The sequence below is a fragment of the Capra hircus genome, chromosome 1, assembly GCF_001704415.2.
Source record: "Capra hircus breed San Clemente chromosome 1, ASM170441v1, whole genome shotgun sequence".
Classification (NCBI taxonomy): Eukaryota; Metazoa; Chordata; class Mammalia; order Artiodactyla; family Bovidae; genus Capra; species Capra hircus.
The window spans coordinates 60,024,852-61,178,284 of NC_030808.1; the positions used below are offsets into that span (position 1 = coordinate 60,024,852).

Consider the following 1,153,433-nt stretch of genomic DNA (forward strand, 5'->3'; position numbering starts at 1 on the left):
AGAAATCTGACAAGAAGAAAGATGGCATTAGAGATGGAGAAGGGGAACTAGGCAAGTGAACTGTCACTGAACAAAGATGCAAAGAAATTAAAGAAAAAACAAAACAGAGTGGTTAGTCTTGAAGCTGCAGAGAAGCCTTATAAGGTAAGAAATAAAATGGTGTGTGTGTGTGTGTGTGGTGTGTGTGTGTGTGTGTGTGTGTGTGTATGTGTAAGAGAAAGAGAGAGAGAACTGGTGACCTAATTAAAAGCAATGGCTTGGTGAACACAAAAGGCAAACTGCCAAGAAGTGAGAATTAAATAGGAGGTGAAGAAGTGAAGATGGTAGGCAGAGACACAGTGAGATGCAGAGCTGGGGTTAAGGAGAGTGTTTATTAAGAGGTGGAAGAAGCTAGAGTATTTTAAAAGATGAAGCTGAAGATTCAGTTGAGAGGATGGCAATAATGATACAGAAGGAACAGGGGGACTAACTTCTCTGAGGAATTATGAGAAGATCTTTCAAATATGCAAGGGAAACCTTCATCTCCACTTTGCCAGGTTTGGGTGCATGTAAGTCTGAGGGTGGCAAAACAACAGATGAGTGGAATCCCTGCCTGAACGCCTCTACTTTCTAAGTGAAAGCAAAGGTATGGTACTGGTCATGCTGAGAATAAAGGGGAGAAAAGAAATAATAAAAATGAAAAAAATATGAAATATGCAGTTTTCCAAATGGGCAAAGAACAGCGTGAAGAAAGAGTCTCCAGCACTGCCTATATGCTATGTTGATATGCTAGTGGGATGGAGGAAGAAGAGGGATATTGAAAAGACAAAAGAGAGGAAGCAGAATTGAAGAATCCTGGAGAAAGTGATCAGTTTTGCATAGGGAAAGTGTAATCTTTCTCTCTGACATGAGAATAAGGAAGATAAGGGTTTCTGGACGTTAGTCTTGTGCCTCAGAAATAGTATCTTGAGAGTCTTATAGACATGGTGGAGAAATTTGGACTGGATACAAAGGCAATTCAGTAAACAAATACCTTGTTGAATCAATGCTGATGAATGGTTTAGTGCTTGTGTGGAGAAAGCTTTGTATTTGCATGCCCAAGGATTTTGTCCTTGGCCCTGTCCTGTCAGGCTTTTTTTTTTTTTTTTTTTAATTCAATGCCCCAGCTAGAGATATATAAGGCTTGCTCATCAAATGTGTAGATGACACGAAGCCAGAAGGGATAAAGATGACAGAAATGTGGGATGACAGAATTAGGATCTAAAGAATTATTGACAGGGTGAGATGATGGGCCAACTCTAACAAGAAAAAGTAAACAAGAATATATACAATGTTTTACTCAGAGGAAAAAGCAAGGTAACAGCAGAACAAGACAACCTCAGGAAGGTGTGAAGGGTGTTCGGTTTCGCAAGGCCACACATAGACAAAGATTTCAAGATTTTAATTGGAATAAATAAGTAGTGTGCTAGATGTGGCTGGATAAGCTTTTGCAAGCTGTTATATTTTCAGGAATTGTGCAACCCAGTAGTTAAACATAGCATTATTAAAAAGCCAACTATTTATAAACTGTAAGATTAAATAACTTATATTAAAAGCAAATAATAAAGGCTCAAAGCATATCATTTCCTAATTTAAATGTTTTTAACTGTTATCTATGCTCTTGAGATTATTTACGTCTATTGTATCTATCTGGTGAAAATTCTATAGCATGTTGCTTTGTTGTGCATCCCTCCCCAGCTTTGCATTCAGTGATGTCGCATTTGCAGCTTGAAAAAGGCCATGGTGGGAATATTTACACCAAAGAAATTGGCAAATAGTACAAATCATGTCTCTCCCACTCCAGCCTCTGGAGAGCCAGTCGTTAAACATATACCAGCACACCACTGAATAAGGTCACAATTCATTAATATTGTAGCGGGGCACACATATATGCACACACGCATGAACACACACATAGAGCTCTTATAGTTCCATGATATATTAATTGATACTTAACATCTAAAATTATGGAAGGGATTTATTCTTTTCTCATGAAAGCATATTTATTAGCTAGGATGCTACATTTTAAGGAATAAAAATCATTTGTAGTGTGTTAAGGTAGGAATGTTACCAGAATGAAAGGCCTCAAAATCTTATTAAGAAGAGCTCTAGAGGTGTTTAGTGTGCACAAGACTCAAGGAAGATGGATGAATTGTATTTAAACACTTGCTGAAATAATATGTGAAAGAGATATTATTTGTGGTGGCCCCAGGGAATGCAAACAGGATTACCAGGGGATGTTTGCTGCTGCTGCTGCAGCTAAGTTGCTTCAGTTGTGTCCAATTCTGTGCGACCCCACCAGGCTCCTCTGTCCCTGGGATTCTCCAGGCAAGAACACTGGAGTGGGTTGCCATTTCCTTCTCCAATGCATGAAAGTGAAAAGTGAAAGGGGATGCTTCAGTTCAGTTCAGTTCATTTCAGTTCAGTCGCTCAGTCATGTCTGACTCTTTGCGACCCCCATGAATTGCAGCACGCCAGGCCTCCCTGTCCATCACCATCTCCCGGAGTTCACTCAGACTCACATCCATCGAGTCCGTGATGCCATCCAGCCATCTCATCCTCTGTCATCCCCTTTTCCTCCTGCCCCCAATCCCTACCAGCATCAGAGTCTTTTCCAATGAATCAACTCTTCGTATGAGGTGGCCAAAGTACTGGAGTTTCAGCTTTAGCATTATTCCTTCCAAAGAAATCCCAGGGCTGATCTCCTTCAAAATGGACTGGTTGGATCTCCTTGCAGTCCAAGGGACTCTCAAGAGTCTTCTCCAACACCACAGTTCAAAAGCATCAATTCTTCAGTGCTCAGCCTTCTTCACAGTCCAACTCTCACATCCATACATGACCACGGGAAAAACCATAGCCTTGACTAGACGGACCTTAGTCAGCAAAGTAATGTCTCTGCTTTTGAATATACTATCTAGTCATAGATAGTATCTGGTCATAACTTTTCTTCCAAGGAGTAAGTGTCTTTTAAATTCATGGCTGCAGTCACCATCTGCAGTGATTTCGGAGACAAAAAAAAAAAAGTCTGACACTGTTTCTACTGTTTCCCCATCTGTTTCCCATGAAGTGATGGGACCAGATGCCATGATCTTCGTTTTCTGAATGTTGAGCTTTAAGGTAACTTTTTCACTCTCCTCTTTCACTTTCATCAAGAGGCTCTTTAGTTCTTTGCCTTATGCCATAAGGGTGGTGTCATCTGCATATCTGAGGTTTTTGATATTTCTCCCGGCAATCTTGATTCCAGCTTGTGCTTCTTCCAGCTCAGCATTTCTCATGATGTACTCTGCATGTAAGTTAAGTAAGCAGGGTGACAGTATACAGCCTTGACATACTCCTTTTCCTATTTGGAACCAGTCTGTTGTTCCATGTCCAGTTCTAACTGTTGCTTCCTGACCTGCATACAGATCTCTCAAGAGGCAGGTTAGGTGGTCTGGTAGTCCAATCAGAATTTTCCAGAGTTTATTGTGATCCACACAGCCAAAGGCTTTGGCATAGTCAATCAAGCAGAAATAGATGTTTTTCTGGAACTCTCTTGCTTTTTCATGATCCAGCGGATGTTGGCAATTTGATCTCTGGTTCCTCTGCTTTTTCTAAAACCAGCTTGAACATCAGGAAGTTCATGGTTCACATATTGTTGAAGCCTTGCTTGGAGAATTTTGAGCATTACTTTACTAGCATGTGAGATGAGTGCAATTGTGCGGTAGTTTGAGCATTCTTTGGCATTGCCTTTCATTTGGATTGGAATGAAAACTGACCTTTTTCAGTCCTGTGGTAGAGGAAGACAAATATCAGTTTCTACAGGAGAGACTATCCCAACACTTGTCAAAAGTTAAAAATGAAAAGCTTTGGAAGTAACATGGTTTTCTTCAAGCACAGGTCAAATGGAGAGTTTGGGCCAGATGACATTATAGGTGTTATTCAACCTCATGGGATCTTTGAAGCTCAGGGACAGGCAATACAAATGACTGAAGACATGCAGGGCTCAACTTCTGTGAAGCTGATTATTTGAAGACTTACTAAGAGGGAGCACATATCCTCCTTGTCCATCAGACCATTAAACACATCTACTCTGATGGAGGCCCAGAAGATGACAATCTGCTAATGTGAAGGAAAGAGACTCCTAATATTAAGAGACTCCTTAAATCTCCTTAAGAGTCTCCTTAAAGAGACTCCTTAATATCAAATATTAAGAATGAGGATGACACCACCTTAATGAGAGATTTCCTGAATTTAAAAAAAGGAAACTAAACTTTGGAGTCATTAGTTAGTGTCAGGAAGACAGACAAGATAACATTTTTGAGCTCCATTTTCTATAATTGTAATCTCTTAATGCTGTATAATCTAAAGACTGGATTAAAAAACATAAATATAGTATCACCTTCTAGTCTTCAACATTTATATGTGGATTAGAGAGGCCACGGTGTGGTCTATAGTATAGTGCACTTGCAGATAACCTGGGAGAATTATTACATGCTAATTTTGCCTGGGAAATTCAGTGAAGTGAAGTGAAGTGAAGTCACTCAGTTGTGTCCAACTCTTTGCAACCCCATAGACTGTAGCCTACTAGGCTCCTCTGTCCATGGGATTTTCCAGGCAATAGTACTGGAGTGGATTGCCATTTCCTTCTCCAGGGGATCTTCCCAACCCAGGGCTCGAACCCGGGTCTCCCGCATTGTAGACAGACGCTTTACTGTCTGAGCCACCAGGGGGTATTTCAATCAACAAAGAATCTTGAGAAGCCTAAATGATGAAATTTTTTGTTGAATTTTAGAAACATTTGCGATTTTAAAATGAAGGAAGAAATAAAGAACCTAGAAGTAGAAAATTAAATTATCAGCCAAGGAATTGGGGAGACTCTTACAGGTACTAGGATGGATTTAAAAGAAGATCAGATGAGGATTATTGGGAATGTATACATTCCAGAACCTTAAGGACAGAGAATGTTCAAGAAAATTCCATGGACAGAATACATTAGACTCACAGGTGTGTTTTGATGGCTTCACTGTGAATAAGTTCAGTGTAAACAAGAGTAGACTTGAATTTCAGACAAGAAAGGATCAAGTGTGTGAAACAAAGAAACTCAGTTCTAGTTTTGATAAAATCATGGTGGAGTGAAGAAAGGGAAAGAGGGGGGACCCACAGTTTTGGATTATAGGATGGGCCACCCTCTTTGCATGAGAGTTGAAATCAATAATGTTTAAGTAAAACCTATAAATGTTTCAAGCCAAGATGAGTACATTAAGTAATATGAAGCTATATATCCAAAATTTCTTTTACTATCCAACTAAAAATTGTATAGACACTCAGAGGGCTCAGACAAACCTTGTGCACACCAGGACCCAGGGACCCCTCAGAGACTGAGACAGCACTGTGTTTGAGCATCTCCTCTGGAGGTACGGGTCAGCAGGGAACTGCCACAGGGACAGGGGCTCTGGGTGCAGCAGACTTGGGTATGACATAAGCCCTCTTGGAGAAGTCGCCTTTAACCCCACCACAGAGCTGCCAGAACTTACACAGGACTGGGAAATAGACTCTTGGAGGGCACAAACAGAACCTTGTGCACCTGGACCCAGGAGAAAGGAGCAGCGACCTCACAAGAGACTGACCCAGACTTGCCCGGGAGTGTCCAGGAGTCTCCAGCGGAGGCGTGGGTCAGTGGCAGCCTGCTGCAGGGTTGGGGGCATTGACTGTAGCAGTACTGCATGGAATCTTTTGAAGGAGGTCACCATTGTCTCCATTACCTCCACCATAGTTTGGCCCCTGGTAAATAAAAGGGAGGGAACACAGCTTCACCCATCAACAGAAAATTGGATTAAAGATTTGCTGAGCATGGCCCCACCCATCAGAAGAAGACCCAGTTTCTCCCTCAGTCAGTCTCTCCCATGAGGAAGCTTCCATAAGCCTCTTATCCTGCATCAGAGGGAAGACAGACTGAAAACCACAATCACAGAAAATGACCAATCTGATCACATGGACCATAGCCTTGTCTAACTCAATGAAACTAAGAGCCATGCCTTGTAGGGCCACCCAAGATAGATGGATCATGGTGGAGGGTTCTGACAAAATGTGGTCCACTGGAGAAGGGAATGGCAAACCACTTCAGTATTCTTGCCTTGAGAACCCCATGAACAATATGAAAAGGCAATAAGAGAGGACACTGGAAGATGAACTCCCCAGGTCGGTAGGTGCCCAATATGCTGCTGGAGATCAGTGGAGAAATAACTCCAGAAAAAATAAAGAGACAAAGCCAAAGCAAAAGCAGCACCCCATTGTGGATGTGACTGGTGATGGAAGTAAAGTCCGATGCTATGAAGAGCAATATTGCATAGGAACCTGAATGTTAGGTCCATGAATCAAGGAAAATTGGAAGGGGTCAAACAGGAAATGGCAAGAGTGAACATCAACATTTTAGGAATCAGTGAACTAAAATGGACTGGAATGAGTGAATTTAACTCAGATGACCATTATATCTACCACTGTGGGCAGGATTCCCTTAGAAGAAATGGAGTAGACATCATAGTCAACAAAAGATTTAAAAATGCAGTCCTTGGATGCAGTCTCAAAGACAACAGAATGATCTCTGTTCCTTTTCAAGGTAAGCCATTCAATATCACAGTAATCCAAGCCTATGCCCCGACCAGTAATGCTGAAGAAGCTGAACTTGAATGGCTCTATGAAGACCTACAAGACCTTCTGGAACTAACACCCCCAAAAGATGTCCTTTTCCTTATAGGGGACTGGAATGGAAAAATATGAAGTCAAGGAACACCTGGAGTAACAGGCAAATTTGGCCTTCGACTACAGAATGAAGCAGGGCAAAGGCTAATAGAGTTTTGTGAAGAGAACACCCTGGTCATAGGAAACACCTTCTTCCAACAACACAAGAGAAGACTCTACACAAAGCCATCACCAGATGGGGTCAATACTGAAATCAGGTTGATTATATTCTTTGCAGCCAAAGATGGAGAAGCTCTATACAATCAGCAAAAACAAGACCAGAAGCTGACTGTGGCTCAGATCATGAACTCTTTATTGCCAAATTCAGGCTTAAATTGAAGAAAGTAGGGAAAACCACTTGACCATTCAGGTAAGACCTAAATCAAATCCCTTATGATTCTACAGTGGAAGTGAGAAATAGATTTAAGGGCCTAGATCTGATAGACAGAGTGCCTGAGGAACTATGGACGGAGGTTCGTGACATTGTACAGGAGACAGGGATCAAGACCATCCCCATGGAAAAGAAATGCAAAGAAGCAAAATGGCTGTCTGGGGAGGCCTTACAAATAGCTGTGAAAAGAAGAGAAGCAAAAAGCAAAGGAGAAAAGGAAAGATATAAGCATCTGAATGCAGAGTTCCAAAGAATAGTAAGGAGAGATAAGAAAGCCTTCCACAGGGGTCAATGGAAAGAAATAGAGGAAACCATAGAATGGGAAAGACTAGAGATCTCTTCAAGAAAATTAGAGATACCAAGGAAACATTTCATGCAAAGATGGGCTCAATAAAGGACAGGAATGGCAGGGACCCAACAGAAGCAGAAGATATTAAGAAGAGGTGGCAAGAATACACAGAAGAACTGTACAGATCTTCACGACCAAGATAACCACGATGGTGTGATCACTCACCTAGAGCCAGACATCCTGGAATGTGAAGTCAAGTGGGCCTTAGGAAGCATCACTATGAACAAAGCTAGTGGAGGTGATGGAATTCCAGTTGAGCTATTTCCAATCCTAAAAGATGATGCTGTGAAAGTGCTACACTCAATTTGCCAGCAAATTTGGAAAACTCAGCAGTGGCCATAGGACTGGAAAAGGTCAGTTTTCATTCCAATCCCAAAGAAAGGCAATGCCAAAGAATGTTCAGACTACCACACAATTGCATTCATCTCACACGCTAGTAAAGTAATGCTCAAAATTATCCTAGCCAGATTCCAGCAATATGTGAACTGTGAACTTCCAGATGTTAAAGCTGGTTTTAGAAAAGGCAGAGGAACTAGAGATCAAATTGCCAACATCTGCTGGATCATCGAAAAAGCAAGAAAGTTTTAGAAAAATATCTATTTCTGCATGATTGACTATGCCAAGGCCTTTGACTGTGTGGATTACCACAAACTGTGGAAAATTCTGAAAGAGATGGGAATACCAGACCGCCTGACCTACCTCTTGAGAAATCTGTATGCAGGTCAGGAAGCAACAGTTAGAACTGGACATGGAATAAGAGACTGGTTCCGAATAAGGAAAGAAATATGTCAAGGCTGTATATTGTCACCCTGCTTATTTATCTTATATGCAGAGTACATCATGAGAAATGCTGGGATGGATGAAGCACAAGGTGGAATCAAGACTGCCAGGAGAAATATTAATAACCTCAGGTATGCAGATGACACTACCCTTATGGCAGGAAGCGAAGAACGAAATAGCCTCTTGATGAAGATGAAAGAGGAGACTGAAAAAGTTGGCTTAAAACTCAACATTCATAAAATGAAGATTATGGCATCTGGTCCCATCACTTCATGGCAAATAGATGGGGAAACAATGGAAACAGTGACAGACTTTATTTTTGGGGGGCTCCAAAATCACTGCAGATGGTGACTGCAGCCGTGAAATTAAAAGACGCTTACTCCTTGAAAGAAAAGTTATGACCAACCTAGACAGCATATTAAAAAGCAGAGTCATTCCTTTGTCAACCATGGTCCATCTAGTCAAGGCTATGGTTTTTCCAGTAGTCATATATGGATGTGAGAGTTGGACCATAAGGAATGCTATGTGCCGAAGAATTGATGCTTTTGATCCATGGTGTTGGAGAAGACTCTTGAAAGTCCCTTGGACTGCAAGGAGATCAAAGCAGTCAATCCTAAAGGAAATCAGTCCTGAATATTCATTGGAAGGACTGATGTTGAAACTGAAACTCCAATACTTTGGCCACCTGATGAGAAGAACTGACTCATTTGAAAGACCTTGATGCTGGAAAAGATTGAAAGTGGGAGAAGAGGAAGACAGAGGATGAGATGGTTGGAAGGCATCACCGACTCAATGGACATAGTTTGAGTAAGCTCCAGGAGTTGGTGATGGACAGGGAAGCCTGGTGTGCTGCAGCTCATGGAGTCTCAAAGAGTTGGACACGAATGAGCTACTGAACTAAACTGATGGTACATCCCAATTTTTGAAATATGTAACTTGTGATTTCTTATTCCAAATAAATATTCACTTTCAATTTTAACTTGTATTCATCCTCTTAAATAAGGATTCCCCCAAATCATATAAGGTTTAAATCTTAAAATCTACCTATGCCCCTGCAGGAAATACCAGAATGCATTTTTTTAAAAATTAGGAAATGGCATTTGCAATGCAGAAATGTGCACTCCAGTTAGGAGGTAAGCTGGTAAGTGAACTGCTACAATACTTGAATGGGATTGAAGAGAGATGTGTGTAAAGTTCTGTGATTCCTTCAATGATCAGTTTCATCAGTTAGACAAAATGCTCTAATTTCCGACTCTTATGATGCTTTGGTAGCAGAAGTTTGTGTAAGCTGATGGAATTTTTCACATCAGCTTATTAAAACACTCAGTAAGCCAATGATTTCAATTTGCCCATGCAGACAATCTCGAACTTCCCTGGTCACTATGCAGCTACTGAGTCCTAACTTACAGGCTACAAGCTTTTCGTCTTCTCTTCCTCTGCTGTCAGCACATGGTTCCCTCCCTGAGATACCCTTGTTCTGGGATATTGGCTACTCAGATTCTCAGATGGCCTCCAGAGCATGCTGGAAGGAGACAGTCTGAAAGGATTGGTGACAAGTCTGGAAAGATGGACGAAGATTGAGAGGGTCCTAAAAATGATCCAGGTCTTGGCTTCAAACTCTCATCTGCCTGCGGAAAGCAGGATGAATTCTGGCGATGAGGCTATACGGAAATGCTCTCAGCTTAATTAATATGATGACATTACATCACAGAGGCTTGCTTGCCTTTCCTTGGAACCAGATGGAGCATGTCTGCCTGGAAGACTTTGGCAGGCTCAGACAACTTCTGAGTCTTTCTTTTACAATCTGGTCTTGTGTTGCACTTGAACTTTTTTATTTATTTATTTTTGTACTTGGACTTTGCAGTGCTTCCATAAAATGAGAACTTTCAGAACTGACTCATCACTTCCCCTTTCAATACCACATCTTGTTCTGGACCTCCACACATCCGAGCTTTGTATTCTCATTCTCCAGGCTGCCCAGGTTCAATCTCCAAGCCACTTGTGATTCTTCTATTTTTCTCTTCCCTCTTGATATACTTCTGTGAGGTAAATGAGACAGAATATGTAAAGCATAAAACATGTGATATCTGAAACATACTAGGCACTCAACAAGTGACCGTTCGCTTTCTTTTCCACCTCCCCTTCCTGGTCTAGGCATTAGAATGCCCCTCTCACTGAGCCCCACTGTATCTGTCTCTTCATCCATACTAGACAACATCACTACAGAAATTCTCTACAGTGTTCCTTCTCACAAGCCTTATGTCTAATCCCCTCCAGTGGGTTGACATCCTCAGAAAGCTGTATCCAAGTCCCAGTCCCCAGTACCTATGAATGTGACCTTTCTTGGAAAAAGGGTCTTTGCATATGTGATTAGGTGATTGAAGATGAAATCCTCCTGGATTTAGAGTGGATCGTGGAGTCAATGACAGATGTTCTTATAAGAGGAAAGGAAGACCATGTGAAGATGGAGGCAGAGACTGGATTCATGCACCTTCAAACCAAGGAATAGCAAGGGCTGCCCACAGCCCCCAGAAACTAGAATAAAGGTATGAAATGGATTCTCCCTCAGAGCCTGCAGGAGGAACTATTGCAACTAATACTTCAAATTCAGAGTTTTAAAATGTGAGAGAATAAATATGCTATGGAAGCCCTAGGATGGCAATACACTCCTCTTGCCTGGCCCTCGGGTCCTTCTTGTTCTCAGTGTAGCCAGCTCTTCCAAGGTTTTCTCTCATTGCTCTCCTTTCTAGCTCCCTCTCTTCTGCATATTGGCAGTCCTGACAGTCCTGTGATCATGTGGTGGATATTTATGAATTTTGCCTTTTCTGACATAGTCCTTCTACCTTCTCTGAAACTGTCTTCTCTACTTGTTAACTCCTAATCATGAAATAAAAGACGTACCCTAGTCCACAGTGATTTCCGTCCTATTCTGAATTCTTATAGCACATATTTGACATTGAATGTTGTTTGGTTCAAACAGCACATTTTTTTTTCATTTCACATATGTATACCCTTAAGGGCAGGATGTTTTTGCAACATAGAAAATGTTAGATAAGTGAATGAAGTCAGAAAGTGCTGGTAGAGAATGCCCCTGTTACTGGCTTGTCTTCTCAAAAGCCACACATGGAAGCCCTATACCTCAGTCCCTCAAAATGTGACTGTGTTTGGAATCAGGGCTATTAAAGAGGAAAGTAAGGTTCAGTTCAGTTCAGTTCAGTCACTCAGTTGTGACCGACTCTTTGCAATACCAAGAACTGCAGCACACCAGGCCTCCCTGTCAATCACCAACACCCAGAGTTTACCCAAACTCATGTCCATTGAGTTGGTGATGCCATCCAACCATCTCACCCTCTGTTGTTCCCTTCTCCTCCTGCCCTCAATCTTTCCCAACATCAGGGTCTTTTCAAATGAATCAGCTCTTCGCATTAGGTGGCCAGAGTATTGGAGTTTCAGCTTCAACATCAGTCCTTCCAACGAATATTCAGGACTGATCTTCTTTAGGATGGACTGGTTGGATCTCTTGGCTGTCCAAGGGACTCTCAAGAGTCTTCTCCAACATCACAGTTCAAAAGCATCAATTCTTCGGCAGTCAGCTTTCCTTATAGTCCAACTCTCACATCCATACATGACTACTGGGAAAATCATAGCCTTGGCTAGACGGACCTTTGTTGGCAAAGTAATGTCTCTGCTTTTTAATATGCTGTCTAGGTTGGTCGTAACTTTCCTTCCAAGAAATATAAGCTGCAGTCACTATCTGCAGTGATTTTGGAGCCCCCAAAAATAAAGTCTGACACTGTTTCCACTGTTATCCCATCTATTTGCCATGAAGAGATGGGACTGGATGCCATGATCTTCCTTTTCTGAATGTTGAGCTTTAAGCCAACTTTTTCACTCTCCTCTTTCACTTTTATCAGGAGGCTCTTCCATTCCTCTTCACTTTCTGCCATAAGGGTGGTGTCATCTGCATATCTGAGGTTATTGATATTTATCCTGGCAATCTTGATTCTAGCTTGTGCTTCTTCCAGCTCAGCGTTTCTCATGATGTACTCTGCATATAAGTCAAATAAGCAAGGTTACAGTATATAGCCTTGACATACTCCTTTTCCTATTTGGAACCAGTCTGTTGTTCCATGTCCAGTTCTAACTGTTGCTTCCTGACCTGCATACAGATTTCTCAAGAGGCAGGTCAGGTGGTCTGGTATTCCCATCTCTTTCAGAATTTTCCACAGTATATTGTGATCCACACAGTCAAAGGCTTTGGCATAGTCAATAAAGCAGAAATAGATGTTTTTCTGGAACTATCTTGCTTTTTGATGATCCAGCAGATGTTGGCAATTTGATATCTGGTTCCTCTGCCTTTCTAAAACCAGCTTGAACATCAGGAAGTTCACGGTTCACGTATTGCTGTAGCCTGGCTTGGAGAATTTTGAGCATTACTTTACTAGCCTGTGAGATGAGTGCAATTGTGCAGTAGTTTGAGCATTCTTTAGCATTGCCTTTCTTTGGGATTGGAATGAAAACTGACCTTTTCCAGTCCTGTGGCCACTGCTGAGTTTTCCAAATTTACTGGCATATTGGGTGCAGCACCTTCACAACATCATCTTTTAGGATTGGAACTAGCTCAACTGGAATTCCATCACCTCCACTAGCTTTGTTCATAGTGATGTTTCCTAAGGCCCACTTGACTTCACATTCCAGGATGTCTGCCTCTAGGTGAGTGATCACACCATCGTAATTAACTGGGTCATGAAGATCTTTTTTGTATAGTTCTTCTGTGTATTCTTGCCACCTCTTCTTGTATCTTCTACTTCTGTTGGGTCCCTACCATTTCTGTCCTTTATTGAGCCCGTCTTTGCGTGAAATATTTCCTTGGCATCTCTAATTTTCTTGAAGAGATCTCTAGTCTTTCGCATTCTATTGTTTTCCTCTATTTCTTTGCACTGATTCCTGAGGAAGACTTTCTTTTCTCTTTTTGCTATTCTTTGGAACTCTGCATTCAAATGGGTATATCTTTCATTTTCTCCTTTGCTTTTCACTTCTCTTCTTTTCACAGCTATTTGTAAGCCCTCCTCAGACAGCCATTTTGCTTTTCTGCATTTCTTTTTCTTGAGGATGGTCTTGATCCCTTTCTCCTGTACAATGTCACAAACTTCTGTCCATAGTTCCTCAGGCACTCTGTCTATCAGATCTAGGCCCTTAAATCTATTTCTCACTTCCACTGTAGAATCATAAGGGATTTGATTTAGGTCTTACCTGAGTGGTCAAGTGGTTTTCCCTACTTTCTTCAATTTAAGCCTGAATTTGGCAATAAAGAGTTCATGATCTGAGCCACAGTCAGCTTCTGGTCTTGTTTTTGCTGATTGTATAGAGCTTCTCCATCTTTGGCTGCAAAGAATATAATCAACCTGATCTCAGTATTGACCCCATGTGGTGATGTTCACGTGTAGAGTCTTCTCTTATGTTGTTGGAAGAGACTGTTTCCTATTACCAGTGCATTCTCTTGACAAAACTCTATCAGCCTTTGCTCTGCTTCATTCTGTAGTCCAAGGCCTTAATTTTATTTATTTTTTTATTTTTTAAATTTTAAAATCGTTAATTCTTACATGCGTTCCCAAACATGAACCCCCCTCCCACCTCCCTCCCCATAACATCTCTCTGGGTCATCCCCATGCACCAGCTTTGCCTGTTACTCCAGGTGTTCCTTGACTTCATATTTTTCCATTCCAGTCCCCTATAAGGAAAAGGACATCTTTTGGGGGTGTTAGTTCCAGAAGGTCTTGTAAGTCTTCATAGAGCTGTTCAACTTCAGCTTCTTCAGCATCACTGGTCAAGGCATAGACTTGGATTACCATAATATGGAATGGTTTGCCCTGGAAACGAACAGAGATCATTCTGTCATTTTTGAGATTGCATCTAAGTACTGCATTTCAGACTCTTTTGTTGACTATGATGGCTACTCCATTTCTTCTAAGGGATTCTTGCCCACAGCACTAGATATAATGGTCATCTGAGTTAAATTCACCCATTCCAGTCCATTTTAGTTTGCTGAGTCCTAGAATGTCGATGTTCACTCTTGTCATCTCCTGTTTGACCACTTCCAAATTGCCTTGATTCATAGACCTGGCATTCCAGGTTCCCATGCAATATTGCTCTTTATAGCATCGGACCTTGCTTCTATCACCAGTCCCATCCACAAATGGGTATTGTTTTTGCTTTGGCTCCATCCCTTCATTCTTTCTGGAGTTATTTCTCCACTGATCTCCAGCAGCATATTGGGCACCTCCCGACCTGTGGAGTTCATCTTTCAGCATCCTCTCTTATTGCCTTTTCATACTGTTCATGGGGTTCTCAAGGCAAGAATACTGAAGTGGTGTGCCATTCCCTTCTCCAGTGGACCACATTTTGTCAGACCTCTCCACCATGACCCGTCTGTCTTGGGTGGCCCCACACAGCATGGGTTAGTTTCATTGAGTTAGACAAGGCTGTGATCCATGTGGTCAGAATGGCTAGCTGTCTGTGATTGTGGTTTCAGTCTGTCTGCCCTGTGATGCACTCTCTCAGCGCCTACCATCTTACTTGGGTTTCTCTTACCTTGTATGTGGGCTATCTCTTCACAGCTGCTCCAGCAAAGTGCAGCTGCTACTCCCTACCTAGGACGTGGGGTATCTCCTCACGGCCACTGCTCCTGACCTTGGACAGGAAAATAAGGTTAAACAAGTTTATATGAGTCAGCTCTAATCCAGTTGACTGATGTCCTTTAATAAGGGGAAATTTGGATACAGGGCGACACCAAGGGTGCAAGTATACAGGGGGACCTCTTCATGAAGCGGCAGTCAAAGGGCAGCCATCTGCAAGTCCAGGAGAGAGACCTGGAATAGACCCTTCTCTCCTGGCCCTCAGGAGGAAGCAACCCTGCAAGCACCTTGGTCTTCTAGCCTCCAGAAATGTGAGCAAATAAAATTCTGTTGTTTAAGCCACCTAGTTTGTGGTATTTTGTTATAGTAATCATAGCACACTACTACAACAGGTAAAAGGCTGACTAAAAGTTGAAAATAAAAATCCTGCAAAGGGGAGAGAAAAGATGAAGATATTCTCTACCTGATTGGACAATGTTCTTTTCTCAAGTAGCAATCATAAAATGGTAAGCTATCTGACAGAGCCATTAGTAAAGCCTAGCAACAGCTGGGTTTGTTATGAAAAGCAACATCAGTTTAGTATGAAATTCAAAGAGCTCTGAGAAAGGAACTGGGACCTGGCCTTCACCACTCTTCACCTTCTTCTAGAATGATGGTATTGCCTAACCTATAGTCAGGAAGTTACCTGATAGTCTCGTGAATTAATCCCTAGTCTTAGATTATTTTAAGAGTTTACATTTAAGGGCTTTCTGGGATTATCTATAAATGTATACAGATTAGTGGATCCACTGTAGAGTTGGCTGGTGGGGATCAGGACAATAATAGTTATTTAACTTGTTTTTATATATACTTTTTTTTTTCTTTTGCCAAGATCCTATCTGTGTGTGCTTTATTCCTTCCTCATCCTTCTGCCACCTCCATTCAGCTTTCCTAGTGGCTCAGATGGTAAGGAGTCCTCCTGCAATTCAGGAGACCCGAGTTCAATCCCTGGGTCATGAAGATCCCCTAGAGAAGGGAATGGCAACTCACTCCAGTATTCTTGCCTGGAGGATTCTATGGACAGAGGAGCCTGATGGGCTAGAGTCCACGGGGTTGCCAAGAGTCAGACATGACTGAGTGACTAACATTTGAACCTCCCTTGCTTAAAGGAAAAGTGATGCATTAGAATTTATTCCATATTATTCAAATTAAATTTAGAATCTTGATCTCCCTTCTGGGATGTAATTTTTAGAAGCTCATTGACAGAATGTACTATGTCCAGAGGGAGGCATCCAAAATTGTGAGGACTCTAAATGCTGAAGCACCTGAGGATGGTTGAACATATACTGAGGATATATACACACACGCACTGGGTGGATATATACCGAGGACTTGCTATTGGATGCAGGGATCAATGTGTTCTTCATGGCTCTTGAGGGTAAGAGCTGGGCTAAGAAGTGGACCTTTCAGGATGCTGATTTCATTTCAACACAAAAGCTTCCACTATGTGGTCTAAACTCCTAAGGATCAGAAGTCGTGAGCTGTAGAAGCCCACTGAGTGTTGCTGTATTTTAGTGGTTGACGGGGTCTGGAGTTGTGGCTTTGCCTCTTGTTACCTGTGTGTCCTCGTCTGGGTACTTAATTTATTAGTTTAAATAGTCCCATCAAAATGAAATGAATGATTGTATCTATCTCATTTTGAATATTAGGTGAAATAATGTATGTAAACTGCTGAGAAAACTGGGGGTAACAAAGGCGGTTTAACATACTAAGTCACATAGTTCATCCAGGCCTGTGCTTGATTTTGAACTCTAGACTCTGATTTAATCATGCCATGTTGTTTCCAAGTTTCCTCCGCACAAATAAAAGGGTAAAGAAGATATAAATGGGAGAGCTGAGGAGTCTATTGAAAGGGAAAGCAGTTGGCCCTTTTCCATAGCCAACTATGGTCCTTGTTAGGCCACAGTGTTGATGCAATGATCTTATCTATGAATCTGTTTAAATACCCAATTACGCTTTATTTTCTCTCTCTCTCTCTCTTGCTCTCAGTTCTCATCCCTCTGCTTCCTCCTTTATCACCCTCCAGCCCTCAGCGGGCCAAGCAGGCAGACACTAATTCCAACAGGAATGACTCTGACGAAGCTGTTTCTTATCCATTGTTTACCTCTTCTGTCACTTAAATGTATAGATGGTTGTTTTTGAAAACTTGGCTTTGACTGGTCTCATTACAACATTAAAAAAAAAAATACTAAATGCAGAACTGAATTCTTTTTTATCATTAAATAAGAAAACTAAGAAGCAAACTGAGAGGAGTAAAAGAATAGGTAAGGCTGGATCTGAAGCAGGTCATACTCAAGAAGTCCTCTGGGAATAATTTATAACCACTACCCCACTGGGAGTCTCTCTGAGATAGTCCATTCTAAGGTGAGTGTACCTTGAATTTTGTCAAAATGTACTGATCACCTATTAAGCCTAGTGATCTTGATAATAAGTATGATAATAAGTTGTCTGGTTGATGGACTCATGTCTGGGATGGACTAGAAAGAATATGAACTATTTAATTGGGTTTCCCTGGTAGCTCAGATGGTAAAGAACCTGCCTACAGTACAGGAGACCTGGGTTGGATCCCTGGGTTGGAAAGATCCCGTGGAGAAGGGAGTGGCAACCCATCCAATATTCTTGACTCAAAAATTCCACGGACAGAGAAGCCTGGCAGGCTACACTCAATGGGATGGCAGAGCTGCACACGACTGAGCGACTAATACTTTAGTTACTTTAATTGGGAATGTTTATCATCACTAATGAACAACAAGAAAGAGTCCGAAAAGTTCTTCAAGATATTTACTTGAAAACATCACCAAAATTTCAGAAAAGTACAGTGTTTGAGGTAAAGCTACTATGTACTGAGAATGACTTTATTGTGCTTTGCATGAATTATATTATTTGGTCCTCACAACATGTTGACAAGTTTGACATTATTATCCCCATTTTACTGATTGGAAAACTGGGTGCAGGGACTTCCCTAGTGGCCCAATGGCTAAGACTCTGAGCTCCCAATGCAAGAGGCCAGGGTTCAATCCCTGGTCAGGGAACTAGATCCCCCAAGCTGCAGCTAAAGATCCCACATGCCACAAGGAAGAGTGAAGATTCCATGTGCTCAACTCTGACCTGGCACAGCCAAACACACACACACACACACACACACACACACACATATATAAAGAAAACTAGCCACGGAGAGATTCAGTAACATTTCCAAGATCACACAGCACTATATATATCTAAAATCTATGTCATGTATACTTTCTTTAAAGTCACATTTTCCTCCACCCAAATTATGAAAAACCATAAATGAAATTGAAGAAATAGCCTTCATAATATATTTTCTGTTCTCATGACAGATGAATTTACTTTTATTCTTCTTGTCCAAACTGTAAACTATCATTCTGGGCTTGCCAAACAAAGAATGTCACTAACTAACTCTGTAAGGGTTACATCATTAGCCCTGCTGTCACTGACCTTTAACATACCCTGAAAGTTCAGGGTGGAGATCAGGAATGAAGCACTCTGTGCTCTGAGAAAACTGGCAGAATCAGCCTTCTGATGGATATGTTTAGGAAAAATTTTTAAAGAACATGGATTTTTGTACCTTTCCCTTCTTAGAAAAGCTCTAAAACCATTAACCAAGATAAAAGCACTAAAACCATTAATCAAGATATCTTTTCCTTGTGTCTAGCAGTAATCTTATACCAAGATGGACCAAGCATATGTCACCAAGATCTCCTGTGTGCCGACCTTCCCACTTACCTCAGCAGCTCCTCAGAACTCTCTGAGAGCCTGTCTCCCAGGCTATAGTCCTTAACAAATTCCCAGTTTTGTAAAACGGAAAAAGTAAAATGGAAACTCAGAGCTCTCACATTGTGTTTTTACTTCAGTCAATAGACACTATTCATATTACACAGATAGCTCAGTTTTTTCAGTAAAATTAGAAGAAACTCTAATTTTCAAACAGGTGTATGTGCATTAAGAAAAAAAACCACCATGTGATTTTTATATATGAATGCTAAACCCTAAACATTAGTTATTACTTCTAAACTTGAGTGCTTAGAATGTTTAAAATGCAGTACATTCATGTGGGTTTTTCAAGGCTTTTGGAGCATGTATGAGATATGTTTGTGCGTGTCTAAATTTATGTAGAACATAAATTTAAAAACACATGTATTTAAGTTATATGAGTACTGAGCACAGTTTCTACAGGGTAGGATATTCACATGTTTTGTTTTTGGGGGAGAACTTAACCCTCACAATGATTAACTGTGCATAAAATCTAAATAGCATATATAACGTATTGTATAGGTCTGACTACTCTTTCAGAACAGCAGTTCTTTGCTTTTACAGTATTGGGAAGAGAAAAGAATTAGTAAAGAAATATTAGCATTCCTCAAGCTCCTCTTCTCTAAAATATATTCCATAAAATCTCTTGAACAGGCTGGAATACCCTTCTATGCCCCCACCGCACCATCCTCTCAATGCAGTGGGAAAGTCGGTGGGTAATTGGGTCCAGATTGGAGACGTTTAAATATTCATGAGGCTGGCAGGGGACTGGGAGGGGGGTGACTGTCTAGAATGGGGGTGGGGGCTGGGGAAAATGATTAGTCATTAAAAGCTAGTGAACAATTCTGAGAAAGAGATCCAGAGACAGGGAAGAAAAAGAGAGATAGGCAGAGGGTGGGTGGGGAGATGAGAAAAGAGGAAGAGAGGCAAGAGGAGAGTGAGAGCCAGAGGGGGAGAGCGAGCATGTGCGGTGAGCAATAGCTGTGGACCTTACAGTTGCTGCTAACTGCCCTGGTGTGTGTGAGGGAGAGAGAGAGGGAGGGAGGGAGAGAGCGCGCGCTAGCGCGAGAGAGAGAGCGAGTGAGCAAGCGAGCAGAAAAGAGGTGGAGAGGGGGGGAGTAAGAAAGAGAGAGGAGGAAAGGAGAGAAGGCAGGAAGAAGGCAAGGGACGATACAACCATGCTGTGCTGTATGCGAAGAACCAAACAGGTAGACCTAAAGATTTTTACTTCTTCTTGTTGTGAAATTACCAGTGTGCAATATTTCCCTGTGAAGGTAGAAAAAATATTTTAACCGCTTCTGCTCTGGCCATGGTGCTCCCGTTTCCTTAGCATATGGCAACTGATGCTTGCATCCCAGCTTTTATTCTGTTCTTTCATAGTCTGGTTTTGGAATGCTGCTACTAATTAGGAGGAGGTTAGAAAAAAAAAAATACGCCTGTTTGGCTAGAAAAAAGATTTTTTTTTAGGTGTCTGGTTTTGCCGGTGTGGATATGAAGAGAGGTGTGGGGGAGAAAATGTGGGCTCTACCTACAAGATGGGGAGGCAATCCTTTATATTATTCGCAAAAAAAACCGGGAGGTTGAAAGAATCATATTCAGTAATGAGTACTGCTTATTCTATAGTACAATTTTCTCACATGTGCTGCGGAAGAAGCCCTATTTCCCACATGCATGAGCTGCACATTGGCGCAGGTATTAATGGGAAAACATGTGAAGGTTGAATTAATTTATTTTTCAATGAATGAATGAAACTGTAATATGGGAGATTTTTAAAAGAGAATCTAGAGACTGCCGGGGCTGGGAAAGAAATTGGCCATATAGAAGGGGGAAAATTCAGTCGATTGTGCACCAGCTGGTCCGAGGAGAGGGTGGACCACGCCCCTAGGAGCTTTGAGCACCGACGGGATGGGAAAGACGAGCGGAGAATTACCTGTTGGAAACCAGGTCTCTTCTCCCCTTCCTTTGCATCTTTCCTGGAATTGTAGTGACCAAAGACGGGCTAACATTCCGGATTATAATAAGCATGGTGACTCATTTTCATCAGGAAAAGGGACACATAGAAGATTAGCAAGAAGCAGAGTCCCCTCCCTCTCTCCCACACTGCTCCCGCTGCTCAGGTTTTCCTTCCATTTTCAAATTGCTCACTTGTTTCGTGAAAGACATTTTAGAAACTTGATTGGGGTAAGGGTGGGGAGGAATGACTAGGACGGTATTCCGCAGCAACCGATAGTGCCGCGGCATCCGCCAAAAGACGCTTTCCAACATTGATGGGAACACCTCTGAGGGATTTTGGCGAAGGTTAAGGAGGAAAATGGATGTGGGATTTGGGTGAGTGTGTGCTTGTACGTGTGTGTGCGTCTTCCTGGGAGGGGAGGATGTCTTGGGCAAAAAAGCCCTTTGCACATTGACTGCCTTGTGGGTGGGGTGCAAGATACAGGATTTGGGCATTATTTCTGTGCAGGTATTGGATGGGGGGGCAATTTGTAATATACCTGGCGAATCCGAAGAGAGTGGAGGGGTGGGGAAGAACCTGGCTGCCAGCTTTGCACTTTTAGCCAGCGCCCTGGAAGAGGGGCGCGGGGGGGGGGGGGGGGGTGGGGAGGGGCGAGGTAGTGAGGGTGAAGGAGAAGGAAGAGGAAGGGGGAGACTGAAGCAGAATCTCAGAGCAGTGGGTGGAGAGGGTGGGGAGACCGGGGACAAAACTAAATAAATAACTAGCTAGGTAGATAGATATTAATAGATAGATGATAAAGTAGCAGGCACCTGTGGTTTTGCATGTGGTTTGTGTAAGGATGTTTGGGGAAGGCGAAGAGTCTTACATGTGGCACTTCGCTAAACTGCTCTAGGATTCCAGAGACTGATGCTTCCGTTCGCTCATTTTTCAAACCTGCACGTTTCCTCTCCTTATCTTCCTTCATTCTAATACATAAATGCAGTAGATACAGGTGGCTGGGCTAAGCACACTGTCAAGAAAATGTTCTGAAGTTGCCTTCCTGATGAGCTGCAGAAATAAAATTTAGGAAGGCAGAGCCTTAAGGAAACCAATGCTAGTCATTAAAAAAAAAAGCTTTAATTTGGGGAAAGAAAAAATATGCTGGTTTACAACTTTATGTCACCTTATGTATACACATACATGTGTATATACACATGCCCCCTCTGACAAAGGAAACCAAGCATGATATTTTAAAAGGGAATTGAGGCTAAAGAAATTCCCTTCCCCAAAGGGGACAGCTGCCTTCACCTGGGTTCTCTCACTGACAGCTCCAAGCATTCACTAGGATGTGTGCAAAGTGATGAAGCTGAAGTAGTGTGTTTCGGGAGTTGTAGAAATTCATATGTGAATGTGTACAGTATCTGCATACTTCACGTAGGACAGTCATGCATGTACCCTGTATGGTTTCCATATGCCGGCATGTGTTTTAGCATAATTCATATTCAAGAGAGAAAATGGAAAGGTATAGACATAGTCCTCTTTTGCCCATACGTTTTATACATGTGTACTTCTGTGTGAAATGGTCCTGGCCCCTACTGACCATTGCTATGTATCATTCACGTAAGTCAGTATTTAGGATGCCATTAAACCAGATGGAAGGAAATGGTGTATTCAGGGTGTGGGCTCACACTGCACTGACTGGCATTTCTATAGCTTGAGTACTTAGTCTCACACAGGTTTTGTGCTTGAGGGTGAAATGATCCTGTATCATTTATGACAGACTCCGGTTGTGTTTATCTTTCTTCTGCCATTTATTTACCATCCTAGTGCTTAACAGGGAATAAAACAAGGGCAAAATCCTGCAAAGGTCTAAACTCTGCCACACCCATGAAATCCAGCAGAAACATGGGAGGGGGCCGGGGGCTGCACTTCCTTCCTCTTCCACTTGAGCTGCATAAAGAAGCAGTCCTGGTTTTCCGAGTTGTAATACATTGCCTATGGCTGCGAAGAAAGCATAAATGATCTTTATTAGCCGCTAATTACCACTATAGATTATTATAGCAGGAAGAAGAGAATGAGAGTGGGGTGGAGAGAAGTAGAGGATAAAGGAGTGGTTAAAAGAGAAATAAAATAGAAGGATCCCTGAGATTTTATTGGCTTATGATTTTCAAATGTCTTGGGGCTAACTTTAAATAGCTTAATTACCATGCGTTCTGCAGATGATGAAAAACTTGCAAGATGTGACCTGTGTCCACAAAGCAATAGAACTACGAGGTGTTTCTTTTGTTGGAAAATAAAGACTTTAATTTGTAACTGAAGTATAAAGAACACCAATGCAAGCAAGAAGCTCTCTAGCCCCCACCCCTCAACACCACCAACATCTGCATTTTTCTGCATATGACAGATAATTCTTAGTGTGATCTGCGGTTCAGAATTCCAACCTGGCTGTGTCTTTCCCTTGCAATGCTGGAAAGGTGTGGAAGGATGCTGCCTGGCTGCTTGGTGCAGACGATTCCTTCCAGTGATAAATTGAATTCCTCCTGAATTTCACCGAGCCACACCCAGTGTCACCAGGGACTAAGAGGATTAATTAAATGGAGGCATTCTACGTAATATAGTTGAAACTGTTCAGTTTTTTATTTTAAATGGTGATTTCTACCACACGTTTCCAAATTTAAACAGAAGAAGAAATCATTTAAAGGGCATTTTTTTCTACCAAATTGTCTAGACTTGCAGAGAATCTTAGAGAATTCATGGTGAATCTAGAAATGCATTAATATCTGGTGAATCTATAATTCCTTCTAGCCCACGCCAGGGTGCAGATACAATGATCCCTGCTCTCTCATGCTGACAGTCTATAACCCTGGTACCCTCTTTCTCCACCCATGGTGAGGCAATTGGGTTAAGAAAATGTAGGGTTAATTTTCTCTCTTGCTGAGCTGGCATAACTACAGAAACCTTTCATGTTTTATGCTAAAGGGGAGCACTCCTGTTCACTGAGAAGGAGAGTGGCTCCAGGTCTCCTTTTCCTCCGTCACAGTGAAATTGTCAGTGTTAAGCCTGGGGCTGATTAACCTACATATGTCGGTTCTACCTGGCACCAGAAGGAAAAGGGCGGGGGTGTCCTTGCATTAGTGGTAGGCAGATATATTAACCAAATGTTCTCCTTGTTTATACTGATAAAGTAAGAAAAGTCTAGAACTTCCTCTAATATTAAAGGGACGTTTCAAAGGGTGCACATACTTAGGTCATCTCAAGAGAAGATACAATATTTAAATAATTACTTCCCTATCAGCTGTCATAGGCAACTCACTCCAGTGTTCTTGCCTGGAGAATCCCAGGGACGGAGGAGCCTGGTGGGCTGCCGTCTATGGGGTCGCACAGAGTCGGACGTGACTGAAGCAGCAGCATTAGCTGTCATAGAGGCATTCAGGCAACCAAGTGTGTCTGTTGTCAAAGAAGTGATTGTGGGCAGGAATTCTCCATCTGAATTTCTGAAGTATGGTCTGGTTGCCCCTGTACCACTGTACTGATTTTCAGAACATTCTCTTTAGTGTTGGGAAGAGCACTGTGCTGAGAGTCCCCAGTTTATACAACTTACTGATTCTGTGGTCTTGAATGAATCATGTAATCTTTGGCTTCAATTTCCTCCTGTAGGATGGAGACTAAAAACCAAAAAATGAAAACAAACAAACCAAAAGTCCTTCCATGCTTACTTGGAAAGTTTCTGTGAGGATCAAGAAAAATTGATATGAAAACAAAGATTGATACAAATAAAAGAAACTTCTCTCTGAGGTTTGCAACATGAGGCTTGGCTTAGAAACTGCCCACCTTTCAGGACTGTCAAGCGCCTGGTACACTTCCGTTTCCTGTTGGAAAAGTCGATCCTTCTGTTCATCCTTGATTCCTCCTCTTCATCACTCCCCATTCACTATCCCATCTTTAAATAGAGGGCTTCTGTTCCTGTAATTCCACTAAAACGTGTTCTGAAAGAGATATCCTATCCAGTGACTGTCTTTTAGTTTGCATCTCATTTGCTGTCTCTTTGGTATTTTATATTGTTGTCCATCCCTCTCCCTGAAACTATCTCCTCATTTGGCCCTATCATATCTTTCCTCTTTCTCCTCCCTCTCAGATAGGTTCTTTTCTGTTCTTTGCTGGCTTTGTTCATTCTCTCCCTCCCCAAATATCAGTTATATGCTAATTATTTATCTTGATCTACACACTAAATTCTACACACCCTTATTCTACGCACTAAATTCTAGGTGGTCTCACTCACCTCCAGAGTTGAAAATACCTGTGTGATTTCCAAATCTGTAAACTAGATCTCTCCCTTGAGCTCTGATCTATAGACATCTCTGTTGATATTTCAGAGATGCCCATGCTGATGATGAATAAAGCCAAACTCAGTGTCTCCCATTTTGTACCACTTAGTCTTCCTCCAAATTCCCACCCTTCTTGCAGTAACACCATCTATCCAGCTTCCAAACTCTAGAAAAATGGTATTGATTCTAAAACTATTCTTTCCTTTCAGCCCCCAAATCTAGTTATGAAATTCTTAGATCCTCATTAAAAAGATTTTGAATTCATCCTCTGCTTTTCCACCTGCACCACAAATAACCTAGTTCTGACTTTCATTACCTCCTATCTGGACAAAGACAATAACTTCTTATCTGGACTCCCTCCATCCTCCATCTTGCTCTCCTTCCATTCTTGCAAATAACACTGCTCTTATCTTTATCTAACACAAACCTGATCAGATTATTTCCTTCCTGACAATCTTCTAATGGTTCTGTATTAATGGTAAGCTAAATACAAACTCTTGAGCGCTGATGGAATGATCTAGTCTTGACTATCTTTCCAGTAGTGTCTTCAAATACCTTTTCCCTCAACTGATGATGCTACATCAATATTTCAGGCCTTGGTGTCTTTGCTCTATGCCTAGAAAATTTCCATTCCCTCTGCAAAAGTTAGCTTTTTTAAGCCATTCTTGACCTCCCTTGAATTGTTTTCTTCTACCTTCTTTGTGACCATGCTATAGTCTGTATAATCACCATTATACCCTTTGTTACACTATATAGCATTGGTTTTTCCCACATACTGGTGTCCATACTGTGAGCTGCTAAAGGGAAACGGTGAAACCTTAATCATTTGTCTATCTCCAGTGCCTACCACAGTGCTTGGCACATAATGTAATGGATTTTAACTGTGGATAATCTGTTTGTTAAATGAATACAGAACTAGTTTTACAGTCTTTCCATGAGTTGTGGTGTATATAAAGGATGGAACCTCTACTAGATTTTTTAAAGATCTATTGGCACCAAATTTTGAAGTGGAACTAAACATTATCGATTCTTGTTAATAATCAACAGACATGAAAACCGTTGCATTTTAATGAAAGCAGATACAGAACGCAAAATGAGCCCATGTAGACTATGTTTCTCCCAACCATCATAACTGGTACCATCAGCAAACTTCACTTTGATGTCTCCTCCCCACCACTCAGCACACTAGCTGTGGTTAGCAGAGTCCTAGGTTATGCACACACTTATCATTATCTTGGATCTTCTCGGGCCCTTCCTTTTGGGCCCCAGTTGCTTACACATGTTGATTTGCTCCACAACTATTCCACATAGACCGTGACTCAATCCCTCACTACCCTTCGTTATTTCATTGATCGCACAAACTTAAAAAAAAAAAGGTGTGTACTTTGGCCTGTGCTCAGAGGCCCACATCCAAGAATTAATTTTAGTTTCATTTGGGTTTGTTTTCTTCCCACTGAACTAGGCACAAAATAATATTCCACAAAGAGAAATCTTGCATGAAGTTAAAGGGAGATTGAATGGTAAGTAGTCCCTCAAATGTCTGTTGAATGAATGAGAATCAGATAAAGTTTATCTTTCTTAGCTTGGGGTAAAGGAATTTGGATTCTGAGGCAGGCCTATGGTGGCCAGAATGAGGCACATTGTGAATACAGCTTTACCTGAAAATACTCTTTGCCAGACCCTCAGTAGTGGATTTTTTCTGACTTAATTAGCATGGCCTTGAGAACAGTAAGACCAGATGATCTATCAGTGAAGTTGAATAGTGTTTCCCAGTCTCCACACCCTCTTGCTCATGGCTCTTGATGTTTTTCTTTCAGCTTTCCTTTTTTTCTCTCCTCCCCTCATGTTCAAGCAGAGTTTTTCTAATTAAGTAATGCCAGCTCACATTTAGTGGACAAGGCCAAAATATGAGAGTTTTAAGAAAAAGTATGTCCCTTCCAACTTTTCAAATAGGTGTTTTAGACAACACAGGTACATTAAGCTATATCTGGTACATAGTAGCTTATTAATTAAAAAAATATTTATTGAGGGAATAAAAGTAGGGAGGGAGAGATCTTCATGATGGGCCATGAGGGGATATGTTAAGGTACAGAAGACCATAGCCTATGTACCTACTGAGAACTGGCTATGTGTATATGCACACTCAGTTCTACTGATCCTCCTCTAAAGGTGTATATGTGTGTGTGCTTAGTCACCAAGTCATCTGATTCTTTGCAACCCTTTGGATGGTAGCCCATCAGGTTACTCTGTCCATGGGATTTTTCAGGCAAGAATCCTGGAGTGGGTTGCCATTTTCCTCCTCCAGGGAGCTTCCTGATCCAGGGGTTGAACCTGCGTTTCCTGTGTCTCCTGCATTGGTAGGCAGATTCTTTATCAGCTGAGCCATCAGGGAAGCCCTGCCCTCAAGGTGGTGGTGGTCAAAGTTACAATTCTGTTTCCATCCTGCTCAGAATAGAGTGACACCCTTGCAATGAGTTTAGATTGTACAATGGGAGCATGACCCTCTAGATTCCCTATCCTTAGTTATTCACAGATCTTATTTTCTTAGATGTTGTGTGTTTAATGTCCTGTTTCATGTCTTTGTAGTGGAATAAACCCCACCCTGGGTTCTAGACCCGGCTCTGCCAATTGCTTGTCCTGTGATCTTGGGTAAGTAACAGCATCTTTCTGAGCCTCAGTTTATCCATCTATATAAGTGGGCACATAAAAAGAATACTCCAAATCCAGACCTGCCTTTTCTACTAAGTTGGTGTGAGGCTCAAATAAAGTCATAAAAATAAAACTGTTTTTGTAAACTATGTGTTTTTCAAGTGCAAAGTATTATTAATTGAGGAATTCCACATATTGAAACCTAAAGTACTCATGGTTCTATGTAAAGGAGTACTCTTGCTCTCTATAGAATATACATACATTTTCAGTTTTCACTCCTCCTCTCCTGTTCTCTAAAGAGTAAGCATATCATGCTAATGGGTGGGAGCATGTGCTTGCATGCTAAGTCACATCGGTTGTGTCCTACTCTTTGGGACCCTATGGACTGTAGCCCACCAGGCTCCTCTGTCCATGGGATTCTGCAGGCAAAAATACTGGAGTGGGTTACCATGGTCTTTTCCAGGGGAATCTTCCCAACCCAGGGATCGAACCCACGTGTCTATGTCTCCTGCATTGGAAGGTCGATTCTTTACCACTGGCGCCACCTGGAAAGCCCTTGGGTGCATGGGAACATAGCATATTTCTATCATTTCCTTTGAAAACTTCAGTGAGAGAAGTTAAATAAGCAGATGTTCAAATTGTCATGTAACACCAAGGATCGGTTCAAAGACATTTTTCTTTTTATCCTCTATTTTTCTTTTTATCTTTTTCTGATTTAGCCTGTTCTTCACATTTAGATTTCTCATCTCCATTTGCTAAACTGGCTGCTTCTCCCCATCCTCGTCCCCACCCCCACATCACTTCCAAACTGTGTTCTCAGCACTAAGATTACCAGGCATGCTGTGCTCACATCAATCACTGGAGGGCCCAGTCAGGCAGAAGAGTGGGGAAGAAATGTGGGGCTGATTGGGAGACTAAAAATGAGGATGGAGCCTGGTTGGGGACAGCACTGTGGAAAGGTGATCACTTAAGCACAGTCTTCATAAAATCTCAGGGTGCCTCAGCATCAGGAATTAACCTCGATCAGAAGTGATGCACAGTCCTTGAACCTTTGCCAACTCATCTCTAACACCATAAATAATCCAAACTCTCAGGACCTCTACAAAGAATCTTTCACTTCTCCTGTGTCCCCTGGTTAATTGGGATAAGTTACCTATTTAATAATACAAAACTTATCCAATTCTGATACAAGCAATAAACTTTTACAACCCAAAGGATCTGATTTCTTAATGTATGGCTAATATTTAAAAAATATTTTTAACAACTGGATCAAGTTTGTCCAAGAGATTTGTTTATCCTACAAGCCAAAAGTTTAAGCCAAAAGTTTAGAGAAATTAATATGGATATTGTGAAAAATATTTTCATAAAGGGAGCTTATTTAGAGTTTAGAAAGATACATTAATTAGAAATTTTGGGAAAAGCAGGGCTTCCCTTGTGGATCAGACAGTAAAGAATCGGCCTGCAATGCGGGAGACCTGGGTTTGATCCATGGGTCGGGAAGATTCCCTGGAGAAGGAAATGACAACCCACTCCAGTAATCTTGCTGGGAGAATCCCCATGGACAAAGAAGCCTGGCAAGCTACGGTACATGGAGTTGCAAAGAGCTGGACATGACTGAGTGGCTAAGCACAGAGGGAAGCAATTTTTTTTTTTTAATTTGGAGTATATTTATAGCTGATTAATGATCACCTTTAATCTTTCACTCTACCTTCCTTTCTCTGTCCTCTCTATGTCTCTGTGTGTATGTGTCAGAGTGTGTATGCGTTTTTCTTTCTCTCCCTCCCTGTCTCTATCCACACACTCACACTTATGTACTTGTATTATTTATATGTCCTTTGATTGGGTATAAGTAACAGACCCCACCTTTAGTGGTCTAGAAAAGGAATCTATTGAAAGGAAACTAGATATTACAATGAAGAAAGTTGAAAAGCCAAGCTTATGGGAACCAAAGTAGATCTGGAAACCTCAATGTAAGGAATTCATAGACTTTCTTTCTGGAGCCCTGCATTTAAAAGAATCGGTTACTAATAACCCCAGCTTCTCTGCCTTTCAATTAAAAGTTTTAGCTGAGAGATAGAAATATATCTCTGTACATACACATATACAAAGAGCAATAAAAAGGAGATAGAGAATATGAGAGAAAGAATGAGACTGAATAAACCTGATGGGTCCTTCTCAGCTCAGCTAGTTATCAGTAGACCAAACTTTCATGCATTGGAGAAGGAAATGGCAACCCACTCCAGCGTTCTTGCCTGGAGAATCCCAGGGACGGTGGAGCCTGGTGGGCTGCCATCTATGCGGTTGCACAGAGTTGGACACGACTGAAGCGACTTAGCAGCAGCAGCAGCAGCCTTCATCTCTGACTGGAGGAAGAGCTACATCATGTGGTTTAGACAATTTCTGGAAACTCATACCTGTAGATCTAGGGAGAGACTAAATTCATTGAGAAAGAGTCTCCTGTAAATGTACCTGTATGTCCATAATAGGAAAGCTCAGCCAATTAGGAGTGATTTACCTCAAAAGTGGTAGATCACTATTTTTCCTTTGGCTGTTTTAATTTTGCCTATATTATATTCTTATTATTGATAGGGTTGTCATCACTGATGACTCTGAAAGGAAGCAGTAACCACACAAATAACAGATCTCAAGATCTCTCATACCTAACAGAGGAAGGTTAGGGCACATCTCCATACCTAGATTTGACAAGCACTAGGCCTTCACTCTTTTCCAGGAGTTAAACTCTGGCAGGTACCCCCTGACTAAAAGGAATATCAGCTACCATATATTCTTGCTAATTTGGCGTGGTGGAACTTTGATCTGTGTTTTCCATTGGATTTATGGGATTCATTTCTGTGAAAGGATTGGGCAATGAGGAGTATAAAACATCTCCCTTGAATTTATATCAAAGAAATGCTACTCCTTGATATTAGTCACTTCATTTTGAATGTCCTTGAATTAATTCCAGCTGTAATCATCATATTTATCTATTTTTAGCAAATTGACACTTTCTAAAATATTGAGCTGTTGTCTCCATATGCACCAGTTTGCTCTAAATAGAGAATTTTGGTAATTAGCTTTCATCTATTTGTAATCTCAGTTCCAATAACTATTCAGAATGTTATTTTTAAATGAAAACTTGAAAGACCCTAATGTCTTCCCATTAATGACCATATGTAAGAGCTAGATGAGGCATAGCAAAAATAAACGAAATGATCTCCAAAGGTTAAGCAAACTCACGAATTGGCTGCTTTTCTAAATGGCTTCAGAACCTCTTAGTCAGCACAACCAGCCTAGGAACTAGCTTAAACTAGGAGCTATTAACATGCAAATCCTCTTCCCTCTCCTACTCTGCTTTTTGTTCAGAAACCAGTTTACCAGTTTGGAGTATAAACTGAAAAGTAAAAGTTCTTCTTAATCACCAAACTAGATCCTCAATGGCTATTCCAAGAGAGGCATTCCACAATTCTACTCAAACTTCAGTACAGAGGATCGTCTCTGATATGTACCTGCCCTCCCCTCCAAAAAAATTAAGGCAGGATCTCTTTAAAGAGAAATTATTAGTTTCTAACTAATTAACTTGCAATTAGATTTCTCGATACATATTGTACTGATGGCAACCCACTTTGGCCATCCAGACTCTTCAGAGTTCTAATGGGGGATGGGAAATAAGTATTGAGTATTTTTACCAGGGGCTTCCCTGGTAGCTCAGTGGTATAGAATCTGCTTGCAATACAGATCTGAGTTCAATCCCTGGGTCGGGTAGATCCCCAGGAGGAGGAAATGGCAATCCACTCCAGTATTCTTGCCTGGGAAATCCCATGGACAGAGGACCCTGGCCGTCTATGTTCTGTGGTGTCGCAAAAGAGTGAGACAAGACATAGCGACGAAACAACAACAATGTTTAGGCTGAACATTGCATTTCAAAGCTGTTTTTCTTGATATCTTTATTTGTGAGATGTAAAGGAATAGTGAGACTTTATAACTGATCTGTTGTAAACATCCTGCATTTCAGCTTCAGGTAGGCATTTGGGTAATTTATCTTCCACAGCTTTATTGGATTAATATTTCTAAAAACTTCTAAGATTTTCAAAAGGAAGGAGAGGATATTATCTCATTTAAAAAATACTGGCTATTTCTTTAGACAAATCCAATTGAGCGGGGGTGGGTTGAGTTATTCAAATGTTTTTTCCTTAAGAGTAAGCACCATTTGCAATCTTCCCTTAATGATTGCATCTCAAGGACTTATTTACCTCAATGAAAGAGAAAGTGATTCTGTGTTCTCTATCATCCTGGAAAGCTACTCTGGAGAAATCAGGTTGGTATTTAGGATTCATTTGAATAAATCATTCTTGCTAATTTAAAACCTGTGCTCCTCATGACTTTGATTGCCTTTGACTGAGAACACAGAGTGATACCTTTTGATCACTCAGTCAGATTTGTGCTTCGTACTGATGGACAGCTAATTGGAGAGCTGTACAGAAAACAGCAACAAGTTTGTCACGTAGTTTCTTCCACCTTGAACTTCATACCTTACCCCTTTGGAGCAAAACCAGAATAGAAGAGGAAATGAAGAGGACTCTTCTTGAAAAGGGAAGAGGAGTTACAAAATAGGATTACTGTTTGGAATTGGGCCATTGCCCTCTAGTGAAAACTGTCAAGGGAACATTAAAGGCCACAGATGGCTCAGACTTCACTTCTGGACATCCTCTGGAAGATACAGGGAATCCAAGAATAAGAGTGTTTAGGAAAGAATCCAAGAAGTTTGGACACTAGTATGCTAAGTATATTTGAGCAACAAATTCAGTTTTTATCCTCACTTAAGTGAAAAGAAACTTAATTCTTAGCTTAAGAAAAAAGACTATATCTTTCCTGTAGGCTTTATAGTTCTTCTATGTTCTCATTGTAGTGACACTAGAAACTGATTGGATCATATATATATAAACTGAAGTTTATTTTTACCATACTTGGGTATATTGTAAAAATCCACTCATAAAGGACCAAAATTATGAGAAACACAGGAAAGTCAATAGAAAAATTAAATTTCCCATAATCTAAGATTTCCAGATACTAAAAACATTATTATTTTTCTTTATCTTTTTGTTATTACCTCAGAAAGTGTCTTGTTAAGCTAATTATCTTTTCCCTAGACTAGACCCCTGACTCCTCTATTCTTGCAATGTCTTTTTGGAGAGACATCAGACATATGAGTCAGTTATCAAACTCATAATATGGAAGTAACTGATTACTCTTCCTTCCCTCATAAAAGCCACACTATCAGTTACCAAATTCTTTTTGCAATGTTTTATACATCTGTTTTTTCCTTCTTCTGCCAGCCTTTCTCAACCAGCTTTCTAGAATAGAGCCAAGCCTTAACACCCCTTAATACCCTACAGTCCCTAATTGTACATAATGAATTAATCTCCTTCCGATACATCTAGATCCATATTAGTTACACACCATCCTTGGCAGAGTGCAGAAAACACGCAAATCATTTTTTTATGTGTCTGTGGTTCAGATGAGAAACCCCAGGTAAGAAAAGCTGGATAATCACCAAAATTTCTTGCCGTTTTGGCATCACCTTTGCATACCCTCTGATGGTTAATCTTACTTTTTACTCCCCTTTTTCTCAAAATTTCAATGGTTGTTCTTTGTTTAGAGCATTCATTCTAATATATTTATTTATGATTGTTTTTCATGGCTTCTCAGAATCTGGTACCAATCTTCTCATCTTGCCTTACCTCCTATTGGCTCTGCCATGGACTTGGATTGGGAATTTAAACAAATTTAATGTCTCTGGGCTATCATTTTTCTCTACATAAAATAAGAATACTGAACAAAATTGTCTCTAAGGCTTTCCAACTCATGAAATAACAAGTTCTGTAGCAAAGCTCCTCCTCCGCTTTGGCACTTTGTCTCAGCTGGCCAGACTGAGTATGAATGTAAATATTCATGTCCCTATACTTTTGTTCATTATAATTTCCTCAACTTGAAATATGCCCTTTGTGCCTAGGTCAGTTTCACCCACACTTTGAGGCCTAAGTAAAGAGTTATCTCATTTGTGACGCCTTCTTTGATGGTCAGTGACTTCTTCCCCTCCTAGATCTTCAGTAGCATATACTATCTATCCTGTTTTTTCAGCATTCATTAAACAAAATCCTACTAGATTATCCATTAGTATGTACCTGATCTTCCCACACTTGTCTGCAAACTCTTTGAAAATAAGGTATGGAGTTCAGAACCTGGCTCAAGATACACATTTGAGTGTTTCTGGGGGAGTGTACAAGACAAAGTGATGGATCTGTAAGCTTTCAGAAAGATAAGTAGAGCTTTCTTGTATGACCTCTCTGGGACATTTAAAACCAGGAAACATACCTTCTTATTTATTTTCTTGGCTTCCATACTACTTATTTCTGCTGTGTTTTTTCTTTTCCTTAGTTTCACATTCTTTTGTTTTCTCCTTGGCTCCTCCTTCTCTATCAACCCTTGAAATGTTGTTGTTATGTAGGTTTTGTCCTTCTTGGGCTTCCCTGGTGGCTCAGCAGTAAAGACTCTGCCTGCAATGCAGGGAACCTGGGTTCGATCCCTGGGTCAGAAAGATCCCCTGGAGGAGGGCATGGAAGCCCACTCTAGTACACTAGCCAAGAGAATCCCATGGACAGAGGAGCCTGGCGGGCTGCAGTCCATAGAGTCGCACAGAATTGTACATGACTCAGGTGACTAAGCAGCGGCAGTGCAGTCCTTCTTGCATGTTCTCATTTGACAGAAGCTCCAAGAATAATCCATGCCTACAACTCCTACATGACCCAGTTCAGTTCAGTTCAGTCGTGCAGTCATGTCCAACTCTTTCAGTTCAGTTCAGTTCAGTTCAGTCATTCAGTCATGTCCAACTCTTTGTGGCCCCGTGAATCGCAGCACGCCAGGCCTCCCTGTCCATCACCAACTCCTGGAGTTCACTCAGACTCATGTCCATCGATTCAGTGATGCCATCCAGCCATCTCATCCTCTGTCGTCCCCTTCTTCTCCTGCCCCCAATCCCTCCCAGCATCAGAGTCTTTTCCAATGAGTCAACTCTTTGCGACCCCATCAACTGCAGCACGCCAGGCCTCCCTGTCCATCACCAACACCTGGAGTTCATTCAGACTCACATCCATTGAGTCAGTGATGTCATCCAGCCATCTCATCCTCTGTCATCCCCTTCTCCTCCTGTCCCCAATCCATCCCAGCATCAGAGTATTTTCCAATGAGTCAACCCTTCGCATGAGGTGTCCAAAGTACTGGAGTTTCAGCTTCAGCATCAGTCCTTCCAATGAACACCCAGGACTGATCTCCTTTAGAATGGACTGGTTGGATCTCCTTGCAGTCCAAGGGACTCTCGGGAGTCTTCTCCAACACCACAGTTCAAAAGCATCAATTCTTTGGCGCTCAGCCTTCTTCACAGTCCAACTCTCACATCCATACATGACCACAGGAAAAACCATAGCCTTGACTAGACGGGCCTTTGTTGGCAAAGTAATGTTTCTGCTTTTCAATATGCTATCTATGTTGGTCATAACTTTCCTTCCAAGGAGTAAGCATCTTGTAAGTTCATGGCTACAGTCACCATCTGCAGTGATTTTGGAGCCCAGAAAAATAAAGTCTGACATTGTTTCCACTGTTTCCCCATCTATTTCCCATGAAGTGATGGGACCAGATGCCATGATCTTAGTTTTCTGAATGTTGAGCTTTAAGCCAACTTTTTCACTCTCCTCTTCCACTTTCATCAAGAGTCTTTTTAGTTTCTCTTCACTTTCTGCCATAAGGGTGGTGTCATCTGCATATCTGAGGCTATTGATATCTCTCCGGGCAATCTTGATTCCAGCTTTGCTCCTCCAGCCCAGTGTTTCTCATGATATACTCTACATATAAGTTAAATAAGCAGGGTGACAATATACAGCCTTGATGTACTCCTTTTCCTATTTGGAACCAGTCTGTTGTTCCATGTCCCCTTCTAACTGTTGCTTCCTGACCTGCATATAGGTTTCTCAAGAGGCAGGTCAGGTGGTCTGGTATTCCCATCTCTTTCAGAATTTTCCACAGTTTATTGTGATCCACCAAGTCAAAGGCTTTGGCATAGTCAATCAAGCAGAAATAGATATTTTTCTGGAGCTCTCTTCCTTTTTCCATGACTGCTGCTGCTGCTAAGTCGCTTCAGTCATGTCTGACTCTATGTGACCCCATAGACAGCAGCCCACCAGGCTCTGCTATCCCTGGGATTCTCCAGGCAAGAACACTGGAGTGGGTTGCCATTTCCTTCTCCAATGCATGAAAGTGAAAAGTGAAAGTGAAGTCACTCACTTCATGAAAGTGAAAAGTGAAAGTGAAGTCACTCAGTTGTGTCCAACTCTTAGCTAATGGGGCTCAGATTCTCCAGGGTCCCTAGCCACATCTATTTCCTGGGCTTTAGAGCTTTGTATCTAACTGTCCACTAGAAATCTTATTCTGATGACCATCAGGAGCCCAGTCTCCACATGTCCTAAAAATAAGTCTTCATTTTTTGGTCCCAAATCTCTTCCCCATTCTCATTCAGTCATCAAAATGGAAATGAAATCCTGACTCATTCCCCAAATCTCCCTTTTATGGTTAGATGCTACTACTTTTTCTAGTTTTCATAGGTGAAAAACAAACACAATAGCTGTTCATTCTTCCTTTGCCATTGCCCTCTACCTCAAAACATCTTATCTCTGACCCCTTTTTTTCATTTCTACTATCATCTCTAACCCAGTTGTCACTCATGAAAACTAACACAAAGGCCTCCCCTTCTAATCTGCTATCTTTCATCCTCAACCCCTTACAATCATTCTCTCCTCAGTACAAACAGTGGTATTTTAAACAGTGTTTGTCAGATTATGTGTTTCCATGATTTAAAAATCTTTAATGCTTCCTATTCCACATAGAACCCAAACCAAACTCATTACCAAGGCCTATGAAAGTCTACATGATACAGAACCTCCTCCCCTTAATTCTTCTTATCAACATACCCTTCTTGCTTACCAAGTCTACTGGCCTCCTTTTAGTCTTTAAAATCCACCAAGCATGTTCCCCCTTCAAAGCCTTTGCATGTATCACTCTCTCTACCCAGAAAGCTCTTTCTCTGACTCTTGAGAGACCTTTTGTGACAAATCCATCTGAATGGTGTCCAGGTCACTTTCTAATCCATTGCCCCACTTCTATTTTCTTTAAGGATTGTGCGCAACCTGTTTTTTTAAAAATGTACTGGCTAATTTTCTGGTCCCTGTCTATCTCTTCAAACTTCAAAATCTACTGCTCTTCATATCCCACTCCAGGTCTTCCCTGGGGGCCCAGTCAGTAGAGTCTGCCTGCAATGCTGGAGACCCAGGTTCAATCCCTGGGTCAGGAAAATTCCCTGGAGAAGGAAATAGCAACACACTCCAGTATTCTTCCCTGGAAAATCCCATGGACAGAGGAGCCTGGTGGGCTACAGTCCATGGGGTCACAGAGATACAGACACGACTGAGTGACTAACACTCATGTTCCACACTCCATGGCAATTGTTCAGTTTCATGGAACAACCCATGTTACTTCATTCTTTTTTTTTTAATTTTTATTTTTACTTTATTTTACTTTACAATACTGTAGTGGTTTTTGCCATACATTGACATGAATCCACCACGGGTGTACATGCGTTCCCAAACATGAACCCCTCTCCCACCTCCCTCCCCATAACATCTCTCTGGGTCATCCCCGTGCACCAGCCCCAAGCATGCTGTATCCTGCATCGGACATAGACTGGCGATTCGTTTCTTACATGATAGTATACGTGTTTCAATGACATTCTCCCAAATCATCCCACCCTCTCCCTCTCCCTCAGAGTCCAAAAGTCCACTCTACACATCCATGTCTCTTTATTCCTCTCTAAACACTATTCTTTCTTGCTAGAATGTCTTGCTTTCATTTTTTTCTACATGCCATATTTCTCATGTATTTCCACAATGTGGCTAGAGTCATTACCTTCTTTGTGGAGACTCCTTGATCCTCCAGGTAGATATGTGTTTGCCATTGTTGTATCTAGTACCTGCCTATACCACACCATTCCACAGACTTTTATAAATATTCACTTACGTGTCTGTCTCTTTTGCTATACTAGAAGCTCCACATTATAGGCTCCCATTAAATAGAAGTTGAGTCAATGAAGCCCACGCAAAGGACCAAATATCAGTGTCTAATGAGTCAAAATTTGGTTAGTTTAAGGCAAACATTGCCCACTTCTCACCAATTAATCATGGAACGTGCCCACTCTGGCACACTTTATAATTAGGCACCTGATAGAGATCTCACACAGAGCTAAGATCGCACAGAGTTGGATTTCACCCAAGTGGTGCCAGCTGGTTGCTTCAGCAAGTAACAGTCCTCATGTTGTGGAGAGATACTTCAACATGGAAAGATAGCCATGCTATCTTGATTCGAGCTAAGGATGAGTAGCTGTTTAAAATGATATAGTTTTTTAACCCATTAATATGCCTTCTTCCAAGCTTGGCCTTAAATATTCAACCTTTTCATAATATCTAAAACTGGAGACCTCTGAAACCCCTCCCAGAGAAATCCTGGTGAAATTTCACATCTTTCCTCTTTGTTAATGTATGACTCATAGTCTGCTTGCATTTACTCTTTTTCCTTTTACTCTCTTTAATTCCAAATTGGAAAAAAAATGTGCACTGTGATGTTTAATTGTTGTTTTGTCTGGTGCCTGTCTATGTGCTATGGAAGCATCCATCTGTCCGATGTTGTATCTATCTACAAACTGATAAACAAAAGGAAAGATTTTCCTACAGGGGAATGAAACAAATGGCCAGGTAATCACTGAGTTAGCAGCACCTAACATATGTGTCTTACACACAAAATTTATGATTCTGACTGGGGAATGGAGCTTAGGAAGAATGGGAATAATCTCCAATGTACTCTGTTTCCTTTTTAAGAAAATAGATGATAATCAAGAAAGGAGAAGAATGATTCATGGTCATTAGGCAGCTAGGTCCCTTTGAACTAAATCTATATAACATGGAGATTAAAAATACTTTTTTTTGTCTGGCTGGAAACTTAAAAGCTCTTTTAAATTTCTTTCTTCAGGAAATGATATTCTAAGTTTCAAGCTGCTAACTTGCAAAACAAACTTTAGAAACACATCTCATTTATAGGTTGGGGTAATGCTTATTCCAAAATCAAATTTGAGGAGGACCAAAAGAATATAATTTTCCTGTTTAGGGAACGGATGAGCATAAGGAAGGCAAGCTGAAGCAGACTTCAGCTGAAAAAAAAATGAGTCACTTTTCTCAGTTGTACATTTTTTATTTCGGTAATTATGTGGGAGGTGAAGAAGATACATGAGTAGTTTGGGTTGCTGAGAAAGTAGATGGGAGAAGCAAGTATTCAACGTTGGAGAAGGTGGATTGGTGAGATATGATAGAACTCTGAAAGATGTACCTTACATGGATGGAACCCCTGGAGCCACTTCTAGAAGAAAATTCATTTTACATCCCGCTAATCTAGCCAAACTTTCTTTTGTTACCACTTTCCAGACTTTTGGACTTCCTTGTGGCTCAGCTGGTAAAGGATCTGCCTGCAATGTGGGAGACCTGGGTTCAATCCCTGGGTTGGAAAGATCCCCTGGAGAAGGGAAAGGCTACCCACTCCAGTATTCTGCCCTGGAGAATTCCATGGACTGTATATATAGCCCATGGAGTCACAAAGAGTTGGACACAACTGAGAGACTTTCACTTCACTTCACTTCCAGGCTTTTCCATAGGCTGTTTTCTCAGTAGGCCTTTTAAAGAGTGGAAAACTTTCACAGGAAGGTTCTACCTTTTCAATTGTTACATACCCAGAGACGCTACAGTGTCAGGCCAATGTAAATTTTAAGTTGCCAATAACCCTATCATTCTCCAGGAATAGTCAACAAATCTGGGTTGTTTTGATTAAACAAAATTTCAGCCAAATTCTCTGAAACTGAGAAGAAAATTTTCCTTGGATTTCAGTAGAGGTTCAACGGGTCAGGCCTAAATTGGTTCAAAAAATTAGAGAATAGGCTGATTAACCTAGGGGATAACAAGATCTAGGAGGCATTATACATATAAGCTACGTGCTGTACTCAGTAGTTCAGTCGTGTCTGACTCTGCAACCCCATGGATTGCAGCCCACCAGGCTCTTCTGTCCATGGGATTCTCCAGGCAAGAATACTAGAGTGGGTAGCCTTTCCCTTCTCCAGGGGATCTTCCCAACCCAGGGATTGAACCCAGGTCTCCTGCATTGCAGGTAGATTCTTTACTGACTGAAACACCTGGGAAACCCAAGAATACTGAAGTGGGTAGCCTATCCCTTCTCCAGGGGATCTTCCTGACCCAGGAATCAAACTGGCACCTCCTGATTCTTTACCACCTGAGCTACCAGGGAAGCCCCATACACATAAGCTTTTATTACCTCCTAACATTAAGCGGTGCTATCTTTTCTATCCGAAATGCATTCTTTCCTCCATCTGCCAAACTATATTCTGAATCCAAAAATTCTGTTGAAAAATCACCTTTTTTATAAAATCATGCCAGACCTTTCCTCATCCTCCATCTGAATCCATGCTGTAATCACTGTAGTAACCTCCCTAGTAACTCTTCCTTCCCTGTATTGTCTACATGTATGTGTATATGTTGCCCATATATATACATATGTATACGCACACACACACCAGACACCCACACACAGAGAAAGAGAAAGAGAGAAAGCATTTATATGTTCTGTACTTGCTGTCCTTTCCTATTTCCCTGGACACTGCTTAAGTTTCGTTCCTGGGTTCACCACTATTTTAGATTTAACAAAGCACTCTACACTGCTTGCTACTAACTACCCTTTTATTTACTCTCCCAAGGAAACGTTGTCATCCTCTCACTGTATGCCTGCTGGTAATAAATATCACTGATTAGTAGGGTTAAGGGATCTTCGTTCATGTTTAGTTGTTTAGTCATGTCTAACCTCTTCTGCGACTCCATGAACTATAGCCTGCCTTGCTCCTCTGTCCTTAGGATTCTCCAGACAAGAATAATGGAGTGGGTTGCCATTTCCTTCTCCAGGGGATCTTCCCAACCCAGGGATCGAACCCAAGTCTCCTGCTTTGGCAGGTGGATTCTTTACCACTGACCCAGGGAAGCCCTGAAGAGATCTTACAGATTATCTAGTTTGTTTTTTAAATTTCTTTAGAGCCGCAGAACTTTTTGTTCCAGATATTTCTCAGAAACCAATACGTAAAATAGATAAAAGGTGCTATTCGGCTAGAGAAGAGTTTGGCGGCCCAGACTTCTGTGTTGTCAGACCCTCCTGTCTGCCCTGATCCCCTCTGAGGAAGCCTGGGGAGCAGTTTGGGAAACACTGATCTACATCCAATCCTCATAGTGCAGATGCTGGGAAATTAAGGTCATTGAGCTCAGAAAAGGCTGAGATGGAGTTTCTTCCTGTGTCAGTACCATTTCTTTCAGAGGGCTAACGGAAGATCGTCCTTCAATTTCTGGATGTATGAGTCCCTAAACACTCTAAATTTGTGCAATCAGCATTTATGTTGTTTGTAACGTATAGGATTCTTTAACAAATGAAGACTAAAAGTTTTTCTTTTTATAACTTTTGATTAATTTATCTTATTTTTCAATTAGTATTTTTCATCAGTGTTCATTTTAGGAGACAATATTTTCCTCAAATGTTATGGTGGTGGTGGTGGAGGTAGTCGCTAAGTTGTGTCCAACTCTTGTGACCCCATGAACTGCAGCCCGTCAAGCTTATCTGTCCAAGGGATTTCCCAGGCAAGAATACTGGAGTAGGTTGCCATTTCCTTCTCCAGGGGATCTTCCCAACCCAGGAATCGAACCCATGTCTACTGCATTACAGTCAGGTTCTTTACTGCTGGACCACAGGAAAGCCCTTCAAATGTCATATGGAAGACATATATTTATTCAAGAAACATTTTTTTAGCCATCTACTGAGTCAGAAATGGAGTAGGCATCATGGTCAACAAAAGAGTCCAAAATGCAGTACTTGGATGCAATTTCAAAAACGACAGAATGATCTCTGTTCGTCTCCAATGCAGACCATTCAATATCACAGTTATCCAAGTCTATGCCCCAACCAGCAATGCTGAAGAAGCTGAAGTTGAATGCTTTTATGAAGACCTACAAGACCTTTTAGAACTAACACCCAAAAAAGATATCATTTTCATTATAGGGGACTGGAATCCAAAAGTAGGAAGTCAAGAAACACCTGGAGTAACAGGCAAATTTGGCCCTGGAATGCGGAGTGAAGCAGGGCAAAGACTAATACAGTTTTGCAAAGAAAATGCACTGGTCATAGCAAACACCCTCTTCCAACAACACAAGAGAAGACTCTACACATGGACATCACCAGATGGTCAACACCGAAATCAGATTGATTATATTCTTTGCAGCCAAAGATGGAGAAGCTCTATACAGTCAACAAAAACAAGACCAGGGACTAATTGTGGCTCAGATCATGAACTCCTTATTACCAAATTCAGACTCAAATTGAAGAAAGTAGGGAAAACCACTAGACCGTTCAGATATGACCTAAATCAAATCCCTTATGATTATACAGTGGAAGTGAGAAATAGATTTAAGGGCCTAGATCTGATAGATAGAGTGCCTGATGAACTATGGAATGAGGTTTGTGACATTGTACAGGAGACAGGGATGAAGACCATCCCCATGGAAAAGAAATGCAAAGAAGCAAAATGGCTGTCTGGGGAGGCCTTACAAATAGCTGTGAAAAGAAGAGAGGCGAAAAGCAAAGGAGAAAAGGAAAGATATAAGCATCTGAATGCAGAGTTCCAAAGAATAGCAAGAAGAGATAAGAAAGCCTTCTTCAGTGATCAATGCAAAGAAATAGAGGAAAACAACAGAATGGGAAAGACTAGAGATCTCTTCAAGAAAATTAGAGATACCAAGGGAACATTTCATGCAAAGATGGGCTCGATGAAGGACAGAAATGGTCTGGACCTAACAGAAGCAGAAGATATTAAGAAGAGGTGGCAAGAATACACGGAAGAACTGTACAAAAAAGATCTTCACGACCCAGATAATCATGATGATGTGATCACTAATCTAGAGCCAGACATGTTGGAAAGTGAAGTCAGGTGGGCCTTAGAAAGCATCACTATGAACAAAGCTAGTGGAGGTGATGGAATTCCAGTGGAGCTGTTTCAAATCCTGAAAGATGATGCTGTGAAAGTGCTGCACTCAATATGCCAATAAATTTGAAAAAGTCAGCAGTGGCCACAGGACTGGAAAAGGTCAGTTTCTTTCCAATCCCAAAGAATGCTCAAACTACCACACAATTGCACTCATCTCACATGCTAGTAAAGTAATGTTCAAAATTCTCCAAGCCAGGCTTCAGCAATACATGAACCATGAACTCCCTGATGTTCAAGCTGGTTTTAGAAAAGGCAGAGGAACCAGAGATCAAATTGCCAACATCCTCTGGATCATGGAAAAAGCAAGAGAGTTCCAGAAAAACATCTATTTCTGCTTGATTGACTATGCCAAATCCTTTGACTTGGTGGATCACAATAAACTGTGGAAAATTGTGAAAGAGATGAAAATACCAGACCACCTGACCTGCCTCTTGAGAAATCTGTATGCAGGTCAGGAAGTAACAGTTAGAACTGGACATGGAACAACAGACTAGTTCCAAATAGGAAAAGGAGTGTGTCAAGGCTGTATATTGTCACCCTGCTTATTTAATTTATATGCAGAGTACATCATGAAAAACGCTTGCCTGGAAGAAACACAAGCTGGAATCAGGATTGCCGGGAGAAATATCAATAACCTCAGATCTGCAGATGACACCACCCTTATGGCAGAAAGTGAAGAGGAGCTAAAAAGCCTCTTGATGAAAGTGAAAGAGGAGAGTGAAAAAGTTGGCTTAAAGCTCACCATTCAGAAAGCGAAGACCATGGCATCCGGTCCCATCCCTTCATGGGAAATAGATGGGGAAACAGTGGAAACAGTGTCAGACTTTATTTTTGGGGGGCTCCAAAATCACTGCAGATGGTGATTGCAGCCATGAAATTAAAAGACGCTTACTCCTTGAAAGAAAAGTTATGACCAACCTAGATAGCATATTCAAAAGCAGAGACATTACTTTGCCGACTAAGGTCCGTCTAGTCAAGGCTATGGTTTTTCCATTGGTCATGTATGGATATGAGAATTGGACTGTGAAGAAGGCTGAGCGCCAAAGAATTGATGCTTTTGAACTGTAGTGTTGGAGAAGACGCTTGAGAGTCCCTTGGACTGCAAGGAGATCCAACCAGTCCATTCTGAAGGAGATCAGCCCTGGGATTGATGCTAAAGCTGAAACTCCAGTACTTTGGCCACCTCATGCGAAGAGTTGACTCATTGGAAAAGACTCTGATTCTGGGAGGGATTGGGGGCAGGAGGAGAAGGGGATGACCGAAGATGAGATGGCTGGATGGCCTCACTGACTCGATGGACACGAGTCTGAGTGAACTCCGGGAGATTGTGATGAACAGGGAGGCCTGGCGTGCTGCGATTCATGGGGTCGCAAAGAGTCGGACATGACTGAGCGACTGAACTGAACTGTACTGAGTCAGGAATTATGCAGAGTACTGAAAAATGCAGAAATAACTTCCTTATAAAAAGCACACACTCTCTACCCTTAAGCATGTCACGGTATAATGTGGTAGACTTATTTCAAAGTATGTATTCTAGACCCTGCTCTAGATAACTTTATTAATCTTAGACATATTTTCCTAATTGTTCAGAGCTGTTTTCCACTATAAGAACACACCAGTGTTTCTTCTCATGTAGATATGACTGTCTACATGTCAGTCTTGGAGGCCTGAAGAGTGAGTTTTGTGAATAAGAGAACATTCATAGGTATTAATTTTAAATAGCACAATGCCAAAGGCTTTTAAGGATGAAATGTGCTAATATACGTAAAATACTTAGAACTATACCTGGCATATAGTGAGCATTTAATGTTAGCTGTTGCTTGTTATTGTTGATATTGCTGATAATGGTGTGGGGTCTGTGTTTAATAAATCATATGTCTAAGTATCTTTTGGTAGGAATTCTTCAAGGACTAGTTTCTGAATTTTGGGTAGTGTGCATGTGTGTACATGTGTACAAACATATCTGAGGTTTATTGAAAATACAATTGGTTAATTGGGAAATGAGATAATGATGTCACTGGCTTAAATTTTGCATACCTTGTGCTCTCAGTGGTTGTGTGTATATATATATATAGTATGGGCTTCCCTGGTGGCTCAGACAGTAAAGGATCTGCCTGCAATGCAGGAGACCCAGGTTAGGTTCTTGGGTTAGGAAGATCCCATGGAAAAGGGAATGGCTACTCACTCGAGTTTTCTTGCCTGGATAATTCCACAGACAGAAGAGCCTGGAGTCCATGGGGTTGTAAGTCAGACACGATTGAGCAACTAACACACACACACACACACACACACACACACACACATATATATATATATATATATATATATATATATGTATTGGTTTGGAGTCTAGAACTCGGAATTATTATTATCTTACCTTACAGATGTGGCCAATAAAATAAGGATAGAAATTTTAGCCGGCTTCACACTTAGAAGGAGGAGAGGCTTATCACTTCCAGGCAACTGGAATGTGAGCATCTCAAGACCTAGACTCAGCCACTCTGAATCTTGAAGGAATGATACAAAGATGCAAAGGCAATGATAAATTATCCTCAGTGATAGTGGTATCTGGGGTCTGGTATCTATGGTGCCTGCAATCTGATGTCCTAACCAGTCAGCTGTTTTGCCTTGAGTGTGTTTCCTGGGTCCAGCTTGCTTTCCTTAGTTCCTGCCTATTTTTTGAGCCTTGTTCTCTGGCCTTCCCATCAATAATGTAGGCTTTGATATTATCTAAATCCAGTCTAACATGCAAGAATCTGACTGGCACAATTCTACTCTCAAGAAATCAGACCAAAGATACTAATATTTTTCCTCATATTATGGCAGCAGTCTCAGGGCGTTTGCACTCCTCCTTCCTTCGGCCTGAAATGCTTTGTTCATGCCTATTCTTGTGACTTGCTCCCTTACTTCCTCAGGACTCTGTTCATATCTCACCTGTGTAAATCTCAAGGAGGCTTTCTCACATCATCCTGTATAAAGAAGAACCCACCCAACACTCTCTCTCCCATTTTATTTTCTTTCATTTTTCTCTTTAACCCTTGCATCCACCCAAGATATTTATTCTGTATTATTTTCTGACACCATAGCATGTAAACTTCATGAGGGCTCCCTAACTCTTTTAGTAACTGATATATCCTGGCACCTAGCTCATTGAGATGATCAACAAGCATTTCTTGAATAAATAAATGAATTTAAACTCTGCTCAAATGTAATAATAACAATAAGCTAAAAATGTGCTATGGGTTTTTCAGACGGCACTAGTGGTAAAGAACTTGCTTGTCAAAGAAGGAGACATAAGAGACTCAGGTTCAATCCCTGGGCAGGAAGATCCCCTGGAGGAGGGCATGGCAACCCATTCCAGTACTCTTGCCTGGAGAATCCCATGGACAGAGGAGCCTGGTGGGCTACGGTTTATAGGGCTGCAAACAGTCAGACACGACTGAAGCTACTTAGCACGCACACACACAGATGTGCTATAGCTAATACATTCACTCCACCTTCTGCCATGTTCTTCTTGATTTCTGCCCCTTAATCCTGACCTTCAATAGCCCATATATTTCCATCTATCTGAGATAGATATATCACAATATATGTGATAGAGTGGATTTCCTGAGAGCAATGAAAGCAGAATTTGGTCCTGTCTACCACTACAAAATGCTTATTTATCTCTCCTTTTACATTTTAATTGTTTAAATATTTGGGGAGGATTTTCCTGCTGTGGTAAATTTATACTCATTAAATTGTCAAACATGATGGTATTATTTATTTATTTGTTGCAGGCTCTGTAGGGGGAAATGCTTGCTGTTACCACTGGCACCATCTGGCTTTGACTGATTATTGTATTTCACCTGATAGTCTTTGGACAGGACTATCAGGGTGATGGATGGATGAGAGTGGGAGGAGTTCAAACACTGGTTGAGAAAGGATAACAAACCTGTAGCAATAAGTCAGACACCAGGAGGCATTCTAAACACTGAATAAGATAGAACATCCATCGCATGTCCTATTTGCATTTCAGGTTAGTCTTCAGTCAACATGGCAAAAACACTCCAAGATAAAGATTCTAGAAAAGATTTAAGTTGCTAGGCAAAAAGAAAAATCCTTTATGGTGGTTACTGAGTTTACCATGATTCCACATGGTTGTGACTGCAGCTAGAATTCTTCATACATCTTTTCTCAGCATCAGTAACTTATACTTTTACAGAGATTTAAATAAAATTAAACCTTTTCAAGACATTCCAACATTCTAAAAGATAATTTTATTTGTGGGAATTAAAGAATAGAATGGGTTTCCCCAGTGGCTCAGATGGTAAAGAATCTGCTTGCAATGAGGGAGACCTGGGTTCGATCCCTGGATTGGGAAGATCCCCTAGAAGAGGAATGGAATGTACAATATTGAATGGTGGTATAATGGCCAGGCACTGGGTTCTGGGATGATAACTTGATCTTGGACCAAAACCCAACCTGCCTGGCATTCTCAAAGCCTGATTGTCATCAGAAGTTTTATTCCAGACAGAAATGAAGTGATAGCTTTGCCAATGCGGGGCATCCTCAGCATGCCTGGATCCATCTGACTGTCTTGTTGAGGCAGGGGGCCTAAAAAAGCTATTATTCAATCATTCATCTTTCCCTGGCGAGAGACATCTTTAAGGTACATGGATTATTTTGGTTTATCACTAGATCACCTATCACTTTCATAGTATCTTCCAGTTAGAAGTAATTTTAGAAGTCATCTTGTCTGTGAAATCATTCATGTATTAATCTTTGCTATCGTCTAGTTGTGTCATGTCTGACTCTTTGCAACCCCATGAACTGCAGCACCCCAGGCTTCTCTGTCCTTCACTAACTCCCTGAGTTTGTTCAAGTTCATGTCTATTGAGTTGGTGATGTCATCCAACCATCTCATCTTCTGTCTTCCCCTTCTCCTCCTGCCTTAAATCTTTCCCAGCATCAAGGTCTTTTCCAATAAGTCAGTACTTTGCATCAGGTGGCCAAAGTATTGGAGTTTCAGCTTCAGCATCAGTCCTTCCAGTGAATTTCCTTTGTGGATTGACTGATGGGATCTCCTTGTTGTCCAAGGCACTCTCAAGAGTCCAGCACCACAATTCAAAAGTATCAATTCTTTGATGCTCAGCTTTCTTTATGGTCCAGCTCTCACATCTGTACATGACTACTGGCAAAATCATAGTTTTGACTATATGGACCTTTGTCAGCAAAATGATGTCTCTGCTTTTTAACATGCTGTCTAGGTTTGTCATAGCTTTACTTCCAAGGAGTAAGCATCTTTTAATTTCATGGCTACAGAAACACTGTCTGCAGTGATTTTGGAGCCCAAGAAAATAAAATCAGGCACTGTTTCCATTTTTCCCCCTTCTATTCACCATGAAGTGATGGGACCGGATGCCATGATCTTAGTTTTTTGAATGTTGAGTTTTAAACAAAATTTTTCAGTCCTCTTTTACTCTCATCAAGAGGCTCTTTAGTCCTTTTCTGTTTCTGCCATTAGAGTGGTATCATCTGCATATCTGAGGTTGCTGATATTTCTCCCAGCAATCTTGATTCCAACTTGCAATTTATCATTTATTCATTAGGAAATATTTATTAAGTGTCTACTATAAATTAAAGGATGCTGTTTGAAAAAATGAATCACATATGGTTGCCCCCTCTATAGGATACATGAATTTCTCTTCATGACATCATTATCAGCTTGGAGTTTAGCCTTCGCTGGAGTATCTCCGACAAGTTGGGTTATGGTATTATTCATTTATAGCACTCCTCAAATGAGAGAAAGCAGGTTAACCTCACTTAAAAGGGTAGAAGGGCCCAACCAAAACTTTGCTTACCCTCATCATTCAAAAAGTCAGATGCAGAATCTTTGAAGTCAAAGTTACATACTTGAATCTCTGAACAGTTAATTTAGTGAACTGTTTCCCCCGTGTCTTCTTATCTTGACCTCTGTCAAACTTCACTATGCCTGGCCATTTTTCATGCTCACCCAGAGGTGGGAGCTAAATAGCAAATTTGGATATTTGTAACCAATGAGTTTTAGACTCTTGTTGCCAGAAAAAGAATCCCCAAACCTTTTAATGTATTTCAGAACATTCTCTCTTCTTAATAAATGAAATTTCATCAGCTCAGTTTAGTTTTGTTTGCACAGAAAAATCAAGCTTTGGAATAAGTCTAGGGTGTTAAAATTCCTACAGTAGTCCAAAGCTTTGAAATATCTCAACAAAAAACACTTATTGAGATATTTTAGAATTTGGCCTTGGCAAGAATTTCAGTGTTAAGAGTTCCCCACAAAATGAAAAATAAAATGACATGCAAATATATACATACATACACAAAACCCAAACTGTGGATTGGGGTTTTAGAGATTTCTGAGATTTGTAGTTTGGGTCTAATGTAATGGTCAATTGTAATTTGTCATAACTTTGGTTTAATAGTAATTTTAAGAAATTTAACAGTGGACTTGTGCAGTTGCTAAGTCATGTCCAGCTCTTTGCACTCCGATGTCCTCCACTATCTCCCTGAGTTTGCTCAAATTCGTGTCCGCTGAGTCAGTGATGCGATCTAACCATCTCATCCTCTGCTACCCCCTTCTCCTTTTGGACTAACTTTAAAAAAATTTTAATGTGCTACTGAAACTAAACATATTAGATTATGCCTCGTGATAACATTTTTCTTAAACCATGATTTCAGATTCTCCTAATATTCCCTCACTGTCAGGGTCCAGAAACTCAGGGCCAAGGGTAAGTCAGCCTTAGATAAACAGATTGTCTGGCCTAGGCCACCAATCTGTCCAGCATTTGTGACCTACAAAGATTTTTCCTGCAAGCATCTTTGCTTATGCCAACTGTTTATATGCACAGTGGAAACTTCCAAAGCTGTCACTCCCAGGTTAGCTTTGCTTACACAACTAACTGATACTGTGCTGGGGCATTCTTTTTTCTTGCTTCTTTTTTCTCTTTCTTTCAAAGCCAAGAAAGGCTCAATTAACTGATGAGTTTGGTCAAGAAAAGAAGCTGAAGGACAAGACCTGAAAATCACAGCATTTAAACTTTGCACAGTGTCTTGATGATGGAGCAGGGGCTAAGAGGTGGCTACTATAGGTGGAGATACAGAAAGAGTCTAGCGAAAGAGCACAGTGGAGATTACACATACGCTTTAAATCATTCTGAAGAAATTGAAGAAACCAGAAATAAGCTAAAGACAGAGGAGGCGAAGCTCCTCAGCTATTCTGAATTAAGCACAAACCCTCAGAAATAATTGCAGTGCCCTAATGAGTAGATTACTATTTCTTATGAAGAAGATATAATCAGAAGAGATCTCAACCATTGAGAATTACTTGCAATTTGGTGCTATATTGTATGTCAAAAACCCTTTTTCTCATCCTCTTTTATATGTTATGTATCTCTTTCCAGGAAATTAAACAACCATCTCATATTTCCTGAACTCTGACTGTGGACCTAACTCTGTTACTAATAATGTACTATAGGATGCATTATAATGGGCAGGGCAATATAAACCCCACCATTAAGAAGGGGAAAGAAGGCTGATGTCTAAGAAATATGTACAAACTAAATAACACTCATGAAAATAACAAAACAAGGTAGTCTGTAATTAAGGATATGGGTGCTGTAAGAGATCAGTGAAGTGTCACTGGATGAGGCCGAGGGACAGGAAGCTTTAAGGATGGGAAAAGTAGGAGAGTGTTTAAGATGAGAGAGAAGAGACAGTATTCCAGCTAAGTGGGATGACATAGTGCCTTGTGAAACCTTGAGGAGACCATTCTGAAGAACATGAAGAGTGTCTGATGGTAAGAGTTAGGAGGTGAAATATGAGTGTAGATTGTCTTAGCCACACACACACACACACACACACACACACACACACACACACACACTAAAAAAAAAAAACAAAAAACCCTGCTATGGTAAGAAATTGTGACATGATCATCTTTTGACTAAGGGAGTGACATGATGAAAGAGGTATTTATGGTACCTAGGTATGCAAGATTGCATGGGGAGACTGGAGACAGGAAAGCAAGTTACAAGATTATTTTTAAAAAAATATGAATAAGCAGATAAAGCCTTGAACTAAGGTGTTCATAACTGGAATTGAAATGTGAAACTAATTGCAGACCTTTTGAGAAAAAGGGCCAATTTTAGATCCTGTGGGACATGAAGAAGTGTCTCTATCAATACATGTGGTCTGTGACCGTTCTAACTTTTTCAGACCAAGTCACATGTCGTACAGGAAGTATCACAAAGCCAGGAGTAGAAGCCTTCTTTGATTTATACAATTACTATGGACTCTTCTGTAGATTTATCTGTGCTTCATTTTCACTTCCCTAGTTCTTGGATTGCTAGCTCTGTATATCACTTTATTTTCTGCTTCTGATCCCTTCAGGTAGACCCTATCAAATATTCTTACTTGGCCTCTGGGATTGGGGATCCCCTGCGCACTATACTCTCAGTCCTGCTCTCTTCTTTAGACTTGGACAACTTGTAAATGCAGATATTACCCAGAACAAGGTCTTAGTCTTTCTCATCTTTTATCTCTAATTTTCATTAGAAATCTTGTCCACCTTTATAGCTCCAAGTATCACCTCTCCATAAATATATCTCTCAGGTTTATATTTCCCCTCCTAAAATGCTTCTTATATCTCCAGTTGGATTCCACCTTCAAATTGTCTGAAGCTGAGTCCATTGCCTGTCTCCAAAATCCATCTTAAACTTTGAAATCTCCATTTTCTGTTAATTCTTCCAGTCTCAGTGATGATTTTTCTCTTCTTAATTTCTAAAGCACATATTAGCTGTACCAGTCATTTAATTTTGGATTTATGCTATTTTATTTATGTAATTATTTAATTTTATTTCTTGTTACCATACATAATTATATATATTTGATGGCAAGAACTGCATTTTTTACATCTCTGTATTTTTGATTCCTATCTCAGTTCAGTTCAGTCGCTCAGTGGTGGACTCTTTGTGACCCCATGAATCACAGCACGCCAGGCCTTCCTGTCCATCACAGTCTCCCGGAGTTCACTCAGACTCTCGTCCATTGAGTCAGTGATGCCATCCAGCCATCTCATCCTCTGTCGTCCCCTTTACCTCCTGTCCCCAATCCCTCCCAGCATCAGAGTCTTTTCCAAGGAGTCAACTCTTCGCATGAGGTGGCCAAAGTACTGGAGTTTCAGCTTTAGCATCATTCCTTCCAAAGAAATCCCAGGGCTGATCTCCTTCAGAATGGACTGATTGGATCTTCTTTCAGTCCAAGGGACTCTCAAGAGTCTTCTCCAACACCACAGTTCAAAAGCATCAATTCTTTGGTGCTCAGCTTTCTTCACAGTCCAACTCTCACATCCATACATGACTACTGGAAAAACCAGAGCCTTGACTAGACTGACCTTAGTCGGCAAAGTAATGTCTCTGCTTTTGAATATACTATCTAGGTTGGTCATCACTTTTCTTCCAAGGAGTAAGCGTCTTTTAATTTCATGGCTGCAGTCACCATCTGCAGTGATTTTGGAGCCCCCCAAAAATAAAGTCTGACACTGTTTCTACTGTTTCCCCATCTATTTCCCATGAAGTGATGGGACCAGATGCCATGATCTTCGTTTTCTGAATGGTGAGATTTAAGCCAACTTTTTCACTCTCCACTTTCACTTTCATCAAGAGGCTTTTTAGCTCCTCTTCACTTTCTGCCATAAGGGTGGTATCATCTGCATATCTGAGGTTATTGATATTTCTCCTGGCAATCTTAATTCCAGCTTCTGTTTCTTCCAGTCCAGCGTTTCTCATGATGTACTCTGAATAGAAGCTAAAGAAGCAGGGTGACAAGATACAGCCTTGACGTACTCCTTTTCCTATTTGGAACCACTCTGTTGTTCCATGTCCAGTTCTAACTGTTGCTTCCTGACCTGCATACAGGTTTCTTAAGAGGCAGGTCAGGAGGTCTGGTATTCCCATCTCTTTCAGAATTTTCCACAGTTTATTGTGATCTACACAGTCAAAGGCTTTGGCATAGTCAATAAAGCAGAAATAGATGTTTTTCTAAAACTCCCTTGCTTTTTCCATGATCCAGCGGATGTTGGCAATTTGATCTCTGATTCCTCTGCCTTTTCTAAAACTAGCTTGAACATCAGGGAGTTCACGGTTCACATATTGCTGAAGACTGGCTTGGAGAATTTTGAGCATTACTTTACTAGCATGTGAGATGAGTGCAATTGTGCGGTAGTTTGAGCATTCTTTGGCATTGCCTTTCTTTGGAATTGGAATGAAAACTGACCTTTTCCAGTCCTATGGCCACTGCTGAGTTTTCCCAATTTGCTGGCATACTGAGTGCAGCACTTTCACAGCATCATCTTTCAAGACTGGAAATAGCTCCACTGGAATTCCATCACCTCCACTAGCTTTGTTCATAGTGATGCTTTCTAAGGCCCACTTGACTTCACATTCCAGGATGTCTGGCTCTAGGTGAGTGGTAACACCATCGTGATTATCTTGGTTGTGAAGATCTTTTTTGTACAGTTCTTCTGTGTATTCTTGCTACCTCTTCTTAATATCTTCTGCTTCTGTTAGGTCCAGACCATTTCTGTCCTTTATCAAGCCCATCTTTGCATGAAATGTTCCCTTGGTATCTCTAATTTTCCTGAAGAGATCCCTAGTCTTTCCCATTCTGTTGTTTTCCTCTATTTCTTTGCACTGATCGCTGAGGAAGGCTTTCTTATCTCTTCTTGCTATTCTTTGGAACTCTGCATTCAGATGCTTTTATCTTTCCTTTCCTCCTTTGCTTTTCGCTTCTCTTCTTTTCACAGCTATTTTTAAGGCCTCCCCAGACAGCCATTTTCCTTTTTTGCATTTCTTTTCCATGGGGATGGTCTTGATCCCTGTCTTCTGTACAATGTCGCGAACTTCATTCCATAGTTCATCAGGCACTCTATCTATCAGATCTAGGCCCTTAAATCTATTTCTCACTTCCACTGTACAATCATAAGGGATTTGATTTAGGTCATACCTGAATGGTCTAGTGGTTTTCCCTACTTTGTTCAATTTGAGTCTGAATTTGGCAATAAGGAGTTCATGATCTGTGAGAGTTGGACTGTGAAGAAAGCTAAGCGCCAAAGAATTGATGCTTTTGAACTGTAGTGTTGGAGAAGACTCTTGAGAGTCCCTTGGACTCCAAGAAGATCCAACCAGTCCATTCTAAAGGAGATCAGCCCTGGGATTTCTTTGGAAGAAATGATGCTAAAGCTGAAACTCCAGTACTTTGGCCACCTCATGTGAAGAGTTGATTTATTGGAAAAGACTCTGATTCTGGGAGGGATTGGGGGCAGGAGGAGAAGGGGACGACAGAGGATGAGATGGCTGGATGGCATCACTGACTCGATGGATGTGAGTCTGAGTGAACTCTGGGAGTTGGTGATGGACAGGGAGGCCTGGCATGCTGCGATTCATGGGGTCGCAAAGAGTCAGACACAACTGAGCGACTGAACTGACCTGAACTGAACTGATCTGAGCCAGAGTCACCTCCCAGTCTTGTTTTTGCTGACTGTATAGAGCTTCTCCATCTTTGGCTGCAAAGAATATGATCAATCTGTGTTGACCATCTAGTGATGTCCATGTAGAGTCTTCTCTTGTGTTGTTGGAAGATGGTGTTTGCTATGACCAGTGCATTCTCTTGGCAAAATTCTATTAGCCTTTGCCCTGCTTCATTCCATATTCCAAGATCAAATTTGCCTGTTACTCCAGGTTTTTCTTGACTTCCTACCTAGTATTGATTCCTACCTAATATTCTGTAAATGATTTTTTATTCTTAAGGTATTTCAACTAAGTTGCTAATATGTTGCATATTGCTTTCTCATTTTGTCCATTTTTTAAAGCGTTCAGAGATTTTGATGAAATTAGTAGATATGAAGACTTAACTGTGGTTCAGACTAGCATTTTGAGACAAAATGGCAGCTAATAAATTTACTGATAAGAGATTTTTCTCTAACAGTGGGTTCTGTACAGTTTTATAAATGTTTGCACTGAATAAGTCCTGCTATTCAGAACCTCTAATAGAGTGAGCTATCAGTCAAAACTTTTTGAGTTGAAGTATCTAGAGTTAGGTTAGGTTAGGCAGATACCCTAATGAGAGGTAACGCTGAGCTAAATATCAAAAACTGGATTCCTACACCTTATTTGAGAAAATACTGACAGCAAGGACTACTCATTTCTCAATTTTTATTGACCAAATCACAAGACAGTTTTTTCCAGCATCAAAAGAGGTTAGAAAAAGATTTAAGAAATAGTTTCTGCTCTCACTTTGTGTTTTAAGCCATTAGTTTACCTAGGGTAACCTCTGCTTTTCAAACTTTTGTGTCTCCCAGAACTGGGTTTTCAGATGCCTAGAATGAATGAGCTAGAAAGAACTTGACTATCTAGTTTATCTCTTGTTTAGAGATATGCTACTTGCCTCCTCTATGCCTTGTCCCTGAAGCCCCGATTTTGTACTGATCCCAGAGTTTGGGTGATGGTAGTGGTGGTGGTTTAGTCGCTAAGTCGTATCCAACTCCTGTGACCCCATGGACTGTAGCTCGCTAGACTCCTCTGTCCATGGGATTTTCCAGGCAAGAATACTGGAGTGGATTGCCATTTCCTTCTCCAGGGGATCTTCCTGACTCAGGAATCGAACCTGAGTCTCCCGCATTGCAGGCAGATTCTTTACTGACTGAGCTATGAGGGAAGCCCACAGAGTTTGGGTAATTCCATCCAAATGGAAATGTTGCTATTATAAAATACTATTTTTGCCTAGTTCATATTTAATAATTTTTTCCATCAAAAACTAGATTGACTTTTCACTTTTAGACACTTTCCCATGAAAAAATAGACTGATCTCTCACTTTTTAGGTACTAAATATTTGAAATTTAAAAATTGGTCCTAAAGAAGAGTTTTCAAAATATGTAAACCACTAGTAGGAAGGAAACATCACTTTCCGTCTCTCTCGTGCCCATTCTTCCCTCTACCACAAATCCACTGTATATAAGATTTATGCATTGCTTCCACAATAAATCCACCATTCTTAAGTCTGGAAAATCAGTTCAGTTGACTCTCATTAGCTTGAAGTTATTTGTTCTGGTGTAAAATAGTCTGTATTTCATGTATTCAGTTTTAATTTATCAATTGGCCACTATGTGTACAAACAGAGTTAGTGCTCACAGCAAAATATTGTACAGAGTCTCTTGAACTTTGACTATTATACCCATTTTTGGTACGACCCTAAGCAAGATCCCTTGTCTGTGTGCTCAGTCACTTAGTCATGTCTGACTCTGTGCAACACCATGGATTGTAGCCCATGAGGCTCCTCTGTCCATGGGATTTTCCAGGCAAGAATACTAGAGTAGGTTGCCATTTCCTCCTCCAGGGGATCTTACTGACCTAGGGATCGAACCCACATCTCCTGCACTGGCGGGCAGATTCTTGTCCACTTATTCCCCTACTGTGGATGAAACAGCAAATTAAAAGAGTTTATCTGAAAAGTTCTTCTCTGGAGAAAGAGACTTAGGAAATACAAACTCTCCTTACTGAAGAGCCCAGCAACTCTTCCCAGGATGATCTGAGAAAAAGACAGGCAAATCCAATTGTACTTCAGCACACCTCTCCCACAGCCTTTTAAAAAAATCCCTATTTTATTTGAACACTAAGTTCCTGAGCCAAAAGAATGCTTCAGCCAAATCTTCCTTCCTGGGGGCAAAAGCAATCTCACAGTGTTATACTCTCAGAAAGGCAGATACTGTGGAATGTTAACTGGACAAAAGATGGCTTTCTTTTTCCTCCAGCAAAAATTGCTCCAATTACTTGAGAAAGAGACACAATGTGATGTTTATTCCTGTTTACAGATGTTTAACCAGTGCCCCTTCAGAGGGTCATGTGTCTACAAACAGCATCATGGTAATTATATCCATTGCTGTAAAGAACAGATGTGGAAATTGGTGGTTTCTTGGGGGAAATAATGCCAAGTCCACTTTCTAGAAACGTATCCAGTGCAACACAGCTGTAACATTCTGTGTGGTGGTCTCTTTAGTGTCTGTAACTGCGTGTGTTTACATTCAAAGAATATGGGAGTTCAGCAGGGCACCCAGCAGAAAAGCCCAGGGGCACCTCAAAAAAAGATGCAGATCTTTTGACATACTTGAAAATTCCTAGTGATACTGGATACATCTCCATAGACAAAGAAGGTAAATCTTTAATTCTAAAGTTTTCCAATCAGGAAATGTGTACTGAAAAGAGAGTAGAATGAAGAACTCTGCTGCTCCACACATCTCTGAGGTCTATGCATCCTAGCTGTAGCAAGACTTTTGTGAGGCTAGAATGCCTCAAAGTGATCATACTTTGACCTGTGAATACCACAGTATCCTTAAACTCATCACTGCAGGTTCATCACTGCAGGTTCTGGCAGGGATCAGGGGTCTCTGGTTGTCTCCTGAAAACTAGAATTCAATGGTTCCTTATTTTAAATGCCTATGTTACCTTAGACATAACAAGAAGAATCTATGTCATATATTGTGTGCAGAATGTTATACAGAGATCCAGTGTGTGCCTAAAGGATGAGATTTCTCCTGATTCAAGGCTATCCGTGCCTTCACACATACGAAAGAGATGTGCAGAAAATATGTATCCTATAAATTAGTAATCATGATGAAACATTGGAAGTTAATTTGCATTTACATTGCATACAATGATATGCAATGACATTATGCCTAATTTAGGAATTTTGCTGCTGGGGCAAAAAAGTGTAATCTTCTTCTTCCAGGCTATGCTTTTCTGCTTTTCATGATTCCACATAAACTACCCAACAGCACCAAACCAGGTCTTTATGATTGAAATGTAACAGAGGAGCCATCTAGTCTGCTAATCTGGATCTTTCAGGCCCAGAATGCAAGGATAATAAAGAGACCTGCCAATTGCCTTAGGCCAAAGCATGCCTTTTGACACTAGTGATCCGATTCAGCTATCTGCTTTGTCCCAGTTTCAGCCTTCTCATTCTCTGTGGCTCTAGGGACTCAAAGGGAAACGTAAGAGGTGAGGAGGCCTAGCCTCATCTCTCTCATTGGTTGCCTCACTCTCTCTCTAGGCCTAGGCCTATGGAAGGACATGGTTTAATGATCTCTCCTAGGTCTCGTGTTGGGTTGAGTATACCTACACGTTAGAATTTAAGACAGGAATTCTTGATCCTAAGTATGGCGTGCTTGTTTGCTAAGTCACTTCCATAGCATCCAACTCTTTGTGACCCTGTGGATTGTAGCCCACCAAGCTCCTCTGTCCATGGGATTCTCCAGGCAAGAATACTGGAGTGGGTTGCTGTGCCCTCCTCCAGGGGATCTTCCTGACCCAGGGATTGAACCTGCATCTCCTGCAACTTCTATATTGCAGGAGGATTCTTTATCACTGAGCCACCCAGCAAGCCCTCATACGTGTGGGATAGCCCCTAATTGTCCCTAAAATCTGGAGGCAATATGGTAGGAGTAGAAAATTCTGACTGTTGCTTAATATAAGCATTTTCAGTAAAATCAAAGAAGCTATTTCCAAACGGAAATGTGGCTTCAGTTTATCATCCTCATTGTGATCTAAGCTCACTGGGATAGGGGTCCCCAGTCCCTGGGCCCAGAACCTGTACCGGTCCACAGGGAGTTAGGAACCCGGGCCTCATAGCAGGAAGTAAGTGGTGGCAAGCGAGGAAGCTTCATCTGCTGCTCACCATTGCTCCTCGTGGCTCATATGACCGCCTAAACCACCCCCCAACACTGCTGCCCGCCATCTGTGAAAAAATTTGTCTTCCATGAAACTGGCCCTTGGTGTGAAAAAGGTTGGGGACCCCTGCCCCAGGGTACTTATTAAAATGCATTTCAGGCCTTCTGCAGAGCTACTCAGTCAGCCCCGGGGGAATCTGCTTTATGGTAGCACGCTAGTGGTAAGATACGTACCCTAAGATTGGGAACCCTCCATCTGGGTGAATGAGCACTTTTTTTGCTCATCTGTAAGCTGGCTGAAAGAAAATCATTAGTCTACTCTAAACTTCAGTTTTGCAGTAATGAAAACCATATCTATCTTTCCCATTTCCCAGAAAATGTTAATATCTTAGTAGGACAGGCTCTTAGGAAACAGCTTCTTAGAAGAGCAAGCAATTTTTAGTTACAAATGGCTTGTTTTTCAAAAATAAACTTGATAAAAATGCTTTTGCTACAGAAATAGGTTTCAATGGTGTTAATGTTTCTGGGCCTGGCTATAAAACTCAGGCTGATCCAAAATGTAGCTGGACTGCTATACATTTGCAATGAAAACACAGGAGAAAACAATAATGCTACTGGGTTTGGGAAAGTAATAGAACCAGTTCTGCGTATCTAATTCCACACACTGACCCCTAAAACTTCCTTTTTCTGATCTAGAGGTATTATACTAGCCCCATTCAACAGTAGCCAGAATGGAAATTATAGTAAAACTCTTGTTTACTAGGTAACTTTGAATCATGATGGGATTCTAAAGAGGAATAATAAGAGGGGTGAATAAAAAGGAAATTTCTCATGTTGACTGAGCAACAGAAGAAATATTGCAGGGAGGTGAACTCAGGGTGGTGGGTAAACAGAGAAAAGGACATTAAAGAGGAAATGAGTGGTTTGGTGAAGACCTGATTGGAAGTGTAGAAGAGGTTATTTGCTTAGGTCTAAGGAGAACTTGTAGGATGAATGGCTGTTCCCCAACTCCCCGGCCCCGCCTATCAGTCTACACAGAAGAAAGGAATAGTGGGTAAGAGATTTTGTCAATTACCAATAGTTACCACCAGATGGCGAAATTGATCCCAGGCCTCTTGCTACTGGTCAGTTTATTGGAAAAAAAGGGAGAAGAATCTGCGTATTGCTTGGGAATTCGTTCATTTATTCTACAAATATTTAATAAGTGTCCACTATGTCTGATGAACTATGCCAGGAACTGACTGATAGTGAAACAGGAGGGAAGGGAGCAGGGCACAACCTTTAAAAGAGTGACATACCATCAGCAGACGAATGGATAAGAAAGCTGTGGTACATATACACAATGGAGTATTACTCAGCCATTAAAAAGAATACATTTGAATCAGTTCTAATGAGGTGGATGAAACTGGAGCCAATTATACAGAGTGAAGTAAGCCAGAAAGAAAAACACCAGTACAGTATACTAACACATATATATGGAATTTAGAAAGATGGTAATGATAACCCTGTATGCGAGACAGCAAAAGAGACACAGATGTATAGAACAGACTTTTGGACTCTGTGGGAGAGGGAGAGGGTGGGATGATTTGGGAGAATGGCATTGAAACATGTATACTATCATGTAAGAAATGAATCGCCAGTCTAGGTTTGATACAGGATACAGGATGCTTGGGACTGGTGCACTGGGATGACCCAGAGAGATGATATGGGGAGGGAGGTGGAAGGGGGGTTCAGGATTGGGAACTCATGTACACCTGTGGTGGATTCATGTCAATGTATGGCAAAACCAACACAGTATTGTAAAGTAAAATAAAAAAAATTTTAAAAGAGAGAGAAAAAAACATAAAGGAGTGACATAGCCCAAGGACACAACATATCAGAACCAAATAGGTCCAAGATGGCAGACAAGTAGACTTCCACTAGACCTTGAGCTCCAGTATACACTCACTGTAACACATCAGCAAAATGACACACCCACAGGCACCTTGAAAGTTCCCAGGCTGACCATCAAAGACCAAAAAGGAGGCAGTGGCCCAATTCCTGGAAATCTCCACCCTTTCCCCAAAATAGTTAGAATAATCTTCCCACTCATTATCCTCTGAAATTACCCAGCCCATAGAAGCTAACCACACCACATTTTCTCTCTGCACTTGCCCCTATGATAGCCTACACACTTGTCTATGGAGTGAGTTTCCCTTTAAATAAATCCACTTATAATCTATCACTTTTTGAATTCTTTCTGTGATGAGACATCAAACCTCAACTTCATTAGGTCCTAAAACCAGGTGTGTGATCTCAGTTGAAAGACCGTGGGTTTTGGCCAAGTTCGAGTCCAAGCACATGGATTCAAATCCCACTCTGAGGTGCACAGCTTCAATATGTCCAACCTAACAAAGTCCCTGCCCTCAATGAACTTACAGTTGGGTGGTGAGCTAAACTGGCACAAGAATTTTGTTGTTGTTCAGTCACTCAGTCGTGTCCAGCTCTTTGAGACCTGTTGGACTGCAGCACGCCAGACTTCCCTGTCCTTCACCATCTCCCGAAGCTTGCTCAAATTCATGTCCACTGAGTCAGTGATGCCATCCAACCATCTTGTCCTCTGCTGTTCCCTTTTCCTCCTGCCTTCAACCTTTCCCAGCATTAGGGTCTTTTCCAATGAGTCAGCTCTTTGCATCAGGTGGCCAAAGTATTGGAGTTTTGACCAGCATCAGTTCTTCCAATGAATATTCAGGATTGATTTCCTTTAGGATTAACTGGTTTAATGTCCTTGCAGTCCAAGGGACTCTCAAGAGTCTTCTCCAACACCACAGTTCAAAAGCATCAATTCTTTGGTGCTCAGCATTCTTTATGGTCCAACTCTCACATCCATACATAACTACTGGAAAAATCATAACTTTGACTGTATGGACCTTTGTTGGCAAAGTAACATCTCTGTTCTTTAATACGCTATCTAGGTTTGTCATAGCTTTTCTTCCAAAGAGCAAGCATCTTTTAGTTTCATGGCACAAGAATGGCCCTAGAATATTAGTTAATATTCTTCTTGGGTAGTGAAATACAGGCTTTCTCCTCTGGTGATTTGCCCCAATGTCAGCTCAGACAAAACCAAAGATAGACAAAGCTAGTACTTCTTTTCCTCCAGGAAGCTACCCATACCTGGAAGACTGCCCCCTAGTTTCTCCTCCACCGCACCCATTGGTCTTCTATGAGCCAACCTTCAGTTTTCCCTCAAATAAAAATGTGCTAGCCTTTGGTCTCTTGCTTTCAAAATACAGGTCATTGTACAGTTCACTAAGTGAACTGTATTAATCCGATTAACCTAGAGAGGTGTTACAGAATTCCTCACCTTTGATATTATTTGCATTTTAGGTAAACTTACTGAGTTTTCAGTGTTTATTTGTTTGCTTGTTTTGCTTCTTTTCCACGGTGCTTCCAAAGCCTAGTAACATTTAACCTTTTGGGGATATTGGATACCTCTGACATTTTTATAAAAGCTATAGGGAACCAACTGCAAAATAATCATATGAACAAAGTACAAGCCATGTTATTCACAATCAGGGACATCCTGAAGCCCATTCTTAGACCAAAAAAAAAAAAATCATCTATCATCTCATTCAAAGAACTGACACAAACCATGGCAGCGTGTGGCACAACACTCTGAAAAGCAGAGGAAGGGGTTTAAGCAAACTTTCTTATTTTCCCTAAGCAGAGGAGCAGGGCCTGATTTGTGTCTCTCCCCGGTTTCTGTCCAGCACACACAGCTGACAGCTAGGTCTCTCTTCTACGAACCACTCAGCCTTTGTCTCCCAGCCCCTCCTCCCACCCCACCACGCCCGCTCCACTCTTCCCTTCTCATTTTTTCCTCCCTTAGGCGTTTCCTCCGGCCTCTCTTTAGGGTGACCTCATCCCTTTGTTTCTCTTCATCAGCCCCTCCCGACATCCTCGTCCTTGGCTGCGGGCGTGGCCGGGCCGATGGTACCCTGGGGACCTCAGGGCGTGGCTCGGACCCCCTCCTCCGATACCCCAAACCTCGGGAGAGAATTCCAGCGCCCCCGGAAGACTGGGGAGTTTTGTTTTATCTTAACGAGCATTCACAAACTCTCCTGGGGAAATAATTGCTTCTTTCAGCTGCTGGGACGACAAAAGCATCAGCCGGCGCCCCAGGCCGCTCGGTGGCTGGGCAGCGCGAGAGGCGGTGCGTGAGGCGCGAGGCGCCGGCTCCTCCTCGTCAGTCCGCCGGCAGCAGCACAGCCGCCCAGCTTACCAGGGACCAAGGCCCCAGTCACGTCTAGGTTACACAGCAGGTGAGGAAGGCAGAAGAGAGAAAGCTGGGTCAATTGCAAGTCTCACTCCTGTCCCTCGCAGTTTTCCCTTGTTTGGGGGCTGCAAGGAGCACGTTAGCACGGCTCTGGCTGTTGGCACCTGTTTCTTTAGAGGGCTGGGAGCAGCAGACAGGGAGGTTTCTATGTATCAGCAGGAAAAGACCTTTGGAAACTGAACAGGAATACCTTGTCCTTAGGTTACAACATAGGCTAGAAAATCAACCAAGGTCAGGGCCAGAAACAATGAGCCTTCATTATTGAAAGAAAAAGTTAACCACATTTTCTCGCTTGAGCTTTCCATTTCCCAGGATGAAACACAAGCTCCACAGACAACTGCAAATGAGTTACTTTCGGGTGGGGGTGGGGGTGGGGGTGGGGTGGGGGTGGGGGAAGGATGGTCAGTGGAGCAGGTGGGAGGAACTGAGACACTTTCTCTAGATGTGGCCAAATTTATACTGTGAGATTTTCTCTTAGCCTAGAATCATGGCACCAGCATGCATGTTTCATTCATTAAATAACTTTAAAAAATGACTTAAAAAATTAAGGTGATATAAACAGACTGGGAAATAGATGGGGAAACAGTGGAAACAGTATCAGACTTTATTTTGAGGGGCTCCAAAATCACTGCAGATGGTGACTGCAGCCATGAAATTAAGATACTTACTCCTTGGAAGAAAAGTTATGACCAACCTAGATAGCATATTCAAAAGCAGAGACATTACTTTGCCGACTAAGGTCTGTCTAGTCAAGGCTATGGTTTTTCCAGTAGTCATGTATGGATGTGAGAGTTGGACTGTGAAGAAGGCTGCGTGCCGAAGAATTGATGCTTTTGAACTGTGGTGTTGGAGAAGACTCTTGCGAGTCCCTTGGACTGCAAGGAGATCCAACCAGTCCATTCTGAAGGAGATCAGCCCTGGGATTTCTTTGGAAGGAATGATGCTAAAGCTGAAACTTTGCTAAATGATGCTAAAGCCAGTACTTTGGCAACGTCATGCGAAGAGTTGACTCATTGGAAGACTCTGATCCTGGGAGGGATTGGGGGCAGGAGGAGAAGGGGACGACAGAGGATGAGATGGCTGGATGGCATCACTGACTCAATGGACATGAGTCTGAGTGAACTCCGGGAGATGGTGATGGGCAGGGAGGCCTGGCGTGCTGCGATTCATGGGGTCGCAAAGAGTCGGACACGACTGAGCTACTGAACTGAACTGAACTGAACCAGACTTTATTCACTTCATGAGGCCAGTAGTCTCTGGTCTCAAGGGTCTGGGCACCTGCAAAATAGGGCAGAAATCAGGATGCTTTTATATGATAAAAAATAAGAAAGAAACAAGTATAGAGCCCATAGCTGACTCAGCATTTGGGTACTGGCTGACTGGTTACACTGTGTTTCTGGTCACATGGGTCATTTACAGGCACACAAAAATTAACTTAAATTTCAGTTTGCTGACCTAGCACCCTGGGCAAGAGTGGCTTCATCTTGACCGGGGAGGATGGATGAGCTGCAGAGGAAGGAAAATCAACTTCATTTGCAAGTGATGAGGGTCTGAAGCTGAGGGGAGTTAGAGCTTTCTCTCCCTGTGTTCTGACCTCTTTTTCATGTTTAAATAGGTTGAAGCCAACTGCGGCACTGGATGAGTATTTTGCATATCTTGTTTATTTATTTTTAGCAGTCTCAGATTTCTTTTCCCCCAACTAGGACAGTAGATTTCATTCAGATTTTCCATACATCTTTTGGCTTTAAAAATTGTCAAGTAAGGCGTTCCTATAGAAGGCTTTGCTTTCACACAAAGACCTTTGGGGAAAGTGCAGCTTTTTCAGTATAATCGCTCACTCTTATCTGACTCTGCTACCTCATGGACTGCAGCAAGCCAGGCCTCCCTGTCTATCACCGACTCCTGGAGTTCACTCAAACTCATGTCCATTGAGTCGGTGATGCCATCCAACCACCTCTTCCTCAGTTATCCCCTTCTCCTCCTGCCTTCAATCTTTCCCAGCATCAGAGTCTTTTCCAATGAGTCAGTTCTTCGCATCAGGTGGCCAAAGTATTGGAGTTTCAGTTTCAATATCAGTCCTTCCAGTGAGTATTCAGGACTGATTTCCTTTAGGATGGACTGGTTGGATCTCCTTGCACTCTGAGGGACTCTCAAGAGTCTTCTCCAACACCACAGTTCAAAAGCATCAATTCTTCAGTGCTCAAGCTTTTTGCTGACTGATAAAAGATGTGTTCTTGCATTCTGAGAGAGTTTGAATTAGGTGCTGAAAGGAAGATGTATCTGTTTTCCAAATGAGGAAGGTCATTTGCTGGTTCACAGAGCATGCAAGTAAAGGCATCTTGAAATGTGTTAGAATCAAGAGTCTTGGCACATGGGATCCTGGCCAGTGGACAAATTCTGTGCTCACTTACTTTGGTGATTCTCTCTGGGGACTGGTACTTTTCAGAAATATCTTAGTCTCATGATATGTTCAATGTATTACATAACTCATTTTAAAAGTTAAGTAACAGTTGATGTTAACGTGTATGGGGGAGACCTTGTCCATTTCAGAGTAAGATTAGATCACAGGAAACTTCTCTGAGGCTTTCCTTCTTAGGAGAATAGAAAAATGGAACACATATACATTTGCACACAGTTGATGCTGAAAGTTCACTTCTCTATACACTGGTGCCAATCAAATCTTGGAGACAGACAGAAAGATTGTGGGTAAGGTAGGAAACAATAGCTTTATCGCTTTGCCAGGCAAAGGGGGACACAGCAGGCCCATGCCCTCAAAACCATGTGTCCCCACTTGGGGAAGATAGTGACAACTTTTATGGTGATGGTTCAAAGATGGCTTTGTCAGCTTGTGGACTTTCTTCTGTTGGGTTGGTGATGAGGCAAGTAGAAGTCAATATCATCAGCCTTCAGGTCCAGCTGGTTTGGGGTCTACATGCTAGTGGGCAACATATTATCTTTAATCATTAACTTCTTCCACCTGAAGGGGGCTTCAATGTCTGCAAAATAGCTCAAAGGTCCTGTTGTGTTTATCCCTTGATTAGGGCTTCTCAGGTGGGTCAGTGGTAAAGAATCCCCCTGTCAAGCAGGAGACCTAGGTTCTATCCCTGGGTTAGGAAGATCCCCTGGAGAAGGAAATGGCAACCCACTCCAGTATTCTTGCCTGGAAAATCCCATGGACAGAGGAGCCTGGTGGGCTACAGTCCATGGGGTTTCAAAGAATTGGACATGACTTAGCAACTGAACAACAATAATCCTCTGATGGGGCAACAGGACCTTGCCACAAGGCTGCACTTGACTGTTTTCTCCTTGATCTTGCATCCCCTCCCTTCCCCAATTAACAACTACTTGAATCTGCCCAGTGGAACTCAGGGAAGATCATGGAAGCTGAAGGAAGGCTGTTTGCTATAATCTAAGAAATGGGGAACACAGAAAGGCCCTGTGCCCAGGTGCTCCACAAGGCCCTGAGTGGTATCACAGTTAGGACTTTGATACTTTGACTGTTTGAGTCTTGACTCTCTTAGTCAACCCCCTCAGTGTACAGATACAGAAACTGAGGCCCAGAGAAACAGAAACTTCTGTGGGGTTACAGTGGAATGGGACACATCAGATTTACAATCTACTGGTCTCCTGATTGCCAGGAGCTCATGGCTTTAGCTAATTTATCTGCTGCTGCTTATTTCTCTGAATTCCATAATAGAGACATCTCTGAAATTGTACTTTTCGTTTGAAGAAATATTCAAAAGGAACTGTGGATCTTCCAGGACAAGTGTGTTTAGTTTGAGCACCATAGGCCAGGACATTTCACACAGTGATGTGCAAAAGATTCGTGGGAATGCAGATCCTGATGAATAGATGTGGGGGGCGGGGATGGCGGGAGGGGGGACCCAGCTCTTGGAAGCGTGGACGCGGTCACTCCATGTACTGAGCGGCAGAACAGCAGCCAGCATCTTTCCTCCTTGCCTTTTCTTTCTCAGTGGCAGAACAGCCCTGGGGGTTTCAGGAGCCCTTGTTTTTCCTGTTACCAGGTCGCTATGCTCCCTCAGCTGATCAGGATGCCTTTCGCTGCTCTGTCCTCACCCAGACCTGAGACTGTTGGAGAGAGTCCCTAGAGACAGGGACTTGAGCTAGAGGGTGTGATCTTTTGTCTAGTGACTTAGCACCATTTAAGTTGCTTCCACAAAACCTCTTACACATAAGCAACGGGCTCAATTCTGATGGTTAAAAAAAGTCTTTTTTCTCTCGCACAAGTGGCCTCCCAGCTGCAGCTCATTTCTCTCCTTCTGGGAGTGCAGCTGGTGTGCTGCAAGCTCACAGGCCTGACCCTAACCCTGGGGCTCAGCAGGTCTCTTTGTGCATTTCCCCAGGGATCGCTTCTACCTTGCATTTCTCTAGCTGTCTACCCACATTCAGGTCTGAGTGCACCCTCTCAGCTGAGCAAACAGTTGAGCAATGACAGGGCAGGACTCTTCGCAGGTAGGAAAGCTTAGGACTTCCCTAGCGGTCCAGTGGTTAAGACCTCGTGCTTCCAATGCAAGCAGTACTGGGTTTGATCCCTGGTAGGGGGATTAAGATCCCACATGCCTTGCAGTGCAGCAAAAAAACATAATAAAACAGTCCAGCTTCAGTGGCACCCACATCTCATGTCTCCCTTCTAGAAGCTTACCTGCCTCTGACGTCTTCTGCTGTGGCTCTATGAGCTGCGCTGTCAGTTTTTTCAATCTTCCTTATTATCAACTATTCTCAGGAAAGAAACAATTTAATCCAAACTATAACACACCTTCACCAGACTTTTATTAAGGCCTTACTATGTGAAACAGGGGTAGAGTGGTAGAGAGGGTGAGCTCTGGAGACTAACTGCCTAAATAATCAAATCAGAGCACTACGCTTATTAAATATGGAACCTCCCCAAGTATAGTTTTGTCATCTGTAAAAAATAATGTCACTTATCTCATACATTATAATTAGCATAATACCTACCTCATGCATTTGTTACGAGATTTTCCATGCAAAACCTTTAGCTCAGTGCCTTAGCAAAGTGATCAATAAATATCAGCCTCTAGAATTAGGGTCCTGAACCCAATTCCAATGTGGCAGTGGAGGGGCTGTCCCACACCAACAGCCATTCCCCAGATGCCAGCTATGTATCCTACAATCAATTCAATTCCACCACCATCTACCCAGAGACAGCAGATTCCACTGGTAAATGCTCAGTCCTGGAAGACACCCTCCACTTCAGATACCAGTCTCAAGCCCTGGCTGTTCCCTGTGCTTCTGATTGACTGGCTACTTAACCAGAGGTTCCAACAACCCCCAGGATCCAATTGCAAGTCCATGTTATTACCTGTACCTCTTACAGACTGGCTATAAATCGAGGTTCCCATGATCCCCTCCTTGGATTTGATTAATTTGCTAGAGCAGCTTCCCAGGTGGGTGCTCTGCTCTGCTTAGTCGTTCAGTCATGTCCGCCTTTTTGCAACCCCATGGGCTGTAGCCCACTAGGCTCCTATGTCCGTGGGAATTCTCCAGGCAAGAATACTGGAGTGGATTGCCATGCCCTCTGCCAGGGGATCTTCCCAACCCAGGGATCAAACCCAGGTCTCCCGCATTATGGGCAGATTCTTTACCACCTGAGCCACCAGGAAAGCCCAAGGATACTGGAGTGGGTAGCCTATGCCTTCTCCAGGGGAATTTCCCTGTTCTAGGAGTGCAGCTGGCGTGCTGCGAGCTCACAGGCCTGCCCTGCCTGGGTTGATTCTGACCCAGGAATTGAACCCAAGTGTCCTGCATTGCAGGCAGATTCTTTACCAGCTGAGCTACCAGGGAAGCCCACGTGGGTGCAGTGGTAAAGAATCCTAGTCCACTGCCAATGCAGGAGACAGAGGAGACCCAGGTTCCATCCCTGAGTCAGGAAGAACCCCTAGAGAAGGGAAAGGCAACCCACTTCAGTATTCTTGCCTGGGAAATCCCATGGATAGAGGAGCCTTGTGGGCTACAGTCCATGGGGTTGCAACAAGTCAGACATAGCTGAGCACACACGCACACACATAGCTTCCAGGACTGAGGAAGCTCCTTTACTCACTATTTCACCAGTTTATTAAAATAGATTATATAACTCAAGAACAGTCAGATGGAAGAGGGGCCTAAGGCAAGGTGTGGGAAAGGACACTGAGTACACCATTCTCCTTAAATCTCCACAGGTTTGTGGTGAACCAAACCCTGTTTTGCGTTTTTTATGGAAGCTTCATGACACAGACATAATTGATGAAACCACCGGCCACTGATGACTGATTCAACCTCCAGACCTTCTAGCCTTTCAGCTGGTCAGAGGGTGGGACGAAAGCCCCAACCCTCTAACCATGTGGCTGGTTTTGCTGGCAACCAGTCTCCCCCAGACCCTCAAGAAGTCACTTCATTAATATAACAAAAAACACCTTTATTCCTCTCATCACAGGAAATTCCAAAGGTTTTCGGAGCTCTGTGTCCAAAGTGGGAATGAAGATCAATATTTTTTTTTTACCATAAATCACAATATCTATTGAGTAGCCTCAATGAAGTAGCCTCTATCATTAAGAGAATATTTCTGTCCTCAGAGAGTTTACATAGTAATGGAGAGTTTGAAGAATATGTACATCGATTACTACAATGAAAAAATGATAGATGCATGGATATGCAGAGGCAGATATTGGTGAGGGCCAAATTGTGAGTGAAGTCACAGACCTCAGGGAGTGAGGAGCGATTTTCAGTGGGAAGCCTGTGGAGTTTAACCTAAAGGTAAATCCTGCCCCAGAGATTAGCAAAGAAACCTTCAAGCTAAGAATGATTTCCACCTTTTTAAACGGTTGACAGAAAATCAAGAAGAACGATATTTCACCTGCATGGTAAGTCGCTTTGATCTGTGCAACCCTTTGCAGATTGTAGGCCGATCTTCCTTCCCAACTCACGGATTGAACCCGGGTCTCCTGTGTTTCCTGCATTGGCAGGTGGGTTCTTTACCACTAGCACCACCTGGGAAGGGATATTTCATGATCCCTTAAAATAATGTAAAGTCCAAATTTCAATGTTCATAAATAAAGTTTTACTGGAACACAGTCATGCTCATTAATTTAGATAGCAGCTATAGCTTATTGGATGCTATAAGACAGAATTGTGACAAAATTGAGTGATTGTGACAAAAACCTGATGTCCCAGAGCGCCAAAAATATTTACTTCCTGGCCCTTTGCAGAAAAATTTTGCTGGCCTCTGAACTGCCTTTCTAGGAGGGTGCAAGAAAACTCTCCAGTCAATGTGAGGATTGGACTGAATCTTGACAGGTGTTTGGAGTTTCAAAAGACACGCAAGATAGATATCTGTGGAAAGCCACATTGTTAGTACGCTCATAGTATGGGGGTGAGGAGCATGTTCAGTGAGCCGCATGTGGACCTACTTAGCTACTGCAAAGGGTGTGCTTGTGAGAGAAGCAGGTAAGGCAGACTGGATCCATTCCATGAATTTCTCAAATGCTAAACCAATACATATCTTCTTGGCTTGCTAAGTTATGGGACTATTTAAAGAATTGTGTGTGGAGGGCATGTAATGATAAAACCATAACTCTATTTTAGCTTAATCTCTTAAAATATGTAGCACAGTGTGGAAAACAGACCAATTAAGAGAGCTTCTACAGTGTTCGATTTTAGTGTCTGTTGTAAACCTTAAAATAAGGGAATAATGCTCAAAGGTGAAATTTCAGACACTGATAAAAAGAGAATTTTTGTCTAGGTCTTTCCTAGACCCACTCTGCTACTGCCACCAACTATGCCATTATTACCTCAGTTCTCCACAGTAATTTAAACTTTCTGTTGTGTATTTCTGGGGTGCAGAGCCAGAATGATTTGCACTCATTTACTAGAGGCTATGGAGGTACCAGGTGAGTACCAGGGTTTGTTTTTACTGTGCTTTTGGCTTTTGGAGAAACTAGGGGATTATTCTAACCTAGAGCCACTGAGTTGCCCCAACCATGTAGGGAGATAGCTAATGAATTGCCCTGGGAATCTTTTATTCGTAGTCTTGGGTCCAGTCCTGAGCTGACATGGAGTATCATTGATTTCTGGAGAGTAAATCAGAATTGTGGGAAGAGTGGTTGCATCATCCTACCTTCCTGGAACTCTGGAGTTCAGGACAGTCTCCAAGGCTTCCCCACGTTAGGACATGTCTGTAAAACTCCCCATTTTTTAGAGTTTCACAGTGCTGGACATGAACCTGGGGTTGTGTGTGACACTTTGGCTTGCAACGCAAGGTTATGGAACATCTCATAGTTGTCTGTGCATCAAGAAGGGAAAGTACTTTTCATTACTTCAAGACCTCAGAATCAGACTTAATACCTCCTTAGTAGTAATAGAAGTGTTAGTCGTTATGTTGTGTACGACTCTTTGTGAGTTCATGGGCTGCATGCAGCCCACCGGGTTCCTCTGTCTATGGAATTTTCCAGGCAAGAATACTGGAGTGGGTTGCCATTCCTTTCTCCAGAGGATCTTCCTGACCCAGGGATCGAACCCTGGTCTCCTGCATTGCAGGCATTCTTTGCCCTCTGAGCCACCAGGAAAGCCCCTAACACTTGCTTAATTGTTATGGCTCAAAGATCAGGTTATCATACATCTTTCGAAGGTAGGTTCATCTAGTTTAATCCAGAAGTTGGAGAATTTGCTTACCTAGTTTCAAAAACAAATGAGGGAATTTTCTCTTTGATGGCTTCAAAGGGTGCAGTGTTTTCTTCTTGTAGAACCACAAAGCTCATTCTTTGTGCCATGATGAGCATTGTCACTAAACTCATCTCCCAAGAAGTTGTGTGGGATAAATAGTATGATTTTTTTTTTTTGAGAATCTAATCAGAGCAAGTGTGACGTCCATGGAATAGTTCTAGATACATTTCTCTATCTGCCTCAGTACAATTGTGAGTCAAGTAACAGGAATAGTCGGTTCAAGAAAAAGTCAATGTTTAATTCAGGAACTCTTGATTTAAATCCTCAGACTTTTGAATAAATCTTTCCCACCTGCTCAGCCCATTTCCTCTGATAAGTATAAGAGTGACTCCAGTTTATTCATCTGCTTTTCTCATGTAATTAAATAGACCTGATTCCTGACCTGAGGCCCTCCCCTCACACTTCCCCCAAGATTGCTTCCTCTGTTCCGGTGTTTTCTTTCTCTTGCTTTCAGAATTAATAGGAAACCTGGTCTCTGAGCTGTTCTCAGCATCGCAAGTGTGAACCTTCCCTGTCAAAATCTTCACAAGGAAAATGAGTCACAGCATCACCAGGGTGATGAGTTCACGATACCATAGCCCCTGCTTTAAAAATGTATTTGTACTTTTCTGTTGTAAATCGATTTTACGAGAGCTATGAAATTGGGGGTGACAGCTCTGAAGCCTGTTCTTTTCGACACTGGTAACTGGCTCAGCCTTGGCAGGCACTGTCCATGACCGAGTCATGCTCTGGGTTCTCCCACCATCCACTCTGCCTTTCACCTTGCCTGGGAGGCTGGAGACAGCACGTGCCGTGAGTGCACCAGCCCTGTTTTCCTGGGGTCATTTTACCTCCCATACAACTGTGCAAAGTTTTGAGTTCAAACTCTGTTACTGAGTAGCTGTGTGATTCCTAGCAAGTTATTTAATGTCCCTGGGCCTAAGCCCCTTCACCTATAAAATAAAATTAAATTTAATAAATCTATTTTTATAACACATAATAAAGTACCTAGAAGAGTAGTTGGCACATGGTACTATATAATTCTTCAATTTATTATTAGAATAAAGTACCCTCAGAGGGTATTTTATAGTACCTTTAAAGAGGCTTTTTGAGAGAAGCATTTGTTATTTTTATGAAATATGCATAGCCCTAAAAAATTCCTCCATAATCTATCAGAGACAGAAAACTATAAAATATTTATCCAACAATGCATCTAATCCTTAGTCTCTAGAAAGTAGCAACTTTCACTTCACTTGTATTGTCTTCTTCCAGGCAATTATTTATTGAGTTTTTAAAAGCAGACATTTTACAAACACTGTTTTCTTTCATCCTCAAGAAAGTCTGCACAGTAAATGTTAGTATCTATACGGTGGATGTAGAAGCTAAATTCTGAAGAAATTAAGTCATTTATTGCAGGTCATATATTTAAACCATGGCTGAACCAGGATTTGAACATGAATTGTTTGACCCAAAAACCATGCCAGGGAATATGACCTAAAGAGAATTTGATGCTAAAAACAGAGGGAGGGGCAAGAGAAGAAGAGTGACAAGAATAACAACATTAGCAAATTTAGATTCAGTTATGATTTATCGATTTTTCTACAGTCTTGTATGTTTGCCCTTATACTATCCAAAAGCTTGGGGACAGAATTTCAGTTAAGATGGAAATAAGTCTATTTGTCTTGAAACTGTATGCCATTGAACTGACATCCCCACCCCCCTCACCAAAAATATTCATTTGTTTTTTCCACACATGAAAGAATACAACATATCTTCTAGAATCAGAAAGAAAGCATGTTGTTCTTTTTTGTTTTTCTTGATTTCTCACGTGCTGTTCTAAATGGGCAATCACATACCTGGTGATTGATATAGACCATTAAGGCACGTGCAAATTACTGTTGACAGATAGCAATGTGCCTGCAAAATCATCCCACTAGTCACCTCATAGAAATAAGCGTACTATACAAAGCAGTATGCTTGCTGTGCAAGTGCAGTTTCAAGAAAAATCACCCACTTCCCCCTTTCAAACATGTTCCTGCTCCTAATCCCTCCTATACAGAGATTCTGAAGCCATCTGTTATAAGACCTGGAATGTAGACCAATTCTGTTCATTACAAAGTACTTCAAGTAGTCTTAGTGCTGATATTAGCATTGCTACTATTCAGTGACTCTTCTTTTTTGGAGTGTTTTGTACTGAATTCTTAGACTGAATTCTGTTAGGTTCCTTAAAATTCAAGGAGATTGAAAACCTAGGCTTAAGATCTGTTCTACTATTTGTTGGCCTTTCCACCAATCTGTGTTTCAGTTGCTTCGGTTTATGAAGGGGAAAGCATACTTGCTCAGCCTACTTCATTGTAATTCCTCAAGGAACAGTTTTATGAGGTGGAAAGTACTTCATAACCTGAAATATGTAAATTCAATTTACTGTCATTTTTTTTAAAGCAAATAGCATCTCAGGTTCGTTTCCATCTTTTGCCAGCTATGTTTCATAACGCCATGCACCCTAATGACATGTTAGGTGTGTGCTAGGTACAATAATATTTGGAGGAGCTTTGCTAACATCCAACAGGCACGCACTGGGTAGAGTTGGAAGCCCCACATCTTGATCTCCCTCTCCTTGGGACCACATGCTCCTAAGCTAACCTCCCACAAAGTTTTCTGGCAGCTGCATTCACAGCTTTCACCAAGGATGAGTAGACAGAGGAGCTCTCAGAACCTACAGGGCAATTGTTTTCCTGATATGGAAGACCTATAGACAGATAGTGAGACAGAGATGTGAAATAGTAGCTATATCAGATTTTTTCTGTTGTTGTTGGATGGGGGTAGGGGTGTCAAGTAAAAGGTACATTTTGAGAATGAACACACTTCTTGTTAAAGTGAATTTCCATCACAAAGATGCTGGATCGTGTGGTAGTTTAGACACAGGTAAAGTTAAAGAGGATTGGTGTGTGTTAGGAGAGAGGGATTGTGATTTACCCTTGACAGTATAAACAGATCTGCCCCCTTCCCAAGGACAGGAAAGAACTAGATTGAGTTTTATGGCAGACTTTAGATGATTTTTGTTTCTCTTTCCGAGTATAGATAGTACTATGGAGATAAGGATCTGGACTCTCTCCTCCCTGGGTTGGGGATACCAGCTGTCATGGACTCAGTCTAATGGGAATGTAGACATTACATTGAGATGAGAGTGATGGTGACAGTGACTATGATGTTAAAATTAGCTGTCCCTTTTTGAGAATGTACAATATAACAGGGACTGTGCCACGCACTTTATATATATTAACTCATATAATGCTCACGGCAACCCAGTGAGATAACCCTGTTATTCCTCCATCTTACCTGGTGGCTCAGCTGGTAAACAATCCACCTGCAATGCGAGACACCTGGGTTTGATCCCTGGGTTGGGAAGAACCCCTAGAGAAAGGAACAGCTCCCCACTCCAGTATTCTGGCCTGGAGAATTTCATGGACTGTACAGTCCATGAGGTCGCAAAGAGTCGGACTATGACTGAGTGACTTTCACTTTCACAGATAAGGAAACTGAGGTTAACTTGCCCTAGATGAGGAGCTGGTAATTAAGTGTCAGAGACAAGATTTGAACCTATGTATATCTAACTGTAGAGCCTATGCTCTTACCACCAGGGAATATTGGCTTCCTACAGTCTATTTTAAAAAGCCTTAAGTAGGGCTTCCTTGGCAGCTCAGTGGTAAAGCATCCACCTGCCAATGCAGAAGACACAGATTTGATTCCTGGTCTGGGAAGATCCCACGTGTCATGGAGCAGCTAAGCCCGTGCACCGTAACTATTGAGCCTGGAGCAGGCGCTCCACAACCGGAGAAGCCACTGCAATGAGAAGCCCGTTCACCAAAGCTAGAGAGCAGTCCCTGCTGTCTGCAACTAGAGGAGAGCCCGTGCAGCAGCAAAGACCCAGCACAGCCAAAAATGAATAAATAAAATAATTTAAAAGACAGTTTTTTTTTTTTTTTCATTACAGCACTGAACAAAGACAGGAATTGAGGGGAAGCCCAGTCTTTAGACACTGGATAACAGGTTTCTGTTTCCCAGTTTACCTTGGTTATAAAGCAGACACAGTGATGTATTGCTCACAGGATTTTGATGAGAACTGAATTTAAATACTAACTATATATGTGGTATGCTCACTATAAATTAAGAGGAGAGAGAGCTATGGCTGCTGGGGAGTAGTTCGACAAAACCCCAAGCATTAGTTTTCCAGAGAGAAGCAATGACGCCCAGGCAGTTATCTGGATGCTGCCCATTTACATGCTCGCTGATCACTAACATAGCACAGCATGGAGTCACTTAACAACAACCACAAATAAATATTTTGGGGGCATCAACCATGTGCCAGCCCTGTTTTACCCACCAAGGCTTTGAGGATTATATGAAACTGACAAAGCCCTGCTTCCAGAGGCCGTATAGTCCAGGGGACAATTTGGCTAATAATGAGATAAAAATGTATGTCAGGTTCATAATAAGCACAAAGAAGGAAAAACCAGGGCCGTAGACCAACAGTGGCACTATTTGGGGAAGGACATACAGCAGAGTGAATGAAGAGTGTCTCTCTCACTCATCTGTTCACTGAAAAAAATTTATACAGTACTACTGACTTAGAGGAGAAGGCAATGGCAGCCCACTCCAGTACTCTCGCCTGGAAAATCCCATGGACAGAGGAGCCTGGTAGGCTGCAGTCCATGGGGTCGCGAAGAGTCGGACACGACTGAGCAACTTCCCTTTCATTTTTCACTCTCATGCACTGGAGAAGGAAATGGCAGCCCACTCCAGTGTTCTTGCCTGGAGAATCCCATGAACAGGGGAGCCTGGTGGGCTGCTGTCTATGGGGTCACACACAGTCGGACACAACTGAAGTGACTTAGCAGAGAGCAGAGACTGACTTAGAATGTAGTAAATTACATTTCATAATGAAAGAAGTTTAATTAAGAAAAGAATAAACCAGTCATCGATAGTCAGTATAGTAGGAAGAATATGGCGATTTAATTAAATATTTATCACATTGTGTTTTAATTTCCTGAACCAGAGACATTTTGCAGAGTCTTACCTGATAGGAAAGCAGAGCTTTTGGTCAGGTTCACTGGGTTCTGGGGCTTCTCTTTGTCCTGGTTGGCTCTGGGAACCTTCTCCAGCAGCTTGGGGTGTGGTTTGCTCTCGGGAATGCTCAACTGGATGGAATTCAGTGGCGATGGTGATACCAGGGACTTTCTGCCAGTCAGGCATGTCTGTCTTTTCCCAGATGTATTGGCTGCCTTCTGCTCTCCTCTTTCTTCACTTGTTGGCAGAGGAAGCCTCACAGTCCCACTCATCATCTGGTGTGTGAGTTCAGCTGCTCCAGCAGCCTGATAAGGAGTCCCTCGGTTGTGTTCCCATCTCAGTGGCCATTGTAGGCATAGAGACTTCTAGCACAGGCTTTGGTATCTCCTCAACTTGTCCATCTCTCCTTCCTTCCAACGTGCCACTTAAGAGGTAGTGATCACTTGTTGAGGTTGTTGTTGTTTAGTCGCTAAGTCATGTTTGACTCTTTTGTGACCCCATGAACTTTAATCTGCCAAGCTCCTTCTGTCCATGTGATTTCCCAGGAAAGAATACTGGAGTGCGTTGCTGTTGCCATTTCCTTCTCCAGGGGATTTTTCTGATCCACGGATTGAACCTAAGTTTCTTGCATTGGCAGGCAAATTCTTTACCACTGAGCCACCTAGGAAGCCAAGGTCGAGAACTGCAATCAGCAGCTCTCATCAGAGTCTGCTTCTGCTGCTCAAGCGTGGAGCCCCTTCCTTTCAGAGTTGACTCTCAGCTGGCATTTGCTTGAGAATCACTGACTTTGACCCTTGATTCAGTTAGCTCACTTATACCTCTTTCACCATACCCAAAGAGTACTCTTTTTCTGGAAGAGTTTAGTCAAATTATTCTGTCTAGCATGGGCCCTTAGAGATTTGTTATTCTGTTGCTAAGTCATGTCCAACTCTTTGCAACCCCATGGACTGTAGCACACCAGGCTTCCCTGTCCTTCACTATCTCCTGGAGTTTGCTCAGACTCAAGTCCATTGAATTGGAGATGCCTTCCAACTATCTCATTCTCTGTTGTCCACTTCTCCTCCTGCCCTGAATCTTTCTCAGCATCAAGGTCTTTTCCAATGAGTTGGCTCTTCACATCAGGTGGCCGAAGTATTGGAGCTTCAGCATCAGTCCTTCCAATGAGTATTCAGAGTTGATTTCCTTTAGGACTGACAGGTTTGATCTCTTTGCTGTCCAAGGGACTTTCAAGAGTCTCCTCTAGGACTATAATTCAAAAACATTAATTTTATAGACCAGCAGAAGTATATACCTCTTCTTAACCCTGGCCTCTTCCCAGTGCCCATTTGAAGAAAGGGGCTTCCCTCCTTGAATATCTAAGGGACCAGTCATCTCTAGCCTACAACCTTAGGCCATGGGGCTCATTTTACAGATTAAGTCTGAACAAGAAAGGGAGAGTCTCCAACAACTTTCCCTGAATATTTTTACCTGTTTAACTTATAAAGAGGTGAGATATATATTTGAAAAATAATTTGATTAATATGATTCCAGATAACCCATGGGTAAGATGAATATGTTGGTTGTTTTCTTTTTTTTTTCCTAGATTTGTTTCCCTTTCTAAATGCTTTTTTAATTATTATCAATGTCATTTCTATAGTTTTGTGACTTGCCTGATTCCTGCTCTTTCATTCCTATAATTGGATTCTCTGTTCAACTCACCCAAGAAGTCAGTTATTCAGTTAGGTGTTGGGCAAACTTATACTTGTCTTAGCCAGATGCTCTTGAAGTCCATCACTGGGAAATGAAGCATTTTAAAAGTTGACCAAAAAATTAATCCCAGATTAATTTGCTTATCACAGTCTTTCTGAAATGGCAGTAATTGAGTTTTAAATTTTAAATTCATCCAACAAATATTAATTGAGCATCTACTATATGCTAGACACCATTCTAGAAACTGGAGATTTAGCTGTGAACAAAAAAAGCCTTTTGTATGCTGACTTTCGTCTGTTAGAAGGTGCCAATTATAGTATGCTCTTTGCTTCATCTCCATCTGTCTTTGTGGGACAAATAGAGTTATACATACACAAAATAAAAGATAACTCTTTTGAGTGGAAACTGAGTTCTTCAGCAGCAGTGCTTTATACTGTGTTGAATGTGCCACTTCATATTCTTTAGGAAGTTGCTGGGCGGCACATGTTAAATAAATAATATAAGAAAGTGAGTGAAGACCCATATCTTCATCACTATCCATTATTTGAAAGGTTCACATCATTATTCCAGTTTCCTTTGTGGGATTATTGGATTTTTTACACAGTCAGTCAATCAGTGGGCATTTCTTGCCCACTTATCACGACTCTGGAACTGCAGTGCTATGCCGCATGCTGCACCTGAAGAGGAAAAGAGAATCCCCTCACTACCACTGTGCCAGGATTTGCAAAGTAGCTCTTTTTTTTTTTTAAGGGAGCAGATATACTCTTAGTGTATTTCTCTCTCTCTTTTATAAAATAATTTTATTCTGTTCATTTTTTAATTGTTTAATGTGCTGGGACTTCATTACTGCTCTGGCTTTTCTCTAGTTATGGAAATGGAGGCTACTCTCTAGTTGCAGTGCACAAACTTCTCACTGCAGCAGCTTCTCTTATTTCCTAGCACAGGCTTTAGGCTATGCAGTCGTCATGGCATGTGGGCTCAGGATTTGCACCGCCTGGATTCTAGAGCTCAGGCTCAGTAGTTGTGGTGCACAGGCTTAACTGATCTATGGCATGTGGCATCTTCCCAAATCAAACCCTCATCTCCTGCACTGCTAGGCAGATTCTTCACCACTGAGCCACCAGGGAAGCCTGCAAAGTCAATCTTGATGTCTCACGTTCCCCCAGAGAATTGCCCAGTTGTCATATGTCTGGGCCCCCAACTGTCTAGGAACTAAGAGAATTCCTCATTGCACTGAAGATCAGAGTTCAAAAAAATTGATGGTCATTGTTGGCTGGAGCACAACAGTTTCATTGCATCTATTTACATCCTGTTCCCCATCCCCTCACACCCTTAGTAAGACTCTCAAACCAGATTGAGTGTTAAGAGACCCCCATATCCGAGCTATGCCTATTCATCTTTTAAATGACACCTTCTTTCCTAGAACTGCCTGAAAACCTGAGGAATTTCCTCTGCAAAACTGAACAAGGTTGGACCATCCTCCTTTCACTCCTCCATAAGGGGTGTTTCTCTGGATTTCTGATCTTGACTAGATTCAGTGCAAGTACAGAAACTCCACTGAGGGTTTCTTTAAAACTTGGACATGTCTCCTAAAGTATATGCTATCAGCTATGCTCAAAGCCAACTAAGTAGAAAAACAGAGTGAAACTTTCTTATGCGAATTTCCCCTCAAACATTATTAACAAAAATAGTGAGCCATAAGTAGATATTTATTAGATTTGTACAGATCCATCCATACTTGACTCTGGTTCTGATCTCTCTGGCCCTTCAATCTAGCTTCTTGGAAATATATTTTGCTCAATCAAATTGAAAATATTTTGGTTTACTAAAGATATTCTTAGAAATAACTGATGCACATCAATGACTTTTTAAAAGTATTTAAAATTCAATCCTGTTTCAGAGAAAATGTAAAGTATTATCATTGTAGTATTAAGAGCTAGCAGAAGTAGATACAGGGCCACATTTTTCTGTATTTGGAAGGCTGAAGTATTCCTGTGATAACTGCAAAAAGCTAAATGAATTGAAGTGTCCCAGTTGAATGGCTGATGTTATATTAGTTCTGAAAATTAGGCGTTTATAGATTTTTTGCCTAAAGCTCTTTTGTAACATAATAAATGCAAATGTTTGGCCATCTTAGACTGAATCCTAATTTGTCCATTCCTCTTCCCCCAGAGAAAAAGGAAATTATTAACCAGAGCTTAATATTGAGTATGAGATAGCTGTTTCTTTTATCTGGCTTTCTTATCTGTGATTCTTAAATGGTGATGAAAAGTATTGCCTTTTCACCAAATGGACCTTAAAATTTGACTAGATCCCAGAAAGTTAGTAGGCTTCCCTAGTGGCTCAGTGGTAAAGAATCCACGGGGTTTGATCCCTGGGTCAAGAAGATTCCCTGGAGAAGGAAATGGCGACCCTCTCCAGGTAAGAGCCTGGGAAACCCCTGGACAGAGGAGCCTGACAAGCTATAGTCCATGGGGTTGCAAAAGAGTCAGACACGACTTAGCAACTAAACCAACAATAACAAAAACAGCAAGTTAGTGAAACGGTTCCCTTCATCTCCTTCAAACCAATATTCATCCAAGATTTTAGCCTTAGTTGAGAAGTAAACATTTTCCATACGTTGGTGTCCTTTAAGATCTCACAAATTACAGTGCTCCCAAAGAATTTTCAGTAAAAATTCTCAGCTATAACAATGAAGATTTCTGAAAAAATTATGGTGACTCATCATGACCCTCTTCCTGCATGTAAGGAACTGCATTGGTAGGTCCCCATTCATTAATTCATGGATAGCAACATCTCCATGTAAAAATGAGAGGATTTCATCAGAGCTCAGCACAAAGCTTATTTGTGGCCAAGCTGAGTTTAAGAAATAAATATTTTAATGAAGCTATAAACTGACTTTTTTAAGCCATTAAATACAAGGCTCTCCTTTTTTCTGGACCTCCTCTATCTGTGACTGACATATTTAGACTATTGGCCTTACTATATGGGCTTCCCAGTGGTGGTGCTAGTGGTAAAGAACCCTCCTGCCAATGCAGGAGAGGCAAGAGACATTTGATCCCTGGGTTGGGAAGATCCCCTGGAGGAGGGCATGGCAACTTGCTCCAGTATTCTTGCATGGAAAATTCAATGGACAGAGGAGCCTAGCGGGCTACAGTCCATGGAGCTGCAAAGAGTTGGACATGACTGAGCACATACCCTACCATCCTTACTTTATAGATGGGTGAAAGTTCAGATGTCTCCTTGAATTCTTGGGAAATTGCTGATTGCTAAATACTATAAGGTTATTTTTTTAAAGTGTATTTACAAAAGAGTCCTGTGTGGATAGACACAGCTTCTGTCTGCTCACTAGTATGTCTGTGGTGCACAGCATAGGCACTCAGTGTTGTTAAATGAATAGATGAACCAGGATGTTGACATGACACTTTACGGATGGTCTGCTACGAGAAAGACTTAAGTTATTTGAGGTCACTGATGCAATAAAATTGGACTTGGAGTTGGGTAGGAGGGGAGAGGACCTGAGTTCAAATACAAACAAGACCACTGACTGATTTACTCATGCTATCAACTGAAGAATATTTTCAGGGCACAGCTTTCCCTATCAGAAGCTGAAAGGGTTGTGCTAAATGTACTGAGTGATCTCTGGTTTCCTAGGCTCACATGTTCCTTGTTTGGGGCAAGCTCTTCTATTTCCAGCTGGGCAAAGTTCTATGTGGTCTGATGCTCTGTGGCTTCCCTCACAGCCAGTCTTGGGAAACCTTTTCTCCTTGTCTCCTCTCTCAGCAAAATACACTACCAATGCTATTACCTCTAGGACTGTGAAAGGAAATTTACCAGAAAATAACCTGGAGTTTGTCATATTTATGGAATTAATTACAAGCACCAAAAAATTATGTACACTTCGGCATTTTTTGGCTGAAGACCCAGTTTGTACTTAAAATATTTTTATTTCTGGATGCCTCTGTACAGTCACTTAAGCTGACCTCATCTTAGTCTGGTTCTCCTTCCCCTCCTTCCTCCCCACTCCCCTCCTCTTCTTCCTTCCCCTGTCTTTCCTTTCCCTTTCGATTCCCTCATTGTCTCTATCTCTTTCCTTCTATCTGTACAATTTGTATTAGTTGTCTCAGTTCAGTTCAGTTCAGTCGCTCAGTCATGTTCGACTCTTTGTGACCCCATGAATTGCAGCACGCCAGGCCTCCCTGTCCATCACCAACTCCCGGAGGTCACTCAGACTCATGTCCATTGAGTCAGTGATGCCATCCAGCCATCTCATCCTCTGTCATCCCCTTCTCCTCCTGCCCCCAATCCCTCCCAGCATCAGAGTCTTTTCCAATGAGTCAATTCTTCGCATGAGGTGGCCAAAGTACTGGAGTTTCAGCTTTAGCATCATTTCTTCCAAAGAAATCCCAGGGCTGATCTTCAGAATGGATTGGTTGGATCTCCTTGCAGTCCAAGGGACTCTCAAGAGTCTTCTCCAACACCACAGTTCAAAAGCATCAACAGTCCAACTCTCACATCCGTACATGACCACAGGAAAAACCATAGCCTTGACTAGATGGACCTTTGTTGGCAAAGTAATGTCTCTGCTTTTGAATATGCTATCTAGGTTGGTCATCACTTTTCTTCCAAGGAGTAAGCATCTTTTAATTTCATGGCTGCAGTCACCATCTGCAGTGATTTCTATTCCCACTTAATTCCTAAAATCCAATTCCCCTAAATCTCTAATGATATTTGGGGGCCCAGCAGTTCCTCCTGGAGAAGCTGCATGTCTGTGGGGGTAATTTGGGTACTTCTTTGGGTGTATTTACCTCCTGGGTTCCCAGCTCTTGTAGGGTTGTCTCACTTCTCTGCTAACCATGGTTTTTTTTTTTTTTTTTTTTTTGCATTCTCTCCTTTCCTGTCCACCCCTTCCTGTCTTGTGCCCCTTCCACTCCTGGATTGTTCAGGTGAGCCTGATCCCACAGTCTTCGCACCCACATCTAGTCTGAAACTTTCTAAATAGTCATTTCAACACAGAGGCTGTGCACAGAATCTTAAGTCCTCATCATTTGGAAAGTTAAAGTGACAGATGATTTGATAAATTGAGACAGAGGGAGAAAAACAGATTGGGGATCAAGGTGAAAAGAACTTAGAGGGGCTCTTCCTCCATCCTTATAAAGTAACTTTCTTTATATCATTCAGACACTCAGCTTCCTTGAAAAGTATCTTCTTTTTATCATTCAGACTTAACTTCCTTCTTTTTATATTTTCCGAAGTTTTAAGAGTTTATCCCTTGTCTTTTGTGTTCTTAAAGAGTAAAGGGTGATGCAGTTTTCTTGAGTCACCAGAGGGTCTTTTATGCACTTGCCTACTCAAAATATTTGGCTTGGTTACTTTCACAAGTACCAGTACTCGTATTAAAGAACCATTTGGCATCAAGGCCCAAGTGCAGATGTCCTATCACATAAGATGGTGCCTCATTCAGAAAATTCAAGATAGAGGAAAGTAAATGAACAACATCTTGGCTGCATGCTTCATTCACAACTGTTAATTTAACAGGGTTATGCTTCCATCTCTGAGCAGAGGGCTCCTGGCAGGGACAGCTGCTCCCGAGCCCCAGATTGTGCTGCGTGTGTCCCAGTAGGAGTCCTCAAGAGCAGCAGGAGAGCAGGAAGGGGGCAGTGCGTCAGAGCACCAAGCAGTGTGGCAGCATGGCACTGGGAGGAAGAAGCAGGGGGGGCCCCTCCACAGAGTTGTCGTGCACTCCTGCATTCTCTGTGTGAATACACGTGCAGTTAATTGAAGAAAAAGGAACACTTGCCTTGAGTTTTACTGGAAATTTATCCATCCTGCTTTTACTCTCAGAGGCAGTTTATTTTCAAAACTACTTTTGTATCCCCATGAGCATGTTGATGGACCTAAGCAATACAGGCCCATATGCTTGTCTGAAGAATGTCAGGTCTACATCTTGATGAACAGGATCTGGGTCACTGGGACAGAGCTGGTATGACAGGTGGAAACCATGCCTTATGTTGGCCTGCTGTGATTTGCATCCTAAACTGGAGCAAAGGCCAAGGTCAGGCCAAGGTCGAGACTGGGGCCAAGCAGAGGACTGGCTACATGACAAGCATTCTCTAACTAATGGTCTTTCGCTGCGTTGTTCACTGCTGTATTTCCCCACTGCCTAAGAGAGTGTTCACAAAAGTTAACTAAACTTATTGTGGTGATTATTTTGCAATATATACAAATATTAAATCATTATGTTGTACCCCTGAAACTAATATAATGGTTATGTGGGAACTATAACTAACCACATGGTAGGCAATGACACTATAGTGAATTCTGAGTGCTCACTTGCCTAGGCGTTTCTTTTCACAACTAAACCTTTCATTCCTCTCCTCTGATTCAATTTCCATGTGGAAAAAAGTTATTTGCAGCCTATGTTATGCTGTAACCTGATCAAGTGGTAAAAAGTTCACATTCTAAACTCTCGCCTTCAGTACTAGGATGGCTCTATTGATGATAATATAAAACTAACGTTAAGCTTAAACTGCTTTGAGAATAAGAAATTGTGATGTAGTGAATATATGCCACTGTTTCAAAAGTGGGAGCTGTGTTTTCTACTCTTTCTGTTTAAAAAGAACTCAAGATTAATGACCATTTTCTGAATTCAAACCTTGAAGGCCTGGTATGTTCATTACTGATGCTAGACCACACACAGAGGGAAGTGGATGTTATTTTGTGACTAGCATTTTGAATTCTCAAATCCTGGACAAACCTCACAGAGCGCTGGAACTCATCTGCATTTTGCACAAGTCCTCATGGAATTTCCTGTTTAAACCCTTTGCCCCAAACTTACTGGTTTCCTGACCAAGCTTGAAATCTTGAGGAAACAAATAAACTTCCACAATACTTTTTTAAATCATAAAGTTTTTCACAGAGTCTCTCACAAAAACCTGAAAAACCAACATCTTTCAGAGCTCTCTGATGAAAACCTAGGGTGGGTGTGACTTGAATTTCCAAGGTACATCTACAAAAAGGCTGATGTAAGTTTGGCCAAGGAGAGACACTGAGTTGGGAAAAGAACAACAGACAAAATAATGCCAGTGATTCTGGAAGGCCAAAAAGACATTAATTTTTCTGTAAAATAATGTGTTCTCTCCTAAGTTCTTTGACCAGGGAAAGAAACGAGGCTTGGTTTGAATTTTCAGAGTACTGCTCTTTGCTTGACTCCAAGCACGGTGCCTAGCACAAAATAAGTCATTCAATAAATATGTGTTGAATGCTGTGATTTGAAGGAAAAGAACATTGCTCCATCTCTCCTTTTTTTCCCCCTTTTTCTCTGTAAAGGTTGAAAAAAATGATGAGGACCAAAAGATTGAACAAGATGGCATCAAACCAGAAGATAAAGCTCATAAGGCCGCGACCAAAATTCAGGCTAGCTTCCGTGGACACATAACGAGGAAAAAGCTCAAAGGAGAGAAGAAGGGTGATGCCCCAGCCGCCGAGGCGGAGGCAAATGAGAAGGATGAAGCTGCCGTCGCCGAAGGCACGGAGAAGAAGGAGGGAGAAGGCTCCACTCCCGCGGAAGCCGGCCCCAAGCCCGAGGAGAAGACCGGCAAAGCCGGCGAAACTCCTTCCGAGGAGAAGAAGGGGGAGGGCGCCCCCGATGCTGCCACAGAGCAGGCAGCCCCCCAGGCTCCTGCCCCCTCAGAGGAGAAGGCCGGCTCTGCTGAGACAGAAAGTGCCACTAAAGCTTCCACTGACAACTCGCCGTCCTCCAAGGCCGAAGATGCGCCGGCCAAGGAGGAGCCTAAACAAGCCGACGTGCCTGCTGCTGTCACTGCTGCTGCCGCCACCACCCCTGCTGCAGAGGATGCTGCTGCCATGGCAACAGCCCAGCCTCCAACGGAGACTGCGGAGAGCAGCCAAGCCGAGGAGAAGATAGGTGAGCGACCTGCAGGGTCCGACGCCAAGAAGGGGGGCGGGGCGGGGGGGGGTAGGACCGGGGGGTGGGGGGGAGAGGGCAGGCGGCCTATCCGGAAAGCTAGGCCACCTGTGCCATCAAGAGAGAGGGGAAAATTCTAGAAGGTGTTTTCAGGAAATCAAGGGAAGTTGCGCTGAATTCCCCAAAGTGACAGGAGCTAACTCTGCCCACTTACATTCCCAAGTATTTCCAAGTCTGAGCGAGAACTCAGGCAGGTCTGTGTAGCAGCCGGTACTAGACAGTTTGGCAATTGCCTTGTTAATTGAATTGGCATTAAAAGTAAAGCTAAGTAATCCTGGTTGGGAGGGGGGAAAAACATTCTGTGTATAGGATAGACTTCATTTAATAAGTTATTACTGAGACTACACATATTTTATGGATGGGAATTAGCTAATGTGATTATCTGGCTCTAGGAAGTGCCTGGTATAAATACAACCAACTCCCTGTTGATTCAGATGGTGTATTGCCAGCAGCAAAAACATAATCTCAGACCACCTTTCCTTGTCCCACAATATGTTTCTGGGCATTCTCCCCACCATCAGTTGGTGAATAGTGTACATATGTGTATGTACGCTCAGAGAATCTTAATGGTAACATTAATTGGGGTCAAAATAATTAGGAAAATAAGTCTGTTGATCTTGCCAAAAACAAAAGAAAACTCCCAAATATAGAACATGTTGTGAAGTCAAACAGAAATTATCATTTTATTATTGAAGATATTACCTTCTACCATATGCATACATGGTTGAGGGTTGACTCTGCTTATTAAAAGGTACTAGGTTCTCTTTGGTTTGGAGCGCTAACTTGGAGTTTTTTTTCACTATAATTGCCCAAAGAGCCTGTGAAGTATTGGAATAGGGCTTTCCCAGTGCAAGATAAATTTAAGGGAACTTCACCCCTCAACATGACCTGGCCCTCACCCCAGCACATCCACAGCGGTGAAGGAGGTCAACAGTTTCCAAAGTCTTTCTCTGGCCTGGTATGACACATAAATATCTTTCAGCCCCATATCTTAAAGATAAACTTCTGTGCCTGTTGAAAAAGTTGGGTTTACTCTTTTAAGATTTAGTGATTTAATGCATGTTGTGTCTAAGAACCCAGATTTGGATTGGACCACACTGTATCCTTGGGAAAGGACCTAGTCCCCGAGGATGCTCTGGGAAATGTCTTGCCATCTGACCATTAGATTGAGAAAGTAATTACTGGACATTTGCCATGAAATCCACTTCTCCACATTAGATACTACAGGATGGTGCAAGATTATTCTAGATATTTTCAGGTCTATGTCTTTCATCTTACTCCCTAAATTCTGTAAGAAGCCAGAGTGTATTAACCATTATTGTTATTAGCATTCTCTAACTTCAGATAAAGTGCACATCTCTTTCTACCAGTGACTCATTTTTAATCTTTATTCTAACTACATACCTGCCCCAGGGGCCACACCTTGAGGTCAAGAAGATGGGAATATTTCCCTGGAAAAGGTAAGGCATGTGATAGTGATGGTTTTGGTTTTAATTTACTCAGCAAGACAAACCTTGTTAACTATTCCTCTTGAGGTGTAAGTTCTAGCCTTAGGCATGATGGCTGGAAGTCACATTGCTTATGATAGACTATCTATTAGGTAATTTTCGTACATCTTAGAAATTGATGATTTAAATATAGAAAATATTTGACACTGCTCAGATCATATTTTTAAACTGGGTTTTCTGAAGTTGTAAGTAAAGACAGAAGCATATAATGTGATGAGGTAAATGCTCATGATCTGGATTAATAGAAAGAATTGCTTGAATCAATGAAAAGTCTAAAAATAATATATTTTAAAGGAAGTTCAGTTTAATTATTTTTCAAGTTAGAATAATTCCAATAAATTAATAAAATATTTTAAGTAGTTACATGGTCAGTACATGTCACGTGATAAATGAAAACTGGACAGCATCAATTCATAACTGGACAATTCAATCCTTAATCCTTTGGTTACACATTCATATAGTCTTCCTATAGCCTTTCTTATGCCAGTCACTTATTTTGTTAAAAATGTATCTGGTCAGTGAAAGCAAGTAGAGATCATGCACTGTCTTAAATTTTACAATTTCTGCCTGAAATATGTCTCAGTCTGAGTTTCGTATGAACACTGAAAGGTAATTGATAAGTATAGGTGAAGTTCAATTTGAAGCTAGTCACAAACGGCACTTTAGTTTACATTGTTTCTGAGCTTAGGTAGGTATTGTCATCTTGGTTATATCTTCAAATGCTGCCCGTGGTTTCTTCCTGGACTGATGTATCTATTAGCCTTGCCTGCTATAGGTGACAAGCACAGATTACCCTGATATTGCAAGTCTCATGGAGTTGTAGAAACTAGAAGTGACAAGGAGATCCATCACAGCACATCAAGCCCAGATTCCCATGGGCCCTGCACCTCATTCTCCTCTGAATCTTATTGGATTTTATTCTAATCCAGGATAAAAGAACAATATTCCTAATTGATCTCTACTGTCTGGGAATAGGTGGCTACCCTGGGGTGCTTTAGGATTCTGTGACTGCCTGAAGGGGTGGAGAGAGCTATCTGAGAAGGTTGAGTGGGGTTGGGGGCAGAACAAGCCACAAGAGAGAGTCAAGATAAAAATTGCTGTCAGTGAAAGGGTCAAAATTTTGGATCAGTTTGATCACTGCTGCTGCAGCTGCTGCTAAGTCGCTTCAGTCGTGTCAGACTCCGTGCGACCCCAAAGACAGCAGCCCACCAGGCTCCCCCGTGGCATTCTCCAGGCAAGAACTCTGAAGTGGGTTGCCATTTCCTTCTCCAATGCAGGAAAGTGAAAAGTGAAAGTGAAGTCACTCAGTCGTTTCCGACTCTTAGCGACCCCAAGGACTGCAGCCTACCAGGCTCCTCTGTCCGTGGGATTTTCCAGGCAAGAGTACTGGAGTGGGGTGCCATTGCCTTCTCCGAGTTTGATCACTACTTTAATACAAATGGAAATTCTTTCTAAATGATAAATGTTTGGTTTATTTTACTACCTGTATATTAGTGAGTTTATAACAGATGGATCTCAATTGCAGTAGGACTTTTGGAATTTTTTTAATCCTCCAACCATATCTTCCTATCTCTGCTTTGCCACTCTGCCTGCACATCCTCTGTGTATCTAAGGCAAAAAATTTTCTGTGCATTTCTGATGATGGTTCCTTTATAGCAGGAGGAGTGTTTATGTAATCTTTATGGCACTGTCCCCCTTCAAGCATAAGGAGAAAACCTTCAAGCCTCCTTTAATGATAGTGTCTCTGGTGTTTCTTCGCTGGATAGAATCACTGTGCTCAGTGATTCTCAGGGAAAGAATTGTCTGCTGTGTCTCGTCTTCTCCGTGATAACCTGCTGACTTTCCCTGACAAAAGACGCCAACATTTCTTCTCTGACTATTCTAAGTGATGTCATACTACTAAGGGAACACACCCAGGAAGCTAGAAATTGAGATGTTGACTGAGTAACCTCCACAGGGTACTTGACTGTGGGAAGTAGGATGTATTACTCTAGGTTAGGCTACATTTTCTGTATGTTGAATTTGGCTGCATTTTATTGTCATGGTCTCTTTACCTTTCTAATTGAGGTCATCAATAATGATCTAGGAAAGAGAGGAGTTCTATTTATCATCCCTCTGAATAGAAATTCAGTGTCTTCCTACCTCTCTTCTTCCTTTTTTCTGCCTCCTTCTTCCTTCCTTCCCTCCCTCTTTTCCTCTTTTTGTTCTTTCCTTTTTGCCTTTCGTTTATATTAACTGTCTACCATGCCAAGCATTAGGGTCACAAAGATGAATTAGCTATGGTTGCTGATCTTAAGGAGTTCTCATTCAGTAATAGAATGGGATGAAATTCAAGCAGTAATGTTGAAAACAATCACAGTAATAATCTCAACTCATCTGAACTCTACAAAAATATGTGGAGTACCTTTATATGCCAGTGCACTGTGGGACAAAATATGGAGGAGATAGCACTTCATGCAGCTGGGCTACATGCTAAAAAAGTTTTTAGTAATATGTGTCTCTATAACCAAATTATTAGAAAAAGAACAGCTATGAATTTTATAGTTTCTGAAATGATAATTACGTGTAAAAAAAAATGAAATACCCAACCTGTTTCTAGAATTGGAGAAATTTTTTACATTCCCCAGAACTAAATGTTCTAAGGCCCAAGGTATCCATCCATAATAGTCTTAGCTCCCCAAAGGATAGACTCACTTCCACAGCACTGTGTTACATGTGAGATTTCCCAAGGATATTACACTTACTTGGCAGGGTGCCTCAGAAGCAGTTTTGATTTGATACGTGGTTTCAACCACTTCCTAAATTTACACACAACTCATAAAGAGTCAAAATTTGGGTTGTGAAAGTCCATAAATGCTGTCTATAAAACATGGACACCCTGTCAGCTACTCAGTGACACGCTGCTTAAATACTGTTGATTATTAAGCTTTCATGGCACACTTTTATGTTGCTAGAGTAATCATTTTTATTGGCTTTTCTTGACAACAATCCAGTGGTATTTGATAATGTTTTTCTTTCTGCTTTTACATTCTGAAAATAGGAGCAAAGTAAATGGATATATTGCCCACAGACACAGTGACAAAATAAGGGTCAAATTGATAGACCTCTAATTCTAGCCTTAGCCTTGCAGTTCTTTACCTCTCTTTTATGTATTATCTCAATTCCTGCATTTTCTATCTTAGCAGCTGTGACAATTTCTGATTATCATCAAGAAGTCCCAACCAGGTCCTAGGACATTTCTGTGTCCTGCGCTCCCAGTAAGGTAATGCTGAGGAGAGAATGTTGTATTCAAATAAGAAGACCAGGGCTCTAGCCTCAATATCTTTACTAATCAGACGTGGGATACTAAGCAAGTCATTGCTTCTCGCTGGGCTTCAGTTGTTTCATCTTTTAGAGAAGGGGCTAGGAGAGTTAGTTTCTTAAGGTTTTTTCAAGGTTTAAACAATTAAGTGTCAGACCCTGTGCTATGTGGGGATTATTTAATCATTTAATCATCAGAACCATTCTGTAGTATAAGTGTTGTCATTTCCCATTCCCCTTCTGCAGTTGTGAAAACTGAAGTTTAGACATACTGAGGCACCTAATCATCATCAACAGATTGCAAGGAGCTAAACCAAGAGCTGAACTCTGAAAGCCTGATTGCAGAGGTTATTTATTGAATCCTGACACCCAGGGAGAAGTGAAGATGAGAACAATGTCTAAGAGCCTTAGCTCCGTGTCCTAATCTAAGACCACCCCATCATTTGTATAATTGGATGCTCAGACCTCTTGTCTGAGAATCATTACTGGTCATATTTATAGATGGGTACCCAATAACTAACCACACTCCTTGGTCACAACTTCCTCACTGCTCCATCACCCCAGAGTTGTTAGGAATATTACACTGGTTTCGAATTGTGAGTTCTTAGTTTAAAAATTCCTCAAGTACTGTTTGATTAGGCCTCAGAGAGCTTTAAGATCAGTTAAAAATGGACTGTTCTTAACAGGAATACTGCTTACTCCGTTAAATATACCAGGAGAGCTGAAATTTAGAAATTGAAGTTTTTGGAACTCAATCAGATTGAAAGTAGTTTCATCTATTCTGGACAATTCCTGCCCTGAATTTAGCTTATCAAAATTAATATCTTTTAAAATTCTTGTTTATATCTTGTTCCTCCCTTTTGGCAAGTGCATTTCCAAAGGACCCTGATACTTTATAACCAAAAAAGTGTAAAGAACTTAATAATTAGGACTGATTAGAGAACAATCACTATATCTTCAAACAAAGATTTAAGGTAAAAGATAAGAAGATATATAGTTTAGCATCAAGAAAATCATATTGTGATATTTTTTATTTATTGCCCATTCTTTCATAGTTCATATTTAATAACTTCTATCACCTTGTAAAAGAAGCCAATAAACAGAAAAGCATGTATGTAACTCATCCCAATCTTAAATTGGTGAAAACTATATTTGGAACTGAAAATCAAATATTTCTTAAAATGTAGACTATTTTTCAAATACTAATACATATTCATCAAATATTTTTTTCTCTACATACGCACATGCACACACACATATAAACTCAATTCCAAAGGAATTACAAGGAAAAGGAGGAAGAACCAAGAACAAGAAGAGTTACCTAGTCAGTTCATTTGGCTAAACACAGAGAAAGAATAGAGTATCCATTTTAATGGACTAGGAAGCATTGAGTGGATCATTACTCTCATTTTATTCTCACAATCATAGCTTCATTAAATGAAGAATGAAAAGCTTTCTATAATCAGACATAAAAGCAAGGGAAGAAGGAAACTGACAATGCATCTTGAAGCTACAAGACTGGAGCCCTTGAAGGTCTCCCAAGACATATGGTTTACAGCATGCACAAAGAAGGAAAGGTTTGAAAGGATGTGGAAATGTTGCCAACCCTTACTTGTGTTTGAATCTTGTACCATAAGAAAATAACTTAATCAGGTGCTGAATTTCAGACCGATTCATATCATCAAGAACATTTGAATTATTGCCTTCTTCAAAAACATCTCCAGCCAGTTATTAATCTCATAGCAATAAAGCTTGGCTTTTTAAGTAACTAATTTATTTTGAGGCTTGTTTAAAAGAATTGCCCATAAATTTTTTTCACAAGGATGATGAATAGCATCAGGTTTTTAATAGATCCAGTATCTTGTAGGAAGTATATAGTATTTTTTTTTTTTGCGAGGATGATGAATAGCATCAGGTTTTTAATAGATCCAGTATCTTGTAGGAAGTATATAGTACAAGTGCTCTGTATTTTTAGCACAAGAGACTAAACACAATCTAAAATTAAGAGAACTGGATTCTTGTTCAGATCCTATTGATTTCAGGCAGGTTGTCTGCCCTCTGAGCCTAGGTCTAACACCTGCAAAGTAAATGCTTTCAGCTAGGTCTTCTCCGCCTTCTAACTTCAAAAAGCAAGTGTGCAGTGGTAGACTAAAGAGGCATCTGGAAGAGCAGCAAGTGGTTTCTAACTCAACCATTCTCACTTCCCTGTAGGGCCTTGTTTTCTAAACTATTAGATAGTGAGTTTGGGGGGGCAGGGCAGTTAATAGAGAAGTCTTGATAGATGCGCAAAGATTTCAAGAAGAGATAGCAGTAAGAAAATTTATGGTTACCCTGGAGGCCCAGGAGACTGCAAGGAAATCTCAATGGAGTTTTCTAACCCACCTTACACTTAAGGTCGAAAATGAAGTTGGAGTTGACGGTGATGTTTTCAGATATGGCTAGACTCTTGCTTTTAACCTCCCTGAGTTGGAAAACTACAGCTCAAGTGGCTCTAATTTATTTTCAATAGTTTCACTTTCATCTGAGATTTAATTTATTATTAATATTTTAATACCCATCTTATTTCATTAAAGTAATTAAAACAGCTTCAAGAGTGTAGAAAGCTTTGTATTCTTATGGAGAACAATGGATACATTTGACAGACAATTGTGGTTGTTAAGCTTTTTAAAGATTTTTGTCAGTAGACTGTCATTAAAACTTGAGAATGATATGAATAAGGCTAATAAACTTTCCTCCAATCCTTCTATTCACACTTCAGTCACAATAATTGGATCTTTGACCATCAGTGAAATTGGCTAACAGGCCCAAGTGTTTGGAATTAGGCTATTGTTCATCCCAAGAAAAGATAGTGTAGATGATACACAGTTAGATATGGTTACTCAGCAGTTCTCATGTGTGTTTTCAATTTTTGAATCACAAATTACAAGATTGTGGAAGATAAAATACTTTGGTTCAGTCATCTCACACCATTCTACTTGGAATGGAAAATGCAATATCTTCAGGGATAAAGGAAGTAACCTAGGAGGGCTACATATCTTTCCTTATGAATCAGGTTCAATGTTCTTTTCTGTAGGCATATATGTAGTCAAGTAAGTCCTGAGGCTAGTTCTTGGTTTTTATTTTTTCTAGTATAAGTTGGTAGAATCTTTTGGATTTCAGAATAGAAACCAGAAACCATTAACCTAAATGATCCATTCTGTGTGTGTCTTGTAGAGTGAAGATGAGCATTTTTATAGCCCTGCTAGAATATTCTCTTTGGGGTATGAAAAAGTGAACAATATGATTTAGATATACTTTAGCACTGTCTCCATGCCTGTAGCATATTCTTCTGCCGACTCATAAGCACATACGTACACATACAAAGATACACACACACATACACATAGATTCAGTATGCAGGAAAGGTCTCCCAAGAGTTCCGGCCATTGGAGAAAATCTAGAAGAACAATGAACTACATATTTTTTCACTCTTCAAGCCAGCGAGAAGTGGGGAATGACTCCAGGCACACCTCTCTATCTCTAGGAAGGGGTGTGTACAGAGTAAAGTTATTTTCTATGCTGGTTATGTTATTGAGATGTGTTTGTAAGTCTATAATGAGATGGGGAGAGTTAGGCATTAGTACTAAGGCTCTCTATGATGAAATTATTGTGGGTGAAAGTTAAAGTCCTGCTTAAGCTCATTAGGCTTCCCTGGTGGCTCAGATGGTAAAGTGTCTGCCTACAATGTGGAAGACCCGGGTTTGATCCCTGGGTCAGGAAGATCCCCTGGAGAAGGAAATGGCAACCTGCTCCAGTACTCTTGCCTGGAAAATTCCATGGATGGAGGAGCCTGGTAGGCTACAGTCCATGGGGTTGCAAAGAGTTGGACACGACTGAGCGACTTCACTTTCTTTAAGCTGATTAGGGAGAGGTAGTTCCAGAAGACTTCTTGGTGTAGAGTTTCCACTGCTGGATCTTAAAGGACAAGATGTATCTAATAAAAAGGGATACTTTTATTTTAAAAAACTTGAGAAACCACCTTTCATTCAAATTAACACAAAAATATAAATAATTGTGTTTAAGTCATAATTTAGCAGTCGCTTTTGAAGATTAACCCTCAATGGAAAAAGTAGCTCCATCATATGTATTGATTATTGTTGAATCTCTTGCACTTATGGAAAGTGTCAGTTGCTCATTCATGCCCGACTCTTTGCGACCACATGGACTGTAGCCCACCAGGCTCCTCTGTCTTTGGAGTTCTCCAGGCAAGAATACTGGAGTGGGTTGCCATTTCCTTCTCCAGGGGATCTTCCCTACCCAGGGATCAAACTCAGGTCTCTTGCATTGCAGACATATTCTTTACCATCTGAGCTACCAGGGAAGCCCATCTTGCACCTATAGCAATGGGAAATAGAAGGTAACCGATAAGTATTTGATGAATGAGTTAAGAATGAATGAACAGTGTTATCACAGTAAAAGTCCTAAACTGACCTAAAAGACTGGTTTCTAACCTCAACCCAATTATAACTTTAAGCACATGTATAAATTGCCTAAAACTGTTGGACAGAGTGCTTCCACATCATTACCATTTCTAAAATAGCTCGACCGTGCCTGTTACAATACATCACAACTTATTTGCAGATTCTAAGTGACAGAGGGAGGCAGACACTTGCTCAAACAGAAAGCTGTGATGCTGTCCACCTGTCTTTTATTTTGCAAGCTGAATACACAGGCTCCCTGGAAAGTTTTGTCGTTATTCAGGGGCATACGTCATCCTCAAGGTAGCCAGAATTCATACCACTTAGGCCTTTAGAAACCAATGTGAGCATTTTGCATTATGTTCAGGAACATATTGAAAACTAGAGGAGACCAAAGCTGCTCCCTCCTGAAAGCAGTTGATTAATTTCATTCCAGCCCCATGAGTGACCTGTGTGTGACTCTTGCCAGTATGTGACAGGTACACCCAGGGAAGGAATGATTTGCCAGGTCCCTTGGCTTCTTTTCCTCATCTGACATGTTTAAGTCATCTTTGCAAGGTGTTAAGAGTCTACGAACCTGCTGTGCCCCAGCTATAGGCTGAATTGTTAATATGTTCCCAAACCAACAGTGTTGGGACAGAGACCAGAAAATCGGCTTTCCCATTCCTGTTACTGATTCTCCTTTTCCAGAGGAGTGTAAACATAATTTGCCTACAGCTCATGAGCCGTTCAGATTGCATACCACAGGGAGGTTGGACTGGGAGGCAGAATAGTTTTGCCCCTGCATGTAACTTGCAGCAACTCTTGTGTAATTGATAAAAAGACAGGAATGGCTTGTCTTTGTGAAACTGTCTCTTATTCATTTTAAAGGGCTAAGAAAGACTAGGGTTTAGCAGTGTGGTTGCAGTATTCTCAGATCCTTTGAGAAAGAAAAGCAGGTGGATTCTTTACCACTGAGCCACCTGGAAAGCCCTGGAACAATATCAGTTCCCCAAAAAATGTATTGATATAGAAGCACATAAATATCAAGTAATAACTCTCACATACTTGTATACATATGTAAGTAAGGCCTTGAGAACTAAATTTAACATGCGCAGTGATTTCTGTTGTGGACTGCCCACTTATTATAAAGGTTAAGAAAAATGATAAAGTTTAGAATTATAATAATAACTGCTGAAGAGCTGGATGGATATATTGTCCTCAAAGTGTGATATGAATTGAAAGACCTTTTATCTTTTTAGAGATGAGTTCAGCATTTGGATTGAATTTTGACCTTGGTTAACTTTTCTAACTTCTAATGTAGAGGAATGGTTGCCCCTTTCCTTTCCTCAAATTTTTAGTACAAATGATACTTTTAATTCTAGGCAGAGCATTGTGAAACAATTAATTCATAGACAGTAGGAGCAGAATAAGGAGTCATTTTTGAAGAGTGAAGCTTTCAAAATTTCTTAGCTGGGTATCATTTCTTCAGATATGTTTCATATATATATACATACATATATATGTATCAGTTCAGTTCAATTCAGTCACTCAGTCATGTTCGACTCTTTGCAACCCCATGAACCGCAGCACACCAGGCCTCCCTGTCCATCACCAACTCCTGGAGTCTACCCAAACCCATGTCCATCGAGTCAGTGATGCCATCCGACCATCTCATCCTCTGTTGTCCCCTTCTCCTCCTGTCCTAAATCTTTCCCAGCATCAGAGTCTTTTCAAATGAGTCAGCTCTTCACATCAGGTGGCCAAAGTATTGGAGTTTCAGCTTCAAAATCAGTTCTTCCAATGAACACCCAGGACTGATCTCCTTTAGGATGGACTGGTTGGATCTCCTTGCAGTCCAAGGGATTCTCAAGAGTCTTCTCCAACATCACAGTTCAAAAGCATCAGTTCTTTGGCACTCAGCTTTCTTTAGAGTCCAACTCTCACATCCATACATGACCACTGGAAAAACCAGAGCCTTGACTAGACAGACTTTGGTGGCAAAGTAATGTCTCTGCTTTTTAATGCTGTCTAGGTTGGGCATACCTTTCCTTCCAAGGAGTAAGCATCTTTTAATTTCATGGCTGCAGTCACCATCTGCAGTGATTTTGGAGCCCAGAAAAATAAAGTCTGACACTGTTTCCACTGTTCCCCCATCCATTTCCCATGAAGCGATGGGACCAGATGCCATGATCTTAGTTTCTGAATGTTGAGCTTTAAGCCAACTTTTTCACTTTCTCTTTTACTTTCATCAACAGGCTCTTAGGTTCTTCTTCACTTTCTGCTGTAAGGGTGGTGTCATCTGCATATCTGAGGTTATTAATATCTCTCCTGGCAATCTTGATTCCAGCCTGTGCTTCCTCCAGCCCAGCGTTTCTCATGATGTACTTTGCATATAAGTTAAATGAGCAGGGTGATAATATATAGCCTTGACGTACTCCTTTTCCTATTTGGAACCAGTCTGTTGTTCCATGTTCATTTCTAACTGCTGCACATGGTTCCTGACCTGCATACAGGTTTCTCAAGAGGCAGGTCAGGTGGTCTGGTATTCCCATCTCTTTCAAAAATTTCCACAATTTATTGTGATCCACACAGTCAAAGGATTTGGCATAGTCAATAAAGCAGAAATAGATGTTTTTATCTGGAACTCTCTTGCTTTTTTGATGATCCAGCGGATGTTGGCAATTTGATTTCTGGTTCCTCTGCCTTTTCTAAAACCAGGTTGAACATCTAGAAGTATACTAACCACCACACCCCCCACCCCATTAGGGCTAATCTGGTTGAGGATGGTAGGGGGAAACGGTGATGGCAGGAGAGATCCAGAGCCCCTCTTCTGCTTCTGTTCCTTCCCCCTAAATGGACCTTCTCTGGCCTCTGAAGTATAGTTTGAAAAATACAAATTTAAGGAATTGCTCTGGTATTAACTTTCTACACATGGACAGCAAAATGGTCAAGTGAGATCTGAACCTGTCAGTCTCACTGTCGTGGTGTTTGCAATGAGTATGAATAACTGCAGCTACACTAATTAGGTAGTAGATTATGTGTGTTATTTAGAAGATGAACAGGAACTCCCCCCAGTATTATAGTCCAGTTGTTTAGTCATAGATAGGATTGGTCTGTGTAACCTCCAGGCAGGATGTTAGGTACATTAAACTACATTCTATTTTGGTTCCAAATTTGTTTTAAAAATAAGAAACCCAAGTTTTATTTTCTAGAGCCTTGTTTTAAAACCATAAACCCGTGAATTTTGAATTGTCTGCCTTGGAGCCCTGAAATTCCAGGGAGTAGGACCTCAGAGTGGTATCTGGGAATTAGGTTGTTTTGCAGTGGCCAGGTTGGTGGCCACTGGGTCCTCCACCTTCCCACAATTCTCTATTCTTCCCTTAGTTCTGGATATTAGTAAAACTTCAGCATTTTAGTTAGTAATAACTGAAAATTACTGTAGTAAACTTAAGGCTAATTTCAAAAGTCCTCGAGTTTTGGCATGATTAAAAATCAACTACACATAATTCAGAACTCATTTTTCATTCAGGCATCCACCCTATACTCAGCTTCAATTGTTTGTTTTATAAACAGATGATCTTCCCAGATATAGGACTTGTTCAAATTCTAACTGTTTGCATTCAAATAGGAATTGTTCAAATTCTATAAAAATTTGTTTCTTATGCAAATTGTTAAAAAATGGAAGTTGGATGACTCACCCAAGGTTACTAACCAAGACTAAATAAAATTTCTACATCTGTAGCTTCTGAGTCTTTAACAAAAAGCAACACACTAATAATGCAAGAATATTTTTTAGTTCTACTCCAATTTGCAACGTAATTGTATAAACAAAGCATTTTCTCTGATGAGATACCACTTAAGGAATTCTATCCATGTAATTTTGAAATATGCACAAAAATAAGATTACTAGAAAGGCAAAGCCCAAAATCTGTCTCAAGAATTCTAAAAAACCTGTTACCTTTCTTTCTTCCATTGCTCAGTCCCAGTGAATAATAGCTGTCTGTGACCTCTGTCTAAAAAGATGCCAAAAAGGAAGCACCCGTGTGCAACAGGGTCACTTCTTCTTTAACTCCAGAGATGAGCATCCTGAATGTCATTTGAATGCTTAAAGTCATGTAGTGAAATAGCCCAGCTGGCTAAAGAGGAATAGATCCAATAATGGCAAGATAGGCTTAGGGTTGAATGTGCTTTGACTTCTTATAATTTCTACCAGATGACTTGAAGATCACTCGTATACAACTACAAACTTATATCTGTCCAAACAAATACCTTGCCTTATACCTTCCAGTGCTTACCTCTGAAATGGAATCTAAATTATAACCATGACCTACAAGGCCCCATATGATCTGACTTCTGCATCTGCCTCTGATCACATGTCCTAGTCTGCCCTTCTTCACTCTTCTCCAGCCATTCCACATTCCCTGGGGTCTCTTGAACACACTCAGTTTGTTCCCATCTTAGGGCCACTGCATTTGCTTTCACCCTCAATCTTCCCATCGCTTCCTCTTCACCTTGAAGTCTCCATTTGGATATCACTTGATCAAAGAAGACTTTCCTGACCATTTGACCAGAATAGCACCTCCTCTGCCAGCCCCATCAGTTCTACCCAATTTGTGTTCTTCTATCACTCTTGGTGCCTAGAATGAATGATTTGTCTAGCTCTCACTACACTTTCCATTCCCTGAAGGCAGGGATGTGGCATTCTTCAGCAAAGCATCCCCAGCGCTCAGAATGGACCCCTGCATGTAGAGAGCCCTCGATGGATGTCATTGATCAACTATTTTTAAAATATTTATTGTTTATTTACTTGGCTGTGTCAAGTCAGTTGCAGCATTATGCATGTGAACTCTTGCACTGTTCACACTTCTCTTTACTTGTGGCACCTGGGGTCGGTTGCCCTGCATCATGTGGGACCTGAATTCCCCGACAAGGAATCAAACCCATGTCCCCCACCTTGGAAGACAGATTCTTAACCACTGGAACACTAGGGAAATCTCTTGGTTGATTATTCATAGGAATTTTACCTATGGAAAGATTTATCCTTGTAAGCAGCTTTAGAGAGGGAAAAGCATCATTTTATTTTTCAAATTCGAAGACCCACCATAAACTAAGAATTTTTTAGACAAGGGTCCAACTTTCTTGCTTACGGAGAAACTCTCATAGACTTTCTAAATCAGCATCCTCTATTCCATGACCTGTCATCCAGGCACCAGCCAGTCTGCATCTGGAGGAGAGTGTTTAGCTCAGAAGAGAAATTGGTCTGAAGGTAAAAGGGAGTCGAGACCCCTAGGAAGAGAACCAGGTGAAGTGTGGTGGGGACTGCACATTTGAAGAGAGCAAGGAGGAAGTAGCAGGGAGGATGAATGAGGCAGACAATGGGAGAGGAAAAAAGGAGAAGAAAACTACTGATAGAGGAGTCCCAGAAGTGGAAATATCAGAGGATTCAGGAAGAGTTAGAAAGGAAGTAGAGGAAGAAGATAAGGTAGAGATGAAAAAAAGAAAGCAGGAGGCATGGGAGAAGCAGGACAGGAGGGGCAGTGATGGGCCAGCAGAGGAGAGATATGAGAGCTGTGGATGCCCTCCAGCCTTGCTGCCAGCACACCCTCTGCAGTGGATGGTCCCGTTTACCTTACTCTCTGGTAAAAAAATATGGTTTTGAAGGTGCCTTCCCTCTCTAGCACTCTCTCTTCTCCACTTCACAAATCAGTCTGTTCATTTGCTCAGTCATGTCTGACTTTTTGAGACCCCATGAATCGAAGCACGCCAGCCCTCCTTGTCTATCACCAACTCCTGGAGTTTACTCAAACTCATGTCCATTGAGTCAGTGATGCCATCCAACCATCTCATCCTTTGTCATCCCCATCTCCTCCTGCCTTCAATCTTTCCCAGCATCAGGGTCTTTTCCAATGAGTTGGTTTCGCATCAGGTGTTTCGCATTGGAGTTTCAGCTTCAGCATCAGTCCTTCCAATGAATATTCAGGACTGATTTCCTTTAGGATTGACAGGCCCTAAAGGCCTGCTGCACAAATAGCAGGCCCTAAAAGGACCCCCTGGCAAATGGATTTTCTGTCTCCAAGCAGATCTAAGTGGCAGATGGGGCCCAGCTCCCCAAGGAGAGAGCCCTTCCCCTCCCCACCCCCAAGGCTCACTATTGTTCAGTCCTTCAACACAGTCAGTCCCCAGCCAGCAGAGCCTCAGCAAAGGGAGAGGGGCTGCCCCAGCCTGCTTCTAGGCAGGAAAAGGAAAGGGGAGGGAGGTGAGCTTTACTACCCCCACGAGTTTAAATGGAGATCTTTCATCCTAAGACATTTTGGATTCTAAGCATTTTTTCAAAAACAGTTTTTACTTAGAATGCCTCATACGGAAACAATTTTGGAATTGTATCACCCCGGGTTCTCACTCTATGGCTTTCATAATGTGTTTATGAAACATGTCCAGTTTCCTTATGTCCAGTTTATGTCCAGTCTTTTTATTTATAAGATGGAGATAACAACTCCACCCTCAAACAGAGGATGTGAGGATTTAAAAATATAACCGTGTTAAAGAATCTGTTACAGAGTAAGTTTTCAAAGAACATTATTTTGCTTCATCTTTTTTTCTGATAATCTGAAATAAGTAGTTCTCATACTCCCCTCTCCTCATATGGAAATTCTCTGGGCAGATCTTCAACTTGGAGATGGCAAAAACAAGGATCTTCTATCATCTTTTCATTCATAAAATTGTTAGTAGAAGAGATTCTTTCATCAAGTAAATAAAGAACCACCACATTTTTTCTTTTATTTTGGTGACCCAAAGTAAAATATTTCAAGGAGTATCAGTTCAGTCGCTCAGTTGTGTCCGACTCTTTGCAACCCCATGAATCGCAGCACGCCAGGCCTCCCTATCCATCACCAGCTCCCGGAGTTCACTCAGACTCACGTCCATCGAGTCAATGATGCCATCCAGCCATCTCATCCTCTGTTGTCCCCTTCTCCTCCTGCTCCCAATCCCTCCCAGCATCAGTCTTTTCCAATGAGTCAACTCTTCGCATGAGGTGGCCAAAGTACTGGAGTTTCAGCTTTAGCATCAATCCCAGGGCTGATCTCCTTCAGAATGGACTGGCTGGATCTCCTTGCAGTCCAAGGGACTCTCAAGAGTCTTCTCCAACACCACAGTTCAAAAGCATCAATTCTTCGGTGCTCAGCCTTCTTCACAGTCCAACTGTCACATCCATACATGACCACAGGAAAAACCATAGCCTTGACTATAAAATACTACAAAATAAAAATGCGTTACCTGATGGATACTGTAACAGTAGACAGAATCGCAACAGCAATGGATGTAGCCACCTCTCTTCCTTAGAGGATTACCGTACAAGGGAAGGATCACAGGTGTTGGAATTGGACCTACTTACATTTGAATGAAGAAGTTTCCCTGGTGGGTAGTAAAGAATCTGCCTGCGATGCAGAAGACCCGAGTTTAATCCCTAGGTCAGGAAGATCTCCTTGAGAAGGGAATGGCTACCCACTCCAATATTCTTGCTTGGAGAATCCCATGGACAGAGGAGCCTGACAGGTTACATACAGTCCATGGAGTCACAATGAGTGGAACACCACTGAGTGACTGACACTTTCACTTTTCAAATGTTTGAATTAAAGGCCTGATCTCTAACCAGCTTTATGTCACCAACTCAACATCAGTTTTGGTATGTATAAGACAATGCAATATCTTCATTGCTGAACTTGGTAGTTGCTAGTACTAAATCAATCACATGTAAGGACCTACTGTGGTGTTTTATTGAACACATAGTGACTAATAGAAAGTCATCATTGCTTCTGGCTAAGGGCCTACTATGGTATTTTACTGAACACATGGGCATGCTAAGTTGCTTCAATCATGTCTGACTCTGTGTGACCCTTCAGTAGTGTCAGTCCCCAGCCAGCACAGCCTCAGCAAAGGGAGAGGGGCTGCCCCAGCCTGTCCTCTGTCCATGGGATTCTCCAGGCAAGAATACTGGAGTGGGTTCCCATGCCTTCCCAACCCAGGGCTTGAACCCACCACTCTTACATCTCCTGTGTTTGCAGGTAGGTTCTATACAACTAGTGCCACCTGAGACGCTTTGGTGTCTATGAAATAATATAATATCTTGGTTGCTGGGCTTGGTAGTTGCTAGTACTACATAGATCACATGTAAAGGGCCTACTATGGTGTTTTACTGAATGCATAGTAAGTGTCTAATAGAAAGTCATCATTGTTTATGGTTCTTTTCAAGTGAAGCTATTGAGAAACTTTATTTTTTTCCTTGGCTCTACTACTGACTTTATAAAGGAAATTAATGAGCAAATAGGATGTGTATTATGGCCAACAAGAGAGACACATAATGATTTGCAGTCTCTTCTGGGAGTCAGAGACTATTTCTATTTGGCCTACCTTGTAGCTCAGCAAGATTACCAAGTCCTTACATTATCAGTAATGATGGAGTTTCCACCAGGTAGTGATGTCAGGATTAATTTAGGCTCCATATAATTGGTCCCTGGGAAACTGCAATCTAGGGATTCAATAGAAGATGGTGGGGCCCCTTAAGGGAAATAATTAATACACTCTTTCTAGGTAGATACCAACTATAAACTGTCACATCTTGGATTTCAGTCTTACAAACTTAGACCTAAAGGGTAACTTAAAAATCTAGATATGGGAACTGGGTGAACTTCAGCAGGTTCCTTCAGTCCCCTGAAATTATCTGCAATGTATTATACTGGATGTGAATATGCATGATATTCTGGTATCCTCCTCTTTCATCAGATATTCAGCTGGGACTATGACACAAAAAGATTAAGATCCACCATACTCGGGCACTGTCCAGGAGATGTTACATTGTTGTGTGTTTTAATGAAAGCTGAAACATGCTCCAGAATCCAGCTTGCATAGTCTGTCCATGGTCTCACATTAAGTTCAAATTAGAATAGAGGGGATAAACCCAGAAGTCCCAAAGACTTTATTTATTTATTAATATGCATAATTTCAACACCACACAAGGCACTATGTGATGCATAATTTCAACACCGACACAAGGCACTATGTGATGCATAAAAGTGAATATCTGTTATCATGGAAGTTATAATCTGTCTGAGAAAGAAAAGTGATCTTAAAAGGGTAAAAATTCAGGGCCAGTCAAGAACATTGTAAGTGTGTGCCAGCTTGCAGGCTGCAGTCTGTAATTGCAAAGAAAGGAATTCCAAGGTTGGGATGATGGATAGTGTCCAAAGGAAAGAAATAAACATCACTATGGCGTATCAGTGAAGATGCTGGCCCAACACCTCCTGTCAGTGTGCAGAAGGTAGGGTGTGCTGAACCTGCTTATTATTAGAAGCCTGAAAGTGGTTAGAGGATTTCACTGATAATATCACTGTTAATGGAAGGTGAATAGAGGGTGGTTGAAGTTTTTACTTTATTATATTATTTTTGCTCCAAGAATGACTCTGATGTTTCTATAAGGTTTACACGCAAATACAGTCTATACTTACTAATAATTTTAGCTTATTTGTAAAAGTAGCTTCAATGAACAGTCTTGAGACTGAGCTTTTAATCATTTTAGAAGGACTGAATAATAAAAAGTAATTTCAGGACAACTTAAAAATAGAGCCCAGTCACAATAGGCTGTTCCAACCATGAGGCATCGCTTTTTCACTTGCGTGCAGCCCTTTCTTCCTGGAGAGCGATTCCAGACTGACTTTCACCCAGGCTCCCAGGCTGGGAACGGAATTACGCTGGTGCCCTCTGCTGGGGTGAGATGGGAAGTTCAGCAGGAAACAATGGCGCCCTGGTCTTTGCACAGTAGGGCCTGAGTGGGTGATTCAGAGCCCACAGCAGCCTCTAGGCTGGATTCGTTCAGTCCTGTTTACATGCCTCCCAGTCAGGTATGCTCTGGCATCATGCCCAAATTCATTTACAAGGATTAATTAGATTTTTATTGTAAGGAGATTGTCAGCTAATTAAAAAAAAAGTCCAAGGAAACTGTCCCCCTTTACCCTGACAATTTGAGAACTGGAGCCTCCTTTCACTGAACACAGTACCCTGACTTATGGTGGGAGGTGGCCATCTTGCTACTCAACACTACCTCTTGAGAGGCCAGTGAGAGACTCTAAGGCCATTTTTTAATCGTGTTCAATTATTGTTTTCTTTTAGAGGCAGGGAAAGCACATTGATATTCATCGCTGATTTCTTGGCTCAGATCATCAGAATTAATGCCATGGTGTTAAATTAGATTTAGAGTGTCTACTCTGGTGTTCCTTTGGTACACTGCTCAGCTGATTTTTGGCTAGAGGTGAAAAATACATTCACTTGCAATTAGGAACTGGATAGGGGAGTGCTGAGAAGGAACCCAAAAGTGAGAAGAGTTTTGAATTCTCCTGTGTGCAAATTGGAGGTGAACTTCTAAAATAAACTGATGGGTGTGAGGGAGGAGAGGATGGTTTGAAATGATTGTTTCCAACATTCCACTTTTATTTTTTTTTAGGATCAATAGCACGGACATGGAGGTCTGCCTGTGGTTTCCATAACAACATGGCTTATTGAAAGACGGCAGGCTCCACAAATCCCCAATTATCAGCCTTGCAGGGCTTATTAATGGAGCTGAGGATCCCAGTGAGGCAGGCAGCTCATTGCTGGCACGTGCCTGGTGGGCTGGCAGGAGGGTGGAGGAGATGGGAAAGGGAGGTGCCTGGTGAGACAGCAGCCGTTTGTCCCCCTGTCACTTCGGGGGCTGCGGCCATACAGGAGGCTGTGGGAGCGTCCCTTGAAGCCTTGAGCAGTGGTGGCTGCTGTTGCAGAAATCAAAGTGGAGATTGTTCTTTCCAGTCCCGCCCCAAAAGCCATCCGTCTGGAATAAATCCATATGAATATATCACACGCCCCGTATGTTTATTGAGCTCCTATAATTAATTGAGGCTTCCTCACAAAGACAGTGGTGACTCTATATTACTAATATTAACTCAAGCCTTAATTAACATGTGAAGCCAACCTAATGCATATTAGATAGCTTTGAATTATTCAGGCTTTGGTCTGGTGTTCGCTTATTAAGTCCTCACCATAGAGTAACTGCAATAGCAATAGTAATACTGATGATGATAACAATATAAATAACACTTACGTGTCAGGCTCTCTACTGAATGCTCTATGTGGAGTTTCTTGTTTAAGCCTCATAAGAACTCTACAATGAGCAGTATCATTGTCCCTTTTACGGAAGTCAGAGAACTTACAAGACATCTTAGGTCACATGGTTAGTGAGTGTGAATACATCAGGCTCTCATTTCTGTGGCACATAATTATTTTCACTCTCCCCTTTTATTTAACTTGGGTGTCCTCAAGAGAAAAAGGGAACAGCACGTTTGTAGTAAGTTCTGTGTTCTCTAGTGTGATCGGGGAATGGAACATTCTGGCTAATCAAATATTTTGATTAATAATTGCCATCATGTCATTATTGGATTTTCAATTGGAAAAGGTTTGGGATATAATAAAACATGTACAACATTAAAAGTATAATAATCATAGTCATAAAACACTTCAGGACCACTATTGCAAATGTCAATTTTCACTGCGATGCAGAAGTGTTAGCCGATAAAGATGTCTGTTTGACAGCATGCCAGATGAACTGCTTTTGTGACATGGAGATATCAATGTGTTAACACTGAATTTTATATATTTCAAGATACTTTATGTGAACTACCACTCAAGTTCTATGTGATCAGAAAAAAAATATTTTGGAGTCTTTCAGAATTAAAGAATATTAGTGTTTGGAATGGAGAAGGCAATGGCACCCCACTCCAGGACTCTTGCCTGGAAAATCCCATGGATGGAGGGGCCTGGTGGGCTGCAGCCCATGGGGTCACTAAGAGTCGGACATGACTGAGCGACTTCACTTTCAATTTTCACTTTCATGCATTGGAGAAGGAAATGGCAACCCACTCCAGTGTTCTTGCCTGGAGAATCCCAGGGACGGGGGAGCCTAGTGGGCTGCTGTCTATGGGGTCGCACAGAGTCGGACATGACTGAAGCGGCTTAGCAGCAGCAGCAGCAGCGCTTGGAAAACCTCAAACTCATCAAGTACTCTGGATCCCTAGACTGTTTTATTAAAGCATAATCTTACACTGTGTGGAAAATGAACTATGACACTCCCTTGAGGTGGTTCGATCCAAATCTGCCATAGAGCACCATGAGAATAGATCAAGGTTGGCAGAGTTTTCATTATATTTGCTCAAACAATTTTGTTTGCTTTTAGTCTCCAGAACCAGTAATAGAACTTGCTCACAAAGACCATGTCTTATGAGGGATTAAAAGAAGAAATGATAAGAACTGTTCATGTTAATAACTTACTGAGCACATCAACTAAGCATTTCATATGTCTCACACTTTAAAACAACCCTGTGGGGTAGGTACTACCCCCCATTCTGTAGAAGAAGAAATCAAGGTACAGAGAGGTTATATAATCTGTTCAAAACATCACATTTGGGAAGTGGTGGATTCTCAGTTCAAACTCAGACCGTCTAGCTCCTGAGTCTGTGTTCATCATCACACCTACCCTCCCACCCTTCACTGAAACAACTTTTGCCCAAGCTGCAAATGACTTCCTCATTGCTAAAATCCGGTGGTCACTTCCATGGCTCATAGTCTTTGACTTACCGATAGGATTTCATAGTTGATCACTTTCTACTCTTTGAAATACTATACTTCCTATTCTAGCACGTTCCCTATTCCTGATTTTTTTTCTCCTAACATATTGGCTCTTCCTTTTCAGTTCACTTTGTCCTTGTTTCTTCATATTGTTTCCAATCATTGGAACCTCTCACAGCTCAGTCTTGAACCTCCTTTTCTCTCATTACATTTACTTCTTTGGTGATCTCTCCCAGGTCATAGCTTCAAATATCACAAACATACAGCCTGACAAATCCCAATTGTCCATCTGTAGCCCAAACCTTTCTCCCCACTCTGGACAACCAGTCACTCAACTGATGTATATAAGAGATACCTTAAACCAAACATTTTGGAAAAAAAAACAATACTCCTGTCTTCTCTCCCAGAACCTGCTACTTCTCAAGTTTCCCCATCTCCAGAAATACCAAGCCCATCTTTTCCTGAGGCTCAGGCCACATATCTTGGAACTACTCCTGACTCTTTTGTCTTTTCCTGTATTAAATCTATCAGCAGATCTTGTCGGCTCCACTTTCAAAATATATTTAGGATCTGAGCACAATTTTATTTTCTCTTCCTTCCATCTCATTTCAACAAAAGCCAGGGTCTTAAAATGGTCTTGAAGCCCTGCATGATTCACATCCTGCAAAGGTCACCACTTGGAGTTGGTCTTCTCTCTTCTCTCTCTCCTACTCCCTTCTAGCAACTCTAATATCTGTGCTAAAACCCTACTGACCACATGTTCTCACAACCACGGCATTGCACTACTGATCTCTCTGCCTCGAAACCTCTCCTCTTTAGATGCTCGTTGAGTTACTCTCTATCTTCTTCAGCTTCTGTCCACATGTCACCTTCTCAAAGAGACTTTCTGTCTGATATTGTCATGCCACCTTCATCTCTATTCTCCTTCCCAACATTATGTTTTTCATAGCTTTTACCACCACTTGACGTGCTATAGATTTCACCTGCTTATATATAGAATAATAGAAGCTCCACAAATGGTGTTTTTTGTTTTTATTAACATTTTATACACTGCTGTATCCCCAGCAGCTAGAACAGGTACAGAATGTTCAATAGATGTGTGAGAAGGTAGGTACCTATTTAGTCAAACAGAGCAGTTGAATCAGTCCTGATGGTCAATGCATAGGAGGCAAAACTGACCCAAGGTCACTGTCACGTTCAGTCGGTTTACTCCTCATCACCACTGAAGGAACTTCTCCTCTGCCATCTGGACAGACATTCCCCCGTCTTCTTGTGCCCTTTCAAGTTCCTTGGAGACTCCTCTAATTCCTACAGGTAATAACATCCCTCCTAGTGATTGAAAGATGTTGGCAGTGACTCTGGTTGGGATGTCAGTGGCACCGGAAGGGCAGAGCTGTGTCCTAGTCTCTCTGCGTTATAGTCACTCTCTACATGGAACGCAATCATAGAGAAGAGAGTGCTTTCATCTCCCCATGCAAGGATACATCTGTGAAAGAGAGCTATTTTATTAATAGCAATTCCAAACCGCTAGGAATTCTGCTCTGACCAAAAATAAATGACACAGACACATTTTTGCTTAGGGGAGATCTGCCTTTCTCTGAGGTTAAGTCATCGGATCAAAGTCATGAAAGCTTTAAAGTCTAATGAAGAGTCTCTGGTGGATTAAAATATTCTACTTATCACAAACGATAGTTATAGCTAACTCAGTATTTACCTGTTAGTAGCCCTTTTTTTTTGTGGAGAAGGCAATGGCACCCCACTCCAGTACTCTTGCCTGGAAAATCCCATGGACGGAGGAGCCTGGTGGGCTTCAGTCCATGGGGTAGCTAATAGTCAGACACGACTGAGCGACTTCACTTTCACTTTTCACTTTCATGCATTGGAGAAGGAAATGGCAACTCACTCCAGTGCTCTTGCCTGGAGAATCCCAGGGATGGCGGAGCCTGGTGGGCTGCCATCTATGGGGTCTCACAGAGTCAGACATGACTGAAGTGACTTAGCAGCAGCAGCAGCCCTTTTTGAGTGTGTTGAATTTGCCTCCATGTTGATTATAGGTCAAGATGACTGGAACATATTTTCATACAGGAATATTTCTTCAGAGGAACCACTGCATAAAAATTTACAGATTCTCTCTCTCTTTCCCTCATCAGAGTCCAAGTGCTAATTCTCATATCTTCTATTAGGTTGCACAATTAGAAAACAGTTTTGTGAGCCAGATAACACCAATAAAATCAGAGGTCTTGTTAGACTCCAACGGTGATAGATAAGATTGCCCAAGTGAGGGCAAGACACTGCGAGACAGACAATAAAGGTAGGCTGTGTCAGCTCAGTTGTCGCTCATTCGTGTCCGACTTTTTGCAACCCTATGAACCACAGCACGCCAGGCCTCCCTGTCCATCACGAACTCCCGGAGTTTACCCAAACTCACATCCATTGTGTGGATGATGCCATCTAACTATCCTCTCATCCCCTTCTGCTCCCGCCCTCAATCTTTCCCAGCATCAGGGTCTTTTCCAGTGAGTCAGCTCTTTGCATCAGGTGGCCAAAATATTGGAGTTTCAGCTTCAACATCAGTCCTTCCAATGAACACCAGGACTGATCATCTTTAGGATGGACTGGTTGGAACTTCTTGTAGTCCAGGGGACTCTCAGGAGTCTTCTCCAACACCGCAGTTCAAAAGCATCAATTCTTCTGTGCTCAGCTTTCTTTATAGTCCAACTCTCACATCCATACATGACCACTGGAAAAGCCATAGCCTTGAGTGGATGGACCTTTGTTGACAAAGTAATGTCTCTGCTTTTTAATATGCTGTCTAGGTTGGTCATAACTTTCCTTCCAAGGAGTAAGTGTCTTTTAATTTCATGGCTGCAGTCACCATCTGCAGTGATTTTGGAGTCCAAAAAAATAAAGTCAGCCACTGTTTACACTGTTTCCCATCTATATGTCATGAAGTGATGAGACCAGATGCCATGATCTTAGTTTTCTGAATGTTGAGCTTTACGCCAACTTTTCCACTCTCCTCTTTCACTTTCATCACAAGACTCTTTAGTTCTTCTTCACTTTCTGCCGTAAGGGTGGTGTCATCTGCATATCTGAGGTTATTGATATTTCTCCCGACAATCTTGATTCCAGCTTGTGCTTCTTCCAGTCCAGCGTTTCTCATGATGTTCTCTGCATATAAGTTAAATAAGCAGGGTGACAATATACAGCCTTGACGTACTCCTTTTCCTATTTGGAACCAGTCTGTTGTTCCATGTCCAGTTCTAACTGTTGCTTCCTGACCTGCATACAGGTTTCTCAAGAGGGAGGTCAGGTGGCCTGGTATTCCCATCTCTTTCAGAATTTTCCAGAGTTTATTGTGATCCACACAGTCAAAGGCTTTGGCATAGTCTGTGCAGCTGTAGACAAACTCTAGTGAGAAAGGGATCATCTGCATCACCAAAGGGCCTGGAGGTCCCAGCGAGGGGAGTGGGGATGGGGACATGTTTGTATGTGGTGGTAGCTGGTGAAGGAAGTGGAATGCAGAGATGGGGTAGGGAGTGGGAATGGGCACAAAATTAGGTGATGAGAAGGGTGGGGGTGAGGGGTGCCAGTGTAACCTAAAAATCCCCATCCAACAGGGATGTGTGGTATAAAGGGACCAGGGTTATAGAAAGCAACTGGAAAACTCAAAAATCTGTGGATTGGAAACCTCTGATGGTAGGCATCTCTCTATGAAGAAGAGAGCAAAGTATGTTTGTATGATGGACAATTTGACCCTAAACTGGCATCTCCATTTCTTACGCATTCCCTCAACAATCCCACCACCAACCTCCTTTATGTAACAGTAGCCCAGCCCTTTCCTAGGACAAAGGATAATGAGTGCAGCAGGAAGGGTGGACACTTCAGGTAGGAGCAGCGAGTAGCCTTCATCTCTGAGAGCTTGTGAAAGTGGCAGCCACTCTTGAGGACCAGAACTTCCCACGCCCAGTGCTTCTCAGGGAATTGTTGATCACATCTGTTTACTGTGGGAAGCCTTGGTTTGCTGAGGCAGTACTTTGGCACTGGCAGGAGGTTGATGGGAATATAATCATTCCAGCTCAGCTCTTCATCTTTAGCAACCTGTGTCCTGACACCAGCCGGTGTTGCAGATTTGTACCTTGTCACTGCACGTAGAGTGTGCCTGAGAAAGATGGGAACAAGGTCAATGTCCCCGTTTCACAGAGAGCTGTTTCCTCTTGTTCTCCCCCCGTTACTCTTAACACGCTCCGTGCCATTACTACCAACCTTCCTCTCTCCCCACCACCAAGCTCCCAACAAAATCTCCTGAGAGTCGTTACTCAGCCCATCAGCCAAAGTTGTGGGTTTCCATGGTAACCAGGCAGCTGGTGTCTAGACACTCTGAGAGATGCCTTGCAATTGAGCTGTGGATCCAGCTTCTATCCCACAACCCCCTCCCCTCCCACCTCCTCTTTCCTCCCATTTCCTCTTATTTACAGCAGGCACTAATGCCAACACAGGATGGAATTTCCTTTTGACAGGCCATTAAAGGAAGGAGGGGAAGAGAGAGAGGAAGAAAAACCCAAACTTGTCTCATCATATCAGTGAAGTGAGAAAACAACCGAAGTGACAGACGCAATGTGGTTCACTCTTTCTTCCTCAGGAAGGATTTTATTTAATTAAAATATGTTAAATTAGGAAGACGTGCCACTAGTCCATTGGGAGCCATCAGCATCTTTAAGAGCCAGTAAAAGCCTTTCAGGATAGAGTTTCAGCTGATGACACAGCACTGAGGTAGAACCTTTTCACTGTTTCTTAACAATCAATGCAGTTTCTTTCTGTGCTCAAGGAACTCACACATCCATAAGGATTCCGAGCAGGAGAACTCTGGAGCGGGATACAGGCAGTTCCAAGGGAGGACCTTAACAGAGACACCTCAGATCTAGAAAAGTCAAGTTTAGCCTTGCCCCTATTTCTTCCAAGAAAGAGAAAAGCAGCACCTGACAGCCAGGAGCTGGCCTGGCTGCCACAGAAGAGCCCTAGTCTTCTGCTATTAACATACACAGTTTCATAGAACACGATGTCGGAGGACTTGTGTGATGGTCCCAGACAAAGCAAGACCCCGTGATCATGTCTGCACACAGACTAAGTATGGACGGTGTCTAAAGCATACAATGGCCAAATCTTTCCCTAGCCTGCTGTATGGATGATGATACTTACCTCATTCTTCCTTCTAGGTATGTATGGGGAGGCCCAACCATCAAATGACACTTGTGATAGCATCCAATAAAGAGCAAAGCTCTGCTTCCTTGAATCCATCTCCAAATCCCTTCCCACAAGCTCAGATCAGTCCTTCCTAACCCCTTCTACTGCCATGCTTCCTGATTACCCTGCTATATATTCTCCCTAGCTGTGCTGTGTCAATAGGCCAAGTTTTGTTCAACTGTGGGTGTGTTCCTGGTAATCTTTTGGTACACTTTACCACAGAAAATCTCTTTCTGCATAAATGTGGTGGTTACCTGATTATGGGGTCAGGATTGAAGTTGTTAGAATGTGTTGTTTGTTGCAGAGCTGGTGAAGAGAATGTAGAATTGAATCTTGGATTGTGTCTTGCTGCTGCTGCTGCTGCTGCTAAGTCACTTCAGTCGTGTCCGACTCTGTGCGACCCCATAGACGGCAGCCCACCAGGCTCCCCCGTCCCTGGGATTCTCCAGGCAAGAACACGGAGTGGGGTGCCATTACCTTCTCCATGTATCTTGTTAGGGGATAGGAAATAGCAAACGTAAATCGAGAATTTTGTCTTCAGTGAAGTTAAGAAAAAGGGGATATTTAAGAAGATGCCTGAAACAAAAATACAATGAAGGAGCTAGTTTTGTTCAGTTTTGTCCCTATTTGTTACAATAGGGACCCTCAACTCCCAACACAGTGTCTTGGTAAGATGGCTTTCCCTTAGCTTTTGTAGGAGGAGTAGGTAAGTTCTAGGTAGGTGACTTATAACTGGATTTATTTTGTAATCAGGGGAAGTCTAGCCAGTTAGCAGAACAAGATTTATTTATTTCTATGTCTACCTTGTGTCAGAGGGACAAACAATTCTGATCTAAGCTAGTCATTCATGAAACAAAGAAAGGTCAGGAGTCTGGCTTTGTCAGTAGGTTCAGGCAAAGGAAGAATGACCTGTCTTTGGCTTTGTAATGGGTAAACAAGGGAATCACCCATGAGTCTTCTGGAATCACGAGAGAGAGAGTAGACAGCAAATCACTTGGGGAAGAAGATTTTATAGTGAGCCATTTTCTAGAGTGTAAAACAGTGAGGAGACTTCAGGAAAAAAAATTATGAGAATTTCTTAGCTTCCACTATTTTCTAGAACATAGAGCTCAAGTAAAGATCAACACTTTCAAAAGGAATTGTCAGAAGAAGATCAAAAGTAGTAGTAAATGAGAAAAGTCCTTCTGCATTGGATATAATTGGAGGGGGTGAATTTGAGGAGAGCGTTGTTTGAAAAATTATAAAGTCAGCTCCAAAAGAACTAAGAGGTGAGACAAAGAAAAGGTGGCATAATTAAAATATATATTTTTTAATGAACTTTGTTGATTGAAGAGGGAAAAAACAGGTAGGTAAAATTCTTGAAGAAAGAGGCTGTTTTCATTTTTGGACCTTCTTCTACAAAAGAAAGCATATTGAGGATATATTTTGTTTGGTGTTATTGTAGAGGAAAGAACCGCATGAAAACTTAGGGGAAGCAGATGTTAGCTGATTCTCGGGAATAATGCACAGTTAGAGCTGGAGTGGTCTGTTGAGGAGGAGGCTGTCCATCCGCTAGGAGAGTTCTTCTATTAGGTGAGTTGTTGGTGGCGGGTCTCCAGCGAGCCTTTCTATTCTAAGGTTTCTGTGTGTTGCTTTCAAATAAATGGGATTGTGAAGAAGGAAAGAGAGTAGGAGGTAGATTCTGGATATAAGGTGTGTCTTAGAAAATAGTTTTATTAGAATAAAAGCTCTGAGTGGGGAAAGGAGAGAAAGCCTTCCTAGGATGACCTTCCCCAGAGCAGTGCTGCGTGATGAGCAGGACGGGTATAAGTCCATGGTTCCATCTCACATAAGCTACAGACTGACCATGAGTCTCATTCTTTAAGAGATTTTTGTCCCAATGTCTCCAAATAGCCAGGCATATTACTTTCTTTGCCACTAAATAGAAGAGCTTTGAGATCTTTACAGAAAAGAGAGAAATCAGCACAAATATGAATATCACTCTTTTAATACGGTTCTGGTTATGTTTCAGTGAGTGCTATTGATTCTTAAAGCAATTTTTCATTCAAACGCAATGCTATAATTTGACAGGCCCCAGGAAACCAGAACACAATGAATGCAGAATGAGTTGTCCCGGTGAGAGGTGAGGATTGCATCTATTTACCCACATGCAAGCACACAATACAAACACCTTTTATAGGGCTTTCTTGTTACAATCATCTTTTTAAAAACTAATTTCAAAATTGAGTTAACTTTCTCAGTCAGCTTTTGAACAATCTGCTTTCATTGGGAAGCAGGGGGAGTGACAGATGGAGGAAGGATATGCACTTTTAAGTCTTCTCCGGATCTAGTACTGATCTTGTACAGATTCCTGTATCTGTAGTAATTTCAGCTACTTCTGGACTTTCATTACCCAGTAACTCTTCAATCACTTTCACTGTCCAGTAACTCTTCAATCATTTCCCTGGTGGCTCAGAATCTGCCTGCAATTTGGAAGCCCGGGGTTCAATCCCTGGGTCGGGAAGATCCCCTAGAAGGGAATGGCAGCTTATTCCAGTATTCTTGCCTGGAGAATCCCATTGACAGGGGAGCCTAGTGGGCCACAGTCCATGGGGTCACAAAGAGTCGGACATGACTGAGCAACTAAAACTTTCTTTTCTTCAATCACTGAGTTTATGAAGCCTGCCATAATCAATGATATCTATTTAGCTTGAGCCACTAATTGCAGAGGTCCCCATTTTTGTCCCCTCTCTATTTAGAATATTCACGTCACCTCTCACCATCTGTGCATAATGTTTTGAAGTTTGATAAAAGAGTAGTCCTTAGCCCTGGTTGGGCAAGCCTCCAGAGTATCTAATATTATTTCTGGTAGCTTTTAAAGTAAAATTATATTGAGTTTACCCTTTATTTCATAAAGGAGAGAAGGAATGGAGGGAGGGAGGAAGAGTGAGAGGGAAGGGAAAGGGAGGGTGGGGAGGGAAGGAGCAGGGAGGAACAGACTTACACAGTGCATTTAGGCCTAATAAGGAGAGATTCAAGTTAAAATCAAACAGTAGAATACATCATCCCCAAAGAGACATTATGGTATTACAAGAGAACTGCTGAATTTTAATTAGCTGTGAGACTGGGCAAGTCACAGAAACACTTTACCTTCAGTTTTTCTGGGAGTGAGGGGCTGAGATCGGATAATCTCTAAGATCTTCAGCTTTCATTATTCTGTAATTTTACAATTTCACAATTAAGAGCTCCCTCCACGACAACATATACAGATTTTGCATTTTTGTCCTGAATTATGTGGTTTATCCACTTGCAGTGATAAAATTAGCGAGACAACTGCCAAGTCTTTAGTTTTCTTTGTGCTGTGTAGATACAGCCATAAGGGAAAATTAAACAACACAGATAAATAACTGTCTAGCTAATTTCAGTCACTACCCAAACACATCATGGTGAGACATAGCAAAGCATGAGCTGAATGACTCATAAATATAGTGCTTCTATTATAAAATTTAAATGTTATCCAAGCAATAGATATTTATATGTAGGAAAAAAATTTTAGACAGCTGTAGTCACTATTGGAGTGACCCTTATAGAATGAGAATCATTTCTAGTTGGGGTTTATGCATTTTAGCTGTGGAGTCAGATAATCAAATCATGTAGTCAAATATCAGATCATGAGGTCTGGCGGATCTAGATCTGCTTTTGCTTTTAAAGACAGATGTTGAAAATATTTGTAATTTTTTAATAAATCATATGAACTCAAATATGTTAAAACATTACAAATCATTGGTTGAGTTTTTAAAATAAAACCAGTATAATCTAGAAAATAGTTTACTAACTTTCTCTAGGTCTGACAGACACAAATTGCTACACTTCTGATCACAAGATAAGACTTAAGATAACTCAATGTTGAAAGCAATGAGTATAATGGAAATACCTAAGGAAATACAGTAATTTGAAATAGCTGGTACAATACCTAAGCAGCCTGATTCAATCAATGGAAAAAACTTCAAGAAAGAATAGCTAAGAGTAAAGTCAACGAAAAATGAGCAACAGACACAATTAACCTGTTTGACATTTCTTTATCTCCTAAGTATGGACCTAAATAATTAACATCAACTACATGAGGTTTGATTTTTTAGAAAGTTATTAACTTTCTATGAAATGCAGGAAGAGGAAGTATAGATAATCTTTTGGTGAGGAGGGGGATTGCTAACTTCAATCATGTTTGATCAAGAGTCCTAAAGAAGTACGGCATTTCTTTGCCTGGAATTCTTTGAAGAAAGTGGCCACTTTTCCATCTTCAATCTCTTTATTCTTCGCAATATGCTGGGATTCCCTGCTTGAGAAATCCAAGAACTGAGAGAGCATGGGCACAGGCAGAAGGAATAACCCTATCAGAACAGTCTTCCACGAGGCCCCAGGGATTTCTCCCCAAACATGCCTTGTCCACAGATGACTGAAAGCCTTCTGGGAAATGAAAAGTTATTTCTTATAATAAAGCTGAAAAATCTCAGTTTGATCATTTTCCTTGAGACTAAGAGACAAGATGTCCTGGGTTTATTTTTCAAGTCTTGGATTCAATAATTATTATTGAATCAGGGAATTTTTCTTAAAATTGGATGTACTATATAAGCCTGGAGAATTGCCATCCCGTCTGTAACTTGCCTACTGGACACAAGGTTTACTGTATATCTGAGGGCAGAAGGTTCCCTGGTTCTTGCTCATCCAATATAGTAAATGTATTTTTGCTACAACCTGGAGGGAAACAAATGGAGCTAAGGGCAGGGATAAGGTGGTTACCTACAGACTGCCATGTAGGTGTGAAATAGAGGAGATTGTCCTCTTCTTAAGTAAAAACAATCTCAGAGAAGTTCCTGCCTTTTGAGACGTTACTATTTAGCATCTTGGTTCTTGCATTATAGAATCATGCCTCTCAAGTTTGGCCAGCAGTCAGCTTTGCCCTGGTGATTAATCTTGGACTTTAGACCTTGACTTCAAAGCTGTTTTTTCAAAGAATTATTATTATTTTTACTGTACAAGCAAAAGCTTTATAAGGCACAGACTTCTCTCTCCCTTTCTTGGGATACTTGAAGAAAGCTTATCTTTGGCTGTGGGCTAAGAATAGATGAAAGTGGAAGTGAAAGTCTCAGTCATGTCCAGCTCTTTGTGACCCAATGGACTATATAGTCCATGGAATTTTCCAGGCCAGAATACTGGAGTGGTAGCCTCTCCCTTCTCCAGAGGATCTTCCAAACCCAGGGATCCTGGGTCCCCCACATTGCAGGTGGATTGCAGGAGACCTGGGTTTGATTCCTGGGTTGGGAAGATCCCCTGGAGAAGGGAAAGGCTACCTACTCCAGTATTCCAGCCTGGAGAATTCCATGGACTGTAAGGTCCTTGGGGTTGTAAAGACTGTGATACAATTCACCTGTCCTATGCAGATTTCCTGTTTGGACTTCCCTGATAGCTCAGTTGGTAAGGGTAGATAAGAATGAATTAGTGGCGAGAGAGAGAGAGAACTCTTATGTATAAAGCACTTAGGTGACCAAGGAAATGGCACCATATTAGGGTTTTTTTTTCCTCTCATTTAATGCTCATCACAAATCTATGGGATAGATACTATTATTTCTACTTTACTGACAAAGGAATAGCAAAGCAAGGGAAATATATCAATATATTGAATACCAGTATGTGAAAGTACTTAGCACCTGACTTGGCACATAGTAAACATTAAACCAGTATTAGTTCCCTTCCAATTACTTAATAATAATATTTACTGAGCAGTTTACTGAAACATGCCATTTGTTATTAAGTACTTCAAATAATTAACACATTTGAGTGTTTTAATAACCCCATGAAGTGGGTACCAATATTAACACCAGCTATAGATAAGGAGAGGGAGACAATAGAGGTTGAGTAAATTACTCCAAGTCATAGTAAGTATCAGAGATGAAATTTTAAAGGAACTTAAAATGTAAATATAGTAAAAATAAAAAGCAAAAACAAGAGCCAAACATGATCACCCAAAGTCATGATCCCCCAGGCTCCAGGCTGACAGCTGGTACCCAGCTCAAGAGGAAGACCATGTAAGTAACAAAGGGACACATGTGAGTTTGCTACTGAAATTTTTTATTACTTGCCTTTGAGGAGATGATATTTAATATTCAAGAAAAGTGAAAATCAGAAGGAAAGGAAGCACATGCCCCAGCCCAGTGGTGATTGGTAGAGTAATTGTGGGCATGGCCCCAGGATGATAGCAGCTTCTATTTAATAAATGTTGACAAGGCTGGGGAGAGCTGGGCAGGTCCCAAGAGATAATGTTTTACTGGGAAATCCACTCAACCTAATTTCAGTAATGTAGGGCTGTGGAGGGGCCTGGACCAGTGCCAGTAAACAGGGCCATTAGAGTGCAGTGTAGGCGCTGGCAGCTGGGAGCACCGCCATCCCTCCTCAGCCCTGCAGCCGGTGCCTGGCTGAGCACACAAGCAGCCGCTGCTGCATATGCTCCCGGTATTTGCTCACCAACAGAACTTGCAAGCGTGCTATTCTCACCCTTTCCAGGAAATGAATGGAATGCACAAAGGCAAAAGCTGCTTCCGGAAACTATTTTCAGCAAGAATCAGAGAGCCGTTAGACATACCTATTTCAAGGACCACTGTGAAAACATCCACGTGGATCCCCTTACTCGTTTAAGGCAACCACCACCATCCAGTTCCAGATGGATGTAGAAATGACTTTGATTTCTTTGCTGTCTTAATGAGGTCTTGATCTTTCTTAGGACTGGTAGTTGTGGGTCAAGAATATGAAAACTACTAGAGTTTAATGTATTTCAAAATTTATGATGTTAGAGATTTAGAGATATTCAACTTTGCAAGTCCAGGAGAAGTGGCCTTGGAGAAAACATGTCTTTTTAGGCTGCTCTTGTCTTGTCTAGATATTACTTTTTCCTTTACCAGCCCTTCTCCCACAAACAAAGCACATGACAATAATTACTAGCATATGAATTCCAAGAAGGCAGAGTTTTGCTTGGTATTTTAGTTGCTGTATCTCCACTGCAATGCATTGCATTTGAAATGCATGGCACAGTGTGTGGTGTGTAATAAAGGCCCAGGACCTTTTACTGAATAAATAAATGAATGAATGAACACATTTCTCTCTTCCCTTTTGAAGCACCTTTCAACTCTAGAACATGAAGAATACATGGCTTTACTGTCTATAATGTTAACTTTCTCTTTTTAAGGTAACACAGAAATTATAAAATTCATGAGATTGCTAGTGAACAGGGTGATTTCTGAGAGGTTCAGCGCTGGACATGGGACATTCACAGTTGACCGGAAGATACTGTCGTTACCCTTGAAGATCTTAAAGGTCCCTCTCGCTGCCAGCATCCTATAAATATGAATTTCATTGCCTATTAATGGTATTAATACTAAAGTCTTAAACAAGAGCAAGGATGTTTTATGGTTTTCTCACTTTTCTTCTCGATACTAGGAGGGATGTCTAGCACATTGCAAGTGTTCAAAACCAGTTTATTGGACGACCAAATGAATAATTATATTTCAAATACTTTGAAGCATTTAAGAGAAAATGATATGTAGATATTGAGGCTCTTTTAATAGAGAACAGACAACAGTGACTTCCTGTCACAACAAACAGATGCATGTCCAGCTTAACTTTTTCTCCTGGACCCAAGCAAAGGATAACAAGAGAGAGTGAGGGAATTTGGAAAGATTTAACCTGATTTTACCTCCAAAAGTGGATTGAAAGTTTGGCTGCTTCTCAGAATTACCTGGATCTTTGTTCCTTTGATTTCCCCTTTTGAATTGTGTTCTCTTATTCCACAAATATACCTCTGTTCTCACCTATCCTGCTTACTTTCTCATCTTTTGCGTTTCTTAACCTCCTTCAAATCATATATAATAGCTCCCAAGTTTTTGAGTAAGAGAGGTTTGAAGTCTTCTCTTGCTCCTGCAGTCAATCTTTCATGTTCTTCTAGACAGTTCAAATCAATATTCTCTTTCTTTGCAGTTTGGAGACGGCATTAAATATGTTGTTTCTTGGAACTGGTAAGGATGGTAAAGCACTGTAGGCATATCTTTAGTCTCCAAAGGTTTGGGCAGGGCTAGGGAACTAAATAAATCATCTGAAAGACTTCCAAATTGCTATAAAAAGATCTAACAAATGAATCTGGAAGCTTTCTTCTGGTAGAAAATTAAGTGATCCATTATAGCATTGAATTCTGTGGTCCATGAGGCACACTGCTGGTACATAGAGTATTATGAAGATCAGAATTGAGTTAGTTTTCATCCAAAACTTTTGGTTGGAAAATGTGATCAGTGTGCTGGTTCTTCAAGAGTTAATAATGGTCACCTTGGAGGGATATAGCCTTTAAAAATCTTTATGAGTAGTTGCAGATAGTCTTACTAGCATAACTACATTTTAACTTACAGTCAGTTGCAAATCCCACAAATTAGATCAGACTTTAAAACTTTGATCAAAAACAAGTCATAAGATAAAATGACCTATCATAGTTGCTGTTTACCAGACCTGGAATGTATTTATTCTTAAAACACACACACACACAATTTATTTTCTTTTTTTTTCACAATTTATTTTCAAAAAGATAAGCATTTTCTCCTACTGAAGAGGTGTAAAAGAATATTATTAAATAGGTGTTCTAAAGAAGAAATCCCAAAAACTATATTTAGCAGCAATGGTTTTGTTTGGATATAAATGTTTGGCTTTATCAGAATATAAATATGTAGCTGACTGATTTCAAAGAAACGTTTTATGAGCTCTTCTAATAGTCTCCTAAAAGTTTCCCATTTCTCTAGTCTCAGCATCTCTCAATTCTTAGCAATATTTGTTTGAAAAATTGACTCCTTGGCTGGTATCTGGGAACTTGAATTTTGAGAGGGTTCTCACCACTTCCTAGCTAAGAGTGTTCACCATGCCTAAACTCTTTGTGCCAACAATATGGTTTATGCTGGACATCTGTTTTCCTGTAGGAGTCTGGATTTGGTATATGCTAGGTAGATGACATGACTAGCCTTCGATAAAAACCATGGGCTTGTAAGCTTAGAGAGCTTCCCTAGGCTGTGACATTTCACGTGAGTCATATTTCATTGCTGATGAGGAATTAAGCACATATTGCATGGCTCCATGGGGAAAGGGCTCATGGAAGCTTGTGCCTGGGTTCCTCCAAACTTTGCCCCATACTTTTCCCTTTGCTTTTTAAAAAAAGTTTATTGGGATATAGTTGCTTTACAGTGTTTTAGTTTATGCTTATGTATACATATATTCCCTCTCTCTTGACTCTCCCCTACCTTCTAGGTCACCACGGAACACCGAGCTGAGCTCTCTGTGGTATACAACAGGTTCCCCCTAGCTATTTATTTTACACATGGTAATGTTATATGTCCATACAATCTCCCAACTCATCCCACCCCCTTAACCCACCTTGCAGCATCCACATGTACATTTTCTTCGTCTGAGTGTCTACTCTTGCCCTGCAAATAGGCTCACCTGTACCATTTTTCTGGCAATTTTGTTCCTTTTTTGGCTGAGTAATATTCTATTGTTTATATGTACCACTTCTTTATCTATTCATTTTCCAGAGGATATTTAGGTTGTTTCCATGACCTGGCTATTGTAAATAGTGCTGCAATGAATACTGCGGTACATGTGCTGCTTTTTTTCCTCTTCATATCCTTTCATTTAGTAAACAGTAGCCATGAGTAAAACTATATGCTGAATCTGGTGAGTCCTTTAGCAAATTTCTGAGCCTGAGGGGAGTCGTGGGGATCCCAACACGTGGAGTTTAGTTTAATGACAGATGTGACGTCAGGGTGAATGGATTCTCTTTCCATTAGGTGGCATATTAGTAAGCTGTCTATAATACGAAATCTGTGAGTTCTGTCAGAAAACCACGCAGACAAGTTATTAGAAAATCAACTCTTCCCTACGGAAAAAAATGATCCTTTATAAAAACACCAAGTATTTCTTATTTAGCAAAACACTTGCCTTATGGATAAATGTAGTCAAATGGAATGTTTTTGATTGCAAAAAACTAAAAACTACTACAGTGGCTTAAAGAGGTTAGTTACTTGTCTCACATTAATAAGAAAAAGTCTAAGGAAAAGTGTCCCAGAAGTACTATGGTCGATCACAAGTAGGTTTTTTCCTGCTTTTCTGCTTCATCGTCGTTATGTGCAGAGTGTTTCCCAGGTGGTGCAGTGGTAAAGAATCCCCGCTGATTCAGGATATAGGGGCTCCATCCCTGAGTCAGGAAGATCCCCAGGAGAAGGAAATGGAAACCCACTCCAGTGTTCTTGCCTAGAAAACCCCATGGGCAGAGGAGTCTGGCAGGCTAGAGTCCACAGGGTCACAAAGAGTCAGACACGACTCAGCACACATACCCTTAGTGTGTAGTTTTTGTCTTCATGGTTGCAGGCTGACTGCTACACTACCAGGTATTGTTTGATGTCACAGTCATCAGGAATAGGAGAAAACAAAGGGAAAACACCTCTTCTAGAGTCCTCGTGGGGAAACCTGTCTCTAAGTGACCATCACTGTGTGACATGAACATCCCTACCTCCAAGGGGATTGTACAAAGACAAGTATTGTACTTTCCAACCTTTATAATCTTAGAAATAAGGAGTGAGAAATTTGAAATGGATGTTGAATGATCCAAATGGTATCTGATAAGTCTGACACTGATGCAAAAAAATACAAGATCAAGGACTGCTCTGGTAGTCCAGTGGTTGAAACTCCATGCTTTCAATGCAGGAAGCACAGGTTCGATCCCTGACTGGGGAACTGAGATATCCCACATGCCATGCGGCAAAAAGAAAAACAGAAATATGAGATTGTTGTGGACCCTCTCTGTGTGGACACCTTGTTTGTATAGCTGAGAGATTACAGACCACGGTAATTTCTGTTTAGTGGACTCCTTGCCTACGGTATCATGGTTTGATTCCTGAGCTGTTTCCTATGCATCACTGAGCAACTTCTTGGGGGGTGACCTCTTCTGAACCTGGAAATTACATTACTGAGACAGCAATAGTCTCTTGATGTCTGAAATCTTTTATGAAGCAGTAGGAAAAGAAGAAATCCATCACACTGTCATCTAGGCATATGAGACAAAATACTAACACTCCTCCTCTCGCCCTCCACCCCTCTGTTTTCTTCCTCAGAAGCTGTAGATGAAACCAAACCTAAGGAAAGTGCCCGGCAGGATGAGGGTAAAGGAGAAGAACGTGAGGCGGACCAAGAACATGCCTGAACTCTAAGAAATGGCTTTCCACGTCCCCACTCTCCCCTCTCCTGAACCCTGTCTCTCCTCACCCTCTTCTTAACTCCACTCTGAAGTTTCCCTTCCTGTCCTGCTCACGTCCGTGAGTCTGTCCTCTCCCACCCACTGGCCCTCTTTCTCTCTGTGTGGCAAACATTTAAAAAAAAAAAAAAAAAGCGGGAACGATCCCAAGTCAAACAGTGTGGCTTAAACATTTTTGTTTCTTGGTGTTGTTATGGCAAGTTTTTGGTAATGATGATCCAGTCATTTGGGAAATTCTTGCACTGTATCCAAGTTTTTGATCTGGTGCGTGTGGCCCTGTGGGAGTCCACTTTCCTCTCTATTTCTCTCCGTTCCAAGTGTGTGTGCAATGTTCCGTTCATCTGAGGAGTCCAAAATATCGAGTGAATTCAAGACCACTTTTCTTTTCCTCCTTTTCAATGTGATGGAATGAACAAAAAGGAAAAAAAAAAATTCAAAAAACCCAGTTTGTTTTGAAAATAAATAAATAAAGCAGATGTGCCAATTAGCGTTAACTTGCGGCTCTACGGCTCCTTTTTCAATCTGAATATTAATAAACCATGAGAGTAATCAAACTCCAATGGCTCTGCGTTTCTGTACCGCCTTCTTGTGAGTTGGGTTGACACACTGAGGTTCTTACATTTTATCTTTTTTTTCTGACCTCCCAGTCTGATACCAACAACCCTGACAAACAAAAGATGGGTGAAGCCATAAGGCTTCAGTCAGAACAAATGGCGTAGGTCCTTAATGGGCCTCTTGGGCACCATATTATTTTGGTAGGACTGCTGTAACAAAGTACCACAGACTGGGTGGCTTAAACAAGGACCGACATTTATTTTCTAACAGTTCTGGAAGCTTGAAGTCCAAAATCAAGGTGTTGTTGGCACGAGTGAGTCCTTCTCAGGGCTGTGAGGGAAGAATCTGTCCCAGGTCTCTCTCCTCATTTTATAAATGACGGTCTCCTTCCTGCATAACTCTTAGAAACCCCCAGGCTTTTGCTTAGATAATTTATTTTTGATCCACGTATTGACCTGTCTATTTGATTATTTTTTCAGTTTATTAACTTCTGTTAGATTCATCCCTACACAATGCAACTGACAGACTCCTGATTAGTCGTAATCATTGTTCCTGCCGGTGGTGATAGTACAAAAAGGAGGTACATTTAGCACATCCACCTCTTTTCCAATATCCTTCCAGGTTCCGTTTTTTAATATCCTCTACTAGGAAGTTAACAGTTCCCTTCAGAAACAAAGCAATGTCCCTAAATCTTGAAGCATCTGATGCTGTTCTTTTTCCCTCTAAACTCCCTAAGTCAATTCTGGTACGAGTTCTTAACATGTCGTACTTTGCCCTGACCCTGATTCTTATAGACAAACAACACCAATGGACTCCCTTCAGCTTCCTACATTCATCTGCACATAGAATTTCCCAGAAAGGAAGAGAAAATTGTGTTAAAGCCTTAAAATTAATGAAGATCGTGAAAAGAAGTGATCTTAGGAGATAGAACCTACAGCTTGGTAGTTCTCAGCTTTGTGTGGAGCTAGTGCCCAGTTAATGCTCTGAAGAAAGCTGATGTCATGTGAAGGATGAGTCCTTACTAGATCAAGGGGTCTTTCCTCATCACTGACAGTAAGTGGAAGAAGCACAAGGAAAAAGGTCTATAAGAAAAAGCACAGCGACTTCCCTGGTGGTCCAGGGGTTCAGCTCTGAACTTCCACTGCAGGGACATGGGTTCAGTCCTCAGCTGGGGAGCTAAGATCTCAGATGCCAAGAGATTAAAAAAAAAAAAAAGCATAAAAAGATCAAAAGGGAAGCATCAATAACATATTATAATAATTTAAGAGTTTTTAATTTATTCTGAGTTTGATTTCTACAGAGGACTTTGCAAGTATCTGGAATTAAATTGTGATCTGATTATGGTCTCATCAGATGTGAGAAAAGATTTTAAAAAAGGTCTTCTGTGGGTTGGAGCCATAGTGGCAAGATATTACTTTAGGAATTCTTTTACCCCAAAGTTTTTTTGATAGGGTAAATGTTTTAATTTCTTTCCCAAACCTATTCTTCAGAGCATCATTCCTCTGACCTCACACAATCCACCTTCTTCAAAGTATAATTCTAAACTTCATCCACCGAATCTATAGTTATACTGAAAACAATAGCATATGACCTTTTAAGTCTCTATTAACATTCACTGTTCAGTGGCATTACTAGTTGTGTCAGAGTTGGAATTTTGTTTTTACTGATTTTTATATGGCTTTTAAAGTCTTGTCCCCTTAATAGAAATTTTAGAATAGGGGAAGACACAGCAGAGAGGCTTGTAATGATCCTGAAAGACATGCCAAGGATAACTGAAGCTGTAACACTGGTACACAACAATGTGACTCAAATATATACACAACACACACAAAATCAGGTGATACTGTTCAACACGCAAAGACAAATAGATTCTAAATTCTGTTCAGAATTTGATGGTCCTAAAACATCTACATCTGGATTACTGCTTAAAAAATAAAAGCTAGGTTGAGGACAAGTTAAAAAGGCCTCAGCACTGACAAGTGAATCTTTCAGGTGGTAATAAGATCATATTCTGGGCACCAGGCCAGATTGATAGCAAAACCATGGCCATGTCTGCATGAAATAAATTCTTTTGACAGAGCTTCATTATTTAAGTCTAAAATGTTCCAGCATGACGTAATACATCTGATCTCTTTGAAGATGAAAAGGTTTCTAAAATAGACCCTTTTATTCCCCTCACCCAGCTCACACTTTGTTCATCTTTCAGTCTTTCCCACCATCATCCACCCAGTGGTTTAGTTCAAAAATCTAAAAAGCAGCCTGATTCCTCTTTTTCTCACATAACATTTAATTCATGAACAAGCCTTCTGATGTGGATTCCAGAAGAGACTGAGGATAAAACTTGCACCTGCAGTTCTGACCAAACCTACACATTTCATAGTTACCTTGAGGTGATCTAAGGGCTTTTTTGGTTTGTTTTGGTCCGGGGGAGGGGTGGGCAGGAGGGGAGGTTGTTTTGTTTTCTTTTAATAGTAGTCTCTTCCCATATTCAGCTCATAAGAGAGATCAGGGGAGGATTACCAAACTATCTCAACTCCCTAGGGAAAGGCATGCTGGAGCTCTCAAAAATACATTATTTCCAACATGAGCCAGCTCCAGGAACACTGGTTCTGAATTTGGCATGGAATCCTGAGCAACAGGAAAATCAGATTAATGAATGATTTCCATAGAGCATTGTTAAGATCACCACAAATTCCATTAACATTTTTTTTTGACCTTCCATACGTTGTCTGTTGTCATGGAAACACAGCTTCTGCTAAGCTGCCTATAAAAATAATTTAATGATAGGTGACCCTTCTAGCTAAATGCTAGCTAATGAACATTAAAAATGTGGGCTTTTTTTATTTTAAAAATAATTTACTTTTTTCCCCTAGGGGATTAAATCTCATCCTGCCTATCATGCAGGAAAAGCCTGCATCCACACTGACCACATTTTTCAGTCACATATTGACTTGTATATAATTGCACTTTTGTCCTTTCTTCCTAGAAAGAAATTCCCTGGCATAGGGAAAGAGGGCAAGATTATAGCTATGAGAATGATGAGTCATTAAGAGTTCTTGGGGAATTTGATTAAATTGGCAAGGACATTTTGAATGTATATTTTCTAGCAGATTGGTTACATGATTTTTTTTTTTAAACAGGTATGCACCCTTGTTGGTAATTATAGCATATTTAGTGTCACAGACAGTATCTTACTAAATATATTTTTGATGAAGTGAGATGCCTCCATACAAAGAAAATTATTGCCAGCTAACATGGCAATGAAAGCACATGGGATTGTCATAAGAACCTTAAAATAATTTTATTGCTTAATTTCTCAAATAATATGCTTTCAATGTAGAAAAGTAAAAATACAAATAAAAAAGGAGGCAAAAATAATCTACAGTTTACCACCCAGAATTGAGCATGTTAACATTTAGAGATATAGCTTCCATAGCCTCTCTGCCTTCTTATCTGCCTTCCTCCCTTCCCACACATTCTTCACTTACCTATTAACCTATGTTCATATGTGTGCATAGACATATATTTAAGGCTAAAATAGGCTCATGCTGTACATATTATTTTGTAAACTGTTTTCCACACCACAGATGCTTTCGTTCAGACTGCTAAATGAGAGAGGACCTTAAAATCCACAGTTCCCATTGCTGTTTTCCTATGCGTTGGTGAAGCCTTAGCTAAAAACGTGCATTTCTGTATACGCTCATTAAAATATCAGTCTGTATTCTGTAGTTTGAACCAAATGGGAACGTTAATAAAAGCTCTATAATTAAACACAAAACTATACATATATATTATAGAAAGTTCCACTTTGCCCGAACAGTTGACACACAATCAGCCCTCAAACCCACCTGCTAGTGGACAAGGGGCACAATGCCAGGCCAGGGAGCTGAGGGCTGATGAGGAAGGGCTGGCCCCGGGGTGCAGTAACGCAGGGTCATAAAACACACAAGCAACAAAAGCAAACAGAACTTTTTATTGAAATTTTAATATCTGTTTATCATAGACAGTTTAACATGAATTTTGATTTTTAAAATATTGCATTAAATGCATATATATGCTCAGTTGTGTCCAACTCTTTGCAACCCTGTGGACTGTATGCAGCCTACCAGGCTCCTCTGTCCATGGGATTCTTCACACAAGAATACTGGAGTGGGTTGCCATTTCTTCCTCCAGGGGATCTTCCCAACCCAGGGATCAAAAATGTGATTCCTGTGTCTCCTGCATTGCAGGAGGATTCTTTACCACTGAGCCACTGAGGAAGCCCTTGCATTAAGTATTATTTATCTTTTTCACTGATTTTTGGATGTACCTCACTCTATCCCTGTCCCTGCTTCTCCCAAAGGGAATGATAGAATTGTGTTTTCTAGATGAACACTTTCTAATGACAGTTGGGCAGCTGTGATTATGTGAGGTCTCGATGATACCCAGGGACTGTAAGGCTTGAGAGTGGGATGGCCCCTGAGGACCTGAGAATTAAATGTCTAATATTCCCAGAAGTTTCCTTGAGAGATATAGACACGATGGAATGGTTCCAAGCTGATCAGGGCTGGGATGAACTAAAGAATTCATAACCTACCTAAACATTCTGAAAATAAATCAAAAAGTAAACAAGAGTAACTCTGGGCTGCCAAACCAAACCACCAATATGTGATGCCTGTTGGGCTTTCACCGCTCTTTCCAGCTGTATCTATCCCCATGCCAGGGAGAGCATGATTCTAAAACAAGACTCAGTCACTTCAAAACTCATGTTCATGAAGGGTTCACTGATTGTACACAATGGGTACAAATTTATTTTTAAACTATAGATAAGAAGATGATAGATATTTCATTTCATGCATTGGAGTAAAAACAATGTTATGTCTCTCAGAATTTTTATTTTAAAGCCTGGAGGGAAGAATTATGCTTTTTAAAATTTCCTCTTCCCATTATATTAGGGAAAGAAAGATGCAGAGTAGAAATAAAAGCAAGAGTTTCATGCCTTTTTCTGTTTTTCTACCTTCGTGGCCTTTCCTCCTCTTCCTTTATGTCAACTACAACTGGCACGTGCCAAGAGCATTTGCCAGCTTTTTAAAATTTCCTCTTCCCATTATATTAGGGAAAGAAAGATGCAGAGTAGAAATAAAAGGAAGAGTTTTGTGCCTTTTTCTGTTTTTCTACCTTCGTGGCCTTTCCTCCTCTTCCTTTATGTCAACTACAATTGGCACATGCCAAGAGCATTTGCCAGCAACTGAACACCACCACCAAGGGCCTTGGCCATCTGCCTGTGCTGGTGCAGCTGCTGACCTTCGACACTCCCTGAAGGGAATTCAGTGGAGGGTGAAGCACTCTGTTCTCCCGGGATACTGGTGGAACAGGTCTTTAGATAGCTAGACATTTTCAAGAATTGATTTCATGATCCCAATCCTTGCATCTCCTCATATCTAGAAAAGCACTGAATCCCTTCATGGTGACATCCATTCCTCATGCCTAGCAGAAAACCTTTTGTAAAATAAGTGCTTGATTGCACTGAACTCCCCCTTCATCGAAGTCTTATATACTGACCTTCCCCCACTGCCGCTTTGGAACCATTCCTCAGAGCTATCTTGAGAAAGTGTCTCCCAGACTGCAGTCCTCATTTTGCCCCAAATAAAACTGAATTTCACAACTGTCACATTGTGCATCTCTTTAGCTAATGTTTATTAAGTAGAGTGAGGACAAAGCCTGGAAACCCAGAAGTGTTCATTAAGCAAGGAGGGGCTGAGGAGCAGCAGGTCAGGAAAGCAGCCCATGGGTCCCAGTTTTTATAGCACCAAGAGTCGGGAAGCCTCCCAGCATCACTCCACCCGAGAAGGAAGGCAACCTCGCCTCTGGACTGGGGTCACCAGGCCTGATGGTGACTCTTCAGTGCTGCCCTTGCACACCTAGACCCAGGCATCCTGCCTTCCCCTCCCTGACACAGCCCAGCCTGTCTACATAAACAACTTCTGCCGGACTGCACACTGCTCAGTGATGGGATTTTTGTCCAGCTTAGTCCTGTCTTCTAGTTACACAAGTATCCGAAACTAGCAGGCAGATACTGCAAGCCATGCTTCAAGAATGCAAGAATGGATGAATGGATGAATGAATAAATGAATGAAAGGGCTTTGATTCTCACCTGTCACTCTCTACCTCCTTTCCCTTTCCTTCAGTCTTGGAAGCTTCTCATGGGAGCTCCAAGTTGCAACTCAGGCCCCTTGTCCAAGAAGGGGAGGAGTATTTCCCTGATAGCCTAGCACTCTCACATACCAGATCCATTGATGAACTTGGGGTAGCTGCGGCCGCATAACTCTGAGAAGTCTTGATTCAGGTACTCAGTGGTGGCCGAGAAACTCCAGCCACAGGGACCTCCTCATTGTCCGAGCTTACTCCATTCCTGACGTTGCCACTTCTGCCCTCTCTGTTCCCTCTGCTTGAAATGCTCTTCCTGAGATACTCACATGGCTCTTTCAAGTCTTCCCTGAAATATTACCTTCTCATCAGAGCCTCCCATGAGCAGCTTGCTCAATGTTTTCTATCACTCTTTCTTGCGAAAACATTTTAAGCAGAGGTAAGTCTTACCTCTGTTAAAATGCTATATCCTTTACTCAGTTGCTTTATTTACCTAGTTTCAATCACTAGACTATAAGCTTCCCAAAGTTAAGAACTTACTCTGTTTGGTTTCTGTCTCTAGCTCTCAAGACACTGCTGGTTGTTTAATAGAATCTCAGTAAATGGAAATGAATGCACTTCTCTCAAAACTGTAATCCAGAGTAGCACTGACATCTACACTCTGCCATGTGTAAAATACTAGTGCCAGGCTGCTGCGTAGCCAGGGAGCTAGCGTGGTGCTCTGTGGTGACCTAGAAGAGTGGGATGGAAGGGAGGGAGGATCAAGAGAGAGGGAGTATGTATACATGTAGCTGATTCACCCGTCGTCCAAGGCAAGGAGCAGCGGCTGTGCTTCGCTGGAGCAGCCGTGAAGAGATACCCCACGCCAAGGTAAGAGAAACCCAAGAAAGATGGTAAGTGTTGCAAGAGGGCATCAGAGGGCAGACACAATGAAACCATAATCACAGAAAACTAGTCAATCTTATCACACTAGGACCATAGCCTTGTCTAACTCAATGAAACCAAGCCATGCCTACAGGGCAACCCAAGATGGACAGGTCATGGTGGAGAGGCCTGACAGAATGTGGTCCACTGGAGAAGGGAATGGCAAACCACTTCAGTATTCTTGCCTTGAGAACCCCATGAACAGTATGAAAAGGCAAAATGATAGGATACCAAAACAGGAACTCCCCAGGTCATTAGGTGCCCAATATGCTACTGGAGATCATTGGAGAAATAACTCAGGAAAGAATGAAGGGATGGAGCCAAAGCAAAAACAATACCCAGTTGTGGATGTGACTGGTGATAGAAGCAAGGTCCGATGCTGTAAAGAGCAATATTGCATAGGAACCTGGAATGTCAGGTCCATGAATCAAGGCAAATAGGAAGTGGTCAAACAACAGATGGCAAGGGTGAACATCGACATTCTAGGAATCAGTGAACTAAAATGGACTGGAATGGGTGAATTTAACTCAGATGACCATTATATCCACTACTGTGGGCAGGAATCCCTCAGAAGAAATGGAGTAGCCATCATAGTCAACAAAAGAGTCCGAAAAGCAGTACTTGGATGCAATCTCAAAAATGACAGAATGATCTCTGTTCGTTTCCAAGGCAAACCATTCAATATCACAGTTATCCAAGTCTATACCGCAACCAGTAACACTGAAAAAACTGAAGTTGAACGGTTCTATGAAGACCTACAAGATCTTTTAGAACTAACACCCAAAAAAGATGTTCTTTTCATTATAGGGGACTGGAATGCAAGTAGAAAGTCAAGAAATACCTGGAGTAACAGGCAAATTTGGCCTTGGAATATGGAATGAAGCAGGACAAATACTAATAGAGTTTTGCCAAGAAAATGCACTGGTTATAGCAAACACCCTCTTCCAACAACACAAGAGAAGACTCTACACATGGACATCACCAGATGGTCAACACCGAAATCAGATTGATTATATTTTTGCAGCCAGAGATGGAGAAGCTCTATACAGTCAACCAAAACAAGACCAGGAGCTGACTGTGGCTCAGATCATGAACTCCTTATTGCCAAATTTAGACTTAAATTGAAGTAAGTAGGGAAAACCGCTAGACCATTCAGGTATGACCTCAATCAAATCCCTTATGATTATACAGTGGAAGTGAGATAGATTTAAGGGTCTAGATCTGACAGATAGAGTGCCTGATGAACTATGGAATGAGGTTCGTGACATTGTACAGGAGACAGGGATCAAGACCTTCCCCATGGAAAAGAAATGCAAAAAAGCAAAATGGCTGTCTGGGGAGGCCTTACAAATAGCTGTGAAAAGAAGAGAGGCGAAAAGTAAAGGAGAAAAGGAAAGATATAAGCATCTGAATGCAGAGTTCCAAAGAATAGCAAGAAGAGATAAGAAAGCCTTCCTCAGCGATCAATGCAAAGAAATGGAGGAAAACAACAGAATGGGAAAGACTAGAGATCTCTTCAAGAAAATTAGAGATACCAAGGGAACATTTCATGCAAAGATGGGCTCGATAAAGGACAGAAATGGGATGGACCTAACAGAAGCAGAAAATATTAAGAAGAGGTGGCAAGAATACACAGAAGAACTGTACAAAAAAGATCTTCACGACCCAGATAATCACGATGATGTGATCACTCACCTAGAGCCAGACATCCTGGAATGTGAAGTCAAGTGGGCCTTAGAAAGCATCACTATGAACAAAGCTAGTGGAGGTGATGGAATTCCAGTTGAGCTGTTTCAAATCCTGAAAGATGATGCTGTGAAAGTGCTGCACTCAATATGCCAGCAAATGTGGAAAACTCAGCAGTGGCCACAGGACTGGAAAAGGTCAGTTTTCATTCCAATCTCAAAGAAAGGCAATGCGAAAGAATGCTCAGACTACCACACAATTGCACTCATCTCACACGCTAGTAAAGTAATGCTCAAAATTCTCCAAGCCAGACTTCAGCAATACGTGAACCATGAACTCCTTGATGTTCAAGCTGGTTTTAGAAAAGTCAGAGGAACCAGAGATCAAATAGTCAACATCCGCTGGATGATGGAAAAAGCAAGAGAGTTCCAGAAAAACATCTATTTCTGCTTGATTGACTATGCCAAAGCCTTTGACTGTGTGGATCACAATCAACTGTGGAAAATTCTGAAAGAGATGGAAATACCAGACCACCTGACCTGCCTCTTGAGAAATCTGTATGCAGGCCAGGAAGCAACAGTTAGAACTGGACATGGAACAACAGACTGGTTCCAAATAGGAAAAGGAGTAGGTCAAGGCTATATATTGTCACCCTGCTTATTTAACTTATATGCAGAGTACATCATGAGAAACGCTGGACTGGAAGAAACACAAGCTGGAATCAAGATTGCCGAGAGAAATATCAATAACCTCAGATCTGCAGATGACACCACCCTTATGGCAGAAAGTGAAGAGGAACTCAAAAGCCTCTTGATGAAAGTGAAAGAGGAGAGTGAAAAAGTTGGCTTAAAGCTCACCATTCAGAAAACGAAGATCATGGCATCTGGTCCCATCACTTCATGGGAAATAGATGGGGAAACAGTGGAAACAGTGTCAGACTTTATTTTTTTGGGCTCCAAAATCACTGCAGATGGTGACTGCAGCCATGAATTTAAAAGACGCTTACTCCTTGGAAGAAAAGTGATGACCAACCTAGATAGTATATTCAAAAGCAGAGACATTACTTTGCCAACAAAGGTCCGTCTAGTCAAGGCTATGGTTTTTCCAGTGGTCATGTATGGATGTGAGAGTTGGACTATGAAGAAGGCTTGAGCACCAAAGAATTGATGCTTTTGAACTGTGGTGTTGGAGAAGACTCTTGAGAGTCCCTTGGACTGCAAGGAGATTTAACCAGTCCGTTCTGAAGGAGATCAACCCTGGGATTTCTTTGGAAGGAATGATGCTAAAGCTGAAGCTCCAGTACTTTGGATACCTCATGAGAAGGGTTGACTCATTGGAAAAGACTCTGATTCTGGGAGGGATTGGGGGCAGGAGGAGAAGGGGACGACCCAGAATGAGATGGCTGGATGGCATCACGGACTCGATGGACGTGACTCTGAGTGAGCTCCGGGAGATGGTGATAGACAGGGAGGCCTGGCGTGCTGCGTTTTCATGGGTTCGCAAAGAGTGGGACACTACTGAGCGACTGAACTGAACTAATTCACGTTTTATGGGTAAACTAACACAATATTGTAAAGCAATTATATTCCAATTTTTAAAAGCATTTTAATTAGAAAAATGTACTTTAAGTGTTTTACCTAAATTTGACACATACTTTTTCACCTTCTCACTTATAAAACAATAGAGTTATCCATGGACCACTGTCTTATAACTTTACTTAGCAGAGGACCTCTTTTGTTCTTGCTCACCAGCACCCTTTCCAGTCTCTGTCAGTAGACTGCCTCTTTCTTCTGTTGAATCTATGCTGTTTAGTTTTAATGGAGCTGACTCTGAACCTTGTCATTTCTTCCTCAAAATATAATAGATATAAGAACCAGGCCTGGCCAATCAGATCATACATCTCCTGGACACAGTGATTGGTTTAATCATAGGTATGTGACTTAAGCCAGTTCTCCCATGGAATTTCCTGCCAAAAACTCTTTTTCTAGGATTTCTAGACAAGTGAATGCATTTCACAAATGATGACTGTTTTCTCACCACTTGGAAAGAGCCTGCCCCCCAAAAGGAAAGAGACAGAGTCCTGGTAACATTGTTTGGTTGCTAGTTCTAACAATGCCTGAAGCAAGTACTATTCTTGGACTTTTCAGTTATATGTGTTAATACCTTTTTTTTTTTTTTTTTTGGTTAAGCTAGTTTGAATGGTACTTCTGCCATCTACAATTTAAAAGCTTCCTGATATATCAGTCTCTCCATACTTGCCCGAGCCCCAGTAACTTCCCACCAGGTGTTCATGGTTTCTTGATCCCTGGACATTTTCACACTATCTGTGGCATAAGCATGGTGATTTGCTGTCCAGGGTATATAGTGCATCTTCATTCTTCCTCCCAATGTGTTCATTTGATGTTTTCAAGATTTAATGCATGTGTGCATGCTCAATCATGTCTAAATTTTTGCAACTCTATGGACTATAGCCCACCAGGCTCATCTGTCCATGGGATTTTCCTTGCATTGAAGGTGGATTATTTACCACTAATCCATGGGGAAAAGCCCCTGAAAATGCTAAGAGATGAGGTCATTGTGTCTACTGAGGAAGAAAGCATTATAATATATAGCTAAAGTTGAAAGTGAGTTTTAGGGATGCCAAGGACACTTTCCCCATCCCTAAGCTCTGAGCAAAAGACATAAAGTATATTGTGTGTTTAGAAGAATGGAATATTAGATGTGATCTAATTTTTAAACGGTAGAGGTATCACCTTCAAAAATCGAACCTTATTTTGCATCAGAAGAGCATATGGTATGAAAGTAATTATACATCTTAAAGAACACAAATCCTTTCCTGTTAGCAAACTATGTTGAACAAATATTTTTAAATATTTACTCTGGGTATGTTACTGTTATGCTACAATGAGTGGGTGTTTAATGATATAAAAATTAGTATAACATTTTTTGCCTAGAGTAGCAAATACTGTGTATACACACACACACACACACACACACACACACATATATATATATATACTATATATATGGGCTTCCCTGGTGACCGAGTGGTAAAGAATCTGCCTGCAATGCAGGAGACCTGAGTTTGAGCCCTGGGTCAGGAAGATCCCCTGGAAAAAGGAATGACAACCCACTCCAGTATTCTTGCCTGGAGAATTCCATGTACAGAGGAGCCTGATGGGTTCCAGTCCATGGGGCCACAAAGAGTCAGACATGACTTAGATACTAAACAGCAATAGCACACAGTATATATACACATACCGTATATAGACACATAATACATCACATATATGTATATATGAGTATATATGCATGTCTATATGTATATATACATGTTTAATATGAGTATGGTATGTGTGTGTATATATATATATATATATATATTTGTTGTTATTGTTCAGTGGCTAATTTGTGTCCAACTCTTTGTGACCCCATGGGCTGTAGCACACCAAGTTCCTCTGTCATCCACTCTCTCCTGGAGTTTGCTCAAATTCATATCATATATATATGTACATATATATACATATATATATAATTTTAAAAGGTATAGAAAGTGAGATAAGAAATTTTTTAAATTGTAAATAAAAACACTGGAGCCTCACCTTAACAGCTGTAACAAAATCAATTGTCACTAGTAAACTATCTTGGATTTTTTTCCCAAAGGAATTAAGATGTAGTAAGAACTCATTTAACTGAGATATTACTTAAAATAGGGATGATTAGCCAGCCTGCCAGGCCTACTCTGGAAAGGGGCTTGTATTCTTGAACAGGCAAAGTCATGTTGTTTTTTTCTCTCCTGGTTGCTAGCCTTTTCTTCTACATCATGCTGTGTATTATTAAGTTCAAATCCTCATCTGCTACTTTAAAACCATTATCAGGACCACTTCTCCTGTTTATACATACTCAATCTCTGTTTTCTGACCACTCCACTGGAGCCTAGAAGCTACTACAGTTTCAGGACATCAAATGATTCTACAGAAATTTATCAAGCCCTTGCACTTCCCTGACCACGGGAAATAGCACGAGAATAAGACACAGTCCGCACAGTTAAATGACAGTGGCATGAACCAAGGGAGGGGAGGGGTGGTGAAGGCTGCTAGAGGAGTAAACAGTTTTGTGAAAACCAGGTAGAGGCATACCTAAGCCATGCAGAGAATAATAAGGGCTCCCTGGAGGAGAAGACAGAGTCAGAAATACTTAATCTTAAGTGATAAAGAAGCCTGTTGGGTGAAGTAGAAGAAAGATACTTCAGTCAGAGAGACCAACCTTAGACTTAAAGACACAAAACCATTTGATAGAATTGGACATGGCATGAGGTCTGTACGTCTGGAGATTAGATTACAAGAGGATATGTGGTTTTGTGGATAGAAAAGGCTGGAAAAAAGTTCTGGAGATATTTGTAAATCACTTTAAAAGTGAGCTAAGGAGTTTTGACTTTATTGCAAATACAATTGGTATATAGGGACTCAACTACTAGAATCCATCTGGAATAGAATTCAAGGGGTTTGTGAACTTAGATGGGAAATAAAATACATCTTTATTTTTACTGACTGTTATGTGAAATATAGTGTTTCCTTCTGTCTTTTTCTCCTTGGGCTGCTAAAACAAAATACATAGACTGAATGGCTTAAAATCTCACAGATTTGGAGACTGGGTAGTCCAAGATCAAAATGACAGCAGATTTGATTCTTTTTTCATCCAGGGAAAAAGATATTTTATTGAGAATTAGGAAGGAAGAAACATTAAAGAGCTTGGACTACTTTTCAAAATTAACTTATTTTAAAAAGTTTTAATGGAGGATAATTGCTTTACAATGATGTGTTGGTTTCTGCTGTACAACAGTGTGAATCAGCCATAAATATACATGTATTTTCCCCCTCTTGAGCCTCTCTCTCACACTCATCTCTCAGATTTGACTCTTGATGAACACCCTCTTCCTGGCTTACAGATTGCCACTTTCTTGCTTTATTCACACACAGCAGAGAAAGAACTCTAGAGTCTTTCTCATCTCATACTGGCACTAATTCCATCATGGGAGCTCCACCTCATCACCTTCAGAGAATCAATTCCTAGGCAGGTTGATAAGAAGTCCGGGGTCCCGAGGAGGAGAAAGGATTTAGGGCTTTCAAAGTGGAGATAGGGATCTCTAATTCTCAAGGAGGAGGAAAGGACAAACATCTTTTTTTCCTCTACATTCCTTAGTCTTAGTCACAGAAAACGTTTTTTTCTTTAAGGCCAGAACTGATGATTACATGACAAATAACTGTTTAAACTCTGTACTAAGGATTATACAACAACAATGTATCCTGGTTAAGGACAGTTTCTCTTTCCTGAAAACCTTCTGACTAATCTTGTTATTGTAAAAATGTAAATTGTGGCAGTGAGTCTTGTAAAATTTTCACAAACTTGAAACATTCTTTTGATTTATTGTAAAACTGATTTTAAAAAGTATATACTCCCTTGCTAACACTAGTGAGGGGAGCCCTCTCTGCCCCACTTCTGATGTCTATGTCAGAAGTTTTCTCTGTCCCTTTTCTTACTTTAATAAAACTCTGCTACACAAAAGCTCTTGAGTGATCAAGCCTGGTTCCTGGTCCCGAAGCTAAATCAGAGATCACGAATCCGACGTTGTTCACGGTAAGCTATCAACCTCATCCAAATCCATCTGTCTCCTAAAGGCCTCACACTTGGATATCAAAATGTTGAGAGTCAGGGCTCCAGTCCATGCATTTTGTGGGGAAGAGAAACATTGAGTCATAAAAATTTCAATTATGAATGTAGCTAACAAAATACAGTGGAACTAGCAATACTGTTCATGCGGTTCTCAAGGCAAGAATACTGAAGTGGTTTGTCATTCCCTTCTCCAGTGGACCGCAATCTGTCAGACCTCTCCAGCATGACCCACCCATCTTGGGTTGCCCTGTGGGCATGACTTAGTTTCAGGGAATGGCAAACCACTTTAGTATTCTTGCCTTGGGAACCCCATGAACAGTATGAAAAGGCAAAATGATAGGATACTGAAAGAGGTACTCCCCAGGTCAGTAGGTGCCCAATATGCTACTGGTGATCAGTGGAGAAATAACTCAGGAAAGAATGAAGGGTTGGAGCCAAAGCAAAAACAATACCCAGTAGTGGATGGGACTGCATAGGACCTGGAACGTCAGGTCCATGAATCAAGGCAAATTGGAAGCGGTCAAACAGGAGATGGCAAGAGTGAACGTCAACATTCTAGGAATCAGCAAACTAAAATGGACTGGAATGGGTGAATTTAACTCAGATGACAATTATATCTACTACTGCGGGCAGGAATCCCTCAGAAGAAATGGAGTAGCCATCATGGTCAACAGAAGAGTCCGAAATGCAGTACTTGGATGCAATCTCAAAAACGACAGAATGATCTCTGTTCGTCTCCAAGGCAAACCATTCAATGTCACAGTAATCCAAGTCTATGCCCCAAGCAGTATCGCTGATGAAGCTGAAGTTGAACGGTTCTATGAAGACCTACAAGACCTTTTAGAACTCACACCCAAAAAAGATGTCCTTTTCATTATAGGGGACTGGAATCCAAAAGTAGGAGGTTAAGAAATACCTGGAGTAACAGGCAAATTTGGCCTTGGAATACGGAATGAAGCAGGGCAAAGACTAATAGAGTTCTGCAAAGAAAATGCACTGATCATAGCAAACACCTTCTTCCAACAACACAAGAGAAGACTCTACACATGGACATCACCAGATGGTCAACACTGAAATCAGATTGATTATATTCTCTGTAGCAAAAGATGGAGAAGCTCTATACAGTCAACCAAAACAAGACCAGGAGCTGACTGTGGCTCAGATTATGAACTTCTTATTGCCATATTCAGACTTAAATTGAAGTAAGTAGGGAAAACCGCTAGACCATTCAGGTATGACCTCAATCAAATCCCTTATGATTATACAGTAGAAGTGAGAAACAGATTTCAGGGCCTAGATCTGATAGATAGAGTGCCTGATGAACTATGGAATGAGGTTCGTGACATTGTACAGGAGACAGGGATCAAGACCATCCCCATGGAAAAGAAATGCAAAAAAGCAAAATGGCTGTCTGGGGAGGCCTTACAAATAGCTGTGAAAAGAAGAGAGGCGAAAAGCAAAGGAGAAAAGGAAAGATATAAGCATCTGAATGCAGAGTTCCAAAGAATAGCAAGAAGAGATAAGAAAGCCTTCCTCAGCGATCAATGCAAAGAAATGGAGGAAAACAACAGAATGGGAAAGACTAGAGATCTCTTCAAGAAAATTAGAGATACCAAGGGAACATTTCATGCAAAGATGGGCTCGATAAAGGACAGAAATGGGATGGACCTAACAGAAGCAGAAGATATTAAGAAGAGATGGCAAGAATACACAGAAGAATTGTACAAAAAGGATCTTCACGACCCAGATAATCATGATGGTGTGATCACTCATCTAGAGCCAGACATCCTGGAATGTGAAGTCAAGTGGGCCTTAGAAAGCATCACTATGAACAAAGCTAGTGGAGGTGATGGAATTCCAGTTGAGCTGTTTCAAATCCTGAAAGATGATGCTGTGAAAGTGCTGCACTCAGTATGCCAGCAAATTGGGAAAACTCAGCAGTGGCCACAGGACTGGAAATGATCAGTTTTCATTCCAATCTCAAAGAAAGGCACTGCCAAAGAATGGTCAAACTGCCGCACAATTGCACTCATCTCACAGGCTAGTAAAATAATGCTCAAAATTCTCCAAGCCAGGCTTCAGCAATACATGAACTGTGAACTTCCAGATGCTCAAGCTGGTTTTAGAAAAGGCAGAGGAACCAGAGATCAAATTGCCAACATCTGCTGGATCATGGAAAAAGCAAGAGAGTTCCAGAAAAACATCTATTTCTGCTTGATTGACTATGCCAAAGCCTTTGACTGTGTGGATCACAATCAACTGTGGAAAATTCTGAAAGAGATGGAAATACCAGACCACCTGACCTGCTTCTTGAGAAATCTGTATGCAGGCCAGGAAGCAACAGTTAGAACTGGACATGGAACAACAGACTGGTTCCAAATAGAAAAAGGAGTACGTCAAGGCTGTATATTGTCACCCTGCTTATTTAACTTATATGCAGAGTATATCATGAGAAACGCTGGACTGGAAGAAACACAAGCTGGAATCAAGATTGCCGGGAGAAATATCAATAACCTCAGATCTGCAGATGACACCACCCTTATGGCAGAAAGTGAAGAGGAACTCAAAAGCCTCTTGATGAAAGTGAAAGAGGAGAGTGAAAAAGTTGGCTTAAAGCTCACCATTCAGAAAACGAAGATCATGGCATCTGGTCCCATCACTTCATGGGAAATAGATGGGGAAACAGTGGAAACAGTGTCAGACTTTATTTTTCTGGGCTCCAAAATCACTGCAGATGGTGACTGCAGCCATGAAATTAAAAGACGCTTACTCCTTGGAAGAAAAGTTGTGAGCAACCTAGATAGTATATTCAAAAGCAGAGACATTACTTTGCCAACAAAGGTCCGTCTAGTCAAGGCTATGGTTTTTCCTGTGGTCATGTATGGATGTGAGAGTTGGTCTGTGAAGAAGGCTGAGAGCCGAAGAATTGATATTTTTGAACTGTGGTGTTGGAGAAGACTCTTGAGAGTCCCTTGGACTGCAAGGAGATCCAACCAGTCCATTCTGAAGGAGATCAGCCCTGGGATTTCTTTGGAAGGAATGATGTTAAAGCTAAAACTCCAGTACTTTGGCCACCTCATGCAAAGAGTTGACTCATTGGAAAAGACTCTGATACTGGGAGGCATTGTGGGCAGGAGGAGAAGGGGATGACTGAGGATGAGATGGCTGGATGGCATCACTGACTTCATGGACGCGACTCTGAGTGAGCTCCGGGAGTTGGTGATGGACAGGGAGGCCTGGCGTGCTGTGATTCATGGGGTCACAAAGAGTCAGACATGACTGAGCAACTGAACTGAACTGAACTGAGCAATACTAGTCACCCTATTCTCAAAAGAAATTGCGTATTTTTATTTCATATTTCAGTTGTTACAGACACCTTAAAATGTTTATGCTAATCACATCTTCAAAATTTTGGTAATGTTACCCACAGTTACATCTTGTTATTAACAAAGAAGCACCTTGATAACGATCACAAATTTCTGAAAAAAATCAGTAACATATTTCAAAATAATTTGTGCTATAATTGTATGCATGTTGTTTGATTATTTTCAGACAACATTCCGGAAAGAGAATAAGTGCTGATATTTGGTCAGCTGCCAAATGTTCTATAGAACAAAGAAGGTTAATAACTTTGTATTAGAGATATTTTAGAGCCTTGATTTGTGGTTTTTAAAACTGCTAATACTGCAGAGTACAAAAACAGTGTGAAAATGAAGGCTCTCATGAGGAGGCTAAAGTTATTGTTTAGGTGAGAGAGACATGATGAGGTATGAACAGAAACACTGGCAATAAAGAGTGAGAAGAAGGAAGCTGTGGGAAGAAATGAGGAGGAGACGATGGGGCAGTGGAAACAGCACACGCAAAGCCCTACAGTGGGCAAGAGCTGGCTGTGTTCTAGGAGACAATAGCAGAGCAATCTGGCTAGAAGTGAAGATTAGAGAGGAGTGTGGGATGGTGTGAGACTGCCAGGGTAGAAGGGCCGGGTCATAAGATCATGGTGGCCTTGATAAGGAGATTGCACCTCACCCTAAGTAGAACAGGAAGCTGCTTAGGAGGTCAGAGAAGTCAAAGTGATTTTTATTTACCTTATAAAAAGTAAACTCTAACTGCTGTGATAAGTGAGGATTGCAGACAAAATTAAATGGAAGTGGGACACTAAGAGATGATGATGGCTGGGACAGGGCAAAATGGTGGCAGAGAAGAAGGGGAAAGAGTAAATATGGTGTGATGGTTAATTTTATGTGTCAACTTGACTGCACTATGGTGCCCAGCTAATTGATCAAACATCATCTTAAGTTTTGCATGAGGGTGTTTTAGGAGGTGATTCAGTTCAGTTCAGTTCAGTTCCTCAGTCGTGTCAGACTGTTTGCAACCCCATGAACTGCAGCACACCAGGCCTCCCTGTACGTCACCGACTCCCGGAGTTTTCTCAATTCATGTCCATTGAGTCAGTGATGCTATTCAACTATCTCATCCTCTGTCGTCCCCTTCTCCTCCTGCCTTCAATCTTTCCCAACATCAGGGTCTTTTCAAATAAGTCAGCTCTTCGCATCAGGTGGCCAGAGTATTGGAGTTTCAGCTTCAACATCAGTCCTTCCAATGAATATTAGTATAAGATTAGTACTTATTTATTTATTTATTTTCACACAATGGAATGTGGAATATAACTCAACCATTAAAAGGAACAGAATTGGTTCATTTGTTGAGATGTGAATGGACCTACAGAGTGTTATACAGAAAGAGAAAAAGCAAATATTGTATGTTAACTCATATATGTAGACTCTAAAATAATGGTATAGATGATCTTAGTGGCAAAGCAGAAATAGAAACACAGGCATAGAGAACAGGTATACGAATACCAAGCAGGAAGTGGGGGTGGGGGTGGGAGGATTTGGGAGATTGGGATTGACATATATATACTATTGATACTATGTATAAAATAGGTAACAATTGAGAACATACTGTCTAGCACGGGAACTGTACTAATGCACTGTGATGACCTGAATGGGAAGGAAGTTCAAAAGGGAGTGGATATATGTAAATAGGTGGCTGATTCATTTTGTTGTAGTGCTGAAAGTAACACATTATAAAGCAACTGTACTCCAATAAAAATTAATTTTAAAAAAGAGATTAAAATTTAAATTGCAGGACTTTGAGTAAAGCAGATCACCTTTAAGTATGTGGTTGGACCTCACCCAATCAGTTGAAGACCTGAATAAAATAAGATAGACCCTTCCCCAAGTAAGACAGCATTCTCCAGTAGATAGACTGAACTCAAACTGGAACATTAGCCCTCTGGTTCTCCAGTCTGCCAACCCATTCTGTAGATTTTGGACCTGTTAGCCTCCATAATTACGTGAGCCAATCCTTATAAAAAAATCTCTTTTTTCCTCTGTGTACATATACTATTGGTAGAACACTAATACATATGGTATGGTTAATAAATGTATAAAGGAACATCATCACATTAGGTATATACATTTCTTAAAGAGATATCTCATTTTAGAAATATTAACTAACATATGAAAAATCCACATGTTAGGAATCAGGAAAGTATGTCCACACTCAACTTCAAATTGTCTACCTTCCAGGTTGTGACTATCCTAGCACTCCGGGACTGCCTGCCTCTCAGTTCAGAGCCATCTTCCAGGTTTACTGCAACTACTTTATATTCAGTTTAAAACGAAGTTGCTTAGAAAATTTGAGTAAATATAACGCCACCTGAAAATGGTATCTCTCTTCACAGCTTTGGCATCCTGTTAGCTAAACCTTCCTTACCATGGATAAGCCCTTACCTGAGAGCAATCTCAAGTCATATAAAGTGATAGCAAACTGAATCATGCATCACTGACAAAATTTCCAGATCATTGCTAATGGCTTGGTCTTTGTATTATAATTCATCCCAAGTCAAAGAAAGAGTAGCTGGATTTTCTGCGGAGGGCAAAATTTATAATGCCAATGACTAGAAAAAAGAAAAGAATGTGTCCTGATTGGTATGACCAGTTGAACAGGTAAGAGAGGGAGAAGAACATAAATCCAGAGTCCTCAAAATCTGTGTGAATAGTCTACGCTTATTCTTTTTTCATCTCTCTCATATTAAGTTGGCTCATTTAGCAAATGAAAATGGAACTTTTTTAAAAGACAGAAATCCTCCCTTATCTTTCTGTAAGGAGCTGAAAGAGGGAAAGATCTGCAAGGTGGTGCTGAGTCACCGCTATTATAAGCAGGGTCCCCTTCACCATTGTTCCAGCTTCAGCTTATGCCTTCAGAAACAAGCATTTCTCCCTGCACCAAATAGAGTTAAACTGGCAGTTGCTGAATTTGGGGGAGAAAAGTCGCTTTGCCCTACTCTTGCGATATTGACTACAGCTCGGCTGACAGTGGGGAGACAGGTCTATTTCAGTGACTCGAGCAGATTGGAAGTCCATGATGACACCAGGCAACATTCCGCTCCTCCAGGAAACCCTCCTCCTTGGGATTTGGTCAGGTAGTGGACTCCTGAGAAATAACACAGGGAAGAATTTATCTCAAGTTGGGATGTAAAGGGTGAAAAAGAGAGATAAATTGAAGATGGCTGTTTGGTTGTGAATCTGAGAATTTAGAAGGATGTTGGCGGCAAGGAAGACAGATGGAATTGTGTGATCTCAGGGACATCTGACATTAGATAAACAACTTGGCTGTTTGCCTCTTTAAGCCCCATTTATTACTACTTAGACTGAATTGATTTTTGCATGGCAAATATTGACTCATCTTTCAAAAGTCCCAGCTAAAATGTCACCTCTGTAGAAAAGCCTTTCAGCAGTCCCTAGGCATTTAGTTGCCTCTCCAGAGCCCACAGAGTGCACAGCGTATCCACTGTTCATGCTGCTATATTTCCCATGCTGTAAATTGCTTCTCACACATTTTGTCTCTGTGACCAATGAGTCAGCATGAAACGGTGAAAAGAGCACTGCTTTGGTATAGACAGACTGGGTTCCAGTCACAGCTCTGGCACCACAGCACAGAGAACTCAAAGGTGATTTGTTACATGTAACATGGGGACACTAGCAATTCTGTGGGACTGTGGTAAAGATCAAACTAGAAACATACCCCAGAGCTTGGCACAAAAGTGGCACTCAATTCATGCTCTTCCTCCCTCTTTATCTTGTTACATCATGTGCCACAGTTAAGTGCAAGACTGATGGATCACCCAACATCAAAACCCAGAATGACCATGACAAGTGATTAGCATGAGTTGCACTCAAGATCTGGAGAAGGACATGGCAGCCCACTCCAGTGTTCTTGCCTGGAGAATCCCAGGGATGGCAGAGCCTGGAGGGCTGCTCTCTATGGGGTCGCAGAGTCGGACACGACTGAAGAGACTTAGCAGCGACAGCAGCAGCATTCCAGATCACCATACATGCATAAAAGCAGTTAGGATATCTCCACAGAGTACATGTTGTGTCATCTGTCTTCATTTTATAACAGTCGCACTTGCCATTCCAGAATTATGAGACTGTCCTACAGAAAGGTGGAGTGGTACATGACCCTGGGGTAACAACACAATGCACTTCCAGATCCTAGTGCTCAATGCACTTCCAGATCCTAGTGTTCAATGCACGTCCAGATCCTAGTGTTTAATGCACTTCCAGATCCTAGTGTTCAATGCACATCCAGATCCTAGTGCTCCATGCACTTCCAGATCCTAGTGCTCCATGCACTTCCAGATCCTAGTGCTCCATGCACTTCCAGATACTAGTGCTCAATGCACTTCCAGACCCTAGTGTTCAATGCACTTCCAGATCCTAGTGCTCAATGCACTTCCAGATCCTAGTGCTCCATGCACTTCCAGATACTAGTGCTCCATGCACTTCCAGATCCTAGTGTCCCATGTCCTTTGAAGTAACTGCCCTTTGAACCATGCACAGTCACCAGACAGGGACTGTGAACACCTGATTCTCAACATGTAGGATGGGAGTCTTGTTTAATTTTTACGTGACTTAATTGCCAAGTGTCTAAAGCTTAATGAGCTGTGCTATATAAACATTTTGTAGATTTAACACTGGTTAGCTGTCATTTTGATGCCAGCAAAGTTTTAGGGGATAAAATGGTACCTGACCAACATCAAATGACTTTTTGACTGCAAGAAATTCGGCACGTGGAAAAGTTCTGTATGTGAGGATGAAAAAGGAAAATAAAAGTGGATTTGAAAGATTTAAAACAAGGAAGGAAGTGGGTTCTTGAGATCCCTGGTTCCTAGCACAGTATAGATCCCCAATAAATGTTTTTTGAAAGAGTAAATTGGTCCACTGTGTCCCTACGCTCTATGAAGTCACCTTTTCTTATAGTCACTGTGCAGGTCTTTATCTGTGCATCTTTTTCACACCAAAATACTCAAAAACAGTAGACAATTAATACTTGGACCAACAGAATCTCCCTGCTACTCAGCAACCCTTCATGGCTCTCTGCCTTCCGGCCACTTGCTGGGATGGGCTTCTTGCTCTCCTTGTGGCTGTTTCTGAGTCATGTGACTAGTTCCAGTCACAGAGTTATAAGTAGTAGTAGTTTCGTAATATAAGCAAATACGCACCCATGTGAGACCTCAAATTTTTTCTTTCATCGTTGCAATTGGTAATACTCAACATGGTCAATGGCTTGTGTCCTTGAGAGAATACAGAGCAGAGCTCCCATCTCCCAGCTACAATCTAGGAGGGACAAGTTAAGTAGTTAAGAATATACGTTAGCTGATTTAAGCCACTAAGATATGGTGGATGTTCATTATTGTAGCCTAATCTCACCTGTTCTGACGGATAGAGGCAGCAATGAATAGAAATGTCTAGCACTATATTCAATAAAAGGCAATTATCAGAAGGCATGTTAAATAAATCAAATTTACAGTATTTTGCTATTTAGGAAGAGTTACATAAGTATTCTGTCATTAGCATTTCATAATCCCATGACATGGCCAAGAGAGGGATATGATTGCTGTCTTATAGATGGGGCAACTAAAACTGGCAGTTGATGTCCCTGAGAAATTTAGCAAGTCATACAAAATTTTTCAGAGTAAGGAGACGAATCCATGGGTTTTGCCTTTCAGATAGTTGACCTTTGACAAAAGCACACAGGAAATAGTAGGAATATATAATTCACATTGATAAAACTCCTACTCTTGAGAAGCTTACAATTTCACAGGGAGCAAAACAAATTGAAATAGCTGTAAAGCAGCATTGAAAGCTTTGGCTTTGTTTAAGTTCTAAATTATAGGTATAAGGGAGTAAACTATAGAAGATCAATTTGAAACTAAAGAAGATTAATTTGAAATATGAGTCAGGCAGAATTCTGCATAAAAAGATGAGATTTGAGATCAGATATATAGCATTTAATCTGAGAGAATTTGCTCTAATGAAACTACAAATTATATATTGTATTAGACAATTCGTTAATTCTTACTCATATTTCAAGACGCAGCTCAGATGGCAGTACTGGCTGAGAGATCTCTCCTGACTGTCCCCATCTGCTTAGCGACTCCTCTTGCCATGGCACTTAACTTCTGCTAGCACTCCATTGCGTTGTTGTTGCTCTTCAGTTGCTCAGTTGTGTCCCACTCTTTGAGACGCCATGGACTGCAGCACGCCAGGCTCCTCTGTCCTTCACCATCTCCCAGAGTTTGCTCAAAGTCACATTCATTGAGTCGGTGACGCCATCCAAACATCTCATCCTCTATGGTCCCCTTCTCCTCCTGCCTTCAATCTTTTCCAACATCAGGATCTTTTCTGATGAGCCAGCTCTTCTCATCAGGTGGCCAAAGTATTGGAGCTTCAGTTTCAGCATCGGTCCTTCCACTGCAATAAAATTACCCATTTAATTGTCTACCAGTGAGTTGCTGATTAGATCCTAAATTCAGCAATCTATTAGACCCTAGGATAGTAAGGGCAGGGACAAAGTGTTTGTTGCACACCCAGCATCTAATGCTGAGGTTGACAGTTCAGTTGTTACTTAGTTGCTAAGTACACCAAGCTCCTCTGTCCATAGGATTTCCCAGGCAGGAATATTAGAGTGGGTTGCCATTTCCTTCTCCAGCGGATCTTCCTGACCCAGGGATCAAACCAATGTCTCCTGCATTGGCAGACAGATTCTTTACCACTGAGCCACCAGATTTGGTAGTCACACAATAATATTTGCAAAATGGACTGATTGTGTCTCCCCAAAGGTTTTGTGTTGAAGCCTAATCCCCGATGTGATGGTATTAGGAGGTGGGAACTTTGAATGGTGCTTAGATCATGAGGGCGGAGCCCTCGTGAATGGGATTCGTGTCTTTATGAAAAAGGGCCCCACAGAGTTCCCTCAGTCTTTGCGCAAAAGAAGGAGAAGTCAGCAGTCTGCCATCCAGATGAGGGTCTTCCCCAGAACCGAACCAAGCTGGCTTCTTGATCTTAAACTTTTAGCCTCCAGAACTGTGAGAGAGAAATTCCCACTGTTTATAAGAAGTTTATGATGTCCTCTTACAGCAGCCTAAACTGACTAGGACAGTTTGTGAGTAGAAATTGCAGTATTTTTCAATGGCCCAGAGACAATTCTGTTAACATTGAGAATACTTTGCAGATTAACTAATCCCAAAACATCGTGGTCATTGCTTATACCACCTCTGCCCTTGAGGAATTTACACAGAGCTTGTCAGTGGGAGAACAGAAGTACTCCAGTACTGCTAGAGTTCGAAAGAGACACCCATTTGGGCTCTGAGTTGATAATGACACACACATATGGTCTGACAACTCAGAAGTGATTTTTATATTGGGTGGAAGTGGCTAAAGAGAGACAAGGGAAAGAGGCATATTTTCCCACCAGACCAGAAAGCAGAAGGGATCCCCTGTTATACACCTACTGACTAAACTGGTCCTGACAGTGCAGGGGCCATTAATAAAGGTTTTCTAGCCTGTCATATGCTTGTGTGGGCTTAAAAGCCCTGTTCCCCTAGGGCCGTTAGAAAAAGGGCTGGATCTGCTACAACATATGCATCTGTCAGGCAGACGTTGGCTGCTTGCCACTGGAAATGCCAGGCCTGGCTGCTGACTTGACCGATGGGGCAGAAGCTGTGCACAACTGTGGTTTGGAAAGAAGTTGGGAGAGGAAGATAGTTCCTACGAGCAAAGGGAAAAGTGTGGAACAGGACAACTTGATAATGATTTTTTTTTAAAGACATTTAACAAGTGATTCATCTGTGCTCTGAGAGGCATGTGTTTGGCCATGCATAATGCTCATCACTTTATTTTAAAGTGAGTGCTGTATCTCTCTCCCTGATCCTCAATTTCTTCATCTTGATAAGGAATAAAATGCCTTTTGAGGTAATGCCATTCAATGTGAGAACTCAGGATTCTTGGATGAGAAAGGCTAATCTTTAACCACTTGCTCTTTGGCCTCCTGTGCCTTTTTGTGGTGAGGGCACAAATCTGAAAGAACTGGCTAAGAGAAGCAAGAAGGAAGAAGGCTAGAGAGGGAGAGGAGATTTTATTGTTGTGAGAAGCATTTTATTTCATCTCTGCCTGTTTTGCTCTGAAATCGTCTTAGTACCTCCTAACATTTCATTATTCAGCTCTTTCTGCATTTACAGAAGAGTATACAAGGGTTAATGGAGTCCCCTGACTTTTCCCTTTGAAATATTTATGGGTCTTTAGCAGCTTCTTTCATGCTCACCTTCTCCTCCATCAGGGAAGAGACCTTGGAGGAGACAGCTGAGAGGAAGCAGTGCAGGAGATGTGTGTGTGTGACGGGGGCTTTCTCCCAGCGCCAGGAGCAGAAAGAAAGTCCTCACCCCACAAGGAGCTTGCCTGCCTCCACCAGATCTGAAAGAAAGGCAGTGAGGAACGGCACATTCTGGGAAGTGGATTTTGACTCTACCTATGTCTGCCCCTCTCGCCCACCCCTCCACTAGACATGAGTCAACAGGGATCAAATAATGAGAAGCTGCCTCCATGAAAGCGCTTAGTGAAGAGTCAGCAAACACGATAAAACAGGAATGGGCCTCATACTTCTCAAAATGGCATCTTTGCATCACCACCTTGGGGCCCCTGCTCCACCCTCAGACCCTCTCACCCAGGTCCACTTTCTACTTGCATCCATCTATTGCCTCTCAGTCACAGGAGTAACATAGCATCACATAGTGACACAGCAGGGACCCTTGATGGTTTTAACCTTGGTTTACTCAAGTGAAAACAAACAAACAAAAATATGTATATATTTATCGTTGTTCAATCGGTAAATCCTGTCCAACCCTTTGCCATCCCATGGACTGCAATATGCCAGGCTTCCCTGCCCTTCAGTATCTCCCAGAGTTTGCTCAAATTCATGCCCATTGAATCAGTGATGTTATTTAACCATCTTATCCTCTGTGGCCCTCTTTTCCCTTTGCCTTCAGTCTTTCCCAGCATAAGGGTCTTTTCCAATGAATCAGCTCTTCTTTCACATCAGGTGGTCAAAATGTGTGTGCTTCAGCTTCAGCATCAGTCCATACAGTGAATACTCAGGGTTAATTTCCTTTAGAAATGACTGGTTTCTTTGCAGCCCAAAGGACTCTCAACAGTCTTCTCCAACACCACAGTTCAAAAGCATCAATCCTTTCTCTGGCGCTCAACATTTTTTATAGTTCAGCTCTCACATCTGTACATGACTGCTAGAAAAACCATAGCTTTAACTGTATGGACCTTTGTCAGTAAAGTGATATCTTTACTTTTTAATACAGTGTCTCGGCTTGTCATGGCTTTCCTTCCAAAGAGCAAGTATCTTTTGATTGCATGGTTACAGTCACCATCCGCGTGATTTTGGAGCCCAGGAAAATAAAATCTGCCTCTGTTTCCACTTTTTCCTCTTCTATTTGCCATGAAGTGATGGGACTGGATGCTATGGTCTTCATTTTTTGAATGTTGAATTTTAAGCCAGCTTTTATACTCTCCTCTTTCACCCTTATCAAGAGGCTCTTCAGTTCCCCTTTATGCCATTAGAGTGGTATCATCTGCATATCTGAAGTTGCTGATGTTTCTCCCAGCAATCTTGATTTCATCTTGTGATTCATCTAGCCCAGCATTTCGCATGACATACTTTGCATATAAGTTAAATAAACAGGGTGACAGTATACAGTCCTGTCGTACTCCTTTTCCAATTTTAAAACAGTCAGTTGTTCCATGTAAGGTTCTAAGTGTTGCTTCTAGACCCATACACAAGTTTCTCAGGAGACAAGTAAGGTGGTCAGGTATTACCATCTCTTTAAGAATTTTCTACAGTTTGTTGTGATCCACACAGTCAAAGGTTTTAGCATAGTCAATGAAGCAGAAGCAGCTGTTTTTCTGGAATTCCTTTGCTTTCTCTATGATCCAACGAATTTGACAATTTGATTTGTAGTTCCTCTGCCTTTTCTGGCTTGTACCATCTGGAGGTTCTCAGCTCATGTACTTCTGAAGCCTAGCTTGAAGGATTTTGAGCATAACCTTACTAGCATGTGAAATGTAATACTACTGCCTGCCTGTCAGACATGAATCCTTTTCTAGAGCAAAGTCTCCCTCTTTTAATAGCTGTCCTTTTCAGAGTACTTATTATGTTTTAGGTACCATAACTATCTTCTCAAACAAATCCTCTTTGAGAGAGAAGGAATCTGAGGATGAGCGAAATCAAGTAACTTCAATCTTCTTTTGGATGAGCCAAGATTTGAAACTCACTCTAATTCCAAGGAGCAGTGGCTGCGCAGGCGCAGGAGGGCCTAGAGGAGCTATTCCACATTCAAGGTCAGGAGGGGCAGCAGTGAGGAGATATCCCTCGTCCAACGTAAGAAGCAGTGGTTGCGCTTGGCTGGAATGGCTGCTAAGAGATAACCCATGTCCAAGGTAGGAGAAACCCAAGTAAGATGGTAGAGGGCATCAGAGGGCATCAGAGGGCAGACACACTGAAACCATAATCACAGAAAACTAGTCAATTTAATCACATTAGGACCATAGCCTTGTCTAACTCAATGATACTAAGCCATGCCTACGGGGCAACCCAAGATGGACAGGTCATGGTCGAGAGGTCTGACAGAATGTGGTCCACTGGAGAAGGGAATGGCAAACCACTTCAGTATTCTTGCCTTGAGAACCCCATGAACAGTATGAAAAGGCAAAATGATAGGATACTGAAAGAGGTACTCCCCAGGTCAGCAGGTGCCCAACACGCTACTGGAGATCATTGGAGAAATAACTCCAGAAAGAATGAAGGGATGGAGCCAAAGCGAAAACAATACCCAGTTGTGGATGTGACTGCATAGGACCTGTAATGTCAGGTCCATGAATCAAGGCAAATTGTAAGTGGTCAAACAGGAGATGGCAAGAGTTAACGTCGACATTCTAGGAATCAGCAAACTAAAATGGACTGGAATGGGTGAATTTAACTCAGATGACCATTATATCTACTACTACGGGCAGGAATCCCTCAGAAGAAATGGAGTAGCCATCATGATCAACAGAAGAGTCCGAAATGCAGTACTTGGATGCAATCTCAAAAACGACAGAATAATCTCTGTTCATTTCCAAGGCAAACCATTCAATATCACACACAGTAATCCAAGTCTATGCCCCAAGCAGTAATGATGAAGAAGCTGAAGTTGAATGGTTCTATGAGGACCTACAAGACCTTTTAGAATTAACACCCCCAAAAGATGTCCTTTTCATTATAGGGGAATGGAATGCAAAAGTAGGAAGTCAAGAAACACCTGGAGTAACAGGCAAATTGGGCCTTGGAATGTGGAATGAAGCAGGGCAAAGACTAATAGAAGAAAAGAAAATGCACTGGTCACAGCAAACACCCTCTTCCAACAACAGAAGAGAAGACGCTACACATGGACATCACCAGATGGCCAACACCAAAATCAGATTGATTATATTCTTTGCAGCCACACAATGGAGAAGCTCTATACAGTCAGCGAAAACAAGACCAGGAGCTGACTGTGGCTCAGATCATGAACTCCTTATTGCTAAATTCAGACTCAAATTGAAGAGAGTAGGGAAAACCACTAGACCATTCAGGTATGACCTCAATCAAGTCCCTTATGATTATACAGTGGAAGTGAGAAATAGATTTCAGGGACTAGATCTGATAGATAGAGTGCCTGATGAACTATGGACTGAGGTTCGCGACATTGTACAGGAGACAGGGATCAAGACCATCCCTGTGGAAAAGAAATGTAAAAAAGCAAAATGACTATCTGGGGAGGCCTTACAAATAGAAGTGAAAAGAAGACAAGTGAAAAGCAAAGGAGAAAAGGAAAGATATAAGCATCTGAATACAGAGTTCCAAAGAATAGCAAGGAGAGATAAGAAAGCCTTCCTCAGCGATCAATGCAAAGAAATAGAGGAAAACAACAGTACGGTAAAGACTAGAGATCTCTTCAATAAATTAGAGATACCAAAGGAATATTTCACGCAAAGATGGGCTCAATAAAGAACATAAATGGTATGGACCTGACAGAAGCAGAAGATATTAAGAAGAGGTGGCAAAATACACAGAAGAACTGCACAAAAAAGATCTTCATGACCCAGATAATCACGATGGTGTGATCACTCACCTAGAACCAGACATCCTGGAATGTGAAGTCAAGTGGGCCTTAGAAAGCATCACTATGAACAAAGCGAGTGGAGGTGATAGAATTCCAGTTGAGCTATTTCAAATCATGAAAGATGATGCTGTGAAAGTGCTGCACTCAATATACCAGCAAATTTGGAAAACTCAGCAGTGACCACAGGACTGGAAAAGGTCAGTTTTCATTCTGATCCCAAAGAAAGGCAATGCCAAAGAGTGCTCAGACTACCACACAATTGCACTCATCTCACAGGCTAGTAAAATAATGCTCAAAATTCTCCAAGCCGGGCTTCAGCAATATGTGAACCATGAACTTCCAGATGTTCAAGCTGGTTTTAGAAAAGTCAGAGGAACCAGAGATCAAATTGCCAACATCTGCTGGATCATGGAAAAAGCCAGAGAGTTCCAGAAAAACATCTATTTCTGCTTGATTGACTATGCCAAAGACTTTGACTGTGTGGATCACAATATACTGTGGAAAATTCTGAAAGAGATGGAAATACCAGACCACCTGACCTGCCTCTTGAGAAACCTATAGGCAGGTCAGGAAGCAACAGTTAGAACTGGACATGGAACAACACACTGGTTCCAAATAGGAAAAGGAATGTGTGTCAAGGCGGTATACTGTCACCCTGCTTATTGAACTTATATGCAGAGTACATCATGAGAAACGCTGGGCTGGAAGAAGCACAAGCTGGAATCAAGATTGCTGGGAGAAATATCAATGACCTCAGATATGCAGATGACACCACCCTTATGGCAGAAAGTGAAGAGGAACTAAAAAGCCTCTTGATGAAAGTGAAAGAAGAGAGTGAAAAAGTTGGCTTAAAACTCAACATTCAGAAAACGAGTTCATGGCATCTGGTCCCATCACTTCATGGCAAATAGATGGGGAAACAGTGGAAACAATGTCAGACTTTATTTCTCTGGGCTCCAAAATCACTGCTAATGGTGACTGCAGCCATGAAATTAAAAGATGCTTACTCCTTGGAAGAAAAGTTATGACCAACCTAGACAACATATTCAAAAGCAGAGACCTTACTTTGCCGACTAAGGTCCGTCTAATCAAGGCTATGGCTTTTCCTGTGGTCATGTATGGATGTGAGAGTTGCACTGTGAAGAAAGCTGAGTGCCGAAGAATTGATATTTTTGAACTGTGGTGTTGGAGAAGACTCTTGAGAGTCCCTTGGACTGCAAGAAGATTCAACCAGTCCATTCTGAAGGAGATCAGCCCTGGGATTTCTTTGGAGGGAATGATGCTGAAGCTGAAACTCCAGTACTTTGGCCACCTCATGCGAAGAGTTGACTCATTGGAAAAGACTCTGATGCTGGGAAGGATTGGGGGCAGGAGGAGAAGGGGACGACCGAGGATGAGATGGCTGGATGGCATCACTGACTCGATGGACGTGAGTCTGAGTGAACTCCGGGAGTTGGTGATGGACAGGGAGGCCTGGCGTGCTGTGATTCATGGGGTCCCAAAGGGTCGGACACGACTGAGTGACTGAACTGAACTGAACTAATTCCAAAACCCAAGCCTTCTTCATTTTTCTCCCTTTTTTGCTAAAAGTGAGCTCAAACCCTTAGTGTTATATAAAACAAACAAATGTTTTTCAAGCAGAATATAGATACCCTAATTTTAAGCTTGGAGGATTCATTAATAACTCCAATTAAATAGGTTAAAAATAAAGATTATAAATTAAATAAAAACCATAATAATTGTTCATTGTAAGCTTATATAAATATCATATAATCATATATAAATGGAAAAATCCCTATGGGAAGGAATTATTAAACTGTATTTATATGGGTAAAGGAAAAGCTTCATAAGACTTAGAGATGAAATAATATATATGCAAGATAAGAAAACAGTGTCTAGAAAAAATAAATAATTTTTATACTGTTTTTTATACCCTAAAATTGTCCTCCCTTTTCCTAGGAATTCTCTACTTAGCATAATCTATAATCAGATTACATGATATTAATATAACATCTCTGTGTATTCACTGAATATGCATTTATTGAGCAGTGATAACTAATATTTATTAAGTACTTATTATGGTTTCAGCACTGTTCTAAGTATTTTATATTTATTGCCTCATTTAATCCTCACATTGATATGAAGTCCACATTATTTTATTCCCATATACAGAAAAGCACAGAAAGGCACAGAGGTTATGAAACCTGCCCAAGGCCACTCAGCACATGGCAGAAACAAATCAAACACAGAAAGTCTGTTTCCATACTACAAAAGACACATCTCCTAACATTTCCCCACACATTCACAGATGTATCTTTTTGTAGGAAATGTATTTCTAGATCTCAACCTCTAATCCAGTATCCTTCACTGATTCTCAAGTGTCAGGCACTGAACTAGGCCATTAGATGACAGTGGTATGCACAACTCTCTCTTAAGGACCTCATAGTCTCAAAGGAAATAAAAACCTGGGATCAGACTTCTCACCCCCGACCTCTGACCCAAGCCCCCCAAATATCCTGCATTCTGTTGAGATTTCAGTGAAGGCAGGTCCCAGAAACCCAGAAAAATATGTATCTACTCCCTAAAAAGAAGCTAATGTTGAACCGCTACAGAATTGTGTAAGACATGCAAAATCAGTATAAAAGAGCATTAGAGTATTTTACACTATTCCCCTATAACACACCTCCTGAGGTAGAAAAGTAAAAATTGACATGAAGTCTAAAACTGAGCTCTGATTTTATCTGAGAAACCATTTGGCTTGCTTGTCCCAATATGCTGAAAAGGCAGTTCTGCCTGGCCATGTAAAAATAAAGCTTTCCCCCAACTCAGTTCTGTAGGGAGCAGGTAGGACTCCTGCCTTAACTACAGATATAAGAGAAGCAGAAATGAGAAATGAAACAGCAGGTTAGATGAAATTGATGCAGGGCCAGAGGCAAAGTCCCTGTCCCTCATTGCTATGGATTTTTTTCACCTTTAAAAAAGTTAACGTTCTTTGCAGGGGCTTTAAAACATAAAATGATATTGCATAATCATCCCAGCTGGGATAGAGGTTTGATAGTCTTCCTTGCCGCCTCAATTAAGTAGATCATCTGGCAATTTCTCTGCAAAGGTCAAATGAGTAGAACCCTCCAGTTTCCCCATCTCTAAGGCCTCAGATGGAGCTGAACATAAGCATCAGGCATCGTCTGCATATGCCCCACTGTGTCAGAATCTGATAAAATACAACAGGATTAGGGTCCAAAAGAGGGACATGAGAGTGAAACAAAGCTAAATGCAGAATGCCAGCCTCTTCCATAAAATATCTCCATCTCACAAAATCAGCACACTTATGCTTCAATACCGTCTCACTGACAAACTGGTGATGACCTCATTTTCTGCTCTCATTTAAGTTAAAATATTCATTGGCAAATTGTACCTGTAGCCTGTCCCTACATATCATTAGTAACCATTTTATATCCTCTGGATCTCTCTGGTCCTTTGTTTTCAGTGAAATATATCTAATACTACATACTTCCTTAGATTACTGTGACAATAACATGAAATAGTATATGTAAAAATGTTAACAACATAGTTGTCTGGATGTGGTTGGTCTATTGCAAAAATGGTTGCAGTTTTTGAGCCCCTTATGTGCCTGTGTCCTTTGTAATATGACTTTGGAGCTTCTTCCCTTAAGAGGTGGAGGCTATTTCCCAATCTGGGCATCTAGACTGGCCATGTACTTACTTTGGCTAATAGAATGTAACAGAAGAGATGGTGCATCTTACAGGCTTTTGTTCTCTTTATTGTCTCCTGGCTTTTGTGGTAAATAAGCCTGGGTGACCCTGTTGGAGGGATGTCACAGAAACATGAAGAACCAAAGCTGTCTTAAACCACACAAGAGAGAGCCTACAGCCAGTCCCCAACCTTGAGGGAATCCATCCAACTTCAGCAGAGCCTTTACCCAGATTACTGGAGTTGCGTGACTGAAGCCAACTGAGAGCAGAGGAAGCACCCATAGGCTCCAGAGCAATAGTAAATGCTTGCTGGACTTCCCTGATGGTCTAGTGGTTATTTCTTGCTTCCAGTGCAGGAGGCTCAGGTTCAATTCTTGGTTGTAGAACTAAGATCCTGGATGCTGCTCAGCACAGCCAAAATAAATAAATTTTAAAAAATGGTTGCTGTTTTAAGCCATTAGGTTTGGGGATGATTTATTATGAAGCAGGAGCTTAGCAATATCCTAAGCCTTAACTTGATCCTCAGGGTCTGAAGACATAGGAGTAAAGCCCAGGCTTATGCAATTTCATAATATCCCAGCTTCACACCTGGGATGTTAGTTTAAAAAATGTACTTTTCTAGGACCTATCTCAGTTTAAATAAGAAATTAGAAGTAAAGGGACATTAGATTTGCATGTTTAATAAGCTCCTCAGATGATTCTTAATCACCAATAAGAACAAATGCTCTAAGACAGCCCTTTTCCCTCTTGAAAGTACATGCCACACTTTGAATAAACTTTTCTCTGTCTGTCTGGAGTCATAGAACTATAACTTCAAATTTAACATCTCTTTCAACTGAGTTATGGAGTAAAACCTTTAAAATTATGTAATAGTTTACAAACATACACCTTTACACACAAAATTTCATGAACCAGAGTTTGGCAAGAGTGAGTGGCAAGGTTCAAAGGCCCTGTTGTAAAGCTTGGCTGCATATTGGAATCACCCCAGGGAGCCTTAAAAACTGAGCTGAGTCTCAGCCCCAGAAATTCTAATTTCACTGGTATATGGTATGGACTGGTTACTGGAATTTTTTAAACATCATCAGATAACTCCAATATGTAGCCAAGTTTGAGAACCACAACTCTCAATTCTACCACGCAGCACCATTTCCAGGTAATAAGAAAAAAATTTTAATAAATCAAACAAAACAGGTGTGTGTCTCATGGCCATTAAGATTCCCTGTGATGGTCCAAATTACCTACTCTTCAGGAAGCCTTGTAGCTCAGCTGACATCATTTATCAGCAACCTGGAAGGAATGGTGGGACATGGTAATCTGGCCAGATACTTCTTAAATTGCTAGTACATTAAATTCTCCCATGAGATTGGATGATTTGGCCATTGATATTCTACACATTTTTTTTTTTTACAAATATGCACTTATTCTAGGAGTATTTTTCCCAGTACATTAAGTGTGTTGTCAATTACTGTGACTGGAGCACATATTTGGTGAGGAATCTTAGTTTGAACAAAGAGCAATCCTTCCATAGCCTTGGATGGTTTTGATGTTGGTTGACAATGGCCAACTCTACAAATATCATTATGAGTAGATGCCTTGTTTAATTAAAGTGTCAATACTATCATTAATGTAGGATGCTAATGTGATATGCAGACTCATACCACCCCCTTCCCTTATTACTTGAAATCCAGATTAATATAATTTCTTAAAATAAGCAAGGATGGGAGGAAAAAAACATGGCACATGTGTTGATGCTTAACATTTTTGTTGATTTGTTGTCTGGTAACTAAGCATTTTTAAAGCTATGATTTTAATTACTCAGTCAAGCACAGCCTGAAACAGCTCTTCTTCTAGTGGACTGGTTCTTTCCTGCTGAGTCTTGATTGTGAAATAGGAATTTAAAGAAATCAATGCTCATAATTGCCTTACCTGTGATGATTATGTCAATATAACCACCAACAAATATAAGTATTGAACACTTACTATATTCTAGACATTGTACTAAGGTCTTTATAAGCATTGGCTTTTTAATTTAATTCTTAAAGTTGCCTTGTAAGGTAGAGCTATTATTGTTATCGTTACCTGAGTTAAGGGAACTTTATGGAGATTATTTAACTTTTTTGTTCTTTAGCTTCTTTGCATTTTATATAAGAAGAAGCTAAAGAATAAAAAAAGCTAAATAATCTCTACAAAGTTCCCTCAATGAGTAAGTAAATAAATGCAGTGAAGTCAGGACGATCTTTGGCTGACAGACTCAACCACTAGACTACATTGTTACATGTGGCATGCAATACACTGTGGCATGCAATGTATTGTAACGACACTTACCAGAATCAGTATGTGCAGAGTGGGGTGTAAACTTAGAGAAATTGCCAAATCCTGTTTTGTTTCATGGTTGAAAAAATAAAATCTCAGAAAGATAAAGTGATTTGTTCCAGGTCATGGCATAAGTTTCTGGCAGCAATAAAATTAGAATCCATGATTCCTCAGAAAATGTTCTTATACCTCTACATTTAAAAAAATCTTAAAATTTGAATTATTATCCATAAAACACAGGTTCCAGGAATGTTTTCATATTCTACATATATGTGAAATGATTAGCTCAGTTCCTAGTACACAGTTGGTACTCAAAAATATTAATACTTCCTTTGGCATTTTCACTAAGATGCTTTCTCTCTTTATTAATTAGTCAGAAGAATTTAAACAATACACTTGACCTATATGCTACACACTCTGTTAAAATTCACTCTTCTTATCTTCTCCTGATTACTCGCCACCTCTGAAAAGATCACTTTCAGTCTTCTTTTCCTTCACCTGATCCTTAATGAAAATGTTTTCAGGTTTTGTCTCCATTCTCATCTCTTCCCTGGCTATTTGTCCTCCCTTTCCCAGGCTATACATCCTCCCTGGCAATTTGTTCCTTGCCTATTGCTTCATCTACTTCCTGTGTGCCAATGATATTTTTAAAAATGTACCTTAAGGTAAGACATCTCTCCTGAGCTACAGTCCTACAGTTTAAACTGCCTACTGTATACCTAGATGTCATCCTCTCTGAGGTTTAGGGATACATGATTCAATGTAAAACATTTGAAGGGATGGTGGTGATTGCAGACACTGAAGTTCCACCCTAGTTGTCTGAAATGGATCACAGCCCTCCCTGCATTTAACAGCAAAGCAGACTTATTCAAGACTTCAGAGACTCCCAGTGGCTTAGCCTGCCCCTCTTACAGGTAGAATCCAGAACTTAACACTTCAAAGGTTTATTTTAGAACCTCTATTTTAGGATATGAGAGTCTTTTCTTTGTTCATTTCTTCCCTAGGCAAACTATGTATCTATCTGGATGCAGAAGTGTGTATTTATACATACAGATATACATACATATACATTTATATGCATAATAAACATTCAGATACACATACATATAGATAAATAAACATTATCCCCTTCTCATAGCATGGTTGAAAAGTAGTTGGGTGGAGTGGGAGTAGAGGCCACAACATCAACATATTTATTCATAGCATGAAAATATTCATCCAACCGCCTACGCACTTTCCAAGAATGAAATGTTTATCAAAATGTTCACAGAGTGTGCCATGCTGCTATGAAATCATCCTATCGTGCCCAGAATCATTGCAATTACCAGGTATTCATATACCTCCCACAGATCTTTCTATAGGAGTATGGCATTGAGTGAGGAGTCTCTGTCTGCCTGCCTTCCTAGACGCAGAGCCATCCGGAAGCCGCCTGTTTGGAGCAGCTGTCTAGAGATGGTGGAGAGCAGGCAGAAGGCTGTACTTTCCTGGTGGAGATCAGAGTAAACAGCCACTGCTGCCACAGTGCTTTAGTCCACGGGGATGGAAATGTTCACTTCCAGGTGGAGTTTAGCACATAGATTTACTTTTATATTTCATGAGGGTATTAATTCTGAGTCAGACTTTCATTTTTACTCTGTGAAGGTGCATATTCCTAAATTCAATTTCCTATAAGTATAAAATATATTAACTTGATTTTACTCTGAATATGGAAAAACATATAAAGGAGAGAGACAATTTTCACTTCTACTTCCCATCTCAATTTATCAAGCCAACCTTCCCACCCTAAAATAGGATTGTCTTAATATTAGTATTATTTCAAATTCCCCTTGAACATGGATCGTTGCCTATACAACTGAGGGCTTAATTAGTGCTATTATTTTATAAAATTCAGAAACATGCATGTATAAATTCTATAATTAAAGATCTCCATGAATTTGCATTTGTTATAAGTATATAATTAAAACTTATCTCTTCACCAGGTTTTCAATTTCTACATATAAAATTTTACATTAATTTTAAAAGCTTGAAATCAGTGTAGCATAGTACAAAGAGTAAGAGGCACACAATGCTTGGAATTTTACATTTCTTTTGCATTTAGTTACTGTGTGACCTTGGTCAAGTTACTTACCATCTTTTTTAGCTTTTGATTTCATATCTGTACACTGGGAATAACAACGCCTGTCTCAGGATTAAACACCTTCTAGAGGTTAGTTCTGAAACTCCAATACTTTGGCCACCTCATGTGAAGAGTTGACTCATCGGAAAAGACCCTGATGTTCGGAGGGATTGGGGGCAAGAGGAGAAGGGGATGACAGAGGGTGAGATGGCTGGATGGCATCACCGACATGAGTTTGCGTGAACTCCGGGAGTTGGTGATGGACAGGGAGGCCTGGCATGCTGTGACTCGTGGGGTCCCAAGGAGTCAGACATGACTGAGCAACTGAACTGAATTGAACTGAGAGGTTAGTTCTGAGTCCCTTACCTCCTCTAGGACATGGGAGGGAGGGTGACATGAATTTTCATCTTTTTGGTGTAGCTAGACAATGAGGGAAAGAGATGGCTTTCATGCAGATGAAGCAGAAACTCTGTAAGAGTAATAGTCATTGGATTCAGCCTGGGTTCTTCAGGTCCTGGGCTTCCCCAGTAGCTCAGAGGTAAAGAATCTGCCTGCAATATAGGAGATACAGAAGACTCAGATTCAATCCCTGAGTCAGGAAGATTCCCCTGGAGGAGGAAACCCACTCCACTATTCTTGCCTGGAAAATCCCATGGACAGAGGAGACTGGCAGGCTATAGTCCATGGGGTCACAAATAGTTGGACACAACTGAGCATGTACACATACATACATATTTCAGGCCCTGGCAGTGCTCAGAATCTCTCCTCTGCCAGTCTCTAAAGCTCTCTCATGCACTGACCCCTCTAGCACTGCAGCTGGACCCTCCTCTCTGATCCCAGTAGACTACTCATTTTCAAGCATGATTTTGGATGAAGGTGAAGTGGCAGCTTTTTACTTTTTCCAGGTAACCCCCACAGCAGGAGACAAAGATGACGCAGATAAAACGAATTTGTAAGAAACTCACCAAAATAATGGGGTTGTTTTGTTGCAAAGGGGTGTTGTTAATGTGGACACATTGAAAGCAAACCCTCTCTAGACTGTAGCCAGAAGAGAGGAAGAGCAGGCTCGTCCTCAGCTATTAATTTAGCTGTGAATTAATAATTGAAAAGCTGTCCTACAGAGAAGGAGACATCCAATCCCAGCTTTGGGAGTCAACCTCTCTCAGGTTTTGTCCCTCTTAGACAGGGCTGGAGGATGATTTTCATGGTAGCAAGACTAAAGAAGTATAAGTATATGGCTATGACCTAGCTAACCTTCCTCCTTGACCACAGGGCACAAAAATGACCAATTCTTCAATGATTTAGAAGGCCCAGAAAAGGAAAAATCTGCAAGGGAAATTCTTCTGAAATAATGTAAAAAGAAATATGTCTCTATGTACAAAACTGATTAACTGTGATTTAAAATGTCTCTGTAGCACAAGGCTTTTGTTTTGGATGAAGTGGGCTATAGAGGAGGTGACAGATGACTCACACACGTTGACAAACTGAGCTGATGACTCACTATCCTGAAGCAAACCAGAAAAGATCAAAAGATGAGGAAGGTAAAGCCACATTACTACACTGCAGGATGGAGGGGGCCAAGATCTCAGAGGATTCTTTTTCTCACGGTTGCCACTTGTATCCTCCCTGAGCCCCAAGACCAAGGAGCAGGCAGATTAGAAAAGCGCTTTCTCATCCCACTCTATACAGCATTAATGGCATAAAATCCCATTAGTGCACTCTAGGGGTTCATTTCAAAACAGACAATGGCCTCTGAATCAGTCTGCCATGCATAATCATTTGGCAATAGGGAAATTACACAATCAAAAATTTAGAGAAGCTCCATGAAAGGCAGCTATATGAGGTCATACCTATTCCTCCTTTTGTGCGGATGAGAGGAATCACTTTAAGGCCAGCCAAATAGTATTTACTTCCTAGCTGAATTTTATGATCAAGTCTGGAAAGAGATTCTATATTCCTTTAGAAGAGAAAGTAAGAGGAAGTAGTTTGACAATTATTTTACAAGCAGATAAAAATAATTCTACCTCCCACCACCTTAGATGCTCCTGTGACCAGCCCTTTTAAAGGCAACCCTCCCACACTCCCTTCTGTTACACTCAAGTACAGAAGAATCGTCTTTTGTCCCTGTCTTCCCTCTGCATTTGCTCCTCAGATGGCTAACCCTGCTTTTCCAGTAGTTGGTCAGACTTTATTGCACAAATTTCCTTCAAATGCATGTCTGATAGTAAAATATCATCATCGTGTATCTCACCCTTTATTTTCAGATACATTTACTGTTCCATTTATACAGTTCCTTTCTGTTCTTAATGTGAATTCGTATAGTAGATTATCTCAATTCCTATAACTGGGCTGTGACAAATTCTATCAGGGTTCTCTCAAATCCTTCTTTCTCTTTCTATTCCCACTGCCATCACCCAGCTTAAAAATCTTATTATGCCCAGTGAAGGTTATTGCCATCTTTATTCTGGGTTTTGTATCTTCAGTTATTTTTTCCTTCAATTTCCCCTGCTGCTAGAGTAATCTTATAATAACAATTTCTGGTTTAACTCTCTTTTGCTTAAATAGCTTAAATGATTGGCTTAAATAAAAGAATTAAATTATTTGTCATATAAAAAAGCCCTTCAGCCTAGCATTTATAGCCCTCCATGTAAAAGGCCCAAATTACCTTTTCTTAAAAAAAAAAAAAAATCTTTCTTTTATCCATCTTTTCCCACCTGCCTCTGGAAAATTCCTTCTGGAAAAGTTCTTTGAAGAGTTCGCTAAGCCAGATTTTCCTGGGTAGCCATGTGGACCCACCCATCTGGCTACATATGATTGGACAAGTTGTAGACAACTTGGCACAACTGGACCAATCAGATTCTCTCTTCAAGGAATTTGGATTTAGGATGCAACAGCTCAGTGGGTTATGCAATATTACTGGGTTTAGATGGAAACGTGGATGCGGGAGTGCATGGCTGTCATTTTGCCACAGCTATTTGGAGCCTATGGAATGCTAAGAACTGTATGAGAGCACTCTGCAGAAAGAAGCATGTAAATGGAGCCAAAACCCAGAAAACATCAAAATTAAGAGGCCCAGAGTTATTAAAAAGTAGATGCCTCAGTTCTTGAAGCTGTATCTGCTTTTAGTTCTACACAAATATGAGGTTTGGCTGGTCTTCCTGCCCTTGGGTTCCATGAAGTACTCTACTACTTAGAATAGAGCCTCATTAATTTAAGTTTGTTTGAGTGAATTTCTACTTCTTGTAACTAAACAGCCCCTGACTAATAAATATTCCCCAGGGACAATCAGATTAGCCTTCCTGCCAGGCCTGAAATACATCTTGCCATTTCTCACACCATCTGTCAGAAAGGCCCCCAATTTTCATTTTCTCACATTCTTTATCATTTATTTCAATGCCATTTCTTTTACCTTTCATGATGACCTTCGTCTCAAAGATAGAATAACTTGCAGCAGTTCTGCAATCTCAAAGTGTCAAGAGAATTTCAGGAAATGACTTGTGATCTATTGGATCTTTGGGCAAATAGTTCAAGAGAGAGAAAAAGTAGGACAGTCCTTTGTTTTGTTTCAGAAGGAAAAAATCTATGTCTCACTTCTACTTAGGGACAAACCAGTTCAGCGAATTAAAAGACGTCTGAGGCACTGAGTTAAATCTTCCATCTTTAGTGCCCATTTGGCCAGTGCCTTGACCTTACCTCCTGCCTCTCTGCCAAGAAACAATTTTTGGTCCTGACTTTGCCCTGACAACTTTGCAGTTAAAATGTGCACCAGTTTTGAAGAAGGTTGTTGTGATAATTTCTCCTTCATCAGAGGTCTCCATTGATGAAGTCTCATTTGACAGCAAGTATTATTTGAATTCCAAGAGTCACTATATTTGGAACTTACTTTAAAAAAATCACTCATAAATTTGTTAATTCAAGTTTTAATTTTCTCAGTCTCTTCAAGGCAAGTCTTTAATTCCGTGGAAATCATATTAAAGATTTCTGATATGATTCCACCGCTTGTTCCATTGGGGCACTCTTCCCAGCACTCATAGACCCTGACACTTGCCAGTCAGCTGACACGTCATCCCTAAACACTTCTCCTTGACTTCCTGGACTTGGGAACCTGCCTTTCTAGTCACGCCTGCTAGTCTCTGTTCTTTATCAGAGCTCCCTTTTATGCTTCCTTCTAATCATCCTGTCCTTGAAATTTCCTATGCTCTGTTATAATCAAATTTTTTTCTTAAAAATAATTGTGTAATGCATACATTACTCACACCTAAGCAGACCTTTCTTCTGTAGTATTCTGGTAGCCAGATTTCTATGACATGGCCTTGCTCCCTTCACTGTAGCTGGACATTCAATCCAAGCTCAACCATTCATGCTTTTTTCTTTTGGAGGCTTGAACAGAAGTAGAAGCATCATGTTTCAATGCCTACAGGAACAATTTAGTGGAGAGCAAACATTTGATAAATTAGTACAGAGAAAAGGGCACTGGTTGGATCAATGTCTTTGAGTAGACAACAATCAATGGAATCTAGTCCACAAATGGAGAAATTAGTTTTGGAAAAGAGTACAGGAATCATCTATCATAACAGACGGGAAGAGATATACATAGTTACAGACGCTGTTAGATGACAGAGTAGTTGGCCATTTTCTACTGACTGTTTCAGCTTCAAGGAAAGTGGAGAATAAGTCATGACGTGAGGCAAGGAGATGTTGGAGGTTAGAAAAGAAAAAAAAATCTGAATAGTTGTGAATAGTTGTAGAGGAGGTTGGGAGAGGGAAGTGAATCACACAGATTGATTGCTTACTAGCGATGAGAGCCCACTTGGGAGTCAAGATCGTAAATTTGAAGTTAGTGTTGTTGTGTATTTTTCTGCAATTATGTTCAATGGCACAGGTGAAGTTTGAAGCAAAAACAGATTCCAGCATGAAATTTAACTAAGCATGTACAAGAAAGCAAAAAAAGAAAGAAAGAAAGAGTTAAGAAAGTGATTTCAATGACTGAAGAACTTAGATGGGTAAAGAAAAGAGCGCAGGTACCAAGGGGGTAGGAAAAAATAACACAACAGTAGGATCCAAAATTTGGAGATTCACCTAGAGTCAAAGTATTGTACAGATTGGGATACTAGAGGGAATTGAGCTAGAAATTGAGAAAATGATGGGCTGAGAATGGGAGGCAAGAAGATAAGATTCTAGAGGATCTGCAGCTACTGGGGATGAAAAAATAATGTGAGAGTAAGTTGCTGAGGTTGGGAAAGAACAAGATACCCGCAGAGAAAGAACAAGATACCCGCAAAGAGTTTTAAAAAACTGAGAGGTGAGGGTACTGGAAGGATCATCTCAGTGCACATAAAAATCATGAAGAATAAAGGTAATCATTTTATTAGATGAGGCAAAAGTGCAAAGCCAAGAAAGGAGAGGAGGGCGATTTCCCTAGTTAAGAGTTCCAGTTAAGAATTCACCTTTCAATGCAGGGAACAAAGGTTCAGTCCCTGGTCAGGTAATTAAGACTCCACATGCCGTGGGGCAAATAAAGCCACACACTGCAACAGACATTCTGCGTACCCAAACTAAGGCCGGATGCAGCCAAATAAATAAATAAATATTTTTAAAAAGAAAGAAAGGAGGGAGGGAAATTGCTTAGGTCTTGGTAGATGTAAAGGGTCATAAAGGCTATAACCTAATGTCATGGGGTTCAAAGTTGAGGGAGTTTTAGGGAGAAGGAACAGAGAATGGTCTAAAAGTGGTGATGAGGAACAGCAGCTCAAAATGATTGGACAACCAGAGCTTACTGTGCTCATTAGTTGCTGGAATATCTGCTCAGTTGCTCAGTTGTGTCCGACTCTCTGTGACTCTCTGGACTGTTAGCCCCTCATGCTCTTCAGTCTGTGGGAGTTTCCAGGCAAGAATACTGAAGTGGGTTGCCTTTACTCCTGAAGGGGATCTTCCTGGCCCAGAGATCAAATGTCCATCTCTGGCATCTCCTGCACTGACAGGCAGATTCTTCACCACTGAGTCACCTGGGAAGCCATGCAGTAATTGCTGGGCTCAGTATTAAGACATGAATATGTTTTAACTCATTTAATCCTTAACTATTCAGTGAAGTAAGTACTATTATTACCCTTGTTTTAAAGAACCTGATGCTGGGAAAGACTGAAGGCAAAAGGAGGAGAACGGGGCAACAGAAGATGAGATCGTTGGGTGGCATCACTGACTCAATGGACATGAGTCTGAACAAACTCCAGGAGATGGTGAAGGGCAGGGAAGCCTGGTGTGCTGCAGTCCCTGGGGTTCCAAAGAATCAGACACGACTTTGCAACTGAGCAACAACAATAAGGATGAGAAAATCAAGACCTAGAACTGTAACTTGCCCAAGGTTACACAGGTAGACTGGCTCCAGGGGATGTGCTCTTTTTTCTGAAAATTTTTTCTAAAACCTTTTAATTTATAAATAATTTTAGAATTACAGAGAGGAGGCAGAAATAGTACAGTGAGTTTCCATAGTCCCTTAACTCAGCTTACTCTAATGTTAACATCTTGCATAACCAGAACGCTCAAGAACTAGGACATGAACGTCGATACAAAACTATTCACTAAACTACAGACTTTATTAGAATTTAAGCAATGTTTATGCCAATGTCCTCCTTATGGTCCAGGATGAATCCAGGATCACGTTATTGCCTTTAGTTTTGGTGTTTTTTAGTTTCCTCTAATCTGTGACAGATCCTCATTATTCCCTTTTCTTTCATAAACTTGATGCTTTTGAAGAGTCCTGGTCACTCATTTCATAGAAAGTCTCTTAATTTTTTCTGTCTAGTGTTTTCTCACAGTTAAATTCATGTTGTGGCTTTAGGCATGGATATCACAGAAGTGATGGTGTGTCCTTCTCAGTACATCATTTCAGGGGATACAAAGGTATGCCTGTGATATGTTATGCTTGGTGATGTTACTCTTGAGCACTTGGCTAAAGTGGTGCTTGTTAGACTTCTCTACCATAAAACTGTTGCTTTCTGACCTTCATACAGATTTCTCAAGAGGCAGGTCAGGTGGTCTGGTATCCCCATTTCTTTCAGAATTTTCCACAGTTTATTGTGATCCACACAGTCAAAGGCTTTCGCATAGTCAATCAAGCAGAAATAGATGTTTTTCTGGAACTCTCTTGCTTTTTCCATGATCCAGCAGATGTTGGCAATTTGATCTCTGGTTCCTCTGATTTTTCTAAAACCAGCTTCAACACCTGGAAGCTCACAGTTCATGTACTGTTGAAGCCTGACTTGGAGAATTTTGAGCATTACTTTACTAGCGTGTGAGATGAGTGCAATTGTGCGGTAGTTTGAACATTTTTTGGCATTGCCTTTCTTTGGGATTGGAAAGAAAACTGACTTTTTCCAGTCCTGTGGCCACTGCTGAGTTTTCCAAATTTACTGGCATATTGTGTGCAGCACTTTCACAGCATCATCTTTCAGGATTTGAACTAGCTCAACTGGAATTCCATCAATTCCACTAGCTTTATTCACTGTGATGCTTCCTAAGGCCCACTTGACTTCTCAGTCCAGGATGTCTGGCTCTAGGTGAGTGATCACGCCATCATGATTATCTGGGTCATGAAAATCTTTTTTGTACAGTTCCTCTGTGTATTCTTGCCACCTCTTCTTAATATCTTCTGCTTCTGTTAGGTCCATCCCATTTCTGTCCTTTATTGAGCCCATCTTTGCATGAAATATTCCCTTGGTATCTCTAATTTTCTTGAAGAGATCTCTAGTCTTTCCCATTCTGTTGTTTTCCTCTATTTCTTTGCACTGATCGCTGAAGAAGGCTTTCTTATCTCTTCTTGCTATTCTTTGGAACTCTGCATTCAGATGCTTATATCTTTCCTTTTCTCCTTTGCTTTTCGCTTCTCTTCTTTCACAGCTATTTGTAAGGCTTCCTCTGACAGTCATTTTGCTTTTTTGCATTTCTTTTTCTTGGAGCTGGTCTTGATCCCTATCTCCTGTACAACGTCACAAACCTCCATCCATGGTTCATCAGGCACTCTATAAGATCTAGTACCTTAAATCTATTTCTCACTTTCACTGTATAATCATTAGGGATTTGATTTAGGTCATGCTTGAATGGTCTAGTGATTTTCCCTACTTTCTTCAGTTTAAGTCTGAATTTGGCAATAAGAAGTTCATGACCTACCTCTTGAGAAATCTGTATGCAGGTCAGGAAGCAGCAGTTATAACTGGACATAGAACAACAGACTGGTTCCAAATAGGAAAAGGAGTGCGTCAAGGCTGTACATTGTCACCCTGCTTATTTAACTTATATGCAGAGTACATCATGAGAAACGCTGGACTGGAGGAAGCACAAGCTGGAATCAAGATTGCCGGGAGAAATATCAATAACCTCAGATATGCAGATGACACCACCTTTATGGCAGAAAGAGAAGAACTAAAGAGCCTCTTGATGAAAGTGCAAGAAAAGAGTGGAAATGTTGGCTTAAAGCTTAACATTCAGAAAACTAAGATCATGGCATCTGGTCCCATCACTTCATGGCAAATACATGGGAAAACAGTGGAAACAGTGGCTGACTTTATTTTTTGGGGCCTCCAAAATCACTGCAGATGGTGATTGCAGCCATGAAATTAAAAGGCACTTACTACTCCTTGGAAGAAAAGCTATGATCAACCTAGACAGCATATTAAAAAGCAGATACATTACTTTGTCAACAAAGGTCCATCTAGTCAAGGCTATGGGTTTTTCAGTAGTCATGTATGGATGTGAGAGTTGAACTATAAAGAAAGCTGAGCACCAAAGAATTGATGCTTTTGAACTGTGGTGTTGGAGAAGACTCTTGAGAGTCCCTCAGAGTGCAAGGAGATCCAACCAGTGCATCCTAAAGAAAATCAGTCCCGAATATTCATTGGAAGGACTGATGATTAAGCTGAAACTCCAATATTTTGGGCACCTGATGCAAAGAGCTGACTCATTTGAAAAGACCCTGATGCTGGGAAAGATCGAAAGCAGGAGGAGAAGGGGATGACAGAGGATGAGATGGTTGGATGGCATCACCAACTTAATGGACATGAGTCTGGGTGAACTCCAGGAGTTGGTGATGGACAGGGAGGCCTGGTGTGCTGCAGTGCATGGTGTCAGAAAGAGTCAGACATGACTGAGCAACTGAACTGAACTGAAGCATTAAACTACTGTGTTTTTATTTCTTTTGTAATTGATAGATACCTTGGGAAATATACTTCAAGGCTATGTAAATATGTTTTTTCCTCTCAACAAACAGTCTGCCCATAACTACCATCCTATATTTCCCCTAATCAAAGTAATTTTATTGGGGAATTATGAATGCATTAATAGAAAAGAGGGCATTTGATTTTAATCAGAAGCTAGATTTTCATAGCAGAAATAAGAGGGAAGAGTGTTCCCGGCTGAAGGGGTAGAATCAGCAAATGTCTCAGAAGTCTGAACATGCATGTTGCAGTCAGTGAGACTAGTGTGTAGGCTGTATGTGGTAAAGCTAGAAATGAGACTTATAAGATACCAGAGCACAGAACATCCATGCCTTGAATTCTCTGCTAAAGAATTTGGACCATTTTCCCAGTACTTCGTCTTCTTCAGTTTCCAACAAACTGCAATTTTGGTGTTTAGGAGGGTGAGGGGGAGAAGCCCTACTTTTTGGAGTCTGTATCTTTGTCTATAAAAGGACCTCAGACAATCTCTAAGGCATCTCTCACTCATGAAGTTTTATGATTCCATGAATTGGTACCATGTTGATTCTTTCCATAGGCTTCCCTGGTGGCTCAGCCGTAAAGAATCCACCTGCAGTGTGAGAGACCTGGGTTTGATCCCTGGGTTGGGAAGATTCCCTGGAGGAGGACATGGCAACCCACTCCAGTCTTCTGGCCTGGAGAATCCCATGGCCAGAGGAGCCTGGCAGCTACAGTCCATGGGGTCGCAAAGAGTCAGACACTATTGAGTGACTTTCACTTTCACTTTCTGATTCTTCCCATGCCATTGTATACATAGCTTAGTGGCTTTCAAAAAAAAAATCTATGCCATGAGGCCACTTTCTCTTTTCCTCTCATGAAATCTTACTCATAATCTGAGTTGTTTCAGTTGAAGAGGATGCAAGAACTTATTAGCCAGACTCTCCCTCCCTACCCCCCACCATTGCCTCCAATCAAAAAAAGGAAAAGAAAGGTAAGGGTTTATCAGGGAAAATGATGGATTCAAGTTTGGACATAGTTATATTGATGAGATAATAGGATTTTTAAAAATCAAATAGAAAATATAGGGGTAGCTGTGAGGATCCCCTTGCCTTCCTGTACAGTCTTCCATGGGTCGGTGGCAATACAACTAGAGACCAGGAACTGTTTCTTCTCCTGGAATCATGAATTTAAAAACTTCTGAGATGGCAGTGGAGGCTTCCCTGGTGACTCAGAGGGAAAAGAGTCTGCCTACAATACAGGAGACTGGGTTCGATTTCTGGGTCAGGAAGATTCCCTGGAGAAAGGAATGGCTTATCCCCTCCAGTACTCTTGCCTGGAGAATTCCATCAGGCTATAGTCCATGGGGTCACAAAGAGTCGGGTATGACTGCACACACACACACACACACACACACATGATAGTGGTAGACGGAAAAGAGGAGAAAAACAACAAAGGATAATTGAAAAAGCAGGGCAGGATGTCAATAAATTGGTAAGAAATGTAAAAAGCACTGGTTCTGCCGTGAATTTAGAGACCCACCAGAAAGACCACCTTGATTCTTCCCTTAGGCATTGGGAAAGAAAAAGAAAGGGGTACTCAGATCAGCAGTTAATATGGTTTCCTAAATCCACTCAATTCTATTAGCAAATGTGGCTTTGTAGCCAGGCTATATTGATAAAAATAATTTTACACTGCCTCCTTTTTATTACTGAATGCTGCTATGCTTTATAAGAGAGCCCCAGACTGATCTTAAAATTCCAGATCAATGAGAGACAAACTGTGGTGGATTGTCACTAGGTTCTTGATGTTCTCTGTGAGCTTTTTCTGTAATGAGTCTCTGTGTACTGGGTGGTGCCCTTGATGGCTCCCTGGTGTAGACATATACAGCAATTTTGAAACCTTGCCAATTTGCTGGACTTGTTACTTTAAATCACTTGTCTTTTTTAAAAACTAGCTAATAGTCTGTGTGAGTATAACCATTCTAATTTGTTCAAGTATATTATCACAAATGGCATCACAGTTTTTGCTTTCTGGGTTATCAGTATCAGGGATATTTTGTTTTACATCTGCATTACTCCAGGAAAGATTTAAGATGGCTTCAAGGGTATATACCATATATCAAGATAACGTAAATTAGAAACAAATGAGAAAGAGAAAAGTTAAACATTAGGTCAGGACATAAATTAGAATCAGAAATGAAACTAATGCAAAACCAGATTTCCATTCTAAGTTTTCTAGCATCCATTTATATAAATTCTAAGATGATAACGGCTTAGGAAACAAGCTTCTTTCAGTGAAGGATAGACTTGTTTCTTAGACTCTAAAACCACTTCTCTTGAGGATTTTTATGAAAACATGCCACATTATCAGGAACAAATTCTTTAACAACATTCCTATGTTTGAGGCAATGCATATTGTAGGGCTGTTTCTTAAAAAAAATCCCTCATAAAAGAAAATGTTCCTGGTATCACACTGGATACATTTTGAAAAAGCTATTCTAGAAGTCTTGGAAAGGGGTTGGTAATACAAAATCCATTAAGTAAGCAGTTCTGCTGGCTTAATTTAATCCAGAGGCAGAGTTTTACAATATCTGGAGAAATGGATGTACTGTAAACCATCAGGCTTTACCTGTTCTCTCAGCTAAGCTCATGAGGGCTATTGGGAAGCTATCAAGCTATCATGTCAGGGACACGGTTAGTTTTAGGGACCAGAGACCCACATCATTAGCACAAGAAAAGGATATAGGGATACAGAGAGGGCTCCCACAATTTAAAAATGAGAAGTAAAGGTCAGCTGGGTTTTATGGGAAATGTATCCAGAAACTGCAAAGAAACAAAGGCTGATTGACCTGTTTCTTTCTCTGAGCTTACCCTGTCATCTCAACCATGTTGTATCCACTGTTTTTTTCTCACTAGAGAGGCTTTGCCACCATAGCCCAAAGCAGCTTCTCTGGCCCTCAGAATTAATAATTCAGCATCCACGAATGATAAATATTGTTCACTTGAATTGCCCAAACCCAAATTCCCGGGAAAGGAACCTGACTCAGCTCTCGTTTTTGACCACCATAGGCAGCTGTCAAGTGTTAGAGAAATGACCTTTGATCAAGGGTTTCTTGGTCCAAAAAGTGTGTGTAGAGGTGTGGGACATTTGGTACAGATCTTAGGTGTGACACTTCCAGGATAAGAGTTGTGAGTGAGGACAGGACCATCACTCAATGTGGCATGCCACCTGGCTAGCCACATTTCTTAAGAAAACAGCCTATTGCATGGTCGTGCAGGATGGGATATTTTCTAGACAAGGCAAGCTGGTCCAAATCAATTCAGAGAAATCTGCTGTGGGGAGGAAGATGGAATCATCTGCTGGATCCTTTCTGTATTGCTTCTCCTTAATCAAAATTGGCCCCATAAAGCAGTATCTACCGCACACTTTGATTATGTCACTCAGGTGCTCCCATGCTCTGCAGCTTCATTTCAGTCCAAAAGCAGTGGGAGGAACCACAGTCCTAACTGACACACGTTTTTATCATAAGTCCATCCTTAGCCATTTATCCAAACTAGATGCCCTATTCATTGTCTAGTTATGTAAAGAGAAAGTGCCTAATAACCAAAGGGAATCTGTGTACTGTCTTCACACATCTTACCCTTTTTGCTCTCCTTTCCCTCTGTATTACCTGGGTTCGATCCCCGGGTTGGGAAGATCCCCTGGAGAAGGGACAGGCTACCAATCCAGTATTCTGGCCTGCAGAATTCCATGGACTCTGTAGTCCATGGGGCGACGAAAAGTCAGACACGACTGAGCAACTTTCCCTTTCCCTTTCCCTCTGTATGAATTGGGTGTGCAAAACAGAGGTAGGGAGGGGACAAAGGGCACAGATCGCTGCTCCTTTCTCATCCCTCTTCCTTGATCAAACTCAAATCCAAGACAAGTTACTTGTTTAACTGCACATTTTCTAGCATTTAGGATTAACCTTTCTATCTATTAAAATATTTTAAGACAGATAGGTCTATTCAGATAATCAGTGACCTCTGAAGAGTATATGTACAAGATGATTCAACAGAATGCAAAAAGAAAATATTAGATTTTCTATTTATTTTTATTTCAACATTTATAAAGATTTATTATTTCTGTATGTTTTAAATCACATACAAAACATTAGTATAGAAACGCAGCTACATACTTTATTTAAAAAATACATATTTGAGGGTATATGCTCAAAATTATTTTTTCTGGATTGAGTACATGAACTAAAATTTGGAGCCCACTGGCGTCAAATTCTCACTGAATGGAGATTACAGTATGGTTTTTATATCTAGATAAAGATGAATAGTTCCTATTTTGGGGCCTGTGGCCAAATCTGACTTTACCGTCCTCACAAGGACTTGGACTCATAGCACATTACATTATTCAGCGCATTAGGCTTTCAAACAGCTCACCATTTATTTAAATGTTTACTTGGTATGAAACACCATTTATTTTGCATGAAACACAGATTGGGTTATGGTCATTTATTTATGTGTTTAATTTTGAATTAAAAACTTTGAAACAACTAGTCCATGATTAACACAGAGAGAGGACCAGCCTCTGAGTATCAGCTTTCCTCAATTTACAGGGTTCCTTGGGATCCTTGTTAGAACAGTGAAGTTTTGAACAGGGAACCAGAAAGTTAGGCATCTGTTTTTGTGTGAGTGTGTGTGTGTGACCACTCCGTTAGCTAATATGTGCCTTATGTCCTACAATCAAACATATAGTCCCTCCACATGTATTACAATTCTTAATATATGTAGCTAGTCAATGATTTTTTAACCAGGTGGGGCTGAGATCAGAGGACTCAAGAATCACTATTTCAGCGGTCAACAAGGGAACAAAGACAGAAGGCTATGGATGTGGAAGAGTGGACGGGCCCTAATGCTTAGGTGAGCACTTTCCATTCTATTCTCACAAAAATCCTGTAAAATCGGTGTCATTGTCATTATCAAGTTGCTCCTTTCCTAAGAGCCTCAAGTTTCTCACTGAGATAATGTTACCTTGCAAGTAAGTGGTAGTGTTGGGATTTGAACCCCTGACTCTCTGCTGTGGCATCTTTCCACTCAGTAATTCAGATCTGCTTCAGAAACCTCACGCTGACACCCAGAATCATACTAATAAATAGAGACATTACAAACTTAATACTTAGGAGACGTTTGGAAGCGGCACAGACTGTGAAGGATTAGAGCGAAGGACGGAATTAAAAAGACAACTTTTAACATACTAAATATCACCCAGCATCACTGTTTGTGGCTGGCCTTTTCTGAATTTGCTACTTGTGCCAGGTAGGTGAGAACAGGCAATTTTTCTTCATATCTTTTTTTTTTTTTTTTTTTGTAATTCTTGCTATCCTGTTTATCTTGTCAGGCCGTAGTGAATCCTCCTTGTCTTCATTTCTGTTGAAAGGTCTGGGCTGTGTAATTCTATCTGAATTGATGTGTCTTCTCCTCTGGAGTTCATACTCTAAAATCACCTACAGCACTTTCCTCTTTGCTGATCTTTCTCCCACTGAATCTCTACAACCGCCAAATCGGTGGTGCTAGTGGTAAAGAATCCAACTGCCAATGCAGGAGATATAAGAGACACGAGTTTGATCCCTGGGTTGGGAAGATCCCCTGGAGAAGGAAATGGCAATCTACTTCAGTATTCTTGCCTGGAAAATCCCATGGACAAAGGAGCCTAGTGGGCTATAGTCCATGAGGTCACTAAGAGTGGGAGACGGAGGAGTGACTAGGCACACACACCCACACACACGTTAGGAAAGTAGTCTGATGAGTACCCAGAAAGAATATTGCTGGGCCCATAAATCTGCGGTTTACTTTTGAATATTCAAAATACATTGCTTTCTCCCAAGTAGTAAATACAGTGACCTTTATGCTACAATCTTATAGATGTCTACATATATCTGGTGGCTTTGTGCTATGTCTGTGTGGCTAAGATGGAACCGTACCGCCAAGAATTCTTTGTTTCCAGGTTAGGGTCGGCCACAAGAGACTCTGTATGAGATCTAGAAGGCAGGAGAAGCACAGCCAACCTTCTTCCTTGAAGGCAGGCGCAGGTCAGGTGTGGTCACAGCTCATGCAGGTTGCTGCTCATTCACTGGCTCATGAATGTGGCTCTCATGCCTGCACAGCAGAGACCGTATGCCTTGCATGAACGATTTCTTAGTCCTTGATAAATAATAGAGGCCACCTTTACAGTAGTCTAGGGCTTTAAATAGTGTCCTATTGCCCATTTCAGTCAATAATTTTCCATTCAACAGCAACCACTGAATACTTACAATGCTTCCAGATTATGAATTTGTATGAGGGATTCAAAAGAAAAATAAGAAATATAGTCTCAAGAAATTTATAATCTAATAGTTTTCTTTTTATGCTTAATATTAATTTTTTATTTTTCATCAATTGTAAGTTTCTAGAAAACTTGAGTTTAGTACAAAGCTATTTTTTTTCTTCTGAGCCAACAGAAAATATTAGCAATATAATGCTTCGTAATCCTTGAGTCCTTTATTGTGTGCATATATATATATATGTCTTCTATGTAACTTCACTATAATCAAATCAAAAATTAACATTGATACTTTGCTCCTGTCCTATCTTCAGATCCCATTCAAGTTTCACCAACTATCCTAACAATGGTTTTTATAACAAAAAGAGGACATGAGTTGCATTTAGTGGTTATGTCTCTTCAAGTTTTCCTCAATCTGGAATAGTTCCTCAGTTTTTCCTGATTCATAATCTTGATAATTTTGAAGACTGCAGGCCAATTATTTTGTAGATCATCCCTCAGTATGAGCTTGTCTACATTTCCTCATGATTATGCTCATCGCAGAAGTGATGCTCCTTCACTGCATCCTAGCAGGAGCCCATGATTACTGACGATGCCCTCATTAGATTTTCAACTTATGCATTAATTTATTTATGTCAGTGTGATTCACCTATTTTATTCAATGATTTGTAATCTGTTGCTCTCGTACTTGAATGTTCAAATTATCCCAGATTATTCCAGTGACAGTTCATTCAAGCTTCTATTCTTTTCCTATGCTTCTCTTACTCTCAGAGCTTTTTTTTTTTTTGTCTGTGCTAGATCTTGGTGGCTGCATGGGCTCTTCTCTAGTTGTAGAGATCAGGGGTCACTGGTGATGGGCTGCTCGTTGCAGTGGCTTCACGTGTTGCGGACCCTGGGCACTAGGGTCTGCAGGCTTCTGTAAGTTGCAGCTCCTGGGTTCTAGAGCATGGCTCAATAGTTGTGGCACTTAGGCTTAATTGCTCCAAGGCATGTGGGAGCTTCCTGGATTGGAGATGGAACCCATGTCTCTTGCACTGGAAGACAGGTTCTTGAACACTGAGTCACCAGAAAAGCCCTTGCGTAGCATTTAAAAAAACAAAACTTTTTGACACAGTATAATGCTCCAGGTTTATTTTATACTTTCTCTGCTCTGACCCAGGATTCAGCCAAGAGCCTTGGTTCCTTTTATTGAAGATAGGTATTTAGAAAGCAGGTTCCAAGAACTGAGCTCATTACTTTGGGGTGTGACTGCTTTTATGGGATAGTGCTAGGATTATGTCCGTGTGCACACAGGTACATGGTATACATTTAAATCTACGGTTATCTGCTCTCACCTATCTGGTATCATCTATCATCTCTATTTATATCTGCCTCTATAAAAAAAAATAAGTTCACACCAGTACCTCTGACTCCATCCTATCATGATAGAGTTCATTCTATTTTCAGTACCACCCCCCCCCCCCAACTTTCTTCTATGACAATGAGAAACATAGCTTCCATCATCCTCAATAACTTTATTTTTTTGGTCCATTTCCCTCAGTGTTACTACTTTCCCACAGCCAAGGCCACACCATGACACTAAGCTTCAGGGCCTCTCACACCCATGCCAGGACACCTATGAAAGCTGGGGTTTTAGCACCTTCCTGATGGGAAGGGAAAGTCAGGTCATAATCAGCACAATTTTGCATGTAAGCATTTTTGGTAAATTGCTTGAAAATATCTCAGAAGAAAACAACCTGATGGTGGACTGCCTCTATTATTTGTTGGGATTTCCTTCTCATTCTGAGTAAACATTTACTTTTAGTAGCTAGTTTTTTAAGCAATATTTTTTTGTCCTGAGATAGGGTCCTCTAAATTGAATACTACTGGCCACCTCAAATTCTAAATATTTACTTTCAGCAGCTTCTTTGGTAAAAATTTATTATTCTTTTTCTTAGCTAGCTTCTCTAAACTGAATGAAGTTTAGGCACCCCAAATTCTGGACTTGCCTGTCAATACTATGTATTTCTGGTGCATTTTCTTATTTAGAGCCGGGCTCATAGTTAACCTTTGAGGGAAATATTGGGACTGTCAAATAAAAACACTGAACCTCTGCCAACTTAGGTCATTTGCTCAAAATCACATAGCTTGGAATTTGAAGCCAGCTTTCTGACGTCAAGCTCACTGCTCTTTCTAATATATCATACTCCCTCATGGATTACAGCCTTGATGTAATGATGGCTTGGGGTTGAAGAGCTAGTCCTTCAGGGAGCACAGAGTTTTTCTCGCTTGTTGAAATGTGAGTAGGGAAAATGTCTTTGCTTTTTCTCCACGAGACAGGAAGTGTCTGCAAAGTGTACAGATTAGTATAGACCCTAGGGAGGACTTGACAGACTATAGCCCATAAGCCAAATCCAGACTGCTAACTGCTTTTCTTCCCCTGCCTGTTTGTATACAGCCTGAGAGGTCAGCTAAGAATGGGTTTTACATCTTTTAGTTGTTGAAGAAACTTTAAGAATAATATTTTATGGCAAGCAGAAATTCACATTCCAGTGCTAATAAATAAAGTTTTATTAGGACACAGATATGCTCATTCATTTATATATTATTTCATGCAATAGAGTAGTTGCACCAGAGACTGTATGGCCACAAAGTCTATAAGATATCTGCTATCTGACCCACGCTGGGAAAATTTGCTGACTCCTGGACTAGAGTCACACATTCGTCTGCATTTAAGACTTGGTGCCACCTTTTACTAGTTGTATGACTGTGCTCATTTTATCTAAGTTCCCATGTCTTATTTTCCTCAGACAGAAAGTGGGAATAACAATGTCCACTTCGAAGGGTTATTATAAGAATCAAATGCAGCATAAGAAGCCCTCTGTAAATGTTTTCTGTTGTTTGGTCCCTCAGCTGTGCCCAACTCTTTTGGGACCCTATGGACTATAGCCCACAAGGCTCCTCTGTCCATGGGGATTCTCCAGGCAAGAATACTGGCGTGGGTCGCTGTTTCCAGGGGATCTTCCCAACCCAGGGATCAAACCCACATCTCCTGCAATGAGATTCTTTACCACTGAGCCCCTGGGGAAGAGGCCTGCGTTAGTGTTACAGATATATGCAGAGATGAAAAAAAAATACATCTCTTTATTTGTCTAAGATAGATTAAATGATGGCCCAGCTCTCACAGATCAAGATTGACAGGTAAACTTACCTCTGTCATTTTTCAGAGGGGATCCTTTCCACCTCCATTGGGATCATACAAGAATCCCAGGGGCTCAAGAGTATCCCTAAAGAGGTCACTTGTATGTAATCCCTGTTGTTTCTTTGATCCAGCCCACCTGGCCTGGCCCCAGGCAGGGAGCTCTGGTGGTGAATCCTCATCTATCACTAGTACAAGAGACCATGGAACCTTCCCCACAGCTTCCATACCTAGGGCCCCAGGAATGACAACACTCTTCCCTCCCAAGCTTTGGCCACCTCTGGGTGCTGTGCGGAAGCAGAGTTCTGATGCATTGTGACACCCTTTATGGGGCCATTTTTGCCAGGCTCCTGAATCCAACTCTGTCCTCAGATCACACATTCCCTTCTCTTTGTGGAGAAAGGAGCCTCTGCATGGAGCCTCCTTCTTGATAGCTCGGTTTTCCACTGCTGTAAGCCCCGAGTATACCAGGAATCTCCCGTTCAGATGCTTCACAAGGCCATGCAGGTGAAAAAGCTGAGTGGAAGACAATAGGGGGAGGTAAATACTGTGGCAAACTTGCCTCTGCTCCTCGGTTCCCACCCATTATCACCACTTAGGGCCAGCATCTCCAGATGTTCTGTTTGTTCAAGGGAAGCTGTGAATCTGGGTAGTTACGTGAAAATTCCCAAAAACTCTCTGCAGGCTGAATCTTGCCTAAAGTTAACCAGATAACCCTAGCTTCTCTAAAAGTAAATAAATATAAGGCTGCTAACTCCTCTGGAAGTGGAAAGACCCCAGACCTAGCTGCCTTCTTGGCAAGGAAAAATACCTCTCCTGCTCTCAACCTGAAACCATGGAAATATTGATAAGCTAGAATTAAATTCTCAATTAATGTTATTTTGGCATATTGCTATTAGTTATTATTTTACTACCGTTTATGTAAAAACAGTTCATGCCTGGCACTTTTAGCTCTCAATAAATGTTTATTATTACTATTTTATTAATGGTATTACTCCCATTTTAGAATATTTTAGGAGTGGAATGCCAGTGGGGCACCAGGAATGTGTGTGTGTGTGTGTGTGTGTGTGTGTGTGTCTGGGGGCTGACCTATGAAAAACACATCCACAGAGCTCCAATTCCAGCCGGAGGAGCCAGCAGGTTGACAGGTGCCGTTACCGCCACCTGCCGTCCAGTTCGCAGAACTATCACGGTTCACAGCCGCGCCCGCAGGGCTGGGATGCTCGCTGGGCTGGCCCTTTGAGGCTGCCAATCCATCTTCCCCTGCAACACATACACACACACACATACTGTAGGTTTCTCCGTCTCTGCCTGGCACACACGCACACACACACACACCACACACACTCTGTAGGTTGTCTCCATCTCCGCCTGGCCCCCAGATGGCCAAACACAACGCCGGCTTTTCGATTTCTCCTGATACACACAGACACACAGACACACACACACAGACACACAGACACACACACACAGACACACACACACACAGACACACACACACACACACACACACAGACACACACACACACACACACACGGCAGGCAGGCTCCGTCCCTGCCTGGCTCCAATGTGGCCAAACATAGAACTCCTCTTTTTGGATTTCTCCTGACCTGGCGACACGGGTGACCGGTCCAGCTATCAGGAGAGGGGGAGTAGGAGAAGCGCCTGTGGGCGCCGGGACCCCAGGGACCCAGACTGAGAGGAGCGAACAGGAACGCCGGGGAGACGCATGGCTGCGGTGGGACCCAGCGGACTCGCCCAGCTCTGCCTCTTTTCCTTCCCTTATCAGAGGCAGGATGACTCACTCTTTTGTTTCTGGAAAAGAGGTATCTGTACTGGCCCGAGGCGGAATTCACCCCGCCCGCACTCATTAGGAATCGCTTGCTTATTCGCTGGGCCCAGCCTGCTCGCCCGAGACGCGGGCAGAATTCTTACGCGGGCTGACAGCCGCAGTGATGGGTGACACCGAACCAGAGACCCTCCGAGCCCGCCTCCCAGGCAATCCCGGGCGTGCCTGGCGGTGGAATTCGCCGGTCGGCGCTCACCTCTGCCCCCTGGTGGCTGGTCTGAGCATCGCAGCAGGGCCCAGCCCACAACCCACCTGCAGCCCCCGGCAGCGTCACCTCTGGGTGTTTTTCAAAGAGAGCATTTCTACAGTTCTATTCAGCTGCTGGGGATAGGAGATGTGGTTCTCAGATTAATTACTAATGAATGAGAAGGTTGTGTGTGTGTGTGTGTGTGTGTGTGTGTGTGTGTGCAGGAGAGAAACTCTAAGAGCGTGTTTGTGACGGAATAATGGAGAGGAAAGAGAGGAGTAGGAAAAAGGAAGAAAATTAAGAAGCAAGAGAGGCAAAGTGACAGTGATGAGAGAATAGAATGACATCAGAGGATGCGTCAAGAATGTAGGGAGCAACAGTTTGATGGGAAATGGGAGGGGACTTACGCACGAAAAAGGGGGGAGGGTTTGACATCTGCGAGAGGGAAAGTTTCATTTCGGTGAAGTGAACCTTGTGAACATTTCAATATACCTCTCTCCTATTTCACATTCCATTTTGTTTGGCAGCTGCTAGAAATGAGTTTCCATTTTTCGGTCTTGTTTTAATATTCTTATGTCTCCCACATCGCTAGATCATTAGATGCAGAAACAATTATGCCGTATATTCCTGTCTGACGGAACCCGGGGTGCACGCAGGCTTATTAACGCCTGGCCTTGCCCAGCCGCTACCAGCCACATCTGCTTTTGTTGTCTGATCCAGATTTCATGCTCACTCTCTCTCCACTGACCTCTATGTGCTAGCTTGTCCTTTGGGAAATAGACCAGTAGCTGCTCAGAATCCAAATGTACATGACAATCAGGCTCACAAAGGCTTCTGCCACCTAGTCTTCCACCAACAAACCAAGCAAAGCCCACCAGCAACACAGAGCTTCAAAAATGAGTTCCTTTGAATCACATCTGTAGCTTCTGACCTAATCCTTTTTATCTTCTCTTAGAAGTACAACAGAAGGAGAGAGGTTTTGCAAGGTCCCTTCTAGCTACAGCTCATACAAGCTGTGAGAAGGTTGAAAGGGATTTTCCCTATCCCAGTCTCTGTTACTATTTTGTCAACATTACCCAGTCTGGTTCCAGATTTGAGGGAGGGGGGTCACATTTAGAAAGCCTGGATAGGATGATAAAAACTGTTTTGGCAGGAGATAAATCAATGCATATGGGCGTGGGCAGTGATGCCCAAACTCATTCACCACAACAAATGGTCTCATGAAAATGTTTTGGTCAATGCAGCTAATTTTGCTATATGAGGAGCAGTTGCCTATCTGCATGAGTGAATGGGGGTGGGATGGGCATCTCATGGTCACTTGGAGGGGGCTCTCAGCAGAGTGGTCATCTTGGTGTTTGACCCTTATTCTGGAACATTCTGGAGATATTCTAAGAAAGCAGTTTGGAGATAAAATATTTCTCATTGAGGTGAATGGATTGTGATACAGATAAGGAATAGGAAGAGAAAAACGTGTTGGGCCTTCAAAATGCAAAGGCTTTTTATAATATGGTTTCTATTATCAAGTGGGGAGACACATTATTCTTGTCAGTGTGTGAGAGTCAAAAGATGTTCCCCAGGCCCAGGGCAAGACAACACGGTGGAGGAGAAGCATAGGTTTTTGCCAAAGGCTTTTCAGAAGCATTCAACAATCTAAAGTCCCATTGTTGAATAATTCTTTAATTATCTTCCTAATGTTTGAACATTTACATTTCACTTCCTCTTTTTTTGACAGCTCTTTCTGCTTGAATCTGCTTAGTGCATTTTTTTTATTTTTTAAATTAAAAAATAAATTGATTTATTTTTTAATTTAAAAAATAAGGCTAATTACTTTATAATATTGTGGTGGTTTTTGCCATACATTGATGTGAATCAGCCACAGGTATACATGTGTCCCCCACCCCAAAACCCCTTCCCACCTTATACCAGCTTTGAGTGCCCTGTTTCATGCATTGAACTTGGACTGGTCATCTATTTCACATATGGTAATATACATGTTTCAGTGCTATTCTCTCAAATCATCTCACCTTCGCCTTCTCCCAGAGTCCAAAAGTCTGTTCTTTACATCTGTGTGTCTTTTGCTGGCTCACATATAGGATCATCGTTACCAGCTTTCTAAATTCCATATATATGCATTAGTATACTGTATTGGTGTTTTTCTTTCTCACTTACTTCACTCTGTATAATATGCTCCAGTTTCATCCACTTCATTAGAACTGATTCAAATGCATTCTTTTTAATAGCTGAGAAATATTCCATTGTGTATATGTACCACAATTTTCTTATCCATTTGTCTGCCAATTGACATCTAGGTTGCTTCCATGTCCTGGCTATTATAAACAGTGCTGTGATGAACATTAGGGTACACGTGTCTCTTTCAAGTCTCATTTCCCCAGTGTGTAAGCCCAGCAGTGGGATTGCTGGGTCGTATGGCAGTTCTATTTCCAGTTTTTAAAAGAATCTCTGCACTGTTCTCCATAGTGGCTCCATTAGTTTGCATTCCCACCAATAGCGTAAGAGAGTTCCCTTTTCTCCACACCCTCTCCAGCATTTATTGTTTGTAGACTTTTTGATAGCAGCCATTCTGACCAGCTTGAGATGGTACCTCATTGTGATTTTGATTTGCATTTCTCTGATAATGAGTGATGTTGAGCATCTTTTCATGTGTTTGCTAGCCATCTGTATGTCTTCTTTGGAGAAATGCATGTTTAGTTCTTTGGCCCATTTTTTTTATTGGGCATTTATTTTTCTGGTATTGAGCTGCATGAGCTGCTTATATATTTTTGAGATTAATTCTTTGTCAGTTGCTTTGTTTGCTATTATTTTCTCCCATTCTGAAGGATATCTTTTTACCTTGCTTATAGTTTCCTTCATTGTGCAAAAGCTTTTAAGTTTAATTAGGTCCCATTTGTTTATTTTTGCTTTTATTTCCATTACTCTGGGAGGTGGGTCATAGAGGATCTTGCTGTGATTTATGTCAGAGAGTATTTTGCCTATGTTTTCCTCTAGGAGTTTTATAGTTTCTGGTCTTACATTTAGATCTTTAATTCATTTTGAGTTTATTTTTGTGTATGGTGTTAGAAAGTGTTCTAGTTTCATTCTTTTACAGGTAATTGACCAATTTCCCCAGCACCACTTGTTAAAGAGATCATTTTTTCTCCACTGTATATTTTTGCCTCCTTTGACAAAGATAAGGTGTCCGTAGGTACATGGATTTATCTCTGGGCTTTCTGTTTTGTTCCATTGATTTATATTTCTATCTTTGTGCCAAACTGTCTTGATGACTGTAGCTTTGTAGTATAGTCTCAAGTCAGGCAGGTTGATTCCTCCAGTTCCATTCTTCTTTCTCAAGATTGCTTTGGCTATTTGAGGTTTTTTGTGTTTCCATACAACTTGTGAAATTATTTGTTCTAGCTCTGTGAAAAACACCATTGGTAGCTTGATAGGGATTGCATTGAATCTATAGATTGCTTTGGCTAGTATACTCATTTTCACTATATTGATTCTTCCAATCCATGAACATGGTATATTTCTCCATCTATTTGTGTCATCTTTGGTTTCTTTCATCATTGTTTTATAGTTTTCTATATATAGGTCTTTTGTTTCTTTAGGTAGATTTATTTCTAAGTATTTTATTCTTTTCATTGCAATGTTGAATGGGATTGTTTCCTTAATTTCTCTGTTTCTTCATTGTTACTGTATAGGAATGCAAGGCATTTCTCTGAATTAATTTTATATCCTGAAACTTTACTATATTCATTGACTAACTCTCGTAATTTTCTGGTGGTATCCTTAGGGTTTTCTGTGTAGAGGATCATGTCATCTGCAAACAGTGAGAGTTTTACTTCTTTTCCAATCTGGATTCCTTTTATTTCTTTTTCTTCTCTGATTGCTATGCCTAAAACTTCTAAAACCATGTTGAATAGTAGTGGTGAGAGTGGGCACCACTGTATTGTTTCTGAGTTTAGGGGAAGTACATTTTCTTACCATCTTCCGTCAGAGGTTCAGCCATGGAAGCCATAATTTAACTGGGTTTCATTGACGCTGTGACAGGCTGAATCTATTGACAATTTACTGAGTGGTTCATGAGTGCTTCTCAGCTCTATGCTCAGTGCTGGGCCATGATGAGAGCTCTTCTCACAGAATTCAGATGAATCTGTGGATCTATGCTGTGGAGCTGGGGTGAGACACTCTCTTAACTATATTCTATTGAGAGTGGGAAATGTGGTGTGTGTGTGTGTGTGTGTGTGTGTGTGTGTAGTTTCACAATATGTTCATTAATCACCCTTCCCCAGTGGCTCAGACAGTAAAGAATCTGCCTGCAATATGGGAGACCTGGGTTCGATCCCTGGGTTGGGAAGATCCTCTGGAGGAGGGCATGGCAACCCAGTGCAGTATTCTTGCCTGGAGAATCCCCATGGACAGAGCAGCCTGGCAGGCTACAGTCCATGGCATTGCAAAGAGTCATGATAGCGATGGAGCACACAGCAGCTTACACACACATGCATACTAATGTTTCTTGTTTTCTTAAAATTTTTATTGGAGTATAGTTGCTTTACAATATTCTATTAGTTTGTGCTCTACAGAAAAATGAATCTTTTGTACTTATACATATATCTTCTCTTTTTTGGATTTCCTTCCTATTTTGGTCACCACAGAGCACTGAGTAGCATTCTCTGTGCTACACAGTATGTTCTCAGTTATCTGTTTTATAAACAGTATCAGTAGTATATATATGTCAATCCCAATCTCCTGATTCATCCTACCTCCCCATTCTCCCCTTGGTGTCCATACGTTTGTTCTCTACATCTGTGTCTCTGTTTCTTCTTTGCAAATAGGTTCATTTGTACAAATTTTCTAGATTTTACATATATGGATACTCCTGCCAGTGCAGGAGACATAAGAGATGTGCATTCCATCCCTGGAAGATCCCCTGGAGGAGGGCATGGCAACCCACTACAGTATTCTTGCCTGGAGAATCTCATGGACAGAGAAGCTTGTCAGGCTACAGTTCATTGGGCTACAAAGAGTTGGACAGGATTAAAGTGACTTAGCACATACAGCAATTGTCACCCTAGAGTTGAAACATAAAAAACATTTAGCAAAAAATCTCACATGGACCAATAAGCCTGCTTTATGTACTAGATTGCTGAGACTGCTGAAACAAAATACCACAGACTGGGTGACTTAATCAACAGAAATTAATTTTCTTATAGTTCTGGAGGCTGGAAGTCCAAGATCAAAGTGCCAGCTGGGTTGGTTTCTCCTAAGGTCTTTCCTTGGCTCTCAAGTGGGCACATATTTGCTCTGTCCTCATATGGTCTTTTTCCTGTGTGTTTGCATCCCTGCTGTCTCTTGTTTTTATAAGGAAACCATTCATATTGGATTCAGGCCCCACACTTATGACCCCAGCTAAATTTGATTGCCTCTTTAAAGGCCCTATCGCCAAACACAGTCATATTCCAAGGTCCTGGGGAGGGCGTAATATTTAGAGCTTCAGCTATGAATTTTGAGGGGACACTATTCAGCCCATAACTCCCTCCAAGCAGATTCCCATGGGCTAGTAAAGTGGGCCATTAAGCCTTCTCTTCCAGGTTGCACAGGGTGTTCAGTTTTGTTCGGTCACTCAGTTGTGTCCGACTCTTTGCGACCCCATGAACCGCAGCACGCCAGGCCTCCCTGTCCATCACCAACTCCCGGAGTTCACCCAAACCCACGCCCATTAAGTCGGTGATGCCATTCAACCATCTTATCCTCTGTCGTCCCCTTCTCCTCATGCCTTCAACCTTTCCCAGCATGAGGGCCTTTTCCAGTGAGTCAGTTCTTCACATCAGGTGGCCAAAGTATTGGAGTTTCAGCTTCAACATCAGTCCTTCCAATGAACACCCAAGACTGATTTGCTTTAGGATGGACTGGTTGGATCTCCTTGCAGTCAAGCGACTCTCAAGAGTCTCCTCCAACACCACAGTTCAAAAGCATCAATTCTTCAATGCTCAGCTTTCTTTACAAGGAGAGAGGTCTAATATTAGACCAAAAGGCATAGAGATCTGGACGTAGGGTACCACTATTCTGCCAGCTCTGTGATGTTGGCCAGGCAGTTAATTTTCTGAGGCTTGGTTTCCTTATATATGAAGTATGTACTAACTTTTATTATCACACCTTTAATTATTTTGCATTATTACTATTTGATGCCCTGAGATAATTATGTAAAGAAGTTCTGTGAAATGGTATGCGCTGCTTCAATATATGGTATTTTATAGTGAATCTTCCAAATGGTAACTTTCCCTTGTGCTCGGAGATAATATTGTGGTTAAAGAGCAGTGCCTGTGGAGGTATACAATCTGAGTCTGGACTCCAGTCTATTCACTGCCTTTGGGCTATCATTTAGCTATGAAATATTCAGTTTCTTTCTATATACCATGGAAGGAATAATGTAAATAGTCATATAGAATTCATATGACGATTCAAGAAAAAAATGTGTATAAAATGTGTGGGCTTGAAAATGGTTTATCACCAGTGTCAACAATGTATTTCCTTAAAATCTTTCCCTTTTCCACACTATGTTCCCCTCCAAATGGAATTCAGTCCTACTCTTGATTTGGGATTCCTGAATAATCTTTATGACACCCTTCTGTGCCAATGATAGCAATTTATTTTTCAGTAAGGTCTTTTTCCTTTTCCTCCTTTTCCCTAACCAGCTTTCAGTGGGATGAAGCTCTGTGCTTTTGTGAAGATGGAAAAAAAAGGCACTCATGAAATTTCCTTTCAGACACATCATCTCCAGTTCCTTAAAGCAATCCCATGTCACATCCCACATGAGCATCGTAAGCAGTTCTTCCGCTATGCAGTGCTGATTTACAGACACAATGGCATCTCACTTAACATCTTTCAAAACATCTCTCTCAACCTGAAGCTTGAGGAAGCAGCTGGAGTTGAGGATAAAAAAGCAAAACAAAACACAGTATTCCTCTTCACTCACAAGGTCCTCCCGGCACCTAGCAGAGCACCCAGCAAGTAGTGAGAGCCAACAAATACTTGGGTAATGAATGATTACACAACTGGTATGTTGACAAGAGAGTAGCCAAAACGCTAAACCTGTTTTTTCAGTGGCAGATAATAAGTGGGGAAAATTCCAGAGGGGATAATGTTGGAGGACAGCATGAAACTTAAAGTTAAGGAAACATTGTGTGTGTGTATGAAAGAGAGAATGGGGCAGGAAGTATAGTTCAGAATCAAATAGTTTTTTTTTTAATTGAATGAAAGATGTTTTTAAATTTACAGTGCTTTACAATGTTTCACACACATGGTTTCATATAATCCTGTAATAACCCATTTCTTCTCCTACCCTTCCCTTCATCGCCTCTCCCCTTCCCTCTCCCTAAAAATCAAATAGTTTAAAAAGAAAAGGAGGAATCAGGACACAGCACATGAAAAAGAGTTCTGAAGAGCTGTGTTTTCTCTTCATAAACCATGTTCACAGTCCCATCTCTTAGGGACCCCAGTTTAACTTGAACCCAGCTCTAGGCATTCATAGTCTGGCCAGACAGCAGGACTCTGAAAGGGTCATTAAAATGGCATATCTGCATCATGAAAGAATTGACTTATAAACCATTGTCAAATATCTGTCTTTCCAGCCAGATTTGAACTCCAGTGAATCCAAGCATGCCTTCAGGGGACAAGTGAATGACTGAGCATGGTGCCCGGTCCACTGCAGCCTCTTCATGAAGAATGAACACCACAGTGGTTGGTATCTTCCCATTTCTCCAAAGTGGTATTCATATTTCTCCAGAGTGTTTTTCCACCACTCTTACTGAACCACTTGTTAATTACTAAGCAGTAACTTTGCATCTGTAGCTGCCACATTCTTCTGCACGCACCTCCCTTTCCAGGTTGAATTTTGCATCATGTCAACAAACGGTGGTTTTCTCTCTCCATCTCGACTGGCCATGGATGTCTTCATTAGCTTTCCTTCCTTCTCACCACTACATCACACGTGTTGATCTCCAGTTAGTTCTTTTGTTATTTATGTGATGATATTTTAGGGTGTATTCATTTCAAAATGGATAATGTACTTAGCAAATGTTATATATGCAGGAGGTTTTAAGTGGGACTAAATGCAGCAATTAATGCTAATGAGTCTGCTGTTAGCATGTAATATTCTTGGTTTTATAATCATGCATTACCGGATGTGGAGCCTCAGTTTGTTTAACAGATGCTGATCTTAATGGCTACATTCTCTTCCCATGGATAAGTTAGCTTTAGTTAAATGTACCATTAAAAATAACCATTTAAAATGCTAATGAAAACAGAGACTGTATCTATCAGGAATTTTGTTTTAACCTCTGGTTTTACTACTTCTTGTTTTCAAAAGGACTTTGGGAAGAGGAAGAGCTTTTTATCTACTTAAGGTGCTTTAAACAGAAAAAGAAAAGTTCAGTTCATTGCAGTTCACATGTAGTATCTGTAGGCAAAGTCAAGAAAAAGGGATTCACAGTGAAGGTCAATGTCTCTACAGCCTGGGGACTGCAGGCCTACCTTGTTAATGCTGACTGTACTTGGAAACTGACTCTCCTGTGGTTGGCATCTCTTGTTTCTTTTCAGTGTTCATTTCAGATGTGAGTCAGAATTGAGCAGTTCAAGTTAATGGTAATTCAACTGGTTAATATCCAAATACGGTCTTTGTGAAAGCACCATTATTCTATCACAGATTAGAATCAAAGAGGGAAAAATACCAGGATGTTGCTACTTAGGAATGAATACCTGATCCTTCCTGGACATCAAGAGGCCTAGTTTGGGCTTTCTCATGGGGAAATGGAGTTTGTCTAATGAAGGATTAATAGATGCCCAGGGAGAGCTCCGTACCTTTCTTTATTGCATCTCTCAGTTCAGTTCAGTCGCTCAGTCGTGTCCGACTCTTTGCGACCCCATGAATTGCAGCACACCAGGCCTGTCTATCACCAACTCCCGGAGTTCACTCAAACTCAAGTCCATCGAGTTGGTGAAGCCATCCAGCCATCTCATCCTCGGTCGTCCCTTTTTCCTCCTGCCTCCAACCCCTCCCAGCATCAGTCTTTTCTAATGAGTCAGCTCTTCACATGAGGTGGCCAAAGTACTGGAGTTTCAGCTTTAGCATCATTCCTTCCAAAGAACACCCAGGAGTGATCTCTTTTAGAATGGACTGGTTGGATCTCCTTGCAGTCCAAGGGACTCTCAAGCGTCTTCTCCAACACCACAGTTCAAAAGCATCAATTCTTCAGCACTCAGCTTTCTTCATAGTCCAACTGTCACATCCATACGTGCCTACTGGAAAAACCACAGCCTTGACTAGACAAACCTTAGTTGGCAAAGTAATGTCTCTGCTTTTCAATATGGTATGGAGGTTGGTCATAACTTTCCTTCCAAGGAGTAGCGTCTTTTAATTTCATGGCTGCAATCACCATCTGCAGTGATTTTGGAGCCCCCAAAAATAAAGTCTGCCACTGTTTCCACTGTTTCCCCATCTATTTCCCATGAAGTGATGGGACTGGATGTCATGATCTTTGTTTTCTAAATGTTGAGCTTTAAGCCAACTTTTTCACTCTCCTCTTTCTCTAGTGATGCCCTAAAACAGATTCTCCAGGTCTCTGAATATGGCTGCATGGTGACCAGGATAGGGTCAAGGGATGTCTATGTGTTGGGAGAGCCCATGTGTATTTAATGGTTATGACTCAGGCCTCCTAGACTTTCTAGTTTCTTGGCTGAGCTATATACCTCTCCAGGCTAAATCAGTTCAGAGCAGGGTAGCTTGTACATACTGGGAAAGGCTATGTGGGGAGGGATTAGCCAGATGCAGTAAGCATGTTTATAAGGAGCTTTTTCAAGTGTGAAATCTAACTCTCTTGTTTGTAGGAAGTGACTCCATCCAGTAGGAATTCTCATTCCTTCCCATGGTGAGTCCTCTTGGTTCTGGGAGCTTTTGTTTTCTCTTTTTCTTTCAGAATTTTCTCAAATAATAATGTATCTGGGGGAGAACTGATGCTACTTGGAGGCAATGTAATCTCAGGATTGTTGGTTCAGAGCTTGGAAGCTTATATATTAAGGTAAAAACTCAGTAGAGCAAGTTAGGCTAATTATCCGGTAGCCAGAAAATAATGAAAGGACAGAAAAGCATCCTCATAGTCTGAGGATCTGGAGTCAAAGTGTTTACAGAATAGAGGTCTATGGATGGAGCCTGTGCTTGCTGCCACATTTTTTTCATTGACAGTTGCCCAGGAGCTTTTGAAGGCTTTTAAGATGGAGCTGCTTGGAGCTAAAACTGCACCATTTCTCTTAACCAGACCAGCATTCTTTCTGATTTTGAGGTTTTTGATCATGTCCACCTCTGGATTTGCTCACATTAGTAGGAACATCTTCTCCAGGCATGCAGAACCTGAGATACAGGTTCTTTGGGAAATAAGAATCTTTGCTACCTGATCACTGGATGTCTAGTCTGATCTGGGAGATTCAATAGGGCAGGGTGAGCAGATAGAATGATACAAAGTAAAGATAACATGGCCAGTGAAAATTTCACACTATCTTATGGAGAGAAAACTTAATGTCTTGTTTTAAAATGCATGCCAAATCAGCTAGCGGAGATTGTTCAGCTAGATGGTGTATTGTTTCCATGCATGTTCTCACACGCAGCTCCCCGGGTTCTCTATACATCCTCAGTAGTTTGAGATTCTTTGGTCAGGAAATAGCTTTGACTGATGGACATCTACCCTAACTGTTCAGTTGCCAGTCTAGGGAGTAGAAGAGAACAACTTAGGTAGAAAGTGGAAAGAGGACCTTTTCCTCTTCACAACAAAGACCATTTCAACTTCAGTCTTGGGACTCTAGGCAGCCAAGTTACCATATTTGTGTAACAATTTTTGTGTATGTGTAAGGGAGGGATTTGGAAGGAATGATGCTAAAGCTGAAACTCCAGTATTTTGGCCACCTCATGAGAAGAGTTGACTCATTGGAAAAGACTCTGATGCTGGGAGGGATTGGGGGCAGGAGGAGAAGGGGACGACAGAGGATGAAATGGCTGGATGGCATCACTGACTAGATGGACATGAGTCTGAGTGAACTCTGGGAGTTGGTGATGGACAGGGAGGCCTGGGGTGCTGTGATTCATGGAGTTGCAAAGAGTCGGACATGACTGAGCGACTGAACTGAACTGAACTGAAGGGAGGGATCTGCCTTTTGTTTCAGTTTTAAATTCAGGCATCTTCCGTAGCTGTGGTGAAGTTATAGTGATTGGTAAAAAAGAATTCCATATGGACTAAATTTGTTTGTTGCATTGAACATGCTTCAGTTCTATTTTGACAAATGTTTGCTAACACTGGGGCCTTTTACCATGCCAGGTCTGAAAGAATCACAAGAGTGGAAAAGACATGGTCCTTTCCTTAAGAGATCACAGACTCACCTTTTTCCCAATCTCACCTACTGCTTTGAATGTATTTTTAAATAGATGGGTATAAAGAGGGTAGAAAATGGGAGTGTATAAGAAGGAATTTCTTCTGGGTTACTAAGAAACTTCTGATTTGATAGCAAAGCCTACAGCTGGTGTTAACTTTTTAACATGAAGCTTCTGTGACTTAAAGGAAATAGAATCTCAGATCAGCTGGGGGACAATGCTCATTGAGACACAAGTGGTTTTCCACAAGATCAGTAAAGGGAGGTGTATAATAAAGACTTTAGCTAACCTTTGTCCCTAGTTCCTGGGAGGTAACCTCTAAATCCTTGGAATTTTTCTAAGTCATTCGTGTTTCTTTGTCATTTCCTGTTGGGCTCTCTTGGACCACACTTGATAGTTTTTGTTGATGAGAGGATTCATGGTGGGACCCTAGATGGTTTATGCTAACAAGATGACTCAAGGTGGGGTTGGCTGTGCCAGAAAGACTCACCCACTACGTGATTAGAGCACTGGGGCCGGAGAGGGGACCTGGAACACTGAGGTCAACTGTGTAGCCAGTGAATCAATCAATCATGCCTAAAAGCAATGAAAGTCCAGTAAAAACTCTGGGCATCTCAGCTTGGGAGCTTCAGCTGGCAACACTGTACATTGTCACCCATCAACGTGCTGGGACAATGGACTCATGCTTGGGGCTCTCTCAGACTTCTCCCTACACATCTCTCCCTTTGGCTGATTCTTTTCTTTTTGTAAACATTTTCACTGTGACAAATGTTCAGACAATATATTCCTGCTGCTGCTGCTGCTGTTAAGTCGCTTCAGTCGTGTCCGACTCTGTGAGACCCCAGAGATGGCAGCCCACCAGGCTCCTCCGTCCCTGGGATTCTCCAGGCAAGAACACTAGAGTGGGTTGCCATTTCCTTCTCCAATGCATGAAAGTAAAGAGTGAAAGTGAAGTCGCTCTGTTATGCCCGACTCTTTGCGATGCCATGGACTGCAGCCTACCAGGCTCCTCCGTCCATGGGATTCTTCAGGCAAGAGTACTGGAGTGGGGTGCCATTTCCATATATTCCTAGTAGTCATCAAATACTTTCTGTTGGCCACATAGCATTTAGGATCTTCATTTCCCATCAGGGATTGAACCATACACCCTGCACTGGGAGCTCAGGGTCTTAATCGCTGGACTGGCAGGGAAGCGGCTGACTCTGATTTGTATCCTTCTGTATAATAAAACTGTGATCACAAGTATAACATTTTCCTGAGTTCTGTGTTATTCTAGAAATCATTAAGCCTGAGAGGCTAATGAGAACCCCTGAAATTGTAGTCAGCTGATCAGTCATCCTGGCCTGAGGATGCTGAATTTGTCTCTGACACTTGATGTAAGAGCGATCTTTCTTGAGAATTGTGTCTTAAGCTTGAGTTTGCTAAACTCATCAAAGAAGGGCATTATCAGGAGTTTTACATAAAATTCAGATTGAGGCGATGGACCCATAAACTGTCTCTTTGAACTGGAGGGGAACAGAGGTTTTGCTTCTGTGTGAGACCCTCTGCTGGTTGTTGAAAGCAATCGTTAGTGCTCAACTCCTTCATCCCAGCCACCCACTCCAATTTGGGATTAGTTCTTTTTTTATTTTTTTAACCGAATTTGGCAGCTCAGGGTCAAACCTCAGATCCTCCAGATCACTTCTGATGCACAATTAATCAGCCTCATCTGTTTGGATTGCTCATTTCTCATTTTCTGCTGCTATCTCCTGTCCGTCCTGTCCAATGCTGCTGGGGTTCTATGGAGATTCTGAAGACATTTTGTGAAGGTAATAATAGCTCTCACCAAGAACAGAGAACAGCTTATTTCACAAGTTAAAAAAAAAAAAAAGTGACTTTAGAACATTTCCTCCTACTGCTATCGGGTTGGATCTTATTAAAACTAAACCTTAAAGGATGACCTTTATTATGGAGATTTTAAAGGAGTATACCCCCTAATGATTTTTGGTATCATATCCGAAGGTCTCACTCAAGTCTAAAACTCACAGAGTCTTAATGCTTTATCTGTAGCTTCCCAGTGGCAATTTCTGCTTATTTCTTATTATCCCTTTAAGGGAGGAAAAGAAAAACTTTCAGAAACTCTCTTTGCTGAGATGAAGACAAGTATTGTAAATACTACATTCACTTCTGTGACAGAAAAGACACAGATAGAGGGCCTTCAAGTGATTCTTCAGTGTCTGGTCTATCCCCTTCTTTACATGTTTTTCATTATCATTGCCTTCATTTCCTATCTTATTCATGAAGAACTTCCAAGAAGCAGTGCAGTCAACCACAGGATCACTGATTCAGGTCAATGAAGACACATCTCCTTTTCACGTTTATTTCATTTTGTTTTAAGATCACAGAAGAGCAGAGCATTCATACGTGTAAAGTAACAGAAGAGAGAAACTGAATTCAAATACATTTAAAAAGAAAAGGAAAAAAGCTTTTTTAATTTTAATTTTTTTAAAACACACACTTGCGCTTTTTATTTTCCTTCACAGAGCTAGTATCCAGGGAAAAAAAATCCCCCCAATAAACAAATATTAAAAAAAAAAACCTTGAACAACAAAAAACCCAAACAAAAAATGGCCATGAGTTTTTGTCATCAAGGAAAGTTTTGCTTATGTCTACAGGGATGAAAAAAGGAATATATTCATATATATATATTTATATGTATATAACACTGTTAATAAGGAGAATTCTAACCAAGAGCAGAATTTATACACCCTTCAGTAGAGCAGTGAGGAGGAAGGGGTGAACCAGTGCTGGGGAAGGAAGTTGGAGGTTTTCTCCCATGCTTCTCTCCTGTAATTTTCACTTCACCCTTCTCCCACTCCCAATAAATACTTAGGGAGCAGAACGTGGTCGTAATTCACCAGGATGAACCTTTAATATTCTCTAGTGAAGAACAAAGACTAAGTAAGGGAGTTTTTGTTTTTTGTAAAGGCTCCAAATAGCTTAGAATTACTGCCGTGTGCCAGAAAGCCAGTGGTCCCAACGGTTTTCTTCGTTTGCAAGAAACAGATTTTCACTCTGTGCCTGGCTTTACATAGAGAGGGCTTATGCAGAGAAGAACATAGCTGTAAGAGTTGGTCCAGGAGGATCACTCAATGATGCCTCTGAAATCACCCAAAGTGGGGAGTTGTCCATGGGCAGGTCACTTTCTCACTTAAATAGAGTGTCAGACCTACTCTAAGCACATTGCAAATTGTCATCTATATAAAGTGATACTAATGCTGGGAAGTTATGAATAATACTTGCTTTTCAGTGCACAGGAGACTCATATTATTTCTGTCCTCTTAAGCAATGCATGAAAAGCTACCATAGGACAGATGCTAAATTGAGCATCCAGGATAGTATGGGGCTATACTTTGATGGGTCAAGACAAGCACACCTGTGCTCAGGCCATCCAGAACAAGGTGCATGATGGTAATTCCTCATTAACTGCCTGAGAAACCATCCTGTTCACCCTCTGCTTGGAGTATTTAACTTTCACATTTGATTTTGACCTTCACAACTGTTATCACATTCAGCTCTGTAACCTGCTAAAATGTGTTTATTTTTGTCTTGTTTTCAACTTGTTTCTTTAAAATCGTGTTGACTTGTATTTTGTGAAAATGAGGCTTGTTTTCTCTCCATCCATTTACTTGACTACATAGCCTATAAGTCAAATTTAGAGAAACTTATGCCATGAGATGTTTCTTCCAAAACAAAATATATTATCTTGCTCATTTCTCCTAGAACAGACTTTTGAACCTACCTGGGATCACTTGCTTATGGCCACCTGCACAAGCAAAGAGTTTTCAAGGACAACCATTTACTATCACGAGGCACTTGGCCCAGGAGGAGAAGACTGATGTTTCCCTTCCCTTCACATGAACAACTTCCTTACTAGTTATGTGACCAATACCTAGTCTGGCTATTTTCTCCCTATGAAAGATTATTAGAATATAGTCCAACAGTTAGATTTTATAACATTTCAATTAAAGAAACAACTCCAGCTCTCTCAACACCATCAGTATAATTTGAATGTGTCCTTTCTCTATGTTACTAAGAAATTTTGATTAGGAGAGAATTATAAACCCAGTCCAGGGACCCTGTATTCTAGAAAGTTTTGGCTTTTGACATGGAGATGATGGAAGGATGGTTCCAAGAAGTGAAGATCAAACTAGACCAAAGAGATCAAACCAGAAATGACAAATAGCTGCTTAGAATGGCAAGCTGGGCACAGCACTACATGAAGATTCAATTCTTATTCAGAATCAGAGAGTTTGGAGATGGCAGAGGTTTTAGAGAAATCATTTGAATTTCTCACTTTCAGGATGAGAAAACCAAAACTCAGAAAGTTTAACTAATTTGCCTAAGGTCATATGACTTGCTTATAGGCCAGACCTGGGGCTAGAACTCATTTCTCCTGATTCCCAATCCACTTTTCACCTACTTCGCTTTATAAAGTTGTTGTTTGTCTTGGGTAGAGGAGTATACTTTAAGCATAATATTAATTTGACCCAAATTTCTTTCGATAACAGTCTTTGCAAAAAATTCATGTGGTCCCTGAAGAGATCTCTTTGATGACTCCTTATGTACCAGCTGTGCTGATCACAGAAGACATATATATGTCATTCTGTTAAACACATCAGACACTTCAAAAAGACTTCACGAGAACATGCTGAGAGAGATACTCCCAATGAAAATGATTCTGTCCTCATTTGCAATAGTCAGTATAGAAATATAGGTAATAGATCCACCAGATTAAGCAAGAGTAATTCTTTCCTAGAGTGATTTAGCAAGATATTTCTTAAGGACATAACATTTTTCAATATCCCTTAATTTCTTAGGATTGAGATGACAAAGAAACTATCCCAATGTTTCTGTTGAATGGAAAATAAAGACTGAGTAATACTGTGCTCATCAAGATATAGCTGACTTACTTTCCTTGGAGCTATTGAAATGAGACTTTAGGTTGTAAGTAAGAAGTAACAGCAACAACAAAAACACTTGACAGTTGATGTAACAGACACATGAGCCCTTCAAACTCTGTCCTCCCTGTCTCTTCATTTCCCTTGCTCTGGGGTCCAGGTGGGACAGCTGTGGTAAGTGTTGGATGGAAGTCCTGACATCCTAAGTCCTAAGTCAGCACTTGGGTCCTGAGGAACAAAGAGGTAAAGAGGTGACCTCTTGCGAACAGAGCAGGATGCGTGCCTATAACAGTTCTGTGGGTCTGCTTCCTTTTGCTGAGACAACCTTATGTTTGGGCCATTAGTCATCTTTCACCCCATTCTGACTTGTGACAGGCTTTGGTTTTTATTTATTTATTTTTTCCTTTCAGATTCATATGTTTAGCTGAACTTGGGCATTGCATGAAAAATGAAGTTTACATAGTTTATATTATGTACATAAACTACCGATTTACATTGATTTACACATGATTGGTGCCTAATTTATTAATCAGCACACAGAATGTAAATGCGCTGAAAGGAAATCAAGGTTTTAAAATAAGTTTTCCATAATATCCATAAACATTTACGCTGGAGTAAGTGTTAAACCAACACCTAACGTTAACACCAGCTTGCTTGTCAACGGGTTAGTTATGCACTGGTTTCTGGGTGAAGATAAATTCTTTCTTGCATTATCACTTGGCCACATTTAACAACATAGCTGCAAACGAGAACAGTTTACTTCTCTTCCACTGTATACACATAAATGTAAACTTCATTTTGCATTTAGTGAGACATTTACAGATATTATGCCAATTGCTATAGAAAATTTACTCAACTAGAGCAAATGCACTAGAGAAGAAATATTTTAAACATTTAAGAAAGAAGGAGACTTCCTAAATTGGATTTACATTTCTTAACTCAGGGTCTTCGCTGTTTCTGTGGTATATTTAATATTTGTCTTCAAAATATTGTTTTGTAGGTTGGATATAGCATTGCACTTATATATCTATAAAATGATACTTATTAGAAATCAAGGCTAAATACAGGTTGAAAGGTTATGAAGTCGAAGAGCTAAAATAAGGTCATGGTTATTTCCATGGAACAAGATCCATAAGCAAATTCCTTTCAAACAAATCATTTCAGTGTGGAAAAATGGGGCTCCACGTCTTTCTAAATGAAGTATAGCTCTTTTTTAAAACCAAATTCAATACTTTTCTTCCTTTTAAGTTTAAATCATTATTCTAGATTTGCTTTATAATACATACAATATTGCAAATATAGCATCTGTAAAGATAAGGTTTAAAAAAAATACATACACATATATATATATTTCCACAAATAATTTAAGACCTTCAAAAAACAAAATGGGAAATTCTGGGATGCAAGCCAATAGACACATTCAAACCACAACCAACCTGGGGATGGAACCTATGATTCTGGAACAGTTAAGAGCTAATAACTCAGTAGGTAATAACTGAGAAACATTTTCATGCTGAGGAGTTTAGTTTCTGTGCGCAAAGGAGGTAAGTCCATTTTTGGAGGAGAAACAGATTTTTGTTTCTGTCCTCCAATAACATGAAAATCACGAGTACTTTTACAAGGTCTCTCTGAATAGCCCAGATTGTCTGAAGATGTAGTAAAAAAAAAAAAAAAAAATGCCCAGGGCAAAGATGATGTCTGACTTGGAAGAGAAGGCAAAGGTCAGTGGGACAATTCTTCCCAACAGAAAAAGCAAGGACCTATCCCTAAGCGTTAGTTCTTTCAGGGAAGAGGGATGTTTTATGTTCAAACTAGTAAGACTGTTCCTTCAATAAGGCAAAACCTTCTGATGAACAACTGCACAGAGGAAAGAATTTTGCAGTTGTAAAACCTAAGATAGTTTTCATTCTTCAGGAAGGACCCTTCATCAAGGTCATTTCTGCTTTGGTTAACTGTAAGTCAGGTTTAAGGATTTTATTTTATGAAGAGTGGAGTTTCAGTTTGCATACAAAGGACATTGAATGTGTTAGCCATTCAGATTAATTGATGTATTTCACTCCTCTCAGTATATTGTTTCCAGCCAGTTGATTCTTTTCAATGCAAGGTTTCATGCTTTGATTACCAATGGACAAAAGTCTTGAAGAGAGTTATCGCGTTGTGATGAACTAAATTCCAAGAAGTCCCATGTTTAAACTTGTTATCTCGATGTCAGTGATCTGGCTTCTACCTTTTACCTGACCCTTTTCCAAACTAGGTTCTCTTCCATTTTTCACATTGCTCAAAAACATCCTCAAACCTATGAAATTTCTGGGGTCAATGATTGCTCTGAAACGGGAGACAGGACAAAATTCCCAGATCCTACCAGAGATATATGCAAACACCACAATATTCAATACATGTTTAATTACGTTTAATATATGGACCATTTTTAATAAAACTCAGGGAACAAATGGTGCTGACAAGGCAAAGACATTCCTTTCAATGAGAATCTCCTTCTATAAAGCCAAGACCTTGTCCTTAGGATAGGGTAGAGGGAATAAGAAATCTAGGTGTGTGATGAAAAATCTGTGACATGCCATGAGGATCTGTTCCTGAAATTGATACTAAACTGAATTAACTCCTGTTACTTTTCTTTTCTTATGTACCTTTAAATTAGCATGCACTCCACTAAAGCTTCCACTTAAGGATGTGGTTGACTCTTCAATATATGGGAAATATTGATCATCAAGGATGATAAGCTTTTATTCCTGTACTAAGAAGACTAAATTGTTAGAGAAATCCCTGATTGTCAATAAATTGATGCTGCCTAGGAATAAGGCTCACTTTCTCTATGTTTAAGTAGCTACCATCTTGGATAAGAATTTTGGTCCTATGCCAGGATCTGCCACAAATAATTTTACCCACTCCCAAGTTCAATTTGTCCTTCTGTTTCATGTCTAAACTGCAAAATCATAAAAGAAGTCTGGTGATAGGCTTTTAAAACAATAGAATCCCCTAGAAGAGATTAAAAGTACCACTTATCAGGAGATCATTACCTTTAAAGACGAGACTCATTGCAAAGAGCCTTCAATTAATAAAGTCTATCAAGATAAATTTCAGATTTATTATTTTCCTTCCTTCCTCCTCACTCTCCCCCTATATGCCTTCCCTTTCTTCCTTTTTCTCTTCCTCACTCCCTTTCTTTCTAATTCTTCCTCCCTTCCTTCTTTCTTCCCTTTCTTCCTTCCTTTTCTGATATGCAGTCATGAAGCTTCCTGTTTTACATCAGATAACAGCCATTTTCCAGGTTCTAAGACTTGGTGAGGTACCGTATTTGGCTCTGCTGCAATACATTCCATTAAGACCTCAATATCAATCTTATGTCTTCTCACTAATGAGCCATTTCCAATGCCTAGTAGTCTAAGTAAAAGCAACGGTTGGTTTCCTGACAAGATATCTACACACGGGGAGCTCTGCAAGGCTTTTCCTAAGAAAATCCTTCTGGTGTGGTGGTGATGTCGTTTTGTGGTATGTATATAGCTTTTGCCTAAATGATTACAAGTTTCTCAGCTCTTCTGGTTGAGAACTAGCTCATATAACCCTCTTGTATATGTAAACTTAAACATCGTATCTCCCACTGTATCTTTTTCAGGAGATGAGAAGCCAAGGGTAAGTAGGAAAGATGGAATACAGTGCTGCCCCTAGTGGCCTGGTGCAGGATAAGGATGGCGTGCTGTCAACAGCAGTGCGGCGAGCACCATCCATGGGTGAGAAGGGAGATGACGCGGGAATCAAATCAAGCGTTAGCCTAGGACTCCAGGACAGAGCTGCAGAGGGGCGCCAGGAGCAGACTTCCCCTTGGTTGTGGCCAATGCTTTGTATTGGGGCTGTCACAGTATTTCTACCACATGAGTAGGGACCTGGGTATCTGTACGTCTCTTGCCTTGCTCACGGCTCACTGTATTTTATCTGAAATATGGAAAAATCTCTGCTCAGGGAAATCCATGGGAGCAAATGCAGTGTTAACTGAAGATTGGAGAGGGGGCGAAACAGGGCTGCTAAGGATCTCCGCGTGGCTCAGCATCCTTTCACTAGGACTTAATCCTTGGAGACCTTCCCACTTCTGGGGATTTGCTCCATACCTGTTACTCCTGCGGCAGAGCAGGACCAAGTCTGCAAAAAAGCTGGGAAGCACGTGAATCCTTCAGACTCACTCGTGAAACAAGAGTGAAATCAGAAACTTCTGTCCTAGGTCACCTCATCCGCATCACTGATTCTTTCTACTGTTTGCTCACCCCATCAATAGTAGGCACTTTCATTGACAGTGATAATCTGAGTGACTCTGGACTGGGTTCTGATGACTGGACTGGGAGGAAGATGAGGATCTGCCCGTAGGTGGGGCACAGCTTGGTCTGAAATACACACTGAGGTCCAGGGACAGCCATGGATGGGGGAGCGGCTCTGCTCCTTGCCTCCTTCCCCTCCCACGGCCCCCAGCACCTCGTCACAGCCGCATCTCAAGATTACAATGAGGGACAGTATCTACAGCACAATGAGTCTATGTACACGTGGACCATTCCCTCGGCATGCTTTAGAGAGAGGCGCACACGCCCACACACGTACACCCACGTTGAGAGAGAGAGAGAGAGAGAGACAGCACGCGCGCACAGTGGAGAGAATTAAAATGGCACTTTCTAGCGTCTGCGGCATGACGAGTGCTGGGAGGTGCGGGTTAGGGGCTGGGAGTGAAGGGAAGCGGCCGGGGTGAGGATAAAGAGCAGATATCCCGCACGGATGCGGGGGAGATCGAACACCGAGATGGTCTTAAAAGTTGGAGGGAGGGGGGAGACAGGAAAACCAGATAAAGGGTCAGGGTAGGACTCCAGCATGGATTCCATCGATAGTCTGAATGGCTATGCATCAGCTCAAATTAAAAACAGAATAAAATGATGTTGGAAGTATAAACACCAAGGCAAGACTGTATTTTTTTCTTTCCCCGCAGATGAAAAAGGATGAAGGAAAGATAAAGTGTGTGTGTGTATGTGTGTGTGCGTGTGTGTGTATATGTGTGTGGGCGTGTGGTGGGGGGTTAATACCCATCTGGTACTTCTTCACTTGTCATTTTTTATAACATCAAATCTCCTTAATTGATGGAGTCTTTACACAGTCTACATTTGCTTAGATATACACATTTCTTGGTAGAACTCTTCCCACCTGGAATTATACTTCAATTTTTATTGATGGACTTTCAAATTGTTTTAAATGTTGTATTTTCTTCTTCACTTTCTTATTTCCCCCTTCATTTATAAACACACAAAGTTGTGAAAGAAACATTCTCCCCCCATTTCACTCTCTCTCGCTCTGTATCCTGTGTGACGCATTTTTGTGTGTTTTTTTTTTAATTATTTTTAAACTTTTATTCTATTAACATTTGCTGAGAAGGCAGAGCAGAGATGCTGCCAGCAGCCACAGTGGTACGGCCAGACTGATGGATCCATTTATTCCTCTCACCGACCCAGGTCCTGCAGTGCAAAAGAGAGAAAAGAAAGTAATTATTAATACATCCAGCCCATTCTATGTCACAACTGACAGCTCCTAATTTCAAAGGTAACACTGGGCAGTGTACCAGCATCTCAAAGTCTGGGCACTTATATACAGACTAAGAAGGACTCACCATCTTTTCTAAATCCTTCTAGTTGAGCTATAAGTATCTTAGGGGTATCTTGTGTGATGCTGGATCAGTCTCCTTGCCTCCCAAATTCATCCTGCACAGCAGTGGGATGTCAGCGCTCACTAAGATTCCAAGCATTGCTGAGGGTCCTTCAGCAGCCAGACACGGGCTCCTCCAGCAGATTCACCACAGTATCTCCATTAATAAAACGTGGAACCAGCCTGTGATGCGCTCTTCTCAAGGGGGCGGGGGTGGGGTGGTGGTGGTGGTAGTAGCTATTTCTTTGTTAGTGGGGAGAGGAATTGTCTTAAAGTAATGTTTTTGGCTGGGTGGCACCTTAGCTGCAAGGCAGAGAATAAGTCAACTCATGGTGGGATTTTAAGCAGCAGCAGGGGGTCACCTGGTCCAAACCCTTCATTTGACACTTTAAAAACTAATGATGATGACAACAAAAACAAACAAACCTAGCCAGGCAGGTCCAAACTGGAGCAGAGCTGAGGCTTGCACTTGCCCAGAATTCATCCTGGAGGCGTTATCTGTGGGTTTCCCACGGCCGACCTGAGTTTTCCCAATGTAGAAGAGTTTGGGGGATGTGGGTGTGCAGTTGGAGAAGAGAGTGGGTGAGGGATTTGTGTATTTACACAGAAAGAATCGAGGCAGTGAGTGAAGGTTTAGAGCTTGCCTCCTCTGCTTTGCCTGTTGCATTTCCTCCTTTTGTATTGTTCTGTTCAATTAGATCCATTACAAGAGGAAAGCAGTTTTTCACAACAGAGACTTTTGGATTTAAGACTGTAAGCTTAGACATGACATTCAAAAGGAAAAAATGGTGTCATTGTAACTATGGGTCAGTTGAAAGTTTTGAGGGCACTGAGTTGGTGATGGACAGGGAGGCCTGGCGTGCTGCGATTCATGGGGTCGCAGAGTCGGACGCGACTGAGCGACTGAACTGAACTAAACTGAAGGAGATCAGTATGTGTAAATGAGTGTGTATGTGGGTGTGGGTGTTTGTACTTGTGCAAGTGCAATGGAAGCATCCTCTGGCATGTGAACATTTCCAAAATTGTCTACAAATATACCAGGTCAGATATAAAATAACTGGGAAAATGTTGAATATAAGAATATTCTCCCATCTATGTTTCACATATCAATAAAAATAATATTATAGGAACAACAGCAACCAAAGACAACCAAGAAACAACTACATAGCACTTACTACAAGTCCTGTTAAAAATGCTTCACAAATATAAGCACACAGCCATGTTACAAGGCAGGCCCTCCAGCGAACCCTGCTTTCCAGTGAGATAAGGGAGCCACAGAGAGGTTAAGTTCACCACATGAGTTCACACAGTAAGCAGAGAGCTGGGCTTTCCCCCAGCGACTGACTCTGGAGTCTGTGCCTGTCACTGCTGCACAGGGAGGTTATGTGGTGAAGGGGTGCCCCGAGTCTCCTGTAAAACATTCAGCAAATGAAATCTGGGCTTGTTTAAAACAGTAGCCCAGAACCAACAAAGCAACAGGAAGGTATCCATTATCTTTGAAAAAAATGATTTTCAATAGATCTTTTGTTTTTAAACTGAAATGTCTTATTGAGAATATTAAAAATGCTTCCCTGGTGGCTCAGACGGTAAAGCGTCCATCTATAACGTGGGAGACCCAGGTTCAATCTCTGGGTTGGGAAGATCCCCTGGAGAAGGAAATGGCAATCCACTCCCGTACTATTGCCTGGAAAATCCCATGGACAGAGGAGCCTGGTAGGGTACAGCCCACGGGGTCGCAAAGAGTCGGACACGACTGAGCGACTTTACCTTTACCTATTTAATATATAATATATATAAAAATAAATAAAGTTTGAATAGCACAGTTACAGTATGAAATGAGTGTTTGAGTGTTATTATGTGTTGAGCTATGGAAACACAGAATAAACGATTTAAATATCCAGTCAATTCTTTAAGTTTTCTGAATGACTGAAGGATTATATTAATAAGACACTTTAGCTTACCTTCAGGTTCATGCCTTACATGAGGAATTAAGGATCAAAAAGATTATGCATTCTGCATAAAGCGCCTGATAGTAATGGTGACCAGGCACTAGAATCTAGATGTTAAGTCAATGTTTTTCCTAATTCACACCGCCCCCCCCCCCCCATCATTCTTTTTGGCCTTTGGGGACCTTTAAGCTCCCTTTAACGGCCCCTCCCCAGGGCCTCCAGCCTGATGGCAGTGCAATCCCCTATCATTTTCATTTCTCTAGGCTTTAGATGTCATGAGTTCTGTGGCACATTTGTTTGGATTAGTGTGTTAGTGATGCTTCTCAAACAGAGAAAGACTACACACAAATTGAGGCCAGACAGGGTTAAGCGAGGATGATTTTTGTTTTGCCCCAGGGATCCTTTGAAAACAGGTTTTCAGACTCAATTCTGCCTATTTCCTTAAACTCATTTTTAGTGCTGAGACAGGCTGGATTATCTTTCAGACATCTTAGAGTTGAGTGGTACCTGGGGGAACCTAAAAAATCTAGACTTAAACCATTTTACTTGAAGGATAGTAAATATTTGAAAAAACAAATATGCCATCACTGAAAAATATGATATATGCATATATGAACCTAGATACACATGTTCACATATAACATTCTTGCTAATGTACGTACACATATATATGCAGATACCAAGAGAAGTATATTTGTTCTATGCATACTCATATACACATATGATATAAATATGTTAAAGTTATTTTACCACACAAAGTTGACAATTAGCTATTACTCTTACGTACTATTCTATGCTATACATAGGGAATCTTAGTATGACTGTTAATAATCTTTCATTTTCATCTCTGATAGAATTGTTACTACATATTTGAAATATATTTTGTGGCTCTCTGAAAGATATTTTCATCTCTATCAATTATTATTTATTAAGTGCATTAAGTGCTCTCATATAGCTATTTGATGTGCTTATATGACTTGATCTTTCCATAATTGGTTTTGAGAGTAAATAAATAGGCTTGAAAAAATACAAGGGTAAACGGGCGATAGTTGGGGAATCAACACAAGTGTGTATACAATTACAGATGCATGTATATATCACTGCATAGGAGACTACTTCAGTTAATGGCTATTTCAGGGAAGAATCATCAGCAAAATCATTAATTATGTTTTAGCTCATAGTTATGAAATTTCTGCTTATTTGTGGAAATGCAAATGATAAATCTTATTTCCCACACCAGATGGCCACACTCAGCAAGTGCTTTTATACATTGACAGATATAATGAAAGCAAGAGTCTACAAACATAAATTAGCCTTAAGAATAGATGGGCAAATAGAACCACAATTCAAAAATTGCTACATGTTTTTCACATAACAGAAAAAAATCATATTTTGGTATTTAGCCACATCCTATGTATATATGTATATATGTGTACGTGTGTTTATCTAGTAAACATTTAATAAGAGGTAGCAACAGAGGATTAGACGGTTGTATGGCATCACCAACTCAATGGACATGAGCTTGAGCAAAGTTTGGGAGACAGCGAAGGACAGGAAAGCCTGGCTTGCTGCTGTCCAAAGAGTCAGACATGACTTAGCAACTGAACAACAATAACAACAAGAGTGTCATTATTGTTATTAACTCTGGAAGTCTATGTTACAGGATGGCATGAAATACCTCTGGATCAAAGACACTGGTTTGTGAACTGGTTCAAGGGTTTTAATGTTTGACATGAAAAGTGCAAAATTTAGCTGCAGCGGGAGTGGGAATCTTGAGTCAACACACCAGGTCAAGGTTTTCAACTCCAAAGATAGTTGAGACTCTGTATCAAGGTGAAGGCCGGACGGCGCTTTGCCAGGACAATGCTTATCCAAGGGAATTGGTGATTAAGGGCAAGATTGATAGAACATAGTTCAGGCATACAAGAAAAGAAGGGCCAGGTGAATTTAAGCTCAAACTCTTAGAATTATTAAGGATTGACAAAATGACTAAAATAAAAACATAATATGCAAAACAATTGTTAAACAGAGGAGAAAATAATCTACTAAATGTCTCTTAGATATTATCTAGATGCCCAGGCTGAGGTCCCCTCAGTGACCTGGAGCCACATTTAAAAGGGAAAAAGACTGACTTTGGTGCCACCTGCTGATCATTTTCTGCCAGTACAGCTTCCTCTGCGTGAAGGAATCCACTGGGGAGGAGAGCCTGTAATTTCCAGGCTGGAGCAAATTGCAAGAGGGGGTATACTGATGTTTTCTTTGAGCAGTGTGTCTTGGAAATAAATTTGGGTTCCATCTCTATAATGGTTTATACATTATCTCCCTTTTCTATAAAGATGGTCTTGGGTAAGTCTGAAGTATTCTCACAATGAAGTTGGAATTATCACACTTTTTCCATCAAAACAACATTAAATATTTTGACTTGCAAAATCTTGAAACTTTAGGTCACTACTTTCCTTTGAGTGACACTAGGAATTCTTCTCGTTGATCTTTGAAATTTAAAAAAGAAAATCACATGCTCTATTTTCCCCTCCACTCCAAAGCTCTGTGGTATCATTGTGTTCTAACAACACCAGTTACTTAAGATTCAAATGTAATGGACAGTCGTGGCATGCAGAGAGAAGAAGCTATGAAGAGGACAGCAGTTTATACTTCTTGTCCCACATAATCTTGATGCTATATACATATTGCTAGTCACGTCTTCCCTGCTGCATTCTGTGAGGGCTTGCTAGCACTAGTCATAAATTAGGTGCTGGCCCTTTCCAGGGTGTAACCAACAGAGCTGGTCCACAGTCTCTGAGGCTCACTGCCTGGTTGGGTCTAAGGACCATAACAATAGGTTTTCACTCTTGACAGTGATCTTGATAGCCTCAGCCCCTTTGACACTCAGACAAGAAGATGTCTTCACAGGAGACACTTATCAATCCAAGTGGGTGGCCATGAAAATTTATGCAGGGTGGTGCCTGCCACACAGATTTTTCTATGACTCTGGTATGGGAACAGACACTGTTAGGGATTTCTGTTGGTCTGGTAAAGATAACACATCAGAATTGGTAATTGTTTGACTCTTAGGGTTCATGTCATGAAGTGCTGACCTGACTATACTGTCTTTGCAGGGGAAAGTGTGTGAATCACGTGCCACGTGGCTGACAGAGCTACATGGGGCAGTTTGACGGCACAAAAGGGCAGTTGCCAGATGTCCCTGCAGCCTGGGTATAGGCTAGCAGGGCGAGGGTATGGGAGAAGGTTCTGGCAGGAGGGAATAGGGAATGCTCAAGTGCTTCACTTTTGGAGGCCCTACTCTATCTCCTTGAGCAATATATCTGCTTCAACAGTCAACGAGGGGTGATGAAGTGGACTCTGAGAGCCCTGTCACTGGGAAGTGGACATTTCCAAAAGTGCAGCTCCGCAGCAATTAACCAAGGGAACTTAAGGACAATGGGAGAGGGAATAACTTGCTCAGTTCCAGAGATTCAAAAATGAAAACCTCAAAAGCAATAGAGGGGTCATTGTTGGATCAGAGGCTTTTTTTAAATGAGAAAGTTCACAGTTTGGGAAAAATAGTGGCAAATGTGTTACGGAAATTATTATCACAAATTATCAACAGGGAATAATTGCGTGTAGAAGGCTCCAATGTATTGCTGTGGACTCTTAATTTTAACATACAGAAGGGAATCAGAAATAAGAACCATACCTTTTTGCTTGAAGTGCACGGTGGTGCCAATTTCTAAAAAGGAAACATTTAGCAAAACAAAAACAGGTAAAAAATTCTGAATCAATTGCGAGTAAGCACAAAGGTAGTCTGGTAGTCTCCACTGAAAGGAGATTGAGAGGAAAGGTGAAAAGAACACACTCTTAGGAACATATACTGGTAGAGGCTGAAAGAAAGGTACGTGGAAAGAGACTGCTTTGTTGGAACAAATGTGCAGTTGGAGGTGGCAGCTTTGGATACTTGATGTAACATGTGATGAGTGCAGACAAGTAGGAGATCTCTGAGTATGGCAGATGAAAGACTCTTGACTGCAATGTAGCCAATAAGAGGTTGTGTCTGCCTCCCCACCCCCATTCTACCATCTTGCATCTGCTTTGCTCTACTCACACCCATTACCTTTCTTCCTTTTCCTTTCTGCCTTTTTTCCTAATACATTAAATCCCTTCCAACATTACAACCTTTGCCTTCGCACCTGCTTGGAATGTCCCTCCCCAGACCTCTGCCTGGCCAGCTCAGTCACTTCATTCAGATTTCTGCTGAAGTGTCAGGAAGGATTTCCCCCATCATCTTCTCAAAAAACGGTATCCTCTGTGACTTCCTGTTATTTTACCCTGGTTTGCTAATATTAATAATCCTGATCCCTACTTTTCACCATGTTTCACATTTACTTACTTGCTTGTTCAGTTTCTCTCCTCCATGAAGCCAGCTACAGTGCATATGTTGTCAACCATTGTACCCTGGTGCCTAGGTCAGAGCCCAGCATGTAGCAGGTATACAATAAATACTTGTTGAATGTATTAATAACTCTCAGTGTTGGGAGAGCTTCTATAGGTAAAATGCTTGGATTCCCTTTTAAGTATCTTGATCAATTAAAGCACAGCATGCCTCGATATTTAGAAGTAAATATGGAAAATTTCCATAGGATACTTTGAATCTCAGGACCAACTGGATGACTGGTCAGATATAGGAGTCCAAACCATGGGAGCTGGACATAGGTTTTCTTCTCTGTGAGGATCAGGACGCAGCCCTGCATTCCTGAGTGGCATGTTTTCACTAAGGGCATAAAGTGACCTGAACTCTGAAGACAAAAAGAAGCTTCAGATTTGGAACCCAGTCACCTCACCATCCTGCTTGAAACTGGCTTACGCTTTCTCATGACTTCCAGAATAAAGACCAAAATACTTAGCATGCCATCCATGGCTCTGCCCTTTCACCTTTCCAGCCTCATCTCATGCGGAGATGTTTATTATCTCTGCATCCCAGCCCACAAGCCTTCCTGATGCTCCATGGTACTCCGTTTTCTTTGTCGTGGGGTCTATGGCCTGATGATATCTCTACTGGGAATCCCACTCACCTGTCAAAATTTAGTTACAAATTCCACAGAGAAGTCTTCCTTAGTCTCCTTGGTAAAATGAAGTCCCTCTTTTATAAGCTCTGTTCCCCTTCACAACACTCATCTCAGTTTTAATTTCAAATGTATTTGTCTGGTGTTTCGATGAATGCTTATTTCACTAGTGGGCTATGAGTTCCATGGAAGCAGGAACTGTGTTTGTTACCGTTCCCTTGTTGGCACAGCAAATGAATGACGGCACTCCGAGTACACAACGGACCAAAACAGAACGGGCCAAATCACTGAAATATGAGAAAAATGAAGACATGCCAGGCATCCTTCTAACAGAGGAGCTGAGATTCTGTTAAAACAACAGAGAATCTGAGTAGCTAAAATCATTATCCTCTGATTTAGCACAAAGGGGTCTGAGCTTCAGAATCAGGTCTGCAAAATTTTGGAGGTTCAGTGCAATCTATGAATCCTCTCCCTTGCAGATTTTCCTTTTGCCTTTATGATTCAAGGAGATCACAAGGAGAAGTCTCAAACAGCCTGATGTTTTCTAGTATACTCATGATGGCTATAAGCAGGGCACCATTGTCCTAGCATCCAAAGTCTTAAAAATGTTTAGCTACTATTCAGCATTTGCTGGGCTGTTCATAGAGCAAACTGTGTCCACAAGTGAGGACAGATGTGGGGTGGGGCAGGTGGGGGTGTGTGAATGGTCTTTTATACCATGATTGCTGGTGCTCTTCTGAAGACACTCAAAGCCATCAGCATCTGCCCTTCTGTCCTTGAAGAGCAAGTCAATTATTTGCAGAAGGATGGAGGTTCATTCAGAAGACTGGAGCATGATTTCTGCTCCTCTTCTAGCAGAAGCCAGTTACTGAGGTCACTGTCACCTTAGAAGTGAAGTCAGATTCTGTTAAGACTTAAAATGCTGGTGTCCACCTGTTGACCACAAATCACCTGACCGGCAGTGTTTCATTTGTGTATTAGACATGCTGGCACCTGTTTTCTTTCATAATACCTGTTCTCACAACTTTTCTTTAAAATCAGCATATTACTTTCAAATATTGCAAAGTCTCTGTAGAGAACTGCTCATCAAAATATGAGGAAGCTGAGGCCCAGACAGGTTAATCAGTTCCCCAAGGTCACACAGACAGCAAGAGGCAGAGCTGGGACTGAAATTCAGGGCTCCCACTTCTCCAGGCAGAACTCTGTCCATTATTCACACATCCCTCTGGAATTTTTATGATAGCAGGGCTGAGTAAGTGTAGCCTACATAACTCTAGGGTTATCACTGAGACATTTATATGATTCAGTATTGACTGGGGAAACTTTGGCTCTGTTCCTGTGCAAAGTACAACTTCTCCTCTTTGTTTGCTCAAATTCTTTGGTTTCTCATTCTTTAGAATTTATAAGGACCTCTCAAGGTTCCAGGTGGTGCAGTGGTAAAGAATCCACCTGCCAATGCAGGAGACGCAAGAGATGTAAGTTTGATCTCTTCTCCCCTGGAGAAGGAAATGACAACCCACTCCAGTACTCTTGGCTGGGAAATCGCATGGACAGAGGAGCCTGGTGGGTTATAGCCCATGGGGTTGCAAGAGTCAGACATGACTGAGCACAGCAGCAGCTGTAGGTCAGGGTCACAGAGTGATGCTCTTCACCCTAAGGGGTTTAGATTTCCTGATGGGATCATCTTCATGTAGAAAACCCCTGAGATTCCCCACGGTCCATCCCAGGTCTCATAGAATAATTCCAAGCAGTTGTTTAAGAACCTGGGCATGCAGGGACACCAACAGTTCTGCTTTACTAGAAATTATCACTTCATTTCTTTTTGCCTCAGTTTCATCAACTGTAAAGTAAGTTTAATGAAATCTTCCTGTAAGTTTGTTCTGGGGCTTCCCTGGTGGCTCAATGATGAAGAATCTGCCTGTCAATGCAGGAGACCCAGGTTCAGTCCCTGGGTTGGCAAGATCCCCTGGAGAAGACAATGGCAACTCAATCCAGTATTCCTGCCTGGGAAATCCCACGGACAGAGAAGCCTGTCAGGCTACAGTCCATGGGGTCGAAAATGAGACCAACAAGACTTAGTGACTAAACAACAACAGTTTTGTTCGACCACTTAGATAATTATCATCCTCTGCTTGGAATGCTGCCAGACACATGCTAATTGCCCTAAATAAGAGTTGTTGTTGTCAGATTTATGGTAAAAATCACTGATAGAGGAGACTGCCAGGAAAAGTTTTGTGGAAAAAGGGGAAAAACAGATCTTCAAAGTCAGCCACGGCAGTACTGTTTCAAAAAAAAAATTTTTTTTTCTTTTTTAATCTATAGCACTACGGATGAACAAAACAAGATTCTAGCACACTGAAGGGCTAATGAAGCAGACTGATTAGGGAGCATTTTGGTCAGGAGAAAACTAGCAATAGGTTAACCAGTAAAGGGGACAGACTTGAGCAAGCGTCTGAATGTCCAAAATGGGAACAGACATTGCCTTACTAGTTGATTAAAAATATTTTAACAAAAGAATTTAAAAACATTGCTCAAACTTTACACTCTATGAAGAAAATATTTTTAAAAATCAGATAAAAGATATATTCTTGTTTAAGTTATCTTTAAAAAGCAAACTGCCAGTTAAAAGTCTAGGAAGTCTTCCCTATGGCAATGAATGACATAGTTTGTGAAATACTAACGATCTTAAGACTTGGAATCCCATTTGTATTTAGAAAAAACAGAATGTAATTTTTATTTTGTATTATTATTCATTCCAATAGACCTTTCTGTTTTGAGGAGCAAAATTCTATTCAGAATTTTGAGGAGGGCTCTTTGAAAAGTTGGTTGTATGCTGCCATCTCGTGGTAATACTAAATATGTTCCTTTGCGCCGTCTAAAGTAATTACCTTTGTCCACCAGGTGGCAGTAGTGAAAAAAATTATCTTTCTTATTTTCAAAAGGAGTCTTTCCTATTACAGAGCAAAAAAACCCCAAAAAACAAAAAGTCTTGGTCCTTAACAACTGACAATAATTCTTTCTTTTCCAACATGAAGGCGCTCTCAAGTTCTTGAGTAAAATTTCCTTGCCAGGGACACCAATTCTGTAGGGATTCCTGGATATACTCATTTGAATATACCTGACTCCTACCATTTTTATGCCTGTCTCGAAGATTTCTCTCCACACGCCAATTTTGCTTCAGCAAATAGACTTAACAAGTAAGCATGGCAGTGTCAGTCTAAACAATGAAATGAAAGGATAAATCTACAGCAGCAGTACAGTGGACAAAACTTTGGGGGGTTCAAGTACAAAGAAAGTTCTAAAATTCTGTGAATGCATTATTATCATATGCTTAGATCTCAGCTCCTGATGAGGGTGTAGGAGGCAGCAATGGGGAAAAGGATTTAATACTAGAAAAGGCAGTGAAGTGAAGTGAAGTCGCTCTGTCGTGTCCGACTCTTTGCGACCCCATGGACTGTAGCCTACCAGGATCCTCAGTCCATGGAATTTTCCAGGCAAGAGTACTGGAGAGGGTTGCCATTTCCTTCTCCAGGGGATCTTCCCAACCCAGGGATCAAACCCGAGTCTCCCACATTGCAGGTAGACGCTTTACTGTCTGAGCCTGTCCCGAGTGGTACTAGTCATAAAGAACTTGCATACCAATTCAGGAGACAAGAGAGACACAGGTTCAGTTCCTGGGTGGGGAAGATCCCCTGGGGGAGGGCGTGGCAACCCATTCCAGTACTCTTGCCTGGAGAATCTCATGGACAGAGGATCCCGGCGGGCGACGGTCCATAGGGTCACACAGAGTCGGACACGACTGAAGCGACTTAGCACAGAGCACACACAGCATCAAAGAGAGCTGAGTGGGCCTTGCTCATTGGCAGGACGTCTTCCTTGCTCACTGCTGTAGCCTCTGCCTCACTATTTCTTCAGCACAGAGTCTGTATTCAATAGATTGGGTGAATACGTGTCTGAGTACATAAATGAATAACGAATGAGTAACTGAGTGAATTAATCCAGCAATACCTTAAGAGCTGCCCTCTCAAATTCTAGGTAGGTGGAAATATTATTCCATGAAACTACCATGCCTTAGCACAAAGGCAAAATGACTGTTGGGAATTCATAGTCATTTAAAGAATAATAAGGGGCTAGGAGGTTCTTCGGAGAAGGCAATGGCACCCCACTCCAGTACAGCCTGGATAATCACATGGGCGGCAGAGCCTGGTGGGCTGCAGTCCATGGGGTCGCTAAGAGTCGGACAGGCTGAGCGACTTCACTTTCACTTTTCACTTTCATACATTGGAGAAGGAAATGGCAACCCACTCCAATACTCTTGCCTGGAGAATCCCAGGGACGGGGGAGCCTGGTGGGCTTCCCTCTATGGGATCGCACAGAGTCGGACATGACTGAAGTGACTTAGCAGCAGCAGCAGGAGGTTCTTTCACTAGTCTCCAAATCCCTGGCCGGTAGAAAATTTTCTGGAGGACCGAAAATTATTTATTTATGAATATCCTCATGAAATTTAAACCTTAGAAAACAAAAACCCAAGCTTCTTTTTTTTTTTTTTTTTTTGGTTTGTTTCAAAGTCCAGAAGAATTCTTCTTACCTTTCATCTGTCACTATGTGGTATGACTAGGTCTCTTGCCATTAAAGTGAGTGTTGTGAAGGCAAGAGATGCTTCATTGGAAGCTCTAGAGTTTACAGTTTGGAGGGATTGGGGGCAGGAGGAAAGGGGATGACAGAGGATGAGATGGCTGGATGGCATCACTGACTCGATGGACATGAGTCTGAGTGAACTCCAGGAGTTGGTGATGGACAGGGAGGCCTGGTGGGCTGCCGTCTCTGGGGTCGCACAGAGTCAGACACGACTGAGCGACTGAACTGAACTCCCTCACTGCTGCTGCTGCTGAGTCGCTTCAGTCGTGTCCGACTCTGTGCGACCCCAGAGACGGCAGCCCACCAGGCTCCCCCGTCCCTGGGACTCTCCAGGCAAGAACACTGGAGTGGGTTGCCGTTTCCTTCTCCAATGCATGGAAGTGAAAGTGAAGTCTCTCAGTCGTGTCTGACTGCCTCACTACCTAGGAAATTTCTGTATCTATATTTATGAACAGCTACCGCATTTTGCCTTCTTTGAATTCTATCTGGGAGAGGAGGTCAGGGTACGACAAACCCATGAGGAGAAGAATTGATTTTTAGTACTCTGACAACTCACCTCGAATCCTCTGCTCATGAGCGTTCATTCCAGTTCGTGGGTAGGATATATAGAGTTTGAGGGTTTATATTGTTTGCACAGTTGTTCTAATTCCAGGGTATTTACTTGAACATAAACAGCTCACTTTTCAACCTGCCACAGTCATTGGAACAAGGAAACGTTCTCTGTCGCATGTGGCACAACTCTTTTTAAGCTTTCTGATGAGCCCTGGGTTTTGAAAATAACGTAGTAGCAGACTTAACTAACTGGGCTTTTTTTTTTGTTTCTTGTATCTGAATGAATAAGAATGTATGTTCAGCAGAAAGGGAAGGTCTGAATTCAACAGGGGTTCTATCCTCCAATTGTCTGGGAAAAGTGAGAGAGGGATGGAGTTAAAATCATTAAGAAGTTTAATAAAATAAACATTTAAGAATATCCCCTGTGCCACTTCCTCCTTCGCTGTTGCTGAGGATCTGAAGCATAACATTTGTTTAAGTGTCCTCCATGGGAATTTATGTGTTTTTGTGCTTTTTTTTTTTTAACCAATATTTTAAAATATAAAACCTTTCCTATTATATTGGCTTAAAAAGGGGACATTTTTATTAATTCAATTTTCAAAGCCACACTCTGAAAGTTGTTAATTTCTTTCTCAACGATTTCTCCGCTGTATTTGGAGGCTTTAGGGATTAGCAGCTTCTACTTACAAGAATTATTATTATTTTTCCTTTTGACATAGGAAAAAAAAATGCCTGCGATTTCTATTTGGATTGTTAGAGTTTTAATTTTCTCTCTTGTACTATATCCATGTTGTATGAACTCTAATGCCTAATATTTATAGAGTAATGGTCTCTGAGAATCTCCATGATTATTCTGGGTCTGGTTCTAGAGGAAAAGCCAACATAGAGAAATAGGTCTAATCCTCAACCTTGAGGCTATAGCTGTTTTCTTACCTAGTTCATAGGCCAGTCGCCATCCTGACTACTAGGGAAATATGCCAAACTGGCTGGGGAAACTAAAAAGTCTTAGCTCAGCATGTCATCAATATTCGAGAAGGCAAGTTGGCCTCCCCCTTAGCTAGATTTGGGTCAGAAAGGACTCTGCACTTTACTTTCAAATACTCCTAGGGGCTTCTGATCATTGACCATGACCAGGAATGGACTTCAGATAGTTTGATGCTGTTTCAAAGTAAGTCAGAGACATGAATGATATATCAAGCTTTTTGCCACCCTGGATAGTCTGGTGATAATTCAGTGTTGAATGAATGAGTATATGCAAATCAAAATGAATGTTTATATAATGTCTCATTATGTAATAGAAGAATTGAGAAAAATGAATGTTGATGTAATGTCTCATTATATAACAAAATAATTGAGAATCATTCCTTATTCTCATCAATTAGTGGACCAACCCTCCACTATGTTCTATTTGAAAGAGAACTGGAGAAAATGTTTTTAAAATAAAATTTTCATCTCATTAAAAAGAAGACAACTTTGTCTTATACCCCAATTTAGAGAGAGAGAGTAGGAAGTTCAGTAAGGGGGACTCTTACTGGAAACCCTGGAGGTGACTCAATGGAAATGTCTTGTAGGGTGAGTCAGGTTTGACTCAGGACCTGGAAGACCGGAGGGTGTGCTGTTCCCTGTAAGGTGGGCAGGGGCCTGGGGGCACAGACTCCTGAACCTGACTGTTCTGTGACCTTGAGCAAGACAGGGCTAGGCCAGCCTCAGAGGGGCAGAATGCAGAGAACAGGTCAGGTGTTTTCACTCGAGTAAGTTATAATACACCGACAGCTCAAAGATTCAGACAAAACATTTGTTTCTATCATATTAATGGTGTTATCTCTGAGGAGAGAGATTATATATAATCTTTATTTTCTTCTTTATAGTTTCATATATTTTCAAATTCTTCCATAATGAAAGTACATAACATTTATTATCAGAATGGAAAGCTATTTATAAAAACAAATCTGGGGTAAAGAAAATAATCCCCTAAATCTGGGGAAGAGAAAATAATAATTTTCTGATTCTTTAGCTTTGAGTTGACATCATTACAAAGAGACTGAATTTTCCCCCCCACTTTTTAGTTGGCTGGTATTATGCAGTGAAACTAAAGAGAAGCTAAGATAGGTGAGGTCTAATTTCTATAAGGAACATTGTCTTTACAGCATAAAATGACAATGCAATAAAATATGTATTATATGGGTTTATGAGGTCCTTCTGACTGCACGCTTGAAGTAATTGCCTTGTGGAGTAAGTACAGGTACATGAATTGACTTTAACTGTTATAGGCTCTGCTCGATGGTGATACAGACTGTTCCAGAAAGTATAGGCTCACTAAGCACTCCCAGCATAAAGGGAGGGTTTCATTAAGTCTCTTACAGCAAGTCAGCCTGCTCAAACCCTTCAGGTTTCTTATTTAGCCTGAGAGGTTTAATTTTTAATAATCAGTGAATTAAAATGTTAGAGAATGCCCAATGGGGTAAGTTTAATAAAGGAATTTCCCTGGGCCACTCCACCTAAAAAAACATATAAGACAGAAAAACTCCAGAAGTAAATTTTTTTGAATCAGTAAGTTATTAGGGCCAGACACGAACTCTTTGCCTTAAAGGAGAAACAAATGCTTATTCCCCTATGCCTATAACACAGCCATTGCACCTGTGGGTAAAATCCTGGCCTTTGGCCCTCACTGGAATGAAAGAACAGTCATCCAGTTTCATAAACAGCTACTTCCTAGCTCCGAATCTACTTATTGTTGGGGCAAAGTAGATTACAGTTGAAAAGATATAATTTTATGTACATTTGGAAGCCTTCTGCGCCTTCATGTATTTGACTTGCTAAAAATGGATTTAAAAAGTACAGGTTTGTGTAGGTCTCTAGAGATTTGCCTCCTGTCTGGTTTTCTCCCTCTGTTTCCATGCTCTAAATTGTGAATTGCAGATCCGTTTCAGAATACATTTTAGATTTAAATTCTAAGGGATTCAAGACTGGCCTTAATCCGTGTAATATGTGTTTTCATTTCATATGTTCTGAAACCAAAAACATTCAAATATCACAAAACAAGGTAACTCGCTGTGGAATTTGAATGCAGAGATAAGTGAATTTGTGAGATTTCCTGGGATTTTAAGGCTCTCACAAATAAGAAGATAAGGGATTAAAAAATAGTGGTACGCTCAGAGTTACCCCAGAGCCTGCGTCTATAGCACTGACCGCCGCAGGGCAGAGAACTTGGTGAAGGCGGTTCTGCTTTGGAACCTTGGCAGCGACTGTACCACTGGGAGCGCCAGGACCCCTCACGGATTTATCTGTAATTCCTGCTGTGTCACTGACTTGAAACATAATATACCTCCAGGTTCTAGAGCAAGAAGCTCCTGGAAAACAGATGGCTCCAACTGACCTGACCATCCCTACAACTAACTTAAAAGCCTACTGTCAAACCTCCTTGTTGAGAGGCTGAAAGCTTTCTCTAGATGCTCTGATAGAGAATGGCTCTCAGCATCCTCCAGAAAACTCACCTCTGTAAAACCACCTACCACATAGTATACACTATCCACACGTCTGTAGTCAAGTTGACAGCTGCTCTTTCTTATCTCAAATGTGTAACAGGTAGTAATGCCCATCTCTTCTAACTCCACTAGTTTATCACATTTCTTTTGTTTTTAAACAGGCTACATGCAAATGAGGAAAAGTAATAAACTATTAGGAAAAAATGTGGGTTTTTTCCCCCATATTTTAAAAATTATTTAGACACTATTGTTGAACTGTCTCTGGATTCTAATCCTCTGCAATCCTGGGATGTTCTGCTCCTTTCTCCCTTCTCTTCTTTCTGCCTTAATTTTAAACTTCACTTTCACTGGTCAGAGAACTGACCGGTCCAGGTTAGCTAAGATGCCCCTGTGCTGAGTTCTCCATAGACCACACAGGTCTCCTCAACTTAGCAAAGTTTCTCATAACTGCTCATCAACAACTACTGCCCTGGAAGGTCTGTAAGGGCTATTATTGTGGAGGTCATGTCTGGCTTCTTTTCACAGCCCTTCCCAAGAACCTAGCTCAGAGCTAGAGCTTGACACAGAAAGTACTAGGATGGTACTTTTTTTATTTTTTGAAGGAATGAATAGTGTAACCAAAGTACTGTGTATTGTCGAATAAACTTTGTCTGGGCCAGGAACTAGTTTTCACTGCCCATCAAAAATGAAGTTTCTTTCTGGTGTTCCTAATGGTTGAAAATCAAATGAAAAGAAAACATGAACAGAAAAAAAAGGAACTTTACAGAGCGAAGGCAAGTGGAGAGTACATTTAAACGCAGAATAGAAAGTGACGCATTCATTTAATGACAGATGGGAAGGCTGATCCTTAAAGACCAACCTCCAGTGGGTGAGAGCATGCCATCTATTTCAGCACTGTGACATGAAGTAAGCAACCTTCCACAATGAACTTACCTGTGTTCAGGAACTCCAGGGACGAGAACACATCTCCCAAGTTACTCTCTAAGTTGTGATTCAACAAAGAGAAACGAAAGCTACTGCTTTTCTTGCTTCCCTTTTTTCCCTTAGTCATTTCTGCCCTCCAAACATTCACATGTACAATTGAGAAAGCACTTCAGAATGGCCAAGCAATTTTCCAACAAAGCACATGGATGGGGATGCTCAGTGTCCTGCGGGCTAAAGAGGATGGGATGGTGCACGGGATGGGTACTCAGTCAAGGCACAGTTATCTGTTTATTTTATTTTAAACCACAGGATGCTACTGTTGCCCCAAGCAAGATTCTCTTAAGTAGTTAGAAAAGTCATACTGGAACTACCAGGTTTGGAAGGTAAGTGGTTAAAACAGAATCTCCGTTGTGAGTGTGGGGCAGATAAAGTAGAGTGGACTGATAGCTGTGATTTATAGCAAAGATACTCTGTTAGTGGTAATGTCCAGGTATTAAAACGTACATATGTGTTACAGAAATGTGGGAAGCGTTTTCTTTTACAACCAGCATTGTGATGAGTAAAATAGTGCAATAAACTATGGCAGTGCTCAGGTCCCCAGGGTCCAATTAGGAAGCATGATAAATGACTTGTAAGGTCTCTCCTCCTACTGATTTGCAGTGGATATAAGCTGACGATTCTCGGTGGAGTTCTAGTGAGTGGTCTGCCTACTCCCATCATATATCTGGGTACAAATGAACACCTTAAATTGGAATTCCAAACTCATTATGCCATGCTGTGTCCTGACTTGGCAGGTGTGTTTCTTCACAGCAGTGTACAAGGGGAGATGTAAGGTGGGACCTCTTAAGCTGGGGGATTTTTCCCCTATGGCAGTGCTTGTTTAATTTAATGCCTACAAATGACTTGTGATGATTAAAGACCATTGTGGGGACAGAGTGACTGTAAAAGGGAGGTTGTTGTGAAGGTTCCATTTGTATCTAGCCTCTCCAGATAGATGGGATAATGGCTTTGTGGTGCTTCCCTGGGTGATATCCAGTGTTTAGAATTGAATGCTAACACCATCAAAACCTTTTCTTTGGTTTTGTTTGAAGGATGTCAAAGAGAGAGTGTATACAAAATGCAAGGTGAGCATGGTAGAAAATGTAGAGAAAAAGAAGATCAAGAAATACAGATAACAAAAATAAGAATTTCAGGTGAAAAAGAAAGAGAGGGAGCCAAGGGGCAGACTAAAATGAAAGATTATAGTTTTGCGGGGCTATACTATGAAATTTGTCAGGAGCCAAGACTTTACTGATGATTGAATTCTTGGAAGAATATGTGTTCTTTCTTGACTTTTTTTTTTTCCCTTTGAAACTTTCTACTTTTTTTTTTTTTTCATTTTTATTGTAGCATAGTTGCTTTGCAATATTGTGTTAGTTTATATTGTACAAGGGAATCAATTATATATACATACATCTTTTTGAATCTTAAATAGTGCCACTTCCTTTAAGGACTCTTGATCTTTTTTCTGAACCTAGAGCAAAACTTCCAAAGAAAGGACCATCTTCTTGGCTACACTCAGCAACTCTCCTCAGAGTACATGGCCACTTAACATTCAGCTGAGGGATTGAACCCAGGTCTCCTACATTGCAGGCAAATTCTTTACTGTCTTTGGTACCTTTTGGTACCTTTTGTTAGTGATGTACTGGAAGTTCCCAGTACATTGCTACCCACTTGCTAAATGTCACACTTGATGCAAACACCAGGGTGAGCTCCCCTGGGGGTGCTCTCCAAAGACCAAAGGGACCTGTATAAGCATTTTCTGTCCATTCAAGATCCTGGTCTTGTCACCCTTTGGGGCAGCAAGCCAGTATTTTCTGCTGCAAATCTCTTTGAGCTCTTCTTAGGCAGCTTTATTCCTTTTAATTAAAAAGACAAGACTGTCAATTACTTAAACTTAATCCCCACATGTAATTGTTACTTTGAAAGATATTTTTTCTCATAAAGCTCATAGAAGAGAAATATTTCCATCAAATTAAAATTTAGTGGGAGCTTGCATTTTCAAAAATTATATATATTCATCTTTAAGTCCCTGCTGGCTATAGAAATCTAAATAGCACAGCAAAGTTTAAGTACGAGGATAACCATGAAAGGCTGCCTGATGCAGGCAGATCCAGACTGGGAAAACAGGAAAAGGCATTAGGAAAGAGTCCCAGGACTAAAAATTCTCCTACCTTTAAATTGATGCTATAGGATTTATAGCCATTTCACTTGAAGCTAAATGTAAATTCTAAGAGAGGTTAAGATTTCCAAGTTTCTTTTGAACACTTAAATAAGAGCATGAATAAATTTCAGAATTACTCTGGCTAGAAAACTTTAAGGAGGGGAGAATAAGAACTGCTTAGGAAACAGGGCAAAAGGAAGAATGAAATGGCAGAAGAGCAAAACAAGAAGTGGATTCAACAGAGAGAAGCGCATGTTACAATGGGTCCAAATCGGTGGTGTGGCCCACCTGTTACAGTTGAGTCTAAGTCACTGAATTGGTGGGTGAAGTATTGATTCTAGGTGAAGTATTGGCCCAACTATCCCCCTTGAGATAAACCAGGAGGAAGTTAGACTTTTGTTCCCATTAAAGGAGTCAGGGGATGGTTGTCAGATATTCATGTCAACCCTCAGTTATCTTCATGTGAATTAATCAGGGCTCGTGATTCTACTGTAAATTCGTGTTGACCTGGCTACCTAAGTTCTGTCAATAAAATGGGAGCAATGCACTTAAACACTGAAGCCTTTCCTAGGACATGCTTTACACCTTTGACAAGAAAAAAAGGGCAGGTTTTTTAGATTGATCATTATGGACTAGTTTGACAGGTGCTGATGCCCAATTGGGCACCCACCACAAGTGTGTGCCTCACAGTAGAGAACTGTGTAACTGCAGCTCCTCTGAAGTGGAGCATTATGACAGTGTTGAAAAATAATGAAAAGTATACTTTGTTTGGCCTTAGGATACTTCTGTAAATTGTTAACAGCGTGGGTGTTTCAGACACCCCTAGAATCCAAAATACAGCCATCTATAGGGGTTTCCCTGGTGGCTCAGATGGTAAAGAATCCACCTGCAATGAAGTAGACCTGGGGTCAATCCCTGAGTCAGGAAGACCCCCTGGAGAAGAGAATGGCTGCCCACTCCAGTATTCTTGCCTGGAGTGTCCCATGAACAGAGGAGCCTGGAGGGCTACAGTCCATGGAATCGCAAAGAGTTGGACACAATTGAGAGACTATGCACAAGCACATAATGGAGCCAAACCAAATTTTTATCAAATTAATATCTAGGCAATGTAATACTCGATACAAGCGCATCTTTAAAAATTATAAGATAAATGTGTATCTGAATAGGATGATTTTGAATTCAATAAGCATTCTTTTGAGGAACTTGAAGCTCTCTTTTACATATTATTTAAAACACCACTTTGAGTTTGTAGGCATGAAAAACATAATTTCTTTCCCATTTCACAGTTGGAAAAACTGAATTAAAAAGAACAATGCTAGTAATTATCCATGATTAATAGAGGTGTGTATGTAAATCAGCCTGAATAAGTGTGTGAAATTAGATGTCCTGATGCCAGATAGCTCTGCTCATGTTTTTTAAAGACTAAGCTTTCAAATCTCTGTGTGTTGAGTGGGTCTGGAATGAACTTTGTAAAGGTGTATGGATATTAAGGCAACTGTATTGTTTATTATAAGCATTATAGTACATAAAATAAATTAGTTGAGTGTTTAAAATTCATTAGACAGATATATCTAATACATATCTAATGAACATGAATGCATACATGATGTCTATTTACAATGTGCTAGAGTTTATATATGTGCCTGGGTGCAACAAGGAGTAGATTAAAATTTGGGTGGAATTTGATGGTTAAAAGTATGGGAGAAGGTGCATATTAGTTTCTTAGGGGTGTGGGGATTAATTGGATTAGTACATGCAAAAGCTCTTAGAATTCTATTGTTACATGAGACATCCACTATCTATGTTAATGATTATTACTATTATTACTGTTATTACTAGACAAGGTGACACTGCTGTTATAATAAGGAGCTGAAAAGAAGCATTCTTTCTTCAATACCTGGGAAAATATCCTACAGAAAATAAATGAAGCTGTAGGGGTGGTCCAGGCACCCTCATAGCCTGGGATCTTTGGAGGATTTTCCCCCAGTTTTCCTTCCATGCCAGTGGTCTGACTTGAGAACCCATTCCTGGGAGTGCCAGATGAGGGTAGGCCCGTCTCTTCCTCTTTCTGGAAATAGAATCTGGCTGTTCTGATGCCAGGCCTGCCCTTCGCCAACAAGGGCAGGAAGGAAGCCAGCCAGGCGGACTGCAGATTTCTATAAGCCTGGTTTGTTTGTGGGCTGGATTTTAATTTTTTTAAACTTTAATTTGGGAGGGGGGGTTGTTTTGTTTTCAGAGTGAGCTTTAGACAGCTGTATTAATCATGCAAACCCAGCCATGTGCAATGTGTTTTATCAATGGAAAAACAGGAACGGAATGGCAAGCAGCTGTGAACAAACCCAATGCAGTGCCTGAACTTGGAAGATAATCTCAACATTTCCCAAACCCACTCGCCACATGGGGTTAGTGAATGGAAAGGCTGTTCACTTGGGATAAATAATCAGATGGGAGGCAAACAGAGGAGACAGATTCTAGGGTTATTAATTTTTTTTTTTTAAGTGGCAGCGATTACGACCAGAGAGCCTTGAGCTCACGGGAATTCTTAACTTGAGGGTGATAAACACAACAATGGCGGTTTGTCCTTGGCCTTTTCTCTTCTTTCCCTTTATTTTTAACTTACTGAGGCTGGTTTCCTCATCTCACTTTGCACCTGTGGTCCTTCTAAATGTGAGAGCCTGTCTGATGCATGTCCGTCATAAGGGGCTGTGCACAAGCGAGTTGATGGGGAGGAGATGGGAGCCCAGTTACCACGTCTCAGTGTTCAGAGCCCTCAGGAAATGATTTGAGACTAACAAAGTGAGAAAAGATATTTAGAGTTGGCTCTTTCCTCATTTTACAATTCAGTGGATTTTCTGCAGTGATATAGTCAAGGATAGTTATGCAAATATATGCAATTCAGGACTCATTTCAGAATAAATAAACCTAAATTAAAATTAATGGGAAAAACACCTATCAGAAACAGATAAAAAATGGAACACTATTTGTTTTATTTATTTATATGTGTCCCTTAAATTAAGGAGCAGGGAAGCACCCTGATTTTGGGGTTTTTCTGTTGTTTGTTTCTGGAATAAGAGGAAAGGAAATTTGAAAGTTTCTGATTGGCTGCAGACAATACAAATTATTCTTTGGTGTAATTCCAGTATTATTATTATCACTGCAGAAAGTCAAGTAATATGATGAAGGGAACCCAAGGGAAATACATTTGATTTATTGAGCCTTGTTTTTGTTTAATCACAGCTTGAAGGGGTTTAGGACTGCGTTCCTGCTGTGACTCTCCTGTTTATCCCCAGTCAGCCTGATGAGCCATGTAGAGTGGGGGTAAGGAGGGGAGACCCTCCAATGAGAGATATTAATAATGAAACAACTGAAATTAAACATATGTTTCTGTTACTGGAAAGTAGGAAGGAAAGTTCTCTTTTTGTATGATGGGAGGACAGAAAGAAGCTTTGGGACTGTCCCCTCTTTCAAAACACCTTAAGGAAATTAATTGGCTCAAAATCCTTCAAGCCTTTTGCATCAACCATCTGCGTCAAGACATCTTCACACTTTAGGGTGGGAAGGTAGGATTCCACATAGATGATGACAACAGAGGATATTTAATGAAATGAAGGTGTCTTGTCGTAGAGATATGACCACAGTGAAGCAGTCATCTTTTCTTAGAGACTTCAGTACTCAAGGGGCACTATAAAAAAGATTAAGGATCCTGTGTGTTAGTATTTTTTTCCATAGGAAACTGCATTTCACACGGGCTGCCATCTTGATTGAAAAGAGGAGGGGGAAACAGATTTGATTCTAAAAAGTAAAAGTCCTTGTAAGAAATAGGAAACTTGAGAGGGTACTTTGTATAAGCACCTCTCACACCAGCTACCCCAAGTCTCCATGAACAGCTTTTCAATTTCTACCAGCAGAAGCCCTAAGTATTAGTAGTAAGAAAAACTATATTCTCTAAAACTATTGGATCTAAAGAAGCTATATCTACGCTCTATCTACAACATAAAATCAAACTAGGGTCATTCTCCAATCAGCAATTCCATTTGTGGGAATATATCAAGTTCAACAGAATCCCACAAGCTCTATCCTGGTCCAGACTGGTTTTCAATATCAAACACGGTTCCTGTGTGAACAGTGTCTGGCTTCATTTTGTTCAATGTTGTATGTATCATAAAGAGTAATCAGATAAAATATTTGGCTTTGGGGCTGCAGAACTGCTCTCATAAAGGATACCTTGAGTCCTAGTGACACTGTACAGGCTCGTCTCGGATGGAGCATGACCTTTCTGAGAATGTTATCCATTGGGACAAACGTGGATGTGGATGTTTGCCACATCAAGATACTGGCAAGATGGCAACATGATAAAGTGGTGTCAATCTCTGCAGCAACAGTAGAAGATAAATGCCTTAAAATAATTGTGGCATGTCAGGAATTCAAAATGGGATACTTCCCATGAACACTAAGCCTCATGTCATGTCTAAAAAAACAGACACATTTTAACAGTCTTATTTTTAGTGGCTGGGGAAGAAAACGGATTTCATCAATGTTTTAGGGAAGAATCTTATTCAACAGCATTCTTCTAAAAATATTTTTGACCTTACTTGAAAGTTAAGAATAATTCTTTTATTAAGTTGTCTAGTTGATCCCTGAAACCTTGTGATTCTCATTTCTAATATAATTAAAATAAGTTTGTCTATATGTGAATATATGCATATGCAACACATTGCATTATTGACACTCTGCATATCTACTCTCATTTCTGGCCTAATTTTTAGTTTAGACAAGTGTTAATGAAACATGATCCATCTTCAAACTTAGAAAACAGCAGCTTCCAACCTTTAATTCTGAGCACATTTCCTTTAGAGTGTATACGATAATCTTGTTTAATTGGATTTATTTTCTCCACACGAGGCCCCGCATGGCCTACTTTCCATTTTTTTTCCTCAGGTCTTTGAGTGTTATTTGCAAATCACTTTTCTGGAATTTAATTTCAATGGTAGGTTGGTTTCATTTCAGATTTTTGTATTGTTTTAATTTTATTTGCCAATTTGCCTTTAAATAGCCTTAAGCTAGAAGGTTGGGGCTATAACTTGCATCTAAATGCGATGTAGGAAGCAAAATTTAATTTGAGTGCGTAGAAAGTTCTGTGAAAAAGAATACCAAACGACTACCTTGTTTTCTCATTTGTGTTTTCTAAAATAGTTGTGTTTAAAAGGAAAAGTCCCCAAATTAGCCACAATTTTAAGAAAAAGAAATGTCCTCATAATATGGTTGAGTTCAACCTTTGGTGGTAGATAAATTCATTTTTACAAGTGATACAAATGATTTCAGATTTGGATTATATAACGTGGTCAGTTAGAAGATTCATATATTTATGAGCTACAGTATTTAACTAGCTGTGTTCCAAATATGTAACTTCATAGTTACCTGTAAAATGTATTAACTGAACAAAAAATCACTTTCTTAGCTTAGTACTCTCTCCCCAGTTACTGACCAACTTGAAGTATAGACCAGTTTTCTGCCTTACAATTCACGTGAGGACAATTGACTGACTTTTCTTTGAAGGTTTAAATTAAAAAAAAAAAAAGGTTCCTATTTGTATGTGTGTGTGGATTTTGTGAATGTATTTATCCCTTTTTGTGTTTTGAACACTACAGATGATGGAGAATGACCCAGCAATAGAGCTATGATGATAAAAACAATACTGACCTTGAAGGGGGTGGGGGATTGTGGGTGAAACACGCTCTAAAGGGGAAAAAATAGTAAGCATCATGGAGAATTTATATGGATAGATAAATAGATATAGATATATCTTACTCATGTTTAGCTACTTGGACAATTATAAAACAGAAGAGTTTTCATACCCAGGGGATCATGTCTCCTATAGAGCATTTGTCTGTCCTTCCTGCCAGTGCTAAATGATCAGAGAGCTGTTAGTAAAATTTTAAATCCAAAGCCTTTAAAAAAATTAGCTAGAGTAGAGGATAACACCCTATTGTAGTAATCTTACAAACAGAATCCTACCCTCCTCTGGAGAACCCACCAAGATCACAGACTTTTTGGAGTGTTTAAATTAGTAGTGATCAGATTCAGAACATGTGTCTTGGTCCTGGTGCTGGGCTCTTTAACTTCTGATGCATGAACCTGTGGTAACTAAGGGCTTCTTTCCTCCCTCTAAGCTCTCCTGTTCATATCAGCTTTAGCCAAGCATCTGGAAAATTTATTTTGGTAAACACTAATTCAGATTTTCCTTCAAATTTTCCCTTCCACATTACTGATACCAGGACAAGAGTTATGCCAGGATATAAGCTTCTTGCCATGATACAATTTGATTTTTAGTCTTTTCCTTAATCCCACCCACTTATGATAACACAATCTCATCTGAAGTTTGAAGTCAAATGTGCTTGATGACACCTACTGGTGAGTAGTAAGACATGCTTTTCTTTTAAACACAAGGGTCTCAGCTTTCGAGTTTCTGAGTTCCATCCCAAAGCTACTAACCATAAACTGAACATGCTGAAAGAGCTCAGGCTTTAAGGTATCCTCTATCTGACTCATTAAAACCCAGGTTTAATAAAACTCTTCTCTGAGGCTCTTTCAGAGAGAGAGAATGTTGCATTAAGGATAAGATGCTTTACTTGGTATCCCCAAACACTATAATGTAAGTATAATCATAACGCTTTTCTACATTCCTCCTAGCAGCTTGGTTAGATAAAGACCAGGGATAAATGAAAATTAACAACAGTCTAAACCATAAACAGGAAAGCATATTTACATATTCACATCTGATCTGCTTGCCATCATATATCAGAAATTCTGACTAGATTTTTGGTTGAAATTTGGGCACTCGGTACATATGGACATTAAGAAAAACAAGTCTCCTTGCAGAGTGAGCTTTCCTCTAACTTGGATGAAAGTTGTGGTTTAATGCCAAAGTTCTGTAAGTGCATTAAGATGGAACAGGTCAATAACAGCACAGTGAACAATTGTGTCTTAGTTCCACAAGTATGGAGGAGAAAAATGCTTTAAACCTCCACCAGTTACTTGGTATCAAAGTTTCCAGCTTTGAAAATAAATAGCTAAACTGCTTTCAGCATTTATAGAGCAGTTGGAGACTACTGTTCCATATTATATTCTATACATCCTATCTTATTTTTATTATTACAATTACTATTCAGCCTGTTTAAATGATTCAGCTTAATATTTTCTCATCACACTGTTCACAGCTGGATAAATGCACTCTGCTCTCATTTCAACAAGACCATTTATATTGCTAAACCATTTCATCCACCCTTCTCTTCACCTCTTCAAGTTTCCCAGCTTGTCATTATCGTCTTAGCTCCACCCTGTTATCATCATCTTAGCCCCATCATGGCCCATTAGTTATTCTCATTCTCTTAATTCCCTACTGACTTATCTTTCCTTAGATCCTTCCCCATCCCAGCTTTTTAAGCCTTATTCTTGCAACATCATTTCACTTTCATTTCATCCAAGAGTAGCTGGTTGAGAGGCTTTGCCAAGTCTTAACTAGCATCATCAAGTGGTGTATACTTAAACACTGGGCCCCAGAGATAGTAAAATGGCTTCGAAAGAAGCAGGGAGGCTCTCATTTAAAGCGTTCCCTCCAGGGCTGGGTTGCTTAGGTGGTACTTGATATTTCATCAAGCATAGGTTAATGATTTTTTTAATTAAAAAGAGAATTGTAAAACTTCCATACATTGATGTGGTACTGCCTCAGTGTAGATGTCTTTGTATTTTTATTCTTTTATATTCAGTCATCTCAAAATATCTTACTAATCCATGTATTTCTCTAAAATAGAAGGTAACTGATCAGTAGAATTGTCTTTCTTTAATCTGTTGAATACTCCCTTCCTAAGGGTCAAAAGCTGAGGCTGGACTCTCTGCTCAAAATCTCAAGGTACCAAAGACAAGCCAACAGTCTCACTACTGTAGCAAATCCAGGCTGGTGAGAGTTAATGGAAATAGGAGTGGGAGGTGTTGGAAGCATTGCCCTTGGGTAAGAAGGAAAAAAAAACAAACCAGTGTCTAGTCAGTGAAAAGACATCATTAGTGAAAAAAGGGAGGAAGAAGTTAGATGCCATTTTACGTCTGAACTACAAAAGATACATCTCCTCATACTTTCCCTACATCAGTTCAGTTCAGTTCAGTTCAGTCCCTCAGTCTTGTCTGACTCTTTGCGACCCCATGGACTGCAGCACGCTAGGCTTCTGTGTCCATTACCAGCTCCTGGAGCTTGCTCAAACTCCTGTCCATCGAGTCAGTGATGCCATCCAACCATCTCATCCTCTGTCGTCCCCTTCTCCTCCTGCCTTCACTCTTGCGCAGCATCAAGGTCTTTTCTAATGAGTCAGTTCTTCGCATCAGGTGGCCAAAGTATTGGAGTTTCAGCTTCAGCATCAGTCCTTCCAATGAATATACAGGACTGCTTTCCTTTAGGATGGACTGGTTTGATTTCCTTGCAGTCCAAAGGACTCTCAAGAGTCTTCTCCAACACCGCAGTTCAAAAGCATCAATTCTTCAGCACTCAGGTTTCTTTACAGTCTAACTCTCACATCCATACATGACTACTGGAAAAAACCATAGCTTTGACTAGACAGACCTTTGTTGGCAAACTAATGTCTCTTCTTTTTAATATGCTGTCTAGGTCGGTCACAGCTTTTCTTCCAAGGAGCAAGCATCTTTTAATTTCATGGCCACAGTCACCATCTGCAGTGATTTTGGAGCCCCAAAACATAAAGTCTGCCACTGTTTCCATTGTTTCTCCATCTATTTGCCATGAAGTGATGGTACCAGATGCCATGATCTTAGTTTTCTGAATGCTGAATTTTAAGCCAACTTTCAGCAAGAGGGTCTTCAGTCCCTCTTTGCTTTCTGCCATTAGGGTGGTGTAATCTGTGTATCTGAGGTTATTGATATTTCTCCCAGCAATCTTGATTCCAGCTTGTGCTTCATCCAGCCCGGCATTTTGCATGATGTGCTCTGCATATAAATTAAATAAACAAGGTGACAATATACAGCCTTGACATACTCCTTTTCCTATTTGGAAGCAGTCTGTTGTTCCATGTCCAGTTCTAACTGTTTCTTCTTGACCTGGATACAGATTTCTCAGGAGGCAGGTCAGGTGGTCTGGTATTACTATCTCTTTCAGAATTTTCCATAGTTTGTTGTGATCCACACAGACAAAGGCTTTGGCATAGTCAATAAAGCAGAAGTAAATGCTTTTCTGGAATTCTCTTCTTTTCTAGATGATCCAATGGATGTTGGCAATTTGATCTCTGGTAACTGCCTGTTCTAAATCCATCTTGAACATCTGAAAGTTCTTGGTTCATGTACTGTTGAAGCCTGGCTTGGAGAATTTTGAGCATTACTTTGCTAGTGTGTTAGATGAGTGCAATTGTGTGGTAGTTGGAACATTCTTTGGCATGGCCTTTCTTTGGGATTGGAATGAAAACTGACCTTTTCCAGTCTTGTTTGGGAAACTGCTGAGTTTTCCAAATTTGCTGGCATATTGAGTGCAGCACTTTTACAACATCATCTTTTACGATTTAAAAGAGCTCAACTAGAATTCTATCACCTCCACTAGCTTTGTTCATAGTGATGCTTCCTAAGGCTTACTTGACTTTGCATTCCAGGATGCCTGGTGAGTGATTCTAGGTGAGTGATACACACCATCGTGGTTATCTGGATCATGAAGATCTTTTTTGTTTAGTTCTGTGTATTCTTGCCACCTCTTCTTCATATCTTTTGCTTCTGTTAGGTCCCTACCATTCTGTCCTTTATTGTGCCCATCTTTGCATGAAATATTTCCTTAGTATCTCTAATATTCTTAAAGAGATCTTGAGTCTTTCCCATTCTATTGTTTTTCTCTATTTCTTTGCATTGATAACTGAGGAAGGCTTTCTTATCTCTCTGTGCTCTTCTTTGGAACTCTGCATTCAGATGCTTTTATCTTTCCTTTTCTGTTTTGCCTTTAGCTTCTATTCTTTTCTCAGCTATTTGTAAGGCCTCCTCAAATAACCATTTTGTCTTTCTTTTTCTTGGAAATGATCTCAATCACTGTACAATGTCACAAACTTCTATCCATAGTTCTTCAGGCACTCTATCAGATTTAATGCCTTGAGTCTATTTCTCACTTACATTGTATAATCGTGAGGGATTCGATTTAGGTCATACCTGAATGGTCTAGAGGTGTTCCCTATTTTCTTCAATTTCAGTCTGAATTGGCAATAAGGAGTTCATGATCTGAGCCACAGTCAGCTCCTGTACTTGTTTTTGCTGACTGTATAGAACTTCTCCATCTTTGGGTGCAAAGAATATAATCAGTCTGATTTTGGTGTTGACCATCTGGTGATGTCCATGTGGAGTCATCTCTTGTGTTATTGGAAGACATTGTTTGCTATGACCAGTGCATTCTCTTCACAAAACTCTTTTAGCCTTTGCCCTGCTTCATTTTGTACTCCAAGGCCAAATTTGCCTGATACTCCAGGTACCTCTTGACTTCCTACTTTTGCATTCCAGTCCCATATAATGAAAAGGACATCTTTTTTTGTGTTAGTTCTAGAAGGCCTTGTAGGTTTTCATAGAACTGTTCAACTTCAGCTTCTTCAGCTTTACTGGTTGGGGCATAGATTTGGATTACTTTGATACTGAATGGTTTGCCTTGAAAATGAACAGAGATCATTCTTTTATTTTTGAGATTGCACCCAAGTACTGCATTTCAGACGCTTTTGTTGACTATGAGGACTACTCCATTTTTTCTAAAGGATTCATGCCCACTGTAATAGATATAATGGTCATCTGAGTTAAATTCGCCCATTCCAGTCTATTTTAGTTCACTGACTCTTGTTATCTTCTGTTTGACCGCTTCCAATTTACCTTGATTCATGGACCTAACATTCCAGGTTCCTGTGCAATATTGTTCTTTACAGCATTGGACTTTACTTCCATCACCAGTCACATCCCCAACTGGGCATTGTTTTCACTTTGGCTTTGTCTCTTCATTTTTTCTGTAGTTGTTTCTCCACTCTTCTCCAGTAGCATATTGGGCACCCACTGATCTGGGGAGTTCATCTGTCAGTGTCCTATCTTTTTGCCTTTTCATTCTGTTCATGGGGTTTCAAGGCAAGAATACTGAAATGGTTTGCCGTTCTCATCCCCAGTGGACCATATTTTGTCAGAGCTCTCCGCCATGACCTGTCCGTCTTGGGTGGCCCTACACAGCATGGCTCATAGTTTCATTGAGTCAGACAAGGCTGTGGTCCATGTGATCAGCTTGATTAGTTTTCTGTGGTTGTGGTTTTCATTCTGTCTGCCTTCTGTGGGATAAGGATAAGAGGCTTATGGTAGCTTCCTGATGGGAGAGACTGACTGTGGGGGAAACTGGGTCTTGTTGTGATGTGTAGATTTACTCAGTAAATCTTTAATTCAATTTCCTGTTGATGAGCAGGGCTGTGTTCCCTCCCTGTTGTTGACCTGAGACCAAACTATGGTGGAGGTAATGAAGATAATGGAGACCTCCTTCAAAAGGTCCCATGTGTGCACTGCCCCACTCAGTGCCCGCGACCCTGCAGCAGGCCATCACTGACCCACGCCTCCACCGGAGACCCCTGGACACTCCCGGGCAAGTCTGGGTCAGTCTCTTGTGGGGTCACTGCTCCTTTCTCCTGGGTCCTGGAGTGCACAGGTTTTGTGTGCCCTCCAAGAGTCTGTCTCCCCATTCCTGTGCAAATTCTGGTGGCTCTATGGTGGGGTTAATGGCAATCTCCTCCAAGAGGGCTTATGCCATGCCCAGGTCTGCTGCACCCAGAGCCCCTGCCCCTGTGGCAGGCCACTGCTGACCTGTACCTCCTCAGGAGACATTCAAACACTCAAAGGCAGGTCTGGTTCAGTCTCTGCGAGGTCTCCTGGTATGCACAAGGTTTTGTTTGAGCCCTCTGAGCATCTACGTATACACATCTAGATAATGCGTTAGTCTGGAGCCTGGACTCTGGAAGGAGGTTCAGTTTCAGTTCGGCTCAGTTGCTCAGTCGTGTCCAACTCTTTGTGATCCCATGAATTGGAACATGCCAGGCCTCCCTGTCCATCACCAACTCCTGGAGTTCACTCAAACTCATGTCTATCGAGTCAGTGATGTTATCCAGCCATCTCATCCTCTGTCGTCCCCTTCTCCTCCTGCCCCCAATCCCTCCCAGCATCAGGGTCTTTTCTAATGAATCAACTCTTCGCATGAGGTGGCCAAAGTATTGGAGTTTCAGCTTCAGCATCAGTCCTTCCAATGAACACCCAGGACTGAGCTCCTTTAGGATGGACTGGTTGGATCTCCTTGCGTCCAAGGTACTCTCAAGAGTCTTTTCCAACACCACAGTTCAAAAGTAAGGAGGTTACCTGAGTTTAAATCCCATAAGTCTTATTTAGTTGCACTAATTATTTGACCTCTTTGTAGAATGGAAGAATGTGAGCTCCTGGTAAAGTAAATCATCTTTCCTGATGATTAAGCAAGATCACACGGGTTAGGTGTTTGGCACATGCACAGTATGTCCTATGTACTCACTTGATAAAAAGTCATTATATTATGGATAGAATCACCTTATTCTTCCTCCCTATTTATTTCTTTAAAAATAACTCCACGTAAGCACTGAAATAAGATAGTTTCCCTTTGTGGGTATCTTGCAGTCACAAGTTTGGATACATGGGATCTGTTATTTTGCATATGCTGACAATAGAATATCTCTTGGCACCACCAGACCCAGTCTTCACCCATATGATGTATATTCCTACATCTGACAAAAGCTAAGGAGATGAATCCTTGTCCATCCATGTTGTACTGCTGGATTAATGTGTTCAGAAAAGTGATACAATGTAACACTTTGCCCAGGATGAAGACAAAGCTATCAAAGGCATTACTTGGCTAAATAGACTAAGGTATTATGGATCCTTAGCGACCCCATAGACTGCAGCCTACCAGGCTCCCCCATCCATGGGATTTTCCAGGCAAGAGTACTGGCGTGGGGTGCCATTGTCTTCTCCAAATAAACAAGAAGACTAGAGTGAATGGAGGACAAGACAAATGAGAAAGGAATGATTCCATTGGCTTAGAAAAAATTACTATGAATACAATGTATTCTTGCCCTCTGGTTCAATTATTTTGACCCTTTTGGAGGTCAGTATTTGAATAGAGTGTGAAGAAGTGTATGTCTGTGTGTGGTGGACATATCAGTGACCGCAACCTGACACTGTACACAGTCAGCACACGTCACTGTGGTAGACATGGAAAATACGTTGATGCCCCTGTGAAGGTGGATAACTGTGAACTCTTCAGGGGTTCTGGCTCGAGATTTACCTGCCTCTGCCCCTGGCTGGCCGCAGCTCACCAGCTGCCTCGAATGCTCTGGACTGGCTGGGTCAGCAGAGCACCCTGCTGTCCACATAATGCTGTCTGTCACATGGGGCTGGCTGCGGCCACTCTCCCAAGCATCTCTCTCCTCCTGACCTTGTTCTCTGGGAAAGCACTGCTACCAGCAGCGCCTTCCTTCTTCCCAATAAACCTGTCTACTTTGAATGTAATAGGCAATATGTTCACACACGTACTTTCTTTTTTCCTTGTCTTCTTTTTCTTGTGTGCTCTCTTGCTCCACCCCCACCTTTCTTTTGCCTGTGCAGAACTGGCTACAATAGAGTCATGTTCCTAAAATATCCAGCTATGAAGGCTTTAACAACGTATCTCCCAAACCCAAACCGGGGTGGCAGGGTGGGCATGGTGGACTTGCTATTCCTCCTACAAGAAGCAGAGCTTTCCCCTTAAAATAGTCACGCTTGGGCCTTGGGTCAAAAAGACAGGACTGTAAATTCACTAATGTTTGGCAATTTTAATAGCTTCTTTTCACCTCAAAGCTCAGTGACCTTTTGCATCTGTTCTTCCGTGAGGATTATACCTCCTAACCTTCCCACCAAGTGGGAAATCAATTCCAGGCCGAATGCTGAGACAGGTGCTTGTGTGCAGAGCAGGTGCCTGTGTGGGCGGCCCTGCAGAGGGTCCCCCGGAAGTGGCACATTAATCACAGCCCTGTGCACTTCTCAGATGTATAATGAGGGTGACTTCTGCAAAACCATCAAGGACAATGTGACCATGACCTTGCCCAATTTCTTGATTCTTAGTTAACAAGCAGAAATTCTGTAAGATTCTTGATATTTCTTTATCTTACTGAGCCCTTTACGTGGACTTTTGTGAACAGAACCACAGTATTTTAGAGCTTGAGATGACCTTTCATTACCACCAGCGGTATCTCTATTATCTTTGACCTAGCCTATGCTCTTTTTCTCCTCTTCAAATGATTCTTTTCCCCTTCTTCCTCTTTTTCTCTTTCATCCCTGTGTAAAATAGGCTACCATGGAGCCTACACCATCTTTCTATCCTTCTTGCCCTTCCTCTTTCTCAGTCTATAGGTATCATTGTATTTATTATTTGAAGTATGTCATTAGCACAGTGCTTCTGAGTGGGAAAAGAAGATACTTTTATGCCAATTTATAGTTGCTCACTTTCTCTAACTAATCCAATTATACCATTTTCTTTTTTCCAATCCCCCTAAAAACCTCTTGTTAACTGCATGTTGTTCTACTTAATCAGCTCCCCTTAGATTTGTCAGAATCTCAAGTTTCAGAGTTGAGGCTGCTTTCCCCTCTATTTATGGAATCCCTAATGTCAGGAATGAAACAGGTAAGTACATTTCTAAATAAATGTCTTCTCAATTGTTTTGAGATAGCAGTGTCTCCAGCTTAAGTCAAAAACACTGATGTTTGGTCTTTGGAGACAAATAGACAGGGATATGAATTTTAAACTTCAGATTGACAGAACATTCGTAGCACAGCTGTATCCCATCAAACATACAGACTGAAGTCAGTGGGAGTTATGGATAAGAAAATGAAGGTCAAATTCAGAAGAGTTTGTGGTGGTGTTTTGCTTGTTTGTTTTTTAGTAAGCGGAGTTGGATCTTGAGCAGTGTTAAAATGACTTTAATACTATGTTTCAAGAGAACTCTTAAATTGCTTCTTCTCTTAAAAATCTTTTCCTTGAAGGCTTATCTAAACTGAATAAAGCAACATGAAGACATTTCTCCTGGCCCTAGTGTTTCTAAATTTTCTAATTTAGCCCATGAAGGAAACAATAACAACAACAAAGCTTCTAGTAGCTTGTTATTTCATAATAATAATAATAATAATAATAATAATAAATTTGTTGGACTTTCTCTGGCCAAATGAACTCTCTGGTCCAGCATGTGCTAACTCTTTGGTTTCTTTTACTTAATCTGATAAACATTTTCCTATCCTAATTGTCCTCATTTTCACTGATCTCATGGATCATAGTTCGGTTTTTCAGGAGGCATCTGATTCTATGCTCACAGCTGCCAGGCCAACAAGTCAGGGGGCAGGTATCTAACTATAACATGCTCTTCAAGGGAAAGGCTAGAAGGTGGGCTTTCCTATGAAATTACTGTTTCCAGTAACTTAAAACAACTTGTCCTTCCTTAGTTTGCCTTGAGGATCTTCTTTGGTCTTCAGAAGAAACTTTGCTTCTCTCTCTTATCATCCTATTTTTCTTCCAAAAAATCTATCAGACAAATAATGTTTCTTGCTGCTACACTGAAACCTTTCTGCAACCATTTCTCCTCCTTTAGATTTTATATTATGTTTTAATCATTCATTCCACTCTACCTCTTGTGTTGTTAAAAATACACTTTCTTTTTCCAGCCTCTCCCTTCTCCCAGCACCTTATCCATCCTCCCTGAATACTGCTTCTTTAATCACTCCCATGCCTGCCATTTTTAAAGAACCATCCACTTTCCAGGATCTTACATCATCTAGGCTCCTTAAAGAGACCATCATCAGAGAGATTTTTGTTCAATGAATATTCTTACAGTTTAACCAATCAGGAAAGAAAAACTAAAAAAATCAGACAAAGAAACAAGGCAGTTATCACAAGTGAACAGGGACTAGGGAGGGCAGGTATTCCATTTGTAAATTTTGTCTTATGATAGGGATTGAGAACTTGTGGTTTTGTTTCAGAGATGATACTCTGATTTTTGCATATGTTTATATTTAATAGTAAGGGAATGATTTTCAAATTTTCCGCGGGAGAAACTTTGACTTGGTTCTCCTAAGTGGGCTCCCTCTTCGGCATACTTACTGAAAAGGACGAGGCTGGCGTTGGTCATCCCCAGATTGTTGGCAGCCACGCATGTATAGTTGCCATAGTGCTCCTCAGTGACATTGGTCACTGTCAGGGAAGACTGGCCCTCCGTGCTCTTAATCTCAAGGCCATTGGCACTATTTATCCTAAGGGTTCAAAGACAGAAGAGTAAAGAGAAACAACTATGAAGATCTGGTGCAGTCATTTATTTTTCATCTTTTAAACTGAAGAAAAGGGAGCGAAAGGAAGTAGTTAGAGCCTGTTGCTCCTGCTCAATTCCTCATTTTAATGGCACAGTCCCAAAGTATCAGAATCAAAGTCTACCAATGGAGACAGCTCGGGAACGGATGAGTTTCACTGGGCTTTGGTTTCTGTTCCAGGCAAGAAAGACATGCAGGTGGAAACTGCCCACTCTGTGCATGTAAACTGCATGCTTTGGGGCTGGAGTCTAAGAGCTACAGTCCCAAAGCACCAGGTAAAAAGCCTTGGAAAAGGAATAGTCTAATTGGAAAGGCCTAGTAATTACGGCTAGGGTGGGTGTTTCATCAAGGCTTCTGGTTTCCCTTGCTGAGCAGGTGAGACCCAGGGGGGCACAGCAGATTGGGAACAAACCTGGTGTCATCTCGGTACCACTCAAAGTCAGGCGCAGGCACTGCCGAGGCTTCGCATTTGAGGGAAGCTTTTCGGCCGGTGGTGGCTTCGTTGCTCTTGGATTCCGTGATAGTGGGAGGATCTATAGGAAGGACAGACAGACAGTTTAGTTTACATGAGCTTTGGATGGCGCACTAGAATTTCCACACCAGGAGGAATTAGAAAGAATAGTGTGACTGCAGAGGAGCAGGACCAAAACCGCCTTAAAGCTCCATTTATGTGAATGATGTGATCGGCTGAATGGGACTGATCACTAGAAAACTAAATGAAAATAAGAGATCAGTGAAACTGTAGACTTGGTTTATTTAAATGTGACACTGAAAAGGGTTTTATGGAAATGAAGTCTAGGATTTCTTTTTCTCTTCCAATAGATCATCCGTTATTCCAATCACAGGTTATCATATTTACATAGTTTTTTCTTTTCTTTTTGTACATTAAGTGGTTGATACTAAAGGACCTGGGATTTGAAATGTGTAATCTGAGCTTTTTTCTTTTTCACCTTCATCAGCATCATCATTATTATTGTTACCTTCAGAGATGGTAGTAAGAAATCTGACAAAAATCATAGAGCACTAAAGTCCTTTTAGCTCAGGCTTAGCCTGATACCATTGCAAGAATTCAGGAAAACAAACTGATGTTAAATAATTGCTATGCTGTTTTCCCTCCTCTGTGTTTCGTTATTTCCATTCTCCAGGTCAGCTTTGCTTTCATGAGTGAGAGTGCAGTTTGAAGTCTATCATGGCACATGAGTATCTTCCTGGGGTTCCATCTTCTTCTCTCTTTGGTTATTGTGCCCTTGATTTTTTCTGCTTAGTACTGGGCCCACAAAACTGTGACAGCCTTGAAATGAGCTCAGAAATACATTCTAATTTTCCATGATTCTCTCAAGCAATCCCATGGAAAGTGGAACAAGGGTTTACAGGATCACAGGACTCAGCCACAAGGGTAAACTTAAGCTCTAGGCTTGAGGATGCTGTGTTTGTGCAATTTATGGACTTTTCAAGGAGAAAAAGACTTCTGTCCAAAGGTCATTTGCCAGAAAATGGCAACTTGGCTGTGTGTACATGGATAAAATAGACCCAAACCACCTGTTTATATTTTACAGATGAAAAACCTTATTTGGGTAAATTAGTGAAGTGAACTTTAGTATTAAAAAATCATTGAATTCACCTCTGCTCTTTAGCACCTGGTTCAGCTCACTTTTTTTCAGGGTTTTATCTTCATAATCAAAAACTATTTTCCAAGTTTTCTGCCTCTAGAAGATCTGGATTCTTTTAGTTTAAAAAGATGAACAAAAGCATCAGGTTTGTCTGCAATTTTCTCCCCCATTTCATTTCACATGAGCTTGGGCGTCTTTAAATTACTGTCAGAGAGAGGAGGCGTTAGAGTACACCTGGAGAGCATGGCCAGCCCATGTGTAAACACATGCCAGAGAGGGAGGGGTTGCTGTTCTGTTTTAGATTGATCTCCTCATTCCTGTAGAGACACAGAAAGGCAACATGGAGAGTGGAAAGAACCCTGGACTAGAACCTAGGCTTGCTGGAATTTAGTCTCTGTTTGGTTGTGTGGACTTCCCATCACACACTATCTTTCTGAGCCTTGGTTTTATTATTTATAAAATGAAGGAACAACACATTAGAGATCTATAGAGTATTTCTTCAACTTGGAAAAAAAAAAGGCCAATTTTAACCCAAACAGCCTATTCATCACAAATGGGTAGTATGAGGACCCAAGTGTATTTTCATACCTTTAATCCTTAAATTGCTAATTTCAAAATTGTAACTCATTTATCTAATATATGGGTTGGGGGCTCAGGATTAGCAACCAGAAACAGAAACTGGATGTCTAATTTTGACTCTTAACCAGAGCTGTGGCCTGGTCAAATGTCTGTACCCCTTCGAGCATTTTCTTTCTCATATTTTCAAGTAAGAAATTAGTTTAAAATGATCACCAAGTTTCCTTTTAAAATTCTTTCATTCTGTAATTGGTTATGTCAATTGTTAGAGCACATGAGTTCAGAGGTTAATGTAATGATTAGAGGTAGTGGTATGAGGGAGGTATTTGTACAGAGACGGGGCATTGAGTAAAAACTAAGAGCTTGGAATTAAAGTTTGACAGACCTGAGCTCAAATTTATTCTCTGTCCTTTAGCATTAAGAGAGCTCATTACTTTGTCTAGAGTCCCACTGTTGCAATATCATCATCTAAACATGTTGGAACCAAGCGCAGGGGGGATCATTTGGAGATTGCTGAAGGAACCCAGAGATAGCCTGCACTAGGTTTGTGATAAAGGGGATGGAAAGGAATGAACAGGACAGATTTGAGACGGAAAATATGGGCTGCAGAACGGACAAGATTAGATGTGAACGGTGAGGGAGGAGTATCAAAGATAACACCCAAGTTTCCAACCTGAGTATCCACGTGATGCCATCCACTGAATAATGTCAGTTCCCCATCTTCACCACTTTGCTGTATTAGGTTAGGCTCTTACATTGCTAATAACCCTACAATCTGTAGAATGTTGAGCAGAGGGCTGATCTTGTTTGTGAGTCTATGGGTTTCTTTAACTTCTCAATTTGTAAAATGAGTTTTCACCAGTGTTTATGAGTTTCTGGAGCTACATGGTTAACAGTGTGATGACCAGCCCCAACCTGGGCCAGACTCCATGTTTTCCATCGCCTCCACCCTGGAGCTCATAGTTGGAGCACCTCAACATATTAATAGTCCGTGGCGGAGGTCTTCCAGCCCTCATACAAGTCATACAAGTCCGTGCTGCACAGTTTTACGGAAACGTTCTTCCTCACCCTGGATGTTTCCTTCCGTGTGGTGGGTGGGAGCTTACTTAGTAAACCTCCTTGCTCTGGAACCCAGGGGGTGATTTTTCTACCAGAAAAATTAGGGAAGAACAAACTCGGTCTGTTTGCTTCATCTCTCTTCTTTCTTTCTTCTGGGACCAGACTTCTGGTGGGGATCAGAGGTCCTCTGCTTCTCCAGACTGATGTCTTACATAGGCGCTCTCCTTCCTGCTCTCATGTGGGCAGGCCTGTCCTGGTCCAGGGCTGCCATATCTGGGAAGGTAGATGGGGCACGCCAAGTTATTACCTCTAACCACGTTGATTTCTCACAATAGGGGCAATTGGGCCTCCTGTATGTCTCTTTTACTAATTTCTCAGAACCTGAATAGCTAAGTAGTAAGCTATTTATTGGGTTTCCCAGGTGGGCTAGTGGTAAAGAACCTGCTTGCCAATGCTGGAGACATGAGACACAGGTTCAATCCCTGGGTCGGGAAAGTCCCCTGAAGAAGGGAATGACAACCCACTCCAGTATTCTCGCCTGGAGAATCCCAGGGACAGAGGACCCTGCCAAGCTACAGTCCATAGGATCACATAGAATCAGACACAACTGCAGTGACTTAGCACACATACACACACACACACACACACAAGCTATGTATTAGCTCCTTAGAGATGCCAGCATGGTGAGGGTGGTGTTGAACTAGGGTTGAATACTTTTAAATGCATTGATCTTGGGACAGGATTAACTGGTCAGTTATAAAGGCCAAAAACTTGTTCTTCTCCTTGAACGTCTAGGAAGTTTCTCATACCAAGGTGTAGTCACAGAGAATGATAAATGTATGAATAGTTCATTACTTCTAGTATTTCTCAAATGACACAATGGTCTGTTCCATTCCATAGCTTATTGGAATGAACATTTCAAAATTCATTTGTAATGAACTTTGTATAGGTGAGGCTAAGAAAGTTATTACAAATCATATCGTGGCATGTCTAGTATGGTTAAAATAATAGATGTCCTTGCTCAAAATACAGTTATAATTAAAATGTGGCTTAATAAAAATGCTGCACAGAGGCCCATTGTTATTCTTTACATGACTTTGCAATAGCTTACAATTGTCAGAGGACTCTTCTGGTTATTACTTTAAAATTTTGGGTTCTGAAAATATTAATAAGGGCTTTCTTCTCATATCACCATCAACAAGACTCTTTCAACTAGAATGAACATGATAACAATGATAGTGGCCTAGCAAACAGAATATCACTCATTTAATCTTCCCAGTGTTTGGAATAATAGTATAAAGGAGCAAAATTCTTAAGAAAAGATTCAATTTATAGACATTTACCATGTGTCAGCACTCCCCTAGGCTTTATTTATTCTTTTCATCTAAATAGTAGCCCTAGAAGTAAGGATTATTAACCCTATATTATGAATGAGAAGGCAGGTCTGCAGAAGGTTAGTTAATTGTGCAAATTCACACAACCAGCATTTGATAGAGTATATATTTGAACTCATGTTCTGAAGCCCATGCTCTGAACTTCTCTGTATTTCCATTTGAATGAGTTCCTCTGGAGAGAAATTAGCTCCTAATATGCAAGGACACCATTTCGGAGAGCATGCTGGTAGCTTAAAAGGTAGATGTTACATATTTCAGCTATCATAAGGCACCCAAAACGGCACAACATGCACTGGGACAGTGGGTATAAACCCACATTAGAAATCAGGATTTGTGGGCTCAATTGCTGCTTCTGCACTTAGGTTGTTGCCTCTTGAGGGTGACACGTTAACTTCTTAGAGTCTCTCACCTTTGAATGGAGATAATAAGACCTTCCTACCTGTCTCACAGGTTTGATGAAAAACCAAATGAAGTCTCATATATCAGAGCATATTTATCACCTGAAGAGATTACATTTATTATTATTATTTTTACTATTTCTCACATGATATCTTGGAAGGAAAGAGGGCTTTGGAGTTAGACCTGGGCAGAGTCCTGTCTCTACCACTCACAGGCTATTTGGTCTTATGGCAGACAATGCTGACATTTTCTGAGCTCTGTTTTTGTCCTCTGCATGGGATGATTTGATTATCCCCCTGGGTTAATGTGTGATGGTGGGCCAACTGGGTGGGGAGCAGAGAACATCAGCAATAAGAGCGTCATTGTTTTCAGAGAATTTAAAAATAATAAAATTAAAAGTTGTCTTTTTTTTTTTTTTTAAAGATCACCATGTACCAGCAATACTAAACCAAATATACCAAAAACTGTCAGTGATAAAGTAGGTCATTACTCCTTTTGTGGAGCAGGCCAGGTCCCATACACTCTTCCTTGGTTGGCCACTGTTGGTGAGGTGATTACAGTGAATCATACAAAATCTCCAATAGAGTCTTGGTACTCTGGAGGTTTGTAGGAAATGATGGTTATTGCTCACATGGCAAAGTTACAGTAGAAAATTGCAGTACTCTCGATTCTTACTGAATAGTTCATCTGACAATCCCATAATAGATTCATGGACATTAGGATGTGTCTTCCCTGGTGGCTCAGATGGTAAAGCATCTGCCTACGATGCGGGAGACACGGGTTCGATCCCTGGGTTGGGAAGATCCCCTGGAGAAGGAAATGGCAACCCACTCCAGTATTCTTGCCTGGAGAATCCCATGGACTGAGGATCCTGGTAGGCTACAGGCCATGGGGTTGCAAAGAGTCAGACACGACTGAGCGACTTCACTTTCACTTTCACTTTACTGACACCATCCCCAACACAGAGTAAACTGCAGGTTGTCATGGAGAATAGAGAGGTGTAGCCATGAAGTTTTAGAGAAGGTAGCCAGTCTCGTTCCATATTGAGCAGTTATTTTCCTCAACTTTTATCATTAGATGATGAATCAAAGTATTGAAGAGTTCAGTTAAAATACAGATACATTATCTGGAGACAAAGGATGTGCCCGGTCACAGTTGTGGAAAGTACTGTAGGTAACCTCGCTTCCTTTCATACACGGCTACTGAATGTAAGGGTGAGCTTTAGAAACGCCAAGGTCCCGTGTCCCACAGCACCTGGTTGGGTTGGTTAGCTCTGGACACCAGAGTGCAGGTAGAGCTGAGTTCAAAGGGAGAAAAGAAGAAAATAAAAGTAACAGAGGGACAGTGTGATCAGCCGTGGAAAAGCTGCAGGCAGGAATATGAGCTGCTCGATGGGTTCCACGGCAGCAGGCCTGACAGCTGGGGGCAGATCTTGAGAAAAAGTTCTCCTGGAATAGGTAAACCATCCAGTATAAGAAGACTCCAAATAAAATTCAGCCTTCTGGCAGCCCACTCCATTGTTCTTGCCTGGAGAATCCCAGGGACAGGGGAGCCTGGTGGGCTGCAGTCTATGGGGTCACACAAAGTCAGACAAACTGAAGCGACTTAGCAGCAGCAGCAGCACTTGCTGAACACTTACTATGCACTAGACATTATCCTTGGGATACTGGGTACTAGGATAAGACAAACCCATGAGTAGCTACTTTTAACTCTCCGTGAGAACTGAAATTGAGGAATTACATCTAGAACTGGTAAATGGAGGACAGTTGTCCCTAGGGTTGGTATCTGGATGAAATTGGTAGCTAAATTCTAAGATATGAGAAAATAGAAGTCGTGCCTACTGAATGAAATTCTACTAAGTTTATTTAGTTGAAGAGATTTCAGGTCAATAATTTAGCTTCTGTAAATTCTGGGACCTCCTACCACTTAGAAAATAGATTTTGCATGTCTAATGCAAATGGCTGTGCACAGTGCTGTAGATCAGCTGTGGAGAAGGATTATCCAGTGAAGTCGCTCAGTTGTGTCCGACTCTGTGCGACCCTGTGGACTGTAGCCTACCAGGCTTCTCTGTCCACGGGATCTCCAGGCAAGGACACTGGAGTGGGTTACCATTTCCTTCTCCAGGGGATCTTCCCGACCCAGGGACTGAACCTGGGTCTCCCGCATTGGAGGCAGATGCTTTAACCTCTGAGCTAGCAGGGAAGCCCTGGATTATCCAAGAGGAATAAAAAGGAGAGACTGTAAGATCCAGCTTGTGAACTAAACAGAGGAACTGTTTTGTCTCTCTTGTTTACTGCTCTAGCTTTCAGTGCCCTGCAACAAATATCTGTTGGCAACTGAGTAAATGAATCAATGAGATGCAAGTAAGAAAAAATTACCAGCACTGGGATTTTTTTTTTTTTAAGTGGTACTCTGAACCAGTTTCATTATGATGATCTATTCAGCCATTAATTCTCTTAGTCATTCTGCTCCCCTGACCTAATTGCAAACCTTGTGCCTTGAAACAGAAGCAGAATCAGCTTAAAGAAAAGGCCATCTTCACAGTACAACAACCACTCGTGCTCAGCTGTGGCCAGCTCTTTGCGACCCCATGGACTGTGCCCACCAGGCTTCTCTGTCCTTGGGATTCTCTAGGCAAGAATGCTGAAGTAGGTTGCCATTTCCTCCTCCAGGAGATCTTCCTGACCCAAGGATCGAACCTGCATCTCCTGCATTGGTAGGCAGATTCTTTTACCACCTAGCCACCTGGGTAGGCAGGCTTATATGAGGTGATGAAGGTGATGCTGGAAATTTGTCAGTTTCGATGAATTTTGCTAACCAGGCCTCAAACTGTAATTTCATCTTGGACACTTCATCTTTTTAATACAAATGCATTTAAGTAGGGTGAATTGTTTGAACAGGACGACAGGTGCAGTGCCTAGTTGTTTTAGTATAATATAAACACAGCTTAATGAAGTGCTGGTAATAAGGTGTTTCCAAAGGACACTGACTTAGAATATGCTTCTTGATTTGTGACCAATAGCAATGTTCAAAGTCTGGAGAAATGTTAAGAGAGAGCAGAATTTACCTGTGAGCGTGTGGGTCACCTATTCATTCAGTAAACATTTACTGAGCAATTTTTATAAAGCATGTGTTAGGTGCTGCTGTTTAGGACAGACTGGCTGACTAAGCTCATTTTAGTTTTCTGTGTAATTTCTTATGACATGTCTTTTTAGCATCTTGAGGCTCTGTACATATTCTTCTGCGGTTCATTCATCACTTGGAAAAGCTCACATTTTTATAAAAGGCTTTTCTTGAAAATTATCAGTATTTTCTTCTGTTCTAAGTTACACTTCAGGGACAGTCAAGAAGGAGCAGTGTCAGACTAATTGCACTAATAATAATAGGACCCAGGCGGCTGGCTTTGATCTAGGGAACCATCTGCAATGCCGACCGCTTTGATGTTTCACACAATGGAAGCATAAATATTTTCAATGTACTCCATGATTGGACTTTCAGAAATCTAATTAAGATGAAGGTCAATTAAGAGAAAATAAAATCTTAACTCCGAAAGTCAGAGAAGAGGTGGAAGAGGACGGCATGGCTGTATGTACATAAAAGAAGCTGGCTAACCTAATTATAAACTTATATCAACACCAGAGAAATTGCCTTTCATGTGAAAAAAAGGTCCTAAAGCATTTTATAACATTGAGATCATTAATGTGTCTTTGAAACACACCCAGGACTGGAAAAGAATAGTAATACTGGCATTTCAAATCTCTATTACTTAAAAAATAATCACAGACAGTGACAGGATAAAAACACTTCAGACCTTATCAAATGTAGCCCCTTGGCTTCTTGGAAATGAGTGCCATAGATGATACAGCGGAGTTGTATCTGTAGATCCATCGAAGTCTGGTGTGAAGGGGATTTCGCTTTCTGTTTCAGAAGGCTGCCAGGCTGGAGCAAGGCCGTGGGAAAGAGCGCAGCCCAGAATAGACCAGGTCACCTAAGGCAAGTTTCCTTGGTTCTCTATGCCTCTGTTTCCAAATTTTAAAAATCAGACTAAGGATGATTATCCTATAAGTTTGCTGTGAGGATTAAAGCTCAAATATAAATCCCTTAGTACATACTAAGAGTTGAAAACACCTGTTCCTCTTTCTCCTAAGGAAAGGCATGGGCTTTAGAATCACAGACTGGAGTCTGAATCCCTTTTCTCACCCTTGCTTTCTGTGTCACTTTGGAAAGGCAATTATACCTCCTTGGGCTTTAGTGTTTCAAACCCTGAAACAGAGTCATTGGTATCTACCTGGCTAGGCACTTCATACAGAACCAGCAACACCTAGGTCAATTGCATGGAAGGCTTAAGATGGTGCAAAGTACCTTATCACCGTCCAAAGCATATTTTCAAATATGGGTTAAGATGTCTATGCATGTGTGACTGTGTGCTTTTGGGCATGTGTGTATATATGTCATATGTGCATCTGTGTCTGTGTGGAGTATGTACTTGTGTGTGTGTGTGTTAAACACACAGGAGAGAAGAACTGACAGGACACACTTTTGTCCCTGTCACTAGCCACAATTATGTGATGTGGAACTTGAATGACATGGAAAGTCACTCCTTGCTGAACAGGGTAAACGAATTCTCTTTATTCCTTTGCTGGGTGACACACATCATGTGGATCTGCCCCTGCCTCCCCCTCTTCTCTTTTGAACTACATCTAAGGATCCTTTCATCTGAGAAGTTCAAAGTATGCCCACTTACCTATGCATCTTACTGAAATCCTCCTTTCTAATCTGCCCATACTTGGGGACAAATATATAACCAATATTAACCTATCAGGTATCCCCTGTCTCCATCAGGGACACATGGTATCTGACCACGGTGGCTGAAGTTTGTTTCCAAGGCCAATTAGCTCAATGGCCAAGGATAAAATATGATCTTGAATTATTCTCTTCTGACAAACAATCCATTAAGATGGAAATTCCAGCTAAAGCAGATACGAATTGTTGTTTTTGCCAAAGTGGTGTGACCTTGGTCTTCACAAAGACCAGAAGAGTGATTGCCTGAACTGCTAGTGCTGCCTGATCATGTTTTCTTAATTCTATAGTCCGAGTAAAAGACAGAGTGTATTGTTAAATGCATTATGGGTTATATTTAGAATTGGTACAGTTGATTTATCAAATTCAAAGGCCAAGTCCTGCCCTTGGATATGTCCAATGTACAAATGTGCATCCCTGACCAGAGGAGCATCTGCTTGGAATGCAATGTTCTCTTGCTAACAGGATCTGTAGAACTCGTGGGAGGTGGAGGCGGGCCCTGGGCACATGGCCTCTGCCGGCTCCTGCCATACTCACAGTTCACAGTGACCTTGACTTGTTTGACATCCGCCGAGGAGACCTCATTGGCAGCTTTGCACTCGTATTTGCCTGACTGCTCCCTGGTGATGCCAAGGATCTCCAGATATTCTTCTTCTCCTTCAAATTCTCTTCCTGAAAAACAGAGGTTTGCATGATTTTTTTAAGTTTAAAATATGCAGCAGATCACTTTTTTTTTCCTTTTTAGAAGCAATAAATCCACATGGCTTTTCAATAATTTGATAGTGTTCTTTGGCTCTGTGGATGCAGACCCCAAGACACAAAGTCATGTGAAAATGATCAAAGAGGCAGTGTTCTCAGGAAAAACTGGTAGGGGAGTGGGGAAATGGGATCTGGGAGAGAAAGGAGCCAAGCCAGGGAGCAATGCCAATGCCAAGTCTTGTTTCATAGCAGGCAACCTGGCTCAGTCCCCCAGGGAGCTCTGGGCACAGCATGGAGCCCAGTCCCAAGCTGTCCCCATCAAGAGTCAAGAAACTGGAATGTTTCTACATCACACCCATCAGTCACTAGTTAAAGGCTTAGAGCAAAGTGGGAATTGTGGGGAGGGGCATGCCAGTTGTAAAGGGCTCAGAGGGGCAGCCCCGAAGGGCTGAATCATCCATTAGACCACATTGCAAATCACACTTTCCACTAAAGTTGTTATTAGGACAAGCTGCTTCCTTTTGAGAAGCTGTCAGTCTTCTCTCCCAGCTTACGTGGAATTCTGTTCACAAAGGTCATGTCCGAAACCCTGTGTTGTAGTTATGGCTTCCTTCTTCAGTACCAAACCACATCATCCATGAAACTTTCAGGGCATGGACCAGATCCATGAGAATGTGCTGCTGACGGCTCATTTTGTCACATGGTGGGGTGGGGTTGGCTAGGGAGCTATATATCACTGGCCTAATTCATTGGAAGCAGGGGTCTGGAGGCCCATTTTGGAAAGCTGCACAAAGCTGGATGTGTCCATTTTTATAAAGAAATCTCAAGATAGTCAGGTTTGTTAATTAAATTACTTTCTGCAGGTGCAGGGGTGAGACATAGAGGGGGAGGAAGAGAAAAAGGCGAGAGAGAAGGTGAAGAGGAATGGGGATTGAGTAGGGAAGAGTTTGGCCAGAAAGTCCTACAGACTGCAGCCAAATTCAACTTCCGTCCCCCTCAAGTTACCAACGCCACTGCTGTTGCATTAGAACAGAGTAGTTGGGAGGGTCCTAGAGGACACAGTCCTGCCATTGTGAAGAGAACCTGCTCCTGGTCCTTCTACACTAAACGGTACCGAATAATAGCTCTGTTCAGATACTACAGGCTGCTTTCCTTTTCTGGAAATTCTCTGAAGGCCAAATCAACATAACAGCCAGCCAGCAGAGAGACAAATTCACTGTCTAAATATGTCAGCTAACTCTGTTAACTAGGTTCCAAATAGAAGCTAGTGCCTCTTTGATAACATCCTTTAACACAGCTGTCAGCTCTTAGGTTTCACGTCTTCTGTTAATTGTCACTATCACTAGTTTTGAGGAAACTTTGCAAACCCAGGAACAAAAAGGCAATAGTTATAATAATTTGGTTTGGAGTCCTGCACATTATCAAGCACATGCTTCTACTGAGAATTTTATAGAATTAGTCTGTAAGTGCCTTGCTGTACGTGGGCTTTCCTGGTGGCTCAGTGGCAAAGTATCTGCCTGCCAATTCAGGAGACATGAGTTCCATCCTTGGGTGGGAAGATCCCCTGGAGAAGGATATGGCAATCCACGCCAATATTCTTGCCTGAGAAATCCCATGGACAGGGGAGCTTGGTGGGCTACAGTCCATGGGGTCAAAAAGAGTCATACACAACTTGGTAGCTAAACGACAACATGTAGCTGCATATTACAGTATGCATAGGAACAAGTTCCATTCCAAGAGCACGTTCCTAAGGCCAATTTGTCCATAAGTTCAACAAAGTTAGCCTAGGTACCCAACTAACATAATCAGCTATATAGTAACGTAATGTAATGTGTTTATAATACTTTTCACACAAATAATACACAAAAACAGAAATACAGAAAACATTTTTAATCTTATAGTACAGTATCTTGAAAAGTACAGTACTATAGGACAACAGCTGGCATACATCTGTGTACAGGCAAGAAGAGTTACTGACTGGAGGAGGAAGAGAAGATGGGAGATAGGAGTTGATGAGTCATCAGCAATAGGAGATGAAGGGCAAGCTGCAATCACTCATGCCTTATGTGACTAGACATGCAAGGGCACATTCGCATCTTTGAAAGTTTGCAACTTGAAGGTTTGTATATAGGAGACTTACTGCATTTATAAAATGCTGTTTTTTTTCTTCCTTTTGTTTTCACCTTTTTTCTTCTCCACACTCATGCAAGTAGTCAGATCTGACTTCTCATGCCACAGAAGTTGAATGTGGTAAAGAAAGAAAACAGAAATCTTGGAAAGGGTAACAATCTACTTTACTGGATTAGCTGGGAAGAATTTGGGCTTGGAGGAGACAAAAAGATCTTTCCAGCATCCTTGCAACCATGAACTTAGAGTGATGCCAACTAAGTGATGCTAAGAATCTTCAAGCTAAATATAAATACTCTGAAGACAAATGGCAACACTGACAACTGCAGACTGAAATAGGACAAAGCTCATTAAAAATCTGGAGTGCAAAAGTGGGATTTACAGTAAAGACAGCATTATTGATTTTGAGAATAATGGTGGATTATAATGAAAAAAGAATTAAAGATGAGTTCAGAATAGTTTGGGATTTTTGCCCTGCTCTGCTTCCACATCCATCAACTTCATTCCCAGGTACAGAGTTGTTAGTAGAAGAAAGAGAAAAGGACTATAGTTTTCTTATAAATGGCCAACAATACTGAATTCTTTTCCCATCCCATAAAATAACTAGAAATGCTGGGCAATGAATCCCTATCTTGCATTTTCTTTCAAGTAGTCATGTATGGATGTGGGATTTGGACTATAAAGAAAGCTGAGTACCGAAGATTTGATGCTTTTGAACTGTGGTGTTGGAGAAGACTCTTGAGAGTCCCCTGGATTGCAAGGAGATTGAACTAGTCCATTCTAAAGGAGATCAGTTCTGAATGTTCATTGGAAGGACTGATGCTGAAGCTGAAACTCTAACACTTTGGCCACCTGATGCAAAGAACTGACTCATGTGAAAAGACCCTGATGCTAAGAAAGATTGAAGGTGGGAGGAGAAGGGGATGACAGAGGATGAGATGGTTGGATGGCATCACCAACTCAATGGACATGAGTTTGAGTAAACTCCGGGAGTTGGTGATCGACAGGGCGGCCTGGTGTGCTGCAGTCCATGGGGTCACAAAGAGTTGGACATGACTGAGCAACTGAACTGATCTTGCATTTTGAGTTTCTGAAAGGTATAAACCAGTTCCAGGCATCAGAAAGATGATTTTTAGCAAGAACCAAAGCCCTGTCCATTTGGGAAGATGGCACCTGTGAGAGTAAACACTGCAATGAATTAGGAAAAAATAAAGTAACATTTATTGGGTTTGGCATCTGGGATTCTCACATGAATACCAATGTAGGTATTCATCATCTCATTTTTTCCTGATAGTGTGTTAGTCACTGAGTTGTGTCTGACTCTTTGCAACTCCATGGACTGTAGCCTGCCAAGTTCCTCTGTCCATAGAATTCTCCAGGCAAGAATACTGGAGTGGGTTGCCATTTCCTTCTCCAGGGGATCTTCCAGACTCAGGGACTGAACCTATGTCTCCCGCATTGCAGACAGATTCTTTACCATTTGAGCTACCTGAGAAGCCATGAAAAGCAGATAATAAATCAAATCTTCATGGGATGAATTTTCAATCTGATGTGTTTAGGAAGAATTCACCCAATACTACCTCAGGATAAAGGGGGAGTTTTCCTTTAAACGTCCTACCCATAAGGCAGAAGGGTCATTTTGTTTCTCCCATGCTAGCTCTCCTACGCTCTGAAGGCCGCCTGTCTCTCTGGCACACACTGTGCACAGCTGGTCCATCAGAGCAGGGGATTCTCAAGATGCTAACCAAATATAGTTAAGAGAAACTAGATGGTCTTCCCTCATTCAACAATCTTGACAAAAATTTAAAATATCAAACAATATCTCTGGGCCCTTCTTGTCATTCTTCCTTTATCTCTTGGATCCTTCAGTGGGACCTCTTATCCTGCCACTTTTTGCTAGTGTATTTCTCTTGTACCCACAGGACACTATGCCTACAACACACAACCTCTCACTTGATCATTTCTCATTAATCCACTGTGATTTGAGAGGAAATGGGCTTTTTTTTCAGTTGCTAGAAAGTAAAAAAACCAGACTATAAATTCCTTGGAGACTGTGTCTTGCAATATCCCCATGCACAGCATGGAGTCTAACACAGACTGCTGCTGCTGCTGCTAAGTCGCTTCAGTCATGTCCGACTCTGGGTGACCCCATAGAAGGCAGCTCACCAGGCTCCGCCGTCCCTGGGATTCTCCAGGCAAGAACAATGGAGTAGGTTGCCATTTCCTTCTCCGATGCATGAAAGTGAAAAGTGAAAGTGAAGTTGCTCAGTTGTGTCCGACTCTTAGCGACCCCATGGACTGCAGCCTACCAGGCTCCTCTGTCCATGGGATTTACCAGGCAAGGGTACTGGAGTGGGGTGCAGTTGCCATCTCCGTAACACAGACTAGTTACTCAATAAACATTCATTGAGTTAGCTTAGCTGAAAGAGGAAACAACAGCAGAAACTAGGGTCAGATTCAACACATCATCTCGCTTATGGGAACCAACTATTGGGAGGTAATTTCCATACCTTCTGTTCTTTCTGTGACAGAAGCTGATGTGTGCATTCATCCCCTTTTAACGATGCTAACAAAGAATAATTTCACTGGGGAAGGGTGGGTGTGCTGAGTATCGTGCTGTTGAAACCCTGGATGGGGCATCTCTGGCAGTGTCCTGAGGATGTATCTGCTGTGGGTATTTATTATTTCAGGAGAAAGTGCAAGGCCCCAGGTAGAAATGGGCACAATGCCATTTTTTGTTTTTCATCTGACCAACTGCAGTTTCTTGTTTCAAGGCATGGACTACAACACATTTATGTTAAGTCGCAGAATTTTAAAATGCACTCAGATCTTGTTCCCCTCCCTTGGCCCTCATGTGTCTGTACCCTTCAGGGCACCTAGTTTCCCATTCTTTCAGTTTCGGCAGACTAGCCGCTCTCAACCCAGGGGTACTGTCACCATCTCCCTCTACTCTCTCAAAAGAAGACTCTTAGACCAGAGTCTGCCACTCCACCTGTTGGTAAATTCTCTGATGGAATATGGGCCCTTCTCATATTAGCCATCATGTGGCTAATATGGGCCCTTCTCATTCCTATCATTTCAGCCCTGGTATAAATGTTTACTTGAAATGCAAATTTCAGTATTTTGGTATTTTAAACATCTCAACCTATTTCCACAAGCTTGCTCACGTCGCCGAGTGTTCTATTTATTCTGGGATCTGGCGTTTAGTTTAAATCTCCCTTTGCTTGCGTGCTTTTGTGTCTCCTGGCAATATTCAGCTACCAGGCTAAATAACTTCTCGTCCTCCTCAGTGAATGTACCTTTCAAACTCGTCACATAATTAGCATATTGCCCCTTAGCCACTGTTTACTCAAGTTGTACATATTAGTTCTTTTAATATTTCTTCTTAAGTCAGAGAGAAGGGCCTCGAGCTAATGGCAGGAGGAAAATGTTCCCTTCTGTGTTCCCTGATGTACAGGCAAATCAGTCAGGAATAATGCCAATTAAAGTATACCAGGTGCTACCTTCTGAGTACAGTACCTTCAGAGGATCGTGCTTTGGTGAAATCTGTAGAGTTCACATCCAAGATGTTGATTTATTTAGATTTCCAAGGTCAACCAGGCGTTTGGAAGCAAGCAGCCATTTGAAATTAAACACAAAGCCTTGGTGTTTCTCTCTCTCCCCTTCTTTCCTTCTTCTCCTCTCTCCTCTACCCCCTTCCCCTTTAATATGCATACATACAAAGGGCTATGCATTTACATATAACCATTTAACTTTTAGGAAATAGCATGCAAATTCACTAACACCCAAATATCTGCTCACTAAACACAGCAAGCCTATTGAAAATTCTCCATGGTATGACATCCAATACCCTATTTAAAAAAAAAGATTGCTACCTCAATAATCATTATATCTGTCTTTCTTTTACTTTATTTGAGATACAGGAAACAAAATTTAGAAAGCTTGTTAAATTTGAGTGTTTTATGACTTTAAAGTAAAATTCCAAGGATTCTCACATGTTAGGAAATGGATGAAGCATTTTCCCCACTATTCTGAGTTATATGTCTCACATCTCTGTAGATCATTCTTTTACAGAAGGGAAGATGGGTTTTAAATAATGGTTTAATTTAATGGGTCCCATTATTAACCTAAATTGGAATATTTTCCAAGCGACTGTAAACACATTGGCTGTAAATACAAACACATATACATAGATTAATGAAAGGCAAAGAAGTGGCATTTGTCTTTCAGGTATATATGTATGTATGTATTTATGTATGTGGGTGTTTGTGTGTCTGTGGTCAGAAAGGGGGGCAGTGAAGAGGGTGAGCAAAACCCAGCTATGAACTTCTACCTCTAAAAAGAAAAGAAAAAAAGGATCACGAATCAATGATGCCATTTGAAGTTTCCTGTGGCAACTTCAGATGCTGTAACAAGTTTCTGTTCTTACAGTACATTTCATGTTTTCATTTTTTTTTTAATCTTAAGGACACACCTGTTCCTGTTTTTGCTTCTTCCTTTTTTTATGCACATTACTTTCTGTACAGACATGCTTAAAAAAAGAAAAGAAAAGAAGAGAGAAACACAAGAAATCTAGAAAAAAAAATGCTTGTGATGGGGTTCTGTTTATATTTCCAGCCATGTCTCTAGATCCTTTGAAGTTTTTGTTTCTCTGCTTCACATTCTACCTGAGAGACATTCAGTATTTGACAACAGTTCTGTCCAAAGGTGGAAACAGCTTCTCATTCCCACTTCTCATCACCCATCAAGGGAGGGGTGAAGAGTGGTAACCGATCCATGATTGAATGAAGGCAGGGTAGGTGGCAGACACAGCTGCCAGAGCAGCAATCTTAAGAGAATAAGGAGACACAGGGAAGAACAATGTATTGAAGGGAATGGGGGTGGGGGGGGCAGTGGATGGAGAGAACTGATACAATGAGGATGATTATAAGGAATAGTTAGAAGAATAGAAATGAAAGAATAGAGAATTCTCCAGAGACAGAGGCATCTATTAAGATATTTGCACCTACATGGAAGGGAAGGGGTTGGTTACTCTGCTATAGAAATGCTCCCTCTTTGAATAGTAAGACACAACAGGGTGTGGATTATGCAAACTGGCCCCATGCCTTCTGTGGCCCCAAAGGGTGTAGTTAGTACCCAGAAATCAGAGGCAAGCACAATGCCTGGAAAGATTCACAACCGGCTTTGACTCTATGAATGAGCATAGGGCAAATGAAGAAGTACACCCTGGCGTTATATTTCCCGACATCCAGAGAGATCCAATTCATTACGGTTTGGGTTTTTGCTTTCATATACAAAAAATCAGCTAGCTGACATAGTTTGAGCTCAGCATCCAACCAGAAGCACATCTTTTCAGGGCTATGTCGTTTTGTTATTGTGCTCATACTTAACCATTACCTCCTACTTGGTGTCAGTTTACAGAAACCATTCAGCCCTTCTAAATGCTAGGCTTGGAATCAAGATCCGCCATGTTTAGTCCTCTGGTGGGGAATTGTATTGGTGACAGCTAATCTTCCATTGTAGGGACCATGTCTGGCTTTGCTCATCATTGTCCCCCTAATGAACAGCACAATGCTGAATGCTGGAGCGCTCAAGAAATATTGCAGGGGGACTGTGGAAGGAGCTTCCACTTAATAAACACACGTTAGATACTTTGCTAAGTGACTCAGACCCTGCTGCTACTGCTGCTGCTAAGTTGCTTCAGTCGTGTCCGACTCTGTGCGACCCCATAGACAGCAGCCCACCAGGGTCCCCCGTCCCTGGGATTCTCCAGGCAAGAACACTGGAGTGGGTTGCCATGTCCTTCTCCAATGCATGAAAGTGAAGAGAAAGTGAATTCGCTCAGTTGTGTCCGACTCTTCGGGACCCCATGGACTGCAGCCTACCAGGCTCCTCCATCCATGGGATTTTCCAGGCAAGAGTACTGGAGTGGGTTGCTGTTGCCTTCTCCGGACTCATACATTATCCTATTTAATTCATAGTGGTGGCTCAGAGGATAAAGAAGCTGCCTGCAATGCAAGAAACCTAGGTTCCATCCCTGGGTTGGGAAGATACCCTGGAGAAGAGGATGGCAACACACTCCAGTATTGTTGTCTGGAGAATTTCATGGACAGAGGAGCCTGGTGGGGTACAGTCCATGGGGTTGCAAAGAGTCAGACAGGATTGAGCTACTTTCATACTCACACCATTAAGATGAGGAATCCAGGTTTAGAGTGTACCTTTAAGGAAATTTCCAGAGTTTGTAGTGATATTAAGGAAGAACGCAGGTTTGAACCAGGTCTGTGGACATTTGGAGACTATTTTCCCATCTAGGCATGACTATTTTTATCAGTAGAGATTCTCGTTAGCTGAATTCTTAGCTCTGGGAATCTGCTCTAGTTCTGTCTTCTGAATATAAATATGAGGCTAAGAATGGGACACTTGGGGAATTTCCAAAACAGTGGAGCTCAGTTATAGGTAAAGAAAATAAAAAGACAGTCTTCAGTTTTTTCAAAGTTCCTCTACTTACCTTACTCATCAAGAGAATCAAATAAAGCAATCAATGAGAAAAAAGCTGGTATTTAAAAGTTTATACGTACTCATTTACAGAGGTCCTTCCAAAAGCAATATGAAGCCATTGTTGTACACAAATGCCAATAGACAGCAAAGGAGCTGCAGGAACAGTGTGAAAGCGCAAGTGAAGTCGCTCAGTCATGTCCGACTCTTTGTGACCCCATAGACTGTAGCCTACCAGGCTCCTCCATCCATGGGGTTTTCCAGGCAAGAATACTGGAGTGGGTTGCCATTGCCTTCTGCAGAATGCACTTATATTAGGAAAGACTTACTGGGAGAAGTGAGTTTTCAGGAAGTTGAAAAACACAAGTGGAGAGAATCAGAGCCAGCGAATTGTAAAAGGGTGTGGCAATCTGGTTATCCTGCCTGAAATAGAGTTCTCCACACAGGAGAAATGAGCAGCGTGATATGACAGCAATACATAGGCTGGGGTGTGAAGGGGGGTGTGAAGACTCTGGACTTGCCATGTTCAGTATCTCTGCATCTCAATGAAGGCACAGTGGAGCCTTCTCGCTCCCATAAGGCATTGAGTAAAATGGCATTTAAAAAAATGATTTATTTTAAGCTTTCTTTTTTCCGTTTTTCCTTCCTTTCTTTCTTGAGAAAACAGGGTATGTAAGTGGGGAACGTCATGGAAATTTTACTTGTCTGAAATCCTTTGTATAACAACACTGCTTACTCTCAGTGCCAATTTCTTGGTGTACTGAGTACCAAAATGTACAGTGATAAGCTGCCCTGTGAACTGCTGTGAAAGTGGAGATGTTTCTTCAAGGTTGTCAAATAGCCATCATCAACCCTGACAAACTGACAGTGGTTCAATACTGCGGAGGATGCTGAGGCAGAGTCTAGACTCCGTGGGAAAGAGTGGAGATGTCTGAGAGGGCAGGAGAAGGGAATGCATCACCCACCCTTGGAGCCTCACCTGCCCTGGGGTCTCCTGTGGTCCACTTGAGTTTTCTACGGTGTGAAGAAATATATTCTAAATACAGCATGTTTTCATAGATTGAAAGCTAGTGACTTCTTGGATTTGAAGGCAGTTGGTACCATTCAGGAAAGTAGGAAAGAGCGCATATTTGGGGATGAAAATAATGAGCTCCATTCTTGACAAGGTAGGTATCAGGTTGGACTATCCTGGGGATTGCATTTCACAGGCATTCAGAAATATATAGAACTGCTCAGAAACTAGGGCTAAGTGTGATTAAGCATGTAATGTATATACTGGTAGTAATTCAAGCCTTGGTAGTAGGGACTATAGTACATTTGTATGATGTAGCATTATGTCATAAAGCAAGGAATCACTGTCTTACTTCTTTTTTATTATTCTAGGATGAGGGGAAGAAGAGGTAAAGAGGTAAAACTGGAAAAAAAAAACCACTTAGAAGACTCCTTTGGAATAAAATAGACATAAAACTTTCTGCAGGTGTTGATTGCTTTCTAGACTATTTCCTAAGAAGGGGGCGAGGCAGAGATTAGAGCTACTGGTCAGAGGCAGCAACAACCAAGATCCTCCCACCATTGTCATCAGAACTGTAGGGGTCTTCCATGACCTGTCATTAGTGACTCTGCCAAGGCTGAGGATTAAATATCAAGAGAGACGAGAGCAGTGGCTGCTGCTTTTAAGAGTCACATAAATCAACTGGCATTTTGTAAGTGAATGTGTTAAACTCAGCAGGCCAATTGCACTGTGGAAGGACTACTGGGCATAATTTTGTGGCTGCCGAGAAGTCTTTGAAAGGTAATTAAAACAAAGGAGGCCTTGTCCTCATCTGGTCCATGATCCTGTCATCCCAGGCCCTGATGTTGCTGTGACATTACTGGGGCTCAACCCCAAAACCTCAGTCTCCCTTCTTAATCTAGCCTCATTGCTAAATGAGCCCTTCTCACCAATATAGGAAAGTATTCTTGCTTAGAGTCAATAAGCAAGTAATGAAGAGGAAAGTGGGGAGTAGGGATGGGAGGAGGCCAGAAAAGAAAATGGTTTAATAGATTAACAAACAATAGAGAACAGATTTGTGGTTGCCAAGGGGGAGGGCAAGTAGGGGGAGGATAGACTGTTTGGAGTAAGCAGATATACACTATTATATATGGAATGGATAAACAACAAGGTCCTACTGTATAGCACAGGGAACTATATCCAATATCCTGTGCTAAATCACAGTGGAAAAGAACGTAAAAAAGGATGGATGTCTGTATAACTTAATCACTTGGCTGAACAGAAGAAATTAACACAACATGGTAAATCAAGCATATCAATTTAAAAAATAAATAATTGAAAACCCAGTGAATAAGAAGAAAGTTTAAAAAAACATAAAAGAAAGAAAATAGTTTAAGCAGGTAAGAAGTCTGGCAATTTGCTTCTTGCCTTTAGACCAAAGTGAATGAATGAGGAATGACCCCATCAACATTCAGTTTGTGTTGCCGCCCTCTGTGGACCAATACCCCTCAGTCTTGGGGTTTTTCAGCCTCTGTGAGGCAGAGGGATTGTAGCGGAAGTGAGGGTCTTGGCTGCAGAGTTGGGGCTACACTGGAGAGGTGGAGCGGGAGAGACAAGGAGACAGCTGTACTCTGGACAGCAGTCGCCCTCCCAGGGTGGGCCCAGGCGAGGCTATGAGGCCAGTGGGCCAGCGCTTAATAAGAAAACAGCAGCGATTTGTCTGCACTGCTATTTATGTTTCAAGTGCATGACAGGCTGTCGGTGCAAGTGAGGGTCGCTAAATTTACTGCCTTTCAGATTACTGCCACAGTCTCTGACTTGACAAGTCACTTCGTTTAAAAAGCACTGTGTGAGGATGTTTCCTCCACTTCTTTTTAAATGAAAACAAAGGGAGAGGAGAAGGCCACCACAGAGGTTTAAATGATTGAAATGAACAAGTCCCCAAGACTGCCTTCGCCTGATGGGAGGGCGCTGCTTTCATACACTCTACTCTAATTAAAGTGGCAAGTGAGGGAAAGGGGTGGCCCCGAAGTTCTTGGTTTGACTGATTTGTGGACTGGATGATATTTTTATGCAGCTGGGGTGTGTGTGTGTATATGTGTGTATTATAAAATGAATTTTCATACCTTAAACATTCAAGTGGAGACTCCTTTTAAACAGCTGGATATTGTTGTTTAAACAGCTGTTGTTGTTTAGTCGCCAAGTTGTGTCTGACTCTTGTGATCCCATGGACTATTAGCCTACCAGGCTCCTCTGTCCACAGTATTCTTCTCCAGGCAAGAATACCGGAGTGGGTTGCCATACCCTTCTCCACGGGATCTTCCCAACCCAGGGATTAAACCTGCGTCTCATGCTTTGGCAGGCAGATTCTCTACCACTGAGCCACCAGGGAAGTCCAAATAATCGGATATAGGTGAAGAATAAAACTACTTATTTTTTAATACTTCACTTTTATATCTGTTCATTTATTTTCTGAGCTCTTTATAAACAGAAGAAGATAACTACAGCCAAAAAAAAAAAAAAAAAGGAATTAATCATCAGTGGGGTAAAGAGGATAGAGTTAGGGTGACTCCCAATGCTGAATAAGAGTAACAATTCAAAATATAAAGTTTTGGTGTAATAAGACCTAAATACTTAAAAATACATATGCTAGTGGATTTTGATCTGAACAGTAGAGCATGGTTTCTGAGGACAAGTACAAACAGTCGTTTGCCAAATATCTATTGCTACCATGTGAGGCCAATATTTAAACCAGAATTACAAGAATTAGAGGAAGTAGAAGAAATATATTATTCCTAACTCTATGGAACTCACACACTTATCAAGGATAGCTACAATTAGATACCCCCGGAAGGTCCTGATTTTATTTCATATGAGTGGTGGTGGTTTAGTCACTAAGTCCTGTCCTACTCTTGAGACCACATGGACCCCTGCCAGGCTCCTCTGTCCATGGGATTCTCCAGGTAAGACTACTGGAGTGGGTTGCCATTTCTTTCTCCAGGGGATCTTCTTGACGCAGGAATTGAACCTTCATCAACAAAGTTAATACATAAATATTAAGACTAAAAATGTATTTAAAATACATATGACATAAAAGGGGCTTCCCCTGTAGCTCAGTTGGTAAAGAATCTGCCTGCAATGCAGGAGACCTGGGTTTGATTCCTGGGTCGGGAAGATCCCCTAGAGAAGGAAACGGCAACCCACTCCAGTATTCTTGCCTGGTGTAACCCCACGGACAGAGGAGCCTGGCAGGTTACGGTCCATGGGGTTGCAAGAGTCAGACATGACTGAGGGACTAGGCACACGTGACATAAAATAGTGGCTTCCAGTTGGCACTAGTGGTAAAGAATCTGCTTACCAATGCAGGAGACACCAGAGACGAGGATTCAATCCCTGAGTTGGGAAGATCCCCTGGAGGAGGGCATGGCAGCCCACTCCAGTATACTTGCCTGAAAAACCCCATGGACTGGGGAGTCTGGCTAGTTATAGTCCCTGGGGATGCCAAGAGTCAGACATGGCTGAGCAACCAAGCACATGTGGACACACATGACATAAAAGGGCCAAACTCCTTAAAAAGTTGAATTTTCAAAGTCAGCAGGCTAGACTGACTATTTGAGAGACAGTCTGACAATACCTACTAAAGCTGAGGACATGAAGGGATCCAACAATTCCACTACTATGTCCAGAGATGTTCACAGCAGCATTGGAAGCACCCACATTGTGAAGAGATTAAATAGATTGTGGCATATTCATATAACAGAATCCTAGACAGCAAAGAAATTGAAAAGATGACAGCTCTATATAGCATGTGGGCAATCTCCCAAACAATATTGTGTGAAATAAATAAAACAATCAATATAGTATAAATGCCCGCTTATGAAAATTACAGATAAGCAAAACCTATTCTTTTCATGAATGCTGTACAGTTGTAAAATTACAAAGCAAACCAATGAAAAGTTCATCACAAAGTATTTTTCACTGTTTTGTGTGTGTGTGTGTGTGTGTGTGTGTGTGTGCGCTTAGTCATTTAGTCATGTCCATCTCTTTGTGACCCCATGAACTGTAGCTCACCAGCACCTCTGTCCATGAAATTCTCCAGGCAAGAATACTGGAGTGGGTAGTCATTCCCTTCTCCAGGGGATCTTCCCAACCTAGGGATCAAATCCAAGTCTCCGCATTGCAGATTTATTCTTTAATGTCTGAGCCACCAGAAAGCCTGCACTGTTATATCTAGTAGCTATTATGTGTTTTTCATATAAATGTATTCACTTAAGAAAGTTTCATTCACATGCTATAACTCTATCTAGTCATAAAAAGATTGTTGGTTATAAAATACTATGTATATCTGTTTTGTATTCATATATATACATAAATGCATATATTCATATGTATACTTTTAAACACATTTGCTTGTATGTACATAATATCTACACAATATTACTTGCAGTCTGATTTACGGATTATGGAATCAGGAGAGGCAGAAGCATGTGGTCAGGAAATTTCTCTTCATTTTATGCTCCCTCTACCACTTGAATTTTTGACATAGATCATATATTACTTCTATACTAAAAGTTTCTTAAAAATGGAATTGGATTTAGTAATTTCAGTCTGGGGGAAAGACTTACCCACCCTTGTGGCTGTTATCCTCAGGGCAGGTTTTTCATAATGAAAAAGAAAATCTCTGAGATTTTTCTATTTCTGGCATAAGGAAAGAAGAATTAATGGGAAAATAAGATGCCATTATCAAATGACAGGAGGAATGGTAGCAAGGAAGTTGATACCACATAAAAGCAGAGCAGTTCTCTAATTAGCATGCATTAAGGAATTTTAATACTACGTGGGCATTGTCTGCTTCAGTCTACCTCCTATACTGTGGCTATTAAAAACTTGTGACCTGCAGGCCCACTCTGCCCTGAATCAGTGAGACTCAACCATGGCCAATTGTTAGAAGCTCTTCACCCACTACTGAGACGGGTCTGGACTTCCGTGCTTGCCCTGAATGTGGCAGGTACCTGCACGCACAGTCGGACACTTTTTCTCTTCCTGTTCTCCACCCTCCTGACTAGTTTGCTTGGTTGTTCTTTGGTCCAGGCTGCTGGCACTCATATCTCACTCCAGTGCCCAACTGGGGCTAAACTATGAACTTGACCCATCATCCAGTTGTCAATAACTCCACTCTTCTGAGGCTGGAGGCTTGTTAGTCCTCTCTTTCTATCACTGGTTAATAGCCTACTAGCCTTGGTGCAGCAGCGCTACACAGGAATCTCTGTACCCTATTATCATCATAGCCACAGGACCTGCATATTCTGAGAACAATCTCAACTTGATTTTCTGTAATGATATGAACCAAGAGCCTTTCAGAAAAGGGGAGGAGGTCTGAGGTGTAGGTAGAAAGAATCCATCCTTTCTTTCTAGTGTTTTTCTTCTTTTATATTCCTTCAGCCCAAGCAAAACTCAACTTATCTTCCCCCTGCCCCCATCCTGGGGGACTTCTAAATTCACTAGTGGCTTAGGCCCCCTAGGGCCTAACAAGCAAGAATCATGAAATTACTTCCTTAAAAGTATACAATTTATAGGATCTATATAGAGACCTTTTATGGATGGAGAGAGCAGGTACTAAATAATACCTGTCATACAAAAATATTAGGCTCAGTTTTTTTTTTCCCACAGTATATAGCACAAAACTTTGTATCTCAACCAAGCACATAAATGTACTCGATCATTTGTTTATATCAGACAACTTCCCAGGTCGGTGTTGAAGCCATTTTGTCTTACTCTAGGAAGCTGAACAATCTCCTTAGAAAGTTTTCCTTCTCATTCTTACCTTACTTCTCATTCTTACATTATAAGGATCTCCCTGCAACCATAAAAATGACTGTATATATAGAGATTCAGTTGCTAATAGATTTCAATCTGTGCTGTGTGCTGTGCTTAGTCGCTCAGTCATGTCCGACTCTTTGTAACTCCATGGACTGCAGCCTGCCAGATGCCTCTGTCCATAGGGATTCTCCAGGCAGCAATACTAGAGTGGGTTGCCATGCCCCGCTTAGGGGATCTTCCTAACCCAGGAATTAAACCTAGGTCTCCCACATTGCAGGCAGATTCTTTACCGTCTGAGCCACCGGGAAAGATTTCAGTCTGGGACTTGTCAAATGCTTGTTGAAGACACTTGAGAATTGCAAAGTGTATTGTTATAGATTGAATATTTGTGTTCTCCCAAAGTTCATATGTTGAAATTCATCACCTTCAGCGTGATGGTACTAGGATGTAGGGCCTTTTGGAACTCCCTGAGGGTGGAGTTCTCATGAATGGGAGTAGTGTCCTTATAAAAGAGGCCCCAAAGAGCTCTTCAGTCATGTGAGGACACAGGAAGGAGACTGCTGTAATATGAACCAAGAAGTGAGTTCTCACTGGATACTGAATCTGCTGGCACCTTGATCTTGGATGTCTTAGCCTCCAAAACCGTGTGATGTAAGTATCTGTTGTTTAAACCATCCAATCTATGATGCTTTGGTATAGCAATCTGAACTGACTAAGATAACCTCTCTACTGAGTACGCTGTGTGTATGTGTGTTACTTGCTCAGTTGTGTCCAACTCTTTGCAAAGCCATGGACTACAGCTCAAAAGTTCCTCTGTTCATGAGGATTCTCCAGGCAAGAATACTGGAGAGGGTTGCCACGCCCTCTTCCAGGGAATCTTCCCAACCCAGGGATCGAACCCAGGTCTCGCGCATTGCAGATGGGTTCTTTACCATCTGAGCCACCAGGGAAGCCCATTATCCACTTATTTAAGAGTCTCTGAAGTATATCAGAGGACTGCATATTTAGAAAGCAGGCAACTTGGACTGTAATTATTTATGCATGTCCTAGAAATGGCTTCACTGAAGTGAGACCATGGACTTTTCTGTAAGGACTATTAAAAATTACCATTTTGAGTACATTTTCTGTGCATTTGATAAACTTCAGTCAAATATGCTGTCGAATACATTGCTCTATAACCTTTACAAATGGCCTCCATGCATCAGATATTTGAGGATCACGTCACCTCAAATGAATTTTAAAACTTGCTGCTGTTTTTGAAATAAAAGGTAGCTGCATGAATCACTGTTTCTTCCCTTTTGTTTTCACTTTAGAAAATTATGCAAATATTGTGCCTAGGCATAGTGATCAGCTTATCTCAGGTTCCTGCCAGCATCTATTCCAGTGCCTCTGAAACTGTGATCCATAGATGAGGTGTGTAAGAACCACACTGGGAGCTTATACAAGCAGATCACTGGGCTCTTCGACAGACTTATTAATCAGAACTGCCTGAGGTGAGACCCAGGCATCCGTATGTTTATACAGCTCACTACTACTTGGGCATACCTACATTTGGTACTCATGCAGCTGACCTCAGTAGACTGAGATTCAGAGGCATATCCCCTTTCTTCTCTCTAATGGCAGTTGGCAGGTTTAACTTTCACCTGGGATTGGGGATCAATCCAATTTTTAGGTTGGGGGAGATTGAAGGAGAAAAGTTAAATTATCAAGAGAAGAATCAATGTTCTGCATTGAACTTGACACTCAAGCCCCATCACTGAGCTAACAATTCTTCTGTTTGTTAGCACCACTTTGTAACATGCAGGCTTCTTACATGTAGTAGTTCATCTACCTGCACAGGCTTATTCTTTTCTCTTTATTTAAAAATGAAGCTACTTGAGTTTAGTAAAGTTAAGAAACTTGCCCAACATCACGCAGAAAATAAATAGCAGAGCCAAGATGTCTGTGTGGCCCTTTTCCTGGGACTAATCTCCATCTTGCCTACCAGCACTAGATACCACAGCAGCCAATGCTGACTACCTGCTGGCCTGCCTGGAACGCTAAACAAAGCCTGGGTCTCAGTTCCTAATTGTTTGCTGTCCTTTCCTTTCCTTTCTCTCTCTTGCTCCTGTAGTTCAGTGTGTTTTGCCTGACATGATCACTAGATTTTTATACTGTAAAAATCACCAAGAACAACTCATTTACATGCAAAGTTGGATAAGAAAACACAAACTGCCTTTCCTACCTCCATTATGCATGAACTGTGTGACAAATGCACCTTTGATCAGTGGATAAGCTACCTGTGAACTTGAAGAATGACAGATGGATGGCTGCTGACCTTCTCAAGAATTAGCAGATTTTCTAAGAGTAAATTACTTTGTAGACAGATAGATTTAATTTCCTCGGATCATGTGACATAGGATTCTGAGCTATCCTAACCTCATACTCTTGCAGTGTGGCTGTAGAGTTTGCATGGAAATTACATGTGGCCAACATGAGGTGTAAGTAGATACACCGATACAAAGCAGAGGCTGCCTGTGTGGTGAGATTTGACAGGTTGCCAGACAGGATGAGGGTGGTGGGTTTGGTTGCTAAGTCATGTCCTACTCTTGTGACCCCATGGACTGTAGGCCCCGAGGCTCCTCTGTCCTCTTGTGGGATTTCCCACAAGAATACCGGAGTGGGTTGCCATTTCCTTCACCAGGAGATCTTCCCAATCCAGGGATCAAACCCGAGTCTCCTGCATTGCAGGCAGTCTCCTGCACTGTAGGTGGATTCTTTATCACTGATCCACATAAATTGCCTCAAAGATATCAAACTTCAAAGCTTAATTATTTTCCCATTAAAACTCCTTTAACAATGCAAATATTAATGCATGTGGTTACACCTTTTATCAGCTAATGTCTTAATTCTCAATGAATACCTAAGGGACTTGTCAGCCTGCAGGGAATCAGAACAGGGAGCTGTGGGAAGAGGTTCTGAGGAACGCAAGCACTGGACTGCAAGAAGAAGACACTGTTGGAAAAGAGTGGTCGCAGCTCAGTACCACACTGAACACACATCTAAATGTGGAGCTAACAGTGAAACAGGAAATAATTCTCACTAATATCTAAGTTGTAGTGTGAAATTAATTATAGATAGGGATGAAAAGGTCATAGCTTATGGTATTTATAAATACATAAGTCTTGGAATAGGTATAAAACACACTAAAAATCTTTGGGTTCATTTGAGGTTATGGTAGGGGTCTTTTAAACTTGTTGATCCATGTCTTGATAAGAGCAATAATGTCCAGGTTTTCAGAAGATAATTGGGTAAACTCTGAGCAGGATGTCTTGGAATGTATTTAAAAAATCAATGGACTCTGAAATATCTTCAGCCTCCTCTTCTTTATATACTATTCTAAAATACTGCTGGTTTCCAGAATATGAAAGTTGATTACATCAATATCTCACCATAACATGTACTGATGACCTTTTAGATTCCTGGTCTAACAAACCTTGCTTGTGAAGAAAGTTAAGCACCTCAAATCACTACCTTTGGGAAGATGGCTTCACCTGAAGGCAAACTTAGCAGTGCCTCTTGGACAACAGCACTGCCTGACCTGCTGTGTTCAGGGGTGGAGGAGATCACAGGGAAGATGTGAAAGCAGGAAAGCACGGGGAGCGGACCATGCAGAAACCAAGAAGGCAGTGGAGTGGGGCACATGGAGATCATAGGAAGAAACCTAGCAAATCAGATTGCGGGGAAGAAAAAGAGCCTAGAGTAGATTCAGAGATACCTGCAAAATCAGCCTGTTGGCAGTCAGGGCAGCCAGCTTCATTTTGGTTGGTTGAAGCTAAGCCTAGTCACAAAAATAGTTCCTTTGTATGACGTATAATCACCATGCTAAGAAGCGGCTATCTGTCCTACAATCTGAAAGTAAATGAATAGACGAGCATATGACAGCAAAAGAGGCTAGGTACAGAAAAGCTTAAGGGCCACCAAAGTTTGGAGTGGTCATCCCTGTCAACATAGCGATAACCTTTAGGCTTCTTTAAAAGGCTGGAGGCTCAAACAATTTTTTTTTTTTTTTTTAACCAACGTCCCTGGTTTTGATATAGTTCCAGGTGATCTAAGGACAGGTCATCAAAGTACTCTCTGCACATCAGGGATAAGGATAAAGTTTTATCCTTATGTTCAACACTTATTTAATGAAATCTACCTAAAGATCTATTGAGTGCTGTCATGCATGAGAGCTATCAGCCACTGGCACAAGAAATAGGGGTGCTGTAAATTTTCCAAATTATAATCCAGGACATAGGTTCTCAAAATTTTTCGGGTAGCCAAGCACTGGATAATCATGGTGAGAGGGTAACAAGCAGGAAGGCCAGGGGTCTCCAAGCAGGAAATAGGATGTAACTGTCAGATAATTTTTATCTCTCCCTTAAGTGGCAGGAAGACTCAAACTCCAAGTATCAGATTTTTTTCCTTTTCTATACAAAATTAAAAGGTTTCTCTTAAAATTCTGTGTTGCCATGATGACACCTAGTTCCATCTGAACTTAACTTTTCTCAAACCATGAGCTAACCAATGCATTTTTCCTATGGAAATGTTTTTCGTAAGCTATGTTAGTGAAACTATGCATTTGCTTTGGAATTTGACTTTCTTCAAAATGGTTCCACCTAAGACTAATTTTTTCTTTTCTCAAACCTTGGGCTGATAATAGCTCAATAAACCAGTATTCGTATCAACTGTTTTATGGCCGGGGGATGACACACCGCATGCCATCCTGTCTCAAAAACGCATATTGTGGGAGACGGGCCTGGTGAAACTCCCTCAGCTTTGAGGTGTCACTCTTATCTGATTAATAGCTTTCTAACAGACATAAAATAGCTTGCTAAAACTAACAGGTGAGGGGGGCACTCTTTCTGCCCTCTTCTGATGTCTAGGTCAGAAGCTTTGTCTATCTCTTTTACACCTTAATAAAACTTTATTACACAAACTCTCTGAGTGATCAAGCCTTGCCACTGGCCCAGGATCGAATTCCTCTTTTCCAGAGGCCAGGAATCCTGGTGTCGTTCACAGCTCAGCAATAACCTTTCAATAGTACTGTTTGTCTAACAATATACTCAAATACAAGAAGCTAAATATTTGACTATGTGATTTTGTTCATCCTATACCTGCATTGGATTGTTTGATTTTAATTCAGAAAAAAAATGGTGTAGACATTAAAAATTTTGAGAATGTTTTATGGGACAACCTTCAATCAATAAACTTGTATTTTGTTCAGTAATGTTTTCCTTCTATGAATCAGTAAAAAAATGCCAATACTCGATTTTAGCAGCAGAACCCTAAGTTCAGTTTCTGGAATGCCAGGGTTCCTTAGCATGTAGTTTGAAAGCCATTGAAGAGTTTTTAAAGAACAAATCAGTGCAATCAAACTCAAGAGATAAACTAAAATCAAGGGATATAAAGGGATGGTAGATCAACTGCCAAGCTCAAACTTTGATAGACATAAGTGGAAAGGAAAATGAAATCAGGTGATTGACATCCTTGGGTTCCTCACAGAGCTGAACTCTCTATCTCATGCTACTGAGAGAGACAGAGAGAGTCCACAAGCATAGGAAGGGTGGCTCTCTTTTGTAATGAGTACCAGCTCCTCAGAATAAAAAGTATAGTCGAGAATTTAATCTGACAACTATTATGCTGTAAGATAAAGCATAAGAAGACAATACTAAAATGTAAAAGAATATGCTACTACTTAGGAAATCATTATATTAATAACAACTAATTAATAATAAAATTGCTTTAACTGTCTATATTCATTACTTTTGAATATTCTGCATACATGCTAAGTTGCTAAAGTTGTGTCTGACTCTCGAGGCTCCTCTGTCCATGGGATACTCTAGGCAAGAGTATTGGAGTGGGATTGCCTTACCCTCCTCCAGGGGATCTTCCTGACCCAGGGATTGAACCTGCCTCTCTTATATATCTCTTGCACTGGTAGGCGGGTTCTTTACCACTAGCACCACCTGAGAAGCCCTTTGAATATTCTAGTTTCTTTCTTTTGAATCTAATGAACAGTGCATAAATTGCCTGATAACTGATGAACCACTTTTAAAATGTAAGATTAGAGATTTAACACAGATGTCTTTCCTGATTGAAAATCTTTCACTGACGGCATATATCTAGAAATCTATATCTATCCTATTATTTTATTGATAGTCAAAAATGTTCTTGAAAGAAATATTTCCTGAGATTGAGCTTTATTGTTTTTCCCCAAGTTTGTCTTAAGTTGGAACCAATACTGGTACAGAGACGGAATTAGCAAGCTATAACCCATGGGCCAATTGTGACCTCTACATATTTTTTGTATAGCCCATAACTAGGAGTGGTTTTGCACTTTAGAGCAATTTTAAACTATTAAAACAAGAAAAATATCTTGTGGCACAAGAATCTGTATTTTAACACTATGGGGATGATCCAGGGGTACACCCTCACTGCAAAAGCTTCGCAAAATCCCCTCGGTTCACAGGTCCCCTTTGCCCTGGACTCAACAAACTGGCCATGATATGAAAAAAACATTCAAAACTCTGGCTGCAGGTCTGAACTGTAATATTTTAGCTTTCATCCTGAGACTTTCTACAGAAGAGAGTTCTGCACTGGCCACGGCGTTGCTCCCAGGTGAAATATAGTAAAAGTTAGATGAACAGCCTTACACTTGTTTCTTTCCAAAAAAGCCAAAAAGGCCCCAGGCATTGCTTTTGCCTGCTGGAGAGACAGTGATCACAAACCCACAAGGTGCACAGCATTTGGGTTCTCACAGCAGAGAAAAGCCATTATATGAAATCACACACAAACGCCCAACAAAAAGATGGGAGAGAAACGCTCAAGAATCGGTCATGGAGCTTTCAAATTATGAAACGAGAAATTATATTTCCAAGAGTTGAAAAGTTTTCCCCACTGAGAATTGTGTTATCCCAAATTCACAATAAACTTCTTTCTCATTTTATGCTGCCTGGGAGTTCTTAAAATTGATGGACCATAGAAGGAATGGCATGACATTCTCATAAGGACTGGCAGCGCGGAATGGCTAAATGGTTTAGACCCTGAAATGTAGAAATATTCATTCCCCCTCCCCCTTTTAAATTGTCCTCTTTGTTCTGAGTCAGGGCTCAAGACTAAGTCTATACAGCACAGACAGAGAAAGAATGGCCACAGGAAATCAGAAGACAATCGGCCTTAGAAAAGTGCAGCCCTGGGAAATCAACCTTACCATAGAAGATTCCAAAGTCCCTAGAAGATCTCAGAAAAGGCAGTGAGTTAAAAGGAACAATGTTAGTAGTGCAGTGCTGAAATAAAGTATAAAGAAAGGACAACCCTGTTAAAATTATTCCAATCTACAAACAGCAACTGAAATTGCTTTGCACATTATTTTAATGTACAAGGAAAACCAATCTGAAAGTAATATATGTGTGTGCATGTATGAGACAAAGAGATAAAAAGAGAAAGTGTCTCCAATTTCCTACTCGTTTACATTTTTCCCTCTTTGTCCCGTCTGAAGGTGCCCTGATTTTCTTGGGATACTATTGATGCTTTGTAAGATTCTAGGAAGAAATAAACATTTAAGTGAATAAGCAAAGCAGGAAACAGCATCTGCTCTATACAGCTGGAAAAAGTATGATGTACGCTGTCAATCCTTTTGCTTCAAGACATAAAGCAGTCACCAGCTGGACTCAGAAACGTAGCAGAGGGCCTTGCGAGAAAGAAGAATTACAAGCCGCTCAGAATAAGTGTGCAGCTTAGCTGATACAGTTAAGAGGATGCTAGTTCTCAAAGTATTAAAATGTTCATGTCTAGTTGTTTATATCTCAGCATCTCCTTTTTTATGTCCTTTTTAATTTCCTCTCAGATTTCTATTGGTTTACATACTTTATTTCTGAAGTCATGAAAACAAGAGAAGAAAAACTATAAATGCAAAGATAAAAGGACTTACAAGAATGAGTAAGGAAGTGATCATGTGCATACTTCTTGAGTAGACTCGTGTGTGTGTGTGTGTGTGTGTGTGTGTGTACTTGCAAATATGGAAGGAGATGAATTGATGATCCTCATTGTTCAATAAATTTTGTTGTCTTCATTTTCCCAAATCAAAGGCATCTAAATCATTCATTCTTCAGTGCTTAGAACAGCTTGAAAAGTCCTCCGGGCAGGTGGGATTTCTCCCTCAGCCATCTTTAGACATCACCTGGTCTCTACTTCAGCTCTTGAAGAGTTGGCAAAGGTGAGCGGAAAGGCATCAGGGATTAAGACAAGGGGATAACAGAAGAGTGTGAGATAGAAAATAGGAAGTAGAAATCTGAAAAGGAGAGAGTCAACAGTGCCAGGAGAAGGACTACAATAGAAGGTAAAAAAGTAAACAGAATTGAGATCCTTGAGAATTGATAAATGAAGAGTTTAAATGGTGTGCAGAATGAAAATACTAAAAGGAAGAGGAAAAATCACAAGTATTTACTGAGTAAAAACTATGTGCTAAGGACATGAATTTTATTACTCAACCTTCTTGAAAACTTTAATACAAGTACTATTATCTCTATAGATGAGGAAACTGAAGCTCTGAGTTATTAAGTATCTGGCCTAAAATCATACAGATAGCGAGGAAGGAGAAGAGAGCTAATATTAGTGCTCTAAACAAATATGTATTGAGAGCTTACTGTGACCCAGGCATGTACTAAGTAATTCCACTCATACTAACTTATTAATCAGGAAGTATAACATCCATAGACAACATATATAGTATATATATATAACTTATACATATTATATATAACATATATAAATATAAAATATATAACATATGCATATATTTAGAGATGTGGTAAGACACAGAGAGACATCAGAATTAGTTTTTCAAGATTATAAAAATAAGTGACAGAATCAGGATTTGAATTCAACTCTATCTAGCTCTGAAGTGCATGCTTTTTAAATAAAAAAAAATTATTGGAGTATAGTTGCTTTATAATGCTGTCTTAGTTTCTGCCATACAGCAGCGTGAATCAGCCACATGTATATGTATATTCCCCTCTCCCTTGGACTTCCTTCCCATTTAGGTCACCACAGAGCACAGAGTTTCATGTGCTATGCAGTAGGTTCTCATTAGTTATCTATTTTATACCTAATAGTGTATATATGTCAATACCAGTCTCCCAAGCCATCCCATTCCTCCTTCTGCCCTTAATATTCATACATTTGTTCTCTATGTCTGAGTCTCTATTTTTATTAGGCAAGTAAGTTCATCTATACCACTTCTCCAGATTCCACATATATGCATTAATAGATGATATTTGTTTTTCTCTTTCTGGCTTACTTCATGCTGTATGGCAGTCTCTATGTCCATCCACATGTCTGCAAATGGCACAGTTCCATTCTTTTTTATGGCTAAGCAATGTTCCATTGTCTATGTGTACCACGTCATCTCTATCCTTTCTTCTGCTAATGGACATTTAGGCTGCTTCCATGTCTCGGCTAGTGTAGACAGTGCTGCAGTGGACACTGGTTGCATGTATCTTTTTGAATTACGGCTTTCTCAGGGTATATGTCCAGCAGTGGGATTTGAAGCCTGTGTTTTTAACTATGTCTAGAAATTCTATTTTGGAAATTGGAAAAAGGAACTAGACTGAAAAAAAGATCTATAGCTTGAGAGAGAAGAAATTCAGAAATACAGAAAAAAGAGAGACATGTATTCTAAGATAGGAGATATTTGGTGAATAGATCAAGTATAGTTAGATCAGATTTGAAAACTTTCTGTTATAGCAAGAGAGTCAGAAAATTTACTTTAACATTTGCATTGGATTTTTCTGGTCATTCTACCTTATTTTACTTTCTTTGTTTCCTTTTGTTTTATAAAATAAGTAAGCCTGTGTAGTATAACCGAATCTTGGAACTGAATTTAAGGATCCTGAGTTTATAGTTTTGCCATTAACTTTGAGCAAGTCATTGACAGTCTCCAAAGTTCACTTTCCTCATCTGTAATATAGAGGTTATAATACCTTTCTTGATGACCTTATAAGATGGCTATGAAGTTCAAAAAAGGTAATACATGCAAATTACCAAGTGCTATACATTTATAAGTAAATGCACACAGTTAAATTTCATAGCATTCCTGTCCTAGGCTATTGGAGAATCTCTAGCTTGCTCTTCCTTTGTTCCCTGTGTGGATTATCCCAGGATTCGACCTGCCATGCAGAAATCAGTCCATAAAACTGCATGCCCAAAGGAGCTGGCCACTACTCATTTGCATGGGTCAGAGTCTGCGTGTTCTTAGAAATACTTTACACTCTTAGCTCTGCCATCTTATAGGTTTATTCTTCCCTCTTGGAGCTATTCCAGAAATTTTATTGTATATTTAAATCTAATTAAGCCTTGACTATTGCCTTTGACTATTGCAAAACATCCGTTTGTTTTGTTTGGCATAATGGAACTTTAGATTTCAGCGTACAGGTTAATGCAAACAAAACATGCCATCCCTCTTCCTCCAGAAAGACATTCCTCTCCTCTCTCTCTGGGCTTTTTCTAAGTCAGCCTTCAATAATCAGTCCACATGACAGCTCCCTTATGAAGCCTTTCTCAGCATCTCCCTTCTGTCTCCTCCTCCTACTCAAAATTACCCCTATTCTCAGCCTAAACTCTTTTTGGTCTGCCTATAATTGCCAGTAATTTTGTTCATGCAATCATGGCGGCCTTGATCAGGTTGTTCTGATATTGTTTGTATATATTTCTGTCTCCCTGAATAGATGATGAAATTCCTAAGGTGAGATCTCCTGCTCTATTTATCTTTATATCCCTGTCACCCCATTTGTTTATTGACTTATCCATTTATTTATATCATCAACTAAATATGTTATTGAGTGCCTGTTACATGTCAGACCCTGTGTTAGGTATTAAAGACAGGAAGGGGAATAAAACCAACCCATTTTCATGTTCATGAAGCTTGCCTTTCAAATGTGTGTGTGTGTATATGCGTGTGATTATTTGATTAAGTCTAAGTTACAACCCTGTTCAGTGCTAAGAAGGCAATATCACCTAAGAAAAAGTCACTTAAATTGTTATCTCAAGAATAAGTGCTTTATTAAAAAGTAAGGTGTTCACAGAACATAGCAGATAATTAAACAAACAAACAAATGGGGGACTCCTCAAAGAAACATACATTAATGGAAATAATTTTGTTATTTTTAAGTCTTTCTACATATATCTATATTATCTCAGGTAACTCTTGTAACAATCATATCAGAGAATATTATTGCTTTTCTTTCTTTCTATAACAACCTCATAATGGATAGATTAGAAGTAACAGTGAAACAAATTTAACACAGACTGTCTACTTTTAGTCCAAATCAAAAATTATTCTGGAGATTCTCTCCCAAATATTTTTCTCAGAAGAGATATTATCCTGTTCCTTTCTATCAGAGAAAACCAGCCAAGTAATCTTAATCTATCATTTGAATTTATTTTTCCAATTGTATTTTTTATCTTCACTTCCCAAATAAGATGACTTCATACCCTCACTAAACTGTACTGAAATATTTAATTGAGTGAGAGATGAAAGTAGGGGCTTTAGAAGTGGCTGCAGTATTCCATTTTAACAAATTCGATAAGCTGTAGCCATATCTCTATAAATAGACATGTATTACCAGAGGGTCCAGAATAATTTAATATTATCCCAAATATCACTATGTCACTTAGTAGATACTCAATAAATGATGACTTTCTGATGATGAATCAGATGATTTGTCTTTGACAAGCCATTGTGGTTATGACTGAATATTTATTTGAGAGTTCATTGCCAGGGTTAAAGACTGTAGTCAGAGGACAAAGTAAAGCTTGCTAGGTTATGGAAACTGGGCTTGTTGTTCTGACCTCATCAGCATCAGTCCCAGGGGTCTTGGACCTAATACTAAAAATGAGTCTTATGACTGCATTAAGGAAAATCATAGTTCTTCTCTATAGGATCACAACCAAGGCAAAGTGAAAATATGCATATATTTTGAAGTAACCTTACAAAATGTGACCCTGGCTGAGCTCTAGACAACAATGTTGTTCTGAAGTTTAGGGACACTACTGCTACTGCTGATGGTATATTTCTATAAAGGTAAAATCCTTCCCCTAACTTCCACACACAGGTGGATTGATTTTTTCTTTTCCGTCTTTCATTAGAAAGAGTACTGAGGAATTCCTTTCTGTCCCAAACTATAATGAGGACTGTGTTTGGGAGATTTGTCTCTGTAGCTAATCTTTTATGCTAATCAGTCCTATGGTTATCTCCACCTTCACACCCCTACTGTTTCAGATCTTTTGCATGAACTATGTCTTAGCCTTGTAGAGGATTTTAAACTTAGTAACGTCTTGAGCTCCTTATTCACTTCTGCTCAAAGAAATAGTTCTGATAAAGAAAGCTAATTGTTTTTTGAAGCAACAAATGATATTCAGCGTTTCACAGCACTCATTCAGTTTACCTTGAGGAGAGTTTAATTTCCATCAGTTTAATTTCCGTACTGACCAGTATAATGTATTCAGACTCATGCTGCTAAGAAATGAGCATGTGTTGGCAGTGTGTTACTACAAGGAGGTCCAAGTAGAAAATGCTTTCTGCCACAGAGTATGAAGCTGCTATTGATTTCTCCCTTATTCCTTTGCTCCACTGATCTGATCTCAGTTGCAATCCTGCCATAAGTCTATTGTCTGGACCAAGACCCCTTCATCACAGCCCTGTGCAATGACTTTGCCTGTGTTCCTGTCATCATGATCTCACTCTCAGGGTCTCACCCAGGACTTCCCCGTTATCCTGTGCTGCTTATTTCAACCACCCTCGGAAGCTTTACTTATCCTTCTTCCATTCTCTTTTTCTCTTCCTTTATGCTTTTTTCCTCTGTTGCGGTCATAAACATGTGAGGAACAACAGGCTGGGATTTCATAAAATCCCTGAGTTATGAACTGAGAAGACATGGATGGTTCCCCATTATCAGGAGAGCAGTTTTAATTAGCTATTTCTTAGAGTTCTTCCTCATTTGGTCCACCCTCTCTCCCCTCCCTAACTCACCCCTTCCTTTCTGGAAGCTTTCCAGCAATAAAGCAGAAGGAGGCAGTCTGAGAAAGGTTAGGCAAACACAACAATATTACTGGAATAAGTAACATATTGCTCATTAAACATTTAAAATCAACAGTTGCTCGCTCGATCTGCCAATATTTTGAGAAATGCCAGTTTTACTGCTAGGTGCCACTTGGCTTGAGCTGCTTAATTCATGATTTGTGAACTGACATCCAGGATAACAAAACCATATTCCAGTTAGGATTTTTTTGCCATCAAGAGGAAAGCTGAAATATCACAACACAAAGCTCCCTGACTGTTCCGCCTCTCCTTCCTGCCTCCCTCCTTCCCTCCCTCCCTCCCACCCTCCTGCCTCTGCCTTCATTCCAGAAACAAATGGATGTGTTAAAACAGTGAAATGTGTTTGTGGAAGATAAATAGTTTATCTTAAATATACTGTTGTAGTGTCAAACCGAGTCTCAAATACATGTACATATTTTATTCACAGACATAACATTTCAAAATAAGTAGCGTTTTTTTTTTTTTCTTTTTCAAACATTTATACACGAGTGGGAGGCCTACAAAAAATAAGAAAGGAACGCCCGTGTACCTCAGATCCTATCAGTATTATGAGCCGATCTCATCAAGAACATGAGCCCAGAGTGCAGTATTTTGTTCCATAAAAGGCGTCCCTTCCCGAGTGGCAGCAGAGAGAAGTCCCTAGATTTTTAACACATTTCTTGTCTTCCATCCACTGTGAAGTTTTGCTGTGAGTGTGTCATTTCGTGACTAAGCCTTTCAATCCTATGGTCACACTCTAAGTATACTTCAGCAAGGAAATCCTTCAGTCAGTTGGATCATTAGTAACTACGGCCCAGACATTGTACTCTCCCAGGGAGAGGAATTGCAGCAATAAATAGAATATGTGCTCTCCTACCCTTAGGCGGACCATATGTTACTGGAGAGAGAGCTAAGCAAATGGATGATGTTGACATGCTTTATACATGCTTGAACTGAGGTGTTTTGATCTTTTAGTACAACTCAGGCTTTGTGCCATCAGGCCAAAGAGCTCCACCTCCCTGAACCATGCCCACAGGTGCCATTTTCCATCACAAGTATGAAGTGTGTGGCTGCCCTGGCTGAAATGTATTAACCGTACTAAAATGCAATTCTCCATATCACCACATTCTCCATATGTCCACAATGTCATGGGCTTCCCTGGTGGCTCAGTGGTAAAGAACCTGCCTGCCAATTCAAGAGACAAGGGTTCGATCCTTGAGTTAGGAAGATCCCCTGCAGAAGGAAATGGCAACCCACTCCAGCATTGTTGTCTGTGAAATCCCACAGGCAGAGGAATCTAGTGGGCCAGTCCATGGTGTTGTAAAAGAGTCAGATGTGACTTAGCAAATGAACTACTACAACAGAGCCAGTGGGGGTGGGCATGAGTAGGAGAGAGAATGTCACAGGGACATGGGACCCTTCATGAATGTCCTCTCAGAACACTGGTGTGTCTCAGCTTGAGATAATCTAAAATGAATGGGGAGCAAGGAAAAGATGATGGAGGGCACTCTGCACAAGCCTGATGCAATAGGCCATGGGGCACAACTGTGCTGCTTAAAAAAGTGGGGGAGGGGGCTTCTCTGTTGGCTCAGATGGTAATGAATTTGCCTGCAATGCAGGAGACCTGGGTTCAATTCCTTAGTTGGGAAGATTCCCCTGGAGAAAAGAATGGCTACCCACCCCAATATTCTTGCTTGGAGAATTCATCAATTTTGGTTAACAAGAGAGAAGCAAAAGAATGCATTCTCCTCATTCATTCAGTTTAGTTCAGTTCAGTCGCTCAGTCGTGTCCGACTCTTTGCGACCGCATGAACTGCAGCACGCCAGGCCTCCCTGTCCATCACCAACTCCTGGAGTTTCCAAACTCATGTCCATTGAGTCGGTGATGCCATCCAACCATCTCATCCTCTGTCGTCCCTTCTCCTCCCGCCTTCAATCTTTGCCAGCAAGAGGGCCTTTTCAAATGAGTCAGCTCTTCAATCAGGTGGCCAAAGTATTGGAGTTTCAGTTTCAACATCAGTCCTTCCAATGAACACCCAGGACTGATCTCCATTATGATGGACTGGTTGGATCTCCTTGCAGTCCAAGGGACTCTCAAGAGTCTTCTCCAACACCACAGTTATTAATAACTGATAAAAAATTCACTCTATACTTTGAGAACATGTTTTTCTATAGTAGAATTGTAATAATAATAATGATGGTGGGACAGGTCACCAGGTCCAGAAGTAAGAGAGAATTACTTGGGAGTAAATCTACAAGTATGGCAGCTAAAAAGGATTTGGGGACTCCAAAGAGTTTTGGTGAATTACAGGGTCAAATTGAGTAGTAGAGACTGATGTTCTGTATTTGCACTATCCACAGGATGAATATATTATTCCAAAACTGTAGTTCCCATATCTCAAAATTTTGATGAAAGTTACATGACAGTGTATTTATGACAGGCCTTAAATAACCACTCTCATGCATTTGGGACTGCAAGTTCAGTCAAGTTCACATCATTATTACCATTCCTTGGGTTTACAGAGGGCAAATTTTATGATCCAAGAAGTACAGTCCAGCCAAGCAGGTAAGTGGGTTCAGATTTATTGTGAAGATGCACTATTCTACCCTTTTCTGTAGCCTATGATACAAGTCCAGAAGGGTGTGCATTTAATAAAATTAATGGAAATTGTCAATTTCAAATTACCCAAGCCATTGGATGCTCAGAGTATCATAAATGAGTAAATGAAACCCAAAGATAAAAGTCAAACTTTATACTGCTAAAAAATGTCAACTTCTATCTCCATCACTGAAGCATTTATTAGTTACTACCAGGTGGAAAATCTGACCAATATGGGTTTTATATGCCTCTTTAGAACTTGTACACACTAGTTTATATTGTTAATAATAAATAAAAGCTGATGTTATAAAGTAAGAAGAGGAGTTGTAGTCACTCATTCACTGACTCATTCAACAAACACATCATTAGTGTTTAGCCCATTAAACATAGGACTATACAGATGGAGGGCAGGGTTCCTCTCCTGCCAGGGCTCACATTTGAGTGACAGTTTTAAGGCTAGACAGGAAGCCCTGAGCAACTGAGAACTGGCTGATTGGCTAAGCTAACATGTAGATGTGAAATAATATCATCTTATTGAGAAAGAGGTCAACTTTTCAAAAAGGAAGCCCTGATAAAACTAACAGCCATTGTTCTGAGCACTAGGATACCCCAAATACAGTCTTTCTTTTCTGATCCTTCATTAAAGAAGTCTTATGGCAACCCCTATATCACAGATCAAAGGCTTAATTTGACTTTAAGATATGAGTATTAAACATAATCTTGGTAACTATGAATTTAAATTTATTTAATTTTACATTTTTTGAAACATCCTAACTAGGTATAAACATTTAGGCCCATTAAAGAAACACATAAATAAAAATAAATTTAAAAGCTTTTACAGATCTGAACACACTGATGACCACAGATAGCAAGAGACAAACTCTATTGCTTAAGCCAACATAGACTGGATGGCTGCCTGAATATCAGTGACTTTTCTGATGACCATTTCTGTGTCACCAGCCTTTGGACAGGCTGACTGATCACAGAGGGAGAAATGACTTAGGCTAGACTAATAAACTCTTCTAGAAATGCAAAACTTGTGCGGAGAGTCTTAGAATGAGAAGTTTCATTGATGGCATCATGCTACAGAGAAAGTCCCCAAATGTCTTCTGCTTTAGGGTCATCTTATTTTTGCCATATCAAGGATATATTTTCATCCTTTCCTTCAAGTCTAGATTGGCTCCTGAAAATTCCTAATAAATTCTGTTTTGCCCTGTCAGGTCAGTTAGTTTCTGTTGCTGATCACTGAAGAACAGTAACAGAGATAAATACTCAAAAACCAACTTTTTCTCTTGAGATACTCAGAGTCTCTGCAAAATACAGGGCCAAACTTAAAATTCTGTTTACTTACCAAACCTCAGTAGGATAATCTAAGCTCAGAATTATGAGTAAAATGTATGTTATCATCTAGCAGCAAACACAGAATTTTTTTTTATGTTAGAAAATTACATTAAAAGATTATGGTCAGACTGAAGCCTAAACATTTGATATCTGCTGTGTTATAATACGGAGAAGGCGATGGCACCCCACTCCAGTACTCTTGCCTGGAAAATCCCATGGACAGAGGAGCCTGGGAGGCTGCAGTCCATGGGGTCGCTAAGAGTCGGACATGACTGAGCAACTTCACTTTCACTTTTTTTCACTTTCCTGCGCTGGAGAAGGAAATGGCAACCCACTCCAGTGTTCTTTCCTGGAGAATCCCAGGGACGAGGGAGCCTGGTGGGCTGCCATCTCTGGTGTCGCCTAGAGTCGGACACGACTGAAGCGACTTAGCAGCAGCAGCAGCAGTGTTAAAATAATGTACATGGTGCTTAATGTGCCATTGCCAGTGAGACTGTATCACCCTTACACCCAAAGTTATTAAGGCCATACTTGAACCTGTAAGCTTTTAATAACAGTCTTACCCTTTTCACTCATGTATCCCCAGGTGGCTCTAGTGGTAAAGAACCCACCTGCCAATGCAGGAGACATAAGAGACACAAGTTTGATCCCTGGGTCAGGAAGATTCCCTGGAGAAGGAAATGGCAACATACTACAGTATTCTTACCTGGAGAAGCCATGGACAGAGCAGCCTGGTGGACTACAGTCCATAGCATTGCAAAGAGTCAGACACGACTGAAGCAACTTAGCACCCATTTTCATTCACAGATGTTGTTGCTAAAGGTGGCTGTACACCTGTGTTCAGATAAAGACTTAACACATAACCCTCGTCTTGGTCTCTGTCAGTTTCTGCATCCTTGAACACTTCCCTGGGGGTCAATAAGTTGTCACCCTGTGCTTTCTACCATTTGAGGCCCGGCACTGGGTATGCTTTAAAAGAGCAATCCATGCACCCAAGTGATTTGGGTGTCACTTGCATATCCTGCATTTCCAAGTGTTCTTTTTGCCCGGAATTATAGAGCCTTTCTGCATGGTTTAGGACCTTGCTTTACTGTGCTCTGCTAGGATGCCTTCCACTCACCTTCATGATCTCACCTATCCAGCTGCTTATTAGTCTTGTTCTCTTTACCTTGCCAACGAGAACTGTCTTAAGAGCAAGCATTCTTCTCTTGCTGCTTCTTGACTTGTTGTGTTCTCATGTACATTCACTTGCTACTTAAATATGGGTTCTACAATGCCACTGATTAAGCCAGGTGGGATGTGTGTAATAGGATGAATGAGATTAATGGCCATAAAATATTAAATTCCCATAAAATGTGAAGTCAGAGTCAGATTGGGCCATGCTCATCTCTTCACTCACCTAATAAATATTTATTGATTATTGCAGTCTGTGCTTTGAGGAGCTAGTCCGGATTCCCTTTGCTAAGGGCGTTCCTGTTTTCTAGCTGCTGTGAGGACTATGGTCAGCAGCTTATAGCTGTGGCCTTCTCTGAAGAATTTTTGGTGGATGGCAACGGATATGTCCAGAAATGCTGGGGTTGCAACTTACCTGCTCCCAAGTGAATACCGACATACTGGTTCAGGATTAAGCCTAGCCCTTCTGTCTCAAGGTGGGACAACACTGCAGTACTATTTACAATCCAGAGCCTCGCCATGGTCTGGGATAAGGTAAGAACTTCCTTGAAGCGCTATTCTTTCTGGATATTTCACCTTCTGCACCCCATTTCTCTTTTGCTTACAGGTGTTTTTCTGAGGAATACTCCTCAGTAAATCACACAACCCTAAACCCCTGTCGCAGTCTCTATGCCTAAGGAATCTGACCTAGGGCAATCACCTACTTTGTGCTAGGTACTAGGGCTAAATATTTGAATAAGACATCGTCCCTTACCCCTAAGTGCTAAGGTTATTTCTATTCTGGATTCCTCTAGACACATTTTCTTCCAATAGTTGCTGATCCAATAAATGATTTTCTTGATTATAATTTTCTGTTTTTTGGAACCCATAGCCTCTTGACGTACTTCCTGGTGGCTCAGACGGTAAAGCGTCTGTCTACAATGCGGGAGATCTAGGTTTGATCCCTGGGTTGGAAGATCCCCTGGAGAAGGAAATGGCAATCCACTCCAGGACTATTGCCTGGAAAATCCCATGGACAGAGGAACCTGGTAGGCTACAGCCCATGGGGTCGCAAAGAGTTGGACATGACTGAGTGACTTCACTTAGCCTCTTGATACATTTTAGCTTAATCAAGACCCATGTTCCTAGAACATCAGGTAATAGACTTTCTGTAAATAGAGTCATATTTGAAGTGGCATGAGGAGTATCCAAAGTGTTACTGTCAATCCCTTTAGAAATTGAATAATCATGAAATTATTCTACTTTGAAATTTCCTTACAGCACATTAATATAAAGAATGTACTGATTTCCTGGGTAATGTATTAATGCCAGAGGAATTCACTACTGGCTTCTCCTCTTCCACCCCTTCCCCACTCCCCATTCTTACATTTGGACTCCCATTCTTGCCTTAATGGCTTTGATGTTTTGGCCCCAGTCCTTCCTTCCTGCTAAGTTTACCTTATGCTGATCAAACCCAGTTATTTTCCCATATTTCTTTATGCTCGGCATGTGGGTGGAACGGCTATAAGCAAGAATTCGTCATGGTATAGGGAGAATAAAGCAGAGAGACTGAAGGAGGAGTAGAACCGAAGTCAACGCCTATTCCAATAAATTCCTAAGGATTATTCACATTTTTTCAGTTTTTGAAACCCTCTTTCATCAATTGCTACTGGAAACAAGAAGACCACTGGCTAGGGCTTGGGAATACCTTGATTAAACATAAGATTTTGTTACACTGCAGTCTATTAGAACAAATCTGGATAAAAGAATGGAAAAGTGACCCGAAAGGATGAGAAGTAAGAAGGTCAGGAGGCAAGAGGATAAGCAGAAAGATAAAGGAAAGAAAAAGTGCTGGGGAGAAGAGAGTCATGGTATGACTGTGTATTGATGGAAGCAGAGCTGGGAAATACTCATTACAAGATTACGTGGGTACTCCATGTGGAGCTGATAGGCATATGACTGGACCTATGGTGTAGAAGGCATAGGCAGTGCCTGTGGATAGCATATGCAGAGAACTCAGGTCCTCAGCATAGCTGATAGGATCTCCAAGCAAGCACTGAGTCCATCTTTTGGGATTTGTAGAAATTTTGGATCTGAATCAAATATGGGGCGGTAATCTTGGCTATTCTCTATTTATTTACTATTAAAGCCACTGTTTACATAAAGAAATGCTAGGGTATTGTAAATTAGAAGAGAAAAAAAAGAACACCAGAAAAGGGGAATGAGTCAGGGTTGGCACAAATGGTTAAAGCTAAAATGAAGTATTTTTAAAACACCATACAACAATGGAGAAAGTAACAGTGAATGAAATCAAATAAAAATGAGAGACATGACATTTATGATAAGTCCAAATAGCTAAGACTCAATTAATTTCTTAAATATTGTTTTAATAAGAAAACAATTACTGTGTATGATTAGGACATAATTAAGTTTCTGCAAAAACAGGTCCTAAGAGCAGAGAATGGAGTAATTGGAAAATCCGGACCTTAACAAATCAGTGACACTAGGCATACGATACCTACAATTGACTTGATAGTTGTGTGTCACAGTGATTGAATTGGATTTTGCAAAGTTATGAAAAAAAGAGAGAGCTCTATGTATGTCCAAAAGATGTGGTAATAATGGATGAATGCAAATAATTTTCATAATGGGTAAAGAGAATGATTTTGGAAGCTGACTTCAGCAGCTTTTAAAAGGAACAGATGTTCATAGAGAACAATCTTAAACATCAAGATGACAGGTAAGCAATATTATCTTGAGAAGAATAAATGGTGGACGTCATTTCTGATAGCTTTATGGTGGATGGAATCATAAGCAAGTTTAAAAAAGTCAACACTGGACAACTCATATAGTTGAAATTCAATAAATGTGAAATAGAGAGTAAGATTTTAATTCAGCTAAAATTCAATTCTAATTTAATGCTATTAATTTGTCAACTAGAGATTCCAAGGGAACATTTCATGCAAAGATGGCCACAATAAAGGACAGAAACTGTATGGACCTAACAGAAGAAGAAGCTATTAAGAAAAGGTGGCAAGAATACACAGAACTATACAGAATAGGTCTTAATGATCCAGATAATCATGGTGGTGTGATCACTCACCTAGAGCCAGACATCTTGGAGTGTGAAGTCAAGTGGGCCTTCGGAAGAATCACTATGAACAAAACTAGTGGAGGTGATGGAACTCCAGCTGAGTGATCTCAAACCCTAAAAGATGATGCTGTTAAAATGTCGCACTCAATATGCCAGCAAATATGGAAAACTCAGCAGTGATCACAAGACTAGAAAAGGTTTTCACTCCAATCCCAAAGAAGAGAAATGTCAAAGAATGTTCAGACTATTGCACAATTGCACTCATTGCACATGCTAGCAAAGTAATGCTCAAAATTATCCAAGCTAGGCTTCAACAGTACATGAACCAAGAACTTCCAGATGTTCAAGCTGGATTTAGAAAAGGCAGAGGAACCAGAGATCAAATTTCCAACATCTATTGGATCATAGAAATAGCAAGAGAATTCCAGAAAAACATCTACTTCTGCTTCATTGACTATACTAAAACCTTTGACTGTGTGGATCACAACAAACTCTGGAAAATTTTTAAAGAGATAGGAGTACCAGACCACCTCACTTGCCTCCTGAGAAATCTGTGTGCAGATCAAGAAGCAACAGTTAGAACCAGACATGGAACAACAGACTGGTTCTAAATTGGGAAAAGAGTATGTCAAGGCTGTATATTGTCACCCTGTTTATTTAACTTATATGCAGAATGTGAATGTACATAATGTGAAACGCTGAGCTGGATGAAGCACAAGCTGGAATCAAGATTGCCAGAAGAGATAAATATTGATAACTTCAGATAGGCAGATGATACCACCGTTATGGCAGAAAGTGAAGAGGAACTAAAAAGCCTCTTGATGAAAGTGAAAGTGGAGAGTGAAAAAGTTGGCTTAAAGTTCAACATTCAGAAAACGAAGATCATGGCATCCAGTCCCATCACTTCATGGGAAATAGATGGGGAAACAGTGGAAACAGTGGCAGAGTTTATTTGGGGGGGCTCCAAAAGCACTGCAGATGGTGACTGCAGCCATGAAATTAAAAGGCTCTTACTCCTTGGAAGAAAAGTTATGATCAACCTACATAGCATATTCAAATGCAGAGACATTACTTTGCCAACTAAGGTCCGTCTAGTCAAGGCTATGGTTTTTCCAGTGGTCATGTACGAATGTGAGATGTGGACTGTGAAGAAAGCTGAGTGCCAAAGAATTGATGCTTTTGAACTGTGGTGTTGGAGAAGACTCTTGAGAGTCCCTTGGACTGCAAGGAGATCCAACCAGTCCATTCTGAAGGAGATCAGCCCTGGGATTTCTTTGCAAGGAGTGATGCTAAAGCTGAAACTCCAGTACTTTGGCCACCTCATGCGAAGAGTTGACTCATTGGAAAATACTTTGATGCTGGGAGGGATTGGGGGCAGGAGGAGAAGGGGACGACAGAGGATGAAATGGCTGGATGGCATCACTGACTCGATGGACGTGAGTCTGAGTGAACTCCGGGAGTTGGTGATGGACAGGGAGGCCTGGAGTGCTGTGATTCATGGGGTCACAAAGAGCTGGACACGACTGAGCGACTGAACTGAACTGAACTGAAAGGTCAAAGAGAAGAGTGTAAAGCAGGCTTAAAACTCAACATTCAAAAACCTAAAATAATGGCAACCAGTCCCATCACTTCACGGCAAACAGATGGGGAAACAATGGAAGCAGTCAGAGACTTTATTTTGGGGGGCTCCAAAATCACTGCAGATGGTGACTGCAGCCATGAAATTAAAATACATTTGCTCCTTGGGAGAAAAGCTATGATCAGTCTAGATGGCATATTAAAAAGCAGAGACATTACTTTGCCCACAAAGGTCTGTCTACTCAAGGCTATGATTTTTCCAGTAGTCAGGTATGGATGTGAGAGTTGGGCCATAATGAAGGCTGAACACCACAGAACTGATGCTTTTAAACTGTGGTGTTGGAGAAGACTCTTGAGAGTGCCTTGGACTGCAAGGAGATCCAATCAGTAAATCCTAAAGGAATATATCCTGAATATTCATTAGAAGGACTGATGCTGAAACTGAGCTGCAATACTTTTGTCATGTGATGGGAAGAACTGACTCATTAGAAAAGATGCTGATCCTGGAAAATATTGAAGGCAGGAGGAGAAGGGGATGACAGAGGATGCGATGGTTGGATGGCATCACTGATTCAAAGGACATGAGTTTGAGCAACCTCAGGGAGATGGTGAAGGACAGAGAAGCCTGGCATGCTGCAGTCCATGGGGTTACAAAGAGTTGGACATGACTGAGTGACTGGACCACAATAAGTTTGTCAATTAGTAAAGATTTATCATGAATGACCAGAGATCTAGTTCTGATGACCTCTTTAGAGGAGTATTATATGGTTCCTTTGGGCTTCCCTGGTGATTCAGATGGTAAAGAATCTGCTTGCAATGCAGGAGACCCAGGTTCAATCCCTGGGTCAGGGAAGATCCCCTGGAGAAGGGAATGACTACTCACTCCAATATTCTTGCCTGGAGAATTCCATGGACAGAGGAGCCTGGCGGGCTACAGTCCATGGTGTTGCAAAGAGTCAGACACGACCAAAAGACTACAGTTGTTGTTGTTTATAAGGTTAATCATTGTATAGAAGCATTACTATGGAGACATTACAGATGACATAGATTTAAAGATATTGCAAATGGCAGAGAACATAAAATAATGCAAGGAATGCCAACTGACAAATATAAACAGAAAGCATCTAAAAGAAGATTGAGTTTGGAAAAAATAAATGTTCTAGCAGAGGGAAGAAACAATCTAACAGACACATATATTCATTTAGAAAATAAACCTGGAAACAGCAACACTGAACAAAGAACAAGTATGAATGAGTATAAGAAACACAAGTATATTCTGAGTACAGCAAATATAAACAAAGAGTTGTTCTTTTAGATGCTCAGCATAAGGAAGCACTCTTCAAAGGTCAGAGAGGTGCTTGTAGATACAACACAGGGAAATTGAATTTAAAAAATGTTATTTAACACTTAGGATGTGCAAAATACTAAGTAAGGTTCAAATTAATGTATATGAAACATGCAAAATAGAATTGGATATGTTTATGACACAAATATTTAAAAAATGAGAATATTTACAGAAGAAAAGAGCAAAACCTGAGATGGAGATGCTGAAGAATGCTGCAAGCTTCACTTGAACAAGAACACAAGTTTAACACCTGGAATGTGCAGTGCAATGTGCTTGGTGTTCTGAAACAAACAAATACAGCAGAATTTGTATTCATCTGTTCATGTTCTCCAGTCTTTTAATTTTCTTTGGGAAAGAGATTTATATATAACATAACTTGCCATATTCAAGAACTTTAAGAGCTGTTAATAGGGAATAATGGAAAGGACAGTAGAGTGAGCAGAGACCCAAGATCCATTATGATTATGAGATTAAGTGGTTGGATGAGATAATCTCAAATCCCTTTATTTTACAATTCCATGGTTTTCAGTTCTAAAGAAAAGATTAGAAGACAAGAGGGGGAGTGAAGCTATATCAACCAAGGAAATAAAAAGAGTGAATTGAGGAAGATAGGTTTAATATCAGCTATAGGCATGAGCAGCTGGTCAAAAGCAAGGCTGTATTCATAAAGGATTTATGCTCTAACTAGCATAGGCCAAGTTTGAAAGGTAAAACCACAGTTGTGGGGAGGGTACTGTTTGCCATATAATGCAAGATACTTCCTTATCTCAAAGGATATTGGAAGGATATTCCAAAGGACACACCAAACTGGATATTGGAAGCAATTCAGAAAAGCAAAGTCGAAGTTAGAACCAAGAATCATGCAGGTTGATGCTGCCAGGATCTGAAGCAGTACCATGGAGAGCTCCCACTAAGCCTGAAGGTCTGAAGACAAGGTTGCTCTGTCATTCCATTAAAATTCCCATCCACAAAGGGAGTGCTTGAGCTCATAAATTACCCAATGTAGAGTAACTTTGGAGTTTTCATCTATAACAGGGCTTTGTCTGCCCAAATATGGCTTCCAAAGGAATACTGGTTTCTCTAAGTTTTTGGCAGAGATTTATTCTTTATATCTTTTAGTCTCTAATAGAAAATTGCTTTTTTTTTTTTTTACAAGCACAGATCCTAAGTCTTCTCCTTTGATTCACTCTCTCTTGGTAAAGGAATTATTTAAAAGAGCACAAAGGAATTACTGGTGAACATGAACATCAGGGTGAATACGCACTATCTCTCCATTCCTTCCTTCCTTATTTTTATTGGATATTTTATAATATTACTATGTCCATATATTAAAATATTATTAAAATGAAAACTATAGGATAGCCTATTAATTTCTACCTTATAACACAAAATAAATGGTAAGGGAGAATCTTATTTTAACAAACATCAGGCAAAATATACATAATTCAGATATGTACTATTTATGATATATTTTGTGATGTCTTACAGGCATCATTTTAAAAGATTAGTATGGATAAATGAATGAAGAAAAGTTAAGGTGAAATATTACAAAAACATATTCAAAAGTTAAAAGCATATTCAATAGAATCATAGAATGTTAATTATAGAAAGGACTTTGGGGATTTAAGTCCTTATTATACATTTGAGATAAATGAGACCAGAAAGATGAAGTTAGTAGTTGACAGTAGCTCCAATTAAAATTTAAATCTTCAGATATCTATTGCTTTGCAGTCTTTTTCTTAAACTACATGCTAATCATAACTATTATTCAAAATATAATTTATTAATTTCTTTTACTGGTTTACCAGGTAAGTATACTTATTCAAACATTTGCTCTCAATTTCTATATTTATCTCATAAATATATACATTTTTATATGTGTATAATGCATATTCATAGGCAGTTAACATTTTACCAGCTGGCACTGGCTGGTGGATCATACGTTGAGCAGAAGTGATGTAATGACAACACGCACCCATTTGAAATTAGAACAGCCAAGATGACTACAGAGTGGAAAGATGCTATGTCCAAGTGAATGAAGGTCCAAAATTCAACCCTAAATTGTCCTTTTCTCCCCTCTCACGTGAAACACTAGTGGACTTGTGTTCCTGTATTTCCTCCAAACAAACTGTTAGCGCTGCTTTTAGTTTTGACTTTCTGCGTGCCCAGTTAATCTATTCCTGGTTGTCGGAACCAAAGTGGGCAAGTGGCATTGGCTGAACGGGCGAAAACTTCAACTCCACAAACACGCTTCATTTATGACCCAGGATGAAATGGAGCAGTTGTCTCAAAGGGTGGGGCACAGGTTAACAATGTGTTATCCTTTTGTATGTACTTTGGAAATTGGAAATCACCTTTAAATAGGAAGTTAACTTTTTTTTGCTCGAATTGCTGAATGTTCCATTGCTGCCTATGTAAGCAGAGTTCAGCAATAATGTTCCCTTGGATAAATATGCTCAACTTTAATCATTTTTAAAAAACCATTCTTCCGTGTCAGAGGCCTAATACATATGCCAAAAAAGCATCACCAATAATTAACATACAAGGAATTTTATATGTTCTTGCTATTAGAACAATAGGTTTTCTTTGAACCATTTTGACCTTAAAACATGGGGCAAAGTAATAGTCTATGCAGACAGGAATGGCCTTCATAAGAACCCAAATCATTTTTTTATCAAATTTTTTATCAGCAAATTCAATTAGTTTTTGAAGTAGCTGTTAATACTTTCTAACACTGAATACATACTCTACGGTAGAACTGACTAGGGTTTAGTGTGGTGACTCTATGCAGCTGCCTTTCTCCTTTTCATTACATATATTATCAGTACAGTTTTATTATGTCTATACATGTATGCAAGTATCAGAAAGTCTAAGAACAGCGTATTGACTTTTATCTTAGAGCATAAATCAAAGATAAGTTTTATTTTAATACATAGCATAAAGCAAGGTTCTGCATATATTAAGACCACTTCACTGCTCTTGATAAAATGAATGAGATGCTTTAATAAATATCAGCCATCTAATAATTTCATTTGGGGCTTCACTGGTGGTGGCTCAGTGGTAAAGAACCCACTTGCCAATGCAGGAGATGCAGGAGACGTCTGTTTGATTCCTGGACTGGGAAGATCCGTTGGAGGAGGAAATGGCAATCCACTCCAGTATTCTTGCCTGGAGAATCATAGGGGGTCACAAAGAGTTGGACATGACTGAGTGACTGAGCCTGCATGCACACAATAATTTTATTTAACTCAGATTTTGCTCTTCTGGTTTTTCATTAGGTAGAAAATTATATTAAATAAATTCATGTAGGAAGATAAATATTTCAAATATTTTTATCCCATGTCTCCAAACCACAGGCAATTTTGAGGGGTAGGGATAGGATATATTGTATTTCAAAGCCAGGGATAAAAGCTGAGGCCATTGTCATTTAATGAATCATCAATTCAGTAAGTGTTTGGTATATATATACAAACACAGTATTTTAAAGGATGAAAGAGACAATGGCTAGAAATATGTAGTAACTTAGAGTAGGTGACCTCAGAAAGATTGGTGGATTATGTATTCTGCTTTGTGAATTGCGTGTGAACTAAGAACTGTTTCATCTGGCTACAGTTAGCTTAATCGTGCTAAAAATAAAAACAGAAACAAAAACACAGAGTGAAGTACTGACTGATATTTATCAGGTAGTAAGCACCATAAACCCCATGGGCAGAGGAGCCTGGTACGCTGCAGTCCATGGGGTCGCTAAGAGTCAGACACAACTGAGCGACTTCACTTTCACTTTTCACTTTCATGCATTGGAGAAGGAAATGGCAACCCACTCCAGTGTTTTTGCCTGGAGAATCCCAGGGACGGGGGACCCTGGTGGGCTACCGTCTATGAGGTCGCATAGAGTTGGACATGACTAAAGTGACTTAGCAGCAGCAGCAGCAGCAGCAGCAGCAAGCATCATAAGATACTCTTTTTCCACTGAATCTAAAATCTTGACCTAATTAATGGTCAGTAAGAGAAGCCACATCTCCCACATCTAAAGGGTCTTCACTCTAGATGGAAGAGATAGATACCTGAAGCCTTAAGGTCTCACAGGTCAGAATTTATCTGGCATCCTTTTCACTAGCAGCTGCAGCCATTTGATGCTGAGGGGGACTATGGTGAGGTGAAAGATGCTGACTGTTCTTCATTGTCACATATTTTACCTGAGGCAAAGGGCCATGAATCCTCATGATCTATAAGGTGACTGCACCAAACCCAGAGAAAATCATGAAAGCAGGTTGGAAATTAGAATGTGACCGTTAGGTAGTTCACTGAATCAAAAAAATTCTATACTATATTTAGGTTAAAATGTTGCAATATGAAGAACATACAGCCAATCTTATTAAGAATTTAATGGTAAGTACCAAATGTTTATTACTCATAAAGAGTACACAGGTGTACTTCAGAGATATTGTGGGTTCAGTTCTACACCACTGCAGTAAAGAAAATTAAATACAGTTACATGATTTTTTTGTGCATATGAAGTTACTTAAGTGCATATAAAAGTTTTTTTTACAATATACCATAGTCTGTTAAGTGTGCAATAGCATTATGTAAAAAAGCAATGGACATACTTTAATTTAAAAAAATACTTTATTGCTAAAATTTGCTAACCATCCTCTGAGGCTTCAGTGAGTTGTAATCTTTTGGAAATAGTAGCATCAAAGATCACTGATGACAGATTACCATAACAAATATAATAAAAATGAAAATGTTTTAAATATGGTGGGAATTACCAAAATGTGACACAGAGACACGAAGTAATAAGAAAATGTTGTTGGAACCATGGGGCTGATAGACTTGCTCAAAGCAGGGTTGCCGCAAACTTTCAGTTTGTAAAAAATGCAATAAAGCAAAGCGCAATAAACCAGGTATGCCTGTCTTTATGCTTGTGAAGAGTCCTCTCAGCACCATTCTTCATGCAGTCTTCACATATTTCAGCTCAGTCACCTGGGATTCTCCCACTTACCCTGAGACTATGTCTTGTTCTTAAAGCCTGAGTTCCAGCAAGAACATATATAAAGTTGAAGTTGCATCACTCAGTTATGTCGACTCTTTGCAACCCCATGGACTGTAGCCCACCAGGCTCCTCTGTCCATGGGATTCTCTAGGCAAGAATACTGGAGTGGATTGCCATTTCCTTCTCCAGGGGATCTTCCCGACCCAGGAATCAAACCCAGGTCTCCCGCATTGCGGGCAGATGCTTTAACCTCTGAGCCACCAGGGAAGCGCCTGAACCCAAACTGCAGCAGGAAGCCAAGCCCATCTGACTTGCAGCCTGATGCATATTCATATAGCTAAGCTTCATCTAGATCAATTGTGTGTGCGTGTGTTGGTCGCCTAGCTGTCTGACTCTTTGTGATCCCATGAACTGTAGCTGGCCAGGCTCCTCTGTCCATGAAATTCTCCAGGCAAGAATACTGGAATGAGTTGCCATTTCTTTGTCCAGAGGAAATCAGTTGAAACATAGACCAGTTGAGACATGGTTAACTTGAAAACCTATGAATAGAAGTGTGTGCGCTTAGTCACTCAGTCATGTCCAATTCTTTGCAGTCCCATGGACTGTAGCCTGCCAGGCTCCTCTGCCCATGGGGATTCTCCAGGCAAGAATACTGGAGTGGGTTGCCATTTCCTCCTTCAGGGGATCTTCCCAAATCAGGGATCAAACCCAGGTCTTCCATAATGCAGGGGGATCGTTTACCATCTGAGCCACCAGGGAAGCATGAATAGGTGAGTGAAGGCCTATTTTTGAAAATTCAGAGTTTGAAGACTGTTTGTTACACAACATTATTGTGCCAAGAACTAACTGACATAAGTATCAAGCCTGAATTAAGGGAAGCGATCACTGGCTAAATGGTAGACACTGTCTTAGGAAGGTACAGTGACATTCATCTTATCATTTGATTGAATTTAGATCAGGCACAGATGAATAAGAGAGAGAAAAAAAATCTATCCTTTCATGTGTGCATGCTAAGTTGCTTCAGTCATGTTCGACTCTGTGTGATCCTATAGCCTGCCAGGTTCCTCTGTCCATGGGATTCTCCAGACAAGAATACTGGAGTGAGATGTCATGCTCTCTTCGAAGGGATCTTCCCCACCCAGGGATGGAAACTGCATCGCTCGTGTCTCCTGCGCTGGCAGGCAGGTTCTTTACCACTAGTGCCACCTCAAAATGCATGTATGTGTGGGGGTGTGTATATAGCTCTTTATATAAGCAATCCTGTTGCTTTAGAAAGCAGCAGCATAAGAATCCTTATTCCATTTTTTGTTCTCATACACCATGAAATACCACAGCAAGACTTAAAAGAAATAAAAGCTCTTAAGTGCCAATTAATTACCTTCTTATTGACTTAGCTGTGCTAAGAGCTACTTCTCTTAGTACATTTGTGTTTGTTTTCCTATTACCACCCCAGGCCTTTTCTGAAGCTTCTAGTCCCATCTGTTCTAAAACCTAGCTGTTATTTAGACTATAGCTGTTAATTAACATCTTTCTGCTACCTCACACAACATCTGACCCTATGCCAGTATCTCAGTGTCTTTTGGTATAAATCCCTTTTGTCGTTCAGAGTTCCACATTTCCCCATTTTCTCTCTAAAATCAATACTCCCTAATACCTTTAAAGAGAAGTGGGTAATATACTCAAATTGGTCTTCATGCACTCTTCAATCCCTGGTCCACTGTTTCACTGAAACCTTGCTCTCCTTGACCACCAGACTTCCATGCTTGCTGCCTGGTCTCTTGAAGCTCACCATCTTTCTTTTTGATGTTTTAAAAAGTTCAAGCAAAAAATGCACAGGTTAAACAGATTTCTATTTTCTTCACAGTCCCTTCTTTACCACCCTTATCTCAGACTGTTGGGAAGGATGATATGTTTAGAAAAGAGGAGAGTCAACTCTGTGGCACAATGGGATTGTTGAGGTTATTTGGAATGGAAGCCTTGTCTGTCCTCTTTGGCTGGAAGGAGTGAATGTGGAAAAACAAGAGACAGCCACTCCATACTAGTCTTCTAAGCACTACAGATGTCAGATCATCATAGGGCTAGGCTCTGTCTTTCAGAACATAGAGCAGATAAACAGGTCCCCCTCTCCACTCTGCCTCCAGTAAGCGGAATTAAAAGCTTCTTCCTGAGGATGGGCAACATTCTCTGTGTTGAAAACTGGAACGCAGTTAGCTGTTATTCTACTTAGTGGAAATCATGCTTTTTTGAAATTAAATGTAAAATATGGGGTTGAATAGCTGTAAAATCTAAATATCCTTAATGTTGTATTAGAGAATTTTCATACCTCTATGCACTGCTAGGCATGTGTGTGTGTGTGTGTGTGTGTGTGTGTGTGTGTGTGTGTGTGTGTGTGGTGGTGGTGGTGGTGGTGGTGGTGGTGGTGGTGGTTTGTAAGGAATAAAACTTGGATTCTGGTGCTCACACTGGGGTTATATTTGGATGAAGTCTAGGAACTTCAGAAGGAGTCCAACTATGAAGTCTGGGTATAGATCCAAGTGCTGGAAAAACTGAGATTTCTTATATGGACATCATTGAATTAAGTCTCAGAAAGCCTGATTTTCAGCTCTGGTTTGACCCCCTATCAGGTGTAACTCACAAGTGGATAAGATGGCCTTCAAGTATCAACAAAATAATCCTGGAGAGCAAAATGAGAATGAAAACTGGCAATGGGCTTATAGATGAATATTCTATAACTCTACATGATAATCCTATAAGAATAATTTATTATATTTGAACTCTCTATCAATGATATAATACCAGCAATTCTGTTTAGGCATCTCTACCAGGCTATTGCCTAAGATACAGTCTTAAAAAATGAACAGCATGAGAGAATCCCTGTCCATGTCTCCAATACTACTAAAAGAATGTGAAAGACGTATAAATCATATTAAGAGCATCTTATATTGCATTTAAAATATAGTTACAGTGGAAAAGATAATTCTAGGCACACCTTCAGAGCTGGCAAGAAGTTCCTCTTTCACATCTCTCTCATTTGTTATTGTTTGCAGACATAGTATGTACCTAACACTTGCTTTATGTAAACAAATGAAAAAACTCAATAAACAGTATATCCCTTCATACTTTGTGACAGTAAACTTCTATTTTAATGAGATTTGGATTCAATAAAATGATTCCGATTTCTCTTCGAGTTGGTTAAGATAAGATTCTATCTGAATTCCTAAATCTTAAAGGCATCCATAGTCCTCAGGCAGGCCCAGTGCAGAACACGTTAATGCACTCTCTTTCTGGGTCATTCTGCAAATAATCCCCTGAACTTGTAGACAGGATATGGAGTATCAACCCATAATGCTCCATAATTATTAATGACTTTACAGATTAATAGTCAGATAACTCTACTTGATAATCCAACAAGAATAATTTTCTTTCCTACTATATCTAAACTCTGTGAAACAGTATGGCATGAGTGGTTCAGGTTAGACCTCTCTTCTAGGGTACGCTAGTAGTTCGGCATGGGCATACTCTTCACTTTTCCAGTAAAGGTTAAGATGTCCCAGGTAGAGGCAGTTGAATCCAAATTATGATGGCATTTGCTTTTTAAGTCCTCTCTCTTCTTCTTTACTGTTTCTTTTTTTTTTTTTTTTAATTTCTTTTTTTATGTTTTGGCCACATCACATGGTTTGTGGCACCTAAATTCTCCAATCAGGGATTGAACCCAGAGCCTCGTCAGTAAAAGCATGGAGTCGTAACTATTGGATTGCCAGGGTTTCCCTCTGTTGTTTCTTTTCTGTATTTCCAGAGCAAATCTTCTGTTCTGGCCTGTGTAAAGCCTTTTGTAAGTTTATCTTTTGTTTTACCCACGCAACAAAATGAACGAAAGTGAAATTTCAGTAAAAGAGAGTGACTGAGCCTTTACATATTCATGCGTAAATGACTGATAAGCCTTATAGTATTACATCCCCCCTGCAGAGATACTTCCATATGGAGAGTTTCACACACCACAGGGATAAGTATGTGGTGGGGAAAGCCTGAACAGTCTTAGTCTTCTCATTAAGTCCTTCTCAAAAGTGTGCTGGATCATACAAATGTGACAGGAACTGGCTTCAGGTATGCAGAGATATTGTTCTCCTTAGTCCTTGGAGGACTCACCCAATTCCCCCCTCATCATAAGAAGCCCGGTTTAGTAGGTGGAAAGATGTCATCATTTTCCATTCACTTCTTGATGTGAAGTGTTTGTGGGAAGCTTGGTTAGGACAAAGGTAGACATTTTGGATGGGGAAGGGGTATTTTCATTGTGATACAAATTATACCACAGTGTGCCCTTTGTATACGTTTCTCACCCTACCCTAGTTAAGTCGCTCAGTCGTGTCTGACTCTGTGACTTCATGGACTGTAGCCCACCAGGCTCCTCCGTCCATGGGATTCTCCAGGCAAGAATACTGGAGCGGGTTGCTATTTCCTTCTCCAGGGGATCTTCCCGACCCAGGGATCGAACCCAGGTCTCCCGTATTAGAGGCAGACGCTTTAACCTCTGAACCACCAGGGAAGCCCCACCCTATGCTAACTTACTCCTAAAGACACTCCCAGTTGTATGCAGAGTGAAGGCCAGGGACCAGAGGTGGATTTACTAGCTACCTATTTGTCATGGAATGACGATGGCAGGAATACGCCCAATAGTCCCCCTTTTATTTATCCACACTTACTGCCATGTTGCTATGAAGTTTTGTAGGCCCCTTCTATTTCTAACTGTGGGCTCAGCCAGATGACTTGCTTTGACCACTGAAATTTAGCAAACATGATGCATACTGAGGTCTGTTCTGCTCATACCTTTTGCTACTGCCATGAGAAGAAACAAGCTTAGCTGACCTGATGAAATTTGAAGGGCATGGGAAGAGCTGAGTGATCCCAAGTGATGCCAGTCAAAGCTTTCTTAGAGCAGTTGATACCCTCGACATACAAGTAATCTCAGCCACGATGAGCAGAGCCACTTTGCCAGTTACCCCACACACGTGAGCAAAATATGCTTATTGTTGAATGTCACTGAGTTGTAGCTGTTTGTTGTATGGCAGTACTCAACAGATAATGGATAGGCTCGTGAAGCTTAACCTTCAGGGTCTCTTACTTGTCAAGGTCTCTTTTGAAGCCCATGGGAGAGGCCTTGGCCATTTGTTCAATTTGGCCAGATATTTTGTAAAATTTGCCAAAATATGATATTCTAAGCACAGCAGGTTACAACTGTTGCTTCCTTTCACTCCTCATCAAGACAGTATGGTACTGGCACAAAAACAGAAATATAAGACCAATGGAACAACATAGAAAGCTCAGAGATAAACCTATGTATCTATGGGCAACTTATCTATGACAAAGGAGGCAAGAACATACAATGGAGAAAAGACAGCCTCTTCAATAAGTAGTGCTGGGAAAACTGGACAGCTACATGCAAAAGGATGAAGCCATGATATTTCTGATTAAAGCTAAATAAGGACAAAAATCCCTCCTCCCTTTGGGAAGGTGGGAGCTGAAATGAGAATCAGGAAATACAACCCCCAACTCCTCCCTCTTTAACGAATATTCCACCCATTCATTTTCACACTGCATATGATCAACTTGTCAAAGAAACTCAGGGCAGCTACACAACTGAATCTGGCTCCTCTCCCCCTGAGAGTGTACTATTGCTTAATAAATCCTTGATTTGCTCTCTTGACCTCTATGCTTTATTTTTTTATGTAAAGTGAAGCCAATTATTAGCAATCTTCTTTTTAGGAACGTAGTCTTTCACAGTACGAGAAATACTGGGTGTGTTGGCATGGGAAGTTGTAAAATCCCACTGTATCACTGAACCAAGCAATATTTAAATTTCTTGTCAATTTTACATAAAACATTAAAACCAACAAAGATAACATAAAATCTTTAGTTTGCCACCAGAATGAAAACATTGGTCAATAGAGTCAACTCAAAGAATATTTGAATAGTTACTGTATGTACTCTGCATATAAGTTAAATAAGCAGGGTGACAATATACAGCCTTGACGTACTCCATTCCTATTTGGAACCAGTCTGTTGTTCCATGTCCAGTTCTTGCTGGGCTCTAAAATCACTGCAGATGGGAACTGCAGCCATGACATTAAAAGATACTTGCTCCTTGAAAGGAAAGCTATAACGAACCTAGTGAAAGTGAAAGGTGATCAGTTGTGTCCAACTCTTTGTGACCCCATGGACTATACAGTCCACGGAATTCTCCAGGCCAGAACACTGGAGTGGGTATCCTTTCCCTTCTCCAGGAGATATTCCCAACCCCTGGGATTGAACCTAGGCCTCCCACATTGCAGGCAAATTCTTTACCAGCTGAGCCACAGTGGAAGCCCCATGATAAAGCTCGACAGCATATTCAAAAGCAGATATACCACATTGCTGACAAAGGTCCATATAGTCAAAGGTTTTTCCAGTAGTCACGTATGGATGTTAGAGTTGGACCAAAGAAGGCTGAGATCCAGAGAATCGATGCTTTTGAATTGTGATGCTGGAAAAGACTCTTGAGAGTCCCTTGGACCACAAGGAGATCAAACCAATCATCCTAAAGGTAATCAACCTTGAATACTCTTTGGAAGGACTGATGCTGAAGCTCCTATATTTTGGTCACCTGATGCAAAGAGCTGACTCACTGGAAAAGAGCTGACTCATTTCCCTGATGCTGGGGAAGATGGAGGACAGGAGGAGACGAGGGCAACAGAGGATGAGATGGTTGGATGGTATCCCTGACTCAACAGACATGAATCTGAGCAAACTCCAGGAGACAGTGAAGGACAGAGGAGCCTGGCGTTCTGCAGTCCCTGGGGTCACAAAGAGTTGGACACAACTTAGCAGATGAACAACAACCTCTAGTGTAATCAGAGAAAGGTCTGTGGTGCACCTGCTTGATGTAGGGCAATCATATCCGGATATCTGATTCATCTGGCTGAGCCCTAACATTTTCCTCAGCACCTACGATTCCTTGCTTCTGGCCACTGTCTATACCCTAATATTCCCTTCTGTATTTCCACTTTGTCCCTATTTACATGCTGCACCTAAAAATAAAAGGTGAGAAGCTGGGAAATAAAGTATGTGTTAACCGTACATGAGTTTATCCAAGACCCTTTGGATGAAAGAATATCCTCACACTGAAATGCTATATGATATAAAGTGGGGAGAATAAGCTCATTCTGAGCTTTCTATGTTTAGGCTATAATTTGGGGAGACAGAGAACACAATGCAGGAAAATGTGAGGGCTTCGTGGCAGACCATCTTATTTAAAATACCATCTTCTGAGTTAGGATCAGTAACTCAGCTGCTGCTGCTAAGTCGCTTCAGTCGTGTCCGACTCTTGTGACCCCATAGATGGCAGCCCACCAGGCTCCCCCATCCCTGGGATTCTCTAGGCAAGAACGCTGGAGTGGGTTGCTATTTCCTTCTCCAATGCATGAACGTGAAAAGTCAAAGTGAAGTCGCTCAGTCATGTCCGACTCTTCGCGACCCCATGGACTGCAGCCCACCAGGCTCCTCCGCCCATGGGATTTTTCAGGCAAGAGTACTGGAGTGGGGTGCCATTGCCTAGATTTAATTCACTGTTCCTGAAAAATGAAAACCATTGATACATATTTTTTTCCCACAGGGAGTTCAGAAAAAAGTCTCAAGTCACTGAAAGAAGGATTAATTTGCCTGTAATGAAACTGACACGCAGGAAAAATTTAAAATCAATCTCGTGCTTAAAAGTAGAACAACACTGATAGTACCTCCATATTTTCTCCCTCTTCCTACTGCTAGCTTGTTACCAGTGAACACATATTATGCATATTACCCACCAATCTTTCCTCTATTTAAATTAAAAAAAGAAACACCATGTTTTTAATCTATCTATTTGCACTTGGCTGTCAAAACTCACAAAAGCACTCTGATTTCCCTTCATTATTCTCAAGAGAACCAAATGCAGATGAATAAAAAAGAATGAAAGGAGGGGAAATCAAGGGTTAATACATCTTCCTAAATGCAGGAAAATGTAAAAAAAAGAAAAAAGGAGAACTGAGTTTATTCATGGCCTTTAAAAATCTATGTTAGGCTTTTTCCAATGACAATTACCAGAATCATCAGGTATAAATACAGGCTTTGATTCTTTAACTATCAGATTGTTGTTCTATGGTCCTTTTTTCTATTTCACAAGCAATGGCTCTTGACATCAAAGCAGTCCGATCTCTTGATTGGACTTACAGGGTCTTAGAGGCCAGGAAGGACCATCCCTAAGAACTCTGGGGATGTATCATTTTGATGTTGTTGGTCAAAGATCTTGGACAGCCGAGAGACCAACTACTCATCAAAGGATCAGAGAGATGAAGTTGGATGACTCCTAGTAAGTTCTGGGTCCTGGGGGCAAGATGTCTCTACAGGAACAGGACAATCTCCACTAGTTACACATATCAACTGATCATTAGAACTTCATGAATGCAGTTTATAGACTTAGCAAATAAAAATAAAGGATGCCCAGCTAAATCTCAATTTCAGATTAATAACACATCAACTTTTTTTAATGGCAGTATTTCTTTATTTTTTGTCTTTTTTTTCTTGCAAGATATTTACTTTACAATATTGTGCTGGTTTCTGCCATACATCAACATGAATCTCATCAATTTTTAATATAAAACCCTGGATCTTCCCTGGTGGTCCAGTGGTTGAGAATCCACCTGCCAATAGAGGGGAGACTAGTTCGATCCCTGCTCTGGGAAAATCCCACATGCCGCAGAGCAACTAAACCCAGGGGCCACACAACTACTGAAGCCTGCGTGCTCTTGAGCCCGTGCTCCACAACAAGAGAAGGCACCGCAGCTTGAGAGTAGCCCTCACTCTCTGCAACTAGAGAAAGCCTGGGTACAGCAATGACGACCCGGCACAGCCAAAAATAAATAAATACACAAATCCTTAAAAAAAAAAAAACCTTTTCTAGGAGTGGATCAAAGGGCTATATATGTTAATTAGTATGGATCTATGGACTGTGGGAGGAGCAGGTAGGCAGAAGTAGCATGAGAAGGGATGTGTGTGTTTAATACATAATAAGGACATATGACAAACTTGTAATTCCCTTTCAGTATATTTATTCCTGGCAGAATAAAATCTATCTGTAAGACCATATTTATCTAAGACTCTTTGGAAATGATTCTTTCTGGAGAGCCAAGTTTTTTGTTTGTTTGTTTCTTAATAGCTGGGGAGTTCCATCTTTAGGCAGTAAGACATTTTACATTTTAGCTTCTTCGGTTGGAAATCTTCCTTAAATGTGTCACACATATATGCCTGCCATTTTAAACAGAAAACACTGCTATTAAGTAAATTTCTGGGAGTTTTCTGGCAGTCCAGTGGTTGAGACTCCATCCTTCAATACAGGGGGTGTGGGTTCAATCTCCGGTCAGGGAGCCAAGATCCCACATGCCTTGTGGCCAAGAAATAGATACAGAAAACAGAAGCAATATTATAAAAAATTCAATAAAGACTTTAAAAGAATGGTCCACATCAGAAAAATCTTCAAAAAATTCATCTTCTTTCCTTGAAGAGTCAGGGTTATAATCATGAGCATCTATTACTACAATAGATTTTGATATCTTTAGAATTCATTGAAGGATCTGTTGGACTACGGGCTCTTTCACTCAATATCATCTCTATTCTGCTCTGGGTTTTAAATATTCATATCTGCTTTTGTGTTTCCTGTCTTCTCCTGGTCAGGCTATTAACTGTTATTCTTCCTCTTTTCTAATTTTTCAAAATTCTTTCTCCCTTCAATTTGTTTCTCCTTATCTCCTAGGGTTTAAAAATAAGACAGCAAGGCACTAAATTTTGCCCTTAAAATTGTATGAAATTTAAAAGACCCCATACTGCTGCTGCTGCTGCTAAGTCGCTTCAGTTGTGTCTGACTCTGTGCAACCCCATAGATGGCAGCCCACCAGGCTCCTCTGTCCCTGGGATTCTCCAGGCAAGAACACTGGATTGGGTTGCCATAAAGGATCCCATATTAAGATGGAGTCTCCTATGAAGAAAGCGCATTAACAGGTAAAAAGTGACCATAAGCTGTCTAAATAGCTGCTACATAGATATTCTACTCAAATTGATTGCTAGCTAACACCAGGTAGGTATTGTTATAAAGTGGGCACTCTCTATCCCAGGTAGAAATGTAAGATGTAATGTGCTGCCTCTGGATATATACAGAGTGGTACCTGAGGTAAAAATACTCATGGAGAAAAGAGGGTAGAAAAAGATGAGACCAGTAGCCTAGAGGGTTGGTGATTTTTGGTCCAAGAGACAGTAGACACCAGGGCCATCAGAAACAAGAGAGACCATCTGGTCTGCCTTGCCCTAGCTTATGTGAAACTTTTGCATTCATTTAATCACCTGTACCGTGGTTTTCTCATTTGTAAAATGATGTTGATAGTTAATACCACTCTTGGGAAGTAAGGAATATTTCCTGCTGTTGTCATTTTTCTAAACTGCTCCTAAGGGATACAGTGTCTACTATTTTTCCATGTGATTAGCAAGGACTTTCTAATGGAACAGAACCCCAGTCTTTATGGTCATGATTTACAAGTGCAGAGTTTCTGTGTCTTGAAGGTGGCACTTCTGTGCTTATGCATAGGCTGATCTCTTCTATTCCTTGGAAAACAAACCTTGAGAAAGGCCTGCCATTTGGTTTTGGAACTCCACAGCTGCTTCTATTCCCACTCTTTGCCTCTGACACAGATGGGGTTAATGAAGACCTAGACTTTTAGATGTGTGTGGCACGGAGAGGGTAGGGTGGGAAGTGAATAAGAGGCCTTACTTATGCCTCCAAGTTTAAGTTTCCTATTGGTGCCTCTTCCCTGACAAATCTTAGGGTTGGGCTATGGTGTTTGTGGGCAGAAGAGGGGGTGGTGGAGGGGCATTCCTTAGGTGTTTGTCCAGCTATTTATAAAGCCAATAATTTATTCCCTTATTTGGTTGGTGTCATTGTTGCATACAATTTTCTCTGTAGCAGACTTGGAGGGAAGAGGGCAGAGCAGCATGAATCTAACTCAGCCCCATCCAGAAATCTTGTCGCTCCTAGAGCTTATGGTGACTACATGATATGAAAGCTTGACACACAGTAGGCCCTGTGTAAGAGGGAGGAGAACAGAGTAGAGGAAAATAAAATGGAAAAGTGGTAAATCACTACCTGTTAGGTAATGTTCTACCTAACACGGAGGCTGTGAGGAATAACTGATGAATGATTGCAAAGCTTTTTGGAAAGATAAAAGCTATAGAAATGCAAAATAATAATATCAAGGAAGTAGAGATGTCAGTTGAATATAAAAGAGACAGCTTTTATTCCCATACAAATATCTTGGTCACTATCAGCAGCAGTGAAGAAGAAAACAGAAGAGTATCTGACAGTTTAATAGCATTTTGTTAAAAATAGAACATGTTTTAAGAGTGTCTGGACTTTCTATAAAATGGAAAGATGAGACCTGACTCACTGCCTGATGGAATAGATTCAGAAGTGCCTCAGGCAAAAATCACTGGCTTTCCCACCTCTGATTTCTTACATTAATTAAATTGGAAGGGCAAATTTGGTTTATGAGACGAACGACGCCAGGAAGCCACACTGGTAGGCAAAGTATCACTTCACACGGGGGCAGTTTGTGAGTGCCCAACTCTGAACAGCTCAGTCTTCCACCCTAGATTTAAATCTCACTTGAGCTTCAAATCTCTGGCCCATCATATTCCTCCTGAGGATGTCCTAGGGATTTGAATAAATTGAAAAAACCCCCACCAGCTTAAGGATTTACATTAAGGAACCTGGGGTGAGGGGGAGCTCTTAGCTCTTTCTATGAGTGTTCTGAGACTGCACTGCTATGCAAAGAATAGTTCATCTGGCAGAATGAATTTGGGAAACACTGGATTAAAAAATACCAGCTTATTTTTAAATGTAAAAGTCCCTATAACATTTAAAATGTTATACGTATTGTGAATTTCCAAAAGATAAAGGCAGTGTATTCCTCAAATTTATCTGACCATGAAACTGCTTTCTAGAGTGTTTAATAGAATAAGGCATAAGGCACACTTCGGGGAATACTGTTCTGGGGCCACCTACAGATTTTTCTTTTCGGCTTAGGCTTCCTAAGTATTTTCTAGAGAGAGCTGGATTTTCAGAAGAGCCAAGGAAATGGAGTTGAGGATTCCATTTCAGTCTGAACAAACTATTTCGGTTGCATCTCAGACCATTTTAGTAGCAATAGATGATTCTCTAAATTTGTTCTAGAGCCTGAAGTTTGCTGCATACATTCAGGTACCCAAAAGAGAGTTCTTGGAGCTTAACAAGATATAATTAGATGGAGATCGATTTGGTGATCAGCCAGCGGCCCATCCTCCCTCAATGTGCCTGAATCAGGTAGACCTCATGTAGAAGAAAGCTCGAGATTTGGGCAGCACGAGGCTTTTTTATCTGAAGATTGTGAGAAATCTTCAGTTATGACCGCTTCACTGAATAGCCATAAAGGGAGCTCAAACAAGGCAAGGGATGAACTAGTGTATGTAAAGTTCTCTTTGGTCACTCTGAGAGCACTTTGAGTGTGGGTTACAGAGGCCAATGAGCTATCATTTGAAGCCATACATCAACATGTAGACAGCCATGGGCATCTCAGCTGGCACCATGGTATAAATGTAGACAAATTAGTTCAGTGTCTGGAACCCAAAGGATACAATTGTGCTGATGTCATGGAAAAGGATAAAAGAAGCCTCATTTTAACGTTAAACACGCACACATGTAACTAAGGCGGCCAATCTGAAGCCAAAGCAGATGAGTTCAGGGTACAAAGAATAACATTTTTAGCTAGCTCGGCTTCCTTTCAAACAGTCTTTCTCAACAGTGAAAGCTTTCTGAGAAATGCATTTATATAGGTACAAAGCATGTGTCTCCGTGACAGCAGGAGTCTTTATTTGCATCAGATTTACTTTAACACCTGTTTATTTCAGAGGGCAGAGCCTTCCTAGGAAATCCTCCAGAAATGGGATTACATAACGGAAGGATGCCTCACTTTGGAAAGAAGAGATGGAGCAGAGCGTTCACAGTTACTATAAGTCATTGGGCCTAATTTCCCTGGTGAATAACAGAAAGGTACTTTAAAAAAATTAATATTAGGAGAGCTGTGATTACCCTTGTGTGCATAACTGCCTGATGCCTAATTTTAAATCACATCCTAGGAACACATAAGTATTCATCAGAAGGTGGAGAGTGAATTATCTCAATAACTCAATCCTACACATCCACTAAATCTTATTTGTCAAATTGCCATGAAATCTAAATGTGATGCTGTTTTATACTGTTGATTAGAATGATCTGGTATCTGTCTCTATACATAGTCCAAACATCAACTTTGCACAGTCAGCAACACACTAGATTCTTAAACATCCCGAGAAGGGGACATGGCATCTGGCTCCGCTTTAAATTGTGCTTACTATTGACAACAAAATTCTCTAGAAATGGCACTGGAGTCTATATTTATTCACATCTAATTTATTGCAGAGGGACAGACCTAGTTTCCAAACTGAAATATGGTCTTCTGATGACCATTAGGAATGTCCTGCTTTCTTAAAATGTGAATGGCAGAAAGACAATGAAGGATCACCATAGAGTATAATCCTTTACTTCCTCACAGTGGTTCTCTAAGTATGATAAAGAATTTGATGTGGAATTACGCTTAACTAGCTACCCTTGGGATGTCTGTTTCATGAAAAGCCTTCCCTAAGCTTGACAGACTAGAGAATTTCAGCGTGGATTGTGATCTTGCAGATGCTACTTTCTAAAAAAGTTGAAGTAGGACAAGAATAAGAGCTTCATCTTAACTCAAATTGCTTTTGAATACCAGAGCCAGCATTTCCTACAAACTTTGACCCTAAGTCTCAAAGACAGGCATTTGAGGATCATCTACATTTACCAGTTTTCTGCACAGTGATAAGTTGGAAGGTGAGTTGGAAGGTAAAAGAGCAGATGCGTAACCAAAGGGAGAGAAGTTGGCTGTCTCATTGATTTGACTCCTGGTTTCTTTTTTGTTTTTGTTTTTTGTCTTCAGTATCAAGGGGAAAACTTAAAATAAAAATGGCAAACTAGAAAAAAAATCATATTCTCTTGTTAGGTGCTTCATGGGCCCATGGCCCTAATACAGTGGATTCTGCATCAGATGAAAACAATTGCTGTTGGCTTATGGCTATAGATCCTGCAGTCAAAAATGTCTAATGTAGTATAAACTATTTTCCTATTTATTTGTTAAAATTCTTCTTTACTGAAATTTTTACCTTTTTCTCTCAAGATTTTGACAAGGTCAAAAAAATTTCCATATCTCCAACCCACACATATTTTCCTTATCCCTCTGTGTTCAGCTTTGCTCTGGTCGTGAGTAGCAGGCTCCTCTTTAAAGCTCAGTGAGAAAACTAAAGCAGCAAGAGCACATTTATGGACTGCCGTCAGTTTCTCTGAACAAACCTTTGGAGTCTCTGCTACACGAAACATTCTGGGTCTGAGAGTCTGGATTTAAACTGTCAGTGATGGCAACTAAGAGCAACTTACATAATCACTGCCTTTTGCCAATTTAGCAGCAAAATACTAGCTGGAAGGCATATGAAGAAGGCATATGTATAATAATACATTTTTATAGGTTTCAAAGTGTGTCCTTGGCTGCCTTCTCTTCTCGTTCTACTTACTTAACTTAGGCTGCAATTACCCCCTTGATGTGGATACCTCCCAAAATAGTGTTTTAAGGCCACATCTCTCTGCTGAGCTACAGATACGTTATTTTCAACTATTTTCTACATATATTAACCAGCATTTCAAAAGTAACATGTCAAAAGTCAATTTTCCATCCTATCATCACAAACCAGCTTATCCCTTGTATTTCCTCTCTCAATGTGCTCAGTTGCTCAGTTGTGCCTGACTCTCTGCAGCCCCATGGAGCGTAGCCCACCAGGTTCCTCTGTCCATGGGATTCTCAAGGCAAGAATACTGGAGTGGATTGCCGTGTCCTCCTCCAGGGGATCTTCTTGGCTTAGGGATGGAACCTGTATCTCTTGCATCAGCAGGGGAGTTCTTTACCACTAGCGCCACCTGGGCAGGCCAATATATGACATCTAAAGGAAAGGAAAGTGAAGTCGCTCAGTCGTGTCTGACTCTTTGCGACCCCGTGGACTGTAGCCCACCAGGCTCCTCCGTCCATGGGATTCTCCAGGCAAGAATACTGGACTGGGTTGCCATTTCCTTCTCAAGGGGATCTTCCCGACCCAGGGATCGGACCCAGGTCTCCTGCATTGCAGGCAGACGCTTTAACCTCTGAGCCACCAGGGAAGCAAAATCCCCTCAGTAACCTAAGTCAGAGTACTGTAAATCATCTTAAAATTTCAACTTCCATAATATCAACATCCAATTAATGAAGTTAGCTCTGATACATCTTCTTTTCTCCATCACCATGGCCTTAGTTGGACACATTATCTTAACTCGTTAAGACAACTAATTTCTAGGCATATTCAGAGTATCATATCTAACAAGTAGAGAATACAAATTCTCCTAAATACATATGGATCGTTTACATTAACTAGTCACATTCAGGAATAAAAAAGCAAGTCTCAATAAACAGGACTGGTATTTACAGATCACAATCTCTGGCCAAAATGCAATTAAAATTACAAGCTTGTGACAAAATTTAACTAGAAAACAAAATCCTGTCCATTTAGAAATTATAGATACCTCAGGAGCAATGGTATAAATCTTAATAGAATAAGAATGAACAATAAAAGAAATACTGCAAATCAGCTCCTCTGGGTTTCAGTTCTCAGAGGGTGACCTATGACATTAAGCGTTTACATTATGAAGAAAAAGATGTTGAAGATTAATGAGCTAGGCATATACTTTTAGAAGTTACTATATGCAGAGTACATCATGAGAAAGGCTGGGCTGGAGGAAGCACAAGCTGGAATCAAGGTTGCCAGGAGAAATATCAATAACCTCAGATATGCAGATGACACCACCCTTATGGCAGAAAGTGAAGAGGAACTAAAAAGCCTCTTGATGAAAGTGAAAGAGGAGAGTGAAAAAGTTGGCTTAAAGCTCAACATTCAGAAAACAAAGATCATGGCATCTCTTCATGGGAAATAGATGGGGAAACAGTGGAAACAGTGTCAGACTTTATTTTTCTGGGCTCCAAAATCACTGCAGATGGTGACTGCAGCCATGAAATTAAAAGATGCTTACTCCTTGGAAGGAAAGTTATGATCAACCTAAACAGCATATTAAAAAGCAGAGACATTACTTTGCCAACAAAGGTCCATCTAGTCAAGGCTATGGTTTTTCCAGTGGTCATGTATGGATGTGAGAGTTGGACTGTGAAGAAAGCTGAGCACTGAAGAATTGATGCTTTTGACCTGTGGTCTTGGAGAAGACTCTTGAGAGTCCCTTGGACTGCAAGGAGATCCAACCAGTCCTTTCTAAAGGAGATCAGTCCTGGGTGTTCATTGGAAGGACTGATGCTAAAGCTGAAACTCCAGTACTTTGGCCACCTGATGTGAAGAGTTGACTCATTGGAAAAGACTCTGATGCTGGGAGGGATTGGGGGCAAGAGGAGAAGAGGATGACAGAGGATGAGATGGCTGGATGGCATTACCAACTCGATGGACAAGAGTTTGAGTGAGCTCCAGGAGTTGGTGATGGACAGGGAGGCCTGGTGTGCTGCAATTCATGGGGTGGCAATGTTGGATATAACTGAGCGACTGAACTGAACTGAGCTGAACTGAAAACAACAACATAATAAACTCATAGAAACTGGAAGAAAATGACAACATAGATAAAACCCTAAATTATTGTAAAATGGAACAATATGGCAAAAACATGGAAGAAAATGAACAAAATTATGTTTGTCCTATAAAAAATTAAAAATTATCAAGCCTCTGCCAAGAGTAGTCAAAAAAAAAAAGGGAGAAAAGATACAAGTAAATATTAGGAGTAAAAAAATTATCTGGAAGTATAGATGTTAGTCAAAAATTGAATATCACTATAGCTGAAAAAGACAAGAAACTATCACACATATTTTCAGAATTATTATTGTGAAATTAAAAATATTATGTCAAATGTTTTAAAAATATTGATGAAACAATTATATATCCAAACAATATAACTTATCAAAACTGATTCAAGAAGAAATCTTAAAAGCTTACAGTTTTATACTCGTTTTAGTTTATCTTACAGATTCAAATTCGCCTGTTCCTCAAACACACAAAAAACAGGCTCAGATAAAACTGTAGGAAACAAATCAGAAAAAAAATTCAAATTTACCTTATCACTCCTGCATTTATAAACATAGGAAAATGTTATTCCATTTTATTAGGCTAGCAAAACTGAAATTATTTCTAAATCTGTGTCCTAGTCTCCTCTCTCACTTCTCCCAGATCTACCTTTCATTCTCAGCGCGATTTTCCTAAAATGCAGATCTGATCATGCAAATCTTTTGGGGATACTCTTTTAATCGTTTCTCATTACTACCAGGATAAACCATCAAAGTTCCTTCCTCTGGTACCCTGTCTCCTCATTCATCTCCTCTCTTGCCTGTCTTTCCAACTTCATCATTCTTCATTCCCCCATGCATCTCTATTGCACTTTCCCAAAGATACTGTGCTTTTGCACTTCTCTGCTTCTTTACTCACCCTCTGACTTTACATTATTTTCTTTAAAAACTAGATTTAGTTGTTCCCGCCTTTGCAGTGCGGGAGACCCGGGTTCGATCCTTGCGTTGGGAAGATCCCCTGGAGCAGGAAATGGCAACCCACTGCGGTACTCTTGCCTGGAAAATCCCATGGATGAAGAAGCCTGTAGGCTACAGTCTATGGTAGGCTACAGTCTACGGGGTCACAAAGAGTCGGACACGACTAAGCAACTTCATTTTCTTTGGACTCCAGGGCATTTTTGCATGTCTTCCTCCTAGCACCTATCTCACCATATTGAACCCTGCTTTCAAAAACAGTTTGTCTCTTTCACAATAATGTAAATTTCTCAAGGGAATTTGTTTGTGGGTCTTCATGGCTCAGCACATGACTGGCACTTGGCGGTTATATAGTATATTTCAGTGTATCATGGATGAAATGATTTTCTGTATGCTTGTCTTGCAATTTAATCAAGTAGAATCTTATTTCTGTGGGAAATAAGTACAAAGCGTACAGAGAACAACCAAAAATGCAGTTTTGAAATACACTCCATTTGTAGGTTGGGATTGTCTCTATTAGTTATGAAAAGTTTCTCAAAAGTTTGGAATATGGGGAGACAATAAGAGCATCACCTTTCTCTCCTAAGTACTTCAAAGGGCAGGAAGCTCACAGGTGCTCTAATAGGAGACACTGATGAGATTGGGAAGCATTCTTTAGTGCACAGACACACGGCATCCTGAAAAAAAATCAATGTTTTACCTTCCTCCCTGCTGGGTTTCATTTCACAATACAGAGCTATCATTACAAGCTTCCAAAATATACCTGTTCAGTTTTTCATCTGTGAACAACATTGCACTGATTTCAATTAAATTTCAAAATAGGTACTCTAGAGTCCTGTCTAGAATTTTTAATATTTGGCCTTTAATATAAATTGATCCTTTTCGAGTGAGTCAGCAACACAAAACCAGGAAAAGGCTTTGAGAGTTATTAAAGTCACAGGCTGTGCAGCTGTATGGGGCTTACTTGGGAACATGTACTATAGAAAATTCAGCTCTGCATAGAGAAGTCACATGTTTACAATACATCAAAGATCTGGCATAAGAACCCAGCAGGAGACACCAAGATGCTCATTTCCCTTAGCTGCACTGGCCCTTGCAGTTCTCGGCAAAAGAGGAGGCTTCACGTTGATTGCCCCTCATGAGCATCTCTCATCCTAGAGTGTCAGCAAGTCAAGAGCCTATAGAATATTTGTGAGGGGATTCTGGGAGTGAGAAAATACTGGGCATTCCTGTTTTGCAAAATGGTGGGGAGGTGAGATAAGGTCAGCCAGAATTCCCAGGTCATGGGGCTCTGGCAGAACTGGAAATAGCAAAAATGACTTTTGGCATTCTGTCTGTTCATCTGACCACTGGCCCATGGAAACAGGTGCTGAAACCTTATGGAGAGTAATTAGAGCTCCCATCCAGACTATAGGCTTTTGCCAATGTCAAAAGAAAAAAGAGCTGATGAGGTTACCAGCCCAGGGAATTTCACTCTGTGGCTCTCGCCTTCAGTATTTTGCCAGAAAAGGATTCAGTGATGGAGTTCTGCCATTTGTAACATGTGTCCCTTCCTCTTTGAGAGATCAGAGGTAACTAACGAAGTTACTTTTATTCACTCCATTTCCTCTATCTGAGATCAGTATTTATTAGGCATGGTACTGAGACTACACTTGATTTCCCTGAGTTGTTTTTCATATAAGTGTTGAGGGAAATAATACTGCTCTGGAGAGCAAATGACTTAGATGAATCAGATGTTGTCTGGGGGAAGGTACTGCCATGAGATCAACTTCGTTATCATACTTATTGCAACACGTAGCTATCTGCAGAGTAAACTTCAAAGAGCAAGCAGTTCACAGCTCTGTAATCCAAAGAGGGAGACAGTATGGAAGAGCAAAAAGATCTTTAACTTGGGAATCCCATTTCTCTCTCCTCCTAGCTGCATATCCAGGAGCAAGTCACTTCAACCATCAAAGGCTTAATTTATTCATCTGTAAAGTAAAGCTAATAGCTTTGTTTGCTGAAGGCTTTAAATAAATTACTATGTATAAAGAGTTTGGCACAGTTTTTGGCACACAGCAGGTGCTCCTTGCATGTTAAGTCCTGTTCCTTATTTTAGACAGGCTTTTCCAAGAGAGCTCAGAGATGAGATGTGGTCCAATAATCAGGTATTACATGTTAAACTGAATTAGAGTTGGCTAATTATATCTTTGCTATTTGAGCAAAGAATGAGCAAAATAACTTTTGAGGAACTGATCTGAATTCTTAGTCGGGTCTACATAGAGAAATCCAAGTAAAGAGGTAAACAGTAACCCTAATAATTTGATGTTATCACCAAGTCAGAATAATTGGGATATGGAAAACAAACTCCCTTTCCTTCAACAACTGCACAAGTAGGTTGGTTTCCCATCTCAGTCCTGAGCTGTCAAACAGCCAACACACCCAATGGAACTAGCTACAGTTGCCTTCAAGTCTTGTTTCCTGCTTCCAGCTTGCTCCCACTTGGGTCAATTTTCTGCTCAGCTTATGACCTTAGTTCCAACTCCCATTCCTGTTTCTCTAGCTTATGCATCTTCTGAGTTTCTGCTCTCCTTCAAGCTCATTGTAGGCTCTGTCCCTAGTCAGATTTGCCTGACTCCCCATGAAAGAAAATTCACAGGGAAGAGTAAGATAACAAAAGGCAGTTCCCAAATAATTGGGTACTTGCTTGTGAGCATAATATAAACTTAACAGTAAAAAGAAAAAATGTTTTCAATGAAATGGTGTAGCTTGTAATCAAAGCAAAATTACAGATTTGTATGTCAAACATTGTGCAGAAGCAAAGGAAAGGCTCCTGCTATTGGATAGGATGCCCAACTGCTGTTGGATAAGACGGGAAACCTCGGGAGATAGTCAAAGTCTTCTTATCCTGAAGATCACCACGACACTTGCTGAGCAGTTCCCACTCAGACAACATAGTTTGTCTCATGTCACTGCTGACTTCAACAGTCTGCCGATGGATCTTTCACGTTAAAAGAGTGCTAGTGACCTATGCTTAACTCATGGAGAGATTTGAAGCCAGTCGGTGAAGTCCTGCTGCTTAACCAAAAGGGGACAATAAGGAAACTTTCCCTATATTTTCTTAAGAAAAAGAACCAACACTGGAAACCTCTCTCTCAATGTCTCATCTAATGATTTTAGGTCACTCCACACCTTAGAAAATTGCTGTACCAAACTTAATCAGTTACAGACTTATCCCTTATCTTATTGCTAACATGGATTCTCTAGTATAATCTGTCCATCTGTAAGGATCAGAAGAGAACATTGCTGATGGGCAGATTTGCAGATCTCAAACATGGGAACTGATCTTGGTATTTAACTAAGTGAAGGATAAAGATGAACTCCTATTTAAATCTTTCACAAGTCCAACTTTGACACTCATAGCTTGACCTTTTCTCATATATTCTTCATATATTTAGTCTGTGATATTTATATAGAACTCATTTCTGCTATGACCAGAACACAAAAGAGAAATAGGAAAATAAAAGGATGAGACAGCATTACTATGTGATTGCTGTTAATATATCTCTTTTAGTGCAAAAAAATAATTATTTTTGAGTCCTTAATCTACATCAGAGACTTCACAGTTTCCTTCCTGAAGTCCTCTCCACTTACAGCTTGCCTGTCTTCACCACCAACCTACCTAGAAGATCGGTCTGGCCCCAGGCACTGAATCCCTCCGGCCTTCAGTCAAGAGGGACATAAGGTGCTCTAATTCACTTCTAGAGTTCCAAACCAGATCATCCGAGGTGTTTGTTTTGTCTCCCATGACCTTATACTTGAATTTAAATAGCATAACTTTTATCTATTTCTGGAAGTCTCACTTTAGATGCTAATTCTGGTAAAACCTGGATTCCTGTGTTGTTTGATATATTAATATATACACTTTCCTGATCTTAACGGCTGTGTAGATTCAGTGTCTATCTAGGACTGGGGAGTGACCTGATTTTAGACAGTTTTGTTGCCTCATCCCTCTTAGCCTTGATTTCCCTTTTGCTATCCCAATAACAACAGGTTTCTGATGCCAACTGCATTCTGGAATTTCAAGAGTGTGGGGTCTAGATTTCTGACTCTCTGCTCACTTGCCAGATCTCATATTTCTGCTAGTTCCCCAGTTTGGCTTCTCTGAGTCTGCATAATCATGAAAATGGTCCTTTTGGCTTGTTTTTTGCACTCTTTTTTTACACTCATGACATATGAGTATAAAACCAGTTGAAAGATCTCCAAATGAATGATTTAAGTGTCAAATTCCCAGGTGTTTATTTCTGTTCTCTTGGTATAGTCATTCACTTAGCTTACAATAGTACTTGTTTTTATTTCAAGAGCAATATAAGATTTCCGCTACCCTCATTGCCTACAAATACACTTTGATTTGGAAACTCCTATTTCTAGGTGTTGACTCAATCTGTATGTTTATATTTCCTAACTTTTTCTTTAAAATTAAGAAATATATCACTTCTTAGGATGAGCAGTATCTGTTTGATAGGTTGAAGGCCTCTCTCTGTTTGATTTTGGGGCAAAGGTACCCAAGGATACAGCTTGAAATGTTCTAAACAGCCACAGAGATATCATCTGTACTCCATCAATTGTGGGTCAAAAGTAGTAAGAGACTAGTCAAGATAAATAGACTTTCACGAGAAATTTGTTATATTAGATAGGAGTTAATTTTGCATTCATTTAGCTCATTCTATATAAAATTTCTATTCTATAAAAAATTCCATATAAATTTACCCTTCTAAAAAGCCAACATGAATATATTTATCCTCCTCTTTACACTACTATGTTTAGCTTAGTTATTTTTGCTTGTAAAGACACATCTAAATTCTTGATTCTGTGTGCTCATATTAGTGTTTGTCTTAATAACAATACTTTTCACATTATATACATGTTCTCTCATTTGATCTTATTATAACCCTGGGAAGAAAGTAAGGAAACATTTTTAGTATACTTAGTTTACAGATGTTCAGAGAAATTAGGTAAAATATTCAAGGCCCTAGGGCTAGTAAAAAGTAAAATCCAGGCATTTCTCTAAATCCTCCTTCTTTCCATCCAGCAGTTCTCAAGACTTTTCACTTAAGAAAACTGGGAAACACAGTCAAGCAGATTCTTGTTTCTAGAGATCTACAATATAGTTTCAAAAGTCTATTGCAAATGTAAGATGTCTTTGATATTTCATGTTTTATAAAAATTCAGGTAAAATTTGCATTTTCTCTGTATTATATCAGTGTGTACTTCATGTAAGCAATGCCTACTCTAGTTTTTCCACCCCTCTTTTGATTTTTTTTGATGCATCTTTTTTATTTTGTCTCACTATTACCTAAATTAAAATTAATATTAAGCAAAACTATATTTCATTGTCCTTAATTCCATGTATGCAGAACTTAAAAATAGAAACTTTTTAAACATCATTTTTGAAAGAAATTCTGAATGTAGGTTTAAGATATTTACCTTAAGCTGTTTTGATTTTTTTTTTTTTTTTTTTAACTGGAGTATAATTGATTTACAATGTTGTGTTAGTTTCTGCTGTACAACAGCATGAATCAGCTACACACGAATCCGCTCCCTCTTGAACCTCCCTTTCATCCCTCTAGGTCATCACAGAGTATGGGCTGAGCTCCCCGTGCTATACAGCAGCTTCCCAGTGATTTTTTAAACTTTAAAATTTTGAGTTAAAAAAAAATAATAAAATAAAATAAAATTTTGAGTTAACTGTAAATTCACATGTAGTTGTAAAAAATAATGCAGAAATCACTGTGAACTCCCTGCCTAGTTTCCCCATGGTAAAAATATGGCACAATACCACAATCAGGATGTTGGCATTGATTCGTTAAAGATGCTAATATCCCATCAACACAAGGATCCCTCACATTCCTCTTTTATAGCCACAATACTGTCTACCTGTCCCTATCTCTTCCTTAGCCCGAAAACACTAGTATGTTCTTCATTTCTATAATTTTTTTCCTTTTCAGTGTTATATAAATGAAGTTGTAGAGTACATAACTTCTGGTGTTGGCTTTTTTCAGTCAGTGTAATTCACTGAAGAATCATATGGGTTTCTGGGAATATCCATAGTTTATTCCTTTTTATAGCTGACTTGTGGCCCATGGAATTGATATACCACAGTTTAACTTTCACTGGACATTTGGGTTGTTTCTCCTTTGGGGGTATTATAAGTAAAGTTGCTATAAACTTTTGTGTACAGGCTTTTGTGTGAACATAACTTTTCATTTCTCTAGGATATATGCCTAGGAGTATGGTCACTGGAGCATATGATAGTTGTATGTTTAATTTTTAAAGAAAATGCCAAACTTTTTCCAGAGTGGCTGTACCATTTTACATTCCCAATAGCAATATATGAGTAATTCAGTTTCTCTACATCCACACCATCATTTGGTGTTGCAATTTTTTTTTTTGTAATTTTAGTCATTTTGAGATATATGTAGTGGTACCTCATTGTGGCTTTAATTTGCACTTGGGAGGCCTGGCGTGCTGCAATTCATGGGGTTGCAAAGAGTCGGACATGACTGAGCGACTGAACTGAACTGAATAGTTAATGATGTTGAAAATCTTTTTATCCTTGTTTGCCATCTATATATCCTCTTCAGTAAAATGTGTGTTCATTTGTTTTGTTCATTTTCTGAGTTGTTTTTGTTTGTTTTCTACTACTGAGTGTTGAGAGTCTCATATATTCTAGATATCAGTCCTTTGTCAAATAAGTAGTTTCCTCCACTTTTCAATTTATTTCACTTTTTTCAGAGGTTTTTTCAGGGTATAAGTTTTTAATTTTGATGAAGTCAAATATCATTTTTTTCTTTTTATGGATTATGTATTTGGTGTCAAGTGTAAGAAAACTCTAGCACCTAGGTTGATTTTTCCCCTAAAATTTTATAGTTTTATATGTTATACTCAAGCCCCTTTGTTGGTCCTTTGGTTAGAGAGAGCAAGCTTTTGTTGAGGATTTTTGGTCTACATTCATTGGCATTTCCAGGTTGTCAGTTTCTACAACTCTAAGTCTGGGGTTTATAAACAAAACAAAACCATAGGGAAGTTACAGCCATGTTGTTCCTTGCATCCCAAGGACCTGACCTAGTTTATCTATTCTCTCCAACTTTTAGACTCATCTATGTTTGATTCCAGTGGTCATGTATGGATGTGAGAGTTGGACTGTGAAGAAGGCTGAGCACTGAAGAATTGATGCTTTTGAACTGTCGTCTTGGAGAAGACTCTTGACAGTCCCTTGGACTGCAAGGAGATCCAACCAGTCCATTCTAAAGGAGATCAGTCCTGGGTGTTCATTGGAAGGACTGATGCTGAAGCTGAAACTCCAATACTTTGGCCACCTCGTGCGAAGAGTTGACTCATTGGAAAAAACCCTGATGCTGGGAGGGATTGGGGGCAGGAGGAGAAGGGGACGACAGAGGATGAGATGGCTGGATGACATCACTGACTTGATGGACATGAGTCTGAGTGAACTCCAGGAGTTGGTGATGGACAGGGAGGCCTGGCGTGCTGCGATTCACGGGGTCACAAAGAGTCAGACACGACTGAGTGACTGAACTGAACTGAACTGAACTGTTGTTTGTTTTAAATGAATCATGTAGGCTTTTGTAATTTTATTTTTCTGGAGAAACAAGGATAAATAAGTTTACTCTGTCTTTCCATAAGTGGATGTTCCCCAATTTAACTTTTAAGTAGAACCTGATGGTTTAGAAAATATATCATGTTTATTCTGGCAGGTGAACTATATGATTTTAATAAGTCCAAAGATCTCCTGGAGAAGGAAATGGCAACCCACTCCAGTTTCCTTGCCTGGAAAATCCCATGGACGGAGGAACCTGGTTAGACTACAGTCCATGGGGTCGCAAATAGTCGGACACGACTGAGCGACTTCGCTCACTCACTCAAAGTCCATAGCACAAGACTATGGCCTGGGGGAGGGGGTGTGTGTGTGCAGATACTTCAATAAGTTGCAGGATTTTCGTGTTGATTTAAAAATGAGAGAGAAAAACTGATCTTCATCAGTTAATCACCTCTAGGGGAGAGCATATAATTGATACTATTTCTTTCTCTCTGACTTTACTTTCCTCTAGACTTACAGCAACTCATTTTCCAGTGTTTTTACTCCATCCCACTCAACTGGTTGTATTGACATCTCCAGCTCACGGGCTGCATGGCAAATCTACATCCTTACTGACCTACAGGCTTCTGTCAGTCCCCAAATGTTTATTGAATGCCCCCTGGGGCAGAGACCTGTGCTGGGTGCTCAGCAAGCTAGCAGCAGCCAGTGTCCTTTGGCCTCCAGCCTCCCCAGAGCAAGGACTGTCAGACAGCTGAAGGGTGCACAGGTGTTTTAGGTTAAAAAAAAACTGCCCTAGATATGCCTTTCTTCAACAAAGCTCTTTTGAAGCTGTCTGAGTATTATCTTCAAAAAAAAGGGGGGGGATATGTAAACTTCCACTGATGAGGGATCTCTCTTTGACATGGAAATTGAGGAGAAAAGTGAGTAATATATCATTAATATGGGGCTCTTCCATGAAACATTAGTTTTTCCGTAAGGACAGTGTCTTCTTCATGCATGTCTCCTAGCATGGTCCCTGGCACAAAGCAAAGGCTAAAATCCATCACATGTAGATTTTATGTGTAAAGCTATGTAAAGCCACCTTGAGAAGGTAACGTCCAGGGGAACTAAACTGCATAAATCACTACGGCAATTTTGCCAGAATCCGTCTACCATGATCACCCTCAATATCTGATTAAATTCCTTATCCCCCACTATGCCACCCTTGATATCTGATCATGCTGGCCTGCCTTTAGCAAGAATCCAGCTAGGTCAACTGCAAGGTTAAGAAATTCCTCTTAAATTTGGATATCTCTTCCTATAGTAATTTTGATCGGCTAGCCTCCACCCTCCCAACCCCAACCCCCTGCCCTAACTTAGTCCTTGGCAATAAATTCCTACCTGTTCTTGCTGTATTGGGAGTTAAGCTTGATCCCTGGGCCCTACTGGAGTAGTCTTCATATTTTTCATAAGTCCTGAACAATGCCTTTCTTACCATTTTGACCATGTCAGAATAAGTTTTGCTTTAACAATCTCTAAACCTAGGGGAGAACTTGAGAGGTAGCTTCTTTTCTCTTCCTTTCTCTTATCATATTTCTTTCTATTATCCCTAAGAGTTAGATAAACTGAAGAGATAAGCATCTCTCTTAAGCTATCCCTAGATCTATGCTTTTTAGCCGCATACCATATAAAATCTGACCTAGTGTCAGGAAGAATGGGGCCTTAAGTGCTCTAAGGCACAGAGACACAAAACTTATCCATTCTTCCTAACCTCTCAGGATTTTTCTGCATTGATGGCAAATTGGAACTAGGAAGTTTATTTCTATCCTTGAAAGGGCTGTATCCTGAGTTTGACGCGAAAGGGGGTGAGACAACAATCACCTTGAAAGGGGCAAGGGTGGGGAGAAGTGCAGAAGGTAGGGACTGTTTATTTCTTTTATTTACTGGGAAGCCAGAAAGCAGTGAGAGGTTGATGTCTTGCTGTGATACAGAGACTGTCTGAAAAGGGTTTTCCTCTCACCCTTTTCCTGCTCTTAAGTAAGTGAAGCTGGAATTGGGACACCCAGGATTTGCTGCATCTTTCTACTCTCTAGTTCTTTTCAACTGTGACCAAGCACCCGAGTGAAAGTCTGACATTGCTAACATGGCTGAGACAACTCCCACGCTATTAAATATGGCCAAATCAGCTCCCTTCTATTGGGCAAAGTTTCATGACAACTCAAGTGATAAATTTAGAAGTGGAGAAATGAGATGGGGTTTTCTCAAGTGTCTGCTTGCCTACTTCTAAGTGGTTTGGCTGACTACAGAATTTTGCTGCTGGAAAAGACCTTTGCGATCAACTAGGTCAACTTCTCCCTCATTTTATGCATGAGGACATGAAGTTTAGAAAGGTGAAACAACATGACTTAGATCCTGCAGCTAATTAACGGCAGGGGTGGATCTTGAATCTAAGTTTTCTCACTCCCAGCTTTTTCTTCTCCATCACTGAATGAAAAACTTCTGAGGTCACCTTGCTGCAGCCTTTAAACATTAGTCTCAGGAAGTGATCTGGTCATGGGATGACCTGGTGCTAGATACAATCCCTAGAATATTATGCGAACTCTGGCCCAGAAGGAAGGGTAATTAACATAAAGTCATCAGAAGTACCTTGGGAAGACAGCTGTGTTTCCAGTCATTCTCATTTGACAGAGAAAGAATGAGATATGGGTTTGAGGCCTCGTTTTTACTTTACAGATGAATGAAGCACATCCTAAATGTAGAATATTAAAGCTTAAGGTCCGCACCAATCATCCAAAGTGAAGTAGATGCAAGAAAATGCAAGAGCCGTAGATGATGCCTGACCCTGCTTATAGTTATGCCCCCCACCTGTTTTTTCTCTTCAAAACATACTGCTCAGTCAACTGGGGCCTGAACTGTAAGGGATTCAGAATAGAGCTCTGATATGGGGAGCTCCAAGGGGCTCAACAGCCATGAGACAAAGTAAACAGATGTTTTCAATATGGAAGCCAAAACATCTTAAATACACAATAAGCACTATTAACTTTATATAACATGTTTGGCAAATATCACCACTTCCTCTCAAGTATAAATTCCTATCATCTAACAGAACTTAATTGTTCAGATCAAGAGCATAAAGGCCATTCAATCATTCATAACATTGATGTATGAGATGTATCAAGCTAGTATGTATCTCTATAGTGTTTAGTGGTAGTCTTTTTGACCTTCTCTTACAATAATTTCATGTTTAACAGTTTTTTGCCCAGCTTTACTGAGATATAATTTACATACAATATTTTGTAATACATTGTGATAGTTTGATGCATACATATATTGTGAAAAAGACAAAATAATCTTGGTTTGTTTCCAAGGCAAACCATTCAACATCACAGTCATCTAAGTCTATGCCCCAATGCTGAAGAAACTGAAGTTGAACAGTTCTATGAAGACCTATAAGATCTTCTAACATCAAAAAAAGATGTCCTTTTCATCATAGGGGATTGCAATGCAAAAGTAGGAGGTCAAGAGATACCTGGAATAACAAACAAGTTTGGTCGAGTACAAAATGAAGCAGAGCAAATGTGAACAAGTTTTGCCAAGAGAACACACTATTCATAGCAAACACCCTCTTCTAACAACACAAGAGACAACTCTACACATGGACATCACCAGATGGTCAATACTGAAATCAGATTGATTATATTCTTTGCAGCCAAAGATGGACAGCTCTATACAGTCAGCAAAAACAAAACCTGGAGCTGACTATGGCTCAGATAATCAACTCCTTATTGTAAAATTCAGGCTTAAATTGAAGAAAGTAGGGAAAACCACTAGGCCATTCACGTATGACCTAAATCAAATCCCTTAGGATTGTATAGTGGAGGTGATCAATAGATTCACTAGAGTGCCTGAAGAACTATGGACAGAGGTTCATAATATTGTACAGGAGGTGGTGACCAAAGCCATTCCAAAGAAAAAGAAATGCAAGAAGGCAAAGTGATTGTCTGAGGAGGGCTTACGAATAGCTGAGAAAAGAAGAGAAGTGAAAGGGAAAGGAGATTGAGAAAGATAGAGCTAACTGAATGCAGAGTTCCAGAGAATAGCAAGGAGAGATAAGAAAGCCTTCTTAAGGGAACAATGCAAAGAAATAGAGGAAAACAATAGAATGGGTTAGACTAGAGATCTCTTCAAGAAAATTAGAGATACCAAGGGGACATTTCATGCAAAGATGGGCTTGATAAAGGACAGAAATGGTCTGGACCTAACAGAAGCAGAAGATATGAAGAAGAGGTGGCAAGAATACACAGAAGAACTGTACAAAAAAGATCTTAATAACCTGGATAACCACGATGATGTGGTCACTCACCTAAAGCCAGACATCCTGGAGTGTGAGGTCAAGTGGGCCTTAGGAAGTGTTATTATGAACAAAGCCAGTGAAGATGATGGAATTCCAGCTGAGCTATTTCAAATCCTAAGAGATGATGCTATTAAAGTGCTGTGCTCAATATGTCAGCAAATATAGAAAACTCAGCAGTGGCCACAGGACTGGAAAAGTCAGTTTTCATTCCAGTCCCAAAGAAAGGCAATGCCAAAGAATGTTCAAACTACCGCACAATTGCACTCATTTCACATGCTAGCAAGGTAATGCTCAAAGATTCTTCAAGCTGGGCTTCAACAGTACATAACCGAGAACTTCTAGGTGTACAAGTAAGTTTAAAAAATGCAGAGGAAACTGAGATCAAATTGGAGAAGACTCTTGAGAGTCCTTTGAACAAGCTCAAACCAGTCAATCCTAAAGGAAATCAACCCTGAATATTCATTGGAAGGACTGATGCAGAAGTTCCACTATTTGGTCACTTGATCCTAAGAGTTGACTCATTGGAAAAGACCCTGATGCTGGGAAAGATGGAGAGCAGGAGGAGAAAGGGATGACAGAGGATGAATGAGATGGTTGGATAATATCACCAACTCAATGGACATGAGTTTGAACAAACTCTGGGAGATAGTAAAGGACAGAGAAGCCTGGTGTGCTGCAGCCCATGGGGTTGCAAAGAGGCAGACATGACTTAGCGACTGAACAACAATATATTGTGAAATGATTGCCACAATAACGTTAGGTAACACATCATTCACCTCACTACTTACCAGTTTGTTGTTGCTATGGAGAAAACATTTAAGATTTATACTTTCAGTGATTTTCATTCTTTTACATTGATTTCATTCATTCATTCCTTTAAAATCCAATTTTCCAGGTATTTTAAGTAATTTAAAAATGCTTCTAGGATGAGGTAATGATTGAATATAATTTCATTTATTTCTCATGACAATAATCGGATGAAATAGCTACTATTCTCATACTATAGGTGGGAAAATGAGAGCTCTGAGATTGTAATTTACTTGTCCAAGGACAGAAGCTACATGCAGGTCTGTCTGTCATAAAAGAATTATATACCTTGCATATTTACCTTTATATTTCTAGAGACCTGAAGAGGATAAGTTTAGAAAGTAGAGAGATAGGAAAAATAGTGGTAATATTAGCCTTATAAATGGTAGCTTTACTTTGCTATGAATGAGATCCCCAATGTGTATATTATTAAAAACTCTAAGTAAGAGACTCATAGTTCTGCAAAATATAGAATAGAGGAACAAGGGGCTTTGTTAATGATTTCCTGAAACTTGCCTCGGGCTTGCAGCTGGGAATAAGGAAATGATTGCATCCCAAGGCACACAGTAACTTACTGTGGATGGTTTCAAATATTTCTCAGGTTGGGAAACATAAGGGAAAAATAAAATATTAAGGTAAGGGTTGAACTAGGACATTAAAAAATGGTCAGTAGCTGCGGGCAATCCCTGGATACTTGCTTCCATATTTCTAACTTGCAACCAAACCTTTGGTTCCACCTCTTTAGCTGATTGTTTATTACTTGCCTTTGCTCATATATTGTTGCTCCCTCTTGAAATAAAACACTTCAATCCAGGGATCACAGCAACAGGACAAGTCTCTCAGTGATTTCTTCTTCATCACTTTTCTGGAGGTAGCTCCCATGTTGTGTTATCACCAACCCCTGTTCCTTCCTGATACGTCTAAAACATATTTCCAGTTTATTTTTTCCATCTTCAGAAACTACATAACCCAGGTTTCTTTGTTGGGCACTATTAATAAAGGTCACTATATATTTTTCATATTCTCTTATCACTTTTTTCTCATCTTCCTCATTCTACTAAACACTGTTAAAAACACATTTTTCAAGTTCATCATAACTACTAAATACCTGAAAGCTTGCTTTGTTTAAGAATAGTATCCCCAGTAGGAAGAAGGGTTAATTTGGTATTTATTGGATATTCAAAATGGAATGAAATTTTCTTCACTTTTCCCATTTTTACAATTTGCCTGAACATTTATAAAACTATTTATTTTATTAGGTACAGTACATTAACCTTACAAACATGCTAATGACTGAAAATCTGCTGCCTCGGCAACTTCTCTGAATAGAAAAATTATTTCTCTTTATCAGAGAGATTTTAATTATATATTATTATTTCCTAAGAGCACCTCCTGTTCCAAACTGATGCAGTCTTCAAAATGCAAGGACTATTCAGTGAAAAATAAGAAACAAAGTAGAACCTGTAGCTAACACCGTGGCTGTAGACAGAGGTTATTTTCAACTGCACATTTCTATCTGCTGACCTCTCCAGCTCTCTGATCGTACAGGTCAGTGGTCATTGACTGTTAGCAGAGGACAAAGAAGCAGTTTTATTCTTTGAGTGCCATTAAGACCCCAGGTCTGTTGGTGGATTCTTCTGTAGGGATATTACCAGCACAGATCTAGGATAAGATCACGCTATTCCAAGCAATGCAAAGGTTAGGATTATTCTTCCTTGCCATGGCAAAAAAAAAAAAAAAAAAAAAACCTAGTGAAATCAAATGCTCAAAGCTTTCTCTCGAAGCTGAGAAATGAATGATGTTATTAGGTATGACATTATCTGTTCCTTCAGTAAAACAAATCCCAATTCAGTCATGCAAGGGACACTTTCTGAGATCATGATAACCTCTTAGGATAGCCTGCTTAAATTTGAGGTGTGGGGGAGGGCTTTTTATCTTGTGTCTGGCCAAGACTTTCACCTACATTAGTCTCCTACCGGCATAGCTGTGATGAAGGGCATAGGAATAGCCCACAGTTGGAGCAATTATTCTGGCCCTGACTATGGCTTTGGCAGGGTGATGATGAACTGCCACTCTCAGTGGCTGCTTTGCTCAGAATAAATCCCCAGATGGCTTTATTTTTAGATTTGGGATGAGATTCCAAAAGATAGCATTTTGTCCCTATTTCCATGGTGCTTATGGCTCAAAGAGATGGGAGGGGGGTATTCTTAACTGCCTCAAAATTTGTTTTGAATGAGTTAAATTTGACCAGATTAGATAAGAGCTACCAATCATTTTAGTGCTTTCTACATGTCAATCATTGTGTTAAACTCTTTACATGTATTATCTAATTTAGTCTCACAAACTTCACACAATCTACAGTGTCTCCCAAGCTAGGTGAAAAGAGGTGAATTATCTGCCCCAGAAGAGTTGATGTTTCCTTATTTCCTGTAGGACAGGCCACACAGTACTTAAAAATTTCTGCTATTTTTTTCCCAACTGTTCTGTTCGATGCTGGGCTGTCAATAGGACATTCTATATTTAGTTTTCGGAATCTACAAATTAAATGCCAACACAATCCATTCAGAGTCGTGTTTCTATACACCTGGGTTTATTTAGCCTTGAGGGAAAAAGTTGCAGGTGACCTTTCTTTATTGTGCTTACCAGACTCAAAATATATATAGTTAAAGTAGCTTGACCAGATCAGCTCAGAAAGACAGATATAACTGCCTCATAACAGGCCAGAGTTATGTTGGCCAACACTTTGCTTTCCACTACAATTCTGGAGGGCCGTTTTGGGTTAAGTATGCACAACACAAACTGGAATCAAGATTGCCGGGAGAAATATCAATAACCTCAGATATGCAGATGACACCACCCTTATGGCAGAAAGTGAAGAGGAACTAAACAGTCTCTTGATGAAAGTGAAAGTGGAGAGTGAAAAAGTTGACTTAAAGCTCAGCATTCAGAAAATGAAGATCATGGCATCCGGTCCCATCACTTCATGGGAAATAGATGGGGAAACAGTGGAAACAGTGTCAGACTTTATTTGGGGGGGCTCTAAAATCACTGTAGATGGTGACTACAGCCATGAAATTAAAAGACGCTTACTCCTTAGAAGAAAAGTTATGACCAACCTAGATAGCATATTCATAAGCAGAGACATTACTTTGCCAACTAAGGTCGGTCTAGTCAAGGCTATGGTTTTTCCAGTAGTCATGTATGGATGTGAGAGTTGGACTATGAAGAAGGCTGAGTGCCGAAGAATTGATGCTTTTGAACTGTGGTGTTGGAGAAGACTCTTGTGAGTCCCTTGGAGTGCAAGGAGATGCAACCAGTCCATTCTGAAGGAGATCAGCCCTGGGATTTCTTTGGAATGAATGATGCTAAAGCTGAAACTCCAGTACTTTGGCCACCTCATGCGAAGAGTTGACTCATTGGAAAAGACTCTGATGCTGGGAGGGATTGGGGGCAGGAGGAGAAGGGGACGACCGAGGATGAGATGGCTGGATGGCATCACTGACTCGATGGACGTGAGTCTGAGTGAACTCTGGGAGTTCGTGATGAACAGGGAGGCCTGGCGTGCTGCGATTCATGGGGTCGCGAAGAGTCGGACATGACTGAGCGACTGAGCTGAACTGAACTGATGCACATGAGAGGTGTGTGTGTGTGTGTGTGCACGTGTGTGTACCTATTGATGTATGTGAAGTATGTCTGTGAATGAGTGTGAATGGCGGGTCTGGTATTGTTAACATCTCCTTTGTTGACTTCTTTCTTTTCTGCATCTGAAAATGCTACAAAACATGTTTTATTATTTCTTCCATTCATTCACTTTCCACAGAAATCTCAGTTTGCAAGAGGTAGGTTCTGATATAGATTGAAGTTGGTGAATTCTCTGTAGTGGTCAAATATGAGATGAAAAAGTTGAATGTACTATAATAATTTATCTCTGAAAAATAAAAATGTCTCTTTCATATATCTATTATGCATAATGTTCTCTCTCTGAATACACATGCATATATACGTACACATATTACATATATATCAGTTAAGTTTGCTTCAACATGAAGAGTCAATAATTTTGGAAAAATGCAAATTCCTTAGTGAGGTATAGGAAAGGATTTATAATATAGGTTTTAAAAATCACTTAAAGGAAAGAGAAAAGAATAGCATGGCGGTCTAAAGCATCCTGGAGACTTAACTGGCTTTAGATCCCAACTTCATCACTTGCTAGCTATGAGACTCTGGAAAAATTTTGCCTAAGCCTCAGAATTCTCATCTGCAATAGCAGAGACAGTAACAGTTGTTTATAGGGTCATTGTAAGTCTTTTTGGAGTAGTTTTAACTATCAGTAAAGGATCTGCCTGCAGTGCAGGAAACCCGAGTTCAAACCCTGGGTTGGGAAGATCCCCTGGAAAAGGAAATGGCAACCCACTCCAGTATCCTTGCCTGGAAAATCTCATGGACAGTGGAGCCTGGTGGGCTGCAGTCCATGGGGTTGCAAAGAGTCGGGCATGACTGAGCGACTAATACTTAATACTTAACTATAAGCACACTTTTGTACAGCAGCTCTCTAGAACATTTTCATCTTGCACAACTGAAACTACATTCATTGAATACTAACACTCTCGTTCCTCCTTCCCCCAACCATTGGCAAGCACTGTTCTACAGCTGACCCTAGAACAACATGGGTTTGAATAGCGTGGGTCTACATATATAGGAACTTTCTTCAATAGTAAATACTACAGTATTACTTGGGCTTTCCCTGTGGTGCAGTGGTAAAGAATCTGCTTGCCAATACAGCAGATGCAGGAGACATCTGGGTTCAATCTCTGGGTCTGGAAGACCCCCTGGAGGAGGAAATGGCAACCCACTCCAGTATTCTCCCCTGTGGAACTCTATGGACAGAAGAGTCTGGTGGGCTACAGTCCATAGGGTCACAAAGAGGCAGACATGACTGAGCATGCACACACAGTAGTACTACATGATCCATATTTGGTTGAATCTGTGGCTGCAGAACTGTGGACACATTAGAACCACAGATAGAGAGAGCTGACTCTAAGTTATAAGTAAGTAAGTAAGTGAAGTTGCTCAGTCGTGTCCGACTCTTTGCGACCCCGTGGACTGTGGTCTACCAGGCTTCTCCGTCCATGGGATTCTCCAGGCAAGGATACTGGAGTGGGTTACCATTTCCTTCTCCAGGGGATCTTCCTGACCCAGGGATCGAACCCGGGTCTCCCGCATTGGAGGCAGACGCTTTAAACTCTGAGCCACCAGGGAAGTTATAAGTAGGTTTTTTTTTTTTTTTACTATATACATGGTCACTGTGCCTAATCCTTGCATTGGTCAGGGGTCAACCGGATATTCTGTTTCTATGGATCTAACTACTTCAGAAATGTAAGTGAAGCAATGCAGTACTCCTCCTTCTGTGACTGGTTTATTTCATGCTTCAAAATGACCTCAAGGCTCACCTATGTTGCAGCATATGACAAGATTTCCTTCTTTCTCATGGCTGAATGATGTCCCATTATATATATGTCACATTTTCTTTATACATTCAACTATTGCTGAACATTAGATTGTTCCCATCTCTTGTCTACTAAGAATATTACTGCAATGAACATAGGAATGCAAATATCTCTTAGAGGTCTTGATTGCAATTCTTTTGGATGCATATCCAGAAATGAGATTACTGGGTCATATGGTAGTCCTAGTTTTAATTTTCTGAGGAACTGCCACACTGCTTTATCATATTAGCTAAACCAATTACATTTCCACCAGCAGTGCACAGGTTCCAATTTCTCCTCATCCACTCCAACACTTATTTTTCTAGTTTTATTTTGTTTCTAGTTGCCAGCCTAATAAGCATCAGGTTATATTTCATCGTGATTTTGATAATAATGTTGATCATTTCATATACATGTTGGCCATTTGTGTGTCTTTTTTGGAGACATGCCCATTTTTAATTGTTTGGTGTGTATGTGTGTGTGTGTGTGTGTGTGTTTTCCCTTGTGCTATTTAGCGAGAAGAGCATGCTGTTTCCCACCTCCATCAGCCCCACCCCCACAACCTGGGGAGTTTATAATCTCTTCCTCCCCCTGGCGTCTTTCTGTGGCAATGCAAATTACCTTGTTTTATAGCACCTAATGTACTATTCTGGAGAAGGCAATGGCAACACACTCCAGTACTCTTACCTGGAAAATCCCATGGACGGAGGAGCCTGGTAGGCTGCAGTCCATGAGGTCGCTACAAGTCGGACACGACTGAGTGACTTCACTTTCACTTTCATGCATTGCAGAAGGAAATGGCAACCCACTCCAGTGTTCTTGCCTGGAGAATCCCAGGGATGGGGGAGCCTGGTGGGGTGCCGTCTATGGGGTCACATAGAGTTGGACACGACTGAAGCGACTTAGCAGCAGCAGCAGCAATGTACTATTCTTGTTGTCAGCATTCACAAAGCATCCAAATTCAGCTGGTTCCCATCAAGGCCCAGTGTCAAGAGAACAGATGTCAGTCACTCCCAAAAGCCAGAATGACGGATACATGCTCCACTCCTCCGCTTCCCTCCCAAAGAAGAAGTCCTGAGTTGCTGCCTTTTCCCAATCATGATGAACTGTGCCAGCCACGGCAAGTCACCCCACCTCTTTGTTCTCAGTGTCCTTCCAGCATCCAAACCATGTCTGTTCTGCGGGCACTTTAGGTGGACCGAAACAGAAACTAGTCCCTCAGGCAGCCTTCTAACAAGGTGGAGCATTGGATTGCTACTCTTTTCATTCTGCTGAGGAAGACGTTCCAAGGTGGTACATTCTTTCCCTGTGCAGAGCTGGATCAGCTTGGGAGAAGGGGTGATGCAGATAAAATGGCTTTTCTTATCTGTTTCAATGCCACTGTTCTTGGCTTTATATTCACCTGGGGTCCTGAAATTTCTTACTTGGATTCTAGAATTCTCAGAAACAGATTTTGGTTCCTATATCATTGTTAAATCAGTATTTCTCTGGGGCAACAAGGACTGGGACTTCTTGTTCTGTGATCTTGCCGATATCCCTTCTCTCTCTTATTGAGATAATCTATGTGAAGTGCTACGCGTAATTCTTATATGTAGTAAATGTCCAATATGTTTACCTGGCTATTACTATTATCAGAATCATCTTTTACTTTACTGAACATTTGAACCATTTACTGAACATTTATACTATTTACTGAACACATCATGCTTTTGTGTGGTATATCTTCTGCCTGGAATGGCTTTTCCTTCCCTTTCCACCCAGTGAACTTCTACTTAGCTTTCGAGAAGAAGTCTTAATGTCATTACTGTAAATAACACACACACACACAAAACCTTCTAAACTATTCATAGCACTTTTTTCATTTTTACTTTAAAATCCATACCACATAGTATCATAATAGATTTAGATTTCAGCATTACCTGTTTTAGAACTTCTTCAGGAGAAGGGCACAACCTAAACTGATCTGTGTTTCTATTCCTGACACTTATCCTTTTTGTTTTCTGTCCATATCCAGCAAGGTGAGTGGCATGAGGTGCTTGTTAAATGTCTACCAAATGAATTGTATAGGGTAGACATGCTGCTTTCCTGGAATTTCCATGAAACTTGATTTCAATTTTATGTTAGCAAGAGATCATAAAGTTTTATTCTTTCTTAATTTGAATTTTTTGATCTTGACTAAAATTCTCAGCCAGAATGAAATGTCAGTGGATTTGTTCTGGATGGCCCTAAAACAGTGAATGTATAAGCATGGCAAAGACAATGATGAAATTGAGAGGAAACTTACTGATTGCCCAGGGGCTTCACCGATGACTCAGCAGGTAAAGAATCAACCTGCAATGCAGGAGATGCAGGTTTGATCCTTGGGACAGGAAAATCCCTTGGAGGAGGAAATGACAACTCACGCCAGTATTCTTGCCTGAAAAATCCCAAGGACAGAGGAGCCTGGCAGTCTATAGTCCAAAGTGTCACAAAGAATCAGACACAACTGAGCAACTGAGTACACATTACAGATTGCCCAAGCATTGTTGTTTCTCATTTACTAGAGGAATAAACTGACTTCTCCAAAGTCACTTAGCATTTTAGAAAGAGTGAAGATATTGCCTCATTTTGGTTCAGGTGGAAGGCAATCTTGAAAGATTATTTCATTAAATATTACCTATGCTGATGAAGCAGGACGCATTTTCTCTTGTTATTTTTTTTCTAAAATTCATCATTGAATGTCTTAAGAAGGTATAATAGGAAGTCTCTTAGGAAGGTATAGTACCTTTTAAAGAACATTAGAAATTATCCATGAATAAATGTTGGCTCAAATTGATGTTAACTAGAAACCCATTTTAATTTGTTCCTTGCAACTAAAATCCTTCTAAAACATAAAGTCCTACTCCTTCTCTGTTAGTTCTGTCCTGCACTTAGACTCAGGCTAGGGAATCCTCTGATGTGGGTCTTACACCTCAGCAGGCCCTGTTCTGGCCCTTCTCCTTCTCATGAGACAAAGAATCCATGAGACTAATGGGGCATGTTTTCCCACAGCCAGTATCTACTCCACAACATTCTAGACCATGTTCTAGGTATATGGGACTCCCAAATCCCCTGCCACATAGCTCCTGATCTGCTCCCTGGCTGTGCCTGGGCTTCCTCCCAGTTCATTCTTTGGAGGGTGTGCCATGTCTCAGGTTTGTGTATTTGTAAATTCAGGTGGTAGACAAGAGACGACTGTTTATGGGGAGTACCTATGGATCTTGGACACAAGGGCCAGGGTATCTGCACATGTGTTCAGAAGGCTGCCTGTGCTATTAGACAAAGCCAAACGTGGAAAGAAGAGAGGAATGGGCTCTGAGCCAGGATCCAGGATTCAGCTCTTAACACCACCATATTCTGGCACAGAATTCTGAGGTATTCAAGAACTTTAATTCAGACTTGGCTTCATTGCCTTTAAAAGTAATTTTATAAGTTAGAGGATAGGCTTTTTTTTTTTAAAGGAAGCTTGATTTGTAGCTTTATATATATATTATGTTATGGGCATTTTCAATTTTGCCCCAGGACCCAGCATAAGGGGAGGGCTTGCCTTCCTTAGTAAGTATCAATTGTCATGGAAAAAACTAGATTTGTTTTGATAATTGCAACCTGTACAATATAGGCTAGAGACATTGCCAACATTATATAATGTAGCTAATGTGAACTGACCCTGAAACATACCCTGAAAGTTCTTCTTAATTAAACTTTCAGTTATTTGCTCATTTATTTTAAATTTTGCTTTTTAATCTAAAAGTGGAGTGCTGCTGATTGAGTGTTCCAGTTAATTGGGTCAATCAACATTTTTCTGAATAATATTATTTATGAATTGATAGAAGATGTTGTGGGCATAGTGCAGAAAAACAGGAAGAGATGCTGAATCGATGAGAGGGTCTTCATAAGGCAAACCAGATGCATTTAATCAGGCTTTGGGGACAATGGTAGATCCGAAGGCCAAAATCATGAAAGAGAACTGGGCAACACACATTATAAATGCATAAGATACAAAGAAAATCACAGAGAGGTATCACAGTACATCCTAGAATTCGTTAAAAAGAGAAACTTGTGAGGGAATGTGCTGAACACTGTGTGAGATGTATGAAGAAATGAGGAAAACAGGTGCCTGGAGATGAGCGGGGCTGCCTCCACGGCCATGGGCAATGCTGTGCTAATTCTGGGCACTGCACTTAAGAAGCAACATGAGCACTTGGAACATGTCTAAATGACAGTGACTGGGATGATAATGACTTCGTCTTTTATACAGAGGGCTCAAGAAAAAGTGCTGTCTTCTAATACCTGGAGGACTGCCACATTCAAGTGCTATTGAACTTCTTCATAGTCCCAGAGGACATAAGGGCAAAGGACAGGAAGTCACTGGGAAATGGGTTTTGAACAAGCATATACATATATATATAAGCAAATACCTAGCACTGGAAGTTCACCTAACATAGTTCTGTCAGGACAGAGAAAATGTGTGTTGTGTTTACAGCTGGATCACTAAGTAATGGTTCTTCAATATGGTTGAACATCTGGTGGAGCCTTTTGAAAAAACAGGCATATTTTAACTCCCATCACTAGAGATTTTGATTTAGGTTTTGCAGGGGTATGCTCCTCTGAAGTCCTGAATTGTTCCATAGGGGTGTGGATGTGCATTACAAACCAAGAGCCACTGCCCTGCTATGAAATACAAGCCCTGGTACGTGCTAAAACTTAATTTATTGACTCCGGGCCTTTGCACTTACTGTTCTCTCTGCCCAGAACATTATTCTCTAGACTTCTGAAAGTTTGGCTGCCTCACTTCACTCAGATCTAAGACAGGCCCATCTCCCATTCTCCCATCACTGTTTTTTTTTTTTTTTTTTTTTTCCTTTTTTGTATTGCTCTTTAGGAAATTCTATTTGTATATCTCTCTATGGGTCACTTTGCCACTAGAATATAGATTCCATGAGAACTGTGACTTTGTCTTATTCTCTGTTGTCTGGTCATGGCTTAGAATAAAGCCTGCTGCTGCTGCTAAGTCACTTCAGTCGTTTCCGACTCTGTGTGACCCCACAGACGGCAGCTCACCAGGCTCCCCCATCTCTGGGATTCTCCAGGCAAGAACACTGGAGTGGGTTGCCATTTCCTTCTCCAATGCATGAAAGTGAAAAGTGAAAGTGAAGTCACTCAGTCGTGTCCAACTCTTAGCGACCCCATGGACTGCAGCCTACCAGGCTCCTCCCATGGGATTTTCCAGGCAAGAGTACTGGAGTGGGTTGCCATTAAAGCCTAGGGAATCATAAACGTTGAACAAATACATGTTAAATTAATGAGGAGAAACTTCATGAATGAGGGCTTGTTGATGATTGATGGTTTGATTGACAGATTGAATGACAACCCACCCTCCTCCCCACTGGAGAAGTTATTAAAGCAGATGCTAGACCACGTTTTTTGAGGATGCTTTGGGGTCAGTCACGTATCACATGTAAGGCTGATCTCAAAAGTTTCTTTCCAGCCACGAAGATGACATAGGGGATGGCAAAGATGAAGAGGAGAGAACAGGCATAAAAGATAGCAGAATTAAGGAGGAACTAGAGAGCACTGGAGTGAAACAGCTTGCTGAGAAGCTGGCAATGGCAGCTGACTTGTTGAAATATTCACCACACTCTGAAATAACAGATGTTATTTGAAGGATCTGTATGAGCATTTGTAAACTGCTGCTCTCTATGCCTTTCTCCTTCTCCCTGCATCCCACACACAGCAGCTTGCTGCCTGTCCATCCATTCCCAGAAGGTACTTTTTCTTCTTTCACAAAAAGAGAACTAGTGCCCCTCTACTTAACCATGGTCATATACTATCACATTCTTGAAGAGAAGCATCTGCATGCCTCCTGCCCTTAATTCTTTGTCTTCACCTAGTTCCTCTCCTGCTGCTCACCCTTGCTCACTCTTCTTGGGCCGCACTGACCTTCCTGCTCTTCCTTAAACACACCAGGCATGTCCTGACTTCAGGGCTTTGAACTGGTTGCACTCTTTGCCTAGAAGGTCTTCCTCCAGAGGCCACATGACCCCTTCCCTCCCCTATTTCAAGTCCCTACTCAAATCTCACCTTCTCAGTGAGTCTGATTTGGCAACCCTGTTTAAAACAGCAATCTCACCCTCTCCACATATTTCTGAAACCATTATCCTGCTCCATATTTTTCACTCTTTCAGGTACTCTTTGCCTGAAAATATGTTTTTAAATTTTATTTATTGTATCTAATTAACTATCTGTCTTCCCACAACAGCTCCTCCTATTAGAACACTTATGAGGAGAGCAAAGCATCTTTGTTTTGTTTGAAGATGTATTGCTCATGAGCAGAGGAGTGTCTAGCATATAGTATACAAAACAATACATAATAAACATGTGTTGCATGGCAAAATGAATGAAGGATGTGTTAAATAAAATCCAGGAAAGAGTTCACTTAGCAATTCTCATCCAATGAAGCAACTTGGGAATCCCTGATCCTTTGGACTTCATAGCTTGTGTTCACATTTGTTTTCCTTCTTCCATGATTAATTTACTCAAAAAGCACTTACCACTGTGTATAGAAGGCCTCAATGGGTTCTTGAAGGAGGCAAAATGAAGAGAAGATAGTCCTAACTAGCTCGCAGTGCAGCTATGAAAAGTCAGTGATAAGAATGTGTGCACGCTTGTGTGCTCAACTGTGTCCGACTCTGCGACCCCACAGACTGTAGCCCGCCAGGCTCCTCTGTCTATGGGATTCTCCAGGCAAGAAGGCTGGAGTGGGTTTCCATGCCCTCCTCCAGGGGATCTTCCTGACCCAGAGGTCAAACCCACATCTCCTGTGTCTCCTGCATTGGCAGGCAGATTCTATACCACTGCACCACCTGGGAAGCCCCTTAGGATAAGAATCCTGTGAATAAAGACTGTGGGTGATCAAAAAGGCTTGTACCAGATTTCCTTTGCTAATATGTAAATGTGAGACATAAAATAAGTTTATTACATTATTATATTTGTTTAATGGAAATCAGAGATTTGGGGGAAGATGGGAGCTTTTTGCACAATGTTTAGTGCATATTGTGAATCTCTGGATTTGTTTTACAGGATTTCTTAAATCCTGTAAAGTGATAAGTCATAGGACCTTTGGGAAAAACAGACATGTGGCAACAGAGGGATTGCGGGAGGTGGGGGTGGGAGGGTGAGGAGAGGTATAAAGGGGCTGCTGGGGAGAGGCGGTGTACAGGAGAAGGGTGAGAGAAAGAGGCAGAATGAGTCCAGAATATTCATAAACTTGATCCCAGGATGTATCAGTTATACTCTGTAACCATGGATCTCAGTTCACAGGCCAGTGAAAGGAAATGGAGAGAAAATGAGGATCCTGAGCAAATGTTAATGTATTTTCATCTGAGGTGTTAAGGGCAGAGAGAAGAATTCAAAGGCAAGGATTTGCAGTGTGAGAAGACTATTGTCATGAAGGTTGGGATGTTAATGTGCCTCTGTGCCCTATTTCACTTAGGATTTATTGGGCAGATTTTTGAGATTCTGCTTGTATATAACAGGAGGTTGAACATGGCCTCCTTTTACCTGTAATAATATTCTACAAATATCTTGCCTGATTAATGTGGACTATGAATATAACCAGATGAAGGGGTGTCCCTAAGCCCCACCAGGAAACCCTCTTAGTAATCTAGTGCCCCTACTGGAGAGTAAAGGTAATTAACTAACTAAGGAAAGCATGGCAGAATAGTAAAACAAAACATAACCCTGATGTCTGGAGGAGAACCATAGAACCTTCAAGAGAAAGGAAGGAGAGTCTATAAGCATTGGTGAGGGCTATAAACATGGACAAATTAATGAGGCTACATGGGACTGTACTTGTGACATTATCACAGACCTCAGGCCTCAATTCTCAAATAGGTGGTATTTCAACTAACGATATTCTGCACAGAAGAAGAATGAGTGAAAATGCAAAGAAATCCTCTTCCTTAGTTTCACGGTGGTGGCTCTGAGGAGGAAACATCTAGATATACTGAGAAGGTAGGTGAAAATACACACATGGTATTTGTTATTGTTCAGTCGCTCAGTCATGCCCGACTCTGTGACCCCATGGACTGCAGCATGCCAAGCTTCCCTGTCCTTCACCAACTACTGGCACTTGCTCAAACACATGTCTTTTGAGCCAGTGATGTCTTTTGAGCCAGTGATGCCATCTGACCATCTCATCCTCTGTCATCCCCTTCTCCTACCTTCAATCTTTCCCAGCATCATGGTATTTTCCTAAGAAGTTGGCTCTTTGCACCAAGTGGCCAAAGTATTGGAACCTCAGTTTTAGCATCAGTTCTTCCAATGAATATTCATGGTTGATTTCTTTTAGGATTGACTGGTTTGATTTCCATGCAGTCCAAGGGACTCTCAAGAGTCTTCTCCAACCTTGGTTGAGAGTTAAAGAATTTGGTGTTCTGCAGAAGCTCAGCCATTGACTAGTTATGTAATCATAGATAAGTAAGTTTTACCTTTGAAATAGGTAGGTTATAGATTCCTTTCCTACTAAAATGCTACGAGATTCTGACTTTGTTACATAAAGAAAAATAATATCATAAAAGCAGAAAAGAGCTCATTCCGAGATACACAGGGCTAGGTCTATGACTCAGCAGTAAGCACACTAAACTTTAAGAGAAATTAAAAGGACTAAGCGGTCGTCCTACCCCATCCCTACACCCCCTAGTTTCTCGAAATTCTACCCTTGGTGTTAGTCTTTTGTGATTAAGTATAATTTTACTCCTTGGTGGCCCAATTGGTAAAGAAACAACCTGCAATGTAGGAGACCTGGGTTCAGTCCTGGGTTGGGAAGATCCCTTGGAGAAGGGAGTGGATAATATGTGATTAATTTGCTACCAGAGCAAGGAGAGACTTTCTTAGTTAGGACAGTCTCCTGGTCAGTAGATTCCTAGGGAGATCAGATGGGGAAACCCAGTCTACAAGAAGTAAAAGGAGAAATATATGAAAGAAGAAAACCTACTCCAATTAAATGGATTAGCATTTATAATCTCTATTTCTTAACTTTCTGACACTGAGCAGCACATAGACCAATAAAATGTCATGAATCTTTTGGTTTGAAGGGCTTTAAATACATCAAAATATTTCACTGGTGGCTTAAATCTCAACTTTTGCATTTTCCTCTATGAGAGATGAGAGGGGATCAACAGTTACCTCTGTCTTTGGAATTTTCTCCGCCTAATCACCATGATACCATGGGGCTTTTCCTCGCTTGTTTTTCAGGAGGTCAACTGGTGCTCTAGGCCTAGATACATAGGTTGAGAATGTAAGCCTGAAAATCTTAAGTGCATATTTTGAATTATTTGCCTTATATTTTATAAAGACAAGAAGACAAAAAACGTACATCTTAAATTGAAGTGAGCCCCAGGTTCTTTAATGAACACTTCTTGCAGAACGTGCGATAAGGTCAACATTGACCGCAGATGATGACAGACCCAGTTGGGTGTTATTCTAAATATATCACTGCCAGTATCACCCTGGGCAGCACCCCACTTCCTCCTTCCACTCCATTTTTCCCATCAGATGTGGAGAGAGCTCATTACTAACCAGGATGGGAGAACTGATGCTAACACCCACTGCAGCAGTTCAGTCAACCCCTTCATTACTCTTCCTTCTGGCCAAACTCCCAGCAGCCTCTGGTGAAAACCTTGGCCATGGCACACTGCAAATCCCAGGGCTCCTCACTAACACTTCACTTTTCATGGAGGTCATGACTAAGCCAAGCAAGTCTTTCTTTGCCTGCCCCCAGCTGAGTGACCTGCTTTCACAGCAGCACGATTTCTCTAATGAGATTGTTTCACAAAGAGAAGAATGAAATCAAGTGTCAGGGGCTTGAATCAAAGTGATTCTTATGCTCTGAGGCACAGGGTCAGACTGCAGGTAGGAATGAGCTCTTGGACTAGACAGGATCCTGTTGAGAGCACCTCCCCACCACCCTCATGTCTCTCCTTTCTCCTTGTCATGACTGACCTTTAAAATTTTAGAAAGGATCTCCCATGCAAATACTTGAATTGGTTTCAAGAACAATTCCTAGAATATCTAACATACAGCTATTCTTCTGAGTATGTAGCTCAACTGACACAAATTCCCATGCTGATTGCCATGAGGTAGGAAATACTATTACTTCAAGTTTATTAAAGGAGGAACTGAGGCTCAGAAATTTGAGTCACTTGCCACCAAACCAAGTGCTAGTAAGTAGGAGAGTGGAGATTTTAACCGATTTTCATTTATCTCCAAAGTTTATGAGCTCAAACCCTAAGACACAGCAAGTAATAAAAACCTAGCACTGAGGGGGGATATGTGGGGGATGTTGAGATGAAATAGATTAGGTGTGGCTTTGAACACCTATATACAATGCATAGTTGAGACTATATACAATGCATAGTATATAGAAATATACAATGTATAGTTGAGACAGACATGAGTTTAAATTATAGAAAGACAATATAAGGAAGAATGTGAAAATTGTGGGCCTGAGTCTTCTGACCACAGTGCCATATCTCAACTTCTATGTGATTCTAATTGATGGACAGGGAAAAACTTTATAGGGTAATTATAATTTTAGCTGGGCCTGAACTGGTACTATTTTTAAATGTAGATGTCTTTTTATTTTTACTTCTTTTGGCCATGCTGCAACATGCAGGATCTTAGTTCCTCAACAAGGGATCAAACTCATGACCCCTGCAGTGGAAAGGAGGAGTCTTAACCAGTGGACCACCAGGGAGGTCCCAAATTGATTTTTTGAATATGCTTGCAATGCAGGAGACCCAGGTTCGATCCCTGGGTTGGGAAGATCCCCTGGAAGAGAAAATGGCAACTCACTCCAGTATTCTTGCCTGAAAAATTCTACGGACAGAGGAGCCTGGTGGGCTACAGTCCATGGCATCACAAAGAGTTGGACACGACTGAGTGACTAATACATTCAAAGAGTGTGTAGGTCATTCTAGGCAGTGAGAAAAATATGTAAAAAATCTCAGATGTGGGATAAGATTGCAGAATGAATTTCAAAATCACTGAATAGCCAATTTTGGATAGAAAGGAGAGATGGCTCATTGCTAAAGCTAAAGCCTCAGGAAGCATCTCCCAGATTCTGTTTTGTACAAACGGTACAATTTATATGTTATGAAGATCATAGGACAGTCAATTTGGAGGAAAAATCAAAACGTGTAACAGCTCTGTAGATAATCTCTAGATATTCTATGTTTATTAATTCTTAGTCTTTTCTAACATGGAAGTTACTCAAAAATTGTACCTATTTCATGACTTCCTTGACTAGAGGAATATTCATCTAATTAAAAATGTTTTCTGATTACTAACAATGTGCAAGTCACTAAACAAGAGAGCAGTGGCCAAGAAACACATATTAAATTGAAGAAAGAGAAGAGATAAATGAAGAGATAAAGAGAAAAATAAAGAGATAGATTTATCTCAGATGAAGAGAAAAAGCACTGGACAATAAGTCTCCATGCTGAAAAGTGGGCACACAGTGGAGACAGAAGGTAATATCGTTGTTAAAGAAAGGAGGAGAAACTGAATTAGTCCTTGAGCAGTCCTTCAACAGATAATGATTTAGAGGAAGAAGGAGAAAATCAAGCAGGAGAATCAGGGTGAGTGAAGTGAGAATCAAGGTGAGTAGCCAAGGAGGGCTAGAGCACAGAAGGGCATGATCTAAGTCGAGACAAGAATGGGGAAACTCATGGCTATGCATGGCAAGCTGAGCTTGGACTCTACTAAGACAGCAGTGGGAAACCACTGAAGGTTGAACGTCATGTAGTGACAGTAGCAGAGCATTAGAAACTCTGATTCTGTGGTGGCAATCTTGAGCGGTTTGGAGTCGGAGAGACTGAAAGTGGGAAAGACCAGGTGGAATTCTATAGCTCCGGCTCAAGTAAGTGGTCACAATGGTGACAATGGAAATGACGGGATGGGTTGAAAGTTGATACAGAGAAAAGATCAATAGGATTTGTGGGTGACTAAATTTATGGAACAAAGGAGAAAGAAGAATCAAGGTAGTATCAATACTAAATGAATAGATGTAGAATTATTAATATTAAGAGAGAATCCAGTTGTCATAAAAAAAGATCTATTGACCATGTTGAAATTGAAGTATCCATTAGACATCCAGATAAAATGATTAGTAGGCAGGGAATTCATGTCTAGAGTTCGGAACAGCCTATTTTTAAGCTCTGGACTATATAGGCTTAAAAGCAGCCCTGGAAGAAAGAGAAAACAGTAGCAGAAAATCTGCTGAGATTTTCTTAGCAGTTTTCTTATTATAGAGATAAGAAATATCTCTATATTCAGGTGACAAGGAGATGAACAGCTATCTAAGGAGTTGGTAGAACTTTCTTTGGCAAAGTGCTACAGGACAAGAAGAGGAGTATCAACAAAGTCATAAATTGCAGGGTCATTAATGAGGATGTGCCACTGGGGGCTGGTAACTTTCTGGGTAGGAAATAGAGAGTTTGGGACAGAAGTCAGCAAGTAGAATGAATATGGGCCAAGGAAGCAGGGACAATAAACAATCCATTCTTTTCACAATGTGGGCACTGAGAGGAAAAAGGAAAGATGGAGCAGTAGGTTGAGTAACCAGCAGTATGCTCGTGGGAAGTTTTTACAATGGAAAGCATAATTCTTCCATATCTTTTAGATACGGCCTTGGAACTTAGAAGCTTAAATTTATGCCCCCAAATGGTTTCCTTAAATGTGTAGTTTACACCATGTTTTAAAAGTATTGTTATTGAACTTAATGAATGCCCTATAGAAGACACAAGTATACTACATTTTATTTGAACCTTTAGGCCATGAGAAATTTAGACAGTGTAGTAAGTAAACAGCAGGATTTAATGAACTAATAGTTTGAGAAGATAGAGTGTGTGTTCTGACATTAAGTCAAATAACTTCTTATATTTTCTGCACAGATTACTTAAGTCTGGCTCTGCTCCCATGTGTATAGGAACAATATAGGTAATGGTCCTGGATGTGTCAGTGACCAGCTGTGCAGCCTGGGACAAATTAATTGGCTTATATGGGCCTCTGCATCACTTTCTAAAAATAATGATTTTAGATACAACCTCTTAAAAAATTCCGGCTAGGAAATGTTACGCTTTCCCTGTCTTGTTACATGGAAGGGAGGGTATATTTTGGGGAGGGTATTGAAAACATTGTGTATATGTGATAGATTGGATTAGAAAATTGGTCAGGCTTTAAGAGAAAAAGTTTCAAAAACTGAGCACCTAATGATTTATTTGGAAATAAGGGCAAGGCATGGATTGAGACCAAATACATAAATTTCACCAACTGGGGGTGGAGGGAGCATGGGGAGAGAATGACAGTTCCTGGAATGTTAAATATAATTTTGAAAAAGAAAACAGAAAGGTAATTCAATAAATAAAATATGGAAGCAAATTCTTTATGTCGTCAAACTATACTTCCAGACAAATGTTTTCTTTTGGCTTAATGAATAAGAATCCTTGAAGTTGTCTTCCAACCCATAATAATGTGGCCAGACTCTTTGGATATATCCTATTTGGGTGGTGGGAAAAAACAGAATAGGAATGAGGGAGGAAAGAAACAGAGAAAGTAAAGTTCATTTAATACAGGCAATTTTGTCACCTTGCTCAGTTTCCGATGGAAGAAAGTCTTGATTCTGAGGATGATGAATGAACTGGAGGCATGAGAGGGCCCGAGAGATGATTTCTCTGCTTTCTGAGAAAGGGATGTGGGATAAAGAGCCTCTTGAGAGAGTCAAGTGGAAAGAACCACAGACAATGGCAAATTGCAATCTTACCTTCATGGTTTTCGAGAGGCAGTGGACGGAGCACGTGTCCTGTACTTCATATACTGTTGGTTCCCGCAGAATGGAAGTCTATTAGCCATAGGTGGCATTACGGTCTGAATGTTGTGCCCTGCCCCCATTTGGATGCTGAAATGCTAACTGACAAGTGATGGAATTTGGAGTTGGGGCCTCTGGGAGGTGATTAGGTGATGAATCAGCCTTCCTTAATATAATTAGTGCCCTTATAAAAGTGGTCCTAGAGAACTCCATCATCTTTTCTGCCATAGGAGGCTGCAATAAAAAGATAGCTATCTAGGAAACAGGTTCTCATCAGACACCAAATCTTCCAGAACCTTGATTTTTGTACTTCTCAGCCTCCAGGACTGTGATAAATAAGTTTCTGCTGTTTATAAGCCACTCAGATTATGGCATTTTGCTAGAGTGGCCCAAATGGACTCCGACAGGTGGCTCTGGTATTTTCTACCAAGTTCTCTCTTCATCTCTTTCTCCACTGCCTTGGGATGGGATGTCAAAAGGCCTCTCTCACAGGGAGTGGGTTGGATAGTTCCCACTTCATTCCTTTCTTATCCTGAGACATACCTCTGCACCTGCTGTATTCTATATGAGAAAAGACTACCATCTCAGAATGCCGGGATGGAGGATGTCTTTGGGGTAGTAGGAAAGGAGGATTTTTCACACTGTGATGATTTCAAGAAACAGCAAAAATGTTTTAGTATCTGTAAAAGCTAGCAAGGTGTCATGACACTTCTTGGCTGTAAATAGCACTCTTTCAGGACCCAAAACATAATTCGAGGTGTCCTGCCAGTCTCCTCTCTATTCTTCTCGCCACACATGCTATAATGCCTGTCCCAGGCAATTCCATCAGTTGTGACTTTGTGATCTGACCAAACCTTCACTATTTTGGTATTAAATTGGATTTGAACTTGGGTCTCAATTCAATTCAGTTCAATTAACATTTATTGAACACCCACCAGGCAAGGTCTTCAACCTTCTCTGTAAGTCACATCCAAACTCTCTAAACAAGCAAATTGAACTGGAAGTCAGTAAGAACCACACTTTTCTAAAACACTTCCAGTATCTTTAAGTATTTTGTTTCTTAAAATATATCAGGTTTGTTTTAGAGAGCAGTATTACTTGGTAACTGAGAAGGCTAAAAGATTAATTTTATGTGAATCTTCACCTGCATCAGGAGAGTGGGTTCTGCCAAAGATTCTGTAGGTCATATTTAAATGGTAAGTCAAGAATAACAAAGCCACAGACTTGAATTTCTGACACTGGCATTTCAGAAATCAAATTTGAGTGTTTCAGGACTCTGTTAATTGGGTGCTTTTTTATTCACTATTTATTAAACCATTTTGAAAATAGTCAGGCGTCATGGAAAAAGAATCCTGGATTGGGCATATATTGCTTGTGGGACTCTGGAAAAACTACTCGATCCTCCCTGGGTTTACTTATTTCAGTAATATCTATTATCTGTCACACCATATCTAGCACATTAGATGAATAATCCTTCCTCTTATACACTGGTCATTAAATGATGTCCTTTATATATGGAAAGAGGAAATCATTAAATGCAACAACTGGTTTTGTTCTGTTCAACTGTGCTTTAAACGTTTAGTTTGGTTGAGATAATGATAACATTTTTATTGTAGCAATATTATTGCTAAAATAATATCTTCTTGCTTGACGTTAGTCATCAGAAAAACAACAGCTGATGTGTTAGACAGATTCCTTTTGATCTTGGTATGGACAAACAATTGGCGTGATGATAGAAGGCCATTTTTGTTTTGATTTTTCAGGGAGTTGACGAAGACCTATTACTAGTCTCCAGGGTAAAAGCGGATAGGTGAGACCCCTAGGTGATAATGGAAAGCAGCAAGAGGGAGATGGGGTGAGGGGGAGATTCCTGAGCTACAGTAAAAGTCTTGCTCAAAATTAATGTATTCAACTCATTTAAAATTATATTTCTGGGCACAGTTCTAGGTTCAGGTAATACACAGAGAGTTGCTACATTAAAATTAGCTACTATAGGGAAATTCTGATCACAGGAAGAAAATTTGAGGAAATATGCAAACTGGATCTGAGTAACTCCAGTATTTGACAAAACTGTAATTAATAGGTGTTGTCATTAGTTCAGTACATAAACTATAATCAGAAATTTTAGTTAAAGCTTCTCATGTTATATCTCTTTCAGATATTCATGTATTATCCTAAGGATGCCACTAAAATAATATTCATCAAGCTGTTTTAGATCACAGTTCAGTTCAGTTCAGTCACTCAGTCATGTCCGACTCTTTGCGACCCCATGAATCACAGCACGCCAGGCCTCCCTGTCCATCACCAACTCCCGGAGTTCACCCAAACTCATGTTCATCAAGCTGGTGATGCCATCCAGCCATCTCATCCTCTGTCATCCCCTTCTCCTCCTGCCCCCAATCCCTCCCAGCATCAGAGTCTTTTCCAATGAGTCAACTCTTCGCATGAGGTGGCCAAAGTACTGGAGTTTCAGCTTTAGCATCATTCCTTCCAAAGAAATCCCAGGGCTGATCTCCTTCAGAATGGATTGGTTGGATCCCTTTGTACAAGCATAATGTAAACTGAAAATGTGTGTCTTATCTATTTACTGACTTTTTATCTTTTTTGTACAAAATGTTTCTTTGAGGAGAACCTACCACTTTTTCTACCAGACTATTAACAGCAGCTGGATCATCAAAAAAGCAAGAGAGTTCCAGAAAAACATCTATTTCTGCTTTACTGACTATGCCAAAGCCTTTGACTGTGTAGATCACAATAAGCTGTGGAAAATTCTGAAAGAGATGGGAATACCAGACCACCTGACCTGCCTCTTGAGAAACCAGTATGCAGGTCAGGAAGCAACAGCTATAACTGGACATGGAACAACAGACTGGTTCCAAATAGGAAAAGGAGTACATCAAGGCTATATATTGTCACCCTGCTTATTTAACTTATATGCAGAGTACATCATGAGAAAAGCTGGGCTGGAGGAAACACAAGCTGGAATCAAGACTGCCGAGAGAAATACTAATAACCTCAGATATGCAGGTGACACCACCTTTATGGCAGAAAGTGAAGAAGAACTAAACAGCCTCTTGATGAAAGTGAATGAGGAGAGTGAAAAAGTTGGCTTAAAGCTCAACATTCAGAAAATGAAGATCATGGCATCCGGTCCCATCACTTCATGGCAAATAGATGGGGAAACAGTAGAAACAGTGTCAGACTTTATTTTTTTGGGCTCCAAAATCACTGCAGATGGTGACTGCAGCCATGAAATTAAAAGACGCTTACTCCTTGGCAGGAAAGTTATGACCAACCTAGACAGCATATTAAAAAGCAGAGACATTATTTTGTTAACAAAGGTCCGTCTGGTCAAGGCTATGGTTTTTCCAGTAGTCATGTATGGATGAGAAATTTGGACTATAAAGAAAGCTGAGCACTGAAGAATTGATGCTTTTGGACTGTGGTATTGGAGAAGACTCTTGAGAGTCCCTTGGACTGCAAGGAAATCCAACCAGTCCATACTAAAGGAGATCAGTCCTGAGTGTTCATTGGAAGGACTGAAGTTCAAGCTGAAACGTCAATACTTTGGTCACCTGATGTGAAGAGCTGACTCATTTGAAAAGACCCTGATGCTGGGAAAGATTGAGGGCAGGAGGAGGAGGGGACGACAGAGGATGAGATGAGGCTGGACGGCATCACTGACTCGATGGACATGAGTTTGAGTAAACTCTGGGAGTTGGTGATGGACAGGGAGGCCTGGCATGGTGTAGTCCATGGGGTTGCAAAGAGTCGGATATGACTGAGCAACTGAACTGAAATGATTAACAGCAGCACCTGGGATTGATTTCTGGAATTTTAGGAACAGTGAATAAAGAATATAGTTTGGTGCAATATAATTTTATGTGCTAGGACCACAGCCTTGTCTAACTCAATGAAACTAAGCCATGCCAGCGAGGCAACCCAAGACGGGCGGGTCATGGTGGAGAGGTCTGACAGAATGTGGTCCACTGGAGAAGGGAATGGCAAACCACTTCAGTATTCTTGCCTTGAGAACCCCATGAACAGTATGAAAAGACAAAATGATAGGCTACTGAAAGAGGAACTCCGCAGGTCAGTAGGTGCCCAACTAGTGATGGACAGGGAGGACTGGCGTGCTGCGATTCATGGGGTCGCAAAGAGTCAGACACGACTGAGTGACTGAACTGAACTGAACTGAATTTTATGTGAATTGCAATTTTAAAAGAAAATATGGTAGCATAAAAATATAATGTTTTACATTACATACAAATTTTAAAATGCGGTGGCTGACCTCTTAATCAGATTCCACTTACCACCTTCATCTTACTTAATGCTCTGTTCATCCGTTGAAAGGGATGACCACTGCATGCTGAATGGTATTGGCTAGTACTGTATGGCTACCTATTTCTTCCACAGTTAAGTCGTATGCTTATAATGACCTGGTTGTGTGTATTATCAAACCTATTTCTCACAGTTGTATTAGTAACTATAATTAAGTAATTTAACTTAATATTGTATAGACCACTAAAATACATATGTGAAAGATATGCAAAAGAAAGAAGCCAGTCTGAAAAGGCTACATGCTGTCCATGAGTGATATGATACCAACTCTATGACATTCTGGAAAATGGCAAAACCATGGAGATGAAAGAGCATCAGTGATTGCCTGAGGGGTTGGGGGAAGGATGGTAAGGTGGAGCACAGAGGATTTTCCAGATAGTAAAACAATTATGCTGTAATGATATAAAGGTGACACTTTGTGTTTGTCAGATCTATAAAATATGGAATACGAAGAGCAAACTCTAATGTAAACTAAAAGGAATTTATTTTAAAACAGAGAGAGAGATTGGAAACATTCACTAAAGGAAAGGTGCTTAAAAAGTATTGTTAAGTTGGATGTGGGCAAGACAACTGTAAAAGAAGGAAAGCAACTGTAAACATACTGCATTCAGGTTATTTTACAAAGGTCTCCAGGTTTTCACTGCACATAATATAAAACTGGAAACTGAGGAGGATCTATTATGGATGTGGTTTATGAGAGAAAAATGACACTGAACTCTAATCAGCAGACCAACACTCACAAAATACTATGATACCAAATCAAGAGATAAGTGGATACATTTATTTGTATACATTGAAAGACTGAAATGTCTACGGGATGTATATTTTTATGATTTTCATGTTTGAACTAACTTGTCTAATGACTAAACATTTAGATTTCCTATTGTATCAGATTCCTTCAATAATGAGTATCTCCCAAAATATTTTACAAAAAGCCAAGAACTATTATATCAGATGACATGTTGAATAAGCTATACATAGTATTTATGCTCTTAAATCATGAATGTACCACTTTAGCTAAGCAAAATGTCAATATATGCCATATTTGGTAAAATTAGTCCTGAATAATATGAGTTATCAACTTATAAAAGGATTTCAAAAACAAAAAATGCAGTTCGAAGAAAGATGAATAATAAAAATTTAATTGTCTACATATATCTTATTAAAAGTAGACACATAAATAGAGAAAGATTAATAGTGATTTTCAGGATGTGAACAACTGCAGTTACATACGGCTACCAAAACAAACATCTGAAAAAACATCCATTCAGACCGAAATGCATTTTCTTGTTTCTGTAAATGTATCATGTCTGAGATATTAAATCCATTCACTTCAGTACCATGACTTTTAAAAAAATTTCTAGCACAAGGACAGCAGGCACTGAACAAATATTAATTTATTATAAGAACATGTAAACTTGGTAGTTTTCATTCTGTTTCATTGATTTTCCAATTTGGGGTCAATTTTAAGGGAAATCAACCCTGAAGACTCATTGGAAGGACTGATGTTGAAACTGAAACTCCAGTGTTTTTGTCATCTGATGCAAACAGCTGACTCATTGGGAAAGCCCCTGATGCTGGGAAAGATTGAAGGCAGAAGGAGAAGAGGGTATCAGAAGATGAGATGACTGGATAGCATCTCCAATTCAATGGACATGAATTTGGGCAAACTTTGGGAGAGGGCCAAGGACAAAGAGGCCTTGTGTGCTATAGTCCATGGGGTCACAAAGAATAGGACATGACTATGTGACATGGAACAACAGACTGATTCCAAATAGGAAAAGGAGTACGTCAAGGCTGTATATTGTCACCCTGCTTATTTAACTTATATGCAGAGTACATCATGAGAAAAGCTGGGCTGGAGGAAGCACAAGCTGGAACCAAGATTGCTGGGAGAAATATCAATAACCTCAGATATGCAGATGACACCACCCTTATGGCAGAAAGTGAAGAAGAACTAAAGAGCCTCTTGATGAAAGTGAAAGTGGAGAGTGAAAAAGTTGGCTTAAAGCTCCACATGCAGAAAACGAAGATCATGGCATCTGGTCCCATCACTTCATGGCAAATAGATGGGGAAACAGTTGAAACAGTATCAGACTTTATTTTTGGGGGCTCCAAAATCACTGCAGATAGTGACTGCAGCCATGAAATTAAAAGATGCTTACTCCTTGGCAGGAAAGTTATGACCAATCTAGATAGCATATTGAAAAGCAGAGACATTGCTTTGGCAACAAAGGTCCGTCTAGTTGGATGTGAGAGTTGGACTGTGAAGAAAGCTGAGTGCCAAAGAATTGATGCTTTTGAACTATGGTGTTGGAGAAGACTCTTGAGAGTCCCTTGGACTGTAAGGAGGTCCAACCAGTCCATCCTAAAAGGATTAGTCCTGGGTGTTCATTGGAAGGACTGATGCTAAAGCTGAAACTCCAGTACTTTGGCCACCTCATATGAAGAGCTGACTCATTGGAAAAGACCCTGATGCTGGGAGGGATTGGGGGCAGGAGGAGAAAGGGGCAACAGAGGATGAGATGGCTGGTATCACTGACTTGATGGACATGTGTTTGAGTGAACTCTGGGAGTTGGTGATGGACAAGGAGGCCTGGTGTGCTGTGATTCACGGGGTTGCACAGAGTCAGATATGACTAAGCGAATGAACTGAACTGAACTGAACTGAACTTATCTGAACTGAACTGATGTGATTGAAACAACAACAAATGTTTCAGTGAAGCTGCAGTCTTAGTTTCCCCATCTTAAAAAGATATAAAGTAAAACTGAAGAGGAAATAGAACAAAGCAAGCAGGCATTGACCTTATTGTCAGGATTCAGCATCATGTTCCTTTTACCATATCAGATTGCTTACTGAAGGATAATGTTTTTTTTTTTTTTTATAAAATTATTTTACTATTTTTACATTACATTTTCCCTACTAGTTGTGCAGCAATTTGATACTCATTTAATAAATTCTGCTAAAATGAACATATTAGTACATTTTGAACTGCAAAAGAGAACCAGTAATTTGGCTAATTGATGAAAGAAGAAATAATAGATTTCATTATTCAAAGACAGAAATGGAAGGATAGGTTATGGAAAGAAAAACAAAGTAAATAGCTTTGCAAACAAATTCAGTGTTGCATTTGAGTTCTATCATGTTATCCAGTTTAAGCATATGTTTTTGTTACTTTCTCCTTTATATGAAAGCTTGTGTGTGTGCTCACTCACTTATTAGTGTTCAGCCCTTTGCAACCCCATGAACTGTAGCCCACCAGGCTCCTCTGTCCATGGTATTCTCCAGGCAAAAGTACTGGAGTGGGTTGCCATTTCCTTCTCCAAGGATCTTCCCAACCCAGGGATCAAAACTACATCTCCTATGTCTCCTTCATTGCAGGCAAATTCTTTACCACTTGAGCCATCTGGGAAGCCCCTTATATGAAAGCTTGGCTTCTTTAAAAAAATTTAATATTTCCCATGATCAAAGTCATAATTTTATTGGTTAATCCAGATGAAGAATTTCTAATGAGAAGTCAGAGCTGTAAAAACTCAGACAAGGCCACACTATGAAGACTGAGTCACCACTTCTCCTCTGTAAGCTGATAATTATCTCACACTGTCACAGAAGTAATTATGTAGTGGAGAATATATATGTATTATAAGAGGGTGCAACATTCCGAAAAGTATTCCACTGTTTTCAATACAACATTTGAACTGTAATGTTTCTAGTTGCACTCACATCTTTTGTCTTTGCTTCATCTTATCACCATAAACATGATTGATTTCATCATCTTAATACTGGAGTACTAGAAACTCTTAATGTGCTTGTTAAAATGCATTTTCCAGCCTCCCCCCTCCCTCCTATAAGATTCTGATTCAATAGGTCTTCAGTGAAGCCTCAGAATGACTATTTTTAAAATTGTCCAGTACATTTTCATACAAGTAATCTATAGACTACATTTTGGAAACTTTGGATAAATACCCATCTTGAACTTTTTGCTTTTATGTTAAAGATGAAAAGGGAATCATAGTAGCATCCACGGCTTTAATAGCCTCCTTTATATAGTTGTCAACACTAGCATTTTCACAGATTGATTTATACTTCAGTGGAAGGAGATGAGCATAGATTCAAATGAGCGTAATGCAATGCAATAAAAAAGTACTCGGTGAATTGCAAGGATGAACAATGTAAGTTAAGAAGAGCTCAGACAAAGGAAAAATAATTTTCAGCTGTAAGGTTCAAGAGAAGAACTCATTTGAAATGAGACTTGAAAAGTGAGCATTTCTGTGAGGGGAGAAAAGCAGCTCCATAACGGGGCAGGTTATGAAGAGACACCTAGAAGAAGAAGGTTTCACCTGTGGTACAGCAGGTGCACCAGTGAGGCAGGAGCACAGGATGTAGGTCAGAGTATCAGATCAGTTCAGTTCAGTCACTCAGTCGTGTCCAACTCTTTGTGACTTCCCTGTACATCGCCAACTCCCAGAGTTTACTCAAACTCATGTCCATTGAGTCGGTGATGCCATCCAACCATCTCATCCTTTGTCATCCCCTCCTCCTCCCACCTTCAATCTTTCCCAGCATCAGGGTCTTTTCAAATAAGTCAGTTCTTCACATCAGGTGGCCAAAGTATTGGAGTTTCAGCTTCAACATCAGTACTTCCAATGAATATTCAGGATTGATTTCCTTTAGGATGGACTGGTTGGATCTCCTTGCTGTCCAAGGGACTCTCAAGAGTTGTCTCCAACACCACAATTCAGAAGCATCAATTCTTTGGCACTCAGCTTTCTTTAGAGCCCAACTCTCACATCCATAAATGACTACTGGAAAAACCATAGCTTTGAGTAGATGGACCTTTGTTGGCAAAGTAATGTCTCTGCTTTTTAATATGCTGTTTAGATTGGTCATAACTTTTCTTTCAAGAAGTAAGCGTCTTTTAATTTCATGGCTGCAATCACCATCTGCAGTGATTTTGGAGCCCCCCAAAATAAAGTCTGACACTGTTTCCCCATCTATTTGCTATGAAGTGATGGGACCAGATGCCATGATCTTCATCTTCTTTTCTGAATGTTGAGCTTTAAGCCAACTTTTTCACTCTCCTCTTTTACTTTCATCAAGATGCTCTTTAGCTCTTCACTTTCTGCCATAAGGGTGGTGTCATCTGCATATATGAGGTTATTGATATTTCTCCTGGCAGTCTTGATTCCAGTTTGTACCTCATCCAGCTCAGTGTTTCAAATGATGTACTCTGCATATAAGTTAAATAAGCAGGGTGACAACATACAGCCTTGACATACTCCTTTCCCTATTTGGAACCAGTCTGTTGTTCCATGTCCAGTTCTAACTGTTGCTTCCTGACCTGTATACAGGTTTCTCAAGAGGCAGGTCAGGTGGTCTGGTATTCCCATCTCTTTCAGAATTTTCCACAGTTTATTGTGATCCATAGTCAAAGGCTTTGGCATAGTCAGTCAAGCAGAAATAGATGTTTTTCTGGAACTCTCTTGCTTTTTCGATGATCCAACGGATTTAGCAATTTGATCTCTGGTTCCTCTGCCTTTTCTAAAACCAGCTTGAACATCTGGAATTTCATGGTTCATGTATTGCTGAAGCCTGGCTGGGAGAATTTTGAGCATTACTTTACTAGCATGTGAAATGAGTGCAGGTGTGCTATAGTTTGAGCATTCTTTGACATTGCCTCTGTTTGGGTCAGAGTACAAGGAAGAGAATTTGGGAAGGTCGGCTAGGCTGAGAATTAGATTATTGGTCTATTCTCGTTCTTCCCTGATTTGGCTCTGACTTCTCATTAGAAATTCTTCATGTGGGTTGGCTCCTCCTCTAAACCAGTAGCACATACTCTTCTAGGGAATGTGGGAGCTTAAAGCCCCTCTTTCACTGGATGGTTAAAATGAACCCCTTAACTGAGGTGACCACCCACAGTGAGAGAATAAGTTGAATTCTGGTTTCTCACCACTCTACTATTGCTATACTGCACGCATGCTTGTTCAGTTACTCAGCTGTGTCCAACTCTTTGCAACCCATGGACTGTAGCCTGCCAGGCTCCTCTGTCCATGCGATTCTCCAGGTGAGAGTACTGGATAGGGTTATTCTCTTCTCCTGGGCATCTTCCTGACCCAGGGATCGAACCCACGTATCCTGTATTTGCAGGCGGATTCTTCACCACGGTGCCACCTGGGAAGCCCATGAGACTATTATCCCCTAAAAACAGTGAGACTCTGAGCACCTGACAGGCTGTCTTCTCTTAACTCCCTATGATCTTACTTCCTGAAGTTCCTGCTGAGGGGATTTTCCTTAAGTAATAGGCAGCTGCAAATCCTGATTTGTAGCTGTTCTCACTTAAATACCTGGAAGATGCTACTTCACCTTCTCAGGTCCCATCTGAAATCTGAACTATTAATAGGCTGCACATAAGGACCTTTAGAGTGTTCTGCTATTCCTGTGACCTCACTGCTGACTCTGGGGAGCCTTGGGCAGGACCTGGGGTTGTGGGTAGCTCTTAGAGGATCCTACTTTTTCAAGAATGCCTGAACTAGTCCTTAAACAAGCCTTTGGGGAAATTCCCAACTGCCTTCTAACTGCTTCTCACTCTCCCCCTGAGGGAGAATGCATCTCATTCTAACAGACTTATTTAGGAGCAAGTTCCCAGAAGCTCTCCTTGTGGCTTAAAGTCTAGAGATTCCTGAAGAGGAAAATGATGCATAACCAAAAGGACAGATTTCTAGTGCTGTATTAAAAACAGTCATTAACATCACTTTTCCTCAGTACTTAATGAGGGTGCCAGCTGGTGGTAAAGATGACTTTCTGACTGTATACTCTTAGGGCCTCTGGAGAAGGGAGCTATGGCTGGCTGAGGCATTTAGAGTTTGTGCTCAACTCTTAGTAGGAATGTCCTTGCTGGTGCTGCTGAGGGGATGAAGGATTGAAGGTGAGTCATTAGTTCTCATTGAAAGTAAGAACATATCGACCATAGGCTATTAAAGACAGTCTCTTTGGATGCATGCATTGTTATCAATAAAATGACAGTTTTGCCTATTTGAAATTCAGCCTCGTGCTTCACACTGAACCCTTGGGTGATTGTCAATTCAAACTTTAAAGAGGACTTGATCAACTAAGTTTCAGTCCCTGCAATTCCCCCCTGTTATATTTTAATTATTCCTGGTGGAAACAAACAAACAAAAAATGATGGGTTCAAGGGCTCTGAGACCCCAGTGTACCTCATTCTACCAATACTGAAGTAATCTTAGCTACCACTTATGGAGTGATTATGGGACCAATACTTAATAAATTTTCTTAGTTAATAATCATAATAGCTGTTCATGTTACTATCTTTATCCAAATCTTACAAAAATAAGGAAACTGAAACTCAGAGTTAAGGTATCGTTCAAGGACACATATACGACAAGCAACGGAGTCAGAATTTGAACCCAAGACTATCTGATTCCATAGCCAGCCCTCTTTAACCTCTGTAGTACAGTGTGTCCTTCTAGTGGCCTGGGCCCATCCGTGTTCCCTTCCATTGTGCATTTGCTCAGATCATTTGTGTCACCTGAAGAGTTAGGTCCCCTGTCTGAATTCCCTCCTTCCTCATAGGTACCTATCTAAAGAATATATATTTATTCAACTCAATCTTTTCTACTAAGACTATCCTAATTTCCTTTTCCTCTTTTCTACACTCCTCTAACCAGATATGGGCTCCATTTCTCAGTATCTTCAGCAAGATATATCTTCAGTTATATCTTTCTTATAACTGGCTATTTAATGGAAAAATCTCAAATTTTGGCTCACATACAGACTTAATCAAATGTTTTTCATATGATGGATGTTCAATAAGTTATCTATAAAGTGCAATTTGCTAAAAGTATTTGTAGGATTAATATGGATCAGGGTTTAGACCAAGTATCTATCCTATGAGGTATGGAGGCCTTGGATTATGGGTCTTTGTGTTCCATGGGAGAACTGAGGGTCATGATGAAGTTTCTGGCTCTACCAGGGTTGAGATACAGTAAGGACACAGGGGATGAGAGTCAAGAGAATGCTTAACAAAGGTTACAGAACTATGAAGCTCCACAGCCACTGAGCTATGACTCATCTCTCCTTTATCCTAGCGCAGCTTTCTTTTTGCGACATCATGCTGACATAAACAGAATGACCAGAGATATTTCAAGTATCTTGCCATCAATATTTCTGGTCCTAGAGTGCAACAACTTTTCCCTCAAAATGTGATTGGAAACTTTAGAAAACAGTTTAAATTAATTGATTCTTTACTGTTATAGAAACCCTTTGCTCAAATATACTCCTCTCAATTATTCACTGATGGATCATCAAGGACAAATTTTGCTTTTGAGTTCTTATTGACACTATCACTACTCAATTCACCTAAATCCTTTGTTAAGGCAAGTTTAGTGTACTACTCTTTGAAGTTTTTGAATACAATAAGAGTTTGAAAATACTGTTTTAAAGTCAAACTCTTAATCAGAATGTTGTCTGAAAATTCTACTTACATATTTAATATATTTTGATTGAACAAAGCCAATTTTCCCAAACTAAACTGAGAAAATTTATCAGCAGGAGAGCAACACTAGACATTAAAAAAATACAAAGAGGAGTTCTTCAGTAAGAAGGTAAACAATTCCACATAGAAGTACAGTAGAGCAAAAGAGCATCCTAAAGGATGAATATGTGGTCAGTCTAACTGAATACCCATAGTTTAAAACAAAAATAACATCTTGCAGTCGTCAAGATATATGTTGCATTAAAATATGCTGCAGCATATATTTCAAACACTGCAGGATGTTATTATTGTGGGTAAATGGAATTGAAGGGTTGTTTTGTTTAATAAAAGTATTAATTTAAAGTAAACTCTAATAAGTCAAAAATGTACATTGCCATGTTTATGGTAACCATTAAAAGAATGTTTTTAAAAGTGTGTAGTGAACAAGGGAGCACTCTTTATAATGTTGGTGGGAATATAAATTGATATAGCCACTATGAAGAACAGTATGGAGATTACTTAAAAAAAAAAATAGAACTACCATATGAACCAGCAATCCCATACCTGGGCATACACCCAGAGAAAACTGTAACTGGAAAAGGATACATGCACTCCAATGTTCATTGCAGTACTATTGACACTAGCCAGGGCATGGGAGCAACCTAAATATCCATTAACAGAGGAATGGATAAAGCTGTGGTACATATATACAATGGAATATTACTCAGCCATAGAAAGGAATGAAACTGTGTCATTTGCAGAGAAGTGATGAACCTAGAGACTGTCATACAGGACTGAAGTAAGTCAGAAAGAAGAAAATCAAATATCACATATTAACACATATATATGAAATCTAGAAAAATGGTATAGATGATTTTATTTGCCAAGCAGAAGTAGAGAAGAAAGCTATGGATATCAAGTGGGGAAGGGCAGTGGGTGGGATGAATTGGGAGACTGAGATTGCAACATGCACACTAGTTATACTATAAATAAAATAGATAACTGATAAGCTCAAAGTCCCTCTTCTTTCATCAGAAAGTCAAAATGAAGCCTTAATTGAGGTGACCACCCTCAATGAAAGAACAAATTGGATGCTGTCTAGCTCAAGAAATTCTACTCAGTGCTCTGTGGGAAAGTGAAAGTCACTCAGTCATGTCTGACTCTTTGCGACCCCATGGACTGTAGTCCATGGAATTGTCCAGGCCACAACACTGGAGTGCATAGCCTTTCCCTTCTCCAGAAGATCTTCTTAACCCAGGGCTCAAACCCAGGTCTCCCACATTGCAAGCAGATTCTTTACCAACTGAGCCACAAGGGAAGTGGCTCTGTGGGAAAAAAAATCCAAAAAAGAGGGGATATATGTAGCTGATTCACTTTTCTGTACAGCAGAAACTAACACAACATTGTAAAGCAATTATAATCCAATAAAAACTAGGAAAAAATCATGAAAAGGTAATGAGAAAGCCCCAAATATGCCAAATTAAGCAACACTTTCCTAAATAAGCCATGGGTCAAAAAAATATTACAATGGAAGTTAGAAAAATTTTCAGCAGCATAACAGTGAAAACAAGATACAAGGGTGCAGCTAAATTAGTATTTGAAGTAAATTTATGTCTTTAAATAGATGAGAAAATTTTAAAAGACTAGAAATAATAAGAATCCATTTAGAAGCAAATGAAAGGCAAAACTGAAATAGAAAATCATAAAGAATAGAAATTAATAAAGCAGAAGGCAGATATACTATAAAAAAACAAATTTAGTTTTTAGGAAAGACTAATATTAATAAAATTGATAAACTTCATGTGAAATTATTTGCAAAAAGAAATCCACAAAAATTTCTGAATATTAGGAATGAAAAGATATACAATAGTACAGAATTTATAAAAAATTAAAATATAAAAACTAAATGTAAATAACTTAGTGCCAAAGAATTTGAAAACTTGGATGAAAATAATGAATCTCTTGAAAATTAATTTAACAAAACTGACAGAAGTATCAGAAGGCCTAAATAGCCCAATAGCTATTGAAGAAACTTAATGCATAATTAAAACCTTCCCACAGTGTAAACTATAGGCCCTTTATTCATGATTCTTGCAAACATTTAAGCCAGGGGAAAAATTCTTCCAGAGAATAAATAGAAGGGGAAATATTTCCAAAAGCATTTTTTGAAGTCATTAAAACTTTGATAACAAAACCTGACAAGAAAATGCAAGAAAGTAAAATAAAAAGCCAAATTTTTAATAAATGTAGATGTAAATATAAAATTTTAGCACATTGGAATCATATATATTACCTTATACAAATATAATATTTCAAACCAGCCTTTTTTTTCTCAGAAACACACAATTGGTTTCACATTTGATAAAAAATCAATGTAATTCACCGTATTAACAAAGTAAAGAAGAAAAAATATCATTTTTTCTATATATGCAGAAAAAGAATTTTTTCAATTTTAATACACATTCATTACAAAAACTGCAATTAAGATAAGAAAAAAATGTTCTCACTCCAATATAGGGGGGTCAAACAAACATCTATAGTAAACAATACATTTGATGGTGAAATATTGAAAGTTTTCCCTTAGAAATAAGACTGCTGAACTGTGTGTGGTTTATTGTTGTACATTCACCATCTTACAGGAACCGAGAAGTTCGCAGTTGTGGACAGACCCTGTTCACTGGAGAGGCTTGTGCAGTAGAGTGTAGACCCTTTCATGTACTGTACTGTACACCTGATACTGTAAGCATACTGTAATAATAATGTCTCACATGGAAACAAGAGAAAACGCTGGGTCAGCAGCAAGCTGTAGTTTTTAAAAATGTTTTTAGTTAAACGTTGAGGAGAAAAAAAAAAAGGCTTTTCCCCCAAAGTTTCACGTGTGAACCTACAACACCCTGACCTCTTTCTCTCCTCCTTGATTGTATGAATAACCCTGAGATCACCTCTTAGAACTGGTTTTAACCTTTAGCTGCAGCGGCTGCGCTGCCACGTGTGTATATATATGACGTTGTACACTGCACATACCCTTGGATCCCCACAGTCTGGTCCCCCTCCCAGGTACCCCTTTATAGTATGACGAGTTAACGAGTTGGTGACCTGCACAAAGCGAGACACAGCTATTTAATCTCTTGCCAGACATCGCCCCTCTTGGTGCGATGCTGTACAGGTCTCTGTAAAAAGTCCTTGCTGTCTCAGTAGCCAATCAACTTATAGTTCATTTTTTTCTGGGTTTTTGTTTTTGTTTTCTTTCTAATCGAGGTGTGAAAAAGTTCTAGGTTCAGTTGAAGTTCCTGATGAAGAAACACAATTGAGATTTTTTCAGTGATAAAATCTGCATATTTGTATTTCAAACAATGTAGCTAAAACTTGATGTAAATTCCTCCTTTTTTCCTTTTTTGGCTTAATGAATATCATTTATTCAGTATGAAATCTTTATACTATATGTTCCACGTGTTAAGAATAAATGTACATTAAATCTTGAAAAAAAAAAAAGAAATGAGACAAGGATTTCTGCTGCACTTCTAATCATACTACATGAAGCCCACAGGTAGTGCAATTAAGCAAGAAAAGTGATGAAAGTTAGAATTGTAAAGAAAGTACTAAAACTGTCATTATTTGCACATGACATTATAGTGTAACTAGCATGTACACATAGTACTGAGTGGAAGATCCCAAAATGAAAGAGTACATATGATGGCATCCCATTTTACTTAAAAATAGAGAAAGCAAGCCTTCTCCTAAAAGTGAAAGAAGTAGTCATGCCAGTGGTTACTCTAGGGAGTGGTAATGCTGAGGAAAGGCAAGAGGGAGGTGTCGGGGTTTCTGGTTGTGTCTTTATTTCTTGATGTGGGATGTGGCAACACCAGTATGTTCACTTTGTGGGAAGTCATCAAAATGCATAAGACTATTAATCTGCACTGCATGCACATTATAATTTAATTAAAAGTTTATAAAAATAATTTTAAAACTAATTGCCTAATAACATATGCCTATAACAGGCTTAGATTAAAATTGACAAGTTGACAATTAAGTGTGATGCAAGTTTATGAATGAACTGGTGGAGAGCGGAATAAACTGAGGGAGGGGTGAACTTGGTATAAGACAACCTCAACAGGTTGTGCATTCTTGTCATGTAAGAGCTTACTCTTGTGTCTCTAAGCTGGGAGCTCCTTGATGGGAGGGCCATGTCAGGGGTCTGTCCAAAGACTATGCATTTAGGAAAGTGTTCAGGAGAGAGCTCAGAGAGAAAGTATATTTATGTATAGGTAGGGCCTTTGATTAAGCTCTGCAGAAAGGCAATGCTCATCTTACTATGGAATTTGAGTGTGAAACAGAAAAATCTTGAGCCTAGATAGTCAAATCTAAAAGCATTTCAATCTCCTCTGGACCAGTCTTAACAATAAAGATGGCCTATTTGAAATGATATGAATTTTTAAATATACATCCTCATAAGTAAGAGAACATTACAAAGATAAGATTTTACTGAATGGAGATTTCATTCATTTGGTTTCCAGTTCATTTTCTGCTGCCCTTCTTTTATGCTTATTCAGAACAAGCTGGTGTTTTCTCAGGCTCAATAGGCTTACTTAAGTTCTGATCTCTTGTGCAACAGATTTAGGCTGAGGGAAAAGCAGGATATGCAAAAAGCAATAGACATAATAAACTTGAAATATAAAGAAAACTATCATAGTAAAAATAATTGCTGAATACTTACTGTAACTGTGTAAAATGCTAGATTATTTAATTTAATATTGACAAAATGTTACTGTGTTAGTCGCTCAGCCATGTCTGACTCTGTGACCCCAAGGACAGTAGCCCGTCAGACTTCTCTCTCCATGGAATTCTCCAGGTAAGAATACTGGAGTGGGTAGCCATTCTTCTCCAGGGGCTCTTCCCAAACCAGGGATCAAACCCAGGTCTCCTGCATTGAAGGTGGATTCTTTACCTTCTGAGCCACCAGGGAAGCCCCAATTTTGACAAAAACACTGTACAAAAGACATTGTTAACCCTATACTTATAAATGAGGAAAGTGAGGTTTAGAGATTGAAGTAATTTATCCAAAGTTAGAGAGATGGTAATTGGCAGGAAGGGGATTTGAATTTCTTTCAGTCAGACCCAGAGCCTCTTCTTAAGCACTGTATCTCACTTATGTGGCAACAGAGATAGCCACAGGGGATATTTCTTTTGTTCAGTTTTCAGAACCCTTCATTCAATTCCTGCCAATTTTTTCCCCCATACATGCTTATTTTGTTTTATCTTTGAAAAAGGAGAGTAATCAACTTTGATTATTGGGTTGATTTTCCATGGCACATTTTAATCCTGAGTTATTTTCTACGCATCCCAGTCACATATGTATGTGTGTAGTGGAATCAGACCAATGTTAATTAGCAAAACTGATCAGTGATACAAATTTAATGAGATGAAACAATAGTGTAGCCTATTTTTATATATACATGTCTCCATGATAAGCCAAATAAACTCCCTTTCAAGCAGCACTGGGGGTTTCTGCAACACTCTCTCCAGTCAGGCTTACTCTTTCCCCAACTTTTCCTTTACTGGGTAACTTAGCTCAGTGCTCTAGCTCGCAAAATTCTGGTGCCAGCAGAGCTACCATAAATGTGACCTAAAAAGGACTTAAAAATTAAAAAGGTAAGTTTGTAAAGAGTGCCAATAAAATAGGAAGGCCACAAAGTGTGCAAAATTCCTTACCAGAGTCTACAAGAGCTTGCAGAATCTGGCCTCTGCCTATCTCTCCAAAGTCTTCTTATGGCAGGGTGGCTCTCTCTCACTGTGCTTACCTGCATTGTTCAGTTTTCTCTTCCCCTAGTCCAAGCCTGCTTCAGAGACTTCCTTGGGTCTCCTGGTCCCCTTGCCTGGAATGCCCTTTGCCCAATTCTTCCCAGGATGGGTCTATTCTTCTCTTCTAGGTCTAAGGTCAAATGTCTTCTTCTGTGACAGGCAGTCCTTGAGCTCTTTTGCTAAAGTAATCATTCCTGAGCCCTTGAACTCCTCTTACATCACCCTAGTGATTTTAGTCCTTTTGGATCACATATAATAATTTAAAAATATCTTATTCATTTGCTTCTTAATTGTTTATTTTCAGTCTTATCCCCCAATCCCCTTTCCTTATTCCCAGGTGGCATGCTACATCCATAAGATACTTGATGAATATTTGTTGAAGATTTGTTTTTTCCTTCCTTCCCTCATTCATTTAATTTTCTGAGTCTCCCTGTTTGGAGGGCCTGCAACTTTTCCCCATTCATCTCTGGCATTTGGACTGCCATAAGCAGCCAAGCTAGGAACACAGCTTTACTGTAAGACAACCCACAGTGGGCTTTTGCTGAAGGACAGGGCCTTATCTCTACTACCCTACCCTTGGACATTCATGTACTTAGCTCTGTGAGATATAGTTATGGGATAAAGTCGACCTGCCTGCTCCTCCAGATATACAAGTATACGGATACATCACTGGGGAATGAGAAAAACCAAGTTCAAACTATGCAGGGACTTTTTTAAAGAAGGGGCCACATAAGTTGAAATGGGTATGACAAATGTAGAGAGAAAGAGGACTGGAAAAAATACAAAGGTCTGATACATTCTTTTAGACACTCAGCTGCAGCACTGAGATAGAACACTCGACTGCACTAAAGCCAAGCTCTTTCAGCACTGAGACTAAAAATGAACTAGAACAAAAGGGCAATGTGTTTTTAACAAATCACATGATTTTAGGATGGCTGGCAAGGAAAGGGTATTCTTTTGCCAGAGCCCAGCATGCATTAGATGCTACATTTAAGATAGTCTCTGACTAAAGAGGAAGACATTGACTCAGACTTTTACAGTAGTTCCATAAGTATTTCCTCCTCAATATACCATATCCTGTTACCAAATCAGTTGAGCTGGTTCCTGACCTTGTGGATCAACCTAGCCCTTGCCATTTTAGGCTAGGCCTACATGGACAGAGGGGCCTGGTGGGCTGCAGTCCATGGGGTCGCTACTAGTTGGACACAACTGAGTGACTTCAATTTCACTTTTCACTTTCATGCATTGGAGAAGGAAATGGCAACCCACTCCAGTGTTCTTGCCTGGAGAATCCCAGGGATGGGGGAGCCTGGTGGGCTGCCATCTACAGGGTCGCACAGAGTTGGACACGACTGAAGTGACTCAGCAGCAGCAGCAACTCTACTCGACTTTGGTATTATCTTTCTAGCTGACTGCTCTCTAATGTAGCTGATATTTTATCTATAACTTGGTGGTAAATCTTGAGCTAAGGCTCAATCTTTGAATCTTGAATAGGATTTCTCTGTTTTCTTGAAGCTTCTCTAGAATTATAATTGTTCTACCCATGTTCTGGTTTAATCCTAACTTCTTTACTAAACCATGTTAACATCCCACAAAAATAGAGGTGATAGCATACTTCATTCAGTCCTTTAATCCATTCATTTACTTCAATGCATATTAGGCATCTACTGTATGTGAGACTGTACTACCAGTAAACAAAACCAGCATGGCATTTACCCTCAAGAAACTTATATTTGGGAATGGGAGACAGATATTTTCAGAAGTCACTGTAACACTGCCAGTGGGAAAAGAAGGAGTGCTAACCCAGCACACAGCTGTAGGTGGGTATTATCACATTCAACTTTCTGGGAGACATGCTGAGTTGAGGCCTGAGGCATACACTGGAATGAGCCAGGTACCTTGTAAGGACAACTGCAGAAGAAAGTCTCTCTCCTTGCTGCTCTTATGGCACCCACATCCTGCCTGCTTGGCTAGTCAGGGAGCTCATGTAACTCTGGAGTTGCCTTCAACACAAATCTCTCACACGAGTCCAGCTGATCCTGAAAGGGTGAGTGATCTCTTTCACTTAACTATTTGGACAGGTCAAGAGAGTGAATGCCTATGCATAAATCCCCAATGCCCTCATTAGGTCAGCATAAGATCTTTCTTTTCCCCAGGAGTTTTATTAAAAAATTTAAGATACTACCAAAGAGGAAAACTGAAACTGAGTCACACATCAGGGTCAACAGGGATGTAACTCCATTCAAATGTAGGTACTATGATACACCTTGCCCAGAACCTCACCTGGAAATGTAATACTTTGTATGATAAGTTTGAGGTGGCTAAGAAGAGATGGCAAGAATACACAGAAGAACTGTACAAAAAAGATCTTTATGACCAGATAATCACAATGGTGTGATCACTCACCTAGAGCCAGACATCTTGGAATATGAAGTCAAGTGGGTCTTAGGAAGCATCACTGCGAACAAAGCTAGTGGAGGTGATGGAATTCCAGTTGAGCTATTACAGATCCTAAAAGACAATGCTGCGAAAGTGATTTACTCAATATGCCAGCAAATTTGGAAAACTCAGCAGTGGCCACAGGACTGGAAAACATCAGTTTTCATTTCCAAAGAAAGGCAATGCCAAAGAATGCTCAAACTACAGCACAATCACACTCATCTCACACGCTAGCAAAGTAATGCTCAAAATTCTCCAAGCCAGGCTTCAGCAATATGTGAACCATGAACTTCTAGATGTTCAAGCTGCTTTTAGAAAAAGCAGAGGAACCAGAGATCAAATTGCCAAATCCACTGGATCATTGAAAAAGCTAGAGAGTTCAAGAAAGAACATCTATTTCTGCTTTATTGACTATGACAAAGCCTTTGACTGTGTGGATCACAATAAACTGTGGAAAATTCTGAAAGAGGTGGGAATACCAGACTACCTAACGTGACTCTTAAGAAATCTGTATGCAGGTCAGGGAGCAACAGTTAGAACTGGACACGGAACAACAGACTGTTTCTAAATAGGAAAAGGGGTACATCAAGGCTGTATATTGTCACCCTGCTTATTTAACTTATATGCAGAGTACATCATGAGAAATGCTGGACTGGATGAGGCACAAGCTGGAATCCGGACTGCCAGGAGAAATATCAATAACCACAGATATGCAGATGACACCACCCTTATGGCAGAAAGTGAAGAAGAACTAGTCTCTCAATGAAAGTGAAAGAGGAGAGTGAAAAAGTTGGCTTAAAGCTCAACATTCAGAAAACGAAGATCATGGCATCTGGCCCCATCATTTCATGGGAAATAGATGGGGAAACAGTGGGGAAAACAGTGGAAACAGATGGGGAAACAGTGTCAGACTTTATTTTTGGGGGCTGCAAAATCACTGCAGATGGTGATTGCAGCCATGAAATTAAAAGACGCTTACTCCTTGGACGGAAAGTTACGGTCAACCTGGTGCTGCTGCTGCTGCTGCTAAGTTGCTTCAGTTGTGTCTGACTCTGGGACACCATAGATGGCAGCCCACCAGGCTCCCCTGTCCCTGGGATTCTCCAGGCAAGAACACTGGAGTGGATTGCCATTTCCTTCTCCAATGCATGAAAGTGAAAAGTGAAAGTGAAGTAGCTCCGTCGTGCCCTACTCTTAGCGACCCCATGGACTGCAGCCTACCAGGCTCCTCCATCCATGGAATTTTCCAGGCAAGCGTACTGGAGTGGGTTGCCATTGCCGTCTCTGATGACCAACGTAGACAGCATATTAAAAAGCAGAGACATTACTTTGCTAACAAAGGTCTGTCTAGTCAAGGCTATGGTTTTTCCAGTAGTCATGTATGTATGTGAGATTTGGACTGTAAAGAAAGCTGAGTGCTGAAGAATTGATGCTTTTGAACTGTGGTGTTGGAGAAGACTCTTGAGAGTCCCTTGGACTGAAAGGAGATCCAACCAGTCCATCCTAAATGAGATCAGTCCTGGGTGTTCATTCGAAGGACTGATGCTGAAGCTGAAATGCCAATGCTTTGGCCATCTGATGTGAAAAGCTGACTCTCTGGAAAAGACCCTGATGATTGGAAAGATTGAGGGCAGGAAGAGGAGGGGAGGACAGAGGCTGAGATGGTTGGATGGCATCACTGACTCAATGGAGATGAGTTTGAGTAAACTCCGGGAGTTGGTGATGGACAGGAAGGCCTGGCATCGTGCAGTCCATGGGGTCGCAAAGAGTTGGACATGACAGAGCAACTGAATTTAACTGAACTGATGATAAGTTTTAGGCTTCTCAGGATGCACTAGTGGTAAAGAACTTGCCTGCGAATGCAGGAGAGGTAATAGACCAGGTTCCATTCTTGGGTCAGGACGATCCCCTGGAGGAGGGCATGGCAACTCACTCTAGCATTGTTGTTTGGAGAAACCCATGAACAGAGGAGCCTGGCAGACTACAGTCTATAAGGTCACACAGAGTCGGACACGCCTGAAGCAACTTAACATGCGTGCATGCATAAGTTTTACAAAGAGCATGTCACCTCTTCCATAATTATTTTCCAAATAGCTACATTGGAAAATTTACCATCTGGTAGAAAACAAAGATTCAGCAAACCCCTAGGGTATGAGATCAAGGACTTGGAGCCTGAACCTGTGCATAGAGTTCTGCAAGAGAGATCTGAACTCGTAGGAGTGAAATCCAAAAATGAGTGATTCTGCCTCATTCTCAAAAACCAACCCGGAAACAGAGAAGCTTCTACTGCAGTCCAACTAGTCACTTCCAAATGACCCAAATGCACAGAGGACAAAATCTCTGGCTTGGCAGATTGGCACAATTAAATATCTATCCCCGTTAAATTCACCACTTCTGCACCATGGGCTTAAACTGACTCTTGACATCCTGCTGGTTGCCCACCTCTATTTTCAGATAGGAAATACTTTTTGGTAGAAGATACTCATGTTCTAAAGATATGCTTTATGAGAATTTCACTAAAGATTTGGATTTAGGTTCATGTCAGCTTGTTTCCATGACAGAAGAAATCTAAGTGGCAAGAAGGGAAAGAAAATGTTGGGACTTACATGAAAACTTTTGCAATTCTTTAATTACTTTCCAATAAAATATATCAGTCTAGATTTAATTCTAGCACATAAGGATTTTCAAATGTTCCTTGGATTTAAGATATTTATCCCTTTAGCTCCAATCTCCCCTTATACACTTCAAAGAAGTCAGTCTGGGCTTCCCAGGCGGTGATAGTGGTAAAGAACCTGCCTGCCAATGTAGGAGACATAAGAGCTGCAGGATTGATTCCTGGATAGGGAAGATTCCCTGGAGGAGGGCATGGCAACCCTTTCCGTATTCTTGCCTGGAGCACCCCATGGACAGAGGAACCTGGCGGGCTACAGTCCATAGGGTCTGTTGGACACGACTGAAACAACTTAGCACACATGTAAAGAAGTCAGTCTACTATGCTTCAGATACCATAAGCCTCTAGAACTTGCAAGCACACCTTAATTCAGAGACTTTTGAGAGACCAACCCAGTCTAAATGTACCCCTAACAAATACTTATAGTCAAAATTAATACCCAAGCATTTATAATTTCCCACCTTTGTTTTGAGGGCCCTGATGCTGTCTCCATTGTGTGTGTGTGTGTGTTTTGTAGAAAGTTAACTCAAATTATCTGAATATGTTATGTGGCGTAAAGATACTCATGATAGGCATTAGAAGTTTGACATTTTTATTTGAAAAAGTCTAGTATCTAAAAAGGGTCAAAACTCCTATCAAAACATCAGAAAGCTCTACTAATGATGGATGCAGGAGTCCATTCTACATCACATTCATTCCCAAGGGCTACGAACAACTCTGCAAATGGCTTATATTAGAAACAGAGCCTGTTTAGGAAGCTACCAACTTGAGCACTTTGTTGCCACTGACCCACTGAACATTCAGTGAGACTTTTGTCAATTCTATCCTGGACCCAAACTGCATCCAAAGTATCCAGGGGCCCCATCACCAATATATTTACTTTTTATTTTTAATCTCTTCTTTGGGAAGACCTAAGCTCAAATACACCTATGACAACTAGATACATCCACCTGAAGCGCAAAGAGGTACTGGGAACAATAGATAATTCACCAGTTTTTTTGTCATTACATGACTTTACACTGTGAGCTCTACATCAGGACAAAGGAGCTGAGGAACTTTTTTTCCATGTCAGTTTCAAAGCTTTTGTGGTATTATATCAATGACCATAATGGCTCAGTTGCTTCCATCTCAAAGCCTTGGCACCATCCTTGTGGTTTTAGTCTTCAGAGCAAGAATATATCTTTTTTTTTCTCTGGAAAACATGGTCACCCTCTTACAATGGAGAGCTCTCAAAAATATGCTCTCCCAAACCGTAAGATTTCCAGTTGTAACAATTATCACCTAATTATGGAATGTCCTTGTCTATTACCTCTGTGTTACTCGTATCTCTTGTCCAGTGTTTCCTCGTATGTGCTGCTCAGGTTTCCCAAGAGTGGAGACAGGGAGGGAGCTCCTCTGGTCCCCCAAAAGGAAAAAGTAAGAAAAATTCTACAATTGCCTGCGATGCCATGATAACTGTTGCTGAGCTTGTTACTTTTATTGAGATGAAAATAATTACTTTTTTGTTTTTTCATTCATATGTATACACACATATATGCGGCTCACTTTATGAAGAATTTGAAGTGCTGCATAAATACAAGATTATCAGAATTGCACAATGCCTTCTTAATCTTCTTCTTCATAGAATTTTACATGTAAGAGGGGAAATGACTATAAGTATTGAGATGTTATCACAAATCTTCCAGTTACATGTTCTATTTTCCAACTAGATTACAAATGACTAAAAGGTAGAGATCATTTTTTAAAGGATCTTCAATGGACTCAGAACTGTGTTTTCAAAAGGGGAGCATTTGAATGCTTCAAAGATGTTTGTGAAATTCTCTGCTGACATTAGTATTTCTCCTCAGTTTGCTCAGACATTGTAAGTCATGTGTGGTAAGGGAGGAGGAAGTTGAGCATAAATAGGAGGTTGATACAACTTACCTGAAGGTCAGCCAGCAAGCTGGGGTTTGGGGGAGGACAGAATTAGAACTCATACCCCTCCATTTTCCAGACTGGTGCTTAGCCCACTGAACCCTACTGCCTCTGACTCAGTGCATGAATATAGACTGTGAAACACAGATTGTCTGAACATATGGCAGAGAGGATGAGAAGATGATATTCCATAGCAGGATTCATTTCTGCAGACGGGTGGCTGCAAAGGTTGTTTTTCTGCAGAGGATTCAGCAAGCGAAGCGTTAAGTGCTTTTCTTATTTCTGTCTCCAAATGAAACAACTTTTCCCCTTGAATGAGATCAATTTCTGGGCGTTCCTATTGTCAAGGGAAACTGGTAGAAGTGAGGCCAGGAGGGTTGCAGGCCCTCTCATAGGCTGTGGGGAATAAGCGATAAATCCCACGCTGAGCAGTCAGCACTAGACCTGGAGGGGGGCCTGATAATTGTTCCCTCTCCTTTCCCAGCAAACCGTATCCTGTATTTAGGACATAGGTTCTAGAAATGTCTCTTGATCAAAATGCTCCTAATTCTCCTTAGCAGTAATCTATAATATCTATGCTCTTAATAAAGCCTACCTATTTATTTATAACTAGATGCCACTAATAATCTAGTATAAGGGCTTCATAAAATATATTGGACAAGTTATTATGGATTTTAGCCCCAGATTCTTTCTTCAGCAGGATACAGAAATATAGTTTATAGAGAGGGGAAGAAAGTCAGAGATCAGACAGGGTTCAGGCTTTTAAGACAGAGAATCCAAAAGCGTAAGGATTTAAGGCACAAATTAGGGTTGTGGTTTTCAGATTCATGGAACCTCCAGGAAGAGGCAGTGGGGAGACTGAATGGACGGGGTTCTATACCCTTCTTCTTGATTTAAACATTGTGTATCTGTGCTATCTAATAGAGCCAGTGTCAGAGTTTGGTTGGAAAAATAGAGGGTTTTGTAACTCAAAGACAGTTTTTAAAGCCTGATTTAGGAAATGGTTGGTTCTATACAATAAAACGTAGTAGTTAAAAGCATGGCGATTGGTTTAGGCAGAATATAGCTCTGCATCTAACTAACCCTTTGAACCTGGACCAGCTGCTTAGTCTCTCTGGACCTTCATTCTCTCCCCTATAATAATTTTGTCTGCCTAACTGAGATAACACATAGAAGTACTTGACATTGAGACTAGCGCACAGTGAACACTCACTGACAGGTAGCTGCTGTTACAATTTTACCATTGCTATTACTATTATTTTTGCTATTATTATAGATCTGAGAGAGGGATAAAGAAAGCAGAGCACCAAAGAACTGATGCTTCTGAATCGTAGCACTGGAGAAGATTCTTGAGAGTCCCTTGGACAACAAAGAGATCAAACCAGTCAATCCTAAAGGAAATCACCCTGAATATTCATCAGAAGGACTGATGCTGAAACTGAAGCTCCAATACTTTGGCCACCTGATGCAAAGAGCTAATTCACTGAAAAAGACCCTCATGCTGGGCAAGACTGAGGGCAGGAGAAGGGGGCGGCAGAGGATGAGATGGCTGGATGGCATCACTGACTCAAAGGACATGAGTTTGAGCAAACTCTGAAAAACAGGGAGGCCTGGCATGCTTCAATCCCTGGAGTCGCAGAGTCGGACACAACTTTGTGACTGATCAACAACCATAACCATCTCCAGAAAAGTGAAAAAATAAATCTCTGTTGTTTATACCACCTAGTCTGTGGCACTTTGTTGTGACAGCATAGCAAACCCTGGAGATTTCATATTTTAGTTCAGTTCCAAAAGGTGGCCTTTCTTTACCAATCCAAATGCAGGCAAAACAGTCTGAGGCCTAGTGTTCCCCTGGAATTTCAATTCTACTCCTCCTTTTTCCTAAATAGAGTGCTATTAATATATGGTTAATCTTTGTGGATCCCCCAAATCAGCACTGAATTTTTTTTATCCAATATATTTCAGCCAACTTTTCATCTGGTACTCCCTCCCAACCCCATCTTTTCAGAGTCTTCATAATGACCCTGCCTTCCAGCTACACCCTGGGACCTTGCATATCTAGGCCCACCTAGAAGAGGAGCTTAAAGAATTAACAGTTAAGGTTTTAAAAAGATGATATAATGTCTGCCAAGATAATGCCTCTGGAATACCCTGGAATCAACTGTTAATAAAAGGCAAACAATTTTTTAAAAATTATTTTTTCCCATAAAGGAAAAAAATTATTTTTAATCCAGCTGCACCCAAAATGAATAGCTATCAAAGAGAGCTCCCCCATCAGCTGTCAGTTCACAGCAACTTCAATCAGCTAATGTGTCTGAGCCTGCGGTAACATCTCCCCAGCAGCCTCCCACATGCCAAGCTTGACTGCTCTGTTCGAGCCACATTAAACCTGTCTGCCATCAATCCCCAGGTTTCCTCTGCAGCAGCAACTTGACTAGGTGAGGGAGCTGGCATCACCAAGAGGCAAATGCTATTTTAGAGGAACTGAGAGATGCTGAAAGAAGAGCGGTGGTGGAGAAAAGGTAGATATAGGCCATTAAGCAACAGGGTTTTTCTCTTAAGATCTTCCTGTATTGTCATTTCTATGCAGATGTGTTGTTTTAGAATTTTCTAACATCAGAACATACAGTGGAAGATGAGTTAGGAAGCACCAAATCACAGCAGGCTGGCTACACTTTCATGCTATTTTCTCTTATGGAGAAACTGAAGGACACTGTCAGTTTCTTTCCACTCATCTCTTAGAGATGGAGACCCATCTTTTTCCAGGATGGGCTAGAGCTGCTTTCAGAATTCACAGCAAGAAACACTAATAAAAGCATGTTTTCTTTTCACCCTTCCAGACAAATCTGGCTTGAAGCTTACTCACAGTGTGTATCACCACTGGAGGAGCTGATCTAACTCACCATTCCCCATCCCTGCCAACAAAGCTGACAATGAAGGGGACCTCACCTCTCGCAGTAGGGCCAGAAAGAGAAGCAACTCAGTTACAAAAGAGAGAAACAGTCCCCAAACCAATTGTCTGCACTAGCAACCAGAACACCATGCGGGCAGCTAGCTCCACCTTCTCCTTCACTCCCTTCCTGGAGGCCAGTTTCACAGACTGCTTGAAGACCACAGCAGGGCTGGATCTGGAGAGGCTTCTGGGAATAGAAGCTGAACTTCTATTTGAAATGCCTCTGTCCTGCTGTCCTTAAATAACACTGACAACAATAATGGGCATTTATACCGATAGGGTCCTTCAGAATCTTTATTAAATCCTTCCAAATATACTCTCTTACTTCTCTCCAGCAAAGATAATATGCTTTGTGGCAGGTGCCCAGAAGATGGATGCATAGCTCTTGGCTACTGGAGCCACCTGCTGTCTAAAATAACTCCCTTATTTGTGTCCAGGTTCTAAAAAATGCCCAGCAAAGGCATTGGCCTGCAATTTTTTTTTTTTTTAACCCAGTAATGTGTGCCATGTTGTTTTAAAACCACAGAAACTCAGCCATGAGACTTTAATGATCCACTTGCTGGATCACACATTCGAATATGTGACATTTGAAGGAGCATTGCAATCAAGTAGCCATTCAGTCTGGCCTTGAAATACTAGGATAGAGAATTTAAAAGTAATAATCTCCATCATTCTGACTCTCATTGAACATCACTTTCCTCTTAAAATGCTTAACCTTTCTTTTCACTAATTCCATTTAACTCACTCCTTTCCCCCAAAGCCATGAGTATAAAGGGAGTTCCTACAGTTGTAAGAGTAAAATTTTCTTCTTGTCTTGTATTATACCATTTGTGATAATTCTCTAAGGGCACAAACTGGCATAGTGAAGACAGTTAAGTCCTTGAGTAAGAAGATACAGGTGTGAGTTCCAGCTTGCTCAATTACCACCTTGTGAATTGGGAGGTCTATCAGTCTATCTGTTTATAAGAAGAGAATGAAATGGTATGTCCTCAAGAGGGTTGTGGAGAGAGCTCAATGGGGGTAATAGATGTGAAAAGAATTTTTAATGGTAAATTGTACATATTCAGAAGTTGTTTATTCCTTTTTAAATTTTTCAACTTTTAGGTTATTCCTTGGAAATTTGTGCCAAAGCCGTATGAAAGGGAGAAGGGCAAGAGTGAGGTGATTTAATTAGATCCACAGGACATTGCCTTCACAATGTAGTTGGAGGCCCCGGCCCTTTGGATTTCAGCTCGTTGATATGTGGTAACTTAACATGCAAATGAAAGGCCTCAGAGGGCACCCAGTCTCCACATGTGCCAATTAATCAAAGGAAACGGTATCATCCTCTAATTCCACTAATTAGAGGATCATTCATAAGCTACTAGGTTTCTGAGCTAGTGAGGTTTAATACATTTGCAATAAATTATAAGTAACACTTTAGCCAGAGACTAAACTGCTGCTGAGCAATATGATGAGAGGAGGGCTCAGGTTACCTGTACATTTAAATATTTTTAAAAATTAATTTCCTTTTTATTATTTTCCATCCTGAAGTGTTCTGAACACATTGGTTGTATGGGGCAGTCCTCCCCATGGTTCAAAGTAACATGGGTCCAAAACTAATATATTAAGTACAACTATCAACTACTGTGATTTAATTTTAACCATTTAAGCAAATGTATAATTTATCCAAATAGTTGCTTGCTTTCAAATAAATTGTGAATTTATATGCTGTTCTAATGATGCCACTATTGCTAAAAATCAAAGGATTCTTTGAGAATTGCCTTCACAGACTCCTTTATTCATTTAAATCTTCTCAAGAGTGGCAAATTTTCAGCTTCAATTTCAAGACCGATAAAAGATGTTTGGACCCACTCTGATTACTAAGGTAGGTAATCAAGCAGAATAACCCTATGGTCATCACTTGAAGGACATATCTCATCACCTATATGTCTATGTGAGGGGATTTTGCTAGAACAAAACTCTGGCTATTAGATTTGAACTCCATTACAAGATTGAGTTTGCTCGAGGGTAGATTGGATATATCTAGTTTAAATCTGTTTAAAAGGCTTCTGACTTTAAAAAAAAAAATACTGTAGTTAAAAGCTTTCACACAGCAAAGGAAACCATAAACAAGTCAAAATCACAACCCTCAGAATGGGAGAAAATATTTGCAAATGAAGCAACTAACAAGGGATGAATCTCCAAAATATACAAATAACACATGCAACCCAAAAGCCATAAAACAATTAACCCAATCAAGGTTAATATGGGAATAAGAGCTAAATAGAAGGAAATGGCAACCCATTCCAGTACTCTTGCCTGGAAAATTCCATGGATGGAGGAGCCTGGTGGGCTGCAGTCCATAGGGTCGCAAAAAGTTGGACACGACTGAGCAATTTGATTTCAGGCATTCCTCCAAAGAAAATATATAGATGACTAAGAGCCATATGAAAAGGTGTTCAGTATCACTAATTATTAGAGAAATGCAAATCAAAGCTACAGTGAAGTTCACCTCAAAATGGTCAGAATGGCAAGCATAAAAAAAATCTACAAACAGTGAATGCTAGGGAGGGTGTTGAGAAAAGGAAAACTTCTACACTGTTAGTGGGAATGTAAAATTGGCACAGCCACTAAGGAGACCCATATGAAGGTTCCGTAAAAAAATAAAAATAGAACTATCACATGACCCAGCAATCCCACTCCTGGGCACACATCCTGAGAAAATGATAATTCAAGAAGATACATGTACCCCAGGGTTCATAGCAGCACTATTTACAGTAGTCAGGACATGGAAGCAACCTAAATGTCCGTCAACAGAGAAATGGATAAAGAAGATGTGGTGCAGATATACAATGGGATATTCAGTTCAGTTCAGTTCAGTCACTCAGTCGTGTCCGACTCTTTCCGACCCCATGAACTGCAGCACGCCAGGGCTCCCTGTCCATCACTAACTCCCGGAGTTTACCCAAACTTATGCCCATTGAGTCAGTGATGCCATCCAGCCATCTCATCCTCCGTCATTCCCTTCTCCTCCTGCCCCCAATCCCTCCCAGCATCAGAGTCTTTTCCAATGAGTCAACTCTTCGCATGAGGTGGCCAAAGTATTGGAGTTTCAGCTTCAGCATCAGTCCTTCCAATGAACACCCAGGACTGATCTCCTTTAGGATGGACTGGTTGGATCTCCTTGCAGTCCAAGGGACTCTCAAGAGTCTTAAGTGAAAGTGAAGTAGGCTCAGTCGTGTCCGACTCTTTGCAACCGCGTGAACTGGGGCCTACCAGGCTCCTCCATCTATGGGATTTTCCAGGCAAGAGTATAGGAGTGGGTTGCCATTGCCTTCTCCAATTGCCTTCTGCCATTGCCTTCTCAAGAGTCTTACTCAGCCATAAAAAGAGGCTTTTGGCTTTTAACCTCACTCAGAGAATGAGTATAAGAATCGAGGGCTTTGCTCATGCTGTCCCTAAACCTAGGATGTTTTGTTACAATTCAAATCCTATCCATTCTTCACTATTAATATAAAGCTTATGCATGCATGCTAAGTCACTTCAGTCATGTCTGACTCTTTGCAACCATAAGCACTGTGGCCTGCCAGGCTCCTCTGCCCATGGGATTCTTCAGGGAAAAATACTGGAGTGGGTTGCCATGCCCTCCTCCTGGGGATCTTCCCAACAGGGGATCTTCCCAACACAGGGATCGAACCTGCATCTGTTACATCTCCTGCATTGGCAGGCAGGTTCTCTACCACTAGCGCCACCTGGGAAGTCCATAAAGCTCATACGCCATCTCAATTTAAAATGTCTTTTTGACAGTCTCTAATTGGCAGATTTGCTCTGTTCTTCAGCTTTCATTTATCTACTTGAACTTCTTTTATGGCACTTACTACACTCTGTGTTTTATTGTGTTTGGTTTAATATAGTTCTTATCACTTCTTACAGATAGTATACTTTTGAGAAGTAGGATTGTGTCTGATTCTTCTTTAAATCACACATAACCAGCTTAAGCTTTGAATATTATATTTACTTAATTAATATTAGTTAAATAATGAGTTACTGAGCAGTCTGGAGATTTTATTTAGAATATTGCAAGAATGCCTTCTATCACCACTTCTATTCAGCATTATGGGGAGGTCCTGACTGGTACCATAGGACAAGGAGAAAAAGTATAAGGACTAGAAAGAAAGAAACAAAAATGTCCACTATGCAAAGGATGATAAAATTGTTTATATAGATTCAATAAAAATCTGTACATTTGGGTTATTAAGAGAGTTTACAAAACTGGATGACTACAGAATGAAAAAGCAAAAATCAACTGCATTTCAATATACCAACAGATTAATTCTAAAAAGATAAATGAACAATAGCAGCAATACTGTAACACACTTAGGGATTAATCCAACATGTATGTGCTGGGCCTTTTTGCCTAAATGCCATTAAAGAGCTGACAAATGAAAACTATACCATATTCATGACTAAGACTACCTAATATTATAAAGATGTCATTTTTTCTCAAATTGACCATTAGATTGAATGAAAGTCTGCCAAGTGTGAATTGCATTTTTTAAAATTGTTGTTGAACTTCACAAACTGGTTCTAAAATTTATGTGTAAGAACAAAGAGCCTAGGATAACGAAGAAATACCTGAAGCCAAAAAATAAGATGAAGACAGGATCCCAATTTAACAGATAGCAAGTCTACTTATAAATGACTTCTGTGGTGGCTCAGATGGTAAAGAATCCACCTGCAATGTGGGAGAGCTGAGTTCAATCCCTGGGTTTGATCCCTGGGTTGAGAAGATCCCCTGGAGGAGAACATGGCAACTCACTCCAGTATCCTTGCCTGGAGAATCCGCATGGACAGAGGAACCTGGCTAGCTATAATCCATGGGGCCGCAAAGAGTTGGACAAGACTGAGCAACTGAACACAGCACAGCTACTTATAAATACAAGGCAAATATGTATATAGATATTTCAATACAGAGAGAAAATATAGGAATATAGAGCTACTTCTCAGAATCAGACTTCTGTTTGTAAGAAAACGTGTATACGACTGAGCTGGCATTTCAAATTAGTAGGAAAATGTTAGACTCTTATAATTGTGCTGAAACTATTTTAGTTATCCATAGGGAAATAAATCCATAGTGTAGCACCAGGACTTTCCTGGTGGTCTAGTGACTGGGACGCCAGGCTCCCAGTGCAGATGGCATGGGTTTCATCCCTGGTCTGGGAATTAGATCCCACATGCTGCAGCTAAAGATCTTAGATACCAAGTGCCACAACTAAGACCTGAAGCAGCCAAATAAATAAATACATTAATTTTTTTTAAAAAGTGTAGTCCTACCCTAAAATATATAAAAAATCAGTTCTAATCCACTGAAATACATATATGCTAAGATAAAGCTTCCAAACTTCTAAGAGAAATTGTATCAACATAATCATAAAGTGAGGAAGGATTTCTCAAACAAGATATAAAATGTTTAGATCATAATGGAAAGGACTGATGAATTCAACTCCACTAAAGAACTTCTTTTCATCGAACATTTTGAAAAAATAAAAACCTAAGGCACCAACAAGATTTTTTTTCACAATTTTTATAACTGATGAAGGGTTATTATTTAGAATGAATCCAAAAGCTCATAAAATCAATGAGAATAAGATAAACAACATAAAAACGGGAATACACGAACACGCGGCTCAAAGACAAGGAAATCCAAATGACTAATAAGCATATCAAAAGATGAAATTTTAGTATTAATTAGACACAAATTTTTAATGGTCTTATATTAATACCTATCATTTTGACAAAAATTGTGACAAATAGAGAAACAAAATCTCTCTTAATTTTCAGACGGGGGTATAAATTAGTACAATCAGTAGGGAAGAGCTGGCTAGTTACCACCCAATATTTGTCTTTCTTTTCTTTCTCAGTAATAAGAACTCTGTGTTTAGCTGAATTCCTGACCAGTTGGACTTAAGACTTCATTTCCAACTTTCTTTTATAGCCAGATATGACATGTAAATTCTGGCCAGGGAGATACAAGTAAAAGCGCTATGTACATCTTTGGGGAAAGTGCTATAAACTTTTTGTTTCTTTCTCCTTGACAGCCAAAATGTGGATATTCTGGCTGGGGCTTCAGAAACCATTTGGACCTTAATATGACCTTGTGGATGAAAATGGTACCTGGGAGGTGATCTACACAATAGAAGGAGCCTGGGTCTTTGACAGTGTGCCTTCTCACCTTTGGACTGACCACTCTCTAGACTTCTGGAACCTAAGATAGAAATGCATAGCTCTAAACTACTGCAATTCTGGATTTTTTATTACTCACAGTAGCCTAAACTAATCCTAACCAATATAATTTCATTAAGAAAATTTAGGGCATTATCTCATGAAGTTGAAGATGTACAAATCCTATAGCCCAGCAGTTTACTCTCCTAAGTATGTGCCTTGAAAAACTACATCCATATGTGCATCAGGAAGCATGTCAAAAAATATTTATAATAACACAGTTCTAAGACTAAATATTGGAAACAATCTGAAAGTCCATAGATGAAACAACAGATTATTCATTGTAGTGTTTTCATTCAATAAGCTACTAACATACAGCTAAGAGTAAACTAAATCTCTAAGGAAACCATCAGCATGATACAATTTATAAAACTCAATAATGAGACTTAATATATTCTCTAGTATTACATACATCGATATAATTTGTAGGTAAAAGCAGTGGAATAATACATTCAAATTTAGACTAGCCATTACCTCTAGTATCCTGGAGAAGGGAATGGCTACCCAATCCAGTATTCTGGCCTGGAGAATTCCATCGACTGTATAGTCCATGGGGTTGCAAAGAATCGGACACTACCCAACAACTTTCACTTACCTTAAGTATGGGGGAGAGGGGCTGCAATCAGAGAGGGGCATAGAGGGAGCCTCAAAATACTGAGAAGCTTCTTTTTATAAATGTTAGGTACTAAGTACAAGGATATTATTTGTATTATTAGTTTAATACATGTTTTGACATTCTTTGAATTTTACTGTATAATTTTTTTTTTCCTACAGTGCAAGTGGAAAAAGAGTAAGGAGGACAAAGCAGTGCTTGGATTTTGAGGTGAGTGTGTGAAATCTACCTCTGAGACCACAAAGAGATTTAAGCCTGACCACGGTGGCTCAGTGGTAAAGAATCCACCTGCCAATGCAGGAGACGCAGGCTCAATCCCTGTGTTGGGAAGATCCCCCGGAGAAGGGAAAGGCTACCCACCCCAGTATTCTTGCCTGGGAAATCCCACAGACAGAGAAGCCTGGTGGGCTACGGTCCATGGAGTTGCAAAAGAGCAGGGCACAACTCAGCAACTAAAAACAACAAGTATAACTCTTAGGCTTATGCAAAGTTGTGAGAACAGAGCACTTCCTTCTCTGCTTTTAACTATGCAAAAGTTTATCGAGGGTATACAAACGTAGTAGATGAAGGTGACTACCCCTCTGGCAAGGAGACTGAAAGCTCATGTCTAATCGCTACCACCATAATTGTCCCCTCCATGGCCACCGCCTTTATCACTTTTACACCATCATAACTTTGTACTGTCTTTTTTTTTATCTTGGCATTTTACTAGGCTGTATATCATTACTCAATAATCCTCAATAGTCCAATGAGCCACATATTATCAACCTTTCATAAGATCTACTTGAGGTTAAGCTCAGAGTGATGAAGAACAAGCCTTATCATAGCTAATAACTGGCAGTTGCTACTGCTGCTGCTAGGTCACTTCAGTCATGTCTGACTCTGTGCGATCCCATAGACGGTAGCCCATCAGGCTCCCCCGTCCCTGGGATTCTCCAGACAAGAACACTGGAGTGGGTTGCCATTTCCTTCTCCAATGCATGAAAGTGAAAAGTGCAAGTGAAGTCACTGAATCGTGCCCAACTCTCAGCGACCCCATGGACTGCAGCCCACCAGGCTCCTCCATCCATGGGATTTTCCAGGCAAGAGTACTGGAGTGGGGTGCCATTGCCTTCTCCGAGTAACTGGCAGTGCCTGGGTTCAAATGCAAACCTGTCTGTTTTTAAAACATGTCCTTTCATACTGCTTCTCTTACTTCAAATAGGGTGCAGCTTGCTTGGGGCAGGTGCATGGGGATGACCCAGAGAGATGTTGTGGGGAGGGAGGTGGGAGGGGGGTCCATGTTTGGGAACGCATGTAAGAATTAAAGATTTTAAAATTAAAAAAAAAAAAAAAACAACAAATATGGCTATTTTTTACTGTCATCCCTTCAGTTACAATAATGAGTACCAACAGCTCCTCTGAAGCAATATTCATAGAGATATTTTAAAGGATTAAGAGAAAGGGAAGAATATAGTGAATATAGGACTGAATAATGACAATATTTCTGAAAGGTAGAAAGATGAGACATTGAGAGAAAAGAAGCAAAGCATTCTGAAAGACTGAGGGTGAGAGAATATAAATAGAAGACAAATTAAAACCAGAGAAATAGGCAGAAAGAAGAAGAGATCAGGAGGATGAACAGAAAATAATAAGACCATCCTAAAAAATTTACTTTCTCCCTTGTCCCCAGAAGCCTCTCTCCTCACCTTGGAATAGGTGTTTCATCTTTCGAAATGAGTTGGATAAATAAGAAACAAAGGTTGCAAAGTAATTTCAAGTCCACAGAGCAAACCTTAGGATAAATTCTTTTTCCCTCATAAGCCTTTCACCCAGATAGCTTTAAGATCTCATGGATTTGGCAAAAATTATAGCAGTAATAATAACAATAATACTGTCTAGCTGGTGTTTTCCCCTTAGCAGCATGTCTGTACCAATAGGTTTGTCACAAATATATCTTCAAGTTTACACACTCATTTGCATGAGTCCATTTCTTAGTGTACAGAAGTAAGGGCTCTTTCATGCCCTTGGACCTCAGTGTATTTGGGCTTTTCTATTTGGACATCTGTGTTAATGAGGTACTTTCAGGTCAGAACAAAGAAGTTCTCGATTTAACTTATTATGTGTATTTGAATATTTTAGCTGTGCATTTGAATGTATATATCAAAGATATATGTAGAACTTGGGGTGTGAAGACTCAGATTATTAGGGTGAGAGTATGACACTTTGCACTCGTAAAAGTTCTTTAAAAATAGGATATCTACCTACTTATTAAAAAGGGTAATTTTGGTACTGCTGGCTAGCAGGGGGGATGTGTGAAAGAACTGTTCCTCCTCTAAATTCTGTGACTGTTGTGTTGCCATGAGACCTGTGAGCTGAATGTATTGTGTGGTTTTAATAGCAATCACTGTACATTACAGTTCATTTAAACCTTCTTTTGATTTTAATGATGTTATAGGTGTTGAGGATATGAGAGAGGAAAGAGCAGAAATAGTAATGGAAACAGTTCATTCAGATTCTTCAAGGCATACCAGGGCCAGAAAATTCAAGGGTATAATCAGATAGATTTGAGAACCAGTCCTATGATGGGATCCTATATATGTGCTGGAGGGGAAGCTGGGTCTGGAAGTAGCGCGTCTGGAGTCAGGAAAAGGGTGCAAAACAAGTTTTTCATTCTTCATTTTAAACACTCAAAATTATGCCTATATGTAAAGAGAAATATTGATGAGGAGAAATATAATTATGATGAAATACACCTGTTTTCCCCCAAATTTCACAATAAACAGAGAGCTTAAGATCCAGTTGACTTTCTAAACTAACATAATGATGTGTTTAAACTACAATGGCAAGAAAAAACTACTGTTAGAATCGAATGATAAAGCTCTTTAAAATGGCTTTATCTTATTTTAAAAAGCCCTAAAGCAGAATACTTTCTCATTTGCTTTCATATTACTAAAAGGACTCTTGCTTTTATATGAAAACTAGTTCTCAATTTTAATATACTAATTGACTTAATACTACTGAAGCTTTAAACCCATTCTGGGCAGCAAGTCTTATTTTCCTAATTATTATTATTTCATTGCTATTAAACATCAGTAATATACTAGATATTATCTTAGCTCTTCCTAAACATTAATAAAATATAAAGTTTCTCTATATTTCTGGTGATTATAACACTTAATTATCTTAGCTATTAACTCTTGTCAAAGTCATCATCACTCTGAATTTCCTTTACATACTACACATGAAGTCAACCAGTTAGTTCAGTTCAGTTCAGTTGCTCAGTCGTGTCCGACTCTTTGTGACCCCATGAATTGCAGCACGCCAGGCCTCCCTGTCCATCACCATCTCCCAGAGTTCACTCAGACTCACATCCATCGAGTCAGTGATGCCATCCAGCCATCTCATCCTCAGTCGTCCCCTTCTGCTCCTGCCTCCAATCCCTCCGAGCATCAGAGTCTTTTCCAGTGAGTCAACTCTTCTCATGAGGTGACCAAAGTACTGGAGTTTCAGCTTCAGCATCATTCCTTGCAAAGAAATCCCAGGGCTGATCTCCTTCAGAATGGACTGGTTGGATCTCCTTGCACTCCAAGGGACTCTCAAGAGTCTTCTCCAACACCACAGTTCAAAAGCATCAATTCTTTGGCGCTCAGCCTTCTTCAGAGTCCAACTCTCACATCCATACATGACCGCTGGAAAAACCATAGCCTTGACTAGACAGACCTTGGTCGGCAAAGTAACGTCTCTGCTTTTGAATATGCTATCTAGGTTGGTCATAACTTTCCTTCCAAGGAGTAAGCGTCTTTTAATTTCATGGCTGCAACCACCATCTGCAGTGATTTTGGAGCCCCCAAAATAAAGTCTGCCACTGTTTTCACTGTTTTCCCATCTATTTCCCATGAAGTAATGGGACCAGATGCCATGATCTTCATTTTCTGAATGTTGAGCTTTAAGCCAACTTTTTCACTCTCCTCTTTCACTTTCATCAAGAGGCTTTTTAGTTCCTCTTCACTTTCTGCCATAAGGGTAGTGTCATCTGCATATCTGAGGTTATTGATATTTCTCCCGGCAATCTTGATTCCAGCTTGTGTTTCTTCCAGTCCAGCGTTTCTCATGATGTACTCTGCATAGAAGTTAAATAAGCAGGGTGATAATATACAGCCTTGACGTACTCCTTTTCCTATTTGGAACCAGTCTGTTGTTCCATGTCCAGTTCTAACTGCTGCTTCCAGACCTGCATACATGTTTCTCAAGAGGCAGGTCAGGTGGTCTGGTATTCCCATCTCTTTCAGAATTTTCCACAGTTTATTGTGATCCCCACAGTCAAAGGCTTTGGCATAGTCAATAAAGCAGAAATACATGTTTTTCTGGAACTCTCTTGCTTTTTCTATGATCCAGCGGATGTTGGCAATTTGATCTCTGGTTCCTCTGCCTCTTCTAAAACCGGCTTGAACATCAGAAAGTTTACAGTTCACGTATTGCTGAAGCCTGGCTTGGAGAATGTTGAGCATTACTTTACTAGCATGTGAGATGAGTGCAATTGTACAGTAGTTTGAGCATTCTCTGGCATTGCCTTTCTTTGGAATTGGAATGAAAAGTGAGCTTTTCCAAGCCTGTGGCCACTGCTGAGTTTTCCAAATTTGCTGGCATCTTGAGTGTAGCACTTTCACAGCATCATCTTTCAGGATTTGAAACAGCTCAACTGGAATTCCATTACCTCCACTAAGCTTTGTTATAGTGATGCTTTCCAAGGCCCACTTGACTTCACATTGCAGGATGTCTGGCTCTAGATTAGTGATCACACCATCATGATTATCTGGGTCGTGAAGATTTTTGTACAGTTATTCTGTGTATTCTTGCCACCTCTTCTTCATATCTTCTGCTTCTGTTAGGTCCAGACCATTTCTGTCCTTTATCAAGCCCATCTTTGCATGAAATGTTCCCTTGGTATCTCTAATTTTCTTGAAGAGATCTCTAGTCTTTCCCATTCTGTTCTTTTCCTCTATTTCTTTGCATTGATCGCTGAAGAAGGCTTTCTTATCTCTTCTTGCTATTCTCTGGAACTCTGCATTCAGATGCTTAATATCTTTCCTTTTCTCCTTTGCTTTTCGCTTCTCTTCTTTTCACAGCTATTTGTAAGGCCTCCCCAGAGAGCCATTTTGCCTTTTTGCATTTCTTTTCCATGGGGATGGTCTTGATCCCTGTCTCCTGTACAATGTCAGGAACCTCATCCCATAGTTCATCAGGCACTCTATCAGATCTAGGCCTTTAAATCCCACGTGCTTGTGCACCACAACTAGAAACCCTGCATGCTCTAATTACAGATCCCACAGGCTCTGGAACTAAAGCGCCCAGGAGTCTCAACAAAGATCCCACATGCTGCAACTAAGACCTGGAGCAGCCATAAATAAGTCAATAAATGGGTATAGGGAATTGCTAGAAATTATGTGGACAATATCCAGCATTTCCACAAAAATTCAGGGCTAAAGAAAAACCAAAAGTTGTTGGAACTAAATCAAATTAATGGAGAAACTTGGAAAAAATAAAGGTATAAAATGCCTAATTAATAGAACTGTGCACTAAACCAGTTAAATTTTACTCTGTGTAAATTATACATCGATAAAGTAGACTAAGGAAAAGGCCTTTTAAAAGCATAATGTCATTAATAAAAAATTTCCTCCATTACTATGGCTTCAGTAAAGTCATGGAATTTATTATCAGATGAGGGCGACTGTAAAACTTTAAAATATTTCTGTCAAGATTAAGAGTACTGACTGTGAGGCCTAACAAATAAGAAAAGCTGAGTTATGATATTTTGGGCAAATTTAAAAACCACATATAAGCACTAGCTTATACATTGGTAAAACTTAGAAGAGTAGATATGTGAGAGGGTTCTTATGAGAACTTAGCATGATAATGTATACAACACACCTAACATATAGCTCCAAATGTTTTAAATCCTTCTGCCAGGGCAACCAACAAATGCTTCCCAGAGAAGTGTGAGTAGAAAGGTCATTACTGACAAAGAGAGAAGAATGAACAAAGGGACTGAGACAGACAAGAAAGTCACTGTAGTTTGAAAGTAGTATCGGGTATCTGTAAGGGAGACATGGAAGACACATCTAGAAATGTGGGATATCACCAGATGGTGGATGGTGTTAAATGTTATTTTAGGGAGTCTGGATTTTATTCAATGGGTAATAAAAAGCAACTAAACATTTGGGAGTAGTAGAATGACATGATTTCAACTGTACTTTACAAAGATTAATTTGGCAGCAATCTGTAAGGACAGATAAGAGGTGAGAATCACTGGAAGTGGGAAGTTTATCTAGGAGATGGTAGTGGCTGTGTTTTAGTTGCTAAGCTGTTCCACTCTTGTGACCCGATGGACAGTATCCTGCCCAGCTCCTCTGTCCATGGGATTTCCCAGCAAGAATACTGGCGTGTATCGTCATATCCTTCTCCAGGGGATCTTCCTGACCCAGGGGTCAGATCTGCATCTCCTGAACTACAGGTAGTCTCGTGCATTGCAACTGGATTCTTTACCGCCGAGCCACCAGGGAAGCTTCTTATTTAGGAGACAGTACCACACACAGTGACAGTAAGGTTTTGAATTAGAATGGCAGTGGTGATGATGGTAATAATGCAAAAGGTACGGATTTGGGGGATGTTCTCTAGGTAGAATTGATTGGAAGAAATGGAGAGTAGTAAGGAGCAAGATAGATAAGCCAAAGCTGTTTTTGAGGTTTGCAACCTGGACATCTTGGAGTGTTTCTGAGACATTAAAGATATTTTACTGGAAGATTATGGGCGAGACATCTGAGTAGGCTTTTTGGCTTATCTATTGTAAATACAGATCTGGAACTAACGAAAGAGACTGATACAGTTTTGTCATTTTTCTGATTTATAAAGATGATTGAAGCAGAGGACTGAGGACAGAAACTTGGGGGGGATTCTTGATATTTAGAAGACAAAAGGAGGAAGCCAATGAGACAGAGAAGATAATATTTTCTGAAAAACCGACTTCAATAATCTTTAAAGGCAGGGGCTTGATTAATGAAAGTTCCAGAGCATGAGAGAGAGAGAGGAGGTGACAGTGTGTAGACATAGGATCAGGATAACTCATTCAAGAATAAACACAATTTTCTTGGCTTCTGTACTTCTGTTTCAGGCAGTTATCCTCCTACTTTTCTGACCACAGAGATTTCTAACCACTAAACTGTTGACTTTTACTTGGTCATCATTGTAGATAACCTCTCATACTATGTTACTGACCCCTTGATAGTCCTTAACTAATAGCTTCTATGTAAAGCACATCTCTATTTCTAGTATCTGTCTCTTTCCTAAATCCTAGCCTACATTTCTAACCATTCACGTAGTTATAGTCTCATATCTGTCTACCTGATACTCAAACTCAGCATGACCCAATAGCTCTCTCTTTCCAAAGCAACTTCTATTTTGGCTTATTTCACCATTCTCTCAGTTGCAATGGTTGATAGTATATGTCAACTTGACTGTGCCAGACTTCTGATCAAACATTATTCTGGATGTGTCTGTAAGGGTGTTTCTGGATGAAATTAACATTTGAGTTGGTAGACTGAGTAAAGCAGAGGTCCTCACTAATGTGATGGGTATAATTAACTGAAGATGTAAAAACAGAACTAAAAGGTGGAGCAAGAGGGAACTTGCCTGAGCAGGGATGTCAGTCTTCTCCTTTCCTGGGACTGAAACTAAAATCATCAGCTCTGCTGGTTGTCAGACTCAGATTAGAACTACATCATTCGTGCGCCATGGTCTCCAGCTTGCTGACTGCAGATCTGGGGATTTCTCTCAGCCTCTAGTATCACGTGAGTCAATTCTTTCTAGAAATCTAATTCCTTGGTTCTGTTTTTCTAGAACCCTAACTAATAGACCAAATCACTACAGTTTGAAAGCTTTCAAGAAACTTTGATTTTCTCTTCTCTTTCACATTAATCATTAGTAAGTTTTTCAGGTTCTATCACCATGTTTAACACTCTTCTTCATTTCCTTTGATACCACTCCAGGGGATGATTGAAGTCTTCTTCCAATTGCATTTCTGTTTCCCCTTGTTTCAATCTGTTCTATTTTTGGCTGCCAGATTAGTCTAGCCAAAGAAAATGTTGATCATGCCAAATAATTTCTGTGGCTTCTCACTTTCTATTTAATCAAATGCAAATATATTAGCCATTCAATAATACTGTCCATATTTGTCCAGTTTGACCGAGGGAATAAAAACTTCCTTATTTGGATTCAAAACTCTTAAGTACATAAGAAAATGATTAGGGGAGATAGCAAGGAGAAAGGGGTAAAAGGAAGAAACTGGTTTAGCAGCTATAAATAAGCCAAGCCAACTAATTTTATTGGAGGCATACTATAGATACGACACAAAAATGCAATCTCCTCAAAAGTGCCGAACAGAAACAATACTCAAGAAATATCACCACCACTGAAGGGACTGTGAAGAAAAAAATTTCAGAAGATACTAGAAAAAGATGATCTCTCAGGGATTGATAATACAGTATTAATTTATCCTATTTGATTAGGATTCATGGTGAATATTTCATTCAGTACTAGGTATTATTCTATAAGATGGATACAGGAAAAAAAAAAAAGAACATTCTTAGGAGAGTAAGCATAATGTTGAGTAAACAAAATGAATTTTATGTCATTAAAGTCCATGTTATATATCATGTTACATGAGATATTGCTTAAGGAACTGATGATATTTTACAAGAAAATGAGAAAATTTGGAGGGACCTGAGATGTCTTTTAAATATATAAAGAATAATCAGGAAGAAAGGTATTTAACTTGTATGGTATGGCCCAGACAAGCACATTAGGACCAGTGAGTGAAAAGAAGATAGATTTGTGTTCAACATAGAAAGAAGCTTCTTATAGTCAGTGTAGTCAAAAGGTGTACTAAGGTACTTCATCAAAAAAGCAAGAGAGTTCCAGAAAAACATCTATTTCTGCTTGATTGACTATGCCAAAGCCTTTGACTGTGTGGATCACCACAACTGTGGAAAAATTTAAAGAGATGAGAACACCAGACTACCTGACTTGCCTACTGAGAAATCTGTATGCAGATCAGGAAGCAACAGTTAGAACTGGACATGGAACAACAGACTGGTTCCAAATAGGAAAAGGAGTACATCAAGGCTGTATATTGTCACCCTGCTTGTTTAACTTATATACAGAGTACATCACGAGAAATGCTGGGTTGGATGAAGCACAAGCTGGAATCAAGATTGCCGGGAGAAGTATCAATAACCTCAGATATGCAGATGGCACCACCCTTATGGAAGAAAATGAAGAAGAACTAAAGAGCCTCTTGATGAAAGTAAAAGAGGAGAGTGAAAAAGCTGGCTTAAAGCTCAATATTCAGAAAACTAAGATCATGGCATTTGTTTCCATCACTTCATGGCAAATAGATGGAGAAACAATAGAAACAGTGGCAGACTTTGTTTTGGGGGGCTCCAAAATCACTGCAGATGGTGATTGCAGCCATGAAATTAAAAGACACTTGCTCCTTGGAAGAAAAGTTATGACCAACCTGCTGCTGCTGCTAAGTTGCTTCAGTCGTGTCCAACTCTGTGCGACCCCATAGATGGCAGCCCACCAGGCTCCCCTGTCCCTGGGATACTCCAGGCAAGAACACTGGAGTGGGTTGCCATTGCCTTCTCCAATGCATGAAAGTGAAAAGTGAAAGTAAAGTCACTCAGTCGTGTCTGACTCTTAGCGACCCCATAGACGCCAGCCTACCAGGCTCCTCTGCCCATGGCATTTTCCAGGCAAGAGTACTGGAGTGGGTTGCCATTGCCTTCTCTGATGACCAACCTAGATAGCATATTAAAACCTAGATAGCATATTAAAAAGCAGAGACATTACTTTGCCAACAAAGGTCCATCTAGTCAAAGCTATGGTTTTTCCAGTGTCATGTACGGATGTGAGTTGGTCTATAAAGAAAACTGCGTGCCAAAGAATTAATGCTTTTGAACTGTGGTGTTGGAAAAGACTCTTGAGAGTTCCTTGGACTGCAAGGAGATCCAATCAAGTCCATCCTAAAGGAGATCAGTCTTGACTATTCATTGGAAGGACTGATGCTAAAGCTGAAACTCCAATACTTTGGCCACCTGATGCAAAGAGCTGACTCATTTGAAAAGACCTTGATGCAAGGAAAGATTGAAGGTGTGAGGAGAAAGGGCCGACATGGATGAGATGGTTGGATGGCATCACCAACTCAATGGACATAAGTTTGAGTAAACTCCAGGAGCTGGTGATGGACAGGGAGGCCTGGTGTGCTGCAGTCCATGGGGTCGCAAAGAGTCAGACTCAACTCAGGGACTGAACTGAACTGAATTGAGGGTACTTCAAGAAAGAGTGAGTTTTCTGTCATCAAAAGTTTTTAATTTATTCTGAGAAGAATATTACAGGGTTAATTGAAACATCACTAAAAGAGCCATATGACCTCTAGGGTTTCTTCCAAATGACCTTATCTTAAATCCAATTTTCTAATGCAGATTTAGCCCAATCCCTTTAAGTTTACCATAGGTTCTTGTCAGACATGGCTACTGAGAACCTCTTATGTTTATACCTTCCCAACAGAATTCCTTTACTCAGGCTTTGTCCTTTTCCTGAAATGATTCTTGACTAACACACTCAGCAGCTTGAATGCTACCTGGATTATTCTGAATGTCTCCCAACTTAAGTACCTTCTCCTTATCATCCTATCTACTTATTGTTGTTTAATAGCTAGGTGGAGTCTGATTCTTTTGTGATCCCATGGACTGTAGTCCACCAAGCTCCTCTATCCATGGGATTTCCCAAGAAAGAATACTGGAGCTGGTTGTAATTTCCTTCTCCAGGGGATCTTTCCAACCCAGGGATCCAACCTGCATCTCCTGCCTCTTCTGCACTGCAGGCAGATTCTTTACCACTGAGCCACCAGGGCTTCCCAGCTATTAGGTATGATGAATGAACCGAAATTAACATAACAGAGCAATAAAAAATCGTTGTCTTGTTTTTTTTCCTCCTTCCTCCCTTCCTTCTCCTCCCATTCCTCTTCCCTCTCCCCCCCTTCACTCTCTCTTTTTCTCCCTTCCATTCAAGTTTAAATATAAATAGTTGATTGGGGCAAGTTCCAGTGGTTCCAGTTGTGAAAGAAGGAAAAAACTGAAATAGAAAGAAGACACTATTTTCATGGCCTTGAGGAGCTGAATGAATTAAATTCACTTTAGATTATTAACAACTTGGTAAATGTTATGACAGATGCCTTAGCTATCGTTTTGAGTAGTCAAAGGTAAAATCCCCAAGGACAGAGCGCTGGGATTTGGAAGGGATTTGAAAGGGCACAGCCTTCTGCCGTAAGTCTAGGAAGTTACAATCAATTCCTTCTTTGGTGGCGGCAGCTATACCCCTATAAAAGAGAATGATAAAGGACAACTTTGGTATTATGTGGACCTTTTAAACATTGGTTCCCAGGAAGAATATGATAGATTGAAATGGTATTTTAACATCTACAAAATGCTTTTATGTACAATTTGTCATCTGATTATTTCAACAATGAGGTGAACAGACATTTTAATCCTTATTTGCAGATAAGGAAACTCAAAATCTCTGAGGCTAAATCCTCAGGATCTTTAATATTCTATTCTTGGTAGCTCAGTGGGTAAAGAATCTGCCTGCAATGCAGGAAACTCAGGTTCAGTTCCTGGGTCAGGAAGACCCCCTGGAGAAGGAAATGGCAATCCACTCCAGTATTCTTGCCTGGAGAATCCCATGGACAGAGAAGCCTGGCAGGCCACAGTCCATGGGGTCATAAGAGTCAGACACGACTTAGAGACTAAATGACGATGACAACCCTCATTTATAAAAAATGATCCATCAGCAATTTGCTATGAATTTTTGAAAAATTCTGGCGCCAAGCAAGAAATTTTCATCCTTTCATGACAGTGGTAAATTACAAGGAGAAAGTAAGCTCAGAAATGTGGTATTATTAATAGTGTTGCTACTAAGTAAACCAACTTTGCCCTTTGAAGATCTCATCCAAGGTAACAAACAAACAAATCTCATCACATTTCACAGATGGGAAAAAGAAGAAAAGGAGTCAGTAAATAAAAGAGATGAGTGGTTAAAAAAAAGAAAGAAAAAAAAGAAATAGGGCATAGCAGTGGATTGCTGATGGAGGCTTGGTTTTTAAGGAGGAAGGAACTACCATAAAACAAGCAGAATTAGTATGATGCCAAGATTTGATTTTGCAACTAGGAACTAACTGGTGATTGCCAAATTTAAAGGAATGCAAAAGAGGTGACCAAGATGATGAAGTTCACTATTTTGAGAGATCTGGTCTAAAAGACAGTATTTGTTTATTGGTAGAAAAGGCAACAATATAAGAGGGTTAAAGTAGAATATTTGGCAGATAGGAAAAACAGCACAAAGAGAATAGGCAGAAAGAAGAGACTAGGATAGCTGGTCTTACTGGAGTTCTTTATCTTAGAACACTGTTTATCTTGTACTAGTTATTTATTTTAGGAAGGATAATCTGAAGCAGAGAAAAGGGAAGATGAAAATGCTGATGCCCAAGGAATCAAGCTTATAAGGCAGAGGCAAATGAGAAGCAGCCAATGATATTTTGGGATTTACAAGCTTGAAAATAATGGGAAATTCTTGTCATATCCATTATGGAATGAATGAGATATTTAGAATGAGTTAGATAAAAGTATTTGCCAGCAGCAGCAAGGATTCAGCTGATATAAGCAAGCATGGCCTTGATGGTTCTATGATTTTCTTTAACAGTACCTTTGGACTCAGGAATATAAACAGAAATTAGATAGTGACTATTGCTCTGATCAGACGTTTAGAACACAGTTTTTTGATATAACCTTGGAATGAGCTTCCAGGGAAGACCAATGAATCTCCATTCTCTAAAATCTCGAACAACAGAATAAACAATGAATGATGTTCTTTTGAGTACTTCGATCCCATGAAAAATAATTTTGATCACTCAGATATTTCTCCTGTAAATAGATTTTAAAAAATAGAGATCATTCCTTATAATCATAATGCATTTTCCATTAGTACAAGTATTAATCTCTGCATGCAATAGGTGTTTAATAAATATTTACTAAATTAGTTCTACAGCTTTAGAGCAATTGGAGCACTTTTAATGAAGCTTATGATTTTTCTGCTTAAAGATGCCCTTTCATCATTAGTAGATTGGTTCACTATTTTCCTTCTACATTCTACTAAGCTAAATTTGGATACTCTTTGGCTCTAAAATCAATGTATATTTCAATTTCAGTAAGATATGGTACCTGTAACTCACTGCATCTTATTCTAAGTTAAGCCTGTCATACACAATACATAAGAAACCTTGTTAGACGCCAACATTTTATCCTAAATTTGGGAGAGGTTTTAATTAAAAAAAATATTCTCTTAAAATTTCAGACTACAGATCCTTTGCCAATTCATTTCCCTCTTAAGTAGGGATCATTTCAAACAAACAAAACAAAACAAGAGAAAAATAAATGATCACTTTATTTAAACTGTTTTTTATCAGTTTCATAATGATGCCAAAAAAAGGTAGATTGTAATTTCTTTCTCCTGCTGAATTAGTGTTAAAATCTTCTCTGATAATTTGGAAATTTTCCACATTTCTCAAAACTTCTAAACAGATAATGTTTTACAATTTCTCATTATTTTTCCTCATTTTTCTTCCTGTATAAAAGAAAAATAAGCCCCATAGTGACCCCTATTTGCAATTTGCCTTTCTATTAGTGTAGAGGAAAAGTCTAAATTTTTACTTTGAGACACAGACAGTAGGAAATATTTCTATGTTAATTTTCACACATATTCCCTTCAATCCTGGCTTTATAAAAGCATAACGGAAAATAATAGAATACATCAAGTTGGCTGATACATTTTGAAACTCTTAGATGACTTGAATAATTATTGAGACCTTTAGGTTATTATGTGTACCAAGTCTTTTAAGGTTCATCCACCTCTATTTTCCATCTAAAGGAGACCTTGGTCCTTGTAACTTCAGAAAGGACAAGCCCCAAGGTCCCAGCTGTGTTCCCCTTTCATCCCCTAATCTGAGTCATCTCACTCACCTCTAAGGCCATGTAGCTCTTGCTGTTCTCTGTTGCATGAAGTGGCCTTTATGCTTCAGAAAATTTAAAGGTCATTTTCCTTTCTTTGAAACCTCACTACATTTTATTACTTAAAGTGTCAGTTTCAGTAAAAGAAAACAGAGAGGTGAATTGTTATTTTACTGGTGATAACCAGAGCTTTGGGGAGTACCCCTGAGAGTTGTTTTCAACCCTGGGTCATAATGCCAATGTCCCAGACTGAGTTCCCTTCCCTTTTAAACACCGTAAACTATAACCCAACAATGGCACTGTATTCCTGGTGTGAAATGAAAGTTGTTCCACAAGAAATTGCTTCACCAAAGAAAACATTTAGAAATAAGAAAAGAAGTGAGCTCACTGAATAAACAATGAAAATTAGGAGAGGGCTAAATGATTTTGCCCTTCAAAGCTAGTTCTTTGAGATTTTGTGAAATTAACATCCACTACAGCTTTATGGTAAGCTTCTAGGATAAATCATTAGATATTTACCTAAGTGGAGCCTTTTGTGGTAAATAGGAAGCAACAGGTAATACCTTACAAAGTCCCCTTTGTTTGTTTGTTTTGGACCTATACTGTTGATAGTAAGCAACAAATTACTTTGTTGCTGCTCAGTCACTCAGTTGTGTCTGACTCTTTGTGACCCTATGGACTGCAGTAGGCCAGGTTTCCCTGTCCTTAACTATCTCCCGGAGATTGCTCAAACTCACCTCCGTTGAGTCAATGATGACATTCTACCATCTCATCCTTTGTTGTCCGCTTCCCCTCTTGTCCTCAATCTTTCCCACTTTCTAAAGACGCAAAATACATTTTCCAAACCTGTTAACATTGTAGCTTTGTAAAGCTGCACTCCAATCCATTATTCTATAATCATTATATACCTGAATGCTGCCTTTACTCCATTTTCTGACATTAACTGGTTACTATCACATGAAATGAATTCTGGTTAGATGGTCTATTTGTCATGAATTCTGATTGCCTAGTGGCTCAGATGCATGTAGGTCACTTACTGAATTGTTTTGCACTCTAGTCAATATTGTCCTATGTTCTCTTGCAGTCCTGATTTCTGACAACATTATTTAATAAAAAAACAACAAGAAAGAAATCCACACGTCAGAATTCCAACCAAGAGCCCTTGTTTCCTCCCAACGTGCGAAGCACAACTCCAGCTATGATAATTACATCACTCCTTTTCTGGCACTTTCCCAGTGCCATAGTCAGTCACATAACAAAATCTTCACAGAGATATCTAAAAACGCCCAACTTTCATGTGACTAGGTGTCGAATGGTAAAGGTGTCACTAATGATGTGAAGAGTTGACTCACTGGAAAAGACTCTGATGCTGGGAGGGATTGGGGGCAGGAGGAGAAGGGGATGACAGAGGATGAGATGGCTGGATGGCATCACTGACTCCATGGACTTGAGTCTGAGTGAACTCTGGGAGTTGGTGATGGACAGGGAGGCCTGGCGTGCTGCGATTCATAGGGTCACAGAGTCGTACACGACTGAGCCACTGAACTGAACTGAACTGAATGATGGGAAAGTGTAATTTAAAGGTCCAAAGTGTACTGGTTTCATTCATATTTATGCTTTTGATGAATTTTTTTTTCTTTAGGAAAATAGGAACGTTAATGCCTTCATGTGTTATTCCTCTTTGAAGGAGAGAGAAGCCATTGAGTATAACTTCATCATTATTACCAATGTATTCAAAGGGATACAGCTGAGACATTCCAAAGTTGAGACAAAGGGATAGAGCTGAGACATTCCAAAGCTTTCATCAACTGCTATTGGAGAACTAGAGGCAGTAACACCTTTATGCAACTGGTGGATGCACATGAAGGATGAACTCTGCATACAGAAGAAAACATTTACAGTAAGGAACACAGGGATGGGAAGGGACTGCAGGAAATGCAGATGCTATGACTCCTGTTCAGAGGATATATTTGCCAAGTTCTCTAATTTCATATTTTAGGAACTGAGCTTCCAAATCATCTGGATGCCTTTTGTTAGCTCACACTGATTTCGAACATTTCTCATAAGAGAGAGACTCTTTATTTAAATATTTAATTATTTATTTTAAATGAAAGGGGGGAAAAATCCTCCAAATGACCCATGATTCTTCTGGTACAGAAATTAAGGAAACAACTCAGAAGTGAGACCGTCAGAGGTTCTTGGTGTCTTTCCATACTCTGGTTTCTCATTTTTCAGCTTCTTCCTGTGTTCAGTTTCCCCCTTTATTGTTCACTTCTTTCTTTGCCTCTCTGAGCCTCCATCCCCCATTCCTCCAGCCTCTCCAATTACCAGCAGTGCTGATTGTATTTCTCCTCTTTCTCTTTTTATCTCCTTCACTGTCTCAGCCAGGGCTTTTCAGGTACTTGAGATTTTTTATTTTTAAATGCTTCCTCCTTTTCTGTTTATCTGCCTGTCACTGTCTTTGCTTGCCTTAGCTTCCTGGGCGAATTTTTATCTCTGTTCTCTGTCTTAACCAATCATTGCCCATGGAGGCTTTTTTTCCCCCTTTCTTCACCTTTTTTAAAAAATCCAGTCTAAGGCAAAGCATGAATAGTTTATCAGAGAGGTCATTTGAGATCCTATTTAAAAATGAAGATATGGAAAACAAAACTTTTTAATATTCTATTCTTGTTGCCCTCACCAAAACCAAAATACAACAAAAAACAAAACCCCAACTAAAAATATGGCTTTCTGAGACACACACAAAAAAACACAGAGATGGATTATTTCAGTCATTATAGGAGGATCTAACATCTAAGGTGACATTTGGTAGTATAAATAAATTAATGGCTAAATTGCAAATATATTCTGTTTTTAGATTTTGTGCTTTTCAGTGTTAAGATTTCTGATGATCATCTATTGAGTCAACACATATTTACAGAGAGGGCTTGCCTATGAGTAGTGTTTTCCAAGATATGTAGTCAACCATATTATTTAGTTTCCACGATATTCAGCCAGAGAATTATTTGGGGCCTGCAGGGAGAAGGAAGACAGGTAACAGAACTGTTCCCAAATTGGTAGTGGTAGAATCACAGAGTGTTCTCTGTGTCAGCACAAAGGTAACAGTATTAACATGAAGGCAATGGGAAACAGCGAATGGTGTTTAAACAGACATGGCACATGGCTAATTTATGTTGGAAAACAATCATTTTATAGCCGTGCAGAGAACAAAGTGCAGAAATGTCAGAGAGGAGACAGGAAAACCAGTTTGGAGATTCTTGCTGTAACCTACACAAGACATGGTAAGAAATTTTTTTTAAAAGGTAGAGAAATAAGAATAATTCAAGACACGTATTAAGTCTTAAGCACAGTGACAAGTTGGGTATGAGGAGTAAGAAAATAAGAAAAGCCTGGGATGACACTCAACCTTCTGTCTTGAGTAAACTGTGGTGCCACAATTTCACTGCTAGATACTTTTGAAATCTCTTGGACCACCACGAGCAGAAGTTGAGCTTTAAAAGTTGTATAGTTTCCAAAGAGAGCGTATGTCCAAAGTCCTACTGCAGATGTCAATAAGAAAATGGTGGGTGAGTGATGGCCTCCCTGACCCCTCACAGAGGGCAGATCTAGGAGCCACTGAGAAGAAAGTAGGCAAGAACACAAGATCAAAGATACTCAACAACCACCAGTTTGGGGCCATGGGGACCTTACAATATAACAGCCAGTGGAATTGTCCTGGATCCATGACCAGTAAGCATCTCCTATTTACCCCTCCCAGTGAAAGTCCATTGTGATTATATCACCACCACTCCATCACTGTATATTAGGGGTCCACATGATGGGAAAGGGGATGGGACAGGCAACTTATCTTTTTCTGTCCTCATTTGTTGAACTGAGAAGACCAATATCTGGATCTCATGGGTAAGGCTGTGGAATTTGAGGTGCACACGGTGACTGGGTTTTCTCTCTAAGGGACGGGATCGTGGTATTCTGTTTGAAAAAAGAAGTCTGTGACTATCTGGAGGCTAGAAGAGTTGACTGTGGCAGGGAAAATGTTTTGCGTTTACTGTGTCTTCTTTCATTTACTTCTTTCTGAGTACAAATAAAATCACATGTTTAGTCTTCTCTGCAGTCAGTTCAGTTCAGTTCAGTTGCTCAGTCGTACCCAACTCTTAGTCAGTGATGCCATCCAGCCATCTCATCCTCGGTCGTCCCCTTCTCCTCCTGCCCCCAATCCCTCCCAGCATCAGAGTCTTTTCCAATGAGTCAACTCTTCTCATGAGGTGGCATCATCATCATTCCCTCCAAAGAAATCCCAGGGCTGATCTCCTTCAGAATGGACTGGTTGGATCTCCTTGCAGTCCAAGGGACTCTCAAGAGTCTTCTCCAACATCACAGTTCAAAAGCATCAATTCTTCGGCACTCAGCTTTCTTCACAGTCCAACTCTCTCATCCATACATGACCACTGGAAAAACCATAGCCTTGACTAGACGGACTTTTGATGGCAAAGTAACGTCTCTGCTTTTGAATATGCTATCTAGGTTGGTCATAACTTTTCTTCCAAGGAGTAAGTGTCTTTTAATTTCATGGCTGCAGTCACCATCTGCAGTGATTTTGGAGCCCCCCAAAATAGTCTGACACTGTTTCCACGGTTTCTCCATCTCTTTCCCATGAAGTGATGGGACCAGATACCATGTCAGGTAGGGTCAAAAGTGTGAGTCTTGGCTGATGAATTACGAGTGGAAGTGAAGCATGCCTTTTCTGGGCCAAGGCAGTTATGAGCTAGTGACCTATCCTGTCCTCCCCCTCTCGCCCATCACAGTGATCTTGGAGGCCACGTTTACAGCCACAGGGTGGAAGAGCTACATGGTGCAGAATGACACACCTAGGACTGTAACATGAGGGTGTGGAGTACCTTTTTAGTGTGTTACTTCACTGAGATTTTGGGAATTGCAAAAGAATCAGGCACAACTTAGCAACAGACAAACAACATAGAATCAACATCCTCATAGTTTAGAGACATTCATCAGATAGAATATAGTTTTACAATGTTTCATTTAAAGCAAGGTTTCTTGGATGATTTGTGAATTCTTCTTCATGCTATCATATGATAAAACATCAGGACCTATTTTATCTATATATCAAGTTTTGCATCATACCTACAAAAGATACTTCTGATATGGGATCTTTAATACATATATATTTTGCAATAATGAAAAAAAATGCTTGAATACAGAGCTTCTTTCTACTAAAAAATTGCATGGAATGGCTCCCCTATCATTGTATACTTAAAAATCTTCAAATCCTTCAAATTCTTCCACCAAGTCAGAACTTTTACTTTCCTTCAAAGTTTCTCTGTATCTAAGGGTAATAAGAAATTGTAGGTCTGTGATGTTTCTAAAACTAAATACGTATTTCCTCTCTAATCACACTTTACCTGGATGCCTTTCCAATCTGATGTCTACATTGCCCTTTCTTCTCTACAAATATGAGAAGATCCATCTTATCCAAAAGCTATCTAACTACAAGAACACCAGAAAAATGTAAACCACTGCAAGGGGTAACCTCTTTATTCCTTGATTTTAGTGATAACAAAGTCACATAAAAATTGTCACTTCAAATGCTCCCAAATAGATAACTTGTCATTCTTAGCTACTATATTTCACTTAAAATTATATCATTAATTATCTTATAGCATTTCATTTGGTTCCATGTACACATGGAAACAACAAGCATACTTCAAAGAGTAGTAGCAAGGAAACATATCATACAGATAATTTATCTCTTGAAGGGAAATTTTTACATTAAATGAGTTGTTTTGAGAGATGAGAGTACAGCTCAGGATATGTGGCAAATAGAACTGAAGAAAGTGAAAGAAATTCACAGGGAGAGAAAAGAAGGAGGAAAAAAGGGAAAAGTGAATGCTTATGTTCCGTGTATAATATTAAAAAAAAAAAACAGAAAATAAATGCTGGCCACATCCTTGGTGGTTTTCTATTAAGGAAACAAAACCATCATAATTATCATTTTCATCATACTTCATCCAATATACCTAGAAAGGACTTCTTCCTAAGAAGATACTGGTAATTTGACAAACTTACTTATTGGCTAGTCAATAAGTAGTACTTTTAATTTGTACTAACGACAAAGCTTGAGACTTTTGAAGCTTGATACTGGACACTACTTTAGTATTATATCTGGCTGCTGCTGCTGCTAAGTTGCTTCAGTCGTGTCTGACTCTTTGTGACCCCATAGACGGCAGCCCACCAGGCTCCCCCGTCCCTGGGATTCTCCAGGCAAGAACACTAGAGTGGCTTGCCATTTCCTTCTCCAATGCATGAAAGTGAAAAGTAAAAGTGAAGTCGCTCAGTCATGTCCGACTCTTCGCGACCCCATGGATTGCAGCCTACCAGGCTCCTCCACCCATGGGATATCTGGCTACTGACATCATGTTATGGGGAGGGAGGTGGGAGGGGGGTTCATGTTTGGGAACGCATGTAAGAATTAAAGATTTTAAAATTAAAAAAAAAAAAAAATAAATAAATACATTTAAAATTAAAAAAAAAAAAAGTGAAAGTGTTAGTTGCGATCGCATGGAGTATAGCCTGTCAGGCTCTGCTGTCCGTGGAATTCTCCAGGCAAGAATACTGGAGTAGGTTGCCATTCCCTTCTTCAGGGGATCTTCCCAGCCCTGGGATCGAACCCAGGTCCCTTGCACTGTAGGAGGATTCTCTACCATCTAAGTGACAAGAACTGTCTGATATCTAAAAGGATACCAAAATCTTGTTAGAGTTCTTTTTCTCTTGTCCATCTGTTAATAATTGAAAAGTATTCTATCAAGAAACTAGATCATATTAATATAATTGGTCTCATCTGTAGTAGTAAAGGAAAAAAAAATCTTTGTGTGCTGGAATTCCTGGGTGGAGCATGATACATTTTTATTGTCAGTGACCCAGGAATATTGTATAAGAGTTTATAGGATCTCTATTTCCAGAAGGAAACCATTGGCATTTTGGCAATGTAGTTTGACACTAGAATCATTTCCTTCAATTCTTAGATGTAAAATAGACTGGATAGGACAGCTTGTTTTGTGGTCCCAATGTTTAGCAGTTAATATTAGTTATGATAAATAGACCAAATCTAGGCCACGGACTTTGGAGAAGGCAATGGCATCCCACTCCAGTACTCTTGCCTGGAAAATCCCATGGACGGAGGCGCATGGTAGGCTGCAGTCCATGGGGTCATGAAGAGTCGGACACAACTGAGTGACTTCACTTTGACTTTCATGTATTGGAGAAGGAAATGGCAACCCACTCCAGTGTTCTTGCTTGAAGAATCCCAGGGACGGGGGAGCCTGGAGGGCTGTCGTCTATGGGGTCACACAGAGTCGGACACGACTGAAGTGACTTAGCAGCAGCAGCAGGCTGCGGAATTAGAGCAAGAAACAATCTAGAATCCTGTAAGAGGCATCTGATACCTAGCAAAATGATAGAAAAGAGTATCTCAGGCATCATTCAGGGCTATAATATAAGCGAGAGAAGTCCTTGCATAGGATGAACATTTAGGATCAGCCTTAAGATCTAGAGAGGTTTCTGAACTAAGTGTGTTGAGATGACACATAAAGAGATTTGTATGAAGATCAAGAGAATCCAGTTCCTAAGCAGCTGACTGTGGTTTTAAAAACATCCCTGTATTGATTCCTCCTTGAAATGTAATCCAGTCAGTGAGATAGAAATCTCCTTACACTTGAGTCTTATTTGTCATAATTATGCATCTTTAGGGTTTCATAATGACCAATTTAATCACTCTGCTGTTTAGAGGACTATAACAGCCAATCATGATAATAGGTTTGGTATTTGGTAGGAACCATTTAACGCCCAAGAGCCCTTATTCTGAGCCTCTTGATGCTACTTCAATTTGACAGGCAGCTTCTGATTAGCACGCTTTGCAAAACCTTTGGTAAAACACTCATTTCATTTAAATAAATTCTGTGACCTAGTAGTATGCTTGTTGCCTTGAAAACAAGGTCACCATGTGTGAGAAGTTTTCTCCAAAATGCTTATTTTCTTCCTGGTCATCCGTTATAAATCTGAACACACCAATTAGCCTCTACTTCCTTAAGAATTCCAAGCATAGCTTGGTTCTAACTGGTGGCTGGTAACATACCAGGACTTCCAAACAAGCCTTGCCATTGTCATTGAGTGATACTGTGAAAGTCATGAGCTATGTCCATCTAAAACTTACCATTCTCTTATCATCAAAGGCACTTTCCAATAACTTGTCACACTAACATGATGAAAAACAGCACAGGATGTTAGGATATTTGCTCTCCACCTTCAGGGGACATAAGGATAACCCAGAGAGTATGCTTTCAATATTCTCTCAATTTACTCTCAGAGACCCTTATTTATTATGTCCAGGATGCCTTCCAAAACCCCATTTAGCAAGCACGCCAGTGATTTTCATATAACTAACACACGATCACATCTTGAGAATTACTGAATAAGGTGCGTTACTGGTAGGTTGGCTACCATAGATAAAGATATCTCAGCATTTTATCTAAATGCATTGATAAAATGATTTTCCTTTTTTTTTTTTTCTGACTCTGCCCCCATCGCTTCTAAACTAAAGAATCTCTTTTCTAAATTATTTTGTAAATGAACATTTGAGTGCATTTATTTCCTTGGGGAAAAAAAGAAGGTAAGAAAATACAGAGCTCTTGCAATTACATTTAAAAGTGATTTTGGAAATCTTTGCCAAGATCATAACTCACAGTATGGTATTTCATGGTAAGATGTGGGTTCAAGTACCATCTATGGTATTTACTAGATTTTAGTTATTTAACTGTCTAATCCTCAGTATCCTCATCTGTAAAATAGAAATAATGATATATTTCTTTTAGAACTCCACAAAAATTAAATACAATTTTACATATGTATATGTACATGTAAGATACATAAAAGATTTTACATAGACATAAAAGATTATATATACATATAAGGTCAGGGCTTATATCAGGGCTTGCCTGATAGCTCAGTTGGTAAAGAATCTACTTGTAATGCAGAAGACCCCAGTTCAATTCCTGGGATGGGAAGATCACTTGGAGAAGAGATAGGCTACCCACCCCGGTATTCTTGGGCTTCCCTTGTGGCTCAGCTGGTAAAGAATCCACCTGCAATGTGAGAAACCTGGATTGGGAAGATCTCCTGGAAAAGGGAAAGGCTACCCACTTTAGTATTCTTGCTTGGAGAATTCCATGGACTGAGCAACTTTCACTTTCTTTCAAGATTACACAAATATATATCTTAGTGAAGCGCATGACCCAGAGTAATCTTACGACTTCATTGTAATTAGTAAAGGACTAGAAAGAAATGTTAACATTTTTTAATATCTTTATCTGGGAAAAGGAACATGTGGCTTCTAGTCACTCTCTCTAACCTAGCCTCCTGGTCCTTCTTACAAGTATAAATAGCAAAAAAAAAAAAAAAAAAAACAGAAGAAAAAAGTCCCATTTGAAGACCGACAGGCTGCAGCTCTGGATGGAATGCCACAGAATGCACTGCAGGTGGCTAAATGTGCTGAGGTTGGCCCAGGCCCAGCAGGACTGCTGCAAGCTCAGATGGTAGGGATACAGCAACGTCCTGCTCTAGGGTAAAGTGGATCATCTGGAACTGTCTCCTTTTCCCACCGATGTTTGCTCTTGCACTTGTTACTAGATTTTTTTTTTTTTTTTTGGCTCGCTAATAACCCAGTTTTATTCTGAAAGCGGACAAATGAAGGTGGATGACATTAGCTGCAGGAACTAAGTTATCTTCTTTGCTGTCAGTAATAGTTTGAGAAGAAAATGTGCAGCACACACGATTTTGTTAGCACATCCTTTACAAAGCATGTCAACTGAAGAGTAACACGTTGGGATGTTTTCCCCAGATCAGATGCCCTTGTCCCCCAGCTCTAGCTCCGTGCCAGCAGCAGCCTGGTATGATGCAGATGGGGACTCGATCAAAATGGCTGCTTAAGCCCTCATTTTTGATGACAGCTGTAGTTAATGAGGCCAGAAGGTGGGTGAGGGTGCTGTCCTGATGACTCACAGAATTGCAACTCCCCCCCCCCCCAACCCAGGGTTAAAACCCTTTGCTGCTATGGCTGCTGGTCTTCTTGCTTTAGAGTCTTGGAGATAGATGTTTGGACTCCCACCAGTGAGTAAGATGGTCAAAAACATCCTCTTTCCTCTCCTATCAGGATTAAAGTCAGCATGCAAGCAGATGAAACTACTGAGTGGATTTAGTCATTTAAAGCCTTAGAGACAAATCTTCTCACGTAATGCAAATAAATAACAGAAGATATCTTTTGCAAAATATTTTCTTCATTGAAAACTTTTCAGAAATGCATTTATTTTGTCTATGGACGGCCTTCTTTCCTTTGCGGTGGATTGATGACGTGATGTCAACATAGTTCATAAAGATAATGAAAGGGTAACAATGGGATAACTTGTAGTAAAAGTAAATTTACAACAAGTCAAAGATATCTAGAGGTGGATAATTAAGTCATGCCTTTACGTGACTACTCATAAATTTATCTGCTGCCTGAATTAAAATTGTGTCTCAGTTTAAGACTGACCTCTTCTTCAGTCACAGGACTCTGAGAACTCGGTGGAGATCCTCTTCTCTGCCTCCCTTCCTGTCTTCATGGTTCATGCTGCTTGTATGGATGGTGGCAATTTCTCTACCTTAATTTCAGATTGATACAACATGAAGATATCTGACCTCTAAGATATGCATGGTTTAGTGTTCTATTCTGTAAGCATGGAATAATTTAACATTTCCCCTGCACACAATATAGGGGTATTCTTATTATTTACAAGTCAATGTTTGTAAAGCATGAAGATTGTTGAGACAAAATTATAATAAATGTTTACAAAATGAAACAAACAACATTTCTTCTAATTTTTTCTAGTGGCTGTTTGAATATCTGACACAAACCTCGGCTCTCAGCTCCAGTGAGATCCAACATGTCCTTTTAACAGCCTTGAAAGCGTTAGGGAAAATCCCACTTTTGTTTTTTATTCCAACTGCTCTGTTACCTATGGTCATGAATTCCTCTGATCTGTGGGGCATCTAGGAGATATAAGGAATTTAGTATTCCATAAAAGAATCAATCTCTCAAAAATTCTGACTATATTACATAGGTTCAGATAATCCTATTAACACTTAATGATTATTTAAACTAAATTCACCTATTCCTCTTTTGAAATTTGCTAATAACTTGTCTCTTGAAAGTTTTCTAAAGTCATGACACTTCATGCTAATTTGATTTTTTATTTTCATGACTGTTTCCCCTATGGTCTTAAAGGAACAGATTTTATTTTTCTTTGTAAAGATTAATATACATTTTTTTTTTACTTTTGCCCTGAAAATTGTGACACTTTTGAAATGGTGGTATTTTTTAAAAAATAAATATAAAAACTGAAGTATCTCTTAAAATGTAACATGATCATATTTCTCCCATCCCTTTCCCTTTTCTTATTGGTATGCAATATTTTTATTCCTGACAAATGTATGAATTAAAACCAGAATGTTGATTTATCTCAGCAAAGGCATGCTATACTTGAAAAGAATAGTGCTGGTGGGTCATGAGTGCAGACCCTTAGGGAAAAAAAAAATGCAGAGATTGTTTTTCCGGTTTGAGTCTTGTTTGAGAGTCTAACAAGTACAAGTTCAAGTCCCACCGTTTCCACATGGTGGAAGTTGGGACAAATAAATGTTTGTCATTCCCTCCCCCCATTTCTCTGATATGAACCTGGACTTTGAAAATAACAGCCTAGCATTGCAGTAGTGATAATAAAAATCAGGAGAGTGACTTCCTGGATGTCAGAGTAACTTCAGCTCCCAGATCTCCTGTTCATGATGGTGGCATATTCAGGGGGGAAAAAAGTCAGCTTCAGGGAAAGAGAGAGGAACCAGGATGGAATTTCATGATTCTGGGGACTTGTAGGGGGATTCTCAGGAGGAGAGAAGGATAGTCTATAGGCAAGAAGGGAGCTCTAGTCATTATGATAGAAACAAACACCACACCCATGATGCAGCTTTATTTGGTAACCCAACTTGGGAAGTTGGTCATATAACTTATCAGCTATAAAGTTATTTAATTATAAAAGTGTATGTCTCTTTCATAAGGCATATTTTTCTTAGTATTATTTGAGTCTGTATCTGTAACTGATGTATTGTGCTATTGAATAATCAATAGAGGGGACACATTTAACTGCTGAGAGGCAGTTTCATTTCAGCACAGAGTTAGTGATCCCTACACACTGGTAGTGAAATGCTTTGAGATTTATATGGTAAGAGGGAAAATAAGTCAGCGGAGAGTCATTAAGATTGAATCCTCTTTTTGAGAGGCTTGTTTTATATACTAAACTTTAAAGTGAAGTTTGGCCAGAATGAGGGTACTCTTCAACTGCAATTTGTGACCCTGAAGGAACTGTAGTCCAGTTTAGCTATTAAATCAGTGCATTCTACACTGATTCAGATTTGGTTAATGACAGGCATTTGTGTGGAGATGCTGGGGTGATAACATACTAGTGAATGTCTTTCTCCCCCATATCTCCCTGAAACAGATGTAGCCAGTGCCATACAGGTGTAAGTGAGAATAGCTACATGCCCAGTGTAGCTATCTGGGCATGGCATAGTGCCCATTTTTCCAGACAGGTGCAAATAAATTATGTAAAGCATTCCCAGAAGCCTTGCTGTGTGCCTACCATTATTGGTCTTGCTAGTTCAAGTTTGTCAGATTTCCCTACACAGAATTCATCAAAGGAATTTCCCTTTTTTTTTTTTTAATAAGGGAAGGAGACTGCATTGCCTTAGGGCCATCCATTTTCTGTGTGATTCCACCATTATTCCTGTCAATAGCAAATAATTAAATGTATACATGATCAGTAGCTTGCCTCTTCCAGCGCTCTATCTTCACCCCAAAGCCCAAAGGGCCTGTATATGTTTGAGATCAGTGCTGATCCCAGACAAGGGGGCCCTTATTCATTTTGTTTAATTTAGCATCTTCACTCTCCTCTGAATTCAGGACCCAGCTGACTGCTAGACACGTGATACGGGCTGCTCAGGGAATATCTGTTGGTGATGGTGATAATTATTCCATACCACAGGTCATTAGCAGTTTCTCGGAAGAACAGTCACCAAATTATTGGTTTTATGTTTTTGTTGTCAGTGAATTTAAGAAACTGTATGCATTCCAGAGGGTGTTCAGAAGATAGTTAGATAGTTTCAGGAACAGATTCAGACTTTTTTTTTCCCAATCATCTATTTAATAATCAATGTTGTACTAGGTTTACAGAAGTAGGGCAAAAGCAGTAAAACAGGGAGGTATATGTTTTAGTTCACTGACTTTATACGTTAGTAACAGGGCAGAAGAGTCATTCAATGCAAAACTGAGAAAAGTAATAAATAGTACTATTGATCACCAATGACTTATCCCATGATTGGATTTTCCCATAAAATTAATGAGCATTTATTAGGAGCTGTTGGGGAAACCAGTATATTTTATTTATCTGTGAAGCATCAATGATTTGTCTCTGGGGATATGTGAATAATTATCAGAGAAAGCTTAGCTTGAGACATAATATAGTAACAATCAGAACTCTGAATTGAGTAAATGCCTGAGTTCCATTGATTATTATTGCCAAACAACTGATTTGGAGTGGTGTAGGAGAAGGCAATGGCACCCCACTCCAGTACTCTTGCCTGGAAAATCCCATGGACGGAGGAGCCTGGTGGGCTGCAGTCCAGGGGGTTGCTAAGAGTCAGACATGACTGAGAGACTTCCCTTTCACTTTTCACTTTCATGCACTGGAGAAGGAAATGGCAACCCACTCCAGTGTTCTTGCCTGGAGAATCCCAGGGACGGGGGAGCCTGGTGGGCTGCTGTCTATGGGATCACACAGAGTTGGACATGACTGAAGCGACTTAGCAGCAGCAGCAGCAGCAGCAGCAGCAGCAGCAGCAGCAGCAGCAGCAGAATATATTAGAATTTGAGCAAAACATTTGAAATATGTGGACTAGATATGACAAAGTGAATTCATATCTAACTGAAAACTTTTCCCAGAAAATCAAAGGGCTGATGTCAATTTGAGGAACCTATAAAGAACATGAAAATCAAATTTACTGATTAAAATCTGTTAAACAGATTAAAATAGCTAACCCACAGCATAACAGTAGTAATAATATTCATACTTTGAAATTTACTACATGTTAGGAATAGTCACATGGTAGAATAGTATCCAAAGGGTGACGAATTCTGGAGTGACATATGCAGATAAACTCCCATCACTTTTTATTTAAGCAAAAATTTCAGGGTATTGATGTCTTGTTTAGACTTTTGTAACAAGAATTTCGAGATCATTGCCTTATTATAATATTTCAACAGTAAAACGGATCTACGGTGATTGCATGTAACAAGGATAAATGCAAAGATTTTCCCTGACATTAAAAAACAATGATGTAAATTCAAGATGGGAAATAGATGGCTCATTAGACTTGTGTGTGAAATCACTGAAAAGCTTTTTGTTTGACTGTGATCTCACAGCCACTGGTATGGCTTTGGGCTAAAAAGAAACTCCACCAAAGTCCTCATGAAACTCATGATCATTCATTTAGGTTAAATTCATATAGTTTTCCTTATCCTTTATTCATTCATCACTTTATTGCAGTTTTCCCAGGAAAGGTCATTTCATCTCCCCTTAGGGTTCCTTCACTTTTCAAGAAAAATAAACCAGGTCTATTCAACCTCAAGGTAAGGATGAATTGGATTCCAGGTCAGAGCCATACTCCAGACCTGCCTCCCCATTTCCTACCCACAGAGAAAACCAAAGACAGGACTCCTAGCCTTTTCCCCGCCTAATAGTAGAGAAGTGGGTCTGCTGGCGAGATACCCATGCAGGCTGGGGAGCAAGTGCCTCCCTGTGAGTCCAAGGAGTGAGTGACTTCTTATCTACTCTGGTGGAACGCACACTCCAGTGTGTATAGAAATCGCAAAGAAAGCTTGTTGAAATCTAGGTTCCTGGACCCCATACTTCAGAGACTGTTTCAGTAACTTTGAAGTGAGGCTTTAGAATTCTCCATTTTAAAAAACACATAACCAAGCAGATTCAGCTGTGTGTTCATTCATTTGCTAATTAATTCAACACATATTTTGAGCAGTAAATATGCCCTGGGCACCCTTCTAGGTTACAGCAGGATTGCTGAGGATACAGCAGTGAACATGACGGACAAAGCACATGATCATCGTGGGACTCACATTCTGCTGTGGGCTACAGAGTTTAAAATCTCACAAACAAGCAAATAGCGAACTTTCAAACAGGGACGGTGATTAAAGAAAGCAAGAACACAGTGGAGAAACAGTAGCCGAGAATGAATGCTATTTGAGCTACGTTGATTAGAACAGCTTTTCTTACAATGCTGTATTTAAACTGAGAACTTAAGATATAAAGAAGCATGTGTATATATATATATATTATATATATTGTATACATGTGGGTATATATATATATTGTACATTATAGAAACACATTATATACATAATATGTGTATACATGTATGCGTATGTACACATATGTATATACGCACATATAATGAGTCTGAGGGTCAAGATGTACAGCAAGTGCAAAGGCCCTGAAGTAGGAAGAAGCTTGATGATCCTGAGTAATAAAAAGCAGGTCGGTGTGGCTAGAACAGGGTTTCTCAACAGTAGAACTACTGATATTTGAGCTAAATAATTCTCTGCTATGTGGGCTTTCCTGTGTATTATAGGGTTTTAGTAGCATCTCTGACCTCTTCCCACTAGTGCTGGCCATACCCACTCAGTTGTGACAACCTACAGTGTCTCCAGCCACTGTCAACCTGAGTTGAGAACCACTTTATGGTTGAGCCATTGGGAGAAGGAGGATGGTAGGAAATGAGGTGATAAAGTAGAGAAAGGTTAGATCACATAGGGCTATAATGATCACTGAATTTAATTCCAAGAGATTCTGGAAATCACTGGAGGCTTTTAACTGTGATTGTTCAGTTATATGGCCAACTTTTATTTTTAGAAGGACATTCTGATGCTAGGTGGCAAACATAGGAGGTAAAAAAGTGGAAGGTAGGACTACTGAAGCAGTATAACAGAAAGATGGTGGGATTGAAATAGGCTTAGGAGAGAAGACTGTAAGAAGACAGTGGATTCAGAAAGTGTATTGGAAGGCGTCCTAACAGGTCTTTGGGTGGCCAGTAGACCACACCTGGGGAAACGATGATCTTGATCTTTGCTGCTCAAAATGGGATCCACAGAGCAATAGCATGGTCTTCATGTTGGAACTCAGATGTGCTATCCCAGATCCTACCTACCCCAGACATGCTCAAACAAACTCTACACTTTGGTAAGCTCCCCCAGGCAGTAGCTATGTATCTCAAAGTCTGAGAAAGCAGCTCCAGGCTAGCTTTTCATTATATTTATAAGAAAAGAGATGCTCTGAGAGGAAGGGTGGTCTGTCCAAGTTCACAGAGAGAGTCATGGGAAGTCGGAGCTAAAGCCCACTTCTTCCACCTCCTGGTCCCAGGTCCTCACTAGCAGCTTGCTCCATAGGATAATGTCTCCTGTTAGAGTCCTTCCTTAGCCCTGAAATTGCAATTTTTGTCCCTTAATTCTCATAGGACAAGAAAAATAAAAGAAAAAATAAAAGATTGAAATTCCTCCAGGGAGGGAGAACGAAAGACCCATGGTATCAATTTAGAGCAAAAAAGCGTTTAAAAACCAATTACCAAGCTGTGTTGCTGCTGCTCACAGGGCTGGCATCTTTTCCTTGCTCGGAGTGTTAACACTGCAAATACAAAACAAATCCCTTGAAAAATGATGCCAGGCTTGGAGTGTGGGCAACAATGATGAGGCTCTGAGATCAGACCCTGCTCAGAGAGCTGTTCAGTGACAGGAATCTTCTGTATCACGGGCAGCAGCAGGATTTGCAACTTGAACTATGCAAGGAGAGATTTTGGAAAGCTGAGTATCAGTCTGTGTTTCCCTTGCCTTTATCATCCCCTTTTCTGGCTGCCCAGACTGCCCACTTTCTCATCCCCCAGGGAAACGGACCATTTGTCAAATTCTCTTCTCCTCAAAACCTAAAGCACAAAATAGCTACTGTCCTTCTTGGCAGCTCCTGCAGAGCTAATATGCTGTGCTTATCCCAATATGTGGGCCCCATCATATCATAAATTAGAGAGACTGCTTTGCAGGATGAGCTTGAGGCGAAAGAAGGATAAGGAAACTAATTCAAAACCTCAAGTCTGATTTTCATTTGACAAGATACTGATCTCTGTCTCTCAGCCCAGTGAGTGCGAGGGCAGTCCTGCCTCCTTCGAAGCCTGGGAGTGAAGGGGGAACCACTTCAGGAAGGAGGTTATAAAGAGCGGATAAACCAACTGCTGAATGAGCACAGTGGTCAGTGGGCAGGGAGATGACCACAGGTTCACAAGGGAAGGAAGACAAAGGAGTGGCTTTTTAGGGCTGAATGTGAAAGTGCTCCTCTCTGTAGGGGTCTGGCCCCCGAAGCACATACTTCTGTCATTGCACAGCTGTCAGCGGCCTTTATCAGGTTCCTGACAGAGACAGGCAGAGATCCCCAGTGCTTCTCCCCAGCAAGCGAAGCTAAGCAGTGAGGCACGGTGCGTCTACATGTGTGTGTGTGTGTATGCATGCGTGCTGGGAACAGACAACAAAGAAAAAAGAAGAGGGACTAAATATTAGTGCTAGCGTGCTCAGTCGTGTCCAACTCAACTCTTTGCAACCCTATGGACTGCAGCTTCTCTCCCATGGCTTCTCTGCCATCGCCAGGCTCCTCTGTCCACGGGATTCTCTAGGCAAGAATACAGGAGTGGGTTGCCATTTCCTCCTCCTGGAGATCTTCCCAACCCAGGGATCAAACTTGGGTCTCCTGCATCTCGCTGCATTGGCAGGTGGATTCTCTCCCACTGAGCCACACAGGAAACCCTGTTAGTTCTGAACACTCAGATATTTACACTGTACAGAGAGAAAGACACTAGGATTTGAGCCAGATTTTCCATTCTGTTATTAGGACTGTAGGTAAGTCATTTTATGCCTCTGGTTTTCTTTATCCTTCTTCACCCACCGAGAAGAGCAGAAACCTATGATTTATGGACTCCTTAGCAAGTGCCAGGCCCCATATTAGAGCACATTGTAAGTGCCAGCTCAGTCTTCACAGTAACTCAGGTAGGAACTATCCTTCCCTTTTTTTTTTCTTTGCAGCTGAGGACACTGGAGCTTAAGGAGGTTAAATAAATTCTCTCCACAACACTCAGGCAGGGGATGATGGGCTCTGGATTTCACCCAGGCTGTGTGACTCTGGAGTCCTCACGCTTCAGGCTTCTCAGGCTATGCCTCTTCAAACAAGGATGTCCAGCTCATTAAGTGTCTGGGAGTCAGCTGAGGCTTGGGTGGGAAAGTACATTGTACTCTGAGAGCTGCATGCATGTTAGCCATAGTCAGTTAAAGAATTCAGCATTAACTTACTTACTCATTGAGTACTTGCTGAGAATCTGGTTCTATTCTACAAAGTATGGTCAGTTTTCCAAAATGGAGGAGAGTGAAAAAAAAAGCTGTTGGCTCTTTTGTCAGGTCACTTACATTTTATCAAGTGTTTGGAAGAAAAACAGTGCTATCTGTATAGCAGGTTTACAACACCAGAAATCAAGGATACCCACATGCTCAAGTGAAACTAAAACAAAACTGCTACTCTAATCTCTTTTCTAGAGGAGGTCACTTCCAGTGAGTTTTAATACCAAATGGCATTTTAAAAGTAACTCAGTAGTAAAGGACTGATGCTGAAGCTGAAGCTCCAATATTTTGGCTACCTGATGTGAAGAACTGACTCATTGGAAAAGACTCTGATGCTGGGAAAGACTGAAGGCATGAAGAGAAGGGGATGACAGAGGATGAGATGGTTGGAAGCCATCACCGATTTGATGGACCTGAGTTTGAGCAAGCTCCAGGAGCTGATGAAAGACAGGGAAGCCTGGCATGCTTCAGTTCATGGGGTCACAAAGAGTTGGACGTGACAGAGCGATTGAACTGAACTGAACTGAATAGTAACCAGGAGTCCTCCTTCTGTGTCTCATTCTTTCTCTCTCTGAGATATTTCAAAGCAAATACTTGAAATCAGTATTTTAATTCTGACACAGTTATGCCGTATTCCCAAAGCTGTAGTTTAACATAGTCTAGGTGCTACATCATAAATGATGGTTTATCTAGTGTTCATCACATGGAAATGTTACTATTAGCAGGTGCTTCTGTGTTTCAACGGTACAATAATTGATGTTCACAATGATTATCCCAAGACAGTGCAATTTCCTAAAGTGTTTTGTATATCACAAAAAGATCTACAAAGGAAGAAAAGAAAAGAGGCAAGAAAAAAAGAAGTTTTCATTAGTATATTTCTTGCATTATAGGTTATCATAATAAAATTCTTTGGATATTAGTAACCAGTTACAAAATGTGATGATGTGAATCAGAGCATCTCCATTCCCCATCATGCCAAAACAGGTAATTTAATATAAACACATGCTTAATATCTTTTTCTTTCCCCAAAGCGTAAGCCAATTTTATATTACTGCATGCTGGCTATGAAAAATTCTTAAGTGTTCACTCCATGCATTATTGTAATATAACTACTGTAAAAAAAATTGGAAATTTAGTGCTTAAAACAATAAGCCAGTTCTTGAGGTGATAAATCCCCAGTGGGTCTCACTAGGCTCAAAATCAAAGGTCAGCAGAGCTACCTTCATTCTGGAGATTTTAGGGCAGAATCTGTTCCCTTGCCTTTTCTAGCTTCAAGAAGCTGCAGCTTCAAGGAAACCCCTAGGCTTGTGGCCCCTTCCTCTTTCTTCATGCCCGCAGTGCAGCACCTCCAAATCTCTCTCTCTGACCACAACCCCTGTTTTTGTCACCACACCTTCCTCACTCTGACCTCCTGCTTCCCTCTGATAAGGACCTTTGTGATTACATTGGGTCCACACAGTTAACTCAGAATAATCTCCCATCTCATGCTGTAACTTAATCACACCTTCAAAGTCCATTTTGCCAAGTAAAATAACATATTCACAAGTTCTGGAAATTAGAATATAGTTAGAAACACCTGGATTAACAGGCCTTGGAATGTGGAATGAAGCAGGGCAAAGACTAATAGAGTTTTGCCAAGAAAATGCACTGGTCACAGCAAACACCCTCTTCCAACAACACAAGAGAAGACTCTACACATGGACATCAACAGATGGTCAACACCGAAATCAGATTGATTATATTCTCTGTAGCCAAAGATGGAGAAGCTCTATACAGTCAACAAAAACAAGACCAGGAGCTGACTGTGGCTCAGATCATGAATTCCTTATTACCAAATTCAAACTTAAATTGAAGAAAGTAGCGGAAAACCGCTAGACCATTCAGGTATGGCCTAAATCAAATCCCTTATGATTATACAGTGGAAGTGAGAAGTACATTTAAGGGCCTAGATCTGATAGATAGAGTGCCTGATGAACTATGGACTGAGGTTCACGACATTGTACAGGAGACAGGGATCAAGACCATCCCCATGGAAAAGAAATGCAAAAAAGCAAAATGGCTGTCTGGGGAGGCCTTACAAATAGCTCTGAAAAGAAGAGAGGCAAAAAGCAAAGGAGAAAAGGAAAGATACAGCATCTGAATGCAGAATTCCAAAGAATAGCAAGAAGAGGTAAGAAAGCCTTCTTCAGTGATCAATGCAAAGAAATAGAGGAAAACAACAGAATGGGAAAGACTAGAGATCTCGTCAAGAAAATTAGAAATACCAAGGGAACATTTCATGCAAAGATGGGCTTGATAAAGGACAGAAATGGTATGGACCTAACAGAAGCAGAAGATATTAAGAAGAGGTGGCAAGAATACACAGAAGAACTGTACAAAAAGATCTTCACGACCCAGATAATCACGATGGTGTGATCACTAATCTAGGGCCAGACATCGTGCAATGTGAAGTCAAATGGGCCTTAGAAAGCATCACTATGAACAAAGCTAGTGGAAGTGATGGCATTCCAGTTGAGCTATTTCAAATCCTGAAAGATGATGCTGTGAAAGTGCTGCACTCAATATGCTAGCAAGTTTGGAAAACTCAGCAGTGGCCACAGCACTGGAAAAGGTCAGTTTTCATTCCAATTCCAAAGAAAGGCAATGCCAAAGAATGCTCAAACTACAACACAATTGCACTCATCTCACATGCTAGTAAAGTAATGCTCAAAATTCTCCAAGCCAGGCTTCAGCAATACGTGAACCGTGAACTTGCAGATGTTCAAGCTGGTTTTAGAAAAGGCAAAGGAACCAGAGATCAAATTGCCAACATCCGCTGGATCATAGAAAAAGCAAGAGAGTTCCAGAAAAACATCTATTTCTGCTTGATTGACTATGCCAAAGCCTTTCACTGTGTGGATCACAATAAACTGTGGAAAGTTCTGAAAGAGGTGGGAATACCAGACCTCCTGACCTGCCTCTTGAGAAATCTGTACGCAGGTCAGGAAGCAACAGTTAGAACTGGACATGGAACAACAGATTGGTTCCAAATAGGAAATGGAGTACGTCAAGGCTGTATATTGTCACCCTGCTTATTTAACTTATATGCAGAGTACATCATGAGAAATGCTGGACTGGAACAAACACAAGCTAGAATCAAGATTGCTGGGAGAAATATCAATAACCTCAGATGCAGATGACACCCCCCTTATGGCAGAAAGTGAAGAGGAACTAAAAAGTCTCTTGATGAAAGTGAAAGAGGAGAGTGGAAAAGTTGGCTTAAAGCTCAACATTCAGAAAATGAAGATTATGGCATCTGGTCCCATCACTTCATTGCAAATAGATGGGGAAACAGGGGAAACAGTGGCAGACTTTATTTAGGGGTGCTCCAAAATCACTGCAGATAGTGAATGCAGCCATGAAATTAAAAGATGCTTACTCCTTGGAATGAAAGCTATGATCAACCTAGATAGCATATTCAAAAGCAGAGACATTACTTTGCCGACTAAGGTCCGTCTACTCAAGGCTATGGTTTTTCCTGTGGTCGTGTATGGATGTGAGAGTTGGACTGTGAAGAAGACTGAGCGCTGAAGAATTGATGCTTTTGAACTGTGGTGTTGGAGAAGACTCTTGAGAGTCCCTTGGACTGCAAGGAGATCCAACCAGTCCATTCTGAAGGAGATCACCCCTGGGATTTCTTTGCAAGGAATGATGCTAAAGCTGAAACTCCAGTACTTTGGCCACCTCATGCAAAGAGTTGACTCATTGGAAAAGAGTCTGATGCTGGGAGGGATTGGGGGCAGGAGGAGAAGGGGACGACCGAGGATGAGATGGCTGGATGGCATCACTGACTTGATGGACGTGAGTCTGAGTGAACTCTGGGAGTTGGTGATGGACAGGGAGGCCTGGCGTGCTGTGATTCACGGGCTCGCAAAGATTTGGACACGACTGAGCGACTGAACTGAACTGAACTGATGGGGTGCATTATTCCGTATACCACATTCGGTTTAACACTGACTCATTCATCACAATGTTTTCTTTCCCTATTGTTTCTCTTTGGCTTTGAATATTTCAAAGCAGTAGCCTCTTCCCATATATGATGGGTAGGGTGACCCTGACACGAAAATTAGCAAAGTTCCTCAAGATTAAAAGAAGCGAGTTCATACAGAATCTCTTCTAATATTTTACCAATGGGATGAAAACCAGCAAGAAAGGGGCAATGTGGATAACTATCCACTGAACCATGTCTCGACTAATAGCCTTTGAAGTGAAGTGAAGTGAAGTCGCTCAGTCGTGTCCGACTCTTTGCTGTCCCATGGACTGTAGCCTACCAGGCTTCTCTGTCTGTGAGCTTCTCCAGGAAAGAACACTGGAGTGGGTTACCATTTCCTTCTCCAGGAGATCTTCCTGACCCAGGGATTGAACCCGTGTCTCCCGCATTGCAGGCAGACACTTAACCTCTGAGCCACCAGGGAAGCCCAAATGGGAGTTTCTTAGACTTCTATTTCTTAAACTTCTAACTTAAAGGTTAGAACAATTTGAATTTAGGCTATGAAAGGAAGAAAGAAAATGATGGAGAATATTCTCCTGGTGCCAGACAGTAGCGAACCCGAGGAAATGAGGAAGGAGAAACAAGAAGGCAGAGAGCCATGCTGAAAGAAGCTTTGGATGCCATCTGACAGGCCTTTTGAATGTGCAGGTTTGGCTGCCTGCCCAATGCACCATGTGCCCTACATCCCTCTGTGCATTGCTAGAGAAGCAGGAAGGCATATCCTTGGAGAGAACATCCCAGCGCACCCAGAGAATAAGGGAAAGTCATGACTAAGGTGATGAGAGAGACACCAGCCAGGGGGTAGTAGAGGTTACAGCTGTTGTGGACAAAATGTTCAGACAGCAAGGAAGTTTACATAGGTAGAGCCAGATGGGGTTTCTGTTTCTCAGCTGTAGACAAACATCCTCTCTGCTAACCTTTTGCCCTAAACTCCCACTGGCTGCTTGCCTCTGAAGTATGTTGCATATTTCTTTTTTTTTTACCTCAAGTTTAGGTATTTCATAAGTCTTGCTATTTGCAAAACCATTATGGTTTAAACAGGACACATGAAAGATCCATTATAAGCAATGCCTGAAGGAAAATGTCTATTGTTGCAAGCTCAGGTGAAGCACAGAAAAAATCTTCTACTGCTGAAGCACTGGGGGCACAGGAAAGATGAAGATACATCACTGTTTGCTGGACTGTTTCTCTTGGTTCTTCCTCCAGGCATGATCACTTGTGAATTGGTGCCTTTGCACACAAATCATGCCTTCTTCCATTAGAAATTCTAAGAGAACAACAATAACAGCAACTATCTTTATTAAGAGTTAAACAGGTCAGGTGTTATGGGGAAGTACCTCAGGAACATTATCTCTTTTATTCCCTCAATGATAATGAGAAAGTCAGATGATTCTTCCCCATTTCATAAACAGGTCATTACATGGCTTAAGGAAGTCATTTTGTCATGATCATACAGTCAGCAATTCATATCTAAAACTCAAACACAAATGAGCCTATTTTCCAACTTTTTCCTCTTAGCAACAATGCATATTTCCTTTATGTTTTTCTGTAAAGGCCTTTGTCTTCATAGGGAAGCTCATAGAATTATGCAATCTTTAAAATCTCTCCTCCTCAGGTTACTTGATAAAAAAGCAAGGCCTAATTAGATTTAATTTGAATATGGCAATACTTGGAGATTCCCATATTTTGCCTTTCATAATTCATTTAGGTAACACTTGAATTTCATCATTCTTTTCTTTTTTCTCTGCATAGCAGATTGCAGTGGGTTGAACAGTGGCTGCCAGAAAGACACGGCCAAGTCCTAACTCCCAGAACTGCTGAGTATGACCTTATTTAGGAAAAGGATCTTTGCAGAGGTACTTATTTAAGGATCCTGAACTGAGGTCATCCTGGATTAGGTTGGAATCTAAATCTAAGGACTGGTGCCCTACAAGGGAAAAGAAAAGGAAACTTGAGACACCCAGATACAGAGACACAGAGGAAAAGGCTAAATGAGGATGTAGGCGGAGATTGGAACGATGTGGCCATGGACCAAGGAAGATCTGGAACAACCAAAAGCTGGAAAAGGGCAGGAAGGATCCTCCCCTAGTCTCTCAGAGGGAAGGAGGCTCTGCTAACACCTCGAGACAATGAGAAAATAAAAGCCACTATGCTTGTGTTAACTTTCAGTGGCAGCAAGTTACCTAGAAAACTGATACACAGATATATTTTGATGATGCAGGTATCAAGGTAGTTTGGCAAAAGTTATGAAGGGAAACTGTGTGATTTGTGACTACAACTGTGTCTTAGGAATGCAGCTTTGTACCTTAGTTTCTTACTGATGTAAACTGAGAAATCACAAGGTATGTGAAAGTGAAAATGTTAGTAGCTCAGTTCAGTTCAGTTCAGTTGCTCAGTCGTGTCTGACTCTTTGCGACCCCATGAATCGCAGCATGCCAGGCCTCCCTGTCCATCACCAACTCCCAGACTTCACTCAAACTCATGTCCATCGAGTCGGTGATGCCATCCAGCCATCTCATCCTCTGTCGTATCCTTCTCCTCCTGCCCCCGATCCCTCCCAGCATCAGAGTCTTTTCCAATGAGTCAACTCCTTGCATGAGGTGGCCAAAGTATTGGAGTTTCAGCTTTAGCATCAATCCTTCCAAAGAACACCCAGGAATGACCTCCTTTAGAATGGACTGGTTAGATCTCCTTGCAGTCCAAGGGACTCTCAAGAGTCTTCTCCAACACCACAGTTCCAAAGCATCAATTCTTCAGCGCTCAGCCTTCTTCACAGTCCAAGTCTCACATCCATACATGACCACTGGAAAAACCATAGCCTTGACTAGATGGACCTTTGTTGGTAAAGTAATGTCTTTGCTTTTGAATATGCTATCTAGGTTGGCCGTAACTCTCCTTCCAAGGAGTAAGCGTCTTTTAATTTCATGGCTGCAGTCACCATCTGCAGGGATTTTGGAGCACCCCTAAATAAAGTCTGCCACTGTTTCCACTGTTTCCCCATCTATTTCCCATGAAGTGATGGGACCAGATGCCATGATCTTCATTTTCTGAATGTTGAGCTTTAAGCCAACTTTTTCACTCTCCTCTTTCACTTTCATCAAGAGGCTTTTTAGTTTGTCTTCACTTTCTGCCATAAGGGTGGTGTCATCTGCATATCTGAGGTTACTGATATTTCTCCCTGCAATTTTGATTTCAGCTTGTGCTTCCTCCAGCCCAGCATTTCTCATGATGTACTCTGCGTATAAGTTAAATAAGCAGGGTGACAATATACAGCCTTGACATACTCCTTTTCCTATTTGGAACCAGTCTGTTGTTCCATGTCCAGTTCTAACTGTTGCTTCCTAACCTGCATATAGTAGCTCAGTCATGTCCAACTCTTTGCGATCCCATAGACTGTAGCCAGCAAGACTCCTCTGTCCATGGGATTTTCCAGGCAAGAATACTGGAGTAGGTTGTCATGCCCTTCTCCAGGGGATCTTCCTAACCCAGGGATCGAACATGGGTCTCCTGCATTGAAGACAGATTCTTTACCATCTGAGCCACCAGGGAAAGTCCTATTTCTAAAACTTAAAAGATCCAATGTAAAATTCTATAAACAACAGAAACAAATCACGTATATATATATACATACACACACACATATATACACACACACACATATATATACACACACACATATATATATGCACACACATGTATAAGCAAATGTATATGTATACACATGTATACACTTCTGTAAGCAAATATATATATACACATGTATATATAGTCATGTGTAAGCAAATGTATATAATATACTATAAATATATTTAAAAAGTCTGTGTGTCATTTGTCGTATTGATTGGCTTCTTGTTAAAGATTTACTTGGGGAAAAATTCATTTAGAGATGACTAATATCTGGTTTCCCAGGTGGCCCAGTGGTAAATCCTCCTGCTAATGTAGGAGACATGGGAGATGTGGGTTCAATCCCTGGGTTGGGAAGATCCCCTGGAGGAAGAAATGGCAAACCACTGCAGTATTCTTGCTGGGAAAATCTCATGGACAGAGGAGCCTGGAGGGCTACAGTCCATGGGGTTGCAAAGGGTTGGATACAACTGAGCACACACACACATATTAATATCTGGTAGATTTTTCTCTGTCCCTGATCAAAGCCAGGAATGCCCCTTGGCAATGGTCTCAGGTCTAATGCTTAATTCATAAGTTATCACCTATAGAACTCTGGGCTTGAGCCGGGAATTGGTTCTGAAAAATTCATGGAATCATTCCTGAGTGACTGGCCAGTATCTCCTATAGTTAGCAATGACAAATGTTGAATTCCTTGGACATGACTGGCAAGATAGACATCCCATCATTAATAGCAGTAATTGAAACTAGTTAGGGTATTATTAGTGTTGATGGTAGATGTAGTAATAATAGCAGTAATGGTATATGTGGTGAGAAAAGACCTAAATTATTTTTGTTTGTCTGAATCTCATGGAACTCTCTCATTTAAGATAGAAGGATCAAAGAAAGAGAACCAGCTCCAAATCTCAGTGTTTTAATGGATATTGAGAATCTGTTACTTCCCAGAAAAGTACCACCTCAGGTAGCTGAGATTTTAAAAATAGACTGTTTGGATCTGATAAAACACCTCCAAGAATGTATCCATAAGAAGACACTATTTAGAGCCAGGTCAGAGGCAAGATGAGGTGCTTACAAGCTGTCATGGTAGTAGCCCTTTATAAGTCTTCCAGTCACCAATCATCCACCCTTACACAGCATGATAGAATAAGCTTGTGAGTTACCATTGCTGCCAGACACTTCCTTGGCAGAACCACACCGTAGACAAGCAGCAGACCTAAGTGAGGATTCACACATATTCTTAAAGGCTTAGCAACACAGCACACTAGCCTCAGCAGAGCCTCTGATCCACTCTGACAGCCAGCAGTCAAATCAGACTGCTACGGAGACCTTAGAGTTCTTAAAAGTTCCTGGGGAATTATCTCCTCTAGAGACAGTCAGCAACAGAACTGCCAAGGGCAGAAGTTAGAGCTACTCCCACATACATTAAACAAATTTTCCAAGTTTTCCTTCCCACCTGGCTTTGTATATTATAGGAATAACTGAGTGGGACATGCTTTGAACTTCCCACAGGTTCTCTGACATCATGGGGTTACCTCTATTGATAGGACATTTGGACTCAGAGAGCAGAGCCAGCAAGAGTGCTATTGCCATTCCCAGTTGGACTCTGGATTATGGCTGTCTAGGATATGCAGCCCTAACCCCTATATGACAATATTTGGAGATGTGGCTTTTGGGATGTAATTATGTGCATGTTCAGTCATGCCCAGCTTTTTGCAACCCCATGGATGGTAGCCCACCAGACGCCTCTGTCCATGGGATTTTCCAGGCAAGAATACTGGAGTGGGTTCCATTTCCTCCTTCAGGGGATCTTCCCCATCCAGGGATCAAACTACATCTTCTGTGTCTCCTGCATTGGCAGGTGGATTCTTTACCAGTGCATTACCTTGAGTTAAGGTCATGAGGGTGGGGCCTTCATGTTGGGATTAGTGCCCTTATAGGAAGATACACCAGATATTTTGCTTGCTCCCTTTCTCTCCATCATGTACCCACCCAAAAGAGGTGTGGTGTGTACACAGCTAGACACTAGTTGTCTAGAAACCAGGAAGAGAGTTCTCACCAGAGTGTGAGCATGCTGCACCTTGGTAGTGGACTTCTTGCCTCCAGAACTATGAGAAAATAAATACCTGTTATTTAAGGCCCCCAGTCTATGGTATCCTTTTTTCATGGCAGCCCAAGCTGAATAATATACTATGTTCATGTGTTCTAAGTCACTTCAGTTGTGTCTGACTCTTTGCAACTCTATGGCCTGTAGCCTACCAGACTCCTCTGTCCATGGGATTCTCCAGGAAAGAACACTGGTATGGGTTGCTACGGGTCAAACCTGCATCTCTTATGTCTCCTGCACTAGCAGGCAGGTTCTTTATCACTAGCACCACATGGGCAGCCTGAATAACACACTACAGTGATTGTTAAAAAAATAATAAGTGGACTTACTTAATTTTTTAAGTGAGTGGGCTTATAGAAGTCATTACAGAGGCAGCAAGCATAGTTACCATAATTAATTAGTTTCTGTGGAAGAAAAAGATGTCTTCCTCTTCAAGGAACAAGGGAAACCACCTATCTTCTCTCACATGGCTCCAAAATTAAGCAGCCCAAATTTAAGAATTACCCGAAGAATTGTCCACATCTCCGTCCATACCGACTGATACTAACCTATGGGCAACCAAGTCCTCAATACCATGTGTTGTATTTGGAATGCCGCTTGTTCTAAGGTGAAATTTTGGAATTTATAATTTGTTGCAATTTGGAAAGCAGTTTTCTTGTGGCGTCCTTACTTTCTTGGAGTGGTGAGGATTTTTAAAAATACAAAATGTCTCTTAGATTGCCCCATGAAGGCTAACTTTCTGTAACTACTTTTCTGTTTGGCTTTCAAATCCCTCATTCCCTGATCTGGATCTGTCTTTCCACAGGTATATGTCTCAGTGACCAGGCCAAAACGAAGATATTTTTGAAAAAGACTGATGTCATTCAAAGACTGACATTTCCGTTTTTATTACTAGAATACCTTGAAGAATTAGATCTGATTTGCAATGATATTTGCCAACTGAATTATTAAAGTTCTTTTTTTTCCTTTTCCCTTTCCCTCATCAGATTTTAACACTTTGGTCAACAACAGACAAAGTCACAATTTAACAATCATATGACTTCACAGAGACTTCTGGGCTTTTGAATTGTTGACCAATTCGAGAAAAAAAATACCAGATTTGATGCACAAAATGAAGGTGATTACATATAAAGGAAATGGCAAGAGGGCTTATTTAATTTTTTAAATGAGTAGGCTTATAGAAGTCATTACAGAGGCAAAGGTTTTTTGTTGTTTTTGTTTTTGTAAAGGAATCTGCTTCTCTCATCTATTTCTTAAGTGACCTGGGGTAACTTCATTGACATGTCTTTTGTGGGCAATGTGACACCATTTGAGTTACCTATTGAGGTTTTTCTCTTTTATTAGAATTAATTGTAGACTCAGTGTACTGGAACATTTGAAAATGAACATGTATGCCTAAAGAAGGATGAGGGTTTCAGAAATATGTACACATTTAAAGTGATATATTGGCCCCAAATATCATTAGACTGTCGATGGAAAAAAAAGTGGGAATTTCTGCGTAGTTTTTACTTTTAAACCTCTTCATCTAAAGTGACAGAACTACTAGTCATAGAAGTGTAATAGTGCACCTCTATGTCAAAGTTTTAAACATATCACACACACACCCGCAAACCAGGTCATCAGGTTATTACATAGAATCTCAAATGTTTCCATACTCATGCTTGGTAAAAATAGCACATGATCCTACCTCAAAAAGATATATTTTCTTTACATCCTTTATAATGCAGGAGTCCTATGAGTTTATGGCATATCAGAATCACCTGGCAGATTTGTTAAATTACAAATCCCTGGGGCCACCCCCTAGAGTTTCTGATTCTTGTAGGTCTATCTGGGGTCTGATAATTTGCATTTCTAACAAGTCCTCGGGTGATGCTAGTGCTGCTGGTTTGGTGACCAGACTCTGAGAAGCACTGAAATGGTCTTTATTACTTATTTTGGTTCAATGGTGTGCTTCACAGCCTTGCAGTCAATTCTTTCTTTTCTCTAATCAAAGTAACTACTGTAATTTGAGTCTATGTTTGGCTCTGTAGAATCTAATAGTAACCGTAAGCATCCCTTGAATAATGCTTTATCATTAATAAACCATTTTTGCATACACTATCTCATTTGACACAGCACAGGTATCCTGGTAGGTGATCAAGTATTGTATTATTCATATTTTACAAATGAAAGTTGAGAGTTTAACGGACCCACTCAAAATCCCTAAAAAGTAAATGGTGAAGAACAGAGATTTGAACTCAAGCTTTCTGACTCTTAAATCCTGCATTCTTTCTACCAAGTCACTCTTTCTGTTAATCCCTTACAGTTTTTAGACAGCTTTACCCTATTCAAACTACCTTCATTTTCATTATCTAATTTGATTTCTCAAAGCAACAGCACAAGGCAGACAGAGCACATATTATTGTCTAGATTTTATAGGTAAAGGCATTATAAACGATGATGAGAAAAGTGGCTACTGTCATTCAGACAGTATTTCTTCACACACAGGCTAAAATTTTCTTGTAATCTTTAGCAGCAGCATCTGACGTAAAGCATCAGATGGTTCTCCTTTCCAAGTCATATTCAATGGTCCAGTATTATAACCCACCCCTAAACCTACACCAGTTTTTGGTTTGTTTTGTTTTCTTGGTAGGAATATATTTGGAGGGAATGCAGGTGGAGATGAAGTTTAGGGTTATTAGTAGAAAGGGAAGGAAAGTTCTTAAATTTTAGACTTTAAATACTAAAGAAAACAGTTTTCTCTGCATACGAAGACTTTTTTCATCTTGGGTTTTTCAAAGTTTAATGTGTATACAAACCACCTGAAGTTCTTGATGAAATGAAGATTCTGATTCAGTGCATCTGGAGTGGGGCCCAGCATTCTATAAAGCTCCAAGGTGGTGCCAGTTCTGTTGATCACAGTCCAACCTTGATAGGCAAGGGTCCATCTTATTTCTCAACGCCATAATTATTTTTACTATTCTCTAAACTATGAATCTCTAGGGTGATACAGAGAAATTAAACATAAAACACTGTAACAATATTTTTTGAATACTCTGTACATGTGGGACTTCCTTAAATGCTGTTCTGTGCTAGGCTATTTATAACACCCTAGTATTTTCCGACATAGTCTCATCTCAAGATCCAGGATGATGCTGAAAATGTGGTCCATGGACTAGCAGAGCCAACATTACCTGGGTGCTTGTGAGAACAGAATTTCAGGTCTCATCACAGACCCCTGAATTAGAATTCACATTTTAACATGATTCTTCAGATGATTTTCCAGTACAGTGAATTTAGAGATTCACTCCTTTAGATCTTTTTGCCCACGTGTACTTACATAGTTATCATTATGCTCATGTGGCTGGTCCTCTGGCTCACTGGGAGGATCTAACCCTCCAGAATCCCAGAATTCACCAAAGGAATTCAGCAAAAGACATGATTTAAATGTGGAGTGAGGCAGGAAATCTGCATTTTTTAAAACTTGCTTTGAGGTAATCCCAATGATTGGCCAGATGTAGAAATCTAATAGTGGAGATGAAAGTTATGCCACATATGGCTACAGCCAGAACGGATGGTTTATAGGTAGGGAATCATACGAGATGTTATAAAACTTTCAGCTATGCGGCTGAGGTTCCTTTTTCAGACTGACTCAACCTGTGAACTGTTCTCTACTTCTAAAACCAAGGTGGGTCTGAACTTCTGCCTCTCAACTCCCACTACAGCACTAATGCATTGGAGTGACAGTGCTGAGAGCTTTGTTACCACATATTAAATTTTTCTCCCCAGATACAGAGACCTGAAGTAGGCATTCTAGTGCGTCTTACAGAAAGACAATGTCCTATATATTTGACACAGTAAAGCAAAAATATACTTTCTGAAGATTCTCTTCTTAAATTCTAAACTTCAGGCAGATTCTAACAGAGTCTGACATTTAGCTAGCATAAGTAATTCATTTATTCATTCAATAAATTTTTACTGATCATTTATTTACTCTGTGCTAGGCACTATAATGGCACTAAAAACATGTAGGTATTTGCTTTCATAAGGAAAAGAGTAAAAACATAAACATTTAAGACAATTACTCAGTGTGATACCTGCTTAGGAGAAGAACAACACATTAGTGGTAAAGAGAATGTCAAAGGATTTGATACAAGAATGTAAAGATTTCAGAGCATTCTCTGTAGTCCAATGGATAATAATGAGAATCCCATAGAAGCAAACCAGCACATCAGGGCAACGAAGAAGAAATGGATCTGAACACGACCTAGAGATCTTTCCTGAAATTTCCAAAACCTTCTTAGTAAGAGATTATCAAAGCTATTAGTTGGATAGCCTTAGTTATATAATTCTATTGTACCATTTGCTGTTTGCTTTCTATTCATTCATCCTTTAATTACTTGTCAGTGTCTATTTAGTTTACACTTCACAATGTGAGTTATTTCCCAACAATACTATTTTTATAAAGCCCTTAATTGAATAACTCAATTGGTTGGTGGATTGATTGAGCACTTATATGCCAAGCAATGAACTAAGAATATACATATAAGTAGGATACAGTTTCTGAACTTTTATGGATCTTATAGTCCAGAGATTGCACATAATTAAAATGAAATTTTATTACTTCTATTATGTGGCTTCCTGAAGGGAGTGTCATCTTGAACGCTTCAAAAGAAAATGTTATACTGGCAAAATGATGATACAGATGAGATGTGAAATCATGTCTGAAGAAGAAAACAAGGATGTGTGAAGGCCCCAAAGCAAGTGGACAAGACATATTCTTGAAATATAAGTAGTATTAATTTAATTTACCTACTATCTAAAGTAGAGTGATTAGGGATTTAGGGATAGGAAAATAAATTGAATGAAGGGTTTTGTCATGCTTAGTTTGAACTTTATCCCAAAGGCAATGGGAAGTCTAACAGGAAAATTAACTCAATAATTTTAAAATTTAGAAATACCATTTTTGTAGTAGGGGTAAATACCTAGCAGCAAGAGGTCCAAATGGAAAATTGGGAGAAATGTTGGTTATTTTTTGGTGTTGTACTACCATTGCCTGAAATATCAATTTTATTAAGAAAATAGTCACTGTAATTTATAACCTATAGGTTTTCTACAGCTACAGTTAATAATGTATTAGCTGTTACATAGCCAGACTCTGGGAGAATGGTCCCCTAGGAGAAGATGCATGGACACATGAATAAAGCAGAGCAGGAAATCTCTCCCTAACAAGTTGTTGTCATGCCCTCTTGAAAAACTAACACCTCAAATGAGGATGCTGAGATATGAGGTGATATAAGATGTGAAATATGAAGACTCGCCTTGGTGAGGGACTTCCCTAGTGGTCTGGCTATGACTCTGCGCTCCCGGCACAGGGGGTCTGGGTTCGATCCCTGATTGGGAAACCGGATACCACATGGTGCTGCTAAGAGTTTGCATGCCACAACTAAAGATCCCGCATGCCACAATGAAGATCAGAGATATCACATGCCGTAACTAAGACCTGGCACAGCCAAATAAATAACTATAAATGTTAAAAAAAGACTAGCTTTGGTGAGAGCATTTAAAAAATCTGCCTGGCTGCTTGCTGGAATGGATAAAGATGGCATGGAAGTCGTCTACAATCAAATCATCAGCCTCCCCCAAACTTTCACTGTGGAAAGCTGACATATGGATTAATAATAATTAAAATATATTGAAAATAAGGATATCAATAATAGCTAATGCTGTACTAAAGACTCTGTTTACATGTTTTCTTTTAATTCTCATGATAACCTTTGGTAAAGATTTTATTTTTAGAGCTACTTTAAAATTAGAAAACACAGACTCTTTGGAATAATGGCAAAAATATTTGAAGTCATGGGACGCTGAGAGATGTGGACTCTATTTCTGTTCTACTAGGCCATGTGCAAAATCTGTGATTAAGCTATCCCTCCACCCCCTACATGCCACGCAAGCTTCTAAAATGTCCTGGAGCACTCATATCCAAGCTAGTGCCCCAAGGACAAATTTAAGACAGCTCATTTCTCTTCAGAAAGATTTCTGGGGATCTGATGACAGATCTGGGGAGGCTGGTGCTGGTGGTACAAGGGCATTTGTACAACACTCATCAGAATGGCCAGCACGTCTGCTTGTGGAAATCCTCCCATGGCTTAAAGACTGTCAGTGTCAGTTGTTGTGAGTCTCTTAAGGATTTTTAAGGTTTGGAGGCCAGTAATCATGTAGTTGGAGAAGGCAATGGCACCCGACTCCAGTACTCTTGCTTGGAAAATCCCATGGATGGAGGAGCCTGGTAGGCTGCAGTCCATGGGGTCCCTAAGAGTCAGGCACGACTGAGCGACTTCACTTTCACTTTTCACTTTCATGCACTGGAGAAGGAAATGGCAACCCACTCCAGCATTCTTGCCTGGAGAATCCCAGGGATGGGGGAGCCTGGTGGGTTGCCGTCTATGGGGTCGCACAGAGTCAGACACGACTGAAGCAACTTAGCAGCAGCAGCAGCAGCAGCAATCATGTAGTTACATTTTGTACTCTTCATTTTCTAGATTACCCATTTGTTTTAATGACAAGGTTACTGAAAGAGTTTGTATTTACTTGATGAGGCTATTATGGAATTATATGCATGGGAAAAGAATATGTTTCTGACCTAAATTAAAGATTTTTTTGCTTAGTCGCTCAGCAGTGTCTAACTCTTTATGACTCCATGGACTGCAGCCTGCCAGGCTCCTCTGTCCATGGGACTTCCCAGGCAAGAATACCAGAGTGGGTAACCATTTCCTTCTCCAGGGGATCTTCCCAGTCCAGGAATTGAACCTGCATCTCCTGCATTGACAGGCAGATTGTTTACCAATGAGCCATCAGGGAAGCTCAAATGTAAGATACTCACATACAAAAATAACTATCTATACTACCTGCTACACTGGTATACAATACATTGTATATTTAAAATCAATATCCAAGTAAGGTCCTGAAAAGAAAACATGGCAAGAGTCTTCTATATTTTCCTGCTCTTTGAAAAGGGAAACTAAGAATGTTAAAAAGTAAAAGGAAATAATGTATGCTAAAGAAAGAGGTTAACTGGTTAAATTTTAAAAGAAAATCATCATACCCTAACACTGACATCATGGTTTCACATAAAGATGCTGGCCTGCGTTCGCCAATGCATTGTTTACATGTGCTCTTTTGGTACAGAGTCCAATCTTGCTCTGCTCACCACACGATGGGCCAATGAATCCAAGAGATGAGGGGTTGAGACAAGGAAGAGGCTTAAATCAGGAGCCAGCTGACCAAGAAGACGGCACGCTAGCGCCTCAAAATAATCATCTTATCTGAGTCTGGATGCCATGTTCTTTTATAGATCAGAAATGGGGGGAGGTGAGGAAGCAAAGTGAAAAAGCCATCAATCTTGCAGAAATCTCCTAGAATGGCAAGCCTCAGGCAGGGTATGTGTTAATTTCTTCCTTCCTGCCATCTACAGGTGGACAGGGTTCTGAACAAAGGCAATTTAGCTTAATAGGCAGAGGGGCAGGATTCTTTGAGGCAGCCCATTCTGTATGATTATAATAACAAAAGTAATGAAAAGCAAGTAAAAAAGAAACAGTTCCAACATGGAGTCAGAATTGGCTTCTTCTCTGCAACACCTTCTCTGTCAAGGGATACTCTTCCTGCCTCTATTTTTTTGCCCTGGTTCTATTTATCCTTGAGGTCTTAGCATAAGCTTCCTGGAGCTTTGCTGGCTTTGCAGATTTTGCTATGTTGGCCCTGTTTTATGGTCTTATTGAATGCTACTATAATTTTCCTTTATACTATATAAATCTATTTAAGTGGTTATTCATGCAATTATTAGCTTAATCCTCTGCTTTCTTGTTGAACTATAAGTTCTACTTGTGCAGGGACCATGTCTGTCTTGCTTCTCATTTTGGCCTTTTACAGAGTGAGCACTCTATAAATATTTCTTGTCAGAAAAACAAAGTGTAATCAAGATCAAGATTAATTTGAATACAATTCTATATTGATGGAAGATATGCTTTAAAACCAATATATATTTTGGGGCTCCAAAATCACGGCAGATGGTGATTGCAGCCATGAAATTTAAAGACACTTGCTCCTTGGAAGAATCAAGCTATGACCAACCTAGACAGCATATTAAAAAGCAGAGACATTACTTTACCAACAAAGGTCCATCTAGTCAAAGCCATGGTTTTTCCAGTAGTCATGTAAGGATGTGAGAGTTGGACTATAAAGAAAGCTGAGCAGAGAAGAATGCTCTTGATGCTTTTGAACTGTGGTGTTGGAGAAGACTCTTGAGAGTCCCTTGGAGTGCAAGGAGATCCAACCAGTCCATCCTGAAGGAAATCAGTCCTGAATATTCATTGCAAGAAGTGATGCTGAAGCTGAAACCCCAATACTTTGGCCACTGGATGCGAAGAACTGACTCGTTGGAAAAGACCATGATGCTGGGAAAGACTGAAGGCAGGAGGAGAAGGGGATGACAGAGGATGAGACAGTTGGATGGCATCACCAACTCGATGGACATGAGTTTGAGCAAGTTCCGGGAGTTGGTGATGGACAGGGAAGCCTGGCATGCTGCAGTCCGTGGGGTCACAGAGTCGGACACAACTGAGCAAATGAACTGACTGACAAGTAAGACAATGAAAAGAAAACATAGCAAGACTTTGCTTTATTTTCCTGCTCTTTGTAAACAGAAAATGAGAATATTAAAAATTAAAGACTGCAAAAATAAATAAAAGTAATCAATAGAATATGTTGAACCAATATTATTTAAATTATCACTAAATGGTCAAGACTCCTTACCTGCAATGGTAACAGGCTTGACTCTTTCATATCCATATACTACCAAGACTGTCTTAACAGATACTTTTGATATTACTATGATGGTCTTAACAGAACCTTCTGGAAGGTCCATAAAAGAAATCCCAGAGAAAGACTTTTCTGAAACTTCAACTGTAGATTATATAATCTCTACATTCTCTCTGTAAAATGTGAAGTCATACGAATTCTAACACACTAACTGAAAAGGGCAGATGATAGCTACTTGCAATATATGGTTCTGGAATTCAACTTAAAGAAATGAATTTAGTTTAACATTGTGTATTTCTTCCAAACCCATGAAGTCAGAGTCTAGGCTGGACATATTAATAATTGGGTAAGTTATAAAATCAGAAGTAAGACAGATGGAGCTATAACATCAATGGAGTTTAAGAGCACTATTAGGCAAGGATTCAACTTGTAAATGAACTGAAAGAGTCTGGCTAAGTGATAAAACCCAACCTCCAATGAACAAGGGGATTTCAGACTCTTCAGAGTCCTGTTAGTTCTCCTTGGAATGTTTTCCCCACCCCATCAACATAGAAAATGCTTCTTTTTTATGGAAGGATAGTTGATGTACAACTATATGTATATAAGTTATACAGGTACAATATAGTGATTCACAAGTTTTAAAGGTTATATGCTTTTCATAATTATTATAAAATATTGGCTACATTCCCTGTGTCGTACAATATATCCTTGTAGCTTATTTATTTTACACATAATACTCTACCTCTTACTCCCCTACCTCTATATTGCCCCTCCCCACTTCTGCTTTCCCTCTGCCCACTAGTAGCCACTAATTAGTTCTCTTTATGAGTCTGTTTATTTATTTTTTTATATTCACTAGTTTGTTGTATTTTTTAGGTAGTACATACAAATGATATCATATATTTATCTTTCTCTCTCTGACACTTCACTTAGTACGATAATCCCTAGTTCCCTCCATGTTGCCACAAATGGCAAAATGTAGTTTTTTTTTTTTTATGGCTGGGTAGCATTCCATTGTATAATTAAACCACATCTCTTTCATCCATTCATCTATTGGACACATAGGTTGCTTCTGTATTTTGGTAATTGTATATACTGTTGTTTGAACATTGGGATGCATGTATCTTTTCAAATTACTGTGTGGTTTTTTTGTTCTTTTATAAATATAAAATATTCCTTACATGAGCTTTCTATATATGGTGCTGATGTTAAATCTGACTTAGGCAAGAGAATTATAAAATGCCTGCTAAATTGCTCTCAGCCTAAGGGGCTAAGTTCTCAGTGTTCCAGGTATAGAAAGCTACTGAGGATGTAAAAGCTTTCACAGAAATGAAATGTATAGAAAAACTATTGTTGTCGTTGTTGTTTAGTCACTAAAGAGTGTCCAACTTTTTATGACTCCATGGACTGTGGCCCACTAGGTTCCTCTATCCATGAGATTCCCCAGGCAAGAATATTGGAGTGTATTGCTATTTCCTTCACCAGGGGATCTTCCGGACCCAGGGACTGAACCCGCATCTTCTGCATTAGCAGGTGAATTCTTTACCACTGAGCCACCAGGGAAGCCCAGAAACTCTAACCATGAACAAACCTGACAAGGCATGAGGCACAGTTGAGAAAGATACTTCCTCTGGAATGTGAGAAGAAAGATTTAGAAACAAAGTTAAATGAAGATGGGAGCAGCTTAGCTCATAGAAGTGAGATCAAACACACCATAGAAAATACATGTTACAGTGCAATTGCCCTCTGGGAGTTACAGGATTATGAAAGCCTAACTTAATTAAGGGAGAAAATAGGTCACAGTTAACAACCGCATACGTGACACATCATTTTGACTATAGAAGAACTGAAGAGGAGAGAAAAATTAAGATATCAAAAATACAGGGAAGGGAACCACAGAATTCATCAATCTCTTCTCCTCCATCTATATCGAGCATGTTCTGATTTTATATATATAAAAAATTCACCATTGTTCTAATCTCTCTCATTACAAAACACTTGCAGTACTCTTGAAAAAGAAATTTCAGGTGTCAAAAGAAAGAGAAACAAAATGATCCAACAATTTTTTTTAAAAAAAGGACTGAATTAAGAGGTAATAAATATTCTTCTTCTCATAAAAATATACCTTGCACCTACTTTCCTTTCTCCCCCTGTGTCATCAAGTGACAGGTAATCAAGTACTTATGAACCCTGCATGAAATCCCCCCCTTTTCAGGGCTCAATGTCCCTGTGGGGTCGAGCTAATTACAGGTACATTTCCTCTGCAAGGCAGTCACACTCTGTTCTATTGAAGGCACAATTAATTATTGAACAAAGCTAGCTGGAGATTTTTGCTCGTATGGCCATGGGTTGCAGGTAGCTTTGCTGTCACACAGGGGGCAGAGCCTCTTTTTTGAGTGTCTTTATGAAAGGCTTTGCATTATAGCTGAAAAGGATCAACCCCTGTTTCCAAATTTTGCAAAGGAAAACACACAAAACAACCCCCCCCCCCAATTTCCTGTATAGAATAGTAAAGACAAATTCTCTCTCATGTAATCAAGAATATGATTATGATCAGGTGGTTATCTAGGTCAGATGTGAAAAAGATGAAAAAGTATACTGGGAAATTAATACCCATTGTAGAGCAAATTGGAGTCTGTCCTTGAGTCTGCGGGCTTCCCTTGAGCTTCCCTAGTGGCTCAGAGGTAAAGAATCTGCCTGAAATGCAGGAAACCCAGGTTCGATCCCTGGGTTGGAAAGATTCCCTGGAGGAGGGCATGGCAACCCACTCCAGTACTCTTGCCTGGAGAATCCCATGGACAGAGGAACCTGGCAGGCTATACAGTCCATAGTGTCACACAGAGTTGGACATGACTGAAGCGACCAAGCAGCAGCAGCAGCTTGAGTCAGTGAATGCAGCAAGGAAGTAGTTTTGCAGGTGCCAGAATACGATTTGACCCAGAGAGAAGGCCTAGATAGAAGAATAAAGTTCTTTCCCTTAAGATGTATTTAGGAACTTAATGGGAGATCTTCCCAAAGCCCCATGGAGTCATAGATGAGTGCAGAAAATCCTTGTCCCATGCTTAAAGCCACAGTCTTGAGCAAGGGTCTGTAAACTATTCTGTAAAGGGCCAGATAAAAAATATTTTAGGCTTTAAGGGTTAAACCATATCTGTTGCAACAAAAGTCTGCTGTCTTTTTTTTTTTTTAAGCAGCCATAGACATCATATAAATGACTAAGCATGGCTGTATTTCATTAAAACTGTATTTAAGGGCACGGAAATTTTAGTGTCCATATATTTTAAAAAATTCTTTTGATTTTTTCTAATCATTTAAAAATTATTCTAAGCTTGCAAAAAAAAAGAAGTGAGGTGGGTTGAATTTGGCCCAGGGACTATAGTTTCCTGACACCACCCTCCCCCAACTATTGGGAATCCCTGTGTGTACACCAATTTTTCTATTAATTTTGAAGTCCCTCAGGTTCTCTGTATGTAAATGTTCCCTTTATTCTCAAAGATCTAGCTTGTCCTTTGATCTTTAGATGACTTGAAATATCATGGATAACCAGATTATTCAGGGTTCAAACCATTTGTTTACTGTCATTAACAAGTTTACTAAAGCTAGCCATGAAAATCTACACTTATAGAACAAGCCTGGGGAGGTCTTGAAACTGGTTTGATTTCATTACTTTTCTGAACTGAGGGGATAAAAAAGAATTATCTTTAGTTTCAGATCATCAATAGTACTTTTCCCTGAAAAAAAATAACAAAACTATTTACTAGTCAATAATGCACCAAAGGGATAAGGCATTTTAATTAATATTAATGCAGTTCATTTCTTGATTATAACTTGAATATAATCTATTTCCTCCCTTCTTCCTTTCTTTTATCTGCCATATATTCCATAAAAACAAGAGATCATAAACACTATACAAACATTTAAATTAATTACAAAAGTGAGATGATATGAAAATAATGATAAGAAAACAAGATGAAAGCAAGAGTGTGTCTATATATGGATTTGATGCCACAAATCCCACATAGTTTGGTCAAAATCCATTTCATTAAGGTGTGATTTATATATGATTTCCTCTATTCTTTTTCAGACTAATTATAAATTTAGCTCTAAGTTTGGTAACAGTTAATACAATGAAGGACTCCTGATTATTTGTAAAAATTCATTGGGTTCATTTAAAAAAACAAACCATTGCTTAGAAAGAGGACAGTAGAAATACTGAAATAAAAGAGGAACTTCCTCTAAGGGTCCTTTCAGAGGAAACTATGTAATCCAATAACAATCTCTCAAAGCAACATTACAGAAAATGCAATGATTTCAGAGGATATCTTCTGTTAATCCTTAAATATGTGCCCCAAACTTTTATACCAAATTGTCACTTAGTAAAAGCAATTTTACAGGAGAAAGGTAGGTGTGTTGTGGGAGTGAGGGTTAATATATACAATTTCATTCAAGGAGAATGTGCTCTGGAGGTTAAATTTAATCCGGGGGAAAGGTATATGATAACCAGTGGCTCAAACTTCAGATAATCCTGCATTTGTATTTTTTTCCATGTGAGGTTGAAAATGAGAATGAGAGGATATGAATTTGCGGTTCATCCCATAAATAAGTGCCTCATTTACTGCTTTTATAAATTCTCAACAAATAACAAGCTGTAAGCATTAATAATAAGAGTGAGTTTTGACTTAACATCATCTTAAGAAAACAGAAGCCTCTAATCAGAACTGGTGCCTAAATAAAAGACTATTCCATAGGTTAGTCCAAACTTCACCTGGTAAATTCATTTGAAGGCTAATATGAAATGAAGGCCCATATTTTCATACCACAAAATACAAAATTATTTAAAGATGCTATAATCAAACATTACCCTAGTCTGGTCTTTCAGAAGTATATCAATATAGATCCCACTGTCTATCTAGCTTTGCATAACAATATTTATGGTATTCACTTCAAAATTAATATGTTGTATATTGAATCTGTAGATATTTATATGAGAAAATGTTAAGAGAATATCAGGTATAAATGAGTTAAATGTTTGGGGCTAGTTGCCAAAATAAATGATATTTTATAAGAAAAACTGATCCATAATTCCTCTTTCTGGAAGAACTAAATAGCAGGCCTCAATCAGTAAATACTGTGTCATTCACAAAGGCATAGTTTTGTATGTAAGAAAATTCAGTCTGTGGAGTAGGAGAGGACACATGCAGTTAATTCTAAATAATTTGGTAAAAATATTTAAATGGGATTTAAAAGGCAGTAGAACCTCAGAACCCAGTGACGGTTGTGGGAAGGAGGAGGGGAGAATGCAGATGACATTTCTGAGAAATGATTTTCCTACTTTTATTATATTAGCATCAATAGCTGGAGATGCATAATGAGTTCATGAAGGTTAGTCCATGCCTGGTGCCCCTCCAGAGAACCAGATGCTAAGGACAGGCTATTACAAGTCACAATTTTGCATTATTCCTGAAAGATTTCTTCACAAGGTGCTACAGTATTAGGAAACTATATTGAAAAGCAAAGAAACACAAAAAGCACACAAAGAACTATGGGAATTTAATCCATACAAAATATTGTCCCAAGACATTCAGATACCGATCTGCTTTAGACATAATTATTAAGCCATTTAATGCTTGTCTATTGGTTGCCTTAGAGGAGTGTCCTACTAAAATGAAATATACCTTATATATAAACCACAAAACTATATATATAGTATTTTATATATATAGTATAATATATATATGGTATGGTTATAGACTTTATAGAGATGGACATATTAGCCAAGACCAGAGATGACCCTAAACAAGTTAGCTCTATGCCACTATTCTTAGAGTGTTTTTTAAAATTTATTTACTTTTTAACTGAAGGATAATTGCTTTAGAGAATTCTGTTGGGTTCTGCCAAACATCAACATGAATCAGCCGTAGTTATACAAGGGAGGGAGGTTCTAATAATGTTTTAATAACAATACACAGGCTTGCCTTTTGGATCCAATGGAATCACAGAAGCATGAGGATATTTTAAATGGTGTGCTGTATCTTAGGGCCTGGAGAGTTGCTTACCAGTTGGTGTAAGGTGTCTCCAGGTGATCACAGGTTCAGGACGGCCATTGGCCATGCAGACCAGGGTGACATTGCTGCCCTCATTCACAGTGACATCTGAAGAGATGTTGGAGATCTTTGGTGGAACTGTTAAGACAAAAACAAATGGAATAAGTAACCACATCATTAAAAGCAGGTTTGCAGTACTGGACCATGCAATTGGAAGTGGCAAATCTAAGCAAAGTAATTTTCTGACTTGAACCATTTGAATTTTTGTGTTAAGAAGATTACGTACTTTAGGACTTCCTTACAGGTTCAGTGAACAGATGTAAAGGATGGGTCTTACTATAAGGTGAGACTCTTTCCACTATGGTCAAGCACTATCAGAGAAGGCAATGGCACCCCACTCCAGCACTCTTGCCTGGAAAATCCCAGGGATGGAGGAGCCTGGTGGGCTGCAGTCCACGGGGTCGCTAAGAGTCGGACACGACTGAGCGACTTCACTTTCACTTTTCACTTTCATGCATTGGAGAAGGAAATGGCAACCCACTCCAGTGTTCTTGCCTGGAGAATCCCAGGGACGAGGGAGCCTCATGGGCTGCCATCTATGGGGCTGCACAGAGTCGGACACAATTGAAGCAACTTAGCAGCAGCAGCAAGCACTATAGGAAGTACACAGAGTAACACAATGAAAATATCTTAGCTCTTTTATGATTCAAAGGGACCTGGTTTGGTTATTAGAGAGTGTGCACAAGTATGAGCATTAAGAATAGATTTTTCTTATCACTAGGTACTACTTACATTTATTTTCTTATGTAGATAAAATGAATATATTTCCTTCAAATGTCAGGAAAAGAAAAGCAATGTTATTTAATATCAGATTGCAAGTTGTGTTATTAAGATGCAGTAATCTGGTTGTTTACATAATCTAGCCATACAATGAAACCCCTAGTTAATCACTACAACAGAAAGCCTTAAATATCATCTTGGTGTCTGACAGGTCTGATGATGTTACCTCAGAGGTTAAACATGGAATTTATAAGGCCTATGTCACAGACAGGAGGGCGTGCACGTGTGCTAAGTCTCTTTAGTCATGAATGATTCTTTCCAACCCTACGAACTGTAGCCTGCCAGGCTCCTCTGTCTAAGGATTCTCCAGGCAAGAACACTGGAGTGGGTTGTCATGCCCTCCTCCAGGGGATCTTCCCGACCCAGGGGTCTAACCTGTGTGTCTTGCATCTCCTGCATTGGCAGGTAGGTTCTTTACAATTAGCACCACTGGGAAGCCCCAAGTTCAGTTCAGCGGCTCAGTTATGTCTGACTCTTTGCAACCGCATGGACTGCAGAACACCAGGCTTCCCTGTCCATCACCAACTCCCGGAGCCCACTTAAACTCATGTCCATCATGTCAGTGATGCCATCCAACCATCTCATCCTCTGTCATCCCCTTCTCTTCCTGCCTTCAATCTTCCCTAATATCAGGGTCTTTTCAAATGAATCAGTTCTTTGCATCAGGTGGCCAAAGTATTGGTGTTTCAGCTTCAGTATCACTCCTTCCAATGAATATTCAGGACTGATATCCTTTAGGATGGACTGGTTGGATCTCCTAGAAGTCCAAGGGACTCTCAAGAGTCTTCTCCAACACCACAGTTCAAAAGCATTAATTCTTCGGTGCTCAGCTTTCTTTATAGTCCAACTCTCACATCCTTACATGACTACTGGAAAAACCATAGCTTTGACTAGACAGACCTTTGTTGGCGAAGTAATGTCTCTGCTTTTTAGTGCTGTCTAGGTTGGTCATAGCTTTTCTTCCAAGGAGCAAACATCTTTTAATTTCATGGCTGCAGTCACCATCTGCAGTGATTTTGGACCTCCCCCAAATAAAGAAACAATGTTTCCATTGTTTCCCCATCTATTTGTCAAGAAGTGACGGGACCGGATGGGATGATGGGAAGACCCAAGACCTTATGTAAATTATAAGTATTATCTCAATAACTCTTTATAATAAGTAAATAATATCCTACGAGGATTTTATTTATGGGTTGGAAAATAAGTTATAGAAGAGGCTAGGTGACAAGCAGAAAACAGATGTGAATCTAAAAAGACTCCAGGGCCCACACTCTTAAGCCCTACTTGAATGAAACTTCATCTTCACAATCTAGGCTACCAGATGGCCCAAAATAATGGGAATTACTTTTTGGTGATGTGAGAAATGATTCCCCAAGGGCTATCTGTACTGCCGTCTGACTTCCTTCATTAGTGTTCAGGGCAGCAACATTAGATTTCATACTGGTGGGCTTACGTGGAAAGTGAATTACTTACTCACAAATTTCATCACAGAGGTTATGCCCTGATTACAAATTGCAGAGTTTATGCTTTGACTATGATTTTCCTTTTCCTATTTTTTTTTTTTTTTAACTCTTAGTTGCTTGTGCTGTCCCTGAGAAAGTATGTGTCAGGGGGAGGGAAGAAGACAAGAAAGCATGAAGGAGTTCAATATAAAACAAAACAACAACAAAAAAAACTTTTATTTTTTTTCCCACTCTTGCTGCCCATTAGAGACTCTGTGCAGTAACAAATAAAACGGGAATATTTTCTGCTTGTAGAAACAGCTGCCTGACAACCATAGGATTCTGCAGATCTCTGTTAGCAGTTATTGATGGTACCTGGGCAAGTGACCAGGGCAGAGTGTCAAAGGAGGAAGTGGGAGGAAAATTCTCTTGACTAGCATTCTTCTCACAATGGCATCTTATATGGCCTCTGGGTATGAACCAGTCATTCCAAACCAAACACAACGGCAGAAATAGAATGTAGTTGATTTCTGTTACTTATTAATTTCTATTGGTAGAGTTTCTGTTTCCCCTTTGGGTTAAGAGTAGCTTTCTCATATTCATATATTGACTTATAGTCTCTTAGACTTTTACAAGGAAGACCTGAAAAGTTATACCCATTTAATAGGGAAGAATGTGAGACTGAGAGTAGAATAACAGCTTATCAAAGGTGATCCCATCAAGAAATATGGCTAGGCTTAGAATTCAGAGTTCCTGTATGTCCAATTGTCCTATTGTTTAATGGTCACACTTTCTCTTTCCCAATTGAATAAGCTATGGTTCTGATTATGTCCCATAACATCTACAATATTACTCACGATGGTGTTCGAGAACAAGACTTAGACATCCTAGGAATCTTTCCTCAACAATCTAAAATCTGTAAAAGGAAGCTGTATAGTAATTACAAGAGCTCACATCACTTAATTCATTGGTAATTCTGAATTCCAAGACAGGGCACAGAGTACCACATTAACAAAATGAAAAATAAAAGCCATATGATTATCTCAATAGATGCAGAGAAGGCCTTTGACAAAATTCAACATCCATTTATGATAAAAACTCTCCAGAAAGCAGGAATAGAAGGAACATATCTCAACATAATAAAAGCTATCTATGACAAACCCACAGCACACATTATCCTCAATGGTGAAAAATTGAAAGCATTTCCCCTAAAGTCAGGAACAAGACAAAGGTGCCCACTTTCACCACTACTATTCAACATAGTTCTGGAAGTTTTGGCCACAGCCACCAGAGCAGAAAAAGAAATAAAAGGAATCCAAATTGGAAAAGAAGAAGTAAAACTCTCACTGTTTGCAGATGACATGATCCTCTACATAGAAAACCCTAAAGACTCCACCAGAAAATTACTAGAGCTAATCAATGAATATTAATCAACACGCAGAAATCCCTTGCATTCCTATACATTAATAATGAGAAAATAGAAAGAGAAATTAAGGAAACAATTCCATTCACCATTGCAATGAAAAGAATAAAATACTTAGGAATATATCTACCTAAAGAAACTAAAGACCTATATATAGAAAACTATAAAACACTGGTAAAAGAAATCAAAGAGGACACTAATAGATGGAGAAATATACCATGTTCATGGATTGGAAGAATCAATATAATGAACATGAGTATACTACCCAAAGCAATATATAGATTCAATGCAATCCCTATCAAGCCACCAGCGGTATTTTTCACAGAGCTAGAACAAATAATTTCACAATTTGTATGAAAATACAAAAAACCTCAAATAGCCAAAGCAATCTTGAGAAAGAAGAATGGAACTGGAGGAATCAACCTGCCTGACTTCAGGCTCTACTACAAAGCCACAGTCATCAAGACAGTACGGTACTGGAACAAAGACAGAAATATACATCAATGGAACAAAATAGAAAGCCCAGAGATAAATCCACACACCTATGGACACCTTATCTTCAACAAAGGAGGCAAGAATATACAATGGATTAAAGACAATCTCTTTAACAAGTGGTGCTGGGAAAACTGGTCAGCCACTTGTAAAAGAATGAAACCAGATCACTTTCTAACACCATACACAAAAATAAACTCAAAATGGATTAAAGATCTAAATGTAAGACCAGAAACTATAAAACTCCTAGAGGAGAACATAGGCAAAACACTCTCCGACATAAATCACAGCAGGATCCTCTATGACCCACCTCCCAAAATACTGGAAATAAAAGCAAAAATAAACAAATGGGACCTAATTAAAATTAAAAGCTTCTGCACAACAAAGGAAAATATAAGCAAGGTGAAAAGACAGCCTTCAGAATGGGAGAAAATAATAGCAAATGAAGCAACTGACAAACAACTAATCTCAAAAATATACAAGCAACTCCTGCAGCTCAATTCCAGAAAAATAAATGACCCAATCAAAAAATGGGCCAAAGAACTAAATAGACATATCTCCAAAGAAGACACACAGATGGCTAACAAACACATGAAAAGATGCTGAACATCACTCATTATCAGAGAAATGCAAATCAAAACCACAATGAGGTACCATTTCACGCCAGTCAGAATGGCTGAGATCCAAAAGTCTACAAGGAATAAATGCTGGAGAGGGTGTGGAGAAAAGGGAACCCTCTTACACTGTTGGTGGGAATGCAAACTAGCCCGGCCACTATGGAGAACAGTGTGGAGATTACTTAAAAAACTGGGAATAGAACTGCCTTATGACCCAGCAGTCCCACTGCTGGGAATACACACAGAGGAAACCAGAATTGAAAGAGACACGTGTACCCCAATGTTCATCACAGCGCTGTTTATAATAGCCAGGACATGGAAGCAACGTAGATGTCCATCAGCAGATGAATGGATAAGAAAGCTGTGGTACATATACACAATGGAGTATTACTCAGCCATTAAAAAGAATACATTTGAATCAGTTCTAATGAGGTGGATGAAACTGGAGCTGATTATACAGAGTGAAGTAAGCCAGAAAGAAAAACACCAATACAGTATTCAGTTCAGTTGCTCGGTTGTGTCCGACTCTTTGCGACCCCATGAATCACAGCAAGCCAGGCCTCCCTGTCCATCACCAACTCCCGGAGTTCACTCAGACTCATGTCCACTGAGTCCGTGATGCCATCCAGCCATCTCATCCTCTCTCGTCCCCTTCTCCTCCTGCCCCCAATCCCTCCCAGCATCAGAGTCTTTTCCAATGAGTCAACTCTTCGCACGAGGTGGCCAAAGTACTGGAGTTTCAGCTTCAGCATCATTCCCTCCAAAGAAATCCCAGGGCTGATCTCCTTCAGAATGGATTGGTTGGATCTCCTTGCAGTCCAAGGGACTCTCAAGAGTCTTCTCAAACACCACAGTTCAAAAGCATCAATTCTTCGGCACTCAGCCTTCTTCACAGTCCAACTCTCACATCGGTACATGACCACAGGAAAAACCATAGCCTTGACTAGACGGACCTTAGTCGTTACCATCTTTCTAAATTCCATATATATGCGTTAGTCAAGGCTATGGTTTTTCCTGTGGTCATGTACGGATGTGAGACTTGGACTGTGAAGAAGGCTGAGCGCCGAAGAATTGATGCTTTTGAACTGTGGTGTTGGAGAAGACTCTTGAGAGTCCCTTGGACTGCAAGGAGATCCAACCAATCCATTCTGAAGGAGATCAGCCCTGGGATTTCTTTGGAGGGAATGATGCTGAAGCTGAAACTCCAGTACTTTGGCCACCTCGTGCAAAGAGTTGACTCATTGGAAAAGACTCTGATGCTGGGAGGGATTGGGGGCAGGAGGAGAAGGGGACGAGAGAGGATGAGATGGCTGGATGGCATCACGGACTCAGTGGACATGAGTCTGAGTGAACTCCGGCAGTTGGTGATGGACAGGGAGGCCTGGCGTGCCGCAATTCATGGGGTCGCAAAGGGTCAGACACGACTGAACGACTGAACTGAACTGAATGATAACCCTGTATGCAAGACAGCAAAAGAGACACAGATGTATAGAACAGTTTTTTGGACTCTGTAGGAGAGGGAGAGGGTGGGATGATTTGGGCGAATGGCATTGAAATATGTATAATATCACATAAGAAACAAATCGCCAGCCTAGGTTCAATGCAGGGTGCAGGATGCTTGGGGCTGGTGCACTGGGATGACCCAGACGGATGGTGTGTGGGGGGGGGTGCGGGTGGTGGTGGAAGGGGGGTTCGAGATTGGGAACATGTGTACACCCGTGGCGGATTCATGTTGATGTGTGGCAAAACCAATACAATATTGTAAAGTTAAAAAAAAATGTATCATGCAAACAGAGACTTGGAAAAAAAAACAAACAGATATGGTCAGATTTAAAAAGAAAAAGTGGAGGGGGAAAGATTCCATACCCTTAAAATATTGACTGTAAACATGAAAATTTACAAGACAAAAAATCTCCAATGGTCAAGATCCCAGAGAGCTTTGATCAATGATAAAATTTACTCATATTGCCCCTCCTTTATATGAGGAATATATATGTACTAAGGACTTTAATTTTACATGGCACAAAAGGCAGGGTCACTTGTTCAATGTTACATAGACAGGTGGTGATAAAACTGAGAATAAAATAAAGAATACTTGACTACAGGGCTCTGTTTCAGCCACCAACTATATTCCTTTTTCCTAATTAAGGACAATATGTTCAGGCTCTGGCTCTCAGATACTGGAGCTGTAGATAGCACTTGGGCTAAACAGTTAGAAATGTAATCGTGCTGACATTGTATCCCACCCTGGGTCACTAACCAGCAGTTTTTACTCCACCGTTTATCTTCCTATTTTATTGGAAGTTTCTTCCCATAAGCTTTTATATATGATGTAGTCTTTCTGCTCTAGAAAGAAGATCCCCCACCCCCTGCCAAATCCCATCTTACCTACTTTCAAACCTACCTCCATGTTCTTGAAGGAATTGTTCTATCTCATGTCTTCATTCCCTAATTCACATTTCATACTCCAACCTTCAGTGCAATCTGGACTCACTCATTAACTTCCCAAGAAACTGTTCTCAAGAAGCTCACCAATGTCTTTGAACCATATTGCTTTTAAGTCCAATGAAAAATTCTGTTATTATTCCCATTTTTCTCTGAAGTATTTGACTTTGTTGATAGTAACATCATTCTTCCTTTTCTTAGCTTTTAGGTCACCAAACTCAACTGCTTTTCTTCTTATCCTTTTGGCCAGCCTTCCAAGTTTAACTTTTGGGCTTACCTTGTCCCATTCCCTAAACATGTGAAGGTCTGATCACCATCTGCTTTTTTTATATATTATGAACTATGATCACTTACTACACATATACTCTTTAGCTTCAGAAGCTACAGACATGATACTGATGACTTCCAAATCAGTATCTTCAGCCCATGTTTTGCTCATGACCTTTACATATATACTTTCAATGAACTGACTATTCTATAGCTCTATCAACTGTCTCACAGAAATACAGGATTTAATATACTCAGAACTGGGGTCATCATCTTCCTTCCCACAGAGAACTTGTAATCTTGTGATCACTTTTTTCTTTCAGTAGTAGTATTATGCAAACAGTTGCCCAAATCAAAAAAGAAGTTTATCTTCCTTGATTGCTCTCTCTCCTTTACTGTCCCCGCGTAAAGTGGACCCCCAAATCTATGGCTTATAACTTTTAAATATCTCTCAGATTCATTTATCATTCTCAATTGCATTATAACTAGTTTTTTTTAACCTCTAAGTGTTCTCTCTTCAAGCTCACTGTCATTCATTCACCATACTGCAATCAAAATTTTCCCCTAAATTGCAAATATGAGTATTATATCCTTCAACCTCATTGCCCTCAAGATAAAATCAAAACTTCTTAATATGACTTAATAGGTCATTCATGGTTAGCCCCTGATTCTCTCTCCTGCCTTATTTCATATTCCCTTTGAGTTGTACCAACCAATCAGATCAAACAACTTTTGGTTCCTGGAATACACCATCTTTGTTTACTCCTAGGCATTTAACATTCTACTTTTTTTTTTTTTTTCTAATGGAATAGTTTTCTTTCAACTCTACATGTGGTTGTTCCATTTCCTCCTTCGAGTTTCAGCTTGTCAGCTTGTTTTCTCACTTGTTCCAGGAGATGGTCTTGTTGTACCCTCAACCCCACTCCAGCCCACCCCTGATTCCATACTGGGTGCCTATCTTGCATTGTCATACTGTAACCTGTATTTCTCCAGGAAGAACTAAACCATAATTGCTGGATTGTTTACCTATGCCTGTCATTAAACTGAAAGAGGCAGACAGGAGGGCTTTTGTTTTCTTGACCACTAAATCTTACAGAGCACAGTATTTGGAATATTAAGTGCTCACAGAGTGTTTGGAAAAAAAAAGAAGCATGGAAATCTTCTCCCCAACTCTTTTCTGAGCTCAAAGAAGTCATCTCATTAAATTTTTGTCAGGAAGGAGCAAGCTCTTATTCTGAACAACTGAAACAACACAGCTTTTATCAGTATGTCTTTAGTAATCAATCCAGTTATCTATTTTGGTATCAATTAGAAAGAAAAATTAGCCATGGGACAAAAAATGTTCATATATTTTATGAATTACAATAAACTTTATGTCTAGTTTCCCCAATTATAGACATTTCTGAGTTTTAATTTCTTTTTTCTTCTATTCTATCAGGAGTTTTATACATAACATACATGTATGTATATAAATATAAATATCTTTTTTGTTTGATAGCTTGAAAGTTCCTTCCTAGTTTCCTATAGTAATTCATGTAGTCTACATTTACACCATCACTGATAACATTAAAGTGACAAATCAAAGTTTTTATTCTGTTACCAGTAAAATTTTAAGAAAGATTCTGAGAAGTAAAAAGTGTTTTTATTATTGGCATTTTACAGATGTGTACATAAGGCACAAAATGGGGGGGAGGGACAGGGCAGGAATCACATTAGCTAAGGAATTATAGAGCTAGTCCCAAAACCAAAAGGCTTACAAATCTTCTATACTTAACTCCTTCTCTCTATTACACTTGCTTTTGCAAAAGTGGTTCCAAATAGTTTTTAATCTATTTTAATTCTCAGTAAGGATGACTACTCAGGAAATACTGTTTAACATGATAACTTTATTTACATCAGCAAACATAAGTTATTTATCAAAGTCACTGAAATATTGATTTATGTTCAATTCTTGGGTTACTACAGTATTCTGGGTAGTTTTTGTTTGTTTGTTTTAGTTTTCTCTTTCTGGAGTATTTCCTAACAATTTTTATTCAAAGGATATTAGTGCTTTTCAAATTTATTTTTATTAAAAAATATTTTATTGGAGTATAGTTGCTTTACAATGTTAGTTTCTGCTGTATAATAAAGTGAATCAGTTATACATATGATGTATAAGATTAACAGCTGGTAGACATCATGTGTGCTGTGCTTAGTGGCTCCATGGACTATAGCCCACCAGGCTGCTCTGTCCATGAACCTTTCCAGGCAAGAATACTGGAGTTGGTTGCAATTCCTACTCCAGGGGATCTTATATATCCCCTCTTTTTTAGCTCTCCTTCCTAGCTAGGTCACTAAAGAGCACCAAGTAGAGTTCCCTGTGCTATAGAGTAGGTTCTCATTAGTTAGTTACCTGTTTTATACATAGTAATGTATGTCCTGGGTGTTCATTGGAAGGACTGATGCTGAAGCTGAAATTCCAATACTTTGGCCACCTCATGCAGAGTTGACTCATTGGTAAAGACTCTGATGCTGGGAGGGATTGGGGGCAGGAGGAGAAGGGGACAGAGGATGAGATGGCTGGATGGCATCACCGACTCGATGGACATGAGTTTGGGTAAACTCCAGGAGTTGGTGATGGACAGGTAGGCCTGGTGTGCTGCGATTCATGGGGTCACAGAGTCAGACACGACTGAGCGACTGAACTGAACGGAACTGAATGTATGTATGTATGTCAACTGCAATCTCTTAATTTATCCTACCCCTTCTTCCACCCTTGGTATCCATAAGTTTGCTCTCTACACTTGTGTCTCTATTTCTGCTTTGCAAATAAGTGGAAGCATGGAGTCCCAACCACTGTACCACCACAGGTAAGTCCCAATGTCTTAAAGTTTTTGTTTCTCTTTCTCTTGTGTTTTCTTCTATTGCTTCTGGGTATATTAGATCCTTCTATAACATCAAGTCAGTTAACTGTTATCTCTGTTTCTTTTATTTTTTGTTTTAATGATCTGTTTCATTAAAAAAATTGAACCCTTTACATCATATGTAATATACTTATGGTGTGAATTGTAACTAGATTTTCTCCCATATTTTTTAGCCAATTTCCCCAATACCATTTACTAAATAACATAAAATGTGTACATCATTTTGGTTTTCATAATTACCATACATAGTGTAACCTATTTGGTCACAGTAATATTTTCTGGGAAACGTAAATATAAACCTTACTTATCACGCCAAGTAATTGATCAAAATTTTGAAAATATAATTCAGTAATCTTTCAGACACCACACTATTATTAGGTGTTGCTTGTATCAAAATTAATTGTTTATTAGAATAACACCTCCTAAAATACAGAGTGAAAAACATAATTTAGAAACCCATTTTTCAGGACATTAGCAAAATTCATTATTCAAAGTAATCTTCAGGGTTTCCATTGTTAAAATAACTGTACAGTGAATATGATGCACTGCAAAGTTATTTTAAAATCTGAATTATTAAATAGGTAATATTTTTTCATTGAAATTCACATACAGTTGATGTTAAATGCATGTTTTTCCCCTTTTATTTAGTACAAAGTGAGTGGAAGTTTCTAAAATCATGCTAGCATCTAGTTGCTCTGGGATAAATGAGTTCCTTCCACTGTGCAATGAATCAACATTAAGATTAGGACACAGCCAATCAGACTCTGGCGCTCATGGCTTTACTGTCCTGTGTCACTTTTTTTGGTAATTTTCTTATCCACTATCTCTACTAGATCTCTAGGGTTTGCTCTGTTTTGGGGGGACTCAGAGCTGCCTCTGTATTTCTGTACAGTTCTGCAGGTTCAAACTCATTCCTTCTTCTCTTTTGTATGAGGCTAACATTTCTTGCGTCTGAACAAAAGTGGAAATGCAGGCAAAGTGAAGGATATAGTAGAGTGTTTTACCTGCCCCAGTCCGTGCCTTCTTCTTCTGGTAAGACACCCTAGTTCTCCTTTGGAGAACTCCCTCACATCTCACTACCGTTGGTTTGCTGGGATTTTCAATCAGGTGACCTTTTTTTTCTCCCTCAGCCAGTGAAAATTATCTAAGTTATACATTTCAGATTATCTCTCTCTAGAACTGACTTCCTCAATAGCTCAGCAGGTAAATATTCTGCCAACAATATAGGAGACACAGGAGATGTGGGTGCAATCCCTGAGTCAGGAAGACCCCCTGGAGAAGGAAATGGCAATCCACTCCAGTATTTCTTGCCTGACAACTGCCAAGGACAGAGGAGACTGGCAGGCTACAACCCAAGAAGCTACAAAGAGTCTGACACAACTAAGCACACACTTTCCCTAGAACTTGGTTTTTATAAAAAATAGGCGAAAAAGAAGTGGAAACTGATTGACTGTGTTAATGGCTCCAGTTTTCCACTCTACCCTGTTTCTACAACCTGTGCCATGCCCAGACCCTCCTTTTGTGGGGGATACACATTTTTACGTTGCTGGAGCATGTTATTTGTTTTGGCCAAAGCTATCAGTACAGGTCATATAAGCAGAGTCTTGACAAGTGCTGACCCAGCTGGACTCCCCTGGTCTTCTGCCTCTGCCATCATCAGGAGAAGAACATGCTCAACTGAGTCTTTTGATCCCAGGAGAAGGAGGATGGGAAGCAGCAAATAGGATTGCCAGATAAAATATGACATACTCAGTCAAACAGGAGTTGCAGATAAACAACAAATTTTTAAAGTATGTTCCAAATATTTCATGGAATATGTTTATACTAAAAAGTTATTCATTATCTAAAATTCTAATTTAACTGGAATCCTATATTTTCACTTGATGAATCTGACAACCCCAGGAACACAGTCACCTGTAGTGAAGCCCAGCATAGAAGTGTCCTGACTTGTACACTTATGAGAAATAAAGAACAATTATTATTGCTTTATGCCCATGAATTCCAGACTGCTTTGTTCATCAGCAATAGTTAGCTAAAACATAGCTTGAAAGCAACCACCTGAAAGAACCATTATTCTTCACTAGTGTCTGGAACTTGCATCTAGAGATCCATGATTTTGTGGTTTCCAGGGCAAGATATTTCTGCTTTTCCTTTGGTTCTGTGAGCTATTCCATAATCTTCCAATGTATCATCCCCTTCTTACATAAAACCAAAAGTTCCTAATTGTTCCCAATTGAGAAGCAGTCATAATAAGGGAAAATTTTGAAGGGGGTTATTTCCATAGAGGAAAGGAAAATTGTCATCTCTGCTTAAGTACTCGCTGTACTCCCACAAAACCAACTTGGTTGCATGTCTACCATCGGATCTTATCTGCCAGCACACATTGCTTTAAAAATACTCCTAGGTTTGCACAGCCATCTAATTTTGGCTGTGAATGTTTTCCTGCCTTTAATCCTCAGTCCCTAACTGACCAGCCTACAGAAGGAAAATAATAAGTTTCAGAGTAGGGGAGAAAAGCGGTCAGTTGGCTCATTTCCCTAACCTCAAATAATTAGTGTTATTACTTGTATTCAATTCAAAATGTCATTCCTAATGGTACAAATTAGAAACAAATTGGTCTCAGTTATTGTTCATTTGAAGTTGGGGCAAGGTGTATGTACCACTGTGTATGGCAGTGAGGGGGTGTTAAAAACACAACACTGTCAGTTCCCTAATTTCTACCTTTTCTTTCATAAGGTTAGACAAACTTAAACCCTATCTTTTGCATAGATAACAGACTATGGAACAGTATATCAGGTATATATAAGAATTGGATTCAAAAATCTACAGGGTTTTTTTTTGAGTAGCACTTGTTTTTAATACACACGATCAAAGAATTCAACAATAAGGATAAAAATACACAATATAACTCATAAATGCCAGCTTGTGAAACATCAATCATCCATCCAGCCTGGCATTTGCTTCTGAAAATGCCACTGAAGCATGTTTAGCGGCATGGTGTGGTAGTTTCCAGGATGGATGACAGGAATGGAAAATGGAACGCAGTGAACTAGACTGAGAGCCAGGGGATTCTGGCCCTGCCCTGCCACCAGCTCATAAGGCAATCACACATTCTCTGATTTGTGATTCTGATTTTGAATCCCCATCATTAGGCACACTGTAGGTACTTAATATACTTTGAATGCCTAAAAATGAGCTAAGTAATGACTGATTATTTGAATCTGTTTCCTCATCTGTTAAAAGGAAGCAATGTGCAAAATTGTATGAGGCTATGTTATGGGATTACTGTTAGGGCCGAACATGAATGAATGGAAAGAGGTTCTATCTATAGTGTAGCCATTATTTATTACATGCTAATACTAATCAGAAAAAAGCAGTGTTGCCCTTATTCCTTCTAAGATAACATGATAAAACAATTATTACATTTCTATGGCCAATGGTATTCTAAATATAGTTTTACATCCACTATTATTGCCAAAAGGATAAAAGTAATTATTATAATTTATAATCGATTATTAATATCAGTATTAACAATAAATTACCCCAAGGACATGCACTCAGTTCTTATCTACTAATGGACAATTACCCCAAGGACATGCACTCAGTTCTTATCTATTAATGGACAGAGCTATGTCAATATGTCATATGTCAATATTGACATATATCAATATGTCAACCCGTCAGTTAATGTCTGGCACTTTATAACTACAACAAAAAGTGACATAAAAATGTCATAGATATGATAGTGTAGAAACATAAGTTAAATAGGTTTTCCCCCAATTTTTAGAAGCTTAACTCTTGAGCTCCAGAAAAAAAGCAAAAGCACTCCAGATCGGAGAGGATCAATTAGAAGGCTGGGATTAACATATGCACACTGCTACATACATACATACATCAGTTCAGTTCAGTCGCCCAGTCATGTCCGACTCTTTGCGACCCCATGAATCGCAGCACGCCAGGCCTCCCTGTCCATCATCAACTCCCAGAGTTCACTCAGACTCACGTCCATCGAGTCTGTGATGCCATCCAGCCATTTCATCCTCTCTCGTCCCCTTCTCCTCCTGCCCCCAGCCCCTCCCAGCATAGAGTATTTTCCAATGAGTCAACTCTTCGCATGAGGTGGCCAAAGTACTGGAGTTTCAGCTTTAGCATCATTCCTTCCAAAGGAATCCCAGGGTTGATCTCCTTCAGGATGGACTGGTTGGATCTCCTTGCAGTCCAAGGGACTCTCAAAAGTCTTCTCAAACACCACAGTTCAAAAGCAGCATTCTTCGGCGCTCAGCCTTCTTCACAGTCCAACTCTCACATCCATACATGACCACTGGAAAAACCATAGCGTTGACTAGATGGACCTTAGTCGGCAAAGTAATGTCTCTGCTTTTGAATATGCTATCTAGGTTGGACACACACACATATATATGGGCTTCCCTAGTAGCTCAGTTATTGGAGAAGGAAATGGCAACCCACTCCAGTGTTCTTGCCTGGAGAATCCCAGGGACGGGGGAGCCTCGTGGGCTGTAGTCTATGGGGTCGCACAGAGTCAGACATGACTGAAGCGACTTAGCAACAGCAGCAGTAGCTCAGTTGGTAAAGAAGCTGAAAATCTGCCTGCAATGCAGGAGACCTTGGTTTGATTCCTGAGTTGGGAAGATCCCCTGGAGACGGGAACAGCTACCCACTTCAATATCCTGGCTTGGAAAATTCCACGGACTGTATAGTCCATGGGGTCGCAAAGAGTCAGACACAACTGAGCGACTTTCATTTTCACTTTCACACTGCTATATATAAAACAGATAAGCAACAAGTATATCATAAGGAACCCTACTCAGTATTTTGTAATAACCTACAAGGGAAATAATCTGAAAAAGGGATGTACACCTGAAACTAACACAACACTATAACCAGCTATATTTTAAAAATAAATAATGAATCAAAGAAAAAAACACTCCAAATAAACTTTTGTCACCCTTATATAATTTGTACTGTCTTCCAGACAACAGATGTTGTCAGGTGTTTTGTGTCTGTAATTTGAGTCTCTGAAGCCTTAGACCTTGCAGTAGAATAAAATAACTAGCAATGGTAATTTCTTTCCACTAGTACTAGCTCCCACTCTTATTAGGATCCATTTATAAAGCAAAAAACATCAGCCTCCAAAGTAGGTATCTGAAAAGGAGCATTTTACAGGAACATGATTCCTTTTAGATACAAATTTCATGGGTGAATGGGAAAATATGGGTTCCTTGAGTGTCAGATGAGGCTGAAGGTAGAAGAAGCTTATTATGAGCTTCAGTTACTCAAATTTCTCTGCCAGGAATGATTACAAATGCTGCACTTGTGCAGGCAGCAAACAATGAACAAAGTAACTTAAAGAAAGAGGAATAATATGCTAACAATTTTTAGAAAAAGATAAAATGTATGTATGAAACACAGCAATACCAAGTACCATATGACTGACAGTGTGCTAAAGTCAGGGCAATTGCAGTGAGGAAGTTTGTGAAAATGACATATCAAAACAATGGGCAGTCAAGAAAAAGCCATCCTCTTTTAATTCTTTTTTAATCTGGCAGGAGTAGTTTCTGAACTGTATATGCAACTAAAAGTGCCTGAAGCCTCACTCATTACAGTCTTCTGAGATGTAGCTGGCATTTGACTGTGTGGCCAAAGCTGGGTAAGACATACTCTTCTGGGCCTTTGAGTCCTACATTACATAGCATTCTCAAGTGGTCCCATGAGTTCCTGACACTGTTCTAGGCAGTCAGATTCATCCCAAAACAGTCCCTATAGACCTATCCAGACAGTAAGCACTACCAAAAGGGAGGGTTAATTTGGGTCAGCCTGCTCTAAATTACTCAGATCTAGTGGCCATGAGACAACGACTTGCTATGCTCTCACTTGCATACTGCTCAGCAGTTGATGTGTGTTACATGTATGGGTGTTACATGTATGGGTGTTACATGTATGGCATAGATATCTGCATCTAGTTGAGTTCCCTAGTCTACCTGAAAAGAAAGTACATTAAGTTGGAATTTTTCTATATTTATTAAATGCTCACAATTTACCCTGGCGTCTAAGTGTGTGGGCTGGTTTAAAAAGGGGACAAATTATTCAGAGAGCAACATTTGCATTCATGCCCAGTTAAGGATGCCCATTATTGCTGCTTCAGCAATAGGCTTATTCCGTGGGATGTCAAATGGCTGTTTCCACGTACGGGTCATTGCCCTGCTAAATAAGAGCAAATGGACCTATCCTGACTCTGCTCACTGAGGCTGCACTTACTCAGCAAGTCAGCAGCTCCTCCAAAATCTCCTATTCCCAGATCTTTGTTCCAGCTGTTTGTATATTCGTTTTTGCTAGTCGGGGAAAGCATCCAGGAGTTGAATTAATGGATAGGTGGAAGGAAGGAATCTGCCCTCTTCCCTTTACCTGGGCCAAATTGCTTTCTTGTTTCTGGAACTTACAGAATCATCTTCAGATGCTGTCCAACCAGAGCAGATGGTTTTGTTATTTGGCAGCAATAAGGGTAATGAGCAGAGGGAAGCTCAAAAATATCAGGCTACCTAGGGTAGGTGGCAAATAGCAACTGGGCTGTTTCCAAGGTCTGAGAAATGATACCTGGAGACTTTACAAGAGAAGAGAAATGTATCTTTTCCCTCTTTGCACTCAAAAAAACATATTTTCTATGATAAAGGTTAGTGTTCAATATAATAATACAATAAGTGAAAATTCAGGCTATATTCCTGATATGTACTAAAAACCCACCCCTTCCTCCAGGAAAAGCCTATAAGATTTAGCCTTAAATCATGAAAGTGAAAGTGAAGTCGCTCAATTGACTCAGACTCTTTGGACCCCATGGACTGAAGCCTACCAGGCTCCTCCATCCATGGGATTTTTCAAGCAACAGCACTGGAGTGAGTTGCCATGACATATCCTTAAAAGCTACAAAGTACTTTTTGGGCCACCTGTTTCTTTTTCGGTTTTCCATTCAGTTCAGTTCAGTCACTCAGTAGTGTCCAACTCTTTGCGACCTCATGAACCATGGCACGCCAGGCCTCCCTGTCCTTCACCAACTCCCAGAGTTCACTCAGACTCAGTCCATCGAGTCGGTGATGCCATCCAGCCATCTCATCCTCTGTTGTCCCCTTCTCCTGCCCTCAATCTTTCCCAGCATCAGGGTCTTTTCCAATGAGTCAGCTTTTCCCATCAGGTGGCCAAAGTACTGGAGTTTCAGCTTCAACATCAGTCCCTCCAATGAATACCAAGGACTGATCTTCTTTAGGATGGACTGGTTGGATCTCCTTGCACTCCAAGGGACTCTCAAGAGTCTTCTCCAACACCACAGTTGAAAAGGATCAATTCTTCGGTGCTCAACTTTCTTTCTAGTCCAATTCTCACATCCATACATGACCACTGGAAAAACCATAGCCTTGACTAGATGAACCTTTATTGGCAAAATAATGTCCTTGCTTTTTAATATGTTGTCTAGGTTGGTCATAACTTTCCTTCCAAGGAGTAAGCATCTTTTAATTTCATGGCTGCAATCACCATCTGCAGTGATTTTGGAGCCCAGAAAAAACAAGTCAGCCACTGTTTCCACTGTTTCCCCATCTATTTGCCATGAACTGATGGGACCAGATGCCATGATCTTCGTTTTCTGAATGTTGAGCTTTAAGCCAACTTTTCCACTCTCTTCTTTCACTTTCATCAAGAGGCTCTTTAGTTCTTCTTCACTTTCTGCCATAAGGGTGGTGTCATCTGCATATCTGAGGTTATTGATATTTCTCCCAGCAGTCTTGATTACAGCTTGTGCTTCATCCAGCCCAGCGTTTCTCATGATGTACTCTGCATAGAAGTTAAATAACTAGGGTGACAATATACAGCCTTGATGTACTCCTTTTCTTATTTGGAACCAGTCTGTTGTTCCATGTCCAGTTCTAACTGTTGCTTCCTGACCTGCATACAGATTTCTCAAGAGGCAGGTCAGGTGGTCTGGTATTCCCATCTTTTTAAGAATTTTCCATAGTTTATTGTGATCCACACAGTCAAAAGCTTTGGAATAGTCAATAAAGCAGAAATAGATGTTTTTCTGGAACAATCTTCCTTTTTTGATGATCCAGGGGATGTTGGCAATTTGATCTCTGGTTCCTCTGCCTTTTCTAAAACCAGCTTAAACATCTGGAAGTTCATGGTTCACGTATTGCTGAAGCCTGGCTTGGAGAATTTTAAGCATCACTTTACTAGCATGTGAGATGAGTGCAATTGTGAGGTAGTTTGAGCATTCTTTGGCATTGTCTTTCTTTGGGATTGGAATGAAAACTGACCTTTTCAAGTCCTGTGGCCATTGTTGAGTTTTCCGAATTTGCTGGCATATTGAGTGCAGCACTTTCACAGCATCATCTTTCAGGATTTGAAATAGCTCAACTGGAGTTCCATCACCTCCACTAGCTTTGTTCGTAGTGATGTTTCCTAAGGCCTGCTTGACTTCGCATTCCAGGATGCCTGGTTCCAGGTGAGTGATCACACCATCGTGATTGTCTGGGTCGTGAAGATCTTTTTTTTACAGTTTTCTGTGTATTCTTGCCACCTCTTCTTAATATCTTCTGCTTCTGTTAGGTCCCTACCATTTCTGTGCTTTATTGAGCCCATCTTTGCATAAAATGCTCCACTGGTATCTCTAATTTTCTTGAAGAGATCTAGTCTTTCCCATTCTATTGTTTTCCTCTATTTCTTTGCATTGATTGCTGAGGAAGGCTTTCTTCTCTCTCCTTGCTATTCTTTGGAACTCTGCATTCAAATCAGTATATCTTTCCTTTTCCCATTTGCATTTCACTTCCCTTCTTTTCACAGCTATTTGTAAGGCCTTCTCAGACAGCCATTTTGCTTTTTTGCATTTCTTTTTCTTGGGGATGGTCATGATTCCTGTCTCCTGTACAGCGTCATGAACCTCCATCCATAGTTCATCAGGCACTGTGCCTATCAGATCTAGTCCCTTCATTCTATTTCTCATTTCCACTGTATAGTCATAAGGCATTTGATTTAGGTCATGCCCGAATGGTCTAGTGGTTTCCTCCACTTTCTTCAATTTCAATCTGAATTTGGCAATAAGGAGTTCATGATCTGAGCCACAGTCAGCTCCCAGTCTTGTTTTTGCTGACTGTATAGAGCTTCTCCATCTTTGGCTGCAAAGAATATAATCAATATGATTTCAGTATTGATCCCATTTGGTGATGTCCATGTGTAAAATCTTCTCTTGTGTTGTTGGAAGAGGGTGTTTGCTATGACCAGTGTGTTCTCTTGGCAGAACTTTATTAGCCTTCACCCTGGTTCATTCCGTATTCCAAGGCCAAATTTGCCTGTTACTCCAGGTTTTTCTTGACTTCCTACTTTTGCATTCCAGTCCCCTATAATGAAAATGACATCTTTTTGGGGTGTTAGTTCTAGAAGGTCTTATAAGTCTTCATAGAACTGTTCAACTTCAGCTTCTTCAGTGTTACTGATTGGGGCATAGACTTGGATTCCTGTGATATAGAATGGTTTGCCTTGGAAACAAACAGAGATCATTCTGTCATTTTTGAGACTGGATCCAAGTACTGTATTTTGGACTCTTTTGTTGACATGATGGCTACTCCATTTCTTCTAAGGGATTCCTGCCCACAGTAGATATAATGGTCATCCGAGTTAAATTCTCCCATTCCATTATTTTTCCTAAAAAAATTAAACGTGAGACAAACACTGCCTGTATCCCATGGATGAATTCTTTAGCTATTAAGAGAATACCATAAACAAGTCTGTATACAAAAAGCAGAGAGAATTTTAAATCAGAGAGAAAGGAGCTGTAAGTGATCAGGGATAAGAATCAGAAAGTATTAAGAGACCAATATACTGCCTATTCTGCTTAAGAATGATATAAATCAACATTTATTGAGAGCCTACATGGGTAAAGGAGTTATGTGGGGCACGGCAGAGGTGAGAGGTAAAACAATGACGATTATGACCTAGATCAGCCAATTTTTATTGTTTCCACAGAAGTGCCAGTATGAGCTTATCACACAAATACTAAGGCTATTTAACAGTTTCAAAATGGCTTACTGTTCATCTCATTTCTTCATTTTATTTTGGGAATCAGAATGCAATACACAGAGGTAACTATAGTGCCGGTAAAAATTCCTTGCACTTGAAAATTCCACACCCATATTACTAGCATAAATTCTATTTTTTTAGTTGCTTAGCCTTAAGCAACTAAGAAAAATAGCATATAGTGGTATGTAGGGAAGGAGGTAGATTCTAATTGAAACCAATTAGGGTGAACAAAAGCACGCCTAGGATACAATGAAAATAATAACAGTTGTTTCCTGCCACTGCTCAAGAGCCCAGAAGATAGACTATTTAGACAAAGAACAGGTTTGACAGGAGGTTTTAAGAATTTCTTTCTTTGCATTGCCCCTGTTCAAATCTTACCATGAACCATTACAAACAGAATGTGGAACATTCACATTACTTCCTTCTAAACAAACAGAGTTACTATTGTGAATTAATACATTCATGCTCACTATAATTTTTCAAACACTATATACAATGGTGGAAAACACAATAATTATTTCAAGTGCTAAATGTAGCTAGGAGAAATAGAACAATTTCTTCTACTATAAGTAGTTTTGAAAATTCCAGAGAGCTAAATAGGTGTGCACCATTTATGGTGTGGCGAAAGCATTAAAAACAAAACCTCAAGTTGATGAACATGAGGTAGTTCTCCATTTTATCTTTGCTTGCCCTACAGTGGAGATGCAAATGAAACACCAAGCAATGAAAGAATATGCAAGCAAGCAGAAAAGTAAGGGAAAAAATAATAAAATGATAAAAGATCATTAGGACTAGTAATATCTTAGGCACTATTTACCCCTCACCTCTGCCGACATCCCACAACGTGCCTCTCTGTGCTGGGCATGCATGTGTCCTCGCTTGTGGTCCACTCTTTGCGGCCCTGTGAACTGCAGCCCACGAGGCCCCTCTGTCCAAGGGATTTCCCCAGCAAGAATGCTGGAGTGTGTTGCCATTTCCTTCTCCAGGGGATCTTTCCGACCCAGGGATCAAGCCCACATCTCCTGTGGACGTGGCAGATAGATTCTTTAACCTGAGCCACCTGGGAAGCCTTCTTGCTGCCGCTGGTGCTAAGTCGCTTCCGTCCATAATGGCTTCCCTGGCAGCTCAGCTGGTAAAGAATCTGCCCGGAATGCGGGAGACCTGGGTTCGATCTAAGGGTTGGGAAGATCCCCTGGAGAAGGGAAACGCTACCCACTCCAGTATTCTTGCCTGGAGAACTCCATGGAAAGAGGAGTCTGGTGGGTTATGGTCCATAGGGCTGCAAAGAGTCGGACATGACTGAAGCGACTTAGCATGCATGCAGTTTGGCTGGTGCAAACGGGATTCCTCTCCTTAAAACTCAAGAGGCAGGCATGGTGGTGGCGGTGAGAAGAAAATGGTCTGTGTCTGCTTCTACAGATGAATCCTGAATGGCGTGATTCTCATTAATCTTGAGTTAAATGTGAAGTTAGACATGAAGGCACCTCGGGTCCCACCTGTTTGTTCAGAGCCTTAGGCATGTTATGGAGAAAATGTCAAAGATTTCTATTCCCTTGTTTCTGTACCCTGCAGTGATGTTTTATTCAAACCTTCATGTCCTAAGGGCACAAATGCTGCCTATTAAAATCTCCCCCACCTGGCTCCCAATCTCACACATAAACATGCACAACACCCGTCTTTTGGAGACCTGCTGATCAATTCTTGCAAAAAGCAGCCTATTGGTAACATGCTGCGAGGCCAGAGCACTCGAGCAAATGCTTTCTGAGGCAGTGTGACCTTCCACGACTGTATTTGTCTCCATCTCACAATGCCTGTCCTTATACAACATAAAGTGTCCATTGACCTTGTCTTCCAACAAGAGATAGTTTTAACTGTGAGGGGAACTCTGGGTTCATATTGAGATAGTTTCAACTGTTAGGGGGAACTCTGGGGTCATATTGAGAAAACCTGACTGCTGGGAAAATAGGGCAGGGTCAGTGGAGAAGGCAACATGGGTGTGACTGAGGACGAGTGAGAATGAGCAGTGCTTCCATGAGGGAAGGCAACAGGGGGAATCTCTCCGGCTTGGCTCTGCATCAGCTCTGTATTTGGCATTGCCCTGGAGTTCAGCAAGGGTAGCAGCTTGTCCACAGGGCCTGGGCCCAACGCTATGGAAATGCATTAGAGTTTCTATAGAGACTGTATGGAAAGTAGGAGCATTAGAGGGGAAACGTGAGCAGGCCCATGGTCTCCGTCCATCCTAGGTCTGTGACAAGCACACAGGGCAGGTGGCGGAGCAGAAGTCAGGTAAAGGTGGCTGTGGTGATCATGTAATGGGATGCACACTGGCCCAGCCGGTCCTGTCTACTTACATTCATTTGACTTAAGGCAGCTGTTACGGTAGCTGCTTCATTCTCCATAAGCCACAAACCTCACAAGGCAGAAGCGTGCGGTAGCAGTAAGATTCTTATGTCCTTTGTCAGTTCAAAACAGTTCCAGATGGACTGAGAAGCAGGCTTCTTGGCCACCAGAATGATTCTTGAGTCTCAGCCCATATCTTTTCCTGTTCAATCCACGGGGAAAGGGCAAGCGCTCCTCCTGCCTGTTGCTTTACCCATTCTTCCTCTGGCCTCAGCCAAGGCACTTAACCTCATCTAGAAAGTGACTTGGTCCTGAGAGTCTTTGGCCATTGATGATCTTTGATTTGCAAGATTCACTCTCACTCACCCCTGTCACACCAGCAGGCGAGCACAGTGCCTAACCTGAAGGGGCTTCTCATTAACTTTATATTAGAGGAGTGAAACAAATAACATACTGCCTCCTCAATGCCATGCGTAAAATTATGGAAACAATTATACTCAAGACCACTTGTGATTACTTTGCTCTGTTAGCTTTTTGCTAATGCTCCCTTCCACTAATTAGACAGCCATCACATCTCTCTTGATGGTAACACAGCCCAAGAGGCTCAAGTCCAAGCTGTACATTTTCAGCTATTTGCCCTTCCTCTAATGATGAGAAGCTATATGAGAGAAAATAATATTGCCTCTTTCCACGTCCTGTAAATTGATTGTATGCTCAGAATAGCTAAGGTTTAGTGGAAGTGTTAAAGAAAATCTTCATCATATCTAACATACATATGTATATATAGTGTTACCCAAGACATACATAAGAATGTCAGACACCCCTGTTTTCATGAAGCTCCACAACACATTATGCTTTGCTTTATGCTGGTCCCTCTGATGGCTTTGGGAGTCAGATCAGGTTTTAGCTATAAGCCAGCTGGTGCCATTCATTTAAAGGAAAACAGTTCTGTAAGTGAGCAAGATTCTAATCACTAAATCTAATTACAAAAGAGAGTAAATTATTATAAATGTTTTTAGAAGTGTCTTAAAACACTGTGAAAGAGAAAAATTATCAACCAAACAGAAATCTGCTATGCTGGTTGTTGATAGCATCGTTAGGGATTAGGACATTCACACGTGTAAATGTTCTATGCTCTGCCTATTTCTGAAGCCTGAATCTAGCATTCACACATTAAAAACTTTATAACCTTCCTCTCTTGTTCAATCAGATGCTAAACTGTTCGACTCAAAGTACACCTTAGTTTATAGATCCTAATGGGAGTCATACGAACATTTCACTTACACAACACTGAAGGGAACCTCACATCATTCCGTTAAAATGGTAACAATTAGTCAAGGGAAGGAAGAGGCAGTGGGAGAATGAGAGACACGTAAGATAGATATGTGTATTTCCCAGTGTAGATCCATCCTCTTCTATTTAATGTCCTTTGTTAAATATTTCAAACGCCACACATTCTCCACATCACAATGCAAAACCAAAGACAAACACATTAACATTTAATCTCTGGCTTCAGAGCAAGCCGTCTGCCCAGGCATTTATTGCATCAGTCGTTTCTGTGCGTTGTCAGGGTGTCATGGGTCTCATCCTTTAGCCCATCTGCTTCCACACGGGATGAATGTGTGTGCTTGCCACGTGCAGAGCTCTTCAAAATGCTGTTTTCAATTCACTGTCCACTATGTCCTTGAGAGTTGTGGGAGAGGTTATTAGTGCTCACCAGGTATCTAGATGTTTCTCTGCATTTTCCAACCACCTGTGGTCAGTATGGAACCATATAACTGGGGTCCAGCCAGTAAAATGTTAAAGAAGGGAAGGTAAGCCACAGCTGGGCCCTGGCCCTTTAAAAGAGTCGGTGTGTCCCTCCAGCTCTTTCTTGTCATGAAACTGGGGGCATATGTGATCCAGATGGCAGAGTTGCTATGCCAGGAGTCGCCCATCCTGGACTGGAGTTCATAAGCAAGAAAGAAGCCTCAAGACTTCAGCAATATATGCTGTGGCAGCTAACATTAATTACTCTGATCAAGACATCATTGAGAAGAGCAAAGTATAAAACTACTATTTAGAAGTATATTGACCTAAAGTTGGAACCGGGATATGATGTTCTCTTGAGGTCCCTCCTATTTCATGATGATGCCTGTTGAATGAAAATTCTCTTCTTCATTCAGTGAAGACTTTGAACATTGCTCATGACTACACAATTGATCTTCCAGTCTAAGCATCCATTTATTTTGTTATTTTATGACCAATCGTTGCCTCCTGTCTCACACTGGCTATCACCTATAAAAGGTATTGGAACCTCTCCTCTGCTCTGTGGTATGGAGGCCACTGTGCAGAATCAGAAACAGTGGGCTTTTCCCAGTTCTGTGCTTTACTTTTTCTTGCCACCTATCAGAAGTTTTCTACCTTTACACCTACCTCTGATGATAAGCCTCTGGTGTTAAGAATCTGAAGGTGCCTGCTTCCAGTCCCCTCATCTGCAAGCCACAGATTGTAGAAATCTGGTATTCTCAAGTTTGAATTTTATAATTTCATATAGGATGCAGAATGTGAAAACAAGTACTTATTAAAAATCTAAGCAAAGATAGTATAAAGGAATATTATTTGAATTAACAAAATAGTACTTCCCATCACGAGTCACAACCTCTATTCCCAACTATAGAGATAATGAAACATTACCAGATATTTCTAGAAATTGCCTGAGGAAATATTGTACTGAAATGCTTTTTGTACTCTAGGTATTATAACCAAATCTCTCTTTATTTGCATATGCCTGCTAGTAAATAGCACAGCTGCCTAGAAATACGTAAGTCCTGGGTTATATTTTTCGTTTTCCCTCTGTTCGGGTATATTTTGAACCTATAGGGTCAATGCTCTTTTTCTTCCCCTTCCTCCAGCTGAAGGAGGAGGACAATGCCTCAGGAATTATTTAAGGAAACTGTTACATAATCAGCACAAGGACTCCAGGACCTCTGTATTAGTTTCCCTTACTTAAATACAAAATCCCACTTTATCAGAACAAATAAGGTTCGAACATGAGAGGAGCATGTCCTTAGCTTTCCTGTAGTGAAATGGTTCTATATTTGGCATTCCACAGGCCTCCTTATTATACAATTACTTCTTCATAGGAAAAACATAAAGGAATTTCACTGAATATGTTTCTAGTACAGGAGTTATTTTTAAGGCCAGCCAGGGAGAATTTCAGGATAATAGTGAGGGGGACATGCTGAAAATGTGTGACTCTGAATAGAAAATAAGATCTGACCCACATAAGTAAACAGAGTTATCTAAGAGCAGCTTCATTCACTAAATAGAAGGCTGCCTGGAGACCTAGATTTTGAGCCCTGTGCATTCTCTCACTCCCAGCAGGGCTCCTTCAGGCCACAAAACTTCATACCTCAGTGTATTCATCTCCAGAAATAGCATATGCTAATTTTCTAGGTTCCGGGATGGATACAAGGATTAAGAAAATAATTTAGGAAATGTATATTAGGTATAGACGCTTACATACTTTAATTTTTTTTCCTGGAAATCATTAAGTGAGTGAGTGAAGTCACTCAGTCGTGTCCGACTCTTTGCGACCCTGTGAACTGAAGCCCACCAGGCTCCTCCATCCTTGGGATTCTCCAGGCAAGAATACTGGAGTGGGTTGCCATTTCCTTCTCCAGGGGGAACTTCCCGACCCAGGGATCGAACCCAGGTCTCCCGCATTGCAGGAAATCATTAAAGGAAGATAAAATTGAGTCAGGATTGTTAATATGACCAATTTTCACATGAGACTGTAGAGAATGTCCCATGACTCTGTAGTCATACTTGGCCTCATACATGTTATAACATGACTTAGGGACTTAGGAATTGACATTTATAGTCTGTATATAAATCAATACTATCCTGCATAAAAAGATTTTACCCAGTCTCAGTGATGTAAGCTTACTGTATAGAAAAGACAATTTTAGGAGCCAGTAAGGAAAATTGCTGCTTGAGTTGGATCACCCAGCCCCATGGCTTAGGATTCCTTAGGATTCCATGAATGTAAGAAGTGAAGAGTCTAAGGTGAAGGTGTGGGTGTGATAAGTGTTCTGGCCAAAGGAAGAACTCAGAAATGCTTGAAGTTGTATAGGGGTAGGGACATTCTCTTTCAATACATATTTATAAAGTATAATTTAGTGGCTAGACACTGAGCTCTGAAGCCAGGCAGTTTCCAATTCTGGTTCCTCAGCCATTAGATCTTGGGGAAATTGTTTAGGCTTTCCTGGGCTCATTCTTCTCATCCACAAAATGAGAATGTTAACCTGTCTCAGAGGATTTTCAAGTATTCAATGAGATAATTAATGCCTGTGAAATATTTTAATCTGACGTCTTGAATATGGTAAATGCTTAGAATAAATGCTGCTGACCTTGGAACGTGTTGAAGCCACCTGATTAGGATGCTGTGGACAGTGGCTTAAAGTATATTTTTGGAACACGTGAAGGTATAAATGGATGAATGAAAGAATCGGTGAAAGGCAGAAAACTTCTGTCTAGAAATGCACTTTTAGGCAATAATGGTGAACAGTACCTTCTGTTTACTTTGATCTATGATATCTCTGAAGAACAGACTAAAGCATATACCTAGTATTTATTTTTCAACAATGTGATACATTGAATGATTTCTTTCTAATATTTCTAATGTTTTTGTTCTCATATGAATCGAAGGAAGCCCAGCTATGTCTACAGTTTCCTAGCACTGCTGCTTTTAATTGAAGGTAATTCATTTGGCAGGTCTAAAATAAAATAAAGAAGTGCACATCAAAAAGGCAAAGGAGGACACCAGAATAGAAATATCGCCCAAATGCTTGTTCTTTTTCCATATCGTAAGCCTAGTGGGGCTTCCCTGGTGGCTCAGGTGGTAAAGAATCTGCCTGCAATGTGGGAGACCTGGGTTCGATCCCTCAAATGGGAAGATCCCCTGGAGGAGGACATGGCAACCCACTCCAGTATTCTTGCCTGGAGAATTCCCACGGACAGAGGAGCCTGGTGGACTATAGTCCACAGGCTCGCAGAGTTGGACACGACTAAGCAACTAAGCACACAATGACTAAGATCATCTCTTACATTGGTTAAGACTTAAAGGTGATTGGGAAACCACAAATGGATAATTTCTCTTTTGTGCAATTAAAACACCAACCTTAAGGCAGCGTTAGAATATTTTGCATAATATTTGCTTCAGGTTTTCATGAGAGAGGAAAAAAATTTATTTGATGTAGTTCCAAGGTCTTCCATTCTTTCCTGCCAGCATTTGAAATAGCCTATATTTAAATGTATAGAGAGGTGTCTTCAGAGAATCACAGGCAGAGAATTAGAAGTCTGTAACTGGAAGAATCTTTTGGGGGTGAGAAATGTAAGCTATTGTGAAAGCTCAACAATACATGTTGAAATAATTAAATCTTTTGGAAATGATTGAACTAGAGGTTTTCAAATAAGCAAATCTACATTTGTCATGCACAATTCTTTTCATGGAAAGCCAGTGTGTCTCCCTCCTGTTTAGGTAATTAAAAATAGTCACCTGATAATCATTTATTATCAAACATTTTTGCACATGGAAAAGAAATGTTCAGGGGCTGAGACCTGGCTTGCAAAATTTCATCCTTCAAAGGAAGTCTTTCTCCAGAAGCTATTATTCCCTATCAGAATGGGATTAAAAGCGTCACTTCATGCCTAAGTAACATGTTCACAGCACACAGCATCTCTCCCTTGGTGGCTGGGTTCCAGGGCCTGCATTTTATGTAGATGCCATGTGCCATCCTGAATAGCTGGACAGTTTCCAGTGGCATTAGTGTTTGGAGGAAGAGCTGTTGCTCCTCAGAACTTTACTTCTCTTATGAATATTGTCTCAATTTATTTTAAGGCAATGAGTGGGAAAGAAGGTAGGAATAAAATGCATACACAGAAGCCTCTATCTAACCATCCTGCTGATTTGGGCATCACAAGAAGAGGCACAGGAAAACCTTTGAGAGTTTGAAGCCTGCTGTGTGAGAGAGATAAAAGTAGAAAGAGCAAATTGGCTGCAATATGAATGGCAGGTGCATTTGTTCACTGGAGGCAAGTTGGCAATTTTGTTTTCAATGACCAGCTTGTCTCTCGAAGATTCACCTTTCAAAGTCCTCCCTTTGCCCTCAACTTACATCGCCGGAGCTCTGCCTCATCTTGAATCCCTATGTGCCAGGTAACAGTGACTTTATACTATTTCTTTTTGGAGAAGAATGTCCTGGTCCTCTTGGTCCTCTTTTCCACTTATGAGGTATTGGAATAAAAAAAGAAAGAAATGGAAAACTTGCTGAAGCTAGCACAGTGGCGCAACATAGCCAGAGAGAAAGCAAATGTGTGTTGTGTGTGGATGGTTTTGTCTCATCTGGATAAACACAGACTTAGGGGAGGGCAACTCTTGCAAAACACTGGGCTTCTGACCTCCCTCCAACATTCCTACAGACAGCAGAGAATTCAAAGCCTTTTTCTTAATGCCAGGATGGGGCATAAGAAATGCAGGTCAGAAGAGAATTCAGGATGGAGAGGCTGATGAGAGAAATCTGTCTTCACTAAAAGGAGATGGAGGGAGGTGACAGTTGTCCAACTCCCTGCCACAGATAAGCAAGGAGAAATGACTGCTTTCTGGGTACAGCTCACCTGGACCAAAAAAAAAAAAAATCATCCATTTCCCCTTAACATAAAGGCACACATAACCTTGAAATGCATATGACATACATGCCAACCATTACTTATTTTTGTGCCTAGCAGCCTCATATATTGTTTGGTCCTTAACCTCTGTGTTTCCATCATTGTTAACCATCTTAGCAATTCCTCATTTGAACATTTTTGGTAGAGGTGGAAAAGATCATGGTAGGCTTATCCATGAGAACTTCATATTAGGGATTCTAAAGTACATGGCGTGAACAAGGCCACATGATTATAAGGCCTAGTCAACAAAATGGCAAATTGATCTTTGGCAACAATCGAAAGAAGGGTGTACAGCAAATAAGTGATTTCTGAAATGCATAGTTGTCTGGCAATGAACATCAATTTATCAAAAATGTTTGTCCCAGGGGTAGCTGAAAACTGATGAAACAACACTGTATCAAAATTGTTTCTCTCCTTTATGAAATCAAAGGCCTCTGCATTTAGGCAGGTGAATATGATTCCTATTCAAAATTCAGTTTGTTTGCAAATGAATGACTAAACTAAATGAGTGTCCCCCAGGATGGGGCCTCTTCTGCCTGCTCCTATAGTGGAAGGAGAGGGCACAAAACTCAGATGTTTCGGTTTTCAAGTGGCGTTGATCATGCCATAAAAATGTGCACAATGAAGAATGAAACAGTAGAAACTGCAGTAGAAACTAGTGCCCGATACCAACAACAACAACAACAAAAAACTTGATATTCGCAGTAGATATAGCTCCTGGGATATCACTGCATTTTAATTTAGCAAGAAGGAAACAAAGTCATGCATATGTTTTGAGTGCCATTAAAATAAATTAAAATATACAAAAGTAAACCATGGCTTCCAAATGGAATACATCACTGGATAGAGCAAACTGTTGTAAAACCTCTGGAAAGTAGGAACATTTTCTCTAAGAATATACTTGGAGCATCAGTGGTGATGGTTTATTACCTAAGTCGTGGTCTGACTCTTGAGACCGCATAAGGGGTAGCCCACCAGGTTCCTCTGTCCATGGGAATTCCCAGGCAAGAATGCTGGAGTGGGTTGTCATTTCCTTCTCCAGGAGATCTTCTTGGCCCAGGGATCGAACCTGGGTGTCCTGCATTGCAGGCAGATTCTTTACCGACTGACCCACTGGGGAAGCCCCACTTGGAGCATTAACTTATGCTTTAAGTAAACTGTATTATCTGTTTTTTTCTTGCTATAGACTTCTGCACACTGATAACACAGAAACTATATACATACATGTGTATGTGTGTGTGTATACATACATACATATACACACGATTTAGTTAGATTTGTTGAAATCGACTCTATTAAGGTTATGGACAATGTCAAGTGTTGAGCAGGACCTTCAAGGGCTGAAAACCATGTCTACCATTCTGAAGCATGTGTGAGTCTATCAAGTTCAGAATTATCTTTTCTTATGTTCCCGCTGTGAGAAGTTGTGAAGGGGTGGGATAAGATTACCTAAGATCTACTGAGCACTTACTAAGTGTTTCCATTTATGAATACATTGAATCCTCTTTATCGCACTAGGAGATAAGTACCATCAGTATTTCCACTTTAAAGATGAGGAAACTGTTACATAGAGTTGTATAAACAGCTATGTTCCTGCTAGAAGCTCCCGGGGGATAGATCCAGTATGTGGTTTTCTCAGTCTGTCTCTGATCTATTCGGAAAATTCATACTCTTCCACAAATCTTTCTAGTGCAGGGCCTCTCAGACTGGCACTACTGACATTATGGGGTGGATAACTTTTTTGTGTGAGTTGTTCTACTTATTTACAGAAGGTCAAGTAACACCTTGGCCACCAGTTACTAGGTGAGATGCTTATAGCTCATCTAGCCGTACTCCTGCCCCCGCCCCAAACAGATGCACAAAAATGTCTTCAGGCATTAATAAACATCCCAAGGGACTAAAACTTCTCCTGGTTAAAAATCACTGCTCCAGATAGTTGTATTGAGTAAACTAAGGAAGCACATTGATATACCAGCGTATAGGTAAGAGTAGATGGTGTGGCCTTTTTTCCTCAGAGACAACGGTAGCTCCTACAATAGAAGGCTTGATTCTAAAATCAAATGACTCTTGTTGTCTCTGGTCCAGGAGTAAACTTACCTATGGGGTCACATTATTAAACTCTAAAGAGTTTATTAATGTTTAGTTTATTTAGCTCTAAAGAGTATATTAATTTCATTCTTTAGGATGCTGCTCATTTAATAAAAAGGAATAAAGGATAGTTTTACCTGTTATCATTACTTTTAAAACGTGCATCTCTGGAAACTACATCCTTTTTATTTTATTTTATTTTATTTTTTATTTTTTTAGAAGATAATTTTATTTTTATTTTTTTTCTTATAATCTTTTCAACATATTTATTTGTATTCTGTATTTCTAATTCACATCTGCATATATTTTAACTGCTTTCACATCTGCATTCACTTATTTTAACTCTATTGTTTTATTTATTTATTTATTTATTTATTTTTAATTTTAAAATCTTTAATTCTTACATACGTTCCCAAACATGAACCCTCCTCCCACCTCCCTCCCCACAACATCTCTCTGGGTCATCCCCATGCACCAGCCCCAAGCATGCTGCACCCTACGTCAGACATGGACTGGCGATTCAATTCTTACATGATAGTATACATGTTAGAATTCCCATTCTCCCAAATCATCCCACCCTCTCCCTCTCCCTCTGAGTCCAAAAGTCCGTTATACACATCTGTGTCTTTTTTCCTGTCTTGCATACAGGGTCGTCATTGCCATCTTCCTAAATTCCATATATATGTGTTAGTATACTGTATTGGTGTTTTTCTTTCTGGCTTACTTCACTCTGTATAATCGGCTCCAGTTTCATCCATCTCATCAGAACTGATTCAAATGAATTCTTTTTAACGGCTGAGTTATACTCCATTGTGTATATGTACCACAGCTTTCTTATCCATTCATCTGCTGATGGACATCTAGGTTGTTTCCATGTCCTGGCTATTATAAACAGTGCTGCGATGAACATCGGGGTACATGTGTCTCTTTCAATTCTGGTTTCCTCGGTGTGTATGCCCAGCAGTGAAATTAATCAATTCTTTAAAAACCTCAATGTACATTCTTGCAAGTTTCTTTGACAAGCATTGTTACCTTCTCCTATATTGAGTGTGAGAGATGAGGATCCTGGCAAGCTAATGCATAATTACTATCCGCTTAATGCTAATAGACCTGAAAGGTGGCTGGTGATTCTTGACTCTGTTTAAGGGAGAACTGATGCCACTAGCTGCAGAACTCAGAGCAGACATCACCTCAGCCCAAGGCAACATAATGCCACTTCCTGGCCACTGACACAGCATCACAGTGTGTAACACAATCACACAAAACTTACCAGGAATGGTGCCATGATATCTCGCTGCTCTGCAAAGCACACTTGCCAATAGGACCTGGCCTGTGTGCAAAAGGCTCTTTTTGATTGGATGGCAAGTGGAAAGAATCCATTGTTGATTTCTCTGATCCCTCTTTATTAACTTAAGACAGATTTTTTTGCAGGCAGATTCTTTACCATCTGAACTACCAGGGAACCCCACTTAAGACAGAAGTAGCGCTATTCCTCTTTTAGTTTGGGTAGTATCAAGGAAGAAAGCCTTTGATACATGGATGGACAGCAAGTACCCAAGAGAAATGCTCAGTGCTGATCCCCTGGTAGTGTGTGGTGTGCTGAGAGAAGTGATGCTCCGCTTTCAGTATGGAAAGCAACGGGAATAATAATATGCAAATTGATGCATCAAGATTTCTGAAAGCTCAGCATTATTTCCCCTTGCCCAAAGATTTCACCTCGCCTTATTAACTATTCTAACAACCCTGCCTTTTTTCCCCTGTTTGTTTGTTTGTGTAATTCTTGTTTCCTCCCATTTAGCACACAGAAAAAAGCATTAGTAACACTCTTGGTTTTAAATGAACCCTATTAATATTCGTCTCTGCAAGGGACTCTGGGATAATTTTGATAAATGGGGCCATGAAGCTGATCCGACAGAGCTGAGTGTGATGTTTGTGTGTTCATGGGGAACTGCCTCGTGCACAAGACGAGGACAGACTGAGATGGAGAATCTGGCAGGTCTCTCTTTCTGAACCACTGCTAGCAACCTAAAGAAGAAATGTAATTATAATTCTTAAAAAAGGCAAAACAAAATGAGCAATACTTATGGAGATGAAACAAGCCCTACTACTTCATGATTAGTTCTGATAAAGAAGTTATTTACCCATTGGAATCCTCAGCTCTCATAGCCCTGACCAGCCAGACAGAAATCTGTAGGGGAGGGTAAGGAAAACAAACTTTGGGTATACAGGAGAAAGAGATGAGCACACAGGACGCAGGCTGTGTTTCTCTCTTTCTCCTGACCAATGGAAGTTGACCCTTAGACTAGATGCCCTGCATGTGGCGTCACATTTCCAGTATGGAAGAGGAAAAAAAGCCAGGCTGCCATTTCTGAACAAGCTTTAGAGTGGATGTCAGAAGTTCTTAGATATCGGATCATTCTATATACATGGATTGCCTGAAGATAGCCTCACAAAGTTGTTATCTTTAAAGTGGAATACATAAATAAACGGTATTGAGGAATCCTGAGCAGCATGCATCCTGCATGCTAAGTTGCTTCAGTCATGTCCGACTCTCTGTGACCACATGGACTGTAGACCGCCAGGCTCCTCTATCTGTGGGATTCTCCAGGCAAGAATACTGGAGTGGGTTGCCATGCCCTCCTCCAGGGAATCTTCCCGACCCAGGGATCGAACCTATGTCTCTTACATCTCCTGCACTGGCAGACAGGTTCTTTACCACTAGTGACACCTTATGAGCAGCATTAAGACCGTTATTCATTATGCTAAAGGATCTTCTGACCTAAGTAAGATGAAACTCCACATATGGGCACATAGAATAAAAGAGAGAAAATTAAACTTCTTTCTACAGCTACGTCCATATGTTGCCTTTTTTCTCTTATATATTCGTTTATTAATTTTTATTATGAGATTTGATTCTGTTGGGGGAACCGGTGTCCATTTCTCAACACAAAAGTACATAGATAATCACAATGAGCACCGTTGAAGAGGACACTGGAAGGAAACAAGTAGGGAGTGAGATAATAGTGGCGGTGGTTTGGCGATCATCTCTCAGCAAGAGATAGCAAACCTGGGAGAACATGATAATAGGGCCAAAAATGTGTAAAACCACCAACAGCTCTGAAAGCTTATTCTTGGGGAGGGAGTAAAAAAGTACAAAATATGGGAATTCTTCACGACTTTTATATTCCTTAAATGTTTCTGAGAAGCAGAATGGAAAGGTTGATGATTACACAGCTATCATTTATTGAGTATATACAATAATAGCAAGTGGTGTTCTAGGAATAAATCTTATTTAATTACCAGATTCTTCTTGATATGTAGATATTATCATTAAACCCACTTTACACATAATTAAACTCAGGCTCAGAGAGATTAACGAGGCTGCAAAGTAAAAGCATTACTTTCACAGGTTCAAGTTTAGGGCTTCAAAAGTCCCAAAGCCTACAAGCTCCATTCCTGCCTAACCTCAGAGCAGAAGCTCTTTTTCTCTACTTGCCCCTGACAGTTTGACCCTTGTATTGGGACATGGGAAATAGGAATACCTTTTGATAGGCTATAAGTAAGTGTGTTGCTACTTAAGCCATTCTTCATCCATATAACTATCAATCTTTCTCTAAAGCCTCAAATAAACAACTCTATTAACATAACAATTCTTAGACTTGAAAAGATGCAATGGAGCTTGTGTGTGTGTGAAACTGACATGGCTCTTATCATGGGCCACGTGGCCTTTGGGCTGTTCTTAGAGGCACCTCCATCTGGTGGTCCAATCAGAACCCACTAAGTGCGAAGATAGACTGCCTGGAAGTGGAAAACAAGGAGCAAGGAAACTCAGCTCGGACCACGTGACTTCACCTTTGAAAAAAAGAGATGGGGAAAAAAATACAGCCCACACAGCCTATGGAGCAATTGCTCCCACACAGCAACTCTGGTCTGATTGATTTGGACACCACAGCTAATTTTCCCTCCGACATCTGTTAGCACACATTAGTGGGTGTCGTGAGGTAGGAAGACACAGAGTAGATGGGGAGCAGAGCTCAAAGGCCCCGGTTTGGGGAGACTGGAGCAGACCAGCAGATAGAGTCTGCCAGCACCCCGACAGTCAGACCCTTCTGTAGCAGCAATGCTGGAAGGAACATAATGGCTGGAAAGCTGTGGCAGTTGTGCATAATAAGCCTGATCTTTCGTGTGTGTGTGTTTGCCCAAACAATACGCGCTTTCTGCACTTCCAAGGGCAAAAGAAAGGTGCTTCAGACATCAACAGAACCAAAACAAACATGAAATAAAGATAAGCATTGTCAACGCTCCCTTTCATCTTTCCCCAAGTCTCACTCATTCTTATATTTCTGACACAGCACTGCAGTGATGATTCCAGGGTTCACTCACACACGAGTCAGGCAGGTGATAAAACACTAGTCAGGTTAGAGTTGTCCAAATCATCTCCCATGGCAAAGGGCTGAGAAATCAGTCCTGTTTTATTTATTCTTTCTGTGTGGCTGTTCTCAGATACTTAACTGATGCCAGAGTACAGTCTCTGTCCTTTGGGACATGTTTTGCAGTGGAGCAAGTCAGAAAAATCATCGGATGGCCTCAAGGAAATCCTTCCCGAGCTGGTCTATACTGATGACTACTTTCTCAATGAATACATTTAAAAGATTATGATCCTCTTTCCGAAGCAGTACAGTGTTCTGAATTGCAAATAAGCTGAAGAAAGAAAAGACTGCCGCTCAGTCCAAAACAGAAAAATCCTACACATAGGCAAATACTTCTATCAGTGATATAGACCTAATCTTTCCTTCACAGCTCCTGGCGTCCGTTATAACATATGCTTCTAATCATTTGATTTCATTCCCCTCTGAAGCTTCACATCCCTGAATTCCTGTATTCCTCTTACTCCATTTAAAATGGATGACTTGCTATTTTCTGAGCATCCCAACCAACTCTTCATCTATGTGTTTCTTTCTTCTGACCACCTGGACAATCCTAGCTTTTATTCAAGGCCCTGCCCCACATCTCCTCCTCAGTGAAACCCTCCTCATATTCCAGGGAAAGGGTCACTCCCTCTCATATGTCAACCAGACTTTGCTCAAGTTTCCATGGATTTTGTTGTACACTGTAATTTTTTGTGTGCATTCCTATTCTTTCTTCTCCTCAACTTCTCACCCGGGCATCCACACAAACATTTAGCCCCTGATGGCAGGGCTATGATGCTAGTCATCTTTGAATTTCCAAAATCTAACACAGTGCTGGGCATATAGTTGGCTCTTAATAAATATCTGCTGAAAGGATGAATTTATGACTAATCTTTGCCGCTGACTGTTTTGGCAGCAGGTAGTGGAATAACTCATGCAGGAGAAGAGCATTAATGATAGGACTTCTGCATGACAAGGCATCTTTTACTTGGTAGCGCTGACAAATGTATCCATCTTGGAAAACTTTGTCATGCGTCTGCATGCTTTATATAAGATGGCAGAGAGAGAATCTCCAAGCACAAGGTCCTGGATTGTCACCCAGTCTATGAGGGAAGGAGAATTGTGTGCAGTGCGGTTTGGAGGACTACATTATGGTGGATTCTATCTGAGACCCTGAAAAATGATTAAATAAAGTGGGGTGACAAACGATAATGCATAAGGTACCCACAAAAGCATATTTCTGATGTGTGACATAGCTATGGACAGTCCACCAGAAGAAATATAGTCATATGACTTACATCGTGACTAGATCAAATAAATATAAATGTAACAACAGCCTTTCTTGTAAGCTGCTTTGACTCCTGCACTATCTTAGGGATAGGAGAGGGTGGAACTAAAGTACTTATTAGTGCTCATTACATATCAGGCACTATGTCAAGTCTTTTCATGTTGCTTTAGACAAGGTGTTCTCATCCTATTTAATAGGTTAGAAACTGAGGTTTAATAAACTGTTATGACTCACCTAAGTCATGGACCTGAAGCTGTAGTACCAAAATCGAACAAGTGCTCTGGTTTCAAGGTCATGACACTTCTCAGTATGTAATAACTTTCTACTTAGGTTCTGCATTATGACATGAGACAAAATATGATTCAGAGAAGACACGGGAATTAAAAATAAAGATGGCTGAGGAGCTACTGAAATAGAAGAGGTGAAAGGTAGTGCAAGAATGGAGGAGGTGAGGCTCACTGCTGTGATGATGGGGAGCTGATGCTATTCAAGTTCAATTGAACATAGAACCTCCTCTTGGTTCGCTCTCAGACAATGATTAAGAGACGATAAATACGGTGCCTGTGTTATAGAGGACTGCAATGCCCTAGCGGAGCTCGAAGCCAGGGGTGTCCATCTGTCCTAGCTTTAATGGGATTGATCAGGCTTTGCTATCTTTGCTTTCTGCCAAATAGAATCAGAAGGCATCCATGTTAGTAATTTGGGAGCAGTTTTTGGCCACGTAAGTGGTTGTTAGTAGAATTTATGGACAGTAAAGCTTGATTCAGGGCCAGCCTCTAGCAAAACCAGGGAGTAGACAGTTCATCTTCTCTACCTTCCTAAGTGTGCCACTGTTCCCAGAGCCGATTAGTCAGGAAAGAAAGAATTTGAAACATTCCAATACTTTGTAGCAAGGTGTTGGTAGTATCAGCTATTTCTTTCCTCCACCTTCTCCCAACAAAAAGGTGTTTGCCTTTTAAATTGTCTTGTAATAGAGGTTGCAATAGGGTGGTCACTTCCATAAGCATCTTAACTGATTACTCATTAAGTTGTTATTTTCTTTTCCTTTTGTTGATTAGATATGAGGGGCCTCTAGCTGCCTCAGCTATTTCTAAATTTTATTTTATTGGATCAATTAGCTATTTTTTTCTGAAGCAAAAGATCTCTGGATGTATAAAAATGGATTTTTAATATCAATGATCAGCTTTCAGAAATTAGGTAAAAATATCAGTGTTTTCACTTTCTTTTTCTATTGCATGCATATTTTAACCAACATCAATTGCTGAACCCAAGCAGACTGCAAGCTCTTTTTTGAGGAAAAGCCAATGGTCCTGCTTATTTACCCTACTTATAGAATCTGTCGGAGAAGGCAATGGCACCCCACTCCAGTACTCTTGCCTGGAAAATCCCATGGGCGGAGGAGCCTGGAAGGCTGCAGTCCATGGGGTCGCTGAGAGTCGGACACGACTGGGACACGACTGAGCGACTTCACTTTCACTTTTCACTTTCATGCACTGGAGAAGAAAAGGGCAACCCACTCCAGTGTTCTTGCCTGGAGAATCCCAGAGACGGGGGAGCCTGGTGGGCTGCCATCTATGGGATCACACAGAGTCGGACATGACTGAAGTGACTTAGCAGCAGCAGCAGCATAGAATCTGTCTCTTTAAACAAAAGATAAAGTGTTTTGTGCAGTCAGGGATTACTCTTTGTGCTGGATAACTTCCATTTGAACACGGCCTTCCAACCTAGATTCCCTCTGCTCTGTACCCTGGAAAGCTGAGCATATGAATTATGTCAATGGCATCCCTGCCTCTGGCTTCCAGTTGGTATTGGCTGATGAGGAACACTGCTGAGAGATTTGAAGGACTGCGGAGAGTGAGGTCTGGGCATTCATGGCCCTGGCTCCTAAACCAGTGTCTTTACGGGCTGCCTGCACTCTCCCACTATAGTCTCAGCTCTTGTCAGAGGCTCCCAGCACACAGCTCTCCTTTTTCCTGGCTTCTATTAGCTGCTCCCTCCCTTTTACCTTCTTTAGACCTAAAGGTGATTACAGCTTCCTGAGGTTCCTAGCTCTGGGGCACTGCACTATCCCCTGTCATTTCATTACCCCCTGCCTCTTGCCCAAGTATTAAAAATATTCTCTATTAAACTCCTTTGAAATTATCCAGTTTGACTGTGCCGTCTGTTTCCTGCAGGGACCCTGACTGATAAAGCCCTATAACTGAGATTTACCTTTATTTTGAAGCCTGAATACGGTCCGTGGGGAAAGTAGAAAAAAATGCATCCTCTAAGACACAGTGGGAAATAGGCAGTCTAGCCTAGAGAAGCACCAGAAAACCAGATGAATTTCCCATGCCAGAAACTGGCCGTTTTAATGTGGCTCACATTTACCCACTAAAGTATGCTTCCCAGCCAAGGTTTTAATAGCAAAATAAAAGGTTTGGAGTCAGCTTAGCTTTCCCCATGCCAAGGGCATAGTTCCCAGTTACTTCTAAATGACTTTTTTTTTTTAAAAAGATCCAAAATATGTGTCACTACGAAATGCTGTCCTTTTTCCAACAGTCATAAAATTTATTTGTATCAGTGTGTGATCAATGACATCTTGTGAAAGATAAATTGCACCTCAGAAGGCCACAGAGAAAGGTACTCTGGAGTCCAGAATTCCAACCAGACTCTAGCAACAAATACAGAAATTCCAGGAAGGTGTCAAATAATTTTTTTTAAGTGCACAAAGTATTTTAAATGGTGATGTAAAAAAATGTAATTCCATGACTGACTCCAGCAGAAACCTGGTTGACAGCAGAAGGGACATATTTGGGCGCCTCATTTCCCCTCCAGAGGTATGGAATCTGTGATTGAAACAAACAAGAGCTTTGCACCTGGCACAGCTCAGAGTTTTGAATCATTAAGGCGAGCCCAGGGGCAGCAAGGTGAATGACAGTGACCCAACCCTACCCCCCCTCCTTGTCAGGTTTTAGCCTGGTATACATTTGGCACAAAAACCCGGGGTTTAAAATAGCTTTCCTGCAGGTTCCATGTGACTCGTCACTGGACCCACACAGCACAAAAGGGCTGATTAGTGAGGCAAAAAAAAAAAAAAGGATCTTCTCCTGAGATGACTTCCAAAAGCTGCTTCTTGCAGCACAAATCTTCCTTTGAAAATGCAGAACTTGCTGGGAAAGGCAGCAGCATTCTCCCCTCTAAATGACTGAATTTTGCTGGGAATTTTTTTTTTTTTTTAATAAGGTTCACCTTCCAGCTCCAAAAGTCTTCAGTTGAGAAGCAAATGAAAATTCAAAGGACATTATTTCCCCAAAGCCACTACCCTATCCTTCTTTCCGTACTGGCCTTGAGCAAAAATTTCAACCTCTTCTTCCCAGAGTTGGGCACAGTGGCTTCCTGGCCAGCTCGGGTCGCCAGTTGAATCACAGGGAGGCCACTCCTACTCTGGGTGCCCTTGCCGAAGTGGCAAAGGCCCCATGCATGTGGGCCTGTCAGGTGAAAGGCACAGGAGGTGCTGATCACCAAAATGGTGCAGGGTGTTGGGGGAGGGGAGGATTCCATTTTCCTTTCCTGACGAAGTGAAATCCTCCCCTGCGGAGATACAAGTGGAACAGCTGCAGTCCTACCACCAATTGCTTCAGAATGGCCTGCACCCATTGATTCTTTAAAGGTTGAGCAAAGCACAGGGAAACAAGAAGTGCTAAGATGAGAAATGAGGTAAAGAAAACAGATGAAGACGGGATTTCAAAGAAGAAAAAGGAGTGGTGGGAGAGAAGCCATGAGCTGAAGAATTGCTGCTCCAGGCTGGTCAGCGGTCCAAGTACTTCAGGATGGTGGCTAGAGGGCCAACAATAGATGCTTCACAACCCTGACTGATAGCTTATGGTTGTGGACAAAGTCTTCTCTTCTGTGCATAGAGCTGGCAATACAGAGAAAGGAGAGAAAGAAGGTTCTCTTTTATAGGAGATTATAAGACAGGATGAAAGATAATCACAGCTTTCTTATCCATTCATCTGCTGATGGACATCTAGGCTGCTTCCATGTCCTGGCTACTATAAACAGTGCTGCGATGAACATTGGGGTACACGGGTCTCTTTCGATTCTGGTTTCCTCGGTGTGTATGCCCAGCAGTGGGATTGCTGGGTCATGAGGCAGTTCTATTTCCAGTTTTTTAAGGAATCTCCACACTGTTCTCCATAGTGGCTGTACTAGTTTGCATTCCCATCCATGATACTGGATGCTTGGGGCTGGTGCACTGAGACGACCCAGAGGGATGGTACGGGGAGGAAGGAGGGAACGGAGTTCAGCGGATTCATGTTGATGTATGGCAAAACCAATACAATATTGTAAAGTAATTAACCTCCAATTAAAATAAGTAAATTTATATTTTAAAAATTAAAAAAAAAGAGAAAGATAATCATAGAAGGAGAAGACAAGAGGACGAGGAGACAGAGATGGAGCTAGAGATGGGAGGAGGGAGAAAGAGAGGGAAAAGACAGAACATACGTCAAAATTAAAAACTTAGAGTGGAGGGAGGTTCAAGAGGGAGGGGATATGTGTATACCGATGGCTGATTCATGTTGATGGCAATAACCAAAACAATACTGTAATTATCCTCCAATTAAATATAAAAAAGAATGAAAAAAAAAAACTTAGAGGAAAACAGAGGAAACATTGCATGTGGGTTTTGTTTTACTTCCCTCTTACTCCATTGAACATTATGGTTTAGAGATTTTACAAATAAGTAAATATTAAGTATTTATTTTAAATTCAGGAAACATTCATATAGAATGCATACTCTCTGTACAAATTTATTATAAGGACTGCTTCTTCTTAAAATCTTATACAAAAAACTCTTGAATGGCTTTATGACTCCAAATCCCTGGCAGGTGGACACTGTGCCAGTGAGACCAAGAAGTTCAATGTTGAAGGATGCTGGAGCAGCAAGACAAGACATTCTGAAAGAGTTCTAGTGTTTAAACTCTCATTAATAGGAAATTATTCACCTGCTGGCTACCAGTTCCCAAGCATTTGGGCTCCTTTACCCAAGACATTGCTTGCAGTGAGGGTTCACACTTGAGCATTCGGGTAGCAAACAAGTCAGTGTGATGTTATTTGGGTGCTCATGGGCTCCCAGACCTATTTCACATTCCTTTGCTTAGCTGGATGGGATTTGATTGTACATGCTCTTTGGCCTCGCTAACCTGGTGGAGGGAGTCAACTGGTTCTGAAGCAAAACTGGTTTCCATTAAAAGCAGCAGAGTAGAATGCAGAGATTGGAAATGAGATTGGTGTAAGTATGTTTTCCTGGCTTTGACTCAGTGGACAGGGAAGGAAGGCAGTCACCCTGAAGCTCAGTGGCACTGTCCATCATCTGCTGCTGTCACCAAAAGTAAAAATTCTTAATTTACGACATCAAGAACCTATTTTCATATTATATTTGAGAACTATATATCCCAGTCTCAGATCTGCAGCCCTGACTGCAATAGTCAGGTGTTCTAGTCAATTAGATCATGGCTATTGAGCTTCTAGCTCAAGGCACTTTGGAGAGAAATAGGCAATTTACTCAGGACTTTTTCCTGCCCTCTGGTCTTACAGTACAGAGGAGAAAACAGGCATATAGACAGCAACAGAATAATGAAATGGGTGATACCATGGGATAAAAGCAACAAAAGAAGAATTTTGAGGAAGGATATATCACTTATGGATGCTGGAAAAGTCTCTTGGAAGAGACAGCAATTGATATGAACAGGAATATTGAAGAACATCAAAAGGGTGAAGAGGAAATTCCAGGCAGAGGAACTCTTTGTGTAAAGGTTCCAGGGTGGCAAAGTTTACGAGTTTTACAGGGATAGTTTCCCAGACCAGGAGCTTGATAAGAGTGATACACAGGGAATGCAAGTAAAAGTACTAAGAGACAGGTTGGAGTATCAGGTTATAGGAAATGCAGGGAAAAGATGAATGTCAGGCTAAAATGTGGTCCTTTATTAACAGGTATTAGTACTGTGCAGTCATTCAAATGTTTTTGCATAGGACGGTAACAGCCACTAAGTCAAAGTGAAGTCCCTCAGTCATGTCCAACTCTTTGCGACCCCATGGACTGTAGCCTACCAGGCTCCTCTGTCCATGGAATTTTCCAGGCAAGAGTACTGGGGTAGGTTGCCATTTCCTTCTCCAGAGGACCTTCCCGACCCAGGGATTGAACCCAGGTCTCCCGCACTGCAGGCAGATGCTTACCATCTGAGCCACCAGGGAAAGTCAACGGTCACTAGTGGGTTTTTAAGTTAATTTATTTTTGGCTGTGCTGGGAGTTTACTGCAATACACAGGTTTCCTGAGTTGTGGCAAGTGGGGGCTGCTCTCTAGTTCTGGTGCACGGGCTTCTCACTGTGATGGCCTTTCCTGTTGCTTCCCTAGTAGCTCAGCTGGTAAAGAACCCACCGGCGATGCGGGAGACCTCAGTTTGATTCCTGGGTCGGGAAGATCCTCTGGAGAAGGGATAGGCTACCCACTCCAGTATTCTTGGGCTTCCCTGGTGGCTCAGCTTGCAAAGAATCTGCCCACAGTGAGGGAGACCTGGATTCGATCCCTGGGTTGGGAAGAACCCTGAAGAAGAGAATGGCTACCGACTCCAGTATTCTGGCCTGGAGAATTCCACAGACTGTATAGTCCATGGGGTCACAAAGAGTCAACGCGACTGAGTGACTTTCACTTCACTTCACTTCTCTTGTTGCAGAGCACAGGCTCTAGGCATGCAGGCCCAGCAGCTGCAGCTCACAGACTTAGGTGCATCATGGAATGTGGGGTCTTTCCAGACCAGCAATTGAACCCATGTCCCCTGCATTGGCAGGTGGCTTCTTAACCATTGGACCACCAAGCTAGTCCCCACTAGTGTATTTTTAAAGGCAGCTTGAATAATAAGATGGATGGGAGGCTTTTAGAGACAATTGTTAAATCTGCTTTTCTTTCAGTCCAATACGTTTAATGCTTAGCTTTTGAACAGTGTGTTGACTTCCTATTGCTGCTGCAACACAAATTACCATAGACTTGGCAGCTTCAAGCAGCACAAATCTATCTTTTTATAGTTTTAGAGGTCAGAAGTCCAAAATGGGTCTTGGTCTAAAATCCAGGTTTTGGCAAGTTTGTGATCCTCCTGGAGGCTCAAGGGAAGAATCTACTCCTTGTCTTTTCCAACTTCCTGCCCACACTCCTAGAATCCTGCTCCCTCCCTCCATTTTCAATATCAGCAGTGTAGCATCATCAAGTCTCTCTCTTCTCTGACTCTCTTTTTCCATCATCACAACTCCTTCCCTGATTCATTTATAGACCTCGGTGATTACATTGGGCTGACTTGGATAATCCAAGATAATCTCATCTCAAAGTCCTTAACTTAATCACATCTGAAAAGTCCCTTTTGCTATGTGAGATAACATATCACAGGTTCCCAGAATAAGGCCATGAACATTTTCAAAGTGGAGGCATTATTCTGCCTACCACAGACACACTTATCTTACAGTTGTTGCTGTTAAGTCACTCAGTCATGTCCGACTCTTTGTGATCACATGGACTGCAGCACACCAGGTTTCCCTGTCCTTCACTATCCCCCAGAGTTTGCTCTGATTCTGTCCATGGACTCTGTGATGCCTTCTGACCATCTTATCCTCTGCCGCTCCCTTTTCCTTTTACCTTCAATCTTTCCTAGGATCCGGGTCTTTTCCAATGAGTCAGTCAGTTCTGTGCATCAGGTGGTCAAACTATTGGAGTTTCAGCTTCAGCATCAGTCCTTTCAATGAATATTCAGGTTTGATTTCCTTTAGGACTGACTGGTTTGATCTTCTTACAGTCCAAGGGAGTCTTCTCTAGCACCACAATTCAAACGCATCAATTCTTGGGCATTTGGCCTTTGTACAGTCCAACTCTCATATCTGTACATGACTACTGGAAAAACTATAGTTTTGACTATATGGACATTTGTAGGCAAAGTGATGTCTCTGCTTTTTAATATGCTGTCTAGGTTTGTCATAGCTTTCCTTCCTAGGAGCAAGTGTCTTTTAATTTCATTGCTGCGGTCACTGTCCATAGTTATTTTGGAGCCCAAGAAAATAAAATCTGTCACTATTTGCACATTTTCCCCTTCTATGTGCCATACTCACACTATAAAGTATAAAAGGAGAGAGTGAAATGTGTGATTCTCCAAGCATAAACTCCTAAAGATCTGTCCTACATTTCAGCCAGTGAAACTGACCCTGTTCATAGTTTCTCATTGGCAGAGCAAAGTAGTCTGGGAAGAAAGGGCTTCATTTGGAACTTTGCTGTACCACCTATATAATCAAACCACTTTGCAAAAACACTTCTGATGAACACTGCACAAAGATTTAACAAGAATACAAAAAACTACAACCACACAATGACATGGGAAAAGTAGAAAAATAATTTTTGCAAAAAAAAATAGATTAAGCATTTGGAAAACCAAGATCATTTCTCTGCCTTTGCCTGAAAAATTGGCAACAAAGAGCCTGATATTTATAGTCTCATCTACTGCCATGTGGTAACGTCCAGTTCCAAGATCACAGAACAGTAGTGACCTCTGTTTAGGCTACTCTTTTCTAGAGCCTGAAGCTTTGACAGGTTTAGTTATTTTTTTCTTATTCTGTATTCTATTTTCAATGCTCCAGAATATGAAAACATATTCTGAAATATAAGTATGACAATATAAGGGTGTAGTGCAAAGATTCGTGACCTGGGATGTAGAGAAATACCATGATTGCCCCTGATTTGCTGATGATTAGGACCAGTGAAGATTAGGACTAAAGAACATTACCATGCCTCAATTTTCCTTTGTGTCACCCAAGTATTAAAAAATATTAGCTCTAGGCATGCTATGCAGATGTTGTGGGATGAAAAGAGGTAGTGTGTGTGAAAGTCCTGTGAATAAAGTTAAAATTAATGGATGTTACTGTTCATTCATTGACCATATACAGTTTATCATGCACGGTGCTACACTGGGGATACAGTGATCATCACATGTGGCTTAAAGGCAAGAGTGGACGAGCATAACCTAAAGACAAATATAGTGAATTGTGAACAATGCTATAAGAGAACACACACAATTGTGTGTTTACTAACCTTATTTGCCAGCTGAATGGTTAGAGATGAATATGATAATTTGAGGAGTCTATTTAGAATCATGGGGACAAGTGTTCTCTAAAAGTCAAAGGGATTTCAGCCTTCGGAATATAACAATATACCTTCCATTTAAAAAAAAAATGTAAATGGCTGCATTTGACAGTGTCTTCAGCTCCCAGGTAGACTAAAGGAGAGAAATGGGGCTCTTTGGAACTCACTGCAGACCACGTTTCTCATCCTGGCTCACTCTTGGACTTATTTCAGGATCAGTCATATTTGTCATTCTTCAAACGTGTGTGGAAGGAGTAAGGCGTGATTGGATAAAAGTGACAGTACATTCCATATGCTTCCTTTTTAAAATCACTTATATAGCAAATCTGCTTAGTCTACATGTCAAAAGAGGATTTTTCAAGCTAAGGTTGCAAATTCCAGTAGGTTCTGAAATTCTGCCTGTTTTTACTTCATCACTATTTTCAAAGTGTTTGCTGTAAGAATACATCTAACATTATAACTAAGCAAAAGATGGAAAAGGAATCCTGTTTTATGTTTCTTTTTTTCCTGAACAGCTTTTTTGATTTGATAGAATGAGTGAAGCAGCATTTATATCAAGCCTGGGGGCTTGGCATTTAGCAAATAATATTTCTTATTCTATGATTACCAAGAAAGATATTAGCTCTCCATCCTCATTATATTAATTTTATTTATTTATTTTCACCTGGGATGTATACTTGCCACAAGAAAGAATATAAACTAGAGGATAGAATTTTCATCTAATAACAGTATCATGTTTTATATATTAATACAAAGAAGTTTGACTAAATGACAGTCATTAGACTGTGTCTTTCTCATGTTGTGGATGGATAAAATCGGATCATCTACTTCCCTGTCAGTTTTCTTCCATGATCAAATATACATGGTGAACTTGTTTGGGATAAAGTGAAATCTGGCACAGAGCTAAGAAGTTTATGGAGGAATATGACCCATAACTAAAAATATGATTCCAACAGAAGAAATGACCTGAGATATATCATAAGCATACTTATTATTATTAGAAAGCAGAGAGTACAACCTTCTCTCTGCTATACAAACCTTCTTCAGAGAAGACTAGTTCTGATTAACTCTGCGTGTAAAAACTGTTTTTTAATAACAAAGTCACCTTAAAGTTTAGAAAGTCAGCTCTATAAAACATAATTTCAGCTGCCATTCTCTCCACGCTCTGTATTTTCTATGCTCTGTCGATGTCTTCTTCATCTGCCAGAAAACTCAAGCGGTTACAACAGACCTTACTTTTCTACTATTGGAGGAAAGGTAACCAAGAAACAAATGCTCACCAAGGCATTAGGTATCTAGATTCTCCATCCTCTGAACAGTTTTACTCGTTGATTTGCAGATTCAGTAAACAGATCTTTAGTATCTATTACATACTGCTGCTGCTGCTGCTGCTAACTCGCTTAATCGTGTCCAACTCTGTGCGACCCCATGGACGGCAGCCCACCAGGCTCCCCCGTCCCTGGCATTCTCCAGGCAACAACACTGGAGTGGGTTGCCAGTTCCTTCTCTAATGCATGAAAGTGAAAAGTGAAAGTGAAGTTGCTCAGTCGTATCCGACTGTTCACGACCCCATGGCCTGCAGCCCACCAGGCTCCTCCGTCCATGGGAGTTTCCAGGCAAGGGTCCTGGAGTGGGGGGCCCTCGCCCTCTCCGGTTACACACTGAGCAGTAGCCAGATATGGCATTTGTTGAGTGAACAACAGAGAAACACCTGATGCGCAGTATGCAGGGATGCGCAGTAAAGCTGAGCTATGAAGATTTCTGGGTGCAGCTTCTATAAACTTAATATACATCACTAAAAACCAAAGCCTGACCTTGGCCATAGCACCTGATGAGAACTCTTCTGAATAGATTTCCAACTAAAGTCAGGATCCATTGACAGCCTCTTTTGTGAATGCTGCAGAACCACTGGTTCCTAGGAAACTTCATTTTGGACAGTCCTTCACTTACTGACTTTTACAACTTTTACTGGTAAAGACGAAACAGTTAAGAAACTCAAATGTGTCAGCAAGGTACTAGATTATAAGTAGGAGCACATCAGTACATAAGAGGTTATTCTGACATTTTTAGATATACACGCATGTGTGATTTATCTTCCTGTAGACTTAGTTTCTACTTTTTATCTGCCTATCATCTTTTCTTTAAAGAACTGTATCCACCTGCTAGGGCTATCATGCAACTGATGACAGTGCTGGTCATCTGACTCAAGCGAGTCAATCAGAGCACTGTTCCCTTGGAAAGAGTTCTTGGTTAATGCGCATATGACTGTAACAGGACATATCAGCATCTTCATTTTCGTGGGCTGAAATGGTTGAAGAAAGAGAAACAGAGGAGGGGAGAGGATAGAGAGATAAGAGAAAATTTAAGATTCTCCTTTTGGGTCACTTTTTCATTATATGTAAGATTCCTGACTGAGAATAAGGTTAACATGGGAGAAATCATAGGCAAGAGGTACAGAAAGAAATGGAGTTCTTAAGACATCATTTGAACTTCTGGATCCAACAGTGCCTAAATTTATAAGCAGAGTTAATTATAAAAATGCCTAAAATTAAACCACCTCATGTCGTCCAACAATCCAAGAGAAGATTCTACACATGGATATCACCAGATAGTCAATACTGATATTAGACTGATTATATTCTTTGCAGTCAAATATGAAGAAGCTCTATAGAGTCAGCAAAAACAAGACCAGGAGCTGACTGTGGCTCAGATCATGAACTCCTTATTGCCAAATTCAGGCTTAAATTGAAGAAAGTAGGGAAAAGCCACTAGACCACTCAGGTATGACCTAAATCAAATCCCTTATGATTATACAGTGGAAGTGACAAATAGATTCAAGGGATTAGATCTGATAGACAGAGTGCCTGATGAACAATGGACAGAGTTTCATGACATTATACGGGAGACAGGGATCAAGACCATCCTCAAGAAAAAGAAATGCAAAAAAGCAAAATGGCTGCCTGAGGAGCTCTTACAAATAGCTGTGAAAAGAAAATAAGTGAAAAGCAAAGGAGAAAAGGAAAGATATACCTATGTGAATGCAGAGTTTCAAAGAATAGCAAGGAGAGAGAAGAAAGCCTTCCTCAGTGATCAGGGCAAAGGAATAGAGGAAAATAATAGAATGGCAACAACTAGAGATCTCTTCAAGAAAGTTAGAGATACCAAGGAAACATTTCATGCAAAGATGGGCACAATAAAGGACAGAAACGGTATGGACCTAACAGAAGCAGAAGATATTAATAAGAGGTGGCAAGAATACACAGAAGAACTGTACAAAAAAGATCTTCATGACCGTGATAATCATAATGGTATGACCACTCACCTAGAGCCAGACATCCTGGAATGTGAAGTCAAGTGGGCCTTAGGAAGCAGCACTATGAACAAAGTTAGTGGAGGTGATGGAATTCCAGTTGAGTTCTTTCAAATCCTGAAAGATGATGCTGTGAAAGTACTGCACTCAATATGCCAGCAAATTGGGAAAACTCAGCAGTGGCCACAGGACTGGAAAAGGTCAGTTTTCATGCCAATTCCTAAAAAAGGCAATGCCAAAGAATGCTCAAACTACCACACAATCGCACTCATCTCACATGCTAGTAAAGTATTGCTCAAAATTCTCCAAGCCAGGCTTCAGCAATACGTGAACTGTGAACTTAACTTCCAGAAGTTCAGTCTGGTTTTAGAAAAGGCAAAGGAACCAGAGATCAAATTGCCACTATCTGCTGGATCATGGAAAAAGCAAGAGAGTTCCAGAAAAACATCTATTTCTGCTTGATTGACTATGCCAAAGCCTTTGACTGTGTGGATCACAATAAACTGTGGAAAGTTCTGAAAGAGATGGGAATACCAGACCACCTGACCTGCCTCTTGAGAGACCTATATGCAGGTCAGGAAGCAACAGTTAGAACTGGACATGGAACAACAGACTGGTTCCGAATAGGAAAAGGAGTACATCAAGGCTGTATATTGTCACCCTGCTTATTTAGCTTATATGCAGAGCACATCATGAGAAATGCTGGGCTGGAAGAAGCACAAGCTGTAATCAAGACTGCTGGGAGAAATATCAATAACCTCAGATATGCAGGTGACACATATACTTTCCTCCTTTTGGCAGAAAGCAAAGAAGAACTAAAGAGCCTCTTGATGAAAGTAGAAGAGGAGAGTGAAAAGTTGGCTTAAAGCTCAACATTCAGAAAACGAAGATCATGGCATCTGGTCCCATCACTTCATGGCAAATAGATGGGGAAAGAGTGAAAACAGTGTCAGACTTTTTTTTTGGGGCTCCAAAATCACCACAGATGGTGACTGCAGTCATGAAATTAAAACATGCTTACCCCTTGGTGAAAAGTTATGGCCAACCTAGACAGCATATTCAAAAGCAGAGACATTACTTTGCCAACAAAAGTCCATCTAGTCAAGGCTATGGTTTTTCCAGTGGTCATATGGATGTGAGAGTTGGACTATAAAGAGAGCTGAGCACCAAAGAACTGATGCTTTTGAACTGTGGTGTTGGAGAAGACTCTTGAGAGTCCCTTGGACTACAAGGAGTCCTAAATGAGACTCCTAATGAGTCCATCCTAAATGAGATCAGTCCTGAATATTCATTGGAAGGACTGATGCTGAAGCTGAAACTCCAAAACTTTAGCCATCTGATGCGAAGAACTGACTCATTTGAAAAGACCCTGATGCTGGGAAGATTGAAGGCAGGAGGAGAAGGGGACAACAGAGGATGAGATGGTTGGATGGCATCACCAACTCAATGGACATGATTTTGAGTAAACTCTGGGAGTTGGTGATGAACTGGCTTGCTGCAGTCCATGGGGTTGCAAAGAGTCAGAGATGACTGAGCAACTGAACTGAACTGATGTCTTCCAGTTACATAAGCTTTACCTTCTTCTTTCTACTTAACCTATTTTGATATATTTTTGCTATTGATACATTCACTTTAAAAATATTTAATAAATGACTATGACTATGGTTTGAACATGCACGTACATATAACATACACATAGACATATGCATATACATATATACAATGAATGAAATAAAATTGACTTGACTTGGCAAACTGAATTAGTTTTGAGGAAAAGGGCATATCGTGTTCATGTAATGTACCTACACTTTCCTGTGCCAGGTGTTTGAGAATGAAGAGCTTTTATTCTAGTGAAACTGTAATGGTATGATGTGGTTACATTGGGAACAACAGTCTACTGGGAGTTAGAACAGTCAGAGCCTGCTGAATTACCTATAGTGTATATGTTTTACTTTTAAAATCAGAAAAGGAATGAAGGCAGCTCCATTTTGGAAGTGAAATGAGGAAGGTCTAGGTTCTAGTTTCAATTCTTCCAAAGCTGGGTCTTTGATTATAGATCCTGAGGCGGCTTGTGGAGCACCTTGAAGTGTGAAACGTGAGATGAGTCAACACAGTAGGACTCCCAGACCTTTCTGCTGTGCTTTCTAGTACAGCTCTAAACATATCTCTTTTATCTACTAAGTTTGAATATCAGCGTCAACTGAAGGGCTAGTGTGATTTAAAATCTGGGTAGGAAATGTTTATAATTACTGAGCTTGATGATCCCTAAGTCCCTTTTGCTTTCAACACTTTTTGAAGTTAATTTTCAATTGAAATTTTCTACCAAAAATTTAGCAACCAATTCACAAAAAATAACCATTTTCTGTAACTGCCTTTATTCCAAGCATATTGGTTACATTAGGGTACTTAGAATTTTACCTCTTAGAGTGTGGTATATAGAAGTTAAAACAGGAAACAGTGTGAGAGCTAAAATCTGTGTTTTAGATACTGTAGTCAGATTCAGAACACTTAAGCAATAGAAAAAGCATGAACCCAATTTGATCACCGTGACATAAAAGATAAAGAAGCCTGATAAAGATGACTAAAGATCAATGACTTCTACGTTTCTGAGACACACAGAAGTCTTCAGCCCCTTAGCCGCTCAGAAATGGACTAAACACAGATGAACAGTGTTCATAAATTAGCAAAAAGGGCTTTGTTTTATTTCTAGAATTCTAAATAAACACTGGCTCTATGTCTAGTCTGTCCCCGGCACCTTGGCAAATGACATATAACATAAAAAGGGGTATGATATGTTCCTCATCTAGTGAAGAATATGCACCCCACGTAATAACCTAAATGGGAAAAGAATTTGAGAAAGAATCGAAACATGTATATATATACAACTGAATTACATTGCTGTACACCTGAAACTAATGCAACATTGTTAATCAATTATGTCCCAATATAAAATAAAAATTAAAAAATAAAAAACAGACATGAGCTTAAACATAAAGACAACTGCAATGGTGTCTGGAGATTAAACTTTCTACATCCAAACGAGAGCATTGCTCATTTAGCACCCGATTAGCTGAAGTTTCAGGGGTTTAGGTTTCACCCTAAAATATTATACTTTTTTGGTAGACTAAAGGGCTGAATTTTTCTTACTAGAGCATGTTTAGTACACTACAGAGGCAAGACATCAGAAGAAGTACTTGCCTTTTGCCTTACCAACTCTTTCCAACCGCTTATGTATTTCAAGGGACTAAAAGCATGAAAAATACAATTTGGAAAAGATACATTCCTTTACTTGTTTACCAAAGTAGAATTACTGTAGGAGAAGTTATACAGCTCCTGAGCATTCTGAAAATGAAATAATTACTACCTTTGTTTCACTTTTTGAGCTATCTCCCTTCTTTCTCCAGCATTTCCTACATCAAGCATCACAGTTCGTGTGGGAAAAGGCACACTATAGCTCCACCAGAGCAGTCAATGGGCTGAATCTTTTTCTTTTAATGGGCATGGCTAGTGTTTTCTAACATAGCAATTTTCATTCAGATCTCAGCTGTGATAGACTAGAGTTCTTGTACAGCCAAGTAACCAAACAGATGAAATGAGGTCGGGCTCACTTGGCTGCATCTCAGCTTCAGATGATGAAAAATCACCTGAACCTTCTCTGATGAAAGGCCCCTTACTCTGTCAGTGGGTGCTCATGTGAATCACCAGGAAAGGTAAAAGGGAGCCCTCGCTGATACACCTGAGCCTGCAACCCTCCTGCTGGAGGCATGGCTGCCTTGCCACACCCCTTGGGGTTCTTCCTGAGTTCTCCTGCCCTCAGCATTGTTTCTAGTTGAGTAGAGCCATTCTGAGATTTATATTACAAAGCAATGCCTCCAGGCAGAAAATGCTGCCAACAGCTACTTGCTATGGGGGACTGGGAAGATGCAAAGGCTTTCTTCAGATTTTCTCTGCCTCTGCCCTCTCTTCCCTTTTCCTGTCTTGGCTTCCATCACTCCCCTCCTTTCCTTTTCCCTTTTTCTCTTGCTTAAATCTGATCAGTGATACATTTCTTTATTAGTAGAGTTGTGAAAATAGCAAAATACAAGTTGCCTGTGAATTTTTCTCTTCTCCTTCCTCTTAAATCAAAGTACAAAGTTGGAAAAAATGCACAAATATATCAGATCTTTAAAAAGAGGCAATTCAGATACTCAGGAAGTTAAAATAGCTAAGAAAGCTTGAGCACTAATGAAAGGTAGTGAGAGATGGGATCTCTAAAAAGTAAGAATATTAAAAAAAAAAACTCACTCATTCAGCTCATTAAATTTTAATACTTTTAATATCCAAGGCTCTAGGATATGAGAGATACCCAAATAAAAATCACATGATGAAAAATAAAAAAATAATAAATTCATAACATTTTAAAATTTACTTGCTAGTAGAGAGGAATATAGAGGAAACAGGAGACTATTCAGTCTCGAGCTGCAAGGAGAATGTAATCATCGAGAACAGTGTCAGGCTCTAGGAGAGGGTCTGCATGCTTCTTATACTTATTGTAGTAATATTGCAACCCCATGGACTGTAGCCTTCCAGGCTCCTCCATCCATGGAATTCTCAGACAAGACTACTGGAGTGGTCTGCCATTCCCTTCTCCAGGGAATCTTCCCGACAGAGGGATCAAACTCCGGTCTCCTGCAATGCAGGCAGATTCTTTGCCATCTAAGCCACTAGGAAGCCCATAGAGAACATGTCAACAGGTATTTATTGAATATATTAATGTTTACTAATTCTTAGGTAGTACATATAGTGGAAGAGCTGAAAGATATTACTCATATTGTTATTCAGTTCAGTTCAGTTCAGTTCATTCGCTCAGTCGGGTCTGACTTTGCGACCCCATGAATCGCAGCACGCCAGGCCTCCCTGTCCATCACCAACTCCCGGAGTTCACTCAGACTCACGTCCATCGAGTCCGTGATGCCATCCAGCCATCTCATCCTCTGTCGTCCCCTTCTCCTCCTGTCCCCAATCCCTCCCAGCATCAGAGTCTTTTCCAATGAGTCAACTCTTCGCATGAGGTGGCCAAAGTACTGGAGTTTCAGCTTTAGCATCATTCCTTCCAAAGAAATCCCAGGGCTGATCTCCTTCAGAATGGACTGGTTGGATCTCCTTGCAGTCCAAGGGACTCTCAAGAGTCTTCTCCAACACCACAGTTCAAAAGCATCAATTCTTTGGCGCTCAGCCTTCTTCACAGTCCAACTCTCACATCCATACATGACCACAGGAAAAACCATAGCCTTGACTAGACGGACCTCTGTTGGCAAAGAAATGTCTCTGCTTTTTAATATGCTGTCTAGGTTGGTCATAACTTTTCTTTCAAGGAGTAAGCGTCTTTTAATTTCATGGCTGCCGTCACCGTCTGCAGTGATTTTGGAGCCCCCCCAAAATAAAATCTCAACGCTGTTTACACTGTTTCCCCATCTATTTGCCATGAAGTGATGGGACCCGATGCCTTGATCTTCGTTTTCTGAATGTTGAGCTTTAAGCCAACTTTTCCACTCTCTTCTTTCACTTTCATCAAGAGGCTTTTTAGTTCCTCTTCACTTTCTGCCATAAGGGTGGTGTCATCTGCATATCAGAGGTTATTGATATTTCTCCTGGCAATCTTGATTCTAGCTTGTGTTTCTTCCAGTCCAGCGTTTCTCATGATGTACTCTGCATAGAAGTTAAATAACTAGGGTGACAATATACAGCCTTGAGGTACTCCTTTTCCTATTTGGAACCAGTCTGTTGTTCCACGTCCAGTTCTAACTGTTGCTTTCTGACCTGCATACAGATTTCTCAAGAGGCAGGTCAGGTGGTCTGGCATTCCCATCTCCCTCAGAAGTTTCCACTGTTTATTGTGAGCCACACAGTCAAAGGCTTTGGCATAGTCAATAAAGAAGAAATAGATGTTTTTCTGGAACTCTCTTGCTTTTTCCATGATCCAGCGGATGTTGGCAATTTGATCTCTGGTTCCTCTGCCTTTTCTAAAACTAGCTTGAACATCTGCAAGTTCACAGTTCACGTATTGCTGAAGCCTGGCTTGGAGAATTTTGAGCATTACTTTACTAGCATGTGAGATGAGTGCAATTGTGTGGTAGTTTGAGCATTCTTTGGCATTCTCTTTCTTAGGGATTGGAATGAAAATTGACCTTTTCCAGTCCTGTGGCCACTGCTGAGTTTTCCCAGTTTGCTGGCATATTGAGTGTGGCACTTTCACAGCATCATCTTTCAGGATTTGAAAGAACTCAACTAGAATTCCATCACCTCCACTAGCTTTGTTCCTAGTGATGCTTTCTAAGGCCCACATGACTTCGCATTCCAGGATGTCTGGCTCTAGATGAGTGATCACACCATTGTGATTATCTGGGTCGTGAGACCTTTTTTGTACAGTTCTTCTGTGTATTCTTGCCACTTCTTAATATCTTCTGCTTCTGTTAGGTCCATACCATTTCTGTCCTTTATCGAGCCCATCTTTGCATGAAATATTCCCTTGGTATCTCTAGTTTTTTGAAGACATCTCTAGTCTTTCCCATTCTGTTTTTTTCCTCTATTTCTTTGCATTGATCACTAAAGAAGGCTTTCTTATCTCTTCTTGCTATTCTTTGGAACTCTGCATTCAGATGCTTATATCTTTTCTTTTCTCCTTTGCTTTTCTCTTCTCTTCTTTTCACAGCTATTTGTAAGGCCTCCCCAGACAGCCATTTTGCTTTTTTGCATTTCTTTTCCATGGGGATGGTCTTGATCCCTGTCTCCTGTACAATGTCATGAACCTCATTCCATTGTCATAACCTATTTTATTTATTCTCTTAACAAACAATTAGACTATATGAAATAAAATACCAGTCCAAAACTGATGATAGTTATTTTTTCTGTGGAGAAAACTAGGCTTGGGAATTATGGTCAAGGGAGCTTCTAATTTATCTGTATTGTTTGAAATCTTATAATACATATTCATGAACTACTTATAAAGTAGAAAAAAGATAAGTAAAGATAAGGCAATGAGATGGAATCAGTTTCATTAGTTTACTATTATTACTGTTTTCCTTGATGGCATTAATATACAATTGGTACTCAATGAATTTAAAAAAATGAAAGATTTTTTATGGGACTTCCCTGCCAGTTCAGTGGTTAAGATTCTGCACTTCCACTGCACCAGGTACAGGTTCAGTTCTCTGGTTGGGGAACTAGGATTGTAATGTTATATGGTACGTCCAAAAATAAATAAGCAAAATAGAAGTTTTTCTGTCAATAATAATGAAAGAGTAATGTGAGAACCACAAGACTTCATTGGGATTAAAAATATAAAAGAAATATTAAGATAAATGTTTGCTAGGATAAAACAAACTATTAGTATTTTTACATAGTCTCTCCCTAAAATCCAAATGACATAAATATAGTTTCATTTATTCTCCAAAACCCAAGATACAGGAAAAACCATGTACTAATATTTTTCCTTCTCAGAGGAAAATGAATTAATAATAACAGTAATAGTGATAATATTAATGGCTAATTCTTATTGACTGCATATACTATATGAGGCATTGGATATTTGGATATACATATGTATGTGCACATGTGTGTATATATATAATATATATCATTATATATATATGGGAATGGAATGCAAAAGTAGGAAGTCAAGAAACACCTGGAGTAACAGGCAAATTTGGCCATGAAGTACAGAATGAAGCAGGGCAAAGACTAATAGAGTTCTGCCAAGAGAATGCACTGGTCATAGCAAACACCCTCTTCCAAAAACACAAGAGAAGACTCTACATATGGACATCACCAGATGGCCAACACCAAAATCAGATTGATTGTATTCTTTGCGGCCAAAGATGGAGAAGGTCTATACAGTCAGCAAAACAAGACCAGGAGCTGACTATGGCTCAGATCATGAACTCCTTATTGCAAAATTCAGGCTTACATTGAAGAAATTTGGGAAAACCACTAGACCATTCAGGTATGACATAAATCAAATCCCTTATGACTATACAGTGGAAGTGACAAATATATTTAAGGGACGAAATCTGATCCCTTAAATATATTTGTCACACAGTGCCTGATATAACTATGGACGGAGGTTCATGACATTGTACAGGAGACAGGGATCAAGACCATTCCCAAGAAAAAGAAATTCAAAAAAGCAAAATGGTTTCTGAGGAGGCCTTACAAATAGCTGTGAAAAGAAGAGAGGCAAAAAGCAAAGGAGAAAAGCAAAGATATACCCATTTGAATGCAGAGTTCCAAAGAATAGCAAGGAGAGATAAGAAAGCCTTCTTCAGTGATCAGTGAAAAGAAATAGAGGAAAATAATAGAATTGGAAAGACTAGAGATCTCTTCAAGATGATTAGAGATACCAAGGGAACATTTCATGCAAAGATGGGCACAATAAAGGACAGAAATGGTATGGACCTAACAGAAGCAGAAGATATTAAGAAGAAGTGGCAAGAATACACAGAAGAACTGTACAAAAGAGATCTTCACGACCCAGATAATCACAATGGTGTGATCACTCACTTAGTGCCAGACATCTTGGAATGTGAAGTCAAGTGGGCCTTAGAAAGCATCACTATGAACAAAGCTAGTGGAGGTGATAGAATTCCAGATGAGCTCTTTCAAATCCTAAAAGATGATGCTGTGAAAGTGCTGCACTCAATATGCTAGCAAATTTGGAAAACTCAGCAGTGGCCACAGGACTGGAAAAGGCCAGTTTTCATTCCAATCCCAAAGAAAGGCAATGCCAAAGAATGCTCAAACTACCACACAATTGCACTCATCTCACATGCTAGTAAAGTAATGCTCAAAATTCTCCACGTCAGGCTTCAGCAGTTCATGAATTATGAACTTCCAGATATTCAAGCTGGTTTTAGAAAAGGCAGAGGAACCAGAGATCAAATTGCCACTATCTGCTGGATCATGGAAAAAGCAAGAGAGTTCCAGAAAAACACTTACTTTTGCTTTATTGACTATGCCAAAGCCTTTGACTGTGTGGCTCACAATAAATTGGAAACTTCTGAGAGAGATGGGAATACCAGACCACCTGACCTGCCTCTTGAGAAATCTGTATGCAGGTCAGGAAGCAACAGTTAGACCTGGACATAGAACAACTGACTGGTTCCAAATCAGGAAAGGAGTACATCAAGGCTGTATACTGTCACCCTAGTTATTTAACTTATATGCAAAGTACATCATGAGAAACGCTGGGCTGGATGAAGCACAAAATTGCTGGAATCAAGACTGCTGGGAGAAATATCAATAACCTCTGATATGCAGATGACACCACTCTTATGGCAGAAAGTGAAGAGGAACTAAAGAGCCTCTTGATGAAAGTGAAAGAGGAGAGTGAAAAAGATGGCTTAAAGCTCAATATTCAGAAAACTAAGATCATGGTATCCAGTCCCATCTCTTCATGGCAAATAGATGGGGAAACAGTGGCTGATTTTATTTGGGGGGGCTCCAAAATCACTACAGATGGTGACGGCAGCCATGAAATTAAAAGACGCTTACTCTTTGGAATGAAAGTTATAACCAACCTAGACAGCATATTAAAAAGCAGAGACATTACTTTGCCAACAAAGGTCCATCTAGTCCAGGCTATGGTTTTTCCAGTAGTCATGTATGGATGTGAGAGTTGGACTATAAAGAAAGTTGAGCACCAAAGAATTGATGCTTTTGAACTGTGGTTTTGGAGAAGACTGTTGAGAGTCTGTTGGACTGCAAGGAGATCCAACCAGTCCATCCTAAAGCAGATCAGTCCTGACTGTTCATTGGAAGGACTGATGTTGAAGGTGAAACTCCAGTACTTTGGCCACCTGATCCAAAGAGCTGAGTCCTTTGGAAAGACCTTGATGCTGGCAAACATTGAGGGCAGGAGGAGAAGTGGACGACAGAGGATGAGATTGTTCAATGGCATCACCGAGTCAATGGACATGAGTTTGGTTGAACTCCCGGAATTGGTGATGCACAGGGAGGCCTGGCATGCTGTGGTCCTTGGGGTCACAAAGGGTCAGACGTGACTGAGCAATTGAACTAAACTGATTTATGTATCATTTACTTATTTAATTTGACCCTAGGTTTCTTGGACCTGAGATTTGTGTGTTTCGCTAATTAAAAAAAATTCTTCACCATTATCACTTCAAATATTTCTTCAGTCTTATTCTCTGTTTTCTCTCTGGAATTTTACCATTTCATGGTTACACAATGTTTAGAATGTTTTGTTCTATATATTTTTCAATTCTTTATTTTCTGTATGTTTTTATTTGGATAATTCCTAAGATCTGTCTTAATGTTTACTGATTCTATTCTGTCTTGTGTCCAGTCTGCTAAGACAATAAAATAAATTTTTTGGATGTATTTTCCACTTTTGATTTTCTCTTTTGGTCTTTTTATAGGTTTCATCTAAGATTTTAATTTCTTCATTTCTTCGTGTATGTTGCTGATCTTTCCCTTTAAATTCTTTAACCCATATCATGGTATTGAAGCCTTTTTTTGATATTTCTAATATTTGAGTCATCTCTGGGTTTGTTTCTATTGACTATATTATCTCTTAATGGTGAATTCTATTTTCATGCTTCTATTGCCCTATAATATTTCATCACATGCCCAAAACTGTGCATAATAGAGAGTGAGATAAATAATGTGTTTACACTTAGACAAAGGCCAATCACTTTTACTTTTGGAGAGTTAATGGATAAATCTAGCCTATAGCTGGTCTGAATTTGGACTTTGTTATTTTAGTTATGTACACTACATAACTGAGGGTAAACTCTCCTAATAACAGATTGACATGCCTTGATTTTAATGTAAGATCTGGAATGCAGTTCTGTTTTCATTCAGATCCTCTATTTTTGCTCAGATAGGACTTGTATCTTTTGTCATTCATATTGGGGGGATGGATCTCAGCCCTCCTGCTTTTCCCTTAATTGTAGGTGGCCAATGATTTAAACTCAGTGAGAAACACAAAATGCAGAAGAGTTTTGGTGGATTTTTAAAATTTTATTTATTTATTTGGCTGTATTGGGTCCTAGGTGCAGAACATGGACCCTCTCTAGCTGTGGTACATGGACTTCAGCAGTTGCAGCAACTGGCCTCTCCAGTTGCCGCACACAGAGTTCTGAGTGCATGGGCTCAGTTGTTGTAGCACTTAGCTGCTCCGTGGCATGTGACATCTTATTTTCCTGACCAGGAATCACACCTGCATTCCCTGGATTGCAAAGCAGATTTTAACCACTGGAACACCTGGGAAGTCCAGAAGGGTTTTGTTTGTTTCTTTGGCTTCTTCCTCAGAGATAGAATGGCTATGAATTTTTGCTGCTGCTCTTTCCTTAAGAATAGACTATTGTAGGCATACCTGACTTAGTGCACTTCATTTTACTGTATTTTTTAATAAATTAAAGATTTGTGGTAGCCCTGCATCGAGCAGATCTATTGGTAACATTTTTCCAACATTGTTTTCCCTCTTCATTTCTCTGTATCACATTTTGGTAATTCTTGCAATATTTCAAACTTTTTCACTGTTATATTAGTTATGATGGTCTGTGATCAGTTATCTTTCATGTGACTATTGCAAAAAGATTACAACTGTTGAAGGCTCAGATGATGGCTCAGCAATTTTTAACAAGAGTTTTTTTTTTAATTAAAGTATGCTCATTTTTTTTTTTAGACATAATGTGATTGCACACTTAATAGATTACAGGATAGCATCAACACAATTTCTATGCACTGGGAAAACAAAAATTTGTGTGATTTGATTTATTTTTATATTAACTTTATTGTGGTGCTCTGAACTGAACCAGCAATAGCTCCAAGTTATGTTTGTGTAGCTGTCTGGTGTGTGGTATAAAGCCTGAAATGACTTTCCCAAAACAACCCAAGGACCTTAGTTTGCTTCAACTAACATCTCCTCATTCCTTTATCTTCCTTAGTAACATTGTATTAAATAGTTCTCTCTTATTTTTCATTCCCAATTTAGACATTGTTTTTAATTCAAAGTCTATTTATAATTACCAAGGTGTTTGCAAATAGCTTTGCTCATGGTTTCTTGTATTTTACTCTTTCCTTCTAGGGTTAACTTTTATCTTAATGAAACACATTTCCCACTCAGGAGATGTATCAGTGAGGTGCATGAGTGTTACATCCTTGCAGTCTTTAATAGTGCGATAATTTTTTTAATTTTGCTGTCAATCTTGAATAATGTTTTGCCTGAGTTGGTTTCTAGGTAGCTGACAATGATCATCTCTCAAAACTTTAAAGCAGTTATTCCATTATTTCCTGGAGTCTACATCCTAAAGGACATCAGTCCTGGGTGTTCAATGGAAGGACTGATGTTGAAGCTGAAACTCCAATACTTTGGCCACCTGATGCCAAGAGCTGACTCATTTGAAAAGGCCCTGGTGCTGGGAAAGAGAGAAGGCGGGAAGAGAAGGGGATGACAGAGGATGAGATGGTTGGATGGCATCACCGACTCGATGGACATGGGTTTGGGTTGACTCTGGGAGTGGCTGATGGACAGGGAGGCCTGGTGTGCTACAGTTCATGGGGTCGCAAAGAGTCGGACATGACTGAGTGACTGGACTGAACTGAACTGCTACTGGAGGTCTTTAATCAGCCTGACCATTTTTTCTTTGCAGGCAATCTGCTTTTACTACAGTGTTTTGAGACTTCTTCCCTTTGTCTTCCATTGTTTCAGTTGCATCATAATGTGTCTGAATTCCTAAATGTTTTTATTCTTGGTATTTTGGATTAAATGAGATTATTTAAGATATGATTTATGTTTTAGGTTCTGGAAACAATTTCAGACTCAATTCAAGTAATATCTCACCTTAATTTTTCAGTTCTTTCATGAGACTGCTATTAAAGGTATTCTGCAATTTATTCAATGTCCCATATCTCATAACATACTATTTTTCAGATATTTCATATGTTACTAACCTGGGATTAATCCTTGGTGATTTATTTGGATCTATCTTCCAATTACTTAACACTCCTTCTACTGTGTCTAACCTAGAACTTAACTCTTTCATGGCAAGAGTTTTGTTTTTGTTCTAATATGCCTGTTCTTTTCTTAAGATATTGTGTTCTTACCTAATGAATAACTTGTTTGAAAATTTAAGCATACTAATTTAAAATTCCTTTGAGATTGTTCTACAATCAGTGCTTTCTCAAGTATAATCCACCTATATACTGGACTCCCACAATATATTTAATGACATCAAATGATAGCATGAATTTATACATTTTAAATTTTTGAACTAATCTTAAATAGAACCTATCACCTGAAAGAAGCTCTAGGTTGAAGATATCCCCTATGAGGTAGCCTCATGATTGTTTTTGCTAGAGATATGTGATAATCGTAAGTCTTGAATGCAGTTTTTTACATACACTTGAATGAACAATGTCAAAATGTGGTAATACTGAGCCCAATGTCTATTCATTTTTCAAGTTTCTTTTTTAATTTGAAAGTAAGAGATTGAGAATTTGTGCAGGTATTGGTATATTCCTAGTCTCAGGTGTTATTAGAGCCACTAGTTCTCTTCTGTATCCTTGGACAGGGAGAATTATTCCAGATCCAGCTCTCATAGTGACAAGTCTTTGCTGACTCCTAACTCAAAGTGCGGAACCCTGTTCTAGCAGCTCTACTCTGAAGAAGATCTCACTTCTTACTTAATCCCAGCTTCCATCTTGACATTAACGTCTTGACACTTAACCAATTCTGCTACTACAGTGAACTTTTACTTTTAACTTCTTTTCACTTCAGTGTATTTTCCTTTAATTTTTGACATCTGAAAGTTATCGTTAGTTAGAACTTTCAAACATCTTTTACTGATGAAGGGGTTAGATTAACCTGAGAAACTCCAGCTTATATATGTGTGTTTAGCTTTGGGTCATTGGTGGAAAATTAGCAGGTACTTATGCTAGATGTCCAATTCAAGATTATACAAAATAATAATGATAATAGTAATAGTAAAATGTTGAAAAATCTTACCCTAAGCTGCTTTTTTCTGATGGCCACTTATCTCATACATAAGGACAGAATTCAGCAGCAATACTTAGTCAGCCATTACTTAAAAGATGACATTTCAAAAAGAAATAAAAGAAATGTCTCTTGGAGACAGGTGGACAGCAATCTGTTTGGAGTTTGTGACTGAGCCAGCATAGGATTCTGTGAATAGCTGTTCACTGGGACTATATGCCCAATATGCTGACAGTGGGTCCATCCTAGGCCCATGCCAAGCCAAATAAGAAGATAAATTATAGTAAGTACAAAGCAATTCAATTCATATAGCATTTATAATTTATTTTGTTATTATTATTATCATAATCAAGTCATTTATGTACTCCATTGCTCAAATAGAGACTGTAGTCCCTAACACCACACTATACACGTCTGCAGAGAACAAGCCCAGCAGGTATACTGTCTAAGCAATATCTCCAGATGGTCATTTCCCTGCTAATTCAAATTAAATGTTCCCAAGAGAGACATTCATTGTTTTTTTTTTTTTTTATATGCTTCCTCTGTGTGTAAGGAAGCAACATGTTAGGAAAGCAAGCAAGCAAACAAACAAAAATGACCTCTAGAATCAGACAGACCTGAGCTTGAATCACAGAACTATCACATATTAGTTGTGTGAACTGGGTGACTTATTTATTCTTTTCTGTCTCCATTATCTCACTTGTAATAGGCCTGATAATAATCACTCTATAGGGCTTCTGTATAGCGAATGTATGTCTGGTACATACAGTAGCTTCTTCAAAATGGGAGCCCACTGCATTATCATGAAACTCAGTGATAGTCTAGTGGAAACATGCTAGAAGAAACTTAGGTTCACTTTAAGGTTCTTTATTGTTTCCTGATAATATTTAAATATTTCTGATAGATACACAGTCTTTATTAAAAACAGTTAGCTCTAGCTTCTTTATCCATAGAAATGTAGTCTAGATATCTTCTTCCTGATATAATGTTTTCCAGAAACTACCTTCCAAAGCACCCTATTTCAAATTATCTTTTCCATCACTGAAGATTCCACCCCTCATTTTTACCAAATTAACATCTTTTGACCCTAAGAAACTTTCAATCTCATAGCGAGTAAAGACTAAGATTCTCATCTATGACCTTTAAAATTCTTTATATGACATCCCCAATCTAATATAGCTCCTTCTAATCACCTACCACTTTTTCTGCTTCTAAGATCATTTCCACTTATTTATGGTCTATTTTATGAAACTCCTGTTTCTTTAAGTTTTTTCCTCCAAAGCTCTCCCTCCCATTTTATATGTGATCTTCCAAACAACTGTGGAAGTTCCACCTGTTCCAGAAAGCCTATCATACTACTTTTTAAAAAGAGAAGTCGTAGCTGAGTTCATATTTCCATTAGTAGAGCAATTCTCCTCTTCTTAAGTCCTCCAAGAGTCGGACACGACTGAGCGACTTCACGTTCACTGTTAACTTAGGGGAAAGCATTAGTAACTCCCTTTAATGTATAAATCCCACAACTCTCTCTTTAGGCTTCAACTTGACTAAATATATTCCTTTAATAGCTTCCTTTTTATCTGTATATGATGTCTTAATATCTGAGCTTGTACCCTCCTAGAGAGTATATAATGTGTCGGCCTCAAATGGTAGCCCATGCAGAGAGATACTTCAAAAGTGTTACAAAAGTTGCTGAAGAGGGAGATGACCAAAAATGCAGCATTACTGGCTAACCTGCTAAACACAAAACTCTAAAATTCTAATTTTACCCAAACCAATTCTACCATCCTATGCCCAGAAGCACTCAAGCAGGAAGGCTGCACAGCTTACACTCACTGCTGTGAAATGCAGAACTCATACAGCAGCCGAGGTACATAAATATGCAAATCATAGATGTATGCAGACACAGCCTTCCAATGGAGAACACCAGCTGTTATAGGCAGCAGAATCACTTCAAGGACTTGGCATTGGTAAACCAGCAAATACCCCCTCATGGTTGCTGCCCCATCAATCATGGGCCATTTGGCCAGGCTGCATTCTTGAACAGGTTTTCTCCCCCTTTTTAACTGAGTTTAACTCAAATAACTTTTTTTAATCAGATGAAATAAGCTGCTATAAAGTTTAATCTTAGTTGAATATAGGACGTTTACTGTTCTCTGGACACATTCTTTCCTGTATTTTGCCATGAAAAAAAAAACCTATACCCCCTTATCTATCCCCCACCAAAGAAAACATCAAGTTAATGTTTTTGTTTCTCACTATTTAAGAACTATTAGGAAAGATTCTGTTGGGATTTGGGTAATGAGCAATGTGCAGGGTTTAGCAGTTTGTTCAATTTTTTTTTTTCAGAGACTATTGAAGACTATCATCCCAGAAAACTCTAGACCTTGAAGTTATCACAGTGATTATGAAATCAAAGTGGACTAGGGAGGAGGATGAAAATATATAATGACTATTGACAAACCTGTGGTACCCCCAAAGTCCCCAGAAATTCTAGTTTAATGTGGAAATGAATAAGGAATTTATTTCTCAACAAACAACAAGAATGGTTTACAACCATAGAGGCATTCTGAGAGAAGTAAATATGCCATCAATTTTAAATAGCAGTATTATCCAGCAGAGAGCAGATCAATGAAAGTTTCACAGGTTTTCAGATGCTTCAGGATATTAAAGAACAACCCCATTTCCCCCTTCATAAAGCACTCCATCCAGAAGCATAATTTAAAAAGTGCCATAAATCCTTATCTGCTTGGCAACCAATCAGCGTTCAAGAAAGTTCTATCTACCCCTCTTCTTCTGCCTTGGAACTATCTGAAATGTTCTCATTTTTGTTCACTTGTAAACCTGGTACAGTTCTTCTGACTGGATACTTGATAGAAAATAATGCTTTCTTTCAGATTTAATATCTTTTCATCATAGCAAAAGAAGAAGAAGTTATATTTTTATAAATTACTGGAAGAGTTATATTTATATAAGTTACTAGAAGAGAAACTTATACTTTTCTTTGGAAAACTTAAAGTACTCAATAATTATTAGTTGGGTGATGTTCATTACATGCTTGTAAAGAAGTTTTATTCCTTTAAAGAGATTTATTGCATTTTCAAAGATAGAGGGAACAGGGTACAGATAATAACAAAGATTTGCTCCTTCCATACAAAGGTAAGATGATGAAGAATCACAATGAATAAAGACTAGGATTTTTATCAACTCTCAACGTCATTTACATGATTTCATCATCCAATGTGAAGGGGGATGTTACTCCCTTGTGAACCTGGATATTACTGTTAGAAAGTAAGACCATCATTAATCCATGATCCCATACTTTTGAACCTTCTATTTTCTGAAGTTCTGTGTGGTTTCAAAGAGAAACAAAGCACAGTCTGTGCATGCTGGGAGTATATACCTACCTGTAAAGGAGATAAGATGTATATTCAAATAGCCATGTTATAAAGTGAAATGTGATATGTGTTCAAAGAGAAACAAAGTGCTTCTAGTGTTAGAAAAGAGCTTGCTGGTGGATGGTAAGATCAAATGAGCCATGATCTGTAGAAACCACCCTACATAGAGTGTGCAGGGTGATTTTTAACACCTCATCAGGGACCTATTATTTCCTAGCTTAAAACTGTCCATTGATTTCTATCACACTTGAAATATCCACATTTCTCCCTGCACATGCAAAGCCCGACCACACCTGCAAGGCTCCATGCAACTGTGATGCCTCTTATTTCCCATCCCTCTTTTCTCACCAAAGTCTAGCTCAATGGCCACATACTCTAATTCTGCATGGAATCCCCTTCTCACATTTCATGACGAACTAATTCTACTTGCAAAACGTCAGAGAAAAGTTTGATTATCCAGGGATAGAGTATGCACAGAGGGAGAAATTTTCTTTGAATCCTATGTTAGGAAAAATCATTCATAGGTAGACTGTTCTGTGTTGATGTTAGAAGTTGAAAGTCTTGAGACAAATAAAGCCAATATCAGAGCTCTAGTTCACAAATATCTAGAAGGGATAGTTAGGTCAATTTAGAATACAGAAAAGTGGGAACAAGAAATACAACTTTTCTTGAAAAAATATAGGAAAGAGGTAATGAGGGTCTAAATTGGAGAAGGTAAGAAAGCATGACTCACACCGGGTGCAACTGATTGAATGAAAGAAACAGATGAGGATGGGTAAGTAAGAAATAATCCTGCTCTCAGGGAGATCAATTATGCCACCATTAGATATGAGGAAATCAGAAGAAAGAGAAGGGATGCTTTGGAGGGAAACATTAATTTTGATTTGAGACAATAAATATGAAGATAGAAATGTTCATGAAGTATTTCTACAGCAGGATTTCCCGTCCCCTCCATCCCACTTAAAGGGCAAGGCTGGCAATGGAGACTCAGAATCAAATTATACAGATATTACATCAAAGATGAGGTCATCAATGGATAAAACCTAGAAAGGAAGAAGAAGCAAGGATAGGTCTCATGAAGAATACAGTAATATGAAGATCATACACCTAAAGGATTTCAAGCTGACATAGTCTGAGAGACAGATGGAACCCCAGAACAGGCATTATTTCAGGAAATAAGGAGAAAAGAAAGTGCAAGAAAAAGAAGTCCTTAGCTATATGCCTGAATAGAAGCCAAAGAGAATGATAGAAGAGGATTGGCTCTTGAAAAAGGAGGAGCAGTGGGAGGTCATAAATACAAAATAAGAAGACTAACAAAAGTTGTTTTAAGCCATTGAGCTGAAAATCAGCAAGGGATGTATGGAGAGATTTCCAAAAAGCATGAGAAATCAGCTGAAGTTAGGATGACTTTGTAAGGTACTATTGAAATCTTATGATGTCCCATTTTCTAGATACCTTTAGAAAAGGGTGAGAAAAGGAATATGAAAGTTACTGGAGAGGTCAAGAAGATCATAAGATCTTATGATAAGATAATAACAAGATCAAACAGATAAGATAAAATAGACTTGAATTCAGGATGCCAGTAAGGAAGTCACCAAAATGTCAGACGGTGGGCTCCAGCCTGGGTAAACAGGCCTCAGTATCAGGCAGTTCAGTCACTCAGTCGACATGACTGACTCTTTGCAACACCATGGACTACAGCATACCTGACCTCCCTGTCCATTACCAACTCCCGAAGTTTACTCAAACTCACGTCCATTAAGTTGGTGCTGCCATCCAACCATCTCATCTTCTGTCATCCCCTTCTCCTACTGCCTTCAATCTTTCTCAGCATCAGGGTCTTTTCCAATAAGTCAGCTCTTCACATCTAGTGGCCAAAGTATTGGAGCTTCAGCTTCAGCATCAGTTATTCTGATGAACGTTTAGGACTGATTTCCTCAAGAATTGACTGGTTTGATCTCCTTGCATGCAAGGGACTCTAAAGAGTCTTCTCCAATACTACAGTTAAAAAGCATCAATTCTTCAGTGCTCAACTTTCTTTATAGTCTAACTCTCACATCCATACATGACTACTGGAAATTGATGGCAAAGTAATGTCTCCATTTTTTACATGCTGTCTATTTTGGTCATAATTTTTTTTCCAAGGAGCAAGCGTCTTTTAATTTCATGGCTGCAGTCACCATCTGCAATGATTTTGGAGTGCCCCCCGCTCCCTCCCCCCAAAAAAATCTCTCACTGTTTCCATCATTTCTCCATCTATTCATGATGGTGTGATCACTCACCTAGAGGCAGACATCCTGGGATGTGAAGTCAAGTGGACCTTAGGAAGTATCACTATGAACAAAGCTACTAGAGGTGATGGAATTCCAGTTGAGCTATTTCAAATCCTAAAAGATGATGCTGTGAAACTGCTGCACTCAATATGCCAACAAATTTGGAAAACTCAGCAGCGGCCACAGGAAAAGGTCAGCTTTCATTCAAATCCCCAAGAAAGGCAATGCCAAAGAATGGTCAAACTACCACACAATTGCACTCATCTCGCATGCTAGCAAAGAAATGCTTAAAATTCTCCAAGCCAGGCTTCAGCAATACATGAGCCATGAACTTCCAGATGTTCAAGCTGGTTTTAGAAAATGCAGAGGAACCAGAGATCAAATTGCCAATATCCGCTAGATCATCGAAAAAGCAAGAGATTTCCAAAAAAACATCTATTTCTGCTTGATTGACTATGCCAAAGCCTTTGACTGTGTAGCTCACAATAAACTGTGAAAAATTCTGAAAGAGATGGGAATACCAGACCACCTGACCTGCCTCTTGAGAAAGCTGTATGCAGGTCAGGAAGCAACAGTTAGAACTGGACATGGAACAACAGACTGGTTCCAAATAGGAAAAGGGGTATGTCATGGCTATATATTGTCACCCTGCTTATTTAACTTATATGCAGAGTACATCATGAGAAACGCTGGGCTGGAGGAAGCACAAGCTGGAATCAAGATTGCTGGGAGAAATATCAATAACCTCTGATATGCAGATGACACCACCCTATGGCAGAAAGTGAAGAAGGACTAAAGAGCCTCTTGATGAAAGTAAAAGAGGAGAGTGAAAAAGTTGGCTTAAAGCTCAACATTCAGAAAATGAAGATCATGCCATCTGGTCCCATCACTGCATGGGAAATAGATGGGGAAACAGTGTCAGACTTTATTTTTCTGGGCTCCAAAATCACTGCAGATGGTGATGGCAACCATGAAATTAAAAGACGCTTAGTCCTTGGAAGGAAAGTTATGACCAACCTAGACAGCATATTCAAAAACAGAGACATTACTTTGCCAACAAATGTTTCTAGTCCAGGCTGTGGTTTTTCCAGTGGTCATTTATGGATGTGATAGTTGGACTACAAAGAATGCTGTGCGCAGAAGAAATGATGCTTTTGAACTGAGGTGTTGGAGAAGACTCTTGATAGTCCCTTGGACTGCAAGGAGATGCAACCAGTACATCCTAAAGGAAACCAGTCCTGGGTATTCAATGGAAGAACTGATGTTGAAGCTGAAACTCCAATATTTTGGCCACCTGATGGGAAGAGTTGACTCATTTGAAAGGATGCTTATGTTGGGAAAGATTGAAGGCATGAGGAGAAGGGGACGACAGAGGATGAGATGGTTAGATGGCATCACCGACTCAATGGACATGAGTTTGGGTAAACTCCGGGAGTTGGAGGTGGACAAGGAGGCCTGGAGTGCTGCAGTTCATGGGGTCACAGAGAGTTGAACGTGACTGAGCGACTGAACTGAACTGAACTGATTTCCCATGAAGATGTCACTGGATGCCATGATCTTACTTTTCTGAATGTTGGGTTTTAAGCCAATTTTTTGACTCTCCTCTTTCACTTATATCAAAAGGCTCTTTAGTTCTTTGCTTGAAGCAAGCACACAGTTGAAGCAGCTTACAGGAAATCCAGATAGATGGTGTTTTGTTTGACTGTGGGGTTTTTTTTTTTCATTTGTTTGTTTTGAAATTAGGATGGGATTTATAAATTTTAAAATCGAAATTGTTTATGCTACGATTTTACTTGATCCGAGGAGACTGACAAAGTCCTTCTCACATAAAATCTGTTTTGTTTCTCTTTTCCAAGAGTTTGTAGTAAAATTCAACATTCAAAAAACTAAGACTATGGCATCCAGTCCCATCACTTCATGGCAAATAGATGGGAAAACAATGGAAACAGTGATAGATTTGATTTGCCTGGGCTCCAAAATCTCTACAGATGGTGACTGCAGCCAAGAAAATAAAAGACTGACAAAACCTAGCCAGTGTATTAAAAAGCACAGACATCACTTTGCAAACAAATATCCATATAGTCAAAGCTATGTTTTTTCCAGGAGTCATGTATGGATGTAAGAATTGAACCATGAAGAAGGCTGAGCACTGAAGAACTGATGCTTTCAAATTGTGGTGCTGGAGAAGACTCTTGAGAGGCCCTTGGACAGCAAAGAGATCAAACCAGTCAATCCTAAAGGAAATCAACCCGAATATTCACTGGAAGGACTGAAGCTGAAACTGAAGCGCCGATATTTTGGCCAACTGATGCAAAGAGCCGACTCATTGGAAGAGACCTTGATGCTGGCAAAGATTGAGGGCAGGAGAAGGAGGCGAGAGAGAATGAGATGATTGGGTGACATCACCAACTCAGTGGCCATGAGTTTGAGCAAACTCGGGGAGATAATGCAGGACGGGGAAGCCTGGCATGCTGTAGTCCATGGGATTGCAAAGAGTCAGACACAACTGAGTGACTGAACAACAACATAGCATTATCTTTATAATACCATTTTTAAAAAGAATATATATCTTTGAAAGTATAAGAAATTAAGGCCTTATCATTTTAGAATAAACAATTTTATGACTGCTTCCACCATATAGAAAAGACAGAACACTTAAGTGAGAGAATAAAGGAGGACTGAAGAAGAAATGATAAATAAAAGAGAAAATAAAATGGAGGTGGAAGTTGACAGAGAAATTCTGCTCTCTGAAAAATTTTATAAAAGCCTGTCCTTTCAATAATCATGACTTTATTATTTTGATGATTCATAAACAATTTTCTAGATATAATACATGTACATATAATAAAACTGGAAACTAAGCAATACAACTTTACCCATAAAATCAATATTTGACAAATTAATATAAAACTATTTTGGTATATTTCACTGTATTTACTTTTCTAATGAATGTACAAATGCATATGGTGTAAGCTGTATATTTATTCTAGTTTATAAAATTAAGGTTATGGATTATACTGTTTTGTAATCTGCCACTTCAATTAACCATACATTGCAAATATGTTTATTACATAATAAGATGTCTTATAAATCATGTTTTATAAAGCATGATAGTTAATGGTTGCTTAGATGAATAAATCAGAGTTCTTAATTGGAATAAAGAGAAAGCATCTCTAGTTCTCCTGTGCCTGCCATTGCAACCAGGAAGCATGTAAAACCAGAATTATGACCGAAAAGTTTTTTGAGGCAAGAATGGCTGCTGTTGAATCTGAACATGAGATGACATAGCTCTCACCACTGACAGCATGGTTCTAGATGCAGGTCTCAGCAGAACATCAGAGATACAGCCACTACTAGATAAACTCACTATGAATGTCACCAACTGTCTGAATAGATTCTCTTTGGTCCTGAGTTTCTTGTATCAGTAATTCGTACTAATAATTCTGCAAGGAAAGGAAGGAAAGTCGCTCAGTCGTGTCTGACTCTTTGCGACCCCATGGACTGTAGCCTACCAGGCTTCTCTGTCCATGGGATTTTCCAGGCAAGAGTACTGGAGGGGGTTGCCGTTGAGCCTGGGGCAAATGCAGTGGAGTTTCAAGGCTGAATATCATGTTTAAGCCCTAGTTTTGAGGGTATCTCAATTTCATTTCAGCTTTCACTCTGGGTAGTAATGTCTACATTCCAACAATAATGAAAGAGAAATTCCTAAACACAGGGAAGAGGTTTGAATGTTAGGCATTCTAATGTCCATTACAACAGCATTTCTTTCTATGAAATGACTCAAGCTTACCCCCTCATTCCATATTCTGATGTATTTCAGGTGCTTTCCAGAATTCATTGAAAAATAATTCTGTGATGAACACTTTGTACAAAAATCTGTACTTCCATTTCAGAGGATTTTCTTTTTACACATTTTCAGAAGTGGAATTATTAGGTCAAATGACACAAATATAGTTGAAAACTGTGATGGATAGAGCCCTGCATTACTACATTACTCTAGGCCTACACTACTCTGGTGAAGTTTCTACTCATTTACACTCTCAGCAGGGAGCTATAAGTGTCAGTTTTCCTACTGACTTGCCTTTTCTGGCTAGCCACATTCTATCTCCATTAACCCTTTACCAGTATTATGGGTGCAAAACTAATAATTTATTGTTGTTTTACTTTATATATTCTTGATTATAATGGCAGTTTTCCAGTTTTCCAGATGTTCTCTATTTTCAATGATCCTTTTGTAAATTGGCAATTTATGTCCTTAAACAAATTTTAGTCATATTTTCTGTACTGATTTTTTCCTATTTATTGACATTCTTATACTGATGACATTAAGATTTTATCTGTTACCTATTTTGTTATAAAATCACTTTATCCCTCATCTTAATTTCAGACATTTATATATGTATAGTCAAATTTATTCCTTTTTTCTTTATGCTTTTTTCCCACTTGTTTTTATGCTAAGAAGGCTTTCTTAACCCTGTTTGATGGCATCATCGACTAAATGGACATGAATTTGAGCAAATTCCAGGAGATAGTGAAGGCCAGGGAAGCCTGGCATGCTGCAGTCCATGAGGTCCCTAAGAGTAGGACACAGCTTAGTGATTGAACAACAACACAGCAACTCTGTTTACATACATATTTACTGATGGTCCTTTTTGGTTTTCCTTTTATTTGAAAGACATCTCTATGTTCCTCTATGCAAAGTTTCCACTAATTTACACTCTCAACAGGGAGATATAAAAGTGTCAGTTTTCCTTTTCCCTTTATCTTCTACTTTTAAATCTTTAAGGGATCCGGTATTAATTTTCATGAGTGGTTGTTCAGTAAGTAAGTTCATATTTACTTTTTCTTTAATTATTCCAAATCATCTGTTGAATAATCATACTTTTTTCCATGATTTTAAATAAAAGCTAGATCTAGTGTATGGTATTGGAGAAGGCAATGGCAGCCCACTCCAGTACTCTTGCCTGGAAAATCCCATGGACGGAGGAGCCTGGTGGGCTGCAGTCCAGGGGGTTGCGAAGAGTCGGACACGACTGAGCGACTTCACTTTCACTTTTCACTTTCATGCATTGGAGAAGGAAATGGCAACCCACTCCAGTGTCCTTGCCTGGAGAATCCCAGGGACGGGGGAGCCTGGTGGGCTGCCGTCTCTGGGGTCACACAGAGTCGGACATGACTGAAGCGACTTAGCAGCAGCAGCAGCAGTGTATGGTATATGTTGCAGTGTTTATGCATTTCATTTATATCCAGCGACTTAGTCATTTATGAACAGCTTTACAAAATATGTTAATACACAGAAGTAGAGCAGAATTCCTGTCCCAATAATACAATTTAAAAAAGTGTATTGACTATTTATGTCCATTTATTCTTTATAATTAATTTGACAAATTAAGTATAATTTTAATCAAAAACTCCCATGAGTAATTTTTAGGTGTACAAAATTTATATTTATCTTGCAGAAAATTGTCATTTCCCGTTATTTGTGTTGCCATTCAAGAATGAAGTATTTTTGTATGGCTCTCCCCTTCACTTTTCACCTGAAACTAACACGACATTGTTAATCAGCTATCCCCAATACAATAAAAAAAGTTTAAAAAAATGAAATAAAAGAATAAGGTATTTTCTTTACAATTAAGTAGCAATACCAATGAAACAGACAAAGGCAAACAAAAGAACTTCTTTCTTGCCAAGTAAAATGATATCAATTTCTGCTTTCAGGTTCTCCACACTGTTTATTTAATTTATTCTTAAATGCTTTTTATATTATTAAGGATTTGTGAGCAGGCATTTTATAGTAATTTTGTAAACACTTATTATAACCAAATAAAAAATTATTAATTTTACATGTTTCTTCAGATAATTGAACAACTTATCAAACTGCTATTAGTAATAATATTTTTAGTACTATTAGTACTACATAGTACTAATACTAGTACTAATATTTTTGGTCATTAGTTTATGAGGGTTTTCTAACATTAGTAATCACTTTAGCTAAATTATAGTTGTTTCTTTCTTTTATTCCCCACAACTATACCTTTTAAATTTTTTGTCCAATTGCATTAACTAAAACTTCCAGAATAATTTTAAAAAATGATCATTGATATCCCCATCTTATTCCTGAATTAATTATTATTGAGGCTACCTATCTATCTCATGTTAAAAAAGACACCCTATTTAGTTCATATGTGTCAGTATTTAATAAAATCAATAATATAAATTATTTGAATTATATCATAGGTATTTGTGTTGTTATTGGGATTATCTTATAAATTTTCTCCTCTGACTTTTTGATGTAATATATCTTATTCATAACTTTTTATAACAGTATATGCTTAAAATCTTTTTTGATTATTCAATATTCAACACAGTATAATTTTTATTACATTTTTATTTATTGAAATGTAATTTTAATAGTAATTTTGTAATTTTTAATTCATTCACTAATATTTAATCCTGATACCCACCTTAACAACTTAGCAAGTCTGTTTTTAGTTTTCTTTCAAAATAATTTCAAATTTGCAGAAAAATTACAGGATCAATACAAAGAACTCCCATATACTCTTCACACAGCAACTCTATTCAAGTTTTGTCAACTGTCACAACAAAGTCATTTCTAGCAAAATGATCAATATAAGATAGTATATTATATCCAGTATCATATTATGCCAGGCTGGATGAATCACAAGCTGGAATCAAGACTGCCAGGAGAAATATCAACAACCTCAGATATGCAGATGATTTCACTCCAATGGCAGAAAGTGAAGAGGAGCTAAAGAGCCTCTTGATGAGGGCAAAAGAAGAGAGTGAAAAAACTGGCTTAAAACTCAACATTCAAAAAATGAAGACTGTGACATCCAATCCCATCACTTCATGGCAAATAGATGGAGAGCCAATGGAAACAGTGACATTTTCTTTTCTTGGGCTCCAAAATCACTGCAGACAGTGACTGCAGCAATGAAATTAAAAGACACTTGATTCTTAGAAGAAAAGCTATGACAAACCTAGACAGCATATTAAAAAGCAGAGAAATCATTTTGCCAACAAAGGTCCATATAGTTAAAGCTATGGTTTTTCCAGTAGTCATATACAGATGTGAGAGTTGGACCATAAAGAAGGCTGAGCACCAAAGAATTGATGTTTTCAAGTTGTGGTGCTGGTGAAGACTCTCTTGAGAGTCTCTTGCTTGAACTGCAAGGAGGTTAAATCAGTCAATCCTAAAGGAAACCCTGAATGTTCATTGGAAGGACTGATGATGAAGCTGAAGTTCCTATACTTTGGCCACCTGATTCGAAAAGCCAGCTCACTGGAAAAGACCCTGATGCTGGAAAGACTGAGGGCAGGAGGAGAAGGGGGTGACAGAGGATGAGACTGTTGGGTGGCATCACAGACTCAACGGACATGAGTTTGAGCAATGTCTGGTAGATGGTGAAGAACAGAGGAGCCTGGCACGCTGCAGTTCATGGGGTCACAAAGAGTCGGACACAACTGAGGGACTGAACATATTATGATAAACTGAGTATTTCTTCTGTCTCTTTAGACTTTCACGACCTTGATGTATGAAGATCACAGGCCATCTTTCTATAGAATGTCCCCTACACCCTTAGAAACATTCCTTGGATAGACCCGGGCACAGGCTGGAGCTGCTTTCCCAGTGTATTCAAACTTACCTAATAGTTTTTCTCACTAAAAAGAAGGAAAAAGGTCTTATCATTTTTTGTGTCCTTTATCACTGAGGCAGACCTAGGCTTTGACAAACTTTAAAGAAAACTCAATCATCTCATTGTCCAAAAATATGTTGCCTATTTATAGCAAACTGAAATGATGAAAATACACATATATTGAAAAAGATATGTGTCATCTTTCTTGACTTTTAGGTATATGAATCTTTTTAAAAATGTCTTTAAAATGTTTAAGAGTACGCAGGGTTTTTCGCTTTTGTAGGGAGAGGGTTCTTTTTGGTCGTGTACAGAAAACATAAATGCACAGATGATGATAATTTACTGTGGCATACAGTACTATTTGAAAATACTAGAAATAGTAGTTTTCCTTATCTTAATAGGTAAAATTCTGTGTAAAAACTAGCATATCTCTGAGTAACCACACAGATACTATGTAAATGCAAATAAAAATGACTGTGGCATAGACTGGATATAGCTAAACTGGCAAATGCAGATCTGATGTGGAATAAATCCCCACTCCCAAATTCTTCCTAATCACCATCAAACCTTGACCCAAAGTTCTTAAAATTCTTATCAGTATAATGAATCAAGAATATATACTGCACCTTTGAATAGAGCTGAAAATTTATTGGTCTGTGTTGTCAAGTAGCTCTCTTCCCTTCATGGAGTCTGGGTTTTTACACTGAACCAAGGGAACAGCTACCCATTCCAGTATCCTGGCCTGGAGAATTCCATGGACTATATAGTCCATGGGGTAGCAAAGAGTCGAACATGACTGAGCAACTTTCAGGCCACTTCACTTCAGCTCTAGGTACTAAATAACTTTTTCTCTCTTCTTTTACTTCTCTCAGCTTTAAGAAAGACAAAATGTAGGTTAGAGCAGAAAGTATGTGGGTGTAAATAGTGGCTTTATTTTAATAACTAAAAGGCATGCATGCTAAGTCGCTTCAGCTGTGTCCGACTCTTTGTGACTCTATGGACTGTAACCCATCAGGCTCCTCTGCCCATGGGATTCTCCAGGCAAGGATACTGGAGTGGGTTGTCAGGCTCTCCTCCAGGAAATCTTCCCAACTCAGGGATCAAACCCACTTCTCATTTATCTCCTGCACTGGCAGGCAGGTTCTTTATCACTAGCGCCACCTGGGAAGCCCAATAATATCTAAAAGATGGACTGCAAATACATATACAGAACTTGGAGATCATAATCAATTATGAGTGGGTGGGCCTGATATAGACAAGACTTGAAGTTCTTCCTGCAGGGGAACTATCAAATTAAAACTGCATGAGGTAATACTCCCAAATATTTTAGCCCCAAAATTTCACTTCTTCCCATTACACTGGCTCTCTGATTGCTGATGTGATTAGTGATGTCCTTAAAGTTTGATCCTGACCTATTAACAGCCAATCAAGAGGCTATTGTCTGAAAAATTAAGCTGAAGAGTAGGATAATTAGTAGACTTCAGCACGTAAAATCCAAATGAAATTCTAGTTAATCAGTAAGACTCAATAATCAACAGAATTATCCCTCAGATCAAATATAACTAAAGATGGTCTCAAATTCTTTATTTCATTAGAACATTTAAAAGATGTATCGAGCTCCAGGCTAAGTTGAATTTCAATGCAGTGGCAAACAGTTTGTGTAATATTTTGTAGGTGATGCTAAACTATTTAAAAAATAATCAGTGCAACATGATACTGATTAAGGAAGGGAAAGAGGGGTGAAATGGAAGGGAGAACAAAGGAACCAATGAAAGAAGGAAAGAAGAGAGCAATTAAAAGAGATCAAGGGATGGCTGCTTCGAGTTCTGGGTAATAGATATTAGTCAGAATTAGGAATGTTTGATAGAATTGTAAAATACATCTAAGAATTTAAATCTTAGGAGCAATAAGTTCTAGACTAGTATTCATGAAAACATTAAATGTTTCCCAACATTTGAATTTTCAATTATTAAGAGCATATCTACAGACATGCAATTGCAAGCCAATATGATATGCTTGGATTAATGAGATACAGGAAATATGAAATTTTTAGTGTGAGGATAAAACACACAGGTTCTCACAAGAGTTAACTTTCATACTTTTTCCATAGTTATATTGGTTTAATTCAGGTAATTATGCAAGGAGATCAAGCCAGTCAGTCCTACAGGAAATCAATCCTGAATACTGGATAGATGCTGAAGCTGAGATTCCAATATTTTGGTCACCTGATACAAAGAGCTGACCCACTGGAAAAGACCCTGATGCTGGGAAAGACTGAGGGCAGGAAGAGAAGAGGGCAAGAGGATGAGATGGCTGGACAGCATCACTGACTCAATAAGCATGAGTATCTTACTTTTACATTTAAAAAATATTGTTGGGAGGAGAGTTTGGAGGAGAATAGATATATGCATATGTATGATTGAGTCCCTTTGCTGTTAACCTGAAATTATGACAACATTGTTAATCGGCTTAATGAAATAAAACGAATATTTTAAAAAAATGTTAATGAGAATAGCATAAAAAGAAAGCAAAAGATGCAACATGGAAATGATTCCAGTATGGGTAACAGACTCACGAATAATGCAATAAATACATTGAAAACATGACAAATGTTATAAGGTACAATGAATGAGACATTTAATAAGTAAGATCTACATTTAAAAAATAACATCATGACAGGGTGTCCTTTGTATTCACATACACATGGAGATTCCTAATGTTACAGCTAAAAAACTACCTTGTTTTTGGAGCCATCTTTCCCAGGGCTCAAGAAGATGAGATTAACCTCTGTATTCAATGAGTACACAGATTTATTTTTACTTTTAATTTTTCTATGACAAGGCCCTAGTACCTGCTTTGCAGAGTTTTAGATATAATTTGATGCCATGTCACACAGGTAAATGAACAGGCAGGCAGCAACACACTCCTCTCATTGATTGCTTAGATTGCCACAACAGTGGTTCTTGGTTTTCCCACATGTATCTGAAGCACCTGCAGAGCATAACACACTTGTAAATTTTGGCCACATTCCCAAGCCTTCCAATTCAGTTGTTCTGGGAGTGGTTCTCAGGAATCTGTATTTTGAAAAGTATGATAAACCAAATTCTTGACTTTTTTGCAGCTTATGCAAGGATCAGATAAAGAGAAATACTGCCTTAACACAAGTGTCTCCATCTCTGGCATAAGCAGAAAAAAATAGGAAATCATAGGAAGGAAGGTAACATTCGGAGAGAAATGGACATTATTAATTGGAAGGATGCCAGAGAAATTTATTTATATTATCTAAGTGAAAGGTATTGTTTTCTCAATCTTTGAGTTTAGAATCTGTAAAAGAGGTGGTGTAGAAACCAAACTATCTGGCTTTAGAAGTGGGTCCCATCTTTTATTACGTATCTCGAATGAATGTTTGTATTTGAATAGCCTGACTTCTACAGATGCAAAATTTAATTTCACTAATCGCAAGTGATCCCAAAGGTCATTATTGATTTGTGAATTTGCTGATGCAAAACTTTCACCTGTGTTCCTCATGAGGAAGATGTGTGGAGATGTCATTTGGCTAAAGATTGAGTTTAGCGAACCATGAAGCATATTTATTTCAACACAGGTTATTTTCTGTGTAATGACTCTCATGAACTGATTTTTAAAAAACTTACTTTCTCCCTGAAAAATAATCACCAGAATAGAAGAGAAAATGTTGGAGATGCTGAAAAATCATTCACATTGTGGAAATATATATTGATTAAAGGAATATATATATTTCCAGGAGAAATGGAGGGATACAGGAGAAATGTGAGGGGAACAAACACTTAAACTAAAAGTTGAGATTTTTAAAGTCTAGAGAAGTTTGCATGTCTCAACCGGTTTTGTTTTGTTTTGTTTTGATACATGAAATGGACAGTTTAGGGAGAGATTTTGTTTCCATAGGACTAGGCTAGGTAAGAAGCCTTAGAGGACCTAAGATGTTATCATGAAAGTCAAGTTATTTTCCAAGCTACCATTCCTGTCTCATGTCCAAGAATAGTTTTAAATATTAGGGGATGTAACATTATTTGAAACTGAATGAAATTATGCAGGATTATTTCCCTAGATGTTCTTAATGTACATACTACTTTTGAAGTAGTGGCTCTTAAAGTGTGGCCCCAGTACCAGCAGCATCAGTAGAATGTGTGAGAAGTGCAACTAGGGTATGAGGCCATGTGAGAGTGCAAATTATCAGGCCTGATCTCCAGAATGACTTAATAAGAAACTGTGGAGTGGGGTGTACCACCAGTCAAAAATAGAACTTACCACACTCTCCGTGTGTTGTCGATACACGCTGCATGTTGCCCTCAGACATCCTTAATAAAAGTAGCTAAAAGGTGATGCTGGTCTAAGAAGCCCTTTAGAATCCCAAAGAAGTAAAGTTCAAGACTAGATGCTAAGGAAAAGGACAACTGAAGAAAATACATTGAAGGAACCCAAATAACAGCTGAAAGAGCCTACTCAAGGGTCTCATGCAACAAGTGGAGGGTGTTGTTGGACTCTGGGAAGCATCCAACACAAAGAGAGCCTCATGAGAGTTATTCCAGCAGCAGTAGCCTGCTTGTTGTCACAGCGGTTATCATCATTAGTATCACTATCTCACTATCACCACCACCACCATCATCATCATCACCTTATTTGGTGGAAACACATGATCTCCAGAAAACAAGCTAGGGGCTTACCTAGGTCACGAAATTTTTAAATTAAACCAAGCTTTAGAGTGACTAAAGATGGTGACTGCAGCTATGGAATTAAAAGACGCTTGCTCCTTGGAAGAAAAGCTATGACAAACCTAGACAGCATATTCAAAAGCAGAGACATCACTTTGCCAACAAAGGTCCATGCAGTCAAAGCTATGGTTTTTCCAGTAGTCACGTACGGATGTGATAATTGGACTATAAAGAAGACTGAGCACCGAAGAACTGATGCTTTTGAACTGTGGTGTTGGAGATGACTCTTGAGAGTCCCTTGGACAGCAAGGAGATCAAAATAATCAATCCTAAAGGAAATCAGTCCTGAATATTCATTGGAAGGACTGATGCTGAAGCTGAAGCTCCAATACTTTGGCTACCTGCTGTAAAGGGCCTACTCACTGTAAAAGACCCTGATGCTGGGAAAGATTGAACACAGGAGGAGAAGGGGCCAACAGAGGATGAAATGGTTGGATGGCATCACTGACTCGATGGACATGAGTTTGAGCAAGCTCCAGGAGTTGGTGATGGACAGGGAAGTCTGGTGTGCTGCAGTGCATGGGGTTGCAAAGATTTGGACACAATTGAGTGACTGAACTGAACTGAGGCCTTAGAGAAATCAAGCGAAAGTGAAAGTCATTCAGTCGTGTCTGACTCTTTGCAACCACATGCTCTATACAGTCCATGGAATTCTCCAGGCCAGAATACTGGAGTGGGTAGTCTTTCCCTTCTTCAGGGGATCTTTCCAATCCAGGGATCGAACCTAGGTCTCCCACATTGCAGGTGGATTCTTTACCAGCTGAGCCACAAGGGAAGCCCAAGAATACTGGAATGGATGGCCTATCCCTTCTCCAGTGGATCTTCCTGACCCAGGAATCGAACCAGGGTCTCCTCCATTGCAGGTGGATTCTTTACCAACTGAGCTCTCAGGGAAGCCCCAAACAGGTTACCCCCAGATTGATTTAAAGCAAGAAAGAAAACTGAGATATGAAGCCCCACTTTTTTAACTACTATTCTTCAGTGATATCTCACAGCATCTTTAAGCTAAAGGTGACCTCCCCATTGGGCAAAGAAAAAGAATACAGTATTTATTTAATAATGAGTTATGTGGGATTTGCAGAAAGTGTGTACGGTGAGTAAGGAAAGACTTGAAAAATTCAAAAAGACCCTTATATTCTGAAGGAAGGTGCTGTGGGATTGGAGGAAAGAAGGATGGCAGACATGCCTATAGACAGAATCTTTGATGTGGTGAAAACATGTAAAATGGAGGCAAGGAGTAGGAGGCAGTGTGAATAAACAGCGGTAAAGGGGTGGACCCACTGACATAATCACAAAGTTGAACGTTCTAAGGGGAATTGAATCAGCCATCTGGTGCTAGATATCAAATGCCAACATCCATATAACTGTCCAAAACATCTCCCTTCATAACTCAGGTTCAAGGAGGAAGCAACCTTTCATCATTGCCCTTACAAGAACAGGCTTTGTTGCTCATTTTTTGTTTTAAAGCAGTATGGTTAAAAAGAAAATACTATAATATCTTGAGTCAAACAGATATGGGTTTGAAACCCAGTCCTAAGCCAAGAGGCAGCCTTGGGCAGCTCCTTATCATTTCTGAACTTCAAACTTTTTTCATATTTATAATAAAGTTATTAATATCTACTTCATAATAACATTATTAGAAGCAAACAGGATAATGAATAAACAGTACTTCAACTGTATAGTTCTTTTCCATCTCTTAGTATTAAGTTAAACTCAATAACTTAATAGGGAAGTATAAGCAGCATGATCTGACCTAGCTCTAATTCTCTCCAGATTGTTGTGTTAGTAGCTAAAATGTACATAGATGAATGAGCAAAAAGGAGGAAGGGCTTTGGGCACTTGGCACTAAGAACTCAAATAGGAATTTGGTAGTTCTTAAAAAGTCACAGCAGAAAAATTCCCATTCCAGTAGAATGTGCTTCAATTTGATTCCTTGTCTGCTTGGTTCCAAACTACTCCCTGAACTCTCTGTGTGACCTTGAGCAAGTAACCTAAACCTAATTAACTTCTGTTTCCTCATCTAGAAACCAAGGGATGTAATCCTCAGATTGCCCAATTTTGTTCCTTGTAGGACAATATACATTCTCTAGCTGTGGTCTCTAGTGAGTTTCCAATAACATTAAAGACTGTGAAGGTATTAAAATTGTGTAGGAATTTCACAATATAATGTGTTGCTGTTCATTAGATAAAATCTGTTCTAAGGGACCTTAAGTAAACTAATTATCCCCCCTCTCTTTGCCATTAAATGAGGTAGAAATTTTCCTTTTCTTTTGAAGTGTGTGTTTCTGTGTGTGTGTGTGTGTGCTTGTGTGTAGGCTTGAGTTTTGAGGAAGTTGCTAAGTTAACCTTTTACCTATTTACACATTTGTAGTTATGTTTACACATTTAAATGGACCACCTGACATCCAAACCCTGGTGTCTCTTATTAAGGAATTCACGCGAAGTGTGATAGGCACTTTGCAAGTCAGTAGACATGCCTTTTACAAGCAATAAAATGAAGCTGTCAGCCACTGCAAATGGACCAACATAGAGGTCACATGACTAAACCACCCCTGCACAGGTACTCTCTGACGTATTTTACTCTAGTTTCAATCTATTAATCAGAGGAGTTGGGAGAGCAATAATTTTAATGCTGCAATAATCAATTCCATAACACATTAATAGAAGCTACAGTCAAACTTTGCATACAACTGACTGCACTGGAATCTTGACAGGAGTCCTAGGGCCATATCTAATTTGCATTAAATTTACATAACATTGTAAATCAAGACTACGTGAACACAGCCCTAATATTTGTTAGTGCTTAGATCCTTCCGGGTAGATGGATTGAAACTGCTAGTGGTTTGACTCTGCTTGCAATAAAACTGTACAGCGGATCAGCTTTGGTCTCATTCTGCAATTATGGGGAAAGGGCCCCAAGAGAGCTATAGTTTTGGGGCTTGCATATGCCATTTAAGGTTTTGATCCTGTAAAACCATGACTCAGATGTGCCTTTGGAAACCCCAATCTGGAAGCAGATTATCCTCAATGATTTTGCAGATCTTCGTCACGGCACTTGCTCACAAATAACTTGCCGTGAAATAGAAATACAAACTACAAAGAAAGCCAGCCAGCTGAGAGGATGCCAAGGCTTCTGGAAATTTTTATTTTTCCAAATAACATTTACTATCAGAAAAACAGATAATTAGTGATATTCTTTAAACTGAGGACAGATAGAAATCACACCTTCAGCAAAAGCATCCAGTATCTAACAGTGTGAAAAAGTGGACCTCACATGGTTCCAAGCATTCTGTGTGTTTTTATGTCCCTGTGGACACAGCTGTGGTCTTTGCTGTGTGTTATCACATTCAGGGTTAAGAGAAAACATTCTCACCAAGGTTATTGACTCACAGTGGCAAGAATTCTTTTTCTTTATCCTCCTCAGTTCTACTATTTAAAGTCTATCCCCATTTAAAGTTTTCCTATGTAAAAAGAAAATAGATACTAAAGTGCCATAATGAATTTGGAATTTGCCACAACAAATCCTTTATTCCAGAAAGGATTACCCGAGTATTTTGTATGCCATGATTATTTTCTGCCACTTGCCTCTCCTTTACCATCTTCTCCTTACCTTGCACAATCAAGTAAACTTGGGAGGTCTTCGGCTCATGCTGTGTCTGCACCGAGCAAGTGTAGGAACCCTCATCGTAGACATCCACCTTCTGGATTCGCAGGCTGTACTCCAGAGAATGGCGTTTCTCCAGCTCAACCCGAGGGTCCAGAGACCACTTGTCATGCCCAGCAAAAATGATGCCAGAACGGTTCAACCAGGCCACCTTTGAGTTCTTATCTTCTACAACGCACCTGGCAAAGTAGAACAATGACATTAGAGCCTTAGTTATACCTGGATCTGCATTCATTCTTCACACAATTTGTCTCAACAAAGCCAATCAAAGACATGACTGTGTGCAGGATGAATCATGGCCATGCCATTTCTTAGAGTCCCGAATAGTGTCATAATTTCTCCTTTAAGATCTAATCCCCATCCACTGGATGGATGTCAGTATATCACACTCAATGGGGCAATAAACAATCAGGGAGAGTTAATACAGGCAAAGTTAAATGGATATCAACTTCCTATTGGATTACATACTTCTTGTCTAGGAAAAGGTCATTCACACAGAACTCCATTTGTTTAAGTTACTTTGAGAATTAGGCAAATGATAATATGACACATTTACTCAGTTTTGAACTGCATGTATTCTTTCATTCAGTTCAATCACTCAGTCATGTCCGACTCTTTGCGACCCCATGGACTACAGCACATCAGGCCGCCCTGTCCATCACCCACTCCTGGAGCTTACTCAAACTCATGTCCATCAAGTTAGTTTTGCCATCCAACCATCTCTTCCTCAGCCCCTTCTCCTCCTGCCTTCAACCTTTCCCAGCATCAGGGTCTTTTCCAATGAGTCAGTTCTTCGCATCAGGTGGCCAAAGTATTAGAGTTTCAGTTTCAGTACCAGTCCTTCCAATGAATATTCAGGACTGATTTCCTTTAGGATGGACTGGTTGGATCTCCTTGCTGTCCAAGGGACTCTCAAGAGTCTTCTCCAATACCACAGTTAAAAGCACCAATTCTTTGGCACTCAGCTTTCTTTATAGTCCAACTCTCACATCCATACATGACTACTGGAATAACCATTGCTTTGACTAGATGGACCTTTGTTGGCTATACTAATTCTTTAGTATTTCTTAAAGGCTTATGTGAAGGTGGATTTAAATTATGCCCCACCATTGAATCAACAGGAGTTAGACTGAATTTTAGAGTTTACTTCTGATCTTTCCAAGTTTGGAATGCCCACCCCCAGGAATGAGAAGTGTGTGAGCAGATCTAGGGGTAAGTAGATAGGTATTGTAAACAAAATCAAAGCTCATATCAACTTGCCTAAGTCTGGTTCCACCTTTTGAAGGCAGCAGGTTGTAGGCTGGGAAGACAGCTTGCTACCAGCATTTCCAGCACAATAGAATGAATTCAATCTTTTCTAGTAGAAGAAAATCTAAATATTCCAAGGAATACAAAGGGAAAAAATATCAATTTGAATAACTACTTCTTTTAGAAACCCAGAAGGGTTTAATGGAGAAAATCATACTCCTTCAATTGCAGCAAGAATCTGGAAATGGAAAAGTCAAGCCAAAAATCTTTTATATCTTTGGCAAGATTTATGTCTGCCCCACAGGGAGGTGGTCTCAGACCCTGTTCACAGCTGCAGAGCCAGCTGCTCAGTCCTCTGGGGTATGAGGGATGGACAGAAGAAGCCAGGATCATGACGGCAGAACAATAAAATGCCATATTCCCCTGTATTTTCCAAACCAAGTCCAACACAGATTTTCTGTCAGGTCCAAACAGCCATGCGTGGACAGGAAGCTGATACACTATGCACAGGTGTAACTACAGAAAGACACAGAGTCCAATTCATCTCTTCTAAAAGAAGGAGAAATGCAGAATCTTTTAAAAATAACTCACTTATGGTACAAAAATCATTCTCATCCTATTATTTTTGGGTAAATTTCAAATGTTAGTAAAAGTGAGGATTTCATTTAATTACTTGAGTGCATGATTTACAGGTTTTTCTTTTTCTCTTCACTCATTTATTTTCAGAAACATAGGTAGATTAAGGGCTTCCCTGGTGGCCTAGTGGTAAAGAATCCACCTGCAACCCAGGAGCCACAGGAGATGGGGCTTCAATCCCTGGATCAGGAAGGCTCCTTTGAGGAGAGCATGACAATCCATTTCGGTATTCTTGCCTGGGAAAATCCCATGGACAGAGGAGCCTGACAGACTACAGTCCATAGGGTTGCAAAGAGTCAGAAATTAATGAAGTGACTGACACAGAACACATGTGGATTAAAGTACCATTTAGTAGCTCCAATGTATGTTTCTCTGCCATGCAGATATTATTGAGATCAATCATGCTTGATAATTTAAGACTCTTCTAAAAGGGAGGGCAAAGCTAACTTCATGAATGCTCCCTGCTTCTCTCCTGACTCAGTTTTACTTTCCCTCTGCCATTCCTTGGTGGTACCATGTCTCTGTCCTTGGTGGTTTTTATAGCGCTTCTCAACTTAGAATCAATTATGAATCAATTAATAGATTATTTGCTATCTTCCTCTAGATCATTAATAAAGTTGCTGATGTAGGTTTCCTGTGTTTTTCTTTTCTACTGAGAATAATGGAAATTTCTCTTTGCCAAAGCATTTTAATTTTCTATCACATTTATTATTGCATTGCTTTCATCATCTACACAGCCCAACACAGTAGCAACCAGTATGTTATAGCATAGAGGTGTACCTTAAATGGTGTTTAGCCTGGAGGAAGACTAGAATATGTTTATCTTGAAAAAATACATTTTATGTATATATATATAACTATAAATAAAGAAATGGTATGGACCTAAGAGAAGCAGAAGATATTAAGAAGAGGTGACAAGAATACACTGATCTATACAAAAAAGATCTTAATGACCTGGATAACCATGATGGTGTAATCACTCAACAAGAGCCAGATATCTTGGAGTGCAAAGTCAAGTGGGCCTTAGGAAACATCACTACAAACAAAACTAGTGGAGGTTATGAGGTTCCAGCTGAGCTATTTCAAACTCTAAAAGATGATGCTGCGAAAGTGCTGCACTCACTATGCCAGCACATTTGGAAAACTCACCAATGGCCACAGGACTGGGAAAGGTCAGTTTTCATTCCAATCCCAAAGAAGGTTAATGCCAAAGAATGTTCAAACTACCACACAATTGCACTCATTTCACATGCTAGCAAAGAAATGCTCAAAATCTTTCATGCTAGGCTTCAACAGTACATGAACTGAGCCAGATATACAAGCTGGATTTAGAAAAGACAGAGGAGCCAGAGATCAAATTGCCAACATCCATTGGATCATAGAAAAAGCAAGAGAATTCCAGAAAAAAACTTCTACTTCTGCTTCATTGACTATGCTAAATCCTTTGTGTGGATCACAATAAACTGTGAAAAGTTCTTAAAGAGATGGGAATACTGGACCATCTTACCTGCCTCCTGAGAAACCTGTATGCAGGTCAAGAAGCCACAGTTAGACCCAGACATGGAGCAACAAACTGGTTCCAAATTGGGAAAAGAGTACATCAAGGCTGTATATTGTTACCCTGCTTATTTAACTTATATGCAGAGTACAGCATGTAAAATGCTGGGCTGGATGAAGCAGAAGCTGGAATCAAGATTGCAGGGAGAAATACCAATAACCTCAGATATGTAGATGAAACCACCCTTATGGTAGAAAGCAAAGAGGAACTAAAGAGCTTCTCAATGAAAGTGAAAGAGGAGAGCGAAAAAACTGGCTTTTAAAACTCAACATTAAAAAAACGAAGAAACAAAGATTATGGCATCTAGTCCCATACTTTATGGCAAATAGATGGAGAAACAATGGAAACAGTGACAAACTTTATTTTCTTGGGCTCCAAAATCACTGCAGATGGTGACTCCAGCCATGAAATTAAAAGACACTTGCTTCTTGGAAGAAAAGCTATGATAAAACTAGACAGCATATTCAAAAGCAGAGACATCACTGCCAACAAAGCTCCCTTAAATCAAAGCTATAATTTTTCTAGTAGTTATGTATGGTTGTGAGAGTTGGACCATAAACAAGGCTGAGCATCAAAGAATTGATGCTTTGAACTCCGGTGTTGGAGAAGACTCTTGAGAGTCCCTTGGACTGCAAGGAGATCCAGCTAGTCAATCATAAAGGAAATCAACTCTGAATATTTATTGGAAGAACTGATGCTGCAGCTGAAGTCCAATACTTTGGCCACCTGATACGAAGAGCCAACTCACTGGAAATGACCCTGAGCTGGGAAAGATTGAAGGCAGGAGGAGAAGGGGATGACAGAGGATGAGATGGTTGGATGGCATCACCAACTCAATGGACATGAGTTTGAGCAAACTCTGGGAGATGGTGAAGGTCAGAAAAGTCTTGCATGCTACAGTCCATGGGGTCACAAAGAGTCAGACAGGACTGAGGGACTGAAGAACAACAACAACAATACATACACATTTTGTCTTATTCATTAAGGTACCTCCAAGCACTAATATGGTATGAAACAGACCTTGGTACATGCCCATCATATGAACCAGCAGTGTTCCATATGCAGAAAGAGGATATATGGTTACCTATATTCCACTCCTGCCATTCCAAGCCCTTACGGCATCCACTAATGAACTGGGCAAATTTCCTTATTAGTGAAAGGCAGTTTCTAAGTTGAATCTTTTGGGTCCTTTGGACACTTTAGCAATTTTTTTCTGTGGAAAAGTTAAAATTAGCACATAGATCATTACTCCAAATTATTCTCTGAGAGAGTTCAGATCTATCTTACCTAAAGAAGTAATTGACTATTTCAGCAAAATTGCCAGACCCATAAAACTGCATCTACTGAAACAGTACAAAGTTATGTGGAAATTCTGCTGTGACGATTTACATGGTATTTTATTTGTATATTGTGTTTCATATTTGTATATTGTGTTTCACTCAAATGTATTTTTTATAATTTTTCCTTTACTTTTAAATAAGTGAAAGGAACACTAGAATATATACACACACACACACACACACACACACACACACTTTTCACTAATCAGTATCATTAGCCAACTTCATGCACCAGAGCACAATGTAGCATTTTTAAAAAGGAAATCGAGATTCCTCCAGATATTTAAAGGTTCTTCTTTTATGCAGCTAATGGTTCAGAGTAAGTGTGTTGACTTTATAAACTAGAAAATAATCTTTCTACAACATGGCTAAAACATTCACGATGAAAAATGAGCAAAAAAATCACAATTTTAGAGTTAATTTAACTTTAAGAATGTTTAAATCTTGACTTAAAGTGGCAACTATTTTAAACCACAAGAAATGCATATAAGAGAAAAGATGATCAAAGTCAAAGTAATAGTCTCAACTACAGAAAAGTGTAGAAGTTTTGTTTGTTAAATGAAAATAAACGGTCACATAGGAGAGTCACAGATGCCTAACTACTGGGAAATGAGGAAATGCCAATTAAAGAGAGCGTTGGGTCCCAGCAAGTGCTGACTGGCCAGTAAGCATCATGAGCTTGCATCTAGAAGTTAAGTGGCTTAAATGTCTATTAGGCACGCCTGTGGAGTGAGTGTTCCCATGCCATACCATTGTAATATGGCAATAAATGATCCCCTACCCAGAATGCTGCTTCAGTACCAGTCTAGTTCAAAAATAAATACCTAGGCACTTCATCTTCTAAATCGGCTCTGGCCAAAGCAGGGAAAGAACAAAGAGACACATTTTTCAAATCTGTGTTATGTGTTGTTTGGATTTAATAGAATGTTTCCTTTAAAAGCTTGGGATACACAAATCATTCCAGGATTTAGAAAGGACTGCATGGTAAACAGAGTAAGTGTTGGTCCCAAGAGGAGAGGGCAAGGATTGACTCTCTATTCTGGGTGGGATTTCTGGCAGGTGGCTGAGGCCATGAGGATATAATACAAAAAGTGTCACCTTTCCAGGAAATCTTGATTAGCACCTCATCCTTTTACTTGCCTCCTTCTTATTGCTCCACAATGTATTTGAGTTATCTGTACTTATCTTTCCTCATAAGCTTATTAATGAGAGTGACCCTCAAGAAGTCACCTATGGAACCTTCATGGGGCCAACAGAATAACCCACTATGTACACAGTAGGCACTCGCTAAAATGTGGAATAAATAAACTGAATTTAACAAACTGCTATTATATCAATTATCAAATATTTGTACTTATTTAATAGGTACAGTATAGATGGTAACTATTTTAACTTTTATTAACTTATAATTAAAATTTTCAGATACATAGGGAAAATTTAAAGAGAATTACTGAGTATGGAATTAACATGAAATCAAGAGAGAAAAAATTGTTATCAATGAAGAAAAATCATTCCTGGAAATTAAATAATCTATATCACATGTTAAAAACAGTGAAAGGAAGTATAAAGCACTAGATAAACATTTAGTGAGTTGCCCACATTAACCACGAACCCACAAATTTCACATTATTACTTACCTTAACTATGAACCTATGATTTTTTTTTTCAAATCAGCTTTAAAAAAATAAAAAGAAAGGCAAGCAAACATATTTCCAACTTCCCTGTTCAGAATGTCTGAATCCATAAAACTGTCACAAAAAATCAGTTCACCCATAAAAATTCTCAAGCATTTGCTCTCTGCAAGTACTTTACACCAAGTATATTATGCACAGTTACACAAATAGGTACATTGACAATTCTACTCATACTGCATCAAGTCTGAGGATTATACTTCCAAAACAAAGAATATAATTGGAGGCAGAGAGAAATGCTAAGTTTGGTTTGTACCAATAGATGGCTTAATAACATATTTACTGACAATACATCCTTGATGTAAGTGATACACATCTAACAGATATTAAGCCTGTTCAGCTGCTACTAGACGCAGCTCATTTTTAATAAGCATTACTGGCTGCTATAAATGGACCGAGTTAGTATTTATATTTATCCAGACTTTACTTTTGAAGAGTATAATTTGGTATTTATTCTATAATAACAAATAAATATATTTTACTTAGTTTCACACCAGTTACCTACCTTCATACTTTTTAATTATATAAACTGGGGAAACTGTAGCTGGATGGGTGAGAGAGATTTGTTTCTTAGATTAAGAAAGAACAGTGAGATGAGTGGTTTTTAAGTGGGGGCAGTTTGTGCTTCCAGATGATATTTGGTAATATCTGAAGACATTTTTTTGAATATCACAATCGGAAAGAGGAGGCTGTTTCTGGTATCTGGTGGGTAGAGGCCGGGAATGCAGCTGAATCTCCTGCAACGTAAAGGATACCCCAACAACAAAGACAAATCCCAAGTGAAATGTTGGTAGGACTGAAGTTGAAAAAGTTGAGTTAGACCTTGGCCCCTTGGTTTAAAGATCTGGAGGCATAAGTCAAACATCTACGGTGCAATGCTGTTTTTTTTCATAAGCTGCTGCTGCTGCTGCTAAGTCGCTTCAGTCGTGTCAGACTCTGTGCGACCCCATAGACGGCAGCCCACCAGGCTCCCCTGTCCCTGGGATTCTCCAGGCAAGAACACTGGAGTGGGTTGCCATTTCCTTCTCCAATGCATGAAAGTGAAAAGTGAAAGTGAAGTCGCTCAGTCGTGTCCGACTCTTAGCGACCCCATGGACTGCAACCCACCAGGCTCTTCCGCTCATGGGAGTGGGGTGCCATTGCCTTTCATACGCATATACTCCTAAATTTATAAGCACTTAATTGCCACCAGCAAAGCCCTTGAATTATAAGTCACGTTTGTGACAGAGACACTACAATGAAGGCTAGTGATACTCTGGTTATAAGGTAATAGTTAAGGAATCATGCTGCTTTGTTGTTGCATTTTAGAGTCTTAATTATACAACAATGTAATCTTGTACATTGCTGATAGTACAAGAGAAACCTATAACTTAGTTCCTTCCTAAATTAATGCTGGAGAAATCATTTGACCTTAGTGTTTGATAGTTAGTTTTTTAAATGGATCAGTAATACTTAGGACAGGTAAGGGAGAACCAACTCAGTCAGGGCAAATTTGACTTTTTAAGGAAATAATTAGCCTTTATTCATAGAAGAACTATTTTTTAAAAATTAACTTCTACTATTTTTTTCACATCTGTAATGTTTTTCTCTTTTACAAGACGTGGGATGATTCAAGATATGGATGGGAAGTCTTTAGGAATGTGTTAGTCCTTTATTTTGATGCCTTTTGCTTTATAACTTTAATCCTACAAATGAGACCCTTAATGAAGCAACAAAATTATCTCATTTCCCACCAGAAGGAAAGACACTTGGTCTGGAAATTCACCTGGTTCATTCCCAGCATTACAGCGTGGCATTAGGAAATGCTCTAAGCAGAGGCAATAACGTATCAGAAATATCCCAAATTCTCCTGTGTCAAAAGTCATTACTCTGGGTGGTCATTACCCTGGTCATTACCCTGGTGGTCCAGTGGCTAAGATTCTGTGCTACCAATGGAGGGGGCCTGGGTTTGATCCCTGGTCAGGGAATTATTAAAAATCCCACATGCAGCAAATAAGAGTTTGCATGGTACAACTGAAAATTCCACATGCCCCAGCTAAAGATCCCAAATGCTGCAAATAAGACCTGGCACAGCCAATAAATAAAAATAAATATGCAAATTAAAAGTCATTAGTCTGATTTTATCCTATTAGTATAATGAAATCTAGCAACACATATGCAAACACATTTTTAAAAATACTAAATTAGCTAAAAGCCAAATTTAAAGAATTTTGAATTATTAAACATTTTGGATCATCTCTACTTTATTACCATATTCTAAGATTAAACTCTCAGTGGGTAAAGAATCCCCCAGCAATGCAGGAGACATGGGTTTAATCCTTGGGTCAGGCAGATCCCCTGGAGGAGGAAATGGCAACCCACTCAAGTCTTCTTGCCTGAAAAATCCCATGGACAGAATAGCCTGGTGGGCTAGAGTCCCCAGGGTCACAAGGAGCAGGACATGACTGAGCAACTGACCACACACACACATAAGATTAAACTCAGAAAGAAATAAGAGAATTGTGGTGATTCATTGCTGACCTTCAGTCACTCCTGCTTCCCTTGCCTGTGACAAGAAGTTTCAGTTTTTGAGCTGCCTTACTCCCATCTCTACTTCTGTCCAGTCTTGACTTCTGGCTTGACCACTGCCTACACATTCTATTTTTCCTGTGCATGTCCGCTCTATTAAACTTGATACTCTTTAGGTAGAAACTGATCTAGATTTATGACAGTTTATTTTCCTTGATTCATCCTGAATTTTAGTCCAATTAACAATTACACCATTGAACCATTGAATGACGCCAACGAACAATGACAACATTTATATGATAGGATCATCTCCTCCCTCATAGGTCCTCTGTACACATTTATGCACAAGTCCCTGCACGCACATATGTATATGCACACACAGTAGTGATGGATGCTCAAAAGGGTGAGAATACAGAGGCAGTAAACCACAGGAATCCGATTCAGGTGAACCTATTGCTGGTCACAGTGATTCAGGAATCTGCATACTACCAATGGAATATTAGGGTAAAAGACATGCACTGTTTCGTTCCTGAAGATAACTGATTTAAGTTCTGACCTTCAGTCTATTTCCTATTGCAAAACAGGTGAGTCATTTAGACTTTCTGTATCTCAGTTTTTTCATAAGTAAAATGAAGTTCATGATACTTTCCCTGACCTCTCAGAAGCAGTCTTATGGTAGCTCTATGAATAAAATGATGTGAGGTACCTGGAAATATTTCATAAGATGTAAAACAATATCTATGCTTATACTTTCCCATGGTAACATGGTAGATAAAAAGGAAATGGTCATATATAGGGATGACTATAAGGAAAATAATGATTTATACAAATCATTCAAGAACTTTCTCTCTTTATAGAATGGTATTTACTAAATACATAAAGTCAATTATGCCTTTCTTTAAATTCTCAGTTTTCATTACTTATTTGTATGCGTTAAGTGTTCTTGCCTGGAGAATCCCAGGGGTGGCGGAGCCTGGTGGGCTGCCGTCTATGGGGTCACACAGAGTTGGACACGACTGAAGCAACTCTGCAGCAGCAGCAGCATACTTAACAAAGCATCCTTTCTGCAACTGAGTTATTATCTATTAGAATGATTATCATCTATGAGAGCAAAAGAAAAAAAGAAAATCCACAGTGGCAAACAGTAAAGCCAGGCCAGTCTGCCATCCCCAGAACAGTAAAAAGTCCTCCCTAGACATGCTTTCTGTCTCTTACTATCACTAGGGAGCATCTTGTCCAGCCATAAATGCATTCTCACATAGGCATCTATGTATGTGTATTGCTCTATTTTTAGGTTCATATTCTTAAAAGAGCATAAATACATATTCCATGAAGGTGGTACAGGTGAGGAGAAGGGCAAGCAGAGAAGGAGCAGAACCACCAAGTTAAGAGTTGAGTACAGCTCCACAGTCAGATCTAGAACCTGTGTTCTAAAACCACCTGTGACCCTCTGGTTGCCACATCAACAGTGTCTCTCTACATTTACATAAAAAAGGAAAAAAAGGAAGACAAAAGTTTTGAAAGGAATATTTGAGATCGAGACCAGGAGAAAACTGATTTCTATCCCAGTTACAAGTGGAGTTTGGATCAGTCCCAGGAATATTTATATATGGTTAGAAATAGCTCCTCTTGGTTCGTTTGAAGAATCCTGGTCCCTTTAGAAACTAAATCATCACCTTAATCACACCATAATTCAAGATTCCCCATTTTCTTGTCACTGGTAGGGTGGAAAATCCACGGGTTCTGTAGTATAGCAGCTTTAGGCAAGTTACTTAGTGAGAAAGAAAGCGGGTTTAGGCTGAGAAGCCAGTTTCCTGCTCTGCATTTTTATTCCATCTCATTCTCCACTCTGTGATCTTGGGACACTTGCTTACCTCTCTATGCCTGGTTTTTCTCATCTGTGAAATGAAAACTACAGTACTATCTACTTCAATGAGTAGTTGTAATGTTTAAGTAAGGTTAGTTTGAAACATACAGAGCAGTGCCTGGCCCTAAATGGGTCCACTCTTACTGACAAGCTTCAGTGTTTTTCTTCAGTGAAATAGAAACAATTACTATGTCTCCATATTGTGATTATTAAACGGGCTAAAGTATTAAGAGTACTTGGATCCTAATGCTCGGAGGGGTTGCGGGCAGGAGGAGAAGGGGACGACAGAGGATGAGATGGCTGGATGGCATCATCAACTCGATGGACGTAAGTCTGAGTAAACTCCGGGAGTTGGTGATAGACAGGGAGGCCTGGCGGGCTGAGATTCACGGGGTCACAAAGAGTCGGACATGACTGAGCGACTGAACTGAACTGAACTGAGGGAACTCTGGAAGAGCCTAAAAAATGTTTGTGCCCATCACTTTTCATAATTTGAATCTAGGAAATTTTCCTGTAGAAATCTCATTTTGGAGCTAAATTCAGATAGCTCCAGGTATTGTTGTTTAATTCAATTGCTTGTTTAGTAATAGGCATATCTTGGGAAATCTCCTTTTAGGGGCCTAGGTTCTCCTATGTCTGGTCCCTATGAGCAACAGTTAGTCCTCAAAAGTGCGTAAGTATGAAATTGAAAGCAGCATAATGCAGCATGGTTACAGTGCAGCCATGTAAATTGAGGCTCTAATGCCATCTCTGGAACTTTCTTAGAGGATTTGTGGCATACATGCGCCTAGGCAGCTCAGGCCTTGAATGCCTCATCACGTGTGATCAGATAGAATGATCTCTCTTCAGGTCAGCTTGGACAGAGGACAGCAAAAGGTCCATGTTGCACCTTCTGATCTGCTGCAATCTGCTGGTCAGACATCCGAGTTCCTCCTAGGTGAGGAGTACTCTATGATATGTGGACCCTCAGTTGCAAGAACAAGGCTGGTTTCTTCTTCTCAGGGCCTGAGTGGCAATTACACTGTCACAGAAATGGCGAGAAGCTAAACCCCTTTGTTCCCCTTTGAACTGTGGATTCTCTTCTTTCCTCCTGACTAGGCTGAGTGAGGATGAGAAGCAATTTTAAAGTTGTTTTGTTTTGATTCTTGCTATGAGTCCCTGTTTTCTGTGAAAAATCTCTCTCATTTAGAAGGAGAAAAAAAAAAACTGCCTTTAAGTTGTACCTTTGAAAAAATAAAATTAGTCTTGGAATCCTGGCTCCAATTTCTAGTTAAAATTTTCAGTCACTATGCAATTAAAAACAACTCCACAGCTATTTAAAGAAAACGTTGTTGCCTTCTGAGTCATTACAAAGTAAATATAAAAAATATGCTAAGTTCTCGAAGGGAAAAAGAATGGGCTTTGTACCACAAAGGGTTTACTCTTTATCTCCTTCCAGCAGTAAGAAAAAATAAAAGTGCTTACAATAAATTATAATGCACTTAGGCTGAGCATCCTGGTGTATGAGGCATGGATGAGGCTACAAAGTCAGGAGACTATTTTCCGTAAGTCTGACTTGAAAACCCAGGCCCTTCCTCCTTTATAGTCTTATCATCCCCAGCATTATGTAAATATTATCATTGGAACAGAATCAAGTTAGAATATGACTCATCATTACATGCATTTAGATATAATTTGGATCAAATTCATGCCCTCTACGATATGACAATTAATAGATATAGCATGTTTGATACAACAGTTAACATCTAGTAAGTATGTAAATAAATAGGTAATGAGACTGTCAGCACTACCATTAGAAAAGGGCTTTGTTATCTACATTGCTTTTACTGGTAGAGGTAGACATAAGAGAAATAAAGGCAGATAAATATAAAGAACAATAGAAGTCTTGATTTTTTAAATGTACTTTGTGGATTCAAATGTGAAATAGGGGACTCTAGCAGCTGCAACTTGTAGGCACACATGCTATCAAACAGATCCATCTCAGGCAAAGGAAATGTAGTGGTCCCCTTGCCCAGCTGACAAGAAGCTGATAGATCACTGATGAATGCTTATAAATCACAAGGACAGTTCTCACATGGAGAATTATAATCATAGGGATTTTTCTGACTTCCATGGTTGCTTTTTCCATCACCCACTTTCTCCCTCACCTCACTTCTATGTTTCCTGTCTCCATTTTTTTTTTCTCTCCAGAACTTTCTTCCAAAGGACAGTACTATTTGGAGAACTTCATCCTTGTATGACAAACTATTTTTGTGGGTTTTCTTCCTTCTCTAGCCTCACTTTCCCCCCTCATTTAAACCCTTCCTTGGAGACCTGTTTCTCCTTGAACAGATCAACAATCAGGACATGAATGGCACTTGAAATTAGGGTGATTAAAAAAAAGAGCCTTAGAAGTTACTGAAAGAACAAGTATGAAGGTAAGAGCTGATGAGTTTGAGATGAAAGCCCACCTGCGAGAGCGCTTGTGAGGTTCTCAGATTACTTAAACCAGAGAGTGGTACCTGCAACCTCAATTCCCAGCCTAATAAAGCACTAACCCTGGGAGGCCAATAAAGATGAGGAGAAGTAACTGGTGTCTGGACTTGGGAAGGAGAAAGAGTCAAAGACCATCACACCTGGGCTACTAAATTTACAGAAAAGCTTAACTCTGAAATTTCACAGCCAACCTGAGTTAAAAGGAGAGCCACAGATGCTACAAGGTGAAGGTCATGTTCTGAGTTCTAGAAAGACCCTTATGATTCAAAAGCACCATCCTTTAGCCTTAGAGCATCTGTATTCCATTTCCGCCCTCTCCCCCACCCCAATCCCTGCAGCACTTTGACTGTATTATAGAAAAGGCATCTTCTCTCACAGTGACTCGGAAAATATAGTTGTTAAATGAAAGGACAGGCAGAGAAAGGGAAAGAGCTTAATCTAATACAGCATTGTTTTTAAATACTTCCTTTATTTCTTCTGGATTATTTATCACTATTTTGACACGGCACCAGGAAATCTGTTGAAACTGGTGTATGTGCTCAGGAACCTAACCTGAATAGCAGCCAGAATTATATTGACTAATTTGATATTAATTATAATGTTGATATTAATAGTCAATATTACTTTGATTAATAGCCACTCTCCTTCACGAACATGTCACCTTCATCTGGCTTTCTCAAGACCACTTTCAGAGTGATGCTGTTAATCCACTAATTGCCAAATCCAGCGGATTTATTTTAAGTATCTGTCCTATTTAATCGCATCATAGCTGTCAACACTATTCACCGCCTGTTTTCATTTTCTTGACTCTTTTCCTGAATCTGCTATTTCACACTTTGCACCATCAGCACCTCTTTCTCCACTTACTTTTCATATATTGTTATCCAGGATTGTATTTTTTCTTGTTTCTTGGCTTCATGGAGTAGTTTTCATATACTTATCAGTTTTTTGGCTTTAATTACACTTCATCAGATTGAAATTTAAAACTGCATATTCAGCTATTCCACATAGATTAACTGAAGGCACCTCAAATTCAGCATATTTTGAACTGAAATTCATTATCTCCTATGATTCTTTGTCCTTCCAAATTCCCAATCTTAGTTCCACAGAATCATAGTCCATCTATCATGATGTAGTTAGTAGCCACAGAGCTATCCTTGCTTCCTTCTTCTCCTGCAGGTCATTTTTGTAATCAAATGTTCTTTTCCCATTTTTTTCCACCCGAGATCAGCCTCTACTCTCCATCCTCACTGCCACCACTATTGCCTGGGACCTTTTCATCTGGGATCAACATCACTTCCTACTGGTGTTCTAGCCTCCAGTGTTGTACCTCTTACCCACCCCTACCCTACACCATCCATCACTCATACAGAACAGAACATTCATAAAGCTGATCATGTTTAAATGCACTTCATCTTTTTATTTTAAAAGTTCACATAGATTAGTGTAAGTCAGTTCAGCCCATCTTTGTAGCCTGGTCTCTTGACATTACATTCCCTCTGAGCTGCTACAAATCTTATTCTTTAGCAGACGCCAATCTAATTCCTCCTATCTCTTGTTTGCCTTTCATCTAAAGTATGTTTTGCAGCCTTATTCAATTGGCAAGTTCATACTGACTATACAGAAGCCACCTCAGATGTGCCCTCCCCGGTGAAGCATTCACCAGTTTCCCTAGTTGATTGCCTGCCTGTGCTAGTATTAGAACTCTTTGTTGTTCTGCTTCTTGTGACAAGTTTAAGAGCGAAACAAGACCAGGTCCTCTCAATCTTTGCATTTCTATTGCCATACAAAGTGCCTGACACATAAAAACTCACTAGTCATTCGATGGATGAATAAATATACCAAGAATCTCTCTGCTCTCATCTCACATTCTTAGAGGTATCTTCTTTCTGTTACATCCCTGAACATGGAAGAATCTTACTGTTTCCAATGGTTTTAAAAGAGGGAAACGGAGGTAGGATGAGGCCCTTTTGTATCTTCTAAATAAACCATCTTATTTCCTTTCATTTGCTGCTACCACTACTATTTTCTCTGCCTCTCTTTGCCTGAAAAAGATAATATCTTTTCAATGATAGGACTGTGCTACACTACAATAAACATATAAATACAAAATTCTTTAAAAAAAATAGTAAAATATAGCGGAAACTTTGCAACTCAATTTCTGAAAATAAGCTGCATACTGAAGACATAAGATGGTTTCAAATATATGTGTCTCTCCTTTTGTCCCATGAATCTGAATCTTGATATTACCTTGCTGGTGTCTCCTGTCCTAATGTTAATATTTAAGCATGCAAATGAACATATTTAATCCATACTCAGATGTTGCACTGAGAACTACCTACCTTCAGTAATATAACCTAATTTGTATGAGTTTATAGAGAGCCATAGCGAATTTTCTCATTGTTTATCTCTAGTGAAATAGGTTAATTTGACCTCACAGAACATGAACATTTTTTGTATCCCCATTATACTTTACTGTGAAATTAGCAATTTTTTGTTTGTTTCCTTCAAGATAATAATAGGGCCAAGAAGACAACCAGGAAGGGTAATAAAGAGATACATAGACTGGAATTTCTTCACTGATCCTGCCTGGGAGGCCACTGAATTTAGACATTCCACAGTCTTCTAGTCAATAGGGAGCATGGTAGCTATTCATCTAAAACTATGTCCATTGTTTAATAGTGGTAAATTTTGTCCCACATTTCTTTTCTCTGATTATTCCAAGATATATTTACATTCTGGATGTCAATGTCCCATGTCCAAATCAGCAGTCAAGCAAAACTTCCCAAAACACAAAATGGGAGGGGTTAAGCATTAATAAAATTTTTTTAATGATTTAGAACTGAACTTATCTCAGTCAAATGGATAGTAATATATCACTGCTTCTTATATCTTGCTCTTTCTTGTCCTCCAAGGAGAAATCTCCCAAAGTTCCTCAAACACTATTTTCTAAAAGAACTCTGTTGAAGAAAGGAACTCTATAGCTCATGAAGATATGCTCTTCTATTCAAACTTCAGGAATAGCAGCGTGGATGGCTTTCCTCAGAAGTGAAATAGTCTCTACTGTCTTAAGCATTACATTTATCCTGTCTTGACACAAGACTATAGTAATCTCATAGGCATGGTACAAATCATTTATTTTTCTTCATATTTTCTGTGTCACTTCCTTTTTTTCCATCATTTTGCCACACTCTTTGCATTAAGAACATGAATCAGTCTAAGAAAACAGCTTATTCATATGTCCTTCCCTTTTGTTCTACTGTAATGTGAATCCCTTAATCTTTATGAACATTCTTCTACCTGGATAAAACCTAATGCCATGTCACACGATGCTTCACATTAAAATTATATCTCTGCTAGACTATAAAATTAAGGAAGTCAGAATCCCTCATTTCTCTGTTCTAAGTATATTAGTGCAAAAATGATTTGAATGCATAAAAAGCTTGCAGGTATTTAATAAAAAGCTATCTAAAAATAAAGGTAATTTCAAATACATAATTTCCTATGGATCACTCTACCTCTGTATAAAACACCTGTATCACAGATACTGTGATTGAGAGTAAGAACACAGGAACTTCAGAAAATCCACCATTAGAGGCCAGAATCTGAGCATATGAGGGCAAAGAAGGTGTTGTTCATTAAGCAGATACTTCCTCTAAGTAAGTCTAAGCTGATTTCTTCCTCTGTCCCTGAGTTCTACACAAGGCTTCTTGGTCCCCACAGAACTCAGTGAGTGTGAGCACTGGTTGATGAGTCCAATCTCATCATTCCAAACCCTTTGGCAGTTTTCACTTACAGATTTCTTCTAATCATGATGCAACAAAATGGCAAAAGGAAAATAAAGCAAGATCAAAAGATACATATTCAATGTAAAATAGCTTAGCCTGTTAGCCCGAAGCAACAAATAAGTGAAGAACATTCTCCATTGTGTAGTAAAGTGTGTTTCTGGGAGGCTAATGTTTGATGCAAATCTGCCTGAGGCAACATTAAAACAAAAACCAAAACTCAACAAGCCAACAAGAGCAAATCAGACTTGCATTTTTTGTTCTTCCCTAGAGCTCATCTAATCTTACATCCATCATGTAGGAAATTTCATACTATTTTACAAGGAAGATTAGAAGAGATTAACAATCTTACATAAATTATTAACCTCTTCTATTATATTAGCCTGCCCTAAATCCTTCACTTTTAAATAGCAAAGAGTGTCTCATACCGCAGTTGCACAGGACAAAGATACTGTAGAAAACAAGTCTGTTACAGTCCTTTGCAGCCCATGCAAAAGCCTAGTACTGAAACCACTTCTAAAATGGGAAAACACAATTAATTCTGTTGTGTTACTCTACAGTACCAAGCTTCTTCATCTTACCTCTCCAGAAGGGAGGGTGTGAGATCAGGCCAAAATCTCCCCAAAAGACCTCAAAGCTAGCTATCCCATTCCTTCTCAGCAAGAGATGAAAAGATAAAGAATATACTACAGGCCAGAATGACGCTTGACATAACAAACACTCTTGTACTTGCCATCCTCATAAAACATTACTTACGGCCATAGTGGGAGCTTAGCTATAGAAGAGCTGTTACCTGGGTGGCCCAGGTATTTTCAGAGTAGATTCCACGTTAGAAAAAGGGCAGGGAAAGTGCTTGAACATCAGCAGGCATAGATCTAGATGAGCCATTTCTTTTCTAGAGGACTTTTGAAAGGTGGACTAGGAACAGGATAGTTAGCACTTTGACAGCATTTATAAAGCTCTTTGCTAACGAAGAGATATTCCTCAGTTTAACTGGGGAAAAATCTTTGGCCTCAGCTAGCGACTTCACTTTCACTTTTCACTGTCATGCACTGGAGAGGGAAATGGCAACCCACTCCAGTATTCTTGCCTAGAGAATCCCAGAGACGAGAGCCTGGTAGGCTGCCGTCTATGGGGTCGCACAGAGTCGGACACGACTGATGTGACTTAGCAGCAGCAGCAGCAGTGATACTAACATCCGTTTGACCATTAAAAAAGCAAGAGAGTTCCAGAAAAACATTTACTTCTGCTTTATTGACTATGCTAAAGCTTTTGATTGTGTTCAGTTCAGTTCAGTCGCTCAGTCGTGTCCGACTCTTTGCGACCCCGTGAATCCCAGCACGCCAGGCCTCCCTGTCCATCACCAACTCCCGGAGTTCACTCAGACTCATGGCCATCAAGTCAGTGATGCCATCCAGCCATCTCATCCTCTGTCGTCCCCTTCTCCTCCTGCCCCCAATCCCTCCCAGCATCAGCGTCTTTTCCAATGAGTCAACTCTTCGCATGAGGTGGCCAAGGTACTGGAGTTTCAGCTTTAGCATCATTCCTTCCAAAGAAATCCTTCAGAATGGATTGGTTGGATCTCCTTCCAGTCCAAGGGACACAACAAACTGTGGAAAATTCTTAAAGAGATGGGAATACCAGACCAACTTACTTGTCTCCTGCAAAATCTGTATGCAGGCCAAGAAGCAACAGTTAGAACTGGACATGGAAAAACAGACTGGTTCCAAATAGGGAAAGGAATAGGTCAAGGTTGTGTACTGTCACCCTGCTTATTTAACTTATATGAAGAGTATATAATGCAAAATGCCGGACTGGATGAAGCATACGTTGGAATCAAGATTGCGGAAGAAATATCAATAACCTTAGATATGCAGATGACACCACCCTTAAGGCAGAAAGCGAAGAAGAACTAAAAAGCCTCTTGATGAAAGTGAAAGAGAAGAGTGAAAGAGTTGACTCAACATTCAGAAAACTAAGATCATGGCATCTGGTCCCATCATTTCATGGCAAATAGATGGGGAAACAATGGAAACAGTGAGAGACTTTATTTTGGGGGGCTCCAAAATCACTGCAGATGGTGACTGCAGCCATGAAATTAAAAGATGCTTGCTCCTTGGAAGAAAAGTTATGACCAACCTAGACAGCATATTAAAAAGCAGAGATACTACTTTGCTAACAAAGGTCCATCTAGTCAAAGCAATGGTTTTTCCAGTAGCCATGTATGTATGTAAGATTTGGACTATAAAGAAAGCTGAGTGCTGAAGAACTGATACTTCTAAACGTGGTATTGGAGAAGACTCTTGAGAGTTCCTTGGACTGTAAGGAGATCCAACTAGTCCATACTGAAGGAAATCAGTCCTGAATATTCATTGGAAGGACTGATGCTGAAGCTGAAACTTCAATGCTTTTGCCACCTGATGAACAGAACTAACTCATTTGGGAAAGACCCTGATGCTGGGATAGATTGAAGGCAGGAGGAAAAGGGGCCAACAGAGGATGAGATGGTTGGATGGCATCACCAACTCAATGGACATGAATTTGAGTAAGCTTTGGGTGTTGGTGATGGACAGGGCAGCCTAGCGTGCTGTAGTCCATGGGATCACAAAAAGTTGGACACGACTGAGTGACTGAACTGAGTGAGACACAGTCAGGGTAAAGAAGAAGTATCCCCAGCCGATCCTTTGAGACTCTGTCCCGGCCACAGTAGAAGCATGATGTGAGAGGACTAACTGCCACAAAGACCTCCCAGCTTCTCACAGTCTACTAACTGCCAGATACATCCCTCTCAATAGAAACAGTTCTGGAGCTGACTGTAGGACAGTTGGCTGTGAACTGCTGTACAGTCATCCTCATTGACAAATGGTAGCCAAGGTAGTAACTGTCTCCCTTTGATCGATATTAAGTTTTATTCCCTCTGACTGGTACCAAACAGAAGACAATTCCTGATACTTGTGGGTTCATGAATCTGCACTAAGACAGGAGTTAATTCTTCATTTTCATCAAGGCCATTAAAGCGTCCACAATTTATTTAGAATCACTTCATAAAATGCTGATTTCAAAATGTCTCTACTTCGAAGCTGATAACTATAATATCCTAGGTAAAACTAGATTTTCACAAAGTGATATAGCTTATGATCTTAGTAGCTGGTTCTTTTTTTCCCCTTCCTTCTCCCCGCAATTTAACATCATTTTTTTTTTTTGCCAAAGGTTATGAAAATTTTGTATAGTGTGTTATTTGCAAGACTATTTCCTTTCTGTTTCATTAATCCTGCTAATTTTTCAATTAATTTAGGTAATGACATTCACTCTGCCTTTTTTTTTTTTTTAACTACTCTCCTGATAAGAGGTTTCTAATGGAAAAGGTATATCAGCTGGCTGTGTTTTCAGTGAAGTCGAGGTGGTCTCTGTAATGAATGTTGGTGCAAAATCAAGCAGACTCTAGCAACGGGTTGGCAGCTTGTAAAAGCTACTCTAGTTCTGCTAACTAGCACTGAATTTTCAGTGGCAAAGATAGGGAGAGGAATAGCAGGTTTAGATAATACAAGGCAGCTTCTCCACCAGTCTGTGAAAGATAATTACTCAGTGGGACTTATCTGGACAGAAGCCTTGTGCCCATGATGAGAGCTGCTTCTTGCAGTAATAAGATTTCCCTAGCTGGATAACAAAATAGAAAGTTGGATTCTAACATGGATTGCTGAATAGCTAACACAGAGAAAGTAGAGGTCTACAAACGCTTTTAACAATGGAGTCAAGATTAGGATTGTGATAGTTTGTAGAAATATAGATCCTGGAACCATGATGGAGCAAAACCAATCACTCTTTTAGTGATAGAGAATATGCAAATACAAGCATCTTAACAAAAGACTAAAATGTATGATTGAGGGCCGACTAGGAGAGGAGAACAGAGTTCAACCTGACTACTTAGCTTAAAATGGCTAGCACATTGTTGGGCTTCCCTGTTGGTTCAGTGGGAAACATTTTCACTGTATGCTTTATGATTATAAAATATGTGTTCGGCATTAAAAGTTAAAAAATACAATCAGCCTAGGAAGTCTGTAATTAGAAAGGCTGCATCTGGTGGAACCCAAAAGGTGGTTTTGGGAACTCTTGGGATTGTTAGTACTTAGAGAAGGAAGGCAGGGGACAGTCTGGTTTGAGAAGGGAATCATCAGGGGAGTTAACTATGCTGTCTCTCTAGGGAATCTTCTTTCAGCTTCCTGGACCAATCGACTCCACAATATCTACGTCATCTACATCTGTGTTTCTCCTCTACTTCCTGCAGGCCATTTCAATAACAGAAACTTACAAACTACTGTATTTACAAGTAATTGATTCAAGTGAGATGTTCTTTTCACATGTGGATCAACCAATACTGAAATGGCTGTCATGACTTTAGGTTTTGATATTTTAAATAGGAGTTTCCGTGTTACATACACACCCAGATAATTTGAGGCTCTGAGAGAAGATGGTGAAATATTTTCCTAACAACTAATGAGCTTCTCTGGTGGCTCAAATGGTAGAGAATCTGCCTGCAATGTGGGAGACCGAAGTACCATCCCTGGGTCAGGAAGATCCCCTGGAGAGGGGGCTGGGTACCCACTCCAGGATTCTTGCCTGGAGAATTACATGGACAGAGGAGTCCGGCAGGCTACAGTCTACAGGGTCCCAAAGAGTTGGACACCAGTGAGTAACTAACACTTTCACTTTCCATGAGGTCCAGCTTCTGGAATTCTAGTGGTCAGATACCTTTTTGGGTAAATTTTGATTAATTAATCAATTTAGTGTATGCAGGCAGATAAAAGACTATACCTACAACAAAACATAAGGAAAACATGAGAGTGTGCTTGAGACAGAAAGGTGCACACACAAACTGTGAGAAAGTGTGAGAAGCGGAGAAAAAGCGAAGACAGAAATGCTGCAGAGCAACCATTAGAGAATCAAAGTGCTGATGTAAAAATCAAAGGAAATTCTTCTATACAAATTCAGAATGACCTTTTTAAATATAAAATATATATAGAAGAGAAATAAAAATATTGTATTCAGAAATGTTAAGTCATGCTCTCTCTCTTCATCTTCTGTCCTACACTACCCCCTCCTCCCTCAATAAAATAGCAAACTTGAAAGATCAGTAAATGAGATTTGGGAGAAAACTCTAGAAATTTATAAATATTTTCACTGTATGCTTTATGATTATAAAGTAACATGTGTTTGGCATTAAAAGTTAGAAAATACAATAAAGTATAGACAAAAACAGTCAGCATATTGACAATGTTTATCTCTGGTGGTTTATAATTAAACTCATACTCCAAGTCACACATCTGTTTAATTGGAATTACATTGAGCTTACATTTTATCTATTTATACACTTAAATAAATGCAAAGATCTTTAAACTTGCTTTACTGTATTAGACACATAGTGCATGTTAATCACTGAATAAAATAATTTCCCTCTTATCTACTTAGTAAGGAGCTCTTCAAGGTGTTTCCATAAAATAAAAATTCTGGGACAACTCACATCAATGCCTGTGCATTCCACCATCTATCAGGGTAGACTCTCATAACTCACTGTGCTTGGTAAAATTAAATTTAGTTGAGAGAGTTGCTTGCCTAAACCAGCAGTGACTCTCCCTCACTCCACTCTCAGGATTTGTAAGTGACTCCTATGGCACCCCATTCCAGTACTCTTGCCTGGAAAATTCCATGGATGGAGGAGCCTGGTAGGCTGCAGTCCATGGGGTCACTAAGAGTCAGACACGACTGAGCGACTTCACTTTCACTTTTTACTTGCATGCATTGGAGAAGGAAATGGCAACCCACTCCAGTATTCTTGCCTAGAGAATCCCAGGGACGGGGGAGCCTGGTGGGCTGCTGTCTATGGGGTCGCACAGAGTCGGACACGACTGAAGCGACTCAGCAGCAGCAGCAGCAGCCTAGGCTGTTCCTAACTAATGTTGCACTATGGTGTGTTTATTGCTGCTTGATGTGAGGTTCCCAAGTCAGTCTAGTGTAATCGGCCCGCCTAGAAAGGAAGTTCAAACCTCAGCTCTACAAAACATCAGCTATAAAAATTCAGGCAAATTGTTCCAACTCTCTTGAGTCTCAGTATCCCTGTTAGATTGTTTTGGAGGCTTACTAAATCATTCCATGTAAAGACCTTAGAGTAGGACCTGGTAAATGGGGAATGACCAGTACTTGCTACATAGTATTGTTGGTGTTGTCATGGTTGTTGTTATTATCATTTCTGTTGTTATCATTATATTTACTAACCACAAAAGAGACTGTATTTTTTTTCTGAATCAAGTGGGTCAGTAATTGCAAGATTCAGGGAACAATGAGAAGAGACCCAGGAACAACCACTCTGAGGAAAACACTGATTGAGGTGTAAATTATTGAGCTGACCTTTTAAATCAGAAGAAAGAAAGAAACTAAAGCTCATATTAAAAATATTGAACTTTATTTAAGCCCTGTACTCCCAAAAAGCAAGAATGACTGGGAAACCCCCAACCCCCAGGTTTGTGTTCCAGGCAATGGATAACCACAAGGGACCCTGGTGCCCTGAGATCTTATGGATCAAGATTCATCTCCATCCTTCCTCATGACTTCCATAAGGCTCCAGTTTGATGAGTCCCTGCCTCCATTAAACCCTGATTCCCTTCCCTCCCTCTGACTGCAATAACCTGAATACTGTTTTGTGTTGAGTGGCTCAGTTGTGTCCAACTCTTTGCAGCTCCATGGTTGTAACCCACAAGGCTCTTCCATCTGTGGGATTTCCCAGGCAAGAATTCTAGGGCGGGTTGCCATTTCCTCCTCCAGGGGATCTTTCCTACCCAAGGATAGAACCCGAGTCTCCTACATTCACAGTTGGCTTCCCTGACACTGGTGCTGCCTGGGAAGCCCTATAACCCGAATACTATTTTCTATTTTCTTTTGCCTTTAACATGTGTCACGAAGTTCTCCATGCTGGGTCACCTTTTGGAAGAATGGGCTGGAAGCAGGGCCCAGAGCAATCTTGGACAGTGCATGGGATGTCAGGAAGAAGGTAGAAAGCGAAGATTTTATTCCTGTTTGTGTGTGAGTCTGTTCATTATACTATCCCTCATTTCACAAAATATATGCATTCCAGAAACGCACTTTTTCTACTGCCTTAGGGACTGCTATTAGAAAATCAGAGATCTCTGGGAATCATAAAATCCTGAGATGTAATAAAAGCAGACACTTAAGAAAGCAGTAGTACCACTTTTTACACTCATATATTTAGGAGAAATAACTCCGCTTCTATAAAACCCTAACAGTAATACTCTCAACTTTGATAGTCTTACAATACTCACCAAATAAGTCATACAATGCAAACACTGAAAGTGAACCCCTCAGGTAGATTTCAGACTCCAATGGTCTGCCTTCGTTTTGGATCTTTTCTCCAGGTGGGCCATAAAGTTAGGAATTTGGCACTCTTTGTCTATTTAGTTCAGTTATTATGTCAGTGGGGTGCAGAGTCCCTATATTTTTTATGTTTTCCTTTTATTTTACGCCTCTGGGTTAACAGTTGAGAATCCCCACTTTTACTATCTAGGATAACTAGCAAATATAGGTGCTTTTCAATAGTATTTTATGAAGTGGAAGGAATTGTTTGGTTTGTTATCCATCTCTTTATAATTGTTTGCAGGTTTTGAAGATTTTTGGAAACATTTTACATGGAATTTTTAGTCTTGCTCCAATTTTATAAACTGACACAATAGAAATAGTGTAGCTTGCATTTGGAGAATTATTCTTTCTTAAAATAAGCCTATACATTTATGTTAGTTTTAATAGAACCTGAATGGGAAACACAGCCAGAAGCAGCCAATAAATTGCTTTTAAGCCAATATTGTTGAGCACTTATTTTGTGCCAGGTACTGCTCAAATATACGTATTACCAGCTTTAATTCTCACAGCCTTTGTAAGACAGATACTCTTGATTATCTCACTGTACAGAAAATGAAAATGGTCACAAATAGGTCAAGTACATTGTTCAAGGAATCTGAGGTAATAAACGGTGCTGGGAATGATATCTAGTCCATTCTAAACTGTTTACTTTCTGCATTCACTGCAGGACTATAACAATGTTGATATTCTGTTTCTGTCCTGGGCTCAGGCTCTATTTTCTCTAGTCCATATTTTTCTCATTTTCTGTTTATTTAGTCATTTTCATGGAAAACATCCGCTAGTAACTTTTTGATTAACATACGTAACATGTATATTATTTTATACATCACAAATGTAATTAACAAGTGTGACCAAATGTGTGTGTTGTTTTTTTTTTAAATCAGCTTTGTTGAGTAGATAGCTCTAGATCAGAAATCATTTTCCTCCAGAATTTTGAAGACATTTCCCACTGAATCCTAAATCCCAGTTTTGCTATTGAGAAGTCCAAAATCACTTTGATTATCTTTTCCTTTGAACATGACTTGCTTTTCTGTTCTTTTTCCTACTTGGATGTTTTAGTTCTTCTCTGTCCCAATGTTCTGAAAGTTCAAAGTGAAGTGCCTTGAAACTCTTTCAGCCTGGAAACTCATATACTTCAGCTCAGGAAATTTTTATTAAAGTATGTCATTGATGATTTCCTCCCTTCCTTTTTACCTCTTTCCTTTCCTGTAGTTACTACTATTTGAATAGTAGGTCTCCTGGACTGGGCCTGCAATGTAATTAGTTTTTCCTTTCTATTTCCCATGTTTTTGTCTTTTGCCTATACTTCCTGTATGATTGTCTCTGCTCTTAATGTCAGTGCATTTATAGAGTTTTTCACTTCTACAGTCTTAATTTCAAATTTCCCAGACCTCTTGTGTATGAATGTGATATCTCCTCTTGTTCAAGAATATCAATAATATTTAAAGGTTTCTACTGTTAAAATCCTCTTTCCCTCAAACTGCCTTATCTATTTGTTTCTTCTGGTTTCTCTCTTTGGTATTGGGGAAGATCCACTAGAGAAGGAAATAGCAACCCACTCCAGTATTCCTGCTTGGAGAATCCCATGGACAGAGAACTCTGGTGGGCTACAGTCAATGAAGTTGCAAAGAGTCAGACATGACTGAAGTGACTTAGCATGCACTTTGGTATTAGAAGCATTCTTCAGATGTTTGGTAATCTCTACACTCCATGGGACTGCTAAAGAGTCTGACATGACTCAGCAACTAACAACAATAACAAATCTTCCTACGTTATTCATATTTCAAATAAAACAATACAGTGAGTTCTCAGAAGACTCTCTCTTGGATCCCAGTCAGAAGTCTGATTACCATGAGACCAACATGCGGGAGAGTCTCTGTACAGATACACTGGCCAAAAAATGTAGCTGAGCCTGCCTTTCCAGTCATCCTGTCAAGGTGCCAGATGAGTGAGTGGAGCTCACCTTGGCTCAGTTGTGGGCTAAATAGCATGGAGCAACCTTGGTCAACACCACATGAAACAAAAGACTCATCTAGTCAAGACTCTGGCTAAATTCCTAGATTTTGAGATATGATAAAGTAGTTGCTATTTTTAGACATGAAGATTTGGATAACTTTTACACAGTAAAGGATAATCAAATATTAGATTCACATGGACTAATAAGGCAAGTGTTAGTCAATCAATCATGTCTGACTCTTTGTGACCCCATGGACTGTACACCACCAGACTCCTCTGTCCATGGAATTCTCCAGGCAAGAATACTGGAGTTTGCAGCCATTCCCTTTTCCAGGAGGTCTTCCTGACCCAGGGATTGAACCTGGATCTCCCATACTGCAGGCAGATTCTTTACTGCCTGAGCCGCCAGGGAAGCCTTGGTAATAACTAAAATACTGGTGTGTTAAAATGAATGAAACTTCAATGATGAATTAAAAAATGATGACTGGGAATTCTGAGTGTGAGTGGGGCTCGTGACTGAAGAGTTAGGGCAGGATGGTCTGGCTGTGCTATTCCTCCAAGAAACAGTCTATTTTCCCCAATAATTATTTATTTGGCCATTATTTAAAAAATGAGTTTATATTTTAGCAGTACATGTACCGAAAAATTACAAAGTCAGTATAGATTTGCCATAAATTCCATACCAGTATTTCTCATTATTAACATATTACATTAGTATGATATATTTGTCACAATTAATGGGACAATATTGATACATTATTATTGTTAACCAAAGTCCATACATTATTCACATTTTCTTAGACTTGCTAACTATCCTTTTCACATTATTATTATTAACCAAAGTCCATACATTATTTACATTTTCTTAGATTTGCCAACTATCCTTTTCATCTTCTAGATCACATGCAGGAGACCACATTAGTTGCCATGTCTCTTTAGGCTCCTCTTGGCTGTGAAATTTTCCCAGACTTTCTTTGGTTTTAATGTCTTTGCTAGTTTTGAGGAATATTAGGTATTTTACAGAATGTCTCTCTACTGGAATTTGTCAGATGTTTTTCTCCTGATTATCCTGGAGCTGTACATTTTGAGGAGGAAACTATGGTGGTAGAAAGCCATTTTTGTAACTGCATATTAAGAAGGGTCCATACTGTCAACATGACTTGTCACTGTTGACACTGATCTTGATCACCTGGCCGAGGCAGTGTATGTCAGGTTTATCCACTGTACAATTACTTGTTTTCTTTTCACTTCCTATAGTTTCCTCTTTGGAAGGAAGTCATTATGAGCAGCCCGTACTTGAGGAGTGGGGAGTTATTCTCCACCTCTTGAAGGCACAGAATCTACATAGATCATTTTAGAGTACTTCTCCACAGGAGATTTGTCTCTTCTCACAATTATTTATTTATTCAATCACTTATTTATGTCAGTATGGACTCACAGATATTTATTTTATGATGCTCCCTCCTTTTCTTAGATCTTTCCTTGTACGTTAGTTATAGTCCCCAGGAAAGAGTTGCACGGTATTCTGACTGGAGGATAAAATCTTGCTGTAAATACACTGGAGTCTCAGTGGAAAATGAGGTCTAAGTTTGGGGTCTTGCTGTTTAATATGCAAATATTATGTATCTAACCCTCAGATGTATTTGGTAACCCCTAGTACAAAGACCCTGTTTTAATTTCTCCAGAGAATGAAATCAAATTATTTTGCTTAGTTTAGTTCAAGGAGAGTCAGCCAGAGGCATGCAGAGAGGAAGGGATCTAGGGATTTAACTCACTTTTCACATCATTCAAACAGGTTTTCTTATTTCAGTTGCTCCTTCACTTCAACCTTAATCTTTCCCCTACTTTCAGCGGTATATGGTGCTGCCAATTCCTGAACAGTTTGTAAGACTTGGCTTGTTTCTCAGGTTTCCTTGTCACTGGCTTAAGCTTCAGCATTTTCACGCCTGCTAAATCAGTTTCATCACAACAAACTATGGGAAATTCATATAGATATGGGAATACCAGACCACCTGACCTGCCTCCTGAGAAAACTGTATGTAGACCAGGAAGTGTGAGTTAGAACTGGACATGGAACAACAGACTGGTTCCAAATAGGGAAAGGAGTACATCAAGGCTGTATATTGTCACCCTGCTTATTTAACTTATATGCAGAGTACATCATGAGAAACACTGGGCTGGAGGAAGCACAAGCTGGAATCAAGATTGCCGGGAGAAATAACAATAACCTCAGATATGCAGATGACACCACCCTTATGGCAGAAAGTGAAGAACTAAAAAGCCTCTTGATGAAAGTAAAAGAGGAGAGTGAAAAAGTTAGCTTAAAGCTCAACATTCAGAAAACGAAGATCATGGCATCCGGTCCCATCACTTCATGGCAAATAGATGGGGAAGCAATGGAAACAGTGACAGACTTTATTTTGGGGGGCTCCAAAATCACTGCAGATGGTGACTGCAGCCATGAAATTAAAAGACGCTTACTCCTTGGGAAAAAAGTTATGACCAACCTCCGTCAGTTCAGTTGAGTTCAGTTACTCAGTCATGTCCGACTCTTTGCAACTCTATGGACTGCAGCACACCAGGCTTCCCTGTCCGTCACCAACTCCTGGAGCTTACTCAAACTCATGTCCATCGAGTCGGTGATGGCATCCAACTATCTTATTCTCTGTCGTCCCCTTCTCCTCCCAGTCTAGGATGGCATAACTTTTCTTCCAAGGAGCAAGCACCTTAGACAGCATGTTAAAAAGCAGAGACATTACTTTGCCAATAAAGGTCCATCTAGTCAAATCTGTGGTTTTTCTAGCAGTCATGTATGGATGTGAGAGTTAGACTATAAAGAAAGCTGAGCACCGAAGAATTGATGCTTTTGAACTATGGTGTTGGAAAAAACTCTTGAGTGCCTTTGGCAGCAAAGAGATCCAATCAGTCCATCCTAAAGGAAATCAGTCCTGAATATTCATTGGAAGGACTGATGCTGCAACTGAAACTCCAATACTTTGGCCACCTGATGCAAAGAACTGACTCATTTGAAAAGACCCTGATGCTGGGCAAGATTGAAGGCAGGAGGAGAAGGGGCCAACAGAGGATGAGATAGTTAGATGGCATCACCGACTCAATGGACATGAGTTTGAGTAAACTCCAGAGTTGGTGACGGACAGGGAAGCCTGGCGTGCTGCAGTCCATGGGGTTGCAAAGAGTCGGACATGACTGAGCGAATGAACTGAAATGAAATAAGCTTCACTCATCCATCTCCTTTACAGCTTTCAAAATTGCATTTGCTGTCTTCTCCTATCTTATTCTCCCCATCTCCCTCGTATGTTGATCTATAGAGACAATCAAAAATTCCTTTACAGCAGGTTTAGTAGAGTCTGGGGGAGAGTGAAATTGGAGGCTTGTTTAATCTACCATCTTTTCACAGATATGCTCATGATTACAGACTTAGCTCCATGAGACCAGAGATTCCAACTCACTCATCCTTGTATCCTCATCACCCCCACATGTGCTTGACGAAAAAAAAAAAGGAGGTAAATACTAATTGAGTTACTTAAATGAAAACAGGAAACAGAATTGGGACTCAAATACACATCTAAGTCCAAGTTAGCTTTTATTTTTTACATTGTACTAAACTTCTGCTCCATCTCAGTTATAAAGTTTGTATTTTCAACATTTAAAATGGAATTTGTCATCCATAAGATCATGCAGATCAGTACTTTTCAAATTTTTTATGTGTGTACAAATATCCTGGGGATTTCTTAAAGTGCAGATTCAATTTTAGTAAGTCTGGATGGGCTGTCTCTCTGCTGGTCCAAGAACCACTAACTTGTACAGCAGGAATGTTTGGTAATGGATATATAGCACTGTGTATCCTGGCATTATAAAATGCCATTTCCCATTTCATTTCTTTGTAAAGTTAAATTTTGTCAAAATGTGGGGTTGGATTGCAAAATGTTGAGTTTTCTTGGGGAAAGGAAGGACCAGGACCTCAAGTCAACCTACTTTTGAATCGCCAGTCTATGTCTGATGCAGGATACAGCATGCTTGGAGCTGGTGCATGGGGATGACCCAGAGAGATGTTATGGGGAGGGAGGTGGGATGGGGGTTCATGTTTGGGAACGCATGTAAGAATTAAAGATTTTAAAATTTAAAAAATAAAAAAAATTTTTAAAAAAAGTTAAAAAATAAATAAATAAATTAATTAATTAAAAAAAATAAAGTAGAAACTACTCAATAGATCCCATCAAATATGCATAAGATTGTGAACTGTGGAGAAATGGCTGGGAATAGGAATTATAACAGACTACATACATGTATGTATTCATATATATATTTTTTATACCTTCCTTATACCAAGCTGATTTAAAATGGCTTATCTATGCATGCTAGTAATATTTATTAAGAGAGACAAGGAAATCAAGGCAAAGGGGAATGGATGATAAGAAATATAAAAGTAAACTAATGTTGAGGTTAGTACACAAAATATATGCCATGGCTTCTGCAAACTAATGACAAGCGTATCTTAAATATTTCTATGGTCAGTCAGCACAAAAATGGATAGATACACAGTCATTTACATCAGTTGCTATGGCTAAGAATACATTTTTTTAGTTTACTTTCACAAAGAAGAGGCTATATAATGTTTATGCAATATTGTCAAGGACACCTTGAGAGTAATAATCTTATATGGCCACTCAGATAATATACACTTGTTCAGGCATGAATTTAGGTGCTGAAGATGGAGAGATAAAAATAAATAACCTTTCTTAAAGAGTTCATGATTTTATGGGGATCCTAGGAAATTTTCAAGTAGGATGTGTCCAATAGAAGTACAAAATTTCCTGGTAGCCCAAATGAAGAAATTAATTCAGCCAGGGTAATGAAAGGGGTTTGGACTGTTTTATGGAGTAAGAAATAAAATCATGCCTGAATAAAGTATATTAAATGTTGCCCAAATCACTAAAAATACAAAATCTTAATCTAAGTGGGTTCTTCATTGTGGTCAGTAGAAATAAAAGCAAACAGAAAAATAAAAGAAACACAAGAAAATATGTGCAATTAGGGAGTTCTGGCAACAAATGTGTAGATATCCAGCTCTGGGAGAGAGAAGTTCGAGGAAACCAATATCTCTTTATTTGCAGTATAAGTCAGGAACACATGTTTCTGGGCACCCAATGTAAGGGCAATCCCAGAAGCAAGGTTCACAGGAGTTTGGCTGCAGCTTCTGGAGCAGTCCAACAAGCTAGATGAATGGTCATTACCAGTTTTGGTTCCTAGATATATTTGAAAATATGACTAATGCTATTTAACCTCTCCTGAGAAAAACCCCAGATGTACACACATGCAAAGTATTAATTTGGACTTAGGGATTATAAGAACATTACAGACCTTTTTAAGACTTCCTTAGATCTAAGTAAAAAACAAATTCAATGTAATGGATGTATCAGGCTATCATTATAACTTGAGATTGGGAACAACTTAGGTATTCTTGGAAACTTCTTTTATTTCAATTGTATGCTCATCAACTGACATTCTGATTATAGAATATCAACAAGTTAAGGTGGATGACAAATTTCATGAAGCCCATTACGGGAACCTAAGCTTAAGAACACTCAGGCTAAGGGTAATGTGGTGGCCGAGAGTTGCAAAGGTCACAACATCTTCAATTTTTTAAAATCCCAATCACATTTCATTTGTGTGTACTTTTCTTATGACTTGCACTACCTGGCATTTCTGCAGACACAGTAATAGTGGCTTACTGGAAGACCTCAAGCTAAAAACTGAAATCTTGCACTCTTGCTTCACACTGAGACCTCAGTGAATAAAAGACAAACAGTAAGTACTTTATCAATGTACAAATATTGGGCCCAGCAACAAGTGTGCAACTCTTTGTACCTTCCTAGGAAATGCAACTACAAACTTCATGGGTCATGAAAATCTATACATTCAGTCAGTTTGACACAGTTTTGACCTCAGGTAAACTTACTTGCAGTTCTTCTTTTCTTCTTGAATGGATCACAGACTTCTCTCACAATTAGAATAGTAACTAATATAGTATATCTCATTCTCTGCCCAGGTCCCCAGAATCTAAAAATGGTGGCTCACAGAGAGTGAGATGCTAAGTGGTGCCAAGCATTTCTCTGTACAATATTTGACTATTATCTCAACAAAACTGTCCACATCTGACACTATGAGGAAGGTGCTATTAAGATGCTTATTTTACAGGAAATCGCAGGTTTTATGCAACTTGCCCAAGTTCATATGGCTGGTAAATGGCAGAGCCAGGTCAAAACTCAGGCAGGCTGATCCTGCAGGCTGTGCTGTTCATTATTTCACTATAGTCTCTCTCAGAGGCCCTCACTGGGCAAAGATAAAAATCAAGGTATTAAAAGAATGGATACATGATAAAAGTGGGAATAATGGGGGAAGCCAGTTACATAATATTACTTGAATTCAGTGGGATTCTATGCTGTCATTAAAATGTGGATTATAGGAGTATTTTTAGTGGGGTAAAATATTCATAATATATTGCTGAAAGAACAGAGCAAATATAACTGCACAGTAAAACCCACTTATACCTACAAACACACAGAAACAGGAACTCACAAGCATGAATAAAGGATATATATCAAAATGTTAATCATGATAATTGCCAAGTGGTGGGTAAATAGGTAGTTTTAATTTATTTTCTCAAGAACACTTTGCTCCTGATCTTTGCACAGCTGGTTCCTCTTGTTTTTCAGAGCTTAGTTCAAATGTCACCTTATCAGAGAAGTCTCTTCTGACTTGTTGGTGTAAAGCAGACAGCTATCGGTGCTCTCTTTATATTTCTATATATGAGATCATGCTATCACACTTCAATATTTATTATCTTTCATTGGTAATTTTTATATTTTTTACTTTTCTATCATTTCCACTATAATTAATCTCCATGTCCCTCTTAACTCACTTCTCTATATTCCCAAGATTTAGAAAGTTGGGTGAGAGCTCTGTCAATATTTTTTTATAAATGAGTGAAAAAATGATAAATGAACAAACAATATATGTACAATCTAACAAACTCAAAACATGTCATTTTACTAAAGTAAACCTCAACCTCAAATTTAACGAAGGGAAGTTCATAGATTCCCACCCTCCATGTATCCCTACATGGAGCACAATTAACTGGGTAGCACAGAGCTACGGAAGCCATGCATCACATGGAGGAGATGCTCCCTGCTCTTAGAAGAGTACATCTAGTGAGTCTGAAAGACTTTTAAAAACGTTGACCTTTGAACAATGTGGTCCACTTATTCACAGATATTTTTCAATAAATACATATTAAGTATTACAATGCTCAGGCAGGCTCCCCTGGTGGCTCAGATGGTAAAAAATCTGCCTGCAGTGCAGAAGACCCGGGTTTGATCCCTGAGTTATGAAGATCCCCTGGAGAAGTGAATGGCTACCCACTCTGGGATTCTTGCCTGGAGAATTCCATGGACAGAGAAGCCTGACGGGCTACTCTTCATAGGGTGGCAAAGAGTCAGACACAACTGAGCAACTAACACACACACACACTACTGAATCCAGGGGTGCAGAACCTCTCCTACATAACTTAAATGTTATATGTGGGTTTTCAACTGCATGGAGGGAGGCTGTCCCTAACTTTCACATTGTTCAAGGGCCAACTGTAATTGTGTAAAGACAAAAGATACATAATATAAACTATAGGGACTCACAGGAAGAACTACTTTTTCCTGAGTTACTTTCCAAAGAAAATAACTCATTTGTTTTCAAATTATCACAAAATTACAAGAGCAAGTCTCATGGTAAAGGTAATGATAGGAAAATAGCAATAAATGATTAGGGTTGACCAGATCTCCTCTGTTCATTTATAAACAGGTTATGAGCAAAGGGTGAGTGAGCCGCCTTTGCATTTGGATATGAGTGATTTATCTTAACAGTTTTGGGAAAGTAGAAAATTCGTTTAATGGTGGGGCATAGCTGAATCACTTTTTCCTCAGAGATACAGTTTTTTTCTCTCCATATACTCTATACTTAACTTGTACTTCTGACAATGCCTATGGAAAGAAATAGGAAGGAAAGTCTAGGTTTTTCAGCTTTGATGACATTCTAACAATAGGCAAAGCTATTCCACATGGGAAACATTATGATGTGGAGGAAAGTTGGAAGATTAATAATAATTACTAATTTAGCATTGAACTTGAAGAACAAAAGTATTCTGCTTTAATTGCTACACTCTTTCCTCTACCTCTTTCAATAAAACCATTATGAATCAAAAGTGTTCTCTTGGATTATGTTTTGATTTAAAATGAATACATGTACCCAAGATACTAGGTCTGATATGCTAAACTTAAAAGATTAAAAAATAAAAAAAAACACTCTCTGTACCAAGACTTTATTAGCATAGTAGAAACTAGTAAGGTTTGCCCAATTCACCTTTGGAATATGTTCTAAGTGCCTTCTCTTTAACACTGTGCAATAGTCCCAGAAATTTTGAAATGAATTAAATCATATTCCAGATAATATAAGGTATAATTGGGAGAAAAGGTCTATTCATTAAGAGACTACAGGATTACAACTGTGGAACAAGGGGTCATATGCCTTCCTTAGCACAAAGATATGATTTGGAGAAAAACACCACTGCAACTGCACACAGAAACTATAAGAATACAAGTTCGGGGCAAAGGCTGCCTTACAGCCTTACATGGTCAGACTAGTAGGCATAAAAGCAACAAACATGGAATTCTTTTCATGCATTTTGTGGAAGACAAATTTCTCATCTAGAAAGAACAATGGAATCACTTAGCATAGACCACTAACATACAAAAATGAGAAGTAACTGAGCAAGTTCAATCAAGAAAGCTCCACAAAGGTTGTAAGTCTTTATCCAATGAAACTTCTGAAGTTTGACTAGGAGACCTAACCACTCTCAAATCTCAGAGAACCAAAGATATCATTGCTTCTCACTCATGGAATTGACCTATGGGCTCGGAGGCCTTCCGAGTTGCTCCAGGGTCATACTAAAGTATTACACTCTTATCCTACACTAATTCTGTCTTCAGGGAATCATCCAGGATATACAGTCTTTGTCTCAAACCTTGAGCAGTTTATTTGATTAAATCACTTGGGAAAACCAAATCTAAATATATATCTTCATATGTAAGCATTTTAAACTGATTAAAATGTAAATAACTTAGAAAACATTTTCAAGATTGATTTACCACCAACCATATTTATAAAAGCAAATTACAGTTATGAACAAGTTTCTGGCCAAGAGAAATCTGAAAACACCAAATGAAAATGTAAAAATATGAGGGGAAAAACAGAGTCAATATTCTCCATTTAACTGCAAGACTACAGAATGTGTGGGCAATGAAATTGTTTATAACAGCTACAGATTGCTGTAGACATGAAGATGACCACAAATACACTCAAAGAGAAAAATATACAATTGGGGTAACAGTTGAAAGTTTTGCAGAAATATTCATTTTGCACATGCAAACAAAGGGTGATTATTTTCATTTGAAAACTTTCCTCCTCATCTTTATCAGCAAAGACCTGACTGACTTTTGCTGATTCTGAGGGGATAAATCAGATGACAGTCTTCAGAAGGATGCAGAGATTCTGGGTTTTGAAGGGAGAGTTAGAAAGAGGACTTCCTCCATGCAGCACGTCAGGGTCATTTACTTCCCACGGACCTCTGACTTCGCCTTCAGGGTTTCCATTGGGTATGGTGTCCCAGACCCCTTTGTCTCTTTTCCACTTGAAAGCAGAGGATGGTTTCTCTTATTGGGAGCAAGATAGTGACAAACTCACTTTCATATATGAAGCCAGCTCTGGAATATCATCAAATGATAAAGTTCTTATACAAACAAAATGAGACTTCATCTGTTTTGTGCTTATTTTTTCCCAGCAATAATCAAGAGGTGCCATCTTTTGAAATACTGCATTTGCTTCCCCATTCCTTGCTTCTCTCTTTTACAGCTGTCAATTATTAGTTGAAGTTTTTGTCCCCTCCTACTCTTTCTCCTTTCTTCAGTGTGTTCCTTTACGTTTCCTTGAGGGTCATTTTTTGCAATTTGTCTTTCCCCATTAAGAGTTGTTTTTTCCCAGCGGCATCTCTGTTTCATTCCTCTCTGCTTTTTCAAAACCTTCCCCAGCTCTTTTCTTTAACTTCCTTCACCTTGACTTTCCTAAGTTCAATAGGAATTGGCTTCCCACAGATTGACTGTATTCATTTTCTGCTCTATTTCAGTTGAAAAACAATAAAATGGAGGATCATTTTGCACCTGAGTTCCTAGTAGTTTTGCTAGAAACTCACCTTCAGTCCAGTACTCATAATGGGCTTTATGAACTATGGTAATTCAATAAGTAATACAGAAAAACAACCAACAAAAATTTGGCAAAGTATATTTGATGGTATTTCTTCTGGTAACAATGAAAACTGGGAATGATTTACAATTAGTAATCAAAGGCAAAAGGACAGTAAGGGTAGAGAATCAGCACTGATCAGGCTCATTCATTGTTTTTTCATAATAAATAATATTCCTTCACACAACGAGGAATACAAGCTGTGGGGAAAATGTGGATGATAGAATCTGGAATTAACCTTCATGATGCAGCATTTTACATACATTCACAGACAGGATACTTCTGTAGACTCCACGAATGAAGAGAAAGTTTTTGTTTGTTTGTCTGTTTGGGACAGGAAGATTGAGAAATTGAGACAAACATGTCTCTGGACTTTCAATACAAGGATCCGAAGCTTCTAAGCTTTTACCTACATGAAGAGAAAAATCATGGCAAAACCAGGGAAGCTGATACATGCAGCTGACACATCTGTACATCAGTTCAGTTCAGTTCACTCACTCAGTCGTGTCCGACTCTTTGTGACCCCATGAATCGCAGCGCGCCAGGCCTCCCTGTTCATCACCATCTCCCGGAATTCACTCAGACTCACGTCCATCGAGTCCGTGATGCCATCCAGCCATCTCATCCTCGGTCGTCCCCTTCTCCTCCCTCCCAGCATCAGAGTCTTTTCCAATGAGTCAACTCTTTGCATGAGGTGGCCGAAGTACTGGAGTTTCAGCTTTAGCATCATCCTTCCAAAGAAATCCCAGGGTTGATCTCCTTCAGAATGGACTGGTTGGATCTCCTTGCAGTCCAAGGGACTCTCAAGAGTCTTCTCCAACACCACAGTTCAAAAGCATCAATTCTTCGGTGCTCAGCCTTCTTCACAGTCCAACTCTCACATCCATACATGACCACAGGAGAAACCATAGCCTTGACTAGACGGACCTTAGTCGGCAAAGTAATGTCTCTGCTTTTGAATATACTATCTAGGTTGGTCATAACTTTCCTTCCAAGGAGTAAGCGTCTTTTAATTTCATGGCTGAAATCACCATCTGCAGTGATTTTGGAGCCCCCCAAAATAAAGTCTGCCACTGTTTCCACTGTTTCCCCATCTATTTCCCATGAAGTGATGGGACCAGATGCCATGATCTTTGTTTTCTGAATGTTGAGCTTTAAGCCAACTTTTTTGTTCTACTCTTTCACTTTCATCAAGAGGCTTTTTAGCTCCTCTTCACTTTCTGCCATAAAGGTCATGTCATCTGCATATCTGAGGTTATTGATATTTCTCCTGGCAATCTTGATTCCAGCTTGTGTTTCTTCCAGTCCAGTGTTTCTCATGATGTACTCTGCATATAAGTTAAATAAGCAGGGTGACAATATACAGCCTTGACGCACTCCTTTTCCTATTTGGAACCAGTCTGTTGTTCCATGTCCAGTTCTAACTGTTGCTTCCTGACCTGCATACAGATTTCTCAAGAGGCAGGTTAGGTGGTCTGGTATTCCCATCTCTCTCAGAAGTTTCCACAGCTTATTGTGATCCACACAGTCAAAGGCTTTGGCATAGTCAATCAAGCAGAAATAGATGTTTTTCTGGAACTCTCTTGCTTTTTCCATGATCCAGTGGATGTTGGCAATTTGATCTCTGGTTCCTCTGCCTTTTTTAAAACCAGCTTGAACATCAGGGAGTTCACGGTTCACGTGAAGCCTGGCTTGGAGAATTTTGAGCATTACTTTACTAGGATGTGAGATGAGTGCAATTGTGCAGTAGTTTGAGCATTCTTTGGCATTGCCTTTCTTTGGGATTGGAATGAAAACTGACCTTTTCCAGTCCTGTGGCCACTGCTGAGTTTTCCCAATTTGCTGGCATATTAAGTGCAGCACTTTCACAGTATCATCTTTCAGGATTTGAAAAAGCTCAACTGGAATTCCATCACCTCCACTAGCTTTGTTCGTAGTGATACTTTCCAAGGCCCACCTGACTTCACTTTCCAAGATGTCTGGCTCTAGATTAGTGATCACATCATCATGATTATCTGGGTCGTGAAGATCTTTTTTGTACAGTTCTTCCGTGTATTCTTGCCACCTCTTCTTAATATCTTCTGCTTCTGTTAGGTCCAGACCATTTCTGTCCTTTATAGAGCCCATCTTTGCATGAAATGTTCCCTTGGTATCTCTAATTTTCTTGAAGAGCTCTCTAGTGTTTCCCATTCTGTTGTTTTCCTTTATTTCTTTGCATTGATTGCTGAAGAAGGCTTTCTTATCTCTTCTTGCTATTCTTTGGAACTCTGCATTCAGATGCTTGTATCTTTCCTTTTCTCCTTTGCTTTTCACCTCTCTTTTTTTCACAGCTATTTGTAAGGCCTCCCCAGACAGCCATTTTGCTTTTTTGCATTTCTTTTCCATGGGGATGGTCTTGATCCCTGTCTCCTGTACTATGTCACGAACCTCATTCCATAGTTCATCAGGCACTCTATCTATCAGATCTAGGCCCTTAAATCTATTTCTCACTTCCACTGTATAATCATAAGGGACTTGATTTAAGTCATACCTGAATGGTCTAGCGGTTTTCCCTAGAAAACCCCACGCCCAAGGTAAGAGAAACCCAAGTAAGATGGTAGGTGTTGCAAGAGGGCATCAGAGGGCAGACTCACTGAAACCATACTCACAGAAAACTAGTCAATCTAATCACACTAGGACCACAGCCTTGTCTAACTCAATGAAACTAAGCCATGCCTGCGGGGCAACCCAAGACGGGCGGGTCATGGTGGAGAGGTCTGACAGAGCGTGGTCCACTGGAGAAGGGAATGACAAGCCACTTCAGTATTCTTGCCTTGAGAACCCTATGAACAGTATGAAAAGGCAAAATGATAGGATACCAAAAGAGGAACTCACCAAGTCGGTAGGTGCCCAATATGCTACTGGAGATCAGTGGAGAAACAACTCCAGAAAGAATGAAAGGATGGAGCCAAAGCAAAAACAATACCCAGCTGTGGATGTGACTCATAATAGAAGCAAGATCCGATGCTGTAAAGAGCAATATTGCATAGGAACCTGGAATGTCAGGTCCACGAATCAAGGCAAATTGGAAGTGATCAAACAAGAGATGGCAAGGGTGAACACTGACATTCTAGGAATCAGCGAACTAAAATGGACCGGAATGGGTGAATTTAACTCAGATGACCATTATATCTACTACTGTGGGAAGGAATCCCTCAGAAGAAATGGAGTAGCCATCATGGTCAACAAAAGAGTCCAAAATGCAGTACTTGGATGCAGTCTCAAAAATGATGGAATGATCTCTGTTCGTCTCCAATGCAAACCATTCAATATCACAGTTATCCAAGTCTATGCCCCAACCAGCAACGCTGAAGAAGCTGAAGTTGAATGGTTTTATGGAGACCTACAAGACCTTTTAGAACTAACACCCAAAAAAGATGTCCTTTTCATTATAGGGGACTGGAATGCAAAAGTAGGAAGTCAAGAAACACCTGGAGTAACAGGCAAATTTGGCCTTGGAATGCAGAATGAAGCAGGGCAAAGGCAAATAGAGTTTTGCCAAGAAAATGCACTGGTCATAGCAAACACCCTCTTCCAATAACACAAGAGAAGACTCTACACATGGACATCACCAGATGGTCAACACCGAAATCAGATTGATTATATTCTATGCAGCCAAAGATGGAGAAGCTCTACACAGTCAACAAAAACAAGACTGGGAGCTGACTGTGGCTCAGATCATCTGTACATCAGAATGTATCTTCTGTTAGTGCTTAGTGGCTCGGTCGAGTCTGACTTTTTGTGAAACATTCGACTGTAGCCCACCAGGCTCCTCTGTCCATGGAATTCTCCACGCCAGAATACTGGAGTGGGTTGCCATGTCCTCCTCCAGGGGTTCTTCCCAACCCAGGGATCAAACCCAGGTCTCCCACATTGCAGGCAGATTCTTTACCATCTGAGCCATCAGGGAAGCCCAAATCTTCTGTTTAGCAATATGTAAACTCAACTTGAATCTCAGATGGATCAATATGAGTAATGACCCACTCCTGCTGCCTCAGTGTAACTGGTGAGATTTTGTGGGTATATGGAGGCAGAAAGCCAGAGCCCAAGTCCTTTCTCAAGACCACAGTCAATGAACATGCATAAAGGATACTAATCTCTCTATCAGATTTATCTTAGATGTTGGTTCAAAATCTAATGAATGATAGGAAACAGTAGCATGAATTATGTTATGTTTGTCATTTACATCTGTTAAGCATCTAAGTCCAGATGTACTATATGTAGCATGCTTGCAGATATGAATAGGATTTTGATCTATTCCTTAAGGGGTTAAAAATCCAGCTGGGAGATGTGGAAAACCTGTCAACAAATCTTATTATTTGTACATGAGATGTGTCTGTATCCCAACTTTTGCTCTGGGAACTTTAAGGCATTCCGCCAAACAGAAATCTAGCTAGAATGAAAGGTGCTGGTTTAGAGCTTAATTAATTATTTCTGTAAATTTTTCAGATGTTTAATTCACTTTTGTGATTTATTTACGGGGAATAACTCAAATGATATAGTAGGCAACTCCAGGATTTACTAAGAATTGTCTACTAATAAAATGAAAAACGCATATTATTTAATTATTTAATTTCCTATATGACTGTTCAGTTAATTTGGATATCAAACATATTTGGTTCACTTGTTGAATTACCTAGTGGCTGAACTGACTGTTTGATCTGATTGTTTCTGTGGATAATGACAATCAGTATATCTTTTCTGTGTCTTTTGTATCTATAGAATTCACCTTAGTCAAATGGTAAGAGTTCACTACTTTTTTTTAAGTGCAGTTAAGGCATTTTTAATGAAATGAAAGGATGCCCAACTGGTGGGGAAAGAACCAGAAAATACTGTTCAAATGAATACTATTGAAGTACATTTGGAAATCTTAAACCATTTTTAGGAGATGTGGAAATTCACAAGTACAAAAATACTCACATTTTAAAATAAAGTTGAGAAAGAAAGTTCTTTTTAATATACCTCTTCTCAAAGTGGGAATTAGTATCTCTAGAAAGGCAAAAAATTGAGTAGGTAAATGTTTTCAGTGTTTGTGGATGTTACCTGTGCAGACACTTGCTCATGAGGTAACTAATAGTGAAATCTTCTGCTTTTCTTTTTTTAAATGATGGAGACATACAGAAACATAAGACATTTTTATGTTTCTCTGGTATATTCTTTAGGAGATTTAATTTCATTTTAAGAAACATGTTGTTTAGTTGCTCTGTCATGTTCTACTTTTTTTGCAATCCCATAGACAATGGCCCTCCAGGCTCCTCTGTCCATGAGATTTTCCCCAACAAGAATATCAGAATTCTATTTCCTTTTCCAGGGGATCTTCCTGACCCAGTATTGAACCCCCATCTTCTCCATTGCTACATTTCCTATAAAACCACTATTTTTAAAGATCAGCTTCATAGATCACACTGCTTAGCATCTCTGCCAGAAGTTTCAAAGCTTTACTGTCAGCTGTTCAACAGGTTCCTCAAAACAGCCTTATCTTCATTATCACAACTGGGCCAAGCAAGGGGTTCTAAGCTTGTGGACTATTGTTATTGGCTTGTTTTCATTTTTAACTTGAATCTCTGATATGACTGCAACTGTCATATTTTAACATTCACTCATCATTCAGTAAACATTTACGGAATGTTTCAGGGAGCGTGGTAAGTTTGAGGGGTCACAAGAGTGAAGACGGAATTGTCACCCTAACCAGATCATAGTGTAGTGGAAGAGGAGTCATGTTGACTGAACAACTATGATCAACCAGACTTCCTTTTATAGACATTTCTTCATCATTTCTCCCAAGAAAACAATGCAGATGCTCAGAGAGCTTAGTCAGTGTCACACAGCTGGGAAGAAGTTTTAGTGAAATTCAAACACCTGAGTTTCTGACTCCAGAAATCAGACTTTTCTCCACCTAAATGGTTTCCCTGTAAATTGGTGGAGCAGTTTCTTACTTTATGCTGCATGAATGTTCACATTCCTACCATGTTCATGGGTAAGAGGTTAACTGTATTTGTTTATGTTACTTACCTTCAAAACAAATTCTCATAATTGCATTCTGATCTGCATCAGGTGATATAATGAACAAAGCTAAGAAACACCTGCACTGCCATCTATTTAGAATGAACATTGGAACACCAAAGAACAAAATTCCACTTCAATATTCCAAAGAACAACATCATCTAAACCAGCAGTCCCCAACCTTTTTGGCACCAGGGATTGGTTTCATGGAAGACAATTTTTCCACGTAGGTGGGGGCAGAGTATGGTTCAGCTGGTAGTGGGAGCAATGGGCACCATGGGCAGCCGCAGATGAAGCTTCACTTGCTTGTCTGCTGTTCATCTCCTGCCATGAGGCCAGGTTCCTAATAGGCTGTAGGGTATCAGTCCAAGACTGGGCATTGAGGAGTCCTGATCTAAATGACTACTGTCCCTCTATGTGAGGCCAACCCCATCATTATAATTGCATGAGGCATTTCTCCTACTGCTTGGCACAAAAACTTAGAGAAGAGATTCAGACAGTATATTTCTTCCACTAAGATTAGGAAGTAGAATAAGAACACAATATAGAAAAAAAGGAAAAATTTTAATTCTCACTTTCCTATGATACCTGCAAGAAAAGAACATTAAACAACATGTCACTAATATTTTTGCTCAGTGCCATTCATATGTCACCCGAGTTAACTAAACACCTTTCAGCAATGTGACAACATTCCTGGGTATTTGTCAAAAACAAATGTTCAGGATACTGAAAAATATAAAAATCACAGATTGAATTTGGTGAGTTCATAGATGTGCATGGAAAGGCAAGACTGTGTAAGATTATGTGACTATATACTACATCCATGATATCCCTTGAAAACCTTAATAAAATGTGAATTCATAGGACCTTGATATTTGGCAATGAGAAGTGCTGATAAAGATTTACTTAGCAATTCAGAGGAGTGTCAGATAATAGAGTAGGTACACAATATAATTAGAAATACTGAACTTTCTTTTACATACACAACAGCCTGTGGCAAAGCTCTGGGTAAATCACGAACATGAGAGTGGAACCACATTGCATTTCATGAACAGCCTCCGGCCAAAAAAGACAAATAGGAAAGGTCCTGATTAAATATTTGCTCAGAAAATACCCTCTGATAATATACTGCCAATTTCCTACCTTGGGTAAATAGCATCCCCCTCTTCCAAAGTAAGTAGGTCTCTGCTATATTAGATTTTATTGACAAAAAGGAACTCTGGCCACAGAATACACAGCAGTTATGTGAAGGGTATGGCGCAGCTTGTCTCAAAACATTGTCAGTGTGACCTTTGGCGAGGACCCAGTGGAAAATCACTCTCTCTAAAGGAAACCAACACCCCTTTCTCTATAATCCTGCTAGCATGATATGGTGTTACTGAAGCAAGCTCTGCTTCCAGTGGCCGCAGCACAAATTGCCTCATTTGGCTTGGTCACTGGAAGGACGAATGCCAGGTGGAGATACGCACACATGAGCATATGCAAGGTTTCCATGGAAATGCTACTTGTTATGCCTGAACGGCCTTGAGGATACATCCAGCCATGCGGGGATATGCCATCTTTTTCTGGAGGTCAGCCCAGTGAAAAGTAAAACCTAAGAAACGCACCATACTCTGGATTCTATGTGTTCGTCTGGAGGCTGATTAAAAGGACTGGATTATCAATCTAACTTTCAACATTTATTATATTCTGAACACCACTTCCTGATATTCTTGTATGGCAGAGTCCAAACATGAAGATGACAAGCTCTCCCAAGCATACTAGGGGAACACTCCCAGTAGTTTCAAACACCATATTTTACGGAGACAAATGTTCTAGGCAAGTGTGCCCCAAACCATGGTTTCTGGCCCATTACATGGCTGCTCTATCTAGCTGACATTCTCTTCTCCTTCACTTCATATATCTGCCACTGCCTCCTGCTCGATACCTGTCTCTCAATACAAAATGTATTGGTCTATGATCCAGGGAATCACTTGGAAAATAATTTGGCTCATTAAGAGTCCTGCAAGCTGGCATTACTACACAAATGCCAAGGTTATCAGTATCTGGATAGAAAGCTTAGGTTGACTAAATCTCAACAGTATAGGTACAAATAGAGGTTGCAAAAGTTCTTACAGGAACTGGTTTGTACTTTTAAGTAGCACTTAGTCACTTAATGACTGATTGGAAAGAATAACAATACTTATTCAATACTAAAACATGTACTACAAATGTTTCTATTTGAAAAATAAAATTTCCCAGATGGGACAAGAGATACTTGTATTATATATATATATATATATATATATATATATATATATATATATATAATTGAATGTGTTAGAAATACAATTTGAATAGGGGCATCTTTTTATGATAGGACTCCCCAAGCAGTTTAGTGGTAAAGAATCTGTCTGCCAAGCAGGAAACATGAGTTCGATCCCTGGATTGGGAAGATTCCCTGCAGAAAGAAGTGGCAACCCACTCCAGTATTCGTGCTGGGAAATCTCATGGACAGAGAAGCCTGGTGGGCTACAGTCCATGTGGTCACAAAAGAGTCAGACATGACTTAGTGACTAAACAATAATAAATATTTTTAAGATAATGATGAAACTCAAAAATAATTTATTCTTATTCTTAATTTTTTATTCTCATTGTCCCTCTTAAGTGTTTTGTTAATACACATTCTTTTAAAGTTAAAATGCATTAAGTATAATTTTTTAATATATAACATCTAGTCACAGGTGTCTTAACATAAATAATTAAAAACTACCTACTTAGAAATTCTACACATCTATCTAACTGCAGGTCATGTCTGTATGGACACTCTCTTCACCTCCCCTTTTCTCATCTCTATCATCCTTCTCTTTCCCGTTCTTTTTTTTAAGTTTTATTGGAATATAGTTCTTTACAGTGTTATGTTAGTTTCAGGGTTATAGCATGATTCAATTACACATATACACATAGTCATTCTTTTTCAGATTCCTTTCCCATATAAGTTATTCCCAAATATTAAGTAGCATTCTCTGCACTATACAGTAGGTCCTTGTGGCTTTTTATACCCAGTAGTGTGTGCATGTCTCTTTCAAGTTCTTCCACTTCTTGCACAGTTTTTCTCTAAAAGAAGTGTACTTGTTATTTAGGCACTCCAGCTTCACTCACTTAACTTAGTTGAACATGTAAAAACACACATTTTCAATCTCTTTGATTGTATATGTTGGCTGAGACCCACTTGCTGACTGAAGGGAGGATGCCCAGGGCCAAACCAAGCAATGTATCAAAGATAGGGATGTGACCCAATCAAAGATAGTAAAATGGAATGAGGATGTTTGAGAATTTGTTTGACTTCCAGGAAAGGCTTGCTCTTCCCAGGGGATTTAAAGCCCAAAGAACATAAGGTCTAGGGCTGCTATAGCCATGCTGTAACCATGAGAAGAGAGTTTATCTGGAAATAAAGTCAACAGGAAAGCAAATAAGGCAAGACATAGATAAAGGGGTCAACCGATGCAGTTAGCTCTTCTACTGTTTCTCATTTATGTGAACCAATAAATAAACTCCCCCAATACTTGAGCCAGTTTAAGCTAGGTTTTCTGTGACTCATAAACTTAATGATACACTCACCCTATAAAAAATGCCAAACAGATAAACAGAAACTAAGCTCTATCCGAGTAGCCCCCACATTTTCAAGTACAAGGATCCCTTTGAACAACTGCTGCTTTAATCCTTTGTAGCTCAATGTCAAGGTAACAATACAGCTAGTTAAAGAAAAAATAGTCCAAAGGCCTCATAACTAATGTCCTCTGGGGACTTGAAAAACAAGTATCTTTAATCTGGTAGCATATATCATTCCTCACAAGACACTTGGCAGCTGTGAAAAGCATCAACCAGCACACATGGCAATAAGGATTGGGATAAAGAGAATGTAAAAGGTTAGGTTACCTTCAACTCACTGCTCCACACCTGATGGATTATTTGTAATGAGACACAGTTGTTCTTATTTCCTTTGTGAAATAGAGACTGTAAGGACTTGAACAGAAATGAAAAGTATAATTTTCCAGTACATTTAATGCATTATGTATCATGAACATCTTATGACTGGACAGTCTCCAAATTTTTAAGAGGAAAAAAAAATTTTCAGGTAGCTTTCTCTCTCATATTGTTTCCCTACAAATGCCCCCTTTTCTTCACCTGTCCTTTATTTCCTTAGCTCTCTCCATTCTCTCCCTTATACCTCTTTCAATAGGTTCGCCCTTTTAATTTCTCCTTAACTAGAATGACAACAACAAAAAATTTCAATCAATTAGTAATTAATGATATGGAGTTATTCAACAAATCAGTTCACAGTTTATTTGAGCCTTCGGACATACATCTCCCCAAATACACTTTCTTGATGTATCCTGTAAGAGAACCTCCTACCCGTTCTTCAACCTATTTCCTATTCCTTCACGGCATCTCCTCCACCAGCTCCATGTTGCTATAAATATAGTACGGGGAAAGGTTTGGTGAAAGAGAATGAGATTGTGATCATAAATGGTTCCTCAGATCATTAAACCAAAGTTTTAGAGCCAAACTTCTTCTCTGGGTCTGAATGAGGCCCGGACATTTTTTAAATAATAAGAAACCCCAGAATGGAGACTTCAAAGATTACCCTGTGCCTTTTTGTCCGGTCAGCTGCAGGGAGTGCAGAAGGATACTTGATGAATTCAAATTCTGACTCAGTCACGTAACTCATGAGAATCTGAGCAGTTGGTTTAAACTCAGTGAGTTTCAGTTTTCACGTTTATTTTTTTTTTAATTTTTTATTTATTTTTTTATTTTTTAAATTTTAAAATCTTTAACTCTTACATGCGTTCCCAAACATGAAGGTGGATGGTATCAAGAATAACTACCTAATGAATTAATTCTACTTTTTTTTAGCACGTAGCTAGGCTTTATTCTAGGGGTTCATGATACACTTTGATTAAAATAGTCAAAATCCTATTTTAATGGAGTTTATATTTTACTTAATAGTATTATTGAATGAACTAAATGATATAATTTAAACAAATCCACAGCAGTGCCTAGGACACTGTAAAACACAACACATGGTATCCAAGAGACTTCATTCCCAATTAGGTTATTATCAACTCTTTTATCTGTTATACATTCCTCCAGTCTTTGAAAGGTTTTTGAAAAACTTCAGTAGGAGGGTTAGGCTTTGGGATGAGCCAAAATAAAATTTGAATAAGCCAGAACATTTCCTTGAATAAAATACTGGGGGCTATGAGCCAATATTGCTTTTAAAACAAGACAAACATTTTCTAGAATAAACTATATTTTAAGCCATCCTTTATTTCTTTTTGCAAATTTTTCTTTGCAGCAATCCTACTCCCCATACATACTGCATATTATTTCCCTTCCTGCCTTTCTACTGCTATTTTCCTAGTATACATTTCCATAGTCCTAGTATAAATTACCACCATCTCTGTCTTCCCAGCAGCCAGAATTACTCTTAAAAGGGGAAATCAGATCATCCTTACCAGCTCTAAAAATCTTCTGATGCCTTTTTGGTGTTCTTATCATAAAATCCAAACTCTCCTCATTGATCTCCAAAGCCATTTTATCACTTTGCCTCCAGCTCTCAAACTTTCCACTGTATCCATCCATCCATGCTCACCAGGCTTCAGACACTCCTGCCTTACTTCTCAGGCACGTTCGTGCCTCAGGGCCTTTGTATTTACATTCTGTTTGCTTAGGTAGGCATCCTCCTCTCCTCTTGCATCATTTACTCTTTCCTAGTTCAAATCCTATCATTTCAGAGGGACCTGTGCTGACCCATAACTTCTTCCCATCCTCCAATCACTCTCTTCTCCCATGCCTTTCAAGTATACTTTCCAGGAATGCCAGTCCCTCCTCCACATCTAGACTACAGGGTACTTAAGCAGAGATTTTACTGACTTGTTCTCTGTATCTCCACTGTCTAGCTGCTAGAGGCACTAAATAAATATTTAAGTAAATGTATAAAATTATGAAATTAACAATTATCTGGGCAGGAATATAGATATTTATTTCTAAAATTTTGCCAGGCTTTCAATCATTATATAAAATGTTATTGATGATAAGCTTATGGTGTGTAAGGATCTACAAGCGTATAGAGAGCATTCAACATGCATCACTGATAAGCATTTTCCATGTGGTCTTTACAGCAGCTTTGAGAGTGTGGAGTTATTATATCCTAGCCATTTAAGATTTAGGGGACTAAAAGTCAGAGAAAGCAAGTTATACTCAAGTAAAACCTACTTAAGAATTCACAGGTCATAAGTTGCAGAGTACAGATTCAAATCTAACTGTCTGACACTATAACTGGTGTTCTTCATCTTACAAACATCATCATCCACTCTATCTTCTCATATCCAGAGTGATAACCTGTCAAAACTAATAATGTTAATAGAGAGCATTTACTGAGTGTTTACCATGCAGAGGGAATTATCTTCATTAATTCTCACAACAACTGTAAGATGTAGGTCCCTTGTTTTTCAGTTGAGAAAAATTCAGCTTAAGTCAGTCAGATGGAACTTGAATCCAGTCTGGTCCGACTCCTGAAACTGAGCTGTTAACTGCTATGGGGCGGCACTTCCTGACCCAGGGGAAGACAGTATCACTTGCCAAGTCACAGATGACAGGAACCACTAGTCGAGGCCTGAGCTGCAGGCTGGGTGCAGCCCTACTGCATGACCAGCACATTCATCTTGGTCAAACGACAGATGCATTGTGTCTCTAACTGTGGAAACCAGGAATCATTCTGTTGGCCAACCACCAACTCTCTGTCAAGGAGGGGAAAAACAACCAGGAACCTGAACCTTCGCTATTACATTAGTGGTGCCGCCTTCATTTATTTTGTAAGCAATAAACTCGTCCATTGTTTCAATTAGGAAGTTTCAAATGAGATTGAAGATAACACATCCCATAATTTCTCATCCTTCCTTGTTTCACAGGCTCAGGCAGAAGTGATTCCAGGGTGGAATTTGCACTCTCCTGATTGATGAGGCTAATAAAGCACCTTTATTGTGATATAAATAGCCTTAAAAATGTCCTACAGAGTCAATATTGGTGTTTGATGGCCTCACATAGGCAGGGTCCTTGTCTTAAGTAGCACTAAAGCTTGATGAGTTATGGTTTTGAAAAAGTTTGTCATTGAATTTGGATATTGATTTGTGGGGCTACAAGGTGGCAGTAGCCACATTAGTGACACAGATGGAGCAAACTATTTAAAAAATACTCATTTCTTTCACACACCTAATACATCAATAATTTTAACACCCTGCTGGATCATGCAGCTTTGACAAGGGAATGGAACATACATAAAACAAATCACAGAGGTATGCATTCAACCAGATCAGTGACTATTGCTCTATCCACACTTTAGTTGTGAAAGAGCACAGTACATGTCCTAGAAGGTAAGAATATGCTTTCAAATCCATCTCTCTATTACACACGCACTCACACACACACTCACTGAGATCGATGCAGGTATAATAAAAGAACAAAATGTTCTTCCTCTAATTGACTTCAAAGCCCTTGGGTTAAACTCTGAGTGTTGAATTCCAGGGTAAAGGCTATTTATTAATTTCCTGGCATGCTGGGAATAGCATAAGCTAAAGGTTATGGCCCTTTATAAACAGTTATTTCATGTCTTTGTTTCTTTTAAACTTCTTAACAGTTTTAAAAGTTACATTAAAAATCTTTGCTTTTCTCTTTTCCTGCCCATCTCCTTAGGCTTGGCAGTACCATTGGTTCTTGTCCACTTGTCTAGTTTTTACAGTTTCCTCAGTCCATATCTGTGTGTGTATGTCTTGACTCTTGGGCATATGTATTTCTACACTTGCAGAAACAGGATCAGAAGATGATACAGAAGTAAGGTAAGGGTGTTATGGAGTCAGGTAGGGAAGTTATAATGTCAAAGCTACTCAGTCAGTACATCACTAGACAATGGATTTTTTAGCTCTTTATATCAGTTTCCTAGGGCTGTTGTGAGGTCTCCTTCTAGCACAAGCTGGAATCAGGATTTCTGGGAGAAATATCAATAACCTCAGATAGGCAGGTGACACCACTCTATTGGCAAAAAGCAAAGAAGTAAAGAGCCTTTTGATGAAAGTGAAAGAAGAGAGTGAAAAAGTTGGCTTAAAAGTCAATATTCAGAAAATAAAGATCATGGCATCCAGTCGCATCACTTCATGGCAAATAGATGGGGAAACAATGGAAACAGTGAGAGACTTTATTTTGGGGGGCTCCAAAATCACTGCAGATAGTGACTGCAGCCATGAAATTAAAAGACACTTGCTTCTTGGAAGAAAAGCTATGACCAACCTAGACAGCATATTAAAAAGCAGAGACATTACTTTGCCAACAAAGGTCCGTCTAGTCAAAGCTATGGTTTTTCCAGTAGTCATGTATGAATGTGAGAGTTGGACTATAAAGAAAGCTGTGTGCAGAAGAATTGATGATTTTGAACTGTGGTGTTGGAGAAGACTCTTGAGAGTCCCTTGGACTGCAAGGAGATCCAATCAGTCCATCCTAAAGGAGATCAGTCCTGAATATTCATTGGATGGACTGATGCTGGAGCTGAAACTCCAATACTTTAGCCACCTGATGCACAGAACTGACTCATTGGAAAAGACCCTGATGCTGGGAAAGATTGAAGGCGGGAGGAGAAGGGTATGACAGAGGATGAGATGGTTGAATGGCATCACCGACTAGATGGTCATGAGTTTACACAAGCTCCAGGAGTTGGTGATGGACAGGGAGGCCTGGTGTGCTACAGTCCACGGGGTTGAAAAGAGTTGGACACTGAGTGACTGAACTGAGGGCTCTTGTAACAAATTACTGCCAACTAGGTGACTTCTGAACTGAACTGAACTGAGGTGACTTAAAAGAAAACAAATGAATTTTCTCACAGGTCTGAAAGTCAAAAGTCCCAAATTAAAGTGTTGGCAAGGCTTCAAAGGATCTAGGGTATCCACTTCCAACTTCTGGTGCCTCTTGGCAATTCTGGTTTTCTTCAGTTTCATAGACACCGCTCCCACCCCTGCTTTCTCCTTCACATGGTCTTCTTTCCCATGTTGCTCTCTGTCTTCTCCATCTCTGTCTTTCACAGAGGTACTCACCATTAGGTTTAGGGCTCACTCTAATCAAAAATGATATCATTTTGAGATCCTTATCTCAAATACTTCAGCAAAGCACTTTATTTCAAATAAGTTGCATTTTGAGGGCCCAGGTCTTTTGGAGGGGTCACATTCAATTCCCTATACCCATCTGTAGACTTTCAATTTGATTAAAATATACTGAGGTTGTCCCTTTTTTTAAACAAGTAATATACATTTTCTCTGGCAATGATGCATACTCTAAGACTAACCACAAGTATAAAAAATTGGCTAATAATTTCCTGGTGGCAAGCATGGTGAGAATCCACCTGTAATGTAGGAGACCTGGGTTTGATCCCTGGCCAGGAAGATCCCTTGGAGAAGGGAATGGCTACCCACTCCAGTATCCTTGCCCGGAGAATTCCACGGACAGAGGAGCCTGGCAGGCTACAGTCTACAGCTTTCAAAGAGTCAGACAAGACTGAGCGATTTTCACTTTCACGGAATCAAGACGCTATCTACACTTTCTACTTTTCTCTTTATCCTTCCAATAAAGTTGCACGTAACATTTACATCTTTTGAGGAAAGGCCAAACACAATCTTCCATGCTGAAAAAATATATATATCAAGGTTTACATTGATTTTATAGCTATCCCAGCTAATCAATTATTTGGGGATTACTGACTGATCTTCAGAAGAGTTTGAAACAAGACAAAAATCTTAAGTACTTATAAAATTCTAAATTCTAGTGAGGAGACCATTGTGCTTTATGTTAAAGAAAATTGGTTTCATAGTAACCTAGATAATGATGTCCTTATAAATGGATAATGGAAACTCACAAAAGGGTGGGGGGTTTATTTGTGTCTACAGGCACTGAATATAAACAGATCATCTCTTTTTCAATTAAAAATCCCATAAGAATCAACATAAAACTCATAAATACATTCATAAGGCAAGAGCTTAAGAAAACAAAGCTTGAGCATGTTCATAAAAGAATAGGACATACGAGAAGCAGTGTTTTCACATATGAAAAACTTAGAGATCTTATTAAAATGCAGATTCTAGTACAGTATGTCAGTGGTAGGTCCTGAGATTCTTTATTCTAACAAGTTCTCAGGGTAATGACCAAGAACCATTCTTTGAATACGACCACAGTTGTAGAGAATCAAGCTATAACAACAAGGCTGGCAAATAATTATAATGTTACACAGGCTAAAGATTATAAGGCTTTTTGTCATTCAGCAGAAATTCACTGGGCTCCTGTTCTGTACCAATCACTGTGGTAAATACAAAAATAAATGGAATATAATGCATAATCTCAAGAGTTTCTCTGCTAATTGTGAATTTTTATCTGGCATAAAATCTCTCATCTACCTTCTGTTTCAAAAACTATTAGGGCAATAACAGAAATAAAATATTTTATAAATAGGCAAAAAAATAATCCATATTTAGCAATTTTTTAAAATACTAGTGTAATTGGTCTCTATGCCAAAAGGTACAGCCTGTCTGCAGTGAGGGCAGCATCCTTCCTAAGGAATGTTCTCACAGAGATGACATGGCAACACACTCTTGGTAGGATTCAGGGATCAAAAATCAGAAAGGTACTGTGATTTCTAGGTTGGAAGCAAACACAATGATGAGCAGGGATGACTCACATAGAGATGATAAAACATTCACAGAAGAAAGCATTTAATTTCTAGAAAAATCGATAGGCTCTTGCTTTTGAATTAATTTAATTCTACACATTGCTAAAGAGATGTGCCAGAGAATAATGGCCCTAGAAGCTGAAGTCTCAATCTGTGCAACTGCCTCTTTTTTCACTTTGGCTTGAATGAAGATGGTAGATTCATGAGTAGGCAGTAGCCAAGACAATTTGTTTATGATTGCTGTTGAGTCAGGTTCTTTTCCCCCTCTTTTAATTTATTTTTAGTTGAAAGATAATTGCTTTACAGTTTTGTGTTGGCTTCTACCAAACATCAACATGAATCAGCCATAGGTTTATTCATGCCATAGGTTTACTCCCACTTGAAACTCCTTCCTACCCCACTTCCCATCCCACCCCTCTAGGTTGTTACAGAACCCCGGTTTGAGATCCCTGAGTCATTCTGCAAATTCCCATTTGCTATCTATTTTCTATATGGCGTTGTATATTTCCGTGTTACTCTTTCCATACATCTCACCGTCTTCTTCCTCCCCCCGCAGCTGGATCCATAAGTCTGTTCTCAATGTCTGTGTCTCCATTGCTGCTGAGTCAGTTTTAAATGAGAATCCACCAGAGACTATTCTGATCATGACAGCTGTCTAGATGTCTTCACTGTCAAGTAAACATATACAGTGAGCATTATACATACATGTATATGTATTAAATACATTATCAGGAGGAGGGTTTTTAAGTGCTGGGAAGTGAAGTGAAGAAGTGAAGTGAAAGTTGCTCAGTTGTCTGACTCTTTGTGACCCCATGGACTGTACAGGTCCATGGAATTCTCCAGGCCAGAATACTGGAGTGGGTAGCTGTTCCCTTTTCCAGGGGACCTTCCCAACCCAGGGATTGAATGCAGGTCTGCATCGCAGCTTTACCAGTTGAGTCACCAGGGAAGCCCAAGAGCTGGGAAACTTGCACCGTAAGGAATCTGCTCATGTTCCCTCTACAGTGGAAGACAGCAGTGACTTCCTGATTTTCTTCAGGCCTGAAAACTAAAAGCAAGTTGCAGTATCATGACTTTTGACCCAGTAAATTCTCACAAAAGGGCAACTATTATACTGGCAGCATCATAAACACAGCTTGTTTTGTGAACACGGTGAAAGGATGACTTTGCATTTAAACTTCTTTTGATCAGAAATATTGAAGACTACAGATTACTCAGTTTTTACATGAGACATGAATTTTTCACCAATTAGTGGATTGGGGGTTCTGACACCAACCTGCCATCAATGCGTCAATGAGGACGACAAATGGCTATTATAACTGCTATTACCAAATCTCATGACATAAAGACTAAGTTCTGTTTTCAGAAAAGTTTAACTGTTATCTCTTCATCCCCAAAGCAGACGCAGTGGATTAAATGTTTGTGTTTGCTATCTATTAATACATCGATCAAACAAGCTAGCTAGATGTCAAATATATGCTCCATGATTTTATGTACAACTATACTGCTTATGATCAACCTATGGGGTTTTATTTTCCTGGCCTATACTGACCAGTTTAAAATAGCACACATAGGGCCTATTTTTAGATCGTAATACTTCCCATGATTCCTGCATTTGGGGGGATGGGAAAGATGCAGCCAGAGACAACATGGTTATCTGTTCTCTCCTCGGCCATTCATTCTATGACCCACTTCAGTACAGAAAGGGGAGCATTGTTTCTGCACACTAAGTTTTCTATTGGGTTACAGTAACTTGCCTGTGGTTCTTATAGAAAATATGTCCTACTTTTTGCCGGAAAATATATCCAGCAAAAGGGCATAGTGGAAAAGAGATGGTTTTATAAGTCCCAAATGTTACCAGGATTCCTTCAGGTCTCTACAAGTTACAAACGCATATGATGGAAGACAGGAGGGAGCTGTAAAGGGTCCCTTAACACTGGGTTGGACTCTCAGAAGGAGGAATGGTCTTGAGTCTTAGAGTCTTCCAGTCTTACAGCGGCATGATGGGTTTGTGTAACGGGTGGGTTTGTGTAATGGATTCCTTGTATAATGAATGGGTTTGTGCAGTTCTCACTCTGAACTATATTTGGCAAAATGAGATGTGCTGTTTAGTTTCTTAGAAGTTGATTACCTTTTATAGATGTGGACTTTGAAAAAACTTGAGGAAAAGCCAAGTGCAATAACTCTAATGTACCACCAGGTGACAGTGTTTCTAAAATTAATCTATGATTCTAGAGTACCCAGGCCTGTTTTTGAAGGGACCACGTTTTAACAGAAAGGTTTGTGAACAATCACATGATTGTTTTTAAACAGTAAATCCAATTAGTTACTGAATTTCTTTTCCTAATTCCAATTATTCAAATATGATGAGATCGCACACTCAGGTGACAGTGGTGGATGGTTAATCTTATGCTGAGTAGGCCAGAATGACTGGACCATCCTAGAAAAGTGGTTAAGCAGTTCAAAAAGCTGATTTTCAGCAATCTCCCTGAAAATTAGAATCTACTAAATTGAATTAGAGAATGCTGCTGCTGCTGCTGCTAAGTCACTTCAGTCGTGTCCGACTCTGTGTGACCCCATAGACGGCAGCCCACCAGGCTCCCCCGTCCCTGGGATTCTCCAAGGAAGAACACTGGAGTGGGTTGCCATTTCCTTCTCCAATTAGAGAATGCAGAAAGTGTAATTCATATGCATTATGTAACGGCAACAACATACAACAACATGAGATATTAAAGCAACTGGTAGTCTAGTAAAAAAAAAAAAAACATGCAATTGCTCTCTCTATATCTAGGAGCATGCCCAACCGTTAGAGCTGGTAGCTCAAGTTCCACTCATTTCTATTAAAGTATCTCTAATACATTGGCTGCCAAGGTGATTGAGATCCTATTTACAGTTTACTTGAAAGTATATATACTTTATACTAAAACTTATCTACAGTAAGTGGCAGGGCTGTGATGTACATCTAGACACCTGATTATAAACAGAGTTCTCCCTATTACATGCCATACCACTGCTGTCTACTCTATCTATTTTTAGGCAAGTTGAAGAAACACGACTATAAAAGGATGGTGGAAAGGTGAGAAAAAGTGGAGGGAGAGATGCTTCAGAAAGGTGCATATTAGTAGAGAAGGGTGAAAATATAATTACAGGTGGAAAAAGAATTAACATGCTCTCAGCCTTATATTTCACCTCCCCCTCCTTCTCACCTCCATTTCCATTGCACTCACCTATTCTCATTATTACTTCTACATCTTCCTTTTCTCATTATTACTTCCATAAATCCCAAGTTAAATTACAGAACAAGGCAGGAAAAGAAATGACTCTGTAATACTGCTGAGTGACTATGGCAATACACATATCCCATGGGCCTTCACGTGGCCTGTCTAGTCTACAAACCATAAAAAGGGACACTAATAACCGAAGGAATCACCTTATGTTTTATGTCAGATTCTCCAGAAAACAGTCTCTGGAACTGAGATTTACCTGCAAAAGCTCTGGAGTTGGAAGGGCCTTTCAAAGTTGTACAACCTTTGAGCAAAAGAAACTTAATACTCCTTAGTTCGGTTCAGTTCAGTTCAGTTCAGTTCAGTTCAGTCACTCAGTCGTGTCCGACTCTTTGCGACCCCATGAATTGCAGCATGCCAGGCCTCCCTGTCCATCACCAACTCCTGGAGTTCACCCAAACTCATGTGTATCGAGTCAGTGATGTCATCCAGCCATCTCATCCTCTGTCTTCCCTTCTCCTCCTGCCCCCAATCCCTCCCAGCATCAGGGTCTTTTCCAATGAGTCAACTCTTCGCATGAGGTGGCCAAAGTATTGGAGTTTCAGCTTTAGCATCAATCCTTCCAATGAACACCCAGGACTGGTCTCCTTTGGGATGGACTGGTTGGATCTCCTTGCAGTCCAGCGGACTCTCAAGAGTCTTCTCCAATGCCACAGTTCAAAAGCATCAATTCTTCAGCACTCAGCCTTCTTCACAGTTCAACTCTCACATCCATATATGACTACTGGAAAAACCATAGCCTTGACTAGACAGACCTTTGTTGGCAAAGCAATGTCTCTGCTTTTTAATATGTTGTCTAGGTTGGTCATAACTTTCCTTCCAAGGAATAAGTACCTTTTAATTTCATGGCTGCAGTAACCATCTGCAGTGATTTTGGAGCCCAAATAAACAAAGTCTGACACTGTTTCCACTATTTCCCCATTTATTTCCCATGAAGTGATGGGACCAGATACCATGATCTTCGTTTTCTAAATGCTGAGCTTTAAGCCAAATTTTCACTCTCCTCTTTCACTTTCACCAAGAGGTTCTTTAGTTCTTCATCATCAGCATATCTGAGGTTATTGATATTTCTCCCGGCAATCTTGATTCCAGCTTGTGCTTCTCCCAGCCCAGCATTTCTCATGATGTACTCTGCATAGAAGTTAAATAAGCAGGGTGACAATAAACAGCCTTGATGTACTCCTTTTCCCATTTGGAACCAGTCTGTTGTTCTGTGTCCAGTTCTAACTATTGCTTCCTGACCTGCATATAGGTTTCTCAAGAGGAAGGTCAGGTGATCTGGTATTCCCATCTCTTTCAGAATTTTCCAGGTACAATATACATATTTAATTCTTTTTTTAAATGCTACCCCTTCAGACATTTGAAGACAAATCATGACCCTTCTAACATGAATTAAAGTCCCCTCCTAGACACCATATTAAAAAGCAGAGACATTACTTTGCCAACAAAGATCCACACTATCTTATATTTGTATTTATTATATTTGCACTATCTTATATTTGTCAATGTTTTGGAGTAATTTGGTCAAATTTATCTGGATATAATATAAAACTTTAATTTGAGTACATACCAGCTCAGGTGTATTATATGTTGTTGATAAAAATCTATTTGTTACATATTATTGTTACTACATCATATTTTTTTTATTTGAATTTGCTTGCTTTTCTCACTGTTTTGTGTTCAACCTTTCTATGATCTAGATGTTCCATGGTTTAAAATAATTACATACATATACACACTCACATACACACAAAGAAGCACACATATTCAATTTAAATAATCGGATATAACTATAGTAGATTTTTTTCCAGTGGTCATGTATGGATGTGAGAGTTGGGCTGTGAAGAAAGCTGAGTGTCAAAGAATTGATGCTTTTGAACTGTGGTGTTGGAGAAGACTCCTGAGAGTCCCTTGGACTGCAAGGAGATCCAACCAGTCCATCCTAAATAAGACCAGTCCCGGTGTTTATTGGAAGGACCGATGCTGAAGCTGAAACTCCAATACTCTGGCCACCTCATGCGAAGAGTTGACTCATTGGGAAAGACCCTGATGCTGGGAGGGATTGTGGGTGACAGAGGAGAGATGGGGATGACAGAGGAGAAGGGGACGACAGAGGATGAGATGGCTGGATGGCATCACCGACTCGATGGACGTGAGTCTGAGTGAACTCCGGGAGTTGGTGATGGACAGGGAGGCCTGTTGTGCTGTGATTCACAGGGTTGCAAAGAGTCAGACACGACTGAGCGACTGAACTAACCAACTATCTATAGTAGAGTTGGGAATAGAATTTTAAGAAAATGATTATTTTCTTTTGTCACTTTGAAAGGAATATTTCCATGATCTTCTGGTTTGTATTGTTGTTGTTAAGAAGTGTATATCAACTAAACTGATGTTTCTTTTTAGGCATTGTTTTATTTTGTTTGATTGCCTTCAAGATTACGTGTGGTAATTCTTTAGATTCAGTACAAGCCGGCTTGGTGCAAATTTACTTCTGTTTATTCTGCTTGAGACTTTAGTTTCTTTAAATTCTTTAGACTTTCTTATCCATTATCCCTTTGAATATTTTTCTCCCAATTTCACCTACTCTCTTTTTCTGAAAATCTTACTAGACCTTTGTTGGAATTCTCATTCTGTATTAGTCAAGGTTCTTCAGAGAACCAAAACCACCCTTCAGTTATTTGAAAGATAGCTTTCATATCTTTCTCAAGTCTTCTCCAAATAACTTCTGTTCTTAAAAACTAAATCTCATGTGCCAGTTGTTCTTTAAAAAATTTCAAATGCCACATATGTAATTGTGAATGAATTTTTCTCATTGAACTAATAAACAGAAAAAAGAGTTTCTGCTTTTACTTCTATATTCCAGTACTTTTCACTACATATCTCTATTCCAAAACATGTTCATATAATGTGATATCTGGTTTATATACTTCAATCTATAGCTAAATTGGTGATCTTAAGAGCAGGAATTGAGTCTGGCATATAATTGGTCCCTAAAAATGGTTATCTAAATTTACATAATTTAATATTACCAGACCATGAAACATCTTTTTTTTCAGTGGACTTGGAACTGAACTATATCCATGGGTAAAACAGGTGAGACATAGCTTGCTGCTGCTGCTGCTAAGTCGCTTCAGTCATGTCCGACTCTGTGCAACCCCATAGACGGCAGCCCACCAGGCTCCCCCGTCCCTGGGATTCTCCAGGTAAGAATACTGGAGTGGGTTGCCAATTACCATCGCCTTCTCCCGAGACATAGCTTAGCTGCTGACAAAAAGCCCAATATGACTCAATCATATGTTGTACCATTTTAGACAAAATGCCGTCTTGAGTGCAGAGAAGTCTCATGTTTCCTCCCATCATCAATTCTAACACATCAATAGGAATAGTAATTATGTGTTGTATGAATGAATGGCAATCCTAACAGAAGAGATGCTGGCGTGGTGGTGTATACTTAACAGGGAAACACAGTCTGGGGAGGGTAATGAAAGAGAGATGCTCAGATACCCAAACAGTTGTCAGAAAAGAAGGATTAGGACTTTTCTATGTGGTTCCAGTAAACAGGATTGTATCTACTCAGTAGAGTTAAAGGCAAATCAATTTGGGCCTAAAAGAAGACATTTATGACAGTCTTCACTATACAGAAATAGAATGGACTTTCTGGTGTTGAAGAGATTGAAACACAACTTATTAGAAGTGTTGAAGGAAATTCAGGAATTTAGAATAATGATACATATCATATGAATCATTAAAAAAAAGAAAAACTAAACTTTGCAGGGTTCTTTCAACCTATGGATCTCAGTGTTTCAAGGTGTAGAGGAAAAGCTGGATCATTATCCCCACCCCCACCCGACTAATTCTTTGGGAACCTCTTGGCTTTTATTTTTTCTTAACAAAAGTTCAATCAGAATACTGATTTGCACTGAAATTGCAGTCAATCCAACCACCAAAGATTTTTGCACATACAAAAAAATGGAAAACTTGACATAAATTGTATTTCTTTTCTGAGATTTGTATCATTATTCTAAATTCAGAGGGAGAGGGAGAGGGTGGGATGATTTGGGAGAATGGCATTGAAACATGTATACTATCGTGTAAGAATCGAATCGCCAGTCTATGTCCGATGCAGGATACAGCATGCTTGGGGCTGGTGCACGGGGATGACCCAGAGGGATGTTATGGGGAGGGAGGTGGGAGGGGGGGTTCGTGTTTGGGAACGCATGTACACCCGTGGTGGATTCATGTCAATGTATGGCAAAACCAATACAGTATTGTAAAGTAAAATAAAGTAAAAATAAAAATTTAAAAATAAATAAATAAATAAATTCTTGAAAACTTTTAAAATTCTATATCTACTATTTAGTACGTTATATAAGCTCATCCAGATTTCTGCTATATACCTAGTCTCTGTTCTTTATATCCTTATATAATCCATTGACAGAAACACTGGTACTTACAATAAAATCTTAAGAAAGTCCTTCTAGGTGAACTGAGCTTTGTTAAAATTTGATTCCTTTTTCTCTGTTCTGTCACCAGTGGTATCATGGCATACATTCTCCAATGTTTTGCTAACATTTATCTATGCTACATATACTCCATTCTTCTAATTAAAAGTTTTTTGTAAGATACAGGAGCACATGAGTTCAGTTAGACATAATTCTTTTTCAGTGATCCTATCTTAGCTCATAGTTATTATCACTATGTGATTATCACTTTGTTTTCTCACAATTAAGTTAGTCATTTCAGGCCCTCTATCATATGTTTTGGGATATTCACTTTACTCATTTTCAAAAAATCCAGGCCCAGTTTTATTATCTCTAGTCTTCTAGTCCATTGTCTTTAATTTTTCAAAAATCCCCCAATGGGTTTTTTAAAAAAATTTATCAGCAGGAACTGGAACATATTTTTTTTCTTGGGCTTTTCTTTATTTTCTTGGGCTCAAAAATCACTACAGATGGTGACTGCAACCATAAAATTAACAGACGCTTGCTCCTTGGAAGAAAAGTTATGACCAACCTAGATAGAATAGCAAAAAGCAGAGACATTACTTTGCCAACAAAGGTCCATCTAGTCAAAGCTATGGTTTTTCCAGTAGTCATGTATGGATGTGAGAGTTGGACTATAAAGAAAACTGAGCGCCAAAGAATTGATGCTTTTGAACTGTGGTGTTGGAGAAGACTCTTGAGAGTCCCTTGGATTGCAAGGAGATCAAACCAGTCAATCCTAAACTAAATCAACCATGAATATTCACTGGAAGGACTGATACTGAAGCTCCAATACTATGGCCACCTGATGTGAAGAACTGATTCCTTAGAAGTGACCTTGATGTTGGGAAAGATTGAAGGCAGGAGGAGAAGGGGACAACAGAGGATGAGATGGCTGGATGGCATCACTGACTTGATGGACATGAGTTTGAGCAAGCTCCAGGAGTTGGTGATGGACAGGGAAGCCTGGCGTGCTGCAGTCCCTGAGGTTGTAAAGAGTTGTACTCCACAGAGCGACTGAACTGCACTGCACTGGAGCGTATTTCATCTGGCCAAGGGAAATTGAACTAACTGAAGGTAGTTAGATGCTCTCATTATTTCTGTGTGTTTTGAGCTTCATCTTTCCCAGTTGGGAAATCTTTTTGTTATCCAATGGAAAATTCAAAATGGGAAAAAGTGGTTCTATTCTTCTCCTTTTGATCTAGCCTCCCTCTCCTTTATTCTTACACTTAATTTGATAACATGAATATATACTTCTTTATCCTTATACATTTTCCCTACGGTTCACCTAATCCTGACCACACTATTCTTAAGAGATTTGTGGCAGTTTTTGATATTTTCCCCCATCATATATTGATACTTGATATTTTTTTGTGCAAAAACATATCCTTCTTCAGTTGTGTTCAAATGGTGTTCAATTTTGTACCAATTTTGTAAATGGTGTTCAAATTTGTACCCTCAGAGCTAATTGAGAAAACAAAAACAATGACAACCACAACAGAAAACCAAGAACAAGGAATTGTATTTGATTGTATTTTGATAGTTTATACAAATCAACCATTTATCCAATTTCTTTTTAAATGAAATGGGGACTCACCAGGCAGACCTGAAGTAATACTTAAATAATGTCACACAGGTGATTCCTGCTCTTCTTCTCTGGATTATGACTACTAGGAAGAGCTCAAGTTAGTAAAGAGAGGAACAATGAGAGATATTTGCCTTCACTTTTCCTACATTCTGCTATAAAAACCTTCTTAAAGGATGTTGGTTACATTACATTTATAGTCACATCCAGTTTCAAATAAAAGAAGTTATTTTGGGAGGGGGCTCCAACTAGTGTTTAAGAAGGAGATACTGAGCATCTAATAAGTCCACGGCAGTTTCTAACCATGTGACAAATTTATATCCATAAGTTCTAGTGAGTTAATGACACCAGAACATAATGATAAGCCATCTAACATCTTTGTTGCACGTAATCTCCTTGCTTTTTAAAACGCATCTGTCACAGTAATTCAACATGTGACTTGTAAATAGACAGGGGTCTATTCCAAACGCAGAATAAATGAGTAACTGATATGAGACAACAGTCTCCACTATGTTCCAAAAGAAACATGAAAAAGATTTTGGAAAACAGCACTTCCCCTCTGCTATCTGCAATCACAGAAGTCAATAGAGAAAACCACACAGGACATGAAAAGACAAGTTATAATAGGAGGCCCACTGCTATGCCGTGACACAGCCCAGAGCAAATGACTGCATAAGATCATCAGTTCACCCCTAACGAGCTGTTGCTAGTGCTCTGTTCAACCTTTCACTAGTCACCAGTTATGTTTGCAGTTAGCAGTTTGAGTACTTATTTACTTCTCTGGTGAGTGGGTTAGGTGCAGAGTTGTGAAAGCATCACAACACGGCCCTCATGCACTCAAAATGCAGGCTCTAGGAGACCCTGCAGTAGAGTCAGATCTGCGCTGGGAGAAAGGGGAAGGAACGAGCAGGAGAAAACAGTTTGGTGAAAAGGGCTGCGAAGCAGGGTAGGATAGGAGTGGAGGTTGTGGACTGGCTTTGCAGTCCCTAACAGGAAATTACAACAAATCCGAAAGGCTTGGCCTGTGACTAAAGAAGCATTTGTTCCCGACCATTAAACCTGCCTTGCTCACCAGAAGGATTTTACAGTCCCTTTGACCATGTTGAAAATTTGAGGATGGAGATAATCCCTTTCACTCCTGTTTTTGTTGGGCTGCAAAACCGTTTGAGAGATTGCACCTTGGGCATTTGTCAGCGAGGTCAAATGCACATTTTGCTCTCTTTCAACGGGTATTCAGCAGACTTCACATCTCTAAAAATTCAACTTAGTCCCTGCCTCTTTTCTCATCTATGGGGGCTGGGCAGCTCAGCGTTATCTGAGAGGTGGCAGCTGTTGCTCTTACAGGCAGTACTCAATGGTTCATTTATCTGAATATGTACTGTTACTCGGCAAGATCTCAGGAAAGGAGACTTTGTTGTGATGGTGATGCACTCGTTTTTTGATGGGGCTCTTGAATAAATATCATTTTTTAAAAGAGAGGGTTCTCTGAGTGACTGGAAAAATTTCTAATACACATACTAACTTCAGCAGCTGAAAGCTACATGAAAATACTTGTATATCCACAAGGTTCTATATATAGAGAGAGAGAACATCTTATATATATATATATATATATAGTGTTGAAAAAGCAAATATCTTTCTAACTATAGCACTGAATATTACTCAGAATACATATGAAAACAAATAACTACATTAATTAGTCTGCTTGCAATGAACATGTTCAATTATTAGGTGATATAAAATGTTCAACTGAAGGTGCAAGACTGATTCAAAAGTATGTAACTTCACTAAAGCCATTCAGTGTGCTTTAATTAGTAAATTACACTCTTCTGACCTCATGAGTGTCTTAGTGTTAATTTCACACACTTGCTTTTCACATCAGGGGCCTGGGCTTAGTCATCACTTTCAATTAAGCTAACACAAGAAATCAAGGCCTAGAATTTATTCAAGTAAACACATTCTTTTTAAAATTTCCAATGTATAAATTGATCTTTAATTCATAAAATAGTTAATTATTTTCCCCTATAGTAGACTCTATCTATTGTTTGATAATTGAGTATAACGTCTGTACCTGTTGACTTAAATATCCTTAGATATTTGGTTTAAAGAAATTTTAAAAGCCTCAAGTTAAATGAGGAGTATTTTTCAGCAATGCCATTATGACTTTTGAAACTGCAAATGAATGCTTTAAGTGAAATAATTCAAAGACCAACTATATGGTAGCAGAAAGAAAAGTAAAACCAGTATCTATTATCAGTAAAAAAAAGATAGGCCCAAGAAAAGCTAGAGATGAATAACAGTTTGAAGAGGGTTGAGGGCCAAGAAAAGGAGTTTGAAGATAAGTGATGCAGTTATAGAAGTCAGAATGATTAAAGATGTGATGAAAAGAGGCATATAGCTATCTATCTCAAGGGCTGAATATGCCCGAAGAGAGGGAAAAAGCAGTTTTAATTTGACCCAAAAATGTTCAAAGCAAGTTTTAAAATATAAAGGAAAAATATGAGGATGTAATGGTATAATAAAAATTAATTTGGAGAGAAAAGAAACTTGCTGAATAAGTAAAAAATCTAAATTGCAAAATATAATAAGAAATGCAATTTCACTACTTTAGCATATGTAAAGTAAACTGTCTTTGATTCATAAAGTATTTCCAGGTAGTGCCCCATTGGATCTGCTTTAGGGATTGAAAGGGTATTCTACAGAATCTCAAATGAGGGAGGGAATACGCCACAGCCTATTTTGCAGCCACAAGTAGTACTTAAAGAGTTTTTGCCTTCCCACAGCCCATTTTCAATCCTGTTATTTAAAAATTCTTTCTCACACTGAGCAAAGACAGGTCCTGAGGATACTGCTGAAAGTCAAAGTCATCTGCATCAAGAAACTTACAACTTAATGAGACAAAAGAGCAAGAGTGGAATTTATGAGCATTGCAACAGAGGGCGACGATTATATGCATAGTGTGCCACTGAGTTCCAAAGGAAGATTTCTGTTTATCTGAGCCTGAGCTGAAGAGGACACAGAAAGAAGGGGTTTCTCAGAAATGGTACCATGTCAACTGAGTTTTTAAAATGTATAGGAGCTAACAGTGTCCATGGAATGGGTATTCTAAGCAAAGCCAACACATTTAAAGGCCTAGAGCCTGAAGGGGACTTTGATGTGATCGCGGAGCCTCTAGATACATGGAAAAGATTGAATAGGTATATTTTCCTTTTTCAATGAGAGATCCAGAAGTGACACAAGACTCTAGCCATAATGAGACCAGCGATTAGTTGGTGAACAAAGGAAGAATACTTTCCTTATATTTCTGTTCCAAGTTTTCTTCTTTCCGTTCTAGTTTATCTGACCTCTGTGGACCTGAACTTGAGCCTGCTCAACAACCATCACCTCTAGTCTAAGATAACTCTTGGACTTCATTCTTCCTCACCAAGCTTGGGAAATGGTCCATTTGGAACCAGTTTATTTGGGAGCTAGTTCTTGTGGGGGTGGGTAGCAGAGTTGGAATTAGTTCACTTGTTCTATAGGGTACACACTCAAATGCACCTTAGATTTAATTTTTTTCTTTTTTCTTTTTTTGCTATACAAAATGGGAAAGAAGTTTCTAGTTTTGTGTATAATATTACTTATTCATTTTCAGCATATAGGATTCTTTTTTCCTTTGGCAGACACTGATTCCATCCCCCATCCCCCAGGTCACAAAGTTTTAGGGTATTTACCCTATAAATCAGGGAATTGGTTCATCTGTATGCATTGATGCTGGAATCTGTGCTATTTTTGTTGGAATTTGTTTGTGTCTTTTACATTTTGGTGTTATAAAGCTTATAAAAATGGGAAATGTTTCATCTATCCTGAAAGAAAGATCTTTGGGGTGCATATTAGACATGTTAAGATCAGAAGAGCAATGCCGCTGAATGGCTCACAATTAAACAATCTGGCAGTCAGAAGCGCTTTACAAAGAAGAGGAACACTAATAATGAACATGCCTGGGGTGCTCCCTTGGAATTGAGGTGTCCAATTCTAATTTCCCCTACAGGAGACCTGGAGAAGGAAATGACAACCCACTCCAGTATTCTTTCCTGGAGAATTTCATGGACAGAGGAGCCCGGAGGGCTACAGTCCATGGGGTTACCAAGAGTCAGACATGACTGAGCAACTAAACACACAAGCACCAAGCTTGTTTAGTTCCTGGCCCAGATCAGGTCTGACATAAACTCTTGGTATAAGTTATTTGAATGTGATTATGTTTAAAACTTTTGGGGGGACTTATTTTGGGGGCTTGAAAGAGGATAGTGAAAAAGTTGGCTTAAAGCTCAACATTCAGAAAACGAAGATCATGGCATCTGGTCCCATCACTTCATGGGAAATAGATGGGGAAACAGTGGAAACAGTGGCAGACTTTTTTGGGGGGGCTCCAAAATCACTGAAGATGGTGACTGCAGCCATGAAATTAAAAGACGCTTACTCCTTGGAAGAAAAGTTATGACCAACCTAGATAGCATATTGAAAAGCAGAGACATTACTTTGCCAACAAAGGTCCGTCTAGTCAGGGCTGTGGTTTTTCCAGTGGTCATGTATGGATGTGAGAGTTGGACTGTGAAGAAGGCTGAGCACTGAAGAATTGATGCTTTTGAACTGTGGTGTTGGAGAAGACTCTTGAGAGTCCCTTGGACTGCAAGGAGATCCAACCAGTCCATTCTGAAGGAGATCAGTCCTGGGATTTCTTTGGAGGATATGATGCTGAAGCTGAAACTCCAATACTTTGGCCACCTCATGCAAAGAGTTGACTCATTGGAAAAGAGTCTGATGCTGGGAGGGATTGGGGGCAGGAGGAGAAGGGGACGACAGAGGATGAGATGGCTGGATGGCATCACCGACTCGATGGACATGAGTCTGAGTGAACTCTGGGAGTTAGTGATGGACAAGAAGGCCTGGCGTTGTGCGATTCATGGGGTCGCAAAGAGTCAGACACGACTGAGTGACTGAACTGAAAACTTTTGGGGGGGACTTATTTTGGGGGCTTATTCTCATTCCCTAGACTTGTGATACACATTATAATACTCGCAAACATTTATTGAGAGTTTTACTCTGTGGCAGGCACACTTCTAAGCACTTCCCATGTATAAACTCACTTATTCCTAATAATTACTCTATTATTTGTCTATATTGATTATCCATAGTCTGATATTTACACTGTAACTTTTACACTAAGGAATGTACAGAAGGTCACAGCTGGTCAGTGGAGGAGCCGGTGCGTTCACTCAGGCAATCTGCCTTCCAGGTCTGTCCTCTTAACCCTGACACTGCGCTGCCTCAACTCTTTGGCTACATTGTGCCTTGGCTGTAGTAAATAAAGCTTGTATACCTTGGGCTATTGACTGCATCTCCACTTCAGTGCTTTACTGTAGCAATGGATTGATCAACCAATATTGAACGAGCAGCATCTATGTGCCAGGCTCACTGTTCTAAGCATCTAGATACAGGGAAGTGGGGAGGGGGAGAGTCATGTGATCGATATTCTTATGTAAATTAAATTCTAATGGTGGTTGAAATTACAGATCCTGTGAGGTGGAACCTGTAGGGGGATCCAGGAATCATGAAATCCAATTTACTGATTTAGCAAAACAGGAAAGTATGATCCCAAACTAAGATTCATTATAAATACACACACACACACACAATTAAAGCTATAAACACATAATTAGAAAAATGTGAACTAAAATCCAATCTCTGTATTCCATCCCCCTGGTTTTGTCTCACACTATGAAACTCCTAAACAGTATCTGTGTTAAAGAAGAGCCTCTGAGCATGGTCTCAGATCAATGCACCAAAAAATGCTTTAAAAAGATTAGGAATACATTTGCCAAAATACTATCAGTGTTTACTTTTCCATGATACTATAGATAATTATTTAAACTGTCTTATAGCTTAAAAAGGACAGACACTGAAGATATATAAATAGGAAAATGTTTAAACTGGAGAAAGATCCTTTTCTTAAAAAAAAAAAATTCTGATCATTTAGAATCACTTTAACCACTGTTACAAAATTCCTTGCGGTTTGAGTTCTTGCTCTGCCCATGTTCCTCTAAAGCAGAAGCTCCCCTGTTATCTTTCAGCCACTCTAGACCACCTGAGAACTCAAGGGATTTCTCAGACTGCACCTCCAATGACTTAGCTAATGACTCATCCCAACTATTGGAAAATGAGAGTGACTCCATATTTAGGAGCTCAGGTCTACAGGATTTCTTCTGAATAATGTCTCTAAATTATGCCATATGCTTTGGAAGGCTTGCTTTTTCCTAAGAGATGGTTTATCAAGCTGTGTTATCCCTATAGTAAATTGACTAGGCAAAAGAACTCAAAGGTAAAAATAATTGGAGCTGGACAGGCTACACACATTTCCCGATAATGGTTCTAATGATCAAGGAGAAAGAATAAGATTAACCTAGAATTTTCAAATTGTCCCATTTAACTAAATGGACTATAGTCCATTTTCCCAACTTCAATGCAGCAATGGGTGTGTGCATATATATATATACAAAAATATAAAATATATTCATATAGGAAATACATTTATATATATACATTATATATACATATGTGCATATACATTTATATATATATAAACATATATATGTGTACAGAATAATGATGGTACATCAAACCAACAGTGGGTTTAACAGAGAACCATAGGACTTTTCTCAGATGGTCAATCCTAAAGGAGATTAGTCCTGAGTGTTCATTGGAAGGACTGATGAAGCTAAAACTCCAATAGTTAGGCCACCTGATGTGAAGAATTGACTCATTTGAAAAGACCCTGATGCTGGGAAAGATTGATGGTGGGAGGAGAAGGGGATGACATAGGGTGAAATGGCTGGACGGCATCACTGACTCAACTGGCATGAGTTTGGGTAAACCCTGGGAGTTGGTGATGGACAGGGAGGCCTGGTGTGCTGCAGTCCATGGGGTCGCAAAGGGTCAGACACGACTGAGCGACTGAACTGAACTGAACCATATGAGATGGCAAAATCATAGAGAACTATAGGTGGGCTGCCATACTATTTAGAGAAGAACTGGTATTGGGAAAATTAGATTGCCCTTCTCTCAGGTCTTGCTTAAGGTTGAGAACCAGTTGCAGAGTCAAAGAAGCACTCCACTTAGAAACCTCTTAATTCAATCCTATGAGATTTCTTTAACAGTAGTTTTGACACTGCCTTTAAATAAAACCTAGTCCAAATTTTAATGTTTACAGTAGTCAGCAACTACTCATTCATCACCTTGACTAAGGAGATCTGGTAGATTTGCTCTACAAACAAGAGAAAGAAAAACAAAGATAGATTTTACATAAGATTGTTGTCAAATCTTTGTTTTGCGAGCATCAAAACCAACAGATATACTGGAGTTTTAACAATCTAAGCATTCTAAATCTGTGTTCGCTTCTTCCAAAAAAATAGACAAATCTCCCAAAACAGCTCACATGCTAGAATAGCCTATAATGATAACCGATAACATAAGCAGCTTAATAGTTTTCCTGAACTTATGTACCTCATAGTCTTGTGAGGATTACCACAGTTATTGCAGGTAAAGCACTTCCTCGCTGTTCTATTACATATTTTCAGACAATAAAGCAATATGCCAAGAGAGATGTGACCCAGATCTTGAGGATGATGATAAGCACTGTCCTGATAACTGTCGATCAGAAATATACTCTGGCCAACCTTAAGAAACTGCCAGGCCAAAGACTCAGTCATATGAGTTATGCCACTTGGTACATTCTGTACCTTGACTAATTTAGAAAGCCATTTAAAAATATTCTTACTTTTACCAAGGTTTTAACATGAACAAAATGTACACATACAGAAAAGTCAGTCTGTATAGTGAACACCCATATATCCACCACTCAGATTCTACAGTTTAACATTTTATTATATTTGCTTCGAAAGCCATCTTAATGTCAAAGCTTGGAACACAAGGAGTATTCTCAATATGATGCATTCACTGACAAAATCAGTTGCTCGAGGTTTAACGTGCTCTGGTAAAATCCATTCTCCATAATTAGTTAAAATCTTTTCCAAACTCAAACAGAATCTTCTCACCTACTGATTAAACTTTTCACAGCTTCCCACTGGGCTCAGGTTAATGACCTAGCAACATGTTCAGCAATGCCCTGCCTGATCTGGAACCTAAGCTGTTCTTTAGTCTCACCTAATTGGACCGCTCCCTTTCATCTGTACAGGGCTCCTTTCAGCTCTTCGAATATGCCTTGTTCCCTCCACCTTCAAGGCCTTGACACATCTTCTTCCCCACCCCTACTTATTTTGCTTACTTAGCTTATCAATGGCCTCAAAGAGATCTCCAAAGTAGGAGGTATGCATCTTATAAGGAAAGAAAGCCAGTTGTTTGGAGACTAGAGAGAGAAAAGATGGTTTACTTCTACTTGTTTTTACCTAAATTAAAGGTAAATTAGGCTGTGAAAATGTTGAAATATCCATAGGCAAGAACACATAGAGGGAAATCACACATAATAAATGCACATTTGGAGTATAAAAGTGTTTTCAAGTCACTGCCTCAGATCTCAGATCTCAATTGTTACCTCATCATAAATGCCTTCCCTTATTAATCAGCCTGACACAAAATTCCCCCTGTAGACTTGGGGCATGATACACGTCTGTGAAGCTTTGTGGTAGTAATAATTTTACATTTATCTTGCATGCTAATTGATTATGTCTGTTCTCATTCACTGGACATTTGCATGAGGGGCAGGCACTAAAGTTTAGTTTTGACACTTAAAAAAAAATATTGCTTAATTAATAGCAAATTCTTGATAAACATTTGATTAATACAGAGGTGTGCGTGAATATGTGTGCACACATGTGTATATGAAATGTATACATATATATATTAGAACCATATATGTATACATATATATTTGAAACATATGTATGTGCATATATATATAAATCAGCTCTTCAAAGGGAAGAGTTGTTTTCCTTCTCTACTTGTAACCAATAAACTCTCCATTTCTCCAGTTCCTTTTTCCGCTGATTTCAGTGGCGTATCTGTGTCATATGTTTGTTTGCTACAGACTTGTCAGGACAAAGCTCAAATATCAGCTGGGTCCATGATGCTCACAGTAATTGCAAGACTGTTTGCTGTAAAACAGATTAAGAGGCCCTACTCAGCAAGCACTGAGCCAAGTTCTTCCCTGGCCACTTCAAGAACATGTGGCAGGACTCTGTAACGTGATGGATAACATATGAAGAGCGGAGGGCTGCCCATATGCTGCTGCAATTTTCCTGTACAGGAAGTGCTCTTTGGACTTAATAACGGTGATTTAGGACACTGGTGAAAATTCCAGCTCTCTTTAGGTCTCATTCAGAGTTTCCAGGCAGGGGATAGCAAACCTATAATTCCTCACTGCAGGAAAGAAAATGAAAGAAGGGAGAGAGATCCCTAGGACTGACTTGTATCCGAGCTGATTAGATGTGTTCCTTTCTACCTGTCACAGAAAGGAACAGAAAATGCCACTAAAATCCTGAAAGTTGAGTAAAACAACGCAAGATGTCATATAAAACCCTTCTAATTTGGGTTGGGGTTCAAGGAAGAAATGCTGGAGATATGTATAAGATATACATATACTTAATATGTATAATGTTAGTCACTCAGTTGTGTCCAACTCTTTGTGATCCCATGGATTATAGCCTTCCAGGCTCCTCTATCCATGAAATTCTCCAGGCAAGAACACTGGAGTGTTGCCATTCCCTTCCTCAGGAGATCTTCCTGACCCAGGGATTGAACCCAGGTCTCCTGCATTGCGGGGAGATTCTTTACCATCTGAGCCACCAGGATATAACCAATGGTAAAGGATTAGCAAAACACATGTTTGATGTTTGGGAGGGGTAACAAGATAAAAGAATATACATAAAAGGATGCTGAGGTCCTGGTGGGCAGGAAGCATGGTGTGATGAGAATATGGCTATTAAATGTTTTAAGTTGAATCAACTTTACTTACAGAAAAAAAAAATTCAGAGTGCTACATTTTAAAAGGACACAGGAAACATGAAATCTTTTGGAAGAAAGAGCCCAATATGATGAGATGACACAAAATCACACCTAAAATAAAATGGTTCCAAAAAGCAAGTCATAGTCAGGATGTAACCAGGGGAAAGGAAAGCTCAAGAGGAATGGGATAGGCAGCATTAGGTGGAGAAAGGTGTTTTGTGAAAGGAGTATTTGCTGGAGAATTAGGCATAGCCTATATAACCTTAAAAAGTAGCATTAGAACCGGTGGCTGCTGCTTAGTCACTTCAGTCGTGTCCAGCTTTGTGCAGCCCTGTGGACTATAGCCCGCCAGGCTCCTCTGTTCATGGGATTCTCTAGGCAGGAGTGCTGGAGTGGGTTGCTATGCCCTCCTCCAGGAGATCTTTGCGACCCAGGGATCGAACCCAGATCTCCCTGCATTGCCAGCAGACTCTTTACTGCTGAGGCACCAGGGAAGCCCAGAACATGTGGAAAGATATCTTAAAGACAAGAGTTCAACTCCATTTTAGGAAAGGTATTCTTAGAACTTTGTGATGATCAGGTAGCCAGCCTCAAGGAGAGTGAGTGTGGACCATTGGAAGTGATCAATCATAGCCCAGATAATAGATTTCCCAATCTACCAGATTATCAGGGTCATCTGGGGAACCTCCCAACCACACCCAGACCCAATACCAGTGATTCTTTTGTCTAGGCAAAGTGTAGGACGCCAAGCTATGTGAGCATTCTGTGATGGTACAGATATAATTCAAGCAGGATTAAGTAGATAATTTCTAGGAGTCCCTTCATCCCTCAGACTTTGATTCTACCTGTCTTTTGTACTTTCTAGTTATATAATAATCAAATAACAGATAAAAGGAGAAGGGCATCAGAGAATATTTGAAGAATTTTATGATTCATGATGTTTTCAGTGAGAATTTTTAGTTTCTCCAGCTGTTCTTATGCTTTGTCCTTTAGTTTCTGGTTATGTCTACAAATGCAGTCATTGGCAAAAAGAGCAGGTAATGATTCCTCTTGCAAATCACTTTAAAAAAATTTAGAAATTTTTCTCCTGATGGGAATCACTTTATGACCCCTAAAACATGGAGGAGAGATATAGTTCAGTGAAGAGAAAGAGAAGAAAAATAACAAAATAGAAACAAGCAAGGTAAAACTATTTAAAATAAAATGTATTTGGTGACATTTTGCTGACTGATATGTGGATGTGTAATAGATATCTGGACATACTCTACGAAGCATTTTCAAACTTCACTGCAGGTAGAAAACGTTTGAGAAGTTTGTTAACGTGCAGATTCGAAGGCTGCACCCAGGAAATTCTGATTTAGTGGGTCTAAAATGGGTCAAAATTTTGTGTTTTTAATACATAGAAGGAACAATTGCACAGACCAAATTTAGAGAAAGAATATTTTATAGTGCTCTTTGACAGAACATTCTGCAATGATGGAAATACTCTACACATGTGCTTTTAATGAAGTAGTCCCCAGCCATATGTGACTTCTGAGTACTTTCAAAGCATCTAGTGCAGGTGAGGAACTGTTGGATTTTATTTCATCTTAATTACTTCAAATTTAAATACCCACATGTGGCTAGTGGCTGTCATATGTGGTTTAGTCACTAAGTCATGTCCGACTCTTGTGACCCCATGGACTGTAGCTCACCAAGCTCTTCTGTTCATGGGATTTTCCAGGCAAGAATACTAGAGTGGGTTGCCATTTCCTGCTCCAGGAGATCTTCCTGACCCAGGAATTGAACCTGGTTCTCCTGCATTGCAGGCCGACTCTTGCACTGCTGGCTTATTCTTTACCAACTGAGCTACAAGGGAAGCCTGGCTATCATATTGGAGAATTCTATTATAGAATGTACGTACTTTGTTTTAGGACCAGGAACATGCAGTTGTCTTTTGTATTGTACCTACCACAGTAAGGAAGCAAGAGATACTATATTGAAATAAGAATGGCATGATATAATATTTGCAGGATATTTCCATTCAATCCATGAATAAACATAGCAGTATGATTTTATATTGTCAGAGTAAACATGTTTATTTGTATCCCAGTCTGTAACAAGTGAGGAATGCCATTTTCATAAAGTGAACAAAACGAAACATCTGTGGTTAACTTCATTGATTTGTACTTAAAAATAACTGTACACTAGGAAGGTGGTATGTTATTGGATTATATGGCAATCTCACCAATTAACTTAACAATTCTGATAGCTGATAGGTCAAGCACAGAAGCCTTGACTAGGTGTTAGGAATGGCTGTACCATAGCTTATGACAGTCTCCAAATCCATAGACCTCCCTTCCTAAGCAAACACTAGCAATATCGACTGTCAAGAAAGTCACAACAGAAGAAACTGAGATTCCAAGTTATCTTATAGTGTTTAGTGCAACATAAATATTCTAAATCAAAGAGCATCAGGGTATAGTATTCACACACCAAAAAGAGATGACACAGCAGACTGTCCTTCCAAAATTAGTTGGATTCCTGTGTCAAGGTTAGAAGGCGTGTGAAATCTTATTTCACTAGACCTGTGCTGAGAAATATTTAGCCAGAAAAGTTATAAAATGTATGCATACAAACACACACACACACAAACACATACAGACACATAGACTAAATAGATGGGGTTTGGCAGGCGAGGGTAGGGAATGGCGGATTGGGATGTTGGAATGAAAGTGCATAATCATGTCAAAATAACTCACCCCCAAGCAGAAAAGAAAATAAGAGGGAAGTAGGGCAGAAAAGAAAGAACACTAATGGATCCGCCTCCTTTGCCCCCAGAGACAAAAGGTTCTTTCTGCACATTCACATTAGCATTTTGGCATATGAAAATGAATTCTAGTGCTGGTCTATAACAAATTACTGCTCTCCTAGCTGAAATCTTAGATAATCTCATGTGGCTGGCAATAAGTGGTTTTAAAGAATTGCTCTTAGAGAGTATGTGATTGGTGATACACGTGTCTTGTGTATGAGCTGGTATTGGCAATATTCCATGATCTGTGCAGCTTAGTGAAGGTGCCTGGTTCTTGACAGAACCTCCTCTGGAAAACTGGCTCTGGCCTGAAAACAGAGGTAGGGAGGGATTCTGAAGCCACTGTCTCTAAATCTTTCCCCAGTGATGCCAGAATATCATGAGGGGGTCACTTTTAATCAGAGTTGGAAACTACTGCCTATTATAATGTTTTAAAAAGTTATCCTCTTCATGGCACATCTCAGCATCCCTTTGGGGCAATCCCTGAGGGTTCAACTTCTTTGATCAGCACTGCTTTATAGATACAAAAGAGGAAGCTTCTATCACTAAAGGTCATTTAATAAATCAGTGTGTTTGGTTTGGGATTAAAATCCTGATTTTCTGATGCTTAATCTCAGGAATATTTTACAATTCCACATTATTCCTGTATCTTAATACCATGCTTCTAAAAAAATTATTAGAAGAAGTTTACAGATTTCATTCACAAGACATAAAAAGATTCATACCCACTGGTTGTGGGCATTAAACTTTTGCACTTACAACTTCATCTTTCTGTCTATCCAGGTGTGTATATATGTATGTGTTTATATACTTTGCATTCCAAGGCTGTAATTTTGCTGGATGCCCTGCTCTTGATAAATCTCTGTGACCAACTGTCTGGCAGCAATTCTAGGCTTTGTTCTCCCTCTAATAGCATTTCCAGCACAGGCTCTGTTATGGCTGCATAGCATGTAGGTGAGCCTACCTGTCCCCCACGCCCCACCCTATCCTGTCTTCTTACTCTCTGGCCCGCCAAGGAACAAGGGATGATTGGAAGTTCCTGAGTCTGTGGGAAAAAAAGGAAAAGAGCTTCAAGGAGAGGGAAAACAACAAAATGAAAAGAGGGAAAAAAAAGCAAGAAGGCCACGCATGTGTATTTTACAGTTTTCAAATGCTTTCACATTTGGAAATAAGATTCACACATGCATTCCAGGGAGTCTCTGTTATCTAGACAGAGTCACTGCTAAGGTTAAAGCTTGATAGAAAAGGTTTCTAAGTATTACTGACTTTTGCTTTACATTTTGAGACTGTTCCCACTAAATTCTCAGTTTGAATTGGGTCCTTTGAATCACAAATATACCAAATATTGTGCACATGTTAAATAATAGTGATTTTTAATTCAACTACACATGGTACTTCTAAAATCCCTGCCCTGTTTACTTAGGCCACAAGCATCTGGTTTCCACAGTCAGATCATTTACCACCCAACAATGCCTGATTTTGATGGACAGAGGAACAGACGGTCTTAAATCCTTTGAAATTCTCAGCACTGCTCCTTCCCTTTCATTCCTGACTCCATCACCTAAGAATTGTGCCAAATAATAAGGAAAATGAGTGAGGATCAGGAAGAGCTTTTGAGGTGACAATGTAGCTGTGGAGAAGATGTTTCACTGTAATTAACCTTGTTTTATTTGAAATCAACATGGGGTGGCTTATCCACCTCATATACATGGAGTGCCTTTATATTTCATCCTCTTCTCATTGTTTCAGATATAAGCATGCATATGATACTTCCTTTGACCTAAAGGAGCCTCTCTAGCTTAGTGAGAACAGTACAAGCAAATGGTGTCAGGGGAACTTACAGGAGCTGTTCCCACCTAGTAGTATTGAAAGTTAAAGTGTTAGTCACTTAGCCGTGTCCGACTCTTTGTGACCCCATGGACTGTAGCCTGCCAGACTCCTCTGTCCATGGGATTTCCCAGGAAAAAATATTGGAGTGGGTAGCCAGTTCCTTCTCAAAGGGATCTTCCTGACCTAGGGATTGAACCCAGGTCTCCTGAATTGCAGGCAGATTCTTTGCCATCTGAGTCACTGGGGAAGCCAACACTGAGATATCAGCAATGGCTTCCTGTAGGAAGAACAGCTAATTCTGACTATTACAAGTAGATGGCTTTTATCCACTATTGCCTCTGTCTGCTCACTTGTAGCTTTGATAAAGATCCCATGCAGTTCTGACATTACAGGGATAGCAGATGTGAACATTCGCTGAATCTACCCCTACATGCAGATCACAATGCTTTGTCCAAGCATGAAGTTAGTATTTGTGAGCAGAGGTTGAAAACAAGTTGAAATTATGTACACTGAGCATATAAACCAAGTCTACCTACCTCCACCGTTTGGAGGGGCTCAGGCACTGGTTTCAGAAGCCTGGCCCTAGCTTATCTGCAGTCACCACTGACTTCTCTTCAGCCAGATCCTGGTTCCACACCACAGTGGTGCCCCATCATTGCAGCTTCCTCCTCTCGTGTTAAATCAATAGTTTATGACATGTACAAGGGAAAGCTGTAAATTTAATTTTGTTCCCTGCAGTGTGATTCCCATCTTGTTTGCTGGCAACATAATGAATATGTTTGCCCTCCAGACCCCCCACCCAGTGGAGCAATTGGAGGATACAGAAAGAGGAAACAGGAAAGCACAATTAGGTAGATGGATTAAAACTGGATTAATCAGAGGCTCAGCTAAAGATAGGCATATGCCTTGCTTGTGTGTATGTGTGTGTATATACAGATATTTTTTCCCTAGAAATCCACTAAACAGGAGATGGTAATTAAGGAAAATGTGGGCTCTATCTGTGACTTGGAAATTTAAGGGTGGTTCAACTAGGTTGTTTTTAATTATGATGGAAACTGAAGCAGAACAGGCTGGCTCTACTGACTCCACAGGCCTCACCGGCTGCACCCCCTCCCCGGCTGCTCCACTTCTATGCTACAAAAATGCAAGGCTCCTTATTACCAGGGACCCTGCAATGCTGATTCCCTGAATGTCTTCCCATGCTCTATGCCTGACTGGCTTCCTCCAACTAAGTTCTCAGCAGCCTTCCCAGCCCATCCAGGCTCTCCCGATTCCTTTAGCCCTGCCGCATAATCTCAAGAGCCTTTCTCATCTGAAAACATCCTGTATAGAGATAGATCTATCTATCTCTTCATCTGTCTATCTGTTAATATCTATCTATAGAATAAGCACGTGTTTTCTTTTTTTTAATTTTTCTTATTATAATGTGAGTTTGATGCTGGAGGGTGGGGCAGAGAACTTGTCTATTTTATTCCAAAGCAGTTCTAGTAACCACCCTAATACCTATCACATGTCATTTTTCAGTGGCATGCTGAACCAGTGAATAAATGGCATACTGAGGTAGAAGTTACTCAGGGAGAAAAAACTCGTATTTTAAGCACTTTCTGCTATTATAACAACAAACCAATTGGTACTAACACAGACGCCCTTTAAACAGTACTCACCGCATGTCAGGCACTGTCCTATGCTCTTTACATACAAACGTATTTAATCCCTACAAAAAACTTAGGAGGCAGGCACTATTATTATCCATATGTTTTAGATGAGGAAACTGAGGCATGGAGATCTTTAGTAATTTTCCCATATTCATAGAATTACCAAGTGGCAGCAATAGTATTTGGACTCAGGCATCTTGACTTCAGAATCCATGCTCTTAGGGACTACACTAAATTGTCTCTCAACTTACACGATTATCACAAGCAATTACAGGCACTCAGCACAAATAAAACAATAAAAACAGCAAAAAGCCATATGTTTATGTGTATATCTACATATTTTTAATAATTGCATCAGACCACTGGCTTCAAAACACATAGTCATTGCTACCAGAAAAAAAAATAAAAATAAAAACTTAGCATAGACATTCAGAGTCCTGGGACTTGAAGTCACATCACTGAACCTATTAAACTTTGAACTTAAGCAATTTATGCAGCTGTATTGTTTATGAGTAAAGACATTTTTCTTCACAGCATCATTTGGGCTGAGAAGTTGTTACAGAAATCTACTCTTCAGAGACTGTAGAGAAAAAACTGTGGTGGGGTGTGTGTGTGTGTATGTATACACAAAGATTATGGAATCTGAGAAGAGGAAAGAAGGGCCTCAGAATCTTATTAAGTATTAACAGCTTTTGTAGCTGGTCCGAATGTCTCTCCATTTATCCATCTATCCATCCAACCAATGGCTGCCTTGCGTGCATCACTATGTAGGTGATGTAAGCAGGGCATGTAGGCAGCAACCCAGGCCAATACTGCCCCTATCCCCATGGAGATACCTCCTGGCAGGTCCTGTTCTCAGCACTTACCGCTTCTCATCTCTACAGAGCTATTACGCAGGGCCAGTTTGTAAACAGCACAGAGAAAAATCTGAGTGTGAGTGTGAAGACCAAATGCAGATCAGGAAGAGAAGCGCAGGGCATTAGAAGCAGCAGCGCTGGGTAATGAGAGGAAGGACTCTTGCGAGAAAAATAGCAAGTAGGAAAACAGGAAATGAAAGTGAGAGGACCTGGGGAAGGGGCAGAATTGAAGAAGGAATGACAGCTTTGTACCAACAGACTCAGCACGTTGATCCCATGTATGTAGGACAAGTCTAACTATTCAAGTTAAAGTGTTTTAAGATGATGGAAATAGAATGCTGTTTAAATTGTTCTTTTTTCTAAAGAACACAAAGGACTCCACCAGCCCATCACCACTGGGTTTGTTTTGGGAAGCTATCCTGAGAGCTCTTGTTTCTCTATAGATCCATGGGTCTGTTACAGTACAGGAGAGAAAATCCCTGGGGAGGAGCTCTCTGTGCCATGTGGGCGGCAGACCCATGGCTACATTTCCCAAGAGTCAAAGGACATTCATTTACATTTGAAACGAGAGGGGGAAAAAACCCACCATCATTTCATTGTCAGTTTTGTTCCAATCAACCCACCTCTCACCATCACTACCAAGTAGACCTTTGACAGAAATTCATCCCAGAAATAGGATGGAAAATTTTAATGAGATTATTTTGATGTTCACAACCTCTAAGAATGTTCCCCAAAAGTTATGTGGTGGGAGGCATTTTCTTCTGCTTTTCCTGTGCATAACTCTGCTCCCTGAGGATGTAACTTGGCAAGTCCTGACAAGATCGACTGGAATATTCCTGGCTACACAATATGTGCCTGTCCCTGTGGGGTGAGCTGTCAGGGCAGAGAATGGCCTTGGTGACCTGAGCATCTCCCCCACTGATGCCTCAAAGTTCACTCACTGTTAGTGATAATGCTTAAGGGAAATCAAGGAGTCATTACGGACAAGATACTTGTAGATTCTGTTTCTTCACTTAATTACCAGAAATCACAGTACAATTCATTATATATTTCTAAAGTGAAAGTGAAAGTGTTAGTCACTCAGTTGTGTCTGACTCTACAATCCCACGGACTATAACCCACTAGACACCTGTATCCATGGAATTCTCCAGGCAAGAATACTGGAGTGGGTAGCCATTCCCTTTTGCAGGGGATCTTCTCAACCCAGGGATTGAACCTCACTGCAGGCATATTTCTAAATATGAAGTCTAATTGGTATGCTGTCTTACTGGTATTTTTTTTCTAAAATGGAGATTTCCTCAAAAGGGACATCTGATTTGTAGATCAAATAGTTTTACTCCTTATACATATGAGATGGGAAAAGGCAAATGAGAAAAAGTAAAAAGGCAAGAAATACTCCAGCTTAAATCGCTCTGTTACCCTAAACTATCTGGTGAACCTTAAAGACCCTTTGCTATTTCGAGATTTACATCCAGACCAGAAACCAAACTTAGAGACAGGCTTAGGCAAGGGCTGACAATAGGGTTTGAGGTGTCCACCAGAGGTTAAGCTTCTAGAGTTGGCTTCCCTTCCAGTTCATCCACTTATCTCTCTCTGCCTCTTATGATCAAAGTGTAGCAGTGAACAGCACAGTTCTTTTGCCTGTTTTCAGGAAGTTTGGAGCCCAACAACGCCAACATGAACAGTGTACTGTTTGCAAAGCATGCCATCACCATTTAGAAGGAAGGCCTTCCAGAAATTAAACTTACCTTTTATAGCTTTGGTTTACATTTTAAAAGTAACTCCCCACCCCTAAGATAACTCGGTTTCTTTATACTCACTCCATTCTTTGCAGGAGCAGGAGAACCACTGATGATTTCTGCTAAATAGGTTTTAGAAATCTAATTTATTTCCCCCCCACTTCTGCTGTTGATTACTGGCAGTGGGTCTTGCAAAACTAGACTCATCTATTTTTAATGTCTGCCACTTGGTACATTTTTAAAATAGATGGATGTGAGTTTGAGTAAACATTGTGCCTCTTGTTACGGGCTGTGAACATCCACAGTGGGCACTGGAAATTTTCTTAGTCAAAGCTCACTGTTATTAATAATTGCTGGCCTTAAACCTCATCTACGAGAAATCACACAGCCAGGTCTCTTGTTAGTCTATAATCCATTTCTTGTGTTTCTTGTGTTTGTGTGTTTTACTATATAATGTTTAGATGTTTTAGACGTCACATTGTTCAAGTTCCTCTTCAATAAGGCAATGCAATAAAAAAGTATACATTTAAGATTTTTTTATATATAAATGTAAATATAATATATATTTATATATAATATAAATATAAAATTTATACATAAATAAATATATTTAAGCAAAATTCAATTTGAACATTTTTTCAACCAACATTAAAAGCAAGAAAAAGTAAGAAAAGTATCAAAGTTTTAGCTATCAGTTGCCTTAACTTGCTGTATAAGCCAATCAGCAGAGACCAGTATTTACGATTCAATCTAATTATGCTGGTGGCTCAGACGGTAAAGAATCTGCCTGTAATGCCAGAGACCTGGGGTCTGAATCCTGGGTTGGGAAGATCCCCTGGAGATGAGAATGGCAACCTAGTCCATATGCCTGGAGAATTCTGTGGACAGAGGAGTCTGGCAGGCCACAATCCGTGGGGTTCAAGAGTCAGACACGACCAAGTGACCAACACACACACATAAGTAAAAATGCACTTGTTCTTGTGGCTGTGCTTTGACTTAGAGGCTCTGTAAATATAGACATAGATAGATATACAGATATAAATACTTACATCGACATCTACAGGATTCATAGATATAGATACCTATCTATCTAGAGATAGAAAGGCAGATGACTTGCCTATCTTAAAATGTAAAACTTGCTTTGTGTTAAAAGCATTGGATAAAAAGTTTATTATTATGCAATAATTTTATGATTGGGGAAGACAGATGTGCAGAATGTTTAAAAACAGGAGTTCTGGAGTCCAGGACACTGACCTCCATCTCTTGCTTGCTGTAGGACTGTGGCAAATTAGTTCATCTGTCTGACCCTTACTCTGGAGAGGGGTATAATAAAACCTGTTTGAGCTTCTAAGTACAACATAATATGCAATGCATTTACTATGTGACAAGAAGTGGGATTAGCATTCAATGTATTAGTAACTACTTGGATGCTTCTGACTATAAAAAAGAGAAAATCCTGACATAGGATTTAAACCAGGAGGATGTTTATTATCTCCCAGAACAAGAAGAACAAGGTGAGGCAGGCTCCAGGACGGCGTGTTAAGATTGTTGGCTTTGTTTCTCTGGATTTCTATGTGGGTTCAGTTCTCAGGTGCAAGGAGACTCTCCAAGAAATTTCTAAATAAATTTTTTGTACATATCATTGGCCAGAATGGGGTCATGCGCAGGATAAAATATTAAGAGTATGCAAACTAAAATACAATGGCTTGAGCTTGAATTCCAGCATGACAACTCATAACTGTTGTCTCAATGATTTTATTTTGCTGAACCTCAGAAACCTTATTAAAATGAGGATATCAATACTGCTTTCCTCACTGGATTGTTGTGATGATTATTTGGGTTAATAAAAAAAAAAAAAAAGCCCACTTAGAAGAGTACCTGGCACATAATGAATGTTTGGTAAGAATTAATTATATTGAATTATAAACCAATCACTGAGAAGAGGAATGAAATTGCTATTATTGGTTTAGATAAATTTGCTAGCTGGAGAAATGGTCACTTTTCACTGAATAATGTGGAAGAATAGAAATCTTAACTTTAATTGAGTTATATTAAGTAGGCAACCAAATCTGATCACCACATTCAAAGTACCAATATTCTCACTACTTATCCTGCTTTTTAATAACATCACCATATTATATTTCTTCCCAAATGAAAATGCATTGGCTGAACTACAGGTGAGTCCTACTTGATGATTTGATTATTATCTATTATCTTCAACATAAAACATGTATTTGTCAGCAAGTATATTTAAAAAATATATTTGTACAACTCCTTGTCACCCATGATATCACTGAACTAGGATTTCATTCTAGCTTTGAGTCATTTTAAGTCAGCTGAGCCCAAAGGACCCAGAAACCCTGAACCTACCTTTCCTCTAGGAAGGTAAGTAAAAATAAAGTCGCTCAGTCGTGTCCAATTCTTTGCAACCCCATGAACTGTAGCCTACCAGGCTCCTCTGTCCATGGGGTTTTCTAGGCAAGAGTACTGGAATGGATTACCATTTCCTTCTCCAGGGGATCTTCCTGACCCAGGGATCGAACCCAGGTCTCCCACATTGTAGACAGACGCTTTACCATCTGAGCCACCAGGGAAGTCCAGGGGACAGGAAAGTAAGAGGACTTGAAAAGGGAACTTCTAGAGGTAGGAGTGTAAGGAGCAGATAGAGAAGCTACTAGATGAGAGGGGAAGGGATTATTTACCAGTATCTCTTTGGAATTCAACAAGGGGCCCAGTGCCTTGTGTTTCCTCAAAAACTTGGCTAATGGAATGAATGGGCATGCATGAATCCTTGATGAGGGGAGCATGTATTCATTCAAATACATTTTATTTACATAATAAAATTAATTTAGTTTGTATACAGTTCTATTAATTTTGGCAATGCATACAGTAATGCGGCCACCAACATAAGAAAGACATAGAACAGTTTCATCATGTGTGTTTAGTCATTCAGTCATGTCCAACTCTTTGTGACCCCACGGACTATAACCTGCCAGACTCCTCTGTCCATGGGATTCTCCAGGCAAGAATACTGGAATGGGTTGCCATTTCCTTCTCCAAGTTTTATCATGCTTTCCTTCTAAATTTATTCAGTAAGTATCAATCATCAAGTACTGGCTAAGTATCTAGTTATGAGTTGGTGAGTAAAGAAGAGATGGCCTCTCACAATGTAGCATTGTAACTGTATGTTCACAATCCTACATACCTAGACGGCAAAAAAGTTTAAAATTTCATAATTCCAAATAGGTGAGAAGTAAAACTGGATGTTTATTAGCAATTTCAATATTTTAAGGTTTTTCTTTCAAATTTTATTGAAAAATATTAAGTTCTTTCAAGCTAATTATCAATGTCTCTGACTTCTGCTATAGGTAAGAACATCTATTGGAACCAGATACAAATACCTGGAATTTGTTACTGGGGCTTTCTAAACAACTGATATTTTTTCTACAAGAGTTTGTAATAGAGAAGAGAAAATGTGATGAGGAGTAGAGGTGACTTTAAATCTAGGTTTTAAGAGTATCTGAAAATTCCCAAGGAAGATGGTAGCAATATCAAAGAGAGGATATGGGGTAGAAATGTAAGCACCTATCATAGAAACTCTCAACTATTCTCTCAAGAAGGTCTGCTTCTGGAATCATTAGTGTTATTGAAGCTATATATCATGATCCAAGCTTTGTTCAATAACCTAAAGGCTGATGATCAGTTTACTTTCATTGGCACTTCTTCCCTACCTCACATCATGGCAGAAAACAGAATAAAGTCTCCACGCCTACAGTGACTACTGGGAGATAGGTAGAAGTGACTGAAAGGAGATAAAAGAGCTCCACTTTCTCAAATAAGATACAGAATGAAATAAATTGCCAATAGTGCAATTCCAACAGTTATGCATGGATGTGAGAGTTGGACCATTAAAGAAGGCTGAACACTGAAAAATTGATGCTTTCAAACTGTGGTGCTGGAGAAGACTCTTGGACAGCAAGGAGATCAAACTAGTCAATCCTAAGGGAAATCAACCCTGAATATTCACTGGAAGGACTGATGCTGAAACTGAAGCTCCAATACTTTGGCCACCTGATGTGAAGAGCCAACTCATTGAAAAAGACATTGATGCTGTGAAAGACTAAGAGCAGGAGGAGAAGGGGGTGACAGAAGATGAGATGGTTGGATGGCATCATGGACTCAATGGACATGAGTTTGAGCAAATTCCAAGAGATAGTGGAGGACAGGGAAGCCTGGTGTGCTGCAGTCAAGGGGGTTGCAAAGAGTCAGACATGACTTAGCAGTTGGACAACAACAAGCATAATCTACCACCTTCTCAAAAATCTTAATATCTACTTTTTTCAACATGCATAAATTTTATGTTAGTTAAAAGAGCCAGGTCAGCTGTACTAGATACTAGTTAAGCAAAGGAAGCTTCTAATTGGGAAGATTCCCACCTGCATTTATTTTCATTGCCTCACCCAACTTTGGAACAACAGAGCAGGACATATATACTGTGTCCTTTTCAGTGTGTCAGTTAAATGGCTAAACACTGATCAACGTGTGGATAACAAAGATCCATTAGAAGAATATTAATGGTGACTCTAGAACTTTTAGTCCTGTGCATAACGTCTGCCAATATTTTAGGAGTTAAAAGATATATAAGCTATTTGCCGTTACCTTCTGTTACCATTTTCTTTACACCAGAAATAGGGCTTTTAATCTGAAAGACGGAAATCTCTCTTTCTGTCTCTGTACCTCTTGCTCTGTCTCCAATGTATATAGCTTTTGTTTTTGATCTATCATCAAATAGTTTGAAAATCTAGAAAATGGATTGTTGGATTATTAAATAAGTTCAAAGGCAAGTGTTTTAATTAAAGGTAAAGATAGAAATTATGTAACAGTTGATGTCAAGGGTGGCATAACAAATGAAACAGAGGGAGTGGGAGAAACAGATTCTTTTTTTGTAGCCATTGGAAAAGCAATCTCTGATTTCTCTTGCCTTCTTCCTCTTCCATCTTTCCTAGTTCCAAAGATGCATCTCACATAGTTGCATTGTTCTTGGACAATCTATTTCCTACCCCTTTTGAAAAAGTATCTAGCACTTTGATTAAACAGTTTTTGGTCCTCACATTCCCATACTTTCAACTTTGACAGTTTAATTTCCAGACTCAGAACTTTTCCAAATCAGAAAATGCTGGATTTGCACACTGTCACAGGTAAAAATCAAAATGGTCTCAGTTATTTCCAAAGGTTGTTTAGCTGCCGTTGGATATATTTAATATTATGACTCAAAAGATTGTTTCTTACAGATTATGGCTGCAGTATGAGCTACCATTGCAATTAGTTCTTATAAACTTCCCAAGACAACAATAACAACCAACACTGTTATGACTATTGGTAATGACATCTTGCGTTTATATGGAACCTTTTATTTGATCTGATTCCTAAATATTCTACAAGCCATATTCTCGGGTATCACTTCATCCATCTTCAGTACGCAGCCACCTTAGGGTAAAAACTAATAGCTGTTAACATAGCACTGGCCCACAAAACAACACATTAAGATGATTATTCTCTCTTTGGATCTAAGGGGATTTTATAATAATAGCAATCATAATAGCTGTGTCTTTTTACGCTCATTTTCTTGCCCTACTCATAGACCAGAGGCATTATTCAGTAAAGAAAACACAAGGACTTCATTATAAAACACCTAAAGAATACCTTATGAAATTACTGGTCATCAAATCCAGTCATATCTCATATTTGTCCTTTCACTTCCACAGCAGGGTTAATGAACAACTTACTGCAGTATAGGGGGACTTTTGTATCCAATTTTCATATAACTTTCGCAGCTTTTTACTCTTCTTTTACATATAGCTAAGTCTATTTCAAATATAATATTCACTTAATCCAAACCATGCAGAGTGGCTCCCTGCTGTCTATCTCATCATATGCAAGCTCTATCAACTTCCTTTCAAAACTGCCCATCCACCTTTCTCTTTTCCATTATTGTCTTTGAATTTGACTATGTGTATTATCCTTTGCTTTAACCCATTCCCCATCACCTGGCCTTATTTTTTGTATCTTTTCTTTATGCATTGGCTAATGCCTCCCATCCTCTGCCCACAGACGGCTTTTCTATCCATATAAGGACAAGTCTAGATTCCAAGAATTCTTCCTTAATAAATAAATTCACCACTGGAAACATCCTTTAGCCGATGTGGTGATACTTTCTCATAGTGTATCAATATTGTCCCAAGACATCTAATATCATTCTCTAATTAATTTTTAGGTTTTCCAATTAAGACTATGCTCTGCAAGGCCAAGGACACGCCCTTTTGTTCCTTTGACTCTACCAAAGTATCTCAACCCGTGCTGGGAAGCCAAGGAGTACCGAATAAATACTGATTCAATAATTATATGATAGGTATGCATCCAAGGAATATGAAGACAGAACAGGCCTGTGGAGTACTCAAGCTAGCCCGAACAGAACCACCAGCATATACAAGTTAGACTCAAACTCTTTTGGCGGTGTGGGAGGGGGGATACTGGGTCAAAGTTGGTATCATAGAAGAGCAAACAGACACCTTTGCAGATGGGTCATGAAGAAAGCATTTCTGTGCTGAGAAGCAGAGCCAAGTTTCCTAGCACTTTCAGTATAATGCAAAGAACATTGCGCTAATGGTAATTGTATATCCAATGAAGACTCAAATTGAAAGATGTGAAAGCCTAACACCTAAAGGCAAACATTTTTCTGTTTATAAAACTGCACCCTTCTGCAGTAACACAGAATCATAAAACATTAAGAGGTAGAAGAAGTTTGAGGTCACACAGTTTAACTCTTTACTTGATGCATAAATTTCTGATATAATATAAAGCTTGGCATAAGACTAAAGAAACTTGGACTATTTCAACCATCCTCCTCACCAATAGAGTCAGAAACACAGAAATATAATAACTGGTATATTCAGACATATTACTGAGTACCCTATATGTGCAAATAATTGCACTAGAGAGAGTAGGAAATGAAATAGTTCACAAATGGATGAGAAATAATCTTTGCCCTCAAAAGAGGTAGGAAGGTATAAAACCTGCAGAAAAAAAATCCACAAGAGAAAAATAAAAGAAATATCAAGTATGGGACTGGTATAGAAGTTATCATTCTATGTTTTAAATTAGAAAACAATGAATCATTGACAAAGACTATCAAAGAACAGTTAGTATCATTTCATGATCAAGCCCCATCTTAACTCATCCACTGCCATGATCTTACCTGTCAAATTAATGAAGGATGCAGCAACCAACCAAGCAAGTAAACAAATAACCAACCAGCCAAGGAAGCAAAACCTCTTCCTTAGTGACAGAAATGATGAATATCAAAATGTAATAGCCACTAGATACTAAGGTACACGAGGTTGGTAACTAAGTTTATTCAGCTTCAGGCTGTTACAACAAAACAAAATACCAGAGACTGGATGGCTGATAAATGACAGAAATTTATTTTCCACAGTTCTAGAGGCTGGAAGTTCAAAATCAGTATGCCAACATGAATCGGCTGAAGGCCCTTATCCAGAACATAGACTTCTCCTCAAATCCTCACGTTGAGGAAGGGTCAAGGAATCTGTCTGAGGGTTTCTTTCATAAAAGAACAAATTCCATTAATCACCTCCCAAAGGCCCCCACTACTAATGCCATTCACTTTTGTGAATTAGGATTTCAACCTGAGGATTTGGGAGACGCAAATAATCACTGTCTAGCAGGAACCATAGGTAGCTTTTATTTGTATGATTGAACTAGTTAGTTAGACCTAGCAATATACCTAATATCTGGTACATAGAAGGAGTAAGTAAATACTCATAGAATCTCGAACCATATGATGAGAGGGAAGTGAGTATGAAAGAAAGTAATAACATTCTGCCTTCATAAATGACTCAGACAGGATGCATATTTTAGTGAGAAATGGATATCAAAAAGCTTCTACTATTTGAAGGATTGTTTATAGTTGGACCATAAAGAAGGCTGAGCACTGAAGAACTGATGCTCTTGAAATGTGGTGCTAGAAAAGACTTGAGAGTCCCTGGGACAGCAAGGAGATCAAACCAGTCAATCCTAAAGGAAATTAACTCTGAACATTCATTGGAAGGACTGATGCTGAAGCTGAAGCTCCAATCCTTTGGCCACCTGATACAAAGAGCTGACTCACTGGAAAAGATTGAATCTTTCTTGATACTAGGAAAGACTGAAGGCAGAGAAGAAGCAGGGTGATATGGAGAGTGAGATGGTTAGATGGTATCATGGGACTCAACTGACGTGAGTTTGAGCAAACTCTGGGAGATAGTGAAGGACAAGGCAGTCTGGAGTGCTCTGCAGTACATGGGGTCGCAAAGAGTTGGACAAGACTTAGCAACCAAACAACAGCAAGGTCAGTATCAGGTCTACATATATTTCTATTTATCCCTAGTATAGTTGATTTCACTTATTTTTTTTTTAATCTTTAAAATTTTATTGTTTTGTGAATGCTGTTTTCCAAAGTAAAATCTCACTGGAAACTCAACTTATACAAAATAATAAAAGCAAAGTTGGCAAAAGCTGAAGCTTTTCTTATTAGGAAACATCTTTAGAAGTAGTTTACAAATGCTAGAAATCATTGAGATAAGGTTTAACAGCCACTGCCCTGAAAGATTCAAGAAATACATTGCAGATCTAAGGTATAATGTCTGTGTACTTACTTGTGTTGTAGTTTTGTATGTAACACTGATTATAAGAAAGAATTGTAATTCCCAAGACTGACATTTCTGAATTGTGGTATGCCTCAGAGATTTGGGATTAGGAAATGTTTAGTTCTCGCATTTCCTAAGTGGCAAAGGAACCTTTCCAAAATCAAAGGAGAGATCTTACCTTCTGATTGACGTTAATAGGAATCCACATACTATAAAGAATATAAACACATAAGGCAGCCATGATATAGCCCTCGTGAGGTTCAACAATTGTAAAATAGGTTTGGAAGTTTTCACAATGTGGTCAAAGAGGGTTTGTGTATATTTTATAATGTGAAAAGTGAAAATGAAAGTCTCTCAGCCCTGTCGGACTCTTTGCCACCCCATGGACTATATAGTCCATGGAATTATCCAGGTCAGAATTATAGACTATAATTAATATAGACTGTATAATTCTATACAGCCCATAGAATTATGCAGGTCAGAATACTGGAGTGGGTAGCCTTTCCCGTCCCCAGGGTATCTTCCCAACGCAGGGATAGAACCCAGGTCTCCCGCATTGCAGGAGGATTCTTTACCAGCTGAGCCACAAGGGGAGCCCAAGAATACCTGAGTGGGTAACCTATCCCTTCTCCAGGGGATCCTCCTGTCCCAGTAATGGAACTGGGGTCTCCTGCACTGCAGGTGGATTCTTTACCAACTCAGCTATCAGAGCAAGATGCTATAATGTGAAACACCACATTATGAACAAGATCAGAAGCAAGTATTATATAAAAGAGGAATGTTTTAAAAAGTAATTCCTTCAGAATTATCCAGGAATTAGAAGTATAACAGATCTCAAAGAAGGGTTTTGTAAAAATTCATCTCTCAGAGAGAAAAAAAGGGGAATGGTGGTGATAATTGTATCACTGTTTCTTATGGCCTAGAGGATCTCATATTCAAAATAACTATAAGCAGTTACCCATTTATTCAGCAGGTAGTTACTGAGCACCTACTATGTGAAACCTGTATCCTAGCTTTTTATACGAATGCAGAGCTTGATAAATGCTGACTTGTGGACTTTCACAATCCAGTTAGAGAGACTAATGCTTCCATCACACAGCTGCTAAGATACAAGGCAAATCATGCTAAATTTTATCAGAGATATTGGAGCTAAGTCAATAGAGAATTCTGAAAGTAGGAATGAGGAGTTTAGATTTTGCATGAAAAAACAGTGGAAGCAGGGTAAGTATGTGGTGATCTCTTTCTCATAGTCCTATGCATATGTGTGTGTTTATGTAGACTTGCACATACTTGCACACAGACATACATACATGCAAAATGGCAGATGTTAAAGTAGGAAGATCAGTTAGGAGGCTGTTCTAAATGTGGGCCTTACTATCTAAACCAGGGAAATGGTAGAGAGGGTGGGAAGTACAAGATGAATTAGAGGCACAGACTACAGTAAAGAATCTGCCTGCAATGTAGGAGATCCAGGTTCCATCCCTGGGTCAGGAAGATCCCCTAGAGGAGGGCATGGCAACCCACTCCAGTATTCTTGCCTGGAGAATTCCATGGACAGAGGAGCCTGGAGGGCTACAGTCCATGGGGTCGCAAAGAGTCGGACAGGACTGAGCAAGTAACACTTTCACTTTCACTATGAGTGCTAGAAAGGATTAGGGTAAGTGCAGGTAACGGATATTCTCCTTACCTACAGAAGGCTACCACTGAAAGAGGAACATATTCTTGTCACCTGGGAGCCCAAGATAAACCATATCTATCTTCTGACTGTCTATTTTAGCCTCTAAGACAGGTAATAATAAAATTTTTAAATAATGAATAAAAAGACATGAAGGGGGTATTTTTGGATAACACTGCAAGCTCTTTCTTGGTAAAAACCTCTTACCCAAAGCTCCTTCAAATGCAATCTGGTCTTATGGTCTTTGCTTTTCATCCTCCTCCTCCTGAAACAATCTGAACACTTGGAGTTTTGTCAAATTGAGTTTTAACAACTTCATAGGGCCACGAGAAGAGGTTGCATTTCAGTAAGGGTCTCAGATCATCAAGTTTTAAAACTTTCTTAAACAATTGCCTCTTGACAGCAGTGGCTTCTTCCCATTTTCTGAAGAATGAACTCTGTGCTTGTATCACAGTTCAAATTTCTCCAGGAGTAAAGAATCTGCCCACAATGTGGGAGACCTGGGTTCAGTCCCTGGGTTGGGAAGATCCCCTGGAGGAGTGCCTGGCTACCCATTCCAGTATTCTTGCCCGGAGAATCCCATGGCCAGAGGAGCCTGGTGGGCTACAGCCCATGGGGTCACAAAGAGTCAGACACAACTGAATGGCTAAGCACACACATAGTCAGACAAGTTGAAAACAAAGACATAAACCAGGACTTCTTCCTGCCTGCTCCTGCTGCTTCAGGTGGCAACCTCAGTTCCCACAAACCACAAAAACCCTTGCAGGACATCTCTTGGAAACAGATCCATCTGCCAACACTTCCTCACACAACTCTTCAGCTCAGCAAACAAACACTCTAGTGAGAGCACTGGGGTGCAAACTTCTGTACTCAGCCATCTCCCAGGGGAAATCCCTTTCTATACTTGATACTTGTGCACTGGAAGATAAATTTCAGTAAATGGAGGTGTTTAGAGAGGGAACAATTGATCAGATGGACGTGCTTGACAGTCCCCAAGGATACCAGTGTCAGAAAAATGTGATAAAATTGTACCTTACCAATTGCTACTAGAAAAGCACAATTCTGAGCCTGCGGTCTCTTTTGACATTTTTTTTTTAAACAACATGCTTGCACCTGACCAAAAAATAGTATATGTTCTAAGTATACCTAATATATTTATAACAGCACTATTACCAAAAGTTTAGGCTCAGATTTTAAGGTATGTATTCATTTTCAGTCAATCTTTTTTTTAAATATGGCAAATATTTTTTTAAGATTATAGCCATATACTTAGTGTCCAAGACATTAGAGGGGCTATGTATTATAAACGTATGTCAGGGACCATGTTTTTGCTAAGGACATATTCCTGGGTTAGATGGATGTAGTCCCCGCCCTTGAGGAATTCAGAGCTCACATGAAGCAGGAGACACACATTAAACAAATAACTATTTGATTGAACACTTGATTACAAGGATGATAAGGAAAGACGGGCAACAAACAAAATGCTATGAGAATGCATTAGCGAAACTTGGAGACATGAAGATTTAGATATTGATATTTCTTGTCCCAGATACTGTGTATCATACTTTCTCTTAAGAGTTAGAGCATTAGACATGGTACTGAGTTCAGTATCTGTCATAGTTAAGAAAAGAGCTCCTCCACAGAGAAGACTTCTGGAAGGGTGACGAACATGGGTGATGTAAGCTGGAAACACTTCTGGCTGTTATAGAAAAGAATGGTCACAAAACCCCTTAGGAGGTAATGAGTTAATCATCCTCAACAAGGGTTGAGGGAATGAAGGAGAAGAAGCAAATATAAGATATGACAAGATGTGATGACCAACAGTTTTATGGGCTAATCCCTTTGGTACTTAAAAAAGTTATATGTTTTTGTTACTAGATTATGCTCTGGTATATGCTGGCAAAGCAATCGGCACAATAAAATGCATAACTATCATGATTATTATTACTATAAATCCCTTTAAAGATCTGAACAGAGAATAATGTGCTGATGTGGTGCTTTGTGGTATGTTAAACGTCTACTAATTACTTGTTACTCCAATGTTGGCTGCACCCTAAAGATGGGTGCAGTGATTCTATCAATAATGATTTACAGAATATTAAAATATTAAGAGATTTTTTTCACACAAAAGACAGCAAATGGGTGCTGCTGAAAAATAGAACAGTCTGGCTCAGTGGTAAAGAATCTACCTGCCAATGCAGGAGATGAAGCCTTGATATCTGGTTTGGGAAGATCACTTGCAGGAGGAAATGACAAGCCACTCCAGTATTCTTGCCTGGAAAATCCCAGAGATAGAGGAGCTTGGCAAGCTACAGTCCATGGGGTCAGCATGCACCCGCACCAAAAAAAGATAAACTTGATAGTGTTTTATACTTTAAGTAATTAAATACTTTGTCTGACATGTATGTAGGAGTTTCCAAGTTAGTCGACATCATTCAGTTATAACTTAACTGTAAAACTAAGAACACTGTCCAGTAATTCAAGTACCCTTATTTGAATCATTATTTTTAAACTTCTTTGATAACTCCCGTCAGCAGAGCTGTGCCAAAGCAGTAACAAAGGACAGATTTCTAACCCAAAGTGAAAGGTGCTATTCAACATGTAGGTCACCTGTTGTCAGCCTCAAATACAAAAACCTGATGCAAGGGACCCTGATAATGAGTTTTGAACAGACACAATTATTGTTAAAATATTTGATTTAATGTGTACATAGAAAGCTTATCTCTGTCATGATTTACAACATCCCACATGCACCTCCTCAGTTCCCTGAGCATGCCCATCACTCACAGAATCAAAACCTCTTGCAGATAGTATTTCATAATGATGATATAACTGATGCAAAGTAAAGGTATTACCATAGTTTCAAATACCTGGAATTTGTACTGCCCACTTACTTTCACAGAGCACTCTCAGACAAACTATTTTTACTACTCATTACAATGATCTGAGGCGGATAGCCACTGTCGTTCATACAGCAGACTCCCAAACTCAGAGCTACTGTGAACCGACACTGTAATTCCCTGTCTATGCGTCTACTTTCCTAAAGAGAAGGAAAGAATACAGAATGGGGAAAAGACAACCTCTTCAATAAATGAGGTTGGGAAAGCTGGACATCTACATGCAAAAGAATCAAACTGAACTACTTTCTCACACCATACACAAAAGCAAACTCAAGATGGATTTAAGGTATGAATGAAAGACCTGAAACTATAAAATTCCTAGGGGGAAAAAAAAAGTGTGCAGTACACACTTTGACATTGGTTTTAACAATATTTCTTTAGCTATGTCTCTTCAAGCAAGGGGAACAAAAGCAAAAATAAACAAATGGAACTATAGAAAACTAGAAAGCACAGCAAAGGAAACAATTACCAAAATGAAAAGTCCTCCTAACAAATGAGAGAAGATATTTGGAAACAATATCTGATGAGGGGTTAATATCCAAACTATGCAAATAGTTCATACAGATCAATATCAGAAAACCAAACAATCCAATTGGAAAAGGGGCAGAGGGCCTGAACAGGCAGTTTTTCCAAAAAAAGACATACAGATGGCCAACAGACACCTAAAGATACTCAACATCCCTCATCATCAGCAAAATACCAACCAATACTATGAGATATCACTTTACACTTGTTAGAATGGCTATTATCAAAAAGACAACAAATACAAATGTGAGCGAGGATGTGGAGGAAAGGACTCATCTCATGTACTGTTGGTGGGGAGGTAAATTGGTGCAATCACTACTGAAAACAGTATAGAAGTTCCTCAAAACATTAAAAATAGAACTCCTGTGTGTATGTGCATATGTGTGTGTGTGTGTGTGTGTGTGTGTGTGTGTACTCAGTCACTTCAGTAGTGACTCTTTGTGACCTTACGGACTGTAGCCCCCCCACCCCCTGCAAGGCTCCTCTGTCCATGGGATTCTCTAGGCAAGAATACTGGAGAGGGTTGCTACACCCTCCTGCAGGGGATCTTCCTGACGGAACTCTCTAGCAATCCCACTTATGGGTATTTAAAACAAAAAAAGAACAAAAAAAAAAAAAACATATATATGTCATTTGTGACAACAGATTAATCTAGAGGGTATTATGCTAAGCAAAATAAATCAGACAAAGACTAACATGTATACTATCATGTAAGAATTGAATCGCCAGTCTATGTCTGATGCAGGATACAGCATGCTTGGGGCTGGTGCATGGGGATGACCCAGAGAGATGTTATGGGGAGGGAGGTGGGTGGGGGGTTCATGTTTGGGAACGCATGTAAGAATTAAAGACTTTAAAACCATAAAAAAAAAATAAAATAAATAAATAAATAAAAACAGATAAAGACTAATATTGTATCATTTCACTTGTATGTGGAATACAAGAAAAAACAAGCGAACAAACATAAAATAGAAATGGAGTCACAGATGCAGAGAATGAATCAGTTCAGTTCAGTTGCTCCGTCGTGTCCAGCTCTGAGACCCCATGAATCGCAGCAGGTGGTTGTAAGAGGGGAGGAGGGCAGTGAGTGAAATAGGTAAGGAAATTAAGACGTACAAATTTTCAGTTACAAAATAAATGAGTCATGATGATGAAATGTAAAACACAGGGAATACAATCATTAATAATGCAATATTACATACTATAATAATTTAATAGAAGTATACTGACAGATGGTAACAGACTTATCATGGTGATCATCTTGTGATGAATAGAAATATCACATCATTATGTTGTACACCAGGAACTAACAGAGTGTTGTAGGTCAATTATACTTCAACTTATAAACAAACCCATAGAAAAAAACAGATCAGATCTGTGGGATCAAAGGCAGGGAGTGGCATGAGGAGGAACTGGATGAAGGTGGTCAAAAGATACAAATTTACAGTTATATGATACATATATACTAGGAATGAAATGCACAACATGCCTGGTATAATTAACACTGCTATATGTCACCTATGAACTGTTGTTAAGAGAATAAATCCTAAGAGTTGTCATCACAGGAAAATATTTCTAAAATTTTTCTTTTATTTTGTATCTATATGAGATGATGGATGTTCACTACAAGTATTGAACTAATCATTTCATGATGTATATAAGTTAAATCATTATGCTGTACATCTTAAGGTCATACAGAGCTATATGTTAGTGGTATCTTAATGAAATGGGAAGAAAATATAACAGATTTGTAAATCCTACCAGACTTTTCAGATGAAAATCTCCTTGTGTGGGACACAGGAATCTGTATTTGTGTAAAGTTTCCCAGGTGTGTATGCTTTAGTTCCAGTTCATTTCAGTTCAGTTCAGTCGTGTCCGACTTTTTGCAACCCTGTGGACTGCGGCATGCCAAGCTTCCCTGCCCATCACCAACTCCTGGAGCTTGCTCAAACTCATGTCCATGAAGTCGGTGATGCTATCCAACCATCTCATCCTCTGTCATCCCTTTAGTCCATCCAGTGATTGCATTTAGGAACTATTGATGTAGAATAGTCATGGAGAAAAGTTGAATATAAGTTACACATTTTATAAAAATGAGTGGAACATGTGTTTCAGCTTCTGTGAGAATGGCCACCCTGCTTGGTATAGGCAGGCCCTGAATGTGTTTTGTTTGAAATTTCTTTTTATTTAAAGCAGCTGGGAATCATTTTCCCGTGGAAATAGCCTGGTAGATACTAGTCAACTCCAAGAACATTCAATAAAACCTCTGTAGCCAATGATGCAGACAAATACCAATGCCATGAGTTACTACTTCAGTTATTCCTTGGGTTCTTTTCATAAAATATATTTTCTGCAAGTAAACAGATATACCATCATCTAGAAATCAATTGCCTCATTTATTTGTTCATTCAATTCTATTTAAAAATTATATATCAATATGTATGTAACTTCATTTATGATAGGCATTGTGCAGGGCAGTAGAGATAAGACAGAAACAGTCTCTGTCCTCATGACCCCTGCAGTCTTATAGTAGAGTCTGCCATTAAAATGAGCAATTAGAATAAATTATCTTAAGCGCTATGACAAAATGCTACAGAAATGCCTGGGGATGGCACCTGATCCTTTCAGCAGAGTAGTTTCTGCTTGTGTAAAGGAAGAGTAGGGGAAAATTAGAGAAGACAAGAAAACCGTGGGAAGCAAATCCTGCCTAACACCATTTTTTAAACAGAATGAGGAAAACGGCTGTAAAGAATCACCTGGGGTTTGTTGTTGTTATCTGTTAACACAGATGCCTGAGTCCCCACACACCCCACTCCAGGACTCTTGTCTGGAAAATCCCATGGACGGAGGAGCCTGGTAGGCTGCAGTCCATGGGATTGCTAAGAGTCAGATACAACTGAGTGAATTCACTTTCACTTTTCACTTTCATGCATTGGAGAAGGAAATGGCAACCCACTCCAGTGTTCTTGCCTGGAGAATCCCAGGGATGGGGAAGCCTGGTGGGCTGCCGTCCATGGGGTCAAACAGAGTCGGACACGACTGAAGCAACATAGCAGTAGAAATCTGAGTTTTGGGAGGTGAGAGTTGAATCTGGTGAGGTCTGTTTTTAAATATCAACAGACTGGTTCTAAATACGAAAAGGAGTATGTCAAGGCTGTATATTGTCATCTTGCTTATTTAACTTACATGCAGAGTACATCATGAGAAACGCTGGGCTGGAAGAAACACAAGCTGGAATCAAGATTGCCGGGAGAAATATCAATAACCTCAGATACACAGATGACACCACCCTTAAGGCAGAAAGTGAAGAGGAACTAAAAAGCCTCTTGATGAAAGTGAAAGAGGGGGGTGAAAACGTTGGCTTAAAGCTCAACATTCAGAAAACGAAGATCATAGCATCTGGTCCCATCACTTCATGGGAAATAGATGGGGAAACAGTGGAAACAGTGGCAGACTTTATTTTTGGGGGGCTCCAAAATCACTGTAGATGGTGATTGCAGCCATGAAATTAAAAGATGCTTACTCCTTGGAAGGAAAGTTATGATCAACCTAGATAGCATATTCGAAAGCAGAGACATTACTTTGCCAACAAAGGTCTATCTAGTCAAGGCTATGGTTTTTCCAGTGGTCATGTACAGATGTGAGAGTTGGACTGTAAAGAAAGCCGAGCACCAAAGAATTGATGCTCTTGAACTGTGGTGTTGGAGAAGACTCTTGAGAGTCCCTTGGACTGCAAGGAGATCCAACCAGTCCATTCTAAAGGAGATCAGCTCTGGGATTTCTTTGGAAGGAATGATGCTAAAGCTGAAACTCCAGTACTTTGGCCACCTCATGCAAAGAGTTGACTCATTGGAAAAGAGTCTGATGCTGGGAGGGATTGAGGGCAGGAGGAGAAGGGGATGACAGAGGATGAGATGGCTGGATGGCATCATTGACTCGATGGACGTGAGTTTGAGTGAACTCCAGGAGCTGGTGATGGACAGGGAGCCTGGAGTGCTGCGATTCACGGGGTCGCAAAGTCAGACACGACTGAGCGACTGAACTGAACTGAACTGAACCATAAAATATAGAACATTTCTCTTGAGTTTTTCTTATATATAGGCTCTGTGCTCTACATTGGTAATACAAAGAGTAAAGGCTCAGACGTTATTATCACACTGACTACTGCTGACTTACCGAGAGAGATCTATAAACAGACAAAGAACACTGGATAAGGTAGGGTCCATAGTCACTATTAATCATAAGTATAATTGTTGGTCTCTGAATGTTTACAAGTTCATACAATACAGCACCTCTTTTGATCAGTTATTTCCCTTGGGCTTCTGAGTTTGCTTTCAGAATTGGACTTCAGACTGAGGTAAATGTGTGCTCTTAAGTTTGATTATTTTGAAATTGGTGGCTATCCACATGTGACATGTAGGTTAAGAATGCTTGAGTTCATAGAGGTAAAACTAAACTCCTACGTGGATCTCATCTTTAAGGAGACCCCTTAATTTAACACAGAAAAACACACAACACAGTTGCATCCTAGCCTTCCAGCTTGGCCATGCCTATTTGACTGCACAGGGAAGGTCAGTTCACTTCACCATGATCACATGCTTATTGGGCAAAAGGCACAACATGAGACGTTACAACATATGCACAGGTAAGACACTGGCCTTGGAGAGACTTTAATTTGGGGTAACAGAAAAGAGTATTAAACGGGAAATAAACATATGCACAGGTGTCAGGAGAGTGTAATGCATTAGTGAGGGCATATGTGGTTTCAGGATTCATGAAACTGAGTCTTCCCAACTTTTTGTTTAGGCGATTTTGAGCAAATTACATTACATTCTAGAGCATAAGTTTCCTTTCCACTAAAATGGTGATAATGACAATACTGACTTTACTAGATAGAGTTCCTGACACCTTGTTAGCATTCAATTAATAAATGGTAGTTGCTGATTTTAGTATTAACAGTGTGACTATCTTTAGATTTTAGTGAATTAACATTTCTAACTAGGCCATATGGAGGGGATTATAAAAGACAAAGACTAGAGGGGAAAAGTATTCCTGATAATCATAATAAGAAGAAAAATAAAGAGATATCAAAATCAGGACACATTTGAGAAAGGACAAGTCAGACACTGGGGTGGGGACGGAAATGGACATATAAGCAGAAAGCAAGCATAGGATAGGATATTATATTGATTGAGCCCTAATAGAAAAGTACCTTAAATACCATGTTAATAGGAATAGGAGACATTCTGTAAGTCATAAGGCCTTGAGCAGGAGGGAAAACACTGGTCAGATATTCTTGTAGCATGCCAACTCTGAAAGAAGTATGAAGACTGAACTTGAGAGAATAGACAGTGGAATCTGGGAGACCCATTAGAAGATTGTAAAAGATTAGAAGGCTCTGAAATTTACATTTTCATCATCAACATCACCATAATTACAAGTGAATTTATCGAGCGCTGCATATACCAACTAATTTAAATTTGAACACAATCCTACGGTATCGTTTACTATATTCCTAGTTTACAGGTGAGAAAACCAAATTACAATGAAATTCAGCAATGTGCCCAAGATCACAGATGTAGTTAGTGGAAAGACAAGAATATATAAGCAATGGACTCTAGAGCTTGCACTCCTGATCTCCACATTACACAGAGGAAAGAGTAGGAGAGACGCAAGGGGTGGGTGATAGACTCAAGATGTCAGAACCAATACGGCCAGGTAACTGAATTGGGCATGGAAATTAGGAAAAGGGGGACGTCAAAAATAACCCAGGCATTTTGAGCTGGGGTAACTGGGATTAGGAGGTACCCTTAAAATATGACATTTGGCAGAACAGTTCCCTTTTTGGTGAGGAGGTTTGAAGAATGTGCTGTAGGTATCTGCAGGGGCGCTGGCGTAGATGTAAATGTGTAGCATTTCGAAGCATTTTGAAATAGAGATCTCTGTGTTAGAAGACAGGAAAGAAGCGAAGGATGTAGGTGGAGTACATCTGTGGGAAGGACAAACAGACGGAAAGAAGAAATATGGACCTCAAAGAAACCAGTCCAAAATTAATCTTTCATAGCTGAGCTGAATCAATAGACCTCTGGTTCCCCGAGGTCTTTTTCTGTTAGCCTTCCACATTACCTGAAACACTGCCTTTTAACCATGCAAAATCTATCTATTCATCTACCGTGATCTATCAAACATATACTGCAGTGTCATATTTATTATAGAAAAAGTTCATAGCATTTTCCCCTCTGTTTTAGTTGGCTTTCCTGTTACTAAAAAGCTAGGGAGATGACCAAAATTATTGTCTAATTAATAATTTACAGAGACTGGAAATTGAAGAAGGGGCTGTCATAGGACTGGAAGAAGTACACAAAATATTTTCACTTGTTAATGAGTACTATCACCTTCATAAAGTGTATATTTGAAGTTTTATAGGGTTAGTCATCTGACCTCTTGTTTGTTTGTTTGTTTTTTCTCCTTTGGGAATTCAAGCCCTATAAAAACAAAAGGGAAATCCTGTGCATGTAGAAAGTATTTTTCAGTTGACAGAGGGGCCAGAGACTCTGACAGGGTATGGTTTACAATCTTATAGTAAACTGTGAACATTCACATTCTTCCACTTCTTACTAAAATCCATTTGGATCCAGCATTCTTGAATACATAGACATCCTTCATTATGTTATTCATATATATAGCATTTATCACTTTTAGACTAAAAAGTTCTACAAATTTAAAATCTACCAAAGGGAAAATCTTTTCATCTGTCCTGAAAATTACCTTTTTCAAATTTCTAGGGGTGTCCCATAATGCTGTTATATCACACTCTATTAACAAGTGGTATCCTCACTAAGCACTTCCTGGTTTGATCTCAAAGTAGGCTTTTGAGTCTCATTCTTCCTAGCCTGGGCTCCCATGCCTTTGGTCCTTTAAATCACTTAATCTCCACTTTCTGTGGCTCTATTTTGCCATGTGCAGTTCAGCTGAACAACAGCAGTGTTATGTTGTGTTTAGTTTTGAATTCCCATCTGATGATACCATCTAACGGCAGATGATTTTACTAACATCAAGTTCAGATGGTGTCAGCAGAAAATAAGACATAATGACTTCCAGGCCTCTGTTACACCCTTGTTGACCTCCTAGCGCCCCACACACATCCACACAGTGTACTCAGTCACGTCTGACACTTTTAGACTCCATGGACTCCAGCAGCCGATGCAGCTCTTCTGTCCATGGAATTTTCCAGGCAAGAATACTGAAATGGGTTGTCATTTGCTATTCCAGGGAATTTTCCCGATGAAGGGATAGAACCCGCTTGCATCTCTGTGCATCTCCTGCATTGACAGGCAAATTCTTACCACTAAGACACCCTCTATACTTGCCCGTGTTGGGTTTTACCTGTCCCTTCACTGAACTAATCACAGCTTCTCTTGAGAGGTTCTTTCAGTTTATTCCCTCTGAGGTGCTATCTCACAGCCCTGAAAATACTGGCACAATATAGAAGAATTTACTACTTATTTCCTTTTTGGGATTTTTCACAAGAAGTATAATGTGTATAAATTTGTATTAAGCCAATTTTGTGTACTATCTTTATGTTTGATTTCTTATTTTTAAGTAAACTTCATATCAAAGAACCACAAATTTTCCCAGTATGAATTTTAAAGGTTTTTTTTTTAATACTTTCAAATGTGGTAAGTAAGATCTTAGTAGTTTTGTTTTAAATTATTTCCACTTATAGAAGCTATGTTGCCTTTCTCTCAACAGGGAGGATTTGCAAGTAATAACGAATTCTTTTCATTATATATGGCACTAGTAAGACCATTGTGAAAGTGATTCTATCATCATGTTATCTAGCTGTTCTGAATGGAACACTAGTATTGCTCAGAGATTTACTGACCCATTTTATAAATAAATGGAACCAATATTTTGATCAGTTTCTCTGATTTTGCTTTCTTCCTCTAAGCCTGCTATTTATACACTGATCTTCAAGTGATGCTTCAAATTCCCTAAAAGATTCTGTCCCTAGGAGTATAGGTATGGTTGAGTTACACACGGACATCACTAGAATATCAAAATCAGATTGATTATATTTTTTGCACCCAAAGATGAAGAAGCTCTATACAGTCAGCAAAAACAAGACTGGGAACTGACTATGGCTCAGATCAAGAACTCCTTATTGCCAAATTCAAACTTAGACTGAAGAAAGTAGGGAAAACCACTAGACCATTCAGGTATGATCTAAATCAAATCCCTTACAATTATGCAGTAGAAGTGACAAATAGATTCAAGGGATTAGATCTGATAGACAGAGTTCCTGAAGAACTATGGATGGTGGTTTGTGACATTGTACAGGAGGCAGTGTTCAAGACTATCCCCAAGAAAAAGAAATGCAAAAAGGCAAAATGGTTGTCTGAGGAGGCCTTATAAACAGCTGAGAAAAGAAGAGAAGCTAAATGCAAAGGAGAAAAGGAAAGATATACCCATTTGAATTCAGAGTTTCAAAGAATAGCAAGGAGAGATAAGAAAGCCCTCCTCAGTAATCAGTGCAAAGAAATAGAGGAAAACAATAGCATGGGAAAGACTCAAGATCTCTTCAAGAAAATTAGAGATACCCAGGGAACATTTCATGCAAAGATGGGCTCAATAAAGAACAGAAATGGTATGGACCTAACAGAAGCAGAAGATATTAAGAAGAGTTTGCAAGAACACACAGGAGAACTGTACAAAAAAGTGCTTCACAACCCAGATAATCATGATGGTGTGATCACTCACCTGGAGCCAGACATCCTGGAATGTGAAGTCAAGTGGGCCTTAGAAAGCATCACTACAAACAAAGGTAGTGGAGGTGATAGAGTTCCGGTTGAGCTATTTCAAATTCTGGAAGATGATGCTGTGAAAGTGCTGCATCAATATGCCAGCAAATTTGGAAAACTCAGCAGTGGCCACAGGACTGGAAAAGGTCCATTTTCATTCCAATCCCAAAGAAAGTGAAAGTGAAGTCACTTAGTTGTGTCCGACTCTGAGATCCCATGGACTGTAGCCTAGCAGGCTCCTCCCTCCATGGGATTCTCCAGGCAAGAGTACTGGAGTGGGTTGCCATTTCCTTCTCCAGGGGATCTTCTCGACCCAGGAATCAAACCCCAGTCTCCCGCATTCCAGGCAGACGCTTTAACCTCTGAGGCACCAGGGAAGTCATAAAGGCCATGTCAAAAATGCTCAAACTACTGCAGAATTGCACTCATCTCACACACTAGCAAAGTAATGCTGAAAATTCTCCAAGCCAGGCTTCAACAGTACATGAACCGTGAACTTCCAGATGATCAGGTTGGATTTAGAAAAGGCAGAGGAACCAGAGATCAAATTGCCAATATCCACTGGATCACTGAAAAAGCAAGATAGTTTCAGGAAAACATTTACTTCTGCTTTATTGACTAAGCCAAATGCCTTTGACTGTGTGGATCACAACAAACTGTGGAAAATTCTTCAACACATGGGAATACCAGGCCACTTTACCTGCCTCCTGAGAAATCTGTATACAGGTCAAGAAGCAACAATTAGAACTGGACGTGGAACAACAGACTGGTTCTAAATTGGGAAAGGAGTATATCAAGGTGGTATATTGTCACCCTGCTTATTTAACTTATATGCAGAGTACATCATGAGAACTGTCGGGCTGGATGAAGCACAAGTTGGAATCAAGTTTTCCAGGAGAAATATCAAAAACCTTAGATGTGCAGATGATACCACCCTTATGGCAGAAAGCAAAGAAGAACTAAAGAGCCTCTTGATGAAAGTGAAACAGGAGAGAGAAAAAGTTGGTTTAAAACTCAATATTCAGAAAACTAAGATGATGGCATCTGGTCCCATCACTTCATGGCAAATAGATGGGGAAACAAAGGAAACAGTGACAGATTCATTTCGGGGGGGCTCCAAAATCACTGCAGATGGTGACTTTAACCATGAAATTAAAAGATGCTTGCTCCTTGGAAGAAAAGTTATGACCAACCTAGACAGCATATTCAAAAGCAGAGACATTACTTTGCCAGCAAAGGTCCATCTAGTCAAAGCTATGGTTTTTCCAATAGTCATGTACGGATGTAACGAGAATTGGAGTATAACAAAAGCTGAGCACTGAAGAATTGATGCTTTTGAACTGTGGTGTTGGAGAAGACTCTTAAGAGTCCCTTGGACTGCCAGGAGATCAAACCAGTCCCTCCTAAAGGAAATCAGCCCAGAATATTCATTGGAAGGACTGATGCTGAAGTTAAAGTTCCAATGCTTTGGTCACCTGATGTGCATAACTGACCCTGATGCTGGGAAAGATTGAGGGCAGGAGGACAAAGGGATGACAGAGGATGAGATGGTTAGATGGCATCACCAACTCAATGGACGTGAGTTTGAGAAAGCTCCAGGAGTTGATGATGGACAGGGAAGCCTGGCATGCTGCAGTCCATGGGGTCGCAAAAAGTCAAACACATCTGAGCAACCGAACTGACTGACTGAGCTTTAGGTGGGCTCCTAACAGGGATCAGGGTACCTGTCTGAAATACACTTTTACTATTACATTTTGAGTACCTTTCAGGAAATCTTCCTATGATTATTTCTATTTGCATGTTTGGTGCTTGCTCTGGTTGGTTGATTATCCACTTTTTGTAGTTGCTTTTCTCTCTCCCCAAGATGCTTTTTTTGTTCCTTCCAACACAGACATTTTGCCTTAGCTGGTTATTCAGTTTTGTTTGGTCTGTTTGATCCTTAAAGGCACTTATCATGAACAATGTTTTAAGGTTCTTGTGGTTTATTTAACTTTGTCAATCTTCCCCATAAACTTTTTTAAATTCCCAAATTTTGTCATGATTTCCGCTGCTGGAGTTTAAAGACTGGGTGATAGAGTTTTCCATTGTTTTCCTCTTCCTCTAGAAGTGTGTATGTGTGTGAATGTGTGCCACTTTTTAAATTTGTTTTTACACATCACACAAATATCTCTAGCATTAGTTCTTATTCAAATCTAAGACTTTTTTCCCCAAATATTCCTTTTCCATTTGAATTCTAAACAGCTGTTGTAGAAATAGTCATCTATTCTATTTGGAAATCTTATCATTTCCTATTTTCCCCCAATGCGAGCATTTAGACACTCCATATCTGGCAAACTCTTATCCTTTACTTATTACTACTTGTTCGTCTTCTACAGTTTCTCTCTATCCCTACGTATTTTAAAGTCAGGCTTGTTTTTTGGGGGGAAGACTATCTAGGGCATGTCCTTACAGACACATTTGTTATTTGAGTATTTCCGCACACTGGAATTCTCTTGTATTGCTGTTGTCTTTGTACTACAGGGTTTTTACTCTGCTTCTGTTGATACTCTCCTTCATATACAAAACTTCAGACCTTTCTGTGTAACCTTCTTATAGATTTCAAAGGCCAAAAAGCACCATACTATCTTGGTTATCTTTTCTCCTCAACACTACCAGATTTCAAAAATAGCTATCTCAACCAGTGTTTACCAGAATGTGAAATATAGTGCAATGCTTTTAATTACCTTTTTTCATTGTTTAGCAGTCAATGAATGTCCAGGTTTTTATTCACTGCAGTGCCATAAGTACTTTCTAGGAGGCAATTTTTTCTCTAGCCCATTCCTATCTATAACCAGTATTATTTCTTACTGTTGAAAGTGGGAGAGTTGGGGTGAAGGATGGAAATGGGGGAAAGGCAGCCGAAAAATCTCTCTAGTGTCTTCTTTAAAGAAAAGTAATGACTTTCTCCCAGAAGAAAATCAAAGGCTGCATGAAATTCTGCCCCTTTAAAAAATGTAAGCTGATTTTTTTTTAAATGCCAGGCACTTTTATCCTTATAGCTTAAAGGCAAAGAATGAATGAAATGTAGAAAATGAAGAACATGTGACGGCATCAAAGAAGCAAAGTAAAGCTGGAGAGTGTGTGTCTGGCTATGTCAGGCCAGGGTGGGTCTTTCTAGGCAGACCATTAGCGCAATCTGGCTGCCAGATGAAGTGTTTATGAAAGGGCAGAAAAGATCTATAAAGACTTTTTGATGTTTTAAAGGAACCTCTCCTTTATACCTCCTCCTCCCTTTCCCTCCGCCTCATCTTGTCCCCACCAATGCCATCCCACTTGTGCGGCAAACCACAACCATCTGTAGAAGTGTTTTATGTTTTAAAGCATTTGGATCTTGGCTTGATCTCTGTTGTGAGGGATACTGGAGCATTTTTCACTTCTGCTGGGAGAAAATGGTGAAATGCTGGGTAGATCTGGCAAATGGTTCTAGGAGATAGTGAGAGGTGGTGGTTAATCAGGGTGGAATTAATCAACTCCTATTTACCTAATCAAGATAAGGATTATTTCTTGAATAGACTTAATTACATCACATTGGCACCATTAGGCCATCATGAGAAATCCACTCATTTTATAAAGAGGAAATCAAGCTCCAAGGGCTCACAATTAGTCCAGTAAAATTACAGGACTGCAGTCCATTTCTCCACCTTCTTGCTTCTTATACTGTATAATCTCTCTTTACTCTCAGAAGACCTCAATTGTAATCTCTGTTGCTGCCTTTGTCATCCTTTAGTCTGGGAAAACTACTTGGCGGCAGAATTTGCACTGGCTGGATACATATCCGTTTGTATTCAAGCCTATAGCATTGAACAGAGGTGGGTTAGCATAACAGGAAGGTTCCATTTTCCATGAGAGTATTCCTTGGTGGCGAGAGGGAGGACATGGAGAAGGCAACACTGGGTGATGGGATGTTTGTGAGGAACAATGACCATGTTCCCTGGGACAATAAAAGATACAAAAGAGGGTGAGCAGCTGTACCCTGCTCTTAGCCTGACCACTCTGACATTCACAGTTCTTCCAAATGTCCTAACCGTCTTATCTTCTATATCTCCGTCAACCCCTTGGCCCATTTCACACTTTCTCCACATTGCACTTGTATATAGGTAGCATCTTGATAGTTTAGCGGGACATCATAGTGAAAAGTGTACTTAGGGGAAACCTCCTGAATTCAGGCCCTAATTGTCAATATCCACCTCTGTAGCTTTGAGCACACTGCACTCTGATTTTTTGTGACCCCATGGACTGTAGCTCCCCTATCCATGGGATTCTATAGACAAGAATACTGGAGTGGGTTGCCATGCCCTTCTCCAGGGAAACCTCCTGACCCAGGAACTGAACCCACATTTCTTATGTCTCTTGCATTGCAGATGGTTCTTTTCCAGCGCCACTGGAAAGCCTCCATTTCTTACTTCTCTGATCCAGAAATAAGAAGTAAAATGAAGAGAACAGGTTCACTGCTAACTTTATCTAAATACCAGGGGGTAAGAAAGCAGCCTTTCCTTACTTCTTTGCCTGGTTCCTATCCCTTCTTAATTAATATAATGTTTCTATTGTCTAAAAATGTTCAGCAGTACATTTCACAAAGTATCAAGGACTCAGCAGAACATGAAAGCTTTGTATACTTCCCATTCCTTTCCCTCTTGAGAGGAAACCTCTTCTTCCGTAATTAGTACACTGTAAGTTATTGCGTCAGGAACGTTTCCTCGAATGCATTCAGCATCCTTCTTTGCCCAGGACACAGCTTCTCCTCAGTACCTCCTCACATGCACAAAAGAAAGGCACATCATACATGGATTTTTTTCTTACATAGTTACAGAAGTCATACTCTGACCTCTGTACACATTTCTCTATGCAAATAATCCTAACACATAAAAACAACTGTATTTTTATGGATGTGTGGAGTTCCTTGCTAATGTCAAACATCATACTCACATGTCTGTAAATGCCCTCCCTGTTCTGGACACTTACTAGTGGAATTCTTTGCCTCATTTAGTGATCCACCTATGCATGAGGAAAAGCAGATGTGAAATATCCATAGTCTCAGGCTCATGCCTTTTTCTGAAAGACTCCTCAGGAATAGTTAACTTTGAGATTATTATAGGAGGCTCAATTGAATAGAGGTCTAATATGACATCTTATAACATATTTATGGATGCCTGGCATCTCTATGTTTTCTGGGGCTCCCATGGGAGCCTTTAATCTGTTCATCATCATGGTTGCTTCTTCTTTGCTCTGAGACCCCAGGAATTTCAACTGTTTCTCATTGGCAACTGCCAAAATTCACTACATCCTGTGACTCTCTGGTCTCCCTCCAGCCTGTTTGTGGAGTTCCCACTGGCCCTGACAGATGCATACAGACCCCTTTTATTCTAAACTACAATTTTTGCTGAGACAGAAAATAAGAAAAATAGAAAATATGGTGAGTTCATTCTCTCAGTCTGCACATATTCATTGAGCTTCTCTTCTATTCCAGGCATAGGAAATTCAAAAGTAAGTGAGAGGGCTTCCCTGGTGGCTCAGAGGCAAAGAATCCCCCTGCCAATGCGGGAGACACAGATTCAATCCCTGATCCAGGAAGATCCCATATGCTGTGGAGCAACTAAGCTCATGAACCACAACTATTAAGCCTGTGCTCTAAAGCCCAGGAGCCCCAACTACCGAGGCAGCACACGCGCTCCGCAAGAAGAGAAGCCATCGCAATGAGAAGCCCATAGACCATAACACCAGAGAAACCAGAGAAAAGCGAGCACAGCAGTGAAGACCCAGCACAGCCAGAAATGGATTAAAAACTCAAGTGAGAAATACTGCCCTCCTCTAAGAGGCCCCCGGTCTAATGGACAAAACTCACACATACTCAATACAGACTATGAGAGAAAGATGAAAGCAGAATGGGGAAAACATAGGAAGATGGACAGTTCCTGTTATATTTAAAGTTTAAAAAAATATTCCCAAATTGTACAAATTTTTGCAGTCTCATCTCATGACTACTTATTAATCATATAATTTATTTATGAATTCAAGAATTATTTCTGAATATCTGCTACATGTCAGCTTTATTCTAGGGACTGGAGTTACAATAATGAAGAAAGCCAACTAACTTCCTAGTTTTTATACCAGTGGAGGAAACTAATAAAAAACAGGTCAGTGTATAGTTTCACACCATGGTAAGTGCTATGAAGAAATAGTGGATAAAAAATAATGTCAATGAAGACCTCTTTGAGGAGGCACCAATGCAGTGGAAGCCTGAAGGAAGAAGGTAGACAGAACTAGGCTGGGGTATAAGGGAAGAATTTTCTTAGCATAAGGAGGAACAGTAGTAAAATTTCTGGGGTGAGAATGATGTTGACAGTTTGGAATCATGACAAGTCTCTCAGATTGCCATGATGGTAGTATTAAACCATGGAAATTGGCAAACACTACAAATTAGGGTTTCCCCAGTAGGGGCCACATTTAGGAAGTATTTGGTCTGGGCATTGCCACAGATACAGGAAAAAACAAAACAAAACAAAACAAAACCATTTCTCACAGAAGACCACCGGAACCAGCTCTGTTCCAGAGAAAATCTCCAACAGAGATGGAGGGTCATGGGGGCTCAGCCCTGTAACCCTAAGGCCTGGAAACTTTTAAAGCTATTTGTTTCCAGGCTGAAAGCTCAGAGGTATTTTGATACAGATTTTTAAATGGCCTAAATTATTGTCGAAGAAGCCATGGCATACACACTCCTTTAAATCAATGTAGAACCCCAGTTTGCCTCTGTACTTATTGTCCTGTGAGGTTACATCGGACATATCAGACATAAATGCTAAATACAAAGAGACACTGATCTATAGAAGAGAGGGGACCCAAAGAAGCTAAATAAAGACTGAAATAATTATTTCATAATTTAAAAATATTGAGAAGGGTTCCTCCAGAGAATGAGTATTAAGTAATATGAGATTAAAAACCAATCACCAGGTTGAGCCTCAGGTGCAACAGTAGAAGCATGCACACACACACACACACACACACAAACACACACACACACACACACACACACAAAATGCATTAATAAAGCCCTACTTTATAAATCTTCGAAGTCTGCTAGAAGATCTCCCTACCCACAACCCAAATTCCTAGACTGTGCAACTGTTACACAAGAGATTAAGACAATTATATGTGATACTTAATTAAATATCTATACTTTCAGTGAGTGACAGATTTACCTTCTTTTCCCCCCTTTTTTTATTAAAGACAGCCCAGAGATAAAACCTTCAAGTTATGAGTAATTATACCCTGCTGAGAAAAGTGATAGAGTGCTACACTCAGAAGGACTTATCAAGCCCTGAAATTGTGAAGTCGACACTTAAGACTTTTCTTATTATTATTTTCCCTAACACCAACAGTTTCCCAGCTTGCTCCCAGAGGGAGATAAACAAACAGTATGTACCTGCATTTTAATGGGACTAAGTAGAACTGGTTCATTCACTTCTTTTTTTTTTTTTTACTACACTGGTTTCATATTTCCAAACCATAGGGATATGGTGAAAAGTGCACTTTTCATGGACAGTGGAAAGCTATAATATAGGAATATTTTCTGTTACTATGGATAGGGTTTTGGCAAAAATGGGATCATAACATTTTGTAAACAGAACCTGTCGGCTTAGAATACTCTTTCAGATGGTGCTACAAAATGGGGACGCCACTAGATGCCTTCTGAGGCTCATGTTAAATGAGATGCTGTTCTATGTTGGGTAACATCTATGGAGAAAAACACAAGAACTAAGAACCAAGGGTCTTCCCAGAGCAGTGTCCATCATAGCATCACTATCAGGCAACATTGTTTAAGGTTGGAGCAGGAATGACTGAGTTTGTGAGGCAGCCTCAAATTTATTTTTCTAAGATGTATGATTTTATCTGGGCTCAGTGTATACTTTCAACATGGATTCTCAAACTTTGTGTAAAAATCAGCTGTAGGACTTGTTAAAATGAAATTCCTATCCTTCACACACAGAGACTGTTTTGATGGCTTTGGGAGAAGAATCAGGAATTTGCATTTTAGTAAGCTAACACCCTAGGAGATTCTGGGGAAGTGGTCCAAGATGCACACACTGCGAAGCAGTCTGCAAACAGGTTTTAGGAAGTCTGTGAATGCCTGATGTTGAGTGCAATAGTTATTGTGTGAATTTCTATGACAACACATTTTTTAGGGTTCCTAAATGAGTCTGCAGTCCACAGAGGGTTAAGAACCTTGGCCCTCCAGATAATTTGAACACCAGGGATTCGATTCAATCTTTGGATCCCCACCAGCCTCACTGAGTCCCAGGGGCTTAGCTTGAGAAAGGAAACTCATTTCTCTGTGGTCTATTTTCTTGGTTTAGCTGCTCTGGTCTGAATTTGGCTTTCTGTGCTTTGTCCCAGCATTCCTGCATGATGTTTCTGCTGTTAGCCAATGATATGTTTCAGGGCTTATCAGGGGCATCTAAGGCCCTATTTTCTAAACTATGGAAGGTTTTAGAAAGAATGCTAAATGTTAAAAATGCCCAAGCAACGGCTCTGGATCCTATTAAACCACATCCTGATTATTTGGTTTGGGAATCAGATTCATCTCTTTCAACACTGCGTTGTAGATTACAAACTTGATGAGTGATATCCAGGTACTTAATAGCCACAGGTCTTAGCTTTTTAATCTCTAAAACAGAGTCAAAAGCATCTGTTTAAATTTCTGAGTTACCATGAGGAAAAATGAGATAAGAGACATAAACAATTTTTTTAATATTCTATTATGCAAGGTATTTTTTGGCAATGAAAACTTTAGCATGGCTTCTGTGACTCAAAGAATGTTAGATCCATGAAAATGCATGCTGCTAAGTTGCTTCAGTCGTGTCCGACTCTGTGCGACCCCACAGACGTCAGCCCACCAGGCTCCCCCATCCTTGGGATTCTCCAGGCAAGAACACTGGAGTGGGTTGCCATTTCCTTCTCCAGTGCATGAAAGTGAAAAGTGAAATTAAAGTCACTCAGCCATGTCTGACTCTTAGCGACCCCATGGACTGCAGCCTACCAGGCTCCTCCGTCCATGGGATTTTCCAGGCAAGAGCACTGGAGTGAGGTGCCATTGCCTTCTCCGGAAAATGCATGACATTATACTAAATATTAATATAACAATTCATCTGCTTTAACAGAAATTTCTGATCATTCTTATCTGTCAGAGGTGGGTTGAAAATCACCTTTTTGCTGAGATGGGAACATAGGAGTAACCCTGAGTTGGAAGAAAATGCAACAAGAGAGGTATAGGAGGAAATATCAGACATCTGCTTTTTAAAAAATTTATATTATTGTAGTTGATCCTGTGTTAATTTCTTCTGTGATTCAGTTATGTTGTTGTTGTTCAGTCTCCCAGTCATGTCTGACTCTTTGTGACCCCATGGACTGCAGCACACCAGGCCTCCTTGTCCCTCACTATCTCCCAGAGTTTGCCCAAGTTCAGTTTCATTGCACTGGTGATGCCATCCAGCCATCTCATCCTCTGATGCCCTCTTCTCCTTCTGCCCTCAATCTTTCCCAGTATCAAGGACTTTTCCAGTGAGTCGTCTGTTCACATCAGATGACCAAAATACGGGAGCTTCAGCCTCAGGATCAGTCCTTCCAGTGAATATTCAGAGTTGATGTCCCTTAAGATTGACTGGTTTGATCTCCTTGCTGTCAAAGGGACTTTCAGAAGTCTTCTCTAGCACCACTGTTCGAAGGCATCAATTCTTTGGCACTCTGCCTTCTTTACAGTCCAGCTCTCACAACCATATGTGACCACTGGTAGTACCCCAGTTTGCCTTCCCTACTTATTGTCTTATGAGGTTACATCAAATATATCAAATATAAATGCTAAATACAAGAGACACTGACCTACAGAAGAAGAGGGGACCCACTGATTCAGCAGGTAGGCATGACCACTGATTCACTTTCACATATATATGTTTCTTTACCTTTCCATTTCCCTTCCTATTACGGTTTATCACAGGTTATTGAATACAGTCCCCTGTATTATAAGTAGGACCTTGCTGTTTATCCATTCTACAGATACTAACCCCCAGACTCCCAACGCACCTCTCCCCTGTCCTCCTTCCCCCTTGGCAACCACAGATCTGTTTTCTATGACGAAACATCTGTTCTAAATCCTAGTATTCAAACTACTTCTTTTTAATCCTCTTTCTTTCTGCCCAGCCATCCTCATCACCTTTTTGCATTCCATTGCTCCCTAAATGTTTCCAGTTTCTCCAGTAAAACTTTCCTTCCTTTACCTTCTCTCTGCCTGAGTCTTTTACTTTCCCAGTTTTACTCTCTTTCTCTTTATTTGTCAATATGCTGGGAGGATAATGTTGAATAGAATGAGTTGGAACATACAAAGGCATGTGAAAATATTATCAGTGAGTGACACCTGGAAAGATGGAAAATTAAAGAAGAAAATTAAGTGAATGAGTTAGCAAATGCAGGCAAATAGAGATTTTGTCTGCCTCCCACGTTTCCTACAACTTTGGTAATGGTTAACGCTATGACATTCTCCCCTGGTTTACAGGGAGTTTTCTTATGAAGTAATTCAGATACTGGAATAGATGATCACTAAGAACCTTTTCAGCTCAGAAAGGCTGGCTGATGAACAAAGCTGTCTAAGCTACAGGCTAATTGCCAGTCTAATTTCTTTTACCTGTAAATGTAATAGGCTTATACGAGTACCAGAGGTGTTTCCGCTACCATTTAATTAGATGACTGCTGTAGTGATACACCAACCGCTGCACTGTGACAGAACAACCCCATGGTAGATAATTCATTTCTTGAGCAATTAGAAATGAAGTTTGAAGGTGATGTTAAAATATTTTACTTTTATAATGCTTTAGCATTTATAAAGCAGTTGCATACACATGAACTCACTGAGTCCTCATTAAAATCATGAGCTGTATATATGAACCATTTTCACATTTTACAAAATAAAAGACTTCTGAGGTTGTGGTAACTTGATTTGTTCTAGGTTGACCAGTAACTTTAAGGTATTCTATCTGCCATGAAAGGTGAAGTGCAGTTTTTCCTCCATAGTTCAGGCAACTGTAGGTTTGAATTCAGAAAATCTCTTCCTCAAAGTTCCCATCTATAGAGTTATTTGTCACAAGAGGCATAAAGCTAGAAATCATTAATCGCCTTGGAAAAGCAGGGTATCATCTGTCTTTTAATGTGATGATCTTTTCAGATTTAAATGAAATGTTCCTCATCTGAAAGACTTGATGAACCTTGTAAAAAGATTTTTTATATTTATGGAAAGAAGGCTTACTACAAGGCAGACATTGTGCTAGGTAAAGGTTATCCCGTTTTGAAACAATATACTTCATCTGGGGATTGGAACTAGCTCAATCTCGTATTAAAAGCAGAACCTGGAGAAGACTTCAAAGCCTGGCCACCAGAATGTAGAAAAATATACCTAAATCTTTTCACTCTTCAGTCCACATCATCCAACCATTATGGTGAAAGGAAGAATACAAAACGATGAAAGCAAAATGTTATAAAAATCTTGCTAAAACAACAAAATAATAACTGTAACACTCTTTAAGGACTGGATTACATGCCATACTATCACCAGCTACATAATATTCTCTTTCCTGACCCCAGTTCAGAACTACATCCACTCCTTTAGTGGTGCACAGCAAATTTCAGACAGAAAGCTGAAAGACTTTTTTGTAGCTGCATTGAGGTTGCAATTGGAACTAGTCTTTCCTAAAGCTTACCAACTAAAGCAAACTCCCTCTCACTAGAAAGAAAGAAGTCAGCATAAAGAAACGCTCACACGAAGAAGAAGTCGAGGAAATGAGACAGATAGGGAATGAGAAGTGATGACAGCCTAACCTTTAGGAAATGGATACAAGATCTTAATGCTGAAGTCAGGGTATATCAAGCTGAAAATGGCCAGATTCACACGGCCACCACATGAAACTGAGAGAGAAATGCAGAGGGCAGTCCAGGAACAATTGCGAAGACACGTAGAGAAAAGCTGTTTTCTGTTTCAATTCTGTGGATATGAAGCACCACACTCTCAAGGAATAAAATTGTAGCACTGGTGTGGGGTAGCCTTAAGTGACCCCCTTCTAACCATTCTTCCACTGTTTGTTGCCTTATGCTCAACAAATCATTGCTAAAGGTTCAGATTCGGTACAATATAAAAAAGAGCTTATAAAGAATATTAGACACAATGTTCTTGGCATTCAAGTGGGTTTGGGGGAATATATACCTCTCTGCAGTTTCTTGGCTCTGTTACTCTGTTAAATTAATTAAACAAGGAGGCCATTAGACTGAGGTGGCTCTAATGCCAAGCTGTTCGAGTTTGGTTTGGTGACAAATCAAAACCTAAGGCTATAAATACCTCAAGGTTAGGAGACTGAAACCTAAGGACAACTAGCTGATCACAAGCAGCACCAGGTTTCAAGCTATAGCCAATCAATAATTTCCTTATTCTGCTTCTGTCTTTTCTCTATATAAGGTTTTCCCCAGCTCAAATAAATTCTTACAGTTTTAAAATGGCTCAGCTATGAGTCATTCCTCATTCTCCCTCTTCTCTGAGTCATTGTGGAGCGACTGGTTCAGGCTGCGTTTTCCCAGGCTCCCGGGTCAGCTAATTCATTCATTCAATGAGAAGCACTGGCAGAAAGCAAGAGACCAGGGGCATGGGGGAGGCCGGGTGTCTCTCCACTCTTGTCTCTGCGTCGGTCCTCGTCTTTGGCTGCGACCACATCTCCTATGGAGATCAATCCCTTGGTCCTGGTAATGCCAATTCTCCCCACTGACTTCAGCTGGTGCTCGTCTCTGGGTGCCTCTGCTCAGCTTCTTACAGTTCTGTAACTTGGGTAACAAATTTGGGGGATTTAATTTCCTTTAAATGCTTTGAGGGATTTATGTTTCCTTGGTTGTGCCTTCACTGATTCAACCATCCTTCTTTTCAGATTTTCTAGTATTAAAATATGTGTTAATATTTCTGATTAAATCATTCTGTCACATTAGTATTAGTTAGTTGAACACAAATATAATTAAATAGCCAATATATACAATCTAACCATCACTGTAAACAGATTTTGCTACTAATAAGTGGTGGTGGTGGTTTAATTGCTAAGTTGTACCTGACTCTTGCGTCCCCATGGACTGTAGTCTGCCAGGCTCCTCTGTCCATGGCATCTCCCAGGCAAGAATACTGGAGTGGATTGCCATTTCCTTCTCCAGGGGATCTTCCTGACCCAGGGATTGAGCCCACATCCTCTGCACTATAGGGAGCCTCCTGCATTGCTGATGGATTCTTTACCACTGAGCCACCAGGACATCTAATAAGTACTCAAGGAGAAAAGATCCATCCATAGTGGCAGTGGTGTTAGGCTCCACCTTATCATAGTGACTAGAATAATTTCTGGCTCTAGGAAGTCCTCTGCAAATATCTGATTATGACCTTGGCTTATGCATCTTATCCACAGAACCTAATACAGTGTCCAGCTATCAAGAAGTATTTGTTACATGAACTGAATGGACAATAATTCTACTAAACCTATTTATTTCATGCACATTTACTAATGGGCAGGTGGAAATATTTGAGTACTGTTTCAAGTGGCTCATAATTAGTAAGAACATCGGTTTTATTTTTTCCCCAATATACTACCTAAGCCATCATATTCATTTTTAGGGATTTTTATTTCAGGCATTGTTGCCAGGATAAAATTTCAATTTTCTATAATTATATTGGGTCACAAAGAGAATTTAGGAACAAAAAATAGAAGATTTTCCTTTTCAGCACTGACTTATGAAGTCAAAATACAAAGCCTGTGCATGCCTCAGGTAAAATTAAAGGAGGTTGAAGTGTGTCTTTTTTCTCTCCCTTTTTTCATCCCTTCTTCCCAGTTGTCTTCTCCTTTAGATCTCTCTCTCTCCAGGCACTTCGCCTCAGTCAAGATCTCACCTTCTTCTTGGGCTCATATACCCATCTGGCCACATCATCATCCTTCATACTGGTTCTTTCTTCACCTGGGGGCAAGCTGTCAGCACCTCCTAAAAGGCCCGTTCAATTAAAAAGGGACAAGGCCATCCAAAATCTGTTTCAAATAATTAGTGCTTTTAAGCAGTAGTTTCTGATAAAACTACTGCCCGCCCCCGCCCCACCCCCACACACAACTGGTTTCATCACCCACCCCTGAAGCTACTACCCTTGTCTCTGCCTTTCCCGTCCTGAAAGGACCAGGGGAGATGCAAATGGAGTGCATGAATGCAGACTCTAGGCATAGAATTTATAACTTTGTCCTTGTCACTCCTCCTTCCAAATGTCTCACCTCCAGTATCCACATAGAGCCAGCTGCTTCAAGTTGCACACAGCATCATTTTTTTTTTTTTAACTACAGTGCCAAGCAATCATGGTTTACGAACTAGTATGAAGTATACAAACTCACCTTACTCAGCTAGATCGGCTAAGTTACAACGCTCCAGACTCAGCGTATTAAGTTAAAGATTTCTTAAAGCTCTGTGCCAACTCTTCAAAGCCTTCTCTATTTCACTTTCTAGACAGGGCAGCAGATTTTTGTAACCAAATCATTTGGATTGTTCTCTTTACTTCTCAGTACAATCTTAGTTTCTCTCTACCAATGTTAAACCATCTACTTTATTTTAAATAATGAGAATCTCTGGTTCCTCAGAACATTAGGAAACTGAGAGCTAGGGGAAATATACTTTCATTCTACAGATGGGCATATGGGCATCTCTTGAGCACTAGTATAAGCTTGTGTGTGTGCTAAGTTGCTTCAATCATATCTAATTCTTTGCAACCCCATGGACTGTAAACTGCCAGGCTCCTCTCCAGGCAAGAATTCCGGAGTGGGTTGCTATTCCCTTCTCCAGGGGATCTTCCTGACCCAAGGATCAAACCAGCATCTCATATCTCTAGCATTGGCAGGTGGGTTCTTTATTACTAGAGGCACCTGGGTAGCCCAAGTACAAGACCCAGAACTGTTTCTCAAGTAGATGCAGTCTAGTGGGCACACATAGGCTTGGCCAGATTTATTATAAGATGATGCATGATCCTATTTTAATATATATATAGAAGGATAAATAGAAGTATAGCTATATTTTTGTATCTATTTACCCATGTCTAACTGCTTAGGAGATAATTAATTCTTCCTAGAGAATTACAGGAAGATGGCATTGAAACTAGGGCATGAGAAATAAATTTCACCATCAGAAAAAGGAGGAGGTTATTATACAAATAGGAACATTGTGAAAAATGGCATGGAGATACAGACAAAAATGACTTATGCAGATGAGCAGAAGCCATCTGGTATGGGTGAAATGCAAGACAGGAATGAAAGAATGAGAAAAGATGATGCTGAAAAGGTAAGAGTGGGGAATAAAATGTTTGAAAAACTGCACAGATTTCCTTTGTAAGCATTTCCATGAGACTAAACTCAGGGAGATAAGAAGGAAACTCGTCACTATTCATAGTGAGATTTGATGACAATTGTGGCTGTGGGCTTAAAAGGGGGAAAAAAAAAGATATGATATTCCTCTGGGAGATAAAGTCTCCAAATGTTAGGGGCCAATGTGTTGTGTAGTTTAAAGCAGAACAATGAGAACGTCAAAATGCCTCCACAGTTTCAAGTTTTAGTGGCTCACTGAAAGAGTATTATCAAATAGGACTGGGTACTCTGGTCAAAAGGAAGCTACATGCGCAGGGGTAATGTTCAGATGTGCTATTTAGAGAAGGAAATTTAGAGAAGTTTCCACCAAGATGTTCGAAATCCGGGTGGAAATTGCTATTAGAAAATCAAGGCTTACTAGAAATTACTGTTGAGATATATGCTAGTAAGTCATCCATGCTTTTCCAGGGTTAAAGCCATAGGAAGTCTGGAGCTGAGTTGGAAGAGGCTGAGCAGGGAATCTTGGGGAACATTTACTTTTAGAGATACATGCTTAACTCGTCCTTTAAAACTTCAAACTCAACTCAATTGCCACTTCTTTCAAGATGCCTTCCTTGATGCTCAATCCCACAGGTTGTATGTCCTTTCTCTCTGCCTCCAAGCACACCCTATTTGCACTACCATGACACTGAACTTGCTATATTATGTTAATTCATTTGCATTTACTGTATCCCCATAGACATAGAGCATATAGAAGCAGCAGTTAGAACTGGACATGGAACAACAGACTGGTTCCAAATAGGAAAAGGAGTACGTCAAGGCTGTATATTGTCACCCTGCTTATTTAACTTATATGCAGAGTACATCATGAGAAACGCTGGGCTGGATGAAGCACAAGCTGGAATCAAGGTTGCTGGGAGAAATATCAATAACCTCAGATATGCAGATGACACCACCCTTATGGCAAAAAGTGAAGAGGAACTAAAAAGCCTCTTGATGAAAGTGAAAGAGGAGAGTGAAAAAGTTGGCTTACAGCTCAACATTCAGAAAACGAAGATCATGGCATCTGGTCCCATCACTTCATGGGAAATAGGTGGGGAAACAGTGTCAGACTTTATTTTTCTGGGCTCCAAAATCACTGCAGATGGTGACTGCAGCCATGAAATTAAAAGACGCTTACTCCTTGGAAGGAAAGTTATGACCAACCTAGATAGCATATTAAAAAGCAGAGACATTACTTTGCCAACAAAGGTCTGTCTAGTCAAGGCTATGGTTTTTCCAGTGGTTATGTATGGATGTGAGAGTTGGACTGTGAAGAAAGTTGAGCACTGAAGAATTGATGCTTTTGAACTGTGGTGTTGGAGAAGACTCTTGAGATTCCCTTGGACTGCAAGGAGATCCAACCAGTCCATTCTAAAGGAGATCAGCTCTGGGATTTCTTTGGAAGGAATGATGCTAAAGCTGAAACTCCAGTACTTTGGCCACCTCATGTGAAGAGTTGACTCATTGGAAAAGACTCTGATGCTGGGAGGGATTGGGGGCAGGATGAGAAGGGGGCAACAGAGGATGAGATGGCTGGATGGCATCACCGACTCAATGGACGTGAGTCTGAGTGAACTCCGGGAGTTGGTGATGGACAGGGAGGGCTGGCGTGCTGCGATTCATGGAGTCGCAAAGAGTCGGACACGACTGAGTGACTGAACTGAACAGAACTGAATTAAGACATAAAGCTGGGACTTTGTCTTCACAATGTTGTAGTCTCGGAACATACTACAGTTCTCAGGTAGGGTAGAAAAGTTATGCATGTCTACTAGAATAAATGAATAAAGAAATCACTGAATGAACATACAGAATGAAGAACAATGAGAAAGAGAATTAACAGAAAGATGACTTGCAAGTAAGTCAAAGTTTCAAGAAGGCTAACAGGGTGCAATGCTGTAGAACAATCAAGGAGAGAGACAAGGAGAAGGACCTGATCTACCTAGGCCAGTAACATTCTGGATATTTGGATTTTGGATATCCAATAATATATATTAGATGTTTGTTTTCTTTTTTAAGAAAATTATTTCAGGGAGCAGGGATCAGAATTCCATTTTTTGAGGGATGTATGGAAGGGAGGAAGTGGTTCCAGCAACCACTGACTCTTCTCAGAGAAATCTGGAGAACTAAGAGAAAGTGAGAGTACCTAGAGATGTTGATGGCAGGTGACAGGGATTATACTTTTAGAAGGAGGAATCGGGAAAAGATAAAGATTCCCATGCGAGGGGAAACTGAAAAGTTATGTATAAGGAACCAGAAGTGAGGGATATGGTAACAGAGTAATCAAGAATGAGAAAGACATCTTTTATTTTTACTGTTGTTCACAGTCTCACTTTCTGTCTGTCTGTCTGTCTCTGTCTCTCTCTCTCACACACACACAGAGCTAAAGGCATAGTAGGTATTTTCTAACAATTTATTGCTCAGTGAATGTAAGGCTTAACACTTATTAAATGCCAGGTATTTATTATGAGAGTGAGTATCCTTTTCTCCTGACAATTTGGGAAGCCTCAACCATGCTTCTGGGAGAAGGGAAACATTCACAGTTATATACAGGGACTTCAGTAAAGGATATTATAAAAACTATCCCTGGGAAGCTGTAAGAGGGGGTTTTCAGCCACGTGCTCAAGCTAAGCACAGCATTGTCTGGGTATTGTTCCCCTAAGTACAGAAATGTGGAATGTGCTATCCCCAATAAAGAGTCTGATGCATCATATCTGGTTTCCTAATGACAGTGGATTTTTCTGAGGAACATGACTGTGACACTCTCATCTTTGCACACTGTGTTTTATTGAAGACAACGTCCAGGTTTCTGACCTTGTTTCTCTGTAGCTGCAGGACAACCACCTCATGACCCCAAAGAGAGGACGGAACCCTATTGGCTTCAAAGGTTATTTGTCATGAAATCATTCAGTCCCCTTTACAATCTGCCAGAACACTTTATTCCATCTCCTCCTGAAGCAAATTCAACAGGTTAACTCTGTATCTTGTGAAAAGCGTTCATGTGTTCTAAATTTACCACCTGCTAATGCTGTGGAGTGACCCTTTGTTCTACTGTGAAGCAACTGAAGAAAAGAAAGTCAGTAGCACAGCTCAGGTGAAGAATAATGCTGCTGCGTTTTCCCTTGTCTGGTTCCTCTTCTGTTTGTCGGTAAATAAGCATCCAAGCTCCTGTCTATAAAATTCAGCCCAAGCTCCCACCACCTTGTCAAACTCTTCAAGGGAAACATTATTGCCTTAATTGCTTAAACCCAATTTGCATAATATGGAGTTCTGACAGCCACAAAACAGGGATGCAAAAAGGAGATTAACAAGTGAGGTGCACGCTCAGCCAAGCCTGTGCAGTTTGGAATCGAGAGCAGAGGAGAATGCATCGGATGGGTGGGTTGCCTGTTTCATCTACTCCCTGGCCCTCCCCGCTGCACCTCCTTTTCTCCATCCCACCTTTGGGTTTGTTTGTTTTTCATTTGCATGCATTGGCTCCTAGCTTGTGCCTAGACTGTTAATAGACATTTCCAGCAAAGCCTCCTCAAGCCCTGGTAAAGCTCAGGCAGCACCAACCAGTACAGTTTTAAAAGCAGGCTGGCCTCTTCACAGCAAGCTCATCCAAACAATCAAAATATTAACACTTCCTGGGAAGGCAGGGACTGTGTCTTTTCTCTCTCTTTTTGTTTTTTTTTTGTGTATGTGTGTGTGAGTGTCTTTTCAGATGACTAAATTGCTTTCTCTTTGGAAGAGTCATGGATGGTCAACTCCTCTCTGCGGTTCCCATCAGGATGCTCCTCTGCATGGCCCCAGCCCCCACGGCAGAAGTCTGTCTGTGCCAATCTCTTCTCGGTGCACTTCAGGGGCTTCCTGTTGTCTACAGGCTAACAGACCCTTAAAATGGCTTCCAATCTAGATCCAGTCACTCCGCATTACTTTTGAAAAAGGAAAATGTTCCATCGACTGAGGGACATGCCCGGGAGATACAGCAATCACATGCTGCTTTATTGCAACTCATCTAACCAGCTGGAACTGCTAACGCACCGTGAACACTGAGACTCCCCCAATCTCCAGAGCTTTATCAGACCAAACTGAAGACTCATTCCTGACCAGTGAAAAGTAGGGCTTATTTTAACCAAATGTGTAGACACCAATGGACTCATTCCAGGGTCCTAGATTTTCATTCTCAATTAGCATCACCTTGTCTCATTGGAAAAGACTCTGATGCTGGGAGGGATTGGGGGCAGGAGGAGAAGGGGACGACAGAGGATGAGAGGGCTGGATGGCATCACCAACTTGATGGATGTGAGCCTGAGTGAACTCTGGGAGATGGTGATGGACAGGGAGGCCTGGCGTGCTGCGATTCATGGGGTCGCAAAGAGTCAGACAGGACTGAGCGACTGAACTGAACTCAACTGTCTCTTTGTATGCTCAGTTGTTCAGTTGTATCTGGCTCTTTGAGACCCCATGAACTGTAGCCCACCAGGCTCCTATATCCACGGGATTCTCTAGGCAAGAATACTGGAGTGGGTTGCCATTTCCTTCTCCAGGGCATCTCCCCAATGCAGGAATCAAACCCAGGTCTCTTGCACTGCAGGCAGATTCTTTACCTTCTGAGCCACCAAGGAAGCCCCTTCAATTAGCATAAACACCATGAATTCTCATCTTCCATTATTTATAAACACTTTATATTTCCCTTCAGTGAACTTCTCAGTGACTCTCTTCACTGGTGTTGGCTAGCAAGTCAGACTCACCTGAGGCCTTTGATTATTCCCTGTCTCAGAGGGTAAAGAATCTGCCTGCTATTCGGGAGCCCCAGGTTCTATCCCTGGGTCAGGAAGATCCCCTGAAGAAGGGAATGGCAACCCACTCCAGTCTTCTTGCCTTGATAATTCCATGGACAGAGGAGTCTGGCAGTCCATGGGGTTGTAAAGAGTCAGACACGACTGGGTGACTAACACTTTCAACACTAATAGGTGGAATTCTGTGTTGGCCCTGGCCTCCATCTCTATATTATTGTACATATCACTTCAGCCAAGACCACCCTGGTCCCGCCCATCCACTTCCTTTTCTTGACCCATTTCTACCCATACTGAATACTAGTTCCAGTGACTCCGGCTCCAGGATAACCTTTCCTACACCCAAATAAGCTCCCTAATGTGCTGCTACTTTGGCTCCTGCCCTGGAAGTCCTCATCTCTTTGCAAGTTAAGCATCCAAGCCCCAATCACTGTATGCAAACATCACCAAAGTTACCTGAGGAGAAATACAGAAGTGTGTTTTTTGTGGTGAAGTATACAAACACAACTGATTTTTGTACATTGATTTTTGTATTCAACCATTTTTCTACTTTATAGTTCTCGTAGTATATAAATCCTCTTATTTTATGTAGACAATCATATTTTCTTCAAATAATAAAAGCTTTATTTCTCTTTCCAATCTTCACGCCTTTTATCCTCTTTTTTGCCTTAATGTAAAAATTATGAAGCTTTTAATGTGAAATTGGGTTATGAGGAATCTTCGTCTCATTACTAGCTTTCAAGGCAATACTTCACCATTATATAGTTTCCTATATTTTGTAGTGATTTCCTTTATGAGGTTAAAAAGTTCCTTTTAATTCTAATTTACAAAATGTATTATGAATGTATATAAAATCTATCAATTTTTTCTCAATTATTTTTATATAAATGCCTCTTTAAATTCTACTCTTTATAGAAGCATGTATACTTTTATTTGTTTTTCCCCATACATACAGTTTCCTTTTTTTTTCCATCCATGTGGGATTATTTAAGGCAGTAAGCTTCACACTGAGCTGTCTTCTGCATCCACTGTGGCCTCAGTGTGTGTATATGTTCTGATGTGTTTCAGGGGAGGGGACTTTAATTTTGGAGAACTAACAAGAGTTTAATTGGAGTCCAAAGGAAAGCACATGGGGTCAATGAACTGGTATTTAGTTCTTAGTCTAGAGTCTCGAACTGAACAGACAGATCTGGGGATTTTACTTTTGACTACTCACTTAACAGGAAATTATTTAGAAATAAATACTATGTATCTAGTCTTAGTGTCCCATGTTTTATGCGATGATGTTGATGGTGATCATTATCACTTGTAAACATAAATACATAGTTTACATCAGTAGTACAGAAACCTTCAATAGTGAATGAATGAATGAAAAATCCAAGATGGATGATCAAAAAGCAATAATCAAGATTATATTAAGCTAGACTGCCTTTAAACTCTGCCAACCCCAAAACATGGGGAAGCCAAGGGCTCTTAGGGTACTTACATACTGAGAATCCGAAAAGAGGATAATGCGGGCTGATTCATTATTCACAGATTAATTATGGTAGTGGGCAATGATGTGCTGATTTTCTGTGTATGTGATTGAGTTCTTATTAGATGTTCCAGATTTGAGTCCTGGATTTACAAGAACTAGTCACTTTAGAAACAATGACAAGTAATTTGGGGTCCGAATTTATCTTGAAGGAAGAGGTCCATATCCCTCTTTGTTTAATGAGGATTCTCTCATCTATCAGCCCTTATTTTGAGACATAAACAAAATGTGCAGATAAGGGGAGAGAGACCACAGCAGGAGACCTTGGTGTTACATGTTCAAGTCTGTGTCAGTATTCTGATTGTGCTTCCTCACATGTAATAGAAGACAGAAGTCAAGTTGGATTCTGTGATAAAGACTATGAAAAGAATGCCAAAGAAGCAGACTTTTACCCAATCCAGTGACGCAGGGTTTTATTGCTTGACACAGTTTGTTGAGCAGCCATGAGGCAATTCACAGTCTAGTACTTCTGAGAAATAATGAACCGTGTGTGCTGTGATATCAAATAAATGGAAGTTGGAATTGAAAGAATGCTTATGATCAGTCAATCGGAAAGATGCACAAAGTTCAGTTTTCGGTGCAAAATGATTCAGGAGTGATGACAAAGTTACCTTTGAGCAAATTTTAAAGATGTGAAAGATGAAGGTTTTCTTTCCATTTATGGTAATACCATAATATTTCCTGATAAACATCAGAACAGAAGGAAAAGCCAATTTTAAACAGCATAGAGAAGGAAGTAATTGAGAAACTAATCCATCTAGACTGACAGTTTTTTAAGCATATTCACTATGCAATTTCACTTTTACCATTTACCCTATTAAGGCAGAGATTCAATTTAGAGAATTTTGTTTAGAGACAAAATAAAACTTCAAAGAAACTACAGAAGTAAAATTAACTTCAAAGACACCCTTCTGAGTTGATTAAATACAACAAATGTTTACTTAAGCATTTAATAACCATCTAACTAATGTTTAAAGCTTATAAAAATCATGGAAGCAGTCTTTGGAGTTGCAAGTTTATGTAAGTGCTAGTTCCATGAAGCACTCTTCCCTTTTCATCAGTTGGATGGGTGCAACCGCAGGCAGATACACTGGGGAGCAGCACTTTGCAGAGAACCTGACTAATTTGTTCCTTTAAGCACCAAATACTGTTGCTTTCCTGCACAAATAATGAACCTGTGTGAAAATGTAAAGATTTCAAGTCTCATAAGTAAGCCAGGAATACTATGAGAATTGTCAGTGTATCACTTTGCAATTTGTACATTTTAAACCATGAACCTTGGGGTACATGGTTTAAAACCATGCCACCTTGGGGCTTCCCAGGTGGCACAGTGGTAAAGAAGCCGCTGGCCAATATAGGAGATGTGGGTTCCAGTGTTCATGCTTGGAGAATCCCATGGACAGAGGAGCCTGGCGGGCTACAGTCCATGGGGTTGCAAAAAGTCAGACATGATGAGCACACACAAACACACAAACTATATTCACAGATTCTGAAGGTTCACTGTCTTTTGCCAATTCTCTTTTTAGAACTACGGGACATTAATTTTAAAGCACAGAACCTTCATGCTGAAAAAAGACAATGTTAAAATTACTGATAGATCTAAGACTGTAAATTAAATGTGAACTTATTACTAAACTCTTAATAGAGTCAGTAGCAAATTATTATTCTGAACAACCAAATGTACTGTTATAAAAAAGGTAAAAAATAAAGCAACAAACCCTCAAGTAAATAACTCTGAGAGGTGGTTGTTGTTGTTCAGTCACTCAGTCATGTCGGATTCTTTGTGACCCCATGAACAACAGCACACCAGGCTTCCCTGTCCTTCACTGTCTCCTGGGGTTTGCTCAAACTCATGTCCATTGAGTCAGTGATGCCATCCAGCCATCTCATCCTCTGCTCCCTCCTTCTCCTCTTGCCCTCAATCTTTCCAAGCATCAGGGGCTTTTCCAGTTCTGAGGGGTGACCCTCATCCGTTGTGGGATGTTCTCAAGGTCTATTCTCCCTGTCATTTGCAATGGAATATAAGCTGGGCCCTGGCCCCTCAAGGAAGTCTCTGTTCCCTCGTCTTCCTTGCAGTCAGTGCAACCACGAGACTAAATTCTGGTTAAGGCGATGAGAGTGAAGGTGATACACGCCACTTCCAAGTTTGCACTTTAAATTATTGATCATGCACTGCTTTGCACCTTGCCAAGAGCCTACTGCTGCAAGAAGGTGAGAAGAGGAAATGTTTCCTGGGCCAGACACGGAAGCCATTTATTAAACATGCAAAACTGCCCTCATCAAGAGTGCCTGCTTCTGAGCTGTTATCCAAAAGAGAGGAATGACTTTCTTTTACATTTCTGCCACTGTCTTTTGTTTGTTTGCTTGTTGATCTTTTTTCCTAGTACATTTGCTACAGACTGTTAGCCTAAACCCTAACTAATTCAGCTACCAACCAACTAGAGAGGTGAGTTTAATTTGAGGACACTTTGAGCTGACTTTGAGGGAAATACAGGTGTAGATTGTCCAGGAGTTAGTATGGGTGTGCAATGATACATCAGTCAGGAGAAACCATGGTAGATGGGGACAACTGAGTGGATTAAAGTAAAAATAATTCACTATGAAAGTGATAAATAGCAACTGAGATGTCCTTCAGTTGGTGAAAGGATATTTAACTGGAGTACATCAAGACAATGAAATATCATTTGACACTAATGGGAAATGAGCTATGAAGTCATGAAAAGACATGGAATAACCTTAAATGCACATTACTAAGTGAAAGAAACCAATGTGAAAAGGCTATATACTATATGAATCCAACTATATAATAATCTGAAAAAGTAAGAAACCTCCAACATTACAAAGATGGGGAGAAGATCATAGATACAGGGCTGGCAGAGGAGAATGGATAAGAAAATTATAGAGGAAAGTTAAGGTACTCTTATGGCAGAAAGCAAAGAAGAACTGAAGAGCCTCTTGATGAAAGTGAAAGAAAAGAGTGAAAAAATTGGCTTAAAATTCAACATTCAGAAAACTAAGATCATGGCATCTGGATCCATCACTTCATGGGAAATAGATGGGGAAACAGTGGAAATAGTAACACTTTATTTTCTTGGGATCCAAAATCACTGCAGATGGTGACTGCAGCCATGAAATTAAAAGACACTTGCTCCTTGGAAGAAAAGTTATGACCAACCTAGACAGCATATTAAAAAGTAGAGACATCACTTTGCCAACAAAGGTCCATCTAGTCAAAGCTATGGTTTTTCCAGTAGTCATGTATGGATGTGAGAGTTGGACTATAAAGAGAGCTGAGTGCCGAAGAATTGATGCTTTTGAACTGTGGTGTTGGAGAAGACTCTCGAGAGCCCCTTGGACTGCAAGGAGATCCAACCAGTCCATTCTAAAGGAGATCAGTCCTGAATATTCATTGGAGGTACTGATGCTAAAGCTGATACTCCAATACTCTGGCCACCTGATGCAAAAAAACTGACTCATTTGAAAAGACCCTGATGCTGGAAAAGATTGAAGGCAGGAGGAGAAGGGGATGACAGAGGATGAGATGGTTGGATGGCATCACTGACACAATGGACATGAGTGTGAGTAAATTCTGAGAGTTGGCGATAGACAGGGAGGCCTGGAATGCTGCAGTCCATGGGGTCACAAAGAGTCGGACACGACTGAGCAACTGAACTGAACTGAAGGCAGCGAAAATAGTTTGTATACTATAATGATGGATACATGTCATTACACGTTTGTCTAAACTAATAGAAAGTATACCAAGAATGAACCTTAAGGTAAACTCTGGACTTTGGGTAATTCTGTATCAAGGTAAGCTCATCAACTATACCAGAAGTGCCACTCTAGCAGAGGATGGGGGAGCCATTCATGTGTGGGCACAAGAGGTACTCGGGAAATCTCTGTGCCTCTCAATTTCGCTGTCACCTAAAACCTGTTCTAGGAAAGTCTTGAAAAGCTCCAATGTTAATTTAGATACGGTGATTTTTATTTGTAAAATCCACCTCAATAAATGTTTATAAAAACAAACAAAAAGTGGAAAAGAAAGAAAATGGTGAATGACAAGATTTCTATACGGAAGAATCACAATCATGTAGCACTGCAGATAATCCGAGAGGTCATGCAGTCTATTTGCCTTCTCTATAACTGAATACATCCTACCAAATGTGAAGTACGTTTTCAGGCAGTCGCTTCTGCTACCGGAAAGTCACTATCTCACAAAGGTGCGCATCACGTTTTACAGAGATCAAACATGAGTGATTTCTTCCTTAGATGGATCTGAAATCCAACTAACCCTAGTCCCCCGTCAGTGGTTTAAGCGTTATTCTTACAAGTGACAAAAAAGAAAAAAAAAAGTTTACTCCCCCTACTACGTAACATTCCTTTAACTCTTAGTTTGTCCTGTTCTCCTTTAGTCTTTCTGTTTCAAATGAACTCCCTCAGGGTTTTTAACTTGTCTCTGACATCCAGGCCCGTTGCCATCTGGGTCACTCTGTAATGAATCTTCTTCAGTTTGATGACGTTCCTTAAATGTGCCCAGAATCGAATATGCTACTCTAGGTGTGCCCTGATGAGGACAGGGAAGAAAAGCGACATTCCCTGCCCTTGCTTTGGGCACTGTACATCTTGTAATAGGGCACATGATCAAATTATCTTTTTCTTATTTTTTTTCTGATAGCCCTGCTTTATTATCTGAAACCAATTACTCTTCTGTCTTTTCTGAGATTGCATGAAGGTGGGAGAATCTAGAAGCAGGGAAACAGAAAAGATTTGTGTAATAATCTAATGATGAGCTGATATACAACAGACACGAGACATTGTTTAGAGAAAAAATAATAGGCATAGTAATGAATTAGATGTGAATAGTAAAAATAAAAAAGGAGGGAGGAGGCAACCACACTGAAATAACTACTAGTTTAAAGCAATAGATTTAGGAAGGAGGAGTCTGGGAAGGAGCTATTAGAAGTGAAGAAAGGGCTTCATTGATGGTTCAGTGGTAAATCATTCATCTGTCACTGCGGGAAACGTGGGTTCAAGCCCTGACTTAGGAAGACCCCATGTCATAGTGGAACAACTAAGCCTGTGCACCACGGCTACTGAGCCTGTGCTGCTGCTGCTAAGTCGCTTCAGTCGTGTCGGACTGTGTGCGACCCTCGAGACGGCAGCCCACCAGGCTCCGCCCCTGGGATTCTCCAGGCAAGAACACTGGAGTGGGGTGCCATTGCCTTCTCCAATGCATGAAAGTGAAAAGTGAAAGTGACGTCGCTCAGTCGTGTCCGACTCTTCGCGACCCCATGGACTGCAGCCTTCCAGGCTCCTCCGTCATGGGATTTTCCAGGCAAGAGTGCTGGAGTGGGGTGCCATCGCCTTCTCCGGAGCCTGCGCTCTCGAGCCCAGCAACCGCAACTACTGAAGCCTGCGTGCCTTAGAGCCCATTTGTAGTAGAAAAAGAAACCATTGCAATGAGAAGCCTGGGCACCACAACTAGAAAGTAGCCCCCACTTGCCGCAACTAGAGAAAAGCTCACACAACAATGAAGACCCAGCCCAGAACAAAATAAATAAATAAAATTTAAAAATTAATTTAGAAAGGAAATAGGTGAAGAAGATTCTTTCAGTTCTGCTGAAAAGTTCACAGCTCGCTTTGCTTTTCATGATGGAGAAAGGAGGAAAATAAGCTACTTTGGAAATAGATCTTGTTCGGATGCAAAATGGGACAGGGAGAGGAACGCTTGCTCTTATGTACAACGGCACATGGAACCACGACGGGAGAAGAACAGATGGTTTGGTGGTTAAGATAAGCACTTAAAGTGAGGCTGTTCTTATCCTAAACTTATTCCAAACACCCAAGTTTCTTGAATCTGCAATATGACATTGGAAATATCACAATCAGGAAGCTTTCAGACGAGATTTCTGGCACTTCCTGAGGCAGTTGTATTCTCCAAGGACTGTTTTAATTAAGGCTCAGGAGATGAGTTCTCACTGCTGGTGGCTGTTGTGGTTTAAGCCCACACCTTCACCAAACAGATAAATTCATGCAGGTAATTGAGCCAAAACCCTTTACTATCAAGTCCCCAAGATTTATGGCTGTTTTTATCACCAAGCCTGTAAAGCTCCAGGAATTGTGCTTGAAAAAGCAAGGGCTTATCCTCCATGAAGTAAAGAAACTAAAGAAAGCATTTATGTGACAGAAGACTGACTGGTAGTACACAGTAAAGAACATTCAGCTTCAATGCCAGCTCTTTTAATAATGGATGACTTTGGGCAAGTTATTTGATCTTCTGAACTGTAGTTTTATGATTTGTTCATAAATGCTTGCATTCCTGCACTCATTACTTCCAAATTAATTAAGTGCCTACTATGTTCTGCACAGATACTTACATAGTCTCTGCTCCAAGGAGTTTATATCTAGTGGGAAGAAGCCCAGCAGATTTCAGTTTTCTAGTCATTTGCTTTAAAATGATACCGTGTACAAAGTACTATGCTAAACAGTTTATACAGTATTTGCTTATTTTGCACAAAAATTTTATGAGGATATTTGTATCTCCAATTACAAATGGGGCAACTGAGAATTAAAAAGTTTAAATAATTCACCCAGTTAATGATTTAAATCAAGTATTTCTAATCCTGGTGATTCTGTTCCCAACCTCCATACCACACTAGTCATATCTGCCCAGGTGCTGCTATGGGGGATGAGAGAGGACCATGGGCCACCACAGGCCATAACCCAAAGGATAGTAAAATAGTACATAGGGTTTGGAAGAGGCGTTTATTTCCACAGAGGTTCAGGTGAAAGGACAGCACAATTTTAAAATGGACACAAAGCAGGTCAAGTCTTAAAATCAATCAGCATGTGAAGATGCTACCGAACACTCTGCCGATGCAAGAAAGAACAGTGGATGTGGAACCTCTGGTCCTGGTGCTCAGGACGGGGAGGCAAGTACGGGGAGTTGGGGAGGAGAGGGAGGAGAAGAGTGGGAATCCATCCTTCCATATAGTCACCTTCCAAGAGCAAGAGGGCCAGGAGATGGTGGAAAAAGCAGACTTATCGACTAGATTTAAAACTAATGCAGGCTAATGATGCAACCATCCCAGGAGGAAATAACCCGGACCACAGTCAACATTATCACCTACGGAATGCAATGGGTCTTAAAAGGGCTTATCTGATGAGCTTTGTTTTAGAAAGTATAAAAAGAGTGGGTTTCTCCTAGATATTTGTCACCAGAACATACTCACAGTTTCACGAATTTAAAATGCTTCTTGCCACCACTGCATCTCCCTTATCCCACTGTATTCCCCACCTGCCAACAGTTTGACACAGATTTGATGAATTTGCTTCCCAATTTTACAGCACTGAGGTCTTCTCTGTACTCAGCAGTACTGCGTGGAGTTCGCTGATAATCTCCCACGACCAGGTGCTTCTCTTTTAAATGGGCTGCCTCTCTTCCCGTTCTGCTTTCAATTTTAGTACCGTGTAATCAGTCTTCAGCTTTTTAACTTGACTCTGAGTGGGCTCAAATTTTTTATTGGTAGCAGCTTATGCTTCTGCCCTTGAGCCCTAATAGCAAAAGAACTACATACATTTTAATAAAGTATCTTGCCATTCTGCCCTGTCATTTGCATACCTGTCTGTGTGCATGGGTATGCACATATATGTGCATACGAATACATATTGTGTGTAATACACACACACACACACACACACACGATTTTTCCAAAAGGAACAAAGAACCAGAGGAGGAGGTGCAGTGACAAGAGATGAAAGAAATTGAGGTTGGAACAGAAGCTAAATATGGGAAAATGTATGATAGAGGATAATTTGTCAGTCACTAAAAAAGAGAGTACTGTAACTTAGGGACATTTTGTGCTACCAAGCATTAGAAGAGGTGGACAGTTCGAGATGCCGCTTTCTTATTCCTATCATTTCTCAGAATTTGTTGTGATATGGAGCAGCAATTATGGGTTTGCAGGCATCATAACTTAAGGAGTTTTCAGGATTTCTATTTCTCAAACCGGAACTGAGGAATGAGATAAGGGATGTGGGGCCCACGTAGTTCCTACCAGAATCAAGCACCAGGGATTGGAAACAATTCTGACATGAGCAGGATGACCAGCCATTCTGTAGTCAAAAGAGTATTCAGTGGGATTCAGAAAGCATGGTTTCAGCCCTGACTCTGAGACGAAGAAATGGGAAAACAACAAAAACAATCAAAACACTTTTTTTCTAATACTGAAATTGCCAGTATATATATATACACGTCTTCGTTTCATTTTAAGGTACTATCCTATAGAAAAAATGCAATTCAGTTCAGTTCAGTTGCTCAGTCGCGTCCAACTCTTTCTGACCCCATGAACCACATCCCATTTCATAAACAAGAAAATAGAGACTCAGCAAGTTAAATAACTGATCCAAGTTAACAAATCTGATAAACTAACAGAGGCAGGCTTCGTACCAAGAACCTCAGGATTTCTGATTGTAGCCCTCTTTGCTTTCCCCTCTCACCTCCTAGCTAACTAGGGAGGTCACACAGCCATGCCAGCTATCTTGAGCCTCCAGGGATTTGCTGGGAAAATTAGATAACTCGTCTAGATCAGTAGTTTCCAAATGTGCATAGGTATGGGTACATACATGTGTGCCTATGTGCTTGAGAGAGGCAGAGCCTTTCTGAACGCAAAACCTTACACAGAGTTTGCTGGATGTTACAGACACTGGCGGAGCTGTGCTGATTAAAGACTGGTGTCTCACTATCTCCATCCTCACTGTGACCCTCAAGAGATGCCAAGGAATATACAAGTTTGCAGAGAGCAGCTTGAAAACCTCTGTGTAACATTCTTTGATCAAGTGTGTGGTGTGTGTGTGTGTGTGTGTGTGTGTGTGTGTGTGTGTGTGCGTGCATGTGTGTGGTCAGCGAGGCGGTGGTAAACCCAGTGACATGGTCTTTTTCTATTGTTCATCTTCAAAAGACTTTTTGGTCACAGTTTCAGAGTGTGGGAATTCATTTGAAAGATACTTATTAAGCATCTATTAAGAGCAGTCTTAAAAGCTAGTTTCACCTCTGTACTTGGAATTGGCAGCTGCTTCTCTTCCCAGAAGACAGTCCCATAACGATGAGGCTGTGCAAATCCACTGCTCTGGGTTCTAGCTCCAGCTCCAATGCTAAGCTCCATGATTTCTGGAATGTCACCACTCTCTGAATGCGGCTCCTCATTTACAAAATGAGGGTGATCTCTAGGACCTCTTGCAGCTTTAACATTCTATGATATTATGCCAATTTTATGACTTCAAAAAAACAATTAGATACTTTTTTTATTTCCACAGCACTACATCCTATGGGCTGACAGTTGCCTGCCATGGATGAAATTACTTTTTAATAACTATGTATTTGGTGCTCATTTTAAATTTTTAAAGTATCCCCTTCAGGGCATAAACACGTTTCCATATCTAGCTATTTAACTGTGAGGGAGGAAAAGGCTTAAACTCATAATTTTGCATTCTAATTTTGTAGGTTAGACTTTCAGTCTGGGTGTGAAGTCTGGGCAGTAAGAACCACATTTGCAAGCTGGGCTCCTTGAGCAGAGCACAAAGGGGCTTGGGGACAAGAAGAGGAAGAAAGGTGATGTGCCCCACTTTACAGAAACTAGGGGTGGGTTCTGAGAAGGAATTTAACATCTTCCTTACCTGGGCTGCTCTTTTTTCTCATGTTTCACCGTCTCACCCATTTTCTAAACAGATCTCTGTAATTTTTCCACAAAGAATCCTCTTTTAAAAATATAAGAATTACACAAAGGGTTAAGTATTTTTTAGTATAATAGACACAATGCATGCAAATTAAAGGAACTATTAACCTAGATTCATTTTAGTGTTTATCAGGGTAACAAATACTGGAGAGGCTGACAGTAAAAAGCACTCACATAATTTGGTCACATTGTAAAACGTACAAATCTTTGGATAAGGAACTGAGATTCCAAAATCAGAATGACATTCCTGACAATACTAGCCAAGAAAGTCTCATCACCAAATATTTATTAAGCACTTGCTTTATACCAAAACTATTTAAATTGGTCAAAAAAATAGAAATTTATCAATAGTAATCAAAAATTAGAACCAGTATAAACATCCAAGTACAGGAGATTGATCTAGTATAGCTTATCAATGCATTCAAATATTATAAAGCCACTGAATCTTAAAATACATAAGCTGCTTAACATTAAAACATGGTGGTGGTTTAGTCACTAAGTCACGTCTAACTCTTGCAACCCCATGGACTGTAGCCCACCAGGCTGCTCTGTCCATAGGATTTCCCAGGCAAGAGTACTGGAGTGGGTTGCCACTTCCTTCTCCAGGGGATCTTCCCAATCCAGGGATCAAACCCACTTCTCCTGCATTGCAGGCAGATTCTTTACCAACTGAGCCACCAGGGAAGCCATTTGTTTAGGCTATCATGTTAAACAGAAAAGCAAATCAGAAAATGGTTTGTACATTAATACCTAAAACTATATAAGATATCATTCATATGGTCAGCAATTTGAAAGAAATATGGAAAAGTGAAATGAGTTTTTATTAAAGTGGTGATATTGTGTGTGATCCTTTTGAAGGTGGTGTTAAATGATGATATTAGAGTACCTTTGTCCAGCAACAAAAAAGGGCTGCATTCCCTAATGGCACTTTGTGTGAATGTGATAGCATTTAGCTACAGGAGAGACTTCTTAAGGTTCATGGTGATTCCAGGTCCACAATGTGGCCGCCTGAGGTCTGACCATTTGTGCCGCCAACTACATAGAAGATTATATAACCTTTTGCAAACTTTCACAGCTCTAATTCTTTCTCTAGGGGAATACTGGAAAGTGGCTCCTTTGCAGATTTCATAAATTTTCATTTTCCAACTTCCCCCTCAGTCTCTTCTGATGACTTTTCTGAAAAAAAAAAAAAAAATCCTTCTGGAAGTTTCATGCTGTAGTACTACCTGTGGGTATGATTCCCCATGTGAGGATGTCAAATTTAATTAGATTTTGCTCTCTATTACTTAATGACTCAACTAGGCTCACAAGTCCAAGATCATAACCTCCCTAGTAGGCTGCCAAGTTAGCTATTTCAAGGAACAACTATTTGTGGTACCCAACCATAATTATTTCAAACCATGCCCAGAAAATAATAAAACTAGTAATACTCGCTTAATTATATCCTCCTTCTGAGGATACTCAAGCATTTCACAAGATTTCTTCACTCAGTCATATGTATAACACAGGCAAGAAACAGATGAGCAATATTAAAACATACTTCTAAGGGCTTCTTTAACAAGAAAAGACATCCTCAATTACCTCCTTTTCCTATACGAAATTTTCAGTACGCTGAGCAGATTCCAATGATATCTGACAAAAGCATAAGGAATCCAGAACTAGATAAAAATAATTTTTTTTTAAGGCAAACAAAGAGGATATATTTTTCTGGGTCCAAAAACATTCTGTTCTTCTGAAAATCTTTGGAGCCTGTTCACTTTCTAGGTCTTCATTGAATCCTTTGGTCTATAAAATGCCAATAAACATGCAACCAGTAAACAACATATAACAAAAATGTCGAGATCTGAGGAAAAGCCTGATCAACTCTACAGAAGTGAAAAGGTACACAGGAAAAGGCAGACTCATAGCCTTCCTGAGGGTCTCACACCAGCAGCCCATCTAGCTTGAAGCAACACTAATCAGATAACGATGCTCTGTGAAAGTGCTGCCAGCCCTAGAATGATTCCCTGTCTTTTTTGTTCACCATTGTCTCTCAGCACTTGGGACAGCATATCTTGCCTACAGTAAGTGCTTAGTATCAATCCATACTTGTTAAATAAATGAATCTACACTGCTTTTGATTTACTGATCAGACACAAATTTTCCCTGCTGTAACTGAAACTGTGCATTAAATGGACTTTGACAGTAATTTGAACAAAGAAAGTGAAAGTTGCTCAGTCATGTCCTACTCTTTGCAACTCCATGGACTATACAGTCCATGGAGTTCTCCAGGCTAGAACACTGGAGTGCGTAACCGTTCCTTTCTCCAGAGGATCTTCTTGACCCAGGGATAGAAGCGGGGTCTCCTGCATTACAGGAAGATTCTTTACCAGCTGAGCTAGCAGGAAAGCCCAAAATGAGACCTTGTCACCTGAACAGGGACTTGAACCCTAGACACTCAGATTAAAAATCTGATGCTCTACCAAATGAGCTATCCAGGCTCCCTAAGCCAGCTGTAAAGAGTATTTTGGGGAAATTCGTGATACAAATGCACCTCTACAGCTTCTCTTGCACTGCTCTTCACATAAGTAGAACTCTTCCAACTTTCTGGCCTCAATGTAACCACTCCTTGGAGTGGTCTTACCAGATCACCCAATCTGAAGACCCATCCCTCCAGGCATAATTTCATTGCAGCATTAATCAGAATATGCATTTATACAGTGCTTTGGGGTAAGCAGTTACTTCCCTCTCTTGTCTCCAAGTTGCATGTCCATTTTCTTCATCATCATAAATTAGCACAGTACCAGATTCATATCAGACGCTTAAATGAGTGCATATAACATATATTCAAAGTCCATTTTACCTTGTTTCAATTGTGTCTGAAAATACATTTTTAGACTCAGGTTTGTCTCTTAAACAGAATTTTCCCTTCTCTTCAACTTCTCCATTTTCCTTTTCCCTCTTCTCGTCATGTTAGTCAGTCGTGTCCTACTCTTTGCGATTCTATGGACTGTAGCCCACCAGGCTCCTCTGCCCGTGGGATTTTTCTAGGCAAGAATACTAGAGCGTGTTGCCATTTCCTTCTCTGGGGATCCTTCCGACCCAGGGATCGAAACTGGGTCTCCTGCATTGCAGGCAGATCCTTTCTCATCTGAGCCACCAGGGAAGGCTTTTCCTCTCCTCCCTCTCCTCTTATTCTATTATCATTTCACCACCCTCCTTCTTCTTCTAGTCTCTCTTCCCTGCCACCCTATTTATGAGTTTTATGAATGACAGCTCACACATGGAAGATATGTTCCCACTTACTGTCTATTAGGTAATGAACAACAAAAATGAGATTCGACTCATATTTTAAAGGGTCATAACTTTCAATCACATAATTTTGCCAAGCATTCCAACAGCTGTGATTTTAAAAGTCATCAAAATTCAGTCATGCTCGTACTGCTTCAAAATAGACTGAAGATAAAGCATTCTACTAATTTATATTAACCATATACAGAGATGTATCTAACTAAACACATGCTATATATTTGTACATAGGGAGCACAAGCTGTTTTTGTTTTGTTTTGTTTGGAAAAACTAGTCTAAGCCAGACGTAGAATGCAAAATATAGATGTGCAAGGTAAGCAAACTGTGTTAGTCATTCAGTTGTGTCCAACTCTTTGTGAGTGTACGTACTCGGTGGGGCCTGCCAGGCTTCTCCAGCCATGGGATTCTCCAGGCAAGAATACTGGAATGGATTGTCATTCCCTTCCCCAGTAGATCTTCCTGAACCAGGGATCAAACTCAGGTCTCCTGCACAACAGGCAGATTCTTTACCATCTAAGTCACCAGAGAAGACCAAGGTAAGCCAAGTTCAGTCTCAGGTGTGTCCAATTTTTTGCAATCTAATGGACTGCGGCACGCCAGGCTTCTCTGTCCATCAACAACTTCCTGAGCTTGCTCAAACTCATGTCCTCGAATCGGTGATGCCATCCAACCATCTCATTCTCTGTTATCCCCTTCTCCTCCTGCCCAGCATCAGGGTCTCTTCCAATGAGTCAGTTCTTCGCATCAGTTGGCCAAAGTATTGGAGCTACAGCTTCAACATCAGTCCCTCCAATAAATATTCAGGATTGATTTCCTTTAGGATGGATCTCCTTGCAGTCCAAGAGACTCTCAAGAGTCTTCTCTAACCCTACAGTTCTAAAGCACCAAGTCTTTGGTGCTCAGCTTTCCATATAGTCCAAATCTCACATCCATACATGACTACTGGAAAAAAACATAGCTTTGACTAGACAGACTTTGTGGGCAATGTAATGTCTCTGATTTTTAATATGCTGTCTAGGTTGGTCATAGCTCTTCTTCCAAGGAGCAACGGTTTTTTAATTGCATGGTTTCAGTTACCATCTGCAGTGATTTTGGAGCCCAAGAAAATAAAGTGTGTTACTGTTTTCATGTTTCCCCATCTATTTGTCATGATGTGATGAGACCGGATGCCATGATCTTAGTTTTCTGAATGTTAAGCTTTAAGCCAACTTGTTCACTTTCCTCTTTCACTTTCATCAAGAGGCTTTTTAGTTCCTCTTTACTTTCTGCCACAAAGGTGGTGTCATCTGCATATCTGAGATTATTGATATTTCTCCTGGCAATCTTGATTCCAGCTTGTGCTTCTTCCAGCCCAGCGTTTCTCATGATGTACTCTGCATAGAAGTTAAATAAGCAGGGTGACAATATGCAGCTTTGATATACTCTCTTTTCCTATTTGGAACCAGTCTGTTGTTCCATGTCCAGTTCTAACTGTTGCTTCCTGACCTGCATATAGGTTTCTCTGGTTTCTCTAATTTTCTTGAAGAGATCTCTTGTCTTTCCCATTCTATTGTTTTCTTTTCTTTGCACTGATCACTGAGGAAGGCTTTCTTATCTCTCTTTGCTCTTCTTTGGAACTCTGCATTCAGATGGGTAGTTTTCCTTTTCTTCTTGGCCTTTAGCTTCTCTTCTTGTCTCAGCTATTTGTAAGGCCTCTTCGGACAACCATTCCTTTCTCTTTTTTTTGGTGATGGTCTTGGTCACTACCTCCTGCACAATATCATGAACCTCCATCCACAGTTCTTCAGGAACTCCATCTATCAGATCTAATCCCTTGAATTTATTTGTCACTTCCACTGCATAATTGTAAGGGATTTGATTTAGGTCATATCTGAATGGTCTAGTGATTTTCCCTACTTTTTTCAATTTAAGTCTGAATTTTGCAATAAGGAGTTTTTGATCGGAGCCACAGTCAGCTCTTGGTCCTGGTTTTGCTGATTTATAGAGCTTCTCCATCTTCAGCTGCAAAGAATATAATCAATCTGATTTCAGTATTGACCATCTGGTGATGTCCATTTGTAGAGTTGTATCTTGTGTTGTTGGAAGAGGGTGCTTGCTATTCCAGTGCATTCTTGCAACAAAACTCTGTTAGGCTTTGCCCTGCTTCATTTTCTACTCCAAGGCCAAACTTGCCTGTTACTCCAGGTATCTCTTGACTTCCTACTTTTGCAATCCAGTCCCCTATAATGAAAAGGACATCTTTTTTGGTGTTAGTTTTATTAGGTCTTGTAAGTCATCATAGAACTGCTCAACTTCAGCTTCTTCAGATTAGTGGTTGGGGCACAGACATGCCTTACTGTGATACTGAATTGTTTGCCTTGGAAACAAACTGAGATCATTCTATCATTTTTGTGACCACACCTAAGTATTGCATTTCGGAGTCTTTGTGGGCTACCCTATTTTTTCTTCAAAGGGATTCTTGCCCACAGTAGTAGATATAATGGTCATCTGAATTAAATTTTCCCATCCAAGTCCATTTTATTTCACTGTTTCCTAAAATGTTGATGTTCATTCTTGCCATCTCCTGTTTGACCACTTCCAATTTACCTCGATTCATGGACCTAACATTCCAAATTCCTATGCAATATTGTTCTTGACAACATCCAACACTACTTCCATCACCAGTCACATCCACAACTGGGTGTTATTTTCACTTTGGTTCCATCTCTTCATTCTTTCTGCAGTTATTTCTCCACTCTTCTCCAGTAGCACACTGGGTACCTACTGATCTGGGCAGTTCATCTTTCATTGTCATATATTTTTGCCTTTTCATACTGTTCAGAGAATTTTCATACTGTTCAGCTAGTTTTCATACTCTTCAGAGAGTTCTGACAAAACGTGCTCCACTGGAGAGGTGAAGTGAAGTCGCTCAGTCGTGTCCGACTCTTTGCGACCCCATGGGCTGTAGCCTACCAGGCCCCTCTGTCCATGGGATTTTCCAAGCAATAGTCCTGGAGTGGATTGCCATTTCCTTCTCCAGGGGATCTTCCCAACCCAGGGATCGAACCCGGGTCTCCCGCAATGTAGACAGATGCTTTACCATCTGAACCACCAGGGAAGTCCACTTCTTGCCTTGAGAACCCCATGAACAAGGTAAGCAAAGCCTGCCTTCAAAAGGAAGAAAACATTATTCCTGCTGGTTTCTCTAAACTTCATTTGTTTGCTTTTTTAATCCTTTTTATTTTAAGTGAGCCAGTTTTTCCCACACTCATCAAAACTCTTCTTGAAGATGGTGCAAAGTATCAGAGAAGACATCCCTTCATAAAGCCTTCTGTGACAATTGTTCAGTTGCTAAACCATGTCCTACGCTGTAACCCCATGAACTACAGCATACCAGGCTTCCGTGTCCTGCCCTATCTCCCAGAGATTGCTCAAATTCATGTCCATTGAGTTGGTGATGCCATCCAACCATCTCATTCTCTGTTGCCCCCTTCTTCTTCTGCCCTCAGTCTTTCCCAGCATCAGGGTCTTTTTCAATAGGTCAGCTCTTCGTATCAGGTGGCCAAAATATTGGAGCTTCAGCATCAGCATCAGTCCTTCCAATGAATATTCCTCATTGATTTACTTCAGCATTGACTGATTTGATCTCCTGGCTCTCCAAGGGTCTCTCAAGTGTCTTCTCCAGCACAATTTGAAAGCATCAAATCGTTGGTGCTCAGTCTTCTTTATGGTCCAACTGTCACAGCTGGACATGAATACTGGAAAAACCATAGCTTTGATCATACAGACCTCTGTCAGCAAAGTGATGTCTCTGCTCTTTAATACTCTGTCTAGGTTGGTCACAGCTTTTCTTCCAAGGAGTAAGCGTCTTTTAATTTCATGGCTGCAGTTAATGTCTGCAGTGATTTTGGAGCCCAAGAACATAAAATTTGCCACTTTTTTCACTTTTCCCCCGTCTATTTGCCATGAAGTGTTGCGACTGTATGACACGATCTTCATTTTTAGAATGTTGAGTTTTAAGCTAGCTTTTGCACTCTTCTCTTTCACCCTCATCAAAAGACTCTTTCATTCCTCTTCACTTTCTGCAATTACAGTGGTGTTATCTGCATATCTGAGTTGGTTGATATTTTTCCTGACAGTCTTTATTCCAGCCTGTGATTCATCAGCCCATCATTTTGCATGAGGTACTCTGTATATAAGTTAAATAAGCGCGTGACAATATACAGCCTTGATGTACTCCCTTCCCAATTTTGAACCAATCTGTTTTTCCATGTTCGGTTCTAACTGTTCTTCTGGACCTACATACAGCTTTCTCAGAAGACAGCTAAGGTGGTCTGATATTCCCAGCTCTTTAAGAATTTTCCACATTTTGTTGTGTTCCACACAGTCAAAGGTTTTAGCATAGTTTATGAAGCAGAAGTAGATGTTTTTTCTGGAATTCCTTTGCTTTCTCTATGGTCCTGTGACAGAATGTGATTACAAATCGATGTTGTCAAGGTTAAAAAATATATTAATCATTCTTAAAGGATACATAACTGTGAAAGAGGAAACATACCCAAATGCAGAAGCTCACCTTTAGCATCAGTAGAATAGTTACACCTCAATCTCTGCAATTAAGACAGATCGAGCTTTGACTTCAGGTTTCACCTGTATTGATCATGTCACTTTAGACAAAGCACTGGACTCTCTTGACTCTCACTTTTCTTATACATAAAATAAAGGTATAACAATATCTACTAAATATGGTGATTAAATGGGCCTGAAAAGTAATGTGTAATACAGTAGCAGGTACATGGAGTAAGTACTCAATTGTTTTTGCTTAATTGCAAAGTCATGTATTACTCTTTCATAACCTCATGGACTGTAGCCCACCAGCGTCTTCTGTTTAGGGAATTCTCCAGGCAAGAATACTGAAGTGGGTTGCCATTCCCTCCTCGAGGGGATGTTCCTAACCCAGGAATCGAACCTGGGTCTTCTGCATTGGCAGGCAAGTTTTCTACCACTGAGTCACCAGGGAAGTCCAAGTACTCAAGTAAATGATAGTTATTACTGCTACTGTGATTCTCATCAGTAATGCTATGTTCTTGCAGTAGTGGTGGTGATTACTTCATTCTTGTCAAATGCTAAAAGAATGTGGCAAAATAAGGGAAGCCAATTTTAAGTGCCATCATATGGAAAATATATCAAATAAAGCAAATGTAGGTGCTATAAGAAAACTAACCTGGACTCTCAAAAGGAGACTAACTTAATCCCCCCTTTACTCATGAAGGAAGGTGAGGGCATTAGTGTCAGCAGATAGCCTATTCAGGCTTCACTTTTGGTTCACCTGATAAAGAATCTGCCTGCAATGTGGAAGACCTGGGCTCAATCCCTGACTCATTTTCTCATCCAGTATTTCCTACAGGCTTTTCAAATAATGACTTGAGGAAGCATTTAGGTAACATCAGCTCTATCATGTTACTCTAGGAATCAGTGAATATGTCTGAATTTAAAAAGTTATGAAAATGTTTGACAAATTTAAATCCAAACACATTTAAATTCAAATAAAAATTTGAATAAATCCCACAATTAATTTTCTCCAGTTTCATTTTCATTATTTGTAAGTCAGCTTTATCATGGAAATTTCACAAACAAAAATATCAAAATTTCTTCTGAAAGTGTTTTCTTTGGGGGATTATAGTTTTAGTCTACCAAATTAAGACATTCAGAGAAAAATGAACAGAAACATTTGCATTTTTCTCATATCCTGAAATAATAACACATGATCAATTACCTATGTAAAGAAAACAAAAGGAAGTCTAGAAGTTACAAAATATTCTCAGAGTAGTCATGAATAAAATCTAAATTCAAATGTTAATACCACAAATAAACTTTGCTGGAAATTCCTGTTTATTTTAGAGTTTTATAGGCTAGACATAAATTTGCTATTAATATAGATAACACTGAGTTGTACTTCAGAATACCAATAACTCCAGGCAATTGCCAATATACAGAGCATGCATTCCAAAATTTCATTTATAATTCAGTCATTTGGAACTTGCAACAGCTTTTCCCACATAAATACTTACAATTTGTGGTTAAGTTCATAGTAAGGCCACATATGCTACTTTTACATGAAATCATGATAAAACATTTATATCTACAGAAGGAAACTAATATATACTTTCATTAATAAAACATAAACTAAAATAATACAATGTTAAACTGAGATAATGTTTATTATTATATATTTATTCAAAACTGTATGCATTGGTGAAAAGAATGGCAAAACTCAAAAGGGAAGAAGTGTGGTATGTTTGGTAGAATTCCTGAAGAAAGCTTAAGAGTATCTTCAAAGACTTAGCTATTTTGGGCCAAATTCTCTTTTTTCCTAAATAATTTCAGATCTTACAGAAGGTACAGGTAGATTTTCAGAACCATATTTAAATATTATCAGTTACTAATTTAAAAAGGTAAATAAAAAGAAGAGAGGGTAAGTGAATAACAAGGAGCTGCAGGGGAGGTAAATTTGAAATAAGCAAGCAGAAATGTCTGGAAACAAAGGAGACTGCCTGGGAGGAAATCTGAGCTACACGCAGAGAATGCCAGAGGTGCAGGATTGTGTATAATCCTTTGGTAGCAGATTAAGAAAGTGCTGGGGCAGAAATCTGGCCAACTTGTCCTTTGAGCTGACTACAAAATGGCAGGGGTGCTTCATCATGACATTTTGGTTGCCAGAGAACGTGCCCAAGTTGTAAGAAGGTAAACACTTAGCAGGCTCGTCTGTGATGCTCTTATAGCTCCTTTCATGCTTGTGGGTGGAACACTTTTTTTGTCTTTACCAGGTTAACATGCAAACCTTATGATCTTAGAAACACTCAACGTTGATTGGTCTTCTCTAGCCATGTGTTGGGTATTGGGTTTTAGCTTTTTAGCACATTGTGATACTGCTTCTTAATTAGTGGAACAAAAACTAAATGGGTGGTAGAAATAAGGACATTTGATATTACAGTCATACATACTGTAGTGTAGTGCTATGCTCTTGCAGCTATTTTCATATATTTCAAAATGTGTTTGATTTCTGACTTCCCATCTGACAATAGACCCAGCAAGAAGTCCAGACAGACTCTATGAATAACCTTTTGCCTGTAATGCAATCGTGCCATCCCTAGTCTGTGGGCTATGTCACCTCCAATTAAACAGTGGCTCAATCAGTGTGAAGACAGCCTTCATATTGTTACCGTAGAAAGGTTTCTCCTCTGTGACTAAGCCTTTTCCAGCTGTCGAGATGTTCACCAACTGCTGCCTCAGCTCCTTGGAACCTGCTCAGCTTGTGAGCGCCGATGCATTTACTGTACTAGTAATTAATGCCGTTAGCATTGTAATTAAAAAGAAAAAAAAAACTTTTTGCCTTTATACTCAGGGTGATAATGCTGCAAGTAAAAATTAATTAAAATGAGATGAATTGCCTTCAGTTAAACGAAACGGAAAGAGAAAAGGAGGGGTGAGGGAGGAGGGACCTGACAAAGAGTTTGCAGCCTTATTAATGAAGCAAACTGAGGAGGCTGGGCTTCACATTTTCCCCTGATTCTTCTTCCTTTGTGTTACAGTCTGGGTTAATGGAGCCCAAAGCTCTCAGTTGGTGAGGCAATACAAAGAAGTTCCATTTCTGCTCCATTTGGCTATGGGTCACTATGAAGACTGCAAACATGAGCGCCCATGTTTGTCAAGCCCCTCTTTAATTTCCCCTTATCGGTCTGTTTGAAGTAATGGGCTGTGAAATTGACTTCTATATTATTATTAATTAGATATGATGCCTGATTTTTCTTAACGATACAGTGAAAAGGTCTGGTTCTTTGTATAGGACAAAATCCTGACAAATTCAATCATCGATTAAAACAGAGCTTGAGTGGGAAAGTCTGACCTCTTCTCATCCTGAAAGCAGAGACCTGGTGATCATCTTCCAGTCTCCTGTTTTTCTGAAATTAGCCTCCCAGTTCTGACTGAAGGACACAGATCCTTTAAATCAAAGTAATACACCAGTATTCTAAATTTCATAAAGGAACAACAATCAATTAATCAATAAACACATTCTTAATGAAATCCTGGTGTGTACCTTAAGATTATGTCTGTGCTCCAGGGGATAAAGAAACAGTGAAAAAACAACCCTTGTCTTCGAAGAATTGATAAACTCACTAAAAAAAAAAAAAAAGCTTAGTTGCATAAACCACTTATAAGTGGGTAATTGAAGCCTAAAGGCTTTGACACTCTGAGTGAAACAGGTTGGTATAAAAGAAGGGACACTGAAAAAAAAAAAAAAAAAAAAGAAGGGACACTGGTCTGGAAGTCAGTAATAACTGCATGGGAGAATAAGCCAAAGAAAAAAGAGAAGATAAAGGGACACAGTTAAAGAGGGAAGAATTTTCATTACAGCTCACAGAATATAATTTCTATATATCTCAAGTCATTGGTCAAGAAGGGAAAAACTACCTGCAGCAGGTAAATTTCTGCTGGGCTTTCTGCTGGAATTTCCAGTAAATTTCTGGAATTTGTCTAGTGCTCCGAGAGGCTTCTTTCATACTCTAACAATTACTGGCTGACTCCTCTGGTTCTGTTTGGTGTTCTATGGACTGTCACACATTGGACATTCTACCCTTTTAAGCCTTGATTCTCTGGCATACCTTCATTCCATTTTCAGGCAGAAACATATTCCCACAGCTTAGAGATGGGAATCACTACATGGTTCATCTTTCAGAGTTAGGGCCTGACTCGGTGCAGGAACTGAGCTCATTTAGAAGAACAATGCCTCGAATCAACAGCTCTTAGCATGGGTTTTAAAATTCGTACAAGAGATTCTGGGGAGCCTTCAGATAATCTCTTGAAAGTATTAAATATAGTTCTTCAAATTCCACAGTTATCTCATGTTTGGGGCCACTTCACTAGCATCACCAGGTAACAGCTTTCCAAGAAAACGGTAGTAAGTGTGACCATATGACTTACTTTTTCAACATCTGTTCATGGATGTTACAGATTGTAAAATTATATTCTTCAGATTTAAGAGCAAAGTTGATATTCTCTTTGTGAAGGCATCTGTATTTGCGCAAAGGGAATTTCTTAAAGTCCCTTCAACCAAAGACATTTCGAGAAAAATGTTCACTTGGTCCATTCACCATCTAGATGGAAAGCCTGATGACTGTCTGTTGCGCCCTAGAGAAGCTGCCCAGATGCTTTATAAAGGCTGTGGCTTGGCTGCAGAACATCTGCAATTTCCAAATAGGGGGAATCAATCCAAGCTCCAGCTAGTTCAGCCTGAGAAAGAGGCAGTTTGAGAAGCCTTTTTTTTTTTTTTTTTTTAAATTTTTTAGCAGCAGGGTAGATTTGCTGCCTGAGGCAAGGAAGGTCTTGAGTCTCAGATGTGCACAGGTCTTAAACACCAAGAAAGTAGAGCTATTAGGGTAAATGAACCTAGCTGGGCCTTGATGGATGTCAAATGGGCTCAGAGCAGCTGCTGAACTACCCAAACAAGGGAGAGGCCTATACCAATCAGAAGCATCCTTTCGCTACACTAGTCAGAAATTAGCAAGCAGGGGAAATGTATTTAACCCTGCCCCCTCTCTGTGATGGGCTGCGAGTGTACTATCAAGCTGTGTGGCATTGACAAAACTGAAATACACAGTTAATTCTTTCTCTAGCTGTTTTAATCATTTCTTAGAACCTTACAGAAAAAGTAACTATAGTTTAGAATACCAGAGAGCCATAAGAAAAAAAGATGAAGCCCTGCTCTAATTAAGAAATGATGGACTTGATTATACTTGTGTGTGTTAGTTGCTCAGTTGTGTCTGACCCTTTGCGACCCATGGACTGTAGCCCACCAGGCTCCTTTGTCCATGGGATTTTCCAGGCAAGAATACCAGAGTGGGTTGCCACGCCCTCCTCTAGGGGATCTTCCCAACCCAGGGATCGAACCCATGTCTCCTGTGTCTCCTGCATTGCAGGCAGATTCTTTATCCACTGAGCCATCAGGGAAGCCACATGATGATACTTATGACACAAGAAAAGACAGACCTTGAAGTAATGAAGCAGTGTGGGGGAAAATGGGCCATGGAGAGAAACAATGGTAAATTACTAGTTTATGGTGCATTGCTGATTTCCTGTGACCTCTATGAATTCTACATTGCAGTTCAGTAGGTAATAGTCACATGGTTTACTTGATTCTCCCTTCCTAATTCCAGGAGGCATAGCAACATGCTCTGTGAGCAGCAGAAAATTCTCCCGCTGACTGGTTTGCAGACTCTCCACTTGAAGTGCTGGACTTACAATCTGGTCGCAGCAAAGAACTGCTGACTGGCAGCTGGCACCTGTACAACTACTGGCTTGCATACTTTAAGGTCTGGCTCTCAAAAACAAATACAGTGAGCTCTGGGATCTTGGAGTTGGCTGCACAGGACACAGTCTATCTCTGTACATACTCTCCCTGCGGTAGTACAATGTTCGGTTGTATATGTTGAATGGGGGCTTTTCTTAGGTTTTCACAGGTCTAATTACAGATCCCATGGATTGGAAAATACAGGCTCATTCATTTTTCATTTTAACTTCTCTTGGGATATGAGAGCGGATAAAGAAGAAGGAATGAAAGGACACACACAGAGAATAATTCATGAAATGACCAAATGCTGTCTGATAAATAAGAAGGTGGAATTTGGCAAAAGACAGACAGTAAAGAACACTATAGCTGACTTTGAGACTTCATCTTTTCTCTCCCACCGCCGCCATTCCTGTCTCTCTACCTACCTATCATTGTCTCTCTCCTCTCTTTCCTCTCTCTCTCATTATCTCTCCATCTCTCCACATTTCTGTCTAAAAAAGAATCTTATTCCACCAAAGGAAAATGATAATTTGTTTAAAACCTCAACCATAAAATTAGCATCAGAGCTGACTGCCTTAGTCCTGACAGAGTAGGTTATTAGAAAAGAAATACATTTTCTTCTAAATGTGTTAACTGAAAGGTAACAAAGACAAGGCCTCTTCTGAAAAGTAAAATTTATCTTTTCTTCCACAATCCAATTTTTAATTCTCTGTTCTTGTATTGAGCACATGAGTACTTGGACTTCTTGATATTGAAAATGAAAACAGCTATTTTTATAGACATTTGCTCTATCACTTTCAATTCTGAAGTGCAGTGAACCTCACAAAATGGTGTTCCATGTAACATGTGGGTTCTTTGGGAAATGTTTGAGATATTTTAGATAATAATACGCTTTTTAGAAGTCTACAGCCCATATAAACATACTAAAGGCTATGAGAAGTTCTGTAAAAAGAAAGTCTTTAAGTCAAAATTCACCAAATTTTTTGACCAAGAACATTTATTTTTTACACAATTATTTTTGCTACACAATTATTTCTACAGAACAAATATTCTAAAAGACATGATTTCGGACATGACATTACAGTGCAAAGGCTGACACACAAATAGGCCAACATTCAAATTTTTGCTTTCCTGTTAAAATATGTTCTTATTAACTTTGAAAATAACAGTACATATGCATAAATACAGAGAGGAAAGAATGCAAGGAGAAAGGAAGGGAGGCAGACAAGCAGAGATGGATAAGGGAAAAAAAGAGAAAACAAAGAGAAATTAATTTTGCCCTAAATTTTAAATAATTGAATCTCCAAATCTTTGTTTTTGTATGTAATAGTAAGAGTAGTGTTATGTATTGGTACAGAAAATGGCAATGACAACTGAATATCTACCATGTGTCATTCACTTTTAAAAGATACATTATATATGTTATTTCATGAAGCTATCAAAATTATTGCAAAGATCATCTTGTATGATGACATTAGGGTAAATCTAAGAAAATAATATACTTTCTCAATTTCTGTAACTACATTCTGTTCTTGGATTAAATAAAGGACTGAAAGATAAATCTTATCTGGGTAAGATAAGGATATTCTTTTAATCTGGGTGCTAATGGGATTTAGACTAAAGTGAAGTCGCTCAGTCGTGTCCCGACTCTTTGCGACCCCATAGACTGTAGCCTACCAGGCTCCTCTGTCCATGGGATTTTCTAGGCAATAGTACTGGAGTGGATTGCCACTTCCTTCTCCAGGGGATCTTTCCAACCCAGGGCTCAAACCCAGGTCTCCTGCATTGTAGACAGGCGTTTTATCGTCTGAGCCACCAGGGAGAGTCTTTCTAACTTTTAGATCTCACTTCCAAACATTACTCTTCCCCACATGTGTCAATAAACATTTTAGGATTATTTGAATTATTATTTTTCTGTGAAAAATGCTGTTGGTATTTTGTCAGGGATTGCATTGAATCAATAGATTGCCTTGAGTAGTATGGTCATTTTAACATTACTAACTCTTCCGACCCATAAGCATGGTATATATTTTTTTATTTTTGTGTCATTTTCGATTTCTTTCATCAGTGTCTAGAAGTTTTCCAAGCATGGATCTTTAACCTCCTTAGTTAGATTTATTCTTAGTTATTTTATTATTTTCAATGGCATTATAAATGGAATTGTTTTCTTAATTTCTCTTCCTGATAGTTCGTTGTTCATGTGTAGAAATACAATGGATTTCTGTATATTACTTTAGTATCTTGCAACTTTAATAATTAATTAATAAGTTCTTCTAATTTTTTGATGGCACGTTTATATAGTATCGTGTAACTGCGAACAGTGATGGCTTTACATTTTCCTTTTCAGTTTGGATGCCTTTCATTTCTTTTTCTTGTCTGATTGCTGTGGCAAGGACTTCCAGTACTACGCTGAAGAAAAGCTGTGAGAGTGTGCATCCTTGTCTTATTCTGATCTTAGAGGAAAGGCTTTCAGCTTTTCACCACTAAGCATGATGTTACCTGTGGGCTTGTCACATGTTTTTTTTACTATAAGGAAGTATGTTCACTTTTACACACTTTGTTGAGAGATTTTATCACAAATGGATGTTGAATTTTGTTTAAAAGCTTTTAAACAAAAGAGCAAGTCCCAACAGTTTCCAATAGACATGCTAGGATTAGTAAATGGATTTCCCTCATGGATAGTCTAGATACCCTTCATACCACTGTTTGTGGAAGCTATTTAATCAGTCCTTAGTTCAAGAGGAATCATCAGTTCTGATGAGATGGATGAAACTGGAGCCGATTATACAGAGTGAAGTAAGCCAGAAAGAAAAATACCAATACAGTATACTAACACATATATATGGAATTTAGAAAGATGGCAATGATGACCCTGTATGCAAGACAGGAAAAAAGACACAGCTGTGTATAACGGACTTTTGGACTCAGAGGGAGAGGGAGAGGGTGGGATGATTTGGGAAAATGGCATTCTAACATGTATACTATCATGTAAGAATTGAATCGCCAGTCTATGTCTGACGCAGGATACAGCATGCTTGGGGCTGGTGTATGGGGATGACCCACAGAGATGTTATGGGGAGGGAGGTGGGAGGGGGGTTCATGTTTGGGAACACATGTAAGAATTAAGGATTTTAAAATTAAAAAAATAAAAAACTGAAAAGAAAAAAACAAAATAAAATAAATGTACATGCAGATTCAGTGTGCATATTCAAGGAGGTGTGTTCAGAGTCTTCCTATACTGCCGTCTGGGGCAGCTTTCAATTTTTTTGTAGATTATTTATTTGTAAAGCAAAAGAGCTATATTAGATGACTTATAAGAACATTTCCATACTCCAAAACACTATCTCTACAATTTAAACAATATATAATAGCCCAGGGCTTCCCTGGTGGCTCAGAGGTTGAAGCATCTGCCTGGAATGCTGGAGACCTAGGTTCGATCCCTGGGTCAGGAAGATCCCCTGGAAAAGGTAATGGCAACCCACTCTAGTACTCTTGCCTGGAGAATCCCATGGAGGGAGCAGCCTGGTAGACTACAGTCCATGGGGTCGCAAAGAGTCGGACACGACTGAGCAACTTCACATCACATTATAATAGCCCTACCCATCAACACAAAATTGGATTAAAGATTTATGAGCATGGCCCACCCATCAGAACAAGATACAGTTTTCCCCAGTCAGTTTCCCCACAAAAAAAAAAAAAAAAAAAAAAAAAACAACCATCAAACAAGATACAGTTTTCCCCAGTCAGTTTTCCCCACAGTCAATCTCTCCCATCAGGAAGATTCCATAAGCTGCTTACCCTTATCCCTCAGAGACAGAATGAAAAACACAATCACAGAAAACTAATCAAGCTATTCACATGAACCAAAGCCTTGTCTAGCTCAATGAAACTATGGGTAATGCCATGTAGGGCCACCCAAGATGGACAGGTCATAGTAGAGTTCTGACAAAATGTGGTCCACTGGAGAAGTGAATGACAAACCACTTCAGTATTCTTGCCTTGAGAACCCCATAAACAGTATAAAAAGGTAAAAAGATAGGATGCTAAAAGATGAACTCCCCAGGTGGTAGGTACCCAATATGCTACTGAGAAGAGTGAATAAATAACTCCAGAAAGAATGAAGAGATGGAGCCAAAGCAAAACAACATCCAGCTGTGGATGGGACTGGTGATGGAAGTAAAGTCCAATGCTGTAAACAGCAATATTGCATAGGAACCTGGAATGTTAGGTCCATGAGTCAAGGTAAATTAGAAGTGGTCAAACAGGAAATGGCAAGAATGAACATCAACAATTTAAGAATCAGTGAACTAAAATGGACCAGAATGGGTGAATTTAATTCAGATGACCGTTATATCTACTACTGTGGGCAGGAATCCCTTAGAAGAAATGGAGTAGCCATCACAGTCAACAAAACCGTCTGAAAAGCAGTACTGAAAAGTACTTGGATGCAATCTCAAAAATGACAGAATGATCTCTGTTCAGTTCCAAAGCAAACCATTCGATATTACAGTAATCCAAGTCTATGCCCCAACCAGTAATGCTAAAGAAGCTGAAATTGAATGGTTCTATGAAGACCTACAAGAACTTATAGAACTAACATCCAAAAGAGATGTCCTTTACATGATACCTGGACTAACAGTCAAATTTGGCCTTGGGGTACAAAATGAACCAAATCAAAGGCCAACAGAGTTTTGCCAAGAGAACACATTGGTCATAGCAAACACCCCCTTCCAACAAAAGGGAAGACTCTACACAAGGACATCACCAGATGGTTAATACCGAAAACAGACTGATTATTTTCTTTGCAGGCAAAGACGGAGAAGCTCTATACAGTCAGCAAAAACAAGACTGGAGGTGACTGTGGCTCAGATCATGAAATCCTTATTGCCAAATTCAAACATAAATTGAAGAAAGTAGGGTAAACCACTAGATCATTCAGGTATGACCTAAATCAAATCCCTTACAATTATGCAGTGGAAGTGAGAAATAGATTTAAGGGATTAGATCTGATAGACAGAGTGCCCGAAGAACTATGGATGGAGGTTAGTGACATTGTACAGGAGGCAGTGTTCAAGACCAGCCCCAAGAAAAAGAAGGGCAAAAAGGCAAAATGATTGTCTGAAGAGGCCTTATAAATAGTTGGGAAAAGAAGAGAAGCTAAAGGCAAAGGAGAAAAGGAAAGTTATACCCATCTGAATGCAGAGTTCCAAAAAGCAAGGAGAGACAAGAAAGCCTTCTTCAGTGATCAATGCAAAGAAATAGAGGAGAATGATAGAATGGGAAAGACTAGAGATTGCTTCAAGAAAATTAGAGATACCAAGGGGACATTTCCTGAAAAGATGGGTACAATAAAGGACAGAAATGGTATGGAAGCAGAAGATATTAAGAAGAGGTGGCAAGAATACACAGAAGAACTGTACAAAAAAGATCTTCATGACCCAGATAACCAGGATGGTACAATCAGTCACCTAGAGCCAGACATACTGGAATGTGAAGTCAAGTGGGCCTTAAAGGGAAGCATCACTATGAACAAAGCTAGTGGAGGTGATGGAATTCCAGTTGAGTTATTTCAAATCCTGAAATATGATGCTATGAAAGTGCTGCAATCAATATGCCAGCATATTTGGAAAACTCAGCAGTGGGCATAGGACTGGAAAAAGTCAGTTTTCATTCCAATCACAAAGAAAGGCAATGCCAAAGAATGCTCAAACTACTGCACAATTGCACTCATCTCACACGCTAACAAAGTAATACTTAAAATTCTCCAAGCCAGGCTTCAACAGTACATGAACCGTGAACTTCCAAGTTTTCAAGCTGGTTTTAGAAAAGGCAGAGGAAGCAGAGATTAAATTGCCAACATCTGCTGGATCATGGAAAAAGCAAGAGAGTTCCAGAAAAACATCTACTTCTGCTTTATTGATTGTGCCAAAGCCTTTGACTGTATAGATCACAACAAACTGTGGAAAATTCTTCAGGAGATGGGAATACCAGATCACCTGACCTGCCTCCTGAGAAATCTGTATGCAGGTTAAGAAGCAACAGCTAGAACTGGACATGGAACAACAGACTGGTTCCAAATTGGGAAAGGGAGTATGTCAAGGCTGTATATTGTCACCCTGCTTATTTAACTTATATGCGGAGTACATCATGTGAAATGCCAGGCTGGATAAAGCACAAGCTGGAGTCACAATTGCTGGGATAAATATCAATAACCTCAGGTATACAGATGACAACATTCTAATGGCAGAAAGAGAAGAGGAACTAAAGAACCTCTTGATGAAAGTGAAAGAGGAGAGTGAAAAAGCTGGCTTAAAACTCAACATTCAAAAAATGAAGATCATGGCATCCACGCCAATCACTTTATGGCAAATAGATGGGGAAACAATGAAAAGAGTATAGACTATTTTCTTGGGCTCAATGCAGATGGTGACTGAAGCCATGAAATTAAAAGACTCTCACTCTTTGGAAGAAAAGCTATAACCAACCTAAACAGCATATTAAAAAGAAGAGATATTATCTTGGCGACAAAGGTCCGTCTAGTCAAGGCTATGTTTTTTCCAGTGGTCATGCATGGATGTGAGAATTGGACTATGAAGAAAGCTGAGTGCCAAAGAATTGATGCTTTTGAACTGCGGTATTGGAGAAGACTCTTGAGAGTTCCTTGGACTGCAAGGAGATCAAACCTATAGGAAATCAGTCCTGAATATTCATTGGAAGAACTGATGATGAAGCTGAAACTCCAATATTTTGGCCACCTGATGCAAATAACTGACTCATTGAGAAAGACCCTGATGCTGGAAAGATTGAAGGCAGGAGAATAAGGAGATTACAGAGGGTGAGATGGTTGGATCACCGACTCAACAGACATGAGTTTGAACAAGCTCCGGGAGTTGGTGATAGACAAGGAAGCCTGGCATGCTTCAGTTCATTGAATCGCAAAGAATCGGACATGACTGAGCAATTGAGCTGAACTTGTATTTTTTCTGACACAAATCTCCCATTTCAATAACCATTTCAAAATCTAAAACCTAAAACTGAAGACACTAGGACTCGTTTCTGATGATGATGTTGAAAACATGCCTGTATAAGTATGATTTAGTTACATTACAAGGTCTGTGTTGTGCTTCGTCACTCCACTGAGTACCACTCTTTGCCATCCCAGGGACTATAGCCCGCCAGGCTCCTCTGTCCATGGGGAGCCTCCAGGCAAGAACACGGGTGGGTTGCCATGCCCTCCTCCAAGGAGATTACAAGGTCTAGTCCTATCTTCACATGCTACTAAAATCCACTCTTCATTCTTTACATTCTTCAAAGAGCCACACAAAGGTTAGCCTAACATCATTATTAGAAACAACACAGATTCTACAAGCAGTGTGTTCTTTTCATCTTAAAAAGTGCAACTCTTTGTTCAATATGCTGATAAGAAAATGCAGCATCCAAATCATTAGCAATTTGGTAACTTTTATCCATTGTTTTCTCTCTTCTTTTGCTTAGACTCTATGGTAGCAAAGCAGAGCAGGAAAAAAAGGAGAGCAAAAGGTTTTGCCATTGTATATAAAGTAATGAGGGTTTCCCCAGTGGCTCAGCAGTATAGAATCTGCCTGCAATGCAAGAACCACAGGAGACGCAGGTTCAATCTCTAGGTCAGGAAGATTCCCTGGAAGAGGGGCATGGGAACCCACTGCAGTATTCTTGCCTGGAGAATCCCACGGACAGAGGAACCTAGCAGGCTACAGTGTATATGGTAGCAGACATGACTAAAGCAACTTAGCATGCACACATAAGGTAATGAAGTATAGAATGGAAACCTAGTACAGTTCTACAGAGAAGGCGATGGCACCCCACTCCAGTACTCTTGCCTGGAAAATCCCATGGATGGAGGAGCCTGGTGGGCTGTAGTCCATGGGGTCGCGAAAAGTCGGACTCGAGTGAGCGACTTCACTTTCACTCTTTACTTTCATGCATTGGAGAAGGAAATGGCAACCCACTCCAGTGTTCTTGCCTGGAGAATCCCAGGGATGGGGGAGCCTGGTGGGCTGCCATCTATGGGGTCGCACAGAGTCAGACTTAGCAGAGTCAGACACGACTGAAGTGACTTAGCAGCAGCAGCAGCAGCAGTACAGTTCTAGGTATATGAACTTCATACATGCCTTTGAACCCAATCAACACAGAGGTATAGCAGTTACAGGATATCTACTTCCATCTGCTTCATTTATTTTCACCATCGTTTACTAAATATTCACACTAACATTGAGTCTTCACTAAAAAACCTAGAGATACTGTGAGCCTTATTTTATATATGAAAAGTTGAGGTTTAAAGAAAATTCTAAGGGGCCAGAAGTCATAAAACTCAGTGACTGGGACTCAAGCCCAGGCCATTTAACTCTGAAACCCATGTTTTATATCTCCACAGTTCAACAACACACTAAACCAAGTCCTCCTGTGTGTCTTAGAAAGATGTGTGACAGAGAGAAAGTGTATCAGTGGGCTGACATACAAAGGCCAATCCAAATAAATTTCTTGAGCAGGGTTTCTCAGCCTTAGTACTACTGACAATTTTGGAAGAATAATACTTTAATGTGAGGGACAACCCTGCACATTGTGGGATATTTAACAGGTTCTCTAGATTCTATTCACTAGATACTATTACATTCATACCTTCCTCCACCAAGATGGGACAACCAAAACTGTCTCTAGACATTGCCAACTGTTTCTCTGGGGGATTAAAAGCACCTCAGATTGAGAAGCTCTATTCTAGAGAAAAGATGTCTTTACTGTGACCACCCAAGTTATCAATCCCCACAAGGGTTTCAGTGTTTATCAGAGGCCTTCTGGGGCTTGGACCTTCCTGGTTCTCTCCTACCAAGGGACTGACTCCCTCAAAGGTTCACTAAACAATATGATCATTTTGGCCTTCACACACTAATTAAAATTTTTCGGGTCACTGCATCACTGTTTTGATCCTGCCTGACGTTTCTGAGAAATGTTTAAGATTCTAAGTTAAAGCATAAATTAAGGGCAATTTTGAAAGCATTTTTTTGTGATCTTTTTACTGTCCCTGCATAATTATCCCTGCATAATCCCTGTACTCTGCTTAAATACCTGCCCTGACTGCTACAGATCGTTACTCATGCTTGGGACCATAGCTAAGCAGACAGTTCTTTCTGAGTCCACGTCTAGAGTACTTACTCCACGACCCATAACTCAGGTACAAGATATCCAGGAAGGGAAGGTCCAGAGAAGAAGAAGGAAATGACTGTGTCTAATACCTGTATACAAAACCTATTTAATGGATAGTACTAACGCCCCTTTACCACGTTGTCCTGTCAGTTTTCTAATCTCTCTTCCCTGTGCCCAATATAATCAGTCCATAAGATTCCAGTCCAGCTGCTCTCCTCTAAAGTTAGCTAAAAAATACTAACCTTGTATTAAGGCATTCCATATGCATTAGTATTTCCTGACTTGAGTAGAAAATGTGCTTGCTTAATATAAAATCAAAATGATGGACTTTTTTGTTTTTTAAGTAGCAATGCTAACCCACTCTACCTGCAGCCTTAAAACCAGACTGAATGTTGTGCTTTTATTTTTCCTCTCACCTCATTCATCAACATTGCATTTTCTAACCACACCCCAACCGACAAGGTTTTGATGATTGGCAAGGTGAGAGTGAGTTTAGCTGAGTTCTCCCCAGGTGGCAAGGTACAGGTATGCTGCTGGAAACTATGACTTGCATTTGTGCCGTGTCACCTGTGACAGTCTAGACTAAAAGGAATCTATTCCAGTCGCTCTTCTGTGTGGGCTGCTGACCTCACCACAGGACTGGGAAATATATATATAGTCCTCTATGGGGAGCGTAAAGTAGATGACTTGGGGTTCCAGTCATCATGTTCTGCTGAATAAATGGTCAAGTGGGAGCACACATGTATGCACACAGCCATATGTCTCTGTCTTGATAAAGTTCCCTTACTGAACTAGAGAAAAGTGAAGCGACTTCCAGGCTTACTGGGCTTGATAATTACAACTTTGAGTTCCAAAAATTCTAGGTATGCAATCCGAAAGGTATTTTTTTTTTGTTTGTTTGCAAAGGAGAAAAAATATTGGTGAAATCAAGACCTATTGAAGGCCAGGAATCCTATTCTTAAATTCCTGATTAAATTTAAGACATGGTACTATATTAAGGAATGTGTTATTTGATTCATTGAATAAATTAACATGTCATATAGATAAGAAATGATTAACTTTTTAAATGATTGAAGCAGAAAAGATAAATCTGCAGAATAATTAGGAGGAACCATTGTGTGTGTCTGTGTGTTTTCCAATTAGCAGCGGAATACAGGGAATGTAATAGTTCTGTAAGAGTTAACACTTTAGATTTAGAATAATTTTCAAACTATAATTCTTATTTTACCCATATGTAGAAGACTCTTAACAAGTTTCCTAACTAATGGTCATCTATTCTCTGTTTGAACACTTCCAGGGCTAGAGAGCTCGCTGTTTTAAAGATCTATATTCTTCTGTTGGATGCATTTACTTGCTTAGTCACTTTAATATTAATCTGACATCTTTCTATCTCACCCCCTCCACATATCTCATTCTCACTACCCCTAGTTCTGACTACAAAGAATTAGTTCTACTAATTCAGAATTAATATAATCCTTCTTCCCATCCCAGGCCTTTATGAATTTGGAGAGAGTAATGTCTGTCTCTCTGCTCTAGGTTAGATTTATTCATGTAGGTTACATTCCTTGCATAAACAAGTTTATGATCTGCAAATTTTGACATTTGAGATCCCCTCAATTGAACATACTCTAGTTGCTATTGCACACTTCAATTTTTTTCTCACTTTTGTGATCATGGTGTATATACAGTTAGTTACATATAAGCCACTAAGTGTCATATCACAATTATTTTTTCATGTTTTTTAAAGATTTTGTTTTTAGAGCAATTTCAGGTTTACAACAAAATCAAGCAGGCTTCCCACATACCCTCTGCCCTCACACATGTGTAGCCTCCCCCATTACAGACATCAGTCACCAGAATGGTACATATTTTTAGCCTATGTTGACATATCATAATCATCCCAAGCCCAGAGTTTACCTTAGAGTTCTTTCTTGCATTGAACATTCTATGGGTTTTGAAAAATATATAATAAAAAATATCATTATAATATCATGTAGATTATTTTCACTGCCCTAAAATTCCTCCATGCTCTGATTATTTATCCTATCACTCCCCTCTGGCAACCACTGATTTTCCTATTGTCTCCAGCTTTGTCTTTTCCCAAATGTCATACAGTATGTAGCCTTTTCAGCTAGCTTCTTTCACTTAGCAATTGCATTTAAGATTCCTCTATGTCTTTTCATGGCTTGATAGCTCATTTCTTTTTAGCACCGAATAATATTCTATTGTCTGGATGTATCACATTTATTTATCCATGCAACTACCAAATGACATCTTAGTTGCTTCCAAGTTTTGGCAATTATGAATAAAGCTGCTATAAACATCCATGTGCAGGTTTTTATGTGAATATGAATTTTTAACTCTTTTGGGTAAATACCAGGGAGCACAACTGCTGGGTCATATGGTAAGAGTATGTTTAGTTTTATGAGAAACTGCCAAACTGTCTTCTAAAACTGTTGTACTATTTTGCATTCCTATAAGAAATGTCTGAGAATGACTGTTGTCCCACATCTTCACCAGCATTTGGTGTTGTTAGTGTTCAGGATCTGGGTCACTCTAACAGATGTGTAGTGATATCTCACTGTTGATTTCAGTTTGCATTTTCCTAATGACATATGATTTGGAGCATCTTTCCATACTGTTAATTTTCCATCTGTGTATCTTCTTTGGTGAAACATCTGATAAGGTCTTTGGCACAGTTTTCAATTGGGTTGTTTTCTTATTGTTGAGTTTTAAGAGTTCTTTGTATATTTTAGATAGCATTGCTTTATCATATGTGTTTTTTACAAACAATTTTTCCCAGTCTGTGGCTTGTCTAATTTTCTTGATATTATCTTTTGCACAATAGAAGATTTAAATTTTAATGGAGACTAGCTTATTGATTTTTTTTTCATGGATTGTATCTTTAGTGTTGTACCTAAAAACCCATCATTTACTCAAGGTCACCTAGGTTTTTTCCTTATATTATCTTCCAGAAGTTTTGCCGTCTTCTATTTTATATTTATGCCTATGATCCATTTTGAGTTAATATTTTGTGGAGCGTATAAGGTCTCTACACTCATTTTTTTTGTATGTGGATATCCCAGTTGTTCCAGCACTTGTGCTAGTGCTAAGTCAATTCAGTCATGTCCTACTCTTTGTGACCCCATGGACTGTAGCCTGGCAGCCTCCTCTGTCCACGGGATTCTCCAGGCAAGAATCCTGGAGGGGGTTGCAACGCCCTTCTCCAGGGAAACTTTTCAACCCAGGGACTGAATCCATGTCTCCTATGTCTCCTGCATTGGCGGGTGGTTTCTTTATAACTAGTGCCACCTGAAAGCCCAGTTGTCCCAGTAGCATGTGTTAAAGAGACTATCTTTGCTGAATTGTGTTGTCTTTGGTACTTAGGCAAAGATCAGTTGAGTTTATTTCTGTGGGTCTATTTCTGGTTTCTCTGTTCTATTCCATTGGTCTATTTATCCATTTTATTTCCAATACCACACTGTCTTGATTATTATAACTTTATAGTAAGTCTTGAAGTTGGTCAATGTCAGTCATCCAAACCTGTTCTTCTCCATCAATACTCTATTGGCTATCCTGAGTCTCTTGCTTCTTCATACAGACTTTAGAATTAGTTCAGTTCAGTTCAGTTCAGTTGCTCAGTCATGTCCGACTCTCTGCGACCCCATGAATCGCAGCACACCAGGCCTCCCTGTCCATCACCAACTCCCGGAGTTCACTCAAACTCACCTCCATCGAGTCGGTGATGCCATCCAGCCATCTCATCCTCTGTCATCCCCTTTTCCTCCTGCCCCCAATCCCTCCCAGCATCAGAGTTTTTTCCAATGTTAGTTTGTTGCTATCCATAAAATAACTTTTGGGGATTATTTTTTTTTCTTATTTTTACATTTATAATGAAAAAATATTCTCAAATTACATAATAGTTGTTACAAAGAAGTGTGTTCTGAGAACAAGTCAAGAAGCTCTACCAAAACAAATATCACTTAAACTTCTCTTTATGAAGGGGATGATCATGAACGAGTGCTGAAATGAACAAAAATAATGTCTCTCATGAGTGATATTTATAAAACAAGAGGAGTGCAGGTCTCTTGAAGCTTCTAAAAGACCCATAAGTTTCCATAACATCTTCCGTTAGACATCACTCAACCTGGATTTGTTGCTTTGGGGATATCAAAACAAAACCTTGCCACTTAACTCCAGTTGGAGGTGTGGGGGGGGGGGTGGGCGCAGCTGACCGGTGGGGAGAACCCACAGTAAGAAGATCCAAAAAAAAAAAAAAAAAAAAACTTTGTAGGAAATTTCCTTGTAGTCCAGTGGTTAGAACCCCATGCTTTCACAGCTGAGGGCCTGGGTGTAAGCCCGCCAGGAACTAAGATCCCATGTGCCTTGCAGTGTAGCTGAAAAATTGAAATTAATTAATTAAATTTTAAATATATATATATGTAGTAAGTAAGAATGTTATATGGGATTCCCAGGTAGCTCAGTGCTAAAGAAACCGCCTGCCAATGCAGGAGACACAGGAGAGGCTGGTTCAATCCATGGGTCAGGAAGATCCCCTAGGGGAGGAAATGGCAACGCACTCCAACATTCTTGCCAGGAAAATACCATGGACAGAGGGGCCTGGTGGGCTACAGTTTGTGGGATCACAAAGAGTCAGATACGATTGAGCAACTGAGTGCACACACACAAATGCTGTATTATTAATTTATGTTGAGAAATATATATTTGTCAAGTAAACCAAAAATTTATATTAAACCTGGCTGGCATAATCTATCCCCTAGAGAAAACACTGTAGAAGAAGGAAAATTGAAATTAGAAGCTCAGTTGATGAGCATGAGTTCAGCGGCTGCTGCTGCTGCTGCTGCTAAGTCGCTTCAGTCGTGTCCGATTCTGTGTGACCCCAAAGATGGCAGCCCACCAGGCTCCTCTGTCCCTGGGATTCTCCAGGCAAGAATACTGGAGTGGGTTGCCATTTCCTTCTCCCATGAGATGAGAGTAAAGTCAAAATGAAAAATGATATATATAGCTTGCAGCACCAACTACAGAAGTTGCATTCTTCACACATGTCCATAGACTCTTTAGATTTTAAGGCATGTGTGAAACCCAAAATGTTGTAAGGAAAAAAAAGTGTCCTTAGAGGCACATGTTTATTTTTCAGGAGTGAAAAAACAATAGTTTCATCAGATCCTCAAGAGAGTCCATAAAACAAACAATGTTAAGCATTAAATAATATGTCCTGCCAAGTGAACAGGAAATCTTGTCATCTGTACAGAAATTTATTTTCCTAACGCAACTTACAGACACACACATTTTTCCCTTTCACTCACTTTGTTCCAGGTTTTTAGCAAGCCACCCTTTTTGCTAATATGTTCTTAATGCACACAATTTCTTGATGTATACTCTTCTTTATATTAAAAACTTCCCATAAAAATATATAAGATGATGACACATATCACAGCATTTGGAGTATACTTGCTTCCCAAGTTTCCTAGTCACATATATTAAGGACTGTTTCTAAGAGGTGGCTGTATCTGCCATCTATAACATGGCATCCCCTGAATATCTCCATGTTCTAAGGGCATCACAGGTATGTGTTCCAGCAGCCTTTAGAGCAGCAATATGAAAAGCGTATCTATTGATGATGGGGATATAAACTATGCAAAGAACAGTGGATTTGTATTCACTGCTTTTTACCTTTACACATCGTATTTGGTAACTCGAGAGCCAGAAATCTGACACAACTCTACAACTACCATAAACGTAAGACTTTTAGACCCAACTTTTGGGGCTTCCCTGGTGGCTTAAATGGTAAAGAATCTGCCTGTAATGAGGGAGACCTGGGATTGATCCCTGGGACAGGAAGACCATGGCTACCCATTCCAGTATTCTTAGGACTTTCCCGGTGGCTCAGGTGATGAATTTGCCTGCAATGCGGGAGACCTGGGTGCACTCTCTGAGTCAGGAAGATCCCCTGGAGAAGGGAATGGCTACTCCAGTATTCTTGCAAGGAGAATTCCATGAATTGAGGAGCCTGGTGGGCTGCAGTCTTTGGGGTCGCAAAGAATAAAACACAATTGAGCAACTTACACTTTCAATACTAAGCACTCAGGTAGGTCTTCCCCTCCTCTCTCAAGCATTCAGACTGCACACTTCCTCCCATGTATTATTTTGCTCAGTGGCTTCTATCTGTGGAATATGGGAGCCGAAAACTACCAAAGACAGAGGAGTGAAATAAAACAAACTGCCAAGGAAAAAATATCCAAAAACTCATCACAGAGAAAAGGGAAAAATTGAGGTCTCCACAGATGAGTGCTTTTAATTAGGAAGAGGGCTGAACGGCAAAGAGCTTATGCTAATAAGCAGCCTCTTTTAATCAGCTTATTAAAAAGAAACATTTTTAACAGCCAAAATAGTTTCAAAAATGGTAATTATTAGAAAAACATTAGCAGGCTGATGGTGGGGGAAGGAAAGAACTGGTCACGAACTGAAATTAAAAAGCTTTTCAGATACGCTGGGCAGGACCAGTAGTCCTGAAGAAATAGGATAGTGCCAGTGTGGGCATGTTCCCTGTCAGCGTCATCATTTTTCTTTTATAAAACACTAACTCTTTTCCAGGTCCCCTGTTTTCCCTTCTTTTCATTTTTTTTTCTCTTCCTGCCCCTTTTTCATTTCTAACGTGTTTCTTCCCAATATTTTTCCTGCTTTTCTTGTTCAAGGCTTTGGTCCCACTTTCTTTCTCCTTATAAATGCTTTTCTTGTGCACAATCTCTGTAGTCCAAACTTGTTCAACCTATCCAACTTGAATTTTAACATGAAAACCAATCTATTAAGATTTGGCTTGTAAGAAATATTTCCAGCACTTTCACTCTGTTCTGCATCTAGTTAGAAAAAAATTTGAAATAGTTACTGAATTATATTCCAATATGGATTAAAATGTCAGGATATCTTCCCCTAATGTAAGTTCCTGTCCAACTCTTTGTGACCCCGTGGACTGTAGCCCACCAGGCTCCTCTGTCCATGGGATTTTCCAGGTAAGAATCCTGGAGTGGATCGCTATTCCCTTCTCCAGGGGATCTTCCTGACCCAGGGCTGGAACATGCCTCTCTTGCATTGGCAAGCGGATTCTTTACCATCTGGGAAGCCCTTAAATCTATAGTACTAATTTTACTGTTAGTTAAGGTATAACCAGAAAACATAATTCTTTGAGTCTTTAAAAGGAAAGGAAATTAATGTAGGGTCTTGATAAACAGATGATGGAAGAGAATCAGAAGCCAAACAGAGGACTCTAAGTGATTAGCACCAGTGGTTATAAAGACAGTGGAGATGGTATTACTTGACCCAGGGGGCAAAAGCCAGAACTATACAGGCCCCTCCTAGGGATGTGGAGTCACAGAGGATCTCAGCAACTGCCCAAGATACTAAGTGCAGCAAAGAGAAGAGAAAGGGAGCTACTTCCGCTGTTCCTTTCTCTTACTCTCCAATTTCTCACAATGCCTCCCACTAGCTGAGCCCAGCAAGAGGCCAGCTTAACAGAGGAAGCCTAGGAACCAAAGTCTTTGCAGGCCAGACTCCAGCTACAGAGAAGGGAGCAACGCAGTGTGAGGACTGGACCGGAGGAGCAGCCGGCGTGGGGCCAGCACGCTCCAGTTCTTTATTACAGGAAGGAAATGGAATCTTCTCTTTTTTCATGTTTTATCTTCCATATGTTAGCAAATTGTCACTGTCTGGGTCGAAATATAATTCAAATACCAAATACCTATAAGACCCCAAATATGAAATATTTGGAAATATCATAAGTTCTCAAGATCTTAACTACTTAATGCATGTTTTAGCTTTGAAGTAGCCACCTTGAAACAGTGAGGGTTCAAGAACTAGCCTGCTTACAGACAGAAATTTCCCCTCTTTATCCATAGGTTCTGTGCTTAGTCGCTCAGTCATGTCTGACTCTTTGGAACCCCATGGACAGTGGCCTGCCAGGCTCCTCTATACATGGGGATTCTCCAGGCAAGAATACTGGAGTGGTTTATCCACAGGGGATGGGAAAAACAACTTTTACTGTCTAGGCAATTTGATGTTGTTCAGTTGTCAAGTCGTGTCCAACTCTTCATGACTCCATGGACTGCAGCATGCCAGCCTTCCCTGTCTCTCACCATCTCCTGGAGTTTACAAAATGCCCAGGCACTTTATAGTCTAATAAATCTGCTCACACAGAATCTGGACACTTAAATAAGAACTGGAGTTGAGGGTGCCCACTGTCACTTCACTTTTACCTGGGCACCTTTTAGAGTAACCATTAAGAGTTAAGCCCACAAAAAGTTAGTGACCTCTATCCCAGTCACCTTATAAAGCCATATGTGCTTGCTACTCAACCTTCTGTTCACTGGTGACCTAGTTTGGACGACTGCCCTTCCCCAGCCCACAGAGCCCCCTTGCTTCTCAGATCTGTAAGTAAGAAACCTTGTGGGTGTTGAAGGGTATTGAAGATGCACACCTTCAATCAAAACAATCCTGTGGTTCATGTCCCCAGAATGGGACTCAGATGCTGAGGGAGCTCCCTGCTGCCTCTGTGTGTGTCTCATTGCGACCTCCTCGTTCAGCAGGTCATAATCTGCATATTCCTAAATCAACACAGAGATCCAGCTTCTCAGCACAGCTGGCAGCAAGGAGCATGGGACTGTGGGTATAGCTTGTATCCCCTTACAACTCCTGAGAGCTGGGAAAAGGCCTCATAACTTCCTCTCAGTCTCTCTGAGAAGGAAGCAGGCCTTGCTGGTGCTGCTGGACATCACTGCCACCAGATGATGCTGGGAACCCCCACCCCAAATTGTCGCTGTCATAAAAAGTCAGATCCCCTGTAGAGACCAACCAGCGGGCCTCAGTCTGAGATGGGTGTGTTTCCCATTAGTTTCTAAATGAGACCCATTCTGGCAGGGATGGCTGAAATCATATACCCCTGCACTGAGCCCAGAGAAGCTCACCAGGATGCTAGGGCTCTCAGGTCCTGGGAGCCAAGAAGAGTTGCTCCACATTAACGTCAATCAGGGAGGGTGGTGGCTGGCTCCAGTGCATCCCCAAGGTGTTGAGTTTGGGGAGCTGGTCCTAACCCACGACAGGGACAACTGCCTCATGGCACCCCAGGCAGGCAAACCCTGCTGAAACAGGTGCCTCCTATGTTGCTACATTCCTTGCTGCTGTTGCAAATTTCCCCCTGACCCCAGGGACAGAAGGAGTCTCACCCCTGGCATGGTAAGCAAGACAAATACTTGCTCAGAGCAGATACTTGCCCACAGCACCAGCTCCTCTCAAGCTCCCAGAGGAGGTCAAAAAACCATTGCTCAAATGGCTTGGGATTTACTGCACATCATGGCACATCAACATGTCAAATCACAGGCGCTACTTTCTTGGGACTTTTAGTTTTCCCAAGTACATTGCCAAACCCCATACTGGTAGAGGTGGACCGCGGCCCCTCAGAGGTTGATTTGGACACCCTAGATTGGGAGGCAGCAACATATGAGTTGGGGATGACCAAGAGTCTGCTTTGTATGGGCAGCTCCAGAGACCCTGGGCTCCCATTCACTCCATCTCAGGTCAGCCAGGGCTGAGCTATTAATAGAAGCCTTCGCTCAAGTGTCAGGCTCCTCAGGAAACTGCCAGCACAATGAGGGCAGATGCTGTCCCCTCTTGGAATGCCCCTGCCCTGGCAGCAGAATCCAGGATTTCATACTGTGATTTTAGAGAGTGGTGGTTACCAAGGGCCCTGCCCTAGGGATCAGGGTATTCCCTGGAGGTCATCCCTCCTTCAGGAGACACTTCTCTTGGATGCATGCATGTTAAGTTGCTTAGTCGTGTCCAACTCTGTGATCCTATGGACCGTAGTCCCCCAGGCTCTTCTGTCTATGGGATTCTCCAGGCAAGAATACTGGAGTGGGTTGCATGCCCTTCTCCAAGGGATCTTCCCAACCCAGGGATTGAACCCATGTTCCTTACATCTCCTGCATTGGCAGGCAGGTTCCTTACCACTAGCACCACACATATACTTCTCTAAATATCCCTCTGGACACACAAAATAGACAACATTCTACATTCTCATTGACACTAGAGCCCAAGTTAGAGTGCTTCCTGGGAACCTGTCCAAACAAGCCAAGAGCACCCTCTAAATTACAAGGCATAACACGAAGAATCATAGAGGGCTTCCATTGGATGTCACTCTTGGAATAATCTGTATTAAAAAAACTTTTAGTGGCTGTGGTCCCTCTGCCCTATACTTTCCTGTTAGAGGTGTGAATGCCTTGATGTGCCACCATGCCATCTGGAGCAAACCTTGATTCCTGGAGGGAGCTGCACGTTGGGAACTCATAAGACTGCTGCACCCGATTAAGACTTCAAATACACCCCAATGTCACTTGTGACAGGGCCCTGAAGGACTGTGGCCCATAATTCAAGATTTATTATAGGAAGAAGTCATTAAACACACCATTTCTCCTTTCAATTTCCCTATTTGGCCGGTATTAAAGCCTATTCCTAATGAGTGGTGCCTTATAGTTGACTGCCCAAATGTAAATGGTCAGGTGCCCCCATTAAGGCTCCCATTCCCAATGTTGTCTGGTTAATTGAGAACATCCAAAGGGCTCCAAGGGCTATTTTGCCATGATCAATCTCACTAATATGTCCTGCTCAGTACTGACCATCGAGGAGTCTCAGCTACAATTGGCCTTCACATTCAAAGCCACTCAATATACCTTTACCTGGCTGCCTCTGAGCTATCTTAAGAGCCTGGTTATTGCCCATGATCTTTGCCAGCAAGACCTGATGCCCTTACAGTGTCTGCCTTGCACCATCTGGCACTAGACTGATAACATTCTAATCAGGGGTCCTTGGAGGATGCAGCGTGTGAGACTCTAATACTGCTGGTGATGCACCTGAAATATGCAAGTTGGGCTTATTGTCTCATCTAAAACTCAAGGGCCAGCCACCACTGTTATATTTCTGGACATTAATTAGTCCTGTAATAGCTAAGAAGTTCCACTTGCAGTTAAATGTCAATTGTTAACTATTCAGTCTCACTATGGCAAGCCCAAGTCTTACGTGTCTTCACATTATGGCAACACATACAGCATTTACCCATCCTTCTTAGACCATTTATGCAGTCACACGCAAATCCTCCACATCTACTGGGCTGGGGGAGGCTCAACAGAAAGGCTGATGGCTGGCACAGAGGTCCAGGCATCAAGTCTTCTCCCTGGTTCCCCTGCCTCCTCCTTCTGGCTGAGACACTGGCCACCATGGACTGTGGTCCAGGAGGCTATGGACTAAACACAGCTCCTCCTGGCTGCCTATGGGCTTCTGAAGCAGGTGTCTGCTCTTCACAGTCACCCATCACAGCCCCATAGAACATCAGGTTCTGGCTGCTTACTGATCTTCGTTAGAAACAGAGACATTCCTGGGAGGAGGCATAACATTCCCATGAATATGTGAATATGGGATGCCTCCCAAGAGCAGCTCAGCAGAGTTATTCTAACTATTCTAACATCTCTTTGCTAAAATGGAAATGGTACCTTCAGGAGCAGGCTCACCTGACATGGTGGGTCTTTCCAAATTGCAGGAGGATGTGTCTTCCCTCCCGTGGGCCTTGAGGAACTGGTGGTGGTACCCACTTTGTGTAAGCCTCTGGAGACCTGGGGTTCCCCTGGGAAGAGCTGATGGAGCAAGATAGGAAGTCTGTGTACTTCTCAGATGGCAATGCTACCATCATCAGTGGTGATGCCTCCTGAAGAGACGCAGCTCAGCGGACCTTCCTGCCAGTGGCACCACATGCATCAAAGACAGCAAGTCAGGGCTGACTCAGTTCCTGAGCTTGTGACTGTACAAATGGTTGGGGAGACTGCTGCTGACCACGAAAAGCCCCTCGTCCATATCTTTACTGACTCATAGGTGGTTGCTAAAAGCTAATCCTTTGGTTGAGTCAATGGCAGCAACATGATTTTCACAATCAAGGCCATTCCATTCAGGGTCCCCCACTTTGGAGGCACATCATCTAGGCACTAGGCATCACAATTGAGATTACTCATGTTTCATCACTCACAAATGCTACCATACCAGAGGCTGTCTTTAACCACAAGGTGGATGCCCTTGCCCAAATCCAGGTCACCAGCCTTTCACGGTTCTCAACCACTGACTCTTCACCAACAATTCTGCGGGTTCCACCCATTACCACAAAACCACAGCCTTCACCATCAGTCAGTCCTCGGTTCTACTAGTCAGGCCTTCCTTAGTCACCACTTTCATATTCCTCATTCCCTGGCAGAATGGTCCCTATCTCATATGGTTATGGAGAGCTGCTGCCACCTGGGCCTCCTGTTGCAGGGATGTTTGGCTTATGGGAGCCCTTATAAAACACATCGCTTGAATTGCAAATTATGCTCCCAAACCAAATAGTGGAAAGCGCCCCACCACACTTTGGTTCTGCTCAGGAACAACCCTTTTAGCCCTCTGATTTCACAGGACTGCTTCCTCTCTTGGCAGGCACTACCTACTTTGCTATTACATGTGTGGGTACTTTTAATGGCTTGCTGGTTGCTGCAGTCACCAGGAACGCTTCTGTGGACTAGGTGATCTCTTTCCTTTCTAAGTATATCCTTTTCCCATCACTCCTGACATCACTCACTCAAATAAAGTATCTCATTTTACCCACATAACACAGCACTGGGCTCTCCAACAGAGCGTCCAATGGAATTTCACCTCCCTTACCAGCCAGAGACCTCTGGCATTATGAATCCCCACTATAGTCATATAAAATCCTTGCTCCTTAAGTTATAAGGTGGTAAATGGACTTCTTTGTGCCAGAGGCACTTACTACTTTAAACTCTAAGCCGTATGGCCACCACTCTCTTTATACTAACTAAGCTCTCCTGGTCACAGAGCCTATGATTGCTACCATGGGGGTATATGATGCCTTCATCTTACAGGACAATATTATTTACATTTTGCCCTTACAGATTTAAAATGTCAGTCATCTTACCTTCCAATATGCAATGGTGATCCAATTAGGAACGAGTGGTTAGCTGTGAGCCCCTGGCCCATTAGAACACAGACCCACCATGCTGCTTCTGGAACACACTTACCTGCTTGATTCCAATGTACAGTGGCTTTAGTGGATGGCTCCTCAGCATACCTCCCCACAGGAAGTGGAAATAACTGTACCTGGACCCACTTAGAAACAGTATGGATCTCTAAAAGGGGATAGGAGGTACTCAGGTTGATTGTCATCAGTGACATTAGGAGATAGCACGGCAATATAAGGACAACACTTGGATCTACTCCACTTTAGAGGAGACCACCACTGAGCTAGTGACCCACAGGGGCCCCATAATAAGTGTTCAGTGGGCAAGCACAAAACTTCAGAATACAAATGCTCACTGCTTCGGGCCTTACTCTGTGCTTTTGTATGACATCATCTGGATCATAGAGCTTCTCCTCCACCCTAGAAAGTCAACTCTAGACAGTTGCTAGAATCACACAGCGGTCACCTGCAATTGCAACCCAGGATGTGGGGCAGGGGCAGGGTGGGGCTGGGGGGCAGCAAATGCTGATAGTCAGCTCTGGAGGGGCTGTGCTCAAAATGCCACCAGTGTGGATCCTAGCCAGCTGAATCAAGCCCGTATCTTAAATGGGACCAATAGTACAAATGCTTAAAGGTCACCAGCCCTGCCCATATGGTCAAAGACATCCTGACCTCTGGCTGTTACATTGCTCTAATTTCAACCCCAATTGGCCTTATGCAGTTAAGGCCCACCTCTGGTAATACAAGGCCAAACAGTAAATTATCGGGAGCATAAAACTGTATTTTCATTAAACCAAGGCAACAGATGTGCCTCCAATCTTTACTATTTATGGACGGAAACCTCCTATGCTTCAGAGGGAAACAGTGCCCAGTCATCTGCAATGTGACATCTGCCCCAGAGAACTCCAAAATTTACTGACAATCTTTGATACCAGTGAATGCTTCTGACAGATCAAAAAAAACACAAAACTTTAATGTGGACATTCAAAATCTATGTGACCCTGTTAAACCTCTTGGCCTCTCACTCAGTTCCCCTCCTGGGTGGTTCCCTCCACCTGTGACAACCCTGAAGATGACAACGCCCCAGACGAAGACGTCACAGGATACAGCCGCATCCTGAATGGCGCCTCCTCAACTTTCCACTGCAGCGGCCATGACACCAAGGAAGATGGCAGGGATGATGGTGAGCACTTCCCAGGACTTGCTTCTTTATCTAAATTCCCTACTGGGGAGCCCCTTGGGAAGCATTTTGCTGAGTTAACATGTTTATTCAGAGTCCCCTTGCTTACAATTGATATAATGTTTGCTGCCTGAGTATGAGGTGATCCAGTGACTGCCAACCTGCTCTCTGCTGCACCTCTGAGGTGTGGAAGGCCCAGGTGTGTATCGAATTCATAACCTTACAGGGGCTCCTTGAAACACCCCACTTAGCTGCTTGCCCACACTATGTAGGACACACTAAGTGTCCTACTGAGTTGGTGAAATTAATTACTGAACCACTCCTCAGCTGCAGATGCTACCACCACCACAGGACCCCCCGACCCCTTCCCAGGACCAGAGCTGCAGGGTCGCCTCCCCCCACTACCCTGAGGGAACACTTCCCCACCACCACTATTCAGGGCTCCACAATCCTCTCATTCAAGCTCTCCAACAGTCTGCATATTTTTATATACCAGGTAGAAACAGGAGCTGATTTTGGTGGTGCCTGTAAATGGAGACATTTTACTGAGCTCAATTAAGAGTGGGCTGCTGCTAAGTCAACATCAGTCGTGTCCGACTCTGTGCGACCCCATAGACAGCGGCCCACCAGGCTTCCGTCCCTGGGATTCTCCAGGCAAGAACACTGGAGTGGGTTGCCATTTCCTTCTCCAGTGCATGAAAATGAAAGTGAAAGTGAAGTCGCTCAGTCGTGTCTGACTCTCCGCGACCCCATGGACTGTAGCCTGCCAGGCTCCTCCATCCATGGGATTTCCCAGGCAAGAGTACTGGAGTGGGGTGCCATTGCCTTCTCTGAAAGAGTGGGCTACCCAGCCACTTTACTTACTCAGTCCCCATGTGCCCAACAGAAAACACACCACGTATCTCCGTGGCTCACCTGGCCACCTTGTATGGAGCTCAACTACTCCCATGCAGGAAACTCTGCAATACTGTATGTGGCACCCAGTAGGAACCCTCATGTTCTTGGGCCATGGAGCCCAGCCATCTAGAGAGAACTCTGACTTATTTCAGTTTCTCTGATCATGCAGCTGGTGATCACAGTGGGCCCAGTGCCCAAGGGCATCACATGTACGTGTTTCTCCATACGTGCACTTCTCCCCCCTCAGCCTCCAATGCACTTGCCTCCTTGGTCCCTGGAGAGTGCATACTAACGTACTTCAGTCTTCTAGGGACTACCCTTATAAATCACTGAACAGGACTGATATTGGGCTGTTAGATCAAAGCCAAACCTTAATGAAACAACAACATGGTTCTTCAGCACAGATGGTTTCGGATAACCATTTAGCTCTAGATTACTTATTGGGCTGGGAAGGAGGTGTATGGGCTGAAGGGACACCACGTGCTGCATGTATATTAATAATTCTGCACAAATTCAGACAAATGTACAAAAGACTCAACAGGTACAAGTATTCCATAAACTCACCCAAGTTTTTAATCAAATATATACCTTAACTCTTATCCAAGGTCTTTTAATTTTTAGCTGAACCCCAACAAATGGTGAGATGGTTATGGACATTTTTTCAAACTGTTGTTTGCCTATTGATACTGCAGATTGCCATTTTTGCTTGGCTTAAATGTTTCATGTGTGGGGGGACCAAAACCCTGCTGGGAGATTTTAAGAGTTCCATTGTCCAGACAACGTCTATGATTTTCCCTTAAGACTGATGCCTAGGCATTATGGGATCATATGTAATCGAGAAAAATAACTTTTGGGAAAAAAAAGATCTATGCTTCTCTGAGTTGCTGCCTAGGTATGTTACAATATGGAATCTGGATATTTAGATAAGGACTTGAGTATATGATGACCTCCATAAGTTCCTGCTTTACCTTTCCCCATGCACTTTTCAAAACACTCACTTAGGGACTTCCCTGCTGGTCCAGTGGCTAAACACTCCATTCCTACTACAGGAAACCAGGTTTGATTCCTTGTCAGGGAGCTAGATCCGGCATGCCAAAACAAAGATTGAAGATCCTACAATAAATAATGCAGGTGTGGCCAAATAAATAAATATTTTTTAAAAGTTTTTTAAAAATACCCCCTTAGAACTAAAGCCTAGAAAGTTAGTGACCTCTGCCCCAACCACCTTATAAGCAATAGGTACTTGCTACCATTTCTCTATCTCCTGTTCTCTTGTGGCCTGAGATGGAGAGCTGCCTTCCATTACTCATTATGTACCCTCACTTCTAGGATCTGTAAGTCATAAATCTTGTGACTCTACTTCCTTGCTGTGGGTGTACAGTATTGAAACTGTGTCTTCAATCAAAACCACCCTGTGTGCTTCACTTCCCAAAGTGGGAGCTTGGATGCTGAGGGAGTTGCCTGCTGCCCCCACGCAGGTGGCTCGTGCCCCCTCATGCAGCAGGTCGTAATCTGCATATTCTTAATTCAATGCACCAGCTCTAGCTTAGCACACCATACAATTTGGGGAAAGTCGGGGCTAGCAAAAGATAGGGTATCTGTGCAGCTGCAACCTCCATTTATTCCACAAATCATATGCTGCTAACAAACTAAATGCGTATAGGGGTGTGGTAAGAAGATGTGGAAGAGTAGACAGAAATAAAATTTATGACAAGCATTTTTGATTCAAATGCCAAACTTAGTTTATTATAAATTATCTGCAGATTCACAATTACGAAATTTATATTTCTATATTATCAACATGGTGAGTGGCGGAAAAAGCAGAATCAGGTAGTCTAACTTCAGTGGAATAGTCAATGTGCTTGGTAATTTTTTCATGTTTGAACTCCGTAGTTCAGTTCCAGTTTAGTCGCTCAGTCGTGTTTGACTCTTTGCGACCCCATGAACCATAGCATGCCAGGCCTCCCTGTCCATCACCAACTCCCAGTCTACCCAAACTCACGTCCATTGAGTCTGTGATGTTATCCAACCAACCATCTCATCCTCTGTTGTCCCCTTCTCCTCCTGCCCTCAATCTTTCCCAGCATCAGGGTCTTTTCCAATGAGTCAGCTCTTCACATCAGGTGGCCAAAGTGCTGGAGTTTCAACTTCAACATCAGTCCTTCCAATGAACACCCAGGACTGATCTCCTATGGAGTGGTTGGATCTCTTTGCAGTCCAAGGGACTCTCAAGAGTCTTTTCCAACACCACAATTAAAAAGCATCAATTCTTCAGTGCTCAGTTTTCTTTATAGTCCAATTCTCACATCCATACATGACTACTGGAAAAATCTATAGCCTTCACTAGACAGACCTTTGTTGACAAAGTAATGTCTCTGCTTTTTTTTTTTTTTTTTTTTGAGCCATGAATCAAGAATTGTTTATTCCCATAAATGTAAACACAATCTTGCTATGCGCTCAGTGCTGTCTAGGTTGGTCATAACTTTCCTTCCAAGGAGTAAGCGTCTTTTAATTTCATGGCTTAAAGTTTCCTAAATTTTTGCCACTGTGCTTTAAAGTCCATATCCCAAAGACATTAAAAATAAATTCCTCTAGCTGAGACCTTTCTTAATTTCCCTTCCCATGGCTTTAGTACATAGGTTTATTCATCTTTACTTATTCCCTGTCATAGACCTTTCTTCATTTCCCTTCCCATGACTTTAGTACATAGGTTTATTCATCTTTACTTATTCCCTGTCATACGGAAGCACTCTATCCATTCTCCCTGGAGTCCTATGCCACCCTGGGCCATAGGTCCTATCTCTTCAGCTCTCTGGCAATTGTTTATATACTTAGGTTCTTTCTTTGAACCTTTCTTTATCTCTTTCTCAACCACAATCATCACTTGAATTTTCCTCTATAATTTAGTTATACTCAAATATATGCCCATTGATGTACTCTCTTATCATGCATCTCCAACTGCCTCCTAGACAAATCCATGTCCCCATTCGATATGTCCTCTATGCAGTTATTACCTCTTCCAAAAATTCTCTGCTTCCTTTATGCTCATCTATTTAAATTCCAAAACAGAAGTCCATTCCTGCCCCTGGAATATTTTTCCTCCCAATCTGTATGAGTTTGGATCTTTCCTATGATTCTCCTCTTTGCTTCCATGAGACTTTCCTATACACATCAACTGAAAATAGCTGTCCTGTTGGTCTGACACAGCATCCCGCAGCACTGTATGGCGTGGTAATAATCTGCAGAACACCGCCGTCACTGGATAATGTCGGTCATTTGTTCTTGTTTTGTCTATCTCCTCCCCATTAGAAAATACGCTCCCAGGAAACAAGGATTCAGCGCTATTTATTGCTCACAAATTACAAGTGTTCGATAAATATGTATTAAATTAATTAATAAACAGTAATGACCTGATTCCATTAGATACACAATCAAGAACCAAATTTTGTTGATCCTACCTCAGACATATCTTCCCATGACTCTTTTAATTGAGATTTTTAGCACATTTTCCCAGACTACTTCAAATGGTCTGAGATTCCAGCCTCTCTTCAGGTAAAACATCCTATAAATTACAGTCAAATCTTAACTATTATAAAACAAGTGATCTGATCATGATACTTGGTTTTGTACATAGAAACCTCTGTTTCCTTATTTCTTAAGGAGTAAAATTCTTTTTTTTTTTTTAGATAGGAGTACAAACCCTTGAGAATCCAGTCCACATTTTTCTTTTAACTGTGAATTCCTGTTTTTCATCTAAATCATATATTTAGGCCATATAAAATCTCTCACTCTTCTCTAAACATATCTGACCTTTTCATGACCCACAGTTCTAATATATACTGTTCCTTCTGCATAACACATTTTTCTTTATTCATTGGAGAAATTATACCAGTTTCTCTAAAACACAACCCAATGCAGTCTCTTTTGTGACACGTTTCCCGTATCTTCCTAACAAAATTGGTTTTGTCCCCTGTGTTTTATTTTAGCACTTCACATCACACTTCAAACATAGGCAGAAGGTATGCCTCCCACTAGATGGCCAATTCCTATAGGGCAGGGAACCTCCTTATCATCTCTGTATCCTATAGCCTAGTACCTACCTGCAACAGAGTTTGTTGAATGAATTAATACATAAATTTGTTAATTCTAACACATGAGAAATGACAGCCATTTTCACGGAAGTTGCATATTTTCTCAAACGAAATCAAAATTGAGGCACAGAAGTATTGATTCTAAGAGGAGAGATAAAGAAGAAAGGGAAGAAAAGTGGAATGTACTTCAGAAGTAAAATGCATCCTGAGTCCTGAGGTCATTTTCATTGTGTTCTCCCACTTTTCCCTTCATTGTTCACTCTTATAAATAAATAAATTTTAAAGCACACACATAGGCCAAAAGGTATAAAGGTGGCCTGAATCATTGTTTCATTAGTTTGCACAGAAATAACTAATCAAATAAAATTAGAATTAGAAAAACACCTTAGCAATCACACAGTCCAAACTCTTTTACTTTACCAGTGAGAAAAACTGTAAGTCAAATAGGTTTGAATTGTTTAAAGTTACCCAGTTAATAATTTGAATTTTATAAAACAAAGATTAATGATCCCTTCATCACCTCATATTTTTCTTTTGGACATTTGTTAGTTTCCAGAATTTAAAACACATTCTAATTCTGCCACTGTTATTATTTCTACTTGTTTCACACACAGTCTACATGCTTAAATGCAATTTTCTGACATCACTAACCAGGAAGATTTATGGGACTAAATAGGAAGATGAATACAAAAAAGCCCAGTCATATACAAAATTCTGCTTAATAAAGAATGTCAGAAGTTCAGCCATGTTATATGCACATAACAGGAGCCTATAGCACCTAAATGAATGTAATTTAAAATCTCAATGCCTTTTCCACAAAAGTACCTTGTTTTCATTGTTATGTTTTGATGTGGATGACTATAGCAGGCAAAGCCAGTATTCACAGTCCTAGTCCTAGTTTGTCTGAGAAAATTATGCCAAGCATGCAGTGCCATCTGCTCCTGTAGCGATGCCATCCTTCCATTTCCCAGCACGGTGATAAACAGCCCAACTGCAGTCATTCTCTGAGCTCCATAAGCACCTCAGGGCAGGAGAAGGGAGTGGATGCGGGCCCCTATGTCAGATGCAAAATGACGCATACGAAACAGAAACAGACTTGAAGATAGAGCAAACTAGTGGTTACCAGTAGGGAGACGGATCAGGGGACAGACAAGACAGGGAATGGAATTAAGAGGTGCAGACTCCTATGTATAAAATAAGATTCAAGGAAATCTGCACAGCACAGGGAATAAAGACAATATTTTACAATAATTTTATTTTATTTTATTTTTGTTTAGCTGTTTTTGGCTCTGCCACAAAGCACATGAGATCTTAGTTCCCCAACTAGGGGTCAAACCTGCAGTGGAAGTGTGAAGTCTTAACCACTGGATGGCGAGGGAAGTCCTTATAATAACTTTAAATGGAGTATAATCTATGGAAATACTGCATCACTATCTTGAACACCTGAAACTAATATAAATCAGCTATATATTTTTTTAAAGTGATGCCAATGGCAGGGTGGAAAGGAAGAGGCAGTAAGTGAACACTAAAAGTGATGAGAGAGGGCAGTCCTAGAAATACTAAAAGAACCCCAGCACAGAAAGATTCTCTGCTACTTTGCAAGTGTCCTGGAAGTGGTGGTGGTAGGGTAGAAGGGCGGCAGAGTCGGGATGGGGGTGATGTTCATTTCAGAACATTTTGAAATCATAAGCCTCATAGCCACTTTTCCATTCATAATTCTTTTGTGACTCTGGTCATCTTCTAACTAATAAGCAAATTGTCAAGAAATGGATATGTAATTAGAAACTAAGCTGGTGAAATTGATTAGAATGGGGTAGTGTTAACAATTCATGCAGGGCTCATATATCATTTTCAGTGAGGCACTGAAGTGAGGTCACAGAACTCTGATCTCAACAAAATGATGTGAAAGATGAGAGAATGGCAAGTCTGAGAGTGGCCATTATCTAACATTTAAATTGCTTCGGCAGTGTCCCTACCTCTGTATTGAGCTGCTTTCTGTTTGTCCACAATCACGGATAGGAAACTCATTACCTCATTCTATCAGACCAGGACCTTTGTTTATATTTCAGAATTTCCGGATCTTTTTTGATATGTATCAGTCACACAGTCTCTTCGTTTGTGAATAAAGTAAATTTTTATAAGGTATCAATGTCATCCTCCACTGCTGCTGCTAAGTCACTTCAGTCATGTCCGACTCTGTGTGACCCCGTGGATTGCAGCCTACCAGGCTCCTCCGTCCATGGGATTTTCCAGGCAAGAGTACTGGAGTAAGACACTAATAAATAAGTTGAAGAAATTTTTAAGAAAGGTAATACATCAAGAGATATCTGGCTATTTAAGAATGAAAATCCTATAAATATGACATAGAAGTATTTGGAGATTTCTTTGGAGAAATTGTGGGGGGAAAAAAGTATACTCTTTTGGAAAGAAAGAAATTTGAGGACTAGGGTGAGATTTTGGTTGTACTCAAGAGAAAAATGTGTCTCTATAATTAGAAACCATGAGGAAATACGAAATGGAATTTTGTCCTTAAACCAACATGGGGTCCAGAAAGAAGAGTCTTTAGCAATTAATGCATATGCCTGGGCTTCCCTGGTAGCTCAGATGGTAAAGAATATGCCTGCAATGCAGGAGACCCAGCTTTGATTCCTGGCTTGGGAAAATATGTAGTCTTTGACTACTTAAAGTACAGATGAATTATGTAGTTAAACTTAAGGTGACAATACAAACCAACCAACAGGAATTTTTTATCAGGCCAACTTGACCCATCTGAGAGAGTTTACTGCGATTTACTTATTTTTCCCTGAAATTATAATGAAATAGCACATGTGCACCTTGAGACCTAAAGAACATGGTGGGCTTGAGTCCACACAGTATAGTAGGAGAAAAACAAAAAGAAATGGTGACCTCAAGAAGATATTCTTTAAACGTGGCACTATTGATCACCTGAATAGTGACAGTTACCAAACTGTGCCAGAAAACATGAAGATCCAAATATGAAGCAGACATATGAAGGTAGACATACTACCTCTAGAAAGAAGTTCATAGATCAGAAGGAGAGCTTGATGGAAACATAACGAATTCACTTGGGAGGAGGGAAGAGTACATAACGAATTCACTTGGGAGGAGGGAAGAGTGCCTGCCTTCTGGGGGAAGTCAGAAATGGCTTCAGAGAGGGAATAGGATTTGAACTTTCACGATTTTGAAAGATGAGTGTGGTTTTAATAGTTACAAATGGAGAAAAGGGCACCTAAGTAGCTGTGATATAGGGATAAGAACTATGAGGCACAATAAGCTGTTTGGTCCAAATCCTCCATTCTGCAAACATTAGCTTGACTTGGAAAAAGTCAGGCAAAGGAGACAGGGCTGTCTCCCATATCATGGCCTACCTATTCAATTTCCAGGCCAGTCACTTCAGACCTTTTTGATCTCAAGCTCTTCTCTACCCTAGCCTGCTCACACCTCATCAGGGATGCTTAAGTAAGAAGCCAAGCCAAAAGCTGCCTGTGCGTGTACAAAAGGCAGGCATTTACTTCTTAGGCTGATAAAATCCCCATTTGAAGAACTTCTAATGGACTAAAGTTTAATAAGACTTTTGATACTAAGAGAATCAGGGAATGCGTTGACCTAAGGTACTTCCAAACTATTATATCTGAACTTTAGGATTAATGAGTTATCAAGTTCCTTTATCTGATATTATTTTTGCTGTGGTGCCTAGATGACACAGCAAGCTTTCTGTCTACTTCTGGGGGACAATAGTGCTCAGATGCTTCTGGAAACCAATAGAAGAGCCTCTAATGTCTAGCCTTCAGGGCATTGCACACCCAGGAGACTCCCAGAAAATACTGCTGTTAACAAACCCTTTTAGCTTAAGTTTGTCCATAGCCAAAGGTATGTACATGTATACTACTATACTACTCTATGGCATAAATTTATTAGTGTTATTATAATTTTGTCAATGATAATATCATACTTTCAATAACACCTGCCATTAAAACGATCATTTATAATTTATAAAATATGACTAAATGCATTATCTCATTTAAGTTTCCCCTGAGCCCTAAGATTGAGAATTATTACGAGCCCCTTTTACAAAAAGTAGGCTGAGATCCAGAGGAATAACTGACTTACCCTGAATCACTCAGGTATTTGGTAGAGTTAGCTCCTTTACTCTGACTTCCATTCATTTTCAACTCATCTCTCTCAAGAAAATACCCAAAGAAGAACCAGATCTGGTAGAGATTAAACACAAATTAGTACCAACACTGGAGCAGCCATTTCCTAGTTCCTCCTTTTGAAAGCTGTGATGGGACCAACTCAAAGTTGTGATGGAGAAAAGAAAAAAAGGGAAAGCAAAGAAAGCAAGAAAAGAGAAAGAAAAATAAAACACTGCTGTCAATATGCCCACTTATAAATTAGAAGTGGGACAAAATATTCAAGCAGAGAATGGATGACCAGCTCATTCTTCAGTTGGGATTTCTTCAAGGGACAGAGGTTAGCTGTCCAGGTGCTCACCTCTATTCTGTTGCCATATGTTCAGTCCCCTCCTTGCTAAGACATTTTACCCCCTTTCAGACACATGTGGCCCCAAGCAACAGTTTCCATTTTTATAAAACATGTCCCTGCCTCTTACATGGATCAACTGAAAAAGCAAACTATTAGAAAAAAAAATATTGTTAATTTAAGGTAGAAACATCTGGCTTCAGGGTCAATTTGACTTAACAATTTCTCTGGAGAAATCCTCATTCAAATTTTATAAACTCTAAAATCCAAAATTACCATTTCAGTTATAAAGTTTAGTTTCCATTTTTGAGGATCGTATAGTTCATACAAAAGGTAGAGATAAAGAAGGAGGTAGTAAACACATGAATATAATGAAAACCTTTCTAACCACTGTGGACCATGGGAGGCAAAGCCAATAGCAGGTGCTTTACCCATAAGGTGAAACATACAGAATCCAGGTGGATTCATCAGCAAAGGAAAGGTTGTAGATACAGATACAGGTGGGTGAGAATAGATAGTTTAAGTCTGGTGGGTCATTCCTTTCATCTCAAGACTGCAGAGGGCAGCTCTTTCAAAGAAACAACTAGGTAGGGCAAAATGTTCAAGCAAGAATAGATGGCTGGGCCATTCCTCAGGAGGAATTTCTGTAAGAGGTAGGAGCTCAGGCTGAAAGACATTAAAGAACAATTCCAGGACTAAGATACTATGAAAGACTTGAATTTGAAAATACCTTAATTCCACCTTATGGGAGCCTAGCTGTTTTTATTGAAATTCAGAGTTTATCACTTAAATCATATTGTACCTTTAAATTTAAATGGATGGTAAACAGCATTATTTGTTAAGCCTAAATCCTCAAAGATGGAAAAACTCATTCTGCTTCTCACGCATTTGACCAATAGTGACAAATCACCAGCTGTAGGCAGCCCAAGCAGCCAATGTTTATTAAATGTCTCACTCAACCCCAAACCTCATGAATTGTTTAACATACAAGAGAGACAAAAAGCCAGTATTTTTCCTTGTGTCAGATCTTGTTAGGAGCGTCTCTGCTCTGTTCCTCTCCCTGCTGGCTAGCAACAACATTAACATTCATTGTTCTTAAACACACAGGGGCTTTGGGGGCCTCTGTATACACAGCCAATCCTGTGCCAAGTGTCTATAAATGCACACCCAATGTGCAAGCACAGAGAAGCAAATGTGAGACCACACCAATGATATACATTTAGGAGGGCAGGGCGTGGGCAGAAAGTTCTGTCACCACCAAAGACAATTCAGACATGTGAGAGAAAGAACCCAGTAAACTCACACCAAGAAAAATCCCTTGTTAAATCAACAGAGATAAAATGAGACTCTTAAAGTTAGCAAAAGGGGACCTGGGTTAGGTAGCTGGTGACCCGCAAGACTGACACTCTCATCCAGTCTCAGGGATAGCTAAAGAATCTCACCAATTTTGCTTTTTCCCCTTGCTGCTACCCTCCATAGCTGGTGGGAAAGAATGGTGGTGCTAAAGAACCCGCCTGCCAATGCCAGAGACACAAGAGACACGGGTTTGATCCCTGGGTCAGGAAGATCCCTTGGAGAAGGAAATGGCAACCCACTCCAATATTATTGCCTGGGAAATCCCATGGACAGAGACGTGGCAACAGTCCATGGGGTTGTAAAGAGTCAGACACAACTAAAATGACTTAGCACTGTTTGGGTGGTAGGTTATTTATTCAGAAAATCTCCAGGGAAACTTGTAATCATGAACCTCTGGGATTCAAAGTAGCTAGACATTTTTAATAAATAACTTGGATTTTTCTCTGAGAATACAATATTCTCGCATTATAGATGTGAAGAGTTGAAGGAAAACTTTATTTCAATAAACGTCTGCTTAAGAGTCATTCGATGCTACCATGTCTATAAATAGGTTTCAGCTGGCCCCACAAAAGTCACCATTAAGTTAATCTTAAAGGATTTTTTTTTAAAGCTTTGTAACAGCCTCCAGGAAGGCCAATTATATGACACTCACCACTAAGAATCAGGGGACAACTCCACTGAGTTGGAAACATAAATTGTGATCAACAAAGACAGAGTTCTCTTTGGTCTACAATATTTGACCCTATTAAAATGGACCCTGAACACTGAATAAGTCTATCTCTTTCTGGAGTTCTTTGATCAATGAGATCTTGAGCTCAAGCATCAGCCCCAGAGCAGTTCTAGATGGGAGCACAGCGCATGGCCTTGCTTTAAAGCTCTCTCCTCTTCTTTCCTGAAGGGAGAGCTAGGGGTCTTCTTGTTATTACTTCTTATTACTATTGCAAAAGGGTCTAAGGGATGGATACATTTTCAAACTGAATAAATACAGAAATAAAACAATTTACCATCTGCACATACCAACCAACTATATAACACAATTTGTAGTAATCAGAGGTCATCCACAGAAATACAGAAAGCTGGAGGTGGTGTTTTCCATTCATTACATCCAATCCCCAAGCAAAGATTTTCTCTGGTGACTGTAAACAGCAGCTGAACTCCCTGGAGAAACAGATTTTTCTAGAACACTGAATATATGTGGTTCATACAGCAGGTTTTTATTACTATTATTTGTCTCTTATCTTCCACATATCTACGCAGATGAAAAGTCACAAAGACCCAAAATAAGACTGCAAAGGCAAGGGGAAAAGAGAGTCCTAGATAATGGTAAATGTAATAAACTATAATAATTCTCTCGTGCTTGTTCACATAGCTGAAGCTAATCTTCAAATATAGAAATTTTTCATTTTTTTGTTCTACATTGGACATCAGCAGCTGTTGTGCTTCAGTGAACTTAAAAGTTTTAGAGTAGCAAGAAAAAAGTGAAAACATAAAAAACAAAGCTAGAAATTTAAGAGTGGAGCACAATGCCAGGAGAACAGTAGAGTGACATGATTCAAGCTGCCGTATGGGTCAGGCTGATAGCTCTTCTTTCTCAAGACTGTTCTCATTCTCTAATCATTATACCATTTTATACAGTGCTCATTTATTTTCAGGCCATCAAGTCCTTCCCAATTTAAACACTATGTGCTTCACATTACTTCCTTTCTCTACAATTCCATGATGATCTCCTATGCTCTAAAGTCCTGTAGCACTGACTGCACTTCCTTCATGGGGAACATTTAACATGATAACCTGTAGTTTCTCTTTTAATACACTCTGATTAAATATGAAATATTCCCTAAAGACCAAGACCATGATACATCATCTCTTGGTATCTCCAATTCCTATACCATCCATCCAAGACAGAGACGGAGGTAAAAAATCGCCTATTGATGATAAAAGTTTCTGTATTCATTTTGTAACCAGCACTCTGTACATTACTTAGAGCTGGATTCAATACTTCTTATATTCATTCATGCAACAGACTTATAGAATTTCATTCATCACTGCCTACTTGCTTATCAGAAAAGGACAACGACATAATGTGGCCAGAGCATGAAGGAGAATGTAATAGTCTATTAAAAACAGAGTAAAAGATTAAGAAAAGGCAACCTAACATGCCATGGTAAAAATGCCTGTTGCCTCCATCTCTTGTGGGTAAACAAAACCAGTTCTTCTATTAATACCTTCTCTTCTCAGTAATGTCATAAGCATAACCCTTCTGGACTCAAATTTTAAGCAAGTGCTAGAACTTCATCAGGGAGAGAAAAAAGCCAGCATGTGGCTTTACACAAATCTTTGACTACAATTTGTTTAGTGATTTGACTTGTTAGTTTCAATCTTTTTTGGAAGAAACTATAACAGTTGGCACTATTTCCCAAGAAATTTCCCAGAATCCAAAAACTGCTCCATAATGTATTTTTTACAAACCTCTCTTGATAAAAACTCATAACTTTTCAAAAATATTCACTTTTGCACTGGGTGTTATCCAGGCTCTCAGACCTCACCTTTTTGTTTCTCTGGGGAGAATATCTGATAGGAAATTTACCCCCATGCTTCTTCCAGTTGGAAGGGACTCTATACCAACTGCAGAATAGGACATCAGAAAAGCACCTTTCTCCTTGGCTTTGTGGTCTTAATATGTCTTTCTTTATATAATACAGTGCAAAACTTAATTTTCTTTGTTTCCATCTAATTTTAAAGAATAGCTCTATTCTAGGCTTTTATACACATGACCCTCCTCTTGTTGATCCACCCACAATCACTGTGGTGATGTTTGTTTCAATAACATACTTATGTACTGACATGACAATTATGGAACTAAAGTGAAAAAAAAAAAAACAGAATAATTGAGTGAACTAGATTTAAAAAGAAAATCTAAAAGCATAATTATATTTTAGCACATGAGTTAAGAAAAGGAAAGCTGACCAGAGAGATGCATATGAATTCAAGAAAGAGAGAAAACTTAGGATGCTTTAAACATGCATTTATTGACAAGATTGCTACAGGGTAAAAGTCTTCAACTGGAGCAGACACAGTGTGGGAGTATACATGCTAGAACAGTTTGGTTATGTGCCAGAAGTCCTTTTCAACAGCCACTTTGAAACATGTATATTTATAGACAAAGAGAACTATAAAAATTGCATACAGTCTCCTGACCGCTTGAGCACTTAACTTCAAATAGAGAAGTGAAGTAGAAGCCAATTTAATCTTTATTTCCCAATTTTTTAATACTTTGGTGGCACAATATTACACCTACTGTTACAATTTGCTACTCATAGTTAAATCCCTGAAGGCCATGCTCTGAGATTCCTAAAACAAGAAGCTGAAGGATGTTATAAGGGGAAGACTTGAGCTTCCATGACAATTCAACAAGAAGCTCCTCTAGGAATCCAAATCAGCTTGGGCTTTAGAAGGGAAATACATGCTTTCAGGAAAAAAGAAGAGATTTGTATTACCCACATAGCTGAGTGGTGAAACCATACTTAAACAGGAGAAGTTGAGAGGGTAATGTGTTCATATTTATTTATTCAGTGACATATTGAATCTTAATGGAAACAGACACCAACGGGTTATTGATATGACCATTTTCCTTCTTTCCTGGTTTTCCTTTTTCTTGCTGGTGCTTCCCTGTTTATCCGATCTAATGCAATAAAATGCATAATTAATTTCTAAACGCTTCTGTTGAGCAGCGCAATTTGTCAAGTCAAGTTGTTAATAGAATTAAGCTTTTTATCAGTGATTAGAAAAAGAAGGCAAAAAAAATTAATTATGGAATTGTATGCCTCCCTGGTTCAAAGCCAGGTTTTGGATTAAATGTTCAATAAAGGTTTCTTGACATGTTATAAAACATTTAGCAAAAGCTGCTTTCCTCTAGTGTGTTTAGAACCTGTCTCTGTGCAAAAACAACCAGCAAGGAAAGAGCATTTGGGTAGACCTTTGTGCACACCAAGGTGAGGAGAAAGAAAATCACCCACACAACCTAGTGAATAGGAGAAGATATTTGCAAATCCCATATCCGATAAGGGGTTAATATCTAAAATACATAAAGAACTCATACAACTCAACAACAACAAAACAACCCACCCAATTTTGAAATGGACAGAGGATCTCAACAGACATTTTCCCAACAACAACAAACAGATGGCTAATAGGCACCTGAAATCAAGGGTGTTCAACATCACCTATTATTAGGGAAAGCAAATTGAAATCACAATGAGATACCATCTCACACCTGTTAGAATGGCTTTCATCAAAAAGACAGGAAACCAGTTTTGGAGAGGACGTGGAGAAAACAGTTCATATACTGTTGGCTGGAATAAAATTTTTGTGTAGCCACTATGGAAACAGTATGGAGATTCCTCAAGAAATTAAGAAGAGAACTACCATTCAATCCAACAATTTCACTTTCAGGTATTTACCCAAAGAATTTGAAAATAAAGATTTGAAAAGTCATGGTACCCCTATATTCATTGTAATATTATTTAAAATAGCCAAGATATGAGAACAAACTAAGTATACATTAATGGATAAAGAAAAAATGATATACATGTATATCAGTTCAGTTCAGTTGCTCAATAGTGTCTGACTCTTTGCGAACCCCTGGACAGCAGCACGCCAGGCTTCCCTATCCATCACCAGCTCCCGGAGCTTACTCAAACTCATGTCCATCGAGTCAGTGATGCCATCCAGCCATCTCATCCTCTGCCATCCCCTTCTCCTCCTGCCTTCAATTTTTCCTAGCATCAGGGTCTTTTCTAATGAGTCAGTTCTTTGCATCAAGTGGCCAAATATTGGAGTTTCAGCTTTAGCATCCGTCCTTCCAATGAACACCCAGGACTGATCTCCTTTAGAACGGACTGGTTGAATCTCCTTGCAGTCCAAGGGACCCTCAAGAGTCTTCTCCAACACCACAGTTCAAAAGCATCAATTCTGCCATGCTCAGCTTTCTTTATAGTTCAACTCTTACATCTATACATGACTACTAGAAAAACCATAGCTTTGACTAGATGGACCTTTGTTAGCAAAAAAAGTCTCTGCTTTTTAATATGCTGTCTAGGTTGATCATAGGTTTTCTTTCAAAGAGCAAGCATCTTTTAATTTCATGGCTGCAGTCACCATCTGTGGTGATTTTTGAGCCCCCCAAAATAAAGTCTCTCACTGTTTCCCTTGTTTCCCTATCTATTTGCCATGAAGTGATTGGACTGGGTGCCAGGATCTTAGTTTTCTGAACGTTGAGCTTTAAGCCAACTTTTTCACTCTCTTCTTTCATTTTCATCAAGAAGCTCTTTAGTTCTTCTTTGCTTTCTGCCATAAGGGTGGTGTCACTGCATATCTGAGGTTATTGATATTTCTCCTAGAAATCTTGATTCCAACTTGTGCTTCATCCACATACAAACACACACACACACACACACACACACACACACACACACACACACAATGGAATACTACTCAGCCATAAAAAAGAATGAAATTGTGCTATTTGCAACCACCCAGATGGACCTCAAGGATATTATGTTAATTGAGTAAGTCAGACAGAGATGGATAGACACCATCTTATTTCATTACATATGTCATCCAAAAACAAAACAAATGAACAAACAGAGCAAAACAAAACCAAACTCATAGATACAGAGAATAGACTGGTGGTTACCAAAGGGAAAAGGCTTGAGGGGTGAATAGACTGGGTGATGGACAGCAATTAGACCTCCAGTGGTAACCGCTTTGCAGTGTATACAGATGCTGAATTATTATGTTGTACACCTTAAAGTTACATAATATTATACATCAATTTTACCTCAATAAAATTAATCACTTTTACAAAACACTAAGGAAAACACTGGTTTCCCTCATAGTACTAAAGAGAACAGACAAGCTATGACCTCACAGGTGTAAAACCAAACTTCTTTAATAGTTGATAGTGTGATTTGTGGCTGGAGCAAAGCTGAAGAATTGGTTGGACTGAGTAATAGAACAGTGTATTGATGACATGAGTAATATAACATGCCTTCACTTGTAGTTATATATCACACACCCATCAAGGTTATTACGTAAAGGGCTAAAAGTGAAGAACTGAAAGGTAATCAGAATATATTGTTGTTGTTGTTCAGTTGCTCAGCCATGTCCGACTCTTTGTGACCCCATGGACTGCAGCATGCCAGAATTCCCTGTCCTTCACCACGCTTGCTCATATTCATATCCATTGAGTCAGTGATGCCATCCAACCACCTCATGTTCTATCGTTCCCTTCTCCTGCTGCCTTCAATCTTTCCCAGCATCAAGGTCTTTTCTAAACAGACTTTTCCTCTTTGTATCAGGTGGCCAAAATATTGGAGCTTCAGCTTCAGCATCAGTCCTTCCATTGAATATTCAGGGTTGATTATTTTAGGATTGACCAGTTTGATCTCCTTACAGTCCAAGGGACTCTCAAGAGTCTTCCCTAGCACCACAGTTTGAAAGCATCGATTCTTCTCTAAATCTCTAGTTTATCCCCTTCTTCTATGCTTGTTACTCTATTCTCTATACTGTGAACTTGTCACCTCATTTTCCTGTAAAGTTGAATAATTCAATCTATTTCATTCTCCCACTTTCTCCAGTCCACTTGAGAAGGAAGGAGAAAGGATGAATCTGATGGGTTAGACCTGACTCCACTGAGACACTTGTACCACTTATATGAGTGGTACAAGTTACTGTTCCCCAGTAGCAGGGAAGTGAAAGTGTTAAGTCGCTCAGTTGTGCCCGACTCTTTGCAACCCTATGGAATGTAGCTTACCAGGCTCCACTGTCCACGGGATTCTCCAGGCAAGAATACCGGAGTGGGTTGCCATTTCCTCCTGCAGGGGATCTTCCCAACCCAGGGATCGAACCTGGGCCTCCTGCATTGCAGGAAGATTTTTTGATCAGTACCAGGAAACAAGCCCCACTTTACCTTGATTTGGCTGCTTCTACTCAGGAGCAGCAAGCACTTCTGGCCTGCTCTTCCACATCTGGAGCTACCATGCTCAGGCTGTTTACTTCCAAACTGCATGCTGGGGGCACTGTGGGGCAAGGCCAGGGCATGGTTTCCAAAGGAAAGTTTGTGCTCTTCAAAGAAGGTGTACTCATTGTGGAAATCCCAAGCACCAATTTTAGAGTGGAAGGTCAGTGGTTGCCCTCTAAGCCTCAAAGTGAAGTCATATTCTCTAGTCCCTCTTATAGTAGCAGAGAGGCAGGGAAGTTACAGGGAACTTTTACAGACCAATAAAATGGGCACACATTTACACACAGAGTATATGCAATATATACATGATATATCTGTGCATATGTCCATCCACCAGAAACCTGGGTGGAGAAGGAGTGAGTGGCAGGCACCAAAGACACAGTACGTAAAGCAATCTGCTTCTCTTGTGGGCTCTCTTAGTTCAAGGTGCTATAACAAGAATACCAGACTGGATGGGTTAAGCAACAAACATCTATTTCTCAACAATTCTGGAGTCTGAGAAGTCCAAGATCAAGGTACCAGCAGATTTAGTGTCTGGTGAGAGTTCCTGGTTCATAGTTGATCATCCTCTCGCTGTGTCCTCATGTAAGAGAAAGGGTAAGAGCCCTCTGAGGTTTCTCTATTACAAGGGCACTAATCTCATGTATGACAATCCCATCCCCATGAACCAATCACCTCCCAAAGACCCTGTCTCCTCATACATCACACTGGGGCTTAGGATCACAATTTATGAATTAGGGAGGGGATAGTGAAGCACTCAGTCTGTACCAGTGTTTACTCATTTCCTCTGTTTTCTTAGTCCTCTTTCTTTCCTTTTATATTCTTCTATATTTTCTGCTTTCCAACATACTTTAGATAATTTCTTGACTACACAGGCAGGACTTAATTTTAACAAGCATTCAGAATAGCATGGTAAGACTATTTTATACAACAAATTTGAATTCTATGAAACAATGGTGTTATTTTATTTTTCTATATAAATTATAGATTTTTTTAATAGATAATTGCTACTAATTATAAAATAAACAATAACAAAACAACACAGAATCAGCTTCACTATCTGGTTGAGAATTGTAATGAGCAAAGTGATTTTTCTAGTTGTTTGAGCTCCATGAACTAGGGAGACGTTTTTAGCCTTGCTTATTGATATTATCTGGAGAAGGCAATGGCAACCCACTCCAGTACTCTTGCCTGGAAAATCCCATGGACAGAGGAGCCTGGTAGGCTGCAGTTCATGGGGTCGCTATCACTGTGATCTCATTACACAGAGTTTCTGATTCAAAGCAGATTCTTCATAAAGATCAGTTAAATCAATGAACAGTTAAGTGACTGTTTTTCTTTTTTTTTTTTAATTTCAAATCTTCTACTGAAATGTTTTAAAAAGTATTTCTTTGCCTGCTTCCTCAGTAAACATGGAGACATACTTTGACTCTCCCTTAATGACTCAGAATTTTGCAGTGCCTCATTAAGTACAAGTAATATTAATTAGTACTATAAAATTAATAACCTGACAGCTATCAGGTAAAGTGGGAGAAATTAAAACAGATCCTCACTGACCCTAACTTGTCAGCCTGCTTGGTATTTTTGACTGATTCCCTGATTGCAACTTGTTTTCCTGTACTTTATCTCATTCCCATAAAAGAATGAAAAATGTTCAATTCTACGGCCTTTTGAACTGAATTTAACACAGTTGCCTTTCTACAAAATTAATGAGTAAATCTAAGGATGAATCTATCTTCTCCCAAATTGGTTTCCAACCTTAATTATCTTTCTTGCCATTTGTATGTCTCCTTTGAATTTTGTTAGCTTTAAAATATTTGTATTAGCTAAGCATTAACAGTAACTTAGTTAAATATGAAAGTTTTACCCATTCTTTTTTTTTAATTGAGTAAGAATACTCTCTATTTTAAAAATTAGTATATTTGAGAATATTAATCCTTACTGAACAGTGTCAGGGACATTTTTCCAAGCTTTTCTTTCTAATTAAAATTTAGTAGAACTCTAGAAGAAAACAATATTGGAAAAAAAAATCCTATACTATAATGAAGTGACAAAAATCTCTTTTACAGAAGTGTATCATATTCTAAGTAACATGTAGGTCCATACTTTGAATGAAGAAAGCAACAATCACCAATAGGAAAATGAAAAAATATTACCTTAGCTCTGCTTTTAAAAATGAGCACAACTGCATAACAATAAAATAGTATTTTCAGCCAAGTACATGCTGCTATAATGGTCCCTTTGCGTTAAAATACAGTGACTGCATGTGTAACAAAACAAAGGGATCCCTCAACAGAGAAAAGAAAGAGAATCACATTTATGCATAAATTTGTACTTCATTAGCAAATGGTTTATGTATAACACCCTTGAAAACTATTGTAATGATTTTTCATTAATAAAAAAAATTTTTTTTTTACTTTTGGTGTTCTGTCTTTAACCTAATCTTTAGATGTTCAAATTTGGCTTGACCCTACACAAGGATTGAATTTTCTTTTTATCAAAACATATCACTTCCTTCATGCTCTAATACTGTTCAGCATATTTAGTAATCAAGATAACAGAAATTCAAAACTCTGTAAAATTGTACAGTTGCTAAGCATTTAGCTGATAAATTTTCACAATGTAAATTTAGCTATCCAACAACACGTCAATCTTAAAATACCAACAGTATCTTCTCAGCAATGCACATGCCTCAGTCAGTTCAGTCAGTCAGTCATGTCTGAATCTTTGCAACCCCATGGACTGAGGCACGCCAGGCTTCCCTATCCATCACCAACTCCTGGAGCTTGCTCACACTCCTGTCCACCGAGTTGGTGCTGCCATCCAACCATCTCATCCTCTGCCATCACCTTCTATTCCTGCCTTCAATCTTTCCCAGCATCAGGGTCTTTTCCAATGAGTCAGTTCTTCATATCACGTGGCCAAAGTATTGGAGTTTCAGCTTCAGCATCAGTCCTTCCAATGAATATTTAGGACTGATTTCCTTTAGGATGGACTGGTTGGATATCCTTGCAGTCCAAGGGACTCTCAAGAATCTTCAACACCTCAGTTCAAACGCATCAATTCTTCAGTGTTCAGCTTTCCTTAGAGTCCAACTCTCACATTCATACATGACTACTGGAAAAATCATAGCTTTGACTAGATGGACCTTTGTTGGCAAAGTAATGTCTCTGCTTTTTAATATGCTGTCTAGATTGATCATAGCTTTTCTTCCAAGGAGAAAGCGTCTTTTAATTTCATGGCTGCAGTCACCATCTGCAGTGATTTTGGAGCCCCCCAAAATAAAGTCTCTCACTGTTTCCATTATTTCCCTATCTATTTGCCATGAAATGATAGGACCGGATGCCAAGATCTTCCTTTTCTGAATGTTGTTTTAAGCCAACTTTTTCACTCTCCTCTTTCACTTTCATCAAGAGGCTCTTTAGTTCTTCTCCACACATGCCTCAATCAATTATATTTACTTTAAAATATTTATTTTATTCCAGATACATTGGTCTAGAAAGAGCAGTTGAAAACATTCAAATAAAATACAGTCTATGTTCTAATACTGTTCTATGAGTAAAACACAGTACACAATAGTTACATTTGCTCCCAAATGGTAAAGAATTTAGATTGGCTCATTTTTGCTCCTGATAGTCTTCACTATAGACTAAAATTGGAAAAGGCTGTTCAAGTTTTTCCTTACCTTCATTATTCCTTAAAATTATATGTGTATTTTCCTATTTTAAGGCTCATACCATTTTGATAGGTTACTTTTTGATCTTTCACAACTAGCAGCCAATTTACCAGTGATATGTATGGAACTAATACTTTACTAAAAAGCACTGTGTTAGGTATAGTCGTGGTGCTGGTGGGGTTGGTACTGATGTGCAATGATGTGGTCTTGTTACCTGCAGTGATTACTTATCTTCCAGTGACTGAATGCATAAGTGACTGGGAAATTCTTCTGGTAACAAACGTCCTTAGGTAAAAAAGAGTTTGATTCTCCTACTTCACTCCTTGCCATGGTAACTGCTAGGCTTATCCTCTAAAATAACCATGCAGTATGCACCCTTTTTCTCATTTTGCTTCATCTCACAGTATCTTTTCTCTCCTCAGTTTTCTTCCTGAAACTCCCCAGGTATGGATTGGTGCTTGAGAGGTTATATTTCCAAGTGTAAGTATTTGCCTCACAAATAGGTTCACATTTCTGGTTTGCATTCAGGAAAGGAAGATGTTGTCAGGTGATTGATGGAATCACCAAGGAAAAGGATGCCAAACTTTCCTTGCTTCTGAGTCTTTCAGTAAAGATCCTTCTTTACATATGCAGCACATTTAACTTTCCCAAGGAATGGCACAAACACACTTCATTTCACATGATATTTACTGAGACCTCCTGGTTGTAAGGAGGGTTCTAACCTCTAAGCATCTCCCTCCTTTCCAGTAATGCACAGATTAAGAAATAATTACCATTAAACACATGACCTCAATGTATATGTATTTATTATTTGTTTCAAAATAATATACCAAAGCTTCTTTCCTAATATATTATAAGCCATACTAATATAAGAGCTTTCCCAGGTGGCTCAGTGGTAAAGAACTTCCTGCCAGTGCAGGAGACATGGGTTCAATCCCTGGATCAGGAAGATCCCCTGGAGGAGGCAATGGCAATCCACTCCAGTATTCTTGTCTGGAAAATCCCATGGACAGAGGAGCCTCGAGGGCTAGAGTTGGGATCACAAGAGTAAGACATAACTTAGCAACTAAAGAACAATATATTATAAATGCAAAATATATTAAAATAGAAATAAAAATATAGAATTTCTAACCATTTCTTTAAGACCTCAGTGCATAGTCTTGGGACGTCTCAGAGCACTGCATGATCTGTCAAGCCAGTAGCAGCTGCATTTGGATATTTAGAGGGAGCACAGGTCACCAGGCGATGCCACAGCAGCATAACCCCTAGGTTCCTACCTCTGTTCCCATTTTCTCTGACCTGAGCCAGATGAACATTTGTGAGACTTACAATAGCGGAAGCTAACTGTGTGCATTTGTGCCTTGGTAGGGAGAACTCGGGCCCAAGGCCCTAAGTCCAAGGCAGAATTTCCTGTGGAAGATTCAGCCTCCCTGCAAAGAGCATCTCCTTGAGTGTTTGTTTGTGGGGGCAGAGTAGCAGAGGCCTACCCTGGTGTCTCAATGGTAAACCGCCTGCAGTGTGGGAGCAGCAGAAGACACGGGTTCAATCCCTGGGTTGGGAAGATCCTCTGGAGGAGGGCATGGCAACCTACTCCAGTATTCTTACCTGGAGAATCCCATGGACAGAGGAGCCTGGTGGGCTACAGTCCATAAGGTTGCAAAGAGTTGGACACGACTGAGCGACTTAGCACACACACATGTAGAGGTGCAGATAGAGACAGCACCAGCACCTGGGAGAGGGCACAGCTGATTATCATTCTGGGCATGTGAAACAGTTTGTGTAAAATAACCTTTTCTGAAGCATATCCCAGAGCTTTCAAATTATGTTTTGTGTAGTGTAATTCTATCCTGTTACTCTTAGCCACACACACCTTGGTATCATGATATTGTAAATTACTCCTTTGCCTCCGTAGTGTTTACAACTCTCTGATAAAACACTTGTAGATAGTGATCATGCATATTCCATCCTAGTTATCACACTACAAGTAGAGCTATTTTATTCTTCTAATCTTTCTTCATGTGTCCTAAAGTTCTTAAATCATTTTTGTTGTTGACTTCATCTTTCATTTCTAGTTATCAGTATCTTGCTGATCCTGGGGCACTCAAACTTAGAAAGAGGATGCCAGCTAGAGTCTCACCTTACTGTATAAATAGGGGCCCTGGGCTACAGCGTTCCTGTTCTGTGATAGAATGTCTGTTTATTAAGCTGGTGCTCTTATACATTTTTATTATCGTAGCATCAGGGTGAATTGTCAGCATGTCACCTTGCTATTTAGAAAGCTGTCATCTGCTTCCCTCTTCTTCATGGCATCCTCTACTTTAGCTCAGTCTTTCTCATAGCTTTGAATTCCATTTCTTCCAGTTTTGTTTTGTTCAATATAGTGATCTATGCATGCATGCTAAGTCACTTCAGTCGTGTCCAACTCTGCAACCCTATGAACTGTAGCCCATCAGGCTCCTCTGTCCAAGGGATTTTCCAGCCAAGAATACTGGAGTGGGTTGTCATGCCCTCCTCCAGGGGATCTTCCCAACACAGGGATCAAACCCACATCACATCTCCCTCAACTCCTGTGCTGCAGGCAAATGCTATACCTCTGGGCCACTGGGAAAGCCCCCATAGTGATCTATGGTTTGCCCCATATTCTGCTTAATAAACAACTGCCTACCTAGGAAATTAGCATACTATCTTGCATCCTACCATTCTGAAGACTAGGTTCTTCAGAAAATTCTTGGCCAACTGTGAGCAGGTTTGCAGAAAGTACTGATCTTGGAAATCTCCTTTCCAAAATGTGCTATCTTTGATCTGTCTCTTTGCCCCTAGAATGTGTTGCTATTCTCCATTTGTGTACATTTACATTCACATATTTTTCTAAATTAAAGGAAGAGAGGATTTAACAAATATTTTAATACTGTATTTGGTCGATGTATACAACTGAAGAATAATCTGAGAATGTAATAAATACTGAATTACTTCCCTAATGAACCTAATGAATTCTCCTACCATTTTCTTATTATTTTTCTGACCTAAATAGAGGTTGAAATATGCATACTTTATTTGCTATTTTAGGGTTTTCACCCAAGTCTAAGGACTTGTGCTAAATAATAATAATAATAAAGATATTCCAGTGTCTCCCACTGGTTATGGAAACAGAACCAACAATTACCACCTGTTACGCCTTTCACTTGGTGATATTGAATCTACAACTTGATTTTAAACATCAACAAGTGGCAACATAAACTACAGATCCTACACTGAGGCATGGGAAGACGTCAGTCTTCTTGGGCTTCTAGATTTTAGAGGATAAATGACATAATTGCTGACAAATTTCCCTCCTGACTCCATATAGAGGTCTTAAGTAAGTCCTCCCCAAAACACATCTTTTTGTTAATGTTTTGGACACTTTTGACTATCAAAATGTTCATGGTACTTTCTGAGATTCTAGGTTTTGGGGCTGAAGTCATATGACTTTCTATTCACTCTGATATTATCTGTGGGCACCAGAGACGTGGCGGGCCTTTTTGGCACCTGCAAATTACAGTTGCTAAAACTTGTCTAGACCACCATATCAGGAAAGCTACAGTGGTAAAGAGATGAACGCAGTAAACTTCTGATCGGAGATCACATAACACATCTTGTTAAGGGAGCAGGAAAAGAGTTTAAAAAGATATCTTGTGATTAAGAGGGTAGTGAGGAGAAAGAAAAGGATCTTTACTGGGGACGCATGAAATCATCAAAATCAAAGCAAGCCACATAATTTCTGATTTTCCACGCTTGGCAACCTCTTCTAGGTCCCTCATGAGGCAGGGGTAGGGGTTCAGATGCATTCAGAGAAACGGGTATGGTGAGTGCCCAATGAGTAGAAAGCACACTGACCTTGTTTTGAGGCTCCTAGAGCAAAGGTTTGGTTAGGGAGATGTTCTAGGGTTGGGCTCCATCACTCCAGCCATCCTCATTGGGGAAACTTGTCTGCTCTCTAACAGCCAGAGAGAAAATAACACGAGGTAGAAGAGGGAGAAAAACAACATTGGCATAAGGCAGCTTGTTTAAATTATGATTATGAAGACACAAAGAATGTGCTCAGGACAGAGAAAGGAAGGTTATCACGATAAACTATGTGTGCTCTCAATTGTAGGTACTGATGAATCTGCTATATAAAAGGATGGATTTTTTTAAATCATAGTTTTGGTAAGAAAGTATATATTGAGTTTAATATTTCTGCTTCATATCTATGAAATGAAGCATACTTCTATGTAACATATATCAAAATCACAACAGTTTTTATATTGCTTCTCATTAGATCAGTGGTTATATGTTTTTAAGTACAGAGTTCCAGAAGTGTGAGCTTGTATTTATAAGACCCAATACAATTAATGACTTGATTCCTTAACATCACTAATATTTATCTACACGGAAAATATATTACTTTGCTGCATCTTTGACTTCTAAGGAATTATGGCAGCATGGTTTTGAGGCCAGGATTCTTCCTGAAAGTAGAAGGGAGTCATCTGTAGCTTCTTTAGTCAGATAGGAATGGAGCACACTCAGGGGCTTGGAAGAATAAGAAGCAAGAACAAAGTGTAGATCAGTTCCAAGAGGCTCCCTCTGAAAACGATAGTGTGTTTTCAATGGTAGTGTGACCGTTTGCAACAGTAGTGTGTTGCTACCAGGCAGGATGGCAGTGGAACATTCAGACTGCATTTGGCTAATACCACCAGCCTATCTTTAAGGGAAAGTGCCACCTTTTAGTATTAAGCCATCTGCTAGTTCTGCAGGACGCTAGTTAGGTATAATAGCTCAGCAAATTAAAGTCAAAAATGCTCAGTATACTCTGCTGCCTCCTTGGTCTCTTCCTCTGTATTTGGTAGAACCCTAAAAATTCACTCTTTTGTGATGAAGAGAAAAACATTTTTCCTCTGTTGTGGGGTTTGTTTGTTTTTTTTTTTTTTTTTCAGATTTTCTTCTTAATCTCGACCTCCAATCTGGATTTCATTTGGGGCCAAGATGGAGAGTTATCTGGACTTGACTGCATGCCAAGCTAGGACAATTCTGAAATGTCTTTGTGATATTTCCCAAAGAGGGGAAAGGGGCAGCTTTGCAGACACTTAAACCATAGCTCTAGTGCAGCCCAGTTGAAGGCTGGCACGGTTCTGCTTCTGATGTCAGACTCTTTGGAAGGCTCACAGGAGCTAAGGGAGATTGTTCAGTGTTTCTGCTTTGCTGTGAATAACAAGGGATACAGAAGAGTTAGCGAAAACAGAGGTGGGGATAGGTAAGCATTAAACTCATCAGCCATATTCTGTTTATGTTTAATCCACTGATTTCCCAAGTCTCTATTTTAGAGTCATCTGTTTCTTTGACAGCCTCTCTAGTGATGTGACAAGTGCTATCTAACGTCCACATATTACATGTGCATTACTATCTCTCTATTGATTTTCAGTTGAAAGAGGTTGGTTAGAGATTACACTGTCATTTTAAGCAGGTTTATAATGCTGCACACACTCTACTGGAAACCATCTTTGGCCTGAAAAAGTATCTGCTCAGGAGCACCAAAGCTGATAATTTTTTTTTTCCTTCCTGAGGAAGGGTCACCTACAGAAAAACTAAAGTTTATGTTGGGGAAAAAAAGTAAATTGGGAATTTGGTACTTGTCTGAGATTACATGACTGCATTACTATTAATGTTCAATGCAGAGTTGCATTTGGTACTTTATATCATAACAGGTTTACATCTGTCCTTTTGATGATATGGTAACTTCAAATCCACATATAGAGGGCTCAGAGCGCTGCCATCTGCTTCCCCATAGAAGAAACACAACAGTTTACACTTTGCCAGAATATGGCTCTAGTTTATATGTCCTGCTGCTCTGGCCATAGTGATTTAAATAACTGTTCCAGGGTGAGGGAGTCCTTATGAGGGGAAATTTCTCCCCCCAACGCTATGCTTCATATCAATGTCATAACAACTATCGAGAGAACAGACGCATTATCTTTCTGCAGGTGAAAGAAGAACGTGTTACAGCCAACAGCATGACGAGCTTGGTCATTCTTTGGGGCTTACATATAGGCCTGCTCAAATGTTTCTGTGCTGAACAAATAAGGCCGCACTAAGGTTCCTTTGTCAGCTTGTGATTTGGGCACTTATTTTCCCCTTGTCCTCTTCCTCTGACCTGGGCTGGCTCTCTAAAATACATTGTACTGTCATATCAAAATCTCATATCTTTGGTTTAAATTTTTAAACATTTTTCCTTCAAATATCAGCATGAACAGAGAGCGGGAGGCTTTTGTTCGTTGATTTTTTTTAACGTAAGGGAAGAACGTTATTCTCTCCTCTTGAGAGTTTGCTAGCTGTTTTCTCCAGGGTCACAATTACCTAAAACTTTATACTTAGCATTTAGCACCACTTCCACCAATAGCCAACCTCTTCCCTCCCTTTTTCTACCCCACACAAGGGGAAACTGCAGAGAAATGCTACTTAATTATCACACCACGTAACTAATTAAAAGCAGGATGCTTGTGTATGGTATGCTAATGAGCTATTAGAGATCCAGCATATTTTAGTGACAAGACATGGGTTCCTATTCTGCCCTTCACCTGGCTGTGGATTTCCAGTTGACAGTTAATGATGATGAAATGGGAATTTATTATGCCGCTTGCAAGCCAAGGACTTTGGAAGAGGGCAGAAAGGTCAGAATCACTCAGAGGTGAGATGAAACCAAGAGACAAGAAAAACCCAAGGATTTCATTTATAGGGAACCATGGTATGTGCAGAGCACAAGATAGAGGGTGTACAATAAATAGGAAAGTTTCACTAATACTTTCATTGGCGATGGAAGATGAACACATTAGAGGTGAACTATTGATTAGTTGCTTGTATGTGCGCCTTCAGTCCCGCTTTGACTATATTAGTTTCAAAGCTCTCCAAAGACACCCTAAAAAGACTGGCATTTCATAACGAGGTGAGTTCAGAGGCGTGCAGAGAAGCGTACAAGGAGGAGAGAAAGAGGATACAGGGAGAGAGGGGAAATGGGAAGAATAACTATTTGCTTTTGTCTGATGTGTGAGAAAAAGATTACAAATGGAACAAGCAGGGATGTTAGCAGGGAGATAGCCACACGAATGCTAACAGTGATGATAATCAACACTGGGTGTTCCTTTCCTGGAGGCAGGTACCTGCTAAGCACTTTACAGCACTGTTTCACAGACACCTCCTCCTAGTCTTTGGCGACAGCAGTTTAGGGGTCTGAAGCAGTGTCTCTGACCACTACCTCCACACGGAGAGTCAGGACTAAGAACGTCTGCAGTACAGCGAGGAGAATGGACCCCCACTGTGTACACGCAGCCGGAGTGCAAGGCAGGTGCTGCACCTTTTAAAAGTCCATATTCTCTGCATCCAGAATAGAATAGATACTCATTTAAGTGGAAAGAAACAGTAGAACTTTAACAATGTAAGTGAACTTTGAGCAGGTTCATCCCTTTTTGTTAACGAATCGTAATAAAGGTCACAAAAGAAGAAATGGCTTTTATGAGTTGATGCTGGCACCACCACATATTTTGGATATACTCAGTTCAGTTCAGTTCAGTTCAGTCGCTCAGTCATGTGCGACTCTGCGACCCCATGAATCGCAGCACGCCAGGCCTCCCTGTCCATCACCAACTCCCAGAGTTCACTCAGAATCACGTCCATAGAGTCAGTGATGCCATCCAGCCATCTCATCCTCTGTCGTCCCCTTCTCCTCCTGCCCCTAATCCCTCCCAGCATCAGAGTCTTTTCCAATGAGTCAACTCTTCACATGAGGTAGCCAAAGTACTGGAGTTTCAGCTTTAGCATCATTCTACTTAACCTCTATTAAGAAAAATACATTTTGAAGCAACAGAATTAACATAGCAAGGAGCTATAGTTTGCTGTCTCCCCAATGTTTGCACAATGTTACTAAAATACTTCTGTCACTGTCTCCTTTAAGTCAGAAAGAACTATTCCCTTTCTATTTAAGTTTTATTATCAACTCAAGGTAAAGCAGCAGCTGGAATTTACAGGGAAGTCCCTTCCTTGCAAAAGAGAGAAGACACTATGCCAGGCTCATTTCCGCCCCCACCCCCTGGAACCCCAGAGTTAAGTGGCAGAGACATTGTCACTAGAGCAGCAACTCCCACAGGGAAGGGCTCATAAAGGTAAGGAATCTGTTTTCCTCTCATCACGTGCACTTTAATAATAAAAATGCAATGTGTTCTCTCCAATATTTATTCTTCCCATCCCCCTTCATAAGAAAATATCTGTATTACTTCCAATTAGTTCAGTTAAAAACCTCCATTCTACAGCCTCCTTTGCAGTTAGAGTGGCCCCGGGAGACATAAGTGAAAGTCAATGGACAGAGGCTTCAGGACGTTCGCTGAAGGAGAGATGAAACATAACGGTGGGCCCTCCGAAAATGCCCTTGAACCTTGAGGATGCAAACCGTACTTTAACGATGGCAGAGTCAAATGACAGGCCCAGAGCAGTTCTGATATAATTTCAGCCCTGGATATCTCTTCTGGACTATTTCACATTAAAGAAAACCAAAAGTCCTCATTTATTTAAGCTGCTTTATTTGAGTTTGCTATAATATGCAACTAAATCTAACCCTGCTGCTGCTAAGTCACTTCAGTCATGTCCGACTCTGCGTGACCCCATAGACAGCAGCCCACCACGCTCCCCCATCCCTGGGATTCTCCAGGCAAGAACACTGTTTCCTTCTCCAATGCATGAAAGTGAAAAGTGAAAGTGAAGTTGCTCAGTCGTGTCCGACTCTTAGCGACCCCATGGACTGCAGCCTACCAGGCTCCTCCGTCCATGGGATTTTCCAGGCAAGAGTACTAACTCATCCTTTTTCTAGTTCTTACTATTCCTAGACTAATAAGAATAGCCATTTCCAATTTTTCTTTGTGGTAGTAAGACACCCACTACTTTAGTTTAGAAAAAGGATTCCTTTTGGTATGCAGAATAGCCATGTCGGCTTTGAATGTATCTCTTGCATGGCTAATCAAAACTCCTTTTAATTGCTATAATTCAAAGGATAGGCATAAATCCACAACATTTATGTACAGCATAACATGTTTTTCTTCTTTCTTTCTTGACTATATCTGAGGAATTTGTGGGGGTTGGTGGAGGTGTGGAATGAAAAGACAACCAGCTTATTTATATGCTGGCATTGCCAGATGGGATTCTTGGAAGTTCATGGCATCTCTTTAACATCCATTGGACCCTGTAATTTGTGAAAGAAAGAAAGTGAAGTCGCTCAGTCGTGTCCAACTTTTTGCGACCCCATGGACTGTAGCCTTCCAGGCTCCTCCATCCATGGGATTTTCCAAGCAAGAGTACTGGAGTGGGGTGCAATTTTGTGGGAGTACCACAAAGAAGCATTGTTTTCTGGAAACTTTTCAAGTGTAAAATCCCTTTGTTTTTGGTTTGATTTTTAAAGATCTTTCTTTTCAGTTTTTTTTTTTTTAAATTCTTTCTGTTTTGTTTCTTCTAGACTTTAAAACTTAGAAACTGTTGCACATTTAAAGAAATATTCTTCCTCTTTTGAAGGATAAAGAACAGAGTGAAGGGGGTAAGGATTCCATGAAGTAAAAGAGGAATTAACTTTTGGGGGTACTGCACAGTAAATAAAATGCATCCGACCAGATGGAAGAATCTATGGGACAGCATATGTTTCTGTGGGCTGGACAGCCATGCTGTCTCTGTCAGTGAATCCACAGGGGTCTCAATTTCCTTATCTAGGTAGGACCTAGACATGCTCTCCCACTGGGTGGTCCCAGCAGCTCAGGAAAGCTGCTGTACTGAGGAGGGCTCTACCCATTCCTTTTTCATCATCACCTCTATCTGTTTTTACCCATAAACTAAGCACAAGATTCTTTCATGAATCTCTCAATTAAGCCTAAAAGGTAAAATAATAGAGGGATAAGTACAACATCTTAATAATGAATGGCTATAAATTCCAACTTTACCCTACATGAGTTGGGTAGTAATAAGCAAGATATAAAATCTCTGAAAACCCTTTTCCTCATTTATACAGTATGAATTGCAACCTCTCTTATGAAATATTAAATGAAATATACAATGTATATTTTATATATTTTGCTCATTTAAAAATCACATCTGAACCTCTGGCATCCTATATGCTGCTGCTGCTGCTAAGTTCCTTCAGTCGTGTCTGACTCTATACGACCCCATAGATGGGAGCCCACCAGGCTCCCCCATCCCTGGGATTCTCCAGGCAAGAACGTTGGAGTAGGTTGCCATTTCCTTCTCCAGTGCATGAAAGTGAAAAGTGACAGTGAAGTCGCTCAGTCATGTCTGACCCCTAGAGACCCCATGGACTGCAGCCTACTAGGCTCCTCCGTCCATGGGATTTTCCAGGCAAGAGTATTGGAGTGGGCTGCCATTGCCTTCTCCAATCCTATATGCAATGTTCAATAAATTGTTCAAAAATATTTATTTTCACACAATGCCCAGGAAATACTTGCTTAAGTTTGAATAATATATAATGAACTAATGAATGTATGTCCTAATGACATTGCTTTGAGTCCTGGCTGAAATTTACATGTATAATGCCACTCTATTTAAGCTAACAATGATCTTATTCCATTGTACAGCAACTCTAACATTAAGGTGACCATGTAAGCCAAACCAAGACACGTTTGAGGATGAAGGGAGACACTGCTAACAATTACTTCAAAATAACTGATATAAACTGGGACTGTCTTGGGAAAATAGGGACATATATATGATCACCTTCTTAAATCACTTATAACTCTTTGTTTTATCCCTTGGTCAGAATCACAAGCAAATGTGTAATTGTGAAAGTATGCACAAGTTTGATTTCCTCAAAGTTTAAAGCTAAGAGAAGACCCCAGACATTGTACAAGTATGTCTTACTCCGCACAGTGGACTGCTTCCTGAACAAGCCTATTAGATTTTTAATAAATGAAAGCACATATATACTTTCCCATGAACAGTCTATAAAGAATCTCAGTATTGAACCATTTCAAAAGTGATGAAATTCTAAAATATGAATAATCAATCCTTACTGATTATAAATTACTTAAAATTATGGTTTGTTTTGTTTAGTTTTATACTGAGTTTTCCAAAGTATGGCATACCTTTAGACGACTCTTGTATGAAACATCATAATAATGTGTGATCTGTCCATTAGTCACCCAGCACACTCAGTTGTAGTGTGACAATTACTGTGATGAAAGTTGCCCACTTAACGGGTGATAGAAATGGTAGAGAATTGTCATTGAGCGATGTGAAAAGACAATTCCCTCCAAGATAGCACCCCATGTCCCTGGATGGCCACAGAACTAACATATTTTGTATCCCATGAAATTCAAGCAGGGTTGAATGCAATTGAAGTTGTGGAATTAGATGGATTACAAAGCTTCTTTATCGCATTTGAGATCCAAATTGTGATTATCTTAGCAGCTGAGTTTGTCCGAACGATTTCAGTAATACCAGAGATGGCTCTGGTGCCACCACCAGCAGCCTTGGCCCTTCAGTGGCCAACAAGGACTAATGAAGAAGTGAAACATTGGTTAACTTGCTCTCACTTAGGTCCAAGATAATGTATTCCTGGAAGCACCTGGGCACTGTAATCGCTAGACCCTGAATAACTTTGACTTGCTAAGGGAGCTTTAATGTTTAACATATATTGGAGGTTTACTGAAAACCTTTCAGCTGTGACTTTTATGAGGGCTCTCAGTTTATCCTGTTTTAGCTGCAAACACAGAATACCACTTTATGAAGATGTTAATAACACTTTAACATGCTAAACCCATGCATTTCATACCCATCCAACACCCACTGGAACAGTTCTATACAATAAGCAGTAATAAAACCATAACTTAAAGTCAAGAAAATTTCAAGTGCAATCCAGATTGTGTTAGTCACTAGCTCTAAGATCTAGACATAGCCTGTTTACTTATTCAAACTAATTACTTCATGTGTAAAATTAGAGAATTTGATCCATGTATATTAAGATTCTTTTTATAACTAATAATTTAGGAGTAATTCGTTGAAGTCTCAGATAGAAACCTAGGATGTAACAGAATGACATAATGATTTTCCATGGCTCCATGGCTAAGAAAGAAATTAACTCAAGACTTAAGCCAATAAAAAACAGAATTCAGCCTTTCTGATATGATATAGGTCATTTCCAGCATGTAAAGATAAGATATCCTGCTATTACTACCATAATATGTTTTTTAGTTTAAAAATTACTCTCTAATACATAACACTACTCCTTATCTTACAGAAGAAAAAGACTTAAAGATGCTTACAGGAGTTAATTATCTTCCCCAACTATGCTAGAACTTGATATAGTCCAGATTTGCTTATTCCCAGTTAGTTTCCTTCATATTTTAGATTTCTTCAGGTGGAAAAGAACAACAAAACTGGACTATGTTAATAAACAGCTGGCACAATGTGCTCTAGGATTTTGAACAAGAATATTCTACTTTACCAACAGTAGGAAACAAACAGAAATATTTTTCTTTAAATCTCCCATCTTATACCATTAAAGTACTTTGTAAACAGAGAATAAAATGCAACTTGCTGAGGAATAACAAGCCAGCTCGCAGTTAGTCTAAAAGAGAAGCTGAATTTTTATTCCTGTTTTGTGGGAGAAGTAATCCAATAATGATACCCAAACCTGGGCTCCTTTCTACTACAGAGAAGAGAAACTATGAGAGAAATAAAATGTACAATGGAGTATTTTCCTATATATGCTATCCGACTTGAGTTCAGTGGTGTAGGGATGGACTGAGATTCAGTGCTGAAAGAAAAAAAAAAAGCAGTGGTGAAATGGAGATTGCATTTCAGAAAAGCAAGTAGAGTGAAAGAGGAGATAAATATAAAGATGAGAGAATTTCCTGAAACTCTTCATCTCTCTTTGTCTTTGCATTGACCACTTAAACATATGCTTTGTGATTTATAGAATCACAAACAAACATGCACATTAAAAAAAAACAAAACAGAAACCATACATGTGTAAATAACATTTCTGTCTAGTGATACATTTGTGCATGGACAGAGGCTTATCATGAATCTCATTACAACATTGGAACACAAGCCATTAATTACTCGGAAAAAGCCAAAAACAACACTAGAAAACAAAAACTAAAACCTACAACATCAAGATTTTCAATTGATATTCTTTCAGTGGGCAAGGTAAATCCCATTGTTTGATACAAAAACTATCTGGTTTCGTCTTCTTGAATTCACTGAATGATTATTACCAAGCTAACTGTACGATAATGGCCACAGGTAGTTCAGTATAAATCCTCAAATATGTTTTATGATGGCCTACTGGCTAATGAGAAGATGGATTTTCATGAAGAAGTAACCTAATTTTTGTCAGCTTTCTATTTTGAATCAAAGCCTCTGAACCATATTGATGTTTTATGTTTCCTTGGTCACGTTTTCTTGTTTTTTGCTTTGCTTTCATTCAAAGACAATAGGAATAACTGGTTATCTCTGGTAAAGCCATTATTTTCTGCATGATTTTGGCCCCTACAGATGCAAGGCACAATCATATAATGTCATCCTCTCTTTATAGGGATCTGTTCTAAGTAGGTGATAGAAAAATTGATTAATATGAAAAAAAGTTAAAATTTTTGGCTTGCTATTTAAATGTTTTAGCTATAATGAGCTTTTTTTGATTTTCTATTCTTTCATGGAAGAAGTACTTTGAGTATAAATAATGTCTCAAAATCAGGGCTTTGTTTCTAGGGCTTTATGACATGCTAATGTGTTCCCTTGGATTTCCTGAGTCCCTCTCAGGTGTTATTAAATGCTGTCATTCATTGTTTGAACACGACTTCGAATTGCACACTGTTCCCCTAAAGGTCATCAAAGCACTTAATAATTTTAGAAAGAGATAAGCAGGACAGAAGACCTTAATTATATGTCAAATGTGAGGTCATGTGCGACCCGCTGCACCAGCCACTCTGCTGTCCCTGTCAATCCTGTCTCCCCCTCATCCTATCCATGACTAACACAGCGCTGAATGAGGACTCCACAGTTCCTCATGCCGGCATCCAAACTGATGTGCTTCCTAACCTCTGAGTGGTTGCAGATGGAAAAGTATCCTCATGTTAATATAAGAAGGAGGCGGAGAGGAGTAGAATATTTCATGGAAAATATATTCAGGAGAGAGGGAGGACCAGAACTCTGGTCTATAAAAATTATTAAATCCAAAAACTTAGGGGGGGGGTTGTAATTTCAGTTTCAGGTAGAAATTAAGTACCGCTGTCTGAAGAAATATGTAGAATGTGGAATTAGGACATTTTATAATGAATTGCATATATGTTTAATGCATTCTCTCTTTTCATCTCTTCGTCTACATCTCTTTCTGATTCTGTGTGTGTGTGTCTACGTGTCTGTCTCTCTGACTCTCCAATAAAGCCTGGATGGCCACTTATTTGACCATGGACTAGAATAGCCCCAGATAACTAAGATTCTTCTCATTTTAAGATTCTCCTCTGGGCTTCGCAGGGGGTGCTGTGGTTAAGAATCCACCAACAATGCAGAGATGAAAGAGATCCAGATTTGATCCCTGAGTCAGGAAGATTCTCCCGGAGAAGGAAATGGCAACCAGCTCCAGGATTCTTGCCTATAAAATTCCATGGACAGAGGAGAGTGGTGGGCTATAGCCCATGAAGTCACAAAGAGTCAGACACAACTGAGGATGCACGTACACACACATCTGGCTCTTCTCTGTCATATTCTATCTACTTCCTTTCTATTTTCTCATTAAATTTCACCTCTTCATTGTGAATCATCTCAGAAGACTTTTCCTGTCTGGCCTACCTCACATTTAGTATGTTAGTTTCAAAATTTACATGTTCTCTTCAGATTGCCTTTGAACTTTGCTCTGAGTTTCCATTCTTAGTCCATGGATTAGAATTTGAAAGACATAGAGGTTGTACTGGAATATGATTAAAAATAAGTTGTTATTATATTGGGTAGCATGTACTTCTGCTTCGTTTTCTCATTATTATCTTACTGATCCTTTAATCAGGATTACAGTAATGGAAGAACAGATACCTGTCAGGAGCTTTTAAGAACTGGGAATATAAAGGAAAATGTTAATACAACTGATGATTTTAAAAAAAAAAAAAAAAAAAAAAAAAAAAAAAAAAAAAAAAAAAAAAAAAAAAAAAAAAAAAAAATAAAATAAAATTAAAATGTAGTCAGTGTTCTATGGCTGAAGTCTGTGCCACTGTTCTGTTCACTTTTAAGAAAAAATTTTATGCTTAAAAATATTGGTCTACATGAAATAAACTTTCTTGATACATGCACTAGAATTTCAGTAATTAATTCAAAATATATGTATTGACCACTTACTAGATGCTGAAAACCCACTCCAGTGTTCTTGCCTGGAGAATCCCAGGGATGGGGGAGCCTGGTGGGCTGCCATCTATGGGGTCGCACAGAGTCGGACATGACTTAAGTGACTTAGCAGCAGCAGATGCTAAAAAAAGTTTTTTCTCAAACACTTAAAACCATACCTACTGCTGCTGCTGCTGCTGCGTCGCTTCAGTCATGTCCGACTCTGTGTGACCCCAGAGACGGCAGCCCACCAGGCTCCCCCGTCCCTGGGATTCTCCAGGCAAGAACACTGGAGTGGGTGCCATTTCCTTCTCCAATGCATGGAAGTGAAAAGGGAAAGTGAAGTCGCTCAGTCGTGTGCGACTCAGTGACCCCATGGACTGCAGCCTACCGGGCTCCTCCATCCATGGGATTTTCCAGGCAAGAGTACTGGAGTGGGGTGCCATTGCCTTCTCCAAACCTACATAAGGTTAAAAATGATGAAGCAGTGAAACAAAAGATATTTGCCAGTAGAGTTGCCAGGAAGTTGTTTGCTTGTTAACTTTTTGTTTGTTCTTACCATTTTATTATTAGAAGATTTTTACAGGATAAGATGACATTTATTTGCATGCTATAGTCTTTTTTCTCAGCATTAACAAATTAAATACACAAAACTCAGTTAATTCATCATGTACTGGCGTTATATCCACATCTATGTCTATCAGTTCAGTTCAGTCACTCAGTCTTGTCTGACTCTTTGCCACCCAATGGACTGTAGCACGCAAGGCTTCCCTGTCCATTACCACCACGTGGAGTTTGCTCAAATTCATATCCATTGAATTGGTGATGCCATCCAACCATCTCATTTTCAGTCATCCCCTTCCCCTGCCTTCAATGTTTCTGAGCATTAGGGTCTTTTTTAGTGAATCGGCTCTACATATCAGGTAGCCAAAGTACTGGAGCTTCAGCTTCAGCATCAGTCCTTCCAATGAATATTCAGGACTGATTTCCTTTAGGATTGACTGGTTTGATCTCCTTGCAATCCAAGAGACTCTCAAGAGTCTTCTCCAACACCACAGTTGAAAAGCATCAATTCTTTGTTGCTCAGCTTTCTTTATAGGCCAACTCTCACATCCATACATGACTACTGGAAAAACCAGAGCTTTGAATAGATGGACCTTTGTCAGCAAAGTAATATCTCTGCTTTTTAATATGTTTCCTAGATTGGTCATATCTTTTCTTCCAAGGAGCAAGCACCTTTCAATTTCATGGCTGCAGTCACCATCTGCAGTGATTTTGGAGCCCAAGAAAATAAAGTCTCACTGTTTCCATTGTTTCCTCATCTATTTACCATGAAGTGATGGGACTGGTTGCCATGATCTTAGCTTTTTGAATGCTGAGTTTTAAGCCAGCTTCTTCACTCTCCTCTTTCACTTTTATCAAGGGGCTCTTTAGTTCCTCTTTGCTTTCTGTCATATGGTGGTGTCATCTGCACATCTAAGGTTATTGACATATCTCCTGGCAATCTTGATTCCAGCTTGTGCTTCATCCAGCCTGGCATTTCACATGATGTACTCTTCATATAAGTTAAATAAGCAGGGTGACAACATACAGTCTTTATGTACTTCTTTCCCAATTTAGAACCAGTCCTTTTTTCCATGTCCAGTTCTAACTGTCGCTTCTAGACCTGCATACAGATTTCTCAGGAGACAGGTCAGGTGGTCTGGTATTTCCATCTCTTGAAGAATCTTCCACAGTTTGTTGTGATCCACACAGTCAATGGCTTTGGTGTAGTCAATAAAGCAGGAGTAGATGTTTTTCTGGAACTCTCTTGCTTTTTCTATGATCCAAAGGAACATTTGTATGATCCAAAGAACATTTCTATGATGTTGGTGATTTGATCTCAGATTCCTCTGCCTTTTCTAAATCCAGCTTAAACATCTGGATATTCTTGGTTCACATAATGTTGAAGGTTTGCTTGGAGAATTTTGAGCATTACTTTGCTAGTGTGTGAGATGAGTGTAAGTGTGCAGTAGTTTGAACACTCTTTGGCATTGCCTTTCTTTGGGATTGGAATGAAAACTGACCTTTCCCAGTCCTGTGGCCAAAACTGAGTTTTCCAAATTTGTTGGCATATTGAGTGTAGCACTTTAATAGCATCATACCTGAGTATACTTCCATGATAAATGGGAATAGTATCAAGGATTAAAAGTATCATCCAAGAAACTGTTGCTCACAACAAACTTTCCTTTTTCAATTGCTTAAAACACTTGTTGTTTTATATACATGATCACATAGGAATTTTTGTTTCCTGTCTTCTTCTCCATAAAATAACATCTGAAAAACATTTATGTTTAACCATCCCAGTCATTTTTGTGGAAAAATCCAATGCATGTCTGTAGGTGGGGGTGAGGGGAAACATTTACAAGTTAAAGAAATGTTATTTATCTAGATAAGTATTGAACAGGACAGCAACAGAAAAAAAATCACATAGGATGTCACTGCATTTTCTATTCTTTTAGCCTAATTTTTTAGGCTTTTAGACTAATGCAGAAAAGTCTTTAAGACAAAATAATACTCTTTCTAGACTTTTGAAAGAGGAATTGTGGGTGAAAGTTCAAAATTGGCTTCTTAAGAGGATGAAAACATCACTAGCAATAATAACAAGTAAATCTTCCCCATCTCCTTCTCTCTATGTACATCTCTTATCTCCATGATTCCAATCTGGAACCTATATATCAATTAATTTTATTCCCATAACAGACAAAGAGGAGGAAGTCAGGACAAGTCGTAGGCTCATTCTTCACTTAACTGAACACACCCAAATTGGGCAAAGGCACAAAGGTTAACTTATATGAATTTTAAGTTCTTGAACTATTTATGAGCACATGTGGAAGGAGATTAAAAAAAGAAAACCTGAAGGCTATAGGTGTTAAGGGCAACAGAACTTAGAAGTGCTTATTTTTTAATATTAGAGCTAATTGATTTGATGGATCCAAAAAACTATTCCTTGGAAGCATAAATAACAGATATCTCAGGGAAATATTTCTTTATACAGTCAGACCTCTAAAATGGCAGGTTCCACATCTGCAAATTCAACCATGAATAAAAAATATTTGGGGAAAAAAATCCAGACAGTTCCAACTGCAAAAGTTGAATTTGCCACATGTAGCAACTATTTATATGGTATTTACATAGTTTTAGGTATTGTAAGTGATATAGTAGTCATGTAGTCATGTAGTCACGTAGTCAGATTCTGCTGAGTGCAGAAGAATTGATGCTTTTGAACTGTGGTGTTGCAGAAGACTCTTGAGAGTCCCTTGGACTGCAAGGAGATCCAACCAGTCTATCCTAAAGGAGATTAGTCCTGGGTGTTCATTGGAGGGACTGATGTTGAAGCTAAAACTCCAATACTTTGGCCACCTGATGCAGAGAGCTGACTCATTTGAAAAGACCCTGATGCTTGGAAAGATTGATGGCAGGAGGAGAAGGGGAAGACAGAGGATGAGATGGTTGGATGGCATCACCGACTCGATGGACATGGTATTGGGTGGACTCCGGGAGCTGGTGATGGACAGGGAGGGCTGGTGTGCTGCGGTTCATGGGGTCACAAAGAGTCGGACACGACTGAGTGACTGAATTGAACTGAAGTGATCTAGAGATGATTTAAAGTATACTGGAGGAATTGCATAGGTTATATTCAAGCACTACTCTATTATATAAATGGGAATTTTACATCTCTGACTTTGGTGTTGCAGGGAAATCTTGGAACCAAATTCCCATGGATGCTGAGGAACAACTCTATAGTGTATAAAAATTTAGTATAACTGCCCTGCAGCTTAGGATATTTTTTAATCTTGTGAGAAGGTGGTATAAGAAAATAATCTATATCTGGGAATATTTGGATTGCAAAGTAAATGCATCTACCTTCTTTCTTTTGTGAGGGTTGGATATACCTCTTAAAGTCTTCAAAAAGATACATTTGAAATGTAAAGAAATATGTTATCTTAGTCATGATTACTCAACTTAAGAATTTAAGGATTAACTTCAAAAGTTAGTTTAGGCTGGAAATAAAGATACCTCAAAAAAGAATTAAGTTTCATAGGTAATAGATATACATGATATTATTAAGAGAAGAGGGTCTTTGTGGTAGATACTAAGATTCAAAGATTTACATCTCTGATGAAATCCCAAGAGGAACAGAATCTGAGTCCAAAAACATGGAGCTGGCCTGGAGGAGCAGTTCTTATTGAGAACATCCTAGAAAACCTGCTGAGAAAGGCAGCCAGGCAGAGTGTGCATTATTGAATGGGCTGACCACCAATGGCTGGTCACCAAGGAGGAAATCTGGAATGAAAAGGATACCAACGAACAGGATCTCAATGCATTCATGTTCCCCACATTTGTTCATGGTTACAGTCATGGCAGATGCTGTCAGCCCATAAATTAATATGCAGGGAGCAGAAGACATAGGGCTTGGTGAATGAAAAGAGAAGCCAGTAGTGGCAGTAGGGCTTGCAGTTTTGGATACTAGGTCTATGCAGCTGTGAGCACTTGAATGATCATCAAGCAACATGCAATAGAACATGATCCCTGATAAGGAAGGTCAAACAATATTACCTATAAACATAAATAAACCATTATATTCCAGAGGGAAATTTCATACGGTTAATATGTGGCTAATATTATCAGTCAGCACCTGTCCATTCAGGTAGTACACTAAACTTTCTAAGGAGACAGCAACGTTCTAGATAAAAGAGTTTCCAGGGCGATTTTGTTTGGATTATTTGTTCAACATCTGTTCTAAATGCAGTAATTTATTTGTTCTTCTTGTGCCATTTTGTATACATCTGCAAAAGAATGTAACCACAACCTGCCTACCCATGCAGACATAAGTCAGAGTTGTATCAGTCACCTGGCATATGGGCTGCAAATGTCCCAGGATAGATAAACCATTTGTTTAGACAGACATGATGGACTCAGCCTATTCTTATTTTCATCACATAAAAGAAAGTCATGTTTACTGCTTCATATAGGAAGTTGTCCTATCTTTCGGACACCTAAATGATATTGGTACTGTGATGTACGAGATTTCACTGCAATGTTTAATAATCATTGTAACCCCATTTAATGTTATTTATCTGTATGAGATATTGTGGTGACAAAACTACACATTTAAGAGAGGGGCTGAAAGCAATAATCCTATAATAAAAGTGAAGTGTATTAAAGATGGAAAGCACTATTACCACAGGTAAAATCCTCTGAGGGCGCTGAACGTTCCTCTTATTTATAATTTAGTCCCAGCAGGGTAACTCTTCTGTGTGCTGATTATCAGAGCAATTCTAGCTTTGGGGTGCAAAAAAAGTCACACGCAAACCCAGAAGCTGAAATAAGCTTTTCCCGTCGTGTGATTTAAGAGCTATTGTCACTCTGTGGAACTCTGCAAATTATTCCATTCGAAAATAATTCAGCTCCTAGATTATGTATTGTCTATGTTTCCTTTTCCTGCTCTTTACTACTGAGGACACTTAAATGAAACTGTTAGCTGATTTTTTTTTTTCCTGCTTATTCTCCACCTGAAGTTGTTATCCTCACTTCATGATATCATATTCAACTGCGAAACAAGCAAACAAGAACATGAATTCAGTGGGGGGAAATAAAATGAATGGAGGGATCTATAAGGCAGAGTCAGGAAGAGGGGGGTCCTTGAGGAGACATAGGGACATATATGTCTCTTCACCTCTAAGTTGCTGTTTCAACTGTACCTGGGTTTGAAGTTACCAATAATTGTTTTTTTTGTTGTTCTTTTTTTTTTTCAATAATTGTTTTTTATTGTGATGTAATAGTGGTCATGGGTAAAGTAAGAAACCCATTTTCTGTTGAATAAATAATCTACCATAGTTAGCTCCTAGAATGGCAATGTTGTCCATGTTTAATATGAATCAAGTTACAACTCAACATCCAACAGCTAGCCCAGGAAATGGCTGATTCTCAATAGATTTTCGTTGACTAGATACTGAATAAACATCTTTATTGAATTAGAATGTACATCTGCCAAACTGAATGTTTGTTAATCTTTCTGTTTTAACTCATCTGGTTTAAACAAGATGGGTGGCTCTTCTGACCTAGGGTTACCTTCCAGGGACAGCTGAGGAAAGCTCTATCCTGCCACTGCCCTGGGAGGCTGTATGTGATGCTTCATTCTACAAAACTGTCAGCAAATCTTTGCACCTGTTTTTGGCTTTTTACTGTAGGAGGGTTTCCATTAAGATTCATTTTGCTGGTACTCGCCACTTGAATAAAATTCAGATGTGAGTCACAGGAATGTATTCACCTTTTTTTGTCCTGTTTAAAATTATCTTAAATGTTATGTGTCCTCAGGAAAAGAGAGGTATAGAGGAAATCCTGAGAGAGGGGAAGAGCCTTCTGCCTTGCCCTCAAACAGATACATGTCACTCCTTAATAAATTACTGGTCACAAGAAGTCTGCCTTCAGGAGAAAGTAGAATCACATAAGAGTACCACCTAAAGAATGGTCTTCACACACAAAGCTTGATTTCAAGTTGAGTTTTCCTAAAATGATGGCATCCCTGATACTAGCTTTCTTGGTTGCCCAGAAATTATACTTCCATCTCCAGACCGATATATCTTCTTTAGTTTAACTCTTGTCTCTGACTAAAATCAGGGATAGAAGGGGACTTCCCTGGTGGTCCCACGGCTAAGAATCCACCTTGCCATCAGGGGACAGAGGTTTGAACCCTGTTTGGGCAGCTAGGATCCCACATGCCCTGGAGTACCTAAGCCGGGGCACCACAACTACTGAGGCAGCGAGCCACGAGTCTGTGAACCGCAGTGAAAGATACCACGTGCAGCAACCGAGACCTGACGCAGCCAGATGAGTAAGCAAATAAATAAATATTTTTAAAGTATTCATTTTAAAGGGGTAGAGAGCAGGAAGCTTATGAGTGAGTGTCTGTGTCACGTGAAAGAGTCTCTGTGCTGACTTTTGCTTGTGCTAGTCTCAAATCGTGGAAAGTAATGTAAACATTTCACATTTTTTAAAGAATTATATGCTTGCCTAAATAAAATACACTCTTGATATTATATTTTATTGCTTATAATTATTGAAGAAATAAAATTGTGTTCAATAATACTGCTACTTTTATATTGCTGACTGTTATGTATTATCTGTACTGAATTTTGGAAATCTGTTATAGAGTACATGAAGATTTCATCTAAAATAGTAAGCATTTCTGGAGACACATTTTCCCCAAATTCTATAAGTTAATGATTATTGAACTCTGTTGTAAATGAGTTTTGCATATACTATGATGGATTGGCTGCATTTACCCTTTTTACAATATCATCTGTTCTGATAAATGTCAGGAATACATTCCAAGCACTTACTATTATTTATAACCAGTCCTAGGAAGGAAAACAGTAAACTGAAAATCTGAGTTTGCACCAAATATGGAGCCTGTGATACAGGCATTTACAGGGACATCTTTATATTTAAAGAAGACATCATTATGTATATGTTTAGAGAAGACATCTTTATATTTAAAAACATTGGTGGCTTCAATTACTGAATGAACCTTGTAAACTTTCTGTTTTGGTGTAACTTAAGACATGACAAAATCTGACAAGAAACATCTATACCACAAAAGAAAAAACAAAGAGTGATAATGATATTAAACCAATACATGACATTTCTTTTTTAAACTTCATGGCAGTTCCCCCCCATGACAACTGACTGAGGAAGGCGCAGCTAATCAATTCACTGCAGAGGTGACAATGTACAGGCTTTGAGAAGTGAAGCATCTCCAGGTCACGTGACCAGTGAGTGGACCTGAAGGGACCCGGACCCAGCTTCCTGAGCCCCAGTCTTCTGCTTTATTCCCTGTACTAAACTGGAAAGAGGGGCATTTTCAGGGACTGGGTGACTGGAACTTTCCATTTATATGTGCCAAATTGTTCTCCTTTCCTAAAGTAGCTTGGCTGTGGGTCAGAATTCAATAGACTAAAGAAAGAGTTCCAGTATTGGCATCTGTTTTCACAGTGCTGGCCAGAAATATTTTAAAATTCTGTGCTGCCGGATGATGCTTAGAGGCTGGGGCTTCTAAACAAACTTGTATAGACTTGGAAATAAACATCTTTTGAGAATGTGGTTCACTTGCAGGAGGAGGCAACCGACGGCATTTGCTAGGTGACTGGCTTTTGTCCTGCAGCTCCTATTTCTTGCCTAACGTCTCATCTCTATCCTTTCTGATTCTCTAGCCAGGGTAAATGATCACTCAGCACAAACATAAAGAACGGAATAAGAATGACATGCTGCTTGGGAAGTGTATTTTTTCTTCCTGATGAAATATCTATCTAATAAATAAAAGAAATCACTTTATCCTCAAGAAACTGAAAGACATCAAACACACAAATGAAAGGAAAGGGAAGAAAGGAAATGGAGGGGAGGAAAATACAGGTGGTGGAATAAATATGAAGGAAAAATCAGTAGTCACACCTGAAACAGAGTCCTGAGACGTCTGAGATTCCTGAAACGGGAGAAGACAAGAAATGCAGGAAGTTAGGCTTTGTGGAAGAGAATTTTAAAGAGGTTTGAGGAGGGAAAAAAGAAGGATATTAAAGATGCATAGCAGTGAAGTAGAGCTTCCCTGGTGGCTCAGTGGTAAAGAATCTGTCTGTAATGTAGGAGACCCGGATCCAACCCCTGGGTCGGGAAGTTCCCTGTAGAAGGAAATGGCAACCCACTCTGGTACTCTTGCCTGGAGAATTTCATGGACAGAGAGGAGCCTGAGAGACTACATACAGTCCATGGGGTTGCAAGAATCAGACACAACTTAGCAACTAGACCATCACCACCAGCAGCAGTGGAGTAGAGGAGAGGCAGGGGAAGACAACTTGTAACTCCTCTGAAACTCTTACTATCTATTTTTTAAGCTTTATATCAGTTGACATCTTGCTGTTTTCAAAAAGAAGTGCATGTTAGGACGGTTGGTGAGACAGTGCATTTCCTCTGGTTCCTGACAATTATCCATTCTTTAATTAGATGAGAAAGAGTTACAGCTCTCATAACTCATAAATGTATACAGAAGAGTTGTACTTTATCTCTACAATGGCCAGATTCACACATGACTGAGTGTGCATTAAACACCATCTGAAACACAGGTACAAACATGGTATCTTACAGGACTTTTTTTTTTTCTTACAGAACCCTTGTGAGGACTAAATTTGAATATGAAACTATTTTATAAAATATAAGATGCTACACAAATAATAAAATGCTATTACTACTATTAATATGAGTGCAATTCCAAGGACCTGTTTCTTCAAGTTGGGTAGATGCTCTGTTATGTCTAAAGACACTACCAACATCTTTTGAGAGGAAGATGATTTCATTTAGAATATGACTGCAATCTGAAACAGATTTAACTGAATTTTCTATGGCTATTGGGTATTTATCTATATTAACATCATATTTTTTTTAATGTTAGCTATATACTTACATCTGAGAGGTGTCTATCTGAAAAGAAAACATCCTTTTTCACATTAACAGTCTGATTAATTAACCTCTGATACTGCCAATAAGAAGGTTCACTGCTGTTATGGAAAGAAATGATATTTAAGTGACTATGCATGTATTGCCACTTTGTTTATTTTCAGTAAGAATATCCAGATGCTCTTTAAAAACATCTTTAGTGTCTACTAAAAGGGAGCATAAGTTTGATAAATTTCCATGCTTAGAACACAGACCAGGCTCATGCTGAGCAGAACTTAATTGAAATAGGGACAATTTGGTTTGATGTAATGGAAGAGATGTAGAGAGAAGGGGTCAAAAGTCAGGATCAGAGCCAGCTGCAGCTGGTTTCTTCCATCCCCAGTTTTACAACAATGAAAACTCCAGGTAATACCCAAATATATATCTTGCGGAGTCAGCCTAAAAATAGAAAATCCAAAACAAAGCCCCACAACTCTTGTTTCAGTCAATGGTAGAGATAAGCTCTTCTTACAAGTTATTTAATTGGCATCAGTCTGTCATTGTAAGATTCTTTTTTTCTTCTCCTAATATGTTCTTTCCTTTGTTGTTGTTGTTCAGTTGCTCAGTCGTGTCTGATTGTTTGCGACCCCATGGACTGCAGCATGCCAGGCTTCCCTGTCCTTGAGCTTGCTCAAAGTCATATCCATTGAGTCAGTGATGCCATCCAACCATCTCAACCTCTTGTCATCCCCTTCTTCTCCTGCCTTCCATCTTTCCCAACATCAGGGTCTTTTCCAATGAGTCAGTTCTTTGCATCAGGTGGCCAAAGTATTACAGCTTCAGCTTCAGTCCCTCCAATGAATATTCAGTTCTTTCCTTATTCCTTATGAAATAAGTCATGATATAGCAGGAATGAGGGTTACATCTTACATATGTCATACATAGCTGTTCTAGAAACCCTGCTCCCATGCTCCTTAATCGGTACATCTGTGTGTTTTCAGGCTCTGAAACTTACACATTCTGGCATGTGGGCATGTAGATCTGGACTCTGTGCTAGCAGTCAATATAGGGCAACAGGGACGGCAACAACAACCAACAAGCTCTGGAATGTAAGTAAGCCAAGGATGTTGTGATTTATTGTCCTGACAAACAGAAGATTTCTCATTAAGTCAGGAATTAAAATTCTATTTCTAGGAAGGAAATATGAGAAGCAAACATCTACGGCCCACTTTACAGTTGACAGTGAGATCTAAAGTGAAGCCAGTGTCTATCACAGACAAAACAAACCTCAGAAAACTCATGGAAGTGTTCAGCTTAGATGCTTCACCAGTTTTGGTTTCCATGCCTCTTACTCTCTCTTCCCTTTCCTCTCTTCCAACAAGCTGCTCATTGCCCTCATCCTGCTTTTGGCTATCCGTGGTCCCAAAGACATTCTATATATAACACTTTGCCCTTCCATGACAGCTAGCCACTGCTGGATGCACCTCTCTGCTCTCCTCTCACAAGTGGACTGTGATGGTCCTGATAGTGCAGTAACAGCAGCAGTGGCAGCAGTAGTCAGAACGGTTTACATTTGATGAATACTTTAAGCTTGTACTGTCCTTAAACAATCATGGTCTTATTTAATCAATATGACAAGCCTGTAAGAGAGATATTTATGACCACATTCTGCAAATGAGTAAATTAAAATTCAGAGACGTTATATCTTGCACTACTAGCAATAAAATCCCATAGGTGTTGAGTGAAGAAATGGAAATGGTTCAAGCTTACGTTTTCTGACTCTAATTCAAAACAAATGCTCTCATGCTGGACTTTCAAAAACCATGTAAGTTATTATTAGAGGTAGAGAAGACAGTTATTAAAAAGCATAAAGGTCTTCTGGGTTATTAAATTATGCCACAGAGATAAACTGCCTATAAATATCAGTAAAACTGTGCACACTCAGGCTATCTATTCAGGTACATTAGGTGAACTAAAATAAATATTTTCCAAGTACACATTTGGATAAAATTTAAAGTCTATATTAGAATATATACAAGGCTTCTTAATAAATGATGCAATAAGGAGAACAACTTCCTAGGTGGATATTAATGAAGACATAGCCTGCTACATGTAATAAGAGCTGCTGAGAATATTATAGTATAAGGTTTGATGGAGAGAGATATCCAATACCAACGGGATTTCATTTAGGGAAAAAAAAAAATACCAAAGGGATTTCATTTTACATTAGAAGATTTTAAACCTTTCACCAATGTAAAAAATAAATAAATAAAAGGTTTGAAAGCTACAAGGTATGAAAAGAGAAACTCTTAGCCATAAGCTGTGCTATAAGCCAGTTGCCAATTGATTGATGGCTCCCCAGTCATTTCAAGAGTGGCTTCAAGAGGACTCTCGGAGAGCTTTTAGGCAGTTAGGGGTTACAAGGAACTTGCATCTGACTTTCATCTGAACATTCAGAAAGGCAACAGCTAGACTGAAAGTGGATCTAAGATAAAGTGATTATTTGGTCTTCACTTCCTAGTATTTCCAAGAATCTTGGAGTATTTCCTATACTCTAGACACATTCTTTATGTGGCAGAGAAGCAGGATGAGACCCCATTAGGTCCTTTTCAATATGGTAACCTGTAGAGGAAAGCCAAATGAAGCAAAATTCAACTGAATTAATGAAACTTGTTTACAAAGGCTTTGAAAGGATTCAGTCACCATTGGAAAATAAGATGAATTCAGAGTGGTCCAAACAACTGCAGGTGAGTACTTTCCAGAGATGCATGGGGTCTCCTAAAAATCCTAAAAGATATCCATTAAAGTTAACAAACCTTTCCAGGATTAGCGAAAGCAAAACTGTCTTATGATAGTACCAGCCAAGTAAAGCTGCTTCTTGTTCTCCTTATCCTTTCTCCCTTCCTAAAGCACCAATCCCAAATAAAAAGGAAAGTAAAAAATACTTACTGACTCACTGAGTGGGATGGAAAGGGAAAATAAGCTAGTACCCCCTTTCCCTGTTCAAAGTAGTTTTTAGATGAGACAGAAAGCTTCTAAATTGTTCACTTTATAATTGCTGACTATCAATAGGGCTTGATAGTTTATTTTTGAATTAAATCTATGTTTTTCACTTAAAGTGCTTTGTATTATCTGAGTGACCACCAGGATCTTGGTCAGATCGTTTTTCCCCTAAAAAAATATCCCAGTGAATAAATTTTGAAAAGATTCTTAAGTAAAAAAAAAACGAAGATGATTTATAATGCAACATATAAGTTTTGCTTTTTCACAGTCCAGATAAAGGGTGTGATTGGATGAGGAGTCTACCGAATAGAAGATGACATTCCCACCTCTACCTTCTCCAGTTTTCATTTTTCTTCTCATTATAATTGTCCCAGCTTACTCAAAGTATTTCATTTAAATATAGGCTTGTGATTTTACATGTGGTCAGAAAAGAAGGTTAGAAAAATGGGACAAGTAGATGAAAAACATTGTTAGTATTCTGTCTTCCAAAAAATAAAGATGGAAAAAGTGATTGGAAGTGTGACTAGAGCTTCAGCACTGTGAAGGTCATTTTGTTTCAAGTCTTAAATTCCTTCTCTATTGTCATGTTCCCTCTGTTGAATAATTCATTACTGGGACTTCCCCAGTAAAAGTCCAGCGGCTAGGAATCTGCCTTCCAATGCGTGGATGGGTTTGATTCCACATGCCATGGGACAACTAAACCCTTACGCCACAACTAGAGAACACCCTGTGTGCTGCAAGTAGAGAAAGACCACGCACAGCCATGAGTAGCCTGCACGCTGCTATGAAGACCCAGCACCGACCAAGAGAAAAAGCACTACTTGGGTCCTTTAATTCAGAGTTCTATACCCACCCTCAAAATGGTCATTTTTGTATGTATCGATTTTACAAAGCTATCAGTATAGTTTTGAAGATTCTTCTATTTTCTTGAATAGTTTTTCCCTAGGAGAGAACTTATACATTCTTTATGACCCAAAAGGACCTAGAAGGCATGCAATTTGCCAATAATGCATTTGCATGCTTCTGGTTCAACAATTTAAAAATTGAATTTTATCTTCTCCAAAGCCAATGGCTAACATATCACATATCACAAACAATATCTGAGAAATTCAGTCTACCTTCTTTCTTACCACCAGGTAAGATATTTATAGCCTTCCATTCCCCTCACTCCCTTTTTTAAAGAAAGCCAGACTGCTGCAGGCAGCACTTCATTTGGATGTGTCTGTAGTCTTAGAAGCTTAACTACCCTATGCTGTCCTACAAATAGACCTTGAGAGCTTGTTTAGCAAGTTCTAGCAAGAAAGCGCATGCAGGTTTCCATTCCGACTGCAGCACAGGGCACTGCACATTTGGTACTGAAGCAAAGATACCTACTGAGTTTATTTCCCTCATGGTTGCTACCCTGCTGTATAAAAGACCCACCAGGCTCCTCCGTCCATGGGATTCTCCAGGCAAGAATACTGGAGTGGGTTGCCATTTCCTTCTCCAGGGGATCGAACCCAGGTCTCCTGCTCTGAGCCACCAGGGAAGCACACGTAAAAGACAGCCCAACAGCAGCCTTCCTTGCTTTTCATTAGCTCCCAAACCAAAGAATACAGTGGACAGTTTTGAAACTTCAGAATCCCCCTAAAATGATCAACTTCATCTGAAATTTAAATACTTGCTTTCTGAAATGACCAAATCCACCCATAATTCCAAATCATCTGCTCATCAGTGCGATTTGAAGAAATATGAGGTATGCTACAATTGTTACTTTCAAAGATAGAAACTAGAAGGAACAAAGAGAGTAAAGGTCTTGATCTCAACGTTGAGACCAAAATCTTTGATCCCTGAGGCAGGCGGACATGAAGCTGGAGTTATAGAGCTGGCTTAGCCTCAAACGAGCTAAGTGCTTTGGGGAACTCTCTTCAATTTCCCAACCCTTAGTTGTACCGAGATACCTTTTAGAATGTGAGTTATCTCATGTCACTCTTCTGTACTGATCGGTGGGTTTACTTGCCACCAGCCCATGCTCTGCTCTTCCTCCTCTAGATATACTGACAACCCTGCCATTCTCAGGCAGCCGAATCTTTTGGGTACCATTGCCATTGCATTTCTTTTCCCTTGAATGCTCTGCCTCCAGACTTTTGCACGGCTCATTCCCTCTTTTTCTAGGACTGTGCTCTAGTGTAACTGCTCCTTGCTGCTGCTGCTGCTGCTAAGTCGCTTCAGTCGTGTCTGACTCTGTGCGACCCCACAGACGGCAGCCAACCAGGCTCCCCCCGTCCCTGGGATTCTCCAGGTAAGAACACTGGAGTGGGTTGCCATTTCCTTCTCCAATGCATGAAAGTGAAAAGTGAAAGTGAAGTTGCTCCTTAGAAATGTGTGATTAAGAGTATGTTATTTTAAATATCTACTATCCCTCTAAAAATCCACTATGCTGCTTCAGTTTTATTCCTAGAATTTATATAAAAATCAGGGGAGGGCAGTTGGTATTGTGAGCTATTTATTGTCTTATCTCGCTTCCCTGGTGACTCAGATGGTAAAGAAACTCCCTGCAATGCAGGAGATGGTTCAGTCCTTAGGTTGGGAAGATTCCCTGAAGACACAGATTGGCTACCCAGTCCAGTATTATTGCCTGGAGAATTCCATGGACAGAAGAGCCTGGCTCTACAGTCCATGGTGTCCCAAAGAGTCAGACACAACTGAGCAACTAACACACATTGTCCTATTTCACTAAAATATAAGTGTTATGAAGTAGTGACTGCTTCCACACCAGGGTATTCCCTGCATCTAGAATGGACCAGGTGACCAAGGGTATAGTAGGTACACTCTTTGTGACCCCATAGAGTGCAGCCTGCCAGGCTCCTCTATCCATGGAATTCTCCAGGCAAGAATATTGGAGTGGATTCCCATTCCCTTCTCCAGGGGATCTTCTAGACCCAGAGATCAAACCTGGGTCTTCTGCATTGCAGGCAAATTCTTTACCATCTGATTCACCAGGGAAGCCCCCAATGGATATCAGTCCCAGGTAAAAATAAACATCCTCTTTCTTTCTGCCATTCTTTTCCCCACACTAGGATAAGCTATAAAACAGTTAAAAGGGAAACTGCATTTGTGTGAGTCTATTGATGGGAGGATAGGAGAGAGGGAGGTTATGAGCTACTCTGGAGTAGTTCTCTTAGAGAAAAGAGCTGAAAGGGGTAGAGCTCTTTTAAAGAGGACAGGAAAGCAGTCTTCATCTCCTGGGCTTACAAAAAGGAGGGCAAAGACTGTTAGGGAGCCAGCCTAGGTTCAAGACATGCCCCAGAGGGCTGAACCATAGAAAGTGTCCTGCCGTTCACAGCAGTCCTAGCCCATGCTTTGAAATTCCAAGAGGAGGAAAGGGCATTTGAGGCAATGTCCTCTTCATGTCCTAGGAAACAAGGGATTTTTACAATGCATATGGAATCTACTCTGCAGCCCTGGCAGACATCCTGCCTTGGGAATGACTTTCTTACTTCAGCCAAAGACCTTGAAATGGAGACCTCATGTGTAAATATGTGCAAATGTTGAACTAAATTTATCCCATAAAATTTTTAGGAAACAACCTTGCCATGGATACAAGCTGTTGAATACATTATCTGCTGGGGTTAACAGGGTTTCCTTCTGCAGAAATAAATAAATTAAAAGGAAGCATTGAAAGGTTCACTACTCCAGATTTGTCTTTAATAACATTCCATTAAAAATGACGGAGAGGCACAGCTCTCACAGTAATTCAGGCTCAGAGCGCCACTGTTCTCTTTCAGGCTCATGTCCTCAGATGAAGCTTCTGTGGTTTTAATCACTGCTCTTCCTCGAACTCACCCCCCTTCAACTTTTTTTTCTTTCATTTTTTTGGTCTATCTTTCCATCTATCTGACCGTGGCTCATTTACCTTGATTAGCAGAGGGACTGCTATCACATTTTTCAATAAGGACTGGTAATTTTTAAACTATTTAGACCAAAAGTTACATAAATCATCTCTACCATGCAAAAACAAGAATCTATCATTAAAATATGTATTTACCATCAAGCTAGTTTTTATCGGTACAAGAACCTAATGTTGAATATTAATGCCAGAGGCTCTTCCTCATTCTGCATTTCCTACTTTTGTACAATGTTTGTCATCTCCAAAGTTAAAAAACAGAAAGTAAGTAGGGCCTAAAAGTTCTGTAAAAAGACACTATCACCACCAGCTCTGACTATTTTATTCCTTTACATCCATGCCCATCTTGATATAAGATGAAATATTCCACTCTAGTCTCTTATTGCTTGCCTCCTAATAGCCACTTATGGTATAACCAGAATTGGTTTAAATCTGTAATGTTTTCTTAAATGTTTATATGGAACTTATTCTTTTTTTAACTTTTAAAAACTTCTTATAGTAGAGCTGATTACCAATGTTGTAAGTTTCAAGTGAACAGGGAAAGGACTCAGCCATATATATACATGTATACATTCTCACCCAAATGGCCCTCCCATCCAGGCTGCCACATTACACTGAGCCGAGTTCCCTGTGCTATACAGTAGGACCTTGTTGGTTACCTATTTTAAATGTAGCAGTGTATACATATCGATTGTAAGTTCCCTAAGTTAACTGTTTATGGGTTGGCAATGTGTGTGTGTGTGTGTGTGTATGCAGGTGTGCATGCAGAGTGGAGTGGTATCACACACAGAAAACCAAAACTGATCTTTGCACACAGACATTGGTGTGGTCCTGTTTGCATCCTGGAGATGAGGTCAGAACTGCTGAGCACTCACCTACAGCCCTCACCACGTGACCCTGTGACAGGAAAGGAGGCACTCCCAAGCACGAAAGCTTAATTTACAATCCACACGAATCCCTGAGTCAAAGTGGGTTAAGGGCATATTCATCAGACTTTCATCCAGGGCTGTGCGCTTGTGCACACTGGTGAAGAGAGGCTGCCTGGGAAATGTTTATTCCTTCCTGTGCGTGTTACTTCTAGCTCCATTGCTTAGTGCAGCTTGACAGAGTTAACAGTTTCCAAAGACAAAGAGGTGAAGATTTAAAATATTAAGGACTTTGAAAGCAAAACCCATTTTCAGTAGAAAAATCAACCCAAAAACATGAATACAGGAAAGGGAAGAAATTTTTAAAACATTGCTTCCTTATCAGATGAACAAGAAGCAGAAAACAATGCCATTTATCTAACTTTACTGTTCTCATCATGGGCAAGTCCCAAAGTCGCACCACCAATCTGATTATTTCAGGCTCCAAACACTAACCTGTGATTCAGATTTTTCCGCTTGCTCTTATAGAGCTTTTAGTTTGCCCTCGACCACGAGTATTAACAGGCAGCTTCCCTAAGAACTCTGCGCAAGACTTAGACTTTATGTAATTCCAAACCAACTGGCTTAGACTCAGGAAGCATGATATTTCCTCTTCATTTCTAATAACTTTGACCTTGGAAGAGAAAAAACATTGCTGCCTCCTCCAAAGAAAGGCAGGAGAAAGTTATATAGATTACTATGACCATATAAAAAAGGACAGGATATGTTTCTTTATTTTAAAGGAAGGAGGTGGGAGCTTACGATCCTGGTAATTCTGGGGTTGCTGTTTATCTGAGGTGGAGAGAATGGGGGAAAGAGCAAGACAAAAATGCCTAATGAATACATGTGGGCCAGGTGACACACAGTGCCCTCTTAGGGGCAGATGGAAACTACTATTGAGCTCACCCCTATTATCTTGCCCTTTTTCACCATCTGCTTTTTCTGTTTTCCTCTCTGTATGGATTCCTCAAAGAAAAGACAGAAGAAAAGAGGCATGTTTAAATGTGGGCAACGTGATATAGTTGTTGGCAAAATGACAACTATCATTAGCCTGAGCCATCCTCCCACCATGACCCTTACAAGCAGTGAATTAAAATAGGGGTTCACTGGTGTACATGGCATTATTCTCTTATTGTTGATTGCCCACTGGGGACCTATAGGGTAAGAGTTCTTGAAATTTCTAACTCATTAAACTTTAAAAAGATGGTGAAAACTGCTCTCCATTTTATTTTTCTCTCTCTCACAAAAAAAGGGTTTTTTTTGTTTGTTTTTTTGATGAACCTCTACAAATATTGAGAGTTTCAATTTGCCAACTTCCCCATAATATCAACCAGTTGACTTTTTTTTTTTTTCAATTCACCCCCATCTCTTGGGTCTTCAGCACAGCACTATTCGTTTTCTTGGTGTAAAGCAGTGAGAAATTTATTTTGCTCTCAAATTATCTGGTAGAATATTGTTCATAAAGTGACCTCAATAACAACTGGATTCTGGTATTAACCACCCTAGTATTTAAGGCATGCCAAGACCAAGAAAAGACAAAAAAACAAACTGAAGTCCAATTCATTTGAGAATAAATGAAGTGAAGATCAAGTTTCTATAAATGTTTAAGCCATTTCACACATAGTAAAAAAAAAAATCTCTGCTTTTCCAGTCTTGAATCCCATGGGTTTATTAGACTGGCTTGAAATGATTTACCTTAAAATACAGTGTATGCTTAGAGTTAAAAACTAAATGCATGAAACTCTGAGTTGTTTTTTGCTATTTTTTTAATCTGTTTTGTAAAATTCCATGAAAGAAATGATCAGTAGTACCTACACCAAATAACAGAAGGTCTAACACAAAAGAGAACAACCAATTTATGAGAGACAGGATCTAATCAAGACTGATATTCCCCTGAGACATAAACATTTTCTCCAAATATAAGGGCAGGGGTTTGCATTGTCAACTACAATGAAAATCACTGCACATTGTACCATTATTTAAAGATATTCACAATGGACCATAACATAAAAAAAGGTTGAAAAGTCCTACTTTTCCAAAACCTCATTAATTTGGTTAAACTGTTAAATAGCAATTCCTCTCTGTATTTAACTTAGAACATACTTTTTTCCCCAGGAAAATGGAATACTCACAATCATTTATAGGATGGCCTGGGCTGTGTGTCCATCCCCATGGAAAAGAAATGCAAAAAAGCAAAATGGCTGTCTGGGGAGGCCTTACAAATAGCTGTGAAAAGAAGAGAAGCAAAAAGCAAAGGAGAAAAGGAAAGATATAAGCATCTGAATGCAGACTTCCAAAGAATAGCAAGGAGAGAAAAGAAAGCCTTCCTCAGCGATCAATGAAAAGAAATAGAGGAAAACAACAGAATGGGAAAGACTAGAGACCTCTTCAAGAAAATTAGAGATACCAAGGGAACACTTCAGGCAAAGATGGGCTCAATAAAGGACAGAAATGGGATGGACCTAACAGAAGCAGAAGGTATTAAGAAGAGGTGGCAAGAATACACAGAAGAAGTGTACAAAAAAGATCTTCACAACCAAGATAATCACAATGGTACGATCACTCACCTAGAGCCACACATCCTGGAATGTGAAGTCAAGTGGGCTTAGGAAGAATCACTACAAACAAAGCTAGTGGAGGTGATGGAATTCCAGTTGAACTATTCCAAATACTGAAAGATGATGCTGTGAAAGTGCTACATTCAATATGCCAGCAAATTTGGAAAATTCAGCAGTGGCCACAGGACTGGAAAAGGTCAGTTTTCATTCCAATTCCAAAGAAAGGCAATGCCAAAGAATGCTCAAACTACCACACAATTGCACTCATCTCACACTCTAGTAAAGTAATGCTCAAAATTCTCCAAGCCAGGCTTCAGCAATATGTGAACAATGAACTTCCAGATGTTCAAGCTGGTTTTAGAAAAGGCAGAGGAACCAGAGATCAAATTGCCAACATCCACTGGATCATGGAAAAAGCAAGAGAGTTCCAGAAAAACATCTATTTCTTCTTTATTGACTATGCCAAAGCTTTTGACTGTGTGGATCACAATAAACTGTGGAAAATTCTGAGAGAGATGGGAATACCATACCACCTGACCTGCCTTTTGAGAAGCCTATATGCAGGTCAGGAAGCAACAGTTAGAACTGGACATGGAACAACAGACTGGTTCTAAATAGGAAAAGGAGTACATCAAGGCTGTATACTGTCACCCTGATTATTTAACTTCTATGCAGAGTACATCACGAGAAATGCTGGGGTGGAAGAAGCACAAGCTGGAATCAAGATTGCTGGGAGAAATATCAAGAACCTCAGATACGCAGATGACACCACCCTTATGGCAGAAAGTGAAGAGGAACTAAAAAGCCTCTTGATGAAAGTGAAAGAGGAGAGTGAAAAAGCTGGCTTAAAGCTCAACATTCAGAAAATGAAGATCATGGCATCTGGTCCCATCACTTCATGGGAAATAGATGGGGAAACAGCGGAAACAGTGTCAGACTTTATTTTGGGGGACTCCGAAATCACTGCAGATGGTGATTGCAGTCATGAAATTAAAAGATGCTTACTCCTTGGAAGGAAAGTTATGACCAACCTAGATAGCATATTCAAAGCAGAGACATTACTTTGCCAACAAAGGTCCGTCTAGTCAAGGCTGTGGTTTTTCTAGTGGTCATGTATGGATGTGAGTTGGACTATGAAGAAAGCTGAGCACCGAAGAATTGATGCTTTTGAACTGTGATGTTGGAGAAGACTCTTGAGAGTCCCTTGGACTGCAAGGAGATCCAGCCAGTCCATTCTAAAGGAGATCAGCCCTGGGTGTTCTTTGGAAGGAATGATGCTAAAGCTGAAACTCCAGCACTTTGGCCACCTCATATGAAGAGTTGACTCATTGGAAAAGACTTACATGCTGGGAGGGATTGGGGGCAGGAGGAGTAGGGGACGACAGAGGATGAGACGGCTGGATGGCATCACAGACTTGATGGACGTGAGTCTGAGTGAACTCTGGGAGTTGGTGATGGACAGGCAGTCCTGTTGTGCTGCGATTCGTGGGGTCGCAGAGTCAGACCCAACTGAGCGACTGAACTGAATGACTGACTCACTGGGCTGTGTGTGTGCTAAATTGCTTCAGTTGTTTCCGACTCTGCGGCCTTATGGAATTGTAGCCAGCCAGGCTCCTCTGTATATGGGATTCTCCAGACAAGAATACTGGAGTGGGTTGTCATGCCCTCCTTCAGTGTATCTACATCTCCTGTGTTGGTAGGCAGGCTCTTTACCACTAGTGCCACCTGGGCTGCCCTAGTTTGTTACAATTCAGAGAAATGATTGCTTAGGTCAACAGCTCAATCAGTTCAGCTATTGGAAATCTTAGTCCACTATTTCCTACACAAATCTCAGTAAGTTTTTAATTATCAACTTAATGACATAAAAATTAGCTTAGTATATTATCCGTTTGCTACAACTGGACACTCAGGCTACTTTAAGAAGAGAGTATCTACTGTAAATATGTGTAGCCTGAAGTGAAATCCGATCAAAAATCTTGTCACACTACAAGGAGGCTGTATGAACTAGTTACTTGTCCCATTTCTCCCTCTTTGGATTTCTTCTGACTTCTCTTTTTATTATCTAGTGATTCATCCTCTCTTATTTCCTAAGACAAATACCTGAGGCACCTACTTTGATTGATTAGCAAGTCATGAGTTACCGTATTATGCAGAATTCTTTATATCAACGGATCTCATGCATTTAAAGATGGCACCTTTGCGTTGGGTGTAAACTCCCTCTTTTGTCAAAAAGGCCTCTGTTCAGGCAGCCTAAAATGACTTTCATAAGAAGAAACTGAGTTAGTGATATTTTAGTTCATAAGAGACAGTATATGTGGCCATTTCCTTAAATGTCATGTCTGTGTACACTGGCCCCTGCTACAACGATGTCAGGAAAATAGTAAATTTCACTGCCTAAGCTGTACCACATTCAAAAACAAGTGGACATCAAAAATTGGAATCTGTATATTGAAGAGTTTCCCCCAAGACATATATAAAATAACCTAGACATAAAAATACTTTCCTACTTGGTCTTTATACCTGTAAGTTTTCCCTGATATAGTCAACTCTATTTTCTGCTATTACATTACTCTAAATTAATAATGGGCTTCTCTGGTGGCTCAGTGGTAAAGAATCTGTCTGCAATGAGGGAGACGGGAGACACGGGTTCCATCCCTGGGTTAGGAAGATCCCCTGGAGAAGGAAATGGCAATCCACTCCAGCATCCTTGCCTGGAGAATCCCTAGGACAGCAAGCCTGGTGGGCTACAGTCCATCAGGTCACAAAGAGTCGGACACAACTGAAGTGACTTAGCATGCAATCAGTGGTTAGTCAAGCCACTGTTCTCTTCAAAAATTTCCAGTTTCTCTCCTTATACTTAGGATTCCACTTAAATTCTGAAATTTCCCTGAAGATTCTCTCTCTATTCTAACCCTGAACTATGCCTCTAAATTTATGTGTCCCTTTAGTCTAAAAGGAAGCTGTTAGTTTTCACACTGGTTGCTAAGGACACCAGCCAAATTCCACATGTAAGTCTTTTCTCAGGTCCTTCTTCCTGCTGGGCATATTCCTCTCTGCCTCTTTACCCTAATTCAGCCTGCTTACTCCTTTGCACATACGTGGTCTAAATTATAAGCTTGTGCCTTACAAATGAGGTTGACACATACAGGTAGGTGAATTAGAAACTGAATTTAAAAGGAAACAATGACCAGCTTCGATTTTCTGGAGGCAGAACTAGATCTTTGAGGACTCTGCCATATGGCTTGGCCATATGGACAGACTATATTGAATCTGATCAAAAGCACTGGCCTAGTAGTCATGAGATTTGGGCTCTAATCCCAGATATGGTACTAACAAGCTATTTATCCTTGGGCAAGACACTTAACCTCCTTGGGTTTCATTATCTTCATCTGCAAAAGAAGTGTTTTGGCCTAGATGATACTGGAGTGTTTTCAATTCCTCATAGTCTATGACAATGCCCTGATAGATGTTTTTATTCTAATATGAGTTAGCTTCATTGGTTTGTCATAACTAACATTAGATTAGGAAATTACCTAGGGTAAACTGGGAGATGGGGATTCCTCCCAAAGCCTCATTTCAGGTATACAATCAAGCTTGAGTGGCTTCTTTCTTTCTTCCTTTAAAACCCAGGTATTTCTCACGCCCTGCAGCAACTTCCTGCACTCATCATAGCTTTAGAAAGACTTAGGTACTGGAAACTTGGGCAGACTCCCCAGTTGTGAAACAGACACAAACCACTTGCAAACCAGACTTCAGGAGTTGTATTCATCTACAGTTCTTTTGAGCAAAAAAATAGCCCTTGATTCACACATGAAAGCACCTGGCAGAGCTCCCATTGTTATGGAGCAATCAGCCAGACAAGCGTTGTTTGGAGTTTGTTTTCTTCTTCTTCTTCTTCTTCTTCTTACTCTCTTGCACAGCCTACAAATTTTCCCAGCTCTAAGGGCACTACTCAGCACTCCTTTTCAAAGTAAGCTGTGTAAAAGCAACTCTAGTTTAAAAAAAAAAAGTTCCTGGAAAGACTCAAATGAGTCACTTTTTTAAACAAACTCTTTATGAGAACACCATCCATATAAAATGATGCCCCTCACACACACACACACACACATACACACACCAAAAAAAAAAAAAAAAAAAACACAGGAGAAGGTATTTTCTCTTCTGGCCTACAGAGTGGTGAGTTAATTTAAAATTTATCTTTGATAATCTCCCTTACTTCTTTTATTTCATTTCTTCAGTCTAGATGGAATGTATATTTTATAATTAAATGCAAGTAGGAAATAATATCACACTGACAAAGCTCCTAATCTCCCCAAGATATTAATAGTCAGTACATCAGGTCAATCCATCTTTAATCCTGGGTCTCAATATGAAAAAGCAGCATAGGAGAATGAAAAGATGAGATCAACCATAACTTCTAAAACCGTGATGACAGAAGACTGTGTGTATACAATAGAAATGAATTGTGGATATGGAAAAATACATCATGTGCCTTATGTGTTGTCTACCTCAAAGGTTAAGTGAGAAAAAATTTTCTACTATGAAAGAAGAAATCAGGTTTCTAATCTCAGCCCAGCCACTGTTTAACTGCAAGATCCTGGGCAAATGCACCCAGTGCATTCTCAGGGTTTCCTGAGAAATCAATAAGACAAGGCCAACATTTGAGTTTATAATTTGTGGTGTGATTTACAAATGTGAGATGCTGTTCATAGATCTTTTACTTAACCTCAGTGTATCTTGATATAGCCTCCTGACTTCTGATTCATAGTATAAAATTTAGAGGAAAAAATGACTGCACAAATGACCATGTTCCCCACCTTTATTTTCCAGAGAAGATAACTGAAGCTTACAAAGTTAAATGGTTTGCTCATACAGTTTTTTTCTGTTGTTCTAAGAGTGTTTGTTTACAAGATAGTGAACCTAAGGGCCAGTGAGGGCAAAGCTCAGAGTAATATAAATGTGTAATAACCTAAAGGCTATCACATTAACCTTTCTTAACTCTAGATCCTATGGGAGGGTTACCTTTTGAACCTTATCCTGTGAAACTTAACAAAAAAGACCAAACACAATTTATTTCCCCATTTATTTTCTTTGTCATCAATACCAACCCAGAGGTCTTCATTAGTAACACTCTCACTTTCTTATACCCACCACCATTTTCTTCAAAGAGTGTTCATCTTGAATCTTTTTTGCTTTTTTCCTGTGAGGTCAAGACACCTCCTCTGAATGTTCCTTGTTACTGGTGCTGTCACCAAGGTGACATCTCTTTGAAACAACTTGATATCCAGTACCATCTCCAGATTGTAATCACATCAAAAAACCTTAGGAAGGATGTGGTTCATAACTGTATCTAGATACGCCCTCATTTCAAGTTCTACTAAAGGCTATCAGTAGTCCTAAAGACCACCTCCTAAATCTGAACATTTTGCAAACTATGAGGGTTATACAAATGTTGCTGCTGCTGCTAAGTCACTTCAGTCGTGTCCAACTCTATGTGACCCCATAGACGGTAGCCCACCAGGCTCCCCTGTCCCTGAGATTCTCCAGGTAAGAACACTGGAGTGGGTTGCCATTTCCTTCTCCAATGCATGAAAGTGAAAAGTGAAAGTGAAGTCGCTCAGTCGTGTCCAACCCTTAGCATGGACTGCAGCCTACCAGGCTCCTCCATCCATGGGATTTTCCAAGCAAGAGTACGGAGTGGGGTGCCATTGCCTTCTCCGTATACAAATGTTAGGTTGGGGCAAAAATAATTACCATTTTGCATTGTTGAACTTTGCCATTTATATTTGAATACATTCTTAAATAAATGTAGCAGTGTTATACATCATTATAATGTACATTTCTTGCTTTATGTTTTTTGCTGATGAATTATTACTTGCTATTTATTTTACATGCATTTTAGACTGTGGAAATGATGTTAAAGAAAAAGCAAATTTGAGCAATTTTCTTATTCAAGTTCAAAAATTGGTCATAAAGCAGCAGATACAACTTGCAACATCAGCAATGCATTTGGCCCAGGAACTGCTCATGAATGTATGTACAATGATGGTTCAGAAGTTTTGCAAAGGAGGTGAGAAACTTGAAGATGAGGAGTGCAGTGGCTGGCCATCAGAAGTTGACAACGACTGATGATTCAGCAATCACTGAAGCTGATCCTTTTACAACTACACTAGAAGTTACCCAAAAACTCAACATTGACCATTCTACAGTCATTTAGCATTCAAACCAAACTGGAAAGGTGAAAAAGTTTAATAAGTGGGTGCCTCATGAACTGACTATAAACCAAAAAAACTCGTCATTTTTAAGTGTTGTCTTCTCTTATTCTACACAACAGCCAAACATTTCTCAATAGGACTGTGACATGTGATAAAGAGTGGGTTTTAGATGGCAACCAGTGATGACCAGCTCAGTGGACAGACTGAGGAAAAGCTCCAAAGCACTTCCCAAAGCCAAACTTGCAACAAAAAAGGGTCATGATCACTGTTTGGTGGTCTGCTGCCTGTCTGATCCACTACAACTTCCTGAATCCTGGCACAACTATTACACCTGAGAAGCATGCTCAGCAAATTGATGAGATGCACTGAAAACTACAAGGCCTGCAGCTGGCATTGGTCAACAGAATGGGCCCAATTCTTCTTCACAACAACGCCTGACCACACATCATACAATCAATGCTTCAAAATTTGAATGAACTGGGCTACGAATTTTTGTCTCAATTGACATATTCACCTGACCTCTTGCCAACCGACTACCACATCCTCAAGCATCTTGACAACTTTTTTTAGGGAAAATGCTTCCATAACCAGCAGGATGCATAAAATACTTTCCTTGAGTGCACTGAATCCCAAAGCACAGATTTTTATGCTACAGGAATAGATAAACTTATTTCTCATTGGCAAAAATGTGTTGATTGTGTTAGGTAGTTAGAATAGGAAAAAGGAGTCCAAAATGGCAGTGGTTAAAAGATAAAAAAAGGAAAAAGCCTGTGAAAATGGAACAAAAGAAAATCCAAGGACCAGAGTGAGAACCTCAGGTGAAACAAACAGCCCTCCTGGCTAGCGCAATTTGCATAGGGCAGGCCCAGCAGCGAGGACAGAAATGAATAAAAGGAGGAAGCCAAGATGGATTGAGGCCCCTCCTTTGAGGTCTCATGCCTTGAGAATGTACTATCCTTTGCTTGCTGAATAAAACTCTGAGCTGTAACCAAACTGCAACATGGGTCTGCCATTTCAAATCTTTGCTGTGGCAAGACAGAACCGAGTAATGGTTCCTATTTTGACTAATGAAGATATGTCTGAACCTAGTATAACAATTTAAAATTCAAGGTCCAAAACCACAGTTACTTTTGCAACAACCTCATACAAAGTGAAAGTGAAACTGTTAGTCACTCAGTTGGGTCTGACTCTATGAGATCCCATGGGCTGTAGCCCACCAGGCTCTGCTGTCCATGGGATTTTCCAGGCAACAGTACTAGAGTGGGTAGCCATTCCCTTCTCCAGTGGGTCTTCCTGACCTAGGGATTGAATCCGCGTCTCCTGAACTGCAGCCAGATACTTTACCTTCTGAGCCACCCAGGAAGTCACTATTACAAGGTAATAATGCTTCATTTTCTGTTTCCATTAAACGACATTTTTGAGATGGGAAAGAAATTCAAATGTTCTTAATTTACAAAATAGACATTAAGAAGTATTATCTATGCTTCATGTAACAGAAAAATGGAGTTTTTAATCTGACTATAAACAGTTCATACAGAAGTGACCAGTAAGAGAAATGAGGGTAGTTTTATAATCAAACAGAGCTGAGGAAATTAGGGGATGGTTTGAAAAAATAAAATTGTTATATATTAGAACATGAAATCAATAAAAAATTCATAAATCATTAACATGATTATAACACTATAGTGAGGTATATGGAGTTAATCAACATAATTAAAACAAATTATTTTTTAATTTGTTTTAAAAAGTAGGATTGGGGAATGGATAAGGCAGGAGACTATTCTATACTGTTTTTAGCTACGTGCATGTATTACTTTGAAAACATATCACATATGAAAAAACACAATTTTTTTCTCTGCAGGTGATTACAACATAAAATATATACACAATGAACTCAAAACTTCATTGGTTGTTCAGTTGTCTAGTTTGGCACTGAATAAATCAATAAGTGAATTAACTGAATACATGATAGAAGGCATCATCATTATCATCATCTTGAACCTATACCTTCTACATACATACCTACTAACTCCACAGTATAAGAATCTAGGTAGGTACCTGAGGAACAGCCACTTGATGTTGAACAATGGTTACAATCAGTTCATCCAATGTATTCTTCACATAAAGATTACCAACTATTAATGTTTGTACTTCAAGAAAGAGGCTGGAAGGACAATGCTTGGGGAACAATATTTCTAGGCAATTTTGAGTTCTGGTTTTACTATAGTTATTTCAAATGTTGATTGCTATGTCTTACCACAGTCTACTAAAGCATTTGAATATTCTAGGATTCAGAAATAAGGAGCAAAACAAATAATCACTTCTATTTCAGAAAAGTAATTTTTTATAAAATGAACAAAAGCATGTAGAAATCAATCTGAAATATAAAGAAAACCTTTAACAGACTCATTATCACAAAGAAAGGATTTTCTCTTTTTTTTTTTTTGGTTACCATAGTGGCAATGATTTTTAAACACTATTCAGACAGATTCAGCATTATAGTAATCAGTGTTTCCTATTGTGGTTCAAGGTATTAAAAGTAACATACAATGTTAGAAGCTTAGACTGCTGTTACCTTTAAATATTAAGAAATGTTATGAATCAAAGGTTAATTTATATGTTGTCTGGATAATACCTGATGTGGGATATTATAGGCCCAGTCATTTCACCGTTAACATCAAATAACATAAGCAACCTGCACTTAACTTTCAAGCCTGCAGTGATTAGATATGGGGGGCATGCAGTGAGGCAGGATGACAAAGCATATAAAAATTTTACTTTTTGCTAATAGTACTCATAGAATTTATACCAACTTCAGGCCTAATCAGATATAGCCATTGCACAGGTCTTCCTGCAGTCTTTACCCAAAGTTCAATTAAAATTTATTCACAAAGGAACACAAAATCAGAAACTAATAGGAATGATTTATCTCCTGGCCTTAGGGGAAGGGGCGGTGGGTAATAAGCATTCCCCTGTATGAATCACAAAAGATTGATAAAATGAGGGTGATAAAAAAGGACATGAAAATTGTATCTTATAGTTGAGCCGCATAGAAAAAGTGGCCAGAATTGATATCGCACAACTGTCCTCCTCTTAGGGAGTCATACATCTGGCCAACACTAACTGGATTTTTAATTCTGAATAAAAGTAATGCTGAGGAGAGTCTCCTTTCCTTGGTTTCTACCATCCAGACAGAGGGACTGCCAGTACAGGAATACCCTGGTCTCTGACTCTCTAAGACAGAGTTATCTGAATATCAGGTAACATCCATGGATCCATACTTCTTGACTAGATGGAGCCAGTCTCCATTTAAAAGTAGGCTATAGAAATCTATTTATTCTTTCTTCATCTTGAAAAGCATTCAGCTATAATTCTAGATGAGTGTGACTGTTCTATAGGGGTAAACTTTCTATTATGTGGTCTGTTCCAAGGTCTAGACACAAAGGAAGTTGGAGGGAAATAGAGGGGACAGAAAGTATTATCATATCCTTTTAGAACAATTTCTAGAGCTTTAGTCTCCAGTTGGTTTTATCAGTAATAAATAAATCATTATTTCATTATATCAGAGGATGTATTAACTGGATCTTTGGTATTAACTGGATCAGAACTCAGAAGGGCAACAAAAGGGATACTGTAATATTAGTGAATAGTGAAGTTGCTCAGTCGTGTCCGACTCTTTGCGACCCTGTGGACTGTAGCCCAACAGGCTCCTCAGTCCATGGGATTCTCCAGGCAAGAATACTGGAGTGGGTTGAAATTTCCTTCTCCAGGGGATCTTCCTGACCCAGGGATCGAACCCGGGTCTCCTGCATTGTAGACAGATGCTTTAACCTCTGTGCCACCAGGGAAGCCTGCACTATAATATTGACACCCCCCAAAGCTCCAAAAAGGTAGATCCCATAACTATTTTGCTATTAAAATAAATGCATTGATGAGACATTATCTGAGGAAATACACACACTTCTAAACTTTCAGGCCTTAGATTAAAAGAGAGCCTAGAGTGGTTTTGTGCCTTCATAGTAGCATACTAAGAAACCCACGTACTTGATTACATAAATTTGGATAGGATATTAAAACCTAGCTTAGAATCAGGTACCACTGAGCTTCCAAGGTATGTGTCTGTGCATGCTAGATGCACTGTGCCATTCTGGCCACATAATGCGGTGAGTATGAGTATGTAAAAGTATGGTCATTGCAGACAAAGCACATGGGAACAACTAAATCAGTTGATAAAGAACCTGAAATGGACACATATTGTAGCTGTCATCTACACCCTTAGTGAATCACCTATTGAACTCTGAATACATAGAAGACTTTCTTCTTAGGTTTTGGACAAAACAAAGTTGCTAAACTCTATGGATTGTTTAAATCCTAAAAATTTCACTTTATTATAAAAAATATCCTGCAAAAAACTCACACTGAAAGGGAGTTGATAAGAATAGCCCAGAACTACATTGTTTTGTCCAGGTTTTGCTTTGTCCAAAGGAGGTAGTTTCATGTCCAGAGAGTTCTTTAGATGTTAGTCTTATACCGGAATAAGGATTGGTTTTTTAAGAAGTCCATAAATATCTACCAAAAATCCACTCCCACAGGTAATACATTAGACCAAGTTTTGTGAGGAGTTCAAAGAAACTGTAAAACATAGTCCTCATGCCATGAGGGCCCCTAAAATCTATGACTGAAAGAACTTTGCAAAATAGTCCAAGTTCCTGATTTTACTCAAACTCAAATGACAAGAATCCAGAGGACTGAAATGAAAAGCCCCACAGCCAGCAGGGATAGATCTGAACTGAAAGCCCCATGTCCTAAATGGCCTCATCTAATTTATAACTTTTGTCTCTGTAGATGTGAAAAGTAGAGCAAGAAAGATGTCAGGACTCTGAATACTATGATTTATGTGCTTTCCAGATTTTCTGCAAAACCTACAAATAAAACAAAATGTTATGACTGGATCTCTTGTGGGTCTTAGTGAAGACACAGAATTCTGTATCTGAACCGAAAATGGGTGAAAGAGAGATGAGAGGACACAGAAAACATGCAAAGAAAACTATAAGACAAAGTCCACAGGAGTTTTCAATACTCTTCTAATCAGAGCGCTAAAATCTCGAGGAGACCACTGAACTTCTTCAGGATTCAACATCATTGGCATGGTCAAAGAAATCTGTCCCAGGTAACAAAGGGTAATGAGTCCCTCTAGCTGACATCAGAAATATGAAACACTATTCCATCTGTAAGAGAAAATACTGCTTGATTTTTTTTAAAAAATAAAGTCTATTTGATATATTATTGTTGTTTGGTTGCTAATTTGTGTCCAATTCATTTTAGCTCCATGGACTGTAGCAGGCCAGGCCTCCCAGTCCTTCACTGTCTCCCAGTTTGCTCAAACTCAGGTCCACTGAGTTCCTCCTGCCCTCAATCTTTCCCAGTATTGGGGTCTTTTCCTATAAGTTAGCTCTTCTCTTCATGTGGCCAAAGTATTGGAGCTTTAGCTTCAGAGTCAGTCCTTCTAGTGAATATTCAGGGTTGATTTTTCCTAGGATTGACTGGTTTGATCTCCTTGCTGCCCAAGGGACTCTAGCCTTTGTGTTATTCACTGGGAGCCAAAACCAATATTTTTTCTTATACAGGTGATGATGTTGTCTGTTTTGTTTTTTTCTTTAATTTACTAAAATCCTGGAAGATGATGCTGTGAAAGTGCCGTACTCAATATGCCAGCATATTTGGAAAACTCAGCAGTGGCCATAGGACTGGAAAAGGTCAGTTCTCATTCCAATCCCAAAGAAAGGCATTGCCAAAGAATGCTCAAACTACCGTGCAATTGCATCATCTCACACGCTAGTAAAGTAATACTCAACATTCTCCAAGCCAGGGTTCAGCAATACGTGAACCATGAACTTCCAGATGTTCAAGCCGGTTTTAGAAAAGGCAGAGGAACCAGAGATCAAATTGCCAACATCCACTGGATCATGGAAAAAGCAAGAGAGTTCCAGAAAAACATCGATTTCTGCTTTATTGACTATGCCAAAGCCTTTGACTGTATGGATCACAATAAACTGTGGAAAATTCTGAAAGAGATGGTAATACCAGACCACCTGACCTGCCTCTTGAGAAACCTATATGCAGGTCAGGAAGCAACAGTTAGAACTGGACATGGAACCACAGACTGGTTCCAAATAGGAAAAGGAGTATGTCAAGGCTGTACATTGTCACCCTGCTTATTTAACTTATATGCAGAGTACATCATGAGAAACTCTGGGCTAGAAGAAGCACAAGCTGGAATCAAGATTGCCAGGAGAAATATCAATAACCTCAGATATGCAGACACCACCACCCTTATGGCAGAAAGTGAAGAGGATCTAAAAAGCCTCTTGATGAAAGTGAAAGAGGAGAGTGAAAAAGTTGGCTTAAAGCTCAACATTCAGAAAACAAAGATCATGGCATTTGGTCCCATCACTTCATGGGAAATAGATGGGGAAACAGTGGAAACCGTGTCAGACTTTATTTTTTTTGGGGGGGGGGGCTCCAAAGTCATTGCAGATGGTGATTGCAGTCATGAAATTAAAAGATGCTTACTCCTTGGAAGGAAAGTTATGACCAACCTAGATAGCATATTCAAAAGCAGAGACATTACTTTGCCGACTAAGGTCTGTCTAGTCAAGGCTATGGTTTTTCCAGTGGTCATGTATGGATGTGAGAGTTGGACTGTGAAGAAAGCTGAGCACTGAAGAATTGATGCTTTGGAGAAGACTCTTGAGAGTCCCTTGGACTGCAAGGAGATCTAACCAGTCCATTCTAGACTGATGCTAAAGCTGAAACTCCAGTACTTTGGCCACCTCATGTGAAGAGTTGACTCATTGGAAAAGACTCTGATGCTGGGAGGTATTAGGGGCAGGAGGAGAAGGGGACGACAGAGGATGAGATGGCTGGGTGGTATCACCGACTCGATGGATAGGAGTCTGAGTGAACTCCAGGATTTGGTGGTGGACAGGGAGGCCTGGCGTGCTGCAATTCATGGGATCTCAAAGAGTCAGACATGACTGAATGACTGAACTGAACTGAACTGAACTGAACTGAAACTCTAAATGCTAAGTTTGGGTCTGATCATTCAGAATGCTACATTTCAATCCTTTTAGATTATTCTTTTCAGCCTTGTCCTGGGAAATGTCATTCTGGAAATGTCTTGTCCTGGGAAAAAATCATGAGATTACTGTTGGACACACTAAGCAAACTGATAAAGCCAACTAAACTCATCATACAGTGATTTCTTCATATATAATACGAGAGCCAGAAATTATCTTTTGGGAAAAGTATATATCCTTTGAGCTCATACCAGGGTGAAAAAGCACAGTATTTCAGTTTAGCTCATGTTGTCTACTTTTATCTTCATTATTCTTTGGTGATACCCCTACTTTCACCTTTTCTTTTCTTCCAGAATCTACCAACCTGTACTCATAATAGATTTCCAGCTTATTGGCTCTCTCTCTCCTTTATCTTCTTTATGTGTGGCATCTCTGGCAGCCAAAGAATCTTCCGAAGGCATTCTGTGACACAGTTCCTCAATGTACATTCCATTTCTCTTTATCACCCATCTAGGTATCTATCTATAAATCCATCTAGCCATCCATTGTGCTTTTGTTGCAGCCGCAGCTACCTAAAATATAATGCAACAATTGACTTACTCTCTTGGAAGCTAAAGAAACCTTCTGTCTGATTCTTCTCTTCTGGCTCCAACAGAAATCCCTGCAGAGCCGTGGACAGAAGGGAGAGACCCTCCTTCTGTTCTCCTCTCTAATTTTCTGCCCAAAATCATGCCCAGTTTTAGCAAATAAATCATGGGCTTAAAATCAGCAGCTTTATATCTGCTGGCTCCAACATGTCTGATATGTTTGACAGATATGTGTGTGTTCAGAAGTTAAAAAAAAAAAAAAGCCAAAAAGGAGATACGAGGCTTTTCTCTGATTTCTGAAGTTTGTGAGAAAGAGAAAGCATTGGAGAAGGGTGCAGAGGCACAAAGAAATCTCGGCAGTATTGTTCACTGGAAAAACGTATTTCAGTGTTTTCTTCTCAATCTCAAAAGATGCAATCATAAATCTACAGCATTTGGTCAGGGGGAGGAGGAATCTAACTCATAAAATTATTTCCTCACCTATCAATTAAAGTATGTTATATATGTTTTGAGAACTAATTTCAAGGGGGCAGTTTCACTTTATTTCCTGTTCTTCATGTTGTGGGCAGAAATGATTTTCCAGTCAGGCTTAATTAAGCACTTGGAATTTCTAAATCTGCAAGAGCCTGCTTAGTGACACTGGTTTATTTCCTGGTATATTTAGAGTTCCCTCTCCTTTGCCACATTCTTGGTACAAGGAACAGAAATAGATACAACCTATCTTTGTAGAGCTTTTCAAAGCTAAGCAGCAACTACCCTTAATCTGGTACGTATCTGCCAATCACTTAGGGACTTTGGGAAAAAATGTGTGGGGAGTAGAGGGAAAATGGAACCAAAACATGAAGGATAGGATAATGGAGCCTTATTCAAATGACAGGGAGCTACCTAACAGACCACAGACTGTCTTGTGTTTTGACCATCTAAGCATTCTGCCCTTTTGCGTCTCTAGGGAATGACCACTCATAAGCCTTTAACTGGTGGAGTGGGTGAAGTAGAGAAAATGACTAACCCCTTCCAAAACAGGAGCTGTGGAGGGGAAAGGATTACTATCAGTATGCTAAAAGGTCACTGACGTATCAGCTGTGACAGGTAGAACCTCCAGGAGACAGCATGCCATGTAATGAGAACAGTATAGATGAAGAGCAAATTCTTAGCAAATATTACAAAAACGTGAGAAGACTGTGAAGAACCACTCAGGACTTGGGCCATTCCTTCAATATCCATTTGATTGAGAAAGTGCACAGTGATGAGAAGTTGCTATAAATTCAGAACTAATTTAAATGAACTCAAATTTTACTCACTATAATATGCAGTAGTTGCATTGGGAAACAAAAGCAATACATATAAGAGTTGAGTCTGTTCTTCATTCTACTTACAGATGTTTCTTAGCATGTGTATGTTTTGAGGCTCTGCAAAATTTCTCTGGCTCTCCAGCTATCTGTAACCACTAGACCAATGGAACAGCTCAGAACTGGGCCCAGCTTCAGGGGCAGAGATTCAGAGATGTCCACAGGCTAGTTGTATATGACTCAGAAAGTGCTATGAAGCAGCCTACAGCTCAAGAAAGAAAAAATGGTCTGTGGAAAGGTCCAGTCCTGTTGGGAAGGCCTAGAGAGCCTGGGCCGTTAGACTATCTCAGGAAACCAAAAGCCAGTGGGGAAGCCGATAGCTTGCTGCAACTACAGCCACAAGTCAAGTAAGCACAGAGCCCGACAGCTCAGGAAAATGACCCACTTCTTGCCGACTCAGACAAAAAGCTTCACTTAGGCCCAGGGAAAGTGTCTTTAATAAGGCCATCCGTTAACCGCGTCGCCTGAGTCCCTTGCAGCAATTCTTCATTCCCTCCCTTCTCACCTCCCACCTGAAGCCAGCCATTAATGCAGCAGGCACTGAGGAAAATGAAGCTGTTGGGCTCAGTAAATATTACTGAGCTCCACAAGGAAACGCAGCTCCATTATTTAGGCGCCCATGTCTAAGGCACACGTTGATCACATCCATTTAGCAGAGAGGTGAAGGGAGAAAGCAGGCTGGCTGTGCAGCAGCCCTCAGTCATCCATCCCCTTGGTCAGCAAAGCCACAAGGCAGCAGAAGAATACACTCAGCCACAGATCCCAAGGGTTTGAACCCAGAGCGCATATGACACGAGGAGCCACAGAATCACATGGAAGGGGTTCTGGGCAAGTGTTCAGGGGTCTTATAATTTGTTCTCTTGTTCTCCCACTGATTTGATTTGTATCATGCATAGAGTTGCTTAAATGTGTAGCAATAATCTATCTTTCACATCTATGATGAAGATGTTACTCTTTACCTCATAACATAAGACTGCATGATATTCATAAAATAAAATACCAATCTAATATTTAGAGGGCATCCCAGGTGGCGCTAGTGGTAAAGAACCTGCCTGCCAATGCAGGAGACCTAAGAGACATGGGTTTGATCCCTGGGTTGGGAAGATGCCCTGGAGGATGGCTGGCAACCCACTCTATTATTCTTGCCCGGAGAATGCTATAGACAGAGAAGGCTGGCAGGCTACAGTCCATAGGGTCTCAAAGATTGAAGCAGTTTAGCACACACACACACTAACATTTAGAAATAGGATACTCATTTTTGGGAAATGATTTAACTCTTTCAGATCATCTGCGCTGTCTTAATAAAAACAAAAATAAATAAATAATTTTTAGTACCTGGTTTCTAACCTAATGTCTCTGAATATTATTTCACTTGAAAATAAGAAAAGTTAATATATTAGACATACTTTAAATATGTCTTTAATATTTGAAAATGAAAGGGAAAAAATTTGATATCATTGTAACTAAAATTATTTTAGTTTAAATATGTCTGCTGAAATGAAAATCTACGACTAGAAATAGGCAATTAAAATGTCACACCCATATGCTTGAGACAATAGTATTTAACAAAGGCTGAAGGATAAGATCATCAAATTACAGGTAGGCTGCAATTGAAAAATGTCCCTCTAATAAACAAATGTTGTTAATGACAACTGACACTGAGCAAAAGAGAAAAGTTAATTCAATGTCAACAAACAAAATGAAACCAATGATAAAGCCTTCAACAAACAGAAGCAGACAAGGGAAGATGACAGAAGATTATGTCTATAATATTTTTTAATATTCTTTTATCTTGGAAAGAGGTACATTGTCTGCTGATATCCAAGATATACCTATTCTCCGAAATGATTTCTTGAGAGAGCTGTCCACCATGAAGGTTGGGGAGCTATTTTCAATAATGGCCTGAGATTTCTGCATTTCATCAGTTGAGTCACTGGAGATATGACTGGGCCTCATTCTTCATACATATATTCATAGTAAAAAGTATTCCTGCCAAACTATGAATTGGAGGCTTTATAAAGTAAGGGGGATAGTTAGAATAAAAGTATAAAGTTATAATTTTAGAAATTATAAAGACAGCAAGTAAAATATTTCCTTGACCCAAAGCCATCATGACACAACTTGCAATTTGGTTCTAACTGGTATGTCTTTCTTTCTCAGTGAGGGATCCCCTGGTGGCTCAGTCAGTAAAGAGTCTACCTGCAATGCAGGAGACCTGGGTTCAATCCTTGGATTGGGACAATCCCCTAGAGGAAGAAATGGCAACCCACTTTAGTTTTCTCGTCTCGAAAATTCTGTGGATAGAGGAGCCTGGTGAGCTGCAGCCCATGGGGTCACAAAGAGTCAGACATGACTGAAAGAATAACATTTTCACTTTCACTTTCCTCCTAAGTGAAGAGTGTCCTAAAGAAAAATGATTGATTGCAGCTATGTGGGCAAGGTGAGAATGTACCCACTTATCCATCACCAAGAGCAGCTCTGCTGGACAAAGACAGGCAGATTCTCCAGCTCAGATCTCTTCTTTGTAACAGACACTGCCCAAGGGCTACAAATATTAATTCTACACTCATTTACTGTAGAGACCATGGTGATCAGTCAAGAAGGAAGAATGTGATTTGAAATTAAGGCACTGATAATTGTGACCCAATAATGGAACAGAAAAGGTCCACTTGTTATGGTAATTGCCAGTGGCATTCTAAATAATGTGTTCAGTTTGTTTATCATGGCACATTTCAGAAAATGTTCCTTTCCAAATAAACATGCCTAGGCTAGCTCTAGGCAAAATTATATGTAAGTAACTTTTTTCCCCTATAATTCACAACCCCTCTATAAGTATGCTCATTTTACCTGCTCCTTCTTCCATTACCTAGTTCTCAGCCTTCATCTTTCTAAGCTCCTTAAATAATTTTTCCCAACAGTTATTTATAACAGCAATCACTTCTATAAACTCCTCCTTACACAATCCATTTTATATAAAGACCATCTGCATTCTGCTAACTTTCTACAACAGAAAGGACAGCACATCAATGCTAAATGCAGCGCCTGACACATAAGAGGTACTCCATAACTTTTGTGGACTGCTGAATAAAGACCTCTCACTAAAAATATGAACTGTACTTGATTTATAAGTCTGAATGGTTATCAGGTTTTACCATGTGTTTACTTTGATAAAACATAATAGCATTCAAACTTAACAGTTCTGCTTTTTATTTCTTTAAGTGATTTTCCTAAAATGCTTTTTATGCATGGAACACAGTAGGAAGTAAATAACTAGTTGTGGGATCAGAAGAATATCTAAATGGATCACTGGTTAGATGGACAGCCGATAACACTATAGGGAGAAAGCTGACCTTCCAGTAGCAGCTAGATTCCATTGTTTCATTATATATTCCATTAGGATATACAAGATGGAAAGCGCTGGTCTACAAGGTAGTCACACATGTATTTGTAAGTCTATCGAGTAAATACACAAATTTTCTAAATCAGAGAATCCCGAATTTTAAAGTATTTTGACATTTGGCTCTCCATGGTCCTGAGTTCTAAACTACACATATCCTGAGTTTGGGTTTGGGTTTTAACTCCATTTTTTCATGAACTCTGGAAGTCCGTGGCTTCCCTGGTGGCTCAGCTGGCAACGAATCCACCTGCAGCAAAGGAAACCTGGGTTCGAAGTTCAATACCTGGGTTGGGAAGATCCCCTGGAGAAGGCAACAGCACCCACTCCAGTATTCTGGCCTGGAGAATTCCATGGACTGTCTAACCCGTGGGGTCACAAAGGGTCAGACATGACTGAGCAACTCTCACTTCACATGAACACTGAAAAATGAAACAGCTAGATAGCCCTCTTCAATCTCATGCAAGTGTCTGGCTTTATTCTGAAGGAGCGTAAATAGCAACTGAAGTGTCAAGTTGTCTCTGACTTGAATCAAGCAAACTGCAGAAGCCATGCCTCTTGTAGACGACATTTGGGAGAAATACAGATTCTGAAAAAAAGTGCCATATGTCATTAAAGTTTAGAAAAACATAAGAAAGGTCTGCATCATTTTGCTTCTTTCAAATCAAAAACATTGAAGAAGCAGATTTTAAAATGAGTGGGTAACCTGGAATCAAAGAACTGGATGCCCATCTAGAAATAGATATATTTTGGCATGCAGGCACAGCATAAGTAATCTCTACTAGATCTTTCTTTCTCTCTGATTTGTAATTCAATGTCTATTATGTCTGAGACAGAAACAAATAAAACCAGAAAAATGTGCTGTTTTGATTCTCCTTGAGTTTGAGGAGCACTGCATTATTCCACACTAGTAAACACTATACCAATAGATATCCAGTAGCATCTCAGTGATTCAGGACATCTTCACGATCTGAACAGGACCCAGAGTAAGTGTTTGTGAAGTGTACAGAGAGGTTAATCAAAAATGTTACAGTCACTAACCCTGCAAGCGAATAATCTGTATGTGCAGACTGGCACGAGCATTACCCAGAGCACAACAGATTTAACAACTGGATGCACAGAACAATCTTTTACACGGTGTGTGATAGTTGGACTGCTATCTCTTATATCATTGTGAAAAGCAAGTGTGAACTGATGGAAGTGTTAAAACAGTCAGAGGAATTTAAGGGATGGCATCACTTGAAGGTGGGTAAAAGGATCTTAAATGACAGGGCTGGAGTTATACCTCTGAAGAAATGAGATTAGGGGGCAAAGCAGGTTATGAAGCCTGAATAATCATGCTGCTGCTGCTGCTAAGTCTGACTCTGTGTGACCCCATAGATGGCAGCCCACCAGGCTCCCCCGTCCCTGGGATTCTCCAGGCAAGAACACTGGAGTGGATTGCCATTTCCTTCTCCAATGCATGAAAGTGAAAAATGAAAGTGAAGTCGCTCAGTCATGTCCGACTCTTAGCGACCCCATGGACTGCAGCCTACCAGGCTCTTCCCTCCATGGGATTTTCCAGGCAAGAGTACTGGAGTGGGTTGCCATTGCCTAATTTGATATAACAAGCCTGTCTTTTAAAGAAAGATCAGAAACAAGGCAGCCTTCTTTTGCTTAAACACATTGTTCCAATGTCCTACCTATTTCCATGGTAGTGCCAAAATGTTACAGACATGGATGACTGTATCATAGCTCCCTCATAACATATCCTGACTATAGCTTATAGTGTTTATTGTAATAGCAGAAAGATTTTACTATAGGACTAGCTCTTTTACACAAACAGTTTAATAAAAGTAAACAGGATTACTAGATTAAAAAATGAGATGAGAGCAAGAGGACAGCCATAACTTTTCTATGGTTCTATAATCTAGGACCACCGCATTGTAGCATCTATCCTATCCCAACTCATTTTATCTTGAATAAAGAAGTCCTAGAAACCCCCAAAGGCTGAACCAAGGTGCCCTTAAATCAAGAAGGATCTGACTCAAGCACAATCTATCATCTCTTGTCTCATTTCCTTTTTATTCTTCATCTCCTTCAGGTTAAAATAATGTATGGGACAGCTCACAAGAAAAAAATAAAAAAAGAAGGGGTGGAAAAAAATACAATACTGTTCAGAAAGTATAAATATCAAAGCCCAACGAAAACAAATGCTTCTTAATGTCACAAAAATAAGTATACTATGTATATCCATCACAGTTCTGCAATTATTCTCAAAGTCCCTCATAATACTCATTCTGTAATAGGACACTAAAAAATGAAACGTCCAACCTATTTGAAGTACAACCATATTAAAAACATAAAAACTTCTCTCATCTCTCAGCTTGAAGGAATCTGAACTTCTGAAGAATATTTTTCCTGTCTTTCACATGAGCTTATTACTTCAGCATTTTTAAATCATACGTCTATTTTTTCTTGAGTTAATATTTTGAGTTTTTATTCTGTGCCCAACACATGCCTAAGCCTCTGTATTAGACTATTCGCTCCCTGGTTGCTCAGAGGGTAAAGAGTCTGCCTGCAATGCAGGAGACCTGAGTTTGATCCCTGGGCTGGGAAGATCCCCTGGGAAAGAAAACGGCAACCCACCCTAGTAGTCTCGCCTGGAGAGTCTCATGGATGGAGGAGCATGCTGGACTAGAGTCCATAGGGTCGCAAAGAGTCAGACATGACTGAGCGACTTCACTTTCACTTTCCTTCGGAGTAGTATTTATTTAATTAACAAATATTTATTGTTAGTCTTGACAGACTACCAACTACTAGAGTTTGTGCTAGACCCTGAAAAAAGTATGGTTTGTAAATGAGGCTACACTCTTTAAACTCAAAGGGGAAGTGGGTGAGGAGAAGTGAAGGGATTATTCTTCTTACACACAAGAGGGCATCCCATACCCCCTTCTCCAGGCTCCATTATAATAGGAAATGGAAGGTTGAAGGATTAGTGGAGGTGTAGTCAAATTAGAATGTTTACAGTCAAGAAGGGGAGAGTGTTCTCATATGAAAAAATCTACCAGGCAAGATCATTTGTTGAGGGAGCAGGAGAGGGCAGGGTCAGAATCTTTTATTCACATGTATATTCCTGGCAACACTACCACGACTCTTAGCACATAAGTAGTACTCCTGAAATGGAGAAGGCAATGGCAACCCACTCCAGTACTCTTGCCTGGAAAATCCCATGGACGGAAGAGCCTGGTAGGCTGCAGTCCATGGGGTTGCTCAGAGTTGAACATGACTGAGCAGCTTCACTTTCACTTTCCACTTTCATGCATTGGAGAAGGAAATGGCAACCCACTCCAGTGTTCTTGCCTGGAGAATCCCAGGGATGGGGGAGCCTGGTGGGCAGCCATCTCTGGGATCGCACAGAGTTGAACACAACTGAAGCGACTTAGCAGCAGCAGCACTCCTGAAATGGTGATTACATAGAGGTTTTTAAATGGAAATGAAAGAATGAAGAATTGAATGATTTTACTGCATTTGTACTTAAAGTGCCTGACTGGTCAAAAATTAATAAATCTCGGGGCTGCCAAAGTGTCTATCAAAGCAGATATTACTAGGTCTGTAACCTGGGAGTAGGGCTTCCCACGTGCCTCAGTGGTTAAGAATCCTCCTGCTAATGCAGGAGACACAAGAGACTCAGTTCAATCTCTGGGTCAGGAAGATTCCCTAGAGTAAGAAATGGCAACTCACGCCAGTGTTCTTGCTTGGAAAATTCCATGGACAGAGGAGCCTGGAGGGCTACAGTCCATAGGGTCGCAGAGTCAGACACAACTGAGCACAGTCAGCGAGACAGAAAGAGAGAGAACCTGGGGGTCATCCCTGGGCTTAGTGGAAGAAACGTCCAGGAGATTTTACTGTCCAGATTTCATAGCTTCTGGGAAAAGAGATGAGTTGGAGAAGAGAACTATAAAACAAAACTTACAATAAACGATAATAGGATCATTGTTTTCTGCATGTCTCTTGTTCTGTTTTCTGAAAGCAGGCACATTTTGAGTGAAAACAGGTTTTATATCCCAGCAATAAAGAGGTATAACTATAAAAATATATGTCATATCAGCAAGCATGTCTCTAAGTAGAATGTTTTACCAAGTTTCCCAAGAGGCATCTGAGGCCCTTTAAATTATAGGGTATATAAGCTTCCCTACAGGGCAGCCTTTGAACTACAACTCATTGTCAGTCTAAAGCAGGGGTGGGAAATGAACCTTTTGGAAATGACCAGTGTGTTCTTCACTCAGCAGTCCTAGGTTTCTATCTTAAACTGGATGCCATCACCAAGCAAGAAAAGAGATGTAAAATCAGTATGGGTCAAGTAAAGCTTAGTAATTTTAATTGCATTCATTTAGGGGGGAAAAAAAAATCTCACATTTTAACCTAAACCTTCACATTTCTCTCTGTCAAATTTGACTTAGGGCAAAGCAATAAAAAACTGCCAGCATTCACTTAAATGGACAGAGCTATGTAATAAGTAATTCAGAAGAGCAGATCATTCAAAGATCACCTCTATTTGGGTTTATAATAACAATTTTCAGCTGATTTACCTTCTTAATTATATTTCTCTTAGGTTATTAAATTTGTAACCCTTCAGAATATACTAACTGGGTGGCAGAGGCCTGGAAAAAAATCAGCTCTTCTGAAGGAGCCAACTCAGGGCATATAATACACTGGGGAGAATTCCCAAAGAGAATAACCCAAAATAGAGTGCATCGAGTGTGTGCTCCAGCCTTCTAGAACTGCATTCCCTCTTGGTGACAGTCTAAGGAAATCTCACGGGGCTTTCTCCTTTAGGTTGGGCCTGTGAAGAAAACCCTGATTCACAAAATTGTCATGCAGTGTTATTCAAAATAGTGAAAATTGGACACAACTTAATATCCAGCAGTAAAGGACTAGTTAAACAAATTATAATACATCAATAAGATGGGTTCTTGTACTATTAAAATAGCATTTATGGAGAATTTTAATGACTTGAGAAACAGCTTATGATATACCATAAAAGGGAAGAAAAATCAGGTTATAAAATTTCACAGTATCATCACCACTATGTGGTTAAGAGCACAACTGCAGGAATCTGGCTGTGAATATCTGAGTCCTGATTGTAGCAGTTATTAAATATTTGACCTAGAGTAAATTACTTCACCTTTCTGAGCCTCAGTTTCTTTACAAACACAGAAAATGACAGTATGTACCTCATAGTACTGTTATGAGGATGGAGAGACACTAAATGTCTTTATAAAATGCCTGAAACACAGAAAGCACAATTAAGAATACTATTTTTATTTGCTTTAAAACAACATAACTCTGCTCATGCTGTTCGTTCTGCTTAGAAATACTTCCCCTTAAAAAATTTAACCTATAGCTCTCCCTTTCCATCTTAAGGTCCAGCCACGTGTCACTACACAGAGTATGGAGCTTTCTCTTACGACCAACCCCCTAGTCAGAACTAATCACCCCTTTTTTTTCAACTCCAGAGCATTTTGTAATAAACTCTACCACTCATCTCTGCTATAGGATGGTAATCAACGTGTCTCTCTTTCTCCATCAGAATATGGGCTCTGCCAAGATTAGGGGCATGTCTCATTCTTCCCTGTGGAAGACAGAGGAGCAATACTAGTCTCCAGAGCCTCACCAAGTGCCTGGCATAGGGGAAGTCCTAGGTTCATCCTGGATTAATGAATGAATGCAATCTAAGTTCCACATGTGAGGCAAGAAGGAAGGAAAGGTGAAATAGCGGTTTCTTTCCCTGTGACTTCCAAAGGCTCAGGTGTACTCTTTTGAAAAAAGAGGAATATTTTCAGTCTTTATTTTATGATTCTAAAGCCTCGACATTTCTCTTTCTATTGTTGTCCTTCCTAAATTATAATGAGGAGGGCATGGCAATCCACTCCAGTATTCTTGCCTGGAGAATCCCATGGACAGAGGAGCAATACTACTCCTGATATCTGGAAATGGGGTGGTAAACAGAATCAAAAGTGAACTTAAGAGTCAAAAGCCTGGGTTCTATTGCTGACATTCAAATCTTCTGACCTTGAATAAGTAACTCAACCTCTTTGAATGTAAAATAGGAATGATAACATATACACCTTGCCCCTAGCTCCTTCACAGTGTTATTTCAAATATTAATTAGAGAATGCATGTGAGAATATTTGGAAAAAGGTGATATACAAATATATGATATCATTATTCTTTTGCTTTGGTCTTTTAGTTAATATCGAACATTTTACATATTTACAGTAGTCTATAATTCTGTAAAGCTTTGGTCATTTAGTTAATATTGAACATTTTACATATTTACAGTAGTCTATAATTCTCTGACAAGATGAACGATAACCTTTCAGTATTTCTTTTTGCCTCATTTTACAGAGAAGTTGTTGGAAATATGATAAGGTTTAAAACTGTTAGAGTTCTATGGAATATACCTAAAATGAGGAAGGTGATTCACGTTAGTATTTAAATGTACACTATTCTTTGTTCTATTTATAAAGCATCAATTAGCAATTACATTAAAGTGCCCACATAATTTCTACTTTGTTGACAGCATCCTTTCCCATTACACAGACAAACTGAAACACAGCTGGGTCTAGGAGTGTTATCATAGATTACCAAGTATGATCTGGCACAAGAATCGAGAATTCCTTTCTAACTCAGAGCTGCCAATAGAATTGTCTATGATCAAAGAAATGCTTGATAGCCTGCACTATTCAGTATAGTAGCCACTAGTCATATGTGGCTTTTTAGCCCTTGAAATGTGGTTTATACGATGGAGGAGCTGAATTTTTAATTTAATTTAATTTTGATTAATTTAAAGTTAAATAGCTGTATTTGGCTAGTGGTACTTACTAAATTAAATGGCACAGTTTTAACCAGTCACTGTATTTAGCATGAGGATTTGCTCATTAGCCAAATGAACCCTTAAAAAAGAATGATGATATGTTATTTTATAATGTGAAAGAAAACTCCCTCACAGACTGTCAGCATGGCCAGAGTCTTTTCCTCATTGGAAGAACATTATGATGAGAGGTTAGTTTAGGGGGCATAGAATCAGAATATGAAGGTTTATTCTGATGAGTAGATGATTCAGAATAGTTATAAAAACCAGGCCGACAGAACAAACTGGCTTTATTGCTAGAATACTTGGTCCGCCAGCCAAGACTTTCCTTGGTTATTGCTTTGGCAGGTATTGCTATCCTTGCTCTGGTGACTCTCCTTGTCCACCCCCTTTCTGGCTGACAAGTCCTTTCTGCTCTTTTTCTCCAAACTCACACTTCACGTGTACTGGCAGAGAGAAAAGTCTGTCTCATCTTTTTGGCTTTGCTCCCCCATAACTCTCAGTCTAAGACACAGATCTCCCCTTTCATCAGGGAGAGAAATGCTGGGAAGGCACAGAAAGGAAAGAATATTTTAAGCCTTCTGATAAGAAAAGAACTCAACCTGTCTGGGAAGCCATTCCTTCTTTCCCTTCAGACATACCGTCAAGAACATCTTAAGGTCAGACTGTAAATCATGTAAAATATCTTTATCTTTTCAAGGCAGTTTTTCACCTATATTATAATCAAGGACAAGAGAGGTCACAGAATTTTGGCAATACAAGTCCTTGCAGTGGCAGGTGGGAGGGAAACTTTTAGTACTGAAACTGCTCTCACATAACGAATGCAGGTTCTGGGAGGTGCTCCTTCTCAGTCAAGACGAGGTCCTTGGCTTCCCAATTTGGTGTGTAAGAGATTCTGATATTCATTAAAATGACAGGCTGACAGAGTGAGGCATAGGCAACCTTTACCCACTTGTCAGCTGTCCAGTCCTGAAAACTCTGGACTATTTCGATCCTCTAGGCTCTGTGTATATATAGCATTTCAGACACAAGCCTCAAATCTGCCCAGCAAGATTCCTAGTTATCCCAGAGCTGACCTTTGAAGCAGTGATTCTATATTTACTGAATTATAAAGAAGTTTCCCAATTTGAAAGAAAATTGTCTCAAGATAATTGAGTACTGATGAATGACAAGCCAAGATCTCAATTTCAAGGATTTTCATAACTTTGAGTTTACTTAGTTTACTTACCAATGTCCCCTTTAACATAGATGGGGAATTTGGGTCCAGAGAGGTGAAAGGGAAGATACAAATAGTGTCTAAGCAAAAATGTTACCAGTTATAGCTGAAAATAATGATGGTGATGATAATATTTTTTTACTTCCATAAATACGGTAACTACATTAGGAGAATAAGTAAACTGAAAGGTGAGAAGATCAAATTAAGGTACTGAAGCACATCAGTTTAAGTGCACTTTAAAACATAAGATCGATTCAAGCCAGTGAGGGATAAAGCCAGTCATTCTAGAATTAGTAGGTACTAGTGTAAAGCTAAGTTTAAGAAGGCAATGGCACCCCACTCCAGTACTCTTGCCTGGAAAATCCCATGGATAGAGGAGCCTGGTAGTACATGGGGTCTCTAAGAGTCGGATACGACTGAGAAACTTCACTTTCCCTTTTCACTTTCCTGCACTGGAGAAGGAAATGGCAACCCACTCCAGTGTTCTTGCCTGGAGAATCCCAGGGACGGGGGAGCCTGATGGGCTGCTGTCTATGGGGTCGCACAGAGTCAGACACGACTGAAGCGACTTAGCAGTAGCAATGTAAAGCTACTGACAACTAATTTTCACAAATCATGTGATTTCTAATACTTAAATATCCTCAGAAATTATAATCAACTAAACAACCTCAAATAGGTTTCCCTAATCTCCACTTCTTTTGGTTGGATCTATGTAAACTCCTTATAATAAGGGGTAACGTATTGCTTTGGCTATCAGCAGTTCTCAACGTTGTCTGGACTCTGGAATCAATGGAGATATTTTTACATTTTGCTTTTTTTTTTTTTTTTACATTATAGATTCCTTGGACCCAACCCAGAGTTCCTTGATTGCAGTCTCCAATATGTATTTTTAATAAATTACCCCAAACAACTCTGATGCATCATTTGAGAATCACTGTTCATTCAATTCAATATTCAATACTATTTACACTGAATTAAGAGTTATTTCTGAATCTCTTTTCACCCACTAAATTTTAAAATAGTGGACAAGAATTAATTTTATTCCATTTATTTATTGGTCTGGTCACCAACCTTATTCCTTGCCCAGTGATCTATACAATGGGTTAGAACCAAACACATCTCAGTTTGAATTCCAGCCCTACCACTACTAATTACATGACCTTAAGTAAATTATAAAATGTCCATGAGCTCCTGTTGCTTGTATATCTATGTACACATCAAAGTAAAATATAAATAAGATGATGTGCCAAGCAAGTAAATGATAACAATATGAGTTTCTGATAAATGATAACTAGAGGTTATGGGTTCCTCACGGCTCAGTGGTAAAGAATCCACCTGCCAATGCAGAAGATGATCCCCAGGTCAGGAGTTCGATCCCTGGGTCAGGAAGATCCCCTGGAGAAGGAAATGCCTCTCCAGTATACTTGCCTGGGAAATCCCACGGACAGAGGAGCCTGGCGGGCTACAGTTCATGGGGTCTCAAAGAACTGGACACTACTTAATGACTAATGACAACAACAACTAGTGGTTATTGTAGTGAAGGACAGTGGTATTAGAAGTAACAGCAGTTACTAAAGGTAATATTAGTAGTACTTGCTCAATAATTATCTTTTGATTTAACTAAGGAAAAAATAAAACAATCTATATATCAATAATCTAGAAGAAATAAGACCCACTGACAACTAAGACCTATATAAAAAGTAAACCCAGAGCCTGGCCATTTAATTTTCATCTCAGACAGAGTGGTAAGCCACTTAGCAAGGAGAAAACAACAAATGCAACCTGTCAATCAATAATGGTTTTGATTCACTTCCATTTGGCATTCTCGTAAATAAGATGGTAAAAGGTGGTAAAGATCTGTGCAGCTAAAATTCTTTTATTACATCACTCTAAACCTCCCTCTACATTCTCACTTTTCTCTCTGCACCTCTCTCCAAGAAAAGCAAAAATTTTAAAGAAAATACAAGTCATTGTGTCAGATAGTGAAAGATACATTTATATGGGGGTTGGGCACAGATGACAGAAAAGGAAGTCTTCCTTAGAAATATTGGGCTAAGCATCCTTGATGGTCTCTGAACTTCTCTTTGTCCTCTCTAAAGGATATGACAGACCACCTAAGTGTTACTCTCCAGTCTAGGAACCTGACACAGTCAGTCCCCATGTAGCACCAAAACTGACAGGTGGTGGCACATACCCCTCCTGGACCACACTCACTTCCTTCTCTTTCCCCCTTTTCTACTCTGAGCTCTTACCTGCTCTCTCCTTCGCTTCCTTGCATCTTTTCATAATCCATTCCACTTCCCCTTCTCCATATTTTCTCCCACTTTCTATGCCTTTTAACCTATACACAATTCTCACATGCATTTCTCAAGTATACCAGAGCACACAGGGCCTAGTAGCTGTCCTTATTCCTCACAAGAAGCAGTATGGGTCTCCAGATACACACACACACACACACACACACACACATCCAGAGTATTCCTCTCAGGAATCTGAGGCCATAGCAAGAATAAAGGAAGTCACAATAATACCACAACAGGAGAATAATAAGGTTATTAAACAAAAGATATTTTTTTAAAAACACCAACATGTGTCTTTGCAAGCATGTGTATGTCTTTTGATCTGTTGACAGATAACTGACTCAGCAAACATGCATTTCACTCACGCCATTGCTCCGCAACACAATTTTCTCTAAAATGTGACTTCCCTCTTGATTTTGCAGTGATTGCCTTAGTCAACTGTTAAGGACTTAGTAAGATAGTTCCCTGAGTTCCTTGAAAGAAAAGTGTATTCTAGTGAGGTGTGTGTGTGTGCTCAGTTGCTCAGTAGTGTCTGACTCTTTGTGACCCCCATGGACTGCAGCCCACCAGGCTCCTCTGTGAATGGGATTTTCTAAGCAAGGATACTGAAGTGGGTTGCCATTTCCTTCTCCAGGGGTTCTTCCCAATCCAGGGATCAAACCTGCGTGTCCTACATTGGTGAGAGGATTCTTTACCATGGAGCCATCTGAGGACCCCATAGCTAAAAACAGCTTCGTGGGTATTTTTTTTCCTAACAGTCTTCAGCTATACTCCTTAACATCCTGCTTTGCTTAACCCATGGAGGCCTGGACATGGGGACAGCCTATCACTCCATGGCTTTCTAACTTGTCCTTCAACTCATCACTGCAGCTTTATAACACTTTGCAGTGCTCTGCTGGAGTCACACGAAACAAAGTGTGCCCTTCTGCCGACAAAACTTTGCTGTTAGTGGCGACATTTCAGCCTGCTGCCTGGATAATTACACGTGTAGCTCACATTAGTGATACAGAGAGATCTGAGGCGAGTGCGTGCAGCCTGGCCACACAAGGCCCTGCACAGATGAGATGGCCCCTTGCCATCAGGGGTCGCTGAAGTGGCAGCTGTGATAACGTCACCCAGCTCTGCCCTCTCAATCATCATCTGGCACTGTCTGTGTTTCCCCTCCTTCAAGTGAGGGCAAGCACCTTCTGGCCGATGGGGGCTGGGCATTGATTGAGACAGGATGTCATGTGCCTTAGCAAAGTCAAGATTGGTTCACAGCCTTCTCAGGGCAAAGAAGGGCAAGAAAGCAAGGAGAACCAGCATTTATAAAAACTGCAAAGGGAGCAGGCCTTGTCCTAAGCACTTAGACACACATCATATAACTTAATTCTCACAACAGTCCAGTGAAGAAATGAGGCTCAAAGAAGTGAAGATAATTGCCCAAGGTCACTGAGCTAGTCTGAAGCAGACCTGTGACCAGAGATCAGGTTTCCTAGTGCCCGATCTGATGTTCTTTCTACCAAAATGTACATAATAGCGTTTGCTCCGTTTATTCACATATTCAATCAGCAAATACTTATTTTTGTATGTTTGATATGTAAGACACAGGTTCTAGAGTTAGACGGAGTTCAAATCCTAGCTCTAACATCTACTCATTACACAACTGGATGATTTCCTTACCCTCCACATACACCAGTTCCTTATTTGTAAAGGAGGATTAATAATAATATCTACCTCATAGAATTGTTATGGAGGCTAATAAATATCCATGTAAAACTCTTAGCATACTACCTGAGAAATGGCAAAGATTTCACGAAACACTGATAGAGCTCACAGGCTCATGAGGAAGACAGGTGTGTAAACAAATAAATTACCCTACAACATGTCAAATACTGAAATAAAGTTTAAAAGAAAATGCTGTAGGATTTTAGAGGAGAATCCCTGCCTAGCACTTCCCATCCTATAAAATCTGAAATGAGCCTACTCTAATAAAAGGAAAACACAACCCACAGTGGGTGTCTATGGAAACTGGCTGTGCCAGAAAATAGAGGTTTAACCAGTTAAGGTCAGATAAGGTGCAACCAGTCCATTCTGAAGGAGATCAGCCCTGGGAATTCTTTGGAAGGAATGATGCTAAAGCTGAAACTCCAGTACTTTGGCCACCTCATGCAAAGAGTTGACTCATTGGAAAAGACTCTGATGCTGGGAGGGATTGGGGGCAGGAGGAAAAGGGGACGACAGAGGATGAGATGGCTGGATGGCATCACTGACTCGATGGGTGTGAGTCTGAGTGAACTCCGGGAGTTGGTAATGGACAGGGAGGCCTGGCGTGCTGTGATTCACGGGGTCGCAAAGAGTCAGACTGAGCGACTGAACTGAACTGAACTGAACTGAACTGAAGGTAGTTCCAGGGGCCATTTTTCACTCAGAACTCTCTGGCCTGTTTCTGGCAGCCCTCTGGGGTTGCTGTATCAAATAGTTAGCTTGACCTTTAGTACTGTGGTTTTTAGAGCTGTCAATGTTTATAAAAAGCTGAACTCATCTTATTCAAACACGCCATATATAAGACTTAAGAACGAATCATTTCCCTTAAAAAAGAATCTCACAATTTTCCCAAAATGGAAAGCAATATGAAATGCTAGGTTTTGTTTGTTTGTTTGTTTCAGCAACTAAATGATGATATTTAAGCAACATAAATCAGATAAAAATATCACTGACCCTTAAACAGAATGACCCACAAGTATTTCACTCTAATTTTCCAAGTTTATATCGAATATTCTGCTACACCAGCTAAACTGAATGACTTATAATTTCCCTGAACAGGTCTTCATGTTTCCTGGCCTACAGACTTTGCTCATTCCATCCCTCCATCTGGATAGATCTTGACCACATCCTAATCTCTAGCTCTCAAACTCTATTTACCAAGCCCCCAAGATTCACCCAGTTGCCTACTCCTTCCTAAAGTGGCTTTAAAATGTCAAACATTTCTCCAGATGTAACAGGGACCCAATCTCATCTACATTATCTTTTTCTAAAGGCACCTGATTCTATACTAGTTTTAGACAGCCTCTTAAACTGAGACCCACAGCACATGGCATATATTTTTAAAAAGTAGAGGAATATGATCTATTGTCTATGTTAGGTCAGGGACAGAGTCAAATGGAAAAAAAAATATATATATATATATTTATTTATTTATTTATTTATTAAATACCTTAATCAAGCTAGTTTCCATTATAGGTCAAGGACCACAGAGAGTTCTTCCATTGGCTACAAAAGAAATAAAAGATAGCATTTCTGCTTTTAAAGAATTTATGCTTAAAGAAAGGAGATGTATACCAAGAGAATAGTTAATTTCAAATGTAAATGTGAAATAATAATAGCCTCTAACATTTGGCTGGCTGTTTACTGTGAATCAAGAACTGTTTGTTCTAAGTGATGAAGTGACATCTCACTCCATCTACCTGTCTTTCTAGCTATCATTTATCTACTTGCCTATCTATCTCCTCATTTTATCCTCTCCAATAACTCTAGGAGGGTGGTGCAATTACTATCTCTATTTTACTGAGGAGAAAATATAAACATGTAGCCATCACTCAATTGGTAAATGATAAAAACACTGACTCCAAAATTCATGTCTTTGATGTACTGTCTTTGGTATATGACAAACAGTTACATTTTGGAATTCTGAACACAGGTCAGAAACTGATGGCATTCTGAGGGGGGATAAGTCAATATATTCAAATAAGAATCCACGTGTTCAAAGAGAAGGGCATTAAAACAGAAAATACTCCTTGAACAGTTGGAGAAGATGAAGTGAAACATTAGGGACAGAGGAAGAAATGTCCACAAAGTCACAGAGATGAGAGCTACTTTGGTTTGTGTGCAGAGAATGAGCGACACATGAGGACCAATAGGTGGAAAACAAAACAAAACAAAACATGATGGAGGGCACTCGGTCAGTCAGTTCAGTCGCTCAGTCGTGTCCAACTCTGAGACCCCATGAATCGCAGCACGCCAGGCCTCTCAGTCCATCACCAACTCCCGGAGTTCACTCAGACTCATGTCCATCGAGTCAGTGATGCCATCCAGCCATCTCATCCTCTCTCGTCCCCTTCTCCTCCTGCCCCCAATCCCTCCCAGCATCAGAGTCTTTTCCAATGAGTCAACTCTTTGCATGAGGTGCCCAAAGTACCGGAGTTTCAGCTTTAGCATCATTCCTTCCAAAGAACTCCCAGGACTGATCTCCTTCAGAATGGACTGGTTGGATCTCCCTGCAGTCCAAGGGACTCTCAAGAGTCTTCTCCAACACCACAGTTCAAAAGCATCAATTCTTCGGCGCTCAGCCTTCTTCACAGTCCAACTCTCACATCCATAACATGACTACTGGAAAAACCATAGCCTTGACTAGACGGACCTTAGTCGGCAAAGTAATGTCTCTGCTTTTGAATATGGTATCTAGGTTGGTCATGACCTTTCTTCCAAGGAATAAGCGTCTTTTAATTTCATGACTGCAATCACCATCTGCAGTGATTTTGGAGCCCCAAAAAATAAAGTCTGACACTGTTTCCACTGTTTCCTCATCTATTTCCCATGAAGTGATGGGACCAGATGCCATGATCTTCGTTTTCTGAATGTTGAGCTTGAAGCCAACTTTTTCACTCTCCTCTTTCACTTTCATCAGGAGGCTTTTTGGCTCCTCTTCACTTTCTGCCATAAGGGTGGTGTCATCTGCATATCTGAGGTTCTTGATATTTCTCCCGGCAATCTTGATTCCACCTTGTGTTTCTTCCAGTCCAGCATTTCTCATGATGTACTCTGCATAGAAGTTAAATAAGCAGGGTGACAATATACAGCCTTGACGCACTCCTTTTCCACAAGTTAAAGAGCTGAGCTATGACAACTCAAGTAACATGGAGCCATCACAGGTCCTATTGAAGCAGCATGATGCTAGATTGAACCTACTACTCATTTAGAATTATGTTTGTAAAGTAGGATTTCACACTGTATGACACAATCCTATGTTCTTTCCAAGATTCTCTCCTTATAATGCTTCTTAGGTTGTTTTAAGAATCATTTATTATTCATCAGTGTACCCTCCATGCCTAGCAAAATCCCGGGCTAGTGGCAGGTGCTTATAAATGGTTGTTGAATGAATGTATGAAAAGAAAGTTGGGAGAAAATAGGATAGAACAGTATGGGAAGGCAAGAAAAATAAACACATGCTTCAAACATGCTGCTGCTGCTGCTGCTAAGTTGCTTCAGTCGTGTCCGACTCTGTGTGACCCCATAGACGGCAGCCCACCAGGCTCCCCCGTCCCTGGGATTCTCCAGGCAAGAATACTGGAGTGGGTTGCCATTTCCTTCTCCAATGCATGAAAGTGAAAAGTGAAAGTGAAGTCGCTCAGTCATGTCCAAGAGGAGGTAAGTCTAAAAGTTAAAGCCAAAATGAAATGGAGGATGAGAGCTAAGAAGAGGTCATTTAATTTGGCCGGAAGGGTATTTGGATGGTATTCAAGAACACTGTAATGACAGAAAGAGCACAATCAAATCTGCATGTTAAAGGAGCAAATGAAAGCAACAGGACAGTCCATAATTTTTGTTGTCAATGAGTAACTTAAAAAGAGATTTGTTGTAAGTGAGCAATTGGATCAAGCATCCATTTCTTATAAGAAGCCAGATGTCTCTTCATTTAACCTGTTAATGCAAATGCCCTCTGTGAACTCAGTGATTAAACATTCCCTCTCACCTCTGATGCCTACAAAGATGCATCAAACCGTTGAGGTCCCTTGGACAACCTACATGATGCTGATAGAAAGTTGTAGCTTTGACAATAGGTTGTATGAACCAGACACTGAGAAATTAAATCATTCATCTAAAGAATTCCTAACAAGTCACAGACAGATGTAGAACCTCATCTTTATTTAGTCTCCATATGAGAAGAAAGGGATTGGGCATGACCATCTCTGAAGCTCTGCCAGTCTGACATTCTCTGTCTATGCAGATTCTATCTCCTCACTGCCATCCATTACCCAGGAATCCTCCTGCTTCTCCCCAAGCCAATGGCCAAACTGACCTTTGCAAATGATTTTTACTTGCCTAATTAGCTCCAAGTGAGATTTCTATCATCCCATGGTTATAGTTTTAACTAACTTGAAATTACAAGTAAAGTTAAATAACAAAAGTAATTAAACATATTGCAGTTAATATTCAATGTACACATCTAATTATTGCCAATACCCACATGAAGACAAAATTCATGAAAACAAAACTCAATGCAATATATTTTATTTGGATACTCTAGCAAAGGGCTTCTTTAAATATTTTCTCTAGAAGTGGAACATTAGGGGATGATTAAAGATAATTAAATGCTGTAAGAGTAGTGATCCATTTGACAGAGGGAATTAAAGCTATGAATCATTTCTAATAGAAATGTGATCTCCCAACCTGTATTCTACCAGGCTGGCATCCTTTCTATGAGAGGCAGAAGGAGTGGAGAAAAGGGAAAGCCAAAGGAGTTGAAGGCCAAGTTTAAGGCTCAACATTTATGTCCTAAGATAGTTATAAACAAGTTCCTTTGCAAGACAAAACAGTGTTGTATAGGACTGGTGGGGGGGAGGATTGGGGAATAATGCAAACAGTAATTTGTAAACTGAATTCATGGATTATGCCAATGTATTTTACAGAAAAGTCACATGCAAATTAGCCTAAATTTACTACAGTTTTTTTCCATTATAAAAGAGTGAACAGATTAAAAATTGAGGTTTCCCTATAATTTGATTTGAAAGTGTTAGTCGCTCATTAATGGCTCACTTGTAGCAACCCCATGGACTATAGTCCACCAGGCTCCTCAGCCATGGAATACTCCAGGAAAGAATACTGGAGTGGGTAGCCATTCCTTTCTCCTGGAGATCTTCCTGATTCAGGGATTGAACCTGGGACTCCTGTATTGCAGGCAGATTCCCAATAATTTGGGTATCCATATTTCCAGTTGCACAGAGTATGTTGTCAGCCATGTTGGTTGTCAGACATCACCCCAGACTCCCCATTCAGGAGGCCCACTATGGAGATAGATATGTGATTTCTCTTTCTATTCTGTATTTTTTTTTTAATTTTTATTTTTACTTTATTTTACTTTACAATACTGTATTGGTTTTGCCATACATTGACATGAATCCACCACGGGTGTACATGCGATCCCAAACATGAACCCCCCTCCCACCTCCCTCCCCATAACATCTCTCTGGGTCATCCCCGTGCACCAGCCCCAAGCATGCTGTATCCTGCATCGGACATAGACTGGCGATTCGATTCTTACATGATAGTATACATGTTTCAATGCCATTCTCCCAAATCATCCCACTCTCTCCCTCTCCCTCTGAGTCCAAAAGTCCACTATACACATCTGTGTCTTTTTTGCTGTTTTGCATACAGGGTCATCATTGCCATCTTTCTAAATTCCATATATATGTGTTAGTATACTGTGTTGGTGTTTTTCTTTCTGGCTTACTTCACTCTGTATAATCGGCTCCAGTTTCATCCATCTCATCAGAACTGATTCAAATGTATTCTTTTTAATGGCTGAGTAATACTCCATTGTGTATATGTACCACTGCTTTCTTATCCATTCATCTGCTGATGGACATCTAGGTTGTTTTCATGTCCTGGCTATTATAAACAGTGCTGCGATGAATATTGGGGTACATGTGTCTCTTTCAATTCTGGTTTCCTCGGTGTGTATGCCTAGCAGTGGGATTGCTGGGTCATAAGGTAGTTCTATTTGCAATTTTTTAAGGAATCTCCACACTGTTCTCCATAGTGGCTGTACTAGTCTGCATTCCCACCAACAGTATAGGAGGGTTCCCTTTTCTCCACACCCTCTCCAGCATTTATTGCTTGCAGATTTTTGGATCGCAGAGATTCTGACTGGTGTGAAGTGGTACTTCATTGTGGTTTTGATTTGCATTTCTCTAATAATGAGTGATGTTGAGCATCTTTTCATGTGTTTGTTAGCCATCCATATGTTTTCTTTGGAGAAACGTCTATTTAGTTCTTTAGCCCATTTTTTGATTGGTCTATTCTGTATTTTAAATTGGCACCATCACCATTCATATTACATATGCCAGTGCAGCCATACAAGCTAGCAAAACACTGGAAAAGACTTGCATGCCTCTAGCTGATTCACGAAACACAAACATTAAGGAACAAAGTTTGTTTTTAATCAAATTTTTTCCATTAAAATAAATATAAAAAGGAGATTAGGTAGAGAGTGCGTACATGAGAAAGAAAAGGGATCTGTGTTCAATTCCTCACCTCCCTGTGGACTGGCACCCCTCTAAAGGTCAACTCACTAGCCTCAGGTTTAATTCCCTTTCTTGCTGCTACTGTTCAGAGGTAAATGCTTGCTTTTTATTAAAAATCAAAAGCACAGGAGCTTGTAATCCTCTAGACAACATTTCTCTCTCTCTCTCTCTCTTTTTTTTAATAAAAATGGAAAGTTTAGCTCAAAGCAATAGCAGCTAAAATTAGAGTGAAATCAGCAGCTGCTCCCCAGGGAAAATGAAAAACCAAACAAAGGTTTGTTTTTTCTGACTATATTGTATTTTTCCCTCCTTTAAATTTGGAAGATTTTCCAAGAATTTGCATGTGTCAGCCAAACAATATTTTATGTTTGTAACCCCTCAACTGAACACCTCCCAGGTAATGTCAGTCACAAGCCTTTCAGGTAAAATGTATTTAAAAACCCACTATTGTGTTTTCAATGTCATGGCCCTTAGAAACAATGGCAGCAATTAATAACATTACCAAGGCATTAATCTGTACCTTCAGCTAAACTTTCCTGTGTTTCTCCCTTAGTACAATTATGTCAATACACATGACAGTTGGCACAAACCAGAAGGACCAGGTTCACTGAGGATGCTGTGGCATCCAACTGGTTGTGTTGCTCAAAACTGTGGTCAGAATGGGACGTGAAACAAAGACAGATACTGAGCTTAAATGCCATTTATCCTCATTCTCACCTGCCTCTCTCCACCCTGTTCTCTGCTTCATTCTTTCCACTGTTCTCTTGACACTCGATGTTAACAAAACTTACTGTGGCAATCATTTTCCAATAAATACATATATCAAATCATTATGTTGTACACCTAAAACTAACACAGTGTTGCTGTTGTTTAGTTGCTAAGTTGTGTCTGACTCTTTTAAGACCCCATGGACTGTAGCCCACCAGGCTTCTCTGTCCATGTGATTTCCCAGACAAGAAAACTAGAGTGGGTTGCCATTTCCTTCTCCAGGGGATCTTGTCGACTCAGAGACTGAAGCTGTGTTTCCTGCACTGGTAGGCAGACTCTTTACACTGAGCTACCAGGGAATTCCAAAACAAATATACAAGTCAATTATATCTCAATTAAAAAATCATATTTTTTCCTCCCTCTCACCATTTGCCATTCCCAACCCAACACTTATTATAGTAGCAGCCCTAGTACATGCCTGGCATCTCATAAGTAAACAGTGACTAGGATCCTGTGCTTGGGTAAACTTGCTCTCAACATTTTTTTCCTTCATCTGCCTTCAGAGTTGCCTTCAGGATCATGGTGAGGGCATCTAGGATACACATTTTTATTCCAATCTTCTTTATACAACAGTTTGCTGGCCCAAACCTGCTCCTTCATCCTCTTAATAACTTGTCTGTAGGTCCGTTTTTCATTCAGTTCAGTTCAATTCAGTCACTCAGTCGTGTCTGACTCTTGGTAACCCCATGAATTGCAGCATGCCAGGCCTCCCTTTCCATCACCAACTCCTGGAGTTCACTCAAACTCATGTCCATCGAGTCGGTGATGCCATCCAGCCATCTCATCCTCTGTCGTCCCCTTCTCCTCCTGCCCACAATCCATCTCAGCATCAGAGTCTTTTCCAATGAGTCAGCTCTTCATATGAGGTGGCCAAAGTATTGGAGTTTCAGCTTTAGCATCAGTCCTTCCAATGAACACCCAGGACTGATCTCCTTTAGAATGGACTGGTTGGATCTCCTTGAAGTCCAAGGGACTCTCAAGAGTCTTCTCCAACACCACAGTTCAAAGGCATCAATTCTTCGGCACTCAGCTTTCTTCACAGTCCAAATCTCACATCCATGCATGACCACTTGAAAAACCATAGCCTTGACCAGATGGACCTTTGTTGGCAAAGTAGTATCTGCTTTTGAATATGCTATCTAGGTTGGTCATAACTTTCCTTTCAAGGAGTGTCTTTTAATTTCATGACTGCAATCACCATCTGCAGTAATTCTGGAGGCCCCCCCCTCAAAAAAAATTAAGTCTGACACTATTTCCACTGTTTCCCCATCTATTTCCCATGACGTGATGGGACCGGATGCCATGATCTTCATTTTCTGAATGTTGAGCTTTAAGCCAACTTTTTCACTCTCCTCTTTCACTTTCATCAAGAGGCTCTTTCATTCCTCTTCACTTTCTGCCATAAGGATGGTGTCATCTGCATATCTGAGGTTCTTGATATTTCTCCCAGCAATCTTGATTCCAGCTGGTGCTTCTTCCAGCCCAGCGTTTCTCATGATGTACTCTGCATAGAAGTTAAATAAGCAGGGTGACAGTATACAGTCTTGATGTACTCCTTTTCCTATTTGGAACCAGTCTGTGGTTCCATGTCCAGTTCTAACTGTTGCTTCCTGACCTGCATATAGGTTTCTCAAGAGGCAGGTCAGGTGGTCAGGTATCCCCATCTCTTTCAGAATTTTCCACAGTTTATTGTGATCCACACAGTCAAAGGCTTTGGCATAGTCAATAAAGCAGAAATAGATGCTTTTCTGGAATTCTCTAGCTTTTTCCATGATCCAGCAGATGTTGGGAATTTGATCTCTGGTTCCTCTGTCTTTTCTAAAACCAGCTTGAACATCTGGAAGTTGATGGTTCATGTATTGCTGAAGCCTGGCTTGGAGAATTTTGAGCATTCCTTTGCTAGCGTGTGCTACTGCTGCAAAGTCACTTCAGTCGTGTCCGACTCTGTGTGACACCATAGACAGTAGCCCACCAGGCTCCCCCGTACCTGGGATTCTCCAGGCAAGAACACTGGAGTGGGCCGCCATTTCCTTTTCCAATGTATGAAAGTGAAAAGTGAAAGGGAATTCACTCAGTTGTGTCTGACTCTTGCTAGCGTGTGAGGTGAGTGCAATTGTGTGGTAGTTTGAGCATTCTTTGGCATTGCCTTTCTTTGGGATTGGAATGAAAACTGACCTTTTCCAGTCCTGTGGCCAGTAGACATTTTAAAAAGAAATCTCTCTACTTACAGGAGCAGCCTTAATCACTGCAACTACAGGAAGAGCCATGGTCGTCCTTACTATTTTACCTTCATTTGTTGTTGTTTTTCTGTCACCAAGTCCTGTCTGACTCTTTATGACCCCATGGACTGTAGCACACCAGGCTTCCGTGTCCTTCATTATCTCCTGGAGTTTGCTGATACTCATGTCATTGAGTTGGTGATGCGATCCAACCATCTTATCCTCTGTCACCCCTTCTCCTTCTGCCCTCCATCTTTTCCACCATCAGGGCCTTGTCTAATGAGTCAGCTCTTCGCATCAGGTGGCCAAAGTACTGGAGATTCAGCATCAATCCTTCCAGTGAATATTCAGCACTGATCTCCTTTAGAATGGACTGGCTGGATCTCCTTGCAGTCCGAGGGACTCTCAAGAGTCTTCTCCAACATCACAGTTGCATCACAGAAAGCATCAGTTTACACACATACACACACGCACACATACATTCTTAAGGCCTGAAGAAGAAAGAGTAAATTACTTCTCCAAAACCAAATGATTGGGTCAAGTCTGGGGCTGGTGGTAAGAGAGGGTTTGGACTGTGAATTTGGCCCCAGTTGCTTTTAACATGTTTCCCTGATTTGAAGTCTCAGTCATTTTTAAAAGTTGTTTTCTAAAATCCATTCAGTCTATAGGATTGGTGATGTTCAATTAATATGTGAAATGATGACACTAGAAAATAAATTGAGGAAGACACATGATGAATGCAATACCATCTTAAGGGGAGACATAGTATTTATAGGACAATAAAAGAGATCTGCAGTTACATTATCCACTGAAGCAAAGTTATGCTGTAAGGGTCATCAACCCATATGTTTTATAACATAAACTGATCAACCAAAAGGGTTAGGAGAATATTTCCCTTGGGCAATACAGTTTGGGATAATTAGACACATTTGAGGGATTTTAACACCTTTCTCAGTTGCATCCTACACTAGCCATTTTGAAAACTGATAAACTGTCAGCCACTTCTGGTATAGTAATTTTATGATCCAATATAAAAATAAATTTTATTGTGTTATTGAAGTGGCCATAACCATTCTATTGAGTTGTTATATGGAAATATGCCTGCCTCCTTTATACATATTCAACCAGGGATATCCACATATTTTTCTTTAATATATTTTTGGGCTCTGCAAGTAGGCTTATGCTTTTTTAAAAAAGAAAATAGTCACATGCAAACATCACCCCTCTATTAACCATTTGGCTATGTTTATTTTGTGTTATACTTGGAGGCATATTGTTTACTTAGAAAATTTAAGCCTTATATATTTGAGCATGCAAAATTTCTGAAATTGACTCTCTTATTTCTTTTGACAGATGGTAACTTTAGGAGACTTATTATAAGTCCACAAACCTTCTTACCTCCGAACTCACTTAGGGGAATTTGCTAACTACTTATTGGACCATTCAGATCTTTCCATCTTTATTTCTGTGAGTCTTCTTCCCCCCCTCCTTTTCTCTCTCTGTCCTAACCTTCCTCCTTCTCTGCTTCCCCTACCATCCTTTGTCTGTTCATCTCTTGCCCCATTCTCTGAAAACTGAATCAGGTCAGCTAAGAGTACAGCACTCATATTTTCAAATCATGAACAGAACCAACTTCACTAGCTGTATGTGAACAATGGGTATTCATCTAGAGTTGAATAATGAATCAAATATTCATCAAACGTCAAGACTGTGCCAAGGAAAACTGGTTGTTTGTTCATCATATGGGTTTTAATCTGTATACTTTGTTCATATAGTAGGTTTACCACAAAGAAAAGGGTTTTACTGTAAAGATATGCTGTCTAGTGAGCCAGGAGAGTTGGAAACTCTAAAACTCAGCAAGAGCAGTAATTATAATAGAACAAGATTGTAGCAGGAGCACAAATTGGTTAGTAGGGATCTACCACAAATTTGACTTAGTTACTGCCGGGAGCCAGCACAGGAGATCCCACCCAAGACAAGGTCATGTGGAAGAGACCTGATGGGCAAGGTGGATCAGGACTCGAGGGAACCCCTAGACCTGCTCAAACATCTACCCCAAAACCAGAGTCTGTCTGTCTTACTATTTTATGCCTTCCACCAACTCTCTGATACCAATGGGGGGCTATCGCTGACTACCTTTCTCTGAAGAAAATCAACTTAGGGCTCTAGTGAATAAGCCTCCTGGACATAATAGGAGTGTTTCAATTCAGACCCCTCTGATGGCTCTCTAACTTGCCTGACAGGTTTATCCGGATTTTACAACTACGCTTGTGATTGTTTACAGCCTCACAACTGCGAGAGGCACGGGAAGCTTAAATAAAGCCTTTCGAGGAGTTAAAATTATTAAAATGGCACTGGTGAAGGGTCTCATTGTTGAGCCAATGTTTGCTGCCAAGTTTTCATATTCTGTACATTAATTAACATAGTTGATATATAAAAATATAAGTAGTAGCCTTGCTCACCAAAGTTTGGTCTCCCCGTGTCAGTCTTTTTTCTCTTTCTCTTTCCTTTTCAGGTTGACTCTCTGGAACACAAGAGCCCTGAGTTCACTTTCCTGCCCGGGGCGCCTTTGCTACACGGAGATGGAGCCTGTGGCCTACGTAAACAGAACAAGTCCCGTACAGGGGCTTTATTGGCTTTCTATGTAAACCAAAAAATATCAACCTCTTCTTCTCCTCTATTTTCTTAACTACAATATTCTTTCTTTCTTTCTTTCCCCCCGCCCTCACCGACGCCCTCTCCCCTGAGTATATCCCTAGATCCAACCGGGTCTGGTCCCCGGTAAGCTACTCTTCATAAATCTCCATCTCTGAATGCCCACCTCTCTTCCCAGGGCCAACTGGACTGTGAGTTCTCTCCTCTTACCTTGATGCACCTTTTTCTCAACTTCACAGCTGGCTGATCACAGGTTGTGTTTTCTCACAACTTGAGCTACTTAGGATAATAAACCTATGGACTCTATTCATGATTCAGTTCAGTTTAGTCACTTAGTTGTGCTCGACTCTTTGCGACCCCATGGACTGCAGCATGCCAGGTTTCCTTGTCCATCACCAACTCCCAGAGCTTGCTCAAACTCATGTGCATCCAACCATCTCATCCTCGGTTGTCCCCTTCTTCTCCTGCCTTCAATCTTTCCCAGCATCAGGTCTTTTCCAATGAGTCAGTTCTTCACATCAGGTAGCCAAAGTATTGGAGTTTCAGATTCAGCATCAGTCCTTCCAATGAATATTCAGGACTGATTTCCTTTAGGATAGACTGTTTAGATCTCCTTACAGGCCAAGGGACTCTCAAGAGTCTTCTCCAACACCAGGGTTCAAAAACATCAGTTCTTCGGTGCTCAGCTTTCTTTATAGTCCAACTCTCATATTCATACACGACTATTGGAAAAACCATAGCACTGACTAAACAGACCTTTGTTAGCAAAGTAATGATTAAGTTTCAATTTTCTGTGCTAACTAAGCCATTCTATAGTAACACTCCCAGTAAGAAGTCCAGAACAAGTCTCTTTAGCCCAGTTTATTATTTTGCATGGGCTATACCTTAGGCCAACTTATATATTCAGATCCCAGTTGGCAGATACCCACCGCAGTCAGTGAATTGTGGCACAGTTGAAATGACAACAGTTTGGACTAGAGGGTAAAACCTGATAACTTGGTTTCTCAGCAGAGGCAGTAGGTAAAGGGTGGGGCAGTTCTCTTCAGATGGGGTTGTGTTCACTGCAGGCAGCATGATGAAAATGTTTAACTGGAATATTATAAACAAACTATGGAGAGAAAGCAATACTTCCTACCACCTTTTCTTCAGATTATCTGATCTGGATGTTTCTGCATCTATGTGAGTTTTCTTCCTTCTTGATAACTTTCCTTATTTCTATTGTCATTAAGGGACAGAGCTGTTTATCTCAGGTTCTTAGGTTCCTGGAAAAGCAGAATCTTTTTTCCGTCTAAGGTCTATTCCACTATCTCTTTAGGTTGAGATGAACTCTTCCAACAAGTATGTAGACTCACTTATAGACTTGGATCATAGCTCTCAGAAAGTCTTAGAACATACTCTCCTGCTTTCTGAGTACAGAGACCACTTAACTGTCTCCATTAGAACATTCTTACAGCTTTGACTTCACCACTTCTTGCTTGCTGCTGCTGCTGTTTAGTCACATAGTCATGTCAGACCCTGTGCGACCCCATGGATTGTAGCCCGCCAGGCTCCCTACCTGTTTGATTTCCCAGGCAAGAACACTGGAGTGGGTTGCCATGTCCTTCTCCAGGGATTTTTCCAGCCCAGGGATCAAATTCGTGTCTCCTGCATCTCCTGCTTGGCAAGCAGAATCTTTACCACTTACTACTTCAGTTCAATTCAGTTCAGTTCAGTTCAGTCGCTCAGTCGTGTCTGACTCTGCGATCCCATGAATTGCAGCACGCCAGGCCTCCCTTTCCATCACCAGCTCCTGGAGTTTACTCAAACTCATGTCCATCGAGTCGGTGATGCCATCCAGCCATCTCATCCTCTGTCGTCCCCTTCTCCTCCTGCCCCCAATCCCTCCCAGCATCAGAGTCTTTTTCAATGAGTCAACTCTTCATATGAGGTGGCCAAAGTATTGGAGTTTCAGCTTTAGCATCAGTCCTTCCAATGAACACCCAGGACTAATCTCGTTTAGAATGGACTCGTTGGATCTCCTTGCAGTCCAAGGAACTCTCAAGAGTCTTCTCCAACACCACAGTTCAAAAGCATCAATTCTTCGATGCTCAGCTTTCTTCACAGTCCAACTCTCACATCCATACATGATCACTGGAAAAACCACAGCCTTGACAAGACAGACTTTTGTTGGCAAAGTAATGTCTCTGCTTTTTAATATGTTATCTAGGTTATTCATAACTTTCCTGCCAAGGAGTAAGCGTCTTTTAATTTCATGGCTGGCTGCAGTCACCATCTGCAGTGATTTTGGAGCCCAAGATGTAAAAACTGAAGAGCCAAAAGAATCTTCAACCTTTCTTCACAGGGTCAGATTGCAATTGTTCAAAGAACCATTGCATGGCCTTTAGGCTGAGACATTGTTCTTGTCACAGAACACTAACACAGTTCGACTAATAATGACTTATCTCCACTGAGGTCACCTTTTTCTTATAAAGGCCAGTAGAACTGAACTCCTGCAATTAACATAAAATGAGGTATTTCAGTATTATTTATTTGATTAATTTTTGGTATGTTTATCTTATGGGAAATTGCTATTGGAAAGTAGACACAATTGATGATAGTTCTTTCTGAAGTCTTTTTTATGAATAAAAGTGACAGTTTTCTTTCTAGGGTGAAAGTGAAAGTCGCTCAATCATGTCTGACTTTTTGCAACCCCAGGGACTATACAGAACATGGAATTCTCCAGGCCAGAATACTAGAGTGGGTAGCCTTTCCCTTCTTCAGGGGATCTTCCCAACCCAGGGACTGAACCAGGGTCTCCTGCATTGCAGGCAGATTCTGTACCAAATGAGCTATCAGGGAAGCCCTCTTTCTAGAATAGAGGAAGAGTATTCTTCCTAGAGGCAATAATAAATTTGAAGGTATCACGACATCTAATGTGCTCCTGAAATTCTTCAATTTCCTGGTTCAGGAACTATGAAAGAGAAAGATAAAATTCCCATTTCTGACCTCACAGAACTTAATAGCACAGTCTGACTATATTTTTTTCTTGTTTTCAAATATATCAATAGCCACTCTATAGTTATTTTGCCTAAAATATCACTCATCTCCAAATCCACCTTAAAAGATAACAAAATCTTCATTGTATAGGTGAAAAAAGTGAGGTTCAGCTAACACACCAATTAACTTAAAGCCCATAGGACTGGAAAGTTGCAGAGTCAGCATCCAAACTAGTTTGATTTTAAAGACCACACTTTTTCAATTCATTGCACAGACTTCAAGATTAGTGAGGATTTATCATTTGCATATGTGCTAAGAAACAGGGTTCTAAAGAGGTATAAATAATTGCCTCCAATCTTAACATATTTTATAATCTAATTGGAAAGCATATTCTTTCTTACACTGATATTTACCTAAGTGTCATTTGAGTGACTGAAACAAAAGTGTTGCTTTAAGTAAAATCTTATCTTCGAACCAACACTATGACTCACTACTCAGGATTAATATTCTTATATCTGAATTAGGCAAGTGAATGAAGTTACTTGTGGAATAATAAAGTATTTTGGCATCTTTGAAAAAAACTACTGGTCTATAAGCATATTAAACTCAATTTCATTTTTAACAAACAAGTATATACATTCAGCAACTGCCATCATTAAACAAAATTCCATTCCTTACAGTAGCTATTCTTCATTAAGTAACCACCATGCACATAGCACTGTAATAACTTAAAGACAATTCTTTGCACTCTGTTGGGACTGAAACCAGTCTTTAAAGGGCTACAAAATCCAGAGATGTTTTTGTTATGCTTAAGAAACACTGCAACTCTAGAAAATAAGAGATACGTGACCTTCATGGACTCATAAGGAAAAACTGACAATTTCTGTTTTTGAGAGAGAAAGAGAAAGAGAGAGAACAAGAGAGATTCTCTCTTAAAAAATTTCAGGACTTTGCCATGTTAGCAAATTATTTTTTTAATCTCTGATCTGCGTATTCTGAAATAAACTAGGTATTCCTCATCTTCTGCTATATGTACATATGTTGCTGACATAATATAGCTTCTTCTCATCAAATGACACCACAAAGAGGCCTTTCCAGACCACCCCATATAAGCTGTCTATCCTCTTTATCTTATCTAAGCAATGAAATCTCCATAAAGGCATCTTATTTTCTTTCCACATAGGAATTTTGCCATCTGAAATAATCTTGTTTAGCATTTGTTTTTGTTTTTAATGTGTCTTTCTCTACTGGTCTATAAGCTCCATGAGTGCAAGGATGGGGTCTGTGTGGTAACAACCATGTACTTAGTACTCAGAACACTTGCTGGTCATTAACTAGACATTTAAGTGTTATTTATAAAATGAATGAACATACAAACAAATGAATGAATGGACAAATTAAGTTGATGATAAACAAGGTAGCACCATAGCTCACATTCCAGGGCTTTTCTTATTTTTTTAATAATTGTTATAAATGTATCAAAGCATAAGCTTCAACTGACAAATACAATTTATCTCCTAAACTTGTGACAAGGGGCTTCTCACCACACTCTCAGCTCTGAGCTGTAGCAGGCTTCTTGTCTTACTTCTGTCTAGGTGATATTCAGCCTACCCAAGACCTTTCTAAATCTTAAATTTTGCCTTTGGAATTAAGCAGACATAGTCCACAAAATATCAATCTCAGTTTTTAACTGAAATCAGACACCAGAAATTTGATCATTTTATATTACATTACCAGATCAATATAGACATCCATATACTATGTAACTAATAAATCCTTCCATGAATAAACTAATGTCATAGTCTACTCATTCTGAGCTCTTAGATACCCGACTACAAAACCTTGTTTTCCTCTAGATGTCCTCCTTTTGATTTCCTTGAATTCATCTTCTTGCTATACATCACTTTAGATGCCCATACCCCCTGTGTGAATAGCATTTTATTTCATTGAACTTATTTTCCTCTTCTGCAGCCTGTCTTCTCTAAGCTGGCCCACACCAACCAAGTTACCTCAGCTTTACCTACAGCATTTGAGGTTTTACAAGCAATTACAGTCTGTCTTAAACACTTCTTTTTCAAAGATATAAACTATCAATTTATTTTTGACCCTTCCAAGCTTAGATTGGGCCCCTCAGCCTCTCACCCCTTCTATTGCCCTTCTTCATAGCATTTACTGATAGTAAGGTATTGATCAACACCTATGTTTGCTGATATAGTCCAAGACACTGACTCTTTTCTAAAATGTTTCTTGAATATTTGTAGAAGACCTGACCTCAGATGACTATGTTAGCACATAAACTAGTTAGTTTATTTTTTTTCAACAAGGAGTCATTACTTGTCTCTTCCAGCTGCCCTCTGCTCTAATCCAATCTCACCGTAGTCACACATACTTATTCCCTGTCTTAGTGGTATTCCCAAGCTTATGAAGTGAATGACAAAGAAAGAAGGGAAAGTCACCTTTCCCTTAAAGGTTAACATTTTTTATTTCAGTGAAGGCATAGATGTCCCTCAAATCTTGAAATAAATCAAAGAGGTTTCTTTTTTTTTTTTTTTTTCCAATAGGAGCTAGAATTTCCAAAGCTGGGGGAAAAAAAAAAAAAACATTAATATATAATAAAAAGAAACCATCATATTTCTATTTTCTTAACTTTACCTCTCAAATATTATCCTTTCCCTCTGTGGTTTCTGCTCTCTGAATTTATAACAGTTGTATTCTCTTCACGTGCATATTACATGCAGGATTTTAGGGTTCAAGCAACACTATTTGCTTCTGAGCTGAAGGTACCAACGAACTGAATACAGAGCTAATTTGAGCCCTCGATGATCAAAGTATTATTTGGGGACCCCCGTGGCAGAGCACTTCTATTTTGATAATATGAAAGCATATATATATATATGCTTTCTCTCTACCAGCCATTGAGAGGTTTAGACCCAAAACTCTCAAAGGAAACACAGTGAAGAGAGCACAAGCAAATAAAAAAATACTCATGATTTTCCCCTGGATCTCTTATCCTTGCTTTCAATTGACGAACACAGGCTGAACAGTTGAGGAATGGGAAATCTTACTCTACCTACGTTTGAACATTTAGATACATCTCTGTAGAATCTTTATTTCCAGTTTAACTATATGAGTAATGGCTGATCTCAATTTAATCAATCAAATCATCTTTGAAGACATTTCAATTCAATCATTAAGATGAATTCTAAATCTTAGACCAGCCATAATTCAATGGAGTGGTTTTATTCTAAAGACATGATCTTTTGTACTCTTGAACAGTGAAAAAGGAAAGGAAGGCGACTTTCATCAGAATTTGATTCTTGTTCTTAATCAGAATTAATCTAAAATTAATTAAAATTTTTTCCTGCCTCTGTTCTGCCTCCCTTGGTAACTGCTTAGAGAGTAAAAAGAATGACATTGCTTTAACATTTAACTAAATCCCAACTCCTCTGAACAAGTGAAAACAACCATGCTTTAACAGACCTCTGCCCTGAGTGTCCCCCAACTCCCATTATTCTTGGATCCTCCATTGGAAAACAATGCAAGAATACAATGCAGCACCAAGGACCAATCAGGCCAGGGCTCCATGAGCTCACAGGCTAGGAGAGCAGCTTAGAGAAGAGGAAGACTCATTAAACTTCACATTAGAAAACCTGGATTTAAAAAGCAGAGACATTACTTTGCTGACTAAGGTCCGTCTAGTCAAGGCTATGGTTTTTCCTGTGGTCATGTATGGATGTGAGAGTTGGACTGTGAAGAAGGCTGAATGCCGAAGAATTGATGCGTTTGAACTGTGGAGAAGACTCTTGAGAGTCCCTTGGACTGCAAGGAGATCCAACCAGTCCATTCTGAAGGAGATCAGCCCTGGGATTTCTTTGGAAGGAATGATGCTAAAGCTGAAGCTCCAGTCTTTGGCCACCTCATGCGAAAAGTTGACTCATTGGAAAAGACTCTGATGCTGGTAGGGATTGGGGGCAGGAGGAGAAGGGGACGATCAAGGATGAGATGGCTGGATGGCATCACTGACTCGATGGACGTGAGTCTGAGTGAACTCCGGGAGATGGTGATGGACAGGGAGGCCTGGCGTGCTGCGATTCATGGGGTCACAAAGAGTCGGACACGACTGAGCGACTGAACTGAACTGAACTGAACTTGCTTCTTCCTCAGCCATGTGACTTCAACAACTGACATCACTGTGTCAATTATTTCATCTGCAAAATGAGAAAACTGATCATGATCTCACAGGGTTGATGTGAGGAAAATGTATGTGAAATATTGACAACCATGATGCAGTGAAAGAATATCAGCTGCTAACATTAGCCTTCAAGATTTTCCATGGTGTATTTACCAACTTCCTTTTATCCTCATATACTCAAGGTTTTCCTTGCCCAGGTTTTCACTGGTAAGGGTGGAGGATGGGTTAGGTCTCGCTGAAATCAAGCAACAGAAAGCAAGAGTTCAAGGGCTAGTTACTCTAACACGTTCATTCTTGGTGATGAAGGAAAAGAAAAAGGTAGAGACTGGCTGAGGAAAACTTCTAGTCCCTAGCTTCCAGTTATGTTTTCCTTAGATCTGTCCACATCTGCTACACCAGTGCTTTTCCTGCTTTCCTGTGTAAACAGAATACCTGGGGATCTTGTTAAAATTCTGATTTTGAAGTAGTAGGTCTGGCTAGAGTATTTTCAACAAGGTCCAGCCAAAGTCAATACTGAGGGTGATGGATAATACCATTTGGAGTAACAAGGTCCTACGTGACCCTCCATGATTTGTTGTCTGCTTCTGCCACCACGTGTCTTACCCATGTTCTTGCACTTTACCCCATGGTAAGACCAAACCGTTGTTGCCAGGAACACTCTAGTGATTCCTTACTCTATACTTTGAAAGTGAAAGGGTTAGTTACTCAGTCATATCCCACTCTTTGCAACCCCATGGACTGCAGCCACCAGGCTTCTCTGTCCATGGAATGCTCCAGGCAACATTGGAGGGGGTTGCCATTTCCTTCTCCAGGGGATCTTCCCAACCCAGGGATTGAACCCAGGTCTTCTGCATTACAGGCAGATTCTTTACTGTCTGACCCACCAGGGAAGCCCACTCTATACTTTAGCTCAGCCTAATTTCTCTGTTTAGAATATATTTTTAACGTCACTTTTAGACTCTGCCAAAAGATTATCCTCTCCAGGATTTTATCCTATAAACCACCAATCTCAATTGCTGCCTTGTTCTCTATTCTACAGTACCTTTATATCAAGGTTTAAGGTCATACGGCTATTTCTCCCCAAGTTATTAAGAACAAGCACTCCATATGAGTTTCTGTATCCTAGGCTTGTAGTACTCTTTGTTGTACACTAGAAAACTGTAAATACTTGCTCACTAAGTAGTGTATAAAGAGTACACTGAATTTTAAACCTGTAACTGACTAATCAGATAGTTAATGACCATGCAGAATGTTAGTCCTTAATAACAGCTACTATGCTGCTTACTAGGAAATAATTTCCAGTCAGCAATGAGTGTGATTGTGACAGAAGTCAAAAAAAGAAAAAAACAGAAAGTCCATGTTTAAAAAATTTAAGTGGCAGAGTGGATTAGGTGAGCATTTGCGTGATATGTCTTGAGGACATCAGTGATGTCACACCCATCTTAGTTGTGCTTAGACTTTACAAAGGTCAGGATGCTCCAAGTACACTTGTGCCACCAACCCAATCAGTTACTGAGTTCTGTTCCTTATTTACAGGGCACTGATTCCCTTATCTCCATTCCTTTTGTATTTTTCTTTCCAGTGCTTTCTCTGTGGTCCTCTTGATGCTCATTAGCCAAGAATCGAAGGGTCTAGGCCTGCTTCTCTGCTCTCATCTATCTTTCTCCAAGCTGGATAGAAGGAAGGGCGGTAAATCATCATATAATGGAAGTGACCTCCCACAGTCACTGGGGCACAAAAGAGACACCAGGCCAAGAATATTTCCCTGCATCACATTCTCTCTTTACATTATGAATTCCAGCTACTCTTCTCTGGGCCTAAGAGATCTTTCCTGCAAGCCAGACACTGCTAACAGAAAATCAGATTTAGAATTCTTCACTGACACAGATTAACAGACATAAGATTGAGAGGTGTAGAGGTGTATCTGTGCTCCTACTGTGACCTCTAAATACCACATTCTATTCCCAACATACAAAAGAAACTCAAATTAGAGATAAACACTTTAGGTAATATATTTTGGCATTATGTGCCTAATATGCTTCTATAAACATTAATTATTAGGATTGTCATATAAAATGAGAACCATTTGTTAACATTTAATATACTGAACATGTGGGGAATCAGAAGTAATAAATGAAGGTGGTTAGGAGGTAATGAGAAGAGCTAAAGAGTGATAGGAGCATCATCATTAGTACCTTGTCAACAAAGAAGGCCCATCTGTACACAAACACAGCAAAGCAAAATGGGGAAGGGATAGTGCTTTTATACACGGTTGATGAAAATAAGCTAATTATTTTTTTTCAAAGAAGGCCCATTTTTAATCTATTTTCTTTTCAAAACTAATGTATATTTTTCTGTATGCTTTTAGTGAAAATCATTGTTGTTTTCTAGTCGGACATCTTGTCCGACTCTTTTGTGACCCCATGGACTGCAGCCCACCAAGCTCTCTGTCCCTGGAATTTCCCAGGTGAGAATACTGGAATGGGTTGCCATTTCCTTATCCAGGGGATCTTCCCAACCCAGGGATCAAACCCGAGTCTCCTGTATTGGCAGGAGGATTCTTCAGCACTTCAGCCTCATAGTGAAAACTAGAGTATATTATTCTTACTATTTACCATTGAAATAAATCTCCACAATAAAAATAAATAAATCTCTACAATATAGTACAACAGCTTGACATACATAGAAATAGAAGCAAATGAGTTTGAATTTCCAGATCTTTATAATGCAGAATTTCATTGTCAGCAAGATAGCTTCATAATTATGATTATGTAAAACATTACCCAACTCAGAGTAACTTGGGGTAGAGACCAGTCAGCTTACTAAAATGTATGAATTACAGGGTAGTTTTTAATCAGACTAGACTACTGCATGTAAGTAGAATTTAATATATGTTATAAACTTGTCTGTTTAATTAATAATTGGAAGCATGAATCTAACTTTAATAAGCTCCATGCTAAGTACTGAATGTATATTTTCTAATTTAGTTTTCACAACAGTCCAAAAAACTTGATCCTTTGTTCATTTCTATTTTAGGGTTAAAGAAACTAAGGCACAGTCACCCAAGGCATATCAGCTATAAGTGAAGAAATCCATACATAATGTCTTTTAACATTCAGTCAATTTTTTATGAAAACTGTTAAACCAAAGTAATTTTAGTCATTTCTGGCTTTATGAAATACATTGAAATTAAAGTAATTTCCTTATTAAGCATAAGAATAAAAATTGTTATCAGGAAAAACATATTTAATAAAACGACTCGGATTTTGGCTTCTTTATCTAAAAGGTGTCTTAATCACATCTAAAACTCTGTGGTACTATATATGCAAATACTCACCTACCAAAAGGAGTCACAAATGTAGTGGTATCTGAATTTTCAAGATTCAATAGTAATTCTGCCAACACCAGGTGTTCAGACATTTTCCAAATATTACAGGTCACAATTTCATGATGTAATGGTGAAGACTGGACTAGAACAAACGGCCATCCAGCTTCACTTCAAATGTTCAATGGCCTTAGACCTAAATCCTTTCCCAACCACTTCCATTTTACCTCCAGTGGTCTCTTTCGGGGGAGGATACTTAGTGTCATGCATAATAAATAAGCAATAAGAGTCTACTTAACTTATTTATACTGATTTATATATATATAAATATCCAAACATATATATATAGATATAAAGCCTACTTGCATTGGATTAAAGAAAATTTGTAATGTCAATAACCTAACACAGTGCTTGGCACATATCAGGTCCTGAATAATTATTACCTTCCATTATTGTTTTTCTATATCACTCTTCGAATTTCAATTAAGTTCAGTCACTCAGTCATATCCGACTATTTGTGACCCCATGGACTGCAGCACTCCAGGCCTCCCTGTCCATCACCAAATCCCAAAGTTTACTCAAACTCATGTCCATTGAGTCTGTGATGCCATCCAGCCATCTCATCCTCTGTCATCCCCTTCTTGCCATGCCTTCAATCTTTCCCAACATCAGGGTCTTTTCAAATGAGTCAGTTCTTCGCCTCAGGTGGCCAAAGAAGCAGAGTTTCAGCTTCAGGATCAGTCTTTCCAGTGAATATTGAGGACTGATTTCCTTTAGGATGGACTGGTTGGACCTCCTTATAGTCTAAGGGACTCTCAAGAGTCTTCTATACCACAGTTCAAAAGCATCAATTCTTTGCACTCAGCCTTCTTTATACTCCAACTCTCACATCCATACATGACTACTGGAAAAACCATTGCTTTGACTAGACAGAACTTTGTCAGCCAAGTAATGTCTCTCCTTTTGAATATACTATCTAGGTTGGTCATAACTTTTCTTCCAAGGAGCAAACATCTTTTAATTCCATGGCTGTGGTCATCATCTGCACTGATTATGGAGCCCCAAAAAATAAAGTCTGACACTGTTTCCACTGTTTTCCCAACTATTTGCCATGAAGTGATGGGACCGGATGCCATGATCCTAGTTTTCTGAATGTTGAGTTTTAAGCCAATTTTTTCATTCTCCTCTTTCACTTTCATCAAGAGCCTCTTTAGTTCTTCTTTGCTTTCTGCCATAAGACTGGTGTCATTTGCCTATATGAAGTTATTGATATTTCTCCTGGCAAGCTTGATTCAAGCTTGTGCTTCATCCAGTCCAGCATTTCTCATGATGTACTCTGCACAGAAGTTAAATAACAGGGTGATGATATATACCTTGTCATATTCCTTTCCCGATCTGGAAGCAGTCTGTTGTTCCATGTCCAATTTTAACTGTGGCTTCTTAACCTGTATACAGATTTCTCAGGAGGCAGGTCAGGTGGTCTGGTGTTCCAATATCTAGAATAATTTTCCACAGTTTGTTGTGATCCACACAGTCAAAGGTTTTGGCATCATAGTCAATAAAACAAAAGTAGATGTTTTTCTGGAACGCTCTCTTTTTTGATGATCTAAAGGATGTAATGGCACCCCACTCCAGTACTCTTGCCTGGAAAATCCCATGGATGGAGGAGCCTGGTGGGCTGCAGTCCATGGGGTCGCTGAGGGTTGGGCACGACTGAGCGACTTCACTTTCACTTTTCACTTTCATGCATTGGAGAAGGAAATGGCAACCCACTCCAGTGTTCTTGCCTGGAGAATCCCAGGGATGGGGGAGCCTGGTGGGCTGCCCTCTGGGGTCACACAGAGTCGGACACGACTGAAATGACTTAGCAAAGTATGCTGGCAATTTGATCTCCGGTTCCTCTGCCTTTTCTAAATCCAGCTTGAACATCTGGAAGTTCACAGTTCACATACTGTCTTACCCATGCTCCTGCCCTTTATCCCATGGTAAGACCAAACTGTTGTTGCCAGGAACACTCTAGTGATTTCTTACTCTATACTTTGAAAGTGAAAGTGTTAGTTACTCAGTCAACCCCACTCTTTGCAACCCCATGGACTGCAGCCACCAGGCTCCTCTGTCCATGGAATGCTCCAGGCAACAACATTGGAGGGGGTTGCCATTTCCTTCTCCAGGGGATCTTTCCAACCCAGGGATTTGAAGATACAGATGGCTGGACCCAGTGTGAAATCACTAAAGAGAGAGGAAGAGAAAAAAAAAACAACCTATTTGCTTTTTGCCTTCCACTACTTTACCCAACTCCTGAAAAGACTGTGACATGGTTTTCATTGGTTTTTGCTTGTTTTATCTACTTCTAACACTCTCACCTCTATGAAGGATTTGGAGAACATGATTCTAATTGATCACACCTCTTTAGCCTCTGTCAGGTATAGTTATGAAATAGTGGCTGAGATTTATAGATTAGTGGTCCAGTAGGCTTAGCAAGCTGAGTTTGACTTTTCTACCCCACGCATGAATGCAGCAGGGTTCTCTTCATAGCCTCTCTAATTGAATTGCAGGCCAATCTCCTTAATAACCTGTCCCTTGCTCAAGATAACTACCAGGTGCCTTTCAGACTCAAAGCTAGAAAAGCTCTTACTGGAAGCACTCTTTCCTCAAATCCCTTCATCCTCCCCAGCGAGTCTCTTTAGTCTCTTCTCTCCCACTCCATGCATGGATATTAGATGTGTGAAACTACTGACAATCTGAAGACTGGAAACCAGGCAGATAAAACGGAAGCATCCTTTCTCTTTTATTCTTAATTTGAGCAGTGCTCAAAGTCCCACTGAGGGGACTGGTTGCTGATACAGCTGTGAGATATGATGTTTAAGGGGAGAAAAAGTTCACAGATTTCATCAGCCGTTCCTCCAGAGGTGTGGACTGCCACCCACTCTCTGGTTCTAAACCCCACAAAGAAAAGCTGAAGAATGCTGACAAGGCTCTTTGAAGATGTTTTCATTGGAATGGAGCTGCTGCAGTGGCACCCCGAAGTAGCACTTCTGTGCACACGTCAAGTTATAAATATGCAAATCAAATCACTGGGTGCTAGCAGCCCAACCATTCATAGTAGAGTGATTATCAACTGGCAGCTTTAAACTGGTACACCTCTTGCCATGATAGCTTCAGCAGAGATTTTGCTTAAAGTCCTGTCCTTCATCCCTGATGCAATGGGATCAGGACTGCTTTTGTGAATCTAGAGGAGGTATTCTGTGAAGCATCAGCGGCCTTTCCAAGGCAAGGAGAAGAGATGAGAATGGCAAACAAGCAGCCATAATAGCAGAGGCGGAGGAGTTTACTAAGTTGGGACAGCCCAATCAAGAGTGGGCCTGGCTGTAGGCTTTTGAAAACATCTTCACGTATACAGGCAGTGTAAGTAAAATTTAGTCCTTAGATTAGGCCAACTTTCTAAGAATCATGAGAAGCTTGGTAAAACTACAGACTCCCAAGCTCCCCTCCCCTTCAGAATCTTTGGAGTAGAGTTCAGAACTTGATAGGTTTATCAACCAATGTTGATGAATTGCAACCATTGTTAAGAATATACTATAACAACCAAAGCCATAAGAAAAAGATTTCTTCAAGAACTCACATCAAAACTTGAATTATAAAGGTTTTAAATATGTCTGAAAATGAATACTTTCCCAAGGGGAAGGGAGGTCTACATCCCCTCCTCTTGAACCTGGGTTATCTTAGGAAACAGTTGACCAAAGGAGCACAGAGAAAGTGACACTAAATGATTTCCAAGTGCAGGTCATAAAAGATGATACAGTTTCTGCCTGATTCTCCTACGACTTGATTTCAGAACCTTGATCCACCTACCAGGTGAGAAGTCTCAGGCTGCTGCACTTCACAGAAGTCATCACTGTAGGCATTTTGCTGACTGCCCCAGCTGAGGAGCCAGTCAACAGCAAGCGTCACTGGTTATATATCTAAGTACAGATGCCTCCAGATAGTGAGTCACTCCAAGCCACTGAGTCACCCCCAGCTTTGGATCTTCCCAACTGAAGACCCAGATATCATGAAGCACAAAAACACTGTCCATATTAAGCCCTACTCAAATTCCTGACTCACAGAGTCTTGAATAGGACACGCATCAGGGCCAGAAATCTTGCAAGGCATTGTGGGTGGAGCAAGGATTACAGAGTCTGATAGTCCTGGCTCTGTCATTCAATTAAAACTTGTGTGGCTTTGGGTAATTTGCCCATGCTCTCAGAAGGTCAAATTTATAATATGTAAATTGGAAAGAAAAGTATATCTCAGCATTATGGTAAAGATTAAAGAGGCAATGTGCAGGAATGTGCCTATAACACAGTGAGAATTTAGTATATTATTGCTATGATCTTTGTTACTGTTATAACTAAATATCAAAGATACCTAGATAACTCAGGGGAGATCAAAGCCATTACCCTTAATTATTGAGGGAAATCAATAGAATGTATCCAAGTCACAGCAAATAAATCTGATGGTAGAAAAGAGGATTCTAGAATCTGTCATTCCCTGCATACTGCTTTCACAGTTGAGATACTGTGTTGAAATGTTTTTTTCCAGATCAGTGAAACCAACGCTTTCCAACACGAGGACCTTTTTTTAAATGTTAAAAAAAAAAACCTCACTGGACACTCATGACAGTAGTATTTATCCTAGGGGAAAAAAATTCATATTTTGTTACTAACCATAACTTCTATGCTTCTTGGGGGCTTCCCTTGTGGCTCAGCTGGTAAAGAAACCACATGCAATGTGGGAGACCTAGGTTCAATCCCTGGATTGGGAAGATTCCCTGAAGGAGGGAAAGACTACCCACTCCAGTATTCTGGCCCAGAGAATTCCATGGACTGTATAGCCCACGTAGTTGCAAAGAGTTGGACATGACTGAGTGACTTTTACTTTCACTTTCTTTCATAACTTTTACATACATATTTAAAGTAGCAGTGTATATTTGTCACACAACCTACAGATTATACCCTAGAAATATTGATTGAAGGCTCTATCAGAATAATTGTCTTTACCGTTCAGTAAACATCAGAATCTAGGGACCCTTATGACAATTCAATGTCCTTTTCTATTCCCCCATATCTAGACTCTCCAAAAGTGATACTACACAAGTACACCCAATTAGGAGCATGCTTTAAAGTTGTCTTTGGCTCTTTCAACTAAATAGAAGGGAAATATTTCTGATAAGCTCTGTATACATCATTAGTCCTCCTCTAAGAAGAGAAGCTGATATGATTACTTGTGTGGCATATGGAGGAAAGGGAAGCTAAAGGATCCTTTTAGGAATCCAAATGGCCTCCAAGTAACAGAGATAGTGACATTTAAATGCTTTCAACAGTGATTTTTATTTTAACAACTCCAAATCATGCATAGGTACAATGTAGTCTCCACAAAAACTATGTATGAGCACACTCTCAAGAATCTCCATTAAGAAAATAATCACAATTAATTCACATATTTCAAAAACGGAAAGGAGTAGAAAGAATATTCTTGTTATGTATGAAAATAGTACCAAACAGTATTTTTCTTGTAGGGGTATTCTTAGCTCAGGTCCTAATAAATCTCTTTTAAAATGACCTGAAAGAAGAGTTATTTTCATTATGTTAATGATCTCCTGCGTAAGGAAAGAGTAGAAATAGCTCATTACTGGAACTTGCAGGTGATAAGTTAAGATGTATGGCAGGCACTACTGAAGTTCCTAAGATGTTATATAAATGGATCCAGAGAGGGTAGGGTTATGACTCAAAAATAACAAAATGAGATTCAGCTGAGAAAAATGAAAACCAATACATCTTGAGCAAAATAATTCAATGGACAGGAGGAACCTGGAGAGAAGTAACACTGATGGAGACCTGGATCTAATAACAGAGGACAAATTAGATATCAGCTTGCAATGTGATATGGCTGCCAAAGGGGTTGATGGTATTCTGAACTGAATACAATGATCCATTATGTGGGGGAAAAAGAAAATACAGAGAAATGACTCCTACCTTCCTTGATTCTGGTTAGGCTAAACTACAGTCTCAGACCTCTTGACACTTGAAATATGGTGAGAAATTGGACTGCGTACAGAGGATAGCAGAAGATGGTTAAAGAAATGGAACGATGTACTTATGGGAAAAGATTAAAGGAACTTAATATGTATTGTCTGGATAAGTAATGACAAACAGAGCTAGAGTAGCATTAAGGCAACATTTGAAAGGTCTAATTCTCCTCAGGTGAGAGGGCTATATAAATGTGAAATAACAGCAATGGTATTAAAACACTATGAAAAAAGTGTCTAAGGGGGATGGCATAATCTTAGCACATGGTTAGTGTTTGAGATTATTTTCTTAATGGAGATTTGCTCATATATATTTTTTGTGGAGACAACATTTTACTTACACATGATTTGGAGCTGTTAAAAATCACTATTGAAAGTGTTTCATTATCGTATCCAGGAGATGGTGAGTGACAGGGAAGCCTGTGTGCCACAGTCCGTGGGGTCGCAAAGAATTGGACTTGGCAACAGAACAACAATAGTGGCTGAGATACCTCATTGGTATCAGCAACACTGCAACAGTTGTTTCAGCTGCCAAGTCGCTACTGGTGATCACCGGACAGATCCTCTTCTCAGTCTCACGGTAGAGAAACGTGAGCAGCTGGGAATCGTTAACCGGGAATAATTAAATTTTGTGTACTGTGGTTTTAGTGCCTTTCTTAACACTGGTCTCCAATACCACACTCTTCAGTCAAAATTTAATTTCCTCATCCTTGCCTCCAGAACCCACATCAAGCCTTGCTTTTAAAGACCCATCTCTAGGAACTTTCTCCTTCTAAGTGAAACAACAGAGGAAAGAAAATAGAGGATCTGACCAATTTACACCAAGATACTAATCTGTGATGTAACAATTTTAATTTATTTCTCAAATATATGCATATGGGACAATATCTCCTTCCTCACAAAGAGGTCTGTGCCCAGTGGATGTGGACTTTGTTTTGGTGTGGACCATCTCTGTGTCCTTCAAATCACATTCTCTAAGCTTTCACGTGGCAAATGCTCACATTTGGAAGTACCCTCAGCACCATTTCAGGCTGCTAGAATAGCTGCAGCATAGTCTTAGAGATTGAATGGGCTCGATTTAATAGATGTTTTGGGTTTTGCATTAAAACCCTAAACATCAAGAGCATGTGACATGCTTTATGACATATGAAGCTGCGTGGGGGAAATTTTCATGCAGCTACAACAAGCCAAGACATGCTCTACTGGAAGTACGGATGCAAGAGAAATATAACTTTGCTCCCTTCCAGCTCTAACATTCTATGACTCTATAATTCAGTGACTGGAGGATCATTTTCATGATTCAGGAGTCAATATTGATGAATTTCTTCCAAAGTGAAAATGTGAGAAAGAGTGAAGGAGAAATGAAAAGTTGTTCCATTATGTGTTAAGTATTCACAATACCAGGGAGATACAATTTGGGAACAGAGTGAGTGATGAAATATGTAGGATTAGCAAACAAAAGGTGGGGGGTGCGTATCTGAAGGGAAAAAAAAAAAAGAAACTGCAGTGACCATCCATCACCGATCTCTGGAGTGGAAGGGAAGAAAATGTGAAATTCCTGCACCTACTTGTGATGTATTTGCAAAGACAGAATATCTTGCTCAGGGGAAACTTTAAAGAGTCAGACATCTGCTATAGAGCAAACACAGTGAAACATGGGTCACTAAAGAGCCCCTAAGTTACAGAGAGGACAGGTTTGTGACCCTGAAAGTAGGCAGTGCAGGCAGGGCAAAAGGCTACCCTAGACTTGCCACTGACCAACCTGAAAGGATCGATGGGGAATGTGAAAGCAATAAAATAATCAGCAGGGTCCCCCTGTTATTTATATTCTAATAGTAAAGAAAATGGTTTCTTAGGTTTCAGGTAATTTCCTAATACAAGTGCTTTAATGGAAACAAGAGAGTCACCTGAGGCAGCCAGTTTAGCTGGTCAGTAGAATGCATCATGCCATGTAGAAAGTGACCTGTACTGCTGGCCACAGGCAGTCTTTATGATAGATTCAGGTCACTTGGGGTTTACTGAAGGCATGGCGCTCTGTGTTGATTATTAGTGGCCGAGCATAGGAACTATTTTTGCCATATCTCATAAATTTCTTCAGCTTCCAAGAGGCACAGCCCACATCAATACAACAGAAGCTGAAGGCAGAACGCAGGTCACTCTGAACTGCATAGACAGGCAGGACGAGCCAGCCTGCTGAGTCTGTTTTTGCTTCAACCTCATCCAGGTAGGGATTATTCAGCTACCTGATATCTTCAAATGAACCTAGATAGTCATCAATTATACTCTACAGACATTGTGAGAGTGTAAGTCTATTCTTTATGAGTAAGAGGGAAGTTACATAATATGTGATGATCTCCTTGCCATGATTTTAAGGCAACAGTTGTGCAAAAAGTAGTATTTCAAGACTTACAAAGATATGGTCTATAGCCTGGTGAGCTCATCATGGAGCTTATCGCCAAAAAAAAGAGAAAAATTTAGCAGGAAACTGTGACCGCATTTGAGTAGTGGTATCACTCAATGCCAGAGGAGTTTTGCCACATGGATTAGCTACAAGTATTACGTCACAGGGCACTGTGCTCTTGCTTTTAGTCCAACTCAGCTGTGATTTCACAGATACAGACAAGTTCAGTTTAGTTTCGTTCAGTTGCTCAGTCGTGTCCGACTCTGCAACCCCATGAACTGCAGCACGCCAGGCCTCTCTGTTCATCACCAGCAGCCAGACAAGAGACATACATAAAGACTTGAGTGGAGAAAAAACTGTGAAATTCTAAAAGGAAAAGCAAAAAAACCAAAATTCCCCTGGTAATTCGTGACTGTGGGACAAGGAAAGTCCAAATGTAGAGTGGACTGATACCAGTCAGTCATTTGGCTATCAAGCCAAAGTGGAGTTGAGGGGGGACATTATATTTCAACTCAATGAAAGTTTGCAAAGATATTTGAGAAGTCCTTCAGCAGAGATTTTATTTATGCATACCATATTTACTAAAGAAATCTCTACCTCCAGCCTCTTCCATTTCACCTCTCTTAATCATCATATCTGAAATGCACTTAATGCCAACATCTAGAAACCCCCTACATATGATTCCAATTCCAATTTTCATGCAGGCTCTATAATAATATGATTGAATAATGACTATCTAGACACAAAATGTGTCAGGGTCCTCAAAAACATATTTAATCCATACAACAATCCTATGAGATAAGTGTTATTACTCTGATGTTAAAGAAAACTAGGAAGATATATATTTACACAATCAGTTTAATACTCAAGGTTCAAAGTTAGGCCTGGCTAACTCTAAAGTTTCCAGCAGAGAAACAATGGAAAAGAGATAAATAGGTTTCCTTAAATTCATTTAGATTCCACTCTCTGATTTCTATATCTGCAGGCATTTCTTAAAACTTGCTTTAATTTCTTTTAGGCTAAAAGTAATCGCTTGTGGTTCCCATGAATGTGTGTCTGTGCGCACACACATGCCTGTACCTATTTTATTTGTTCAACAAATATCTACTGAACACACAATTCTGTGCTAGGCACAGTGCCAAGTACAAAAATGGATAAAACAATTGGCATGGTCTCTGCTCTCACAAATATTGCCATCTATCTGACTGTTCTGCTTGATGAGGTAAAGTTATTTAAAACCAAATAGTAGCTGACTGCATCAAAATATGGAGGAAGTTGATTCCTAGTGACTTATAAAAGAAATATGAAGCTATGTATGGGATCAACCATATGTGAAAGACTGACCATCTCATACTATTGTTGTCATCACCATCATCATTACTATGCTGCTGCTGCTGCTGCTCCGTCGCTTCAGTCGTGTCCGACTCTGTGAGACCCCATAGACAGCAGCCCACCAGGCTCCACCGTCCCTGGGATTCTCCAGGCAAGAACACTGGAGTGGGTTGCCATTTCCTTCTCCAATGCACGAAAGTGAAAAGTGAAAGGGAAGTCGCTCAGTCGTGTCTGACTCTTCATGACCCCATGGAATGCAGCCTACCAGGCTCCTCTGCCCATGGGATTTTCCAGGCAAGAGTACTGAAGTGGAGTGCCACTGCCTTCTCCACATCATTACTATAGTTATAAACTAATTTTTACTATTGTAAAACTGGAGGAATTAGAGTTCTGCAGGGCTGCAAACCCTCAGAGCAAGAGTCACCTGGAGAAACAAGAGCAACTAGACACCTACCCCAAAGTTCAGGACTCAGAGTATGTCAATCTTCTCTTTTCTGCAAATGAACAGAAAATTGACTACCTTATATGAATAACAATCATTGAATTAAGATGTCTCCAGAGACTTCTGCTGCTGCTGCTGCTAAGTTGCTTCAGTCATGTCCAACTCTGTACAACCCCATAGACGGCAGCCCACCAGGCTCCCCCGTCCCTGGGATTCTCTGGGCAAGAACACTGGAGTGGGTTGCCATTTCCTTCTCCAATGCATGAAAGTGAAAGGTGAAAGGGAAGTCGCTCAGTCGTGTCTGACTCTTAGCGACCCCATGGACTGCAGCCTACCAGGCTCCTCTCTTCTAGAAACAGGCAAATGGGGATGGTTGCTTAATTACATTCAGTAATAAAACTGTGCTCTAAATTTCATTGATTTCCATAATTTCAGTTTAAAAATTTTTAATTTCCCCTGATTTCCTTACTTATTAGGCCTTCTTTTTTTTCTTTTCTTTGATTGATCTGAGGAAGAAAATAATGTTTTGTTAATACCTAACATTAGCTCATGTGAAGAGTTGACTCATTGGAAAAGACTCTAATGCTGGGAGGGATTGGGGGCAGGAGGAGAAGGGGATGACAGAGGATGAGATGGCTGGATGGCATCACGGACTCGATGGACGTGAGTCTGAGTGAACTCCGGGAGCTGGTGATAGACAGGAGGCCTGGAGTGCTGCGATTGATAGGGTCGCAAAGAGTTGGACATGACTGAGCGACTGAACTGAACTGAAACAAACCCCAGGAAGACCAGCAAGTGTTCCCTAAAATTCAGCATCAGTTACTAGTCCAGCTACTAAGCCTAGATGAGCTGGTATAACTAGTTGATGAAAAAGCAAAACCAAACAGAGAAGCAGAAAACAGAATTAGGGATATTAATAACTACTGATTGCTTCCCACTAGAGTGTTCCTTTACTGTGAATGCCATACTTGGTGAGTGAAAACTATGGTATGCCATACACATAATCTAGAGGAAGAATGCATTTTGAAATAAGATGAAGGAAGAAACCACGAAGTAGCCTACAAATTTAAAAATCCAAGTGTAAATTATTAAAATTAACACATACCCTAAAAGAGTTAGACTCTGGAACCTCAGGCAAAACTTATGAAAAAGAAAATTACCTTTTAATTGCAAATAATCATATTGCCCAGATAAGCATTTCTTGGAGATGAGTGCTACTATGCATCATCAGATGTTCCTGTTAATGAGATATTTAAATTTTAGGTGCCCCATGTATGTCCAGTGAGTACCCCCCACCCACAACCAGAACAAATTATTTCTTTTCCAAAGGGTTAGTTGAGTCTTATCAGATAAAGTTCTAATACCTCTCTGTAGTTTGCCTGAGTATCTGTGACCCTTTGGAGCTAATTCCTATTTTTATTTTCATTGTTATTAATTATTATGATCAATCACAGAATCTTAAGAGATGAACCAACCCATTTGGATGATTGTCTGACATCATGGTTCAAATGGTAAAGAATCCACCTGCAATGCAGGAGACCTGGGTTTTATCCCTGGTTTGGGAAGATCCCCTGGAGAAGGGAATGAGTACGCACTCCAATATTCTTGCCTTGAGAATCCCATGGACAGAGGAACCTGGTGGGCTACAGTCCATGGGGTTGCAAAGAGTCAGATACGAATGGGCAACTAACACTTTGAATTTTGAATTTTTGAACTTTGAATTTGAATTTTTAACTTTTATTTTACAGAGGAGAATAGTGAAAACCATGTATTGCCACATCTCACACAAGTATTTCAGGCAGGCTTGGAAATTCATTCACTCAACAAAGATTCATTAAGTATCGGCCATGTGTTGGTTTTAGTTCCACACCATTCTCCTACAACAGTGCCTCCTGACATAACCATTATCATATTGTCTCCTCTTTCCCAATATCCTTAAATCTGTATGCTCATCTAGTTACCAAAGTAAGAATAATTTATACAACAAATCCCTCTACCCATAAAATCAGTTCCTGGACTTAGCAAATAAACTAATAAATATGATTTATTTGTGCAGTTTTGGAAAATATCCAAGTGATGCTTTCAATTTATGTTAAAAACAATAACACAAGAAATCAACTTTCAAAAAAACAGAAAAAATCCAAAATATTGCTAGAAGAATATAATCTTGCTTAGAACTATGCACTTAGCACTAAATTGCTGATCATTTTATCCATATAAGACAGAACAAAGTGACAATAACAACAATCCACCTTCCTCATAACTCATTCGTCATGAAATGAGTTTTGATAAAGGTCAATCTTTTACTGTTGTACACAGAATTTGCCTCTTCTTCCCTAACCTCATCCTTAACTTGAAGAAGTATTTTCATAGTTGGTAGGTCAGCAAAATAATTGCTTCAAAAACACATAATGGCTCTCGTTACACTTATAGGCAAATTCATAAAGGTCTCGGTTAACATGGTCAGGCAGTAACAATGTATGTGCAGAGAACTGACACTAACTGACATCGCTGAAGGATTTGATCATTTATGTCAGGGTAGCCTTCTCACCCTTCCCTCCTTTTACTCTCTAGCTCAGTCTCTGCCTTTTTCTCTCTCAGTCTCTCTTTTTCTCTTTTTATATTCAACTACATTTGTTTTAGAAAAGGCAGAGGAACCAGAGATCAAATTGCCAACATCCTCTGGATCATGGAAAAAGCAAGAGAGTTCCAGAAAAACATCCATTTCTGCTTTATTGACTATGCCAAAGCCTTTGACTACATGGATCACAGTACACTGTGGAAAATTTTGAAAGAGATGGGAATACCAGACCACCTGACCTGCCTCTTGAGAAACCTATATGCAGGTCAGGAAGAAACAGTCAGAACTGGACATGGAACAACAGACTGGTTCTAAATAGGAAAAGGAGTACGTCAAGGCTGTATACTGTCACCCTGCTTATTTAACTTCTATGCAGAGTACATCATGAGAAACGCTGGGCTGGAAGAAGCACAAGCTGAAATCAAGATTGCTGGCAAAAATATCAATGACCTCAGATATGCAGATGACACCACCCTTATGGCAGAAAGTGAAGAGGAACTAAAAAGTCTCTTGATGAAAGTGAAAGAGGGAAGTGAAAAAGTTGCCTTAAAGCTCAATATTCAGAAAAAGAAGATCATGGCATCTGGTCCCATCACTTTATGGGAAACAGATGGGGAAACAGTGGAAACAGTGGCAGACTTTATTTGGGGGGATTCCAAAATCACTGCAGATGGTGACTGCAGCCATGAAATTAAAAGACGCTTACTCCTTGGAAGGAAAGTTATAACCAACCTAGATAGCATATTGAAAAGCAGAGACATTACTTTGCCAACAAAGGTCCGTCTAGTCAAGGCTATGGTTTTTCCAGCAGTCATGTATGTATGTGAGAGTTGGACTGTGAAGAAAGCTGAGCGCCGAAGAATTGATACTTTTGAACTGTGGTGTTGGAGAAGACTCTTGAGAGTCCCTTGGACTGCAAGGAGATCCAACCAGTCCATTCTAAAGGAGATCAGCCCTGGGTGTTCTTTGGAGGGAATGATGCTGAAGCTGAAACTCCAGTACTTTGGCCACCTCATGCGAAGAGTTGACTCACTGGAAAAGACTCTGATGCTGGGAGGGATTGGGGGCAGGAGGAGAAGGGGACGACAGAGGATGAGATGGCTGGATGGCATCACTGACTCGATGGACGTGAGTCTGAGTGAACTCCGGGAGTTGGTGATGGACAGGGAGGCCTGGCATGTTGCAATTCATGGGGTCGCAAAGAGTCGGACACGACTGAGCGACTGAACTGAACTGAACTGACATTTGTTTTTATGGACTGCAAGAGTTTCCATTTTAAAGATAACCTATACAATGGATTTTAAAAGCAGGGATTGTAGGTAATGAGACAGTAGTACCAAAAGGGCAACTACAGTCAAAATTGACAAGACCATTGCTCCATGGCCCATTGGAACTAGAACCCAAGAGATTCACAGTGAATTTCAGGTGATCTTTTATCCTATTCATAATCTTAACAGTTAGAAATGCATACACCACATTTTGAAGATAAAGGAATATAACAATGTGAAAAAATAGAAAAAAAAATGAGAGTCAGAAAGAGGGACAGATATAAAAAAGTAACAAGATGGAAAACATTACTGTCCATCACTTATTCAATCCTTTTTTTACAAATGAACTCTAAAGTATGTACATGGGAGAAGTAGAAAATGAAAGTCGAGGATATGCCGAGTGATCATATACCACAGCCAGCTGGTACACCTGTTACCACAGCACCATTATAGGTAGCACTCCTTACACTCTCAAAGTTTCACAGGTCAAACAATAAATTATACAGTCACCCTAAGGATAGAAACTACTCTCAATAGTTTGGATTTTTCTACAAGTGAATTAAATGTATCTCATTTCCCATTTATAGCCCATTGTTTATTATACAAAGAATCATATTCTCTTCATGCCTGAATACAATGAATTTGATCCCAGTCAGAATAAACTCAGTCACAGCTGTGTTCTTGGAAACCTCTGGATGGTGGACTAGGTAAATCTCTAGCCTAGCACCAACACCATAACAGCCCAGTGTACTTGGCATTATGACCTCTCTGTCATTTGTTCAACTTCCTTCCTTTTTAACAAGGCACCTGACATTCAAGGTTTGGTTCATGGAAAGAAAAGGGTTGTGGTAATTAGAAATAGCATTATTAGGAATAGGCCTTCTCTAATCCCTGTGTCCTTGGTGGTAAATTAAAGGTACGTGACTGTGAAACCAACATCAATTACCCTTCACTCCCACGGCATTGAAAGCATTAGTTATAGACATTTTCTACTAGTGAAGTAATATAACCACCAGTATTCAGTCCCAATCACACGATTGATCCTCATTAGAAGCTATTTTTGAAAACAGCTTTTCTTTTAATCCATTATGTCTGTAAAAATTTAAAAATCAACAAAATGACAAACAAAAACATTGAAAACTTCCTGATGATGGGAGAAACAGACTCTTATTCACTGCTAGAGATGATAACTCTAAAACCTGTTTGGAAATTAATTGGCAACAACTTTTAAATTTAAACATGTACTGCTTTTGACAAGCTGATCCCAATTTAGTAATTAGCATAATGGTTAAGAGAGCAGGCTCTGGATGCAGACTGCTGGGGTGTGAACCTGGACTTAGCCTCATAGCACAAGTGTGACTTTGAGCAAATTTCTTAAAGCCCTTGGGCCTCACTTCTCTCCGCTATCCCATGTATGGAGAAAAAAACTAACCTACAATATACAACTGCAGGGGATGAATGTAACACCTTAGAAAAGTTCTGACCTAAGAGCAATCAATAACAGCTATTATTTTTATTATGATTTAGAAATGGTGGAAAGCGAAGAACTGAAGAGCCTCTTGATGAAGGTGAAAAAGAAGAGTGAAAAAGTTGGCTTCAAACTCAGCATTCAGAAAACCAAGATCAGGGCATCCCGTCCTATCACTTCATGACAAATAGATGGAGAAACAATGGAAACAGTGACAGACTTTATTTTCTTCAGCTCCAAAATCACTGCAGATGGCGACTGCCATCATGAAATTAAAAGGCTCTTGCTCCTTAGAAGAAAAGCTATGGAAAACCTAGAAAGCATATTAAAAAGCAGAGATATCACTTTGCCAATAAAGTTGGTCAAAGGTATGGTTTTTCTAGTAGTCATGTATGAATGTGAGAGCTGGACCATAAAGAAGACTCAGTGCCAAAGAATTGATGCTTTCAGACTGTGGTGTTGGATAAAACTCTTGAGACTCCCTTGGACTACAAGGAGATCAAACCAGTCAATCCTAAAGGAAATCAACCCCGAATATTCACTGAAAGAACTGGTGCTAAAGCTGAAGCTCCAATACTTTGGCCACCTAAAGCAAAGAGCTGACTCATTAGAAAAGACTCTGATGCTGGGACAGATTGAAGGCAGGAGGAGAAGAGGACGATGGAGGATGAGATGGTTGGATGGCATCACCAATTCAATGGACATGAGTTTGAGCAAGCTCCGGAAAATGGTGTAGGATAGGGAAGCCTGGCATGCTGCAGTCCATGGGGTCCCAAACAGTTGGACACAGCTGAGAGACTGAACAACAACAAAGAAATAAAGTACCAACACAAAAGGATAATATTGAAAGTATATTATATTGTTTCCAATGCGGGGAAAAAATGGAAACAACTGGATAACCATCAAGATGAGAATGGTTAAATATATAAGTTATAATGTAGAATATTATATACTTTATTTTTTAAATGAGTTAGAAATATATCTGTTGTTTTTGCTTGGGTTGTTTAATATGATAAGCAAACTGCAGACTTTTCTGCTCAGTATCCTCTCACTTTTTAAAAAACAAAATAACCATTTCCAAAGAAATTCTCTTTGTATAATATTCATTATACCAATAATTTTTGAGCACTATCAGAGTCTGTTGTAGGACTGAGTTATAGCAGTAATAAAAACAGACAAAAACTTTCACCCTAAGAAGCTTATAAGTTGGCAAGGGCCAACTACACCAAAAAAAAAAAAAATTATACTATTATATATACTATTATATATATATATAGTATCTCCTATGGTAATAAATGCTTTAGAGAGAAAATCAAGCAGTGTCGCTACACATAGGAGACCCTTAGAAGGCAGTGGTGGTTGGGAAAATCTTAATTTTAAACAGGGTGTTAGGACATGTCTCAGGAGGGGAAAAAAAGATACTTCAGCAAAATTACCAAAAAGAGGTGAAAAGGTAAAGTATACTTCTATGTTTCCTGATTAAGTGCATATGTTTACATATTTTATATGAATATGAAGAAACATGAAAGAGTATACCAAGGTATTAAATTTAACAACTTCAGGAAAGATACAATAGGGGAGGGGTTAAGACTGAGGAAGGTTCAAAGTCTTATTCTTCTTATATTTTTTTAATTGCTATAACAATTACTAATGATTAAGTAAATTAGAGTAATTAAGGAAAGATGTAAATGGAGGAATGAAAAACATAAAAACTCAGATTAATAAATTTCCAGTCACAGCACATAGGAGGTGCTCAGAAAACAGGTGGAACTGAAATAAAAATGAGTCCTCATATCACTCAAGGATTCTCTAGGGTTTGGCAGATAAGGCAACTGAGGCCAACAGAGGTTGAATGTTGGTTAAAGACACAAGTTTTAATGGTCTTTAAGCTACACCAATCTATCTTCAAGGAGTTTACCTAGAGAAAATCCTAAGTACTTTTTGTAAAGAACTTTCCGAAGGCTGCCTTAGAGGCTGTTAAACAGGTCCCCCAAGAAGAAAGGAGGGAGGTGGGAGTCGGGTTGGTGGAGGAGGAGATAAGAAAACTGCTCTGCTGGCAGCAAAGAACAGGCAGCACCCCTGCTGGGTCCCACACACAATATAACTGAGTCGTTTGAGTTTTGCCTCTGTTTCCTCTCCATATCCTACCTTCCAGTGGAGGCGTCCTGAAACAGGAAAAACCATCAAAAGCTGAACATCTGAAGGGAGAAGAAACAGAACGAGGATACTTCAGCAGCATCAGTCCCTGAATACTGGCTTGAGCAACTGACACGGGGCCTGCAGAGAGGGCTGGCCTTTGCTATGTCAGGAAAGAATCCTGAAGAACTTTCCAGAGTCAGCAGCATATTTTCATATGCACCCATCCACCCTTGCTCTCACATTACATGTAATTATGTCCCTTCTCAACTGAATAAGGTCAGAGTTCCTGATCCAGAGTTTAGTCAGGCTGGACTAAACATGCTCTTTCTATTGATTGGAAGAATACTCCACTGAAAACTAAGAATGAATAGCAGTGATGATCTATTAATCATTAATAAATAAAAGCATAGCCCCATAAGCTGTTGTCTGTTTATCTGAATTGCTGCTGAAAACCTGAAAGAAGTTACTGCTCTCTAATACCATTCCCTTCAAACTTTCTGCTCTGGCTAACTCAGGATTTGGGTAAACACATTTCTTGAAATGTTCAAGGACAATACTAACCAGAAGACAAAGGCATTATCTCATTTCTGATAATGCCAACTATCTCCTTATTTAAACATATCAATATCTGCAATATGTGAATATTATCGTCTTTCAGTTAACAGAGTGAAAATACAGGTGGTGACCTCAGTAATAACCTGAAAGATGATGTTGTGAAAGTACTGCACTCAATATGCCAGCAAATTTGGAAAACTCAGCAGTGGCCACAGGACTGGAAAAGGTCAGTTTTCATTCCAATCCCAAAGAAAGGCAATGCCAAAGAAGGCTCAAACTACCGCACAACTGCACTCATCTCACACGCTAGTAAAATAATGCTCAAAATTCTCCAAGCCAGGCTTCAGCAGTATGTGAACCGTGAACTTCCAGATGTTCAAGCTGGTTTTAGAAGAGGCAGAGGAACCAGAGATCAAATTGCCAACATCCGCTGGATCATGGAAAAAGCAAGAGAGTTCCAGAAAAACATCCATTTCTGCTTTACTGACTATGCCAAAGCCTTTGACTGTATGGATCACAATAAACTGTGGAAAATTCTGAGAGAGATGGGAATGCCAGACCACCTGACCTGCCTCTTGAGAAACCTATATGCAGGTCAGGAAGAAACAGTCAGAACTGGACATGGAACAACAGACTGGTTCTAAATAGGAAAAGGAGTGCATCAAGGCTGTATATTGTCACCCTGCTTATTTAACTTCTATGCAGAGTACATCATGAGAAACGCTGGCCTGGAAGAAGCACAAGCTGAAATCAAGATTGCTGGCAGAAATATCAATGACCTCAGATATGCAGATGACACCACCCTTATGGCAGAAAGTGAAGAGGAACTAAAAAGTCTCTTGATGAAAGTGAAAGAGGGAAGGGAAAAAGTTGCCTTAAAGCTCAACATGCAGAAAAAGAAGATCACGGCATCGGGTCCCATCACTTCATGGGAAATGGATGGGGAAACAGTGGAAACCGTGGCAGACTTTATTTTGGGGGGCTCCAAAATCACTGCAGATGGTGACTGCAGCCATGAAATTAAAAGACGCTTACTCCTTGGAAGGAAAGTTATAACCAACCTAGATAGCATATTGAAAAGCAGAGACATTACTTTGCCAACAAAGGTCCGTCTAGTCAAGGCTATGGTTTTTCCAGTGGTCATGTATGGATGTGAGAGTTGGACTGAGCAGAAAGCTGAGCACTGAAGAATTGATGCTTTTGAACTGTGGTGTTGGAGAAGACTTTTGAGAGTCCCTTGGACTGCAAGGAGATCCAACCAGTCCATTCTGAAGGAGATCAGCCCTGAGATTTCTTTGGAAGTAATGATTGTAAAGCTGAAACTCCAGTACTTTGGCCACTTCATGTGAAGAGTTGACTCATTGGAAAAGACTCTGATGCTGGGAGGGATTGGGGGCAGGAGGAGAAGGGAACAACAGAGGATGAGATGGCTGGATGGCATCACTGACTCAATTGACGTTGAGTCTGAGTGAACTCTGGGAGCTGGTGATGGACAGGAAGGCCTGGTGTGCTGCGATTCATGGGGTCGCAAAGAGTCGGACACGACTGAGCAACTGAGCTGAACTGAACTGAACTGAATCCTTCAGACATTGTGACATGATTTTTCCATCAGCTCCTGTAATTCAGTTAAAGGGTTACTCAGGCTTCACTATATGCACAGTTAGAGAACAAATATACCTACCCTAGATATTTAAGCAGAAAGCTCCAGTTGTCTTAAAAATTCTCCCTGACTTCTCTGACATTTCCACCGTTAAGTTTAATTGTCAACAGAGGGGATCCTTTAAAACCACTTAACAGTGTGAGGTTGGTTATCAAAGTCTCTAGAAGAGAACAAGGTTCTGATAAATATTCAAGGAGATTATTAAGGTGGGAGAAGATGAGACCATTATTATTCAAGGAGAAGATGAGACCATTTCAGAGGGTGAGACTTGCCAGTCAAGGCCAGGTATGGAAGGAGCATTTTCATGGGGAGCCAGGGACCTCAGAGGGAGACTAGTGCAAACAGAAAGTGAGGAGCAGCAAGAGAAGGCAGAGGCGAAGACAGGAGTCGGAAAAGGCAAACCAGCCTTGTTTACAGCGTAGGCTGGAGACGCTCCAAAGGAGGGTCATTAAGTAAATCTCCTTTGAAGTTTTAAGCTCTAATATGGAAATATTCTGTTAGATAAAACTATGGTTGTAGTCCTTTATCTCGCCTCTCTAGAGATGTAGAGTGCCTCAAAGTAACATATTCAAATAACTGAAACATTCAAAAAATATTCCAATGACTATTTCTTTAATCTCTAAAACATGCTTTCATTTTGTTTTTCTTGTTATAAAATATATCGATTCATTTTCTTTAATCCACATATATTCCATTCCCGCTAGCGTCAATTGTTTTACTGCCTTAACATTTCACAGTTAAATTGCGCTTCCCAAGTGGCGCTAGTGGTAAGAATCCCTCTGCCAATGCAGGAGCCTCAGGTTCAGTTCCTGGGTCAGGAATATCCTCTGGAAGAACAAACAGCAACCCACTCCAGTATTCTTGCCTGGAAAAATCCATGGACAGAGAAGCCTGGTTGGGGGCAGTTCATGGGGCCACAAAGAGTCAAATAGAACTGAGCACACGGACATATGAGGCAGTGAAAGAACTTTCTTGGAGTCTCTTAGGATGTGTACATATGTTATTTGCCCCAATGTGGAATGCTTCAGACACTGGCAATGGCAGCCCACTCCAGCACTCTTGCCTGGAAAATCCCATGGATGGAGGAGCCTGGTGGGCTGCAGTCCATGGGGTTGCTGAGGGTCAGACACGACTGAGCAACTCCACTTTCGCTTTTCACTTTCATGCACTGGACAAGGAAATGGCAACCCACTCCAGTGTTCTTGCCTGGAGAATCCCAGGGACGGGGGAGCCTGGTGGGCTGCCATCTATGGGGTCACACCGAGTCAGACACAACTGAAGCGACTTAGCAGTAGTAAGTTTCTTTAGCTTCTTTCCTTTGTCATTAGTTGCCTATATACAGAAATACTTGCACCTTTTTATAGGATTTGGAATAATTTTCACAAACCTTAAAATGGTAAGTATAGTCCACCTTCTTCTAAAACTCATTCAGCTGGGCTCTGTTCCCTCAAAATCTTCACTACTTGTTCTTGTGTTCAATATACCTTCTGGAAGATAGTAACTAGTTCTAGTCTGACCTCTGGTTAATCTGCATGTGAGACTTACGTAAAAATGTAAGAATCATGAGACAGAGATGTAGCTGCAGGCAAACCAAGAGGCTGCTTCTGCTGCTGCTAAGTCGCTTCAGTCATGTCCGACTCTGCGCGACCCCATAGACAGCAGCCCGCCAGGCTCCCCCATCCCTGTGATTCTCCAGGCAAGAATATTGGAGGAAATGGGGGTTAATAATGCCACATGCCTAGGAATGTGACTAAGTTAGAAAAAGGGTTGGGTGACCTAACTGGGAAAATTCAGACAAAGAAAAATTATATTCCTCTACTCTTCCTGAATTATTCAAAATGATCAATTAACTCAGGCTAGTTTCTGCTCATAAGAGTTAGAGTTTGAACCATATAATTATGGTACTTGATGATATTTAATTCAGCACTTTATAATAAACTGTCTTGGTATTGTTATTTAATTGCTTTATGTTCACACGTTTTATATCCTTACCAAGACTACATACACCTTGAAGGCAGGGGTCAAGTCTTACTACCATGTGGGATTTTTCCATAGCTATTTAGATAATCCAGTGCATGTAGAGAACATGCTACAACTCTGCACTGAATTGAATTGTTATATATGAATCTTTAAAATTAAAGTGAAATTAGGATAACATAAACCTCTTTCTGCTAGTATCCAGCCCAGTAACAATATCAAAATGGGACAAAGTGTCTAGGTGTGGGTATCTGGATATTATGTCATAAAAGTAATAAAATTCATTTTCTATATCATATTTTAATATAATAGAATGGCTAAATTATGTAAATTCCATTGAAAGTTTACAGATATGTACATATTCATATAAGCAGTGGATTGTACATAATGAGACCCACTTTAGGAAATAATAATTTGAGTCTAATAACAGAATGATTCATAAAAATTATTGTAGAAGGGCTTAGTTCTAAGATACCTCAAATATATATCCACACAATGGTTTATTTTTTGTTGATACCTAGAGTATCACTGATAAGAGTGTGGCTGAAAAGAATACTATCAGGATCTGCTAGCACCCTTCCCACCCTTTCCTTTTAACCTTTGAAGCTAGAGCCACTAACACCCATGTATGAGCTTAGTCAACCAGTCGTGTCCAACACTTTGCAACACCGTGGGCTCCTCTCCATGGGATTTTCCCAACAAGAACACTGGAGTGGGTTGCCATTTCTTCCTCCAGGGGATCATCCTAAATCAGGGATCAAAACCACATCTCCTGCTTCTCTTGCATTGCAGGCAGATTCTTTAGCACTGAGCTAACCAGGGGAGCCCAATTTTTACACTTAACGCTGGTCAGGGAACATTTCGAGGCATCTAAGCTATTAATAACAGAATAGTTAGTCTTGCTTTGCCTTCACACCCAAATTCTGAAATATACTGATAATCCTATCCCTTCCAGCCATATATGCCTGATCCTTTTCAGACCATCCTCGGATTAAAACCCAAAGCAGGCATTCCTACAGTCAACCACTTGGATGCAAACCGCAGACTTTGCTGATGCTGTCTGCCTCTCTACCCGTATCCTATTTACAATCATCATTTTAGAAACACCTTGACCACCAGGCCTAGGCATTCCAGGTTTGACTGTCTCCACTACAGTCTGAGCCATGGTTCTGCTAATTACCAAATACCTTGCCTTTGTTAAATTAACCTTTGTTGAGTTGAGAAGAGAATCACAGATCCCCTGGCTTTTCCTTGATGGTGAAGGAGCTTAAGTATTTCCTTGTACCTGTTTAGAATCACCAAATGATAAAAAGTTTCAGAGCTCAGAGGACTGAAGAGATGCTACAAGTTTAAACCTGAATTGGGAAGTTCATGTAAATGCAAAATTTTATGGCAGGTTTCCTTAGGGTCTGCCAGAGGAAAGATAAAACACCTATCTGGCACCCATGCATTCTCCTAGGAAATAGAATGAGGTAGACACTGGGGGCACCATCAATGATTTTGTAATTCTGTAAGAAACTGGGGGAAAGCCACAGTCTAAGGCTGCAGAAAAAGTGCTGTGTTTGTGATGCGTGTCTCTGTCGTGTGTGTATGTGTGTGTATAATATTTTCTTCAGGAATAGAGGATCCATAAAGACTAAGTAAATGTCCACAACACTTACATCTAAATAGCATGACTAATTCCCCAGCACTTCCCTCTGGATGTCGTTTATTTCTTATATAATAATACACAACTGGCTTTTATATATTAATTCAAGTAAGAAGCTGACTCTGTTAGCTACTGATTCTGTAAAATGAAACCCACTGTGTAAAGATAACTTGGGTTCAGCACATATTTGATTTCCATATATATATGTGTGTGCATAAATTCTGAATTTTAAGATTTGAGTAATATCTGTAATAAGATATTACAGTAATATCTGTAATAAGGAAAACAAGCAAATTCATACAGTCTGCTTTGCATTTTCTTTTAAGATTTTTTTAATAAGCTTTCCTGCTGATTAGGAATTACTGTATGAAAATATCTTTAAAAAAATTTTTTTCCATAGAAAGTCAATTTTTTTTATAATTATAGACCTAATCAAGAGTTAGGTCCTTAATTTAACCTTACAGCAAGATCATCAAATTACCAAACAGGATCACTAGGTCTGACTACCTCGATATTACTTTTTTGAGCTAATGTTGAAAACTATAATTTTATAATAAGATAAAAGCAGATTTCACTCATTTAATTAATCTCTATGTAATTAAATGGGAAAATCGGTTATATTTTATTAAAAAGTAATTATTTTCAACATTTTCCCTGAAAAGTAAAGTAGCAGAATTCTCTTTGACAAATATGAATCTTTTGTGAAATAAGTGGAGACTTTAAGGAATCAAAGTCTTTTCAAGTTCAAAAAAGACAATGACTATCCTGTTAAGATTACCCCGAATACTACCCATGGATGACACCTATAGGTTAAATAAGCAGATAATCCAAAACTATGCACAATGGTAACTAAATCGTTCATGAAAGCCTGGTCTAGGAGACTTAAAACCATAATTTACCCTGTACATTATGAGACAATAAAACAAAATGTTCATATAGAGAGTATAAATCTCAAAGAGTTGGCCAAGTATGCAAACTGACTGGTATTTTTAAAGACCAATTTTATGTATATCCTGCATGGATTTTTAGATAAGGTTTACAACCACTGGGCCCAATTATCTTGTTCCAAAGCTAAAACAAATAAATAATAAATAAACCCTGAAAACATACTCTCAAAAAAAAAATGTTTTATCAGTTTGTACTTTATTGAAAGCAACAGAAAATGTCCACTAACATAAAGTGGGGAAATGGAGCTGACTGGCTTCACAAGGTAAGAAAGAATTTAAAAAAAAAAAAAAAAAACAGTTGGACACTCAGGTTTTAAGAAAATAAAATACCAGGGAAGCTTCAGAGACTGTGGAGGTAGGAACCCACAGAGCGTCTCCTTAGTTTCATTTCCAGTTGCATGAGTTCCAATCACTTCCCATCCTGCTCCATGTTCCAGCACCATCAAACGCTGGGATTGCTCAGTCCAATCCCCCTAATCCACATGCAGAAGGATTCACGGTTGATAGCCTAAACAGCAGGTAGAATGCAGGAGTAACAGTTTCCCAAAGGAAAAGCTAGCTGCTTTTATAAGAATAGAGAAAAATGGATCCTAGCAGGCCAAACTCCTTCATTCTATGTGGGCCTTATTCAGGGTAGGCATTTGCTGCCATTTGCTGGAGCTAATGTCTGAGGACATATGAATATAGGAGAGTTGTTGGATGACAACAATCTAGATGCCTTAGGAATAAGGCATTAATTTCAACTGCAAGAAAACACCAGAGGGAATGCCACGGAAGCCTAAAGCCCTCCCCATATTTGGAAGGAAAGTCAGCTTTGCTATGCCAAGCTACATCTGACATGAGAATAAAAAAATGAAGCCCATTAGTGCTAAAATATGAAGCTCAGTGCTAAAATACAATAATAGTAAATTTACTAGCTGTAATGCTTTTCTTCAACTTTGATATGAGTGATCTATTAAATGAAAGACATTTTGTCTTTATGTAGACCTGTTTGTATACAAAAATGCTGACTGAATAAAAACCCTACTACAAAAATGTGAGATGTTCATGTTATATTTTAATAATACGTACTGCTGGTTTCAGTATAATTTTTAAAAGAGTAGTACATACAAATAAAAAGCTAAGAATTGTTAATAAAACAAACATGGATTTGAAACATGTATTTGGTAATTATTCTTCCCTGTCAAAGAGCACTTCTGGAGTTATTAGAATGTAAAGAAATGAACAGTCTTGTTATAAACTTTGGACTATTTTTAAATATCTGCCCATCTTCTATGATATCTTTATCATGTATGAAATCTTGTTTGCAATACTAAAGAAAACCTAGATTTCATGAAAGAAATTTTGATTTATGTGAGCCTTTCAATGGTAGTTATTATAAAATATACTCAAATGATATTTTAAACTTATTGAGAATGGAGACTATGAGTTTAGTTCTTTTTTAAGCTAAGGCACATTTATACTATGTATATAATAATATTTTAATTAGTTATTCCATCAATGTGTAATGATTATTTCCCCTTGAATTAATCAGTCCTTAAAAAATAACATTTTTAGTGTGATATAAACACATAGGCTCAAGATGCTGAACCCTTTCAAATGGCAAAAATTATAAAGATATAGACTTATCCCATCTTCAATACGACATCATGAAATCACTCTGTATCAGACCAATGATGTCATCTTGGTAATCTAGAATGGGATCAGAGGTCAACATAGCTTTAGGTATTTACATTGTGCAAACACAGCATAGCCTTTAGCAGCTTTTGGGTGGCACTTGAACATTAGGAAATTAAACACGAGGGAACAGAACTTTAAAGCAGGAACTCAATCAGAGTTGAGTTCACTATCCGTAGGATGATGTGTTCCAAGACAATATTCTGGAGAACAAACTACCGTTTACCTTAAGGAAACTTTTTGTTGCTGTTGTTCTAGTGAAGTGGGCCAAGAGAGACTTAGATTTCCTTGAAGTCAATATCTTACTTCTATCAAAAGCAACTCTTTTTATGACTCATCAACTTTTCATAAAGCTGAAGACCAGGATGGATAAGCAGTAAGAATCAGTGCATCTTTCCAGCAATAGCTTTTGGTATTGACCATTCAGATTAATTTATCACTATATCTTTAAATGGCCCTTCATATTTGTCTTCACATAGAACTGCCATTTGGGATATTCCCACATATACTTTAACATATTGGATAAAAAGTTTCAAGGAAACATGGAGAAAAGTTCCAAAGGCTCAAAGAAGTCCAGGCACATGATCTCCAAGGAGTTCTGGAGGAAGTGCCTGAGAAGCCATGCATCTGTTCATTTATTACTTTAGAAAATCATGTATTGAGTAGCAGCTTGGTGCTTAGGGCTGAAAATGTAGAAATACTAGATCAATTCTGTGCTCTTAAGGTTTACCATTTCTGCTTTGCTGTATTAATGGTGGCTGGGATTAGGGAATAATTCTAGGTACCAAAGTCAAAGACCTATTTATTTTGCCCTATTTTTCAAAAAAGTTGTTTTGAATTTTTATCAATTACACCCCACGTCGTCTTGAGTCACTTTCTAGCCATTTGTATTGCCTCAGTTCAGTTCAGTTCAGTTGCTCAGTCACGTCTGACTCTTTGCGACCCCATGAATCGCAGCATGCCAGGCCTCCCTGTCCATCACCAACTCCCGGAGTTCACTCAGACTCACGTCCATCGAGTCAGTGATGCCATCTAGCCATCTCATCCTCTGTCATCCCCTTCTCCTCCTGCCCCCAATCCCTCCCAGCATCAGAGTCTTTTCCAATGAGTCAACTCTTTGCATGAGGTGGCCAAAGTACTGGAGTTTCAGCTTTAGCATTATTCCTTCAAAGAAATCCCAGGGCTAGCCCATCCCAAAATAGATTGGTAGGAGAGGGGATGAATTGATTTGCCAGACTTTGGAGGAAGGCAGTTGGCATATCTTGTATCTGGAACAATTACTCCTATGCCTTATCTAAACATTTCCAGCTGGCACATTAGACACTAACCACCTGTTCAGTAGCAATTGATTAGATTAGTGGTAAGATAATTGGATCCTTTCATTAGAAGAATCCAAGGTATGAACATAGCCCAATAAGATCCTATATTTCTTGAATATGTGTATCTAAGGATTTAAACTAGGGAAATCACAAACTCTGGCATCTTCAATATGTTGATCTATTTCCTAAGTTGGGCATGGAGTATGTATGTGCTGAATACACCATAAAACACAAAAAGAGAAATCAGACAGCCATCCATTACAAAGACATGAGGACTTAAATATATCTTATGTTTGTATATCCCTTCTATGGCCTCACTTTCTACCAAGTGTACTTCTTTCTGACTTAAGTCTCTTGATGTGTGAACAGGGTATTTCTTCCCATTTTTTACATGTATTCATTTTCTTACTGTTCCTTTTATGTCAAATGAAACCCATTGCTTACGAGCAACACTAATTATTTTCACTTGTCCTCTAATCTTTGTTTCCCCACACATTCCTTTTAGGTCTAATGCCTGTGACTATATGCCATCTAAGGACGTACTGGTCTGTAAGCACAAATGAACATTCTTTTAACCTCAGGATGTGAGTGGCAGGTGAGTAAGTGGGAGCACAATTGCTTCTGGTAAATGCAGGTGGGTGGAAAATGTTAGCTGCCTGATATGTTCTTTTAAATACTGTAATAATATTTCTGATTTAATTAATAGTGTGAGAAGAGCACTGGTAAAGGCTCAGAGGGATGCCTACAGCATTCAGCCATGCACAAAGAAGGAGGAAAACCTCTCCTGACAGGTTAAAACCACGCTAACACACAGAAAACAGGGCTAAAGGCAATCTGATACTCATAACTCCAAAAGAAGAGATTGCTAAGCATGGGCAGAAATCATACGAATTCTTCTGTAAGCCCTCCAAAAATACTTTCATTACTATACATGTAGCCGACCTGTATCTCAGAAGACATATTTTTAAACACAGAAAAAGATCGAGTAGGAAGTTGCAACTAATCTTTGTAACTGACAGTGATTATTTAGATTCTACATAAAGCAATGAGACCAGTCTGAGGCTAATTTAAACTTGTTCAATAAAACATGCTCAAAGTTAGGTGAAAGTAGTTAGCCTGGTTCTTAATGTACTTTATTAGCTCCCTGTAAAAGAGGACTCATTTGGAAAAACTGGCTCTAGTCAAATGGGCTTCTTAGCACTCAAATCCAAAGGAAAAACAATGCCTACAATTTAATAGAATTTCCTATCTGTGAGTATAACATGTTGAAGGAACCATTAGTAACTGAGTGCTTCATCAAGACAAGCTATAATAGAGGTCAGTACTTCTATTAATTGTGGGGCTATTTTTCAAAGAAGTAACAAAAGCTTCAGCCATCACACACAGAAATCAGAACATAAATGTAATTATTCCTAAACAAAAAATTTGTATTGATATTTCTAAGGCCTAGGTAATATGTATGCATAATTGTATGTATATGTACATACAAGCATGTATGCATATTATATGTATATACATTTATGTGTACATATATATGATTTAACTGAAAAAAATCATCTAAGGTTGGCTATAAATTTGCCCTATATAAAATTTCAAAAACAAGCACCATTTTTAAAGATGAAACATAAATTCATGGCCAACTAGAATTTTATCTCCTCAGGAAAAAAAAAGCTTATATTTAATAAATCTAAGTAGCTATGAGATTTAACAAGAACAAAAATCTAGAACTAATATAAGGTAATCTGTGCTAATGGAAGTATATAGGTAGTGTTCAAGGGCAAATTCAAGAATGATATTTAAGATCCAATGTGTAAAATTCAGCCTAAAATTTTAAACAAGAAATAATTTTATTAAATATGTAACACAAAGAAATTCACAGCTTTTCCAAAGGCATAAGAAGAAAGTTAGAAAAAAGAAGGCAGATCCTATCATATGAAGGCTTTCACATGGAGGTTGTGAGGAATACAATAATAAAGACAGAACCTTTGCCTACAGAGACCTTACAACCTACAGGCTGAGGCAGACGGATGCAGCAAATAGTTTCAATAAATATCTGGATGTGATACACAGAGAGCAGTCAGAAGAAAAATATTATTTACAACTCTAGCTGCAATCTGAGCCAAAGGATAGAAGCATTTATTTCCATGAGAGATTTACTCTTATCTTCTGGAAAACCTCTTTCGGGAATTCATTGATTGTACTCCCTCTCCCAACCCTGGTAGGTCTATCAAAAAAAAGGGAGATCAAGAAGTAATGAAGAACTGGAATGTGGGCCTGCCCTCTAGCAGTTCTAGAATGCACAATTGTTTTAGGAAGTGGTACAGGAATCTAGAGAAGATTGAGAGACAAATGATCACATGAGGAACAAAAAGGCATTCTGGAATCTTAGGGGAAATGCATTGTTATGGGTTCAATTGTTGTAATTGTCTAGTCACTAAGTCATGTCCAGCTCTTTTGCTGTGACCCCATGGACTGTAGCCCTCCAGGCTCCTCTGTCCACAGGATTCTCCAGGCAAGAATACTGGAGTGGGTTGCCATTTCCTAGTGCCACCCAAAATTCACAGGGTGAAGTCCCAACCTCTTGCATCTCAGACTGGTTTTTGGACAAGCATGCATGTGTGCTAAGCTGCTTCAGTCACGTCCAACTCATTGCAACCCTGTGGACCATAGCCTGCCAGGCTCTTCTGTCCATGGGATTCTCTAGGCAAGAATACTGGAGTGGACTGACATGACCTCCTTCTTTCATAATTAAAAAATTATTTTACACACATTTTTAAAGAAAATGAATGCACTAATTTTAGCAGATTCATAAAACACTAAAAATGAAAATAGTAAACACAAAGACCCTTAGTTCCACCATTTAATGCAGAACACTACTAAACATTTACTATTTTTTCTTGTGAGGATTTTTGCGTGTGTGTGTATGTGCACACAAGTTTGCTTTTGTGTTATACTGTGAATATCAGAATATACATAAAATGTTGCATCTTTCCTTTTTTCTCTTCTTTTTTTTTTCAATAAAAATCACTTTTTGTTATTTATGATAAAACCACTGCTTAAGGGTAGATTTCATGTGAGATACCTGTAAGGCATTCTATTAACTTTTAGAGTTGAAGAATATAACATCATCCTGAAATTAAGAATTGAGAAGAAACTGAGTAAAATCAACAATTTATTTTGGGAACATTCTAAATTATTACTTTAGTAACTGAATCCTCTAGTGTTTTGAGGATTAAAATCACAACACACTTTTCTATATAGTCTTTTTTTGTATAAAAACACTTCAAAATGTATACATTCATGTGAACTTTTATCATTTGTGACTACTTCCTTTGTAGGATAACTATTGTACATATTTTTTATTATGTATAAATTTTACATTTTTATAATTTTATCTGACTGCAACAATATATTGAGTTCATTAATGTTCAGAGAGTTTTGCCGCCAATATAGCAGGATTTACTCTTCAAAACTTTTGAATAATTAGAACAAACTTTGCCAACAAACTTTTAAAACATAATCTGTAAGTAGGAGAGGTGTGGTCATTAAATGTTCTGTGTGTTATCAATTCCTTACAAAGAATACTCCAAATTCTACAATCATAACAAGGCAAAATACCCACTGTGTGGATTAATTTTAAATATTGATGATAAACTACTCTTGAATTTCATTACCTATTTCTCTAATGTAAAAAACCTTGTGTATCTCATTTTAGATAAAATGTGTGATGAAGAATTCTTTCTTATTACAATGACAAAATATTTTCTTTTCACAGACCACACCAGAGCTTGACCTGATGTTTCAAAGACAAAAGACAAAACAAACAGCAACAATAGCACTTCTAACATTAGGAGTCTATAATGGGATTGGAGTTTTATCCTTGAAACTACATAAACACTTTATGAAAACCATAGTTTAATTTCTGCTGTTAATGGTACTTTGGGTTCATGCAAGTAAAGAACATTTCTTTACTATCAGTCAATCCATCTTTAAGCATTTATTCTTAACACAGTTCTTAATTTAACAAGAGCAATGTTTTGATTTATACATTCAGATATCTCCAGATTAGGTATTTTTACTGATGCTAAAACAAAACTTAAAGGAAATTAAAGATGAAGAAAATATTACAAAGATGTCCCTGTGAGGTCAGTTAGCACCTATTAATATTTATGTAACCCATCACTTAATGCCAAATCAATCTTCCTAAAATACTTTTTGTCAATCAGTTCCATAACCTCTCAACAGATATTTTCACATAAAACCCAACTTTTTAGCTCTATATTTTAAGACAGTCATCAATTCATCTTCTCTACTAGAACTATTTCTAAGAAAACAATTTCAAGCATTTCACCTTGTATCCATCCTTTCTTCACCCTACCGGTTCAAATGCTATTTCTTCTATCACATACAGACTCACTGTCAAATTTATTGGCCACCGTGCTACTTTTTGTTCAAAGTCATAGCCCATTCACCTCTTTTATTTTCATGATTTTCATGACTGCTAATAAAATTTAACTTCTGAAGAGCCCTTTATTCTTTATAAAGAATACATGTACCTGTACCACTTGAACACACATATACATACAATATTTATATATTAGAAAAATATTATTAGCTTCCTTTAACCAATACACTAACAGAGAATGCAGCTGGCTTGAAAATAACTCGCTAATTGGGGGGCCAGAATTAGAGCCAGCAACTCGATTTGGCACATCTCTCTTGAGTGTATTATGCTCCAGGTTCCAACACTACTTGTTCCTCTACTCCAGACCCTAGAAGGTAGAACCATGACCAGGTTCCTATTCTGAGAGGTGGGGATGGGGGTTAAACTTTGGAGTGCCTTTCTGAGAATGTTTGTTTCTGTCTAGGGCCTAAAACCAACCAGAGCTATCCCTCCCCTTCACAGGGCCCAACCAAATGTCCTAAAGGGCACCAAGTCTCATCACTATAGAGTCAACCTGAGGTTCTATGACCAGGCTCAGCTCCAGGTGAGTGGTCTGATTAGTGAATTGCTCCTGCTGGCTAACATGGTATTTCCTTCAAGAGATATATGTGATTAAACTACCAGAATGGTGCTGAATCACTAATTTGGGGAACTTTTCATAGTCACATAGATAGATAGAAGCCTCTATAAAAATATTTTCTTGTTATCCACTTACCCTCAGGGTGGGTTTCTTTCCATGGGTTTAAAGAAGAATGAGAAGAGGTTATAATAGTGCAGAGAATAATTTAATTCTGTACATTTGCAGTGGATTTCAAAATTCATAATATTTGATACTCAGAACTTAAGTAATTAACTCAATAAATATTTATTGAGGGTCCTCTGTTTAGGCACTTAATTTGATGCCAAGGATTCTTAAACCTACAAGATAGCTGGTATCTTTGATGTCTTGAGACTTGCAGTCTAGCAGTATAGACAAAAATTTAATTATATAAATAAATAATCATTGTATAAAACTACAATAATGTTGACTTGAGAATTCCTCAAAACCTCTCAATTAGAAAACCACTTCACCTAGTCTGTATGGTAGATATGGCCATAAGATAATTAAATGATTTACATTAACAGCTGATTGAATTTGATTTGACAAAGTTAAATTAAACTTGGTCGAAGTCATATAATAAGTACATGGCAGAATTAAAACATATAGCACAACTTATGTTTGGCCTGTTCTTTTTCTATTAGTAATTGCATAGATCAAGAAAAAGTGAGTCCTACCAGATTTAAATGAGTTCATTCTTATTGAAAAGAGCACTTGTGTGTTTGCAGGAATTTCAAATGTTGTTATTATACAAGGTAGATTTCAAAGACATAAAAGTCACCATCACTGAACAATTCAATTGTATTACTGACTATAAGTTTAATTTCTATAGTAATTATAAATAAAGGCTATCACTTTTAATTGATTAAGGACATATCCTTATATGTTCTCATACACAGAAATAAAACAGTCTGCTGGAGCAGAAAGTGACTGGGTGGCCAAAGCTACCTCTCTGAGAAGGTGAGAAAGACGAGGAGGACCCAGACACAGAGATCCAGGGATGGCCATTCCAATAAGTCAGTACAGCTAGTCTGACTCATGTAAAATAAAGTATGCATTGTTGGAAATGACAAAAAGGCCAGATCATGTGTGGCCTTTGTAGGCTGAGGCAGGAATTTAGATTTTATCTTAAAAGCTATGGGAAGACTGTGATGAGTCCTAAGAAGAGAAATGGCATGGTATAACAAACTTTCAGAAGATTGATCAGATCAAGTGGGTATGTGGAATAGAAATAAAAGTTCATACAACTGGAAATGATACTTACGAATCCTCTAAAGAAAGTCATAAGATATTGAAGGAAACAAAAAAAAACTGACCATGAGTAGACACCATAAGAATCAGCACAATCAAAATGATTTGTGATAAACAGAAGAACCATGGTGAGAAGAAATATTTTTGACAAGCAAAGAAAAGGGTGATACATAGATAACCTGATGCAATGTCATAATCTGGATTAATGTATAGACAAATATAGAATTAAAAGAGAAAAGCCTAATCATCCTCATAAACTCACAAGCCTTCTGTGTTTACAATTTCTGATTCAGCAATTATACAGTCACTGACTTTCCTATGTGTAAGACTCTATATACTTGGAGGCTTTTTAGGGCACTACCATTAACTTTTTATAAAAGCAAGACTTAGCTGAGAACAAGGACTTTAGATGAGCAACTGATTCAACCTCATGGATCTTCTCTTATTCATAAAATGAGGTCATCAATAGCATCAAACTCCTAGGTTGCTCCTAGGGTTGCTATGGGTCGAAAAAAGATAAGCAATATAAAGTGCTAAGCATACTACAAGAACCACGTGAAATAACAGTTAGCTACTATTATTATCTATATGTCAGATTAAAGTTATAGAATCTATGATTATTAAAATCAATGTTTCTTATACTTCGGTTGGTATATAATTGAAGTATACCTCATTAACTGATATTATCTAAGATTAATTATAGATTCATGTAATTATACCTTATATTTCCTTTACCTTTGAGCTTTTGCCTATCTTAATTATCTTTGCTAAGTTGATGAATAAAGAAAAATATCACAGTCTCTACCCTACTGGACCCTCCTGAAGCAACCAATTTAAACAGCCATGATGTATGCTATATTCTTCCATGCTCCTATTAACCTGTATACCCATTAAGGGGGTCATGTTTACAAAGTGGGGATCACTCTATATAAATGACTCTGTGACTTAGCAACACATTGTGGACATTCTTCTGCATTAATAGATTCAGATCCAACTCATTCCTATCGCAGATTGCAAAATATTTCATAATATGAATATACATATCAACTTCAAGCACTCTTCTACTGATGGATTTCTAGATTGGTTATAGCTTTATTTTTTGTTTTTATCTCTTACAACTATTATTAGAGTTGGACTTATATTCTTACAATGGATAGGTTCACTGCATCAAAATCAGAATGCTAAATCAAAGGTTGCTTCCTACTTATATTCTTCATTGTACAAAGATGTAATATAGGTACAATTGATCTGAATTCTGACAAAATGGACTTAGGTTTTTAGTCTTCACTAGCACTCTTATGAAAAGGTATGCTTGCTTTATTTTAAAGGAAATATTTATTCCCATTTTGTTTCCATCACCTTTTTGGTGTCATCAGATTTAAATGCGTAAAGGATATTAAAATGTTGCTGGGTTCTTTCATATAAAGTATTTCCTTTGGTCTCTCAATACTAAGGATTCTTTTTGGCAAATGTACAAGTTCTCTGGGTCACTGGGAAGACCTGATGAAACAGGTATTAACTACTTGACATATTTAGCACTGTGTGTTTTTACATGTACACATATGCATGTATGCATTATACATGTATGAAGAACAGTGTATTTTGGTTACCTCTTGACTAACTTTTCACAGGCAGTATTGTATTGGAGAACAAAGTGAATACAATTGATCATTACTGAAAATGAAGAAAACATTAGTATTATAAAGGTCATATTCTTCATCATGTCTTACAATAACATATTTTTCCCCCAAAGAAGCCATTGTTGAAGATGATATGGAAAACAAAAAAAGGAGAGAAAAAAAAAAAAAAGATTCACTCGGCAATATTCTATTTTAACACTACTTTTCAGAAACACATCACTTGTATAAACTGGAGATGCCATGGACAGTGAGCCATACTTGGAGGCCAAGAAGCTTTTGACAGAATTTGAAGATCTGCTATTTAAGAGTTCACATTGCTTATTGGAAAATATATTCTTTGTAAGAAATGGGTCTTGTTTTTGGTGGCTGTCAAGTTGACTACCACAAAGATCACCTCTTAGATGCCAATTTAATGAATCTTGATGTCCCCGCTATGAGCACCTGAATGTGAGCATCAGCATTCCTCTTGGCCTAAGTGTCTCAGGACTACACAATACAGGCAGGATTCGAAGGCGGGGGGTGCTAAACTATGACCCTAAGGGCCAAATCTGGCCCATGGTCTGTTTTTTTAAACTCTTCAGGAAAAAAATTGTTTTTCATTTGTAAAAGGTTGCAATTAAAGAAAAGAAAGAATATGTGACATGTGGCCTACAGAATCTAAAACACTTTATCTTTTTATAGAACAAGTTTGCCGACATTTGCTCTAAGGTAATGTTTAAGTATTTTTAATTTCAAAAAAATATTTTTTAATTTTAAAAAAATATCTCCAAATTTGCTGTTTGTTACAGCTTTTGCCTCTTTGGAGAGTAAAAAGTGCACTCTTTCTCAATTTAATTTGAAGGTGAAAAAGGATATAGTGCCTTACTATGCTGAGTTACATTTGCTGAGAAAGTAAACACACACACACACACACACACACACACACAAGGGCAGTCTTGAAGGAAAGATTGCTTTAAAAGGTAAACATGCATTATGCAAGTTCACTTTGACTATAAATGTTATTAATCTCCTTTTGCCTGCTTCCCATCAACAAAGAAGGGATACTTATTAGCCGCTCCAACTATCTCACAGGGATGTTAAAACTGAGATAAGAGATCTGAGCTCATCACTAGATGCTGTACTGATCCATGGCACTGCTATGATGATACACTATTTAAGAGATTATTAGTGAAAAATTATTCCACAAGAATAACTATCCTAGGAGAAAGTTTGGAGGTGGCAGTGTCACCTTGCTATGTACTTGGGAGCATGTTTTCACTGAAATACTCCCAAGTATCTGAAAGCTCTATTTTCTCCTTCCTCCACTAAGTCTCTATAGCAGGTAAACTCCATTTCCTGTTCCATTGATTACTAGTAGATATCTGGCTTACTTACATGTCTCATGGTTCAAAAATGAGTCATCACGGTGAAAAAGTGAAAAAAAAAAAATGATGCCATGGACACACAGAGCAGACATACAAGGGAAATCCAGAATGCTATTATTTTAAAGCTAAAAGGACACTGTCATCATTAACCTAGTTCCTTTATTGTGGCTTATCCGGTTCCTTAGTTCCTATAAACAGACATAGAAAAATGAAATGGCTTGCCCTTATGATAGAAACAGGACTAGATCTTGAGGCTCTTGAGTTCCCATCCAGTATTTTTTGCAACAAAAGGAAAAGGAAATAGGAAGAAAAGATGAAACATGGAGCTTGGGAAAGAAGATGATAGAAAAATAAAAATACATATTTTAAAGTATATAGAAAATGTCACATAGGATCTTTATGTGAGGACAAACATTAACAGAAAGACTCAAAGTCGGTGATAAACTGGCAATATATGTTCTTGTTCACCAATGCCAGGATCATCCCCGTGAATTTGGGCCAAAATGCCATGACAATAATTAACTCCAGTACTTTGACAGATCATTATGAAAACATTAGCAGGGCATTAGTGAGAACCACCCATTTTTCACACATTGATTACATGCCACAGTTGGCTCATTAGTATATTGGTGCCTAATAGCTGCAGTCTAACTAGCTCTTTCCTCCTTCATCTGAGATCTACGTATGTTAAGCTCAAACCAAGTCATGTAAAGGGACTTTGTTCAATAAGTACAAATCCATTTCACTTCTGGTTAATCAAATCAGAGAATTATTTGGCTCATCTCTGCTTAGCAATGCACTGTAATCTACCACCTTCCTCTTTAAAGTGATGCTTCATGTGTTTTGAGGCCAAAACCCAGCAGCACCATCCTCCATACTCTATCTGCTTACTTCCTAGGCTGCTGCTGCTATCCCAGGTCTCAATTCAGGACAAGATTGCCTTTCACTTTATTGTCATCATTCCAAGGTATAGTCCTATATTTCATCCATCTCAGTCATCAATTGCCTTGACTCATGGAACCACTAAATCAGCTGTCCTCAGCAGCCTGTACGTTAGAATCACCTGGAAAGATTTCAAAGACATACTGACGTATGATCCACATCTCAGACCAAATGACTCAGAATTTCTGGAAGTAGGACCTCGGCATCTGTGTTTGCTTATTTCTGTTAGGCTCACAAGATGAGTCTGATGCACAGTGGGGGTTGGGAGTGACTGCATTTTCAAATATATATTTAGATTCATTAACCTGGAGGACCAGGTGACATGGGATATACAGAGGGATAAAGTTAACAAATCAGCTGGATGATTCCCAATATTGATGACAGATGGTGCATTGTTCTCAGTACATGTGAACAATCTAAAATTCCTAAGCAGAGAAAAGGTAACTTTGAGGGGGCGTTTTGTGATATTTTTTTCCCCTTTTCTTGCATAGCACCACCTGTCCACCCACACAGAAAACACATTTATTTCTGAGTCATATATTTTAGAAGGTGCAATCCTCTCACACAATTTTAAAGTGATTATCTTTGGCTAATTTGAAGAAGTCCAGCATGCCTACCCAGGGCAAAGCTCCCTCTCCTCTTCCTTTCCTTCCCTTCACTTTCAAAAGCTGTATGTCAAAACAAAACTGACTAGAATATGTGAAATGAATTATTGAGATTCTTGGAGCTAAGCAGTCTCTGAGGCTGGCTGGAGTATAGGACAAGCAGGCGTGTGTATAAGTCCCTGAGCTGCACTCAGTCACAAGGTCACAACTTGGATCCTTTTATTTCCATGCAAAACTCAAGAAGGAGGAATACTACAAGATAAAATCAAAGAGAAAGAAGATGAGGAGGAAATACTCTGCTTATGTCTCTCTCTCTCTCTCTCTCTCTCTCTCTCTCACTAAGAGTCTAAAAAGGAAGAGTGAAATTAGGTAGAATTGAAATGAGCTGCACAACTTTGGCCAAGATATTTCCTATCTTATGGATTCAGTTCCCATGTCTACTGCGTGAGAAAACTGATTAAAATTCTTCTGATCCTCAGCAAGCAGTAAAGTGTTACGATTCTATGAGAAAACTTCTTAGAGTCCCAAATAGTAGGGGACACATAGCTGCCTTCAGCAATGTAAGGTAGATCTTTGGCATTACAGGCATTACAGGATTTTTTTTTTTTTTAGTCCCAACTACATGAGAGGACTCTTAAAGGTACAAGAAATAAAATAAAATGTGACCTGTTGAGGGTCAAGTTGAATCTCAAATCCAAAGAGGCTGTGCTGTAGGCAAGCTGTAAGCTGATCCAGCCTGAACATCAAAGTGTGTTTGTATGTGCGTTTGCTGTGTGCTCAGCTGTGTCTGACTCTCTGTGACTCCGTGGACTGTAGCCCATGAGGCTCCACTGTCCATAAAATTCTCCAGGCAAGAATAGTAGAGTGGGTTGCCATGCCCTCCTCCAGGGGATCTTCCCGATTCATGGATCAATCCTTCATAGGGCCAAACTACACATCTCTGCAAACCTAAAGATTCACCAGGATCTCAGGCTCTGTCTCTCACCATTATTAAGAGATTCTTGTAAGTCTCTTTACAGAAATGCCTTTACTTAATATATTTGCCTATTTTAAGATATCTATCCTGTCCATTTATCATGTGAGGCAGAATGGAATAAGTAAAAGATAATGAAAGCCTGGGAACTGTTTGGGGTATGTATTGGTTTTCTAGTGCTGCTGTAGCAGACTTTTTAACTTAAACAACACAAGTTTCCTTTCTCACAGTTCTGGAGGCTAAAACTCTGCTATCCAGGTGCTGGCAGGGCTGGCTTCTCTGAGGGCTGGGAGGATCTGTTCCAGGCCTCCCTCCTTGGTTGACCGTGGCCATCTTCTCCCTCTGCTTTCATATCCCCCTCCCTACGTATCCAGGCTTCCTCTTCTAAGGATAACACTCATACGGATTAGAACTTATCCTAATTATGACCAACCTAGACAGCATATTCAAAAGCAGAGACATTACTTTGCCGACTAAGGTCCATCTAGTCAAGGCTATGGTTTTTCCTGTGGTCATGTATGGATGTGAGAGTTGGACTGTGAAGAAAGCTGAGCACTGAAGAATTGATGCTTTTGAACTGTGGTGTTGGAGAAGACTCTTGAGGGTCCCTTGGACTGCAAGGAGATCCAACCAGTCCATTCTGAAGGAGATCAGCCATGGGTGTTCTTTGGAAGGAATGTTGCTAAAGCTGAAACTCCAATACTTTGGCCACCTCATGCGAAGAGTTGACTCATTGGAAAAGACCCCGATGCTGGGAGGGAATGGGGGCAGGACGAGAAGGGGATGTCAGAGGATGAGATGGCTGGATGGCATCACTGACTCGATGGACGTGAGTCTGAGTGAACTCTGGGAGTTGGTGATGGACAGGGAGGCCTGGCGTGCTGCGATTCATGGGGTCGCAAAGAGTCGGACACGACTGAGCGACTGAACTGAACTGAACTGAATTGAATGACCACATTTTAACTTGATTATCTCGATAACCTATCTCCAAATAAGGTCACATTCTGAAGAACTATTTTGTTTTGTTTGGGGCGGGGGGGGGGGGGGTGGTGTGGAACACAATTTAGACCATAGCAACAAGTGTTTTATATAGGCAAAGAAAGTCTTAGCAGTGGGTGATTTTAGTCAGTGTGTATACATTGATCTTATTGAAATGTGAAGTAAAGAAATCAAGTAAGGAATATTTATTATTATTGATATTAACACTAATAAATAGATACCAATTACTGAGTACTTACCATAGGATTACCTTACATATATCATTTTATTTAACCCTTAAAAGAATTTTGTGAAATTTTTGATAGGATATTTCTTATTTTACAGATAAGGAAACGAACTCTGGGAGAGCCCCAGGATCACATGGTCAAAAAAGCAGCAGACGTGGGTGTATAATTCAGATTTGCCTGAGTACCCTAAAGCTCCAGCACACAGGAAGAGCCAATGACACAGTGGTTGGTTAGTGTGGCACAGTGGTAAGATAGTAAAAGGATTATCAGAAAAACTTTTTTCTAGTAAGTCTTTTTTATTAGCCACAGAATTAATTTCCCTGAAGTTCTAATTTAAAAAATTATCATGATTTTATATCTCTTACCTCCTAAGTTCTACAGCCTTGAGCAGACACTCAAGGTAATCCACCATCTGGTCTACAACCCACATTGCCACTCTTCATGCCCACTCACCCGCCACAGGTGTTCCAGTACAGTCATGTGGCATGTATTCTTTTTCACTTACTCTAAAATGCCATCTTCCAGCCTGGAGCCTCCAACTAATGGGATCAGAGAAATATTAACGGGAGAAGTAATATTTACACTGAATCTTGAAAGCTGACTAGAATATTGACAGGTGGAAGCTAAACCTGGAGGAAGGAGGTGGACACCCAAGAAGAATAGGTATGAGAAAGGTGTCAGAGCACAACAAATGTTGCAGAAGCATCAAGAAAACTGGTCAGGTCACTTGACTAAGAAATTAGGACATCATTAGAAATATGCATACACTGACTCTGTTTTTCAGAGTTTCAAGTAATCTTCTGGTCAATTCACCTGAAGATAGAGATGGGACAATGTTGACTATTTCTTCATTTAGCTACTGATTGTCAATTACTTTTGCCATTTTATGGCTCTGGACAATTTACACCAACAACCATCTCTATCACCCAAAAGGCACATTATTTTGCAATTGGCTAGATCTAACAAAAGGACTTTTCTACTTTTATAAATCTTTTTAAAGATGAAAATAAGGGCTCTTTTACTAGATGCCAAGGGAGAGCTTAGAGAAGAGAAAGCAGATAGAACACACACACACACACACACACACACACACGTGTGTGTGGTGGCCCAGCAATCTGGGAAAGGTTCTAATTTTCAGCTTCACTGTCTTCTTTCTCTGTTCCCAATCTCCAATAATCAAAATAAAGAGACATATGAATACAAAATTTTCTTTTGAAGATGATGCCAAAATGATTTGGCAAAAGATAACTGTAGGTCTTTCACCAGCTCTAATGTTCACCAGAACCACAGTTCTGAAAGTTCTGAGCACAAGCACATTTGAAGGTAAATCAAGGCTGTCAGCAGTCATCTTTTCAAAAAGATAAGCCTAATAGAAAACACAAAGAATAAATAGGAAGCCAGGCCACAGAAAGAAGAGGTGCTCTTGTGAATTTCCAGGAAGTGTTGCTAGGCAATAGCCAGAGGAACCAGTCAAGGGACCCAAGTTCTTATTGCAGATGTTACATTCCAGTCTTGCAGAGATGGGGAAGAGTTTCAACTGTCAAACAGGATGCTGAGACTTCTCTCCTGACCTCGGGCCAAGACAATCTGCTTTTTAACTGGAGGCAACTGTAATCCATTCTGTGAACAGATGGCATAGGGGAAAAAACTGAAAACACAAGCTCTCTCGTATCTATTCCAGAACCAGCCAACTTCCAGCTGTGGTAAGATAGGCAAGGGATGATAAAGGTCCTGTTGGGTGGGGAAGAGTTGTGTAAAGAGCGTGAAAGATACTTCCTAACATAAAAGAAGGATGACAGGCAGAGAGGCCTGCTCTGGTTACGTAATGCTGCATAAATTCACATTGTAGTCACTTTTATATCAATTATACTTCTTAACTGTTCTACATCATCCATAATTTCTATCTTTAAAACAGGCCTGTGTCTTGTCCAAAGTCTACATTCTGTGTCCTTCTGAATATAACAAAACATTGCTCATTATTATTTATTTTTCATTTTCTCTTCACATCAAACTATTGAAAGCCACAAACTATATTGCTGAAGTTTGGCCATATGATTTACAAATGTATGACAGGGTCACAGAAAAGACTCAGCAAGAGGATGCCCTTCCCTTGACATAATCGGGGAAAACACACAAGCAAGAGTGAATGTTCATGCTCCTGGAATGTGCAGTGATGGGATAAGGTCAACTGTGCACGTGATCTGCATATAGATTTTGTGTTGATAGTCTCCTGACTTCTCAACCTAGAAAGTGTTGATCGTCAAAAGCACTACTAAATCCATGAAAATTTAGCTTAAAGTTCTAAAAACAGAATTTCAGGCACAATATAAACTCTAATTACTTAGGGAAGAGTGTGGAGGTTTTGACCCCAAGCAGCAAGCATTACCACAGCAGATTATTACTGCTGAACCCTGCCTAAACAAAAAAGGTGATAGTTTTAGTTAAAACATTATTCAATATAAAACAGAACAAATATCCACTTGTGTTAATTCAACAGATAGAGATTTTTACACTAGGTAGGAACTTGGACGGAGAAGGCAATGGCACCCCACTTCAGTACACTTGCTTGGAAAATCCCATGGACAGAGGAGCCTGGTGGGCTGCCGTCTGTGGGGTCGCACAGAGTCGGACACAACTGAAGCGACTTAGCAGCAGCAGCAGCAACAGCAGGAACTTGGACATGATTACTTCAAAAGAATCCTCCAAGTCAAAAATTCCATGTGTTTCCTAATATTCAATTGTTTTAATATACATTGAGTTCCAATGAGCAATATTTACTGATACTGTGTGTTAGTCACTCAGCTGTGTCCAACTCTTTGCAACCCCATGGAATTCTCTAGGCAAGAATACTGGAGTGGGTTGTCATTCCCTTCTCCAGGGGATCTTCCTGATCCAGGGATCTAACTAGGGTCTTCTGTATTACAGGCAGATTTTTTTTTACCATCTGAGCTACCAGGGAAGCCACTGATACTACCACATACCAAACGTGGATCAGGTTCCTAAGTTTTCAAAGATAAATAAAAATGTGGATAACATAACCTAAGAAAGCAGTTATACAAATTAAAAGTTACAATATAGGATATGTTCTGTGCTAGAGACTAAAGGTGCTACAGTTTTATGATGAAATAAGTATCTATTCCTTTAGATTCCGTTAAAGAAGACATCACAAAGAAGGTAAAAACTTTAGTAGGGTTTTCAAGGATGGGGCAAGAATTTGTCAGCCAGTCAAAGAGAGGAGGTGAGTTAAGGGCACTCCAGAGAAGGATCATGTACAAAGACAAGGAAACATGAAACAGCATGGTGCTTTTCAGATAATGAGGCAGTTCTCTAAAGTTGGAAAGGAATAGGGGAGGGAAATGGAAAAAAAAGAAAAAAGCAAGGAATGTACTAAAAAGTAAGGGCAACAACCATATTTTGTAGGCAACAGTGCTATCCTGTCTGAAGTACATTCTATCAGCGCTCTGCCCATGTTGCTTCATATCCCCTGCCATTTTCATGAATATTGTCTCCAAATGAGGTGCACTTAGAACAGCCAGTACCTGAGGGCTCTTGTCAGTGAGTTGTCCTCAGGCTGCTAGAGGTTTTGTTTTGGTTTTGCCTAAATATATAGAATTCTTGAAATGCCCAGGAATTTCTGTCCCCACTCCAATAAAGCCAGTAAACAATGATTCCAGGGTGCTGGAATATAAATATTCAGGCCCTCTTGCTACAGTCAGGACAGACTGGAGGTATGCCTTAGCCACCGTGGGATTTGGCATTGTACTGCATTCTCACTTGTGATACTTCCCCTCCAAAACCCAGTCTCCTATTCCACGACTGGTTTATCTGTGAACATTTCCTGGTAAGTCACTTTGACACAATTTCTCATTTCAGGGTCTATTTTAGGGGAGCCTAGTCTATGGGGTCGCACAGAGTTGGACACGACTGAAGCGACTTAGCAGCAGCAGCAGCAGCCTAAGGTAAACCCACTCCAGTACCCTTGCCTGGAAAATCTCATGGGCGGAGGCCGCAATCCATGGGGTCACTGAGTCGGACATGACTGAGCGACTTCACTTTCACTTTTCACTTTCATGCATTGGAGAAGGAAATGGCAACCCACTCCAATGTTCTTGCCTGGAGAATCCCAGGGACGGCAGAGCCTGGTGGGCTGCCGTCTATGGGGTTGCACAGAGTCGGACACGACTGAAGTGATTCAGTAGCAGCAGTAGCAGCAGCGTAAGATATCCTTTTAATTTATAACTGTGAGCTATTAAAGTGAATCCGTAGAGAAGCTGTCTCATTGATAAACCATAAAGCCATGGTGGAATGGGAAATCTGCTTCTAATTAGCTTAAGGTATATTGCCAGGTTGGTGGCATTAAGAATAGATGAGACTATACATTTATATATTCACCTAGAACAGCAAGGAGGTGAGGCTTTAGTTGTTTCATTTGCACAGGAGTGCTGCTTCATGAATGTGTCCTGGGTTGAAAATGATGCTATTATGGCTAGCGGACTGGTGAATCCAGTCCTCTGACTCCAGGTACTGAGGGCTCTATGTATCTTTATGCAAATGTTTCTGTTTCCTTTCTACATTCCTCTCTTTATTCCGAACAGGTCATTTTAATCCCACATATATGAGGTTAGAGGACAGTCATATAAGAGGGAAGCTTATTACAGGGGCAAACATCCAGGGTCTGTGTTTATCAACAACATCTCCCTAGTCCCAACCCACTCTTTCCCTTATGGTTATTTCACTGTAAGTCAAAAAAAGTCTCGAATTCCTCAAGAATGAGAGGCAACTAAATGATAATTTGTATACAACACTGATATATGTACACAACACTGTCTATGATTATAATAGTAACATGGAGAATAACAATCATAGAGTCCGTTAATGCAACCAAATCCTGTGTTTCCTCTGCTACTCCTGGCCTAACCCAACACCAATTTTGGCAGTATACCTACAGCTTTAGTAATGGTCTCCCCTGAAATCTGACACCTTGCCTTCTGTCCCACTACCACCGTTGTAATTCTGCTTGATGACTCCGACCAGCCCCTTCATTATGATCACTTTCTAATTACCAGGACTGGTCAATTTTAGACAGAACACACACACACATAGTGAGATCTCTGATGCTTGATATTGAGTGACTTTTTATTCTGGTCATGACTCTGGCCTTCTTGCTGCTCCTCACCCCATTCCAACATCCTCAGTTTTCTAAACTAGTTTTTGTTTTTCCTCCCAAATCCATAGCAAGGAGACATAATCCCTCAGCAAGATTTAATATGTAAACTCTTTCCCCCTCATTCATCTTTTCCTTCATCATTAGCTGTTCTAAGCCTAGTGGCTGCCAACATACAGTTGCATTTCTATCGACTGACAATGACTTAGCAAAGAGATCTCAAATCCACTTATTTCCAAATGTTACTGAGTGCTAGGAACCAGCTTCCTACCAGGCAGGCCCTCTGTCCTGTGTTCTCATTTCTAAAGCTCCTTTCCTCTGTATAATCACTATTTCCCTCTATTTTCTATCCTTCTGTCATTCTGTTTTCTTTTTTTTTCTTTTTATCCTCACTTCTACCCTGCTTCACATATAGTGACTTGTAGATTCATTTTCTTTCCTGAAAATAAAATAAGAACTTCAAAGAGGTATGACTGATCTTTCCTGTTTTAATAATTAAAGATGAATCCGCCACAAAGCTCGCTCTGCTGTTCCCAGTGTTCGCATTAGATCAGAAATGGCATTTTTTAGCCCCAAAAGAAATATATCAGAGTAGTTCCCTCCCTGAAATACATGGCATGAAGCCCAGCTTTTCCCTGGAATCAGCATGTTACCAACGGGTCTGTTTCAAGCAAGTAGAGTCAGAATATGGGAAGAAGGACTTGATAGTGTTTGATAATTCACAATTTAACAGCTAAGGAAAGGCAACTTATTATTAAATGCAAATAAAATGAAATGAAGTCCAGCTGTCTGGGTGCAGATAGAAATTACACAAAGCCCATAAGCCACTGTGGAGATCTTAACAACTAGACAGAACAGAGCTCTGGGAGCTGCCAGCAAGTACAAATCCCTTCTTTGAAGGGGCCTGCACCCTGTATTATCTCCAGAGAAAGACTCAGATTATATAGTCTGCATGGAAAACTAAGGTGTGACTAGAAACTGCGTAAGTACAGCCACTTCATGGAAGGCAAATATATTCTGGGTTTCAAAGTATTTTTTACCTTCTTAGTTCCTGTTGTTACCTTTCCTTCTACAAGATGGTTTTTGCTGCCAATGGAAAATGGCCTTATTTCTTACAGGGTGGAAAGACAGCCTGCCTAGACCAAAAAGATGCATACTGCACCAGACTACTCAAAATCATAACATTAATATGACTGCTTCCCCATGGTCCTAAGTAATAGTCTTGAGAACATGACAATTTCACATAAACTGCACTTACATACCTTTGCTAGGTCTATCTATATTTTAAAACAATGGAAATATTTCGAAGGTATAGAATTAGATATATCTTTTTATTTATTTATTTATTTTTATCAGTTAGGCTTTAGGGCTCTGATGGATTTTGGAGGAAGTACTAAAGCTGGATTTGCAAAGCTAACTAAATTCAATGTGGCTACCTGATTCATTTACTGAAAACAACCCATTGCATATATTACTCACTAACTCAGAAAATCTCCAGAGATATTTTTCACGAGGTGAACTCCACATCACTTCTTCAGCAATTCTATATTTTGTGACCTAGTTTGGGATTTCTACACATACAACTTAGACACATGGGAAGATCTCACTATGTTTCAAAAGTTTCCTGTTCCTACTTCCTAACTTCTGGGCCTGGAATACCTCTGCCCTCTGTAACCACTAAAAATCAACAAATGTTGCAAAGCTACTTCAAACCTGTCTTCCCTCTGGACATTGCCCTCTACGGATATCCCCCTTCTCTCTAAGGAATTATTGTACCTACTTTCACCATGACTCATTTCGCTATCACACTCTGTGTAAATAAGCTACATCTATTGGTTTGCATTTCTTGTTAATTACTTCTATCTATCAAGTTCCAACCAGTAGATTATACATTTCTAGAGAGCAAAGATGGCATTTTAGAGCTACTTTCTATTTCCTGTATTATCTATCATCACATCCATTCTGGACATCAGCCACTGGACTTCAGACTTCTTTATACATCCATCTACTCAATATCTCCACTTCGAAGTCTAATAGGAAATCAAACTTACAAGAAACAGAATGCTCCAGCTTCTCCCTTTAAAATCTACCCCACACAATTGTTTCATCTCAATTTTTAGATGCTCCATCCTCTCAGTTTTCATGCAAAAATATCTTGGATATATCCTTCTTTCATACTCCACATCTCATCCATTATGAAATTATATCACTTCTATTATCAGAACAAATCCTAAATATAATCACTTCTTCTACTTCCACCACTATCACTTTTGCCATGTCATCAACATCTCTCTCTTATTACAATACTACTATAATATGTGAATTGGTCTCCTTGCTTACCTCCTGCATGCTGCCATCCAGTATCAACACAGAAGCCAGGAGGTCCTTTGGAAACAGAAGTCAGATCACATCATTCATCTCCCCAAATCTCTCTAAGGGCCTCACATTTCAGAGTTTGCATCAAAGTCTTAACAGAGTAAGTGCAAAAGTCTTAACAGTGACCCATAAAGCCCTGTAGAGTTAGCTAGCACTCCATTATCTCTTTGATCTTATCTCCTCTTTATACCACTCCCTCCACTCCAGCATACTGGCCTCCTTGCTATTTCTGGAATACTCTAGGCAAGCTGATGCCTCAGGGCCTTTTCATTTGCAGTTCCTGCAGCCTGGGGTGTTTTCTCTCTTTAAACTGCACCCACATACAAACACCTTTAGCAATAAGTATATCTTTGGATACTTCTTTCAACTTAACTATGGTTCTCCCAGTACTTATGACTATCTAACACAGGAAAATATTTACTTATTTATTTCTATTATTATTGAAAGGTAAGGGCAAGGTTGGACATGTCGGGACATGTCCCGGCAGAGAGCCGCAGACAAGCCCAGGAGGCTGGCCGACAACCAAGCCATCCAATCAGGAAGCCGACACGGAGCCCTTAGACACCGCTGAAACCCGCGCTTTCTTCCTTATATGGGAACCCGGCCCTAGCTATAAAACCTTTCCTCACCCCTCCTACCTCGCAGACTCCCTTTGTCTCCTTGCTCACCTGCCCCCGGGAGTTCTGCCCGAGAGCGACCGCCCAATGAAGGCCTTCACCAACGGTCCATAGAGGTGGCTCTTTCTTCCCACGGCGTTTCTTAAAATTATCTGTCTCCCTTCACTATGTGTCTTGTTCACTGCTCTAATGCCCAGTGCTAGAATAATTCCAGGCAAGAAGTGGATGCTCAAAAATTATTTTGATGAAGACATGAATGAATGAATAAACAGGTAGGAAATAGAGTCTTGCTAATTGAGCAAGTTCTTAATAAATGAGCACAGTATAAAATAAATTTGCTTTGAAATTAAAAATAAAAAATAAAATGGTTCTGAAAAAAATCTCAGAGAAAGGCATTACTCAAAGAAAGTCCATTTCATTGGTCAGGGAAGGCTTCTCCAGGGGAGTAAAAGCTGGGATACAGACTGAAGAGTTGGCGTTAGAGTAAGGGTTGGAAAAAGAACTGCAAAAGAGAAAATGGCATATTGGAAGATACAGAAGAAAGTCAGTGTAGTTGAATTTCAAATGTATTAGAAAGCAAGAGGAAGGCAAAAGGGAAAGAAGGAAGGCCAAAGATAATTTCAAATGAGACTGGGGAAGTGGATAAGTAGGAACAAGATTACAAAGAATTTGTTTGCCTTTCTAATTTTATTCTAAGAATAATAGAGAACAATTGAAGTGTTATAAGAAAAACAATGATATAATTAAAGTAGAATCTACATTTAGAAAGCTCTGCCTACAGTATGTAGAATAGGTTAGCAAGACAATACCGAGCACTCAAGCCAGCTGAAGGCTCTTTCAATGATACAAGCCAAAAATAACATAGATCTGGGTTTGGGTACAGAAGACAGTGGGGGAAAACAGGGGTAGCAGATTTGAGAGATTTTTAAAAAGTGAATTTGGTGCAACACTGCAGAAAACATCATATGAAAGAGGAAAAGTAACGAGGCAAAGTGTTTAGGATCAGATGGAGAGGAGGAGAACTAGAAATGGGCAATCTGGCAAAATCTCAGATGAGGACTGGTGACAGAACAGAGGCTTTGTGAGGATGGAGGGGAGAAAAAAAAAAAAAAACCCAGCCAGCTAGTTGTAAGAAATATGGTGCCTGGGTCTTCCTTTCTGTCTCAGAGTTGAAGTCACATATGCTGTGGAGTCATGGAGAGAAAGAATTCCTTCTGATTCACAAGTTTGTACCTCACTGAATAAAATCTACTGATCAGTAGCCCCAAGTCGATGTGAATTACCAACTCTGACATCTCATTACAGTTCATGCCCAAACTCCATCTTGGACTCATTTATGTAGAAAGAATAGGCAAGACATGGCAAGAGATGGTGTATTTAGAGTGCTGGGTATATGTGTTCCCTGCTGGCTAGAAGAGAGGGAAAGAAACAGGAAAGCAAAGAAGAGATGCAAAATTAAACTATTAGAGCAGAATCTGGTGCAAATCATTTTTTCTATGTTTCATTCCTTCGGAATTATTCAGGAACATCTGCAGACTAAAGACTAATGCTGGGCTAATACTTCCCACAAATTTCAAAAGAGCTCTTCAATTTCTCTGCTTTCCTCATATAGTCCAGAAGAAACTAGCTGGTTAATTAATTTTGTTCTTACTTTGCATTGTTGGCATATAATCTGCTGATGAGAAGACTTTCCTTTCTTCCAATAGCCTTAGTTCACCACTGGGGATGTATCAACCTTTGGCATTATCTTTAAGTATCTCACAAGTTGGATGCTCTTTCATACCTGGCTTGTCAGCATCAATACCACTTTTAGCAACTTGTGACCTTGTTGCTTTTAGATACCACTTTTTCCTCGGTGCACTTTTTTCATGTTACATTTTGGACTCCTTCTTTAGTAATTTATTTGCTTTCCTTTAGATTTCTGCAATGGTTGATCTTATTACTATAGTCACCTGTGTATCATGGGATGAACCCACAAGTAAATAATGTCCCATCTCCTCACTCTCACCTTTAGAAAAGAATTCTATAAGTATAGGTCCTCCAAGGGAGAAGGCAACGGCACCCTACTCCAGTACTCTTGCCTGGAAAATCCCACGGATGGAGGAGCTGGTGGGCTGCAGTCCATGCGGTCGCTGAGGGTCGGACATGACTGAGTGACTTCACTTTCACTTTTCACTTTCATGCATTGGAGAAGGAAATGGCAACCCACTCCAGTGTTCTTGCCTGGAGACTCCCAGGGATGGGGAGCCTGGTGGGGTCGCACAGAGTCAGACACGACTGAAGCAACTTAGTAGTAGTTGTAGTAGTAGGCCCTCCAAGAGAAGGGTCACCAATGACAGCGCCATAGTTCTGCTCTAACTTTATATTTTTCTTGGCCAACCCTGGCCCCCAGGACATTTCAGACATGAGCAAGGTAAGGACTTAAAGTATTGGTCACCTAATATTCCTCTGTACTTTGTGTATGCATGCTAAGTTGCTTCAGTCTTGTCCAACTCTTTGCAACCCCATGGACTGTAGCCTACCAGAGTCCTCTGTCCATGGTATTCTCCAGGCAAAAATGCTGGAGTGATTGCCACGCCCTCCTCCAGGGGATCTTCCCAACCTAGAGATCGAACACACATTTCTTATGTCTCCTGCATAGGGAGGTGCATTCATTACCACCAGCACCACCTGAGAAGCCCTCCTCTGTACTTTACCACATGCTAAATATCTTAAGAGCTTCTATATAAAATTCAAGAAACACTTGTTAGGTGTACTGGTTGCATTGTACTCTACATTTTTATATCACCCTAACCCCTCCCTTGCTGACTTGATCACCCTTCTAATCCTTCAAGACTCATATCTAATCTTCTCTTGCAAATCATACCTAACCAGATTCTCCTGATTCTTCTTTTGTACAGAATTAGGTTTTTCATCCTCTGAATAGTTCAGAATAAAGCAGCTCATACTTAATTAAGTGAATACTTAATTCACTACTCAAGGACAAGAGACCACATAAAGGTTATATATGTTACCCCATATATCATGTGGGCTTTCCTGGTGGCTCAGACGGAAAAGAATCTGCCTGCAATGCAGGAGACCTGGGTTCAATCCCTAGGTCAGGAAGATCCCCTGGAGAAGGGAATGGCAATCCACTCCAGTACTCTTGCCTGGAAAATCCCATGAACTGAGGATCCTGGTAGGCTACAGTCCACAGGGTCACAAAGAGTCAGACATGACTGAGCAACTTCACTTCACTTCACTTCACTTCATATCATATATGTATACACACATATGGGCTTCCCTGGTGGCTCAGACGGTGAAGAATCTGCCTGCAATGTGGGAGACCTGGGTTCGATCCCTGGGCCAAGAAGATCCCCTGGAGAAGAGAATGGCAACCCACTTCAGTATTCTTGTCTGGAGAATCCTCATGGACAGAGGAGCTTGGCAGGCTACAGTCAATGGGGTCGCAAAATGTCAGACACGACTGAGCGACTAAGCACCGCACATGCATACATATATATATACACAGACACACACAAATCTGTTCCTTCTGTAGACTGTGATCCTGCGATCACAGGTTTGATATTATTTCTGTGTCCTCACTGCCTAGAACCACACTTGACATGTAGTAGGTAGTTAATATTTTTATGAAAAGAATTAAACTACTTGCCACTCCATGAAGAATCTTATTTCATGCTTCCATTGCCCACTACAGAAAACCAAAATAGCAAATTCAACCACTGTCATTTTTCAATAATACACTTCACTCTGTCATTGCGGAAAACATTTGGTGACTCATAACCTAAATATATTATAAAACAGCTGATATCATGCTATTTTAAAGTAAGAATTATATATTTTATTTGTGGTTGTGCATGTTAGAGCTAAAAAAAATCAAATTTAGGCTAATATCTCTAAATAGTAGATAGACATTAGCACTCATTAAGGTACTGTCTACATTTCTATCATGATGAATAATCATTTTCATTTAAGAAAGATCTTGACTCTTTCTTAAAACTGTTATCCCATGGAACAGCTGACAGAGGACCGGCTTGGCTAGGAAATGCAAAATGTGTATATATTACTTATACCACTCTAAATTAAGAGTAATTTATCTTAAAACTTCAATGACTAAAAGGAGAAAAAATTTAAATACAAACAAAAAGTGCCTAAGATACTTGTTTAGGCAAAAAAGTCATTTTAATTGCTTACATTAATAGAAATATAAATATAGCCATGATCCTAAATAAGCTTTTAAATAATTAGATTATTATTTATGACATCAAATCAAATTAAGGATAATGTGTGTGTGTATATAAGTATATATATAACAGATGGAGTTGATTTATTTATAGTATGTACTATGATTATCTTCAGTTTTAGAAGATAAATTGATTATATGATATCCTAGATGCTACAAAGCCTTGTGCAACTGTGCTTACTGTGCCTCTATTCAGCATTTCTTGTGTAGACCTTGTGCTCCGTCCTGACTTAGCAGACATATTGTGTGTGTTACCTGTGCATTAAGTACACCTTTATGCTTTTCATCTGCTGTTTGCCTGTAGGGATTCTTTCTTTCTCATCCACCTGTGCGGAAGATGCCAAACACATTACTCCCAGTCTCTGGCCTCAGTTGTTTAGCATAGGATTCAGATATGGCTAATCCCTGTATCTCATTCTTCTAATCACAGTGATTTCTCCAGAGAGGGCATAAACCTAAAGTTCATCAGTCTGCTCCAAGATAGGGTGATTAAACAAGTTATTGCCCAAACTGGGCTTATGAAAGTGAAAGACAGTGTTATTAATAGCTATGGGACAAGAGGCTTGCGGACAGTTTCTTGGGCCACAAACAGAGACTAACAGTACCTTTCTTCCCAGAGACTTCCAGGATAGTGTTGGCATGGAAAGTTGTGTCTCATTTATGGTCATAACTTTGTAAGTATGGGTGTAAGCCCAGCACTGCCAGCAATTCAATTCTATGGTCCTCTGATATAGAGAAAATGTCAATGAGCAACCCAGAAGAAAAAAGCCAAAAATGAACAAAGGTGAAGATAGGAGGTAGAGAGAAAGGAAATAAGAGACACTGCACACAAGTTAGAAAATTAGATCCCACTGCATCCTGAAGCCATTCTCATTCATCTCCCTGGAGACAATTATTCTTCCTTAAACTGGAAGAGGTTGGGTTTTGTTACCTGCCAAACTCTAAATAAAAGAGGTATTGTAGGCCATAGAGCTCAAGCCCTTTATTTTATAGATAAGGAGACTAATAAGGCCCACATAGGTTAATTATACAAGGGTCTCCAAATGTGCACAAGTAGGCATATAACTCAGGTCTTTGTCTTTTTGTCTATTTCTTTATATATGTAACATTTCTTCTAGATCAGAGTTATGATTTTATTATTTTATGTTGTGCATATAGTCATTATTCCAAGAGAAGACTGTGGTTCCTTTTTTAATCTTTCTTTTTCTGAATTAATTTTTATTGGAGTATAGCTGATTTATAATGTTGTGTTAGTTTCTGCTGCACAGAAAAGGGAATCAACTATACTTATCCATATATCTACTCTTTTTCAGTCTTTTCCCATATAGGTTACTACAAAGTGTGACTGCTTTAAAGAAAAATCCTTGACACACTTCCTACATCCCTAATATAGTGAAAATTTAATAAATACTTCTAGAATTAATAAGTGATAAATGAATAAAATTCAGCACTTCATGGTCTGCCTCTGAGTTTCCTTTATAATGACAAAAATGGACCAAAATAATAATTTTATACCATACACCAATGAGTAAATTTTTCATTTCAAAGTTTGAATGCCTCCAGAAACATACCTCTCTATAAATATTAAGTATGTGCATATGTGAATGATTATGAAATTATAACAGCAAGAACAACCAGTCTCCAAGAGATATTGGTGCTCAATCGGGAGATGAAAGAAATTTCACCTAAGGGATACCAATGTAGAATTTAAAGAATAAAACATGTAACAGAATGAAATCTCCATGAGTATAGATATCATTTTCATCTCAATCACTGCTGTCAGTGATTGAGAACTACATTTGCTTGAATGGTAAAAAGAGGAGCAGCCAGGTGACTTAACAGGGAAAGTTGAAAGTGAAAAAAAAAGGAAGTCTAAACTTGAAAAGAGTCAGGGCAGCCATAGGACAGTTCAACAATGGGTGGGGGCTTGATAAAGACTTGCAAACAATGAACAGTGGATTTCCACTTCCATAAAAACCACTACAAATGCATTTAGACACCTAGATATGTACCCTAGCGTTTGTTTTTACAATTCTTGTTTACTGAACAGCAGTGCTATCAACCACTGATGCTAAATTAATCTGAAAAAGTCTGTGTATTTTCAAAAACTATTTAAAAAATCCCTTGGTCCAAATATAATCAATCCACAACTTGGAAAGCATGCGTCAAGCAAGTTCACATTAATAAAATTTAGCAAAAACTCTGACTGAAATGATTCTATGTGCTCTCAAAGACATCTGTCTTGAATACACATGGGTTTACTATTTTACATATTTTTTCAAGATTGATGCTGTGAATGTCTTTCATGCATGACTGATTAAACACATGAAAAATTTCAAAATTTACATTTGGCTTAGAAACATTTACCTGTTAAAAACAAGAGATTTAATATGAATTTTTCTTCAAAAGTTTTAATTCACAGTGGAAAAAATAAAAAAATAGATGGTAAAAGCTTATCACTTGAAATGTTCTTGTGGATTTTTAATAGCAAGAATGGGTATGGATAGTCTATCCATAGTTATATTGATAGCAAGTTTTAGATTCAGAGCACACAAAATCAAATTTAAGTGTCTAGTTCTTATAATCTAATGGGGAAAGCTGAAATTCCCTCAATTTCTTTTATGTCAGACAATATTAACTTGTGCCTGTGCTGTTTCAATTTCTAATAATGTAAAAATAACTGAATTATTAATGGACCCAACTGGCTTGAATAGACAGTGTAAACTTCTTCACAGCAGCTCCCAACTCCTTGCACTGTGCCTCATACAAGTGTATGCACAGAAAACCCGTGAGAAACTAATGGATCGAGGGATAATAGGTTGATGAATACAAACTGTACAAAGGAAAATATTCTGTCATTATTACTACAACAATAATGGTGATGAGTAGGAGGAGGAGGAAGAGGACCACTCACTATCCCTATAGGTCACAGAAGAAGTACTGTAATTTAGTTGACTAAAGTATACTTCTTTCTTCTTATCAGCTGACTTCAGATCACATGAGTCAAAGGAAGGAGACAAACGTGTTTGTTGGATTAACTAGCAAAAGACATGCTCAGAATTTACAGGAGAAATATAGATCATACTTTCTGTAGACATTTTCTTCTTGTATGTCATATTTAAACATATGGCAATTCCAGTTTTCTCTCTCTTACTCTCTCATTCTCTAGTATCTAGAGGTTGACGTAATAATGCACCTCAGCACTTGAGATACATTAACATTGTACAAAACAGAAATTTGTTGAAAAGAGATGAATCAGTGGAAGATATTAATAAAAATAGCCCCAAACCATTGAACTAAGGGGCCAAGAGTTCTTATTCAAATTAGACTATCCATGAAATATGAATTTTTAAAAGCAACATATTTACTACTTAGAGGTAGGCAGCTCAAAAGACTCAAAGAGCAAGCAATGCTAAGTCGTGCTCACCATGATTCTTCTGTGAGTCGGAGACCAGATCACTTTACCACTTTTAACAACAGGGCTGTCTGGGTTGCAGTGTGGGGGTGTCTTATTTCCTATTGCATTACACTATCAAAACTGCAGGAATGGCAGATGCTATGTCATTACCTTCTAGACAGACAAGCTACTAAATTATTTGTGTGGGGAAGATGAGCCATTTACTTATCTTCCTGATATGGGCAGAAAGATAGGTGGGGACTGTCTGGGAGACAGACAGTGGTAGGGACTCCTGTGTCTGGGTTTTGAAAATGCCACTCCTTGAGATGTTCTATCTGACCCTGATGGTAACAAACACATCAGCAATCTGAAATGTCTCCAATATGATAAATTGTTAGAGGCGACACTGCTTCTTCTTGACTGTAAAAGAACAAGAACAGACAAAACTCCATTCAAAGGAGCACTTCTTGTGATCACAGAGAGTGCTGAGTATAAAATAAGAGGAGAACATTTTTAATGAGTCTCAAATATTTAGATCTATAAGGCTCATTAGAGGTGGTATAGAAGAATCCTTTTTCCCCCTCAAGGGAAGAGACTAAATCCACAGATGTGGAACCTGCAGGAGCTCACGCAGTTCATTAAAAACTGAGACGGAGTAGAATCCACCTTCTGATCTGTCATAAAATACACAAGTGTGAGTCATGGTAGAGAGGACAGAAAGAACTATACAAGCTGGACAAACTAAAAACAAGTGGAATTTGAGTTTCTTATTGTTATAAGAGCCTAAAACATTATCTGGACTCCTGGGCACGAGATAATTTATGAGATTTCTGGGTCTTCCCTACGTTCACTTGGCTTCAAGTTCAAATGATGTAATTTTCTCATGCCAGTTACATTTCTATCTTTTTATATTCTTTTTTTAGTTCTGGTTAAAATCTGAAAAGTGTGTATCTGCAAAAGAAATGAAAGGTCAACAAACAATATGGTACCCAAAATCCTTTCCTACTTGGAACATTTATTTGAGGTTGGGGGACCTGCTGGATGTACTTCATGAACTAGGACAGGCCACAGATATCAATGGTGAATAAATTAACATACAGAGAGATGCATGCAAATATCCCACCCTTTCCATACCTTGGAAATCACATTATAGATACATAAGTTAAAGTTTACAATATAGATTCTGGTACCAGCAAGTGACATCGAAATAGTTATTAGCTTTAAATTCTTGAAGGCACGACTTGCTTTCAGGAGAAATAATATACATATTATCGTGAATCCTTCTTTGGCTCTTCCTTCTAGATTAAGCCTTACTGAACCCCATCTATTACTCTGCTGGCATACATTGGTTGCCTGCCTTTTCTATGTATTGAAAGTGAAAGTGAAAGTCAGTCAGTCGTACTGGAGTAGGTAGCCTTTCCCTTCTCCAGGAGATCTTCCCAACTAGTTTAAATCAAATAACTCCACTTGAACTTCCCATTTCTCTGCATCTTCTTCTCATTCTTTGATTAGGAGTTAGGTAGAAAATGCTTTATTGCAAGAGAGAGGAAAAATGGGAAATTTAGAAAGCACTCATGTTTCTTCTCTAAAGGCCTACCTCCCCCTGTTTTCCATTCTGCAGTTCTATGCTGCTACTGCTAAGTCGCTTCAGTCGTATCCAACTCTGTGTGACCCCATAGACAGCCTCCCACCAAGCTCCCCCGTCCCTGGGATTCTCCAGGCAAGAACACTGGAGTGGGTTGCCATTTCCTTCTCCAATGCATAAAAGTGAAAAGTGAAAGGGAAGTTGCTCAGTCGTATCCAACTCTTAGTGACCCCATGGACTGCAGCCTACCAGGCTCCTCCATCCATGGGGTTTTCCAGGCAAAAGTACTGGAGTGGGGTGCCATTGCCTTCTCCAGCAGTTCCATGATAAAAAGCAAAAACTAAAATAAAATTTCAGTCATTTTTGATAGACAGTAGGAGGCAAAAAACTGAGAGAAATCGGGAGACTGCAAATAAAGATCAGCAAATAGGGGAGTAGAATACACAAATGTAAAGAAAAGCAAGATACAAGCTAGAAAGAAGTAAATAAAAGGGGGAGCATAGTTAAGAGAAATTATGAAAAGTAAAGAATATAAGGAAAGAAAAAGACAAGTGATAGCTCTTTTTAGTAATTCTTAAGCCACCTGCCTTTGATTCTCAAAGCATCTGCTGTGAGAACATGAAGAAAATTTAACTTTCTGCCTTCACTAATTGAATATTTTAAATTAAAATTTCAAGTTCTTCAAGAAGACTGATTAACACAATAGCCTAGCAGATCTGTCGGTAAAGGGAACACACAGTACATTCCCATCAGTTCATCATCCGTTCATGCATCCCTCTCTCTATTCATCTTCCATCTGCTTGTCTACCAGTATATTATTTATGTATGTGTCTTTTCAGCCATGCATCCATCAAACACCTATGTGAAGCAGATACAGAGGTGAGGCTATTCTGAACAAGGCAGAAAGAGCTGTGTTATTAGACTCAGAAATGTGAAGGTAATTAAAATTAAAGTCAAATTCAAAAGACCTTAGTCAATAGAAACTGATGAACCTTTGTTGAGTCTCCAGACTGATTATTTGATATCTTAAATAATAATTCACAATGGTAGCAAGCCTTTGAATCATACCTATGCCACTTAGTTCTGTTTAGTTTTGCTTTTGTTTTTTTTCCAGTAAGGAGAAACCCCAAGTTACATTCCCTATCTTCAATATAGCCTGAGGATTTGCACAAAAGCAAATGGTACTGCATGGAGGCAAGCCTGGGCTTGTTCAGTCTTAGGATATTGCTGTTTATTGTTCATGTATCATTCTTCCTGACTGCGGTACAGATTTACATGCCTGATCTGCCCTGTCATGTAAAATGATGAATTTACAGGCTAGGCCTTGTAAATTGAGCATGACAGGGGCAATCCAAAGGCGGGTGCCTACTTAAGCCCAACTTCCCAGGTGGCCAACAAAGGTATTTACTCTTAATTCCAGGTCCAAATATCATTCGGCAAGAGACACATTCTAGTGACACTTTGCCAAGCATAAGCTTCTAGGAACTCAGACTCTAAGTTTTATTATATTTACATAATACCAAAATATAATATACTAATACCTGCACTATGGTGGATAAGAAGTTAACATTAGAGCCTGATGTGAATTTATTGGGGAATAACCATTGAGGTAACCATCACATAAACTTCTTATCACAGTATTTATTAAGGACAAAACATGGACTATTTAAGAAGTATGTTCATGGAAACTATCTTGAAAGAGAAATACCAAATACTATTAATGTTTTCCTTGTTTATACAAATCTCTGGCATTTAGATTTGATATAATGAGTATATACTGTTTATAATTAGAAATGTGATTTCTATAAAAAGTTACAATGGAAAATAGCAAATGTTACTGTAAATAAGTAAATGGATGGATAGACCATGTGTTTGTTCTACAAGTGCAGGAAAAAAAAATCTGTTTCTTCCTTATGAGAAATTCACTAGAGAATTTGTTTGAAATGGGCAAACTCACAGTGTGTAACTTCAGAAAATGAAATCTGAATAAGGAATGATATTTAGCATCCTTCCACATTAGGCATCTTATACTGATAAGCCATGAACTTAAAAGATGCTTACTCCTTGGAAGGAAAGTTATGACCAACCTAGACAGCATATTAAAAAGCAGAGACATTATTTTGTCAACAAAGGTCCGTCTAGTCAAGGCTACGGTTTTTCCAGTGGCCATGTATGGATGTGAGAGTTGGACTGTGAAGAAAGCTGAGTGCCGAAGAACTGATGCTTTTGAACTGTGGGTGTTGGAGAAGACTCTTGAGAATCCCTTGGACTGCAAGGACATCCAACCAGTCCATCCTAAAGGAGATCAGTCCTAGATGTTCATTGGAAGGACTGATGTTGAAGCTGAAACTCCAATACTTTGGCCACCTGATGCGAAGAGCTGACTCATTTGAAAAGACCCTGATGCTGGGAAAGATTGAGGGCAGGAGGAGAAAGGGACGACAGAGGATGAGAAGGTTGGATGGCATCACTGACTCAATGGACATGGGTTTGGATGGACTCCTGGAGTTGGTGATGGACAGGGAGGCCTGGCGTGCTGTGGTCGAGGGGGTGGCAAAGAGTCGGACACAACTGAGCGACTGAATTGAACTGATACTGATAAGAAGCAGTGGGCATTGAGTTTTCCTGCCTAGGAATTTAATCACACCTGGATGACCAGTACAAACTTTGCATTTATAGTCAACATATTGAGAAACATCCCATCCTGACTATGGCCATAGTAATATAGGCACGTAATCCTTGCAGCCACCATGCATGATAGATAGTATCTTCCCCATTTTACTGGCTCAGACAGGTTTGAGAGATTGCACAACATCTCACAGCTAGTTAAAAGTACCTAAGTCAATCTGACTCCAAAGTCAATGGTCTTTCTATTATAGCAGAAACATAATAACGACAAAAAAAAAAAAAAAAGCGCATTACAATTGGCAGGATGAAAATGAGTTAGCTTACTGACACTCAGATACACAACAATTACGAAACCACAAATACTTCTTTGCTTTAGTTGTAAACAGAGTCTTTCTCACAGAAAATTCCTCAGTAAGTATGTGGTCCTATGCAGACAGACTATAGTAAGGAGATGTATGTTCCATTCCCAGGGCCACTGCTGAGTTATAATGCAGAAATGAAATTAGTATTTTTGCCTATCTTCTACATCAGTTTCCCCATCTGTACACCAGAAATTGTAGTGTTCCCTAGTTCCTTCAGAGGACTGTTGGGAGCTCTAATGAGTTATCGTACCTAGAACTTTTCTAAGTTTCTTAGATGAGAGATGCTTTTAAGCACAAAGCTTTAGTTTATCATTGACATTATTACCAGACACAGTAAAAGCTTAACTACCAGCTGTTTGTTCAGTATTTTCCCTCTGGACCCCTCAAGCACACTGTAAGACAAGTATGGACAATGAATAATTTTTCAGGCCAAATTTGGCACAAAGGCACTTCACAGTGACCTCAGTCATCTTTCTCTTACTGATGAGGGACATCTCAATGAGATGAAACATCTCTTTATGCAGTTTTTTTTTTTTTTCTTTTGATTAGCACTAGGAAGTTGCTTTGCATGATGGGGTCTATAGTTTTTACTTCCCTTTTAAAGATGAAAGGCTCTAAGTTATACATATGGGAAAGCTGCTCTAAGTTATAAATATAGGAAACCATCCTGGTCATGTGGAGAACTAAAGGCCACAGGTGAAATCAACTCTCTCCATTCTATCCTTTAGCTGCTGCTGCTGTTTTAGTGGTTTCAGTCATGTCCAACTCTGTGTGACCCTATGAACTGCAGCCTGCCAGGCTCCTCTGTCCATGGAATTCTCCAGGTAAGAGTACTGGAGTGGGTTGCTAGGCCCTCCTCCAGGGGATCTTCCCAACCCAAAGATCCAAAGGTCTCCTGCATTGCAGGCAGATTCTTGACCACTGAGCCACCAGGGAAGCCCACCCTTTAGAAATAGCACTAATTAAGGCTGGAAGGGTGAGCAATAAATCCACTGTTGTGCTGATACAATTGGTTAGCTCAGAGGCACTTTTCCTGCCATTGTTTAATTACCACATATTAATGTATAAATGCAGGCAGACAACCAAAGATGAGGTAGGTAGAGAAGGAGCTATGCTTATTTAGTTAATTATTAATTACTAGGTATTTTCAACAGTGGGACATTAAGCACTTGCTCTTTTAAATGGTAATAAATAGCAGACATATGTCTAATTAAGGAGCTGTAAATGCTCTGGAGGAGCTGAATGGAAGGAGAAGGACACTTATTTACAGACCTATACTGAATAATTTCCTTCTCTAATACTGAATAAAAAAGAGAATTATTGTTGTGTTTAAAGGCAGCTCTCACATAGTAGCCGCTCAGATTCCTAACTCTCTCTGCCTTCTCTGCCAGGACATTTCTCGCTGAGGCTGGTGTCAAGGTAAAGAAGACTCAGGGTTCTTTAATGCTGTCTTTCAAGAACAATCTCTCAGTGAGCCTCACATCTCAATTCTTCCTTAAGTTTTCATTAGTAAAGGATATGATTTTCATCACATGAAGTCAGTTTCTTCTGCATATATCATAATTCTAAGAAATAGGATTCTTAGCTCTCTTCTAGATTGTTATACAAAATATGGAAGGGCAGATTTTTTTTTTTTTAATCAGACCCTTGATTCTTAGCCCGCATCCACGGAGACTGAGTTAAACACTGAAGTGTCTGGATGAGATCATAAAAGGGAATTTCACACAAAGACTTCCTGTATCAGGTTAGTCCAATGGACTCTGGCAAAGCTGAAGGACACAGCAGAGCTGAAAGATTCGTGTTAGAGGAAACTCTCTGAACCTTCCTTAGTCACCTGCTGGAATTCACCTCTGAAAGTAACTGCTGATTTGTAAAAATCTATGTAGGATTACCGAATTAGTCAGTTTTTTCTTAGTTTGGCACAAATTTCCTTTGCTTTCTTCTATTCCTAGATTCTGTTTCGAAATACCCTCCCTAACTGCTTTTTATACCAAAACTTTTCAAAGCAAATTTCAGGTCACAGCAAAATGACACGTGGTCAGACAAGTGCACAATGGTTGCCCTTTGGTCTACCCAGGGACTTCTGAGCCAACAGCCACATCAGCTCTCTACTCTTCACTCCCCACTCCCCAAGCTTGGGAACCCTTCCAGAAGAGATAGGGTTTTGGCCAGGCTTTCTTTCTCTGGTCTGACCGGTATTTCCAAGGCATGAGCAGCAAATGCTATATAATGACTTATAGTAAATGCTATAAATGACTCAATTTATCACAGGGCCTTCCTCCACGCAGTGACCCCCCCTCCCATATAGCTGCTATATCCCTTCAAGCCATAGGTGGTTGGCCATCTGCAAGGGTATATTACTGAGACTATTATCACCACTGATCTGTTACCCTAGAGCTCGTCCTGTGCAGGACACAGCTGGAAGTCCTAATTGCTCATATATGATCATACTACCCCAAGCCAGAATGGAGAAGAAAACACAAAATGAACGGGGAGCCTAGGTGATAGAGTATATTAGGTTTAAATTATACACTCTCTAGGAAAAGTCACAGAGGATTTTCTTGGCTCTGCTTCCCTGGAACTCCCTTAGGACATACAGTACTAATATTGCAGGCTCCCACATCAAGGGCATTGCAAATACTTGCTTTACGGATGGCTACATCTCTGGCAACTCAGTTGAACTCTCTTCCTCCTTTATAGGAAATGTTCTGAGAAACCAAGGACCTGCCTCAAACAAGTTTTTAATGGGAACATTACCTACTGTCAGGCAAGAAATAAGCACTGACCACAAGTTCCTAGTTTAGTAGCATCTTTAGTAGAAATCACTAGTTATAATTCAGCTTGGATCAAAAGAAGCAGTCACACCACTGAGACCCTAAGGGGTAAATAATACCCAAACATTAAAAAAAAAAAAAACCCAAACAGGAAATTTTATTGTTTGACATTATTTTTTGCCCAGTTTTACTGAAATAATTGACATACAGCTAACTTCATTGTTTAACACCATTATGAGTTGCTAACTTTCTAAACATTACAGAAAATGAGATAAACCTAAATATCAGGGGAAAATGAAAGTCTTTTATTATTCGCAACATGAAGGAACAAACCTGAATATAAATCTTCAGTGCAGACACTTAATAAACTGTTGGTAAGGAAGCAGAAATTCACTCTTTGAAGTTAATACTAAAATCGTTTCCATGTACCAGGTAGGAAAAATTAAAGTGACTGAGTAAGTATCAAGGAGTGTTGACCATCAGCAGTGACTAGAAGTGATTCTCAAAATGTTGTTCCCTGGATTGCCCCTTCAGCTTCACCTGAGAAAGGCAAATTACTGGGCTCCACCCAGAGTTCCTTAATAAGAAACACAGGTGGTGCAGCTCAGCAATCTAAGTTTTAACACATCCTCCAGGTGATTCTGATGCAAGCTAAAATGTCAAAATCACTATAGTAGTTTCAGTGACCTTAGGACTATTGTCGGATTGTGTTAGGACTGTTGTCTATTAGTACTGATTACTAACAAAAGAACAAATGATCTCAAATTAATAAGCCTTTGGTAGCAAATGAATAATTTTGATATATATATAATAACACATTATAAATATACAGAGATGCATAAAATCACATTTCTTTATTTCATTTACAATAAATTAGCTTCTTCTAAAGAATAAACAATTTACTTGGAAAACCTGAAAACTATTTTAATGCTTTAAAAAATTTCATTTATAAACAAACACTTCCTTTTTATTGAGCACCTACTTTATACTCGGCACTATCCTAGTCTTTACAGATATTCTATATAATCCTTAAAATATTTATACAAGATATTCAAGTGCTCTCTTCACTTGCTTATATGCCCTCTTACTTGCTTGCCATGAAGGATGGAGAGATTAGACTCTGATTGTTCATAGATTAGACATTCACTGAACCAAATAATTCTGTCACCAATAGCAAGGTCACTATACTTTAAACTGGATCAGCACAGCTGCCCTGCACTTTCTCCTCCCCTGCTTCCTGTTTCCACGCTGCAGGCAGGAAGAGATTACTCTGCACCAGAGTGTTGGTACACACAATCCACAGAAAGTCTCAGCCATTAATCATGGTTCCGGATATCATAGGTAAGTAAACACAGGAAAAATCAAGAGAAAAAAAAATGTCCAATGAAAGAGACAAAGGCTTCTCTAGCAAACTGGGAGCTCTGGTCAGGCTATAGAAAGGACAGAAAAGCTTTTTGGAAATAGTCACTTACTAACCTCACAGAAAAGCAAAAAAAAATATGAAAATGGTTTTGGAAATTACTCCTTTTTATTTCTTTATACTGCATTCATGTCTCTAATATTTCATCAAATGTAAGGAGGTGAAAAAGGCAAGAGGTAAGGAAGTGGAATGGAGTAAAAAAAATGTCCAATAAAAAGAATATACATTATTCTTTTTAAAGAGAACTTTCTTCATTTTAAACTGACTGTTGTACACTGTCAGATCATCATACCAATTTCCATTTTGGGGAATTTATATTTTTGGAAGGTGAATTTTATAGCTCATCTGGAGACTGTTATTACTGTTTGATATGACACAGTGAAAGCAGAAGTGGCAGAAGTATTCACAATAGAAAAAAAGTCAGTGGAATCTTTATCTTTCCCTAAAATATCTCCTACTCCCTTGGTAGCAGGTTCCTCAAAACGTTCCACCTCGCGCTACAGTGGATTTCAGCGCTGTATCCGTCTTCTGTGGTTTACTACACAATCCCTTCAGCATTTCATAACGCTGCCTGGCCTGCGCCTTCCAAGCTAAGCGGCTCATTCATTCGTCTCTCATTCATTCACTCACTGATTCTTCATTCATTCATCAGACATGTGTTAAACATACAGGCCTTACCTCAGAAACCTTACATCTCAACTATCTGGAACAAACAGAGCAATCATCTGACTCTGAGGCCTTCTCAACTCATTGGGAATTATATTTCAGCAAAACCTAATCTAGTTCACAAGAAAGCCTGACTAGACTCTACAGTATGCTGTGAGGTGCTATTAGGAATCAGAGTCGGTGAGGACTAGATCCTGTATCTACTGACTTGTGGAGCTTCAGTGAGGTCTGTGAGTTCTACTCTCTGAAAGTGTTAGTCACTCAGTCGTGTCCAACTCTCTGTGACCCCATGTGGACTGTATCCCACCAGGCTTCTCTGTCCACAGAATTCTCCAGACAAGCATACTGGAGGGAGTTGCCATTTCATACTCCAGGGAATCTTCCCAACCCACGCATCAAACCCAGGACTCCAGCACTGCGGGCAGACTCTTTACCATCTAAGCCACCAGGAAGCCCAACTCTGTGGGCTTGGCTGCAAAACTCTCCTCTATGGTTGGCTGCAATCACCCTGCTTGCAAGGCCATTCAATTCCCCTGACGGTCCTCAGCAGAGGTGAGCAAGTGTCCACAACTGCCCATTTCTTGTCCTTCAATTTTGTCTGTTTCCAACCCATCTTTAGTGAAGTTTCTCTTCTTCCCACAGGTCTGAGATCTGCTTACCCCCAAACCTGAGAAGCACTAAAAAAACAGACCTTGCCCCCTCATCCGTTTTTCCTGGGAACTGGCTTGCCACAGAGGGGTACTTTCCTACCAGACCACAGTGGTTATTTCCCCTGGCTTGTCCAGCATCCCCTCAAAGATTTGGCTTCTCTCTGTTTGCCCTCTTTTACCCTATAAAACAAAACCTTTTTCTGCTTGACTTTTGAGACACCTGCAGATCTTCAAGGCCAGTGTTCTCCCTACTGTGACAGTCTTGTTTTTTAGCTAAAGTCTCTCCCTATCTAAATCCAGATACATTTTTATTTGGCTACTGTAGTTATTATCATGACCACTTTACAGATGAAGAACCTGAAGCTCTCAAAGGTCATAAAATGGTCATCTGAGGTCATAAATAATAAAGAAATATAGAGAGATGTGTCCAAAAGATAGTTGTTAAACAAGGTAATGACAAATATTTCCTGCTTCACGATATTACTGAGTGAGAGCTATAGCTATATCAGCCCAACCTGACAAAGGTTAGAGGACAAAGTTAAATTTTCTATAATATATATGGTTAGGTCAATGGGCTTGAGACCAACAAATAGGTTCCTTGGTGCTCTTCAGTATGCATAACTAAATGACTGAGAAGTGGGTTTATTCTCTTTGGAACGGTGGCAGGAAGAGTTACCCAGATTGTCTTAGTTTTCTTGAACTTCTATCTTGGGGAGAGAGCCGACGTGCCCTCAAATTCTGTGTATAGGTGATTACTACAGACTGGCACAATGCAGGCATTTGAAACTTCCCACAGGTAAAGTATAAACTCAAAGCATCATAATAAATAATAATAGTGCTTTACCCTTCATGCTGCACTGTAATGCTGCTGATGTCAAATTAACATAGGCCCTTGCAGAGAATGCAAATGAAAGACTTTGAAATATGTCAACAGGGCTTTGGGCAAAGGATGAAGTGAAAAGCAGCCAGAGGAGGAAGACAGGTGGTCTAGTGGGGGATGGGGGTGAAAGGAACAGGGCTGGGGGAAATGCACTCACTATATTTTGTAAATTTTAAAACAAGATGTTTATTCCAATTCAAACACTTTCCATATACCTATGACATTCACAAAGGCTTCACTGTATATTCTAGGAATTCTAAGCATAGAAGTCATACATAAATTCAAAGAGGCAGAGTTATAATTCACAAGGGCTTTATTTCCATAGATTATAAGTTTACTTTATTCTGTAAAACTGAGGTAGTGTGGGAAATGGTTCTCAGCCATTTGCCTTCAGTCAGCATTATTGAAATAAATGATTCAACAAGCACAAATTGAGTGCTTCGACATGCCAGAAATTGTGCCGACGCTGGACAAGACGAGGTCTCAAGCAACTCACATTTGTAGTTTAATCTATTTGTCTTTCCTGTTCCTATGCATGGCAACTCCCTCCAGTATTCTTGCCTGGAGAATCCCAAGGACAGAGGAGCCTGGCGGGCTACGGTCCATAGGTTCACAGAGTTAGACATGACTGAAGCGACTAAGCACGCATGCACGTCTTTCCTGCTCCCAGCCCTCTCTACAAACCCCAGCATATTGCTGGCTTCATTTCCTTCTTAAGATCCATCCTTGACCAGCCTTCCAGGCATCCTAGACATTTCCAGAGTCATGTTCCTCTATTCTTTCAGGACCCAACCCCTCTAACTACTTGCTTTCCAAACCGCTCACAGTTCCTCCCTGGTGGATACCTACACGTGCTTTGTCCCAGGACTGGAAAAGGAATGAGGCATTTTTACTTACAGTTGTGGTGACCTATAACTGCTAAACAGAGGGTGCGGAGGGAGCACCAGGACTAGAGTGGAGTAAATACAACACTGGATCACTAGTGAGATACTACATTTGGAAAGATGTATAGAAGAAAAATATCAGTAACCTCAGATATGCAGATGACACCACCCTTTCGGCAGAAAGTGAAGAAGACCTAAAGAGCCTCCTGATGAAAGTGAAAGAGGAGAGTGAAAAAATTGGCTTAAAGGTCAACATTCAGAAAACGAAGATCTTGGCATCTGGTCCCATCACTTCATGGCAAATAGATGGGGAAACAGCGGCTGACTTTATTTTGGGGGGCTCCGAAATCACTGCAGATGGTGATTGCAGCCATGAGATTAAAAGACGCTTACTCCTTGGAAAGAAGGTTATAACCAACCTAGACAGCATATTGAAAAGCAGAGATATTACTTTGTCAACAAAGGTCCATCTAGTCAAGGCTATGGTTTTTCCAGTGGTCATGTATGGATGTGAGAGTTGGAAAATACAGAGGGCTGAGAACAGAAGAATTGATGCTTTTGAACTGTGGTGTTGGAAAAGACTCTTGAGAGCCCCTTGGACTGCAAGGAGATCCAATCAGTCCATCCTAAAGGAGATCAGTCCTGGGTGTTCATTGGAAGGACTGATGTTAAAGCTGAAATTCCAGTATTTTGGCCACCTGATGCGAAGAGCTGACTCATTTGAAAAGACCCTGATGTTGGGAAAGATTGAAGGCGGGAGGAGAAGGGGATGACAGAGGATGAGATAGTTGGATGGCATCACTGACTCAATGGACATGACTTTGCGTAAACTCCAGGGGTTGGTGATGGACAAGAAGGCCTGGCATGCTGCAGTTCATGGGGTTGCAAAGAGTCGGACACGACTGAGTGACTGAACTGAACTGATAGAAGAAAAATGGCAATTAAAAACCAGTGGTGTTAAGTGATCGAATGTTAGCAAGGCAGGTGGTGGCTGCTGCTGCTGCTGCTAAGTCGCTTCAGTCGTGTCTGACTCTGTGTGACCCCATAGATGGCAGCCCACCAGGCTCTGCTGTCCCTGGGATTTTTCAGGCAAGAGTACTGGAGTGGGGTGCCACTACCTTCTCCAACACATGAAAGTGAAAAGTGAAAGTGAAAGTGAAGTCGTGTCCAACTCTTAGCGACCCCAGGGACTGCAGCCTACCAGGCTCCTCCGTCCGTGGGATTTTCCAGGCAAGACTACCAGAGTGGGGTGCCATTGCCTTCTCCCAGGTGGTGGCTACTCTGCTGCAATTGTCAAGGTGGAACACATGCTGACTTTGACCTGGTTATCTAGTGGGGCTGGAATTTAGCTAACACACTACCTCAAGTACACCATGCTCCTTCTGCACATGCTGACTTCTCTTGAGAATGCTCCTTTCCCTGCCCTGGTGAACAGCTTCCAGGCCTAGGACAACCTGCTTTCATATACGAAGCCCCTCATCACACCAGTTTCCTTTTGTCCTCATGGCAAACATTACTTTGTTCTAGACTTCTCACATTGCTGCTGTGTGATTTATCTACTTCGTGAGTCCCTAAGTTAATGGTATGCCCATGATGCAGACTCTTCTTGGTCTCCTTGGCATTTAGAGAGTATTTTAATGACAGATAATAAGTACTGTTAAACAGAATCGAGAAGAAGATCAGAAGGCATGAAAAAGAAGCAGGCAGGAAGGAGAGATGAGAGAGGGAAGGAAAAGGCAAAGGAAGAAAGGGAGAGAAGCCAAGAAGAAAAAGGAGGGAAGGAAGGAATCTCTTTTCACCTCCTTCATATTTGGGAGCAGTCTTATATGCTTTTCTATTTTCACTTTTTAAAATCCTATCTTCTCTATTGCCTATAGTTTTTTTCTACTACAAAAACGTGCATCCCTCAATTCTTGAAATTCAAGAGAGAAAGGTCCCCCTCTTTTCTCTTTTTTCAGTTCAACTAAAAACTCATAAGAGAGACGTCTCTATGCCTTTAGTCTGAGTGCCATAAACTACGCCTAGAATCTGGCCTTCCGTTACAGTAGCTTTCAAATCAGAGGGAGGCAAGCTGGGGTTTAATTTCTTTCTTCTCAGAAGGAAGAGATTCTATTGCGCTTTTAACAGCATTGTTCCTCTGTGCCAGCCCCAGTCACATGGAAACCTATTTGGGATGCAGCCAAGGGACTACGCTGTCCATGATGGAGGATGGCTACACCAGAGAGCAAGCAAAGATTAATCAATCCAAGGCAACATCTGTCAGGATATTGAGTCTGGCTCTTGTTATCAGCTACCTGCACTTCAGGCGCTGTGTAATATTCAATTTGATTGTCTCTCACCTGCAAAGAGAAGGATTCTCGCTTTGCTTAAAAATCCCTGGCACAAGATGAAGAGGAATTGATCCACTGGAGAAAATGATGACAAGAAAATCAAATCAGAAACAGGACAAAGAGATGAGAAAAGAAGGGAAAGAGAGTTTGGCCTACATCCTGGCCTGTTTTTTTGTTTGTTTTATTTTGATTTTAATCAACTGGTTTGTTTCCTGTTGCTTTAAGGGGATAAGTCTCTTTGTTTCGCTCGTCAGTCCTGATTATGATAAATAAATGATGCCAAGAGGGTAACACAACTCTTTTGTATTTCTTTTGAGGTTCCATTAGTAAAATAGTTTTGCCCTTTGTCTCTGAGTACTGGGACCCTTTAGGTTCTTCCCCACTGTACCAAAGTGCCTTGGGTTCTTGCTGTGATCCCTGTAGCAGGAAATCCACAGGGCCTAAAGGGTCCCGGTACTCAGAGACCAAGGGGGGCTTCCCTGGTGGCTCAGAGGTTAAAGCATCTGCCTCCAATGCGGGAGACCCGGGTTCAATCCCTGGGTCGGGAAGATCCCCTGGACTCCAGTATTCTTGCCTGGAGAATCCCATGGACGGAGAAGGCTGGTAGGCTACAGTCCATGGGGTCGCAAAGAGTCAGACACAACTGAGCGACTTCACCTCACCTCACCTCACCTCAGAGATGTGAGTGACCTATTTGAGACTAATCACAGTGGTTCTAATAACTCAACTCCCTTGAGATAATACTGATGCAATCTTGAAAAGCTGTACCATCTCTAGTGTATCTGTTTCATAAATACGTGTTTATTCTATCTCTCTCCCTCTCACTGGTACCTGGATTTTCACTTGGTCATTTTCCTGTACAACCACAGAGGAGTCAATGCTTTTTTTTTTAATGCCATTTATGTTTATTTTAAAGTACTACTACTTCTTCCACTGCATGTAAAAATTTCCAATCTAGTATTCATCAGTGGTCTCACTCATGAGAGTTGGTCATTTATCTTAGCTCACCAGTTGAAAAGCTTCACAGATATTTTAATGTCATCTCAAACTCAGCAGGTCTGAAAATCAAATTTATCAACTTTCTCACACCAAAAATACTCCCTTTTCTTAATATTCTATTATTAGCAAGCTTGAAATTTCAATGACATCTTTGACTCCTCATTAATGTCTGCCATGATAAATCAACAAGTCACGATGCTTTTGATCATTTCTTCAAGATATTTCTGATGTCTTATTATTTATGCCAGTGTCACACTCACTAATTTATCCCTTCATCATTAAGCCTCTACCACACTTCCAGATGATGCCCCTGTTGCCAGGCTTTCCCCACCTTCAAACTATCCCATGAGCCACAACTATAGCAGTGTGTATCACCAGATCACTTCCCCTTGCCTCAAAATATTAAAATTAAATTCAGACTCCTAAATCTAGTATTCATAGTGATTCACAATGGATGTATTCTTCATTTCCAAATATATCTACCTTCCTTCTCTTTACAATCTTCCTATTTGCCCAGAGTCACCATTTCCTAAAAGCACTTGTACCCCATTGCTCATGTTAACACTCATACTATGCTTGTATGGGGTTGCACAGAGTCAGACATGACTAAAGCGATTTAGCAGCAGCAGCAGCATGCTTCATCCATACCAATGCACTTTCAATTCCCTGAATTTTTCATATATCTTTAAGTGTCTCCACTTGTGCACATGTTATGTCCTCATCCTGAGACATCTGTCCTTCTTCCTTCTAACCACAATGGGTTAACTTTTGCTTAAATATTCTATAATGATGTCATCTTTCCAGCAGTGTTTCCCCTTGTCTCCCATTCTGTGTAGATGACTCATAAGGATTCTCCAAAAGCACTCTGTTTTTGTTTTCTCTAGCATTTTGCCTGGTAATAAATGAATGGATGAATGATAAATAAATGAAACTATATTATCTGGAATTGTGTACTTTTCTATTCTTCCCATATCTGCACAAAGTGTTAATCTTACCATCCTCTGAGTCTCTTCATTTGCCACATATCTTTGAAGCCTTTCTTGACCATCCCAGATACAAGTGACTCCTCTCTTTTTAAATCCCCTAAACACTTATTCAACAAACCATTTACTGCTTTTGTTTTGAAGTTATACTAACTAAATTATTTCCTATGTTTCTGAGAGGTTTAGAGAGTAGGTTAACGAGATTTTGAGCTAACATAATAATTATTTAAATTTTTTTTGCTAGAAAATCAATACTCTAGGAGTCAGGTCTAGACAATGGTACTAGTAAAATAGGAGAGGAGTAAACTGAGGCAGATTGGGTCAAGATTCAGAGTACAAAGGCAAGTAGGATCTCAAAGACACTTAATTGGGATAAAATAGTACTCTTTAAACAATCCAAAACAGGCAACAACAGGCAAAAGGTAGACTACAGGAAACCCAGATTTGTAAATTAACAGGGCACAAACAAACAACATCAAGGTAAAATGAACCATTTCGGGCCACAAACAGTAGGGTAAGTTGCTTACTGTCCAATATGTAGATGGACAGAACTCTCAGTGTTCATCTACTTGTAATGGCCATTTAAAAATTAGAGGAAAATATTTTCCATACACAATTGACCAACCACTAACATATTTATCAAAGTGATTTTTATTAAAACAACTCCCATATATCAGCTTCTTTTGACTAACGATTCTAACTTTTCATTTTTCTCTTTGTAACATCTGAAAGTAATACTGTACCTACTTTTGTTGATCTGTAGGTAAATTCATATGCATAACTCCCACATGAAAAACTTTTGAGAACACAAAAAGGCCTCATATCTCTTTGTACATAATACAGTACCTAATCAATGAACGAATTCCATCTTGTACAACTCTTGGAAAACGAAGCAGTAACAGGCATGGAATACCAGATGTCGGGCATGCTATGGCAATGGCTGAGCTAGGTACAAGCTAACAGGTGTCAGCTTCATATGCCTCTATTCCCTCCTGACATAGAGCAATTGAAAAACAGATTGGCAAAGGTACAAAATCAATTGTATAGGGATAGGAAAGCCTTTTCAATTCTATAGGGATAGGATAATCTTTTCTGAACCAACCAGATATATTCATATTGGAAAACAATGAATTTAGAACCTACTTCATACCATATATATAAATGAATGAAAAGTGAATCACAGACCTGAATACAGGAGTTAAAACTATACACATTTTAGAAAAACAACTTAGAATAAATCCTTGTAACTTTGGCTAGGTGAAAAGTTTTTAGATCTGATACCAAAAGCACAATCCAAAAGAGGAAAAAAGAGTTTATAAACTAGACTTATCATAATTTTTTTACAAATTTGTACTTCAACATAAAAAAGATGAGCCATACACTATGAGAAAATATTTTTAAGTTCATATACCTGATAAAGGACTTGTATCCAGAATATATTAAAATTTCTTACAATTCAATTATAAGATGGACATACCAAATAAAAAGGGGATGAAATATATGATTAACATATTACCAAAAATATATATACAAATGTATATTAAGCACTTGAAAAGATCAACGTTAGATTTCAGGTTAGTACAAACTAAAATCACAATAAGGTACAACTATATACCCAAACAAATGACTATATCAAAAATACAAACATCAATAAATGTTGGCAAAATGTTTTGAAACTGGAACTGTGTACACTGCTGGTATAAATGTAAAAAATTACAGCTATATTGAAAAATTGTGTGATAATTTCCTAAAAGTTAAATATAAATTTTCCATACAATCAAGCAATTCCAATTTTGGTATGTATGTATGGAAGACAGTGAAAATATATGTTAGCACTCAGAATGGTTAATAAATGTTCATAGCAACATTGTTCTTAATAGCTGCAAAGCGTCCATCAACGAGGGAATGATTAAATAAAATATGGTATATCCATATAATGGATCACCATTCTGTCATAAAAAAAGAGGAAACCAGTGAAGCATGCTACAATATGAATGATCCTCAAAAACATGCTAAATGAGAAAAGGCAGGTGTAAAAAATTTCATATTGTATATTTCCATTTATATGAAATGTACAGGCTGCTGCTGCTGCTGCTAAGTTGCTTCAGTATTGTCCGACTCTGTGCGACCCCATAGATGACAGCCCACCAGGCTCCCCCGTCCCTGGGAATCTCCAGGCAAGAACACTGGAGTGGGTCGCCATTTCCTTCTCCAATGCATGAAAGCGAAGTCGCTCAGTCGTATCCAACTCTTAGTGACCCCAGGGACTACAGCCTACCAGGCTCCGCCATCTGTGGGATTTTCCAGGCAAGAGTACTGGAGTGGGGTGCCATTGCCTTCTCTGGAAATTTACAGAGAAAGCAATTAAATAGAGACAAAAAGTAGACTAGTGACTGTCCAGAGTCTGGAGTGGGAAGGGGGATTGACTAAAATGGGAACGAGGGATCGTCTGGGGATGAGAGAAATGTTCTAAAACTACATTGTGGTGATGGTTGCAAAACTCTGTACATTTACTAATAGTCACTGAATTTCATAATATATGTTATACCTCATTAAAACTGCTAAATATAAATAGTGCTGATAAGCTTGTAGAAGCAGCTTCTATGTCTCAGTCTCAATATTATTCCTTCAGAGGGGCCTTATCTAGAAACATTATCCAAAGCATCCCCCTTTATGATTTCTGTTATTATATCCTGTTGATTTTCAATCATAGCACTAACACAAACTATAACTCTTATTTATATATTGAAACATTTATTTATTATCTTTTCCTTGATTAAAATGTAAGCTCCATGAGGGCAGGTACTTTATTCATCTCAGTTACCATTTTACTCTCACAACTTAGGACAGTATCTGGCACAAAGGCAAGCTTAACAGCCATTTGGCAAACACAGGAATAAATAAACAGATGGACAAATAGATAAATGGCTAAGTAAATGGATGATCAACATTTTCTAAGCAAATTAGTTTTATGTAATTTTAGAAGACACAATTAATAACCTCCCATTTCCAGAGGGGAAAAAATATGCAACAGAAAGGAAGTAATATTTCCTGATGATCAGGAAAGTAGAATCCCTTCCGCAGATCAGGCATCTGAGACTTTTATTCCCAAGGAGTTTAAGTTGCCAGAACTCCAGAACTGAGCACAGCCAACTTCCACCTCTCTTTTTTCTTTAATCATCCCATTAACAAAGTGATTTTCTCCAGAGTCTAGATCCAATTAAGAGCAAGGGCAGCAGAGAGGAGAACACTGAGTGAAGCAATGTTAAAGACTTTTCCGCACATTCCTCTGGGGGATACAGGAAGCTTTATTGGTATTCCTCCTCCTCCTGCTTCGTTTCACCCTCCATCCCCCTCCTCTTAAAACTCCTTTGCAGAAGGCATCCGGACAAAGAAGCACCCAGCATTCAGCTCAGGAACAGAAAATAAATACACTGGGAATACTCCATGGTCCCTGGCTGAATACAGAGCAGTGATTCAGCAAAGAAGCTGTAGCCTCAGTGAGAACAGAGAGCCTGCACTGAACACAGCACCAGGAATACAGAAAGAAGACAGAGAGGCAGGGAGGGACAGAGAGAGGGAGGGGAAGAGGGGAAGAGAGACAGAACAGCAGAGACAACATCTAATGGCTTTACCATCTTTCCTTCTTGCAATATCCCCCTCAACAGCACATTTAAATGCAATCGTAAGTTAAAGAAGAAAGTGAATAGGAAATGGAGTGAAAACAACATTGCACAAATGAAGGAAGAATATACTGAGATTTTTTTTTTTAAATCAGCTTTCTCTAAAATGTAAGATGAGAATGAACTAGGATCTAAAACAGGTGGCAAAAAATAGATGATTTAAAAAGGGAAAATAGAGAAAAATAAGTCATATCACTTATTGGTTAGATCAGAATGAATCAGGAAGTTGTGTTCCATTCAGGTTATATGACCACTGACTTCAGTTATCTGGATTAAAGAGTCTGAGCTTTACTTGCAATGTGTGTGGTGGGGATAATGTGTGTGTCCCCTCTTCCTTCTTCACCAGGGTCTGGTGACTACTGATGAGAGGAAGGACACGACACGTCTTTAGAACTTTAGAGTGCTAGGTAAACAGAATGCTCTTCTGAAGTGGCTGTACATTGTTGGTGCTGAATAAACATTAAATCACACTCCAGTTTTGAGGCCGAGCAAGAGAGAGCAGTTTATAGCTCATTGGGGAAAGATTTAAATTTCATTCCAGCATTTCTAAGCTAGTGACAAAACACTACTAATTTTCCACAGCCCTACTTCTCCAAGGGGCAACTGTCTGTTGCGGGGGTTGGGGTGGGGGGCAGGAATCAAGGAAAGCTCTTACTCATGAAAGCAGAGTGTTTTATAATCCAGTGTGGGTCACAGGAAGATGCAGAGGACAGCAGTATACGCGTAAAAAGTGGAACGCAGATGAGTACAGGGCAGAAATTACAAGGACTATATCTAGACTTTATAGAGATTCAGTCTTACACAGGGAAACAGAGGAGATATTGTGGATTAAATATTATGTTATTTACCCAATAAAATCTACAGAAGCTAGTTAAGTCCAATGCCCTAATAAGAGTCTTAGAAATCTAGGCTTTCCATTCTTCTGATTGATGGAGCTCTGTATGCAGCAAATAAGGCTGGGTGCCAGGTTAATACTCTACATATTAAGAAAACTTTGGGGAGTATGCCATTTTATTATAATTTCATTTCTCCTGTATGCAGACTTCCATTTTTCTTGCCTTTCAACTAGATTAAATACTGTAAATCACAACTTTATTGATAGGAAAGGAGGTATTTGCATTACTCTTGAAAATGCCTTGCCTAAGAGGCCAACTTCACTAATGAAAAGAAAGAGAGTGAAGTTTGCCCAGCCAAATAAATTACCTCCTGTGAGAGGGCTGGGCACTGAGATCCGGTGGTATCTAAGTCAAAAAGGTTTTGCCAGGTCATCAACTCTAGAAATGCAATTATCACCCATAATCAGCATGAAAGTAATTTCAAAACCATTGCTAACCTTTGGTATTTTCACTGGCCCTACAGGTCAGCTGGAGAAGGGAATGGCAAACCACTTCAGCATTCTTGCCTTGAGAACCCCATAAACAGTATAAAAAAGCAAAAAGATATTACACTGAAAGATCAAACCCCCAGGTCAGTAGGTATCGAATATGCTACCAAAGAGCAGAGAAATAGCTCCAGAAGGAAAAAAGCAGAAACAACGCAGAGTCATGGATGTGTCTGGTAGCAAAACTAGAGACTGATGTTGTAAAGGACAATACTGCATAGGAACGTGGAACGTCAGGTCCAGGAATGAAGGTAAATTTGAACTGATCAAACAGAAGATGGCAAGAGTGAACTTTGATGTTGTAGGAATCTGTGAACTAAAATGGACGGCAATGGGCGAATTTAATTCAGATGACCATTATATCTACTACTTCGGGTAAGAATCCCTTAGAAGAAATGGAATAGCCCTCAGAGTCAACAAAAGATTCCAAAATCTTAAATGACAAGATCCCTTTGTCATTACTTGGGTGCAATCTCAAAAACAACAGAATGATCTCAATTCGTTTCCAAGGCAACCCATTCACTATCACAGTAATCCAAGTCTATGCACCAACCACTAACGGCAAAGAAGCTGAAGTTGAGTGGTTCTATGAAGACCTAGTAGACCTACAAGACCTAGTAGAACTAACATCAAAAATTAAGCTGTCCTTTTCATTATGGGGGACTGGAATGCAAAAGTAGGAAGTCAAGAGATACATAGAGTAACAGGCAAGTTTGGCCTTGAAGTACAAAATGAAGCAGGGCAAAGGCCAACACAGTTTTGCCAAGAGAACACACTAGTCATAGCAAACACCCTCTTCCAACAACACAAGAGACGACTCTACAAATGGACATTACCAGATGGCCAATACCAAAATCAGACTGATTATACTCTTTGTAGCCAAAAATGGAGAAATTCTATACAGTCAGCAAAAACAAAACTGGGAGCTGACTGTTGCTCAGATCATGAACTCCTTATGAAAGAATTCAGACTTAAATTGAAGAAAGTAGGGAAAACCACTAGGCCATACAGGTATGACCTAAATCAAATTCCTTATGATTATACAGTGGAAATGACAAAGAGATTCAAGGGATTAGGTCTGATAGATAGAGTACCTGAAGAACTATGGACTGAAGTTCATAACGTTGTACAGGAGGTGGTGATCGAAACCATCCCAAAGAAAAAGAAATGCAAAAAGGCAAAACAGCTGGCTGGGGAGGCCTTACAAATAGCTGAGAAAAGAAGAGATGCAAACGGCAAAGGAGAAAAGGAAAAATACATCCATCTGAAAGAAGGGTTCCAAAGAACAGAAAGGAGCGATAAGAAAGCCATCCTAAGTGAACAATGCAAAGAGAGAGGAAAACAATAGAATGGGAAAGACTTGAGATCGCTTCAGGAAAATTAGGGTTACTGAGAGAGCTTTTCATGCCAAGATGGGCACAATAAAGGACAGAAATAATATGGACCTAATAGAAGCAGAAGATATTAAAAAATGACAGGAATATATAGAAGAACTATAAAAAAGAGATATAGTAATGACCCAGATAACCACGATGGTGTGGTCACTCACCTAGAGCCAGACATCCCGGAATGCAAAGTCAAGTGGGCCTTAGGAAGCATCATTACGAACAAAGTGAGCAGAGCTGATGGAATTTCAGCTGAACTATTTCAAATCCTAAAAGATGATGCTGTGAAAGTGCTGCACTCAATATGCCAGCATTTTTGGAAAACTCAGCAGTGGTCTCAGGACTGGAAAAGGTCAGTTTTCATTCTAATCTCAAAGAAGGGCAATGCCAAAGAATGTTCTAACTACCACACAATTGCACTTATTTCACATGCTAGCAAAGTAATGCTCATAATCCTTCAAGCTAGGTTTCAACAGTATGTGAACCCAGAACTTCCACATGTAAAAGCTGGATTTAGAAAAGGGAGAGGAACCAGAGATCAAATTGCCAATATCCACTGGATCATAGAAAAAGCAAGAGAATTCCAGGGGAAAAAAATCTACTTCTGTTTCATTGACTACATTAAAGTTTTTGACTGTGTGGATCACAACAAACTGTGGAAAATTCTGAAAGAGATGGGACTACCAGACCACCTTACCTGTTTCTGGAGAAACCTGTATGCAGGTCAAGAAGCAACAGCTATGGCTGGACTTGGGACAACAGACTGGTTCAAACTGAAGGGTGATTGAAAGATTGAAGGTAGGAGGAGAAGGGGATGACAGAGAAGACAGTTGGATGGTATCACCGACTTGATGGAAATGAGTTTGAGCATACTCCGGGAGATGGTGACAGGCAGGGAAGCCTGGCACGCTGCAGTCCATGGCGTCGCAAAGAGTGAGACACAGCTGAGCCACTGAATAACAACGACAACAACAGGTTTTACCACCTCATGTTTACTTACGACAGGGAAAAATGTCCCAGGGATGTCTTGTGGTCACTCCATAGCTTTGGCCATATAAGATCCCACAGAATGCAGCATAGAGACAAACAACTCCACTCTGTACCTACCGTTAAAATTAATTACTGAGCACTCTCTACTTGTTCAGCTCTGTTCCAGGCAATATATAGGGCAAAGAAAACAAGGCTTTATGGAAACAGCAGCGATCTAAACTGGGATCTGTTAATAACTAGCTATTTGACCATAGGAGACTCCTTTATCCTCCCCAGAGTTTTATATTATCTTCCTTAAAATGCAGACAATGTGATATATTTGAGTAAGCACATCAATACGAGTACTGATGGAGAGATTACCCAGACCAAGGTACTCGTATGGTCTCTAACCTTCCCTGATTCTATGATTTAGGGAGTTTGCATTCTAGTTGAGGATACAAGCTAAAATGCAGAAAACCATTAGCAAATCCTTAAGCATGGAACTGTTGGATTTACTGAGAGGTTCCAAAATATACAGACAAATAAATAAACAAGGAAAAATAACACATTAAGGATGGGATAATTAATAATTGCTTAAAGGAAGACGGGCTTAGGGTGAGTAGAGTTTATGTAGGTGGAGGGGACAAGCTAAACCATATACCTTGAAGGAAAATCAAATTTAATATAAAAAAGGAAGGGCACGGGTATCAGGAAACATGACAAAAAGAGGATGAGTATTACAGACAGATACACTAAGGCCTGATGGTTAGATACCCTGAGGGCTTTAAAATTGAGGCCAAGGGGACACACACTAGAAGCTGATCACAGTTTATTGAGAAAAGTAAGGAATTGATGAAAACCTGTGTTTGCAAAAGAATCCAGACAGAGGTGAAAATCTAGAATGTTGACCACAAGCCTACATTATTTATTTTTCATTGCTAGTACTCAATCCAGGGCCTAGCATGAAGTAAGAACTCGATATATGAAAAAACAAAGTCAGTTGTGCACTGACAAAGCTGTGGAATCGAGTGACAGCAGTAACAATAAAGAAGTCCCTTTACTAAGAGACAGCTTATTAAATTTACCAAATATAAAGAAAAATAAAAGAAAGCATAATAATAATAATAACTGTAACAGCACTGCAGCCCAATTGGGAGACCAAATCTGAAACATAAAACATATCTTCTGTGACCACCCTGTGTCTTCTTTATTCACCCTGAACCCCAGAGTCATCATCACCATCTTTCCTAAATTTGAAGCAACAAAACAGCTGTCAACATCTATAGTAAGGCTGTGTCTTGCAGTGAAGAATGATGAGCCAAAGCAGTCTACAGTATGGTGGGCCATGATTATAATTACTCATCTTCCTAGAAGTAAAGATCCCCTGGGGTTTTCCTTCTAGCACACAACCTGAGATTGGTTTACCCTATTTAGCTTGCCCTCACTCCTCTACTGAAGTGCCTGCCTTTCTATTTTTCTCTCTGCCCCCATTTCAGTTTCACCACAACACTTAAGACTTGGTTCTTTCATTAAAAATGTCCATAGTAACACATCAGCCCACAGCAATTTTTGAAAAGCCATCTGAGCCACCATTAGAAATATATTCCTTTCATTGTTACTTAACTTCTCCTATGTACAAGTTTCTTGATGGATTAAAATAATATGGATACATATTTTTGTGAAGCTTTAAATTTATACAGTATGAAGTCTTTCTTTAAAAAAATAAAATTAAAAATTAAACACAAAGCTTCTGAGTAACTGGCCACTGTAAGGGAAGAATCCTAAAGCTTAATATTCATTGTAAATTTACTTTTTTTTTGACATTTATTTAATCCCCATAGAATATATATAACACAGGGTTATGCATACTATAGTAACTACCCATGTTACACTCTTTCCCTTATCAATTTCATCTACAGTTTAAACTATTCCTAACAGGAAAATAGTTGGTAATCCTCAGTAACTCAGATCTTTTTCGAACATTACGTTCTCATATTTACCTGCCAATGGGCAACTCTGCCTGAATAACAGTGGACCTATCCTTACCTAGTGTAGAATGGTTTGCAACCTTTCTAAATAAGAGGAGCCTTTTGTTATCAAATACATTTTCTTACGTCTTTTTAATTTAGGAAATGTCCAGCAAAAAAAAAATTCAAAACTTTCATATATTCAGAAAATCTTTAATGCATTTTTCATTATAATAGTCTACAACTGATCTGAAAGAATCTGTTTATTTATGTGTGAGATATAGGATGTCTATACATAATGCTTAAGGTATATATGGAAGTTTGGACACTTTGAAATGATTATGTAGCTTCCTAAGAGACGAGGGCTTGGGAATTGATTGCATAAATCATTATTCTTAGGACTAAGACCGAATTTAACTGAGACTTTATCCACAAGGAATTAACTCTGACATATTTAGGACTTTGTTAGATAATTCTTAGGACCTCTTGTCATTATCTTTTAACGAGCTCCATTTTTATTTTAGCGTCCACAGACTTTCCATCGGGAAACTGTGACATTCTTGGAAATACTTTCAGCTTTACACACAGATAACCCACTCTGAAATGGGGCTATCTGTGTTCTACTGAAATCCTGACACCTGATCCTTCCCTAATCTGCTTGGCCCTGACCTGTCCCTGTTTTTTTCCTTCCTCCCTTGAAATCTCCACTTTTGTTTGCTTGGACTTTCAGAACTGTTTCCAAACTATTACCCAAAATGCCACACTCTGTATTTAAAAGTCATCTGGTTCCACAGACAGAGCCGAGCATCAATGTTTCTTTTACCATCAATGTTTCATCACCAAGGTGATGACAAGGCAATTGGCTAAGAACCTGTCAGCTCAAAAGGAAAGAGACTGGTTTCATACCCTGATAATTGCCATTTCTAAATTTTAACAGCTGAGCTTTTGGGTAAATTAAAGTCATTTTACAAAAAAAAAAAAAGGATAAAATAAGGAAACATGCCTATGAAAAATAAGAAATAAAAATGCTGAAGTTGGAGAGAGATTGGGTTCAGCAGGAGGTGGAAGCATGGTTTATCTGGATACACTGAAGGACACAATTTGTTGGGTGACCTCATATTTAGTGAGAGTAGAGGTTATCTGAATAGTAAGAATAGAAAATAAGACCTTCAAGTTTTGTTACTTCATTTTTTATGGAGAAGGCACTTGATATGAAAAATAAGGGAAAGGAGTACAACAAGGCTGTACATTGTCACCCTGCTTATTTAACTTATGCAGAGTACATCATGCAAAATGTCAAGATGGATGAAGCACAAGCTGGAATCAATACTGCTGGGAGAAATATAAATAACCTCAGATATGCAGATGACACCACACTTATAGCAGAAAGCAAAGAGGAATTGAAGAGCCTCTTGATGAAAGTGAAAGAGGAGAGTGAAACAGTTGGGTTAAAATCAACATTCAAAAAATGAAGATCGTGGCATCCAGTCCCATCACTTCATGGCAAATAGATGGGGAAACAATGGAAACCATGACATACTTTATTTTCTTGGGCTCCAAAATCACCGCAGATGGTGACTGCAATCATGAAGTTAAAAGACACTTGCTTCTGGGAAGAAAAGCTATGACAAACCTGGACAGTGCATTAAAAAGCAGAGACATTACTTTGCCTACAAAGTTCCATATAGTCAAAGCTATGGTTTTTCCAGTAGTCATGTACAGATGTCGGAGCTGGACCATACAGAATTGACCAAAGAATTGATGCTTTTGAACTGGGGTGTTGGAGAAGACTCTTGAGAGTCCCTTGGACTACAAGAGGATCAAATCAGTCAATCCTAAAGGAAATCAACCCTGAACATTCACTGGAAGGACTATGCTGAAGCTGAAGCTCTAATACTTTGGCCACCTGATGTGAAGAGCCAACTTATTGGAAAAGACCCTGATGCTGGGAAAGACTGAAGGCAGGAGGAGAAGGGAATGACAGAGGATGGGATGGTTGGATGGTATCACCAACTCAATGGACATGAATTTGAGCAAACTCCAGGAGCGGGTGAAGGACAGAGAAACCTGCGTGCCATAGTCCATGGGGTTGCAAAGAGTCAGACACAACTGAATGACTGAACAGCAATAATAAACAAACCACTCCTCAGTGTAAGAATAACAGCCTTACCCACTGACTAATGGAAATAAAGTCCATGGCCACTGCTGCCCACTTCCATTCTACTAGAGAACATCCCTGATAATACTTCAGGGTCAGCAGAGGGAAGGTTCTTACATCAAACAGTAGGGAGGTGACTGAGTCATTTCAGGTCTCCGGCAAATCTGAGAAGTTCAAGGCTTAGGGCATCTAAGGCCTCTGCACAGGAAGAGAGTCAACAGGAAGCATAGACTTGGAGGTAGCATCATGTGTTACTCTTTGTAAACTAGGGCACAATTTCAGCCATGTTGAACAAGAGTTTGAGATAGGGTAGAGATTTGAAAGTTAACATAAAAAATTTTGCTTTCAAAATTTATTTTTTTATACTAAGTCCTTGTTGGTTATCTATTTCAAATATAGCAGAGTTCACATGTTAATTCCAAACTCCCAATCTGTCCCTCCTCCCATCATCCTTCCTCCATGATAACCATAAGTTCATTCTCTAAGTCTGTTAGTCTGTTTCTGTTTTGTAAATAAGTTCCTTTTTCATATTTTTAAACTTCAGATGGCAGCAAGATGGCCATAGACTGGGTTTCAGGCAAAATTACGTTAACATGAGTGCTGAAGAAATAGAGGGAGTCGGAAGATGTAAGTGATGAGCTCACCATTTGACCTGATCAAACTCTACGAAGCTGCATAAATATAAAAGTATCTTTCTGAGATCAAATTTTATTTTGATATTCTTCTACATAGCAAGATATAACACCTAAATAGATCTTCTGTTTTGATTCTACACAGCCCCTCTCTTGACATGGTTGCAAATTCTCCAGTGGGAAGAAAGTATTAATAGTAAATGTATGAATTTCAAAACTTACTAAAAAAATAATTAGAAGATCTAATTCTGAATGGAATTCTTTATAAGCAATCAAAGTTATAAAGGTATATGAGCAAGAACATACATAAAATAAACTAGAGTAGAAATTCAGAGTATCACAGAAGAGTAGTAGTAGAGACAATGAGAAATCAACCTTCTACTACACAAAGGTTTTTTTTCTTTTTCTAAATAAAATTTCTCAGTAGTGGTTACCTGGGCTCTACTTAAAAATGAAATGACTAACAGCTTACTTCTTCACAAGCAGATCTATTACACTTAGCAGAATAGCAAATGACATTTATAAAATAAATACACACATACATATTGAAAATAAATATATACAGTTGACCCTTGAAAAACATGGAGAAAGCAATGGCAACCCACTCCAGTACTCTTGCCTGGAAAATCCCATGGACGGATGAGCCTAGTAGGCTGCAGTCCCTGGGGTCACTGAGAGTCGGACACTACTGAGCGGCTTCACTTTCACTTTTCACTTTCATGTATTGGAGAAGGAAATGGCAACCCACTCCAGTGTTCTTGTCTGGAGAATCCCAGGGATGGAGGAGCCTGGTGGGCTGCCGTCCATGGGGTAGCACAGAGTCGGACACGACTGAAGCGACTTAGCAGCAGCAGCAGCTTGAAAAACATGCATTTGAACTGTACAGGTCCTATTATACTTGGATGTTTTCAATAGTTAATACAGTACCACATGATCCTCGGTTGTGTGAATCTGAGTTGTAGTTACAGAGGTATCTAGGATACAGAGAAACCAAGCATACAAGAGGCAGATTTTCAAACTGCGCTGAGGTTCAGGGCCCCTGACCCCTACATTGTTCAAGAGTCAGCTGTACATAGTCGTCCCTAGGTATCCACAGAGGATTGCTTCTAGGACTTCCATCCCATGGATACCAAAATCCACAGATGCTCAAAACCCTTATATTATAAAATGGTGTCATACTTGCATATAACCTACACACATATTCCCATAGACCTTAAATCATCTTTAGATTACTTAGAATACCACATACTATACAAATACTTTGTCAATAGCTGTAAACACAATGTAAATGCTATGTACACAGCTGCCATCACTCAAGCAAATTCAAGTTTTGCAGTTTAGAACTTTGGGGGATTTTTTTAAAAACTATTTTAAACCCACAGTTGGTTGAATCCATGGATGTAGAACCCACAGATATGGAGAGACAACTGGAATTGTATATCCTTCTTATTTTATTCTTATAATAACCTACTACAATAAGAAGGTAAATAATATTATTGCCATTTTCATTTTATAAATAAAAGCCTTGAGGCCTGTAGGGATAAGTGATTTGTCCATGTTTGCATAGCTGGTAATTGACAGACATGATACTTGGAGCTAGGCCTCCTGGTCAGAAGCTGTGCTATTTCCACTAGGTCATTAAAAAATGTTCATCTTTTAAAAATTACTCAAATTAATTTGCTTATTTAAATGATGCATTGTTTAAATTACAAACTACCCTAACTTCTTTGCCTCTCTTTTCTCTTTTTTTGAAATGAGGTATGATATAAACACACATAAACATACAAATAATGTTCTTTTTTATGTATGTTAGTTGCTCAGTTGTGTCCAGCCCCGTGGACTGTAGCCTACCAGGCCCCGCTGTCCGTGGAATTCTCTAGGCAAGAATACTGGAGTGGCTGCCATTCCCTTCTCCAGTTCTCTTTATATAGGGCTACATTTGCCCTCCCTACAGCTAGCACCAATTTTCATCTCATAAACTTGTCAGCAAAGAGACTCCTTTTATTTTTGTGTCATACACATGGTAGAAGTTTTGCCCCCTGCTTTCTTTTTATCCAAATATTGAACAGGCCAAGGACAGACAGAGAATCCTCAACCACCATCAATCAGTTTCTTTGGCTTGATTGTTCAATCAAGTGAAACAAAAATCTAGCTCATTACAGATCCATAATCTGTTCATAAGTCTATGAGGAGAAACCTGTCAAAATACAGATACGAGAGTGAATGGCATTTCCCTAATGTACTGGAATTTTGTTTGTTTTAAAGACATTTATTTCCTTTATTATAGTTTGTTTCTAGGGAACCCATGTTGGCATCTAGTGATTGTTGCTTCCTTTTCAAAATATTCTAGCATTTATATTTTTGCTGTTGTTGCTGATTCAATATTATTTTCCCCTTTTATTTATAATAGGACAATATTGTATGCCACCAATAGAATGAAAATTTTCTATTTTCTACAGGTTTTTAAATGTTAGCAATAATATTTCTACAATCATGCTATTAAGTTATTTTAGTGACCTAGGTGTAATACATATGAGATTTATAGCTGAACTTATTTATATTACTCAAATCATTTCTTCACATGCCTTGAGTGTTTAAGATTGAAAAGGGTATAAAAGCATAAATATGACCATTTGACTTGATAAATTGAAATTTAACTTAAATTCTTATTATTCTCTTTTAGTGGCCAAAGACACCAGAGAAGGCAATGGCACCCCACTGCAGTACTCTTGCCTGGGAAATCCCATGGACAGAGGAGCCTGGTAGGCTGCAGTCCATGGGGTCGCAAACAGTCGGACACGACTGAGCGACTTCGCTTTCACTTTTCACTTTCATATATTGGAGAAGGAGATGGCAACCCATTCCAGTGTTCTTGCCTGGAGAATCCCAGGGACGGAAGCCTGGTGGGCTCCCGTCTATGGGGTCACACAGAGTCGGACACGACTGACGTGACTTAGCAGTAGCAGTTCTCATCTTCAGGAAAAATGCTTGTTAAGAGATAACCAGACATTTTGGTGACTGAGATGAAAGAAAATAGAACTTTAGTCTAGCATTGGGATCATATATTAAAAAATTGACTATTTTTTAAACTATTTTTCATTTAGCTAAGATAGTATTAATTTCTACTCCATAATATACATAGAAAAAATATTATAAGATTTTACTTTACTTTCTCGGAACTCTATGATAACCAACATGTAATAGAAACAAGAAATATTATGTATGACTTCTCTTTCAAAATAATTCTAGAACTTGCATAATTATTAATTACAAATAAAACATATTAACCAAAACAAAATAAGAAAGCCAGCATGTGATGCTTCTTATATACTGTATATATTCACATCCCTGATAACCTGGAAAACTTGGTTGTTTGCCATAAACTTCCCCAATCGTTAGTGCACCAAATTAACAAAGTTCCTATTAGAATGTGCTATGATCTAAGTTCACAATAATATTCACATTTACACTTTGTGTATGCAAATTTTGTGTACATATAAAAGGTACATGTATGCTTTTCTTTTTATATATAATTATATGTTGAAGAAATTAAAAATAAAAATGTGTTCAAACACATCTATATAGTACAGATTAAGTATATCTGTGACACAAATTGCTTAAGCATAACAGATTCTGTATAAACACATATTATTTTCTGAATATCTATATTTTGAGCTGTTTCATTTTTATATAAGAACTAAGGCAGTAAGACGGGAAAATAGTTTTATTTCCTACACCATGACATTGATGGCTTTCCTAGTGTCTCAGTTAGTAAAGAATCCTCCTGCAATGCGGGAGATGTGGGTTCAATCCCGAGGTTGGGAAGATCCCCTGGAGAAGGAAATGGCAACCCACTCCTTGTCTTCTTATGTATATGTCAACACTCCTTGTTGGCAACCCAACTCCAGTATTCTTGCCAGGAGAATCCCATGGGCAGAGGAGCCAGGCAGGCTACATGGGATCGCAAAGAGTCAGACACAACTGTGAGACTAACTTTCCGTTTCATGACATTTATGATATAGGAGTTTATTATTCTTTTTAATTTGAGCGTATCATCATCCGATTTATAACATCACGCATTTCATCTGATGTACTCAACCATATTCAAAAATATAATGTCACTTTACCAGACCAACATCTTTGTTTAATAGGCAAGTAGGAATTATATTTGTTTTGGAGGTGAAACTATGGAAACTAATTTCCAACTTTCTACAGACAATAGTTTTTGTCGGACTAAAGTCTAAATCTCTTGATTTTCAATCTACAATTTCTCTAATCTAGTAATATCCTATAAACTTTAGGCAGTTCCTTGCCATGGTGATAATATTAGATATTAGTTCATCAGATTAGACACCAAAGATACATGGAAGAATAGAGGTCAAAAGAGAGTCAAATAAAAATCCATTCATATGCTAAGCTCATGATTCAGCAATAGAAAATGCTGATCTTAAGATATGCTCATACAATTGCATCGTGAACATACACAAGATGACAACAATCTTTGGTTATCTCAAGATGAAGATCAGCCACAAACTGGCAGCCATATGTGCTTCAAACTCCACAAAATAAACAGCCCTGATGCAGTATGTTAGAATGAGATGAAGAGGCACAAAAATCAGGAATAAGAAAACCAGTTATTTTTCACAATCAGTATTTTCACATGTATTTTGGTAGCTTATGACTTAGTACTGAACTGTATCCCTTTCATTGTTATCTTTTGTTTCTAGAAGGATAGTGTGGAAAACAGTAACATGTCTAAAGCACAGCTTCAGAAAGGATGTTATTAACTTTTGAAAACTTCAAGATACAGACATTCCATATAGAAACACATCATCAAAGATTACAAGGGGATAAATATTAATGCATTATTGTGTGAGAATCTGGGTTGCATTTTCCCTCTGACCTAATACAAACAGTGCCCTTGTGCATTATGGCAGGATGTACAAAAGGGAATTTGGGATTATTACAAAGCCCACTGTACATTCAAGCTGGAATTTCTCCAGGAGTGAGTACTGAACCCTACACTGCAAAACTCAGGTAGGCATCATTGTTCAGTGTGAAATTACTTTGAGTCAAGTGAGTATGAGTGTTCTGCCCCTTGCCTCATTTCACATCAAAGGAGAACAGATGAGGTGCACAACAATCCTGCTCCCAAATCCCCAACTTGGTCCCTGAAAGTTCATGGACACCAGTAGAGGGAGAAAGTCTCAGCGGTTTCCAGAAAGTATATCCTTCTCTAACAGGCAGCTGCTGCGAGGCTGAGCTCTTCAGACTGTGGATATGCCTCACTTCAGGAGCACTGAAGGTCTCTTGGCTCTGGCACAAGCTGCTCATCTATCAGAGGAAACTGCATAATTGTCTGGGCCGTGTGACTTAAGTTTTGCAATTCTCCTAAAATACCCTATTTGACCTTCTCTAGAACACTGTCCTTGAAAATAGCTGCAATGAGAAATGTTCAAAGTATTGATATTTCTAGCAAAACCCCCTAATCCAGCTCACTAATGATCAGAAAACAATCAATTTCTTATTTTACTACATCTTCTTCACCACACATCCGTGATCACTCTAGGGCTGGATGATTCCACCACTACATAACTTGCTTCACCCATGTCTCCTTCTAATTTATTTCTTCTTTCATAAACCAATATCTGCTCAGCTTGATTTATAGTATGACTATCCCTCTCTGCTCAATTCAGTGAGCAAATATTTATCTGAGCACCTATGGGGTATAGACTAAAAATACTGGAATGAAAAGGTAACGCAGATGAGACATGTGACTTTGAAGAGCTAATAGGACATCTGAAGCAAGATACAAGTGAGTATAACTTTTAAGTGTAGTAAATACTACACTGAGATATGCATATACTGAAGTGATCCCACTTCTGGGTATATATCTGAAGGCAACAGAATTACTATCTTAAGGAGATCTCCACACTCCTGTATTCTTTGCAGTATTATTCAAAATAGCTAAGATATGGAAACAAACTAAGCATTCACAGATGTAAGAATGGATAAAGAAAGCAGGAGAGCTTTATCTACATACACACAGTGGAATATTATTCAGCTATCAAAAAAAATAAGAAAAATTGGCCCTCTGCGACAATGTGAATAAACCTGGAGGACGTTATGCTAAATGAAATAAGCTAGACAGATAAAGATAAATTCTGCATTGTCTTACCTATATGCAGAATCTAAGAAAGTCAAAGTCATAGAGGCAGAAAGTAGCATGGTGATTGTGAGGGGCTTGTGGGGTGGCAGAAATGGGGAGATATTAGGCAAAGGGTACAGATTTTCAGTCATAAGATGAGTAAGTTCTGGGAATCTAAAGCACAGCATGGACCTTGGTTTTTATATCGTATATATGAAGTTTTCTAGGTAAGTCAATCTTCGGTGTTCCCTCTCTCACACACACACACAAAGATAACCATATGAGGTGATGAATGTGTCAGTTAACCCAATGTTAGTCATCTTTTCACAGTTGATACATATATCACATCATCCCGTTGTATACCTTAATTATATGCAATCTTGTCAACTACATCTCAGTTAAGCTGGAGGGCAGTGCAGAGTGGCTGTTGGTGATAATAAATAAGGCACTGAGGAAAATTAGGGAAGATTACCTGAAACAGACAAAACCAGAACTAACCTGGAGCCTACAAGAGCAGCATAGAGGCAACCCAACAAAGACATATGAAGGGAGGGGTGGAGAGGGGAAAGGAGAGGTTCCAGGCAGGAAGAGCATCATGAAGGAAGGAAAGAACCGCACACTAGTGCACTCAAGGGCACTGACTGTAAGTGGTCCTGAGTTAGTGGACACAGTGAAGTAGCAGGTCATGGAGCATCATCCAGGCCAAGGAGCTCTGACGTTACATTGTGAATGATGGAAGGATCTGGGGACATTTCTAGAGTAATACCGAAAGACAATAGGCTTGGGCTAGTCAGGTGAGCTCAGATCCATGGTTCTGCCAACTGTCTGGAGTCTGGAAAGTCTAAGTAGACTAAAGATGTAATCCAGTAAGGTTACCTACAGCAAGGAGAAGCAAGTAGTGTCCTTCCTACTTCATTGCAGACCTTTGTCTTCATCTTTACCCCACAAAGCTGGACCGGGTTTATGATCCTGAACTTATGTAGCAAAAGTATAAAAAGATGGGTTTCAGCATTCTGAGATGAATCTCCATGTCACCCCTTGTTACAACAGCTTTGACACAGAGCTTCAGTTCTAGAGATTACATCCTTCTCTTTTACTTCTTGAGCAAGTTACGTATCTTGGCAATATGCCTGGAGAATATCCTTTATTACTGAGGACTCTGTCCTGTTCAAGCCAGTGTTTAAGCCAAGGACTCTTGTTGCTTTTCTGAGCCTCAGTCTAGAGACTAAGTCTCTACTAGGAGCTGAGAGACCTCCCTGTAACACTGCCTGCCACCTGGGGGTCTCACTGAAAGCTGCTGACCTGCTATTTTCTCCTTACTGTGTGCTCTGCCCTTTTCTTGGTGTCCCATGTTGTACCTCCCGTGGCTCTGCCACTTACCAGGTAAGAAAGCTTCATGAGACCTTGTCCTCATGCCACACCAGAAACTCCCGAGGCACCTGCAGCAGGTCATAAGTGCCTGCGGTGCCTCCAACATCCCCAGAGACAGGTCTAGAGCTATTTCCAGTTCCTCCCAGTTTACCACCATCAGTCCCAACTATTAGCCCAAAGTAACTTTTGTACAAATTAGAAAAAAATAATAATAAAAAATCTACCTTCACTGAAAGAATCTGATACAAGTACCAGTGTCTTCAAAGACTGAGTACCCTTTGAGACTGTGCAAAGGAGAGCCTGCCGACTGAGGCCACAACCTTACTGCAGCCATCCTAGTCGAGTCTCCAAGAAGGACAAATCACAGGAGACTTAAACCAAGCAGAAGGTTATAAGCGGCCATTAGAAGGTAGTAGAGCTTAGGAACTCCAGAGAAGAGCTGGGCCAAAGAACTTTCAGATAAGAATTCAAGTAAGAATTCTGAGTAATAGGTAGGAGTATCAGAAGCAGGAAGGAAAGGATTAAAAACAAAAGGAAACAAAAGTTGTTGAGGGTAGGAGATCTCTGCAGAGTTTCCACCAAATATAGCTTTGAGAACATGATACAATGGAGGCTACTCAAAAAGAAAATCCATCCGGCTCAGATAGACAGCAAACATGGGACAGATGCATATCCTGAAAAGTCCCTCCTTGATCAGCACTACCTGGATGATTCTCTACAGCTAAGTTCAGTTTTGATACGCAGGGCTGAAAAAGTGAAGAGAGGAGAGTAAGGAGGAGAGAGAGAAAGGGTGGTGAGAAGAGAGAAGGGTGGGGCAACAATAAAGAAGAAAGGAGGCAAGGGGAGGGGAAGGGAAGGACAGTGAGAGGAGGAAAGAGAGGGCAGAATCAGGGAAGGAAGGGAAAGAGGAAGAGATGTTTTAACAATTTTTAGAGGGGCAACAATGGCATATCATGGTATAATAAGAAAACAATTTCAGGGGTACTGTGGAATAAAGAACTCTGAAATGAGAAATAGGAGACATCTAGTCTAGTTCTCAAATAGTCACTCAAATCTTTGGACAGCCAACTAAAATTTTCTCTTCTCAGTTATATCACTTTAAAAGGAAATGGTAGACTGCCTAATCTCCAAGGCCTTTCCTAGTCTAAATTTCTACAAATTTACCCACAGTAATTAACAAACTCTGAAGCAACGTGTTTTCTTCTGAAAGGTTAATCACTCATTAACTTGAGATTATGTTTTGATTACAGGTGACTACAAAAATGTGTTCACTCATCCTGCATTCCTGATAGCAAGCTCATCTATACTCTAAGACACACATTACTTTAAAGGGCTTGAAAAGAATTGATACAAACATCTTAGAGCAAATGGCCAACTTTCTATTTTTATAGGAATACAAATAAAAAGCTTAGTTTGCAGTTTTCTAATTTTACAAAAGTTATTTCCTACTGTGAATATAATGATAAAAATTTTACCAAGAGATTACATTTTACGGCATTTTATGGTTTACAAAACATTTGGATACATAGTATCTCATTTGATCATAGGAATAGCTTGCGTAGTAGGTCAAGTAAGTGTCACTTACACACATTTAATAGATCTGTCTCTTTCAAGATGTTTAGATCTTGGTCTTCTGACTACAGTTGGCCCTCTGTATCCACAGATTCTGCATCCATGGATTCAACCAACTGAAGATTGAAAATATTTGGAAGAAAAATTCCAGAAAGTTCCAAAAAAGCAAAGCTTGAATTTGCCAGGGCACTGGCAACTATTTACATAGCATTTACATTTTATTTACAACTATTTACATAGCATTTACATTATATTAGGTATTACAAGTAATCCAGAGATGACTTAAAGTATATTGAGGCATGCGCGTATGTTACATGCAAATACCATTCTGTTATATGTAAGAGACTTGAGCACCTGCAGATTTAGGTATAGAAGGGGTTCTTGGAATGAATCCTCACAGATATCATGGGACAACTCTACTTTCTGAACATTCTAAACTTATGCCCTTGATAAAAATTCTTTATCTTTGACATAAACACTTGCCTATTAGTTTCAGGTTGACTGATCACCAAGTAAAGTTAAGATGAATTCTGCAAACATCTAGCTATTATTTTGTAAATCATATTTGTGGCAAACATGATAACAGAAGTACACAGAAGTAAGCCTATTTGAATAAGACCAAAGACATTTTCCTTAACTAAATAAAGTCTCTTTTCTGCCATTAAGAAAAAAAAAAAATCTAAAATCGTTTTGTATCTTTTGTGTCTTGGGTAACATAAATGAAAGAGAGGACACAGACAACAGGACATGAAAAATCCAGCTTTAATGCTATTTCAGGAGGTATTATATAAATTGGATCCATATTAAAATAAAATCACTCTATTTTCCATGACACTCTAGGGATGAGACTGTGTGGTGAAAAAATGGATCTATGATGATCTCTTTCCTCTCTCTCAGTTGAATTTGTACATCTATGCTGTTGAAATATTTCCCAAACTGCACACATGACTATACTTTTTCCTACATTACTAGAAAGTGCTGCCCTGAACATGGTTTGTAGAAGATTTTTCAACCAGTAAAGCAGTAGTTCTCAACTCTGTACATATCAGAATCATTCTTTTTTTAATACCTACACCCAAGCCCCATCTCAAACTAATTCAATAAGGATTTCAGAGAGTAGGGAATATGTGGCGTCATTCTTTTTAAAAAGGCTTCCAGTAGAATATAATGTTCAGCCACGGTTATGAACTCTCTGCAGCACCATTTCTCCAACTCTAATGTGCTTATGAACCACTTGGGATCTTGTTAAATGCAGATTCTGATTTAGCAGGCCTGGGACAGGCTCTGAGATGTGGGAATTTAGCAAGTGACTATCAGATACTGAAGATGCTCATCTACAGAAGACACATGTAGCAGCCAGAATGGGTGGTTCTCAAAGTGTGGCCCAGTCCTGCAGCAGCAGCACCATCTGAGTATTTGCTAGGAATGCAGACTTCAGCCCCCACCAGAGGCCTACTGAAATCAGAAACTCTAAAGACGGGGGCCAGGTAGTCTGTGTTTTTAATGAGCACTCCAGGTAATTTGGGCTTCCCTGAAGCCTCAGCTGGTAAAGAATCTGCCTGCAATGCAGGAGACCTGGGTTCAATCACTAGGCTGGGAAAATCCCCTGGAGAAGGGAACAGCAGCCCACTCCAGTATTCTGGCCTGGAGAATTCCATGGACTGTATAGTCCATGGGGTCACAAAGAATCAGACACAACTGAGGGACTTTCACCTTTTCACTTTCCAATTTGGATACACCTTCAAGTTTGAGAAACATTGGTCTAAAAAAGAGCTCCCTACAGTCTAAACAATTGGCTACATGTAGTTAGAGAACTGACACTTTTTGCTTTATGTAGCAGTTTACGATTTACCAAACTGAACTACTTTATCTCCTGTGGGGTCTTTAAAACAACCCTATAGAATAACTAAAGCAGGTAATTTTGTCATTTTATAAATGAAACCACCAACTCAAAATATTTAAAAGATGTTCTCAAAGTCATGTAGCATACAAGGACAGATCCAAAATTATAGCCCAACACTCCTGAGTCATACAAAGTAACAGGCAGGATATTCACAGAAGAGCAAGACCAATGGTCATAAGGGTACCTGAAAGGGTAGGCTCTTTTGGGCTCTGGTGATAACAGCAAGCGGTGCCAGGACACGTTCAGGAAACCTCCTATCAGCTGAGTCATAGACATTGGTACGTGGAGCTCTCAGAGACCACACTAATGCACTAATTTTTTTTTGGGGGGGGGGGGGGGGCCTGAGTTTGCTATTATGCCCACATAATGCCCACCGGCTTCAAGAAACTCAAATGTTTAACCCTCACCAACTGATTTAGTAGATGAGTCAGTCATCTTTGGTTGTTCACACCACAGTTCTAAAAATAATTCATTCAAAGTGCACAGGACAATTAGCTTAACACGTGTTGTATGTATGTGTTTCATACTTACAGAAACACAAATTACCACAGTTTGCGTTTGTCACATGAGATTTGCTGCTGTGTTCCTCAGGACATAAATGAACAGTAACTGATATAAATGCATAAACATCTTTAGTAATGTATATGATATGCTATATTCTTAGGCAACAAATTATTTAGTAAAATTATTTACTAAATATATTTGATAGAGGACTTAATGGGCAAAATGATCAGTCCTTAAAGTGTCAGTAATAACCCATACGTTTTGATTACCTTTAGTGAGTTAGCTACAGAAAAAGAAAACTTTCTCAAACTCTCCCTGTAGAAACATAAAGTTTGTTTTCAAATAATGAATAATTATAAGTGGTAGAAAAATCGCATATTGTGTCAGGAGTTTGTTTGATTGTTGACAGTTTCTTTGTGAATGTAGGCGTGCCAGATGCTTTATAGAAGAGAAGCCATTTTTCCCTTGAAATCTGCACAAAACTTTTACATTTTGCTGTCAAATAATCACATCTTTCCAATGTTTCTTCTTTTTCTTTTAGTGTAGAAACAAACAAGGAAATAAAGACCAAGAATTTTGAAAAACTAAACATTTAACTCTTTTAAACATAGATACTTAGTGTCTTATACCTAACACTTACTAGGTACATTTACATTTTAATGGGAAAAATCTTATCACCATAGAAAGTATTATAATATCCTGAAAGCATCAAATAGGGTCAGACTAGTGAAATAAATGCAATTTCAATACCCCCAATTTTAAACGTTTAAAGTCACAACACTAACGTGTACCCTCTGCATCTCACCACACATGTACTTAGGGAATATGTCCAGATATGCATATATGTCATTTCTACAAAGTTACCTTATGAGCAGATATATTGGAATTAACTATTTTATAATTATCTTTCCAGACATATGCTGCTATTATTGAAAACACTGTTTGTGGGACTGTTAAAAATGAAATTTTAAAGGCCAGATTGGAACATTATTTCCACTCTTCCTTTAATTTATCATAACGTCTGCATGGTTTCAACCTGCCAAGATTCATCAGGAAGTGAATCCCTATGGGAGCCTGAGTACAAGCAGGAGGGTTGGAAGGACCAGGGCTAGAAACTCATCCAGTAATTGATGAACTCTTCCACTTGTGGGTAGTGGTAGTGAGGTGGCTTCAGAAAAGCAACCGAGACTTCCCCTCAAATGGACATGAGTCTCAGGAAACTCTGGGGGATGGTGAAGGACAAGGGAAGCCTGGGGCGCTGCCGTCCATGGGGTCGCAAAAAGTTGGACACGACTGAGCGACTTAACAACAACAAGGTCAGGTGGGTAAATGTGCCTCATACTTTACTGCGCAAACCAATGTCAATGCAGATTCTGGTCCGGTAGGATTTAGGAAGGCAACCCAGGTGCTGCTGCTTCTGCCACTGGTCTGTGACCCACACTCTGATCCTTTGCCTTTGAGACGGAAGTTGGTGCTGTGGTTTCCTTTCATTCTCACAGGCTCTTATAGAGGCACTCAGAAAGATCTAGAATTCCTTCTGGGAAACAACAGGGTTAGGCAGGTATACATGAAATTCTTTCTCTTCCCAACTAGTTTTGTCACCTCCACTCTATTCTTTTTTTTACAAAAGATAGGAATTAGAGAAAAAGACACCAAGACTCGTATATGCTCTCCTATCAAGACACACGTTTATATCAAAGACCATAATTATACAAAAATAGGCATCAATTCCCCCCAGAAAAACACTTGATCATGGAAGTAAGGCAGTGGAGGTAGATGTTTTGGGGACAGTCAGCCAAGCTCCCGTCATTGGACCACCAGAATCACAAGCCTCCCTTGTCTCCTGTTGCCATTTCAGATCATTCAGGGCCACAGACTCACTGAGAGAGGACATTTTTTCCCTTTGCCATTTCACTTTCTCTGTGCCAAACATCTACTGTGGCTTCCAATGAATCAAGTTCTCCTTCCTCTCCTCCCCTGGAAGCTCATGCTCCCAGTAAAATGTCACAAATAAAGTGGAAGCAAGCCTTTCCCAGGCTAGACTTGTAAACAGAAAGCAAGAGTGCCATTCTTCAGCAGGAAACTGACCCACAAAGCTTACTGGACTCAGTTAAAGAGATTGAGAAGAAGGTCAGCTAAGAAAACAAAGGGAACTCTCTCCATAGTTACTTCTGATAGAGCTCCATGAACCCAAAAATAAAGCCTTGTCTAAGGCAAAGGAAATAAAAAAGAGGGCACATTAGGTGAGGTCTGGGAAAGCAATGGACTCCCTCAGGTGACTTCTTTATATGCACTGCTTGTCTACCTTCTCTCTCCCAGGGAATAACTGCTTCCACATTTATTCTCTATTCTCACGATCTACCATTTCCACATTTCAATGTCTACTAAAGTGTACTGCTTAAAGAAAACTCTATTTCTTTTGAGACACAGAAGTATGTACATATCATATACAGATATTTATGTAGTGAGACTGCCTCTCATAGACATAGATTTGTATGCATACAGTGCACAAAAATATAAGAATTCCTTTTTTCCTTCTAAATTAGCATTGACACACATATCTAACTCTTTGAAAACTGTAGCTTAAGACATAGGTGATGCTGAATTACAAAGACGTTACAAAGTTCATGGACACATAAATAAAAACTTATACACCCAGAGTATTCACTTTTCCCATACTCATTTTTATAATCAGTGAAAACAAATCTTTCTAAGAATAGCATAAATTTACAGAGATTGCTTCACTTGTAAAGGGTTAATGATGTTAGGGAATATGAATGCTAGCAGTTAAGGTGGCATGCTTATGTGTTTGCAAAAACATTTTCTGCATTATGTCCATATCCCTTTGCAAACAGATAAATTACTCTATAAATCTTATTACTCCGTGTGGATAAATCACACTTGCAGGTTTTACAGGGCTGGAGAGCTGGAAGGGAAAATATGCTTTGGATAGTAGGATCTTTGGGATTCATAATCTAGTGCTCAGGAAATGAAGAAAGGGATACTTACACATTAGGATTTTCTTAGTTTTTATACTCCACAGCAACACACACACACACACAACACAACATGCACAATGTACACATTCCCCTCTAACAAGGCGAGCGATCCCAAAGCAGGACACCGTGACAGCCAACCAAATTTATTTCTGAGGAAAGGAAGGAAAACTTTGCTGCTGTAGGCAGCTCTGCTACAGAACTGCTCCCTGATGCCCCAGGGTTTATGCACTATCAGCTCCTTGCACACAGATTAGAGGCTTCTTTTCTATAGGATACTGCTTTTTATTGCCACAACAAGCAATAATAGCCAGCCAGACAGACTGACACTAGGTCATTTCATTTGGATGAAATAAGATTTTAAAGGATCTCCAAGGAGAACATTTTCTTTCATTCTTTTTTTTTTTTTTTTAATGTTTTTAGTATCTGATAGAAATTCCAGGAAAGCTATAAAAAGAGACAAGGGATATATGCAGCGGATAGAAAAGGGAACGAGAGAAAAGAAATGCAGGAAAACAGGCTAGGGGCTTTTTAGAAACAGAATTATGGCTAGGTTCCATCCGAGTTTCTCCAGCTCACTCTCCCTCATAGGGGTCAAACTCCAAGGACTTGGGACTCTTCCTTTACAAATTTCAATCCCAAATTATATTTCAGAGTTTGGCAGAACTGCATAGAGATGAGATGTTGAGGTCAATAATCAATTTGAAATATCCATTTTATGCCAGGTTAATTATTTCCTAACCTCTGTGCTTAAGACTTCTATTCTTAAATAACAGCAATTTGGCAAGTTCCTTTTATTTTTCTCCTCTTCATTCTTGTGTTGATGTCGATTCACATACCAGAAAAGGCTCAGTAACTAACCAAAGTTCTAAAGATTGATTTACTGCCCTCCATTTCAATTAGAAGATCCTTAGGAAAAGTCTCCTAACCAAACTACTGCTGGGGCAGAGTGAGAGCCTTTATGTACATACCCACACGCACATACACACAGACATCACGGAGAATGCAAGCCTGTGTACACTCTCTAAAAGCCACAACCAACAACTCTTCTTTCTCAATTAAGGAACCCTAACAAAACTCTTGTGCAAAGCATCTCCAGTCACAAAAGCAATACCGCCCTAATGTGACTAATACCATAGATGAAGTTATGCTTTCTCAGTAAGAGAAACAAGATCCGAAGAACCAAACAACATTTAATCAACCCTGCTGGTCCTGGACAGGGACCAGAATCCCCTTGAGATTTGTTGGCAGCTATTTCGACCCGACCGTAAAAGGCGCACGAAAGCAAGAGCGCGCGCGCGCGCACACACACACACACACACACACTCACACACACACACAACCCTCCCTCCACAAGCCTGCAGTATCAGGAGCTGGAGTTCAAGGAGAACACACACCCACACACACTTAAGCGCCGCAGAAAAGTTGCCCGAAAGCCCTACCTGAGGATGGCCGTGTCCCCCTGCCTCACGGTGATGTTGTCGGTGCCTCGGTTAAAATCCACGCTGCGGACGGGCAGTCCTGTGGGAAGAAGGCAGAGCAATCTCAGTAGGACCAGAGGCAACTGTTTCCGATCAGGCTGAACTCTGGCGACCATGGTGGCCACGCCGAGGTGCGGGGTCGGGGCTACTCTGGAGGGCGTGTGTGTGCGCGCTGCTCGCCGAGCGGGCTTTACCAACGGAGGGCTTTCATCCACAGCAGAGGCGGACCGCGCTCCGCAATCTGTGCTCCTTTCCACTTTGCCTCTCTCTTTCCCTCGCGCAGTCTCTTCTCCCTCTAAGACTTCACAAAGCCCTCATCAAACCCGAGCTGAGGTGGGAAAAACTCAAAGGAACACAATTTTAAAGGTGAGAGTACAAACATAAAACCCTCCAGGAAAGATGGAGAGAAGGCGGCAAAAAGGAAGGTGGTCTCTGCTCTCTCTGGCTGGATGCTCCTTGGCCAGCGTCGGAGAGGAGCTTCTTCCCTCCGTAACCCACTTTCCCGGGCGGGTAGGCGAGGGAGCAGGCACCCAGCCTGCCAGCGAGTGTAAAGAAACCCACACAGCAGCGGCAGTAGCCGGGAGTCTCCCTCCTCCCCCTCCTCCCCTTCCTGTTTCTCCTTCCAGTCCCTCCCTCCCTGCCTCGCTCGGCACCTCCCCCGCCCCCCGCGGATTTCAACAGCCCCTCCACCCTCCCTCCGCGTGGCCCCTCGCTTTGCACAACTGCCCGCTTCAGCAGCAGCCAGCCTCAATGAAAGCCTGATGCGCCTTTAGGTTGTCAGGACAACAGCTCCATCTGAGGCCTGGCTGATTTCCTTAAGAAGAGGGGATGGAGCTTGGAGGTACTGTGCAAGAAAGGGGAGTAGGAGAGGGACTCGAGCTATGCAAGACTAGGAGAAAGAGTCCAGGGAAGGAGAGGCGGAGAGTGCGGAAAGAAGGGAGAGGGACCGGGGAAGCAGAGAGCACCAGAAAAAGGCAAACCTTGACAGATGGAGGGAGGGAAGCAGAGAAGGGCAGGAAAGACTGAGGGGTGGAGGGGGACCGCTGCTGAAAGATGGGATGAGGAATGCAAAGCAGAAGAAACTTGACAGCGGAGTCTGAAGATTAACAGCCAAAGTGGATTTCAAAACTAAATATTCCTGGCTACTGGCTTTCCATGCTCACATCTGTTCATTCTTTCCTCTCTCCTGCGCTGTCTTTCACAGGATTAATAAGGTTTATTTTCTCTCCTTCCTTTATCCCCTCCCCCTCTTGGAGCCCCCTTATGAAAGATGGATTGGACACAATGCTGGTATTGAGTTTCCTGGAGTGTGAATGCTTGGTTTGTCTTTTCCAAGTGCCAGCCTCAGCAGCTGATCCCTGATCCCTCACTCTCCAGGAAACCCTTACTCAGTCCCACACGTGAGCAACGGTACTAAAGACTATTGTTTCAGGGGCACGTTTCTGTGGCTTCCCAAGTTTTACTGGTGCTTGCTTCTCAAAACGTCCTTAGGCAAGGAAGGAGATTTGTGTTTCAGAAAGCTTGTCACTTACAGGGTGGCACTAGGGCCACATCCAGCACCGCAGTGAATGGAAGATAGCTTACCATCATTTGTCATTCCTTCTCCAGGAGGCAATCCAAGTGATAAGGGCCAGAAGGAGCCTACAGAGTTAGTCACTCCTGAGAGCCCCAAACCGTTAGCATCTTCCTAGGCACTGATGCTGAGCATAAAAGATGAATGGATATGTACCTAGCAAAACTTGTTTCCTTTTAGTTTTATTTATTCAAATAGTTAAGGCATTCACATGGTGCCAAAATCAAGTGGTACAGAATGCCGTAGAGTGAGATGCAGTTATCTTTCCTATCCCTATCTTTAGACAATCCATTTCTCCTATTTGGAGGCAACAAAAATTTCCAGGTCCTTATATAACTTTCCCTAAATATTCCATGTACATACAAGTAAATGCACAAATATACACATACACACTCATGTATTATACTTACTCCTCTTATTTACACAAATGATTAGCCAAGGATATTTGAAACAGAAGATATATGTTTAGGAATTCTTATCAAACTCCACTAAAATACAAGTCTGTGGAGGTGATTACTGTGCCGACACCTGCCTTGTCTCACCAGACTATTCAAAGAATTTATCTGCTATATTTTATCAACTGCAAAGTAGATTCATTCTTATGGATTATGTGAGGAAAGGAAGGAAGACCTTTTGCTTTTGTAAGAAAAGAACTTGGGAAGGACTGAAATCTAAAGGGTCACAAATTCAAGATTGATGGACTTCAATTAATTTTGTTTCTACTATACATTAAATTTACGTAAATCAAGTTTTCCTATATTAAGGATAATAAAGAGTCCCAGATAATAAACCAATGATGCTTTACCACTAATTTGGAACTGAGCTATTTAAAACTTGAAACCTATTTTGCCAAGGCAAAAAAAAAAAAAAAAAACCTGGTTAAGCCAAGTGCAGGTTGAACAACAAAACCCATAATCCTGTGGTTCCCAATATCAATGGGTAATGAGCTTCAAGTGCCAAATGCAGATGGAAGGATTACATAACTCTATGCCAAGAGTGCAAGGAAAGGAGTACCAACCCCCATCCACTGCTGCCAACAAGCTGCATGATCCCTGGCAGGATGCTTCTGAGTTTTCAGAGACGAAGTGTTGGCTGACACAAGTGTTTAGATAAAACATTTCTTTGAGTGGGTGGTGTTTGTCCCATGTTAGGAAGAAGAAAGACACAGAGGACTGGAGCTTCTAGAACATCTCTTTCCATTAATGGTGATAGGTGAACGATGCGACCCTGCAAGGAGAAGTATCAATAGATACTGAGGGGAAGGATAGATATATCAAGGGTATGAAAATTCTCTTGCATCAGTGGACTGCACTTTGAATAAAGAAAGAAGGAGTTTTTTCCAGAGTAGGCAAAAGTATGGTGGGGTGGTAGCATATCCCTTGCAGAAGCCTAAACATGAGTGTTGACTTGTCTATACCAGTAATCTCAAGTTATTTATAAGACTTGTCAAGACCTAGGACAATGAATAAAGATGAACATATTGGGATACAAAATAATTCACACCAAAGTTATTGGAATGTGGACTCTGTAGCAGATCAGTCAGATCTGGAGTTCATCTCTCTAATCACTTTGAGAAAAGGATGTATATGTTGATCAGGATTATAATCAGAATTGCAATAGACCTATGCCTAAGCACCCAAGAAAATAAAATCCTAAGTATGTATTTATATGAAGAAAAATCATATAATACAATTATTAAATACTTTCAATATATTTTCAATATTTTAATATTTTCAATAGATAAAGTTCATTTCTTGGCAACTTTTATTGAATTAAATTGACTTACCGTGTGCACTGGAAGTAAAATACAAAAAGAGGACAATATATTTTTTTAATAGATTTTTTTGATATGGACCATTTTTAAAGTCTTCATTGAATTTGTTACAGTACTGCTTCTGTTTCGTATTTCAGTCTTTTGGCCACGAGGCATGTGGGATCTTGGAGCCCTGACCGAGGATTGAACCCACACGGCTTGCATTGGAAGGTGAAGTCTCAGCCACGAGGCCCCCAGGGAAGTCACAACATTTTAAAAATTCTCTTATTTAGGTAATTTGATAATTTAGATATTTGATAATTCAGATTGAATTTCTGAACAATTTCAAAATCATAAAGTTATATATAAGTTTTTTTTAATATTTATCATTTATGTCCAGATGGCACTTCAAATGCAGTTTTCTAACCCAACCCTTGGCCTTAGCAGGAACATTCTATAATTAATGAATATAAGAGAAAAGAATGATTGAGTGTCCAAGCCCACTCAGGTGGTTAATCTCATCATTTACACAATAATAAATCTATTTGTGGGTATACTATAAACTTCTGTTTCAACCTATGTTCTCTCAGAGTCCTTCCCCTTTGCAGTCCCCCATGAGCGCCTTCTGATTTTCTGTCCTCTGTGATCTATCTCTCACTGAGATCTAATAGATTCTAACAGATCTGATGGTCTGTATATAGTGATCTCATCCTAATGCTCACTCCTCCACATCTACTCCAATATCAATTCCTCTGCTTGCTTTCCTTAGAAATGCCTAGTAGGAAACACACAGATGAGTTACTGAAATTTATGCAAGCTACTTTTCTTCAAACTAATATATACATTCTTCCAAGAGGGCTGGCAAAAATGAACATTCTTTCAGGTTATTTGTGAGGCAAGTATGGTGTTAGCCATGTGAAACAGCCATCATCACCCAAGGAAGATGATCTTAACTACTACTTTAAAATAACATAGTGCCTTTCTTTAAAAAAAAAAAAAAGGCTTTAGAAGATTCTGGCACTCTCTAGGGACAAATGCTGCAGCAAAAACCAAAACTGGCTAATGTCTGAGAACCCTAAGAAGCATGAAAGGTTTATTCTTCTGTTCAGCTTTGTAAGGTAATAGGCTCACAAGAAAGAAATCCAGATGCAGCCTGGAATGTACAACTTAACTTAGTTACATTGGTTGCATTTTATGCTAAACATGTCTATAATATTATTAATACACCACTCTACATTTCTACAGTTGTAAAGTCTTAATCATAATAATGGCATGCCTGTGCTTTACTTACATAAGTGGAATTAGCATTTCCATATGAACTGGAAATGCAGAATTGTTAATACTTCTCCTTAGGATTCCTGCTCTGACATCCTCAATGATTTCATCATAATTTAGCCATATTCAAGTATCTTGGCTTATGCTCATAAGCATGGCACTATCTTGTGTGAATTTCCTTCAGAACGTGGCTCCTTTGAAGACAATAGCTTCATCTCCATGTGTCTCTGTGCCTAACAAAACCAATCAGCTTCGAGTCAGTTAAATATTTTTCAAATCTGTACTATAGAACCCTCGGTAGTTAGAGCATTCAAGCCATATTCTGCACAATTAAAAATCATTCTTTCATGGTTTGCTTTTAGCTCATGCCTTTGTGATTCATTTGTCTTCTGTTTCTTTTTGCACTCTTTCTCTTTTCGTAGGTATTAGTGCTTAGATTTGTCCAAGTTTGGTCTTTGAGATTCTTGAGAAGCTGTTTGGGTCCTTCCCCACCAACAAACTAACTTTCATAGATAAGCAATTACTTCATAGACACATACTCACTAGCCCTTGGACCTCCCTCTTTTTGAGACTACCCACTCTGCCACCATGCACAAGGAGGTGGCAGTTGCCAAGTAAAGCTGCATCTACTCTTTTTGATCTACCCCTCACATGGGAAGAGCACTGCAACATCTGGAAAGACAGTGGTAGCAGCACCTTCAATACAGCAAGATGTTAGTAGGGGCAGGTAACCAGGCAGTCATATCCTCTATTTGTGGTTGTGGCAATGACTAGATTCCTACAACCAGAGAATAGGTCAGGGAGAAATGAGGAAGAGTGGAGGCAGGTGTGTAATCCCATATACTGACATGTCCAGTAAGTTTATGATCCATTCATTCACTCAGTACACTTTTATGAATCAAGAGAGACCAAGACTCTGTTTCCATAGAACTTTCACAGAACTTACATCCTTGATGCAGAGACAGACACTAAACAAGTAAATACATATTAATGTTATTTTGGAGAGTAAATGCCATGGACAAAAATACTTGTGATAGACAGAAAATGGCATGAAGGTGTAGTGAGGGGAACATACATCCTGAAATGTAAGGAGGCAGCCATGCACAATCAGCAAAAAAGACCTTTCTCGATAAAAGAGATGGCATGTGCAAAGGCCCTGAGGCAAAAATGGGGACCTCCTGCACCAGGAACCAAAACAAGAATAATAAACTGGCCTGCACCTTATGTGTATGTTATGGGAGGTAGCTGGAAAAGCAGATGAGGTTAGAAATTGAGGACAGAGCATCCTGAAGAGATTCCAAGGTGAGAAATTTAGGTTTTTGTTCCAGTGACTTGATGGATCACTAAAAAGATTTTAAGCAAGGGATCGTCATGATCTGATTTACATTTTAGAAAGATTGCTCTGAATACCATATGGACAAAGGACTGTAGAAGGACAATAATGGAAGCAAGGAGACAGAAGGAAACCTTAGTCATCCAGTGTCAGTTGGCTTGGGTGAAGACAGAAATAAGAATGGAGAGAAGGCTGAGTTAACCAGGATTGCTCATGATGGTAAGACTCCCCCCAGTAGGCCATGTTCTATCACAAGTGATCAACAGTTTCCACATATCAGCCTTCTCTGTTGCTGTACTAGAGCAGTTCTGCTGTTCCCTTGCAGGAAGCTGCCACTCATCCAGTAAGAACTGACAGAATACCAAGCACATTGTCATTTATACCAAATAGAGAAAAAAATAAAATAAACAAAAACCGTGTCCCAGTTGGTGCTTTACTTCAGATATAAACTTTACTTCCCCTTTATGTGGTTATTAGATACTAATTGTCAGTGTAAGAAAATATTGTGTTACAGATTAAGAAGTGCCTAAGATAAGCAGATGCTATTAAATTGCTAAACTTTGCTAAATATTCTCTTCCATACCTAATATCTCTATTTATTTAGCAGGCAATAGCTATCCTGCTAAATCTAAATGGAATGCCTAGTTAAATATGTCGAGGCTGTAAATCATGTAAATAACACTAATACGTTTTCTCGAGAGTTTACTGACAATATTGAGCTGCAGGGCAAGTCTAGTGTGAGGGCATCACATTATGCAAAGGGGCCCAGAAGTTTGCCTACTTAAGGGTATCTTCCTGTACTGTCTGAAAATCACCTTCTCAGCCCTCTTTGCTTTCAGTAGTGAAGGTAGGAGCACTGCTTCTAAGAGAAGAGGAGGATTCACGAGATGTGTCTCATGAGTCATGTTATCATATACAAAACAATTCATTGACATAATCGATATTTTCAATGTCTACCATATGACAGGCCCTGTGCTAAGCTCCAGGGAAATAATAATGTCCAAAACTGACTCGCTGCCCTAATGCAATCTGATGAAGGGGTATGCCACTGCAGGGCCTCCCTGGTGGCTCAGTGATAAAGAACCCACTTGCCAATGCAGGTTTGATTCCTGGGTCAGGAAGATTTTCTGGAGAAGGAAATGGCAACCCACCCTAGTATGCTTGCCTAGAAAAATCCCATAGACAGAGGAGCCTGGTGAGCTGCAGTCTATGGGGTCGCAAAGAATTGGACATGACTTAGCGACTAAATAACAACAATGCCACTGAAAGCCCCTCCTAGAGCAGGGCCAAACATGATCACTGTACAATGATAAAGCAGGCCTTTCAAATCTGTTCTCCACTATAAAGAAGGACCAAAATTAGTCACCACCCCTGCCCAGTCCTCTCTGGTGTTGACAAATAATGCAAAATAGTAAAATTCAGGGTTCATATCTTCACAAACCCAGAAACTCACACCCAAGATGGAGAAGGAAAGTGAGTACACAGTGAACAGAGAATATGGATCAGGGAGTAATTGAGAACTGCGTTATAAGAGAGCAGAATCTCAACACAATGGTGATTCAGAACAGGTGATCAAGAAGGAGGCTTCCTGGAGAAAAATTGGTATTTTAAGTAATCTTTGGCACACATGTAAGAGGAGGGTGGAGGAAGGCCACAGCTATGCATGGCCATGAGAACACACATAAAAGAAAGAATGGAAGTAGAGGAAGACTTCCCTGATGAGCAAGGACGAGGAGAGAGAGAAGGCTGGAGAGAGACACTGAATCAGGAAGAGTTCCGAATGCCTGAGACAAGATTCACACCTCACCTTGTCATCTACTACTTAGAAGCATACTTTAGACTGTAGAGGAGTGAGATGAGATACTGATACCTTCGGGAGGTTATTTTGGCAATGGGAAATTAGAGGTCAGAAGGAAGATGCAGTCGAGAAACTAGACAGGAGACTAATAAAGTTCTTAGTGTCATGATGAGAAAGGGATTATTGATTATATAGACTATTGCTCTCTAATACTGATGAGGGATGAGCTCCTTTCCTTAGAGACTTTACATTAGTGGGAAAGGTAAGCTGTAGGAAAGTATGTGGGGGTAAAGCTAGAATAAAGTTAGAACGAAAAATGACTGATTTTTTGGTTAAGTTGGGGTCAGTAAGGGTCTTGACAGACATGATAATGAGTGTGGCTTTATTCTATATGCACAGAAGAGCCATTAAAAGCTTTGAGTAAGCGAGTGACATAATCAGACCTGGGCTTTAAAAAGATGACTAACTGGCAATGGAGTCAAACAAGGATTGGGACAAGTCAAAGTCAGGAAGACCAGTTATAATGTTTTTGAAATAAGACAGGCAAGAGATGATAAAAGCTGGCCACAGGGCAGCAGCAGTAGAGAGAGGGAAAAGGGTGAGATTTTCAGAGGAAGTTCACAGGGGACAGATGGGATTTGCCAACTGTTTGGTTATGGAGGTTGAAAAAGGACAGGCAAAATATTCTTCTACTTTTTGTTGTTGTTGTTGGAGATCCACACTGATAACATGGGAAAGTTGAGTTAAGAAGCTAGTTTGGGAGAAAATTTAGAAATTCTACTTTTAGACTTCTGGATTGGTTCCTAAACTGGTACTCAAATAGCCTATACCTCCAGATGGACATGCTTAGGAAATTGTCACATGAATGACATTCTTCACAAGGAGAGCTCTCTCTGAGTTCTGTAATAAACTAAGCCCCCAAATCAAGATCCTCCCCGCATATTTTTCCGTGTGTTTTCTTTCTTTTTCTCCTAACTTAAATATGCAAGCGTAGCACTGAGTAAGTAACATTTTCTAATAATATGAATCTCATTTTGATTTTTGAAAACATGTACACATAGTAGCTAACTGATTCTGTTTCAGGAAGAAATATAATCTGAACTTGTCTCCCTCTGCTGGCGACACATTGAGGTATCATGGCTCTTTTTAAACCAGAGTAATACTAGAAAGAAAAAATGTCTAATAATAATTTGAAATGCACAAATCTGGGACTTTGTGGTCCACAGTGCATAGTGACACACATAATTTTACACTTTATTTTCACTGCAACCCTGTGAGATATTAGTACAGGTATTATTACACCACTTGTCAGAAAATGCTTTGAGACTGCAAGCCATTAAGCTCTCATATGAAATTAGAGACATTAAAGGAAAATCAGGAAGTATATGTAATTAAAATAATTGCATAACGTTATAGCTGCAAAAGACCCAGAAGATCTTCTTGCACAGTCCCCCCATTTTGCAGCTGAAACCCAGAAACTTATTAGAGTTTACATGGTTATTTAGGATCACTGAGATTAGTATTCAGAGAGCACAGCTCTCAAAAAGTGCTCTATCTATTGTACCATGCTGCCTGACTAATAATGTCAGGATGTTAATCCTTTACATCATAGCTGAAACATGTACACAAATAGATGAGATTAGAAATGCCTATTTCTCTAAGGCCAGCTGCACATTGTATCCGATCAATCCACAGCTATGTTAAACTTATAAGCAAGTAAGAAACAAAAACAAAATTAATGTCCATCAGTTGGATAAACAGATAATAAGGCAAAGACCAATCCTCAATTAGCTATTTCAATAGATTTCTGCTCAGTCCACTCTGGGGCTCTAGAACCATGGGCAAGTCTTGAGATGAATTTTTAGGGATGCCAGAATACTATAGATTGTTAGCAGAAGAACTGGTGTGGAGTTCCTTACCCAATAACTTCCTGGGCATTCTTTTCTTCTTTGTATGTCCTCAGTAAACAGTCTACTACAGTTCTCTGGCTATTCACCCGACAGCATACTTTCCAAACTCATCTCCATTCTTAATGGATATTCCCATTCTCTCTTGGCAGAAAAGACAAAAGCTAATGAAGATAATTTATACCTGTGTGTAAGTGACTGGTAAATTCCAAATTCTGAAGGAATATTGTACAAGAGTAGCTTCCCAAACCCAATTAATCTCTAATAGGTGAAATATGTAGAAAAGATATTTTTGAATGGGAGAGTACTTTCATAACTCTTATTTCTTATTGGCAAGAGATAATGACCTTTGGGCCAAAACTGTGAAAGTACCTTAAGAGATCTAAAATAAAAATTAAAAACATAATCCACATGATCTTTACCCATTAAATCATAATATCTCTCCATACAGGGGAAAGAAAAGCTTAGACCATTGTGCCTATTATGTATCTGGTCCCATCACTTCATGGCAAATAGATGGGGAAACAGTGGAAACAGTGACAGACTTTACTTTTAGGACTTCCCTGGTGGCGCAGAGGTTAAAGCGTCTGCCTGCAATGCGGGAGACCTGGGTTTGATCCCTGGGTCAGGAAGATCCCCTGGAGAAGGAAATGGCAACCCACTCCAGTATTCTTGCCTGGAGAATCCCATGGATGGAGGAGCCTGGCGGGCTACAGTCCACGGGGTCACAAAGACTTTACTTTTGGGGGCTCCAAAATCACTGCAGATGGTGACTGCAAGCCATGAAATTAAAAGATGCTTGCTCCTTGGAAGAAAAGTTATGACCAACCTAGATAGCATATTAAAAAGCAGAGACATCACTTTATCAACAAAGGTCTAGTCAAAGCTGTTGGAGAAGGCAATGGCATCCCACTCCAGTACTCTTGCCTGGAAAATGCTATAGACGGGGGAGCCTGGTAGGCTGCAGTCCATTGGGTCATGAAGAGTCGGACACGACTGAGCGACTTCACTTTCACTTTTCACTTTCATGCATTGGAGAAGGAAACGGCAACGCACTCAGTATTCTTGCCTGGAGAATCCCAGGGACAGGGGACCCTGGTGGGCTATTGTCTATGGGGTCTCACAGAGTCGGACACGGCTGAAGCTACAGCAGCAGCAGCAGCAGTCCAAGCTGTGGTTTTTCCAGTAGTCATGTATGGATGTGAGAGCTGGGCTATAAAGAAAGCTGAGCAGTGAAGAATTGATGCTTTTGTATTGTGGTGTTGGAGAAGACTCTTGAGTCCCTTGGATTTCAAGGAGATCCAACCAGTTCATCCTAAAAGAAATCAGTCCTAACTATTCATTGGAAGGACTGATGCTGAAACTCCAATACTGTAGCCACCTGACGGGAAGAACTGACTCATTGGAAAGGACCCTGATGCTGAGAAAGACTGAAGGCAAGAGGAGAAGGGGATAACAGAAGATGAAATGGTTGGATGGCATCACTGACTTGATGGACATGAATTTGAGCAAGCTCCAGGAGTTGGTGATGGACAGGGAAGCCTGGCATGCTGCAGTCCACAGGTCACAAAGAGTCAGACACAACTGAGTGACTGAACTGAACTGAAGTGATTATGCCTATTAAAAAATTTTATGCAAGTAATAGATATTGGTCGAAAACAGAAAAATGATAATACAGCAAAATTTTATATAATATACATACACAAACATAAACAATATGGAGAATTCAAAATATACACAATTTCCAATACACTTGGTAAATATTCCTATTACCCATATCCAACAACTTATCAGATAGAATTTTCATATAACATTTTTCTTCAGTAACAAAATCAGAAAGAGATTCTTTCTGTCTTCAGTGGTGTTCTCCTTTTCTACTGCAAGAAAGCATAACAGAATATTGATCTTAGGATAGAGTCAGGTTGGTTTAGTGGCTAAAGGAGCATTTTGTGATGTTTGGAAGCACTGAGAATGAGCTGATACCAGTAATAATGGCTGTTTCAGAAAAAACAGATTATAGTTAGAGCTGTGATAGAGGAAATATCTAGCTTGGATGTAAGGGCCAGGTGGTTTTGGTAGGAAGGATGATAGAGAAAATGATAAGCACGTGTGAAGACTTGGATTGTGACAGCCCTAAGTGAAAAAGAGGGAGTGTGAGCCAACATTGACAATGAGAGAATAAAATGTATAAGGAAGTAAAGAGAATCTTGCAAGGTGACCTATTATCTCTTAAATAGGATTTTTATTCATCTGCAGATATGATACAGTTTACTGTATATAGCAATTGAGTAAAATTATGTTTCTTGGGGGAAAGAATGATCACCCTTAAGGAGTAATGCTGCTGCTAAGTCATGTCAGTCGTCTCCGACTCTGTGCGACCCCATAGATGGCAGCCCACCAGGCTCCCGTCCCTGGGATTCTCTAGGCAAGAACACTGGAGTGGGTTGCCATTTCCTTCTCCAGTGCATGAAAGTGAAACGTGAAAGTGAAGTCGCTCAGTCATGTCCGACTCTTCATGACCACATGGACTGTAGCCCACCAGGCTCCTCCATCCATGGGATTTCCCAAGCAAGAGTACTGGAGTGGGTTGCCATTGCCTTCTCCGTAAGGAGTAATACTACATGATAATTCACCTCTTTGCACCCCTAACAACCTGTGTTACATTAGGGTTTTCAATATTATTAGCAATGACTTTTTATTATTTAATTAAATACAAATTTATTGATCACCTACTATGTAATTGGGCATTCTGAAAGATCTAAGGGAACCACTCAGTATGGTCTCTATAATAAGATGCTTTGTAACAAGAAATTTCAACCTTGTTGGGAAAAGATCATCAAATGGACTGGTGAATGATTCAAAAATTGTACATAATTAAGCCTGCAATTTTGAGTAAAGTGTCCTAAATACAAAGACATTCAAACATAAGAAGATCACTTTAACCTTCTATGCATCAATCAGGATGTTATGCTGTGAGGTCATAAAGAAGCCCAGGGAAAGATTCTGCTCTCAAAGAGTGAACAGCTGGGAAAGAAATACAAATAGTTAAGCAATGACAATTATTATAAACTACACAAGCACCTCCATTTTACTGTGTCCACACAAAAGATACCATCTAATCCAGACTGGCAAGATGGTTTTCTGAAAGAGACGGCACGTGAGTTTGTCCTAAAAGAGAAGATAAGACTTGGGGAGGGGTCCTTAGGGATATTTTGGATGTATACAGGTAGAAACGAGTGTAGGGTAGAATTCAGGAGGGCTAACAAAAGGATAAATGACAAATTAGGAGCCAACATCTGGGAGCAAAGCACTTGGGCAGGGAAAACAGGTCCCCAAGCAGAGAGGAACCACGCTGGGAGCAGTAGGAAACTCAGTGATTCAAAGGTTTTAAAAGAAAAGAGGGAGAAATTGAGTGGGTGAGGGGACTAATTCCTCCTAATCACCTGGTCTGCCATTTGGTTAGCTGTCCCGGTGGCTCAGGTGACAAAGAATCTTCCTGCAATGAGGGAGACCTGCGTGCAGTCTCCGGGTTGGGAAGATTCCCTGGAGAAGGAAATGGCAACCCACTCCACTCTTCTTGCCTGGAAAATCCCATGGACAGAGGAGCCTCGCAGGCTAAGTCCATAGGCTCACAAAGAGTTGGGCACGACTGAGCAACTAAGCACAGCACAGCCCTGGAGGGAGTGCGCTCCTTCGTGGATTCGGCTGCATCAGCGCAATCGGTATGAGTGTCCCAGATGTGCATAGTTCAGAAGGAAAAATTCCGGAAGGAAACCATATGATCCTTTTCATATGAATGTTTATATTTAAAATTACTCATAAAAACACCATTAATTGTTCTCTAATGTCCACTCTAAAAGTGTGATTTGCACTTTGGAACATATCTAAAATACACATAACACCTGGGCTAAAGTGGACCTTCCTAAAGTCTGTCCTAAATTTCTGTGTAATATGACTCTTGTTTTTAAACTAGTTCTCACTAGATCTCATCTTCAAAGTCTTAGAGAGTTCAAAATATTCCAGCCTATTCTATACTCACTGAATTTGATTGTTCATCATGACCCTTTGCCCTTGATTTTCTTATACCTTTATTCTAATCTATTTCTAGCTCAGATCAGACCATTAAAAAAAAACCTGTACTTTCAAAATGCATTCTGAATATCAAATAAAGTGATAGAATAGTTTTTCTAATGATAAATAAATAATGAGCTTTATGTTGGGAATGCTAGATTTGTTTAAATATTAAAGAAGAAATTTACAAAAGATACTTATAAATATGGAGCAGGGCTTTAATAAAGGAACCAGTAGTGAAACACAGATTGGGGGCATAATCAGGATATAGGTGAGAGTTGAAATGCATGTGTCTGTGTGTGGGGAAAATAAAAAGAAGAGAAGGGTCTAAGAGCTGCCCTTTGGGTAAGGTTTGCCATGTGGGAGCAAGCAAACAAGGAAGAAGCAAGGAAAGTTGTTCCTGGAAAAGAGCAGGTCCGGAATGCATCTCCTTTCATCTGTAGAGCGCAGAGTACTTTCACATTCATTTGTCTTCACTTGACACCCTATTGTACTCCAGAGAGCTCTTAGAGAGAAAGTTATTATAAATGGCAGGTATTAAGATAATAAACATAAAAATAATAACAGATATTTAAGACCTTTAAATAGAAGGAGAGTGCTGCCTGTATTCATCACTAAGTGGTTTGGATCGATATCCAAGGATAATGAGAACTCAGGGTAGAGCAAGCTTAGGACATCTCTATGTATGCAATGAGGTGATAAACTCCCTGAAGGAGAGGGGTGGTCTCCTCTCCAAACGTTGCCTCTGCCTTATCCAGAGCTCCATTAGGCCTGACACTAATTCAACAGATGATTAGAGAGATTCATCAGCAGATGAATAGAGAGATGATTGCTACATGTATAATGGGACTTCCATGTTCCCAAGAGAAATTCTAACATCACAGGCCCTAACTTCATCATTAGCAGATGATGGACCTTTATGAAAGGAATGGTTTAAATACATGTTTGATGTTTTATGGTAAACAACTGAAATGAAATCTATTCCCTAAAATGTCATTTTATAATAGTTACTCCAGTGTGCAAATATAGTTTGAGATTCTGCTGTTACTCAAGCATCTCACAAGTGACAAAAATTACCTTTGGTAACTGGCACTAAATCACCATTTTCCCCAAGAAACATTTAAAATATAATTTGAAAAGCTATGGAACATCAGACACCCCCCCCACACACACATACAGGCACACATGCAAAAATATTTCCACCACAAAAGTGTCAAAAACTGGACAGTTGGTGACTTATTAACCAGATACCTTTCAGTCCAGTAACTCAGTACTAATGCAACTATGTAATTGGCAGAATTTAAATTTCAGGTTTGCTTCTCAGTCACACTCAGGTGCCTCCAGATGAGGCAAATGAGGTACCAGAGAACTGAAGATTGAAACCTTGAACTCCAAGTCTTGGAGAGATGTTTACAGAAGGAAGGCTAACATGTCTGGTGCTATCTCTGGAATTACACATGGTTTCAGAGCTCAAGTTTTCATATTTGACAAATGCAAATCCTACAGATGATTAGATATGAGCATGAGATTTAGTACATCCTTACTGTATTTTTAGCCATTTCATTCTGTCACCTGGAACTCAGGGCTCTGTGCAGCACTGATCCTTTATCATCTCCTCTTGCCTAGGCAAAGCCAGACAGAGTGATATAATGTACTATATGTCAATGTCCCAACTCATAGCCATGCCTTTCCTTGCCTGAATTTTAAGGGGAAAAAAGTGTCCTTAATTTCTAGAGAAAAAATTCAAATTTATAATCCAAGATTTCTGTGTTACCAAGTAGTAAACCAATTCAAAACAAAGAGATGTTTAACTTGCTATTATTTTTCCTATTGATGAGACTCTAAAATGTTTCCTTTATATGAAACAAAAGACAGGCTAGCTTAGATGGCTTCAATAAGCTATTCTTATATGCCCTGAGTCATGATTTTAGATCACACAGGTTTAGCAGTAGCTCCCATTTTCATTAGATGGGGCCATAGCCAGCATGAATATCCAGTCCTTTCATCTTACAAATGGAATAACTGGGGTCCAGATATTTCAAAAGTCTTGTGCACGGTCACACAATCAGTTCAGTTCAGTTGCTCAGTCGTGTCCAACTCTTTGCAACCCCATGAATCGCAGCACACTAGGCCTCCCTGTCCATCACCAACACCCGGAGTTCACTCAAGCTCACGTCCACTGATTCTATGATGCCATCCAGTCATCTCATCCTCTGTCGTCCCCTTCTCCTCCTGCCCCCAATCCCTCTTAGCATCAGAGTCTTTTCCAATGAGTCAACTCTTTGCATGAGGTGGCCAGAGTACTGGAGCTTCAGCTTTAGCATCATTCCTTCCAAAGAACACCCAGGGCTGATCTCCTTTAGAATGGACTGGTTGGATCTCCTTGCAGTCCAAGGGACTCTCAAGAGTCTTCTCCAACACCACAGTTCAAATGCATCAATTCTTCAATGCTCAGCCTTCTTCACAGTCCAACTCTCACATCCATACATGACCACTGGAAAAACCATAGCCTTGACTAGACGGACCTTTGTTGGCAAAATAATGTCTCTGCTTTTCAATATGCTCTCTAGGTTGGTCATAACTTTCCTTCCAAGAAGTAAGCATCTTACAGTAGATCCTAGGAAGTCCAGGATGAGAACACATTTCTTATTCTCACTTCAAAACTCTGGTTGACATATGCTGAGAGTATAACAGGGAACATATATGAGTGCATAAGTGTATGTTCATACGTGTGCATGCCTTTGTTTAGGCTGTTTCCTTGGGTAGAATATCCCTGCCCCCTGCCCTCACTCCCTGCCTCTGAGTTTCTGCAAAGCCTTACTCCTTAATCAAAACCCAGTTCAAACACCATCTCTTTCCACCTTCCTGATTCATCTCAGGAGGTGCCCACTGCTTTACCTTTCCAGAAAGCAGTTGAGCCATTTGGGTAGTACAACTGTCAAACACACCATAGTTTGCTACAAATACATCAGCCTATTCACTGGAGTTGATTATGAATTATTATCATTACATCATGAATTACTTAAGGATAGGAATCATAGCCTCCTTGCCTTGGAATGCATGGTGCCTAGATTTAGTACTTTATGATGGTAAATGCTTCATAGGTGGTTGTGTTGATAGAAATGGCTTGATTTAATTTAGACCAATGGACCAAAAACCTTAGTCTTCAGAGTAAATTCTCTAACTAAGAATTGTACTGTTACTGTAGACATCATACTACACTTTACTCAAATAAAGGACCTAACTTTAATAAGTACTTTGTGGGATATTAGGGGTAGACCAGGTACTGTGTTTTCAGAAGCTACACTGATCTGTGCCCACAACTTTGATAACCTAGATGAAATGGACCACATCCTTTAAAAACAGAAACAACACTGGCCTGTCCATTTCCCACTATGTCTTATTTCTGAAGAAACAATAACTTCTCATAAGCTATTGAAACCTTCTTGTATGAAGGTATTTCTCAGCCATTTATAGCTATTCTGTTAAAGTCATCAGAGATAAACTGAAATTTCAGGCCTCATCTTAAGTGGGTGATGCTTCAGTAATGATCTGTTCACTAGCCTAAAGAAATGCTACTAGGGAATATCTAAACCATCATATCTACTACTGCTGCTGCTGCTGTTGCTAAGTCGCTTCAGTCATGTCCAACTCTGTGCGACCCCACAGACAGCAGCCCACCAGGCTCCCCCATCCCTGGGATTCTCCAGGCAAGAACAATGGAGTGGGTTGCCATTTCCTTCTACAATGTATGAAAGCGAAAAGTGAAAGTGAATTTGCTCAGTCGTGTCCAACTTTTTGCAACCCCATGGACTGCAGCCTACCAAGCTCCTCCGTCCATGGGATTTTCCAGGCAAGAGTACTGGAGTGGGTTGTCATCACCTTCTCTGATATCTATTTCTATGAGACCATAAATAGATTATTTAGAGAAAGCTACAATTTTGGAATATGTGAACAAGATCTCTGAGGACAAGACAAAAAAGAGCTAGCTCTCTAGTTCAGCTATGTCTCCAGAGACTGACTGTGGCAATTTATTCATGCTGAGCTCTATGTCCAGACCTCCTTGGACTAAAATATGACAGATATTGACCAGAGGAAATTAGAGGATCACTCAGTGTGCCCTGTTTTAACAAGTAATGTCATGTCTGTCTTGTCCTTTGTCTGTTTCCACCTTTTCTCTCACCTTCCCTACACTTTCAATTCATATTCAGTGTAGTTCTTAAAATGTCCCTTCTTTGCATACCTTTATCTTTTTAAAAACAATACCATTTTTTCCCCTTACCTTTACTTCATATCCTCCAATGGACCATAAAAAATGGAACCTGAAAATTAAAAATCATCCAGTATATGTACTAAAAACCTTTTCTGTTTGCTGTTGTTGTTGTTCTTAATTTCCCGTTTCAAAGGTTCCCAAGCACTCTAATTGGGATTGTTCAAATATGAAAAGAGTAAACTAATCCTAAATATTTACTTTTGAAAAAAGGAACAAAAAAGGAGCCAGGTACTATGCTAAGTGCTGGGGCAATTTTTGAAAAAGACAAAGCAAGCCCCTGTCCTCAAGAATACCATATTGTAGTCAGTAAGACAGATATACACACAAATTACATTTTTGCTTACATGTGATCTTAGACTGAATTTCAAATTTTGTTCCATAAGTCACTGGCTCATGGAAATTCAAAGATTCCCACTCTGCATTTTGAAATATTAAATGAGACAAAGAATGGAATATTAAATAGGAATACTAAATTGGGAACATAAGGTAATCCTTCTAGACCTTTATTAAAATTGGCATAGATTCTGCAGACTTGAGACAGTAGTGAGAAGGAGGAGATTTGGAGAGGTTCTAAAACAGAGCCCTCAAAATGATTAAAGCAGTTAGAAAAATTAGCAGATGTCCATGAGTTTGGAGCCAAGCAGATATTGTTGGATCAAATCAGGATCTGCCCAAAGGCCTTAGGAAAACAATTCTGTAATGTTTTTAAACCACGAATACTACCACAACTTCATTTTATTGACACTGCCTTAATCAGCCCCAGGTTAGCTCAATTCTCTCCTGAGCCCCCTTCTGTAAGGTTGGGCTTGCCTCATTCCTAAGACCATCTCAACAGAGAAAGGATGTGATTGTTGGTTTATTTTCTGCCATTCCTTCACCCTCTAGACTCAGTGGCCACCCCATGAGTTCTGTCCTTCCATTAGCTCTCTCTTCTCCCTGCTTTATACTTTCAAGGGAAACTTCACAGTCCTGAAATCCAGCATATCACATGCAGAACCCAATTAATCTGCCAGTAACTAGATGCTCTGAGCCTTCTGCAAGATGGAAATTTCTCATAATATTGTGTGTTTATGTATATATATTCTAATAGTACTATGATATTTTAAATAGCACTGTGTGTATATACATACATATATTTTATTTATATATGAAACCAGGTGCCATATGCTAGAGATACAAGAGAGAAGTAGATATAACTTTAATCTCATAGTTTAGTAGAACAGGATATAATACTCAAACTAACACATTAGCACACTATAAATTCGGATGCTGCAATAGTCACCTGCAGGAGAAGACACAAAGGTGGGACTGATTAAGTGTTCTCAAGGTTGCTGAACAGGGCAAATAATTTCAAGAAAAACCTTCTGGTTAAAGGGATTAAAGTGAAAGTGTTAGCCACGCAGTCATGTCTGGCTCTGTGTGATACCATGGACTGTAGCTTGCCAAGCTCCTTTGTCCATGGAATTCTCCAGGCAAGAATACTGGAGTGGGCAGCCATTCCTTTCTCCAGGGCATCTTTCTGAACCAGGGATCGAACCTGGGTCTCCCCCACTGCAGGCAGATTCTTTACTGTCTGAGTCACCAGGGAAGCCCAAAACGGAGGCTGGAACTAAATATTTTTTTAAATTAAGAAGAGGAAGGAGAAGAAATATATAGATTGTTCTGCTCAGTTGGTACCACAGGCTGTTTACTATGCCCAGAAGGAAGTCTATCTATAGAAAATCTAGAGAAACACACAGGAGTCAAACACAAAGGGTTTGTACTGACTCTTCTCAGCAACCAAACATGAACAGAGTGATGATGTTAGGGAACTACATACACAATCTTATAGGGTGCACTTCTACACAGACTCATCATACACCCTCCACATATACTATACACTTCATTTTCTTTCTAGATTGTTGTTATTCAGTTTCTAAGTTGTGTCTGACTCTTTGTGACCCCTTGGATGGTAGCCTGCCAAGCTCCTCTGTCCATGGGATCTCCCAGCCAAGAATTCTGGAGTGGGCTGCCATTTTTTCTCTGGAGGATCTTCCCGATTCAGGGACCAAAGTCAGGTCTCCTGCATTGCAGGTGGATTCTTTACCACTGAGCCACCAGGTAAGCCCCTTTCTAGACTACAGAGGTGTAATGTCATTTATTTGTCCAAATTAAATACTCATTTTAGGGTCTGGCTCAGTTCTGGCCAAAGAACCTGAAATAACAAAAAGTAGAATTGAAATGCTTCCTTCTATATTCTCCCCAAATCTCTAAACTTAGTATGTATTCTTTTCTTCTCTTGCACCTCTTCATACCACACACACACACACACACACACACACACACACACACACACACTAAGAAAAGTCAAAGGGAGACTAGAAAAGACAGAAGGACAGACCAAAAAAAAAAAAAAAAATGGGAAGAGACAAGCCATGAGACCTTCAATGCTTAAATAAGAAAGAGCTGAAAAGAATTAGGATTCCAGTTCCTCTTACTCATCATTTGTCCCATCAGATATTAGCCATAAAATAAGCAGACTCTCCAAGATTATCAAACACACTAAGTGAGATTTCAGCTAAATGTCTAATTTACAGCCCTGAGCCAGGGCATCTGATCTGAAAACCAACAGAAGTGGGTGCTATAGAAACTTTTCAAGATTAAAAAATTATTTGAACAATAAGTCGCATGGGCTTGTTACTATATCAACAATATACAGATGACAGCTGTCAGAAGACTACCATATAAATGTGTTTTCCCACCCAAAGAAGCATTTCTCCATTTGTTGTCTCAACTCTGTAGCCCATCTAGCAGTGTATTTCGGATCTCTGGGATAATTCAAACTTGAAAATTGAAATTTCAGCCTTAAACAAAAAGTGAAGTGTTTAGGATTTTCCCAAAACTTTTAAGTGTCCAACAGTAGCAATCCTACTCTACAACTCAAGAAAGAGTTGTGTGAACATTTTTGGAAAACTACTGTTTTTGTTTTTAATTTTTACTGGAATATAATTGATTTACAATGTTGTGTTAGTGTTAGGTATACAGCAAGGTGAATCAGTTATACGCATACATATATCTACTCTTTTCTAGATTCTTTGCCCATATAGGTCATCCCAGAGTTATAGAGTATTGAGTAGAATTCCTTCTGTTATACAGTAGTTACTTATCAGACTGGGATTGATGATAAATTCATAGGAAAGGCAGGAGACTCCCTCAGTACCTAGCCCTCAAACCCACCCTTTACCTGCTATTGCAAAAGGTTGAATGAACCTGGTCAGATGTCTGTCAAGGTATCTCTTGTTAGGAGTGGGTCACTGAATTCCATGTTTCCCACTGCAAACCTCACTGAATCATTGAGGAAAAGGAGATAGAATGGAACAAAGTTAGAGTGAAAAAACCAGCAGAAATTAAATCCCTCACAACATGTTGCTGGGGTATATTGGGGTTCCCTGGTGGCTCAGAGGTTAAAGCATCTGCCTGGAATGCTGGAGACCCGGGTTCGATCCCTGGGTCGGGAAGATCCCCTGGAGAAGGAAATGGCAACCCACTCCAGTACTCTTGCCTGGAGAATCCCATGGAAGGAGGAGCCTGGTAGGCTACAGTCCATGGGGTCGCAAAGAGTCGGACACGACTGAGCGACTTCACACTGACTTCACACTGATTGCCCCTCTAGGTTGTAAACTTGCTCAGACTGCGTTGGCTATCAAGGAATATTTATAGTTCTGTCTTCTGATCCAAGTTATTTTCATGCAGTATTTCACAGTTCCTCTTCCTACTCTATGTATATGACTGTTTTTTAGAATAGTATTGATTTTGGGGACATTAATTCCCCATGAACTAATCTTTCTTTTACAGTGAATATTGTTTCTAGATGTTTGTTTTCAAACCAGTCAGTCAACAATAAGCTTAGTTGACAATCGCCTACCTTTTCCATCAGAGTAAATCTTTAACGTACAATTTAGTTCTCTTCTCAAGGGAATTCAAACTTCTCTAGGAGTGTCTGAATCTCAAACACAAAAATGATACCATTAGAAAGACCATAAGATGCCATCTACTTCCCTGGTTTTCAAACTAGGATTCTCCAAATTCTTGGATTTTTAAACAGGTGACCCAGGGCCACAGTGTGGAGTGGGAGTAAAGAGAATGTCAAGAAAGGTTTCAACAAAAGAAACAAGACTCTAAGCTGCTTTCATACACTGAGTTCCACTTACAATTTTATCTAATAAAAATCTTTCTGTTAGTGGATGCGAAGTTCCAGTCTAAGAGAGATTCAGTAGCTTGTTGCAGATCACTCAGCTGGTGACAGAGCCGGGATCTGAACCATGTCTCCAGAGGAGCCCTCATCTATTTATCTGTCAGTCTACACCCAACTCTTTTAATTCCTCTTCCCATCCCGTTGACATCTACTTATTCTCTTTTAAAAGTTATCCCATTGTCCTATCTTCATGCAAGGACTTTATAGTTGTGTTTAGAGCAGTCAATTTCTCTTTATATTTTACTCAGTATAGTTTTCTCCTCAATTCTGAGAGTCATAGTCTACCACCAGAAGACAAAAGGGGCCATTACTATCCCTCGTAATACTAAATCTTCCACACTAATACTATTTTATTTAGAGACGTTCAACTTTAATAGATTCACACACTAACAATATTGGTATAAACTCAAATATCTTTATGAAGCACATGAAGAAGGTATGAAACACTCAGACCCAGAAACAAGCAACATCATGTCAAAAGGTTCACAGCTACAAAGAACCACAAGCAGAGCTGGAGTCCTGTTTCCCAGTTTCCTCTCTTTCCACTTGACCATGCTTGGCTCAGCGGTTAAAGCGTCTGCCTGGAATGCCAGAAACCCGGGTTCGATCTTGGGTTGGGAAGATCCCCTGTAGAAGGAAATAGCAACCCCTCCAGTACTCTTGTCTGGAGAATCCCATGGAAGGAGGAGTCTGGTAGGCTACAGTTCAGGGGTCCTGAAGAGTCGGACACAACTGAGCGACTTCACTTTCACTTTCATGCCAAATAAAGAGGATTGGGTGAGGGGTATAAATTCCCACCTGCATGGGAGATGAGTCTGCTTTTCCTTGACGTTTCAAATGACTTGGTTACTTAGTAAGTCAGTCATGCATAAACTTACAAATTACTCCCTCACCTTGCAAACCTCACCACCAACCCACTGAAGCAAAGCCAAAGGCCCTTAAGTTCCTTCATAAACTTTTCTCCACAATTCACATGGCATGACTGCCCTTTTGTCTGGGCATTTCTGCAGTGTTTAAATTTCGACAATGTTTTCGATACAGTTGATCTTTTGGAGCCCTCTCATCAGTCCTACGTATTCTTTTCCATTGAATTATTACTCACATAGTCATTCTGCTCTTGTCAGACCAGAATATTTGATTTTGGGGATGTAAGTAAAAGTGAAAGTCGCTCAGTCAAGTCTGACTCTCTGGAACCCTATGGACTATATAGTCCATGGAATTCTCCAGACCATAATAATGGAGTGGGTAGCCTTTCTCTTCTCCAGGGGATCTTCCCAACACAGGGATGGATCCCAGGCTTCCCACATACAGACAGATTCTTTACCAGCTGAGCTACTAGGGAAACTCGAGAATACTGGGGTGAGTAGCCTATCACTTCTCCAGGGTATCTTCCTGACCCAGGAACCAAACTGAGGTTTCCTGCTTAGCAGGTGGATTCTTTACCAGCTGAGCTACCAGGGAAGCCCATTTTGGGGATAACCCTGTGTAATATGCCACCAAAGCCTTTGACATTACTTTTGCCCCTTTATAAAGATTCTAATTCTGATCTGAATATTCAAACAGCAAGCATAGGAGACTGGAATAAGGACTAGTAGAGGCCAAATAATGGAGACGGAAATGGCAACCCACTTCAGTACTCTTGTCTGGAGAATCCCATAGACAGAGGAGCCTGGTGGGCTACAGTCCCTGGGGTTTCAAAGAGTCGGACACAGCCTGAGCAACTAACAGAGGCCAAATAAAGTACATAATCTACATAGTAAGTAACCAAAAGAAAAAGCAAAAAATAAACAAATGGGGTTATATCAGACTAAAAATGTTTATATACAGCAAAGAAAATCATCAACAAAATAAAAAGGCAATCTACTGAATCATAGAAAATATACATAAATCATGTATCTGATAAGGGGTTGTATCCAAAATACATAAAGAACATATAAAACTCAAAAGCAAAAAAACAACAACAAAAAACAAATAATGCCATTTAAAATGGACAGAAGATCTGATTTTTTCAAAGAAGACATACAGATGGCCAACAGGCACATGAAAAGATGCTGTACACTAGTAATCATCAAGGAAATTAAAACTAAATCCACAATGAGATATCATTTCATACCTGTAATGGCTATTACCAAGGAGACTAGAAATAATATGTGCCGGTAAGAATGTGGAGAAAAAGGAACCCTTATGTACTATTGGTGGGATGTTTAAATTGGTGAAGTCACCATGGAAAACAATATGGAGGTTCCTCCAAAACTTAAAAACAAAAATACCATACAACTCAGCAATTCTACTTCTGGGTATTTATCGGAGAAAATGAAAACACAAATTCAGAAAGATAAATGCACTCCCATGTTCACTGCAGCATTATGTACAATGGCCCAGATATGGAAACAACTTGTGTCCATTGGCAGATTAATAAATACATAAATTGTGGTACTTAAATACAATAGAATATTATTCAGCCAGAAAAATTAAATCTTACCATTTGCAATAGCATAGATGAAGCTCAAGGGCAATATGTTAAGTGAAATAAGTCAGGCAGAGAAAGACAGATACCACATGAGCTCTCTTTCATGTTGGATATCATCTCCAAGGTCAGAGATGCAGAGAACAGACTTGTGGTTGACAGTGGTTGGGGAGACTGAGAGGTGAAAGAAATGGGTGAATTTTTTTTTTTTTCAGTTTAAATTAATGGAATTTTTAGGTGCTACAAAATTAAAGATGATGAACCACAAATCGTATACAATGCCTTTTTAAAAATAAAGGTTTTTGATACTATACTTCTTAGAAAAAAGGAAAGTAACCATGGCAGGAAAAGGTAGTTCCCCAGCACTGGCATATGCATAACTCCAAGGTAACATGTGCATGTAAGCAATTAGAGGTGTGAAAGTCAAAGTGGCTCAGTCGCGTCCAACTCCTTGCGACCCCGTGGATGATCCAGGCCAGAATACTGGAGTGGGCAGCCTTTCCCTTCTCCGGAGCATCTTCCCAGTCCAGGGATTGAAGCCAGGTCTTCCGCATTGCAGGCAGATTCTGTACCAGCTGAGCCATAGGGAGGCCCAAGAATACTGGAGTGGGTAGCCTATCCCTTCTCCAGGGTATCTTCCCGACCCAGGAATCGAACTGGGGTCTCCTGCATTGCAGGCGGATTCTTTACCAACTGAGCTATCAGGGAAGCCCAAAGATATGAAAGGAATAGATATATTACATAAATCTCATGCAGCCTCTGAACCCTTACCTCTCTATACTATAATAGATGTAGAGACCAGAAAAATAGCCCAAGCTAGAGGGAGTAACATATTCCCACCACTACCATGATTTTCATCATAATCTAAAGAGTTACCAAGAGCTTCCTCCATTTCCTCCATCCTCCAGACGAGGAAAGGTACTTAAATGGTAGCAATACTAATAAATCTTGATCTAAAGCTCATATTCTTTGCCCTACACCAGGCAGTTGAGAGGTTAAAGGTATCAATTCAAACACCTGCTGAAGGGTGAGAAACTTCTTTATGGTATCAGTAATTCAGCTATCTATTGAAAACTAGCATCTCATAGAAGTTATAGAAAAAGGCATTTCTGGGTCAGTCACGGCAAATGATCACAATCATATTTCTCTATTGCTTGATTGGGCCCCTGCTCACTAATGCCCTGTAACGATCCGCTTCTTTGAGCTGTCATCTCATACCTGATACAAACTGTGATGAACTTCCCCAGACCCAGTTTGGAAAGCCAGTTAAAAACAGAAGGTGGTTTTCTTTTTCTACTCTAGAGTTTTGAGTCATGGGTGGTTGCCTTCCCACTGTGCTTTTAAAAGAAAGAAAATGCCTTCAGTTTGCTGGGAGCCATTTCTTGCATCTCACTAAATACTACTAAGCATCCCACAAGTAATTTATCATCTATTTGCAACAGCACACTGAATGTATTAAGAAAACCTGTTCAGAGTGGTAGAGCCGAGCAGCCCAGGAAGCTTTAGGGAATAAAATACCTGACAGCAGGTGGCCGGGGTAGACCAGCTGTACGGCTGGACATAGGCACTGTCACTTAACAAGTTAGGGCAGCTTGTTTCTGTAGCTTGTAAGAAGTTGGACACAATTCTATGCCCTTTAGACACTCTGAGCCACCACGGGAAAAGCAGGCATTTCATCATGTCCTGTGCCTCCTTGTTCACGTGATTTTAGTTTGTACTTGAACAGAACAGCTTCATGTGCAGGAGTATAAACATCGGTCCCAGGAGATACTGGACTATTGACCCAGAGTCCATATGTCAGTAGCCTCCTTCCCTTTGGGGAGTGGCCAGTTACCATGGTAACTGGCAGCTAAGGCTTATTAGCCCTTGTTAGTATTTAAAAGATGATTTATAAGCATATAAATAATTGGCAGCTCATTACCAGGTGGGGCTCCTGAACTCAGCTGCCTTTGGCAATTATCTATGGAATTGGAGAGTTGTGCTCCTTCCTATCCTCATGGCTGCCTGCTATCCGACTCAGAGTATCAACCTTGAAAATAAGGCAATGAGGACACAATCCATCGGCGGCACGGATGGACCCGACTGTGTGACCAATGGTGTTGCTCACCTAGTGGAGGGCACACGAACAGATGGGAGGAGGACAGGCTGCCCGCTTTCAATTTTTCCTTCAGAAAATATACAAACTGTATGCTGCAGAAAGCCTTTGTTTCTTGGCAAATTCATTAGGAGTGTAGCCAGGCTTACACATTAGTTGCTGTTTATTTTGGAAGAGCCCCTAGCCCTGCTCGGAGAAGGCAATGGCACCCCACTCCAGTACTCTTGCCTGGAAAATCCCATGGACAGAGGAGCCTGGTAGGTTGCAGTCCACGGGGTCGCTACTAGTCGGACACGACTGAGCAACTTCACTCTCACTTTTCACTTTCATGCATTGGAGAAGGAAATGGCAACCCACTCCAGTGTTCTTGCCTGGAGAATCCCAGGGACGGGAGAGCCTGGTGGGCTCCCGTCTATGGGGCCGCACAGAGTCGGACATGGCTGAAGCGACTTAGCAGCAGCAGCAGCTAGCCCTGCTAGCCCTCCCTGAACTAGCAGTCGCCAACCTGACGGTGCATAGAATAGGTATATTGCATTACTCTCTGCTGTGTGTGATGCAGTGGAGTTGAGGGGCCGCTAGAGAGAGAGAGAGAAGGAGGACAGGTGAGGAAGGGGCAGAGGGAGGCAGGAAGAGAGGGGGAAAGAGAGAGGGATGGAAATTTGAGTGTTTTGGAGAGGTCTTAGAGGAGAATGAGGCTGTGAGATAAACGGAGTAGTTCAATACTTGCAATAGGAATAAACACAATAACTTTGCCGCTGATCACATTTTGAATAATTGGAAAGATCCAGGACAGCCTGAGAGGATCTAAGAAAACGTAGCCGTGAATGTCAGGAATTGGAAGTGTTTGTTAATCAGAGCCACAGTTTTTTTCAAATTACAATTCTGACAGGTTAGACTTGACTTAGATAATTCTAAGGTTTGGGAGTTTCATTTTTAATTTTTAGGGACTTCTTTCCATATGTAATATGTTCAATGGTTTTGGAGTCCTGAATAATTAAGAAAATATACTCATGAAGAACATAATGCAGTCATCTCTCTAAGAAACAATATATTATTATTGTTGCTGTTTTGGCTTGAAATATAAGGAAGGAGGAAATGGGGAGATAACTGGAAAATACTACAATGGTAATAAGAAACAGAGAAATTTTGAAAGAAGGAAAGACTTTAGAGAAAGAGACTAAGAAGAGGAAAAAACTGGATGCTAAAAAGATGTTCCATCTGAAGCTTTCTTTCTTTCATTTACAGGGGATCTCAGGAACCTAGATCTAAGCATAGCCAGGCATTGCTGCTTGAGGGATGACACAAGAAATGGTGAGTATCAGCTGTGCATTGCTCTACAGGGCATTCCACCAACTCCAGGAGGAACATAGACCAGCAACGATGATATGTTTCTCAAAGCCAGAGGGACTGATTAACCCTTCAATTATTTTAATTTCTATAATAGCATATTTTCTCCCCCACTCAACTCAGTACCTAATTCCACTGATGAAGCACCTAACTCACCAGCAACTAGAAAGTGTTATTCAGGTTGATTAAATACTATTTATGGAAATACCCTTTGTTTTAATAATTGGTAGTGGTACCCTCTACAAAGTGAGGGTTAATTTTCTTGATCCCCTCTCCATCTTGCTGAGATTTTTTAACACATCATAATGCTTTCTGAACAAAATCAAGAAGTAAATGAGAAACAGACCTTTGCTCTATTCCAAATAAAAATAGAAATAACAAGCACTTATATAATTTTAACTATATTTTAGATATCATCATAACTCATTTAATCCTCTCAAAACATTTATAAATTAGGCATTCTTTATCTTCCTCTTTTTACATTTGAGAAAACAAAGATGTTAAAAAAATTATTTAAGAATTCAACAAGGAGTAGTAACTCAGAAACAGATCTGGAACTTGAAAACTTAACATGAGATGCTGTCCTCCTGTGTCCCTCCAATCCATCAACAATTGTATCAAGAAATGTTTCCATGCCCAGTTATGAAGCAGAATGCTATAAGAAAGCATAACTCTCCCAAAAATGCACAAACCAAACCAACTAAGGTACACAATCTGTTTTCCTGAATCCCTCAGAAAAGTGACATTTCAAAGAATCTCTGCTGCTGCTGCTGCTAAGTCACTTCAGTCGTGTTGGACTCTGCGACCCCATAGACGGCAGCCCACCAGGCTCCCCCGTCCCTGGGATTCTCCAGGCAAGAACACTGGAATGGGTTGTCATTTCCTTCTCCGATGCATGAAAGTGAAAAGTGAAAGTGAAGTCACTCAGTCGTGTCTGACTCTTTGAGGTCCCATGGACTGCAGCCCACCAGGCTCCTCTGTCCATGGGATTTTCCAGGCAAGAGTACTGGAGTGGGGTGCCATTGCCTTCTCCGTCAAAGAATCTCCAAATAAATTCAATTCCAGGCATGAACACTTCATAGGACAGAAAACATACAAAGTTGTTCCCTCCCTGGTTGACTAGGAGGAAAAGAAAAATGTCCGCATAGACAGGAAATCAGCAGAATTTTAAACAAAGTGTTAAGGCCTGCTGGGATAGATTTGAATCCTGAGCTCCCAGTGGCAGAGTAAATTTGCATTCGCTCACCAACACTATTGCTTAGGTGCTTACTGAGTGTTCAGGGGCAGTTTACCAAAGGCTTGAAAGCAGGAGAGGAGAACCAAGAAGGATCAATTTCAACTCAGGATTTCAGCTTCTAGGAGTTGGAGACAGACAAGAATTCTGAGAAAGAGAGTGCTTTGAAGCATTCTGGGCAAAAAGATGGCCCTAAGTATAGTGGGACCAAAGGAGAATGCAGAAAATTTCCCCAAAACACAAAGAGCTGGGAACCAGGCTGCAAGAGCTGAGAGATCTTCATGTTTAAGAAAGCTAGTAGTAGGACAGAGAGGCATGGGGATCTGTGAATCTCACTAGTGCTCAGATCCTAAGCCTACCATAGGTAAATTCCAATTCCAGTCTGACACTTAAAGCCTGTGGTCAAACTAAAATTGCAACAAAATTCAAACGTCTCAAAGAGAGATCAGATTTATTTAGTTCTTCACTCTAGATTTTTGCTAAAAATAAATGATATTTATATCATTTCGACTGTGTTTACATGTCTAGTACCATAAAATTTACAACACACAAAGAAGAAAATGTAAATCACAGTAAAGAAGGAATATACGAAGAGGGAAGACCCAGACATGACCCAGAGAGTGGGGTTATTGGTCAGAGACTTTAAATAAAGACAAAATAAAATAAAAAATTAAAAGGCTAAAGGCTCTAGTAGAAGAAGTAGGCAACATGAGGAAGAGATGGGGATTCTGACAGAGATATGAATACTATATTAAACAAAAGGCTACTGATGCTTTCAGAAAAAAAGTCTATATCATAAGCACACAGTTCATTAAGTGAATTTAACAGCAGACTGGAGTCAGAAAAGTATCCTTGAAGAAAGATAAATAGGACACATCATTAGATAAGGACCTGGTACTTGTTTCATGAAATAGCAACTGAGAAGGATTTAGCACTCCCCAGGGCCTGAAGAAAAGCCCAGGGAAGGAGTTAAGATTGAAAACAGTGATATGGTAATTCGAAGCTGGCTGGACTGGATGGTTCTTTGGTGCACTTCAAGATTAAGGGGCATACAGCACTTAGCAAACTAACGAAGCCTATTGTGAATGACATGGTTTGTCAGTGAGGCAGACTAGATTCCAGACTGTAGGTAACAATCGATGAAACAGATGTACCTGCTCATATACCAGCTGGAAATGAAACAGATGTACCAGCTGGAAATGAAAGATGAAGGTGCAATTGATGTGTTCTGGCAGCAGACAGGAGATGTCTACTGAAAGGGGAATATTCTACTTTACTCCAGACAACATTGTTCACAATTAGAAAACCCAAGTTGGTCCTACCACATCCTAACTACTGCAGAATATTTTTTTCTATGCTTTCATTTTCCTCTTCCCCAGTCTTTTATTGTACTTAGTTACTGGTGTATATACTCAAGCATACTGCATTAAAAATAAATAAATAAATGGCCAGTGTTATGCTTTGATCAACACCAGCGGAGCTGGGATAGGGGAAATACTAGTTCTGTGAAAATACCCACCTTTCTCCATTAGTGGCATGTTCATTCAGCTCTTATCTTTATATTCCAGTAAGTTATTTCATACTCACTGTTCAACCAAAAAGGAATAACATAAAAATCTTTATACATTTGGCTCAGTTGGTGAATTTTAATGCTCTTCCTTTATCATTGTAAAATCAAGAATAATATTATACATTTTTTGTATATAGAGCAATCTGCCTTGAAATAGAAGTAAATTAGCCTGAAGTAAAAGAATCATAGTTTTCCCTCCATGTCAAGCATCTTATGTTCCCCAGTTAGGAACTGAATCCAGGCCCTCAGCGATGAGAACGCAAAGTCCTAACCACTGGACCACCAGGGTATACCCAAGCATCTTGCTGTTTAAATACACTTCTTGCTTAAGATGGAAAAAAAAAAAAGTCAATAGAAAGTGTTCAAACTGAGGCAAAAATAGTGAAAAAAATAGAGAAGTGCTTGAGATCTGTGGGACAACATCAAGCCTACCACAAGTGTAGAAAGAGAAGACAGAGAGTAGGGTAGGAAAAAAACATATTTAAAGAAACATGGCAGAGAATGATTGAAAATGACTGAAAGACATTAACTTACATATCTAAGACCCTCAGAGGACTCCAGACAGAGTACTATAAAGCAAAATACACATAAGTTCTTCATAGTCAAATTACTGAAAATAAAAATAAAATAAAAGCACCCAGTAACAATAGATAAATTACTTGCAATGAAACAAAAATATGCATGATGGCTGATTTCCAATTAAAAATAATTGTATAATACATTACTGGACAAAGCAATACTATAAATTCTTAAAAAGTCAACCCAAGAGTTTTATATATAGATCTATCTCTCCTTTACAAAAAAAGGGGGACAAATAAAGTCATTCAAAAACAAAACTTGGGGAATTTGCCTCCAGCAACCAATGGCAACCCACTCCAGTATTCTTGCCTAGAGAATCCCAGGGACGGCAGAGCCTGGTGGGCTGCCGTCTATGGGGTCGCACAGAGTTGGACACGACTGAAGCAACTTAGCAGCAGCAGCAGCAGCAGCAGCAGCAACCCTGTACTATAGGAAATGGTAAAAGTAGTTGTTCAAGCTGAAGAGAAATGATACCAGTGGAACCCCAGATCTGTAGGAATGAATAAAGGGTCTGAAAGAGAGTAAACATCTGGGAAAATATAAAACAATTCTCAATCTGTATCTATATTATATCTATCTATGTGTATCTTTAAGGAATACAGAGCATTTCAGAGAAAAATAATAACATTTAGATGCATCGAGGGGTTTTAGCATATGTGGAACTAAAGTACAAGAAACAGTGGTTAAAGGGCAGGAAGAAGGCAAAAAGAAAAACAAAGCTATACGGTTCAGAGGCATAGCATATTATTTGAAGGTAGGCCACAATGAATCAAGATTCATATTGTAATCTCTAAATATATATGTTCAATAGTCAGTAGCTACATGTCCATATTTAAATTTAGGTAGAAAATAATAAAAATAGATAAAATTTAAAACTTACAGTCTAAGTTGCACTAGCCACATTTCAATTATTAAATAGCTACATATGTCTAGAGTCTACCATATTGGGTTGAACAAGTAGAAATTATTTCCATCATTGAAGGAACATATTTTAGATAGTACTGCTCTAGATAAGCCACTAACATACAACACAAACACAGATACTTGAATATTAAAAATAGGAGTAAAAAATGTGAAGAAATCAGGAGATTTACACTTGACTATATAACTAATTATATTAAATGACAATAAATTAAAAAGTCCATATAAAAGCCAAAGATAGGATTCTAAAAAGAAAGAAAAACATAATTCTATAGATTTTGCATAAAGACAGAGAAGTTGAAAGTAAATGTGTAAAATTTTATAGCATTCAAACACTAAGATTAAGAAATATTTTTAAGGTTAAAATTTGTTGTGTTAAATACACCATCTAAACACTAAGATTAAGAAAATGGTGACACAGAGAATGGGCTTGTGGACACAGCAGGGGAAGGAGAGGGTGGGGTGGATTGAGAGAGCATTGACATATATAGACTGCTGCTGCTGCTAAGTCACTTCAGTCGTGTCCGACTCTGTGTGACCCCATAGACAGAAGCCCACCAGGCTCCCCCGTCCCTGGGATTCTCCAGGCAAGAACACTGGAGTGGGTTGCCATTTCCTTCTCCAATGCATGAAAGTGAAAAGTGAAAGGGAAGTTGTCGCTCAGTCATGTCCAACACTTAGTGACCCCATGGACTGCAGCCCACCAGGCTCCTCTATCCATGGTATACCATGTGTAAAATAGCCAGTGGGCAGTTGCTCTATAGAGCAGGAAATTCACCCTGCACTCTATGATGACCTAGAAGGAAGCCTGGTGTGCTGCAGTCCATGGGGTCACAAACAGTCGGACACAACTGAGCAACTGAACAACCCCAGAGGGGTGGGTGGGAGGGAGGCTCAAGAGGGAGGCGGTATATGCATCCCTATGGCTGTCTCATGTTGTTGTATGGCAGAAACCAACACAACATTGTAAAACAATGATCCTCCAATTAAAAATAAATTAAAAAAAAAGAAAACGGTATCTTAATATGAGACTAAGTTGACTCCAAGGAAAAGAAAATTATTAGAGAAATAAAAGAACATTTCATAAGTTTAAGGAATTGATTTGTCAGGAAATTGTAACAATTCTAAATGTGTATGCAACCAATAACAGAATTTCAAAATAAATGAAACAATACCTGACATTAAATGGAGACATAAACCAATCCACATTTGTAGTCAGACATTTCATATAACCATTATCTCATAACTCTATGTATACAATTCTACCCCTAAAACTATACAGTCTTACATGTGCACATGAATCATTCACCACAAACAGACTATGTAGAAAATCCTAAAATGTTTGGGATTTAATGACTGATTTGTAAGTAAGCCATGGATCAAAGACGAAATCACAAAGGAAATTCTAAAATATTATAAGATAAATTATATTAGAAACATAGTATTTACAGATCTGTTTGATTCAGCTAAAGCTGCACTAGAGGACATTTACAGTAGAAAAAAATGAATGATTTAAAAGATCAAAAACTCTACTTTGGAAGCTAGACAAAAAAATTAAGCTCAAAGTAAACAGAAGAAATAATGAAGACAAAAGCAGAAATCAATCAAATATAAAACAACAGATGATCAAAATATCAAAAGTAAAATCATTAAAAAGATTAATAAATGACAAATTTCTAGCAATATTTATGAAGAAAAAAAGATGGAAAATTAAAATTACCAACACTAAAAAGGAGGATTTCATTAGAGAGTCTACAGAAAATAAAAGGGTAAACAATATTATATCATTGAATTGTATAAGTTAGATGAAATTTTATCAAGTATTTAAGTAAGGAATAATGCCAATTCTACGTAAATTATCTCATGAAATGAAGGAGGAAGTTACATTATTTAATCAATATAATTTGATACTAAAACTGGCAAAGATAATATAAAAAATATAAACCAATATCAATTATGATCACAGATACAAAATTCTTAAAGAAAATAGAAACAAATTGAGTATACATACAGACACAGTGATACAGAGTGATGCATCATGAACAGATGTATTTTATCTCAAGTCTGCAAAAGTTGTTCAATATTTTTTCAAAAACCAATTAATATATAATTCACTGTACTAACACAGTAAAGAACAAAAAATATATATGTAATCATTTAAACTGATGCAGAAAACTATAACTGACAAAATTGGATATACATTCTGAATAAAAACATAGCAAATTAAGAATAGATGGAAAACTTCCTCAACTTAATAATCTACATCTAAAATAATCCTACAGCTAACATGATCCCTAATTGCAAAATTTTATATGCTTTCCCCTTATTCTCCCAAAGAAGATAAGAACATATTCTCATTATTTCTATTTAATATTTCCTGGACTTTCCCTCCTTTGCAATAAAATAGGAAAAATAAATAAAAGCTTGATGATCTAAAAAAAAGAATTAAAACTGTTCTGTGCATAAAAACAATTACATATGCGGCAATCCTCTGGACTATGAAAAGGGAGTGCTGCTGCTGCTGCTAAGTCGCTTCAGTCGTGTCCGACTCTGCGACCCCATAGACGGCAGCCCACCAGGCTCCCCCGTCCCTGGGATTCTCCAGGCAGGAACACTGGAGTGGGCTGCCCTTTCCTTCTCCAATGCACGAAAGTGAAAAATGAAAGTGAAGTCGCTCAGTTGTGTCCGACTCTTAGCGACCCCACAGACAGCAGCCCACCAGGCTCCCCCGTCCCTGGGATTCTCCAGGCAAGAACACTGGAGTGGGTTGCCGTTTCCTTCTCCAGTGCATGAACATGAAAAGTGAAAGCGAAGTCGCTCAGTCGTGTCCGATGCTCAGCGACCCCATGGACTGCAGCCTTACAGGCTCGGAGTAGAGCTACTAATTTCGTGAAATTGCAGGATTCAAAGTCAATAACACAGATCAAAAGTGTTTGTATCTACAGCAATGAAAACTTAGAAAAAATAATTTGTAATATCATCAAAAATATGGACTATATAGGAGAAAATCTATTGAAAGATATATAAGATCTTGACAAGGAAACTAAAACATTGGTGAAAATTTTAAAAGGCCCAGATCAATGGGGAGTCATTCCTATGCTCATTGACAGGACTTGGTATCTTAAGGATTTTGTTTCTACCTTAATTGATCTATAGATTTATTATAATATGTGTCAAGTTCCCAACAGGCCATTTTGAAAATAATGGCAAGCTGATTCTAAAAGCTGAGCAAAGAAGAAGGATCTAGTGTAACCAAAACAATCTTTTAAAGAAAATGAGAGAACCTAACACTTTACTTCAAGATTTAACATAAAGCTAGAGTTAACAACACAGAGCACACATTGACTTAAATATCTAATATATAGATAGATCAATGGAAAAGAACAGAGGCCAGAAATAGACCCATAGATATAAAGTCAGCTGATCTTCAGATAAAGCATTGAGCGCATTCAACGGGGGAAAAATTTACAAATGATGCTGAAACAACTCAACATTTATACTCCATGAACAAAATATTAATTAGAGATAAATCTTAGACTTAAGCTCATAAAGCACAGAAGAAAAATAAAGAGTAGTATCTTAGTAACCTTGGGAGTAAGCAAAGATGTTTTCAAAAGGGCAACAAATCAGTAACTCTAAAAGAAAAATGTATAAATAGAAATTCATCAAGGTTAAAATTTACATCTCATTAAAAGAAACATTATTAAGAGACTTAATAAGGAAAAAACAGATTGGGAGAACATTTCCATAACATACATATTTGACAAAGATACATACATTCTGTATGTATCCAGAATACAAAGAAAACTCCTATAAAACAATAATAAAAAGGCAACAAACAGTTACAAAATGGGTAATGATTTGAACAAATACTTCATAATGAAGAAATACAAACAACCAATAAGTATATGAAAATGTGTTCAAAATGCTCCTCCACCAAACTGTAAAAGACTGTTCATAGGAACTTCTGTACTCATAATTACACAAACATCCAGGAGAATGAATAAACAAAAGGTTATTACCATGAAATATAATTGTTCTACATAATATAAAAGGGAAACTACTGATAAACACAATATCAGGAATAAACTTCAAGAACATTGTGAGAAGTAAAAGAAACCAGACACAGAAATATATTGACTTATTTAATTTGTATAATTTCTAAGAAAATATAAATCTAATCTATGGAAACAGACATTAGAAAGTAGTCACTTGTGTGGGTGTGTAGAATGAATGGGAGATTGCCCATCAAATAGCATGAGGAAATTTTCTAGGATAGTGTAAATGACATGAGAAAGAAAAAGAATAAGTGAGCCACAGACTAGGAAAAAATTTTCAAAATATGCATTACTGACAAAGGACTCATATGTAAAATAGTGTCCATCTGGTCTATTCAGAATAGATGCTCACAGTGTAGTCTGTTCACGGTTATATTGGAGAAGGAAATGGCAACCCACTCCAGTATTCTTGCCTGGAGAATCCCAGGGATGGGGGAGCCTGGTGGGCTGCTGTCTATGGGGTCAGACACAGCTGGACATGACTGATGTGACTTAGCAGCAGCAGCACAGTTATGCACATATAAAATTGCTAAGATTCATCAAACTGAATGCTTAAGTTCATATTACTGTATGTAAATTACATCTCAATATATATATATATTAATATATATATTTAATATGCCAGATTCTGAGCAACTCACTGGAGACATAGTAATGAACAAGATTCTGCTCTTATAAAACTAGAATATCCAATAACTAGTCTTTTTTAGGTTATTCAAGGACTTAGAACTCAACTATATTCTTCTCTTTATTGTCAACATAAGCAACTATTTTTTTTCTCAATACATAATATACTGAAAATGTGCTACATAAAGAAATCAGGAGTTCGGAGTTTTACTTACATTTCTGTCACTGACTAGTTTTATGACTTTGGGCTGCCTTTTTATCACTAATACCCTGATCTGCAAAGCAAGCGTTATGAGTCCAATATCCTTTTAAGTCCTACATCTTGACTTTTATTTTTGTTCAGTTCTGTTCAGTTGCTCAGTCATGTCTAACTCTTTGCGACCCCATGAACCGCAGCACACCAGGCCTCCCTGTCCATCACCAACTCCCGGAGTTCACCCAAACTCATGTCTATCGAGTCGGTGATGCCATCCAGCCATCTCATCCTCTGTCGTCCCCTTTTCCTCCTGCCCCCAATCCCTCCCAGTATCAGAGTCTTTTCCAATGAGTCAACTCTTTACATGAGGTGGCCGAAGTATTGGAGTTTCAGTTTCAGCATCAGTCCTTCCAAAGAACACCCAGGACTGATCTCCCTTAGGTGGACTGGTTGGATCTCCTTGCAGTCCAAGAGACTCTTAAGAGTCTTCTCCAACACCACAGTTCAAAAGCATCAGTTCTTCGGTGATCAGCTTTCTTTATGGTCCAACTCTTGCTTCCATACATGACCACTGGAAAAACCATAGCCTTGACTAGATGGACCTTTGTTGGCAAAGTAATGTCTCTGCTTTTTAATATGCTGTCTAGGTTGGTCATAACTTTCATTCCAAGGAGTAATGGTGATATCATCTATCTACCACTAAGCTACAAATCTGAAGGGGAAACTTCATTCTGGAGGGAGACGGTCCCAATTTCTTGACCACAACATGGTAGCTCTTATTACTTGCTATTCTATGGCACTCCCACTGAGCCAGTTCCTGTGAGTTAAATCAAGGAGTCTGGAAATACTGAGATCTTAGAGAAACTGAGTTCTGAGTAGTCCTGACTTTATTCAAACTGTAATTCCCTTTTTTAAAAATCAGATTTTTCAATTATATTAATTTTGAGAAAGAGGGACCAACCCAGAACTCAAATCTTCAAACAAAAGACCCCAGTTGTAGAAAACCTTATCAGTTTGCCAGAGCTTGAAAGTTGTTTTGTTTTGTTTTCCTAAGTGAATTAGTTAAGACTCAGAGATGGGAGGGAATCTAAAATCCATATGTTCATAAAACATTCTCTCTTGTACACATTTAGAGAACATTCAAGAATAAATTGCTCTTTTATGAGGTCTGCAGAGAAACATAATACATAACTTGCTTTTGTTATGATTTTTTGAATTTCACCTTTCTCTAAAATTGCTTAAACACTTTTTGATTAGCGAAAATAAACCTCAATATTGCCAAAACTTTACACAAAGACCACTTTCCACACCCAGTGCTGCTCACTTCCTCCTGAAATCTGTAACCTCTTCTTCCATGTCCACCCAATGTCTTTTCTTTCTTCCTGTGTACAGTCTCAGCTTACTCCTATCAATCCTTTCCTCCATCATCCGACACTAATAACCCCTTAACCTTCTACATCATTCTTAACACTTCTTTCCAATAGTCTTAAGTCATTCATTTAATTTATTTCACCAAAATTGACTGAAGAACAAATAATGTATGCAAGGTGCCGCCTGGGTCCAAGGATACATGGGTGAAGAAAGTCCCATCATCCTGGAGCTTATAATCTAAGAGATACTAAGAAAGAATTGTAAGTATGATTGTTCTTCTTTATTAAGTCCTTTTGCAACCATTTAATTTGGTCTGTGAGTGTGTGCTTAGATTTACTTCTCAGTGGCCCCTGAGCCAAGATGTCAAAGTACAACAAGTTTCTGTCTAAACTGCCAACTGTCACTACAAACTTCCAACTGACATATTTCTTGCTTAAGAAATAATTTCTCAACATTCTAAACATATATCTCCCCAAGATCTCTCTAAGTAGCAAAAAGAAAAACACTGGTGACAAAGGAAAGACAAGCATTTTATTCCTTCTGAGGCTCTCTGCTTCTAACATTTTGCCTTTTGCCTTTCACTCTGCCACTTATACATTCACTTACTGATTCACTGATTTACTTAAAAATATGTATTTAGTGCTTACTATGAGCCAGGGACTGTGGTAGATAAGTAATACTTAATCTATGTCAGGGAGGTGCTCAGAATCAAAATTACTGTCTTGGTACAACAAACGATAACTGCCTTTGCCAATCAAAGAAGTGGATTTTTCTCATTCTGTTCAAACATGTGTTCTTAAAATAAAGAATGTTTAAAGGTGAAAGTGCTGCACTCAATATGCCAATAAATTTGAAAACTCAGCAGTGGCCACAGGTCTGGAAAAGGTCCGTTTTCATTCCAATCCCAAAGAAAGGTAATGCCAAAGAATGCTCAAACTACTGCACAATTGCACTCATCTCACACGCTAGTAAAGTAATGCTCAACATTCTCCAAGCCAGGCTTCAGCAATACGTGACCGGTGAACTTCCAGATGTTCAAGCTGGCTTCAGAAAAGGCAGAGGAACCAGAGATCAAATTGCCAACATTCGCTGGATCATTGAAAAAGCAAGAGAGTTCAGAAAAACATCTATTTCTGCTTTATTGACTATGCCAAAACCTTTGACTGTGTGGATCACAATACACTGTGGAAAATTCTGAAAGAGATGGGAACACCAGACCACCTGACCTGCCTCTTGAGAAACCTATATGCAGGTCAGGAAGCAACAGTTAGAACTGGACATGGAACAACAGACTGGTTCCAAATAGGAAAAGGAGTATGTCAAGGCTGTATATTGTCACCCTGCTTATTTAACTTATATGCAGAGTACATCATGAGAAACGCTGGGCTGGAAGAAGCACAAGCTGGAATCAAGATTGCTGGGAGAAATATCAATAACCTCAGATATGCAGATGACACCACCCTTATGGCAGAAAGTGAAGAGGAACTCAAAAGCCTCTTGATGAAAGTGAAAGAGGAGAGTGAAAAAGTTGGCTTAAAGCTCAACATTTAGAAAACGAAGATCATGGCATCTGGTCCCATCACTTCATGGAAAATAGATGGGGAAACAGTGGAAACAGTGTCAGACTTTATTTTTGGGGGCTCCAAAATCACTGCAGATGGTGATTGCAGCCATGAAATTAAAAGACACTTACTCCTTGGAAGGAAAGTTATGACCAACCTGGACAGCATATTAAAAAGCAGAGATATTACTTTGTCAATGAAGGTCCATCTACTCAAGGCTATGGTTTTTCCAGTGGTCATGCATGGATGTGAGAATTGGACTGTGAAGAAAGCTGAGTACCAAAGAATTGATGCTTTTGAACTGTGGTGTTGGAGAAGACTCTTGAGAGTCCCTTGGACTGCAAGGAGATCCAACCAGTCAATCCTAAAGGAGATCAGTCCTGGGTGTTCATTGGAAGGACCAATGCTGAGACTGAAACTCCAATACTTTGGCCACCTGATGTGAAGAGTTGACTCATTGGAAAAGTCCCTAATGCTGGGCGGGATTGGGGGCAGGAAGAGAAGGGGACGATAGAGGATGAGACAGCTGGATGGCATCACTGACTCTATGCACTTTAGTTTGGGTGAACTCCAGGGGTTGGTGACAGACAGGGAGGCCTGGCACGCTGCAATTCATGGGGTGGCAAAGAATCGGACACGACTGAGTGACTGAACTGAACTAAACTGAACTGAAAGGTAAAAAAGACACTTTCAGTGGTTATATATTCTATGAAGTATTATTTGTTGTCTGATGTCTATGTATGTGTGTGTATATATATGTATACATATTAAAATATATTTACCTTACATTTTTCTTAGTATCATATTCCTACAGAAGTCTTTCAAATTACCATTGATGCAAACGTATTTTAAAACAGCCTTTAAAATACATATACAAAAAAATGAGGTTAGGAGATAATTTTTAGATGATATACTGCATGAAAATTGTAATGCATAGATTTAAAATATCTTTAGTACATCTTCCAAAAAGCCAAAATATAAATGAAGACAACATACATACACACAAACTTTCATTCAATTTAGAAGAGAGTGGCAGTAATTTTGATTTCCCTAATTCATATAACACATGATTACTGTTATAAATAGTAAGGGCCATTCCTATTTCTCAGCAAGTATTTATTATGTTTGAAGTTCTTTTAGGGTAACAATTCATTCAATCAACACTAGTCTAAGAGCCTCTCTACTTTATAGGTAAGAAATCTAAAGAAAATAGTGGTGAAAACCTTGGTTAAATACTGAGTACAAAATACCATACAAGACAATAAAATCTGTTAAAAAGACAAAAAAATCTGCCCAAAAGGATCTTTAATAATAGATAACAATTATTTTAAAATAATGAATTATAGTACAAAGTTATGGAATGCTGGTTTAAGGACACTACTTTTTCTCCGGATTGAAACATGCCTTTGGGAAAATTTTATCTCCTTGCCTTCATCTTCTTTTTGGCATTTCATCAAGTCTGAGTTTCTCTTTGCTTTCTTCCTTTTCTTCTGCAACTGAAAAGTTTTAAATGACTGCTGAAGAGCCCAAATGCATTCTGTATACCAGAAGGGTTCAAATATAGCATTTTAAGCTTTAAAAAACCTCTGTGTCTCTGGGAGAAATATAGCAGGCTGGAACCATTTGGAAGCATAAAAGGGACTCCTTTTTTAAAAAACTTTTCTGTAATTATAAACAGTTCTCAAATGTTTTCATTATTAACTGAATGTATAAAAAGTTTTAATATCATAGCAAGCTCAGCTATTTTCCCATAAAGCCCCACAAGTGTCTTATTTTGCCTTCCCTGAGATTTGTCTTGTGTTGTCTGTGAAGATTCCTTCCGCCTTTTGTCATTTTTCCATGGTGTCCTTATCTAGTTATGCTACACACTCCTTTCTCCTAATCCTCTTCTTATACCCATTATTTTTCAATATTATTAGCCTGGATCTTTTTGACATAAAGGCTTAAAAGCCACTGCCTATTTCTGTCTGTGTTGCCAACTTTTCATGTTCCTGTCATAGTGACACCTTAAATCTCTGACAGCAAATGTCAGAATCTCCCAAACTGCACTGTAGACCAGCTTCAGCTAAATTTCATAAACTTTTGGGTAATTCTGATTAAAACAATTGGTACCTCTGGGAATAAATTACATTGGAGTCCATTTCCAAGATACTGGCTATCTCAAAATATAGCCAGATTTTTGCAAACTATGTTCAAAATCATTTAGTTAATCCTTAGTATTCTGATCCACAATTTCAAGAGCTATCTCCAGGTGAATTGGGGACAGGCTTGAGTAAACTCTCCTAAAAGTTTTAAGTATTTTCCATAGGTTTATAGTAAATAATAGAGCTGTGATAACAAAGGTTAGAAAAGGTTAGGATTTATAAAGTAGATAAAAGGCTTAGTCCTCATGCTCCACCAGTTACCTGCAAACTTTTGACTTCTAATTTCTAATCTTGATATACATACCTTGGAGGAAATGCTCTCAGCACTCTTGTTTTCTATCCTCATGGCATTTAAAAATATTCTTTTTAACACTTTAAATGCGTATTCATTTATTTTTGGCTGTGCTGGGTCTCTGTTGCTCCACTGGTTTTTCTCTAGATGCGGTGAGCGGGGGCTACTCTCTAGTTGCAGTGCCTGAGCTTCTCATTGCGGTAGCTTCTTCTGTTGTGGAGCACAGGCTCTAAGGGCACCCACGCCTCAGTAGCTGCAGCATGTGGGCTCAGTAGCTGCGGCCCCCAGGCTCTAGAGCACACGCTCAGTAGCTGTGGCACACGAGCTTGGTAGCCCTGTGGCATGTGGGATGTTCCCAGACCAAGGATAGAACCTGTGTCTCCTCCACTGGCAGGTAGATTCTTTACCACTGAGCCCACAAAGGAAGCCCTCTCTCTTTGTTTTTAATTACTAGTAAATATTTAATGAATTTTCGTTTGGACTAGGGATCACAGCAGATTTGTAGAATTTAGCCACAAAAGCTCAAAACAATCTTCTGAAATGTTTTCTGAACCTTGGTTCAAATATAGATTTTTCCCTCCCTAACCTTTAAAAATGGTTTGAAATGTAAAAGGACAAAGCGATTCTTAAACACAATCACAATGACATTCGGCCAAAGCTAAAAATACCTCATTGGTTTCACAGGACAAATTTGTAGCCACTATGAAGTCCTAATGTTATTGTAAATGCCCTGTGATTGGCTACACGGGCAGAGTAATGTGTTTGTAGAATTATATGGCAACTCAAAGAGACACTGATAAGCTGTATTTTACACTTTTGTTCCAGAGGCAGGAAGTAAACATTTAATCCATCTGATTTGATCTAGAAAACTCTCCTAATGACATTTGCAGGGAATTAATGACATTTTCCCTGGTTCCAGCTCTACTATTCAGCCTTACTCCATCTTATTTGATTAGGATTTGTCTTTGCAGACAGTCACGGGCTCTCCTGATAGCTCAGTTGGTAAAGAATCTGCCTACAATACAGGAGACACCAGTTCAATTCCCGGGTTGGGAAGATCTGCTGGAGAAGGGACTCCAGTATTCTTGAGCTTCCCTTGTGGCTCAGCTGGTAAAGAATCCACCTGCAATGCAGGAGACCTGGGTTCAATCCCTGGGTTGGGAAGATCCCCTGGAAATCAGAAGGGCTACCCACTCTAGTATTCTGGCCTGGAGAATTCCATGGTCTGTGTAGTCTATGGGGTTTCAAATAGTCAGACACAACTGAGTGACTTTCACTTTCACTTGCAGACAGTCATAGTGCCTAATCCACAAGTTCATGATTAGAACACACAGAAAAGTTCAGTTTTGCAAAACACTCCCTTCTAAATAATCATGACTAGAAATTCTGTTTCTGTTCCTTGCTGGGCCCTGATCTGTGAACAGTTGCTTAGACGGGGGCCATCTCAGATGTGACCACCCTGGGATTTGTGCTAACTGCTCTCATCTTCCAGATTCCTACCATGATTCAGAGTTTTCAAGATGTTGCATAAAGTAACAGAGGTATAAGAATGCAGGACTCAGTGGTTGCAAAGTAAGTAATAGGAGGCCATACCTAGGGCACTGGATTAAAAACAGGCAGTGCTATGTGTAGGAATGCGTCCCCTCAAAATTCGTGTGTTGAACTCCTACCTCTCAGGACCTCAGATGTGACCATATTTATGAATACAGTCATTTCAGATGTGGGCTAGCTGAGGTCATTGCTGGGGAAGAGCCCTAATCCAACAGGACAGGTATCCTTATAAGAAGAGAGGATTTGAAATAGACATATACACTGGGAGAACATCATGGGACGATGAAGGCGCTGATCGAGGCAAAGCTTCTGAAAGTCAAGGAATGACAAAGATTTCCGGAAAACCATCAGAAGCTCGGGGCAATGCACAGAGTCTCCCTCACAGCCATAGGAACTGATCCTGCTGATCACAGACCTTGACCTTCCAGAACTGTAAAACAATATATTTCTGTTGTTTAAGCCACTCAGTTTGTGGTACCTTGTTATAACACCCCTAGCAAACTCAAACTTGGGAAGATTGCTTGTAGACAACTGGTGTAGGTACAGAGAAGGAAGGATAGCCTGGTATAAAAGCAGAGACCAGCCATGCTGACTGGCCTTTCTGACCTGTGGCAGGGAAAAGACTGAATCCCAATTACCTAGAAATCAAGGATCTCACAAGGTGAGTGCAAAGGCTCAGACACTGGCAGGTTGATGTCATGTGGAGAGATAGCAAGAGAAGAAGGCAAACGCAGCTGGTTCCTGTGACAGAGTGGAGGCCAGTGAGACGGCAGAGCAGAACTTTCACTCCAAGGTCTCAAATCCATCACATAGTTATACAGCCTGTTGCGGGGCTTGGGGGCAGGGGTGGGGGTAGTCATTGGAAAGAGTCAGTAAGGAGTTAAATACTGATCAAAGCACTATGTAAGAAGGTTTCTCTGGCAACTGAGTGTAAAACCTGTATTTTGAAAAGATGAGATGCAGAAATGATTTGAGCTTGAGCTTATTACTTAGTTCTAGCTATCTTGTCCAAAAAACAAAGCCAAGCATACACTTACTGGATTTTGGCAAGAATTAAGTGAGATACTCCCCACACAATGCCTGCCACAGTAGCCAGTCAATAAACATCAGAAGCTGAGTATGTACACAGGTATAATTCACATATTTCTTCAAATTAAATGTGGACATTAACATTTCTCCTTGTTCCTTCCTGTCACTTTCTTGAAAACACTACCTGTAACTCATGCTTGATTCTATCTCAGGCAACACTCACCCAGTTATTACATGAAATGAAGAAATAGACATTTAAGGTATGGGCGGATTATAAACGATGGAGAGGGGAGAGGGTGTCTGCTGAGTTCCTGCCACCACTCCCCAATCTCTACCATCTTCTCAACATAAATCTGAGTTCCAGGCTGATTCCATCACAAGAGAGTCAAAACTGCTTGTAAATTCAGACCTCATTTGCTCTAATGAGATTTCACTCTTCCTCAATTTGGGGGGAATATAGAGCACTAAATGGCACAATTCGGAAAGAAAACACCTTTTTAATATCTCTCCACATGCTGACCTATTTCAATACTGTATACTTCTCAGAGATGAGCAGTTATGCAAAGTCTAGAAGAAAAAGACGCGAGATGCATTCCCACCTCCTCCTGGGAATGTTTCAGCTTTTCAAGATTCTAGGTCATCCCTCTCCCTGATATTTGGAGTTCATTCCCACTGGGAGAGCAATCTGTTCATATAGCTTTTTTTTTCTTTAAAAAAAAAATTATTTTTTATCCACAATCCAATAGAAACCACTTTAAAAAAAAGCCTTATAGTTTTTTCTTTTAAATTTCATCAGGTAAAACGAGTAAGATGCATTAAGGCAATTTGAGTAACTGTGAGTTAAATTAATTGAGCCACCTGAGGAAAGAGGCAGTTAACTGTTTATAAATAGCCACACAGAGAAACTGATGTGATTGATGACATATGTTAGGGATGGGTACATTTATTTAGGGACTGAATGGTGTACTGTGGTGATAGGGTGACTGACTAGGAAGCATTCCTAGCCTCTGGTGGGCTAGTACCTTCCTGCTGCAGAGAAACATGCTCCCTGAAAGGATTAGATGTGAATTTCATCATGACCTGCCTTCAAGTGTCGGGGAACCTCCTCTTTGTAAGTGCACCTGGGAAAAATATAGGAAAATATGAATTTGAGACTTGTTAGGATCAGATGCATGTTCGTTTTGATGTGTTATCTTTTATGTGAGATAAGTGATCAAGCACGGGTAGGATTTCTGGAGACAGGAAACTCCATTCCTAGATTAGCTTGTTTTACAGGCATTTCAGTTATAATCCTAAACAGTCTTTATGGTTCTCAATCTTGCCACACTTCTGCAGCAAATATGCAAGTTTCCTAGAATGAGAGATTATGTTCTCTAGGCAGTGGCCTCAATAAAACTACTTTTCAAAGTTTTTCAAGGTTACCCAATTTTCAAAGTTTGGAAGAATGAAGCAGCTTCAGCATGTGGCCTCCAGACTGCCCATGAAGTCCTCTTCTCCCACTTAGTTTTCTTTCCCAGTTTCTTTTCTAATTGGAGCATTACATGTGGTGTGTCTTCGTAGGCAAGTATCTTTGTATGTAGGTGTGTAAGTGTTGGGATTGTTTACTTGGTGTGTATGTGTATATACACACACCTGTGTTCATGAACAGTATCACTGGCTCTTTCCAGACAGTATTTCCTAGGAAGGTACTACTTTTTTCTAAACCACCATATGACAAGATGGTTCCTGACGGCTATCTGCACTTGCCATTTAACTTTCTTAATTTTAATAACTACCTCCTCACCCCTTGATGCTCCATTTCATACTATATCAAATGGGATTAATTTAGAAATTGAGATTAGTTATGACACCACTTGCCTCATTTTAACTTCCAACAGTTAGCATTCTCGCCATTTGGTTTTCTGGAGGGTCTATAATTCTTTTAAAATAAGGGAGAGCTGACCTCAGTGCAGTTTGCAAAACATGTATCAATCAGCATATACAAATGCAAACAAAACTGCAAAAGCTAGTTTTTGCAACTGGATAGCAAGTGGTGACTGCAGCCATGAAATTAAAAGATGCTTACTCCTTGGAAGAAAAGTTATGACCAACCTAGATAGCATATTGAAAAGCAGAGGCATTACTTTGCCAACAAAGGTCCGTCTAGTCAAGGCTATGGTTTTTCCTGTGGTCATATATGGATGTGAGAGTTGGACTGTGAAGAAGGCTGAGCGCCGAAGAATTGATGCTTTTGAACTGTGGTGTTGGGAGATCCAACCAGGCCATTCCGAAGGAGATCAGCCCTGGGACTTCTTTGGAGGGAATGGTGCTGAAGCTGAAACTCCAGTACTTTGGCCACGTCATGTGAAGAGTTGACTTACTGGAGAAGACCCTGATGCTGGGAGGGATTGGGGGCAGGAGGAAAAGGGGACGACAGAGGATGAGATGGCTGGATGGCATCACTGACGTGATGGACGTGAGTCTGAGTGAACTCCAGGAGTTGGTGATGGACAGGGAAGCCTGGTGTGCTGCGATTCATGGGATCACAAAGAGTCAGACACGACTGAGCGACTGAACTGAACTGAACCGAGCAAGTGCTGTGATGGTCCATGTATTCCCAATGCTGTGCACGGTGCTGCACAAATAGTAGGGGTACAGTCACCGTTCATCTGAAGACAGAGCTTCGCAGAAAGACTGGCAGAATTTTCCATTAGGACACACATGCTAACTTCCTCCAAGATCAAACAGTTCATGAAAGATGAGATATGGTGGGTTGATTAAATTGGAAAACCTGCAGCTTCCCAAGATCCTACATTTCTTACCTCCACAAAGAGATCATAGAGAAAGAAACTGCTTCAGGGTGGATGAATGTTAAAACACCCCCAATGTAGCAGGGTTCTCAAGAGGTAAAAGGGGTCTGGTAAAACAAATTTATGTATATAAGTGATAACAAAGGGCCTGGGATATGAAACAGCCTGCAAAAAAAGAGTGATGAAGAATATTTTAAAGTAGGAAGAAATGACCACAGAACCTCAGTTACTGTTTCCTCAGAAGGCATGTGCAGTCGAATGGCATCTTCTACACGAAGGAGTCAAGCCCTGCTACCCGTGCACCGTGAAGGACTTGACAGTCCAGCTGCCCGCAGAGGACGGGGTGATCCTGGAGTTCTCCAGCTTCCCATCTTCACTGGGAAACTGTTCAAGCGGCTGAACCTATGCCTCAGGGCATGGAACTGGGCCACTGGACGAGTTTTTTTTCTGGGACCTCTCTGTCTCCTTGGGAGTACGCATCCGACTTTACGTGCGGCGGCTTTGATTCCTGGATGCATTTCATGTATGGCTAATATACTCTCATAAGAGCATAGCTTATAATAAGCGATTAATGAAAGAAAAAACAAATGTTTCCTAGTGGTAAAAAAAGTACGGAAGATTTATCTAGGGCATAAGTTTTAAGTCCCTGGGTCTCAGGTTGAAGTCTTTCTTGGTCTGTGGCCTACTTAAAGGAGAACAAAAGCTGTATTTAAAAACCAGAGGCCACATCTCGCTAAATCTAAGGTTTTTCACAATCATCCGGGCTTTTAAAAATGTCTGTCTATTCTTGGTGACTTCACAAATCATTTTAAGAAGATAGAGGAAGAGAAGGAAAACAAGTTTGAATATTGTCTTTTAAAAATCCTTGCAGCTTGGGAAGGTAGAAGTTATGCTTATTTTGAAGTTTTTGCATTGTGTTTGTTTAAAATGTGTTTGCCATATTACATGTCTCAAATGATGTAGGTTATTGTAGATTACAGTATTTCAGAGTCATAGTTCACTTTTAGCCTTTTTATTTATGCTTTTTTGGTTTATGTGTGTGTGCTTAGTCGCTCAGTTGTGTCCGACTCTTTGCGACCCCATGGACTGTAGTCCTCCATGCTCCTCTGTCCATGGAATTCTGCAGGCAAGAATACTAGAGTGAGTTGCTATGCCCTTCTCCAGGGGATCTTCCTGACTCAGGGATCAAACCTGAGTCTCTTATGTGTCCTGCAGTGGCAGGTGGGTTCTCTACCACTCGTGCCAGCTGGGAAGCCTGCAGGTATCCATAGCTCCTCTCAGAAGCAGCCCAAGGTCACTTCCCTTCCCCTATTGAGGTCATCCCAGGTCTAGCACAAGGCTGTGATGTGGAGTGGTGGGGCCAGGTAGTTCACTAGGTTGGTGTTGGGGGGCAGGGTGTTATAACTATAGAAACGAAGCAGATACCCTGCCATCAGAGATCTGGGTTGCATTTGGAATCCTGATATAACTAACAACACTATCACTGTTCTACCTGGAGATACCTACAGGTATCTCCTGTAGGTAGATATCCTCTGGTATCTCTACAGAGACACCCCAGGCTATCTCTGTAACTAGATGAGTCTATTCCCTTGGCTTTGTTGGCCCAGATCCGGGGTGGTGCGGTGGGGTAGGTTTCCGCGGGAGGGGAGGGAGTTGGGTGCGCCGGCCCCGCGGTGGGGCCGTGTGCCGCTCGTTGCCTACCGCGGCCCGAGCCTCCCCCCTCCGAGTCGGGGGAGGGTCCCGCTGGGCCCCGCCGGGCGTCCGGCAGGTGGGGGGCCGTGTGCGTGCGGCCGGCCCCCGTGGTGTGAGCCCTGGGGGAAGGGGGGGCCGTGTCGGGGCGCGACGCCCGGTGAGAGTGGGGCCAGGTATTTGCCACACTTGGGTTCAGGAGATCAGCAAGGGCACAGCCACCAGTGCAGAACTCTCTCCACCCTGTTTGTTAGCAAGCCAGCACCCTCTAATTTTGGGGAATGGAGCCTAGGCCTCTCCAGCCCTTTTGTCTGTTCCAGTGGTTCTTCCAGAATCTAAGGGGGCCTGTCTCCTTCATATAAGACTCCAGGACTAGGATGGTCAGTTTGTGGCTTGACCTGCTTGCTCCCCAGCTTTAGAGTCTTCCCGTGTCAACCTTTTCTTCACTTCAGATTGCTCCTTGGAGCAGAAATTTTGACCCTTTGCCTTTTCTCCATTGTACTTGGTTACATGTAAGTCTTTCTTTTTGCCAGTTTCCAGTTTTGCATGAGAATTTTTCTACAGATAGATGTATTTTTGATGTGTTTGTGGAGGAAGGTAAGTTCCACATCCTCTTATTTTGCCATCTTGATCCAACCCCTCCAGAATTCTTTATTATGTCTCAGCTTTCCCCACTATTAGCTGTGTGATTCTGAGCAAGTCCTAACCTTAATTTATTTAGTCCTAAAGTTGTACATGTGTGTTTGTGTGTATACATCTCTTTCTCAAAAAGATGGGAGAGGGTCAGGAAGATAACAAAACTTTTAATTGGTACATCCAGTCAAGCAGTTCACCAACAGAACATTAATTTTTATTTTAATAATGTGATTTAATTGAATACTTTGCTAGTGCTGCACTAAATTGGGTCTGTTATTTAAAATTAAGAAAGATCATCCCCCTTCTACAGCTACCACCACCCCACCCACACTCCCAAATAACATGTTATCCATTTGGGAACAGGCAGAATTTAAATCACTATTCCTTGAGGGTTTTTTTTTTTTTTTTAAGCAAAAGTGGAGTAGGTGTCAATAGACTAAAAAGTTATTGTTTTAAAGTAAACAAAAATGCAATTGAAGTACAGATTTTTTTTAAAACACTGTGGCAATGATCTCTCACTGTCCATTGAATTCTATTGTTTTCTCCTCCAGTAATACAGATGTAACTAGGAACCTCCCCTTATAGCTAGGTGTATCTGTATGACTATGTCTTGTGAACAGATATGAGAAAATGTTATGTGGGTCAGACCAAGACTATTATAAAACGTGATGTCTCCTTCATGATTGCTTTTTTTATTTCTCTGCCTTGATATTTATTATGACATGGCTCTATGAGATAGTGAAACAACAAGATAGAGGGAATCTAGTCCCTTAATGAATACTTGGAGTAGTTTTTCTGCTTACCTGAATACTTATCCAGGCATGTCTATTGTGCTACTATTAAAATTTAGGTGTGTGCTATTTACAATCTAACATGCCCTATCTATTACATGTCTCTCTTTAGTTTGGTTATATTTCTTAATAAGTGTAAGAAGCAGGAAATATTCATTGGTGGGTTATCTGTTTCTTCTGACATTTTCAAGGAGAGACGGCTTTTAATAGGGAGCTTGTATTAGCAGCCTAACATTCTGTTAGTGATCATTATGTCCAAGATTTTGAATATCAGAATTTTTTCATGCTCATAACCATTTTTTAAAGACTATGTATTTAGATCGAAGGAAAAATCAGGTGAAGACAAAGGAATGTAATATAGGTTTGTAAACAGCCAATTAATTTAAAAAATGAGTGAGCAAGTAGTATGGAGAGATGAGAGAGGGAAGTCCAGCATGTAGGTGAGGATGCGAGAGGACCAGCTCCTTTCTCAACTTGGAAGTGCACATGTTGCCATAATGGTGCATCCTCCCAAGAGGGAGCACAAAGAGTATAGAATTTATAACCATACAGATGAAAAATGGTGTTTGTTGAACAAGCACAATATGTCATGCACTGTTCTATGTATTTTCACATACAGTCTGGACTTTCATATGCATGGTTTCATAGAAACCCTGCAAGGGAAAAACTATGCCATACACGTTTCACAGGGAGACACAACTGAGGCTCAGTTTTACCATCCCTGAATTATACTGCAGGAATGTGGATGAGCCAGAATTAGAGCTAAGTATTTCTAATTTTAGGGCTTGTGTCATTCATATTTTACTATGTATGGGGACTTGGTAGGTAATTAACATTGACATAATAGTGTATACATACAGGTATTATTAAAATTCAAAGTATTTATTGTTATCGGTACATTGAATTTTATTGTATCTTAGAAACATCAAGTCTTCTGTGTTTCATAAGAGAGTATCTTAGATTAGGCAATAATATATCGATTTTGAGAAGTAGAGGAAATAGAAAATAGGAAAGGAAGTAAGTCTGTACTCCAACACCTTCTCCTTGCTGATTTTCCAGAACCCAGTAAATACACTGCCTGCAAGTTCTATTCTCTTCCATCTTCCATTTCTGTTCTTGACTTTCTATATCTTTCAACCTCATCTTTTTTCTCTGCTTTTTGTCATTACTTTGTGGCCATGTGCAAAAGTGAAGTAAAATCAGCTATTCTAATGAATTAAACTACATTAGTTGAGTGATACTGTGTTACTATTCAGTGGTTTTCTTTTTCAGATGTGGTGTGTTAAGTCTAAGAGTTATATATAGAAAATATTTGAAGTACTAAGGAAGGCTCTGAGAAACTTGTTTAGGGACTAGGATGTGGGGTATAAATAATAAGTACTCTTATGGTGGCTGCTGCTACTACGAAGTTGCTTTAGTTGTGTCTGACTCTGTGTGACACCATAGATGGCAGCCCACTAGGCTCCTCTGGCCCTAGGATTCTCCAGGCAAGAATCCTGGAGTGGGTTGCCATTTCCTTCTCCAATGCATGCATGCATGCTAAGTCGCTTCAGTTGTGTCCAACTCTGTGGGACCACATGGAGCACCTCTTTAAGAATTTTCTACAGTTTGTTGTCATCCACACAGTCAAAGGCTTTGGCATAGTCAATAGAATGAAACAGATGTTTTTCTGGAACTCTCTTGCTTTTTCAATGATCCAACAGATGTTGGCAATTTGATCTCTGGTTCCTCTGCCTTTTCTAAATCCAGCTTGAACATCTGGAAGTTCTCAGTTCATGTACTGTTGAAGCCTGGCTTGGAGAATTTTGAGCATTGCTAGCATGTGAGATGAGTGCAATTGTGCGGCAGTTTGAACATTCTTTGGCATTGCCTTTCTTTGGGATTGGAATGAAAACTGATCTTTTCCAGTCCTGTGGCCACTGCTGAGTTTTCCAAATTTGCTGGCATATTGAGTGCAACACTTTCACAGCATCATCTTTCAGGATTTAAAATACCTCCACTGGAATTCCATTGCCTCCACTAGCTTTGTTCATAGTGATGCTTCCTAAGGCCCATGTGACTTCATATTCCAGGATGTCTGGCTCTAGGTGAGTGATCACACCACTATGGTTCTCTGGGTCATGAAGATCTTTTTTGTATAGTTCTGTGTATTGTTGCCACCTCTTCTTAATACCTTCTGCACTGTTAGGTCCATACCATTTCTTCCCTTTATTGTGCCCGTCTTTCATGAAATGTTCCCTTGGTATCTCTAATTTTCTTGAGGAGATATCTAGTCTTTCCACCTTACCTGCCTCCTGACAAATGTGTTTCCAGATCAAGAAGCAACAGTTAGAACTGGACATGGAACAACAGACTGTTTCCAAATCGGGAAAGGAGTATGTCAAGGCTGTATATTGTCACCCTGCTTATTTAACTTATATGCAGAGTATATTGTGCGATATGCTGGACTGGATGAAGCACAAGCTGGAATCAAGATTGATGGGAGAAATATCAATGCAGATAATACCACCCTTATGGCAGAAAGTGAAGAGGAACTAAAGAGCCTCTTGATGAAAGTGAAAGAGGTGAATGAAAAAGTTGGCTTAAAACTCAGCATTCAGAAAACTAAGATCATGGCATCCAGTCCCATCACTTCATGGAAAATAGATGGGGAAACAGTGGAAACAGTGGCAGACTTTATTTTGGGGGGCTCCAAAATCACTGCAGGTGGTGACTGCAGCCATGAAATTAAAAGGTGCTTGCCCCTTGGAAGAAAAGCTATGACCAACCTAGACAGCATATTAAAAAGCAGACATTATTTGCCAACAAAAGTCTGTCTAGTCAAAGCTATGGTTTTTCCAGTAGTCATGTATGGATGTGAGAGTTGGATTATAAAGAAAGCTGAGTGCCGAAGTATTGATGCTTTTGAACTGTGGTGTTGGAGAAGACTCTTGAGAGTTCCTTGGACTGCAAGGAGATCCAACCAGTCCATCCTAAAGGAAATCAGTCCTGAATATTCATTGAAAGGACTGATGTTGAAGCTGAAACTCCAATACTTCGGCCACCTGCTGCAAAGAACTGACTCACTGGAAAGGACCCTGATGCTGGGAAAGATTGAAGGTGGGAAGAGAAGGGGATGAGATGGGTTGAATGGCATCACCAACTCGATGGGCATGAGTTTGAATAAGCTCTGGGAGCTGGTGATAGACTGGGAAGCCTGGCTTGCTGCAGTCCATGGGGTCACAAAGAGTCAGATACAACTGAGTGACTCAACTGAACTGATGGAGAACCTAACATGTATCAGTCTCTATACTATTTTACAAGGATTATCTCATTTAATGTAAATAATAAACATGGGAAACAGTACTATTGAGGAAGGAATTGGAGAAGTCAAGTATCTTGCTCAAAGTTAACATATTTTGTAGAGAACAGTGGTGAATTATGTGGGTAAACTAGTCAAGGATTATTTTCTATGTGGTGGGATTAAAAATAGGCCTCTCAAATACTTTGAGCATAAAGAAACAGTAGTTTAGGTGGGAAAGGGGTAGGAGATTTGGCTACTGAATCTTAAATACAGACAATGAACCCTAAATAGCAGTAAAGTATTGGCATCACTGACTCGTTGCTCATGAGTCTGAGTGAACTCCGGGAGTTGGTGATGGACAGGGAGGCCTGGCATGCTGCAATTCATGGGGTCGCAAAGAGTCGGACACTACTGAGCGACTGAACTGAACTGATCTGCATACTAAGAACTTCTGTGACATTCAATAAGGTATCCAAAGGGACAGTAATAAAAAAATGGTTGATTTGTTAATGAGACTTAAATGAAACCAAATGAAACTTAATGAAACCAAATCTTCAAATGTAGGAGCAGTACTATATTCTGAGGGAACCCCTCCTTGTGCTTACTTATAATTAAAGATAAACACTGTCTCTGCCTTCTAAAGGAACAGAGATGACCACTGAATTTGTGTGCCAAGATCGAAGAACTGTACTTTTTAAACATCTACATGTGGAATATTTGCAGCAGGTAGTACTTGTGTCAATTTCTGAAAGTAAAACCAAACCCAACATCCTATACATTTTTTTGCTTTTTTTGAAAATTGAAATATAGTTGATATGCAATATTATGTTTTAGGTGTACAACAAAATGATTCTCAATTTTTAAAGTTCATTTTCTAATTTTAGTCATAAAATATTAGACATGTTCCCTATGCTATACAATATATCCTTGTGCCTTATTTATTTTACACATAATAGTTTGTACCTCTGATTCCTCTACCCCTATCTTGCCCTTTCCCCTTTCCCTCTACCCACTGGTAACCACTAGTTTGTTCTCCATATCTGTGAGTCTGTTTCTTTTTTGTTACATTCCCTAGTTATTCATTGGAGAAGGAAATGGCAACCCACTCCAGTATTCTTGCCTGGAAAATCCCATGGATGGTGGAACCTGGTAGGCTTCAGTCCATGGGGTCACAAAGAGCTGGACACAACTGAGCGACTTCACTTCTAGTTATTCATAGTCTATTTTTGATTCCACATATAAACAATATCACACAGTCTTTGTCTTTCTCTCTCTGACTTATTTTACTTAGCTTAATACCTTTCAGGTCCATCCACATTGTTGCAGAAGGGAAAATTTCTTTTTTATGGCTGAGTAGTATTGTATTATGTATATATACCACATTTCTTTATCCATTCATCTGTCAGTGGACAGTTAGTTTGCTTACATATCTTGGCAACAGTGAATGATGGTGCTGTGAGCTTTGGGGTACACATGTCTTTTCAGTGTTTTCTTTTCTTTTTTTTTTTTCAGACAAATACCCAGAAGTGGAATAGCTGGGTCATAGGGTAGGTCTATTTTTAGCTTCTTCAATAAACTTGCATACTGCGTTCCGCAGTGGCCACACTAATTTTCATTTCCACCAGTAGTGAATGAGGGTTCCCTTTTCTGCACATCCTACCCAGGATTTATCATGTGTGGTCTTTTTGATGATACCCGTTCTGACAGGGGTGAGGGGATATCTCATTATGGCATTAATTACTGTTTCTCTGATGATTAAGTGTGCTCAGCATCTTTTCATGTGCCTGTTGGCCATCTTTACGTCTTTTTTGGAAAAATTTCTGTTCAGTTCTTCCGCCCATTTTTAATCAGGTTGTTTTTGATGTTGTTGTATGTACTATTTATATATTTGGAATATTAAACCCTTATCAGTCATTTCATTTGCAAACATTTTCTCCCATTCAACATGCTGTCTTTTTGTTTTGTCAATGGTTTCATGTCTTCTGCAAAAGTTTTTAATTTTAATTAGGTTTCATTTGCTTACTTTTCTTTTGCCTTAGGAAACAGATCCCCCCAAAACGTGCTACGGTTAATGTCAAAGAGTGGTCCACATATTTTGTTTTTCTGGGTGTATTTATGGTTTCCAGTCTTATGTTTAGATCTTTAAGCCAGTTTGAGTTATTTTTGTGCATGGTGTTAGACCATGTTATAGTTTCTTTACATGCAGCTATCCAGTTTTCCCCGCACTATTAATTGAAGAAATCCTCTTTCCTCCATTCTATATTTCGACCTCTTGGTTGTAGATTAATTGCTCATAAAGGAAAAGGTTTATTTCTAGGCTGCTTATTCCATTAATCTGTGCATCTGTTTTTGTGCTAGTACTATGCTGTTTTGATTACTGTAGCTTTGTACTGTAGCCTGAAGTCAGGGAGCATGATTCCTCTGGTGCTGTTCTTTCTCAGGATTGTTTTTGCTCTTTGGGGCCTTTTGTTTTCCATGTAAATTTTAAAATTATTTGTTCTTGTTACTTGAAAAATACTCTTGGTATTTTGATAGGGATTGCATTGAATCTGAGATTGCTTTGGGTAATATGGTAATTTTAACAATATTCTTCCAATGCATGAACACAGTTTATCTTTTGACCTGTTGTATCATCTTCAATTTTTTTTCAACATTGTTGTACAATTTTTCAAGTACAGGCCTTTTGCATTACTAGGTAGGTTTATTCCTGGGTATTCTTTTTGATGTGATGATAAACAGGAGTGTTTCCAAAGTTTCACTTTCTGATAGTTCATTATTAGTTTACAGAAAGGCAATAGGTTTCTGTGCTAATTTTGTATCCAATACCAAATTCATTAATGAGTCCCAGCAGTATTTTTGGTGGCACCATTAGTATTTTCTGTCACATCATCTGTGAATAGTGACAATTTAATTCTTCCTTTCCAATTTGGATTTTTTTTCTTTTTTAATGATTGCTGTGGCTAGGACTTCCAGTACTATGTTGAATAAAAGTGGTAAAGATAGATATCCTTGTTCTGATCCTAATCATAGATAAAATGCTTTCAGATGTTCACCATTTACTGTGATGTTAGCTGTGACCTTGCCATATACTGCCTTTATTATGTTGAAGCATGTTCTATTCCCATATTGTCCCTATGTCCACTTCTGGAGAGTTTATCATAAATGGGTGTTAAATATTGTCAAAAGTTTTTTTTTTTTTTTTTTTTTTGCATCTATTGAGATGATCGTGTGTGTTGTTTTTTTTTATCATTCAGTTTCCTAACGTAGTATATCATACTGACCAATTTGCAGATTTGGAAAAAATTTTACATTTGTGGGATAAATCTTGCTTGATTAGGGTGTATGATACTTTAGATGTATCGTTGGGTTGGTTTTGCTGGTATTTTATTTAAGATTTTTGAATCTGGGTTCATCAGTGATGTTGGCCTGTGTTTTTCTTCTAATATCCTTTATTTGTTTTGGTTCAGAACAAGTTTGGGAGCATTCCTTTGTCCGCAATTTCTTGGAAGAGTTTGAGAAAGATAGGTGAACTTTGCTCTAAATGTTTGGTAGAATTCATCTCTGAAGTCATGTTCTCCTGGACTTTTGTTTGTTGGCAGTTGTTAAATTACTGATTCAGTTTCACTACTGGTAATTAGTCTATTCATAATTTCTATTTCTTCCTGGCTCAGTCTTTTTTTTTTTTTTTAAATTTTAAAATCTTTAATTCTTACATGCGTTCCCAAACATGAACCCCCCTCCCACCTCCCTCCCCGCAACATCTCTCTGGGTCATCCCCATGCACCAGCCCCAAGCTTGCTGCACCCTGCATCAGACATAGATTGGCGATTCAATTCTTACATGATAGTATACATGTTAGAATCCTGGCTCAGTCTTTTGAGATTGTACCTTTCTAAAAATTTGTCCATTTCTTTTAGATTGTCCATGTTTTTGGCAAATAGTTCTTTGTAGTTGTCTTTTATGAGCCTTTGTATTTCTGTGGTGTCAGTTTTAACTTCTTTTCCATTTTTAAATTTTATTTATTTGGGTCTTTGCCTTTTTTTCCTTAATGAGTCTGGCTAAAGGTTTGTCAGTTTTGTTGATCTTTTTAAAGAACCAGATGTTAATTTCATTGAACTTTTCTAGCTGTTTTTAGTCTCTGTTTCATTTATTTCTCTTCTGATATTTATAATTTTTTTTCTTCTACTGACTTTGGATTTTGCTTTTTCTTTTTTCTCTAGTTCCTTCAGGTGTAAGGTTAGGTTGTTTATTTGATATTTTTCCTACTTCCTGAGGTAAATTTGTTTGACTATAAACTTCCCTCTTAAAACAACTTTTGCTGCTTTCCATAGGTTTTGGATTGTCATGTTTCTAGTTTTCATTTCCCTCTAGGTATTTCTTAATGTCCTCTTGATTTCTTCAGGGATCCACTGATTGGTTGGTAAAATATTGTTAAGTTCCCATGTCTTTGTGGTTTTTGTAATTTCTTTTTTTTTTTTTTTTTGGTTTCTTTTCTTGTTTCTGTTTTTAAATTTTATTTAATTTTAAATTTTTATTTTTATTTTATTTTACTTTACAATACTTTATTGGTTTTGCCATACACTGACATGAATTCACCACGGGTGTACATGCGTTCCCAAACATGAACCCCCCCCACCTCTCTCCCCATAACATCCCTCCGGGTCATCCCCGTGCACCAGCCCCAAGCATCCTGTATCCTGCATCGGACGTAGACTGGCAATTCATTTCTTACATGATAGTATACATGTTTCAATGCCATTCTCCCAAATCATCCCACCCTCCCCTCTCCCTCTGATTCCAAAAGTCCGCTATACACATCCATGTCTCTTTTGCTGTCTTGCATACAGGGTCATCATTGCCATCTTTCTAAATTCCATATATATGTGTTAGTACACTGTATTGGTGTTTTTCTTTCTGGCTTACTTCATTCTGTATAATCGTAATTTCTTCTTATAATTGATTTCTAGTTTCATAGCACTGTGGTTATAAATGATGCTTGATGTGATTTCAGTTTTATTAAATTTACCAAGGCTTATTTTGAAAGAACGTGTATTCTGCTTTTGGATGAACATCCTATAAATACCTCCCAAGTATATCTGGTCTAATATGTCATTTAAAACCAGTGGTTTTTTGCTCTGTCTTTAAATTTTATTGAAATACAGTTTATTTGAAATGTGTTCATGTCTGCTGTACCTCAGAGTCATTCCGTTATGTGTGTGTGTGTGTGTGTGTGTGTGTGCGTGTGTGTGTATGTGTGCGTATGTGTATGTGTAGTTCTATTTTTTCTCTTATGAATTATCACAGGATATTGAATATACTTCCTTGGTCTATATAGTTTTTATTCAGTCACTTAGCTGTGTCCGACTCTTTGTGACCCCATGGACAACAGCGTGCCAGGCTTCCCTGTCCTTCACTATATCCCAGAGTTTGCTCAAACTCAGGTCCATTGACTCAGCGATGCCATCTAACCATCTCATCCTGTGTCATCCCCTTCTGCTTCTGCCTTCAATCTTTCCCAGAATAAGGGTCTTTTCCAGTGAGTCAGTTCTTCACTTCAGGTGGCCAAAGTATTGGGGCTTCAGCTTCAGCATCAGGGTTGATTTCCTTTAGGATGGACTGGTTGGATCTTCTTGCTGTCCAAGGGACTCTCAAGAGTCTTCTCCAGCACCACAGTTTGAAAGCATCAATTCTTCAGTGCTCAGCCTTCTTTGTAATCCAACTCTCACATCCATACATGACTACTGGAAAAACCATAGCTTTGACTAGATGGACCTTTAAGGGAAAAGTGATGTCTTTCTTTTTAAGATGCATCTTACTTTGTCATAGCTTTTCTTCCAAAGAGCAAGCATCTTTTAATTTCATGGCTGCAATCACCATCCACAGTGATTTTGGACCCCAAGAAAGTAAAACCTGTCACTGTTTCCATTTTTTCCCCACCTATTTGTCATGAAATGATCAGAGCAGATGCCATGATCTTCGTTTTGTGAATGTTGAGTTTTAAGCCAGCTTTTTCACTCTCCTCTTTCACTTTCATCAGGAGGCTCTTTAGTTACTCTTTACTTTCTGCCATAAGGGTGGTGTCATCCGCATATCTGAGATTATTGATATTTCTCCTAGCAATCTTGATTCCAGCTTGAGTTTCATCCAACCAGGCATTTCATATGATGTACTCTGCATATGAATAAAATAAGCAAGGTGACAATATACAGCCTTGACATACTCCTTTCCCAATTTGGAACCAGCCCATTGTTCCATGTCCAGTTCTTGACCTGCATACACTTTTTTTTCAGGAGGCAGGTAAGTTGGTCTGGTAGTCCAGTCTCTTTCAGGATCTTCCAGTTTGTTGTGATTCACACAAAGGCTTTAGTGTAGTCAATGAAGCTGATGTTTTTCTGGAATTCCCTTGCTTTTGCTATGATCCAAAGGATGTTGGCAATTTGATCTCTGTTTCCTCTGCATTTTCTAAATCCAGCTTGTACATCTGGAAGTTCTTGGTTCATGTACTGTTGATGCCTGGCTTGAAGGATTTTGAGTGTTACCTTGCTAGCAGGTGAAGGGAGGGCAATTGTGCAGTAGTTTGAGCATTCTTTGGCATTGCCCTTTGGGATTGGAATGAAAGCTGACCTTTTTCAGTCCTTTGGCTGCTACTGAGTTTTCTGGACTCGCTGACATATTGAGTGCAGAACTTTAACAGCATTATATTTCAGGATTTGAGAGCATGGGGCTGAGATTCCATCACTTCCATGAGCTTTGTTCATCGTAATACTTCCTAAGCCCCCCTTGACTTTACACTCCAGGATGTCTGGCTCTTGATGAGTCATCACACCATCATGGTTATCCAGATCATTAAGAACTTTTTTTGTAAAGTTCGTCTGTGTATTCTTGCTACCTTTTCTTAACACCTGCTTTTAGGTCCAGAATGTTTCTGTCCTTTATTATGCCCATCTTTGCATGAAATGTTCCCTTGGTGTGTCTGCTTTTCTTGAAGAGATCTCTAGTGTTTTCCATTCTAGTGTTTTCTTCTATTTCTTTGCACTGTTCACTTAAGCCTTTCTCATTTCTCCTTGATATTCTTTGGAACTCTGCATTCAGATGGGTGCATCTTTTCTTTTCTACTTTGCTTTTTGCTTCTCTTCTTTTCTCAGGGATTGTAAGGCCTCCTCACACAACCATTCACATTTTTGCATTTGTTTTTCTTGGGGATGGTTTTGATCACTGCCTCCTATACAATGTTACCAAATGTTACTTAGCCTTTGAGGACTCCTGAAAGTAAGCCCTGCTGGCCTTCAAAGAAAAATGCTCTGAGGGCTTGTCTTCTTGGTGCAGAGTCCCCAGGCTAGGGAACCTGATACCGGGCTCAGATCTCTCACTCCTTTGAGAGAGCCTCTGCAGTTGCAGTTATTTTCCTGTTTGTGAATCACCCTCCTCGGGGTATGGAATTTGACTGTTATGCAATTCCACCCCTCCTAGTACTTGCTTCCTTATATCTTTAGTTGTAAGAGATCTTTTCTCATGGTTTTCTGACTTTTATATCAATGGTTTCTCTGTAAATAGTTGTGATTTTGGTGTGCCTATGAGAGAGGGTGAGCTCAGGGTCTTTCTACTCTGCTATTTTGTACAGTAATCCAGGGATAAATATTTTTGATAGTGTGCTGTGTGTCTTTAAAAAGACTTCACATTTGCCTGTGGAAGTAGACATTGGAAGGGTCAGAGCTCCACGTCCTTCTGGAGTCCACCCTGTACATTTTTGTTTGATTTGTATAAAAGGTATTGGTGTATTACAGGGACTCAGAATATGTACTGAATGAAAATAGACTATTTAGAATAAAAGAGAAGATAAACGCAATCCTGGAAGTCGTGGGACAAAGGTTAGAAATGACAAATCAAAAACAAAACTTTCATTTTTCTTAAGACTGCTTACATGGGTAATAAAGAAAGGGAACAGTATTTAAAAACTATTAGGTTTTCTCTGGGTATATGCACAATAATGGGGTTGCTGGGTCATGTGGTAGTTTTTTAAGAAACCTCTAGGCTTCCCTCATAACTCAGTCAGTAAAGAGTCTGCCTGCAATGCAGAAGACTGAGGCTTGATTCCTGGGTCAGGAAGATCCCATGGGGAAGGAAATGACAACCCACTCCGATATTCTTGCCTGGAGAATCCCAGGGACCGAAGAGCCTGGCAGATTACAGTACATGGGGTCACAAGAGTTGGACACAACTTAGCTATTAAACCACCACCATACTGTTATCCATAGTGGCTGTATCTGTTTACATTCCAACCAGTAGTATGTGAGGGTTACTTTTGCTTCACACCCTTTCCAGCATTTATTGTTAAAATTTAAAAATCTATAATTTTTAATTGAAGGCTAATTGCTTTACAGTTTTGTGCTGGTTTGTACCAAACATCAATATGAATCAGCCATAGTTAACCTATGGCCCTTTCCACTTGAACATCCCTCCCACCTCCCTTACCATCCCACCCCTCTAGGTTGTTACCAAGCCCAGTATGAGTTCCATGAGTCATACAGCAAATTCCCATTGACTATCTGTTTTACATATGGTAATGTGTATTTTCTTGTTACTCTCTCCATACATCCCAGCCCCTCCTCCCACCCCCCAGCTATGTCCACAAGTCTGTTCTCAACGTCTGTATCTCCATTGCTGCTCTGCAAATAGGTTCACTGGTACTATATTTCTAGATTCCACAAACATGCATTAGTATATGTTATTTCTCTTTCTGACTCACTTCATTCTGTATAATAGGCTCTAGGTTCATCCACCTCATTAGGACAGACTAAAATGCATTCCTTTTTATGGCTGAGTAATGTGTGTGCTGTGCTTAGTAGCTCAGTGTATCCAACTCTTTGTGACTCCATGGACTGTAGCCCGCCAAGCTCCTCTATTCCTGATGATTCTCCAGACAAGAATACTAGAGTGGGTTGCCATGCCCTCCTCCAGGGGATCTTCCCAACCCAGGGGTCAAACCCAGGTCTCCTGCATTGCAGGGGGATTCTTTACCATCTGAGCCACTAGGGAAGCGCCTCTATCGTTTATATGTACCAGAGCTTCTTTATCCATTCTTGTTTCAGTGGACATCTAGGTTGCTTTAATGTCCTAGCTATTGTGAATAGAGCTGCAATGAACACTGGCACTGAAAGATGAACTTCCCAGGTCAGTAGGTGCCCAGTATGCTACTGGAAATTAATGGAGAAGTAACTCTAGAAACAATGAAGGGATGGAGCCAAAGCAAAAACAACACCCAGTTGTGGATGTCACTGGTGATAGAAGCAAGGTCTGATGCTGTAAACAGCAGTATTGCATAGGAACCTGGAATGTTAGGTCCATGAATCAAGGCAAACTGGAAGTGGAGCTGGCAAGAGTGAACATTGACACTCTAGGAATCAGTGAACTAAAATGAACTGGAATGGGTGAATTTAACTCAGATGACCATTACATCTACTACTGTGGGCAGGAATCCCTTAGAAGAAATGGAGTAGCCATCATAGTCAACAAAAGAGTCCAAAATGCAGTACTTGGATGCAATCTCAAAAATGACAGAATGATCTCTGTTCATTTCCAAGGAAAACCATTCAATATCATGGTAATCCAAGTCTATGTCCCAACCAGTAACGCCGAAGAAGCTGAAGTTGAATGGTTCTGGCAAGACTTACGAGATCTTCTAGAACTAACACCCCAAAATATGTCCTTTTCCTTATAGGGGACTGGAAAGCAAAAGAAGGAAGTCAAGATACACAACAAGTAAAAGGCAAATTTGGCCTTGGAGTACAGAATGAAGCAGGGCAAAGGCTAATAGAGTTTTGCCAAGAGAATGCACTGGCCATAGCAAACACCCTCTTTCAACAACACAAGAGAAGACTCTACACATGGACATCACCAGATGGCCAACACTGAAATCAGATTGATTATAATCTTTGCAGCCAAAGATGGAGACGCTCTATACAGTCAGCAAAAACAAGACTGGGAGCTGACTGTGGCTCAGATCATGAACTCCTTATTACCAAATTCAGACTTAAATTGAAGAAAGTGGGGGAAACCACTAGACCATTCCTATATGACCTAAATCAAATCCCTTATGATTATACAGTGGAAGTGAGAAATAGATTTAAGGGACTAGATCTGATAGATAGAGTGCCTGAGGAACTATGGACGGAGGTTCGTGACATTGCAGAGGAGACAGGGAGCAAGACCATCCCCAAGAAAAAGAAATGCTAAAAAGCAAAATGGCTGTCTAAGGAGGCCTTACAAATAGCTGTTAAAAGAAGAGAAGCCACAAGCAAAGGAGAAAAGGAAAGATATACCCATTTGAATGCAGAGATCCAAAGAATAGCAAGGAGAGATGAAGAACGCCTTCCTCAGAGATCAGTGAAAAGAAACAGAGGAAAACAATAGAATGGGAAAGACTAGAGATCTCTTCAAGAAAATTAGAGATACCAAGGGAATATTTCATGCAAAGATGGGCTCAATAAAGGACAGAAATGGGATGGACCTAACAGAAGCAGAGGATATTAAGAAGAGGTGGCAAAAATACACAGAAGAACTGTACAACAAAGATCTTCATGACCCAGATAATCATGATGGTGTGATCACTCACCTAGAGCCAGACATCCTAGACTCTGAAGTCAAGTGGGCCTTACGAAGCATCACTATGAACAAGCTAGTGGAGGCAATGGAATTCAGTGGAGCTATTTCAAATGCTAAAAGATGATGCTGTGAAAATAGTGCACTCAATATGCCAGCAAATTGGGAAAATTCAGCAGTGGCCACAGGACTGGAAAAGGTCCGTTTTCATTCCAATCCCAAAGAAAGGCAATGCCAAAGAATGCTCAACCTGCTGCACAATTGCACTCATCTCACATGCTAGTAAAGTAATGCTCAAAATTCTCCAATTAGGCTTCAGCAATACGTGAACCGTGAACTTCCTGATGTTCAAGCTGGTTTTAGAAAAGGCAGAGGAACCAGAGATCAAATTGCCAACATCCGCTGTATCATTGAAAAAGGAAGAGAGTTCCAGGAAAACATCTATTTCTGCTTTATTGACTATAACAAAGCCTTTGACTGTATGGATCACAATAAACTGTGGAAAATTCTGAAAGAGATGGGAATACCAGACCACCTGACCTGCCTCTTGAGAAACCTGTATGCAGGTCAGGAAGCAATAGTTGGAACTGTACGTGGAACAACAGACTGGTTCCAAATAGGAAAAGGAGTTCATCAAGGCTGTATATTGTCACCCTGCTTATTTAATTTATATGCAGAGTACATCATGAGAAATGCTGGGCTGGAAGAAGCACAAGCTGGAATCAGGATTGCCAGGAGAAATATCAGATATGCAAGTGACACCACCGTTATGGCAGAAAGTAAAGAAGAACTAAAGAGCCTCTTGATGAAAGTGAAAGGGAAGCATGAAGAAGTTGGCTTCAAGCTCAACACTCAGAAAACTAAGTTCATGGTATCTGGTCCCATCACTTTAGGGCAAATAGATGGGGAAACAGTGGTTGACTTAATTTTTCTGGGCTCTAAAATCACTGCAGATGGTGACTGCAGCCATGAAATTAAAAGACACTTACTCCTTGGAAGGAAAGTTATGACCCACCTAGACAGCATATTAAAAAGCAGAGATATTACTTTGCCAGCAAAGGTCCATCTAGTCAAGGCTATGATTTTTCCAGTAGTCATGTATGTATGTAAGAGTTGGATTGTGAAGAAAGCTGAGTGCCAAAGAATTGATGCTTTTGAACTGTGGTGTTGGAGAAGATGCTTGAGAGTCCCTTGGACTGCAAGGACATCCAACCAGTCCATCCTAAAGAAGATCAGTCCTGGGTGTTCATTGGAAGGACTGACGTTGAAGCTGAAACTCCAATATTTTGGCCACCTCATGTGAAGAGTTGACTCATTTGAAAAGACCCTGATGCTGGGAAAGGTTGAAGGTGGGAGGAGAAGGGGACGACAGAGGATGAGATGGTTGGATGGTATCACTGACTCCATGGACATGAGTTTGGATAGACTCTGGGAGCTGGTGATGGAGAGGGAGGCCTGGCATGCTGCAGTCCATGGGTCAGAAAGAGTCAGACACGACTGCATGACTAAACTGAACTGAACATTGGAAGGTACATTTGTCTTTTTCAATTTTGGTTTTCTTAGGGAATATGCCTAGTAGTGGGATTTCTGGATCATATGATGTTTTTTATTCCTAGTTTTTTAAGGCATCTCCATACTGTTCTCCACAGTGACTGTATCAATTTATATTCCCACCAACTGTGCAAGAGGGTTCCCTTTTTTCCACACCCTCTCCTGCATTTTTTCTTTGTAGATTTTTTGTTAATGGCCATTCTGATTGGTGTGAGGTGATATATCTCATTGTAGTATTGATTTGCATTTCTCTAATAATGAGCGATGTTGAGCATCTTTTCATGTGTTTATGAGTCATCTCTATGCCTTCTTTGGAGAAATGATGTCTATTTAGGCTTCTGCCCACTTTTTATTTATTTATTTTTTATATTGAACTGCATGAGCTATTTGTATGTTTTGGTTATTAATCCCTTGACTGTTGGTTCATTTGTAAATATTTTCTCCCATTTTGAGGTTTTCTTTTCATCTTGTTTTTCGTTTCCTTTATATTACATATTTACAATGGAATACTACTCAGCCATAGAAAGGAACAGATTGAGTCATTTGTGAAGATGTGGATGGACTTCGTGCTATGCAGAGAGAAGTCAGAAAGAGAGAAACAAATATTGTGTATTAACACATATATGATGTCACCCCACTCCAGTACTCTCGCCTGGAAAATCCCATGGACGGAGGAGCCTGGTAGGCTGCAGCCCATGAGGTCGCTAAGAGTCAGACACGACTGAGCGACTTCACTTTGACTTTTCACTTTCATGCATTGGAGGAGGAAATGGCAACCCACTCCAGTGTTCTTGCCTGGAGAATCCCAGGGACAGGGGAGCCTGGTGGGCTGCCATCTATGGGATTTCACAGAGTCAGACGCTACTGAAGCGACTTAGCAGCAGCAGCAGCAGCAGCAGCAACACATATATGTGGAATCTATGAAAATGACATAGATGATCTTATTTTCAAAGCACAAGTAGAGACACAGACTCTACTCACACAGATTGGGGCTGACATGTGTACACTATTGATACTATGTATAAAACAGATAACCAGTGGTAACTTGGGCTTCCCTGGTGACTCAGAGGGTAAAGTGTCTGGCTGCAATGTGGGAGACCTGGATTCTACCCTCGGGTTGGGAAGCTCCCCTGGAGAAGGGAATGGCAACTCACTCTAGTACTCTTGCCTGGAAAATTCCATGGACAGAGGAGCCTGGGAGGCTACAGTCCATGGGATGGCAAAGGATTGCACATAACTGAGCAGCTTCACTTCATGAATGATAACCTACTATGTAGCACAGGAAACTCAACCCAGTGATCTCTGGTGACCTAAAAGGAAAGGAAATCCAGAGAAAAGGAATGTGTGTCTAGCTTCTTCACTTTGCTGTACAGTGGAAACTAATGCAACATTGTAAAACAACTATACTCCAATACAAATTAATTAAAAATGAAAGATTGAGCTTAAAAAAAGCTATCAGGAGTAGCAATGTCTTTTTATTATTGGTTCAATGTCATATTGTGACATTGTTCTTCCCCTCTGCAAAGATGGCTAATATTTACTTTGAAATATAAGCATATTAATGTTAGGGTGGTAACTACCTGATTTTCCATTGTATGACTTTTGTCTTCTTTCCACGAAAACATTTGACTCCCATTATTCCTGTAGGACCTAGAGTCTAACTGTAAAATAATTTTATTACTGTGCCTTTATATAGTTATGGGATGCTGGACAGTCATCCCACTAGAGATAATTAAGGGCAGTTCAGCACAGAGAACCAGGGTAATATTAGGAGCTTGTAATCTGAGCCAAGAAAGACCTAATGAGTAAGTGGAAAATATCAACCATCTCTGCTTTGCAAATAAACGGGGATATAAGAACTATTCAGATAGGATATTAAACATGATAGAAATACAATAAATGGATGATTGTAAATATACAGTGATTTTTTTCCCACCAAATTTTTAGCACTCTGAGGGTAGGCACACCATGTTAGTTGTGTTTGTGGCCTTAATACCCGGTTCTTAGGAGTCAAATTCTTGCATTAGATAGGAACTTGGTAATGGGAGTGAGAGGTGGATAGGAATATAGGATGATGATGTGAGACCAGCTTACCCCCAAGAAAGTAAGTTGATTTGTCATAAAAAAAAAGGACTCCTCCAGATGACTATACCACAGAGTAGGACTAGTCCTACCAGCAGGTTAGGTAAATCAGATAGGAAAAAGGACAATGAGCAAGGGCTTCCAAGTATAGAGGACCACAGGAGAACAGATAGTTTGATGTTAGGGAAATAATGACCAGTGAGGTCAAAGCCTGGCAAAAAGCATGAACTTCCTCCTAACCTAGAATGAAAAATATAACCCTGGGGTCTCTACCTGAAGATGAAAATGTAATCTAGGTTATGAGAGAGGCTGAAGACGGAAATCCTTATTGTTAAACCAAATGAACCTTGAGGTGGTTGTGCAAGTGTCTCAGTCAGCTGGGTATTCCTCTACATTAAAGTCTCATATATTTGACATGAAGAAAAATAACAATTCTCAAGCAAAGTCTTTTTTTGTTAATCATTCATATGAAGTCTTGGTTCGCATTGTTCTTTCTGTTGTTTTTATTTAAACTCACTTTTCTAATCAACTAAAACATAGTTGTATTTTAGTTAAGCGCTAGGGAAACTTTATTTTCCACACACTATTTAGGATATGTAGAAGGATTAATTGGCCTTTGAAAGTGAGATATAGGATATGGCAAGGAAGGGACAGTTAATCTGGGCAGAGAGTACCCAGAGAATGAAAAGAGGTGCTTGAACACGTCTAAAACTTATGGGAAACAGCTAGAATGCACCTAAAAGAAGAGTGAGAATCTGGGAAGGAAGACATTGCTGAGAGCAAACTCCCAGGAAACAGAAGCAATCCATGTTTTTCTGCAGTTGTTATCTGGACATTGTAGACTGACACTTTATATTATGCATTAAAATGTGCTGCAGATGAATTCATTGTGTTTAAGATGATGAGGCAAAGAGGGGTAATAATACACAGAGGGAGACTTAAGACTGTGAAATTCATGATTAGTAGAAAAACTTCAGCTAGGATTCTGCCATTTTTATCGAAAAACTAATATATGGTCAAAAAACAAGGCTGATTCACAGACTGAGCAAAATCTAAGACTTCTTTAACAGACACAGATTTGTACACTTTCCATCATCACTTGTTTAAATTGATAATCAAATCACCAACATCATAATATGCAATAGATCATAGATATTAACTAAACACAGTTGGTTATAGAAAACAAGTACTTTTGCATTTTCTTGACACTATTATGAACTGAATGTTTATGTCCCCTATAGCCAAATTTTTATGTTGAAATCCTAATCTCCAATGTGACGTTATTAGGAAGTGGGGCCTTATGAGGTCATTAGGTCATAAGCCCTCATGAATGGATTTAGTGCCTTTACACAAGGTGCCCCACAGAGCTCACCTTCTTTCTGCCATGTGAGGATACAATGAGAAGTCAGCAGTCTGCACCCCAGAAAACAGTTCCCACCAGAACCTAACCGTGTTGGTACCCTAATCTAGCATTTCCAACCTCCTGAAGTGTGAGAAATAAATTTCTATTGTTTATAAACCACTGGTTTGGTTTGGCTGGTGGTTTTAGTTGCTAGGTCATGTCCGATTCTCACGACCCCATGGACTGCAACCTGCCAGGCTCCTCTGTCCATGGGATTCTCTTGGCAAGAATACTGGAGTGGGTTGTGGTATCTTGTTCTAGCAGCCTGCACTAAGATACTAACTTAATAGAAAATATTTAGTAATATAGGCAAACTCATTAGAGTCCTAAGTTATACATATGTATATACATGTATATATGTAATGTACATACATTTATATGTATATACAATATGCATATATGTATATACATGTATATGGCAGTATTAAATTCAACAAACATTTAAAAATTTTTAATTTAGAAAAATGAATGTCTTTTGGCAAAATATTTTAGCCATATGAAGAATACCCTATATATCATCTTTGGATAAATTCTTTCCTACGTCATGGGCTCTCTTGCGGCATTTTCTCTACCTCTCCTCACATTGCCAGCTCATTTAAATGAAGATAAAATGGATACAATGTAGGTTGTTATAGTCTCTTATTTGAACTGACTCCTTTTTACAGTATCTTTTCTCTTCTCTTACAGTCTTGCCACTGTGCTGGCCTGATTTTATTACCTCCATATCACTTATCTTTCCCCTTACTCTCCTACTAAATGCTACCAAATTAATCTATGAAATTAAATCCTTTGCTTAAAAATCTTCATTAGCTTTCATTGACTCTGAGAGAGCAAATACCTAAACCTTCCATTCAAGGTCCTCCCTAACCTACCTTGCACTCTTTTTATTTTAATTCTTACCTCACCTGTCCCCTTTCCCTGAATATAAAGTGATTCATTAATACGCTTTCACCTTTGCCAGTTGGTTCCATTAATGCACATTCTTGTTCCGCCAAGTTCATGTCCTCGGTTATGCTATTCCTTTTGCACGGAATGCTAATTTCTGTTCCATACATCTGTGTCTGTTAAATTGATACACTTAAAAACACAGTTCAGTGCCATCCCCACCAGGACTGCTTCTCGTCCCTACAGCTAGAGGTGATTTCTTTCTCTTTTAGGTGTTTTTAAATGTATTGATTAGAGCAGCAATAGTACTACATATATAATGTTTACCACGTGTTGCTTTGTACCACAGTTCTTGGTGCATTTATTTTATTTCTTTAGCTGGTTTACAACCTACTTAAGAGTAGCCATTTTCATTTCTCATGTTTGACCCCAGCATATTATACATGAGAAATGCTTAGTAGAGACTTATTGAGTGAATGAGGAGATCTTTGTGATCTCTAATTGTGTCTAAGACTTGGTATGTGACACCTGGTAGTTAAGAATTTAATTGAAAAGTGGAAGTGAATTGAGTGGAGACCTTCCAGAAAACAAAAATAAGTTTGTTATAAAATTAAGAACTATGGAAGGGGCTTCCCTGGGGGCTCAGTGGTAAAGAATCCACCTGTAATGCAGGAGACACGGGTTCGATCCCTGCCTTGGGAAGATTCCCTGGAGAAGGAACTGGCAACCTACTCCAGTATTCTTGCCTGGAAAACCCCAGGGACAGAGGAGCCTGGCGGTCTACAGTCCATGGGGTCTCAAAACTGTCAGACGTGACTTAGGTGTGACTAAACAAAAAATAACAATAGGAACAGATGTCTTAAAACTGTTGCATATAAACATGTTACTAATTTTTATCATTTTGTTTTAGTGGTCTAACATTGGTATTTCAACTCCTTGGTTAAGTTTATTCTCAAGTATTTTATTTTGTTGGGCCTACATTTGAACAGAATTTAATTTTTTCTTTCTCATAATTTGTTGTTAGTGTAAAGAAACACTGCAGATTTCTATATATTAATATTGTATCCTGCTACCTTGCTAAATTCATTTATTACTTCTTACAATTTTTGTGTGGAGTCTTCAGGATTCTCTACATAGGGTTTCATGTCATCTGCTGATAGCTTTATGTCTTCTCTTCCAATTTGGATACATTTTATTTCTTTTTTCCTGTCTTTTTTCTTGGGCGTGAATTTCCAATACTATGTTGACTAGAAGGCAATGGCAACTCACTCCAGGACTCTTGCCTGGAAAATCCCATGGATGGAGGAGCCTGGTGGGCTGCAGTCCATGGAGTCGCGAAGAGTTGGACATGACTGAGTGACTTCATTTTCACTTTTCACTTTCATGCATTGGAGAAGGAAATGGCAACCCACTCCAGTGTTCTTGTCTAGAGAATCCCAGGGACGGGAGAGCCTGGTGGGCTGCTGTCTATGGGATCGCACAGAGTCGGACACGACTGAAGTGACTTAGCAGCAGCAGCAGAAATGGTGGTAGTAGGCATCCTTGTGTTGTTTCTGAATTTAGTGGGAATACTTTCATGTTTTTGTGGTTGAATATTATGTTAGCTGTGCATTTATTGTAAATGGCCTTTATTATACATTCCCTCTATACCCACTTTGACGGGAGGTTTTCCTTTTGTAAATGGAAGTTGAATTTTGTCAAATGCTTTTTCTGTGTCTATTGAAATGGTCATGTGGGTCTTATCTTTTGTTAACGTGGTGTATGAAATTGATTCATGTGTGTTCAACCATCCTGGTGACCGTGGGATGAATGGCATATGATCCTTCTAATGTATTGTTGGATTTGTCTTGGTAATATTTTGTTAAGGATTTTTGCATCTACGTTTATCTAAAAATACTGACCAGACACTTTCTTTACTTATGGAGTCTCTGTTTGGTTTTGATATCAGGGTAATGGTGGCCTCATAAAACAAATTTGGGAGTGTTCCTTCTTTGTAATTTTTTGGAATCGTTTGAGAAGGATAGGTTTAAGTTCTTCTTTATATGTTTGATAGTAGTCCCCAGTGAAGCTGTCCAGTCCTGGACTTCTGTTTGCAGGGACGTTTTTTTGTTTACTTTTAATTACAGATACTGTTTCACTTCTAGTGATCAGTCTTTTCAGCTTGTTTCTTTTTGACTATGCCACGGCTAACTTGTGCATTTCTTCTCTATTGTTCACATACGTTCTTCAATGATTTTTTTGTATCTATGTTATTGGTTGTCATTTCTCTTTTTTCATTTCTTTATTTAAATCTCTTCTTCTTGGTGAGCCTACACTGAGGTTTGACATTTTAGTTTATCTTTTCAAAAAGCCAGCCCTTGGGTTCACTGATCTTTTAAACTCTATTTCCTCTTTGAGCTTTATTCTTTCCTTTTTTTTTTTTTCCTAACTTTGGACTTTGGTTGTTCTTTTTCTAATTCTTTCAAGTGGTAGGTTAGGTTGTTTGAGGTTTTTCTTGTTTCTTGAAGAATACCTGTATCATTATGAACTCCCGTTTTAGAACTGCTTTTGCTGCAGCGCATAGATTTTGTAAAGTTGTATTTTCATTTGTCTTGAGATATTTTCTGATTCATTATTCAATTTCATCATTGACCCATTGGATTTTTCAGTAATATGTTGTTTATTGTACCTGTGTTTCAACTTTTCTCATTTTTCTAGATTCATACTACTGTATTCAGAAAATATGTTTGAAATCATAGCTATCCTCTCAATTTTGTTGAGGCTGTTTTTGTGATAGTATGTGGTCGTGGAGGACATTCCATGGATGCTTGAAGAGACTTTGTATTCTAGTTTGGGGGAATGTAGTGTCTTATAGATATCAATTAAGTTCAACTGGTCTATTCTGTCATTTAAGACCTATTGCCTTGCTGATTTTCTGTCTGTATGATCTGTCCATTGAGATCAGTGGGATGTTAAGTCTCTCACTGTTATTATATTATTGTCAGTTTCTCTGTTTCTATCTCTTAGTGTATGCTTTATATATTTTGATGTTCTATACTGGGTGTATGAATGTTAATAAGCATATATCCTCTTCTTGTATTGAGAGCATTTAATAATGCCTTCATTTTTTTCTTATGACGTTTGTTTTAAAATCTGTTTTTTGTGATATGAGCATTGCTACCCTCACCTTTGTTGTTTCTGTTTGCATGAAATATCATTTTTCATCTCTTTATTTCAGTGTGTGTATGTCTTTCATCCTGAATCGAGTCTCTTATAGGTACCATATTGCACATTCTTGTTTTTTTTTTTTTAATCCTATCTACCACTTGTACATCTTTTGATCAAAGCTTTTACTCCATTGGGATTTAATTATTGATATGTATGTACTAAGTGCCATTTAATCCTTATTTTCTATTTTTTTCTTCTTTCTTCATATCTTTTATATCTCTTATATTTTTATAATTTTCTTTTGTAATCTGCTTGGGTTCCTTTTTTTTTTTGTGAATCTGTTGTATATTACTGATTTGTGGTTTCCATGGAGTTCAAGTATGTTGACCCATAACTATATCTATGTGTTTAAACTGATAGCTATCTAAATTCAATCACATTCTAAAAAATCCACCTTTTTATACTCTCTTCCTCTATATTTTGTGATTTTGATGTCCTATTTTTAAATCTTAATCCTATCCTTTTATTATTTATTGTAGTCCTGTAATTATAAACACTGTCACAACTTCTTTCGATTTTTTTAAATCTACATATTGGTTTTTTAAGTGATCCTCAGTCCTTAGTGTATATGTGCCCTTCCTATTGTGATTTTCCCTCTCCTATAGATTCTTATTTCTATTTAGAGAAAAAAACTTACAATGTTTATTTTAGAGTAAGTTCAGTTTTAATTTTTCCTTGTTTGAGAAATTATTTATCCCTTCTATTCAAGGTGATAATTTTGCTGCATAAAGTATCCTAGGTCACAGGTTTTTCTATTTTAACTCTTTGAGTATATGACTATAGTCCTCTGTTCTGCAGAGAAATCAGGTGATACCCTAGTGGCTATTCCCTTGTACGTGATTTTCTCTCTTGCAGCCTTTAGAATCCTTTCTTTGTCTTTAAATTTTGCCATCTTAATTATTGTATGTTTTGGTGTGGATCTGCTTGGATTCATCTTGCTTGGAATCCACTGTACTTCCTATACTTGGGTATCTGTTTCCTTCTTGAGATATGAAAAGGTTTCAGCTATAATTTCATCAAATATATTTTCAATCTCCTTCTCTCTCTTTTTTTTTTTCTGGAACTCCTATTATGCATAAGTTGGGACATTTTATATTATTCCATAGATCTCCTATTTTTCTTTTAGTTTTTTAATTTGTCTTTCTATCTGCTGTTCTAATTTGTTGATTTCCAGTATTCTATCTTCAAGATCATTTATTTGTTGTTCTGTTTCTTTATTTGGCTATGCATTGCTTCTAGGTTGCTTTTGATTTTGGCAACTGAATTGTCTTTTTTGTATGGTATGTTATATTTTCTACTTCCTTCTTACACTGATAATTCACTTTTGTTATCAGTTCAATTCAGTCACTCTGTCATATCCAACTCTTTGCACCACCAAGGAATGCAGAACACCAGGCCTCCCTGTCCATCACCAACTCCTGGAGCTTGCTCAGACACATGTCCATCGAGTCGGTGATGCCATCCAACCATCTCATCCCCTGTCGTCCCCTTCTCCTCCTACCTTCAATCTTTCCCAGCATCAGAGTCTTTTACAATGAATCAGTTCCTCACATCAGGTGGCCAAAGTATTGGAGTTTCAGCTTTAGCATCAGTCCTTCCAGTGACTATTCAGGACTGATTTCCCTTAGGATTGACTGGTTGGATCTCCTTGCTGTTCATGGGACTTTCAAGAGTCTTCTCCAACACTACAGTTCAGAAGCATCAGTTCTTTGGCACTCAGCTTTCTTTATAGTCCACCTCTCACACCCATACATGACTACTGGAGAAACCATAGAATTGACTAGATGGACTTTTGTTGGCAAAGTAATGTCTCTGCTTTTTAATATGCGGTTTAAGTTGGTTATAGCTTTTCTTCCAAGGAGAAATCATCTTTTTATTTCATGGCTGCAGCCACCATCTGCAGTGATTTTGGAGCCCCCCAAAATAAATTCTTCCATTGTTTCCATTGTTTCCCCATCTATTTGCCACAAAGTTATGGGACAGGATGCCATGATCTTAGTTTTCTGAATGTTGAGTTTTAAGCCAACTTTTTCACTCTCCTGTTTCACTTTCATCACAGGCTCTTTAGTTCTTTGCTTTCTGCCATAAGGGTGGTGTCATCTGCATATCTGAGGTTATTGATATTTCTCCTGGCAATTTTGATTCCAGCTTGTGCTTCTTCCAGCTCAGCATTTGGCATAATGTACTCTGCATATAAGTTAAATAACGGGGTGACAATATACAGCCTTGACATACTCCTTTCACAATTTGGAACAAGGATGTCATTCCATGTCCAATTCTAACTGTTGTTTCTTGATCTGTATATAGATTTCTCAAGAGGCCGGTCAGGTGGTGTGGTATTCCCATCTCTTTCAGAATTTTTCACAGTTTGTGGTAATCCACACAGTCAAAGGCTTTGGCATAGTCAATAAAGCAGAAGTAGGTGTGTTTCTGGAACTCTCTTGCTTCTTTGATGATCCAGGGGATGTTGGCAATTTGATCTCTGGTTTCTCTGTCTTTTCTAAATCTAGCTTGAACATCTGGAAGCTCACAGTTCACATACTGTTGAAGCCTGGATTGGAGAATTTTGAGCATTACTTTACTAGCGTGTGAGATGAGTGCAATTGTGCAGTAGTTTGAGTATTCTTTGGCATTGCCTTTCTTTGGTATTGGAATGAAAACGGACCTTTTCCAGTCCTGTGGCCACTGCTGAGTCTTCCAGATTTGCTGGCATATTGAGTGCAGCACTTTCACAGCATCATCTTTTAGGATTTGAAACAGCTCTACTGGAAATCCATCACCTCCACTAGCTTTGTTCGTAGCAATGCTTCCTAAGGCCCACTTGACATCACATTCCAGGATGTCTGGCTCTAGGTGGGTGATCACACCATTGTGGTTATCTGGGCCATGAAGAACTTTTTTGTGTAGCTCTTCTGTGTATTGTTGACATCTCTTCTTAATATGGTCTTCCCTTATAGCTCAGTTGGTAAAGAATCTGCCTGCAATGCAGGAGACCCTGGTCAATTCCTGGGTCAGGATGATCTGCTGGAGAAGGGATAGGCTACTGATTCCAGTGTTCTTGGGCTTCCCTTGTGGCTCAGCTGGTAAAGAATCTGCCTGCAATGTGAGAGACCTGGGTTGAATCCTTGGGTTGGGAAGGTCCTCTGGAGGAAGGGAAAGGCTACCCATTCCAGTATTCTGGCCTGGAGAATTCCATGGACACAGTCCATGAGGTCGCAAAGAGTCAGACATGACTCAGCAACTTTCACTCCTTAATATCTTCTGTTTCTATACCATTTCTGTCCTTTATTGTGCACATCTTTGCATGAAAAGTTCCCTTGGTATCTCTAATTTTCTTGAAGAGATTTCTAATCTTTCCCATTATATTGCTTTCCTTTATTTCTTTGCATTGATCAATATTGCTTTCCTTTATTTCTTTGCATTGATCACTGAGGAAGGCCTTCTCATCTCTCCTTGATATTCTTTGGAACTCTGAATTCAGATGGGTTTATTTTTCCTTTTCTCCTTTGCCTTTGTCTTCTCTTCTTTTCACAGTTATTTGTAAGGCTTCCTCAGACCACCATTTTGCCTTTTGATTTTGAACCTCCATCCACAGTTCTTCAGGCACTCTATCTATCAGATCTAATCCCATGAATCTATTTGTCATTTCCACTGTATAATTGTAAGGGATTTGATTTAGGTCATACCTGAATGGTCTAGTGTTTTCCTTACTTTCTTCAATTTGAGTCTGAATTTGACAATAAGGAGTTCATGATCTGAGCCACAGTCAGCTTCCAGTCTTGTTTTTGCTGACTATATAGAGTTCTCCATCTTTGGCTTGAAGAATATAATCAAAATGTTTTCAGTATTGACTATCTGGTGATGTCCATTTGTAGAGTCTTCTCTTGTGTTGTTGAAAGAGGGTGGTTTTTTTTTTTTTTGGTCAGTGCATTCTCTTGGCAAAAGTCTGCATTTGCTCTGGTTCATTTTGTACTCCAAGGCCAAATTTGCCTGTTACTCCAGGTATCTCTTGACTTCCTACTTTTGCATTCCAGTCCCCTAAATTGAAAAAGACATCTTTTTTTGGGAATTAATTCTAGAAAGTCTTGTAGGTCTTCATAGTATTATTCATCTTCACCTTCTTTAGCATTACTGGGGTCGGGGTGGGGGCCATAGACTTGGATTATTGTGACATTGAATGGTTTGCCTTGGAAATGAACAGAGATCATTCTGTCATTTTTGAGATTGCACCCAAGAACTAAATTTTGAACTCTTTGTTGACTATGAGGGCTACTCCATTTCTTCCAAGGGATTCTTGCCCACAGTAGTAGATATAATGGTCATCTGAGTTAAATTCTCCCATTCCAGTCCATTTTAGTTCACTGATTCCTAAAATGTTGATGTTCACTCTTGTCATCTCCTGTTTGACCACTTCCAGTTTACCTTGATTCATGGACCTGACATTCCAGGTTCCTCTGCAGTATTGCTCTGTAGCATTGGACTTTAATTCCGTCACCAGTCACATGCACACCTGGGTGTTGTTTTTGCTTTGGATCCATCTCTTCATTCTTTCTGGAGTTACTTCTCCACTTTTCTCCAGGAGCATATTGGGCACCTACTGACCTGGGGCGTTCATCTTTTAGTGTCAGTTACCAGTTTTTACTGATAATTTTTCTTAATTCTATTAATGTTTGCATAACCCCTTCTTTGAGTGCTGGTGTGCTCTGTTTCATTATTTGTTCTTTCTCACAGTTTTTCTTGCTCTTTTAAGTGGGAGTGGTTTCTCTGCTTTTTCATTTTACTTAACTTTATCTCTACGAATTTAGAGGAAAATAATTCCCTGTGGTTTTGAAGCGGTGTTTTTATGTGAAGATATCCCTGTGGATCTAGAATTTCTGTGTCCGCAGTCTTTGGTAAGAAGGTTGATTTTGATACACCAGCCATATCTTTCCTCAGGGTGTCCTGGCCATTATCCTCTTGAGTATGGTTGATGTTGGGGCTTTCCAGAATGTGAGTCCGGTCTTCCGCTCTACTCTGCAGTGTCACCTCTTTCTCAAGGATGGAGTTTGCTCCCCAGTTGGAGTAGAAGCTCCTACTGTCAGGCTAAGTCAAGCTCCACTGCCCTTTAGTGCATGTCCTGCCACAAAGGAGGTGGCTGCTCACAGAGGATCTATGCTTTCCCTGTGTAGACACCCAGAGCTCTACTCAGAAGCAGCCCAGGGTCACAGCCCTTCCCCTGGTGTGTTTGTCCCAGATCTGGTACATTGCTTTGGTTTAGAGTAGACTGAAGCTAGGTGTTGGAATGTTGTGACTGCAGGAATTGAGGTGGCTGTGCTGGCACCAGAGTTCTAGTGTCTCTGTGGTAGATTTCTCCCAGGACCCATCTGTTTCAGATCTAGAACAAGCTGTGGTATGGAGTGGGCTGAGCCAAAGTGCTCTTGCTGGGAGACAAACCTCTGCATGCTCCTGAGAGTGACGACAGTGTTCACCACCACCCTAGCAAGATTATACCTCAAGCCGTCTAGTACATTGTGTGTAACTCTTGTTCAGTCGCTCAGTTGTGCTGAACTCTTTGCAACCCCATGGACTGCAGCATGCCAGGCACCCCTGCCCCTCACTATCTCCCAGAGTTTGCCCAAGTTCATATCCACTGCATCGGTGATGCCATCCAGTCATCTCATTCTCTGATGTCCTCTTCTCCTCCAGCCCTCAATCTTTCCCAGCATCACAGACTTTCCTAATAAGTTGGCTGTTTACATCAAGTGATCAAAATACTGGAGCTTCAGTTTCAGCATCAGTCCTTCCCATGAGTATTCAGGATTCATTTTCTTTAAGATTGACTGGTTTGATCTCCATGCTGTCGAAGGGACTCTCAGTCTTCTCCAGCACCACAGTTCGAAGGCATCAGTTCTTTGCTGTTCTGCTTTCTTTACCGTCCAGCTCTCCAAACCCTATGTGATCATTGGGAAGACCATAGCTTGACTATATGGACCTTTGGCAAAGATCAAGTGTAGTATTTGTGTGTGTGTAACTAGACCTTGTCTTTTTCCAGGGCTGGTTGGCCCAGATCCTGCATCAGTCTGTGTTGTGGAATGAGTGAGTTTAGGAAGTTCACCTCTTTCAGCTAGGGGAGTGCAGGTGGGTGGCAATTTCCAATGCAAGGTGCTCTCTCTCTGCCCTAGTCATTGGCAAGGCAGCATGTGTGTACTCCTAAGGAGTTAAGTCTGGGCTTCTCCAGCCCTCTCACTGTCCCAACAGTCTTCCCAGGGGCTCTTTTCCTCTACATAGGACCCTAGGACTTGAGTCACCAAATTGTGATTCCATCTGCTTGCTCCCCAGGACAAGTATCTGTCCATGTGTATTCTTCTTTGCAGTTCCCTCCCAGGGATGCACCAGTTCGTCAGTGCTCAGCTCAACTCTTACATCCATACACGACTACTGGAAAAACCAAAGCTTTGAATAGACAAACCTTTGTTGGCAAAGTAATGTCTCTGCTTTTTAATATGCTGTGTAGGTTGGTGTACAGAAATGCAACAGATTTCTGTGTTTTTATTTTGTCTCCTGAAACTTTATCAAATTTATTGATGAGCACTAGTAGTTTTCTGGTAGCATCTTTAGGATTTTCTGTGTACGGTATCATGACATCTGCAAACAGTGACAGTTTTACTTTCTTTCCAATTTAGATTCCCTTTATTTCTTTTTCTTCTCTAATTGCCATGCCTAGGACTTTCAAAGTTGTGTTGAATAAAAGTGGTGAGAGTAGACATCTTTGTCTTATTCTAGACCTTAGTGGAAATGCTTTCAGCCTTTCACTGTTAAGTATGTTAGCTGTAGGCCTGTCATATATGGCCTTGATTATGTTGAGGTAGGTTCCCTCTATGCCCATTTTCTTGGGAGTATTTTTTATAAATGAGTGCTGAATTTTGTCAAAAGACTTTTCTGTATCTAGTGAGATGATCATATGGTTTTTATTCTTTAATTTGTTGATGTGGTGTTTCACACAGATTTATTTGCATATTCTGAAAAATCCTTGCATCCCTGGGATAAATCCCATTTGTTCATGGTGTAGGATCCTTTTAATGTAGTTTTGGATTCAATTTGCTAGTATTTTGTTGAGGATTTGTGTGTGTGTGTGTGTGTGGTCATCAGTGACACTTGTTATTTTCTATTTTGTGTTATCTTTGTCTGACTTTGGTAGCAGGGTTATGGTGGCCTCATAAAATGGGTTAGGTAGTGTTCCTTCTGCAACTTTTTGAAATAGTTTTAGAAGGATAGGTGTTCACTCTTCTCTAAATGTTTGGTAGAATTTGCCTCTGAAGCCATCTGGTACTGGACTTTTGTTTGTTTTAAATCACATTTTCAGTTTCACTGCTTGTGATTGGTGTGTTCATATTTTCTGTTTCTTCCTGGTTCAGTTTCTAGCGATTGTACTTTCTAAAAATGTGTCCTTTTCTTTTAGGTTGTCTATTTCATTGGCATATATAGTTGCTTATAGTAGTGTCTGATGATCCTTTGTATTTTTATGACATATTTTTAATTTCTAATTTTATTGATTTGAGCCCTCTCCCTTTTCCTCTTGGCTAAAGATACATCAGTTTTTTTTATCTTCTCAAAGAATATCAGTGAAATTAAAAGCTGGGTTTTCTATAATTTTTTTCATCACTGTTAATTTCTGGTCTGATCTTTATGATTTCTTCTGCTAACTTTGTGTTTTGCTTTTTTCTTTCTCTAGTTCTTTAGGTGGAAGGTTAGGTTGTTTATTTTTGATTTTTGTTGTTTGCTGAGGTATGATTGTATTTCTGTGAACTTCCCTCTTAGAACTATCTTTGCCAGGTCCCATAGGTTTTGGATTGTTGTTCTTTCATCTTCATTTGTCTCTAGGTATTTTTTGATTTCCTCTTTGATTTCTCCAGTGATCCATTGGTTGTTTAGTAGCATATGGTTTAGCCTCCACGTCTTTGTGTTTTTTCACTTTTTTCTTATAGTTGATTTCTAATCTCACAGCATTGTGGTCAGAGAAGATGCTTGATATGATTTCAGTTTTCTTACAGCTTCCCTTGTGGCTCAGTTGGTAAAGAATATGCCTGCAATGTGGGAGACCAGGGTTTGATCCCTGGGTCAGGAAGATCCCCTGGAGAAAGGAAATGGCAACCCACTCCAGTATTCTTGCCTGGACAATTCCATGGACAGAGGAGCCTGGCGGGCTACAATCCATGAGGTCTTAAACAGCTAGACACTACTGAGCGACTTAACACTTTCTTAAATTTACCAAGGCTTACTAGTGACCCAGCCTGGGATCTACCCTGGAGAATGTTCCTTTTCACTTGAGAATAATGTATTCTGGTGCTTTCTGATGGGTTGCTCTATACATGTCAATTAAGTTCTGGTGTAGTATGTCATTTAAGGCCTGTGTTTCCTTATTGATTTTTCTGTTTGGATGATCTGTCCATAGATGAAAGCGGAGTGTTAAAATCCCCCACTGTTGCTGTTTCACTGTCAATTTCTTCCTTTATGGGTGTTTGATTGGCCATATATATTGAGGTGCTCCTAATTTGGGTGCATATATATTTACAGTTGTTCTCTTTTTTCCTTGGATTGATCACTTGATCATCCTGTAGTTTTCTTTTTTGTCTCTTATAACAGTTTTTATTTTAAAGTCTGTTTTGTCTGATATGAATATTGCTACTCCAACTTTCTTTCGATTTCCATCTGCAAGGAATACCTTTCCCATCTGCTTTTAGTCCATCTGTGTCCCTAGATCTTGCAGAAAGTATATATATGGGTCTTGTTTTTGTATTCATTCAACTAGACTGTGTCTTTTGGTTGGGGCATTTAATACATTTACACTTAAGAAAATTATTGATCTATGTTTTCTTATTGCCACTTTGTTTAGTATTGGGGATTTATTTCTGTAAGATTTTTTTTCTTCCCTTTTATGTTCTCTCGTGATTTGATGACTAACTTTACTATTGGGTTTGGATTCCTTTTTATGTTCTCTGTGTGTATTCTGGCTTTTTGGTGTGTGGTTATCATGAGGTTTTGATATAGCTGTCTGTTTGCACACAAGATTGCTTTTTAAGTTGTTGGTCTTTTCATTTCAAATGCATTTCCAGTATCCTACATTTGTATTCTCTTCCCACACTTGCTGGTTCTGCTACTGTATTTGTGTGTGATTTCCTATCTATATTGTATGTTTGCCTTTACTGGTGAGCTTTTCCATTTCTAATTTTCCTGTTCTAGTTGAAGGCTTTTTTTTTTTTTTTTTCCATCTAGAAGTTCCTTTAGCATTAGTTGCAAAGCTGGTCTGGTGGTGCTGAATTCTTTTAGCTTTTGCTTCTCTGTAAAGCTTTTGACATCTCTGTCAAATCTGAATCTAAGTCTTACTGGTAGAGTATTCTTGGTTGTAGGTTCTTCCCTTTCATTGCTTGAAGTATATTGTGCCACTCTCTCCTGGCCTGCATAGTTTCTGCTAAGGAATCAGCTGATAACCATAAGGGAGTTCCCTTGTATGTTGTTTGTTGCTATTCCCTTGTTGCTTTTAATATTTTTTCTTTGTCTTTTGGAGAAGGCAATGGCACCCCAAGTCTTTAATTTTTGTCAATTTGATTGCTGTATGTCTCACTGTGTTCCTTCTTGGATTTTTCTTGCTTGGCATTCTCTGTACTTCCTGGACTTGGATGACTCTTTCTTTTCCCATATTAGGAAAGTTTGTAGCTGTTATCTCAGGTTCTTTCTTCCTCTCTTGCAGCCTATTATGCAAACATTGATGAATTTAATTTTGTCCCAGAGATCTCTTAGACTGTCTTCATTTCATTCTTTTTTCTTTGTTCTTTCCCACAGTAGTGATTTCCACCATTATGTCTTCCAGATCACTTATCCCTCTTTGTGCCTCAGTTATTGTATTGACTCTTTTTAGTGTATTTCTTATTTCAGTTATTGTTCACCTCTGTTTTTCTTTAATCCTTCTAGGTCACTGTTAAACATGTCTTTTGTCCTCTTGATCTATACCACCGTCTTTTTCTGAGATCTTTGGTCGTCTTTACTACCATTACACTGAGGGCTTCCTTGGTGGCTTAGCGGTAAAGAATCTACCTGCAATGCAGGAGACACGGGTTCAGTCCCTGGGCTGGGAAGATCCACTGGAAGACGGCATGGCAACCCACTCCATTATTCTTGCCTGGAGATCCCATGGACAGAGGAGCCTGGTTGGCTACAGTCCATTGGGTGGCAAAGAGTTGGACATGACTGAAGCGATGAAGCACACACACCATCACTCTGAGTTGTTTTACAGGTAGATTGCCAGTCACCGAATTATTCTTCAGGGGTTTTATGTTTTTCCTTCATCTGAGACATATTCCTCTGCTCTGCTATTTTGTCTTCACTTTCTGTGATTGCAGTGTCCATCCTTCAGGCTGCAGGGTTGTAGTTCTTGCTTCTGCTGTCTGCCCCAGTAAATGAGGCCGTTTAAGAGACTTGTGTAGGCTTTCTAGTGGAGTCAGGGGTACTGGTGCCTGCCCCTTGGTGGGTAGAACTGGGTCTTGTCCTCTGCTGGTCAGGGCCACATCAGGGCATGTTTTTAACTGGCAGATGTATGCTTAGGAAGACTTCAAACAGCCTGTCTGATAATGGGTGGGGCTGCGTCCCTTCCCTCTTGGTGTTTGGCCAGAGGTGTCCCATCACTGGAGCTTAATGGGCGGGGCCAAGTCTTTGTGGGGAAATTGTGGACTCCAGGAGGGCTCATGCCAATGAGTGTTCCCCAGAGCTACTCAATGTCTTTGAGTATTCTCCAGAGCTATCAATGTCTTTGTCCCTGCAGTGAGTCACAACCACCTCCTGGCTGTCAACCCTCCAGTACCAGCAAGTAAATCTGGCTTAGGCTTTTCTGAAGTCATTGCTTCTTTCCCTGAGTCCTGGTGTACACATGACCTTGTGTTTGCCCTCTAGGAGTGTAGTTTCCATTTATTCCAGTCTTATGGAATTCCTGTGAACCAGCCCAACTGGCATTCAAAGCCAAATTCTCTGGGGGTTTCTCCTCTTAATCCTGGACTCCCAGGCTGTGGAGTCTGACATGGGTCGCTGAACTTTCACTTCTGTGAGGAGAAATTCTGTGATATAATTATTTTTCACACCCGGTGGATATGGGATTTGACTTTATCATGATTGCACCCCTTCCTACCATCTAGCTGTGGTTTCTCGTCTTTGGATGTAGGATACTTCTTTTGTAGGTTTCACCATTTTTTGGTCAATGGTTGTTTAGCAGTTATTTGTGATTTTGGTGTTTTTGTAAAGAGAGGTTAGCTTGTGTACTTCTACCCTACCATCTTCAAGACAGTAAATATTTTTTATTTTGTTGGCCATAGCACCTTTGACCCAGCTATTCAGTTCTGTTGTGGCAGCATAATCAGCCATGGACAAATATGTAAATAAAACTATAGTTGTGTCTAATAAAAGTATTTACAAAAACAGGTGGTGGGCTGTATCTGGTCCATGGGCTGTATTTTGCTTTCTCCTGTCTAAAGCAGACGATAGTGGATCAGATTTTAACAGCAGTCTCATTATTTCATTTTCTGCCAATAAAAAGAACCAGGAAAATGAATCCTTTACATTTTAGCAAAGTGAATAAATAAATAATTTAGTTCAGACATTCATTTTACATAAAGAAATGTGGTATTTGGTTTCACAGCTTATCTATATGATAGCACTTAAAGTGATCCATGATTATGAGATTGTCAGCTAACTTCAAAAAACATAGCAAGAAAAGCAACATTGAACACTATAATACTTCCTAAAAATATTTGAACTTTTTGCTGAGTTTTTAAAGTCTTAAAGTAATTAAGGATAAAATTACAAGATTCAATAAAACTGTAAACTAAAATGTGTGTATTTCTGACATAATTGGCTTTCCTATTCATCAGATATCGTACCAGGTCAGATACTGTGAGATCACAAATAATGACAGATTGTTTTGTTAGGTAATTGTTAAAAATTTAAATTTAAAACTTTACATCTGGCAGAGGGGAAAGCTCCTATCTTCAGTGGTTTTGCAGAATGAATATATCATTGTACTCCAAAGTTGGAAGTGCCCTTAAAGTAATGGAGACTAAAGACAACCTTGTCTAGAGGTCTTTTTGTACAACTGCTTTCATTGAGGTTTTTCTTTTATAGAGTGGGAATGGAAGCATTAAGGCAGTATGTCTGCTTGGTACTTTGTGGAAGAATTTGTTCCACTGGTCCATAAAGAACCACAGACATGCTTAATTGCTATGCTAATCCAGTTTGTTAACTCAGAAGGAAACTTCTCATTATTTTATAAAAAGAAAAATAGTCATTCTAAAGTCATGACTCTAAAGTCAGCTAAATGTCAGGTACTCTGTTAGGCACTGTAGAAAGCATTTCAGCCTTGGCTGCTGCTGCTGCTGCTAAGCCACTTCAGTCGTGTCCGACTCTGTGTGACCCCACAGACGGCAGCCCACCAGGCTCCCCTGTCCCTGGGATTCTCCAGGCAAGAACACTGGAGTGGGTTGCCATTTAAGGTGAAAAAAGCAAGTGAAAAACTGAGGACAGTTTTTTATCTATGATCAGGAAACTTTCTGTTTGGTACAAGTTAATATAAGCTCTATTCAATAAAACTATGGAAAAGTCATCACATCTTCTTACCGTTAGTCTAAGGTCTCACCCATTGATGTTAGTCACAAAATTATAGACATTACTACATCAACTTCAGCTTAAGTAAATTTTTTAAAAAATATTTTTCAAAGGGCTTTCACTTATTTTCAAAATACTGCGATAAGCAGTGCATCCTATAATTGCTGATAAATAAGTTCAACTTATTAATCACAGCAAACTTGCTTTTTTATTTTTTTTTTATGAGTTAAAAATATTAAATATGGAAAAAATAAGCAAAACTTAATAACTTTTAAGCTGTACTTACACTTGCCCTTCATCTTTCCTTCCTTTTAATATTTCTATATTTTATAGTCGTTTATATTTGATTTATATTTCTCTTAATAGAGGAAGAACTTTTAGATTTTAGCTAGAGTAGAGGGAAAGGACTGGGATTGATTGAAGATCAGGAAGTGTGAGTATAAGATGTAAGCTCTGCTATTAACAGGTAGTGTCACCTCTGGTGTCTGGGCCCTGGGTTTTTTATCTTTAAAATGAAACTTCTTAATGACTTATAAGGAGCCTTACACTTCAGAGTGATATGAAATGCTTTTGATATTAATATCCCTGAGGTCTCACATGGAGTAAAGATGCTGAAAAAAAGGTAAAGTAGTCTCTCTGTGTATCTCTCCATTTCTGTCCCTCTGACACACTATGCCCTATAGTAGAATCTGCAGGAATTCATCCTACCTCTAATAGAGCTTGTGCCACAGTTAATGCCAAACTTTGGGGGTCCTAGGTTTACATGCATGTTACAGAATACTCACAATGATAGATGATAGCTGGGGTCTACACATAGTTGATGGATGAATACATAGACATTGATAGAAGCGGAGAGGGAAGAAATAGAAAATAGGGAAGGTCAAAGAGACTGTTAAATTTTGGTTTGTTAAACTACACCTCTTTTACCTTTAATACTACATAAATAGCAACCTCTCCATGATGACTCTTCAGTGGTTCCAAACACTCCTGCTTTAAATTTAGGACTTAATGCAGGACTAGATAGTTGAAGACAGAAAGCTAATCTGTTATTAATACTACTAAGACTGTGTGTCTAGAATTCTTTCTGGCTGTGCTATTGGAACAGGCTTCCCTGGTGGCTCAGATGGTAAAGCATCTGACTGCAGTTCAGGAGTCTCAGGTTCAATCCCTGGGTCAGGAAGATCCCCTGGAGAAGGAAATGGCAACCCACTCCAGTATTCTTGCTTGGGAGATCCCATGCATGGAGGAGCCTGGCAGGCTACAGTCCATGGGGTTTCAAGAGTCAGATACAACTTAGCGACTAAACCACCACCACCATGCTATTGGTACATAGAGAAGAGAAAGGTCATTGTGTTATGTGAACTAATGTCGATGTTTAATTGTAGAATAAGCATATAATTTCTTGGTACATTTTGCATTTCTTAGTTGTTGGCCTTGATGATCAGTTAGAATGATGCACCAAGACAACTGAATGAAAACTAAAATTGGAATGAGGTGTAGCAAACATAGTAAATATTTGTAATTTGTTCTCTGTAAGTTCTTAGGGGAACATGGATGTGATAAAGTGAAAGTCGCTCAGTCATATCCAATTCTTTGCAACCCCGTGAACTCTATAGTCCATGGAATTCTCCAGGCCAGAATACTGGAGTTACAGGTAGCCTTTCCCTCCTCCAGGGGATCTTCCCAACCCAGAGATCGAACCCAGGTCTCTTGCATTTCAGGTGGATTCTTTACCAGCCAAGCCACCTCAGAGCAAAAACACAACAACAACAACAACAACAAAACTTCTTAGAGACTCTGGTAAAAAGAATTTTCTGTAAAAGGAAAAACAACACCACAGAGTTAGAAGAGCTCTTTTTAACTAGTGAAACCATGAATAGTAGGGGTAAGAAACAGTGGGAACCTGCCTGATTGAATCTACCTCACATTTGTGAAATCTAGTTGCAAAAGAAACAAAGTATCTGAAACTCTTGAAGACAATCCTCATTTAGACATTTCCATTTGTCTCAAGTAAGGAAATGCTTTTCCTATAATATAGATCTTTCTTTGGCTATGCTATACTTTTGTTATAATCTAATAGAGCAGCACTGTTATCTCATCAGTGATACACTGTGAGATATTCTACTGCATTCTGAGTATACTTCCAAAGTTTCAGTCTGTAACATTTGCATAGTTTGGGTCCTAAATTGTGTGTATGTATATATATACACACACTGTGGCAAACAAACAGGCATAATTAATTGTGTATAGATTAGAAGACCAGGGTAGGGGGCAGTTAATTTTCCACAGAGATCCCAAACCTCTCCTCCTAGTATGATAAAAGGTATTTATAGTTGTTTGATCTATTTGTTTAACTTGGTTTATTTTCTTGTGTTCTTTTTTTTTCTTCCTTATTATTGGTCTTTATACCATGCAGTTTTCTAATGGTTGCACAGTCATCTGGAAAATATGATGAAAGGGGGAAAAAGCTGCCACATCAAAGGTAAATGAGGTTAAACTACCCCAAGGAAACAAAATAATAAAATCATGTACTAGGTAAGACCTTGAAAAATACTAATTTTTGAAGGCCATTGCCCTTTGATCCAAATTACACCTAAATCATTTCTAGGCTAGTAATATGATTTTGAAAGTCTTAGTAGGAAAAAAAAAAACAGAGGCGTACAACCACTTCAAGTGTGTAACATTTTTAGAAAATGATAATATATTTCAGCATGGTAACAAGCCATGGTGTCAAGACAGTCTTCCTTATGTTCAGCTCAATTCTGACAGTGTGTTTTCATATTCTTTCTTAGTAAAGCCAGGGTATATTTAGAATTAATACTTTGGCTATATGTGGTTTTTTCAGTGTCTCCTATCATATAGGAGCAGAAAAGTCAGAGAAGACTTGTTTCACCCTTTCAGATACATAGCGGAAGGCATTCAATGCCTTAAGAAGAAAAGGTACCTTGGGTTTCTTGACTCTTTACCTTCTCAATTGGAATCTGAAAAATCAAGGGCTCTGTTCCTCAGACATAACCATGGTTCATAGGCTTTGTGAAGGGTTACCTCCTGTCAGATTTTTGGACCCTGGGCTCTCAGTATCTCATGAAGAACTGATATTTTAGTTCGTAATAATTATTGGGAGTCAAACAAAGGGGAAAAAATTAGACCCTTTATATTAGGAACTTTCAAAAAACTTTGTTATAGACCAGTTGGCTTAATGAAAGGTTGTAGTTAATTCCAATGCCATCCTTTGAGAAAAAGTTCTATTACTGGATTGATTATATTTTGAGAACCAAGATACAGAGTTTATATCTTATTTCTCTGGTGTCAACTGTTTTTGTAATAGTTCTAGTAGTTTCATGTTAGTTTCATCATTATATATGCTAACAGTGATCCCACAACCTTCTGCATGTACTACTTCTCTCTTCATTCTATTCTTAATCAGGTAATGCCATCAGCTTTAGGCTTTTATTGTTGTTGTCTAGTTGCCTCAGTCATGTCTGACTCTCTGTGACCCTGTGGACTGTAGCCCGCCAGGCTCCTCTGTCCATGGGATTTTCCAGACAAGAATACTGGAGTGGATTGCCATTTCCTACTCCTTTAAGGCTTTATTTTATGATTTTTAAAAAATATTTATTCTTGGCTGCACCAGGTCTTCGTTGCAGCATGTGGGATCTAGTTCCCTGACCAGGGAATGAACCTGGGCCCCCTGCATTGGGAGCTGAGAGTCTTAACCACAGGACCAGCAGGGAAGTCCCTCCTTTAAGGCTTTAAATGCTACCTAATGAATCCCAAATGTATATGTCAGCACAACACTTCTTCCTTTATCTGGAATTTTCTAGCTGGCTACTGCCATCTCTATATGAAACAAGTGTTTCAAAATCAGTGTGTCCCAGAGAGAACTCATTTCAACCCTTAACACCATTCAACCTGATCCTTCCAATCTCAGTAAATAGCATTTCTATTATTCTAGTTGCTTGTGCTAAAAATTGGGAAAATTCTTGAGTCCTGTTTCTTTTTACACCTTATGTTCAACCAATGCCCAAAATGTTGTACTTTCGCTCAAAGTATATCCCCCAAACTGGCCTCTTCTTGCAATTACCATAGCTACAAACCTTGTCCTAGACGGTCTCTCATTTGTCTGGATTATTGTGAACTCCCTAGCCCAGAGTCTGTTTTCTATTCAACAACCAGAGTAATCCTTTAAAAATATGTCAAGTCTCAGCACTCTGTTTAAAAATACCCACTAGTTTCCCATTTCATACAAAAATCCCGTGTTATTCACCTCCTACTTAGCCTTCTCTGACTTCATTTCCTATTGATTTTCTTCTACTTAATCTCTTTCAATACACACCGGCCTCTTTGCTAGTCATTGCCTTCTGCCTCAAGGCAGTTTGACCCACTATTTTCTGTCTCAGGAAAACTCTTCCCAGATTATCTTGAAGGGCTTGTTTCTTTACTTTCTTTCAAGCTCAACTCATGTAGCTGGTCGAAAATCCTTCCCTGACCATCTTATTTTAGATATGCTGCCCCTTCACTAGCTCCCTGATCACACTTCTATTTTTATTCAAAACACTTTCACACTACATGTGATTTTATCTAGAGCTCATAAAATCTTTTAAGACATATTTTTTAATTTGCTTACTACAGTGTCCACAGCACCTACAGCAACACTTGAATGAGTGAAATGTTTTATGTGAGATTTTCTCAGGTGCATTATCTCTAAAACAGAAATGGCTATTTTCTGGGCTGTAGTTACTACAAAACATTCTGTAAAATTATTAGCTAATTTATCAGGACCAAGCAATTCAAGCAACAAATGGATAACATTGTCTAAGCTAATAATTTTACAGAATTCTAAACTTGTAATTTTGGAAGTTTGGAGAAGCGGTACTTAAAAGTTGGCAAGGATTCTTTATTGCATGCACTGGTGAAGTAATTTGACTTGTCCATTCATTCACTATTTGACAAATGTTTCCAAGTCTCATTCATACAAAATGATCTGTTCTGGAATAAGGTGAAGTTGATTTGAAGATCAATCAGGATGGCAGAGTATGAAGACATGGAACTCACTGCCCCTGAGGGATACATCAAAAATGCACCTATGTGTGCAACAATTCCCAGTGAAAAGTAACTGGAAACTGGCAGAAAGACTCCTCTACAACCAAGACTGTAAGAAAAACCTACGTGTAATTGGGTAAGCATGGAGAAAAACAATCTGGTGAGAAAGGAAGAATACACAGGTGGGGAGTGAGTAGGGAGAGCCACAGATCGGGTGCTCTGGTCCTGGGTTCTTGTACAGGGGATTTGAGCCCCCTTGGCTGGTTAAAGGACATTTGGGAGTAACCGGAGAGCTGTGGGAAGCCTGGACTTCTCTCATAAGGAGTCTGCATACGTTGGCTTGCCCTCAAGGCAACGCAGAGAGGCAGGACTGAAGACTGCTTCACTGTTTGCAGATTCCCTGCATGTGCCTCAGTGTGCATGCCAGCCCAAGCTGAGTGAAAACTCTAGCCCCACTTATTCCACAGCAGAACACAGCACTGGATTGAGAGCCGCCATGATCAAGGAAAAGACTTTACCTTGGGACACAGAGGTTACCCTGTCCTGAGGTGGAGCCTGGGTGGGGTAGTAGCAGCTTTGGTTGGCACTCACTCAAGCAGCACATTGGAAGCAGCCCGGATCCCTGACTGAAGCTGCTCCCCATAGCTCACACATGGTACATACTACGACTCCACACATCCCACACCCCTCACCCTGAGTATGACTCCACAACAGGGCACGGGTAGTGGTGGCTGGAGGCAGTGATCGACAGAGGAACAAAGACTTGGACCCAAGGCTGCATCTGAGTGGAATGAGGGAAGCAATTGCTGGCACCTGCGCAAGCAGCACCCTGGAGACAGCTCAGACCTGTCTGAAGCCAACACAAGCTGTGAGCACCTGTACCAACCTCCTACCCCTTGCTTCTTTACTCCCCCACTCTGAGGCAAGGGTCCTGGTCCTGGGAGAGGAGAAAACACACACTTAAAGGGAACAGTGCCAGCTCAGAACTTCTACTCTAGCAACGTGGGACCAAACCCTGCCTCTGATAGGGTGGTGACAGCCACTGAGAAGAGGGTAGGTCCCGCCTTAATCCAACTCTAGCCCCACCTTTTCCCAAAGTGATAGCTGCCAGCTCACCCTGAGGAAAGTGGTGACTTGTGTCCATGTCACATCTCTCTCTCCCATCAAAGGCACTGGGCACACACAGTCTACACAGGGCTGCTCCCACATAAAAACATCTTTCAAGATCACAGTAGGCAATTATTTTGCCTAAACATACAGAGGCAGAAAAAGTTAAGCAAATGAAAAGGCAGAGGAACTGGTCTCAATCAAAAGAGCAAGAGGAAAGTTATGAAAAATAATGAAACAGGAGTAAACAACTTACCAGATAAAGAATCCAATGAATTGGTAATATGAATGTTAACTGAATTAGGGAAAAGAATAGATGAACGCAGTGAGAATTTTAATGAGGAACTAAGAAAGACTCGATCAAAAATGAAGAATTCAATAGCTGAAAGAAAAAAAAAAAAACCCCACACTGGAAGAAATGACTAGCAGCCTAAGTGATTCAGAAGAACTCATATGTGATCTGAATGATAGAATAATGGAAGTCACCTAATTGGCAAGAAGAAAAAAAGCCCGTTTAAATGATAATAGTTAAAGAGATTTCTGAGATAACATTAAGCATACCAATGTTTGCATTATAAGAGTCCCAGAAGAAGAGAGAAGGGGATCAAAAGTATATTGGAGGAAATTATGGATGAATACTTCTGAACATGAAGAAGGAAACAGATATCCAGGTGTAGATGCACAGAGGGTCCCAAACAGACCCACATCAAGACACATTATAATTAAAATGGCAAAAGTTAAAAACAAGGAATCATATACAGTCTAATCCCCATAAAGATATCAGCTTGGAAACTGAAGCCGAAAGTCTTTCTCCTAGGTTTAGAAACAAGAATGTTCACTCTTACCACTTCTACTTAACATAATATTGGGAATCATAGCCACAAAAGTATTTGCAGATGACACAGTGCTATATACAGAAAACTCTCAAGTATCCACCAAAAACAACAACAACAACTATATATGTATATTAGAATGAATAAATTGATTCAGTAAAGTTGTAGGATACAAGATTAATCTAAAGAAATACATTGTTTTTCTATGAAGTAATGTACTATCAAAAAAAGATATTTTTTATAACTCCAATTTAAATCACACACCTAAAAAGAATAAAATACCTAGGAATAAACTTAACCAAGGAAAAGAAAGACCTATACTCTGAAAGCTATAAAACATTTAGGAAGGAGACTGAAGATGATACAAAGAGATAGAAAGATGTCCTGTGCTCTTGGATTAGAAAAATTAATATTATTAAAGTGGTCATAAATAACACAAAGCAGTCTGCAGATTTACTGCAATACTATCAAAATGCCCATAACATTTTTCATGGAACTAGAAAGAATAAACCTTAAATTTATATGGAACCACAAAAAGACCCAATATTGACAGAGAAATCTTGACAAAAAAGAGCAGAGCTGAAGTTATTACCCTTTCTGACTTTAGAGTATACTACAAAGCTATAGTTGTCAAAACAGCATGACACACAAAACCAAACATAGTTCAATGAAGCAGAATAGAGAGCCACAAAATAAAGCCACACTTCTGTGGTCAATTAATCTACAACAAAGGAGTCAAGAGTATACAGTGGAGAAGACTGTCTCTTAAATAAGTGGTGCTAGAAAACTGGACAACTGCATATTAAACTATTATATTAAAACATTTCCTCACGTCATATACAAAAATAAACTCAAAGTGGATTAAAGACCTAAATGTGATACCTGAAACCATGATACTCCTAGAAGAGAACATAGGCAGAATATTCTTTGATGTAAATTGTAGCAATATTTTTTTTGGATCAATCTCCTACAGCAAAAGAAATAAAAGCAAAAATAAACAAATGGGACCTAATTAAACCTTAATGCTTTTGCACAGTAGAGAAAACCATCAACAAAATAAAGAGATAACTTGTGAAATGGGAGAATATTTTTGCAATATGACCAACAAAGAGTTAACATACAAAATATATCAACAGCTCATACAAGTCAATATAAAAACAACAACCTTAATCCAAAAATGGTCAGAAGATCCAAATAGAAGTGTTCCCCCCAAAAAACAGAGAGCTAATAGGCATATGAAAAGATGTTCAACACCACTAATCATTAGAAAACTGCAAATCAAAAAGAGAGATCACCTCACACCTGTGAAAATGGCTATCATCAAAAAGTCTATAGACAAATGTTGGTGAGTATATGGAGGGAAGGGAATCCTCATACTCTGTTGGTGGGAATGTGAAAGTGGTGTACCCACTATGGAAAACAGCATAGAGGTTTTCTTTAAAAAAACTAGAAATAGAACTACCATATGATCCAACAGTTCCAATCCTGGGTATTTATCTGGAAGAAAAAAATGAAAACAAAATTTGAAAAAATACACCTACCCCAGTGGTCCTAGCAGCATGCTCATACAGTAGCCAAGATGTAGAAACAACTCAAGTGTCCATCAACCAATGAATGGGTAAGGAAGATGTGGTGCATATATACAATGGAATATTACTCAGAGAAAGACAAATACTGTGTGGTATCACTAATATATGGAACCTAAAAAATAAATACATAGAGAAAAATAGAAACAGATTCATAGGTACAGAAAACAAATTAGTGATAACCAGTGGGAAGAGGGAAGAAGGGCATGATAGTGTATGGAATTAAGAAATACAAACTACTAAGTAAAAGGTAGATAAGCAATAAGGATATATGGTATAACATGGGAAATTATAGTCATTATTTTATAATAACTTTTACTTGATTATAATCTATAAAAATACTGAATCGCTATTCTGTACATCTGAAACTATATTTTCAATATATGACATAATTTATAGTTTCAGATGTACAGAATAGCGATTTAGTGTTTTTACAGATTATAATCGGAAAAAAATAATTGATTCAGAATTTGCCTTCAGCTTATTCATCTAAAACAAAGGTTGTGATTTACAATAACCTGCTTTCAATTCACAGTGGCTACTTATGTTCTAGATATTCCCAATGCAAACTGGTACTCTAGAAATAATGAAAACCCAACGTATTTCATTAGAAAATAATAGCAAGAATAAAATTATTAAGCAATTGGAATTCAGAACTGCCTGAAAACCCAAACCTTATTATGCTCTTTGCCTAGACTTCTAGAATGACATTCCTTGAAATTGCTTAGTATTTCCATTTATCATTTTACTAATCAAAATCTGAGAGTTATATCAAATACATAATATAGAATATTACTCTTGGTTCCCTTTTTATAAATGGTCATGTTATATGATTTTATTTTAATTGGAAGTTGACTACCATACCTTTAGAAACTCCCAAACCCAGGGATGATGAACTGTCTGTTCAATTTGCTATTGTACTATAGGACATCAGTACAAAAATTACTTAGCAATAATTCAACTATGAAGATGTAGGAATTTATATTTCAAAATTAGAAATCAAACTGTAATTAAGACTGCAGAAGTGGGCCAAGTAATCTTGAATTGTCAACATAAAGACATATAGATTACTTTAGAAATGGAACTCATATCTAATAAATATTGAAGTGAACCATTTAGAGAGATGAAACCACTGAAACATACTACATGGCAATTAAAGTAAGATAAACATTTATTAAATGCACCAATGTATTAGGCTGTGTTGGACTAAACAAATATAATTTGATATCTTATTTTTCAGGCTTATTTAATGACAGCTGTATCATATCTCATTTTGATACAGGCTTCATTAAATCTGAAGTCTTGGATTTGAACAGGGATATCATATGTTCCCTTCAGTTTTCAATCTCCTTGAAATATCAGTTTGATTCTTGGGAAGGCTCTGAAAGTCAAACACTGAAGTCTCCTGCCTATCAATGAGGCTGTTCTGCTAGTAGTGGTCAGAGAACACAACCTGTCATGAGGAATATCAACCTCTATAAGGGCAGAGATCTTTGTCATTACCAAGCACCTAGAATACTGCATGGCACATGTTGAGGATTCAATATTTATGTCTGTATCTGAGTTACCCCTTAATTTATTCACTTGCAAAATTAAGTGATTTAATTATATAAAAATTTCCTTAAATGGGATCCTAAGAGGCAACAGATATTAAAAGGTATTATCTATATCTCAGATATGTTTGGGAATCAGGGGGTTAAACAAAATTAGTAGGATTTCTTTACTGAAGGACTTTTATATGCAAATATGCCAGAGAAGAAAAGCATGTGTAACAGTTCTCAATCCTTCTTTTTCCTATAAAGCATCTATACAAATCATAAGACATAAATTACCATATTTCCTCCCATCCACTGGCTTATGAAAGTGGTCTCTGCTCATTGTTCAATATTGCTCCATTTCAGAAGTACTAATAATATTCTTTCTTACTTCCTCTACAGCTACCTGGATTACATAGCAAAAAAAAGCCACTCCGTTTTTGCTGTGCTCTGTTTCTACTAACATAGACAAATTAAAGCTGAGACTTGAAACATTTCTTAAAGTAAATTCCATTCAAAACTTCATGAAAAGCCATGGGCTTAATGCTCCATGTCATGTAAGCATTGTCTGGGTGGCTAGCCCTGCTCCTTAGTTCTCTCACGCTCTAAGAAGTGTGTCCACAACTCAGAAACAATCTAATGTTGGGAAAAATAAAAAACCTAGTCTCAGTGTAGGTTGTTCTTAAGTTTCTAATGACATCTGGGAAATCTATTCATAAGACGCTAAACAAGTATCTGCAGGTATCATCTCTTAGTTGACGTAGGGTTTTTTTTTTGAGTAACCAACTTTGATGCCTAGATGCAAGTCATTTCTGTTCCAGTATTTATCTTCTTTGGGTTCCTGGGAAATCTCTTCTGTGACAATGTAGGCAATTCTGGAAGTGTTGGAACCCAGCATCATTCTCTCCTCAGACCTTGATTTCTGAAAAGTTCTAGATTTTTCTTTCTCTTCTCTCATTTTGTAATGAGCTGTCCATCAATACACTCACCTGACTCCCTAAACATGGGGGCTTTATTGAGACTGTTGGTTCTGCAGTGAGCCTGAGTTAAAAATTACAACTCTACCATTTATTCCTTGACAACTAATTTCTCGACCTCAATTCCTTCTTTTGGAGGGGACAATGAAAATTTTTTTTAACCTCGAAATTACTGTGAGGATTAAGCAATGAGTGGCATTAGGGGGCTTAGTGGTGAGTTTAACCCTAAAATAAAGTTTTCGGTGAATGTATGTTATTAATACAATCCTGTTTAACAGTCCTCTTACTTCCCAACATTGTGCTGCCCTCCATCCCCAGGCACCTTGCACTCTTTTAACCTGCTTCTTTCTAAGATTCTAAATGATACTGACTTGCCTAAATTAGATAAGCAACTGTTGTTTCTACAATAACATTTAGCTATAGTTTTTACCATATATAAGCAAACTGACAACTTTGGTACCTACCAAACAGAGCACATTTGAGATGTGGGAAAAGGAGGATTTCTGGGGTAGGGAGAGCAGAGAGGATAGTAAGTGTTGAGAAATACTGAATTTTCCTTACTGGTGGTTTATTCTCATTAGTCACCACTTAATTATTCAGCAGTATATTTCTAGTCTATAAACTCTTGTTTTTCTATGTCTGTATGACACGTCTAATCTGCAGTAGCATAGCTGATTCTTCCTCCCCCACCACACACACACTTTTTCCCCGGCGATATTAGCAAGTGATAGCCAAACAATTAATCACAGCTAGACTATGGTGCTCTGAACAAGCTGTCAAAGAAGCTAAAATAACTAGACCAACTAAGACACAATCTGCTTATTTTCAGTTTTCCTGAGCATGGCCTGGATCTCTCACTTCATTCAATTCTGGGTTAACTCTTACTCTCCTGGAATTTAGTTTTCCTGTTTTTACTGAATAATGAGGGGACAGTGACAGAAACAGGGATATAAAAAGTTGAGCACAGTCACTTGCCACAGTTGTATGGGAGATGCGTGTAAGAAATGACAGCTGGTTGTGTCCAAGGGCAGCAAACAAAGAGTGGACTAGCACTGTCCCTCAGACTCCTGATCCAAACTTTCTAGGTACATTAATGAAATGTCTGGCTTAAGTATTCAGTATGTCAGCATATCATCCTTTCCTTTATTATATATATTTCTTTTCCCAGGAGAAAACAAAAGAGAGCTTGCTCATCTCCACAGGGATCATGCATGACAAATTTTATTCAAAAAGGTAAATTTACAAGGAAAATGTGTGACACCAAATGTGTGGAGAGACTTGGAAAGTAAGCAGCCAAAACTGTAACAAGAAGCTAACAAGCAGCAACTTTCTAATGAGTACAGCCAACCACAGTGACAAAAGTAGATGAGGACTGGGCTGAAAATGGAATGGTAGTCAGGTTAGCAAGGAGAGAAGAATCCTGGACTTCCTTGGAGGTTCCGTGGCAAAGAACCCGCCAGTGCAGGAGACATAGGTTCAATCCCTGTTTGGGAAGATCCCACACTCCACAGAGCAACTAAGCCTATGTGCCAAGAAAAACAGATGGCACTAATGGCACCTGGTCCCATCACTTCATGGGAAATAGATGGGGAAATAGTGGAAACAGTATCAGACTTTATTTTTTGGGGCTCCAAACTCACTGCAGATGGTGACTGCAGCCATGAAATTAAAAGATGCTTACTCCTTGGAAGGAAAGTTATGACCAACCTAGATAGCATATTGAAAAGCAGAGATGTTACTTTGCCAACAAAGGTCTGTCTAGTCAAGGCTATGGTTTTTCCAGTGGTCATGTATGGATGTGAGAGTTGGACTGTGAAGAAGGCTGAGCATCGAAGAATTGATGCTTTTGAACTGTGGTGTTGGAAGACTCTTGAGAGTCCCTTGGACTGCAAGGAGATCCAACCAGTCCATCCTAAAGGAGATCAGTCCTGGGTGTTCATTGGAAGGACTGAGGCTGAGGCTGAAACTCCAATACTTTGGCCACCTCATGTGAAGAGTTGACTCATTGGAAAAGACGCTGATGCTGGGAGGGATTGGGGGCAGGAGGAGAAGGGGACGACAGAGGATGAGATGGCTGAATGGCATCGCCGACAGGATGCACATGACTTTGGGTGAACTCCGGGAGTTGGTGATGGACAGGGAGGCCTGGCATGCTTTGATTCTTGGGGTTGCAGGGAGTCGGACACAACTGAGCGACTGAACTGAACTGAACTGAATGGTAAAGAACCTGTCTGCCAGTGCAGGAGACATAAGAAATGCAGGTTTGGTCCCAGGGTCAGCAAGATCCCCTGGAGGAGGGAATGGCAACCTACTCCAGTATTCTTGCCTAGAGAATCCCGTGGACAGAGGAGCCTGGCAGGCTATAGTCCATAGGGTGGCACAGAGTCAGACATGACTGAAGAGACTTAGCATACATGCATACACACACACACACACACACACACACACACACACACAACAATAATCCTAATCCTAATTTAGAGTTAATCCCAATTCAAAAGTAGGAATCTTTTCTATTAGTAAGTGGACTAAACAATGTTCCTTTCTCAGAGTCTTCTCATAGTGAGAAGCCACCATGGTCGTAGGAGTCAGCGACATTGCCTTGTCAGTGTCATCAAAGATACCGTTTCATACATTATCCTCTGCCCACTTTAGGAGTGTCCATGACAAGCTTTTTTCAGAATAATGTTCTTCCTGCCATAATGCTTTATTTTATCCTTGTCGTGTTTGGAATCTCATTTTGATGTGTGTGGATCACAATAAACTGTGGAAAATTCTGAGAGAGATGGGAATACCAGACCACCTGACCTGCCTCTTGAGAAATCTGTATGCAGGTCAGGAAGCAACAGTTAGACTGGACATGCAACAACAGACTGATTCCAAATAGGAAAAGGAGTAGGTCAAGGCTGTATATTGTCACCCTGCTTATTTAATTTAAATGCAGAGTACATCATGAGAAACGCTGGGCTGGAAGAAGCACAAGCTGGAATCAAGATTGCTGGGAGAAATATCAATAACCTCATATATGCAGATGACACCACCTTATGGCAGAAAGTGAAGAAGAACTAAAGAGCCTCTTGGTGAAAGTGAAAGAGGAGAGTGAAAAAGTTGGCTTAAAGCTCAACATTCAAAAAATTAAGATCATGGCATCCGGTGCCATCACCTCATGGCAAATAGATGGGGAAACAGTGTCAGACTTTATTTTTGGGGGCTCCAAAATCACTGCAGATGGTGACTGCAGCCATGAAATTAAAAGACGCTTACTCCTTGGAAGGAAAGATATGACCAACCTAGACAGCATATTAAAAAGCAGAGACATTACTTTGCCAACAAAGGTCCATCTAGTCAAGACTATGGTTTTTCCAGTGGTCATGTATGTCTGTGAGAGTTGGACTATAAAGAAAGCTGAGCACCAAAGAATTGATGCTTTTGAACTGTGATGTTGGAGAAGACTCTTGAGAGTCCCTTGAACTGCAAGGAGATCCAACCAGTCCATTCTAAAGGAGATCAGTCCTGGGTGTCCATTGGAAGGACTGATGTTGAAGCTGAAACTCCAGTACTTTGGCCAACTGATGGGAAGAGCTGACTCATTTGAAAAGACCCTGATGCTGGTGGGGATTTGGGGCAGGAGGAGATGGGGACGACGGAGGATGAGATGGCTGAATGGCATTACCGACTCAATGGACATGGGTTTGGGTGGACTTCAGGAGTTGGAGAGGGACAGGGAGGCCTGGTGTGCTGTGGATCACGGGGTCACAAAGAGTTGGACACGACTGAGTGAGTGAACTGAACTGATATATATATATATATATATATATATATATATATATATATATGTGTTTATTTTATTTTGGCTTTCCCAGGAAACTCCCTCAGAGACAAGGATTCAAGTAAAATTAGTATATTTGGGAAGGACAAGCAACAGTAGCAAAGAAGAGGTGCAGTAATACACAAAATGGAAGGACATGAAAATCTATCAGAGTGAGCTGCTAAAATTTAATCTCACAGAGAAACTCTAGGAAAGGACAACAACACATGCCTTTGAACAGTCACTCCCAAGTGGTGGGGGAGTAGAGATATTTATATACCAGCTATGGCCAGTCTTTGGTTGAGGCTGCTCTGGGATGTTACTTTCTCCACACTTCTGCTTCTGATGTTTTGGGGAAGAGTCCTAGGCACAGATGTAGGTAAAGTCACCTGAATACTGGCTGCAACATACAAAAAGGGCTGACAATAGGGGCCAAGCACTAATAGCATCTATTACAGTGTTACTGGTTTGGTTTTGTGTTTCATTTCAGTATTGACATCTATAAAGTTCCAAATGAAAAGCAGGCCCATATCTAACAACTGTATAAGACAGTATTTCAGGTATTTTTGTACAGTTCTCTTACCCCTTATTCCACTTATTCTTTGTACCCATTTTCTCCTTGTCCTATTTTTTATACCTTTACTTTTACTTTTATCTATTTATGTTTCCTTATATCACTTTTAGAAAGAGATTCAGTGTAATCCAACCAAAAAAACTCTGTGATTAATTCAACAAAGTGGTTGCCAAAATATGTATGATATCTATGTTTACTGAAGGTATAGTCTATAGTCTATTTAGATACTCTCTGATGAACCAGAGGAGATGACATAATTCATTTAAATAAAATCTGTAAAAGATCTGTATTGTGTTCTCAATATCTTCTAAGAAGGAGATACTAAAAGTTGCAACACTTTTATTTCCTTCTTCTTAATTCTAACCAGTTAGTATTATAAAGTTACATAGAGATTTTAAGTATGAAAAATATATCAGATATCTACTTCTATCCAGACTCATTAGGGAGTCTTTGATACTGCTTTTATTTAATTCAAACAGTATGAGAACCTACTTTATGCCAGGCATTACGATAGACTCTGGGGGTACAAAGATTAACAGTATGTGATTTCTACCTTCAAGGAGCTTACATGCTGTCTGGGAGAATGACAAATGAAGAGACAAAGGTGTGCAGTGAAACATCACGTGACCTACATTGTTATGTCTATAGCATCAGATACGATTTCTGTCAGCCCAAATTTGGGGAGGCAGTATTTAAAACCAGAAATATTTACTACCTTAACTGCAGTTGAATTGAACTAGATATGATATGACTGTGTTCAAAATGACATGGTCCTCTCAGAATAGTAATTGATAACCCCCTTTAAACATCTATCTGTCTGATACAGATATAACAACTTGTCCCCACCCTGGTTGCACAAAACTGAATTCAAAACTACCATAATCCTGCAGCCTTACCACAGATCATTCCACCTAACAGGTCTTTGGTATGGCATTTAAATGTAGAAAGATTGGGTAAAACTATCTGCTACACATTCACCCAAAACTATGATCTTCATTTACAGAGTCTAAGCTAGGGTCCAAAATTGATAATGTCAGTAACTCAACTATGGAACATCATTTAATTAGAAAGAACTCTGCTCCACCAGTTTCACTTCTGGGAATCTAGGAAAGAACCATGCCCTTCCCACAGAAGTAGGCTTTAATCTGTTTTGGAAAATTCAAAATAGATATGGGATCAGTTTTTAGGCCTGCTTTCAGAAGTTAGCTGATTATTGGCAATATACCTTAGGCAGAACACTTACCCAAAATTTGTCACATATGTTTACGTTCTGAGGTCCCTGGATAAAATCTAACAAAGAACTCTTAGCATTTGTATAGATGTGATGTGGAATTGTTTGCCTCCCTTTCAGATCTGAAAATGAGTATATAAATACTGGTTTTCATAACAGGCACAAGAGTTGGAAGAATAAGGAGAAACTAAGCTCAGAGTGAAGTCAGCATCAATGGCACCATGAATAGTTCCGTTTTTCTCTCCCCTTTTACAACTAATTGGACATTCATAGCTAGAAAAAGAAGAAAAAACCACCTCTGCACATCATACCAGGACGATCAAGAGATACATCCATCTGTGTACCTGAAAGGGGATAGACTAGACCGGGGAGGAGGCAACAGAGTGACGTAAGCGTCAGTGCGGCTGCCATCAGAAGGGATATCAGAACAGAGAAAGCGGCAGCTAGTCCAGCAGTAAGCAGCACAGCCTCTCTGGCAATGGAAAACAGTGGCCACGCAGGGGATGGGGCAGAGGTTAGAGATGGCATTTAAGGATACAAACCTGTACCAAGTAAATAAGCCATAGAGACCTAGTGCACAGTACAATAACTATAGACAGTAATGATATGCTATGGTTTGTAATGTGATAAATATCACTCTTAAGCAGCCAATCATATTATAGTCTGTAAATATATCAAAGTAACATGTTGTACACTACCTTTACACAATGTTACACATCAAATATATTCAATTAAAAAAAAAGTCAAAAAAGAAACTGAGCTCTAGATCTACATAACAATTTGGGACTTTGGCCAAGTCCAAAAAAAAAAAAAAAAAAACAACCCTGTGAAGACTGAAAATGGTTGCTAAGATTTCTTCTGGCTCTAATAATTTATTTCTTGCTTATTTTTCAATAAAAAGACAAAACTCAAGATGACATGTGTTCGTGTAGAAGGAGCAGTTTTCCTCAAGAATAGTATTAATAGAACCCATATAGATCTAGGATTTCCCAAGTGGTGCTAGAGGTAAAGAACCCATCTGCCAATGCAGGAGACATAAGAGGCATGGGTTTGATGCGTGGGTCTGGAAAACACCCTGGAGGAGGGTGTAGCAACCCACCACAGTATTCTCGTCTGGAGAATCGCATAGACAGAAAATTCTGGCAGGCTACAGTCCATAGTGTTGCAAAGAATCAGACACGACGGAAGTGGCTTAGCACACAGCACACATACATACCAGACCTGACTTAGGTGAAGGCCAGTTAGGAAGGACCCAAGCACTACAGCTGTCTGAAGGAGCCAATGAGGGATCTCTGTGTAACTGCAGGAAACAGCCTTTCTTAGGCCTCATAATCAAAGGGTGGAATAAGAAAATGACGTACCAACCTCTGCGAAGTATTTTATACGGAGTATCTCATTTCCTCCTCAAAATGATGAATTTGTTGTCTCTGTTTTACAAGTAATAAAATCAAGACTCAGAAAAGGCAGGTAATTTAATCAGTATCACAAACTAATGAATTCTGAAACTAAGATTAGCAGTGGGATTCACGATCCCACTCAATACAACTAAAAACTTTTGCCTAAACAAAACAAAAAAGCCCAGCTATCTTAAGAGTTGAAAACCAGATAAAAGCAGGAAGAATGTGAAGGAGCAGAAACCTTGGAGAGGAAACCTGCGTGGAGATAACTTCTTGTTCTTGTTTTCCCTTCCCTCAGAAAGCCGCCTCATTTGGAGGATACTATAGGCAACTGATACTTTGAAAAAGACCCAGCTATCTTTCTAGTCAGAGAAAGCACAGAATGGGACCTGAGCACCTGGAGAGTAAGGAGGAAATCCAGGAAGGATTAGAACAACAAAAGGGGGCCCTCAGTTTCTATATGGAAACCCATCTAATTCTTACTCTAGACCATGAACCATGCATGCTAGCTATCATGAAATAAGATAGGCTGAGAGAATTCAGTTGTGACCTGACAACATCCTGTGAAAGTAAAGACAAATATATAGTCAGTCTAACCTGATTGCTGGAAAAATAAAAACTAGAACATTCTCCAAAGGATTATAACAAGACCAAGAACTTGCTGGAAAAATGAAAACTAGAACATTCTCCCAAGATTATAACAAGACCAACAACAGCACATTCAAACTTACTCACCATGTAAGTAACCAGAAAAATTCCCTCCATTAAAAACATGGCAGTCAAACAAGGTAAGGATGAACCACTCTGAAAATAAATGATCTAATGGTGAAAAACAGAAAGAAAAAACTGTTTATTTTTTGAAATGAACCGATATTTAAGTTGATCAGTTCAGTTCAGTCACTTAGTCGTGTCCAACTCTTTGCAACCCCATGAATCGCAGCACGCCAGGCCTCCCTGTCCATCACCAACTCCCAGAGTTCACTCAGACTCACGTCCATCGAGTCAGTGATGCCATCCAGCCATCTCATCCTCTGTCATCCCCTTCTCTGCTCTGCCCCCAATCCCTCCCAGCGTCAGTTTTTCCAATGAGTCAACTCTTCACATGAGGTGGCCAAAGTACTGGAGTTTCAGCTTTAGCATCAGTCCTTCCAAAAAACAGCCAGGGCTGATCTCCTTTAGAGAGTCCAAGGGACACTCAAGAGTCTTCTCCAACACCACAGTTCAAAAGCATCAATTCTTTGGCGCTCAGCTTTCTTGACAGTCCAACTCTCCCATCCATACATGGCCACTGGAAAAACCATAGCCTTGACTAAAGACAGACCTTTGTTGGCAAAGTAATGTCTCTGCTTTTCAATATGCTGTCTAGGTTGGTCATAACTTTCCTTCCAAGAAGTAAGTGTCTTTTAATTTCATGGCTGCAGTCACCACCTGCAGTGATTTTGGAGCCCCCAAAAATAAAGTCTGACACTGTTTCCACTGTTTCCCCATCTATTTCCCATGAAGTGATGGGACCAGATGCTATGATCTTCATTTTCTGAATGTTGAGCTTTAAGCCAACTTTTTCACTCTCCTCTTTCACTTTCATCAAGAGGCTCTTTAGTTCTTCTTTACTTTCTGCCATAAGGTGGTGTCATCTGCATATATGAGGTTATTGATATTTCTCCCAGCAATCTTGATTCCAGCTTGTGCTTCTTCCAGCCCAGTGTTTCTCATGATGTCCTCTGCATAGAAGTTAAATAAGCAGGCTGACAATACACAGCCTTGACGTACTCCTTTTCCTATTTGGAACCAGTCTGTTGTTCCATGTCCAGTTCTAACTGTTGCTTCCTGACCTGCATATAGGTTTCTCAAGAGGCAGGTCAGGTGGTCTGGTATTCCCATCTCTTTCAGAATTTTCTACAGTTTATTGTGATCCACACAGTCAAAGGCTTTGGCATATTCAATAAAGCAGAAATAGATGTTTTTCTGGAACTCTCTCTTGCTTTTTTGTGATCCAGCGGATGTTGGCAATTTGATCTCTGGTTCCTCTGCCTTTTCTAAAACCAGATTGAACATCTGGAATTTCATGGTTCATGTATTGCTGAAGCCTGGCTTGGAGAATTTTGAGCATTACTTTACTAGCATGTGAAATGAGTGCAATTGTGCAGTAGTTTGAGCATTCTTTGGCATTGCCTTTCTTTGGGATTGCAATGAAAACCTACCTTTCCAAGTCCTGTGGCCACTGCTTGAGTTTTCCAAATTTGCTGGCATTATTGAGTGCAGCACTTTCACAGAATCATCTTTCAGGATTTGAAATAGCTCAACTGGAATTCCATCACCTCTAATAGCTTTGTTCATAGTGATGGTTCCTAAGGGCCACTTGACTTCACATTCCAGGATGTCTGGCTCTAGGTGAGTGATCACACCATCATGATGATCTGGGTCGTGAAGATCTTTTTTGTACAATTCTTCTGTGTATTCTTGCCACCTCTTCTTAATATCTTCTGCTTCTGTTAGGTCCATACCATTTCTGTCCTTTATCGAGCCCATCTTTGCATGAAATGTTCCCTTGGTATCTCTAATTTTCTTTAAGAGATTTCTAGTCTTTCCCATTCTGTTGTTTGCCTCTATTTCTTTGCATTGATCACTGAGGAAGGCTTTCTTATCTCTTCTTGCCATTCTTTGGAACTCTGCATTCAGATGCTTATATTTTTCCTTTTCTCCTTTGCTTTTCACTTCTATTCTTTTCACAGCTATTTGTAAGGCCTCCTCAGATAGCCATTTTGCTTTTTTGCATTTCTTTTCCATGGGGATGGTCTTGATCCCTGTCTCCTGTACAACATCATGAACCTCCATCCATAATTCATCAGGCACTTCTGCCAAGAAAATGCACTGGTCATAGCAAACACCCTGTTCCAACAACACAAGAGAAGACTTTACACATGGACATCACCAGATGGTCAACACTGAAATCAGATCGATTACATTCTTTGCAGCCAAAGATGGAGAAGCTCTATACAGTCAACAAAAACAAGACCAGGAGCTGACTGTGGCTCAGATCATGAACTCCTTATTGCCAAATTCAGACTTAAATTGAAGAAAGTAGGGAAACCCACTAGACCATTCAGGTATGACCTAAATCAAATCCCTTATGATTATACAGTGGAAGTGAGAAATAGATTTAAGTTGACAGATAACTATAAAAAAGCTTTTAAAAATATAACTGGCGTTCCAGTGCAGAGTACAGGAAGATTAAGCCTTCCCAGTTTGTGAATGCCATACATTTGTACACTCAGTTAGCTCCTTAACCCTAGATAGGTTAAATCTAAGAAAACTATGTCTAGGAAAATCATAATCAAACTGATGATAATCAAACATAAATAATATCTTAAAAGTAGAGAAAACTGTCATGTTGTACACAGGGGAACAGTATTTCCAAAACCCACAGATTTAATAGTTACATTTTTAGAAATAATGGGGGCCAGAAAACAATAGAACATCTTTAAACTTTGTACAATGAATGCAACTGTTTATAATGAAGGTAAAATAAACACGTTTCATCTAGAGAAATACTAAGATAATTTGAGTCAAGCAGAACCTACTCTACAATAAATTCTAAAGAGAGTTTTTCACTAAAGGAAAATGATGTGAGGGCAACTTTAGGAACAAATGAAGATTATCACACTAAGTGAAGTAAGTCAGAGAAAGACATATGATGTCACTTATATGTGGAATCTAAAAAGCGATACAGATGAACTTACTACCAAACAAATAGTCACACATAGAAAACAAACTTATGGTTACCAAAAGAGAAACGGGTCAGGGGAGGGATAAATTAGGAGTTTGGGATTAATAGACACACACTACTATATATAAAATAGATTACCAACAAGGATTCACTGCATAGCACAGGAAACTATATTCAATATCTTGTGATAACCTAAAATGGGGAAGAATCTGAAAAAGAATAAATGTATAACTGAATCACTTCATGCCTGAAACTAATGCAACATTGTAAATCAACTATACTTGAATTTCAAAAAGAAATGTTAAGAATATAAAGATATAAAATATATAATTTTTACTTTGTTCTTTAAAATACAAATGACTGCTTAAAGCAAAAACTCTAATGTCTGGTGGTGTTTTCAACTTATACATATATAATACATACTACCTCAATAGACAGCAGAGGAGTAGGGCAGGACATTTGTCTTTATGGTTACAAAATCTCCACATTTTACATCAATGAGTGTAATATTAACTCTAAGTAGACTGATATTATATTTTTGAAAGAACTGTGTGCCCTACCAGTTTTGCAGCAATGACATATACAGTTGGTCCTTGAATGATGGGGTTAATCTGTGTATAACTTACGATCAGCCCTGTGTATCTGCGGCTCCTTTGTACCCACAGATTCAGCCAACTATAAACCATGTAGTACTATAGTATTTACTGTTGAAACATCTCCACATGTAAGTAGACCTGCACAGTTCAAACTGCACGGTTCAAAGGTCAACTCTGTGTGTGTGTGTGTGTGTGTGTGTATGTGTGTATACACACAACCTTTCTTTGCATGATTTAAATATTTTTATAATTACATGATAATTACTAGATTTTGGTTGTTTGTATTCTCTAACCACATTTGGAATTAAATTAGAAATCAGTAATAACTAACTAAAAAGCCTCTTGATGAAAGTGAAAGAGAGTGAAAAAGTTGGCTTAAAGCTCAACATTCAGAAAACAAAGATCATGGCATCCGGTCCCATCACTTCATGGGAAATAGATGGGGAAACAGTGGAAACAGTGTCAGACTATTTTTGAGGGCTTCAAAATCACTGCAGATGGTGACTGCAGCCATGAAATTAAAAGACACTCCTTGGACGGAAAGTTATGACCAACCTAGATAGCATATTGAAAAGCAGAGACATTACTTTGCCAACAAAGGTCCCTCTAGTCAAGGCTATGGTTTTTCCAGTGGCCATGTATGGATGGGAGATTTGGACTGTCAAGAAAGCTGAGTGCCAAAGAATTGATGCTTTTGAACTGTGGTGTTGGAGAAGACTCTTGAGAGTCCCTTGGACTGCAAGGAGATCCAACCAGTCCATTCTAAAGCAGATCAGCCCTGGGTGTTCTTTGGAAGGAAGGATGCTAAAGATGAAACTCCAATCTTTATGTGAAAAGTTGACTCATTGGTAAAGACTCTGATGTTGGGAGGGATTGGGCGCAGGAGGAAAATGGGATGACAGAGGATGAGATGGCTGGATGGCATCATCGACTCGATGGACATGAGTTTGAGTGAACTCTGGAAGATGGTGATGGACAGGGAGGCCTGGCCTGCTGTGATTCATGGGGTCGCAAAGAGTCGGACAAACTGAGTGACTGAACTGAACTGAACTGAATAAGATATCTAGGTAATCCCACCTATCTGCAAATTAATAATCCCATGGGTTAAATAAGAAATCACAAGATGAAATATTTTGAACTAAATGGTTTTAAAAATACAACACATCACTTTGTGAAAGGCAGCTGAAGCAGTACTTAGGGGGACATTTACAAGCTTCAATATGTATTTTTGTGGAAAAAAAGAAATGACCTAAGATAAATTCCTTTTAAACCAAATAAGTCAGAAGAGTAAATTAGCCCAAGGTAAGTAGAGGTAATAAAATAAGGTAATGAACAATGAATACAGAAAGCTTCCCAAAGCCAAAAGTTGATCTTTTCAAAGAACCATCAAAATCAACATAGCCCCAGTTGGAATAAACAAGAAAAAGGAAAGAACACAAGTCACCAATAACGCTAAAAACAGAAGTTATCACCACGTAGAGAACAGACTTAGGGACACAGCAGGGGAAGGAGACGTGGGACACATGGAAAGACAGTGTTGAAATGCATATATCACCGCATGTAAAGTAGACAGCTAATGGGAATTTGCTGCATAGCACAGAGAACTCATCCTGGTGCTTTGTGATAACCTAGACGGGTTGGATGGGGTGGGAGGGAGGTTCAAGGAGTGGGGGACATTGTGTATACCTATGGCTGATTCACATCAATGTATGGCTGAAACCAACACAACACTGTAAAGTGATTATCCTCCAATTAAAAACAAATTTAAAGACAAAAGTTATCCCCAAAGTCCTGTACACAAAAATGATACTAACAACATAGTAATAATAACATGCAACAAATTAAATGAAATGGACCAATGTGTTAAAAGCAGAATTTATCAAAATTAAGAGGATAAGACATAGAAAATGTGACTAGCCTTATAGCTATTAAAGAAATTCACATTATTATCAAAACCCTTTCTTGAAACTCCAGACTCAGGTATTGTTCCGCTAGTGAATTCTATTACTCTGGGAAGAAAAATTTTCCTTTACCTGTATTTTTCTAAAAAATAGAGATGGAATACCACTTGTTTTATGAGGCCAGTATAAACCTAATGTAAACCTTGACAAAGACATAATGAAAACACAACCAAAAACAACCCTACAGGATTTTTTTTATCACTCATAAATATATCACTCATATAAATACATTTATCACTCATATAAAATTCTTAAAGAGTATTAGCAAATTAAATCCTATACAACATACACACATCTATATATACATGTGTATAGGTATTTTGTTGTTGGCTGAGTCTTGTCCAACTCTTTTGTGACCCCATGGACTGTAGCCCGCCAGGCTCCTCTGTCCATGGGATTCTCCAGGAAAGAATACTGGGGTAGGTTTCCATTTCTTTCTCCAGGGGATCTTCCCATCCTGGGGATCAAGCCTGCATCTCCCATACTGCAGGCAGATTCTTTACCCTTGAGGCACCAGGGAAGCCTATGTATGTATGCATGTGTATGGGTATGTCTGTCAACATAAGTCAGGTTTATTACGGAAATGGTAAGTTATGGAAGCAAGTCAATCAAAGCAGTCTCTCGTACTAACAGTATAAAGAAGAAAGATTGGATAGAAGCAAGTCACACTACTATTTGTAGTTAGTATGATTATCTACTATTTGCAATTGGTATGATTATATTCATAGAAAATTCCAAGAAATTTAAAAAATAATTTCTATAATAGGTAATGAATTTAGCAGTATCATAGGAGTTCAAAGTTAATATATAAATCAGTTCCTATAAATTAAGGATAATGAGAAAGTAATTTGCTTTTAAAATTCCATTTACAGTAGCACCCAAAAATAGACACTTAGAAAGGTGTTCAATCTTTCTCTACACAGAAAGCTATGAAAGATGTATTAGAAAATTTAAAGATCCAGATAACAGATAAACCTACCATGTTAATTGGTTAAAAACTCATATTTTTAAGACAGCAGATTTTCTCCAAATTTACTTTTAGAGTTGACAGGATCTCTATAAAAATACCATAGTTTTTTTTTTTTAATTGACAAGTCAACTCTTAAAATTTAGATAGAAATGCATTGGCCCTAGAACAATTTTTTAAAAGAACTATATTGAAGGATGTGGCATACCTCATTTCAAAACTAATTTAAGGCTAATAGCAATCCACATAGTTTGATATTTGTGAAAAGATGGACATATATACTAATGACAGAAAGTCCAGACATGAACCTACACATTAATAATAAATGATTTTCCACAAAGATGCCAAAGCAAGTTGACAAAGAAAGAGAATGTCTTTTCAGCAAATGGTGATGGGACAGCTGTGTATATGTGGGGGGTGGGGGATTAACTCTTACTTCACACCATCTACAAAAATTAACTGGAAATGGATCATAACCCTAAGTATAAAATCTAAAACCATATTAAAGTGATAGGCTTTGTAACCTTGGAGTAGTTAAAAAAGTATATTTAAGAACACAAAAAGCACAAAACATGAACTAAAATTTGTTAAATTGAACACTGAAATTGCAAACTTATTCTTCACAAAATTTCATTAAGAGAAAGAAAGTGGAAACCCCAATTGGGAGAAAATATTTGCAGCACATGTATCAGGCAAAGAACTTGTACGTGGAATAGATAAATCTTAACAACTCACTAATAATAAGTTGAACACACTAAAAATAGTTAAAAGATTTGAACATAGCCATCAAGCACCTAAAACTTCACTCAACATCACAAGTTGAGAACTAGTGATGAGAACATCAGAGAACTACAAGGTAAACCTACAGTGAGATACCACTACACACTTACTGATTGGCCAGGATGTGGAGCAACTGGAAGTTTTCATACACTGGTGGTGGAAAACACAAAATGCTAAAATCATTTTGAAAAATGCTTTGGTAGTTTCTTGGAAAATTAAACATATACTTCCCATTTGATCTCCTCATTCTACACACAGATATTTTACCCAAGAGAAATGAAAGCATAGGGCCACATACAGCCTCATACATTAATGCTCATAGCATTGTAGTAGCTTAACCCTGAAAGAAAAAATTCCATCAACAAGCGATTATTTAAGCAGATTATAGTAGATCTACATGTAATGCTACTCAGCAATAAAAACTTATTGATACAAAAACACAGCTAAATATCAACATCATTTTGTCCAGTAGAAAAATCCAGACAGAAAGTATACATTCTGGATGAGACCATACAAATAAAATTCTAAAAAAATACAAATTATAGATGGCAGCTCAGTGGTTGCTAAGGATGGGTTTGGGTGATGAATGGGCTACAAACGGGCAGGAGGAAACTTGAGGGTAATAGAAAGATTGATCATCTTGATCCTAGTGATGGTTAGTATACATGTGTCAAACCCCACCAAATTGTGAACTTTAAATATGTACAATGTATTAAAAATCATTTACACACGATAGTTATCCCTGTGAATTCAGAAACAATATCATGTCTACTTGTTTTTTTTTGCTGAAGTTAAATATGCATCATTTTCTGAAGTTTCATGCTCTCAAGAAATAATTTTTATAGAAATTCACTCAAATATTGTAGCATTATTTCTATTTTTAGAAATCAAGTATATATTTATACAACTTTTAAAATGTAATCCAAATTTTTTCCAAGCAGACAATTCTTTGTAATTAGTCTCTTAAAGACATGGAAATACCAGAACACCTTATCTGCCTCCAGAGAAATCTGTATACAGGTCAAGAAGCAACAGTTAGAACTGGACATGGAACAACAGACTGGTTCCAAATAGGAAAAGGAGTACATCAAGGCTGTGTATTATCACCTTGCTTATTTAATTTATTTGCAGAGTACATCATGAGAAGTGCTGGACTGGAGGAAGCACAAGCTGGGATCAAGATTGCCAGGAGAAATATCAATAACCTCAAATATGCGGATGACACCACCCTTATGGCAGAAAGTAAAGAAGAACTAAAGAGCCTCTTGATGAAAGTGAAAGACGAGTTTGCTTAAAGCTCAACATTCAGAAAACTAAGATCATGGCATCCAGTCCCATCACTTCATGGCAAATAGATGGGGAAACAGTGGAAATAGTGACAGACTTAATTTTGGGGGGGGCTCCAAAATCACTGCAGATGGTGACTGCAGCCATGAAATTAAAAGATGCTTACTCCTTGGAAGGAAAGTTATGATCAACCTAGAGAGCAGATTAAAAAGCAGAGACATTACTTTGCCAATAAAGGTCCATTTATTCAAAGCTATGGTTTTTCCAGTAGTCTTGTATGGACGTGAGAGTTGGACCATAAAGAAAGTTGAGCACCGAAGAATTGATGCTTTTGAACTGTGGTGTTGGAGAAGACTCTTGAGAGTTCCTTGGACAGCAAGGAAATCCAACCAGTCTATCCTAAAGGAAATCAGTCCTGAACGTTCATTGGAAGGATTGATGCTAGGGCTGAAACTCCAATACTTTGGCCACCTGATGAGAAGAGCTGACTCATTCGAAAAGACCCTGATGCTGGGAAAGACTGAAGGTGGGAGGAGAAGGGGACGACAGAGGATGAGATGGTTGGATGGCATCACTGACTCAATGGACATGAGTTTGAGTAAACTCTGGGAGTTGGTGATAGACAGGGAGGTCTGGTGTGCTGCAGTCCATGGGGTTGCAAAGATTCAGACGTGACTGAGCTAATGAACTGAACTGAAGTCTCTTAAAAGATTCATAATACAAATCTGCATTTCTTCTTCCTAATTCTGAAAAATTTATTTTAATGAACTTGGCCATCTGTCAACTCATAAATAGATATTTATGAGAATACTCCTTCTCAAAATTTATCTAAAAATAAATTACTGTAGTGACTGCAACCCCTGCCTTTCTCAGCTTCTGAATTACAAGCATCAGAACTTCAAGTGGCTTCTAGCTGTTGAGTTTTACTTTCTTCTTAAAGGGAATTATTCTGCTTATCCTTTGATCCATTAAGAGCCAGGTAAGAAATCTAGAAACAGGATAGAGAAATATGAAGACACTCAGAAAATTATTTAGAGAGAAATGAGAAATGTCATATAATTAAATACTAGGTATTTTTGACCTGTGCTTTTTAGGTTTTACGGTGTTTCCCTTAGTACATGCTGGAGACCCTAAAAACATGACTTATGTACTTCCACTGAAACTAGTAGCTTTAAAAGCTTCCCTAGGCCAGGGTTTCTGCTCTGTTCCCTTTAATTAACTCTGTAGTTTTCCTTAAATATATATGTTTTTCTAATTATATAAAAATTACATATAGTTTAAATGAACATGCTATGTATAAAGAAGGTGATACAGAAATGCATAACACGGAAAACATACCAATGTTTATTTCACATGCCAATATATAGAAGAACTGTCAAATTCTATATGTCACATAAAAGTACATAGGTCCATTCAATTTCCTTGAACTTTCATCCTCACACCTTTTGACATACAAAAAAACAAAGGATTCAAGTAGTGTTATTTCATCAGCCTCTCTGCTGGGCAAAGATGTGTTTGCTGATGGAGCGGAAACGCTTTGCCAGCCCATATTCCATTGTCTTCAGAAGCTCTTCTGAATGGGAACCACTGCCATTACGCGAATAAGTCATGCATGTTCCCTGGGTATATTGTCAGTCCCTTGTGGAACATTTTTACCAATGATGAAATGTTATTGTTGTCAGAGTCAGACATTCAGTCTTTATCAGTCTCCTTCATGACAGCCCTCGTTATTCAGGCAGACTTGGGACGACTTCAAGGTGAGAACTTTCAATACAAGGTCAAGTGGACCAAATTTCTTTCCTATCCACTGCTCAACCATTTCCCTCTCCTTTCATCATGACTCACAGATCAACCTCTCTGTCTTAAGGTCTGCAGTAGGAGGAGTGCAATGGCAACCTCGTTCTGGTAAGAACCTAGAACCATTTAAATAACAGGAATTTACATTTCCTCACCGTGTCACTCCTAAAAAATTTAATTATGTCCTTAAATGTTGACACACATCCTTATCTACAACATTCCTTTGGAATCAATGCTATACGTTAAAAACACTCAAGGGCTTCAGAACCAGAAATAATTTTTTCAGATTTGAACTACGTGAACTTTGGCCAGCCACTTCATATCTCTGGGCCAGAGCTTTCCTCTCCAAATGGATCAAATGTAACCTTTCATGCAGAACTACTGTGAGATTTAAAGGCGATATAGAAGCATTATAAGAATAGAGTAGAAACAAGAAGCAAACATCATCCTGGATAATTATAGGAGTCCAACAAATATTTGCTTCTTGCTTCTACTCTATTCTTATAATGTTTTATTGAAAATAATGTAACAACATCTTTACACTTATCTTGACCCCAAATTAAGATCTTTGGGAATGGGAAAATAACGTAATCTTAATACCCGGGTATTTCTTGTAGTTACCTAAAACGTGAAGCCTACATATCAGAGCTTTGACTCCAATGTAATTGTTCTTTTGTCCCTTACCCCTACTGCCTTTGCCCACTAATTCTGACGCACAGCTGTTTATGGATTACTAACAGCTGTGCTGGGGGGTGCCCACAGGGCTTCGAGGACCGTCTGGATTACACAGGTGAACATGCCAGAATGTCAGCGCTCCACTGGCAGTCAGCTAAGACTGGCAGAACTGGGCATTCATTATGTGTAATTAGGCAAGCATTAGAATGATGACGACAGCCCTTCAGTCTCAGAGGAGCAAGGCAGAGGTGATGGGGTTCACAAAGACAGTGCGGGACTGAGTGGAAGCAGATCTTCCATGGCAAAAGACCCTTCATGGGAAAACACAGGGCCAGGGGAATCATATCCTCTCCTACAGTGTACGTATGTATGTATCGACCATTTTGAACTCTTCATCGTCAAAAATAAACACATCATAATCCTAATGGTACTTGGAACTATAGTCTCTCCAAGAAGCTTCTAATCAGTGACCTGATGCATATGCCAGCAAAATTCTGTATCACAGAAAATACTCAAAGCTGCTGCTGCTGCTGCTAAGTCGCTTCAGTCGTGTCCGACCCTTAGCGACCCCATGGATTGCAGCCTACCAGGCTCCTCCATCCGTGGGATTTTCCAGGCAAGAGTACTGGAGTGGCTTGCCATTGCCTTCTCCAATATTTAAAGCTAATACTAGTCAAATTTAGTGAATAGAAATATATTTTAAGAGCATATGGACTGTGAGGGAAAGGATTAAGAGAGCATATCTAAAAGCAGTTATTGTTACTACTATTGAAGAGTGGCTTACAGGGTAAGCCTACTATGTGTGAGTAGTGCAATGAGCACTTTACATGTATTATTTCATTTAATTCTCACAGAAACTCTTTGACGTAGCTACTATGATCATTCATGAATGGACGATGAGAAAACTGAGTCTGGTGGAAATTGATTGTCCACTATTACCCAGTTGGCAGCCATGATTTTGGAATCTACATTTATCTGATTACAAACTTTTTAAAATTTTGCTCAATTTACACATATGATGAAATTAATGCTGCAGCAACAGCTGTGTTATCTCAGAAGGCAAAAGAGATAGGTTTCTAAAACAGAAATCACTGAAATAATGAAAAAAATATTGTTCCTTACAAAATTCATTCATTCCTGAGAAAACTCTTGAGTACCTAGTATACAAAAGACCCTAACAGACATCTCAAAATTAGAGTCAGAAAAAAAATCCAAGACTAACAATTACAAAGTCTTAGGAGGCATAATTAAAATATTCTTAATGTTTAGATATTTAGGTTTTACCATGTGTCATTCACTGAGTTAAAAAAAAAAATCTGTTAAGGCAAATATCAATGTAACTGTTACATGATAACTCCTTTATAAGTGAAGCCCTCAGATTGATCACACAGAAACAAGTCTCTGGAACTCAATAGTCTAGCAACAAAGAAACAGCCAGCATTGACTCATTTCTCCTGTGGTAGGAAAAAAAAATGAACTTTTCTGTTTCATTCAAAGATATCTGTATAAAGAATGTATTCTCAGTTCCACCATATAAAAATGAGCTGGGAATCAGGATCACTGAATGGTTAAAAGCCCAGGCTCTAAAACCAGATGCTCTGGGTTTGAATCCTGACACTACCATTAACTAGCTGTGAGACTCTCTTCAATCTTTCTGGGCTTCACTGAAGTCTGGGGAGAGGATCAAATGATTTAATACATTTAAAGTGCTTAGAAAACATGTTAAATAATGGGGACACACATGAAAAACACACAGATGCTAGCTAGATGTTGTTACTACTGCGTTACTATTAAATAATTTTTTTTGCTATGGTTTATATTATTGCTCATTATAAAATACCTCTTCTAATTTTAAAAAAAGAGAGCAAACTAAAGATGTATCCCAAATGCAATATCTGTGGGAGAGCAGGATCACTAAGAAGGTAAATAACCATATGATGAAAGAAAAACCAGTAACACTTATTTATATATATTTTCTTAAAGCCTCTTATAATAATTGTAGTTAACTGTAGGTTTTTAACCGACAACAATGTCCAAAACAGTGGAATGATGATGAAAGGCAGGTATCAGTAACATAAAGATAGAAAACAAGCCAATCATACATTTGAGTGAAAACAATGGAGTGGACCTGCCCACTGTAAGTCCTGTTTTAACTACTGTTATTATAAGCTTTGGAATATGGGTAAACAATGAAATTTCAGGTTACAGGTTACTCTGAGTTCTTCATTGTATATTAAGATCACACATATACAGTATTTGATAAATAACTTGTACTTGACCATGTTCAAATACCTTTAGGGGGAAAAATATACAGAAGGGGACTATGGGCCCTTCACTAAGCGTAAGCCTATTAGGATAGCACAACCTAGAAAGCAATATGGGAACCTGTTCTGACATGGTGCTATGGGACACGCTCAATTGTGTCCAACTCTTTGCAACCTCATGGACTGTAGCCTGCCAGGCTCCTCTGTCCATGGAATTCACCAGACCAGAACACTGGAGTGGGTAGTCCTTCCCTTCTACAAGGGATTTTCTGAACCCCAGGACTGAACCCAGGTCTCTTGCATTGCAGGCAGATTCTTTACCCTCTGAGCCACCAGGGAAGCCCCTGTTCTGATTAATCCTTGAAAAATCTGAACTAGTGTTTCTGTAGGATAAAAATATAAGCAACTGGAGAATGATCTTCATTAGGAAGAAAATTGCAAATAACATCCAAATCATATAATCTTATACATAACAAAACCACATTTTTTGGTCACTTAAACTGGCATACTAATTTTTTGTCATCTTTTCTTTTCAAGAAATAAAACACACTTATGTAGTTAAAATTATCAAGGGAATGGCATCAAGCAATTATGCACTCTAAGATCCAAACTCTAAAAATTCTTCATGCTGCTAAGATGAGGTCACTGAGGGATATGAGCCCCAAACCAATGAAAGTTATGGATGGGATGAAAGTGAGCTTACACGCAAAATTCCTTTGCAATCAAACAGAGCATCCCCTTTGAGTCTTGAAACAGTTTGTCCTTTCTTACAAAGATAATAGTAAACATTCCAGCTTACATCAATATGAGATACAGGTTAGAAAAGTTTAGATAAATAATGAATGACACACTCATGAAGTATTTTTAAGAGTGGGGTTAAAGGCTTAAACTAAAGAAAGTGGGGAAAACCGCTAGGCAAGTCAGGTATAACTTATCAAATCCCTTATGAATATACAGTGGAGGTGATGAACAGATTAAAGGGTTTTGATCTAGTAAACAGTGTGCCCGAAGAACTATGGAGCAAGGTTTGTAATACCGTACAGGAGGCAGCAAACAAAACCATCCCAAAGGAAAAGAAATGCAAGAAGGCAAAGGGGTTGTCTGAGGAGGCTTTGCAAATAGCTGAGGAAAGAAGAGAAGCAAAAAGCAAGGGAGAGAGGGAGAGGTACACAAAACTGAACACAGAGTTCCAGAGAAAAGCAGAGAGACAAGGCTGCCTTCTATGAACAATACAGGGAAACAGAGGAAAACAACAGAAGGGGAAAGACTAGAGATCTCTTAAAGGAAACTGGAAATAACAAAGGACCATTTCTTCCAAAGATGAGCACAATGAAGGACAGAAATGGTAAAGACCTAATAGAAGCAGAAGAGATCAAGAAGAGGTGGCAAGAATACACAGAACTGTATGAAAAAGATCTTAATGACCTGGATAACCACAATGGTGTGGTTGCTCACCCAGAGCCAGACATTCTGGAGTATGAAATCAAGTAAGTGGTCCTCAGGAAGCATTACTACAATCAAAGCTAGTTGGGGTGATGGAATTCCAGCTGAGCTATTTAAAATCCTAAAAGATGATGCTATTAAAATGCTGCATTCAAGATGTCAGAAAATTTGGGAAACCCAGCAGCAGCCACAGAACTGGAAAAGGTCAATCCTCACCCCGATTCCCAAGAACGGTAGTACCAAAGAATGTTCAAACTACTGCACAACTGCACTCATCTCCCATGCTAGCAAGTTCATGCTCAAATTCCTCCAAGGTAGGCTTCAGCATTATGTGAATGGAAAACTTCCAGATGTTGAAGCTGGGTTTAGAGAAGGCAGAGGAACTGCTGATCAAACTGTCAACATTCATGGGATCAGAGAGAAAGCAAGGGGATTTCAGGAAAAAAAAAAAAAAAAGCCTACCTCTGTTTCATTGACTACACTAAAGCCTTTAACTCTGTGGATCATAACAAACTGTGGAAAACTTAAAGAGATGGGAATACCAGACCATGTTACCTGTTTCCTGAGAAACCAGTTTGTGGGTCAAGAAGCAACAGTTAGAACTTATATAGAACAAATGACTGGTTCAAAACTGAGAAAAAAGTTCGACAAGGCTGTTTATTGTCACCCTGTATATTTAGCTTCTATGCATAGCACATCATGTGAAATGCCGGGCTGGATGAGTTACAAGCTGAAATCAAGATTGCCAGGAGAAATATCAACAACCTCAGATATGCAGACGATACAGCTTTAATGGCAGAAAATGAAGAGGAACTAAAGAGCTTCTTGATGAGGGTGAAAGATGAGAGTGAAAAAGCTGGCTTAAAGCTCAACATTAAAAAGCTAAGATCATGGCATCTAGTCCCATTGTTTTCTGGCACTTCCACTTCATGGAAGCAGTGACAGATTCCCTCTTCTTGCTAAAGTCATTGTGGATGGTGATGGCAGCCACGAAACTAGAAGACAGTTGCTTCTTGGCAGGAAAGCCATGGCAAACCTAGACAGTGTATTTAAAAGGAGAGTCATTGCTTTGCTGACAAATGTCTGTATAGTCAAGGCTGCGGTCTTTCCAGTAGTCATGTGTGGAGCTGAGAGCTGGACCATAAAGAAGGCTGAGTGGCAAAGAATTGATGCTTTTGGACGGTGATGCTGGAGAAGATTCTGGAGAGTCCCTTAGAGAGCAAGGAGATCAAACCAGTCAATCTTAAAGGAAATCAATTCTGAATATTTATTGGAAGGACTGATGCTGAAGCTGAAGCACCAATACATGGCCAGCTGATGAAAACAGCCTAGTCATTGGAAAAGACCCCGATCCTAGGAAGCATTGAGGGCAGGAGGAAAAGGGGGCAACAGAGGATGAAATGTTTGGATGGTATCACTGATTCAATGGACATGAACTTGGGTAAATTCTGGGAGATTGTGAGGGACAGGGATGCCTGGCATGCTACAGTCCATGGGGTCACAAAGAGTTGGACATGACTTGGTGGCTGAAGAACAACAATGACAACAGTTATTTAGAATACATCTGTCACGCTTTGAAACAAACATAGGTAAAAACAATTATTATATTCTACCTAAGTGCATCCCTCATAACTTTGCTTTTTAAACCACCATTAAAAATAAGCACTGAGATAACAATATTTTTATCCACCGTGGCATTTGTTATAATGCATTCCTTGTTTTTTCATTCATAAATCAACCCGTTTTAAATATTGAGTTGTCCAAAAAGTTCACTCAGGAACTTCTTATGGAAAAACCAAAAAAACTTTTTGGCCAATCCAATACTTGCTATATGTAAGCATGCTAGCCACAAAGATGACAACATGAAATGCACAAATATCTGTTCTCTAGAATTGCATATGTTAGTGGGAAAGAAGTAAAAATAAGTTGCAAAATGATAAGAATTAACACAGAAGTATGGTAAATATGGCATAGACATATAAAACATTATATTGTACTTTTTTTTCTGAGATGGGAAGTAGAGTAGATGTTCATCAAGCATGCTGTATAATTACATGAGGGTTAAGGAGTCTGAAACATGGAAAAAACCTCTAAGCGTGCCTAGCAAGAGGGATGGATGACTGGTAGGCCAAGACTTGGCCAGTAGTACTATTCACTATGAGAATAGGAGGTAAACAACTCGGAGCAATTTTGTAAGATTTTAGTGGAGAAACTATTTTAAGGCTGTAATAGAATTCAGGTGTAAATTACTAGACTATATTTTAATTACAGGGTAAATGGCATCCATATTCATGACCAATAAGTAGAAAGCAAGTGAATGATATAGTACAACATTTGCATACCATAAGTCCAGGCTATGACAATATCTCCCTATTTAAACCACAAATATAAACCAAGGGAACTATAAAAAGCCCAATGCTTACAGTATCTTTTCTTCTGAGTTTCTCCTCTTTTGGTTATTATGGTGTTTTCTGAAATGTCCTTTTGTTTAAACTTTCCTCCAAGTAGATATTAGCTTCTGATTAGACTTCATGTCTTGAAAAACAGTGTGCTTGATAAAGTTGAAAATAGAAAACAAGCTTTTTTTCCAAAATATTTCCTTGACATACTTTTCATACCAGAATTTAGAAGACCATAACTTTGAAGGGGAAGGAAAAGACTAAGGAAATTAGGGAAGGCCTAAATTTTGTTGTGGCCACTTATCACTTTAAAAAAGATAGCTTTTTATAAAAGATTTACCAAATAGTGTTAAATATTAATAAAATCATAGGAGCTTAAATATATATGTGAATAGGGTTTCTACTCAACAGGCACACCAATATAGCCCTCAGTTCAGTTCAGTCGCTCAATCATGTCCGACTCTTTGTGACCCCATGAACCGCAGCACACCAGGCCTCCCTGTCCATCACCAACTCCCGGAGTCCACCCAAACCCTAGTCCATTGTGTTGGTGATGCCATTTAACCATCTCATCCTCTGTTGTCCCCTTCTTCTCCTGCCCTCAATCTTTCCCAGTATCAGGGTCTTTTTAAATGAGTCAGCTCTTCACATCGGGTGGCCAAAGTACTGGAGTTTCAGCTTCAACATCAGTCCTTCCAAAGAACACCCAGGACTGATCTTTAGGGTGGACTGGTTGGATCCCCTTGCAGTCCAAGGGACTCTCAAGAGTCTTCTCCAACACCACAGTTCAAAAGCATTAATTATTTGGCACTCAGCTTTCTTTATGGTCCAACTTTCACATCCATACATGACCACTGGAAAAACCATAGCCTTGACTAGACGGACCTATGTTGACAAAATAATCTCTCTGCTTTTTAATATGCTGTCTAGGTTGGTCATAACTTTCCTTCCAAGAAGTAAGCGTCTTTTAATTTCATGGCTGCAATCACCATTTGCAGTGATTTAGGAGCCCCCCAAAATAAAGTCAGCCACTGTTTCCACTGTTTTCCCATCTATTTCCCATGAAGTGATGGGACTGGATGCCATGATCTAAGTTTTCTGAATGTTGAGCTTTAAGTCAACTTTTTCACTCTCCTCTTTCACTTTCATCAAGAGCCTCTTTAGTTCTTACTTTCTGCCATAAGGTTGGTGTCATCTGCACATCTGAGGTTATTGATATTTTTCCCGGCAATCTTGATTCCAGCTTGGACTTCCTCCAGCCCAGCATTTCTCATGATGTACTCTGCATAGAAGTTAAATTAGCAGGGTGACAATATACAGCCTTGACGTATTCCTTTTCCTATTTGGAACCAGTCTGTTGTTCCATGTCCACTTCTAACTGGAAAAATTAGAGATACCAAGGGAACATTTTATGCAAAGATGGGCTCAATAAAGAAATAAAAGCAAAAATAAGCAAAGGGGATCTAATTAAAATTAAAAGCTTCTGCAAAACAAAGGAAAATACAAGCAAGGTGAAAAGACAGCCTTCTGAATGGGAGAAAATAATAGCAAATGAAGCAACTGACAAACAACTAATCTCAAAAATATACAAGCAACTTATGCAGCTCAATTCCAGAAAAATAAACGACCCAATCAAAAAATGGGCCAAAGAACTAAATAGACATTTCTCCAAAGAAGACATACGGATGGCTAACAAACACATGAAAAGATGCTCAACATCACTCATTATTAGAGAAATGCAAATCAAAACCACAATGAGGTACCACTTCACACCAGTCAGAATGTCTGCGATCCAAAAATCTGCAAGCAATAAATGCTGGGGAGGGTGTGGAGAAAAGGGAACCCTCCTACACTGTTGGTGGGAATGCAAACTAGTACAGCCACTATGGAGAACAGTGTGGAGATTCCTTAAAAAATTGCAAATAGAACTACCTTATGACCCAGCAATCCCACTGCTGGGCATACACACCGAGGAAACGAGAATTGAAAGAGACACATGTACCCCAATGTTCATCACAGCACTGTTTCTAATAGCAAGGACATGGAAACAACCTAGATGTCCATCAGCAGATGAATGGATAAGAAAGCAGTGGTACATATACACAATGGAGTATTACTCAGCTGTTAAAAAGAATACATTTGAATCAGTTCTGATGAGATGGATGAAACTGGAGCCAATTATACAGAGTGAAGTAAGCCAGAAAGAAAAACACCAATACAGTATACTAACACATACATATGGAATTTAGAAAGATGGCAATGACGACCCTGTATGCAAGACAGCAAAAAAGACACAGATGTGTATAACGGACTTTTGGACTCAGAGGGAGAGGGAGAGGGTGGGATGATTTGGGAGAATGGCATTGTAACATGTATACTATAATGTAAGAATCGAATCGCCAGTCTATGTTCAACGCAGGACACACCTGCTTGGGGCTGGTGCACGGTGATGACCCAGAGAGATGTTATGGGGAGGGAGGTGGGAGGGGGGTTCATGTTTGGGAACGCATGTACACCCGTGGTGGATTCATGGCAATGTATGGCAAAACCAATACAGTATTGTAAAGTAAAAGAAAGTAAAAATAAAAATTAAAAAAAAACAAAAGGACAGAAATGGTAGGGACCTAACAGAAGCAGAAGATATTAAGAAGAGGTGGCAAGAATAAACAGAATTGTACAAAAGGATCTTCATGACTCAGATAATCACGATGGTGTGATCACTCACCTAGAGCCAGACATCCTGGAATGTCAAGTCAAGTGGGCCTTAGGAATCATCACTATGAACAAAGCTATTGGAGGTGATGGAATTCCAGTTGAGCTATTTCAAATCCTAAAAGATGATGCTGTGAAAGTGCTGCACTCAATATGCCAGCAAATTGTGAAAACTCAGCAGTGGTCACAGGACTGGAAAAGGTCCGTTTTCATTCCAATCCCAAAGAAAGGCAATGCCAAAGAATGCTCAAACTACCGCACAATTGCACTCATCTCACACGCTAGTAAACATACTCCTCAAAGATCGCTAGAGCTCAGTCCAGGAGCTTGCGGTGTGCTTTTCCAGGGAAACACTATTGCTTGTTAATCTTATCAGCTAGTGGCTGATGGGAGCAACAGAACTTCTGGAGGTACCTAGTATCCTATCTGATGCTCATTTTCCCATCTCTGAATTATACTCTGGAAAAGCCAAGAAAGAAAGGGAGAGCAGGTAAAAAGGAATAATGTGAGTTTCTACAGGCACTGACTTGTTGTTTCAGACACTAATGTATTTAGCCAACACTCCAACAATAGAAGTTGAAAGAGGAAGAGGGGACTGATGTTAAATTAAGCTTATCTTCAACAGTTCACAGGTCATACAATAGGTTTTCTTGAGTTTTCTGTAAGCAGGTTCTTTAACCTACTGTATTTATCATCTTTCCTAACCCAGAATTGACCTCAGAGGTCTTAGTCACTCCTAGAATTCCAACAGAAACATAGAACAATTAAGGTAACTTTTTCAGAACATTTCTAACTGTCCTGCTTCCTCCTTTTCTCTCCCAATCCTTACTTTTCCCAAATCACCCATCCATACATACACACCAATCAAGTAAACAAGGGGAAAAAGAAAAAGGTGTGTCCGTTTTAAGGGTGTGTCTCACCTACATGAGTAGAACAATCTACAATGTGATACACCCTGGAAGGACAAAATTGCCCTTCTCCAGAAGAGGCTCTTCTCAGAAGATTGCCACTTAAGGGGTCACCTTGGATTCAGTTTTTATATCTGACTGGTAGCATGTTCTCATTCTCTTCAATTAGAATCATAACATATTCAAATAGCCTGAATTGTCAATCCTATTTTCCCTAGAAAACTGTGAACTCACGTAAGGAGACAGCAGTGGAAAGGCAAGGTTATACTTTATTTCTCCTTCCCAGCCTAATAGAGCAGGGGTCCTCCCCTGAATTTGTCTAAAGGCCCCTGTTTACTCCCAGTTTACCCAGGACACAACAAGAGTGCAGGTAATTAAAAGATAACACTAACATAGCGCTCATGATATGCCAGGCACTGCTTTAAGTTGTTGCTGTTTAGTCTCTAAGTCATATCCAGCTCTTTCGTGACCCCATGGACTGTAGCCCCCAAGATCTTCTGTTCATGGGATTTCCCAGGCAAGAATATTGGAGTGGGTTGCCATTTCCTTCTCCAGGGGATCTTCCTGACTCAGGGATTGAACCCACGTCTCCTGCATCGGCAGGCAGGGTCTTTACTGCTGAGCCACCTGGGAAGCCCTGCTGCTTTAAGTCCTTCCTAATTATTCACTCATTAAATCCGCACACAAGCTCATTATATGGCTTCCTCACACAAGCTCATTATATGGCTACAGCTGATACACTCACCTGAATAACTTGCTCAGGGCCATATTCTAATCAATGCCATAACTGGGATTCAACTGCAAGTGGTCTAGTCACAGTCCTTAACCATTATGCTATAGTGAAATGGCCGAAGAAGAGGTCTAGGTTAGATGGAAGAAATTAGATCCAGTCTGAACCCTTTTCATTGCTGGGTTGAGCCCAGAAGTTTCCAGCTGTAAGAATCATAAAGCATGCTTAACTCTCATGTCATTGCTGGTTTCAGTGAGCCAAAACCTCATCTTATCTCAGCATTGGGAAATTCCTTAGGAATTCAGCAATCAAACTTCTCCCCTTTTAAGCATCTGTAAATAGAGGGATATTAATAAAATCTTCTTCAGTGTGATAGAATTCACTAAGATCTTGTGGGGGGGGTGGTTGGAATAATGCATCTATAGCATGGTGGCTGACATACAGATGGTGTCTGTATATGGTTATTTATCATCACAAAGACAAATGAGTATGGATGACGGCACAAACCTAAGCATTTAGGAACCATAGAATGTGATATATGGTTCCTGCCCTTAAGAAATTCATAGTTTCACAAATCTGAAGAAAATCAGAGAACAAATCTTTTGAAAGCTAGAGAAATAACTGTTAAATAGAATCAGAACTATACGGCAACTATCTTGGAATCAGACTTCTAACCACACCTCTATATTATCTCTCTCTTCTGTGTTGGTTATAGTCAATGATTATATTGATTCACTGTAGGTTACCGTAGTGTCAAGTGCTATTTTCACACTCCTCTCATTGGTGGGTGTTCCAAATCCTTCTAAGAATTTACACCTCTTGTTGCTAGTTCAGAGCCATTTTCAGATGGATTTCTTGTCCATAGCAAGCTGTTTATTTTTTAATGATAATTCTTAATTTAAATTTATATGGAGCCTCTCAAAAAATTCTATATACAGAAAGATGATTACTATTAGTAGCAATTACAAGCATTATACTTTGATAATTTCAAATGGCTTATAAGTTAATTTATATTAAATATAGCAGTGTTAATACAGTATATTAAGTGTATACTTTATTTTCTTGATATTTTATGCTATAATTTTTTATTATATACTTTTCTTAGATTTCTAATTTGATTTTCTTTCAAGTATATTGTACATGTATGAAGCACTAGTATATGGAGTGAAAAAAAGAACAATTATTGCTGATAAATAATTTCTGGTTACTAGCACACTCAAGTCTGGTGGAGCGGGGCATGGGGGATGGCTATATTGTTTGGGTCTTTAACACCTAAGGAATTCACTAGAGAATTATGTAGGTGCTCATCTCATTACTTCCAATGAAAATCTACTTTCTTCCTCCAGGGGTTTTCGGTGGATTTTGTAGAATAGGGGTTTCCTAGTCTTTCCTATTTGTGAAAGATACTGTACTGATAGATTTCCATGATGAATTCTCTCACTTCTGAGTTTTGAGTGATTTTTAACACTTGATATGGAAACGAAAGCAAGTGAGGAAGAATTTTGAAAAAAAGGTTATGGAAATAGCTGGGAGTCTTCCTGCTGAGCCATCCCAGAACTAGAGTTTTGAATAATGTATGTTCCATAAATCTAAGTGTCCCACTATGCCACATTTTAGAAAAGGGAGAAAAAATAATAGCTACTGTCCACACTTATCACCAATAATAAATTGCCGGGCTCCTGTGTGTGTGGCGATTAATGCAAAATGCAACCCCAAACACATAACTAAATAAATAGATAGTTTGACTTTCATGGGGGTTATCTTTCTTCCTTCTCCTTTCTCTCTCTCCCCTCTAAATAGAAAATACATTTTTAAAAAATCTCTGGAACACCTATCCTAGTCTCTTTGAGACAGACAAATGGGTTCTTTTTTTCCCCAGGTAAAAGTAGGTGTGTGTGTGTGCGTGTGTGTGCGTGTGTGTGCGTGTGTGTGCGTGTGTGTGCGTGTGTGTGCGTGCGTGCGTGCGTGCGTGTGTGTGTGTGTGTGTGTGTGTGTGTGTGTGTGTAAGAGATAGAGGCAGAGTTTCTATGAGAAAGAGAAAGAGAGAGACACAGAGACTGAGAACTCAGTGGCCGGGAGTCTCAGTCTGCAGAATTCATGTATATTAGTGAGATGCAAAAGGAGAGTGTGCAGAGCAGCTACCTAGCAGTGGGAATCAAACATAGTCATGCGATAAGCAAACTTTGAGAGGATGAATTTACAAAGGAACACTGACTCTAATTGATTTCAGTTACATTCTGAAATATTTTACATAGAAAACTCCCCTACATCCTTCAGAATTTAAGATTATATCAACATTTACATGAAAATCAGATAACTGATCATGCATCTAGACAAGAAAACCCTTTCAGAAGAGTTTTCAAACTCTATCATAAATCATTGTTATCAGTTTTTATGGGACCCCCTAAATACTTCTCTGATAGCTCAGTTGGTAAAGAATCTACCTGCAATGCAGGAGTACCCTGTTTGATTCCTGGGTCAGGAAGATCACCTCAAGAAGAGATAGGCTACCCACTCAAGTATTCTTAGGCTTTGCTTGTGGCTCAGCTAGTAAAGAATCCACCTGTGCAGGAGACCTGGGTTTGATCCCTGGGTTGCGAAGATCCCCTGGAGAAGGCAACTGCTAGCCACTCCAGTATTGTGGCCTGGAGAATCCCATGGACTGTATAGTCTTTGGGGTCATAAAGAGTTGGACACAACTGAGTGACTTTCACTTTCTTTTCTGAATACCACTGTACCCTAGATGGAGCCATCATTTATTGAGGCCCTTCAGTTAATAGGCGTTTTACACATGTGAAAGTGTCTTAGTTACTCAGTCATGTTCAACTCTTTGCAACACTATGGACTGTAGCTCTCCAGGCTCATCCATGGAATTCTCCAGGCAAGAATACTGGAATAGGTTGCCATTCCCTTCTCCAGGGGATCTTCCTGATTCAGGGATTGAACCCAGGTCTCCTGTATTGCAGACAGATTCTTTACCATCTGAGCCACATAGTTCATATCAGTTTATTTAATCTTCTCATCCACAACTCAAATTTGGATATTTCCTATTTTTATTGCTATACCTGGCAACCCTTGTCATATGTCTTCTATGGATACATCTGTATCTGTTTTGAGAGGGAGTAAAGCAATGAAAGAGAAAGCTGTTCTTCTTGGAAGAGAGGAATGGAGTACTGAGGCACCTACCCCACCAAGTGTTAACATCACTTCACTTCAGTTCAGTCACTCAGTTGTGTCCAACTCTTTGCGACCCCACGGACTGCAGCATGCCAGGCCTCCCTGTCCATCACCAACTTTCAGAATTGATTCAAACTCATGTCCATTGAGTCAGTGCTGCCATCCAACCATCTCATCCTCTGTTGTCTCCTTCTCACCCCACCTGCAATCTTTCCCAGGATCAGGGTCTTTTCTGTCGGTTCCTTGCATCAGGTGGCCAACGTATTGGAGTTTCAGCTTCAACATCAGTCCTTCCAATGAACACTCAGGACTGATTTCCTTTAGGATGGACTGGTTGGATCTCCTTTGAGTCCAAGGGACCCTCAAGAGTCTTCTCCAACAGCACAGTTCAAAAGCATCAATTCTTTGGTGCTCAGCTTTCTTCACAGTCCAACTCTCACATCCATACATGACCACTGGAAAAGCCATAGCCTTGACTAGACAGACCTTTGTCGATAAAGTAATGTCTCTGCTTTTAAATATGCTGTCTAGGTTGGTCATAACTTTTCTTCCAAGAAGTAAGTGTCTTTTAATTTCATGGCTGCAATCACCATCTTCAGTGATTTTGGAGCCCCCAAAATAAAGTCTGACACTGTATCCACTGTTTCCCCATCTATTTGCCATGAAGTGATAGGACTGGATGCCATGATCTTTGTTTTCTGAATGTTGAGCTTTAAGCCAACTTTTTCACTCTCTTTTTTCACTTGCATCAAGAAACTTTTTAGTTCATCTTCACTTTCTGCCATACAGGTGGTATCATCTGCATATCTGAGGTTATTGATATTTCTCCTGGCAATCTTGATTCCCACTTGTGCTTCATCCAGTCCAGTGTTTCTCACGGTGTACTCTGCATATAAGTTAAATAAGCCTGGTGACAATATATAGCCTTGATGTACTCCTTTCCCTGTTTGGAACCAGTCTGTTGTCCCATGTCCAGTTCTAACTGTTGCTTCCTGACCTGCATACAGGTTTCTTAAGAGGCAGGTCAGGTGGTCTGGTATTCCCACCTCTTTCAGAATTTTCCACAGTAAATTGTGATCCACACAGTCAAAGGCTTTTGCATAGTCAATAAAGCAGAAATAGACACTTTACTGGAATTCTCTTGCTTTTTCAATGATCCAGTGGACGTTGGCAATTTGCTCTCTGGTTCCTCTGCCTTTTCTAAAACCAGTTTGAACATCTGGAAGTTCACGGTTCATGTATTGTTGAAGCCTGGCTGGAGAGAATTTTGATCATTACTTTGCTGGCATGTGAAATGAATACAATTGTGCAGTAGTTTAAGCATTCTTTGGCATTGCTTTTCTTTGGGATTGGAAGGAAAACGGATCTTTTCCAGTCCTGTGGCCACTGCTGAGTTTTCCCAATTTGCTGCCATATTAAGTGCAGCACTTTCACAGCATCATCTTTTAGGATTTGAAATAGCTCAACTGGAATTCCATCACTTCCACTAGCTTTATTCGTAGTGATGATTCCTAAAGGCCCACTTGACTTCACATTCCAAGATGTCTGGCTCTAGGTGAGTGATCACACCATTGTGATCATCTGGGTCGTGAAGATCTTTTTTGTACAGTTCTTCTGTGTATTCTTACCATCTCTTCTTAATATCTTGTGCTTCTGTTAGGTCCATACCATTTCTGTGCTTTATTGAGCCCATCTTTGTATGAAATGTTCCCTTGGTATCTCTAATTTTCTTGAAGAGATCTCTAAGTCTTTCCCATTCTATTGTTTTCCTCTATTTCTTTGCACTGATACTGAGGAAGGCTTCTTATCTCTCCTTGCTATTCTTTGGAACTCTGCATTCAAATGGATATATCTTTCCTTTTCTCCTTTGCTTTTTGCTTCTCTTCTTTTCACAGCTATTTCTAAGGCCTCCTCAGACAGCCATTTTGCTTTTTTTTGCATTTCTTTTTCTTGGGGATGGTCTTGATGCCTGTCTTTTGTACAATGTCATGAAACTCCATCCATAGTTCATCAGGCATTCTGTCTATCAGATCTAGTCCCTTAAAATGTTCCTGCTTCTGTGTAAATGGACTTTAAAATGGGACTGGAGGATGTGAAATGGGGAATCTCATACTCACACCCTCAGAAGAATAGAACTTAAGAGCTTAGATACTTATTTCCATTAATTCATGATTTAAAAGAGACCAATAAACATCTGCCAACAATCTCTCCCCATCCTCATATCAGTGAATGTACTGCTAGGACTCTGGCTGGACTTGCCTCATTGCATTCTTTGCTTGCAAATAAAGCCCACTCCTAAACCTTCAAGAATTAGCCCACAGTTTGCTACACCATACATTTGCCCAATTGCAATTTTTCTGCTATTCTTGAATAAAAGCAATTTCTGGGTAATTTGAGTTTGCCTCAGTTTACCTTCTTTAAATTGGCAGCACCAACGTACCTGGTGCTCTTGGGAAGATTATCAGAGTTTGTGGGGTCATATCTGGCATCAAGGGCAGCAAAAATCTGGCAGTTACACCATGAACTGACAAGAGTATCTCTGCCAGTCCCTGGAGGGAACTGGGTGGTCTTTAAGTTTGAAATTTGTGTTATCTTCTCTACTATACACATAACCAGTCAAGAAAGAAATCTGTACCCAAAGATTTCTGATTCCATTCCATTTTGCCCCTTCAGTTTCCAATTAACGGAAATTCATTATTTCCATTTTGAATTCAGTTTCCAGCATCCCATTCACAGGAAAGAAAAATGGTGGAACTGTGGAGGGGGGAAAATCCTAGAACTGTTTCCTAGTAAATATATTTGAGTGCAACATTTGGCTATGCAGCTGAGATGTCAATATTATCCTTGCCCATCCCCCCTGCTCCAGGCACCACTGCCTTACTTGGCCTGCTATAGCCCCTAAGGTGTGGACCATTCTACCCAGTTTTTTTTTTTTCCAAAAAGTCTTCCTGTTATAACCTCTTTGTCCTTTGCCTCACTGGCCTAGCATTCAGTCTTTTTGCTCTCTGCTAGGGATCTGATAAATGTAATATAAGCTAATCTGTTAATGACCATCAAAGGGCTTATCCCTTCCAGATAACATCTGTTGCCTTAAATGCTGTTCACACCAAGGCATAAGTAGGCTGCTAGTGGAAATATTTTAGATCAATGAGATGTTTTAATATCACTTCTATATCACATCAAATCAATGATGCCCCAATCCTCCACCCTCACTTCATGCAATTGATTGTATCTGTTTCCCTCACTCCATCACACTTTTCCATTTATTTAAACATGGTATATTAGGAAAACCAATATTTCCCCTGATTATTCATTGAGATGTAGTTGATTGAATGGAAGTAACTACATCTGTTGTACAAAAGCCTTGTTAGCAAAACAAAACAAAAAAAATACATTAACAAAAATGACTATACCAGGTAAGTAAATTGCTGGTTCTTTTTCCTCACATCCCTACCCTCATTCATACATATTATTTTGAAAGAACTGACTCAGATTCTCTCTCTCTTTAGGATACTTTTTCTTGTCCCCCAAACTTCCCTCATTTATGTGCCCATCGTATCTCCTACGTCTTTCCATTCTAGCACTGTGGTTCAACTTAGAACTCAGGAGCTTAGCTGCCAGGTGTAAATCCTGACTCCACCACTTAAAAGCTGTGTAACCTGGGACAGGTTGGCTTAATCCATGTCTAAAGTTCCTAGCTGAACTGGGATAATATGTCTCCCTCCTCATAGGGTTGCTCTGAATGAATGAATATGTATGGGAAGCAGGAGATATACAGGGCATAGAACGGGTCTGGCACAGAGCAAGCCTATCACGTGTACACACTGTTAATTGTGCTATATGTAGGTTTATACATCTGCCTTCCAAAACTGTAAGGCTGTGAAAGGCAAGAAATTTGTCAGCACTCAATAAATGCTTGTGTAACACATAAACACACATATATGGTTTCAATAAACAAAGTGAAAATAGGCTTGGACTCTTGATTTCAGGGTTAGAATGCCAAGCAACTGGCAACAGAACTCAAAAAAATAACTTTTTTTTTCTTTTTTTCCTGTACGTCTCAAGGGCGGGCTTTCCTGGTGGTCCAAATCGATGCAGGAGACTCAGGTTTGAGCCCTGCTCCAGGAAGATCTCACTTTCCCTGGAGCAACTAAGCCCCTGCACCGCAACTACTGAGCCCACATGCTGCAGCTGCTGGAGCTCCGCCTCCTAGGGCCACATTCCACAACAAGAGAAGCCACTGCAACGGGAAGCCTGTGCATCACAACTAAACAGTGGCCTCTGCTCGCTGCAACTAGAGAAAGCCCACACAGCAACGGAGACCCAGCACAGCCCAAATAAAGAAAAGTCTCAAGGGCGATTGAAACCTCCAGCCTTCAAGAATGAAAAATAGTTATTCGGCTGATTGATTTGCTTATTTATCTATGCTTATGCAGTCTATGGGGTTGCAAAGAGATGGGCACAACTGAGCGACTGAATAACAACAATGTAGTGTCTGGCCGAAATGACTGATTTTGATTGTGAGTCTCTTTCCTTCCATATAGAAAACCCTTCTCTAATCAAGCATTCTCATGTTGTCATTTCATTATTCAGTTAAGTTCTCATTTATTCAAAATATTTTGAGCTGGACAGTGCCTATTCATGTGTGTATATATATTTTATATTACACATATATGTTACATGTATGCATGTGTGTATATATATTTGATGGGCTTCCCTGGTGGCTTAGTAGAAAAGAATCTGCCTGCCACTGCAGGAGACACAGGTTGATCCCTGGATCAGGAAGATCCCTTAGAGGAGGAAATGGCAACCCACTCCAGTATTCTTGTCTGGAGAATCCCATGGACAGAGAAGCCTGGCGTGCTACAAGTCCATGGGGTTGCAAAGTGCTGGACACGACTTAGCGACTAAAAAACATATATTTACATATATCTATATAAAACAATCTTTGTCTGACTCATGTTTTCTCCCCAATGTTTGCTGTAAAAAAACTTCATAATATAGATTCAAGTTTCTATATTCCCCAAAATTGAGTCCCCAGGACGCTTGCCTGCGGTATAATTAAAAACTAGGTCACATCTGTTTTTCCTGCTCCCTTTGTAGCCAGGCTTTGTACCAGTGGGCACCCATGGCCTTCATGCTTTCTCTCTCTTTCCCCAGTCCCTGTGCCTACCAGCTGCCTCAGCTACCACTGCAGTAGGCCAAGATCATTATCATTTTTGCTTTACTCCTTGGGGGTTTCTTTTCTTTTTTCACAGACCTAATTCACTCTTGTGAGCTAATGTGTTTACAGCTGACACTGAATTAGTCTTCCCAGATAAGGGACACATTAAAGTTTACATAACATCCAATCACATTTCCATTACAAAATGGCAACAGAATTTCACCCTGAGGTGGGAGGGAATGGAGGAGTAAGAAAGGAGATGAAAGACTTCTTAAATTCCCTTACATTTCAGCAAATCAGTTTAGATTCAACAAAGTTTGTGAACTACACCATGAGAAGAAGAGATGGCTCCCTGTTCTCCAGCGGTTGGGTGCCTAGTGGGAATCCATGGCTGACCTGGTCTACTGAGGAAGCCACTGAGCTCCAACCCAGAGTGAATGCCAGCACGTGAATGCTTGCAACCGAGGAATTCAAACTCACATCTGAGCATCCCACTATATGTATTATTCTTATTAGGGGAGAATGGCAGAGGGCAAAGAACGATGTATTGGACAAGCTATCTACAATAGAAAATATGGGGTATTTCTTTTATGAATATCAAGTGTGATCTATATTAATATATCCTATGTTTAACTCAATTCTCCAAGGTCAGAAAATGGAATAAAACACTACAAGTACTCATATAAGGCCCCCAGAAAAGTACCCTATGAATTTATGATAAACCTAATCTGTTTGCCCAACCGGATGGGGTCATTCACACCCCATCTGGGTCTTTCCTGACCCCAGGACACTCCACGTAGAACACAGTGATGCACAGTGCCCTACTGGTCACCACCACAGAGGGATTTTGTTGTGTTGTAAAAACTCAGCTGTGAATGTTATAACTGTCTTTTCTTTTCCAGTGAATAGGAATGAAGAATTAATTCACTCTTTGTAAGTTTCAAGGGGTGGGGGCCTTTGGTGAGATAAAATGAATAATGAACTTCTCTCATTACAAAGGACTAGTAACAGTTTACTCCTGAAAAACATCATCAGTGAGTGAGCAAATGTATACATTTCCAAAACCTAACAAAGAGAAAAGGATAAAATGAGAAAAGATTCAATATAAAAGGAAAACCAAATAACTCTCAGCCTGTTGTCATATTTCTCAGGGAGCTGACTACAGATAATTATGCTGGGTCCTGAACACATTTTATACTGCTGATTTAACCTCCATCTGGGCAAACTTCAACAGTTTTACTTATCACAATTATAGAAACCTGATATTCCCTAACGCCTAGCTCGGCACCAGAAAAATAATTCCAACATTTCTTTTAATACTGAAATACTTTGAGTCATTTTCAGGTAAGTGAGCAAACAACACAAGAGTTATCAATGAGATTTTCTTCTCTTCAGCAACAGCCCATTCTTTTTTTTTTTTCTTTCTGGTTCATGTACTGTAATCAGAGATACCACTCAATAGTGCACGGTGTGTGGAGAAGGAATAGAAGATGGAAGGAGCATGAATGCGAGCACTTTTTTTTTTTTTAATTTTGCCCAAGAGAAATATAAAGTCATTTGTCAGACCAGTGATTTTGCACTGTCATATACTATGACTCTCAAGAAACACACACACACATACACATTCCACCATTTCAAGGTCTTATGAGTCAAGTGAAAGAAGTCCGAATTTTTCTCTTCCTTTTAAGAGTTTTAGTTCTTCAGGTGCTAGGTCCCAACTTCCTCTAAAGGCCACCCCATAGGAATGAAAGTTAAGCTTGAGACACTATTTTAAGAATAGTGACAGTTTTTAAGGGCTGTGACTGAGTAGGGATATTGGGGGAAACTATTTCTTTAAAAGAAGGATAAACATTTGTTCTTATATTTCAGGTCATAGTAGTTTTTTAAGTGGGGATGGGAGGGGACTTGTTGCCACGTGCACCTTGAGGTTTATAATGAGAATGTTTCTTAAAAGCTTTTTATTGTTGTTACGATTTTCTCTCTCTTCTCCCAGCTTTTGTATTTTGAATATTCTTGCTATTAACATTATTTTGTAACCGATTTTTTAAAAGTTTCTAGTTTTATTAAAAACAAACTTTCATTCATATTAGTACAGCAGCATTGCTTAAAGTACATTAAGGTTGAAGAAAATCATGGACACTGAGAGGCAAGATTGAGTGTAAGAGAGAGACTGAAAGAAACAAAGAGAGATAAAAAGATTTGAAAATTAATTGTATGCATGTTTATTTTATTTATCTTTTTAAAGTTTTTAAAACTGTACTACAAACTGCACTTGTGAGCAGGTCAGTGTTTGGCACCAACTACCATATGTCTACATCAGTTAAGTTCATTTCAGTCGCTCAGTCGTGTCTGACTTTTTGTGACCCCATGAATCGCAGCACACCAGGCCTCCCTGTCCATCACCAACTCCCGGAGTTCACTCAGACTCGCGTCCATCAAGTCAGTGATGCCATCCAGCCATCTCATCCTCGGTCGTCCCCTTCTCCTCCTGCCCCCAATCCCTCCCAGCATCAGAGTCTTTTCCAATGAGTCAACTCTTCACACGAGGTGGCCAAAGTACTGGAGTTTCAGCTTTAGCATCATTCCTTCCAAAGAAATCCCCGGGTTGATCTCCTTCAGAATGCACTGGTTGGATCTCCTTGCAGTCCAAGGGACTCTCAAGAGTCTTCTCCAACACCACAGTTCAAAAGCATCAATTCTTCGGTGCTCAGCCTTCTTCACAGTCCAACTCTCACATCCATACATGACTCCTGGAAAAACCATAGCCTTGACTAAACGGACCTTAGTCGGCAAAGTAATGTCCATCGAGTCAGTGATGCCATCCAGCCGTCTCATCCTTTGTTGTCCCATCTCCTCCTGCCCCCAGTCCCTCCCAGCATCAGGTCTTTTCCAATGAGTCAACTCTTCACATGGCCAAAGCATTGGAGTTTCAGCTTCAACATCAATCCTTCCAATGAACACCCAGGACTGATCTCCTTTAGGATGGACTTGTTGGATCTCCTTGCAGTCCAAGGGACTCTCAAGAGTCTTCTCCAACACCGCAGTTCAAAACCATCAATTCTTAGGTGCTCAGCTTTCTTCATAGTCCAACTCTCACATCCATACTTGACCACTGGAAAAACCATAGCCTTGACTAGACCAACCTTTGTTGGCAAAGTAACGTCTCTGCTTTTTAATATGCTGTCCAGGTTGGTCATAACTTTCCTTCCCAAGAGTAAGCATCTGTTAATTTCATGGCTGCAATCACCATCTGCAGTGATTTTGGAGCCCCCAAAAATAAAGTCTGACACTGTTTCCACTGTTTCCATATCTCTTTCTCATGAAGTGATGGGACCAGATGCCATGATCTTCATTTTCTGAATGCTGAGCTTTAAGCCAACTTTTTCACTCTCCTCTTTCACTTTCATCAAGAGGCTTTTTAGTTCCTCTTCGCTTTCTGCCATAAGGGTGGTGTCATCTGCATATCTGAGGTTATTGATATTTCTGCCAGCAATCTTGATTCCAGCTTGTGCTTCTTCCAGCCCAGCATTTCTCATGATGTACTCTGCATTTAAATTAAATAAGCACGGTGACAATATACAGCCTTGACATACTTCTTTTTCTATTTGGAACCAGTCTGTTGTTCCATGTCCAGTTCTAACTGTTGCTTCCTGACCTGCATATAGGTTTCTCAAGAGGCAGGTCAGGTGGTCTGGTATTCCCATCTCTTTCAGAATTTTTCACAGTGTATTGTGATCCACACAGTTAAAGGCTTTGGCATAGTTAATAAAGCAGAAATAGATGTTTTTCTGGAACTCTCTTGCTTTTTCAATGATCCAGCGGATGTTGGCAATTTGATCTCTGGTTCCTCTGCCTTTTCTAAAACCAGCTTGAACATCTGGAAGTTCATCGTTCACGTATTGCTGAAGCCTGGCTTGGAGAATTTTGATCATTACTTTACTAGAAGGTGAGATGAGTGCAATTGTGCAGCAGTTTGAGCATTCTTTGGCATTGCCTTTCTTTGGGATTGCAATGAAAACTGACCTTTTCCAGTCCTGTGGCCATATTTACCCCTATTTTTCATTTAGAAGATAGAAATCTATATGGATGCTATCAGTGTCACTAGTAAATAACATTAGTGTATAGCTCATATATTTTTGTTGCACCATTAAAAGCATTGATAGTTTTTTAACAATAGGAAGTGTAGGTGGCATTTCTAATATTTACTGGGGAAGTCACCTCTGGTGTGCTGATATTTTCACTCTAATTTGGGTAGGCAAAAGGAGGAAGACAGTCACATCACATGCAGACTACTATAGTCATCAGAAAACTTCACTAGCCTTTATGTTAACAGCCCATTTTAGGAAACAATAGTGGGAAATCAACAGAGTAAATTAGAATCTAGAGCTCTTTAACATTACCCTTCACTAATTCCTTTAAATCAAAACGTGTAATGTGGAGTGTTCGTCTTTTTAGAGAAAGTCTCTTGTGGTGGGAGGGAATGATTTGCAACTGATGACAGATGGTGTTTACATTTATAATTTCCTTATTTTTCATGTTTGGGAATGGAATCAAAGGGAAGAAGGATCAGGCAACAGTTGCAGCCCCAGATATCATTTATGACATCTTTCCTGGACATGTGGAATACATTTTCAGAACAATCATCCTGTTCACTGGTGAAAGGAGGTCACTGGGGGGCAGAAACCAGAATGGTGGGGGCGAAAGTGCAGTGTTCTGCTTAGTAGGCCTGGAACTGGCCTTCTGGAGGTTTTATTGCCTTAAGTAAATACCATGTGTAATGTGACTCTCATTGATTACTAGATGATTCCATGGAATTAAGGCTGTAAATTCTAGATTGAAAGCTGGCTAGTGGAATTGCCTATGCAGGAATACATAATTTTTGGGGGGATGAAATAATTGAATTTAGGAACCAAAGCTATGTGTTTTAAAAAGATTAGTGAGTTTTTTACCTTAGAGCACTATAATCTTCAGAGTCTTGAGCATCCAATGTATCTACACATCTGGTCAGCCTCCAAGTGACTAGGTTGTTTGACACTCAAATGCTGTCCTCTGGCAAGAAAAGATTACACGGTGCTGACGCTATGAAAAATGGGAGATCTGATGGTTTCTCTCCAATGCAACCAGAGGTAAATAGATGCACTCTTGGACCATGCTACTGCTATTCTAGGCTTCCCAGGGGGCGCTAGTGTTAAAGAACCTGCTTGCCAATGGAGGAGACATAAGAGACGTGAGTTCAGTCCCTGGCTTGGGAAGATACCCTGGAGAAGGGAATGGCAACCCACTCTAGTATTTCTGCCTGGAGAATCCCATGGACAGTGGAGCCTGGCGGGTTACAGTCCATGGGGCTGCAGAGTCAGACACGACTGAAGCGACTTAGCATGCACGCATCGCTATTCTAACAGACTGGGACCCTAAACACTTCGTTTCTTTCCTCTGACTTGTGGTCAAGGGGTAAGTCTCTGAGAACTCTTGGATTCCTTAACATTATTGCGCACTGTCCTAGACTAGAAAAAGACTATAATCCTCAGTGTCAGTTAAAACAAAGATTTCTCCATGTCCTTTCTAAAGGAACTAGGATGTCTAGAGGCAACACTGAACCATGCTTTGCTTTCTTTCACTCCTCCATTACCGGGGAGTAAATGTCTCAGTATAAACATAACAGAAAATGACTTGTTATGTATTGTATTATACTCAGTATATTAAATAACTTATTATATAAACAGAAAATAAGTTGTTTTACACTCCATTTTAAGTTATTTATATAGCATACAATACATACCATACAATTTACCCACTTAAAATTATAATTCAATGGGTTTTCGTATATGCAAAGATGTGTGCAACTGTTACCACAGTCAATTTTAGAACAGTTTCATCACCACAGAGAAACCCTGTACACTTCAGCCATCACTGCCTGTATGTAATTCCTCACTCTAGCATTAAGCAATTACTAATCAAATTTCTAGTATAGTATTTATTGACTATTGCATATTCTGGATACTCCATTTAAATGGAATGACATATGAGTTACTTTGTGACTGGCTTTTTACACTGAGTATAATGTTGGCAGGCTTTATCTATGATACAGCACATAGGTAAACAGATAGATAGATAGATATCAGTACTTTACTCCTTTTTATGGCCCAGTAATTCATTGTATGGTGGAATAACATCTTGTTTATCCATTCATTCATTGATGAATAAATGGGTTGTTTTCAGCTTTTGGATACTGAACATAGAGCTGCTCTTAACATTCACATACAATGTTTGTGAATACTTATTTTCAGTTCTTTTGGGTATATGCCTAGGAGTGGAATTATTGAGTCATACAAAGTTCCATATTTAACTTTTTGAGGAACTACCAAACTGTCTTCCACAGTGGTGGACCACTGTACATTCCCACCACAAGCTCCATTTTGAAACTAGAAAATTAGTCTTTATTCTTATTATTAGAGGTAAGTTTAAAATACTGGCTCTTTCCTTTTCCAGTCTAGGCTTTAGAATATGTACATTACATATTCCATTACATATTATCCAAGAGAGAAAATAGTTAACTGACAGAATTAATGATAAAGCATGAGTTACAGAATTTCTCTAGGAAGTTCTGGTAGTGCATGCTTCATGGGAGAAGAAAAAAGCTTATGTTCAATGTTTTTAAGGAAAGGGAAGAGGTAGGAAACCCAGACCTTGAATACACCATGAGCAAAATCCAGAAGGCAGTGGGTGAGGCTGGAATGTCCAGGAGACAGTCCATACAACATTCTACATAAAGAAGAATTCGTGTAGAAAATTAATACAATGAAAGATTAGGAAAACAAGCCATGGTCAGACAAATTTGGGCCTTAAATGTCACATTAAAGCTTTCTACCAAAAGAGGGCATCTCCTGAAAAGTTTTCAGTGAAGTGAGTTATCAAAATATGACTTTAAAATGCCATTTAACTGTGGGGAGCAGGATAGATTGAAGACCTCATGAAAAAGAGAAAGAGATGGGGGATCTGGGGACAATTGTAATAATTCAGGACTGTGGTAGTAAGGGCTTACTTTATGGAGATAGAAATGAAAATGATGAAAGAGCAGAGAAATGGCAGCAGTTGGTGGTTAGATTAGACATAGCGGGTAGAAAAAAAAGCCAAAATAACTCCAATTACAATAATGTTTAATAAGAAAAGTGTGGTGGTTATTTTGAAATTGTAGAAGAAAACTGATCACGTCATCAAAGATACAACATCACTGCAAAAGTATTTCTTGAACCAGTGGCATGAAAAAAATAGTTTTTAAAAGCATCACTCTGCTATTTGTGTCTGAAATGCATAAGCAAAAAAACCCAAAGGAGAAAAGATAGGGTGTCAACCCTATTTTGATGCAAATATGTATATATATATATATTCCTTTAAATACTAAGTAAATAAAACATGTACCTTTTCTCAAGACATAAAGTAAATAATGACTTCAGTGTGCTGGTATTCTCAAACAAATCATATAATATTTCTCTACAGATCTATTTAAAATAATATCAGTGTCCCCCAGCAGTTCTTTGCTGGTGGGTATTATTTTAAGTTTCCTTTTCAAATCTGTTGGTAATTCTTCAGAAAATACTGCGATATTCCTGGAAGGCTGGAATTTTTCCAGGATAGTCAGTCAGAGAGTATCCAGGATCATTCTTCTTTACATATTGGCAGTGGGCTTTAGTAATGTAGAGAAGCTTTATGTTCAAAACCATTCCAACTATGAAGATAATGGAAGGGTTGTGGTTAAGGAGGGATAGCAACAAATTTTTGAGGGGAAAAAAAGAAACGTTTAGTCTTTGAAGATATTCACTTTTTCCACATCCTTAAATAGATGTTTCCTGCGTATTCACCCACATTCATGTTTTGACAAACCAGGACAGTGGGTAGTATTTAAAGAAAGAGAAAGAGAAGAATTTTAAGACATTAGAAAACCTCAGGGTGGGGAGAACAATTTTAGCCAGTGTCCTGGTGCAGTTAAGGATTAAGCAAGTACAATTTCAGCTTCACTGGAATATCTGACAGTGGGTAGGAGGATATACTTGCTCCCTTTAATAGCATTCTAGGACATTATTTTCATGAAGGACAGACAAATTGAAACTGATATACAAAACATTCCTGCAGCAGAGTCAGTGAGTCCCTACCCCTGACACAGTAGTTGTGATCACTCAACTACCTTGAACTAAGTATTGTAATCCAGTGTTACTTAACATTATGAGTGTAGTCATAAAATAGCTAACTTTTTTCTTTTTTTCTTTTGGTTCTGAATTCAAACTGATAAAATCTGCACATCTCAGTGAGTAAAATTATCCAATTTTCTAATTGTACTTTGAATATTTATGGATTTGGGGAATATTTGCATTACTTTCTATCTTTTTCCTTTTAAAAATACTGTAGCAACTAACACTGAATAGTGTATCCAACTGAGCATCTGCTCCAAGGCATGCATGTCAAATTAACCTTCCAGATTAACTTGTATCCTGTCTCTGTCTACCTTTCTTTCCCATTCTTTTAGGCACCTCTAAACTCACTCGAAAAAATTCACACTCTGTTACTAAATATGCAATTCTAAACCTTTTTTTTTTCTTTGTTAAAGGGTATTTGGCTCTAAATCTAAAGTTGTGTTGTTTTGCTTCTGGACCAAAGAGAGATACAAAACTGCCATTCCTAGTAGCGGATGGTGAGACTGCCAGAAGTACTTCCAGGCTGGTGAGAATTTGGCATAGTGCCAAATATGAAGGACACAGCGCTCCAAATCTTTCCCTATCCCTGATATCTTTGCTACCTCAGAAGACTACATGAAAACAACCTTAAAATGCACCAGTCTATTTTAAGAATTCTGATAACTATTTTAGTTCATTAAGGATATAGAAACACAAAGTACAAACTTCGGGGTAGTTATTAAGATGAATATTCACTTCTTCCTGGATGTGAGAGGAATCCAGTGGTCCACCAAGTCCCACAGTGAAAGAACCTCTCCACCCACCACTCCATCTATCATGAAGGCAGTCTATCTTTACGGTCTTTTGTTTAGCAGATTAAATCCAGTTTGAACGACATCCAGGGCCTTTAGCTATTTGGTGCTGTCGAGATCCCCTCTCTAGACATTGGAGAAAGTTGGAACTTTTGCAGAAGTCCTTCATAAGCGCCTGTGGGAGGATTTAAATTTTATTCCCAAGAAAGGGAAATTGTCTCTGGTGAGCTTTAATGTGAGGTAGCATCAATCTTAAGAAAACTAGAATAGGAAACATAGGAGCTGGTTTTATTTCAGAATCCTGACTTAGATATAGTGAAAGTTTATTGCCCCTGGTGGCTCAGACAGTAGAGAGTCTGCCTGCAATGTGGGAGACCCAAGTTTGATCTCTAGGTCAGGAAGATTCCCCTGGAGTAGGAAATGGCAACCCATTCCAGTATTCTTGCCCTGAAAATCCCATGCATGGAGGAGCCTGGAGTCCATGGAGTCACAAAGAGTCAGACATGACTGAGCAATTAACACACACATACATACATATATACATACATACATACATACAGAAAAGGATGTTTGAGAAACAGTGATTGTTTATTTTTCAAATCATTAAACTACCATGAATTCTTTCAACATGGGCACTGTACTAGATAGAAAGTATTGCTACAATATATTTTTATGCCACTGGGAAATTTTAGTTAGTTGGAAATCTGAATTGATTCTGCTCCCAAGTGGGGGAGGGAGGAATAAATGCAAATAAAGTATTACTCTACTAAAACATTTGTTTTTACATTTCTTTGTTTTTATGTACTTTTTTTTTTTTCCTTCTGCCAATTGAAAGGCCTTCTCTGTCAGTGCCTGGAGGAGGCTGGTAATGATTAATTGATTTAGCTGTCAAATCAAGGCAGTGTGTGTATAAGGAGGAGAATGGTGTGAAGGGCACAGGCCGTTTTTATGGATAAACTATGTTTGGGGCCCCTTTGTAAAAAAGAAATAATGGGAGTTGGTGATGAAGAAGGAAAGATAAATGACTATACAAATGACTGTGTGTCCACAAAGAAGTGCATTATTAAGGGAGATTTTAAGCTTCTGCTGCTGCTGCTGCTAAGTCGCTTCAGTCGTGTTCGACTCTGTGCGACCCCATAGACGGCAGCCCACTAGGCTCCTCTGTCTCTGGGATTCTCCAGGCAAGAACACTGGAGTGGGGTGCCATTGCCTTCTCCAATGCATGAAAGTGAAAAGCTTCTAAATATCTCCTAATCCTTCTAAATGTGAGCACATTTACCTTTCAGATACTCCCTGTTAGCTTACAAAGTATCAGTTTACATTCTTTTTCTTTTCAATTTAAGGTTCATTTATTTATTTATTTAGCTGTGCTGGGTCTTCGTTGCTGGGTGAGCCTTTTCTCTAGTTACACCAGGCGAGAGCGCTCTCTAGCTGCAGCATGCGGGTTTCTCATCTCATTTCTCTTGTGTAGCAAAGGCTCCTCCAGCGTGCAGCCTCAGGAGTTGTGGCGCATGGGCTTTGTTGCTCCATGGTATGTAGGATCTTCCTGCACCAGGGATCGAACCCATGTGCCGGGGTCCAGCTCCGGTGGATCCAGGGAATTCGAAGGGTGGACAGAGTCGGCGAGGAAAACTTATTTATTTATTAGTATAAGATTAGATTAGGAAGAAATAGTGTAGTAGGAAGATTAAGTGGAGAGAAGAGGCTGATGAACTTGGTTTACGTGGAAAGCCAATAAATTTCCAGACAAGGAGCTTGCACCATCTACATTAGGCCGCCGGCGCCCGTTTGAATATTGGAGAGTGCCCCGCCTTGGGCTCTCTCTTTTACGGATCTTAAAAGCCAGGACAAGTAAGTAGACATAGTGAGCCTCCACGCCCCAGATGGGAATTCAGCCTGAAATTAGAGTAAAGAGGAGACACGGGGGAAACCAGTCCAGTGACTGGCTCTCCTTCTGTTGTCCTTCAAGGCCTTTTATACTTTTGATTATACATAGAGATCAATGGGTAATACAAAATCATGTAGCGTTCGCAGCCCAGACTCTTTCTGTATATCTTTTGTATACAAAAGATCTCAGGTGATTTACATTATCTTCTGGCCAAGAGGCTTGTTAACACTTTTTGGCTCTCTTCCTTAATGAATGTTAATTTCGTTAAACCTGAAGTGTTTTTCTTTAACCTGCATCTCCTTAAAGCATTAAAGTTACATCTCTATAGAACAAAGGTGCAGTGGGTTATAACAAAGAACGTACTTAACTCAAAGATCTAATGTTGCTAATACCGGGTCTACTACTTGTTTTTCTATATACCAACTATATCTAAAAATAAAGGATATGAAAATTTGGCAGCAAGTATTGGCTCAACAAATGAAACTTTTAATCAGTCCTATTCTAATGATTTTGACTCTTCCGGAAGCCCCTACATTCCTAGGATGTTTCAAGCTTCCTGTGCCTCCTGTGGTCAGGAGGCCTCAAACAATCACACGTGCAGCTGTACGAGTCCTGCAGGCAGGCTAGAAAGCCATCAGAGGGGTTTTTGGATTGAAACACTCTTTCAAATGCAGAAGACTAAAGCCCTAAATTGACTTTTTCCAGAGAAAGTCAGAAGAGTGGAAAAGCAGGCAGATTCTTATTTTTTGGGGGGTGGATGCTCAGGACATTCCAGGGGGAAAACCTGAGGTCTGATTAGCCTTGCCATCAGAGCTCTGCCGCATGACCTTGTCACGGGTGGAATTCCTCACGCTGGCTCCCGGCACCCATGTCTCCTGAACTGGAAGGCAGATTCTTTACCACTGAGCCACCAGGGAAGCCCTATCCGTTTACATTCCAACACTGCCCATTTGAATCTTTCCCTGCTTTGGCTGTCCTTGGAGTTTCAGGAAGTTACTAAGTTTACCATATTCTTCTTTTTTCTGAAAACGAAAGTAAAACCCATCAAAGAGGAGTGCTCTGAAGAAACATACAATCAATAATCTGACAAAAAAATATGTAGTCATACTAAAATGGGGACTGTGTAAGATTTTGTTCTCACATTGTGGGAGGGAGATCTTTGTAATATAATACTATTTCAGTCAGTCAGCTCTCCACAATACATCAGGCTTGGAGTTGTTTAACCTTCTTGATCAAGTGAACACTTAAAATGATTGTAGACAAATGTTGCCATTTTTGTTAGTTCAGTCCCTTGAACTTATTGATAAGATTGCTGATGAAACTGTCAAAACATTGAATTTTCTTCCCCTATAAATCACCTTATTATTAAAAGTTGAAATGCAAATTCTGTATTTATTGATATTCTGAAACTCTTGGACTTTTCAAAAGCATTATTCTTATTTACTTTCTCGAATACAGGTGGGGGAAAGGAAGAATGCAAATAAATCATAAGTCCAATGTTTTCTAAAGTTGTCGTCATAATTCGAGTCTTATCAACATTAAGAAGGACAGTCAAATCTTGACAGTGTTCAGACCTTCAATCAGAACTTGAGTTGCATGTGTTTGTATTCACACAGAAGTTAGTTCACTAAGCATATCCAGTGGTAATAGAAAGAGCGGTATTGGCTTGGTTTTAACCTTTTCTTTTAAAATATCAATGAGCTATGTATCTAGAACCTTATCAATTACATAATGATTAGAAATTTGAAATAGAAAACATCTACTTCTTACATTTAATTTCATAAAAAAATAGTTCATTATTTTATTATGCCATTAAGTCACTGTATCTGACTTATTGTTTTCTGCACTAAAGATACTACTGTCTTAAAAGTACAAATTATATGCAAATATAAATAGGTATACAGTGAGAAAAAAATGAGGTGTATACAAATATCAAGTATGTAAGCGCATAAATTGCAGTAGCACCTCTAAACGACAGTTTTAAAACAAAGTTCTGTGGATTTAGTCCTCAAGAATTTTGCTGATTTAAATTGTCAAAATAATAATCATATAATTACATTGTTTCCACTAACAAACCTAGAACTTATCTACTATAATGATGATAATAGCTAACCTTTATTTAGTAGTTACTTATGCCAAACATTTAAGCTCAGGTTACTTAAGCCTCATAGTAGCATTCAGAGGTAGGTTTCATTTTCCATATAAGGAAACGAAGGCTAGGAAAGGATACATAAATTTCCTACAGCCAATGACAAGTTGCTAAACTGCAATCAGAAACCAAGTTCAGTTCAGTTCAGTTTAGTCGCTCAGTCGTGTCCGACTCTTTGTGACCCCATGAATTGCAGCACGCTAGGCCTCTCAGTCCATCACATCCACCAGAGCTCACTCAAACTCACGTCCATTGAGTCGGTGATGCCATCCAGCCATCTCATCCTCTGTCGTCCCCTTCTCCTCCTGCCCCAAATACCTCCCAGCATCAGAGTTTTTTCCAATAAGTCAAGTCTTCGCATGAGGTGGCCAAAGTACTGGAGTTTCAGCTTTAGTGTCTTTCCTTCCAAAGAACACCCAGGGTTGATCTCCTTTAGAATGGACTGGTTGAATCTTCTTGCAGTCCAAGGGACTCTCAAGAGTCTTCTCCAACACCACAGTTCAGAAGCATCAATTCTTCGGCATTCAGCCTTCTTCACAGTCCAACTCTCACATCCATACGTGACCACTGGAGACTAGATGGACCTTTGTTGGCAAAGTAATGTCTCTGCTTTTGAATATGCTATCTAGGTTGGTCATAACTTTTCTCCCAAGGAGTAAGCGTCTTTTAATTTCACGGCTGCAGTCACCATCTGCAGTGATTTTGGAGCCCAAAAAGATAAAGTCTGACACTGTTTCCACTGTTTCCCCATCTATTTGCCATGAAGTGATGGGACCAGATGCCATGATCTTCGTTTTCTGAAAGTTGAGCTTTAAGCCAACTTTTTCACTCTCCTCTGTCACTTTCAGCAAGAGGCTTTTTAGTTCCTCAGATTTCTCCCATAAGGGTGGTATCATCTGCATATCTGAGGTTATTGATATTTCTCCTGGCAATCTTGATTCCAGCTTGTGCTTCTTCCAGCCCAGCATTTCTCATGATGTGCTCTGCATAGAAGTTAAATAAGCAGGGTGACAATATACAGCCTTGACGTACTCCTTTTCCTATTTGGAACCAGTCTGTTGTTCCATGTCCAGTTCTAACTGTTGCTTCATGACCTGCATACAGATTTCTCAAGAGGCAGGTCAGGTGGTCTGGTATTCCCGCCTCTTTTAGAATTTTCCGTAGTTTATTGTGATCCACGCAGTCAAAGGCTTTGACATAGTCAATAAAGCAATCAAGTTCATCTGATTCTAAAGTTCATCCTCCATCATCCCTTGCCTCAGATACTCTTGTAACTGCTCTCTGACTTCTGCTTTTAAGTCTAGGTTTCTATGAGCAAACACATCTAAAGGTTTTCCTGCTTTGTGTCATTCTAACTCTTTGCATAGATAATAGAATTACTAAAGAGTTCTACACATCTCTTCCAGGAGATAGGCTTCATTCACTGTTCTTTGCTTTATATGTTTTCATTTTCTTTCCTAATATACTGTTAGAGTTTTTCTTATCAATTTTGGATTTATGATCTTGGTACTCTATGTTTGATTCCCTGTTCAACAACTCTACAACATTTTTATACATGACTTTAAAATTTGACAAAATCTAAACACACAAAAACAAAATGAGAACTCTGGGCAGTTAAAGTACATTAGAATCTAGGCTGGGAAGTTGAGGATAAGAGACTAATTAAAGTGCAGTCTACAAAGTAACCAAGACAAAAGGAGACAAGCATGTAAAAAAATAAATTAGAGAAAATAAATAAATAAATAAATTAGAACACGGGTAGTAAACACAATGGTAGGTAAGTTGTGGCTGATGTTTTGAGAACTGATTAATTTTATGGAGGTGGAGGTAGAGGTGGAAGAACAAAAAATTAGTAAATGACACCTGAATTGAGTTTTGAAACATGAATAGTTTTCCTCATGGGGAAGTGAAGGCTTGGGATGGTTATGGGATGAGGAAGGGATTCTGGGCTAATGGTAGATATATCATGAGTGATTCAATTACCCAGAGCATGAGTTAGAATTACAATTTCCCAAGGATAACTTTTAAAAAGTGCCTCTTTCCGAAGCCATCATCCTGAAAATGCCAGCACCCAACACATCCTTCAGGTCAAGAGCTCAGAATACGGTAGTGGCAGTTTAAATACAAGTCACAGCTCCACTCTGTAGATGTATGTTCTCCAAAGATCTTATTTGACGTAATTATTCATGTTTCTGTTATTTTATAGACTAATGTTCCTGGATCTGCTTATATTAACAGGATTAATCATTAATACCCGTCTACAGAAAAAGGAACATGAGACACTATTGGTATTATTCATTTCTTTAAAATTTAAGAAATTATTACTTCTTTATTAATAAGAAAAGGTCTAGAGAAGAGTGTGATTATCCTAACCATCAAAAATGAAAGCTAAAATCTATCTAACTGGACTACACTGCTTGAGGGCAAGACATATGGACAAATATATTTTAGCAATTCTTGCATACCAGGCTTTTTTCTAATAAGTGGTTTATAGCACTAACTCAATTTAATCTTCACATTATCCCTATGAGGTGGGCCTTATGGCAATTTCCACATTATAAATGTGTAAACTGAGGCACAGATAAGTTTAGTATACTTGGCCAAGTCACATAGCTCATAGGCATAGAGTTCAGACTCAAGCAGTTTGGCTCCAAAACCCATGTTCCTAACCACTGACTGTATAAGGCTGCTTACTGAATACAATAGAAAAATTTTGTTTCTTTTAAGGTCATTCATCAAATTATTACTCAGCTCAACTTTTTCAGTATTGGACACAATCGAGACAAAAGGATAGAAGTCAAAATCTGCTGTAAAGGAGCATACAACTTTTCTTTAAAGATAATATTAATATACAAAGCAATCAGACAGTATAGCAAGATGGATTATAGAAGCAGTAAGCAAAAAAGCAAAATAATGATAATAGAAAAATAAGAATAGAATAGAATTGACTTCATTATTTAATTTTGTAGTGATACCTTTGGTTATCTATTAAGTACAGAGCTTCACAAAAGTGTTAATCTGCCATTTCAGGGGCTTCATAATCTAGGGAGCTTTTTTTAAATACCAATGTAAAAACAAACAGTGACGCAAGGAACAGACCATTAGGGAAGGAGAGAATTAGTTAAGAGATAGTTGTCTAGCCTATATGGGGAAAAAATTTGGAAAAGAATACAAACATGTATGTGTAGAACTGAATCACCTTTTTGTACACCTGAAATTATCAGAATATTGTAATTCAACTATACTCCAATATAAAATAAAAAGTAAACAAGAAATAGTCATCTAGTGTCTTTTATGCATAAAGTCCTATACCAGGCATAGAAAAATGCAAAAGCACTTTGTAAAGAAGATCAGCAATAAGCATTTATTTATAATTTAAGAGGAAAAAAAGAAAACAGGTATACAGAATTCCTCAAGAAGCACTGCTAAGGTAACAGAGGAAAAAAAGAAAGCTGGCAGTTATGTTGACAAATGAAGTAAAATAATGCAAAGTAGAATATATATGAAGGTATATGACAATCTTCAGACTCTTGCAGGAAGGTGAGAGGTTGAGCCACTCCTAAGGAAATGAAGCGCATGCACTGGCAGGGTGCTGAGAGGACAATCTGTCTAAGGACTCCAAAACACCATGAAGGAAATGAGTCAGTAGTCTGAGGGGGTGGGAGGCAATAGGACTTAGCTATAGCAGAGGCAGGTCAAAAGGGAGGATAACAAGTAATGCCCCTGGGGAAGAATGGTGTGGGCAATTGACAGAGGGTCTTCAATTCTAGGCTTGGAGAAGAAAATGTGACTTATCAGACATTCAGGAGCCATGTTGGTGGGTGGGGGTAGAGAGGGAAAGAAAAGCTTGTCTGGAAGTTGTGTGAAGGGTAAATTGTATGGAGAGGCTACGGTTAGCAAGTCAAAGTGAATGGACTGCTATGCTAAGGGAGAAGCTGTACGATTGGAGACAGAGCTGAATGTGAGAGAAATGGAGATGGAATTGAAGCAAGGGACTGATTACAGGTTATTAAGATAGTCCCAAATTTGCTATTTGAAATAAAACCATTAAAGGAGGAAGAAAAAAGGTAGCTATCAGATAAGGAAGCCAAAGTAGGTTAGAAGGAGAAAGGGGATAAGAAAGGTGGGATAGAAGAGGAAAACTGTGTGCGTGTACGTATACGTGTGTATGTTGTGATTCATCTAAAAGAATCATTATACTCATAAGTAGTGTCAGTAAATCAATTCTACAACATTTTCTTTTATCTTTCAATTACTACAGTAGTAGGGGCTTAATCTTCATTGTACATCCACGTGTCTTCAGTGGCGGTAGGCAGATCTCTCTTCTGCTGTCACAGGATGTGTGTTGTACATGTAGAACCAGCAGGGACTAAACAATAATTGGGCTTTATGGAACAAGATAACATTTTTACTGCACATATTTGCATCCATAATACCAAGAACATGCAGATTTTTACCACAGGTATTGCAGAGAATTTTTTTTTTTAAATATGTGAGGTCTGCACTTAGCATTTCTCATGAATATTTCTAATACTCATTCACAATGCATGCAAGTGTTAACTACAGCTTAATAAATGCACAGGTGGTTAGAAGAACACTGTTTGTAAATCATCACCTTTGTAGAATGCCTGTATTTTTCAAGGCCCTGCAGCATTGAGAATGAGGTAGGGACACTCTGCTCCATCCCTCCCTTGACAATGCATCCAAGTAAAATAGAAAATGATGGCCTCCCAAATCTGCACATTAGTGAACACAAACTCAGCCACACAGTGACATCTTTCTCCTTAAAAATAATGATGCAGGCTGTCTCCATGACTTAAGGAAGCCAGAGCTCACACTGAAAGGTGTCAAAAAACACTGTATTATCCCACTTTGCCTGGAGCTGCCTTGACAGCACCTTTCCTGCCATAAAAGTGGATTACAGGCAGGGTAGTAATCAGCCAAGAAGTTAGTAAAAAAAAATAGGTTCTTTTAAGAGCAGGGTGTGAACCTGCGAACATCATAAAAAGAGTTTACCACCACACTGACTAAGGGAACAATTAGCTCCCTGCAGCCTTAAACTAACCAGGAACAGCATGGCCCCTTGCTACAGGTTGGTGAAGGGCAGCAGGGAGTTAATTGGTCCTTTGATGAAAACAATGATGAATGCTCTGCAAAGCCTACTAAGTAACAACTATGCTGAGCTCTAAGGATCTTTGGTAAAAGCTGCCATAGGAATGTGTAGAGAAAAACCAATATAAGGATAAAGTGAGAGACAGATGGGAAATGAAAGAGAGAGAGGCAGGAGAGGAGCTAGATGATATTCAGACAGGCAACAGAAGGAGAATGCAGGAGTCAAAGGCAGAACAGGAGAGACAGCAAATTGAATGCAGAGTTTAGCTCAACAAATTTAACCCAGTCTGATTCAGCAGGACTTCTCTGAGATGTCCAACAACTGTACACAATTGCAACAAAGCATGATCCCAGGAGAGCACTAAAGAGGTCCCCTAAGGACCCCACAATAGCAGGGGTTCTATTACTTCTCTAGGTTTTCCACCCACTGCCCTAATTAACTCAGTGAACTCTCACCAGCTAACAGTGAGATTCTAATGAGACACAAACTCAAGACAGACCCTAGACTAAGGGGAGTCAGTGTTCCACATGAGTCATAGAAAGTGCTGTGAAGGGAAAAAAAACCCAGACAGGAATAAAGAAAAAAAAACACACAATTGAAACTCTTCCTCATCTCTTCTCTTAAAGAGATGCCTTGAGTTGGCTTTGTCTGTCTATAGGAGACCAGCAGTTGGTTGCTTCTCCAACTGAGAGGATAACTGTTGCTGCCATGTTGGTCTCCAGGACATGACATTTTTCTTTACATCTTTGTGCCTTTATATTACAAATGATGTTGATAGCTATTTAATGAAAACTTACTACATGCCACTCAGTGTGCTAGATGGCAAAACTGTGATCTTTGATTCTTACAGTGATCCTATAAGGAAGGCATTTTTATTAGCTTCATTATTCAGAGGTTGGTGCTGGGAGTTCAGAGAAGTTAAGTACATTTCCCATGTCCAGGTTACCTAAAGGCTCCAGCTGACATTCAAGCCCAGATGTGTGAATACCAAAGTTAAATTTGTTTCACTCATCTGGTATGATCCCCTACTTTTCAATAATTAAAAGCTGGGATTTTGCTAAGCAACATAGTCTTTGGAGCAATTATAAAAATCAATTAAATTTTTTGAGTTGCCAAGCAGACAGTTCATAAAACAGAGTAGACTGGGATCACCAATGTGACTGGATTAAGATCCTGGTCAAATCTCAAAACTTTTCCTCAAATCAGTTTCAACTGGTTCCATTTTCTGCAGTATATTCACTATTTAGGCACACAGACTGTTCTCACTCTCCAGGGAAACTCTGCTTCTTAATCCATGGTTTTTAGCTAGTATCTATGCCCAGATGGAGACTTCTTCTGAGTCTCTTTACCAGAGGTCCTACAGTTGACATCTTGTTTCTAAATTCTGCTTCTTCCTAGGATTTTCCATTAATTTTATCTTTCCTCTCTAAGAAATGCCCTTAGATACCAGCTCAATTATATAACATACATGACTGGCATCTCTAGAGAATAGTACATTCTTTTAAAAAATTGGGTTATATAGCTTCTTGCTCTTAAGGACTGTAACACTGGAACGCATAAGAATCTGACCACATCTCGTGAACTTTAGGACAACATACACATCAGTCAAAGCCACCACTGACTCTTGTATGGACGATTCCCACAGCCTCCTACCACGTTGTTCTGCCTTCACTACTTTCCCCCTGTTGTTTACTCTCCCTGGAGTGGAGAACAGCTGGAATTACTTTTTGACATCCTAAACTAAGATTGTGTCCTTCCTCTCCTCAAAACCTCCTCTGGCTTTCCTTCTCACTCAGAGGAAAATCTAAATTCCTTATGATGGCCTCAGTCTCTCCGGGGTCTGTGCCTTGCCTGTCCCCTCCCATCCACATCAGCCTGCTTGCTGTTCCTCGTACATGAGCATTTAAAGCATGTCCCTACCTCAGGAACTTTGCACCTGCTAGTCCCTCTGTTTAAATGTTCTTCCTCCAATAGTCATACATCTCTTACCCTCAAGTCTCTTGAGTCTCTGCTTCAATATCACTTGATTAGTAAAACTTTTCCTGACAACCCACTACACACACTATTTCTTTGATTTAAGATGACCTTTTCTTTTTTTAACTTTAACATCTCTGAGAATTAGACATGTGTTACAATTAATGGCATCTTATCATTATAATTGGAAGCTTTTCTCTTATCGGTAGATAAATATAGGGGTATATTTGCAATTACTCATGTCTTCGGTTTGATGAAATACAGTATTAGAGCCTCACCTACTCACTTCCACATCACCGCTTTTTATGCCCCATTTTATTTTCTATCATCCTATGGTACACTATATATTAGTCTAACTGCTTTTTTTTTCCCCCCTTCTTAACTAGAATGTAAGCCCCATGAGAAGAAGAACTTTGCTGCTTTGAGTGATATTGTACTCTGGACTGTAAAACTCAGAACTTTGCTTAGCATGTATAAGAAACTCCATAAAGCACCTGTTGATTAAAAATTTCTCTCTGATATTTCATTCAAATATAAGCCTGCCACCCTACTCACAACCACCATATCCTACATATTAAGAAATAGTTAATAGACAATAGATTCTCATAGATAGAGGAGAATATAGTCGTTCCCAAAACCATATGCATAAAAAAACTGGAAGCAAACCATTAACCATCCAGTGAAAAGTCATAGGCATTTTTCATAATGATAAAATCTTAAAATATTTCCACAGTCCAAAGGGGAAAAAGTAAACATCCATCAAACATCCTAATAGAACTCTTAGCTGATAACCCTGGCCTAGACAAGGGTCAGATCTGTCAGATCATGGAAACAGTTTTTTCCAGAACTATCGCTAGTCATTCATTCAGAAATCTGAAGAACTCCATTTTATTAACTGGTTTAATGACTGCTTGCAAAGTTTTCCTAAAGGTTTCTGGACTTTATTCAGAACACCAGCCACGCCGGAGTGCAGTCCCTCCTGTGTCTGTATATCTACTGGGGGAAAGGAGGAGCTGCTAAAATGCTGAAGCTGCCAGAGCACATCCATTAGCAGAAGACCTGGTCTCTGCACAGATTTCCAAAAGGTGTGAAATATTTTATTCCATGTATATTTGATGGGGTTTTAATGGTTTTTTGTCATAAGCCCCTGTAAATAAATGATTTACCAGTGTAGCCAATGAACCACAAGATCGTTCCCTTTGTTTTTGTAACTCAGTGAAAACTTTAAAATTCTATGACTGGGGTCTCCAGGGAGCAGCTCCCAATTTGTTCAAACACAGAAATTTGCTGAAAATTCCATGAACTCATCTCTGAACAGTCACCAAATGTGAGGTTTCTTATGTTCTTCTACGGACATGAGTGTTTTGGTGCTTTGTGGACCACAGACTTGCCTGTGGAGGAAATGCAGCTGCTTTGAGTGGCAGATATCCCTGTGAATGTATCTCCCTCACTAAGGTTAGATTTGCTGTCTTCTAACTTAATAGCCAGACCAATTTTAAGGAAAATTGGGTTGAGAGAAATATTTTGAGACTGAAGCTTTCTGTGTCAAATACTGCACCCAGGGGCCAATTTATACAGCAGGGAGAGAGCGGGCATGGAATATGATGACTGACAGGCCCTTGGGAGGGAGTGTGCCTTTAGGTATCACAATCAACTTCATATATTTTGCCTTGGCCTCAGAGACCCTTGAATAGAAACTACCCCAACTCCAAATGACATATTCGTGGTGATTCCAGAAGGCACTGGTCTTCTTTGACAATAAAACAAAAAGCCATGCTCCTCTCTTTCAACTCTGGGTCCTACCTTTCTGGCATTTGCACTTGAAAGTCTTCCAGCACGTTTGACGTGAGAGACTTGAAATTTTTCTGGTTGCTTGGAGTGCATAGTTTGGTAGATCTCAGTGTTCCTAGGACAGCTGAGATTTTCCTGTCCTTTCCAACCACAGGAAAAGCTCCTGTGTTACAACTCAGCACCATGTCAGAGAGATAGTGTTTTGTACCTTTCCTACTGCTCACTGGCTGTTCAGAATCTGGTCAGACCAAGAGAATGGCTTCTATTGTCTCTTCTGTCTCAAAGGGTGCCCAGGAGGGATCTGGAAAAGTCTACTTTTTAAAATAAACACCTCTGTATGTGTATTAAATTTCTTTCAGGGAAAAGGAAAATTACTAGAAATCAAGTTGCAAATCAATCAGCTAGCCATCCAAAAGCATGCAGCTACCTGGAGCAGCTGGGCCAGTTTGCATTCCTCATCAATTGTGGAAAAGGTATTATGTAGACCAGGACAAGAAAATGTTATTTGACCCTATTCTAGGAAAAGAGCCCTTTTAATGAATAGATGATTCCCTGCAGGTCACAACTCCTCTACTCTCTTATGCAAGATGCACACAAACTTTTTCAAGTTGCTGCTATGCTCATCCTTGAGCAAACTGGCCCTAACATCCCTCATGGGAAGTACCTATTAGTGTTTAAAACTAGTAGTAACATTTTACAGACTGGGGTCAATAATTAACTCTAGCAGTGGACATCAGACTATAGTGGGCTTAAGTCTACTAAGGAATCTTGTTAGAGCAACTGAATCAGAATCGTTTAGTGGGGTCTAGGAGTCTGAATTCTGGTCATACGTGTTGAATGATTTGGACACAAGCAATCTCTTGGTCAGACCATTAGTAGTCCTGGCTCACAGAGGTGGCTTCTCCATGGGAAGTTTATGGAAGAGACTACTAACTTAAATGTGTCTTCCCCCTGAAGTTTACCATGTTATCTAATAGAAAGCCACTTTTTTTTTTGAGGTATTGGGGGAGCACTATCTATTAAAATATGAGTATATTACCTTGAAAAATAAGCATAGTTAATGCATCAAGGACTATTAATATACTGAGCATAGAAAAGTTTACTAGACTTCAACCAGAAGAATTCTGAGAGACTGAAACAGGGAAGTAATGAGTCGCTGCAACAGGGCTCAAGCACACCAGGGAACAGAAGGAGGTCAACCAAGACTAGCAAGAGCAAGATTTCTACACTTGAGGAAAAATAACACATCAGCCATGTCTATGCATGACCTTGGGGTTTACAAAATGTTTTCATATGCACATTTAAAAACCCTTGTAAAGAAGTTAATAGTATCAGAAGTACTTTGGCAAAATATGTCCAAAATCAAATTTTTTAGGTTTAAGTCTGCTTCACTACTTTCTGCCTTTGTGAGTTCAGACAGAAAATTAATCTCTCTGTGTCTCAACACCCCCTTTTGTGTAGAGGCTGCATCAAAGCTCAATAAGATGAACACAGATTTAGTCATCACAGTGTCTGACACATAGCAAGAGATCAAATGTTAACTCTTCTTATTTTTCATTTGAAATGGAAACTAAGACTCAGAAAATGAAGTGGGTCAAAATAGCTTGCCAAGCAGTCTCCCAAGTCCTTACTGCTATGCACATAGATAATATATGCATATATATATATATATTATAATTAAAAGAAGAAAAAGCTGTGGCAATGTTATCTGTTGATGCCAAATCAGAATGTATAGATTCTAAAGCAATTGGTGACAAAAAATGCCACTGATCTACAGAAACTCTCTGGCTCTGTAACAACTACCCTTCCATTCTCCCCCCCGCCCAACCCCCGCCAACTCTTACACCAATTCTGACACTTCCTAATGCACTGGCTACCTTTCTCAAGGGGAATAAGCTTTAACAGAAATAAATCACCTCCAGCCACTCCTGCAAGAGCAGAATGCACCAAAGTAATGATTTCCTTAAAGCATTTGATCTAAGTGTTAAACAGCAATGGTTAATAAAGCATAACGTGAGATTTTTCCTTCTCTCACTCTCCTAAGTACTGAACTCTAAATTACCCAGTTAGCCCTTAGAGCATGTACCCTACATTATGTATGGAGGAGAAATATTGACAGTGAGTGCACTTAACAAAGCCCACTCGGTGCTCTGAGGTTCAAGCCAGAGAGTATCCATGATCAGTGCACTCGTGGAGCTGTGAAAAAGCCAATGTGTACAAGACTGTGGTCTCCGGATGAGCCCCACAGCATGCTTATTAAGTAACAAAACCACTGGACTAATGTGTATCAAGTAGCTAGGTGCAAAGGGAACCTGATCTGGAAAGGATTTTAACCTCTGGTCGCAGCTTCCCTTTCCTTTGTGTCCTGTGGCTTTTTAGTTAAAAGCCTTGACAGAGAAGTAAAAGTGCTGTGAGTCATGATTTTTTTCAATGAAGTAGAGAGTTTTATTTTTCCTTCGGCTTTGTTTCATATTCACAATTTAGGATTCCCATTAATCTCATGCTATTTGTACCTAAGTCATTATACCCAGGACTGCTGATGGTTAAATGGTTGGGGCACAGAAGCAATGGTTCAAGATTAATCTTTAGGCCTTTGAGCAAAATTCTGCCAAATGCTTATTCACCTCAAACTAGAGTCCTCAGGATAAATAGGAAATTTCCTGCCTTAAACCAGGGGACATAGCAAAATTTCACTGTGGCACATATACTGTGACCATTAATCTCATGCTGGTTGAATTTTTCTTTTTCCTATCGCTGTAACTTCAGTTCTTCGTATTTCCAGCAAAAGTAATTGCAGTCTCTAGCTACAGACATAGTCCTGCTCATTCCCGTATTTCCCGGGTTAATGTTAGCACTCTCCTGGCCTCTGAGTTCAAATCGCCATGAGAAGTGTTCCCCTGCCAGTCATCTAACCACATGGTGGTGATGAGGTCAAAGATGGCTGCAGGCCTGGTTTGAAATACTAGTGATGCCATAACTTTGAGAGCCAGGCAGGCAGGACAGGATTTGCAGCCCCAGACACCAATTCCCACTGACAGTACACCCAGGCTACTGTTAGATCAGCTTCTGGTTTGGCATGCTGTTATGATGACATGTTGGCTGTATTCTGAAAACCTTTCAAATGACAAGCTAGTTTCTGGAATTCATTGTCATTTCAAGTTTGCGTATCTGACAGTATATTCACAATTTCAACTGAGGCAATCCCAACTCAGACTAGCTTAAGAAAAAAAAAATTTCTTCGCAATGAAAGTCCAAATATGAATCTAAAGTCAACTACAACTAGGTCCAGCTCCTCAGAAGACTGATAATTAATCTTTCTTTTTCTCCCTCTCTCCATCTCTTTCCTTTTCTCCTTCTCTTCTTTCCACCTTCCATTCTTCAGCTTTGTTTTTTTCTCTACTAGTTTTATTCTCAGGCACATTTTCTTTCCCCACAGAAGGCAAGTTTGTTAGGTACAGCTCTCAGAAGCATCTCCCTCACAGCTTTCATAAATGGCTCAGTGAGGACTCCAAGTCATCAGGCTGGGTCCTGTCACCACTCCTGAACCAATTGCAGTGGTCAGGGTGGGGGTATAGTGTTCTTCTCATTAGCTGGTTGTGAGTCACATACCTTCTCCTGGGCCTCTGGGTGAAGGCAGAGTTATAACTGAATAGGACATGATGTTTTTCAAAGAAAGGAACAGGCAGAAAAATTAGATTTCACTTTATTGGTCATGGATGGACAGTTTATAACTGTCCAGCACTCTGCCTTTGTAGCTCAAAGAGGAGCTATGCTTTGTACCTCTTTTCTCTTAAGCAGGCTAGTGTACAACCTCTATTTTCTTCAGTTATGCATTGAACGGTCTGCTTGTTTGCATGTTATAGTGCATGGAAACTACTAAAGACTTCTGTTTACAGAATCCCCTGGCAAAATGTCTCAACAAATGTCTAATGTTCTTCATGACTGTACTGAGCTCAAAGGCTTTCCAGCTACACAGGGAAGGCATTCCTGTGCTGTCCTCCAAGCTCCTTATGGCTTGCAATACTATGTGTAAGGACTAGCATACTAATGGGTCTACCATGGCCGTGTTCCACCTGACCGATTATGGGGATAAGGCAGGCTGGGCATCGGTGGTGCTGAACGAAAACCCATCAAGTAGGCTGGGTGAGTTTCTTAGTTTCTAGAAAACTAAGCTTGTAGTTTTCTAGAGCTTCTAAAGCTCTCAGAACTTTTTAAAGTGAATTAGCAGAGTGGATTAATCCTTCCAATTTTACTACAACTGAAATTTAGAAAAAAAAAAAATCACATAGTATAGTAAATAGTAGCCAAAATTATTCTGTCATTCCATGAGTTTCTTTTTTTTTTTAACTTTTTATTTCATATTGGAGGATAGCTGATTAACAATGTTGTGATAGTTTCAGGTAGACAGCAAAGGGACTCAGCCATAGATATACATGTATCCATTTTCCTCCAAATTCCCCTCCCATCCAGGCTGCCACATAACACTGAGCAGAGCTCCCTGTGCTATGTAGTAGGACCTTGTTGGTTATCCACTTTAAATATAGCAGTGTGCACATGTCAACCTCAAACTCCCTAACTAATCCTTTCCCTCCATGAGTTTCTGATTGATGATGTCCTATCGAAGATTATAAGAATGCTAACTGGGATTTCCCATAACATCCAGCATAGGACATGATTTCAATCAAATTAATGCACTAGGTCAAGCCACGTTGTGGATGCTGCTTTGGTGTTGATTAAAATGAAAAGGTAAATATATTTTAATATTACATGCCTTCAGCTCGGGGAAAATTTTGACATATTTTCCTGTTTATGAATCTAATTGCTAAGAGATATTCACCTTTAATAGAGATGAATACCCAAATACTTTGAGACAAGTAGGGCCATGCATATCCATGCTCCGTATCAAGAACTCTCAAAATGTAATGTAACAGTCTAACTTCTTTGCAATTACAAAGCTCAAGCTTTATTCAGTGTTATTCCTTCCATTCTACACCAATGTAGATGACTGATGAAGAAGGGAACTAGAGAAATACAGTCTAGAACTATGGGTGATACAGTTGATTTTTCCTGTTCCAACATCTCTCGACACATTCTTTTTCCCCTTTGAATTCTTTCTCTCCTTTGAATACTAGTTCCTCCTCAAAATCATCCTTTAAAGTTTGCACTAGAGCAGAATCCAGATCATGCAAGAATTGTGCACTGACCACATGGATGCTACTGCATTTACCTCTGTGGATACAGATAGAAACCATCAAATTCATGGATGAATGCAGTGAAATATGAAGGGCATGACTCTATTACCTTCATCAAATGTGCAAAAAAAAATGCATACAAGTTAGCATGTATTTTTCTCTTCAGACTAGTAAGAAACACAAAAGTCATTTTTGCCATATTTATGGATCCAACTAAAATCAGCTGCCTGAATGGGAGCCACAGTTGCTAATTTGCCATGTTTTCAGCATTTGTAATTCATCTAGATACAACTACTAATTAGCAACTGTTGGTAAACTTAGATTTCTGCACAAGTCAATGCCTTGATAATCTGGTTCCTCCTACTTTCTGATGTATTGGGGGGAAAAATGGTTTCTGTTCCAAGAAGCTGAATGTTCCTCAATTAAATAAGTATTTGGAAAAGCCAGTTTAACACCAAATGTAGCCATCCTGTTTGAGAATTGGCATATTTGGGTAAATGGAAATATTTTACACATGCTAGGTGTTGTTGACTGAAATCTCAATGGAAAGAAAACACTGGTGCTAGACTGGAGAAAATAATTCACTTATAAAGTATTTCATTGAGGTTTTACTTTGTGGCAGTTGATTTATCTATTACTCAACTGTCTAATTCTCTTTTTCTCTTCCTTCCTTAAAAAGTCCTAATTAGATTCAGAGCATCACAGTACTTAGTTAAAAAACAAAACAAAACAAAACAAAACAACACTCTTTTCAGCATTAAGAGACAGTCATAGCACCTCTTTCCATCTCAGTGAGGTCCTGGGAAAGTTTTTTTGGTTTCTTTTTTTTTTTTTTTTTTTAACTGATGAAAGTGCATATTTGTTACTGGCTCTTCATCCCCCATACCTCCTTCCCCAACCTGCTTTTCTTTCTGCCTTGAAGAGAACTCAACTCAGTATCTGAGGCTGAGGCCAACATCCTATATCATAAAGGAAAGCCCAAAATATTATATATATGTTAACACTGGCAACAATGAAATATTGAACTAAGAGCTACAGCCTCATACCTCTAGCGTTCTAGAAAAGAAAAGAAAAAAGAACTCTTTGTTTTAAAAATCACCAAAAAATGGGATTTTTGTTACCTGCAATTGAATCCGTGAAATTGACATGTGAACTTCACTTTCTCTTTAACTGTTCAAGAGCACCACTCAAGTCTAATCACTAAGCGGAAAGGTTCAGCATTATCTAAGACAGTCACAAACACATCCTCCAAATTCCATTTAATTTAAACCCACTACAATTACAGGAACACATGAACTATAGTTTTCATGGAGTTTTCTGATATGTGTTATACACTTGTAAGTTGTTTCCTTAATATCTATAAGCTGTAATTAAACTCTCTTTCCAAATAAAGGGCACTGTGGGTCTAAGAGGGCAAGTAATGTTTTAAAGGACACAAGACCTAATAAATGGCTAAGTCATGACTAAAGCTCAAGGCTTCTGATTCCAGGTCTGGTGTTTCTCTGTCATACACTGAACCTAGGTCAGAGAGGAAGGACAGAGATAATGCAGTCCTGATTTCAATACCTGCTGCTGCTGCTGCTGCTAAGTCGTGTCAGTCGTGTCCGACTCTGTGTGACCCCACAGACGGCAGCCCACCAGGCTCCTCTGTCCCTGGGATTCTCCAGGCAAGAATACTGCAGTGGGTTGCCATTTCCTTCTCCAGATGTCAATACCAGCAGTGGGAAATTCTATCTATTCCAAACCTGGAGGTAATGCAAGTTGCATGTAGGATAGACTGAAAAAAGAGGCGCTGGAATCTAGGTCGGGGTGCAAGTGTATGGGTGCAGGTGATGGTGAACACGCTTCTTATGTCAGGAGCCCTGTGGCATCACTGTGAGTCCTGCTGGTTTCATGCTGCTTCCAGGACTGTGATCTCTTCCATGTGTGAATCCCGCTCACTGGGGCAGTATAGAAAGCACTAATGATTTTCCATCTTATTTATAATATGAGCTGAAAAAATATGCTCCATATTTCTCAGTTTCTTTTCTTTTGGGTCATTATTTGTTATTTGGAAGTTAACTATCTTCTTGAACTATGGGAAGCAATTGAGAGAGCTACTTTATACAAATGTATAAATAAACTGAGATACAGCAAGTTATGTTAGAATGTTTAGCACTGGTGACCAAAATCATCAACAGATACTAGAAAGCATTTATTGTGAGCAGCAGTCAGGTGCCGTAAGCTTGGTCCTCCTGTCATGTCCAGACGTTTTAAGATCATGATTCTTGATTTATAATACTTGAGCTTTATGCCAGAGACAAGTGAGGTTCTAAGGATATTTTTAGTGTTGTGTCAGCTCAGTGGCTCTTTCAAAGACAGATCATTAGAGGTCATGTTATCAAAACAGGAGGGAAGAGGAGGGGACACGACTTTTTAAAAAGTGACAGAGACAAAAGACATGACAAAAACTGTTTAGAACCAACTACATCCAAGATGGAGGAATACACAACTTCCAGTGGACCTTGGGCCTCATCAGTTAAGTTCAGCTCAGTTGCTCAGTCATGTCTGACTCTTTGTGACCCCATGGACTGTAGCACACCAGGCTTCCCTGTTCAAAACCAGATCCCGGAGCTTGCTCAAACTCATGTCCATCAAGTCAGTGAGTTTTGCCAAGAGAACACACTGGTCATAGCAAACACCCACTTCCAACAACACAAGAGAAGACTCTACACATGGACATCACCAGATGATCCATACCAAAATCAGATTGACTATATTCTTTGCAGCCAATGATGAAGAAGCTCTATACAGTTAGCAGAAACAAGACAGGGAACTGACTGTGGCTCAGATCATGAACTCCTTATTGCCAAATTCAGACTTAAATTGAAGAAAGTAGGGAAAACCACTAAACTATTTAAGTATGACCTAAATCAAATCCCTTATATAGTAGAAGTGATAAATAGATTCAAGGGATCAGATATGATAGACAAAGTGCCTGAAGAACTATGGATGGAGGTTCATGACATTGTACAAGAGACAGTGATCAAGACCATCCAAAAGAAAAGAAATGCAAAAAGGCAAAATGGCTCTCTTAGGAGGCCTTAAAAGTAGCTGAGAAGAGAAGTGAAAGGAAAGGAGTAAAGGGGAGATATACCCATTTGAATGCAGAGTTACAAAGAATAGCAAGGAGAGATAAGAAAGTCTTCCTTAGTGATCGATGGAAAGAAATAAAGAAAAATAATAGAATGGGAAAGACTAGAGACCACTTAAAGAATATTAAAGATATCTTGGGAACATTTCATACAAAGATTGGCACACTAAAGGACAGGAATGGGTATGGACCTAACAGAAGCAGAAGATATTAAGAAGAGGTGGCAAGAATACACAGAAGTACTATCCAAAGAACATCTTCATGACCCAGATAACTACGATGGTGTGATCACTCACCAAGCACCAGAATTCCTTGATTGTGAAGTCAAGTGGGTCTAAGAAGCATCACTAGAAACAAAGCTAGTGGAGGTGATGGAATTCCAGTTGAGCTCTTTCAAATCCTAAAAGATGATGCTGTGAAAGTGCTGCACTCAATATGCCAGCAGATTTGGAAAACTCAGCAGTGGCCACAGTACTAGAAAAAGTCAGTTTTCATTCCAATCCCAAAGAAAGGCAATCCCAAGAATGCTCAAACTACTGCACAATTGCATTCATCTCACATGCTCGCAAAGTAATGCTCAAAATTATCCAAGCCCAGGCTTCAACAGTACGTGAACCAAGAACTTCCAGATAGTCAACCAGATTTAGAAAAGGTCGAGGAACTAGAGATCAAATTGCCAACATACATTGGATCATTGAAAAAGCAAGAGAGTTCCAGAAAAACACCTACTTCTCCTTTATTGACTATGCCAAATCCTTTCACTGTGTGGATCACAAGAAACTAGGGAAAATTCTTGAGCCTCATAAGCTCATTGTAATTTATTAGCATATATTAAATGACCCACCAGTCCATGACTGTTCTCAGACCAACGATAAAAGGCCAAAAAGTGGGCACTAACCCAGTACCTGGAAATCCCTGCCATTTGCCTTCTCCCCTAAATAGCTGGAATAACCCTCCTGTTCACTGACCTGTGAAATTACCCAGCCCATAAAAACTAACCACTCCAACTTTCAGGGCTCTCTCACCTTTTGAAATGGCCTACACACTGTCTGTAGAGTGTTTCTGTCTAAATAAATAATTCACTTCCTACCTATAACTTTGTCACTAAATTCTTTCAGTGACATCAAGAACCTCAGATCCACCAGGAATACTATTAAAGCCATCTGTCTCTCTCTCTCTTTTTAAAATTGCGGTCTAATCATTCACAGGCCAGCTTTGTGGTTCTCAACTGCATATAATTTGGCAACTACTCTTCCATTGTAAACTGGTACTATCATGCCAGAAACACAGTACCATTAGCTATTTGAATCACAAATGCTTCTCTGGAGAAGACAACATCTATACTCTTCTCATCTTCCATCACCTTCCTCACAGTGTCTTGCACAGAGTAGGCCCCAAGAAAAGGAGAAAGCCTGAACCAGAGGAAAGGGATATAAAAAGGTGGAAACCAAAGATCAACTTCAGATTTCAGTTGTTTTACAGTTTTGCCTTAAGTTAACTGGGCCTGGGAGAAAACACGCAGGCAGCTCACTGAGCCATTCCAGTCCTGCGTTTTGCCTGAGGCACAGCAAGATAATGGTTCTTTCCTTTGTAAGTCAGTGACCTTTGTGTGTCTGGCACTGACCTGAAGGCATAACAAGGATGTCAGGGTTGGTGTCTCTCTTGTAGAATCACATCCTTCGAATAAAAGAAAGAATGCCTTAAGGTATTAGGGTGATGAGAACGAAGACAACATAGCTGCAACACTCAGGAAAACATCCCTGCTGCAAACGTTTCCCTATCAGTCTATTTATCACCTCTTCTGGTCCACTTGGCCCTATTCCTATACTAAGAGAGGAAGCAGTTGGTTGGAGGAGGAGTGTTCGAGAGCATTAGCCAAATCCCAGTTTGAATGCTTAACAACCGACAGTGTTTACTAAAAGTACTTCATTCACTACACAAAAGCACATTAACTAGACATCTCTGTTGGTGATGTCACCCCTAATCCCCATGACATCTGAAGTGGGCATCAGATCCTTCTTCCATTTCATGTGAAGCATTTATGTAGCTGTATATCTGTTAAAGAGGGGCCATGTTGTTTCCTAGAACTGGCTGCCTGTCAGCGATGTCTAAAATCGTACATAGCAGATCATCTTTATCACTTAATGAACAGTGTGTGAATCTAGCTTGGAACACAGTTTGGCTCGGAATCTTTAACACGATTTCTCCAACATAATGAATGATATGGCATTAATAACATTGTAACTAATACACAAAAACGGATTCTATTTATTCCACTCATTACCCATCCACGAAACATTAACTTTTGGATTATCTTTTAAAAAGTTAACCCTTAATTGGCTATACTCCAATATAGAATGAAAAGTTAAAGGAAAAAAAAATGTTAACCCTAGACTGAATCCTCTTACCACTCTGTTGGCCTTTAGGTCATAATTTCTGCCTTCCCTTGTCTCTTCTGGAAAAATACCAGTTCTTTAGCTTTGACTACGGAAAGCTGAATGAATGTGAGCAAGATTCATTGTAAACACCCAATGGCATCATGCATGTGAAGATGTCTTATAAGATACAAGCATTATGCAAATGTGAGTGATTATTACTATTACTGATAATGTCTGTAATTACACAGAGTCATCCTCAGGTAACAGGCATTGTCCTGTTGTTGTTCAGTTGCTAAGTTCTGTCTGAATCTTTGTCACCCCACGGACCGCAGCATGCCAGCCTTCGCTGTCCTTCTCCCAGAGTTAGTTCAAATTCATGTCTGTTGAGTCAGTGACAATGGACTCATTGTCCTGAGAGCTTTCCATATATTATCTCACTTAATTCTCACAATAATCCTGTCAGGTGAATACTATCATTCCTGTAGTTATACAGAAGAGGGAAACAGAACCTAGGGAGGCTAAGTAAATTGGCTAGCATGATACAACTACCAAATGTTGACGAGGTAATGAAACCAAGTCCCCCTAAAATTGAGTTCCCATGATGAAGCTCAGGATGAAACTTTCTGTCCAAAACTTTATTCCCTTTCTTGTATACTCCCAATCCCTATTCCCCTGAGGGTTGAGGAATATCAAAGAAAGGGGGGATGGAAACCAAGCAGGACCATGTGGTACCCTCGCAGGTCCAAAAGTCATTCTGTGTCATTTCTTTTTTATAGGAAAAAGCTACAGTTTCCTAGGGCTTCTGTTGAGATTGAAGCAGTTGCTAGTTAGGGAAGTGAGGGAATGCAGAATCAAAGGAAAAGCAGTCCAGAAACAGTAGTTCAGTGATAAAACAGAGTCCTCGTTCTCCCTCAAGGGATACACAGGGCAATCTGACACAAGTCTGAATTGTTCTGCAGGAACTGAGACCCCCTTCCAGGTGGAGGGTGGTGACTACACGCACAAGCACAGAGACTCTAGACTGACTGAAACCTGAAGGCTGATGACTGAGATTCCTGGAGCACCACCTTGCCACCTCACCACCAACCAATCAGAAGACAGTCATGACCCCCGCAACCCTCAAATGTAGCCTTTAAAAACCTTATGCCTTGGCTAGTCAGTAAGACAAGCTTGCTTGGTGCTAAACTCTAATGTTTAGATTTGCTTGGTTTCAGAGTGCATTGGCCATGCAAGCTCGGGATCAGCAACAGTAAAACCTGATGTGAAACCAAAGTAATACTGTTAAAAAACAAATGTAAATAAAAATTGTGAGTAGTTACTGTTTGGGATTATCACTATCACTGTTTCCCTCTAAAAGTACAGTGAATGGAATTTTCTTAAATTCCTTTTACTCCGAGAAATCTTCAGGAAAAATTCATTCTGGGACTTCCCTGGAGGTCCAGTGGCTAAGACACTGTGTTCCCAATGCAGGGGGCTGAGTTTCAGTTCCTGGTCAGAGAACTAGATCCCGCAGGCTGCAACTAAAAGGTCCTCTCAGTTCAGTTCAGTTCAGTTCCACAACAAAGATCAGAGATCCTACGTGCCACAGCTAAGACCCACTGCAGCCAATTAAATATTTTAAAAAAGAAGAAGAAAAAAGATTGTTTGAATAAAAAAAGGGGAAGTTTATTCTGTGCTGATTAAGAAATGGAGAGTATATCTGTTTCCTGGTCTCTTAGTAAAACTGGAGTCTACCAGCTATTAGCACACACTTCTTGGGGTAAGGGCATGGTAGGTTGTTGGACCCTGACCTACTCCAAGGCCATCTGGAACTGGAAATAGCGATACAACATCTCAACCACAGCCCACCCCTCCCCTAAATGATCTCACAATTCCCCATTTATTTGCTCTAGACCTTTTAGCTAAAGGGCTTGAGCAACAGTTCAGTTTGCGCTAAGGCTAAATGACACAACTATTCTCTAGGATCAGTAACTCAGCTTGCTTCATCTCTGCATACAATTACTTCCTCTCTTCCAATGTATCTTCCTGTCACAGATGCAAAATAAGCATGAAATTGCCAATGTTGGAAGTCCTCATCTCAGCCTATCATTCCAACACACACTGGTTCTGCAAAGTTTCTGACATAGCTCATACCTCTCTCTCACTGCTGCCTTTGTACCCTGGTCTTCCTTCCACTCTTCACACGAACCAGTCTCTTCAGGACTTTTGTACCTATACTCTGCAGGGGTAGTGCAGGCATTTCTGCATCTGCGACTCATGAATTGTTATAATCCAAAGGAGCCCCCAGACCAGCACACACATTTGTGTATACAAATGCCTTGGCTTGGGCATCTTCCTGTTATTACCCAAAACTCAGTTCAAATAATATTTTATCTGAGAGGCCTTCCTTGAATGCATGATCTAACTATTCCCCACTGTCTCACATGAACCACTTCTCAGGAGCTTCACTCACTGTCTCACACTTCCCCTTGGTTTTGCTGTTATCCTCAAAACATTTATTACTACCTGAAGCTACACTGTTCATTGTCTGTTCACCACTGTATTATTTGTCTTTTCCTTTGGGATTTACACTTCTTGAGAGTAGTGTTTCATTGACCACTGTATCCCCTACGTCTAAAGCAATGCTTCGTAATGTAAGCGCTCAATATATATTTGTCAAATGCAGTAACAAACCGGTTGACACAACTACTTCAACTTCTAGCACCGAAAGATCAATAACTTGCCTGAATTACTGCAGCATGAGGTTGACCATATGCAATGTTACGTTACGTGGAAGAGAGTAAGTGGGAAATTGTATTAGCTGTTTTTGCCTCTCTAGCTGTTTTTGCCAACATCCAGAGCCCGAGCTTTAGTATTCAGTTATAGCGATGTGCTGCATTAAAAGGAGATTGCCTTTGAGCACCAACAATGTCTCATAATTGCTCCTTTAATAAACCTCAATGTAAAAATTGGGGTCCACAAAACAAAAAGTGAATTCACAACATAATGTACAGGGAAAAAATATTTAAGGATGACAGTGTTAAAGCCCCGTTAAAATAACTACTCTTAACAACTTTGGAAATAAAAGTCTTGAAGTTCTTCCAATATTACAGCATTCTTGTTGTATTTAGTAACTGCTAATTAAGGAAGAAACACCAGATCTTAGAGTGTGTGTGTGCTCAGTCATGCCTGATTCTTTGTGACCCCAAGGACTGCAGCCCAACAGGCTCCTTTGTCCATGGAATTTTCCAGGCAAGAATACTGGAGTGGGTTGCCATTTGCTTCTCTGATTCAAAGATTCATCCTTTAGTCTGAAGGAAGCAAGGCAGATACAGAGAAAAGGATATAGAGGCTCGAACACCACTTCAAGGGTTTGAGAAAAAAAAAGTGCGTGGCAGCTGAATCAAGCTGAAGAAAAGGAGAAAGAAGAAAGTGATGTCAAAGAGGGCACAGAAAAAAATCAACACTATTAATGAAGTGAAGAATAAGAAGTGAAGTTGCTCAGTCGTGTCCGACTCTTTGCGACCCCATGGACTGTAGCCTACCAGGCTCCTCACTCCATGGGATTCTCCAGGCAAGAGTATTGGAGTGGGTTGCCATTTCCTTCTCCAGGGGATCTTCCCGACCCAGGGATCGAACCTGGGTCTCTCTCATTCCAGGCTTTAACCTCTGAGCTACCAGGGAAGCCCCAACACTATTAAGTTAAGGAAAATGAAGAATCAAAAATTTTGACTTAATAATGCTTGAGACCTCTAGGGAATATTAAAAAAAAAGTGAAGTTTGTTAATACTGTTTATTAATTGATATTGGTGATGACTCCCTTTCTATACGGTGTTCCCACTGTTTCTTTGGTATCTAGAATAATAAGGAAGAATATAATCTTCATGAAAAAAGCATGCTACTAGAAGGAAATGGATTCTGTGTGGGAATTTCTCAAGTTCTTCTGAGCTCTATGATGATATAGCATTTGGAAACATCTAACCTTTGAAAAATCCAAAACCAAAAATGATATGCTCCATAATTTCATCATATTTCTTAAAGAGTAATCACATTAAAATCATGAACAGGGGAGTTAAAACATAAAAACGTGCTTCTGCACACATGCACACACTCATATGGCATAGAAGTCATAAGTACATATGAAATCTCTAATAGATGCTATAGGGTATTCCATCAGTGGTAACATGAGATGGATGCATAATAATAAAAATACTTCTGTTTTCTTTCAATTACTATTTTATTTTATGACTTTAAAAGGATTTTTTCAAAACAAAACTGCTGTCAAACAGGTGAACTATTTCTTTTCTGAAGAGAAGTTTCTTGGGCCTATGAGTAATGTTAGAGTCAGGCATTGGTTCTTTCTGTAGAAGGATGCCCTCATCTACCTCCCAAAGTCCTCAGAGAATACATTAAATGATGTCCTTAGAGTTCTCTTAGCTGGCGGTATTACAAATGTGAGGCAATGTGTAACTGGGCCAGTCGAGACTGCTAATCTGAAACAGCTATAGAGGCACAGTTCCTATTACAGGGCCGCCCCTTGGAGACAGAGAGAACCATCTGGCTGCTTACCTCGAGTGAAACATTGGATTCGGAACTGAAAGAGAAAAGGGTGCCTGGAGGAAGGAGTGACCTGGGAACCCACCCAAGCCCGTGAGGCGTTTGTACACTCACCCACATGTGCTGTTCTAGGGGACCCTTTGGATTATAGCGACGCAAGGAAAGCAGATGTGTGAGTGCGCACACTACCACCAGGACATGGCACTACAACCTAAGAGGGACTCAAAACACAGCAGCCGCAAAAGGCGGCGGATCGGATGTGAAGAGAGCAATTTTAAAGGGATTTGCTTAAAAAGAGATCTTTAAGGTAATGAAAAACCAAAACCCATACCAAAATCCCCCTGCCTACCTTGCCATAGCCAAGAATTTAGGAGCTCCTTCCTTAGAAATTTAGCCCTGCTATTCTTCTTAAAACAATTTTTAAAAATTCATTTCAAACTTAAAAACGTTTATAAAATATAGAGAACTTTGGTATACCGTTTCCTAGTTTTAATGATTTGTATTTCTTTGCCACCATTTTCTCTCTCATTACATTAACTAACTTAATGTTGGCATATATACTATATATGCACACTGTGGATACATATGTATCTCAAACTCACAAAATTTAACAATGCAATGCTTATCTAATTATAGCCTATATATTCCAGTTTTATTAAATCACCCAGTATGGCCTTTTAGCTTTTTTAAATTTCTTTTTAGTATAAGATCCAACAGTTCATGGTTATTTATTGCATTTAGTTGGCACATCTGCTCTTTCCTTTTATTTCCATTTAAGTGGTATATACCCAGTTGGCATACTCCATAAGTGATGTGTCCTTTTTAGGGTGTCATATCTGCCACTCATTAGTGATGTTAATTTTGATCACCAAGTCAAAGTTTTGTCCATTTTTTCCACTGTACAGTAACTATTTTCCCCCTTGAGACTAATAAGCATTCTGTGAGGAAGCAGTTGGAGATTATGCAAATATTCTGTTTTCCAAACTTTTCCTCTAGATTTAGTGTCCATTGATAATTATTGTCTAAAAGAATTTGTTCTCTCATGGTTGCAAATAATGTTTTCCCAAATTCACTGTTTTCTCCACAGTGACCAGTTTGGCATCAATTAGGATGAACCATCCTTTCTTCTCCACCTATTTAATTGTTTGTTTACCTATTATTTATAATTATGCATTCATGGATTCCCATTTTATTCACTGTGTTATATTATATTATGCTTCTTAATTTTGGATGCTGAAATTATTCCAGATGCATACAATGGGATCCCCTTCAAGCTGGCTCCTATTTTCTTTAAAAATGCTTCTTTCCTCTCTCTCTTTTTTTTAAAAAAGCACTTCTTCAACAATGTTTCAGGCTTATCTTATACTATCCCTGCCCTAGACCTGCATTTATCCATGTATTCAATTAGCCCTAGTATTTTTAGTAGGGAATGACATTCAGAGACCAACATCTAGATTTTAAGCGTGCTCATTATTCCCACAGAGAAGGCAATGGCAACCCACTCCAGTAATCTTGCCTGGAAAATCCCATGGACAGAGGAGCCTAGTGGGCTGCAGTCCATGGGGCCTCAAAGAGTCAGAAGACACGACTGAGTGACTTCACTTTCACTTTTCACTTTCATGCATTGGAGAAGGAAATGGCAACCCATTCCAGTGTTCTTGCCTGGAGAATCCCAGGGACAGCAGAGCCTGGTGGGCTGCCGTCTGTGGGGTCGCAGAGTCCAACACGACTGAAGCGACTTAGCAGCAGCAGCAGCAGCAGCATTATTCCCAAAGTGTCATTGCTTCTTGTGCTTTCAATGGAAATTATGTATTTCTACAGATATTCCCAATTCCAGTCTAACCCAGAAATTTTCTTCTTCCCTCCCCTCATTCCATATTCCCTTTTATCACCAATATCACATTTACTGATTTGTTCAGTCCTGCAGTACTCATGCCTGGAAAATCCCATGGACGGAGGAGCCTGGTAGGCTGTAGCCCATGGGGTCGCTAAGAGTCGGACACGACTGAGCGACTTCACTTTCACTTTTCACTTTCATGCATTGGGGAAGGAAATGGCAACCCACTCCAGTGTTCTTGCCTGGAGAATCCCAGGGACGGGGGCGGGGGGGCCTGGTGGGCTGCCGTCTATGGGGTCGCACAGAGTCGGACACGACTGAAGTGACTTAGCAGCAGCAGCAGCAGTAGCAGCAATGCACACAAATTACTTTTAGAGTTGTTAAACCTAAGAATTTAAGAAATCATTTGCAGTTTTCCCCTCCAGATTGAGGAAAATCACGATGCTCTTCAAAAGATAGGTGTAGATACTTAAAACATAAATTGAATGTAAATTATATCTTGGTAGGTGTATGCTGCTGCTGCTAAGTCATGTCAGTCGTGTCCGACTCTGTGCGACCCCATGCAACCCCATAGATGGCAGCCCACCAGGCTCCCGTCCCTGGGATTCTCCAGGCAAGAACACTGGAGTGGGTTGCCATTTCCTTCTCTAGGGCATGAAAGTGAAAAGTGAAAGTGAAGTCGCTCAGTCGTGTCTGACTCTTAGCGACTTCATGGACTGCAGCCTACCAGGCTCCTCTGTCCATGGGATTTTCCAGGCAAGAGTACTGGAGTGGGTTGCCATTGCCTTCTCCAATGATAAGTGTATAATTATATTAAAATATTTGCATTAGTTCTTTGTTTTTTTCCTTTAAGTGTGACTATGCTCTTCTTGAGATTATTTGTTTCTGGTTGGAGCTAGTTATCGGTTTTCTTCTTCCTTTCCTTCCTGATATTTTACTTTTGAATACTTAGAACATTAACAAACTTCCAAAAGCCCAAACTGTACAAAAAATTGGACTCAGAGAAGTGTTACCTACTCTACCATTCTAACTTGCTGTCCTGCCTTTGTTGCAGAAACTAGTAATTGAGAAACCAAGCACCACACTCGGAGAGTTGGAGAACTCAGGTTTATCATGCCAGTGGGCCCAGAGGAGTAACACTCTAAGCTCTGAGTCCCAAACAAAGGGGTTATGGGGTTTTTATAGGTAGACTATAGTGGGCAACACTAGTTGCTAATAGGCTGGTTTAAATTAAGGGGTTTCGCAAGTAGGGGAACAGCAGTCAAGATGGGAAGGGGGATGCCTGGCCTTTAGATGGACAGGCATGATTAAGCAGGTTTGCAGGGGCTGGGCGGTTGCAAAGAGCAGGATAAGGGTGAGTGAGATAAGCTCCAGTTCCTAGTATTGGAAGTCCCCACTTTCTGAGACTACGTGACGTATGTGATCAAGACTTTGCAAGGAGTAAGCTGAGTTATAGAGGCAGAAGGAGCAGGAAGATATATAATATTTTAACTTTTCCTCTTCACCATTGCCTTGTAGATGTAAGTTATTTGGGTTAAGTCTACTGTATTTCTTTTGTAAAAGTAAGTGGATACACGTATATTTTCTTTTTATACTTTTCTCCTTAAACAAAATTTAGTATGTGATATATATACTTGTATAGTAACCTACTTGTAAATAAGATGAAAGAAGATAAAAGATATCCTACTGTTATGTAATTATTTTTACAAATGCCCATTAGATGCATAAAAACACAAGATGAAGAGAGTTTTTCTTGACCTCCTCTTTAATTCTGGAGTCTTTTATCCAGTTGTTCAACTCTAGTATGTCTGTAGATTATTTTATTAATAATTAGATAAGTAGACTCTATGTTACTTTTTAGTAACTCTGCAACTATGGTTCAAAACCTTCTCAGTTTCATTAATGCAATGGTCTTCTCTAATTTCCCCCACCATCTTTTTTTTTTTTCCAACCTTCAGCAACAACAACAAAAAATGCAATTCTGGGTTGTTCTTTTTGAGTTAAGTTCTACATAGAATTTTTCTCTCTACTCTTTAGTCCTTTCTTTTTAATGACCGATTTCTCCTGATTTATTAGGCTCCTGCCCTCACTTGGAAGAGGAAATGGTATGCCTTCAGGTCTAAAATCAATAATTACCACTATTTCTCTATACATTTTGGATTTTTCAAGATACTTTACTGTAACAGCAGTTATAAAGTACATTGCCTATTAGGTGAACATTTTGCATAGCGAGATAAAAACATTCTGGACAAGAAGCCAGGACATATTACCTTAATATCCAGTTCTTTCCTTGAACTTCCTTAAACCAAATCAGCAGTCTGGGCTATGCATGTGTATGTGTAGCATTTGTGCTTAGCTAAAGAGAGATCTAGCCTTTGCCATAGCTCCTAGGAGGCAAGCTCTAAAGCCATGGAATTTCCCAAGTGGTAGATGTGTCTTTATTATTGATAGTGACCTTTCAACCACATCTGATAGTTTATGCTAACAAGGGGACAAGTAGAGGGTCCCGAGAGAGTTTATGCTAAGAAGGTGACTCATGATGAGGGCTAGCCACTCCAGAATGTGACTGAAGAGTTGGTGCTCAGGGAGTATAGGTGAGAGGCTGGAGACTGAGTTTAACTACATAAGCAATAATTCAATTAATCATGCCTATGTAATGAAACCCTAATAAAAACACCAGAGCTCGAGTGAGCTTTCCTCATTGCAGTACTCCATGTATTGCTATGCACTAATGTTGGGAGTGTAACAGGTCCTTGAGGACAATGGAAACTTCACACCTGGAAACCTCCTAGATTTTTCCCTACACATTTCTTCCTTTGGATGGTTCTAAATTATATTGGTTTACTCTAATAAAATTGCAATCATAAGTATAACTCTTTCCAGAGTTATGTGAGTCATTCTGCCAGTGATCAGACTTGAGGTTGGCCATGGGAATCGTTGAACTTATAGGCAGCTGCACTGAAATGAGAGGGGCCTTTGAACTATGACTGGTTGTCTTCAGGGATGGCAGTATCATCACTGACGGATGATAACTATTTGCAATGTATTTTTAAAAAGGAGTTAAAATATGACTTTAAACTCCTTTACACCCCTAAAATTCCAATTCTGTGCTACTTTTCATTAAATTCCCATTTTTCCAATTTCATGGTTCATTTTAAACCTGAGGGAAACAACCTATTGAAATACATACATACATTGGCAAATGAGGAAAATAAACAAAATACCCGTATAACACAATCTTGCTAATGGAGATAGGGACAAAGAATTACAGAAAAGAGGCTTTCCTTCCAAATTATGTTTGCAGTTTATGAATGATCTAAAATGGTAAAACACATGCCTTTTAAGCATGCAATTCCCCGTGTCTGTATTAAGTGACATCACTGCTGTTCCTGCAAAATTATGAATCTTTAATTATTCCTATCCTAAAAACAAGGGTCCACTTTCTGTCTAGTTATGACCTGCCTGTGTTAAACATTGCCCAGGAACATACTCTGTTCTGCATAATTACCTCACAGTGAAAAGTTAGCAGATAAAACAGAGAGCTGCTTTTCTCCAAGCAATTCAAAACCTGAAAATTAGATGTCAACATTCACTCAGATCCAGCTCTGTTTGGTGCAGTGCAGTAATTACTAAATGAAAAAAAAAATTAATTCATTGCATTTTTTATTTACTGCCTTGTGACTTTTTGAAAACAAGCCATCACCCAGGCAAAGAAATAAAAGAAACAATGGGAATATATACTAGATAGTGGGTAGTAGCTATACAAGAAGACCTGCCTTGCTAATTCCAACCCCTGTCCCAGAGAAAGCCTTGCTAAGATGCCTCCAGGCGGGCTCCATCAGGTGGGTCGTGTCCAGTATGACAACCATCTCCAGGAAAAGAGGCTGAGTAAAGGAAGCAGCAGGATGTGGGAAAACATTACTGAATAATGTAGGAAAGTCTACATAAAATGATTTTTCCTTAACAAGGCTATACCTAAAGCAAGGTTTGTGCAAATTAATGCTAATTTCTAATCTTTTTCAGGTTAATGTCAGTTCTAGGAATGAAGAAGGAAATGGCCAGCCAGCACAGAATCAGTACATTTCTGAAGCCCATTCATTCATTTTCCTTTCACTTATATGCAATATTTATTGAACATTTACTAAGTTCTAGGCATGGCTTAAGTATTGTGGATACATAGTGTTTTGTTAGATAGATATGTTAATATCTGCAGTCTATGTAACTAACTTAGGGAGTGTTGAATGCATAAGCACCCACAAGTGAACAGAACCAGGGAAAAGGAAATAAATAGTTGACCCTTGAAATTCACACTGGTATATTAAGGGTAGAGAATTTTTGTTCTATATGAAACCTCAGAGAATGGACAAGAAACTTATCATTTCAGTACCCGAGAGGATCTCTATCACAATAGTTTACTTTCATGAGATGTCCTAACAATGCACAGGCATAGTAAAAAAAAAAAAAAAATGAGGACTATTTCTCTACAAGCAAAGTATCTTTAAGGTATCTTAGTAGAAATAATACAGAGGGAAAACATAGATAACAATCTTGCTGAACAGTTCTGAAAACAGCCATGAAGACAGAGACAAATTCTGTCTTATTCACTCTTTTATGCCCAGTGCCAAAGAAAATGGTCAGAATGCATTAGAAGCTCAACAATCTCTTGTGGAATGAATAAACAAATGGGAGATTTAGAAGACAGATATGATGCAGAAAACAGGGAGAAAAAAATTTATGTATTTCCTAAAATAAAGTCATCCTGTCTTTTCCCACAGCAGCTGAAGAAGCAACTACATCCCATGAGCCACATTTTATTCAGGAGGAATTATAGGCACTAATAAATTCAAGACACCTTTTCACAGACCTTAGAAGACAGACGTGAGCATAGTCACTTACAGAAGTATCTTTATGTAAGTTGACAGGGCTGATGGAAGACTTTATTATTTTCCCAGAGCACTTCTCCAAGGGTGATGCTGTGCCTCCCAAGACTCATCAAACCCACCATTTGCCACCCACTTTGTTGATTCAAGTGAGAACAAATGGTTGAGCCAGAGGAACCCTGGAATGTGTCTGTAGCGACTTTTACCTTGGACAAGTCATTTCCTATTTCCAGGCTTTGTTTTTGTTATTGTCAAAAGAAGAGGGTTGATGTCAATGGTATTTAGGTTCCCTTCATGAACCTCAATTCTATGACTTTCAAGATTGACTATAAATTATGGATGCAAGTGGAATTTTCATCTAAATTTAAAGATTATGGCTTTGGAAGAGGTTTTTGCATGTAGATATTCAAAGTGAAGATAACGCTGCAGTGTCTCAAATGAAAACATGCCAAATGATGGCTTTTAATGCCAAAAAATATGGATTTCTAGAAAGTATACAGTACATATCACAGAATGGGAAAGAATGCTGGGCAGAAGACATGAAATCTTAAGAGGATGAAAAAGAATGCTCATACAACATCAGATGTAATACAGAACTACAGAGCTGATGGAGAAAGGAGAAAAAAAAATGTGTGTGCATGTGTGTGTGTGTGTGTATGGGGGTACTTTTCACTGTGATGCTCCAAAAATAAAAAGTGACGAATCTATGACTTCAGGTACTATAAATCAATGCACAACATTTGGAGAAGTACAAGTGGCCTTGGCTTTTTAATAGATTTAAATATGACCTTGGTTTTTAGGAAATAAGAAATGTGGTGATGGTATAGAAATGCAAAATAAGTTTTCTGATCTCACAACATAGTGGTGAAATTTTTGGTGAAAACAATTAAGATGGTTCATTGAAGAAATATTCCACACATATCTCTATTATGCTCTCTGTTACATTGCATTTTAGTGACTGTTCAAATATGTTTCTTCCACAAGATTGTAAGCTTCATGAGGGCTGAAACTTTCTCCTCAGGACTTACTGTAACTGCAAGAACAGAGTAACTCAATTTATTGGAATTAATTCTAAGCCAGTGTTAACTACATATCAACTATTTGAATAAAAACACAAAGATAGGCAAAATACTGTATGATTCCACTTATCTGAGGTACTTAAATTAGTCAAACACATAGGACAGAAAATAGAATGGAGGTGGCTAGGGGCTGGAGGCTGGAGGAAATGAAGAGTTGTTCAGTGTTACAGTGTTCCATTTTTGCAAGATGAAAAAGTTCTGTAGATCTGTTGCACAACAATGTGAATATATTTAACACTACTATTGAATTGTACACTTTAAATGGTTAAAGCTATAAACTCTATGTCATATTTTTTTTTTAACATAGCTAAAATAAATAAATAAATAAATAAATAAATAAATACACAGACCATAATCTATAACAAAGACACTTTACCAAGATCGCAAAGCTGGTCTTAGAAGCCAGGGAAGAAATTACTTTTCAGAAAGTCTATACAGTTTTTACTGTAAACACTAGGGGAGCAAATGTTTAAAGAATGAGTAGTAATTGGCTACCTAGACTCTCAAGTTCATCCTGGAACCACAGCTCCAGTGTCTTGCTGCTCAAGGACTCCTCCATCTGACCCCATCTAAGGAGGCATGGACAATCTCCATGAATAATGCTCCTCTCACCCTCCACTACACTGGTCTCCATAGCCATGAAGGGCAATGTGTCCGTTTATAATTCCCTTGTGACAACTGGACTCCCTTGTGTGAAAGAAGCTGAAACTCAGTTAAAGAGGATGTGGCACCTGCAATCTTTCATTAAGTGGTTTAGCAGCAAACACAGCTATAGACATTCCTTTCCCCCTCCCCACGAAGCTCTTCCTGGGTTTTAATTCTGAATAAGGAGGGATGTAGGGGATTCTTCAGAATTCAGTCCTGAAAAACAACTTCTCAGATGGAAATTTAGAGAATGTCAGTAAGCAACCTCATGCTCTAGCAGGAAGATGAGGAAGAATGGATCTGATTGCATTTCTTATCAATACTGTTAAGGAGAAGGAGGGGCAGGAGAAAGGTGGTAAGTTTGACAGTAATAGTTTTCAGCAGCTCTGACAAGCCAAGAAACTTCATCCGTTCATCACACTTTCCCCTCTCTGCTGATTTTAAATGCAAGCCCCTTACTTCAAGCCTGACTGACTTCTCTCTTGATTCAGAGTAATTGGGATCCTCAGAGTCTTCCCAAAAGGAAACATGTGCTGGTTGTATCATCTCTGGGTATTAACACTAGATAGTGGTTTGGCTTATGTTCAACATCTTTGGATATCACATTGGGGACTGAGAGTGTTGGGCTGCTGAAACCCAAAAAGCCCCCAAATGGGGGGGAAAGTTTCTGTAGCAGCTTCTCCTTTCTTACCTGGATCATCACCCATTTCAATTATATCTTGTAATAGAAACCATGATACAGCCTGAAATCTTAAGCGATAAAACAATCCTGAAATATTTCCAATCTCTCTGAACCATTCTACACGTATGCATGTGTGGAAATATGAAAGCATTAGGCACATACTGCAATCACATTGATTACCACTTGTCATCATTACAGATGGGCCTGATGGAGTCTAAGATTTTAATGAGCCCGTATGGATTTGGTGTTCTACCTTTGGGCTGGGAGACAGCAGTAGCTCCTTTCAGTGGAGACTGATTCCAAGTCTGAAATTTTCAAGGTCAGTTGTTTCCCTTTGGTTTGGACTCTTATTTTATTAAAGGGGCAAAACACAAGAATCAGATCTTTAGGAGAAAGTGGAAGGAAGAAGAGAGTGATTTTCTAGGGAATATGATTTATTAGAGAGTTAGCATGGATAATTCAGAACTTTTTCATCAACAACTTTCAATATCTAGCTGCTACAGCTCTTCCCTCACTTTGCCTAATAAAATGTTAGAAAAAGCATTACTTATAATATCCTTCAGTCTCTAGAGCACATTTTCTTTGAACTTAGCAGAGAGTTTATCTTTTTTCTTCACTTATCTGATCACGTATTTGAACAGTAATATTCATAAGGACATCGTTGTGTACACTTGATGGGAGAACATTTTATAGATGTAAAAAATCATTATTTTTGTGACTGTCCAGTAACTCTTCAGCCAAGATTCCAACCACTGCCAGCTTGGTGTGAATGTACTCTCTCATGACTCCTTCCCCCTGGTTATTTTTTTGGTAAGTAGTTTTGTTGTTATTGTTTAGACCCTCAGTCATTTCTGACTCTTGTGACCCCATGGACTATGGCCTGTCACGCTCCTCTATCCATGGGATTTCTAAGGCGAGAATACTGGAGTTGGTTGCCATTTCCTTTTCCAGCGGATCTTCCCAGTCCAGAGATCAAACTCAGGTCTCATGCATTTCAGGCAGATTTTTTTTTTTAACCTACCAATTACCCACTGGGGAAGCAAGTATTTAGTAGAATTGACTAATACTTCCTCATCTCTACAGTGCTACTGTAAGCCTGATTCTTGGAAATGCTTGAGTTGAGGAGGGATACTTGATAAGCTAAACTCTTTGGCTATAGGTCATATGAGTACCCAGAACTGTCTCTCTCTTCCCAAAAAATGAGTCCACAGATGAGATGATGCTAAATTTCCTTTTTTTTTTTAGGAGGCTGAGTGAATATAACTTTGTGAGCCAGTAATCTCCAACCATTTGCATCTCCCTGGTCCTGGCAGATTGGAATTTGGAAAAGAAGAGCTTTGTATTAAGGGTGCAGTTGTCACAGCAATCAATCCATCAAGAGGCTCTTCTTTTTCCCAAGGGGAATATAAAAGGATATGAAACTCCTGAGTGAATGTAGGGGCAGCTGAGACTTGAAAACAGAAAACCTGTTATCAGTCAGTTGTCCTGTAATTTTTGGTCAAAGCTTGCATACCTTTGGATTCTATTTCCTTCTGACTTTCCCGATCACCATGTGTTCTGATTTTTGCCTTTCCTGTCAAGTCAATTTGTCCCTTTTTAAATGTATTCTCTCATTAAAACAAACTCTTCTTGCCTTATCTTTTCTCCTCCCATTTTCCAAGCACCATTTTAATTAAGATGGAAATGTATAGAAATATCACATCTCTTACAGAAACTATGGAGAAAGCAGATGCAGAACAAAAGCCCTCAAGACACAAGTGTACTTATCAATAAGCTTCAGAGACTGTCAGAAAAAAAAAAATGCCTTAGAAAAACAGTCATAATAGTTTACTTTCTATTTCACCTTTGATTCAAAATAGGAGACAAAGGGTTCCATTTGACAGCAAAATAATATTTTCCTTTCTAACTGATGATCTAACTTTTGAAATAGAGCTTTTAATAAAAGCTCAGCAGAAGAGTTTGGGATGAGGGGTAGTGAAAAGATAAGGTTAGCAACAATATTGATTTTATTTAACCATGAAAGGCTAAAAAGGAAATTTAGCATCATCTCATCTGTGGACTCATTTTTTGAGAAGAGAGAGACAGTTCTGGGTACTCATATGACCTATAGCCAAAGAGTTTAGCTTATCAAGTATCCCTCCTCAACTCAAGCATTTCCAAGAATCAGGCTTACAGTAGCACTGTAGAGTATGTGTGTGTGTGTGTGTGTGTGTGTGTGTGTGTGTGTGTGTGTGTGCATGCGCACATGTGCTCACAGTGTGTGGCATATGTGTATCTGATTCTGAGGCATAGTGAGGGAGATAGATGGAACTGACAGCTGTAAAAAATCTCCCAGTAAGTGTGGATTTCCTACCATCAGTATGTTTGTGATCTCTGTTTCTAAACTGATTTCAGAATTCCAGTAGGCATATTTCTCCTTGCCTTACTCTGAGATCTCTATAGGCATTTTCTTCTTCCCACCATTGCTCACAGACCTCCCCGACTCCAGCTTCTAATGCAGACCCAATCTTTCCCGCCATGCTACACACTCCAGAATTCTGAACCTTTCCATGAACATTTGCTTATCCATTGTCTCATGCATGTTTTCTAAGGCAGGTTTGTCCAATAAAATGAGCCAGATTATAAAGTACAAGATATTGCAAGGAAAAAAGATAGATCTAGATGAAATTGCTTAAATGAACAGTGCAGTTTTCACCATTTGCTTAGATCATCACCAGATTTTCAGCTGAAAGACTTTGGGCATCTGTACTCAATAACAGCAACCCTGATGGTGAATTGTATTAAGTACAGTGAATGCACAAATAGGCCAGGAATGTGTCATGGCTTGCTCGGAAGTGCAATATTACTAATTTGCATATTTTGCAAGTTATCACTGAGATTTGATGATTTGTCCAAGTAAAAGTACTGAAAAATATAAAACTTTAATGGGTTCATAGTCCATTGCACTTTCTGACATTGCCTGTTGACATATCCTAGCATATTTTAATGCTTTTTCACACTTGACATGGTACTACTGTACAGTAATTAAGTTCCCATAAATATGTTCAGTAATGATTGTTATTTAAACTGATTAGCCATTGATTTGTTCACATCAATTCAACGACAACTCTGTTTCTCAAATTAAACAAGTCAACAAGATTATGACAGTCTTAACTTACATCATTTAATTTGAAGTAGAAGACTAAGAATAGACCAGGACAATGTGCTTGGCATTGATCACTGTAAATTCATTTTTAATAACTGTTGAGTTTTATACAGCATTTGTACTTATGTTTTCTTACAAGGATGAAAAATAGGGATTCATGTGAAAAGCATTCAATTTACAAAATGTCTCTAGGAATCCAGAAACAAATTGTAAAATAAATATGAAGGGCTTATCACACATTTGCTTCATCTCAGAATATTTACCTTGGCTAAATTGATCAGATGAGTTTATGTTGTTTTACATGTACGTAACTCTTTTAAAATTAAAAAAAAAAATATGTGAGTATTCTGCCTGAAAGCATCCCCTAACTGCTTACTTTCACTTTGAATTCTTCTGAAAATGCTCTTCCACCTCAGATTTCTTCATAGCTCAGGGACAATATCCAAACTATATAATCTAGCATTTCAAGACCCAAATTTGATTTTTCCAACTTCTCTCCAACATGAACTCTCTTTCAGAGGATTTAGTCTACTCTCTTTCAAAACGGACTTTTGGACTCTGAGGGAGAGGGAGAGGGTGGGATGATTTGGGAGAATGGCACTGAAACATGTATACTATCATGTAAGAAACGAATCGCCAGTCTATGTTCGATACAGGATACAGGATGCTTGGGGCTGGTGCACGGGGATGATCCAGAGAGATGATATGGGGTGGGAGGTTCAGGATTGGGAACTCATGTACACCTGTGGCAGATTCATGTCAATGTATGGCAAAACCAATACAGTGTTGTAAAGTAAAATAAAGTAAAAATAAAAATTTTAAAAATTAAAATAAAAAACAAAAAAAAAACTCCCCAGAATCTCCGGTACAACTCTCCTCCAGTCACCGACTCCCTTGCCTTGATCTCCCTGTGAAATACATATTTTATTTTAAACAGCAGAAAAGGAGGAGAACAAAATGAATGAAGAAAATATTGACTCTATCCATGTATCTGCCCAGGTCAGAGAATCTTCTTCTCTTCATGATCAGTTGCCTTGTTTCTTTACTTGTTTTTCCGAGTGTACATTGGGGAAACCAATTTATAGAACAGTTTGGCGAAGCTGAAGATTCTCATACATAGAAAGTCTACATCTGGGTACACACCGTGGGGCAACACTGGTACCTGTGCATAAGACTGGTACAACATCATCACCATTGTTGTGTTTCAAGTGGGGCAAATGGTGAGCCTGGCTGATAGGCAGAAACAAGAGTTTGCTATTTAGATCCTCCTCTTGATCTAGGGGAGCTATCTTGAAACTGGGAATTTGACCTCAGTTTATCTTTCCAGGCTGTGACTTTACACTGACAACAATGTCATGCCAACCTCTTTTGTTGGTTACCTATATGATACAACAAAATTTGATCTCTATTTTCTAATATTCCTGATTTTTAAAAAAAAATTTTCTTGTAACGTTTTCCTATTTTGGCTTCTCAGACATTCTATGGCATTGTCCACCTCCACTCCCCAGTCCCATGATCACTCTTTCCTCTGCTTTTTACTCATTTTTTAAGAATCCTTTTCTGACTTCTATTCTCTTCTTGTTCCTCCAGTGTTCATGCTTTAAGGTTCAAATCTCTACCCTCTGTTTTTCACTCTACACTTTGTCTCAGATACCTCATTTAATTATCACATTTCCTGATCATCTCTTTGTAAAAGAAGAAGAAGAATATCAGTTTATTCATATATTCCTGACCTTTTCTCAAGCTTTGTGCCCATATTTTCAATGCCCTATTGAACCTGATCAATGGGGCATGCTGCCATCCAACAAAATTTAACGTGTCTAAATAAACCTTGGGCTTCCCAGTGGCTCAGTGGTAAAGAATCCGCCTGCCAATGCAGGAAAGGCAAGAAACATGGGTTTGATCCCTGGGCTGGGAAGATCTCCTGGAGAAGAAAATGACAACCCACTCCAATATTCTTGCCTGGGAAACTCCATGGATAGAGGAGCCTGGCGGGCTACAGCCCATGGGGGGTCACAAAGAGTCGTCCACAACTTAGCGACTAAACAACAACAACAAATGAACCTTATTCTGGTGAATCCTTCCTTCTCTGAAACTGTTAATGCACTATCAGTCTTCCTCCCCTCAAGGATTAAAACCTTGAAGCTATGTTTTTAATTTCCTTCTACTTATCTCCCCTAAACCCATAATCATCAGCAATCAAGGGGTGCTAATAATTCATTCTAAATTACTTCCCACATCTGGCACTTTTATCACATTCATATCATTATCATAGTACATGTTCTTATTACTTTACATCTGGATTCAGATTACGATGCAGGAATTATTTAGTGAGCACCTGCTAGGTGCCAGATTCTGCTAGCTGCTTTCATTAAACACTTAATGTTTCTCTAGATTGGCTTTCTTTCAAACTATCCTCAACTTAGTTTTTAGATTAATATTCATAAAATACTAATTTAGTAATTTCTCTTTTCTGCTGGCAAAATACTTCTCGTGGCAACTCTATTTCTTCACTCCTTTCCACTACTCCACTGAAGCTATATCTTTGTTCCTTTCTTTACAAACTGTGACATATTGGGAAGAAAAAAAAAATGTCTGTTAGACTTCCCATCCTCACATGAATACCACTTTGTAATGTGAATCTGTTTTTCCTCCAATCAAAGTATGGCATCTATTTCTCTACTTTGTCTTGTGACTAGCTTTGGCCAATGGTGCAGGAGGAGATACGACTCAAGCAGTGACTTGAGACGTGGACTTGCATGGTTCACTTGCCCCTTCTTCTTGCAGTTGGAAGCTTGGGAACACCATGCTGATAACCCTAAGCCAGCATGACAGAGAAGCATGCTAGTTTAGAGTAGAAAATCACCAGAGGTGGAAATGAGGCCTTCCTTCCTTAGCCAGAGCCACCCACACTGCCTAAGAGAACCTGCAGAAATCAGCAAAACCTGCCTGGACTAGGACAACTATTCAGCCATCTACAAAATCATGAACTAAATAAATTGGTTCTTTTAAACCACCGAGTTTTGGTGGGGATTGTTCAGCAGCAAAAGCTGATTGATGACCAGGCTTAGCTGCCTTCCTTTTGACGTCTTCTTTAATCTTACAGTGATTCTGTGCTCCTCTTTTGTTCTGACTTTCATGGCTTGCTGACTATACCAAGAGGTCCCTGAGACCCTGTTACTTTTCTCATGCAAGCTTGCCAGTGCGTTTTTCCTGGGAACAACTGCTCTGTACTGCCACTGATCAGGCACTTGACAACATCCTGTCTGATTGTTAACATTACATGAGACTAAGTTTGTTTTCTCAAAGTAGATAACATTTCTGATCTATCTCCTTAGAATTTTGGTATCATTTCAGAATTTAGCAGCATCCCATGACCAAAGTAAGCATTCAATAAATAATTCTTGATTAAACAAAAGGCCCTTCCACAATTAAAAAAAAATTAAACATTAAACCATTTTAGTGCAAAAGCAGGTTGACAGTTTACATGACTAAAAATACCATATTCAACAAGGTTGTACATTTGAGCACAGTTATCTGTCCTCTTCCTGTACTCATCTCAGAAATCCAACTTAAGCACTCCCTGCCCAGAGAGATACACAAGAGCAAAACACAGGAAAGGGTGAGACCCTGACTTGCCCTTCATAGGTTTTTCTAGCCCTTCATCATAAGTAGTACAATGAAAGTAGTTTATCTCATTTATCTTTCAGCTTTATGTCAAATGTTCATTGTAATATGCACAGGATACACAATGAAGCTGAGAGTTTTCTTTCGCAGGATCATTAAGTTAGAAATTTCTGGCTTTTATTTTCTGGACTGCCTACAGCATTTTTACTTCAGTGCTGCATTAAAGTAATTTTTACATTTAGGATGGAATAAAGGCGAAGCTGTCTCACAGTGCCCTAACCACAGGTATGTGGGCGAACAGTTGTCTACAGATTATAGCTTGGAAACAGATTCAAAGGAAAGCTAAGAAAGGCAAAACAACTCAATTTGGAATGTGAATCGGCCTTGGAATTGGCATGCTTCAGTGAGAATGGTGTGTTTTCTTTCCTGCTTCAGAGATGGTTCCCCAATACAAATTCTGCTTCCAAGATATAAAGGGTGTAGTATTCCAATCTGGAGAGGTTCTGAGGCTCCTTAAGCACAGAATTTCTTTAAAAGGAATAACAAATGCAAATAAATGCTGACATATAGTCATTATCTCTAGGTATTTTATCTCCTGAGTACCTATAACTTTCATACCTTAAAGTCCTGGTCCATGAAAGTCCAGAAATGGGAAAATTTATAGCATCTGAATTAAAAATACAGTAGTTATAAATTTTTGCAATTATTTCTGATGGCTGTATGTTTGATTTTTCTCTTTTATGTCAAAAGGGCCTTATTCATAATATTCTTTCAGGAAAAGAGTATAATGATACAGTCCTCTTTGGTTTTGGATTTTGGATTAATTCTATGCTATGTATAATAAATTCACAGAGTTTTCTTTTTGCTTCAAAAGCTACACTCCTCAGTGATAAGCAGTTGGAATTACATTTCCGATTAAGTAGGCAGGGTGTTGGCAAGGAAGAAAGAGACAGCAGAGAAGTTGCGGTTGAAAGAAATGAAAGGCCTTAGATTCTTTCCCTATTCTAAATCTTCAAGGCTGAAGATATTGTTTTGTTCATTCACATATTCCATGATTTCACTGATTAAAAAAAGAAAAAGACAAAACAAAACAAAAACAACTGTGCCAGAATTGGAAACAACAAGATCTTTCTTCATAAGTGAATAAAGAAACTGTGATATGGCCAAATCATGAAATATTATTCAAAAATAAAAAGAAATGAGTGATTGAGTGTTAAAAACACATGGATGGATCTTAAATGTATATTGCTATGTAAAATAAGCTTGTCTGAAAGGCTGCAAATTGTATGATTCCAATTATTCTGGAAAATACAGAACTATAGAGACACTATAAAGATCAATAGTTTCCAGGGATTCCAGGTCTGGGTGGGGGGCAGTGAATAGGTGAAGCATGGGTTTTCTTCTATATGATATAGTAATAATGGACGTATGACACCATTAATCTGTTAAAACTCATAGAACTTTTAAGCACAAAACATGAACTAACTTAATACATACAAGTTTAAAAAAATCTATGAGGTCAAGGATCTCAGATGGAATAAAGAATGTGAAATACAAAAAAATTAATTATATCATAAATGTATGAAGCCATTTATGAGGGTGGGGGAAAGGTGATGACCCAAGTAACTTTGGAAGTTGATGAAACTGCTTCCCATGGAGGGACAGATTAACAATTCTCAAACCACTTTACATATATAGTGAAATTGAAGTGGGAAACTTAATGCAAGGTCAATGAGAACTTTCTATACCATCTTAAAAATTGTTTCATAAATCTAAAGCTGTTCTAAAACTAAGTTTTTTTTACAAATATTGTGCATATACTTTGTTATATGCTATTCAAGACTAAAAAGAAGAAACTGGGAGTTTATAATCTAGTGAAAGGATATGGTAGAGCAGTGAGGTTTATTGAACCTCTAATATATTTTTATAGATGCTATATGATTTAATCCACAATGTTATCTTCATTTTACAGATGGTAAAAATGATTCCTAATTAAATTATAGACTTTTCCAAAGGATAAATAGCCAAGACTAACACTGCAAGTCTACATGCCTCAAAGCTCATGCCTCTTGAACCACTAAGAAGCATGGTGGTTCCTCCCACCTGAATAGATAGGATGGACACATGCTTAGACCATGGGATTCAAAACAGCTGTTATCAAGTTCCATGAGTGCAACCAAAAAGATAGTGCTGGTTCAAGGAGGGTGAGATCCACTGGGATTCATTGTAGAAAGAGCTTTTGAGCTGGGCATTAGAGGCAAGTAATATAGGTGAGGAGGGCTTCCCTGGTGGCTCAGATGGTAAAGAATCTGCCTGAAATGCAGGAGACCTGGGTTTGATCCCTGGGTTGGGAAGATCCCTTGGAGAAGGGAATGTCAACCCACTCTGGTATTCCTGCCTGGGGAATTCTATGGACAGAGGAGCCTGGTGGGCTATATAGCCCATGGGGTCGCAAAGAGCCGGACACGACTGAGTGACTAATACTTTCACTTTCAAGATAGGTGAGGAGAGGGGAAAGTAATTTCACAAGGAGAAAATGGATGGAGATGAAGCCCCATAAGACAATATCTGGAAATGAGAGCTGGTCTAGTTTAGATAGAAAGTAGTGTTTATCTATGCCAATACTGGGACAAAACTGATGAAAGAAGGTTTTTTTCCCTTTCATTGTCTTTCTTTCCCAAAGTCCAGACTGAGCCTCATCAAAATATCATTACATGGAGATCCCTTAATCCCTCGGTGAACATAGCCAGGTCCTTTAGGAAAGACTTAATAGAACTGTCATGTATAGACACACACACACAAAGCTTACACACATTAAGTTTCAGCTCATTAGTAATAACGTGAAAGTGGCTGTTTATTAGACCTCATTATTGTCAGCCTTATACTAGGTCCTTTTAAATTCATGTAGCAGATAACTACTGTGAACTAGACAGTATTCTAGACAATGACGGCACACCAACATAGTCCTTTCTCTTTCTCTTTCTCAAGGTAGTACAACTATTCATTTATATGTCTACCTTTCCTGCTAGATTATGAAGGAAGGCAGCTTCCTTCTCTGACTTTAGAATACCATTTCCTTCTATTGTTTACGCTGAAATAATCAGGTTGAAAGCAATTTTTTTATAGAGAAGTAAAACTTTTTTTTTTTTTTTTTTTTGCCTGGAAACAAAATCTTTTAGTCTTGGTCTAATTATCTCTACAGACAAATTATTCCTGGGGGCTGTTTTCTTGGCCTAAGAATGTAGAAAAAAGTTGGGTTTCAAAAAAAATTTTGGAAGAGAAAAGAGAGTAAGTGTTAACCTTGCTTTTACCGTCTTGAAAACTATAGATTATATGTAAAATTTTTCATTTACGGAAAAAAAAATTTATGGCCCATCAATCATGTGTCAGGCACTGTGCTTTATGCTGTTGTCTCACTGATAGAAACATACTTCTCTGCCCTCAATGACAGCGCAGTCTGGTGGAGAACAGGCACAAATAATATTCACAATAAATATATCAGTATCGTTAACTTTTAATTGAACATCTTCTATGTACCAAGCATTAGCCTCGGCAGTGAAAATCTATTGCTAAACAAAATAAACCCAGTATTTCCTTATGAATGGTATAGTTTAGAAGAGAAGACAGAAAACAAATCATTATATCTTACCAAATATAATTATAGACTCTACACCAGGGTTTCACAACTTCAACACTATTAACATTCCAAGAGGAAAAGTTCTTTGTGTATTACAGGATGTTTAGCAGCATCTGTGGTCTCTACTCCCACTAGATGCCAGTTGTACTCCTCTCTCCCAATGGTTCCCAAATGTCAAATGGCCCTGGGAGGGATATTGCCCTAGGTTGAGAACATGTATTATATTGGTGGTGGTTTATTTGCTAAGTCGTGTCCAACTCTTGTGACCCTATGGACTGTAGCCCGCTGGGCTCTTCTGTCTATGGGATTTTCCAGGCAAGAATACTGGCATGAGTAGCCATTTCCTTCTCTAAGGAATCTTCATAATCCAGGATCTACTATCAATCTCCTGCACTGCAGGCAAATTCTTGACTGACCAAGCTACCAGGTAAGAAACTGTATTTGTATTAGCACTGAAATACAAAATGCTGAGAAATCATGGAACTAAGGGATTTAACCTAGCCCCAGGGGCCAGGGCCAGCTTTCCTAAGGAAGGGATATATTTAGGTTGAGCATTGTATATGAGAGATCTCATTAACTGAAGAGTAGTGAGAGGGACTAACAGGGGTAGATACCATTGTAACTTGGCTGTCAGCAAGAGCCTTCATATGCTTGGAGCTCTAAATTAAGTGAACCCGAAACCTCCCCCAGTATCCCCTATCTCTGTATCTGAACTTCTCTTTCTGTATTATATTGTCTCTGATTTACACGGAATTGTCTCTGGTGTGAAAGTCAGTCCTTCCTTGATTGTTCCCAAACTCCCGCCCACCCTCACATACATACGTGTATACAAGACAGCAAAGCAGCAACTTCTTGAAGACGTTAAGGAGGAGGCAAAAAACGAGGTTCAAGAAATGCAAACAACTTCACATTGAACATTTAGCACACCTGTTATCAAATGCCCTTCAGCCTCACCCTCAAAGTCCCTAAGCACACACTGGCTCCTTTTCCTCAGAACCCAATTTCAAATAAAAGTCAATTTCTCAGCAGAGAAGTTTTAATGCTCTTTGTTGCTTGGGATCCTATTGACATGTAGATACTCATTATTGTTCCTTCTACTGAGGACAGCTGCCTAATGTTCCCCACCGCCCCCCCCCGCCCCCAAATAAGGGCCATGTGCAAAAAAAACCCACTGGTGCCGGCTCTTAAGATAAGGACTTACCTTGTTATGCTGTGGCAGTCACATGAAGGCTACAAAGAAGGGACACATGAAGGAAAGCATGCCCAAGTAGGTTTGTTATATTATCCAAAGAGAGAAAAACTTACAGAATTTTGCAGAAGAGACAGTAGTTGGTTAGGATAAGGAGAATGGAGAGGCGTTTGTAAGTACCTGAATGGAGCAGTGTGACTTGAGTGTGGGAGGAAGTCATAGGAAATGAGACTGGAAGAAGACGAAGGAAGGACTGGCAAGAGAGGAAAACAGTAACATAACGTGACAAATAACACACTCTGTGATTTGGAACTTATACAAGCAATGCTGGAGTCACTGTAGGACTTTTATCTAGTAGAATCAATTGAACAGGTTCTCGTTTCGGGGGGAAAAAACAATCCCTGACAGAGTCTGCCACCTGGTTCAGGGAGGCCAGTTAGGAGGACAGTGTAATGAGTATTCCAATTGGGTGATGGTGATGCTGAATCTAAGGGGAGGTGGTGGTGTTTCATGGTTAAAAATATTGAAAATAAGTGCTAAAGAGATAACATCCACGGAATGCCCTATGCCAAGAGCTAAGCTCTTTATACTTATAAACTAATCTACACAATGATCCTATGAGGTCATTATCAATGTTGTCTTCATTTTACAGAAATGGTTTCTAATTTGGTTGGTCATACAGCTTGCAAGAGGTAGAACACTGATTCAAATAGAGGTCTGATTCTAATTTAGGCCACCCAATGCCAACTCTTTGCGATCCCATGGACTGTAGCCTGCCGGGCTCCTTTGTCCATGGAATTCTCCAGGCAAGAATACTGGAATGAGTAGCCATTTCCTTCTCTAGGGGTTCTTCCCAACCAGCAATTGAACCTGGGACTCCTGCATTGCAGGCAGTTTCTCTACCTTCTGAGCCACCAGAGAAGCCCATTACTATTCTTCAAGGGAACCAGATTTTTTTAATGAATAAAAACAAATTTAAAGGATTTTTTATGAATGTGGTTTCAAAAATTCTTAGGCTAGGGTGAGAAAAAAAGATATAACTTAAAGGTTATTTTTAGTGCATATTTAAAATATAAAGGTTGCTAGGGATTGGTGCATGATGACTTAGATATAATAGTAAGAGAGAGGGAAGCATCTGGAATGACTTTAGTTTTTGATTGACTTGAATACCATCCAACCATGAAAAAAACTGCGGAGAACAAGGATGGAATGAAGTACTAAGTCTCATTTTAACATAGCAGTCTTAGGATACTTAAGTACATTCCAGGTAAAAATGTCTAGCAGGCTGTTGAGTGTAGGAATCTAGATTTTCTTGAAGATTTCTGAGAAAATATTTTTAAAACATTACTTAACAGCCAAATCACAAATAGCTTCCAAAAAAACCCAAAACCAAAAACAAAAAAACAAACAAAATATAGATTATTATCTTGTTTTGACTCCTGTTCACATCTTTAAGTGTCCCCACTTGGAAACCAAATACACATATATGTTATCTCCAGATACTGCCAGTCAAAGTTATCTGAACAGTCTTCCTCATTTTAGTAAATAGTAACTCTGTCTCTCCATCTTTCTATTAGTTTGTCAAGCCAGAAAACTTACAGACTTCCTTGATGTCTCTTCTTTTCTCATAAACCACATCCAATCTATTAACAAATCTTGGTTTACCTTCAGAACAAGTCTAAAATTAGACCTGCTGCCACTGTGGTTCAAGCCTATTACTTGAATTATTTCAATAGTTTTTTAACAGTTAACTTTCTTTCTTTCTTGCATTTCTCATGGTGTATTGTCAATACAGGAAGCAGTGATCTTTTTAAAATAGAAAGCTTGTTTGGTAAACTGATGTTCAACCAAGCCAATGAATAAGGAAAGTATTTTTAACACCTGGATTTCTATATGAGAAAGAAAGAAACAAAAAACAGAACTCTTCAATTCTATTTTATTTTATATACAAAAATTTAATCTGAGATACAAAATAAAGCTCAATGTAAAAGGCAAAATTATAAAACTTCTGGAAGAAACAGAAAACAGCTCTGTGAACCTGTGAATATGTACTAAACAGGACAGATCCCAGGGATCGAACCCAAGACTCCAACATTGCAGGCAGATGCTTTAACCTCTGAGCCACCAAGGAAGCCCCCATATAAAGTACAGATATGAAAATTTTGTTTTAAATGATTAAGTGGATTTCTCCAAATATAAAAAAATCTGGTCATCAAAACTTTCCATTAAGAAAGTGACATAGGAAAAAATTAAACACAGGGAAAAATATTTGCAGTACTAACATATGAAAATAGCACCTTTTAGGATTCATATGCAAAGAAATGCTGCTGCTGCTGCTGTTGCTAAGTCACTTCAGTCGTGTCCGACTCTGTGTGACCCCATAGATGGCAGCCCACCAGGCTTCCCGGTCCCTGGGATTCTCCAGGCAAGAACACTGGAGGGGGTTGCCATTTCCTTCTCCAATGCATGCAAGTGAAAAGTCAAAGTGAAGTTGCTCAGTCGTGCCCAACTCTTAGTGACCCCAAGGACTGCAGCCCACCAGGCTCCTCCATCCATGGGATTTTCCAGGCAAGAGTACTGGAGTGGGGTGCCATTGCCTTCTCCGAAAGAACTGCTACAAATCAACAATATAAAGACAAGTGGCTCATTACAGAAAGGCAAAACATGTGAAACTGCCAATCACAACGGTGTAGGAATGACCAATAAGCACAGGAAATGTGCTCATCATCTTTAGCAACAGACAGATGTGAATTAAAAAACAAAGGCAGACCACGTCATATTTACTTGTATAAGTAAAATTTTTTAAAAATACTAGCAATACCGGTGGAGAGCAACCACAAGCCTTATACAGTGCTGGTAGGAGCATAAAATGAGACAACTGCTTTGGAGAAATCTTTGGCAGGTTTTTTCTAAAACTGACCATAGCTCCACAGCTATGTATATACTCATAAGAAATATAAACATACTCTCACAATCTTCAGATAAATACACAGTACTAAACTTTTGGTGATGAGCACACTGTAGTATAAACAGAAATATAACGAAACATAATGTTGTATACATAAAACTTATGTTATAAACCAATGCTACCTCTATAAATAAAAAATAAATAAACACAAAACAAACAAAAATACACATATTCAAAAGAAATAATAGCAGTCTTATTCATAACAACTTAAACTGGGAATAGCCCAAATTTCCATCAACAGGAAAATGGATATATAACCAACATCAACAAACATTAGAATACTACAGAACAATAAAAAGGGACTATTAACTTATGTAACAATAAGAATAAACTCTATAGACATTATATTCAGTAAGAGATACCAGACACAAAAGAATTCAAACTATATGATTCCATTTATATAAAGCTCAAGAATAGAAAAAGGAGAAAATTGACTGGAAAAATGTATGAGGGGATTTCTAATGTGATATATCTTGTTCTGGATGGTAATTATTCAAATATATACCAATACCCAATTGTCAAGGCTCCTGTTAAAAGCTGAAAATTTATAACCAGTGCATTTTATTTATTGTAAATTATACTTCAGTATTAAAAGAAAGAAAAAAAGAAAAAACACACAAGGCAGATCACGTCATCCTGTAAGGAAGCTAACATACCTTAGCAGTCCGGACAGGATCTTCCTGCCTTTGGCCTCACTCTGTTGCATTCAGACCTCATCTCCTCTACAGCCCTTCCCTTCCTTCTGTCCTAACCACTCTGGCCTCCTTGCTGTTCCTTGAACATATCAAGCAAAGTCACCCCTCATACCCTTTATATCTGCAGTTTTCTTCTGAAAAGCACTTCTCCTAACTTCATAAGTTGCTCCATTGGTTCCTTTAGTATCTACCCAAATGTCATCTTATCATGAGACTTTTTCTGCCAACTCTTTTAAAAATCACTTCACACACATGCATACATGCACTTGAGCATGCCTCTGCACACATGCGTCTCCACAATATCACCTTCATCAGAACCCGCTTTCCTCATAACTGCTTTCTCTCTCACTGCAGCTCTTTAAAACACCCTGCTCACTATAACACTGACTTATTATTACTATTTTTACCAAATATTTCTCCCAAGTAAAATGAGTGCTTATTAGGGCAGGGACTTTGTAGTTCTACTTCTTCATTTCCAGTATCTAGAATAGTGCTTTATATAATAGGCTCTTGAAAAATGTTTGCTGAGCAAATATTACTTCAACATAAATGATTCTTTTAAACCTTAAATAGGCTATGAAATCTAAAAAAAAAAAAAAAGACTGCATGGCCAAGGAACAGAGCGGATAAATGAAAACATAAGTAATTACACGAAGTGAAAGTGAAGTGTGAAAGGGTTAGTCACTCAGTCGTGTCCAGCTCTTTGCAACTCCATGGACTGTAGCCCGCCAGGCTCCTCTGTCCATGGAATTCTCCAGGCAGGAATACTGGATGGAATTAATAGTAGGGCAGCTAGAGTTTTATAAAAGTTTGTGTGTCAGGTAGTACTCCATGTAGAAGTTTAAATAAGCTAAATTCATGCACATTTACAGCTATTCTAGCTAGAGAAACACATTACTTCATCATACCCTTGCAAGTGACTGTATTCAGTGTTATTAAGAGACCTGTTAATTGTATCCTAATGAATTAAGAGGTAGTAAAGCATGTGGAGCTACTGAGGGAAAGTGTTTTTTTTTTTATCCATCCAACCTTTATTCGTGTTTGTAACACAATAAAATAATAATGCTTGTTTTAGTGAAATAAAATATTTTGGATCTCAGTAGAAAGTACATTTGTCTATTTAGATCTTTATTTTTAAAGTAATTAATCCTGAATATTCATTGGAAGGACTGATGCTGAAGCTGAAGCTCCAAATACTTTGGCCACCTGATGCAAAGAGGTGACTCATTGGAAAAAAACCCTGATGCTGGGAAAGATTGAGGGCAGGAGAAGAAGGGGGAGACAGAGGATGAGATGGTTGGATGGCATCACTGACTCAATGGACATGAATTTGAGCAGACTCCTGGAGATCGAGAAGGACAGGGGAGCCTGGTGTGCTGCTGTGCACAGGACTGCTAAACATTGGACAGAACCTAGCAGCTGAACAACAACAATGTATTATTTTAATTCTCTATATTAAATTATGACTGTTAGAGTGTAGCTAATCCATCCTTCTTTAAGAGTTTAGCAAGAAGTGGGTCCCTTTCACCTCAGCTCTACTTTACAGTGTGCAAAATAATTGACCACAATAAAGATATGAATTAAATTTAAAAAAGGCTCTTAGGAAGAAGATACATAAAGACAAGAAACTGGAACTTGAAAAAGAAGGTAAAGAATATTATGAAAACACTTTGTAGAAATGTTGTGAAAACACTGAGACAAAAGTAGTTCTTTCACATGCTTCTAGTTTATTCAAAAACCAAAAATAAAAGAAGTTTAGCCCTGAAGTTGTAAGGATTGAATTAGAAACTCTACATACAGGAGGAGGCAAGAAGTAGTCACCGAAAAACACAGTTTCAAACAGTTTAAAATTAGAAGGAAGCTTACCCAAGTGAAGGAAGGCTGGGTGACCTACCAAATTTTACACACCATAAGTTATATCCAAGACCGTCCCTGATTCTAAAGTCAAAAGCATATAGGGGAAAGGTCACCAGCTTCTAAGAATTGTTACTGGAAATAATGAAGCATTATAGGACCTGAATGCATGAGATATTGCTCCCCATTATATATTTCATCATGCAATCTAGGTCACAATGTACTGATCCTCACCTCAAAGTCTGAAATTCATAATGTCATATCATATGACACATGCAGATCATTAAATATCCTAAGATTTCAAAACAAAATAATTATAATACCTTAAGTACAAATACTTAAGTAGATTTTAAGTATCTTAATCACACACACACACACATATACAAAGAGAGAGGGGGGAGAGGGAGGGAAGGAGAAAGGAAGCTGAGGGTATAGAGAAGTCACAAATATAAATATGAGACGGGAAACTAATATTTACTGAGAGTTTTCTATGTGCTGTTCTCACATGTACTTGCATTATCTCATCTGATAAATATAATGATAAATCTTAAGTCTATCCCTAGGATTCTGATCATGAAACTTCCTTGCAGAAGACTGTGTTTCCTTAAGGGATTGAAGTATTTTTAAAAACAATGAATATACTTTAGCTACAGTCATATATGTGGTCATTAATACCAAATTATTTTTATTGTGAATTATGAATTAAAGGTCTAGTACATATAAAGCGAAAGTGAAAGTTGCTCAGTCGTGTCCGACTCTTTGCAACCCTATGGACTATAGCGTCCATGAAATTCTCTAGGCCAGAATACCGGAGTGGGTAGCCTTTCCCTTCTCCAGGTGATCTTCCCAATCCAGGGATCGAACCCAGGTCTCCCACATTGCAGGTGGATTCATATCAGCTGAGCCACCTGGGAAGCCCTATGCTGCTGCTGCTGCTAAGTTGTTTCAGTCGTGTCCGACTCTGTGCGACCCCATAGACAGCAGCCCACCAGGCTCCCCCGTCCCTGGGATTCTCCAGGCAAGAACACTGGAGTTGGTTGCCATTTCCTTCTCCAATGCATGAAAGTGAAAAGTGAAAGGGAAGTCACTCAGTCGTGTCTGACTCTTAGCGACCCCATGGACTACACCCCACCAGGCGCTTCAGTCCATGGGATTTTCCAGGCAAGAGTACTGGAGTGGGGTGCCATTGCCTTCTGTGGGGAAGCCCTATAAGTACCTCAAAAATGCACTGATGACAGCTTTTGATTATATCTATATATATCTATATATATATATCTGGCTCAGGACGTGTCTTTTTTCACAAAGTGAAAAAGAAGAACAAATAAGTTATCTGGTGAGTAGTTTTTCTTTTTCTTTAGTTTCAAGCCAGAATCAATGTAACACTTGGCTTAGGATTTGGGAAATGGTAAGTTTAGGAAGTGAGGAATTCTTGTAAAATCCATGCTTGAGAAGAAGTTTAATTTAGAAAAAAAATGAAAGAAAAAAAAAAAAAGTATAGCCCAATCTGAAGAAAAAGAGATGGAGGCAGATTTGAAACAGGAACTTTTTAACCTTATTAACTTCCTGGCTTTGAGTATAGATGTCATTGGTCAAATGATTGAGCCCTGGGGACATCAGCCAGGAAAATGCTAAAAGAGCACAAGGAGAAAAACGTGTGTTTGGGCATGGGGGTGCCCTGTACCATCTGAGTACAGGCAAGAGGGCAGTTAAGGAGAGAGGTGAAAGTGAAAGTCTCTCAGTCATGTCCGACTCTTTGCAACCCCATGGACTTTACAGTCCATGGAATTCTCCAGACCAGAATACGGGAGTGGGTAGCCTTTCCCTTCTCCAGGGGATCTTCCCAACCAGGGATCGAACCCAGGTCCCCCGCATTGCAGGCAGGTTCTTTACCAGCTGAGCCACCAGGGAAGCTCAAGGAAAGAGGAGGCATGAAAAGTCAGGACCCTAATAGTGTTATTGTGCTGAAAGCAGTACATACCTCAAGGCACTTAAAAAGATAAGGAAAACCTTAAGGCAAAAGTGGAAAAGGACTGCAGCACCAAACAGCGTAAGTGACCCACATATGTGAATTGTGACACCATCTCATAGGTCCCTCATTTGTGCCTTAAAGGGGAATTACAGTTTAGAGCTGTTCTCTTCCACAGGTATCCTATAATTAAGTAGTCACAATAAATAGATTAGTCTCCGGTCTTCAGTTTTGGCCTACTTAATGCTGCTAGTTCACAAAACCTTGTGGTTTAGCCAATGCCAAGGTATATATTAGATGATCAATAAATATCTGTCATTTGACATCTAGGTTATGGCAAAGGTTTCATAATAGAGTAAAAATTTCATTTCTAACATAGTGTTAAAGGGTTCTTTATTTCAGGTGGGCAGAAAATATTAAGGAAAATCACCTGAGTTACAAAAAAGTACACAATTTATTCCAATTAGGGAACCATTAAATATGAGGAGAAAACTCAAAGATCTCAGAAGTCGGTCCTGCTCTATTTGACTGCATCTTTATAAAGAGTGCTGTGTATATTCTCAGATACAGAAAGCAAAGATTATCTGTCATGTAGGATACAAATCATGCTTACTCAGGAATGCTGTCTTAATAGTAAATCAGTAGAAATTACTGCCTAGAAGAAGATATTATTCATTTTCAACAAGCTATCATTTGCAGGTGAGAACATATTTATCTTATTAATATGTACAGCACAAGTGTAATTCACCTTACCAAAGTGTTTATGTTCAGCCCTAGACAAAACGGGCTTCTTCATAGCTGCCTCTTTCTGTTCAAACACAATTTTCATGTCTTCTTCTCTCTTTAGGTCACCAAACCCACCATCTTCTGTTTGAAACAACTCTGAGTTTGCATTTCCACATCCAGGCCTGCCTTCAAGTCTACTATGCTGTCCATCTGTAGCTAAATACATTGCTCCTAATCTATCTTTCCACATGTCAATCCACTACAGTTTATGTCTGCTGTCTCCTTTGGTAGGAAGGAAATCCCAGGATATGATGACTAGATCTAGGTTAAGCACGTTAAGACTTGGTGATGGAAGCTAGTGCCACTCTAAATATTTTGATAAGGGAATAATTTCTTGTCTGAAAGGTGGAACTATAGCTATCTGTGGCAACTAGCAAGGCAAACTTTCTGTTGCAGAACTTTAGGAAAGAATGTGATCTTTCTCAAAGAGGGTACCTAGAGGAACCAGAGATCAAATTGCCAACATCTGCTGGATCATCAAAAACCCAAGAGAGTTCCAGAAAAACATCTATTTATGATTTATTGACTATGCCAAAGCCTTTGACTCTGCGGATCACAATAAACTGTGGAAAATTCTGAAAGAGATGGGAATACCAGACCACCTGCCCTGCTTCTTGAGAAACCTATATGCAGGTCAAAAAGCCCCAGTTAGAACTGGACATGGAACAACAGACTGGTTCCAAATAGGAAAAGGAGTATGTCAAGGCTGTATATTGTCACCCCGCTTATTTAACTTATATGCAGGGTACATCATGAGAAACGCTGGGCTGGAAGAAGCACAAGCTGGACTCAAGACTGCCGGGAGAAATATCAATAACCTCAGATATGCAGATGATACCATATTTATGGAAGAAAGTGAAGAGGAACTAAAAAGCCTCTTGATGAAAGTGAGAGAGGAGAGTGAAAAAGTTGGCCTAAAGCTCAACATTCAGAAATCTAAGATCATGGCATCCGGTCCCATCACTTCATGGGAAATAGATAGGGAAACAGTGGAAACAGTGGCTGAATATTTCTTGGGCTCAAAAATCACTGCAGATGGTGATTGCAGCCCTGAAGTTAAAAGACACTTGCTCCTTGGAAGGAAAGTTATGACCAACCTAGACAGCATATTGAAAAGCAGAGCCATTACTTTGCCAACAAAGGTCCATCTAGTCAAGGCTGTGGTTTTTCCAGTGGTCATGTATGGATATGAGAGTTGGACTGTGAAGAAAGCTGAGCACTGAAGAATTGATGCTTTTGAACTGTGGTGTTGGAGAAGACTCCTGAGAGTCCCTTGGACTGCAAGGAGATTCAACTGTCCACCCTAAAGGAGATCAGTCCTGGGTGTTCATTGGAAGGAATGATGCTGAAGCTAAAACTCTAATACTTTGGCCACCTCATGTGAAGAGTTGACTCATTGGATTAGACCTTGATGCTGGGAGGGACTGGGGGCAGGAGGAAAAGGGGACGACCGAGGATGAGATGGCTCGATGGCATCACCAACTCGATGGACATGAGTTTGGGTAAACTCCGGGGAGGCCTGGCGTGCTGCGATTCATGGGGTCGCAAAGAGTCGGACATGACTGAGTGACTGAACTGAACTGAACTGAAAGAGCTGGTAGTGCATCTCCAAGGGATACATTTTTAAAAAGAGTAGTGAAGGCAGTGGTAATTGTGTTTCAAATGTAAGGCTGTATTCTATAATCATCTGAAAGTAAACTCAGTAGTCATTAGCAGTTTAACCATTTAACCAGAAATTGTGGGTTTCTTCCTATGTTTGTATTGGCAAATAAACTAATGCATTAGTCAAGTTACTTTCTATAGTTTCTTCACAAACACACACTCCAAAAAAAAAAAAGTGTGTATGTGTATATACACACACATATATATTGTTTAGCTGCTAAATCGTGTCCAACTCTGGTGACTCCAGGGACTGTAGCCCGTTAGGCTCCTCTGTCTATGGGATTTCCCAGGTAAGAATACTGGAGTGGGTTGCCATTTCCTTCAGATATATATGAAGACCTTTAAGGATATAAGATAATATATTATATTGTTTTTTAATATAAATTTATTTATTTTAATTGGAGGCTAATTACAATATTGTATTGGTTTTGCCATACATCAACATGAATCCACCATACACATGTTCCCCATTCTGAATCCCCCTCCCACCTCCCTCCCTGTAGCATCCCTCTGGGTCATCCCAGTGCACCAGCCCCAAGCATCCTGTATCCTGCATCGAACCTGGACTGGCGATCCATTTTGTATATGATATTATACATGTTTCAATGCCATTCTCCCAAATCATCCCACCCTCTCCCTCTCCCATAGAGTCCAAAAGACTGTTCTATACATCTGTGTCTCTTTTGCTATCTCACATACAGGGTTCTCACTACCATCTTTCTAAATTCCATATATATGTGTTAGTATACTGTATTGGTATTTTTCTTTCTGGCTTACTTCACTCTGTATAATCAGCTCCAGTTTCATCCACCTCATTAGAACTGATTCAAATGTATTCTTTTTAGTGGCTGAGTAATACTCCATTGTGTATATGTACCACTGCTTTCTTATCCATTCATCTGCTGATGGACATCTAGGTTGCTTCCATGTCCTGGCTATTATAAATAGTGCTGCGATGAACAGTGGGGTACATGTGTCTCTTTCAATTCTGGTTTCCTCGGTGTGTATACCCAGGAGTGGGATTGCTGGGTCATAAGGCAGTTCTATTTGCAATTTTTTAAGGAATCTCCACACTGTTCTCCATAGTGGCTGTACCAGTTTGCATTCCCACCAACAGTGTAAGAGGGTTCCCTTTTCTCCACACCCTCCCCAGCATTTATTGCTTGTAGACTTTTGGATCGCAGCCATTCTGACTGGTGTGAATTGGTACCTCATTGTGGTTTTGATTTGCATTTCTCTGATAATGAGTGATGTTGAGCATCTTTTCATGTGTTTGTTAGCCATCTGTATGTCTTCTTTAGAGAGATGTCTGTTTAGGTCTTTGGCCCATTTTTTGATTGGGTCATTTATTTTTCTGGAATTGAGCTGCAGGAGTTGCTTGTATATTTCTGAGATTAGTTCTTTGTCAGTTGCTTCATTTGCTATTATTTTCTCCAGGATATAATAAGAGAATCTATTAGAATTCCACTTTGTCATAGGTCTCAACATTCCTGCCTTTTAATTTTCATTCATTCATTCATTCATTCAGTTGACACCGAGATCTCATTATATGTTCAACAATCATCTTTGTGTTGAATATGGAAAGTTTTTTCATAGAGCTATTTTAAAAGTCAAAGTTCTGGTGATTAAGGAATGGGTGTATAGATGAAGGTGAGAGATAGTTGTATAGTCACATGGGCGCTGTTGCTGCTACAGCTGCTGCTAAGTCGCTTCAGTTGTGTGCAACCCCATAGACAGCAGCCCACCAGGCTCCCCTGTCCCTGGGATTCTCCAGGCAAGAACACTGGCGTGGGTTGCCATTTCCTTCTCCAATGCATGAAAGTGAAAAGTGAAAGTGAACTAGCTCAGTCAAATGTAAGTGCTATATAAATAGTTTTGTTTTCTGAAACTTTCTGGAATTTTTTCCCAATATTTTCTACCCACAATGGTTTCTGACTCATTGGAAAGGACTCTGATGCTGGGAGGGATTGGGGGCAGGAGGAGAAGGGGATGACCGAGGATGAGATGGCTAGATGGCACCACGGACTCGATGGACGTGAGTCTGAGTGAACTCCGGGAGATGGTGATGAACAGGGAGGCCTGGTGTGCTGCGATTCATGGGGTCGCAGAGTCAGACACGACTGAGCGACTGAACTGAACTGAACTGAACTGAACAGTGGTTTCAATCAGGAATGCAGAATCCATGGATATGGAGGCCTGACTGTATAGCAAAATATATATATATATTTTTTTCAAAAAGATATACATAGGATGGAACAAGGAAATATAGAGCAAGGCAAAGGACAACATCTGTTTTCTAAGATAATATCTAGGTTAGAGTTTTATTTCAAAATCCAAGTACACATTTTGGGGAGAATGGATTTTCACATGATTTCTAAATACTATACCAACACATTTTAAAGAGTGATCTAATGGCATTACTCATTCTGGTCTTTCCCAACTGGTCTTTGCAACAACTGAAGCATTCAGTTCAATACAATAACAGTTCAGTTCAGTTCAGTCACTCAGTTGTGTCCAACTTTTTGCGACCTCATGAATCGCAGCATGCCAGGCCTCCCTGTCCATTACCAACTCCCAGAGTCCACCCAAACCCATGTCCATCGAGTCGGTGATGCCATCCAACCATCTCATCCTCTGTCATCCCCTTTTCCTCCTGCCCCCAATCCCTCCCAGCATCAGAGTCTTTTCCAATGAGTCAACTCTTCACATGAGGTGGCCAAAGTATTGGAGTTTCAGCTTCAACATCAGTCCTTCCAATGAACACCCAGGACTGATCTGCTTTAGGATGGACTGGCTGAACCTCCTTGCAGTCCAAGGGACTTCTCAAGAGTCTTCTCCAACACCACAGTTCAAAAACATCAATTCTTCGGTGCTCAGCTTTCTTCACAGTCCAACTCTCACATCCATACATGACCACAGGAGAAACCATAGCCTTGACTAGATGGACTTTTGTTGGCAAAGTAATGTCTCTGTTTTTTAATATGCTGCCTGGGTTGGTCATAACTTTCCTTCCAAGGAGTAAGTGTCTTTTAATTTCATGGCTGCAGTCACCATCTGCAGTGATTTTGGAGCCCAGAAAAATAAACTCAGCCACTGTTTCCCCATGTATTTGCCGTGAAGTGATGGGACCGGATGCCATGAGCTTAGATTTCTGAATGTTGAGCTTTAAGCCAATGTTTTCATTCTCCTCTGAGGCTATTTAGTTCTTCTTCAATACGATAACATATATGCTCTAAATGTTTTATTACAAATTATATATATATATATTTTATATACAAATATACTACATACATGCTTTATATACAAATGTGTGTATATATATATATTTGGCTTTAGGGAAAAAATTGTAAAAGAGCCTGAAGTCAGTGTCAAATGGAAGCCACTGAGATGAATAAAGTGAGTTCTAGAAGAGGAAAAGATAAAGAGTGATTTTTCAAGTATAAGTTAAGTCCAAGCTGAAACAGAGGCAAGAAAACCAAAAGGATTTATATGTAACGACAAGTGACAAGCAATCACCATAATGATTTTTCTGGAATGGAGTTCTGCTAATCTCTCCTCTAAGTCTCACACCAACTGCTCTGGCTCTTGTAATGCTCTTTGAAATGGTATGTGTGTGAGTACAAGCAGCTGAATTGTCAAGAAGGATTTTTTTCTTATGTTTTTAAAAACCCAAAATGACTTTCGGTTAGTCATGATTAATATTCAGAAAGAAAAATATTTATGTTTTCATTGTTATGTATGATTCAACAAATGTATCAGATGTGGATAGATTTGTTTGTTTGTATGCTGGGGTCGGGGGGTGGGGACAGGTGCTTCCAAAGTAAGACTGCAAAGCCCCTTATCTCTGACTCAGAAAAATGTGCTTCTGGAGAGAAAAAATCTATTTCATTACAGATTTTATAAATGGCTTGAAACAACAACAAAAATAAGAATTTAACTGCCAGTCTTCTGCTTGCTCCCTTTGAGGTCTCTCTCAGGATCAAGAAACAGTAAATGAATTTTTAACCCAATTATTCTGAACAAATGTGTCTCTTATATCCAGAGTCTCAGCTATAGTTGCCGTTTTGCTGACCTCACTCTTCCTTCCTGACAGGTGATGGCAGGTCAAATATATTCAACTATGATCACATTTCCTGTCTCTCTCTACTTCCTTGATTCTTTATCATTAAGCAATCAGTTTGAGTCATTCAAGAGTCAGCTCAAATGTTTCCTGCTGTGTGAAGCCCTCTGTGACACCCCCTCCCTAGGCAGAATCAATTTTTCCCTACTCAGAATCCCCATAATCATTTGCTTATATGTTTCCTCCTCCCCTGACGCCACACTCAGCAGCTGGAGGATAGAAATGATCCATTACTCTATTTTTCTATTTCAAGGAGCCTAGAAAAGGGGAGAGGATGAAGAAGGAACTGGGGGAAGAAGAAAAGACTAAGAAGCAAATCTTAATAACAGCTGATATATTGAGTGCTCATCCATGCCAAAATAGATAGTGTCCATATTCTATGTATTCATTTCATTTAATCAAACAGTGGGCCTTCGGTCCTCACAGAATCCCACAAACTATCATATCATCATTTTATGGCCAATGAAAGGAAGATTCAGAGAGGTTAAATAACCTGCCCAAGGTCAAACAACTAGCAAATTAGAGAAGGGATGTAAAGCCATGTCAAACCAATTCTCAAGTCTGAGATCTAAACAACCATGAAATGCTATAAATTTGCGGAGATTGAAGGAATCTGGCAAATGTAGTTTCATTGTTAAAGATATACACTCTTAGGAAGGATGGTAATGGTAGCAGGTAGGGTGAAATGCCCAGAGACTGAGGAGATAAACTGCAGCGATGAGAAGAATTATAGAAGATGCTGCATAGGCAGTGACAAGACGGAGAGGTTATTGCCATGCATGATAATAGATAATAACTCTGGGCTTATGGATTATGACTCACAGTTCATTCTGGTACACAGCTTCGTTCCAAACCAGATGTAATTTCACTTTCTCTATACCCTAATCAGAATGGTGGTTAACTTGAGATATGGTCCTGCTTTCATGTGGGCCTGCAGGTTTGTGACAATATCAGAATCTCCAGGGCCAGCTTGGGCCTTATCAAGTCAAAGGAAAAGCCCCAGGTGAGCATCACTGGGATGTCTCCTAGTAGCCTATTCTCTGAATCCTGCTAATACTTGGCCAGACCGAAAACCCATCCTCCACTGGTAGTGCTTGTTCAAAGATCAGTAGAGGGTTATATATATTGGTTCACATTCTGAAGGGCCTGCAGCTGCTTCCCCGGAGACAGCATCAGAAATAGAGCTGTCAATCACAGAGGAACCTTCTAGAGTAGAAGATGCCAGCCCCTGAAGCACTGCTGTCTGGGGAAGAGTTAGTGAGGGTGTCTGCTGGTGTGTCATACTCCAAACTAAGAGCTGCTAATTACACGTGTTCCCTTCAAACTATGGTCCATACTTCCCTAGGGGGGTTATTGTGTTCTGCAACAACTGTAACAAAATGACAAATTGTAAGAACAATAACAGCAAAAGCAGCAACAATCAGCAGTTATTAAACAGTTTCAGTGGGCTAGGAACTCCCATGTGCTTTACATCTGTTAGCCCATAAAATAAAGATAAATATAGAAAGATGTGAATATATAAATTCAGACATCAGCCATATATAGCTCAAACTCAGTTAATCCTCACACCTCTGTCCAAATCACCCAATTATCAGTCAGAATCCAGGAAACTTGAACCCTGGTGTTCTCAGATCTCAGGTTAGGGGATATTTATGTCAGTAAACGGTGACAAAACATGGTGTAGAATGGTAGCAAACCTTTAACAAAGTTTCTAACATTGGATTGGGCAGGAATCTCTTTAATTTAGAGAAGGGCATCCACGAGTAGAATTTGAGACCATAAAATCCAAGATCATCTTTAACCCAAAAGCAAATTTTGAGGGAAAATTGTTGCTAGAGCAGTTACAGTCATCATTTTATGCTGGAAGGATACTTATGAAGACTTAAAAATTAGTAAAACAAATTCAAATAATGGATGTTTGTGAACAGGAAACAATTGCCCAGTTATTTGACAAGCAAGAAGAGTATCCTGGCAGCTAAACGAAATGGTTTATTGGCCTCTCATCCATGCACCAACCAATATATTTTTTTGTATTTAATGTCACTCACTTCCAAAGAAGTCATCCAAAAATACTATTTGATTCACATCCAGGTAGAAAAACGTGTCCTTTGGATTCAGACACCAAGGATCTAATGCTCTAGGATATGGCTTGAGAGGAAAGGAGACAACACTTGACTGCCATATCAGCAAAAGTTTCTTTGCAACCCCAGTAAAAATTAAACTGTGCCAAAGGCAGTCTTCTAATTTCTCTATCAACAGAATATGCTTTGTATTCTTATTCTTACTTCCCAGATCTCTACTCTGATATCTTGTAAGGTCAAATTTATTTGCAGCTTACTTTTAAAAAATCCTAATAAAAACTTGCCACTTATTACCTATTTTAAGATCAACCTCATTTTTTAGATACAGTTTCTGATCTACATGCACCTACTTACAATGTGGCCTCTGAAATACCTCTTGCTCCACAGTTTTTGAGAGGAAAATATAATAAGGTGATGTTAAAATGAAGCTAGACTATTAGCTCATGTGTATGGATGTTACATCTTCCTGCTTCACCAAAACTCTAAATCCAGACAAGTCTTTAGAAACAAGATGGCAGTGCTAGAAATATTAATATGTTGACCCGTATCTATATAAGACACATGAGATTTTCATCTCTTTATTCATCACAGTTAGATTTTAAAATGGGAATATTTTTGTCTTATTTTGTACATTTTTATTTTGTATCAGTTCAGTTCAGTTCAATTCAGTCGCTCAGTCGTGTCTGACTCTTTGCGACCCCATGAATCGCAGCACGCCAGGCCTCCCTGTCCATCACCAACTCCCGGAGTTCACTCAGACTCACTTCCATCGAGTCCGTGATGCCATCCAGCCATCTCATCCTGGGTCATCCCCTTCTCCTCCTGCCCCCAATATCTCCCAGCATCAGAGTCTTTTCCAATGAATCAACTCTTCGCATGACGTGTCCAAAGTACTGGAGCTTCAGCTTTAGCATCATATTTATATATATGTATACACACACACATATATAGGACATATACATGTGTATTCAGTTCAGTTCACTCGCTCAGTCACGTCCGACTCTTTGCGACCCCATGAACCGCAGCACGCCAGGCCTCCCTGTCCATCACCAACTCCTGGAGTTCACCCAAACCCGTGTCCATTGAGACGGTGATGCCACCCAACCATGTCATCATCTGTCGTCCCCTGCTCCTCCTGCCCTCAATCCTTCCCAGCATCAGGGTCTTTTAAAATGTCAGTTCTTTCCATCAGGTGACCAAAGTATTGGAGTTTCAGCATCAGTCCTTCCAGTGAATATTCAGGAGTGATTTCCTTTAGGATGGACTGGTTGGATCTCCTTGCAGTTCAAGGGACTCTCAAGACTCTTCTCCAGCACCGCAGTTCAAAAGCATCAGTTCTTTGGCGCTCAGCTTGCTTTATAGTCCAACTCTCACATCCATACATGACTACTGGAAAAACCATAGCCTTGACTAGACTGACCATTGTTGGCAAAGTAATGTCTCTGCTTTTTAGTATGCTGTCTAGGTTGGTCATAACTTTCCTTTCAAGGAGTAATCATCTTTTAATTTCATGGCTGCAGTCACCATCTGCAGTGATTTTGGAGCCCAGAAAAATAGCCAGCCACTGTTTCCACTGCTTCCCCATCTATTTGCCAGGAAATGATGGGACCAGATGCCATGATTTTACTTTTCTGAATGTTGAGCTTTAAGCCAACTTATTCACTCTCCTCTTTCACTTTCATCAAGAAGCTTTTTAGTTCTTCTTCACTTTCTGCCATAAGGGCGGTATCATCTGCATATCTGAAGTTATTGACATTTCTCCTGGCAATCTTGATTCCAGCTTGTGCTTCTTCCAGCCCAGTGTTTCTCATGCTGTACTCTGCATAGAAGTCAAATAAGCAGGGTGACAATGTACAACCTTGATGTACTACTTTTCCTATTTGGAACCAGTCTGTTGTTCCATGTCCAGTTCTAACTGTTGCTTCCTGACCTGCATACAGGTTTCTCAAGAGGCAGGTCAGGTGGTCTGGTGTTTCCATCTCTTTCAGAATTTTCCACAGTTTATTGTGATCCACACAGTCAAAGGCTTTGACATAGTCAATAAATCAGAAATAGATGTTCTTCTGGAACTCTCTTGCTTTTTCGATGATCCAACGGATGTTGGCAATTTGATCTCTGGTTCCTCTACCTTTTCTAAAACCAGCTTGAACATCAGGAAGTTCACGGTTCACGTATTGCTGAAGCCTGGCTTGGAGAATTTAATCATCACTTTACTAGTGTGTGAGGTGAGTGCAATTGTGCAGTAGTTTGAGCATTTTTTGGCACTGCCTTTCTTTGGGATTGGAATGAAAACTGACCTTTTCCAGTCCTGTGGCCACTGATGAGTTTTCCAAATTCGCTGGCATATTCAGTGCAGCAATTTCACAGCACCATCACTCAGGATTTGAAATAGTTCAACTGGAATTCCATCACCTCCACTAGCTTTGTTTGTAGTGATGCTTCCTAAGGCCCACTTGACTTCACATTCCAGGATATCTGGCTCTAGGTGAGTATCCATGCCTATATATGCACACGTTTATATTTATTGTGTATCTCTATTTAAAGAAAAACTTACAAAACTGAATCAAATTGGTAGATATCTAGTAATTGGTAAAAAAGCAAAGAATAACCTCAGTATTCAGAGAAGGCAATGGCAACCCATTCCAGTACTCTTGCTTGGAAAATCCCATGGGCAGTGGAGCCTGGTAGGCTACAGTCCACGGGATCATGAAGAGTCGGACATCACTGAGTGACTTCACTTTCACTTTTCACTTTCATGCATTGGAGAAGGAAATGGCAATGCACTCCAGTGTTCTTGCCTGGAGAATCCCAGGGATGGTGAAGCCTGGTGGGCTGCTGTCTATGGGGTCACACAGAGTCAGACATGACTGAAGAGACTTAGCAGCAGCAGCAGCAGCAGCAGCAACCTCAATATTTACAATCCCTGGTCTTAAAAAAAAATGGTTTCCATAAGAAAGAAATATTTTCAAGTTTGACCTGGAAAGATGCCACCACTCTACCAGGATATTTTGAGGTATTATATATTATTTGGAGGAAAAGAGATCTTCAGTGTCTGAATTCACAATGGCAACCTGTCTTCCTACACATATAATAATTCAAGAAGTGTAAGTTATCAAATGTATTCAAGGACTAAGGGATTGGGTTGACAGCTGTCATTTCTAGTTGTTTCAACCAAAACCCAATTTAAATTCCCAAATGCAGCTTAGCTTTTCCACATTCTAGTTTTTTAATTTGTAAATTGGGATTTAAAGTCTTTAACCTCTTTGGAGCATATTTAACAATTTCCAATGACATTAGAGCACAGTAATTTGTATTTGTAAAGAGACATGGGACTTTGGATGAAAACAATTATAAAAGTACAAAATACTAGTATTGCTGTATATCATGAGACAACCTTAAACAAACAAATAAACAAAAAATAGGACAGTGCCATAATCTATCAAGAAATCACAGATACATTAAGCTTTCACCTTAACAACAGCAGTATTTTTTTCCTGTGGTTTTCAAGCAGGGTTTACTTTAGCAAATATTAAAAAAATATATATCGACTATATTAAGTCAACATTTTGGTACATAGATACATGTGGGCTTTTTCTTTTTCTTCCCTGAAAGATGGGATTAGGCTGAGCAGCGGTAGCTGTCGGAAGCTCAAATTCCCTGCCTCCCAGAATGGGTACTTGTAATTAAAAGCTTAGCTCACCTTATCCTTCCAGTTTCCCAGGCGAAAAGTCAAAGCCTGCATTTAATTGCATATATATGTGTGCATGTTTCTAACACAAAGCTCCAAAGAGAAGCAGTGCTTAGGAGGCAAGGCTATACACAGACAGATATTGAACACAGAGTCAAAAATAAAAGAAAACAGAGGAAAAGGGATGATGTGACAGAATGTGGTACTCTGTTCCCTTGTGGTTTGTTACCAGCCAGAATAGGCAGTGTTTGTGGTTTGGCATTTCTATTTAGATAAGCAGCAAAAACAAACCAGTCCAAGTATGCTGAATTTGCCTGATGATTTGCCATAAGCATCTGGTTGGCATATTTAACCAGAGTTCGGTCAGAGCTCTGACTGATTAGAATGTAGCAGAATCATTCTGTTGAGAGAAAGCCAGCACTGAGTGTACCCAGTGGAGCCTCTCTGTAGCAGAGAAGTCAGGCCGGGTGGTTTATCATGAGGATGGCCATTCAGGGATCAAGATGCTGACCAACCTACCGGGGATGGCAGGATGCAAAGCTCAAGAACTCTGGGCCAGAGACCAAAGTGCTTTCTAGTTTTTGTTTTTGTTTTTTTTAAAGTTTCCAATAGCAGCTAATAAACAGGATCTAGGTGGTCAGGGCACAGTAGTAACAGTCATGGGAGGACTGGAAATTAAATAGCACAAATTCAGTTTTTGAGAGGGTTGGACAGCATTCATTTTAAAATATGGAACTTTTTGACTGGCTTCACAGACCATATCATGATCATCAGCAGCAAACTGAACTCTGTGATGAGCCTTGTCCTGGACTGAAAAACAAAGCCTGAGGATTATAGAGCAGAAAGGGAGGTCAGGATTATCTAGAATCACAGTGCCCAGTGAAGACAGGTCCTTAGGAAGCTACTGCTTAATAAAAATGAATGAATTCTTCCAGTACAAATGGAGAAACTCAGTCCCGGAAGGGAGAAGTGAGCGGTCGATGTTGAAGTGTTAGACAGTGCATCATCACAGCTAAAATCCAGCTTCTTTCCAAGGATACAGCACTTAACACTGTTCTCTGCTACCTAACCCTGCGGAGCAATATGGAGATTTCCTGGGGCAGACAGTCAAGTACATGCGGGTGCTGAGGTCAACGGGAGTCAGCAGGCCCAAGCAGGCTTTTATGAGACTGTCACTGACAGTGCAAGAACAAAGCAGTCACCCTTTGTATCAAGACAACTGTGAAAAATGCTCTGGTCATTACTATTTGTGTGGCAATTACGATTGAGGTTTTCCATGGTGTAGTTTCAGAAAAGACACTATTCAAGAGGCTGAACCACTGAGAAAAAGAGTTAAAAACATTGGTAACTAGGGGTCACTGGGGTGGAATGTGCCTTTGGAGACCACAGTAACAGGGCACTCACTCTATGCCACAGTGAACAGCACAAACTGGCCTCCCAGGTTGCATATCTTAATTCCATTTTTGGCCTCTCAGACATTACAAGATCCTTAGAGGTCTGGCCTGATTGACCTCTGGCCAAATTGCTGAAGTAAGTAACCTATTTCCCCTCTCAGAGTCTTAACCCTCATCTAAACATTCATCTTACTGAGACTCCGGCACGCAACTAATTCCTCGAAGGCATTTGCTGATAAGACTGAAGTATTACCATTTACTGGGGTCCATATTCCCTCCTTACCTCCCTCTCTTCCTTCCTTCCAAATGGCATGCATTTAACATGTCAGTTTTTTAATAGGCAAGGATGTGAATCTATGATTAAGGAAATTCAGGGAAAGACAGAATGAGTGAGAACAAAAAGATGAAGAGCAGTATAGTCTTTTTACTGCTCTTAAATCATACAATGGAGCTAAAAACCTCCTTAAGTCTAGCCCTAGACTATGGCACTAAAAAGGGAAGCCATACACCAAGGCCCAGCAAACAACTGGTTTATTTCTTCAGGGGTGGAATGAAAAAATTTTCATTGGACTTAAAGCAGAGGAACAGAGGAAACTGGCTCCAGTAAATTCCCAGATGAGACGGGGTCCTTTTTTCCTTCACAGCACCATGGTTTAGACAGAAAAGCATCCTGTTAAGATGCTCTAAACCCAAAACTTCACTCATCTCCTCTTGTGAAACTTTTATATGGCTTTATAGAAAACAATTTCTTTTTTTTTTTTTTAATACTGACTCTCACTTTAAGTTCTGCCTGAAACCCTAGTTTTCTATCTCATCTCAGAAGCTCCTGCTTCAGAAAATCATCTTTGTTATTCTGTTTTCTCTCATTGTGTTAAGGACTAGGAGATCTTGTCTCTGAGTATTCTGTCCAGCTCTCTATAGTATATTCTCTGCTGTACAAGGACACACTATTCCTCTATTTCCAGGGAACATAAGACCACAGGTTTATTGATTTATAGTTGTTTAGCTAGTGTCTCCTAGCAACTGTTTAAGATACAGAGAGAAAGAGGTTTTCAACTCATAGAATCCCTTAGTACACAAAATAATATAGAACTTTAAGTCCTTTCTTTGAGCAAATAAAAAGGAAATAACATCAAACATTAGAAAGAGGTTGAGGGAAATAAAGAACAAGAGTAGGGCTGGAAGGTCTTCCTCACCTAAGCTCTGTATGGGTTTCTTTCCTTTTGTTGTATGTGTGTCCTGATGGCTGTGTTATATAGAAACATGGCTATTCTTCTGTTGTCTGTGTAAAATCAGGGCATTGATTGATTAAGGTCAGGGGAGAAACTATCAAGTGCTGGGGAGGGGGCCTGAATTGGTTAATAATACTGTTGACCTGTCCTGATCTATACTTCAGAGAGTCTGGGTGAATAGAAACGTAGTGTTGAGTGCTGGCTATTACGATGAAGAAAAGACCCAAGAAAGAACAAGTTTTTTGGAAGAAATAAGCAGGAACTCAAGAAAGTAAGATATGTTTTTTCGATCACATTATCTCCACCAGACATGAGTGTTTATGTGTAATCAGTAAGAGAATCCATGATTTATATTAGATTCTCAACTGTGTATAATAGCACAACAATGAGACATGGACTCTCTGTTGAGTTTCCTTTAACAGTATGTTGCTTGATTATTCCAGACTTGCCTCAGTTGTGGTATAGGCGTGAAACAAAGGGTTATTTATCCAGGCTATGACCAGGGTATTAACAGAGAAATCAAGTCTCATGGGCATATTTGCAATGGCAGCATTAACGATAAGAAAATCTGCGGGGAAGGTGGTCCTTAGAGGCCAAGTGGCATTGAATAGTTCAGTTCCTCTTTCTCTGTAGTAAAGTATCTCAACAGTGCTGGCCATAGAGGTGTGAGTGTTACCTTTACCCCAAATGGTGTTTTTTTGATAATAAGGAGTAAAAACTTTTGCATACAACGATATCCACTGAACTGCATGTAAATTATATGCAAATGAAAGGCCAATTGGCACTAGCAGGCTTCTTGTAACAGATATCACAGGCTTTTAAATAATAGATCCAAACTGTAAATACACTTATCCTGCCTTATCCTTACCTCTTATCCTACCTCCACAAAGAGGTGGTAATGAAAGGCAAACTGAAGAGGCACATGTTGGACCATCAAGGAACACGTGTCTTGGAGTTCCTTGGTTTACTCAATGTATTGATGCATTATAGCTGTCCTGCTTATCTCGCAGGATAGTTATAAGAGCCAAATGTTCAGTGACTATGAAAGCATTTTACAAACACCAAAGGGTGTTTCATTATCACTGTGTATATACATATCAGTGCCTGATCCATTAAGCATTCCCCTAGTGAAAAGGAAAAAATGGCCCAAACATCAGGCAGTCTGAAAAATTGAATTGTAACTCTAAATATGTGTTCTCTTAGATCCAATGATTCAATGAAAAATATAATACAAAATTATATATCAGAATATAACCAGATTTATATGAGTTATATTTTTAATAAGGTGTTGTTTATAAGAACATAAAACTTAGTTAGTTTCCTACATACAAACCTTTAAGTTGCAGACTTTCAAAGATGCAAATCTGTGTGCCAGCCACTGTATGTCAGCTGTTGTACTTGACTACTGTGGTTTTTAAAGGACCGATGTTGTTTAGTCACTAAGTTGTATCTGACACTTTTGTGACCCCATGGGCTGTAGCCTGCCAGGCTCCTCTGTCCAAGGGATTTCCCAGGCAAGAACACTGGAGTGGGTTTCCATTTCCTTTTCCAGGGGCTCTTCCCAGCCCAGGGATCAAACTCACGTCTCCTGCATTGCAGGCAAATTCTTTACTGCTGAGCCACTAGGGAAGCCCTCGAGATATTGCACTATAAGATTGAATTTTTTGTTTTCTGTGTTTGTTTGATTTTTATGTACTATTTGTGTGAAAATTATTAAAAACCTGTTATAGTACAATACTGTAGCTGATCCTGTCAGCTGAGTACCTAGGCAACTTTGCTGGACTCAGAAATGAACTCTTGTATGGTACAAACCAAACTCATTTCTATATAGGGCATTTGCTGTAACCAAAATGCTCCTTAGTAACAAAAATATTTAAACAAATAATGATATTAACATACAAAAGAAATCTATGCAGCCATTAAAAAGGATGATACAGTTCTATGTTGATACAGAAATCTCTGGATGAGAAAGTACCCTCTTTAAGGTTTTTAGCTTCTCAAAGGCCCAAACAACTAGGCCCAAAATACTTCCTACCTACCACTGTCAAAATTCAACCACACACACAAAAAAAATAGTAACTATGTATGGTGACGAATGTTAACTGGATTACTGTGGTGAGCATTTTACAAGATACACAAATGTCAAATTGCTACATTGTACACTTGAAACTAACAAAGTTATGTTAATTCTACACCAGTTTAAAAAAAAAAAAAGATTGGACATGAAAAGGCAAAGCAGTGCAAGGATACACATCACCCACTTCACATTTGCCTGGCAGCCACAGTACTTATTATCAGCATTAAAGCAAGCATCTCCCATAGACCATCAAATTTCCAATGGCTCAGTGGGTCAACAATCTGCCTGCAATGCAGGAGATGCAGGACGTGTGAACTGGATCCCTGGGTCAGGAAGATCTCCTAAAGAAGCTAAACGGCAACCACTCCAGTATTCTTACTTCAGTTAAGCACGATGAAGTCAACATTTTTCCGTCTTTCTTTCCCTGCCCCTTTCTGCCTACTTTCTTTTCCTGATGCCAGGCACATTCTCTTGATGCCTTTACATCACAGAAAAGAAAAGCTGTTTGCTGGAAAGATCGGAGAGTCATATATTAACAAGTTTCTCTTACTCAAGACTTATATTCCATCTCCTACCATATCGATGTAGAGGGTATGGAGGGAATAAAGAAGTTATATGTTTTGAGACAGCTCTTAAGGTAAGTTCCTTTTTATGTAAATTTCAAAATTACCTTTTTCTCCCTTATTAAAAATTATCCCTCTCTCATTTAAAATTACCCTCTTTTTCTCCCTCATTTTTTTTTTCAGATGCTAAAACCAAAGCACAATAAAGTTGAAGAATTTCTTGAAGTCACAAAATAAGACATGGCATGGCATTTTCTGATCTTAGATCTATATGCCTCCAAAGCCAAAATAATTCAGCAATGTCTATTACTTACTGAATGACATGCCGATCACTATATTAGGTGCAGGTAACATATAGCCATGGTCTTGGCCTTCAAGAACTTCACACCCTAGAAAGATAATCTGTGAAGAAAAACTGTGACGCAATGATTTGACCAGATTCCTTACACAATCTTCTAAAATAATTTGGGAGTAGCAGTGCTTGTCTTGTTATGAGATTTTTATTTTACAAACACACAAACTCAGAAAAAAAGTAAAGAAATTCTCTGAGATCACAAATCTGGCCTTTGAGTCGGGAGGCCCTAAGTTAAGCAGTGTATGTGAATTCAGATTATTTGAACAACTTTACACTGCACGCAAATTGTTGTGCTAATTTGTTTTTTAAGGCAAACCTAATGTTCACTTACCTAAAATTCAAAATATGATCTAAGGAAGTAGGTTTCAAGTGCTGCCTCTTCTTTTTTATTTTTTTTTTTAAAGAAGCAAAGCTTTAATCAGAGGAAATTTGGAGAGTCAGGCAATGTGTTTTAATTGAGGCAGTAAACGTATTAACCAACAATTAGATATATAAACACAATTATCAAGTGGGATCATGGCGGCATGGACCATGCTCACTACACTGCTACAGATTAGTTATAATAAGTCCTCACTGCAAATGGGTGGCTTGGATTTCACGGTCATTCACAACATTACAGAAAAATGCTCCTTATTTACGTGTGTCTTCCTTAAATAATGGAGTAAAATATAAGGAATGGATAACTGTGTCACATTTAGCTGTATTTTACACGATGTCAATTTCTTTTATTTTTGTGGTGATCTTTTTGCATTTTTGTCTGCTATCCAAGTAACCTTAATGAGAAGATATGAGATTTCCAACTATGGGAAAGACATTCATTCTCATCTATGTATAAGTGAACAACTAGACATGGAAAAAGAATAAGGAAATAAAAGCCTAGAGGTACTCATCATTTTCTCTTTTTCAAGGCTTATTGTACAGAGATGAAATACAAATGAAGAGGGGGACCTGGGTAGCACCCTCCCCTCCTGGATTTGTAGCTGCCCTCCACATCTGCCTGTCATGTCATCCAGGGGTCCCCACTGTGAAAGCGCTGGACTGAATATTAATGGTACTCAAAGCGCAAGTCCATCACCTTTTCTTTTGCTTCTAAGTTGTGAATATATTAGCATCTCTGGCTGGCTGACTTAGTACCCATCAGCAACCTCAAAATATATCCAAGGCTTAAATTAAAACACAAAAAAGGTGCTTTCAAATGCCATGTCGACAATGTTGCCCATATGAATGGAATATTAGAACTGGCACTTGGAAATATTATTCAATATTTCATTTCCCCCTTAAATGTACGGTGTCTGTCAGAAAGAAAGCTGCTGACTTTTGCTTAGATTTCTTACCATTCACTAAGGGCAGCATGGAGCCTGACACAGGAATCAACATAGACCAAGAAAGCACCAGAAAGGGCAGAAGAGCTTCGCAGCTGCTTTAAGATAAACTCTTTACTTACTTCATGCACTTCCTAAATCTAGACTGCTAGCATGATGTCTCTAACTGCTCGATGTCAGTGCATTGTCAAAACGAAGGGTACCGCTTGGTATCTTTTTAATTTGCAGCTTTCTAGTGCTATTTGAGAGTTGGGATGCTTTTTAATAGTATGCAGTCATTTTCTCATAACAAACTAGTTTTAATTTCATGCCAGGAGTATACAGAGTGTAAACAGGGGAAATGTGCCTTGGGTGCTCATGGACTGGGAACTGACATCTGGAAGGATATTGTTTAATCACCAGTCTCCAAGTCAGCAGTCCATCAGACTAGTGACTTTCTAACTTCCAACCATTAGTCTGCCCAGCTTTTACAAAGGCAGAGAGGAAAGAGGGGCGCATGAAGCAGGATGATTTATTGGAGTTGTAATGCTGGAACAGCACAAAAACCCCATAAATATTCTTCTTAATGTTTTACTTTATATGACAGCCTGCAAGTGATGTATTGTCTGACAATTTTCAAGATGGCTATATAAACACATTTTTTGCTGCCGCCTAATATATGATGAAGTCTCCACAGGCTAATATATGGAACCAGGGGGTGTTCTGGTGTGCACAGCCCTGATAATAGAGATTTCTAAATCTAGAAAATCTATCTTGACTTTGCACTATGGGTTTCTTCTCAGCATCTCAAAAGCAAAAAAAAAAAAAAAAAAAAAGGTGAAAGCAAGAATAAAACAGTCAACAGAGCGACATGACATGTGTTTCCATTCTTTCAAGAATCTGATTTTCTACGTAAACACAATTCACAGCATTAGAATCTCTTTTCTTATCTCTATGAGGCCCTATATAGCTAATGTTTTGATAGTGCCTTTTAAACAAGATATTTCAAATTAGATAAATGATTAATGTTTCTTAGTAAAACAGTCAAAGTCACTAAAAATATAACAACCTTGCAGAAAGACTCCTGGTACCCATTGAAATGAGACACTGTAACATAAACCAGTATTTATTATTCTGTTTCTGAAAACTGGCCAGAGTCTGACACTCTACATAACTTTTGCCTGAACCATGCTATGCCTCGCAGCAAAGGAGTGGGGAGGAGAAGCTATCTGGAAATAGGACATTTAGGCTTGGAGGAATAATCCTAAGGTAGATGTGATAATTCCAAGGGAAGAGAGTTTGAAGTCCAAATTGCTAGATTCAGAATAACACTAGGAATCCATTAGGTTTAGGTGAGGTTTTCAAAAGGTCTGATTTAATAGAAAAGAAACAAAGGAGGACAAAAGAGGGACTGACTTGATCCCTAGCAATAGGTAAAGCAACTGAGTTAACTGGCAGGGGCTTTCCCTGGGGTTTAAGCGGGGCAACAGCCAGTGACTAAGGCTGCTGGGAATAGGAGCTAGACTTGGAAGAAGAGATCTGCAGGAGCTAGAAGCAGGCAACTGGGCTTGGGCTCAGAGGTCATTGCTAGGGGCCTGGAAGGGCGAGCAGCTCAGGGGCACGGAATGGAAATGCAGGAGGAAGAGAGGGAAGTGTGAACAGATAAAGCAAGCAGAGCTTGGTGCTGATGCAGTCTTTGGGAGAAAAGGGACACCTGGTGTAGGGCTACAGACTAATGTTCTTATTCCTGCTAGTAGAGATTGAGTTTCTAATATACCACCAGGCCTGAATCTTAATGATTCAGGAATTAGATGAAGCCGAGCAATCTTTCGGGAGCTCTTCAGGAACCACAGCTGGGAGTACAGTAGCAGGAACTAACAAAGAAGTCCATACATAGCTGGGATCTTTTTTTTTTTTTAAGGATATTTTAAATAAATGGGAGAATCCATTTAAAGAGACACATTCGTTGCTTCAAGAATACATAAAAGTTAACTATTTAGAGGAAGAGAATTAGTACAGATGTATATTTTGGTCACTTGCAAATAAACATAGGAAGCCCCGGTGGCTCAGCGGTAAAGAATCTGTTTTCAATGAAGGAGATGTGGGTTTGATCCCTGGGTCTGCAAGATCCCCTGGAGAAGGAAATGGCAACCCACTCCAGTATTCTTGCCTGGAAAATCCCATGGACAGAGGGGCCTGGTGGGCTACCGTCCATAGGGTTGCAAAAGAATCGGACATGATTTACTGACTAAACAACAACAACAAAATAAATATATAAGCCACATGCCCAAGAATTATTCTACAGGGGTATAGTAGGCATTCAGGCTGGCCTGACCACACTTTGAAGGGAAAGGTGCTTCTAAAGCAAGGTCTCGATTCTTGCTAGCAGTATGGAAAGAAATGTAGTATTATGACTACTTCCTTACTAACAAACTAAAACCTTGGGAGAGGAGGGCGTGGAAGCATGAATAACCCGATAGTTAAGGTCCCTTCCAACCTTACCAGCCTATGATTCTATGACTCGTTCTTTCATGTAGCACACTGACGCTATTGAGGGCTGTATCTCTAAGAAACAGTAGAATTCCATCTGCACAAGGACTATTTTGGAGAGGAGAGAAATTCTCGATGCTCGTGTGCTTCCTGAATGTGATTATCCAGTAGTGAGGAGCCTGCAATTCCCCAGTCCCTCTACCAATCCAGACCATTCACCTGTCGGGGAGATGGTAAAGTTTATTGAAAAGAAGACAAACTGCTCTAATACCAAATCAGATGAATTCTGTATTCATCTATACTCATTGAATCTGGAAAGGCAGAAGTTGGAAAGCCTGGAGTGTAGCAACTGAGCCTGATTTGGCCACAATGCTTCCTAATCCCATCAAATTAACATGGCATCATTTCTCTTCATGAAAATGAGCTCACTTTCTCAAAGGCCTTTGAAGAGAAAAAAGATGACTTTTCCAGCAGCAAAACTGACAAACACTACATAGGCACTGCTGATTTTTATTTACTGGGTCAATTAAATATTCTTTAAGAAATTCTTGAATATTCTATGACTAGTTTGATAAATGTTCTCATTTTATATATAGTTTCAGCTCAATAAACATTGATTGAGCCAAAGAGATGAAACTAGAAGCAAGTAACAGTATCTAATCTCATGGCACTTACCATCCATCCCTCTGCTGTTCAGTACAATAGTCAGTACCCAAATGTGACTACTGATCACTTGAAATGTGACTAGTCTGTATTGAGATTTAATGTAATGTTAAATACTCATCAGGTTTCAAAGATTTGGTGTGAAAAAATAGAAAATGAGACTTGTCATTAATTTTTAAATTTTTTATGTAGATTACATGTTGAATGATAGTATTTTGGATACATTGGGATAAAAACACATTAAAATATACTTCCTCCTTTTAAACATTTCTTAATGTGGCTAAAAGAAGATTTTAACTTACACATGTGGCTCACAGTAGTGGTTTACATAATATTTTTATTGGATGGAACTCATCTATAACCTGACAGGGATAGAACCAGTAAACTTAAAATGAGACAAATGTGTGTGTGTGTGTTAGTTGCTTAGTTGTGTCTGACTGTTTCTGACCCCATGGACTGTAGCCTACCAGTCTCCTCCATCCATGGAATTTTCCAGGCAAGAGTACTGGAGTGGGTGAGACAAATGTGGCAAGAGCTAAAAAGAGGCCACATGTGAAATAATATGGAAATCTGGAAAGACTATAAGCCATAAGCGATTTTGCCCAGCTCCCTGCTCTTCAAATCTATACATTACCAGGAATCCACATCTAACCTTCTGTCTTTCCTGCTGCTCAGTTCAGTTCAGTTCAGTTCATTCCAGTCACTCAGTTGTGTCTGACTCTTTGCGACTCCATGAATCACAGAAAGCCAGGCCTCCCTGTCCATCACCAACTCCCGAAGTTCACCCAAACTCATGTGCATCAAGTCGGTGATGCCATCCAGCCATCTCATCCACTATCATCCCCTTCTCCTCCTGCCCCCAATCCCTCCCAGCATCAGAGTCTTTTCCAATGAGTCAACTCTTCACATGAGGTGGCCAGAGTATTGGAGTTTCAGCTTTAGCATCAGTCCTTTGAATGAACACCCAGGACTGATCTCCTATAAACTGGACTGGTTGGATCTCCTTGCAGTCCAAGGGACTCTCAAGAGTCTTCTCCAACACCACAGTTCAGATGCATCAGTTCTTCGGCGCTCAGCTTTCTTCACAGTCCAACTCTCACATCCATACATGACACTGGAAAAACCATAGCCTTGACTAGACGGACCTTTGTTGGCAAAGTAATATCTCTGCTTTTGAATATGCTATCTAGATTGGTCATAACTTTCCTTCCAAGGAGTAAGCATCTTTTAATTTCATGGCTGCAAGCACCATCTGCAACCAATAATTAATTAGCCTCCTGTCTAAGGCCAGCACATTGTTGTGCTTTCCTTGCTTCTTAGAGAACTACTGAACAAGAGTATTATTAATTTTGATCTTTTCTACTGGACATTTCTCTGCATGTCTTTCATAACTAGAAACACTTTTTTTCCCCAACCTATGTTTACCTTTAGCTACCTTTGTCCTTCTTTCTACTCCTTCAGAGCCAGTTTCCTTATAATAGTTCTTACTTGCTGTGTCATTTTGCCTCCCACTCACATCTCAGTTCAAGGCAGTCTTGCTCTGCCACCCATGGGTCTTCTGAAGATTCTTTTGCCAGCGTTCCCCATGATCTTCTTTTGGCTAAATCCAAAAGGCACTTCTCATTCTTCATCTAACACAGTTTCTTAGGAGCATGAAATTCCTGTTGATCACACCTTGTCTTATTTCTTGCCGATGTGCTATCACACTTCTGGTTTTTTTCCTCCCATTTCTCTGGCCATTTCTGCTTAGACTTCTCGATCATTCCTTAAATGCTGGTATTTTTCAGGGTTATGGGCCTTCCTGCCTGCAATGCAGGAGACCCAGGTTTAACCCCTGGATCAGGAAGTCCTCTGGAGACAGGAATGGCTACCCACTTCACTATCCTTTCCTGGAGAATTCCATGGACAGAGGGCCCTGGCAGACTACAGGCCATGAGGTCACAAAGAGTCAGACACAACTGAGTGACTAACACTAACACTTTCAGGGTTTTATTTTAGGTTCTCACTTTTGCTTATTCATCTTGGTGATACTGTGCCCTGTTACTGAGTTAGTGACCATCAGTTTATTGAAGATGACCAAATCTAAACTTTCAAATTATCTCTCTCCCCTTTCTTGTTCTGCAAGTCCAATGTCCTATGGGATAAACTTTCCTATCATAATAGGATAGATCAATCATAACTATTGTAAGTCCTTACTCTCCTCCCAGTATCGTCTTTCATCACTTCTTTGATTTGTTCTATGCTCAGATCATTGGGAAATTCTGTGTATTGCTTAAATATTCTCTGCCTTTTCTCACCCTTAGGCCTTCACATATCTTTTCCATCTGTATCGAGCCTTCTCCCCTTTCCCTTATTCATCATCCTGACGTGTGGTGAATTTTTATTCCAGCCTTAGCATAGATGTCAGTTTTGCTCAGAATTCTCCCTTCATTGCTCGAGGCTTGGCTAAGTTCAGTTTCTATGGGTCACCATAGAAACCTGTGGTTCCTCCATATACCTTTGCACACTGTTGTGCTTGTCTTTCACCTCTCCCTTGGCTTAGAAATCCTAAAGGCAGGAAACTCCTATTGATAAATTATCCATCATGTATTTCTAGCAACTAATGCTGTCCCTAACCAACATATGGTAACTCATCAATAAAAGTGTATTGTCTATGCAAAAAAGTATACAACTTCAGATGGACAGAATGAATGGTTTTCTGGCAGAAATAGCATTAGAGCTGGATCTTGATAGATGATGAAGTTTTATCAGCTGAGATGTTATTTTACATAGGAGAAATAACAAAAGTAACCAGCAAAATAGTGATAGAAATGTAGGAAACATATAGGCCAGTTGGGAAGCAGATCAAATATATGTGGGAGGGATAGTATAAGGGGAGATTAGAGAGAACTTTTGTTATGAAAGACCTTGAATGCCAGGCCAAACTTTTACTTCATTTTTGAGTGAGTGAAGGTTAACAGGAGATCATAAAATATTTTTGAGCAGGAATGAAATGATTGGTGATGTTTACCAAAAAACGTAGCAGTATTTTGTAAGATGAATAAGAGTAAATGTTTTGATATTTTAATAATACTAAAAGTTAAAATTTCTTACTATAAAATATATGGAGTGAAGTAAAGTAGAAAGAAAAGAAAAAATGAGTGGGTGATAAGAGAAACAAGGAAAAGGCTTACCATCTGAATGAGGGCAGGCAAGTAGAAACAATCGAAATCAAGCCAAAATAGGCCTTGACTATAAGCCTTAATTATCTTCAAGCATAAATGATCACTAGGAACCTCATAATCCTGCCAATGTATAAATATGGCCACATGTGCTTGTGAAAGCAAACACCAAGGCTGGTACATAAGTAATTCCTACAGTTGAATCAGCAGAGATAAGAGGAATTTTTATTTTATTTTTTATCATTTTGCGGCATACAGATCAGTCCAGAAGGGTAAATTAAGTACCATTTTTTTGTTCTTGGGCTTATTCTATTTCTGCCCCACAGGTTTTGAGATCAGGGGGAGCTAACACTTTTATAACTGCATAATATTTAAGATCCATTTAGATTTGACATTTTTTGGTGGGAGAGGAAGGTTTGGTCTTTGTCATGGGTTCTGGGCACAAAGCTTCTAAAATCCTTGGAATTTCCCAAATGATACAAGTGTCCTTTTTATTCAGGAGCCCCCAGGGCCATACCTGGGATTAAACATGATACTCATGGTGGCCCCCACATACAGCTTCAGGGTGGGACCAGGCACCAGAAGACGACCAATCGCATGATTAGAGAGTTGGGATTTTGATCCAGCCTGACCTCTGGGGGAAAGGAGGCTGGATATTGAGTTCAATCATAAAATCAATTATTTAATCAAGTGTGTTTATTTAATAAAACCCCAGTATCCAAGGAGGATGATCACCCTGATTTCATGAAGAAAGGGCCACTGAAGCTCTGCATTTTGGGCTCTCCCAAACGTTTCCTGGTATGTCTCTTCATTCGACTGGCCCCAATTTGCATCCTTTATAATAAAACTCTAATATAACCGCAATACTTTCCTGAGCTCTGTGTGATATTACAGTGGATTACTGAAACTGAGGGGGTCCTAAGAACCCCTGAATTTTTTGCCCATCAGTCAGAAGTGTGAGGCTGGAAAGCCCTTATGTGCAGCTGGCATCTGAAGTCAGGATAGCCCTGCTGGAGACGACAGCCTTAAATCTGTGAAGTCTGACACTAACTCTGAGTGTTTAGTGCTGGAACTGAATTGCAGTACATCAGCTGGTGTCAGAATAAACAATATTTCCTTGTGCAAGGTCAGAGATAATTAATGCCAAAAAGAGGATGGATCCACTCTTTAACTCAACTTTTAGAACATATGCTTGAAGAGAAGTATGATTGGCATAAGACTGCTAAATCCTAACAAGTTTGGGTGAAAGGCATGAATCTGGTGGTTTTTCTGCCCTTAGTGAATTATAAAGAAAAGGAGTATCATGGCAGCCTTATAACCTTGTTGCCCTTTTAGTCCTCAAAAAGGTTACTTGTTAGTACATGCATTAGAAATATGTTAAGTAGACTATGGGTCAAGCTTGTCCCATATAGCATCTCAGTTGTGTCTCACAGAGAATTTGAGACTGGTAACTGGAAGCTACACTTGACATGTGGTAAATACTTCCATTTTTCTCTCTCATATAAAACCTGCTGAGTCACATTTCAAATTTGCAAGGTTACATTCTCATTCTGCCCGGAGCCTTTGGGTGGAGGTAGGGAGAGAGAGAGGGGAACAGGGATGAACATGGCATTAGGTTCCTACTCTCATGCTACCTACCTCTCAAAAGGCTCCTACATCAAACAGCAGTGAGTGAAGAGAGACAAAAAAGCGCCATCAGGTCTCTCTCTACTAAAGAAGTTTAGACTTTCAACATGATGAATTCTCTTTGATAAGAGAATAAAGAGAAATGTTGTCTCTAGAGGAAGCTGCTGGGGTTCCCACGGTCTTCACAATAGGCAAAGCACCAGCCATCCGCCTCTCCTGTCTCCTCCTTGTTTTGTCTCTTCCACATGGCTAAAATGAAAGACACAGATGCCCGATTCTACTCAAATATTTTCTTTTAAACTACAGAGATAGACTGCTACCTCCCTCCATTTGAAGGATTGAGCTTTTGGGAGAAAAGAAATCACAAAAGGACATTTTCGTTAGAGGCTGCTGAATAATGAGGCCATGAGGTATGGATGGGACATGTGGTCCTTTTAAAGCATCGTCAGAAGGATCAGTGCAGTAGTCATTCAGCCATTTGCCCAAAGGAGCAAACACCAGGTCCTCTGGCGACACCGTGCTCTTTCTTCTTTCCCTGTTTCTCTAACGTTTTGATTAAATATTTAATCTTTAAAAGTTATGTCAGGAGCTTGAGAAAAATTAATCTTGGGCCAGTCAGTATTAGATTTTTGAGTGAGAAAATGAGTTCCCCTGCCTGCTTCTGGATCCAGCAGGATCATGAGTGATTTCAGTGCTTTACAGGAAAATTGCTTATATCCTGAGAGCTGAACTGTCCTTGGAATCCCAGTTAGTGTCACTTTAAGATTAATGGAATCCTAAAAAATGGAAATTTAGAATTTAAATCATCTGGCTGCCTTTTTGCTCAGCACGTAGAGCTATTGTTTGAAAAATTTGACCCGTTCCAGTTTTCCTGTTCTTCGTTCAGCCTCTTTTTGTGCAGAGAAACACAATTCCAGATACATGCAGATAAATTCACACCACCTAGCCAGCCAAGGTCTGCTGGAAACTACATTCACACTCTCATCCTTTACCCATTAAGTTTCAAAACATTTATAGCATTTGTGAAGTCACAGTTCCTAGACTCTTGTTTATACTGGAAAACCACAATTCCTGTCTTGTATCCATATTAAAACTTAGGATTACATCATTGGGTGACAAATTGATTGTGACTATAAATCTATCAGAATTTCCAATGATGGACATTCAAGGCTCAGACTAAAATTCCACAGAGTGGCCAGAGTCTCTATGCATGTCAGGCTGATGTTATCTGAGCACCCTTTCCAGTCTGCACAATATTTATGTATTGTACTCTGGAGAGTATCCATGCTGATGACTGGGAGTCATTAAAAGAGATATGACAACGGATTTTAGCCTTTAACTGTGTTCAGACACATGCTCCCACACAGAGATACTGGCCATTCCTGAGTCTCTACCCTAGTTATGGTTCTCTCTTCTCCTGTGTGGTGAAGACAGCCCATCATTTAAGCATCAAACAGACTTAGTCCTTCATTGCGCACTTCCTAGTCAGTGATTTTTGGATATATCTTATCACCATGTTTTAGTTTCTTCATGTGTGAAAATTAGGATAATGATGCCTACTTCAAAATACTATAGGATGGATTAAACAAAAAGTTATACTTAAAAGCTCAGCATAAAATGTGACCCATAACAAGGCCTAAAAACATGCTAGATTCCTACTCATGAAGAAAGGTCACAAAGCCTAAAGCATCATCTGAAAAAAGAAGGAACCATTTAGAACATTTGAGCCAAGGTCAGGAATGTTTTCTTTCCAAGGCAGAGAACTGGTATTCCATTGTGTATGAACTTGTCCTAAATCTTCAACTCCTCATCCAAAAAGCTATAAAACTGTTCGCTGGATAGCCATTCAAAAGGGAGAGAGTGGGGAAGAAAGGAAATAAGTGTTCTCCTCCCTCTTCTAGGATACTGTCATTTTGGTTTAAATATCATCATTTGCATATTTTTTATCTGAACTGAGAAAGGCCACTTTCTTATACCTAATCACCAGGAAGCAGAAGGCAGCAGTCTTGGAAGCTTTTATCAATATGCCAATTTTTATTTTCATTTATAATTTAAAAAGTGATAGTAAAGTGACATACATGTATCATTTCAAAGATGATTTTAAACATATTAAAAAGTTCCTTCTCTCTGTGTGTCTCTTGTGGGACTCGGTAAGAGGAGGAAAAACATGGAAATTCAGTAGAAAACTAAAATGAGAAATAACCAGGATCCAGAGAAGTAAAAAGTAGCAATATCAACCACCCCGAATTCCTGCATTTATCAAAATTACCAGCATGGCAAAAGAACATAAAAGTAGATGAAACAAGAAAAAAAATAACAAGGAGGCAGCATAGACTGGAAAAGATAACATCAATACCCCCATTGCTTTAGTTAAAATTATCATTGTGTCAAGTGTTTGCTAAACTTTAGTGTACATAAACTGGGCATTAGAAAATTGCATAGAACTGACTTCAATCTGCTTTTTTGGAGCAAATACTTCCAATGTGAATAATAATATTAATAATAATATATTTAATTTAAAATATAACAGAAAATATTTATCTGAAAGTTGAATTTGAAGTACGTTCTTGGAACTTTAATGTGGTAAGGTGGGAGTGTTATGCTCTTTCACCTAAGAAAACATATGTTAGAATGAACACGTCTAACCACAATGTCCATTTTTTCTACAGTCTGTACATTTGTGTTCAGAGTGACAAGGCAGAATTTCCTCTTCACTTTACTTCCTTTTGCCCTCCCTTCATCACTCCTTGAGTAAGAGATGCCTTTGGTAAGACAGAGTAGGAGTCAGACATATTTAAGCATAATAACACATTAAAGTCATGCTATGTGAGTTGGCCAGTATTATCAAGAGGAAGAGGCCTTTGTCCATAGATGTACTGCTCTGAGGAAAAGATCTTTCAGAAATATCACCAAAGTTCCATAATAAAAAATTGACACTCCCTTCCAGGACAATCTTATAGATACAAAGACCTTGGGATGTGCTTAGAGCCAGCACAGGTTGGCAGAACTGGGGAATCAAAACAAATGACCAAGGCAAACATGAAGGGGTATATAAAAAGAAAGGATGGTCCAAGAAGACACTGTGGATGCCCTTTGTCTCAATGGAAAAATTAGAAGGAAAGAAAAGGAAGATCTCCCCGCATCTTCAGGTCTCTCTACCAACCCAAATCTAACTCTATTCTTATCTGGCTCCATGTCTTAGTTTAAACTGCTGCAGCTTCACGGCGTCAGTGGCATGCCCCTTTCTGGCTGCTCTTTTTAAATCATGTTATTTAAAACTGGTAAATTTCCTGTACTTATCCTTTAAATGTTGGTGTTTCTCAAAGTTTTGTCTGGTTTCTTCTGTTTTTCTTACTCTTAGAAACTTCACAGGACAGTTCTTTCTAATCCCATGGTATCAGTTGCCAACTATATGCAGATGACTCACACACACACACACACACACACACACACACAGAGGCACACAACACCAGATGTCTCCTGTACTCTAGGCATGAATATCCAACTGGCTAATTAAGCACTTACACACATGCACTTCTGACAATCAGTGTGTCAAGCTAAAATTCTTCCCCCAACAAATTTACTTCCACTTATCATGATTTCAGCAATTGCTCAAGTATGATATTTAGTGGTTATCCTTGACTCTACTCACTTCGCAAGCCCCTCAATCCAGTCAATAACTCAATCTCATAGAATCTAGCTCATCAATCTCTTGAATCTTTCTACTGGCTTCCATTGCTACTGCCACCACTCTCATTCAAGGCAACATAGCTCACCATAAACACTACAATACCCTCCTAATTGGTCTCCTTAGGACTGCGTTAGTCTCTCCAAATCCATTTTCTACTCTGTAGTTAGAGCAGTATTTTAAAAACAATTTCACATGGCACTTCCCTTTGTTTTCTTTCGAATGTAGTTCAATCTCCACTGCACCCACCTCCCGACACACATACTACTGCCCTGCTCACTTTTCCAGCTCTGTCTCTAGCTTCCCCTTCACTAGCAATCCATTCAAGCCATAATAAATGCATTCCACATCTTCAAAGACCCATGTGGTCTTTTTGTTTGTTTAATACTACTAATGTAGTATTCAAAAATGATAAAGTTTATCCAGAGGAGACACACAAAAGACAAAGAGGTACATGAAAAGATGCTCAATATCACTAATGACAAGGGGAATACAGATCAATAACACAAGCTATCACCTCGCACTTGTCAGAATGGCTATTATCAAAAAAGACAAGAGATAACGTATGTTGGTGAGGCTATGGAGAAAAGAGAACCCATGTGTACCTTTTCTGGGAACGCAAATTGGTGCAGTCACAATGGAAAACAGTATGGAGGTTACTCAAACAGTTAAAACTAGAACTACCATTTGATTCAGTAACCTCACTTCTGGGTAAACGGCCAAAGGAAATGAACAAAGGATGATCTTGAAAAAAATGTCTCTAGTCCTTTGTTCACTGCAGAATTATTCACAATTGATAGGACATGGAAACTTACATGTCTATCATATGAACAGATAAAGATTATGTGGGATATGTGTGTGTGTGTGTGTGTGTGTCCCCCCTGGGCTTTTTTTCAGCCATGAGAAAGGACATCCTGCCATTTGCAACATGAATAGACCTTGAGAGTATAAGTGAACTTAGCCAGATCGAGGAAGATAAACACAGTATGATATCATTTATATATGAAATCTCAAAAAGCAAAACTCATAGAAGCAGAGAGGAGAATGCTGGTTACCAGGAGTGTGGGAGTAGGGGAACTGGGGAGATGCTGGTCAAAGAGCACAAACCTCCAGTCTGTAAGATGAGTAAATTTGGGGGATCTAACATAGAACATAGTGATTGTAGTTAATAAGACTATTTGTATTATATATTTTAAAGTTATTGAAAGTAAACCCTAAATGTTGTCACCACAGAAAAGAAACAGTAGTTATGTCATGTGATACAAGTATTCGCGGGCTTCTCCAATGGCTCAGTGGTAAAGAATCCACCTGCAATGCAGGAGACATAGGAGATGCAGATTTGATCCCTGGGTCAGGAATATGCCCCTGGAGGAGGAAATGGCAACCCACTCCAGTATTCTTGCCTGGGAAATCCAATCCATGGGGTCTCAAAGAGTCGGACATGAATGATGGATTGACAGGTATTAGCTAAAGCTATGGTGTTCATCTTGTGACATATAAATGTATCAGATCAACACTTTTTACACCTTAAGCTAATATAATTTTATATACCAACCATATCTCAATAAAGCTTGGAAAAAATGATGTTTAGAGATGAGCCTTGGTTCTGGCCCTTGCTAAATATGCAATTCTCTACAAATGTACTGATCCTTTCTGAACCTCAGTTTCCTCTTGAGTTGTTCAAAATGATTACTAGCTATCTTAGCAGCATCTATCTCATGGCATAACATGAATAGAGTAAGTATTTAGTATTATAATTTACAGTTAATATCACTGAACTTCCATTTTTGTAACTGTCAGTGAAGGACAATGCTATGTAGTGGTTTAATCGACGTGAAGATTAAAATACATAATGTATATTAAAAATGCTCTATAGATTTCACATATTATAACTCTTGCTATTCAATATACATAACAATATTACCTATTACTAATTTCTCTGTATTATATTAAACAAATAATATTTACTCAATAAATAGTCCTAAACATAGGATTAAAGAGAAGTATGTTACTTGTCAATATCCTACGGTCAAAAACTACCAGAAACATGTGCACTAGAAAAAATCTGGATTTATCGATTCACTCTAACAAAAGAATAAAGCCGTGAGGAACTATGGGGTGTTTTAGTGAGCATGTCAGTAAGCACTTGTAAGAGCCAGGCTTGTATTGGGTGATTTGAGGAAGATTTAAACAAATAGAGCTCACTTCGAACTAGATGCTATGGCCCAGATGGTAAAGAATCTCCCTGTAATGCAAAAGATCCGGGTTCAATCCCTAGGTCATGTAGATCTGCTCGAGAAGGAAATGGCAACCCACTCCAGTATTCTTGCCTGGAGAATTCCAAGGACAGAGGGGCCTGGTGGGCTATAGCCCATGGGTTGCAAAGAGTTGGACACTACTGAGCGACTAACACTTTCACTTTTCAGAACTAGATGCTGTCAGGAAGCATTTGATTTGTCTAATTAAATGTCTTTTTATCACCTCATTAAAAGTATTCACAAAAACACATACATTGTGTACTGTTTTCATCTTGCTTTACACAAAGAGATGCAGTGGGGCACAGAGAAGGCTTCATCAAATAATAATTTAAGAGCTAGAAACACAAAATACCTTTTAAAATGATTCAGTTAAAATAATTATGTTGTATTTTCTGTTAAAAACAATATTGATATTCATACACTGCTCTATGTCAGTTTTATCACAATAAAATTGGAAAAAACAATACTAATAAAAATTACTTGCACAACTAACACACTATAAAAGTCAGGTTGAAGATGGCAGAATAGGGACCATTATCTGTTCTACACAGAGCCACCTGAAAGCTGTAACACAAATGAAAAGTAGAGAAGGAAACCCCACCTTCTCTGAAATTGGCAGATGGCAACGCTTTTAGACAAGATAGGATGCGTTCAGGGTGGTATGGCCGTAGATGAGAGCAACAATTTCAAGCAAAACTTATGAAAAATAGTTCATAGATACAGATTTGGGACCAAACCAAGGGAGGTTTACTGTAGCCGATCTAGCGTTCTATAAATTCCAAAACCAATACAATATTGTAAAGTAATTAGCTTCCAATTAAAATAAATAAATTTAAATTAAAAAAAAAATTCCAAGTCTATAGACTCTAAAAATGCTACAGCATTTTTCAGAAGCAGTTGGCATGACCCTGAAGATCAAACAACAATCTCTCACTGGAATATCTCACATGTGGGTGCCAAGATCATCTTGGGTCCCTCTTCTTAGGCCTGAGGGAGGCAAAAAGCAGCTAGACAACACTCCAGTGGTTGGTATACTCCATCTCTTCAAGAGACAGAAAAGATGGATTTCAGGTTGGAATGTGTACAAACAAAAGATGGGTAAGAGGCAGCTAAAAACAGCTGGGCCTGTGCATCCATCAAGCTTGACTGGGAGCATATGCACCTCCTGCTGCTGAAGGAGGCAGAACCTAAAAGAATGAAGACATGCCACACTGGCAGAGAACTCAGCAGATTCAATGAGAAAAAAATGGTCCGAGACAACCTGCCTGCACTGAAGATCTTATGTTCCTAAGTTATTCTGCCCACCACACTATTTTTAAACAAACACTTGCTTTATAAAATAATAATTACGAAAACATTATGTATTCTATCCAAGGGATATGAAGAAAGCTGTGGTTGAAAGAATATTTGCATAATTAAAATCTTACACCTTTAAAAAGAAAGAATGAAAATATATGGATTAATTATTCAACTCAAGAAATTGGAGCAACAAAATACAATTAACAGAAACAAAAGGGATGTATTAATAAAGATAAAAGTTAAATAAAATTAATAAATGAAAAACTACAACAATAATAAATCCAAGGGCCACATTTCTGAGGAAAAATATATCATGGATATGATGCTAGTTAACCTAGACAATAAGAGAAAAAAATCATAGAAATTCAAAATTACAAGGATGGAGAACCACCCAGATATATCAGACACTGAGGATTATATAAAAAGCATAATAAGAGGCTTTTTATTAAATGTATATGGATACTTGCAACACTTGGATGCAAGATAAAACTGATGCAGAATAAAAACAATAACAAAAAAGAAAAGAAATGATACACATAACGTCAAAAGAGGATAAAATGGCAACTTACAGAGTGAGAAAAGATATTTGCAATACATTTATAACAAAGGGTTCAGAAATTGTGATGATAATATATAAGTAACTCCTAAAATAAATAAGCAAAAGACAGGCAATTCGGCCAAATGATTTAACAAAACTTCACAGAAAAGGACCTCCAAATGGCAAAAAAAAAAAAAAATGTATAAAAATGTGTTCAATTTCATTAGCCACTCCTAACATGCAAAGTAAAACCTCAGTATATAACAAGACCCACAATGCAGAATGACTAAAATGAGAAAGATAGACATGACGATGGGTTGGTAATTCCTTAAACTGGTGTCCATTAATCAGTCACTCTTAATTCCCACCCCTCACTACCAGCCTCTGGTAACCACTAATTGCCACCTGTCTCTATAGATCTGCTCATTCCATGCACTCTATATAAAAGAAACCTCACAATACGTGATCCTTTGTATCTGACTCTTTGCTTAGCATGTTTTCAATGTTCATCCGTGCTGTAGTATGTATCAGTTGTTGTTCACTCACTCAGTTGTGTCTGTCTCTTTGCGACCCCATGGATTGCAGCATGTTAGGCTTCCCTGTCCTTCACCATCTCCCAGAACTTGCTCAAACTCATGACCATTGACACCATCCAACCATCTCATCCTCTATTGTCCCCTTCATTACTTTTCAGGCCGAATAATATTCCATTGTATGGACAAATCATATTTTGTTCATCCATGTACCAGCTGGTGGGCATTTGTGTTGCTTCCACCCTTTGGCTATTATGATTATTGTCCCTCTAAATATCATGTACAAGTTTTGGTGTAAACATCTGTATTAGTCTGCTAAGACTGCCATGTCAAAAACACCACAGAATGGGTGCTGTTAACAACAGTAATTCGTTTTCTCACAGTTCTGGAGGCTAAAAGTCAAAGAGGTGATGGCAGGGTTGATTATTTCAGAGGCCTCTCTCCTTGGTTTGCAGCTACTATCTCACTGTATTCTCATATGGCCTTTTCTCTGTGCATGTAAGCCCCTATTATCTCTCTCTTTTTGAAAGAACACCCATCATGTTGGAGTAAAATCATTTTGTTCTAACCTAATTTAATCTTGATTACCTTCTTAATGTCCCTATGCACAAATGTAATCCCCACTGGGGCTTAGGGCTTTAACATGCGAATTTGGTGTGAGAGGGATACAATTCAGTTGATAATAACATCTTTAGGTTGAGATATATACCTAGGAGTAGAACTGCTGAGACATATATATATATTCGCTTCAGTCGTGTCCGACTCTGTGCAACCCCAGAGAAGGCAGCCCACCAGGCTCCCCCGTTCCTGGGATTCTCCAGGCAAGAACACTGGAGTGGGTTGCCATGTCCTTCTCCAGTGCATGACAGTGAAAAGTGAAAGTGAAGTCGCTCAGCCATGTCCGACTCTTTGCGACCCCATGGACTGCAGCCCACCAGGGTCTTCCATCCATGGGATTCTCCAGGCAAGAACATGGGAGTAGGGTGCCACTGCCTTCTCCAATCCATGAAAGTGAAAAGGGAAAGTGAGGAACCACCAAACAGTTCTCCACAGTGCTGCACCATGTTCAGTTCCCACCAGCAATATATGAAGGTTTCAATTTCTCCATATTCTCACCAACTGATGCCTTATCAGCACATATATAATAACCACACATATACATTCATACAGATTTCTCTCTCTCAAACGGAAAGCGAGTATCATGATTAGGCATGGGACATTTCAATGTATTCCCATTAATTTATGACCCAGAATAGAATGGCCAGTGTCACAAATATTTAACATCATTCTGTAATTAACACTACAAATAGACAAGGTAAAGAAATAAGGTATGCACCAACAGAAAAGTAGTAACACTGTGATTATTTAGAGATAGTATGCCCAAAACTTCCCTGGTGGCTCAGACAGTAAAGCGTCTGCCTATAATGTGGGACACCTGGGCTCAATCCCTGGGCCAGGAAGATCTCCTGGAGAAGGAAATGTTAACCCACTCCAGTACTCTTGCCTGGAAAATCCCATGGATGTAAGAGCCTGGTAGGCTACAGTCCATGGGGTCACAGAGTCAGACACGACTGAGCTTTCACTTTCACTTTTCTTCGTGTCTAAAACCAGAGGTGGGGGGAGAAAAAGCATTAGATCAGTAAAGAAATTTGATAGTCTGAGTGAAAAGTTAACATATAAAAATCAATAGCTTTTCTATCACAATAGCGAAGACAAGGAAACAACCTGAATATCCACCAATAGACGAATGGATAAAGAAGATATGGTACATATACACAATGGAATATTACTCAGGCATAAAAAAGAATGAAATAATGCCATTTGCAGCAACATATAGACACAGAGATGATCATACTAAGTGAAATAAGTCGGAAAGAGAAAGACAGATACCAAATGTCATTTACAGGTGTAATCTAAAATATGACACAAATGAATTTATCTATAGATAGGTTCACAGGCATACAGAACAGACGGTGGATGCCAAGGAAGGGAATGTGGGGGAGGGACGGATTAGGAGCTTAGAATTAGCAGATGCAAACCATTATATACAGAACGCATAAACAACAAGACCCTACTGTACAGCACAATATCCTGTGATAAACCGTAATGGAAAATAATATGAAAAACAATGCAAATATATATAATTTATATAATTATATATATATATATATAACTGAATCAGTTTGCTCTACAGCAGAAATTAACACAACATTATAAATCAACTATACTTGAATAACACAAATTAAAACAAAAACAATATCTTTTCTACATACAAGCAAAAGGCAGTGTAAATACAAAGGAAGAAAATACCCCACTCACATCCGTATCACGATGCAGTACAACCAGATGTCTAAAGCCATTAACCAGCCTTAAGGTTCATTTTCCTCATCTGTAAAATGGGTATAATAATCCCTGCCTATTCTATCCTACCTCACAGTTACAATGAGGACGAAATGAGCAGGACCTGGCTTGGCAAGAGACACAGGACTACCCCAATAGTGCTGCCACTAGCACATGGCAGAGCTGGACGGGCTGTGTCCACTAATACTAATTTCAGTGGGCAGACACACATGCATCTGCCCTTTTATAAAATCTTCAGGACCTCCCGACTCAAGAGATAGTTTGAATTCTGATTAATCTCATCAATTAACGTGTTGTTTTCTTCCCAGGTGGCTGTGCAGCCATTCAAAAGAACTAAAAATAGGATTAACTGCTATGATAAGATTTAAAATAGTTAGATATTATTGTAGTTCTTACAAAAGAAAGGCAATGCAATATAGAAACAACCTAAGTACTGATTATTATATATATGAAAAGAAAGTAAGAATGTCTTGGAGGAAATAGAGTGCATGGTTATTAATTTTAGGTTAAGTTTAATTACATAGAGTTTGTGTGTTTGCATAATCTTCTCCCAAGGCATTGTCTTATCTTCTCTAAGGTTAATACTGTAACACTGAAGGTTGTTAGGGATACTGATCATTGAGTCACTTGAGATAGGGATTTTATGAGGGTACTCAATTCTGACTATGGACTAGAGTCACCCAAGAAGTATCCATGTTCAGGTTCCCCCTCTGGAGATTCTCATTTAAATAGTCTAGACTGTGACTGGGGTATTTTTTTTTTTTTTTAAGCATCACAGGTGATTGTAATCTGCAGCCAAGGGATGAGAGCCATGCAGTCATTGGACCCAAATGAAAAACCCATTCCACACTTTCTCCATTTAACTTCATTCCTATATCAAGGATTTTTTTTTTTCTTCAAGCAAACTATGAAATGCTGGACTTTTATACCATCTTTCCATTAAGTGATTCAAACATCTTTTTTTTTTTTAAGTGTGAACTACCTTAGTATACATATAAGTAACTGAATAATGGTCAGGGTACGTTAAGTCACTCTTGATAGACTTTAGCAATGTTAATAGCAGTAACAGGACCACCCCCCAGCACCGGGAAATATTGCTCTGTCCAAATTAAATTGTTTTCAGGAATTTAGAAACATAGACGGTAGTTAACTTGCATTTGTATTTGGCTAAGGTGCTGTGAGTTACGAGCGTCCCAGGGTTGCTAGTGGTAAAGAACTCACCTTCCAATGCAGGAGATAAAAGAGACACAAGTTCGATTCCTGGGTCAAGACCTGAAAATCACATGCCTAAAGTAGATCTTTAATACTGGAAAGCCACTTGGATCCTGACTTTATGTATGATCAAAAAATCAGTGTACCCTTAGAAGACCAACTATCCCTGTGAATGAAAGGAGTACTCATTTCTTCACATACATTACAGCCTTAAGTGTACTGTTTATGCTAGGTCTTCCTTGATGATTCAGACAATAAAGAATCTGCCAGCAATGCAGGAGACTCAGGTTTGATCCTTGGGTCTGGAAGATCCCCTGAGGAAGAAAATGGGAACCCACTCCAGTATTCTTGCCTGGAGAATTCCACGGACAGAGGAGCCTGGCAGACCCCAGTCCATGGAGTTCCAAAGAGTCGAACATGACTGAGTGACTAACAGACACTTAGGCTAGTTACACAGTGATAAAGTGATCCACTCAGAGAACAGCTCTGTAATGGCACAGATTGCTGGGAAATCGGATATCTCCAGCCATCTCTCAACCAAACCTGAAAGAATTTTAATTTACTGTAATTACAAACCAGGACCAAAGCTGTTATACACACAGACACACCCACACACCCACTCTCCACAGATACCCTTTGTTTTTTTTTTCAAAACCAATTTAAAATTTAAAGTTTATCCTAAGAATAGAATATTCATATTAAATGTTTTAAAGAATTCCTCATGGGGCAGATTGTGATAGAGAGATATGGTAACTTCCTAGGAGAATCTTTACCTCTTTCTTCCCTATTTTACTCAGTGCCTGGGGCTTGATGCCCTTTGCATGCTGAGACTTAAAGGCTTTGGTCACAAATCTGCATCCACAGTTGCAGATTTAAATTAAAACTGGGCACCCTCATTCAGATGAACCTAGAGAGTGTCATACTATGTCAAACAGAAGAATAAATGCCATATGACAGCCCTTATGTGTGGAATCGAAAAAGAAACAATACAAATGAACTTGCAAAACAGAAACTCACAGACTTATAAAGCACACTTCTGATTGCCGAGGGAAAGGGATCGGGAACTTGGGATGGCCATGTACACACTGCTATATTTAAAATGGATAATCAACAAGAACCTATTGAATAGCACATGGAACTCTCTGCTCAGTGTTATGTGGTGGCCTGGAGGGGAGGGGGTTTGAGGAAGAAGGGATATATATATATATATATGTATGGCTGAATCCCTTTGCTGTTCACCTGGAGCTATCACAACATTGTTAATTGGGTCTACAATAGAAAAAATTCAACAGAAAAAAATTAGGCACACTTTACCCCTGCCAGCACAGCCTCTCCTGACACTCAGGAGTTAGAATATGAACCTCCCTTTTCCTTATCAACAGAGGCAACCCTGTCGAGGACCAAAGTGGCTTTCAGTTAGCAATCCATCTCAGTACTTTCTATCATTCTGGGGTCCCTGAGCATGGGCATCCTGTGGTGCTAGGAAGTTTGGGGAATCCTGATCATCTACAGCTGTCCCTCAGAGTCTACTCCAGGTCGGAGTTACCTCTGGCCCTGGGGTTCTCTCTAGTGAGTATGCTGGCTTTACGGTGAACCTAGGAATGCTGGTTCTCAAGAGGAGGACAGGATATTATCATACCACCAGGATCCAAACCCTTACAGATCAGACAACCATGTAGTCTCACAGGCAAACACCTTTCCTACCATCTAGTCAGTGTAGCCTCTTTGGCCTTAGAGTAGTCGTTACTTTCAATCTTGTCTCACTGAGATCCCATGGACAAGAGGTCCCTGGGGAACTGTAGGTTGGGTAGTGCATTCATCAGATTTCTTGGGTTGTAAACAACAAAACTTGACTTTGGAACACTTTAGGCAGTGTTCAAGCTTAGAACAGTATGTATTGTTTCACAAATATAACTTAAAAAAAGATAGGGACTCAGGCATGCCCCAGAATTTGATTTGCAGAAATTTATAAGAGATCTCATTAGGGCCTTTCCATCTAAACCACTGATCTTCAGCCAGTTATGTCTTTGGGCCAACTAGATGGCGATGGACATCTTTAAGCAGTCTTATATTAATCTTTCTGTAACCCCAATATCCTATGGATATTATTATGTCATTTTTCACTTACTAGGAATTTGCCCAGATCTGACTAGTTGATGCTACAGCCATACTCAAAAGCATATTTCCTAAGTCCAAATTTTATGTTCTTTATCTTCTCATATTACTTTCATGACTTAGAAGAACATTTCTGGAAAGGCACTGTGCTGTGAGACACTGAAAATGCCAGAGTGAGGTGTAACAGAATGAGGAAAATGCATGGCTTTCTTTAGAGTCAGTATCAGATACAAAAACCAAAACAAACAAACGAACAAAAAAACACATAGTCTTTGTAATCTTATAATCACAAGTTAAATTCTGGCTATTTCTCCTATTACCTACATGACCTTGGGCAACTTTCTTGCACTTGCAATATAGGAATAGAAATCCTACTCACAGATTCTTCAAAGAATTGAATGCAATGATGTAAGAAAATCTCCCAGCAGATTGAGCTCAAGAGATTTTTAGGGAAGAAAGAGAAGTAGAAAATAAGAGAAAGAAGAATGTGTGTTACTAGCTCAGTCATGTCCAACTCTTTGTGACCCCACAAACTGTAGCCTCCCAGGCTCCTCTGTCCATGAGGTTCTCCAGGCAAGAATACTGTAGTGGGTTGCCATTTCCTTCTCAAGGGGATCTTCCTGACCCAGGGGTTGAACCCGGGTCTCTCATATTGCAGGCAGATTCTTTACCATCCAAGCCACCAGGGAAGAAATAGGGAAAATTAGATGGAAATAGAATAAACCTGTCTAGGGAAGATATGTCACTAAACCAGAGGCTGGTGTAGTGGGAAGCTGATACATAGCAGAGATAACAACAGGGCTTTTAGGGTTGGATTGCAATTCCATCTTTTGACTGGCCTTCTATGAAGCAGAGGATGCATAACTTAGACCGTTTTAAGGAGCAGAAGATGTCTGATGGGGATTCGGCACCGTGATTATTCACCAAGGAGAAGATGAGATTTTGTGCCATGCCAGAGATGGAAATATCACCTTAACAAGCATGGACAGCCCCCAATGGACTATAAAATTCATTTGGTGGCTGTGATAATTCAAAAGAGCCAGGTGGCAAATCAGTAACAAGGGAAGACATAAATTTTAATTCATGAGGCTCATCAGTGTCCTGGTCAGAAAGGGACAAACCCACAACTCTCTGGCTCAATAATCCAATCTAATGGGAAGAAAAAGCATTTTGAAGTGACACTCAGCACATTTGAGAACCCTCTTTAAAAATGACTTCATATGGGTATGTACATGGAATTGGTGGCTAAATCCTTGAGGGGTGTAGTGTGAGTGGGAAACAGTCAATTTTTGATTTATCTATAAGCTAACACTTCTCATCCTTAAGGCAATTGTTTCTTTGCTGAGAGTCTGATGACTTTATTAACTACCTATAGTCAGTAGGGCTGACTAGGCTTTGTGTCCTGCAGGGAAAAGAAGACTTGTTTACGTAATACAGGCATGTCTTTAAATTAAAAATACATTTTCCTTTACTAACACACTCTAAACATAATTATCTCTTCTTTGAGAAGACACACAAAATGTGGCAGGCACAGTTCATGAATTTGCTAAGTATTCTCCGATGTAGACACATGTTGTTTTACACATAACAGACCTTCCTCTGTGAAGTACTGTGTACCCACACATGTGTATAGTGTGTCTAGCACATTGTCCAAGTTAAGCAGCTGCCCAATAGACTTTAAAAGTGACTAAGTCCTGTTGAGTCTGCTTTTTTTATCTTTAAACATGGCTCATACCTTCTCTATTCAGTCTCTTCCTCTTCCTAGATATACAGATAAATAAAACAAGACATATTTATAGAGAGGCTTCCCAGATGGTGCTACTGGTAAAGAACCCACCTGCCAATACAGAGGACGCAGGAGATGTGGGTTTGACCCCTGGGTAGGGAAGATTCCCCTGGAGGAGGAAATGGCAGCCCACTGCAGTCTTCTTGCCTCGAGAATCCCTTGGACAGGAGAGCCTGGTATAGCGTCACAAAGAGCTGGACACCATTGAAGTGACTTAGCATGCACATATTGATACGCATGCACGTATTGATATGACTATATATATAGTCATACATGTATATGATACATAATTATACGTATATAGACCTATCCATTTACTTATACTCTTCTTTACCTCACTGTCAGCCCCTTAGCACAATCACTGCCAACTCTGCCCTGTGCAGTTACAATGATACCTAACCACCAATCCCTATCTCACCGCCATACAAATTAGCCTTCATATATATCACCAGAACTGTGTTTCTCAGCACAAAACCACCCCTGAAAATAATATTTCCCTTTGTTTCATCTCAGATTCATCTCCATACCGCTACCGCTGGCCCCGTTCCACTTAACTGGCTTTGTCACTGTAGCACTTGCTGGCACCTGGCAATATCTGTGTGTTTTTGTTTTCAGTTACTTGCATATTATCATCCTCCATTCATATTATGTGCTTGAAACAGAGCCTGGCACTAGTAGGGACTCAAAACATAACTTTTCAATAATAATGAATGAATCCCTTTGTTACCTAGGTGGAACATAACACCTAATACAGAGCAAGCATCAGATGGACACAAGAACATATGAAAATGGAAAACACATCGAAGTTTTCAGATTCGTGAAGTCAAGTCTAGTTTTGACCAAAGACTAAATCTCCTCTTGTCTGTATTACCTTCCTCTCCATCCTTACATTCATCCTTATAGTTTTGCAGTTAATGATAAAGTCTGCATGAACTCTCAGGCTGAGTAGGGCATAGCAGAGCTGATTGGAACAGGTATAGGGCCTCTTCTGCCTATTTAACCATTCTGGGCACAGCATGCCCTTAGTCTCCACCCCCTTAAAATT

General features: G+C 39.8%; 2 protein-coding genes, 1 non-coding gene and 1 pseudogene across 4 annotated transcripts; 2 read left to right on the forward strand and 2 right to left on the reverse strand.

Annotated features, from left to right (window-relative positions):
• On the forward strand, positions 19,679-125,365 carry GAP43 (growth associated protein 43). Its single transcript, XM_018040858.1, has 3 exons — positions 19,679-19,911; positions 85,695-86,292; positions 124,666-125,365. The coding sequence occupies exons 1-3, from the start codon at positions 19,882-19,884 to the stop codon at positions 124,752-124,754; spliced, it is 717 nt and encodes a 238-aa protein (XP_017896347.1). The 5' UTR covers positions 19,679-19,881; the 3' UTR covers positions 124,755-125,365.
• On the reverse strand, positions 197,925-909,163 carry LSAMP (limbic system-associated membrane protein). Of its 2 annotated transcripts, XM_005674947.3 has the most exons (9): positions 908,547-909,163; positions 524,736-524,968; positions 439,258-439,383; positions 251,802-251,936; positions 241,839-241,959; positions 241,224-241,372; positions 230,732-230,767; positions 211,867-211,899; positions 197,925-206,036 (listed from the first exon to the last, which is right to left on the reverse strand). In XM_005674947.3, the coding sequence occupies exons 1-9, from the start codon at positions 908,699-908,701 to the stop codon at positions 205,939-205,941; spliced, it is 1,086 nt and encodes a 361-aa protein (XP_005675004.1). In that variant the 5' UTR covers positions 908,702-909,163; the 3' UTR covers positions 197,925-205,938. The 2 variants fall into 2 exon arrangements, with proteins under 2 accessions (XP_005675004.1, XP_005675005.1); XM_005674948.3 differs by lacking the exons at positions 211,867-211,899; positions 230,732-230,767.
• TRNAK-UUU lies at positions 663,180-663,252 on the reverse strand. Its single transcript has one exon. It is a non-coding gene; the product is annotated as a tRNA-Lys (tRNA).
• On the forward strand, positions 922,653-939,201 carry LOC102175244 (annotated as a pseudogene).

Bases quoted from the DNA above. Each gene is read 5' to 3' on its own strand.
- LSAMP (XM_005674947.3), bottom strand. From the start codon at position 908,701: ATGGTCGCCAGAGTTCAGCCTGATCGGAAACAGTTGCCTCTGGTCCTA. The intron at 241,373-241,838 runs GTTTGTTCCCAA...TTGAACCCTTAG, and splicing joins TGGTACCGAGATGACACCAG to GATAAATAGTGCCAATGGCC. The intron at 206,037-211,866 runs GTATGGTTCTTA...TTTGCACTGCAG, and splicing joins CGTGCACTTCAAGCAAAAAG to GACCTGGGTCGGTGAGAGGA.
- GAP43 (XM_018040858.1), top strand. From the start codon at position 19,882: ATGCTGTGCTGTATGCGAAGAACCAAACAG. The intron at 19,912-85,694 runs GTAGACCTAAAG...TTCTCTGTAAAG, and splicing joins GTATGCGAAGAACCAAACAG to GTTGAAAAAAATGATGAGGA. The intron at 86,293-124,665 runs GTGAGCGACCTG...TTTCTTCCTCAG, and splicing joins CCAAGCCGAGGAGAAGATAG to AAGCTGTAGATGAAACCAAA.